Source organism: Anolis sagrei, chromosome 4 (assembly GCF_037176765.1).
Source record: "Anolis sagrei isolate rAnoSag1 chromosome 4, rAnoSag1.mat, whole genome shotgun sequence".
Classification (NCBI taxonomy): Eukaryota; Metazoa; Chordata; class Lepidosauria; order Squamata; family Dactyloidae; genus Anolis; species Anolis sagrei.
Window position 1 is genome coordinate 98277109 of NC_090024.1, and position 983948 is coordinate 99261056.

Genomic DNA, 983948 nt, shown 5'->3' on the forward strand with positions numbered 1-983948 from the left:
CAGATGATGATAGACTGTAACTCCCTTAATTTCTGTCATTGCCTATGCTGCTCCAGGGTACTAAGATTTGTGGGCCACTTCCTATTGATCTAGAGCAAGGGTGGGTAAGGTACAATTTGCAGGTTGTATGTGACCAATGGACTCAACATTTGTTACCTCTGAGATAACTAGCCAGTTCCTCAAATCCTCTCAAGCCTAAGTTTTAAAAATACTGCCATTGGGGGCAAAAATGCAAAAACACACAAAGCAGAAAGTTACTCATGTAGGGAATATATTTTTATAAGATTGAATATCTGTTTGTCTATATATTTGTCTGTCTATCTATCTATTTATCTATGATAATACATCCTACAGACTGTGGATGATCAGCTCGTCATCTGCTATAAAGGAAGTTTGTGAGCACTCTTCACATGTGCTATTGGTATCACAATGGATCGTGGTGATTCCAGGAGTGCTTATCTGGGAGACTGGGGAACCCATCACCCCATGCCCCACATTGTCTGACTCACCAATGTCACCTTCCCATGGGGGAAGTGTCTGCCACCTGGCTTCCCCTTGTTGATCCAAGGCAACACAGGAAGCCTCCCATGTTGCCGCCACGGCAGCATGCACCAATTTTTCTTCCCCTTTAAGATGGAGCCCTGCTGAAAGTTGGAGTGCAACATGTAATGGAAGCCATCAGGCTCTGTCATAAAGGAGAGGGTGGACCGGTGCATGCCACCAATTTTGCCCTTGTTTGATGTGGTTGTAATATGGATTGTAATTATCTTTTTTTCCATGTTGTATTTTATAGTCACTACATGATAAGATCCCAAGAATATTTTAGTTGTCTGGTGTGTTTTAATAGACCCAAAAGACCCAGCTCTTTCAAAAAGTACCCCAGGTCACTGGTTGAAGGAAGTTCAAAGTTAGGGAAGGTCATCATTAATTTATTGTGGACAATATACTTCTGTAGGGATCTTGTTACAAAAATTGCTCTTCTTCACCAGAAATGTCTCAAGGTTATCCTTAATTCTGCCTTTCTTTGCCTTGATTGTTAGTTTTAATTCACAGTAGGAACCCAAAATATCCTAGAGATTATGTGAATAGGGATCCTCCTATTATCCAAACAGCACATTGAATAACAGAAAAGAAAACATTCTTTTCATGACCCATTAGGAGGGAAAGGACTGCCAGAATAGTTTTAATTAAACCCCTGTTGTGACATGTCTGATTCGCCAACTTGATGCTCAAGAAAATTTTGATCAGAAAGCAGAACAATAGCTACCTTTGCTGCACTATTACCCACTTGGCACAAAATGGCAGTAATTATGATTTCTACCCAATTTGCTTCACCGTTAGCCTATTCTTACAGAGATAGTTCTGACCAGCATGAAACCGCAGTCCTTGTGGGTGGCAGAGCTGAAGGTCACTGAGGAAAGGAGATGGCAAATTAAAAGGGATGTGAATATAGCATAGCCATGTTAATTTTCAGGATGCAATAGGCCAGGATTTTAAAAAGTCACACAACTGTCCCATAGGCCAAATGGAGCATGTGAGATGGTTACCACATACACCCAAACACCCAGAGCTTACATTTTAGGGGAATTTTCTTTCTTTCTTTCTTTCTTTCTTTCTTTCTTTCTTTCTTTCTTTCTTTCTTTCTTTCTTTTTGTGATATGACATAAGACTTTGATATTCTAAAACTTTTTTAATACAATAAAGAACATTTTAACCCCATTCTACCCTGACATGTTCATACTCTAATATTATCAAAACACAAACCTTTGGACCCATATCAAATTCATTTAGCATTGGAAACATTTGAGGTGTATTGTGTTAATGCAGAATAATCTTCCAATTGCAAGGAATGTTGTCTATTTTCTATTTTTCCATAATGACTGAAGTAACAACAGTGTTTTAGCAAAACTGTATTTAACCAGATTTTATTGACTTATTGACTGAAAACAGGCTTCTCGGGGGGCTTATTTTCTATTAAGAAAAGGCAGTGATCTTGTGTTTTTTTCAAAACATAGAACATAGCACAAAGGGGGGTGGGGGGAGAATGTGAGGAAAGGAGGGAGATCTAGTGGTTTTCTAGCAGGAGTGTTGAAATGACTTTTATTCCCATTTCATTTATCTCTTTATCCAGTTGTGCTATAATTATCCAATTGTATAAGAGAAAAAATGCAACCTCATCAACTACAGGGAGATCTGGATTCATACCAGGGTTAGAACCACTAGGGGAGAATTAGCCATTAATTCCGAACTCTACTGAAATTTTTCATATGTGTCCAAATTTCTAGCATTGAATACAGTGAGGTGTTGAAAATAGTTTACATCTAGAATTCATATGATTTGTGTTGTCATCCTCTTGGCAGCTTTGCCTACCTTCTTTCCTTGAATTCCTAAACTATATGAATATGCATTGGGACTTTTAAGTTACTGAAATTTTAGAAAATTAGTAAGTGAAGGAAAATGTCATGGAGGCAGGCAATTTTTTTTATTTCAAGGAGGCAATACTCTCATGCATAACCTCCTAACAATTGCTGCACCCCTATGTGCACATATATTGAACATGTAGTGACACATAGAGAAAGGAATAAATAATTTTCAAGTTTCAGAAAATTCCTATCTTATAGACTTACAAGAGAATTAAGCATGCCGTTAATTATCCACCATTTAATGAAATGAGACACCCCCTCCCAAAAAAAGAGAACATTTGAATTTGACTGAATTGTGTCATAAATAAGATACTTTCTTATTTTTAGTTGATTTCACAGATCTGTATATCTAGGGGCACACTTTCATTGAACACTTAGTGTGAAGGGCCAGCAAACCAGGATCTGGACCAAAGCTGTCTTGAACAACATTAAGCAAAGTTATTGATTTTTCTGAATGTTACCCCCAGAATTCAGAGCAAACTGCAAATTTGTCCTCATTTAATCAGTTGAGCCAGTTCCCTGGAGATGAGGGATGGCACTAGCTGTACTGCTCCATTCTCCTTGTTGTGGTGGTGAGCAGATGAGGCTAAGTCATGCTGGTGTCTCATTATCTGGAGTGATGCTGGCCTGAACAATGAGGCATTCATAAAAGTGAAGGGTGACAGGAGTGGATAATTGCTTCTCTCTTCCCTATCACATCATTCTGGCACCATGGCTGACAATAATCCAAACAATAAACAACTGGTTTGATCCATGCTGGACCTACTGGCTGCTGCAATGAGAACAGGAGGAGATAGTAAGGATACCTATCTTGACTCCACAGTGGCTAGGGAAGGTGGCAATCCAAACCACCCCAAGAAAAATTTATTTGCCACTCTGATTCAGCCCCAATATAAGTGGTCATTTTAGAACTAGCCTAGTTATAACTTTCTGCTATAAGTATGGAATAGTATGGCACAACTGTAGAGAAAATTTGGAGAGTGAATAATTTTAAAACAAATTATTAATATTTTACCTTCTCTTATTATGTCTCAAGTACAGATGAAAAATTATTCTGAATTTTGAGGCAATCAAATGAAGATGCAAAACCTTACATTTCAGTATTAACATTAAAGTTTTTTTTTACTTATCTTCATATACCTACTCCAGCCTGCCCACAGAATGTTTACTTCAAGGGATTCATTCAATAAATGCCAGGGGAAAATCACTGTTTCATCAGAATACTCTTATCTGATAGGTAATCTTAAAAATAAATTGCAAATTTTGAGAACTGATTAACAGCCCTTTCCTCTTTTATAGTAATGGACTTTCCATTCTGGTTCTTCTTTGTAAAGGGCCTAATAGAAAACAGACTTATGATTCCCATGGAATTTCACAGAAATCAGGCAACTTTGAAGATACAATAAGTACTCTTTTCTCTCAGTTTCTCACGCACATACACACATAGGGAATTGAGCTGCAAAGTCAATTGTTCTGAACACTTTTCATTATACATTCTCCAAACTTCTTAATTTCTTTCATCCATGACATCTGACCTTTTTCTTATGCCCCAAGCAACTCTGTTTTCTAAAGGCTGAATTGGGATGCATGCCTCAAAGGTGTTTGGAATTCAAGGTTAATTGGATTTTGCAATAACAAATATATATGGAACAAAACACTGTGCTTCAACAAAGGCAGAGCTAAAACATCCCACTATTGTTGAGATCTTGACTTTTAAAAGTATAGTCTACCACTAAGATCCTTTCTTTCTAAATTATACTTTAAATATTTGATGACTAGAACTCATGCAATGATGTTAAATTCAAGATATTTATAGAGCTATTTTGTTTACCATGAAATGTTTTTTTCAAAATTTATGTCCATCATAAGTAGTACCTACAGAAATAATTCATAGTCATAATTTACATATCATCAAGCCTAGGTTTTCTGCAGTTTTAGTTCCCTAAACTAATCAATTCACACAAAATGTAGATTAAATGGGGCAAGTTTTTCCCCCAAAAAACACAATTGTTGGCTGATTCCATGAGTTGTTGGAGAGGGACTTAAATAGTAATTTATCGCACCATCATTATTTTACAAATTTATTAGGCTGTTTCAAGGTTAATGTCTTCTCTGCTTTTATTTTTTTTCTCACAGAGACTTCCCCCTCCTTAATTCTGTAAGACTCATGCTCTCTCAAGCCTCTTGTGTCTTGCTGACTAATTCATTGATTGATTGATCTATTTAAAGCATACATTCCCTCACCTCCATTTCTCAAACAAGTATGTTTTTTTTTAGGCTACACTCAGAGAATGGTATCAATATACAGTGCAATCTCCATATCTACAAGATGCTCCCCCTGTGGATACTTGAAAACTTGCATGATAGTGAGTCCTATATTTTAACTGTACTTGGGAAGGAAGGATCCCATAGAAGTGCATTGGACCACCTAGAGAGGCCAACTAGCATTTCTTTTTTTTTATAATAATCTTTATTGAAAATTCTCTTTGTGTTACAAAAGAAAGGGAAGATAATAAGAAAGAAAAGAATATATAGGAAAAGTGAATAATTTGAGGGGATATAGGTAGGGAGGTGGGGGGTGTAGAAGAGGTAGAGTAAAAAGTAAAAGAGGAAGGAAGGGAGAATAGAAGAAAAAGAAAAGGGGGGGTGTAGAGTGAAAGAAAGATAGAAAATAAGTTGGAGACAGATGGAAATGTCTCTCTCGTTGACTTCCTTCGTATCTTCCAAGTAGATGTTCCTTTTCCTTCTTTTATCCGTATTCTTCTTTCCATTCTCTCTTCTAATTATTGTTCTGTGTTATTACTTATTTAATCCGTATAGTCTATCACTCTTGTCCAATCAGTTTCTTTTATCGGGGTTCCTTTACTTTTGGTTATAAGAAATGTTAACCTGTCCATGTTTTTGATGTCCAATACTTTCTCAATCCAGTCTTTTATTTCAGGGGTTTCTTCCTTCTTCCACAATTTCGCATAACACATTCTTGCCGCAGTATTCATTAAAAAGAGGAGTTTGTCTGTATTTCTTTCTATTTTACTCTCTGTTATTCCTAATAAGAAGATTTCTGGGTTGAATAATAGTTTTATGTTTAAGATTTCCTGTATTATTTTATGGATTTTCCTCCAATATATTTGTGCTTTTGGGCACGACCACCACATATGATAGTAAGCACCATCCATCCTTCCACATTTCCAGCATTTAATATTCAAATTTTTATATGATTTATTTAATTTTTTAGGAGTCAGATACCATCTATGTGCTACTTTTAGCCAATTTTCTTTCAGATCTATTGCGTAGGTGTATTTAATCTTTGTTCTCCAAATCCTTTCCCAATCTTCTTTCTTAATTGTTTTGCCCAGATTTTCATTCCATCTCTTCATGTATTTTTTCTCTCCATCCTTTTCTGAATTCCATTCCCTAAGTTTCTTGTATAACTTTGTGATTATTTTTGTATTGGTATTCAGTATCTTATCCCAGAATGTCTCTTGTTCCTGAAAACCTTGTCTTCTATCTTTCTTAAAGCACTCCGTTATTTGTCTGAATTGAAACCATGATATCCTTTTATTTATTGCATTCATTTCTTGTTGTGTCTTCAATACCATCTCTCCTTGTTCTTTTTTTAATAGTTCTTTATAGCTCGGCCAATTATACCATCCCATTTCTCTTCTTTGATTGGCCTCCAGGGGGGAGAGCCATAATGGGGTTTTTTCACATATTTTTGATTTATATTTTTGCCAACTTTTTATAATGGCGGATCTAATAAAGTGGTTCCCAAATTTTTTTTCTTTTTTTGAGTCTCCATACCACAAATAGTGGTGCCAACCGGTTCTTAGTTCAATTCCTTCCAGAGTAAGCAATTTCTCCTTCTTTAATTCCGCCCAGTCCTTCACCCACATTAATGCACTAGCTTCTAGATATAACTTTAAGTCGGGAACTGTGAATCCTCCCTTTTTTGCGTCTTCAGTCATATTCTTAAAATTAATTCTTGCTTTTTTACCTTGCCAAATAAATTTCATTATCTCTTTATTCCATTCTTTTAATAGGGTTTGATTTCTAATTATTGGTAGGTTCTGGAAGAGAAAGATAAATTTAGGCAAAATTTTCATTTTTATACTGGCAATTCTTCCTAATAACGACAAATTCATACTTTTCCAACTTTCCATTTCTTTTTTCATTTTTTTCCAGCCTTCTATATAGTTATTTTGCAGTAATTGCAGATTTTTAACAGTCAGTATTATTCCTAGATATTTCAACTTGGTTACCACCTGGATATTCCAATTTCTCCCTAATTCGTCCCTCTCTTTTTGTGTAATATTTTTCGTCAATGCTTTTGTTTTCTCTAGGTTTAATTTGAAGCCCGCCACCTCACCGAATTCATTTATTGTATGTATCCATTTTCCTAATTTTTTCTCAGGTTTTTCTATTACACAGATGATGTCATCGGCATATGCCCTTAATTTAAATTCTTGTCCTTGGATTTTTGCACCTTCCAATTCCTTATCCTCTCTAATTTTGTCCAACAGGATCTCTAATGATAGAATAAATATTAACGGGGATAGGGGGCATCCTTGTCTTGTCCCCTTCTCTATTTCTATTTTTTCCGTTTCTTGCCCATTAATCCAAATTTTGGCCTCTTGTTTCTCATATATTGCATTGATCATATTTTGAAAGTGATGTCCTATATCCATTTATCGCATGAGTGCTTTGAAAAAGTCCCAATTTACCTTATCCGGCTTTCTCCCAAACAGACATCAGAAAGAAAACGTCAGAACAATTTTAGACCTGATTGAGTACTATGATATTCATAATCAAAAAAAAGTAATGCTACTAGCCAACTAGCATTTCTTGAGGAGGTTATTGTTTGGAGCATGGGTAATGAAGCCATGGGCAATGTATCAATGAATAAAGTGGCCATCATCTATAGTATTATCTATAATTTCTGTGTTCAAAGAGTTGACATTGGTTAGACTTTTCTTCTCATATCCCTAAACCTTTCTTGTGACACTCCATTGTCATTACCATCATGATTAAGAACACAAGAGGAATTCTGACTTGTACTGAAGGTCTATATATAGTTTGGTATTTGGTTCCCATAATAGATTACAGAAAAACAAGCATTGAGTGTAACATAGATCAGGGCTAACCTACAGTCCACTACCTGCTGATACATAGTGAATTTTTTGGAAATTGTGTATGTATAATAATACAGAGTAAATATATTACTACTCCTTTGCATGATGTGACGGTAAATAAAATACCTGTCTGCTGCATCAGATGGGTTGGGAAGCACTTATTTGGATAAATCATATAAATAAATAAGAAAAATATCACTTTTTAAAAAGTTTCCATTAATATAAACCTGGTGCAATGAAATATGTATTAAGACAACACATGCTTGTTTCAACATGTTTGGAGAATACTTACAGCCTTATTTAATAAAAGCTATGCCTTTTTTATGCTGTGGAAAGCTATGAGTTCTTTCTTGCATGGATTCCTCAGTTTCTGAAATGTGTGTGCATCTGTGGAAGAGACAAAGAGAAAGCTCTCAAAGGACCCATTTTTGCTGGTCTGTATCATTTCGGATTGTGTTTGAAAATTCCATGTTTCAATATTTCTGTACTGTCTGTCTCTCTTACATACATTCTTATACATTCAAAGCTAGTAGGTCACAGAAAAGGATTGTAAAATATCCTTTCTGACCTAGCAAGTTTGTATGCATAGAAATTCATTTAGTTATAGAAATTCAGATTCAGTATGCTATTCACACATGGTGCCTGAAAGGATATAGTCCAGCAATAGTTTCTTAGGTTAAATGTTCAGATTGTTTGTCATAGTCACATTCCCAGAGCTTGGTTATATTATTCAAGTGAAAAGCAAAGCAGTCAAAATAGGCCCAGATTCTTGAGAACTCAACCCCCCCCCCCTTTTTTATAACAAAGGTGAGATGAAACTGAGTTTGAATGACATGCTATTTTACTTTCTAAATCTTTTGGGATTTTAACCCAGCAGTGTTATATAGTCTTATATATTTTTATTATCTGTACTGTCATTTTGTTTTGTAGTATATTGTCTTTTTATTTGCATTTTATCAGTATGATTTGTTTTGCAGTTGTACTGTATAGTTTTGTGATTTGTTGTTGGTCTTTCACTCTATGTTTTTATGTGCACACACATATTTTAGATTGTGCTCTTCTGGTAGGACCAATTTTTGGTTTGCTTTATTTTAAAGTGCCATACATATTTGATGGTGTTGTAACAACAACAACAATAATCGTTTTAGAGGGAAGAAGATTATCTTTTATTTTTGGATACTGCACAGCTATATGTTCTATTTGTGACAAAAGACATCCCTCATTTACCCTACAGTAAGATAGGCAAACATGTGCATCCAAAGTATAGGAGAGCAATCACACTAGGAAGATTCCAAAGGATTCCTTTGGGGAAAAAAAACAAAAACCAAACATTTATGTCAGTGTGGGCACTTGGCTGTGGAAACCCTGGAACACAGAGGACTTCAGTGTTGGTTATATAACAGCCTAAGTCAGAAATTCATAATACAGTGGCTGTGGGATGAAAGTAACTGTAGGGAACATGGTAGTGAGGTGCTGTTATTGACAAAATGCACCTGTTTAATTTGAACGATTCGGTCAACTATAAAGAAATAGACAGGGCTCCATATAACTAAGCCCAGTGAAAGTGGCAGAAAAAGTTGAAGGATAATAAAGTAGTAGTTTCTATTAAATTACAGCCATGAAATGCCCTGATATTAGTTAAACATTCTCTCTGTGTATATATAGTTAAAATATTTATTATTAGCATCTTTAGCTGTGTGTGGTATTTTGTGGTTTTAAGTTTCAATGTGATTGTATTGTGTACATTTTATTTTGTATCTTGTAAAACAATTTTAAAGCCCTTAGCTGATTAATAACATGGTGGTGTGTAACTGTTTAAAGCAACTATTTTATTTTCTGGTGCATTCTGTTTATCTGTCTGTTGGTTGGTTGTTTGCTTGATATTCCACTTTTTTCCTGATTGGAACTAAAAGCAGATTGCAGTAAAAATTAAAATAGAATATTTTAAACAGTAAAGCATAAAAAGATTAGAAAGGGGGCATTAAATAATAAGCTAAATTAAAATATTATGTTTAAAACATTAAATCCCTTAAAATGCACATCATTCCAACAGCACATCACCCCACATAGGTAAGCTAAGGCTAAAGGAGGGCAGAAGGACCCCTCAATGCAACAACCAAGAAGGGTCTCTCCCAGATCCTTACCAGTTGAGCTTGGGAGGGTGATGGCATGAAGAAAGCTCTTATGAAGACTATTAATATTTGGGCAGATTCCTATGAGGTCATATGGGCTTTTGTATAATCTAAGCCTAAGCCAAATCATTGGTACAACTTTGAGACAGGCTAGAAAACATATAGATTACTCAAAGGTAGTTAATAGGATGGCCCTTGTAGTCTCTTTCAACTCTATGATTCTAATTTGTTGTTTTCTTTCTTTTTTCCCTGTGAAATATGTTCAATTTCGATTCTGGAGCATTTTCAGATTCCTTGATATTTCCCATGTATGAAATGTATTCAGGATTATCAGTAAGGCTAGGGTTAGTGTTAACAAATGGGTTATCTTAAGACCCCTTAGTAGAAAATGTATTGAACCCACTGAGAATTCTAATCTCCGGGGGCAATACATTAACAATATGTGCCATTTCTCAATACCATGGCTCATTAGAGAATGGCAAGAAACATTTACTGTTCTGTATTGGGGGGGGGGGGGGTATCTAAGTGGAATATATGTTATACACGACTTGTAGCCATACCTTGGAATTTGTTTGCTGACCAGTACATGAAATAGTGGGACCATACAGAAAACTAGGGGTGAGAAAAGCTGTATAGAAATACTGTAAAATAAAATAAAGTAATAAATAAATATGGGCTACTTCAGCGATGCTATCGCCTATTTAATTGTTGTCTTTAGATGTGCAAAAGGTGGAAAATAAGGTATTGTGGGAACATTTGAGGCATTTGGTCTCTCCCTGACCTTCTCCCTACTTCTTCTGGGTCAGTGTTTCTCAATCTCTGCTCCTCCACATGTTTTGGACTTCAGATCCCACAATTTCTAACAACTAGTAAACTGGCTGGGATTTCTGGGAGTTGTAGTCCAAAATCTCTGAAGGAACAGAGTTTGAAAAGCACTTCTCTGGGTGAAACACTTGAGCTCAGAGATAACTCAAAAATTGGGTTGCTGACAGATTTGTCTATCTAAGAAGAGAACTCTGGAGACCTAGCTGTTAAAAGCTGGGTTATGATTCAGCTGTGCTTGACATCAAGACTCCTCAACTTTAACACCTATACCACAAGCATGCACAACATGCTGTCATTTCCATGATACAGGGAATTATTGGTAAGAGGGTCAGCAACAAGCTTAAATAGCCTTTGAGTCCACCCTACCAATCATCACATCATGGTGCCATTGTGCAAAACACAAAATCCTGGCTTTTTTCTATTGAAGGTTATCAGAGGTGAGTAACCCCCACAGTGTCTAGCAATATATGGGCCCAGAGCCATACAGGGAAGTTTGTGCTCTGCTACTATTTCAGAGGAAAGCATAAGAATGGATGGTTATATGCATGGCTATATGTTTTTGACCACATCACTTTCATTCATGACCTTCAACCACCTCTGTCCATTTTCATGTTCCATTGAATCTCTGCACTAAATCTGAAGAAGTTTTTAAAAATCCATTCAAAATTTAGTTTCGAATGTCTATTCCCTCTCAAAATGTCTATTTAAATACATATTTTAGTATGGTTAATCTTCTTAAGCTGGCATCAAAACACCTAGAGAAGTTCAAATTGCATTTGACAGCTAAGTTACAGTATTCCCATAAGTCAAAGAAGTGGGGATCAGAACATCTTAACTAATTGTAAAATAAATCAAATCCCAATGTTCTGTCTCTCTTGGGTAGCTACTAGCTACATAAATTTAATATAAAGGGTTTTTTCCCAATTTCTCCTGGAAGGGAAATTGAGAATCTATAGTTGTATTTAAAAGAAGAAGAAGAAGAAGAAGGCAAAATCCTAATTATATCTACTTAACCAAGGAACCAAATATTCAAATATTCATGGTGCTATGGAACTATTCATTCCCATTTCCCAGTATCCAAGATACAACTAAGGGACTTAAGAGACTTAAGAAGGTAGAAATGCTTGACATGTATATTTTATGGAACTGCATTTTAATATGTGTGTTTCTAGATTTTTATAGTATTTCTATGTATTGACTGTGCTGTGACCTGCCTTGAGCCGGGGGAAAGATGGGTAAGAAATAAAGTAGTAGTAGTAATAGTTGTTGTTGTTGTTGTTGTTGTTGTTGTTGTTGTTGTTCTTCTTCTTCTTCTTCTTCTTCTTCTTATTATTATTATTATTATTATTATTCTGAAATTTCTCCTTCCTTGAAAAGGGAAATGGAAATTGAGCGTGGAGATTTTTCTTCCAATGCTGTAGTAAAAATCTCTCCAAAACAATGAATGTTTTCATGAACCATCAATGGCAATCTGGAGCACAGGAATGTAATTAACATAAAATTTTCAGTCTAGGACATTGTAAGGTTCAGAATCTAATTTATTAGCTTGGATCTGGATCTGATATGGATCAGATTGATCTGGACCTAATATATTGCAATCTCGACACTGAATCCAAATTAAGTTTTGAATCTAAATTAACATTACCAGATCTATCCCATTGACTTGTTTTGGAAAATCCTCAAATACTTTTTAATACTTTCCTATGCACATCAAGGAAGAGAAAGGTCAAAACTCATTTTTTCACATATCTGTAAAGCATTAGGAATATGGCAGACTTGGTTTAGGCAACTACCAGGAGTATGGGGCTGCACTGGTACCCAATGGGATATCTAAGAGATTTAACTCTTTAACTATGATGGCTTCAATCTTACTCCTGACCTTTTTCTTTCCAGCAACAAAGAAGTAAAGTAAAAATAGAAAGTCAAAACTAAAAGGTGCTACAAAGTTGAGCTCTCCTAAGAAAGTTTGATATCCCCTGTTGACATAGGGCGGGCTGGTGATCCTGAAAACATTGTATTTTCAGATATTTAAACTGAAGCTGCTAATTTCAAAAGATGATGGACCTACTTCAAGAATGGTTGTAGTTTCATGCAACCGTCTTCCAGTTTTCCCTGAGTGCATTGAGGAGGAATGAGTTTTCTTCCCAAAACATTCACATCAGTCTCTCTGCATCATATTCTAAACACAAACTGAGATTCTAGCATTCTGTGCTGACTGAGACAGAAATTACAGCAGGCAAAATGCAATAGATTTATATTAGGAAGGGTAGTAGTTGTTCAAACTTGAATAAGATAGTTTATTGTTTTGGCTTCTTTTTATATATGTGACTAAGACATCCCATATGACTGGATGAGTGCTGAGAAATCTATATTAAGGTATCCTGAAATCCATGAAGTGTTTTACAGGTCAGAAGTGGCACATTAATTTGGTTCACAACATTTCGATCTGTCAAGAACTGGAGAATATGTTCCCAGAGAGCTGTCTTGGTGAATAACTTTGCTGCAATATTTTGACGGAATTGCAGCTTCCAAACTCCCTTCAAGGGCAGCTCTATATGCAATATGTCATATTAGTTTAAATGGGAAGTTATCAGAATGGGTCACTTTTTCCAGACAATCCCTGTGCAGGTGTGGTACTCAATCCCTTCTGCTTAGACAGCTATTAAAGATAGCCAAAGAGGGGCAAGGAATAAAAGAACTTCATATCTATCATGAAAAAATGTAACTATCCTCAGAAAGATTTTATAAATAGGGGGTTTTTTTTATTTAACAGCAATCACATAGTAAGCCATAATTTTCAATGTATATATTACACCAACAGGAAAGAATTGTATTTTGAAAGGTTTCATTTTTTTCATGACATTTGCATGCACAAAACAGTGTAATGTAACTTTCATATCGGCTAACTGACTTGTTTTGGAAAATCCCAAGGCTTTTTCTTTATGCTTTCCTATGCAAATCAAGGAAGAGAAAGGTCTAAAATCTTTCATCCATATGAATTTTCACTTATTTCAGCTGCAGAAGAAGTTGTCATACAAGTGAGCCTGGCATCTGATTACATATTTCTCTGCTGTTTAACATTTCAATCTGGTCACATATCCAGTTGTGGATATTTGGGGGCTGTTTTTGTTGTTAATAATAATAATAATAATAATAATAATAATAATAATAATAATAATAGTGTGGGTTTCTGACATTATATATTTCTGTCGCTTCTTTGATTGTTCATTTGTATTTTGATTCTGTAGCCCACTTGTTGATGGATGTCCAGAATAAGCAGCATCCACCATTGTCCTTTTTATCCTGGGCAACGACCCAGCTAGTATAGACTTTGTTTTGATTTGTTTCTCCATAATGCTAATGGGTTAGGTGCTCTTAGTTCCACTCCTCAGCTGAGACCTCTCTGACTTGGTTGATCCTGCTGGTAGTTACACTACCGCCAGCACAGCTCTCAGCATCCTTGGAGCAATTAAGTCCCCCACTATGATAAAGTGGAACCCATCGGGGGGTACAACCTACCAGTAGTAGAGAATTGGTGGGATCATAAACCCGCAAAGGTCATGGAAAATGAGCATGTAAAAATATTATAGGACTTTCAAATCCAGACTGGAACACAATACACCAGACATCACAATTGTGGAAAGGAAAAAAAAATCTGGATTATTGATGCGCTATACTGGGTGACAACCGCATTGGTGAAAAACAACAGGAAAAGCAGCCGTTATCAAGACCTCAAAATCGAACTGCAAAGGCTCTGGCATAAACCAGTACAGGTGGTCCCAGTGGTCATTGGCACACTGGGTGCCATGCCAAAAGATCTCAGCCAGCATTTGGAAACAATAAACATTGACAAAAATCACAATCTGTCAACTGCAAAAGGCCATGTTACTTGGATCTGCACACATCATTTGAAAATACATCACACAGACCTAGACGCGTAGGAAGTGTTTGACTTGTGTTTTTGTGATACAAAATCCAGCATATAGATCTCGTTTGCTGTGACATACTGTGGCTTTGTGTCAGTAAAATACTAATAATAAAAAATAGAAATCTAATAAAGTATTGTAATATATTCCAGGCTATCATATTCACAATAGCATAAACTAGCACCACAATATATATAATAATGTCTAAAATACAAGACTTCTTGATATCTTTGTTACTAGTGATGTTTGCTTGTTTTGTTTTCAAAGGAAACAAGTAAACTGCAGTTTTAAAAGACTATTCCCAGCTTGAAACTCATTTAGTCTACTTTTGCATGCAATCTTTATATTTATGAAAATAATGTTGTTTATGGAGGGATGATCTTGTATATAAAATATTATTGTTATGTATAGCAATGCCTAATTGATAAACGGCAAAGACCACTCAATAGCTAAGTCTTAAAAACTTAGGAGTGGGGGACCTTGTTGGTATCATCATCACCCATATAAAAGTGTAACACACAACCAGCAATATAACATAACTGACAAATGCTAGATCCTAAACATGGTATATCATGAAAGCCTTTACTTGTTTTTTGCTTTTTTATATTTAATTAAAAGTTAAAAGCAGTCCAGATTTAATTAAGGCAATATTTATTCTGGCTGCACTCTACTTTTTTGTAACATCTATTGGCTCTGTAGAGCTATTCTTCATACAGACTATAGCATAAAAGTGAATATCAAAACTTATCTACACCCCCCCCCCCCCCCGCGGGTCATATAGTTTAAAGTTTTTGTCTCCTTTTCAAATCCTTTAGATGTTCTATCTGAAAAGAAAATGAAGGAAGGCACAAAAGTACTTTGATATTTTTTTCAGAGGAAATCTAATAGTCAAGTTTGAACTTTGCATGTGGAAATGCAATGCTCTCACTACACTCATCTTATCTTTAAACATTCCTCGGGCATTTTTAGGAGCATAGCTGACCCCACCATGATGTAGGTTGAGACTGAGTACTATTAGGTGAATGCATTTCTCCCCTTTCTATGTGTACACTGTGGAGACATTAAGGAAATAGAAAGTGGGCCTTGTTTTACAATATTTTAATTATAAAGTTTGAAATGAAATGAAAATAATATTGAAAATGTTTGAAAAATGACTGAAATTTGTGTTTACTGAGTGCTGAATAAGCCCGATGAGAAGAATCCTAGTCTGACATTGCTCAGGAACTATTTTGTACAAATTACATTGTGATTGTTTTGTGGACAACAGAGTATTTTATGCACATATTACTTCCTGTTAAAAGTGACTACATGTGAATTTTATGCAGAATAAGTATCAAATTGAAAACTGATCATTTTTATGCCTGTCAAACTGGGGATAAATTGATGAAATTACTCACTGCTTCTTTGAAGAAAAAATGTAGGAAAAATACATTACAAATGTAAAATAGTCAATGATTGCACCATCATGACAAGGTCTGGGGAGACTGGGGTGAAAGACTCTTGTTGGCTATTAATATAACTATCTAGACATGGACAGACACTACTATTAAAATGAAGTTTTTGGGTGATATAAAATGGTGAGAATATAACCATGTGTACAGTTTTGAGCTCCTTCGAGGAAAAAAGTAGTATATAAATAAAGTCTGTGCATGGATTCGGAGTGGTCAGTTCCCTTCAGCCAATCCAGCCTGTTTGGCTTGGTTGGATGGCTGTAATGGCAGGGGCCCAGCTATCACATTTTTTCATCTGTAATAGGATCATGTGGCAGCCAATCACGGCTCCTCCTCCCCTATTCGGCATCACAGTTGCATACTGGCTCCAGTCCGATTACCTTGCCACTTACTCATTCACACAGCTTTATTTTTTGGCTTGGCCTCTCTCTTTAATCTTTTTGGCTTTTCTTTATTTTCCTTTATTTTATTGATTCTTTTTATTTAGTGGGACTGACTGGGAGTTGGGAACATGCAGGATGGGTGGGTGGGGTACGAGCACATATTTGGGAGCTTGGAGAGTCACCCTTTTAGCTTATCTGTCTCCTCACCTCCCTGCCTTCAGGAAATACTTCTAAAAGATAATTACTAATAATAATAATAATGATAATAATCCTAGCAAACAAAAATGAAAGCCTTATACTCAGAAAACTACTTCTCAGAAAACTACTACAAGTAATTTCTCCTCTAGAAAGTAGAAACAGCTTTAAAGGAAGTATTAAACCTGAAGCAGAAAGGAGTGAGGGGAGAAATGACACCACTCCAGGCAGGACCTACAGTGCAGATCAAGAGAAAAGAGAGAGCTTTTTAAAGGAAGCCCAGGGTAGGATAGCTCTAGGTCAATAGCTCTTCCTTCTCTGGGAAGTGGGAGGCCTCCTTAAAATGCGTTGGAGAGCTGCTTTTAATCCAGGTCTTAAAGAAGGCTATAAGAACAAACAATGCCTAAAATGATGGGACGACCCCCCTCCCCCCCCCCCCAAAAAAAGAGGCCAGATAGAAAACAAATCTTTTGGCTTTTCAGATCAAAAACAGATTGTCCTCCAAAATTCAGGAGGCTCCCAAAAACTGATTGAGATCCCTACTGAAATCCGGGACATTGAAACGGGTCGCAGTTTACCCGGATTGCATAAATATAATATAAATGTAATCTACTGAAGTAAATAGCACAGTACAGGTGATTATGGAACAAGGTGAAGGAGGTGATCTGATGAAAATCTCAGTACTGCATGTCCCATACAACCTTATTCCAAGACGATATATGTTCTCAGGATCAGTTATAGCAGTAGTTTAAGAATGAAAATATTCATACATTTCTTCTTTTACACACAAATAATGTTACCAGTTTTTCCTGCTGTGAGAAAGCAATTTAAACATTGTTTTTGCTTTGTGCTAAAATGCCTTTTACTCAATTCAGGAATGGAATTCTTGTAACAAATATACAAAGATTTGGGAGTAGAATATAAAAACAATTGAAATTTGCAATGTTGATTCTTAAAAAAGGTTCTGAGGTTTTAATTTTTAAGAACAAATAATAATGTTCTTTAAATTTTATTTTCACTTAGTCTTCAGTTTCTTTGAAATTGTAATGTGGTATAAAGTGCAGATATTTCATACTATTTGGAAATAATATGTATTTGTTACATGTATTCTAAGTGCAAACCAATGTTCCAACATTAGTTCTGCTTTACCTTAATAGAATTTCAATTGCATTGCTGCTGCTAAGCATTACAGATACACAAGGGAAAGAAAAATCACTGGTTGAATGTATGAGAATATGAGAATGCGAAATGAAGACTCAAATGGGGGGGGGGGGGATGCCACAACAGCCACAGGTTGGTTGGTTATTTTAACTTAGCTTAAAATAATGTTTACTTCTTTTTTCATCTGTCAATATTTGCTGACCAGAAACCAGATTAACTTTAAGGGAAATTTTAACTTAGCTTGAGTTAAAATACAACAGAATCAGTGCAATACTTTCTGTAAAAATGGCCTGATGTTTTGAAAGGGAAAGTATATACCTCTTTTTAAATATTTTTTGCTGATATCTAATAAATTTAATCCTGGATCCCTAGTGGCACCTATTGATATTCATGGCAATGAGATGTCCGATGTGCCCTAATGTTTAGTCAGAACTTTTAAATAGTTAGGTGATGTGCCTGTTCTAGGGATAGGGTTCAGCATTTTGAATAGCTTCTTTAAAGTTAAGACTAAAACCTGGAGTGCATTCATCACTCTGTTGAAATGGAAGGCATTGACCATAAGCACTTTGGACTCACCAAACAGAATTGGACCCTTCAGCCATATATTCTGACCTCCTAGATGGCTAGTAATATCTTCTATTTTCTGCAGGTAGGCATACGAACATTTGTAAACATGCCTTATTTAAAGCAATATCAAATCTCATTTTTAACAGTAGGAATTAACATATTTAACTCTATTGTTGTTGTGTACCTTCTGGTTGTTTCTGTCTTATGAGACCCCTACAAGAAAGCTATCACATGGTTTTCTTGGAAAAATTTGTACAAAGGGGACTGAGAGTTTGGTTCCCCAATGGGTTTACATGGCTGAAGGAGGATTTCAGCCTCAGTGGTCTCATCTAGAGATTGAAAGTGACAACTGGAGGTTGGAAGGAAAACAACTTTCCTTATAATCTTCATTTTATTTTTTATTGATAAAAAACCTTTTGTTCCCTCAACCATATTCCAAATTCACTCAGGTGAACTGTGTTATCTCACCTTATCCAATTTTGCATTTATGACAAAAATAATTAATTAATACAATAATACAATTCTTTATTGATTAGTCAATTTTGACCATATCAAAACATGCAATTAATTAATATTAAATGTATGGTTATGCGACCTCAAATTTCTAACTATCATTTTATACTAAGATAAAGTATACATTTTTCCCATGGGAAATATAAGGAGATAAACAAATTTAGCACTCTGTCCATATGGCTGTAACTGAATTTTCTGTTAACAGGGATGTATGGTTGCTGTAGAAAGCAAAACACCCCATCTTAGTTTCCATTTTCTGTTATTAACATTGTCACAAGAAATATGATGTGTAGATTTGATAAATGTGGATTTAATATGATATATGGTTTGAATGGAATTGAATGAAAGAAATGAATGAATGAATGAGAGCTAATAATTTTGGAGACACTATTCTAAAAGATTAAAGTATGCAATGACTAACTATCTGCTTGCTGGACCATAATTAAAAGCTGCTAATGAGAACTGAAAAAGTAAACTGTGATAAGAACCATGACAATGGTAAGATAAATGTTTACTTCTTTTTTCACCTGTCAATATTTGCTGACCAGAAACCAGATTAACTCTAAGGGAAATTACCTCTGTTTACATTATTCAAAGGCAATGCTCTTTCAAGTTAAATCCAAAACACAATGGATCATTACCTGAAGATCAACATCTGTCAGGAAGTGAAAAGATAATTTCAAACAGGGCAATTATTTATGACATCAGAAGAAATATTCCTATAAAAGACTCATTCTAATATTTTTCAAATTGTGGCAGACAGCGGAGCTGTTCACCCACTATACTCCATTGGGAAGGAGAGAGATAGTGTATGTATGGAGATTGTCAGATCTGCTTTAGGAAAGCAGGATTCTGTACACTCTGGGGCTTTTTTCTCAAGGGAAGAGGAAGGAGTGTGTTTGGGAGTTATGATACATTTGCAGGAAGTCAGGTTCTGCTATATGATATATGCTCTCTCTCTCTCTCACACACACACACACACACATACACATTAAAAGAGAGAGAGGGAGATTGTGTATTTGTGTAGTTTTAAATGAAAACTCATAATTGATTTTATACCTCTTTACTTTAATATTCAAATGTGTTAACTTTTTAGAAACCTAATCCTGTATTTCCCCTGACAATGAAAGCATTTGTATCTATATTTTTCAATTGTTTGCACTGCTGGCAGTTCATATTTCAAGATATGCACATAGTTATGAATGTAATTATTTGTTTCAAAAATGTCATATTTAGCTTTCCAAATGTGTCCATTCTCAGAGTGACATACCTTCCTCATAAATCTTCAAATGAGTAAGTGAATTGTTTCCATCATTGTAACATTTTCAACAAAACTGATTTTTCATCCCTCCTCTTCCTCTCAACAACATAACATGCTATGACATAATGGCATAGCATATTATGTAGTTGAGAGAAAGAGGAGGAGACAGTGGGTGGCTCTTTCTAACTTGCTAACAAACTATCTTATGTAAGTATCTCTCCCATATGATTTCTTCAAATGCCTGTACTCAACCAGTTGCTGCTTTTCCAAAAGTGGACAAATTGCTCTTTGGGACTACAAACTGAGCCTTTAATTATACAATGCTTAACTATAAGAGATGTGACAATGAAAAGAGGGAGATTTCACATTAAAGAGATGTTGGCTGCCATTTTGTAAAAGTGTCTCGTCTTTGAAACATGTCCCTCTGGCAACTTGCTAAATATCTCTCTATTCAGTTACAAAAACTTATTTGAACATAATCAAGATGTTTGTATCTGAAAACAATTCTACATGAAAACAAGGCTTTCCAAACTATGTTAATTCAACAGGGATTTGGCGTCTTTTGTTGAAGAGAAATCTAAAAGGCAATCATAGTTTAATAGCTGGTGCATAGCTCTTAGATTTGGCTGTTTCTTTTCCCACTAGAGACACATAACACTTAAAGAGCATCAGCTTCTATTTTATGCACAGAATCTCACATGAAGTATAACATCTTAGATTTTCCTCTTTAATTAGCTCCAGTTGAGGACATCTTTGCTCCATCCACCAAAAAAGACAGTTTCAAAGGTATTACTGATGCTGGAAATCATAACATATTATCAATGATACTCATTGGAAATATAGTTTTTTTTAACTATGAAGCACAGAGATGCCACAAAAGGTAATGAAATAATTTAAGTCTCCTATGAACCAGAAGATTAATCCAAACAATTGGGGGAGAGGAGTATACTTTGTCATTTCTGACTTGTATCTCTTTTCAACTACTTTCCACAGAGGCCGACTAATTTCACCGCGTCATATCTTTGCATTAGGTCACTTCGGATCACTCAATCACTTGTTGTGCAGAAAAAACAGTGAAATTAGTTGCTTCAGGTGAGGCATTCATAGAAGTTAGTCTCATGCAGAAATATAGAGCAACAGTAGCAGCTAATGGCTCTCAGTATAGTGACAACTCTGCTCTGTGTTTTACTCACATGATTCCTTCCTTGGAAATGCCCTTAAACTTTACTAGCTGTTTGTTTTAATCCTTCTCTTATCAATCACTGATCTATAGTCTACCTCTACTTGGCTTTTTTTCTATTATATCTGTATCTTCTCTCTACATCTTAGTGTGAGGAAGATCAATGACTTTTCTGAAAGTCATTGTCACCATCCCACCCACAATCAACTCCCATGACTTTTTGGTTTCAGCTACAGCATACTTCCTGAGAACTCACTAGTCTTCCTAGAGGTAAAGATGGCATAAGATGGCATCCATGCGGCATTGCTATAGAAATGTCCCATTATTAGATTAAACTAAAAGTAATTAAGAACATTATTTTTTCTTAATTATATACTTTGATAAGAAGGAGATGTAAGCAGAATAAATGTGGTGCTTTCTCAACCCAAACTGTGAATCAAATGGATAATAAAAGCATGGTGTTTGTTTGCTTCGCAATAAAAAGGCAACAGAACTAATAATGTTAATTTTTACTTCTTTTCTGAACTGGAATGTGAATGGAATGATTAATTGCTGAAATAATAAAACACACATAGATACATAAGCATATGCATACATACATACATACATACATACATACATGAACTAAAAATCACAGATTAAATATAAATTTGAAGCATCAGAGATCTCACCTCTGAAGACCGATGCACACATTGGGGAGCATTACATGCTTTCTGCTTACCAATACTGAATGGATTTGATCCTAATTGCTGTTTATACACACACCAGCACAGCAAAAAAAAGAGAGAGAAGGAAAGAAAGAGAAAACCTTCAATAATTTCACAGTCAGGTACCTAACCTAAAAAACTAGGGCCAATGGGAATAAATATAACAATTCAACAATATTGCATCTATATGCACAGTAGAACTGAAAGAAGCTCAATTTGTTTAAGGCAACTAAATTTGTTTAAAGACACCTAGGGCTCTGCTAATGGGGATAGTGATAAGAATTAAGAGATAAACTAAATTGACATAACAACCAACGGGTGTGAAATACATAAACCAAGAGACTATTTACAAAACATAGGGTAGAGATAAACTAAACTGAGACTAAAGCAATGGGTTTGAATGATGGGAAAATATCGCAATCACAAAATCCCTCTATATTCAACAAGCACATGGCTGGGTTGTTGTGAGTTTTCTGGGCTATATGGCCATGTTCCAGAAGCATTCTCTCCCAACGTTTTGCCCACATCTATGATAGGCATCCTCAGAGGTTGTGAGGTATATTATAAACTAGATAAGGGAGGTTTATATATCTGTGCAAGGTCCAACATTCACACTTGCCTCCAACAGACAAGAGTTCTTTCTCCCACCCTAGACCTTCCACAGATATATAAATTAGGCTTGGTTGATCCAATAAATGGTTCAAAACTTCTTTCAGATGTTGGGGGTGCTGGTGGTTCAATTTGGAATTGAATTCCAACCCCCCCCCCAAAAAAAATAGAACTTTCAGAAATTTCTGAATCGCTTCGTTAATGGCATTAACTATGATATGTCTAGTGTCTTCTTAGGCAATACACAGCAAGCAAACAAACAAAGGGAAAAAAACAAACAGTCCCGAGAGCTTTATGGGCCTTTTGAGCAGATTTCACCAGTTAGGGAAGTATAGGCACTATACTGAGAACTATGGGATTTCTTGTGTCTTTTTAGGCAACTCACAGCAAAGAAAGAAAAAAAAAACAGTCCTGAGAGCTTTATGGGCCTTTTGAGTGGATTTCACCAGTTAGGGAAGTATAGGCAGGAAAGAAACTATGGGATTTCTAGTGTCTTCTTAAGCAACTCATAACAAACAAACAAAGAAAAAAAGAAACAGGCAGGCAGCCAAGCATGGCTGGCAACAGCCCTTCTCCAGCCCTTCTTTCTTTCTGCTTGCTTGCTTGCCTGCCATGCTCTTCTTCCAACCTCCCTTTCCTTATATTTTGTCTTTGTCTTTCCCCTTCTCCCTTCCCCCTTCCCCCTTCTCCATTCTGTTCCCAGTTCCAAATGAGCCTCTGAGCCATGTGCTTCCCTTTATATACAGCTTTGGAAGGGCAAAGGGATTTCCGGGTTTTTAAAATGCTTCGAAATCACTTCAAAAAGATAACTTATTATTATGAAATTATTACGAGTAACAAGTAATCCGACATGGCTCTACCCCTGCCTAATATAAACCTCTCTTGCCTAGTTTCCAATATACCTCACCTCTGAAGATGCCTGCCACTGATGTGGGCGAAACATCAGGAGAATGCTTCTGGAACATGGCTATACAGCCTGGAAAACGTACTGCAACCCAGTGATTTCGGCCATGAAAGCCTTCGACAACACAAAGCACATGGCTCTTAACACTTATTATGCCTCAATTATCATACCCTCAACATGTTGCCTAGCTCATTTATGCCTATTATTATGTTTATTATTACTATTATATTTATTATCATTATGTTTATTATTGTGTTTATTGTGTTTATTGTGTTTATTTATATCATGTTTTATCTTTCCCAAAGGAGACTCAATTGGTGAGAAGTGTCAGGCCCCATCTATACTGACACTATGAATCAAAATCTCAAAAGCCACAAAACACATGCACTCAATGAATGTTGCAGTGCACATTTAAAAGTATACAGCTAATTAAGTTGCAGCAGTTCCCAATGTCTCCCAAATCCCAGGATTAAATTGCATTTCTACACATTTTTTTTTTTGCTGAAGTGCTTTGGAAAACTTGAAAGAAGGGAGAGGGGCTGCAGAAAAATGCCCTAAGGGCATGACAGACTATTGGAATAGTAATTGACCCTCTGATTTTACTGATTTTCTGAACAAGAATGTGAATGGAGTGATTAATTGCTGAAATAATAAAACACACATAGATACATAAGCATATGCATACATACATACATGAACTAAAAGTCACAGATTAAATATAAATTTGAAGCATTTTACCTCTGGCAATAGTAATTGATTACCTCCAGTTTTGTCACTTTACTTTTTTTTTCATCCTGTGTGCCCACAAAGTGCTGATGTGCATCTCTCTGATAAACAAGGGTTCACAGACCATGGCCATATAGTCCGAAAAAACTTAAAACAACCCAGTGATTCCGGCCATGAAAGCCTTCGACAATACGTTCACAGAGTAGTTTGAAACCTTCCTGGCCTCAAATAAGCTTCTGATCTCTCAATGTAATCCCATGCATAGCAAATCCAATTCCTTCCAAACTAGTTCTTAGCTGCATTATAGTGTCAGGGTAGATAGGGCCTCATACAGAGTAACCAGAAGTGGAAACATAGTTTGACTATGGTGATAAATTAGCTAGACACTGGAAGAAAAAGTTGCTTATTTTCCCTTAGAATGATGGCAAACCAAGTTGGCTTGGTTTCAGTTTCAGTTTCAGTTTTTGCACCCTTCTGATACATGAATATTATTGTTTCTCAAAGTGTAAGCTTGGTCCATGTCTATCCGGTCGCATGGGTATCTTTGAACTGAATGTGGAAGTCTACATAAACATCAAAGAACACACACTGGGGAGAAACCCTATAAATGCCTGGAGTATGGACAGAGCTTCACTCGGAGTGGAAGTCTATGTTCACAGGACTAAAACTGGGGAGAAACCCTATACATTTCTGGAAGGAAATTGTTATGGTTAAATTTACAATGACACCAGAGGTTTTTTTTTTCTCTCTTAAGAATGCTGGATGATCATCTAGAATGAAAATGTGAAAGATTACTAAATTATATAATTGCAAGAAGAATCCTATATCCTACTCTGATTTGTCAAGGCTCTTATTCTGTTCTTACATGCATTCCCAGACACACCCTGACATTTTATCTGTCTATATTCATTTTTCATACTACAAATTTCTCAAAACAATATTCTTTTATCAATGACATGATATAGACAATAAAATACTGGGAAACAGCTTTCTGTCAGACTCCATTAAGTTAAAAGTACAATACACAAAATAAGTGCAGTTTTCTATTTTCTATTTAAGATGGAAAAAATCAACATATCATGTAAAGGCTTTCTAATAACGTCTTTATTTTTTATTCTCTAGTTTCACTATTTCATCTGTTTGAGTCAAGGAATAAGTATTAACTATAGTATGCCTTCTGGTAGAGTAATTAAAATTTTATTTGTGTACTCCCTTCAAATAAGTTATAGTTTGAGGATTTCATCTTTTCCCCCTTCTCCACTCCAGGAACTATATGGATCAAACTCATTGGACAGAATGAATAGTTCAATACAAGCTGATTAATTTGTTTGCAAGCCATGTAAATCATAGATTTTTTTTAAAAAAAATCATTGCATAGCATGATGGTTCACAACACATAGACTGAATGAATGAACTATATCTATAATAAATGTGTGTGTGTGTGGACAATGATATATGTTTATGGCTGATTTCCCTATGGCCCCCACCTCCAGAGAGCGCTCCGAACCCCACCATCAATGTACTTGGACCAAACTTGGCACACAGAACCCCCATGGCCAAGTGGCCAATATTTACAAGTGAATATAGGGGTTTACGGGGGGGGGCTACCATTAGGGTGGGAGTTGTATTTCACCTTGTATGAACACTTTAAACCCCATTGATGATAGACTTGGACCAATCACGGTACACAGACACACACACACCTCCATGGCCAGCAGAAAGGGCAGAAGAATAGCATTCAGGAGTTGCTGTCATTCTCACAGAATCACTTGTCATCATTTTAGAGAAATTTAGGTGACTGGGTAAGGCCCTAGAAGGACTGGGGAGAAGTAAATATTGTCCCTCTTGTGGAAAAAAAAAAGGACTTGATAGTAAAATACATCCTTTCATTATCAAAACATATGCAATTCATGCAAACAATAATTTAAAATTTACAAATTTCTTTTCCTTTTATCAGAGTGCGCAAGAAATTAGAAACAAATGATCTGTGACTGATTTATAAATCCAATGCTTCATCTTGGAAGTCCAAGAAGTAAGACAGGAACACCAATAGTTTGGATGAAATTGCCATTGGTTCTATAATCATCTTTTTTACCAGCAATATTTTATTATTATAATTTAGCAATGTGTCATTATAGTCAATTAGGATGTTTTTAATGGACTATATCAGTGGTTCCCAACTTGTGATCCATGGGCCACCAGTGGTCCACAAGAACTAAAATATGGTCTGTGGCCTCACCATTACTACATTGTTGCAACTAGAGCAACTGGTCTCACAAAACCCTATTATAGTGCTGAGGCAACAGGGATATCGGGAGGCGAAAGGCTGATTACCCATGAAAGTTGTGACAACAATCCTCCTGACTTCTGCTTCTCCTCTTCTTCTGTCCCCATGATCAAAGCCATTCCATGTGGCACCTGGAAGTGAAGGTGCCTTGGTGCCTTCATTTTTAGGCCTGATTCTGGGGTTATTTGGGGTGCTGATTCAGAAAATTGCATTGGATAGACCACGTCAGCTCTAAATTATTAAATAAAGTTTTCTGTGGGTAATCACATGGCAACTACTGGATGACATATGTTTCGTATCAGAAACTAGAGTTGATGTGGTCTATCAAATGCAATTTTCTGAATCAGTACCCCAAATGACCAAACCAAATCTTAAGTTGACCAAAAACTGATTCATAACCCTTTTGGTACTAATGTTGGAGAGTGCTCCTTGATCAAAGTAGTTTCTTGTCAAAGTGGTCCCTGGTCAAAGTGGTTCCTGGTAAAAAAAAAAAAAAAAAGGTTGGGAACCACTGGACTATAAGGACTTTCAATGAATGCTGCATAACTTTGTGTACAAAGTTTCTTATTACACAGATGCAGATGTTCTAAAAAATGTATCTGCAATGATGTTCTGCATAATTTGAAGAAAATATGCATACATTTCAAAAAATGAAATATTTCCAAAACTTGTATTGATCTCATCCAGCAGGGACAACAATGTTGAGACTTTTTTCAACAAGTGAAAATGTATACTATTGTACATAGTTCAATAGAGCCATAAACCCAATGAGAACATTGCAAAATATATAAATATATCACAAAGAAATAGAGATATTTATCATCTGGGTTCTGATCACATCAGAGAAATAAAATTTGGCAGTGTCTAATACAGAATATATCTCCAATAGCAAGCTACTGTCATGTTATCAGAACTATATTTTATTTGCTTTCTCACTCACTTTTTGCTTTCATTTATGTACCATCCTTCCATAAAAACAAGCAAAATGATAAGATAAAAACATACACTTAAAAAAGCATTAAATGCATAATTATTTTAAAAGTCATATTGAAAAATGAGACTGAATACCTTTTTAAAAACATTGATCAATATCCACAATTCTTGTCCCAAAAATGACCTTGACTTATATGTGAGATCAAGTCATACACAAGTATATCCAGTACTCACAACTGTTCTAAACAGCCTTATATCTAACTTTAAAATGGGAGGGGGGGGTATTGCTAGTACTGAATTCACAGGGATTTTGTTCCTGGCAGAGATATTCTAAAAATCTAGCAGAACATCTGAAGGTCAGTACTGGCTTAACGTATTATAGGAACAACTATCATTCTTCTTGTGTGTCATTACCCATAAGGAAGATTAGAAAATATGTGAGCGAAAAATGGAAATATGCTCTAGGATTTTAAAAGAGATACACTTGCCTTTATATCATTTGAAAATTATATACATTTGCACCATTATATCAAGTTGGAAAACAAGTGAAAAAAAGGTAGTGCAAAGCAGAATGTTTTTGTTCTTTGTTAGAGATTTCAAGAGAAATGCACACTTTACCTGTAGTGCTTCAAATTATATGAATTTTGGTCCTTTTAGAAACAGATGTATTTTAACAATGGTAATTTGGATGTTATTTCTTTAAGAAGAGTTAATAGTATTCTGTCAGGAAGTTAAGAGCATGCAATTCAGAATATTATCATTCAACGTTCATGGTATGATTTTGGAATCAATCATCATGAGTGACTAAAGGAATCTGGAAGTACACCTGCCAAAAATGCTTTGAAATGATTATAATATGTATTAGGGATGAAATCTGAACAGCAGCAATCTTTTGTATTATTGAAGTTAATTTCAGAAAATAGGCCCAGCCTAAAAATGTCTAAAATCTCACCTTTTTAACAGTTTGAAAATCTGAAATTAAAAGACAATTCAGTTAGTTTGTGTCGGAACCCAGACGCCTTAAAGAGCCAGACTCAGGAGTATGTCCAAAAGTAGAGTTTATGAACACAAAGCAAAAGGGACTCAGAGACACTTACTTCAGTGTCCCTGGTCAAAACTCAAATGTAGCAGCAAGTTCCAGTTCAAAAAACAAAGTAAGGCAATAATTTGGATTATCCGGAGAAAAGATCCAGATTAAACTAAACTGCTTCAAAAGTCATGCAAAGTAACACAGTAAGTAAAGGGTGAACAAACAAAGAGCCGCAAAGAAGAAAATGTAGTCAAACGAAGTCCGAGGTCGATGTAAGCCAAGTCTGAAGTTGCGAGGTTCCAAAGTCCACATAGGCAGTGTTGTAGTCAAAAACCGGTCCAAAATCAAAGAAGGGGAAATCTGCACTCACGAGAATCCAAGCCGAGTTGTAACACGAACAGGAACAGGAACCTGCAGACCCAGGACCCAAACCTAACACGAAAGCGGCAGCGACAAAACCCAAGGCACGAAACCAACACTTTGCCTTCTTCAAAGATTCTCCATTTCAGTGCCTACTTTTATCTTACACCTCATCATCCAATGATGAGCTGACCTTCGCCCCACCATCATCTCTTACAGCTGTCCTTGCCTCCACACCTGAATGCCAATGCCCATCCCTCCAACTCTTCCACCTTTTGTCAAGACTTAGATCTCCCCAAGACTCAGCAGTATCTCCTGATTGCCAATCCCCACCACCAGAAAACCCCACAAACGTGTCACTAAACATTGGCTGAGTACATACATCTCGAACCTCTTGAACCTTGGTCCAATCCAGTGTGTCATCCCCATCCCCATCACTCCCAGACCCATCACTCCCAGAGAAACCCATGAAAGACTCTTTGTCTGTGGGAGCAGTAAGTATATCCCCGATCTTCTTCCTTTGTTGCTCCTCATCCGATTCCTGCTCCCGAGTAACCTTCTTAGTTCCCCTATTCACCTCAACTGTATCTCCTTCCTCCTCCTCACTCATTGACCCTTCGCTCTCAGAAAACCCTTCAAAGGAGTCTTCGTCGGTAGGTGACATAAGTATATCTCGGATCCTTTTCCTTTGTTGTTCCTCATCTAGCTCTTGCTCATGAGCACTCCTTTTCCCCTTTCTGACACCCATACTACCCCATGCAGTGTTACAACAGTTTGAAGTGCCAGAACATGAGGAAATTTAATCTTATTTAGAAAAAATTGAATAAATTTAAATTCTAATGCTTGTATTCAACAAAATCATGTGAATTAGTCTTTAAGGTTCAATCTTGAAAGGTCTGCCCTTGTGTAGACATGCTAAAACTCCTGAACTATGTCAGTTTTAAAGCTCTTACTGTAATGCCTAAAAGGTATTATTTTATCATAATCAGAAAGATATACTCTCTTGTATGTAGTTAGGCAAATAGTGCTAAAGTCTGGAATCAACTTGGATATTTATGAGTTTCAAAAACACCTTTACCCAAATGACGTCAAAGTACACATCATTTTTTGGTGTTCTCCCCCAAAACCTGTCACTAAAAGGAACCGGTGTCTACATGGTTCCTTTTCCTCCACCAGGCCATCCAAAACAGCACTTGAACTTCCATGGCTCAATGTTCTGGAATTATAAAAGTTATAGTTTGATAAGTACTCTTTGACAGAGAAGGCTAAAAACCTTATAAAATTAGAATTCCCATGATTACATGGTATTCAGCCATGGCAGTTGAACTGGTGTCAAAGTGCATTAATTCTACAATGGAGATGTACCCCTTGTCTCCTTCACTAGCAGTCTTCCAAAGCTGGGATTCAACTCTCTATCCACACTGATGAATACCAGGTGCTTTGGGCTATTTTTCAGAGGAAGAAATTAGCAAAATCACCTGAGTATACCTTGCCCAAGAAATCCCCATGAAATTCATAGACTCTCCATAACTCAAAAGTGAGATTAAGTCATATAAGCATACACTGCACCACCCCTACCACCACCTACATTTCCAGCATCTTCCTCTTTTCAGTGACTGGTGAACTGCATTGCTTCTGGCATTATTCTCATCTCAGGTCAGTTTGCTAGAAGAGAAAAGGGTTGTTTTTTCCCCCAGAAAATAGTATGTGAGTACATGAATGTGCATTATGTGCTAGGCCTGGGTAACAACGGAAAAATTTGTTTCTAAAATCGATTCGTTTTTTGGGGTTTTTTGCGTTTCGATATTTAAAATAATTACAAAATTTTCCTTTTAAAAAGTTCGATATTTACGAAATTTCGTAAATGTGAAAAAAATTACAAAACATTAACAAATCGATTTCCGAAACAATAACGAATCGATTCGTTAATGGTGGACGCGACCACGAAATACGCTAAAAAACCTCCAAAAACTTCTGAAGCTTCCCTCTCCCTCTGTTGTTGACTGTTGGTGTGATATTATAATTTTTTTTCACTAATTAAACAAAAAACTTGCCCCAGACATGTGGAAATAATAACGAAACGACCTCAGAACAATAACGAAACGAATACAATAACGAAATACGAAGCATTTACAAAACGTGTTTAAAAATTCGTTTTTTAAAAAAATTGCCCCAGAATGGTTTGTTATCGTTTTGTAATTAAAAAAATTAACGAATTACGAATTAACGAAACGAAACCACCCAGCTCTATTATGTGCACAATCTTGCACCCACACAAACTATTTGCAACTTTTGTGCAGAATAAATTCAAAACTGTTAAGTTTCTTTTCAATCTAGAATTCACCTAATCTGATTTTTTTTTTTTTGGAAAAACAAAATTTTGTCAATTTCTTAAATATTTTTAATTTGTTTTCCATCACCAGTCTCATATGCCCTTCGGCAACTATTAAAGACAATGTACCCTTCTTGAAAGAAGCCAAACATAGTACTATGAATAAATAAAATTGTAGGGGCACTCAGGAAGTACACCTTGTAGGTTCAAGTTACCCATGACAAGCCAACTTAACCAATTGTAAGAATTATGTGATTTGCTGTTCAAAGTTGGCTATCCCTTGCTCTAGGTAAGGGGTCCCCAAACTATGCCCCAGGGGCCGGATACGGCCCTCCAAGGTCATTTACCCAGCCCTCACTCAGGGTCAACCTAAGTCTGAAATGACTTGAAAGTACACAACAATAACAACAATCCTATCTCATCAGCCAAAAACAGGCCCACACTTCCCATGGAAATATTAATAAGTTTATGTTTGGTAAAATTGTTCTTCATTTTAATTATTATATAGTTTTTAAGTGTTTTTTGAACTACAAATAAGATATTTGTAGTGTGCCTAGAAATTCATTCATGTTTTTTTTTCAAATTATAATCCGGCTCTCCAACAGTTTGAGTGACTATGACCTGGCCCTCTGTTTAAACAGTTTAATGACCCCTGCTCTAGGCAGTAAACAATTTGGGAGTCAGAATTAGCTTTCCTCAGTGGTAGTGGTCCCCTTGATTTTTCTTCATACAATTTTCTCCCATGTAGAACAACAAACTATTAAACCTGGAAATAAAATTATGAACAAAAATGTTACTCAAACTGAAAACATAAAGACTGAAGTCTTCACTGACAGAGATCTTTGCCAGTGACAGAGATCTCTGCAAAATACAAAACTCTTCTTTAATTCCATCCCCAAATGTCAAGGAATCTATATCTTCAACATACAATATCTGTTGTGATGGGCATTTTGCAATATATATTCCATCCTGTTTTAGATGTGAAAGAGCTTATATTTGGTGCTGGCATATCTGCTCGAGTACTACATATGATTACACAGCTTAAAGGAAGTAACAAGCAGAATTTCATTATATTCAAACATGAACTTACATACTGACCTTAGCTTCGAGTTGTCAGATTAAGGAAAATGAATTATTTTCATGCTGGAATTTGTTCTTTGAATTTCACCACCTTAGTTATCTGATGGGATCACAGTATGAAATAAGACTGTCACTGTATCTTAAGCCCTTGAATTCTGTCCAAGGTAACACTGGAGATACAAAAACAAAGCAATGATTCTTAAATGGAAACATAAATTTGGGATAAAATGCTTTCTGTCACCTAGATTGCATTGCAAGTGTTACTGTTGGAGAATAATTATTGATCATAACAAGCCAATGCAAATTGGGCCATTTGTCAGATTTCTGAAATAATAAAGCACCTTGAACCATTTTAACATATACGAAGGTTAATACTTTTGCACATTAAATGCTTGGGTTGAGATTTACAGCATTAAGGAGTTCTTTTTTGCTTTGCTGGATTATGCTTTTATTTATTGAACCTTGTCCAAATGAAAATTTTAACATTCAAGCCTCAAAAGAATACAAATAATTCAAATCAAATATCTGCTGATATTTTCAGCACTTTTAATATTAGTAAGTACATCAATTGTTTTTTCCCCTGAATATGTCAATATTTGGAAAAAAAAATCAAGTAAGATTTGTTCTACTTTCCAAGTAATATATAACTGTATTGCCATTATAATTCAGATTTGAGAAATCATATCCCTATTACTAAAGAGACAAAAAGAAGCAATATCAAATTAAGGTTTCCACATACTTTAGGATTGCTGTGAGAAGGAATATTCAGAGAATATCTCATTTTCAAAAAAGGACACTGTCAAGATATGTTGAAATAGTCTGCTAAGTAATACAAAGTCTCTAGTGAAACAAGAAGATAAAAGTGTTTAACTTTTAATTGAGGCTTATATTTGGAACATTTGAATGTGTAAGGGGGTGGGGAAGTGAGAAAGAGGCTTGTAAAGGGTCTAGAACTTACTCAATACGTTTTCTTCTCTCCCCCCATCCCAACCTTTGAATATGCTCATGTTCTGATGGTGTATAGTAAGTAGACACAGGAGTGCCTGGAATCTATAGCCTCCTCAAAGTTTATAGACTTCAGAGCCCTGGCTGTTTCCCACAGCCATGTGACAGAGACAGGGTAGGTAAAAGGAAGCCAGCTGGACATTCTAGAATGTTGCATTATCCAGAAGCCTGGCTACCTTCTCCCATCAAATATATAGGGGCTGAAGAAAGGAGAAACCACATGAGGATCCTGGAAATCTACAACCTCCAGATCCTTGCCTCCCATCAAAATTGCACAAGGCTGGGAAGGGGGAAGGTTATCCAAGGATCCGGGAATGTTTCTCTTTCAATATTACACAGTGAGCAGATAGGAGGGAAACAATGAATAGATATTGAGGGGCTACAGCCCCAAGATCCTTGGTTATCTTTCCCACTCCAGATGCTGCACAGGATGTACAAAGGGAGAAGATAGCTGAGGATTCAGGAAGACATCAGACTGCAAATCTTTATTTGCTTTCCCTCCATCATGTGGTATATAGAGAAAATTTAGCACCACATGTCACCTCTTTGAAGATCTCTGTCAGAGAAGTGCCTCATGCCAGACCAATCTATAAACTGTTGCCAATAAAGTTATTGTGAATACTTTCCAAGTTTGCATTGTGTGGTTGTCCATTTGGAGCCAGCTTGGGTCAGCTACCACTAACCTCTCCTCACTAGTACTGCAAAATGTGGTTTATAGCATTGCATTCCTCTAGTGCATGCATGGACAAAATAAGGCCCAGGGATTGGGTGCAACCTCCTGGGCATTTTCCTCAGGCCCTCTTTATTTTCCTTGTCCTCTTGGCATAAGGACATATTGTCCCACCCTATCCTTATGCCAAAAAGACAAGGGAGGAAGGTACACAGCAGCTGAGAGCCCTCCAAGGCATTCTCAGCCACTGCCTATCTCGCCCTCCTCCTGACATGTCTAGAGGACAGCCCAAGGATTGGGGGAGGAGGATCAGGGAAGTCACTGCATGTCTTGCCTTTCTCCCAGCATAAGAATGGGGTGAGCAGCCCCATCCCTATGCCAGGAAATGACCTGAGGATGACCCCTGACCTGTCCTTTCCTGGCCCTTCCCACCCAGCATGTGCCCGGCCCCCCTCCCTCCTGGCTGGGCCTTCAATGCAGCCCCAAGGCAAAAAGGTTTGTCTATGCTTGCTAGTGTGTGTGTGTGTGTGATAACAGCTCCTAAGCTTGTAGGACTACACTTTTTCCAGGACTCTGAGATAAAAGAACACAAACAGTATTCTGCTAAGAAATAGTCTGCTAAGACTCTCCAAATCCTCTGTAAGAGTTTTCACCTCCAGTGAAACAAGGAGATAAAAAGGTGCTTAACTTTTCATTGAGGCTTATATTTGGAATGTCTGAAGAGGATTTTTCTAAAGTATTGAATGTTAAAGTCCTATTCATTACTAAACTTCTGTAAAAGTACCCAAAACTGTGAAAAGGAAGTTTTCAACACATGTAAGGAAGCTATGAGGTAATAAGACGCCCACTAAAAGAAGTGTTGATAAAATGGTTTGCAAACACCACAAAACCTTACATAACAGGAAAGGAGAAAGCAGCATGGTAAACAAATACATATATAAAAATTATTTAATAAGGATTGCAAAGTTGTCTATTGGAAACAATTTTAATAACTGAAGAAAGCAAACACGGAGGGCTATAAATAAATGTTTGAGTTAACATAAGATATTCAGAGGCTACTTTAGTCTTGTTTTCTGGTTTTTTTTTCCTGTTTTTTTTTCCTTACATGAGCTATAAACAGATGGGAAAGGGATTTTTTGGAGGTTAATTTATTCACAGTGGGAGCTATTGAAGGGTAGAACACAGTTTCTTAGTTTCAAGCTGATGGCCAGATGACCACCTATTAAAAAGAGTTTTAGAAGAGTAAAACATGTTCTCCAAATACTTGTTCCCATTAACCTGTATGCATTTCTGATATACAAAAATAACAATAAAAAAGTTATCTCACGCAAACAAATGAAAACAAATCCTCTGACTCAAATATTATATAAAAGAAGCACCCTCATCTAAAGGCAATCTTTCAAAATCTGGGCTGATATCCACATACATCATGTATGCAAAATTTCCAAATTTATTGCTAAATAAAGAAAAGAAGGAATTGCAGGCATTGGAAGTGAAATGTGTGGTAATATGTTCCTCCACCCACTTTTGGTTCTGGAATGAAATGCAAGATTGGGAAATACTGTGGAACTCTCTGGTCTTATGAAACTTGCATCCATGGTCCTATATAAAGCCAGGATGTTATCTTAGAACCCTATTTTACTTCAACAAAGAAAAGCCCACTGACCTGACTACAAATAATAGAGATTTATTTGGTCATGTTTGCGAAGCTAAGTGGGAATTTCATTGAATTATTATTATTATTGTATTATCCACAATTTACCTTTTGGAATAGTTTTCTACCCACTCCTCATTGCTGCTTTTGTTTTCCTACCCTACATTACTGCTTCCCCGATTGGCTATTGATTTTGTCCAATATAATATATTACAAAAGGCAGAGGAACAAGAGACCAAATTGCCCATATCCGCTGGGTAATGGAGAAAGGCAGGGAGTTTCCGAAAAACATCTATTTCTGTTTTATTGACTATTCTAAAGCCTTTGACTGTGTGGATCATAATAAATTGTGACAAGTTCTTGGTGGTATGGGCATGCCAAATCACCTTGTCTGTCTCCTGAAGAATATGTATAATGACCAAGTAACAACAGTACTCACATGGTCAGTAAGAACTGACCATGGAACAACAGACTGGTTCAAGATTGGGAAAGGCGTACGGCAGGGTTGTGTACTCTCACCCAACCTATTCAACTTGTATGCAGAACACATCATGTGATGTGCAAGGCTTGACAAATGCAAGGCTGAGGTTAAAATTGCTGGAAGAAACATTAACAACCTTAGAAATGCAGATGATACCACTTTGATGGCCAAAAGCAAGGAGGAGCTGAGGAGCCTTTTAATCAAGGTGAAAGAAGAAAGTGCAAAATCTGGGTTGCAACTAAACATAAAAAAACAAAGATTCTGGCAACCGGACTGATTGAGAACTGGCAATAGAGGAAGAAAATGTGGAGGCAATGACATATTTTGTATTTCTAGGTGCAAAGATTACTGCAGATGCAGACTGCAGCCAGGAAATCAGAGGACGTTTACTTCTTGGAAGGAGAGCAATGACCAATCTTGATAAAATAGTGAAAAGTAGAGACATCACACTGGCAATGAAGATCCGCATATTTAAAGCAATGGTATTCCCCGTAGTAACCTACAGATGTGAGAGCTGGACCATAAGGAAGGCTGAGTGAAGGAAGATAGATGCTTTTGAGCTGTGGTGTTGGAGGAAAATTCTGAGAGTGCCTTGGACCGTGAGAAGATCCAACCAGTCCATACTTCAGGAAATAAAGCCCAATTGTTCACTTGAGGGAGGGATATTAGGGGAAAATATGAAGTACTTTGGTCACATCATGAGAAGACAGGAAATCTTAGAAAAGACAATGATACTTGGGAAAATGGAAGGAAAAAGGAAGAGGGGCCAACCAAGGGCAAGATGGCATCCTTGAAGTGACTGGCTTGACTCTGATGGAGCTGGGGGAGGTGACAGCCAACAGGGAGCTCTGGGCTGGTCCATGAGGTCACGAAGAGTTGGAAGCGACTGAAGGAATAAACAACAAAATATTTTGGTTTGGAAAATGTGGAATAAGCGAAAGTATCATTTGGTGACAGTTTGCTGTAATAGTCCACAAATACCTTAAGGATTAAAGGTCTAGGCAGCAGAGAAATCTGTATTCTGATTAAAGAGAGTTGGTGAGGACTCAGTTCTTGTATTTTCATATAGGCTGAGGGTGGATCTGCACTGACCTGTTATCCTAGGACATGTCCAGCATGTCATGTGCTGGATTGGTCCCAGGATGGGTTACATATGCACATGCCCTGTGGAAACCGAAGGTAATCTGGACTGCCCAAAAGTGCTGAATCTGGTTGAATTTTGCTGAAGAATCGTCCTTACTATAACATTCTCCATGTTATGATAATCTCTGTCCATGACATGGGTCCTAGCAGTTGGTTGTTACCTGCAATGACTTCAGCCGTGATGATGGGGGGGGGGGTGTGAGAGGAGGAAATGCCCCCCTTCTCTCCCCTCCCTTCCTCAATTGCCCCATTACTCTGGTTGACATCACTGCAGATGGTGGTCAACTACTAGGACTCAGGGTGCAGCTGGAGACCATTGTGACACAGAGACCAGAAGGGATGGTAAGTGCAATCCTGTGTTCCCAGGTCACCAGAGCCCTAAAAACACAGGATGCCAGTGAAAACAGTTGCAACTGGCTCTGTCTCAGAACTTATCCAACAGTTTGCATAGGCCCAGTGCCAGGAGATACTTGGTGTAGATGTGACCTAAACATTTATTCTGAGCTATACTTTGAGCATGGCTGGTTTTACCTTTATTTTGAGCAGACTAACAGACTAACATTGTTTGATTTTAATACAGATATACTAATTCACAAGGAAATAATTAACATAAAGAAAAGGAAAAGGTGAAGTTGGGAGAAGTGACCTACAAGCCCCTGGTGGTGCAGCAGGTTAAACCACTGTGCTGCTGAACTTGCTGACTGAAAGGTCGCAGGTTTGAATCTGTGGAGCGACATGAGCCTCTGCTGTCAGCTCCAGCTTCTGCAAACCTAGCAGTTTGAAAACATGCAAATGTGAGTAGATCAATAGGTACCGCTCTAGCGAGAAGGTAACAGCACTCCCTACAATCATGCCAGCCACATGACCTTGGAGGTGTCTACAGACAATGCCAGCTTTTCAGCTTAGGAATGGAGATGAGCACCAACCCCCGGAGTTGGACATGACTGGACTTAATATAAAGGGACAAGCTTTACCTAAGCAAAAGACATTGTTTGCATCTTGAAAGCACCTTTAGATATATCATGTGATAACAAGAGAGGCTATACAGGTGTGTTCCTACTTTCTACAATAACAAGTTTGGGGCACTAAAGACATGTTTAGATAATTATGTGACAATATCCTTAGTATTGTACAAGATGGGCAACAAAAATTAAAGATTAAATTAAGTGGCAATTTGGACTAGAAATAAATAGATTTAGCATTTTAAAGATTCAAACAATTGAAGGGTTAATATAGAAGCCCGATTTCAGAAAATGAGAAATAAATAATGATTCTGATGCTAACATTTAAGTAGAGCAATTTATAAGATGTTATAAATATGCCACCAGAGAAATGTTCAGAGGTGGGTTAGATGAGACTGACCCAGTGTTTATTAAAATTCACCAATGCAATAAAGATTTTAAATGTCCTATTCAAGCTGATATAATTGGATACCTTCTCAGTTGGCCCATCTTTGTTAGTGATGTAAGGTGCATTAAGGAAACAATTCCACAATGTTTCCACAATTTGTGAATAAATATCTGTGCCTTGGTTACCATTTAGGGAGGAAATATACAATTTTCACCATACAATTCCTGTGAAAAAGATGAAAGCAATTATATCTAAATGTCTTCCTTTGTTTACATTTATTTACAAGTTAACAAATTATCACCTGGAGAAGGTTTTACATCAACATAATACATTTAAACACACATTTAAAATGTCCTAAAACAATTTTAAATATCCTCTGTTATTTTGCTAAATTTAAAGCATATTCCAACAACTGAAGATTCTGGAGCTAATATACGAAATGTCAAGTTACAAATGAGATCAGCAAAAGCAAGAGATCTTAAATAGGAAAGCAACCTGGAAGAAATCCACAATGCTACATACTTCAGCCAGGAATTGGAAACTGCAGAGCAATGGAGGCTGATAATTTCAGTGCTGGTAGAGTGGTCTCTGTTTAAGGTTTTAGTCTGAACTTTAAGGGATCATGCAACGTTCTAGATACTGTCTACCAAATAGCTTAAGAACTTTTAATAGTTCCTGTAAAGTTTGGATTAAAGCCCAGAATAGATTTACAATCCCAATAACATTTGAGTTTTCAACCTTCATTGCATGGAGAGACAGACTTAGGAAGTCCTGCAAATCCTAATTTTATTATCACCAAATGTTTGATTTTTATAAATATTTTATATATCTATATATCTGGTGTCACAACAGAATTTCTCAGAGGTTGAAAGAAGAAATAGGTTAAGAAGTCCTGAACTAGACAGCATTTTGTAGCCTCCTTCAAAAATCCTGCACATTCTACATTTTAAGGCTTAAAAAAAAAAAAGAAACAACGCATCATGTGATGAATATTTTATTTCAATATGACAATATAGGCCAATCGGGCAACCATAAACAGTTTAACCATTTCACCACATCCACTTTAGCGATTCTTTCTCTCCCTTTCTTTATCCCTCTTTCTGAAATAATTCCTATGCTTAGTCATCAGTCTAGATCAACAAATATCACTTCCTAGACCACTGCATTCTGGGTTAATGAGGATTTTGCTGCTTAGGTAGGTTCAAGAAAAATAAATAAACAAAATGAGTAGGTATGGAGATAGAAGCTCTGTTTAAAATGGGGCTGCTTTGTTGTTGTTATTTTGTATGTTCACAACCATGAAAAATAATTAATACAACATAGAAACAACAACTTGACATTTTAGATAGAATGTATTACATCAAGCCATTATAAAGCTGTTTTTAAATGGCATTCCAATGTTTACAGATAAATTAGCATTGATAAATAATCATTTAAACGACTTCTATAGAATGATAAAACTCTGATAAAGGGCCATGTGGACATAATTCTTCTCCAGAAAATACAATAAAAGGACAACATGTGTCAATAAATTTGTAAATGACAGCTGGTACATCAATTTTATCTCCATGCCAGTTGTCAAAGTCCTCTTTAACCAAATTCTGAAAATTAAATCTCCTTTCTCTCTCCAGTTCATGTAATGTTCTAATCTAGCTGCTGCAATAAAAATCTGAAATCAGTTTATTATTTATTTATTTATTTATTTCATATCCAAAGCATTGCAGACATAAGTATAAAACATAAAAGTGGCTAAGTAATTTTTGACCAAAACCAGGCAACAGCAACCGCATTGTCTGTAGCTTTGAACAATTCTTCCTCTGTACATGAGGCAAGGCATTGTGGACAAGCATACAGGTGCAGAATTATTTGTTCTGCTCTACAGTCGCACAAGGCGGATGATTGAGTATGGCACTGGAACTTCTTAAAAAGGGAAAACATCAACAATGTTTCACATTCTTGGACTATCTGATGTAACATTTTTGACAGAATATTAAACGTTTAACAAAACTGCTAACTTAGGTTGCTCTCTCTTTTTCTCTCTCTCTCATTCTCTCTCTCTCTCTCTCTCTCTCTATATATATATATATATCCAACAGCATATACAATTAACCATTTTGAGAACAGCATCTAAGTTGGGAAAGTACTTTTGTATTTGGGAAATGTATTTTTAAAGGTGATTTTTTTTAAAAAAAGTGAAATGTTGTAAAACTATATTTTTGATGGAAATGCTTGGCACTGTTCTTTCAAGGTGATTACAGGGAGCAATCTACCCTCTTGTTTAAGAAGCGCCATTTTCTATTTCTATTTTCCAGTCCCAATTCAAGGTGCAGGGTCTTACCTACAAAGCCCTGAATGATTTGGGACCTGCGTACCTTCGTGAACGCATTTCCTTCTATGAACCTACATGATCCCTTCGATCTTCCGGAGTGGCCCTTCTTTCTCTCCCATCGCAAGTGCGACTTGTGAGGATGAGAGAGAGGGCCTTCTCTGTGGTGGCCCCTCAGCTCTGGAATTCTCTACCCAGAGAAATTAGGCAAGCCCCCACCCTGGCAGTCTTCAGAAAGAGCCTAAAAACTTGGCTATTCCAGTGTGTCTTCAATGAATGAACAACAATCCCTGATCTTGACCAAACCCTGCATAAAAGGCCCTTGGATGCACTTTACCTCACCCTCTAGTGCAATTTAACCCCATTGTTTTGTCCCACCTGAACCTCCGTCCAAATACATTACATTACTCATCTCTCCCAGTGTTTTTAAACCTTTTAATCTTTGCAACTGGCCCTGCCCATTGTGTTCAATTATTGTTATTTTACTGCATTGCATGTTTACTTTGTATGGTTTTTTGTATGCTTTTAATCAGCTTTTATTTTATCCATTACATGTAGCTTGCCCATGTTATTATGATTGTCTTTATTGTAATCTTATATTGCTGTGTTTTCATTTGTTTTATGTTGTTCATTGTTTGTGTTTTTGGTTTTATTTTATGTAATTGTTGTTTTGGGCTTGGCCTCATGTAAGCCGCACTGAGTCCCCATCAGGGAGATGGTAGCGGGGTACAAATAAAGATTATTATTATTATTATTATTATTATTATTATTATTATTATTATTATTATCATTTTATTTTATTGCTGTATTATTATTATCATTTTATTTTATTGCTATATTTTTATGTTGTATATTTGCTTTGTTCTAATTGTTGAGCTTGACCTCATGTAAGCCACACCTAGTCCCCTTGGGGAGATGGTGGTGGAGTATAAATAAAATTATTATTATTATTATTATTATTATTATTATTATTATTATTATTATTATTATTGAGCTAGAGACTTTTGGCCTTGGCCTTTGTAAGCTGCACCAAGTCCTTCGGGAGATATTAGCGGGGTACAAATAAAGTTAATAAATAATAGTAATAATTTTGTTTTAGGAAATTTACCAGGTTGTTTGTTCTTTAACATGAATAAGCTCTGAAATTATGGGATATGTAGTCAAATTATGGGAGCTGCAGTCAAAAAAGTACCTATTTAAATCTCAAGCCCCTTGCTTACAGTTATATTTTGCTATCTTACAAGAGTAATGAACATGCCATATTTTATGTAGAAGCACTTTGAGATGGTGCAAGACAGGGAAACTAAAGCTAGCCACATAGAAGAAAATGCAGCCTATGCCAGAAACACATCAACAAAATCATGCATTGAATTCATAGTTTTATTTGAGCAGAGGCTCCAATATTAGAAGTGATCCCTACAACTTCTTAAGCAACATGATGTATTTGAGCTTTGAGAATCTGTCTTTCTTTCTTTCTTCACAAAAAGCCGCAACACTTTGGCTCCCACACACATATGATTGGAAGACCATTCTTTCCTGACCTGGATATTAAAATAGCTGGTAGAAATTTCATGTTGACAGATTCCTAGATGAAACTCAAAATAGATCTCTTAGCTGAGGAACAACAAAAAATAAAGGTGCTCATAGAAACATAGAGTTGGAAGAGACCAGAAGGGCACCCAGTCCAACTGAAGTTAAACATTGTATGAGTCTGCACTGATCATATAGTGCAGTTCAATCTGCATTATAATGGTAGTGTAGATGGCATCAAAGATATACTTCTCTAATGGGAATTTATATCTATCTGCTTCAGCACTTGGTAAAACCACAGCAAGCAAGTTTGAAAATTAATAGATGTTCAATATATTGTTGAAGGCTTTCATGGCCGGAATCACTAGGTTGTTGTAGGTTTTTTCAGGCTGTATGGCCATGGTCTAGAGGCATTCTCTACTGACGTTTCGCCTGCATCTATGGCAAGCATCCTCAGAGGTCTGTTGGAACTAGGAAAAAGGGTTTATATATCTGTGGAATGACCAGGGTGAGACAAAGGACTCTTGTCTGCTGGAGCTAGGTGTGAATGTTTCAACTGACCACCTTGATTAGCATACAATGGGCAGACTGTGCCTGGAGCAAACTTTTGTTGAGAGGTAATTAGATGTCCCTGCCTGCTTCCTCTCTGTTGTTGTGCTGTTGCAATTTTAGAGTTTTTTAATACTGGTAGCCAGATTTTGTTCATTTTCATGGTTTCCTCCTTTCTGTTGAAATTGTCCACATGCTTGTGTATTTCAAAGGCTTCTCTGTGTAGTCTGACATGGTGGTTGTGAGAGTGGTCCAGCATTTCTGTGTTCTCAAATAAAATGCTGTGTCCAGGTTGGTTCATCAGGTGCTCTGCTATGGCTGATTTCTCTGGTTGAAGTAGTCTGCAGTGCCTTTCATGTTCCTTGATTCTTGTTTGGGCACTGCATTTTGTGGTCCCTATGTAGACTTGTCCACAGCTGCATGGTACACGGTAGACTCCTGCAGAAATGAGAGGATCCCTCTTAATGGATGTTGTAGGTCTTTTTCCATCAAATTAGAGAATTCATTTATTTCACTGACTTTATCCCAGTTTTAATTCATTATGGGAAGAGAGGCAGCCTAACATACCTTCCTTCATATTTCAATATTATTTTTAAAGAGATGGTTATAATTTGAACTGGTGTCACCTTGACCTTTTAAACTGGCAGGCCAAGGTGTGCCTGTAAAAACCACGACTGCATCTGCATCTTCATTCCATTTCATTTTAATCAGCACTCAATTTGGATTGCTCTGTCTTGGCAATCAGTGTATTGCTGAGGAAGGAAACGGCAGAACTAAATGAGATGTTGCCCTGTTCCAGCTGATTAAAACATGATTCAAGGTGACTTTTAGGTGACACCAGGAGTTGTCAGAAGAGTGGTGTTGTGGTTTAAATGTTTTCTTTCTTCTTTCTTTCTTTCCTTCTTTTTTCTTTCTTCTCCCTTTTTTGTTTGCTAAGGGTGTTTATTTTCCTTGATGAACAATAAGTTGGCACCTGAAATTAGGACTTTGTGGTATGTATGGAGGAGAAAAAAATCGGAAATGTTTAAAGCATCCTATTATTAGACACAGTGGAAACTACATCTTTGAGAAGCCTCCCATACTGTGGGTAATTATCACAAGCCACAATGCTAATTGCTTTTCGATCGTCAGTCTGTTGCCTCCAGCATGTCTTCTTGAAGGCTACTGTGGTCATACTGAGCTTTGCAACATAATGAGCCCAGCTTCTTATTAGAGTACAGTATCATCTATTACCAATGGGCATGAAACAAACATTTAGGCAGAAGCCTTAAAACACACAGGAAAAGTGGGTAAGGCAAAGAGAACATTACATCTGTTTTATGATTGGCTGTGTTGTTAACATGTCAGAGCAAAATGGTTTTCAGTACTGTGGGAGATGCTAATATGTTATGTTCCTAAAAGAAAATGAAATATATTACACAAAATGACATCGTTTGTTTTCAGAAAAACAAGGCTATAAAGCTATCATGAATATTATAGCTTCAGGGAATCAGTCTGACTTATGAAGTTATTAAGATGAAGACCCTAGTAAAAATCTTTTAGGTCTTTCAGTCTGGCCCTCAGAGAATATAAACCTCTTCCTAATGCTAATTGTGTTTTACATTTATGAATAAAATTTGATTAGTCATATCATTTGATTTGCTCAGATATGATGCACTCTTCTGGATGAATGGTTACAAGAAATCACACTGTAAATTTAGAATTGCAATAACTGGAAAACTTATAGTTTGATATTTCTTTGCATTTTGCTATTTGCCCTATAGTATACAGTATAAGTAAATTGCTAATATATTATTATGCTTTGCAGTCCTACAGTGGACAAAATGTCAGCAAAGTTCACTGAGCCCTGGAGATTTAGATTAAACAAAGTTAGATAGTTACAATTTGCTGGAAAAGATAGAATATAAACTATCATTAATACCAAAGACATTTCTGCACTTTTCATTTCATTCTCTATTCAAAATTAAATAGGTCACCTTTTCATTAGAAGAATATTATTACCTTGGAGATAGAACAATATAAATTAAATTGGGTTATTCCTTGGGCTTAGCTATTGTTCTCTTACCATATGTGAGTTAATGATTAGGCTGCTGTTCTAAGTTACTCGGTAAATATATTCGAAGATTCTTTTTTTAAAAGGGGAGGGACAATATTTTTTTAAAAAATGGAATTTATTGCCACTTTTAAGTCCTACATATGTAAATAAAGTCAAATTTGGTATTTCATTTAATGCTTCACAAAGTTGTACGCAGTTCCATTCCATGCTCTGAATTCCATTTATTTTTCTGGGAAATATATTTGTCACTAATACTCATGTGCAGGTCACAAGTTTGCTTATTGTTCTTTAATATACCGGAGTGTATAACTGTGCTGACATGCGCTGGGCCTATAGCAACTGTCTTCTAAAATAGGACGTGCTCTTTGTGCCCAGTGGGACGCCGGGGTGCCTCGGCTGAGAGGCCTTATGGATTTTCCTAAAGTCTTCAGAAACTAAAGTCTTTAGAAACTTGGAAAGTTTAACAAAGTTATTTATTATTGCTTAGATCCTCAACAAAACACACAAATTCTTCTTAACTTGCCCACAAAGGACAGGTAGCTTGCTTCGTGAACTATTTCTTTCTTTTACAAGGAAAACCCTCTGACCCCTCCCTGGGCAATCTGTCATTGGGTTCCTGGTAGTAATGTATGATTGATGCCTCTTATTAATTCTCAAACAAAAACATCCAGATAGAGAGATAGGAAAAAAACACCAAATATTTGTTGTAAAACAAGTAAGTTAAACATCCTGTGAATTAAACATAGGCTCTGCATGGGGTGATTATCCTTTCATTTATAAGAACATCATACTGGATTCTTTTTACACTCTCAACTTCCATCAGTTTGATATAATCCCTATCTGTTTTTAGCCTTGAGCATTTCTCTGTTTCCATCTATCCCTGAATCCGTTTTTTCCCAAAATTCAATTTATGCATATGTGACCCTGTTCTCTATTTCTAAATGGCCCTATCTAATAATTTAAGAGACAAGCCTTCAAAGTTATATTTTACCACACAGCCTCCCTTCCCTTACAGCATTCTAAAGGATGTGATGGGCTGGCACTACTCAGTCTTGCTTAGCTTCTATTTTCACAGAAGCACTGAACTCTGAGAACTACTGATTGTAAGTATTTCAGGGTGACTTCCATGTGAGGGTGTGGTGGATTTTATTCAAAGGACTATCTAAAGCAGCCTTTTCCAAATGGCATGTTGTGACATGTTAGTGTGTTTTCTGCAGTGTGTAGGTGTGTCACATGAAACTATGTGAAATGATAAATATAAATATATAAATGAAAGACTTTCATGAGGCATGTTGTGTCCTCATATATTATGTTACTACAATTTATGTATGTGTTACTATCTCTTATAAGGTGCTAGTTTAACTTCCATTTTGCTAGTAAAATTGAATTACTGTGTTGTGAAATGATGCATGACTAAAAAGTGTATCACCAGCATGAAATGTTTGGATAGCTCTGATCTAAGGTACTAAATTAGTTTGGAGATATGGTTTGAAACACTGAATTGTGTGTTTTAGCAATGTTGTAACCCAGAAGAGGATAAGGAATGAAATTATGATGATGATGATGATGATGATGATTATTATTATTATTATAGAATACTTCCTTTAAAAGTCTAGAATAAAATCTAAAGTGGAATCACAAAAGTTCTGACATGGTTTTGTATCTTTAGTTATTATAAAACATCCATGTTGTATAGAATTTCCGTTTGATACTTCAGTGTTTAAATATACATTGTGAGTATATCTAATTTGGCCTTGAACAGAGAGGAACGAGTATTTGGTTTGGGTAGGGTAGATAAAACATTCTAAAATCTGCAAATTCTTGCATAATTTTGTGGGTAAATAACATTTTAAAATGTGGAAGAAAACATAACAATAAAGTCAGCATACAAGGTCCAGGGATTTGAGCCCTGAGCGCAAATGGTAGTCCAAGGTCACTCATTGCTTTGATGGAGAAAAAAAAAACCTGTCAACATGTCTTCTTCCTAATCCATAATTATGGCCGATACTGTTGCCACCTGTCTTCTTTGTGATACTGTCTTACTCTGACATTGTTAACTCAAGATCGCATTGAATTGTACACGAGAAGTAGTGTTTTGACCTGTATTAGTTCCAATCCATATTGTGAAGAGTATTCGAAAAAGAGGAGGCTGTGTTACAGAACCGTGCTCCAGTTATTTGTCCAATTTTATTAGTTTTCCCCTTTATCTTTGAGATCTTCATAGTGAACTTCTGCTGTGAGGTTAAAAGCAGAATAAACTAGAGGAATTTGAAAGGTAAGGCATTCCCACCATTATTGAAGATTATAATGAGGCTTTGCAGGAGGCACAAGTTGTATGACAATGCCACATATTGTGTCTGGTTCCAAGGACAAGAAAAGGGTCTGAACCATAGCTGTTTGTGCACTCAGACACTTTACACTGTAATGCGACAATCAAAGGCTATTAAGTTTTGCTATTGGTGTAGGGCACCAATCAGGATGCCCAGAGGGAGGCTAGACACGTTGGCCAATCCACAAGCAGCTTAGCCAACCGGCCTATTGAAACTCAGCATGGCTTTCTTGAACTGGTGCTGGGCTGTATTGTTAAAAGCTATTGATCAGAACCATCAGCAATTTTTTTAGTGTCCTGTCAACACCTGGCTTTACAGAAGTCTGCTGAGAGCAGATTGTGGGTTTGTTGATATGGCAATTTTGATGAGTGCAAAAGTTTCTGCTGTTTCTTTTGTAGGCTCACAAAAGACTTTTCCTCTTTCTCCATCCACTACAATGATTATACATTCCATAGAGTTTGTATTAGAACAGTGGTTCTCAACCTGTGGGTCCCCAGTTATTTTGGCTTTCAACTCCCAGAAATGCTAACAGCTGGTAAACTGGCTGGGATTTATGGGAGTTGTAGGCTAAAACACCTGAGGACCCACAGGTTGAGAACCACTGTACTAGAACAAACCTTTCTCCCTACATTATACTGGAGGTATTCTTAACCTCACCCAAAATGAAGAAAAAAAGTCACCATTTTCTTTGAAGTAGGAAAACATTCTAAAATAAACTTTATCAGTGGTTGATCAACTTCACCATAGTTGTACATAGGTTGAGCATCATCATTTCCCCTTGTTCATCCTTTTAACAGAGTAAAGAAAACCTTGCAAGCTGCATTTTGAGTTGAATGAATCTCCTATGAAGAGCTTGGGTAACTGTTTAAGATTGCAGCTTTCAGACTCTAACAGATAGTATGTCCATTATCCACTCTCTAATTTCTGGGGATTTTGGGAGCTGTTCTCTTACCATATTTGTTCAACCTTTTATGTTCCTTAGATGCATTTGTGCTCATTGGTCAAATTTATATGTAAACAAAGCTAAGCTATGCCTTTACTTTAAAACACCTTCCAACTGCAAACTCATAGGTTTGGTGCTGACACATTGGGCATTGTGTAAAACTTGGGCACTGTGAAAAAAGACAAAAAGTATTAGGATTTCCATTTGTAGATGTCCAGAAAGCTCACTCTGTGTGTATGTGTGTAGGTGCATGGGGGAGAGTTGGAAGTTTCCGAGTACATCTACAGAATAGAAATAGAATGAATAATAGGGTCCAATGTATGGCATTGAAGTTTTGCCAGTTATGTGTAAACCACTTTGAATCCTCCTAGGGGTGAGAAAAGCGGTATAGAAATACTGTAAATAAATAAATAATAAATAAATCTGAACACTGAATTTGACCATTCCTTTGTCACAAAAAATTAATATGCAGATTTGAGAAAAGTGAATTTAAAATTATATGTGGGTATGAATGAGTTGAATGGAAGGATGTATTTGTTCATTCATTCATTCAGGCATTTCCGACTCTTCATGACTTCATGCATCAGCCCACACAAGAGGTCCCTGTCAGTCGTCACCACCCCCAGCTCCTTCAAGGTCAATCCAGTCACTTCAAGGATACCATCAATCCATCTTGCCCTTGGTCAGCCCCTCTTCCTTTTTCGTTCCTTTTTCCCCAGCATAATTGTCTTCCCTAAGCTTTCCTCTCTTCTCATGATGTGGCCAAAGGACTTCATCTTGGCCTCTACTATTCTTCCCTCCAATGAGCAGTCAGGCTTTATTTCTTGAAGTATGGATTGGTTGGTTCTTCCTGCTGTCCAAGGCACTCTCAGCACTTTCTTCCAACACGACAGTTCAAAAGCATCTATCTTCCTTCGCTCAGCCTTCCCTATGGACCAGCTCTCAGATCCATAGGTGACTATGGGGAAGGATGTATGGATGGAGATAATAATTTTAGAAACACCAGTAAAATATTAAGGCAAAATATATGTAATGACTAACTGCCTGTTTCCTGTACTGTGATTAGAAGTTGCTAACAAGAACTGAAAAGTAAACTCTGATAAGAACTGTGACAATGGTTCTTTCAAGTTAAGGAAATGTTTGAAACATCCCTTATGTTAAGAAGGAAGTCAACACAAGCCTTGTGTTTGTCAACACCAATCAAGAAGAGTCAACATCTGGCCAGGAAACCGAGGAACCAGGATGGAAGACGTCTATCATTAATTTACCACTTTGGGTTTACATTAGCAGAATATTCCTATAAAAGACTCGGTCTAATAATGTTCAAAGCGTGACAAACTGGAGGAGTGTGGTTCACCTGCCATGCTCTGCTCTATGAGAAGGAGAGAGATGGTGTATTTGTAGAGTGGCAGATTTGCAAGTGAGCAGTCTGGTCACTTTGGGGCTTCTTTCTCAAGGGAAGAGGAAGAAGTGCACTTTTGGAGTCTTAGATTTTGTGCAGGGAGTCAGGTTTTGCTGTATGGAAAACAGAGATCTGGTCCTTGGCATTGTTCTTAGGGAAAGAAGTTTTGGCATTTCAGCGTTTTGAAGTTATAGAAGTATTGGAACTATGTGTTGGTAGGCTGCAGGAAAACAGGGTCTGGCCTAACAGGTCTTTTTCCAAGGAGGGAGAAAAGGATATGGTAAAATGTGGATGCCTGATGATGACTGCATGTACATGTGTGTGAATGCTGAATGAAAATGTAACTCCTTTTGTTTGTTTGTTAGCCATGTAATTGTAAATCCAATGTAGTTGCATAGAATCTGTATGTCCAATGTCACTATTTGTGTAAAAGTTCTGATATACCCTCTCACACTGGAAATTGCAATAAAAAGAACCTGTGCTTTAAAGTCATTGAAAAGTAATTCATGGCACCTTTTGGAATGGAATCTTTTCTAAGGTGCATTTACAGTGTAGAAATGATGCAGTTTGGCACCATTCTATCTATCATGGGTCATTGCTATGGAATCTTGGGATTTGTAGTTTGGTGAGGTACCAGTACTACTTGGCAGAGAAGGTTAAAGGACTTGTGAACTACAATCCCTATGATCCCATAGTATTGAGCAAAAACATTTAATATTGTAATAAACAGCATACATTCTACCATGTAAATCCACCTTTAGAGCTCCTATTCACTACACTTTATTCCTATTTGTGAAATTTGATTTTAGTATTCTATCCTTTGCCCTCACAGAAAACTGTTATTACTCTTCTTCTAATACTTTTAGGTCTGCAACATCTTGAATAAATTATTTTCCTTCTACTTGACATCCTTCTCAAATTTTTGGTGCTTTCAACTTTGCATTCAACTTTGCATTCTGTTCCATTTAACTGCATTTCTTTCATGCCTGTCCTTTTCCTTTTGCTCCTCTGATTTGCTTTTCTAGTTTGCTTTTTGAAACTAGCGTTCTCCTCCACTCCTTCATCCATGGCTGAATTTAGATTTCAGACTCTTTAGGGAGGATCTTTCTTACAATAATAGACCTGTATGAAATGATGACAACACCAAGTTGTTGCTTTCATTGACATGCCACCAATGTTCTTCATGAGAAAACAAGTCCTTGCTCTAAAGAACTTGTCTACATGTTGTCATCAGAGAAAGTAGCAAAAGAATTTGAAAGAATATAGAGGAAAAAGCAAAGTGTGTTGGGGGAAGAAGGATGCTCATTTATTTCAGCTACAAATTGTTAAGCTTGGTTACAATTGAGTATAGAAGCCAGAGTGCTACCAAACATTTGAGGGAACAGGTGAGTTTTAAACCATATTGGAGTGACAAGTAGTGCCACATAGGCGTTTTTCAGTGGCTGCCCAACTCTGGATCACTATTTAGGGAAGCCAGAATGGCCCCCCTCCAGTAAAAGTGTGATAGGGCCCAGGATATGGACCCTGTCTGGATGAGCCCTCAGTTACACCAATATAGTATGTTTGTTTTGTAAGAGGATTTTCTGCCAGATTGATGTTATGTAATCTGTAATAGATTGGAAAGGCAGCCTTTAATTTACACCTTTAATTTTATGGGATTTTAAAAAATAATATCTTTGTATTAGGGATCTTGATTAACACAAGGAAAAAGAGGGATAAGTGAAATCTGGGAATAGTCAGGCATTTAGTTTGACTGCACAATCTGGGATGGGGGTATTGTCTGTATTTGACTATCCTTGCCTGGTCAGTTATTAGTCTCATGGAAAAGAGATTTAAAAACATATTATACCAAACCTCACAGCAAGACCAGGTAAATTAGCTAGCTGCTTTTGCAAAGTTAAAAGACAAAAGTGTCCCATCTGTCTCTTCAGAGATATGAGTTAGCAGCTGCTCAGCAGCCACAAGGTCCCCTATCTGCCATCGACTGCCAAACTCATCAACTTCCACATCACTATAATAATGGTGCTCTCTCTGAGTTAAGTGTCAAAACATGTTAATCTAACTGGACCAAAGAGGACATTGTGGGGGAGGAAGGAAAGAAATCATACTGTATAGTTCCTTAAGGCAAGGTTTTCAATACTGTGGTTTTTCATGTCAATTTGCATAAAAATTGATCTCAAGTCTATGTGAGAGCTGACCTTTTGTTCTTCTGTTGCTCTTATCTTGCCATTAAATTTGAAAGATATCATTTTAGGAGCAAGAAGTTCACCTGTTTTGACACCTCTGTTGCAAATTTTCCACTTTGATATAGTTAGAATTCACCATGTGTGCCTGCCCTTGCTTGCATTAAAGGGACACAAGCTTTTAAAGAGGGCATGGGCCATTTAGTTAGGTGAAAGGCAATTGAGACCAGAAAGATGATTGAGGAATTATCGAAATGATCTGGGCTGGGGAAATTATCTTTTGAACTTTATATACCATGAAATCGCTGCTGTATTTATATGTGAGAACAGTTTGAGGAACAGAAGGTAGCCTCCCTTTACCCAAATTCCAGTTTGTAGTTTTCACTAGTGTCCACATTCACAAAGGTCAGGTGTTATTGTGATCTGGAATAAGACTATCCATTGTCAATTTTGGAAAGGTTATGGAAGAAAAAAATATTGTGCATGTAAAGCCTCAGGGAGTACAGCTGATTTCTTCCCAATGCCTACTAATATAGCTGGGATTCCATAGCTACAGAATACTTTGTTCTTCATCAAACAATGTGTGTTTTCATTCAGAAATACTGAATATTTGTTGATACAATTTGGCTGAGGTTGAGCTTTGCATTACAGTTTTTCATTTAAACCTATACTCTGAGGAAAACATTGCACGTTTTATCTCAGCCTTGTGTTCTTGAACTCCAGCCTTTCTTCTCTTGTTGGTTAGGATTTACCATAAAGAAGCTTTGGATAAGACATTGGTGTTTAATACTTTCTCTGGCTACTGTTTTTCCCAATCTCAAATGTAATTTGTCTAGATGGAATAGAGTTCTTATTTAAAATTGTGAACTTAATGTGATAACTTTTGTTGTTATTCTCATTTTCCCATCAACTCATATTCAATCTGGTGGACATTTTTGGGTAGGCTTTCCCCAACTCCATCTCCTGTATGTTTTTCAGCAGACTGAAATTTGCATTCTGAAATCTGCACATTAGCGGGGGAATGCAGTCTGATGACTCCCTGCTCTACACATTTGAAAAGTGCACATAGACTAATGCTGACATTTCAAATATGCTAATAAACAAACAAATAAATGTTCTACTGATTAGACTGGCTTCAGGAAACATTCAAACAGCATATTCCATTTTAAAAATGTTCATGGAAATAATCTGTATTGATTCCTGGTGTTTGTGTTGGGAAGGGGCAGTAGAAACAAAGTGATGATTGAACATGTCAGAAAGGGAGATTTTGTCCCTAGCTTCCAAAGATTCGAATGAGACACAGATGGGTTGAAGGTGTCCTGCCCAGTGAGTCTCTGTAAAGCAGCCAAGCACAAAAACTAATCTGGGGCAGTCCAAGGTCAAAACAGTAATCAATCAGCCAAGCAAGGAAGAGAACAAACTGTAAGTTCACTCCAATATTCCAAAGCCAAGATATCTCACGAACAGAGTTTCCAAGAAGAGTCCACTCTCAACAATTCAACATCTAGAGTGCAGTCTGTTTTTCAAGGATTCGAAGCCCAAGACACAATGCTCCAGACTGCAACTCAAATATCAATGTTCCTCTCAGCAACCTGTTCTTTCAAACTTCTCTCAAGTGCTCTTGCCTGCTGAACCTCTTCTCAACCAAATTACTAGATCTATGCATTTGAATCCCATCTGTCCTTAACTGTTGCATGTCTAGGATACTTAATCCCTGGTCTCACAACTCAAGGTCCCAATCCTACACGTGCAGCCAGATACTTGAATGCCGGAATAAGTAATCCTTCCTCTACCTCCTTGTTGTCAGTACTAGTCCTGACAGAAGGCAAATTCAGAAATGTTTATTCTCCTTGGCCAAAGAGCATGTTGGCGGGGTCTGTGCTACCAAAGACTGATATACCTCAGTGCAAACATCCAGAAATAGGACCTTAATCGCAGTTTGAAACAAAGGACTGCCCTGTGTGTTGATTGGTCCAGATTCTAACAAGCTAGAATCTGCAGGTTGGATGGCTGGGATGTGCTGTCTGCCACTGTTGCAGATTGGTTTCCAAGTTTGGAGGAAAATTTCATAGATTATCATTGCTCAGTTTGAAGTTTTGTAGCCATTGCTGGTTCTGCCTCTCATGGGGTGTGTGAAGAAAATAATGTGGGTGGACTTGAAGTAATCAATGCAAATGATAGCAGTTTCCCCAGCCTGGGAAGAACAATGGTCCATGCTGGTGAAACAATGAGTAGCAATGGGTGTTAGCCATCTTGAATGGGTTCCCAAGAGGTGGACGAACGAGGGTGTTGGGCAATGCCTGTGACCTTTGGTTTGGCTCCATCATTAGATGTGTGGAGGCATTGTTAGAAGATTAAGCATACTGTCTGAAGGGGCAATTGGATTTTTCTATTTCCTTCTCATGAGTGTTTGTAAAACTTGTATGTTCAGCCTAAGACTCATTTGTAGAGGTTAGCTCAAATTAGGTTTATGGGTAAAGGTCACCTTGGACTTGGCTATCAAGATCTTTCAATTGCTGCAGGTTTTGGCTTCCTCCTTGGGGTCCTGGGGTTTTGATAACAGATATAACATGGTCACTGCTAAAAGTCGAAAAGCATATAAAATGTCCCTGCTGTATACATGGAAGCACCTTCTCTTTGTACATAAGGGGAAACTGGTTACAGCCTGCCTGGCAATAGTCATGAATATGTCTTCATTTGTATTCCATGTCTCAGGGGTGGTGGGGACTTTTGTACAATTCATTGTAATTACAGTAACAATCAGAATTAATAGGAATGCGATTTTATCTGTCTTCATCAGGTTTATCCTGTCTTCAACAAAAGCATTGTTTTTATTCAGTAGTATGTAGCCTTGTTTTGTGATAAATGCCAGATTACAGGAGGTATTTTTTTCAAGCAACAAATAACATTATCTTTAATGTAGTATAAAGAATAAAATCAAAAATAAAAGAGAGAAACATTTGAAAATAGGTTCTGGGAAAGCAAAATGTAAAGTGAGTTGAATAGGAAGACAATATTTGATGGGACTACACCAAAATGAAAACTTAACCAAAGTATTAAAAAAAAAACATGTTAGACTATCCTTGGAAAAGATTAAGGGCTATTTATTTGACCAAGCTTACATTTCCAAAACTTAGACAAACTTCTGCAGACCTTCATTTTCAAAGTATGCCTACAATTGTAGTTGAAGGCAAGTACTCAGATACACCTTTGGCTCTTCATCTCTGTGTTTGTGGGGCCCCTGAAATTGAGGATTTGCTTCATTAATTGTTTGTTGCTCTTTATATACTGAGCCAAGAACTAAAATTCTGGGGCCTATGCTGTCTCATCTACAATCTACAATGTTTCATCTACAATGTTTCAGAAAATATTTTCTTTCTTTTGACTGACACTAACTTTATGGTGTCTCTTTTTGCCCTGGCAGCATGGAAAATCCCTTCAAGATTCATTATTGATATTGCAGTTGTCTCTGCTTGGGATGTGTGGTTGCTTATATTAAAAGCATTTTTTTTGTTTATGTCTTCAATAAGATTGAATTGTACTTGATTTTTAACTATGCAAGACCTAGTTATAGTATTTTAATGTTCCTTAGTATTTTATAATTTTATAATTGGGTTTATATGCTTTAACTTGTTTGTTCTGTATGTGAAAGACCAATGGTAAAAGCATTCCCCCTCAATGGATGGTCACCTTATTGTGGTGAGGGGGCTTGCATGTTCCAATGAACCTGCGGGCACAACAACTGGAGTCATGCACTCCCAGGAGTGGCCACGGAGGAGGTTCCAGACCAAGCACAGTCTGAAGACCCAAAGACCTCAATGGCAGAGCAGGCGGAGGATAACACGGTACATGTTACAATGGCTGTGAAGGCAGAAGAAGGCTGCAACAGATTGAGAAGCCACAGTCATTGTGTTAAACTACACCACCAGTAGAACCTCACTCTATGAAGACTGTGTGTTGATCAGTTGTGCACTGACCTCCACACATTAAAAAACTCACGCACAAGCATCTTCCAAAGAAAATAAAAAGAAACCAACAAAAGTCCCATGCCAATCAGCAAGTGGCAATGGGGGCAGGATTGTGAAATCTGGAAGCCCCTAGTCACAGACTGGCACATGGGCAGTGGATATGGACTCAGCCATTCTACCTCAAGTTCCGAGGCAGTTGAGTAATTCGGCAGCTGTATCCATGACTGAGCAGCCCTTTTTAAGACCCACTCTACCTACCCCATATGGGGAAGGGGCTAGAAAAGGTGCCCTAAACATAGTCTGCCTCTCTTATCCCTGACTGGACTGTCACGTCCAGTGGGGTCACCACCCTGCAGGCAAAAAAGAAATATGAACTTTGGTACATGGAACGTACGGACACTGATGGACAACACTGACAGTGAACACACCGAACGCAGAACTGCTATCACTGCAAGGGAGCTGGGACAAGCCAGGGATGAGCTTGCAGCACTGCCTAGTTTGGAAGAAGTCAGCAATGCCATCAACCAACAAAAAAAAATAACAAAGCCAGTGGATCTGATGGGATCTCTGCTGAAATCTTTAAAGAGAGAGGATCTGAGCTGGCACACCAACTCCACCAGCTCATAGAAAAAGCGTGGGTGACCAAGAAAATCCCAGCAGATTACAACGACGCCACCATCATCACCTTCTTCAAAAAAGGGGAAAGAACAGACTGCAGAAACTATCGAGGTATCTCCCTTCTAACCTCCACTGGGAAAATCCTTGCAAGAATCCTTGCAAACCGCCTTCTACCCCTCTCAGAGGATACCCTCCCAGAATCCCAGAATGGCTTCCGCGCCTCCAGAAGAACAGTGGACATGATCTTCACTGCACGGCAGCTCCAAGAAAATGCAAGGAACAAAATCAACCTCTGTACATGGCATTCATTGACCTTGCAAAGGCATTTGACACAGTGAATCGCAGAGCTCTCTGGACCATCCTCCAAAGAATTGGGTGCCCAACAAATTTGTGAACATCCTGTGGTTCCTCCATGATGACATGATGGCAACAGTCTTGGACAGCAATGGCTCCCAAAATGACCCATTTAAGGTGGAATCAGGTGTCAAACAGGGATGTGTTATTGCCCCAACTTTATTCTCCATCTTCATCGCTATGATACTTCACCTTGTTGATGGGAAGCTTCCCACCGGAGTGGAAATCATCTATCGGAAAGATGGCGAGCTATTCAACCTCAGCAGACTGAAAGCCAAAACCAAGGTTACAACAACATCTGTTATAGAACTCCAGTATGCTGGTGACAACATCGTCTGTGCGCATTCAGAAGAAGATCTACAAGCCACTCTAAACACCTTCGCAGAAGCATACGAGAAGCTCAGCCTGTCATTGAACATCGGGAAAACCAAAGTGCTCTTCCAGCAGTCACCAGCCAACCCCTTTCCAATGCCAGAAATATAGCTTAATGGTATAACATAAGAAAACGTCGACAATTTCCACTACCTTGACAGCCACCTCTCCACCAAAGTCAACATCAACACCGAAATACAAAACCGCCTGAGCTCTGCAAGTGCAGCATTTTTCCAAATGAAGCAGAGAGTGTTTGAGGACCGAGACATCCGTAGGGATACCAAGGTGCTTGTTTATAAAGCTATTGTCCTCCCAACCCTGCTATATGCCTGTGAAACGTGGACTGTCTACAGACGTCACATGCAACTCCTGGAATGATTCCATCAGTGCTGCCTCCGGAAAATCCTGCAAATCTCTTGGGAAGACAGGTGGACAAAGGTCAGCATGCCAGAAGAAGCAAAGACCACCAGCATTGAAGCGATTGTCCTCCGCCATCAACTCCGCTGGACGGGCCACATTATCTGGATGCCCAACCACTGTCTCCCAAAGCAGTTGCTCTACTCTGAACTCAAGTATGGAAAACGGAATGTTGGTGGACAGGACAAGAGATTTAAAGTTGGGCTCAAAGCCAACCTTAAAAACTCTGGCATAGACACTGAGAACTGGGAAGCCCTGGCTCTTGAGCACTCCAGCTGGAGGTCGGCTGTGACCAGCAGTGCTGCAAAATTTGAAGAGGCATGAATGGAGGGCAAAAGAGAGAAACGTGCCAAGAGGAAGGTGCATCAAGCCAACCCCGACCGAGACTGCCTTCCACTTGGAAACCAATGCCATCACTGTGGGAGAAGATGCAGAGCAAGAATAGGGCTCCACAGCCACCTACGGACCCACAAGAATACTGATCCTGGAAGACTACCCTACTCGGCCAACGAGGGATCGCCTAAGTAAGTAAGTTAGTAAGTAAAGGTAAAAGCATTAAATAAAACTGGGCTATCCTTGGAGATATGTAGCTTTTCTTTGAGTGAAGAGATTTTGTGTGCTACTATAAAGAGTAAATTTAAAGAGGAGGAAAAAATGAGATTTTCTGGTTGAAAAGACTCATACAGAATGAAAAAGAGCAGAAAGACTTTGGAGACCAATCTGTGGGTTTGGTTAAAAGAGAGAAAGAAGACAACTTATTTTATTGTCATAGATATTGGTTTTATCTGATTAGAAAGGACAGTGGGTCAGATCCAGAGATGTATGAGCATAACTATTTGTATGGAATAGGTAATATCAGTCCATGACTCAGGTGTGGGGAAACCATCATGCCACTGCAGTATGAAATGTTTTCCTCTCAGATTATGGGCCATGACAATGTTAGGGCTTTCCCTTCACCTACTTGTGACAGAAAAATGTTCATTTGTCCTTAAATGCCATTCTTGAAGAGGGAAGAGCCAGTAGATAAACTATTCCAAGAGAGGGCAATCATCCAAATTTGGAAGAGCTCCCTTGGCCAAGCAGAAATACCTTTTCACTTAAATACTATACATTTCCATCTAAGGTGTTGTATTATATTTACTTCTAAAGTTTTTATTGCACCTTTTTTGCACTTCACATGATGCATTTAAGGATATTTATTGCTGTGATGATTTTGCATGTGCTAATTAGGATTTTTGAAGCTATGTTTTGAAAAACCTTCTACCAGCTTGCCTTAATTTGTTTCTTGTTATGCTGAATGTAGCTCACCAGTTATATCTAAATCTGGCAGGTCTTGTATATATTTATGTAGTTTTGCTGCCACTTTAGGTCTGAAAAGCCAAGGATATTTGATGGAAATATGGATTATCCCAATTTTTCACATGATTTTCCTATCTGTGCTATCATGTGATGATCTTCCCAAAAAAGAATTCTTCAGTTTTTCATAGTTTCTGTTTAGGCCATTGCCTCAGCAGTACAAAAGTAATGACAGTTTAAACTTAGTCTAGAGAGCCAGAATAGTATGGTTTACGCCAGGGGTCCACAAACCTTTTAAACAGAGGGCCAGGTCACAGTCTCTCAAACTGTTGGAGGGTCGGATTATAATTTGAAAAAAAAACACACACATAAATGAATTCCTATGCTCACTGCACATCTTATTTGTAGTGCAAAAACACTTTAAAACAATACAATAATTAAAATGAAGAACAATATTAACAAATATAAACTTATTAGTATTTTAATGGGAAGTGTGGGCCTGCTTTTGGCTGATGAGATAGGATTGTTGTTGATGTTGTGTGCTTTCAAGTAGCATCAGACTTAGGTTGACCCTGAGTGAGGGCCGGGTAAATGACCTTGGAGGGCCATATCCGGCCCCCGGGACTTAGTTTGAGGAGCCCCTGGTTTACACATTGGGTTATGTCTCTAGAGACCAGGATTCAAATCTCCACTTATCCATGGAAACCCATTGGATAACCTTGGATGAATGACAGTCTCTCATCTTCAGAGAAAGGCAATGACAAACTTCCTCTGAACAGATCTTGTCAAGAAAACCCCAAGATATGTTTCTCATAGGATCATTATAAGTCAGAAATGCCTTGAAGGCACATAAAAACAAAGAGGTGATAAAGGTATTATCACCATCCCCATCATTATTATCATCAAGCAATCTTAGCTCCCAGTTTTGGAGCACATTTATCAGGACAAGGCAAAAAATGCATCTCTCATGTAGAAATAAATGTACTGTGAAGAGAATATTTACTTGTTTGAAGACATAAAAATCGAGTCTGAACATGAGTATTACATCTACTTTGGAGCACATTCATATTGTGTGGCATTTATAAGAGAGGACTACATTTATTTGATAAGACATTTTCTTAAAATTGCTAAAAGTTGGCTCTGGGAGCCAAGGATAATTGAGTGAAAACATGCTGGTGCCATCTTATATATTCCCCATGATGGTGGTACAGACAATGATTATAATGATACAGGGAATTGATTTTTTTTTTTGCTATTTTAATGGTGTGTAATTTGAACAAATATCTGTTGTTCTTATAAAAGTGTAATTAAGAGTCCTGAATATTTTTACTTAAAATGTTTTATTACTATCCCAAGATAAAAATTAACAATAGTGACAAACTCCAACTCTTCTTTGATTACTAAATTTCTTTTTATATGATTCAAGAACCTAAGTAAGACCATCCAGAATATTAAAACAAAAAAAAGAAAAAAAGAAAAAAATAGCTTCAAGAAGTTTATCCTATTAACAGAAAACTTATTGGAAACTTATTTAGGAGTATTTTAATGAAGTCAAACTAGCTAGTATCATGCTTTGCCTTTGATGTTGTAGGAGGAGCTATCTCCCAATATTTACCATCTGAAAATCTCCTAAAAGGTCAAGAAAAACTTGTTTTTCATTTTAAATAGTTGTTCATTTGTACCACTAGAAATGGAGGTTCAGAATATTCCACATTGTATTGTAGTGCTTCATTATACAACTTATGAACTCATTCCAACTTACAATTTTATAATCTGTTAATCACCCGGTACTCTTGTTGGCAATAAAGAGTGACCAATTAAAATCAGTAATATACAAAGCTCTCTGCTGGTAATTCCTCTTTTCAAAATTACAGGGTGAAATCACATTACCTAGTATTTGTAAGACTTTTGGAAAAGTCTCTTAATGCCACAATTTTCTGCAGTGGTTGCATATGCTTTGGCTGAATTTAGAGAAAAGTCTTATGTCCCACTACAAAATTATAATTACAAGTAATTTCAATGCTGCCTTTTCAAATCTAGTTTGTGTTTGTAACAAAATTAACCTGTTCCACTGATAACCTAATAGAATGTGATCTTAAGCTGCTGTCTTATTACAGGATATTCCCTATAACAAAACAACTGGTTTGTGAAAATAGTCAAATAATGAAATACAGAAAGTCTCAATAAAGTTGATTTTTTCCCCAAGCAAATAATTTGTTTCAAATTTACATATAAGATAGTAAGTCTTTTAAAACAATTTTGGGATTAAGTCCCATTAGTGATACCAACTGAAGTCAGTCCACAGAATCAATACTAACTTAGTGAGTCAATACTTATACATTTTTTCAAATTCAAATGATATTCTCTAATAATGGCAAATAATAGGATTTGGACCTCAGACTCCAACTTTTCCTAGAGTTAGTTATTGATAGAAAATATGGAATGATGAATTCCTAATATGATTAACAATACTTGCAGGTAGCAAAATGAGACAGAAGGACACAAAATATTGCTAAAGTTAAAGGAGAATTCTCTAACAGAGAAAAACAGAAAATTCCTTAAAACATATTTTGATTCATCAGATCCTGTCTGAAACAAGATCAGTTTATACTGATAGATTGAACGAAAACTTGGGTAAGGAGATGAAGGCTCAGAGAGTTAGAAATAGATTTCATTTTGAGTTAAGGATGGACAAGCTGAGTCAACACTTTCAAGATATGAGTGTAATTAGATTGGAGGGACACGTAGGACATGTGCACATGTTCTGGTAGGATGTTCCAGGTTTGAAACATACCAAGGAAGAATCTGAAGACTTGATTATGGTAGCAGAAGAGGCTGTATGATGCTGGAGCAATAATAGAACTGAATTGCATCTAGATATGAAATCAAGCTGTCCTTGTTATGAGAGCTTTAAATATTAGATCTAGGAATACAAAAGAAGATATGGAAAAATATTAGGAGGTAGACTTTTGCACAAATTTGTTTTGGCCATTTACCTTCAGCTTCTTTGGGGACGAGAGAGGGCTTTCTCGGTGGTGGCCCCTCGACTCTGGAACTCACTTCCTAAGGACAACAGGCATGCCCCAACTCTGGCAGTCTTCAGGAGGAACTTGAAAACATGGTTGTTCCATTGTGCCTTCCCAGAATAATGAGCCCTTAGCATTATGTCCTCTAAAAGCACTTTATATTGATTTAGGTCTGCTTATACGTTTCCTCCAACACCCCACCTCCTCTATCTTGTTCATGTCCAGCATTATTTTTTTAACTTAATTGCATTTGGCCCAGCCATAGTTTTAAATGTGTCTTGTGTTATTGTTCAATGTTTATGCTATTTGTGTATGAGATTTATTTTAATTGCTTTGCTAGTAGTTGTATTTTGCTTCGTATTGTGGTTGTTATTGCTTGTATTGTGGGCTCAGCCTCATGTAAGCCACACCGAGTCCCTTGGGAGATGGTAGCAGGGTATAAATAAAGATTATTATTATTATTATTATTATTATTATTATTATTATTTGGCTTCTTTGGACACCCATAATGGCAAGAGCTCCAACACCATGTTTTTTTCTCTGACTAAGCTGGATCATGTGGTATAGGCTCCTACTGCTCTATTTGGAAGGACGTGGTGCACAGAGAGGTTGCTGCATGCTCCCATGGGGTTTCCCTGCCTATTGGGCCAATTAGAATATAAGAAAGCTGTGATGTATCTCATGCAAGCTGTGTCTATTTAATGGGGCAAGTGCCTCCATTGCTCAATTGTATCCTGAATCTAGAGAGGTGCTTCAGTCAGATTGCCCTCTGCAGTAGTTTTTGGCTTGGCTTCTCCTAGCATTGAATCTTTTTTTATTTTCTTTGATTTTCCTTTATTTAGTAGGACTGGAAGATGGAAAGTGTGTGTGTGTAAGGGGGGGGGAGTGTGCGGCATTTGGGGATTTGTGTGTGTGTGTGTGGGGGGGGGGGGCTTTTCTTTTAGGGTGGCCCTGAGCTTTGAGTCACCTTTTAGCCTCTACTAAAGCCTTTGGTTTCTTCTCTTATCTCTCCTGCCTCCTCTCTGCCAGAAAGTAGTACTTTTAAAAGATTATTGTTATCAATATTTATAGGTATAAACAGCTAATTTATTTTAACTTTTGCTGTACTGTGGTTTGTATGCTGTATGTGTATGTGTTAAATGTGTTTCTCAAGTGTTTTGATACAACCGATGGGCTAATCAATAAAACATACTACATATAGGAATTCCATCAAACAGTAAAGACTCATTCTCAGAAAAAACTACCAACGTATCTAAACTTCCCACAAATACCTAATAATTTCTGGATCAAACAAGACTTTTTTCTAATAAGGGGGCATGTTGCTTGCTTGCTTCCTTGCTTGTGTTGGTCTCTTTAAGGATGTTGTGAGAACAAGAAATGGAAAAGCTTTGGAAGAAGTTGCTTTTGTTGTTTTATTAGTAAAGAAAGTGTAATAGTGGACTGTGTGATGTGGAAGTGCATCACACAGGAGGAATGGTACCCTGCTGCTGCTCCTGGAGAAGTTACAGGGTGGGGGCAGTGAGGGATATATTTTTGGGAATTTTTAAAGGAGATTTTATTTCTACAAAGAAAACAAATTCCTGAAAATTAGGCGATGACCCAAACATTATGAAACTTAGTGGGCCAGCAGTGGTAGATGTGTCCTCCAAGTGTGGCCACTTTCATCCTGATAACCATAAAAATGACAGGAAGGGGAACCCACGAAGCCCCCATTGCCACCAACAAGCTGGATTTAGCCACATTTTTTAGCTGCAGACTGAAAACATCCTTTCGGATGGCTGTCTGTTTTTGGGAAGTGTGTGAAATCCGGATAGCAGAAATGGCTTGAGAGTAAAATAAAATGAACAAGCCTATTAGAATGTATAGGAGAGATAAATAATTCTGAGGACAGTGGAATGGTAGGTGGTTAACAGAAATTTAAGGCTGAAGTGAAGATGAACTAGGTCCTTGGTTACTAGAGCATATAAAATTTGGCTTCTATTGTCCCTATTTACTATTGTTATTTTATTTATTTTAAAATGTGAAATCTGAAAAGTGAAGAAAACCAATAGAGAGAAAATCAACTTATTTGAAATGTAGTACTAGAGAAGACGTCCTCAGATACCCTGGATTGCTGAAAAGATAAATAAGTCCTCCAGCAAGCATAGTATATTGGTTTGAGTTTTGGACTAGTACTGGTAAGACCTTTTTTGAAAATCTTTGAAATTTACATTTAGCTCTGATTTCTCTGGCTGTTTCATTCAATAAAACGAGGTGTACCTTCTAGAGGAGTTTGGTAGATTACAACGTAATGGGAGTGATGTTCCTGGGGACAAGTAGCATTTACATTTTAATATTCTTTAATCTGTATTACCTTTTGGTTTGAGGGGAATTATGTTGTTTATAGGTGTATAGTTAGCGGACTGTTAACTGTTTATACTGGTTAATGGGAATGCTCTCCACGGACAATTTTCAGTTTTGATTTCAGATAGATTTGTGTTGCAAGCCTTTTTAAATGAAATGTGATTTTGTCCACTATGAAAATGATTGGCTGTTTAGAGAGTGCATAAACAATCCATCACCCAATGCAAATCAGCTAGATTGTTTTGTTTGCCAGATGGTTGACGTCTAGAGATTTGGTTGGTTAGACAGAAACTCAACAGCTTGAGATGACTTGCAAGAGATGCAACATCAAGAGGGTCAGCATAGAATGTGAAATCGCTTGGGGTCAGAATTAATCAAGATCACTGGAAGAGCAGAGGAAGATTCCTTAGGAAAACTTTGGAGAAAAGTGATGGGAGTAGTCTCTGCAGGCAGTTGCTGAGCCAAAGTGAAGGCACCTGGAAAAATCTTAGAAGTTATTGCTATTCGTTTTGCATTGTCTGAATCTCTCATTTTATTGTATTTTATTGGTCCTATTCTCATCTTCTAAAAGTGGATGATTTATAATGACAGCAGACGTGAATAAAATATTATGGGTTCTTCACACTAGTATGGTTCCGCAGCAGGAACTTGCTTAAATGTAAGGCTGATTGTAGGCATCATGCAGAGGTGAAGTGAGATGAGAACAAACTTCATTGTGTGTTTGTGAGACACCAAGAAATCTATGTTATGAATTTTTCTTTGATGACATCCAACAGAGTGTTGAATGTTTTTGTCAGTCGGTTTCTTACGTGCTTTATAGCACTTAAGAGCAAAATAGTATGATTTCAACATTTACGGGCAAAATAGTGCTAGAGATACCAATTCCTTTCTAAAGTTAGAATCCTGCATCCTTCAGCAATATTACAATGCCAGGGAATCATTATATAAAGAAGAACATAGAAAGGTCTATCTCCTACTCCCACCTTTCTCTGCCACAGCTCCAACATAATAATTCAAACTATCAGTTCTATTCACTAGAATGCACACCAAAGAATGACATGATTTAAACCCTTTGTGTAATCTCAAGCCTCTTCATTTATTACACCAGTCTTGCTGGTATGAGCAGCTAAATACTATTGTGTGTGAAGTTCTCATGATGTGCTATTGCTTTATCAGTCACAGTGTATTCACAGTAGTTACAAAAAAGAGAACATTTATGGTAGTTTCATTAACAATTGTGACTGTCATACATCATCCACTTGTTCCTTGACTGTGGCATTCCTTGCATTTAGTTGCCAGACATAATCTACTCATCAATTCATGAGACATAAATATGAAACCGATCAAGACCATCACTCAGCATATATTTTATCGGCTATATAGCTCTAGACACACTAATACCACCCTCAATTCATACTTGCAGCATCATATAGGTAAGTCAATTACTGTTGCACTTGAAGAAAATGTATATGTGATGGAAAAAAGGCAAATCTAGAAACAGAGATCTCTGGAAAAATTAAATATATTATTTATTGTTAAAATGTATTGAAACATGCTCAGCATAAACTAGAGCTATGTTCAATATTATTTATATTTTCATATTTGCCTTTAAACTTTCACAGGTTGCCAAAAACACAAAAACCCAGGGTATTGGTATATTAGGTATACTTTTATTTTCTACTCTGCCCACACTTAACCTTGGCTGCCTACATTACCTTGGAAATGATTCACTGTAGTGACCATGCAATTTTCACATCAAATGCAGCAATATGATATTAAGAGATATCATAAAATTTATAAATGGCATGTGCTTGAAAATGATGTAGAAATTTGTGATATATGTGAGACATTTTTACACTTGAAAATGAAAAACACTTTGACACAGTCATAGTGCAAATGATCACAGACCAGACTCCTATGTACTGAGGACATGTATCTTCACTTCACTTGTCCCATTCAATTTATTTTTCTGTGCGATTCCACCTGGATTTTAGTTCTTTGTGCATTCTAGTAAGAAACAGAACATTTTTTTTAAAAAAAAAAATGGAAATATACATTTTATCAATACAACACCGGTCTTTTTTCCTTTAAAAAATAATTATAAAACTTTGTTCCTGCTTGCATAAAATTTTTCTTAATCTATTTTTTTAATGTGGGATAGGTGGATATTTCAAGGGGGAAAGACCAACTTCTTTAAAGGACATAATATATATCTACTAGGCCTGGGTAACAACGGAAAAATTTGTTTCTAAAATCGATTTGTATTTGGGGTTTTTTTTGTTTCGATATTTAAAATAATTACAAAATTTTCCTTTTAAAAAGTTCGATATTTACGAAATTTCGTAAATGGTAAAAAATTAACGAATCGATTTCCGAAACAATAACGAATCGATTCGTTAATGGCGGACGCGACCGCGAAATACGCTAAAAAACCTCCAAAACCTTCTGAAGCTTCCCTCTCCCTCTGTTGTTGACTGTTGGTGTGATATTATAATTTTTTTTCACTAATTAAACCATAAAACTGGCCCAGACATGCGGAAATAATAACGAAACGACCTCAAAACAATAACGAAACGAATACAATATCAAAATACGAAGCATTTACAAAACGTTTTTGAAAATTCGTTTTTTTAATAATTGCTCCAGAATGGTTCGTTATCGTTTTGTAATTGAGAAAATTAACGAATTATTAACGAATTACGAATTAACGAAACGAAACCGCCCAGCCCTAATATCTACTATCTTGAACACACCCAAGTGTAACTTAATGGTTGATCTCCCCCTCCTTCTTGATAATTGTGCAGTCATGATTGTGCAGATTGTGCAGGCACTTTGGCATCAACCAAAGTGCCTGCAAAGGCTAGGAACTCAGAGATCCATGACTAGCAAGGAGTTGGAGTTGTGAAGACATGGGCACAAGTCCCTGTGCTGATCACAAGAATGGCAATGGTAGCAGTTTTCATCTAAACAGTTGATCTGATTCTGCTGTCTAACCTCTCCCAAAAGTGCCAGGATACCCCAGAGTTTCCAGCAAATTCCAAAGTATCCTCTGATTTTGCCTACCGTGGGGGGGAAATTTATTTAAAGTCAGGGAAATCCACAATACTTACTGGAAATTGCTGTGTATCACGGGGACAGTTCTCAGTCCATTCACAAGAGTTTGGGAGGTAGGTGGATAAGCCCCTAGTCTTGCTCAGAGGATCTTGATAAACTTATCCTCCTTCACTTTGAAGTGCTCCAACTGCACATACAAAACAATCCAACTTCTCCCCAAGGAGGTCCAATCATTCCTGGAAGTGCAATGGAACAAAGGAAATATAACTTTTATCACTCTTAAAATTTATCTTTTGATGTGTATTTTCTCTGCACACTGCAACTCCCTCATGTGCCCCCCTCTTCCTATGCTGTGAATTTCTTTATGTGCATGTGTGTGTGGCTTAGGGAAAGTATGATATTGGCTTTACTTTTTAAATTCCTTTTCCCCCCTTCTTTCCCCCTGCATAATAATTACAAATTTCAGATGCTTAGTCTCAAACTTTTTCAATACCGTGAGTTTAAACATTTGTGTTAAGCTGCGGCTTCTCAAAATGCAATTATTGTGCATATTTTGATTTGTGTGAGTGTGTGTGTGTGTGAGAGAGAGAGCGAGCTCTAAATTTACCCTTCAAATAGCTCGGTAAATATGCAAATTATTGATTGCAATCTACCTAAGATACCCTATATCCTATATGTGGTGCCTTATAGGCAGATATCCTCAGAACATGTATGAATTCATTCATGTCTGGTGAGATGATACCTGATAACAGGCCAATAACATGACGCATTGATCATTAGTTTCCCCACGTCTGCTGCAATGTAATATCCAAGTAACTATCTTCATATTAGAGAGAATGAGGTAGAATCAACTTAGGAGCTTTTAACCACTTTAATGCAATGGAATCATTTGAGTTATAGTTTACTCAGACACTAGCACTATTTGACAGAGAAAGTGAAAGAGTTCGTACAATTACAATTCCCATGTTTTCATAGCACTTACCATGACAGTTAAAGTAGTGCCAGACTGCATTAATTCTGCAATGTAGATATATTCTTGAACTCATTTTTAGTTCCAGGTTCAGTCTTCTGTCAGGAACATATTTACAATGGAATTCTGTACATTATATCCTGATGAGACAACAATATTTATTGTTAACACAGAGACACAGGTACAAATATATGGGGTGTGGGGTTCCTCTCTTCCATAACACTGCACTCCCAGCCTTCATTTGTTTTGTTTTTTCTCATTTTCCTTACTTAGAAAGTATATTACATATATTTTATTGATTAGCCCATCAGCCATATCAAAACTTTAAACAAACACATTTAACACATACAGCATACAACCCACATTACAATAAAAGATAAAATAAGCAAGCTGTTAACAATGTCCTGATCCAGATCCAAAATCTGCATCACCTCTACAGTTTACCCCAATCGACTCTAAATATACTGTTCTCAGCTGTGTTTCTTTAAATAGAAAAAGGGTCATTTTGTGTGTTATTTTAGCGTTCTGGCTGGCCAAAAAAGAATGTAATTTTATATAAGGATCCCAGTGTGTCCTTTGTATAATTTGTGGTTCAAGGTATTTTACTTAGAAAGCCAAAACTAAGTATGAAAAAAATTGATACCACAGTTGTGTAGCAATGTCAGATGAATTGCAGCAGTAGCAATACCAGCTTTCTTTACTTAAGAGGAAGGCAAGGGGAAGAAGGGGGAGAGAACACAACTTATCAGCAGAAGAATCCTTATGTATCTTAGCATCTTTGAGTCTCTTTTAAGAGAGAAAAAGCAGGATATAAATAATAAATAAATGATCTTCTACCATATACTAAGTGCACTTTTAGAGGCAATATAGCTTCTCATCAACTCTTGACAGTAGGCTAGCTGAGAAATTTCTTCTCAGCTTCAGCACCATCATCAATGTTATATTATTGTTCATTTTATGTGCTGTTGCTTTGATCCAGGGATGAATTAAATTCCAGCCTACTGGGACAGAATATTCTTCAAGTGGTTATTGTTAGGGTGTTCTGCCTGACCTTGGCTCTGTATAATCAACTTCACTGAGGTTCTTTAGTGTATCAATTTTACATATACCCCCCCCCCCCCCAGTGGTACTTTCTTGCAAATCACTCTGAAGCATTTTACTATTCTATAGACTTTATCCATTTAAACATTTTGTTTAACTTGCAGGGCAATAGACATTCAGATTATAAATGTGTAAAAAGTTTGGCTTATCCCCTAAAGCAGCCAATTTCAGGATAGAAAAGAAGACTGAAAAAGAAAGCAAAAGAACAATTCTTGTTTCATAAAGCAGAAGATTATACGTTTAACTCAAGGAACAGGCTGGGACACTCTCTTTGTTGGAAGAAACCTACTTTAAAATATATTCTCTAATTCTTAACTTACATTGTTTAGGCTAAGAAGTCTCTTAAGAATATGCAGATTGATTTTTTTAAAGAATCCTATGACTTCTGACATTTTCTAATTAAAGTTTTTGGCTATGGCAATTACATGAATATTGTATCATCATTAGTTGTTGTCCACTGTGACTTTTTGGCTCTATTTGGAAGACAACATTTTGCTTTAATTTTCCAACATCTAATAGATAAAGGTTTCTTTATAGGCTATAGCATACAAATCAAACATGGCTTACTAGCAAGAAAAGAATTAGATAAACAAGCAAAGCTGGGTAACTAAAAGACAAATTTAATTAACTAATTAAATATTTACAACCTGCAGGTGGAAGTATACTAAAGTGGCTGCTACAGGGGTGTCCCTACCTAACCCCACTCTACACCCACCTCTGGACAAAGTACCCAGACATTTAGGCTTGGTGCTTATGTAGCATCAACAAGGAAGGCCCTCCTAAGTACCTTCCCCCACACCATGGTCCCATGATGTACAGGGCTAAGTCACCAGCTAAATGAGGTATGCTTGTACTAGTATGGTCTAGTGGTCTGAATTCAGATTATGACATTGGAGGCTATGGACACCCAGAGTAAATTCCCTTAAAGTCAATTTTTCATTTGGATATCAATGGGTTGTACTCCCCAGTAAGCCTTTATACTTGAGTTATGAAGTTGCAGTGTAGCTGAAGGGACACCAATTCCAGAGTGAATCCCTTTGAAAGCAAAACTTTACTCAAATACCAATGGGGAGTATTCCCGAGAAAGCCTTTATCCTCCAGTCAGTTATGTTCACTATGGAATGAGTCCAGATTGATATGGATGCTATAGAATCATGGAATTTCTAGTTCCATAAGGCATTTAGCCTTCTCTGTCAAAGAGTGCTGGTGCCTCATCAAACTACAACTTCCAGGATTCCATAGCATTGAGTCATGGGAATTAAAGAGGTGTTCAAGTATAATTCATTAGAATTTCAAATAGAATAAAGACAAGAGAGAAAGTAAGCAGGAAGTTGCCCTTAAAGTATGCCACACAGAGGTGCTTTTTGCTACTAACCCTTTATCAGTAATCTTTCAGATAGTATTTTTTTTTTCTAATGTTTAATCTATCTTCTTGGAAAATGAGAACACCATATACTGAAAAGTTTCACTGGGGGTATGCAGTGTAAGAGTTATAGAAGAGTTATATAGTAAAGATAAAGAATGCCAATACAATTAACTATATAGAAAGCAGTGGGAAATTATTCAGTTAATCTGTCTATGTTTCTTTTAAAAGAGATATATATATATATATATATATATATATAGAGAGAGAGAGAGAGAGAGAGAGAGAGAGAGAGAGTACATATAACGTATATATTAGTAGGTTATAATATGGGGAGGAGGGAACCTAATTTACTAATGGACCTCATGTACCCTCTCAGGGTTGTTGTGGTAGCTCCTAGTTGAACAGTGGGGTGTTTTTTTAACCATTAAAATATTTCCAAATAGGTATTGAGAGTTATCTGGACATCTTTGCCCCCTCACATCGTTTTAGGGTGTTTTAAAATGATAGACAGTGAATCACAAGTGGCTTCCAGGTGATTTCCTGTTTTTATTATAATATATTATTACAATATAATGAAGAACTGTTGAGTTCCATGACATCTGGTATGTAGTGCTGTTATACATATTCAAAATGAGCAATTAAAGTACAAAGAGAAGACAAGCAATCAACACAGCCCAGAGAAACACACAATTAATGAAAACAGATCTGCAGCTGCCTATTTAGAGCATAAAGTGCTAGTAGGAAGAGTAGCAATAAAATTGAGTCGCTGTTGCATCTAAATCTTTCTAGGTTGGTACTCTATCACTAAATCATACATTGCTACTTGCATAGACCAATTAGAGCATTTTACTCCATTCTGCTTATTGTGTGAAAAATTATGTGAAGGAAGTTCACAAAAAGTGTATTATCTCACTTTATGACTCTACTAATTTTTAGGCAACCTCAGGAAATAATTTGCACCACTGAAAATCTGATCATTCTCAAAGTGCTAATCAACATGCAGCCATTTACTACAAAAACTAACATTTTGTCAAAGACTGCATAGTACAGGACTAAAGGGCACCACAGAGCTAAACAGATTAAATAATCATTTCGTCTGTTCAAGAACCCCAGAAAACTATAATTATGTCAAAGGTCTAGGAATTTCTAACAGACATTTTAGCAAATGATAATTCCTTGGATTCTTTAAAGGAAACTGTTGGTTAAGCTGATACAAAACTATTAATGCTGCTTCATAGATCTACTTCATAGCCCAGTCCTTCTTAACATTCTATTGACAAAGGCTCCATCTACAGTGACCATTTAATGCATTCCACAAAAGCAAATGAGAGAAAGTCCTTAATGTGCATTATTGCTCTGTAGTTTGTGTCATCACCATCTGGGTCTTAAACTGATTTTAGGATTTCCTATCTTATTATCTTTACGGTGAAACCACTTTCTTCAATACCATTTTGAAGCTGCATTAAATGATCAGTGTAAATGTATTCCCTGAAAACCAAAAATTTGGGGTTATTAGATGATCACTCAGTTTTCCATATACCATAAATGGTTCCCCTATTCCACTCCCAACAAAACAATGGCAGGTTCACATGTGTTTCACAGGAAATTCCAGTTAAGCCAGCCACTAGACAAACACAAAGATTAAGACAATAGCCAAATGTCCAGTAGGTAACCAAGCATTTTGCATATATAATAACCCCATTTAAGAGAGATTGGGAATCCTATCAACCTGGTGCAACTTCCCATTATCCAATTGAGGGAAGATAGGAAAGTTCTGTCACCTAAGCATGATCGACCCCTCCAGATGACTCATCACTACCCACAATTTTCCTTCCCTCTTTGTCTTCTCTGGAAAACCCAGTCCACAGAAAGGGGACGGGGCATGACCAGGTGGAAGCAATTTGAAATCATCAGTAAAACTTTATTAAAATTCCCACCATACATGATCTGTCAATCACAGTAGTTGAAATTCCAGAATGTATGTATATTAAACCAACGAGAAACAAATTTTATATAATGAGCAAATAAGAGCCAAGTACATGATTTTTATGGCATGATAAAATAATGGGTATTTTATCATGCCATAGAAGGAAGTATTCTGGTTCCATAGAAGGAAGTATTCTAGAAGGAAGTATTCTGGTTTCAGTTGGATTTTAGTTTTGGCAATCTTTTCACTCACTTCTTGAATTAAGTCACAATGCAATCAAAGACTCATTAATTAAGCAATTGTGGTCTGTTGGATCATTTTATCTTTAGTGAAAGAAAAATGTCAGTGCACAACATATCCTCCAGCTGTTACACTAAAGAATAGTTCATCAGATCTTATTATGGCAACATGAGTAAAGAGATAAAGCCAGTACAAATATTTGCTCTGCATATCACTGCACTTGACATAATGACAAGAACTTCAAAACATCACGGTGAGGATAATTGCACATACCACTATGCACAGGTTCAATCTAGTTTATTATTTCCTCATTTATTAAAAAAAACTCCTCAGAGTCTTAATTGGCATTTTATTTCGTAGTAGTTTATAGTGTGCCTTGCATTTCATACATTCTTTTGTCTCTTTGGGTGCATCTACAACTTAGAATTAATACAGCTTGACACCATAGCTCAGAGTTATGGAATCCTGGGAGCTGTAGTTTTACAATGTCTTTAGTATTCTCTGACAAAGTGTACTACTGCCTCACCAAACTACAAATCCCAGGATTCCATAACATTGAGGCATGACAGTTAAAGTGGTGTTAAATGGCAGGAATTCTACAGCGTAGTAGATGCATTCTTGTACACTTCTGACTCCTACAATTTTACAGTGGCACTTTTGATTTAAATGTCAATGAAGTTAAGACTGACCCTTACTGGTAAGAAATAAGTGGCTTTCAAATGGGAATGATGTGGCTTTCAAATTTTCTTGGACTGTAACTCCAATGACCCACAATCAGTACAGCTAAGGGAGGATAGAAATGGTCCATCATCTGGCAAGGGCCCGTGATATTCACCTCTCTCCTTGATTTAAACATTTATTAGCTTAAGCTTTCTTCAAAATCTCAACTTGAGACAAATGCAGATATTTAAAGTTGGGTTAGACATGCAAACACAAAATGTACTATTTAAATTTGAGTATTCAAGTACAACGTAAATATTCGTCTATCTTCATTAACTAATCAGCTAATGTAAAATGGACAAAACTCATTACTGATCAGATATCATATCCATTTTAATGTTGCATGGTCCATGCTTGCTGCCATCAAATCTCTGTGTACATTCTGTCATCCATATAATAGCGTCAAATACAGAATGCTATATGTGAGTTATTATCAATTCTACTGCAAGCCATGTCAAATATGGAAGGTAAACATCAAAGTTTTCAGCATATCTATCTATCTATCTATCTATCTATCTATCTATCTATCTATCATCTATCTATCTATCTACCTACCTACACACACACGCACACATGACCAGAGAATATTTGTTATCATAATCACAATAAAAGATTCCCTTGTTGTTCTGAGATATTCAATTATTTCTCTACATAAATGGGTTGCATGAAAACCAGCATGACATAGTGGTTTGTTTGTTTGTTTTGGTGTTGGATTGGAACTCTGGAGACCAGAATTCAAATGACATGGTTCATGGAAACTCCTTGCATACCTTTGGGCAAGTGCTAGTCTCTCATCCTCAGATCAAGACAGTAGCAAACCTTCTCTAAACAGATCTTGCCAAGAAAACGATGATAGTTTCATCTTAAGGTAGTCTCGAAACGATTTGATGGCACACAGTAATGGTAATAAATTGTTTATTGCTAAACACTTAACACAACAGAAAATGATTGTGAGCCAGGATTGCTAAATTATATTTAAAGGTAGTAATGTGAAATGTCATTGCCCATGTTGAATGGAAGAACATGGCAGGACTTCTAATTTTCAGATCAATGGATCTAAGCCAAGGCTCTTCTCAATCTCTTTGATTCTATATTCAAGTTATTTCAATCAATGCATCTACAGGGAAACTATCTCCTCATTTTATGAGCTAAAGCAGACATGGTCTTACTGATACCGTACTGCAATTTCCATACCCCAGCCAATATAGTAATGGAAACTGGAAGTTGTAATCCTATAACATTTGGAGCTCTGTGTGATTCTCACTCCTGATTTACAGTCAGAATTGAGAAGGAGGAGGAGGAGGAGGAGGAGGAGGAGGAGGAGGAGGAGGAGGAGAAGGAGAAGGAGAACTTTGTTTTTCTACCCCGCCTCCACCTTCCCAGGGGGACTCGGGGTGGCTTACATGGGGCCAAGCCCAGGCAATATACAATTAAAAGCAAAACAACAGCAAGTTACAAATTAAAATGACACAAAACAGCATAACAGTAATAAACAAGCATCAAGCAACAATGAGACTTCCTACAAATCAGCAATCCTCAGGCAATCTATGTATTGAAACCTTGTACATTATATGCAGGTCTCCTGTACTACAGAATGCGAGGTATTTTCCCTGATATATCAGCAGAAAAAAAATAAAGTACAACGTAAACAGAGCATTCGACCAACGTAAACAGAGCATTCAACCACTAAAAGCATGCTGGCAATGTGGCCAAAGCAGTACATGTGCTGCATGCTAGAAATGGGAAACTTTTTTTGGTCAAATTCTGCATTAATGAACCTGAAACTGCATGTCAGCAGCAGTCATATTCAATTCTCAGTGTGGAATGGAGCAGCCTCATTTCCTCCTTCTATTAGCCCCCCTTCTGTTTATGTCATTTTCTTCTTTCCATTGTCCCCATGTACTCAATGTGGACTAACACAGGATAGGCAGATTATGCCTATCTCCAGAATGGAGCATTTTAATATGATAAAAAAGAATTTCCATTTAAAAAATCCTGTTACAGCTATAATGAGTAAATGCAATCAGAATGTTAACATTCCCTAAATCTGTGTAAACTTTCAAAACCACTTATGCATCATTATTATGTTTTCACAACAATGAAGCAGAATTGGAAGGATGAGCCAAAATATTCCATTCCCTGAAAAAAGGCTCTTGTATTTGAAAAAAAGAAAGAAATATTTTTGAACTCAGAATATATAATTTCACAGCACTTGCAAAAGACTAAAACATGAAAAAAATGTCAGATTTTCCTTCTTGGAATAATTATAGTAATATAATACTAATATAATAAATTTATTTTTGTACCCCGCCTTCATCTCCCCAAAGGGATTCGGGGCAGCTTACATGGGGCCAAGCCCGATCAAGACAATTAAAATGTAACACATTAAAATGCATAACAACACTATAGAACAAAATAAAATAATAGCATTATAACAATATTAAACAAGCATCAAAATCAACAACCAATAACAAAATTCAGTTTACCATCATGGGTGTGTTGCAACAATAACTTAAAGGATAGGACTAGTAGGTAAAGTGCATGGGTCATAAAGCAGCAGTAAAGATAGAAGCAATGTTAAAGTGAGAGGATAAAACTTAGGGTCCTAGCTGGGGCCAGCTATCTAAAGGATTATCTACTCAAAAGCACAACAGAACATCCACGTCTTTAACTCTTTGCAGAAGGTTGCAGAATATAGCTAACTAGATAGATAGTCTCAATTATTTGTTTATTATGACACATAAACCTGATTTATAGCAAGGGTGGGAAATTATGCCACACTTGACGGCAATTTCTGTCCATAAGACCCTTCACGGACATCAGAGACTTCCAAAAACATGGAGAGAAAAATTGAAGACAAATGAAAATGACGGGAGCTCCACTTCTGGTTTTGACAAATGGTCATTTTAAAATGTTAAATAGTAGGCAATTAATTTAAAAAGCTAATTGGCTGTCTTGAAGGATCTGCGGTTGTCATTCAGTCATAATGTATTGTCGAAGGCTTTCATGGCTGGAATCACTGGGTTGTTGTAGGTTTTTTGGTCTATATGGCCATATTCTAGAAGCATTCTCTCCTGATGTTTCACCTGCATCTATGGTAGGCACCTCATAGAACATGGCCACATAGCCCGAAAAACCTACAACAACCCCTTTCCCTCATAAGATTTCCCTGGGAGATTGTCTATTTGGACTGGTATTGGTTTGAGACTTCACAAAGTTTATGTGATCCTCATGTAAGTCTACTGCATTAGACTCTGTACATTTGTGGCATGTCTTCCATATGACTCACTCTATGTATCGAACTCTCTATGAGTTCCAGATTGTTATTAATCTCCACTTGGAGGCAAGGGGAAAAATCTCCATTCAATTCTAGCTATCTCTTTATCTTGTCTTCTCCCCCCCCCCCCCGCCCCAAGCCCCACCACTCCCACCTCCCCCAGTCCCCAGTATCCTGGACCCATTTTAGTGGAGATTATTATCCTTGCAATTATTAATGTTGTGTGTTTATGTTTCTTCAAATTATGTGTTAAATTATGATGACCCCATGAATTTCATAAAGTTACGGGTGGCTTGTTTGTTCATGTTATAAACTGCTTTTTCTCACAATACAGGACAAAAGCAGCTTAGAATATATGTTAAAATGTAATTGTTAAAACCAATATCCAGTACAAAATTGTAAAATGTATTAAACAGCTAATGAACTTCAATTAAGTTAAAATATTTTTAACACATTCAACATGTATTAACATTAACATGTATTTAAAAATACAGCAAACCCTTTGAACATACTTCTGCCTCAACCAGCTTGACTTTAAAGGTTAATGCTTGGAAGGCCTATTTGAAGAAGAAGGCATTTGCCTGCAGGCAGAGGAAAGTTAAGAGGGGCCAACTGAGCTTCCATTGACTTCATCACAAGTGAAAATGAGACGCAGAATTCAAACCTCTCTAAACTGCTGTGTGAGTGTGTGTGATCCTGGAAGGGATAAAATAATGGGAAATGAAGGGAAATCTATAGATTTGAGTAACTTTAGTTACAGCTCACCTTGATTATTTAAGCAGTCTATGAATTGGAAGTGCAAAGGGCCGCAAACTCAGCTGTGAGGGGTTATCTTTAGCAATAGAGGTAGACTTTGCCCACTCTTAACATATAGACTTATACATTTATAATAAAGCAAAGCAAGTCCTTAATGTTGCATAATAACACTTTAGAAGCATCAGCACCTCAGACAATGGGTTAAACTCTTGTGTTGGCAGGACTGCTGACCGAAAGGTTGGCGATTCAAATCTGGGGAGCAGGATGAGCTCCCATCTGTCAGCTCCAGCTTCTCATATGGAGAAATGAGAAAAGCCTCCCACAGAATGGTAAAACATTTGGGTGTCCCCTGGGCAACATCCTTGCAATTGGCCAATTCTCTCATCCCAGAAGCAACTTGCAGTTTCTCAAGTTGTTCCACACACACACACACACACTCACACAAAACCTCAGACAATACAGGCAACAATGGTCTTTAATGGAATTGTGCCATCACTGGACAGATCTACAATGATCCAAAATCCTCAACATTTGATCAACCCTGGTTTTTGTCTTCACAGGGATCCATCCAACCATTGCAGAAATAGGAGGGAGTCCCCAGTGGTTAGTGGTTCCACCCTACTGGGTGGTCATCATAATTGTCTCTCTATTGCCTCCTCCCTCCCATGTCATAGTGGTCTTTTGCCATGGCATAGGTCCTACTTGTTATCCTTCACATGTTGTTACCTCTGAGAAGATACTGAGGAAGGAGTGAAGGGGAGGAAATCCCCCTTTTTTCTCCCTTCCTTCCCTATGCTCACCATCAACCTGATATGACCAATGTTGTGGTCAGGGACCTCTGCAACACAGGAGGGTGCGGGCTGCCATCCTGAACTTGGGAAACATGGGATAGCAGTACGGAAAGTTGAAGCTTCCTGCAACTTAGGGTAACACGGGTGAGGGCAGCCCTGTGCAGTGTTTGGCCACTGCAGAGCCAATCCCCATCTACACCAACTTAAGTGGTCAGTATAGATAGGACTACTGTCTCATACTTGCTATACTTTAGAATGATGGACAAAATCTCACCCTGCAGCAATATAGGAAAATTGCAGATACATATCTGTGGAAAAATATTACAGAATGGTTCAAATATTGAACTTTGGATCACCTACAGTAATAATCAATAACTGCTGCTGCCATTTTTAAGGAAAAGCAAATTTTCTGTTGGAATAGCCCATGGCTAACTAAAATGACATAACAATATTACATCAGCTTGCTTGTTCATGCAACTAACTCCTTATGAATGTAAACTGCTGTGTAAACAGCATGCATTTCAGGGTAAATTTGCCTCAGTCTGTTGCTCCTTTTGGCAGAAGAGGGGGTGAGAGATAAATCTTCATTTCTTTTTCTGAAAAGATTTGTTTAGCCTTCTGTAAATTTTGGTATTGATCTCATTTTCTGTTAAAAAAAACAAGGAATGTAAAAAATATATTTGCAGATAACTAACACTTAACAGAAGGTGAAAGAAGCTTAGCAACAGCAAGAGAAGAAAACTAAATATTTGTCATGCAAATCAGAAATTATGCATGGTTTTTGTAATCAAAACAAGACATCTCTATTTATAGCCAATGCTTTAATCATGCCTTACTGTCTGTGGCATTTCTTTTAGCACAAACTAAATTAATTGATTTGAAGGAAGTTTAGAAGAAAATGTGCCAAAGTAAGAATTATATATTCAATTTTTTATAATTAAGTGGTAAGCTGTCTGCTTTGTATACAATAACATTCACATGAAAATTCATTTTCCTGGTGATTATTAAACAACAGACATCCCGTTTGAAATGTGTTCATATTAATAAAAGTGTAAGTTTAAATCTTGGTGTCTTCTTGTCTTCCCACATCAAAATTATTTAATAACAATGTCACAGCATCACAGTTAACGCATTCAGGTTGCACCTCTGTGAAATGTTCTGGTACATGGATGTGTGCATGTTTGTGTATGTGTATGTGTGTGTAGCACCGTATAACAGGAATGCAGTAAGCAAAGACAGCATGATGCAGTGGAAATTAGACACAACGTAAGGCTTTCTAATTTCAGTAGGAGCAATTTGAGGTACAATACAGCTAGATGGATAACTTTTCAATTTAGCCAAAGTTCCCCTTACTCATACAGGATGTCTAATGTACTAGAGTTATGATGAATATATTGGTGGAATTTAACAAATATAATGTCTGTTCACATTCATAACTTAATCATTCCATACAGGAAATATTGCTGATAAAAACTAGTTCAAGTTGATTCCCAGCTTCTTCAGCCTGCTGGTCTAGTGGAGGTAACTGATTAATGTCATCCGCTCTTCCAAAATAGGTGTCCCATTTTAGATGATATTACTGATAAATAGTTTGGATTATTTTGCACTGCTAATGAGTCCCCTTCAGAGTGAGAAGGGTGTAATATAAATGTGGTAAATAAATAAATAACTATCTGCAGCAAAGATAATGTGCTGGGTAGTAGGAGAAAGATGGTTGGTTTCCTGAGCTGGTGTGGTGAACTAAAGTATACTGTTGCAGTGGTAATGTGTTATGCAGTTGCACTATCTTTGAAGTTATGGGAAGAAGGAAGAAAATTCCTGGAGTATTTTGAGTTCAGAAGTGTTTAGAACTGATCTGTTAAATATCAATTAATATCAATACTTCCCATGACAAGCAATAGGAGACAGATTTCCTTGTTCATGCTCATGCAGCTTGCAGTCAACTATAGGAAATAAAGGTGTATAAAGGCAAAACAATTATATGAACGAAGTAGGGACAACACAGTTTCTTAGGCTGTGATGCATTCCTAAAAATCATAGGATTCAGTACAGAGAGCCAGAAGAATCAGTGGGCCCTAGAAGTTCTCTAAGCTTTGGTTCCAGGACCCCTTATTTATACTCAAACCTATGGATGTTCAAGTCACATTATATGCAATGACATTGTAAAATGAGGTCCCTTATATGAAATGGCAAAATCAGTGTTTCCTTTTTGCATTTTTTTGAAGAGGGGAGGGTATTTTCAAGCAGTTGGTGATGCAATTTGAGGTTGTACAATTCATAGCTAAAGTAAGGAGGGCCAACTATATGTTTTAACCATGAATTTCAGTGTGCATTTGTGTACATACTGACACTCTGCCATAGACCTGACATGAAAGTACCTTTTGTCATGCATAGATCACCTCTTTCATTCAGAATTGTTTATTCAGTTGCTATATTATCAGTTCTCCTTGAGTACTGACACACAAGCTTTGTTTGGTAAAATCTTTGCTTCTAGGAGGGAAAAGGTAGTATTATATTGGAGAGGTTTTTATTAGTTCCATTCAAGAACTTGCATTAGTGCTCTGAAAGGTGTTGCCACACATAATCTTCTACATAAAAGATTCTTGTATACTTGGCAGCTGATAATGAAGTTCTGAATCAAATACGTACTAGAAAACCTTTTGAAATCTTAGCAGGCCTTTTAACAGGGCTGAAATCAACTCCCCCAGAAGGAGCAACCATCACTTGCAGGTTTCAGAGGAGAAGACATGGTGCTTTTATTTGAAATGTCCCATTTGTTTTATATTTTCTAAAGAGTGGCTGATGGAGTCTTTTTGATGTATAAATATGAGCCACAGGTCTCCCTGTTGTACAAATTCTACGTTACTACTCCAGTGGCAGAAAAAAAAAAGATTTTAATATCTGTTATTAAGCTTACTGGGCTGCAAAATGGCATGAATAGATTTATTTCAACTGCCAGGCCATTTATCGGCATCCGCATACCACGAGTGTGGAGCTGCTAGGTTGACATTTGAACTGCTTTGTCAGTTAGTAGAAAACAAATTCATAGTTATAACATCATAAACTCAAAGGAAGCTGCCACAATTATGTGCTTTGAAAAGTGAAGAACAGGAAGACCTTGAAGGAAAAGAGAGCACACATATGATTCCTAATACTTATCAAGCCATCAAAAGAAATTGTGCTGAATGAACTATATACATGGTTCACTAAAGAATCAGTACACCATATAAACAAAAATGAGAAATTTTCCGAAGGTAAGGAAATACCACAAGTTGAAAAATAAACACAAAATATTCAGGTCTAAGGTTCCATTTCAGTAGTTTCCCTCTGAAACAGACAGAACCTGCATCTTTATAATAAGAACAGGATATTTCATTGTTGGTGAGAGTTTGATGTTGACTATTTTTTGTTAATTATTTTATCGAGTATATAATCGGTTTACATCTAATATAACACAAGACTCACAGAGCACACAGCTCCGAAGGAAAGACCTTCTTAACTTCCATGTTGGAAACGACAGGAAGTATTACGTCAAGGTACAAGTCATCATGTGGCTATGCTGGATGGGGGGCAGTTAGTTAAATCCTGTCTGCCTTCTTTGGATCTTCTTCACAGAAATGACAGGTAACAGCAAAGCATGATCAGTAAATTTTGAATGGTAATATATTACCAGTTCACTTGAAATTTCATCATTTGGGGACTTCCCCTTGTACTGTTTTGCCAGCCTCTATGGAGAAATGGCAAGGATGATAGGTGATTCTGTTCCCCTGCATGCCACTTCATTGTGGAGATGCTTCTCCCATCACATGAGGGAAGCATCACTGAAGCAGTGTGGATCTGTGCTGGCTCCAATGGAGCCAGCCAAACATGAGCAGGCTCCCGTGTTGGAGAGAAGCTTCCTTTGATGCTTCCATTCCAGGTGTGGGTGGGGCCTTTGCTAGAAGTTTAGTGAAATCATGTGATGGGAAACATGCTCATCTGTCACTGGACTGATGGGGAAGTATCCCAGGATATTAAAAAAAAACCCTCTGTGATAAAATGGTATGCTTGGTGACAAAAAGTGGGGGACTGATGGAGGACATGACATTCCATACTGTTCCTTTTGGACTCCACTTTTGTCAGTATGGAGGAGGGGATATATTTTTAATATTTAACTTGTTCCAGTTGGGTTTTTTGGGGTATGTGGGGTCAATTAATATGCCCTCTGGTTGCTGCTGGGATGGACATAGGTCAATGTATGCACCAAAATGGCAGTGATATAGTTCAGCCAGGCATCTTTAAATCACATGGGTGGCTCAACTAGGTTGTGTTTTGATATGAGTCTCATCAGGTCTTTGATATGGGCATATTAGTGTCTTTGAATAGGGGAGCAAGTGCAACTAAGCCTCACAACTTGTCACAGACACTGCACACATCACTTCAGAATTTGTAAGGGCACGTAGTTAACTCTAGAGGGTTGGAGTCTGGTAGCTGTAAGATCTGACAAATCATGAGGGGCCCTGGAAGTGGTAGGATGTCCTTTCAGGTAGGTTATGGTTTTCACCATGGGCAAATGCCTCCTTGCTATTTGTACCTAGAGCCCTTTTAATTGTCCTAGTTATTCTTCACACTGGGCTTAATCATGGGACCATACTTTACTTAGGTCCATATGGCTATTTCACTACAAGCCAAATTTGTCATCTTCTGAGATCCTGTATGAAATACATATTCTCACATTGTAACTGAAATCTTCCAAAGTCCAGCAAGCAGACTTCTTGTTTGTTGGAGGAAAGACCAGGTAATTGATTGCTTGACAAGCTGAAATGTCTCTTATTTTTAAGCTCCACAGCTTTAGAGAAACAACAGCTGCATTCAGCAGCATATGAGATAACAGTGCAAATCTGAATCCTATTGTTTGCTTTAACACAATTCAAGCAAATAGTAGGTTTCCACAGGAAATGTATAGGAAAGGTTAAAAAGATACTTACTCGCCAATTATGTGTTACAAAGAAGTATTCTTCAAACACAAAATGGTAAACATTAAATCAACACAAATCTTACTATATTTCCTATTAAACAGAATTCTGCAAATGAAAGTTGCTCAACTATGAATTATACAATAGAGTGCTGTATAATATAATATAATACCTGTTTTCAGGGCAGGTTTCCCTCCGGGATATAAATACAGATTTCCAGAATAATGCTTGCATAGTGTCTCCCCTCTACACACATATTTAAATATAAATACATATTTGCTTATTATTTGTCAAAAACATTTAGCATCATGTATAAAATTAATTCTAATTGTGAGAAGAAAGGTAATTATAATGTTAATTCCTTATTATTTTTGAGTCCAGCATTTCCTTCAATTTTGTGAATTCCTCCCACTGCCTGCCATTTTATAGATTTTGTATAGAAGTTTATAAGCCAAACCTAGAAAGCTTGGGACATGAAGTGTATGTGCTCACACATATACATTATGAGGTCCAAAGGGATAGCTGAAGCTCTTGATGATCTATTATTTACATCTTGTATACCATTTTTCTCATCCCGGGGGGGAGGGGAGACGGGACTCAGTTTCCCACATATTTATGGCAAAATGTAATGCCTCACATGTACATGAAACCTAACATAAAACATCAATGACGTATAACATTCAATTAGATCATAAAAATGTACCAACATTTGTACAATAAAAGGACCTATCCACACCTACGAAGTGGGTGGGGAGAGCAAGTTTGCCTCCTCACCCAAAGAAGAGAATGGTTCGTTCCAGGCGAACCATCTGGAAGAGGGGCGGAGCCAGGCTCTTGCCTCGGCCCACCTCTCTTCCTCAGTCTCTTCAAGACGGCGAAGAGAGAAGACGTCCAGGTCGGTAGCTGGGCGGGGGGGGGGCCTGTGAACTCCTCACTCGCCTCCCGCACCTCCTCCCTCCCCCTGGCCCAGCCTGGACATGGCCGGGCCATCACCCCCCCCGCCTTCCTTCTTCCCGGGGTTTTTGGGCGGGGGAGGAACAGCCGGGGATGCTTCCCCTATTTTCTTCGGCCTGGCGTCCACGGCCTGGCCCTCGCCGGCGCATGGCGCGGCCTGGGCCGGCGCCGCCGCTTCCCCTCTCCCTCTCTCTCGTTACTCAGGCGAGGGAGGGGGCTTGGCGGCACGGACGGGAATTTTTCGGCCTGCGAGGCCGCGCGCTGATAGCGCGCCGCGCGGGTTTGCCGGGCGGCCCGCGCTGGCCTCCTCCGCTCACGGCGCCGCTCATTTGGCCGCCGCCGCTTGGCGGGAGGTTTTTTTGCGCCTCCCACACCCCCTCCCTCCCCCTGGCCCAGCCTGGACATGGCCGGGCTGTCACCCCCCCCCTCCTTCCTCCTTCCCGGGGTTTTTGGGCGGGTGGGGACTGGAGGGGATGCTTCCCCTATTTTCTTCGGCCTGGCGTCCGCGGCCTGGCCCTCGCCGGCGCACGGCGAGGCCGGGGCCGGCGCCGCCGCTTCCCCTCTCCCTCTCTCTTGTTACTCAGGCGAGGGAGGGGGCTTAGCGGCGCAGATGTGATTTTTTGCGGCCTGCGAGGCCGCGGGCCGATAGCGCGCCGCGCGGGTTTGCCGGGCGGCCCGCGCTGGCCTCCTCCGCTCGCGGCGCCGCTCATTTGGCCGCCGCCGCGTGCCGGGAGGTCTTTTGCGCCGCGTCCGCTGTCGAGCGCTGGGCCTCTCCGGGGCCTATGGCCGCTGGGCGATTGCAACCTGTTCTCGCCGAGCGTGCGGCCGGGTCGGGCGGCGGCGTCTTGGGACTTTGCTGGCATGATGCTCACCCTTATGAGTTGGCCGGACAAGCGCCGCACCGCTCTGGCCCGCTCAGGGGTTTCTCGGCCCACGCGGCAGCCGGCGAGGGCAAGCGGCAGCCGCCATCTTGGCCGCATGGCCGGCGGCCATCTTGGGCCTGCGGCGGCCGGCTTCGGGCGGCCGCCATCTTGGCCGCCTGGCCAGCTGCCATCTTGGGGGCCTCCAGAGGTCAGGTGGCGGTGCCCTCCCCCCCCCTCCTTCAAGCACCAGACGTGCGGCCACATTCAGACTGGCTACTGGGTTTGGGCCTGCCCTTTGGGGGCGGCGAGACCCAATCAAGATTCAAGGGGGGTTTTTCTATAATATCATAATGCAAGATGATATTTAGGGGCTATGGTTTACATGTCCCAGCTTCAATAACCAAAACCAATACCTTAGCGTCAAATAATATGTGTGTGTTTGCATATATCGATATATATATGTTGATGTGTATACATATATGTATGTATATAGATACATATGTATTTATATAATAATAATAATAATAATAAGTTACAGAGAAGGGTCGCCCCCTCCAGGGGCTTATTGCAGCCCTTATTCTCCGCGGACTTCAATCAATAAGAAATGGTTATTTCGCAATTTAATTAATCTATTTGGCTATTACTTTCTTTATAGGATGCCTCCAAAAAAGAATGTCGGCGGACCAAAGGGCAAGGGGCCAGCGAAGAAGGCACCAGCAAAGCGCCCCCTGCCACCCAGCGTTTCATCGTCAGAAGATGAAGGGGTCTCGGCTGCGGACCTTGACGCTCTTGCAGCTCGGGTCATCGATTTAGAAAAATCAAGGGGCTTAACGTCCCCTGCCGCCTGTCAACGACCGGCACGTAGTGCCAGCAATGCGGCTCGATTTAAAGCACTGTTGTCTCGTGTTTCTTCCCTAGAAGCTGATCGCGAGGCCAGGGCCCAGTGCCAAGCGGTGCCTGCAATAATACCTCAACCAACAACGGTAGAGAGACCAGTTCAGCCCGCGCTTGAAGAGCCACAACATCCACTTCAGCTGGAGATCGCAGTGCATACCCCGGTGCCAACAGTTCCCAATGAGACAACATTGTCCCGGACCATCCCGTCCACGTCAGTGGCAGGTAGGTCAATGTCATCAACGGGCACTAACACTACAACCATTTGGCCATGGGATCAGGGACAGGGTTCCCCGCCTCCGAACACTCAGCGCCAACAGACACATTCTGCATCAACTGATACAAGTTCAATACCAGTTCACGCCAATAGCTCTAGCGCTGAGGTTATTCAGTCTGGGTCACAAGCCCCCACGGCGACCCCCAAGATTGTGTCAGAGGAGGCTAATCAATACTGGGGCACTGACAAGTGGCCGCTGCCTTCAACGGCGCCTACATCTAACTCCCTGAGTTCCCACCTAGCCCAAAAGACCATTGATAAAATTCTGAAAAATGAATATATAGACATATTCTCATTATACTTTAGAGAACTGGAGAAAAAGGAAAAGGAGGATTTAGATGATGAAAACAAAGAAAAGATTAAAAAGCGCAGGGTCGAGCAAAATTGGGAGAATTGGCTGGCCTGCTACATGATTTATTCTGAACTTATTTCAGAGGCCCATCCTTACAGGGCTAAATCACTAATTCGTTATCAAAACATCATCTATGGGGCCTCGGTCAATTTTCCCGGAAATGCCTGGCTCCATTATGATAAGCGTTTTCGCTCTAAGGCGGCACGCGACCCATCTATCCGCTGGGATTTGATTGACAACCAACTTTGGATGGAAGTAATGTCCCCATCCAAGCTGAGCCATGGCGAAAAAGCCGACAGCGGTCATACCATTCAAAATAATAAAAGCGGACAGTCCTTTCGGCAAGCGGCTCCGCAACAGCAGGCCCATCGTCAAAGGGCCATGTGTTGGGAATATGCAGCACAAGGAATTTGCTCCCGAAAAAACTGCAAGTTCTTGCATTCATGTACCATCTGCCTGGGAGCCCATTCAGCTAAAACGTGTACCAGGGGCAGGCCAACCAGGCCTAACCCAAGAGACAATCAGTTCCCCAGGAAAAACACTTTACAATCCCCCCTTCCAAAAGGGCCCCAGTCCAATTAGACTACAACCCCTTACCACGTAGTTGAAGCTCTACCCTGATAAGCCCGTAGCCAAGTATTTGTTAGACGGTTTCACCTTCGGTTTTCGCATTCCAGCACAGGGGCCTCGGAATCCACGCACGTCACCCAACCTAAAGTCATTACTGGGTATGGAAGAGCTAGTCAGACATAAAATTGATAAAGAGTTAAAGGAAGGTAGGGTTATTGGCCCCTTTACCCAGCCCCCCACCCCGCATTTCAGAGCCTCACCATTAGGGATAGTTCCAAAAAAGACAGAGGGAGAATTTCGCCTCATTCACCATATGTCATACCCAAAGGGCAGTTCGGTGAATGACGCCATACCGGAAGACCTGTGCACAGTTCATTATACTTCTTTCGATGCGGCAATCCGCCTCATCAGGCGTTGTGGATGCGCGGCGGAGCTGGCCAAGTGTGACATCAAGTCAGCATTTCGCTTGCTCCCTGTTCACCCATTAGATTTTGATCTCCTAGGTTTTCAATTCGAAGGAGTTTTTTACATAGACAGGGCTCTGCCCATGGGTTGTTCGGTGTCGTGCGCCGCATTCGAGAAATTTAGCACATTCCTAGAGTGGGCGGTAAAGACCCAATCAGGCCTTAAGGGCGTGGTTCATTACCTAGACGATTTCCTTTTTGTAGGGCGACAGGGCTCCGGTCAATGCAGCGCTCTGCTCTTAGCTTTTCAGCAGTTAGCAAGCCAGCTAGGGGTTCCTTTGGCTGAGGAAAAAACCGAGGGTCCTCATACCACACTAACATTCCTAGGGATAGAGATAGACACCATACAACAATATTCCAGGCCTCCGCCAACAAAAGTGGCGGACCTGATGTGCAGGGTCCAATCATTTATAAAGCATAAAAAGGCCACACTACGACAATTTCAGGAGATAATTGGGCATTTAAATTTTGCATGTAGAGTGATTGCACCAGGTAGAGCCTTCTTGCGAAGATTGTGCAATGCAACCACGGGCGTGTCTTTGCCGCACCACCACATAAGGATTACCCAGTCAATTAAGCTTGACATGGCAGTATGGATTGATTTCCTAAACTGCTTTAATGGAATCTCCTTCTGGAGACAAGACTTACTCTTGAAAGACTCTATGAAGGTAGCATCCGACGCTTCGGGTGCAATAGGCTTTGGGGTTTATTTTGACGGCCACTGGTGCGCCGAGTATTGGCCACAGGAGTGGCACGCTCGGGGCATTACAACTGACTTAACTTTTCTTGAATTCTTCCCGATTTTAGTAGCAGTTTCCCTATGGACCAATAGGTTCGCAAACTCAACAGTGCATTTCTGGTGTGACAACATGGCTACTGTCCAGGTTGTCAACACCCTCACTTCTAAGTCACCCAGAGTCATGTCCGCCCTGCACTATTTTACCCTACATTGTCTACGCCATAACATCTTATTTCGCGCATTTCACATCGCGGGTTTAGACAACTCCTTAGCCGATTCACTATCTCGCATGCAGATGGAGCGTTTTCGACATCTAGCGCCCAACGCAGACCCTTACCCGGAACGCATGCCCGACCATCTCTGGCAGGCTGGGACGACGAGCTAATAAGGGGTATGGCAATGGCTCTCGCTCCCAATTCCAGAAAAGCCTACCTTAGGACAGTACGTGAATTTATTGACTTTAGAAATTACTACAACTTACCAAACACTACCCCCGTACCTTATGAACATGTTGCCCAATTCTGTATTTATTCTAAGAGAAGGGGCCTGACACCACATTCAATTAGGACAAAGTTAGCTGCATTGGCCTATTGGTTCAAGGCGCAGGGCCTTCCGGATCACACTAACGACTTTAGATTACACAAACTGATGGCTGGATGGTCACGCCAATACGGCAGGCCAAATGACGACAGACAACCAATGACTCCTGACATCTTGAAGGGCCTTTTAATGACATGGCCTTCAATTTGCTCTTCCAAATACGAACAATTGTTATTTCATGCGGCAGCTTTGACAGCCTTTTTCGCTGCCTTGAGGGTGAGTGAGTTGGTTGCTGCATCAAAAAATGATAAATCTCAAAAGGCTTTAATTAGGTCCGACATTACCATGTCCCACAACCGCTTAGAGATTTACATCCGTTCATCTAAAACGGATCAAGAGTCAAGGGGCTCAGTCATTACCCTAACACAATGCAGCACAGTAGACCTCTGTCCTATACAAGCACTGTCGCAATACATCTCAGCCAGAAAACCATCCCAGGGTTATTTTTTCTGTCACCAGGATGGATCACCATTGACTAGATACCAGTTTTGGACAATCACATCAAAGGCTCTCAAAGCACTAGGCCTGCCACAACACAAATTCGGTACTCACTCCTTTAGGATAGGGGCTGCTTCCACGGCATCAGGCTTGGGTTATGGGTCAGAAACAATCAAATCCTTGGGGCGGTGGAAATCCAACGCTTACAAGAGTTATGTGCGTCCTTGTTCCATATAGTAACACTAATTTGTCTTTACAGATGCTACATGGCGGGCCCCCAGATGGAAGGTCCTGATTTGCGGGCATAGCTACGTACATTGGGCGGAGCGTCATGCTCGAAGGACTTCATATGGCCAACACCTGGGCCTTGCCTCCATAGCGTCTGTTGAATGGAGAGGAAGACGCGGTTTGAGGTGGGACGGTCTGATCCCCTTGTTGTTCGAATCCAGGAGTGCCCCCCCTCCTGATGTTGTGGTCATCCACTTGGGTGGAAATGACCTGGGCCTACTGAAAGGCAGGGCGCTTTACTTACAAGCGTGTGAAGATGTGGACAGGATATGGGAGGCTTGGCCCCATACCCACATCATTTGGTCAGCCATTATACCGCGCCTTAAGTGGCCCGGTGGCGGTGAAGTGAGAAAGCTCGAGAGAGCCCGCAAGAGGGTTAACAGAGCTATGCGATCATTGATGTCCCGTGGCAACGGGTCCTACATCCAACACCAACACATTACGCACGTCAATCCCGAATTTTACAGGGCAGATGGTATCCATCTGTCTGATTTAGCCAATGATCACTTTTTACAAGATTTGAGGGAAGGGATTAGGTGTATGTTAGAGGACTTGGTGGGGATGGGGGCAAAATAGACATCTGCCCCCAATCTGTGGCGGTTAATAGTTTAGAAAAGCACAAAGGGGGTGGACACCTAAGGCACCCCCCTCTGGGGTGAAGGCCAAAAACTAAAACACTCACCTGTTATATTGACACCTCTGGGTGAGACTAAATTTGAGAGGCCTTGAAACAGGGAGAGTCAAGCCTCAATTACTTTGAGAGAGACTTCTCCACAGGTTTCCCTAAGCGGTTGCCCGGGTTTAAGTTGCCAGGGGACCCAGGTGTTTCCACCTTAATAGTCGAGGGGTGGAACAGATAAAAACCCTACCTCGACTTTATACACCAAGTTCTATACATACACCAGTTAGTTGCAGTTGAAAGTTAAATAGGTAACAGTTTAATAAAGTTGCCCAAATTTGAACCCAAAGAAAGTTTGTGTGGTCTCATTATTTTGGGGGTTGGAAGGCAAGGACCTATCCACACCTACGAAGTGGGTGGGGAGAGCAAGTTTGCCTCCTCACCCAAAGAAGAGAATGGTTCGTTCCAGGCGAACCATCTGGAAGAGGGGCGGAGCCAGGCTCTTGCCTCGGCCCGCCTCTCTTCCTCAGTCTCTTCAAGACAGCGACCCACCACGCCCGCCCATTGACAGTATAATTATTGGTCGCCTGACGGGACCGGGTAGGAATTTTTCCCTTTACTATTTTACAGGAGGGTTTTTTCGCCTACCCTATACTGTTTTAGGGGCTAGCTGGGTTGGTGTGGTTCTTAAATAGGATTTAGCGGTTAATAGTTTAGAAAAGCACAAAGGGGGTGGACACCTAAGGCACCCCCCTCTGGGGTGAAGGCCAAAAACTAAAACACTCACCTGTTATATTGACACCTCTGGGTGAGACTAAATTTGAGAGGCCTTGAAACAGGGAGAGTCAAGCCTCAATTACTTTGAGAGAGACTTCTCCACAGGTTTCCCTAAGCGGTTGCCCGGGTTTAAGTTGCCAGGGGACCCAGGTGTTTCCACCTTAATAGTCGAGGGGTGGAACAGATAAAAACCCTACCTCGACTTTATACACCAAGTTCTATACATACACCAGTTAGTTGCAGTTGAAAGTTAAATAGGTAACAGTTTAATAAAGTTGCCCAAATTTGAACCCAAAGAAAGTTTGTGTGGTCTCATTATTTTGGGGGTTGGAAGGCAATGTGGTGTTAAAAACATATTAATATAAACATTAAAATAACATAATCCAAAAATCATAGTCCAGGCCATTCTAAATATCAATATCAATTGCACATAATCCCTAATCATTCCTTGTATTGCTTACTTCCCAAAGGCTTGGTCCCATAGCCAAGTTTTAACTTTTTCTGAAGGCCAGGAGGGAGGGCACTGATCTAATTTCATTGGGGTGGGAGTTCCATAGTCAAGGAGCCAGCACCGAGTAGGCCCTGTTTCTTGTCCCCACCATTCACGCCTGCAAGGAAGGTGGGACCGAGAGCAGGACCTCCCTGGATGATCTTAATTTCTGAGATGATTCATAGAGGGAGATAAGTTTGGATAGGTAAGCTGGGCTGGAACCGTTATGGCTTTATAGACTAAAGCCATCATTTTGAATTGTGCTTGGTAGTTGACTGACAGCTAGTACAGCTGGCATAACCAGGGGGTTGTGTGCTCCCTGTACCCACTCCAGTGAGCAATTTGGCTGCCACCCATTATACCAATGTTTCCGAACAGTATTCAATGGCACCCCATGTAGAGCTCATTGCAGTAGTCTATTTGGAATGCAACCAAAGCATGGACTATCGTACCCAAGTCTGACTTCCCAAGATACGGACATGACTGGTGCATAAGCTTTAATTGTGCAAAAGCTCCCCTGGCCACCACTGAGAACTTGGGATTCCAGACTCAGCGATGAATCCAGGAGAAATCTGAAGCTGTGATCCTATTTCCTTGAGAGCCACTCCTTCAAAATTACTGTTCTACATCTTTTTTTCTGTCTACAGTTTCAGGACAAGTGCACTCATTAGATAATGAGTGACACCAAATCAATGGAAGCAAATAGGGCCTGGTATAATCAACAAGTTGACTATTTGGCTGCACTTGATTTAATTATGCTGATTTATAAAACCTGGAAAAAATTGATTAAGTCAAGCTATCATCATTAACAGCTTTTGATAACCATCTGAACTAGTGTCTAACACAAGACTGCGTGGCCATGAATTTTATAAATTAATTTAGTGGAACACTTTCTTACTTGATCTGACCTGAATTTACAGCTAAAGTCCAAAGAGAAATCCATCTGGATAAATATGTTCCCTGGAGTGATTCATCTTAATTACCCCTGCACTCTGCAGAAACTCCCAGGGATTCTAAATCTTATCAGATAGTGATCAGTCCATCAAGATCACCATCATCTCACCCAACACAGAACATTAGATTATGAGTGTGTATGGGTCGCACTACGTATTAGTTATCTATTTATTTATTTATTTTATTTGCTGTATTTATATACTGCCCTTCTCAACCCTCATGCAATTCAAGGTAGTTTACAGAGGCAACGTTTCGATCCCCAATACACCATAAAACATTGAAAAGCATGAACACATAATATAAAACTATAACAATAGTATTAAAAACATAGATCAATTATGTCTCCTAATAAAAACATTGTGCAGTCTCATAGTCCAGTTGTTCAAATTCACTGTATCATAGAATCAAAGAGTTGGAAGAGACCTCATGGGCCATCCAGTCCAACCCCCTTCCAAGAAGCAGGAATATTGCATTCAAATCACCCCTGACAGATGGCCATCCATCCTCTGTTTAAAAGAAGAAGCCTCCACCACACTCCGGGACAGAGAGTTCCACTGCTGAATGGCTCTCACAGTCAGGAAGTTCTTCCTCATGTTCAGATGGAATCTCCTTTCTTGTAGTTTGAAGCCATTGTTCCACGTCCTAGTCTCCAGGGAAGCAGAAAACAAGAAAGGAGATTCCTATGTCATTTACCTTGCTTTTTCAAATGCTTGTTCAAACAACCAAGTCTTGACTCTTTTCTGAAATGTTAATTGGGAAAGACCTACAGTTGTCATTAAAGGCATAAAGTCCTGAGCTGCTTTTGATAAAGCAATCTATGTAAGGATATTGACCGTCCCCAATACAACAGTCTGAATGGACTCAATACCAGTTCAGGAAGGAAGATTATTGTGCAGCAGTGTGGGCTGTACACCAGAAGAATTTCTAATCTAGCCGGGCCATCCATTTAATGATATGTCCACACTCAAATCAAGCAAACTGTGGGAGAGAGCATCTGGGGAGGAATATGGAATCCTGATAAACCACTATAGTTCTGCCCACAGGGGTGTCTGCTGTTGGGAAAAGAACCAGTCAGGTCTGTGTAATGCAGACCAGGTCAGCATATTTATCCAGGATCAAGTCTCAATTCAATACTTTTTTTTCAATCTTGGCATTGAGCAGAAGTATTTTTTTAGGACTTGGCTTGAATTCCCATGCATCTAAGAACTGTTTCCTAAAATTCTGCCATTTCTTCACCTATGAATGTTTGATTTGACATGCCTATAATTTGTTTATATAAATAAAAGTAGAGAATATATATATATATATATATATATATATATATATATATATATATATATATCTTGAGTGTAGTTCCATTTTGTAGTCCATTTTATGCAGTTATAGCTCTGTATTGTAGGCTTAGACTGTCAATCAGCCAGAAGAAATTTATGGCATTCATAGATATGATCACTCATTAACATTCATGAATAAGTAAAAGAGTCATAGTTGTGTAGTCCTGATATGATGAAGAACTAGACTAACTATAATATGATGGGTTAAATATGTAACTGTAATCCCACATGATAATTATTATTTAAGATTCTTTTAAAAATGCCTTGATGTCCCAGGAATTTAATGCTATTATATGTCATTTTTTTCCTAAACAAGATAAAGACAATAAATTGTGGAAATCAATCTGCTATTTGTATGTTTGCTTTCAAACCTGGAACAAACACAATGTTTTACACCCACTACTATAGATTTTAAAATATACTACATGAGAAGCAACTTTAATTCCAAACAGTATATTTAAAAATTGGGACATTTTAGAAATGGGGCATGAAATTTACTTCTTACTGCCCAACAGGCATGGATGCATTAGGAAACAGTTTGTATGCTGCCTTTCATTCTTCATTGCAGGTAGTGAATGGATTAATGGCATAATGTTAAATATATTTCTTGCTTTCTCTTATAGAATTCTAAGACTTTGGAAGGGTTGCCAAGAGTCTTTCTTCAAGCAAACAACTGGATGGGTGAGCAACTCATAGCATAGGGTTGCCTTGGCATTTCACCCAAGGGAAGGCTGAGGAGGTGGTTACAGGTTGACACCAGGACACAACTAGATCTGTCTCAGATTGTTCAACCTCCAAGCACAACCTACCTAAATAGACTATAGGTCAAATAAGTGCCTCATGTTTCATTCAGTTCTCTATGCCTGGTTTCATTACTTTGATTGCTCATCAAATGAATTCTAACTTTTATTTCCTTGTTCCTAATTGCTACAATGATAAAACAGTGCAATACATAGAATCATACAATAATAGACTTGAAAAAGACCACATGGGCCATCTAGTCCAACCCCTGACATGCAGGAAAAGTACAAAGTACCCTTGACAGATGGCATCCCAGCCTCTGCTTAAGTCTCTAAATAAGGAGCTTCCATCACACTCCGAGGCAGAGAGTTCTACTACTGAACAGCTCTTACAATTTTTCCTAATATTCAGGTGGAATCTCCTTTCCTGTAATATGAAACCATTGCTTAAGTCCTATTTTCCAGAGCAGCAGAAAACAAGTCTGTTCTGAAAGAACTAGCACTGGTAGCAATCGACACAGAGAAAACCTTCAATAATCTAAATTGGGATTTTTCAAAAGCAATATTTAAAGAGGTAGATATTGGCTACAATTTCTTAAATGCAATTGAAGCTATTTACAAAGAACAGAAAGTGATCGTATGGATCAATGGTCTTCCTTCGAAGAAATTTTCAGTGGAGAAAGCAACAGGACAAGGCTGCCCTTTGTCTCCTCTCATCTTTATAATGGTCCTAGAAATCTTGCTGAAAAATATAAAAGAAGATGACAAATTAGTTGGTTTAAAGGTAGGGAAGCAAATGTACAAATACAGAGCATTTGCGGATGATTTGATTTGTATAATCGAAGACCCAAGAGAGAGCATCCAAAATTGGCTCTCTTTCCCTATTTTTACCCATAAACCCCAATTTTATGTGTAAGAAAGATATCTCAAATAAAAATTATTGGAAAAAAGAAAACAAGTCTGTTCTGTCTTCCTTATGTCAACCTTTCACATATTTATACATGGCTATCATGTCTCCTCAAAACCTCTATTTTGACAAAGAGTTCCATGAATAGTATTCTTGAACTTTCTGCATAAAACATTTCATGAGTGATCCTGAATTGGCTAGCAATGCTTTGCAGAAAACCTGAGATCCAAAATATGGATACCTTTGTGCCCAGAAAAGGGACTCATATTTGTCATTTTAAAAAAGCCACACTGCTGTATCATAAGGCTAATTTGAATTTAATAGGAGCAAGAGAGAGAGAAAAAACAAATTGAAATTTTAGGCCAATACAGATCAAAAAGAATGTAGAAACCAGAAAAAATCAGAGACTGAAAATGGGTCCAAATACTATATTTCCAAGACCTTTCATTTGAAATTAATACAGCTCATTGATTCAAGTGACAATGATGTTACTATGAAACTTAAAGCTCAGTTTTTCCCAGCCCTGAAATGATTTATATGTTCTGCTGATATGAATTCATGTCCCAAAGTCTTGGAGCATTGCACAGGTGGCTGATAATCAGAAAGGCAGAAATAAGATGCATTTCAAGTTTCTCAACAGGAAGTATCTACAGAAATTAGAGCTTTTATTATCCATGGGAAACAATTAAGTGTCTCAGAAGATGGGAGACAAGTTGCTGTATGAAGTCCCATGTGGAGAATACATCTTGACAAGTGATTCTTCTTATAGATGTTAGTGAGCAACTGTAATTCTTCTTGGATCAAGTCACAGCTACAGTCAAGACAAATGTCATGAACAACAGCTGTAGGTGATGTATCTTCTGCGTTGCACCATTTTATGTGCAGGTGGAGGAGCAACTGTGTGTTTCTTGACATAAAAAAAGTCAGATAAAGGTTAGGTTACTAGGTTGGACTGTGCATATGACATGCTTGAATGGAACTAAACTTTGGTTTAAAAAGAATATAACTTTAATATTAGCTTTACTTGGACTGATAGCTTTCAGTCACTTTACTTGTAAGGCATACTTTCCATGCTGTTTTGTCTACTAGGAGAATTCATTGGAATATTCTGAAGCAGCTTTTCAGTATTTTGCTTGCAACATGTGTTAAATCTATTGTTTAGAAAACTGTAGGATATAGATTTGTAAGGTAAATGCATGTGTATTGCTTACTTAAACTACATGTCTCAATGTACTTTTCTTTAAAAAAAACATATAAGCATGCTTTCTCTGAAAACAGACATGTATAAATTCAACTTGACAGATTTTAATGTCCTCCTTTTTATTTATTTACTTTATTTACATCTCACTTTTCTCCCAGTATAGGATATTCAAGGCAGGCAACAACAAATATGATGTAATACATATATATTTTTTATAAATACAAATGCATTGAACTATGAGTATAAAATTGGAATTGTTTCCCCTTTGGGAAGTAAAATTCTCCAAGAATTTGCTAGGATCACTTGTTATAATCCTGACTTTTCCACTGTCTTTATTACTTTACACAATAGAAACTGCTTCTTTCTCAATATATTTTGAACAAAAGGTTGTTGTTGTTCATTCATTCAGTCGTTTCTGACTCTTCGTGGCCTCATGGACCAGCCCACTCCAGAGCTCCCTGTTGCTTGTTACCACCCCCAGTTCCTTCAAAGGAACGAAAGGTGGTAACAACTAATTTCTTTGACAAAATATATATGCTTCCAGGAAACATAAATGTATTCAACACAAACAAAAATACACGAAATATATTAGAATATAAAGTCTATTGTTCTTATGTATACTTGAGATTGGTGAAAGAAATCAAATTTATTTAACACCATTTAAAATATTTCTGTTACTGTCACATGACATGGCAGGCATTTTATCATGGCCCAGGTTTCTTTTTAAACTATGACTATTGCTCCAAAACCAAAATTATAGCAAAAAATGCACCCATACACTCCCAGAGAACACATTTCAAGAATATATATGTATACATGCACATGATCTGATCCTGACCAACACTGAAGACCTGGAAAATGGAGTAAATGTGATGGGATCCTTAGGTGGGAATGACCATGTGCTCCTGGAGATTGTGATACAGAGGAAAGGGGAAACTAAGAGAAATAAGACATGCATACTAGACATTAGGAGAGCTGATTTCAAGAAATTCAGAGAAATACTGGCTGTGATTCCATGGACAGGAATTATTAAAGAGAAGAGAGTTAATTATGGATGGGAGTTTCTTAAAAGTGAAATACTAAATGCATAAATGCAAACAGTGTGAACAAGGAGAAAAATAAGGAGACTAAAGAAACCAGAATAGATGTCCAAAGAACTTTCAATTGAGCTAAGATTTAAAAGGGATGTGTACAAGAAATGAAAAAAGGGGGGAAATCACCACAGAGGAATTCAAACAAATAACCAACATGTGTAGGGAAAAGGTCCAAAAGGCTAAAGCCCAAAATGAGCTCAAGCTTGCCAGAGAGATTAAAAACATTAAAAAGAAGTTCTTTGATTATGTCAATAGAAAAAGGAAGTGATGGGGACCTCTTCGTTGAGAATGTAGTGAAATGCTAAAAGGGGCTAGAGAAAAGGCAGATCTGCTCAGCACCTTTGCCTCAGTCTTCTCCAAAAAAGAAATCAGTATTCAACCTGAGCAATATGGAATGGATGACGTAGTAGAGGATAGTCAATCCAAAGTAGGTAAAGAAGTAGTCCAGGAATACCTGAGACTTTAAAAGGATTTAAGTCTCCATGACCAGATGAACTACATCCAAAGGTATTAAAAGAACAAGCAGAAGTTATTTCAGAACCACTGGCAATAATCTTTGAAAATTCATAGAGAACAGAAGAAGTGCTAGCAGACTGGAGGAGGGCAAGTGTACCTATCTTCAAGAAGGGGAAAAAGGGGGACTCAAAAATCACCATCCATTCAGCCTAACATCAATAGTGGGGCAAATTCTGGAGCTGATCATTAAGAAGGCAGTCTGTGACCACTTAGAAAAGAATGCTGCAATTACTAAAAGTCAACATGGATTTTTCAAAACCAAGCTATGCCAGAGTAATCTTATCTTTTTTATATAGGATTTCACTCTTGGTAGATACAGGGAATGCTGTGGATGTAGCATATCTTGATTTAAGTAGAGCCTTCAACAAGGTTCCCTATGATATTCTTGCAAACAAAGTAGTTAAATATGGGCTCGATAATAGTACTGATAGGTGGATTTGTAATTGGTTAAGCAATCCAACCCAAATGGTGCTCACCAGTGGTTCATCTTCATTCTGAAAATATGTGACTAGCGGCATGCAGCAAGGTTCTGTCCTTGACCCAGTAATGTTCAACATCTTTATTAATGATTTAGATGAAGGTTTAGTGTGTGCGTTTATCAAGTTTGTGGATGACACCAAATTGGGAGGAATAGCAAATACTTCAGAGGAGAGGATCAGAATTCAAAATGACCTCAACAGATTAGAGAGATGGGCTGAAATGAAATAGATTTCAACAAGGAGAAGTTTTTCATTTAGGAAGAAAAAATGAATTGCACAAATACAGGGCGAGTGACACCTGGCTCAACAACAGTATATGTGAAAATGATCTTATTAGTGGACAATAAGTTGAACATGAGCAATCAATGTGATGCAGCAGCTAAAAAGGCTAATGGGATTTTGGGAATCTAAAGTAGCCTGGGATCAAGTCATGGTAAACCATGGTGTCCCTCTATTCTGTTTGGTCAGACCTCTCCTGGAATACAGTGTCCAATCCTGGCCACCTCCTTTTAAGAGAGATATTGACAAGCTGGAACATGTCCAGAGGAGGGCAACTAAAATTATCAAAGGTTTGGAGACCATGCCCTATCAGGAGCATCTTAAAGAGCTGGGGATGTTTAGCCTGCAGAAGATAAACTTGAGAGGAGACATGATTGCCATGTTTAAATATTCGAAAGCCTGCCGTAAGGAAGAAGGAGCGGGGTTGTTTTCTGCTGCCCTAGTGACTAGGACTCAGAGCAATGAGTTCAAATTACAGGAAAGGAGATTCCACCTGAACATTAGGAAGAACTTCCTGACCATAAGAACTGTTCAACAGTGGAACTCTTTGCTTGAGAGTGTGGTGGAAGCTCCTTCTTTTGAGAACATTTTGCCCTGTGCTACTTTGATATGGCTGTTTTGTTGAGACTGGAAATACCAGTGACGGAGTGTGCAACGACTGCCAACATAACATAATAGGGCGAAACTGCAAGCAGTGTAAACCCTTCTACCTCCAACAATGTAAATGCTAAACGACATTAATTTGTCTTGTATAGGTTTGTTCCTTGCACCTTATTCACCACTCAGTCATCCTTTTGCTTGCATTAATGGCATGACTGATTCCAGAGAAGTAATCATGTGAAGAATAAGATTAAAAATCAGCATGGAAATCAAACTGTTGGATATTTGGAACATGTTTAACTGTTATTTTCATATTGCAGAAAAGAAACTGTAGCTGAAAGGTAGTATCTTTAATGTCAGCCATGTTTTCGTTATTGAACTTCCCAGTATATTGCACTCTTAGACATTATAATCTGACATCATATTTGGAAGGGGGATATATTCCAACACCAATAGCGGATACCTGAAACCATGGATAATAGTGAACTGTATATTTTTACTTGACATGGACTGAAAGGATACTATTGCACTGGAGGATCCGGAGAGCCCTACAAACATTTCTTGGGGGTGGGGGATGGAAATGGGAAATGGCTCATACTGTGTAAGTATCTGAAGTGATGATTTAAATCCATCACATTATACATATTACAGTTAGGATTTGCATATGAATTCATGCAAATTACCTTGCTTTTCTTTGGCTCATGGTGAGTTTTCTATAGTTCCATTCTTAGTGAAATGGGAAGATATTGCCCATTTCACTGCTAGGCTTTCAATAGCAATTGCATTTCTTTGTTTTCCTATTTTGTATGCAATGCAATGAAACAAAAGGCATTTGAGATGCATTTTATCTGTACCAGACTGCTTAATCAGAAGTCATAGTGATTGCTTTTATTTCTTCAAATGTATTTGTCTTGAAAATACACATTACTTGGCTTTAAATGATTGTAAAAGCCCATTTGATTGGTATAGTAGTCTGCGTTTATTGACAACAAGGGTGCTGTCAGAGTGAATGAGTGATGTTTCTGAACTGAATCAATATGGGGGTGTATATTTTCAAGTGAAAGAGGTTGTAATATAAAAATATATTATAACTCTGATTTATAATCTATTTGCCCCTTATAATGAAATTAGAGCCAATAATATCCTGATGTGCACATTATTGGGTTAAGAAATGTATTCTACTAGGGTATCTCTTCTAATAAAGATACTTAATAGATTTATATTTTTAGAAATCATATTAGGAATACATATTAGGAGTAAATAAATTGTCTGTATTATATTGGCCAAGAAAAGCTGCTGAGATTTCCAGTGCAGCTCATGGAGCTTTGCTAGTTATAGCAACAACATTCTTAAACTCTACTTTTTTCAGACTGGAGATACAGCAAAAGGAAGATGGTCCAGGAACCAGCAATATTTGTGGCTAGATGGTCAACTTCAATTATTCCTTGTCCTTCCCCACATACACATAGTTGAGATGGGATCCAATTAATGCTTTGTTAAGTAACAATGTTCTGGGATTAAGACTCATCAAATAAGCATTTAATATTCCATGGCCTTTATCTTCCCTGGGCAAGAAAGGCAACAAGGAAGTAAACCACAGTCACACAATGTTTCAGGAGGTGAGCGAGTAATGCTCTAGGAATATGTTAAATCAGGGGGAAGCAAAACATGGTATGCAATCTTCAGTACAACCCTGAATGCCAATCCTTCAACTTAAACTTTAATTTTTTTCCCCTAAAAATGTTCCTTTTCTGAAAAATTTCACGTGACTTTTTTGCTGGGACACTTGCCAAATCAACAAATGGTGGCTGAAAATATGACTTTGTTCAGTCTTCCATAACTCCTCAAACCCTTCACCCTCTTGAGGGTTTTTTCCAAGGTGATAAAATCAGTTTATTTTCAATGCACCAGAATGTAATGGTGTGGCATGTCAGGGATGTTCAGGGTGGAAACTGCTTCATCAACAGTTTCTCTTCTGCACAAAATATATTTTATTCTCCCCTCAGTCTTGCAGATGAAGAAAGGGGAGTCCTTTAATAAAATTGTCCAGTCAGTGCCTTGGCCAAAGTATCAATAAGGGTATAATAGGAGGAGGAACCATTCATAGGTTATTGGGTCTTCCAAAGGATTTCCACAAAAGCTGCCGGAAGTTCTTGCACTGCATTTTTCAAATTTAACATGTCATCTCAGGAGTGGGACCAGACATGTAAGCATCACCATTTTGTAAAATAAACACATTGGCAGAGTCCTAAACAGACAATGTTCTGTGACTTAGGGATTCAGGAGAACCTCCAGAGCTTGTTACACTGCAAGTTCAATCAGGAATAGCCATTGTAGCTAATGGTGAGGGGCTTTGTGAAATGCAGTTCAAAGGAACATAAGATTGCAATGTTTCTTCCCCAGAAAAAATGGATCAGGTTGGTTTGTATTATAATTTGCAGACATTTTATTATCAAGTCACAACATCATGCCATGATAATTAGTCATGGGGTGAACGAGGCACCACAAGAAAGTACTAAAATGGGGATTGATCTTGAATGGATGGATTATGTGACATTTAAAACTCACAAAGTTTGAAGCTATGAAATAGGAAGGCTATTATTCAAGGAGAAAAATGTATTCAGGACTATAATGAAAACTGACACACATTTCTGATTGAATGCTGATTAAAAATTGTCACAATGAAAAAACCTGTGAATGCACATGCTGACAAATACATTTAGCGTTGTCAAGTTGGACTTCAACAAAATGACCAGAAACAAAAATAGCCTGCCTTATTATTCTGTCTTTCAACAGAAATCAAGAAATGCAGGTTTTCCAAGTAATATCCTTCTAATTGCAGCGTATCATACTATCTTCAAAGGTAAAGAAAGAGGGACCATTCCTAGGGAAGAGTGAGAGTTTCCTTTCAATTTGATGTTCATAAGACTTTACAAAAACTATAATTTACTCCACATTCTGTATGGAAAAAATTTGTTACTTTAAAAAGAATAATATTAAAGGGCACAGGGACCAAAGCTGACTAACAAGTTCATTCATCCAGGCCTCAGATCTTGGAATTCTGTTTCTCAGAAATATGCATTGGAATCTTTTTGTTATTGCTTCTTTTTATTCCTCTAATTTAAAATCAAAGTAATCTACATTTAAAAAATGAAGAGCAAGAACATTGTAATACAATCAAAAGATAAAAAGGAAAGAAATCTACCATTATAGATCTCAACTAAATAATCCTACTGAAATTATTAGTAACTACAACAATATATTATTACATCTCAATCACAACACCAAATAAGATCCTCTTAGCTCAATGTTGGAGTTGCAAAAAATTTGGCAACAGAAAAAATGTTTCTTGATGCCACCCATTTACTTAAATATGTTAGCAACACCATCTTATGCAGTGTTTACAATGGACTCTGCAGAAAATGCTTTAGCAGTACTTCAAAAAAAAAAGAAAGAAAGAAAGTACTGCTGCAAGCCCTGTGAATGCTGATTATCAGTAACTGATTAATTTTAATGCCTATTTTATATACCTATATATCTGAGGTTGTGAAAAAATTTCTCAGGCAGAAAGCTGAAAATGTTTAAGAAGCTCTGCTCCTGATGCTGTTGGACTATTCCATCATTTCTTGCCATTCAAGTTAGCTAGGGCTTCTGGGCATTGCAGTCAGACAATATCTGGAATATCATGATTCCCACCCCTGAGGAAGAATATGCTCTTTTCCACACCAGAAATTGTTGTACCTTATTAATTTTGCTTCAGTTCATTTTGTAAAATTTACCCTGCACTCCATGCCCACTTCCCTCAAAATGTATTTATCATTGAGTTGGAAAGAATTTGAGGATTTAAGAGGCTGAATGTTGAAGAAACTGAAATAGACAGATTTCTTGTATCTTGCTATTTTGTACTTGGCAGTTTTAAAGAGGACTGATGATTTCAAGAGGGCCTCAAGACAAGTATTCTCTGGGCATCACACTTGTCTTTTGAGAGGACTGATATCATACTAGCAAATAGCTGTTTCTTTTGAGTGAAAGACTATGACAAAGACTATGCACACCAGGCTATGCACACTAGACATATTTCACTGATAATCACACCTTAAATGCATGCAAATACCCATATGCATTAGCATTTAGACAGCATGGATTTGCAAGAGCAAACAGCAGAAACATCTGCAGAATTTATATTATAATGTGTGTTTTCAGTTTTTTTATACAACTACCCTCCAATGTAGGCTGAATGATTAACAATTTGCCTGATGCCATTCTGTGAGTTCATATATTTGAACACATACTTTTTTTAAAAAGGGTGGTTCCAGTCAACATGTTATACATGTCAGCTCTCAATTTAGCCTCCATATATCTTCATGAAATCTAATTGAGATAACCAAGAAACCTTCCAAATATCTAGAGTGCCACTCGCAATGACTTTCCAGAATGGGCTCTGAGACTAAAACCAAGGTGTTGTTTTTGTTTTTTTTCTGTGACAAATTGGAGATCAATTTATTTATTTGTTTTATTCTAGAAGAAGAAAATAAAAGTTTGAACTTTTGAACCTATTTAACTAGAGACCTGGAAAGCGAGAGAGGCTGCAAACTCTTCCCCGTGCGTTAGGGGACTGAACAAAGATTATGATTGCCTGTCTAAATATCTGTTTCATTTCTCCCTGCATATTTGTAATTTAATAGATTCATATCACAAATATATTCTCTGTCACCTCAGAGATGAAAATAGAAACATACTTGCAACATCTAGTGACATAAAGGAAGGGGGGCAAAACACCCACTATTCATCTCCTCTATCAATAATGTCATATAGTCCAGCCAAAGAAATAGTTATTCAGCTTCTTTGTCATATTTCTTCACTGCAAAAATATTTAGGGGGAGGTGGGAGGAGGGAGATATCTTAAGGTGGGTACCTTTCAACTTTTCAAGCTTTCAAGCTTTCATAACTTAGTACTTCTCAAATAATAAACAGCACCAAACAATGTAAAATAGGCAAGTCAAGCACGACTAGATATCTGCTGGAAGGATAGACATTTTTAGCTAGTAAAAACATTCTAAAGGTACCAGATCCTATCTAAATTTGAAAGGTAGATATAGTCAGTCCTAGTTACTATTTAGATAGGAGATCACCAACAAATGCCAGGTGCTTTGGCTATTCCTTGGAGGAAGGGAATGGCAAGTCACCATTGAAAAGTTCTTGCCTAAGAAAAGATGATAAAATCCATGGGGTTGTCATAGGTTTTAGGAGACTTCCACTAGGACCGCAGAAAAATAGGTCCATGTCTGGTGAGCTTTCACTAAACCAGATCAGCCTGGATAGAGAACAAGTACTCTGGGTTGAAGGCAAATTACAGAGGTTTATTACAGTTTGGCCAGAAGAGATGCAAGTACCAGCCAACACTCAAAATGTACAAGCATAACTCCATAGAAAAATAAATACAAAACATTTTATGCAGTTCTTGCAGCCATTCAGACTTCCTGTGCCTCCTCCTGATTGGCTGAGAAACTGTGCCAGTTAGGATCCAGACAGGCATTGGCTGATGTCACTGAAAGGAAGACTCCCATGGCAGGAAGAAAAACAGCTGATCATTGGTCAGTTTAAAGGTCTGGTCCAGTGCAGGAGAGCACAAAACTACTGGAAATGATGATATAGGTATGCAGATGATGCCCTGATTGACTTAGAGACAAAAGTGCAAGACCCAAGAGACAAAAGGTGACAATGCCAAATAACCCGATGCTTGGGTCTCTATTAAAAAAAACCAAACATAAAAACCCAAATGTATTAATATTCGTTCAGTTTTCTCTTCTGTGAGAATGGCAAGCCTCCATTCTTAGTAAGTAAACATCTTGTGACAAGCTCATCTTGGTGACAAAAGGATCATCTGTCTCACATATATACACAAAAGGATCTGATATTACCTGTCTTGGGAGATGACTGGAGGGATCTTTCACTAGTTAAAGAGCAATCTCTGTTCCCAGGAACTTATGCAAACAGGGGGCATTGAGGAAGCAACTGCCTTCAGGATATATTTGATACAAGTTTATACTTTTAGAAATTGAAACAGTACACAAACAATACAAATTACACTAGAAATATCTATTTTATACATTTATTAAAGGGTTTGGCTTTGATAAAGTTTGGGTTACAGTTGCTGTTGTGTCTTTTCAGAACCTCCAGTAGCTTCAGTATTTCAGAACTTTGAAAGAGTGGAAAATGTTTTAGAATAAAGAAAAAATAATCTCTTGCTTGAAGTCTTTTTAATAAACTTTTGGGGAGGGGTGTGTGGCTCGACAAGAAATTGGAATATGACATGAAGGCATGCACGCACACGCACACCCTAAAACTAATTTTACAAGGCATTAATTCTTTTATCTGCCTACCCATCTACCAGTATGATCTGCCTGGATCTTTCTACAGGTTGTTTCACGAGGAGGATTGAAGAGTTTTAACTTCTCTCCATCATCTCCTTTCTCTGCTTCCACTGCTTCCTATTGCTTTTCCCCTTTATTTTTGTGGTTTCCTTTCTTTCATCTCAACTTTTATTCTATTGCCTTGTCTTTCTACAGCACTGTGCTTAGTAGAGACCAAACCTCCATGCACTAACTGATTGTTGTCTATTTTCCAGATTGGTTAGTGGATCTAAAGAACATATCATTTATAATCCCTGCTGGAAATCACCAGTAGCAGTTAGTCTTCACCTTATTGAGCTTGATGTATCTCACTGTATTTCTCTCTCAGATGGCATAATCTTGTGTGGCAAAAATTAATGTTCACACATATCCAATTACACATTGTTAATTACACATTGCTGATGACTTCTCTCTATCTCCTGCTCTCTGTAGAATTCGTTTATTCTACCTGCCCAGGAATCAGTTGCTTGTTCTTTAGTTTAAATATTTACTAGAAGGGAAAAAGTACTGCTAGTATTATTCTCTTATGTTTTAAAATAATAGAATAAAAATTAAATAGTAAAGCAAAGAAGAGAATCATTCAAATCTCTGGCTTCAAACATAAATAACCAACATTTCATTAAAAGCCTGATTTCTTTGCTTTTGTTTCTGCTGCTAGGGCTGAAGTTAGTCATTTCTACATTCTGAAGGAACATGATCAAGCTCTGTGTGTGCAGCCAAAATTTTGTGTATGGACACTTGAGTGATGCTCAATATTTTCCCCACCATATTGTCCTGAAATGCCCCTTCCCCTATTATTGGATACACACAAACATATATACACCTGGAAACAAACACAGAAAAGGCAAGTGGGGAGAAATCTTACACAAATGAATGAAATGTAGAGGTTCACATCCCTATAAAGAAGGCAATGTTTCCTATGTCCTGGTCATAAGACATTTATCATTTCACAATAGGGTTGGGTAGAATGCCATCTGTGAGCTATCTATGACTCCTATTCATTTCCATGTTCCCTGATACCCCACTTCTGTCAGTATAAAATAAATTAAAATAATAGACTCCTGGAGTTGGAAGAGACCACGTGAGCCTTCCAATCTAACCCCCTGCCATGCAGGAAAAGCACAATCAAAGCACCCCCAACAGATGGCTATCCAGCCTCTGTTTAAAAGCCTCCTAAGAAAAAGGCTCCATCACAATCTGAGGCAGAGTGTTCTACTGTTGAACGGCTCTTGTGGTCAGGAAGTTCTTCTTAATGTTCAGGTGTTGAGAGGTACTCCAAGTGGCCAGCTTATGGTCAAAGGAAATTTAACATAATGCCAAGTTTTTAACTTTGTTTGTGTTTTTTATGCATTATGAATGTATTCTCAATTCATTTGTGACACAATAAATACATTTCAGGTGAAATCTACATTCCTGTAATTTGAATCCAATTTACTATCCTGTAATTTGAGTCCTAGGACCTCATCACACAATGGAAATTCAGCATCCTAGGATGCTTCTGTATCCTAGGATGCTGAACTCACAGACCCCCATGCTGCCCATCACACAACATAGCCTCACTTCCAGTGGGGCTCTATGGGTCAAGTGGGGCAGAAGCATAGCAGGACACTGGTTTGCCAACATGGGAGCCTTCCTGTATTCCATTTAAATGGGGCTAATGCTGTGCAAGCTGTGTGGCAAGGTTTCTACACGTATGATGGGAAGGTGTTCGCTGGCAGAGAGACAGGGCACTGGGATTGCCCCACTGCCCCCAATTCACTATGGGGGCAGGTGAATCAGAACACTGAATCTCATCAATGTGATGGTCCCTAGTCTCCAAGGCAGCAGAAAACAAGCCTTATTCATGTTCCTAGTGAGAGCCTTTCAAATACATGTTGACCCAGTGGTTACCCATACTGTACTTGTCAATTTCATTTTTTCCTGCCTAAGTGAAGTATCTTATATTTCTCCTTGTTGCAACTCTCTGATCTGTTAAGATCATTCTTAATTCTGATTCCGTCTTCTGGAGTATTAGGTATGCCTTGTAATTTGGTGTCATCTGAAAACTTGATAAGCACACCTTCTAAACCTTCATCCAAGTCATTGATAAAGATGTTGAACAACACTGGGTCCAATACAGAATCCTGTGACACTCCATTAGTCACTTTTTTTCCAGGATGAAGAGGAATAATTGGTGAGCACCCTTTGGGTTTGTTTGCTTAACCAATTACAAATCCCCCTAATAATAATATTGTCCTAGACCACATTTTACAAGTCTGTTTACAAGAAGATCATGGGGGATCTTGTTAAAGTCCTTACATAAATCAAGTGGGAAGAATTACACCACAGAGGACAGAAAGTATGAATGCCCTCAAAGGTGAACCTCTGATTACACTAACTTGGATTGTAAAATTGGGAAGAATGTGGTTGTGCCATAGCAAGACCTGCAGAATAGATGCCACAAAAAACTTCAGAAATGATTTCATTAACTTTATAGAACCGGCATCTTGAGTGTGCTTAGTCACCAACAATTCAGTATATACCTCAATATCTCCAAATATATGACTATGTATTTGTGTATATGATGGTGCCTTAGCACTCACAGATACATACCACTCAAAAAAATAACATGCGCCCATGCATGCAAATTGTAATTATGTGACTCCTTTAAATGGAGTTATGGAGCTGAAAAACATGTAAATCCTTGGAATGTATACACCTTCAAACAATAAGTCTGTATAAACATGCATTGGGCCTTCTTACAACCAAGGAATCTAGCTAACAATGGACAACACCACTGATATGAAAAGGCATCTATCTAATTTAGTGGAGCCTGCATAGATATGAGAATATAGATCAAAGTAAGTGTGAAAATACAAATTTGAAGACATATTCAGTGTATTGGAGAAAGTTTACTCTCATATACAATCTTCATTTCTGGTTCATACTTTAGTTGCTTTGCTAAGTCACACCATTCTAGAAATAAGCATTTTCTCCTTACTCATCAGTTAACTGCTCATTTTAATGCTTCAACTTTAATACAGCATTCATTTCCATTTTCTCCCTCCTTTCTTTCACTTGCCATGGTAATGTATCTATTGCAATAAGCAAAGCCAAATAAATTAAACTTCCAAACAAGTACTAATTCACACGCCATCACTTTATTAATGGGATTGGTTTTAGCCTATGTTCACAAAGCTTATTTTAATTGCTGTGAAGTGTGTGTCTGTATATGTTTGTTTCCTTGGACAAATAAACTTATTATAAAAGCTGAATGTTCTTGAATTACAAACAGCATCACTGAATTCATTTGAGTACACAAGGTCCAATTAATACTTTTATTCCCTTATGGCTAAGAAGTAATGTTATAATTGGATCATGTTATCATGGTTTGTAATAAAATAATATTGAAGTTAGATATTTTTTAAAAGGAATGGAAAAGAAAGGCCACATCGATTATAATATTTTTATTATACATTAGAAAGATCTTAGTGTCACTTGAATCAACCTTAAATGGATTTGGAGGCTATGAGATCTCTTACTTTCACTCCTTTTTAGAGAATTTCTGTTTGAGCTTAAAAGAGTTGTCATTCTCTGGTTGGGATAAAAACATTACTTTTTTGACATTGACCATGCTGACTGAGGGACTCCAAGAGTTATAATTGAAATACACATTTTATAAGTCTTGCTGTAGGGGAAGGCAGTTCGCTTTTGTTCTAGTCCCATACTAGAAGGAAGCTGGATGGCTTTTTTATATTATTAGGATACAATGCTGCTCCCATGATATTTGCAACATTTGAGCCTAGAAGCATAACAACTATACATTTCTTTAGCTTTTTTGATAGACTGTGGAAGCTCCCAGGCACATACAAAATCCTTTAATATACCCTCTGAATGTCTCCCAATTATATATATATGAATGCGGCTTTGCCACAGCAGGCTCTGCCCAAAGTAGCATTTAATAAGCAGAAAAATGTCAAGACACATCTTGTTTGAAGACAGGAAGGTGCTTTTTCAAAATGGAATTAAATCCAAATAAACTAAAAACGATAGGAAGGATCCAGTTCTAAATAGCGTGGAGATTCCTCTTCTCATCCTACTTGTGCCCTAAAAAGACTACAAGTCTAGGAAACATTCTGCAGCTGTTTTTGGCATTGCTTTCAGGACTGGAAAAGGAAGGTGAAGTTATGCTATGCTGCACCTGCTAGCACAACTGGATTAAGTCCAAGGTGGCAAACAGGGAATACATTCAAATTAAGTAATCAAGGCATAATATCTAAATGCAGAAAACAGGCAATTAATACTCACTGCTAGTACTAATTTTGCTTTCCTATAAGAATCTGACCCAAATACAGTTCACGATGTTTTTACCAGGCTTGACATTTCCTAGCTGGCTTGCTCATTTTTTTTTTTTACTTCCAAGGAGACTTACAGCAAAAGCAAAATGCTGAGGAGTGATAATGAAGCCACGCTCCCTTCTGATAAACACAGGTTCTACTGATTTGTTGTTGTTGTTATTGCTGCTGCTACTGTCTGACTTCATTTCCTATGTCATTTATCAGTTCCACGATTTCCATTAATGGTGGACATAATATAGTTTATGGGCTCCTCCAGTCCTCAAAGGTTTTGAAAAATGTGAAATGAACCTATCACTATAACTTAATAGCAACCACTCTGATCAATCTGCTCCCAGCCAAGCCCTCAAGAACATAGGTGGACACTTCCAGTTTTGTTCTGTTTTTTTAAAAATATGGATTTTAAAAAATTAAATGGGTGGGGAACAGAAGGAAGTGTGGATCTTCATGTCTAGTGGCAGGTAAACAATTGCAATTCCTTTTCTAACACTATATGTTGTAAATATAAAGCCTATAAATATTCTGTTTTCCCTATCTTAATTGGATTAACAAGATGCACACTTTCTGGGAACTTGGAAGCCAACCTTTGGAGTTTTTTCCATGCCTCTGCCTGTGATTTGTACCTCATAATAGAGAATAAATAAATACTTCCCAGCTTTACATGATTCATTGTGATGCTTACTTATCATTATTGAACATGCAAATGTGAATACAAAAGTCATTGCTCTTGCAAGGTTAGCTCTTATGCTCAAAAAGGTTCTGAACTGGCCTGTAATTATATGTTAAATATCTTTACTGAAGTGACTTCAGAGTTGACTTGCACATTCTGAAATCTCAAAGACAAATAGCACATTGCAAGAAACCTTTGGGGGATGTCACTTTGGGGCTGTGAAGTCATCAATATAAAAGTGCTGCCTGGTCCTATCTTTTTTCTCATCTGACTCTTGCGGGGAGCTAAAAGCAATGAATCACCCAAACATACACACATTGGATGGGACAAAGTGAAACTTAATTTTGACAAGACGTAAGTTATTAGTCAAATTAGATGTGTGATAACTCTTGGTTGGAGCTACATGCTTTCTAAATGATTGAGTTAATAGTTTATAGTGGGGAGATATGAATTCTTATTAGATGAAAGGTGGCATTAGTAATAAAATGGTAGTTACATTGTCAGCTTGTTAGGGACAACAATTCTGACAAAGTTGGACCTTGAACATGCATAACATATCATCAGATTAGACTTCTGCAATGTTTTCTATTGAGAACTCACACATTTGGTTTAAGTATTGGATTACAACTCACAAAGATCAGGGGTTTCATCCCTCCTCAGCCAAGGAAAACTATGGATGATCTTGGCCAGTTTGCATTCTCTCAGCCTAAGACAGTGACAATTCTCTTCTGAATAAATTTTAGGAAGCAAACCTATTACTAGGTTACCATAAAATTGAGACAATTTGAATGCACATTAAAATAGCAGATATGTGCTATAGGGGGCACAACTGGAGAATTGCAAAGAGCAGTCACTCATTTGCTAAGAATGTCGACATCTGTTTTAGGTGAATTACATTGGCTGCCAGTTTGTTTCTGGTTCAGTTCAAAGTGTTGATATTAATCTTTAAAGCCCTAACTGGCTTTTGGACTGGCTATCTTAAGGAATGCCTTCTTCCATCTGTTCTCCCCTGGATATTCCAGCTGTAATTCTCTGGCTGCATACAGCTACATATGCATCCATACTTTTACCCTACTTGTAAAATGCTCTGTCAAAAAGAAATTTGGCAAGTTCTAATAATACAGTTTATGAAGATGTATTTTTTAAAAAAGCTTGATCCTTTAAAAGGCATTTGGATTATTTATAAACAAACAAATATTGTGGTTGTTGATTATGTTTGCTTTGACATTCATGTTCAATTTTCTTGCAAGGGAATAACTACAACTATCCACTTTAACTTTGTAGAAAAAGCAGTGGTATAGGTGCCAATTTGAATGGAAGCCCTGGTTCTGGCTGTTCAGATGTTGCAGCCAATGTCTTTGAGGACAAATAGTAGCTAGAGGCATTTTATTGACAAACTGGAATGTATCATGGTTTTTTATGCAAAATAATCTGGATAGTTTTATTGTTCTTGTCCAAAACTCTGCTTAATGTAGTGTGTACTTTTGCTCACAGAATTCTATATCTACTAAACTGAGAGCAAGCTCTGTGGGATTTGGATTTAAGTAAATATTATTGGTCTGCACTGCAAGATTCTAATTTTGTTTTCTGCTTGCTCAGCTTACTTTACACTGGATGGGGCAGAAGCTGACAATTTCACCAACCCACAGGTGAGAAATAGAGTATCAGATATTATTTTAGAACTATTCAGTACTGAGACTACAAAATGTGGATGCTTTGATTTCTAATAACCCAGTGAAACCACTTACAAAATGAATGATTCTCACAAAATGTAGTATGTCATGAATGTTTTACCTAGAGTTGTCATTATTTTTTTTAACAAAGCCAGGCATGGGATTAATTTTCTTACAATTCTAATGAAAAACCTCCCACACCAGGTATTGATCCTGAATAAAACCTCTTTCCTACAGTAAATTTCCATTTTGGTACACTAAGGACCTCATCAGAAGGGGAGGGGGGAAGCTGGGGAGACTGAAAAGAACCATTATGCACCATTCCCTCTCATCTTTCCCCATCTTCAGGGATAGCCAACTATACCATGTGCTTAGTGCACCTTTCCTCGTCTTTCCTCTGCTTGACCCCACCTTTCTCTATCATCAGTCAATTGACATCTGACTCCTGATAGAGGTCTTTGGGCTCCATGTTCGAGCTTGGGAACTTGAGTGCCAGGGCACTTATGTCATCTGATGGCTTCTGGGGGACTCTCATGGGTCTTAGTTTAGGGTCCTCTCCAACTCAGTAGAGAAGGCAAATGGATGTCAGGAGAGTTTGGATGGTGCCTTTCTGCCCAGAAGAAGGGAGTCAGTCTAGATGTCCCTTGATGGGGTCTGTATTATGATTTCTGTTCTCCAATTTAACACAGTTTGTGCCACACAAACAAAGCTTCTGGAGTAGAACAACTACTTTTAAAGTAAAGACCATGAAATGAAGCAGGAAATAACACTTTCAAACCAGGAACAGGTTTTCTTTATTATTAAAATGGCTTTTAAAAATAAAAACTAAAAATTCTCCAAAAATCCATGGATAAGTGAAAGGTTATGAAATTTGGTGCGTGAACAGTGGTCCATGTGTTCTACCAGTAGCAAGTTTCATCAGGATTAGTCTAAAAATGAGGGAGGGAGAATCCCCTGAATTTTCCCCAATGCCAGTGCTATTTCTTTCTTACTGAGCATGCATGTTCCCCATTAACGAAGTGATTCGGAAGTTTTGGAAAGTTTTGATGTTTTTAAAAAAATAAATTCAGAAGTGACTTTAGAATCGAACCACCTGTGCCCCTATGTCCGAAACAATTTTGAAGCATTTTTTTGGATCAACCAAGCCTATTTTTTTTACAATGAAGACAAGGTTTTTTTTTTAATCTATTTAATTTATATTTCCCATGTATCAGGTTTTCTATTGTAAAGAACAAAACAAAACAAAAACAAGAAAGTCCCTCCCAAAAAAAAAAACCTTTGTGTGCATATTTGTAAATTACTGTAATTTGTAAATTACTGTGGATGATTATTTAGATTTTATGTTACTCTATAACTCTTGTCCGACTTACTCTGACTTTGTTGGTTTAATTTATTGATGTTATGTTTAACTCACTGATATTAGGTTTAATTTGATATTAGGTTTTTAACACTGTTTTTATATGTGGGGTCCTTCTGGGATTTTATGTCATTGTCTGTTTGTTTTATGAAGGCATTGAATGTATGCTGCTGTATGTTGGAATCCATCCTGAGTCCCTTTGAGGAAATAGGGTGGAATAGAAATAAAGTATTATTATTATTATTTGAAACACAACAAGATGAGTCCACAGCAGACACTCTGCTGGCTGTTGAATTGGATCACACGTCGGACACTTCCCAAGTTTCTAGGACTGTGTGATGTATCGGCAAATAATGTGTGCAGATCCCAGTAAGGTGGCCTTTTGCAGCTGGCAGATGGTAATTTTGTCCATGCCAACTGTGTTTAAGTGCAGGCCAAGGTCTTTAGGCACTGCACCCAGTGTGCCGATCACCACTGGGACCACCTTTACTGGCTTGTGCCAGAGTCTATGCAGTTCGATCTTTAAATCCTCATTTTGTGTCAGCTTTTCCAGTTGTTTCTCTGCAATCTTGCTGTCACCTGGGATTGCAACATCGACAAACCATACTTTGTTTTTTAACAAGATTGTGGGGTCAGGAGTTTTATGCTCCAAAACTCTGTCTGAATCCAGAAGTCCCAGAGGAGTTTGGCGTGTTCATTCTCTGTAACTTTTTCTGGCTTGTGATCTGGCTTGTTGCATGCAGACGGTATCTGTGGCTCAATTTCCAATAAAGAATTATTATTATTATTATTATTATTATTATTATTATTATTATTATTATTATGCATAGTTAATGCAGTTTGATACCACATTAACTTCCATGGCTCAATGCTATGGAATCAGAGGAGTTTTAAGCTGGTGAGCTGCTGGTACTCTATTGCAGAGAAAGCTAACAACCTTGTAAAACAACAACTCCTAGGATTACATAGGACTTCGCCATGACAGTTAAACTGTTGTCAAACTACATTAATGCTACAATGCAGATGCACCCTTAATGCTAATGTTTTCACTTTCTATTTAGAGGAAGTTCTGTTGTCCATTATTGCCCATTAGAATAAAGACATAAAAAAGGAATTAGAATGATGAGAACCCATATTTTGAAGCGATGGGACCTAAAGAAATATGTAGTAACCTCCGAAGTGAGTTTGGTTTGGTCGATAGCATCTCAACCCACAAAAAATGTTTGTAGTGGTCTTTACTGATACTTGGCAAAAATATTTTGACCCCATTCCAGTATGAGAGTTGTTGGTAGATGCTTTGGGGATCTTTAGGGCTGGATATGTCACCCTAAATTCTTCAGTGTAAACCTTACCCTTTCCAGTGACATTGCCAATCCCTAGTCTAAGAAAACAACCAAAAGAAAATCTTCATTGTAAACCTTTCTCCTTCCAGTGTTTAGAGATCCCCTCAAAATAATGCCCCTAAATTACACAGACTTGATGGAAAGGCAAGAGAGGGGGATGTAGCTAGTATTATAATTTTCTCAAAGAACTAGCGCCCAAAGGTGGCAGTAAAAAAAATCCAAAATATATACAGAACAACATTTAGTGTGTGAGTTAATATAGGCATAAAACATGAGAGATATTATTTGCATTCATTTCTTCTACCTGTAATCACTGGATCTGAAAGTGATTGGCGTGATACCTAATGCACAATGATACAGATATTATCTTTTGTCTTAGAGTGATTCTGTATGTCAGCTATCAAATGTCACCATTCATTATTGGATTCATATATGTCATGCTATGATATAAGGAGATAAACAAATGAACAAGAAGAATGAAGGTACATGAAGATTTTTATCCCGATAAAAACATATTATTTTAATTGCTAAAGGTTTTTTGTATTCCCATTTCTAACATTCATTTTGAAAGTCTGGCATTTACATCCAATCTGTGGCACTATTTACTTGGCTGTTTTTTATGGTTTATTCAGACAAACTTGATACATCTGTTTCTTGTATGTTTAAAGAGTGCAACTAGGGAAAAGAGAGAGGAGATGTAAATTTAGCAATACTTATACATGCCAAGAAGAGAAGGAACAACACAAGCTGAGTTTCCAGGGAATGAGATAAAATTAGTTAAATTTAACAAGTTATCACAAGTAAACAGACTACGTGCAAGAATCATAAACATATATTTTTCACAGTTATTAAGATCTCTTTAAATTTAGAAACAAATGTCTAAGAGATTTATAATAGAAGTGTATAAAACACTAAATGGTGACAGGAGTGAACAGAGAAATTCCATATCTCTCAGTACTTGAACTGAAGATCACTCAATAAAATTGACTGACAGTAGGTTCACGAGAGATGAATTAGGGACTTCCTCAAACAGTCTTCAATTAACATATGGAATTTATCATTGCAACATGACTGACAGTAGCTTAGATGGGAATTAAAATAGTAGAGGCTAGATCTATTACAAAAAAAATCCTGATTATGCAGCAGGTTGAATAAAAGACAGACCAACATCATGCCAACAAAATGAGCATGGGAACTTATGCATACTCAGCACAAGGGGAAGGCTGAAAATACAATTGAAAAATACAAGAAAAGTATCTAGGGATGTACATCATACTCAAAGAGAGCAGTGCTTTATGAATGCACTCCTGCGGTTTCTCTTTTCTGCACTGACTCATCCACACACCGGGTCATTTATTAGATCCAGGCAGTAGCCACCTGCAGTTTTCTAGTGGGAGAAGGAAACAGATGTCACCTACCTAGCAGCATCCCATCTTCTTGGGATTTTTTTTTTTTGTCAGATTTCAGCCAGATACCACCTGGGAGTGCCTGTCCTCTTCAAGTCATTAAATAGTTATGGGATCAAATATCAATGCTGAAACAATGCCTATTGGGGAGGAGAAGAAAGAAAATATTTTACAGAAGGTACCAAATGACTTCATAGAATCATAGAATCACAGAGTTGGAAGAGACCTCATGGACCATCTAGTCCAACCCCTGCCAAGAAGCCGGAAAATTGCATTCAAAGCATCCCCAACAGATGGCCATCCGGCCTTTGTTTAAAAGCCTCCAAATAAGGAGACTCCACCACACTCTAGAGTAGAGAGTTCCACTGCTGAACAGCTCTCATATTTAGGAAGTTCTTTCTCATCTTCAGTTGGAAACTTCAAATCCTGTAGTTTGAAGTCATTGTTCTGCGTCCTAGTCTCCAGGGCAGCAGAAAACAAGCTTGCTTCCTCCTCCCTATGACTTCCCCTCACATATTTATACATGGCCATCATGTCTCCTTACATCATTCCAAAATGTGCAAATATGCAAATAACCTCTAATTAACTTCTTGTTATCAGCTCAATTCTAGCTACCAAAAACTAAATGACAATGCTAACGGCCAAAGAGCACATAATCACACACAGAGACACACACACAATAAAAATAGACACGAAGATGATTCAGTCAAGGAAATATAAATAAAAGCTTAATAAATGCATAAAATATACAGATATTTCAATGTAACACCTTCCCCTGTCAAGTCTCACAACTTAATACATGAAAAAGGTATTCACATGGCATACTTTAACTGTGGAATCCTCTTCCAAAAGATACTAGGCTAGCCCCTTCTCTTGGCTATTTCTGTTAGCATATGAGAAAAACCTAGAACACAGATTGAAGTCTTAAACAGGGAGAGTAGAGCTATATTGGCTATGACGATGTGTCTCTCCCTCCCTGTGTTCTGCAGTTCTGGTGGCCCAATCAGAATTGGTGCAATTTCCTAGAGTACGTCTTCCATGAGTGTATCATTGTTGGATGGTGGTTGGGTGTACATATGTGTACACTTCTAGTCACCTGTTAACCTGTTAGCAACCCCATTAATTTCCTAAGGTTTTCTTGGGCAAGGAATACTTAGAGGTGGTTTTGTCAGTTCCTTTCTCTGCAATTGCACCTGCACCAGTAGTCTCCCATTCATGTTTTAATCAGAGCGGACTTTGCTTAGCTTCCAGGATCAGATGGAATCTGGTTCTTTTAGGTTATTTAGGACTGTCTATGTTTGGAAAGGGGTGGGAAATAATATTTAAATAAATAAATAAAGTAACTAACAGTTCTAATTATCAGTGACTGGTAGCTAGCTACTATACTGCTAAATGTTGAAGAGGAGGGGCAAGAAATAGCAGGAATATATGAAAAGCACAGCTCCTCCTGCCCCACTTTCAATCAAGTTTCAGTCTTTGTCCTGTTCTTCCATTTCTTGTGAAATGAAAATATATGCTACAACATCAATGGTCCAACATGGGATTGGACCTAGTCTTTTGGTAGACTACGCCTGCATGCCAACCATACCTAGTGGATATTCTATTGAGGTATATTGAACATGAGGCCAGAATGGGTCATGCTCTGCTTTGTGAAAAGTGGGGTCCTACTTTTCACCTAGGTGATTTACGGTTCACACAAATATTTACATCCTTGTATTATCCTACCTTCTACTATTCCAATGATTACTAGCTTTTGGACTAGGGTAAGTGACTGATGCTTGGCTGCTATCTTGTCCATGCCAAAGCCTTCTACGACTGTAAACAATGTAGTTTGTGGTCTTTATCCAAAACTATAGGTGTCTTGGGTTTATTTGTGAAAGCATCACTTTTACAGTTTTGCCACTGTAACCTTTATAGCTAAATGGACTTTTGCCAAGTGTCTTGGCTAAATGGGCTTTTGCTAGAGTGGATCCTAAACAGGTTTCTGCAGAAGGTGGTTTCAATCATAGCAGGGCTGCCTATTTCCTTTGTGGTTTTAAATTTCATTAACTTTATTTGTGGTTTTTTTAAAAAAAAAATGTACTATGAAACAACAATGTTGATTCAGGTATTTTCACATCCTTACTTTAAAGGATGATCCTGAATTCTTGACATGGTAGTTCTCAGGACCCCTCAAGTATGATAGCAGCAGAATTTTCTAGAAGAGTGACTGAATGCACTCAAACTTTTAACTTGTATTGCAATCCAATTTGTGTGTACTTGAAAAGTTATTGTATTCCATAACACTTAAATTAATACCTTAATGTTTCAAGGTACACATATCAAATCTTCTAATAACACACTAGTATGCTCCAGCATGTTTGAAATTACCGCTGTTCTGCATTGTTGTCTTAGATCTGCTTGTGGTGAAGTCTCTTCACATTCTTGTGGACTGCAGGACCAATCTGCTTTCAAGATACAGCACAAGATATTCCTCTTACAAAGTCTGTGTAAGCATACTGCAGAAGTTGATGCAATTGCCTTTCTAGTAAGCTGGCTTTTCATAAACACGTGCATTCTAAATGCATGTATTCTCTTGTGGTAAAAAACATATTTTGGTTTGTTTTCTCTCTGGCTATAATATACTTCTCACTCCCTCAAAGTGATAACAACAACAACAATGACAACTGGCTGCATTTTTATTCCCACTCAGCCTTGGGTATACTGAATTCATTTTAGTTACCTACCAGTTGTAGGTATATAATTTCACATGCCTGAAATATGCAATAAGCTAAGAAGAGACAGATTTGGAAGAATTTGGCATATCTATGCTCAGAAACCAATATCTTCTTTCTAATAGTTGTAGACTGGAGTTGAGGTGAGTTGGACAATGGAATGCAGGAATAATAGCCATTCTGCATTCTTCCCTTTTCTATCATAGGCACAAAAGCAGGTTTATGTTTCTAGTGCCATTGTATCTATGGATATGTATTCTCAACTAATGCACATCTGTCTGCCCTTGCTACAACTAGTAGTAGCACTCCCTATAATGTGTATTTTACTGTGCATCCAAATGACTGTTCATCATAATTGGCAATCACTCATGGCCGAGTACGATTGTCTTACAGGTGCAGTGTCTTGGTGGTAGGTCCGTAGGTGACTGTAGAGATATATTCTTAATGTGCATGCTCTTCCACAGTGAAGAGCATGCACATCACAATCCTGGTAAGGATTGGCTTGACCTGCCCTCCTCTTGACACATTTTTCCTTTTCACCCTCCATTCATGGCTCTTCAAATTCCACAGCACTGTTTGTCACAGCTGACCTCCAGTGAGAATGTTCAAGTGCCAGAGCTTCCCAGTTCTTGGTGTCCATGCCACAATTTTTAAGGTTGACTTTAAGCCCATATTTAAATCTCTTTTCCTGTCCACCAACAGTCTGTTTAACATTCTTAAGTTGGGAGTATAGTAACTGCTTTGGGGGATGCTGATCAGGCATTTGGACAATGTGGCCAGTCCAGTGAAGTCGATGGTGAAGGATCATCACTTCAGTGCTGGTGGACTTTGCTTCTTCCAGCATACTGACATTTGTCTGCCTGTCTTCCTAAGAGATTGGCGGGATATTTCAGAGGCAACACTGATTGAATCATTCCAGGAGTTAACTAGCAGGCACATAACAGAGTTGGGAGGACAATATCATGTTGTCATCTGCCTGCTCAACAGTTGGGATCTTCAGATTGTTCTTGGTCTGGATCCTCCCTTGCAGTCCCTCCTGGGCATACAGGATCCAAATGGTTACACCCACAGGTTCACTGGAACATGCAAGCCTCCTCACCACGACAAGGTGTCAATCCATCAAGGATGAATGTTCAAGTGTACGTTGGTTTTACAGTATTTTCTTTCAACACAAAGGTTGTGCCAAAGTCTGTTTGGAAAAAAAATATGGTATAATACACAATGCAATTTATTTCCTCACTACTATTCCACATCCAGTAATCATTGGGAGAACAATTTATGACATGAGATTAAATTATGTGTTTCTCTTATCACAGTAACTATTTTCTGCTTGATATCCACCAGGATATCAGCACCAATCAGTAACACAAAATATAGTTAGTCCAGCATACAACAACCTTACCCCCTCAAAAAAAAAATAATGCAGAGCATGAGCTGCCTTCCACTAAAAGACACAGAGAGGTGCTGCAGTTCTGTATGATTCAGTAGGTGTGCAAGCTGTACAATAGTCTGAACACAAATACGACTACTGACATATTAATTAAACAGTCTCTGAAGTTTTTTCCCATGGTCATTCATGCTTCAAAGGGAGAAAGCGGGACGTCTGGCTATGTCCCATCACCACAGCAAAATTAGAAATGTTTACAATAGTGCTGGGACTTCCAGAGAATTCTGGCAGATCTCAGTAGTAAGACAAGTTGTATTTGGCAATGGGGAAATGCTTCTGTGATTCCTGCCAACTCCCACTAAGGAAGGAGTAACAGTAAGAAAGCTTCAGAAGCTGTTCAGTAATTGGAGGAGTGGATGCTGTGGAGGTATGAAGCAAACTGAAATATGGTGCCCAGAAAGGTAATATAAATATGTCAGAAAAATGTATATGTGCATACTTTCTGAACAGGATTCAAAAGAGGGGGGGGGGGTGAGTGTGGGAATCTATATAGCTTCTTTACAGATTATGCTTTTAAAAAATCTTAAATATGTTTATATTGCACCTTTAATAATTTCCCGAGGGCAGTTTTTTTAAAGAAAGAATAAATTAAAATGCAATTACAAAAATGCACAATAAACTAAAAGCCACAAACCATAAACGTAAAACAAAAACAGTGTGTAGGATTTAATATTTGTATAAAAATCATTGATAAAACTAAAGAAAGTTAGTTTCTTTTTGGCAGAAATATTATTATTATTATTATTATTATTATTATTATTATTATTCTACATTTATACCCCGCCCTTCTCACCCCAGTGGGGGACTCAGGGTGTCTTACAATCCATGGCATACAATGCCGCATTACACATATAATAAACATAACATGTCAATTTAAAAAATTATCATATCAATTCAAGCATACAATAACAAACATGACATAATAATTTAAAAATAAATACAATAAAAAGCTTAGAAGTAATTCAAATAGAAATACAATAAAAAAGCTTAAAAGTAAACATACAATAATTCAAATATAAATACAAAAAAAGCTTAAAAGTTAACATTCAATCCCAGCCAAGGTGGGCTGATGGAATAAGTGGTCAGAAGCAACAGGAGAGGCAAGGGAACCCCAAAAACGAGCACCCACACAGGTGTTCCAATGTCCAAATGATGAGCAGCGTGGCCATGGAGCCCCCCCCCCACAGGTCTTCCGGCAACTTTAGTGGCACTTTAGTGGCACAGCCATTAAAGTAGCAGCGCGGTGAGGTTGTGGGGCCATGTTCCCTCCCTGCTGGGTCCGCTGGCTGGAATGAAGGTGTGACTGCAAGTCTCCTTGTGGGCTGAGCTGGCAGCAAAGCTGGATGGCAACACTCAGGCCCCAGGGTTGAGAAATGTGTCAAGCATTTTGGTGATGGAAACACCAACTTTTGCAAGTGATTTTCCCTAGTACAATGTATGTTGGTATACTTTCCTATACTACACATGAGGTACATGTTGCAAAGTGTATTGCAAAATCTAGCTAGTATGATCTTCAAGTGCATCAAATTGAGACTGGTGAATCTGATGCCTATGAAGTGATAAATGTGTTGTGGATTTTGGTATGAACTTTAGAGGTGTTATTCAAGGTGATGAACCCTGGCCTCAAACTTCTGAATATAATCTCTGACCTTTTAACAAAAAAAAAATCAGGACAATGTCACTATGACTGATAGCTTTGGGAAGAATTCAGCCCTATTTCCAGCTGATCTCAAATTGTGGAAGACACCTGTAGAAATCTCTTCACCAAATACAATAGACTCAACTGGAATTCATAGATAAGGTATCTTGTGATTCCAATTTTACATTTTCAGGAAATTAAAAAAGTTCAACTTTAAGAATGTTTGTATTTATTTATTGTTTCTCTTTTAGCTATTATTTACAAACAGTCATCACTGCAAGAAAGTAGTAAATCTAATCACCATATCCACATTTCTGGATAAATTTGCAGTGATAATGGTAACTGTAGGTATGACTTCTAACAAGCCTTTTGTTAATATATTTCTGTTTATGCAAACAATACAGTGCTTGTGAAATGATTGATGAGGCTTTGAGACCATATTCATTAAATGGTTGCTAAGTGCTAATTAAAATCTAACTAACCAAGTTTCTTTTCTGCAGCACTTGGGGATTAGTATGTGGGGTTTTTTTGTTCTCTTTGCTCTTGTTTGTGAATAATTGTGAGAGCAATCCATTTATAATACCATAGTAGTCTCTTAAAAACAACAACAACACTGAATACTAATTGCTAATTGTGATTCATAATCCTGGGAAACCCTTAAAAGCCCACATATCAAAGACAGTTGTTTAGCACCTGCTTTTCTGCATCGGTGAAAAACAATTTGTTATATCTCTCTTACCACACTAATAAAATATCCCAAAATGCTAAGGATGAAAGACTAACGGCGGATGACATGAAAGGGTGTGTAATCCACTTCCTTCAGATGCTGCTTCAAGGATCTGGGTGTTATTTGCTATTCCTCATACAGAGTTCAAGACATGGACAACTTGCAAATATCCCTTAAGGCCTCATCACACTAGAGGAAAAATCCACTTAAAATCCGGTTTCTGCCTCCTGTAGAATTCTGTAGTATGAAGTTTAGGGAGGAGCCTTTACAACCTCACTAAACTACAAATCCCAGAATTATGCAAGAGGCAGAAACCAGATTTTAAGTGGATTTTTTCTCTAGTGTGATGAATCATAGTAAAGAGACAGAACTTGTTATACAGGAAGAAAAGTGATCTTAATTTGAATGATTTATCACTATCTCCCCATCCCCACCCTGCCACTTCCTCTGACATAAGTATCCCCTGCCAAATCTTAGTTAGTTAGTTATTGCCCGTGGTGGTGCAGTGGGTTAAACCACTTGTTGACCAAAAGGTCACAGATTCAAATCCGGTGAGCGGCCTGAGCTTCTGCTGTCAGCCCCAGCTTCTGCCAACCTAGGAGTTCAAAAACATGCAAATGTTTCTGGTGGGAAAGTAATGGCACTCCATGCAGTCATATGGGCCACATGACCTTGGAGGTGTCTACAGACAACGTTGGCTCTTTGGCTTTGAAATGGAGTTGAGCACCACATCCAGAGTCAGACACGACTGGTCAGGGGAAAATGTTTACCTTTACCTTACTTCACTTGTATACCGTTTTTCTCACCCTGGTTTGGGGCGGGGGGCTCTAAGTAGTTTCCAACATATTTATGGCAAAACTTAATGCCTCACATACATATGAAACCTAACATACACCAAAAATAACAGATAACTATCATTTAGATCATAAAAACTAACAACATTAAAACATTAAAATGTGGAGTTAAAACATATTAAGAGAAATGTTAAAATCACATAATCCAAAAATCATGGCCCAAGGCTGTTCCAAATATCAAATATCAACTGCACATAATTCCTGATCATTCCTTGTATTGCTTACTCCCCAAAGACTTGGTTCCATAGCCAAGTTTTTACTTTTTTTCTGAAGGTAAGGAGGGAGGGTGCTGATCTAATTTTGTTGGGAGGGAGTCCCATAGTCATGGAACCACCACTGAGAAGTCCCTCGTCCCCACTACTCGCACTTCGGGGCTCTCGGGGCTTTTCTGGATCCATTTTCATATTATGGGTAGTTCACTTCTGAGTTTCTCAGTCACGTGGGACCAGATATGGGAGAGCTACCTAAATCTTGGTATTTTATAAAAGATTACAAGTTCCCCGACAAATTTGATTAGAATCATAGAATTGAAAGAAACCTCATGGGCCATCCAGACTAGATTTAGACCAAATAACCACATGCTGTTTAAGACAATTTCTTAGCAGATACGTTCAAGGTGTGTATACTCTTTCCATCTTTTTTCTCTGAGTTATGCAAAATATTTTTATTTTATCAGAAGTGACAATAAAACAAAAGAAACATGTAAGAACTTACCTCAAGCAATATTCAGCTTGAGGTAGGATATAAGGTCCTAAGAAATGCAGATGTTCTTTTTGTTTCCTTCAAAATTTATCAGGAGCAGGAATGAACAAGTTCATCTTGAAATATCATATACTCTATGGTACCATCCAAAAAAAAACAGTGGACTCTACTGTGGCAGATTTCACTATTTTTTCTTTCTTTAGCCATGTCTGGATTGCATTTGGAAGCATGGGAAAGAATGCAGTAAGGAAAAGGTTTTAGTAGTAAAAACAAAATCTCCTATATTTTGACATAGGAACTCTTCTTTGTCCCCAAAAGGGTCCCATGTAATATGTATCTAAAATGTATAGGAGGAGGTTTTCTCCTGATGGCTTTATGGTTGAAACTTGATATAGAGATGACAGTTCTTGAATTTTAAAACAAATGATCCCCACCACAGTCCAAATAAAGGGCTCATTTCATGGGCTTAATAATCTGTATTCACTGTGCAATCACTCCTGGCTGTCCCTCTGCAACTTCCAGTGATTATTACAAGGTAAGCCGTGTAGCCTTGCATTAAGAAATGCTCTAGAATTAACCATGCCACTTGCATAAACAACTTAAAATAAGAAAGTTAGTAAATGCCCATTTCATAAAGGCAGAGTCTGTTTTGTTCTGAGATGTTATGTCATGATTCCAGGTGTGAAACTGTTGATTCCCTTTGCCATATGTATTCATCTGTCTTAATTTTTGATATTCAAATCTCTTTTTTACCTGGGACTGACCATAGTGATATATTAAAATTCATAAATTGTATTGGCTTCAAAAATAAAAAAAGCTAATAAAATATGAAAGAAAGACAGAAAAGAAAGAACCCCGTCTCTTAATGGAAACACAAGTCTTCTGACTCTGGCTATCTTGAAATCCATTGATTCTGCTCCCACCAATACTCTTGAGGACAATCCAGTCAGACCTCATTATTGTAATTCAAATGAGGTCTGACTGGATTGCAGAAAGCACTCAGTGCAAGCATTTTTATCAGTCTTGTAAACCCTTGCCTGTTTTCTTAATGAGACACCACTTGAAACACAGATCATCTATGCCCTCTTCTTCCATCAAATATCAGCCCACCTTGTGTTTTACCTTGTGAACTTACCTATTTTATTGTAAACACCAAAATGTGTATATGGTGGTGGGGGACTAAAAATATTTCAAACTACTGAAGTAAAAGCCCACTTAGATTTTGGGTCCAAATTCTAAGTCACATAACCTATATGAAAATGCAATCACAAATGAAAGCCAAACTACATCCACGTGAACAAAGTTTTCCTTCTGCATATTTCAACAGGTCAAATTCTAATTACCTGAGCAAAACAGACTGAGTTAGCTTTCTGCTTTCTTTTGAACCTTGCTGAATACATTCTTGTTGGCAATCTTGCTATTATAGGGTTGATCAATTTGCAAGACCCAAGTGATAGTTTAGGTGCTGTTAGCAGTTTTTAAGAAACAACATCAGCAAAGTTAACCTGGTTCTGTAAATAGCTCTTCCTCAATACAGCAGGCATGGTAGGTCTTATAATTCTGCAAATGCTGTGTCAATTTCATTTTATTTTTTTAGTATAGAAGAATTCCACGGTTGATTTAATGTGCAAAGCATTCTGACATGAATACAAATTGGTCTTCCCCGCAAGGGGATAGTAATATAACTAATTCAATTGCTTTTCTATAACTTTTGTGGGGGTAGGAAAAATGCAATTATGACCAGAACTGCTGCAAGCTGTTCCCAAGAATGCTGTTCTGGGGAATAAACTCAAATAATCCTTCTTGGAAAACAAATGCTTCTTTCACATGGGAATGTGTACATTTATAACTCTTTGAATGCCTTCTGGAATACTTTCTAGTTTGGCATTCCCCAGGCAGATTTTGCTGTCTCTCAGTAAATTCACACCAGGGACTAAAAATCTAATGTGTCCTGAACTAGGGACAGCCTACTGGCCAACTACATCTATTATACTTCTTCCCATGGGATAGTAAAAGGAAGGGATTATTTTGCTTTAAAATATGATTATATGATTACCTGTACAAACCATTGGTAGCATTCTAAAATCTTATTTTCTAAGGGAGTTAGATCTGAGAAGAAAGCAAGGAATGTCAGCACAATAATGAAACTGACCCTAGGGAATTCACACATCTAACTGAATAGCCCTTTTAGGAGATGATTGTACATTGTTTCAGTTTCATTGGGACGTATTCCAGGGGAGAAATCAATGGGAGGGGAGTTAATCCTACACAGAAGACAGCATTACAATCTCCATAAATAATATGGAATTGGAATCGCCAACTAGTAAGGTTGGGCCTTCTACGCCACATCTGGTAAAATATGTGGTGCGCTTTGAACATGAAGCACATTGTCCTTCTCTGCATCTAGAGCAACCTCAACATTAGACACATGAAGCTCATTGTCACTCCCATCATCCAGAGTACCCTGATCATTAGACACAATCACAGGCTCCAACAGATGCATCTGCGGTCAGTTGCTTAAAAATAGCCAACCTAGATACTACTCTTTGGAAGAAAAGTATCCATTATAATTGGCTGTGAAAGCTGGTGGTGTTTTCTCCAGGATTGGTGAATTATGGTATCCAGACCTGTATCATGAACTCTTGTAAGTCTTGTACCTTGCTGAACCTTGAACCAGGAAGATTATTGTTTTTTGGTGAACTCCATTACATTTGCATCTTGCTGTGGACCTTGATGAACCATGAATCCCTGGACTGACCATCGACTACTGTTTTGGATTACCCTTGAACTTTGGCTTATCTGGTTTGACCCATGGAACAATGACTATGCTTTAGACTAGTGCTCCTTGGACATTTACCATTGAACTCTTGGCATTTTGACTAATGGACTGCACTTTTTGACTACTGTGTACTGCTGATACTGAACTGGAGTTTGTAGTACACTCTTTATTAATTAGACTTTGCTTTATATTCTTCAGCAGTGAGTTACCTTTATGTTTGAACTCTTACCTTGAAATAGTCAAGTGATTTATGTTATTGTTTTAAGTAAAATTGTTTTTGAAACAAGCTAGGTGCTGTTTTTGGTTTACCTTTACCTGCATACTGGCAGAGCCCTGTGACACTGACTCTGAAGTTCTACATGCTATGTGGAGTACTTCTTTTTGTCTTTCCTGAATCTAGGACTATTTGGCTTTGTTGAGCATCTGCAAGTCCAAATATGACATATAGGGAAATTCCTACCCACTTTTCCAGCATATGTATAATTTGATACACCACTTTCATGTTTGTTTCTTTAAGGATTTCACAAGTAGTCCACCCCTCCAATAATTGTGGTATTCTCCTAAGCATTCTCCAACTCTATAATTTCTTTTTGCTAAAGTTTTGCCAGTCTTTCAATTTCTTTTACAAAAAGCTTTCCTTCCTGTTTTGTTTAATCACAAATTAAATATAATTCTGAAGAGTCAAATTAGCACATGGCAGACCTTACAAACTTAGAATTGAACGAACTACATTCAGCTTCTGTGGGTAAATCTCACTGTAGGATCTGAATATTTGTTTGCCCTTGAGTACTTCTTTAGTCTTAGAGGATAGTCAAGAGGCCATTCTCCAGACAAGGTGAACACCAAAGTCTTGTGGATATGTGCCAGTGTCAAAGTTCCACAGACACAGCATGGGGCAAGGGGGGGGGGCAGGCAAAAGGGAGAATATTTATGTCTGTCTACAAAGTGACAAGCAAACATAATTGACAGAGAGAGGGTGGGTTAGAAGCACCAGATGAATGAGGAATTGTAAAATGGTGGATCAGCTTCAAATAGCTCACAGCTCTGGTCCTGTACATGCCATACCTAAGTGTATAGCACCAACCCAAGTTAACTCTTGCTGCTTACCATGGAGACCATCAGTGCTCACTTACCCACTGCATCATTGATTGAGTGATCTCGGGAATCAAAGCAGACCAAATATCAAAATTATAAATTATAATTGTTCATGCATTTCTTTAAAAAAAATCTAAAAACAATATTTAGGACAAAATCACTGGATAACTGAGAAAATGAAATAGCTTAATGACAAAATATGAATCCATAATAATTTATGAACCTGAAAATTTCCCAGGGCAACCTAATTTCATTTACTGTACTTAAATGTGAGCATTGTACAAAGAACCCATATATATGTGGAATAATTTCCAAAATCACTTTGGGACATGCAAATCCTATGCAAAACCTGCCAAAAATCTCACCATGATATTTATCTCTCTAACTGGGTTTCCTGGGAATTAGGAAACCCATTTTTGAGCAAAGAATTTCATATCAGTGAATATTGATGTACGCTATCCTTGTAAAGTGAGGAGAGGAATTAACATCGTGCATTTAGCTGGATGGGAATTAACACATTTCCACATAAATATCTATGTATAGCACTACTTATGGGACACATCCAGCCATTTTCCATGTATAGCAGTCATACCCACTCAGATAGGAATGCAGTCATGAGCAATGGGTTAGAGGGAATATAACAATTTTGTCAGTGGTATATTAGATTTGTGATGGCTCATTCATACATATAAATCATCATTTGTAGTAAAAGTCATCAGTTAGTGAACATCCATGTGTGAACCAGGCTACAGAATAGCATACTTCTGCTCTTGTACTTCTGGGATTTGGATATATAATTGCAACTTCTCCATCCATACAATTACCGATCTATTTCTTTCTTACTCACTTGACTTTTAAGACAGTCGGGTTCTTCGTTTGATTACATTGAAAATGAGAGTTTGGAGAGCAAAGGTGATGTGAGCCTTCCTGAAATTGAAGCAAAAGTGTCTTGACTGGTATAAATTGGCATAATCAGCAAAGTTAATGAAAGCATTAGTTTAGTGCCCTCACTGTCAAAAACACCTTGACAAAAGTGGCCAACTGAAAAAGACTTTAGGGCAAACATTTCCCTCTCTAGTGCAGCGTACAGACATGGTCTTCCTGACTGTGGTAAATGCAAAAGGCTAAACTCAGCGTTAATCCCAAATGGTGTAGACCCATTGAAATGAATGTAATTTATTACAATGTTAATTATTAAATACCACAGAAGTCATTCTGTCACTCCTCAATGAATTTAGATCTTGGATTGAGAAGCAGCTATTATGCACTGTTTCGACACTTTGCACCATATTGGAATGGCTTTCTGGTGTGATTTTTAATATTTTAGCCTTTTCTAAAAATATATGTTGGACCCAATCCCTTTATTTTTCCCTGTTCTAGTTGGGATCATTCACATTTGCAAGCATATAGCTTATTTAAGTTCCAGTGCAAAACCTAATAATGCAATGTTCCTCCAATTTTTCTTTGAGTTTTAGGATGCATCCATCTATATGTCTGAGTACTCCCAGACTATGGGGAGAATGAATGCAGTTTGATCCCACTTTTGTTGCCCTGTCTCAATGCTATAGAATCTTGTGATTTATACTTTTATAAGGCCTTTAGCTTTATCTGTCAAAGTATTTGGTGCCTGACCAAACTACAAGTCTTGAAATTTGTAGAGGTATAAGGCCATTATCTTTCTCTGCCTCGCTAAACTACAAATCTATGGATTCCATACTGTAGCACTCGTAGGCTGAGAGTGCTTAATCATAGGGTAAGCTAATATCCATATGCAGTGGATCAGGGAAGGTGCAGGAAGAGAAAACAAAACTCAATTGGAATAGGTGAAAACAGCCAGATTTATTTTCTGGCCAAGAAAATAAAGGTGGGCAGTCCCTGTTCATACAGGTCGAAAGTGAAACTGCCACCCAGAACATACAATCAGTGGGCATTTCTACTCTTTTCAAAGTGAGTTCTATTTCCTACATGAATTCTCATAAGTCAGGTGGGTTTTCTTTACTAGCTGATTGGGAGAGGTGTGCTCATGCATGGCAGTAAGTTTCTAGTTAACTTTCATTTCTTTAAAGATAGGTGATTTCTGTTAAACCATGTGTATATCTAAGTGTCAAATTGGCCTGTGTCTTCATGATTATTAATTATGTGCTATATGATCCACTACCCCTCCTAAGCTAAAAATGAAGCAGGTTTTTCTCAAGCAGTTTTAGTTTTACAAATATTTCTAAAAATCCTTTCTTAAGTTCCCAAGCCCTCTTACATATAATGTTAATTTCTACTTCACTAATGTTGGGCAGTCTCCCACATTAACCCCCCCCCCCCCACCAACACACACCTGAACTTGTGGACAACAGCCATTTTTTTAAATGAATTGTATGAAATGTTCATTCATCCATACTCTTGATCATCTTTCTGACCTGTCGCAATGAGAATATCATCATTATCAACAATTAGTGATAAAAGGAATATTTGAAAACAGTCAGGTACTTGGTGAAATTGTTTTTCCTGAGTGTCAGAAAAGCAGAAGGAAAATCCTGGAAATGAAAGAAATTTAGGACTTACTCTATACAAAACAAAAGCATAAATAAACAAAATGGGTGTGGAGGTGGGGGTGGCACAATAAATGAAATTTGTCAAGATTTGTATCTGGGTGCCCAAATATTTCTATTAGTCTCAGGGGTTTTTTTGTTTTGTTTTTGCTATTTGTGGCTGGCACTTCTTTTAATGGTGGTCAGTGATAACCTCCTATGTATCATCATACTGCATAGAAGCTATGGTGTGCTCATTAGGGATAATTACAAAAGTTCAAGGCAGGCAGATATCCCAAGCTACACACATGTCATAATTTCTCTGAGTTTCCATTTTGCTTTGTTTTGCTATAAGGCAGGCTCTGAAGGCTGCAACTGAGAGCAAAGAAAAGCCAATGGAGATCATACACTAAGCCATCTTTCTACTCCAAATATTTTTGAAGTGTGAGGAACCTAATCGCTTACAAATATGTACAGGGGCCTCCCCCCTCACCCAAACAGGAAACCTCTGAGTATCATAAGAATAATATCCAGTGCATTTCTTTCGTTGATAGAAACCAGAAGAGAGCCGTACTTAGGTACATTTATTTTCAACTGAACTAGATGTTCATCTAGGCTAGAAACACTGAGAGATGGGGCTTGGTGGTTTGATGGTTTTGCCTTTATGTGTTTGGAGGATGCAATTGCAATTTTCTTGTGCAATGAGGTGAATCTAAAATAGCAATATCTATTATTAGGCCAATTTCATATTCTGTTCAGGCGAATCTTAGACTGTCTTCAGAGGGAGTCTGATCCGAGAGAGGAATGCAGATTCAGACTTTAAGATTGCTGTCACAGAGGTTGTTTATGTTGAGACAGCTTTAAGATAAAAGGTTGAACTATTGCTTTTGGAATTATTGCTTGTGCCTCATTTGTATCTATTGTGTTACACAGATAAAAGCAAACAATAATTAAGAAACATAAGAAGTTGCTGTATACTAAGTTACACTAAATCATTAATCCAGCTATGTTAGTACTGCTAGTACTTACTCTTTCATAGTCTCACCTGGAGAAGCCAGAGAATGAACAAGTTATCTTCTGCATACATAACACGTGCTTTTCTGCAGAAATATGGTCCTTTCTTCTGCTCATTATTTTTTTTTTGTCACAAAAGGAAATATCAACAATTTATCAATAGCATTTCAAGACTACTATGAAATGTGCACTTTGTGATTAGAATTCGAGAAATTGCATGTAATGCATAGAAATTTAATTTACTGAAATAGCAAAAAAGTACTGAGAAATCTATGGCCCTCCACATTTTGTTGTATACATGATTTTCCATGCCCCTAATCATTGATACATCATCTGGAAGGACCTCTATTCCTCCACCCTAAATTATTTTGTGCTACAAATATGCCTATCAAAGGAAAAACCGTCCAAATCTTAGTTAAGTATTTGGCTCTTTTTCACTTCAGCATCTACTTCTTCCACTCAAGGTTAATTTGATCTTCTTGCCTCAATCTAATAGCTAAATTTCCTCCTTTAGGCCCCTTCTACACTGCCAGAAAAACTCCAGATTATCTGCTTTGAACTGGATTATATGGCAAATAAAACTCCGGTAATCCAGTTCAAAGCAGAAGGTGAGGATTATCTGATTTGATAATCTGGATTATATGGCTGTGTAGAAGGGGCCTTAGTTTCTTGTTGCTTCTACCCTTTTATTTCCTTTTATTTCCCTTTTAGATGTCCTTATCCTCACAGAGTACTGCACTAGTATTGTCAATATCACATTTTAACACATTCTTCAACCATTCCTTATTATTTACAGTTTCCTTAATCTATCCCACTGTTCATAATTTTTTTGCTCCAAAATGTAATTTGAGTCTTTGTTAGGAGACTTGTTATTTGTTAGGAGTATCTTTGGGTTCTTGGATAAGGTCAATGCCATGTCCTAGTTTGTTATTAAGAGCTGAGATACAACAAAATATGTGGGAGAGGAGGGTGAATTTTTTGCATGTTATCGATGTCTATGAGTATATCCCCCCCCCAAATAATTCTAAAATGCAAAATTAATTTTTAAAATGTAATTAAAACATTTAATATTGTCAAGATAGAACAAAACCTTTAAATTCTTCATTCACATGTGTAAGGATGAATGAAAACAAGATTTAAATTCCATTTCCCTGTATGGCTGTAATGTTTGCTTGATTGCTTGTTCAGTAAACAAGCGTGGTAAATCATTCATATCCATTTCTTGTTGTCAAGGCATCTTACAATGGATAAGAAAACAGCCTTCCTGTCAAAAAAATAAACCACCTCACCCATTAAATTAGAAAAGGTTTAACGAAACTGGAAGACTTTACTTTTTAAAAGTTATGACGATTTATAGGTTTTCTTGCTTTTGTCTTTCCCTTATTTTCCAGAAAAGCAATTGTGTCAGACACTTCTTTTTAGACTATTTCCTCTTAATTGGCTTACTGATTCACAGATTAGATTTAAGTGTTTTGTGAGTGAAAAGGGGGACTTTCAGATAACCAAACTATGAAGTATTTTTCATACACACCAAAACATAGCTTTTTATTATTTTTCTACCACTCACATCAAATTTCTCACCCACCTATTTCTGTTACTATATTTTATTGAAAGTGATGATGCACTATACAGCAAGCTTGAAACATTAATGGTGCGGGTATCTGGCCAAATCGATAGAATTCTTTGCTTGCAAATGTTGTATAAATCACACTGTTTCAGAAGTCTTGAGAAGATCTACTAATGCTGAATGCTATGGTTTCCAGAGGTACTCCCCCAGACACAGTGGAGCTGTTCATGGCTTGGTACCAGTGGGTAGCTACTTTGATTAGCTACTCATCCTGTGTGTTGTGGTTGTCTCTGACTTTGATACAAGTCCTATCTCTTGTCTATTGCATGCTGTGATGTTAGATGGGGTGACAGGACACTGAAGGAGGGGGTGAGGAGGGACACTCTTCTTCTTTCTTCTCCCTTTCCACCACTCCCTGCCAATGCCACAGCATGAAACACAGAACAGTTAGAGCTACTATTTAAGCTGGAGATTGTTGCAACATGGAGGCTTGGAGAAGGAGACTACCATCCCAGGTTTCCAGGCTCCCTGAGCCTGGAAAATGTGGCATGACAGCAGGGACATTTGTAGTCAGTACTATTTGAGCATTGGTCCAACTGTCCCCAGTCCCTAAATCAGGAGAAGGTACCAATTATGTGGCAGAAGCCAGACTTTCCTCCAACTTAGATAAGGCTGAGCCAAAGTGGTGTTATTCTGTGTTACCTCAGATGAGCCCCATGTAGCATTTGGCCACTGAGTGGCTGATCTGCATATATGTGGTCACTGGTCAGTATAGATGGCTCCTCAGCCTGAGATAAAGTATTTGAAGAAAACGAGCCTGAAACACTGAGTTTTCATGTTAATATTGTTTGATAGGTCATGATCCAGGATCAGAAACTTGAGGTCTGCATAATATGTGGGATTATGTCAAGTATCTATTACTGCCTGATCTGGAATTAGAATTAAGCTATGGGTTCAACCCTTTACATATCTTAAATGGTTTGCGGAGTGTGTTGCTAATCCCTATTGCAACAATGCACCTCTCACTGTCCAAAAAGAAGTGCTTAATGTGTAATTGTACTTTGGCTTCAAGTCCTTAAGTATCATTTTTACTTTTTCATTTTTGTTTCTCACTACCCAAAGATTCAGTAGCTGCAACCAAAACATTAGGAAATCTCAGTTGTTCCATGAAAACACTTTCCTTCACTATATACATGCAGAGAAAACTACAAATTCAGGTACTTCAGTATTTTCATATCTTCCAGTGAAGACAAACCTTTTCATCATGTGGAGTAAAAATGCTTGCTTCATGTAGCAGGTTTTGGAGACAACATTGATTCTTCCCTCTGGTCATTTTAAGAAGTGTCCTATGTCCCAGGATTCTTCCAAACATTGCCCAAAATAAATCTTCTTACAGTCATTCATATGAAAATTTCAAGATTGCGCTCTTAAAATGTTTAAAAATAAAGTAAAAATCATATTTCTTATTTGAAGTTTCTTCATTGTCCATGAACTTTTGATGAGGTGGCATAAAGTTGTTTATAACCAAGGAAACTTCAGTTTTTGGGAAACCACATTTTCTAACTGTGGAAATTATTTTAGGTAGTATCCTTGATCAACTAAAAGTTGCAATATAAATGTGTGAATTTTGTATTCCTCAAAAAAATCATGAAATAAAATTGTTACTAATCCCTTGTTGTCACCTTTTCCCACCCAAATGTAAAGGTTTAGACCAGATTCCTAATATTAGTTTAAAGTCTTTGTTTTGACTTTTCAAATTACCATAGAATCAAGGGGGCTACTTTAATTACAAATAACAATAGGATTTAGGCAAAAGTCAATTTGTTGAGTTTTTAAAATGGATTTTAAAAAAAAATAATGTCATGAAAGGATGAATTTTGATTAGGTTAGTCGTATTTGCTGTTGCAGTTGTTTTGGAATGTATATATTTTATTTACTAGTGCTAAAATGCAATTTCCTCCCTATCAATAAAATCTTATCTGATAAACATGTTGACAAACTAGAGTTTTTAGACATTCTAACCAGATGAGAAAGGTGAAATAATCTAGTTGTGTTGAAAGGATGATATTTGTTTTGATAATCATCTTTAATATTTGTCAAAAGATTCCACAAAGTTGAGTTGCATCTGGCAGTATGAAAAATGCAGGCATATTTTGTGTTTATTAATAATTACAGGAAGATAAGCTTCCTGCTGAGAGGAACAGCTGGTTAACACAATAAATTGCCAAAAAAGAAAGTGTTGGAACACCTTCTTAAGACACTGTTAGTAAAGAGAATACAGAATAAATTTGCAGATATAGTATAAATTTGGTATTGCAAACAAAAACATGAATATAATGTACTGTACTAGATGTTAAGTACTAGAAATAGCACCCTTAATTTGATGCTAATCTGTTTGTAGAACTGGATTCTTTTATTTGTTCCAGATAAACAATTAAAATTTTATTTTCCCCATAAAGATCCTCACAGATGCATAAATACATATATATGTCTTGATTTTAATATGTTTTAATCTTATGTCTTGAAACATACATGTTTTAATGATCTCATGTTTTTATCTATTTAACTGCCTCTAGAACATGGCCCTATAGCCCGAAAAAAACCCATAAGAACCTAGTGATTCCAGCCATGAAAGCCTTCGACAATACATTAAGTATTTAACTGTTTTTTACTCCACCGCAGGTATGGGCAACCCCTATTACACTGGGGCTGCATTGCAGACTGGGCCATGCGTGTGTGTGGTTGGATAGTGTTGGTTGCCACAGGAGGACGAGTCTGATGGCAGTTGGCACCGGGGGGGGGGGGGGTTGACTTGTAGCTGTTCAGGGCTTTTAGGAAAGCTCCAGGGAGCTGTGTGTGCCTGCAGGGTCCTCCTCTCAGCACGTGGTGGTTTGCTGTGTCCTCCTGCCAAGAGGTGGATTTGATACATGGCTCCACAGCCCTCTTGGGAAAGGCAGCCACATGTAACTGGGTGGACTGCTGTGTCCTGATGAAAGGAGGGTGTGACAAGCAGCTGGACCCGGGGCTGGAGAAAGAGCCCAAGGGGTCGCATCTAGTGTGCAGGCCTTTGTTTGTCCATGCAAACATAGATGGGTAAAAAATAAAAATAAAAATCATCATAAAAAAATCATAGGTTTCTTAAAGACTTTCATGTTTATCATTACTTCCCACTTTAATAACACTGTTACATGATTTTTGTTCCTGGGTTATAGATGCCATTTATTAATTGGCTCTATCATAAAAAAAAATGAAAAAAAAACTGCAAAAACTTTGTTTTTGTGGGACACCCTGTATATTTTGCTATAGTTTTTCAATGAGTATCTTGTAGATTCTCAACCAATTCAATATAGTTTATGGCAGCCACAAAAATGAAATTTATAGAGAAGAACAACTACTTTCAAAGTAAGTATCAGAACTTAAACAGGAATATCACTTTCAAACCAGGAAATGATTTTTTTCAAATTTTGTTACATAGTGTAATCTTCAAATTATTCATTGTGGCCTTTGTCTTTTCATCTGTCAGCACACCCAGTCTCTAAATCGCTATTGTACATGAATGCCTGTTTAGCAGTCATGGTTTTTGCTAAGGAATTTTAAGATTTGTACCAAACTCCTCCATCAATGAGACATTAAGATTTCCATGGCTTTCTAGCTTCTATGGTTCCTTGATGAGAAGGACCATAATTACCATTAGGTATTGTAAGGCAACTTCTTCCAGGAGTACATTTTAGAGTACTGTGAAAGTACAGCAAACTATATGACATTGAGATTGTTCCTGATGTATTTTTATTGCCAGGGAAAGGTATTTATGGCATTTTCAGCCTTGCATGGCTTTAGGTACTATATGTGTTGGGGGATGAGTGTAATCACTTCATAGTATTCCCTAGACATCAAAATGTCTTGAGTTGGATCTCCATTAAGCATGTGCTATAAATATAGCTCAGGCAGCAGTCCTAAAATATTGACAATGCAACAATGCTAAGATTTGGGGAACTCTGAACAAAATTTAGTCTGGTGGGTATCCTTTTACTTCTGTGGCCTTTCCTGTAAATAAGTTCAACATTGGATGTATATGAACTTGTAGGCACACATTTTGTCAGATAAACAGGAAGGCACATCCACTAAAGTTGACCAGGTATCAGTGGAGTATACACAGAATTTTGAGGATAGATGCCATTTTTAGCTAGTACAGAAAAATACCATAATATTTCCTTCATCAAGTACTGTGGAAGGAGAAGTTACAATTCTGGTGCTTTGACCTCCATCTAGGGGCAAGTGATACAATCTGATCTTGGAAGCTTACCAGGATCAACTCTGATTAATATTAGATGTTACACCATCAACAAATAAGACACTTGTAGGCTATATTTAAGAGGAAGAAACACCTTACGAAACTCATGAGGTCTCCATACTTAAATAGGTGACTTGACAACATACACACAAACATTTTTGTTTCATATACAAAACAGTTTACATAGCATGTTTCTAGGGAAGAAATGAGTGGCCACAACAACAAAAAATGTCATGTCCCCCTCCCTAAACTATTTGATTGTGAAGGTAATAGTAGCCAAATTAAGGTGATACTTTCTTTAGCAATTTAGTAATTATGTTCCCCCTTTCAGCCAACCTGGAAGAGAAGAGCTATTCACTAACCTCAATGAACTGAGGCCACTTTAAAACAAAATAGTCCCTTCTGGGACTATTTTTCAGGGGTGGAGCCACAATATTTAAGGGGGGGGCACTCCCTTTAGCTCCAGGATTGGAGCCTGAACATTGTCCCACCCTTCCCACCTATAACAGTATAACAAGGTATCACTTTGGTGCCAGAAGGAATTCTACCTCCCCCTTTAAGAAGGTTTTTTTTTTTTTTGCTTACCCTACACTGTTAAGGTTCTGGGTGACTGGCATCAGTTGGAGACATAAATAGGCTGTTGTGTGGGAAAATGATGATGGAATTTAATAACTCAGTGTGAACCTAGGGTACCCATTTTGGTGATAGCCAGGAATGGAAATCCCATCCGTGTGTTCAGTCAACCAAGATGGGAGTGAACAGAAATGATCTTGAAGCTGCAAGGGAATTCAAATCCCACTGAAGTCTTGAGACTTGCGGTTGAAATACTCTATGCAGCTTTCCTAAGCAGTTGCCCTGCAAACAATTCAAGTTGAGTTGTGTTCAGGGAACTCAGGTATCTCGTCCAAGTTACCTGAGGAGCTGGTCTGGGACGGCTTGTACCCCAGCTTAGACAACACCAAGTTCAACACCCACTTTAAGTTCATGAAGAAAATTTAAATAGATAACAATTAATAAAAGTTGTCCATAGTTATAACAACACAGTTGGCTGGTCTCATTATGTCATTGTTAGGTGAGCAATAGGGATTCCATAACCTGGCTGTAAAGGGGAAAAGAAAGAAAATCTGGCTGCTGAGAAACTTCCACTTAAAATAAGAGCACAATAACAGGGTGGTGGTTTTTTAAAAAAATTATTTTGCTTGAGGCACTTTCTTTGTTTGGTTTACAACTCTAATTTGTTATTATAAACAGTATGTGTAAATGTGTTGAAAACAGGGATGAGAAAAGTTGGGAGGTTTCTGTTCAAAATAGACCTTGGAAAAATTAATCATTTGCCAAATAACTATTTTTTTCAGTTGTTAGACATAGAGATTTTCACTTGAATGACATGCTCTGATGGAATGTGTTTGACATCACCAAGAGCTACCCGCTGTGACATCAACAGGAACTGTGAAATAAGAGTGATGTCCTCTGTATTTGCACAGAAGATGGGAGATTCGTGCTTTGATCTAGTTTGTATCTATTCAGAGGTCATTCCTTAATCTACTTTGGGGTCACCTGAGTTTTCCACAGTTGAAGATCACAACACCATCTGAATAAGAAAATAAACTGAGATCTTTAAAAGTGTTGTTTCTCCACAAAGAAACTTAGACTATACATGGCTACATCCAGACAAGATTGAAAAGTCCCAGATTTTGTTATGTTCTTTCTGAATTTCTGAATATTGTTGTTACTGCTGTTGTTGTGTGTAAGGAGACCCTTTCACGGGGGTTTCTTGGCAAAATATGTTCAGAGGTTTGCCTTTATCTTTCCTCTGAGCCTGAGAAAGTGTGTTGTGCCCAAGGTCACCCAAGAGGTTTCTATTTCTGAGTAAGGATTTGAACCCTAGGACTCATATACACTGCCATATAATGCAGTCTCATAATGTGGTCTGAGGCTGAAATCCCAGTCTACACTGCCATATAATGTAATTCCCTAATTCAGTTTAACCGCATGAAAGTGTTTCATATGGCAGTACAAACTCATATAATTCAGTTAAACCGCATTATGGAAATTACATTATATGGCAGTGTAGATGGGGACCTCAGTCTCAGACCACTACTAGTGTTAAGAGTTGTACTTGAAATAGCATCCAATAAAAGATTTAGAAAGGGAGCTGCCTTGTCTGAACATTGTAAGAGATATTCTTGCAGGGCAAAGAATGATATCCTGGATCCCTGGCCATCTTGGAAAAAAAATCAAACTTCAGTTTAAAGTATATACCAGAATTTTCGTTTGAAACTCCCTCCCTCCTGCTGACAAGGAAATTGTCTCATTGTTGTCTTCAAGAGAAAAAAAATCTTTAAAAATATTGGGTAGGGGTTTTTTTACTAATTGAGACCATGCCAAACCATCTTAAACAGGTACACCCCTCATTTGAAGGTTGGGCAGTCCTGTAGGTGACCTAAGGAAACCAAATGTCTATAATTGATTGTCCCATGTGTGCAACTTTATTGTTTTTATGGCATAGGATGAAAGTAATAGGTTATATTTCCATCTTCAAAGGCACAAGTTCTGAATTCATCACTTTAAGTGCTTGGGGACATTTTTAAAAACGCCACATAAAATAACAGCCACCAAGTTAGAAATGGGTTAAATATAGGCAACAGCCAAATCAAAGTGGATCTGCACTGGAGCAAAGCAAGAGACCCAGATTATTCAGTAGAGTAGAATCAGAAGGATCCACGATCAGAATGATGCCCACAGAGAAAGGAAGAAGATTCTGCAGAAACAAAAGGTTGCCAGAGAAGCTATCTTCTACACATAGTCCCTTCATCCAGAACCCTTTCCCTGCTATCTCAGGCCCCTTCCACACAGCTGTATAAAATCCCACATTATCTGTTTTGAACCAAGTTATGGCAGTGTGGATTCAGATAACCCTGTTCAAAGCAGATATTGTGGATTATCTGCCTTGATATTCTGAGTTATATAGCTGTGTGAAAGGGCCCTCAGTTGATGGTATTTCATAATCTATCCAGTTTATTCAAACACCTCACATCAGAGATGGAAAAAATTAATGTGCACCACCCATAGCCTTAGATTGAACAGATTGGGTCTCAACACTTTTTTCCCTTTAAGAAACAGCTTACATTGAACACAGAGTATGCTGTTGTTTTTCTATTTTTTTATCTTTTAAATGACGAAATAATTGTTTGTTTGTTTTTTGCTTCAAAATCCTTGTATATTTGACTTTATTTCTTTTTCCTTTGGAGCTACTCTAGTTAATTGCCCATTTTAAAATTTTTCACCTGCAAGATCCTGCAGGGAGTTAGTGCTTGGGAAAGCTTCCTCCCCTCCCAAAAACCACCAGTAAACCAGCACACTGCCTTTATCACTGGCTTACTCCAAATTTCTACCGGCTTAAAATTAATTGATCTGAGGAACTGGTATATAAAATCACTCACAGTGCTGGGAGCTTTCAAAATAATCAAGGATAAACAAAATTTATATGATTCAGGAACCAAATTAGAAAGTACAGGGAAAAAATATGGGAGTCTTTTACTAGCCTGGATGTTTTCTAGAATACATTGCATAATATCTACAGCAAGTTAACAAGTATGCAATATTCAGAGATGCATAGATCATCCATACTGCTTTCAGGTACAATCAGCTAATATGGCATATAAAGTAATACAGTTTCAAAATAAGATACAAAATCTATTTCTCTGTTTCTTATTCTTACCTGGCAGTTACAAACATTCTTATCCAACATTTACAAACATTAATGTTCAACCAACCATAGTAGTGATACCACATTTTGAAGCTTATCACACCATCTGTAGATTACTTCACCAGAGAAGTATTCACCAAGAGGGAGAATAAAATTTATTTATTTATTTATTTGATGCACTTATTAACCGCCATTCTCAGCCCATAAGGGCGACTCATGGCGGTGTACAGTACACATAAAAGACAGTTACAAAATCCATTTTCAACACCATATAAACAATACAACAAATTACAGACTACACTAAAAATCCGCTTCGTCTCTTCGTGGAATCATAGCCAATCTCATATTCCTTGTTCCATTCCAGTTCTCATTACCGTATTGTTTTGTTGTTTAGAACTTAATTAAATGCCCTCTCGAACAGCCACGTTTTAAGGCTTCTCCGAAAGGACATGAGGGAGGGCGCCTGTCTGATGTGAACAGGGAGAGTGTTCCACAGCCGGGGGGCCACCACCGAGAAGGCCCTCTCCCTCGTCCCCGCCAGCCGTGCCTGTGACGCAGGCGGGATCGAGAGAAGGGCCTCCCCAGACGATCTCAAGGTCCTCGTGGGCTCGTAGGCCAAGATGCGGTCGGAAAGGTATTTTGGGCCGGAACCGTTTAGGGCTTTGTAGGCCAAAACCAGCACCTTGAATTGGGTCCGGTAGCAAATCGGCACCCAGTGGAGCTGGGACAACAAGGGCGTTGTGTGCTCCCTGCCACCCGCTCCAGTTAGTAACATGGCTGCCGCGCGCTGAACCAGCTGAAGCTTCCGGGCTGTCTTCAAGGGCAGCCCCACGTAGAGAGCGTTGCAGTAATCCAGGCGGGATGTGACAAGAGCGTGTACCACCATGGCCAAGTCAGACTTCCCGAGATACGGTTGCAGCTGGCGCACGAGCCTAAGCTGTGCAAATGCTCCCCTGGTCACCGCTGAAACCTGGGGGTCCAGGCTCAACGATGAGTCCAGGGTCACACCCAAGCTGCGAACCTGCGCCTTCAAGGGGAGTGCGACCCCATCCAGCACAGGCTGTAACCCTATATCCTGTTCGGCCTTGCGACTGACCAGGAGTACCTCTGTCTTGTCTGGATTTAATTTCAGTTTGTTCGCCCTCATCCAGACCGTTACAGCGGCCAGGCACCGGTTCAGGACCTCGACAGCCTCCTTAGTAGCAGGTGGGAAGGAGTGACAGAGTTGGACATCATCTGCGTACAGATGACACCGCACCCCGAAACTCCGGATGATCTCGCCCAGCGGCTTCATGTAGATATTAAACAGCATGGGGGACAGTATGGAACCCTGTGGCACCCCACAAATCAAAGGTTGTGGTGCGGAACAGGAGTCCCCCAATAACACCTTCTGGGTGCGGCCCTCCAGAAATGACTGGAGCCACTGCAAAGCAATGCCCCCAAGACCCATTTCCGCAAGGCGCCCCAGAAGGATACCGTGGTCGACGGTATCGAAGGCCGCTGAGTGGTCCAGGAGCACCAACAGGGACACACTCCCCCTGTCTAGCTCCCGGCGCAGATCATCCACTAAGGCGACCAAGACCGTCTCGGTACCATGCCCCGGTCTGAAACCAGACTGTGCCGGATCCAGATAATCCGTGTCTCTCAAGAATACCTGGAGTTGTGAGGCCACCACGCTTTCCATGACTTTGCCCAAGAAGGGGAGATTGGAAACAGGCCGAAAGTTGTCCAATTTAGTGGGGTCAAGTGATGGCTTCTTCAACAGCGGCTTTATAATAGCCTGTTTTAGGCTCGCTGGAATCTTGCCTTCCCGAAGGGAGGCATTCACCACCACTGTTACCCACTCAGCCAATCCCCCTCTGGCCTCCCTCAGAAGCCAGGATGGGCAGGGGTCTAGGATGGATGTGGTGGGCCTCATACCTCCAAGTATCTTGTCCACATCCTCGGGTTTCACAAACTGAAAAGAATCCATCAAAATAGGACAAGCAGGTGCTCTCGTTACATTCTCGGAGTCTGCATCTAACGCGGCGTCCAGCCCAGAACGGATCAAGGCGACTTTGTCTGCAAAGAACCGAGCAAATGCTTCACAGCGCGTGCCCGAATTGTCAGGGCTCCCACCTGCAGTGGTGGGAGTTAAGAGACCTCTGACAATCCGAAACAGCTCCGCCGGACGGTTCTTTGCAGACGCAATAGTGGCCGCAAAGAAAGTTTTCTTTGCGGCCTTTATTGCCGCGGCATATGCCCTAAGAAAGGACACAAACCGTGCTCGGTTTGACTCGCTCGGATCCAAACGCCACACGCTCTCTAGTTCCCTCTTCCTTCGCTTCATCACTGCCAGCTCCTCAGTAAACCAAGGGGCTGGTTTAGCTCGGCTACTTGAGAGGGGACGTTCCGGAGCAATCATGTCAATAGCCCTGGCCATCTCCCCATTCCAGAGAGCCACCAAGGCTTCGACATGGTCACCTACCGAGGTGGCGGGAAAATCCCCAAGAGCCGTCAGGAATCCCTTCGGATCCATCAGCCTCCTGGGGCGGACCATCTTAATAGGTCCTCCACCTTTGCAGAGGTTAGGGGGCGCAGTGAGCCTAAATCTGATCAGGAAGTGGTCGGTCCATGGCAACGGAGAGGTGGACAACTCCTCAACACAGCCACCCTGTTCCCATCCCTGGCAGAAAACCAAGTCCAATGTGTGTCCAGCACAGTGGGTGGGGCCAGATATTTGTTGGGACAGCCCCATGGTTGCCATGGCAGACATGAAGTCCTGAGCCGCACCTGTGAGGGTTGCCTCGGCATGGATGTTGAAGTCTCCCAGCACAAGGAGCTGTTGAGACTTCAACGCCAGGCTCGAGACCACCCCCGCTAGCTCAGGTAGGGAGACTGTAGTGCAGCGAGGTGGACGGTATACTAACAGAATCCCTATACTGTCCCGGTCACCCACCCTCAGGTAGACGCTTTCAAAATTTGCGGTCTGCGGGCTGGGGCACCTGATCAGATGGATGGAATCTCTATAGACCACTGCGACCCCGCCTCCCCGCCCTCCGGATCTCGGTTGGTGCTGCACGGAGAAGCCCGGGGGACAAAGCTGGGTCAGATTTACTCCTCCAGCTTCCTCCAACCAGGTCTCCGTAATGCACGCCAGATCTGCCCGCTCCTCCAAGATTAGGTCCTGGATCCAGGTCGTTTTTCCGTTGACAGATCTGGCGTTCAACAGCACAACCTTCAGTCCAGAGGGTCCGCTCACCTGGTTACACCAATTTACCTTGGGAGACCGAGTTGGAATTTTTAATATTTTGGATAAGTGGTCCGAATTTGGCCGAATTTGAGGTTTCCTTTTCCCGCATCTCCTCCTTCCCACCACGACCTCTATGGGGGCCCCTCGGCTAGTGGAACACCTCCCCTCCTCCATGCCGCCGTTCCTGACCAGGGTCTTAACCTCTATTTCATCAGATGTTTTAAATGCTGGTGTTCTTTCTTGCCAATTACTTTGGCCTTCTTTATCCCCCCCTCCCCTCCTCATTGTTCTTCACAGGCTCCAGCCCACTTCCTCCCCTGTTTCTTCCACCAGTCAATAGTATCAGAGACAATATACATAGGAGGGTGGGGGGCCACATGGATGGAAACAATACACTTCCGTAGATGGTAAATACAGGTGGTAAATGTTCAACCGCAAAATAGGGTGGTCCCTAGAGTGCTGGAGTCTTAAGTGCAGCAGTAGTAACAGTAGCAAAATCCCCGGCTACAGGGGTAGTCCTTAAAGTACAGGAACTTAAAGTGCAGCAAGATATTAAAGTGCAATAAGCTCAAAACTTAGCCCTCAATGCTATTAAAGTGCGGCAGGAGGAATCGGGGAAGGGACAAAGTGCAAAACAGTTGGCAACAGAGGTAGGTGCCTTTAAAGTGCTATGTTATGCTCTTATTATCACAATTAGCAGCGAGGTAGGATGGAACTATAACGTTCGATGTTGGCAATATGTAAACACAGTGAATAAGTGATTGACAGTTGGTACCAATGCTATGATTCAGATGTAAACAACCGACGATTGATGTAAGATAGCGGATGGATCTCCGGAGGTGGTCGACACGGTGGCGGTCGGCCAGTTGGTCTCTATCCGGTTAAATTGCGCAGACAGCACACCGTCGGTCTACACAAAAAGCGGTTTACACCACTAGGTCTATACCAATCGGTCAGCACACAATCGAACAACACAGTGATCTATAATGGTCTACACAATGGACTACACAGCAACCCAGTGAGGTTGAGAAGAGAGATGTATCCGCCGCTTGCCCGATGGCGAGGGCCAGATGGAGGAACGGTGGGCCTGGATGGATGAAGTAGGCGAGGATGGAAAAAGCCTAGTTGGCCCAGCGGCAAGGGAGGGGGACGAGCAAGCCCAGGTGGAGGGTCGCAGGACCGAGCCACGCGGCAAGAAATCAACAGCGCAGCCAGATGGCGTCTCCTCCGTCTCCTCCTCCTCCAAGCAGCGCTGTAGGGATGGCGGCCGCAGCAGTTTTTCCTTCAGCTCGGTTCAGCGGCTGCGGCCAGATGGTGACCTAGGCGGTGACGGGGCCCAGGTCGAGCGACCCAAACAACACAAGCAGCACAGCAGCTCGCTCCAAGTCCTCACCGGCAGCTGATAGAACCCTCTCCGGTAGAACCCTCACCGGCAGCCGATAGAACCCTCTCCGGGGGGTTCACAACGCTGGCTCTCCTACCGGGGGGAAGCCGGCCGCGGAGCGTCCCCGTAGTGCATCTCCCTCTCAGCGCGCTCCTCCTCAGCTACAGCAACGGTTGCAGCCGCAGCAGATCCCACCCGGCACGGCCTGGCTCAGACCAAGCCCTAAGGCCGGCCGAGTCCTCGTTCTCGTCGAAGGGGCCCGGGCCCTTTCACCAGGGGGGGGGCAGCCGCGGCGTGTCCCTCGCAGCGTCCTTCCCACGGCGCTTTTCTCCACGGCTGTAGCAGCCTCGGCAGCAGGCAAGATGGCGGCTGCGATGGGGCCCACGCCGAGCCAGCCAGCCGGCGGCGGCGGCCAAGCCCAGGCGACGGCGGCAGCGGCGGGGCCCAGCACCGGGCAGTTCTCAAGTTCGACAAGGGAATCCACCCGCCAGAGGGCCAGCAGCGGTGGTAGGTTTTCTTCTAAGGGAGAGCCAGCCGTGATTGTAATGGCGGCGCTCCCTTTCTCCTGTTGCATATGTTTTCCCCCTCAATTTCTTCCAGTGAGTCTCTGTAGCCTATAGCAGTAGGGTGCAGGACTCCAAAACCCTCTGCTTTTTGGTTTTTACAAAGCCAAATACTATAGCTGACTGTAGAAATTGTTATTCATTGCAGTTTGGGAGGTGTCTGTTTCACCTCTCCTGCTTTTGGGTAAGATATGTGGCTGTGGGAAGTAGACTAGGATCTCAGTTTTAGCAAGTTGTTGCAGAATCAGGAGTCACTCAGAATTAAGTAAGCCCTGGGTCAAGCCATCAGGGGATTCTTCCTCTTCAGTACCTGATGTCAGGAAGGATGCCCAGTGATGATCTGGAGCTCTCTGGGTATCTGCTATGATTACAGGGATGACAGGCCAGGTAAAAGTGACTGTCTAGGGGGCTGAACTGCGATTGTCATAGGACACTTCAGACTCTTTTCAAGAATGGAGAGGCACTGAGCTCACAAGAGTAAAAACATAGACCTCTGTGGTTCAAAAGAGGCAGAAGTGTTCTGAAAGGAGGGAACTCTGCCAATCTGCTCTCATCAAATTGAGAAATTTTCCCTTTGTAGGACACTTCAGCCTCTTTTCAAGCATAGAGAGGCACAGAGCTCATCACATGTTCCAGGGTTGAAAATAGGCTGAAATGTCCTGAAAGGAGGGAACTCTGAACATGGGACAGCAATTTTGTTTGGAGCTCTTGCCTCTTATCACACTTTACTCCCATGTTTACAATTGAAAAACAAGAGGGATGCGAACCATCAAGAGTGTCCTGTTCTGTTTCATTGCCCAAATATCAGCAGTCTGTTGTATCCTATGGGCTTTGATGCATAACCATGGGATCCCATTGAAAGCAATAATTTTATCCTGGAGCACTGTCTCTTGGACCCAATGGTTTTGGTGCAGAACAATAGGGTCCCATGGAAAGCAGCGGTTTTAACCTGGAGTAATGTCTCTTGAACTCTATGGGGTGTGGTGCAGAACAATTGGGACCATGGAAAACAATTATTTCAACCTGGATCCAGATTAAAGCCTCTTGTTTCCTGTGGGGTTTGGTGCAGAACCATAGTATCCTATTGAAATATTTGGTTTTAAACTGGTGTCAGTTACCTTTAATGTAAGGGGCTTTGGGCAGGGCAAGGAATCTGTTGGTATTTGGATACTGTTGCTTCTTCTGATTAAAACAAAGTAATAATCACCTTGTGGTGAATGTAAGATGAACTATTGCCATTATGAGAAGGCACAATTCCAAATGGGGTGATTCTATCCCTTAAAGGGATGGTCACTTATATTTTTGTCAAAAAAAGAGGAGTGTTTGCTCTTTGCTTTTTATACTGGAATTTCCATCTATGTTCCTCGTTGCTTTCAAAACAAGTACTTTGCCTGTTTATTAAAGGAAGGGTATTTTTCCAACAGAAGGTGGCAGGATAGAGAAATTAAAGAGCAGCCATTGCAGTGGAAGTGAAAAGAGTCATATTATCAGGAGAGATGGGAGTACAATAGAGTGCTGTTTGTCCTGAAACTGTCACCCAGCTCAAATAGATTCTATAACCTTGGTGAAAGTCACCCTGGGTTGAAAATGCTATTGTTGAGTGTCAGGTCAGTAAATGGGGAAAAAGAAGTGCCATTCAGGATTTAATCTGTGATGAGCTTGCTAACATGTTTTATATCAGAGAGCTCTAGCCGGATGATGTGTATGTGGGGATAATCTTTCTCAGCCTTGTTCGCAAGCTTTTCCTATACAATAGTATGTAAGACTTGAGGGAGGAAGAAAGTGTGGTCTATCATGACTCTATCCCTGTGATCAGATGCCCTATCCCCTAGTCTGTAGATGCTTCCAGGATGGAGCCAGGAAAGAGTCCTGCCGGACATAGCCCTGACTCTGGCTGTCTATGTCCTGGCTCCATCCTAGAAGTATCCTAGTACAGAGAAAGAAGTCGATGTGATGAGGTCCGTAGTCTCCACATCTTGTAGTCAGGAGGGTTTCAACTTAAATGCTGAGATTGCCTATGAGGAGTGACCCATGGCCTCGATGAAAACCATGATTGTGTCCAAAATGGTGTCTGTCCCTATTCATGCTGCAGTGCGTATTCTGGATCTAGTTTCCTGTATTTTGTGGGGTGATGGTGATCTTGATAAGGAAAGGATGCATTCTCTCACTTCTAATTCACATAGCCATGGAGAGATCATTACCAGAATCCACAAAATAGTGATACCATTATTGGCCAAAATGACAAATATATGCAGCTTTTGAATTGCAGCTGGCATCTTCCTCAAGCAAAAGATGTTAAAAATCATACAGGAGAGAAGAAGGGATGGTATTAGGCACATATATGGTGGTGTTTATGTTGTAATTCAGTTGGATTGGAATTATCTCAGTGCAGACAGAGTCCATTCCCATACCATGGAAGGACTGAGACCAAATATAGTAAAATGTAAACTCTAAAAGCAGTATGGCGAGAATACTGGACAATTTAAGAATCTTCCCAGTTTAAGGTTTATGCTTGTGCATAAACCACAATGATCTCACTGTGTGTAATTAAAAGCCTACTTGTATAGAAATGCTTTTGCCTGCTGGTGAAAGTAAAGCAGTAAGGAGCTTTACTATGTGAACCAGCCACATAAAATAGATGAAGAAAAAGCCTTACCTGTAGATCTGGCCAGTTCATATAGGTGGATGTTGTATTTTTACATTGTCTGGACATAAACTGTACAGGGCTTTCTCAGTCATAGCATTGTGTCCAGAAAGAACTTGTGCAGCTGTTTTAACAATGGAGTTATATGGTCCCTATAATTGGCCCCAGTTTGCATTTTGTCAGAGGCATTCTGGTCCACCTGTAATTTTCAAATGTTTTCCAAAAGCAGTCCAACAAAAGAGTGAATTACAGTAATGCCTCAAAGTAATTTCTGATATATATTGACTCTAAGAACACCCTATAACAGAAGGGGGCTAGCAAGAACGTGTTGTCACTGTCTTTCATCTGAAGCTGAGAAAATGTGACCAGTTCAAAGTCATCCTGTGAGTTTTCATTCCTAAGCAGGGATTTCAACCCTTGTCTCCAAGTTGCAGCCTAATACTCAACACTGCCTCTCTGTACTTAGACAGGATTAAAAGGACATCCTCTTCCTTCATGCATCTGATAAAGTGAATGGAGCAGTGAAAACCTTTTCTTTCTGATGCTCTTGGATTCCTTTCTCCTTGTTTTCTAAACCAGATTAGGAGCCCCAGGAGGCACAGTGGGTTAAACCGCTGAGCTGATAAACTTGTTGACCGAACGGTCGCAGGTTTGAATCCAGGGAGTGGTGTGAGCTTCCACTGTCAGCCCTAGCTTCTGTCAAGCTAGCAGTTCAAAAACATGCAGATGTGAGTAGATCAATAGGTACTGCTTCGGCGGGAAGGTAACGACACTCCATGCAGTTATGCCAGCCACATGACCTTGGAGGTGTCTATGGACAACGCCGGCTCTTTGGCTTAGAAATTGAGATGAGCATCACCTCCAGAGTTAGACACAACTGGACTTAATGTCAGGGGAAAACCTTTACCTTACCTAAACCAGATTAACATGGCTATCTCTTTGATTTCTTACTCCTGGTAACTTCAGCTGTTAATAATCAAATGTATTACTCTCTGCACAACCCCATCAGTGGAGTTGTTGTTACTTAATTGCATGATAATAGAACGGGATAAATTATAGACATTAGTCTTAGATGGATGATCTGGTTGAGGGGATAGTGATAAGCAGATTTTGGAAGACTAGTGATTTTAATTTCCAACTGGCAGATTAAAAAAAAGAAAAAAAGGAAAATCAGTGTTCTGACCTAGCTTGCTCTTTAGCAGAGGTTAAAAAAATACAACGATCAGCTGGTGAAACATTACAATGTTGGAACTAAACATTAACACCTGTGAAACAGCTGCAGTGTGAACAGCTCTCAAAGAGACAACCAAGGGGTCTGGTTAAAGAGGTGGGCCAACCCTACTAGAGTGCTATGTTTAATGCAAACTATTGTTAGCCTGTCACCTCAAAGAATACTGAAAACATTTAGGAGAGGGAGGAAAATAAGGTGTTATTTTTGAACAAGAACACCCCTTTTTGCATTATTATGTAGAACTTGTTTTATAGCAGCATTAAAGTGGGCAGGTAACAAAAGAGGACAAAGGTCCTCCACTTTAAACAGCTGCATAACAAATGGAATTTCAGCAGGTGTAGATTTCATGACTATTCAAACATTTATTTTCGTTCCCAGAGCAGCTTATGATAAAATCAATTTAAAACGGTAAGTAACTGCAAAAATGTAAAATATTAAACATTTGTTAAATAGTTTTCAAATTTGAAAGCAGATAGTTTAAAACAAGTGCAAACAATGTTGAAGAATATTGCTATAAGACATATGCAACCTGAATAAGGTCCATCTGCTCAAATGGCCTCTTCAATACATGCACAGAATCCTGGTTTTGATTTATATCTGATCATTCCACCTTTTCTTTCTTTCTCCTCAGCTTGATATGGCATTCTTCCATGATGATAGCATTTCCATAATAAATTATGTGTACATTCAGTTACCACAATTCACACCCCCACCCCCCTCAATCTGAATGCATCACACACTAATGATTTCACTTGGGTTTCAGTTGTGAAAATGTTAGTGGAACTCACTGCCTCAGAGTGTGATGCGGGCTACTTCTCTCAAGGTTTTTAAACACAAACCATCTGATGGAAGTGCTTTGATTGTGTGTTTTTTTCTGCATGAAAGGGGCTTGGACTGGATGCTTTAACTCTATGATTTATTGTATTTATTATTTACTTTATTTGTATACCACCCCTCTCAGCTTTGCCATGACTCGAGGTGGTTTACAAGGCAAAATTCAATGCCACAAAATACTAATAAAATTTAAAACATTAACATCAATAAAATCATAACAACAACAATAAATCCTCAATAAAAACATTGCCCAATTCCATCGTGTAGTTGTTCCATTTTCCTATGTCCTTTACTCAATATTTGCAAATGCTTGCTTGAACAGCCATGTCTTGAGTTTTTTTCCGAAACATTAGGAGCAAAGAAGCTGATCTAATCTCCTTGGGGAGGGTGTTCCATAGCTGAGGGGCCACCGCTGAGAACGTCCTGTCTCTCGTCCCTGCCAACAGTACTTTTGACAAAGGCGGGACTAAGAGCAGGGCCTCCCCAGACGATCTTAACATCCTCGATGGTTCATAAGGTCAGATGCATTCGGACAGGTAAGTTGGGCCAGAACCATTTTGGGCTTTATAGGCCAAAGCCAGCACTTGGAATTGGGCCCAGTAGCAAACCGGTAGCCAATGGAACTGGCACAACAGGGGAGTTGTATGCTCCCTGAGAGCCACTCCTGTTAGCAATCTGGCTGCTGTTCATTAATTGAAGCTTCCGGACCATCTTCAAAGGCAAACCCACATAAAGCGCATTGCAGTAGTCCATACGGGATGTAACCAGAGCGTGGACTACTCTGGCCAAGTCAGATTATATTATTTTGGTTGATGGGAGTGGAAGAAAGTAGGCAGGAGTACAAATCTGATGTATGAGCAGTAGAAAAATATGCCATATATATGTAGAGCTGTAAAGGATTTTAAATACTCTACAATCTGTAAATCAAAGGTGAGGCACAGACATCAGCTTGTCCAAGTGCAATTCTTATTAATGGCAGAAAAGAACTGAAGATTTACAGTTTAGATACCCACTGTAGCTTTTACTGGAGATAAATAAAACCAAGTACTCTGTGACCCCAGGAGCCATGGCAGTGCAATGGGTTAAACCCTTGTGTCAGCTGTCAGCTCCAGCTTCCCATGCAGGGACATGAGACAAGCCTCCCACAGGATGGTAAAAGATCTGGGCATCCCATGAGTAATGTTCTTGAAGATGGTCAATTCTCTCACACCAGAAATAAGTTGCTTCTGACACACACACACACACACACAACCCCCTATATCTGCAGTGAATAAATTCCAAGACTTTCTTTGGATACTTGAAACCATGGATAATTACCGTTATCCTTTGGCTGGAAGCATACCATACCTAGAGAGATTTGCAAACACATCTTGGAAGAGGGGGAATATCTAATATTGAAATGGAGATGTCAAATACTCGGGCTTCTCTTCGCTGGGATTATTGATTTTAGAAGAAATGGTAGAAAGACTGATGGGGTTAGAAAGGTCAACGAGACTGTGGCAGTAAAAATTGAATGGATTTCTTAGTATTGTTTTCTCTAATATTCATTTCAGAAACTCCTCAGACTTTTATTATAGGTTATATAAAAGAATTTGAGGGTGTGGGTAAATTCATATCAAAGACAAATTGGATGAAATTATCAATCATCAGCAGTGGCCAGAATTGTACAAGTAGTACTTCCTTTTTTATCCTATGATGGAAAATATGTTATTATACTGATTGCTGTGCAACTGTTAAAGATGTGAATGCTTCCAGAATGAAGAAAGATGGCAACACTAATTCTGCTTGACCAACACAGTGAAATGTATAGAAATCGAAGTCTAGACTTTTAAATGGTAAGCATTCCAGGTTTGAGATTGATGGATATATTTATCTTTTTCAAAATTTCTGACATATCTTCTAAAACTCATAGTATTTGTTTAATTTATATTTTTGAAGGTGGATATTTTCTTCAGAATTAATAACATTCGTTTTGGATTTTCCTAGGCATTCTCATCTATCCTGCATGATAACGGCATACAATTTGAGATTTTGAGGAAAATGGAAAAGGACCTCAGAAAATCATGGCTGGTGTTGGACAAAAACACAGAAGATGGAGGGAGATTGCTGTGAAGGGTGAAATATATGGCTAATGGCAGGGCTCTTAGGAAAGAGAAAAAATGAAATTGTGTCTCTTTTTCAGCTGAAATAGATTTGATATTGCTGGCTATTTTACAGCTTTAAAAAGGAGAAAAGCATATAAGAATGACAAGCAATCATTATAACACTGGGAGAAAAATGTGTAGCCATTCAATGAACTAATATGGACTGCAAATGGGAGGGACACAATTTCTGTTCCTCTCCTTCAGCCTGAGTTTCTTCAAGTGACTCTTGTCAAAAACCACTGGGCACCACTCTGTAGAAAGCAAAGCAAGCTTTGAATGAAGTCTTCTTTCACTGAAAAGATTGAAGTAACATTGTACAAATTGCCTAGCTAAATTGTTGGCAAAATTCTGCTTGTTTAGTCCCACTCCTGCAAAAGATCCTGGGAAGCAGTAGCAGAACTCCATCTATTGATTGGCTGCTGAAACAGAGACCCATTGGATCTAAATAGACTGGATTGATTTTACAGCAGCAACAGAAGGAGTGCAGTGCACAGTGTGTGTTGAAGCGAGGAAGGAAGCGAGAGCAGGAAAGCAAAAATGCACTGTGGCATCAGTATGTAACTGCTGGAGCCAGATAATCCTGCTACCTAGCTCCCTCCGTGGGCAACTTACTGTGCTGTTTCCTTCCTTCGGGAGAGGATGCTCGCTCTGTGCCTGTGAAACGGCTAACAGCACTGGACCTTGGAATAGTTCATTTGACTGATCATCTGTGTGCCTCTGAAAGCAAGGTTCATTGTTGACACCGTGGTGACAAGAATCCACCCCCCCTCCTTGAACTGAACACACATACAGAAGCATCTTTAAGGTAAGTTAAATGCATTGCTTTTGTGCTTTCTGTAGCTGTTTATATCAAGCTGGAGTTTGTGCATTCTTAATAGGAGAGTGCAAGGGTATGTGTGGGAAAGAGAAAGTCTTCATAAATAAGGAAGAGATGAGCTATAATGGAAATAGTGCTGCTCTTTAGCTTTGATATGAGTAAGGCAATTCCATTTTCTGAACTCCCCAGGAAATGTTTGGATAGCAACCTTTCCACCTCTTTTTATAAACTAAGCACCTTATTGGGTGGGAGACAAAACTGTAAAACAAAACTGATTATTTACCATCCTTGTTTTACTTGTTCAGTGGGAATACATATTAGCTTTATGTTAGCTTTATGTTTGGAAGTGTTCTTAGAAAGGGGGGGGGGGTCTTGTTGTGATGTGTGAACAAGGGAAAATATAGTTTCTGGTTGTTCAAAACATTGCAGCTTACCAGGTACAATAAATGAGGCTGTGGTCTTAGTCTGTACCTGTCTGCAAAGAGGAGATCAGGGTTTGGGTGAGAAAACAGAAATCCCATGAGTTGTGGTCTTGGATGTCTGGTTTCTGGAGCATTTGTCCAGGTGGAATTATTACCAAGAAGATTAGTAGAGTAGAAGAGAATACTTTCTGGAACCTTATGGAAACTCATAGATTTGGGTGGTTGGGGGTAAACTTGCTTTGAACTAATTAGATCAGAAGGATATTTGATTTGATTTATGTAAGGAATGGGTGCCTATAGAGTTAAAAGAGCGGCATTACAGCTTCAGATGAATGGGCTTTGCAGTGTTACTCCAGCTGTGCTTATCTGTGCTACCTTCTAAATGTTACCATCTAGTCTACAGGCTACATTATTGCTGTGATCACAGTTAAAAAGGATTTGTTTGTGGTTTTCTTTTGCTGACCTTTTCTTCTTATGTCTGCAGAAATGGGTGTTGCACAATCAGAGCTTTTGATCATCTAATTTGCATATCTAGCCACAACTTTCATAGAGATTATCCAATTAACCAAATGTGTCATGTGCGTAATCGCTACAACAGCGGCTTGTTGCCAACAATGGCTTGTTGCTTGGGCAAACATTTTCTTGTGTGCAATGGGATTAATGTTCATCATCACTTTCCAAAAATATAGTGATGCATAAGATGAGTATTGTATGAAATATTTAGGTGGTGGATATGATGATTATGATAAATATGCTTGTGTGTACACATAGTTTTATTAAAGAAAATCGACGTGCAGAAATATAAATATTCATGAAGGCAATGTTATGTATATTGACTCAGTTATAAATTTGACTATGTTAAACCAAACTTATTTTCAGGTAGGTTGATCCAATGTAAAAACAAAAGGGGAGGCATGTGTTTCCTACATCATTAATCATTGTTTATAGTTAAAGCTGATAGCATTCCACATTCTATACAGCTATTAAAGATGATAGTACCCTTTCCCATTTCTGTTCCTAGCCTCCATATTTCTGCATAGCTGTAGAGTTCTAGATGAACATGCACAATTCTAAATGTAGCTATTCAAAAGTAAGACACACTAAGTTCAGTTCAGGTTACTCACAGGTAAGGAGTATGCCATTGCTTTAGCAGAGTGGTACAGCATAATATATGCATAATGAAGAATTATTATATTTAATGATTTCATTCAGAAAGTCAAGCATTTCTAAATGAAATTACTGGAACCCAAATTCATGGATCATATCATATATGTATTCTATGTGTATATGTATTTCAAGAAAAAAAACCCTGTATCTTCTGTATAGGTTCTCTTTTCTAGTCATGACAAAACTTTGTCATCTGCTGATAGTAAGGATACTTCACCTCTGCTTCTTAAGTCCATTTCAGTATTTTGTGGAAACTTTAAGCTTCCCCTCCATAATCCTCATAGTCTGAGATAGAAGGAAACATCTACCTTGTGTAATGTGTATGCGTGTAAGTCTATAATGCTGAATTGATCTAATGCTTATTGAACTCAAGTTATCTTGCTGAAATCTGTGAGCCTCATTATCTGTGTCAAGCAGCTGCACAGATCAGTATCACGAGAGCTTTATTATGACAGTCTTGCTTATGTTATGAAGAGGCTCCATTAAAGCCACTGCTAGGAGGAAGCTTCATTGAGTTTCCCAATTTAGAGAAAAGGAAAGGCATAAATAAAGTGATGTGTGGGTGGATGGGTGCAGGTTGGAAGTAGTATGCAAAATATTTGCATGAGATACTTGTGTCTCTTGTTTTGTCTACTAAAGAAGAGTTTTGTAGCATTCTGTTCTGTCCTTAAGAGTATCCCTGTCAAGTATGGAAATTTCCTTTCATCTTTATTTTCCTTCTATTAAACATTTTCTGCATTACAAATCATGAAATATGTTAGAAGCCATTTTCATTCTTCTGTTCTCTAAATTGACCACCTTTTGAACATGATATTTTTCATAAATATACACACAGCGTGTGCAAAGGAATTCATAAGCCTACTTGGGTACCAATATCAGAAAAAAATGGGATATAAATAAATGAAAGAGGTACACGGTTATTAATTTGTATCAAACAGAATATGACTCCCAATTGTATGCAGTGCCTAGAAATATATGTTTGTTATGTTTATTTGTGTGATACTGAGACAGAAGTGTGATATCTGTGGGCTTATATATGTTTTTAGGTGCCCACCACCATCAGCCCTAGATAACATAGTTTGCAGCTGATAGTAAAAGGAACTGTCACCCAAACAAGCATCTGGGATGTTGTAGAATCTGCGTCCAACGTTAGAAAAAGAAAAAAAGAGCATTCTATATATCTATAGAAGAAGAACTGATATGCTCTATTTCCGTCCTTCTATATGCCAAAAATAAAAGATAGGCTTTTGACTTACAACACAAATGTTTGGAGATGTTAGCTTTGTGGCTAACCTCCACCCAGTCCCTTAATTCCCATGTAACAGTGTGAAGCATAGTCACTCCTGATTTTGTTCTGAATTTTGGTTCCATTTTGACAAAACCCTTATTTTGAGGTGGGGGGATTTCAAGTCTAGGGCATTTTCAGACAGCATAGATCTGGTTGATTTGGGTGGGCTATATTTTGTGTATTCCCCAGGCTACTCCATTTTAATACCTTTGCCTCTTTCGGAACTAATACTCTTTCTGTTATGAAACATTTTTTCTACTGCAGCAAATGTAGAGCCATTAGGGGGCTCTTTCTTCCTGTGTTATTCACACAGCAGGCTACATTACAAAAATACAATGGATCTTTTGTAGCTTGCTCACCAGTTTTGAAAAGTTCTCCTCAGATGGACTTATCATGAATGCAGAAGCATTTTAATCAACTAGAAATATTTATTCTCCTTGATTTTGAAGATGATGGCAAGAGCTGCTGTCACTTCCCAATACAGTAATATTTTAAGGGTCCCTCTTCACTGAAAATGATGTCCTAAAATGCTATTAAGAATGACATAAATATTCTTAGCACAGATATTATCATATTCTGTTATCTGGACGATGACTGTTCAAGAATGGATTGCACATGGCTCAGCACATGTTTTGTTGGAGTGCATGCTTTGCATTCAAAAGGTTCCAGTTCCATACTGCAGTATTTTTAAGTATTTTAGAACAACACTATTTAGGGAAGATGTGGGAAATGCAGAAGTATTGCCTCCTCTGGTCCCTTGCATATATATTCCCAAACCTTATACTATAAAGCAGACCAAAATAAAATAAATCAGCCAGAATATGAAACCCAAAGTGAAGTGACATCACTCTTTTTATGTTAGGTGTGGTCCAAGCTTGTGGGAGTGAAACATAACCTCTTTCTCTCCTACAGTTACCTATCCCACTCTAGAGGATGAATAATATGATAATAGAATCATGAAGTTGGAAGAAATCACACAGGCCATCCAGTCCAATCTCCTGCCGTGCTCATCTTTATGAGCAATATATCGCTTGAAGCATAAATATACATAAAACAAGCATGATGATCTTGTTTATATTAAAGTCCTTGTCAAAAACTACCTCTCCCATTTCATGGCCATTTGGACCCCACTGACTGAACAGTATAAAATGAATGGATTTAGTATCGAAGGTCCCTTCTACGCTGCCCTATATCCCAGGATGTGATCCCAGATTATCTGGCAGTGGAGATGCATATAATCGAGTTCAAAACAGATAATCTGGGATCAGATCCTGGGATATAGGGCAGTGTAGAAAGGACTGTCGCTACATTTTGTTTCCAAACCACTTACTCAGAACAGAGGCTCTGAAGTTTTTAGCAAGAACAAGTGGGAAAACGTGGCAAAATAACTAATTTGTAAAGTTCCTTAAAAAGAAAAACAGTTGGGGCAGGATATCTTGCCTCTTGAAGGAAAGAACTGGCAGTTTAAGCCTGTACATCCTTCAGGGTACAACTTGGGAGTTCAATGAGTTCAATGTGGCTGTTTCCATAGTGTCTCTGGACTGCTGGACAGTATTTGAGGGTAAATTGGGTGAATCTGGTTTATCTGCACTTTAAGAAAAGTGGGAGATGTTCCAGGGGTTGCCTGAAACTCTGGAGTAACCCCATAGCACCAAGAGGTATGGACAGCAGAGTCAGGTCCAGTCAGACCAAGTCCATATGGACACTGCCACCATTCCCTTTTCCTTTTGCTTGTCTGTGCAGGGAAAGGGAGGCAGATTGTGTCTGCATTGCCACTGCTGCTACTCTTGGATGGTCACAGTGCTAAAATCAGCAAAGGTGCCTGTATGATCAGGAAGTAGGTAGAGAGAACAGATCCCTCCTTCTTGCCAGTCACATAGGTATTGATGGTCCAGCAAGACCAATGCAACCTTCGACTAGCTGGACTATCGCTTGTCACCACTGAAGATTTGAAATAATGTGTGTAGCTGTCCCTAGAGCATTTTTATTCTGCATTGACCCTGGATTAACTAGTCAATCCAGATATGATCTAAATTAAGGCAAAAACTTGATGTCCTTACCATGATGGAGTTAGAGCCTTTGGCCACTCTCAGTTGTTGGAGGATACAATCCTTTATCTATGCATTTATCAAGAAGTAAACCCCATTGAATCCAGTGTTACTTCTGAGTAGATATGCATAGGATTGCACTATTATTTTTATTTTTATTTGCCCTTACAAATATCAAAGATAGAAGGTTTCCTTTCTACATTTGAGAACAATTGATCTTTAAGGTACATTTATCAAAACAGAAGCCAGTTCCTTTAGAAGTGTGATGAAAAGAACTTCTCCAACATCATTTCAACCAACCTTAACTTCGAGTCAAACATAGGTGTGGCACGGTAATTTGAGATGTCTTGAGAAAGCGAGACAAATAAAAGGCCTAGAGGTTGCACTCCACAGAAATAATCTAAAAAGGTCAAGTCTCATTTTTTTCCCTATCTATGAAGCTCATTTGGAAGGAGTTTATGGGGAGGAATTGGTTTGAGTTTGTGTGTGTTTGGGGAGGTTGCTGTTATGGAGGTCAACCCTTCACGCCCTAGAGAGGGGGGTTGGGTGCCATGGTGTCTACCAGGACTATTTTATATTTATCATGCCATGGAATCTTTCCAATGTCTCAAGGAAACTTATTTAAGTGACTCCTCCCCAAGCCAATTACCACATCCATCTAACATGGTATGGGGCAGGCAAACCCTCCCCCCAATGAAAAGTTGGAATTCTTACCCAAACCTTGCACAACCAACTTATACTCACACTGTCCATAGGGTGTGAAGGTGGGGCATTCGAGATGAAGAGGACTGATGAGGGGCAGAGCAGCTTTAAATAGACTGTTGATGTGCCTCTGTTCTTAGGCATTTGTACTAGTCAACAACAATGCGGATCACCCTCTCTCCACCATAGCTTCAAAACTGGTAACTTGGACATATGAAACTTGGAATGCATACTAAAGGATTAATGAGAATATATGTCTTGGAGATGTTTGTTTTTTAAAATATATATAAAATGCATTAATTGAAAGCAATCTATGTAAATGTGTCTTGTAGCCTGCAGTACCACTTTAAGTTGCTAGTTGATAGACACTGCTGTTCAGAAGGGAGATGGTAACTTAAGTGTATGGATCTGAACCAGATTTTTGTAGCTAATTTTAGTGGGAATTCTGGAGGAGAAAATTGTCTGAGTTCTGATCTTTCCTTTATTGGAGTGATACACAATGGCTGTCCTTGCCACCAAATGTGTGTGTGTGTGTGTGTGTGGAGGAGGGATAGGGAGGATGACCAAGCTGGTATACTTCAGGCTTTATAAATAGGGAGAAGGAAAGAGAGTCTTATGAATGACATAAAAGCCAATCTCTTCTTGCATAAAAATATATCATCCAGATGTGGGCAGTTTTTCCTCTTTGCTTTCCTCAATTTTAATGAGATGGTCACAAAGAGATGGCATTGGTCTCTTGCAAGCTAGTAAAATGTGAAAGAACTGGCTCCCTCTATGGTCCTCAGCTTCTTAGGAAGATTCAGTAACATCTATCATCTTCAGTAGCATCTGAAATCATTAGGTGCCAGACTTTGTTGTTTTGCCCTGTGGGTCTCCAGAACATTTCAAGAAATTGAAAGAGACATGCATGCTTCCTGACAAATACAAGGAAGGGCAATGAGAAGGAAGGGATAAATGACTATAGGGTAGAGGTAGAGAATGAGTATGGGGGGAAAAAAAGAACATTTGGCCCTCCAGATATTTTATAGTACCCTCTCATAATGATTTACTGTTCAATATGCTGGTTGTGTTTTCTAAGCATTTAGGCACTCCTTTAGATGAATATTCATTTTCCAATGACCCGTTTGAAGCCTACATAGTGTCCCTACAGAGTCACAAAAAATCATAAGGAACAACTACAGGGGGGGGGGGGGAGGAGATGATGATGGTGATGATGATTATGATGTCTCATGATTTGTTTTGTTCCAACTGCAAGGACACTCTTTTAAAAATTGCAAGGATCCGCTTCTAAAAAACATATGGCTTCTAGCCATATGGTACCAAAGATGATGCCACCTGAAGTTCCTGTATTATTGGCAGTATCTCATCCTTGAGAAGAGGAGACACCATAAATCCACTTGGGAGGACAAGGCACAGTTCTCTGAAATACATGGAGAAACTTATGGTTACACGATAGAGTGACTATATGCAAGAGAAGGATCCTCAAGAATAATGCCCTGTTAATAAGCCACAGCTTTCTTGTAAAGAAGACCACTTGGCAATATTCCTGAAGCCAAATCCAGAGTGGGGCTCTGGAGTTGCTTTTATGAGCCTCATAAAAGCTGTTGAAGTGCCTTCTCTTACTTTAGCCCTTGTTCTGAACTTCAACTGAATGTATTGGTACCTCAAGTTAACCTTTGCCTTATTTGCTTTCTGGTGGGACTTGTCAGTTTCAACCCAGGATTTCATTGCCTTGCTTTGTGTTAAAAGTAATTGCTCTCTGCTGACTTGTACCTAGTTCTACCTTTTAAGCTTATCTTGGGAGAAAATTTGCCTAAATTAGCAAACCCTTTTGATTTAGATATTTCACTTGGAGGCTGTCTGGCCTGAAATAGGGGAAATGAGTAGGGGGAAGATTGAACAAGTCCCTGTGCTTTAAATTGAAGGTGGTGTTTTTCTCCTCTTCTGTAATGAGACTAGAAATGTATAGTGCTTTTTAAAGATTGACCTGAACTAATGTAAGACAACTTATATGTATTCAGCAATAAAACAGAAAGAATGAAAAAGTACACAGTTCTTTTAGTTTAATATACCAAGGTTATGCACAGATTGAATCTATTTTTTTAAGATTGGTTTGGATTTTTAACCTCCCAGGTGGAGTGGGTTTTCCTATGTAGAGCATGTGTATATTTTATTTTGAAACTAGCACAGTAACTAGTCCCACCTCTATAAAGAGGTGTAGGTAGATATTTTGAACAGGAAGATATTTTGGACAGCATTTTCACAGCAGTCAACACGATATAATACCCAGAAGTCTTTGGGGGAACCCACAAAAGACAAGTATGCTCACTATCCTATATGGAGCTATGATTTATAGGACATGAATTGTAAGAGCTGCTTGAAGGAACACAGCAGCTTAACACTGAGATTGTGGATGCTGATCAAGAGGGGGAGTATGTGTTAGGAGATACATTCACAAATCCTGACATATCTCCAAAAATCCCTAAGGCTGACTTCCATGCACACTAGTGTGTTGACAGCCATTGCAGAGGTGACCGCATGTAAAGATATTGCTCTGAACAAAAAAGAACAAAAACAAGCTTTGGAAAAGAAGTAAATGGATAAATAAGCATGAGAATACCAATTTGCATAGCAATAAGTGGTGACTTAGAAAAGATAGAAAGAAGAAGGTACCTGATTCTACCTGCTTATCTATCTGTCCTATACAATCCACTTCTGGTTTCCACATGTGTTGGTGCTCAGTTTCTAGTAGATGTACCCTAAATACACCCTAAATCAGAGGTCTCTAAACTAAGGCCCCCAACCTAAACTTTAGACTTAAGGTCACTCTAAGTCTGAAACAATTTCAAGGTACATAACAACTACAACAATCCTAATTAACTTCAAACATATCAACTAAAAGCAGACCCACATTTTCCGTTGAAATGCTAACTTTATGGTGGTTAACATTGCTCTTAATTTTAAATATTGTATTATTTCAGTTGTTTGCATTACATAATGTGCATAGGCATCCGCTCATGTTGTTGTTGTTGTTGTTATTATTATTATTATTATTATTATTATTATTATTATTATTATTATTAAAAACCCTATAGTTCCATCCTCATCTCCCAACAGTCCGTGGAATGGTGAACCGACCATCAGCTTATAAAGTTTGAGAATCCCTGCCCTAAATAGATGGCAAGTGATAACTTGAAGGAAATAGGGAAAGGGCAATCAACTAGTTGTGAATGAATGTGTTTATTCTGTGGGGGCTTTGATAAACTGGAAACATATACACATAGCTTCTATAAAGCAGTGGTTCCCGACCTTTTTATTGAACCATATTTAATAAGCCTTGGTACTATAAGAGAGTTTCGCAAGACCGGTCACTCTTGTTGTTTTGGTGTAGTAACAGTGAGACCACAAACCATATTTTAGTTCTTATGGACCTCTGGTGGTCCATGGACCACAGGTTGGGAGCCCCTGCTATTACTTTTGTCAACAAGAGATGTAGTGGTAAGAAAATAGAGCTACTTGGGAGAGATTAATGTCCAGTTCTCAGTCAGGGAGAGTTAATAGACCGTTGCTTTAGGTATTTTTTTTTAAAGATTGAGTTAGTTGATATTGAAAATAAAGTTTATGATTTATGACCCTTTGCTAAGGATAGGAAAGAAATATTTACAAAAAAATGTCAAAAGATGTTTCTTGAGTATTGGGTAAACCTGATTAAGAGAGACTTGAAGTGTGTCTGACAATTTTCCTCTTTGTTTTTGTAGCTGATGGGTGCAGATAGGTTATTGGATCTGGTTAACCATATAAATCATGGTAAGTAAATGCAGTGGCCTCTCAATATCTGCTGGGGTTTGATTCCAGGATCCCTGTGGGTACCAAAAACTGTGAATTACAAGTCCCAATTTATATAATAGCATGATAAAAAAGTGTCCCTGATATATAATGGATAATTCAATAATTGTTTTTGGGGGTGTGTGTATATATATATCTCAACTGTGGATGTTTGAATCCATGGATGCAGAATCTATGGATATGGAGGGCTGACTGTAAAAATACATACACATTTGTTCTTGCAAATTGAAGCATTTTGAAAACATTCACAAGGATGGACTGTAAAATTTGTTTTGACTGAGATATAATTAATGTAGACTAAACCTTCCCTCATATGTTGGGTGGAGGGGATTCTTAGCTGCAGATGCTGAGATTATCATATATTTCTATCTAGTCTTCTTGAACAATAATCCTTACAATAATGTTGTAAGAGAACTTCTGTTTCTATTTCAGCTGCATGTGTGAATGTATAAAATAGTAGTTTGATTTTCAAAAGTATCGTATTGAATTTGTGAATGTTCTGTTTATCCCAGAGCTCAAGTTTATTTGCCAGTTGGGAAATATGTCCCCCCTATAAATACATTTCTCCATTGTTTTGAAACTCTTCAAAAAGAAGAGGAATGCAAAGTGATACTATGGTAAATGTAAGTGACTGTGAAACTTCAGCTAATGAAATCTCTTATAGTCTGGGGCTTATCATAAATAAAACATTCACTACTGAATGTTTAAAGATGCCTGAAACAATTCCTTAGACATGTCTCAGTTTGCAACCAGAGGAAAATTCTAACAGGACAGTTGCAGACCCACTGCCTTACTGACTTCTTGGGAAGCTCGTCTCACCTATGCTCTTTCTTGGCCTTGCTAAGGGATCTTGCAACACAATCTTAATTCCATTTGATTCAAAAGTAAATCCCACTGGGTTCAATTTACACTGACTTTTGAATGAGCCCCAATGGAACTCAGTGGCTTTAGTTCAGTTGTAAGAACCTTTGTTAAGGGCAAGACGAAGCTTCTGGTATGCAAGTTTGGGGAGGCAACGGCTAGAAAACCACATATATTTTCACATTAAAAGTAAAAGCAATATTGAACTATGACCCTGCACCTAGTTTTAACTGTTCAGCATCTCTTGAATTCTTCCTAGAATGTAGATTGCTAGTTTATGGAGCCAAGATAACCTTTTGTCTATTTTTAAATCCTTACAATGGAGGACTGGGCTATATAGTTTTATTTTGTAATGCCATAGTGAAAGGTAGAAAGAATATAAGACCTTGATCACAAAATCAGCCAAGAAGTTCTCTCTCTCTCTCTCTCTCCACACACACATACACATACACACACACACACACACACACACACACACACACACACACACACACAAGCTTAGGTACCCAACGATGCCTGGGTTGGATCTTTTACAATGCTATTTATAAGAAATAGTTATTGTTTGCTTTTATTTTTATGGAAGTTCCCATTAGAAAAAGCATAAGAATGTGGGTCAACTACAATCTGGAAAGTCTGTTTCCCTAACTTGATAAGAATACTTTTTTATATAGAGGCAAACTGAGACAGTTGTTTGTTAACAAAGAAAAAAGATGTTTATTTGTGTAGTTTTCAATAACACAGGCACTTAAGTGTAACGGTTGCAAGAATGAGATGAAGCTTATTTGGTTACTTTAAAAGGTTCAGTACGTGGTTTTCAATAACAACTCTTAACGCCCTCAGGAAAATAGCAGACTTCTTTCTGACTAGAATCCTCTTACTTCAAGCAGTCCTTTTCCTGGGATCTGTTTATAATCATTGTACCAGCTATCTTCCCTAATAGCCCTCTGAACTCTCTAACTAACTTCTTTGGCTTCACTAAACTCCACACTCCTTCTCCTAACTCTCTCCTTCAAAAACCAGAACCTGACTCTCTTCTTCAAAACCCAGAGCCTAACTAACTGCCAGATTTCAAAAAGCACCCTCCCCCCCCCCTCTGCACTACAACCAAGCTTTGCCCACATTCTCCCAGCCAATCACAAGGATTCTCCACATTTCCCCCCAGGCTGCTTCTAAGCTCCGCCTCCACTAGGAAATGACTAACCTAAGATGACTGCTACCTCCAGGCACCATAAAAATGGCTGCCAAAAAAACTGGGCCTAATTCCTGAGCTTACTTTGGTCTAAAAGTAGGCAATTCATCACACAAGCCAATCAGTGCAAAATTATTTGCAATAAGCGAAAACTTGCCTCTTGACTCAATAGTCAAATAATATTTCTTATGAAGCCATAGGAGATCTGACATGTCATGAATTTATCAACTCCATGCACACTTTCTCTAAGGTGCCAAGTTCAATCCATATAATGCCCACTAAAATATTGGGAATAACGCTTTTTTTATTATACAGCAGGGTATAATGAGGTTTTGAACCAACGAACCCCATGATAATGAAAAGAAATGATACTCTCCCATGATACATATACTCAGTAAATACTCAGGGGAAGGATAAATAATTTTTTTTCTTTTGATATTGAAAATGATATCTCCAAAGGTGTGTGGGAAATGGGGTGGGGAGCGGGACATAGCATACATTAAACACTTAAAGTTGAATTTCCTTGAATTTCTGTGCCTTTAGAATTTCTGCTCTGCTTCAGTGTTGATTATGTTTGAAGCTAGGACAATGTGAGGAGAAAAATAATAACATAGTTCTGTAGAGTATAAAAATACATCAAAGCTTCCTGCAGAAGAGCTGATCACAAGAAACAGTTCTTTAGGCTTATTGTCCTCCTGTGGCACTTGGGAAAATTAAGCTGTTTACTGCAACAACATACTCATTGCAACACTTTTAATTATTTATCAAGTCTATTTTTAGCTTATTCCTTTTTCATGGATTTTGGTAGTTGTTCAGAAGCAAGAGTATATTATATGCTGTGCAATTATTGAAGATTTTCAGCATATGCCGATTGATGTTGATGTGCTTACGCTTGTGCACAGATTCAATTTGGCTGGTTCCCTTCGATTAATCTGGCTGGTTCAGCTTGTTTGGATGGCCATAACAGCAAGGGCTCATCCTCCATGTTTTTTTTCTGGCCACAACAAAACAGTGGCTGTCAAAAAACGATTGCCTTTGGTTACAAGTGGAGTGAGGGAGGGAGGCAGCTGCTAGAAGGAAAAGTGGAGGGGGTGGGGGAAGGCACCACCCCAGGGCTTGCAAATCAAGAGAAAAGAGAGAGTTTTTAAAAGGAAGCCTAAGGTAGGATAGCTCTAGGTTGGTCAATCTTCCTTCCCTGGTAAGTGGGGAAGCCTGCTTAAAATGCCTTAGAAAGATGTGTGCTACAGAGAGAGAGAACCATGTGTGCATCTATCTCCTCTATAGTTGAAACACCTTTAACAAAGCATTAAATTCAGTCTCCTTTACAGACAGAATAGAAAGGATTGCAGAAAGAGTGGTATATTAACTCTGATGCTTTTAAGAAAAGGTAAAGCTTTCCCCTGGCATTAAGTCTAGTCATGTCTGACTGAGGGGGTGGTGTTCATCTCCATTTCTAAGCTGAAGAGCTGGCATTGTTCGTAGACACCTCCAAGGCCATGTGGCCAGCATGATTGCATGGAGTGCCATTACTTTCCTAGAGAAGCTGTACCTATTGATTTACTCACATTTGCATGTTTTCAAACTGTTAGGTTGATAGAAACTGGGCCTAACAGCAGGAGCTCACTCAGCTCTCTGGATTCAATCTGCCAACCTTTTGGTCATCAAGTTCAGCAGCTTAGCGGTTTAACCCATTGCACCACCAGGGGGGCTGATGCTTTTAAACCAGGTCTTAATGAAGGATATAATAAGGACAAACACCTCAAATGATGGGAAGGGGAGCTTGGGAACCCCCCCCCCCGCCATAATGGGCCAGATCGAAAACAAATCTTTCACCTTCCCAGATCAAAAACTCTTCCCAAATTCAGAAGGTTCCTGAAAAATGGATTGGGATCCCCCACTGAAATCTGGAACACTGAAATGGATTGCAGTTTACTCAGATTGTACAAGCAGCAAGCCTAATATGTTGTTGCTGTTTTTCAGTCTGTAGGGGTGGCACAAAAGGGTGAGAAGTCTTGGGATTATAACAAGCTAATATGTATTGAAGACACTTGAAGATCTGTGTTGAACTCTGATTTCTTATTCATCTTCCAATACCAAAGAGTCAGCAGTATGAATGCCAAGGTTTGTGTTATTTCATAAGATGTCTGCAGAATGAGGCTCTGAGCTTTCTATTATGCACTTAGGATAAGGTTTGAACCTTCTCTTTAAGGAAGGAGGCAGACACATCTCTGTTAAAACTTTAGAGTATTCATGACATATCTCTATTTCTCAGTAGTTATTAGTGGTTGCTAGGTAAGTTCAAGTTGGATTATGAATCCTAACTTTTATGGCCATGATTCAGCACCTTGGAAAACTCCATGCTAAAATCCCTGGAGTAGATTTAGTGCTTTGTTCATCTGGAAGCTACCAGCTACTTACATTTTCTTTTCTACACAATGATCAGTTGTTCATTTTCATTAAATATAGTTTTTATAAAATGCATCTCTTTCTTTTATTTAGTTTTTTATTCTCTAAATCAGTGAATGGGCTCTGAACTCTATGAGTGGATTCAAGAAGAAACCAACTGTTTTTAGAGACTATTACTTCTTAAAGCTTTTCATTTAGAAATTGAAAAGTGCAGTGACTAGAGAACTGGATTTATTGCATTAGGTTATATCTCCACTAAACCATGCCTCACATTGGGTGACCTTTTTCTGAATTTATTATTTCAGCAACATGAATGTAAAAGAAAGGAATTACTGACTCTAGGAATAGCTATTCCTATTTCAAACCCTCCAACCTGATTCTGTCTCAGTATTGTCTTCATATTGTATTGATCCGGGAAACACTAATATTTTTCAAAGCAAATGAATAGCCCCTACTCTTTCTCTCCTTCCATTTTTAAATCACATAATCCAAACATGTGCCTAGGAAAAATAATACGCCAAGACAACTAATTTAACTCTTGCAGAGTTTGCTAGTGCTTTTTTAGCACAATCTCCATGTTCCTTCAGTATATTTAATTTACAAAGCAAGAGTGCATATCATGATCTATTATTATTGATTATACAGTACTATCACTGTGAATAGTGCTTTACAAAGAATAAAATGGCATATTCCCTGCCCCCAACAAGCTTACTAAAACTAAATCTGTCAGAGTGTGAAATACAGAAAAACACCTCCACCTTCCAAATGTGTGTCTTGCAGCAAATGGGTCATTCTTTGGGGATTGGGAATTATCTTTGTGTTACACAACTAGAGTGCTGACGTTCTTCAGTAAGAAATAACAGTTCAACACATGTTACAGCTATTTTCCTTCTGTACACAAATCTTTTTAAAGAATCCCAAGCAAAGGAAAAATATGTTTTTTCATAATTAAATTACACAGCCTAGTGCTACTTTCCTCTGCCCAACCCTTTTCCATTTCCCAGTGAAAGTTGCTTTTAAATCAAATTGTATATATAAGATGAATTATCAGATATGTACTTAGCCACTTCCCCTGCACAGTGTGTCTCAGCAAAAGCAAACTGCATCAAAAAACACAATTGTAATTAAGGCTAGAAGAACCAGGATGATGCAATCAGTTTGAATGTAGACATATGACTCTGGAAACTGAGGTTTGAATCCCTGCATGCCCATGGAAAAGTACTAGGTGGCTATGGGTAAGTCATAGTCTCTCAATCAGAACCATGGCCAGAAAAAAAAATGGTGGGGGGGGGGGGGAGTGTTTGAAACTGTAAATGATTGTTAATTGGTAATTTATAGTTACAAAAGAATACCACAATGTGTGTTGGAAACACCTGAAAACTGTGTCAAACACTATGACAGAAATCAGGCTCCATTGCTAAACTAGGAGTGCAAGTCCAGTCAGTCTTTCTTGCTCCATTGTGCTTCTTATGTATGTTTTCAAATGTTTAAGAGGTGAAAACAATCTTTCATTTGTAGCTGTTGACACTGGCAATGTTGCAGAAATCTGAAGAAGATTCTTCACATTCGGGAAAAAAACTGTCTATCACAGACATGAGATGCTTCCAGTTCATTTGATGGCTTTTCTGCAGGTGCAATCTTTTTCCATTTTCTACACCCACAGGTCAACTTCTTCCACCCCAAACCAGGCATTTGGCCACATTTATACTTCCAATAGTGTGTCTGTGCCTTACTCTGAGGCCAAGACAGTATAACTGCACAGCTTCCATAACAGATCAGATCTAATGTCTTCTAGTTTGACCAAACAGAAACAGGACAGCCTTTCAGATATCAGATAAGACCACATGACCCCCTCCAGAATGGTTTCACCTTCAGGCAACAACAGCCCAAAGGCATGAAGCCTGACATAAGATCTGAATAAAATGGAGATCTCCAAATGAAGGCTTTCTAATATATTGGCAAAGGCTATAAAGCTGAACATGAGGCCTAGAACAAGATGGATACCTCCCAATATAATGGCAAGCTTTAAAGCCTAACATGAGGCCTGAAACAAAAGATCCCCCCCCCCCCCCAATATAATTGCAAGAGCTAAACTTAACATGAGACCAAAGCTTAACTTCTAACATGAGACATACAATAAAATGTAGGTCTCAGTATGTGATGACACATTTAATGAATGAAATTGCCTGTGCCTTCTGGGAGCTGAGAGAGTGTGACTCCCTTGAGACAATTCATTAAGCATTATTTTAAGGGAAGGAGTTGCCTGCAACCTTCCTCTGTGGCCTAGGACACATGACTTGAGGTTAAGAGAGAATGACTCCCCCAGGCAACCACTTACTAAGAGTTTATTCTAAAGCGGAGAGGGAGAGCAAACTACTGCTGCATGATGTGCCTTCCTTGAGGCAACCCAGGAGGGGAAGTCTGCCCTCCTGGGAAGTCTGTTAGGAAAGTATACTTTGGCTTCATAATTAGAAGACAGAAAGGCTTGGAAAAGACAATGAAGCTGGGGAAAAAAGAAGAGGAGCCGACATGAGACAGTAGTGATTGGCTTGACTTTGAAGGAGATGGGGGGGGGGGGTCACACCCAACAGGGAACTCTAATATGGGCTGGTACATGGGGTCACAAAAAGTGGGAAGTGACTGAACAAATAAACCAACAACTCATTTCTTACATAGAATTTTCATGTGCAGATTATGTGTTTATGTATTTTTGGAGATACTGCACAGATTTTCAGATGTGATAAAGCTATTTGGAAGAATCCCAGCCCTTGCTGACAAGTTAACTTGATTTCAACACCAGAAAAAGTTCTAGAATTGATAACTCTGTGTCATACAATTTTTGTTCCTGGGTTATAAATAATAATAATAATAATAATAATAATAATAATAATAATAATAATAAATATTTATTTGTATCCCGCTTTTCTCCCTAAATGGAACCCAAAACAGCTCACATTTTCAAAGAATATAAATCAACTGTAAATATAACAATAACCAATAAAACTAACTTTACAATAAAGCATAAATAACATTTTTAAAACATTTAACAAATACAGTTGTACCGGGAACTTGTGATGGTAAAATTAACTCGACTCACTGAATGTTAGCCTTCCTGTCATTCCAAATTAAATATCTTCATTAAAACTTTCGTGAACAGACAGATTTTGGCTGCTTTTTGAAAGATGTCGATGGGGGGGGGGGTGATTTAACCTCCTTGAGGAGGGAGTTCCAAAGGGTTGGGATGACCACCAAGAAGGCCCTCTTTCTTGTTGTCAACTGCATTTGTAATGGTGGTGGCATTGAGAGAAGGGCCTCTCTGGAAGATCTTAACATTCAGGTGGGTTGGTATGAGGAAATGACATTTCCTAATTGGTTCTATCATTAAAAACATGGGAAAAGATGCGGCACATTTTGCTATAGTTTTTCAGTTAATATCATATAGAGTCTCAACCAATTCAACATACTTTGTGGCACCCACAAAAATTAAGTTTCTGGAGTATAGCAGCTGTTTTCAAGGTAAGTACTGCACAATTGAATGGGGAATGACACTTTCAAACCAGGAACAGATTTTGTTTTACAAATTTTATAGTGTAAGTAAACAGTCAGATTGTAAACATAGTATAATCTCATATATTTAAATAGTTTTTTTTAAATAGATTCTGGTGGACAAATATTTTTGCATTTAACTTCAATGTTGTAATGCCAACACTGCACAGAAATTATTTTCCCCCTATATATTGAAACTAACTTTCATTGTGTTGAGGAATAACAGACTCTGTAGCTAAGGGGGAAAATATTCTTCAAGAGAATATTGTTCTCCCTTATTCTCACAAAAATAAATCTCTGTTCAGGCTTCCATTAGAAACCTGAAAATGTTGCCTGTTACAGGATCTGACTCCACAATATTTCTATTTACTCCCTTCCTTTACCTCATCACAAAAGACAGTGATCCTGGAAGCTGGAGAGTTTATGTTCTTGCAGAATAAATGTGAGCTCTGCTCCTGTTTTTCCAGTTCATCCAATTCTGCCATTGAAACATTAACCAAAATTTTGGAATGGCGTCTGAAAACTTAATAAGTCATCCCTGGCAATAGAGTGCTAGAATTGTTCACTTCAGTCAATATTTTCTTCTAGACAATGCAGTGATCACACCTGTTTACTGTCTCATGAAACTCATACCACAGTTGTTCTTTTTTAATTTGTGAACGAAATGTATTTTCAGCTTTTTTAATTCTAGCTAAAACCTCAGTAATTGTAACATATATCCATATGACATAGAACACATTGCTTTCCATAATTCTAAATGTATGTGTATTGTTTATGTGTGTGTATTACTTCCTGTAATTCAAAATGTATGCATTGAACCATACAATTTTGGGGAAAACCAACATTTATTAAATACATATCCAAAAATAAAAGTTATGGAATATCCTCTTTTAAAAGCCAGAGATTGTTCACTAAAGTACTCTTCTTGAAACAAATTTAACTAAGGGAAATATTATGTGTTTTCCCCACACACACCACTTTCCAAATATACATTTGTTTTCCTTTCTGTTTACACAGGGATATCAAAGTTGTTCATTGCTTTCTATGCACTGGGACAGGAATTCATGATCTTATCAGTCCACCAAACAATGATGTTGACTATTTTGAGGGATAAACTTCTGATTTGAAACACTTACTCTAAAAGACTTCACTTTGCTTGAGAAATGTATTATCTACTCTTTATCTTTATTATTTCTGCCATTGAAAAGTCTAGCCATTTTCTACACAGAACAGGATCTTAATCTCTTCTGTAGCAACATCAAGGCCAACAACTGAAGCAATGCCAGACTATGTGGTTCTTGATTTCTGTCACACATCATTGGTAAAGTAGCACTTAAACAATATTTCCATTCCAAAATCACAACTAATTGAGTGGTTGTACACACCATTGATGAAAATGAGATGTGAAAGCAACTAATGGAGATACTACTGTTCAAAAAATTGCACGCGGGGGGGGGGGGGGGAATCCACTGTATAGAAACTTAGCAAACTGAAACAGGCTGCCTATAGTAATCTGCCTATAGTAATTGCAAACAACCTGCTGGTTCAATACATGTATTTGCTATTATGGCTCCTCACTTGCATTTAGCAACTGTTGATTGCTTGGCTCATTCAACCATATGATGCTGAGCAAAACCATGGGTCAATAAAGTAATGTGCAATGCTCAGACCACCAGCTGATCAGACTCAACTACTTTAGGGGTCAAATTGAACTGAAATATACTATGATTTTGTAGGAGGGGACTATTGTGTAATGGATTAGAAACTTTATACAACTCAATTATTTCTTATATCCTTGTCACAATTACAATCTTTTTTTTTCCAGCTTAAATAAAGCATTAAAGAGAAACACTGGAAGGTAACAAAAGTGTTTCATTTCTAGACACTGAAATAATATAAACATTAAATTTATTATCTCTGCCATGTGAGTTCTGTCTACCAACTAGCTTCTTCCAAAGTAGAATAGAAATGTTTTAGGATATCTCTGTCCATGAATGGTGTGCTTATTTTCACTTCCAGGGAAAATGAACAAGATATAAAAAATCAGTAATCAATACTGACTAGCTTCATATTTTCTGAGAATGTTAGAAAAAAACTGGAATGTGGCATTATGTTTTTACAGATTATTGCTTGTAAAGAAACCCAAAATTCATATTATAATCACAGTAAAGTCAGAGATAAGACATTTGAATAATAATAATAATAAATTTTAAACTTGTGTCTACTATATTTTAATCATTATTCTGTGTTTTAACATATGCATTTTGTAGAAAAAACATTTTAATATATGTATTTTTGAAGGTATGTGTTTTTAGTTATGTTGTAGCCCGCCTCAAGCCACAAGGAGAGGTGGGTAAGAAATATTATTATTATTATTATTATTATTATTATTATTATTATTATTATTACATTACTGTGACTCAAAATGCCCAAATATGCACATCATAGTATTTCTGTACAGTATGTGATAGTGAAAGCTAGTTAGTGAAAAAACTGGCAGGGATATCAATTCCTTTGAAATGGGATTCTGAAGGAGAGTTTTACAAACACAATGAATTATCAAAAAAGAGAGAAGAATTATAGTAGGTCAAGGCTGAATAACCCTAGAGGCCAAGGAAGCTATAGTCCTACATTTCGAAAACCTTAGCAGATCTATTGATTGCAGAGTATCTTGGAGATCTTTCATTCATAAGATCACCAAAAGTCAAAGCCAACTTGAGAGTGAAAAAGAACTGCAACATTCTTCCTGTGTTTGATCATATTAAAATGATTTGGAGAAAACATGTCTTTTTCTTATTTCTGCGAAAACAAAAAGAAAAAAAAACCTTATTCACTCATGAATAGTTGTTTTTCTCTCACAGTGATGAAAAATTACCATAATTATTCATTGACAAAATAGCCAGCCTTATAGCCCCAATACATTGATGAAAACTTAGCTGTATTACCTTGTTTCATATATGGGATCTGATTGTGGCAACTGTCTAAGCATTAAAAAAAATAAGAGAATGGTGAACATGTAAATGTGCATATTAGTAAAATATATACATGAAACACAGAAATAAATACTTTTTATGCATCTAAAATAAAATCACAATTTTATGTCCATCCCAAGTTTGATCTGATCTCCATGTCAATATTGAGTAGTTATGCTGGGGAAAGTGTATTTTGTCATTATGTTGTTGATGTAACAATTATTTGAAAATATGAATATTTATGTAACCTTTTAATCTCCGAGTTTTCTAAACCACCTTACCTTCATAAAGTAGATTCTAATTAACTGTCCATTAACAGTTTACTGTGCAGTTTTTATCCATGCATATTGCTTTGACACCTTTTTTGAAGGGACAAATATAAGAAATGAGGGCATGGAGCAAGGAGACTAATTAGTAAATAGTGTCGCAATGATGATGAATGAAAGCCTTTTGCCTTTGACCAAGAAACAAACTCAGTCATTGTCTTTTGCAGAGTTTATAAAAGAATATATATACACACAGAGTCCAAATGTTCTCTTTGAGACACAAGCCTGTAAAACTCCAAACTCCTTCCAGCAAACTCCTCCAAACGCACTTCTCCAACAATCCACCTCCAACAATCCACATAAAGGAATCATATTTTGGTTCCTTTATTTCCCCTGCAGATGCCCTACCCTGGCTGTAACTACACAATGTTGGTCAGGTGGTTCGACTCATTCCCTGCTGCATTGATCCTTACATCACTTACATCACTTACTACTTGTTACTTCAGAAATGAACTCTAACAAATAGCTGTACAAATAGATTGCATGCTGTAGACCTAAACTCTGCAAAAAGTGGAAGAAGGAAACAAAATGTTCTGATTACTAAGAGATAGTGTTTATTTTTAACCTTTGGGACAAATGCTGTATTACTAGAGCTGTGTAGTAATAAAACCTCTGGCACTTCAAATGTTGCTAAATACTATTTTCTGTCACCCGTATCCAACTATTTTAGTGAAAAAGAAAGATAGAAGTTCACCAACATTTGATGTTCCCACCTCAGTTTTAGGCCATGATGAGTTCCCATGTGTGACTAAGACATGGGTTCAGGCTGAGATATCACAGGTTATACAAGCACATCTAATTCCATTTCACAATTTTTTATTGTTTCCTAAGGGCTAAATTTAGCCTGCTAGATATTTATTTGACAATCAACAGCCATCGTGTTATGCTTGACTGTTATAGACATATGACAAATCAATATAATCGTGCCCCAACAACCTTCAGTGTTTTATACAGCTATTCATATGTAAATGTTGCATACTCCCTGAGACTTTTCTGGAATAAAATTGAAAAATATTTTGTTTTAAAATTATTGGCACCCTTGGCCAAATTTTTACAGGTGTTGCTTGGGGAAGAGATATTGGAAGTCATTCTGATGATGATGATTGAGCTGGTCAGAATTTGTCACAGCCTACCTAAGTTCAATTTAGACATGTGCTATCTCTCCTATTTTATACATGTGTTATCTCTCCTAATTAAAAAGGAAATAATTTAGCTCTATGGATTTTAGATACATTATTTTTGTTGGCAGAATTCTTCTATTGTTACAAATTTCCTTAGACCCACATGTAGAGAGCATATATGCATACAGAAATCTCTTCTGTTCAGTTTTCCATCCTTGACAAATTGAGAGCAACTACAACAAGGACAGGTGAAGCAGTGCTGATGTTCTCTACCTCTCCTTGTGTTTGTTAAAGTTGCTTTTATAATATCTGACTAGGATCAAAATGATTACTGCAAAGTCTTCAAGAAAGCTTTAGGGATTTGTGAAGACTGATACTCCTCCAAGTCAGGTACAAGTCAAAAGTACTATCCAGCATGGCATGATGGCTCTCAAGCATGTGTTTTAAGTAATGTAACTCCATTGTTTCTCATTCACTGGAAATTGCTGAAAAGCTATCTAGTTTCCATGACACTAAATAAAATATCCAGTTGCAAACATAAGTTAAAATTATGCATTTTTTCAGTAGAAACCCATCAAAGAAGACTTGAGAGATTCTCCTTCTCCTTCTATGTTTAGATTCTTTTCATGGGGTCATGGACAAATGTCCTACAATTCAATGTAAATATGGAATTCTCCTCTGTATTTTTGTGCTAAATTTTTCTCTTAGTTGTGTTTATCTGCACTGTAAGATGTAATGAAAACAAATATAAACAATCTCTTGAAACAATTCATTTTGCAAAGTTGTCTACAGAAAAATACATAGTTTATGAATCCTATATAATGCTCTTTTTATCACACAGGAGAAATTTCTTCTAGTTGCTAATTATGCGTTAGACGTACCATTAATATTAATCTGTTTTTGTATATATGAAGAGAATAAAAGAAGTACAATTACATTCAGTGCTCTAACATTTAGGTACTAATCCTGGTTTAATTTGGCATTTTGCTCAAAGTTTGCTTTCTTGTCTTCACAAGATATTTTCTAAAGGGTTGTTTTATATTTGCTTTCTAAAAATAAGCATTTTTAAACCTTCTGAAAATCACTAAAACATGTCAATTGTCAACAAGTCAAGCAATACTTGCTTATTTATTCCCCTTCCAAAAAATGCTGGAAAACAATAACAGTAAAACATCATCCAAATGTAACCATTTTCCTTAGCACTAGTTCATTCCTTGATGGCTACATCATGAAATGCAAAGTAAAGTATATGAGTGAGCCATCTCACTTATTAATGATGATAATGTTAATGGTTATTGTTAATGGTTACTGTGCCAGGTCCACATATTTCTAAAAGGTTCCTGAAATATTTAAAAAGTTCCTGAAATATCACTCCTAATATGATATTTTCATGAAATGTTTCATTCCTCCCTATCAATCAGTCTACCTAGATTGGTTTTTTCCAGTCTGATGCATTCATCTGGGTTGTTCTACAAATTTCTTCAATATTCTTAGTTAACCAGAGCATCTGGAGGACACTAGGATTAGGGAATCCTAAGTATATCATTGGAGTGCTCCATGATGGACCCAACATTTAGATTACAACAATGAGATGGAGTGTTAGGAAACAATGTACGTTTAAATACATACTGTCTGATAAACAGTATGTAACACTATGTATGATAAAATGTTGCATAGATGGTTCCTAATCCCAGGAAGTTTATCAAAGATACATGAAGAGGTTAATAATGTTTGTTGGAAACGTGGGGGCACTTTTTATCATATATGTGGGATCTGTCAAAAAGCTAAGTATTGAAAGATGATATAACACTCTCACAAAACCAGAATTGACCTAAGACTGGGCTTGTTTTGTTGGATCTTCCAAATGAACAAATTAAAGATATGAATTGTGATGTGTTGCTTCATGTTATCTTAGCAGTGAGATTGTTTTCTACTTAAAAATGAAGGCTATTGCTCTCCCAATAAAAGAAAAGTAGATTTTAAAGACTTTTGAAATGAGATGAACAAATCATTTATTTATTTATTTTAAAAAATCTGTTACTTTTTTTTATAAAAATCTTTTTTTATCTTATGTAAAGAAGGAATAACATCACTAGTGGGATTTGAAGACTGAGTTTAAATTTAGATATGTAGTAATGAGAAGTTTATAATAGTTTTTTACAGATGTCTGTGGTGAGCTGGGAAGTAATTTTTAATATGTTTAGATTTGGAGAAGCTTTGGGGCACATAGAAGAGGGATTGTTGTGCCCGAGTTAGAGATCAGCCCCCTCTCTCCTGTCCTTCAGAAGGATGGTGAAGACCTGGCTCTAGGACCAAGCCTTTGGGCAGTGCAATGAGGCAGTAATAGAATGGTGTCCTGAGATGGTTTTTAAACAACTGATTTTAAAGTGGATATAAGTGATTTTGATGTTTGTATATATTTATGGTTTTATGTCTCGGCATGGAATGTTTGCCATATACATGTTGTGCTCCGCCCTGAGTCCCCTGCAAGGTGAGAAGGACAGAATATAAATGTTTTAAATAAATAAATAAATAAATAAATAAATAAATAAATAAATAAATAAATAGGGGAGTATTATTTTAATGCTATTTTCCCATTTCTTTCATTTTTAATTGACATTTGTGTTGTCAAAGGCTTTCGTGGCTGGACTTACTGGGTTGCTGTGAGTTTTCCAGGCTGTATGGGCATGTTCCAGAAGCATTCCCTTCTGACATTTCACCCATATCTATGGAAGGCATCCTCAGAAGTTGTGTGGTCTTTTGGAAACTAGTCAAGTGAGGTTTATATGTCTGTGGAATATCCAGGGTGGGAGAAAAAAACCTCTTGTCTGTTTGTTGTAGGTGTGAATGTTGCAACTGGCCACCTTGATTAGCATTGAATGGTCTTGCACCTTGAAGCTGCAAGGCAATTCAATGCTAATTAAACTACTTCATCACATTAGAGAATGAATCCACTTTACATCTTGTTGCTGCCTTCTGATGAAATCTGGGGTTTGTAGTTTAGCCTTGCTGAACTACAAACCCCGGAATTCTTCAGGAGGCAGAAACCGGATTTAAAGTGTAGTCATTCTCTTGTGTGATGAGGCCGAAAGTGGCCAGTTACAACATTCACACGTATCTCAAACGAACAAGAATTCTTTCTCCCATGCTCGACATTACACAGGTAAACCCCGCTTGCCTTTCTCACAGCAACCCATTGACATTTGTGTTTTCTTATTACTAAAATGTGGTTTTTAATAAAACAACAACAATATTGTAGTCTTCTATCAATTTAATATAATTTGATGATGATGATGATAAATCAGATCACTTCCTTTTCTTTCCAACTCTCAGTAATACTGGGATTCCTGAAACATTGCATGATAATTGTAGTTACATAGACCACATATATCTATTGCAGGAAACAAACAAATTGGGGATTTGAGTTCAACATATAGTAATTGGTTCCAAGGTAGTAATGGAACTGCTGCTAACTCCAGAAGGAATGCTATGTTGCAGTTCTTGTGTGCCGTCAAGTCATTTCCAACTTATGGTGATCCTAACGTAACCTTTTCATGGGACTTTGTTGACGAGATTTTTCCAGAGGGGTTTTTCTTTTGCCTTCCTCTGAAACACAGGGAGTATGACTTGTTATATCTATACTGCACCATTAATTGCAGTAGAGAGATTTTCACATTCCTACTTTTTCCTATGAGAGCAAATGTCTTAGGCCAATCTGAGCACGTGGTTTATTTTTTCTCCCAGGTCACCAAATAATGTTGCAGCAGTAAGTTTCTGGATATGAAGACATGTCAGAAGCACAAGAATGGTCCTATTAAACTTTTCCCCCTGAACAATCCACAGTGTATTAAATCTTGAAGACATAGTGTTTCATTTTCTCCCAGTGACTTTAATTGGGGGAGAAGATTTTCATCGCACCAACCTGCACTTTTTCAGCTGTCAGTGGCCTACTTGAAATCTGAGAGTTTGAAACAGAAACATTTCTCCTTATCCTGTTAATTTTTAGAGGCCAACAGACTATAGTCAGGACTTCATTGATATTCAGTAGACAAAACGAAGTCAGTTCTTGTCATCACTCCATTTTTCACAACAGACAGAAGAAGATGGAACAGAGATTAATGTTCATGATTTACTCTGAGCAGGTTGTGGCTTTATGCCCCAGTAATTCTTACATAGTTTATCCTGGAAAGATGCTGTATTAGCCACATATGACTTCAGCCACCATGCTAGATGAAAGAACAAGCATTAGCTATGTATTTTTTCATTAATTGTTGTCAGTCTTATTGTCTTGAACACAGGATGCTGACTGAAATCCATAATAACCAAGTACACACCTGTGCTACATAGAATGAATAGACCTTGGCATAAAACACTATAGTATGCTAAAAAAATGAACTTTGTTAACAAGTGCTTATCCATCTATTGGGCCTGAATTATTTTTGTTTTAATATAAATCTTTTGAAGCATATGGCAGAATACATAGGACATAAACTATATTGGGACTGGACTGACAAGCATGATACTCCTGTCACTCACAACCCTATACCTTCTGTCCCCTTTGCTCTTGACTGTTGCATAACAAAGATTTCTACTCAGCATGCTATAAAAGCTCCTGAAGTTGTGTTATGCAGGGAGCCTTCTAGGTACAGTTGGTTAAATGAGCAAAGGGGGCTTGGTTTTTAGGAATCACATTTTTCTATGTCAAGCTTTCTACCGTGGCTCTATATGACCTCTTCTCCCACCTGTGCCCCACATTTCGGTATCAACTTTTAGTCAAATATATGTATATTTCTCAGGTATATATATTTTGTATATATACACTCATAAACTAAAGCTGGGGCTTTATAATTTAATATAATTGTCCTAATACATTTTTAAAATTTAAACATATTTGTATCATCTCTTTCTTCATTTTCAGAGTGTCTTTCAGACTTGAAAATGTACACATTTCTGACTGCTAGTTGTATTTGGTTTTGTGTTATTTTCCAGGTAAATTCTTTTAGAACTTTAGTGGAGTGAATCAAGCACACATCTAAAATTAGATTGGCTGTGATGACTGGGAAGAGCTAACATGCACTGCCCTGTTTTCCATCCATTGCCTGTGTTCTCATTCACTGGGCCAAAAAGTGAGAATAGAGATGTTATTGCCTGCTAACCCCCCGAATGAAGACACAGGACAACAGTTATGGGTTAAAACTGGGCAACTTTATTGTTACCATTTTAATTTGTAACCGAATTTTAATTTTCTAACGTGAATTTGTAGTGAACACAGCCGAGGTAGTGTCCCTTTCCGGCCTACCCCTCGGCTAAATAGGGCGAAGCACCCGGTCCCCTGGTGACATAAACCCGGGTAACCTTTAGGAAAATGTATTGGATGAATCTTCCTCAAGGCTATTGAGGTCAGATCCCTCCCATTTTAAGGCCATATATCCTTTATATCTCAGCTTGTCCAGTGTACCATTCGTTGATATTTCTGTTAATGGCCTTCGCCCCCAGAAGGGGTGCCTAGGGTGCACACCAAATATAACTCCTTATTGCTGTTTTCCGCCACAAGATGGAGGCAAGTGTCTACTTAGCCCCCATCTCCCCAACCTTCAAAACAGCCCTTGCCAATTTAGGCCCCAATTTGTAACAACAAGTTGCCCCCATTTGAAATGCACATCCATCTTGTATTTGTGTAATTGAGAATCATGATATTATTTGAGCGTTACATTGAAGAATGGTATAACTAGTGGCGAACCTGGGAGTCCCTCCAGTGTTCCCACAACATAAAGACGATCACTGCTGTATCAAGTGGCCAACCTGTGGCGCCTCCAGTGTTGCCATAACATGATAAATACCACAAATGTTGTAACATGTAGCGAACCTGGGGGCGCCTCCAGTGTTCCCTTAGCATAATAACACAGTAAATGCTGTAACAGGTGGGAACCTGGGGGCGCCTCCAGTGTTCCCTTGGCATAATCACGCAGTAAATGTTGTAACAAGTGGGAACCTGGGAGCGCCTCCAGTGTTCCCTTAGCATAATAACACAGTAAATGCTGTAACAGGTGGCGAACATGGGAGCGCCTCCATTGTTCCCATAATATCATAAACACTTAAATGTCATGGCTTGAAGAGCTGATCTCATCTCTCCAACCTTTCTCAAAAACCAGTAGGGGATCGACACCCCCAACTGTCTCCAACTGCCACTCTGCCCGCGGCGATGATGGCCAGCCTTGCGACGCTGGCCAACCGAACATCTTCGTGCCATCAATTAACAAGGCCTCCAACAGAATGTACGATAAATACGTATGACGCCGAAACAGGAGCTGCAAAACTGAAGAACAAAATCAACCGGGGGGGGGAGGGGGCGTAGTATCCCTCTCACCATCCAACAGGGATAGTCTGTCCCCCCCGCCGCCTCATGTAAAGCCTCAGAGGCCCCTTATATCTTGATTATGGTGATGATCACATTGAATGAATAACTCTAACAGCTAATGTAAAGGGGATAACTTTATTTATAGCCTTAGTAATGGTATGTATTTAACAGAAATAATAGTAACCACCCGGAACTGGGCGTTGAACAGGTCGCCCTGCCTTTTCCAGCTCTCTCGTCTCGAAGATAGCCGTATCCTCATTTATTCTGTGTTGTCATAACTGCTGTGTCATAGCTTCTAAGGTCGTGAGTTAAATTCACAAGTCACAATATATATATATATATATATATATATATATATATATATATATATAACAATCCTGGTGTCAGGTTCTTCGCCTCGTCTATGTGGCCTGTTAATCCATGCAACCTGTCCAGCTCGCCGTTGTCATTGGCGACTTAACGATCCCAGAAGCGCTAAACATCTCTCTCAATTGAATATAGCCTGTCTGAGTTTGTAAGCTGTTCTGAGCTCTCTCCCATTGCTTTATTCCCTAACTTGTGTCTAATGAAGTCCATAAGCGTTCCCCAACCTTTGGAATTATGGTGTCTCGTTCTCTCCAAACAGTAGTTACTGTTATATTATCATTGTTGCTGTTGTTATTATTATTTAAACTAGGGCCAAACATGTCCCTGATGATATTTGTATCTATATAACCCTTGTGGTATAACCAGCAGTCAATGGAAAAAACTGTTAGTATAATTATTCTCTTGGGCCATGAGGTAAAACCCTATCACCGTTTGTATTGGTTGGCTAGAAGACTTATCTCCGGAGTGTTGTTTAACATGGATCATCATTAGATGAAGCCAGGCCAAGCGGGGCCTGAGATTAATGAGGGAGTGGGCGAGTAGTGGTCATGTGGTATTGGGATGCGGGGAGAGGTATATCGCTATCCTGACCTAACATAATTATCACAAACAAACATCCTAGGACTCAATGTAGTAGCCCTATATCGTAGTCATGGGACCAAGCCTAAATTGTGAATCGAAAACATCAGTGTCAGGTAAAGGTTTACCCCAGATAGTAGAACACTGACCCATGACCAAGCAGGAGCTTATTTGTAGTTTGCCTTTTGTCCTATAATAAACTATAACTCATTAAACAATGTGTGATCTCTAGCCCTCGTTATCTTGGCTACCCAGTAGATGAAAATATAGGCCCCTAATATATATCACCGGTCCCCCTGGCCAATGTGTAGCCATCTTGACTCCTGTAGGATTGAATTGTCACACATTTAAACATATTGCGGTCAAACATTATTATAATTATTATGTATTATTTATTATTTATTATTTATTTTTATTATTATTATTATTTAATTACCATCACCGCACATGCTGTGACCAAATTTGGTCATGTGAGAGGGTAAAATCGAACAAATAGATCAGGAGTCAGTCATCTTGGCCAGATGTTGGGGAGGCTTGATCCATGTCAGACAGGGGAAGCCCGTCATCACCGGCCGGTGGCCTATCATTATTAGATGTTGCTGTCTCATCAAGAGGGCTCATTTGATCAGATAAATCTGTGACAGGGGTATCCCTGTCTTGCAACTGATTGGTAATGCAGGCCTGGTTTGCCTCAGGGGTGGAGCTCTCTGTTACGATGTCCATCCTTTCGTCATAATCGGGATTATCCTGGCCTTGGCCTGGCCGGGATCTCGCCTGTCTCCATAAGTGCCCATCTACCAGATCCCACCGGAGCGCGGGATCGTGGGCTGCTTTTAGGCGAAAAAGCCTGTCGTAACGGAGCCAACTGTCCCCTGGAAAGCTAAAGTAGGCTTCCTGAATGATGTCTAGGTACAAGAACAGGGAATAAGCCCGAGCCGGGTAATGCTTAATGATCACGCTGGCATAAATCATAAAACAATTAAGCCAGTTACCCCAATTGGGCTCCATCTCTCGTGCCTGTCTGTCTGCATTGTAGCTGGGCCCTAGACTGACACGTGGCGCCTCTTCAGAGGCGGCCACATACAGCGTAAATAACTCTATGTATCTATTACTCAAAATTGCGTCTATTGTGTCCTGTGTTAAGTGCGCTCCCAAGGAAACAATACCCAGGCTGTCTAATGATTGCGTTGGTTGCGTAACTCTCCTATTCAGCATGCCGGTATTATCTCTATCCTCCGCAAGGCCGCTTGTTGAGGCCAATGGTAATGTGTGTTGTTGAACATTAGACAGAGAAACATCAGTGGGGGGTGAGTTATGACTCATTATCTGCCCTCCTTCCATTGCAAATCTAGTGCAGACCTCGCCAGCTTCTAAAGGCAGGGAATTGTTACCTGATGATGTAATTGTATCACGGACCCCTCGGGGCTGAAACTGTGATGGGGTGGGCAATACCGGCGGCATAGCCCCCACTGCCAGATGCTCGACGTTTGGTTGGTGATCATCTTCGGGTTGAGATGGCACTATATCTTGTTGAAACTCCCGGTCAATGTCAGGCACTAGTTGAAACACACAAGAGAAAGGAGCTTCAAGTAAGGTAGACTCTGACTCATTATGGGATAACGGTGTGCTCCGTCCGAGCGGGAAATTATCTATGTTATTTTCCAATGCCTGAATACGCGCCACCAGGGCCAGATATAGATCTGGTGATATTTCGTGGCTCGACTCCCTGTTTGTGTGGGATTGGTGGCGCCTTGTCAACCTTCTCCGGGCCGGGCCCTTGCCCTTCGACCCGCCGATGTTCTTCCTAGGCAACATCCTGTAAACAGAGAGGTAAGCATATGAAATGATTAATGACCATGTATCTCTTGGCTTGATTAGGAAATGAAAACCCACTGGTTTTCACGTTAACGAAAGTCTTTGCATTGGATGGTATAGTCCGTGTCAAGTAGCCAGCCTAACCTGTAGGCCGAGGGAACTCAAATAAGGGTACATTTATTAATAAGCGACATGATAAGACCCCATCCCCTAAGCCGAACTTGGTCTCAACCATCCATTGCTGGCACCCACTTTATTCCAAGAATATTACATTTTATATGAAATATGGCTTTTAAATAAAATTGTATTAAGCAAGATCCTAGCAGCCTTTGTTGTCATAATGATTAATGCTAATATTAAAAAAAACTATTCAATCTAAAATCCCGTATGCCACACCTTAGCCCACTTTGAGGGCTATGTCCGAGAGAGATGTCGTGTCTCGAGTTGTTTGGCTTCTCAAATAACCTAAATAATAGGATGTTCACTCCTCTATATAAGCACTATAACCGTTAACACTATCCATATAAAAAGTAGAGGACTCCTAACTGAGAATATTGCTATTTTAGACATATGTGAGTACCTCTGAAACTATTGTTGTAAAGGCAGTCCCCTCACTTTAAGTCCATTCATGTCTGACTCTGGGAGTTGGTGCTCGTCTCCATTTCTAAGCCAAAGAGCCAGTATTGTCCGTAGACACTCCCACGGCCATGTGGCCGGCATGACTGCATGGAGCACCGTTACCTTCCGGCCGGAGCGATACCTATTGATCTAATCACATTTACATGGTCGAAACTGCTAGGATGGCAGAAGCTAGGGCTGACAGCGGAAGCTCACGCCTATCCCTGGAATCGAAACTGCGACTTTCGAACAACAGGCTCAGCCGCTCAGTACTTTAACACTGTGCCACCTGGGCTCCCTGAGTGCAATACTTTGTAACTGTTGACTTGACCCATAGTGCAATAAACCGGTGTCTTATTCCTTTTATTATTATTTATGTGTGTGTGTGTGTATATATATATATATATATATATATATATATATATATATATATATTATATCTATGTATATATTATTACTATTATTATTATAATTTTAAATAACTGCACCATCCCGGTTGTCTTTTAGGTGTTTCTCCTTTTGTATTAAAACTATTGTTGGTGTTAGTATCCTCAATATCCACATCTATATCCATATCGATTTATCTATATATATCTATTATCTTTTTATATATAAATATTCTGCTTCTATTCCTGCTGTAGAAAGGTCGTGTGGGGTTAGGGTCCCTCACCAAGGTTAGCCCCATGGGAAGCACTCATATGGCCTTGATATGCTCCCAAGAGTTTTACAGCCATCATTGGGTTTCAGAATGCCCTTGTATATAGCCAAAATGGCCGCAACCTCTTGGCAGCCAAGATGGCCGACGCTCCTATATTACAGTTACAAAGCCGCCCGCCATGAGGCAGGCCCATGAGCCCGTTCTAGATTAGGTCAGAGCCTAACCCTGTCTTAACCCCAATGGGCGCATAGGTAAATCACTTATTAACTCATTAATAAATATATATTAGCTTTGTGTACATATAGATTTGTGCATATAATGCACTCTTATAAACAATAAAATACAACGTAAGCATGTATACACCTATATTAAGCAAACATTTTATCCAAGATCGTAGAATTATAGAGTCAAAGAGTTGTAGGAGACCTCATGGGCCATCCAGCCCAACCCCCCGACAGAAAGCAGGAAAAAAGCACACCAAACCACCCCAACAGATGGCCATCCCGCCTCTATTTAAATCCAGCGGGATATTGTGAGCCAGGCAAGCAAACCCATGCATGTCTGGTGCCTAGTAGCCAACGCCACAACCATGCTTGGTACCTGCCTGAGCCAGAGACACGGGGGGGGGGGAGGTTGGAATCCAAAAATGGGAGGCGGTAAACAGCGCCCTTCGCCCAGATCGCCTTATGGCGCCCGGCCCCACCAACCGCCGTGGCGGAGGCAGGGGGATCAGCCGTTATGAAAAACAGGGAGGAGGTTCGCCAGCCTCAGGCTGTAAACTACCCTGGGAAGAGGCGGGTTTTTTTTGTTTTTTTTTTGCCGAAAACCTTCCCATGGCGCGTCCAAAATAGATGTTCCAAAATTCTACGTGCCCAGCCTGGCAGCCGGCCACGGAGCTTGGCCGCTCGGTGGGCCCCACCTACAGACCTGTGGGCTGGTAGACTCTTCAAAAGGTCCTTCCTCCTCGACGTCTGAAAAGAGACTGAGCTGGAGGGATCTAACTCCTCCAGCTCCGCCCCCCAAAGTAGTTCCGGCCGGAACTACTTTGAGTTGATTTCTTCACCGGGCGGAAGAGGCAAAGGCCTTTTCCAGGCTCCAGCTGCGCGGGAGCCTGGAATGGTCATTCTCCGTGAATACTGAAATGAGTCCTGGTTGAAGCATTTTCTACATTTCAGGTCTGGTTGCCACCCTAATCCTCACATTTGATTTGAAGTGAATTTGAGATTTGGGACATACACAGTTGTAGTGTTGGCACTCATCATGGTAGCCCCTACAGTCATGCCTCAGGGTGACTCTCATAAGAGATGACTAACAAAAGTTTAGTCATTTCAGTGGAGGTGCTGTTGTTGGAATTGATGGTAGTTCTGTACTTTGAATGCATAAGCCTTAGAAAGATTTTCCAAACTTGGAGCTTGATCTAACTCAGGGTGAGAAAACTTTAGCTGAGATCTAGTCTGACTTCTAGCATCTTGTTGCAATTTTGCCCAGTTGCCTCCAACAATCCTTTGGTTCATTCTCTCACTAGGATTCCTTCTTCTGACCTTAACTCCTTATAATGCTGAACAAATATTTTAGTTTTCTATTTCCATTATCTAAATAGATATTGCTATTTATTTCATAATATACCCTCCCCCTCATATTTCCGTAGGGAATAAAGTTGTCCAAATGATCAGTTTCTATTTTGTTCCATGAAATGAGGAAAGGACAACCATCTAAAACATGTATATAATCAATCCCATTAAACTTGTGTGATCTGTTTTTAAGCGCACCCATTTAGCAGTAGCCTGCCTACCTCAAACATTCCTGGAAGGCATTGTTCAAAATGTTCTTCCACACATTTTAATTGAAATGTGTTTGGAAATATGGCCTTTAAAAACCCTTCAAATAGGGAGGCATCTGAGAATATTGTCTGTGTGTCTGCTGCAAGGAATATTTTAATATGAAAATTATGATGTCTCTTTTTGGCATATATTATCATTTCTAGATGTTAGATTTGCTAGTATCATCAATGAGGTAGATTCATTGAGAGTATCAAAGCCTCGACCCCCAAACACCAGCAGAGCATACATTAACAGAAAAATGCAAGAGAGAATCCAAATGTCTGTTCCAGGGTCATGAGTCAGTTACCAGAAATGTCCATAGTACTAGGTTAAATCAAAGTCAATGTCCAGGATAAGTCCAGGTTTCAAAAAGCATGAGACATCAAGAGTCTAGAGTTGTAACTTCGAAAACTGCAGCCAGCAATCAGATAACAGTCTTTAGACCCTTAAATCCTAAGTTCACAGGTGTTACCCCTTGCTGGCTCTCTTCTCAGCTAACCTCAATGACCTGCTCAGCGGAGACCTTTTTGTAAGTCCACTAAAGCTGGAAAACACTTCCTCAGCCTGCTTAGAAGTCTCTTACATTTGGTCAGCAGTCCGAGTAGTTGTTACTTCCATGGATGTTGCTTCTGTGCTTGTCTGAGACAGCTACTGTGTACTTCTGGGCTCCAGCTCTATTGCTGTGTCTTCCACTAGCCTTTCCTCATCCATGCTTTCTAAGCTGTCCACTGCAGAAAGGAACAAAATTCACACTTCAACAAGTTAATGGAAAAGGAAAAAGCATGATCCATTTAGCATTCTCTATAGATTCATGGGGTGATTAAGCCATCACATTAGAAGCCAAGCTGGTATTGAGAGAGGGATGCAAGATTGCACCAGCAAATTTTCTTCCATCAAATTATTTTCAGACACTGCAAAAATATTATATATATTCAAAGCATGCATATTTAGATAACAGTTTTGACAAATGATTGAGAAGCAGAATAGCCAAGCCCATGCTGGCATTAAATAATCTTAAATTATTTACTTATCTTCTTTGAAATGCAAACTTTCATTACTTTCCACAAACGGGGCATATTAAAATCTGATTTATTTTAATCTGGCAAAGGGAGGAATGTATGTGTGCAGGAACAGAGTTTTAAACATCCATTTCACAATGATTCTTGAATGTCTTGAATTTTTTGGATGTGTCTACTGCAAATAGACACAAACTTTCTCACTCAGGAAACTTATTTTACATATGATTCTTGGTCAGAATTGCTTTGAGTTTTTTGGTTTTTTTTTTTAGCTTTCCAAGGTGCTGAATTCTACCCTGAATTTAGAATCAGAATTTTGGATAGCAACTTTAAAGTTCAGACAAAAACCCAAAACAGAGTCAACCCTCCACAAAAAGGAAATCCACCAGTGACCACTATTGTCAAATCCCAGAATAACATGGACTGGGGTGGCGGGGAGGAGGAAGCTTTTCATTACCCAGATGATTTCAGCCACTGAGAACCAAAGCTTCCCCAGTATCTATAACTGTGCTTCTTAAAAATGTAATACGAAGCATGGGATACCCTTGGGCTTTCAAAGGTTATTAATCTACAACTCCCATGGTTCTTTATTTTTGATCAAGTTATGGACTGGTAGTTGTTTGAGTCCAGCTACCTTTGGATAATTCCACAAATCTATTAAATAGATTTGTGGAGCGATAGAAGCACTCTCACTCTTGAAAAAAAAAGCTTTACTATAGATTGCTGCATACTCTTTTTTTTCTTTTGTACAGCATCTTATTCACAGATCCAATATCTACTATTTAACTTACAGAAAACAAAACAATACAAAACAAAACAATACAAAACGCTATCCCCAAGATTATAGGCCTCTGTAGGTGCTGCAATGCAATTCTTGGGTATATTTTCAAGCAAATTATAGTCAGAATATAGAGTTTGTTATTATTTGGGCTTTCAAAAATATCCGAGGGGTATTTAGAATGTATTCTCTATGAATATAAGGGTCATACTCTGTATGTTTATTTACCCACGTTCTGCATTTCACTAGTAAGTTAGGCAAAGGTCTAACAGTAATGGTAACTTCTGCTTGACTGAACTATTCATTTTTTAAATTTTATTTACTTTATTTGTTTCCTACTCTATTCCACCCATAGGTGCACTCAAAGCAGCTTACAAGTTTTTAGCAATATTCCATGCCACAATAATACAAAAATAATCATACAAATTCTACAAAAATCAAACAATACATACCCCGATTAACTGTTAAAATGAATGAAACTTATAAATATAATTTAAAACTATTACATATATTAAACATAAAACATATTAAGACACATAGTACATAGCACCAATACTGAGTCCCTGAACACTTTCTTGAATTTTTGGACAACCAGCTTTTTTGTGAGCAATTGAATGGTGTTCTAGCAGCTGATTACAACTGTTGGGATACAAAGGCTACCAGAAGATCATCAATTTAGCATTACATTAAGTATGCAAAACAAGTGAAGAAAGTCTAATCATTTATTATTGTTAGACCAATCTAGGTTTATAACTAGTTTCATGATTTACATCCTAATTTAACTCTGCAGCTCATAGCAAATCATCTTCCTGGGATTAATCATGCAAGCATGGGTTTAATTTACAACTACAAAAGAAAAGAGACTAAAATTACCAGTGCTGATTGGTACACAGGCTTTAAATTAGTAACACCCCAAGTATTTAAGATCTCAGGCAAACTCCCAGAGAGATACTGCTTTATCTAATAAAACAACCAAAGAACACATAAAGAACTTTATTTTTTTTAAAAAAACCCTGGATGTTCAGAAAATATTAGAACTTACAGATTTACCACTATTTTAGCATTTTTGGATACATGGATTTTTAAGGCTAGACTTTGAATACCTGAATATCCAAGTATGTCTGTGATACTAAATTGTTGTCAACCAATTGGTGTGAGTGGGAATTCTGAATAGTTGTCAGAAACTGAATAAAATGTCTGGTGTTTTTCAACTATTTTTAAAAATAATATTTATTGCAAATTAATTAAACACTAAAAACAGAAATAATACATTGAAAGAGGGGAAACAATATAATCAAAGAAAAGTAGGAAATTTCAAAAATTCAAAAGAGAATTAAGGGAAAAAGAGAGAAAAAAGAGGGGTCAAAAAAAGGGAAGGGAAAGGGAAGTTTGTTGTGGCTTCCGTTCTTCTTCCTTACGTGCATCTCTATTAAATTCTTTTAACTCTTAGGCTTTCTTTCCCAACTTTTGTCTGGTTTATTTATTTATGTATTTTATTTCTTGTCTATTACTGTTACATCTTTATATATTCTTCCAAAATCGACCAGTCCAACATTTTTATTCTTTTGCTGGTGTTTTTCTTTAATAAAAATGTCAATCTTTTCATATCCTTAATCTCTATTATTTTTTCTAACCAGAGTTCCTTTGTCGATGTAATGTCCAATTTCCAAACTTTTGCATAGAGTATTCTTACTGCAGTTATCAAGTATGCAAAGATCTTCTTTTTGTTACTGTCCTCAAATAGCTCATACTCTTACATCCCTAGTAGGTAATATTCCGGTTTCATTGACCATTCTGCTCTTAAAATAGTTTGACACTCTTTATGAATCCTCTTCCAATAGCTTTTAACTTTTTCACACGACCACCACATATGGTAGCAAGACCCTTCATGCTTGCACTTCCAGCATTTGTTATCTACCTTGTACATCACTCCTAGTTTTTTTTCAGTTAGGGTTTTTCAACTATTGTGTGCTTGTACTTTTTGAAATATATTGCTTCCCATTTGAGTAAATCATAACAAACCTCTGTAGCTTTGTCTTCAACCAAGAAAACTTGTCCTCAATCCTGGCTGCTCTGATTTAGCAAAAGCTCACCAGGCATGATGAGTCCTCAGTGGCACAGCAGGTTAAATTGCTGAGTTGCTCAACATGCTGACTGAATAGTCAGTGGTTCAAACCTGGGGAGTGGGGTGAGCTCCCACTGTTATTGCCAGTTTCTGCCAACCTAACAGTTTGAAAACATTCAAATGTGAGGAGATCAATAGGTACCACTTCGGTGGGAAGGTAACAGCACTCCATGCAGTCATGCCAGCCACATGACCTTGGAGGCATCTATGGAGAACACTGGCTATTTGGCTTAGAAAAGGAAGTGAGCACCACCTCCTTAGTTGGACACAACTAGACTTTACACCAGGCATAAACCTCTTTATTTGCTGTCCTAGCTGAAATCTCTACAATTACATGGCCTTAGAAAAAGTGCCACCATTCATACATGGTATCAATAGGTTTCTAGAGGAAGTGTTAAGAACATGAATCTTAACTTTGCTGTGTTTCTACTGGAAACAAATGAAACAATGAAGGAGAGAATAAAATGATACACAGTAGACTTACAGTTAAGTTGCACCTATAGGGATTAGTAGATACCAGATAAATGTAGCTTCTGGTTGCTTGAGAGTTACTATTAAAAATAGGCCTAACTAATGCTGGATCCCATACTATACCATAGTAGGAGCTCTGTATTGCCTTGATATTGATACTGAAATACAGTCATTAAAAGCAAATAAAGACAAACTTAACTTAATCTTACATTTCTGCTAAAATTATTTTATTTTAAATTTTATATAAAGTCCTTTTTCTTTCTTTTTGCTAATTGCTTGAGAGTTCTGATTGCTTGAATTTCAGTTAACTCAGTCTACTATGCAATGTGCATAAAAAAGAAGTTTTGTATCCCTGTCATATCACTCCTCCTTTGGATATAGAGTGTCTGGTGGAGAAAGGCAGTGCTATTTTTTTGCTCAAAACACTGTTTTCTAAACAAAAGGGAAAAAAGGGGTGTGGGGAAGCATGTTGTTCACAAAATGAATGTTAAATGCAACTTGAATGTTAGACACAAAAGGACTGAACTGTGAAAAATCATTAAAAATATACAAAAAAAATTGCATGCCTAAACAACAGGATCACAACTTGGAATTCTTTTCTTCTTCATGGAATGAGCAAAGATTTACATCTCTATTATAAATCAAAACTTTGGCAGATTTTGTTATGAAAAATAACTTACTTTTTTATTGCTCTTGGGAATATATTTTGTCCAAGCCCCCTGATATATTGATTCCAACTTGTGCATGTGATTTTGCAAACCATTCAGTGAACAATTACACAAACTGTTCCATAGATTGCAGAGCATACATATTGCAAAAGAACTTCTTCTGTTCCACAATAGATCATTCTGATTTTATAGGAATGGCCAAGTTTTTAGGCATTATGATGCTGCAACTTGCATATTTTTTCACCATTGGTTGTATTGTTGATGGGATATGCCAACCAGTGACACCTGAGGTTTGTATGACTCACACTTCTCAGGTCCTTGTTCTTTGTACTAGTTGTACTAGTTCATCTTCTTTCAGTGTTTGCAACAGCATGTGATGTATTTTCTCACTAGTATGACATTGGAAGCAACTCAAAATTTCTTAGAGATTTCTTCAAGGCAGAAACATTCAAATCTTTTTTTCAACAAACATAATAGGTCAAAACGTTGTTGTTGTTGACCTTAGGGACCGCCTCTCCTTCTCCCAGCACCAGAGGTCGCAACAACCAGCCCAACGTGACTTACTCTATATACCGGGTCCTAGAGAAGTGCACTTGGAAAGTACCAGACGCAGGGCTTTTTCTATTTCTGCCCCTGCCTTATGGAATTCCTTGCCACCCAATATGAGAGCCATGCGTGACTTAGGACCTTTTACTCTAGCACTTAAGACCTGGCTTTTTACTAGAGCATTCGATCTCTGTTAATTTTTAATTTCTGTATGTATGTATTTTATCTTTTACAATTTAACTGTAAATCGCCTAGAGCATTCTCGGATGGAGAGCAATTAATAAGTAATTAAATATGATAATGATGATGATTTCATCAAGTATTTTAGATGTCATATCAATTCTATGTTTCATCAGCTCTATGTTTCACAGTTACCACATAAGGAATAAAAAGACACATTATGTACAAAAGCAGGTAAATCATGAATCTCCATAGAAATGTACTTCTCTGAACTCCTCCAAGTGAAGGGGAGATAATCATTAAATTTTATCTATCTATACTAAAAATAGAGGAACATTACATTTGAATGTCATTTCATATGTACAAATATCCAATTCAGCATCTTTGCTTTTCCACATGTAAGGATCAAGGTAATATAAGTTACTTAAAATATATATTCTTTCTTTCCTCAGTACATTTGTAGAATAACACAAGCTTTTGTTTTGTTTTTATTTCTGCCTAATTTACATGCATTTGCATATTTATTTGAAGTTATCCCTTGTCTCCAGCTGTTTATGAAAATTATGCATGAATTAACATTTCTTTGTATTTGATCTCCTTCCTTCTCTGTCCAATGCATTTCTCCTATAAATGTTTCTAATGTGCTACATTAAACTATTGTTACTTGGCTAATGAATTTGTGTTTGGAGTTGGTAATGATATTATTCAAGCATTTATTAAGGCTACAGAAATGATCAAAGACCTATCATATTGAAAACTTTGATACATTATTTCTTATTTTGTTGGAAGACATACATAGTCTGTGTTATCTTATGATCAAAGACTACAAAACAAACATCTTACAATTGAAGTTCTATTGATTTTTCTCTCTCTAAAGAGTACTTTAAAAATAAGTTGATTATAAGAACTGGTTCCTATAACAACAGAGGACCAGGACTGTATGACAGTCAAACAGTTCAGGATTTAGTTTTGTGAAAGAAAAAAAGTTATGCTGCCATACTAACAAAGGATTTTACTTTCAAAGGATTTATTAAGATTATTTAGTTCATGACTAAACAATTACTATTTCTTTGATCTGAAGAGAGAACTATATAAAATAATTTAGAAATAATCATAGAGTATTTCATACTTTCTTTGAAAGCAGCTCAGACAATTAGCAAAAACTAAGTACCCATAACCTCTTTTTTATAAGACATATGGCTGCAGTACTTAAAGAACCAGAATAGTAATAGCTTTTCTGTATTTTAATGGGGTCCATGGAATTTCAACAAAATTATGTGTATTTAATATTGCCATCCTGGTGACCCAGATGTGATTTGATGAACCTCTTGGGTTGGCTCCAGAAATTCTCATATTTAAGATGCCTCAACACTGTAGAATTAATGCAATTTGATACTATCTTAAATGCCATGGCTCTATGCTATGGAATCATGAGAGTTAAAATTATTACACTGCATTATTTTTCAAAAGCCTGTTCCCAGAACCAGGTTTTTACTCTCCTTCTGAAAGCTAGGAGGGAGGGGGCTGATCTAATATCACTAGGGAGGGAGTTCCACAGCTGAGGGGCCACCACTGAGAAGGTCCTGTTTCTCGTCCCCACTAACCACACTTGCGAAGAATGTGGGACCGAGAGCAGGGCCTCCCCAGAGAATCTTAATCTCCAAGATGGTTCAAGGGGGAGACACTTTCAGACAGGTATCTGCTACATTCACTTTTAGACCAGCTGTGCTGCACTTTGCTCTTCACCTGTCTCTGCTCCTCAAACCACTGGAACTCTGTATCTCTGCCAAGAGCCCTTGGTGGCACACTGTTTATTTTTGGTTCCAATCTCAACTATTTACAATTATTCACATATATTAGCACTCATAGATGGTTATGGCAGAAGAAAGAGATCAAGCACACAGTCAGGTCTTTTATCTTTTTGCCATTGTGCTTATCTCTATATTGACACCCTGGACATGGCACCTGTCTCACTTGACCAGTGGTGTCATTCTGATCTGCTGCTTTAAGCACTGAGTACTTTTTACCGCTCAGTTATTCATGCTAAAAAGCACATGTCTTGGGAATGATTTTTTCCTGGCATATAGTTCTACCAATAATTAATAAATCCCTGATCTAGAAAGTTGCTAGATACTCCAATGTAACTGTATAGTAACTTCTAATGCAAGCTTACCATAGGTTGACCTGGAGAACCTAGAAAATTGCTGACAGCGGCTACGTGAAACCATGGATACTGGTTATGTGAGTATGGCCATACTGCATTCACAAGAAGATCCATTCATTCACAAGGAGGAAAATAATCCCTTTTACATAGATTATTGGAATACTGGCATTGTTTTATTCAAATCAGAGGAAGTGGCATTAGGAGCTACTCCAAAAGATTATGCTTCAGATCTGCCTAAGGAATAATATTTTATGACAATCTCTGATAATGACTGCAAATAGCGATCCTCTTGTGGCTAAAACAGATGCAAACGTGTTGCTAATAGAATGATGTTTCACGTTTTCCAGTGACAATGCCAAGGAGTTGCCATAGTAACATATACCTATGAAAACCCTGGCAATTCCTTTACCTTCCCAAATTGAGAACAGATCTTTTTAAAAATAGAGCAAGCGAGAGGGAGACTTTTGTACCATTTGTACTTAATGATTTGAGCTTAAAAGGAAGAAGGGGGCATGAGGCAGATTGCAGAGAGAGAGCCTTGCAATGTAACAACTGCAGTGACTTCTCTGTGTGGCTGTCTATCATGTTTCAGACTGAAATAGCATTCTCTGTGATTTCGAAATGAAACACAATGTTTTTCAGTGTAAATGGATCACTCATCCAGCTGCTCGTGTTGCGCATTAGGTGATGAGAAATGGAATACTTTGGATGAATGAATAAATAAATAAATGTGTGAGCTGGTCTTTTATATTTCATTGTGGTTCAACAAATCTGGAAGTTCCAGCATAATTCTATGCATATCTTTGCACATTGCTGATAGGCTCATCTCGCCACCTGAAAAGAAAAGAGGTGATAGTCACTGTTGTTTTCAAGGGTAGAGAATAAAATAACAATGTGCTTTGAAAAGATAAGTGCCGTGTGAACATATGGCATGACACTGAGTGACAGTTGGACTAGGTGGAGGCTTGGAAGTATTTCCCCAATGCCTCTTGTGTCTGGTACCATAAGCCAAAAGCTCTGAAAAACCATTGCTGCAGATGGTTGAAGAAGCCCTGCTGCATGAAGGGCTAATATTAGATTGCCCTGGCATCGTTTTTGGCTGTGGCTGCTTCCTTTGAGATCTGCAATGGCCCAAAGATTCAGCAAGAGAAACAACATCTGCAGACTGGATGTCAATGTCAATATATCTTTCAATGCCCCTAAAAACTCCTAAAGACTTAAGAGTTATTTTAAATGCATTGCTAGCTACCTCCACAAGTATTTAGTAAATAGGATAAATGCACCAAAGAAATAAATGCAATCCCAGTCTATTATAACTATACAACATTAGCATAATTCTATCTCATTTTGTTTTCATACAAAGCAACGGAATATATAGCTTTCTCCTCACTGAGCAAGACTAAGATGGGAGCGTTTTGTCATAATTTCGCAAAAGATTTATTACACAGATTGCCCACAAGAGTTTCTTCTTTCCATATGTTTTTCTCGAAGCAATTTTTGTACCAATGTTTAATCCAAGGTTAGCACAGTGGATTAAACTGCCAGCTACAGAAAATCTTGCTGACTGGAAGATTGAAAGTCCAAGCCATGGGTCAGGGAGAGCTCCCACCGTCAGTCCTAGCTTCTGCTTACCTAGCATCTCGAAAACAGCAATGTGAATAGATCAATAGGTACCACTTTGGTGAGGAGGTAAAAGGCGCCCCTGAAGAAGTCATGCCAGCAATTCAATCAGGAAGGCATCCATGGACAACAGGCTCCTTGACATAGAAAATGAAACAACAGCACCTCCTCATGGATGAGTCAAGCACAGCCTCCAGATGCTGGAAATGAAAAAGAGGGAAGCCTTGCCTCTATCTTTGTACTGTCTGTCTTTATTAATTGTATAATGGCATTGAATGTTTGCCATGTATGTTTTCTGTAATTTGGTCTGAGTCCCCTCGGAGAGATAGAGCAGAATATATATATTGCAAAGAAATTTCAAAAATATTTTGACTGTATGAGGTAGCTGGGATGGGGGGTGTACTGCCTATACATGTTCCGAGGTGCTCAAATACATCCTTTATCACCAATAATGAAAAATGTGAGAATATTATTTGCATTCTTTTACATAACCATGATCACATGCTTTGTGCTGGTGGCATTTGACCTAAATTCTATAAAAGATGAATATAAAAAATGCCCTAAGGTTGTTAGTGTTTTCCTTTCATGAATGCATGCTACTAGTTCCAACTTTATTCCTATCATAATTCATATTTTTCAGTCACATCTCTTAAAGTAATTGCATGCATTCTCTGTTATTTCACCCAACAGAATTGTTTGTTCTTCACATATTTCAAGATATTCCTTTCTTTGACATATACAATGAAAAATATACAGAAATCTACTTGGAAATTCTGAACACACATGGATAGTGAAGACAAGCACATGTCTGAGTGTTAGTTTGGAGTCTAGAAGATCAATCTTTGAATCCCAAAAACCCAAGCTGAAAAAAATCTTGTTAAGAGGACTCTGTGATGTGTTTACCTTAGAATCACCATAAGCCAGAAACAACTCGAATGTCCACAGCAACAACCTGAATAGTATTTCATCGTAGTATAATCTGTTATTTAATTTAAGTAATCCAATCAGTATAGGGAGTTAATAGATAGTACAATAAGAAAAGTGAAACATTCTTGTTTAAACACAGCAATCGTTAACAGTAACAAATTCTTTTTTAACCTCTGAGACTAGTACAGCAATATTTCACAAAAGTAACATTCCAAAATGTGATATTGAATTCATTTTCTCTATATGCCAACAATAGAGTGAGGTGAGCCAGGTGAAGCTGTGTGTATGCTAGACTAGTTACTGGCTGTAGTGATAGTCTGGAGGCCAACCAACAAACTGAGGCTCAATCCAGAAAAAACTGGAATCACTGCAGGTGTTGCTTCACTCTCTTTGAAATAACATGTGTGTAGCTGGCAGGGTTATTCCTGAACCCGTCATTATCATTACAAGCTCAGTGGCCTATGTAATATCCTGCCTACTACGGTCCTGTTTGAAGGTGGATAATCTAGCTGTAGTAATCCATGCCCTGCTAACCTCCAATTTTGATTGATGTGTGGTTGCCTTTGAGAATAATGTGAAATTTTCAGCTAGAGCAGAATGTGGCCTTAAGAATCCCAACTGTGACCAGACATGATCACACTACACTGTCCCTGCCTTGATTTCATTAGTTTTGGATTATAAAACCCTGCCCAGTTTGGTATCTGATGGAAATTTTATTTATCTATAACTTAAGCCAGGGGTGGGAAATTTCAAAGTGCTCGGGAACAATTTTGGATGCTTATGATCTATCACAGGATGCACTAATCCTTAAAACATTTAAGTACTTCTGGCTTTTGAAATTCTTTTCCCCCTCCCGTTTTTTTTTTGCTTGATTGATGAGATAGAGTATGAAGACTAGAGCAAAATTGAGGCATTGCTTACTCCTGAATAATAATTCTGCCCTTTTGATTCAATATGGCTATAGGGTGGTATCCCAATGGTTCTTTGGAGGTGTATGTCTGCGTGGTAGAGAGTTAGATTAGATGGCCATTGTGATTCTTTACAACTCTATAGTTTTTTAAGTCTATGAAAAATACTTGTATGTAATGTGTCAGAATGGCTTTTTGTAACTATTGTAATGCATTTCATCAAAACTTTAAGTAATAAAATAGGTCCAACAGATAGTATGATAAAGAGATTGGATTTTTCCCAGTGGCCAACTTAATGATGTCATCAGAGTTCTGAATCACACATTCAAAAACAGCATCATAGATATATTTCAAGTACCTGTTGTCATTTTGTTGTGTGTCTTCAATTTTCAACATATGGTAACCTATCATGGGTTTTTCTTGGTAAGGTTTGTTCAACCGGAGAAAGGTGGTTCCTTTGCCTTTCTCTAGTACTGGAATAGTATGACCTGTCCAAAGTCACCTGGTAGTTTTCCATGGCTGAGTGGAAACCTGGTTCCAAAGTTTTAGTCCAATACTCAAACTGCTACACAATTTTGATTTTCTTCTTATACATGTTCTGTATATGTTACATTATTTTTTCAGGCACAGAGGCTTATAAATTAAGTAGAACTTATATCATTAACTGATATCATTAACATTTGCACAACCCACGCACTATATTTATTAGAGAAGTCAGCAAACCCCCATACGTTTTTTTCTCCCTTATCCCTGGATATTCTTAATATATTTTCTTAGGGTGGTGGTGGTGGTGAGCTCAGAAGGAGTATGTATTTTGTATTAGGCAACTGTACTGATAACAACCTAAAGCTAATGTCTTTCCTATCATCTGCTACCTGACACTGTCAAGTATCTTCTGAATGTGATTTATGGGTGTTGTTTGTATTAGACTACAATCTCTACACAAGAGCTCAGTACATGGTGAAATATGGAAATATCTCCTTCATTGTCTACTGCCAAAGATAGCTCATGCAATCAAGGACTCTTGTGCATAACAAATGCATTAAAATAAACAGACTCGCTTGCAAAAAAAAAAGAGAGAGAGAGAGAGAGAGAAGAGAGAGAATGTATTCAAGATTACCTTGTAATTACTTAATTTCTCATCCACAACTGTTTATGTGAACTATGAAAGCACAATGAGAAATATTAATATTTCATAGTTTGTTTGTTGATTTTAATAGATGAACTGGATGCTGGAACCACATGGATGTGATTTGGTATTCCCATATGTTAGGTGCTATTTCAGCAAGGCTGGAAGCAATATACTACTCCATTAGGATGGATCACTTTCCTCTTCTCTTGAGATCATGTCAGAACAGTTGGATTTGAAAGCAAAGCTGCATATTGCATTTAGCTCTTATTTACTTCCACAGGGTCAGCATTTTGACATGCAGCATTGCAACACTAGGATTTCCCATCTCAGTGTTTTTGCCCATAAGAATTACATTCCATTTTCTCAAGATTTGAAAACGTTTGCCTAATGATCCTTTAAAGCCATTGGCAGCATGCCCACCAGACAGGAAGGAGCAAGATGATTTCACTACAAGAGAAGCGGACTTCAGAACAAATTCCGAAGAGTCTCACTCCCTCCATCACCTTAGGACAAACTAATCATGTAATACATTCTATGGCTGTGATCTGGAGGGCAAGGGGAGGGGTCATGCTCGAAGCATGTTGTGAAATTGTAGTAATTTATCATGCCATTTCCCCTGTAGTTATCATTAGAAACTATTCCTCAACAGGAGTTCAGTTTCATTCTAATGAAGTCAGGGTAGCCATATTATGATCTGTCACCTATAGCATAATCAGGGAATAGAATATTCTAATACATCTCTTTTTTGTGGCAGATGCATTGGTAGGGGAGGGAAAAAAATAAAGATCAGAGAAAAAATATTAAATTTTTAATGGGAACCATTTTAAATAGATATTATTGTGATATGAGTCAGATAGGTAGATGGTGTCTCCTGCCCTTTATATGACCTGTGGCTAAATTGCATGTAGCCCTCAACCTAGTTTCAAAATATCTCTGCAAGTAGGAAATGCAGATTTCTGGCAACCAAAATCAGGCTGTCTTTCAGCACTCTATTAAAGTGATAGAAAGAGGGAGCCAAAAGAGAAAGGGGTCTTGGCCATGACTTCATTCTCCTACCAGCAGTCCACAGTGCTCAATAGATTAAACACCTAGAGAATGTAATCCTCATCAGTTCTTTTTTTTTGTTTTAGTTTTAGTTTTCTTTGGGTGTGTGTGTGAAGATTCCACCCCTATTTAAAACCCATTGCTTATTTCACCAACATATTTAAGAAGATTTTTTTTAAACAAATCTCTCTCCTCCTCCCCCCTCCAACCTAGGCCAGAAAAGATTATGTACACTGATTTTTGGAAAGTGTCTTGGTCAAAGCTGCTCAATGAGTTTGGGCAAATTGAGGTCTGCAAACCCTGCCAAATCACAGTTCACTGCCTTTATTCATTCTATCCCTCTGTTGCCCCATCTTTGACCTATCCAATCACCTTCTCACATATTTACCTTTTCCTCTGCATAAGGCTTCTTGACCCATAGCAGGCCTTGTGGATTTTTCAAAATATATGTCATGTCTTGTGGTTTCCAGACCTAGTAACAAAACATCTATGCCCACTGTCTACATGACTTGCTCGTTTTGTGAAAATTGTATTTTTATTTCTTCAAGTTCTTTTAAAAAATAGGTTTGGCCATCAAAATGGAAATCTTAAGAAAAATGAATGTTGGTCATTCCTGGCTATACTAAGAACCTCATCACATGGGCTTTAAGCCCATTCTAGGACACTGTTGAGATGCAGCCAGGGTGGAACCCAACCAAGCCCATCACATGACGCAGGGCTACTTCTGGTAGGGCTCCTTGCTGGCTCCATCCATGCTGCATCTTGGCAGCATGCTAAGCACCAGTCCTGAGAACACAGGTGACTACCTGTGTTCTCATAGAGTAAGCCGGGGACAGTGTGGGTTCAAGAAGGGTCAGATGGATTTCTGTATGGGATGGTAAGGGGGTGACATGGAATGATGCCTAATGATTAACTCTGATGTCTGAAGGATTCACCCTGCTGCCCCACAGATGTCCCTGCTGTCCTCCAATTCAAAGGACCACAGTATGATGGGGTCCTAGGATGCTTTCATGTGGTCTCTAGATGGTTCAAAATATCTTTGCTTACTCATGCAAGATTTACTTGATTGCAATGATTCATTTCACATAAGCCTATTATTAAATTGAATACAATTTATTGAAGCATGTTGAACTGCTCTTCCTTGTGTGGTTTAGAAACAGAGCTTGATTCTTTCCTTATGCTTGCCTATGGTACCAAATTGTCTGTAAAAAAAATTCCAGGAACCCATTTACTTTGTTAATTGAGGTATATCTGTATCATGTTTAAAACAAAAAGGCTCTATAAAAGAAGAGTCAGGGAGACAGCGAATGCAATGATCAGTTATCCCATGTGCAAGAGTATTAAAAGAATTATGGAGTTTGACATCTTTCCCCCAAAGGCATGTTTTGACATATTGAGATTCTTTTACAAAAATAAATGGAGAAATCTGCAAATCATAACAGAAGCCTATAAACATTTTAAATATAATTCTTCAAGGAAACAAAATTGTACTGAATCAACCCATTTCATCCAATATTAGCTTGTTTTGTAAGTATAGTTAGGTTATCAGCAGCTTGTCGTTGTCACACTATGATTATTTTAAAATTGGAAATGGATGCTTATAGACACCTCCAAAGAAAGAGAAGGGGGAAGCGGAGGTATGCAAGCAAAAACTCTCCCAGGAATATACTGCTGTGACTAAGAATATCCAAACTTTTTAGCAGTGATAATTAAGGCACAGCCTTTGGATGGTTATGGAGCCTTTGGATGATTAAACCTTGATAAATGTTAGGAACTTGGTCATCTATTTTTGCATCACCAATAATTAGTTGATGCCACACTTCCAAGCTTTCCAACAGCAGGCTGTGCCTTATCTTTAACATTAAAAAAACATTCTTCAAGTCAAGATTTGGATATGGTACCTGTAACGAGGATCACGTGTTATTACAGGCAGGGGAGACAAAACACCATCTCTATTCTCTCCTGTCAGACCAAAGCGATCCAACACGTGTGTCATTGTTGTAACGTGCATGTGTGTAATGTTTGGTAAGCTGCCACCACCTCAATGTTAAATCATGAGGAATTGTTTGATTGGAGTTCCTGAGGTGAATTCTCCCAATACATTGCTTCTTTCTTCTGGCTCCCTATGAAATGTGACTGGACTGTAAAAGTGTATAGAATTGTCAGACCTGAGGCTATATAAGGAACCAAGGCTGAGGCTAGTTAACAATGAAAATATAGAATGAGTTTATTGAAGAACATGAGGTAAACAACAGAATTCTGTGAGGCACATAAGCTTAAATGGTTTCTAAAGCACAATCTTATTCTTAAACGAACAGTTTCTTCGGGATGGGTTACTTTTCACTAACTGGAGCTAAATTCTCTTCACTCTACCCTTAATAATATGTAGCAGTAAAATTCACCAGCCAATTTCCCCTGGCTGTCACACAGAGTCTCTACTCTAACACCTTTGAGATAATTCCCACTTGTACTCTGCCTTAGCAAAAGTTAACAGGTTCTCACTCTGACTTCCCTAGCCAGATTCCTGTGAAGACCCCTGTTCTAAACTAATCCCTTTCAGGCTACCTCACTTAGAAAACATATCCATTATTCCCTGACTGAAATCCTAACCTTTCTCTCTCCTACTCTAATCTTGCTTCATTCAAGATTACAATCCTCCTCTCCCCTCTGTCAGAGCTGGCAAGCTACTTAACTCTCCTACAACTCCTCCCCCTTGAGTCAGACCCAATCAGAAGAGAGTTGACTCCTCCCCTTGCCTCTCTGCCTGTCTTAACATGGATTCCAGCCTACTGTCTACCAGGCTGCGGCCTACGAAAAAGGAATGAGTTCATTACAGTACCCCATGGGAAAGGTCCTGCTATTCAGGTATTAACAGGGTTGTTGTAGGTTTTTTAGGGTGTATGGCCATGTTCTAGAAGCATTTTCTCCTGACATTTCTCCTGCATCTGTGGCAAGCATCCTCAAAGGTTGTGAGGTTTGCTGGAAACTAGGAAAATTGGGTTTATATATCTGTGGAAGGTCCAGGGTGGGAGAAAGAACTCTTGTCTGTTGGAGCTAGGTGTGAATGTTTCAATTGGCCACATTGATTAGCATTTGATGGCTAATGTGGACAATTTCAACAGAAAGGAAGTAACCATGAAAATGAACAAAATCTGGCTACCAGTACTAAAAACCTCTAAAATTATTACAGTAAATTAAAAAAAAACTCAAACACAGAGGAACCCCAGACAAGATACAATCAGGAACACCTAATCACCTCCAACAAAGGAATTTCCCAGGCAGTAAGAAGCCACACATAAAAACTGTCAGGCTGTCAAATGCTAATCAAGGTGGCCAATTGAAACATTCACACCTAGCTCCAACAGAAAAAAGTTCTTTCTCCCACCCTGGATCTTCCACAGATATATAAATCCACATTTCCTAGTTTCCAACAAACCTCACAACTTCTGAGGATGCTTGCCACATATGCAGGTGAAACATCAGGAGAGAATGCTTCTAAAAAATGGCCATACAACCCAAAAAGACCTACAACAACCCACTGATTCCGGCCACAAAAGCCTTTGACAAGTATTAACACTTTCTGAGCCTCATTTGCTTGATTGGGAAGGATTCAGCATATTTTCTGTTGAGATAAATGGCATTGTGTATACAAAATTTGCTTGCGTTTGATCTCCAAGTTTTAAGCAGACAAAACGAAATAGTGATTCTAGGTCTTTCACAAATGTGTCTTTCTCTTTTCTTTTACTTAAGTTGAATACAGCTTGCAAGTGATAGACGATCTAAAACTGTTGTTTTTTTACTGGAGACACTGAAAAAAATAGGCATTTGAATCATTTTTTAAATAAAAAAATAAAAGCAAAAACTGGGAGTCAAGCAAGATGTTCTTTGGGTCAAGCAAAGTATTATTGCTTCTAATATTTGTGTTATGACTTCAGACACCAAAGAGAGATGGGCATGCGGATCCAAAAAGCCATCTATATTCATTTGTTTGAGAGTGTTGTCAAGTGCACTAGGCTGACAGCTGTGAGTGGTTTTTTTTTAAAAAAATCCAATCTGCACACAATTGCCAGCTTAAAAAATATACCTTGAATATTCCCAGATACACAGAGATACACAACTGGTTCTACTTCTATCAGTTGCAGCTACCTGACTGCTCATTTTTGGATACTAAATATAACCAACAGTATTCCGCGCAGAAGATTATATAGGGCAGTGTTTCTCAATCTTCTAATGCTGCAACCTCGTCATACAGTTCCTCATGTTGTGATGACCCCAACCATAACATTATTTTTGTTGCTACCTCATAACTAATTTTGCTACTTTTATGAATTGTAATGTAAATATCTGATATGCAGAATGCATTTTCAAACATTGGATGAAATTTGGCACAAATATCCAATATGCCCATATTTGAATACTGATGAGGTTGGGAAGGATTGATTTTGTCATTTGGGAAATGTAGTTGCTGGGATTTATAGTTCACCTACAATCAAAGAGCATTCTGAACTCCACCAACAGTGGAATTGAACCAAATTTTGCACGTAGAACTCTCATGGCCAACAGAAAATACTGGAAAGGTTTGGTGGGCATTGAACTTGAGTTTTTGAGTTGTAGTTCACCTACATCCAGAGAGCACTATGGACCCAAACAATGATGGATCTGGATCAGACTTGGCACAAATACTCAATATTCCCAAATTTCAATACTGATGTAATTTGGAGAAAATAAACCTTGAAATTTGGAAGATGTAGTTGCTGGGATCTATAGTCCACCTACAATCATTTTGAACCCCACCAATGATAGAATTGGGCCAAACTTCCCACACAGAACCGCCATGACCAACAGAAAATACTGTGTTTTCTGATAGTCTTTGGTGACTCTTCTGACACCCCTGTCATGACCCCAAAGGGGTCACGACCCCCAGGCTGAGAAACACTGGTGTAGGGGCATGCTAAAAACCACCCAAAAACCACTCTTCATTCCATAGCCATACCCTTGTTTTGACTCCAAACCTGTGTGCCCCATGTGCTGTTCTACAGACTTACAACTATATTGTTATATTTAGGTCTACTTTATATTGCAGTATGCCAGTGATGGTAGATTTCATGACAATAAAGTATGAACCCACTGAGGGTTTTAGTCTGAAGATTCAAAGAACCATCCAAGGTACTGAGCCTTATTCCAAAAGTGCAGTTGTCTCTTTATATTTGTGGCTTTGATTCTTGAAAGTGTGGTTCATTAATTTGATTTAAAATGTTATCTTCAGAAATCCATCCATTCTTCATTGTAACCCTATGGTCAAGTTCTTACAGTTATGCCAGAAAACCTAGAAATTTCAAGAGAGAACCCCTCCTTAGGAATCTGTAGATCCTCTAGTACAGTGGTTCTCAATGTGTGGGTCCCCAGATGTTTTGGCCTTCAACTCCCAGAAATCCTAACAGCTGGTAAACTGGCTGGGATTTCTGGGAGTTGTAGGCCAAACACCTGAGGACCCACAGGTTGAGAACCACTGCTCTAGTACAATTCTATTTTGTTCGTCCAACAGAAGTTGACCATAGAGTTGTGCTGGAAGGACTAGAAATTCCTAGGTAAAGAAAAGCAATGTCTTTATTCAGCGTTTTTCACTTTCAGGAGATCCAGTTCCTTGCTGATCTATAAAATCAACAGTTTAACAGGTGAATGTTCAGGAATGTGTATTTTACAAGGAAGGTTTGACGAATTTGATTGTGCAAACTCTAATACAACCTGGCTTGATCTGACCAAATGTGTACCTATGAATCAAATGTCATGCTTCTTCAAATGTGACAAATCATTAAAAGGGATGGTGGAAACATGTGTTTAAAAGATGTCTATTGAATGGAAAATATGCTTAAAGTTAAGTATTTCCATATACCTTTTTCAGTATATTTGGATGCACTCAAAAACCAGATTATTTTTCATTGAAATTGGATTTGTAAGGCCACATTTAAAGTAGAAATGATATGAAACATGCATTGCTACATGACAGATGTAAAACTTTGACTTTCAAATAACTGAAACAGAATCACAGTGCATCTGACATGACAAGACAAAACATGATCACAAGAGCTCCTTTGGGTTTTTTGCTCTGCACGCTAAAGAAATATGCAAGGAAAAACTGGTATCTTCAGCCTCTGTGATGCCTTCCCACCCTTGATCTTTTTGTGAATGGAGAGAAAAGAAATATGAATAGAACTTTCAAATGTTTGCTGCTCCATACTTGTACCTTCCCAACAATCCTTTCAGCCAAATTGCAGAATTGTGTTTCTGGGGAGGGGAGGGGTTGGTAACAATTTTACATATGAACTTCATATTCAACATGGAAAGAATCTGAGATTAGAAACATTCAAAAATGGGATCAAGACCACAGCTTTATAACTTCATTCCATGTGCTTCTCCTTTCAAAGGCATTCTAATTTCTTTCTGTGATGGGAAGGTAAGAATTAGTAGCCAGTGTTTAGACAGAGAAGGTAGAGAACACATTGAAAATGTAATTAAAAAGCAAACTTGCATAATTAAGGATAAAGTTCATCACATTACAGGCCCCTTGGATGAAATGTAATGCAGCTTAAGTTCTGACCTTGGCTTACCATGTATATGATGAAAAGTGAACTTTTTCCATGTGAAAATGTTGCAAGATAATCATACTACTAACAAGATGTCAGAAGACTGCATTAGCTGATGCTTTTCCAGACTACAAGATTTTTATCAGTGTAAATTAAAGGCCATTTCCAAATAGCTTTGGTAGACCCACTTTAACATTTCAAGTGTTTAACAATCCTTTAAGTAGTGCTTGGTTTTGTTGACACTGGAGTCATGCTAATACACAATTATTGATTGCCAGTTTTGCTTCTCCTTGACAACTCCAAGCAGTCCTTTGTGTGATTCCGAGTTGCTGACAAACAGCCCCCCCCAAAAAAACCAGACCATTTTGCTTTCTGGAGAAAAGGCCAAGATGGTATTTCCTTTTCCATTTGAAACTGATTGGAGTGCCAGTCCAGTCTTATCAGAGCATGGTAATAAGAAAGCAACATCAAATGCACCTGGAAGCAGTAGGACAGTTTTAGTAGTTCAGGATAAGCCAAGTGCTACCCATAACTCTGTTCTTCAACAGAAAGAAGCAGCTTCATGACGCAGATCGATCAATCAGGTGACTGTTACTGTTAGCTGCCTTACCTTCCACCATTTGTCACCTGAAGCATGGCAAGCTCAATCCTATCCTAAGCATGTTTTCTTAGTGATATATCTCACTAAAGATGTTTCATGTGTCTGAAATTCTTCCCATGTACATCAGCCACCCAGATAAAACTATAGGAGGAACTGCATTTAACAGATCAGATCCAAGACTATAGATGCTAACTGCCAGTAACATATTTTTCTGTTGTCCCATACATCGTTAGTGGAAAATACATACATCGTTAGTGGAAAAGATTGCTCCTATAAGCATGGGCTAAGCATCTCACATGCCATTGCTTCCACTCAATAATTTCAGTATTGGCCAACTGTTAATATGTCAATAACATTGTTTATTTCCCTGTCTCTCTATGAGTTCTTCCTTACAAATAGTTCTGCCCCTTTATCTCACCCTGAGTTTTTAAATCATTTTATGTACATGTGGCCCGCTCTTTGTCATTATGTTTGGTTTCTATGCTCTGTGTATATTGTTTATATGCTTTGATGTTTTCTACTATAATGTTATGTTGTTTATTTTACTGCAATTTGTATTTTTTTGTATTGTAATTTGTTGTTCGGGCTCGGCCCCATGTAAGCCGCTCCAAGTCCCCATTGGGGGCGATGGTGGTGGGGTATAAATAAAGGTTGTTGTTGTTGTTGTTGTTGTTGTTTAAGATTCCTTCTTTATTCTGAGGGCAAGAGGATAATGATAGCTCCCTTGTGGAGAAACTGCCACATTGATATTTTAAATATATTTTTCACAGGGAAGTAATTATGCTTCAGAAAAATCTGAGACCCAATAAATGGAAACACAGTGATCCAACATATTTTGCTACTTGGGGGGAAAGTGTCAATTTGAAGTCAATACATGGCACATAAAGTCAACCCCCCTTCTTTTTTTTTGGTATCTGAAGAAGAAAATCAGCAAACACTTCTTTACTAAGTAAAGTTGGGGCACCTTTTCATGATTCCTGAGATCTGTTGTCTGCAATTTCTACTGGACTTGTGCGATCTGGGTAAACTGCTACCTGTTTTGAGGTCCAGGATTTTGGTGGGGGTCCTGATCCATTTTTCAGAAGCCTCCTGAATTCAGGAGGACAGAAATCCATTTTCAATCTGGGAAACCGAAAGATTCGTTTTCTATCCAGCCCATTATGGGGAGGGGACTTCCCAGGCTCTCCTTCCCATTATTTTAGGTATTGTTTGTCCTTATATCCTTCATTAAGTCCTGGATTAAAAGCATCAGAGTTAAGATACCACTTTTTCTGTAATCTTTCCCCTTCTGTTTGTAGAGGAGACCTGGCTTTATTGCTTTGTTAAAGCTGTTTCTACTCTAGAAGAGACAGGATCTGCAGATGCGTGCACCCACAGCTCTCTCCCTGCAGGAGGCAGTTTTCCAAGACATTTGAAGGGGGCTTCCCATTTCCCAGGGAAGGAAGAGGGATTGACTTGGAGATATCCTACCCTGGGCTTCCTTTAAAAAAGACCTCCCTTCTCTCTTGATATGGAGGCCCTGGAAAGGAGAACTGGTGCCTTAGTCCCTCACACTTCAATCTCCTTTCTGCTTTCAAATTAAGAGAGAAGTAAGGGCATAAGAAACCTTGCTTCCTGGGATCCTTTTCTTTCTAACAGCTGCCTCCCTCCCTACACTCCACATATAACTGAGAGAAACTGAAAGCAAGTTTTCGACAGCCACTATTCTGTTGTGGTAAAAAAATGGCTGTGGATCCCATGCCATTATAGGCTTTCAAACAAGCCAAAGGTAAATGTCTAAAATGAATCAGTGCCCAAATCTAATGTCTATCTCACTGTATCTACAGTACAGTTTGCCCTGTGTCGAACATGCCAAGTAGAATTTTATAACTACATAATAGTAATAATAATAATACACTTTATTTATATTCTACCTTTCTCCCCTAGGGGACTCAGAGCAGATTACAGCATGTACATACATTGACAAACATTTGATGCCTTTGCAATCATATACAAACACAAGAAAGGAAGAGGCTTCTCCTTTCATTTCTGGCTTCTGGAGGTGGTGCCCATCTCTGGCCCTGGGGAAGTGCCCTCCCCCATTTTCAAGCTGAGAAGCCTGCATTGTCACTTCCTGGCTTGTGTGGCTGGCAAGATTGCTTGAAAAGTCTCTTTGCCTTTTCCCACAGAAGTGGTACCTATTTATCTACTCACATTTGCATGTTTTTGAATTGCTACGTTGGCAAGAAGTATAGCTGACAGACAGGAGCTCACCCTGTCTTGCGGATTTGATTAGCCGAACTTTAGGTCAGCAATTTAGCCAGCCTTTAGGTCAGCAGTTCAGCAGTACAAGGGTATTGCATGACCACAGCTAAAGCAATACAAGTTATTACTCTCTGTTAGGTATTCCACAACTTACCAATTTCATTTCATATTTTCAGGTGAGTTAACTTTTTAAATCAACAATTGGTGTTGGTTTATATATTAGATTTGTCTTTTGTCCACTATGCAAAAGGGTTTGGGCCAGAACTGGCTATTATGAGAAACACTTATCTTCCTGTTTGGATATCTAGAAAAATAAAGTTTAGGGCATGAATCTCCGCATAGCAAATTTCTCTACCTCTACAGAAAGCAACCAATGAAGTGGAAAGAGGGAAACAAAACTTTCAATGCAGTGACATCATGTCATGCATTTTGTAGTGCAAGACATTACCAGGGAAGGAATAAGAAAGAATTAGATGGCTAATGGTTTTAACAGCACTCTTGGATCACTTCATGTAACATTAAGCTTCCATCCATGTACTAAGACTGAATCAGTCTTGTCATAGTAAAGTGAGTACTTTGACACAGATATCTCCAGTCACTGAGATAGTTCTGAGTGAGTTTCCATTCCCTTGTGCCTCAGGGATTGCTCTTTTGTTTCATTGTCATTTCCACACAATCATTTCTGCTTTGTTCTAGCAATGTTAATTTTGCAGAAAAAAAGGGTACTGATCCCCATGTGATGAAATTATTTAACTATTTCATGAACTGTGTTAGGTGATAAAATTAAATTATTCCTCCCTCACTTGACCATCTGTGCAAATATTTAACTAACAAAAAAGTCTTGTGACTATCTTCCTTGTTAATTGTCAATCCAATTAATGAAGATAGTGCAATGCATTTGTGAAATTTCTGCTGATGATCTAATTAATGTTATTTTATTTTATTTATATGGGATTTTTAAAAAAAGATAAAGCACCCAAAGAAGACCAATCTAAGTGAATACAGGCTAAAATTGATTCCATGTACAGGCATGTCAAGATCATTTCCTTTTACCCTGGAGATTTCTAGTATATATTTTCCAGACCCTATTCCCGCTTCTAGTAATGTTAAAGCCACCTACAGTGTTATCACCTTGGCAGTGACAGAATTGTAAATCAGACATACAAGGACTCATCAGTTTACTTGTAGCTTCTGTTTTCCTGTAGGTGGGAAGCTACAGGTTATGTCTTCCGAAGTGTTGACTTTGAGTTGTTTAACACGTTATGTTATTTCTAGTTCAAGGAAGAAAGCAAAGGTATATGGATTATCAAGATCACAGCAATAATTCAAAGCAAGATGCATTTGGATTAGTGGATCACACATTATGTCAGACTGGCATAAACCAATCCATAAACCAGGTTTTACTTGAGCTTAAAGACTCCTTAATGAAAATCATGTTGTGGTTCAAATGTCCAGTTATATGCAGCCACTAAATTCTGTTGTCTTCTCCCAAAGAGCATGTCACATTAAAAGATACCTTCCTGCTTAAGGATTTTCAGTACTGAAACTTCTGTCAAAAATAAGTCAAAAACATCTGCTAGAAGAAGAACTAATCTTAAGAGCAGAGATAATATCTCTCAGCAATTAGCATACCCAGCTCCATTATTCTCTGAAAGGGGGGGGGGGCAGGAGAGAGAGAAACTAGTTGAGCTTCTCTATGATTAAAGAGAGCTGGTGCCATAAAACGACATTTTGAAAAATTGCTTGTGAAGATCATGTATTTTAAGAAGGTGACAATTCAAAAGGGGGAAAAACCTATATTGGTTCCACTGCTCATTATTCTTTCAAATTACACAAAACCTTAGAACTATACATAAATTAGATATTGTCAGGTATGGATTAACCATTAGCTACAATATGATAATCCTCCAAGCCATGGTTTAAGGCAGCCTTCTCTAAACTTGATGTTTTGGAGTTTTAAACTACAACTGTTAGTAAAAGCTGAAGGAAATTATTGTCCAAATAATTTAGAGGGACTTACATTGAATGGGGTATTTAAAGGTTTAAGAATTAGTGTAGCAGGCCTTTCACATCCATGTATAGTTTTGAAGAAATTGCTGTGCTATTGTTGTTGTATCTTCAAGTCATTTCCAAGTTATGACAACTCTAATGCAAAACTATCATCTAAGGCTGAGTGTGTGTGTGAGATACACCCAAGGCCACCCAATGACTTTCCATGGCCAAGGAGAATTGAACCATGTTGGTTCCCATTGTTTATCCAGATAAATTCCAAATATATAACTTCAGGGTTTTTTGCTCTAGTCACCTGTAATGTTTTTTTTTTTATCAAAAACAAAACAATGACATTTTAAAAGCTGATAACTACTCAGTCTTGGCAAATTCAAGGTTTCCTGGCAGTGTTCTCCAGAATATCAGTCAGCCGAATCTGTAAAAGTTTAATGGAGATCAAACATAATAAAAATAGAATGACACCTTAGTTGAGGAGATGATTCTTTTTTGCTTTATTTATGGTGTAATCCAACAAATGGAAATTAATCATACAACATAAGCAAGTTGATATGATAATGCTTTCCCAGCAGTTCAAATGTTAGACCTCTCTAGTTAATCCTCCAATTCACCCTTTGACATTTTATCATCAGAGCTGGCATTGATAGAAAATTTCTTCACTTTACTATCTCCCTCACATCTCATCTCCTACAATTATCTGCTTAAGCCTTGTCAGCTCTAAAAGGAATAATTCATTTTAGATGTAATTATTTTCTACTGAAGTTCCAGCTCTTCCATTGGTAAGTAAATATAATCTGTGTTCAAGGCCATAAAGGAGTTAATGAATTGTGGCTGCCCTAAATTTCTAGGTGACCTGACTCCAGAGACTCTCAACACCTTTTCTTGAAACTTGAAAATTCTTCCGTACAGAGACCGGGGTGCTCCATCCCTGATTGCTTTCGCAGGCAGGTAAAAACATACCTCTGCCCTAGAGTATCATTTAAACATCAAATTACTTTCAGACAAGGATCTTCCTCTTCTGTGATGATGCTGCATGCCTGTCTTACATCTGCATAATAAGATTATCTAAAATCTTTACACACATATAGAATCATAGAATCATAGAATCAAAGAGTTGGAAGAGACCTCATGGGCCATCCAGTCCAACCCCCTGCCAAGAAGCAGGAATATTGCATTCAAATCACCCCTGACAAATGGCCATCCAGCCTCTGCTTAAAAGCTTCCAAAGAAGGAGCCTCCACCACACTCCGGGGCAGAGAGTCCCACTGCTGAACGGCTCTCACAGTCAGGAAGTTCTTCCTAATGTTCAGATGGAATCTCCTCTCTTGTAGTTTGAAGCCATTGTTCCGTGTCCTAGTCTCCAAGGAAGCAGAAAACAAGCTTGCTCCCTCCTCCCTGTGGCTTCCTCTCACATATTTATACATGGCTATCATATCTCCTCTCAGCCTTCTCTTCTTCAGGCTAAACATGCCCAGTTCCCTAAGCTGCTCCTCATAGGGCTTGTTCTCCAGACCCTTGATCATTTTAGTCGCCCTCCTCTGGACACATTCCAGCTTGTCAATATCTCTCTTGAATTGTGGTGCCCAGAATTGGACACAATATTCCAGATGTGGTCTAACCAAAGCAGAATAGAAGGGTAGCATTACTTCCTTAGATCTAGACTCTATGCTCCTATTGATGCAGGCCAAAATCCCATTGGCTTTTTTTGCCGCCACATCACATTGTTGGCTCATGTTTAACTTGTTGTCCACGAGGACTCCAAGATCTTTTTCACACGTACTGCTCTCGAGCCAGGCATCCCCCATTCTGTATCTTTGCATTTCATTTTTTCTGCCAAAGTGGAGTATCTTGCATTTGTCACTGTTGAACTTCATTTTGTTAGTTTTGGCCCATCTCTCTAATCTGTCAAGATCGTTTTGAATTCTGCTCCTGTCCTCTGGACTATTGGCTATCCCTCCCAATTTGGTGTCGTCTGCAAACTTGATGATCATGCCTTCTAGCCCTTCATCTAAGTCATTAATAAAGATGTTGAACAGGACCGGGCCCAGGACGGAACCCTGCGGCACTCCGCTCGTCACTTCTTTCCAAGATGAAGAGGAAGCATTAGTGAGCACTCTCTGTGTTCGTCCACTTAACCAATTACAGATCCACCTCACCGTAGTTTTGCCTAGCCCACATTGGACTAGTTTCCTTGCCAGAAGGTCATGGGGGACCTTGTTGAAGGCCTTACTGAAATCCAGGTATGCTACATCCATGGCATTCCCCGCATCTACCCAGCTAGTAGCTCTATCGAAGAAAGAGATCAGATTAGTCTGGCATGACTTGTTTTTGATAAATCCATGTTGACTATTAGCGATGACTGCATTTGTTTCTAAGTGTTTGCAGACCGCTTCCTTAACAATCTTTTCCAGAATCTTGCCCGGTATCGACGTGAGGCTGACCGGACGGTAGTTGTTTGGGTCATCCTTTTTTCCCTTCTTGAAGATTGGGACCACATTGGCCCTCCTCCAATCTGCTGGAACTTCTCCCGTTCTCCAAGAACTCTCAAAGATGGTTGCCAATGGTTCCGAAATGACTTCCGCTAGTTCCTTCAATACTCTGGGGTGTAGTTGATCTGGCCCTGGGGACTTGAACTCATTAAAAGCGGCCAGGTATTCCTGGACGACTTCTTTCCCAATTTGGGGTTGGATGTCCTCCAATCCCTCATCCACTCCATCTTGCTGAGGTTGAAGACTCTCTTTTTGTGAGAAGACCGAGGCAAAGAAGGCATTAAGTAGTTCTGCCTTTAAGTAGTTCTGTGTATGTAACTGTGGCTTGTGTCATGTATGTCATGTATGTCTCTTTTTGGGTGGGGCACAAGGCCTATTGCCTAGCCCATCATGCATCATTCAAAACTTTGGTAGGGAAATTCAAAGACCTCGCTCATGTGTGTGTGGATTATACTGCTACTTACCTGTGGGGAGTGTTGGGAGAGAAAAATTATTCAGATTATGAAGATACAACCGGTTCATTCCCAGGAGGGAAGGAAAAGAAGGATGCCCCTCCTAAGTTTGATTCACTTTATTTTTCAGGATTTGGCCAAATAATTAAATATTAGAATCTTGGCTACTTTCTTTCCTATTCCTTTCCTCTCACTGTTAGTTATGCTACTATTGCCTTATTGAACTCTTGCTTTCAGTTAAGTAAAAAGCACAGTGGGAAAGTTGCTGTGTGAGCTAGAAGGTTGGCACTGATGGAGCTGAGAGAGAAAGCTCCTGGCCTGTATTTTGTTTTGAGCTAGAGATTTTCAGTGTTCTTAGAAAACTGTTCTCGTTGGAGGCACTCCTCTAAGAAGTCTTTTGGCATCACCTGTCAGCCATGCTTAGGCAAATGTCCATGACAGCACTAGCCTTTGATGGTTGCATGGTAGGAAAAATCAACAAGCATAGCTAGAATTGATGTGAAGTGATACAGATATGTATTTTCAAATACCTGTTTTGTGTGTTCCCTATGCCCATTCATATCCAGAAAAGAAAAGTGTGGATTGGCAAAACATTGGGGTTACAAGCCATTCCCTACTGTCCACGTATCTCCCAAAATAAATTTCAAAAGAATAGAGCTGTGATGGGTAGGGAGAAAATAAGTGGGATGTTGTCTAGTTAGAGATAGCTCCCTTCATCAAAGATGGGCATGTCTCTTTTACTTGCTTTTATAGAATATTAGAGATGGGGAGGATGGTATAGGCCATGTAATTCAATGTCCCACCATAATATAATACCTTCCTTTAAAATAATTATGAATAACTTAGGCACAGTGCCATATTTTCACTTCTAGTCTCAATTTTCTAGAATTGGGTGAATATCACTGCACAATTAATATACCTTTCACATAATCCATTAGATGTTATGGAGAAAGATCATTAGATGTTTCTCCATAGTCTAGGGTGGATAGGAAATGTATTCAACATTGCCTATATGCAAGGCCAGTATAAAGAGGAATGAACATGAGCTCTTTTGAGCAAGTGTATACCTTCGCCATTGAATACATCAGTTAAATATTTGATCTGTTTATTTACTATCTGATCTTGAAAATTACTGTGAATGAATTTTGTTTAAACTCTGACTTTTCAACAGAAGACTTGTGATTACTTTTTTCCCCTGGCAGCTAGATGTCTTCTCACTGTATTTAAAATCAAGGATTGTTTATTTGGAACATAGGACTTTATTGACCAGCAAATGAGATTAGTGGAAGAACCTAAACCAAAGTCTTACAGGGCAGGGCCATTGTAGTGTTGGGCGCCCTCCGCAGGTCTATGACATCTGCAGGGGCTCCTCCTCCACAGAAGCCCATGAGCGGCAGTAGAGGTTCCTGCCATTCGGCCAACTGGACAATCTGCGGCAAGCCCCGCCCTGTTTGCCCATTGGACGGGGATGGCCGCCATTTTGTCCCGGCGGCCATTTTAAAGCGATTGCAGTTGGGTGCAGGCACTGGGCCTGCTTTATTGATCCATCCCACCCACCCAGCAATCTCATTTGTTTGGGTTTTTTCTGGTTGGTGGGGGTATGGGCTTCCTGGTTGGCGGGGGTATGGGCTCTGGATCTGGATTTCTTATTTCCCCCCCCCAGCGGAAAGGGGGGAGCATCTGGTGGTTCCATGGTGCTATGGAAGCATAGGCCCGGTATTGTGCCAGTAGCACCCTGGCGTAGAATGGTTATCAGTCAGCAGCAGGCTGACCAATCCTTGATCCAGAACCCATGCATGGTAGCCAACCCTTGTTTCTGTAATCAATAAATAAGTTGTGGCCAGTTTATATCCCAATCCAGTGTATGTGTCTTTTTTGTCCTCTGGCGGTAGGTGTGTCACCCATGCACACGCAAAAGTCATATGCACAAATAATGACATCATTGTATTTCTTATTTCTCAAAAACTCCATAAACAATTTATAGTCTTTCAAAATAAAATGATCTTGCATATTCCTAAGATCCTATGTTCATTTGCTGATTTGAGCTAACTCAGTGACTTGAACAATAATTTTTTCTATTATTGCCATTCTGAGGTTAGGCATCATGCTCTCACATCCTGCTAAATAGATTTACATACTAAATTTCCTTGCACTTGAAGAGATAGGTTATACAGTAATCCAGTGTAATGCCAAAACATTTTGCCGAATACCAAAAATTCTACCAGGAAAATGTTTCAACAGCATAGGTTTCTTCCTATTGCAAAAACATAAAGCACTTAAATCTATTCAGCAACATGTCAGAGAATGATGGAAGAACTGTTTGCACAAAGTAACTCATAAATCTCAAATTCAGCTTGCTGAATCTCTACTTACCTATATTTGCTTTCTGAAATAAACATAGCTCTAGTTTAGCACAATGGGAATAAATCTTTGCAGTTCTAAGTGTTAGATGTTTTCTTTGGGGTTGCTGTACGGGTGACTTAGGAAGACTTTCCTCCCTGATTCTTTTAATTAACTATATATCATTGGGTCATCCAGACCTACAAACTATGTTTGCTCTTAACTCTGTTTTGTTTAAAATAGAACCACCTCAAACTGGACTTTTCTACATTAGTAAAAAATACCATACTCACCCGAAAACCAGTGCTAGCAGTCTTTATGATACACTTCAACTTCTAGTAAACTTTAAACAAAGTTGGGAATACTCTGGAGTGTGCAGGAACCTCCAGGAGAGTCTAAGGACTTTGCATCCATCTGGACATCAGGATCAAATCCATTTTGGCTAATCCATTATCTAAATGGATACAGACACTGTCTCCATCATCACCCCTTTCCTGTGATAATCAGCACAGGGAAAGAGTATGGATTTTCCCTGTGTTACTGCACTGCTCCTTGCTGGCCACAAAGCTATCTGCAAGCTATCTGGTTGTAGTCATGTCTGCAGATGTCAGAATTGGACACACATGTCACCATCAAGAATGTGTAACTCTACTCCTTCCTTGAAGGTTATGAAAGTGCCCTGTTTTGACATTATGAGATGTGACCAAAAGAGTCAGGCACTTATAGGGAGCTTTATGGTTAGTGGGGAGCACTAGGAGTGGCACAAAGGGACAGCCCAATAGGACCTCATCTCAGCCAAAGGGCATGCCATTAGGGTAAAGGGGAGTACTTGAAGCTCCCCATGAAAGAGACAAGGTAGTCTTGTAAGACTGGGATTGCCACCAGTCTCTGCAGTTCAGAGTGGCTTGGAGAACACCATATAAGGTTTCGGCTTCTCCTATCTGCCTCTTTCATTGGCAGCACAATCCACCCTTCCACTGTCAGTACACTATGAGCTAATAATGGTTGCATATGGGCCAGGTAGGAATGTTTTTCCCCTCCTCATAGTTTTTTGCCTACCCCATATTGCAGCTGCTGGGAGTAAGGAGTTTATGTCAGGGCAGAATGGCCATAATTAGGTATTACTGGTGGTGGTGGGAGAACATGGATTGGTGTGCTCCTTGGCACCCCCTTTTGGGGCAAAGGGAGATGTTTGGGACAGCCTCCCTAGTTTCTATGGCTTGGAGGTTTTCCCAAAATATCCCTCTTGGGTCTTTCCTGAGGGGTGGTTACATCTTTATTTTTGGGTTCTGAGACTCTGGAGGGAGGACCTCTGGGTTGACTTTCCAGTTAGAACCAGCCAGGGATAGCAAACTATCACTACAGAGAGCCCTTGGGGTCAGGTGCTTCACCCAAAGGTTTACTCAGTAAGAAGTCAAGGTCCTTATGCCATTGTTCATGCCACAGTGCTCCCCCTATAAAGTTACTTAGTTGTGATTACAGTTTTAATAGATCTATAAATGGCACTCTATTTCTCCATAATTTTGTGTTCGCTCTCATTATTTCATCATGGGAATTTAACATCAATGTGACTCACAGTGGCTTAGTCTGATATGTCCGACCAACATCATGGTCAACCTGGGGCTGCTCTAAAGTGGGGCCAGATGAAACAGCCAGTGTAGACATGTATTATAGATATAGATTGTTCCAAAAACCCATAGTAAAAGCAAAGTATATTTTATGCATAATAGGTCTTCCACTCTCCTTACATTGAAGCTGGAGAATTGTGGAACACAAGAGGTTCAAGTTTTTTGTCATGATAAACTATGGTATGCCATGGAAGCCAAATTTAGACAGTGGCTTTCATGAAATCTCTCAATGAATTCATGGTTCAGGTGACGTCATGGTTTCAAATTAATTATGTCTGATGCTAAATTAGCACAGAAAGAGTATTTCTATTTGAGGGAACACAAAAGCTGAAAAACTTAAAATAATCTTGAACATGTCTAGACTTTATAAAACACATCTGAATAACAAATCTAATATATAATTTATTTCACTCTGTATTTCTCTTAATCCTGAATACATACACACACACACACACACATATACATATATATGGTGTTGCCTAAATTGGAATACATAAAGATATCTTTCTTTTCTGTTCTATAGTTTCATACTGAGTTTAGCTCTCTGCTAGGGAGTAGCCCTAATAATAATAAGAAAAAAAACTGCAGCTCAGTTTCACAAATCCTTCCCCTTCTGCACCGATGTAATGAAATCAAGAGTATGCAGTCCAATCTATCATTCTCTCACAACATCAGGTACAACCCCAAGGTATATAGCCTCCATTGTATATGAAGAGAATGTGGCAGCCCCCAGGGATCCATTCTACTGACAACAAAAAGATGTTGAGTTTGATTCATATTATTACTCAACCATTCCTTGTTTAAATAAAAGAAATATATTATTCAGCCAGAAGTGTGAGATAGGGGAATTTTCCTACATTGACAGTACTGTAAAGAATGAGGCAGAATTGCACTTATCTATAGAGGCTTCTGAAGTAGAGATCTCTGGCAGGTTCACCTGGGACTGCCCTGAATGGTACATTTCATAAGAAGGAATGAATTTTGAAGAGTAGAATGGATGTATGAAGCCTCAGGCATGGAGGGAACCCTCACAGGACATTTGTGGGTTTTTTTCTTCCACATACAAAAGTGCAGTACTCTCTCTTTCCCAGTTCCTAACTGTATGAAGTTTAAAGAAGAAAACTTAAGTTTTGTTGTTGTTACATGCCTTGAAGTTGACTATGGCTTACCAAATCTATCATGTAGTATAACTTACAATGTTTTTAATGTGTTGTTAGCTGCCCTGAATTCTATTGTGGGAAGAAAGATGGGATATAAATGAACACTGTTGTTGTTGTTGTTGTTGTTGTTGTTGTTGTTGTTGTTGTTATTATTATTATTATTATTATTATTATTATTATTATTATTAGGCAAGATTACCCAGTGGGTTTCTTCCATAGAGTGGGGAAGTTTCAAACTACTTCTCCATGTAGGCTCTCCATTTGTTCTTTTCTTTTTATTTTGTTAACTCAGTTATGCATTTCTGTCTCATCAATAATATGAAAAAGCATCTCAAGTTGGTTTGTAATAATAATAATAATAATAATAATAATAATAATAATAATAATAATTATTATTAGAAATTCACAAACACATTCACATAAAGTCAACAAGGTAGCAAGTAATAGAATGGACAAGGTCAGCAATTAAAATTGCTAATTTTACCTGTGTCACTCATATCTTTAGCAAACAGTATAGGACAGGAAAATAAAATAAAAAACCAATAAATTAAGGGGAAAATTGATCCAATAAACTGGGTCCAGCTACTGAAATGGCCTATCACCTATAGTCCAATCATTCTTTCATGATCATTTTTTAACATTAACAATCTGACACAAAGTAATGCACATTCAGAGAAATACTTTTAATAATTGCAAGACATTCATATTAAGACAGCATAAGAAAATGAAAACAAAGTAGAGAAAATCATCCTGTCTCTAGCCCAATCATTCTTTCATGGTTCATGGGAAGCATGAGGGTTTCTTTTCCACATCTTATGTAGTAAAGCAGATAGGATAGATAATATTAGATAAGGCACTCTGAAGACATCAAGAATCTTCCTGTATAAAAAATAAGGATGGAAATAATTGCAGTCTAATTATGATTATTGACCGTATCAATTTTGTATGTCCTTGGACTTCTTTCAGGAATTTGCACATATGTACATAAATGCATGCTAAACTAAGCTTAGGGTTTTGTTTTGTTTTGTTTTGTTTTTTTGGTGGGGGGAAGCAGAATATTTCTTCAGTTTTTTAAAAAATGCTTATAACATTTGCCAGTTGGAGAGAGGCATACAAAAATATATGAGATTACAGAAACCCATGTAGAAAAAGTGGTTCCTTAAAAAAGAATATATATACCAATTACTTTGTGGGATTAAAATGTAATTTCAGAAAATGGTATATTTTTTTAAAAAAAAATTAGGTGGCATATGATAAAATTAGGAGATATTTTCTACAACCAGAACCTGGAAAAATTTGTCCTTCTAGTCCATCATTTCATTTTTAAACAGTCAGATAATTATAAGAACTCTCAAGAAGAGTCTGAAGATGAAAATCAATCCATATTTGTCTTCAGCATCTAGTATTCAGAATAGGAGGGACAATTTGGACAATTTGTGGCTCTTCAGATAGTGTTCCAGTACAATTCTTATAATATCTTACAATTCATTGTGGTATCTAAGACTGAAGTGAGGACCATACATTACTCATCCTGACATGGGAGGTTCTATTTCATTATTATGGTTGAAATCAATAATCAGGTCTTTCATCCATGAATGTGATCAGTCTCAGCAGTGTAGAACAGGGATTCTTTAGCCTTTTCCATTCATAATTCCTTTTAGCCTGAGAAAGTTTTACATGACCCCGGCTATATACCTATATAAAATAGGTATAAAAGTTTGCATAGTAATTAAATTGATATACTTGTTTATTTTTATGTAAAGGATTTGATCAGATTATAAAGCACCTTCAAAATATTTCATTTTATAATTGTCAGATGCTTGATTTTTTTTATTTCAATTGTGTATGTTTTATGAAACCAACTTAGTTTTTTTAGAATCAACATTTGGAGATAAGTATTTCCAAAACATCAAGCAAGACCATCATTTGCAAGTCTTGTTAACTAGGCAAGCTGATTTCCCCTTATCATGAAGTACAACTGAAGCATTTGCTGCAGAGTCCACTGTACAATTGTACTAACATTTCCGTGTAAATGTTTTAAACAGCCACTAGGTAGCAGTGCACACTAATAATTAGTGGTCATTACACTATCAGAAAACTTTTACAATTGTCAAATTTTTCACAACCCCTACCTTCAATCATCCAACACTATATGGAGTCTTGACCCACAGTTTAAGACATTTTGTAGAGGTTAAAGTGTTGTACCTAGACTTGGGAAAAACATTTTTCCAAGTTCCTATTCAGTTGTCCCTCACATTGGCCTATCTCAACAGTGCTGTTTTGAGAATGAAGAAGGGAAGTTATGAGCCATGTTTACTGCCATGAAGAAAGGTGGGCTATAACGGAAACATATACATCATATCTCTGATCCCTTTAAAATTAGCAGCCATAATTCAGTAGGCATAGCATGTAACATTTTCAACCTTTTCAATTCAGAATTCAGGATTAATGAAACAAAGGGAACAACAGATCTTACTCAATACCTGCAGATTTTATAAACAGAGTGTTGTTATTGTATTGGACAGCTCTTGGATGCTCTTACTAACGCATCACTTTACCTTGAGCTTTGTGTCTCTCTGTAGTAAATCAGATGTAATAAACCTTCCCTACCTCAAAGGTAAATAAGTAATTAATGTTTGTAAAGCATTTGGAGCTTTGGAGACGAGTGGCGCTGTATAAACAATGCTATATAAATGCCAAGCATTAATGTGTTTTATTTATACTCTATTATGTTTGCTGATGACGTATTTTTGTTTTAGTTTTAAGAGTATAAATGTTTTTCAACACCCCTCAATGGGACATTTAATAAAATCAAGAGTAAACGTTGTGCAAGTGCCTGTCTCAGTAACTGCAATGGGTCTTGCTTCCTGTGTGTTCTGAAGAATTTAATGCCTTCTCCCTCAATTGTGTTGCTTCATTACAAATAGTTCCCAGATGGGCAATGCCTCATAGTATCGTAATGATTAGAGCAAAATTAGTTCAGTTTCTTCACAGAAGGATAGGATGAGCTATAAATCATACAGAATTATAATTTGTTTTCAAAACAATCCAAAAGAATAATAAATTTTTTAGGGCTGGTTGAGAAATGGGCTTCAATGCAGTCAAATATCCTGAAGTGCCATAATTCTGGTTAGCCTTCAGGTTAAACTGTACATGATTCTTAATGCAATCATGGTTATTCATCTGTTGTCTTCACTTCACTTCATTAAGGAAATTTTTATTAGTACTTAGGATGTGAGAATCCTTCTGTTTCATTTCACTATATTTAAAATCATAGAATCATTGAATTGGAAGAGACTCCAAGGTCCATCCAATCCAACTCCTTATTATTCAGGAATACAATTAAAGCATTTCTGCTTGATAAACAAGTAGCAACTGTTTAAAAGTTTCTATAGAAAAATACTCCAACACACTTCAAGGTAGCATATTCTCCTGTCAGACTGTTATTACAGTCAGCCAGTTATTCCAAAGTTTAGATAGAATCTTTTTTCCTGTGGTTTAAGTCATTGTTCTATATTCTAGTTTATGGTGCAGCAGAACATGTTTGCTACCATTTCAATATGACACACTTTCAAATCTTTCAAATCTTTAAATGTGACTAGCATAGCACCTTTTAAATAATAATAATAATAATAACAATAATAATAATAATATAAAGATGTATTTATATCCTACCCCCTCTCCCCAAAGCAACTTTTAACAGTCTCTTCTCCAGACTACACTTATCCATCTTCCTAATCCACCTTTGTACAGGGAAATATGTGTGCATTTGTTATGTAATATTCCTAACACAGATATTTATTAAAACTTTTCTTATTTATGTATTTATTTATTTACTGTATTTATATTTTGCCCTTCTAACCCCAATGGGGACTAAGGGCGGATCACAGAACACATATTTGCGACAAACATTGAATGCCATTTTATACCCAACTAGATAGACAATTGTACATAGATAATATATAAAAGTCATATATATATATATATATATATATATATATATATATGACTTTTCCTCATCTTTTGAAGATCTTGGAACATCTTATGCTGGATTCCAGCCACAGGGGAGGATGTGTGTGTGCTGTCAGTCCGTCTCCCTGCCAAAGCGCTAGAATATCTCAGAATATCTTCCCCGTTTATTTTATTAGCAGTACCTATTTATCTAATCACATTTCTGCTTTCAAACTGCTAGGCGGGTGAAGCTGGGCTAATGTCAGGAAGGAACTCACCCTGATGCAGCTTCAAACTGGCAGTCTTTTGACTGACAAGATTGATTACAGCTAATGTTTAACTTGCTGTGCTAAAGCCAGCCCTACTTCCCTGACAATGTTTCTACCTTAATCTATGCATATTTGGACATCTTCCTTTTTTTTTTTTTTTTTACAAATCAACATATTTTTCATTGTTCATAGAAGTAAAGCCTAAACATTTCTGAGATCGAAGCAAAATCTTTTTTTAATCCTTTTATTCCCCACAGGCATTAATACCCATACATATAGATGGAGATGAAAACTTTCTCAAGAAATATGTCCTCCTGAAGTTTTAGATGAGGAAAGCAGACAAATTGGGTCACGTAACAGGATACAAACATTGCCGGGGAAGTAGTAGCGGAGAGTAGTAATAGGTGGCACCTCTCGTCAAACTCAAATTTGACAGGTACCACGCCCACTTTTGGGGAAGGCCCCTCCCACGCCCCTCCCACTCAATGCCCGGAAGTCCCGCCTCTCCTAAACAGGAAATGGATGCCCGAGAGGCCCTCCCACGGCCTGAAACCCCACCCCACGGGCCACCCCACCCCCACCCTAACCCAATGTGTGGAACATAGCGTGGATAGACCTATCCCCAATGAATGGCATGTGGAAATGAACAGCCAGGCGCCCGTGTGGTAGTTCTAAGCTGACATCACGTGATGCATAGTAACCAATAGGGAATGGTTTAGGCTCATAAGGTGACCATGTGATAGTGGGACCCAATAGGCGTTGTTTTTAGGGGTTTAAATAACTGTACTAGAGTTTTAGGGAGCCTGCTCTGACTATTTTGCGGAACAACACATAATATGGATTCGCCCGCTGGCCCTTCATCTATGGCCTTGCCTGATTCAACAGTGGATGATGATCTATGTAGGAAAAGGTACATCAGCTCATCTGAGGATGATGAGGAAGAAGGGGAAGAAGCTAAAAGATTTCGGGAGGAAGAACGTGTAGTTCATGAATCTGTGAACAGCCTGTTGGATATGCTTTCAACACCGGCATACGTTGAGCAGGTAATACTTATAAGCTATTATTATGATCCATCTTAGGTTGAAAAGGGGTGGTGGGGATGTTTCAAAAGGATGAAGTTGTATAACCTGTAAATTACTAACACTCTGATCTTTTAAAACATTTTAGGGGGCTGCGGAAAATCCGCCTATCTCTGCTCTCTGGAAGCTCTGCTGTGTTGCACCAAGCCAGCTACAAGTAAGTTTGAAAAGGGATCATGTGTGAGTGTGTGTGTGTGTGCTGGGGTAATGTTCATTGTATGTGTTTTAACATGATTATTTTGTTTTATAGGAGACCCCTGAAATGGCTGCTATTCAGCGCCCAGGACACGAGGTCGTGTCAAGCATCCTTGGGTTGGAAAGGGGTATTCAACCAACAGATGAAATCCAGAAACCAGACATGTACGCGTTTGCAAAAGGGGTCATTTATTCTATTTTAGATTATTGTTTGGATTCTGAATTATTTGAATGTTGTGAAGGCTGTGTGACGTCACAACCGGCTCAATTAGCTCATGACTGTGTGTCATGGAATATAACATTCTTTAATAAGAAGCTAAGATATATATGTGACAATGTTTGCTTTAAAAGTCTGCTCCATATGTATATATTATTTAGTTATTCCCAAAAATGTCTTTCTCTGACTAATGAAACAGTGGATTATATCCTGAATTTGGTAATATCGTTAAGGAGTAATGAATCTCCACATGATTTTTTATATTCAGAATTGAAAAGATGTAATGAGAACCTGCTTAAAAAGATGAAATGCATCTTGCAAAAAAGAAAATATACGGATTTTGTGAAATCGCCTGGGGGTATTATCGTCAGTTTTAAAAAGGATGTGGAATAAAATGATTTAAAACTGAATACCATTTCTGCCTTTATCCTCATTTAACTTTAAAGAAATAATTTGTAAGGAAAACACTTTTGAAATCAGGCCTTCTATCTGCTAAAATACAACAGAATGCTACATGCCTTTACTAAGGGGTGCATGGCAAATACACCTAGCTATTTCTGAAAGGAAAAATACACTGTGCAGGAGCTAACTATCACTCCATCTGCTAAAACAGAGCTCCAGTGGGCTGGTTTCTAAGGCCTGTTTCCTTCAAAGGCCTACTATCTATCATCCCATCTGCTAAAACAGAGCTCCAGTGGCCTGGTTTCTTCAATGGCCTGTTTTCTTCAAAGGCATACTATCTATCACCCCATCTGCTAAAACAGAGCTCCACTGGCCTGGTTTCTTCAATGGCCTGTTTTCTTCAAAGGCATACTATCTATCACCCCATCTGCTAAAACAGAGCTCCACTGGCCTGGTTTCTTCAATGGCCTGTTTTCTTCAAAGGCATACTATCTATCACCCCATCTGCTCATGCTCAGCTAAAAACAGTCTCCTCCACAAACAGAATACCATTTAACATTTATGAAATAATTTGAAAGAAAATCACATTGAAAATCAGGCCTTCTATCTGCTAAAATACATCAGAATGCTACATTCCTTTACTAAGGGGGGGGGGGATGGCAAATACACTGTGCAGGAGCTAACTATCACCCCATCTGCTAAAACAGAGCTCCAGTGGCCTGGTTTCTTCAATGGCCTGTTTTCTTCAAAGGGGGGGGGGGCTATCTGCTATACTAGGCCTTCAAAGGGTGTCTCAAACTTTTACCATTAATCCACATGCTAGATGTTATCTAATAAAACACATGTAACATCTATCTGTAATATTACCAAAACCACAGACAGTATGTGTTAAGGGTCCCCAACCAATGAACTTTCTCAGATTCAAAAATGGGGAGAGCTACCGCCCACAGGCTAAAATGTATAAAAAGCTTCTTAAAATTCAATTCTCTCCTTCCATTTTCTGACACACCTCTACACACGTTTGATCGGTGAGTGCTACCACCCCTTCCTTCTCTCTACCTCTCTCTCTCTCTCTCTCTCTCTCGCCCCCACACTCTCTTTCTGGGGTCTAGAAAAAGCCATGAAAATAATACCATGGGTATTTGATCAGTGGATTAGCAAATCACTGTGAAAGTAACTAGCTGCTAACGTGCTGTTATCTCTTAACAATGAGAAAAAGTCTTGAATATGCATTGTGTGGGGAGAGTAATTGAGTATTCTAACTTTTCAACCATGCATAGGGTTAGCAAGGGGGGAGGAGGAGAGGGTGGCTTAGAGCAGCTTTTTATAACTGCACCCCTTTTCATTTGTTTTAAATGTTTTATATAAATAATACAAAATATCAGCAATATTATGTGTATATACAACATATTGATTAGTTGACATATTATGTTAAATTCTATATTATATTATCACCACATATACTATACTACCAGATATATATATATATATATATATATTAGTATTATATTATTAGCGTTGAACAATATTAACATATTTTACGTTCTTGTACTAAGACATGTTGTCACAATATTCAAGCAAAGCATTATATTAACACTGCTGTTCAATATTATATGTATATACAATATATTAGATGGAATCTCCTTTCTTGTAGTTTGAAGCCCTTGCTCCATTGTGTCCTAGTCTCCAGGGAAGCAGAAAACAATCTTGTTCCCTCCTCCCTATGACTTTCTCTAACATATTCATACACCCCCATCATATTGACCATTCAGCCTTCTCTTCTACCGCTTAAGCAGGCTGAAACTTAATACACAAAGATGTGCTTGAATACACATAGCTACCCCATTCCCTTTTCATTTCATTTTCTGATCTTGTTTTAAAATGCTTTATATAAATAATACAAAATATCAGCAATATTATGTGTATATACAACATATTGATTAGTTGACATATTATGTTAAATTCTATATTATATTATCAGCACATATTACTATGCTACCAAATATATATATATATATATATATATATATATATATTAGTATTATATTATTAGCGTTGAACAATATTAACATATTTTACGTTCTTGTACTAAGGCATGTTGTCACAATATTCAAGCAAAGCATTATATTAACACTGTTGTTCAATATTATATGTATATACATTATATTAGATGGAATCTCCTTTCTTGTAGTTTGAACCCCTTGCTCCATTGTGTCCTAGTCTCCAGGGAAGCAGAAAACAATCTTGTTCCCTCCTCCCTATGACTTTCTCTCACATATTCATACAGCCCCAACATATAGGCCTCTCATCCTTCTCTTCTACCGCTTAAGCAGGCTGAAACTCTCACACACTCTCTTTCTAGGGTCTAGAAAAAGCCATGAAAATAATACTATGTGTATTGATCAGTGGATTAGCAAATCACCGTGAAAGTAACTAGCTGCTAACGAGCTGTTATCTCTTAACAATGAGAAAAAGCCTTGAATATGCATTGTGTGGGGAGAGTAATTGAGTATTCTAACTTTTCAACCATGCATAGGGTTAGCAAGGGGAAGGAGGAGAGGGGTGGCTTAGAGCAGCTTTTTATAACTGCACCCCTTTTCATTTGTTTTAAATGTTTTATATAAATAATACAAAATATCAGCAATATTATGTGTATATACAACATATTGATTAGTTGACATATTATGTTAAATTCTATATTATATTATCACCACATATACTATACTACCAGATATATATATATATATATATATATATATATATTAGTATTATATTATTAGCGTTGAACAATATTAACATATTTTACGTTCTTGTACTAAGACATGTTGTCACAATATTCAAGCAAAGCATTATATTAACACTGTTGTTCAATATTATATGTATATACAATATATTAGATGGAATCTCCTTTCAGGTAGTTTGAAGCCCTTGCTCCATTGCGTCCTAGTCTCCAGGGAAGCAGAAAACAACCTTGCTCGCTCCTCCCTATGACTATCTCTCACATATTCATACATGGCGATCATTTAGGCTTCTCTTCTTCTTCTGCTTAAACATGCTGTAACTCTCACACACTCTCTTTCTGGGGTCTAGAAAAAGCCATGAAAATAATTCCATGTGTATTTGATCAGTGGATTAGCAAATCACCGTGAAAGTAACTAGCTGCTAACGAGCTGTTATCTCTTAACAATGAGAAAAAGCCTTGAATATGCATTGTGTGGGGAGAGTAATTGAGTATTCTAACTTTTCAACCATGCATAGGGTTAGCAAGGGGAAGGAGGAGAGGGTGGCTTAGAGCAGCTTTTTATAACTGCACCCCTTTTCTTTTCATTATTATATGTGTGTCTTTGTCAATTGTTTATTAATATTATATAATGATAATGAGATCTAGGCCTTCGTTCTATTTTAATGCGGTTTTAACTATGCACAACCTGATTTAACCATCATCTTCTCCCCTTCTTGCCCATCTTAGTTACAATACATCCATTCCTCCAGAAATGAGACACGTATACACTGCTGCTATTATCCACCCTCCACCATACGGGGATTCAAATATGGCTCTACATGATGTTTTAGCGGATAGTGAAATTATAACGGCTGAAGAGCCAGATCCACAACTGCTCGGAGGTTTGTTCTTATACCCAGAAATAATATATAATATTAATAATAATAAAATGAATGCACAATGACTGTGTCTGCGTGTTTTCTGAAATACATGTCTATTTTCAGAAGGTGGAGTATTTTCTGATTTCGTTGATGACGCCTCTGCCTCCACTGCTGCTGTCCAAAAGGCTGATACCATTGATTCTATAAATACAGGTAATGCTAACCCCCGGATTATAAACGGACCATTGTGTATCAAAAACACAACATAAAATACTATTTAAAATACTAAATAAATTTTAATCAAAGCAATAACAGTCTCAACCCTATGAAATAATGAACTTACAGAAATCAATAGAACAACCCTATAAATAAATAAAATAACCATTCATAAGGAAGTTTTTAGGACAAACTAACCATGTGGTTGTAATTGTATTTTCTAGATATTCATTCCAACAACCCTGCCAGATCCATTCCGTCAACTTCGAAAAATCAAGGTAATGAGGTGTTTGTCTCTCCTACAGAATGTATTGATGCACATATGAGAATTAGTTATTCATGTATTGATATTTTGTACATTACTTTTAGGAAAAGGGATGAAACGTGGCAGACCAGAAACTCAGAAAGCAACTAAACCACGCAAAAAGCAAAAAGACGACGCTGGCGTCAAAGATGCCCCAGGCCAAGCTCCCAAAAAAAGAAAATTTACTACATTGGATGAATGTTATGATGAACTTAATAGATTGTCTGCGGAAGTGGTCCACAATCATAAACGGATTATGGCTTGTAAGGAGAGAAATGCTCAAATAACGACCCATGATTTTCAAAAAATTTATTCGGAAATTAAAGCACTAGAAAAATATCGGATGCTTACAAAGTCAGCTTACTATCAGAGGGGTGGGGGAATGAACAGTAGGGGGAAAAGAAAGCAAAAGAAGCCCTGTCCTGGAGATCTGTACTGGAAAAGAAGACGTAAATGGATAAAAAAGGCAAGACAAACTCTTGCCAGGTCCAAAAGTAAGAAAAAACATAAAAGAGCATGCCCCTTAATGAGGTCAGACACGGCTTCTCCTTCCAGTACAGACACACATTCTCCAGAGCCCCATCACTTAGGAGATGCATCTAATGTTGGTGATCAAATCCAGCAGGAAGCCCACAATGCTGTTGAGGTTAATGGTTCACACCCAGTGTTTGCTGAATGCGTGCGCTCATGGCAGCATCCAATTCCTGATTTCAGCACATGGCGATTCGTTGAGGTATACCGTTTCAGAAATTTAGAAATGATTAGGTCATACGCAGAGATTGTAACGGCATTATACATGGCGATCCAGGGCATATTAGACCGGCTGGGCTCTAGAATCGAACCTGATGATTTTGTTCAGGTGAGACTAGAAGCCTCAGGATTACGAAATCCACTCTTTTCTTTTAAAAGAAGCAGGGAACTATTTAATGCTGATGAGTTCCTATCACACCTTAGCCGCCTCTTACAAAGCAGTATGGAAATATGTGCGCACGGAGATTTTGAGTTCGTGGTTACTATAACAAAGCCACTACGGGGGGGAGCACATCGAAAACTGGGGTCAATCCCCGCGAGTGAAATAATAGCCCGAAAAAGACAATATTTGATAGATTTGAATTATTCAGGAAGCAATCTATGCTTTGGTGGTGCTTTATTCGGGGTTATGAGTTTACAGAAGCCCACAGATTCCGAAATGTTGACAGCTGGTCAAAAACTGCATATGGAGCTTGGTTGGACTGATAAAAAAAAGGTAACCCTTAAGGACATATCTACAGTCGAACAGCATTTAAGAGTCAACATCGATGTAGCCTATTACTCAAAAAAGTCAGGATGGTGTGTTTTTAAAACAGAAGGACCCATTTATCCCAAAGCCTATACATTACTATTACACGAAGAACATTTCTACGGGGTCCTGAATGTAAAAGCTCTTTTTGGTATGCGTAACTACTGTCAATTTTGTCGCAAACTCTACAATCATGACAGACACAGCTGTCTGTTTTATTGTAGAATGTGTATGAGAAAGGCCTGCTCTAACGTAGTTGACGAGCAGGTTCGTTGTCTGAGATGTAAATTTCATTGTAGGTCTAACGCTTGCTTAAAATTACATCAACAACTGTTCTTAGAGAAGAAAGTCAAATGTCCAGCGAGGAGGTATTGTACAAAGTGTTGTCATTATCAGGATGCAGATCATGATGATGAAAGATGCAAGGGTAGACAGTGCATGGTTTGTTGGGGGTACATTGTTGAAGATGAAGACCATCTGTGTTACATGCAAACACTTAATCGGCCAAAGCTATCTGTGAAATACTTGTTTTATGACTTTGAATCACAACAAGAATCGGGGGTTCATAAGCCAGTGTATTGTTTTATAAAAGCTTTTCCAGGGGAAACAGTGGAGTGTTTTAAACCAGATTATGTGGAAGAGGATAGCGGGTCTGAGGATAGTGATGATGAAATAGTGGGGGGTGTGGCCCCATGGAAGTTTGCAGGTAAAACATGGGAATTTAGGGGTGAAAACTGTGTTGAACAGTTTATTAAGACGTTTACAAAAGATGGGGCCTTCAAAGATTCAACATTCATAGCCCACAATTCAAAGGGCTATGACTGTTACTTTATACTCAATCAGTTAGTGAAAGAGAAACTGGATGTTAAAATTATAGCACAAGGTGGTAAGTTAATCTGTGTTACAATTGCTTCGTTAGGCATAACATTCATTGACTCACTCAGTCACCTACCCATGGCACTCTCTAAATTACCAAAGGCTTTAGGGTTCGATGAGGTGAAAGGCTATTTTCCACATTATTTCAACACAGCTGAGAATTGGAATTATGTGGGGCCTTTGCCGCTGCCCAAATACTATGGCGTAGAATACATGATGCCTGCTGAAAAGACAGCCTTCACCAAGTGGTATGAAGAGAACCGCTCAAAAACCTTCGATATGCAAAAAGAGTTAGCATACTACTGTCAGAAGGATGTTGAGATTTTGGTGAAGGCCTGTACCAAGTACAGACACGAAATAGTTCAACTCACAACGGCGATCAGGAAAGTTCTCGTAGGCAAGAAAAAAGAAAAAGTCATAAAATACAGAGCGGCTATAGATCCTCTACAATATCCGACCATTGCAGGCGTAGCTCTAGCAATGTACAGGTTCAAATTTCTTAGGAAGGATACTATAGCTATCCCAAGTTGTAATGATTATCATAATCAGTACAAGCGATTCTCAACGGCGTCTATACAGTGGCTCTCTTTTGTCAGTCATAAGGAAAAGGTTGAAATACGCCATGCTCTGAATGGCGGGGAGGTTAAAGTTAGCAATTATTTTCTAGACGGTTATGCAGTTGTGGGTGGAAGGGAAATTGCCTACGAATTTTTTGGTTGTTATTTTCATGGTTGTTTGTATTGTTATTCTCCAGAGGAGATCAATTCCCTGGTGGGAAAAAGTTATGAGTTTCTTTTTAATGCGACACAGAAAAGGAGTGCCGACCTCCAATGCTTAGGGTTTGAAGTGCGTACCATTTGGGAGCATGAATGGAGACATATGGTAAAAACAGATTTGGAAGTCCAGGCTTATCTTGCAAACGCCAAATTTCCAGATCCGCTAAAACCTCGCGACGCGCTTTTTGGCGGTCGCACAAATGCTGTATGTCTCTATTACAAGCCTAAAGATGGGGAAACTGTGAAATATTATGACTTTACCAGTCTGTATCCCTATGTCAACAAAACAAAAGAGTACCCCTTGGGGCATCCTAAAATCATCTACAAGGATTTTAAGCCCCTTTCAAATTATTTCGGACTGGTAAAAGCCAAGGTTTTTCCCCCTAGAAATCTCTATTTCCCAGTTTTGCCTTCCAGAATCTCTGGAAAACTCATGTTCGTCCTGTGCTCAAGCTGTGCAGAAACCCAACATCAGGAGCCTTGTGACCACACAGATGAGGAGAGAGCGTTATCAGGTACATGGTGTACAGTTGAGTTGAACGTAGCTATAGCAAAGGGTTATAGAGTTGTCGAGATTTTCGAGGTCTGGCATTTTGAGCGTCGTTCTGTAGATCTGTTTTCGGAGTATATAAAATTGCATCTTCGTCAAAAGCAGGAGGCTTCAGGTTACCCTCAATGGTGTGTAAGTAAGCAGGATAAATCTAAGTATATAAGGGATTATCGTGCACGGGAGGGCGTGCGTTTACGTAGAAAGGAAATTGCAGTGAATCCTGCAAAGCGTCAAATTGCCAAATTGTTTTTAAACTCCTTGTGGGGAAAGTTTGGGCAGAGAACAAATTTAGCAGTCACAGAAGTGCTGAGAGATCCGGAGGATTTCTTTCAAATTCTATTTTCTGATGCCTATAAGGTGTCTATGTGTGAGTTTCTGGATGAAGAGGCTGTCTGTCTCTCGTGGAAATATTCCGACGATCGTGTGACAACCTCTGGGAGAAAAAATGAATTCATAGCCTGTTTTACCACGGCATATGCAAGGCTTGAACTCTACAATTTGTTAGATAGGTTAGACAGACGTGTTTTGTATCATGACACAGACAGTGTCATTTTTGTAAGTAAGGAAGGTGAATGGGAACCACCTCTAGGGGATTATTTAGGGGACCTCACAAGTGAAATTCCGCCAGATCAGACTATTACAGAGTTTGTCAGCATTGGTCCGAAATCCTACGGCTATAAATTGTCTGATGGTACAGCTTGTATGAAGGTAAAGGGGATCACCCTGAATAGCGCGAACTGTGAGAAAATTAATTTTACTAGTCTTAAAGACCTGGCATTTGATTACGTCTCAGACAAGAAAGATGGACAGCCTCGTGAAATTGTGATACATCAGCCAGGTATTGTTCGAAATAAGCACCAGTGGACGCTTCACACGAAAACTCTCAAAAAAACTCAGAAGGTTGTATTTGATAAAAGAGTGATTAAGGAAGGGTTTACAACACTCCCTTATGGATACTGAATTGGAGACACGTTGGCAGCACCCCTTCTCTGCAATTCTCGCTGGTCCTAGCGGATGTGGCAAAACGTATTTTATAAAAAATATGTTGGATCATGCTGAAAATGTGTTCTCTGTACTACCGCAAAATATTGTGTGGTTTTACAATTGTTGGCAGCCCCTGTACAATGAACTCCAGTGTAAATACGTCTTTATTCAGTTTGTGCAGGGATTACCTGAAAAATTTGATGATGATGAATTGTTACCAACCAATAAAGTCAATTTTATCATTATCGATGATTTGATGCAGTCTGCTTGCAATAGCATTGGTTTGGAAATGTGTTTTACACAGTATGTTCACCATCGGAATATAAGTGTTTTCCTCATCACACAAAATATTTTTTGCAAAGGTAAAAGCAACAGAACCATCAGCCTTAATGCAAAATATATGGTGCTATTTAAAAACCCTAGGGATAAACTACAGATAGCAACCCTGGCCCGTCAGATGTACCCGGGAAACACACGTTTTTTCATGGAATCTTTTTCTGATGCAACAAGTAAACCTCACGGTTATTTAGTGGTAGATTTGCACGGTACTACACCAGAAGCGTACAGATTAAGAACCGGAATCTTTCCGCCAGATTGGCCTGTGGTATATTTGATGAAGAAAAAACCACAGAATCACAAACGCTCTTTGTTTTAAACAACATAGCACCAACAGACAGCTGCTCCTCCACCGGTGCATCATGTCCAACCGTGTAAAGAGAAACCTTGAACTATTAAAACTGCTTATTAAGGTACCCCCACGTCAGAGAAAAGCCATATTGTGCACGGGCTCCAACGATTTAATTGCTACTCTCTCAGAAATAGCCCTCAATACTTTAAAAGGAAACATCCCTTTGGCGCCGCATCAGCTACGAACGTTGAGAAAAAGACGCCGACTTATTAGAATTCTGGGAAACAGCAAAGTGTCTCTTCAGAAAAAGAAGGCTCTTGTGAAACAGTCTGGAGGGTTTTTGGGCCCACTGCTAAGTTTTGCGGTTCCCCTGTTAACAGGGCTTTTAACAAACCAGTGATGGAACACGCTGAAAAAATGTATTTGGTCCCCAGCCGTCAGCTGGATCAATTAAGAACCCCACTTCCAAAGGATGAAAACATCCGAACTACAGCTATCTCATCCTTAGATAGAGAAATGCAGGGGATTCTACACAGGACTGATTTATCCGAACATGAAAAAGCACGACTCTACAATACCTTACTTCAAAAATATTTAACCCATGTAAAACAGAGGGATGCTGAGAAACAAAATTTAAACCTGTTTCTACCTGAACCAACTGCTGAAGAAACAACAGACCCCTTTGCTGACAACGTGTTTCGTGAAGTGGTAGACAGCCTGCCTGTTAGATACAAGAGTCACGCAAGATTGATACTCAACAAATTAACCCTAAACAGGAATATTTCTACATGGGATGATAAAGGATCCTTCGTGTATAAAGGAGAAGTCATTCCAGGATCTAACATCTTGGACTTAGTCAAAGCTGCAACTCAAGCTAATGCGGTTTCTGTTACACGTCTCCCTAAAGGGTGGGATGTTTTTATGAAAGCCTTGGCTGAAATAAACACCCCGTCTTCCGTGATAGGTAATACGTCCAATCGACAACTCTTGGATTATTTAAAAAACCCATCAGCTTCACCCCCAACTCAAAGACGCAAATCTTCTAGGGAGCATCGGCAAGCTAGCTCTCCTACCTGGCTTAGCTTATAATACTATTATTTTAACCGAATAAAATACTTCTTTTCTTAAATTCTGATTTATTGTCAATGCCTGTTCTTTTAAAAAGAGAAAATAGTGACACACATCATATTCCAAAAGCACCCTAGGAGGGGTTTTTTATTAAAAGACGTTTATGAAATGCACTACAAGACATACAATGTTGCATCGTTTGAAACATTTCTGAGGAACGGGTCCTTGTGTTCATTTTCTTCACAAAACGCATAACCATTTTGTCATTTTTATCCAAATCGTCGGAATATAAGGCGCTAATGTTTTTAAAGGGGACCCCCATACATCTTTGATGAATAAAAAAAAAGCAGTGATGTCCGCATACAACTGAGTCTGAGGCTTGTACAGGTCTGCATTGAAACACAGATTTGCTGGCATTTCTTCTTAAAAAGTTCACAATGGTTTTGGGAAACAAAGCATAGTCAGGAGGGTGTCCATATGAGTCAAAAAATTCGGCTGTCCTTTCATCCGGTAGGTAAACAGCTAACCAGTGTTCTCCTGGAAGGTTATGGGGGTGAGTATTGATAATCAGCGCAACTGGTCTTTGCTGGATGTGCTTTCTTGGAAGTTTGTCACAGGGTAACACCCCATAGAAAGTGTTTTGAGTATAGGGGTTTGAGCTTAGTAGTCGAGTTAACTGCAGGCTATCCATTTCACATATAATCAAACAAGACGTTTCTCCTGTGATTTATTTCTATCACGTTGTCAAAAACGCCGTAAACCACCATATTGACGGTTGTTGGCAGAGGCTTGGCGAAACGCAGCTCTGCCCTCAGGTTTCCAGTTTTAATCAGCGAGTAATGGTCTGCACATTCTTGATCCGGAGTCAGGTCAAATGCAAAGAGTGTGTAGCCTTTTGCATACTCCTCACGGTTAATTAAAAGTGCACTGTCTCTCATGTGTTTGCCAGCAGTCTGAACTAAACTCATATATTCTCTCACACAATTATCCTCTTCAAAATTGGGTTGAAATGGTTTCATAGGATACTGCTCACCATCCAAGTAGAGTGCCGCAAAATTGATGTCATAATGCTTAAAGTTGAAAGGGTTTTTAGTGTATGACCCGCTGAAAGCATCGTTATCAACGAGTCCTAGCACCACCTGTTTAGGAAGTTGTCCCAAAAACAGGTTCTCTTGATTGGAGACACGGCTCCCTACTGGTATGCTGAATACTTTCATGCTTACACGGTCCACTGGGTATTTGGCATTAGATGTCAGGAGGGCTTCAGCGTGTCCTAGGCGGACGCCGGGTGTCAATTTCACTTTTTTGACAAAGAGGGAGGCTGATAAAATCTGTAATTTGTAATGCCTGTTTGCATCGTTGCTCATTAAGCAGAAGGCATCTTTATTGCGGGTGAGTTTAATTTTCACATCAACACCGTTCAGCAGCAGTTTTTCTTGGAAAAACAAGTCAGCATGGAGATGTCCCATCAAGTCTATTTTTTTACTACCAGCTCCCAGGAATGCTCTTTTGCTAAAACCTTTATTTGCCCCATCCAGAGCCGTAATCTCGTGTTCCCCTGCATTGTCTTTATAAAAAGCCCCGGCCGTAAATTGCGTGGCTAGTGTGTCTTCGCAATAGTTCAGCACGGATTCAATGTATGCTCTGTAAGGATAGCAGTTGTTACTTTGGCTGATGAGTCGGTCCCCTAAAGTCACATCTAACTGGCTGAAAATGGAGGCTATCGGGTAATTCACGAGACCTACCGCAGCCCCGTTAGCCAGGTTTGATCCGTCTTCATTCACTACTTTGCACGTCAGATATAAAAGCGTGTTGTTGAGATCCATATAGTCTTCGCCATTTCCGGCAATAAAAAAGTCCAAGGGTGAGGATTCTGTGAGAGCGGTTAATGGTGGAACTTCAATATAAAGGCTTCTCTCAATACTAGTTTGTGTAGGCCCAATGTGAAACAAATCAAGTTCGGATTTGGTGCACTCTTCAGAACAACCGTGAATAAAAGCCATGCTGCCGTTTTAGAATATATCGTTCGTAGACTGTATCCTCCTCCTCTTTCTACCTCCTCGACGCTTCTGGGGTTTCTTTCTACGTTGCACTTTCCTTTTAATGGGTTGAGGAGGGCCTTTCAATCTCTGTTGCGATGCTTTTCTTTTTAACCCTCTTCTCCTTCTAATATACATAAGCCCCGATCCCTCTTGAGGGTTTGCAGGTCTTGTTCTGTTTAGAACAGCTTGGGTGATATGCCCGACCATGTCGTTGGCTATATTACGAGCGGCTGTTTTAGCGTGGGGTTTAATGATGTCAAAGCCTCTTCTCAAAAGCGGTACAGCTTTTCGGAAAAGGCTTCTGAAAATCCCACCTAGGCCCGAGCCATACATTTGTGGAATACCATGATACCCCGGTAGACCGTTTCCAGCTTGTGCCCTGTAATAGTTTTTATAAAGACCAGGGTCCCCATAGGATTTCAAGATGACCATTTTAAAAATCCTAGGTCCTCCTGGGGCGGAAGTGAAGCTTCACGATCACCTTTCCAAAACGAAATGGTACATTTTTGTTCTGGTCTGACTTTATCTCAACAGTGAGAGTGTCTATGTGGTGTTTGCTCACGGGGATGTAGTGGGGTTTATCGTAACAGATGTTGATACGATCATTATTCTTCCCTTGCACCGGCACACATCGCAGCAGAGGAACGTAGAAATCCCCAACGAGCTGGTGCTCCACTATATCGGTGTAAACATATAAGGTGTTGAAACCTCCTGTGATGTCTGCTGAGAAAGCTGACTCATTGGCCGGAATGTTGGGGGGCAGCCCTAATATATACTGTAATTCCTTATCAGCTACTATCTTATACTTATTCTCGGGTTTAAGTAGGACCCTTCTGCTCACTGGTTCATATTTAAGAACCGCATTCAGTGGGTTCCATCGTGCTGTAATGCGTTCGTTCATATATCTCAACAGCTCTGGGATGTTAGAATAATACCCATTCTCCAGAAAGAAGACCCACTTCTTTTCTTCTTGTACAATAGTAAAAGTTGGGTGGCTCGTCAGATTATCCCAGGTGTGAGGATACTGTATTTCAACTAGTCCTACTTCCCAGGCCCCCGAGAGCTCTAGAGGTTTTGCTAATGATATAGTGAAGCTTGAAATGGAGTTCCCGGGAAAGGCTATAGCACTCGCATTGCTAGGTAATGTGACATAAAAACCAGCATCCCCCATTTCTTTCCTTAGGAATAAAAAGCTCTCAGCTAGGCAAGTTCTGTTACTTCGGAAGCCTGAACCCAACTGTTGAACTTGCTAGGCCATCCTAACCATTTCACTAAGCATTGCTTTCTCGCCCCCTGGCCTTTTGTGGCTAGAATTTTTTCAATCCTGTAGATGCAGTCTTTGTCTGTATTAATCTTTTGCAGTTCTTCAGTATAAAAGCTGCCTATGACGTCTTCACCCCCATAATCTTTCAAAAGAAACACTGGCTTGTCTGTTTTTTGAAGAACCTGGTCCACAATGAATATCTCCGTGGTAAAGTTCTGTTCATACCCCTTAGCAAATTTACCCTTGCTTTTGGAAATCCTCACGTGGTCTCCTTTTCTGATTTGGTTTGCTTTTACCTCTATTCTTTTCACAGGGGTCCCATAAACGTTCCTCCACACTGTTAATGCGTTGGAGTCGTTAACATCTACGGGTCTTGCTTTGATAGTACGGTGAAAACTGTGGTTATAAGTTTTGAGTAACAAAGGTAGAACATCAATGTAGGTAAAAGTGTTATGAGCTGTGAAATATCTCCACATTTTTGTTTTTAAAGTTCTGTTAAATCGCTCCACTACTCCAGCTTTAACCTCATTGTTGGTGACAAAGTGATGGACCCCATGATGTTTCATAAGCGTGGATACTGACTTGTTTAGAAACTCACGGCCCCGGTCTGTCTGTAATTTTTCAGGTTTTCGACCATCTTGTGTAAAGATTGCATTAAGCCCCCCTGCCACCTCTCTAGCTGACTTATCCTTCAGAGGTACTCCCCATGCGTATTTAGACAGGATGTCTATCACTGTTAAAATGTATTTGTAACCACGGTTATACTTTGAAAGTCGCTGCATATCCACTAAATCTGCCTGCCATTGAGAATCCACATGAGAAACAATAGTCTTGTTTCTTCTAAAATGGATCCTCGCTGGCCTGTGTAACGTGTAACTGTCTTGTTTGGATAACCATTGAGTAACATCCCGCTTCCTCACACTTTTGCATTGTTTTCTGGCTTCTTGAAAAAGCGGACAAACGCCACCGAGGCTTCCTACCTTCCCCGGCGAATAATATATTTTCTTTAGGATTTCTGCGTATTCTGACATGGCTCTTAATGCATGAAATGAACACAAGGGTACAGATCAAACTCATTTTATTGAGAAAACACACATAGCATCTCTATTCTGCAGGATTTGTTTTAAAGACAGGACATGATGGAAACTTCCATGGTCTGCGAGTCCCCGATCTGTAGATTCCGCACATCACCCGAAAAGTGGATACTTCCCTACGGAAATCAAACAAATAGCAATGAGTCTACAACACACAATTTCGTCACTCTCTTTCACAACACCATACCCCACCCTACCCCCACCCCCCCACACATACACAGTATGGACATTCTAACGCTTACCTTAGAACTCTCAAAACCGTCAGAAGTGTTTTCATCAACAGCCGTGTTTTCCTTTTCCTCTGCCGCATACTTCAACAGATCAGATAGGAGTGACCTCCGAATGCTTCTGTCTGGGTTTGGTTCTTCACACATACTCTCGCTATCCTTATAGTCTGCTTTACAGTCCATTCCTTCATCCATCTTTTCAGCCTCAGCCTCCGCCCGGCGTTTTTCCTCCATTTTGGCATGCCATCTTCTCAAATCCTCAGGGTCTGTATCAGGCACTATCTCTTCGTCCTGGTAGCCGAGGTTATTAGTCAGACTTCCATACCCTTCATCATCAACATCCACATCAGCGTCGCCACATCGCATTCTCGGCATTTCAGGGAAAAGCTTTTTCAATTCGACACGCTCTGTACCCCTACCATAAAAATCAGGCTCAACATCTGTGAATTTATTTTCCACAGCATAAAGACCCGGTAATAAGTTGAGCCTTGTCGGCGGTTTTGCACTCGAGGTTTCTCTCCGCTTTTTAGGACTGCTCACAGGTGTTCCCGGTATGGAAAATCCTGTTGCCCCCTCCGTGATTGGATAAGACCAGTACCTGTAGTCGCTTACAGCTGTTCTCTTCATAGTTGCTTGTTTCTTTCTAGGGGCATCTGGTACTGAAAGGCTCACGGAGGATGATGGTCCAGCGGGCGAATCCATATTATGTGTTGTTCCGCAAAATAGTCAGAGCAGGCTCCCTAAAACTCTAGTACAGTTATTTAACCCCTAAAAACAACGCCTATTGGGCCCCACTATCACATGGTCACCTTATGAGCCTAAACCATTCCCTATTGGTTACAACGCAACACGTGATGTCAGCTTAGAACTACCACACGGGCGCCTGGCTGTTCATTTCCACATGCCATTCATTGGGGATAGGTCTATCCACGCTATGTTCCACACATTGGGTTAGGGTGGGGGTGGGGTGGCCCGTGGGGTGGGGTTTCAGGCCGTGGGAGGGCCTCTCGGGCATCCATTTCCTGTTTAGGAGAGGCGGGACTTCCGGGCATTGAGTGGGAGGGGCGTGGGAGGGGCCTTCCCCAAAAGTGGGCGTGGTACCTGTCAAATTTGAGTTTGACGAGAGGTGCCACCTATTACTACTGCGGAGTTTATACATTCTTAGGACATAGTTCATAGCAGTTGATATTCTTGTTATCCAAGGTTCCATTCTAGTGGACAAGATTATAGGAGTCTGTGAAGATGAAAATGTCTTTTTCATGTGTTTCCTCAGGGACATTAATAGAATTTGATATATTTTGTGATCAAAGTCCCAAAATATTAAAGCTGGAAGAGATGACAGAGGCCATCTAATCCAATCCCCTGGCATCAAGGAACACACAAATATTGCTGAAAGATGCCCATCTACACTTTCTTTAGATATGTCCAAAGATGGGAGTTTCAAAATTTACCAAGACAACCCATTCCATTGTTGAACAGTTCTAACAGGATATAAAGAGGGAAAAAGGAAAGAAAGAAAGAAAGAAAGAAAGAAAGAAAGAAAGAAAGAAAGAGAGTTCTTCCTAATTTTAGGTGGGTGTTTTTCTTGTAATTTGAACCCATTGCTTTATATTCTAGTCTCTGGAATAAATCCCACACGGAGTAAATTTCCTATCACATTATTGGACAGAGACATTGCATGAACAATTTTATCAATGGAGTTTCTCAAAGATAGGGCTCACAATTAGTGATGGCAGTAGCATAGCTTTTTCTTATATTTTTTTTCCTCTACTACATCAGTATCTCCCTCTCTAATAGGAAGCATTTGGAGAAAATGTGATAATTTCCTTTATAACTTAGAAAATGAGAGAAATAAACATTTTTTTTCTTATAAAAGTTGTATTTTGAGAAATTTAAACTGAGGTTTTATTTTGGGATGCGCAAAAATGAGGAAAGAAAAATAGGGTGAGAAATGGGGCAGAATGTAAAGCTAATATCAAGAGATGGAGAAAATGGAGAAAGAAGGGAGAGAATAGTAATGAAAAATAAATGTAGTGTACATATATACTACAAACAGGGCTTTCACCTTATTCTAGTCAAGCTTTTGGGAATTGTTCTGTCCTTAATGCATGACTGAGAAAGTACTCAATACTAATAGCTCTGCACTTCAGCTAGAAAAACATGTTTCGGCTGAGTGAGCCTTATTAAAAAAATACAGCTTTAAATAGGAGGAATAAAAGGTTTGTGGACTCAGGAACTTTTTGTAAGCTGCCAGAATGGAAAAGAAGCTAAAAAAGCTTTAGGCCTCTCTAAGGCTCATCCATTATTTACATATTGAGGATGAGAAAGGAGTTTGGGCTTCCTCTGCTAGCACAGTCCAATATCAGTGAAATAATTGTTAGCAAAGCACAACAGTGAGAGTTATAAACAGCTGTTATCTAGTATATTTATTTATTGTTTGCATTTACTCAAACTATTTGAATCACACCTCCATTCAGCAAGTGCTCAACATTATTTACAATAAAATTCTAAACTCCATAAAACTACAATGCAATGCAAAAATAAAACAAAACAGATAAATGATGTCACCAAAAAGGAGAACATTCTTATTCATTGAAACTTCAATGGAAGCAAAGATGAATCACCCAGGGAAAATGTAGAGGTGTAGACCAAGTTTGCAGGAATAGTGTGTAGAAAGCAAATGCTCAAAATGAGCTGAGACTGGTAAGGGAAAAAGAAGCAAACTGGACCACAACCCTCCAAAAAAGTTAGAATCAATAGAATAATGAAGCATTTGGTGGGGCCACTGTTCAGCACGGATGGCAACAGATCACACTGAAAAGAAAGAACGAGTTCAGATCCATAGGAGCAGATGAACTTCATCCCAGAATGTTGCAGAAAGTTCTTTATTTGCAGAAAAAAATAACTTTTGAAAAATCTTGGAGAATAAGTGAGGACTGGATTGGAATTTTGTCTTGTATGTTGCAACTCCATTGTTTTCACAAGAAGAAAAATCTAAAAGATTTTTTCACATACTCCATCCTGAAAAGTGGTTCCCAGCCTTTGGCCATTTAGATGTTTTGGACTTCAATTCCCAGAAATCCCAGCAATTTTACTAGCTGTTAGGACTTTTGGGAGTTGAAATCCAAAACACCTGAAGGGCCAAATGTTGGGAACCACTGATCCAGAACCTGCTGCCATACCTTGTTTGGACTTTTCTTCACATCAGAGAGCAAGAAAGTCCACATGTAAGCTTTTTCCAGACTACTAAACTCTGTTGGGTATGTGCTAGCTAGAGATCCTGTAGGATAGTGGTTTTCAACCTGTGGGTCCCCAGGTGTTTTGGCCTACAATTCCCACTAATTCCAGCCAGTTTATGAGTTGTTAGGATTTTTTGAGAATTGAAGGCAAAAACATCTGGGGACCCACAGATTGAGAACCACTGCTGTAGGGGATTGGCCCATGTTGTTACTTCTCATTTTAAGATTTTATCATTCTGTGATTCTATCTCTTTGTGTCCAGGCACTGATTCATTATCGTTTCTTCTCCATTTTCTATTCCCTTCCTTTATTTTAATTTTAACATAGTGCTATAATGGAATAATGCATCAGTGAAATTGTGTTTTTACACTCTATCACTATACATTTAAATGTAAACATCAGAGAGAATAAAAATTGCTCTTTCAGCTATAGGATCACTTCAGTAAACCAAGATGGATGTCAGCATGAGTCTCATAATCCTGACCTTTTTCTTATATGAATAAGAGAGCACATAGTCATGTGGAACCCCATCTGAACACTGAAATGTATGCACCTCATTTTTTTTTCGCAGTCTTAGAGGAAATTTGAACCTACAGTGGCTACAGTATTTAGGCACTGTAATGGCAAACTTTGGCTCTCTGACGTCAATGCAAGTGCATGTTGCAAACACTGTGTTCTCTCTTGGTCTTATGTGATTCCACACATAGAAAACTAAACAAGTAGCTAGGCACTTTCACCCTCACAGATGTTCATTGTACACATGACATAATAATTATCTGAACAGTGCTAAGGTCTTGATGAGATGTAGCAAAGCACTTTTTATCCTCTTAAACCGTAGCATGACAAATTGAAGTAAAAAATCAAATTGCCAGAACAGCTCAGGACTTAAGCATGATGCCTAAAGAAGTGGATTCACCTTCCCTTGGTTCTTTATAAGAGAAGGCAGTTTAATTTAGGAATGCAAATCTTCATAAATTTCATTCTTATGGGCACTAATGAATAATTTATCATTTTTTTTCTCCTTGCTGCAAAAAAAATATCACAAGCTATGCAGGTTTTGAAGAATATTTGCAGGTCAGGATCTTTTCTGTGAAAAATTATACACATGGAAATACACATACATACTCACAAACAGAAAACAACATTTTCTGAACAGATATTTTTTATATACAGAAAATTTTTGTATGTCACAGAAAACTTGATTTCTGTTAGAAAAAGCACATTTATGGGCAGAAAATACTATCCTCATCCATTGATGATAATCTTAAGCATGTTTTCCCCTTATCTCAGGATGGGTTTCAAATATTTGTGACCATTTTTTCCACCCCAAGATTAAATATTCACTCAATAATGGCTGGGCAATGTGATCTTTAATGCCACACCTATAATTCTATAATGAAATAATTATTCATATGATATTTCCATATCTTTCAATTGCTGTTTGCCATTCCCTTTATTGGAATCTGTTCCTTAATATTATTATAATGTTGTCTGGTAATTGTGGCGTGAAAAAGGATAAGGAGCATTGTGATGCTGTGTTAACTTTAAATTGGCAATTTGACCTGCATGCATAAAGAAACAAAGAAGTACCTGTCGGTACCCAATGAGAGAACAAATAAGCAATAAACATAAAAGTATGTAAAAATCAAAAGATTTAAAGTTCTTTCTGGTTGTTAGCTTTTATTTGGGTATTTATGAGGTTGGACAATTTTTGATGACTTGGTCATTATGTTGAAATGAACTGCCAGTTTTATGAACTAACATAAATTGTCAGAAGCCGTGAAAAGTCTCAAAACATATTGTTCAGGGATAGCTGAACTATGTATGAGGTTTGGGGAAAAATACATTTATGTCCACATAACTTTGAAAATATGTGACAAATCGCTATCAATAGAGGTCATCACCACCAAAATCTGAGAACAGGTAATTTCCACTTCATTTTCTTCAGGCCATAAATTCTCTATCCATTTTTTCTGGATTCCAGTTGTTACTAGGCTCCGATATTCTTCCTATTAGGCTTGGGCCTGAATCAGTTTGAACTAAAATGATTTGTAGTTTTTGGTGAGCCATTTTGTATAATACCCAAAAACAGAATGGGGAAAGGCAGATGTAAAGCCTGGCAAAATGGATTAAAAGAGCCAGATTGTATCGGTTCTGGAGAGGAAGGAGTTTCCTGGCAGAAGCAGCCTCCGTCCATTTTTTCTTGGAATGTTCCATCCTCCTCCAGAAAGGTCCGTGAGAACTTGCTTTCCCAGTAGCTCTTGCATAGGGTGCTTCTTCTCTGAGCATGATGTGAGTTGAAGTTTTTATCTTTGTTTCTCATCCAGTAAGAGTCTGGTAATGTCAATGCTCTGATTGGCTGAGAATGGACTCAGCCAGCAACTACAATCCCCAGAATGCTCTCTGGTAGTCTGTCTTATTTTTAAAATGTTATGGTTAAAATTTAAAATAATTCTAAAATAATTAGTATATTGGTGAATTGTTTTGAAATTTGGCAGGACTGCAGTTGTAAATGGGGTCTAAAGCTAAGGTCAGTATTATGCAGTTAGGCCTTAAAATAGCTGAGGATTGAGCCTTTCAAAGTTTCCCATTGTAGTCAATGACCCCTATCTTTGCCGAATGAAAATGGCAAACCTCTTCCCTTTCAAGTAACTTCCCCATAAGCAGAATGAGGGGTGTAATGAACTCATACTTTTTCTTCGTGGGCCACAGCCTGGAGGTCAGTGAACTGGCCTCCATGTTGGGAAGGCAGCTCAGGATGGCAGACATGATGGCATAGGCAGAGAGGCAAGGGGAGGAGTCAGCCTACTCCTGATTGGTTCAGACCCCAAGGGGAGGAGTTGAAGGAGAGTGTAAAAAGGCTGTCATTTCTGACAGAAGGGAGAGAGAATCATAGAATCATAGAATCATAGAATCAAAGAGTTGGAAGAGACCTCATGGGCCATCCAGTCCAACCCCCTGCCAAGAAGCAGGAACACTGCATTCAAATCACCCCCGACAAATGGCCATCCAGCCTCTGCTTAAAAGCTTCCAAAGAAGGAGCCTCCACCACACTCCAGGGCAGAGAGTTCCCTCCTCCCTGTGGCTTCCTCTCACATATTTATACATGGCTATCATATCTCCTCTCAGCCTTCTCTTCTTCAGGCTAAACATGCCCAGTTCCCTAAGCCGCTCCTCATAGGGCTTGTTCTCCAGACCCTTGATCATTTTAGTCGCCCTCCTCTGGACACATTCCAGCTTGTCAATATCTCTCTTGAATTGTGGTGCCCAGAATTGGACACAATATTCCAGATGTGGTCTAACCAAAGCAGAATAGAGGGGTAGCATTACTTCCTTAGATCTAGACACTATGCTCCTATTGATGCAGGCCAAAATCCCATTGGCTTTTTTTGCCGCCACATCACATTGTTGGCTCTTGTTTAACTTGTTGTCCACGAGGACTCCAAGATCTTTTTCACACGTACTGCTCTCGAGCCAGGCATCACCCATTCTGTATCTTTGCATTTGATCTAGCAGAGAAAGGATTAAGATTTCAGACAGGGAGAAGAGAGTTTCTTAGTGAGCTAGGAATTAGACTGTTAGGGAATAATTAAGAGCAAGTGCTTCTGTATAGTTTGACTAGGGCAGTCAAAGTGAAGGCTTGTTTCTTGTATTAGGTTAGGATAAAAGTGGGATTATTTCCCTAAAGTTCAGAGTACTCCAGGGGAAACCTAGATACTCTGGAAGGCAGCCAGGGGCAGCTGGCCAAAGAAACGCACTGTTACATATTACAGGATAGTGTGAGGAAAGTAGCTCATGTTAAGGAAAAGTTACTCCTTCTAAAGAAACAATTTGCTTGATAAGTCTGTGCTTCAGAAACAAATTATGTGTATGTCCCTCTCAGTAGTCAGTTGTTTGCTTCAAATATCTCAATAAACCTGTTCTCTAGTTTACTGTTAATCTGCCTCAGCCTTGTTTCATCATATAAGGTTAGATCAAGTAAGCCTCTACATCTCTACAGTTCATTCACCAGAAAGGGAGCGAAAAGGAAGAGCCGGTGTATAGGGACATTTTACCTCAAGTACAACAATAAGACAATTCCTCAAACTGTAATTTGGGGTGGTGGCAGCAAACCTACCAGTACCAAACCTACACACACCGTTCTTTCTCATCACCTGTAATTCCCTCATATATTATTTTACAGTGGTGGCAGCGGTGGGATTGAAAAGAAAGGTTCCCCCCCCCCTGTCACATGTAATAAAGGATCTCCCTTACAAGGGGTCATCCAACAATGGACCCCAAAACCTTTTGGTCGAATTGCACACCTCTACTTTGTATCACTTGAAAATTATGAAAATCTCGCATTCTAGCATCAGAATATTGAGACTTCAGGAAACCCCATTCAGCAAATAGACACCCACAGATCATTCTACTTAGAGTTTGTGTGTTGGAGAGCAGTTCAGAAATGGTGGTCTAGCAGCCTTTGGTAATGCTTCTGCTTGTGCTGCCTCTTTGGGGCTGCAAATACTCTGCAGGCCACAGCAGCTAGATCATTGTCTCAGAAAGTCAAAACTGTATTAAGTCCTGGCCAAACTTTTGAGAAGGCAAGCACAAACTCCAAAGATACAGAAAAGTGGTAACTTTTTTTTCACAAACAAAACAGCTATATGAGCAACCAGACAAGTTAGCAAATGCTAATAAATGTTTTCAGTAAATTACGGCTTATAGTAAAATCAGTAACTGCTAGCAGCTTAAAAGATAAGTACAGTAGACTTCCAGTTAACAAACTCGCATGGGGATTGATAGATGCTGGATAAATGTAGTTTCCGGTTGTGTGAGAGTTACTATTAAAATAGGCCTAGCTAATATTATGCCCATAACACGCCATAAACTCTTTATTTTAATGTTAATATTATAAATCAGTTTAATGAATGCAGTATTATTTTTTTTGATTTTTTTGTTAGTTGCTTGCAAGTTTCTATTGCTTGGGAGTTCTGGTTAACTGAGATTCAATTGTATTTATGAATATACAAAAGAATTTAAAAGATAAATCAGTCTGTATATTGTCGAAGACTTTCATGGCCGGAATCACTGGGTTGTTGTAGGTTTTTTGGGCTATATGGCCATGTTCTAGAAGCATTCTCTCCTGACGTTTTGCCTTCATCTATGGCAAGCATCCTCAGAGGTAGTGAGGTATGCTGGAAACTAGAAAAAAATAAACCTAAATTTTCCTAGTTTCCAACAGACCTCGCTACCTCTGAGGATGCTTGCCATAGAAGCAGGTGAAATGTCAGGAGAGAATGCTTCTAGAACATGGCCATATAGCCTGAAAAACCTACAACAACCCAATCAGTCTGTACTTTATGGACTATAACAAATAATTTGACTGTATAGGCCTCAAATAACTATTGGTCAGTGCTAAAGAAATGACTGTACTAAAACATTTGATTGTTTTGCATAACCTGTACTCAGGATAGGAGACTACTATTAGGATAGAATATGAAGGAATTGAATTATCTCCCATTGGAAAATGGATAAGGCAAAGTTGCATTTAATTCCTGCATCTGCTTTCTTGTATGCTCGACATATCATTTGTAAAGTAGGATTAGATGCTGAGAAAGAAGAAATGAAAAATTGGAAAAAGGAACACCAACTATTTGAATCACTCCTCCATTCAGAAAGTGCTCAACATTATTTACAATAAAATTCTAAACTCCATAAAACTACAATGCAATGCAAAATGAAACAAAACAGATAAATGATGTCACCAAAAATGAGGATTTTCATATTCATTAAAACTTCTATGGAAGTAAAGAATCACCAAGGGGAAATGCGGAGGTGTAGACCAAGCTTGCAGAAATAGTGTGTGGAAAGCAAATGCTCAAAATAAGCGGAGACTGGTAAGGGAACAAGAAGGAAACAGGACCTCCTCCCCCCCCCCCCCAAAAGTTTGAATCAATAGAATAATGAAGCATTTGGTGGGGCCACTCTTCACAGAGGCAGTCCTAGGTAATTTTATTTTGCTGTTTGTGCTCCTGTTCAGAAGATTTCATCACACTTTCTGTCCCTGTGAGAATTGGATTTGAAAAATTTGTCTTGTTGTGGAAACAAGGACTGGTGATAACTCTTCAGTGGAGACACCTTTTCCCCATGATAACTCTTTCAGGAATGAATTTCCTTTCTGGGGAGTAGATTTCTCTCACATTTTGTTGTCTAACCTCCATTCTTATTTATGAGGCATTTGTAAGTCAAATGTTTGTAACTTGGAAACTGCCTGTATATGATTGTAAAAGCTTATATTAGACCCCAAACAAATTAGGGTTGTTTGGGGTCTAATATATTTATTTATTTACAGTATTTATATTCCACTCTTCTCACCCCGCAAGGGACTCAGGACAGATTACAGTGCACATATACATGGCAAACATTCAATGTCATTCAGACATACAACATATATAGACAGACACAGAGACAATTTAATCATTCCAGCTTTTCTGGCTTCATGAGCGTATGCATGATTCTGGCCACAGGGGGAGCTGCTGCTTCACCATCCACGTGTGACACCAAGTCCTTGATGGAGTACTCCCTCATTCTTATGCACGCTGCTGGAGGGTTTTATGGTGTTATAAATTAGTTAAATTAGCTTCCCAGCATAAAGCAGTACCTAAATTTCCTGCTTGACAGATGCAACTGTATTTTGGGCTGCATAGGTCAACAGCAAGCTAGACTATTAATGGTCAAGAGCTTACTCCGACCCGGACTGGCTTTGAACTCATTACCTCTTGGTCAGCGCAGCTGGCTACTAACTAGCTGCGGCACAGCCCTAATATAGTGTCATGGAGGCTGCAGAAGTAAAGTTTTTGGGATTGCAATTGGCCCATGGGCCACAGCTCATGATTGTTTACCTGAATATAAAAAGTGAACAAATGTTCAGGTTTAGCAAATTTATCCATTCAAGATTCATGACCCAGAATGGATTTTTATGTCTTCAAACCTTCTGTCTGCTTAGGAGACACCTTCCTTTAGCAATTAAGAATTGCAAAGCTGTAATAGAATTATTGCTAAGTACAGCATCAAAATAAGATTACAGTGCCAAAAGGCCTCATATTCTAAAATTTTCCACTTGTATAAAAATACATTATCCTGTGATGTGTGAATGGAGAGCAACAGCTATCCTTTTCAGGGGAGAGAACTGTTCTGAAAAGAAATGGTTATTGAGTGTTCTTATACTAATTTTAATTTCTAAACACATTTGCCCACACAGTATACTTTATCACAGTTATTTTTTTCCTGTCAGGCTCATATATTGAAAAATATTTATAGTTTTCATTATGTCTGGACTTTTCTGTGATGTTTGGTTAAAGCTTATTCTAGGTAGAAATGGGAATAAAGAGTCAGACCATCAACTGGGTTGAACTAAGGTCACTGTGTTCTAACATAGCATAACTTCAAAACATCTCCAAAAGGATCAAACGTGTAGATAAACTACCAAGTGAACAGGCCTACTGTTCTGTCTGCAAGGGGAAATCACCTGGGGGAAGAGATGCAAATAAACATCATCCTTACCCCCTCCAGCATTACATTATTGGGTGGGAGAACAGCCACAACCAGCATGCCCACCCTAGGCTTGTCAGCTTCAGGGACTGCATAGCCTCGTCCCATATTCTGCTCACAAATCTCAGAGATGTAGTAAGCAGAGAAGGCCTATTACAAAAAAAAAAAAAAAGAGTTTCCTCAGGTCAGGGATGGAGGCACTCCATCAATCTTTGCTCAGCTGCCGAAAAGATATCCTGCAAGAGTGTTCCAACAAGAAAAGGTGTTTGCCAGTCTCAGATAAGTATATACTATCAGCCCTTTATAGTCCAACCCTTGAAAACAAAATGATCTGATGATTGATAACTGAGACATAATGACCATGCAAGGCCAAACAGATTTCTGTATTTATTTTCTTCCTTGCTCACTCCATGTTGCATAAATCAAAAGCTTCCTACCACACCTACCTTTATCCTTTGCCAAACTGTCCTGCATCTATTCCTGGGGCCACAACCCAGCACACCATCTATCCCTAAAATGACAGCAAAATCACAGGCCCTTGTTGTATCTTGACAGATTTGGAAAGAGGCTTCAAGTACTTGTGTCATCCAAAATCAGATCCCATTAAAATGGTCAAGGAACTCCTCCAATACAGCGACTAGGGAAGTAATGCTACCCCTCTATTCTGCTTTGGTTAGACCACACCTGGAATATTGTGTCCAATTCTGGGCACCACAATTGAAGAGAGATATTGACAAGCTGGAGTGTGTCCAGAGGAGGGCGACTAAAATGATCAAGGGTCTGGAGAACAAGCCCTATGAAGAGCAGCTTAAGGAGCTGGACATGTTTAGCCTGAAGAAGAGAAGACAGAGAGGAAATATGATAGCCATGTATAAATATATGAGAGGAAGCCACAGGGAGGAGGGAGCAAGCTTGTTTTCTGCTTCCCTGGAGACTAGGACACGGAACAATAGCTTCAAACTACAAGAAAGGAGATTCCATCAGAACATGAGGAAGAACTTCCTGACTGTGAGAGCCATTCAGCAGTGGAACTCTCTGCCCCAGAGTGTGGTGGAGGCTCCTTCTTTTGGAGGCTTTTAAACAGAGGCTGGATGGTCATCTCTCAGGGATGATTTGAATGCAATATTCCTGCTTCTTGACAGGGGGTTGGACTGGATGGCCCATGAGGTCTCTTCCAACTCTTTGATTCTATGATTCTATCACCACTGTAATTTGAATGCAATAGTGAGTGATGGTACCTTTGTAATGCATCAAACATATGCCCAAATAATGTTCTACTTGGGATGATTGTTCTAGAGGCAAGATTTAGATGCCCTTGTACTCAGAGAAGATATTACACCATGTAGGACATGCAATATATTTGGGTACAGTCAGCTGACCTCTTGAACAAAATTAAACTCTGTACCAAAAACAGAAATTGTTATAGTGGGATCCTTTTTTCCCCCTCAGAAACCCAGAGAACCCCTCCCTATAAAAACTCATCAATCAAAGTAAAAATTCACCTATTTGCACCCACCACTAGAAGCTACCATTCTATCAGAAATGTGAAAATAATAAACAATAACAAAAATAACCACAAGTAGATCTACATTAGAGATTAATATTATCCTTTTATCCAGTCTGTTCCCCCACTGAATGCATGGTTCTCTGTGTTTCTGCACCCCTCTCCAGGTCTGAAAGAGGAGATTAAATAGTCCTAAAACCTAAAAACTCTCAATCAGAAGAAAATCAGGACCTGGGCTGTTTAAATTTTGAAGGTAGCTTGGTAAAGCAGCCTTGCCTTTACCTTTTTATTTGTTCCTGCCTACTTTCTTGAGTTCCCTGATTGAGGGCAATAAAATATTACTATGCAGACTTGTTCTAATCCATGCCAATTGCAATGCCAATTAGCTAAATACAGTGCCAAACACAATGCAAAACACAATGCTAAACACAAAGCAAACAGACCATTGAGTTGGGAAAACAAAAATGGACTATCTTATGCAAACAGATTAAGCTTTAGATCGGAGAAGATGAAGTAAAATTGCTCCTCACACATTTAAAATTCTAGTAGATCCACAAAAATCTCCCTTTAGACCCACAATAGGCAAAGACTCAACTAAACTTGCCACAAATCCTTGCTTAGGTCAAGCAATGTTGCCAGGTCTTGCAAAACCACAAATCTAATCATTCATCTCCCACTGGCCCAATGAGTAGCGGGTTCTTCTGGAAATGGGCCACCACTGAGGCCTTCTACCATAATAAGCACTGGAAGAAAGTTCATGTGACGAGAGGCTTGCATAACCTCTCATCACATCTAGATTCAGATTTGGATTTGTTTAATTTTTAAATTGATGTTTATAATCTGTTGTTTTAAACTAATGTTTAATTGTGATTGTATTGCTACTGTTTGTTTGGCTGCCAGTTTTAAGCCACCCTGAGTTCCCCCTGGGGTGAAAAGGATGGGATATAATTATCTGAAATAAATAATAATACATTTAGGCAATGAGTTGGGACTGGAAGGGTGGGGTGCTTACTTAATTTCTGATGGCCCTTTCAGAGCCCAATGTGCCCAAAAACACAGTGCTTGCTTATGGATACAGAAATGACTAATTGGCAACATCGGCTATATACAGTTGGCATACCATGGATAATCGTGTTGTGCTAGCCTGCCATGGAGGTTTGTTGCCTCACTCTGACAACAGTAGAGCAAGCCCTAAATGTCATTCTGTTGTGGCCATTGCAAAAAGAGTCATTTAATCATCCTTCTACCATTGTGCTGATATTTCTGGAAGCCAAATAATGACTGTACTTTGCTAGGAATAGCAAGTGGTGTATACGATATGAATTCCAAACTGAGGAATGAATGAATAGCATGGGAAGAAGGTTGCTGCTTGTAGCTCTGCTTGCTATTGCTATGCTAATGCTGTTCCTGCTGCTCAGAAGTCCAGCTGCTGAAAATAATCAAAAGCACAGCAGTGGAGGACCATAGAATATATCAGAAATGGACTCAGACATGAATGGTGAGATTTTCTACATTATGTAATAGATGGGCAAACTCATTTTATATAATCTCTTCTTTGCAAATTATGGCAAGGTCTTCTGCACCTGCACATTCCCAAGAGGTTGGGAATAAATTGAGTCAAGAAAATCATGGTAGGGGAAGTACGAAAGCCATACTATATCTTTACATAATCCCTTTAAGAACATGGGAGATTTGGAGTTTCTTGGGGAGATGAGATAATGTAAAGGAAATGTAGAACTTGATTTACATTTCACCTCCCTCTGAAGGTGAGATATGATTTGGGGTATTTCTTGTTAAATTATTAAAATCTTATTTTATTTATTTAATTTAATTCTACCCCACCTTTTCCCCCATGGGGATTCAATGTGGCTCACAGTAACATGTCACAGCCCAATACATTTTAAAATGAGAAATACAAAAATTAAAAATAATTTAAAAGCAATTTTATATTATGTCGTGGATATAAGTTAAAGTACGGTTAAGATAAATAAAAATACTTGTAAAATTAAAATTATATTTACAACTAACTATCTTCCCAACTTTTCTTCACAAACCTCCCCAGTAATGTGTCCCTTATACTCCCACAAATGCCTGCTGGCACAGAAAGGTTTTGACTTGCCTGCAAAAGCCAACAGGGATGAGGCCATCCTGGTCTCTCTCTTGGGAGGGAGTTCCAGAGTCTCGAAGCAGACACCAAAAAGGATCCTCTCCTTTGTTGTTCTGGTACGGCTGTACCAGGAGCTCCAATTTTATTTGCTTTGTATTAAATGTTTGCTTGCAGTCCTGGGTTTCAGGGACACTGCAGATAGGTGGCTTCCTTTGGTTGCAGTCATAGGGCAAGTCACCTGTCCATTATCGTTAAGTTTTGGTTCCGCCCCTTGCTCAGGGCAATTGGGAAGGGAAGGGAGCCATTTTTTATTTAGTCTCAGCAAGGAAAGCTAATGTACAGGACGTGTGCAAGCTTCCTCTGTACAAAAGCTTCAACCCTTAAGACTTTCCAGGGGGAACAGTCTTAAAAGCATCCAAGACTTTCCGGGGGAAAACAGTCTTAAGAGTCTCCAAAGATTTCCAGGAAAACAGCCCTAAAGACCAAAGAACTCCAGCTGGAGAATATCTAAGCCTTTACTGGTAGGTCCACTCGGTGCTTCAAGACGCAGTTCAACTTGGTAGCGGAGCCCACATCAGTAAGGGTTAGATTACAGTCAGCCTGGGAGAAGTTAAAAAGGGGATTTCCATTTAAAGTAAAGAAGAAGTTATTGAAGACAGTTGCTGTCCTTCATGGGCAAGATTAGGAAGTCACCAGTTGCATAAAGCCTGGAAGCATTTGTTTAGCTTTATTGAAGACAAGAGAAGTTTTTGTTTGACTGTTCATTAATAAAAGACTTTGTTATACTTCACAAGCCATCTAAAGGTCATTTGTGGTGGAAAACCTCTGAGAACTTCTCCTTGGGCTCCTGGCTTCCCGCGGGGCAAAGGTTGCATGTCCTGTCTTAAAGGAAATTCTTTACAGGCCCAGCACGCGACGGAACATTTGTTATCCCCAAATGTGCTTGGGTTGGTGGTGGTATAAAGAGAAGGCCCTCCTTCTTGCCTCTGCCAGCCATAAATTACCCTCAGAAATGGGCTTAGGTTGTTTCCACAAGCATGAGGCTCACTAAGCTCCACTGCTGGCTGTACTGAGACTTACTGCTGACTAGAGTGATGGGGGGCTTTGAGGAAAGCTTAAAATGATAAAAAGTGAACCCATGTAAAGAAAGGCAAGTCTGTAGAACACTAATCTCCCCCCACCCCCAAAAAAAACCCCATTAAGGAACGTATTTAAACTAAATTCATCCTTCTGGGATGCATAAGGCTTCTTGTGTACACAGTAGGCTGCTTATTAGTTTCATTTGTATGCAAAGACCTTTGAATATCAAAAATCATTTTGAACAACCTTTAGATGTCTAGAGCAATGTTTTCTCTAGGGTTCCAGAGCAATGGGCTATTTCTGCTACATATTTTGCCAAAAGTTGACCATGGAATCATGCTAGAAGCTACAAAAATCACTTCTTTGGCCTTCAAAACATCCAATACATCATTCATTTCAGGTAAGAAAAATGGGGTCACAGGTTATGCAAAGAGTCTTGTAATTGATCCATTGTGTAATATGTGGGTCTGCTGGATTATTTCCTTGAAGTTTACCAAAACACTTACATATAAGTGGATTTCAAAGAGTGTACTACATCTTAAGAAATTTCTCTGGCATTGTACTGTTGAAGGCTTCCATGGCTGGAATCACTGGGATGTTGTAGGTTCTTTGGGCTATATGGCCGTGTTCTAGAAGCATTCTCTCCTGAAGGTTCACCTGCATCTATGGTAGGCATCCTCAGAGGTTGTGAGGTCTGCTGGAAACTAGGAAATTTGGGATGTCCAGGGTGGGAGAAAGAACTCTTGTCTCTTGGAGCTAGATGTGAATGTTTCAGTTGGCCACCATTTGATGGCCTGGCAGATTTATTTTTTTTGGGGGGGGGGAGGGGGTGGCTTGTTAGTGCCTAGGGGAATCTTTTGTTAAGAGGTGATTAGCTGTCCCTGATTATTTCCTTTCTGGAGTTTCCCTGTGTTTGAGTGTTGTTTTACTGTTATAATTTTAGACTTTTTTAAATACTGGTAGCCAGATTTTGTTCATTTTCATGTCTCCTCCTTTCTGTTGAAATTGTCCACGTGCTTATGGATTTCAATGGCTTCTCTGTGTAGTCTGATACGGTGGTTGTTGGATTGGCCCAGCATGTCTGTGTTCTCAAATATTATGCTGTGTCCAGATTGGTTCATCAGGTGCTCTGCTATGGCTGACTTCTCTAGTTGAAGTAGTTGCAGTGCCTTTCATGTTCCTTGATTCGTGTTTGGGAGCTACGTTTGGTGATCCCCATGTAGACTTGTCCACAGCTGCATGGTAAACGGTAGACTCCTGAAGAAGTGAGAGGATCCCTCTTGTCCTTTGCTGAATGTAGAATTTGTTGGATTTTCTTGGTGGGTCTGTAGATAGTTTGTATGTTGTGTTTCCTCATCAGCTTCCCTATGCAATCAATAGTTCCCTTGATGTATGGCAAGAATACTTTTGGCATTGCAAAGCAGATACATTGCTAAATAATTTCAAATGCATTAAACTTCTTTTCCAGGCTTATAACTCCTCCACAAGTTGTCCAAGAGCCAGATCTGTGTTTTTCTTCCTAGTGCTATATATAGAAGCAGTAATTCAGGTCAAATAATCCTGGTCAAGTCTTACTTCAGACATGATCACACATGACAGCCTTGGAGAAGGTATGAATCTCAGGAGCACGTAGTCTCCAGCATTGTAATATTAAGGTGATAATACCATTTTATCATGCATGGTTGCTGAAAAGATTATTAAAATAGTAGATATGTCATTAGTTGAACATCTGATATATGCTCCATGATTTTATGTTTTGCATTTATCGGTTGTTTATATTTACTAGATAGCAGTTTTGTTATAGTATATGCACTCTTTATATTCAAGAGTAATTTACGATAAGGAAAATCATATCTTGAAGGTCCTTGTAGGTATACAGAGTGGTGTTTTTATTTTATCTTTTGGAGGAACGTTCCCCCCATAATGAATAGGCTTGTTATACAAATAATTTTTGAATAGTAAATAAAAACCACATTGCATATAGAAAGATGTTTCATACCACCCGAGAAATAAAAAGCAGAGCTTTATTTGCTCATTGTGGGATTCTCAAAAAGACTTAGGGTCCTTCCAGATTGGCCCAAAATGTGGGACCTGTCCCTGGTTTAGCTGAGGCATCCAAATGATGCCCCAGATAAACCTGAATTAATCTGGAGTAAATTGGGATTTCTGAGTTTATTCTGGATTAATTAAACACCTGGAAAGATCTGGTAAGAACCAGATCTTTCCATGTGTGGCCCCTGTGGGGATTGATGCAAGGGACTGCTTCTGTGATCCCAGGGATCAATCCCCATAGCAATCCCATATCTTTGGGCTTCTGGAGCCCAAAGGAGGAAGATGGTTCCTCCATGCTCCCAGCCCCCCATTTAGCCTCAAGACCTATCGGGGGGGGGGGGCTGGCTGCATGCTCTGGCCTCTCAGTTGAAAGGTCCTGGTGCATCAAAATGATGTGTGTGGGGGGAGGGAGGTTGTAGGTGAGGAGGAAGAACATGGAGCCACCCCTCCCAAGGAAAAGCCCAGGTTTTGGGGTGGGCGTGGGGACCACATCCCGGGTGAGACTGGGATATAACATCCCAATTCATCCCAGAATTTAGTCATGTCTGGAAGGGCCCTCCAAACAACTGGGGCTTCTCTGAGATCTCTAGGTCCTGTCATATTCCAGATTGTGTTAGATGGGGTACATATATACTGTGGAATTAATGTAGTTTGACACTACTTTAACTGTCATGGCTCAATGAATTAAATCTTAGGGGTTGTAGGGGTTTAGCGTTCTTTGCCAAAGAATTCTTGCACTTCCTCAGACTACAGCTCCCATGATTTCTTAAATTGAACCATATTAGTTATACATTGGTGTCAAATTGCATTAATTATACAATGTAGATACACCCAAAGTTAGGATTGAGGTACTGACATCTTCAAGACTCCTGCAGTCTGTCTAGCATTGATTAAGATATTATCCATTGATTGAGTGAGTGTGACTCTTTGCAGTGGTAGGATGACAGAGCCCAGTCCACTCAAGTGAAGAGGTTCCTGGCTTACCTCCTTACAAGAATCCTTTCCAGAATTAATTTGGTTTTTCCTGAAACTTTTTCCTATGCATCCTTCTGAGGGATCATTTTGGCCCATAGTAGTTTATGGTCATGTTTTCCCCATTTTTCTTTTTTCTTTAAAAATGGGAACAGAAGTGATCCCAGAAACAGAAATAATATGTATATCAGTGTCTCGCTCAATTTAGGCAAGGAACTCTGAGACATAATATGGATATTGAAATGTCATCTAAGGGCACATGTATACTGACCATTTAATGCAACCTCAAACTAGTATTGAACAAAGTGGTTTCACTATGCAGATGATTATGTAGGAGATCTTGGAATCAGTTTGAGAGCCAGATGGTGATTACACATGCCACTGATGCACTTTTGTGGTAGTCTGTTGTCTGGCCACCACAGTTTGAAGCTAGCTTTGAAGTATATTGATGGTCAGTGTAGATGGGGTCTCACATAGAAAAAACTATATTTTTTCCAGACATATTGGGGTACATTTTATACTCAACTATTAATTTGGAACCGTTACCTTCCTTTTGTTGTTTATCTTGGATTTTAGTTGAATGCTGATGAACCAATATCGGTGTTTTATGGCAAGAGGTGTGATAATACATGGAATTACGCATTGACTCATAGAGACCCAATCTGCCCTGTATCAAGAGAGCCTGTTAGCTGATTATGTGATATAGTAGCTACAAGTCTCAAAAAACAATGCAAGTCATGTAATGAGCATTGTACTTGGCATATTATAAGTCACAGACTAATAATTCAGTTTACTTTCCAGTAATTACCTGTAGACTTCTAAATTATTCCCTTGCTGTTGATGTTCATTAGTCACTGAAATGAAAATGGCAAAGGAACCAGTAGTGCATAATTTGGAACATTTTTAATGTTTATGGATTTCTTGAGATGATTGGAAGCACTGCTGTTCTTTTGGCTCCATCAGTCTGTTTAAGAAGTGTAATAGTCATCTTCTCAAGGACAATGATTTGCCATCATTGAAAGTGTTAAAGTTCGGATCTATTTCTTTGTTCTTTATTAGTAGCTGGTAACAAGGGAAAGATTTAAAGCAACATCTACATGTATATTTTGGAGATTTCTTTACTACTTTCCCTCATGCCACATTTATGACCTTAAATTCTGTTAACTAGTGTTATGTCCTTATTTTCTTCAAATTTGACACCAGCAATTGAAGCTTTCTAGGGATCTTTCTGCAAAAAACTCAGTAAAAGTGAATAATCTTCTGCATAACACAGTGACAGCTTATTCACCTTATTGGTCTAGTTCAATGATGCATAAGCACAGAGGAGAATGCAGCCCAGGATAGAATCTCATTTAGGCTTGTGTAATCAGGGCAAACCTTGACCCATTTTATATCCCAGCTTTTGGTGTGGCCCCCAATGTGTTTTTGGGAGCCTCCTGAAATTGGGAGAACAAATATTGGGGGAGGGGGCAGGGTTTTCCAGGCTCTCCTTTGTGTCATTTTAGCATTTATGCTGTTTTACTCTAGAGGAGAGGCACTCGGCTGCAGGCAGTGTAATGCGTTGGGCCTGCACACCACACACTCACTCTCTCTTTAAAAGGCAAAGAGGCAAGTTCTCACTTTCTTACTCTAGAGGAGGCACTCGGATGTAGGCAAGTGCATGTACTGGGCTTGCATGCCACACACACACTCTCTCTTTAAGAGGCAAGTTCTGACTTTCTTACTTTAGAGGAGGCACTTGGCTGCAGGCAGGCGCACCCACTGGGCCTGCATGCCACACACACACATACACTTTTCAAGGCAAGGAGGCATTGAGCTCCTTGCTTTCATGTGCTCATGAAAGCAGGGGGGGGGGGCTGGTGATCGACTCGCGCTTGCTTTCATGTTGAGCAAGTTTTTGTGTAGGGGTCCCCTTCCCATTACATGCTCCCAAAGGCGCCGGAGATAGAGAAGAAAATAGGAACCACACACAATCCTAATCTAATTTCAGAAAGGATTATGTAGAGTGCCAAATGTTTGGTTAGTGTCCTTTCTTAATATATAGTGCAAGAGTGGACAACTGCAGAAGCTCTCAGGATGATTACATTGCTCCTTCACCACAATTGACTGCCTTGTTTTGACATGCCAAAAGTACTGCTGCTTCAATTCTGGGTGTAATTCTGATTTAAAGCTGTTTGTAAGATCAAGGGGCCCTGGTTCATGCGTAAGTAAACTGCATTTGCAAGTGATTTTCAGATTCTATGGCTGGTTTTCAGGTAAAAAATAATGCCCCCAAAATCAAGAGGATTTCTTAAGATTAGTGGTTGGGGTACTTACGGTTAGGGGACTTTAATAACCAAAAGAATGATGCTTGGGGCTGCATTCATGCTGGGATAATGAGCCTCATAGAAGAGGGATAGATCAGTGTTTGTTTTTCAACTTAACACAATTCACACATTTCTTAATATTTCAGATGCAAATATTTTTATCAATATTTTAAATAGAAATAGAAACAAAAACACACATATAGATATTTTAGATGAATAATATCTACATAACTACATATTTTGTACTACAACTGAACTACAAAAAACTACTAACATCCCACTATCTGTCTGATGCTTATTATCCCTAAGTCTACTCCCTTTAAGCAACCATGTAATCAAACTTCTACTTATAACTGAACTCTAGTAATTAATTATTCTCAAAGTTGATAAATCTCTCTATAGATGAAACATTATTCTTAAAGGTCTGTATTTATATTTTGTATATTCAACCATATTACTGCAGAATTGGGTTCCTCACTTTTTGTCTGCCATCTTCCATAATTACATGGCCAACAATTACAACACAGTACTCTTTGTGGAGGAAATCACTGTGCGTATTGAGTTTGTTCTGTGCAGGTGGGGAAAGATTTTATTTCAGAATATTCTTGAAAAAATTAGTAACACCCGCAATTTTCTCTGTGCCTCCAATAGAACAAATTTAAAGTCAGAATGTGAAAAAAGCAATCATCAATACTTCCAAACTTTATCCAGAAGCATTTGAAACAGGCAGGAAGCCAGCAACAGGGAACCATAGATTGTTTTATCAACAATTTAGCATAGTCCCTAAAGATAGGGATTCTATAAACCTTGCATATGTTGAAGCAGTCTAGCAGACTACTTCATTTTATCCTCATCAACTCTCTCCCTCCTTTTCATATCCATGGTGTAACTCTGAAGCATGCTAATATTATCTAGACTAGTGGTTCTCAAAGTGTGCTCCAGGGTGTGATTGGGGTCTGTGAAGCATACTGAGCAGCTCTGTGATGGACACTCGGGTTATTGCTCCTGCTGCTGCAAAGACTGGATAGCCATCAGTTGGGCGATGCTTTGATTGTGCTTTTCCTGCATGGCAGAAGGAGGTTGGATTGGATGGCTCCTGGGGTTGCTCTTTTTAGTACTACTTCTATTATTATTATCACAAAGTCTGGATGGCTATTTTTCGGGGGGTGGGGGGCTTTGATTGTGGTTTTCTTGTATGGCAGAAGGGGATTGGACTGGATGGCTCCTGGAGTTGCTGCTATTATTATTATTATTATTATTATTATTATTATTATTAGGAGGAGGAGGAGGAGGAGGAGGAGGAGGAGGAGAAAGATTGGGTAGCCATCTGTTAGAAATGATTGATTTGTGACTTTCCTGCATGGCAGAAGGGGTTGTACTGGTTGGCCCCTGTTGTTTGCTGCTATTATTATTATTATTATTATTATTACAAAGGCTGGGTGTCCATCTGTTGGGGGTGCTTTCACTGTGCTTTCTCTGCATGGCAGAAGGGGGTTGGACTGGATGGCTCTCTTCCACTGAAATACTGTTAAGTTTATTTTGATCAAAAAGTTTGCCCTTGCCTGATATACACATTATATATAATATAATATATAACATAATATATAAACATTTTGGGGGCTCCACAAGAAACTTGTGCTTTAAAAAGGGATCCACGGCTGAAAAAGTTTGAGAACCCCTGATCTAGAAGAATGCTTTCATTGGCACCCATGAATTTTTTCCTAAAAATACCATTGGAGGAATTTTAATCAGAACTATGGTGTCTCCAGATTGATTGCCTGTGCTCTGTACCTGTTAATTTTTATTTTAAAAAGAAATATTAAATGTGTAAGGTACAATTTACACCTCAGAACAGCTTCATTCACGGTCTTCTCACATCCATTTCTTAAACTGATGTGTCAGAATTAAATGCTGGCTCACTTTTTCTAAATAAATACATTAAGGTGTCCTTGATTTGACATATCAATTTGCAAAACAGTATTAAAATGCAAATTGAAGTATGTCAGCTGTTGAGTCATTCAACCCAACCCTTTGTAAAATAAAGACTGATTAGCTCCTAAGTTACTTACAAATGTAATCAGTTCTCCAAAAGCAAAAACGAATTCTCAGTTATTTTTCTTAAATTAATGAGTTATGGGTAAGAAATGTTTCATTTTTAGTAGTTGCTAAAGTAAGTATAAAAACTAGTTTCTATCCTAATAAAATTGTGTTAACATTTGGTTTTGGATTTTTTCAACAATAGTAGAAATGTTTCAGAACTTTTACCTAATTGCTATCTATTTGATCACCATTGAGTTGACTGTGATCACATCAATTTTATGTTCACAAATATCAGACTTTATTATAATTGCGACCCTCAGCACAGTAATCTTCTGGCACAGGAGGATTTCCTTTTGAGTAAACATGAATAGGAATGGACTGCCTTTTCCTCTCTTTCCTCCAGCAACAATAATAAGCTAATAGGAAACTTCTCAATATTTCATTAAACATAAGATGGAATATGACTGGAGGCAATGGAGATTCCCACCATATTCCGGCATCAGCTTTGCCTCACTGAAACATCCTGTCAAGTTAAGTGATCCCAGAACTGGGAAACTAGCTTGGTTATAATTGCTTCTAAATGAGGCCTGAAATAGGTTTATGACAATACAATGATTTTTTCCCCTGAGACATTCAATTTTTGACCTTCTTGATCCTTGCCTTCAACTTTGCTCATTACTCTTTCTCCTGCTGTACTTGGACTAAAATTGGAATCATCAAATGACTTGTTTTTTGACTTGCCTCTCTTTGAATAATTCTTTCAACTAATGATGGATAAATCTGTCGGGTTCAATCTTTTCAAACTTCTCATGTTTGCACAGCCAAATTCTAGCCAAACTCATTCCAATTCAAGTGTGAGCCTTCTCCGTTAGACAAAAAAAAAAGATAAATAAATATGTATTTCTGCTCCCCCCCCCCCCCAGAATACAGGTTAAGCTTGCCTTATCTAGAATTTCAAAAACCAAAATACTCCAAAATCCAAAAATGTCTACATGGATACCTTTATTTTCTGATGGTTTGTTATACACAAGCTTTATTTTATGCAAAGAAAATGATTTTAAATGCTGCATAAAATTACCTACAGGTTATGTGTATAAAGTGCATATGAAACATACATGGTTTTCATGTTAAACTTGGGCCCCATCTCCAAGATATTTCATAATGCATATATAAGCAAATACAGATATTCCAAAATCTGAAGGAAAAAAAACACCAAATAAAAACTGTGTTCACTCAATGTTATGGAATCCTAAGAGTTGTGGTTTTACAAGGTCTTTAGCCTTCTTTGACAAATAATGCTGGTGCTTCACCAAACTATGATTCCCAGGTTTCATAATGCTGAGCCAAGATAGTTAAAGCAATGTCAAACTGTCTTCATTCTACAGTGAAGAAGCACCCATAGCTGAGACAGTGTGACCTGGTGAGGGTAAAGAAGTGAATTTCCATGGCTAAGTGAAGCTTCCAACCTTGGTCTTTCATAGTCCTAGTCCAGCACTCCAACCATTATATCATGCTGGTTCTCATATGGAATGGAATCATCATTCCATATCTGCAGAGTGCAAGCAACAGACCTCTTAAGGATGTTATTAGCAGCTGCCATTGTCCCAGACCTTTGATACTTGGGTAAACATGGAAGGTCATACATAGCATATTCAATCAAAAAATGATGTCGAATGTGATGAATTCCCTACCTGGTTGAGTAGGAAAAGCCTAGAAAAGTAGGGCCAGGAAGTTCAGCAGCCATTTTGGAAAGGGTGCTGGGGGCATCCATTTTAAATCTCATTTCCTGAAGGGGGTGTGCTTAGGAGCAGCTTGGAGAGAATGAGGGGAGTTAGCGGTTGGCTGGGAGAGAGTGGGCGGAGCCTAACGTAGAAAAGAAAAAAGTTACTTTAAGGGTGTGTTTTAAAACCCTGTCAAGGAGTGGAGAAGAGAATAGTGAGAGAGGCCTGAAGTTGGTCAGTTAGCTAGCAGAGATAGCTAGTGAGAAGATTTTACAGCTATTAGGGAAGATAGCTGGTGGAGGAGGGTAGAGATAGATCCAGGAAAGGACTATCTGTGGTGGAGTTTAGAATTGCTTGGCAGAGAGGAATCCTGTCAGTAATTTCTAGAGGGAGAGAGGAGTGTTTATGTGCAACTAAGTTTGAACTGCTTAGAGAAACCACACGCTTTTAAGTCAATACTTCAGAACAGCTAAGCTTAATGCCTGTTTTGTTCAAGTTCTCTTAAATAAACATCATTGTTTTATTGTTCATGACATCTGCCTCACATGTGCCTCCGTGGGTGAAGTTTTAAGAGCAGTTTCCTGCAGCAATAAAAAATCTAATGGTAGCAGTGTATATTTTAAAAGAGGAATCTTTTCGATGTTACCTCAGAACACAAGCCTGAGTGTGAATCCAGCACATTCTAGCCAAACAATACCTCGATTAAGCCAAAGGCTCAACATTGCTTTTAAGTTTGGTGGTGGCCAGAGTTCTTTCAAAGTTCCAGCTTTAGTGCAACCTTTGTGATTTTGATTTTTAATTAGAGTAGCCAAATTCCTATACAAGTGGGGGTACATCCTGTGGGATTTATATTGCCCAAAAAGCCTCTATCTTTATAACTGGTGTTCAGCATTTGGGATTTGTTTTGCCCAAATAGCCTCAATGTTTATAACTTGCTGTCAGATGCTGGGATTTTATTTCCAAATAAAGCCTCTAAAAATGATGTCGATCTTGTGGTTCACTTAATCTTCTCCTTCAGAGAATTTTTGCAAGTGCATGCTATGATATAGGACAGTTCTTCCAAATCTGACTCCCCAGATGGTAGATTTTAGGTCCTAGAAGCCTCAGCCTAATCGTCAGGGCTTCTGGGTGTTATTATCCACTAATAGTCAGGGATTCAAGTTAAAGAACCAGGGGTTTAAAAATACGTCAGACAGTACAGGCATTATGCCCTATATGTCTTTTTCACCTATTTGGTTGTGTTCTGAGAAATATTTTCCCTTTTGGAATGTAAATACTATTTATTTTTTGTAATTGTTTAAACAAGAAAACATATCTCAGAGGCACTTTATGCAATGGGTGTCTTTTCTTGCCATGGGAATTCAGTTCCCCTCAGCATACCCGTTGTATACACTTGAAGCATCTTGTACTGCTTCACAGAAGCAATGGTGTCTACTTTGTAAAACAACAATGTTCCATATGAGGCTGTTAAGCATAGCCAATGCAATTTAGTTTGCTTAATGTCAAACATGAGCCCAGACTGCAACAGAAGTACTCTAAATGTCAACACAAATCAATTTTGCAAATGTCAGTCCAACATTAATGAAAATCCAACTCTCTTCTGAAGAATACCTTCCTAATTCATAATAAATGTTACAGTGACTTTCATCAGAGCCTTTTTATAACACAGAAAATATTTTCAGCTACATTCCTATTAGAATTTCATTTTATACATTCAGATGAATCATTTACAAGTCTACACATCATAATGACATGAGAAATTATCTGCAAACACATGTAATAGACTCATAATCCAGTATTGCAAAATGAAACTGCTTTGTTTTACAAAAAAAAGGTGAAAGAAAAGTAGAAGTATTCTTGACGTGACAGACATAAGTGAAGACATTTTTGCAAGATTGCATTAAAATTGAATCTGCTTCTTTTATTTGGTTCAATATTGTAACCCACTTTCACCAGGGAGACCAATTCCCATTCGTGTAAAAAGGCTAAAAGTGGGATAGGTATTCATGTGCAAATTATTTTTTATGTTAGTATTTAGGAACTGCACTCTTATTTGGCTTTATGAATATTTATTTATCTATGGAATGAATCTTTAATATTTGGGAGATTTGAAATTTCCACAGAATATTTTGTTATGAAATGTATTAAATACCCTTTCATTTTTTGTATTGATTAAAGATATATACTTCATTTTCCTCAATTTTCCTGAATCTATAGATGACAATCAATTGTAGCCTTCCATATTATTGCACCTGGATGGAGTATTTCCTATCAGTATTTTGGCATAATAGAGAGTTGGGTGATGGCCATTTTGCTAAAACCTGATCCTCAGAACAGAGAGATACTATTAATGCCATAGTGGGAATCATGTGGGCTTCTGGACGTTGCTGAATTGTAACTTGCCGTGTTCTTCATTGTAAGACTGCTGGGAGTTGCTGCTTAACAACATTGGCCCACATTTTAGTTGGTGGGTGATTCATCTACCCTGCTGAGTTGCCTTCAATGCTTCATCACTTTTCATTGAAGAATTGGCTTTTTGGTTGGGTGGTTCTCTTGGATCTAGCATTGTCACTGGAGGCATGACTCGCCTTTGTGAGTCACAGTGCCTTCTGTCACTTTAGTCTGCTACTTAATCCCAACAAATTGTTCATGCTGTTGTAATCGCTTGTTTGGATTATTGCACAATGTAGTACATAGTGTTGCTTTGCAAAACAATTTAGAAATATCCCCTGGTCCAAAATGAGATATCTTACTACATCCATGATTTGCCATCTGTGTTATCTTCCTTGGTTCTAAGCCCAATTCAAAATGCTAGAGTAAACTGCTAAATAAATATCTAAGTGTTTTGAACTAGTTTACCTGAAGTGCGATCTCACCCTTCAGTTACTTAACTCCTTGGATACTGAGGGTGTTTCCAAACACGATTAAAACCTGCTCTGAAATGGGTTAAAACTACCCACTTCAGTGTGGGTTCTAGTTCCCATCCCCAACCCAAGCCTGTGATATCCTGGGGGAGGGAGGGCTATATGCAATCCCGAGTCAGTGAGAGGCTGGAGAGGAGAGGGTGGGTGCCATCCCACTCCTCCTCTGGGCTTTTCAAAGCCCAAAGAAGTGGGATGACTATGGGCACTCACTCCTGATGTCATGGAATGTGATCCTGGAAGTCAGTCCCCACATGGCCCAATACCTCATTAGATCTGGGACTTTCAGTAAGGCCAGGATCTAACAAGGTATTTAATTAATGCAGAACAAACCAGGGAAACCTTGGTATACTCTGCATTATTTTGCTTTTTACCAGAGGCACAGTTTAGACACTTCTTGTAAAACTGAGACAGGTCTCGTGTTTTGGGCCTGTTTGGAGGGGCCCTGAGTTCTTAATCTGAGTCCATTTTGTATTCCTCTTACCAAAATAAGTGTGGTGAGTAGTTTCCAATGTACTTTTGGTGTTTACTACATGAAGTCTTTTTTTTAAAAGTCTAACCTTTTATGTGTCTACTAATTTTTTAATAATTATATTTATTGGAGTTTTGACATCTGTGGTTCTGGCTTTGCTACTGTCTGTTTTTATTTTTAGATTTGATGTTGTTTTAGATATGCAGTTCTAGGTTTTAAACCTTTTCTTATTTTTCAGCCTACAATATCTAGCAATTAGCCTGCTCCTGTGCCCATTTCAGATGTATGACAAGGAAATTCTTGACACTGGGAGGCCATGAAAGGGAAGATTTCTCTTGGTGATTGAATCATTAACATACATAAAATTCTTAATGATGCAGGAGTCTTGAGAAAAACCTGACAACCTGCTTCAAGGTGGCAGTTTTTTAAAAGACATTTCCTCTGTTATAACCATTCTTCATATTAGACCTGTTTTGTGCAGTTTGTTCTGAACTAAAGTTCAATAGAACTCTTTTTTACAGTAATTGTTTTTTTCCTTCAAAACTACTATCCGACTCTTTAAAACTAATGACTCCTTCTTTTGATTGAGCCAGTCACAGTAAATGCAGAGAAGTCAGGTTTCTGAGCTGGATAAAAAAAAGAAATCTACTCCCTGATATTAAAAGTCCACTTACTGAATGCTAATAGCTAATCAGTACAAAAGTCTAAATGATTTTGGTTTTGTGTAGATCAGTGGTTCTCAACCTGGGGTCCCCAGATGTTTTTGGCCTACAACTCCCAGAAATCCCATCTAGTCTACCAGCTGTTAGGATTTCTGGGAGTTGAAGGCCAAAACATCTGGGGACCCCAGGTTGAGAACCACTGGTGTAGATGTTACACAGCAACACTGTGGAAATTCCATAAAATAAAAGCCATAGGGTTAAGAGACTTGACAGAAAGCAGTAACAGAACCACTCTAATGTAATGCTTTCCGATGTGTAAATAGGAGAAGCAGTTTTCTACAGCAATGAAACATCCAGCTGGTATCTAGGAGGATAATATATTAAAAGAAATACTAGGTTAGCCTATAAAATATTCATTATTTAAAAGATCTGGGTTCACCTGGCACTGAAAATAAGAAATCAGGTAGTTGTTCCAAAATCAGGTTGCCACAAACAGTGGTCGCCTATTTCACTTCACATAATTTAGTAGGGATGCTCAAAAGCAGGGCTCTGAAGTTTTTCCCAGTCAGACACATATGGGGAAAGGCAGTTTTTTAAGGGAATCTGACAGATTGGATTTAAAAAACAGTACTTTAAGGCGAAACTCAGAGACAACATAACTGAAATAAAGTAAAGATGTAATTTGTTCAAATTATCTTGTCTCTGTTACTATGCTTGCATCCCTGTTCTGGACCAAGAATAGATTCTGAACTATTTTCAAAGGCAGTCTTGTTTGGCATCTGTTGCAATAATCTAAATGGGAAGTGATAACACTATTGGTGATTGTAACTAACCTATGTCCATCTATATAAGATTGCCAGACTTAAAAATCCCAAGACAGCGTTTATTTTAAAAAGTGAGATGAAATGCCTGGTTGTTATTTTTATATATAAAAAGAAGCCAATATATATAAAAAAATCATTTTATGCATATCACCTTGATTAGCTATAATTGTTAATCTGTTTGTTTATTTCCATCAGTGTTGAGTTGTTACACATATATTCTGCACAGAATTTCAATAACCATATTTTTCTATATTCTCCCTATGGAGAGAGAACTGTTGACCATAAATATATTTCTGTTGTGTGATTTGTAGAAAAATATATTCTTGGTTATTGAAAACATGTAACTTCTTGCTAGAAGATAGCACATCAGCCAGGGAACTTTCTTTTTTAAAAATTCCTTTGTAGGCGATAACAAAAAACCTAAGCAAATGACACTGATGTTAAGAAAATGCCCCCTCCATGGAATGCTGTGGTGAATGGCCTGTTAAAGAGAGATTTAAAAGGCTATGCTCTAAACCCAGTTTCATATGATGTTGTAGTGCAAAGTGTTTCAGCAAATAAATAATTCAATTGTTATCTATGTTTATAAACTCTTTTGGGGAACTTTGGATATGGTTGGCACCTCCTCCTGCTTCATGTAATAGCACGGAATAAATACAACTGAGATGCAACTAACTTGGGGGTAATAATTCAGCATTTGGTATTTTCTTTCTTATCCATCAGTGTTTGAATACAGAAAAGTTAACAGCATCAACAGAAAACCACAATAACAGCAGTGACAATTTTAAAAGGGGACAAGCAAAGAGGTGAGGAAACAACGGGATCTAGAAAAATCTCACCAAAACATGACTAGATAAATGCTTGCTGCCTTTAAGATTCAACAAATGGATGACAAAATTAGAGACAATCCTAGTTTGAATAGGGAGAGGATGAAGAAAGAAGCAAAACAGGCCAATAAGAAAAAACAGAGGCAGCTGAAGACAGAGACAAGGAATGTGAACGGTAGGTTTAGAGTGATTCTTCACAGACACAACAATGCATTTTTAAAGTGGATTAAAAAGAAACAAGTGAGTAGATTTACAAGTCTAGTTTAATTCCTGGAATGTAGTTATATTAACCATTGAATCTGGCATCAGAACCACTTTGCAGGGTTTTCTTCCATTTCCCAGAGAGATATGTGTCAGTGCTCCAGAAGAATGTAGGGTGAAAAAAAGGAGGGAATTAACAGGTAAAAATCCATACTAGTGAAAAATAAGCATATACATTCTTTAGTCTTGAGTAAAATGTGTAAATCTGATAGAATGCAAGAAAAGGCAGATTAGGAAAGATGTGTAAAAAACCATGCCTGAAGACTTGCATCCTAAACCTAAAACATCAGAACAAAATTGAGGTTGGATTCAGAACATTACAATGAACTGTGAGTACAAGATTTTCACATCCACATCAACATCCCTTTTGTGTCTTCAGCCCCAAACAGGAAGCAAAACAAAAATATTTATTAAGCCCCTCTACATTTCTGTGCATTGTTGAATGGATGTGTTTTGCATGGAAGAATACCAACTGATGCAGGTATGAAACAAGAGCTTACTCCAGAAATTATGATGGTGAATTCTTTCCTTTACCTTTTTTAGCAAAGAATAGAATGGGGTGGGGATGGGGAGTGGAGGAGCCCAGATCCACGTCTTCAAGTTACATGTCATGCTCAGATGACTGTGATAATGAAGGAATGCTCAGAGTGCTTTGGCTCAGAGATACAGTTTTCTGGATGCACAATGTATTACTGGCTTTGACAAATAAATCAAACAGCAGAAATACTGCTCAGTGTTTCACTCTGTTAAGCCTCAAAGGGGAAGAGTGACACTGATAGGTTTGTGGTGGCAGCATATTCCATACAGATAAGGTTCATGTTGACCAGCACTATTGAGATCAAAATTAATATTCCAAGTGATGAAAAGAGAGAATTTTTCTTGTTTCCAGATCTAGTGCAAAACATGTTCTACCTGAGTTACAGTTGTAAGTGTTGCTTAACATTCATGCAAGAGTGGATCTACACAATCACAGCATTTTGATCCCACTTTTGCTATAGGTTTGCATAGACCTCTCTATTTCCTTGCCTAATTACAAATCCAAAACACAATACATTCTGTATTTCATTTCATTTCCAGGCAGTCCTCCAGTTACAAACAAGGTTTGTTCTTAAGTCTAATATTTTGTAAGTTAAAAGAGGTCCATTTTTAAGTCTCTATATATATTAGAGGTGTGTAATTTTTACATTAGTTGTTGTAAGTCATATTGAAGTCATTAAATTCATACATCAGAAAGCCCTAATAAGGGTAGGGGAGATATTTGTCCTTTTGTAGCAGCAGCCAGCCAGCCAGAGTTCCAATAAACTGTTGAATCTGTAAAAAGGAGGACTGACTGATACTTCTGGTAAGTAAACATCTGTGCTGGGAAGAAATTCCTGAATGAAGTTCTGTTGCGCAATATGAGAGACATTCCATAAGATAGTGGTTGTGACTTTTAAAAAAAATATGTTTTTGTCAAAACTTTTTTTAAAATCCCTAAAATCAATAGATGATATATATTTCTGACAGCTGGGGAAAATGATCCTCTGTTATCTTGTGTCATTGTATATAAAATTCAAGGAGATAGCTCTTGTAGTTTTTTTTAAAGAAGTTGTTTATACAAATTTTGAAAATTCCCCAAAAATCCATGGATAAGTGAAACATTCTGAAACTTAACGGGCTAAGAGTGGTAAATTCCTTCTAGTATTGTAGCAAGTTTCACCCTAATAGCTGTAAAAATGTGGGAGAAAGGAGCCCTCGACTTTTCCCCACTTGCACAATTACAATTAATATAATTAAAAAGTAACCAAATTTGGATATTCTCCTTATAATACCATATATTCCGGCATATAAAATGACTGGGCATATAAGACGACCTCCAACTTTTCCAGTTAAAATATAGAGTTTGGGATATACTCGCCGTATAAGACTACCCCTCTTCCAATACACACCAAATATTTTTTTAAAAGCATTAGATTTGATTTATATAGTAATTTTCTTATTACTGTACCTCCTTCTCTGCCTCTCAGATCTCGCACATGCACACCTGCACTGCTTCACTGCAGTCTTCAGGAGCGAGATCTGAGAGGCAGAGGAGGAAACACGGTAATAGAATACAAGGGTGGGCCAGACAGAGGTGTGTTTTTCTGGGCCCAGAGCCACTCTATCTCTTTTTTCCATACCCCAGGCACCCCTGACACCTGCAGCTTGCTCCATCCTTCACTTACACCTTCCCGGTGAGGCACCCCTTCACCTCATCATCGGGACCACATTAAGTCCACAAATCCTGATGAATGGATATTCTTCTACCGTACTTGTACAGCGTCACCCTTAATGCTTTCATACAGTTGCTGCATACGACAGGGATGCGGCCACTGACACTTTTGAGTTCCCCCACCATATGTGGCAACTGCAGATTCTCCAATCTAGATTGGAAGTTTCAGCACCCGCTCTATAAGTTGACTACTCCCACATATAAGACTATTCCCACATGATGGCTCCCATGCATAAGGCTACTCCAGCATATAAGATGACTCCCATGTATAAGACTACTCCCACATATAAAACGTCTCCCCTGTATAAAACGATCCCTGACTTCTGAGAAGATTTTCTTGGGTTAAAAAGTAGTCTTATACGCCAGAATATATGGTAATTTTTTTAAATTAATGATGCTTTAGAACCACTTTAGAAAGAAAATGCCAGTACTCCCTAATTTTGTAATGAGTTTTGAAACTTTAGCAATTGATCATACAGCCCTAATAAATGAGATGAAATGCCTGATTGTTATTTTTATATAAAAAAGTGAATGTAAAAATCATTTCATGGCTACCACCTTGATTAGCTATAATTGTCAATCTGTTTGTTTATTCCCATCAGTGCTGAGTTGTTACACATACAGTTCTGCACAGAATTTCAATGACCATGATTTTCTAAATCTTCCAAATGAAAAGAAAAAAGTGGGATATAAATAAACATATTAAACAAACAAACAAACAAACAACATGCTTTGGATAGTATAGAGAAGAGTTAACATCCTGTGGACTTTGTTTTGCGGCCTGTGCAATGTTCAGAAGATTTTACCTAACTTTCTATCCCTGCGAAAATTGGATTTTGAAAAAAAAAAAGGCTTGTGGAAACAGGGATTGGTGTTAAACCTTCAGTGGAGACACCTTTTCCCCATGATGATAACTATTACAGTAATTGGTGTTTCATTCTGAGGGGTAGATTTCTCTCACTTCCCATTCTTAACTATGAACCATTTGTAAGTTGAATGTTTGTATCTTAGGGACTGCCTGTATAGGCCACTTTTCTTTCACATGGGAATATAATAGATTTATCTCATGAATTAAAACAGAACAGTTTTAATTCAAATATGTAACAGTCATTGTTCAAATATGTAAAAAGCATTAAATAGTACCTTCAATTAAAATACTGTTTCTGAAATATTCAAATATAAGTATAACACTTAAAGTGTACAATGCATGTTAAAACAGCATCAGTTGGTGTTTCCTATGCTGAACACAACCCATTAGCTATGTATAGAAGGGGAAGCCCCTGAGAGGCTTATTAAATCACTACATTTTGCTACATGTTTGGAACTGAAGACACAAAAGCATTGTTGACATGAATGCTGAAGCCCAGTAAAACAAGAAGGTTGTGTCTAGGAGAGGCAAAAAATAGATTGTTCCCATGTTCCCACTGACTGAGGCAGTGGGATGGAGAGAATGCCTTCCAATGAAGATTGTAAGACTTGGACAGGCTCATATTGGGAGATATAGGCTTTCCATGAAGAGGTTTATAGGTCAACACCTGAAGTTTGAATTGTGCTGAGAGACAGATCAGTAGATGGTGAAGCAGTTTTAACAGGGAAGTTATTCTCTTTGTAACAAGTCCCTGTAAGCATTCTATCTGCAGTATTTTAAACCTGTGATAATTTCAGAACAGGTTTCAAATCCAGTCTCACACAGAGGATAGTACAATAATCCAACCAGGATATAATCAAGGCATGTGTTACTGTAGCTGGATCTGGCTTCTGAAGAAGCAGGTGAAAATGGTACACTCATTTTAGCTGTGGAATTATACTCCTGGACACCATTAAAACCTGGGCACACAGGTTAAGGAGTGAATCTAATAGGATGCTAAGTTATGCATGTAAGATTTCAGAAAGAGTGTAACTTCACCCAGGATAGGTTGAATCCCTGTTCCTGGATAGCTTTCCGGATTACAAGAATTAGCCTTCCAATTGACTGTCTTGTATAGATTAAGCTTCAAGTTGTTTGCCTTCATACAGTCTATTATGGACAACAGGTACTGACTTACAGTTTCCAAGTGGAATCTCTGGGCAACCTCCCTAGGCAGTTCCATAACATATTTCTGTACCTTGGAGGAGGGCAAAATGAAGCAAGATAATGGAGACAGGACAATAACTGGGTTGTTATAAGTTTTTGGACTGTATGGCCATGCTCCAGAAGCATTCTGGAACATGGCCATACAGCCTGAAAAACTTACAGCAACCCAGTGATTCCAGCCATGAAAGCCTTTGACAACACATAGGCAAATGACTGTTTAATAAAGTAGGATTCAGGGGTGGTTTTAAAGAAAAGGTTAATCTCAGATTACTTTAGACAGGATGGAATTCTGTCTTGGTGTACCTCTCTGCCTTCCTTTTTCTCTCTTGCACACACTACTAGTGGGGCATTCACCATCTTTCTTTGCCCTCTTGCCTGCTTTTAAAAACGAGGAAGAGCAAGACTGCCACTTACATGTGGTGGCTCTTGCTTCTCCTAAGATCCTGTCCATATCCTCAGGTGTATACAATAGTACAGGATAAACAGGTGCCAAGATTACATCCACCAGACCTGAATCAACCACAGTCTACTGGATCTGTATCAATTGCAGTTGACACAGGTGCAGGAACTATAACTGTGTTGTGTTGATACATTCCTGGTCAAGATTAATCATATTCAAAACCAGCCACGTTATGCTGGTATACATGAAAAAAATAACTCCTGATTGTTGCACGTGGATGACATATGTAACATTAAGAGTTATCTCTAATGCACTTCCGGAGTCTCAATGGACTTTCTACAGGGAACATTTTCTTGTTGCTGAGAATCAATCAGTTTGATCTCAGCGGGAGTGTTTTTGTCATGGGAAAAACTACAAGAGAAGAAAGCACTACTCTTATCCACCATGGAAAGCACACAATAGAGTAAGTTGACTACAAATCAAGGGAGATTATTTGATAAGCACTCACAAGGGAGAGGGACTTGAGATTCAGATATTTACATATGGGAGAAAATATGTTCACCTGTGTAAGGCTATAGTTTGTGTACATGCCAAATTATTCATAGATTTATTAAATACTCTGTGCACATACCTGGTTGAATCACTTGCTGCTCATTTTTGAAGTCTAAAGTTAGCTTTCTGTTTTCCTTCCTAAACTAGAAAATTTTGTGCAGAACTCTTGTATTGTTCCTTTATATAAAAAAGAAATCTATATATGCTGAATATACTTAAGATGCATGGTATCCTGCAGCTATCACAGCTTTCCCACATGGATTCTTAAATTCCTTTGTGATTCTGCCAAGAATTTAGAAAACCATCGTCATGGAAATTCTGTGCAGATTATATGTGTAACAACTCAGCACTGATGGGAATAAACAAACATATTAACAATTATAGCTAATCAACAGTTGGGATTTTGGATATGCATAAAGCAAAGTTATTGATTTGTAAATCAATAGCAAATCTCAAATATATTCTTGGATTGTTGCCAATAAGAAGTGAATGCTCAGTATGCCTCATCTCATTAAAACATAGTGCAGTTTCTTTATTATTCATTTTTAGTACTTCATTATTATGGGTGTTGTATATATTTAAAAGTTAAGCATTCCTCTTCCTCTTTTACCTGGACACACCCCACATTTTTCCTCCCATCTGCCTTTCATCTCAACAAGATATCCTAGAAGTCAATGGGGATAGTACAGTACTTAAGAAGGCTTTGTACATTTATGAATATGTTTCCTTGTATAATCCAAGGCTATGAATCTGTAAAGTGAGCTGCATTCTTAATTTGAGATTCTTTCCAATGACAAATTGCATATATTATGACATGGCCCCTGACTTTTTCTCCTGCTCTGAGTAATCAACAAAAATTAAAGCTTGATTCCTCTAGTGTTTTAGAGATTCTAGAAAATAAGTCGTTCACTGTGTGTTCATATAAACACATTGCCTGCTGCAGCAACTTGAATTCTCAGATCACGTGCTCTATAACTCCATTGTACATAATGGGAAAAGAGCACAGTTCCATGTCTTCTCAAAAGAAAACATTTAATCAATTTTGTTTCTTTGCCTTTGCTCTAACAATGCTTATTAAAGCAAACCTAAAATATGATTTTTGTTGGCTTTTTAAGATACACATACCTGGAAGACTGATATGTAATGCTTCCCACAATGGTGAATTTCCCCCAGCCAGACCATAGCCAGGATTTTGATTCGGGGAGGGGGGGCTGAGTTTGATTCGGGGGGGGGGGGGCGCTCAGGATCTATCTTAGCAAACCTTTTTAATCATTATCCAATACCGCCATGCATATGGGATATATTGCGTATATATTGTTTAAAATTGAGTACAAAACAGATACAATTGAAACCAAACAATATACATTAAAACCACACAGCTTATTATCAGTACGGAAAAATTGAATAACCCTCCTATTACTGGTCCTCAAGTAACACCCAGCAAGTTCGATCCATCGGGTAATCCTTATAATTCAAAAACCACAAGTTTTATTACAGACCCAGGTTGCTCGATACTCAAGTGTGTACAGATTAATAAACTGGTCAAAACACAAGTTGTGCTAGACAAAGTGCATACAAATTAAAGCCCAGGCTAATTTCAGCCTGAGTCTATGTTCACCTATGTAAGGCTATAGTTTGTGTACATGCCAAATTATTTCTTATCTTATTTGTTATCTTGACTACCTCTGAGAGAAACTTGGCAATGACCAAAGTGACATGGGAAAGATTATTTTACAGTAAAAACTCAAAGACACCTGGATTTGACATCTGGATATCAAACATTTTGTGTGTAACTTCTATTGCTATTTTTATTACACAATTCTTGATATCAAGCTTTCATTCACTTACACAATTATTCTCCATACTCACAACAAAAAGGTCTGCATGCTGAGTTGATCAGTTGTCATTGGCTGTTGTGAGGTGCAAGTTGAAGTGCTCTGTTCTTAGCACACACTTTCTCTGGAGAGTCTTCTTTTTATAGACCTTCTAATGACTATTATCTGCTTGCATATGTTGTTTTTACTAGGGCTGTCCAACCACAGAAAAATTTGTTTCTAAACTCGATTCGTTTTTAGGCGATTTTTGCGTTTTGTTATTTAAAAGAATTCCGAATTTTTTCTTTAAAAAAGTTCGATATTTAAGAAATTTCGGAAATTACGAAACAATTTCGAAACAATAACGAATCGATTCGTTAATGGCGGATGCGATTGTGCAATTCGCTAAAAAAAAACCTCCAAATGGGACAGGGGGAACTTCTGAAGCTTCCCTCTCCCTCTGTTGTTGACTGTTGGTGTGATAATTTATTTTTTATCACTGATAAAACAAACAACAACCATAAAACTTGCACCAGACATACAGAAATAATAACGAAATAATAACGAAACAATTTCGAAACAATTACGAAATAAATTTTAAAAATTCGTTTCGATTTTTAGTTGCTCCTGAATGGTTCAATATCGCTTCGTTATCAAAAAAATAACAAATTAATAACGAATTACGAAATTAACGAACGAAACCACCCAGCCCTAGTTTTTACCCACACCAGTAGTCGTAATGAACAGATATTTCCTTATTATCTTTTAAAGTTCTTATATTGACTGGTCCTGTGGTTTTACTTTATGACAACACATCGATTCTGAAGGTCATTCTTCTCTCAGAGAATCCTTGTTTCAGTTGCCAATTCACAATTTTATCATACAGTACATTGTGGTTCTCCATTCATTTATTCATGGATACTTGGTTTTCTTCAGCACAAGGTCCCAAACACAGATGTTGGTCACAGTCTCATAGGGTGGCTGCACAGTGGTGCTGAACCATGTTCAGGTTAGGACTCCCTGCCACCTCCAAGGCAGATTAGGCAGTCCCAATTTTTGGTCTGTGTCAAACCAGCTTTAGAATCTTCACCTCAAACATTGTTGCTCAGATATTTTATTTTAAAGCATATATATGAATACCACAATTAAGATAAAACAATGCATAATCAATAAGCATTTGGTGACATATGGTTAGTATCTACGCTGGCAGTTTTGTATTTGACAATTGCTAACATAGCTAAATGCAGACTAGAACTTCACATTTTTCATAACACTTTAGGTTCATTGCCTAGCAAAATCACACGTATAAAAACACTGATGCTTAATATTCATTGTTACCACACTGCAAGAACTGAAAGGCAAATTCAGTTTGTAATATCTTCTGTGCCAGCATAACTCTCAATAATGTAAGGTCACCATGAGGGTCACCTGCATTTCTTTTACCTTCTCCTCTTTACTCCTCAGGGGACTAACAACATAGTATGCCAGGACCTGAAGAGTCACTTCTAATTAATTACAGTGGTTATGAGATTCCTGCTGATTCAGTATGCCACATCTCAGTGAAACACATTAATTCAGCAAGATTCAGAAGTTAAACTTTCATTGTGCTAATCAGTGTGTCAAACATGCTAATCTGTAGTAAGAGACAAATTCTGAGAAGTTTTACATTTTGTCAGTTTTCTCCTGTATTACCACCATTTTTCTGAAAGCAGTTCTTGAGATGTATGATTTAAAAGATTAGTTAAGGGTAGAGATATTCAAATCTCCTTTTTTAAAAAACCTCAAAGAAAACTCCCATAGCAATATGTCCTTAAAAATTGAGGAAAAATGAATTTTTACCCTTTTCAGCTATAATAAGGTAAAATGCCCAATGATTAACAGCTCAGAGTTCACTTTATTTATTTGGAGAATAGAAAATTGAGAGGGGGTGTGATAGTCACTTCCAAATATCTGAAGTAATGTCATTTACAACATGAAGTTAGCTTGTTCTCTGCTACTTCGGAGATCAGAAAACAGATCCATAAATTCAAGTTATATATTTTTTTAAAAAAAATAAAAAGATGCTGCCTTAAGTTAGGAAGAAGCTTATTGACAATAAGAGCTATTGAGCAGTGCAATAGACTGCTTTGAATGGTATTGAACTCTTTTTCTCTGGACATCTTTAAATAATGGTGGAATGGAGATCTTTCAGGAGTTTCTTAGTTGTGTATTCCAGAAGAAACAGGGAAACTGTGAACTACAGGCCTGTGACCTCATCACATTGATGTTTGTTCTCCACTTCTTGGCAGTGCCAGCATACTGTCAACATGGAGTCAGCAGGAACCCATCATATGATTCAGGGCTACATCCTGCAGGACTCTGTGTACATCCAACTCCTCTCACAAAGAGATGGGGAGGAAGCGGAAGGAAGCCAGGGACAGCATGGAAACATCATTGGATAAGATCCCATGACCACTGACAAAGTCTTATGCTACCACATGGTTTCTCCTGCTGTTCCCCAGCAGGATGAGATTCCTAATGTAGGGCACATCTAAAATGACAATTTGATGCTGTTGCAAGTTAGCTTCAAGGCACAGTGGTTAGACTACAAATTATAAAAAAAACCATGTTGCAGTACATATTAAATACTTTAAATCAAAATAAGCAAAGTGAAGGAATGTCTAAAATAAAGCCCTTAATATGCATCAGTGCACTTTAGAATAATACACATCACGCAGTCAAATTGGCTCCACAGAATATGAGCTCTGCTGAATAGCACATGCACATCTTTGTGGAGGGGATGAAAAAACGCACAATCTCTAGTTGTCATGTTGCAGATACTCTGGATCCTGGATCCAGTTTGTGGCTAGCCTCTGTGGGATGTGCTATCACAGGGGTCCTCAAACTAAGGCCCGGGGGCCGGATGCGGCCCTCCAAGGTCATTTACCCGGCCCTCGCTCAGGGTCAACCTAAGTCTGAAACGACTTGAAAGCACACAACAACAATCCTATCTCATCAGCCAAAGGCAGGTCCACATTTCCCACTGAAATACTAATAAGATTATATTTGTTAAAAGTGTTCTTAATTTTAATTATTGTATTGTTTTAAAGTGTTTTTTGCACTACAAATATGATATGCACAGTGTGCATAGGACTTCATGTTTTTTTCCAAATTATAATCCGGCCCTCCAACAGTTTGAGGGACTGTGACCTGGCCCTCTGTTTTAAAAGGTTGAGGACCCCTGTGCTATCACCATCTAAGCTTCAAACTGGTACCAGGATTTTCAGTGTATTCATCTGCACACTGACACAACTTTCTTCTATGCTGATTTTTAAGCTGACTTATAATGGTCAGTATAGATATATTCCTAGTCGCAGTCAGAAAAACTCCACCCAAAGATGCAGGGTAATTATGACCTCACTTTTCAGTTTCTTAACAAGCAACACAATAAAGAATTTGATGTTATCACTGTTTTTTTTTTAAAAAAAACTGTGATGTTCATAAGCCATAGAACTCACCCATAATTTTATCTCAGTCTTCCCCCACAATTTTGGTTTAGTCATCAGTACTAAACCAAATAGCTCCTTTAGGGGATACTTAAATGTGACACGGACTAAAATCATAGGGCAGGTCTATTGAAGCTGGCTGGGGAGGAATGCAGCTACCAAGAATATATTAAAGGGCTCTGCCTTGTGGATAAGACATCTCTCTTATTCATAAGACTCAGATATTGCCTGAATTGTGTCTTGTGTCTTGTGGACTTCAGCGTTTCATTGATTTTTCTCTTTAAAAACAGCATAAACAAATTCTGTGCAGCTCTGTCTGAACTTGGATTGCATCTACCACTCAAACAAAAACAAAATGAATCAAGATTAAATACTGAGGACTTCCTTAAGAATTTCATTAAGTTATGTTAAAATACTAAGCCAATTTTAATTAAGTTGAAAGGACTTTGCAATTCTTTATTATTTGGAAAATAAATCCAGTTATTTATGTCTCGTAATCCATATAGAACTATAGCAGATCTTAGCATCTTATTAAGTAGTATCTAGTTTCATATTACATAGCTGAAACATCAATCTCACACTTTTTTAAAAAAAAGAATATTGCAATTTTATTTATTTTTTACTGGATTAAAATTATTGAGATCAGTGACCCCAAAGTTCTCTTTACTTTAAGAAGGCTAACAAAATTGTTTTGCTTCTCATGTCTGATCAGTTTTATAACATTTTAATAATAAGGGCGTTAGCATCATGCTCAATTCAGGACAATGACTATTTAAATGAGTATGATGTCCCTACTGTGACCAACTGCTATGGGAAGTCATTTTTGCACATTTCCCAGCAACCTACATATAGAGGAACACTTCTTTTGATGCTGGAGGAAACATCATGACTAGTAGCTATTGGTAGAGTTATCCTCCATGAATTTTTCAAATGCACTTCAAAAGCTTCCAAGCTGGTAGGGACTATGACATCTTTATATATTGAATTTTGTTGTTTATGCCCTGGATGAAGAAGTACTTCCTTTCATGTGTCTTCAATCTCCCACTTTCTTGTTTATAGGTGGAACTATTACAGATAAACAAGGAATGCCCGTCATATATGAATATATGTTTATTTGACCTAGATTAATCCATAGATTTGAACCCCCAGTAGCGAAGTGGGTTAAAGCACTGAGCTGCTGAACTTGTTGACTGAAAGGTTGTAGGTTTGAATCTGAGGAGTGGCGTGAGCTCCCACTGTTAGCCTCAACTTCTGCCAACCTAGCAGTTTGAAAACAGGCTAATGAGTAGAATAAATAGGTACCATTCCCGCAGGAAGTTAATGGTACTCCATGCAGTCATGCTAGCCACATGGCCTTGGAGATGTCTATGGACAACACTGGCTCTTTGGCTTAGAATTGAAGATGAGCACCAGCCCCCAGAGTCGGACACAACTGGACTTAATGTCAGAAAAAAAAAACCTTTATCTTTACTAATCCATAGATTATGTGATATATGAATTAATCTAAAATAATTCTGCCTCATTGTTTTGATGAATAACTGAAAATGGATGATTTCAGTCCATTTCTTTTAGGTGGTGTCAGCTTTCATTTATTGACTTTTGTGGTGATATGTGATGATTATCCATTGGACTAGTCTACAACTCCTAAAAATTCATGCCAGATAACCAGCTGTTAGGATTTCTGTGAGTTGAAGGCCAAAACATCTGAGGGCCCACAGGTTGAGAACCACTGCTTTCATATAAAAAACCATTTATATTTGTAACATTTTCTCAAGGGTTTAGAAGGTGTGTTTAATTTACTAATTATAAGGCAGGTGAGCAGAAAGTTCATCATTTCATTAGATTGCATTAAACCTTCTCTGATGAAGATCAAATCATTGCAAAACAACAATCTACAGCTTTACAGTTTTTAATCTATCCATGCTTTGGGAACATTTTCCCCTTTCATTAAATTTCAGAGCTAGATATTATGGGCATCATGTCTTTGAAAGTCAGTGATTCTCACATGACAGCCTGAAAAAGTAGCACTTTACAGTTAAATCTGTGACAAAGCTAGATTGCAAATCTCTTTTACTTTGAATTATGGATAATTACTTCTGATTTTATTTCAAATCAGGCATCCCAAAACCATCTTCTTAGAAACTAGCTGAGAACAGAAATTGTCTGATCAGCAGCAGAATTGGTGTTTCTATGGAAATTCTAAAGAGGTACGATGAAATTTGCATTATCACCATTGGTTCATCCGGGTCTTTTCTATTCCTCCCCCTCCCACCCGTCTCCTCGTCCTCCTCCTTTTTCTCTTCCTCTCCTTTCTCTCCTCCTTCTTCTTAAAATGGATTTCAGTCTACAAGGAAAAACAAGATCTTCTACTTGTAAGGAACTGAACAAATATTTTAGTGCAAGAGTGAGCTTGCACTAAACCAGGGGATGTATTCCTGCTTCTAGAAACAGAAGTGAATTGGGTAGAAGGTAATTATTATTCAGCAATGCCAAGGATGGTGCAAAATCATCTATTTATTGGCAAACATTAAGGGACATATCTTCAATACCCAGTTCTTTTCCTTTTGAAAGACTGAAAAATTCAGTTGAGTGGCATGAGTATATGTCACTGTGTCCTTTTAGCCAGTCACTTAAGACAGTTTTAGTCCAGTACACCTTTGGTAGTTAACCCTTGAGAGGGGAAATATCCAAAGCGAATGAAGGCTTTACGTTTTTGAAATTAATTATTTTTGCTATTTCTCCTAGGAGGCCAATGCATTCTGTCTAGGGCTGGGCGGTTTTGTTTCATTAATTCGTAATTCGTTAATAATTCGTTAATTTTTTAAATTACAAAACGATAACGAACCATTCTGGAGCAATTTTAAAAAAATACAAATTTTTAAACATGTTTTGTAAATGCTTCGTATTTTGTTATTGTATTTGTTTCGTTATTGTTCTGAGGTCATTTTGTTATTATTTCCACATGTCTGGGGCAAGTTTTTTGTTTAATTAGTGAAAAAAAATTATAATATCACACCAACAGTCAACAACAGAGGGAGAGGGAAGCTTCAGAAGTTTTTGGAGGTTTTTTAGCGTATTTCGCGGTCGCGTCCGCCATTAATGAATCGATTTGTTATTGTTTCGGAAATCGATTCGTTAATGTTTTGTAATTTTTTTCACATTTACGAAATTTCGTAAATATCGAACTTTTTAAAAGGAAAATTTTGTAATTATTTTAAATAACAAAATGCAAAAACCCCCCAAAAACGAATCGATTTTAAAAACAAATTTTTCTGTTGTTACCCAGGCCTAATTCTGTCTGCAAACAATGTTGGCCAACACGTGTTTGAGAGAGATAACGGGCCCAAGGTTTCCACTAGCATGTCTCAGTGGAATCGGACCCCACAGTACTATTTAAACATTATACATCAGTGCCTGGCCATGCTTTGTGAAAGTTGTCTTTTACTGTGTGATGGATCTTGTTTGACACAAAGACATGCAACCAGAAGGAAGGTGGTGAGATCACCCCATTGTTTTTCCTGGTTTTCTGATGTCAGAACAAGACACTCATTGTGGCCAGGAGTTCCCACTGAGCTTTGTGTCCATCTGGAAGTGTTAACAGTGACACAGATAATAACATGACAGTCCAACAGAGCCAATGTGGTCTTAAGCTGGCTGGACCATGTGGACACCAGTGTGATGTCACAGGGGGTTTGACAGGGTGCAAATGATTGCCTCCAGGCTTGATCAGATAATTTTTTCATTAGAGTAATTATGAGTTTATCTACCAGTGTAGATTTGTCCTCTGCTGCCCCATTATGAACACCTGAATTATGCAACCATGATATTTGCTACCTGCCTAGACATGGCTTGAACAATTATAAGAAAACATGTGATGGCATGTCCAAGCCTTTGGGGAAACTATATTGTCTGGCTTTACTCGGGGGCTATTTGATACCTTCTGTTGAGATTGAGACCCTTAGCAGACAGAGGCACTTTGAGAAAAGGTGAAAAGATAACCAAAATAAGTTTACTGAAACAAGAGGAATGAAGGGTTAACTCCACCCAGGACTATCATGAGGTAACTTAAAACAACACCTAGATTCTTATTATTTTGTCACAGAGGTTTGCTTAAATCAGTTATTCTCAACCAGGAATGTGCTAGATATTTGGAGCATCAACTTCAAGAAGTCCCAGCCAGCATGACCAATGCTCAGGAACTTAGATAGCTGAAGTCCACAGCATAGCCGGGTTGAGAACCACAGTTATACATACTTTAAACTGTATTTAATGCTGCCTTTGGAAATAGTTATAGTGCCTTTGCTTTGAAAATGCAATTCTGTGACAAGAAAAGTAGGTTCACAGTGTTCTCATTGTAGGATTCTGAAGCTAGAACTGATGAAGTATAAGGTTAGCTCATTAACTGTATAATAGGTGAGCAACAGAATTCATAAAAGGGATTTTGGACAGTTGGTTTTTGTGAGGTTTTCCACAATATAAAGAAAAGTAGGTTTGAACTTTATATATAGCCGGTCTGTTATAGGCTTTATTGTACCAGTGTTCTTTCATCAAAGCAGTGGTCGATCTCATGAAAGCCAAATCCATGGCTCAGAAGATAAATGAAAAGATGGTGAGCAACAGACTATGTGAATTTCATCTCAATTAATGTTAAGAGTTAAATGTAAAAAGAACATACATGCTGAAGAAAAGCAAAGAAAGTCCTACTTCTTGCACTGTGTAACATGTGGCTAGAAGGAAAAGGTCACTTGCATCAAAAAAGTTCCTAATTGCCCAAACTAGTCCATTTTTTTGTCGTCTTTTTCAACCTGCAGCTGTCATGGAGCTATAGAGAGTCTGTTTTCACCTTGTTTAAATTCCATTAACTTTATGGAAATAATACTGGCAAGGTCATTGAAAAGATTGGTTTACAAGCAGTCTCACATGTGGTGTTGACATTTATGTTCCACTGGTATGGGGCAGAAAAGGTAGCAAACTGCCAGACAATCAACTCAGACAGAACATGATTTATGAGATACAAAGACACAGGTTGAAAGCCATAACACGACAACTGTGTGGAACTGAAACAACCCCTTAACACTGCTACAAAAATGCTAAGAATTAATCCTGAAATTTAAGGGTGCATCTGTATTGCCATGTACCCTGGGGCTGATCCAGAGTGGAGGACTCCAGATCAGCCCTGGGGCAGCCTCCAAACCATTGCAGCTGCAGGAGTGTGTCCACATGGCCAGACACCATGCTGCCCCAGTGGCAGGAGGGGGCCCCCACACGTCCAGTGGTGCCAAACTCAGGTTAACTAAAATAATATGGATTATTTGCTTTGAAAGTCTGATTTATATGGCAGTGTAGATCCAGCCTCAGAGCCTTTGCAGATGCTGGGCAGAAGCCACTGAATAGCTGCCCTTATTGTTGCCATCCTATTGTTGTCATTGCTATGATTACAGAAGATGAAATTGTTTTTCATTGGTAGGGCTGACATTTGCCTAAACCAGAATATTTCATAGAAGGAAGGAGGGAAATGAGGGATCATCGAAGCCCAGGGAAAGCTGAATGTCCATGTAAATAGTGGCAACAGTTCTGAATAGGAACCAGCTTTACTATCTATATGTGGCGAAAGAACAAGGAAGCTCCAGAGCTTTGAGGTAGCTCTAGGATTCCCCCAACTTTAGCTAATTCATTATGCAGACTTGCTCAATGGGTAGAGCAAATCGGCTCTGTGAGTCACGTGAACACTACTATGTCCATTCATCCCACCTTGTAGATAGGCTCTAAGACAACATTCTATTACCACCACTAAATGGTCATATGTCTTTGACCTACTAAAAGGCAGGGTGAAGAAAAATGAAAAATCCCCTTTATCCCTAACGCATAACATTCACAGACACACAATCTCTCAACAATATGTTTCATTCAGAGCTTTAAATTATTATTAAAATGCTGTATTTCATTCATTAGATCCCCTTCACTCTATCCCAATTGAGTTATTTTTGTTAGTTAGTATTCATTAGGGCAGCCCCCCCCCCCCACACACACACACACCTCCCCTCCTCTCCCTTCAGAAGGTTTATCCAGAAGGAGAATTAGGATTTTTTAAAAATGGATGAATTTTTGTGTACTTTTGAACTGGCTGGTTTGGTGTAGCAATCTCCGTGTTGTCTCAAAGATTGTAAAAGCAAGAAAATGAAGAAGAAAAGAAATATTGAATCTTTGTCTAGAATAGAAGAATGGAATAAGGAAGCAAGGGACCTGAGTAAAACTTGATAATAATACATGTACATTGACTGATCAAAGGGATATGAACACTCATTGTTGAACTTTTCTTCTCTAACAACAATGTTGATGTTGCTATTGAACTAATATGTATTAGATGCTCCAAGACTTTATTTGGGACACAAAATGTCCCAAGGACACTGAAGATCTTTATCTTCGGAGATAGACGTTGAAATGCAAATCTTTATCTTCATTTTTTTTTGTGAATAGCAACCTTGCTCTAAAAATAATTTTAAATTGGTATTAATGCTGACCAATCATCAGACATCACCCCAAGCTATCAAGTACACTATTTATTTGGAAAGTTCAATGCGTGTTTACAAGGGATGCTGCTTTCTTTTTTTTTTTAATATGATCTTTATTAAAGTTTTCAATACAGAACGTCAGAAAAGTTATGGTGTGCAGGAAAGGGATTAGACAGTGAGGGACGGGGGGGTCGGTGGAAGGAAAGTTGGGCGGGGGAAGGGGGGAGAGATCAAGATGGGTGGGAAGAGGGGGTGGGATGGGGAGGGGAAAAGGCAGAGTTATAAAGATAAAAAAGCTTGACTTCCAAATAGTCCGTCGGGGTTGTTCCAAAAGTTGTTAGTATTCTTTGTTTTTCTTTCTCTTAGTCTCTTCCTCTACCCTCTATCCCAGCAATCTGGGGCAATGTTTCTCTTTTCCTTCAAGAATGATTTCATTAATTCCCAATCTGTCCTTTTTTTCCTGCTTTTGTCATACATCAGGTTGGCCAACGTATCCATGTCCATCAGGTCTCTTGTTTTTAATAGCCAGTCCTCAGTAGTTGGTCGTTCTTTTTTTCCCCACATACTCGCAAGGACAATCCTCGCAGCGGCTGTTAAATGATACAGTAGCCTCTCTTTGCTGCTTTCTAGTTTAAAGTCTATCAGGTGGAGTAAGTAATATTCCGGTCTTAGTTCAAATTTGGTCTGTATAATTTGCTGGATCTGCTTATGGATTTCCGCCCAGAAGCTCTTCACTTTTTTGCACTGCCACCATAAGTGGAGGTATGTCCCCAACTGGGAGCCACATTTCCAACAACTACTGTTCGTCCCTTTATAAAATTTAGCTATTTTCTGAGGGGTGAGATGCCAGCGGTATGCCATCTTATACCAGTTTTCTGTTATCGATGTCGCCTTTGCGAACTTGGTTTTCCTTTTCCAGACCATTTCCCACTCCTGAAGTAATATGGTATGTCCAAAATCTGAGGCCCATGCGATCATACTTTCTTTGACTAATTCAGTTTCGGTGTCCCATGTAAGGAGTTTGTGGTAGAGCACTCTTATCAGTTTTTTTTCCTTCTTCATTATTGAGTCCCAAAAGTTTTCTTGTGACGCAAACCCATTTTTTTTGTCCTCTCTAAAGGCATTTGCGACTTGATAATAATGGAACCAGGACATATTTTCGTCTATCTTCCTGATTGTATCTATCGATTTCAGTTTCAGTTGGTTATCTTTGTTCTCCAGAAGCGTTTTATAGGTATGCCAATTGTTGCTTGGGAATTCTCTCTTGTGATTGGCTTCAATGGGTGATAGCCAGAGGGGGGTTTTGCTGTAGAAGTTTCTTTTGTATTTTATCCAGACTTTGAGTAGAGCTGCTCGGACAAAATGGTTGGTAAAGTTTTTCTCGATCTTGGCTTTGTCATGCCAGAGATAGGAATGCCATCCTCTTCGGATGTCAAATCCTTCTAAGTTTAGAAGTCTTGTCTTTGCGAGCGTGGTCCATTCCTTAACCCAAGTTAGGACGCAGGCCTGGTAGTAGAGCTGAAGATTTGGTAGGCTCAGACCTCCCCTTTCTTTTGAGTCTGTCAGAGATTTGAAATTGATCCTGGCCTTTTTTCCGTTCCACACAAATTTCAGAATCTCCCTCTTCCATTGTGTGAAGCAATGGTTGGTCCTCAGTATCAGGATCGTTTTGAAAAGAAAAATCATTTTTGGGAGTAAGTTCATCTTTACTATGGCTATCCTGCCGAGAAGGCTTAGATTTAGATGTTTCCAGCTGGCCATCTTCTTGGCAATGTCTTTCCAAGTTGTTTCATAATTGTTTTTTATCAACTGGGCATTGTTTGCCGTGAGATGGATCCCTAAATATTTTATCTTGTTTGTGATCCCGAACTGTGTTATTTCTTGTAGTTTATCTTTTTTGGCTGTATCCATGTTTTTTGTCAATATTTTAGTTTTGGTCTTGTTGACTCTTAGGCCTGAGACTTTCCCGTAGATGTTTATCTTGTCTGTCCACTTTTGAATCGTCTCTATCGGGTCCTCAATTATGCAGACGACATCGTCAGCGTAGGCCTTTACCTTGAATTCGTCCTTCCGAACTTTGGTACCCTTCAAGTTTGCGTCTCTCCTTATGTCTTCCAGCAAGATTTTAAGAGTCATGATGAATAATAAGGGCGATAATGGGCAGCCCTGCCTGGTGCCTTTTTCGATGGTGATATTTTCAGTTTCTTGCCCATTAATCCGAAGTTTTGCTCTCTGTGTAGAGTATATTGTGCTTATGGCATTGGTGAAATAATAGCCCATGTCTTTTTCCCTGGTTATTTGAAGCATGAATTCCCAGCTGACGCAGTCGAAGGCCTTCTCTGCGTCAAGAAACAGCAGGCCCAGCTCTTTCTGCGTGTTAACTGCATAGTATTCTATAATATTCAGGACTGTTCTTACGTTTTCACTCATATGCCTTGTTGGGAGGAAGCCCGTTTGGTCCTCATTGATGGTGGTGTTTAATAGTTCTTTCAATCTGTTTGCTAGTATACTAGCAAAGATCTTGTAGTCCGTATTCAAGAGTGATATTGGTCTGAAGTTCTTCATGTTCTCTAAGTCGGTGGATTCTTTTGGAATGAGGGTGATGGTTGCCTCTCGCCAGGTGTCTGGCATTCTGGCTTCAGATTGAATGTTATTAAATATTACTTTTAAGTGTGGGATCAGTTCTTCTGAAAAGGTTTTATAATACTTTGCGGTGAAGCCGTCGGGGCCCGGAGCTTTAGCTCCGGATGCTGCTTTCTTTTGACATGGCTTCATGTTCATTTTTTTCAGGCTTTATTTGCTCTCCTTTTTAGGGTCAAACTCAGTTGATCTCATTCTAGTTTCTCTGTTGTAAAGTTTGTTCATTTGTTTGATTTCACCTATGGTTTTTCAGGCTGACATATTTTATTTAGAAAAATTCCAACTCCATATAAATTGACAAAATTTCTTTTAACTCAATAAATAGAATAATCGTATTTTAACAATAACATTATTGTGCTGTCGAAGGCTTTCATGACTGGAATAATTGGATGAGGTCCTCACAACCTCTGAGGATGCCTGCCAAAAATGCAGGCGAAACATCAGGAGAGAATGCTTCTGAAACATGGCCATATAGCTCTGAAAACTTACAGCAACCCAATGCAAAAGGAACTTGTCTATCTTCTTGTATTGACTAGTAGATAGAAATTGGTAGCATGTGGTTTTATAGACTGAGTCTACTTCATCAGATCTTTGCAATGTTTAACATTTGTAATATTTTTGCAGTGTGTAAGCTTATGTCTTTGCATGTCTTTTCATCTGCACTAGTTTTCACTTTTGTAAAGTGACTTAAGTCCCAATTTTGGAATTATTGAAGCCAGATAGATGTAGACTTCTTTTGGTAAACAAGACACAACACTGCAAACTAATAAATAGTTTGCCCATGGCGTAGCCTCAACATATAAGCATGTAAATAATTAAGCTCTTGCTCAGGTGAAACAGTTTAAGAAACAGTTTTGAGAAAATTGACAAGAAGTGTAATGGAATCTAATGGGGGATGTGAACATTTCTTTGATATGCTGACAACATGATCTTATAGATGTATCTCCCCAAAATCCATGAGGCCATGAGGGAATTGTACACTGACTATTCCCATTTTCCATTGTCTACTGCACAGGCAGGCCTGAAAATTCCCTTTGATGTGTAACATTAATCCTCTTTGTACGTGCTATTGAAGTTATGAAGGATACCAAGAGCACACAAGCACATCTTGGGCATCACCAAAATGATACTTAATTGGTTTTCCTGTTAATGCCTCTTCATTTCAATGTTTGTGACACATTCTCTTTGTCAATGAATGTTCAAAATGTGTAGTGTTGCACCACATAAAGGAATTTCAGTTTTCATTATGAAAGCCTCTTTCAGCTACTGACACCCCCTGGCCAATGTTACTCTTGTATTTTTCATGAGCATCACTCTGGTCCAAATCTTCTGTTGCATTTTGCATGAACTGGGTAGTTTCTTACTATTCTAGCTGCCAGTCGGATATGTTATACAATTCTCTGCAAGAGGCAGGGAGAAGGATGAAAAGGAGAAGAAAATACCCTGAGAAGAAACTGTGTTTATATACGGATGGGAATCAAAAGGATAAAATTTGTATTAGCATGCATGAAAATGGAAATGCAAAGCATATTTTTAATACCTATGTTACAACGAGTGTTCCATTCTAAAATAAAGGGCTTTTGCCAATGCCTTTGAGGAGTTAATCTTCCATTGGCACTTAACGCAAAAGAATATGTAAAATAGCTTTTTCGTTTGCACAACATGAATCTGATTTTGTTTTTCTGCTTTCTCTCTTTAGGGATAAATTTGCAATTGGGAAATAAGGATCAGTCACCTTTTGTATGTGCTGTGTCTCTCATGTGTAAGATCAGATGTCGTAGTTTTACTTTACTTTAAAATAAAATGCTGACAGGAATTTTAAACTTCCATCAGATACTTTACTACCTTTACTTTAAATGATGAGGGCATCATCATCATCATCACTTTATTTCTTAATTAGTTGCTCTCCACCAAAGTGCTCCGAGCGACTTACAATTTAAAATAGCTTATACACAATATAAAACATTCAATATAAAAACATTCAACATAAAAACATTCAACATAAAAACATTCAACATAAAACATTCAACATAAAAACATTCAGCAGTGACCTTGGCAAAATTTGATCCGATTACTTAAATGCACAACCAAACAGCCAATTCTTGAGCGCCTTTACAAAAGGTTGCAACTCCGACATTGCTCCGACATTCACTTGGAATGTTACTAATTATATGGAAATTATTGCTACTTCTCTCAAAATTGCTAATAATAACCCACACAAGTAAATGTGTCTCTGAGGAGGGAGACAAACTGTGTATGAAACTGATAAAAAATTTCAAATCATTCAAAACTTGGGTGGGGGAAGAAGCTAGGAGGAATTCAGGCAGATTGGGTGAAAGATCTGAATGCTATAAATCTTGATTATAGAATATCCATTTAAATTTAGGAGGAAATGACATGCACTTTCTCAGTTTTCTACCAGTAAAAAAACACTTCTGCCTCACCTCTCTTTTTTGTTAGGAAATCCATTTTGAAGATATAAATATATTTTGTTCTGATTTTTCTGTCTTTGGAAAAAGCTAGCAAATGTAAAGTACATTGATGAAAGAGTGTAAACTCTTTGCTACTGTTTTTAGTTCCGTTTAACACTGTGACTAGTTCTATTTTGATGTTGACGTTTTCTATATTTAATTGTATTACTCCTTTAAATACAATTTTAGAGAAAGCTGGATATAAAATGACGATGATGATGATGATGATGATGATGATGATGGCAATGATGAAGGTAGCAATGATATGATGAAAGAAATTAAGAGTTTGGGCAGGGAGGACTCACAAATCAATTTAAAACATGGCCAAACTTTGAGAAGTATGTGGAATATAAGGATTAGGTCAGGGCATTCTCTCTTTCTTGCAGGAAAGATTGTTGATATAGTTGCTATGAATGAGTCATCTTGGTGTTGGAAAAATTTATACTGAGTACACTGTTGGAATGGAAAATGTAGCTGTGGTCATTCTAGTGTTTACACACAATTCATAAAGATTTAGTAGGAAATGTATTGAGTAAATTATTGATAGTCAGTGGGTAATGTACTGGATAAATTATTGATATGCCAAGCTCTGCTACTTAAATTTGTCTGCTTCTTGCTCTTTTTCATGTTTTAATATTGTTTGGTCAATTTACTGTTTTAGTGATAAGGCATTAATAAATGTTTGTTGTAATAATTTGTCAAAATCAGCCAGAAATATAGCAGATGTACAGTTAAACCAGCTGGACTGGTCAGCGACAAGCAATGATGAAAGGCAGTTGCCTGTTGAAAGCAAGCTGGTTTAAAAATTTGGGAAAGTAACAAAGTGCAAGAAATCATTACTTTTAGGCACCACTGTGTTTATGCAAGATTATCCATATGGAATCATTGATAACTTCTAAGTACTTTGTGATATTGCAACACTACCAAGAGTTTAAAGTGCTTCCAGCGTTTCCTCAAAAGCAAAAGAAGAAGGAAGAGAAGAAGAACTGCAGTCTAGAAGACATAAAGGAACAAATGATGAAGACAACATGGGCACATTTTTGACCAAAGCTTTTTTTACACATTGTTATGTTCCCTCAATTCATAAAAAGGAAGCTCTAACAATGCCTGTTCAACCCCTACTTTCATCTCTCTATGTTGATGGTAATAAGCCTAAAGAAGAGATCCTCTACCATCTGTGAATGAGAGTTCTGGTGTCCCAGGTTTTGCCTCACATGGAGATCCCCCGCAGAGAGCAAGATGCTTCATCTTCAGACTGATTGCTAATGGTGAAATCAGACAAAGATGGGACAGGGCAATACAGTTGTAGCCCTTGTGTGAGGATGGAGCACATTAAAATATTCAGTGAGTAAGACTTGAGTTAATGCAAATTTAAGGGTGGCATGGGTATTTTAACAACATATCTGCCATATTTTCAAAAGAAAGAGTAATACGTGTATCCTCTGTATATAACATAGGCACTGCGTGCAACATGCATTGTGTTCTAGCATTATGTGCTCCCTGCTGGTAAGGTTAGGAATGCTGGAAGTTTTCATTCTGTTTGCAGTTTTTAACAAACTGTTTGACCTGATTTATACTTCTTAAACTACAAAGATCCAGGCAGCACTTCTCTTCCACCACTCCTCCGCCTCCCCCTTCTTCACAATGTTCTGAATGTTAGGTTATTATTTTCAGTTCAAATGAAATAGTGTAGTGTAAAATAACACTTTAAGGCTATAAACATTCACAGCTTAGGAGGATTTGCCTATAGTGTAGTTGAAGAAAATGTTAAAAGAATATTAATTTTGGAGCAGTATAAAATTCATTTAAAATTAATTCTGGAAATTGATACTAATTGTTCTTCTCTGGGAAGAAAGGTCCAGAGCCTCCGTACTAAAATGTCCTCTTATGTGGTCCCACCAGATGCACCTGTAAGGACTTCCTTGGTGAATCTCAAAGAAGGGGCTTGCTTGTAAGAGGAAATATTTTCCTTCAAGTAACCTGGAGCTCAAAATCAACACATCGAATTGTGCCTGAAATCAGACTAGCAGTCAGTGTTGCAATGAGGGAGTTGTGTATTCTGTGTAGCAATATTCCTTCAGCACTTTGGACCAATTAAAGTTTCTGAACACTCTTCAAAGACAGCCTTATGTTAAAAGCATTACAATATATTTTTGGCATGTAGCTAAGGTATGTGTTGTTATGGTCAGATCATACATCCCAAGAAGTGAGTTCAGCTTGCACACAAGCTTTTAATGTTCACTACTCTAGTCACTTCTGAAACCTGAACTTTCAGGCTTAGAGTTGAATCCAACCACCTTATCAAATAGGGGAGATACCCCCCAGGTGATGTTTCACTAGCAAGTGTGGCAAAATTGCAGGTGCAAGAGGTGGCTCTGTCATCCCCCATGCCACTCCGATGTGATGACACTTCCCCCATCACACTGGGAAAGAGCTGTCCAAACAGGACAGAAATGTGCTGGCTCCATTGGAGACAGCACAACATGGGAAGGCTCCTTTGCTTTGAAGGAAGCATCCAAAGATGCTTCCACCCTAGTTGGGGCTGGGGCCTCCGCCAGAAGTAACATGACATCGTGTGATTGCTGGCATGGGGCTCTGTCTCCAAAGAAGGATCGAGGCATCCTATGTTATTTGTTTTAGTAAGTTTGATGAGGTGCCAAGAGTGCACCCATGTTATGGATCTATGTCTTCAGGGGTAGCCATCCAGCACAGGGAATATGCTGAATTTCTATTCCCTGGTCTGTGTTTTGACTCACCAGTAGGACCTCCGTCTTTTCTAGATTAAGTTTTAATTGTTTCACCATTATTCAGCCCATTTAGGATAACATGTTTGCTTGAATGGATGTGTCTTGAAAGGGCAGATACAACCATGCTGCTCCAGAGTGGGCTATTCTGGATCAGTATCATGGGAGGCTAAACTGTCTGTCCCTGAATCAGCTTGGGAGCTGCATGAATGCAGCACTCCATACTGCTGCCCTTCTTACCTTGCGACCCTTAATCTTGCCTTAGCAGTGCTCCTCACTGGTCATGAAAATGGCAGTGAACATTGCTTGATACCTAGAGTGATTAAGGAAGGGAAAGAAGACTGCTTCCCCTTCAACTTGTCCTCTCTTCCTCTTTCAAGCTTTTTAGCACACTGGATATTGCCACTCTTCCACCATTTTGTGCTTGTTGGACACTGGAAAGTTAAGATGATGAGGGGCAAGTTAAGTGCCAACCCTTTTTTTCAAACTGCAAGAGTCCATGAAGGGTAGAACTTTACTGCTTCTCAAACTGAAAGCAGCACAGTTGATTACATGTGCCAAAAGTAGCTAGATACTGCAAAGTTTTGAGAAAGTCCCAGAGTAGGGCTGGGCAACCACGGAAAAAATTGTTTCTAAACTCGATTCGTTTTTAGGGGGTTTTTGCGTTTCGTTTTTTAAAAGAATTCCGAATTTTTTCTTTAAAAAAGTTTGATATTTATGAAATTTCGGAAATTACAAAACAATTTCGAAACAATAACGAATCGATTCGTTAATGGCGGACGCAATTGCGCAATACGCTAAAAAAACCTCCAAATGGGACAGGGGGAACTTCTGAAGCTTCCCTCTCCCTCTGTTGTTGACTGTTGGTGTGATAATTTATTTTTTATCACTGATAAAACAAACAACAACCATAAAACTTGCACCAGACATACGGAAATAATAACGAAATAATAACGAAACAATTTCGAAACAATTATGAAACAATTACGAAACAATTACGAAATAAATTTTTAAAATTCATTTCGATTTTTAGTTGCTCCTGAATGGTTCAATATCGCTTCGTTATAAAAAAATAACGAATTAATAACGAATTACGAAATTAACGAACGAAACCGCCCAGCCCTAGCCCAGAGTATTCAACAATCTATTTTACTGCTAGTCAAGGCCATGTTAAGTGGCCTTGGCCTGCATTACACCAGATCAGCTCCTATGTCATGTCATGGCCACAGAACTGAGCCAGTGCTCTTGGACCTTCAACTGCATTCTCTGTCAGGACTACTTGTATGGCATAGCAATTGCCTTGAATTCACATGTCTTCCTTTAGAGAAACAGAGAAATGCAGAATATTGTTAATCCTTGATCATGGTACATGAGTGAAAATTAATCTCCTTAGGGGAAAAATATTAAAGTTAGGTTTTTGATGTATTTATAAACTATATCAGCTTTGAAGTTCATTGCTACTGGCAATGTGTACATATTTTATATCGCTTTCATTTATGGAACATTGGATATAGATGACTACATTTAAAAACTCTGTTTGGTTCCAACTAACTTGACAACTGTCTTTCCTTTGTAACCAAATGGGATAGCCCTAAATATGTCACAATGAGAAAGTAATTCTATCTTCTGTTCAATTACCCAAATCCAAATTAAATCTATTCCAGCTCTCAGAAAACATTTTAAGACCCATTTCTGTTTCTGGAGAATTTTTCCATCCTTTAAATACAAAATACTTACAAAATACAATGCCTTCCCACCCTTCAAGCATGACTTATCCAAACTGTAGCTTAGGATAGCAATGAAACATATTATTTTTGTTAATTGGCCTATTAGAGCAATACATACACACGTGTGTATGTGTGTGTGTGTGTTTATTACTTGTAGCACTCTTCGCACATTCAAGAAGGTATTCCATGGGTATTGACTTCAAATTCATGAAGATGAAGAAAAGCTCCAGTCAAAGTTCAAACCTCTTTGGGCAAAAAATCCTAACCCATTAGCCATCATTTTCTGTCTAATCCAAAGAAATTCAAGAGTCCTTGCAATTTGTTATGCTAATAAATGAAGAAAAAAATATTGGTGTTACAATGTAAAAAAGGGGGTAGAGAAGAAAACAACTGCATTGGTTAAAATTTGAATTCTTAAGATAGCTCCATTTTATGAGAGTCATCTGAAAGTTTGTAAAAATCATATCTAGAAAAGCTTAATGCTATTTCTTCACCTTCCTCTTTCTTGCCTGCAGCATCCATCTTTCACACAAAATACCACTTTTCTGTTAGGAAAGATGTGTGGATTGAACTAGGAAAGGTTTAGAGATTTCAACAGTTGTCAGTAGGGTTCAGTGTTTTAAATATTTTCTGTGAAAGGGGGACAAAAACAAAATGTGAATTTGCTTTTCCACTACCTTGTTCCCAGAATTCCCAGAAAAAAGCCAAGGATGATTTTGACAAGATAAATGATGTTGTGAATCACTGTTGCCTGGAAGGAAAGTTTGCATAGTGTGGGAACTTTAGGACTCAGAGCATTATACAGTACCTCATTTTGCACTATGCACACAAAGGTCAGAGCTTGGAATGCTATGTTTGAAAATTAGTTTGATAATATTACTAATTAGAATAGTAAGAATTAGTCCACCACTAAAGTTATTAATAACTGCCATTGTGTTATTATTGTGCTAGATCATGAGATTTATGGAAAATGGCATCAAAATCCTCACTTTTGACTTTAGGGGAGGACTTTTTATGATTGGCTTCTTCAAAATATCTGTTTTACTTTTTTACAGTTGCCTACCTGAAACCTCATATTGCTCCCAGACAAATGACAAAGCACATAATATATTTGTTCCTTTGAAATGATGGTGGTCCAACATGCCTAAGGACTGTCAACTTGGGAAAACCTGCCCTAAATCATTTCATCATACAACCTCTTCAGTTCAGTTTTTCACTCACATCTTTTTCTGTTTTTCTTTCTACTTTGTCAGATATCTACACTTAAGTAACTCTTGCCTTGTTTATGAAATTAGAATAAGGACATATTTATTTTGCTTAGAGGGCATTGATCTAGCAGAGATATAGCCATAAGTCTGGATGACGACAATGAGTGATCCAGTGAAGAATGGAAAATTATTAAACTACTATTTTAGACAGTTTGGTCATATGCAGAGCCTTTTCCTCCTGCACAATTGAATCACTGCATCCTTTGGGACTCCTTTCTTCCAGTCAACAAGTATGGTTTGCAAAGTCTATATCAGAGAACAGGTTTTGTACTTTGGAACCAGAGGGCTCCAAATTTTGTTGTAGAGTTTTAAAGGTAAAAAAAGTGGTTTACCAAAGTCTTTATGTGGATGGATGAATCTTTATCTGGTGTCTTGACTTTGAACATTCCCTTTTGTTTGATCCAATAAGGAGCCTACACTTTTGACAGTCTATTCTGTTGATGATATTACTCTAAAACCACTTTACTGTATTATATACAACTGAGAAAATGGATGAATTAACCTTAGTTGGGGATGTCCAGTTTGAATATTTCTCTTTGTGTGACCTAACTATGAGTTTAAACTCAAGATAGAGTCTCATTTGCTGATGGTAGTTCTCTCAAAATACCTTACCATATTCAATTGCATGTACCAGAAAACTTTCATTTTAAAATAGTTAGATGGACAAAAAAAGTTTAAAAAGACATTTACAATATATTCATTTATCCTTTTCATTTAGCTTTAGCCTCAAAAGACAGAACCTAGGTCTATACAAAGGTATCTTGATGATTAATATTTGAAGGCAACTGTTCCAGTTTGTTCTTGGGCACATGCACATTGACTACTAACATCAGTGTGACATAGGTTCAGTTCTATGGTGGATAAACTCCACATGGAGCTGATCTGGCTTAACTCATTAACACACCTTTCCCCTGGACTAAGATAACTTGGGGGAAAACCTAACCCTGAGTTAGGAACAATCAGGACAGCTGAGTTTGTTTTTAAACTACACTGGTGACAGTTGTTGTGACAGCCATCCCATGCTCCTTGAGCTTAGGCAACCTGGGGATACAGGATGACAGTTGCCTCCTATCCCCTCTGTCAAGACTGTCGAACACAGTACAGGAGCTGTCCACCAGACTGCAACCTTGCTAAGGACTGACTATGAAAAAGTTGGACCTTCTCTCCTCCTCCCCACCCACCCAGCTGTGATAGCAAGAAATGAATTGGCTGGTGTAACTGATTAGACTACCTTACAACATTGGTGTACAGGCAGTAACAGGCCTGGCTTGAAAAAGCTAAGGAGAGCAGGGGGGAGGAGCAATCAGGCAGCTTCATAACTGGAAGTGGAGTCTGATTGGCTGATGAAGCTTAGCAACCAGAGATGGTCAGAGCCAGAGGGAAAGTAAGGGCTATGCAGCCAGAGTTTAGTCAGATAGTGTCTGGAGTTTGAAGAGAGAGTTAGTTTTGGGAGATTTGATGTGGAAGGAAGGGTTTTGGGAAGTGTTATTAGAAAGATACCTCCTTGAGAAAAATAGTTAAAAGACTTCAGAGAAGAAGGGTTAAGAACAATAGTGAGCCTCTATAATTTAGAGTGTTGGTGTTAAGACCTCGGGGAAAGAGGATTCAAAGGTTTAAACAACCTGTTTGTATTCCTGTGTGAGGAACACAGTTTTCAAGAAACTCATGTTATAAAACCATCCTCTGTAAAAGTAAAACCTGACAGTTTATTGAAACTACTACACATCTTTACTGTTCAAGAAAAAAATAAACATCACATTCTTGTTTTTATTTTACCTAGAGTTCATGTGTCTTCTTGAACATCCAAGCATGTTATTATTATGGATTGATAAATGGTGGCAGCAAAAGAAACCTTAATAGTAAATTGCAAAGAAAAAATAACACATAATGTATAATATATAGTTTTGACACCCCCTGTCCCATTCTTGGCCATTGGTTCTGTGCAGCTGACATCAGCCAAAACACTCCAAAATTGTGGAAGATGGTGATGTTGTGTCTGGTGATATCTAGGTTATGAGGCTGCCTACCTAGCAGTGCTGAATCATGTTCAATTCAGTTGGGCAATAAAGAATCCCTGGTACCTCTGAGGTGGCTCGAGGAGCCCCTATCAGTGCATCTAGCAGGCTTGATCCTGCATCAGAGATGCTTTAATGTTCAGTGAAGAAGGTCCTCTTGTTACTAATTGTCTGTAAACCTGCAATAAGAGCAGGGGCTGCTCAACCCATTACGCAAAGTAAGCATATGCAGTATAGTTGATTTTGCCCAGGGCACTCTTGGGGGAAAATAGGCCTTGACATATGTGAGTTGTAGTTACTGGGAGGTATAGTTCACCTAAAATCAGAGAGCATTCTGAACTCCACCAATGATGGAATTGAACCAAATATGGCACACAGAACTCCCATGATGAACAGAAAATATATATCAGTGATTGGTTGGGGGGGGGGGCAAAATATTGTTTGCTTACCGTTGAAAATTACCTAGGGCCACCTCTGAATAAGAGCGATATTAGCCTTAGCTTGTGAATACTTCCTGTAGTATCCTAGTGATTTAATTTGTTGAGGTATTAGAGCTTTCTGGCTGAGAATTCCCAATACTCAACAGGCTGCAAATTTCAGGATTCCACAGAATGTTGTCATAGCAGTTAAAGTAGAATCATAATGTGATACCTGTATATTGGGAATAGGAGTTTGTGCATTTAGATGTCCAGGGGACAATGCAATGTCCAGGTTTCTGTTTTGATTTTGGTTTTTTGCACAATATCGTGGGCATATTGCTAGAAGTATGAAAAAGATGGTATAAAAAGATGGTTTGTAATGTGTACATGGATTTGAAATTAATTGCAACTATGAATAAGAACAATAAGATTTTATATGCATGCCACTGAGGAATATCACAACACTTTTATGTTTTGAAATTTTAGCTTCTGGATAAAGTAAATTAGAAAACAGAGAGAAAAGGAGGAAGAATAAAAAAAATTAACAGTATGTAAATGCTTCTTCTTTTGCCAGGGTCTGCCAAGAAATAGCAACAATTTTCAGATTACATTAAACAATGCTAGGTTAAGAAGACCTATGCTCAGGGGGAGGTGGGGTCCGGGTGCACCCAGGGGCCTAATGTTTGAAAATGTTGGGTTTGGTTTCAATTTAAGAATGCATGAATCAAAGAACGTCTCATTTTACAGCTCAGTGAAGTGTCAGGAAGCAATATGGAATGCAACCAAACCCAAGCAATCAATAGAAGCAATTAACAACAAGTGTTCTTCTAGCCATCTGAAATGTTCCTTCATTTTCTGGAAGTGAAATGAAATTGATCTTTTTTTCTCTCTTTTGCCTTTAATTTCACCTTCCTGTGTGGTAAGTAAGTATATATGCTGCAAATAGCTTTCTTTTTTAGGGAGCAACTTGTGGGGCAAAGATTAGAAACTGCAGGTCATATAGGTTGAATCCAGCCTTCTGATATTTCATGTCTATCCCCAGGATGGCACTGAAATTTAACAGAAATAAATTTTGCTTCGGCAGAGTTCAAAGAAATCTACAACAATAAGTAATATTTCATCTAATAAAAGAACAATGCAAATTAAATAAAACCAGTGGAAAACAAAATTCCTTCATATATCATCATATCTGGCAGTAAAGGCACAACTTAGCAGTTCTTAGAGAGGCCCATACACTAATGAAAAGGTTATCTTAACAATGGAAATCTATTCAATGGTAGTTCCAAAGAAAGGATAAATACAGTAAAAAAAAAACACCCTAATTCCATTTTCACAGTCCTTACACATCCCTTTTACAGTTCTCACATTCTTCTATCACTCATTTCAATGTGCAAGAAAACAAGATACAGGCACAAGAGTATGAATGTGAGCTATCACTTGCCAGTAGACTGAGGATGGGGAGGGGCACCAAAAGTGTTGCTGCCACTGAGGAGAGTTGGTGTGTAGGCTACACCTTCCACTCTGGAGGAGCCAAGTCTCCTGTCCTTCTTTTAGCTTCCTCCTTGCCGGCGACTGGTGGGAGGGGGCAGCAAGGTGTAGCTGCTGCTGTGGAGAGTTGGTGTGTTAAACCATCTATTAAACATGTTGCTGGTGAATCATGTTTAATAGATTTCTGTATGGATCCTTAGTCTTAAGAGCTGTTTATCAGGAAGGTAAGTCAGAGCTCTTTCGGACAGGCCTTCATGCAGAAAACAGGGATAGCTCACATCTCGGTGTACACCCTTTATGGTGTAGGCCAGGAACGGAAACCCTCACCTGTGGTTTAAACAACTAAGATGAGAGCGAATGGAAATGGCTTTGAAGCAGGGAGAGTTCTGGCATCAAGAAATCCTCCTGAATTTGGGAAGAATTCTCTGTGCTGTTTCCCTGATTGATCACCCTGAAACCAGAGCGGTTTTACTGCACACAGGAATCCAGGTGTCTTGTCTGAGTTAGCTGAGGAGTACATTTTAGATGGCCACTTCCTCAGCTTATTCCACACCAAGTTAATGTCCTTTTGAAATGATTTGAAGGTAAAAAAGTTAAATAGTTAAAAAGCTTGAACATCTGGGAGTTATTTCTGGCAAATTTGCAGTCTCTGGTCAGTATAGACAAGCCTCTACAGTTTAGGGACCACTCCAATCTATCATTTCTATTGAGAAAGGGCCATTTTCTGCTGTGAATCCCATGATTTATAATCTGAAACACAGGAGTTTCCCATTACTACCTCTACCTACTGCATATTAGGTTTCTGGGATTCAGGAGAAAATATGTATGTTTATAGAAGTGGTTAATTTGTTACTGCTTTTGCATCTTTGTGAACTTTGTAACTGGGAACTTAAATGCATGCCTAATCTTTAGTGTTTGACAAAAATGATTCTCCTCTGGTTATAAATGATGTCTTTAAGTCATAGTCACATGGTGCTTAGGGCCAAAAGTCTGCTTTGTGATTCTCTGCCTCTCAGTTTCTTTGACTTTCACCCAAAATTATTTTAAAGTTAAATTGTCTCACCAGGAAATCTTCATAAATAGCTATTCTCTAAAAAGGTTTTAGGATCCCACTTTCATCAGCACTGTTTAACATTCAAATATTCTGTTTAAAAAAAAATAAAAGCAGATGTTCAGCCAATTCTTTTCTTCTTCTTCCTCCCTTTTTTGCATTTTGGACAGTCTGTGCACTGCTGGGCTATCCCAGTAAAAAAAAAAAACTGTATCTGGATGTACCACAATTGTCCACTCTTGCTTTAAGTATACATACAAAAAGAAATTCTACTAAATTGTGCTGTTGCAGCTACGGTCATATATGTCCATTGGAAACTGACTATTAAGTTCATCTAGTCTTTTCTCAATCCAATGGTCATTATTAAAAACTAGTTACACTGTGAGTCACTGACAGGGACACAAAGTGTATTTCGGCTTATCTATTGGAAATCAATTTCCTTATTTTCCTTTCTTTGGAAACTCTATTGAGGTAGAGACCCATGAATATGTAAAACATTGAATAAGCTCCTCAGAGATAGTGAAATTATTGGACAGTTTGTAAATCAAAATAAATGAAAATTCTGTTCCACTTGCCTTTGTTCCAATTGCATGCATCATTAGCAAATTCCAGAAACATTTTTCTCAGTTCATCAAATCACAGAACCCACAAAGGAAGGAATAGTCAGCAGTCAATTTCTTGAAGTCTGCATACAGTAAAGATAACATGAACTGCATTAAATGATCAATTGGTTCAAAATGGAAGCTGCTTTAAATTTTTAAATATAATTTATATGCAGAATTCTTGAACTTCTACTTATTTCTTTTTTCATATATGTAGGCCTTTCCTGTTATTTTTGTTACTATATCAGCTTGCCCAAGAAGTGATATTGTATCCTAGGATAGTTGGCTATGAAAATAGAAATATTCATCTTTATGAATATTTTCCAGATATTTGTACTCATTTGATATTTTAGTGGGCCTTAATATTTTGATTTATATGCTTCTGGGAAGAAAACTGTTGGATTCCCTCATAATCTATGGATGTAAACAGCAAGCAAGTATGAGTGAAATTACAGAAGGACTTATCCAGAATTTCTGTGCACCTCATGTACAGATAAGTCAATACAGGACTAAGACAATGGGGGACATAGTAACTAATTCTAAGCACTCCATCATCTTCATCTTCTTCATTTTGCCATGAATGACAAGAGGTATGGGTGAAAAATTATATTCTGAAACATTCCAGCAATAATGGCAAACACAGAGATTTTGCTGAGAAGGAAAAATCCTAGATGAGAATCCTCATATTTTAGAAACCTTTCTTCATGAAAAATGCATAATTTTGCAAAGTAGACAGCATTTTCTGTGCTGTTTCCTATGTAAGAAACTTGTTTTCAGCACAAAGAATCCCAATACACCAAACTACAAATATCTTCAAATCCTGTGAAGTTTTCAATTAAATCCTCGCTGCAAGGTGAACATTGCGACATTATTGCTATTGTTTCAGGTGTTGCTGTTGCTGTTGCTTACAAGAACAACATATGAATATTTGCATCTATATCAAGAAGCAGTTAGGGTTAGCATATAGAGAGCAACTGGTAGGCCAACACAATTTGTGACATTGCACGTCCTCATTCTTCATTGAAGGCCTTCTCATTTCCTAGGTCTGTGATATTTGACCCAATATTAGATAACTTCAAGTCCTCTCTTAAAATAGCTTTCTGTTTGCTTTGGTTCTTTTAAAAAGCTTGAATAACTTATTATTTAGCTACTTGGGCTCTTGAGTGTATTCTAAAGTGTTCTGCAATACAGGCAACTAGACTCTGAACTAGGGATGTAAATCCTCATTTAACCAATTATTTCTCTTGACAAGAAGTCATTTTTTCAAACTACATCTGCAAATCATTTTCCCGTCTTCACTGAACACAATTTTCTCCTTTCCTAGACTTTTTGTACAAATTGTGCATATGATGTTTTGCACACATTTTCTTTACACAAATTATGATGACATTTGAGCAAACAATGATCCTTGTTCAGTTCTTGTGGGTTTTTTTCGGGCTATATGGCCATGTTCTAGAGGCATTTCTCCTGACGTTTCGCCTGCATCTATGGCAAGCATCCTCAGAGGTGAGGTCGCGTCCGCCATTAACGAATCGATTCGTTATTGTTTCGGAAATCGATTCGTTAATGTTTTGTAATTTTTTTCACATTTACGAAATTTCGTAAATATCGAACTTTTTAAAAGGAAAATTTTGTAATTATTTTAAATAACGAAATGCAAAACCCCCCAAAAAACGAATCGATTTTAGAAACAAATTTTTCCGTTGTTACCCAGGCCTAGAAATGCATTCTTTTTGTATGCTTTATCAATAGTTCCACTTCTCTGTATTTGAGATGTGTGTGCAGACATGGGTGGGGTTTTTTTCCCTGCAAAGTATAGGTGAGGTTAGTTTTGTTAGGGAAGCCATGATGAGAGGGGAAAACACATCCTTTAATTTGCATATTTACAGACAGATCACAAGGACAGGTACAATTTGCTTCATCTTATTCCTTAACCTAAATTCCTTGACACTTTATATAAAAAATAAAACTTCCACTACTTCTACATCCCTACTACAATAATGAAGCATCACCACATGGCTTCACTTCTCTTCCACCAACTCTTTCTCCTCATCTGTGCTTTTCTGGACAAGTATTTAGTAGTAAAACATGAACTGCATTTGGTTTCATTTTCTTTGTTACTCCCTGCAAAGTATTATATGAAGCAGTCTGATACTTAGATGAATGTTACTAGAGATATATAATCAAAGATCTTTATTCAAGTACAAGAAAGCTTTCTTGTACTTTAATAGAGATCTTTGGTTCAGAGCAATTTCTACTAGTATGACAGATGGTCCTTTTGAAGAAAAAAGCAAGGTGACTTGAGAATAATAAGATTGTCATAGCACTGGAATTTCTCCTCAATTATTCATGTTTTGTAATACCTTATTTCTATGGTACACAACTGTTTTGGTCCTCAAGTATCACTACCAAAATCAGTTGTAGTTGTGATGGGAAGGAACCAGGTACCAACTCATGCAGATCTCTGAGTTCAAAAATGTCATGGTTTAATTCACTCCATTTTTGCCAGCTGAAAAGGGACCACTGAGCAGAGAGGTGAAAGTTACATCTTCCCAGCTATCTCAGAAAGCTATTCCATGCCCATCCCACCATGCACTCAATAGCTGAGTTATATTGAAAAAAAAAGTTGGTTCCAATCAGCTCCATGTCCCATTAAGGGAATGGTGGAATGTCAGCATTTCTGGGAGATTCTCTTAACTGAAAGTCTAAAATATACTTGAATTTGGGGAATAGAAAGTTCTGCCAAAATACTTTGAGATCTGGTACAGGAAATGAAAGAAATCTTGCAGCTTTGTGAACAACCAATGCTTCACCCAAAAGCTTTCTGCTGGCATTTGGGTAGGGTTCAAAAATGCACATAGACACTTTACCATTGAATTGGAAATAATTTTCAAAAATATTTGGAAAATGGTTTTTAAAAGTATTTTTTTCTAAGACACATTTGGGAAATGTTGAAGAGAAGATGCCTGAACTTTCGAGAATGTCAGTAGTTCAGGATTTATTACATGTAAACTTTGCACAGAAAACAACATATTCTATGTAGGACCCAGCAATATTGTATCTCTGTATACAACTATTATTTTCTTTATTTAAAAAATCATGTTAATTGTGCAGAATAAATCCTAAACTGAGAATGTTCTTCAAAATACTTCTCAAAAACTTCCTTGCAGCAGGAAGAAATTTGCTAAAATTACTCATTGCTCCCTTAGAGAAGAAAAAGTAGTGAAGAATTAAATTCTGTCTATCCAGCAGTTGTCAAACATACTGTTCTTTGGTGAGGTGCTGAATATTTTCCTTTTTAAACATAGGAAAAAGTTGATCAAGTAGCATAATCTTGAGATATGCTTGTGTATAGCTCACAGAAGAAGCAGAAGTCAGATGTGGCATATGGTAATGGCATTTCTTCAGAATTGCACATGACTATGTATTATAGCAACTCTGCCACATACCTGTGAGATAAGATGACCAACACCTGGGCATGAATTTAAAAGAAGATTTAGTCACCAATTTTTTCCACATTTTTAGAAGCATGGTGCCTCTCTAACAAATATTCATGGAACATCAGGAGAGAATGCTTCTGGAACATGCCCATGCATCCCAAAAACGTAAATCAACCCATTCATGTAATAAATAATGTTAATCAAAAGAATGTGTTCTTATATATCATTGAAACTATTTCTCTTTTGCAAAAGCTGTCCAGCAGCCCAACTCGACTTTCCCTCCTTTATCCACTGAATCACTAGATGGGTGTTTATTAAAGCAGATTCAGCATTGAGGTGATTGTGAAGTAGGGCTTCACAGCAATTCAGTGTTGTGTTGCAGAAACACTGAACATTGCAAAAAAAATTGAAGTGAAAAAATGGCTTACCTGACTTGGTTGTTTCATATCGTATATCTACATTGTTAGTCATTAATGAAACATTTAGGCAAACATTGTGAATGTCTTCATATCCTCTTTTTTCCCCCTCTCTACCTTCATCTTCACCTTATGCATCCTCTCTTCTCCACAACCTCTTCCTCTTCTTTCTCTTCCTCCTTTCTTCACTGCAGGGACAGGACATGGCAAAGCTAGAGAGTGAAGCCCAAGGCTACCAGGCTTTTTTACTACATGGAACAGGAGGCAGAGGAAGGACCATTGTTCACACAGGGATTCTCACCTTCTCTCCCTTGTGGCTTCTTTCTCTTTCCCTTACCTCTTTTATCCCCTCTCCCAGCCCACCACATACACACAAAGTAAGGCTATACTTCTAAATCGAAGGGAAAATGGAAGTGCAATAAAGGAGCTGGGAGGATTTTATAAATAGCTGAAATAGAAAAGTTCCCAAGAAATACAGGGAGAATTGTCATGGTATGAAGATGTCCTCAGACAAAGATACTGATTCTGTCAGGATTTGTTAATACCAATGAAAGCAAAACATGCCTTTTAACCATTTTGATAGAGTTAAAATATTATTTCCCTCTCTACCTTATGTTGTCTTTGAACTGTATATTGATGATAATAGAGAAGCCTGTTGTCTTCACAGTACATACTGATTTCCCATGCTTTATCATAGATGGTAACATGCAGAACAAGATGGTCCATTATTCAAAAGCAGTGCTTCCTATCATGATTTTGAGGGGTTTCCCCATGCCCAGGTCAGGAAAAAGCTATTCCCGCTGAGACTCTGGAAAACGACTTTCAATACAAGTAGTGTCTATTTGAGTAGATGACTTTAGTCTCATTATATGCCTTGTAAACAGCTTCTGATAAGCAATAAATCTTGCTTATATGTGATAAATAGTTCATTGCAGACAAGGAAATTGTTTACTGCACTGGAAAAACTTGCAGCCATAAATGCTTGCAGAAACCTCTTGATGGACAATTTTGAGGAAAGAATCCCATGACCTCATTATTTCAAAGTTCATGCAGGAAAGCTATTACTGGGAGCAGAGTGAAAACAACAACGAAACACAATTTTGTGGTCGTATATTGTGCGTTGCAAGGCAAGCATTCCTTATGGTAATCAATATTCCTTACATTTGTTTCATAGCCCTAGAAAGGTCAGTAGACCAGCCCTGTGTGTATAGGAAATACTGAAGGTAGGATAGCCTTAAGCCACTCTGTGTGATAAAGATGTTGATTTCCTCTGCCTCCTAATACTTGATAAGTTTCTGAAAGAAAAAGACTTCATTAAGTGATATGCTATGTTGAAAACCTCTTGGGAGGCTCTGTTTGTTTGGCTCCTGCCTCAGTGTTTGCGGCACAGCTGTAAAAACACATGGAGAGAGAGACGGTAACAACAACTCAACAACTAGCAGATGAGAGACTTCATAAGACCGGTCTCTGCTTCCAGATGGCTCTCTCCAGCTGCTACGGAAGAGGCAACTCATCATTTCTGGTGAAAAGAATACTTACAGCTTCCACAGAACTTTGTACAGGACCAAGTGTATTTCTTACTACCATCATTATAGGACCCATGGGATGTAATTCAGCATTGCAAGGAGAATGTAGCATCCTGAACCTCAGGGTATTTTTCATTCAACTCCTTGTCATTGTGGCTTTAATTTTTTTTTAAAAAAAAATAGGACTGTCTTTTAATGAAAATGTTTCTAGATTTTTTTTCAGGTGTCTTCTGATAATTAGATAACTAGATTAGGACTAACTTCTTTTTTCTGGAAGAGTAGTGAAGGAGTCTGTCATCTATATTTTCTTTAATATATGTGTGTGTATGCTTTTTTATTGTCATTTTATATTTACTTACCTATCTTTGCAGATATTTTGGACAATTTGGGATTATTATTTTTGAAAAAGTAGAATATGTCTGAGGAAATTTCAAATCCTGGAGCAGGATATGGACATTCCTCTACGTTTTTTAAACCCATCATACGCCCTCATTAAGCAGCTCACCTTTGGTTAAGTTGTGTTTTGTGGATGCACGCAGACTAATGGAACTCTATACTGCATTATATGGCAGTGTAAAACTGCCCTAAGATGATGGAAGACAGAGCCATGCATGCCACTTTACTTGCTCTGTACCACTTATGGTGACGTGCTGGCCAGGGATAATGAGATTTTTTTAAATCCTGCCATCATCACTGCAGTAGAATTTATTTGCCACTCCAATACTTACATACATGATGTTTAGACTGGACAAGAAAATGTCTTGGATCACCCCTTGGTTTCCTTTATCTTATTTATTATGTTATTTCTGTGATTAAAAACAACAGCACTAAAATATTTACAAAAACAGAAGTCTGCTGTTTCTAAAGGATGAAATTTAACTGAAGGTACAAATATTAGTTGATTTTTGTGCTTGCTTCACTTGCCCTCAACTAAATTTCACAGGTGGATTTTTTATGCTTTAGCTTTCCATGGGACAGAAACAGTATTGATGTTAGACAGCATATCTTCCAGTTTTCCAAAGTATATAGCAATATGGGACGCTAATTATATTAATCATGAGTCTGAGCCTTCATTACTCAGAATTATCACTCCAAGCAATAATGTGGCAACTCCAAAATATATAACAGCTTCTTAAAATGCATGAACACCTAATATCTCTTGCATATTAAATCATATAGGAGCACACTGTTCTCAAACATAGCTTAGTGACAAATGAAAATAAAAAAGGAACAATATTTTGAAGAAGGGAATGGTAGGTTGACAGTATTCCACCAGCTTTCATATTTTTATTAATTAGTGGTGACTCATAAAAGGCAAAAGACAAGTCAGAGTGTCTGTCTGTCTGTCTCTCATCTATTGATATATATGACACTGTTCCCATTCTCTGAGACAAAGGCCCTAAGAATGAAAGGGAAATGGTGATGAAGATGTGCTTCCAGTAGGAATAGAATCTCGCTGAAAGTTCCTTAAGAATTATTTTACTTAGATGTGCAAATTGTCTACATACACACTGCTTAATTATTCCTCTCACTCAAGTTTTCCTTCTTCTAGATTCTGAGCTTGAGATTTCTTAGAAGAGGAGCATAAAATACCTTGCTACTATTTTCAATTCTTATGGAAGCCTTACATCTTTTCTCCCATGCATGCTCCCAAAATACCAGTAGCCACTTCAGTCTCCCTCCTGATGTGATAAAATCTCTCTGTGTGAATCCATCCAATGAGCATTCATATCCCATCATATAAAAATAATTTACTGAGATGACAGGTGTTTTGTGCTTTTGGGGGCAGTTTGTCAATGCACATACAGTGTAGGCATGTATATTCCCAGTTGTTGAAGCTCTTTTGTCTGAGTGAAGTTTCAATTTGTTTTTCATCATCTGCCCATTACTTCTTCCATCTGGAGGCATTGGGTAGGATGCAATTAGTACTTGGATGACACCCTAATACCTTCAAAATCATCCTTAGCTAAGGATAGTGTGTCTCCTTTGTATGAATGCATGTGTAAATATGTATTGGAAAATTGGAAGAAATAATGCTTTGTATTTTTCTGATGTGATTTGAAGAAGCTTAATAAAACGAAGCAGAAAAGAAAAGAAAAGGAGACAAAGAACAGAAACAATACATTTTCCATATTGTAATTATTTGAGTATTGAAGTATGATAAAGTGTTTAGGTTTTGTTTCCAGGGAAACACATGGTATTCAAACTATCTTATCAGTTACTTGCCAGCTTCTCATGCAGGGATATGAGAGAAGCCTCCCATAGGAAGGTAAAACATCTGGGCATCCTCTGAGCAACTTCCTTGCAGATGGCCAATTCTCTCACATCCAAAGCGACCTGAAATTTCTCAAGTCACTCCTGACACACACACACACACACACACACACAAAACTAGCCTATTTTTTCCAGTGTGTATTGGCAAGGTGTTTCTTATGTGAATATATATCTGAAGGGAAGCAATGGCATATCTACACTAACCATTTACTGTGAAGGGCCCCTGGATTAGCTATGGTAACTTAATGCCAACTGGAGGTGATCCAGGATAATGTGAGGCAAGGCCATCTTAATGTCACTTTAATCCACATGAAACAAAATCAGGGGATACGGCAAATAACCTTGATGGAGCTGGGGGTGGCCACAGCCGAAAGGGAGCTCTGGTGTGGGCTGGTCCACGAGGTCACAAAGAGTCAGAAGTGACTGAATGAATAAAAAGCAGCATGCCAAATAGGCTGATTCTGAGACACAACTATTTACACTGCCATCCCATATATCCCAGTTTTGGATGGCCCAAGGCCATGGGATGGCGCTTACTGTCCCCTTCTTCGTGTTTTGGTGGTCTCCAGCTACAACATGAGTCTTGTCTCTTCCCTTTCTCCTGTTGCCTTATCTGATGTCACTGCAGATATGGCCAACCTGTCAGATCCATGTCACATTCATCATGACACAGAAAATGGGAGGCTGTCTGGTGCCACTGAACAAGGTTCTCCACCTCAGGGCAGTCAAAACTCTGCAGCAGTAAGAGATTGGGCCCAGGATAATGGATCATTGTAGGTCCACCCCAATAAATCAGTTATACCTTAGTTTATGAAAAGCTTGTAATCCGTTATATACATATCTGTTTTATAGAGGGACTTATTATTTTTAAAATTGCTTCTAGTTACTGAATCATAAGCCTCTTCTAAACTGCCAGTATGAACAGTATGCCATAAAGATCTATAATGTCAACAGATACACCCATGATTGTATATTTCAGTCTTCATGTATAGATGAGTCGCCTAATAAATAGCATAAACATAAGGAACAGAAAAAAGACGTCTGTAGAACGATGAATGTTTTCAGGTTCATCAATGTGAAAATAAAGTTCTTATTAAATGCCAGTAATACTCAGCCAACAAACAAATAAAATCACTATGTAATAGATCATTAACTCACTTGAACTTGAAGCAATGCTTCAAGTGATCAAATAGTTATTAAACATTCCTCTTTGTTGCCAAAAATATTGCCAATTCAGATATAATTGCAAAATTAAGTCCATCCATTGTGTAGTTCCAAATTATCTAATCTAGTTATGAGAACAACAGATTTTTTTTTTGCTGACCAGGTTAAAAACAAACTAACACCTCTCCCTCCACCCCTGTTCAATTCTACATATAAAACTTAACTGATGTGACAGTTGAATTTTTCTTCAGGACTCATGATAAGACAACATCTTTAATTGATGTGTAGAAAGAAAAATAACTTAGGAAAGTTTATGTGGCTGCACAGCCATCTTTTGTAATTGTTCAAAAATAGGTTTTTACCCCCAAATTCCACCCAAAGCCTTTTAGGCGATATGGATGTCCATTTTTGCATGTTTTCCTCATTCCCATTTTCTGGCAAGGAGAAGACTTTTCTAACAGGAAGTGACCCAGAAGTTGATTTTGCTACTTATTTCTTTTAGTATAAACGGCCTGTACTGGACCTAAATTCACTTTCTCCTTAGGGAGAGTTGGGATACATCTGGGACAAATAAAAAAAAATATTTCAGGAGACGCAGCTAAGGTGACAATGGCTTAGGAGTTGTATAACAGACTCCTTAAGCATGCAGCTCTCTCCACCTTGAGGCAACCTCCAAGCATCTGTCACCTAAATCCACTTTCTCATGTTGGATAATAAAAAGCCAACTTCGTAACAATCCATTAGTAAATGGTTGCTGATTTTCATCATTTATTAGGACTGCAGTCTTGTAGAGTGATATGGGTCCCTATTTGCATCTTTTGTGTTTAACAGGATAGCAAGCACAAAAAACTTGATTTCATCATAATTTTTTCACATTGGAATTTTATCAAGGCAGATTGAGCTCATTGCTTGAACTACACCATAACATTTCCAGAAATGTGAAACTAAGAAGCAAACACTCTTTTTCTCATTCTTTCTCTTGGAAATATATATATATATATATATATATATATATATATATATATATTCTGAAATATATATATAGGATATTACCATACAGTTGCAGAAAGTAATAGATTATTATTATTATTATTATTATTATTATTATTATTATCATCATCATCATCATCATCAACAACAACAACAATAACATCATCATCATTATTAGTAACACTTGGACCATAATTCATTTGCATACAAAATCATTAACTGCACTATAAAAGTCAAACAATATGAAAATATTACATGAAATGAATGATATGTAGATCTTGCATATTAAAAATGCAATACAATTAAATGCATGAAGTGCAAACAGCAATACGATAATTAGGACGCCATCACATTGATGAGGTCCAGTTTCCAATTCACCAGCCTCCGTGGTGAATCAGGGGGCAGCGGAGCAATCCCAGCTCCACTCACTGCTTTGTCACCATCACACGTAGGGAAAAAGTGCTATGAAGCTGCCCAAAGCAGTTGCCGCATTGTCCTAAATGGAACTTGAGGAGGCTTCCATTTTAGCAGTGCAAGTTCTAAGATCCTTCTGCCCTAGTTGACCCACAGAGCCAAGCCAGAAGTGAGGCTGTGTCATATAATGTCTAGGCCTGGGTAACAACGCAAAAATTTGTTTCTAAAATCGATTTGTATTTGGGGGTTTTTTTTGTTTCGATATTTAAAATAATTACAAAATTTTCCCTTAAAAAAGTTTGGTATTTACGAAATTTCGTTAATATTTACAAAACATTTTGTAAAGATGGCGCCCTTTTTTTCCAATATTTTTTAAATATTTTTTAATTTAATTATTAATTTAGTAGAATAGGGAGGAGAAATTATTATTAAGGAGGGAAGGCAGGCACTCACTCTGGCGGGCCCTCTCGCTCGCCGCTCGCTCGCCGCTCGCCCTCTCGCTCGCCGCTCGCCCTCTCGCCCTTTCGCTAGGATGGGTTCCTTCCAGGAGGGGCTCTTTTTCCCAGGCTGCCAAACTACAACTCCCAGGATGCTACAGCATTGAGCCAATGTGGTGCCAAACCTCATCCAGGATGCAGTGTAGATGGCTGCAGGATGGAGGGGTTTCCTGCCTCGAATTGAGAGAGAGAGAGAGAGAGAAGAGGAAGCAAGTGAGACGTTTCCAAGGCTCTGCTGATCTGCTTCTGCCATGGCTGAGAAAGAAGGGCACAATGGGGGCTGCCTTTCCAACCAGGAGGGAAAGAGAGCTCAGAACCCCCCTGCGAAAGGTGAGAGAGAGAGAAAGAAGAGAAAAGGAAAGAAAGAGAAGGAGACCTCCCTCTCGCCCTCTCGCTCGCCGCTCGCCCTCTCTCTCGCCGCTCGCCCTCTCGCTCGCCGCTCGCCCTCTCGCTCGCCCTCTCGCTCGCCGCTCGCCCTCTCGCTCGTCGCTCACCCTCTCGCTCGCCCTCTCGCTCGCTTGGTCAGCCGGCGCCGAGAGAGGAGAGCTCCCAGCAAGCATCGCCAGGCGGCCATCTTACGTATTTCCGAAATGGACGGAAATACAAAAATTTTTGGCGCCTGCCGTTTCGATATTTAAAAACACTTCCAGGTTTAAAAATAAGTTTTGTAATCGTTTTGTAATTCAAAAATTAACAAATTTTTTAACGAATTACGAATTAACGAAACGAATTGCCCAGCCCTAATAATGTCATCCATGGATCAACTGGGGCAGAAGCATCTTAGAACACTGAATTTCCATCATGTGATGAGGTCGTTAGATAACATTAGATTAGATAAGAGCATTCCCTGAACAAATCAACTGCAATAGCAGAGATAAAACTTGTCCACATTTTCATTGCTGTCAAATAAAAATATCTTCTCATATATTATGAAAATGTAGATAAGAAGGATGAGAGCTCAAGAATTTGGGTTTTGGTTCAGAATATAATAAATAGGAGAGGAAATAATGGGACAAATCCTCATATTCTGAGTACCACAAATATACAAATAGAGGGCCAAAGGGGTATGGAAATATCTATTATCAATCATAGGCTTGATTTGAAGATGAAGACTGTAAAAATTTGCCTAACTTTTGGTAATGTGAATGTTGTCAGGCACACAAGAGCCCTTTGATAGTAAAATTTATAGAGTCTATACAATTTTGAGAAATCAGAGTTATTAATAGCCTGTCTGTCTAGTTGTGCACCATGGTAAAAATGTTCCCATCAAGCTTCTCTTTTGAATGCAAGACAGAGAAATTGTCAAGTGAAGCAACATTAGATGATTCAAGCCACTTTTGATATCTTGAACTCCAAACTTTGTAGTTTGATAGCTGCTTAAAACATGATTTGGGGAAAAACCTTAACTGAGAAGCTTGTAAAATATCAGGCTAAATAAAGTAAAATGAAGGTGAGAACTAATGGAAAGAAAACTAACCTCTGCCTGAATCAGAGCTGCAGGAGTTCCAGAAGGAAGTAGTAATGTGTTCTTGAGAAATGTATTCTGAAAGGTCCCCATTTTAACCATCTGTGAGGCATCCCATCCCCAGATAGCAGCACCAACCTGGGCAGTAAGTTTGCCCTGCAATATTTTCAGTGCTGGAATAATCAGGTGACCCCCTTCACTGTTATAAAATCTAAGACTTGCTCCTATAGCAATTGTGTTATTAGCTTCAGTATCTTCCAAGAGAGATTTTCTGTAAAATGAATGCCTAGACACATTTCCAACATTGTTCAATCATATGACCATTGATAATCCACTTAAAATGAGAATGTCTTTTTCTAGACCCAGTCACCTTTATTTTATTATAGCCAATGCTCAGGAACTTTCTCTGAGGGGCCTGAGGGGATTGACTCCGAGGATTGCCTTCTGAAGGAGCAGGTTGGCACTCCCACCCCTCCCCTTCCAGCACACTGAAGGGGCCTGGCTGGATCTTCAGGCCCCTCAGAGAAAGCTCCTGAAGAGAGGAGAGGGGAAGGAGAAAATCCCCCCTTTCTGATTTTTCTTTGGAATCCTATAATCCTCCCCCCCCCCGGCCCAATTTAGGGATGGTCTACACCTGAATTCACTCTGAATAAAACCCAGTGGCATCCAGTGTGTAACATGGGCTACTTTGCTTTAATCAGACTTTCCCCGGTTTTGACAGTCATTGAATTCTCTGGAATGTGATGGAAACTGACACAGGCTCCTTTGACACTGCCAGATAAAATCTAGATTATAGGCTTTGAACTGGATTATATAGCAGTGTAGACTCATATAATACAATTCAAGGCAGATAATGTAGATTATCTGATTTGATTATCTGGATTATATGCCAGCGTAGAAGGGGTCACAGGTTTAGGACAGTCTGAACAGCAGCATGGGGTCTGGTTCAGCCTGATCCATTGTCTAGATTAGACAACACTATCATCACCCTCTCTCTGAGCATATCATCATTTTAAAATGATCTCTCTTCCTTCTTCCTAGTCATGTGGGCACTCCATTCTCATGTCAGAGGTGTTTGCAGTTTGAGGAGACATAGAAAAGATTATACATGGGCTACCTCAGTGGAGTCAATCCTCCCAAACCATCTGAACAATGGGCCTGGGGCTGTTCTCGGGCATATTTACATCAGGCTAAACTGCCTAGTGTAGATGAGCCCTCGGACTTGTGTTTTTAGCAAAATAAGGGGGGGGGGTAGTACCTAGGAGCTCATATTTTGCAAACTCTTACTAAACTTGCATTCTACAAATATAGTAGATTATATACTTCCTACTAAGAATTTTACTATGTTCCATCAATAAAGTCTAAATGGGATACTCCCATAACTAATTGTAGCAAACCCGGAGAGAAGTACTGTTACTTTTCTTTTTGGAGTAGATGGCAAAAGATTGAAAATGGCTGGTTTCTTAAAAGCACAGTCTGCTATGCGCAATGTTGTTTCAGTCCACTTCTTTCTGAGCATCCCAGTCATCTTGGTGATTGAGGCACTTTACTGCCACACTTCTGAAGACTCTTGTCTCTGTTATGTAATCTCATAGCATTATTGCTCCCCTTAGGAACTGAGATCTCACACCTCTCTGGGGGGAGAGGTATATAAGTTACTCCTGGCAAAGCCATTTGCTCCTCATTAATTCAATATGCCTTTGCAATTCTGAAGAAGAGCCATGGTAAGGAAATTGTGATGAGGTGCAAAGAACAGAACATTGGTTTTCATGTCCCTCCCAACCCATCCCACAATTAAAAGTAGAGCAGCTATTGTTTCTTTATTACTTCAGACCTTTCCAGAAGGGATGGCTGACCCTTCCATTAGAAAGGATGAGACTGTCTACCTCACATATTAGATTTTGAAGTACTGTTAGAAAGGGAATCACCCTTCATAGATTTGAAGTATTTGAACTCCCAGCAGCTGTCAAAAACATAGCCAGCCAGGAGTTAGAGATCAATAAAATCAGAATGGCCATATGGTTCTTATTAGGTAAAATCAGAGTCAAATATCTAGTTTATTGTTCTTTTCAAATGCAATAAAATCAATCTGTTATTTAGGGATGTGAAACATCATTAGGTTTATTCTTGATGTTAGTGATGAGCAAGTTCATCAATTTTCTTCCTGACGCAAGAAAGTCAGTTCTGTAACGCTATTCTCAATTTAGGATTTCATTTTGTGTGAAATGCTCACATAGTTGTTTTTGCACAGAAAACATAATTTCATGGAATATGTCAATGCAGAAATATTAATTCCTTCACAATGTTATCTATTCAAAAGTGTTGCTTTATATGAAATTGTGCAATTTTTCTGCAGAATATCAACATTCATCACATAATAATCCCACCATTTACTAGTTGCAACCTCTTTTTTATCATGAAAATTGGTATTTTTCCTTTCCTGGCATATTTGTTGCAGGCATCTGCATTCAGTGTTCCCCACTTAAACCGTCTAGTTAGTGCGGGGAAGATTCTGGACTATCCTCTTCATGTTCCATTTCAGAACTCAGCCAACGGTTTAGGCAGGCCTAACATTCAGGCCTAATGTCCAGGAATGCTCTGTTCTGGGCCAGAATTTGGACTGTCCCCCAATTTTAGTGAATGCAAGCCAATGATGTGTTAATGGTACCCTTGTTCAGCTCCATTTGGCATTCAACCTAAGTGGTTAGTCTACATGTGTTGCAAGGCATCCTCTCATCAATAGCCCTGCCCAGATCCTACAGTCTCAGGATCATGCCTTTCTTGATTGAGTCTCTTAATCTGTAAATTGGGTATTTCTCTTTTCCAATTGCCTTCTACCTTACTAAATATTTTTTTTCTAATGAGTCATATCTTCTTATGATATCACCAAAGCATGACAGTTTCAGTTAAGTCATCTTGACTTTTAGAGAGAGTTCTGACATGATTTGCTCAATGACCCCTTTATTTATATTTTTATCAGTCCACCATATCCATAGAACTCTTCTCCGTGACCATATTTCAAATGAGCTTCTTTTTTATATAAGCTTTCTTCACTGTTCAGCTTTGCAACCATTCATGGAAAAAGGAAACACGATGACACAGACAAATCCTAATTTTAGTATTCAGTGATGTATTTTAAAATTTTAGGATCTTGTCAATTTCCTTTATAGTTGCTCTTACAAGTTCTAGTGTTCTTGGATGTAGTCTTCATTCTGAGGCAATTTATAAATTCCTCCTACATGATCTGGAACATACAGCTAGAAAAAGAATTTCTGTGTGAGAGAATAGGTATTTACTTTTTATGGGTGTGGAGGGAGTAATTTAAATTAACTGAATAATGCCTGCCTTGTGCCTTTGGCCACAATGAGGATTGCATAAGCATATCAATATCAACTTATTTATATTTATCCATCACCTGCCAAATGTATTTTTATCTCTCCCTTCTGAATCCTTATTTGTGTTCTTATTAATATTGTATACATTTTCAACTATGTGTGCGCACATATCTATCTCTATCTATCTATCTATCTATCTATCTATCTATCTATCTATAAACTGGACTCATGTGTAACTGTTTGCATTTTTTAAAGTCTGCATTTTGTTAGTTATTCTTTGTGTTTATTGTATTTTTCTGTCTTAATTGCACTACAAGACAAATGTACACATTTTCAAGGCATGGGATAGCAGGAGGAGGGACTAAATGGAATTGCCAAGCAGCCACTATTTTATGTGTTTGACAAACTAGAACATCAGGATATATTTCTTTAAAGCTTTGATGAAAATCTGGAAAAAGTCACTTAGCTATACTTCATCCAGATTCCAGCAACAACCTGACATATTCTGCCCAGTTTCACCATGAGCTATGGGTTTCTACCTTGTGACTTATGAAATACCTCACTAGCTCTGCTACTATTCTTCCAGATGACCCCAGGTTGTACTTTCAACTTCACATGCTTTATTTTATTTCTACTCTCCTCGTTTAGCTCAAAGAGGCTTACTGAAAATGGTTCAAGTCAATCTAGTAATTTAAGACATCTAAACAGAAGGTCATGGGACAAAAGACTGTACAGATCAATGATTTAAGAGTGAATTTTTGGTTGAAAGGTGTGATAGTAATATATAAATCAAAGACACAACAGTGGCATATATTTAATCCACCTAGTTCTATGAATTTTAGTCTAGACGGGGACTTCTTAAACTTTTTCCACTCATGACTCCTTTCTATCTGAGAATTTTTTATATTACTCCAGGTATACAAGCATATAAAATAGGTATAAAGATCAAACATTTACAGATAATAAACCAGCATTTGCAGGGCTTGCTAAACAGGCAAGATGAAGCACTTTCTACAGAGTCCTATGTGAACACTGCATGTTGTTGCTAACATATTTGTATAAATAGTTGGTGTTCAGATCCTTTTACTGTTGCCAAGTTTTTGATGATGTCAACATCGAGCTAAGGTAAACCCATTTGAGTTTGAGAGCCACAGTTTGAGAAACTGTAATCTAGAAAGTCACAAACTTAGATCAATTTTAAAAACCTAAAGTTGACACTTTAGTTCAGGCATGGGCAAACGCCAGTTCTCCAGGTGTTTTGGACTTCAACTCCCACAGTAGGCTGTTAGGAATTGTGGGAGTTGAAGTCCAAAAACATCTGGAGAGCTGATGTTCAACCATGCCTGCTTGAGATCATACACATGTTTTTAAAGAGTTGGAAAACAATGCATCCAGTCCTCTTTTATTTTGATAACTACTTGGAAATAAAGCAAAATATTGCATCTACCCGATTGATGCTCCAGTGTTAGCAACTGCCTTGAGTTTGCAAACATAACAATTAAAGCACAGATGCCCAGATGCCCAAGAAAATAGACCATATGTGTTCTCAGGGACAAGTGTGTTTCTGCATGGATTTAGGGTGGAGAATATTTCAGAAAATTTCATAGTGTGTTTGTAGTGTGCTTTTTCAACATGCAACTTTTGTCAGTCTGAAAATGTCTATGTGCAGCACCAAAGAGAGAGAGGATCAAAATAGAGAAAAGAAGCAGAAGACAGCAAGCTTAATGTCCAGTCAGCAGCACCAGTTTTAACCTTGGGTAGAATAAGACAACTGTCTTTGGTGACAGATGCCATAGGTCAGCAGTGGTAGCTCCCTGATATTTCATTCTAAGTCTTCAAGTAACTTTCATATCTTAAAGACATCGCTGCATGTGCCTGCTGCCACTTCCAGCAATTTTTCCAAAAGTGGTAATGCAGCATGCAACAAAATGTTTATCTATCTATCTATCTATCTATCTATCTATCTATCTATCTATCTATCTATCTATCTATCGAGAGAAAGAGAGAGAGGGGGGGAGGGCTTTTAGATAGCCATATTAGAAAGGCAATAGCATTGGATAGTTGTGTATCAAAATGATTTTAATGTAGCTTTTTTAATAAAAAGGAAAAAAAAGGAAAATTACTCATTAGTATAGAAACAGGATGGAACAGATGGTAAACTGTCATGGACTGAAAATAGTTCAATTTATCAATCCTGCAATGTAAACATTTACATGCAGTTACCCATGGGACTATGTGGGAAGAAATGAAAATGGTGCAATCATCTATTAGTCTGCTGTAAATTGTAGCAAAATACTGTTAAATTGCAGTTATTCTTATTATTGTTTTTGTGTGCCTTCACATTATGATGGCACCATCTTAGGGATGTAATTTTTCATTAAGTTTTGTGGCAAAAGAAAAGCAGGTATTTCTTTTTGACAATTTTCTTCACACTGTGAGAAAACCTCAAAACTACATAGTTTCCAAAACCTACCTTTTTTTTTTTTTTGTCGTGTCAGGAGCAACCGCTCCTGTTGTGAGAGAACTGGCCGTCTGCAAGGACGTTGCCCAGGGGACGCCTGGATGATTTTTTGATGTTTTATCATCCTTGTGGGAGGCTTCTCTCATGTCCCCACATGAGATGGAGCTAATAGAGGGAGCTCATCCACCTCTCCCCGGATTCGAACCTGCGACCTGTCGGTCTTCAGTCCTGCCGGCACCGTGCTTTAACCCACTGCACCACCGGGGGCTCCCCAAAACCTACGGATAAGTCAGAAATAATAATAATAATAATAATAATAATAATAATAATAATAATAATAATGCACATATTTTGTCTAGGAAATACCATTTTCTGCAGAGAAAATAACATTTTCATAGTGCAAAAATGTTGCATGTTATGCAGAAAATGCTGTTTTCTGCACAAAACATCTATAATGCACAGATATCTATGTAACAATGCAACAATATCGGTTTCAATAGCAAAGAACAATTCAAAACAATAATAATTCCACAATTATTTTAGTCTTGCTTCCCAATTCCAACTGGGTTCTAATTGTGACTCTACTGGATCTTTTTTCTTGCAGATACTGAGTCTTTAAGTGTCTTAGATTGCACTTATTCAGTCATTTTACCATTCCAGGCTTTCTTGTGTTTCTTGCATTCTAAACAAAACATAGGTACATACTACTAGTGATTTTACTAAATGAACCAAAATAGATAGGTTACAATCCACCCCTGTGTTCTCCATAACCTTGTTAGAATATATACAGAATAAAAATAATATTATAGAATGGACTTACATGCTGTGGCTCATGCAGAGCTCTGTATATTTTCTCTACCTGCAAGTTCCTTATGGTTTACATCCTGTCTTCAAATAGTTAGTTACACTAAAGATAACAGGTGAAGTCCAGTCTGTCGTTAAGGCCTTTGGGGAATATAGAATTCAATTTAAAAGACCAGAAGGTCTCTCTTTGTAAAAAAAGTTTTTTTTTTTTGTCAAAGACTTCAAAACCTAAAGAAGTCATTTCGAAGCTCAACCCTTCACTCAACTGGTTGCTAAGGTATACAACAATTTTGGGTTTTCTCCTCCAAAACCTGCCAGTGATCTTATTTAAAGACATTACCTCGAGCCAATTCCCCATTCCCCCATAGACAGTAGTATGTAACAAAAAGCTCAAAAGAGAGGGGGAAAAATTCTTACCCGGCTCCAAAACGCAACCAGACGAAACTTATACTGCACAGAGGGTGGGAGAATGCTTCAAAAAGAACAGAAAGAGAGTCCAAGGAGAGCAGTCAGAGCTTATAAAATCTCTCGCCCTGCCCTCTTCATGAGACTTGCATCAACATACACATATGTCAGGCAGTTTAACCCTGCTCTCTATCCAGGGAGCCCATCAAAGCCTCCCTTCACCCATAGCAGCCATGGCTGTGTGGTCTTGAGTGTGAAAAATCGCTTGGTGTTCAAATCTCTTAAATATTGTGCTAATTGAGGATGCAGTTTGACCCCCTTATCTGCAGAACTGATATTAATGGCATTACTTATCCATAGTTTCACTTATTCACTTATTCACTTTGGACCTCCAATACAAGCTACAGCCTCCTTGCAGTACCCCTGTTGCTTGCCTCATTGAAATAGGATAATACGTTTCAGTATTACCCACAGTTTCATGAGTCCACACAAAGTCCATATATCTCATAGATGTGGGGCGTATGCTTTAAAACTAAACTTATTTTAATGTTGAAACTTTATCTTTCTCCATACTATTCATTAGGATTCAGGTCATTAGGATGTTTAAGTCATCACATTTCCCAGTGTTTGAAGTCTAATGCTAATTTGCATAAATATTTCAAACCATCCACTTATCCAGTTACTGGCATGAATTTATGAGCTTGGGGAAACAGTTTTGCCTGTCATTCTTTTCACCCTTCTTTGGAGTTTTTCCTTTTCCTTCAGTTCTTTCTCCTCACTCTCTAGTTTTCTCCCTTTTTCCCTTTAATAAACTACAGCTAAAATTGTTCTAAGGCAGGAGCAGAATCATGCAGTCATCTGGGTGTTTTGGATTGCAGCTTCCATCAATCCTAGACAACACTGCCAATTATAAGGAATTCTAGGATTGGAACTCAAATATCTAGAGAGCTACATGATCTCCACCACTATTCTTAGGGATGGAACTAATGATTAGCCCAAATATTATTAAACTGACAATACTTGAAAATTAAGATGATTTGGGACTAAAGTCAATAAGAGAAAATCAGTATAAATCTATATGTATTTATACAGCCTGAATTCTTCACTAGATTTTGAGACCTCCGGTATATTATAATCCTTTTCTTACATCACAATGTTAGGACGATTGTTATATTGCTGGGTTATATGTTTTATAGACAGATTATCTTATCATATACCTAAAACAGTATTTGTTTCTGTTTTTTAGTGAAGCAGTTGCCTGTAATCAGAAGCCTGCTAACATCAGAAAAAGAGATACCTTGGTGCAAATGAATAAGTAATGCTGAGTACAGACTTTTTCACCATCTGAAGGTATTTTTAATTTTTTTTACTTACCTGCTATATTTCTATATTGTAATAATATTTTCAACTATGTCCAATAAGTCTAAACTTTACCACACTGCAGGCAATGGTTGATTGACAAATGATTTACATATTACCTAAAGTGTATGTCAGCACACTGTCCATCACCGAGTGCTCCAAGGAAATATTGGACTCAATAGATCATGCAATGAAAATGAGGCTGAGGACAGATAAGAAAGTGGTAGTTCACACAGAGCATAGCAAAACTGGGGAATTCTCTGTCATAAGCAGTAATAGTAGCTGTTAACTTGCATAGCCTTTTTTATTAAGAAAAAAAGAGGACTGGGCCTATTTATGGAAGATATGGCTATAGCAGGTACTTGTCTTTATGGGTATATATTATTTACTCCAGTATAAGACTCAGAATGTCTCCAAATTTCAGTTTCTGGAGAAAGCGTTAAGGACAATGCTATCACATTGATTTTGTTTGAGTGTTTCCCCTAAAGCCATCTCATTGACCACTGTGTAAACAGGATACTGGAACTTTGTTCTGATCTAGTATGGCACTTTTGTTACATTATATTCTTATAAATCTGGTTCACCCTAGCTACTTCATCAGATTAAGAGGATCAAAAAAGCAAGGGGTGATGAAACCCTACAAAAGAGGTTTACTTTTGTAGGCAAACATAACATTTGCATATACTTTTGTGTTCTTGCCCTTGAGAATGTTGCAATAAATCTTTATATCAAAGCTTCCAAACTATTATGGCATGGGTTGTAGTTCTTTTTTTTTTTTAGTATTAATCTGGAGGTAATTATAATTTCCACACAAAAAATGAGAAACATATAAAAATAAACATTCAGTCCGTCCTGATGATAATGGGTAGACATCTCCTCTGTAGCAGTGAAATAGTCCAGTTGATATTGTTTCCCAGTCTCCTACATTCGTACAAATTCACACAATGTCTCATGCTTCTGGGAAAATTCTGGGAATGTTTTCTTGTCCTCTACCAAGCCAAGTGAAGGAATAAACACCACTAGCTTCTAAAGAAAAAGCCTTCTTATGTGCATAAGTACAAGCTGGATTTAGAAAAGGCAGAGAAACAAAAGACCAAATTGCCGATATCCACTGGATAATGGAGAAAGTCAGGGAGTTTCGGAAAAACATCTATGTTTGTTTTATTGGATATTCTAAAGCTTCTGACTGTGTGGATCATAATACATGGTTCCAAGTTCTTTGTGGTATGGGGATATCAAGTCTCCTTGTCCATCTCCTGAGGAATCTCTATAATGAGCAAGTAACAACAGTAAGAGCAGACCACGGAACAACAGACTGGTTCAAGATTGGGAAAGGACTACGGCAGGGCTGAATACTCTAACCCTGCCTATTCAACTTGTACGCAGAAAGCATCATGCGATGTGCGGGACTTGATTAATCCAAGGCTGGAGTTAAATTTGCTGGAAGAAGCAGATGAAACCACTTTGATGGCTGAAAGTGAGGAAGAGCAGAGGATCCTTATAATCAAGGTGAAAGAAGAAAGTACAAAAGCTGGGTTTCAGTTAAACATAAAAAAACCAAGATTCTGGCAACCGGACTGATCAAGAACTGGCAAATAGAAGGAGAAAACGTGGAAGTAGTGACAGACTTTGTATTTCTAGGAGTGAAGATTACTGCAGACACAAAATGCTGCCAGGAAATCAGAAGACATTTACTTCTTGGGAAGAGAGCACTGACAAATCTCGATAAAATAGTTACAAGTAGAGACATCAGACTGGCAAAGAAGATCCACAGAGTTAAAGCAATGGTATTCCCCATAGTAAGCTATGGATGTGAGAATTGGACCATAAGGAAGGCTGAGCGAAGGAAGATAAATGCTTTTGAACTGTGGGGTTAGAGGAAAATTCTGATAGTGCCTTGGACTACTAGAAGATCAATCCAGTCCATACTCCAGGAAATAATGGCTGACTGCTCACTGGAGGGAAGGATATTACAGGCAAAGATGAAGTACTTTGGCCACATAATGAGAAGACAGGAAAGTTTGGAGAAGATAATGATGCTGGGGGAAATAGAAGGAAAAAGGAAGAGGGACCGACCAAAAAGAAGATGGTTGGATGTTATCCTTAAAGTGACTGGTATGACCTTGGAGCTAGAGTGCTGACAGCCAAAAGGGAGCTCTGGAGTGGGCTGGTCCATGACGTTATGAAGTGTCGGAAGCGACTGAACAAATAAGCAACAACAACCACTTCTGCACTCAGGGACTTGATTCTTTCATGTCTTTCCCCAGAAACTATTAGAGTATTTAGGATGCAATCGTAAAAAGTATGGAACATTGTGTGGAACACTAAAGTAGAGTGGCATTTCAGAAATGTGAAGATGCAATGATGAGCAAACTCTGTATGTTTAATTTTCTATGTGTCATGTCCCTCATTCTTCACAGAAAATGTAAGATATGGGTCACAAATAGAAGCACTGATCTTCTATGAGCTGAAAGCTTGTAGAGAAAAAGCCAGCCATCTCAGACCATACTTTCTTTATGAATCTTGAGTGTGATTTGTGTTTTCAGTTTCTGTAGCCTGTTGCTGATAATAACAAAGATTAAGAAACAATACTTCCAGAGAACGACTTGTTTTGGTTACGGCCCTTTTTCTGCTTCTTTGAATTCCAAACATGTCAGCTGCCTAGTGATAAAGCTATCCTGGGAATTATATATTTTAATTAGGCTTTTATGCATACAGATATCAGTCCTGTAATTTCAGAATGTCAAAGGAGCACAAAAAACATGGTGGCTACTTTTTAAAGGGTGGAGAACTTTAGAAGTGGCAAAACTCCTTCAGGTTTCTTTTTTTTTTTTTTGTGGGGAGAGGGGCAAATAATGCATGGACCAGCCATAGGCATCGTTTAGGAGAAGAACATGTTTTTGGGATAACTCTGTCTCTCTCAAAAGTGCTCTGGGCTGCATAAGTAAATTTGGGAGCATCTTCCAGAGGGATATCATTATATATTTCCAGAGTAGCAGTGAAAAGCTCCATGGTGCATTAGAAGTCTGCATTCAAGAGCTAGTGACACACACATGTGCAGGTTATGCTATGCATGCAGCATGACAATTTTCATAGGATGAAACTGACATATCCTGCTTGTAGCAGTAGAAGAAAAGTTGCACATACAGCAAATTTGTTTATTGTTTATTGCACATTATTATTAGGCATTGGATGCTAAATTATACACTTTGGTAGCACATTAAACATTGATATGTGTTGTTCATTTATTCTATTCTGAAAAGGAAGTCCCCTGATGCAAATGTAGCAAATGTCAACATGAGGATATTTATGCTATGATAAGGATGCTGAATTGCAGGTATTTGTGAGGGATGCTTCCAAGAAACTATGTTTCCCCAGGACTTGTTTCAGAACCACACATAACATAGTAGTGGAGCTTGGAACGCAGTTCTGGAATAAATAACTTACATACATTAATGAGGAAGAGCAGATAATTTCTGAGAGAAAATGTTAAGGTTTACGTCAAGAGAAAGTCTTCCCTAATATTGATCTAAGTGCTGTACCATACTTTAGTTAATCTCTTAGCAATCACAAATTAAGGTGCAGTCAAGAACTGTATCTTTCAGAAATGATGTACAAATATCCTTTTTTCTGAGAAATTTTACTAACGCTACTGAACAAATCTTCTTTACCTCTTAAAAAACCCCTAAAGGCATTTTGCATGAATGTGGCTTTCTAAATCTATCTGGAATTTCCCTTGAATCAAAGGTCAGTAACAGGAAATATATCCAAAGTCTTGTTAAAATATATCTGAAAATCACATGAAGTTATTCTGTTATCCTACATGAATAGAATGAATAGAATATGTTGGATGTATTTAAATTTCACATTAGACAAATGTTGTATGGCAATTCAATGCAGAAAGAATTTTTATTTTCAAGTTTTCATAATTCCTATCTAGTATGCTGTATCTTGTATCTGAGTCATAAACATTGTAAAACAACGGTTCCAGAAAATGTGTGCCAAAAGGTCTAAAAGAAAATAGCTTAAGAAAAAACTAGGCAAGTCCTATAATTGAAGCTGTAACTATTCTTTACACCTGAGTGAGCATGATGTTGTTGAAATCTGACCTTCTAATTCTCTTAACTGTTTGAAATACTATAAGGTCAAGTTACCCACTGAGTGCAACATTTTAAACATCCTTTGAATTCTTCTTATTCCGTGTGGGATATTGTCTGTCCTATGTGTAATATTGATTTTTCCGCTTCTTTACTTCATTCTGGTGATACAAAACAGATAGTAATTTCCTGCCTTCATCTTTAGAACTGACTGTTCCATTTTATTTATATTTTTAATAAATAAAAGCTATTCCCTTTGTACGCCTCTGTTTCCCCAGAGAGACTGCTTTTTCACATTTCCCAAGCAATCTGTCACAACAACAATTATGCTATGAGTCATAGAGACAAAAGAAAATTGTCTGTGTTGGGGAGAGAGAGAATGAACATCCATGTCCCTCCTTCTTGTTCTCATATATGGAATATATGGAATATAATACCTGCTGAAAAACATAACTTTGGAATTTGCTTCATATGGTGGCTTTAGAACTCAGATAGATAGATAGATAGATAGATAGATAGATAGATAGATAGACAGACAGACAGACAGACACATATATAAACATATACAGAGAGAGGGAGGGCAGGGAGAGGGAGGGGAGAGAGAGGAGGGAGAGAGGGAGAGAGAAGGAGAGAGAGGGAGGGGAGGAGAGAGAGAGAGAGAGAGAGAGAGAGAAGAGCATTCATTAAGGGTGTCTGTATGCCCCAGTTAGTCCTCTTACATCCCACTAGCCCAGCACTTTTTACTGTCTCTAAGGTACTGTCTATGCTCATGCATATGTCTAGAATTTCCAGTAAAAAATGACTCCCCAAAACTGGGTCAACTTATCCATGGATCATTGCTAGTTCTATACCAGAACTCTTATCGAAAAAAGAACTACCCCCTTATCTGAGTACAGTGACAAAATTTGAGGGTTTATTCCTTCCTGGGAGAACTTAAATAAAGTGTTGATTTCTTCTGCTCTGAATTGGCAGGAAATGCCAAAGAGCCACTGCTACTGATACCATTGTTCTGCCGAGGCATTCAAAAAGGCTAAAATTGGTGCTGTATCTGCAGGGGTGGCACAACCCATTACGCAAAGTAAGCATTTGCAGCATAGTTGATTTTGCCCAGGGGTGCTCTTGAGGCGCTCTTGGGGGAAAATAGACCTTGACATATGCGAGTTGTAGTTACTGGGATGTATAGTTCACCTACAATCAAAGAGCATTCTGAACTTCACCAATGATGGAATTGAACCAAATATGGCACACAGAACTCCCACGATGAACAGAAAATATATATCAGTGATTGGTTGGGGGGAGGGGGGAGGCGCACCAAAATATTGTTTGCTTACCGTTGAAAATTACCTAGGGCAGCCTCTGTGTATCTGAGAAAGTAGAGAAGATCAGAGCTTCTTTGAGGTTTTCCTGGGACAGTCTAAGCTCACATTTTTGCCACTATACTCAAAGAAGGGGATTGTTCCTTTTTTGATAAGAGTTAATATTAATCCTTAACCTTTTTATATAAAACCTGTGTCTTCTCTGAGTATCATGGAAAAAATCTCCAGATGGCAGCAGTACCTGAAACCAATTTCCCATGAAATAACCCTTAATTTATTCACAGGTCATATCAAAATCCATAAAGCCAAAACCTGTCCTTGATTTCTACATGAGGTCTACTTATTAGGGCTGGGCAGTTTCGTTTGTTAATTTCGTAATTCGTTATTGATTCGTATTTAAATTAGCTTACGAATCCGATATTGAGCCATGCAGGAGCAACTAAAAATCAAAACAAATTTTCAATTTATTTTGTAATTGTTTTGTAATTGGTTCGAAATCGTTTCGAAATCGTTTTGAAATCATTTTGAATTTGTTTCATTATTATTTCCGTATGTCTGGTGCAAGTTTTATAGTTGTTGTTTGTTTTATCAGTGATAAAAAAATAAATTATCACACCAACAGTCAACAACAGAGGGAGAGGGAAGCTTCAGAAGTTCCCCCTGCCCCATTTGGAGGTTTTTTTAGCGTATTGCGCAATCGCGTCTGCCATTAACGAATCAATTCGAAATTTATGAAATTTCGTAAATAACGATTTTTTAAAAAGAAAAAATCGGAATTCTTTTAAAAAACTAAACACAATGGACCCCCTAAAAACGAAACGAGTTTAGAAACAAATTTTTCCGTTGTTACCCAGCCCTACTACTTATAAATGAGTATGTACAATATTTATAAAGTACTTTAACAACTTGAATCTATAAGACTTTACCCCAGTACTTTTCAGTCATTTTTCATTCAAACATTCAACTAACAATCAGACAGTTTTGTAACCCTCCAGAAATCATTATATGTAGTTTGGTACCATCTCATAAATAAAATCCAGTAATGATAGCTCAGTAATAATTTGATTTTAATGGACAAAGAAATGATAGTGTTATCAGTGTTCCAAAGTCTGTAGCAGTCATCAGCACCGAAACAAATAGATGGAAGTTTATGTCAGGAAAAAAGATGCTTTGTAATCTAATATTTAGTATTTAATTTCAGCTGACATATATAACTCTTCAATTTCCAAAAATAGGTTCATTATAACTTTGCTGTCATTTTTGTGGTTGTCGTGTTAGTCTGAAATGAAAGACAGATGCACCTGAACTTCAGTACAAGTAGCCCATGGTTTGAGTAGAGAAGGGGTTCACTTTAGAGTCCTGTAGTGTTTTAATGGGAGAGAAAATATTCTGACTGATTTCTCATATTTATTTTTTACCCAACTTCAGTGAAAAAAATCACAATACTACAAATCAGGGATGGTTGAAGTTGGTGCATATTTAAAGTAGTATATAAATATGCAATGCACGAAGCTACTATCCCATAGCATTCTTTTGATTAGGAATAGCTGCAGCTCACTGGTATGTTGTCCCTCACTATTGATGCTCTTCAAGCATTGTGTGCTATTGTGACACTTTGTTGATGTGTGCTCCTATAGGAAGCTGCAGTGGTACAATGGGTTAAACCCTTGTGCTGGCTGAACTGCTGATCTGATGGTTGGCAGTTCAAATCCATAAGATGGGATGAGCTCCCACCTGTCAGATCTAGTTTCCCATATGGGGTCAGGAGAGAAGCTTCCCATAGGATGGTAACACATCTGGACATCCCTTGGGCAACATCTCTGCATATGGCCAATTCTCTCACATCAGAAGTGACTTGCAGTTTCTCAAGACATGATAAAAAGTACTCCTATGTCCTACAGCAGTTATATTGCTCTAGGGTTGTTTTGTTTTGTTTTGTAAAAGCAACTTCACACTTGTAGATTTGGGTTTTTTTTTTTTCAAACTAAGTTTTTAAAAAGGAGAGGGTGAAATAGGAAACAGAGCAATATCACCTCCTTAATATTACTTCTGTATTAGCATGCCAGAGCAAAAGCTGATCAGGAGATCATCACACAAAGTAAATTACAGGACTATAGGATGAGTTTTTCATGGGAAGGTATCAGACTGGTAATAATAATAAATAATAATAAACTTTATTTATATCCTGCCACCATCTCCCCAAAGGTGGTCAGGATGGCTCACAAAAGTACCCCCGAGTGCTGCACATAAAATAAACAATACATAAGCATAAAAACAATAACAAAATATTGTAACCACAAATACATCGGACATTCATAACATCACATAATAAAATTTTAAAATTTATAAAACACAGTAGTGCCTGTGGATAAAACTGGCTGTCTTTAATTAATGAGCTAAAGTGCTGGAGTGAACAATCAGTCCTCACATGCAACCACTGCAAACTACTCAAGCTCAAAGGGCCATTTAAAAAGTCATGTTTTAGGCTAGACTTGAAGGTTTGGAGAGTAGGGGCTAATCTAATCTCTCTAGGAAGGGCATTCCAGAGCCAGGGAGCCACCACCGAGAAGACCCTCACTCTCATTCCCACTAACCATACTTGAGATGGTGGTGGGACCAAGAAGAAGGCCTCCCTGGCAGATCTCAAAGCCCACATAGGTTCATAGAAAGATATGTGGTCTCAAAGATAGGTTGGACACAAAACGTGTAGGGCTCTATAGGTGATTATCTGCATTTTGAATTCAGCCTGGAAACTTTTTGGAAGCCAGTGGAGCTGCTTTAATAGGGGTGTGGTATGCCACAGTGTTGTGAAATAGGAACCATAACCTATGGTTCTGCTTCTATGCTAGTTAACCAATTTCATGTGATAAAGTCAATAGTTTAAACCTTACATAATATGCTTAATATATATCAATACAAATCAAAAAGAAGGTAATTAGAAATCTCTTCTGGAGAAACCTTGCCAAGGGCTTCAGGCAGAAATCTTACCAAGGACCTCATCACAAAAGCTTTGGGAAGAAAAGAGAAGAGCAGTAGGGTGAATCTGTCACCCTGCACACAGCTCTCTCTTAGCAAAGCTTTCCCCATTGCACAGACCCATGTTGGCTCCATTAGAACCCTGACAACACAGGAAGCCTTCTATGTTGTGAATAAAGCCTCTGGCGATGCCTTTACCCCTAGTTGGGTGTGGGGCTGGTGTGGGGTTCCATCCAGAAGACATGCTAGCATTTTTTTAGGTGAGTGCGATAAAGTCGTAAGAGAGGAAAGCATTCAAATGACATGAAGAGAAGAAATGGAATAATAGAGGCATATGCGCACACACCCTTGTCCATCATCTAATACTTTTACCTAACCCATATAAAATATGTGCACACAAATGGCGAGAGTGCATGTATATTAAGTGCCGAACTTATAAGTCCACCACACATAGGGATCTGCCTCACAAAAATAATCTCAAAATTCATATAGCTGCTACTGTTCAATTCTAGTCTTGGCATCTAGTTTACAGTAAGGGGCAAATTAGCATCTATAAACTTGTAGCAGGTCCCAAATCTTTGATTTACACACAGATATTTCATCATGTGGGGCCCCCGGTAGTGCAGTGGATTAAACCACTGATCTGCTGAACTTGCTAATTGAAAGGTCACAGGTTTGAATCTGAGGAGCGGTGTGAGCTCCTGCTGTTAGCTCCAGCTTCGGCCAACCAAACAGTTCGAAAACATGCAAATGTGAGTAGATCAATAAATACCACTCAGGCAGAAAGGTAACAGCACTCCATATAGTGATGCTGGCCACATGACCTTGTAGGTGTTCGGCTTAGAAATGGAGATGAGCACTAACCCCCAGAGTGTGCTATACACAAGGCATCTGTATTGGAAATTGTTGGACTGGATGGAACAAGAGTGTGCTATACAATTAGGGATGCCTAAAGACATTTACATATTTTCCACTTTGGCATTGGTCCTCCAATCCAATCCCTACAAATGAGGAGGGATTAACACAGATCCTTCATGCCTTTTTTAACAGCCCTTAGTCATCATGTGATTTCTTGAGTATTAATGTTTTGATTAATGACTATGCCATGGTATAGGTTTTTTAAATGTATTTGATACCAACTTGGAAATTTTGCAATATTGTATATTTCTTATTTCTTTGCTGATCTTTAATTGTTCATGTTGTTTTTTCCAATTTTCACGCCTACTTCCTCTGAGTCTGATCCTGCTTTTCATATGGTGTGTTTTGTAAACATATTAAACAGATTAGGTGATGTGCAGACTTATCTGATCCCCTTTACAATTAAAAATATTATGTTAGTCCATAATATGTTCTTCTAACAGTGACATATTGTATAGATTATACATCAAAATAATCAGATGTTGTAGCAACTTCATTTATTTTGGAGGAAATCATAATTTCTCATGATCTATGCAATTAAATTTTTGTTGTATTCTATAAAGCATAGTCCAATTTTCTTCTCAGATTCTTTGGTACACTACCTTTTTAAATGTATGTTAATGGCATGGTCCCAAGTGCCTCTTCCTTTTCTGAACTTATCTTGGGAATCTGTTGTTTTCTACTCCATATTTTATAAAAGTCTTTGTTATAAAATTTTGAGTATCACTTTGCTTGCATGGGAAATTGTTACAACAATTTGTTCTTCATTATGTAATGTATCCTTCCATTGTATAACATATCTGGTTTAAATTTCTCAGATCTTGTGGAAGACGTCTTTTGTTTTCATTTTTGTTGTTGTGTTCTGTTTCTTATGATAACTATTATGATAATAGTTCACTTTGGCCCTGCACAAAAGTCACTTGGGCTTGAACATAAAAAAAAAACCCAATTTGTTTTGCATTTTCCCCCTCAAAATATTCCTGGCTATATAGTGGTTTGGCCCTGAGCCCCCGGCTTCTGGTTTATTAGGCTTACGGTAAAATGTTGCTTTTACATTAAATTATACAGTGATGTTCTTGTGTCATTGTTCCATATCTATCACTAACAATTAATTATTGATGTACTGCCAAGCAACAATGTAAAATTCGGCTTATATAGTTCCTAATAATAATTTGGGCTACACAGATTATCATTTCCAGACAACATGACTAATGAATAGGGGTGATGGAGATTGCAGTCCAATACATTTGGAGGGCATCAAGTTAAGAAAAATGTGTTACCTTTTTGAATTTTGATTTAGAACCTGCAAATGCCACACTGAGTTGGTAGAGTTGGCTTGATAGGCCTCCTTGTGCCCTTATTTCAAATATGTTAGAGTGTACTTTACAGACAACAGGATTAGAAATGCTAATATTTAGAATTTTTCCACCTACAACCATCCTTTTATTTTATTTGGTAACAGGCATTGGATCAAAAAATCACTCTTAACATTGTTTGTCTGTCTCACTTGGTAGACAGTTGCATTCAACAAGCGTATGGTTCCTTTCTCTACATTGCACATTAGTATGCTGAAATAAATTTTCTGTTTGATTTTATGCATGAATTGAGAGTATTGCATAAAGAGAAAAGTTATGTAATGTCTCAGGGAATTATCTACTAACAAAACAGTTAAATCCAGCAGGAGTAGGAGAGTAGCCTAATATATATCCACACCCTCCTACACAGTCCTTAGGATCAAATTAATCACACAATAGAAAGTTGTGTGGGAAAAAAAATGAAAATGGGAAAAAAACTCACATTGGCATTGTAATAGAGATCTGCTATTGTTGTTTAGACTGTTATTGTTAAACTTGTGGCATAATTATCAGACTGGTGATTGAAGTTTTCCTAAATGATCACATGTGCTACTTCTTGCATTTCTAGTGGGGTAGCCAATGCTGGTTAACATATAAACAACAGTTATACTTTCAGAATCCCCACAAAACAAGATATAATGGTTTTGAACAATTAGTTAACTCACAGTTAAATGAAAATTGACATTTGGTCAAGCCTCGTCAACAATCGAGAGCCCAAAGAACTCTCCTGCCAGTTCTGTTTTCCCCATCTCAATTTATGCCTTCCTTTTGCCCGGGACAAGTAAGCACAAACACACAATTTAAAGGACATTCTAAATGAAGGATATAAAGGTTGGAAGGAAAGTGATATATTTCCCTTAGGAGAAGTTAGAAACAAAGGTTGGCTTTTATCTGGTGCCTTTCAGGAAGGAAAGATTGTCAATGTGTCACAGACATGCTCACTGGTGCTCAATGAGCATGATGCACTTTAAAGAGTGTGTGGCAATATCATGTTTTGTTTAGTTGTGAGCTGCAATAATACATTAGCAATCCTATCTGAGGCATGTATTTGTTGATGAACTATTAAGGCAATCTTAACAGAATGTATTTTCAGGTCATGGTAAAAGGTATTGTTACTATCCCAGATAATACAGTGAGATTAATAGGCATGCCCAACCTGCAGTGGGGGTGGGGGGTGGGGGGTTAAGGCCCCCATGAAGGAGCCAGACTTGGCTGGGACTAGCTGGCATTGCCAGTTGAACCATATGATGGGGGAAGAGCAGCAAGCTACTGCATCCAACCTTGAGTTCACCTTGCCCTTAGCACTAAGCAGGAATCCAAAAGCAGTAGTAAAATAGTTTATTGACGAGAGTACATATGAAAAGGGAATAATCACCAAAAGGAACAAGAAAGCCAAAATCCAACAGGTAATTAGAAAAAAAGTAGTCAATATGTAAAACTCAACCAAGCTGGTGAGGAGTAAAATACTTCAAAGGAAATAATCCAAATAGTACAGGAAAACAAGAATCATAACATGAACATAATCCAAAGAAACAGGAATAAAAACATGAACATGAATCCAGGAAAAAAAAACACAGCGATAAGAACTTATTAAAACATGAATTAAAACTCCCAGGAACTTGAACTGGAAACAGGACTTGAAATCCTTACTAATAAGCAGCACTGTTTGATCTGAAATCTCAACGAGATGCTCTCTAATTTAAGTGCTGCAAAACATGAAGGCATTTTTTGACCTTGAGGTTCTGGCCTGTGAAACCTTCTCTGCACTTTTTTCTCACAGATTCTTTTGGATTTCCTGCACCCAGGCATGTAGCCGGGGGGGTGGGAGGGCTTGAGGGGCTTCAGCCTCCCCCCCCCCAAATTCTCATAGTGGTTCGCAAAAAGGCCTTACTGGTGCATTATTTAAACTGTTACGTTTATTCATATCATGATCTTATCACCATACTCAATATATCCCATATGCATGGGGGTATTGGGGAAATGATACAAAAGGTTTACTAGGCTAGACCCTCTTTCAGACTCAGCCCCCCCCCAAAAAAAAACTCAGCCCCCCGAACCCCCCCTGAAAAATAATTAGCCCCCCCCCCCCCGAAACGAAATCCTGGCTACGGGCCTGCCTGCACCTGATGCTTCTTTCCCTCAAATCCAGCCTGGTATTCCTGTCCAACCCAGTTGTCCCCTCGGACGAACTATATTGGTTTGCTAGGTCTTTATCAGTGGTTGCTAATTCCTTGTAGATGAAAGGTCCTCTCCCTGTCTGCTGGATTTCAAAACTGTTCCAATTTTAAACTCAATGTCACAGAATCTTGCTCCGAAATCCCCTCATTTCCCTCATCAAAAGAACTATCCACCACTCTCCCAGGATATGAAACCCCAATCCCCTTCATCTTCATCTTTCTGAACCACAACACAAGATTTCTGGAGCTGCTCCATTTCCCCATCAGTCAATTTCATCTCTTTTGGGCTCTCTTGCTTGGATGGAAGCTAGTGACACTGTTCTGAAGCAGTGAACCCAGACAGCAGTGCTGTGAATTCCATTTCAACCCTGTGGCCATTGATTTGACTTATTCATTATTTACTTCACTTGTATACTGCTTTTCTCACTCCAGCAGGGGACTCAAAGCACTTCCCAGCACAATTATGACAAAATTCAATGCCTCACATACAGAAATCTAACATAACAATAATAGCATACAATTATCAATTAATAAAACATGACATCATTTAACATTAAAACTTAGAATTGAAAACATAATATCAACAATTAAAATCATATGATCCAACAATCGTAGTCCAAGTCATTCCAAATATCTTAACTATTGTATGTAATCCCTGATCATTCCTTGTGCTGCTCATTGCCCAAAGGCTTGGACGCATACCCAAGTCTTTCCCCTTTTTCAGAAAGCCAGGAGGGAGAATGCTAATCTAATTTCATTGGGAAGGGAGTTCTAGAGCTGAGGGGCCACCACTGAGAAGGCCCTGTCTCTCATCCCCACCAGTCATACTTGCAAAGGAGGACCAAGAGCAGAGCCTCCCCAGATGATGATGATGATGACGACGACAACAACGACAACAACAGCAACAACTTTAAACTTATACCCCCCCTCCATCTCCCAAAAGGGACAAACCCAAAGATTACAAATAAAACAGACACAGTAAACACAATCAATAATAACAAATAATTAAAATCAGTTAACATCATAAAAAACAATACCTTAGCTGGCCAATTTGAAACTGGGTTCAGGCTTAGAATAAGTGAAATGATTCCTTAGGAGAGCTGAGGGAAAGTGCAGTAATCAGAGGGCTGGGTTGCCAGGGTAATGACCTTGGCCATTAAAGTGTCATAAGGACAGGAAAGGGGCCAACTAAAGTGCTGGAGCTTAGATAATGTCAAGATAATTCTCAAATGAACCACCTAGTTAAAGGCACCCAGATGATCTGAATATCTGAGGTGATTCATAGAGGAAGATACGTTTGGAGAGGTAAGCTGGCCCAGAACCTTTTTGGGCTTTATAGGCTAAAGCCAGCACTTTGACTTGTACTCTATTTCTTCTTTACACCTAACTTCATGGAAGTTGTTCCAAACTGAAATCTGGAATCAGGAATGGATTTCAAACAAATTGAAACTGAATTCAGATAAAACAGAACTCCTTTTAGTCAAGATGTAGATCAGAAACTAGAGATATATCCCAGGATGAGTGGGGTTATTACACTCCCCCTAATAAAAGGTTTGCTACTTGGATGTACTCCTGGGTTTAGCCTTAAACCTGGAGGCTTAGATTTTTAATATAGTTCTTAATTTAATTCAGATTCAATGCAGTTTTTGTGTGTTTTAATTGTAACTTTCTTTACTATGTGAGCCATCATGGAATCCCAATTTTGGAAAAATGATGGCCTACAAAAAAAAAAAGAGATCAAGATGATGATGATTATTGCAACAGACCATGATAAGGAACTTCCCAAATGTGGCACACTGTATTCCAGATGCCATTCAGTAATTAAGATAGCCAATCCTTCTACATATCATAAGGCCTATGCATGCATTTCTGGTTGTTACATAAGATTGAATAGAAGAAAACATTAGCAAAACTATGCACAAACACACAAAGAATTTCCAAGCAGAAAGAAAAAGAGTGTTCAGAAACGATTCAAAATATTCTTAAGATCAAAAAAGGTGAAACAGAGTGGGATCAAAATTAGCAGATTCACCCATCCCTAGCATAGGCCATTCAGAGACATTTTCACACTTGAGGTGAAAAATCCTTATATACCAAGGTCACTTCATTTACTGAAATACTTGATTTCACTTATTCTTCTGTCATATCATATATATTTTTGGGATCTTTCATGAATCAGAGCTCCCACACACTTCTTTTCTTCTATTCTTCTAGATAAGCATGACTTCAGACTTAATAGAACTCTTGGATTAAGAGAATAAACCACTTTATCACACTTCTCCTCCTTTATTAACTGAACCCAAAACATTCAGTAAAACTGAAGATCTTCACTCTTTTTGAACCTACAGAAGTCTGTGCTCATTGTGATTAGACAGCCACTCTTAACCATCTCATTCCATTCTCTGTGTCACAGTGGCCTTCAGGGGTGACATAAATTCCGCTTGTCATCCATCACCTGCAGTGATGCCATAGAGGGTGATGAGTAAGGGTGAAAAAGAGGAATTAACTCCTCCTTGCTCCCTTCCTAACTCAGCCAACACACTGCAGGTGTTAACTGACCAATAGGACAAATGTTGCACCTGAAAGTGCTGCAACACACGGGATAAAGATTGGCTCTGAGGGCTGGCCCGGTCGTGCTGGGGCGCGAAGCGGGGCTGGGCGCGCGCCGTGGCTGGAAGAGGTGCCTGCTCTTGTCACAGTTCATTCTGTATGCCTGGGCCATTTGAACCCAGGAAACATAGGATGGCAATGTAAACAATTATGGCAGAGTCAATCCTGCAACTGGCAAACTGTTTACATGGGGCCAAAGTTGGGGTTGCTCTCAATTCTGGGACAGAATTCAGAATATCCCACAACTCAGTTCAATACTGCCATAAAGTTGAATTGCTCTACATTACCTCGGATCAGCTCCAGGCATATTTTGGCTGCCACAGACCAGATTGAGGTGCCCTTCATAATAAGTGATCTCCATGGATGTAGCCCTTGAATGCCCCATTCATACTGAAGCAGCTGGCTACCAATTGAAGCAGTAGAAATGTTTTTAAAGCATTGCTGCATCCCACCCCTTTCAGTCCTCATTTTCATACTGTAAGAAATTAGCTTGGCTGTCGCAATAAAATTTTGGGGGTTCTATGTGTAACTACAAAACCATCCCTTCTATAGTGGAAGCACTCCCCCTCTGGTTAAGAATCTGACAAATACAACTTGTCTTCTCAGTAGAAAAGTTCATACATAAATATTTACATATGTGTAGCCAAAGATCTTGTCTCTTTTCCAGTCCTTCTTCCTGATACTCTCAGTTCACACTTTCTTCTTGGCAAAATACTCTCTCTGATTTTCTTCACCAATCCTTCAATCTCTTTGCAGCTTCATCTTCAACAGCACATAGCAACACTATTCTCTCATCACCATCACCACCATGGAAGCTTGTACTTCTGTAGTGCACTTACAGCTACTCCACCCTGGCTGTAGATTACTCAATGCTAACCAGGTGGTAGGATTCTTAATGCTTGTTGGCCCTGATCCTTACACTTATTTGTTGTCACTTAAAAATGATAGATGTAAAAAAAAAAACCCTCTAATAGCCACTTCTACAAAAAAAGAAAAAGAAAATAGCTACTTCAACAAAATTCAAACAAAGGTGGAACTCTTTCATTAGATTACAATTTAGAACTACAACTTGGCAGTGGTTTTTTAACCTATAAAATACCTGTTTTTTTAAATAAATGTAACAATACAGGGACATTGTTCTCTGTGCAATAAAGAGGCTTCACACAGGACAGGGGCAGCCTAGAATTCAAGAGAAGTATTTTTTTATGTTTTTATTGCACTTTGTCCCCTGTCTCCACATAGCCAAAAAAGGGAATGGCCTCTGCCCAGATTGATATACCTCCAGATCAAAAGAAGACAAAATATTTGAGACAAATACAGTTCTGTTACTCTAACATCATCATTTTTTCTTCTCCTGTATAATTCTAAGTACATTTTGCTGACAAACAAGCTTGTGAAGCTTCAAAAGATTGCATGATATATTTTTGCATATTATTTTGCTAATAAAAGCATTATTGTTTTGTGGATTTTCTTGTATTGTGTCATGTCTATACTATTCAGAAATGGTACTGACCCCTATGAAATAAAGAATTGTGGCCACATCTAATCCAAACTTATCTAGGGACCCTTCCACACAGCCCTATATCCCAGAATATCAAGGCAGGAAATCCCACATTAGACTCAGAGCCCTTCCACACAGCCTTATATCCCAGAGTATCAAGGCAAAAAAAAAAACTGACATTACCTGAGTGTGGACTCAGATAACTCAGTTCAATGCAGATATTGTGGGATTTTCTGCCTTGATATTCTGGGATATAGGGCTGTGTGGAAGGGCCATCAGATTATAAGTTTAACATCATGCAGACCCTTCTGTCTGCTAAAGGACCTTCTTTGCTTTTCTGTGGAAACTCTTGTGACAGAAAGTGATGGGAAGGACTACCTCTATGACCCTCTTTTGGGAACACTTTTAGTACCAAATTTCCTGGGAGATATGTTCTCAAGGCTTTGAAATCCTTACTACTACCTTACTGAATGTTAGTAAGCTGTTGGTATAATATTCTGAAGCCAAATCAAGGCCACAGTAGCAGCTCTTCTTTATCACCAGTATTTCTAGGTCCCCAACCTCAGGAAGAAAGAAAACAAGGTTTTACAAGAGGCAATGTGAGTCAATCTATTCCTTGGGGCATTACTGGATATGTTATATAGAGCTCGATTTTGATTTCAAGGGGAGGGGGGCATTGAGTCAAATAGAAGCACATATTGTAAACTGAATTTGTCCATTCACCAACCCACCCCCAAGAAGTGCAACATAGCAGAAATATTGAGTAGAAACTGGTTTAGACACTGTGTTGCATATCAAAGCAAAAGGAGTAGTATCTGGAAGGCATATGTTTCAGAATGGATTATGCATTTTATTCTGAGGTAAGCAGTCATTTCTTCAAAGAAGCTAGGTGTGCTGAAGCATAATTAACTAATTCATGATCAAAGGTTAGAGAAGAAAAAAGCATTCAGGATTTGACTTCTACATCAAGTAGAAGCCTGTAGGCAAATTCTACTCATTTGAACAAAAGTCGGTGATCAGATGCTTGTTTGGAAGAGAGATTGTGAATTTTCACATCCTTGAAAATGGTACCTTGTTTCTCTATAAAAACATAGGCTACAGTTGCATTTGGTTTTTGTTAAATACCATTTTAGACAGATCAGGTTTTTATAATAAATGATATGACTGAATCCTAAAGGTTACATGAAAGGATTTGTGTAAGAGAATTACTTCAAAAATGAGTGACCATTTCTTTAACAGCTGCCTGTGTGAATCATTGTATTGTACTGGGTGCATAACTTTTTAAAGCATTCATGAAAAAGTATGGTATTTTTCAATGTACACATTTTTTAAAAAAAATAATTGTGTAACTTTAAGTAGTATCATTGTCATCACTGAAAGCTGGAACACTGCTATAATACAAGTAATGTGTAAAAACTGTGTTGCTGATGATATGCTGATGGATATTTTCTTACAACAAGCTTAGACATCAACTCTGTCCCATAATAATGTCATCCAAAAACATCTTATACTATGATATATGTTCTCTTTTGTCAGGAGTGGCCTTCTGCATTCAAGAGAGGGCAAAGAAGCCAGACTTGATGTGCATATACACATACAAAATATATGGATACAAATCTGACATGAAAAATGGCAATATTAAAAAAAAATCACTGCAAGAACATTTTGGCCTCCCAGGACACTCTAGTGCTGACCTTTAAATGTCCATTTTAGACAAATGCTGACATTATAGAACAAATACATGTCAAGAGAAGTTTAGAACAAAAGATTGCTAAATTACAATTCATGTGTAAGTTCTGGTCTGTCCCTAGAAGTTAGAAGTGGGAAATAATATTTTTACAGGTATTGGTGGCAGTTGTCTTTATGTATCTAATCTCATCTTTATATAGATATCCTTTTTTCTCATGAAAGATCCAAAGTGGTCCTGAAGTCAAGTTGTTTTTGTTATAATTAAGAATTCAGTGGTCAAGCTCTTTAAAAAGTAACTGTTGTTCTCAGTCTTTGTCATGTTAACTTTCCATCTGGTCTTATAGTCTATGTAGAGATAATAATATCACCCCCCCCCCATGAGAAATGCTTTATATTTCTAATGCAGTGGGCATTAGTCCAAAAGATTTTTTTTTAAAAAAAAAATCTTTATAGTGCCAGAAGTGACATCATTGTTACACTTAGTTGCTTGCCCATTTGCTATTGGCCCTGTCTATCACTGGAATTCTACCAGTGAAGCCTTTCCGAGATATGAACATTGTGCTGCACATGAAAGATTTTGGCCCACATCTGTCCAAAGGTTACAAATGAAAAATAGCACTGGGTACAGCATAGAACCCTGTGGCACCCCCATTAATTTTTTTTCAGGATTACGATGAGCTATTGGTGAATACCTTTTGGGTTCAGTCAGTCAGCAATCACAAATCCACCTAAAGGTGGTGTTGTAGACCACACTTCACTAGCTTGTTTGCAAGAGTATCATATGGAAACCTGTTTTACTGAAATCAAGGAATACTATTCAGAGCAGATTCACAGCATTCTCTTTCACTACCAAACTTGTACCTCTATGTGTCTGTGTGTGAGAGAACATGGTTATTCCAACCCAAGGATGCCACCACTTCCTCCCCTTATTATCAGGTCATCAGGGGTGGCTCGTCCATTATGCAAAGTAAGCGGTCGCAGAACACTTTTTTTTTTGCCAGGGGCGCAGAGGCACCTCTGTAAATGCTCCTCGGCCGCCACTTGAGGAGCGCCCCCTCAGCTCACAACAGCCCTAGCAGTCTGGGGGGAGCCTCGGCTTTCTTGCCTCGCTGCGGGTGAGCCTCTTCCCAAAGAGGCCAGGCCCTTGAGCCTCGCCTAGCCCCTCTCGTTCCTGCTCCACCTGGCCACCGGGTGCGTGAGCAGAGCCGATGCTCAATCGTTCTCCGTGTTCGATCCCTTCCCCATGACCGGCTCCCTTTCCCGATCCCCCGGCGCTCCACCCACCACCTCTCCTCTCCCCAATCCGCGGGTGGGCCAAGGGGCGGAGCCGCCGCGTCTGGCCCGCTTTGGGTCCAGATGCGTGTCTGAAGACTCCAGCATGCGCACCAAAAGTCACCTCTTCTCCTGACTTTCTCTTCAGCCATTGGGACCAAGAGAGAGAGAGAGAGAGAGCCCCTCCGGCTGGAGATATCTCCCACCTCTGCTCCTTCCTTTGTTTTTGTGCCTACCTTCAGGAAAGGTGGGCATCTCCACCTCTCTCTCTCTCTCTCTCTCTTGGTCCCAATGGCTGAGGAGAAAGTCAGGAGAAGAGGTGACTTTTGGTGCACATGCCGGGGTCTTCAGGCACACCTCCGGACCCAAAGCGGGCCAGGCAAGGGAGAAAGTGTGGCAAGTGTAGTTACTGGGATGTATAGTTCACCTACAATAAAAGAGCATTCTGAACTCCAAAAATGATGGAATTGAACCAAATATGGCACACAGAACTCCCACAACGAACAGAAAATATATATCAATGATTGGTTGGGGGGGGGCAAAATACTGTTTGCTTACCTTTGAAAATTACCTAGGGCCGCATTTGCAGGTCATCACTACTGATTAGATTGTAAATAGCACTTCTCTAATTGCTTCTAGACAATTAAATTGTCTGCAAAGTAAGTAACACCTGTTTGAGTAATTGAATAATAGAAATCTCTCACTATTCCATTTCTACCACATCTCTCCTTTTTAATGTTTGGTCATCTATTCTGGAAGGGCATCATCAAAGTCATCAGCCTAGCTTGGTGGTCATAATAGACACCCACCCCATGACATCATTGATGTTCTCATCTTACATCTTATTTTTATACATATGTTCTCATACTGGCTTCCTGAATAATATTTATAGATCTCTTCATATAGCTAAATATTTGTGACATATAATGACATTCCTTCCACCTCCTTTCTTCTTTATGTCTCTAAAATAGGTTATACTTCAGTATTGCTGCATTCCAATCATGAGACTCATCCCATCAGGTTTCAGTGATGCCTGTTGTATCATAATTGCTTTGTTGTGGTAACTCACAGTCATCTCTTTTATTTCCCACACTCTGTGCAAAGTGCATTAGTCTTCCCACTGTTTGCTTCTTGTGCTATTCTCTCAGTTAGCTTTATCACAATTTATATATTATCTCCAGTACTTGGAGAACTACCCTCAAGAATACCACCCCAATTTGTGAAGCTAGTTCTTCACCTCCACTATTCTTCACTTCCTTCCTGGAAAGTGTCTTTCAACTGAGAAGAGAGATAAATGACAACTTGTGCATCAAGGTTATTCAGCTTCCTAACCAAAGTCTCATAATCTTTTGTGATATCCTGAAGGTCATGCCTTGCACCACCATTGATTCTCACATAGAAAAAAAAAGGAAAGAAAGGAGCAACAGTAAATGGACTTGACTAATCTTGTCAGTCTCTCTTGTACATCACAAATATTTGTTTCAGGGAGACAAGACACCTCTTGAAAGTATAGATGTATTTGGTATCTATAGCAGAGTAAAGTTCAGTGTAACTAGTACTACATATAAGTTTATGGTAGGAAACAGGAAAAAAGGTATCCACACAGTGCTCTGGTAAGATTTTTTAAAACGTCAAAACTTACCTTTATTTTTTCAGATAGTATATTTCAGATAAAAGGATATACAAAAGAAATTTACCAACCCTTGGTACAAGAGTCCCTAATGCTGACTCTCATGTGTGTACGTCAGCCATTTTGAGGCAGATAATCCTCACAGCGCTCCCTTCTCAAACAAAAGGTAATAAATACATAGAGACATCTATCTGAGAAGAAGAGGGGATTCACCTCTTCAAGCAGGAAGAAAGCAAAACACACTGAGTTACATTGTTCTAGGAAACAGGTGAATAGCTTAAGCTTAGCAATAGCATACCACAAAATAGCTGAATATGTCTGTTCTAGAATGCAAGGGATTCTTTTAAAGGATTGCCACAGCCAGGCTTAGGATTCTTTTAGGTTCACTTTCTTTGTATGTGTGAGTGGGAGAGGGTTCATCTGGGATTTATTTGTTTTCTTTTTGATTTTTTATGTTATTGTTATTGTTGTTTTTAGCTCTAAAACTTCAAAATTTCCTAAAAATCGGTGCATGAGTGGAACTTCCAGAAAGATTGCAGGAACGATGCCCTGCTCCTCTTTGGTCACTGAGGAAAAATTCCAGTGGATATCTCTTTTGTTTTTGTTTGTTTTCTTTAAAGGGCAAAACTTTAAAAATGCCCTAAAAATTCCAAAAAATAATGTGAAACTTGGGAGGGTCTTAGAGTGGTAAATGTGTGCTACAATTGTAGTAAGTAGTATCTTCTTGATAGCCCAAAAATTGAGGGAGAAGTCCAGTTAGTATCCCCGTTGGCATTTATGGGCAAATAATGTTTTAAAAAAATTACTGATCCCTTATGATTTTTCTGAAATACATTAGAATCAAAACAGCAGTCACACACATTTTATTAAGACAAATTAAGCAGGGTTTTTTTTTAGTTGTGCCCAGCCACCCCTAGTAGGCATGCTCTATAGTGTTCCCTCTATCCCTAGTTGCTTTATATTACTGATACTGGTGCTTCTTCACTTCCAACACAAACATCTTGTCAGGTCCACAAAATACCACTTCTGTTCTCCTCAGTAGGAAGTGACCTACCATCCCCACAGCTCTCCTCTGGAAGATGTGCTGTATCTTCCAATGGCAATTGCATGTTATCTGAGAGCATAAAGTACAACTACTGTTGCTGATCTGCATTACAGCTGACAAGAGAGATAGTTTTGAATAAATTATATAATCCCAGACTTACAGAATGATCCCTGTCCTTTCTAAATAAGTGTGCCACATTTCTTCAAATGTCTACATATGTGTTTGGGAAATAACTTCCTCCTCAAATGCACCCCTTTTGTGTGTCTCATCCAGAACAGTCTGTTCTGCTCTGTCCTAGGAAACCTTTTGTAACCTACTATGCTGAAGATTGATACATGGGCCTCAAGTTGCTGAATCTTTTCTTCCAACACACATTCTTGTAGAAGGACACAGACATATCACAGTTGTTCCAGGTGACTACAGCAGCTTCCTTATCATCCATAGATATTAAAATAGAATTCTGGGCCTCCCCCTCAAAACTTCTCTGCTATTCACCTACTCAAAACACATTTGTTAGCCTACCTATGAATGCCTAGACATTCCTTGGTAAGTATTGGAAATATAATTTTTTGGGAGCTCCTGCTTCCAAACTAAATATTGCAAGCAGAAGGAGTTCCTAGGGTTCTTTGTGTCTGGAAAATCTGTGCTGCAAAACTGTGCTAGCAGCATATCTGTTCATTCCCATTGTCATTAGGTAAATGTCAGAAGTAAAAAGAGAACTAATTATAATGTAATCTGAACTTCAGAGAGTGTTGGAGGTTGGTTTATAATTGTCCCAGATATTCTGAACTGTGAACATTTGTATTCTGAATGATAATGCTTTGAACTTTGTGGGACACATTGTGATCTGATCAACATACACATGCTTTAGTCCATCTGTAACATCTAAGAAAAGAAGTCATATACTGAAAGGTTTGGCAATATGCATGCAAGTACTGGGGTTGTAATTTGCATTACTTTTCTTCTCAAAGGCAATAATGAGTAGCTTTGACCAGTTTCTTCTCATTGCAAGAAAGTCCTCAAAACTTTAATTTGTTGAAAAACTTTCATAGGTCATATTGCATTCTATTCTCATGTACTTTGCATACAGTTGTTCTGCAAAGGAAATACGTTCTCTCTTTTTTTTTTTTTTGCACAGGCAGTGCTTCTTACTACACTAAAAATGATATTTTCAGTGAAATACAACTACATAGAAATTTTGTGATGCAAAGTCCTAAACTGAATATTTTCAAATATTTTCATTTCTAAAGTACATAACATCCAAACATTTCCAATAGATACGTCCTGCAAATATAAGAATAGATACAGAAGAATTAGAACTTGCTAATAATATCAGATTATGTCTGAAGTCTTTGAGGGAGAGAAAAATATTTTTGGGATAATCAGTCTGACTGTGTGTCCCTCTCTCTCTCTCTCTCTCTCTCTCTCTTCTTCCTCCTTTCATTAAGACCAGTGGTTCTCATCCTGTGGGTCTCCAGGCATTTTGGCCTACAAAACCAAAAAACCAAGCCAGTTTACCAGCTGTTAGAATTTCTGGGAGTTGAAGGCCAAAACATCTGGGGATCCACAGGTTGAGAACCACTGATTAAGAAGTTAGAATTGTACTGTTGTGGGTGAGTTTGTTCGGAAGTTGCGGATGTCGGAACTAAAGTCAGAAGTTTCACACTTCTGAACTAAGTTCCGAAGCATACTTCTGAGTCGGAAGACCCTGTAGTTTCGAAGCAACCCGGCCCATTGATTGCAAAGGCTTGGAAGTCAATTTGGAAGTATGAGAAAGGTTTTTTGATGAAAGTGCTTGCCTAAAGTGCTTACCTCCCAGCCAATCAGGGTTACGTTTTGTAAAAGGGAGGGGTTATTCAGCATCCAGCAACCATTGCTGCTTATAAACTGAAGCACATGACTGGAAGGTTCATTCCAGCCAGGGAAGGGGTGAGGGTGGTTGGGATCTTTTTTTGCTGCTGGGGGGGGGGTGGAAGGGTAGACAGGCAAAGGCATTGGAGGTTTGGAGAAGGGAGTAAGGGAGGAAGGGAGAAAGGAGAGGGAGGGAAAGATTTTGGGAACAGGAGGGAAAGAGAGAGAAGAGAAAGAGGAAAGAAGGAAATGTTTGGGAGGAAGGGAGAGAGAGAAATTAATAAAGTGACTGAGTGAAACCTGAGAGAAAGAATTTCAATGCTGGGGTTTTTTTTGGTCACTTTTATCTATTCCCTCCAAAAACTCCTGTCCTGAACCTCAATCCCCAGATGCCTTCTCTAGGTCAAGGAAAAAAGCACCAGAGTTATTTGTTTCTCGGGGTTCAACTGCCTCCCTTCTGTTTTGGGTTGTGTCTTCAACATTATAACACTATTGCTCTATAATATTTCCTAAATCTCCTGGACCCCGACACCCAGGTGTCTTTCCTAAGTCAGGGGAAAGGCACCAAAGTTATTGGAGGGGGATGGGTTCAACTGCCTCTCTTCTGTTTGAAGGGAGAGAGAAGCCTCTGAAGTTTCCCCAGTGCCAGTACTGTTTTCCCCAACATGCATGCATGTTCACCATTAAGAAATCAATTCAGAAGTTTCTGAAGTTTCTGAAAGTTTTGAATTTTTTTCCCCCAGAAAAGTTCGGAAGTGACTTTAGAATTGAATCACCAGCACCCCCTACTAGGCTTGGGCGGTTTCATTCGTTAATTTCGTAATTCGTTATTAATTCATATTTAAATTAGCTTACGATCCAATATTGAGCCATGCAGGAATAGTGTGAGGAGTAAATTAGATTCGAAACATTTTTTTTTCAATTTATTTCGTTATTATTTCGTTATTATTTCGAAATTATTTCGTAATTATTTTGTAATTATTTTCACATGTCTGGTGCAAGTTTTATAGTTGTTGTTTGTTTTATCACACCAACAGTCAACAACAGAGGGAGATGGAAGCTTCAGAAGTTCCCCCTGTCCCATTTGGAGGTCTTTTTTAGCATATTGCGCAATCGCATCCGCCATTAACGAATTGATTCGTAATTATACGAAATTTCGTAAATTTCAAAATTTTTAAAAGGAAAATTTCGGAATTCTTTAAAAAAATGAAACGTAATGGACCCCTAAAAACGAAACGAGTTTAGAAACAAATTTTTCCGTTGTTACCCAAGCCTACCCCCTACTTTTGAACACAGTTTAGAACCATTTTTTTATCACCCAAGCCTAGTAAATAGTACAAAATAGTACAAAATAGTACAAAATAGTACAAAATAGTACAAAATAGTACAAAATAGTACAAAATAGTACAAAATAGTACAAAATATAAAATATATTGTGTGGTTGAAAGGAGGCTGCCCAGAAATGTAATGATGCAATAATAAGTAACATACAGTTCAATATCCTTGATTTTAATATCATTGACTTCAATTGGACATTTCTGTTCAGACTGATTCTTTTTTCTTATAGCTTTTATTATAATTTTTTTTAAAGCTTTCCAAATATTGATTTCATTGATTTACACTAAAGTTTTTTTCCACTTTTGCTATATTTTTAGTGTTCTTTAACGATTTGGTGTTTCTTTTTCAGAGGAGATGCAACTATAACCTGGAATTACAAAAGCCCTTTGTCATTTTTTTGGTCTTGATCATCATCTCAGTTGACTTTTACCATTTACAGTGAGCACTGATGGTGCGAAAGGTGGGGACGGGGAGAGAGAGAAAAGGGAGCTTGCATTGCTTGTACCAGTATTCTTTGAAGCTTTGGCATTTCTTCCACTGATGAGCAAAACCTGAAATTACATCTCTAAAATTAGACCTCTGTGCCTAATATTTTTGCTCCTTCTTCCCTTTTCTTTTTCTTAGAAAAACACCCTTACAAGGCAAGCAACGGTAGATCAGTGAAGGCTGCAGAATTCATTAAAAGCTTGTTGAACAACATGCTGAGAATATGCTGTGAGACATACACTTAGTGAATAACATTTAGCCAGGTGGTTTGATTCTGAGGGAATGGACCATTTTAGAAGAAGTTTTGCTTTCAACTTTTCAACTTTTTCTCCTTTGTAACAGAAAAGTGAAGGGTTTTCACTAGGGGTACGCACAGTATCATTTTGATATACCGTATTTGGGGGATTCGGGTGATCCATCAGTCGGATCCCTGGAAATGGTGCAGGTTACAGGGGCAGCCAGAGGTTGGCAATAATGGGACGTGTGGCAGCTAATCTTCAACTGTATCCAGCTGCATTCAGCCATGTGAGAAGAGTAGTTGCATGCACATGGGTTTTTTCCTTCCTGTTATCCTTGCCAAAGCTAATCAGAAGAAGAAAGTGGATCACATGTCTTTTTGCAAAGCTAGTCTATATATACCCGGGTAAGCTCCACCATTTTTCTGTAGCATTCTGGCATTTGAGAAAGAGAGATCATGCTAGCTAACTCCATGTGTTCTATCTCAGTGCCATCACTGCTCTTCAGTGTTCAGGGATCACTTTTTTTGAGAATTTCAACCTTTTTCTTCTGCATTGCATTTTCTTAGTTAATATCTGTCTTATTGTCCTTTTGCTAGTAATTTTGCTAGGGAGGAGTAAGTGGGTGTGCATTGGGGGTGGGCTGTGAGTTTAAAAGGGATTTTTATGTGTGTTTAAATGTTTTCTAGGGTTTTTTTTCCTTCAAGTTGACTGAGTGTGAGATAGGTTTAGGAAATAGCCAGAATTCCTTGATTTTTGTCTGACTTCTGTGTGTGTGTGCTGTGCCAAGCCAGAAGCTTGAGCCTAGTTTTCCTCAAAAAAATATTTTAAAATACCAAAAAAAATGCTCTGTTACTCTTTCCCCTATTTTTCTGGTTTGTGTGTGCTTGCAAAGTACTGCTGAGCATGTGCATACTCTTATACATAATAAATATAGGAATACAGTGTTCCCTCATTTATTGTGGGGGTTATGTTCCTGAACCATCCGTGTTAAGTGAAAATCCATGATGTAGGATTTTGGGCGTGATGTAGGGCAATGGGTGGCCACACAAAAAATCCTAAAACAGCGCCCAAGGGGCCTCCGAGGAAGAGGAGGAGAAAGAAGTGGTGGAGGAGAGAGTTGTTGCTGCTGCACTGTCACCGCCTGCTGCAATGCTCGAAGGAGTCCGTCTCCTTCGCTCTTCTCCTCCTCTGCCTCTTCCTACTCCTCTTCCTCAGAGGCCCCTTGAGAAATCTGGGCTGGATGAGAAAAAGAGCGAAGGAGAAGGAAAAGAAGAGTACCCCCAAGCACTTGCAGCAGACAGCGCAAAAGCAGCAACTCCCTTGTCCTCCACCTCTTCTGCTTCCTTCAAGGCCCCTTGAGGACCGTTAACGCCAGTGCTAATGGGGCCTTGGAGGAGGAGGAGGAAGAAGAAGAGGCAGAGGATGAGGGAGTTGCTGCTGCTGTGCTATCACCACCTGTTGCAAGTGCTTGGGGGCACTCTTCTTCTCCTTCTACTTTGTTCTTTTTCTGATCTACTGCTCTTTTTCTGATCTACAATAGTTCTGATCTACTGTGCCAAATTCAACTTTATAATGCCCCGGTTGCTAAGACAATGCTTGTTTGCTCTGCTTCTATATCTGTCCTGGAGCAGTTACAATCACCTTCCAAACTGGCTGGACCTTCTCACTATCCATGAGAAGCAGCTGAGGGAGGCATTTGGATCAATATGTAGTTTGAAGGAAGTTGGGTTATAAAGACAAGGAATATGAGCTCTGAAAGAAGACAGTAAAATGTATTTTGCTAATCATTAAATTTCCTTAAATTTCTAAAATAAATCTCTTACATTTTTAGTTTGTTTTTTTTTAAAAAAATGATTAGAGATACTATGCCTTTAAAAATATATCAGGGAATCTGATTTTTCACCATATTTTAATGATTTTGTAAGATGTATATAATGTGACCAAAATAGTGTATTGTTCTCTTCCTTTTCAACTTCTTGTAGACATGGAAATGCTTGCTTAAAGTTTTTTTCCCTCATGAAAATTAAAATGCTGAAGGGTCAATAATATTGCTGCTGACCATCAATTGAGATTTCCCTAAGGTAGCTAAGATGCACAGAGTTCACACATTTCATTCCATTCATTATTCTCCTGCCATGATTTTCCAGAGCTGTGGCTGCATATGAACGGGCAATCTCATCCAATATTTCTGAGAGAAAAAAGATAAACAGACAGGAAGCAAAAATGAAAGAGGCAGCAGGTCTTTGTAGTATTATGTATGCCTCTCGTTTAAAACACTGGGGTTTGGTACATCTGCCTTAAGGCAGCTTTCCAGCCAACAACTAAGTAGGAATGATGCCCACAGAACAGATGGCCACAAGAAACAGCATCCAACAGATCATGTTGAGACATCCACTGTTTTTGGTTAAGGGCAGGACTTCTACTTCCAAATATTCAAAACATGCAAAAAATTCAGTGTTGAGGGAGGATATTAATATCATTTTGTATGTCCTTCAGGACAAAGATAAATAAAAATTCTGCTATAAATTCAGATTCATCCCTCCCCCCCCCCCCAATTATCCCCACACACCTTTAGCATTTCCCAGGTGATATTAGGAGGACTCTTGGCACCTTGTAGCACACCTATTCTCATGACAATAACTGCAGAATGACATTTCTGTGTTTAGAAGAACCTGCCTTTCTGTACACAATCTTCACTCCAAATTGGTTACTCATGGTAAGAATGAAGAAAATTACAATGCAAAACAAAATGAAACATTAAAAGAGAATATTGAAATATTTGTTAAAATTACACCATTGTTAAAGAAAACAAACCCCATAGGTGTGAAAAGGACCACTTTACTTAACTTAGAAACTATTTAAACTTTTTTGATCCTTGAAAAAAGCAAGGTGGAGAACAAACTGCCAAGGCAGGCACCACTACTTGACTTTTAGGGCCCTTCCACACAGCCCTTTATCCCAGAATATCAAGGCAGGAAATGCCACATTTTTTGGGATTTTTTGGCCTTGATATTCTGGGATATAAGGCTGTGTGGAAAGGCTCTTAGTCTCTCCAATCTGGACTTTTTTCCAGATGGACTTCAAAACCCATACTACAATTGTTTCCCTGGGATGGTGTAATGGCAAAATGTCTGTAAAGTACCCAGTTGGGAAAAAATGATCTCAAAATATCAAATCTCATATGATATGTTCAATTAAATTTTCTAATAGAAGTGTATCATTTTTTCCTCTTCCCCATTACTGATCACCTGTCCTTCAAATAGCTAGCTTATTAAAAGTTAATAAAGAATCATGTTATAACTCAGTAAGGAGTGATATGTTAATTACAGCCACAGGAACAAGAATCAGAAAAACTACAATAAAATTTCTACAACAGCAGCAACCAGTGGCTGGTTAGAAAATTCAGCAAAGGTGGGAAAATCTTATTCAGAAATATTTCCACTACCTTTGAATATGTTACATTTTTTTCTGTAGAACTCTATCACTATATGTTTTCTTCCCCTCCACTTCCTATCAAGCGGCATGGTTTGCAAAGATTAGCAGTAGAGGACATGTTTTGCTCATTTAATTCAGAGGTAATTACTTTGAGATGAATTTTTTTAAAGAAATATATAGGCAATTGTGGGAAAATGTGAATGTCTCTGGTTGTAATTTCTTCTTGCCTCCAAGCAGCGTTTTTATCACTGTTCAATGTGTCTGATCCACTAAAAAAGGAAGTGGGTGAAAAGCAGAATGTGGACTAGTGCCAAAGAATGAAAGAAAAGCCAAGTGGGGGAAATGAGAGTGGACATTTAGGAAAATGTTCTCTTGTGGTTTGGGGAGGGGAGAGAGATATGATTAGCCCTGTCTTCATAGAATCATACAGTCAGAACATTGAGAGGGACTACAAGGGTCATCCAATCCAACCCCCTGCCATGCAAGAACAGCTTAGCAATAATAAACACACACTGATCTATGATTACTCCTTGGAATTATATCATATATTTTTTCTTCAAATCCAGCTGCCTTTAAATGCACATTTGGATCTGGATACAGAAAGGTCAAAATGGATAAAATATGTTGGAGACGATTAAGGTATATACTTTGATATAAAAGTGGAATACAAATGCAATAGCCTAAAACATATACATAAAGGGATGTTAATTTTATTTGTAGTCCACTTTTATATCACAGTATATACATTCATTCAGTATATACAAGTTCAGATGAAAATCTGATTTCTTCTTTAATCAACATTAACAAGTCATCTAGCATCTTCAGAACATTGAAAGAAATCACAAAGAACTGTGCATTTTTTCCCCACATCACCTCTTCTTCTTGTCTTTCTTAACTAAGTAAATGTCAATGCTGTCTTTTACTGTGGCTATAATTAACCCCACTTTCCCCAAAACAATTCAGCATTACATGGCAAATAAACTTGGTTAGAGTTAACCATGTTTGAGGAAAATCAATTTGTTGAGTGTGTCAGGAGAGAGTTATTGCTGAGAATAGAAGCGGTAGAAGGACAAATGATTCTTGAGGCTGGATCTCAGTTTTCTAACCACAATTAAGAATAAGTCAGCATTTTATATGAACAAAGGAACATTGTATGGAGACAAAATTACTCATCTTATTTTTATCCCTCTAGTGATGTAAACTGCTGCTGAAGCAGCAACACTTAGATCTGACAATCACTTGCCTGGAGGGACCAGTTAAACATCAAGCTAATTCTTCACTAAAACTGAGTATTTTTTTTCCATATTCCTTTCATTGTAGAAACAATTCCAACACTGTTACTGTTTTGTTTTGTTTTTTTGTTTTTGCCATTTTGGAAACTGGCATGCCCCAATAACAGTGAACTATGATCACGCTTACCCCCCCCCCCCCGAATCTGATCATCTTCACCTGGATCTGGGCAATGGAGGGTGTGGGGTACTGGCTCCCCACACTCCCCAATGAAGCACAGTGATGCTGGCAGGCATCTGACATGGTTGTGTGGCTCAAATCTAAGGCTAGTGTTACTAATTTCAAGGAATAAACCCTCTTTTGCCTTTCTGTATTCTGGACAGCAAGTGCAAAAATACATGGAAAATTTTGGAAAGATTAGACCCTTAATTTAAATTGGTGTACAATTAACTTTTATCTTCTTAATATATTATGCACTTAAAGTTCTATACATGCTTACTTAGGAATATGCCTCATTGGATTCAAGAGCACAGACTTCTCAATGGACATACATATGACAGTATTGCATGTTTCTCCAAACTAATTATGCTCTGTGTCTTTATGTTCTAGCCCAGTGATTCTCAACCTGGGGTCCCCAGATGTTTTTGGCCTACAACTCCCAGAAATCCTAACAGCTGGTAAACTGGCTGGGATTTCTGGGAGTTGTAGGCCTAAAACATCTGGGGACCCCAGGTTGAGAACCACTGTTCTAGCCATTTTAGCTAACCCACAGTATAAAATTTCAGGCTAGAGGCCTTTCAGATTATTGAATGATTTTCTTGATTCAAGAACTGTGATGTCCTAACAATGCTCCTCTGTGGATCTGCATGTGTAGCTGTACATTTAACCAGCCTTGTAGAACTGGCAAGATTTTTGCCCATGGCAATGTTTAAGTTTCAAACAAAAGAAAACAGAAGGTTTAGGAATGGAACAAAGAGTAACTGCTATTTACCACATTCAGTCTCAAAGGCAGAAATTAGCTCACGGGCTTGAATTTTTCATCATAGTTATTGCCTTTGCCTTTCATTTTCTTTTCTTTCTTTTTTTTAAACATTCCTTGGAATTCTATTTTTGCTATAAGCAGAATAAAATGGAAGAAGTGACAGTATACTACCCAAACACATAATCAACCTTCTGAAAAAAGTCCCTACCTTCCATATAATTGCTAAAGGTAGAAGAATAATGCAGTAATGGGGAAAGTAAAGAAAGGGGATACATGAACTACAGAAATCTCAAGAACATTAAATATTTGGGATTTTGTAAGATATAAATTGGTATAATCTATCCAACCATTATTTTCACTCTGAACTACAGATTCTTATGGACATAGCCAAAATATTTCCCAGCCTGATACAGTAAATAGGTCTCCCCATCCGTCCAAGTGCATGGTGGAGTTTTGCATTAAATCATGACAAATAAGAGTTGCTTGGCATTAATTTTGTTTCAGAGTAACAAAAAACACAACTTAGGGTGCATCTATAGTTTAGAATTAATACAGTTTGACACCACTTTAACTCCCAGAGCACAATGCTATAGAATCTTTGATAGAGAAGATAAAAGCTTTCTAAAACTACAACTTCGATGATTCCATAGTATTGAGCCATGCCATTTAAAGTAAAGTCAAACTGCATTAATTCTATAGTTTAATAATAATAATAATAATAATAATAATAATAATAGTTTAGGTACATCCTAAGTTATATCACAACTATAACCTAAGGAGGCATTACTTCTTTCCTTTTGTAGAATAACAATTATACTTAGCCCACACACAGTAATTATAAACAAGTAGCTAAGTATACTCTGGAGGAGGAATACTGCACAGTTCAAATAGTGTCATGCTGGTGCCTTATGCTCTGCTATGGGAGTTGGTCACAGTCTGATGGATAGCAAAAGAGAGTTTTGCATTGCAGGTCAATATCTGCCACATTCAGATGTTTATAAGTAACTGACAAAAAAGAAGTTACATAATGAATGTTTGAAAACATTAGAATAAATTTCAAGAGATACATCATTATTATATGATGCAACAATACATCATGAAATCTTGCCTTTATCTCATCACAAAAGCAGATGTACTACTTTGGTGATATGATGTTTGGTGCACCAGAGGAGAAACAGAAATTATTTGCTGAGGAGTATGATATCCCTTGCATTTATCTTTCATGTTAATATATTAGGCCAAAAATACAAATAGACAAAGATACAGATATACATAGAATCAAAGAGTTGGAAGAGACCTCATGGGCCATCCAGTCCAAACACCTGCCAAGAAGCAGGAATATTGCATTCAAATCACCCCTGACAGACGGCCATCCAGCCTCTGCTTAAAAGCTTCCAAAGAAGGAGCCTCCACCACAGTCTGGGGCAGAAAGTTCCACTGCTGAACGGCTCTCACAGTCAGGAAGTTCTTCCTCATGTTCAGATGGAATCTCCTTTCTTGTAGTTTGAAGTCATGGTTTGTGTCCTGGTTACCTTCTACTGTATCATCTGTCCCAAACACTTAGGTCCTCTGGTGGGCATCTACCCCAGTATGCCAGAACCTGACTGGCAGAGGACCTTTTTATCAGCCACTCCAAGTCTGTGGAATGACTTGCCGGAAGAGCTCCGACAGCTAAATCAGCTGTCAGAATTTAAAACACAATTGAAGTCTCATCTCTTCCAGCAATTTTATTTTGTGAATTTTAATCTGCATTTTGTCAGCAAATTTTAGCTTGTATTTTTAACTATGTGTAACTATCTTGTTATACATTTTCGAATAATGTTCTATATTTTGTTTTAATGATGTTGTATCCTGTTTTGAGCCACAGGGAAAGGTGGCTAATAAATTTATTATTAATAATAACTCTCTTTGGGGGTTGAGAAAGATGGGATAGAAATATTGAAAATAAATAAAATAAATTATTATTGCATACACACAAACTCAAATTCTAACTTTATCTTTGCTCTGCAGCATTTAGAAGGTACAAGGAGCCACCTCACCTTCAACATGGAGCACAGCCACATAACATGGTGGTTCCCAATGTGAGGAAATTGTGGGGAATGCTCCAGAACTTCCCTAAAGTTCCTGAACATCCCTGCATTTCGGGGTAGTGTGAATAGCTAGGATAGTTCTAATTAAGAACTGACCACACTGTTCATGTGTGCCAGTGCCATAATCTTGCATTCCATGTACTCTGCAGCATGAGAAAACTGGGGTGACACTTGTTGTGTTTATATTACCATAGCTGTGGCCATGGAAGTCCAAAGAGCTCCTGGCTGCTCCTGGGTATCTTACCGTTATCATCAAAGGTGTCCATGTGACTTGGAGAAGGAAAAGTAATAATTTCCTCCTCCCCCTCTCTATTTACCAGCTGAATTAAAAAACCCATCTCATATTAAACCTTCCCTTTTAAAGGAAGGAGTTGCTAGGTAACTTGAAACCTCCTGATATTGCTTCCACAAATTCAAAGTTTAATATTTGCAGTATATTAGAAAAACAACATACAAACTCTGGAAAATGCTAGAGCTTTCACCTTCTATGACTTTATTCAGCATTTACTGTTAATAGCTTGTAAGTTAAGAGAAGGTTCTACACTAGCTACTGTTTACTGCAGAAAAATACCATGCATATTTCATGGAAATTAACAGAAGTGTTAGCCTCTATGATTTTTTTTCATCTGTTTATTTGTTTCTGTTTTTGTTCTGTGAAAGGCAGACAGATCTTTCTAATCTGATAGCTCAGGTTACATGCTCAAACATGTCAAGAATCTTAAACCTATAAAACAGAGGAGAAGGAAGTGAAGGAAATGGTAGTTACAAGGGTGAGGCTCATGGCGGTTTTGGGATATTTCAGGGGAAATCAGGAAAAAAGGGAGCAACAAAATCGTGCCAGACAGCCAGATTGCATCCAGTAATCATCTTATGCACTAGATTTATCAGCAAATATAAGATCATGAATACTATTGTACAATTACAGTTAGAGTTAACTGGAATTCAAGCAACTGAAACTTTCAAGCAACCAGCAAAAAAAATCAAAGAAATAAGTGTTGGTCTGTTAAACGGTCTGTTTAGTAATTTCTTCATGCATGGAATAGACAAGGGACATCTCATCTGATTCATGAGTCATACTCATTTGTACTGAGATAGGGAAACTCTGGGTCTGCTGAGCTGTTCTGAGTGTCTCTCTGCTTGTGTGTCATGTGTTCAGATGAGGGAAAAATGAACAGGATTTTTAGTTATTAAAAATCATTTTGAGTAAGCTTCTGATAAAAGCTTCAGATGTACTATGTGGATTTTTTTTAATACACACAGTAAGCATAGTCAAATTTAAAACATGCAGATAGCTAGATCTCTGGTAATTAATACTGTGTCATAGCTTGACTGGGTTACAATGGAGCAGCTCAGTATATTGGCATAGCTTGCCTTTTCTCAATAATCAGGTAATAACTAAAGGCAGTGAAGTCAATTTGTATGGACAGGCATACAACAACTTTACAAAAGCTACTGATGGACCTACAGTGGTTCAATGACGGCTGTACTAATTTCAGACATTTTTCTTTTTCTCTTGTGGGATAGAATTTATAAAGCATGTTAACCCAAATGGTGTTGTTTTTTCTTCTTTTATTTTTCTTTCATTCATTCTTCCTTCCTTTTTGGGGGGGGGGGTAGGGGGGTTCTAGCCTTCAATGCTGTCCAAACCATGCTTTTTCTGGTTAAAAAAATTACAAATTATATGTTTTGGAAACTTTCAGAGAAGGCAGTTCATTTTAAAAGAACTGTTTATTTTTTTAAAAAATGGACCCTGAATTCACCTTAGTTGTTTGCATACCTTCTAAACTAGAGAGTGGCTGCCAATCAGTGCTGACAATATTATGTTAGACATACTATGATTGACTCGATAGTGTGCTTTGAATGTAATTTTCCTGCTTCTTGGCAGGGGGTTGGACTGGATGGCCCATGAGGTCTCTTTCAACTATATGATTCTATGAAAGCAGTTTCATAATAGTATTCCACAAAAACACAGTATACGATGTTTCTATAACTTTAAATTGTTCATTACTGGAAGCTGTGAAATTTGCCTTGGAGTATACTGTAGCTCTTATTGTTGATCTCTAGAGCAAGGTATTACTAATGGTACATTGCATGCTGAGTACCAATTGTTTATTGTTATTGTTTTGAAATTATGATCAGGAGATTCAGAAGAAATAAAGCATGATGCATCAGTAAGGGGAAGTATACATAGCAGTTACCTATAAATATAGAAATGGTATCATGTGCATCCTTAAAACTAGTGTAAGAACAATGTTTTGGGACTTTTGTTAGGATATGTATATTTTGCTATAGTTCTCAGGAATCTTTTAACAAGTGATTGTCGGCAAGCAGCTCTGTGTGTGCACACTTGGTCACATTTTATGATATAATCATGTTCCTGTTGCTGCAAAGTCTCCGGGGACACATCAGAATTCTCTTGAGTTGGATCATAAAATTGGTCACTGGAAACGAAGAAAATAAAGTGCTTGCCATATATTTTTTAATTTAGTTGCAAAAGCAATATATACAATGGCAGTTTTGAGACTGAATTAAGAAAACACTATTCTTCTCAGGGTTGTTTCATGAGAAACGGTCACTACAAGGACATATTTTCCTCACTGGCACAGCTTTTTCATATTACAGATTTCAGGCACAATAGAATCAGCATTGTCAAATATATTTTAGCAGGGCCGTAGCCAGAAATATTTTTGGGGGAGGGTTGAAAATTTGGGGGGGGTTGAAAATTTCAGGGGGGGCGTTGAAACCTGTCTCCTAGCTCACACAGCCTTCAATAGCGTGCAGCTCCACCCCTGTCAACCACCTCCACCAAGTCTGGCCTCCTTAATGAGAGCATTCAACACACACATCCCCCAACTTGGTTGCTTCACTACATCGGCTATTGCTGCAAGTAATGACAGTGTGAATAAATTGTCAATATTTGCTTGAGATAGTGCTTGCAGTTCTGGAGGGACTCTTAATTTTTTGCGTCTCATAGACTTCGCATGGGGATTTGGTTAACTAGTTTAAATTCATGAGTAAACCAGTTTTTTTAACCTGAAAATTTGGGGGGGGGGGCAACACCCCTTTGCAGAGGCTTTAATTGAAGCCAGCACCTGATTCTCCTTTCTCTCTGAAACCAGGGAAGCAGGAACAGCTGAGTTCTACTGGAGATTCCTATGTTTCTGAGTAATTCTCAGCTGGCTCACTCAACCTGAAATCTCAGAATTCCATTGGATGTAAAGGGGTGGTATCAAACTAATACAATATGGTAACTTCTTCCTTTCCTGCTATGTGAAGAATTAGGCTGACAGCAAAAAAATAAAAATAAGAGAGTAATAGCACAAGGCAGTAAAACACACTGAACCTTCAAGTGCTGTATGAACAGGTATGTAAAGCTTACATATAAAATATATGACAGCACATTTCTTTTTTTTTTAAAGTAATTTGTATTTCAGGAAAATAGGGGGATAGGGATAAGAGTGGGGGGGGGAGGGAAGAAGATAACATTTGCATAAAAAAAATAAAAGAGCATTCGCCTTAGTGAAAAAGTGAATAAGCAAAAAAGTAAAAAAGTAAAAACTGGTAGAAAAGAAAGAAAAGGGGAAAAATACTGAGAAAAACAATATTTGACTTGTAATGTTTCCATCTGGGTTAAGTGTCTATTGTATAATATTTGTTTTTGTCAACTCTGTCTTTATATAATTATATTTTTTTCTGTTTTCAAAAGGTTTGTCAATAAAGTCCAATCTGTTGCAATCTTTGGTTTGCCCTGGTTGGTCTTCAAATGGAATGTTACCCTGTCCATAGTATTTTTAATATCTACTCTTCTTTGTTTGGGTTATTTTTAATGAGAGTACATGTCAATCTGAGAAATGTTAAAATCCAAAACAAAACTTGCCATATTAATGGATACCCAGCCATATAATAATTTAGAATTTTAAAAGGAATTTAAAAACCAAATACATTTTGTACGATTTTATTGAAAATTTCCAGATTTTTTTTAAACAACCCAAATATCAGTTTATGGGTCCTTGTTGTAAACATGAACCAGAAACCTGTCTTAAACAGAAGAAGCTCAGATTTTGAGAGGAAAAGAAAATTAGTACTGACTTAATAAGTGATAAAAAGGAATGAATGGAAAGAGAAAGTAGGATTGACTTTTATCCATAGTTTGCTGAGAGAGTAGAGAATCCTTGACAGTAGACATATCCAAATATAGGGACAGCATGCATTCATTCTTAGGTCACACTTGGGCTGAGTAGGAAAGGGGTTTAATACATATTCAAAGGGGAGAAACACAGCCATCAGCTTCTAATATGGGAAACAAGAGTTGAGTGTCTGGCAGCAAGACTAATCTAGAAAGCTAAGGAAACTTGCAGGACTGAAAGTATTTGTGTCTCTGTGTGCCCTCAAGTCACCTGTTGACTTATGCTGACTGCATTAATTTCATAGTTTTTGTTTAGGAAAGGAAACCTCAGAAGTGGTTTTGCTAGTACTTTTCTCTGAAATATAACTCACAGCAATTGGTATTCCTTAGCTGTCTCCCATTGAAGAACTAACCAGGGTAGAAATTGTGTAATTTTCAAGAATCAGGTAGGTTCTAGCACCTTAGGTATTTAGGCCATGCATCTTAAAGAAATTAAACTTTTCTACTGAAATGTATCCCTTTCACAAACACCCTAAAGGGAATTCAAAAGATAGATGGAATAGATATCAGGAATACTTTTTTAAACTGCAGACAGCAGAATAGGTGAACAGAAAGGTGGAGTTGCATCAGTCCCCAGCGGCCTTGATATTATCATTTAGAATTTCAATAAGTTTTTAATTATTTTATGAATAATTTGCAGTGTTACATTTCTTTTTATCTTTTGTATCTTTTTATCTGATTTGTTAATGTGATACCAGTTTAATATTTGTTGTTACATTGGTGTGATATTATATTGACTTACTGACAATTCTATTTATAAAATAAAAACAGTCTGAGATATGGTCACAAAAAGCAGAAAAATCTTCAGAAATAAAAAGTCATAGTTTAAATCATGTTAACTTTTTAAATAAGTGCATCAAAATAATGGTTATTCTGTTAGTTGTAGTACTTTGAGGATTTTTGACTAGACAGTGGAGATCATGGGATTTCCCCAGCTTTGATGCAGATGTTTGAATGTGTCAATAACAAATAGTTGAGAACCTGAAGAGCATACAATTTGAGAAAGGTGGAGGTTATAGAAGATTTACAATTATGTGCTATTTGAGTATTAGACATATGAAGATAACCAGATTTAGAAAAAGTACAGAAATTTAATTTTGTCTCAAAGCAGTGCACCTTCTCCTTCTGTAGACCATAAAGGTTGCCCTTTCCCTAACACACGGGCAAACAGATGGGTATTACTGCGGTCCCCTTTGAGACATCAAACTGTACTTAACACCTTTCAGAGTAAAACATTTATAGCAACAAAGGGCATTTTATTTATTTCCTTTCCCTGGACACTCCAGACTAAATTTATCTCAAAGACTAAAGATTTCAACCTGGATAGGAAGATAGATCAAATGGATGGGGAGGACATGGTGTAACTTAACCAGAGACTGCTGCATAATGTATTAGAACTGATAAAGGCTTCACAGTATTCCCTGAAATATATTTGCCATGGTTAAACTTAAAGCAATGAGAAAAGTAAAGTGACATTAGAGGCATTTGGGGAAGAAAAAAGTACAGTAGCTAAAATTATAATCTACCCTGAGACATGTTAATCTACTCAACCCTAAATGTTCCCAAATGACAGTCCCATGTGTAAATTGTTATTTATTCTCAAGTAGGGAATAGCAAGGAACATCTAGTAATACAAGATGCTTAAGACTTTTTCTATGAACTCAGATCCCTTTTACACTGCCCTATATCTCAGGATCTGATCCCATATTATCTGATTATCTCTGATTATATGGCAGTAGAGACTCATATAATCAAGTTCAAAGAAGATATCCTGGGATATAGAGCAGCATCGCCTGAATTCCATCTGAACATGAGGAAGAACTTCCTGATTGTGAGAGCTGTTCAGCAGTGGAACTCTCTGCCCCGGAGTGTGATGGAGGCTCCTTCTTTGGAAGCTTTTAAACAGAGGCTGGATGGCCATCTGTCAGGGGCGATTTGAATGCAATATTCCCGCTTCTTGGCAGGGGGTTGGTCTGGATGGCCCATGAGGTCTCTTCCAACTCTTTGATTCTATGATTCTATGAATTACTGATATGTGATTCAAGAAAAAGATACTATAATATAGCTTGTGTTATGTGTCTCTTGGTCTTCATTGCAATCAACTTGGTGACAGTAATAACTGCTGAAATTAGAATTATTCATTTATTTATGAATGGTTTTATGTATTATATAATCCAGCTTTCTCCCAGCATGAAACCCAGGGCAGTTTACCAAACACAATAAGGAAAACACCTGATCATAAAAAGTTAAAACTCAATTAAATAAGTTTTCATTTTAAAATTCCATTACATTTTAAAGGGGGAGATATCATTTTAAAACATAACAATAAAATTAAGAATGTTGCATGCAGAGAAAAAGACATATCATAAAAGGAGTGCGACCAATTAATCATTAAATGTGTTTGAGTGGAAAGGTCTTTGCCTTGTGAGGAAAGCAAAGCAGAGAAGAGGCAAACTTAGCTTCCCTTTGAAGGAAAATTTACAGCCTGGGAGCATGCACCAAGGAAGCCCTCTGTCATCATCACTACAAGAATTTGTAATGACAGTGGTACCAGGATAATAGACTCCCTTGAAGTACCGGCAAGTTCATATAGAGAGACATAATATTTCAGCTAATCTTGACCGGAGCCATATAAAGCCTTTTAGGTCATAACCAACACCTAGAATTGTGTCGGGAAAAAACCCAGCAAATAGTGAAACTGTTTTTGTGATTGGTCCCAGTCAGCATTTTTGTCATAGCATTTTGGACCTGATAAAGTTTATAAACACTATTCAAAGGCAGCTCCATTTCAAATGCATTACAGTAGTCCAAATGTGACTGACTTGTGGAAGTGTAGTATGACATTCCCACTCCAACTGGAGGATGGCTGAGTACATTGCCCATCACATGATGCCATGGAACTTCCCGTGAAGGCTCTCCTCCAGCTGGAGTGGAAGCTTCCTATGACACTCCTGTTACAACACTGTAGGCTTCCCATGTTGTGCTGGCCCCAACAGAGCCAGCATACTTCTGCACTACTCAAGTGATGCTCCCCCCATGTCATGGAGGAAGTGGCATGAAAAGGAAGTAGCAGGTTGATGGATTGTCCCTGCTGCATCTCAGTTCACTGGCAAAGTGGGATGTTCCGCCTGGCTAATGTGATAAGGCCCATAATCAAGATATTTGTCATTATAGCCAGATCTGGGTTGTTTAGGAGTAAGTGGACCTGACACAATAGTTGTAGCTATCCAAATACACTTCTGTCTACAACTGAAGTGTGGGCATCAAGACAGATTTTATTTTTAAAGAATTTGCAAGTTACCAGCTTTCACACTGAAATGAGTAACGGAATTAGTACTTTATAGTATGGCACTTTTTATTTTATTTTAATTGAAATTATTTGTTGATTATTTTTTTCAAGTTAGATCTCAAGCCTTGAGTCCTGAGATCTAACCAAGCTGCAAGTTTGAGATTTCAGTTTAGGCTGAATCTTTATTCTCTGTTTTTCAGCTGAGGAGGAGCACACCCATCTTGTCTGGAAGAGCTTCTTTCTCCACAAATAAGGCAGTCAGTTCTGCCAAAGTCCTACAGGTTGCAACTGTTAAAACAGAAACTTTTATTTGGCCACAAATGAATGACTCACCAGTGAGTGGTTATTAATGTTTGTGATTAGGACTAGGGAAGTGTTGATTCAGATCCTTGCCCATCAACTCACTGGGTGTAACCTTGGGTCATTTGCTTCCTCTCCATTCTATATGCCCTCCTTATAGTGTAATTATGATGATGAGATTAGGAAACTTGAATACCTGGAAGGTGGATTCTACACATAACAAATAGAAACAAATGCAACCATTTGGCCATCTACCAGCCACAGTGAACATTTTTCTTTATCTCTCTCTCTCTCCCTTTTCCATTATTTCCTCATTCCTCAATAACAAAAGTCAGAGTTCTGTTTTGCTTGAAATGAACCATTGAAGATTGTTCTTTCCTTCCAGAGGAAAAAATAAAAGTAAATAATCCCCTTTTCTCTGGTGAGGAAATCTGTATAACTTTATAGAGGAAAGCAATTTCCCCACTAAAATCCATAACTATTGTAGTACCTTACCTACTACCAAGAGAGGAGTATCAAAGTAGATGCTATGTAACTATACATTCTGGTCTCCCTCTATACAGGATGTAAATATTCATGATGAAGTTCTATTCTTTCCCATTTCTGGTTCAGCCATGCATATTCTTCTTTACACAAGAGAATAATTTGTGAATATTAATGCAGTCTTTGTGATGAAAACAGGGAACATTTAATGCATAATTCATACAAAATACAGGATTTGGGAAAATGGTTGCATCTTAGAAGGAACACAATTATTATTGTCTTCTCCTTGCTCTGCCCTAAGCTTTAACATTTTTTTCCTTCTAAATCACTAATACATTTTATTCCTAGCTCAGAAAGTTTATATTAAAAAGTTCAGGGGATCTTCCTTGATCCCCTGAATGATTCCAATCCTTTGTTGGGGTATATTACTGTTACATATAGCATTATGGAGTTGACTCATAAATACCCTTTCAGGACTCACTGCATGGCAAGAAAAATTGAGATGTTAAATTACGGAAGCATAGTTTTTTTTTTTTTTCTGCAGGGGAACGCTAGAAATTCTCTCCTTCATACCCTGCAATTTCTGCATGGGCAGTCCACAGGTCAATTAGCTGTATTAGTTTCAAATTGCAAAAAAATATGTGATATGTGGGAACTTCATTTTTTCCCCTCAGCAAGAGGAACTCCTGGGTCTTGTACCAAGGAACAAAATTCAGATAGAGTCGTAACTACTAGGCATGGATAGAGCTGTGTTGGATTACTCATTACTCTTTATAATTTCATTAACCTTACCTGTTTGAAGCATTTTTGAAGCATTTTTAAAAACCGGAAGTCGCTTTGCCTTTCAAAGCTTTTTCCACCATTTTTGTTATGACTCAGGAAGTGAGTCGGAAATGATTCAGCGTATTTTCACCCTTCTACTAGCCTGCTGGGAGGCAGGCAGCTTGGATGCTGGGAAGCTCCTTGCCTCCCGACCAATTAAAGGAGAAGTTTTGGGGAGGGGGTTCGGCACCAGTAGCCTTTGGTCTATATAAAGGGGAGCACATGGCTCAGAGGCTCATTTGGAGCCAAGAGGAGAGAAGGGAAAGAGAAAGGGAAGAGAAGTGAAGTTGTGTTGAAGTGAGATTGAAAGAAGAGCACAGCGGAAAAGCAAGCAAGCAGAGAAGAAGGGCTGTTGCCTGGCTGCCTGGGCAACCTGCCTTGCCACTTGTATGTTGTTGCTTTTGGGGTTTGGGATGGGTGGGCATTGCAAGGGTAGTGTGTGGGTGCATGGCATGGGTGGAAGGAGCAACATGGAGGAACCAAAGCACTCCAAAATTTTAAAAGCCTCAGTGTTATAACAAGTCTCTCTGGCATCCGTGTTTTTTAGTTTGTGTTGCACATTGCGTAAAAAGAACTCGATCTCCCATCAATTCAAGCCACTCTTTGAACACAAACTTTCCTTCCTAAAGTTGTGAATTCAGCTTCCAAGGCAAGTAGGACAGGGCTGTTTGTTATTTTCTTTGATTGCTGTGTATTGCTTAAAAAGACACTACAAATCTCATACATTCATGCCTATACTTCCCTAACTTGTGAAATCAGCTTCCAAGGCCTCAAAAGCTCCCAGGGCTGGCAGTTTGTTATTTTCTTTGTTTGCTCTGTGTTGCCTAAAAAGACACTAGAAATCCCATACATTCAAGCCTATACTACCCTAACTTGTGAAATCAGCTTCCAAGGCCCAAAGATCTCTCTGTGCTCTGATTATTTGTTTGCTGTGTGTTGCTACAAAAGACACTACTAATCCCATACATTCCTTTCTTCTGCCATTAGCATTTTTGGACTGAGAAAGTATAACAAACATTCAAAGATATTAAAAACATTCAGAAGAAAAACAGCAAAGCATGTAAATTCTGTGCTTCTCTTGTTTATACAACTTTCTATTTAGCAATAATAATAACTTTATTGGAATCCCATCCCTTCCCCCTGCAGGGGACTCGGAACGGCTCACAATAAAAATGGCAGCCATTTGATGCCAAACACATAATAAATAACGGAGTAATATAACACAAGTAAACAAGATAAACAATAACAAATCAGTAAAACATAATCAAATAAGCAATTTGTGCAAATACTAAAAGCCAAGTTAAGTTAAAACACAGCTCTCTCTTTCAACATTCTCCCCTCTTCCTGTGTTATCTCTCTTCTAGGTCATAAAAGTCCTTTTGAACCTCTTACCTACTATTTTCTCAATTATCTCTCTAAAAACCCTCCTGTGCTGTCAGCTTTTGTTTTGTCTATCAAATGGCTAGCAGAGAGAGAGACTTAAGAGAGCCCAAGCTTCATTTCCCCCTCCCTCCTGTTCTCAATTCTGCATTGTAAGAATAACCCTTCTATATGTTATTGTGAGTTTTTTGGGCTGTAAGTTTAAGTTTTTTTGGCTGTAAGCCTCAAAGTTTTTGTCATTGGAGTATACGCCCCCCCCCCATGGGAAAGTTCAATTCCACAATCCTTGTTTTAAGGAGCCCCCCTCTGCAAATAACCTGCTTCTCTTTTTATCTCCCTGTAGTTTTAATCAGTTTTTTAAAATCATTTTCTCGCACATATAGCCACCCATTGTTATTGTGACTGTGCTTATTGTAATCTTATAGTGTTAATGTATTCATATGTTTTATGTAATTATGATGTTGCTGTTTGTTGTATGTGTTTTTGGTTTTATTTTGCTGTAATTTGTTGATGGGGCTTGGCCTCATGTAAGCCACCCCTAGTCCCCATTGGGGGGATGGTGGCGGGGTATAAATAAAGATTATTATTATTATTATTATTATTATTATTATTATTATTATTATTAAAGAGAGAAGCTTTTTAAAAAAAAGAAAGAAAGGAAAAGAAAACAGGAGGGGCTGTGGAGGGAAACAAGACTTTACCATGTGATGGCAAATCAAACAGATAAATCCTGAATAAAGTGGAGAAAATGATATGGTGTGATGGTGGTAGGAGAATCATTCATTTAATTTCCAAATGGGGCATTGCAAAGCTTAAGGGAAAACTAACAATCCCAAATGTTTTCCTTATCCCATGTGATGAAATCAGTTGTTACAAATAACTGCAACCATCCAAAGACAAAGAATAAAGACTGCTGATTTCTGCCTTGTGTGTGTTCCAGAGGAATCCTACCCTGAATCATTTCTATCAAAATAAAGCATTGAATAGAACAGAGGCAATACCTATTTTGAATTAGCCATAGGCTGCCAGCAAATGTATTGTTTATTCTCTGGTTTGTTTAAAGAAAAAGCTTTATGAAAAACTGAGAGTTGACTAGAAATATTTATGGAAATCAAAATTCGAAAGAATGACTAACATTAATAAGGTGGCGAGAGAAAAAAATAGCTTAATAAAGAGAAATAATTTGGAGGAGGAAAACAAATTAAAGACTTTTGTGTTGTTTGCCTACAGAAAATAATTGTGCTCTTTAAGTAGAAATGTGCAGTATTCTTTATTGAGGGTTGTGGGTGTCCTTTGTACCTTTTGCAAAAACATAATAATCATTTCAAGTTTAGCACATTTCCATTCATTTAATTTTCTCCATTAAAGACACACAGAAGGTATGGAGGTTGCACTGCCTACTGAGAAAGGAGAAATTATATTGATTGAAATTGTTTGCAGCTTGCAAAAATAATAGATTTTGGTTGTTTTTATTATTTTTTAAGAAAAATATGGAATCTGACAGGTGATGCATACTGTGTTTCTTACAAATGACAAAGGGGAGCATAAATGTTTTACAGAAGGAGCTGTTTTAAAAACAAAATATTTTTGTTGATTGTAATTGTTTGCTTCCTTTAGTTGATGATTGCCATTTTTTCAGATAACATTTCACTTGTTAAATATCTAATGAGACAGTGAATGAGATTGTGAATATAGAGCTGGGATTTGGAAACCAAGGTTCTCCATTGAAAATCAGTGGTGACTATGAACAGAATGTTGAGGATTGTTGTGAAGTTTCAGTCACAAACTCGTTTCTCAAGAAATACAAGGGCTGGATATTTAAACTTGGCTAATGTTTCCCCAAGGATTCAATAGACTAATAATAATAATAATAATAATAATAATAATAATAATAAAACTTTAGTTTTGTACCCTGCCTCCATCTCCCCAAAGGGATTTGGAGCAGCTTACATGGGAACAAGCCCAAACAGACATGGATTAAAAACGTGATACAATAAAATAAACAACATCATAATACAATCAATCTAATCATGTTGGAAATATGTATATGGAAATATGTGTGATTTCAGCATGTGATAAATCAGACTTGCTTCATTAAGTCTCTTAAGTTAAGAAGCACTCCAAGTGGCCAGATACTGGTCAAAGGACATTTAATCAACTACCAAACTCACAAATTTTGTATTTTGTCTGTTTGTTTGTTTGCTTTGTTCTGTCAGAAATGTAATATAATTTGACTGGTTGTCCTGACACGACAAATAAATTAAGTCTCTTCTCTTCATCATGCTGCATGGAACACAAAGCTTTGACTGCAGAATTATAGCAGTCTGACACCACGTTAATTGCCTAGGCTCAATACCATGGAATTCTGGGATTTGTAGTTGTGAGACATTTATCCTTTTACATTTTGAGAGCTCCGGGGCCACAATAAACTATAAATACCAGGATTCCATATGGAGCAATGACAGAAAGGCTGTATCTACATTGCCCTATTTCCCAGGATCTGATTCCAGATTATCTACTTTGAACTCGATTATATGAGTCTACTCTGCCAAATAATCTGGGATAAAAAGATAATCTGGGCTGAGATCCTAGGATATAAGGCAGTGTAGCTCCATCCTTAAAATGATATCAAACTATGAAAATTCTGCAGTGTGAATGGTCTCTTTGTGTCATTTGTAATTCCTTTGAGAGGCACAATTTGTCTCGCCCATAAGAAAGTAATTCATTTATTCAAATTTATGTATTCTTTATATATATATATATATATATATATATATATATATATATATATATACCTTCAATGTTTTCATTTCTGCTAGTTTTCTTTCCTTCCTTCCAGGCTCAAACAAAAGTTATAATTGAAGTTACTGGTTTCATTTCTAGTATTCAGTTCTTGATACGTGTTATGAGAAACAACTCATCCCTCACTGACAACTTTTCATGAAAAGAATTTTTCATGAATCATTGAAAATGTTACAGTCCTTTACAGTAATAGGGAAGGCAAGCCAAGATTTTGAAGCTGCACAATTACCTGAAACTGAAGGACATGCACAACGTTTGATAACATTTTGGAAAACATAAAGCACAAATCCAATTGATAGTTTTAATTCAAGTAGTCCCATGTAATCAACGGAATTAACACAAGTGTTGTCTTATATTTCAGTTATTAATTCAGTTGGCCTGCTCTGTCACTTGAAATAGCAAATGAATTTCAGCCAGAGAAATCAAAATAATTCCTTCTAGTTGTAGGAGACTAACTCATCTTTATGAGAAGAAAATACACAATTTATCATTTAGGGTTAGTTAACTAAATGCCTAAAACAAAAAGATGTTCTACATCTGATGGACTATTTTTGATATACTCTTCTGTGGCACAGAAATAATCACAAACCAAGTCAATTAGACTGTGCCAAAAGTATGGAATGAGGACTTAAGGGTGAACAGTAAGCATGCATTGGTGTGAGTTATATATACTCCAGCTGTTTTGATTTAGCAGGAACAGTCATGATTAATTCTCTTCCATCCCATTTTTTCTGCTCCTTTAAAAAATATGCCAGTTTGTTTTCTCCTCTTCATACTAACACTCCATCTTTCCCCCCATCTTAGTTAAATTGCTGCAAACTGAGAATAAAGTGCAAAAGTGTACTGAATTAACTCAGGAGTAAGGATGCAATTCTTTAGTACATTTCTTTCAAAGGAAACAATAAGTAATTTTAGCACTTTTCTTCTTGTTAGAGTAAGAAAATCATATAATTTAAGTCTATTTGTAATTGGATCCTTATAATTGCAAAATCCTCACATATTTGCTTTCCAATGGAAGCAGCATTGTTTAAGTGCCCCAATAATTAAGTGCAGAAAAAAAAATATATTTGTGCAATTTTTTTCTGTGCCGCAGCTGCAACATTTTCTGTGTAGGAAACCACTTTTTGCACATGAAAAATAATATTATTTTTGTGTGCAGAAAATGTTGTTTCCCTTGCAGAACAATCACATTCAATTTTGCATCTTATACAAATCTTATGGACTATGTATTTGTTCCCAGACTCATTTCAAGCTATTTGTCATGACTACTGAACTCTTTAATATTAATTATATTGGCCATTAATTAATTAATTAATATTAATTAATACTATTATTATTAATAAAAAGGAATTTTACTTTTTATCTTCAATAAAATTATATAATTATGATAATGATGATGATGATGATGATGATGATGATGATCAGTGCACATTTTAGTGAATCAAACATTAGACTTATTTCTGTGTATGTTTGCCCTTGTGATGTCTTGGCCTAGCTTTTTTCCCCTCCTGTTTCATTTCCTTGTTTTGTTCTCCTTTTGTGTGGACTTTTACATTTGTGCTTAGTTTTAGGGGTGGAGCTTAAAACCCTTTAGAGGCCTGGCTCAGTTTTTTTTAGCTCTTTTGCCTCAGAACTTGCCTAAAAGGCTTTTCCCTCCTTTTTATTCTCTGGAAGAGTTTTAGAAGAGAAGGCCAGAAATTGTCTGGGTACCTTGGCCTGGCAATCCAAATAGGCATTCTATAGCATATATATACACTGGGATTGTGGCGCAGCTGGCTGAGTGTCAGCTGCATTAAGATCACTCTGACCAAAAGGTCATGAGTTCGAAGCCAGCCCAGGCTGGAGTGGGTGTCCAGCCATTGTGTAGCCCGTTGTCGACCTTTGCAACCCGAAAGACAGTTGCATCTGTCAAGTAGGAAAATAAGGCACCACCTTGTGTGGGAGGCTAAATTTAACTAATTTATGAGGCCATAAAGAAAAAGACTCCGGGGAATGTGGAATGCGGAAGAACTTCATCGGTGTCGCTGATGGACGATGAAAAGCAGCAGCTCCCCTGGCGGCCAGAAAAAAGTTAAATAGCCTTGGTGTATTTGTGTGTTAAACGTTGTTTGTCAAAACTGGCACTGAATGTTTGCCATATATGTGTTGACTGTAATCCGCCCTGAGTCCCCTGCAGGGTGAGAAGGGCGGAATATAAGAACTGTAAATAAATAAATAAATAAATAAATAAATAAATATACTACATAGTCACTATAGCTTGTACATACCATCATCATAGTTTGTACTATACCATCGGCATAGCTAGTACTGACCATCATAGCCTAGTACTTACCACTATAGCACAGAGTACTTTACTAATATAGCTTGTACCTTTACCATATAGTTATTATAGTTCTGTACTTTACCATTTTAGTTCTGTATTATATCAATAGCCAAGTACCTTACTGTAGCCAATATAGCCAAGTATTTACCAATAATTTAGTCCAGCTTTTTACTTTTAATAGCCAAGTATTTACCAAGTGTCTTACCAAATTCTAGTCAAGTAGTTTTCCTTTTACCCTGGCGTACCACCACAGCCCTGCTGATTTAAAATATAGCACCAGTTTTCCCTTATCAACTCTAGTATTTGAGATATAGAACATATGCCATATACCAGTCTTCCTAAAAAAAATTATGATAACCATAGATAGGAAACTAGAGCTGACGTAGTCTATCCAATGCAATTTTCTGAATCAGCACCCCAAAGAACTCTAGGAACAGACTTAAAAACCAAGAAAGATACCAAGAAAAAATGGGGGGGGGGATATGTAATTATTATTATTATTAATAATAATAATAATAATAATAATAATAATAATTCACCAGGTTCCCTCTTCATCTACTTTTAGATCTGCAATCACCTATGTATTCCAGCATATTTATCTCTTTCAGTCTTTGTTGTTTGACTCTGTAGCTCTGCTATCTTGAATTATATGTGGTTTTAAAATTTTAAAAATCGGATTAATAATTACCTTTAATATATATCGTGATGTGTTGTTTTGCTGGTTTTGTTAGTTCTAATGTATAGAAAAACAAGATGTACATTAAGGAAAGATTGCCAAAACTCTAACAAACAGAATTTACAAGTACCTACTACATGAATCACACTGGTCCACTTGACACTATGAGATCCTGAGCATATTTTTCTTTGAAAGCTGCAGTTCTTCTTGCAATACAGCCTTGAACATCACAACCACCCAGCTATATTTTATAGATAAATGTTTCAGTTTTATCCATTGTTTGACCTAGCATAGTTTTGTCTAATTTATTTCAACTCATACATTAGGTACATGATGCTTGAACTATAAATGAATGACTCACTTATGGAATGAATCATAAATGAAAACATTCCCATAAGTAGTGCTGGAAGGTGGAGGAACAGCAGAGCCCTGAATGTTACAGATCTTCTGAACTCCCAATGCTACCATAGAAAGTAAAAAAAAAAGAAAAAGCTTTTACATCTTCTAGTTGTTTTCTTCATTCTGATAAAATGATTTTTTGTGATTTTATTTTCAACCCACGCACAAATTTTTACATGCCTTCATAATAGTTTTCAATATGTACACATTTTAAAATATATATTTTTGTGCACATTTTCCACTCTGCATGTTTTAAAGTACTTTTTATTGAACAAATGATTTTATGCTTTAGACATCTCAAGAATATTTACTTATTAAGTCTGTAGATTTACATATTATTGTATGAATTTTGGGGTGACCCTTATGGCAAATTCCAGAAAAGCATTGGAGTTTGACTAATGATTGCATTGTTCTTTATGCTTAGGCTTGAAAAGTATAACATTTGGTAAGTTCACACTGAAATATGGAGCCCCCCATAGCACAATGGGTTAAACCCTTGTGCTGGGAGGACTGCTGACCCACAGGTCAGTGGTTCGAATCCAGGGAGAGTGGCTTGAGCTCCCTCTGCCAGCTCCAGCCCCCCGATGTAGGGACATGAGAGAAAACTCCCACCGGGATTGTGGCGCAGCTGGCTGAGTGTCAGCTGCATTAAGAACACTCTGACCAAAAGGTCGTGAGTTCGAAGCCAGCCCGGGTTGGAGTGGCTTTCTAACCAATTGTGTAGCCTGTTGTCGACCTTTGCAACCCGAAAGACAGTTGCATCTGTCAAGTAGGAAAATTAGGTACCACCTTGTGTAGGGAGGCTAAATTAACTAATTTATGAGGCCATAAAAAAGACTCCAGCAAAGCACTCCAGCAAAAAAAAAAAAAAAAAAAAAAGCATGCGGGGAATTCTCTCTCTTATTTTTTTCTTTTTCCCTTTCTTTTCCCCTCCCCCTTTCCCTCCTTCTTTTTTTCTCCCTCCCCTTGCACACCCCTTTCCCCACTCCCCTTCTCCGAAGTAACCCCTTCCCTTCCCTTCATCCTTTTTCTCTCCCTTTTACCACATTTTATGTAAAACTGATTCCTTAATAAAAAGTATTTTTAAAAAGGGATAGTAAAACATCAAAGCACCCAGGCAACATCTTTGCAGTCTTCTCTCACACCAGAAGTGATTTGCAGTTTCTCAAGTCGCTCCTGACATGGAAAAAGAAAACAGAAACAAAAAGAAACACTGAAATATGACCTGAAAGATTAACAATATCAGAAAGCAAATTGTAATGAATTCAAGGAAATTAAAGAGTATTATGAGGCAAATTAAGCAGGTTTAAGTTGCAGTGACTTCAGTGGGGATGGTATAGTGGTATCTAAGATGTCTTAATTGTTGACCCAACATTAACACCCTCCTGTCTCCACGGAGTGCCCCCTAACTTATCCATGGGTCATATCAATTTGACCCCAAAACCTGCTTTTGACTTATACATGAGGTTGATTTATACAGGACTATATACATATTTAATTGCATTGTTCTTTTATATAAGTTCCCAATTTTATTACAAGGCTCTATTTTTTAAAGACATACTTAACATGCATGCCAAAAAGATGTGTGAGATTTGCAAAAAGGAAAAATGCCCTTTTTCTGAACATGATGACATTCCACTTAAACACCCTGCAGCGAGATTCAGAAGCCTATGTGATATACAAAGATTAAAGGCTCTGAGGACTACATGGTGGGGGAGGGGGGCACAAATATTACCATATTTTATTCCAGAAGTCTTTTGGAGAGGAAAGCTCAAGTGCTAATTAGCTCTTGTATATATTCCATATTTCCTACCACTTTAGTAACAGTGTGTTTAAGATTAAGCCCTTGTCACTTTGAATGATTGTCCTTAGGAAATGTAGTCTCATCTGCATGAAGCACTCTTCATGTTCAGGGACTGTATTTAACTTGCATATAACTTGGAACAGAAGAATAACCACAGGATGGCAAAAGAGTAGAAATGATAATGATATCAATATGTCATCTTCAATGTTTTGATCCTCTTGAAACCTGAGATATTGCTTGAGACACAGATTTAAATGTCAGGTACCCAAAAACAAGATGTGAAGTGTTATGTTCTTCGGTGACCTAAACTATGGGCTAGGGGGTGTTGTATGGTATGAATGAATTGTTTTTAACAGGTATTTATATATTTATTTATTTTGAAATTGCATTGTGATTGAATTGTTTAAAGAATTATCCCCATTCAATTCTATTTTAATATTTATTTTTGTATTATTTTAATTGCATAGTTTTTGAAGGTTGGGTCTTAGTTTTGGAAATAAAAACAGGTAAGAGTAAGGAGAGAGAGAGAAGGAAGAAAATAAGACATCTTCCTGGAAATTATAAAACCGATTAGTTAATATTGGTTTATTATTGTATGTCCCTCTCCTAGGGCACATCTACACTGTGGCATGTACACAATTTGACATCATTTTAACTACCATGGTTTAATGTTATGGAAATCCTGGGCATTGTAATTTTCTAAGGTGTTTGATCTTCTCAAGCTAAAGAGTCCTGGTGCCTTACCAAACTACAGCTCCAAGGATTCCATAGCATTGAGCTATGGTAGTTAGATGGTTTCTAACTGCAATAATTCTGCACCCCATGTGGATTTTTCCATAGTCAGATGCAATCATCTAAACATAGGGCAGGATCCTATAGCCTCCATTGACACAATTGCATTGACAGTTGAGCCAAAGGTGGTAGCAGTTGCAGTCCCCCTCGATGGACTGTCACCTTGTCGTGGTGAGGGGGCTTGCGTGTTCCGATGAACCTGTGGGCACAACAACTGGAGTCGTGCACTCCCAGGAGTGGCCGCGGGGGAGGTCCCAGACCAAGCACAGTCCGAAGACCCAAAGACCTCAACGGCGGAGCAGGCGGAGGATAACATGGCACATGTTACAACGGCTGCGAAGGCGGAAGAAGGCTGCAACAGACTGAGAAGCCATGGTCATTGTGTTAAACTACATCACCAGTGGAACCTCATCTGTGAAGACTGTGTGTTGTTCAGCTGTGCACTGACCTCCACACATTAAAAAAACCCACGCACAGGCGTCTTCCAAAGAAAATAAAAACCAAGCAACCAAAGTCCCATGGCGATCAGCGAGTGGCGACGGGGGCAGGACTGTGAAATCTGGAAGCCCCTAGTCACAGACTGGCACATGGGCGGTGGGTACAGACTCAGTCGCTCTACCTCAAGGTCCGAGGCAGTTGAGTAGTTCGGCAGCTGTATCCGCGACTGAGCAGCCCTATTGAGGACCCACTCTGCTCACCCCACACGGGGAGGGGGCTAGAAAAGGTGCCCTAAACATAGTCTGCCTCACTTATCCCTGACTGGACTGCCGCGTCCAGTGGGGTCACCATCCTGCGGCCAAAAAAGAAAAATGAACTTCGGTACGTGGAACGTACGGACACTGATGGACAACAGTGACAGTGAACGCCCCGAACGCAGAACTGCCATCATCGCAAGGGAGCTGGGACGCTTCAACATCGACATAGCAGCCCTTCAGGAGACCCGGAGAGCAGGAGAGGGACAGCTGAAGGAAGACAAAGGAGGCTACACCTTCTTCTGGAAGGGACTGCCCGAAAAAGACCAAAGAATGCACGGAGTTGGCTTTGCCATCAGGAATGATCTGGTGAAACATCTGTCCGAAGCACCCACTGGCATCAACGAACGACTCTCAACCCTCCGAATCGATCTTGCCAAAAACCAACGGGCAACCATCATAAGTGCCTATGCACCAACACTAGATGCTGACGAAGACATCAAGGAGAAATTCTACTGTCAGCTGGACACCGTCCTATCAGGGATACCTAAGGAGGACAAAATCATTCTCCTGGGGGACTTCAATGCAAGAGTCGGGCGAGACTTCGACCTGTGGCCAGGCACCATAGGAAAAGACGGGGTTGGAAACAGCAACTCGAATGGCATCCTGCTTCTCACCAAATGTGCGGAGCACAACCTTGTCATCACCAACACGCTCTTCCGCCAGAAAAACAAGTTCAAGACATCATGGAAGCACCCCCGGTCAAAGCACTGGCACCTCTTAGACTATGTAATCACACGCGCTAGAGACCGCCGTGACGTACTCCTCACAAGAGCCATGACAGGTGCTGACGACTGCTGGACCGACCACAGGCTAATCCGATCCACGATGGCTATCAAGATCGCCCCCAAGCGCAGACTCCAAGGAAGAAAGACAAGGCGCAAAATGAACACCCAAGCCCTTCAGGAGCCCTCCAGGCGAGCCCATCTCCAAACAGCACTCAAGGACCATCTACCCACAGTACACCCCGAAAATGTTGAGGAACACTGGAACAAACTGAAGACTTCCATCATCCAAGCCTGCGAAGAATCTATTGGATACCAAGCCAAGAAACATCAAGACTGGTTTGACGAAAATGACATCGAGATCCAACAGCTAATCGACAAGAAAAGGAAAGCCTTCCAAACATGGCAGAGAGACATCAACTGTGCTGCTAAGAAAAAGATCTACGCCAGTGCAAAAGCTGAGGTCCAAAGAAGGACAAGAGAACTCAAGAACATCTGGTGGACAAAGAAGGCTGAAGAAATCCAACACCTGGCAGATACCCATAATGCTCAAGGATTTTTCAAAGCCACAAAGGTCATCTATGGGCCAAGAAACCATGGCATACAGCCTCTACGCTCATCAGACGGAACCAAACTCCTGAAGGACCAAAAGTCAATTGCACTACGTTGGAAAGAACACTACCAAAGCCTCCTAAACCGCAGCTCCAGTGTGGCCGAAGAGGTCCTCTCACAAATCCCGCAACAACAAACCAGGGATGAGCTTGCAGCACTGCCTAGTTTGGAAGAAGTCAGCAATGCCATCAGCCAACAAAAGAACAACAAAGCCAGCGGACCGGATGGGATCCCTGCTGAAATCTTTAAAGAGGGAGGACCTGCGCTGACACACCAACTCCACCAGCTCATAGAAAAAGTGTGGGTGACCGAGAAAATCCCAGCAGACTTCAAGGATGCCACCATCATCACCCTCTTCAAAAAAGGGGAAAGAACAGACTGCGGAAACTATCGAGGTATCTCCCTTCTAACCTCCGCTGGGAAAATCCTCGCAAGAATCCTTGCAAACCGCCTTCTGCCCCTCTCAGAAGACACCCTCCCAGAATCCCAGAACGGCTTCCGCCCCTCCAGAGGAACTGTGGACATGATCTTCACTGCACGACAGCTCCAAGAAAAATGCAGAGAACAAAACCAACCTCTGTACATGGCATTCATCGACCTTGCAAAGGCATTCGACACAGTGAATCGCAGCGCTCTCTGGACCATCCTCCAAAAAATCGGGTGCCCAAGCAAATTTGTGAACATCCTGCGGCTCCTCCACGATGACATGATGGCAACAGTCTTGGATAGCAATGGCTCCCAAAGTGACCCATTTAAGGTGGAATCAGGTGTCAAACAGGGATGTGTTATTGCCCCAACTTTATTCTCCATCTTCATCGCCATGATACTTCACCTTGTTGATGGGAAGCTTCCCACCGGAGTGGAAATCATCTATCGGACAGATGGCAAGCTATTTAACCTCAGCAGACTGAAAGCCAAAACCAAGGTCACAACAACATCTGTTATAGAACTCCAGTATGCTGATGACAATGTCGTCTGTGCGCATTCCGAAGAAGATCTACAAGCCACTCTCAACACCTTTGCAGAAGCATACACAAAGCTTGGCCTGTCACTGAACATCGAGAAAACCAAAGTGCTGTTCCAGCAGTCACCAGCCGTCCCCTCTCCAATGCCAGAGATACAGCTTAATGGTGTAACATTAGAAAATGTCGACCATTTCCGCTACCTTGGCAGCCACCTCTCCACCAAAGTCAACATCGACGCCGAAATACAACACCGCCTGAGCTCTGCCAGTGCAGCATTTTCCAGAATGAAGCAGAGAGTGTTTGAGGACCGGGACATCCGTAGGGATACTAAGGTGCTTGTTTATAAAGCTATTGTCCTCCCAACCCTGCTCTATGCCTGTGAGACATGGACTGTCTACAGACGTCACATGCAGCTCCTGGAACGATTCCATCAGCGCTGCCTCCGGAAAATCCTGCAAATCTCCTGGGAAGACAAGCGGACAAACGTCAGCGTGCTGGAGGAAGCAAAGACCACCAGCATTGAAGCGATGGTCCTCCAACATCAACTCCGCTGGACAGGCCACGTTGTCCGGATGCCTGACCACCGTCTCCCAAAGCAGTTGCTCTACTCCGAACTCAAGAACGGAAAACGGAATGTTGGTGGGCAGGAAAAGAGATTTAAAGATGGGCTCAAAGCCAACCTTAAAAACTCTGGCATAGACACTGAGAACTGGGAGGCCCTGGCCCTTGAGCGTTCCAGCTGGAGGTCAGCTGTGACCAGCAGTGCTGCAGAATTCGAGGAGGCACGAGTGGAGGGTGAAAGAGAGAAACGTGCCAGGAGGAAGGCACGTCAAGCCAACCCCGACCGGGACCGCCTTCCACCTGGAAACCAATGCCCTCACTGCGGAAGAAGATGCAGAGCAAGAATAGGGCTCCACAGCCACATGCGGACCCACAAGGAAACCCATGATGGAAGACCATCTTACTCGTCCAACGAGGGATCGCCTAAGTAAGTAAGTAAGCAGTTGCAGTATGAAGAAAGAGGAATAATAAAACAAGCATGTAGAAAATGATAGCTGCAAGGAAACAGAAGGTGACAGGTGGTATATTTCTTAGATGCTTGACTTCCAGGAGTCCATGGGACCAGGGCAGTCTGATATGGATGCCTTGCAATAATATATTCTATTCCAAGATGGCATGCCATATCTAATTGCTCCAACTTTGTGGTTTTCCAGAAGCTAGACACACAAGGAACAGTGCATTTGCAGCCAGCAGTTTCATTCTGTCATAAGATGAAAGCAGCTATCATGATCCACCCAATTAATATGGGGAAAAGTCAATCACTAATGTAATGGAGCATTATTCGGAGAAACTATTTATTATTTATTTATTTACAGTATTTATATTCCACCCTTCTCACCCCTAAGGGGACTCAGGGTGGATCACAATGTACATATACACGGCAAACATTCAATGCTGTTTTTGACATATAAGACAGACAGACAGACAGAGGCCATTTAGCAGATCTTCCATTTCAGATGCTGGAGGTTGCTCGATTCAGCCACAGCGGAGCTGTCGCTTCATCCACTATGAGCTTTTTTGATCACAGTATTTCCTCCTTGCTCTCTGACATTTTTTTGATGTCATAAACTGATAACATAGAATTCCTTCTACTAATATAGGATGCCTTCTAAACAACAACATTTGCAGCAATGCAACACAATCCTTTAGGGCAGCGGTTCTCAACCGCTGAGCCATTTTCTAGGGGTTGTGAAGCCTCCTCAGTTGGCCCCGCCTCTTCTGCCTCTCCAAAATAGCTTCAGCCCATTGGTTGGCTCCTCCTTCACTTCCCACAAGGCTGCAGGGAGTCAGGAGGAGGAGCTTGGAGGCAAAGGAGCACACGGGAGAAAGCACACTGCTCGGCTCTTGCCTCTGCCAAGCTCGGAAGTCTTATAGTCAAGTGAGTGTCCTGGTTGGAAGGGGTGGGGCTGAAAGAAGGACTTATTTCAGCCCCACACCTTCCTGCCAGGACCCTCACCTCTCCGGACAGCAACCCAGCTGGAGAAGAAGTGCCGAGAGAGTCCGAGCTCCGAGAGGAGGAGAGGAAGGGGCGCTTGGTTGCTGTGCGGAAAGGGTGCCACGTGCCTGTGCTGTACTCTCCCAAGAGCTCTTTCTGGGCGCTTGCCTTCCTCTCCCACCACAGTCTATTTTTTCACTTCCTATCCCAGTCTTAACTATCCTCCAGCACAGATTTTAGAGATTCTCAAACAGGTGTTTCCCATTTTTTTACACTTTCTCAGACTTCCTCCTCCATTCACTCTAGCTGAGTGGTCAAGAACAAAGAAAGTGGGTGCTATAAGCACTCCGATGGCACACACCCAAATGATCCAAAGATAAAGTCAGCAGCTTCTTCAATATATCAGTATTTTTATATATGTCCCACCTTTTGCCAAGACTGATACTAGAGGCAGCTAGTGATCATTTTGAAGGGTTATATAAATACATTAGTCTACTCATGCTTTGCATTGTATTCACTGACCCTTAAGTCACCCAACCTGCTATGGGTATGCTTTTCACACTGCGATGCCACAATTATATTTATTGTGTTACATACATTATTTAGACACTGCACGGCACACACATTATTATTACATATATTATTTAGACATGCACCTCAGCTTCCATTGCCACAATTCCTTTTCCTGTGTTATCTACTTGCCTGTCAAGATCCATGTAGAATACTCTTACCATTAAATAGTCAGATGTTGTTTATTTAGTTGTAAAACCATTTGGATTGGTAATAACTGAAGGGGGAATGTTTTACCCTTCAAAACCTTCAAAGGTTTCTTTACATTTCAGTGAAAAGTTCTGGGATTTTTCGACTATTGAAAAAGTTCAAGTGTGGTTCAGTACCAGCAGTTTCAAAGAAAATGGGGGTAATTCTGCTCACTCTTCCTACTCCCAGCTTCTATTAAAATTAATTTGTCTGCAGTCAGGACATGGTGAGAGGCAATTTTTGTTTATTTAGTGCTGACATTGCCCCGATTTCAATCATCCAATTGCTTCCAGCTAGAAGAGCATATGGATCCAAATCTGTTTTTATATGTTTTGTATCACAAAATTGAAGAGCTTTCCTCATGCAGGTCCTAGCAGTGCACAGCACCATAAATATTAATGCACACATTTGTGAGATAGTCATTCTCTCTTTACTTGTTTGGGAAATGTTTTGTCCTAGCAAGGACTTGGGAAAAAATAACCTCTACTGTACTGGATGAAAAGAGTGGTTGAAAATGACCTGGAGCAAGGTTTCAATGATGATGCTCTTTGGTTCACAAACGTCTCCAATTATAGAGTAGAAATTGTAGTGAATTTGAAGCAAACATGATGCCAAGTGGACTGTCCCTTTTTATCTACATGGGAACGTGTGGTGGCATAACGGTGAAACTTTTCTTTTTTATATATGTTGTTAGAAAATTCAAATTTTCAATTTTCCTGTTTTGTTTTGCTTTTCTTTATACATCATACTTGCATTTATTTACTGTTTTCCTGGGTGGGAGGGGAGAGAAAACCTATTTCCATGATCTCTCTCTCTCTGCCTTCAAGCTAACTATCGACTTATGCTACTCTATGAATTACATTAGAGTCCCTTAGTCTAGGGATACTTAGAGGTGCTTTTTCAAGTTTCTTCATTTGAAATATGGTCTGCAGCACTGGTGTTCATTGGTGCTCTTCCATCCTAATACTAGCCAATACCCATATCTGACTCTGTGTAGATTCCAAGAGCAGATTTGCTGTTTTGATTGGATGCCTTCAAATAATTTCATATAGCAATCCTAAGGTGATTCTATCACAGTGGTTTCTTGGCAGGATTTGTCAGAGAAGCTTTGCCTTTGTCTTCCTCTCAGACTCACAGAGTTTGATTTGCCCAAGGTCACTTGGTTTCTATAGTCATTTGGTTTGCATGGCTGAATGGAAAATTTTAACCTTGTTCATCCAGTGTCCCATGCAGACTACCACATCTGCTAGCCCTCTGGGATCAGATGTCCTAAATGTATTTAGACTCTAAATACTCATGTATAAGTACAGAAATTTTAGTCAAAAAATAAATGCCCCAAACCTGGACCATTTTATCCATGAGTTGATTTGAGTATCATACCTTAAAGGAACCATCACCTTCTCTAAGTGGAAAAGTCAAGAGCTTAATCCATTACAGGAGAACCCAAAAAAAGCACCACCTCCCTCTGATCTCTCCACCACGGGACCACTTCTGGCCTTTTTGCATGCCTAGCTGGGAAATGGAGGCCTGGGGCAGCCTGAGTCTTTCCCCTCATCACAGAATGACTCTTGACATATCCACAGGTCATACCAAAACTCATAATTTTGGTCCCCAAACCTGCCCTCGACATGTACATCAAGTCAACCTACACATGATTATATGTGGCAGTATCCTGCAAATCAGCCTTGTTTTTTTTTTAGTTTCTAAAAGTTCATTTCTTACTAGTCCGTATCAGAATGAGAATTGTGTGTGTGTGCATGTGGAAAATGTATTTTATTCCTACATGAGCAATTGTAAATATTTTGATGCAAATTTGTAAATATTTGTACAATGTCTTCAATTTTCTCTAATGTGTTACTTTGCATTTTCTTTGAAAGAATGCATTAGCACCAGTGTTTGTTTGTGTGTGTATGGGTAGGTGCAGGGATGTGTGCATATTAGGCTTGGGTAACTACGGAAAAAATTGGTGCTAAACCCGTTTCGTTTTTAGGGGGGCCCTTACCTTTAGTTTTTTTTTAAGAATTCAGAAATTTTCCTTTAAAAAAGTTCGAAATATACGAAATTTCATAAAATTACGAATTGATTCGTTAATGGCGGACGCAATTGCGCAATATGCTAAAAAACCCTCCAAATGGGACAGGGGAAACTTCTGAAGCTTCCCTCTCCCTCTGTTGTTGACTGTTGGTGTGATAATTTATTTTTTATCACTGATAAAACAAACAACAACTATAAAACTTGCACCAGACATACGGAAATAATTACAAAACAATTACGAAACGATTATGAAACAATTTTGAACCAATTGCGAAACAATTACGAAACAATACGAAATAAATTGGAAAAATTGTTTCAATTTTTAATTACTCCTCACAATAGTCCTGCATGGCTCAATATTGGATCGTAAGCTAATTTAAATACGAATTAATAACGAATTACGAAATTAACGAACGAAACCACCCAAGCCTAGTGCATATGTGTGTGTGTTTCTTAGCATTGCACCATGACTTTGGAGACAAGAGTTTGAATTGATGCCCCACTACAAAAACTCATGGAAAATTACATTCTCTCAGACTCTGTGATAGGCAAAAGTAAATCCTCTCTGAACAAGTCTTGACAAGAAAATCCCACAATAGAATCACTTTAGGGTCACCATTAATTGGAAATGATGTCAAACAGCAAGTACAATGTTAACATGGCATTTGTAATTTGAAAGACATGCTAAGCCATGAACTTTTGATTTCTTCTTTTTCTGGAAATATTGTAGGGAAAAGAATGGTTGCAGATCCAGGTCGCAAGGTGCCAAGCCAAATCAGAACTCTAGCTAAACACAAAGAATGAATATTTGTATCACAAATAGTATACTTGAAATGTGATATATTGTTGCTAAATATGTTTTTTTATGTAACACAGAAGTTTAGGCTTATTATCTTATTATCTTTCAATTAAAAATATGTTCCTAAACATGAAGGAGAATATTTGTAATACATTTTTCATATAAATGCAATTATTTATATTCTTTTCTTTCAGGTGAAAATAAGAAGGTGTTTCAGACAAATAGGAGCTACTCTAAAATTTACAGTAACATCCAAAGGTAGATTTTTTTTTTCATTCCTGCCACTGTCGCTATTAAGGATATATAAGAAATGTCAGCATTTTTGTCACATGGCTATCCTTTTTTCTTTTAAAGAGGAACTTGTTCTCAAGACTGTGATTGCTGTAAAATACAATAAGTATATTCCAATTTTCATTCTGTATCTAACACTGTGTGGCTTTCTTCATAAATATTAATTTCATTCTTGATACTGTTTGAGTCTATCACAGGACTTAGATTGTTCTTTTATACTTTGAGATCTTTGGTTCTTCTGAACATCCTTTTAAAAACATACACACAATGTACATTTTGTATAAAATTATCTGTATCTGAAGCAAAAAGAGAGGTGACATTCTGTTGAAATGCCAACCAAAATGTCCTTCTAGTCTGAGCAGAATATTTAATTTTAAGGTGACATTATTTGTAGGGGGGAGGTTAATCAATCTAAATGGATACTGTTAACATGTTTTTGTACAAAATATGTCTCTGATTTGTGACATGTGACATGTATTATGGTCTATCTAATTCCTTTTACTGAAAGGCCTGGCAGATCACAAAAGCTGGGGTTGACAAACTGCTGGAATACGGTAGCACCACTGGTTTTCACTCATATGCATCTTTCCTTTAGAAAATATCCCTGTGAAATGTTATTACTTTCCAATTGATAAGTGTATATTGTACAGGGTAGGTGTGCAGTATGTTCCATTTGTTTCCTTATTAAAATGTGTTGTAAATGTTTATGGTCTTCCCCTGTAATTCAATAACTTGTTTGAAGTTTTATGAATAATGACACCATACACACTTCTGTTGTGAATTTCTGATTTCAAGAATTGTGATGTCTACTAGCCTCTGTTGAACTACTTCAGAGAGGAAAAGCTTGCTTCTTGAGCTTATGTTGGTATACTAAAAACGCTATGAGTTGTAAACTAATTTGGAGGAAAAATAGGAATAGAAATGAATATAGGGACAAACTATACAAGTCATACTGATAACATTACTCTAATAGACCTTCCTCTCCAGCTCTCACATTACTTTGTATTCTGACATGTTATCTCTAGATCTTAGAATCAACTGATAAAATCATTACATTATTGATTTGTTGTATTATCCTAGTGCTATCGCCTAACTCACTAGTTATTGTTAATTGGTGTCAAATAGAATAGAATAGCTTTATTTGTCATAGTGCTGTTTCACAATGAAATCACTAGCCTTCCTCCACACATGCCACAAAACAACACACCCATCCCCACACCACCACCACACAGCCCCCAATGCCACATCAAGTACAAAACCGTGAAGTTCAACATAGCCACAGCTCTAGGATAAAAGCTATCCTTCAGTCTGTTTGTCCTGTACCATCTGTCAGATGGCAAGAATTTTTAAAAAGATGCCGTAAGATGTATCCCCAAGAATGTTCTGGGATTTCTTAAGGTAGAGGAAATTATAAAGTTCTTCCAAAGAGAGGAGAGGGCAACCAATGATTCACTGTGCAGAAATGGTGACCCTTTGGAGCGCCTTTGCATCTGCCACTGTGCAGCTACCAAAGCATAAGCAGATGCAGTCAGTTAGGACACTCTCTATAGCAGAGCAGTAGAAAACCACCAGCAGTTTTTCATTCAGTTGGTGATTCAGATTGAATCCTGTTGCTTGATGATGATGATGATGATGATGATGATGATGAACAAAGTATGGATTGTCGATATTGCAATCCCAGGTGACAGCAGGATTGAAGAGAAACAATTGGAAAAACTGACACAATATGAGGATTTAAAGATTGAACTGCAAAGACTCTGGCACAAGCCAGTCAAGGTAGTCCCAGTGGTGATCAGCACACTGGGTGCAGTGCCTAAAGACCTTGGCCCTGACAAAATTACCATCTGCCAGCTGCAGAAAGCCACCTTACTGAGATCTGCATGCATTATTTGTCGATACATCACACAGTCCTAGATTTGTAGATTGTATCACCTATGACTAGATTATAATGCCAATTGTCATTATAATTCCACTGTTATTTCTATTACTACTTCCCCACACTTTTTTCTCCTCCACTTTTCAGTATTTCAATCTCCTGTCTCTTCTCCTCATCCTTATCATGCACTGTGATTCTCTCTTACTCTGACCCTCTCCTGTAAAGCAACTTACATTTTTTTAAAAAAGGATACAACACATTGTCATTATTTATTGTAGCTAATTGCTATCAAGTCAACTTCAATTTATGGTGACCCTATGAATGAGAGACCTCCAAATCACCCTAGCATCAGCAGTTGTGCACAGGTATTGCAGCTATAGGGTAATACCTCCCTTGATGGAGTCTCTTCATCTGGAATTAGGTCTTCCTCTTTTCCTTCTGCCTTCTGTCTTACTAAGACTTCTTATCTTTTCTATGATTACTATCTTCTCATGATATGTTCAAAGTACAACAGCCTGAGTTTAGTCATATTGACTTCAAGGGAGAGTTTCAGCTTGTTTTGCTTTTGGGCCCATGTATTTATTTCAGTTGACCCTTCATCCAACCCTCAATCCCTTTATTTAACCCACCACCAAAAAGAAAACAAGGAGATCAGACACAAAAAGATCCTCTTTTGTTTTTTGTCAAACATGTCTGGGAATGTAGTGAGATAGATATAAGTCCCTCATCAGAACCGTTTGCTCCCTACAACCAACACAAGAAGCTCCTAACTCCTGAACACATTATTCCCAAAACTAGAAGAATGGTCACCTTCATTGCCACCTTATATCACCTCACCTTTTGCTGTCTAGGGTGCTAGCAGCTACCAAGACCTTTAGAGTACGAGAGGCAGAAAATTAAGCTCCTTCTTTCTTAACCCATTTTAGAATATTTACTGGATAAATAAGGAGCAAGTGATTAATGCAAGCTTATTATGAAATTAATTATTACTTTCTATGAAGATAGGAGGAAGAGAAGGTCATGACCCTGGGCTTTGGGGCATGTGGGCATCTGTAGCAGGTTGGGCAGGAAGACATTTCTCCATCTGCCTTTACTGAGGGACCATATATTTACAGAGTCAAAGCTGTACATCAGAAACTGTGATGGTACTGAGGTCTTTTGGTTTGGCATGCAAAACAAATGCCAGCAAAGAACTTGCAAACACCTGCTATAATCTGCAAAGAGCAGATAATTTCAAAAATGAAATACAGCATTTTCTAATTCAGAAAGCGCTGTTCATGTCAAAGGTAGAAATGAAAGGAAGAAACTTAAAAACATAACAGGTACACTGGCAAAAGAAACTAAGGCTATTTCTCCAACATGAGAATAAATTTTCTTCTTTGCTTTTTGGAATGGCTATAAAGAAGTAAAAGTATAAGTTCCCTTTTCAAAAATAAACTTTTTTGTAGAGGTTCTTCTCTGCCAGAGTAGAAAAACTTCTTACTGAAAATATGATGATCCACCTGTTTTCACTTAATAACAATTTGGAAAAAGAAATCAGGAGTTCTTTAGATTACCAGTGTGTAGTTAATATACTGTCATGTATTGATGATGTCTAAAGTATTGTGGCTTCTAGATGGTTCTGAGTTTCACCTGTGGTAAGTATTATGATATATACCTCCACCATTTTCAATCTCCTTCCTAAACCCAAGGTGTTGGGAAGTTTAGCTAGTCAGCCTAGGATGAGATTCATGTCAAACTGGAATGTGTGAGTTGCAAACAGAGGTAGTCTTAGACAGGGGTCCCTAAACTAAGGCCCATGTCCTGGATTTGACCCTCCAAGGTCTTTTACCCAGCACCTGCCCTAAACTATAGACTTAGCATCCCCTTAAGTCTGAAACAACTTGAAAGCACACAACAACAATCCTAATTCAGTTGACTATCTCATCAGTCAAAAGCAGGTCAAACACTTCTCATTCAAATTGTGTATGTTTATGTTGCTTCAAATTGTTCTTCATTTTAAATATCGTATTGTTCTTTCATATTTTTTTTGCACTACAGACAAGATATGTGCAGTATGCATAGGAATTTGTTCATGCAGTCTGAAGGAACACAAACCAGACCTCTGCTTAAATATTTTAAGGGATTATTTTGGTGGGCTTTGGGGTGGCTGCATGCCATCCCGATTGTTATCAGGATGGCATCTAGCCATGTTCCCTGGGAAAGCCCAGGTTTTGGGGGGCTTGTGGGGACTAAAGTCACTTCGATGTGGGTTTTACTCCTGTCTGGAAGTGCCCTGGTTTTCACTAGGCCTTCACATAAAGATGCTGGTGGACATAGCACAAGCATGCACATTGGGAGCAGGATTAATATACAAGGCCACAATCATCAATCCATGCATTCAGGCAGTATCCACTAAACAAAGCCAGGTAAGAAGAGACTTGAGCCCCCAAAAGAAGTACAGCAAATAATGTTATGTCATCTATTTATTGCCAGAGAAGCAGCTATCTTATATCACTCTACAGTTGTCCTATGACAAGACGGAATTTCTGCAGCAATCTCCCATTTTTGTGAAAATGCTCTTCCTCCTCCTATAATTGTTGACAGAAGTATTACATAGGTGTGACCTTTTCTGAATTTCTAGTGATTTTATTGTTCATACTACTGCATATTATAGTGTGTTCAAAATATTCACAGAATCTATGCTGCCTTCCTACATTCCCCAATGAGCTATTGGCATCTCATTCTGATGCTCTAATGGATTTTCTGCCTTGGCTGTCTAAAGATTTTGGCGGCGGCAGCAAAAGGATACAGCAAACATCTTTCCAGCTTCATTTAGCACCTTTCCTTGCCACACACAGAGATGTAGAGAAGCAGAAAGATGCATCCATATAGTTACACTATCTCTCTGTAATCAAAATCAATGTAATTGAGGAATATGATCATGAAAGTCTCTTTGGCTCCCACCACCATCTATCTTGTGACCCAACCTTCTGTTCAGGGGTAACCAGCCAGTTGCCTTTATGAAGATCACAATTACAGGAAGGCAATTGCTAAAACCATAGTTTCCCACCTACTTAGTAACCAAGGAAGTAAATGCAACTCTAAATATACATATTTCAGCTGTAATAGCCACTCACCACTAGCAAACATAGTCTTTTGTTGCTGTTGTTGTTTATAGTCTAACACTAAATTGTCTAGCCACAAATTTGGGGGGAGGGGAGAGAGAGAAAAGAAATATAGGACAATTTGGATGCAAAATGTAAATATTTCATTAGATTTAAATGTAGGATGGAAATAGTAAGAACCTAAGATCTCTCTCTCTCTCTCTCTCTCTCTCTCTATATATATATATATAGTGATAAAAGACAATAAAAGATACAGGAAACAAGAGAGAAGAAATACAGGTACATCATTTTATAAAAATCCTATTCACGATAATTATATAATGCAAATTTCTATACCTTTGACCACACATATTCCCATCTGTATATTATAAACAAAAATCTTAACCTGTCTAATCATACATGATTTGACCTCTTCTTCTTTCAAGTTTCAATAAATGCCTATTTATTTTTGGAGATTTTATGTTTGTTATTTGTACACAGTCACACTTCAAAATTAGTGTGATTTTGTTTTCTTCAAAATCATACATCTTTTTCACTTTTTAAATCTTTCTGATAACTGTAAATGAGAGAGTCATTGAAAATTATACCTCTTTAATTCTAACTTATCTCCTAATTTGAACCTATTTTCGCCTTGCAGAATCTCCAGTCAGTTCTTATACAAAACCATTTGTGTTTGCCTATTGTTTTTCTTTAATACAAGACTTATTGTACTGAGACATATCAACTCTGACCATTGATCTATCCATCTCAGTGCAACCTCTGCTGTCTACAGGGCCAGCCAATAACGATTTACTTCCTGAAGCAACAAACAAGATTTGTCCTCTCTCAGCTAATAGGGGCAGGTGTTTGAATTATTCTTCAGCAGTGTCTGTGGAATAGTATCCTCTAGGCATGTGCATAGATTCAATTTGGCTGGTTCCCTTCAGCTAATCCAGCTTGTTTAGAGGCCATAACAGCAAGGTCTCAGCCTCTAAATTTTCTTCAGCTGCAACAGAACAGAACACTGGTTGTTGAAAGCTATCTGCCTTCAGTTACAAGTAGAGTGTGAGAGGGAGGCAGCCACTAGAAGTAAAAGCACAAGGGGGGAGGCACCTCTCCAGTGCCTGCAAATGAACAGAAAAGAGAGGGCTTTTAAAAGAAAACCCAGGATAGGATAGCTCTAGGTCGATCACTCTTCCTTCCCTGGGAATTAGGAAAGCCTCCTTAAAATGCCTTGGAAAGCTGTATGCTGTAGGGAGAAAGCACTTCCCAGGGAAGCTCAGAACAGAAGAAAATAAATATTGAACAAATCATGTGCACCTGGAGCACCTATCTCCTCTAGAGCAGAAACAACTTTATCTACTAAGCATTAAACCTGAAGCACAAAGTAGATTGAAGCATTTTGGGGGGGGGGGCATCTCTCTAGGGCTGCAAATCAAGGAAAAGAGAGGGCTTTTTAAAGGAAGCCCAGGGTAGGACAGCTCCAAGTCAATCACTCTTCCTTCCCTGGGAGGTGGAGAAGCCTCTTTAAAATGCCTTGGAAAGCTGTGTGCTGCAGGGAGAGAGAGAGTTGCATTTGCCTGGACTACCTGTCTCCTCTATAGTAGAAATAGCTTTAACTAAACATTAAATCTGTCTCCTCTACAGACAGAAGGAAAAGGATTGCAGAAAGAGTGGTATCTTAATTCTGATGCTTTTAATTCAGGTCTTTAATGGGGGATATAAGGACAAATGATGGCTAAAATGACAGGAAGGGAAGACTGTGAAATCTCTCCCCCTCTCCCCCCAATAATGGGCCAGATAAAAATGAATATTTCAGGGTCAAAAATGGATTTCTGCCCTCCCACATTTGGGAGGCTCACAAAAAAATGCATCAAGACCACCACTGAAGTACAGGACACCAAAACAGATCACAGTTTACCTGAATTGCACAAGCCTAGTATCCTCTTCCACATTTTAAGATACATCAAATCACTTAACACATACTTATCTTTTCGAAAAATATTGCTGCCATTCCACAGCTTCTGCCATCAGAGGTGAGTTCCTCACTCTTATTAATGGTAGGGTTATCCCTAGTTCAGTGGAAGCTGCTGTTCAGCCTTTCAGACTGTGATCTTTCCCAATTTTACCTGAAAACACATGAGACTGAGGGTTTGTCCATGTGAATGGTGTATTGGGTGAAAGAGCTATAGTACATCATATATTCTACACTACTAGAATGTACATTGTGAGAGTTCATTGGTATTCTGCACTCAGGTGGTGAGTTCAGAATGAGCACAGATCAAGAAAGAGTCCATTAAGGGATCAGTGCCAAACTGGCACTTGCTCATCACAGTGATAAATGTGCTAACCTTATGGGCCTAAACAAATGCATCACAGAGTGTGATATTTACAGATGACATTGTACTGTGCAGTGAAGCGGAACAGAGATTGCAGGAGTTTCCAAGCAGGTGGAAGATGTTTTTTTAGAAAAGAAAGATCAATACAGACAAGACAGATGATCTGAGTTGTGAGAATGACAACCCAGGAGGGAACACCTTCAAGCTGGAAAAGGAACTGTTTCAGAAAGTGCATGAATTTAAAATTATAGGATCTAGGATGATAGGAGGAAGGGAGAATCAAGACAGACATGAAAAATGAATTGCAGAATCAATTACTGAAGTGGAGGAAAAGGATTAAGTGTGTGATAGGTATTTTCCAATATACTTGAAAAAGGAGGCATATTAAACAACTGTGTCCTCTATAATGGACAGAAGGCTTATCTACTCTGCAGACTTGGATGTATTTATTAATTTCTTGTCCCAGAGAAGCTCAGAACAGAAGAAAATAATCCTTAACAAAGAATGTCCAATACATTCCTTAAACAACATAATGCTTTTTGTGAGAAACCATGAAAATTAATTGGTATAAAATGCTATGAATGACTAACAACAATAGAAATGAGATGTGATATGGGAAAAGAGTTTGCATGTAGTCATAGACACGGGTTGGTGTCTAAAATTCCATTATTTGCCAGTCATGAAAATCAGCCTTGGTCCTACCCATACAGGCCCATAGCCAGGATTTTGATTTGGGGGGGGGGGGGGGCTGAGTCTGAGTGAAAGAGGGTTTACCCTAGCAAACCTTTGGTATCATTACCCCAATACCCCCATGCATATGGGATATATTGAGCATGGTGATCAGATCATGATATGAATAAACATAACAGTTTGAATAATGTACCAGTAAGGTCTTCTCATGGACCAACCTGAGAATTTTTTTTTTGGGGGGGGGGAGGGCTGAAGCCCCTCAAGCCCCCCCCCCCCCCCCCGGCTACATGCCTGTACCCATATGATGACAGATTCATACATTATGTCACTAGGTTCCTTTTCCCTTTTGGTGGAAGATCATTGCAAGCCAAAACAAGTAGGGGGGAAATGGACAACATTAATCCCCATTCCCAGAGTTCATAGAGATGTGAATACTCATGTAAGTAAGTAACACAACCTATATAATATCTACATGAAGTTCAAGTCCCTATTCTGCCATGGAAATCTATTGGGTGACCTTAGAAAAGTTGTGTTCTCTCAGCCTCAGAGGAAAACAAAAAAATGCCCCCTCTGAATGAATCTTTCCAAAAACACTTTAGGATTGTCCAAAGTCAGAAATGGTGTGAAGGCACATAATAAAAAAGTCAGCAATATTTCCTAATGTATATATTAATAATTATTGGCATTACTGCTGTAATACATTGTGTTGTTGATGCAAGACAGATCTTAAGTAAGATTTATTTTCTGTCATTCCTTATTGGAATGAAAACAGTAAGTCAAATACAGATATATTAAAATCAGTGAAAGCTTTTCCATTACATTCAGTTCGATGTGTACTACACCTAGTATGGTTGGAAGGCAATGCATGCATTGTATTGATAGCTGTTATTCCAGTGTGTTCTGTATGCCTCTTTATACTCCACATACCATTATCCCTGGAGAAGTAAACAGTAATATTTTAAGCATTGTTATCTACAGAACATCACTGGCAAAAGTCTGAGGTGGATTTATCTATCAATATTTCTCAAGTATGACTGCAAACAAGTGAAGCAGCATGAAAAGGTATTTTGCCTTTGGCTGTCAGCTTCCTACTTGCTTTTGCTAATCACAGACAGCTTCATACATTCCAAACCAAGAGGCTAACAAGCTAAAATAATATTTAAGACAGGAAAAAGCAACACATACCCTGTGGCCTGCCTGTATCACTCCATTTGGCTGGCCTGCTCTTTAGTTGATTGCTGCTGAATTTTGGTAGTATAGCAAGAAAAATAGCTAGATATCATGCCTTTTATATTTCTCTGTAATGCGCGTATGTTGTTTGTATAGGGAGATTATAACCTGCCCAGGGAAGCCAGAATGACCTTCTCTCTGCTGTCCTTCAAGGTGGCAAGTTAAAAACTTTTTTATTCAGACACACTTTTAAAGAAGAAGATTTTTAAGATCATGAGGGCTGCTGTGATTTTATATGATTTCAATGATGTTTAATACTGCTTTAATACTTGTATATTTGTACATTAAAAGTTGTATTGAAATACTTTTGGTTATGAACTGCTTTGAGTCTCCTTATGGAGAGAAAAAGTGGGATATAAATATAATAATAAAAATGATAAAATAATAATAATAAGAAGATCAAACTGCAAAGACTCTGGCACAAACCAGTAAAGGTGGTCCCAGTGGTGATCGGCACACTGGGTGGAGTGCCTAAAGACCTTGGCCTGTACTTAAACACAATCGGTGCTGATAAAATTACCACCTGCCAGTTGCAGAAGGCCACCTTATTGGGATCTGCATGCATTATTTGCCGATATATCACACAGTCCTAGACACTTGGGAAGTGTCTGACGTGTGATCCAATACAACAGCCAGCAGAGTGTCTGCTGTGGACTCATCTTGTTGTGTTTCAAATAATAATAATAATAATAATAATAATAATAATAATAATAATAATAATAATCCTGAGACGTCTCTAGCAAGTATGAATCTCTCAAAACAAGGAGCTTATACCTTATTTACATGGGCAAAATCAATATAAAAATGTGAAATAAACTGATCCAGCAAGTAATTGTGTTTGTCAGAGTTTTTGCTCTGTCAGTCATTCAAACTCAAACTCTTCTGCATTTCCATAATACAGCCTATTGGCTAATACACCATAGTGAAAAAGTATGCTACCATAACTACATTAATTGTTGTACACTGTATACACTCAAAGAAACTATCAACCTAATCAAATGGCTCCAAATAAGCATCCTAGGATGCTTAGAGCCAGCTTTGGGGATGGAGCTCCACTGCAGCCATCAGACGACATTGCGTGTGACTCCGCACCCAACCTCCCCCAACTTTCATTACCAGATGCTCTCCCCCACAACACTATGACCTCCCCAAGAGGGTGACACTTTTGTCATATGATGGGGAAAGCATTGTGAGAGGGAGCTGCACATGGGATAACGGATTCACTCCACAGCTCCCTCTTTCCTCCCCAGAAGCCAGGCAAAATGGATCACTTTGCCTGGCCCGTATGATAAGGTTGTATGTTTACCAATAACTGGATGGACTGAATATAGGTGGAAAAGGTGGAAAAGATCTTTTTGTATCATGTCACCAAGTAGAGTCAAGGTATCACAGTGAAGATATACACATGTACTAGACAAAGGAACATAATTCTACTCTGATGTATATGAAACACGAAGCACTAAAGTAGAATTTCTGGTGACAGCTGCTCAACCTAAGCCAAGAAAGCACATTCAGATAGTCCCATTAGATAACAGCAATATTCATCTGTAGTTCCAAAGAGAACTCAATATAGAGACTACTAAATCAAAAACTGTCACCTTTTTCATGAAAAGCTCATCATATGAACTCACAGTTATCTGAAACATGCAAAGTCCTGTCTGATGAATTTGTCTAAAATGATCATATACAGTACCTTGTATTCAGAATTATGGTCTCCAGGAGTGATGATCATCTTGAAAACAAGACACGTGGTTCTTTTGTTCTTTTAAAGGCAAATCCTGCAGTTTAGGAAGGCAGCTGCGACATAGAAAAACTTGGCAGCTGTGTCATAAGCTGAAAAAATAGATTGGGGGCACATATAACCCATATATTGTTTGTGACTATCGTCATATACAGATAATTTTTGTATCCTAAAAATCAGATTTTGCATGGGTCTGTGAATATACACTCTCTCAAAGACCTTTGTACTACTACTGCCAGCCGTCCTGGTCCACAAAGCTAATGTTTGACAATAACGAGAATTGAAATCCAACAATAGCAAGGGACACAGGTAATCCAGCTCTGATTTAATGCCTGTGTACCTCCTCTCCAGAATATCAAAAGAATCTCAAGATGGGTTAGAAGCCATATAGATGTGCTATTGTTGTAAAAAGAGTAAAAAGATACTGCTCCCAATTTGTTGCAACCACCTAGAGACTTTTTCCCACTGGATACTCATTCACATGTTCCCATGTGAGCCAGAACTTTGAAGTCTTACTGAAGAAGGCCCATATTACAAAGCCCATCATTTTATCAGTAGATTTATTGGTCTGTGGTATAAGACTAAGTAGGATTTTTATTGCAAAGGGTATTCACAAGGGCAAGCAAAGTTTTGCTGCAAAGCTGCAGACATGTCTCCTAACAAATTGTACTTTGATTCTAATTTAGTGCAACCATTGTGCACCAATAAATCATTCAGAGAGGTACGCAGCCCATATTCATTTCTCTGAACCTTTGGGCTTCTTGCCCATTGTAGCCTTGAAATGTCACACTCGGACAGTGCATTTGTAGATGAAAAGTAGTTTAAAAGAAAAATACATAACATTTTGGGCATTGATTTCTTTTTTTCCTTATGTTCGTATAAATTCATTGTTGAATTTTATCATAAACTCAGAATGTGTTTCTATGATAAATATCACTAGATTATTTATCCTCCAAGTATTAGTCTACATGTTACCAAACTATCATCTCCCACAAATAAAAAGGAGAAGAGTACGTTATCAGGAGGTTTGGAGAATAATCTTTTGGGAAATGCGGGGGGGGGGGGGGGAGATAAGTAGGAAGATACCATAACACAAACTACAAGTTAGTGAGTTAGTTGCCTATGCAAAGACTGCTCATTCCAACAAAGAAACCCTAAAGGGTGAAACAAGTAATGCATAATGGTGTAATGCACAGGTGTCAAACATGCAGCCCTCAAGATATTTGGGCCTCCATGGGCATGAGGAACCTGTCACCCCACTCCTCTCATCATCTGACTCGCCCATGTTCCTATCACACAGGGGGAAGTATCTGCTGTCTGACTTGCCCCCATTGATCCAAGGTAACACAGGAACCCTTCTGTGTTGCCGCCATGGTGGCATGCACCAGTTTGCCTTCTCCTTAAGATGGAGCCCTGCCAGAAGTTGTGGTATGTCATATAATGGGTGTTGTGGTTCAGCCTGTGATTGTCCCATTGCCTGAAATTTCAGAGGACTTGATGTTAGCACCTGATGACTCACAGGAGTCTGATGGGACTAAGGATCCTAAGAATGGATTTGCAGTTGGAGTCAGATTCAGAGGCTGACAGGCCTGAGTTAGATTTCTCAAGAGAACCAAGGTCAGTCTCTGATCAGAATGAAGTAATTGCAGATGTGTCTCCTGACTCCCTTGTTTCTCCTAAGTTAGATAGAAGAAGAGCAATTTGTCAACAGAGACAGGCAGCTGAAGGGAGGCAACACTCTCAGCACCTGTTAATGAGAAGGGGCCCTGCAGAGACTTCCCAAGGGAAGCACCATAGTTTCTTAAGTATAAATGAGGTTTGATTTGGGTTATTCCTTAGAGGAGTCAACATCTGGATTGAAGTGAGATGCTTTACATTACTCTCTCAAGTCTTGGGTTTCCCTATGTGTTTCTTCATGGACTCATGTTTCATGTACCAAGGGATTTCATGGTTTTCAGGTATCAAGTGGTTTTCTGGTCTTTTGTATTTTTGGATCCATGTTATAGCAGTTGTATATTTTTGATCTCCTGGGTTGCTGTATTTTGTTAAAGACTCAATCTTAAAGATCTTGTCTGTTCATGATTTATGGATTATTGCTTTCAAGTTTCTCCAAGTGTCTTGTTTCACATGGATTATATTTTGTACTGATTTTCATCTTTTTACTATTTTTTCTGAAGCTACATTTATTCCTTCATAAACTGCTTTGCTTATAAACTGAGTTCTGGAGTGTGGGATTGGTTAAAGGTACATTTCCAGCCCTGGTATGTGACAATGGGAGCCAGTGGGCTCTGTCTTAAAGGAAAAGATGAACTGGCACATGCCACTGATTTTGTCCCCATGTGATGAGGTCATTAATCATTTAAATATAGATATCTATACCACTCACTCAATAGACTGACCACTGGAAATATTTCAGTTTCAAACATGAGGGACATTTTACATGGGACAACCACACCAAGCTAAGCTAACAGCAGCTTAGAAAAATGCTAACAGAGGAGGAGAAATGGCAGAAGTCCTCAACTCCTTCCTTACCTCAATCTTCTCCTAAAAATATAAACAATGTTCAACTTGGGGAAAATGAAGGGAAATGTAGTACAAAATAAGGAAAGGGATAGTACAGGAATACTTGGCTACTTGAAATGAATTAATGTCTTCAGAGTCAGGTGAACTACATCCAAAAGTATTAAAAGATTTGCCAGAAAGCCTTTGAGAAATCCTAGCAAATGAGTCTAAATGTCCACATCGTCAAAAAGGGGGGGAGGGGATAGGACATAAACAATTACCACCCAGTCAACCTGATGTCATTGCTAGGAAAGATTCTAGAGGAGATAGTTAACACATACTTTCTTATTCAAATTAACAAATTACATATGGGGTTCAATACACTCAGATGTTCTAATGCTGCTTTTACCATTGGATACTTCAGATTCATTATGTGGAGAAAAGCTTGTCCTCTGTTTAAATATAAGCTGACATGTGTTTAAGTCTTAGTATACATCCTTCCATCATGCCCCTTTTCACAATATTTTAATGTGAGTTTCTTCCAAAAATGTGTGCCCAGTGTTCTCTGAAATTTTCCAGAACAGCTCCTACCTTTATCTCTGTTGATTGCCCTGCTTGACTAATAACTTTTTAAAATGTGCACACAGTTTTCAGCTAGTTCGTTCCTTATGGTCTGTTTCATTTGTCTAGATTTTGAAAATTCATTTTTAAGATAACTGCCTACAGTTAGACCAAGGACCAAAATAGTAGTCAATTCTTATGTTGGATATATATAAAACCCTTTATTTTCCTCCTCTCAAAAGTAATTAAATATTTACCTTTAGTTACTTTCAAACCCCAGAAGGCTACATGTGATTCAGAAAACATTCTCCACTCATAGAGTGTATTATCATTTCACACGGCACAGGGCATAGTACAAACCAGTATTTGAACTATGTAATATTTATCCCCCAATATTTAGTGTGGTCCCCCATAATGATAAAAATAAAAAAGTCATTCTACTAAAGCAGGGGTCCTCAAACTACAGCCCGCGGGCCACTTCTGCCCCTCCAAGGGCACTTTTCCGGCCCGCGGAGGAGGAGCACCCCCCCTACACAGTACCCCTCCCTTGGCTGGCTCACGCTATCCATCAGGCCCGATGGGCAGCGTGAGCCAGCCAAGGGAGGCTGCTCCATGCAGTCTTGCTGGCCACATGACCTTGGAGGTGTCTAGGGACAACGCCGGCTCTTTGACTTAGAAATGCAGATGAGCACCACACCCCAGAGTCAGACACGACTGGACTTCATGTCAGAGGAAAACCTTTAACTAGGAATATTGTGGAAGATCCAGGGTGGGAGAAAGAACTCTTGTCTGTTGGAGGTAGGTATGAATGTTTCAATTGGCCACCTTGATTACCATTTCATAGCCTGACAGTTTTTAGGGAGAATCCTTTGTTGAGAGGTGATTAGCTGGCCCTGATTGTTTCTTGTCTGGAGTTCCCCTGTGTTTGAGTGTTGTTCTTTATTTACAGTTATAATTTTAGAGATTTTTTTAATATTGGTAGCCAGATTTTGTTCAGACTAGAAATAGGAAGATTTCCCATTCTCTGCTCCTGGAATTACTGCCTAAAGAGGGCTAGAAAGAACTCCCTCTAAGGGCCCTTCCACACAGCAAAATAAGATATGTGCAATGTGTATAGGAATTTTTAATTGATTTTTTTTAAAAAAAACCCTATAGTCCATCCCTCCATCGGTCTGAGGGACAGTGAACTGGCCCCCAGTTTAAAAAGTTTGAGGACCCCTGTACTAAAACAAGGATGTTATCCTTTCATAAGCTACTGTTGCCATGAGATTTGCTTATAACATCAATGTTATGAAGGAAATTACAAGCAAATAGCGATTAGTTGATAGTTACTGCTAGGTTCTGCATTTACTTAAATGAAACTGTTCATTCCCTTCAGCTAGGCTTTTCTGTTTTATCACGCCTCGTCATCATATTTACCTGCTCCTAAGTATGGATTGCTCTTACCATGGTGTTTACTGTACTCAAGTATTTCCTGCTGTAGTGAAACAAAATGCTCTCATTTTAATTACTTCAGGCTCCTTATGTTCCTTTCCGCCTTGTACTCTTGTTTTGTTCTGTTCTAGCAGCAGCTACTGTTTTGTTCCTGAGCTTCACAATATACTCTTATATGATATAATGCTAATTTTATTAATGGGAAGGGTATTGAATTCTGTTATTTATGAGAAGAAAAAAATGACAGACCAAGAACTTCAGTGGCACACTAGCTGTGTTCCTGTCCTGAATATTGATATCTTCCTGCAGTATTCTGTAATAATCTAACACAGTAAGACAGAAATAGCTTTTGAGTCCAGGATTCTGCTGCATTCATCTTTTGCATATATTGGTAAATAAACAAGACTTATTCTTACACCAAATGCTCTTTGAAATCCTAGTAAGCAGAGTAAAAGACATTGAGTATATTTGAGCCATGAGCCAAGTTCATTTGTTAATTTTACTAAACTCAGCCAGTCCTCTACACATTATCTCAAAGTTAATGAAAAGAAGGAAAGAAAAATGGACGAGTGTATTCTTGTGATAATCATGAAATTATGTGGCTTGTACTAAGGTAGGGGAGAATTAAAATGACTGAACAGTAAGCTGTCTGAGAACAGAATTATATAACCGAAATAGAAGTGAAGGTTATCTATTCCAACTCCTATCCTAAGTCAGTATCCTTTAAAGATTATGTAGGATTGCTTTATGCATATGGAAAATTCTCAAAATAAATCTGGGAAAAATTGCAGCATTTGAGTGGAACTTAAGGTAGCATTTGTGACGGAAGGCGAGGCCTTTATATACATCAGTGGTTCTCAACCTGTGGTTCTCCAGATGTTTTGGCCTTCAACTCACAGAAATCCTAATAGCTGGTAAACTGGCTGGGATTTCTGGGAGTTGTAAGCCAAAACACCTGAGGTCCCACAGGCTGAGAACCACTGATGTTTAAATACAGTTATAGTTTAAATTGACAATTTGATACCACTTTAATTTTCATGATTCCATTCAATAAATACATGAAATCTCTAATTTGTGTAGTTTTGTTTTATAGAAAGAGCCAGTGCAATTCCTCAGAATTCCAGAACTGTAATGCAATGCTCCACACTATAGCAGAGATGAGGGAGATCATTTTCAGGTCCTCATGAGGATGGAGGCCAGCTGTAAATGTCTTACCTGCTAGGTTGCTGTAAGTTTTTTGAGCTGTTTGGCCATGTTCTAGAAGCATTCTCTTCTGATGTTTCACCTGCATCTATGGCAGGCATCCTTAAAGGTTTTGAGGTCTGTTGGAAACTAGGAAAATGGGGTTTATATATTTTTGTGGATGTGTAGGGTGGGAGAAAGACCTTTTGTTTGTTGGAGGTAGGTGTACATTCATTTTTCAATTGGCCACCTTGATTATCATTTAATGGCCTAGCAGTTTTCAAGATGTCGCTTCTTACTGCCTAGGGGAATCCTTTGTTGAGAGGTGATTAGCTGTCCCTGAGTGTTTCTTGTCTGGAGTTGCCCTGTTTTTTAATGTTGTTCTTTATTTACTGTTATAGTTTTAGAGTTTTTTTTTAAAATACTGATAGTCAGATTTTGTTCATTCTCATGGTCTCCTCCTTTCATGGATGGTATCCTTGAAGTGATTCCAGCCATGAAAACCTTCAACAACTATTACCTTCTCTTAAGTGGCACTCAGCATCCTTCCTTCCCCTTGGATTTCTTCGGCCCACCCTCCTTTCTCCTTACATAGTGTCATGATTTTGATTTTTGTGTGGCTGGGTAGGAAATCCCACCTCACTTTTTATGGTTTTTTTTTTTACCCACCTACCATACACTATCACGGATAATTGAACAATTGGCTAAGAGCGGTGTCTTAAATAGGTCTCCATGACAGATGTTGACACATTTGTGTAAGATGGGAATTTGGAACTGCTCCTGTGTATCGTGCGATATTTGGACTGGGGAAAAATGCTGTCTTTGGGACAGGTATCTGGGTCCTTTGCCCTCACCAAGGATCAAAGTGGCCTGGAGACTGACCACTCCAACTGGTCCCACACCAAATTGCTCCCCCTTATTTAGGTTTGCTTAATGGGAAAAGCAATTTGGTGGTGGTGCCAGCTAATAAACTTTCCCTTATTGTATCCCATCTTTTGTGTCTGGTCTCTTTATTTCTCAGGTTGGGCAAAGAATTATGTGTACCAAAGTTTCAGTTAGTAATTTATCAGTGTAATAAATGAATGGAATAGTGCAATAACAACTGGAATGGCCTCAGACTATAATATTGAATTACGTGATTTAAAATAAATGCTTTTTATTTCTGGAATGTTTTTAAAGATTGTTTTTAATGTATATGTTTATTTTGTTGGTTTATGTTTGTGTGACTTCAAATTGTTGCCTATATGTGAGCCACTCTGAGTCCCCTATGAGGTGAGAGAGTATAAATATGGTAAATACATAACTTAATAAATACCTCACCAAACTACAAAACCCAGGATTCCATATGGTCAAACTGTGACAGTGGTATCAAACTACTTATGTATATATGGATTCAGGGAGAAAACAAATAGTTCATTTTCATTGCTACAAAATGACACCAAGAGAAAACAGCACTTCTATTTCCTACTGTTTGTCATTTCACTATGTTCCACTTCTGGATAAAGAAGTCAGCAAAGCCTGTTTTTTTACTAGCACATCCCTCTGGCTGCCTCTTTTCTCCACACCCCTCCCATAAAAGGTGGTACACGATTACCAGCTTATCTATGCCATGAATGAGAACAATATTTTAGCTTTAAGCAAAGACACATGAATTTGTCTTATAGTAGAAATACTGTCTTCTATAAACACCCCAGAAAATGCAATAGTGAGATAATTTGTGGGCTGAAACCTTGTTTCTCTTTTACCTACTGTTTGATCTTCCTGGACATTCTACAAAGGAAGATTGGAATATAATTGGAATATTAGAAAGAAAATCCAGTCCAACGAACAGTAGGTTGAATAGAAAGAATAGCTTCCTATCGCACACACCTTAAGTATAGTTAACACCCCTGTCACATGAGGCCCCTTTTCTCCATTTTATCAGATATCTACTCTTCAGATATCTACTCACCTTTGATTTTGGCAATATCTTTCCTCATGCCTCTGTCCCCAGATGACCATAATTAAAACTGAACATGCCACCTCATTGCCATACCCACATTTCTATTGCCATTTCATTGCCATACCAACTCATGTTCCTGGGCAGTTCACTCCATGTATCTGATGAAGTAGAGTCACCAAAAATTACTGCAGACACAGACTTTTGCTATGAAATCAGAAGATATTTACTTCTTGAGAGGATAGTGATGACCAATCTCAATAAAATAGTGAGGAGTAGAGACATCACACTTGCAACGAAGATCCACAGAGTTAAAGCAATGGTATTCCTCATAGCCACCTACGGACCATAAGGAAGGCTGAGCAAAGTAAGATAGATGTTTTTGAACTGTGGTGTTAGAGGAAAATTCTGAGAGTGCCTTGGACCACAAGAAGATCCAACCAGTCCATACTTCAGGAAATAAAGCCCGACTGCTCATTGGAGAAAAGGGTATTAGAGGCAAAGATGAAGTACTTTGGCCACATAATGAGAAGACAGGAAAGCTTGGAGAAGACAATGATGCTGGGGGGAAAGGAAGAAAAAAGGAAGAGTGACTGACCAAGGGCAAGATGGATGGGATGGTATCCTTGAAGTGACTGGCTTGACTCTGAAGGAGCTGGGGTGGTGATGGCTGACAGGGAGCTCTGATGTGGACTGGTCCATGAGATCACGAAGAGTCAGAAGTGATTGAACAAGAAAAACAACAGACTCAGCTTATGAAAGGTTATGATACAGACATCTTTCTCTCAGTCTTAAAGGTGCAACAAGATCCCTTTCCATACTGACCTTGACCAATATATGTTTTTGAAGTCTATATAAAAAGTGTTTGTATGTGTTTCTGTATAAGTAATTGACTGAACTCCTTGAGGTGATTTTTGATAGCACCTTGTCATGTGCAGTATGACTTCCACTGCCACCGCGCCACACATCTGAGTAAGTCACTGCTTTTCATAATGAAAACATCAAATCTCAATTCCTGTTTAGTGTGCATGACTGGGTGCAGTGACAGCTCAAATCTACTCAAGCAATTTGACATTAGAGAAACAGGTGAGCGCTGATGTAGTTTTTGAACTCATCTTATTTTGGTTATCCCTTTGCCAGGAAAATTGTTTCCATTTTATTGGGAAGTTACTGATGCATGGGAAGAAAATGAGGTATGAATAGGATATAAAAAAGAAAATATACCAGCCTGTCTTCTCCCTCGGGGCTTTCTCTCCAATTCTATGGAAAGACACATTTGTCTGCATATTTCCTAAGTTAAAAATCTCCTTTTCTTTTCAATTTTCCTTGAAATGGCTTGTGCTTTACATAATATACTGAAGGGATCCCCAATCTGGTATCTGCCTGGATGTGTTTACATAGAACACTGAACAAAGGAATGAATGTATTTTATGTTTGGAAATCCACACATTTCAGGACTTTGATGAAATATATCAAAAGTGTGCATCAAAAATGCATTCATCAAAAATACATTCCTTTCAAACAACAGAAACAGCACAGAAATATGGCTTAGTCAGTGGGTGGATCCCTGCAAACATTGGGTATGATTTTTAAAATTAGCATAAAATCCATCCCTAAACAACAAAAGCATCAAAGGAACATAAACAGAATGAGAAAGAAGGCTGGAAATTTCAGATATGCTCATTCCTAGTTTAATATTTTACTTTCAAAGTTTGGGGTAGCAGTTCTGGTAGATTTTCATTTAAAAACATGTGCACATCAAAATGAAAATGATCTTCCATGTGTTTTTCTATTGCAACATTTACCAGTGGATACGAAAACGTGAAGTATCTTTTCATGGAACTCTTTCTGGACTGTTCTTTAAGAAACTCTAGGACACAGAAATGCTGGACCACTCTGACGATTAGCATGTCAGGCTACACAGAGAAGCCACTGAAATCCACAAGCATGAGGGGCAGAAATGTTGTAATTAAATAAATAAACATTTGCTGCCCCCCAGTTGGAGAAATGATAAGAAGCATGTGTCAATCTGGTTGAACTGTGCAATACCTATCATCCTTCAGTTCTGGTTGTGCTGTGTAGGGCTTCCAGGAAATGGATGGTTAGGAAATATCTCCCATATTTGGTTTACTTTGTCTTGTTCCCATTATACTTTTCAATGAGTAATTGGTCAGAGATTAGTAGTCCAAGAAGACAGAGTATACTTTTTCTGCTAAGAATGTATGACATTTTTAGTTTGCTTGAAATATGAAATTGTGCTTCATTTGATTGGCATAAGGTTATGCATACTTTCAGTTTTCTCCTTATGCAGATTTTATTAGCTGTGACAACATCTGTGACAGACCTCGTTCCTTGTTCTTTGCTCATTGACATTATCAACAATGCTGGTGTATTGAGGTTTTTGTGATTTCATTTAGCGTTTCAAATATCTGTAATCTAAAAAAACATTGGCAGAGGAATATTTAAAAGATTTATTTTGCCTAGGTGGAAAGAGTGTCAATTTTGACAGTAGCCACTATTGTAATAAGAAACAATGAATTCATAGCTAAAATGACAAGAGCAGAGCTAAAAGGAAGATTATGAAAGAAGGCAAGTGCAATTTCCCTTCCTCCCTTCCTTCTTTTTGCAAATTAGTAGGAGTCTAGAAACAGTGACACTGGCATATCATTGAAGTTTCAGATTAATGACACTTTTTATAGCACACTCAAAATGTGCTACAATAACTGATTGGAAAGGAAGACTCTTCATTTCCTTGATAATGGAATGAATGAGGCAGAAAAGATGTCATGGCAAAGTGTCTTGCCTTCTCTCACATCAGAGCAAATGCTGTGTAAAGTACGGATTTTTCTTTCCCGTTTTAAAATGGATCACAAGTAAGTAGGAAATGAGCAAAAAAATGGAGGACTCGTCCTAGTCTTTTATCCCTCCTATAAAATTGGATGCTTCAAATGACATTCTTCTACTAAATTTAGTTGAGGGGATATCTGCAGAAATCTGAGTCAACACTACAGAGTTGGCTAATCTCAAAGAAAATGGTGCTGGAGGCTGGAAGGGGAATCATCTAAGACCACTTCCTCTTTCATTAGAGGATGTAAAAGATAACGAACAAGTAACAAATATATAAAACTAGGGCAATGAAAAGACTAAGGTAGTGGCGGTGTGTGTTGCTGAGGCTTTGTTTTTATATATTTGAGAGATGAGTGAGGCTTGACTTTTAAAATGATTTTAGAAAGGAGTAACTCATTCCCGAACCAGAATTCTCTTTTCCAATATCTTCAGCCGCCTTCTTCTGAGGTAAATCTTCTCCTCAATAACTGGACATGAATCTTTATTATAAGAAACTGAACAAGGAAATGTTTATTCAAGGATTCACAGGTGTACAAAGCTTGATGGGTACTCAGTATACCTTTAAATGTGGTTACAGTTCATTTTAATGAACACAAATACTTGCAACGGTTTCCAATATAACTCTCAGTATGGCTTTTACTTCCACCAGACTGGTTTAAAACTTATTTCACTTCAAAGTATCTTTCCTTTCCTGACTGACAATTCAAGGCACTGGCTTGCCTTTTTCTCCCTTCAGCTATCCCCACTGAAGTTATGGATTACTACTGGGGTTGCTTTCCCCTTAGCTCTACAGCTAACTACTAATTTAAACAGGCCGAATTGACCCTCTAAACCAGGGGTCCCCAAACTACGGCCCGCGGGCCACTTCCGGCCCGCCAAGGGCACCTATCCGGCCCGCGGGGGAGGAGGGCCCCCCCCACACAGCCCCCCTCCCTTGGCAGGCTCATGTTGCCCATCGGGGGCGATGCGCAGCGTGAGCCAGCCAAGGGAAGCTGCTCCGCAGGGTCTACTCACGCGTAAACACCTCGTGAGGTGCTTTACGCACGAGTAGACCCCGCAGAGCAGAGCCAGCCAAGGGAGGCTGCTCCGCGGGGGTCTACTTGCGTGTAAAGCACCTCGCGAGGTGTTTACGCGCGAGTACGCGGTGCGGTGCTGCTCCTCCCTTGGCAGGCTCAGGCTGCCCATCACAGCCAATGCGCAGTGTGAGCCAGCCAAGGGAGGCTGCTCCGCGTGTAAAGCACCTCGCGAGATGCTGTACATGTGAGCGCGCAGTGCTGCTCCATGCAGCCATGCCGGCCACAGTATCTGCTTTGAACTGGGTTTTCCACACTGCCATATATTCCAGTTCAAAGCAGATATTGTGGGGTTTTTTTTTTTTTGCCTTGATATTCTGGGGTAGAGGGCTGTGTGGAAGGGTCCCCAGAATATCAAGAAAGAAAACCCCACAATATCTGCTTTGAACTGGGTTATCTGAATCCACACTGCCATATATTCCAGTTCAAAGCAGATATTGGGGGGGGGGGTTTGCCTTGATATTCTGGGATAGAGGGCTGTTTGGAAGGGTCCCCAGAATATCAAGGAAGAAAACCCCACAATATCTGCTTTGAACTGGGTTATCTGAATCCACACTGCCATATATTCCAGTTCAAAGCAGATATTGGGGGGGGGGGGGGGGGGTTGCCTTGATATTCTGGGATAGAGGGCTGTTTGGAAGGGTCCCCAGAATATCAAGGAAGAAAACCCCACAATATCTGCTTTGAACTGGGTTATCTGAATCCACACTGCCATATATTCCAGTTCAAAGCAGATATTGTGGGGGGGTTTTTTGCCTTGATATTCTGGGATAGAGGGCTGTTTGGAAGGGTCCCCAGAATATCAAGGAAGAAAACCCCACAATATCTGCTTTGAACTGGGTTATCTGAATCCACACTGCCATATATTCCAGTTCAAAGCAGATATTGTGGGGGTTTTTTTTGCCTTGATATTCTGGGATAGAGGGCTGTTTGGAAGGGTCCCCAGAATATCAAGAAAGAAAACCCCACAATATCTGCTTTGAACTGGGTTATCTGAATCCACACTGCCATATATTCCAGTTCAAAGCAGATATTGTGGGGGGGTTTTTTGCCTTGATATTCTGGGATAGAGGGCTGTTTGGAAGGGTCCCCAGAATATCAAGGAAGAAAACCCCACAATATCTGCTTTGAACTGGGTTATCTGAATCCACACTGCCATATATTCCAGTTCAAAGCAGATATTGTGGGGGTTTTTTTTGCCTTGATATTCTGGGATAGAGGGCTGTTTGGAAGGGTCCCCAGAATATCAAGAAAGAAAACCCCACAATATCTGCTTTGAACTGGGTTATCTGAATCCACACTGCCATATATTCCAGTTCAAAGCAGATATTGTGGGTTTTTTTTTTTGCCTTGATATTCTGGGATAGAGGGCTGTGTGGAAGGGTCCCCAGAATATCAAGGAAGAAAACCCCACAATATCTGCTTTGAACTGGGATATATGGTAGTGTGGATTCAGATAACCCAGTTCAAATCAGATTTTATGTGGGATTTTATTCAGTTGCGTGGAGGGGCTCTGAGTTGCAAAAAGCTGAACTTTTTGAAGACTGCTAACATGTATTGGAGCACCCGGTGGCACAGTGGGTTAAACCACTGAGCTACTAAACTTGTTGACCAAAAGGTTGCAGGTTCGAATCTGGGGAGCAGCATAAGCTTCCGATGTCAGCCCCAGCTTCTGCCAACCTAGCAGTTCAAAAACATGCAAATGTGAGTAGATCAATAGGTACCGCTCCGGCGGGAAGGTAACGGTGCTCCATGCTGGCCACATGACCTTGGAGGTGTCTACGGACAACGCCGGCTCTTCAACTTAGAAATGAAGATGAGCACCACCCCCCAGAGTTGGACACGACTGGACTTCATGTCAGAGGAAAACCTTTAACTAGGAAAATTGTGGAAGATCCAGGGTGGGAGAAAGAACTCTTGTCTGTTGGAGGTAGGTATGAATGTTTCAATTGGCCACCTTGATTACCATTTCATAGCCTGACAGTTTTTAGGGAGAATCCTTTGTTGAGAGGTGATTAGCTGGCCCTGATTGTTTCTTGTCTGGAGTTCCCCTGTGTTTGAGTGTTGTTCTTTATTTACATTTATAATTTTAGAGTTTTTTTTAATACTGGTAGCCAGATTTTGTTCAGACTAGAAATAGGAAGATTTCCCATTCTCTGCTCCTGGAATTATTGCCTAAAGAGGGCTAGAAAGAACCCCCTCTTAGGGCCTTTCCACACAGCAAAATAAAATATGTGCCATGTGCATAGGAATATTTATTGATTTTTTTAAATAAAAAAACTATAGTCCGGCCCTCCAACGGTCTGAGGGACAGTGAACTGGCCCCCGGTTTAAAAAGTTTGAGGACCCCTGCTCTAAACAATCAGGCTGAAGACTAAAATCCCTTGGTTTGGTTTCTCAACACTCCAGAACCAATCTTCCACTTTGGTTTGCTGACCAAAGACTGAATTTTTGAACTGTCTGCTCCTTACAGTTGGCAGTTAGCTCCATCCATTTTGGCTTCTCCCTGGCCAGATATAGATACAAATCTAATGCAAGCTACAGTGCTATGGCAACTCAGCCAGCAAGCAGCTACAGTTTAACCTGGCCTACTTGCAATAAATATCCAGTTAATAAACATTTGCAAAAACTCATATTATAATTAAGTAATTTGTTACAGGGGACTCGGTAGACACGGATTATCTGGATCCGGCTCAGTCTGGCTTTAGGCCGGGGCATGGTACCGAGACAGCCTTGGTCGCCTTAGTGGATGATCTCCGTCGGGAGCTTGACAGGGGGAGTGTGTCCCTGTTGGTGCTACTCGACCTCTCAGCGGCCTTCGATACCGTCGACCACGGTATCCTTCTGGGACGCCTCGCGGGAATGGGTCTCGGAGGTACTGCCTTGCAGTGGCTCCGGTCATTCCTCGAGGGTCGGTCTCAGAAGGTGTTACTGGGGGACTCCTGTTCTACCCCACAACCTTTGTTTTGTGGGGTTCCTCAGGGTTCAATACTGTCTCCCATGTTGTTTAACATCTACATGAAGCCGCTGGGCGAGATCATCCGGAGTTTCGGGGTGCGGTGTCATCTGTACGCAGATGATGTCCAACTCTGTCACTCCTTTCCACCTGCTACTAAGGAGGCTGTCGAGGTCCTGAACCGGTGCTTGGCCGCTGTGACGGTCTGGATGGGGGCGAACAAATTGAAATTGAATCCAGACAAGACAGAGGTACTCCTGGTCAGTCGCAGGGCCGAACAGGGTATAGGGTTACAGCCTGTGTTAGACGGGGTCGCACTCCCCCTGAAGACACAGGTTCGCAGTTTGGGTGTGATCCTGGACTCATCGCTGAGCCTGGATCCCCAGGTTTCGGCGGTGACCAGGGGAGCATTCGCACAGTTAAGACTCGTGCGCCAACTGCGACCGTACCTTGGGAAGTCTGACTTGGCCACGGTAGTCCACGCTCTGGTTACATCCCGCCTTGACTACTGCAACGCTCTCTACGTGGGGTTGCCTTTGAAGACGGCTCAGAAGCTCCAACTAGTCCAACGGGAGGCAGCCATGGTACTAACAGGAGCAGGGCGCAGGGAGCATACAACTCCTCTGCTGTACCAGCTCCACTGGCTGCCGATTAGCTACCGGGCCCAATTCAAAGTGCTGGCATTGGCCTTTAAAGCCCTAAATGGTTCTGGCCCAACATATCTATCCGAACGTATCTCGGCCTATCAGCCCACCAGGACCCTAAGATCTTCCGGAGAGGCCCTTCTCTCCATCCCGCCTGCTTCACAGGTGCGGCTTGCGGGAACGAGAGACAGGGCCTTTTCTGTGGCGGCCCCGCGGCTTTGGAATGCCCTCCCTATAGAGATAAGATCAGCCTCCTCGCTGATGGTATTTCGAAAACCACTGAAGACATGGTTGTTTGAGCAAGCATTCGGCTAATCCGATGCGATGAAGTCTCTGATCAAGGACTGGCAATCACAGACAACGAAATTGGATTATGATTTTAATTTAAGAGATGCATTGGTCTGTATTGGTGGCCCAATACTGTGTATTATATATGTATGTGTTTTATATTTTTAATCGGAATATTGTTGTTTTTGAATGTTGTAAACCGCAATGAGTCGCCGATTTAGGCTGAGATATTAGCGGTATACAAGTGTACTAAATAAAATAAATAAATAAATAAATAAATAAATCTGTATTTTTTCTAAAATGTATTGATGTCACTAGCAACCAGTCAGGAATCATGAGAGCTAAATATTGCCTCCTGTATCAGAAGAACCCCACATTTTTATGCATCAGTGAAACTAAGGGAAGCATCCCTAAAGTGAACTTATCATGGGTTTTTGTTGACAAGATTTTTTTTTTCAAGAGGGGGATAACATTTGTCTTCTTCTGAGGCCAAGAGTGAGTGACTTGTCTAGGGGCAGTCAGTGAGTTTCCATGGCTAAATAGGGATTCCAGAGTTATAGATGTTTTCACTTTCGCTCTACAGGGGAATCACTTACATTAATATCCAGCTCTAAGAACACCCCCCCCCCACACACACACACACACAGACACACACACAAGCTGTACTGTATGAACTGAATGTTGGATTAAATGAACCCTTACTATGATTCAACATGGATCATTTTATATTTCATATGTTTAGTTACTGCATTGCTGGCTAAGTATAATGGATAACAACAACACACGGGTCCCTGTGCCACCTGTAAGAAGCCTTTTATTCAAGGCATAGCTTTACCTACACTACAAATGTAATTTGCTCTCCAACTCTTTTAAGTGCGGTGGTTTCCAAACGAAGTCTGGAAACTATAATTATGTAAAGGGCAAAACTCTTGTTCTCATCGTCCTTGAAAAACCTAGAAGTGCTTTAAATTTCTCCCCATTGAGGGAGAAAAGTAATATTTTGCCATAGTGTTTTCCTCATATTTAAACATCCTAGAGTGTTGCAAAGGAATTATTATGTGGAAAATAACATTTGGATATTTTGCTCAGGAAATAATGTTTTGTGTGAACGCGTGCATGTACACACATATATTTATGTTTAGGAAACATATTTTATCCACACAATAATTTCTATGCATACCTCCAAAAGTACAAGAGTTAAATTGTGCAAAGATGTTGTTGCTCTGTTTTTTTCCTCCCTCAATATGTTTTCTGACCATCAGGAAACCTGTTTTTCAACCTGTTAATGAATTATTGTGAATATTTTTTTTAATTCTTGGACTTCATGTATGGGTGGAAGGGAAACAAATATTTACTTTGATTGATAATTGTTTTGGAACTTGGAGGTCAGATGAATCCAGCCTAAGACATATGAGTGAGCAATCTGCTGGAATCTTCTAACATTAACCATATGGTGTGTGGTCTGGAAGCATATTCTTTACAGTAATAATGGAAGCCTCACAAGATTCTTAACTCCCTTATTAGTAGGACTTTTCAAATTGTGAACCTGCCAAGGGTCATACCCACCCAAAACTCAGCATTATGTGTCAATTTCTTATAGATGAATTCGATTGATCTGACGGAACAATACGAGGGTTGGAACTTTCATAGTGGCAACTATTTATTTACATATAATGCAAAAGTGATACATGCCACCAAGTTTTATAGTTCTTCAGTATAGTCGACAGCATTGTTTACAACGCGTTTCCAACAATGTGGAAGTCATAGGACACCTGTTGCAGCACCTGTTCTGTTGATAGTTCGAATGGAGCGATCTACTGCTGCAATAATCTCTGGAACACTTCTGAAGCAAATGCCACAAAGTTTCCTTCATCTTAGAAATTAAGTCAAAGTCACAAGGGCTTAAGTCTGGGGAGTATGGTGGATGGTACAGGACTTCCCACCCCCATCAATCAAGCAAATGAGCCATAGCTTGCACTGCATGTGGCCAAGCATTGTCATGAAAAATAATAGGGGCGTTCTGCAGGAAGTGTCACTATTTTTTTCTCAAAGCTGGTCTGAGATGGTGTTCCAAAAAAGAGCAGTAATACTGTGCATTGGCGGTCTGATGTTGGGGAACAGTATGCGTTAGGATAACATCATCAAAGTCGTACACGAGAATCACCATAACTTTCACATTGCTGGAGTTCTGATGAAATTTTGAACTTTGTGCTGACCCATAATGATGCCATTCATTCAATTGGCATTTCAGTTCTGGCTGGTACAATCTGGCCCAAGTCTCAACCAGCATAATGATACGGCGTAAGAAAACCTCTCCTTCGTGCTCATAGCACTCCAAGTGGGTATGAGCAGCATTGTATCGTAGCCATTTCTACATTTCAGTCAAATAACGTGGAACCCACCGTAAAGCAATTTTTCTCATGCCCAGGCATTCCTTCAGAATGTGGAGCACAGTCTTACGCACAAATCCTGTGTTTTGGGCCAGCTCACGAATCGTATGGCGTCGATCACTGTCTACAAGTGCAGCAACAGCATTGACATCCACTTCGCTGACACTTGGACGAACTGGCTTATGCATGTCTTCCACATTTTGACATTCTTCGTTGAAGGCTTTTACTACCTTGCCACTGTTCTGTACGGCAATGCAGATTCCCTAAATCCTCTTGAAGACTTTGATGGCACTGTCATGCTGTACAACCTCTGGCACATTCAATCTTTATCCAATTCCATTGTTCTTGTTTTGAAAACATCGTGACAACACTTACTTTAGACTGCAAGCTAATATGAGACTCAGTTCTTCACGTCACTCCGTATGCACATGATGTAGGAAGGGTAAGCCTTTTTGCTCAGAGTTAACATAGATATGTAGCTAACATGTGGTATATGGGACATTCTTTGGTTTCATTGCATGGCAGCTTTACAGAAGTGTTGTCACTATTAAAGTTCCAACCGTTGTTGTACGTGTATATTCAGGATCTGCCGTTTCACTTGAAGTATTGAATTATGGTTCCCCAACTAGGTGACTTCACCAGCCTAAGTCTAGTTGCTAGGCCCAACCAGAATAGACCCACTCAATTCAATTTCTTACTGCCAAGCCAATACTTATATAATTCTTGCTTACAAAATGTGTCTACCAAACAAATATTAATACATAGACCCTGAGATAATGAAGTCAAAAGTTCATCATCCTCAATACTCAGAGAGCACCAAGCTAGAGAAGGGTGGATGGAACACATCCCTCTCTTTAAAAACAAAATGGAAATCTTGAGGCATGGATAAGTTCACAACATATGAAATTGTGGGTGTGTTTTTTTCCACAGATATCTTGAACATGTTCTCATTTGAGAAATAACATCCAAAGTGGTGTTTGCTTATGGGCTATGAGAAAATTTCTCTGTGCCATTTTTTTTCTGTTGACAAGATATTCATATTCCATTGACAGGCTTTCTGAAATTGACAAGTTTTGTTTTTTTTTACAAATCATCTTTTGATATGTTTCTGTACTGCTTTTCTCCACTTTTGTGAATGCATATTACATATTTATGTGTGTTTGTTATTAATGGGTTAATTACTTCCATATAGTATATTTGTTTTAAGGATGATCTACCTTGAGAAACATGAGATGCAGGGTATAAACAAGAGGAAAGGAGGAAGGGGTTTTTTTCCCATCCCTAACTCCAGTCTTCTCAGACTAATTCCAGGTTTCTAATCTGAACTTGACTTTCTAAAAGGAAAATGTGCAGGTCTTCTCTGCAGAACTTTAAAGAAGAATGAAGATATCATCTCCCATTCAAAGAGAGAAGAGGGTTTTTTCCCCTTACTGGAATGCTTGACATACGGTCATGTTGACAACCTATCTTACACAAGTCCCTGTGACACGGGTGTCAAGGGGCAAGCTAAAAACATGCTGAAGTGTGCTTCAGCATGGCAGCCATTGAAAGCAGAAATGACTCATCCTAACAAAATTTATTGTAGGAGGTTGTGCTGACATGTGTATATGTGTGTGCACACATATATTCATAAGTGGAGTGTAAAACTACTTGGTCAGCTTACAGTGACTCCTTATAGCATTAATAGAGGCAATTTAATGTGATTATGATATACTAATTTTGGAATTCTATCCATACCTCTGTTTGTTCTGGATCTAGGAAACTTATTTGGTGCAATTGGACCTTTGCCCAAGGATTCAAGGATCATAGAGTAATGAAACATATAGATCATTTGTGATAGGAAGAAAAATAGCTGAGCTCAAAGACTCATATTGCCTCGTATTTCCCTCCCCAGTCATAGCCTGGAAGGCATAGGCATTTCTAGACATTTTTTAACAGCAAAATTAAGAGACAAAAATATTCTGACAACATTCTTGGAAAGCCAATTTAGTATTTCTGCTGTAAAAATGATGGTACCTTCGATCCTTTCTGCACAACACATTATATGATAACTGATTATTATTATTATTTGAGATGTTTTATTGGTGAAATATATATTAGTTGGCAAATTTTAATTGTTTATTTAATAAAGGGAGGTCTCATTCAATATTTTTCCTAATGATTTTTTTAAAAATAATTTTGAATTCAAGTTTTCAGTGCTTGCCTCTTTCAAAGGTCAGATTTTAGTGCCTCACCCCAAATTACACAAACTTGATATTTAATGAGTGAATGAATGAATACCCCACCTCAACAAGCTTCAAAATAGTTTACAAGACATTAAAACAAAGTGGCAAAAAATCTAATATTGTAAAATGTTTACATAAGGCACTGAGCACATCAACTCACACATAAGACAACATAATGTATATGTCAAGGGCAGAGTCTGGTGAAAATAACATGCCTCCTTTTTTCCCCACCCAGACACTTAAAAAGGACAGATGTGTGGCATTGCAGTTGAGATAGTAGAAGAAGCCAGTGCTTCTTTTAATTTATCCCAGGATGGACTAAGCACTTGCCTTTTGCCACTCAGAGAATATAATGGTTCCCTTTTTAAAATAAGAATTAAGATATAGTAATTCCATTTATTTATAGGTAAGTTGACCCAGGTATTTGGGTAATTTCCCCCTACATTAAAATATCTAGATATATATGCATTTATACAGTAATTAAACCAGTTTAACACACAATGTAAAATAAAAGATAAAATGTATATTGTAACAAATATGAAAATTATGCTATTTTTGCTATTTATTGTGTTTTGTTTCTATCTATCTATCTATCTATCTATCTATCTATCTATCTATCTATCTATCTTCTATCTATCTATCTATCTATCTATCTATCTATCTATCTATCTATCCTGGTACTTGGATTTCCTTTTACTGTGACAGACAGAGGCGGCCCTAGGTAATTTTCAATGGTAAGCAAACAGTATTTTGGCGCCCCCCCAACCCCCCCCAATCATTGATATATATTTTTTCTGTTTGTTGTGGGAGTTCTGTGTGCCATATTTGGTTCAATTCCATCATTGGTGGAGTTCAGAATGCTCTTTGATTGTAGGTGAACTATACATCCCAGTAACTACACTTGCCGCACTTGCTCCCTTGCCTGGCCCGCTTTGGGTCTGGAGGCATGCCTGAAGACCCCGGCGTGTGCACCAAAAGTCACCTCCTGACTTTCTCCTCAGCCATTGGGACCAAGAGAGAGAGAGAGAGAGAGAGAGAGGTGGAAATGCCCACCTTTCCTGAAGGTAGGCACAAAAACAAAGGAGGGAGCGGAGGTGGGAGATACCTCCAGCCGGAGGGTCTCTCTCTCTCTCTCTCTCTCTCTCTCTCTCTTGGTCCCAATGGCTGAAGAGAAAGTCAGGAGAAGAGGTGACTTTTGGTGCACAGGCTGGGGTCCCCAGGCACGCCTCCGGACCAGAAGTGGGCCAGGCGCAGCGGCTCCGCCCCTTGGCCCATTCACGGATTGGGGAGAGGAGAGGAGGCGGGTGGAGCGCCGGGGAATTGGGAAAGGGAGCTGGTCATGGGGAAGGGATCGAACGCAGAGAATGATTGAGCGCCGGCTCTGCTTGCGCACCCGGTGGCCAGGTGGAGCAGGAACGAGAGGGGCTAGGCGAGGCTAAAGGGCCCGGCCCCTTTGGGAAGAGGATCACCTGGCAGCAAGGCAAGGAAGCCGAGGCTCCCCCCGGACTGCTAGGGCTGTTGTGAGCGGAGGGGGCGCTCCTCAAGTGGCGGTCAAGGGGCATTTACAGAGGCGCCTCTGCACCCCTGGCAAAAAAAAAGTGTACTGCGACCGCTTACTTCGCATAATGGACGAGCCGCCCCTGGTGACAGAATAAACAAAGCAATTGTGGTTGCTACCAATACTTGCAGTTGCTATCAATACTTGCATTTCAAATTATGATTAACAGACAGATGATGCTACATTTTGTTGCATCATCATATACACATGACGATCTATTTTTTTGATATGCTACATTGTTAGCCCATCTAATGCACTGCTATCTTCTCTACTTTAGTGGTGCTATAATAGACAGACATTTTCTAATTGTACTCCATAGATCTCAAACCTGAAGTACAAACATTTTTTCATCATCCTTTTCTCTGCTTCTTTCACTGGAGTTGGCAAGAGTGGAAATACACAGAGCCCATTTTGTACTAGTAAACTAAGGTTCTTTTACAAGTAATGACACAGTGCCCTCCAGATATTTTGGAATACAATTTCTGTTATCTCTGGCCATAAGGCATGCTGTCAGGAGCTAATGATAGTTATTTATCGGCTTTTTCCATTTTAGAAAATATTATAATGGTTTTCTTCCCATTTCAATATGCCCCAGGAGACCAATAGTTTAAAAAATTCAAATCCAAATAAAATAATAGCATATTATAAAACCAAGAAAAGAATACAATAAAAACCAGGGGTAGCTAGCAAAGTTAACATAGCAAGTAAATGATAATGAAAACAAATGAGTCTTTCATTAGAATGGACATACTCTCAAACCAGGAGCCCACGTAACCCCATTAGGGAGATTATTCCACATGTTTCATGCCACACTACAAAGAAACGAGTGTCACTAGTCCATACTTTATAAAATTTGAAGATTACCATGATGAGAAGAAGTGATTTAAATATTGAAGTATTAATTTATTTTGTCTATTTGTTTTTTTTTTTTGGTTTTTTTTTGTTATTACAAAAGATGCTGTTTCTAAACTTGATAACATTAGTTCCCATTATAGACATATACCATGTATTAATTTTACATGAACTGTTATTCCTCTCAAATATAACTGGCATGTGATTAAAGATGAAAACTGCCCCAAACTGCAACTTAAAGAAATAATAGGGATATAGAAACTGGATGCTTCCTTTTAATATTGAAATCTATCGAGACTCCTTTTGAATTTTTCTTCTACTACTATATCTTTCCTTCTACTACCTGCTTTCAAGTCTACTATGAAACATTTGGCACTTGTTAACCATAAGCAGTGGAGAAAGAGGGATACACAAGGCTCAAATGTGAAGTGAACAGATGGCCCACTAATGCTGCCCTTCCTGTTGGTACTGAAGATGTAAATGGTTCACTTGCAGTGTCTGAGATGTAAGGTACCAATCACGGAGAGGACATATATCCATTACTTGTTGTTTATCAACTATTTTTTGTTTAGTCAAGGAGTGTTCTACACTTATTATCCACAGCATCAAAGATCTAGTGTTGGAGGCATGGTCCCTCTACCCAGTCACCTAAGCCATTGATAACAATGTTGACAAATAATGGACATGCATATATATTCATAGAGAAGACTGGCCATCCCAATTACACTCCCATCACCCATCAAATAGCTATACAGATGATAAAATAACTTTTACTAGTACTACTATTTCTTCTTAGACAATCCCTCATTGCCAAGTATGATTGTCTTCCAAGTGTAGTCTTGGCAGTGGGTCCACAGGTGACTGTAGAGACCTATTCCTGATCTGCATGTTCTTCCACAGTGAGGGCATTGGTTTCCAGATGGAAGGCGGTCCTGGTTAAGGCTGGCTTGACACACATTCCTTTTGACATGTTTGTCCTTTTTGCCCTCCATTTGTGCTTCTTCAAATTCCACAACACAGTTGGTAATAGCTGACCTCCAATTAGAACACTTGAGGGCCAAGGCTTCCCAGTTCTCAGTGTCTATGCCATAGTTTTTAAGGTTATCTTTGAATCTCTTTTCTTGTCCACCAACATTCTGTTATCCATTCTTGAGTTGAGAGATAATAAGGCATTCAGACAAAGTGTCCAATCCAGCAGAGTTGATGCCAGAGGATCATTGCTTCAGTGCTGGTCATCCTTGCTTTTTCCAGCACACTGACATTTGTCCACCTTTCTTCCCGAGTTATCATCCTTTTCCTACACCATCCTTCAAATCACAATAATTTGTTGTGCTGAACCTGCAGTGTAGGAGTTTAGCACCTGTGTTATTTATTTATTTATTTACTGCATTTTTACCCTGCCCTTCTCAATCCCCCCCCCCCCCGCGGGGCGGGCCAGGGGACTCAGAGCAGCTAACAAAGGCAGCAATTAGATGCCATAATTAATAATACAGTATAAACCCATAAATAAATACAGAGTTAAAACAGTAGTAATTAATTATAACCAAATTATCATAACAGTCATTAAAAACAATACTCAGTCCACAAACCCACTGACAGAACAATAAAACCATATCCTCATACATATCGTCTTTCCAATCCATTTCCAGTCAAGTGCTGCTTTATGTTTATTGTCCCAAATAAAACCAAGATTTTAATTTCTTCCTGAACGCCAGGAGGGATGGGGTTGATCGTATTTCATTTGGAAGCGTGTTCCACAGGTTTGGGGGGGGGGGCTACAGCCGAGAAGGCCCTCTCTGTCATCCCCGCCAGCCATGTTTGTGATGTTGGCGGGAGCGAGAACAGGGCCTACCTGGATGATCTTATGTTACAAGGTAGGACGTAGAGGCAGATGCATTCGGACAAGTAAGCTGGGCCAGAACTGTATAGAGCTTTATAGGTCAAAACCAGCACTTTGAATTGAGCTCAGAAGTGGACAGGCAGCCAGTGGAGCTGACAAAACAAGGCCACTGAGATCTTCTAAGTGTCTCCAGAGCCTGCTTAAACAACTATTAGGCTAGTTTTGAGTACCAGGCTGTCATATTTCAGAGTGATCCAGAAAGATAAGTATGCTAGTTAATGAACTTCACCTTGAAATTCCATTGCATGGAGTATGATGGATGAATGGTTGAAGGAAAAGACAGATAGACAACATTGCACCTTGAGCAATATGGACTATACAGCTGGATGGATGGATTTGTGACTTCTAAGCTAAAACCCTATGAGGGACTATTTGTTATTTTCCTTTTCTACTCTGTGGTCTCTGTAATTCAAACAAATGGATGATTTGTACCTGTTCAGTGTTTCATTGAAATAGACTATTAAATATTAATAATCTTGAATGTCTTGTTATAATAAGTGTAAAGATACATTAAAATATCATCTGACTATTTTTCATATCAACATTTAAGTGAGAATCATGTCACGCTACTGAGCCTGCTTTCTGAAATATACTGTTTATCTAATAAGGATGCCAGGAATCAGACTCAAGCTGAAGATTTAGACAAAGAAATTATATGCTAAAACACTCCTTTGGCTACATTATTTCAGGATACAAATGAGTGTCATATGGCTGAACTCTTTTTATGTATCACATATGCCCTATGGATATTGGCACAGTTTGTTCTGGTGGCAGGGAAATGAGCAGACTGTAGTGGCCAAGAACTTGGACTGGAAGGCACATTTTTCTTCTTCTTTCCAAGTCAGAAACAACTTGAAGGCACACAACAACATAACAATGAATTCAAAGATTGGTGAATTAATCTTATTCTGATTGAGTTGCCACAAATCAAAAGTTGTTGGAGGGGAGGGGAGTTGAGCAATTTAGGTTGCCCCCAAACCCAAATCTGCCCCATCAGAAATGCAGCATGTTGATTGCAACATAGTTAAAGCTAAAATCACAACAATTAAGAAGGAAAGTGGAAATGTTTCATCTGTGCAAACAATATAGTCCTGATGGTGACTGCATTGTTCTCTTGCTGTTTAATTATATTAATTGCTGAAGATCATTTTGCTGCTGAAAGCCCAATTATCAAAGCTAGTTTTGATTTCAGCTGCTTGACAACCTGATAGTTGAATCTGACAGCTGTGAATAATGTTGATGTACTGCATAGAGAAAAGGACATTTCAGGCTTACAATGAGAGTGCAAAACTGTAGAAATAAAAATATAGTTGTCCATCAATATTGTGTATAAAATTGAACAATGGCTCAAGGGACAAAATATAAAGCTAAAGTAAACTGGAAGCAAAATAATTAAATATATTGCCCTAAAAAGACAAATTAAAAACAAAAAAATGCATGCATATATATCTACATGAGAATGTGAAGGTATGAAAATTCTAAAACTATTTTGAGGTTTTATACTGGTTTTTTAAATATATAAATGGCATTGAATAGTTGCCAACATTGTGAATCATAGACCCTTTTGGAGTTGAGAAAGGCAGTATACAAATACCGCAAATAAATAAATAAGTAAATAAATAAATACATACATAAATAAATAATAAAACTATGTTTTAAAATGCCTGTTAGGTCCCGTTAGGGGCATTTCAATGGTGGGAAATTGAAGGAGAAAGGAAAACGGAGAAAACAGGAATACACAAAGACAGAAAGACACATGTGCTCTTTTAAAGGCTGCTAAAAGCTTAATTTATTTTCTTTAAACTCTCAAATAGTGTAAATATTGTTCCCTTATATAGTGATTGTATCTTTTAGATTTTTCTAAATTGTCCCACCAGGTTCTTGACATGTGTTTAGAAATAACAAGCTATTCTTCCCCACTAAGCTCATCTTTTTTCCATCATCCAGGTAATCCTGCTGCAAATTTGTTCTCCATACTCCTGTCCTTAATTGCCATGTGTTTTTTCTTGTGCATGTTTTCACTCTGTAAGTCATCAAATGTGTAGTATTGATCGTTAGCTGTGACCAGTGAGAAATAATAGTTAGGATATAGCTAAAGAAACTCTAATCCTTTGTGGCTGGGTGAAGTGCCATTAAATGACAGTGAGATGGATACCATATTGGTTTTATTGATGGATAGGCCATCATGGCCCTCTTCAGTGGACTCCAGTGACAGAGAACACTTCACAGTTATTTGAAAAGATTCTTATTTTAATTGAGAGAAAAAAGCAACAACTGCATAACTGTTTTCAATGATCCTTTAAATGGAAGTATAATCAGTACCATTGCTGGTAAAAAAAATGGATTAAGAACTGTAAGTCTTAATCAATATCATCCCTGTTGTTTGCTTTCTTTGGGTAGGAATGACACACTTTTAACTGCTGTAAAGTTATTATAGACCTGCCTCCCAGTTCGCCACAGAAGCTTGCGAATCGGAAAACTGGACCTCATTACATTGATGAGGTCCAATGTTCTGATTCATCCGCCTCCATGGCGAATCTGGAGGGAGTGAGGACATCCCAGCACCTCACATCCCAGCTCACTGCCAGCTGAAAATTCCCAATCATTCATGGGGAAGTCGCCACCATGCAGCTCCCCCCCCCCACACACACACAGTAGCCCCATTGTTCCAAATGGAACAGGAAGAGGCTCCCGTGTTTGCAGCAGTGTCCCAGGATGCTTATGCCTCAGTTTACTCACAGAGTCCACCAGAAGTGAAGCTACTTTGTGCAATGGGCACATAGGTTTCCATGAGTCAACTGAGGCAGAAGTGTCCTAGATCACTGAATTTCCATCTTGTGATGGAATTGTCATCACAATTACATTACAATTAGGAATGTTAGCATTCCTAAGACCATGAACCTTAAATAAATCCTATAGGCAGAAAAAAAGAAACCTAACCTTTGCCAAGATTCCCAAGCTTATGTCAGGACAAAGGACAGTTCTGAAGTACTTCAGGTAAATTGTAATTGAACATTTTGGAGTGGAGGCTGTGGTTCCACTTATGATGGTGGGGGAGGCTGCTGAAAGCATTCATATAGGTCCCAAATACATGCCTATTGCATAGTTCCCACTGGTGAACATAGTAGTGATGGGGCATGAAGTCCCACTAATTGAACATGTGTGGTACTTAGGATACCCTTCAAGATACCAATTTGCCTTTCTGGCACAGCAGTGTTTGCTTATAGGAAGAGGAGTAAAAGGAGCTCTATCTTGGAATAGCAAATGGCATCTTGGCTCCCAATACGACTTTTTTCAAGAGCTCCAAAGTCCCAGTCATCCAGGAAATAGTGGACATTTTATACACAGCCTTTACAGGGGATCAGGTGGCTAAGAAATGCCTCCTTCTCTAACAATTGTGCATCATATGTATTCAGCTGATGATTGAGGTGACTCATCACTAATAATCTCTGCCATAGACTCCCACTTGTACAAAAAGACCCTAGATATCTACCTGCACAAACAACAATTGTTCATGCTGCAATCTGTTGTCCAGAAGTCTTTTGTCAAGTTTGTCTTGGTAGGATATTGGTTCTTGACCCATTTTGAATATAGAATGTCAGTGTAAAAACCTGCAGATAAGTACATTCTAATTCACATTTTAGTTTAGGAAGTACAGATCATGTCAGTTTATGTTGAAAATGATTTACAAAGATTAGGTTTGCCAAGCATTCCTAACTATGACATTGAGCAATTTATTGTCAAGTTGCAGTTGCCAAAATGTAAATCAAACATAATAAAATAAACAAGGCTTAAACAACTTGGGTCCTAACAAGCTGGTTGCAGCCCACTAGTCTTGTTTTATTACTTGCTGGGGGCTTGTCAATCCTTCTGTTTTCAGAAGATCAAGGGACATGAGAAAGAGGAAGTTTATCACAATTTTGATCATGGTGTACAAGCCTGTATTTGGCTTCCCAGGACACTATCTGCATAGACTGTGTTCAGTAATAATTATGACATGTTTCAGTTCTATTTGGCAAAGCCATACACATCTTAACACACCATTCTGGCATTTTGGATTATGAATCTGTCATTGGATAAGCTATGCATCATTGTGCTAGCTCCTATGCCCACACTAATCATATTGCTTTCATATACTCAGCAGTGTCATATTTCATTGCTCCAAATGAGGTTGCTCCACCTTTTTCTGGAGTGGTTACAAAGCATAAATTCATGTTTGTAATTGAACTGTTTGATAGTGATTACATTTACTTCAACTCCCATTTCATGAGCTCTACTACCTTAAATTAACATTTCCTCTTGGCATCAAAAACTATCCGCTCATATTACATCAACATGTTCAACAAGAGCATTTGGCTAGAGAGTCTACTGTGTGTTTTAGAAATTAAATTTGAATTGATCATTGACTCTTGGATTAGACTTTAATGACGGATGGCATAGTTTATATAGGACATTACTGTGCTCTTATAGCTGTTGCAGAATCTAAACACTTTCTGTAGAATATTTACTCATGTCTCTTTAGCTTCCCAGTCTCATGATAACAACCTGCCTTGAATAACCCTTCCTTGGACTTGTTTATACATCCCCATACATTTCAGATTGTCCAAATGACATCCAGGGAAATCTGGTCAATAATGCAGAGTAGAATGGATTAAACCTGTTTTTACTCTATGTTATGCAAGATTGCAGAATGCTCTGGAGTCTCAGCACATACTTCAAAGAAGTATCTGTCTCTGTTTTGAATCAATCCGATGACCACTGCCATTCCTTTTCCCTGTGCTCAATGGCACAGGGAAGAGGGGACAGACTGAACCTGTTTCACCTTTCCATTGCTACTGGAGATGGCCAGAATACCCCAGAAAACTCCTGGCTGTTGGTAGGTCCTTTTGCTGACAACAGCAAAGATACCCACACAACCTAGGAATATGATGGAGGATTTTCTGCTTCTTCTCCCTGGTTACATAAATGTCTGTGCTGATGTCAGCAAAGGCACTTGGCAGTGGCCAGGAGTTCTCCTGAAGCTCTGAGTGAAGGGGACAGCCAAAATAAAGTGACTCTCCAACAAGCCAAATTAGTTTTGACCCAAGTAGATTGTCTAGATTTTACCCTATCCCTGCTGTATGAATCAGTATAGCTATCTCTAGGACTAGTCCAGAGTATTGCTATTCCAGATCAGCCTTGGATTATAGGGTACATATAGATGCACCCCTTGAATTCATAACATTTTTGCAATAATTTTTCAGAGCTACCATATTATCATTATTATTCCACAGATTTCAGTCCCAATAATGGACCAAATCTTCCTGTATATATCAGCTAACTCTTACAATCTAGGATGAGTGTGACATATGAATCATGTGGTATGTTTCATTTATATCCCCTCGCAGGCTTTAAAAAAAACCCTTAGTTTTGTTCCTTGCCCAACAATACAAAATGGGTGTAGAATGAGAAGATGAAGAGGAAAATGATTTCATTAGTTGATTTTTCATAAGAAAATTTGAGTAGTCATCTTTTTATATAAGTTAGAAAGAAATAACTTTTTAAAAGTGACTCAAAACATGAAAAATAGAAGATATTCTTGCAATCAAATGATGTTTTGTGGTACTTAGGTTTTGTATTGTTGTTTGACTAAAAAAAAAACCCAAAAGTGTTGGATTTTTTTAAAAGTATGTTTGGGAGAACTTGGTTTTGTTTTGTTTTTATTTTAATATGAGAAATTCCATTAAATATACTGTTTTATTCTTATTAGAATAGCAACCATGGCATAATGAATTATGGCAAAACTATGGTCATCTTCATTAATACAATTTAGAACATAGGTGAACATTTTTCAAGACGAGGTGATTCATCGAAATTGTCCCTCTTTCCAGAAAGCCCTGAATTAGCTAATAAATCTAAGATTTAATTCAACAGATATTCTTACTTTCTAACACAAGCAGTGATTTGGATTAAATGCCACTATGTGATAACTTGTACTTTATGTGGATCTGGCAGCATTCAAACAGAAGTCAGCAAGCTTTCAAATTTCTTTAGAACTCTTCATCAGGAAAGATGTTAAGCAACAACAAAGAAAGAAGGAGGAGAAATATAGGCTGTGAAGTATGATGAAAAGCTCAAATCTGAAGTTTGTAATAGTTTAAGATGGAATAGAGAAGGTGTTATGCAGACCTAATTAGGTTAGACCAGAGATACTCTCCCTTTGAAAATCTAAAAACCAGCATTTATTTGGATCTGCCTCTAGCACTGATTAGAACACATGGGTTGCTTGTAAGGCAGAAAGCAAAGGCTTTTATGATAGTTGTTTTATTGATACATATACAGTAGGCTTGTATTCAGTGAGGTTTTCATCTAGTGAGGGGAACTTCTGCTCATTTAAGGCTGGTTACCAATTTTGTGGGTTCCCTCTTTTATCCAGATTGAACAACAGTCCAGACGGGTGTCCAAAATCCCTTGAGAACAGCTCTTCGGGAAGGAAAAAGAAGATAGATCAGACTACAAGTAGAACAATGTTTAGAGGTTTTTGGATCCAATGCTGTGTTACTATATGTTCCCCTCACCTCTTCAATGAACACAGCCTTTAAGGAGGGCAAAAAGAAAGAACAGAGAGATGGAAGGAGAGAGGGAGGAAAAGAGGGAGTAGTATTCATTATAAGCGTATCTTCCAAAGTCATCCTAATAAAATACCTGGATAATCAATAAAGTAAAAGATTATATTAAGATCTTCAATGAAAATTGCCCATTTAATGAATCAGCAATAATCCACCATGTAAAATTCTTCTTGTGAATGGTATACATTTTAAGTTTTTGCTCCAACTTTCATTGTCTTGACAACAAGAGACAACCCTCCTTTCTCACAAGAATGGAAAGTACAGGTAAAGCATGTGTAGAGTTGAAAATAACCAGTAAATGTTTACAGAATTGCAGGGAATGACTTTAATTTCTAAGATAAAATTTGGGATTCATTTCTCAACAATAATTTCACCTTCCACTAGATTTATTGGCAGTTCACATATCCATAATGATGGGACATAGAATTACAGAAGTTTGATCATTTTTTCAAGCCTTATCAGTATCTTTCTCACTATCAGTATCTTTCTCACTTGAGGACCCTGCTACTATAAATATCTGTCCCTTCCTTTCCATATGTGGTTGCGTGCACACAAACGTATACATTTGGAGTTATGAAGAACTTGAAGTCTCCTCACCTGGGCAGGAGGAAGTGTCATTTTTTTTTCCTTAGGAGGATATTTGGGTACAGTTGATCCTAATAAAACTAGTGCACTGGGATTTTCTCATGCATGCTGTTTTTTTTAATTTGCTCAGAACTTTTATCAATAAATATCTGTTAGTCATATGCACAGAAATTAATCAAGAAGCAAAAAACAGTTAAGTCCAATCTGCCATTTACATGCCACCTTTCTTTTGGAGCAGGGTCAAGGTGACTTCCAGGGTCAGTAAATGAAAAACACTTCCTAAAACATTTAAAAGTTAATTAAAACATGCAAAGGTTAAAAATATAAATAAACATACAATTACATAAAAAAGAAATTGAATTATGTAAGCCATCACCAAGTTAATACAATTGCACTGAAAAACTACAATCTCTTTTCTTAACCTTATTGTGTCACAATAAGTAAATAGATAAATAGATTCCCAAATAACCCAAAGTCTTATAGAAAGCTAAATGGAAGAATGTGCCCCACATATTTCAATGATCTTGGTTTCATGTTGGTCTTAACATGCCCCTTCACAGTCTGAGGAATACTTTTTCTTAGAAGTTAACTTCATCGAATTGTAGCACCCCAGTTTTACAAACAAAGAGGGAAGCAAACCAAAATTGCCCATGAGATGAAAATGCTTCTTTTATCATTTTCTCACATGATGCAAATTCTTATTTTTAATTCTGGTTCTTCTGTCAAATTAAAGACCTTTTGCAAATCATTGCTTTTGCTAATTTTCCATCTCCTCTTAATATTCTTCTGTTCTACAAATCAAAAGCATATTCTGGTCTTCTGCAGATAGACATTACTCTGTCTCTATCTCCTGCTGCAATTATTTGTTTCAACTCCTCAAAACAAAGCAAAAAAAACCCAGCAAAACAAATGTTCTTCTCTGAGGATGAATCTGTTGGTAGAAATAAAAACAGAAGATAAGTAAACTACCATTTACATATTTTCCCCCTCTCTTGAGATCAGTTTGCCCAGAGGAATGTTAGAAGGAACTGGAAGAACCCAGCAATGACTTCACAGTTGTTGTGTGGAGTTTGTTTTTAGAGCAAATCCAATTGTTAAATGACTTGTGGTATTCATATTAGTTGCACAGTCAAGTTTATTTTTAAGTGTTACATTACTGCGCAGAAGTCCTTGAAAATGTAAGGAGAATAAGCATGGCATTTGTTCATATCCTTATAGAAATATATGTAAGTATAAAAGTGATTTAGAATGCAAACCATTATAAAGTTAAAACCCCTCTTTAAATTAATTAAACTGTGACTGGCTTACCAATTTTGTGGCTGTTGGGGGAGCTAGATCCCCATGGGGGTGGGGGGGGGGAGGGAGAGACTTATTACTTTAAAAAAAAAAAAGAAAAGGACGTACATCCCTCTAGCAATGTCTTGAGCATCCATGGTGACTCTGTGGTCAACTTCCACCAAAACTCATCCATAGAGTCATCAATGAGTCCCATTAGGAATCCCTAGGTCCTCCAACATGACTCTATAGTTACATTTCCAGTGGAAGTTGACCAAAGAGTTTCACTGAAGATGTAGAGATTCATACAGTAGAAGAACCATATTCATCAGATCCATAAAAGTTAAGCCTCGAATGTGAAGGACTGGTTGCATATTCAAACCAGAAAACATGATTGTGCTGCATTGGGCTCATCTACATTAACTGGGGCCAATACAGCATCTGTAACACTAGATAAGCCCCACATGTGAGGCTGAACCAGTGTCACAGATACCATATTGGTGCCACTTTAGCTTTTACCAGCTATTGCTATCCTTGGCTGCAACACCTTTTCCTAATCACTCTGGCTGATGTCATCCAGAGAGATACTGTACTAAGAAGAGATAGGATGAAAAATGCCCCCTTCCTCCTTTCCCTCCATTGTCATGCAGGGGCTCAGGCTTATGTCAGCCAAAGGCTTATGGCAGGAGGTTGGAGTGGATGGCCCACAAGGTCTCTTCCAACTCTATGATTCTATTAAAGTGCTAAGGGAAAGGTAGATGGTGTGTCATGGCAGGAACAGCCACAACACATGGGGTAATGACAAGGACTGCCATTTTGTGTCCCTAGCCTTTTCCCAATTTAGCTTAAACCAGAGCAAGGCTATCTTAAGGTGGCTTTGCCCAGGTTAAGCTGGACTGAGCAGTGTGTAGTTGTGTGCCTGATCAACATACACACCAACCCAAGTGTAGGTGGATCCATTGAATTACCATCCCAGTTTCAAAATACCTCAATGTACAAGATAGTTTTCATTTGCTAACAGAAGGAGACAGGGCCATTCTATCCACCTAGTGAGAGAGTTCCAAAGTCTAGGAGCAGCCACAGAGAAAGTCTTCTCCTTTGTTCCCACCAAACAAACCTGAGAATGTTGTAGGACAAAAAGAAAAAGTTTTTCTGGGAGATCTTAGAGCTCTGATGTATAGTGGTACCTTAACATTACAAGTTTAATTTGTTCTGTGATCAAGCTCATAACTCAATTAATCCATTCCAGAACTTGGTCATGGAACAAATTAAACCCATTTGCCAAGGCCCCATGGGGTTCAAGGCTTCATCAACCCCTTCCTCCCTCCCTGAGCGGCTTCCTCTTGGCCTCCGTGCCACCATCCACACTTCAGAGGCAGAGACTGAGAGAAAGGAGGCCTCCAGTGTTCCACACCAAGGGCTTTCCCTTCCTCCCTTCCCCCTTCCTTCCTGCAAGCTTGCCCTTCCTTTTGGGCCATCTCCAGCTCTTCTTGCTATTGCAGAGGATCCTCTCAAGCTCCCTCACTGGTCTTATGTGGCCTGCTTCAGGCCCCAAGCAATGGGAGAGTTCCTCAGTGGGCTGATGGAGTGGTCATCTCTCTTTTCTCCTCAGTCTCCTGATGCAGCTGCAGTCTTGGAAGGGTTTGTTACTTGGATCTGGCTTGCATGTCAAATTAAACAAATTGGATGAGTGAGATATTTGTAAGCTGAGGTTCCACTGTACATATAAAATTAGAAATATTCTCTCAAATAGCCTGAACCCAAGGATACTGAAGTAAGTTTTGTTCACATGGGTATAGTTATATCTTTTATTGAAGTTATAGTCTTAATGTGACACTAACATATGAAATTGTGACTAAGAACTTTTGGCTTATCTGGTAGAAATTGGCCATTGTACAGTCATTAAAGTTGTCCAACCTTTTCAATAACAAAAAAAGTGAATTGTGATTTACATTACTGTAACTCACTAACAGGATGACAGCAAAAGTGTGAACATAGTGCACATGTTTGAAAAGGAAAAGGTCTACATTTGCATGATGCAGGAAAAGGAAGAAGGCAGAAACACTCCATCTTGTGTACAGAAGTTGCATTTGTTAGGGAAATTGAGTAAAGCTGTGCAAATAACAGGGGTAATGTAAAAATATACACATTTCAATGTGTGAAATAATACTGAAGAAAAAGCAGTTTGGATTAAGAGAATCATATAAAAAATCAAGAAAGAAAGATTTGTATGTCCGTAGTGGAAAAGCCACTGATCTAAATCCCCCTAAAAGTATCCAATCTTGGAGGATAAGCAGAATCACCTCTGGTCAGTACTTGCATGAGACCCTGCCAATTGATACTAAATACTGTAGGCTGTATTTCAGAGTAAGGGCTGGATCCAACCAACTCAGAGAATTCCTTGTCTAAGAAAACCCTCTGAAATTCATGGGGTCACCATAAGTTAACAGGAGACTTGAAGGGGGATGCATGAAAAGAGTAGAGATTTTACATGATAGAAACCTGGCAAAAAGAAAAGAAAAGCTATCGCCAGCATAGTTTGAAAAGAATTGTTTGTTTACTTTCCACCTATGTTTCAACTACAGATATCCAAATCAGCAGACTCCAAAAGGACTCACTCTCCCTGTCCGCAAAGATGAATCCTATTTTGTCCGATATGAGAGCTACTAGGCCATTAGATAAGCACCATCTGCAATCAAGCTGTATGGGAGCTGCAAGAAGGGGTTCACAAAACCAAATTACTTATTTAGTGCAATGTGCCTATTTTTATGCAGCCTGAGTGATCTTGCTACTTGGAGATAAGAAAAGAAGGAGAATATTTAATATGGCAGTTTAAGAATAATAGGACATCACTTGCATAATGTGATTGACTGTGATGCCCTTTTTATTAGCTTTGTAAAATATTCTGCAAAATTTAGTATGAAACTTGGGGGTTTTCTATTGCAATTTGCATTGAGATGAGTTTGACTAATATAGCTTGTAAGGAATTTATTGCATAGAAGTATCTTTCATGGCAGCCAATATCCTCATCTGGAGTATTATTGTATTAGAACACTTTGCTATCTGCATCATCGTTGTTGCAAATAATCCTAAATATCTAAACCAGGGGTCCTCAAACTTTTTAAACAGAGGGCCAGGTCACAGTCCCTCAAATTGTTGGAGGGCCGGATCATAATTTTTTTAAAAAAAAATGAATGAATTCCTATGCACATTGCACATATCTTATTTGTAGTGCAAAAGACATTTAAAAACAGTACAATAATTAAAACAAAGAACAATTTTAACAAATATAAACTTATTATTATTTCAATGGGAAGTGTGGGCCTACTTTTGGCTGATGAGATAGGATTGTTGTTGCTGTTGTGTGCTTTCAAGTTGTTTCAGATTAAGGTTGACCCTGAGTGAGGGCTGAGTAAATGACCTTGGAGGGCCGCATCCGGCCCCTGGGCCTTAGTTTGAGGACTCCTGATCTAAACTCATCAACTGCATTTTAAAAAGCATTGAAATAAACTAGCATGTGATGCTCCAATAATTCTGGAAAAAAATTTTTTGAAAACTCATGGAGTCTCATTGCAAATTCACCATGCATCACTGCTGTCTACATGCATTCTTTTAAAAGCATTGAGTGAATCACACAACAAATTGTGTGATTTCATATTCCCAAAGAGAGACAGCTATTTAAAAAATGTACACAGAGCACCACCCTCAAAGGACACTGTTAAAGATAAAACATCACCAAAATGATATTCTCTGTGTGAAATATAAATGACATTATATATACATAGCAACACAAGGGAAACTGTACCAAATTGGGGAAAAATATCCTGAACGGAGGATTTCAAAAACCTAAGGAAGAACTTAATAAGATTTTCCTTCTTAACATGCTTATAATAGTTTAAATATTCTGGTCACATTGTTCTGATGCCAAGGGTTGAACTTACATGAAGCAGAGAAATCTTTTAACTGGTCCACACAATGCTCCCTCTATTGAGTTAGAAGCCCAGTTTGGCTATTTAAATTTGTCCCAATTTAAAGTGATCTGAACAATATTTGACCTGATACAAATCCAAAATATAATGATGCGATTTCAGTTAACCACCTAGCTCTAGTTAACAGTATCACAATCCCATTTTGGAGTTTTCAGGCTATTTTCAAGGATGGTCCACATGCTCACAAACCACATTGCAGATATATTAGTCATAATAGGAAAATGTAATTGTGGCTAACACACAAAAATGCATGCTTTAAACCAACAATTCCAGCAATGCTGCATGCATAAGCACCCTCTTTAAACTGTAAACTTGAACTTTCAAGAGAGTGTGACTCCTTCTAGAAAATGTTGAATAGAATTCAAACCATAGATGAACCATCCACAATGGACACCTGTTTCTTGTTTACAAATATTTTAGTCCATTAATTCATGTGATCCAGAATAATTTCAAGGACTACTTTAGGGTACTCCCATCCTCACCTGAATTTGATTTGATGAGTGATAGAGAGAAATCTGATAATTGTCTTCTTTTTGGTGACATATTGGACCAAATCACAGAATGAACTCTTTGACTGTTCCTTGTAAAATTGAACAGAATAATGGAAAAAAGCAGAACCCATGAAGTTCAAAAGAAAAACTGTCAAGGGTTTAACCCAGGCATCGGGCAAACTTTGACCCTTCAGGTGTTTTGGATTTCAACTCTCACAATTCCTGGTTAGCTGGCTGAAATTTCTGGAAGTTGAAGTCCAAAACACCTGAAAGGCTTAAAATCAACAAGGTTGCTCATCAAATCCCACTTAAGGAAGGGGAAAAGTATATCCCACAGGGCATGACCAAGACAATTTATTTCCACAAATCAGCTCTGAAGCTGACTTGAAAAGAGAAAGTGAGCCTCATCCAGAAATAATTGAACTATGCTGGATTAGGGTTTTTGCAAGTTACAGACAAGTAATGTTTCTGGGCTCTGGTAGTACCAGGGGCAGACCTGTATGAAGATGTCAAGATCCAAAAGCCGCTATATCTCAGATTGCCAATTAAAACAGCACCATATCACATTTATTTCTTGAATTTATTTGTGTTTTTATTCCTCATTCTCTCAAGATGAGATTCATGAGATTCATGAGATGTGAAGCATTCCAACTCTAAATATACCTAGAGATTGCAGAAGTGAGTGAAAGGGACCCTGGCAGTCTTCAGGAGGAACTTGAAGACATGGTTTTTCCAGTGTGCCTTCCTGGAATAATGATCCCATAGCACTTTGTCCCTCTAATGCACTTTACATTTTTAGGTCTGCTTATATGTCTTTCCACAAATGCCACTATCACCTTTTCGTACATGTTTCAGCACTATTTCCAATTTTAATTTTACATTTGGCCTTCCCACAGTTTTAATTGTATGTTGTCTTATTGATAATGTTATACGTCTATTGTCTATGTTCTTATTTTAATTGCTTGTATTGTTGTGATTATTGCTTGTAGTGTTGTGTTCGGGCTCGGCCTCATGTAAGCCGCAACAAGTCCCTTGGAGAGATGGTAGCGGGGTACAAATAAAGTGTTGTTGTTGTTGTTGTTATTATTAAGATATTGGGAGAAAGTTCATGAAACAGGATAGAACTGAAAATTTTGAGGCAAAATTGTCCTCCCCAAGTGTCTTTGTGTTGCTGATCTTCACAAATGCCCTTCAATATGCACTTTTTTGAACAAAGGATTTCATGAATAGATATTGGTTATTAGAAGGGAATAAGTCTTAATGCAAATAATTATTATTTCAGTTTCTTTAAGGGCCCTCCAGACTTTTCAAATGATGCATGAACAAAATGTGAAGTTTGAATCCAAAACATTTTGATCTTTGGCCTTTACAAGACTGTCAAAATGTGTAGCAATTAATCCTTGTTGCGTCTATGATTCATTGTATGAAGTCATTAATTAAGACTCTCCCAAGTTCTGAAAGATCATGCCACAGACCTGTTAGTATATCTAGTGGTATGTGCCAAGAAGAAATCACTGACATTTAACCTCATTAGGCAATATTTATCCCATCGTTATATGAAATTGGAGAGAATACAAGAAAGAGAAAAATATTGTATGCATGCTGCAACAAAATGTGTGTAGCAACCTTAGCATAGATTTTCTTCCTTCTCTCATTTCTTTTTCTACCCTTATTCTTCAGTTTAATTTGTATTTAAATTAGGGGTAATATATTCTTGGAGAAAAAACTCAAATGTTTTCCATCTTGAATAAGAAGAGATTTGTAAATACCCATACACTCACAAATGATCAGAATGAAATGCAATTGTAATGAAATCACAATTGAAATTTTAGAAGAAGACTGATGTGTGCTGTCTAAACATATGCAACATTGACCATTGTCAGGGCTTTAAATAGAAACATTCAACATTCTTTTCCATGTTTATAACTGGTGGAACACAGAGGAGGTATCCCCTGGTAGATCTCAACGCTTAGACGTCTATAGAAAGAGATAGGTTTTTCCAATATTAAGACTCTGAGACATCAATTGGATTTGAATTGTATTGCTAACCAGCACCATTCTTTAGAAATAATGTTATGTGGTTTCTGTAAGATGTTTCTGTTAGCAATCTAATTGCTGCATATGCATTGGCTTTACTCTCCCTGCCATCTGCAAGGACCATTTGCTAGGTAAATTGCAAATCCATGAATCCCTATGAAAGGGTAATAGTTAACACACTAGTAAAATCTGACTTCAGGGACTCTATTCCACAGAGTCCATGGAGTCCATTTTTTATAATTAAAAAATAGCCCTATTGGCAGAAGGAACAACAGGAGTGGAAGAACACTTTTGAAGGGTTAGTACAAATATGCTCACAGGCCTAGAATTGTCATGCAATCTCAACACTGGAAGTCTAGGTTGCTGTATTGCAGGTATTATGGTTACCTGTGTTGATGAAACATCAAAGATAACACTTTATACACTCAATACCTCTGAGGATGCTTGCCATAGATGCAGGCAAAACGTCAGGAGAGAATGCCTCTAGACCATGGCCATATAGCCCGAAAAAACCTACAACAACCCACTTTATACATACTTTGGGTGTTGTGGCAGAATTTGTGGAAGGCAGATATGGAGAATTTGTTACCCTCTAGAACTTTTAAGATAAAAACAAACAATATTTTGGCCATTCCTCCTTCCTCCCACTGCTTTGGCATGTTTTAAGGCCTAGAAACTAACATAGTATTTCAGTCTTTGTGATACAGAGAAAACATAACCAATCATGGTAAATGGAATAAGGTTTAAAAGAGAGGGTTTGGCCTGTCACTTTCTAATCAAAGTGCAGCTCAACAATGGAGGTTCAGTTAAATTATATTGCCAGATGCAAAAAAAAATTCGAAAATTTCTACATTTGTAAGAATATCCTTCTTACTAATATTCAAATTGATATGAAGAAAAGTTGATGGCTGTGCCTTTTTTCTGATCTTTTTAAAAACACATACTAAATTGGTATTTGCGTTTAAAACGGGAAAAACATGCATTTTGAGCATCTTCCACTGTTGCCAGTTTATTGCTGTTTCCATTTTTAATGTAATGATTGCTTTATTATTAGTAGTTCTGTGAATCCTTTGGAATAGAGCAATTGAGAACATTCAGTCTCGAGACCATTGTAGCAGTCTTCAAGCACAAGTCTAGTATTTTTTCATGATTCTCTGGTCTGATGGGGAATTTATGTGTGCAATTCCTGTCTCAATAAAATATGCCTTGTGCAGAAATTATGTGTTTATTTAAGTGTTGCTTCAAATGCAACCACATTAAAACAAAGCAGTATCAAATGCCTCTCCCAGAAGGCTCCAACTTTGTCAAGTTCATTAGAATCAAACCCTGTAATGTGTCAGCAGCATCTCAGCTAAGAGCCTGCTGAGAGAACTTCCTTCATGACAAAGCCAATGCCCTGAGCTACCAATTTGCCTTTCCCCTCCCTCTTTCTGTCCTTTTCCAAATGGCTGATCTTCTGCTTTCGAGCCATATGTCTTTGGGTCAATTTCCAACAAGGTTACACTTTTAAAGAGACACTTTGATTAAAGAGACTGATTTAAGGCTGCCATTTGGTTTGCTAATGTGCTAGCATGGGACTCACAAAACACCGCTGAGATTCAGATGCTAAAGAACTTTTAAAGTGCTATGTTAGCACTTGGGGGACAGTGGAGCATAGAGACCTTGTGTCACCTCTCCTGTTTGTTATTTATTCTATGTAAAATGGACATAAAACACTCCTGCTTTGGATCTGCTATACAAAAGTACTACGATGTTTAGCTTTGCCATCTATGGAAGCATAATGAATCAGGCTATTGGCTTTCCTTGCTGAGTTACTACCATAATTGAGCAAGGAAATAGTTCTCTCAACTGTTTTATTGCAGCTGATGATATGCTTATCCTCCATGGGCCACTCACAGACTTTTCAGTAAGGATCAAAGTAGTAAAGTTCAGAAATGTGGAAGAGATTTGGCAGAACCGTGTAAAATGCAGTATAAATATATGGAGCACAAAAATCTGAAATATATGATTTTTTTATCATTGTTCCCAGAATCCCCTAGTCAGTACATCAAAAACTATACTAGTGGGGTAATTCTTAAAAGCGTAGACAAAAAAGGAACTTTTCCAAGCTCGGTAAATAGGATGGGGCATAAAGATCTCCAACATTTTAAAGGGGCATTAAAATTGAATGCATCTCTCTCTCTCTCTCTCTCTCTCTCTCTCTCTGCCCATCCCTGAAATAAGGAGACTGACAAAAATAACTTGGGTTCAAATTGGACAATTTTTTAAAAATTGCCTATTTAACATTTTATATTCTAACTGGGGCGTGTCTTGAACTTGGTGAGTGGCAAAGCCAAGGTAGCATCCATACCTGGACTACTCCTTGGCGACTTGGGTGAAATACCTGGGTCCCCTGTAAAGTTACAACCGGGCAACCTTTAAGGAAACATGGAGAAGCCTCTCTCAAAGTTATTAAAGCCAAATTCTCACAAATTTAAGGCCAGTCGATTTCACCTCGCCCCGCCTAAGTGATTGGCAGGCGAGTGTTTTAGCTAAAGGCCTTCACCACTGAAGGGGGTGCCTTGGGTGTACGCCGAATATCTGATTCCAGCTAGCCCCTAAAAACAGTATAGGGTAGGCGAAAAACTTCCCTAGATTGTAGGAGAGGTAAAAATTCCTACCTGGTCCAAAAGGCAACCATGGATATACGGTCACATGGGTGGGCATGGTAGGTCGCCGAACAGGCTCAGAATGAGCCAAGGGAGCTGAGCTAGGTCATAGCCCAGCTCCGCCCCCTTTCTGGATGGTTCCTCTGAAACAACAATTCTCCCTCGGGGGGGGGGGAGGAATTTCTCTCCCTCCCCATCGATTGAGGATAGAAAGCTCCATATATATGAAAAAAATTAAACCGTTTTGTTTTAATGGGTTTTAAAAGTCATATCAGACAAATAATTTTGTAAGGATGCAATTTTGAATTGACATGGAAAACTCAAACTTCAACTTGATATCCACATGGCATGCTTGTGATGGAAAGCCTTGGTGATTGCTGTGTCAATGTTGTTACTGCTTTCACATTTTCTGGTGTTCTAATAATCCTAGATCTACCAGGGATTTAGTTTTCCATGTGGATCCAGTTGCCTGAAGATTAGAAATTCATAGCAAAATTGCTTTCTTATTTGGTACAGTCGTATTTCAACTAATCATGAAGTATGTACGGAATGCAACTGAATTTCCATGGCTGCTCTGTGGACGGAGGTAGTACCTTGACTGGATCTATTTTGAACAAATAGTATCGTATGCCATGTGCTAGGGATGATTTACAAATTTTCTTTCCAAAGAAGCAATGTTTAAATTTTAAAAAAAATCTTCTATGAGAAAAAAAACTGCATAATTTTCAATGTTGCCTGCAAAATTATTCACATATCAGGACTGATTATACATGAAATTTCCTTGTGGCTGTTTTGTGAAGAAGACAGGATTTTCTGCAAAAATATTTTGCAGAAAATGCTTTTTTTGGAACAAAGATGCAACATGCAAAATTTCAATAAAATGTGCATTATCTATGAAGATTGCCTTCCCTCCAGAATTCTTCTGATCTCAATAATACATGAGAAATATGTTTTTCAACCACTTTTGAATACTTTCAAAAAATCCAATTCCTGTTAATTCATTGCTTATATGCTTACCAACTTTATCTCAGATCAAAACAAGCTTTATGTTTCTCAACTTTTCATCAACCATAGAGATGACTTGATGCATCACTTTACTGTTTCACATTCCAAAGTCTAAAGTTAGACAGGACCTGTCATCTTCTTTTATTAATCACATCCTCTGTGGCCAACCCTTCAAAAATAGGATTTTTATTACAAGGAATTATTTCCTTATTATACACAAGGTTGCCACCCATTTCATTATTGCTTCTAAGATAAGGACACATTATGTCAATACTAGTGTGAGTTGCTGTAAATATGCCATAGTACGGTATAATGGGCTTCATCTTCCACTTTGTCATTTGAAGCAGAAGGGTTTGTGGCATATGCTGAAATAACTAATTAATAGACCCATTAATCTTAATTTGCCAGATGTATACACATTGATTTAATCAAGGGGTTCTGGTTATGAAACAAGCAAGTTTGGGTTTTTGGATGCAGTTGATATATGCCTGTAAGGCTGATTTGAAGGCAACAAATACATTTTGATAATCATAGAATCATAGAATCAAAGAGTTGGAAGAGACCTCATGGGCCATCTAGTCCAACCCCCTGCCAAGAAGCAGGAATATTGCATTCAAATCACCCCTGACTGATGGCCATCCAGCCTCTGTTTAAAAGCTTCCAAAGAAGGAGCCTCCACCACACTCCGGGGCAGAGAGTTCCACTGCTGAATGGCTCTCACAGTCAGGAAGTTCTTCCTAATGTTCAGATGGAATCTCCTTTCTTGTAGTTTGAAGCCATTGTTTCTCATCCTAGTCTCCAGGGAAGCAGAAAACAAGCTTGCTCCCTCCTTCCTGATATGATAGGATATCTAATATTAGTGTACCTTCTTAGATATACTGTGAAAATTCACCAGGGTCCTAGACTCTGCAGAAAGTTGTAAAATCTTAAACACACTTATATTCCACAGTTGCCTTTATTATATAAGTCAGGCATGGGCAAACTTCAGCCCTCCAGGTGTTTTGGACTTCAGTTCCCAGAAATCCCAGCCATCTTACCAGCTGTTAGGAATTGTGAAAGTTGAAGTCCAGAACACCTGGAGGGCTAAAGTTTGCCCATGTCTGATATAAGACATAAAAAGAGAACAATTCGATTGACTTCATTTTATATGGGTAGTGTAGACAATTGATTACCATCCATAAAATAACGTCAGATACAAAGACTTAGTTAAACAAGGGGCATTCATTTGATCAAGATTATGTATTGTAAGTTATGTCTGAAGTAATAGAGGACGGAAACAACCTAGCATGGGTCTGACTGAAAACAAGTGTCTGTCTGTGATGATCTGCGCAAAACTCCCTAGGATGAAACCCTTTTCCTGAGGGTGGAATCCAGAGTCCCCTAGGGGAGATAGAGCAGTATATAAAGTTTTTTTTAATTTTTATTATTGCCATGGGTTGCTCATTCCAACTGACTGTTTTCTGAAAGATCTCTCAAGCTTCCAGGCTTTATAAGACAGAGACCTTATTTGAATAGGTTAAGATTTTATAAGTGTGAATTTTATTTTTAAAAAAATGAGTTTTGAGAATGGGTTAAAGAGAAGGGAGAAGGGAGTGAAAGAGTGAAGGAGTTGGAAAAAGATAGCGTTGCCAGGCCCAATGGGAGAAGAAGTGTGTGAAAAGGTTAAGAGAGATCATGATAACATGGAGAAGAGAGATGGGAGGAGGAAGCACAGGAAAGGGGGGAGCACATTGTTTTGGAAAACAGGAACAGAGAGGCACCAAAGTGAAGGACAGAGCTGGAAGGGAAAAGTGCAAAGAAGTAAAGTGGGAGAGATCTAATTGAGTGTGTGTGCATGTATCCTCTACTCTGCTCTGGTTAACTACAAAACCTATGATGCAGATGAGTTTGGTGTGGCCCTATTTCTGTTGCATGGCCCTTAGTGTTACTCTACAGGTTAAAGATATTGTATTTTAAATCTCATCGTCTCTAGTGTCTGATTGGAATATAGATACTAGGGGTTTGGGGGGCAACCAGCCTCAACAGTTTTACAACCATCCAAGAATTCCCATGTTTTCTGGATGATGTTCTTTAGTTACTGTCCTGATTTTAAAGTTTTTTTTAATACTGATAGCCAGATTTTGTTCATTTTCATGGTTTCCTCCTTTCTATTGAAATTGTCCACATGCTTGTGAATTTCAGTGGCATGTCTGTGTAGTCTGCTGTGGTAGTTGTTAGAGTGCTCCAGGATTTCTGTGTTCTCAGATAGTATGTTGTGTCCAGTTTGGTTCATCAGGTGCTCTGCTATGGCTGACTTCTCTGGTTGAAGTAGTTGAGTGCCTTTCATGTTCCTTGATTCGTGTTTGAGCACTGCATTTGATGATCCCTATGTAGACTTGTCCACAACTGCATGGTATGTGGTAGACTCCTGCAGAGGTGAGATGATCCCTCTTGTCCTTTGCTGGATTTAGCATTTGCTGAATTCAACATGAATTGAGGAATATGAAAGGCACTGCAGACTAATTCAACCAGAGATGTCAGGAAACTCAGAAAAGAGGGCCAGCTAACATCTCTCAACAAAGGATTCCCCTGGCAGGAAGCAGCCAAGCTTTGGAGCCACCAGGTTAATAAATGCTAATCAACCTGGCCAATTGCAACATTCACTCTTTCTCAGACAGACAAGACTTCTTTCTTCCATCATGAACATTCCACAGATATATAAACCTCACTTGCCTAGTTTGCAACAGACCTCCCAACCTCTGAAGATGCCTGCCATAGATGTGGGCAAAATGTCAGGAGAGAATGCTTCTTGAACATGTCCATACAGCCTGGGAAACTCACAGCAACCCATTATATAGTTGTTGACCAAAAAAGGCAGATTATTCACCGTGTCTCCATAAAATGATGTCTAACAATCAAAATATAATATACAATATAAATGAAAAAACTGACACACTTTCATTTTCTAGCCAGTTTAGCATATCCATAAATATAAAATAAAATAATGCAGCAACAAAAACAACTGATTTCTGTTACTATAAAGTGAAATTTAATCGGACTTCAAAGTTATCTTTGTACTGGACTAAAACACCCAGCAGGAATTTTCAAAGAAATCTTTATAGTTTAATTTTTAGGATATGTGTATGTGTGTGGACAGGATGAGTGAGTGAGAAATGAAAAAGAAAATGTGACTGAAATGCCTTCATATTGATTTAGGATGATTTTCCTGACAGTTAGTAATAACAGCGCTGTATTTCACAGAGGGGGGAAAAGAATACAGACCTTCCAGAAAAAGCTTGTTTTACCTGAGGAAAGACTACTCACATACTCACAGCTGGAATTCACTAGGGATATATATTTGATAAAAGTTAGCAGGCATAATTTTCCAATCTTTTTTAGAAGGAAGCATCTGTACACAACCAAGAGGAACTTTCTCTTGGTTCTCTACAGATGCTTGCATGTCAATCTTTCCTAATGTACATGATGTGTTCCAAATATTCTCAGTTTGTTGCTGATGTAAGATGGCCAACAAGTTCTCTCATTTTTGGGGGTACTACCAAAGGAAGTGGGTGCCATATGTTTTCATTTGCATCATCGATATTCTGTATGTCGTCCAAGGAACTCAAGGGATAATCTTAATCATTCTTTTATAACATTTTTTTTCTACATAACAGTCTTGTGAAGTAAGTTGGTGATTGTGATTAGCTCAGAGTGAGCTTCCTTTCTGGGGATTGGGAGCTTGGTCTCTCTGGCCTTAGTTGGACCCGGTAATTACTACAGCATAGATTGGCAGAATTTAACCTTTTGGATCAGTTTTATTTTTCCTAGAACTACTAACGGCAGATAGGTGTATCAACAGTTAATGATACACCTGAGTTGAGGAGGTCACCCTGAGTCCCCCCTTGGGAGTGAGAAAGATGGGATAGAAAGAAATAACCAAGGAATTTCCATCCCATCCATATGTTTAGGATGGAGGGAAAATTCTAAAAAGAGACATATTATGTGGATAATACCAGAAGACATGACAAGAAATAGATCTTAGCATTATTTGCCAGCGTTGGAGCTTTGCTTAAATGTTAGCTTTGGTGTGATGTAAAGTTAGCTTTGGTGTGATGACACTGATCATATGATTGTGCTTGGTTCTGATACTTAGGCATATTTTGCCAGTTCTTGCATGGTCAGCATAATACAGTCATCTGAGAACTGAATCACACGATGTTTAAAAATTAATGATGAAAAATGCTGAAGAGTACATCATGGAATCGACAGGAAAAATAGGAGACCATTCTCCAAGTACTCCATAGAAAGTCTGTATTTATTATCTGGAGTAAATCCAGTGTATTTCATCCTATACAGTTGATTCAATTGGTTCAATATAAGCAACTAGCAGAAAACTTTTCTAAATCTCAAAAGTCTATTTCCAGTTGTTGGACTGATAAACCAATGAAATGTATTGTTCAAGGCTTTCATGGTTGGAATCACTGGGTTTGGAATCACTGTAAGTTTTTCAGGCTGTATGACCATGTTCTCGAAGCATTCTCTCTTGATGTTTCGTCTGTATCTGTGGCAAGCATCCTCAGAGGTTGTGAGGACCTCTCAACCTCTGAGGATGCCTGCCATAGATACAGGCAAAACATCAAGAGAGAATGCTTCTGTAATATGGCCATAGGACCGGAAAAAACTTATAGCAACCCAACCAATGAATTGTGTTGGTCTTGCCTTAAATAATAAAGTCCTTCACCAGAGCATTTGGAGACTTGTTTCCAATTATTTCCTATGGATTTGAGCATTAATGCATATGCATTTTTATGAGTAGAGACAAAACAGAATGTCGTGGCCACAATGCATTTGCTTATTCTTCATATCTTTGGGAAATGTTTCCAGGGAGAATAGACTACATTCAAATTTTGGAACTGACAGGGGAAAGTAAAACTAATAGCTTCAAGACGTTGAACAAACCATAAGCTTATCTTCTAAATCAGGTAGGCACCTTGTAGTTGATAAATTAAATCTGTCCCCAATTTACCAAAGTATACCCTAGGTTTGCATGTGCACATGTAGACATACTCTCTCCCTTTCTCTCTTACAAACCCACATACACATACAGAGAAAAGACTAAGCAAAACTGATTTTAAAGTTTCTGGCATCTATTGTTTCTTTCTATGTTCCATCCGTGATTGAGGGAAATTGCAGCCACGGCAATCTTAGTAGCCACTCAGAAACTATGTACAGCCAACACTGTCATAATTTTGGGCACAATTTGTACCTTTCTTTGCCAGTGACAGACTTGCTATAACAATTGCAAATGTTTTGGCCTGCTAAACTAGAATTAATTAACTAGGAGCCAAATAAAAAGTGATCACAACATTTAAAGGGGAAAAATCATTACAGAAGAAAATCCTGCTGTGCCCCAAATATTGTTTTGGTTATTCAAAATAGTAATAGAAAGCAATTTTGCCCTCTTCATTTTTTAAAGTGCCGTTTTGATCTTGCTGAACTTTTGACATAGGAAAAGTAAGCTCACAACAGTCCTCCAGAAGTTGGTAGGAAGTGACTGTGACATTCACAGCCCTCACACTTAATGCCTCTCAAGTTACTTTCTTCTCCCAAGGCCATTCCCAGTCCTCAAGCCCCCTGTACCATTGTATATTTGTGGTAGGAATGCGAGATATTTGAGTAACACTGCTTTTCCTATGAAGATACACACAGAGAGAGACATATATGTTTTGTGTGTAAAGATTACAAAAGACTAATTATGTGAAAGAGCATAGACAGCACAAGTGCTTCTTTTTCACTCATATTTGAAAGAAAATATTTGAAATGTTTACAGTACCTAAATTGCTCACTGCTAGAGTCAGCTTCATAGTATTTGTGCTTTCTGGACAGCTGAGAAAGTTGAAAGAAGAGAATCATCGGTAATTGGAAATGTGATGCTGGAAAAGTGTTCTACAGAATCGATGGATTGCAAAAAGATGAATGAGTCTAACAGCAAATGAAGTATAAAAAGTCTCTAGAAGCCAAGATGACTAAACTGAGTCTTTCATATTTTGGACATACCATGATACAATGTGACTCACTGAAAATGATAATAACACTGAAAAAAGCAAAAGGGGGAGAACCTCTCAAGTGTTTGATTGATTCAGTCAGTCAATAATAAAAATCCAACAAATGCTACGTTCAGCAAAAGACAAGAGGGATCCTCTCACCTCTGCAGGAGTCTACTGTGTACCATGCAGCTGTGGACAAGTCTACATAGGGACCACCAAATGCAGCACCCAAACACGAATCAAGGAACACGAAAGGCACTGCAGACTACTTCAACCAGAGAAATCAGCCATAGCAGAGCACCTGATGAACCAACCTGGACACAGCATTTTATTTGAGAACACAGAAATGCTGGACCACTCTCTCAACCACCATGTCAGACTACACAGAGAAGCCATTGAAATCCACAAGCATGTGGATGATTTCAACGGAAAGGTTGGAAACCATGAAAATGAACAAAATCTGGCTACCAGTATTAAAAAACTCTAAAATTACAACAGCACAACAACAGAGAGGAAACAAACAAGGACATCTAATCACCTCTCAACAAAAGTTTGCTCCGGGCTTTGTCAGGCCATTATATGCTAATCAAGGTGGTCAGTTGAAACATTCACACCGAGCTCCAGCAGACAAGAGTCCTTTGTCCCACCCTGGTCATTCCACAGATATATAAACCCCTTTTTCCTAGTTCCAACAGATCTCACTACCTCTGAGGATGCTTGCCATAGATGCAGGTGAAATGTCAGGAGAGAATGCCTCTAGACCATGGCCATATAGCCTGAATAAACATATGACAACCCATTCTCTTTAACTGTTTGTCTGTAACTCTACTGGAGACAATCATAAATATAGCCATATCAATCTGAGTCCAGCAGTTCATTAAGTCAAGAGTACACATGAGCAGAAAACCAGATACATCAAGATTACTTTTAATGTAACATCCATCCTTACATCTCAGAACAAAGTAGCTAGTTGTGAGGGCTAAACATACCTGGATGGGGCACAACTTATTTCCAACATGCTACTGAAACTCATGACGAGGAGCATTGAGTACTACCCTCATTGATGCAATTCTTTAAAAAGCTATCCAAGTTGGTAAGTACATATCTTGAGGAGTTTATCATTATAGTTTTGACTGTGTGCTCTGTGCAAGCAGATTTTTAAGAGAAAGCAGTCCTATGTAAAATATAATGTTATCACCAACACCAGTGAGTGCTGCCCTACTGGGTATAGAGATGTTCAGGTTCCTAAGAGCATGATTCTCTTGAATGGTACATTTACTGTCAGGCAAAAAGAATCAATACAGGGACAAATAGAAATCACATACTTGTATCAGCCAACCATGTTCCTAGAAAGAGCTAGGGCTGAAAGTTGTTTCTGCTTCATATTGATGTGACACGTGAATTAGACTTGAGATTAGGTGGTAAAAATCCAAATTAGACAAGCATTGGCCACTAGAGAAATCTGGAGACAAATTATTTAGAAACCGATTTAAAACCAAGGCTGTCCTAAGAGGTCTCAGATGGCTGGTTTGTGCTTTTCTGTAAGGCAGGCTTCTAGCTTGTGTTTTTTCCTCCCTCTATTTTTTCCTTGATGTGTTTGTTCTTCCATTAATCCTCTAAATCTTCCAGTTTGTTCTCTTCTTGAACTCTTTGTATGTATAGCATTAAAGAACTAACTGTATTCCTCTGTGGCAATGCAGAAACTCTTGTAATGAAGTGGAGTTTGTAGTCAGCTGCTGCTCAGTACTGACTTGATCTCCCCTAAGCTTTATCAGAAGTGATATACTGTTCATTTCCATATTATTCAAGTCTTGGTGTGGGACATGATGCCCCTGAAAGCAGATGCATTAGTGAAAGCTCTTAAGGAGGCCTCTTCAGCAATAGGCACTAGAATTAAACCTGACAAGGAAATGGTACATTACTAGATATCATCTTGTGAAAGTATCAACCTCTTTCTAGAATTGCCTTGTTGCATGCTGGGGTAGGGGGAGGGGGCACTTAAATGTGAAAATGCTTGACAATAGATACTGCACAAAGTTCTCAGTCAGTGATCTCACTAAACTATAGATCTTAATATTTCTTAGGTTGGTCCCATAACAGCAAAAGTGAAATGAAGCCATATTTTATTTAGTTACTCCCTTAATGTCCAGCAGGGACCTGCTACAGAAAATGATTCAGCAAAGAAAATATGCACCCAGAAACTGTCATTCATGTTCATATTTAATTTTAGATATTGAGCTATATGATGAAATTGGACATATATGTTGCAAGGGATCTCTTGATGTCAACATTCAATGTAATGGCTATGAGAACTGAAGCCCTGTCAACTGGGATGTACATTGACAGCAATCTTGATTACTGGGATATCTATGGTTTTGTGATGCTGGTCATGTCCAACTTCACAGTCAGCAGTTTTGTATTAAGTTTTGTATTAAGATGCATGCAGCAGTTGGAGATCTTGATTAAAGTAGTGAACACACCCATGGCTTGGTTAAAGAAACTAAGCTTTCTTCTAAGAGTTCCATTCTAAGGCAGGGTAGTACCTCAGGGTGCTGATTTAACCAAGCTACATCTTAGAAGGCTGAAAGAGGACTCATAAGTTTAAGGCATAAGTTTAAGGCAAACATGCCAGGTTTGTATGGAAATGTGACTCTATTTCCTGTGCTGGTCAATGACCGAAATAAATGATTTGATTTGATTTGAAAGAGGACTCATGGAAAGAAGGAGAGATTGAGAAACATCCCTAATCTGTTTACCTCACAGAGATTCAGGATAAGTAGATGTGTAGGGAGGACACTTCAAGTCTCTCAAACTATCTAACCATATTATTATTGCCCATGCTGAGGCATTCCTCACTCTTTAGTTGTAACTGTCGTTGCATTTCCAACATTTTGTACAGCTATCTCTGAATTAGAAATAAGGAATTGATTTTATATGGAAATGAAGAATTACATCTCATCTTGCATTGCTGTTGTTTCTTTCAACTTATGGTGACCCCATGAATGAGAGACTTCAAAATCACAAGAGGGCTGCTCAGGTCTTGTAGATACAGGGCCATGGCTTCCTTGAATCTTTCTACTGGGCATGTGGTTTTCCTCTCTATTTATTTGCTAGGTCTTCTAAAATGGTAACATCTGGCAAAACTGTGCCATAGAATTGCCTGGAGTACCTACAAAATTCCTAAAATGACATTCTATCAGAGGCAGGAAGGTGTAATCACAGGCACTGGTTCTGAAGGTTTGGGTCATACCGCAAATGAAGATTTAGCTCTATAATTAATGCAGTGTTACCACTATTAGTACAATGGAACCTTGACTTAAGAGCATCCCAACTGAAGAGCATTTTGAGTTAAGAGCAGTTGCTCAGCCAGGGTTTCATTTTGACATATGAACAGTGTTTTGAGTTAAGAGCTAACACCAGAGGAGCACTAGTGCAAAAGGACAGGGCTTTAGGGCTTCAAGGGAGGAGCCTTTGTACCTCCATGCTGCATCTTTTTGTCCGCTTTCAGAGATTGCTGTCTGCTTTGCTCTTCTCCGCTTTGAGGAACTTTGGTTTACTTGATTTTGTGTGGTTTTTATTCCTGGTATGTTTGGTTTCATGAACAGAGAAAGGGAGATAGAACAAGAGAGCAAGAGAGGGATGGAGGCTGGAATGAGTACAGCATGAGGAAAATGATGCTTCCGCCTCTTCACTTTGGGCTTCCTTGCCACAACTTTGTGCTTCTACCATTTTAATAACAATAATAGTTTTATTTTATTTTTTTTGCCCACCTCACTTCACAGCTCGTGGCAGGTTACAGCACTACTAAAACATAAACAAACACATAATCATTATAAAACACTTTGTAAAATACACATATTAAAACATACCTCCATAAAATATGTATCAAAATACACAAAGCAAAAACCAGGCATACAGCCGAGTTTAAAATTCACAATTAAAACTGTCTACGTAGGCCTGTCAGAAGAGATGCTGGCTCCTTAGCACAGACCTAAATAGCAGAAAACTTTTGGTCTCTCCAAACTATTAATTAGATAAGATAAGGAAGTGTGGAGCTGGCTTGATATTAAAAACCAGCTTCCAGTAGCTTACTTTCTCTTAATATTAATTATAATAAAGAATTATACAAAAAATCCTGAACACATGTACCATTGAAACAGGTCAATAAAGAAAAAATTGAAAAAGAAGATTTCTAAAAAAAATGACAAAGCTTGTTCACTATTGTGTGACATCTCATTCCTTGTAAAAGTATTACCCTACATACTTCCAGAGGCTTTGGGATTTCTGGGGTGAGAGAGTGAATTAATGAAAGAATAATGAACATCTCAGGGTCAAACCTGACATTAAGGGAAATGCATATTCCCTTCAATTAACCTATTTTCCTACTCACAGTAGGATTTCCTGAGATGCCTCCCATAGCAGTTAGACTTGCAAATTAAACCTATGTTTATTTTCTTATATCTAATCACAAAATAAACACATTAATTACAAGATACTCAGGTGAAGGAAATGGTATGCAATGACCAACAGTACTATTTGGCTACTTGAAAGAAGCGTTTTTGGTTAAGGAATGGGAGCTTGATATTTTTACATGGATAACTAGGACTCTCTGTGAACCAATTCAACTGCCCACCATGGTTCACATTATATATCACATTCTTATAACAACCCTGCAAGACAACCTCATATATTATCTACTTGTTGAATCAGAGTGAATAGTGGCTTGCTTAACGCCACTGAGTGAACTAGTGACTGACACTAGGCATGAACTGGAGATATTTCTGGTCATATTCTCTACCAACTGAATCAGATCAAGTGGGCCTCACCATCAGTGAGCCAATGAATCTACTCTGGAATTTATTCTGAACTTCAAAGGACATATTGAAGGAACAGAACACAATTTCTAGATAAGATTCACTCGCTCGGAGAGGTCACTTAATATCTGCATTGAAACCCATAACTGATTCGCTGTTTTCTTGACATGGTATGGTCCTGAAAATTGCAGCCACTGTTCTTCATGATCACTGGTCTGGTGTAAGTAATGAAGCCAAAACATTTAAAAGTACAATCATACGCTTTGATATTTGGAAGATGGAACCCTTGAATCTAGTGTCATTTATTGCTAGGAAAACTTATTAAAATAGGGTTCCCCATCCTATCTTTTTTTATCTGAGCACTTGAAGGTCCTTTGTTAATTTGTCTGTTAGTCTATCTGTCACTTATGCCCACTGTCTGGTTACTTGAGTTTCCAATTAATTGACAACACTATTAAAACAGGCAAGGTAATATATATACTCTCCTTAAGAAATCACAAGCATTAGAATTCTAGGAAAAAATAAAACGAGAAAATAAAGATGTGGATTTGTAAACTTTTAGACTATTGTATTCATATAGTGGATATAATATATGCAGTTACCACTCCTCTTTGGAGGTCTGTAACATAATACAGACATATCAGTATCATCATCACTGGTGATCACTCGTGGCTGAGTATGATTGTCTTCCAGAGTTAGAATCTTGGTGGTGGATCTGTAAGTGACTATGAACACCAATTCCAGATCCATACAATTTTTCACATTAAGGGCACAGATTGTGAAATTGCGATAATAATGCAGGCCTGTTTGACACTTGATCCCACTTTAAATGGCTCATTTTGAGAGCTGTTGCTGTCCAAGACTTTTGACATCATGTCATTATGGAGGAGCCACAGAATGTTCACAAATGTATCAGGTTATCCCATTTTCAAGAGGATGATTCAGAGAATATTATGATTCATAGCGTCAAAGGCCTTGGCAAGATTGATGAATGCCATGTATTCGTACAAAGGCTGATTTTGTTCCCTGCATTTTTCTTGGAGGTGTTGTACAGCGAAGATCATATCCACTGTTTCTCTGGAGGGCAGAAGACATTTTGTGATTCAGGGAGGATGTCTGAATTGTTGAAGGCTCTTTGCAAGGATTCTTGCAATAACTTTTCAGGTAGAGGTTAAAAGGAATTGTTTCCACAGTCCGTTCTCGCTCCCTTTTTGAAAAGAGTGATGATAATTGCATCCTTGAAGTCCACTGGGATCTTCTCAGCCACCCCCATTTTTTTCAATAAGCTTGTGAAGTTGTTGTGTCAACTCAGGCCCACCTACTTTAAACAACAAAAATCCCATCGGGTTTGCTAGCTTTTTAAATTTTTTAATAGGTTAATAGTTTTATTTCCTCCAAACCTCGCAGTGCTTCAAGTTCATCCCTGGTTTGTTGTTGCAGGATTTGCGAGAAAAACTCTACAGTCATATTGGAACTGCAGTTAAGGAGGCTATGGTAATACTCTTTCCAATGTAGTGCAATGGATGTTTTGTCCTTTAAATTTTTGGTTCCATCTAATAAACACAGAGAGTGCATGCTGTGATTTGTTGTGCCATGAATTACTTTTGCAGCTTTAAAAATACTCTGTGTCATTGGATCCTTCTACACAGTCCCTAAAATCCAGGAGAAGCCAGGATAAAATGGCAGCGGGGGAGGGAGGGTAGATGATGCTTGCTGAAAATGCATGCTAAATCACATAATTTGTTGTAAATCAAGGGTTTAAAGGTATGCTTAAATTCTGACATCAGCCAAAAAAATGTTCATATTCACATCATTGTATATCCACGAACTTCATAAAAACACTGAATTTCATGGCAAAATACTGGTATAGTCAGCTCCAGTGAATGGGCACATTTCAAAATCTGGAAACAGCTGATTAGGGCTGTAAACAGATGGGCTGTGGACACACAGGTGGCTAAATGGAAGCACAAATGGAAAGCAATTCCCATGAGAACTCTCTGCAACCATTCTTTTGTTCTTATATTTATAACATTAAACAGAGCTTGAATTTACACAGTGGGCACCAGCATGGCAGGCACGTGACCCCAAAGGGAAGTGGGGGGTTAAGAGGGCAAACATAAAGGCAGCAGGAAGTTGAGGAGAGGTAATGATAAGGAATATGCTTGTGTGCACATTCATATATCCGCAGCAGCATATATGAGATCCAATGTATCCCAGAGCATCAATTAATTTTAAAAAGAATCAGGTAGATGTCCCATATCTATGGTACAACTGAACTTGTCAGAATGATGGGAAACCATTTACAAGGATTGACAGCTCTGTTTTGGACTTGCTTTCCAAACACAGAGCTGCCCTCCATGGTTTTGTCCTTTTTGTTGAAATTGTCCACATGCTTGTGGATTTCAATGGCATCTCTGTGTAGTCTAAGATGGCAGTTGTTAGAGTGGTCCAGCATTTCTGTATTTTCAAATAACATGCTGTGTCCAGGTTGGTTCAAGTGCTATGCTGCTTATGATTTCTCTGGTTGCATTAGTCTGCAGTATCTTTCCATGTTCCTTGATTCGTATCTGGTCAGTGCTGCATTTTAAACCCTCTTCTTTGTTCTGCATTATGAGGCCGCATAGAAGGGCCCAGTGTTAGGTTTCTTAAACTTTTTTGCCCAAAAAAGAGCTAAGTTCTTGGCCTCTTCTTTGAATCTCAGCTTTTGCACTAGTGTAGATCTTTTTGTTAAGGGCACAGTTAAGGTTCCTTTGCTATTTTTGGAAGACTTTCCTTTTGTTATCAATTATATGTTGGATCTAGTTATCTTTCTCAACATCTCTCATCTTGCTAAAAAATATACTCTCTCATCTTGCTGAAAAACATGTCCGACTGCTACAGGTCAAACCGTTTGTGGCCTTCATGGACTTGAAATCAGCATTTGACTCCATCTCCAGAAATAAACTATGGGAAAAATGGACAAGAACTTGAATGATAAAAGAATTCTAGGCCTTATTAAAGCCCTGTATAGTGGCAGTAAGCTAAAAACCCACAACTTTCTGGAGAAATATCCATATCAAGAGGAATCAGACAAGGCTACCTTGTTTAATATTTTCAACAATGATCTGGAAGAAACCTTATCGGATCCCAATGGACATCTGCCCAAGGTGAGGAGATTTCCCTTATTGATCTATGTCAACGATATCATTATTATCTCATGTTTGACATTTCTCAATTTGGTATCCAATGGTTTCTTAGCTTGGCAGCCAATGGCTGTTCACAGGCTGTAATGATAGGGATCTTTTAGGCAGAAAACCTATAGATTTTATAAGAACAGAATGATAATCCTATGTGATATTATAATATGCTAAGTAATCTGTTGCAGAATTAACATTTGATCCTAAAAAGTTATATATTTAAAATGCATCAGTTATATTTTGTACATTTATACATTCAGATACATTATTAAATGTGTTTTTTTAAACATAATGTCACAGGTTAATAATAATAATAATAATAATAATAATAATAATAATAATATCTGTCACAAATTACTCTAAGCCACCTTTGGTCCTGTCCCAGGAGAAAAGTAGGGCATCTGTATAATAAATGAATAAATAAATATTCATTATAGCATTCTAAGAATATAGTTTTTATATTTTAATCAGATATTAATCCTCTTTTTGCTACTAACATTCTTTTATATGGTATTCATCTAGGAAAAGCTTAGACATCAGCTGTTAGTAATATCAATAAATGCAGATATTTGTCTTTTTTTTGGGGGGGGGGGTTGCGCTTTACTTAGCCTTGCCTATTTATTCATGACTGCAAGATTTGGGATGATGTTACATCATTATGAATCAGACATTACTTTTAATAGTCTTTTATTCTGGCTACTTGCCTGCACAGATGACTCAGCTTTCTGATGCTATTAACTTTCATTTGATGTGAGTCTTCACTGGACCTCTTGCCAGAATTACCATACATATAATCAGAGATGAGTTTTATTAGTATCTTTAAACATTGTTTATTTAAACCTGCTGACTTTTATCTTCTACCACTTGGAAAAGATTTTTAACAGTATTTTGTTCACAGTCATTATTCCTCCAGCTGTGTATACCTTTTAATGATTTTTTAATTGATGACATTAACTGGTCCAGAACCAAAATTAATATTTACTTAATTAAATCTATTAACACTACAAATGCTTCACCTTTTATCCAGTACACATATATACTTACAATAACATCTTTTTATCTCTTCATAGACCACTTCAGAGCCAGAAATATGTTGACAAAATACTCATAAAATAGTATCCAGCCTGTGTAGGTCATATTCATTTCAACTATAAAGATTTAAGTGTGTGATTATTTTCAACAGTTGGAAATAAATAACTTTCTGTGGATCATGCTCCAATTAAACAGCATAAGATCACATATTGTTGTTGAGCATGACACACAAACACCCTGGGCTAGCACATCAAGAACATCAAGTACACACAGCTAAATTAAGCTGTTCAACATACAATACAAGGGGTTCCCGTGGTCCTACCACAAGCTGGTAGCAGCAACCCACAAGGCCCAAACCTCCTCCATACACACATACACACACACAATTTTATTTTCTCTTTATTAACTGCCCCCACCGATACAGAAATTCAGACCAGTGCACATGCAAATGGGATCCAGAGCAGCATATCTCCCCCTCAAGAACCCCAATCCAACTTGATGAAATGCATCCCTTTTTCATATCCAACATTCTCCTCCTACAACAAACCTATATAAAGTATGTTGCTGCCTAACACGCTGTTACCTGACTTTTATTTTAATTGCTAACAATATCCACTGATCCAGAAATGTGAAAGTATGTAGGGACTAACATTAAAAAAAAAGTATCTTCTCTAACTTGGCTCAAATATACTATATCCCTTTGTCTCCCTCTTTTTCTATTCTTTGCTATTAAATATATCTGCTTATTAAATATATTTTATTTCTTGAGACAAGGGGCACTGCCTAACCGCTGCTTGACCCAAACTAGGAATAACAACAATTCAAAAGGTATTGTGCCTCAAGCCAGAAATGTAGCATGGGTTACTTCATAGACAAACAGATCAACAGATGGGTTTATGACTTCCCATCCAATACCACTTCAGGTGGGACCTTGGTCTTCAGCCCAACAGGACATTAGGCAAAGGAACTATGATCACCCTCAATAGACATCTTACAAACTTTTATTTGTTTATCTTGTCTGGGAACACAATTGGGGAATTGAGCACCCATTGTCCCTGGCATTCTGGACTTTATATCTACAGAACCTGATCATCTCCATGCCTGGACACCAATTGTCTTTTGAACTATGATCTAAGCTTTCCTAATATGGACATTGCTTCCTGGAGACTCCTCTCCACCTAAGGAGACACAGCTAATTGGTAGCTCCAAGGCTTTCCTGATCTGGCAAGGAGGGATCCTCACCTGCGTCATCAGAGCCAGGGCCAATCCCTGAGCGAGCCAGCTTGAGCCCATCCCCTGACCAATCAGGAGTGCACTTGTACATTTAACATCTGTTGCTGTACATTGCATCCCTTCTGCAGATTGTATATTAAAGACCTCTGTTGTTTGCTTTCAACTGGTGAGTCTTAAGTTCTGAGAACTTTCGCTGTTAGCCGACCTCACCAGGTACTGACTCCTTGTATACATTTTGGCTTCAATATATGTGTGTCTGTTGAATTATGGTGACCCCCCCCCCCTGAATTTTCTTTTGTTTTCTTAGGCAAAGAAGGCTCAGAGATGGTTTTACTAATTTCTTCTACTGATAAATAATCTACTGCACCTAATATTAACTGGAGGGTTCCCATCCAAATACTAGCTAATGCTGAGCCTTTTTAAGTTCCAAGATCAGGCAGGATCTGTTTCCTTTAAGGTATTCAGGTTATCACATACATAACTGAGTAAAATCCAGAGTTAAAATGGATACATTTGCCAAATCATGGCAAATCAATCCAAAATTAGTCCTACGTAGAATAAGTTTACTGAAACCAATCAAAATTTAGCTAGTTTTGACTTAAAGTCCAAATCATTTCATTGAGATCTCTAAGTAGAACCAACATTGGTTAAGGCCATTTATGTTTAAGAAAATTGAATACATCTTTCTTGTGTATAGTCAGGCATGTAGCCGGGGGGGGGGGGAGGTTGACCCCCCCCCCCCGAAATCTCATGGTAGTTCATGAAAAGGCCTTACTGGTGCATTATTTAAACTGTTATGTTTATTCATATCATGATCTGATCACCATACTCAATATATCGCATATGCATGGGGGTATTGGGGTAATGATACAAAAGGTTTGCTAGGCTAGACCCTCTTTCACTCAGACTCAGCCCCCCCCCACTCAGCCCCCCCCCAAAACCACCCCCTGAAAAAAATTCAGCCCCCCCCCCCCCGGAAACAAAATCCTGGCTACGGGCCTGTGTATAGTACAATTTGATCTTAATAAGACAGGCATATTTCCACATGGAAGTAAAGTGACATCACTTTTAATTTTCATAGCAAGAGTTTCTAGAAATCAAAGTGATATATGCATGTTTCTCTTTTTTGGGTGGGGGGGGGGGAGAGAATCTTGAAGAAACTTCTTCTAAGGAACATTTCTGATGTAATGTCCTAATTCCATATTGCCTTGCCAAATTAAAAAAAAGTGATCTTTGCCCAGATGACATTCATTTTTTCTGATTTGTTTTTAATATGCCAGTCCATTTCAGAGATTTATTTGCTCTAGATAATGAAGTAGGATTACTGAGGAATTAACATAAATGCTATCCACATTTTTCCACTGTTTGGTATCGACGTACATTCTCTGTTAGAAGGTTAAGTTAGGACCCTAATTTATTTATCCAAATATCATTTTGAATGACAGTTATAAGAGCAAGGAAAAAAGAGGTCAGTGAGGGTAAATACCAATTCTTTAGACAAATTAAGACACCTACAGCTTTGAGGCATGTTCATTTCAGAAGCATTGGCTTAATAATTTAGAGAAGTGCCTTCTTGTCTTAAGAAAGGTTCTAAACATTTCCAGTCATTGCTTATTTATATCTTTTATGAAATAGTGCATTAAAAGAATAAGGCTCACAAATCTAGTTGGCATATTACAATGTTCAAGGTTTTGAAATCCTAGAGTGCAGGCTGATGCCTGTCAGGTGTTCATGGGACCATGAAAAATTAGAAATGGTTAAGCATGTTGGAATGACTTATTCAACAATACTAGTGATCTTGCAATCTGTAACTCCTCAGCTATCTATAGCACATACTAAAACAAAAAAGGTCAAAGAGATTGGTCAGATCTTTATGTGAATAAAAGATATTTCCCCAAATCTTATGCATACCAGAAAATCTTTTATTCAGTGTGACAAAGACTAGGGAAATAACTTGAATACCAGTGCAGTTACCCCCCCTGTTCACTTGAGTTAGAGTCACAAGACCCTAGCAAAAGTGGAAAACCACAAATTAAAGAATGAACATATTGCTAGGAATTTGGCACAACTCTATGGCCAACTTCTGCAGGATTCTGTCCATAGAATCACACTTGAGGAACTACACATACCCAGAAAAGCATTATTTCTAGCAATCTCTATGTTCTCAAGCACAACTCCATAGAATTGTGCTATAGTATACAGGGATCCCTAAAAAGAACATATTAATCAACTCTGCAAATAATCAGATCCTCTCAAGTGAAACCCCTAAATGTGGAGGGTCAATTGTATTAATTTCTGGATTAATTCATTCACAGTAGGTCATCTATATATTGAACAGAGACTAGGGACCTCATATTGAGGTTCTGAAGCTGGGATACTTGCTGGGCAGTGAGGGAAATATGGCGGGCAGTGTGAGGACCCATAACTTCATGCCTCGCATCACCCATATCTTCACCTTTCCCATCCCATGGGGGGAAGCATCGACACCCATCTTCTTCCTGCACTTTCTCCTTTCTACCTTAAGAGAACATATTCTCAGGGCTCCATCATAGGATATTTCAACTTGGAAACAGGATGGAGTCTGACCGGAAGTAGCCCTGCATCATGTGATGGGCTTCATCTGGGTCCATCCTGGGTCCATGTTAAAAGCATCCTACGATAGAGCCTAGACCTTGTGTGAAGAGGTTGCAAAGCTGGATATCTTGAGGAGTTGCCCAGGTGGTTGGAGAGAAACTGGCAGGCAAAAGCTACAAATTGAGCAAGAACTGCTAAGTTAGGGGAAAGCAGCTGGCATTAGGTTTTAAGAGGGACTGAGAAGAGAATCACTATCCTTTACACTGCATGTCGTCTTCCCAAATGCAATCTACAGAACTCAAATAGGTTGCTTTTTCCCATTCCTGATTATGTAAGGGAAATTCAAGGAATATGAAGTGTGAAGGAAGGATTAGGTTTTCTCTCATAACTGCAGTCTATCATCATCATCATCATCATCATCATCATCATTGTTTGAAATATGACTGAGGTAACAAATTAATTTTAAATGTCTACCTAGGCGAGCTATTTGTACCATTCATGTATTATAAAACATTTTTAATTTGCTTTTTTTATTTTATTTGACTTTATCAACTTCCAGTCTTGATTTACTCTGATTACTTTCTTTTAAGTTGTTAGGATGACTAAGATCAAGCCACAAAATTTTGATGCAAGTTGATGGACTTGTCCATTTTTAAGTGATTGACCTGGAAAATTGAAAGGGATCTCGAAGATTGGAAGGGTCCAAATTCCAAAGGCTATAAAAAAAGAGTTGAAAGCCACATTTTGCCTACCCTGTTTCGTTTTAAACATATATAGGTCCAATGTAGACTTACCAGTATTTAATTGATTATACTATGTAACACAATTTTTGTTCCTGGGCTATAAATGACATTTCCTAATAGGTTCTATCATGAAAAGCTGGAAACAGTTTATTAAACTGCAAAAACTTTGTTTCTGTGGGACATCCTGCAGCACATTTTTGCAATAGTTTTTTTATGAATATCTCATTAATTATCAACCAATTCAACATAGTTTGTGACAGCCACAAAAACAATTTCTGGAGTATAAAACTTCTTTCTAAATAAGTACCACACAATTAAACAGGAATAACACTTTCACGCCAGAAACAGATTTTTTTCTATTTTTTACATAGTGTTATTGAATGGTAAGCCAACATTTTAATAAATTCCATTGAAAGAATGGATCTGCTGTAGTCAGGACTAACAAAAGCATATAAATCTTAGGTACTAACCAGTTCTCCAAAATCATTCCTCACCCTTTCCTTCTATTTTTGGCCACAACTCCCACTGAATGATGACTATTGTACTTGTATCTCTGACAGTTAATCTGATGAAAGAATGTGATATCATGCCACAGTTCCTTGGCTTCTTTAGCTCTAAATACTGAATTGAGAAATTGGTACTCTCCCTATGCAATAATCTCCCTTCAAAATGGCAACCATCAGCCTCATATTTTGAAGGCATTGATCTGTAACAATATATCATAAAGCCTTGGCATAATAATTCTTGACGTAATAGACTCAACAGACACATGTAAAGTAAATGCCAGATCTTGCTCTCTGTGAACCTAAATCTGAAGGAAAAACCCTGAGCAATTTATCCAGTGGGGTGCATCTCCACAGAAGAATTAATGTAGTTTGACATCATTAAGTGACATGGATCACTGCTATGGAATCCCATGATTTATAGTTTGGTGAGGCACCAGCACTCTTTAGCAGAGAAAGCTATAACCTCCAGGTTTCCTAGCACTGAGCTATAGCAACTGAAGTCGTGTCGAATTGCATAATTTTGTAGTGTATATGTATCCTTGAACTAGACCTTTATTGTGTAGATGGCCCTACTGATTTTCTCTTATCTGTCAGTCTTATTATATAGTTTATATATAAGTTTCTAGACAAGGGTTAGAAGGCATGATCATCAAGTTTGCAGATGACACCAAATTGGGAAGGATAGCTAATAATCCAGAAGACAAGAGCAGAATTCAAAACAATCTTAACAGATTAGAGCAGTGGTTCTCAATCTGTGGGTCCCCAGGTGTTTTTGCCTACAACTCCCAGAAATCCTAGCCAGTTTATCAGCCTTTCTGGGATTTGAAGGCCAAAACATCTGGGGACCCACAGATTGGGAATCTCTGGATTAGAGAGATGGGCCAAAACTAACAAAATGAAGTTCAACAGGGACAAATGTAAGAAACTCCTCTTAGGTACAAGAAAATGAAATGCAAAGATACAAAATTGGGGATGTCTGGCTTGACAGCAGTATGTGTGATAAAGATCTTGCAGTCCTCATGGACAACATGTTAAACATGAGTCAACAATGTGTTGCAGCAGCTAAAAAAGCCAATGGGTTTTTGGGCTGCATAAAAAGGAGTATAGTGTCTACTCTAAATCCAGGGAAGTCATGCTACCTCTCTATTCTTCCCAGACCACACCTGGGATTACATTCTGTCCAATTTTGGGCACTGCAGTTTAAGGGAGATGTTGACAAGCTGGAATGTGTCCAGAAGAAGGCGAGTAAAATGATCAAGGGTCTGGTGGACAAGCCCTGTGAGGAGTGATTTAAAGAGCTGGGCATGTTTAGCCTGAAAAAAAGAAAGCTGAGAGGAGACATGATGGCCGTGTATAAACATGTAAGGGGAAATCATAGGGAAGAGGGAGCAAGCTTGTTTTCTGCTGCCCTGGAGTGTGGTGGAGGCTCCTTCTCTGAAGGCTTTTGAACAGAAGCTGGATGGCTATTTGTTGGGGGTGCTTTGAATGTGATATTCCTGCTTCTTAACAGGGGGTTGGACTGGATAGCCCATGAGGTCTCTTCCAACTCTATGATACTATGATTCTAAGTATAGGGGCAAATTACAGCAGGAGGTGAGTGGCAAGCTAGCAGTGATAATTAAATATGCATATTTATAGGACAGCTAGTTTTGCTTCCTGAAATATTCAAAACAAGAACTTGCAAAACAACTGTCTGCTGTCTCATCTGTGTAGACTCATTATAAGCAACATATCTGAAAGGTCAGATCTGACTGAGATAAATATTTACTGTACACTTATTGAACCAAACCATTATTTCCCTGGCTATTTTTCCTTTGTGGTCCACACAGGATTTACGTTATAAAAGCAACTTGGAGTAATAATGGCCAAACACAAATAATGCTTGTTTCACCTTTTAGAATTGCAAACAAGCTTTTTGGAGTATTTTTTTAAAAAAAACTTTCTGTTTAATGCCTGTGCATATTGATATAGCATTAAAGTTGAGAATTCACAAGTTAGGAATGCTTATGAAAAACAAAGCATGAAAACAAGGCATGAAAAGATTCTGTCTTTACCTAGAAGTCTCAAAATGTGATAGTACTTTCAGATAACTCTTTCCTCCTAATGAGTACATTATTAGTAGACAAAGAAGGGGACAATATATTTGCACTGTGTTGTCCATCATTAAAAATAGGCTGTTCTCATAGATCTATAATTCACTGATTGAATTGTGGAGGAAAAAACAGGTAAACATAATGAAATTCATAAGCATACAGTGCCTCAACTCCCTATCCTGAATTGTCCTGTAAAATACTAAATAATATATCTGGCCAAAAAATGGGGAAAGAATGGGCAAAAGAGCAGACCCCTTTCCCACTTCCAAATTGGCCATAATTTTAATACAGGTGGGGAAGTCCTGTTCTATATGCAACCAAGTTGGTTATCTAAAAAATATTCTATTTTCCATAACCCTCTTTTGCACACAATGAGAAAAATATTGATGTCAGAATGGCATTTATAGTGATCATTCGTGAAGAGGAATTAAAATAATTAAAGTTAAAATTTGCATATTTGTGGAAATTTTGATTAATACCAAAGTGAAATCAAATCTCCCCTCCTATTTTCCCCTGTGCGTATATGGTTATATTAGTCATTAAAATAGAGCTTGGCCTTGAAATTGCAATCAAACAAATACTTAACTGGGAACAAATTCCTTGAATTTAGTGATAAAATGCATAGGATTATGCAGTTAATCTAAGATGGGGGAAGAGGGAGAGGGAGAGATACTTTCTTTCTGCTTCTTTTACCAAATATGAGCAATTTTCATGCTAGCTGATGTAATCATGTTCAATCAGTATCAGATCTTCATCCTATAGGCATTTCAAAAAAAGCAGTAAACTGATTTCAAAAAAATGGAACACTCCATATTTGTTTCTACAAACAATATTAGTGCAGAAAGAGAATTTTGAGAATTTGATTATATGCATTCAGTCTTATACCAGTGTATGGATCAATTTTAATCTTTAAGCATTACAGTACAGCCAAATAGTACAGTTTAAGTTATACTTCTTTTCAGGCTACCAAGAAAAAGAGAAGGAAAACCCTAATTAATTTTCACACAATAAATTACAGCAGTATCTACTGCTGTAATCCACTGTGCAACTTGCATAACAACATTTAAAATGAACTTTGAAGATGATAAAATTTCACTTTCCCACCCTTTCCTGATAAATTTAACGAATCATTACTAGCAAAGGTGTTCAATAATGATGTCAAGGGACTCCAATATTATTAATTCCCTCAGTTACCTCTCTATACAACATGATTATATTAGCATGGACTGGTTCATGTAAAGCTGAAACATTATTTTCTTTTAGTTTATTTGTTCATTATAATAAATTAGCATCAGGAGTGATAATCCTGGGTTTAGCACAGCTTTAAGCCATCCACGTACTGAATAAATTGCCACTGTACAAGGATTGTTCCATATAATCACATCTTTCTTTTTAAAATGCCAAACAGGGTTTTTGTTTTGTTTTGTTTTGTTTTTAAATGGAAAATTATATCCTTCCAAAAAATATTAGCCTCTGCAATATGTACCAATTAGTCATGGTGCCTGACCTTTGCAGATTAGAAGTACAAATTATTTATTGATAAGTAAACCGGACTACTTTGGCTGCTTGGTTCAGAAAGAGGCCTTATTCTCTCAGTAGAAATGCAGTGAGGAATCCCAATGGCACACATAGGACCTGGAGCTCCCAGTAGTGCAATGGGTTAAACCCATTGCACTACTGGTTGGCAGTTCAAATCTGGGGAACGGGGTGAGTTCCCATCTCTCAGCTCCTGCTTCTCATGCGGGGAAGTGAAAGAAGCCTCCCACAGGATGGTAAAACATCTGGGCATCCCCTGGGCAACGTCCTTGCAGACAGCCAATTCTCTCACACCAGAAATGACTTGGAGTTTCTCAAGTTGCTCCTGACACACACACGCGCACACACACACACAATTTAAGACCTAGTCACATTAATCCTTGAATTCACCATGCATTGTGGCTAATCCAGTAGGGCCCGGTGGGGGAAATGCATCACCCTGTTCCCTGCATCATCTGCCTTTCCCCTCACCCCATCCCACAAGGGGAAGCATCATCACCCAGCTTTCCCCCATTGTTTCTTATGCAACATGGGAAGCCTCCCATATTACCACCAAGGCCCCTTATCACACTTCCACCCCATTTGACACAAGTAGCCCTGCCAGAAATTGATCTACATCATGTAATGAAGTAGAAGTATCCTACAACAGGCAATTTACCTATCTGATGGAACTACCACTTCCATTTTTCAAAGGGACCGGGAAGGTGATGGAGATCTTTTATTTCTCAAATTGCTTTAGTTCATGCCATATTGATAAAAGTATTTAAATCTATTTTTCATAGGATTCCATTCAATTTGAAAGAGGGAGGCTGATGTGTCCAGGAATGCTTTTGCTCTGTTTAAATATGTGAACCAGGTTCATCCTTTTTTAGGAAGAGTGAGTAACATCACAGTACACAATGATTGCCTCAAGCTTACTGGATATTCCAGAGTTTCCAGCAAATTCTGGAGTATCCCCTGGCTATGCCCAAATTAGAACAAAAGAAATTTAAATGTAGAAAAGTATCTCTCAAAAAGGGCACAACTGAGAGAGAAACCTTATTTTTGAAAACTTGAGAGAGAGAGAGAGACCTTGGATGCCATCAGATACAGTCTTCTCTGCGTCTTCTCTTCATTTCCCTATGCTACCAAAATTTAGTCTCACGAAGGCCATCACACAGTGCAAAGCCACTTCCAGTAAGACTCTGTTTCCACAGTGCAGTCCAACAGTTCACAGAATGCCTTTTGAATAGTCGAGTGTTACCTGACTCCAAATGAGAGAAAGCAGGTGAAAGACAGACCTTGACAGGGAAAGGATGTGGAATGACTGGACATCCCAGAAGATGGTCCTCGATGGGAGAGAATGGAGTAAGATGGTTCCTTCTGCTTTTCCCCCCTTGTGGGGTGGAGTCCTTTTTTTTTGTGCTCGTAATAAAAATCAGATATAGAGACTGGAATGTGTAGTATGTATGATTCAGGGCTTGGAAATGTTAACTTTTTTTGGATTATACCTTCCAGAATCCCTCACAATAAACAATTTCATAATATCTCCCCCCTACAGTACACAACTATGAAATTATTTGTGCGTTTTTGTGTGACTTTTCACACATTTTCCTCTCTCCCCGCATTTCTAGTAAGCAATACCTATAAAGGCTCTTCCTGAGACTTGGCTGTCAGGCAGTGAAAGAATATGGATGCCATCTGTCTTCTGTTAACTCTCAGATGTTTGAGTAAAGTAGCTATGCATCTACCGATTACTAAACTATCAATAATGTTTATAGCCCTACTTGGAGTTGCAACTGTCATTTGTGGTGCATGTCATTATCTGATATTAGCAGCAATTTGTTAGATTCATATCTAATTTCTGACTGATAGGTAAACCTACATAATGGGAGCTTTGTAAAAAATAAAATAAACAGATATTGTAAACAGAGTCTGACAGAGTCTCATAATATCTTATGTGAATGCAAAGCAGCTAAAGTATGTAACCACCACCTGATTTCAATTTAAGTGTGATACTTACTTCCAGGTTATACACAAAATATTGAGTTGAACCTTTTGGAATTATTATTGCCTGATATGCTTCCCAAAACACTGGATTTATCCTTAGAATCACTGTAATCCATTGCTTCTAGGAAAACATATAACCCTAAAGAGTAGAAACAATTGAAAGATACTGCATCCATTTGTGGTATACATAATGCTATTTTACTCCTAAATTAGAAAGAAATTTGAGTATCAGACTTGATCACTTTGGCAGTGGAACCCATCTCTGAGCCTATAGTTTAACAGAGAATGAAAACTCAGATAAGCTTCAAATATAAAGGAACTCCTGGGAATAAGATCTGATCATTCTAGTCTTAACATTTGGACAGATATAGTCACATATTTTTGGTTTAAGATGTGTTTTGCAACTATTTCTGGTCTTCCCCTTTGAAGTCAGTTTCCAGTAAAACTGTTCATTTTACTCTCTGTGGTTTCTTTATCATTTGGGATTAAATTTTAGGACTTGGATTAAATGTGTTCATAAATCATTGTTATATATTTGTTTTTTTAAAAATTTTAAGGGCAGTTCTTGGAAATGTTATTTTTTGTACTACAAATACCAGAACCCTCTGTCCAGGAACCATGCGAATTGATTTTAATTCTGTTTTTACCATACTATTACTAATTGTAGTTTTTTTTTTTGTTTTTTTTTTGTATTACACTTTTAAAATTTATATGGTGTGGAATTGTTAGCTTCCTTGAATTCCCATAGAGAGGAAGACAGGGTATAAATGATGATTATAATAACAATAATAATAATAATAATAATAATAATCATTATCAGTCTTCCTCCCTGTGCGGACTCAAGACGGCTAACAAACCCACACTAGACATTATTATTATTATTATTATTATTATTATTATTATTATTATTATTATTATTATCATTATTACTATTATTGGAGAATTAGTTAAAAAGTAAAATGTAAATTTCCCAAACTGAAAAAGACTATTTAAAGAACAGGATTCTTTAATTCCATCTAATCAAAGCTAGAACTATTCACCAATTACACAATGTTTATAGTATGATCATCTGTCTTTTAATTAATTGCTTGATTTATCAGAATAAATTTACATATTACTGAAAGCTCAATATAACTGACTCTTTGACATAGTGGGGGAGTGTAAAGTAATTTACACTTTAATAAGCAAAAAAGTTTTTTTTTTCATTTCCAGAAGAAAAAAGTCAGCTTTATTATATTGGCCCTTTATCTAATAGTAAGATATGGCTTTTGTTTATAGATAGCAAATGGCTTGCTTCTCTTCCCTTTTACAATAACATACTGATACCCAAATAACCTCTGAAATCAAAATTAATTTGCAACTCCAGTGATTAAAATTGCAAATTATCTTACACTTCCTTGGAGCAGAAAAAAAATGCTACTGATATCTGGCTATTTTGGAGATATGCAAATATATTCAAATTCATTTCAGTAATTGTTTGATTAATGACATAAAAGGCCAGTCAGCCTTTCATTGTTCATGTTGTCTCATCTCAAATGATGACCACAGACTAGAGCAATCAAACTCTGACAACTATAGTTCCTTCTAATAGCAAACTAAGTTGCCAATTTAGGATTGCTGCCAGAATGGGGCTACTAAGTAATTGCAATAAACATGCTGGAAATAAAAAAATCAACAAGGCCCACAGAATACATTAAAAAGCAAAGACATTATTTACTCTCCAAAATACAACCCATTGATGATGTCAGAACATATGTAATACTGTTCGTGAAATGTACAGGTTATTATTGACAAGGGAGAGAGAAAAGGGCTGAGTATGTTACTGGAATATAGAACTGGAACACTCATTTTAGGAAGGAAAATACAGTGAAAACTGTGGCAGGCCACACTTGCTAGTTATTCAACTTATAGTAACCATAGGACCTTTTAATGACACCGACAGGTTGAACAGCATTATATGATGAATTAGTACCCATGAAGTTTGAACTGTATTATATGGGTCTAACTGATCATATAATGAAGTATAGACTGCATTTTTGGCAATGTAAGGTGTTTTCAGTCAGCATCATAATCCAGGTCAAAGAGTTGGGCAAATATCATGGAACCGGAAAGCAAGTCCTAACACTGAGCTGTCAGTCCTGGTAAATGCTCTCCCAGTGTTCTGACACCTTCATTTGCAGTGGATTTTAGAAATCTGAAAGATGGATGGGGGGCATCCAGCAGAAGTTTACTTTTATTTTTTTAAATTGACCCTCTAAGATAAACTGGACCTCATATGCACTGATTCAGATATCTAAATGTGCACAAAGCAGATTTCATACTATCTCTCCTCACTGTCCTGTAAATTCAATCTCTGTTTAATTTCATAAACAACAGAACAAAAGAAGGGTTGCAGAGAGTCTTCATTGTAATTGTTTTCCAAATGTGTTTCCATTTAGCCACCTGTGTCTCCGTGACTCAATTTGTTGACAGCCTTCACAAGTTGCTTGAGGATTTAAAACACTCATGTGCATTGGAGCAGTCCACACCAGTATATAGGAATGAAGTTGTGTGTTTTTCTTGGCTGCAGAGATATACAGTCATGCAAATAAGCAAATTTTCTGTCCAAAATTGGGTTTTTAAACGTACCTTTTTAACACAAGTTTTTCAGCTGTTAATGTAAATGAGCACACATTTTTCTTAAACTTCATTTAGCTGCCCCCTTTTATCCTTCTTTTTTCTGAATTTTATGCCCTGTGTAGAAGGGCCCTTAGATCCAGCCTAAAACTCCTTCCTGGGTTTAATGTGGGGTAGTGCTTTGAATGCAAGATTGAGACCTGTTAGATCAAGGTTTAGTTTCCCCAGCTCTTAAACTCAATACATGTGTGAAACTCCAGAGCTATCTTGTGGCTTCAATACAGTATGATAGCAGAATCGGGGCTGATTTGAACCAATTTTGAGATGGGTCTTTCACCATGATCTCCTTTTTCAGTTCAGTGTAGACTCATATAATGCAGTTCAATGCAGTTTAACTGCACTGGACTGCATTATACATCTACACAGATCATGTAATGGCAGTGTGCATGGGGAACTACAGGGATTTTTTGAGGAATGGCTTGCTAATCTGCTTGTATATTGGTGCCATTTTAATTTTATGCCAAAAGATCTTAAATACTATGCTTTTCTATTAGAATACGTGCATTTTCCCAAATAAAAGTATTTATTTTTCCATCTCATCAGATGAAGATTCGACATGTATATTTAAACTGCAAATCGTTCAAATGTACCAAGGGTAAAATATTAGCCTTATTATAACTATGGTGTTCAGTTGGAGGTAATGAAAGTCAGATCCCCCCAGATAGTTGCATAAATTTTAATGTATCAATTTATGCAATAACTAGGTGAATCATATTTACATAGTTTTACCAATGGGGAAAATCGCTAGGTTTTCAATGTTGGTTAAAGCAATGTTATAATATTGGTGTTTGTGTAGCAATTATACTTAGTAGTTTACTTTTGTAGTGTCATTTCACACAGTAAGAGAAAGAAGAGAGATTGAAATATCAATTGGGGCTACAACTTGGGAGAATGAAAGTAAAGTAAGGCTTTGAACCTTAAAAAAACCTTTCTATATAGTTATTATTGGTTTTTGAAAGGGATAACTCAAGACTGATAATATAAATTAATGGGAATGTTTATTCCTATGATTAATCAGTTTTCCCTCTCACAAAGAGATTTCCTCAGAAATAATGACTTGCTATAACTGTGAAGTCGGGATTTACCGTAGGTGGTAGAATGATGGCTTGGCTAGACACCTAATTGACCTTTTTCTTTAGACATGGACTCAGTGACCTTTGGTAAGCCATTACAGTGTTTGCTGACTCTGGCTAATGATTCACTGTGACTCCAGTCACAACTTCTTCTCTCCTGCTAGCTTACTTACTACCTCCCTATGCAGTAGTTGGACAATCCATTGCTCAACTTTTCAGCCATGTTTTATCCTTTTAGAACAGAGCCCAAACAAAAGTAATTGAATAGCTACAAACATTCATTACTTTATTACATTTTTCAACCTTTCATCTTTGATAGTGGAATATATCAGTTGGTTCCCATTTCACATCATAGTAACTTATGAAGTAATTTGAGATATGAGATTGTGAATAGTCAAAGGCTGCGCAGTAAGTTAAACAATTTGTGGGAAAATGTTAATCCATGTTTCCCCAGTCCAACCTAACAGTCAATGTTTTAGTCTTTCTGCTTTCACACAACAAATTCCATGACAGGTTCAAGAAGCTTCTATTTCTCTGCCGGTGAGCTTGGCTGTTGTGGATTTGGAAACATTTCTGTGCTGAAATGTTCTATTCATGTGGAATAATTGCTAAGTATTTTTATTGCCAGTGCTCTAATTTACTGTATGTAACTTCATATGATCACATGCATAGTATATCCCAAAAGTGAGAATTAATTTTTTGCACAGTGCCGAAGGACCAGGAAAGAGAAGTGGAAGTTGAGGCAGGTTGAGAGGGAATTCAAGCATATAGCTTGACCTTCCTCAGTTGCGTCCATGTCTTTGTAGCAGTTGGCATGTTAACAAAGAGTTTTTGTGTCTTGTCACTGCTAAAACACAGATGGGTCTTGAGCAATGTCCTTCAACTTCAAGAACAAAGAACAATGTGGCTGTGTTAAGGCTGTTCTGAATGCTTCCTCACCCCTGTACTTGGCTCCATGCGATTTCTTTCACACATACTCAAAACTCAACTCAAAGGACATCAGTTTGACAGTTGAAAACATCCAAACAGCTGCCATGAAGACTTTTTATATCATCACAAGTGAAGACTTTCTCCACTGCAAAGAAGAGTGTTTAGCAGTGTTGCAATCACAGTATTCAATCATAAGGAGCCAACTTTAAAGAGTTAAGCTATAATTTCATGTAAATATGTTCACTAAAAAGGAAATAAAATCATTCTCATTATTTTTACCACAGACCGTGTATATGGCAAAGACTAGTGCCAGTCTGTCTTGGAGAAAAAGTTTCATGAAACACTTGTTCTACAGCATACCATGCCCAAATGTCAAAATTATAGTACCCATTCACATACACAAAGTTCCTTGGAGTAAATACCCTAAGGTGATGCCAACTGCATCATCTACCTTAGATATTTGTAAGGACATGCCCCTGCCGTTTTCATTGGAAGAATATAGCAGACAGTTGAAATTGCTGTTGAGCCATGGCACCCCCCCCCTCCCCAAAAGTTCATAGACAATAAGAGGACTTCAAAGCAAGAAATATTTTTTCTTTATTTTTTAAACATTTTCCATTTTTTCAGAGGAGCTGCTGGAAGCTCCTGCAGAACCCAGCAGCAAAAGCTAAACCCTTTAATAAATGTATAAAATTGATATTTTCTGTGTAACTTTTATTGTTTGTTGTATCAATTTCTAAATATATAAACTTGTATAAAATAGTAGTAGTAGTAGTAGTAGTAATAACAACAACAACAACAACAACAACAACAACAACAACAACAACAACAACATTTTTATTACCATCTGTCAGTAGTAAAGAGCTGGTAGGTTCATAAACCTGCAAAGGTAGTGGAAAATGAACATGCAAAAATATTATGGGACTTTCGAATCCAGACTGACAAAGTTTTTGAACACAATACACCAGACATCATGATTGTGGAAACGAAAAAAATGTTTGGATTATTGATGTCACCATACCGGGTGACAGTCGCATTGAGGAAAAACAACAGGAAAAACTCAGCCATTATCAAGATCTCAAAATCTAACTGCAAAGGCTCTGGCATAAACCAGTACAGGTGGTCCCAGTGGTGATCGGCACACTGTGTGTTCTGCCAAAAGATCTCAGCCGGCATTTGGAAACAATAAACATTGACAAAATCACAATCTGTCAACTGCAAATGTTTAGCTGGGTTACAGCTAAACATTTTAAAAAAAACCAAGATTATGGCAACAAGAATGATTGATAACTGGAAAATAGAGGGAGAAAACGTGGAGACAATGGCAGACTTTGTATTTTTAGGTGCAAAGATTACTGCAGATGCAGACTGCAGCCAGGAAATCAGGAGACACATACTTCTTTGGAGGAGAGCAATGACCAAGCTCGATAATATAGTGAAGAGTAGAGACATCACACTGGTAACAAAGATCCGCATAGTCAAAGTAATGGTATTCCCCATAGTTACCTACGGATGTGAGAGCTGGACCATAGGGAAGGCTGAGCGAAGGAAGATAGATGCGTTTGAACTGTGGTGCTGGAGGAAAGTTCTGAGAGTGCCTTGGACCACCAGAAGATCAAACCAGTCAATACTTCAGTAAATAAAGCCCAGCTGCTCATTGGAGGAAAGGATAGTAGAGGCCAAGATGAAGTACTTTGGCCACATCATGAGAAGAAATGAAAGCTTACAGAAGACAATTATAGTGGGGAAAATGGAAGGAAAAAAAGAATGAGGGGCTGACCGAGATGGATAGATGGCATCCTTGAAGTGACTGGATTGACCTTGAAGGAGCTGGGGATAGTGACGGCCGACAGGGAGCTGTGGCGTGGGCTGGTCCATGAGGTCACAAAGAGTTGGAAATGACTGAACAAATGAACAACAACAATAACTGCAAAAGGTCACCTTACTTGGATCTGCATGCATCATTCAAAAATACATTACATAGTCCTAGACACTTGGGAAGTGTTCGACTTGTGATTTAGTGGTACGAAATCCAGCATATAGATCTTGTTTGCTGTGACATACTATGTTTTTGTGTCAGTAAAATAATAATTTTATTTCTTACTCTCCTCTCCTCGTGGCTTGAGACAGGTTCAAGCATTCATCTGACATGGAGTATTGAAGAAATTCTGCCATAAAATGTTTTATGCAATGTTGGGGAACTTTGGCTTTCCAGATGTTTGGGGATATAACTCTTGAGATGCTAGTTAGTCAGTCTTTGAGTTGATGAACAAAATATCTAGAGGACCGAACGCCTTCAGGAAAAAAAATGAAAAAATGCAGATTAAACTGAAAGTGGTAATAGTAGCATTTTTAGCTTCAGTCTGATCTCTTTCACATTTAGGAGGCAATACTGTCATGAGAAGTTTGATGTCTCAGATTAAGACCACAAAAGCCTTTTAGTTGTTTTGTAGGGCTATTTGGCAGTCTAAATTGATCCCAGTGAATAACATGATTGCTCAGATCCCCAAACTAATGGAGTAAAAGAACGGCACTGTTGTTGCCATTGTTGCATTTGTTTACTAAACCATACCTGAAGCTCTCTTGGTGGTTCTTAAAATAAGAGGTAAAGCACACTAAATATACCATAGTAAACAGAATGTAACAAAAACAACGATGATAAAATGGTAAAACCAGGCGAGGGGGGAGGGAGCAAATCCAGCCGTAGAAAACAGCAACAGCTTTATAAGTCACTCTTTGCATAGAACCTCTCAGAAAGCAGACATTGGGAAATAATCGTTATGTAAGGCAGAAGCAGCCTCCTCACATGATCCCCACTATTATCTTTATAGTCTTTACTTTATGTGCCTGTGACCTTTCAAATCTTTCCAACCTCCGCTGATGCTGCCTTTTCCTCAGCCATTGTAGTTGCTATGACAGAGAAAGCCAACAAGATCCCAGCCATTATCTTTAATTATATTGCAGCTTTCTTCTTTAATGTCAAAGATATTCCATATACATTTTAAAAGAATTATTCACCTCATCAGGGAAGTAATCACCTGATGATTGCTCACCTAATAATAGGATTCTGGTGTCTATCATTGTAAGAAACGATTATAATATAATGTACTACATTGTTTGAGGCTTTGCATCCATTCATTATAAGACCCTACAATTAATTTCACACAACTGAAAGGGTAGCACATTTTATTTTTAAATAGAATTGAATCTGTGATTTTTTTTTTTGCATTTTTCCTAATTTTACAGTCTTTTGGTTATTATTAATTGGAAACTTGGACCATCTATCATTCAGTTTCTATGCAAGGATGTGTTGTTGTTCATTCGTTCAGTCGTCTCCGACTCTTCGTGACCTCATGGACCAGCCCACGTCAGAGCTCCCTGTTGGCCGTCACCACCCCCAGCTCCTTCAAGGTCAGTCCAGTCACTTCAAGGATGCCATCCATCCATCTTGCCCTTGGTCGGCCCTGCTTCCTTTTGCCTTCCACCTTCCCCAACATAATTGTCTTCTCTAGGCTTTGCTGTCTCCTCATGATGTGGCCAAAGTACTTCAACTTTGTCTCTAGTATCCTTCCCTCCAGTGAGCAGTCGGGCTTTATTTCCTGGAGGATGGACTGGTTGGATCTTCTCGCAGTCCAAGGCACTCTCAGAACTTTCCTCCAACACCACAGCTCAAAAGCATCGATCTTCCTTTGCTCAGCCTTCCCTAAGGTCCAGCTCTCACATCCGTAGTTTAATACAGGGAATACGATGGCTTTGACTAGGCGGATCTTTGTTGCCAGTCTGATGTCTCTACTCTACTATTTTATCGAGACTGGACATTGCTCTCCTCCCAAGAAGTAAGTGTCTTCTGATTTCCTGGCCACAGTCTGCATCCGCAGTAATCTTTGCGCCTAGAAATGCAAAGTCTGTCACGGCCTCTACATTTTCTCCCTCTACTTTCCAGTTGTCAATCATTCTTGTTGCCATAATCTTGGGGGTTTTTTTTATGTTTAGCTGCAACCCAGCTTTTGCACTTTCTTCTTTCACCTTGATTAGAAGGCTCCTCAGCTCCTCCTCGCTTTTGGCCATCAGAGTGGTGTCATCTGCATATCTGAGGTTGTTAATGTTTCTTCCAGCAATTTTCACCCCAGCTTTGCATTCATCAAGCCCCGCACATCGCATGATGTGTTCTGCATACAAGTTAAAAAGGTTGGGTGAGAGGATGCAGCCTTGCCGTACGCCTTTCCCAATCTTGAACCAGTCTGTTGTTCCATGGTCAGTTCTGACTGTTGCTACTTGGTCCTTGTACAGATTCCTCTCTCCCTCAGGAGAGAGACAAGGTGGCTTGGTATGCCCATCCCACCAAGAACTTGCCACAATTTATTATGATCCACACAGTCAAAGGCTTTAGAGTAGTCAATGAAGCAGAAATAGATGTTTTTCTGAAACTCCCTGCCTTTCTCCATTATCCAGCGGATATTGGCAATCTGGTCTCTCGTTCCTCTGCCTTTTCTAAACCCAGTTTGCACATCTGGTAACTCTCGTTCCATGTATTGCTGGAGTCTTCCTTGCAGGATCTTGAGCATTACCTTACTGGCATGAGAAATAAGGGCCACTGTATGAAAGTTGGAGCAGTCTTTCGGATTTCCCTTTTTTGGTATGGGGATATAAATTGATTTTTTCCAGTCTGATGGCCATTCTTGTGTTTTCCATATTTGCTGGCATATGGCATGCATCACCTTGACAGCATCATCTTTTAAGATTTTAAACAGTTCAGCTGGGATCCCGTCGTCTCCTGCTGCCTTCTTGTTAGCAATGCTTCTTAAGGCCCATTCAACCTCACTCCTCAGGATGTCTGGTTCTAATTCATTCACCACACCGTCAAAACTATCCTCAATATTATTATCCTTCCTATACAGATCTTCTGTATAGTCTCGCCACCTTCTCTTGATCTCTTCAGCTTCTGTTAGGTCCCTGCCATCTTTGTTTCTTATCATACCAATTTTTGCCTGAAATTTACCTCCAATGTTTCTAATTTTCTGGAAGAGGTCTCTTGTCCTTCCTATTCTGTTGTGTTCTTCCACTTCCATGCATTGCTTATTTAAAAATAGTTCCTTATCTCTTCTGGCTAACCTCTGGAATTGCACATTTAACTGGGCATATCTCCCCTTATCACTGTTTCCTTTTGCTTTCCTCTTTTCTTGGGCTACTTCCAGTGTCTCAGCAGACAACCATTTTGCCTTCTTGGTTTTCTTTTTCTTTGGGATGTACTTTGTTGCTGCCTCCTGAACAATGTCGCGGACTTCTGTCCATAGTTCTTCTGGGACTCTGTTTACTAAATCTAGTCCTTCAAATCTGTTCTTCACTTCCACTGTATATTCGCTAGGAATGTTAGTGAGATCATATCTAACTGGTCTGTGTATTTTCCCTGATCTCTTTAGTTTTATTCTAAGTTGAGCAATAAGAAGTTCATGATCTGAGCTACAGTTAGCCCCAGGTCTTGTTTTCACCGACTGGATGGATGTCTGCCACCTTTGACTACAAAAGATGTAGTCAATCTGATTTCAGTGCTGACCATCTGGTGAAGTCCATGTATAAAGCCGTCTTTTAGGTTGTTGGAATAGAGTATTCGTTATACACAGCGAGTTTTCCTGGCAAAATTCTATCAGCCTGTGTCCCGCTTCATTTTGTTCTCCCAGACCATGCTTGCCTGTGATCCCAGTTGTCATTTGACTTCCCACCTTGGCATTCCAGTCTCCTGTAATGAAAATAATGTCTCTTTTTGGTGTATTATCCAGTAGGTCCTGCAGATCCTCATAGAACTGATCTACTTATGCTTCTTCAGCAGCTGTGGTTGGGGCGTATATTTGGATCACTGTGATGTTGAAAGGCTTTCCTTGCAGTTGAATTGAGATCATTCTGTCATTTTTTGGGTTGTATCCAAGCACTGCTTTAGCAAATTTCTTATTAATTATGAAGGCTACTCCATTTCTTCGATGTTCCTCTTGTCCGCAGTAGTAGATCTGGTGGTCATCTGATGTGAAGTGGCCCATTCCAGTCCATTTCGGTTCGCTGACCCCCAGAATGTCTATCTTTAGTCAAGACTAAAGATAGACATGCAAGGATGTAGGAATTTTAAAACTATTACTAGGTAACGTAGCATGTTGTAAGCAGCACTATTTTTCCTTCTTTGTCTTTTTTTATTCTTTTCTTTTTCTCTTTTTTCTTTGACAATTAAGTTATTCTGATCCTGTATATGCAATTTGAATAAGGATCCTTCCAGACAGGCCCAAAATGTGGGACCTGTTTCGCTTTTACCTGAGGCGTCCAAATGACACTGCCCAAATATTCTGTCCAAATAATCCAAAATATTTTCTGTTTAGAGATTATTAGTTTGTATGCTGAAAGTGCTGTTTTCTGTAAAGATAATGGGTTTTTTTATTTGCAAAAAATGCTGTTCATTTCTTTCTATAGAATAAGACCCAAATTGTGAATAGCCTTCTAAAAATGAAGACATTCTTCCAGCAAGAAGAAAAACTGCTGAAATTATTCCTCAATACCTTTGAGGAGAATTTTAAAGAAAAAAATACATGACTATTTCTTCCTTCCTATTCCCAGTGCAAGTAACAGAGACAGCTAGATATTCTCAGTTGATTTTGGGGTACACTAACAAAGATCCCTACTCCTATTCATAAAATAGAGAGAAGAAGCAAAGCTAAGATCCCTGCTAAATAATTTTCCAAAATCCCAATGTACACTGACCATTTAATGCAGGTTTAAAATGCAGCAGCTAGACCAGGCATCCTCAAACTGCAGCTCTCCAGCTGTTTTGGTCTCCAACTACCATTCAACTGGCCATTCAACAAGCTAGCTAGGGCTTCTGGGAGTTGGAGACCCAAACACCTGGAGGGCCTAAATTTGAGGATGCCCAAGCTAAACTATACACACTCTGAAAATGTTCTGCAGCATACTCTAAAGACCATAACCTGCCACTAAATCATCCTGGCATAACATTTCCAATCTTGGTTCAGGGGTGTTGTGAGGAAACAACATTTATCAAAATGTAGGTACTTTCATCTGTGGGACTTTCTAGAGAAGGCTTTATTGGAGGAGCATCCATGTTTAAAAAATGTGGATGTTCCTGGGGTCCTGTCCATACACACCCCAGGAAGTGTGCACTTTCTGGGGTGGGTTTCCAGATGGTCTTCCAGGACTGGTCTGAGAGAACATCTGGAGACTTTACCCCCTCCCCAAAAGCCCTAACCCCCATTTTAAAAATAAAAGTACTTACCCAGCCTCCATTGGAAAGCTGCCACAGCTCTCCTGGTGCATAGAAATGATGCACCAGGAGAAAGGGGGAAGGTATTTACAATGAAGAGAAAAATAAGAGCAAACACAGTGAATAAAACAGAGCCCCATCTACTTGGCTTCTAATGTAGTATCAGATAAATTTGATTAGGATGAGATCAAACAACATACTTAAACATGAAAATGTTTCTCCAATAGTGACAAATGCTACTAAACTTGCTGGCATTTGTCAAAAATGGCAGACTGGCCCATTGCATTTTGCTAAGGCTCTAAACATAATTGCAGGTCTACCAGTCTCATTCAATTCCAGGTTTTTGTTTCTCTACCCTCCAAGGAATTCTGTGGTTAGTTGTGAATTCATTTCAACTCTACTTAATTTAATAATCAGCACCCCCTTTAATTAATTGTGAAGTGCTGCAATTTTGTAGTAGAGGAGAAAAATTCATTTAGAGTCCTGATTAGGACAAGAGCACTAATACAGTTGCAAAAGTTATACAAATTTGGCTGCTGCTCAACAGAAATTACACACATAAATACATAAATACTGTGAATGGTTTGGCTTAATCTTGGGAAGAATTTACATTTGCATTTAATTTGATGTTCACTTAGAATGATTTAGACTAGGAGTCAGAAAAGTGCAACCCTGAGGCTGTATATGACCCCCAGTTTCCCTTTGTGAGGCATCCAAAACCATCAGTTGCTGCCAAGTCAGTTGTTGCAATGCATGTTGCTCAAATATTAGATCCATTTTCCTTTTCTCAAAGTTCCTTTAATAGTAACGGGGGGAAATGTTATTCCTGAAGTCTTGCAGTATTCTTATTTCCTAGCACCTATTCAGACTGCTTTTTTTTTTTTTGTTGGCAATTGTAGATACAGCAGTGCTAATGGCCAGAAAAGGATGTGGTTTACAGGGGTCATGAGTTCTTATTTTAGAAATGCTTTTGATTTCAGCAAGAATGCTATTAGTGTGTGCTCAGACATTTCTACATCGGTTACTTTCCATCTAAACTTCTGCAATCTCTTCTGTATGTGCCTGGGCTTAAAGACATTACAAAAGCTGCATCTATTACAGAATGAGGTGGCTGTGTGGAACATTTTATGGAAATCATAGTTCACCTCTTTTAAAGGAACTACACTGGCTGCTACTATTTCTCCAGTTTGACTTCTGAATGTTGGCAGTTGTATTTTTGCTGACATTGCTTTTCTTCATTTTGGCATCAAATTCCATGCTTCTGGAGCCAAGCAACCATAGATTGCTGTGTTGTAGGTTTCTGCCCACTGCTTTGTTTTGTTTTGATGCCTGATTTCAAAATGATGGGCCCAATTTCAAAGCAGGATATTTCATGATGGCAATATGTTTCAGTTGTTCAAAACTTTCCAATGATTCAATGAGTTATTAGGTTTTGCTAATCATTTTATAAATCTCTATATTTCCCCCACTTGCTGTATAAACAACATCAAAACTATAAAGAACACACAATGCCTTATATTGTGGGGTTGCCACCTTGAAAATTATTGAGGTTAATTGCTGATTGTGTACTGGGAGAGGCATCTAGTAGTACTCATTTGAAACTATGGGACCTTTCACACAGCCCTATATCCCAGAATATCAAGGCAGAAAATCCCACATTATTTGAATGTGGACTCAGATAACCCATCTCAAAGCAGATATTGTGGGATTTTCTGCCTTGACATTCTGGGATATAGGACTGTGTGGCCCTCAGTCTCACCCTTTCAAGTAATGAGTTTCATTCATGGACAATCCATGGTTGCAGAGCTACAGTAATTTCATATAGGGTCCATATGTTTTGAAGCACCCTGTAGCTTGAAATTATTTTTCCTGGTGGTATTTTTGCTTTGTATGGTTTTCATCATTTGTACCTACCCTAACTGAATGCTAAAAACAGAACTTGTGTCATTTGAATTGGGTTACACATTTAATTTTCTGGATTGAGAAATGAGGCGGATGTTCAGGCAGTGGTCTAGGACTGAGCTCCATAGGCTTTTATTGGATGAAATATCTAAACCTTGAGGGCAATTCAACACCTGAGTTGCTCTCAAGCTTACTATTTATTAGAAGGTAAACCCAGAGCACTCTTATATAAATCCCAGGACTCTATAAGTGACATCAAACCCACTCTTCCAGGTTCTAGGACCTAAAGAGGAGGTTCCAGGGGCCTTTCACCAAAAAGGTGTCAAGGTACACACTGAAGTCACATATTCTTCCACCATTATCTGTGAATGACAACCAATTCACAGGCATCACTCTAAACTACTCATCAAAGTCCTCAGATATAATATGGGGTAGGTAAAAAAAACTTTGTGAAGTGGGAATAGATTCCCATCCGTCCCTTAAGCAAGCAGTCAAAACTCACACTGCACTGGGTTAGAATGGGACAAAAAGTGAAGACCTACAAAGTTGTGAGAAGGCATGGCCAGGCCTTAAATAGCCTCCAACTCTATTCCATCATGTTCAGTGTCGTGGTATGCAGCACTACACATAATAAGGGTACTCCAAAATTCCATATTATACTAGAATACAGAATATGCAACTCTGTATATGAAAATCCAGTTTGCTGAAATATTCTTAATATGTATATTTGTAATGTGCTAAATCTTGAACAGCACTTGAATTTGGGCCCAAATGAAACATAATGTCACCAAATTCTGTTATTTATTTTTTTTCAGAAGAGAACTTACATTCTGCAATTTCAGAAGGAAAAAAATGGGCTCCCTATGAAGTCTATTTTGCCTTATTAAAACAGTGATATGGTCTGTACATTACATGGTTCATTAGAAATACCCTTTGGCTGTGTTAACCATTCAGTTTGGAAATATGCCTCAGAATGATGACAAATCAGAACATAAACCTCTTCTCTCACCTTTCTTTTCAACTTGACCCCACAGCACAGTTATCAGTCTATGTTATGGTAAATAATGTGAAATGCTATTTTAGGAAGAATTGTCATAAGAATGAAGAAAACCAATATGTGTCAGAGGAAAACTATAATTGTCCAATTTTCTCTGCAATCACTTGCTATATAATATGATAGGATTCAAGTGCTGGTGCTTACCAGCTTCATGTTATATATTAATGCTGAAGTATGAGATGTGCTTCAAGACATATTTCAACTTAACAAAATGAACTTAATCTGACAAAATAAGGTAAGGGATGCTGAGCCAATTATGAGTCTGACTTAAAGCCAGTATTGTACAACACATCTCACACTGTGATACTTTTGAAACTATCATTATATTAACCTAGCATGGTTGTTCTAGTAAATGCTTTTAGAAAAAAACACAGAAATATTTTATACAATTTCCTTCACAGATCCATTTAGGGTCACCAAAGACGAGAAAGTACTCGCATTAAGAGCACACCCTGCTTCTCTATGTTAAACACAGCTTTATCTATGTAAACAACACATGGAGATTTGCAGATAAGCCTCTTCCAAAAGTCAGCAGACCCAGCTGTTGTTAAGTCATGAGAGTAGAGGCTAATTTTAGATATGTGGACACAGTCCTAGGTCTACCAGCACCATGACTACTGTCCATTAGTTTTATCACCTATCAAGAAAGAGGAAATGAATAATTAAAACAGAGAACAAAGGTGGGTGCTGATTAGCACAGACTTTATACCTGCAGATTTGCATGCATATATTATTTGGGTGTGGGGGTAATTATTACTATAATTTCAATAGTAATGCCATGCACTTCATCACAGTAAAGAAAATGATGACCTGTATGCCTACTTAATCAGATGTCCAGATGCTAATTTCAGTTGGCACCTTGAAGCCCCCCAGCCTAATACCTTCCTTTTCTTCTAGTTTCTGGTCTCAAAACTGGGGTTGGACAAGTTAGCTTTCCATAGATCAAACCTCTTAAAATGAGACCATTTTGTGCTTACATCTCTTATATCCTTCTAAGGTAGCACCATTGTCTATGGTAGCTAAAGTTGATGAAAAATGTAGTTTTCCAATCCTGAGGAACACTCAGTTCCCACTTCTTATGGGAAGACTATCATTGTGTTACAGCTAACAGGATGCACAAAATATTTTCTTGGGAGTAGACTTTCTATCAGACTTTACCCATAAGGTCTTGGGGATACTTGACAGTTCAGATATGGGAGAGCCCAGCTTTCTCCTTCAAACTTAAGAAAGCCTACAGAAAATCCAAATAGATAATTTTAAAAGTGGCAGTTTTCTTGGGTGTTCTGATGTATAGAAGTCATAGTAGAGCTGATGAAGTGTCTCTAATACTATGAAGAGCCATTGAAGTGTCTGGGATTTTCTTAAGTATAAGCAGGGATCAAATCAGACTATATGAGTATCAGCTATAGGTTTGCATATCAAATCTCATCTAACTCATGAACTTGCCACTTGACCTTTAGCAAGCTGTTAAGAGCTCAAGCATAATCCATCATCATCATTATCGTTATAATATTGTTCAACTTTACAGGGCATTTGGGAGTGTATATTGACATGATGCATACAATCCATGTCATTTTTCTAGTGTATTTGTAGCACCTTGAATGCTTAGTAGGAAGTATCATTACTGTCGTCATAAAAAAAATCAACATCTTGGGAAATTTATGTTTACCGGCTTATTATTATTATTATTATTATTATTATTATTATTCTGACAAAAAACACAGTATGTCACAGCAAACGAGATCAATATGCTGGATTTCGTATCAAAAAAATTACAAGCCGGACACTTCCCAAGTGTCTAGTACTGTGTGATGTATTATGTATTATTATTATTAATATGTGATTATTATTATTATTATTATTATTATTAATAATATATGATTGTTATTTTAGTGCTGAATCTATGAGTGAGAGAACAAATTCTGTGAACATTCTGTGTCAGCATTCACCATTTTTAGTAATTACTTTGGGATAAAAGATAAAGATAAAGGTTTCCCCTTGACATTAAATCTAGTCATGTCCGACTCTGGGGGTTGGCACTCATCTCCATTTCTAAGCTGCAGAGACAGCTTTGTCTGTAGACACCTCCTAGGTCATGTGGCCAGTATGTCTGCATGGAGCGCCATTACTTTCCTGCAGAAGTGGTACCTATTGATCTATTCACATTTGCATGTTTTCAAACTGCTCGGTTGGCAGAAGCTGGGGCTAACAGTGGGCACTCACCCTGTTTCCCTGGATTTGAACTGATCTTTCGACCAGCAAGTTCAGCAACTCAGCAGTTTAACCTGGTTGTGCTACCAGGGGGCCCTATGGGATAGACAGTTAAAAAGTGAAAAGCTATCCCTTGAGAAGTATTGTAAGATCACCTGTATCACAGTGCAGCAGCAGGGCTAAAATAAGCATCCCTAAATGCTCATTTTAATAGTTCTCTGCAGCCTGCAGTACGCTTTTTTGTTTTTAGCTTTTCCAATAGACCTTGTAGTTGTACATTTTTGAGGCCAAGTATTCATGTGCATTTACACAACTAAGAAGCTTTAAAAAGAACCCTTTCCTATGCATCAGTAGGCAGATCAGCTGCAAACCAGGCAGGGTCCTTTCCTGTGGTGTGTATGCATATGAATATGGTGCCAAGACAGCTGCAGATTAGTGTAACAATACCAGTAAACAGGTGCAAAAATGTGAAACTTTGTCATTTTTAAGCAGTGCTGGAAAGATTAAGTTCTATATATTATTGTTGGATAGAGACAACAGGAGGAAAGGATGAATGAGCTCAAATGCAGTTATACAGATCTGGATTTGTTTCCATGGGGGATAAGGATTAAAGGACTAAACTAATGACTTGTTAGAAAAGGTGTGTTTATAGCAAATTGAAAGATGAGGGAGAGACAGAAAAGTCCCAGTTGTAAGAGGCAGAAAAGAAGAACAGGCGGAGTTAAGAGAGCAAGGATTTGAGAATGACAGAGCTGGAGGTAAGGCAAAAGTGGATGAACAATTGATTTATTAATCATATTATTTATAGCCTCTGGGACTTGTTTCAAAAAGCAGCATTACATGCAGCAATAATTATACTAATTCTGCCAGGCTTTGCCCCCTTGTGAATTTAAAAGCTAGTGGTGGTATCAATCATTTCAGGATGCTACTCAGCTGCCTTTGCGCAAAAGGAGAGCAAATGATTTCATAGACTAGAAAGCTTCTCGCTAGACATAAGCTTCTTACAACCTAAGCGTGAAGGTTGGGCCACTTGTCAGCTTTGTGGGAGCTTTACAGCTGTTATGAAAGAGCTATAAATTAAGGGAGATTCAAGATAAACCCTTATGTCGCATGCAGTGTGCAGGGAAGGAGCTGGCAGCTTAGAATGAGGAACAGTAGCATTTCTCTCTCTCTGAGCATTTCCAATCAATATGTCAGTCATCAGAAAATGCCACTGCCAGTATCAATATTTCAAAGATTTCAGTTGATGGAATATGCTACCTAGATATACAGTATTTTTTTTAAAAAAAATGTTTAGTAAGTTCTAAAGCCATTTCTTACTCCATCCACACAGTGAAATTCGATTCACTTGGACACAGTAATAGCCGCTGTGGTTGCCTGTGTGATTCACCCAAAGGAATATTCAATCAGAGGTGAAACATAATTCTGGCCCAGATGGACATGAGCATGATTCACCAAATGCTCTTAAATTATAAATGATAAACGGCATGTGTTTTTATTGAAACTCTTTAAGCTTCCCTTGAAATCCTTTGGAGGATTCTACTTAGGGAAGATCTTATATTTTTTAAAATGATTTACAAAGAAAATACTACAGTAACTATAGGAAAAAAAAAAACATGAGAGCTATTGAATAAGCAGGGGTTAATTCATCTACATTAGACTTTCCCAGTAATAGGCTAACAGTCCAATGCATGTTTACTGACAAGGAGATTTCATTGCATTCAGCATGGGGACAACTTTACATAACATTTATATATGAGGGGTATTTTTTAAGTAAGGTCCGTTTTGTTGTAGACACTAGTAGTTCGCGTGCATACCGCAACAAGCGTGTGTGTCGTGTACCGGCATGCCTCGGGAACAACTGTGCTCAGTTTCCGCTCTGTATCTAACCTGTACGTTTCTGTTCTGTGCTTTAAATATGTTTAAGACTATCAACTCACCCTCCGCATGTGAAGTCCGCTCAGTGATACAGTTTTTGTCAGCAAGGAACCTGCCTGCTGCAGAAATTCATCAACAGATTTGTGAAGTGTACGGTGATACTGTTACAAGTGAAAGCAAAGTGCATAAGTGGGTACGAGAATTCAAAGATGGCCGTGACAATGTCCATGATGAGGACTGCTCCGGTCACCCGTCTTTGATTACAGTGAACTCTTGGTTATTGGAGCAGGTGGCAAGATTTTATGAAGAGGGTATTTTAAAATTGGTTCAGAGGTATGATAAGTGTTTGAACAAACTTGGCAACTATGTCAAAAAATAGAGTGAAGTATGTACTTTCTGAAAATAAATTTACTTTTTTGAAATAAACTTTCGTTGTGTACTTATGTTCAAACGGACCTTACTTAAAAAATACCCCTCATATAAACTAGCCTTTATCAAAAATATGCAACATGACAAAACTTTGAGTATCCCACCCTCCCCAGTCATATCTTTTGTGTTCAAGTCCAAGGCCACCAGTTCTCAATATGCTACTAGACTCACCGGGATGCCTGCTCTAGAAAAATAAGAAACATTTCTTACTGGATTCTGGTGATTTTCAAATGCTTTTCTTCATGGGACCATAGGAATCAGTTGACTTTTTGTGGGAAGTGGAGGGGGGATGGGACACAGCCACCTTTAGGAAGCATTATAGCCAAAGGACGTTGACAAGGGCTTCTGGTTCCTCAGTCTATAATTTAAAAGAATTGTGCCAAATAACTCTTTACCAAAGGCCCATACCTCTGAAGATTTTTTGTACTGACCAAATTGTGCGCCTAGAGAAGCCTAACTGCAATCTGAGAGGATCAGGAAGTGTGTTGGCAGAACCTGAGATGAAACTGATGATCAGTCACGGAGCTAAAATGAAACATGACAAGTCAAGGGCACAGTCCATCAAGTCATGACTGGAATTTTGTGCCAATGGTCTGAATTATGCCTTTAATATTTATTCCTGTCAAAATTCAGCTGTATTAGTCAGATATGTGAAATAATTGGTATTTGGCAACTCTAATACTACTAGATGCAACTTTACAATCCTGATGACACATCAGAGTTTCTGCATCTGAACTTGAGCTTTGGATGGCCAGTTTGTTAAAGCCAGAGAATCTTGGAAATGGGGACAAAACTAAGAAATTGAGATGAATTCATGTAATATACTATTCAGTTGTCTACAATGAAGAAAAGGGGATCTATTCATGAATGGGCTACATATATATCATTTTACCTTCTTCGATAAATTGTAGAGCTATCACTGTCTGGATGAGTTACTGGGAATGTATTTTCAGGCACTAGATTAATTGCTGATTGAACATTTGTCTAGTTGGGTATTTGATTGAAAATCTAGCTCTGCAATAATTTTAGTTACCTTAGGGGAACAATTTTATTGTGTTAGTTAATGTGGGTTCACATCTTGTCTCAGCTGTCGTATCGTGTTGTGTCAGCTCATTTCAAAACACAACTTGTAAAAAAGCAAGAATGATACAAAGAATTATCATAGGTGTAGTACAGATAAGAATGTTTGTGTAAGAGAATTTGCTACTAGGTGTATAAATGATATCTTTTTCATAATCAGGATGGATCAAACAATAGCGCTAGCTTTTTAAAAATAAAGAACTTTGGCTCTAGTCAGAGACCCAGGGCCTGTCTAGACAGCCCCTCTGCAATAAAAAGGGGGCTGTCCAGATGATATTCTGGCCAACTCGCAATTAATTTGGCACAAACCAGGACAACCCTGGTTTGTGCTGAATTAATTAGATAGTGGATTTATTCGGTGCCTTCTTGGAAGGCGCGGGATAAATCCACTATTTCTGGTGTCTAGACTACATTTTTTTAAAAATGCGGATGCTTGTGGGATAAAAGGCTGTCTGGATCTTCCCCAAGAGAGAAGCTGAATTGGTGTGTGTGCATATGTGTGTGTAAGGCCTTTGGCGTGTTTTTTGAAAAAAAACAATAGAGGAGAATGGATTTAAAAGGAAGGGAAGAGTAAAAAGACTAGCAAAGGCATGATATTTCTGTTGCAAGGTATTTTCTATCTCCACTACAGAAGCCCTGAGATATATGGGAAGAATCAAAGTGAAGCCAGGGACAGTCAGTAGCTACCAATTCAGTGGGATAGTAATGCTAATCTAGGTTTTGAAGTTGTTATTCAAAGCAATAAATTGATAATTTGCTTAAAGGAAATATTGAGTAGGACTTCCCTACAAAATTTAACTAAGAAATTGAATAAACACAGATCAAATAACCTGTTCCACTTATCTTCACTAAAAGTGAAAAGCGGAAAACATTGTAAGGCAGAAAGGAAGAGGTAAAGGCTACTGAAGGCAAAGGACAGTATTTAAACCAATCAGGACACCTTGTTTCATTTTCTCTGTGTTATCTTTTACTATAACAAGTCATTTTTGTCTTCATCTGCTACACTGACTGGAATGAAAAGTCTGTCTTGGGATAGGTGTCTTGGGATATCTGTCAACACAAGATAGAAATAGAAGGAGTCTGGAGCCTGGGATCATTGTTGACTACTCTGCAGGATGACAATATCCTAGGCCAACTATATTGTTGGTCTACTTCTACCTCTACTTGTTTTTTGACAGTAAGTAAACACAAGATACTGAAATTAGCCACACTATTTTTCGGTAGTTAAAAGTGTCTACTGTTTGTTTGTTTTGGTCATAAAATGCCAGAATGTCTTATTGAACCAATAGAGAATATAGTCTCAGTCTTATTTTGTTGTCAAGTCTATATAAAACTAGATAGACAGTACAGGCATTTTATATGATTATTTCCCTATAAGCTGGAAACAATGTCCCTAAGTTTTAGCCACCTGAGAATACAGTTTATAGTACAAGTTAGACCTCTCCAAAGGTGAAGCGGGAGAGCTATTGGACCAGACACATTACTGATGTGACAGAAGATGTACTATCTTTCTAATATTTGTGCTTTGATATGGAAAGGGAAACAAAGGACATACTGGGATGGATGAAGGGGAATTTGGATGCACAGTATCCATATCTTTTTTTCCATTCCTGTGACACATATTCTAGGCACTGATATATTTATTTCTCATGAAAGAAATTGAAAGTGATTTTCTAAAAGGAGAACTGGGAAGTAAAAGGAAATTGCACAAATTGGGAAAAAGTTATTGTGTGTGTGTGTTACAGGTTCCAGAATGCCACTGTCAGCATGGCTAAGCTCTAAGGAGAAGCCAAAGAGGAGAAACAAAAGAGGATCCAAATGGACAAAATTGACAATTCCTATCTTCTGCAGAGGTTGAAAAGTTGTACGAAATATGGTTTGCCCTGCCATTCTCTCTCACTCTGCTCCATAGGAACGCTCAGTCATGTTTATATGTGTTAAGGATAATTTGATGGATTCAAATCAAATATGTTACAAGGACAGTTGAGACACAAGACAGAATAGTGTTTCTTTTCTTTTTTTAGTAATAACACAGCTGGATGTGGGAGGACATATTTATTTTATTGGATTGCATAGCTGCTAAACCTTCCCAATAGGAAAAACAGAATAAATTACCAAACTCACAGATTTTTCTCTAAGGGAGCAGCACAACACATTTATTCAGTAAATGCCGTTTTAGCACTAGAACCATCAACTAAGGATATGACAGCTCCCAGTAATATAAGGGGGGGGGGATTTAAACCAGTTTCCCATGGTGCACGGCCAATGTATTCGTATTCCCTTTACATCACAGAGATTCTCATCTGACTCTGCTGCTTGTTTTAGGGTAATTAGACATCACAGTAATTTTGGTGAAACATTATCTAATAAACTGATCTTATGGATGGCAATTCCGGGCTTTTCAGGAACAAAAGAATATAAAATAAGCTCAGGGAAATCATGATATCTCCCTTGCTACAGGGCTGGCATAAATGGGAAGAATTAAAATCTATGTCTTGACAATTTACATAAATTCTTAAGTCTTTTGCTGGAAAAAATTGGTGGAACAGGAAGAATGAAGAAACAACAATGCCTATGTGTATTCAAGAATATTCATGTCATTATTTCCCTAAGCCTTTCGCTCAGAAGAGATCTCAGCACAAAGGATTAGCATTCAAGGATTACTTGCAAAGCAATCTTATTGCAACATCAAAAGGCACAGATAATATTGAAGATGTCCTGTGAAATATTGTACTGTGGATTATAGGCTCCAAAATTCCCATATGTATACTTGCATATTAACAATTCATATACAAACCATGAATGTTTGGTCACACTCGACATCATTCACTTGTTGGCTTTCCTAAAATTGGCTATATAAGAAAGAAATTCCGGGCCAACTTCAGCCCCATTTTTTCCTCTCAACATTTAAACTTCTTTTCAAGGCAAAACAGTAGCAGGAGTAATTGTTTTATGTCCAGACTCAGGACCCTTCTACACTGCCATATAATCCAGAATATCAAGGCAGGTAATCAACATTATCTGCTTTGAACTGGATTATCTGAGGGACTTAGGGCAGATCTCAGCACACATACATGGCAAGCTTTCAATGCCATTTTGGATAGACAGAATAGAGACAGACAGAACAGAAAGGAGGTATGTTGTGTCGATGTCCATCTCTTTTTTTTGGCACCTTGGAGGTTGTGCTCAAATCCTGCCACAGGAGGGTGCTGTTGCTCCATCCTCTATGATGAAGAGCCATCAGGACTTCCTCCTTCCTTTTGATCACCAGACATTTTCTTTATGATGTGTAAAATACCTCCCCGCTTGTTTTAACGGTACCTAATTTCTCTACTTACAGATCAAGCTGTTTCAAACTACTGAAGTAAACAATAAGCTGGGCTGACAGTCAGGTGCTTATGCTGACCAGAGGCTTTGAAGTGGCAACTTTTTGGTTGATAGATCTTATCATTGCTGGTGATTTACCAGATGTGCTAAAACGCGGCCCAAGATTCACCAAGATTTACTGGTCTGGTGCTTTCCCCAACTTATTTGAAATATTAATTTGGTTTTATGATTTTCTTTGAATTTATATTTAGAAAAATCATGTCATATCTTTTGCCTGTGTTGAGTATACAATAAAAAATGGGCTTAGCATTGGATGGACTGAGGTAATAATTTCAAGCTGCAAATGATGAGAGGCAGCACCAGTATGTCTGCCAAGACAGTTTTGGGCTAAGCTGATTTACCTACTTTTCTAAACTAGCCTGCTGTCTTCCCATGTAGGTTGTCATCACTTGGAAATTTTCCTCCATTATCTTGCTCTTTTACATGCTAGCAAAATGGAGCCCCATGGAGGCCTCCCCATGATGCATGGTCACTTCCCGTGGTCACCCATGGGCATTTGTCTTGCCAGAGTGCTAAAATTGAGAGAAAACTTTGTTTTCAGGAACTGGGTAACACTTGCCTCCTGATTCAAGAAAGTAGGGGGAAGTGGAGGAAAGCAGTAAGAAGATGGGGAAAGGATGTGGGATGGCTGGCCATCCCTGAAGATTGATCTTGCCTGGAAAAAATGGGGTAAGACAGATCTGCACTCTCCCCAATGCTTTCCCCTTTCCTCCTTTGTTTGTCTGATGAAGTTTATTGATGCTATTTCATCAGCCATGCTGAAAAGCATTTTAACTACCCATTCAGCTAATTTTATGTTTACATGGAATGGGAGGAGAGCACCAGAAGAAGCAAAATAGAAATATCACACACACACAATGTGCAAAATCAGCAATGTTGCATAGCAAAGTTACATGGTTACATGGGGGTTTTTTTGTGGGGGAGTTATTTCATGCAGCATTTCATTGTTGTTATTCATGTAGAAGATAGTGATGTTGCACAACAGAAAAAATTATGGAGAATCAACACATTGCTGATTTTGCACAACTTTTTCTTATGCAGCATTATTCTACAAGATAGATGGATGGATGGATAGACAGATTTGCAAAACACTAACACATGGCTGCCTAAAGGCAGTTCTTTCTCTAGATTTAACAAATGTTAGAGCAGTTGGAGTGACCTAGGTCCCATCTACACTGTCATATAATGCACTTTGAAATTGCACTAAATGACAGTGTAAATGGGGCACTGGATGGCAGTTTCACAGTGATCAAGTGACTGGGGATATTGATCTGCATTAGAGCAAACTCAGAACAGTTGCTTTGAGAGTGTAATGGGAAAATCTTCAGATAGACAGTCTTCATCTAAATGCAAGTTTGATTTTCAAACTCTTTGTGGATAAGGGCTTCCATTCTTGGTTAGAATCCAAAAAAATAAAAATAAAAATCCCTCTTCTAATGCTTGCTTAGAAGTCAGAATACAAATAAAATACATTTTTAATAATGAATGTTAATGTTGACTGTTTAATATTGAACACATTTACACAAACTGCATCAAAGTACTTTGCTTTTCTAAATGTACAGGATGTTAATTGCTCTCTAGAATGTGATGTGCTGGAGAAGCAAAATTGTATTAATGGCAGTGTTTTAAAGGAGAATGTGAAAATTTCTTTCCAGTTGTTGGCTTCCAGATGTGCAGAGACTGGTATTGTCCAAAGGTGACCAATATTACACACTGCTGGAGAAACATAAATAAATGAGGTGCAGTCAAGCCAAGCTGTTTTGAATGGATGGATGAAGAAGGCAGAATACAAAATAATCTAGAAAATTCCCCAATGTTCAGTAGCTGAGAGAACATGGGTATAAGAAACACCTGTTTTGTTTCAGTATACAGCAAAAAAGAGAAAGAATTAAAGAGAGTTCAGTTCATTCTTTTAATATCTGAAAGCAATGGTGTGTCACTTGAACGCAATATTTCATTTCACTTTTTTTCTTTCCTTTTTAAATGGTTCCTACCGTAGATCAATAGGTACCGCTCCGGCGGGAAAGTAACGGCACTCCATGCAGTCATGCCGGCCACATGACCTTGGAGGTGTCTATGGACAACGCTGGCTCTTCGGCTTAGAAATGGAGATGAGCACCACACCCCAGAGTCAGACATGACTGGACTGAATGTCAGGGGACTACCTTTACCTTTACCTTTTACTGATAATGGTGATCTAACAGTCTCAGTGTTGAAAGTGAGTATTTGCTACTGATGGATGTCTAGAACAGACAGCAGCATTTTTTTCTCATCAAGGAGATGGTGTTCAGCAAACAAAGAGTGGGAGAACACCTTTTTTTAAAAAAAAATGGGAATGGGAAATATAAGGCCCTCCAGATGTTAGTTGTGTTGTAACTCTGCCTTACATTTTGCTATGCATCCATGGTTGGTGAGAGTTGTGTTTCAAGAAAATCTGTTGAACTTTACATTCTTACTCCTGTCTTAAATTGGACCTTTGTACTAATTCTCCAAAAGCACACTTACTGTTCATTGCACTCTATGAAGTAGGCAATGTAACAATCTTGTTAAGAGATCTGTCTGTGAGTTCATTATGTTGTAAACAGCCATGTCCTTCATTCTGCTTCTCTGTGGGAAATTAAGGAGATAATCAGTTAGGAATTAACAACCTTCTGGATGTGGAAAGTGCTGAATTAACATCTGATTAAACAATTATACTTGTATCTGTAGATCTGGGCATACAGTAAATGACAGATTGCAGGACTACAAATTCCTTTGTATTTATTTATTTATTTATTTATTTATTTATTTATTTGCTTTATTTGTATACCGCATTTTTCAGCCCAGACAGGCGACTCAATGCGGTTTACATGGTACAGGTTATCACAACAATGTCAGTGCAATTAAAACACAACAAATACAACAACAAAATCAATAGCATCAGTCAACAGCAATTAACAAATCAAACAACGCCTCAGTGAAATCAGATCCGTTCTCATAATCCTTGTGCCATTCCTATGTTCCATTTACCATCTTCCTATGTTCCTTTGTACTAAGCACTTGTTTGACTACTATGGCATTTAAGTAGAAGGCTCCTATGGCAATCTAGTGCAAGGTAGTTAAGAGTAAAAGGCTTCCACCCCCCACTCTTTTGTATATATCAGTGGTTCTCAACCTGGGGTCCCCAGATGTTTTTGGCCTACAACTCCCAGAAATCCCAGCCAGTTTACCAGCTGTTAGGGTTTCTGGGAGTTGAAGGCCAAAAACATCCGGGGACCCCAGGTTGAGAACCATTGGTATATATCCTTCAAAGAGAAGACTTATTTATTATTTATTATTTATTTAAAACATTTATATTCCGCCCTTCTCACCCCAAAGGGGACTCAGCAAACATTCAGCAAACATTCAATTCCAGAACATATTCATTATATGCACACATAAACATTAAAAACTTTTGTCTCAATATTAAAATACACTGTTTAAAACCATCTTGAACATATGCATCTAATCTAATTGGCCTGGTAAGATTTCCTATCACTGCTTTATTGCACTGCCCGAAAGCTTGGTCCCACAGATTTGTATTTGTAGTAACTTATATGACCTGGATTTGCAAGAAACCAGGTTTATATTCTGATGGAGTGCTTGAACCCCTAACCAAACAAGCTAGTGCGGTCAATAGTTAGGTGAAGTCAACACTGAGGATGCATCAATATAGAATGAATGTAGTATGACACTATTTTCAATGTCATGGGACAGTGCTATGGAATCTTGGACATGATATTTTTTAAAGGTTTTTAGCCTTCTCATCAATTTGCAATTCTCAGGATTCCATATCATTGACTCATGGCAGTGAAAGTGAAGCCAAACTGTATTCATCCTACAGTGTAGCTAGCTGCACCTTAAGACTAAAGAGCAAAAAAGGTCTACTCCAGTTTCTGGTTCAATAACCAAAGAGAGATAAGATCGGATCTAGGCAATTGTTTTCACAATAAAATGGACTGACTATTAATTAAGTAAATTAATTGAGATTCTAGGAATAGTACAGCAAAGCAGGTTTTATTACAGTGGTTCTCAACCTGTGGGTCCCCAGGTGTTTTGGCTTACAACTCCCAGAAATCCTAACCAGTTTACCAGTTGTTAGGTTTTCTGGGAGTTGAAGGCCAAAACATCTGGGGACCCACAGGTTGAGAATGACTGTTCTAGAAGAAGGACATCGTAATCTTTGGCTTAGCAAAACCAAGAAAAAGGTTTGTTTTACAACAATAATGATAATTCTGTCAAGCCTTGGTTCATTCATTAGTTGCTCACTTCAATGTATCATTTGTCCAATATGATCTACTTACTAATGCCTAAACTGTGAACTGCACTTTACAGCTGCATAGACCAGACAAGTATATTTACATAATCCACAATTTCCGCCATGTTTTTACAGAGTGTTCTTCACAAAGGCTATTCCCACAAGACACTCATTTCAAACATCTTAGGTTTAAAAGTGAAAAGCTTTAGGAAATCCTCCCTTTAAATTGTTTTCTTCAGAAACATTAATCGCAGCTCACATGAACATTTCCACATCTGTTTTATCAAAGCCAAAGTAGGTTTTCTTTTGATCAAAGAAGTTGTTCATGGCTCCGTGCTCATAAACAGTGAAAATACATCCGCCTCCATATGAAACCATTTCTTTCCACTCATGTTATTTAGTTTGTCATTTTATATTCTACTTTTCCATTATAAAAATTTGAAGTAGATTACAGATATAAATGAAAAGTATGCAAAATGAAAATAAGATATTTTTCAATGGGATTTTTTTTTAAATAATTTTCCCATGCATGAAGGCAGCTGTCCAAAATGCACTTCTCCCCCTTGAGTGTTTACCTTTACCTTAATAAAAGAGAAAAATGCATTTTTGTCATGGAAAGTAATCTGTGAGGCACAGCTAGACTAACCAATGTGATGTAGGGGGTTGAACACTGAACTACAACTCTGGAGACCAGGATTTGGATCACCACTCAGGCATGGAAATCCACTGGGAAAGTCACATACTCTCAGTCTCTTACACTTTCTCAACATAAGGGGAAGGTGTAAAGCCAAATCCCAAACAAATCTGAACAAATCTTGTGAAAAAAACCCAATGATAGGTTCACTTTAGGGTAACCATAAGTTATTAAGGCATGCAGTAGCAACAACAACACCCACTAGGGCTATAGGGTGTCCTGCAGCCTCTAGCTATTTTCAAAAGCATCCTGTAAACAGTCTATTCAGGTATGTTCTGTTCATCTCGCAATAGCTCACTCAATGGGAGAAAGAGAAAGAAGGGATGCTAAAGAGGGTATGGCTAGCTGGAAGCAAGGGCAATGTGCAAAAAAAAAAAAAAACAAACTGTAGGACACCTTCTTAGGTAACATCTTTAAAAGTACTGTGGTTGTGGGTTGTTGTAGATTTTTCCGGGCTATATGGCCATGTTTTGGAGGCAATTTTTCTCCTGACGTTTTGCCTGCATCTATGGCAAGCATCCTCAGAGGTAGTGAGGTCTGTTGGAAGTAGGAAAAATGGGTTTATATATCTGTGGAATGACCAGGGTGAGACAAAGGACTTTTGTCTGCTGGGGCTAGCTGTGAATGTAAAGATGAAAATCCACCCAGAGGAAAAGTGTTCTTGCCATACATCAAGGGAACCACTGCAAGCATAGGGAAACTGATGAGGAAACACAACATACAAACCACTTACAGACCCACCAAGAAAATCCAACAAATGCTATGTTCAGCAAAGGACAAGAGGGATCCTCTCACCTCTGCAGGAGTCTACCGTGTACCATGCAGCTGTGGGCAAGTCTACATAGGGACCACCAAACGCAGTGCCCAGACACGCATCAAGGAACATGAAAGGCACTGCAAACTACTCCAACCAGAGAAATAGCAGAGCACCTGATGAACCAACCTGGACACAGCATATTATTTGAGAACACAGAAGTGCTGGACCACTCTCACAACCACCATGTCAGACTACACAGAGAATCCATGGAAATCCACAAGCATGTGGACAATTTCAACAGAAAGTAAGAAACCATGAAAATGAACAAAATCTGGCTACCAGTATTAAAAAACTCAAAAATTACAACAGCAAAACAACAGAGGGGAAATAAACAGGCACATAAAATCACTCTCAACAAAAGATTCCCCCCAGGCACTTCCAAGCCATTGAATGCTAATCAAGGTGATCAGCTGGAACATTCACAGCTAGCCCCAGCAGACAAAAGTCCTTTGTCTCACCCTGGTCATTCCACAGATATATAAACCCATTTGTCCTACTTCCAACAGACCTCACTACCTCTGAGGATGTTTGCCATAGATGCAGGTGAAACGTCAGGAGAAAAATTGCCTCCAGAACATGACCATATAGCCCAGAAAAACCTACAACAACCCAGTGATTCCGGCCATGAAAGCCTTTAACAATATACTGTGGTTGTGTTGGCACCAGGTTAAAACATTTCCTTTTAGGAACAATTTTAAATTTATTATTCACTGTTTTCATATTTATTTATTTTTTATTTGTTTCAGGATTTTAGGTGTATTATTCTTCTGGTTAATTTGTCCAAAATTTTCATTAGTTTGGTCACAATAAAGAAAGTAAAAAAAAATATTCTAAGATTAATCAACATATTCATTCATTTCTGGAAATTCTGGTGAGAATTATTTGTTTTATCCACTGCATTGGATGTGTCTGTGTTTGTGACAGAGTTGGGGCAGGGTGGGGGGGAGGGGTGAATGAAAGTGATGAAAAAACATAAATTTTCCATTGTGAATTATTTTCAAAATTAGTCTAGTCCAATATAACTAGTCAATGACTAGCATTAATGAATTAGATTTAAAAGAATAAAGGCTGGATTTGATATATGACATTTGCTACTTGCTCTTGTGTCATGCGATAATAAAAAATCAATTTAGCCTTGTGTCTGTGTTCTCAACTACATAGTTTTGCCATAAAGTATGGTGCAAATAAGTACTTGGAGTGACTAAGCTGGGGAGGAAAAAAAGCAAAACAGCAAAAGCTGTTGTTAAATATATCTTGTCACCCTGTATAAAGGATTGTAGCTTCTGGACAAAAATAGTTCAATTTGCTTGAAGATCCTAACATGTAGCTTAGGAGAGAGGCTCCATAGCTTACCCAGAGATGACAGTTTCTTTCACCTTCGCGACATCTCTGGAATTCCATTCAGGCCGAACTGTTAGATTAGTTCTTTGAAGTGTGCACAGCAGTCTTCCCTTCAGTCCCCACCTCATAAATTACCACCTCATAAAAGCAATACTTGCTGAAATAGGGAGGAAGGGTGTTTCAGTGACAATTGTTGTGGGTTTGCTGTAATAAGGATGCCGTTGGGGCAGCCTTTAGTTAGGGCGATGATACCTGTCACAGCTGTCCCTTCCTTCTGTCCTGTCTATTTTGGAGTACAAAACTGGCTGCTTTACTCAATCAGTTCTGCAACCCAATGTGTTCAATACTGGAGGACACTGTTCTATTATCTAGTGCTGAAGTAGGATATAACAACTACTAGCCATTTGATTTGCATACGTGCAATGAGGAAAGCAGCTTCATCTTCCTCTTTGCCTTAGGCAGCAATGATTGTTCTGCCAGCCGTTCCCTGAATGTGATTACAAGCAAATGCAGTTTCTAGAATTGCATACAACTATGAAAAGATAAACTGGTAACTAGTCTTCTTATTCTTGCTCCCACTCCTTAAAACAGAAGACAAATTTGAACTAGTCAAACTATTTCTGCATAAAAGCTTAGCATTTCTTGAATTCTGAAGCTATGGCTACAACTGAAACATAAGTTTTCTAATGACTCTGTGAATGAGGGGGAAAATAACCAGTATCTTCACATCTTAAATTTATTGGTCGCAATCCTATCCAAATTTAACTGCAATTAAACTGATTGAACTGAAATACTGTCCCACTGAATATTTATCATATTCACAAATCAAAATCCTGTTGGCATCTTATACTAGCATAGGCCAACATTACACCAATATAAATACACACAGATGTGAAGATACTGTAAAATAAATTATCCAACAGTTTCTAGCATGATGAGGGGTGGTCGTCCATTACGCAAAGTAAGCGGTTGCGGTACACTTTTTTTTGCCAGGGGCGCAGAGGCGCCTCTGTAAATGCCCCTCAACCGCCACTTGAGGAGCGCCCCCTCGGCTCCACCAATGATGGAATTGAACCACCAAATATGGCACACAGAACTCCCATGACGAACAGAAAATATATGTCAATGATTGGTTGGGGGGGGGGCAAAATACTGTTTGCTTACCGTTGAAAATTACCTAGGGCCACCTCTGAGCATGATGCCTTTGCCTTGGTGTACAATACTCCTCTCTGGCCCCTAACTGGATGTGAGAATTTGTTTGGTATTTGCCAGTTGTCCTTTCACATTTGGCAAAGAAGAAGTGGGTTCTATCTTTGTCTGGATGTGGTGACACTGGCAGGGAAGTGTCACCACATAGGCAGTGCCTAAAAAATCTCCAGAGCAGGTTTTTTTGTTTACACTCTTCACTTCAAACGAGTGGGTGGGGGATACTTAGCTGCTTGCTTTCTCATATGCTCATCAATTGCCTTCTGAATGTCCCATTGTGCCGTTTTTATTGTACTTATGGGAATGTGACTTTTTGCCTTTTTGTCACAACTTTGTGGTGTGATTTGCATGGGTCCTAGATTCACAATATCAGTTATAAGTATCTCATAGAAATTGATAACATTGCAGAGTCCCCTTAAGGATGAGGACAGATTATTTTCCTGCACCCCATGGTGGCAAGGTGAACACACAAGTCATTGGCCCATGTGGATGCCAAGGGTTCCAGCATCAGGATAGAAGTTCACTTAACAGGTGGGTTGGTTAACAGCTGGATCAGGACCCATGTGGATGTTAACCATTTTTAGAGCTATAAACAATGAAAATTGTTGGCCCGCTTCTTCCAATTATTAATATGTGTTGGTGTTTTACTTAGTGCAGAGCAGAATTCATCCCTGAAGACACAAGTTCAACTACTTTCTGTAGGAAGGCTGTAGCATTTTGATGTCAGATACAGCACTGGGAGGGAGCCAAAATAGATGTTGTAACCTATTAGCAAGAAGTCAAAAGAATCTAGAATAGTGGTCTGGAAGTTCAGGGTTTGACTTTCTGCTCAGCCTTGGAAATTCATTAAGTGATTTTGGACAATTGCCCATTTGTGGCCTCAGAGGAAGATAATAGCAAACTTCTCCTGAACATAACTTTCCCAGAACATCTTATGATAGAGACACTATAAATTTAGGTTGGCTTGAGGAAGTATGGTAATAAAAACTAAATTTGGCAGGTGATATTCAGAATGATCGCAGTTTACCAGAAAATAATATCTAGGTGAACATTAAAAATATGCTGCCCAAATGTATACACAGTATATGCTGACTAGGTTTAATGACAATGGAAGTACTAGGAGACAACTAGATGCTGGCACATCCCTTCCATGTTGGAACAAGAGGTTTCACTATGTCCCCTTCTATCCAGATTATCAAAGTAAATAATCCATGTTTCCATGTTATCTAGTTTGAACTGGATTATATGATTCTACACTGTCATACAATCCAGTTCAAAGAAGATAATTTGGATTTTATGTGGCTGTGTAGAAGGGGCCTTTTTTGCTTCTGCTTCGAATTACATCAAAGTGCAATAATCAAACAGGATGACCTGTTTTGAAATGGATGAAGCTGACACTCAGCCAGAGAAATAGAAAATTAAATAGAATCTCTGCATTGCACGTTTCTTACAGGGAAAGAAAACTGCAAATCTGATTTTCAAATGAAACTACTCCTCTTGGAGTAAAATGTAGGCATGTTGGCCATTAATGAGCACACCAGCACAGCATTAATTAATGCTTTGATTTTATGTAATAATTATCCTTTAATCAATGGTTTTCATTTTAATTAAAATTAATATTCTAAATTGCTGTTCTGTGTCATAATCTGAATTCATAATTAGTCTGAGATGATAGATGTTATTCATATATTAGATGTACCATTGAAAAAGATGGCTATCTTTACTAAAGTGAGGAGAGCAACACAAGATTAATATGAGTCCAGATTATGGTATATGAACCAAGGCTTTATTTAAATGTGCTTTATAATAGTAATAGAATCATAGATCAAATATTAATGTTGAATGATTGCTAATTATATCTTTAGGATTGCATTATTGTGTTGATTGGAATATGTATTGTTAATGTCTTAATGATAGACCTAATTTGCAACTGAGCACTAATTTGCAAACCTGTGCTAGGCACCTTGGTATCCTGCCAGCACGTCATTATAAAGCAAATGTGAGACTTGTAGCAATATCTTACAGTGTGGAGTAGTGCACTTCTCAGTGTTTCCCCAAACCATGTCTTCAATCTTTGTATTTTTATGGCAACTTCATACATTTCATAGGGTTTTCTTAGGTAAAGAATACTCTAAAATGGTCTTACCACTTCCATTCTCTGAAATATAGTCTGCAGCAGTTGCCATTTGTTTGCAGCTTCATTCAGATATTAACAAGAGTTGATCTTGCTTAGCATCCAAATTCAGACAGGATCTGGTGCCTAAAGCATACTTACTTAGTACTTCATCTAAGTACTCTTTCTGTTGAGTTTTCTTCTCTTTCCTCCCATGATTGTCACCAGTGAACATGCTTAGTCCTCATTGGTTTGTTTTGAATACATTCCTTTTGTTCCACAACACACCCATCTTTGTGTTTGTGTGTGCGCACATTCAGTGTCAAGGTTTTCCCAAGAATGTTGGTTCTTCCTTTTTGCTCATGGATTATGCCATTTTTGCAGTATACACATTAGATTTGACCTGCAGCCAGTATATTTCGTTTTTAGGATCTTGTAAGCAGAATGCAATCACATAGAAGGAGTCTCTACGCTGTGTCTTTCTATTTTATTCATAAGCTGTTCCTCCGCTGGGTGGTTATTTCTCTACATTTCCACATTAGGTTAGGTGACAAAGTACAATTTAGTTAAGTTTTGACAGAAGGAACATTTAGATTGTGAATCTAAGGGTGGGAAGTAGGGTTTTGTTTTGCTTGTCTTTTACTCGTAAAGTACCATGTATGGTGATGGCACTATATAAATAGAGGATGATGATGATTACCATGACCACAACAATGCCCTTTTAGCATTGTGGTTTGAGCATAGGTGACTAAAAGTGCTTAGACTGTATATTCCTGCATGGCAGGGGACTGAAGAAGATGGCCCTTGTGGTCTCTGATTGACATTTGATGTCTCCAAGAGAATCCCAGGAAGAATAACTCAGAAGGGGAGACGTGGATCTGTGAACCCAACAGATTATGGGATGGACATAAGAACCTAGACCTCCTTTTAGCTTTTGGATACTTTCTGGAATGTCGATGAGAGTGTATACATTCTAATTTTAGAAAAGTAGTTCAGTTCAAGATGCACAACAACCAAGAAGTATGTCTCTTGTTTAAAATTGAAGAAAATATACCCAGCAGTGAAAAAGATGGGGGGCGATGGGAAAGAATCCTGTATTCTGTTTATTCAGAGTGGATGAGATTTCGAGATAACACTCTGAGTTAATGGGTATTATATAAACAGGTATGTTTTATGGGTATCCATTAAATGTTATGGTCAAAGCAATATATATATGGATTGGTAAAACATCCAGAAAGTTGACATGCTTGCAAAAGTAAATGTGGCCTACAAGTGAGGTGAGTTTCATGCTGATAGACCTAAAAATGACAGCAAAATGAGCCTCTAAATTTTCCCCATTGGCTGCAATGGAAGAATCTTTTTGACATGAAAACAGAAACCCCTCCTGAATTCAGGTAGCTCCCTAAAAATGGAACAGCAGGGCAGCCAAAAAACTATACACAGAAAATGGAATGTTTTTACAAAATTGCATACCCCTATTGATTAATATGAGAGACATTCAATGAGATAGCTGTTGTGATTTTTTTTAAAAAAATGTCAAAACTTAAAACAATTCCCTGAAATCAGTAGATGTATGAATATTTCTGAAAGTTGGGGAAAATGATCCCCTGATATCTGGTGTCATTGCAGAGAAAATTCAAACTGATAGCTCTTGTAGTTTTTATTTTTAAATTGTTGCTTATAAAAACTTTGAAAATTTCTCACAAAATGGTGGAAATGTGAAACATTCTGAAACTTGATGACTAACAGTGGTAAATGTGTTTGACCATTGTTCACCCGAGTAGCTGTAAAAATGAGGGAGAAAAGATCCCCTACAGTTTCCCCACTTACACTATTACTATAAGTTACTCTTGTTTTAGTAACAAACTTTTCACTAGCAATATTTTAGAAACACTTTAGAAACAAAATACCAGTGCCCCCTAATTTTGTAATGAGTTTTGAAACATTTTTTTCATCAATTGCATAGCCCGAGTATCCATTATTTAGTGGCCTTAATAATATAAGTTCAATTGGAATACTGGAAGAAGGTTAGTTCCAGTTGAAATTTACTGGTCTTTTTAGATTTTTTAAAGACTATATTGATAAAGCATTTTTTAACTGTACTGGCTTCACACCTCATTCATCCTTTGCTTCTCTTGTTTTTACCATAAATCATTATAGTCCATAGTTGTGGATCCTTACATCATATCATGCATGATCCCAGAAAGCCATACAATAGCAGCATTTAAGGTTTCTGTGTATGTTTAGCTATGGGCATCTCTCTCTTGGATTCTTGAAGTCAGGAACAATGAAATTGCTGCACTTATTTAGCAGAGGAAAAGTACATTTATGGTATGAAATTTGTGGCTTGAGGATGTGATAGGGGAAAAACAGAGCACAAAATTAAGTCAATTTTTAAAGCAATCTTGTCAGGAGATATAGTATGGCAATTGCCACTGAGTCTGTTCTGGTTAACTCATAAATAAGAACCTGTCAGTTAAATGTTTTTTCTCCTACAATATGTCAGCATTCGCAGCTGCCATAAGGAAAATATGTACAATTCTCTATGCAATTCCTATAGTATAAATAAGCAGGTGACTATATTCTTTTGAATCCATAGCTATGTTCACTTGGAAAAGTGTTGTTGTTATTCAGGGGGAGAATGTGATGAATACTCCAATTTATGATTAAAATGAAATAGCAATAAGCGAATATTGGTAGAATTGGACTTCATATTGAGAATGCCAAATCGTATAATGTTGTTTTGTTACTCAAGCACATTCAATATGATGTAATAATGTAAAGCTCAAGGTTGCAAAAGTGCATAATTTATCAGCCCACAACATCCACTTATGAGTGTGCATATAATACATGTACATAAATGTGAACTACATTAGACTATATAAGATTTTCACTTATGGAGGAATCCTGAAGTTGAAATTCAGATCTGAATTATAAGTGACAACAAAATTTGAGGAGCCTTGCATAGTACTGTCAGATTTCTTCTTTAAAATAATAAGCCAACTCATTTCAATTTGACGTGACTGACAGTAGGCATTCAATAGTGACTAAGAAATGAAATACAGCTGTACTGGGGAAGAGGTTGCCACATCAGGATTTATTATTCTCTCAGTTCTGCCCATTTCTGTATCTGTCAATAAACCTTGAGGCAAGTGAGTGACTGACAAAACCAACCTGATCTCAGTGGAACTGTGCAAAATGATTTCCCTCCAATTAACAAAAGTATGAATTTACTGACCATCAATGGCAAATTGGCTGTGTTTCTCTGGATTTCTAACATTATCTTACCTCTATGGTCCATTTCACACTGTTCCGTACAGGTTGCTTAATTCCTACATAAGTTTTACATCTTTTCAATACTCACTTTCCCCAATCAGCTAGCTCTCAATGACATTGGACTACTATTTCCATAATCCCATAATCGGATGCCTGTGGGAATATGGGAGACATAGCAAAACTGTTTAAAGTCATTGACGCAGGGGGTCTGGCGGGCGGCGGTGGAACGCTGGGGTTTAGAAGATTGCGAGGGGTGAGTGGTGAGTGTCTAAGAAGATTTCTTGGGTTCGGGGCTTCTTCTAGCTTCTTCTAGTGGAGCGGGGGGGGGGGGGCGGGATGAGGGTTTGTTCTTTTTTATTTGTGTTCCTTTTGTTATGTTATTTTTGGGTTTCTCGGGCTTCGCGTGGCGATTTGCCTCCTCTGTGGTTAGGTTTGAGTTTCATTGAGGGGGTGGGTTAATGGGTTGTTTGGGGGTGGGAGACTAGGAATTGGTCTCAATCGTCTCTTTTCGTCTTTTATCTCTCCTGTCCTTCTTTGAAACCTCCGCGTTTTTGCCTGCTTCCCCTGTCTTCCCTTTCTCCGTGGCTTTAAGTTATTCTTCCCCCTCATCCATTTTCTTCTTGCTGTATTACTTTCAATTATTATTTTCAGTTACTAATAGATTAGACTTGACCTCTTCTTGTTATTATTTTGTTGTTTTACCTTTTAAGTCTTTGGTTGTATTCAGTTGCGTCTGTCCTTTCCTTCCCCCTCTTCTCTTCTCTTCTTTCTTTCTTATTCCTTACACAGGCGTCCTTGTAGTTTCTTCTTCGGTGCTGTGAATTTAAAATAGTGGCCGGCGTTCCGGTCTGGCCTCGGCTTTGCTTAGCCTCGGTCGGGCCTCCCACTTTGAACCTCAGCCATCCGGACTTCTTGGGGGGAGCACCCCCCCGGGGTGCAAGTCCAGCGGTCTTGGCTGCCCTGTTTATTCCGCGGGGCAGGGGGGAGCAACTCTCCCAGAGGTTTCCAAAGGGGGCAAACTTGCGACGAGCGTCACCAGTTTGCTCCGTCCGCCCATCATGGCAAATTCAGAGGTGGAAACCATCGCCCCATGTCCAACATTGCCTGGCTTTCCCCTTACCTCATCCCACAGGGGGAAGCATCTGTCACCTGGCTTCTCACTATTGGCTCCTATTGAATGCTGGAAACCTCCTGTGTTGCTGCTGTGGTGGTATGCCCCAGTTCATCAATAATTTTATGACAGAGCCCCACTAAAAGTAGTTTTTACACTGCAGGATGGGAGCTGCCAAAACCTCCATGTGACTATGTGATGCTGGCCTATGTTTAATTGCTTTATTCTGAAGAAAAATAATGATGTAACGTAACAACATAAAAGTTATAACAGTAGTAGATCCTGTTCACTAAGGACTGTTCTGATCACCTGCTCATCATTAGGTTTTCAAACAAGAGTCTCATCTAGTTCCCATAAATTGAAGATGCAAAATATTGTATTTGGGTCCTTCGGAATATAGGGCAAGTATTCTCTGTCCAACTAACATCATTAACTTTCTGTTTTGCCATTTTGGACCCTAAATGCCCAATTCTGATGTGGAAATTACAACACTTTGAATTGCTTTTGCAGAAACCTTTTTAGCTATTCTTCCTGAGCAGCAATAGGAAAAACATGACCCAGCATTACAAACCTCCTTCCAAGTCACAGAACAAAGTCAGGGCAATAAAATTAGGGATTGGGAGGGGCAGCTGGAAAACAATGGTAGAAATGTTTGCATTTGGACTGGCAGCATTTCTATTGTTTTTCCACTCCCACTCTAGTACAGTTACATTAGTACACCAGTACGATGCTGCCACTCTAGCTGGAGGATGAATAGGCATGCTGCCCATTACATGACATAAGGAAATTCCTGTGGAGGCAGCTTATCCAACTGGAGGATAAGTGTCATATGATGCTTCCCTCTCAACATAGGAGCCAGAAGCCAGCACACTTCTGTGACACCCAGGAGATTCTTCCCCTGTGTGATGGGGGAAGGGTCACTGCAAGGGAGTGGTGCATTGGGCAACAGATTTGCCTCAGCTGCCTCTCATTTTGGCAGCAGAGCCAGGCAAAGTGGGACACTTTGCTTGGCTAATGTGATAAGGTGATTGAGGAAGCTGCTGTAAAGGCTTTTCTGATCTTTGTTGAGATACTCTCCAAAGAAAGACATTTTCAATGCTAAAATCACCCCACTACTTGATAGATAGCTCCACTCACCCATGAACTGTGATAAGAAAGAGCATTGTGTCTGTGCTATGGCTTTTGCTCATATCCAACCGTATGAAGATTTTCAGGCCATGGGGAGCTCATTGGCTCTGGCTACACTAAAATGATGCTTGAAAGGTTTAGGAATGAGCTCTGTGTTCATGAGTCACTCTTCCCCTTAGCAAGGGAGGTTACACAAAAACCCCTCTATCCAAAGGGAAACTGAGCAAGATAATTCCACCCACAATGTCTAACATTCCTCTCTTAAGTATCATGGCAACATTCTGTGGAATCCTACTTTTCTTTTCTTTAGATGATTCAGCTCTCTGTCCAAGAATTGCCCTCCAACCTCAAAAGATAGCACCGGACAACAGAGTTAGGGAAAAATAAAGGCTACAACTTACTCGAATAAGAGCACTCTCCAATATGATAGCAAAATAGATCAGTTCAGAGAAGGGTTTGAACTGCTCCTCTCAAAGAGAATGACCTCCTGGTATTGACTCATGGAATCAAACCCCTCCTCCTCATCATTGCATGTCCTCAAGAAAAAAAAGAATTGAAACCCAGGTGAACCCCAGCCCTTGGTGACACTGGTTAGAATTCTTGTGGGTAGAGTTTCACCTGTGTGAAAGAACCCTTTAACTGGCTAGTATAAAGATATATCTCAGCAAATTACTTGAATTGGCAGCATCCCAGAGGCCCATAACAGAAGGGTACAACCCAATGAAGTACCCACACTCTGCCATAAAAATGAAATTGACACAACTGGCGTTACTTAAACCACAAAGGCAAAAAGCCCATTGTAGATTCCTGAGACAAATGATGCATCCATTACATGAGAGGTGTACACCATGTTCTCTTTAATGGTGTGACCTGTTTGGGGCTTTGGAAATATTCCCTCACCACTGCAAAATCCATCTCCACACATATCTAGTTCTGTCTATTCTACCGGAGAAAAAAAATGTAACTCACCCCCTGAAGTGCTCAAGGCAATATTAACCCAAAACTGGAGCTGGAAGCATGCTTCTCTGCCTAGGATGAGACATATGATTATGTACTCACCTTAACTTTAGGCAATATTTTTCCTTCTGCCTTTGCCCCGCAGTGACCATCCTTAAAACTGAACTTATGACCTCATCACAATACCCACAAGTTTTGCATTTCCATTGCACTTCATACATATACCCTACTTGTTCTTAATTATAAAATTCCTGGGCTATTCAATCAATGCACTGGATGAAGTAGACTTCAGTCTATGAATGTTTATGTTACCAAATAGTCTTTCTCAGCTAGTCTCAAAGCATGTGTGCAATATCCCTTTGCACACATGCTCAGTACATGATTCTAGAAGCAACTGTCTCCCATGTCTGCTGTATGTAAGCCCACATGACTACTGTGGACTTACATAAAGCTGATTCTTTGGCAATGATGTGTTTACAACAAAGTTAATATTTAAAACTTGAAAGAGGCTGGACAGGGATTTTCCTGAGGAGTATAATTGACAGTTCTGCTTGCTCTCAGTCTCTGATGTATGGGGCTCTGAGGCACACAAAACCGAAGGTGATAACCAGTTGTTGCTTAACTAATAAATGTAACTACTGGTCATATAGTAGCTGGTTGATGGTAACTGGTTGATGGAGCACCACAACTGGTTAACTGATTTGAAATGGCTTGTTCAAGCCTGAATTTCTGGGACCAACTGAAGACACGTCCTATCTCAATTATTCCCTGGTGGTCTATGCTATGAAATGGCTCCTTTACCTCAGAAAAAGGGGTGTGGCCAACCAACTGTCACAAATGGCTCCTCCTTCCTTAGGCAGAGGGCAAACAAAATGGCTGCCACAAGCCCTGAAAAGGGTTTTCTAAACTCTACCTTCATAAAAACTAACACAAGAGTAACTGCTCTAAGGATCCCCCGGTGGCGCAGTGGGTTAAAGCACTGAGCTGCTGAGCTTGTTGACCGAAAGGTCACAGGTTTGAATCCGGGGAGTGGGCGTGAGCTTCTGCTGTCAGCCCCAGTTTCTGCCAACCTAGCAGTTCAAAAACATACAAATGTGAGTAGATCAATAGGTACCGCTCCAGCACGAAGGTAACAGCACTCCATGCAGTCATGCCAGCCACATGACCTTGGAGGTGTCTACGGACAACAATGGCTCTTTGGCTTAAAAATGGAGATGAGCACCACACCCCAGAGTCGGACACGACTGGACTTAATGTCAGGAGAAAACCTTTACCTTTACCGAACTGCTCTAAAATTATGGGTGAGAAAGCCAAACGAAAGAACCTGGAACTGGTGTAGGTCCAAACAACTACAGTAGGGTCATCTACAGTAGAACCCTATTATTTCCCAGGTCAAGTTTTATTGCATTGTCTATTGCCAACATACTGCTGCAAGTTACCCCTGAAGGTCTGCCTCCAACCCTCCTTCCAACTTCTCCCAAGGCCAATGCTTCAGAGACAAAGAAACAAAATGTCCAGCAAGACATAAAACAAGAACACGAAGTGCTGTCCTGGGCTTCTGTAAAGAGGCCTTTTTAAAAGGAGTTTTTTCAATAAGAAACTTTGTTATCTGAGCGATACAATTTTCTATATGCAAAGTTGGCATATTAGTATAAAACATACATTTTGATTTTGACAGCTCTTCTTTTAATGTCTTTTTAAATACTTCATGCCCTTTTCAAACCCCCTGTATAAGGATGGGAAAGCAGCATTACCCACTATCCTATTCTGTTTCCACTCCCAAGAGAAAAAGGGAGATAGAAAGTCCCTTCAGCTAACACCAAGCAATGTCATAAGGAAATGAAGGGAAAGTATAATTGCAATTATTATTTTTTGGCTGTTCATTTAATAAGGAAGCTGTCATGTTTTTTTGCTTGACTGTTGTTTTTCTTAAGAACTGTCTTTGGTTGTCAGAGGAAAAATATGAACCCTCCTGCAATCTTCTTGACCTCAAACTGTGCTGTTGTTTCCACTAGAACTCGAGGTGCCTTGCAATATATTTTCAAAAGGAGAGAAGAAAAGCAGAGTTTCCAACTGATCAGAATGTTGATTTGGATAGCTGGATCTTTTTGGAATAGGAAAGTAGTCACTTGATGATGAGGTATTTCAAATTATCACTTTCTTCTCCCTTGTACAATAAGGAAAATTGAAGGGAGATGTAAAAATGCAGAAGTCATTGGTGGAGACAACACTCAGCAATATGGAGCACATATTGTGAATGTAGAAACTCCAGGTTCAACTCCACTGTAAGAGGGACATCAAAATGGCAGGCTGGAAACATCGGCTGTTTGGGATCAAAAGAAGTGGCATTTCCAGTAGACGTGCCGAGGGTTGATGGGCCAGTGATCTGGTTCAGTATGAGGCAGCTTCAACACTTGAAAAAAAATGCTTGCCCCTTCCTGTGTCAGCAGCTTGTGAGTGCTGTCTGGGCAAGCATCAAACATTTAAGCTTTCATTATCCTCTTTACAAGATATCCACAAGGGATTTTTCAACAAGAACAAAAAACACAGTTGGCTGCACTGCATGATAGACAGAGTTCCTCTGACCTTGAAGAATCAAGGAAAGATGTGTTTGTCTTGAGGGATGGGAGGAAGATAGCAAGGATGAGACTGATTGTTATCTCCATCCTTGAAAGACCTCAAGTTTCTCATTCTCACCCTCATTTCTTTTTTCCCAGAGCTCTGCAGGCAATCAGATCAGATTGCATAGGCATGCTACTTATTTGCTCCTTTTTTACTTGTAATGATAATACTTAGGAAAATGTTATATAAACACAAAGCACACAGAGCACTTCATGATCTCAATAATACCTACAGAAACTCTATAAAGTAGTTCATTTTCCTTCAGATTTTTCTTCTCTTCTGCCCTTTCCCCCTACGCCTTCCACCTTTTAAATTTACTTAGTGACATTAACAATACAAAGCACTATACCAAATAACCCATCCTAAACAACAGCAATAGATAGTTTTTCCAAGAATGATGGAACAATGAGGGAGTGTAAGAGAATGACAAGTATAATGTGACCAGTTTGCATGAATGCGCTTACATGTACTGAGTGTAGGATAAAGCACATGGTACTGAGAGATGAGAAGAGTAAAGGTGTTAATCATATCTCACTCTTAACTCCAGACCCAGGTCCCTTCCAGACAGCCTCATAATCTGGGACTAATAAGTGGGACAAAAATTGCAGTGCCTGATAGCAAGTCCAAACACAGAGCTGTCAATCTGGGTAAATGCTCTCCCACTGTCCTGACTGTTTGTAATGGATTTTAGAAATATGCAAGATGGATGGGGGATTTCTGTTGAAAGTTTACTGTTAATTAATTTATTTTTAATTTACTCTCCAAGATGCATTGGACCTCATAAGCACTGGTGTAAATATCTGAATATGCACAAAAGCAGATTTCTTGTCATTATCTCTCCTCACCTTCCTGCTGCCTTTAGGTTTTCCCTCTTGAATCCCATTTTCCTTTGGGGTCTGTTGCTTGCCATGCTGATGCCCACTGTATAAATTCAAGCTCTATTTAATTTCACATATATCAGAACAAAGCAATGGTTGCAGAAATTTCTCATGGGAATTGCTTTCAAATTCTGCTTGCATTTAACCACCTGTGTGTCCATGGCTTCATTTTTTTTGCAGCCCTTATCAGCTGTTTCAAGATTTTAAAATGTGGACATGTGCTGGAGCAGTCTTCACCAGCATATAGGGATGTAGTCATGTGTTTTCCTTGATTTTGGGGATACAGGATGATGCAAATATGTATATTTTTGTGGGCAAAAATGGGTTTTAAGTGTTTTTTTGGTTGTTAATGCTGAGTGCATTTTTGGCAATCAACATTTAGCCACCCCCCTTTTATTACAGCTTATTTCAGCTTCTTCTGCATTTTAGGGTACAATCCTTCTGTACAAGGGCCCCGAGAGAGTAAAGGTGTCAGTTTAACTCGTACGTATGGTGGGAGGTGGAGTGCAAGAAGTGGTGGATTTGGAGTCCTGTGACTTGTCCCTGTTGGACACTGGAAAGTTTTATTTTAACACTGGAAAAGTCTTGGTTATCTAGAAGGATTGTTCCTTGCCGTAAATAATCTTTTTTTTTTAATGGCCCACCAGTGTACTTTTTTATTTATGTGGGTTAGTGTTATGTGGTCTCTGCTGTAAAAATAGCTGAAGGAAAGTGACACCTTTTGTAATATAAAGTATCTTATTTCTTCAATTGTAAAATGCACACTAATTTCAGTATCACCGCCACCAACAAAAATACATAAGATAGACCTATGACTCTAAAATACACTTCATTTTAGAGATGTTTTTATAGGAAATTGAAGAAATGCAATATATTTCTATAATTTATTAAGAGATACTCTGTGTGTGGAGTGGATAACATTGGAAGTGACTGAGTAGAAAACTGATGTTGAACAGGAGTATCACTGGTTAAAATTAAATTAGTGGTGTGAGATGAACATTTGTGGGAGAGTACATTGTAGACAGTAGAGGTATGTGAGACCCCCCAAAACGATGCAATTTTTAGTCCTGTTTTCAGCTACCTGCTGTTCTATTTACCAGGAAATCCCTGTAATCAGGAGGGGAAAAATACTGTTTCATGATTCAGCAGCTGGAAGTTCTGTTAACGTTCCTGGAAGATCTGGCCCATTGACAACAATGGGGGAACTTGTTAGGCTCCTCTTTTCACCATTTTATGGCTATTGGGTTGAAAATGGCCATATTCAGAGGATACATTTATGACTGCAAGCCCCCCATGTTTCAGAATGGTTCGGTCTTCCACTGATTTTTAGGAATTTTTTAATATTTCTACAAATATAGAAGGAGGACTGCTGAACTGGTGCAGTTCAGAAGGTAGAGTTGGGGAGGAAATAGCAGAGAGTCAATGAGGTGAAACAGAAGGAAGAAATTTTTTGTAATTTTAAAATTGGATGGGGAAAGGCTGTTAGTGTAGGACAGAGTTCAGAAGACAGGAGATAGGGCTGGGAAAGGATTGGAATTCTCCCTGTGGGAACTATCCCTCCCTTCCCTAAACCTATCTCAGACTCAGTCAAGTTAAAGAAAAAAGGTATTTTTTAAACAAAAACACAAAAATGCCCTTTTAAAACTCACAGCCCCCCCCTTTAACAATGTATGACCACCCACACCTCCCTAAAAAAAATAGTAAAATAAAAGTAAGACATTAACTAAGAAAATTTAATGATATAATGCAGAAGAAAAATACTGGAATTCTCAAAAAGTGATCCTAAGCAGTAGGCCTGGGTAACAACGGAAAAATTTGGTTCTAAAATCGATTCATTTTTTGGGGTTTTTTGCGTTTCGATATTTAAAAGAATTCCGAAATTTTCCTTAAAAAATGTTCGATATTTACGAAATTTCGTAAATGGTAAAAAAATTACAAAACAATAACGAAACAATAACGAATCGATTCGTTAATGGCGGCCGCGATCGCGCAATACGCTAAAAAAACTTCTGAAGCTTCTCTCGCCCTCTGTTGTTGACTGTTGGTGTGATATTATAATTTTTTTTCACTAATTAAACAAAAAACAACTATAAAACTTGCCCCAGACATGCGGAAATAATAACAAAACAACCTCAAACCAATAACGAAACGAATACATAACGAAATACGAAGAATTTACGAAACAAATTGAAAAATTCATTTCGTTTTTAAGTTGCTCCAGAATGGTTCGTTATCGCTTCATTAACAAAAAAAGTAACGAATTTTTAACGAATTACGAATTAACGAAACGAAACCGCCCAGCCCTACTAAGCAGCTATGGCACTGAGATAGAACATGGAGCTAGCTAGCACATGATCTCTCTCTCTCTCTCTCTCAAACATAAGGATGCCACAGGAGGAGCTTGTCCTGGTATGTATGTACCAACTTTGCAAAAGGACAAATGATATGCTTTCTTCTTCTGATTGGCTTTTTCAAGGGTAACAGGAGGGGCGGGGGAGTACCCATGCATGGCTGTCCTTCTCAGTCATGTGGCAGCCAAATCTCCCAAATATAGCTGAAATATTTGGCACAACATGGTCCATTCCAGCTAAGCTTTCAGCTACTCCTGCCTGGTCCATTTTCGGCTGTCCGGCTACTGGTTTTCCAAATTTCCCAATCCCAAATCGCAAAACAGAATCATGCAATTATGCACCCCCTAGTAGACGGGGAAGCAGGAGGTGACATTTTAAAAAGTTGATCTTCAGTATAGTATAGTAGCATTGGAAGAAAGAGTTACTGAGAAAGAGACACAATTGAGTAGGGGGGTCAATGAGGCCATCTCCTTCTCTACCTCCCTCTAGCATATAGCTGACTCCACTAGATTGAATGCTTCTGTGTCATTCCAGGTCAGTTCTACTTTCCAGGAACACTATGGAACATGTTGTGAAGGTGTGCACCTCATAACATCTTCTCTGCAACATCTTCTAGAGAAAGTTGATCAATGCAGTTTTGGGCAAGATATTAGAGGAGGTCCAAAATATTTGTTTGGGAAGATTTCAGTATCTAACTTGAGGTCAGCACAATAGCATTGTCTTAAGACTTCATGGCTGTTTTGTTATAAGGACAACATACAGAATCGTAGAGTTGGAAGAGACCATAAGGGCTATCTAGTCCAACCCCCTGCCATGCAGGAAATTGCAATCAAAACAAGTATTTATTTATTTATTGCGTTAGGAGCAAAAATGTATTACATTTTTAACAAAACAAACAAACAGACAGACAAAACACAAAGTTTGCAAGTTTGGTAGTTGATTAAATGTCCTTTGACCAATATCTGGCCACTTGGAGTGCCTCTGGTGTTGCCGCAGGAAGGTCCTCCATTGTGCATGTAGCAGGGCTCAGGTTGCATTACAAGTAACAAGTAAAATAGATAAAGGTTAGAATACACTCTATATTTGCCTTAATCCATGTGGGTAGTGGTACATAAAGGTTTAGTGATAGTTATATCTTTGTTATTATGTTAAGACCACTAATCTAACATGATCATCACTACAGGGCTTGTGCTCTCTTTCCCATTATTGATGCTTCACCTCAGTAATTATTTTTAATATAAAGCTGAATGTTAGGAGCAGGGAGTATACATATAGTGATATTCACATCTCTTGCACAATTTTACTAGTCTGACAGTTTGGGATTTTACTTAAAAGTTCAGGTGTTCCATTGAAGAGGGTATGCCAAATTAGCTTTAAATTTTCTTGTGAATTAGAATTGATGGTCTGGTCAATCTGAAATGATAAGCACTATTTTAATTGGCGGTTTGCTTGTTTGTTTTGCTTAACCAAATGCTCCATTATACCATGTTGCTGTTTTACAGCATTTGCATAGAGATTAGCATATGCAATAGCAGCTGCTGTAGCAAGGCCCAGGCCCTGGATATCATCAGGCATTTGGTATGCTTAGAAATAAAGTGAAGGCCAGACAAAACCTTAATGAGAGGCTTGGGAAACCCAAACGCTTTTCATCTCACCTTCAAGCAAAATAGCATACATGAATGGCATTGATCCTATGCATGTGTGGCACACAAAATAGAGGTTGATTGAAAGGGGCTAGGGGAGAGTCATTAAAATTAACTTCAGTAATCCCTTTATAAAATAACGAAGGGTAAACGAAACTCTTTAAATCTGACAGATTCCAGTGTTAAAAGAATGTTTAATAAATTATGCATTTAAATCACTGAATACTGACAAGCAACCCAGTAGTGCAGGAAGAAATGAACATTTCTAGTTTGGTGCATATAAAGCTGTACTTTTTATGTCTTCATGTAACACTCTTTTTGGGAGGGGTGGGATTTTTAAAATGTAAATATCTGTGCTGTGTTACTATGTTGCTCGGTAGATTCAATAGTCAGGCACTTCAGAAATGGGTTAAATTAATTCAGATAAGAAATTCCTATGAAAGCAGGAGAACACATCTCCTATGGCACACAGTAAACACTTATTTTTGGAGAGGTACACTTGACATGAGCTTTCCCCTAATTTCATTGATGTTGAAACTAAAGTGCCCAAGTGTTACAAAAGTGTGTTAATTTCCAGCAACCCTGAAGCTATTCAACACCCATTGAACTATCCTTATATTCAGAAGTTGTATCCACATTAGTAAAGAGTGAACTCACCTAGGTCCCATTTGGAATGAGCCTGATTTAAATATAGAGGAATTCGTACAATTTTCTGCCCTGTTCCAGTACAGTTTGCTTATGCTTCTTATATAATCAGAAAAAGATATACAATCAGCTCTCCACATTTGTGAGGCTAGGGGCACAGGACCCCATGAAAGTGAAGAACTGTGAATAAAGAAATAGTTATTTTTTTACCTAATAGAATACTTCTGGGAAATTCTAGTTTTGCCAGCATGACTATATAAACCTCATGGAGGGATGGAGGGCGATTAATAAGTAATTAATGATGATGATGATAATGATGATGATGATGATCCTATGAAGGAGGGGAGGTGGGAAAAATGGGGGATGTGGGTGAGGTAGGAATTATCTTCTTTAGCACCGCGTTTCATGCCCTTCCATGCTGTTTACAATTGAATTATTATTATTATTATTATTATTATTATTATTATTATTATGACACAAAAACACAGTATGTCACAGCAAATGAGATATATATGCTGGATTTCCTATCATAAAATCACAAGTCGAACACTTCCCAAGTGTCTAGGACTGTATGATGTATTTTTGAATGATGCGAGCAGATCCAAGTAAGGTGGTCTTTTGCAGTTGATAGATCATGATTTTGTCAAGGTTTATTGTTTCCAAATGCTGGCTGAGATCTTTTGTTACGGCATCCAGTGTGCCGGTGACCACTGGTACCACCTGTACTGGTTTATGCCAGAGCCTCTGCAGTTCAATTTTGAGGTCTTGATAATGACTGAGTTTTTCCTGTTGTTTTTCGTCAATTCGGCTGTCACCTGGTATGGTGACATCAATAATCCAAACTGGTTTTTCCCCACAATTGTGATGTGTGGTGTATTGTGTTCCAAAACTTTGTCAGTCTGGATTTGAAAGTCCCACAGTATTTTTGTGCGTTCATTTTCCACTACCTTTGCAGGTCTATGATCCCACCAATTCTTTACTGTACTTGTGACATAAGATCCAGTGAATCATTTGGGCCTCTGAGTTGTGCCTTTGTTTGTAGTCCGTCTGCACGATTTTCTCGCAACTGCTGAGGGTATGGTCCATGGTTTCATCAGCTTCCTTGCACAGTCTGCATTTTGGGTTATCAGCTGATTTTTTCGATCCTGGCCTTAATTGTATTTGTTCTGATGGCTTGCTCCTGGGCTGCAAGAATCAGGTCTTCTGTCTCCTTCTTCAGTGTTCCATTCAAGAGAAATAACCAGGTTTTCTCTCTGTCAACTTTTCCTTCAATTTTGTCAAGGAACTGCCCATGCAATGCTTTGTTGTGCCAGCTGTCAGTTCTAGTTTGGAGTGCAGTTTTCTTTTACCTATTATTATTATTATTATTATTATTATTATTATTATTATTATTATTATTTCTTACCTGCTTCTTCCCAAGGCTCAAGGTGGGTAACAGCACAGTTAAAAGCATACAAATGCTGTAAAAATTCTACAAACACACATTAAAATTCAATTCCATAAAAGATACAGATGAAAGCATTTCTGTAAAATGCACATTAATCACACAGGAGAGATATCAAAACACATGACATGAGTTTAAAATTCATTCTTAAAGATTGGCTGGATAGGCCTGCCGGAAGAGATATGTCTTTACATGGTTCAGAGCTCTACAGACAGGTCATTCCACAATCTTGGGGCAGCCAATGAAAAGGTTCTCTTAGTGACAATTGCCAGTGAGGTTCTGGCAGGCTGGAGTAATTGCTCCACAGAGGACCTCAGTGTGTGGGGTGGGTTGTATGGGAGATGGAGCTCCTTTAGGTAACCTGGACCCAAACTATGTAGGGCTTTAAAGGTAAAAACCAACACCTTGTACTTTGCACAGAAACTAATTGACATCCAGTGGAGTGACTTTAGGATAGGTGTGAAATGCTCACTCCTAAATGTAATTGTAATGAATCTAGCTACTGTATTTTGAACCAGCTGGAGTTTCTGAACTTGGTTCAATGGTAGTCCATGTAAAGTGCATTGCAGAAGTCCAAACTTGAGGTTACCATCGCATGCATTGCCATCTTAAGATCTTCTAAATCAAGGAATAGGCACAGCTGCAAATTGGTCAATAATTGCTATCTTCCTCACCCAACGTGTTATGCCTACTGTTTTAGCAGTAATCACCCATTCCATTTGTCTTCATAAAATACAGTTGCAACATCCAATGACAGTTGCCATCACACCTTCAAGTACTCACTTTTCCCCACTTCAAAGTGAATGGAGAGATCAGCAGTCAATAGTTACCTGACTCCAAAAATGCTAGTTTCCAAAACCGGAGACCCACGGGCAACCCCCAGTAGTAGTATTGTGTCATTTGATAGTCTCCATTGGATTCTGTTTTCAAAGTGATTACAAATGGGGGATGCCTGCATGTGATGAAGTCCAAAGATTGACTTCTCCTGGAAGCAAACCACAGAATTGCACTGGAAGACCAAGAGATTCCTATAAAGTCATTTTCTCTAGAAATCCATAGGTTCTCCAGCATGACTGGAAGAAACTGACCATAAAAACACACCAGAGGACCCAGAGATTCCTGGAAATAACATTGTAATCAAATCCATGAATAATCATATCCACAAATGTCAAAACTGTGAATTGGAGGGATGACTATACAAATATGTTAGTTCTGCTTTCTCTTCCCTATTCACCCCTAAATGTGATATTCCAAAAATGAAGAAAATGGAAAACTGAAATAAATTTTTGTCCCATCTCTATTAGCTAAAATGAGTCAGTAACTTTCATGTGCAATAGCCCTTTTTTGAACAGCAATGGTGCCATGTGGAGGAAAATGTATAAATGATGGTACTAAAGTGTAAATGCAGTAAAGATATGATCAATAGTGTGAACAATTAGCTACTCGTGAAAATGACTGAAGCAGATTTCAAATGAAATAATGTGGAATAAATGAGTGGTGTGATAAGGCCTCAGTTCATACTGAACAGCAAAGAAATGTCAATTAAGCATGATTGGGACACATGGTCCTCCTTTTACAAACACTGGTTTCCAAAGGAGGAAGTTCACTCATATTTGCAGAGAGAAAATGTGTGAGACCATACCTCTTTCTGACACATGCTGCATAGCACAAAATTGTAATGCTAATCAAATCATGGTTCTCTGTCAGGGGATAAAATTATTAGTTTGGAAACATGTTCTACTCCTCACATTTCTGCCACTGAAAATGTCATTCTGACTCCTGCTCATTTTGCACCCACACTTCCAGTTCTGAGTTTTTGACTGCCTCCTTGTGTTTCACAAGTCTTGAATTCCAAGACATCTATTTCTAGTTTCAGTGCCTGTCAGTGAAAAATACTCAAGCATGATTGGGAAAGGAATATACATTTGAAGACAGCAATACTGACAATAAGACTCATGTGCCTCCTTGGATCTGAAATGGCAGGCATACGGTTTGTGCTCAGGACAATTTCTCTGCCCATTACTACTCTTCACATACAATGAGCACATCTGATGTGTTCTGTGGTTTACATCTAATTGAAACAGAATAACAATGAAGCTGTTACGTCTGGCTCCACATTTATAGATGCAGCTTTTATGGATTTGATTAATATGTTCTCTCTAAGAATTTCTAGGTTTGCCAGCATGATTCTGTGGTCAATTTCCACTGGAAGTTGCCCATAGGATTGTCTTAGAGGACCAAGAGATACCTAGAGAGAACACTTCTCTAAGAATCTCTAGGTCAATCCAGCACTGCCTGTGACCCTTCAGGTGTTTGAGACTCCAACTTCCAGAAGCCCTAGCCAGCCTGTCCAGCACAAATCTATGATCAGCTTCTAGCACATGTCGCCAAGTCCATCCTGATGGTACATGTTATCAATGAAAGAAGAAAACTTCAGAAGAGTTGTCAATTCAAGGAAGAAGACAAAAAATAGTTCTTATTGATGGGTGTTTTACAATATTTAAAAGAAACAAAACATGTTTCATTCTGTGTACTGTTCCTCACTGCTTGGCACTTGTTTTCAAAAGTAAGCAAGATAAATCCATTAAAACTAAAGTGCTTCTTGATGTTTCCATTTTTTGAAAACTAGTTCTTTTGGATCAGAGATGGTGAGGATTCTATCCATTTTTTTATTTTTGTTTAATCTGATCACAACATGTTTGAACTGAATAGATGTGCCCTATGTTTACGAGTGATGGTCAGAAAATAAGCTAAATAAAGTGTGGAAGAACAAAGGAAAAGGCATATAACAATCTTAGTAGTTGAATACAAAACAATACACAGACAAAGAATTACCAAAAGATGATGTCAGAGCGCAGTCCAAGGTCACACAGCAGCAGCCCTAGGTCATATAGACAGGAAAAGCACTGTTAGCAATTTTTCTGAACCAGCTGAGATTACACAGCTGGATGCCTGAACTACAGCCAGAGTTTAGGTAGAGATTGAGTCTTTCTCAGAGAAGGGTTCTATACCTGAGACTTTTTTATTTCGAAGGAGTCTCCTATTCCATTCACAATTTCTAGAAGTCTTAAGCCAAGGCCATGCCAGTAAAGATCCTGAATCAGCACAGGCAGTCAGTTGTTCTGATGCAGTCATCCTCCCCGGAGAAATGTTTGCACAAGGTACATGTGTGGCTGTTTGTGCTGGGACCAGCTGCCACTTTTCCACTTTATTCCACATCCATTATCCTTATTTGGTTGTAGAAACAGAACTATAGTGCTAACCCAAATATTTGAATCATTTGAAGACTCTTCCTTCTTTGCACCATATATGCAAAGTATATATAAGTGATGACATCTTGCTGACTTTAGTTGCACCTGTTTCAAAATGAAACATGCCATATGTTGGTGTTGTGAGCATTCAAGTTGTTTCTGAGTTTTGGTGACTCTACGGTGATGCAATGTTCTGAGGGTATTTGGCATTCCCTACCTCTCAGGATGAGAGTGTGTGAAAAGGAGAGACATGATGATAGTGGAAGGGATTTTACTTCTCAAGCTCAAACAAAAGAAAGCTGAGAAAGTGACAAAGAAGGGCTTTAAAATTGTTGCTTGAAATTTCTTTGGAGCTGATTTGATATGTCATAGTTGTACCAATGGTATATAACTAATCATTGTTGAGTGTTAAAGAAGATATAACCTTATGCCACCATTATTAAGTAGACTTCAAGAGTTTATGATAACTTTTAAATGTACATTAAGTAACTTTAACTCCCTTGGAAAAAGACCTAGAGTCTTAGATAATTAATATAAGTGATCAAGGTCAGTGGAATCCATCTAAGGATGTGAAGGTTTCTCACGATCATATATTAGAAGTCTGATAACAAGATTCATATATATGCAATTTTAAAAAATGGTGAGAATACTCTCCATATTGACCTCTTGAACCCACATTTACAGTGGGGGTTGGTCACCTACCATGCTCATGAAGGTTTCCTTTCTTTATCCTGATAGGGGCCATCCTAAAAAAAAAAAAAAACCAGGAGCAAATTAGGTAGAGACTGAGGCTATTTTGTTATGCTGTCTCCCACTAAGATTAATAATCTTAATCATAATGGGTTGACACCACTTTTTATTGTCATGGATCAATGCTATGGAATCCTGGAAAATGTAGTTTCATGAGGCACCAGCACTCTGGCACAGAGAACTAAAAAACATCTAAAACCACAACTCCCCTGATTAGATAGCATTAAGCCAGTGTAGATGTTTCCTTATTTACTGGGAATAGATGTACTGGAGAGGATTTCAACACCATCCTGTAGCTCAACACATGTTTTCTCTTCCTTCTCCCCATTAGCAGATAAATGAAATTCTCACATGGCATTACAATACAGATACTAATAGTGCATGGATCTGTTCCTGCTACACACCATGTCTTATTAGAACTCATTCATTTAGAACAATAACAACATCAGTAAAATGAGTTTGACAAGAGAAGGGGAATTATACCTAATAAAAAATACATGAGAAATTATTCATACATTTTTTTGAAATGTCAGAAAACTAAGATAACTTCATAAAGAGGGAAGCAGGAGGGAAGAAAGCTATTTGATGCTTGCATTTTATATTGTCCAAGACAGAGATGAGGATGTGGTTTTGGATAGTGCTTGTGTCAGCCTGAGAAAGATTACTTACTCATGCCATGTGGCTCCAGAGTTTAACAATATAAAGATCATGGGAGAGTGCATAGATGCTTTTACTGTTTCTCCCACCATTAGAATTTGTAGTCACCCAATGGATTTGATTAGTATTAGGTTCAAGACTGACAACATAAAGTACTGAAGAAATTCACTGACATAAGAAGTGACTGCAAGTCACTAGATTCAAAGGATTTACTCAAAAGGATAAATAGAAAAGAACAAATAAGAATGCCTTCCTAAAAATATAATGTGTGTCAGTTAGGGTATTTGGGTGAAATGTGCTGGTGAATCTTAATAGCCCTAGCATCAACGCCAGAGTTCCTTGTATCCTCACTATATTCCTGAGCTCTATTCTGCCCAGCAAATTCATTTCAACTGTATATAGAAATGCATGTCTAAGTCTACTTACAAAGGCTTAAGTCCTCAAAGGATTCTTGCTTCCAGTCCTGTGTCTTGTTAGCTCATTAATGACATTGCAGGTGTCATCACTGTGTACCAGGTATCAAAACAGCATTGTTCATGGCAATGCTCCACCTCCAAATAAGCCTGGCATGGAAGGAGTAATCCTCAAGTCTATTCAAGCCCTTGGGGAGAAAACTGAATGTTGAAAATTTAAGAAGGATTCCCTTTGATGCAGTTTTTATACACTCAATTTTTTCACATTTTTTTCCTTGGTCATTTGAATAACCGATCCAGACATTTAGTTTCTTTGATAACTCCCATTCTCCACCAAACACTAAAGATTTGGTGGTTACAGGATGCTCCTGTAACTGATTGGTAGATGCATGAGGGAAGGGGTATACAAAGTCAGTGGATAATTCCGGAATCTACAATGATTGAAAAAGTGAGTTAAGACTATGCAAGTTGCATGATCCCATTGTAAGCCACAAAGAGCCCTTCTACACATACATTCTAACCCAGGCTAAATTGGGTTAAATGAAGAGAGGTGGCTAAATCAGATCAAGGGCTGGATAACGCATGTTGAAAAGGTGTCCTTTAAACCTGATTCCTCCTGAAAAAAGCTCATCTTTCCATGCCTGCAGGCCTGTAGCGAGGGGGTGGTTTTAGTGGTTCAACCCCCCCCCCCCCGAAATGTTTCAGATTTTTTTAAAAAACCTGGTTTACTCATGAATTTTACCTGGTTAACCAAATCCCCATGCTAAGTCTATGAGATGCAAAAAATTAAGAGTCCTTCCAGAACTGCAAGCACTATCTCAAGCAAATATTGACAATTTATTCACACTGTCATTACTTGCAGCAATAGCCGATGTAGTGAAGCAACCAAGTTGGGGGGGGGGGGAATGTTGAATGATTTCATTAAGGAGGCCAGACTTGGTGGAGGTGGTTGACAGGGGCAGAGCTGCAGGCTATTGAAGGCTGCTCTGCCCCCTGCTGTGCTCTTTGCTTCAACGTGAGCTAGGAGGCAGGTTTTAACCCCCCCCCCCCCAATTGTCAACGCTCCCTGAATTTTTTTTCTGGCTACGGCCCTGCATGCCTGTGTATCCCTGCAGGCATGTAAAACATGTTCTTTCCTTCCCTCCTCCCTGTAGACTCCCTCTGTGCCTCCCATTTCCCTCTCAACCTACTGGAAGAAGTTTCAATTGCAGAACCGGTGCCTCTTTCCCTCTCCCTCTGCCCTGGAAGATCCAACAGAGCAGAAATCTCCCTCCCCAAGCCTCCATCCCTAAGCCTCCCTCCCCTCCCCAAAGCTCTCTTTTGGCTCTTCAAATTGATCTGGTTTTATTCCTCCCATTACCTTCAGTTTGTTGGATAAAGAATTGTTTTTGTTTAGTTCAATTGTTCTTCCTTACAATTCTGCAATTGAAACTTCTTCCAGTAGGTTGAGAGGGAAATGGGAGGCACAGAGGGAGTCTACAGGGAGGACGGAAGGAAAGAACATGTTTTACATGCCTGCAGGGATACACAGGCATGCAGGGCCTCCTAGCTCACGTTGAAGCAAAGAGCACAGCAGGGGGCAGAGCAGTCTTCAATGATAGTAGCTATCCAAACAACAGTTGATTTAGGATGGAAAGATGAAGGGAAATAGGAATTTAAAAATGGCTCAAATATTTATCAGAATATAGCTCCAAGATTAAATAACTGAAAGGAGAACAAACTATATGAATGCTCATCCAAAGAAGAACTGGAAGCAGAAGTGGAAAGAGCTTATTGTCACAGCGAAAGGGAAAGGAAAATATAAGGAACAAAACTAAAAAATCTTCATGATATAAAAAATAATATAAACCCATGAGTAGAGTCATAACTGTCCCAGAGGGAGGAGGGAAAGAGGAGGAGGGAGGGGGAAATGGATAGGTATAAGTAATAGATGTATAGAACTGTAAATAATAAAATGAAATCAATAGAATATAAGAGGTAATAATAATAATATATTGTTGTGTATATGCAGTTGTGACAATGTTACAATTACTTACATCTAACCATTTTTTAAAAAAAAATAAAAACTTGAAGACACACAACAACAACAACAACAACAACAACAATCCTAATTAACTTGACTATTGCATCAGCCAAAACCAGGCTTACCATTGAAATACTGGTAAGTTTATGTTGGCTAAAATTGTGTTGTTGAAGGTTTTCATGGCCAGAATCACTGGGTTGCTGTGAGTTTTCCAGGCTGTAAAGCCATGCTTCTGGAACATGTCTGTGCAGCCTGGAAAACTCACAGCAACCATTGTTCTTCATTTTAAATATTGTATTGCTCTTTCATGTTTTGCTGCACCACGAATAAATTATGTGCAGTGTGCATAGGAATTGGTTCAAGTTTTTTTTCCAAACTATATGTTTTCTGAGGGACTGTGCCCTGTCCCCTGCTTAAAATGTTTGAGGACCCCTGTTCTACATTGTAAATTCAGACCTAGTTGACACAAATGGATCAAAAGTATCTGGTTATCTTTCATTAGTGATCAATAGCACTTATTGCAAAGTCCTTCAGTGCAAGGTCAGTCTTAGGATAACATTTAAGGAAAGTACAAAGAGAATACATTTTGTTCTAACATTTTAAAGCATCCCTGTGTGGAGACGCTTTATTATTCAATGAATGCATTTGTTTAATGGTACTGAACAAACAAATTGAATTGATTATTATTTTTATTATGTTTAATTTCCTTTAGCTGCACATTGTGAGACAGGAATAAACATGCATACACATATACACAATGAATTGGCAGTCTTATTATGTTGGAGCACTCTATGGTTAAAGGACTGAATTTTCCTAAGATTTTTGGGGCTCCTGCCCATAGAGGAGAAGGAAATGGTGCTTCCAGTGATAGAGAAATAGTTAGACCAATTCTCACCATATTCTGCCCATGCCAACTACCCAAATTTTCTACCTCCAGCTCTGAAGCTCTAATGCTGGGAAGAAATGTTGAGTGGAGGGAAGAAAGAGGAGCCTGAAGTTTGGATTGCATGTGACTTTCAAAGTTATTCAGTAACTACTTTGCTTCCATGTAAAGAATTCTGGTATTTGTAGTGTGCAAGATTAGTAAACCAGAATGAAATGGATTAGCCTAAAACGTCATCTGTACATCTCTGGCTAATCCATTTCCTATTGCACATTATATGGCTGTGTCGATGAGGCAGCTCTCCAAGCTGTTTGGGCCTCCAACTTCCAGAAGCCGTAGCCAGCTTGTTCAATAGTCAGGAATTCTGGGAGTTGGAGGGCCAACACTTGGAGGGCCACAATTTGAGGATGCCTGATGCAGATGGCACCTTGTCTGAGTTTGGATTTTTTCTTCCAACCCAGAGTGAGTTTCCAGTTTATCCTATTGCTGCTGGAATGCTATCCGAAGGAAATATGGGTTGAAGCCTACATTTCTGAAATTACTTAAAGAAAGAAAACTAAATTTCTGGGGTTTTTTTACATATTGTTATCTCTCAAATCCATAAAATTAGAAAGGGAAATAGCACATGACTAATGACCTTATCGCAATGGCCAGACAAAGCGTACTGCTTCACCTGGCTTCACTGAAGAAACAGAGGGGCAGTGGGGTCAATCCATGGCCCCCCACACTGCTTCCTTGTGATAATGCTTCCCCCATCACATGTGGGAAGTGTCACCCAAGCAGTGAGGATTTGTGGGTAGATTCCTGTGTTGGTAGGGAAGCGTCATATGATGCTTCCACTCCACTTATGTGTGGATCCTCCCCATGAAGTCCAGCAGCGTTGTGGAATGGGCAGTGTGCCCATCCATAGCTGGACTGGTGGGGAAGGGAAGCATCCTAGCCCTGTTTGATGAGGTGGATGGAGAGAGAGCAAGGATGTCAAGAAAAGGGACTGCTGTATGAACCAGATATCAAGGCCTGGCTTGGAAAAAGAATTCTTGATATTTTGAGAAGGGTAGTAATTGTCAGGTGAACAACTGATGTGTAAAAAATACCATCTGCTATGAAAGGGATTTGTCATAAGGGTATAACATGTTGTATCCACCCAGGAACTGACAGTAAAACAAAAGCAGAGGAATTGCAAAAGGTCAATGTTTCCATAAGAAAGGTTTGATGGTATTTTGTGGATTTTGAACTTTCTTTTCATGTGAGTGGATCAAAAGAGGGTGAGGGTTTGTCTGCAAGCTAAAAATAAAGACCTGTAAATACGTCTCAAATATCATGGGGAATGTTTAACTTGGAAAAAAAAGATATGTGTCATGTTGTTCAAACTGCTAATAAGCTTGGTTATTTGTGGCCCACTTGTACAAGTGATTGTTACATTTAGGGTGATTTTTCCTGAACATATATTTAATTTAATGTCTGGGCGTTTGGACAAGACCTGGTAACAATAATTCAATAGCACAAAAACTGTATACTGCAGTGTGTACACATGGGGATGAATTTTCTTTCATGGGGTTGGTTCCTAGTTTCAGACTTTTTTGCACTATGCAATAATAGCACTATGATTCCACTTTCATGGTGGCATCCTGTGGAATCCTGAGATTCCACAGTTTTGGGGGGCGCTAAAGTTCTTTGGCTAAGAATTTTAATCAGCTTTAGAGAAACTAAAAATCTTACAATTCCATATGATGCACCTGCAGGACTTGAAGTGAAATATCCCATTTTATGCATATGAAAGACCCCAAGATAGGATATTGGTTCCACTGGATATCTTTTACATCACTAAATGCTTTCTGAAGGATCAGTCCAAGTAGAAATATCTAGATTCCTGAACTTAAGGTAAAGGTAAAGGTAAAGGTAAGGGTTTCCCCTCATCTACATTTCTAAGCCATAGAGCCGGTGCTGTCTGTAGACACCCCCAAGGTCATGTAGCCAGCATGACAGCATGAAGTGCTATTACCTTCCCACAGAAGCGGGACCTATTGAGCTACTCACAATTTCATGTTTTCGAACTGCTAGATTGGCAGAAGCTGGGTCTAACAGTGGGAGCTCACCCTGCTCCCAGGATTTGAACCACCAACCTTTCAATCAGCAACTCAGCCATTTAACCCACTACACCACCAAGGGGCCCATATATCTCACTAGTTTGTGTGTGCCCTTTCTGTTCTGAGACTACCAAACAAGGTTGAAATATTTAGTATCAAAAGCTTAAAAAAACATTTTTATCACACTAGCCACAATGCATTAGTCAATAAATTGAGCATGTTTGCCGGAATATTCTGGGAGCTTTTATCCAAAAAGAGAACTATTCTGACCTCTATCCTAAGATCTAAAGGATCAGAGGAACAACGGGAAGCACATAACACACCATGAATCACAAATTGGGTTTCAGGGTCTCTAGTTTACTATTGGTCATTTCCAGAGAGGAAATAAAGCTAGACTCTTGCTTCCAAGTCTTCATTGATTTGTTGATACAACTTGCAAAAGTTTTCTGAGTTGTCTGTGTATTTATCTAACATCTTCCTTCCCTCTTAGCTATTATGGCACCCTTTCCTATGCTCTTCCTGGCTAGAGAAAAGTAAGCTAGATGAAATATTCTTTATTTCATTTTCCCCAAATACTGTATTTCATTGCATAATAGTCACACTTTTGCTCCTTTTTTAACTAATTAAAGGGAGGTGCAACTATTATGCAGTGAAATGTTACTATCTAGATAGGCTTGCCTGTCCATGTGTCTTGCTGCACTATATAAAAAACTTCACTTTCAGGCATGACACTTTACTCATCTGCTTGCTCACCCACCTGCCCCCCCCCCCTTTCATGCATGCTGTTTCACTCACCCACTCTTCCACTCACTCACCTTTATGACATGGCATTTCATTTACTTACTCACTCACAAGGAATTGAAGTGGCACTTCATTCCCTCTCTCACTCACACTCTCTTTAACCAAGTTATTTTTGATTCAGCCTCAGGAAAGGTGAGCAGGCATGCGAGTGAGTGAGTGAGGTGGATGGATGGGCAGGCAGGCGAGTGAGTGAGTGGGGCAGTAAAACAAGGATGCAACTATTATTTGATGAAAGCAAAAATAACCATTTTGGAACCAAAAAATGGGAGTGTGACCTATGATCTACGAAGCTTGGGTAGCATTCTAGGATGTTTGCCCGCCAGTCCCGTAACAGATGGACATTCTGCCTCCTATGATGTTGCTGAACTTCCAGTACACAATTGGAGTGGAAGCATCATACAACACTTCCCTCCCACCACAAGAGCCTTCCCATGTTGTGATGGCTCCCATGGAGTCAGCATAGACCTTCACCACTCTGGCAACACTTCCCATGTAGCCTCTGCCAATTCCCCCCCCCCCCCATCAGAGAAAACCCAGAGTTTGGGGGGAGTGTGTGGACTAAATCCAGGGAGAAATTGGGATATAATATTCCAGTTCCTCCTGGGATTTAACCATGCCTGGAAGGATCAAAGACAGCCTGATATGGCTATCTAAATGTAAACTTGATTCTCAGTCAACATTACCAATAAGGTAGGGGTTTTTTTGCATCTAGCTTGAGGTATACAGGTTTAGAAATGTTAGGGCAGGATGTATGGTTCACACCATTTTTTCCAAAGATTAAAAGGGGCGGTGTACATGCAAGAGGAATGACCAAGGTACTGTGGCTACTGCCCCTCCATATTAGCTATCTGAGGCAATTGCTTCAATTTGTTTAATGATAAGACCAGTGCATACATTCACAGTTATGCAAGAAAACCAGGAGGGTTATCTAGCTTTTGCAGAGTTGCTTCCTTGACAAATTTTAATGGTTAGAATTAAGATTGATCCCAAGTCATAAATGCCTAGATTATAATGGGCACACATGTCCATAAACAAACTGTGAGGCTTGCTGAAAGCAGGGTAACAAAGGAACAGCATGTGATAATTTGAGCCTGTGAACTCAAGCAAAGAATACTTAGAAATAGACATTGTCTTCCTGTGAAAAGACTTTTTACATGTGAAATTGATTTGCAGGAGCATTTTGGTGACTTGGAAGCTGAATGTGGGAAGTGGTTTTAAGTGCTTATTGATGCATTTCAATAAAAGGATGCTTTTCAAAAGGATAGACAGATGAATCACTTATTAAACGCAACAGGTCTATTAAGACTCATTTAAAGTTCATGGAGGTGTCTAAACAAAGCTTACAAATCCTCACAATGGGCACCAAACAGTGAAAAAATGTTTGCTGTGCTTCAAACCACCAACATTTATTATGAATACCACAACTAAAATTGTCAGAATTTATATGGTGTGTGCATTTTCCTGCTTTTTTTTTTAATCCACCTTGGCTTTTATCACAATGAATCACTTAGCTCTTGTCTGATTAATTGTTGGACAGGAAAAAAAAGAAGAAAGTACTGAGTGAATCGAGCCTTGAAGAGAGGCAGGCAAGAAATACAATTATTATTATTATTATTATTATTATTATTATTATTATTATAAATTTATTTCTTACCTGCCTCTCTTCAAGGCTTGATTCACTCAGTACTTTGTTCTTATTTTCCTGTCCAACTATTTATTTTTATTCTTATTATTATTTGAAACACAACAAGATGGGTCCACAGCAAACAAGATCATTCTGCTGGCTGTTGTATTGGATCACACGTTGGACACTTTCCAAGTGTCTAGGACTGTATGATGTATCAGTGAATGATGCATGCAGATCCCAGTAAGGTGGCCTTTTGCAGCTGGCAGATGGTAATTTTGTCAGTGTAGATTGTGTTTAAGTGCAGGCCAAGGTCTTTAGGCACTGTACCCAGTGTGCCAATTACCACTGGGACCACCTTTACTGGCTTGCGCCAGAGTCTTTGCAGTTCAATCTTTCAATCCTCATATCGTGTCAGTTTTTCCAGTTGTTTCTCTTCAATCCTGCCATCGCCTGTGGTTGCAACATCAATGATCCATATTTTGTTTTTTAACACGATCATGAGGTCAAGACTATTGTGCTCCAAAACTCTGTCAATCTGAACAGTTTGACGTGTCCATTTTCTGTAACTTTTTCAGGCTTGTGACCCCACCAGTTCTTAGTCAGAGGCAGATGGATGTTTGTGGCACAAGTTCCAATTAATCATCTGAACAATGGTGTTATGCCTCTGCTTGTAGTCTGTCTGTGCAATCTTCTTGCAGCAGCTGAGGATGTGATGTATTGTTTCATCTACTTCCTTGCAGAGTCTACACTTGGTATCTGTCGTCAGCTTTTCAATTCTGGCTTTAATGGCATTGGTTCTAATGGCGTGTTCTTGGGCTGCCAGAATTAGGCCCTCCATCTCCTTTTCCAAAGTTCCATTTGTGAGCTACAGTCATGATTTTTCTTTGTCAATTTGGCTCTCAGGTTTTTTTTCCAGAAACTGTCCCTGGAGAGCCTTCTTTTGCCAGTTTTCTCTTCTGCTCTGGATTGTGTTTTTATGGTATTCACTCTTTGTCTTTTGCACTTGAAGCAGTTTACTACTATTGACTTCCTTCAAAGTTGGTTCTTGACTGCCTTTCACATAATCTGCCAGGGCATGTTTCTCTTCTTCTACCATTTGTTTTACTTGCAGAAGCTCTCTGCCTCCTGATTTTCTGGGCAGGTAAAGTCTGTCGACATCACTATGCAGGTGTAATGCATAGTGGATTGTCATCAGTTTTCTTGTTTTTCTGTCTAGATCATCCAGGTCTGCTTATGTCCAGTTCACAATTCCAGTAGTGTATCTAATGACAGGGATGGCCCAGGTGTTGATAGCCTTGATCGTATTTCCATCATTTAATTTGCTCTTCAAAACCTTTCTGACTCTTTGAACATATTCCTTGCTGACCACATTTTGTCCAACTATAGTATGCTCAGATATTTATAGGCTTCAGGATGATTGCATTTTATGGTTTGTCCATTTGGCATCTCTATGCTCTCGCTGGTTGTTGTTATTATTATTATTATTATTATTATTATTATTATTATTATTATTGGAGCCCCTGGTGGTGCAGTGGATGACCGCCGGAGGTTCAAATCCAGGGCGAGTACAGATGAGCTCCCTCTGTCAGCTCCAGTTCCCCATGTGGGAACATGAGAGAAGCCTCCCACAAGGATGGTAAAATATCAAGACACCCGTGTGTCCCTAGGCAATGTTCTTGCAGACAACCAATTCTCTCACACCAGAAGTGACTAGCAGTTTCTCATTACTCCTGACATGAAATTATTATTATTATCATCATCATCATCATCATCATCATCATCATCATCATCATTATTTCACATACACAACTCCTTTGTGCATGCACACTACACACACGAATGCAACCCAATACATTTTGCTCTCTAAAACAGAGAATATCTCTCTTCCTATTACAGCTCACCTATAGGCTGCAAGCTAGCTTAAGAAGTTCAAGGCAAACCACATGACATTGTCTTCCAATATATTTTTGCCATTCCCCATCCCATCTTGTGCTGCATGATGTACACCCTGCCTGATGGTAAAGTTCAGTGCAATACACACACACACCTCAATGTCATGGGATTGCACAACTGGGGGACTCCTAACAAGGCATGGTAGAATTGCACTGCAGCTTTGCCCTAAGACTTTTAGCAGGAAAAATAATGGAAATGCCTTTGAAGCCAAGTGGCATGCTGAAGTTGTATTGTGCTGTAACCAGAAATGCACTATGACTCTATCAACAAAAGTGGTGTTGCTTTAATGAGTAAACCCACTGAGTGATGATATAGAGCCAGATTGAAAGTAACTTGTGGCTGCGCATCAATGAACACACATTTCATCTTTTTATGCTACAAGAGCTATCGAGACTGTCTGAGGGTCTTTGAAACTTTAAGAGCAATAGTATCTTTTGTTTGTTTTTCTCCCGCAGGCTGGGAAGGCAGGAAAAAAGCAGCCCTTTTCGTGATTTGTGACAAACAATGAAGCAGACCCATATGTTTGCTGCTTCTCCCCCAAGCATAAACAGAGCAGAGATCCTTTTTCCCCCAACTTGAATAATACATTTAATTTCATTTTAATTAAACATGGATGATTTTACTTACATTTCCTGTGCTCTGTCAAAGAATCAAACACAAGCTGGGTAGGGAGGGGGGATAGAAACATCATCTAAAGTCCCAATTATAAACATGGTGTATTATTTGCCCATCTGTTCACTAGTGGCATTGAGAAGCTAATTGTATATGCAGATTTCTTTTGGATGAACAGCAACAATGAAGAGAGAGATTTGCTAATATTTGTTGCCATCTCTACTCTATTCAACATATCCATGTTCCTTAACTTGATACAGCTCTCATAATGCTACACCATTTTGGATGCTAGTTAGGGTGATGCGACATGTAGTCCAAAACTACAATTTCTTGCTTCTCCTTAGCAGAGCATTGAATTGAACAAGGCTATTCTACACAATCATCAGACAACTTTAGAACTGTTTTCAAGTCAGATCATGACTGGGATAAAAAAACAAACAGTTTCATGTTTGCCACACATTTGGATAACTGATGCCATGAACTAATCAAACTGGAGTAGAACAAGTCCCTGTCAATAGAATAATCTTCTGTTTCAGGAAACAAGTGGTGAGGGAGTCAAACACAGATCCTTCCCACTCCCCATATCTGTTTGTCTATCTGTCTATCTGTTTATCTATCTATCAGGTAGTAAGAAGGGGTTGCATTGTTTTGGGTAAGTGCTGTCTAAAGAACATTTACACAATGTCAATTTAGGCAATGGTTGCTAGGATATTTAACTTACTTGATCATATGAACCCATTATTTCACTACAGACATATTATCATTGATAGTTTGGATGGTTGCATGCCGCATGTCAACAGAGGCACTCCAAGTGGCCATCTTCTGGTCAAAGGACATTTAGTCCTTTGCCAAGTTTATAAAACTTTGTGTTTTTAAATGGATTTTATCTGTATCCTCAATTTGCTTCTGACATGATAAATAAATAAATAAATAATTGATAGTGGGTACATATTGGGTTGAGTGCCTTCAATATTACATTTCTCTTCAATTGTGCAATTGTGCTTATCAAGGTCCTGTAATCTTGCATGCCTTCTTAACCACTCCTGCCTGCACTACAAAAAAAAAGCCAACACAATTATACAATTTCAGCATTTTAAACAAACACACAAAGAGAAATGCATTATCAAATAAAAAAACAGCCAGGTTTGGAATTACAAGGGGGACGTAGGAATGGGAAGAGGAAGAAAATCTTACTCATCTTTATGGCACTGAAGTAAAAGCAGGAATAATGCAGAATTGGGAGGTATTGACCAGTTTTTCCCATTAAGTGTTAGTGGTTTGGAAATCACAAGGAAGATGCAGACTGGTAATGGGATACATACAGCACAATCAATCCTGCCCTTAAATAATGATTCAGCTGTAATGCTCATTTTCCTGCCGCATGTATTAATGTCTTTGGCGCAGGGGTGCCAGTTCTGAATCATTCCAAGACTTAGAGATAGTTCCTGCAGATCCATTATGATTTAGTTATTGAATAGCAACCATAGTTGATCATAGCTTGTCACTCACTCACTCACACACACACCAATACACAGGAAATAATTTTCTATTCAGAAATCAAGATAGAAATCATATTTAATGGGCTATTCACAGATAAAGGGGAAATGAATAGATTATTCTATCTCAACACATTTCATCACATAATACTTGCCACTGTGTAATGTGACCTTATCACATGAGCAAAAAAAAAAAACCCAGAAAAACAGATGGACAGCAGGGCAAATCCCTCTTCCCCCACCAACCTCCTGGCATGTCATTTTGACACACCAGGAGCTTTTGATGGAGGGGCATGAGCTTGCAGGCAGGCCCCTTCGGATACGTTTTGGGGCCAAATGGAGGGGTTAGGAGGGGAGGGTGGGGTATAGTCCTTCTCTCCAGGAGTACAAAGAACTGGTATCACTGTGGAGTAGGACTCCTAGGATCATGGAAGCAGTCCCAGGAGTCAGTCCCCACAGGGTTCATGCCTGGAAAGATCCAGATCTTATATTAAGGTTTGGATCTGTCAAGGTGTCATAATCCAGAGTAAACTGGGAAATTCACGTAATTTAATTCAAAGCAAATAATCTGGGATCAGACCCTGGGATATAGGTCAGTGTAGAAGGGGCAATGCCAATATAAGCTAGAATTTACATGGATGTGGCATGATTATTTTGGAAGTAGGCATCAAGCTTGTAACTGGACCATGTTTGCCAGCCAGATATTATGTTGCTGTCTATATATCAATCTTGAAAAGAAAATCTGCACACATACATTCGTATCTTATTAACTAAGTTTTCATATCCCCACAAAAAAGTTTCATCCCATGCATAAAGAAGTCTTTATAGGAACCAATAGAATGACTGCATGTCCAAGATAATAACATGGAGGATTATGGTTTTGCCTAATGTGTGAGCTAGGCTAAAAACATATGTTAATACCACCCACATTATCTTTGCTTATCAGCCCAAATGAACATTTTTAAACTCTTTGGTCCAGTTCAGATTTCAGCTAGTTAGCATTGTGAACAAAGTTGAGGTGCAGAATCCTTTTGACCAGTGTGGTCCCATTATTGATTTTGTGTCTTCTCCCTCAAGCTTCTCCCAAATCCACATGATGTTTCCACCTCTTGTTCTGTTGTTGCTGTTTGCCTTCAAGACATTTTTCACTTCTAGTCAGGGAGACCCTATCATGGTTGGCAAGATTTGTTCATGGGGTTTTTCCATTGCCTCTCTCCGAGGCTAAAGAAGTACAGTAAATTTCACCATGTTAGGGAATATTGGAAGCCAACTCAGGCTGCTGTCTAGATTTCTTTTGTTTATGGGCAACTTTGAGACAGCTATTGATACTTCCTTCTGATTGTTTTTTATCTTTAAACTGCACTTAGACTTGACAGTTCTTGAAATGGAGGATACCTGTTAACAGAGAGCTGCTTCTCTCTCTAAAGCAATAGGCAGGGCTACCCCTTGAGCTGAAATTGAAGGAAGGAAGAGTTCAGTATCTGAAATATAAGGGTATGTGAGCTATATATTAAATGGTAAAATTAAAACCATGGCCATTTTGTTATCATCTTTTAATTGGTGTTTTACTACTCCTATTGCATCAAAGTGTGTCATGGGCTTTATAGATCGATAAAGCTGTGTTTTATGGGAAGGATGTGTATACCACCAGTGTATTCCCTACATTGACAAATTTAGTACCCTTTTTCCTCCTCTTAAACAAAATGATTTAGAATGGTGCAGGACAGGGATGATAGTAATAGTCCATAGATATGGCAAACAAATAGCAAAGTTGTTGACAGAAAGAATTTGAAATCGATTGATTGCACCAAGTCCAAAGGTCACAGTCAAGAAAAGAACTCACCGAGACAAAATGCCATAAAACCTGCCAAAAAGTAAAGACTCTGCGTATAAGGCAGTAAAATCTTCAGACACCTAGTCCTTACACCTTTAATTGCTAACATCCCTGCAAGGGAAGCAAACTAAATGGAATATTATATTGGGATAAACACTAAGCATCTGACTGCTGGCCTTCGGGGATGCTTTTTTGCTCTAATATTTTTGTCCTTATAGTGAGCTATCTTGGATATTCTGAACATTCCAGATACATGCATTGAAAATGACCAAAGTGCCCTAGGATCTCATTGTAGCTATTTTGGTGGCCCTTGCCTTCCTATATTCCTCAGATCACCCTTCTTTTGCCAACTCAAATAGGTACATTTTCTGTCCTAGAAGTTGTCACGGTGGCAATTCTCTTCAACCTCCAACCCCAACTTCCATATCATCAAAATACTCATATTCCACAACCACACAGCAGATATATGCTCATCTGAGGGTTGTTTTATAGTGCATGTGTTTTCCAGAGGGACCCACAGATAGAATACTGGCTCTGGACGCATTATAGTTTATTCATTATAGTATAAATCAAAGAGCCATCATGTTGCAATCATTTGACCTTTAGACTAGGGCTTTGGGAAACCAAGATTCAAATCTCATCTCAAACATGGAAACCCTTTGGATGATAGTGGGCAAGTGATACTCTTGTAGCGTCAAGGGAAACTAAGGAGAAACTTCTTCTGAAAACACATTGATAAGAAGAAAACACTGTGATAAATTTGCCTTAAGGTTTCCATATTTCAGGGGTGAGTTGAAGGAACACAACAACAGCAAAATCAATGTTCATACTACCATGGTACATGTTATCTTTCATGGTTATTTTCATGTACCTGTTAACTATTCTGCACTTTATGAGTTATTTTTATCCATCTGTTTCATATTATTGCAATCTCTATTGAATGACTAATTGTGGACCTTATCAAATTGGGATACACTCCATTTATATCAGTATGCATCCTGTATTATTAGTGATATACAGTATTCATACAGGATGCATACTGACTGCATCATAACCGATTATTTCATTTTGAAAATACAGTGAACATACTCATCAAACCAACAAAGGCTGGCTCCTCCCAATCCATCTGATGTCTCCCTACATCACTGTTTTTTTTTAAAAAAAAAACTCTAATGTGGCACAGTGGTGTATCCTGGAAGTCTCAAACTACTGATTTCATGATCATATGTAAAAACAATGCCTTAGAACTGTATTAAATCAAAAGACACAATTAGACCCATGTGCAATTACTCATTTTGTGCAACATTTTGCAGGTAGATTCAAATGGATTACTGATGAAATGGGACAAATGTCATGTGACAGGACTCATTTGGAATTATATTGAAAGAGTCTTAGAAATGGAGGATAGCCCTATATGATAAGGTCCTATTTGGGTCACATCTAATTTTACGTTTAATCTAAATAATATATTTTAATAAAATATCAATCAATGCTTTGCCAGCTTTCCTTTGCCATTTAAATGTGTTCCTTATTTCTGCCCTGCCCTGCCACATGCACCATGGAGGACCTCCTTGCAGCAACACCAGAAGCACTCCAAGTGACCAGCTACTGGTCAAAGGACATTTAATCAACTACCAAACTCACAAATTTTGTATTCTGCCTGTTTGTTTGCTTTGTTCTGTTAGAAATGTAATATAATTGACTGGTTGCCCTGACACGACAAGTAAAAATAAATAAAATAAATAAATCTCTGCTTTTAATATTGTTAGTTGGGTTGGGTTTTGTATCAGATCTATCTACTATTGCTGGAGTGGGGCAGCTCAGTTACAAGCAGAATAGGCAAAGTATGGTGTTGTTTGTGACACAAGCATAGGGAATGGTATAAGAAACATTTTAAAACTCTCCTTTTGGTTCTCGTCCAAAGGTACTTGGATTTCTCTGTATCCTCAGTGGCAGTGTTCGAAGTTTTCCTTTTAAATGCGGTGTCAATGCATAGCATAAAATTTATCATCCATAACTTGATAGATGGCTGATAGGACATGTATCACTGGGACTTCAAATGACAAGCTGGTGTGTTTGGGGTGAGAAGTTCATTCCCACTTAGATAGTTTGTCCATCTATTACTCAGTATCAGTCACATTGGCTCAAAGGTCAGCAAGAGAGAAATCATTCAGGTTCATGGGGATTTCATCTCTCTTTTGGAAGACATGTTCAAATAGAACTGACCTTGAAGGTCTGTATTTGATGTTGGCTCTTTCAGAACAGATTGGAAATACTAGCCACCTTGTTGGCCCCCAATCTCTCTATATTAGTTGGTGAAGGTGGTTGTAGACCTGGTGTCAGGATGAATGTTTTGGGGGATTTCAGCCATCATGTCAAGGTTACTTTGATCAAGCTTTGTTAGCTGTTTGTTTTAACCCCAGAACATGAGGTAGGGCACTTTCAAACACTCCATTGATATGGTGGCTGCCCTCTGGAAAGATTTGGTGGTTTTTCCACTCAGAGTTTTGTCTCTCTTGTGTATAGAAAGTAGTAAAGATGCCAATTAAAACAATTCCAATTTGCATATCTAGTAAAATGTGGAATAATGAATGTGTGTGTGCGTGTGCACATCATGTGAATACTTCTGCAAAGTACCATATGATGCATTGGAGTAGTCTAATATTATGAGAGTACTAAATATTATGAGAAAAAACAGTACCTAGTCTCTGTCTGAAGCTAAGACCATATCTACACTGCGATATAATCCCGTTTCTAAATGCAGATTATCTGATTTAAACTGGATTATATTGCAGCAGTGTATACTAATATAATCCAGTTTAAAGCAGATATTCTAGATCCAGAAACTGGATTAGATGGTCAGTGTAGATGTGGCCTGAGACTCCATTTACACTGACCATTTACAAAGTACAAAGCTAGCTTCAGTCTTTGTCAGCTTGAAAGTGTACAAAAGAAATCCCTTAATGCACATCAGTGCTCTGGTGTTTGTAATCATCATCTGTCTTCACTCAGGGCTATGCAAATCTGGGATTTGTAGTTTTGTGAGATATTTACCCTTCTCTGCCAGAGTGCTCTGATGTTATAACAAAATCCAAATCCCAGGTTGTCATAAAATGGAGCCATGGCAGTTAAAGTGGTTTCAAACTGCTATAGTTTTGCAGTGTGAATGATCTCCAAGAGAGGGCAAAGGTGGCGTGTCAGATACTTCTGATAAAGAGCTGTTCACTTGACCTTCTGAAGAATGATGAAAAGTGATGTGTTAAGAACAGTGTAATTAGCATTACAGTGTGGAGTAATAATGCATTTGAATATTTCATTGTTTAATAGTTTTAATAACACAAATAGTTTATTTTTATTTGTATATTTTAGTGTATTTCCATGGCTTTGATTTGCATAGTTTTATATTTATTTTCACCAAATATAAGTCTGGAAAAAATAGAGATAATAATAATTAATAATAAGTGAGTTTAAAGAGCACCCTGAACAGCAAATCTATCTTTCAGAAAGAGTACAATTCCACTGAGAACTAACTGAATATAGTGCATCTGTGCCTTCAAGTTTACTTTGTTTAACTTCACAGCGTAGCATGTTTATATAATTGTGTGTTGAGCTTTATTATTGTTTATCTTATATAGTGGTATTTTTGTTGTATGCACCTCATTCAGGAACCTGTTTATATTGTATTATCCTTCAAGTTTATTTTGCCAAGTCTTTCTTCATAGTATAATATACCTGATATTTTTTGGCACTTTGACACTACTTTAACTGCAATGGTTCAATGTTATGGAATACTGAGGGTTTTTTTTTCATGTCAGGAGTGAATTGAGAAACTGCAAGTTGTTTCTGGTGTGAGAGAATTGGCCGTCTGCAAGGATGTTGCCCAGGAGATGCCCAGATGTTTGATGTTTTACCATTCTTGTGGGAGGCTTCTGTCATGTCTCCGCATGGGGAGCTGGAGCTGACAGAGGAAGCTCAACCCTCTGTTCCCAGATTCGAACAACAGACCTGTAGGTTTAACCCTTTGCACCACCAAGGGCTCCATTTGATGAGGTACCATAAAACTTCATCAAAAAGTGCTAAAGACCTTGTTAAATTACCAACGCTAACCATGGCAGGGTCAAACTGCACTAGAGGCCTCTTAACATGGGGCAAAAAGCCCTATTTTGCTGGTTTTAATCATGGCAGGGATCATGAGATGGCACATGGCAAGCCCTGCCCACTTTGTTCCCAAAGTGGGGTGAAAGTGCCAAAAGGAAAGTGTCATTTGGGTAGATCCATTGGAGCTTCCCACACTTTCTGGCCCATTTTGCTGTGTGATGGCAGAAAGGGTGGCAGAGCAATACACATTGCCACCCTTTCCGCCATGTGATGGGGGAGGGAAAGGGTGCCAACCCAACCTTCTTCCACCTCTCTGTATGATAGAGAGAGGTTGTATGGGTCACCATGAGCCACCTCGTCCACCTTCCCTTTTGCCAGCAGTTGCCAGCACAATGGCATGGCCCGAAAGGGGTCCCAGGTCTTTACCAATTGAAGGACATAAAAGAGAAGGCTAGTCTGTTCTCTATTTCAGCAACACTGGAAAAATAACTAATGGGATGTGTTTCAATATATTTATAATCACAGCTCTGTCTTTTTAGTGTCATACTATAAATAATAGTTCCGAAACATGATCTGGAGAGCTTTGAGAGGATACAGATAACCTTATTTAATATCTGTGTATTAAAGAGATGTTATAGAGTGGGTTGGATGGAGTGGGGTACACCATTCAATTACATTTCTGGCTGGCATAAAATCCTTGAACTCTAACTGAATATAAATATTCGATTTTCTTACTTCGGCCATGGCAGTACCTTGGTCTACAGCTGCAAGCTAATAGTGACATGTGGGTTCTGTTTCCTCACAAAACCTAATACCTAGGATACAACTAGGAAAGAAATACCCAAAAGTCCCTATAAGAATAACCAGAATGCTATTCATGATACCTCTGATGGAGTTTAAATTTGTCATCCAGCTAACAGACATGAAATATAGTATCACAACAGTCTGTAAGTGTTGTTTTTAGAGCTTATAGTTTCAATGGTTTGACATGCTAAAGTAAGGTAATGAATCCACATGGATTCACTCCACCATCATTTTAGAGGGAGAAAATTATTCCCAGCAGTAATTGTAAGTTTGGAACGTTCCTACTGAGCAGAAAATAGGACAGCTCTGTTTTCACACAATCCAAACAGTGGAAAGCCTGGTAGAAGTGTCATGTTTTTCTCTTTGCATGAATAGAGATTCTCGGTAACAACTGTTTTAAGTTCATTTGACTGCAGCACTAAGCACTGTGGATGGCTATACTTACATTTGAAATGAACTTCAAAGCAATGATAAATGCTACAAATGGTTGGCTGTAAAGAGCTGAATAAGAATCACATTACCTGGTGTTGTTCCAAAAATTATTATGCAAGAGCTACTTTACCTGATATCATAACAAGTAGGCACTTTAGCAGTTTTCATGTTTCATGTTTTTACAGGTTTTTTTGTGCAAGCAGAATGGTTTTGGCAACAGGAATTTCTTGATTGGAATAAGTCTTCCTCTTATGAATGGGTTGGCTCATATTAAAACCAATGTTCTGCTTTGGAGGCCACACAAGACAAAGTAGGATGCAATTTATGAGAGACTGTACTATGTTTCTAACAAGGAAGCCAAATTTTTAAAGAAAATATTATTTGTTTATTAAGAGCAGATCCCAAACTTTAGGCAAACCGCCTCCCAGGACATTATCCCAAGAGTCTCCTAAAACAGGTTCTTCCATGATAAACCCAATCATAATAATAATAATAACTAGGCATGGTTAGGTTCGTAATTCAGAATAAATTCGGAAAGATTTGCTTTTTGAAGCGGTTTTGAACTTTTTAAGGAAACCGGAAGTCCCTTTGCCCTTCCAAAGCTTTTTCCACCATTTCTGTTACAAAGCAGTAAGTGAGTCAGAAATGATTCAGCGTTTCCCTGCTTGTCTTCCCTGGCCTCGGCTCAAGCCTGGGAAGCTGTTTTAAAGCAGTGTGGATAAATTTCCTTCCCTCCTCTCTCCCCTCGCCTCTGTCTGGATCCTGGGAAGTGTTTTAAAGCAGACTGGATGGATCCTCCCTCCTTTCTCCTTGCCTCTACCTGGATCCTGCAAAGCATGTTAAAGCAAACTGGATTAATTTCCCCATCTCCTTTCCCCTCGCCTCTGCCTGGATCCTGGGAAGTATTTTAAAACAGAGTGGACAAATTTCCTCCCTTTGCTTACTCCCCCCTCCCCTTCTGGAGTAAAGCAACTACTTTCAAAGTAAAGACTACCCAATGAAACAGAAAATAACACTTTCAAACCATTAAGGGAAGGATTTGGAAGTCTCAGAAGTTTTGAAAAATTTTGAACATTTTATTCTGTGAAAATTGGAATTGACTTTAGAATTGAACCACCAGCACCCCCTACATCCAAAATGAGTTTTGAACCATTTTTTATCAAATAAGCCTAATAATAATAACAGCAATAACAACAATAACAACAACAACAACAACAACAAACCTTTACTTATACCTTGCAACCATCTCTCAGAGGGACTCGGGGTGCCTCACAAAGCACTCAAAGGTGCAAACACACAAAATACAAAAAGTGCAAAGACAAAAACACAAAAGCGATAACACCCAACATAAACATTATAAAAACCCCTGATTAAGATCTGTAAAATCCAACAATAGCTGCAGATATAAAAAAAACTGTGATCAATGTCAGTGCACGGTGAAATAATCTCTAGGTCCTCAAATATATTCATTAAGAGTTTCTAAACATGGTCAAAGGCTTGTCTAAAAGGACATATCTTCATTTGTGTATGGTTAGCTTGGAGTGTGGGGGCTAGCCTAATCTCCCTTGAGAGGGTATTCCAAAGCAAGGGGGCCACCACTGAGAAGGCCCTCTCTCTCATCCCCACCAGCCATGCTTGAGATGGAGGTGGGACCGAGAGAAGGGCCTTCCCAGCAGATCTCAGAGCCTGCACCGGTTCATAGAAGGAGATACACTCTCAAAGATAGGTAGGAATTGAACCATATAGGGCTTTATAGGTGATAATCTGCACTTTCAATTATAGGGGCATCATATGCTCCCTATAATTGGCCCTTGTTAGCAATCTGACCACCAGTCTTTGCACTAATTATATTTTCCAGGCAATCTTCAAAGGTAGCCCCATGTAGAGTGTGTTACAGTAGCCCATTATAAATCTAACTAAGGCATGGACCACCATGGCCAAGTCAGGCTTTTTGAGTTATGGTTGCATCTGGTGCAAAAGTTTTAACTATGTGAAGATCCTCCCAGCCACTGCCAACACCTGAGCTTCAAACATCAGCGATGAATGCAGGGGAACGCCCAGACTGTGGACCTGTGTCCTCAAGTGGAATGTAACCCATAGAGCACAGAGCCTTGTGACTGACCAGGAGGACCTCTGTCTTGTCTGGATTAAGCCTTATCTTGTTGGCCCTCATCCAATACATCACAGCTGCCAGGGGCCGATCCAGGATCTGGGGAGCTTCCTTGGATTGTGGTAGAAAAGAGTAGTAGAGTTGTGTGCCATCTACACAGAGATGGCACCCAACTCCAAAACTCCAGATGAGCTCACCTAGTGGTTTCATGTAGATGTTGAAAAGCATGGAGGAAAGAAAAGAACCTTGCAGGACTCCACAGGTCAAGGGCCAGGGATCTGAGCAGATGTCCCCCAGGATCACAATCTGGGTACGATCCGCCAGGAAGGAGTAGAGTCACTGCAAAGCAGTGCCCCCAACACCCATTTCAGAGAGCTCACACAGAAGGATACCATGGTCGATGGTATCAAAAAACCACTAGTAGATCCAGGCGAACCAGAAGGAACACACTCCCCTTGTCTAGTTCTCTGCGGAGGTCATCCACCAAAGTGACAAAACTGTCTCCATTCCATGGCCAGGTCTAAAACCAGACTGCAAGGGATACTTGGTTTAGTCCAAGAATCCCTGGAGTGGGGAAGCCACCACTCACTCCAGAACCTTGCCTGAAGTGGGATGAATCTGATTGTGTTTTGTATGGAGTTGTGCTTTGATATTTTTGAATTAAATTCTTTGTACCTCTGCTACTTGGTGGGCTTTAAGGGCTGATACTACTTCGATAAAATTGTCATCTGTAGAAACTCCTAAGAACAGAATACAGATTGAGTTCTAAACATGGTTACTCCTTGTATGGGGTATAGACCTTTAATTTCATCACAGACACATGCAACCATTTGAATAGGATCCAACTAACTATTCTGGTAAGTAATTACATGGTTGTATTCATCACTGTTCTGCTTATGAAGCACAAATTAATTTTTCTTTCTTCTTCTTCTGATAGGTTCTATGTGCATTTACCTGGGAGTCAGCTCCCATAGGAACAAGGACTTACAACTTAGTAAATATGCATAGACTTGTGGGCTAATTCATGTATATCAAATCAATTGGGCTTGAAAGTAGGTAATTAATGGACTAAAACAAATTAGACAGTCCCTGCTCTTACAACTTGTTCACCAAACAAAAACTTTCAAGGACATTTGATTACAGGTTCAGGTATTAAACAAATGATCTACTCCAGCTATTAGCTGCTAGACAATCAATGACCTATTCAGTATGGAAGAAAGAAGCCGCTATTCTCCAATTACAGGTTAAACAAACACAGTGATAAAAAATAATGGTCCAACCTATCCTTGCTCCCTAAACGTTAAGTGATAGACATAGTCTGTTAATTGAAAGTACATGACACTTTATACATGAAGCATCTCTATTGCAGTCTAGTTTGGTGAAAACTGGATTATTCATTTTTTACAATAAGAATATTGAGGTAGGTAGCTGAGGTTTCCCTCTTTTGTTCCTGAATACTTCTCCTAGTTTTTGAAATGTTCAGAAATTAGGGATTAAGGCCCTCCTCAGTGTGGTTAAAGTGATGTAGTTGTTTTGGATTATGACTCTGGAGACCACAGTTCTAATCCCTGCCCTGCCATGACAACTTCAATTTTCTGTGGTGGGGAGAAAGCAATAACAATTTCAGTGATATTTATAGGGACACCCTTGATATTATGCAGGGAAAACTTATCACAGATGCAACCCAGTATGTGTGTGTGTCAAAATTAGCCAACTTGAATTGGTTCAAGTGGATCTTATGCTAGTTTAGGACATCTCCATTGCCAGTGATGATGTAAGACAGTGGTTCTCAACCTGGGGTCCCCAGATGTTTTTGGCCTTCAACTCCCAGCTGTTAGGAGTTGAAGGTTTTTGGCCTTCAACTCCTAACAGCTGGTAAATTGGCTGGGATTTCTGGGAGTTGTAGGCCAAAAACATCTGGGGACCCCAGGTTGAGAACCACTGATGTAAGACTTGACTTTCATTCCAGCTGAATTTTGGTAAGGGAGTGACACCATATTGCTTTTGCTTCAAGCAGAAACATATCTTAAGATGCTCCTGCATACTTACAATCAATTACATATTTGAGAACATATACAAGTAGATATCTCATTCCTACATAAATAGTTTTATGATATTTCTAGAGAATGCTAAGCATTCATTAGGGAAGCTTCAGATTCAGAAAGAAAAAACTTTGGAATGATGCTTTTGACAGGTGCTTATTATGCTTGAAACTAATGGTAATTTATATGTAGTGCTTACAAATGATATTTTTTTCTTTATCCTGCTATATTCTTGATAAAGATTTTTTAAAAAAATAAAAAGTAAAAAATCCCAGAATGCATCACACCATAGCTCTTTATGAGATATTTTATAAATCCAGGGACCTTGGAAGTCTTTTTAAAGTATTGCGGGAAGTTCAGCATTGACACGATTTTCTTGATTATTTCTGCTTACTTGTAAGTAGAATTGTTCAAAACAATAAGAGCACATTAAAACAATAATGACATTCACTACCACCGTTAACTGCAGCAGGTAACTGTCTGACTACCATGAAAACAATGGCAGAAATTTTAAAAATATGTTAATCAATGTTAATATGATAACGTAATTGTACAGTAATAAATATGATAGATATAATAGATAAAGATAATATATACTTCCTTATTCAATGAATGCAAAGTCACCTTTAAAAAGTCTCTTGACACACCTGTCCCACCCAGAGGCGACCCTAGGTAATTTTCAACAATAAGCAAACAGTTTTTTGCCCCCCCCCCCCCCAAACCAATCACTGATATATATATTTCTGCTCGTTGTGGGAATTCTGTGTGTCATATTTGGTTCAATTCCATCATTGGTGGAGTTCAGAATGCTCTTTGATTGTAGGTGAACTATACATCCCAGTAACTACAACTCGCATATGTCAAGGTCTATTTTCCCGAAGAGCGCCTCAAGAGTGCCCCTGGGCAAAATCAACTATACTGCAAATGCTTACTTTGCGTAATGGATTGAGCCTCCCCTGGTCCCACCATTACACTACTTTAAAAGCAAAAGCAGTGGAGATGTTCTACAAAATACATGATCACAGAAAAATACTCTCAAAAGAAAATGTAAATTATGTTTAGCAACCAGGTTACAGATGTAAAAACAATCTCCTATTGCAAAACCAACATTAGGTATATAAAGTTAGGTGATCACATTTGATGATGGCAATAAATTGTATTATGAGGTCAGTACCATCTTAACATTTGGGTAGTTGCCCAGGGGCCCCATGAGCATAGGGGCACCGTGCTAATCTAGACCAAAACTGAACATTAGTTTTTTGATCATCCATATTCAAATCTCCCACTAACTCAGGGTCCTTCCACACAGCCATATAAAGCAGTTCCATGTGGATTTTATACAGCTGTGTGGAAGGGGCACCAGTAGGAGAGAACATACCACTTGTAGCAGAGAGTTTGGCATGTCTGCATTTGCAAGAGAATTTTTACCATTTGTTTTGCTTGTTAAGTTATAGACACAGAATATTGTAGGATTCACGAGAGGTAATTAACAGCTGGGGAAATTGCTGACAGCATGTATTTCCATTATCAGAAGCAGAGCCTCCACTGTTTGTTTTCCATGAATTCTGTTAAAAGAATTTTCAATTTTTTGTTTGTTTTTCAAGTTCAAGGCTCATGTTATATTGTCCAAACATTTGTATTGATCAATATTTTCTGAACAGCATGTTTTTTTTATTGTCAAAATACTAATTTTGGTGAAGATACCAGGAAATAAACGATTAAAAAAATAATTTACATTATTATTCTTGTGAGTGGTTCTTGTAGATGGGGCCTGGGAGGAATGAGAACAAATTGACAAAAGATTGTGAAGAGTTCCACAAGCATTTTCATAAACTGGGAGACTGAGTGTTTACATGATAAATAAAAGTTCAATGAAAATAATTGTATGGTAGACATAATTATGGGGCCAAAAATTCTAACATACCATAAACACAGGTAGAATGTGAGCTGTCAGCAAATGCCCAAGAGAGCTGTTGGGTCATGTTTGATATCTCTACTCACATGTGAACCCAGAATGTAACCTTGTAAAAAAAGAAAGAAAAAAAATCAAGCTTTTAATAATTAGAAAAAGGAATCAGGGTGCTGTTCTATTATACAGGCAGAGATCACCAGGTGGCACTAGAGAGAGAACGATGGTCTATTTTACATGGGTGAAAGGTGGGTTAAAGGAGGAAAAACATTTTCCACACAGTACAAAATAGGACAATTCTGCAGAAAGTCTACCATATTACCCGAGACTATGGTTTTACAAAAAGTGTCCAGACCCTCTTAGAAACCCTAGCTTCTATGTGGAGTGTCAAGGCAGGAAAAGTAGATGGAGGAGGCAAAAGAATGGTTTTCCCCAAGGCAGAATTCTTGCAGCAACCTTGTCTGATATCTTTACTAACGATCAATCATAACCATCACTCACAAAGAGCTTTATATATGTCGATGACCTTGGCTTAACAACACAAGCAAAAGACTTTGAAATTATTGAAATCCAGCTTACTAATGCCTTGAAAGATTTCTCCAGCTACAACAAAGATAACCACTTGAAGCCTAACCCTGCCAAGACACAAATGTGTGCTTTCCACCTATGGAACAGTGAAGCCAACAGGAAATTGAAAGTTACCTGGGAAGACCAAGAGCTTGGATATTGTTTCTACCCTAAATATCTTAGTGTCACCTTAGATCAAACACTAACATACAGGAACGGCTACCCACTAGGGTCTGCTTCCAGGGGCAAACTAAGAATGGAGCATGTTTTAAACTTGGCAAACTTTTTTAAATGTATATTTATTACCATTTCATGAAACTGTGTATTTTATTGGTGTTTTTATATTGTTGGAAGCCACCTTGAGTCCCTCTTCAGACGCCAAAAATAGGACGGGATACAAATGTTCCAAATAAATAAATAAATAAACGTGAAAGTCCATGAACAGACTCAGAAGTGAAGTGGGCAGATCAAAAGACAACTTGGCAAAATGGCACTACCTTAAAAAATCCTCCACCTTGTGCGACTGTGGAGCCCTGCCTCATGTACAGAGGAAGAATTGTTGGAGGCTACAGAAAATGTGGTTGCTGTTGCCCATTTTTGGTCAAAACTCCAAAGATGAGGACCTTAGTGAAAGGCCTGGATGTTTGAAGGTGTTTATATCCTTTTGCAGGAGATAAGACACCCACCACCACCACTACTTGACTCAATTAAACAACTAACAACTAGATAATAGGCATGGTTAGGCCCAGTCAGAATCTTTGTTATTTGGAATAAAGTCAGAAAAATTACCTTTTTGAAGCAATTTTGAATTTTTTTAAGAAACCGGAAGTCCCCTTGCCCTTCCGAAGCTAGTCCCACTATTTTTTTTCCGACTCAGGAAGTGAATCAGAAATGATTCAGATTTCCCCCCACTTCTGAGATGCCAGTTTTAAACTAGAGAAGGGTGAATTTACCCCCGTTTGCTTTCCCCCCTTCTGGCTCAAGCCAGAGAAGCCAGTTTTAAACCGAAGAAAGTTGAATTTCCTCCCATTTGCTTTTCTCCCTTCTGGCTAAAGCCAGAGAAGACAGTTATAAACCAGAAAAGGGTGAATTTCCTCCCATTTGCTTTTTCCCCTTCTGGAGAAGCCAGTTTTAAACTGGAGAACGAAGGAATTTCCTCTGTTTGCTTTTCCCTGCTCCTGGAGTAAAACAACTACTTTCAAAGTAAAGACCACCCAATGAAACAGGAAATAACATATTCAAACCATTAACGAAAAGATTCAGAAGTCTCGGAAATTTTGAAAAGTTTTGAACATTTTTTTTCCTGTGAAAATCGGAAATGTCTTTAGAATAGAACCCCCTACATCCGAAATGAGTTTTGAACCATTTTGTTTTTAATCAAACAAGCCTACTAGATAACATAGGTATTTGCAAGGGTTACTGGGAGAAGGATTGCTATGATGAGAAATTTCCAGTGAAGCCATCACAATGGTTACCATAGTACCTGAAGATACGGCCAAGAGGAGGACAAAATATTTCTCCAGATCCATCATTTAATCATCCTTTTTGAGGAATCTTATAGGCATATGCATATTCAGACATCCCCTCTGTAAACATCAGTGGAACTGATTCTGAAGTAAGCCTGCATAGGATACACTGCAAGCACGCATTGCTACTCAAGGACAATAGCTGCCATGATATTGTGTGTGTGTTCGATAATGTAGTATATTTTGATAGATACATTCAGAGAGGGCTAAAATTCACAGGACTCTTGGTGATTTTTTTTTTTTTGCTGGCATTTTTAGGGGAGGGCTTGTCCCTTTCTAATTATCCTGCCTTTACCATTCTGGAATCTATTTCTGCGTTGAAAGAGCTTGCTTTTTTTTTTTTTGAAGAAATTTTAGGCACAATTAGCAGGCAGTAATTATTATTTGTTACCATATATAGAACTACACCAACAAATGTTCATTCAAATTTAGCCAATGAAATATATACAACCCACAGCCATATGTAATCCACTTCTTTTTGTTGTTGTATGGTCACTCCCAGGATGTAAATAAATTATCCTCAGTGTATATCCTGAAAATGCAATCTTCTTACTGCATAAATACAACTCTTTTAGTCTAATCATCCTTTTTTCCCCCTGTCACCATGCTGTTAGCTTGACTTATTTACAAATGTCCAATGGTTATGATATTTTTTTCTCAATACCAGTGAAGTCTACTGGGAAAGGCTTGCAAGTAAAATGTTTGGTTTTGTAGTATGTCCCCAGGTGGCATGTTGGTAGTTTTCCAAAAAAATGTTTCAGAAGGAAGGACATGAACACTGTTTTTCTAGTGACAGTACGGATGGTTTAGAGACAGTTTCAGAGTGAATCTGAAACCTGAAACTAAATTATCCATTGCAGAAGAAAAGAAACATATCAGAAGCCCCAGGTGGATTAGGTTGGAGAGAACACAGAACAAATATCAACAACAGAAACAAAAACCTGTAATGCTCTCATAATAATCACAACAACATAATGATTAATATTATTTTGGTGGGATGTTTGGGGAAAATGTTGCTCATTTAAGGCCATTTAACTATTTTTAAATGCATGGATGTGGAAAAATAATGCATTAATAATATGTTACTCATGCATCAATTGTTAATCAAGGCATATAATTAATAAGTAATGTGTTGCCTTAAAATCAAGCTCTGTGTGCTAAGACATCATACACAATTGTATTAGCCTGACTGAAAACATCCTACTACATAGTGGTTATTCAAGAATTTGAAATGTTGTGAAATATACTTCTTTGTTTTATTTAAATTTAGTAAGGGCTATAAAGTATTGCAGATTTTCTCATACTTGACAAGAAACAGTGGAAGCATCCTCTTGGGGTGGAAAATCAAGTGTCACAATATATTTAGTCCTCATGTGCAATCAAAAAGACACACCACCCGTATGATCCATTGTTCGTTCAGTCCTTTCTGACTCTTTGTGACCTCATGGACCAGCCCACGCCAGAGCTCCCTGTTGGCCGTGGCCACCCCCAGCTCCTTCAGAGTCAAGCCAGTCACTTCAAGGATAACATCAATCCATCTTGCCCTTGGTCGAGCCCTCTTGCTTTTTCCTTCCATTTTCCCCAGCATCATTATCTTCTACAAGCTTTCCTGTCTTCTCATTATGTGAACAAAGTACTTCATCTTGGCTTCTGATATCCTTTCCTCCAGTGAGCAGTTGGGCATTATTTCCTGGAGTATGGACTGGTTTGATCTCAGAATTTTCCTCTAGCAATTCAAAAGCATCTATCTTCCTTTACTCAGCCTTCCTTATAATCCAGTTCTCACATCCATAGGTTACTACGTGGAATACTATTGCTTTAACTATGTGGATCTTCATTGCCAGTGTGATGTCTCTACTCTAATTATTTTATCACTCTCCTCCTAAAGGTAAATGATCAAGGGTCTGGAGAACAAGCCCTATGAGGAGTGGCTTAAAGGGCTGGGCATGTTTAGCCCGAAGAAGAGAAGGCTGAGAGGAGATATGATAACCATGTATAAATATGTGAGAGGAAGTCACAGGGAGGAGGGAGCAAGCTTGTTCTCTGCTTCCCTGGAGACTAGGACACAGAACAATGGCTTCAAACTACAAGAAAGGAGATTCCATCTGAACATGAGGAAGAACTTCTTGACTGTGAGAGCCATTCAGCAGTGGAACTCTCTGCCCCGGAGTGTGGTGGAGGCTCCTTCTTTGGAAGCTTTTAAACAGAGGCTGGATGGCCATCTGTCAGGGGTGCTTTGAATGCAATATTCCTGCTTCTTGGCAGGGGGTTGGACTGGATGGCCCATGAGGTCTCTTCCAACTCTATGATTCCATGATTCTATGATTTCCTGGCTGCAGTCTTTGTCTGCAGTAATCTTTGCACCTAAAAATACAAAGCCTGTTACTGCCTCCACATTTTCTCCCTCTATTTGCCAGTTATCAATCAGTCTGGTTGCCATAATCTTAGTTTTTTAAGTTTAACTGCAGCATATGATCTATTTTTTCTGGATTTTATGCACACACACACACACACGCACAAATGTGTTGAAATGAAGAAATCACTGGGAAATGCATTAAAAACAAAATCTTGCCAAGTGAGGAGACATCATTTTGCAACTTTCATTCTAACACCCAAGAATGGAATAAGGAAAGAAATATACTACCTATATATAAACATACCTTAACCCTAATAACACATTAAGAAAGATTGAGTTGAAAGTCAACTTCTGTCGTAGAAGGTCCCAAGGTATCATATGAAATTTAAGCTCTGGAGCTTTCTTAATTAAGGTCAGAAAGCTAAACTTTCCTCTTTAAAAAATAAATAAAAGCATTTTCTATGGCCCATGGATCAGGGATTACCCATTTGGAATAAATGCTTACAATCACATTTCAAATCTCATAAAAAATATGGATACCAATCCTAAAATCTAATGGTTCTCAAATTTTAAATGTTGTTTAAGCAGACTACCATCCTTGAAGGACTAGAACTCTGGTTAGAATTACAAAGGACGATATCTTCACGTTCATGAAGATGCTTGGAGCGGCAGTTGAACTTTCTTTCAACACTTGTTATGGAATAGGTTCTGGTCTACCAGACCAGTTTATGGAGTTCAGTGTAAGTTGCAGGGTACATACACTCTGTCCTCCAAGAGCGGAGAAGGCTTAGAGAAAGTAAAGCAGTGGAAGGAGAATGTACAGAAGCGGGTGGACCTCACTGTAACTCAGTGTAATAGTAGTAGTGAATAGGCTTGGGCGGTTTCGTTCGTTAATTTCGTAATTCGTTATTAAGTCGTATTTAAATTAACTTATGATCCAATATTGAGCCATGCAGGAATAGTGTGAGGAGTAAATTAGATTCGAAACAATTTTTTCAATTTATTTCGTAATTGTTTCGTAATTGTTTCGTTATTATTTCGAAATTATTTCGTAATTATTTCATAATTATTTTTGCATGTCTGGTGCAAGTTTTATAGTTGTTGTTTGTTTTATCACACCAACAGTCAACAACAGAGGGAGAGGGAAGCTTCAGAAGTTCCCCCTGTCCCATTTGGAGGTTTTTTTTAGCATATTGCGCAATCGTGTCCGCCATTAACAAATTGATTCGTAATTATACGAAATTTCATAAATTTCAAAAATTTTAAAAGGAAAATTTTGGAATTCTTTTAAAAAACGAAACGCGATGGACCCCTAAAAACGAAACGAGTTTAGAAACAAATGTTTCCGTTGTTACCCAGGCCTAGTAGTGAAGTAACTCAGTGTAACAATGGTAGTGTTACAATGAGAGAAAACTGTCTCTTGCTTTTTTTCTCTAGGAAATGAAGGAGGGTATAAGGAATTGTGTTTTCCCTTTCCTTTGAGAACTATTCTTTAAAGACTCACTGATTTATTTCAGTACAAAGCTTTATTTATGCTGAAATAAATGGCAAAGCTTAAAGGTTCCGCAAGACTTTTTTCTTTCTTCTACGACTCTCTCTCTTCTCTCCCTGCTTGCTAACAGATTATTCTTAGTATGGGATGATGGGAGTCTTGTGTTTGTGTGTGCGTGCGTGTGCCTTCAAGCCATCTGTCGACTTACAATGACCCTATGAATTTCACAGGCTTTCCTTAGACAAGGAATACTCTGAACTGGCTTTGCCAGTTAGTTTCTTTGAAATATCACCTACAGCCCCTAGTATTCACTGGTGGTCTCTCCATCTAGTTTTAGCTAGAGCAGACCCTGCTTAGCTTCCAAAATCAGGCAGGATCTGGTGCTTTTAGGATATTTAGGAGGCTTACAGGGGAATTTTCTCTACAGCAATGAGGAGAGTGGGTTTACAGAACATGAGGCAAAGACTGCTGAAGCTGGGAAGGTGTCATAGGCTAGTTCAAAAGCAAACCACTTTTGTAAAATAGCTTGCAATAATGCTAAGCATATGAAAGCCTTACTTTGCATTCTTCGCTGCAAACTGGAAGACAAATAACAAATAGAAGAAGTGTCTTTCCCTTCTTTCTGTGAGCTGAGTTTCCTCACACCCCAAACTCCTGGCTCCCTCATGTGATTAAACATGCCATTCATCTCTCCCTCCTTCTCTTGTGCAGATATTTTTTAAAGTATATGCTCGAAGAGTTGTGCCAGCGTCAGATGACACCCCCTTGCTGTGACTAAATATACATATGGTCTGGGCTTGGCTCTTTTCCTCTAACACAGAAGGGGTTCTTGTGACAAATCTTAACCTGATAGATGTGCTGCAACAGTGCCAGGTTTCCCATCAATCCCAGCCCGCTCCTCCTGTGGTGCTTCTCCAACAATGGCAGTATATTCTTTATGGATCCAACCAGGCTCATGCTCTCATCTTTCTGGCATGGAAAAATGTGCCAAACTGCCAAGAGCGTATTTACTAAAGTTGCTACTTATATGTTAATTATACTTCTGACAAAGTGCCAAGGATATCCAGGGAAGCTGAGCCCCACACTTGTTTACTCTTGACTCAAATCTGGTGCAGTCAAATGATTTTCCTCCTGAGGCTTTGTATAAGATGGTGCGAATCCCAGACCCAGCTGTTTATTGATAGGTTTGGCTTTGCCATGTAATTTCTATCCCTGTGTGCTTTCTAACTCAGGCTTAGAAATCTTAGGCAGCAAATTTGAAAGCCATTTATCGATAGGTTTGGATTTGCAACACAATATCTCTGTGTGTGTGTTCTCTAAGCCAAGCTTAATATTAGGAAGTCTCAGGCTGCAGATTTTCACTATCATGAGAGGATGTCAAATTGGTGTTATTGTCTTGTCGTTGTTTCTTTACTGGAAAGGAGGGACGGGGAAAGATAAATGTGGGATTTAGTGTCTCAGGTGCCAATAACTTGGTTGATTTTGAGTGCAATACAACTTGATGTGGGAGGCGAACATAAACTATTGCATTGCCTCAGGCAGAATAATACCTTTGGACAGGTGTAGTGTATGAGTATTTGGGGAGAAGGGGAAAGAGTGTGCACTCTCATGTGTGTGTGTATCAGTGCATTTACATGGTATGTTCCCAAAACAACTATGCACTGAAATGAAGTGGAATTTGTTATGAAAGTGTGATTTTTTTGTTACCTGGTAGTGGTGTCTCATTCTCAAGCCTCCATCTCCTTTCTATAAAAGCCTGTGTAATTCTACTGTGACCTTTACCACTCCATATTCACAGAGTCTGTATTCAACCATCCATAGCAATGTCACAAGAAATGATTCACCTAACTGAGATTTCCCTACTATTCTGACCACCACCACTTTTAGAAGTGAGAAATCCAAGATGCATTGCATCAAGTTATTTATTTGACCCAACTGCACAATTTCTAATTTAATCCATTTGTTTCTTTGTTAAATTTATGTCCTACTTTTCACCCAGTATGGAAGCCAAGGCAGTTCTCAACTAAAGCACAAGGTTAAGTTTAAAAAACACACATTTAAATAATTTACCTGTTGAAAACAGCATTTATTTGATGCAAGCAATTTAAAAACTTTAAAAACATAGCAATGATAATAAAAGCAAGCACTTGTTCACCATTCAAAGAGCATTTTGCAACTATCAATTGACCTTCTATGGGAGATAGTTCCAGAGCATTGGAGACCAGGTCACATGTCCCATCAAGCTGCTATGATAGTGGTGGTGCTAAAACAAAGCCCTCATCTGAGCATTTTAAATTTTTGAAACTTGGGCAGGCTCATACTGTCACATATGTTTTTTCAGATAATCAGAGCTCAAACCACATTGGGCTTTATGAATCATATAGGCATGATGGAGTTCCGCTATCTTTCTTTCTTCAGTTTCCCAGGGCCCTTCCACACAGCCTTATATCCCAGAATATCAAGGCAGGAAATCCCACATTATCTTAGTGTGGACTCAGATAACCCAGTTTAAAGCAGATATTGTGAGATTTTCTGCCTTGATATTCTGGTATATAGGGCTATGTGGAAGGGCCCCTATTCTCAACTGAATTCTTCCCTCATCCCTTTCCCCTTGTATTTGGAGACTGATATGCCTTTAGCATCAACTTCAATCCCATGAAGAGAACTTGAATACCTTTCCCCTTATGCTTAGGTTCATAGAAGCAAAAAATACCCACTTCTCTTTATTGCTACTAGAATATTCCATTGCAGATTGTACAAATAACTTTTTTCCTCAAAGTCTTTGAATGTAAAAGCATATAAAGCACATTCTCATCATTTCATCAGTCTCAAATGCCTTGTTGTGGAGTGAAACATAAGCAAAGCCTGGATTCAGAAAGTTAAGAAACAAACGACATGATTATATGAGTTTGTGTCCTTCTAGAACTAACCTTTCATTGGAATCATCATTGGTTTGGGAAAAAACTTAAGCTATCCCTCTCTGTATACTGTCACAGTAAAGTCTCCTCTTCCTTTTCCTCTTCTTCCTTTTTGACATTTGGCATTACAGTGTCTTGGGATTTGATTGCTGCTCTAAGACTGAGAAGGCTTTGATTCAATTCTTCACTTAAATATGCAATTTACTGGATGATTTTATTCAAGTCTCTGACTCAGTTTTACCTACCCCACCCGATTTCTGTTTGGATTTACCACCACCTCCCCCCCCCAAAGAAAAGGGGAGGATGTCCATGTATGGCACCTTGAACTCCTTGGAGGCTTATTAAAAGTATAAGGTTTAACCATCAAGAAAACACTTTCCTGTCACATAGAAAAATAGAATTCAGATGATAGCTGCAGTTTTGTTGGTCTACATATGTTAATAGGCTGGCTGTACTCTATATACTCACCACATTGTGATGCTAATAATGCTGAACATCTTGCGTGGATAACTGGCATGTGATGAAGGCTTAGAAGTATTCACATTGGATGCTATTCCCCACTTCACTTGCTCAGCTAATTCTCTTGTTTCTCAATTGCTAGGGAAATTGAACAAGATAAGAAAAGATACTCTTTGCTTTGTTGTTTACATTAAAAATGCCCCTGTTTACTATCTTCTTGCCAAAGCTGCCATTTGAAGTAACCAAACAAAATCTTATATATGCATCACTGTAGTAAGAATGTAAAACTACAGTGATTGTAGTAGGCATGTGATTCAACATAAATAAGAGCCCTGGATATTGCAGTTGGATAGCCAACAGCAAAGAGTCCAAAAATCGCACCCAACCAAGACTTGACTGAATAGGATGGACTGTGCCTGTTGCCTATTGAAGGATAATTAAGATAGATCCCTTTTGGGAGAAATTTTAAAAAAACAGGCAGTCCTAACAATAGAAGCTGTATTACATCATAGAAACACCTTACCATGTTTCAGAATTCAATGGAAAATCTCATCCTTGGCCTACAGAAGAACATAGGTTCAATTCCTAGGGTCATAGAATCATAGAGTTGGAAGAGACTTTGTGGGTCATCCAGTCCAACCCCTGACAAGAAGCAGGGAAATTGCATTCAAAGCACCCCCGACAGATTGCCATCCAGCCTCTGTTCAAAAGCTTCCAAAGAAGGAGCCTCCATCACACTCCAGGGCAGAGAGTTCCACTGCTGAACGACTCTCACAGTCAGGAAGTTCTTCCTAATGTTCAGATGGAATCTCCTTTCTTGTAGTTTGAAGCCATTGTTTCTTGTCCTAGTCTCTAGGGCAGCAGAAAACAAACTTGCTCCCTCCTCCCTGTGGCTTCCTCTCACATATTTATACATGGCTGTCATGTCTCCTCTCAGCCTTCTCTTCTTCAAGCTAAACATACCCAGCTCTTTAAGCCACTCCTCATAGGGCTTGTTCTTCAGACCCTTGATCATTTTAGTCGCCCTCCTCTGGACACATTCCAGCTTGTCAATATCTCTCTTCAATTGTGGTGCCCACAATTGGACACAATATTCCAGGTGTGATCTAACCAAGGCAGAATAGAGGGGTAGCATGACTTCCCTGGATCTAGATACTAGACTCCTGTTGATGCAGGCCAAAATCCCCTTGGCTTTTTTTTTTTTTGCTGCTGCATCACATTGTTGGCTCATGTTTAACTTGTTGTCCATGAGAACCCCAAGATCTTTTTCACACATACTGCTCTCGAGCCACGATAGGACTCTGAAAAATCCCTCTATGTAACACTGATAATTTACTAATGGTAATGATCTGTGTTTTTATATCCAGACATATCTACTACCATTTATAGCTGGGATCAATCTTTTAGGGTGTTTTAGTTATTCTAAGAAAGTTATTTATCTTTCAGTAAATTTCAAATGCAATCAGTTTGCTTAGGATACTGCTCTGCTTTCACTTGATGGAACAGGACAGTATTTAGATGGGATTCATTGTATGGTGTTCACTATAGTCTGCTGAGTTACCCTTTTGCTAAGGAGCTTGTACAAATCTTGGGTACTGATAGTGTAAGAGCCAGTGTGGTGTAGTGGTTTCAGTGTTGGGCTATGGAAACCAGAGCTTGAGTTCCTGCTCAGCCATGGAAACCTACTGGGTGACACTGGGAAAACCACACTCTTTCAGCCTCAGAGGATGGTGAAGGAAAACCCCATTTGGAAAATCTTGTCAAATCGATCTTAAGGTCATCATAAGTTCGGAACATATTTGGCTACAGCTGGTTACTGCCTACAAGTTACCGGTTCTATAGTAGTGAATGGCCCATTTCTAATCATAATTCAAATACTGTAGTTTACTTAGGTTTTAAAGCCTTGAGTAGGTTAGAATGCAAATATCTCTAGGACACCTCCCAAATGAACCCATATGTGAATATTCTTGCCTTAATCAAAATGATCAAGGGGCTTAAGTCTGTGAAAGCAAGTTGCAGTAAAATTTAAAATGAAAAGCATGTCTTCTCTTACTTGCTTCTTTGCTAAGTTAAATAGCCCCAAAGCCAAGTTAAGGGAGACATGATTTTCATTTTACATTTTAGAGAGAGGCCAAGGGTTTATGAATAACTTACTAATACAAACACAACCGTGTTCTGTGTCCATATAGCACAACATAGTCATTCAAATCCAAACTATTGGTGTCTGAAAGCAGTGAAAAGACTAAATCGAGAACACATACAGTATACACAATTGAAGGAAACAAATATTTTATGTATACTATTCACTCAAGAATGACTGAGTACCATGCTATAGTAAGTTTTTCTGTGATCTGTCTGCACACCTAGTACAAACAGCTGTTCGTTACTTATCTTCTTCATATTCTGGTCCAGCATTGACTTAAGGATTTTTTTTTTTAAAAAAAGCATAAGTATTGGATAACTTTTTTTGTCGTGTCAGGAGCGACTTGAGAAACTGCAAGTCACTTCTGGTGTGAGAGAATTGGCCGTCTGCAAGGATGTTGCCCAGGGGATGCCTGGATGATTTGATGTTTTTATCATCCTTGTGGGAGGCTTCTCTCATGTCCCCGCATGAGGAGCTGGAGCTGATAGAGGGAGCTCATCCGCCTCTCCCCGGATTCGAATCTGCGACCTGTCGGTCTTCAGTCCTGCCAGCACAGGGGTTTAACTGACTGCACCACCGGGGGCTCATTGGATAACTGAGAGGAGCACAGAATACCATCAGTTGTAATCTGGAAGCTCAATAGGTCTTCAAAAGAGGTCTACCATCTTGCACAAGCGAGTAGTCAAACAGAAAGGCAAGATACTGCTCCTGTTCTAAAAGCTTTCAGTCAGTGTTGACTACTACTGATCTTACAAGCACAATGCCCACTCACAAATCCCCAGATTTTTCCCCAAGCCTCTGCATTGGCAATCATACAAAGTGGTTTAAAATTGGGGAAATGGGCATTTCAGCTCATCCCACACATGTAATCATTGTTTTATTTACAAGTAGACAACAGTGATTAACATCACACTAGGAAATTGGTAATTGTTGAAGCTTGTGTCATGGGAAGGACACTATGAGTTACAGTTTCTTAAATGTGTAGCAACAGTGATTTGACTGCATGGGGTGAAGTCCCTAGTGGTTAGGGCTGTGCACATTTCCAGTTTTGAAAATGGGTTCTGGGTGGTTTGGAGCATTTGGTTGCCAAATTTATGAAAACAAGGCAGCCAAAGCCTTTGCCGAATCAGATCACAGCAGCCACATCTTTTTTGGCTACTGGGGGGTAATAGGGACCAATGGGACTGAGTGAATGGAAGTCTACCTGAGTTAGATGTGGCGGTGTGTGGGCAAAGCAGCCTCGCTGATCAGGAAAACTGCTCCTCCTCCTTTATTTTCTTCTCTGGCAGTCCCCTCCATGTCATAGGAGCTGTTTGACAGTGGAATTCTCTGCCTCAGAGCATGATGGAAGGTCCTTTTTGGGAAACTTTTAAACAGAGGCTGGATGTCATCTATCAGGGATACTTTGCATGACAGGGGTTTGGACTAGATGGCCCATGTGATCTCTTCCACCTCTGTGATTCGGTAAACATGGGGGCAGCTGAAAACCAGACACTGAAAACGGCACAGGTTTTTGCTGGAATTGCAAGCCCCTACTAGCAGCTTCTATGTCCATGGAGATCTGTTTCAAGTCTGAGACAGCATCAAAGCAGCTGTCCAAGGTGCTGAAACCATTGGGAGGACTAGTGCTCAGCATCTCTTTTGCCTGCTGGAAAATCTATACACATAATAAAAGTGAAAAATGTGTATGTGTGTATGTGGTGGAGGTGTCCAGTTACACAGACAGCCTCCTGCTTTAATAGGCCATTGTTCCAAGTGCTGATAAGCTTCCAAAGGCATTCCCTCAACTGACATTGCAAGTTATAGCAAGCGCCATGAATATGTAGTCCAAACACTATCAATGTCCTCCCCAAACACTACAGCCCACCACCCAAAGAATGCTTTCATTTGGGGAGAATTTAATCCTGTGGTGTTTCCTCCACCACAGACAGGCATCCCAGGGTTCCTTGGAACTTGCATGACCCTGCCCACTGCCTCTCCTTTAAGCCTTTCCTATGGTAGACAGCTAACACAGAGGAATTGACCAGCAACTGAACACACTGGAGGGGTTTGGGGGACTGACTCAACAGGATGGAAGTTGTAGTTCACCCTTCATCATGGCAGACCACTGTGACCCCCTTCGATAATGTACCTAGACCACATTTGGCACACAGGTTTGGGGGAATTGTCCTTGATTTATAGGAGTTGGAATTCATCTACGTCTAGAGAGCACTGTGAACCCAACCAAAGATTAATCTGGACCAAACTTGCCATGGATTATGGGACCTACACTCACTTCCAGAGACCACTGCAACCTCTACAAATGACGGATCAGGACCACACTTGGCACACAAATAACCCGGGCACCACCAGGTCCCCTGGTTGCACACACTTGGAAGCAACTATCTGCTCTTGAGGCTTCTCTGTCTGGTTTTCCCAGGACAACTTTTCGAATATACTTACTCACTTACTCGATTTCTCGTAGTCCGAGGATGATGGTCCTCCAAGTGTAGTGTCCTGGTGGTGGGTCCGTAGGTGACTGTGGAGCCTTATTCTTGATCTGCATCTTCTCCCACAGTGAGGGCATTGGTTTGCAGGTGGAAGGCGGTCCCAATCACGGTTGGCTTGACACACCTTCCTCTTGGCATGTTTCTCTCTTTTGCCTTCCATTCGTGCCTCTTCAAATTCTGCAGCACTGCTGGTCACAGCTGACCTCCAACTGGAGTGTTCAAGGACCAGGGCTTCCCAGTTCTCAGTGTCTATGCCAGAGTTTTTAAGGTTGGCTTTGAGCCCATCTTTAAATCTCTTTTCCTGTCCTCCAACATCCTGTTTCCCATTCTTGAGTTCAGAATAGAGCAACTGCTTTGGGAGACAGTGGTTGGGCATCCAGACAACATGGCCGGTCCAACGGAGTTGATGGCAGAGGACCATCGCTTCAATGCTGGTAGTCTTTTCTTCTTCCAGCATGCTAACATTTGTCCACTTGTCTTCCCAAGAGAATTTCAGGATTTTTTCGGAGGCCACTCTGATGGAATCGTTCCAGGAGTTGCATGTGATGTCTGTAGACCAGTTCTCAACCTGGGGTCCCCAGATGTTTTTGGCCTTCAGTTCCCAGAACTCCTAACAGCTGGTACACTGGCTGGGATTTCTGGGAGTTGTAGGCCAAAAACATCTGGGGACCCCAGGTTGAGAACCACTGCTGTAGACTGTCCATGTCTCACAGGCGTATAGCAGGGTTTGGAGGACAATAGCTTTATAAACAAGCACCTTGGTATCCCTACGGATGTCCCGGTCCTCAAACTCTCTCTGCTTCATTCGGAAAAAAGCTGCACTCGCAGAATTCAGGTGGTGTTATATTTCAGTGTCAATGTTGACTTTGGTGGAGAGGTGGCTGCCAAGCAGGGGCGGCTTGTCCATTACGCGAAGCGGTCGCAGAACACTTTTTTTTGCCAGGGGCGCAGAGGTGCCTCTGTAAATGCCCCTCGACTGCCACTTGAGGAGTGCCCCCTCAGCTCACAACAGCCCTAGCAGTCTGGGGGGGGGGGTCGGCTTTCTTGCCTCGCTGCCAGGCGATCCTCTTCCCAAAGGGGCCGGGCTCTTGAGCCTCGCCTAGCCCCTCTCGTTCCTGCTCCACCCAGTGCCTCTGTAAATGCCCCTCGACTGCCACTTGAGGAGCGCCCCCTCAGCTCACAACAGCCCTAGCAGTCTGGGGGGGGGGCTCAGCTTTCTTGCCTCGCTGCCAGGTGATCCTCTTCCCAAAGGTGCCAGGCTCTTGAGCCTCGCCTAGCCCCTCTCGTTCCTGCTCCACCCGGCCACCGGGTGCGCTAGCAGAGCCAGCGCTCAATCGTTCTCCGCGTTCGATCCCTTCCCCATGACCGGCTCCCTTTCCCGATCCACCGGCGCTCCACCCACCTCCTCTCCTCTCCCCAATCTGCGGGTGGGCCAAGGGGCAGAGGCGCCACGCCTTGCTCTGGTGAGGCAGCAAGGCTTCTCTCTCTCCCAGTGGCTGAGATGCCAGTGTCTCGACAGGACAGAGACTTATTTTGCATAGAATTATGGAAAAAATAGACCCATGTCTGATCCCACAGCAAGCTGGCTTCAGAAAAGGCAAAAGCTGCACATTGCAAGTGTTGAACCTGACTCAGCACATAGAAGATGGCTTTGAAAAGCAGCAGATCACAGGAGCTGTCTTCATAGACCTGTCAGCAGGCTATGATACTGTGAACCACCGCCTCCTCCTGAGAAAAATGTATAATATCATAAAGGACTACCACCCCACCCACCTCATAGGAAACCTGCTACAAAACAGGAGTTTGTTTGTTGAGTACCAGGGCCAGAGAAGCAGATGGCGGAAACAGGAGAACGGCCTGCCTCAGGGGAGTATGTTTGCTCCATCCATGTTCAACATCTACACAAATGACCAGCCATTGCCAGAAGAAACAGAGAGTTTCATCTATGCTGATGACCGTGCCATTACTGCTCAAGCAAGGAGCTTTGAGACTGTAGAACAGAAGCTCTCCGAAGATCTAGGTGCTCTTACTGCCTATTACAAGGAAAACCAGCTGATCCCCAACCCATCTAAAACACAGACATGTGCCTTTCATCTGAAGAACAGAAAAGCATCCCGAGCTCTGAAGATCACCTGGGAAGGAATCCCACTGGAGCATTGCAGCGTGCCCAAATACTTTGGAGTCACTCTGGACCGTGCTCTTACCTACAAGAAGCATTGCCTTAACATCAAGCAAAAAGTGGGTGCTAGAAACAATATCATACGAAAGCTGACTGGCACAACCTGGGGATCACAACCAGATACAGTGAAGACATCTGCCCTTGCGCTGTGCTACTCCACTGCTGAGTATGCATGCCCAGTGTGGAACACATCTCACCACACTAAAACAGTGGATGTGGCTCTTAATGAGAAATGCTGCATTATCACGGAGTGTCTGCGCCCTACACCACTGGAGAAATTACACTGTCTAGCCAGTATCGCACCACCTGACATCTGCCGGGAAGTGGCAGCAAATAGTGAAAGGACCAAGGCAGAGACATCTCCAGCTCATCCCTTGTTTGGGTATCAGCCAGCACGTCAACGACTTAAATCCAGACATAGTTTTCTAAGATCTACAGAGACACTCGCTGGAACACCTCAGCAAGCGAGAGTCCAAAAGTGGCAGGCTCAAACCCAGAACCTCAACCATTGGCTGATACCAAATGAGAGACTCCCCCCCTCTCTGCACACAGAGGACTGGGTGACTTGGAAGGCGCAGAACAGACTGTGCTCTGACATCACAAGATGCAGAGCCAATAATAAGAAATGGGGCTACAAAGTGGAATCCTCGACATGTGAGTGCGGAGAGGAGCAAACCACTGACCACCTGCTCCAATGCAACCTGAGCCCTGCCACATGCACAATGGAGGACCTTCTTGCAGCAACACCAGAGGCACTCCAAGTGGCCAGATACTGGTCAAAGGACATTTAATCAACTACCAAACTCACACATTTTGTATTTTCTCTGTTTGTTTGCTTTGTTCTGTTAGAAATGTAATATATTTGACTGGCTGCCCTAACACGAGAAATAAATAAATAGAAATAAAGCAAATAATGATTTTGGTTTGGATTCTCCTTTTCTTCTGTTCCAACACAACCTGTGTTGATGATGGAGCAGAATGAGGCAGTGGAAGCCTTGGGCAGGCACATTTCCCTTGCAAAGGAGCACTGTCTCTCCCTTTGCTCTCTCTGAGCTTCTGCTTCCTTTCATTCCGAGCTCGGTTGGCTTCTCTGAAGGAGGCTGAAGAAGGTGCGTTTGGAAGGTTTGGAGCGACGCCTCGAAAACCTGGGGTCGAAAAGGGATGCCGAGGAGGCGGGTCTCCATCGGCTGACAGACAGCGCCGGCAGCCAATCGTCGCCACTCCTGGGGAAGCTGCGGAAAGCCGAGCTGAGCCGGGCGCTTTAGCCAGAGCCGGGAGCTGGAAGCCCGGCCGCTCCTTCCTCCCTTTCCCTGTCTCAGGACGGGATTCAAGTTGCCCCCTTTCCCTCCCCTCGCCTCCTCTTTGGCTTTTGTCTTTCTTCCTTTCTTGGGGATCCTCGCCCAGCCCTTAAAGTTCCCCGCCACCAGTTTAGGGCAAGTCAGCCAAGGTAAGGCTCGGAATGGAATGACCCCGTTTCTCTCCCCCTCCCCGCCTGCTTTCCCCTTTCTCCCCCCGCCCCACCACCCCTGGGGAGGCACACAAACATGGGTGTCCATCCTGCTGTTGCTCTTCTTCCTCCTCCGGCCCTTTTGGGATCACCTGGCCGGGAGTCGGAGCGAGGAAGAGGGGTTTAAGTGACCCCCCCCCCACTCCTTTGCTTCTTGCCTTCCTTTCTCCTTAGAGCTGGAGAGAGCCCCCTTCCTATGGATTCTATACCATTGCTATGCGTTGCCTTCGCCCACCCGTTCATAAAGAGAGAGATGGAGGACGGAGAGAAAACCCCAGCACAGCATGGGTGCTGCATGCTCCTGCTCTTTCTTAGATTTCACCTCTCCTTTCCTCCTTCTCTCCCTCCCTCTCTCATCTATCTGTACCCCTTCCTTCTCTCTTTCTCATCTATCCATCCCACCTCTCTCTTCTCACACACATCTCTCCATCTCTTTTCTATCTCTCCTACTTTCGATGTGATGTCGAAGGCTTTCATGGGCTGTGTGTCCACGTTCCAGAAGCATTCTCTCCTGACGTTTCGCCCACATCTCTGGCAGGCATCCTCAGAGGTTGCGAGGTCTGTTGGAAACTAGGCAAGTGGGGTTTATATAACTATGGAATGTCCAAAGTGGGAGAATGAACTCCCTTCTGCTTGAGGCAAGTCTGAATGTTGCAATTGGTCAGTAAGCATTGAATGGCCTTGTAGCTTCGAAGCCTGGCTGGTTGCTGCCCTGGGGAGCCTTTGTTGGGGAGGTGTTAGCTGGCCCTGGTTGATTCTACTTTCTCTTCTCTCTTTCTCATCTATCTATTCCAATCTACACTCTCCCCCCCTCACACACACATACATTAATCCATCTCTCTCTTCTATCCCCCCTCTCACCTACTCTCTCACACACATCTATCCATCTCTCTCTCTCTCCTTTCTCTTTTCTGTCTCTCCTACTCTCATACATCTCTATCCATCTCTCTCTCTTCTGTCTCTTTTCTATCTTTCTCTCCTGCTCTCTCTTCTGTCTCACACACATCTAGTATTCATCTCTTTCTCTCCTCTCTTTCCTCTCTCTCTCCTGCTCTAACTTCTCTCTCACACACATATATTCATCTCTTTCTCTCATCTCTTTCCTCTCTCTCTCCTGCTCTCTTCTCTCTCACACACATCTATTCATCTCTTTCTCTCCTCTCTTTCCTCTCTCTCTCCTGCTCTCTCTTCTCTCTCACACACATCTATTCATCTCTTTCTCTCCTCTCTTTCTGTCTCTCTCTCCTGCTCTCTCTTCTCTCACTAACACATCTATTTATCTCTTTCTCTCATCTCTCTTTCTTCTCTCTCTCCTGCTCTCTTTTCTCTCACACACATCTATTCATCTCTTTCTCTCCTCTCTTTCTATCTCTCTCTTCTGCTCTCTCTTCTCTCTCACACACATCTCTCCATCTCTTTCTTTTCTGTCTCTTTCCTCTCTCTCTCCTGTTCTCTCTTCTCTCACTAACACATCTATTCATCTCTTTCTCGCCTCTCTCTTTTCTGTCTTTTTTACTCTCTCTTTCTCTCACATGTCTATCCATCTCTCTTCCTCTCTATTTTCTATTTGCCAGTTTTCCTACGCTCTCCCCTCTCTCTTTCTCTCTCTCACAAACATCTACCTCTCTTTTCTGTCTCTCTATCTCTTCTACTCTCTTCTCTCTTTCTCTCACACACATTTATCCATCTCTATCTCCTCTGTCTTTTCCATCTCTCCTACACTCTTTCCTCTCTTTCTCTCTCATACATACTTCTAGCCATCTTTCTCTCTGTCTTTTCTGTCTCTCCTACTCTCTTCTCTCTCTCTTTCACACACACACACAAATGCACACACATCTATCCATCTCTCTCCTCTCTCTTTTCTATCTCTATATCTCTCCTACTCTCTCTTCTCTCTCATCCATCTGTCTATTCCACTCTATATCTTCCCTTGCTCATCTATTTATTTATATATCTCTCTCGTCCATATCTATCTCACTCTCTCTTATCTCTCTCTCTCTATATATATCTATCCTACTCTCTTGTCTTTCTCTTATCTTTCCATCCTTCTATCTTACTCTCTCCCCATCTCTTTTTCTATCAATGTCCATTCTTCTATCTCATTCACTCCCCCCCCCCCCCACTCCAGTCCTGCCCCACTCAACTCCCAGATCGGGAGGAGTGATGTGTCTCATGGATGAGTGAAGGGAGACCCTACATCCTCCCAGAGATGGGCATGTAGGGGTTGCACCCTTCTCTGTGCCTTGTTGAGTCCCATGGGCCAGCAAGGCACTTGCTCTTTTTTCTCCAGCTAGCCTCCTCTCCTCAACACCGCCCCTCCCCAGCCCTGCTTTGCTTGCTGAAACCTTACCTGCTATTCATCTCTTTCCACCCACTCCACTCTTGTGCTTTCTCCAGTTGTTCCAAATGCAGCCAAGGCTTGAGAATAGCTCCAGGCTGGGAATGAGAGAAGGCAAAAACTTTATCCGCCCATCTCCCCTTTTATTTAGTATGGAGGGTGGTTATATAGGGCACACTCACCAGACTGCCTCATTGTTTTGTTTTCTTTGTCACCCAGTACTATTAGTAGTGTTATTATTCTTAAAAATAATAATTACCTCACTTTCCTTAAAGAGACTTAAAGAAAGATATATAGGGCTCGTGTAATCTATAAAATAGACCCCCCCTATTGCTCAGTGGGTTAAATCCCTGAGCTACTAAACCTGTTGACCAAAAGGTCACAGGTTTGAATCCAGTGTGAGCTTCTGCTGTCAGCCCCAGCTTCTGCCAACCTAGCAGTTCGAAAACATGCAAATGTGAGTAGATAAATACGTACCGCTTCAGTGGGAAGGTAACGGCACTCCATGCAGTCATGCTGGCCACATGACCTTGGAGGTGTCTACGGACAACGCCGGCTCTTTGGCTTAGAAATGTAGATGAGCACCAACCACCAGAGTTGGACACGACTTGACTTAATTTCAGGGGAAAACCTTTACCTAATCTACAAAATGTGTGCAGTTTGACATTGCATTGCTATAGCTCAATACTGTGGTATCTTGGCAGTTGTAATTTGACAAGATCTTTAGCTTTCTCAGCCAAAGAGGGCCAGTTCCACATCAAACTACACATCTCTAGATACCATAGCATTAAGCCATGTCAGCTCAAGTGGCATTAAATGGCTTTCATTTGACAGTGTAGATGCATCTCTAGGGTGGAGAGGGCTTCACATTGGAAATATGAAACAGGGAAGGGAAAGGAAAGGAAAGAAAGAAGGTGAAGGAATGCCTTGCCTTGGAAATATGGAAGAGGGAAGGGAAAGGAAAGGAAGGCAAGGAGGTGAAGGAATGCCTTGCCTTGGAAATAGAGAAGAGGAAAGGGAAAGGGAAGGAAAGGAAAGCAAGGAAGTAAAGGAATGCCTTGCCTTGGAAACATGGAAAAGGGAAGGGAAAGGAAAGGAAAGAAAGAAGGTGAAGAAATGCTTTGCCTTGGAAATATGGAAGAGGGAAGGGAAGGGAAGGAAGGGAAGGGAAGGGAAGGGAAAGGAAAGGAAAGGAAGGCAAGGAGGTGAAGGAATGCCTTGCCTTGGAAATAGAGAAGAGGAAAGGGAAAGGGAAAGGGAAAGGAAATGAAAGGAAAGGAAAGGAAAGGAAAGGAGGGCAAGGAAGTGAAGGAATGCCTTGCCTTGGAAACATGGTCTCCTTGTAGAGCTTTAAGTATGTGGGTGGAAATACTGGCCTGCAAAAAATAACAAGACTGTACAAACAGCAGTGCCGTTGCTGAGTGGCAGATCTTCGGAAAGCATATTCCTATTATTCTTGATTCGACTCCACGTGGAAGCTTTTGAATTATGATCTGCAATTTAATTTTACCAATGCCTATATAGAAATGCTCACCATTTACTGAGAAGCAAAAATATTTTAAGACATCATACTCCCTCCTCTGTGCTGCTAATGGCTAACACAAGAAAATGAAACGAGCAACAATGCTTCCTCTCCTCGTTTTTAAAGTAATGCAAGGGATAAGCTTTTCCTAGTCTGGTTACATTCCAGTTAACAGTAAATCTCTAAGTCCCATTTAACATTTTGGCCCCTGAAATCAGTTAAAGTTAATAGGGTTTAACTTTAGTTGATTGTGTCCATAGCATTGCATGTTGTTTGTCAAGTGTTCTCTTCTATATGTATAACTTCATCCTCACCACCGCCACCATCATTACATTATCACAGTTTGATTATATTTAGAGTCAATAAGTGATCTGGATGCTGTTGAGTGGTGCGAATTTGACTGAATAGGCACTTCATTGATTTTTTTTAAAGGCGGCCTGAATACAGATTTAGCAACACAACCACAAATCTCCCTAGCCTCTTAGCATCTGGCAGTATGTTACAATAATCCATTTAGAGGTGTGGGTTTTTAAAAGGAGGATTCGAGAAGATAATTCTACTTACTCCACTTGAATTGTAGACGATATTTACATCCATAATGCAGTATCCAGGAATAATTTTTGACTATAGTCTTTTTAGAAACATTGGTAACTCTGATATTTTCCAGGATGCTTCTACACTGCAGAGTTAGTGCAGTTTGACACCACTTTTACTGTCACAACTCAATGCAATTGAATCATGGGAGCTGTAATTTTCCCAAGTCTTTAGTTTTCTCTACCCAAGCTGGACATTTCCTTTATCAATCCACTTTATAGCTATAGAATTAATGTAGTTGGAGACTAGATTTGACACTCTTGGGCACAGAAAGCTAAAGTCTGTGTAAAACTTCAACTCCCAGGATTCCATAGCACTGAGTCATAGCAACTAAAGTGATGTCAAACTACATTCATGCTACAGATGTAAAGTGGATGGTTAAGATGTTGCTAAAGGAAATGTTCATCGTCTTACACCCGTGCAAGCATTAGAATATGCTACAAATCTCAAATGTTTTGTTTTCCTTGTATCACTCATCAAGGCTGCAGTTGTATATCCATTTATCTGAACTGAATCCCAATTAATGAAATACAATGTGACTTGTGAGCATTTGGGACACTCAGAGTGCTTCTGTATTGTGGAATTAATGCAGTTTGACACCGTTTTAATTTCCATGGCCCAGTTCTATCGAATCACAGGAGTTATCATTTTACAAGGTGTTTAACCTTTTCTAACAAATAGTGTTAGTCCCTTGCCATAGAATCATAGAGTTGGAAGAGACCTTGTTGGCCATTCAATGCAACCCACTGTCAAGAAGCAGGAAAATTGCATTCAAAGCACCTCAGACAAATGGCTATCCACCCTCTGTTTATCAAACTACAACTCCCTGGATTCAATAGCATTGAGCCATTGGCAGTTCAAGTTGTTGTTACTGTTAGGCAATCTCTCTTAGCCCGAGGATGATGGTCCTGCAAGTGTAGTGTCTTAGTGATGGGTCCGTTGGTGGCTGTGGAGCCCTATTCTTGATCCGCATGTTCTCCTGCAGTGAGGACCTCAGTTTCCAGGAGGAAGGCAGTCCCAGTCAGGGTTGGCTTGATGTGCCTTCCTCTTGGCACATTTCTCCCTTTTGCATTCCATTTGTGCCTATTTGAATTCTGCAGCACTGCTAGTCACAGCTGACCTCCAGTTAGAGCGTTCAAGGGCTAAGGCTTCCCAGTTCCCAGTGTCTATGCCAGTTTTTTAGGCAGTTCAAGTGGCGTCAAACCTAATTAATTCTGTGGTAAACACGCACCTTGAAGTCATGTAAAAAAACAGAATGGCCATTTTTTCCAGAATGCAGTTATTTATTCACAGTATTTGTACTTGAAATGTTGATAATTTTTCAAGAAGAAGGTGTACACTGTAATGTGCATAGTATATCATAAAAGAATGTTCTGTTTTTGCATAGGTTGTGACTTTGTTAAATAGATGTGAGAAGTACATTAGGGAACTTCAGAACACATGGTTTTACAATTATAACTTGCAGTAGCCGTATTAATACATGGTGATTTTCTTCAGTGTGTGTGGGCAGCGTGAGACAGTGAACGAGAAAGTAGGAAGAATGTTCTAAATTCTTAATTGCTGTATACTTCATTTCTACCTCGTCTTTCTCGACCTGAGAGGGGACTCAAGGTGGCTTACAAATCTGGTAAAAATTCAATGCCACATAGGTAAACAATAAAACATATCTCATAAAAATATTAGCATATAAGCAATTAAAACTCATAACAATCTATCAAACATATTGAAACCACAGATTAAAACCAGGTCCACATATTTGGACCTGATTACTAATAGGTTTCCCCTGAAGCAAAGTCTTGATATGTTTTATTTTGTTTCTGTTTGTTGTTGTTGTTGTTAAAACATTCCTAAGCAGGCTTTTGGTTAAAATATCTTTAAGGCAACTATGTGTGTTGTATGTCCTCTTGTTGTTTACTACGTATGGCGACTCTCAAGTGAACCCACCACGAGGTTTTCTTGTCAAGATTTGTTCAAACAGGGTTTGTCCTTGTCTTTCTCCGAGGCGGAGAGAAAGCAAAGATACAGAATGGGTGACGCCTGGCTTGAGAGCAGTACGTGTGAAAAAGATCTTGGAGTCCTCGTGGACAACAAGTTAAACATGAGCCAACAATGTGATGTGGCGGCAAAAAAAGCCAATGGGATTTTGGCCTGCATCGATAGGAGCATAGTGTCTAGATCTAGGGAAGTCATGCTACCCCTCTATTCTGCTTTGGTTAGACCACACTTGGAATATTGTGTCCAATTCTGGGCACCACAATTCAAGAGCAATATTGACAAGCTGGAATGTATCCAGAGGAGGGCGACTAAAATGATCAAGGGTCTGGAGAACAAGCCCTATGAGGAGTGGCTTAAGGAGCTGGGCATGTTTAGCCTGAAGAAGACTAAGAGGAGATATGATAGCCATGTATAAATATGTGAGAGGAAGCCACAAGGAGGAGGGAGCAAGCTTGTTTTCTGCTTCCTTGGAGAATAGGACACGGAACAATGGCTTTAAACTACAAGAAAGGAGATTCCACCTGAACATGAGGAAGAACTTCCTGACTGTGAGAACCATTCAGCAGTGGAACTCTCTTCCCCGGAGTGTGGTGGAGGCTCCTTCTTTGGAGGCTTTTAAACGGAGGCTGGATGGCCATCTGTCAGGGGAGATTTGAATGCAATATTCCTGCTTCTTGGCAGGGGGTTGGACTGGATGGCCCATGAGGTCTATTCCAACTCTTTGATTCTATGATTCTATGAGAGAGTGTGATTTGCTCAAGGTCATCCAGCGGCTTGCCTTGCAGGAATTTGAACCCTGGTTTCCCGAGTCCTAATTGATTATTCTCAAGATTGCGAACAATATAAAAATAACAAAACATTCATAATATCACATAGAACTCTCTGCCCTGAAGTGTGGTGGAGGCTCCTTCTTTTGAGGTTTTTAAACAGATCCTGGATGGCCATCTGTTACAGGTGCTTTGAATGCGATTTTCCTGCTTCTTGGCAGGGAGATGGATTAGATGGCCCATGAAGTCTCTTCCAACTATTATTCTATTGTTCTAGATGTTACGTAACCATGCAGATAACAGCAAGGTTTTAAAGTCATGGAATTAGAATACAAAGCCATGAAGAAGTACTAATTTATTTTCCATAAAATATAACAATTCATTGTGCTATATTGTTCAAAAGGCAATGGGTCTAGAAATAAGCAGACCTTGGAAGAATCTTGGGTGCCATGACCAGAAAGGCCCCATTCCTTATGTGTATACAGTACATCTAAAATACCTGAAATATACACAACAGTAACTCTGGTGCAGAATAAAGGATGGGGCAAGAAGGCAGAATAATATAGTAAAAGGGAGATTGGCAGGCAGGTGATCATTTCCTTTCTTTCTCAGCTGATCACTGCTGTAATCTAGGGAGGCAGGGGATGCTAGGAATTAGGATCCTCTCCTCTCATCATACATAGGCAGCACTGTCAAATAGAGGCAGTCCCAGAGTTAGAAACATCTGACTTACAAATGACTCATAGTTAATAATGGGGGTGAGAGAACAGGAAGTGAGAGAAATCTACCCATAGCAGTGGAAATTCACTCCTGGCAAGGTTATAGTGGTGCAAAAGGGTCTCCACTAAAGCTTTTTCACCAATTCTTGTTTCCACAGCAAGCCAAGTTTTTCAAAATCCAATTGTCACAGGGACAGAAAGTGAGGTGAAATCTTCTGAATAGGAACACACACAGCAAAACAAACACCACAGGGGTGTTTCCCTATGCTATGGAAAGCTTATATGTATATGTATGTATGTGTGTGTGTGTGTGTGTGTGTGTATGTATATATTGAGAGAGAGAGAGGAGTTACACTTAAAAATATACCTGTTCCAACTTACATACAAATTCAAGTTAAGAACAAAATTATAGATCCCAACTTGTTTGCATTGTAGGGACTGCCTGTAGCTGACAGTTATTTCAGAATCATAGAATCAAAGAGTTGGAAGAGACCTCATGGGCCATCCAGTCCAATCCCCTGCCAAGAAGCAGGAATATTGCATTCAAATCACCCCTGACAGATGGCCATCCAGCCCTTGTTTAAAAGCTTTCAAAGAAGGAGCCTCCACCACACTCCGGGGCAGAGAGTTCCACTGCTGAATGACTCTCACAGTCAGGACTAGCTTGGGTGCTCGACGTTGCCCGGATTATTTGAAAAAGTCAATTTTTAATTGTACAATATGCATAAAGTTGTCGGTGAACTGCAACTCACATCATGCCAGATTAACTTCGAAAAACTCCATCAGTACTTAAAGTTTCTTATGTTGGGCAAATGTGCTCCAGATGCATCATTGGTGGGGTTCAGTGTGCTCTCTGGCTGTAGGGTAAACCACCATTCCCACAAAGGAAGGTCAGTTCCTCCCAAACACATCCAGTAATCAAATTTCGGCATATCAGGTATGTGTGCCAAGTTTGGTCCAGATCCATTGGTGTTTGAGTTTACTGTGCTCTCTGGATGTAGGTGAACTACAACTCCTCCAACTCAAGGTGAATTTTCTCCAAAGACCTTCAGTATTTTTTGCTAGTCATGAGGGCTCTGTGTGCCAAGCTTGGTCCAATTCCATATTTGGTGGTGTTGAGTGCTCATTGATTGCAGGTAAACTATAAATCCCAGTACCTATAACTCCAAAATATCAAGACAAATTCCCCTCATAACCCACCAGTATTGAAATTTGGGATCTGGACCTAATTTGGTCCAGATCCATCATTGTTTGGTTTCATAGTGTGCTCTGGATGTAGATGAACTGCAACTCCTGTACATCCCTCCAGAGACCTCCTATATTTTTTTGTTCGTCATGTGAGTTCTGTGAGTCAAGTTAGTTCCAGATCCATCATTGGTGGTGTTCAAAGTACTCTTAGATTGCAGTTGAACTATACATTCCAGTACCTACAACTCCTATAAATCATGGTAAATTCTCTAGTAAGTTCAGCTGCTGATCAATTCCTCTGTTTGCTGTGTGCCATAGAAAAGACTAGGAAAGGCTTAAGGGAGAGGCAGTGGTTGGGGTCATGCAAAATCCACACCAATGGAGAGACTAAGAAATACTGGGATGGCTGTGGTGGAGGAAACATAGAAAATCTAGGATGAAATTATCCCCATATGAAAACCTTCACTTCGGGGATTGGCAATATTATGTTTGTGGAAGACTTTGACATGTACATGTTCATGGCATTCACTATAACCTGTAATGTCATTGGAGGGAGGGCAATTGGTGTCGCCTGAGTAGTGGGAACTATAGCTGTTTGTGGCGACTGGAGCCTGTTTGTGTAAGTGGATGCCCCAGCTACATACACACATACATATTTTCACTTTTATTATGTGTATTGGTGAGGCAGAAAGACTAAAGTGATATATGTGAATGTAATTCATTAGGTTTATCTAGATTTCTTGAGTGTGCTTTGGTGGTGTAAGTGTTGGAATATAGCTCTGGAAGACTGGAATTCAAATCTTCACTTGACAAAATAAATTGATGATATTACCTTGGACAAGTCACACTTTCTCAGCCTCAGGGGAAGGCAATGGCAATCTCCCTCTGAAAATTATCTTACCAAGAAAATCCAGTGATAGGTTCACTTTGATGTCACCATAAGTCAGAAACAACTTGAAGGCGCATAACAATGAATCAAATTTCTGTTCTCTTAGTTACAATTAAATATTTAGGTTATTGGGGAATCTTACATGATTCATAGTTTTGTCTCAGATCTTCACTGTTCTTCTGCAATAATCATGATTTAGCAAAAGAGATTATTAACAGGCTTGGAAAGTAAAAATCCATTTCCAAGTAGGGATTCAATTCCTAGGGAAATAAAGTGTTCTTGTTCCAAAAGAAAGAAGCTTCACAATTGGGCAGGAAAGAGTGATATGAAGAAGTAGCCATTTGGAGGGGGTGACCATGAAATGTCATTTTTCCGTGGCTCTCCGGTGTTATCCAGATGAAATGTTTGAATATTCAGGAATCTCATCAAAGAAAGAACTTCATTTTGTAGATATCTATAGAGGCTCTCATTGATAATATTCCATTTAGCAGAGATGCTTAAAGGGTGCTTAAGACTGAATTGATGGATCATCTGGCAAACTAGTTGTTACAGTGTAAAGGCATGTAGATTTGGAGGGGGCAGGAGAGAGAAAATAATGGTGCTGTGATTGTGTATTCCTGCATAGCAGGGAATTGGAGTATTTGATGGTCCTTGTGGTCTCTTCCAACTCTGTAAATCTATGATCCTGTCATAAATCTACGAGCGCTAGCATGGCAAAGTGGTTTGTGCATTGGATGTTATGACTCTGGTGACTCAGGTTCAAATCCCCACTCAGTTCTGCAACCCACTGGGTGACCTTGGACAAGTCACACTTTCTCAATCTCAGAGGAAATAATGGCAAATTTCTGAACAAATCTTACAAAAAAACCCTTGTGATCAGTTTGCCTTAAAGTTGTCATAGGTCTGAAATGACTTAAAGGCATACAGAAACAAGTAAGGATACAGTCTTATGGTATATTTATCTGTACTCAGTGTTTCTTCTCTTTCTGTTTAGAGAGGGAATGAAAGAGACAGGGGAAGAGCTATGCACTTAAATACAATTATATTGGTTTAGCCCGAAGGGAGGATATAAATAAGAAAGCACATGTAAGCTTAATTGGATCTTCTACAACACATTGCCCCCAAACCCTATATAACCCTTACAGAACATGAAGCACTGCTAGTGGAGTTGTGCTGCCATGGCCACCAGCCTATAAGGTGCCATGAAAATTTTCCATGCATCTTTCCTATAGTACATGGGTTGAGATCCAGCCAATGAGGAAGCAGTTGGAAGTAAATACCAGGCAGATGCCCTGGTTTTCTCTGGTAGTGCTTTGCCATTGTAGCTGCTCTTCTGCTCACATATAGGTGACCTCCTTTTATGTTTTCCCCAAGCTTTCAAACTGCTATCCTTACGATCAGTTGTGCAAATGTTTTGACTCTGGCCATTATCCTCCTTCCTGCACTTGCTTGTATTAGGACTGCCAGCTTCTGATATATATGTGTGTGTGTATGTGTGTGTGTGTGTAGAGAGAGAGAGCCCAGTGGCACAGTACGTTAAACCCTTGTGCCGGCAGGATTGAAGACTGATAGGTCGCAGGTTCAAATCCGGGAGAGCACTGATGGGCTCCCTCTATCACAGTGTTTTTCAACCTGGGGGTCACGACCCCTGGGTGGGGGGTCTCCAGGGGGTGTCAAAGGGGTCACCAAAGACTATCAGAAACACACAGTATTTTCCGTTGGTCATGGGGGTTCTGTGTGGGAAGTTTGGCCCAATTCTATCGTTGATGCGCTTCAGAATGCTCTTTGATTGTAGGTGAACTACAAATCCCAGCAACTACAACTCCCAAATGTCAAGATCTATTTTCCTCCAAACTCCACCAGTGTCCACATTTGGGCATATTGAGTATTTGTGCCAAGTTTGGTCCAGATCCATCCTAGCTTGAGTGTCTGGATATAGGTGAACTACAACGCCAAATCTCAAGATCAACGCCCTGCAACCCCTTCCAGTATTTTCTGTTAGTCATGGGAGTTCTGTGTGCCAAGTTTGGTTCAATTCCATCACTGGGAGAGTTCAGAATGCTCTTTGATTGTAGGTGAACTATAAATCCCAGCAACTACAACTCTCAAATGGCAAAATCAATCTTCCCCCGAAACCTCACCAGTATTCAATATGGGCATATTGAGTATTTGTGCCAATTTTGGTCCAGTGAATGAAAGTACATCCTGCATATCAGATATATACATTATGATTCAGAACAGTAGCAAATTCACAGTTATGAAAGTAGTAACGAAAATAATGTTATGGCTGGGGGGGGGGGTCACCACAACATGAGGAACGGTATTAAGGGGTCGCGTCATTAGGAAGGTTGAGAAACACTGCTCTATCAGCTCCAGCTCCTCATGCAGGGACATGAGAGAAGCCTCCCACAAGGATGGTAAAACATCAAAACATCCCAGTGCCCCCTGGACAACGTCCTTGCAGACAGCCAATTCTCTCACAGCAGAAAGTGACTTGAAATTTCTCAAGTCGCTCCTGACACGAATATATACACACACACCATGAGAGATTGTATTGGTGCTCCACCTTCTACTCATTCCAGCTCAAGTGTTTCTGTTCCCTATATCGATTCCTCCTTATTTGCTTCCACAAATTATTTTAACATTGCAATTTGTGATATAATGCCCACTGTTTCAGTTTGCTGCCAGAAAACCTGAATATTTCACACATGCCAATTGAATCCAGCTTTTATTCAAATAGCTAAAATGCGTGTCTCTGTCTCTAATTTTAGCACACAGACAAGAAGGTTTTTTAAAAATATTTCTTTTAATGGAATGCCTACATATAATTCTATGGGTTTGTTTGGTCATGTCAGGTAAGCGTGAAGAGTTTTAGAATACTCACAGAACCGTGCTCCGTGGTGAGAGAAATTTTGCTTGACTGGTGTAAGGTATTTTTAACACTGATATATAGCGTTAGCAGCCTGAAGTGCTGACTCTTCCCATTGTAAAAACATGGCTTTCAAGGAGAGGTGAAATAAACTTTAGACACCTGAGCAGTTCCAGATCAAGGCCAGCATTAACCACCTTTATGCAGCATCAACATTTTAAGTTAAAGGAGAGAGAAACTAATTGAATAGGTCAGTTGTCTGCATATTTTAATGTGAGATATGCTCCATTTATGTTCAGATAGGTTTATTCCATAGTCAGGATGTTTAGGATTATTTTATAGCCTTGAATATTTGGATCTAGAAATTAATTACAAATAATGTGTCACCTGTAAATAATTATTTCTTTCTTCCTCCTCTTATTGCAATAACTATCCCACAAGAGTGCACCTTCACTGCTAGAATTAATGCAGTTTGATGCCATTTAATTATTATTATTATTATTATTATTATTATTATTTAAAGCTTTTATAACCCAGTCTTCTCAACCTCCGAAGAGAGACTCAGGCTGGTTCACAACAAAAGATTCATAGACAATAGTATAAAAACATCACAACCTCATAATACACTAATCCATAAAATACATTAAAATACAATCATATAATTACATAAGGTCAGATTGTAAGAATAAAATCACAGTTCATCAATTCATCACCATCCGTCAGTGTGGTCAAGAGTTATTGACTCACTCATCAAATGCCATATTTCAAAGCCAGGATTTCACCAGCTTTCTAAAAGTCAGGAGAGAAGGGGCAGATTTAATCTCCAGTGGGAGAGAGTTCCAGAGTCGAGGGGCCACCACCAAGAAGGCCCTGTCCCTCGTCCCCACCAGACGTGATTGCGAGGGTGGTGGGACCGAGAGCAGGGCCCCTCCAAAAGATCTTAACAACCTTTATAGTTCATACGGGAGAATCCGTTCGGACAGGTAAACTGGGCCGGAGTTGTTTAGGGATTTATAGGTCAACACCAGCACTTTGAATTGTGCTCGGAAGCTAATTGGCAGCCAGTGGAGCTGGCGCAACAGAGGAGTAGTATGCTCCCTGTACCCCGCTCCTGTTAGTAATCTGGCTGCCGCTCATTGGACTAATTGCAGCTTCTGGGCAGTCTTTTTTTTATTAGTTTTTATTGAATTTTCACCAGTATTGACATAAAAAAAAAAGAAATACATACATTCCCCTTCACCACACCAAATCCCACAAACCCTCAAAAAAGAAAAAGAAAAAGACAAGAAAAACACAAACAGTTTCCTACCCTACACCCTAGTGTGACTTCCTTTCTTCTTACTTTCCTCTAATATATTTTCTATCTTCCCCTGCTCTGTTTCATTTTCGTTCCAACATCACTTATTATTATAATGACCACGGGACTATGTACATTACTTCGCACTCTCTTGTTTAGCTTTCTTTTATCCAGTCTTTCCTTTCAATGTATTCTTCCAAATGTTTCCAATCTGTTGGTTTCATACCTTGTCCGTTACTTTGTCTTAACCAATATGTTAGCTCGTCCATATCTTTAATATCAGTCATTTTTTAATCCATTCCATTTTTTGAGGGATTTTTTCCTGTTTCCATAATTTAGCTAATGTCATTCTTGCCGCTGTGGCAAAAAAGGTAAACAGTTTCTCTTTGTTTTTGTCTTTAAATATGTCCGAATCGAACATACCCAGTGAATACATCTCTGGCCTAAATGGAAATTCCATTTTTAGTATTGTTTTACATTCTGTATGGATCATTTTCTCTTCAGAGGCAACCCCACGTAGAGAGCAATGCAGTAGACTATACGGGATGTAACCAGAGCATGGACCACCGTGACCAAGTCATTGCTCAATGCTATGGAATGAAGCTACAAGATATTTCACCTTTTTGCCAAGTGGTACTGTTGCCTCAGCACTCTACTACTCCCAGGATTCTATAGCATTGAGTTATAGTGGTTAAAGTGTTATCTATCATATATTAATTCTGTAGTGAAGAAGATACACCTTAAGTCATGTGATAAGTGTAACTTAACAAGAGATAATGTTACTCCCCTTGTAGTAGAACTGCAACTTTTTTCGTACTGTTCCATTATCTGGGTGGAGGCCATAGGAGGGGGGCTCTGAACAGAAAAGGATGGTCCCTTTTGGGGGGAGGGGGTTGAAAGAGTTAAACCATTTCCTCCTGTTTTCATGTTATTCCTCCCACCCGTGTCACCACATACAAAACAAGCATTGTTTATGGTACTGGAAGGGAAGGGGGGAATAACCAGAAAAAATGGGGGATTTTTTTTCCTCCTTCAACTCCACCCCCCCCCCCCCCAGTGGACTATTCTTCTCTGTCTAGACCCCTTTTGGAGTCCACCCGGATAATATAGCCCCTTTTAAAAATCATTGCCATGGGTGGCTTCATTAAATGGCAAAAGAATAATATCATAGCATTCAATGGACACCTTGTGTTGTTGTGGTTGTTGAAATGACAGTGAGATGGCTAAGATGAATGTTTTGTACTGTAGGGTAGTTTGTAGTATCTACAATATGACCTCTGTACTCATGGGACCATTATACATGGTTTCATCTATCTGTATTCAATAAAACATGCCCTTTCTCAGTCTTCTAACTGAATCTATAGTATGTTTTCTGTAGAGGTTACCATATGGTTGCCCTAGAACAGGGGTTCTCAACCTGTGGGTCCCCAGATGTTTTGGCCTTCTACTCCCAGAAATCCTAACAGCTGGTAAACTCACCGGGATTTCTGAGAGCTGTAGGCCAAAACACCCAGGGACCTATAGGTTGAGAACCACTGCCCTATAAGGACCCAGAAAATTTCTGTAGTGGTATCTTCTCTATGAATTTACTAGGTCCTTCAGGGAAACTCAGTGGTAACTTGATTATATAAATTGGTTTCACTATTATCCACACTTGCTCCACATGCATCCGACAGGCAAAGACTAAGGCGGGCACTTGAAAGATCCTGGGAAGAAGATCAGATTTGGGTGGGACTAGCTAGCTAGCTTCATTGACCCTTCATCACATGACAAGGATGGATTGGCAGGCTATTTAAAGCTGATTTTCACCTCCAATGGTCCTCCATTGTTTTTCTTGTGACCCTCCCTCCCACCCTATGGGCAATGTGAGTAGAAACTGGTCACTTATGGGCAGGGTAGGAATCCCCCCACCTCCCAGACTCCCTGGGTTTGTTTGTTTGCCTATCCCACGCTGTTTTTTTGGGTGTGGTAATTGACTTAGGAATGAGGCACTTCAATCTGTTCCCTTGGCATTGAAGAGGTGAGATAGTCCCAGCAATCACTGTGGCAGCCCCTTTATGGGGTCAAGGGTTGACTTCCATAATAGTTCCTATAAGTTTTGGGGGAAAGGGACCTGCAATAAGGGGCTACCCTTATGAGAGTTCTCACTCTTGAAAAACTATAAGGTTTGGGAGGAAACACCCTCAGGACGGCCTTCCAGTTTAGATCGCTGAGAAGTGAAGCCACATTTTGTTGGCCTTAGAAATCTATGGTGCACCTATATCCTGGAGGGTGGTCAGAGGGACTAATGCCTGGCCCGAGGACAGTTCCTATTGGGTGGTTAATAACACAAATGTTAAGTCTTTAAAGGTTAATTCACCTTAAAGGTGTTTTTGTTCACAGATATTTCAGAAGTTATAAATAAATAGGCCAGGAAATGGCCCTTTAGATCCATTTTCTGTTTCTGGTCTCTTTATTTTGTGTTGGGAGTTCAAACCTGTTTCCATGATAAATTCACGATTTTATCCATCATGGAAACAGGATTATATATATATATATATATATATATATATATATATATATATATATAAGCAGCTAACGGGTTTCTAAAATGGTGAGAACTATCCAAAAGTTGCTTTCTAAAATTGCAACCACAATAGTAACTTAATTACTTTGGATTTAGCCGCATTAACTGCAACTATTTTTAAAGGAAACTTTCCAAGCTGTGTTCTATGCCATGCATGATTACCCAGGATTAAGCAGGGAATGATAAGACTTCTTAGGCAACATTTTTTGATTGAACTGCAAATCTCTGAATCATTATTCCTTCCTATTGCCCCTTCTTTATTATTCAAAAGCCGTATTTCCCAGAGTGTAATATGTCGGTTGTGCATTCATAAAATATTTCGATATCATTTACCAGATGTAAATTTGATTTAGCTGTTGAATTCTTTTTGTTTATTTTAAATGTTTATATGCCCCCATAAAAGGTGGCTCACATAACACAATTATAGCAAAATCAACATGTTATAAAATGCAACATGAGTATAATGTCGGCAAAAACACCTTCTAATAATTTTTGCATTATCATTTAAAAATAAACACCTAAGCCCATTTCAAAGGACTCATTTGAAGTGACTGTAAGCTAAAGAGCCATGTAAATTTTATTATGTCAGAGGGTTCCATAATAATGGGATTATCACTGAACACCCTCTCATGCCAACCTCATCCTGATGGATTTTGCTGGTACTGTACACTCAGGTACATTTCATTAGCTCGTATTTTTAAGTTTGAAATCATTAGTTAAGTGACTTTCCAGTTAATAGGGAGAATCCCAGTATATAAATCAGTTTCTCTGTTTCTGTAAATGTATTTCTCTCTGTGTGTGTGTGTGTGGGGGGGGGGGGGTAATAGAAGCAGATTCCATTTCTTTGTCCATGCTTTCTTTCCTCACACATTCATAGTCTTTAACTTTGCCATCTCTGCCATTTCACTTTTCAGCAGCTTATAAAATGTCCCGTTACTCTCTTCTCCTCCCACTTTTCCATTTTGGACTTGGCTAACTGCAGTTGCTACAAACTGAGTCCAAAGTAGTTGGTTAACTCTGTGGGGAGATGGAGGTGAAGGAAGTGTCATACTTCTTTGACTGGCTCCATGCTTCAGGAAGCAATAACTTTTTTTCAAGGAATATTTTCACTTAACCTCTTCAGATTAGTTTTTAAAAGATTCTGAAATATTGTTTTTCCCTCTGCTGCTTGCCCATCATGACTGATTAGTTAAATTTGAAAGCCCAAGCTTCCATTTCTGTGATTCTTAACTGCCTTTTAGGTTTTCTCTAGGTATCGTTTTAACTTTCTTCATAATTCCATTTCTGTTAGGTAATCTGTCACCAAAATCCACAAAATCCACTCTTACTGTTCTGATAATGCTTAGATGGCTTGGCCAAATACCTAAAAATGGTTGAATGAACAATATTAAGTTTTGTAACAATTTTTAAAGAAAATCAACAAGTAGCTTAAAGCAATGATCCATAAAAGCTCTTGTTTACTCCTCTTTATATCATAAATCTAATTGCTACTGCTGTCACCATTTACTCCCACAACTCCCAAAGGAAGAATGTTCTATCCTCAAATTTGTAAAGCTGCACTAGTAGTTAAGCATCAGACTTGATAGTTAAGCTATCAACCTGGCATCTTAAGTGCTACCAACATGGATGCCAAGTGGATTTCTCTTGGGCTTTCCACAGGTTAAGATAGGAGGCATTGCTAGGAAGATTCTTTCTTTGGTGGCCATCTGTCACACCACTGTGGGTGGTGACACCTACAGTGACCTTCAGAAGATTACCTTAATGATGAAGCAGGAACATATGGGAGAAGATGTAGCTTTAGGCTGACTGAAGCTAAACAATTTAAGGATTTAAAGATTAGAGCCAACACTTTGAATCAGGACTGGAAACTGACTGCTAACCTGTGAAGTAGATGCTACACTAAGGTGATTCATTTCAAAATAATCTGTGTTGGCATATGTGTGATGAGAGCAGGTACTTTTTAAGAGCAGCTTTCTTTAGAAGGAGAAAGCAGCCTGAATGAACAGTGGCTACATGAAGCAATCTTAAGAAGTTGTGGTGTTGTATTTTTGTTCCAAAAGATTTTATCAGCTCATGTTTGTGTATATTAAGAAGTTGTGGCTATATGAAAAATAGTTGTCACCAAATGCCATCATTACTTTTGACCTCATCAGATGGGGCTTACTTCAGCAGCATACACCGGTTCAGCCCTAGTTAACCCATGAAGCCAGCCAGAAGAAAAAAAAAACTTTTGGTGGGGCTCCATGTGTCAATTAGAGCAGAGCTGGGGTCTGCCATCATGACGGCAACATGGGAGACTTCCCGTGTTTCACAGAAAGCAATGGGGGGAGGATCCGGCGGTTGATGCTTTCCCCCATGGGATCAGCTTCCTGACAAGCTGTGCAATGCGTGGCATGGGGTGATGGGCTCCCCACATTCCTCAGTGGTGGTCACCAGATTCTCCACATGTGGATATTCTGGCAGCCCATGTGAAGAAGTCGTCACAGTGGTAAAAAGATCATAGTTGTGATGGGACCCTCTGTATGTGAAAAACTTTTGTTCCATGTAGTTTCTTTCTATGCAACTGTAGAAAGATAGAAGGAAGCCATTTCTTCTCCACTCCTAATACCACTAAAAAGAAACAGAACATTCCTTCCAATTTTGACATATAGTACAAATCGTTGTTGTTGTTGTTGTTGTTGTTGTTGTTGTTGTGAGTTGGACATAGTGGAAGAGACAAAGTCCAATGCCACCATTCTTTTGTAATCATCTAAATGGTCTTCTTATTTGTGTATATATATATGTGTGTGAGAGAGAAATCCTTAGAGCTCACCAGGGGGTTTTAGGGGAAGTATATGGTTTTGAAGAAACACTTTCCCCACCCATGTACTAGATAGATCTTGGTTGTGAAGCGCCTTACTGGTGACAGTATTATGAATGCTCTCTGCTCAAATTTCATAGAACCATCTTAGCCATAGTACTTCTCAGTTTTTCCCCCTGTTGTTTCTCTCTCCCAATTTTGGACTGGAGTGTTTGGGTATGAGTAGGGTGGGGTTCATCCTTAAAGCCTACAATTTTTTTCAACTTAGTGTTTGCCAGAGCTCTTTCAGTGCAACAAATTTTTAAGAGAGCTGATTGAGACAATTGGGCAATGGTTATCTTGCTCTAAATGGCCCTCAAGACCTGGACAAATATCTCCAAAGGTAGCTTGAAGATAATTTGGTCTTAAAGTTTTAATTCCTTAATTTCTTTAGTGGAACTGTTTATGGGATGCTGATCTGCTTCTGCCTGGTTTTTAAGGGTATTTGAAATAAGAATGTTTCATTAGTTTATTAAAAAAGAAACATTACAAAGTTTAGCACCTAAACTGGGAAACTTGTTCAAATTCCCACACTTAGCATGATTTGGTTGCTCTGTGGCCATCTAGTTGAAATGTGTTTGAGAGGATGTCCAATCTCTTTCTTCTGCTGTCATTGACCCACTATCCACTAACCACGTCATCATACCTTTGGCGACACTCCACCTTGCTGCACAACATGGGGAATGATTTATAGGATTTTAATTGTGTATTTTATATTGTGTTTAATAATCTGGTTTTCATGTATTTATCTATTTTCCTTATATGTGAAAGACCTGTGGTCTAAGCATTGAATAAACTTGACTTGACTCATTATCCACTAGCCATGCCATCATACCTTTGGTGATGCTCCACCTTGCTGAATGGCATGGGGAATCTGGTGCCCCACATCCTGCATTGCCTGGTTCCAAGGAAGGGAGATCACATAGGGGGAAGTGTGTGTTGTGTGTGCTGCTTCCCCCCTTAGCAGTCTATGGGGGGAAAGCCACTGGCAAGGCAACAGAGAAGCTCCATTGTGTTTCTCTGTCGACAGCATTCTCCAGCTCTGCTTTGCTTCACTTATGGAGCCAGCACAATGTCATGTGATGGCAGCTGGCCAGCCCCGTGAGTGATCTGGGCCAAAATTGGTGGCATGCCAACAATTTTAGCCCAATGTGATGAGGTTGTTGGAGATCAAGACAAATGTTGGAATACTGAACCCATCATGAAATATATACAGTTGATTCTCCACATTTGTGGATTTAAATTTTGCAAATTTGATTATCCGTGTATTATTTGCTGTTGGCTCTACTGCTGCCCTTCCTCATGAGATTGCAAGAGATTATATATGCATAGCAAAGCTTGTAAGCCCATAAATATGACAGAGCAGCAGCAGAGGCAGTGGATGATAGGAGGTAGGCAAAGGTAGCTCAGGCCAGCTAAAGTGGTGACAGTGAATTGTATCCTTCTCTTCCTTTTGCTGCTGCATGCTTTGACACCACCAATAATGCCACTGGTTGAGGCATGTGAAGCTAAGGCAGCAACAGCTATGGGGAGCTTACTTGTTCATAGGAGGAAGGAAAAGATGAGCCATTAGCAGTGGAGGATAGAGAGGTATTACTCAGGGCTAGGGTACAATGGCAGCAAGATTACCTTCCTGTGCCGAAAAAGTCCTGACAGAATGGTGGTAACTTTCATGAAATATTAAGGATTCCTTTTAGCATTCCCAACCCAGTCTCAGAAATATAGGAATACTGCTGATCATAAGAAAAACATCAATTCAATATTACGTATATATTAATGGGGAATGGTGAACACTGTTATTTCATAAATAATTGATATTTGAGTTGATCTGTATATCAATTCACTCAGGAAACTAAGCGTTTCCCTCCTTCTTTCCTGAATATTTAAAGCAGTGCTGGAAACATTTTACTTTCAAGATGTTATTTGGCCACAGCTACTTTGCCTATGCAGGACTGGCAAGTGTTTCATTACAAAAAAAACAACATGTGGAGTACCAAATATTCTTACCATGATATAGAAGCATGTGGAACTGTGGTCCTAACTTTTACTTAAAATCATACACAAATATTAAGCATTCCGTGTATCACCTATATTTGTAGCCAAATCATTAGTTCTATTCACTGGTTTTATTTGCTCCATTTATTTGTAGTCTTTTCTTTGAGAATCTAAATCTTTCTGAGGCAGTTTACAGCCAATACTAACACAGATAAATAAAAATGTAATAAAAATAGAATGATAAGTGATCAGATTCTTTCCCACAAGGGAGTGGATAATATATTACTTTGGATGGTGGACAAATAGTCCAGTTAGAATGCTCTGAGGTCATACTTACTGGTTTCCACTTCTCTCCTAAAATCCTTACCCCAGGGCAGATGTGGGTGGAGGTTTATTTGAAGCATTTCTAGTCTTCACCATGAGGGGCTTATACAAGATTAATATAAATAAGATTCAATACAAGTATTTTTTTAAAAATCATGTGGAAGAAAGAAGTAAACAAGCAAATTGAGGCAGCAGATCTTGAATTTACATTGTAGTTCTTACAGTGACCAGCTGAAGCGACACAAAGTTGGCTTCCCAGTGGAACAGACAGATTCATGTCATTCTGCTAAAGTTTGATGAAATATCTGTAGCTAGATTACCATGGAGGCAATGCTTTTTTCAGGAGTAGTTCAGCTTCTTTTCTCTCTTTGTCACCACAGAGTGAAATGGCAGCTGCCAGGTCAGTTTTAGTGGGCCTAGATCAGGAGCATGAGTAACCCTCTAGATGTTGTTGCATTGTAATTCCCAGTGTTCCTCACCATGGATTAAGCTGATTTACCTCATCACATGGGGCTAAAATTGGTGACATGCAGTGATCTAGCTCTGGTCACCCATGGAGCTGGACAGCTCCCATCATATGACATTGTGCCAGCTTCGTGGGTGAAGGGGGGGGGGAAGGAAGCTGTAAGCTTCCTATGTTGCCATTGACTTTAATGGGGGGAAGCTGCATGCTCCACATGGACACCATGCTTTCCCCTATGGGATCAACAGCTAGAGGAGCCGGGCAATGCAGGGCATGGGGAAGTGGCTTCCCCATGCCCTGCTGTGAAGCAAAGTGACATCTGCCTTTTTTGGCAGTTGTGTGACAAGGTGGGTGTATTCTTCTCAGGCTTTGTGAGGAGATGAAATAAAGAAATATTAAGATTAACACAATACAGCCCCCATATCCACAGGACAGTTCATTTATCCACACCTGATAAAAATTGTCACATCTGTGCACTTCTTAGGTCCTTCAGCCCATTTCTATGGTTTTCTTCTACCAGACGTTGATCATAAGGTAGGAGTAGAGGACTCGGAGATACCTAGCCTGGTCTCAGTAAGTCTGCAAATGCATCCTCCATGGATATAGGGCTTTTACTGTATATATTCAAACTAATTTATTTTTTGATTGATTGATTTGCTATATTTATATCCCACCCTTCTTACCCCAAATGAGACTCAGGGAGGCTCACAAGTAGACAGAAATTCGATGCTGTACAACATACGTACTAACAAAATAAAACATATACATTACAACCCAACCTCAAAAACATTTCAACATTAAAAGCAATTATTAAAATCACATAAACCAAATTCATAGTCCAAGGCCTTTCTAGTTGTCATTGCACCATTCAGTATTTACCTATTGCACTGAAGAATCACTGTCTGAAATCTTGACCCCACATCCACATTTCTGCATGCATTCCATATATATTTAAACTGCTGCACTTTCTTGTACAATGTTGATTATATTTAAGAAAGGACATCTGAATCATGTACTTAATTGTCATTATCATATTTGTTCTTGAAGAAAGCCACATGGTCTGAAGATGCCCCCTAAACTCAGACGACATATCAGGGGTCTATTGTGTATATTTACCCCCCAGAGATGGGAAACAGTGGTCATTTTACTACATCCATTGCCATTAGCATGCACTTTTAGTGGTAAGGGATGGCAGTGGCCTAACAGTACCATTTTTGCCACATATTTCCTATTCCTGTGCCAATTGTTAGACATTTCAGGAGAAAAAATAATGTTTTAGAGTGTATATGTAGTTTTGGATTGTTTTACACAATCTTTTGGATGCAGTTTGACACTCAAATGCATTTTGACCATGACAGGTGACATCATGATCTTTTTAAAAAATAAAAGCTATAGACTCCTTCTTCACAGAACTAGTAAAATGCTAATTATTCTTTTCAATTTGTAATAAGTATTTATTCTATTCATTGTGGAGCTTATTATATTTTAATGAGTGTTGCAACTGCCTGGCAGTAAAAAAATATCCCCAATGTATCTATATATGCATAAGTGGGTGACATTTAAAATTACTGGTATTTATCCAGCGGGTGACTTGTATGAATCGGGTGATATCTTCGAAAGCATTTATGTTAGCACAGTTGCTTTGAGAATGTCAACAACTGAAAAACAATGTTTTCCAGTCATTAGTTGTGTGCAGCTGGATGCTGCAGCCATTGAAAAACAACTTTTAAATCTCTTTATAAATGACAGAAATTGCCAGAGGACTTCAGTTGAGATGGCACCATGCTGATCCTCATTCCTCCCCAATGTTTGTATAAGAGCATCCTGATCAGATTCTCTCTGTATTCTTTTCTGGAACATAATTTTACCTCTAGCAATTTGCAGATTATTAAAGTAGATTTTATGTGCTAAAATGCTGAATTGGCACAAATGTGACCAGTACAGCCCTCAGCATAAATGTAAAGCTAAGTACATTTGTTCATCCTGCTTTGTAATTCTCAGTCGGCTGATTCAGAAGCTGGGAAAACAATGGGCTCTCAACCTGTCTCTGATCTGCTTCCATGCTTTAGCTGTCTCTGATCTGCTTCCACTCTTTAGCTGTTCTTTCTACATCCATGTCAGCTGATGGATCATTGCTGATAATCATCTCTTCAAAATCCATGGATTTAAACCAAATACAAAAGGGAAAATCTGATTGTTACAGTTACTTGTTGGCAGCTGTAATGATCCATCAGCTAAGATGGCTGATCATGGATTTGGGCAGTTTTGTCACTAGTTTTTTTTTGTTGTTTTTTTTTTGTGGTGGGCCTTCAAGTCTTCTGACATGATGACCTTAAGTCAGTGACTTCACTATCAAAGTGGTGCTAGTCCAAGGTCACCCAGTGGTTTCCGTGACCAAGTGGAAGTTAAAGCCATGGCCTCCTGGTCTAACACTCAAACCACTATAGTTCTATCAGCTAGCATTTGTTGGATTTCTGTGCCAGAGCAAACAATAGTTTGAGTAAATCTGGAAGGGAAAGTAGGATTATCAATAAACACAAGGTGCGGTTTGACCATGGTATCTGAACTCTGCCAGTCCAAGGCAAGGCAAGCTTATGCACGTATTTGTATGAGAAAACGGAAGAAGAGAAGAATCATACACCATTGTTCTAGATTAAGTAAAATTATTGTAAGCCTCCCTGAATTCCATTTCTGAAGAAAGGGAGACTATAAGATGAACAACACTTCACTGAAAACCACAGTTTGGAACTGTCTTGTTAGGAAGTGGTAAAATTTTCCTCTTCATATTTTCTTTAAATTCTTCTTCCCTATCCACAATAATTATAGCATAATTTTCTCATATTAAGGGTAGATTTTTAGCTTTCAAATTGCCTTCCTTTACCTACTTCATCAAACACTAAGCAAGCTATTGCGCAGAGGATCTGGGCAGTACATGCACAACTAGTCAAACTGAATAAATATACCATTAAACTTGAATAATAATAATAATAATAATAATAATAATAATAATAATATGCTTGATAGTGAGAACTGTGGTACATCTTTATTTTGTGGCTCCAGATCAGGTGTAAAATAACCATATGTAAATCTGCGAAACCTTATATTTATCGGCAGGATAAATTATTTATTTATTATTTATTAACTTTATTTGTACCCCGCTACCATCTCCCCAAGGGACTCGGTGCGGCTTACATGAGGCTGAGCCCAAACACAACAACAAAAGCAATAAAACATCAATACAAGCAATTAAAAAACATAGACAATAAAATACACAACATTATCAAAAAAGCAACACATAATTAAAACAGTGGGAAGGCCAAATGTAGACTTAAAATTGGAAATAAAAGAAAGGTGATATTAGTGTTTGTGGAGGGCATACAAGCAATAAATAAAAAACAATATTTATCTTAGCAGGATAAAAACAGTGACATCTAGAGCTTACTGTGAAAAATAAATTTTGGTTTTGATGAAAATGTGTGCTTCTGGTCATAGCACATACTCAAACTGATAATTCAAAAGTATATTGTTCAGGAGCTTATTTTATTTAATTGTAATGATTCCCATGAGTTTAGCAAGACTATCTACATTGAATAATATATGCTTCAGCCATAACGATAACTCAGTAACAAATAACCATTAAATCATATTTGAAAGTGTAAAATATATGTCAAGGAAGGATAATGAATTGGATGAAGGTCAAAAACTAGACTTTATGGTTTGTCTATTTGGTAGAAATCATCCCACTTTTTTTTTTTTACAATGAAGACATAGTCTTCAGGCCATCATTTTTTCAAGATGAATTGGTGGCTCAGGGCACATCTACATAGCTGAAGTAATGTGTTGTGACATCACTTCAACTGTCATGGCTCAATACTATGGACTCATGGGAGATGTAGTTTGGTGAGGCACCAGCACTATTTGACTGAGAAGGCTAAAGACCATGTAAAACTAACACTCCCAGGATCACATAGCACATGGCAGTTAAAGTGATATCAAACTATTCTACAGTGTAGACACAACCTCAGAGTACCATTTATAAGAGTACCATTTATAAGTTTGGGTTGGTAGACCAGCTATCTCAATAGAGGCAACATAGTGTAAGGCCCAGAAGTATGAAGAATTTCCAAAGGTTGTTATTCTGCTGACTGAGATAATTTACTATTTTTGTTCCTTTTTTCATATTTTGGGAAGTTATGTACAATTAAGCAAAAACTATAAACTATAATAAAGTCATTTACACAAAAACATGGTGTACAAAAACATATACTAGTCTAGAAAACCCTGTTTTCTGTGCCATTTTTTCTATGTTTTGTTGTTTTAAGGAAGAGGGTTTTTCTGAAATGTGAACATTTTTTTCAATAGGAAGTCTCACTGTATTTTTTTCTATCAGACAGATACAATTTTGCAATGAAACATAGAGTAGTGATTGCTTCTTCCGCCTCCTTAGATAATGATTAAGTTATGACTGAAGACACATGGAAATTGGACCAGCATCAATCATTTTTACTTCAAAGGAACTGCCAGAATCCCATCCTGCCCCTGTTCCAAAGCTAGACTTTAAAGCTAGCTTAAAATATGGATCAAAATGTATAGTTTTACCTTGGACCAATAAGATTTATTTTGGAAATTTGTAATGGAAATGTAGTTCTCTAAAACGTAATGGAACTGAGCTTAAAAAGCTTCAAATATGATATTGTTCAGTTACCTTCAAAAGGCTGTGTCAGTATACCATCCTAATATTTATTCAGCCTGATATCCCCCAGCTTCTTTTCTCTTCTCATCTTGTCCTCCATTCTGGAAGACCAACTAACTCTAACTGCCTCCAGGCATGAGAGATTACTTTCTTTCGCACAAGCCAAATGAATAGATATTTTGAAGTGCCTCCATTTTGTTTTAAACCTTCCCCTGAAAGTAGAGCTGTGATGAGTTAGAGATTTCCTTTCAGGCACCCACTGATATATATCCATTATTCTTTATTTTAAGGTGATATCTTTTCTTTTTGCTTGGGTTGCTAAATCCCCGAGAACGATCATTTAGCTCTTTTATGTGAGGGAGCTCAGACAAGCTGCAGCATTACTTTTGCTTTTGAAGGCCCTTTTATAGAAAACATTCCCTGGCGTCTTTTATGTCCCTCTTACTAAAATCTTAGCATGAAAACCCAAGTAAATAAAACAGTGCACAAGTTGCAATGAGAGCATATAAGGACCCTCAGGCAATACTGCAGCCGTTCTTTGTACCTCTCTTAAATCTGCAGCTCGAAAGCCTCTTCACCCTTCTCCTTTCTACCCATGACTTTATTCAGGCTTTACTTTTGTATTATGTTGTGCCTTCAAGTCCTTTCTGACTTATGCCGATCCTAAGAAGAACCTATAACAGGTTTTCTTGCCAAGGTTTGCTCAGAGGAGGGTCGCCATTGTTTTCTTTTGTAGTGGAGCGAGTATGATTTGCCCAAGGTCACCAATTGCATTTTCATAGTTGAGTGTCAATTTGAACCTTGGTCTCCTACTGAATATTATTCAAAAGACATGTGAACAGCATAAGATGAAGGAGCAAATGCAACCTTCTACCTATAACAGATCCCAAAGCTCGCCATGGGAACTGTAGTTTTATCCAACCATGAGTGCTCTCTTTGGCAGAGTTCACTAATGACTTGCTAAAACTACAGCTTCTATTATTCCATAGCACTGAGCCATGACACATAAGGTGGTATCAAACTGCATTAATTACACAGTGTAGATGCACCCTTAGGACTTCATCCCACAATGTGAGGGGAAAGTGGATAGAATTGTCTTATCTGCATGACATTTCAGTGGGTTCTGTCTTTAAAGAAAATGGAGAATTTACTCACCACCATCATGTAGGATTGTTCCCTTTCCTCTCCTTTCCTTTTTGGGACATGACTTTCCATGGACTTGTTCCCCTGAAGCCCCTACCGTAAAGGAGACCAGCATCCTTTCCTTTTTGAGACACCACTTCCCATAGGATTATTCTCCTGAAGCCTCTACATGAATGGAGACTAGCACACTTTTAAAAATATGTCTTTCAGTGAGATCCACACTGCCTTTAGAACAATAATGGAAACAGAAGGAGCATTGGCAGACTGCCCTCATACTGAAACAACACAAATAATCTGACAAATCCACCACTTCCTAGAACAAGGAAAAATACACTTTCTAAGCATTTCTATGCACAAGGAAATGAATGGAGCCTGTTTCTGCCCATCTTTGAAATCCTTCCATTTCTACATGCTGCGGCAATGGAGTCCCACAAGCAGCCACTGGAAGCAGTCCTGTGTCATTTGATGGGCTCTGTGGGAGTCTATCTTTGAAATGTGTAGAAACAGGTAGACATGGAGGAAAATTCCATATGACAAGATCCTTAGTTCAAAGAATTGTATTCATTACATTTGTTCAAAAATTAAACTTTCTTGCCCTTTCCTTCTTTTTTTTTCTCTTGAGAAATGAAGATGTTTGAAATATTCTGTTTCTGAAGAATAGGAAACCTTTCAAATTTACTGACTTCCCTCTCTTTCTCAAAACAAATTAATAATAATGTAGTGCAGTATAATTTTCCTGATGGGAAAATACTAGTTTTGCATGATATATACCTGTATATGTAATTGAGATGTTCTGTATATAAAACTATTGGGTCTTTAGACTAAAGCATTATAAGGCATTGGGATTTAGATTGAAGCATTATAGTGCTGGGTGGAGATGGCTGACAGGGAGCTCTGGCGTGGGCTGGTCCATGAGGTCATGAACAGTCGGAAGCAACTGAACAAATATACAACAAAAACTGCTGGGAGAAACTAGAAACCATACCAAAGTGATTTGATCTTTTGTATTTGGGGGTGAAGTGTCAAAAAGTGCAATTTTGGTGGATATGGATCCCAGTACAAAAGATTCCGCCTTTTCCACCTTTGCACTGGTGGTCAGTTGGCCATTCCAGTTCATTGGACATGCAAGGGTGTTTCCTGATGGCAACTTTACCACTTAACTGTTCTACTTTTGTAAATATTAGACAGACTGAAAACAGTCATATCCATCATATTTCCCCATTCATTCATTCTTTCATTCATTGGATTTATGTCCTGCCTGTCTCCCAGAATGGAATTCAAGGATGTAGAAGTACTGTCAAACCTATCTTGGAATATGATTGGCAATATTTTGTAATACAGGCAGCCCCCCACATTTATGAATTTGATTAAATTGCGGGAAAAGATATTCCACCAAAACACTGGGAAGAACATCTTAATGGTATGAGCTGTTCGGCACTGGAATATGCTGCCTCAAAATGTGGTGGAGTCTCCTTCTATGTAAGGAGAGGATATCTGCCAGGAATGTTTTGATTATGTATTCTTGCAATGCTAGGTGACTGTGGTGGTATTTTCCCACTCTGTGATTCTACTATTCTATTACTATTTGCAGATTTGATTAATAATCTTCTATATCCTTCAGTGTAATTCAAGTTTTAGTACTAATCTAATGTAGGATTTAGAAATTCCTAGTGAGGTTAAAACATGTTTCTTTACTTAAATTTTCTCAATTTCCTGAGGGTTCTTTGCCCCTATGCCCCACAAACATGATACTTACCTCTACAAACAGAGGATGAATTCTCCAGCTTACAGATATCAGTTTATTCCCTACAGTTATTGCCCAAAGTCCAAAATCATTGAGGTTCAAGTATGATCTTTAGTTATCCCACTCAGCTTTGGAAGTTTGGACTAACACTTACAGTTTCTCCATTCTCCCCCCCCCCCCCCCAAACACACACAATTGAGCTGAAGCCAAGCCTCAGGCTCAAGCATGCAGATAAGTTCTGATCTCACAGAGTTACAATGAATTTACCCCAATGAAATCCCATCATCCAGAGATTACTATTGATTGTTTAATCAAAGAGTCATCCCCTTACCAACCCTGACATGTATCTGCAAACATTGTTTCCCATGAAACAGTCACTTTCTATGTTAATAAGCTTCCACAAGCGGAAAGGGGTGGTGTGGATATAGAAGAATTCTTCCAATGAAGGGCTTGATTAAGTTTCCTACCATATATTTAACACTGCGGGCCATAATCTGTAGCAATCAGAGCAATGTCTCTTATTTAAACAATGAATGAACTGTGAACCAATAAGACTGTGGATTGTAATTGGTACCAATCAGAGCAATGTCTATTATTTCCAAATGCCTATAAAATGTCAATGTCTTTAAACTTGACATATACCCGATCTGGGAAAATTCCCCTGGCATCCTTCTTTGCCCAACAGAGCAATAAACAATTTCTGACTCTGTCCTCCATCCTGTGTGTCTTCATTGGAATTTATCAGAACTTGGCACACCGGGTAAACCCAGAAATTTTGGACAACACAGTAACTCATTTACCTGATTGTTTCCAGTTCTTCCACTTACCTGCAGTATTTTGTTCACTTTTTAGGAAATAAACCTGCTTTGTTTGAGCCAAAACAGGATGTATAATGTAACAAACAATAAAATGAAATAGTAATGGGCAATTGAATGGCCTTGTTTGTATTTCTGGGGTTATGGCAATACCGCTACACAACTAATTCACAGAAGAAATGCTACCAGCAATAAAGTTGAGGGGCAGAGAACTATACATGACCTAAGAATCTTAAAATATCCTGAAGATGATACTTTGTGTCAGTGCATTCAGTGTTTTCCAACCTTAGAAACTTTTCCTGACCTTCTGAGGCCCTTCAGCTATTTTCACCCAATACTGTCTGTGATTTAGCATTTTGATGTGTAGTGTGGCTCCGTGAAACCCAACCTGTGTGGCAATGGTTGAATCAGAAAGATGTATTTATGCCGTAAGGAGGTTTCATAAAAAAAGAAAGAAATCTCACTGGCCATGTCCAGGCATTGTTCTGAGTCTCCCTTTGCTGACCCAGTTACTTTGACACACTGTCTTAGTACATTTGATCACACCGTCCAAATTCAAGAGTATTTTATGTGAGACAGTATGTGCATGTGTCTTCCTTCTCACCTGATGATCTGGCAGCCAAGTCATTTCTCATGGGATCTAAGAAAGCTGTAGCAAAATTGTCTGGGAGGTAAAATTCAAGAGGAATGGAGAAAATCAAGAAGACACATAGATACGTGCACAACATTTAGGGGCTCCAGATACTCCCATTTTTCTTCTTCCCACAACCATTTTATTTATGTAGACGTCTGAATAATATTATAACATTCATGTTGTGCTGCTCAGTTAAGTTAGAATTTACCTACCTCAGAAATGCATGTATGTACTTCCTATTGAAGTAATTATGCCAAGGGCACTGAGCTAATTACTTGACAACACTTGTGAGGATTTCCTGGGCATGTACTTTTTATCTGTGGTGATGTTGGTTTTTGTATGGAGCTGCATTCCTAACACCTTATCAGAGGAACTTAAAATATTTTGACATGCACGAACAGCCCCAGAAATTACATCTATATTAGATTTCACTTACAGAGTACATTTGTTTTATTGGATATTGTTATTGTTATTTTTAGTGGGATTTTTATTGTTTATTTCTCAACACATGTGACTCTCTTACAATTATTATCTTGTACTCCCATATCAGTGTATTTATCATCATTTAGCAGGAAACTGTTCAGTGAATTGTGTTGTTTTTTGCACATCAAGTGTAAATCTGGTTTTTCTTGAAGTCAGTATAATTTAGAAGGCTTACAACTTTGATTTTGAATTTGAGCAAGTTTTTCAGATGGCTGATCATAATCAGAACAGGATCTACTAATACTGAAGCAGAAGTCATGGAAATGCAACTCTCAAATTGCAACTTGCGTTTTAAGCTAGTATTCTGGAGAGGCTACAGATGACCATCCCTAATCTCTATTTTAGAAGTGGTTCATCAAGTTCTCAATCAGAGATTACATGCTACCTAATTCCAGAACCAGTCCACTGCATTTTGCTGCCTTTTATTGTCAAAGTGCATGATATCCCAGGTTAGAGAGCTTAGTTTGACTAGTGAAGAAGAAAATAAAACTGTAATTTGTGAGAGTCAAAGTCTGTTCCTTGAGGCAGCTATCTCAGGCTGTACCCACACTGCAGAAGTATAGCAGTTTAACACTACATTGCCTGTGTGATGCTTACTTACTTCCCACATTTCTAACCCAACCTTCTCAACCCCTGAGGGTGGACTCAAGGCAGCTTACTCTGGCAACAATTCAATGCCACAAGATAATACAAATATAAATAAATATAACAATAGTTTAAAACAGTAAATAGAACGTTAATTTAAAAACACATTAAAAACATTGTCATCAACCCATATAGCCAATTCCAGTCCGATTCAGTTTCCAAAGTGCTGTCATGCTTGCTGTCCAAAAGCCTGGTCCCAGAACCACAATTTAACCTTCTTTCTGAAAGAAAGGAGGGAAGACGCCGACCTGATCTCACTGGGGAGCAAGTTCCACAGGTGTGGGGCCACCGCCGAGAAGGCCTTGCCCCTCGTCCCCACCAAGCTTGTTTGTGAGGCTGGCGGGACTGAGAGCAGGGCTTTCCCGGACAATCTTAAACTGCAAGGTGGGACATAGGGGGAGATACATTCGGACAGGTAAGCTGAGCCAGAACCGTATAGGGCTTTTATAGGTTTTAATTGTGCTCGGAAGTGGACCAGCAGCCAGTGGAGCTGATACAGAAGGGGGAGGGTGATATGCTCCCTGTATGTCACTCCAGTAAGTTGCCCTTTGGACTAATTGAAGCTTCCAAACAGTCTCCAAAGCAACCCCACGTAGAGCGTGTTGCAGTAGTCTGTTGCAGTAGTCTTGCCTTTCTCTGTCAGAGAGCTCTGGTATCACAACCAACTACAAATTCCAGAATTCCATAGCACTGCAGTGTTAAACTGCTATAATTCTGCAGTGTGGGTACAGCCTGAGATGGCTGCCTCAAGCAACAGACTTTGGCTCTCACAAATTCTAGTATTATTTTCTGCTATAATTCTATAGGATGGGGATATGACTGTTAAAGCAGAATCTAACTGCAATGTAGATGGACTCTTGTTCTACCTAATGATATGGCTGGTCATAAATAATGATTTTTTCCCCCTCCGGTGGAGGAATAAGTTATTGAATTGACAACCTAGAGTTTATGCTCTGCCACTGAATATATAGTCCCTCCTCTCTTTCCTTGGCTCATCCTACAGGCATCCCTTTTACAGTGTAGTCCTTTCTCCTCCTATGTTTACCATTGTCATTTCCTCTTTTTCCTACTTCTCAGTGTGTTCTGAGTTACCCATCTGTGCTTGTCGGCCTCCAAAACATATTGATTGGCTGTTATTAATTATAACCATATTGTTCTTGTCTTTGTTGGTTCCAGGGAGAAGAAGCCATACCATGGTTGACTTGTAACTGAGAGATGCACTCTGTGGCTACTGAAAAATTGGATATATTAATTGTCATCTCCGTTACCTGAGGACTTCAGTAAATTTCATTTATTTCTTCTGGACAAGCTCAATCAAGTGTCTTCTGGTTTTAAGGAATCAGTCTGAAAAGAACACTGTGGTAAGTTGAGGATCTTGGCAAAATAGGATGGGTCAGCTGAATTTCAATCTGAATTTTGAAAATATATGGAAGTTTGAGCTTTTGAGAATGCAGTGGACTAGATAACATGAAACTATGAATGATGAACATGGAATGGCCAGATGATGTTACTGGAAAATGTTTTTAACAAGATGACATCGGTGACCACATGATTTAGTGGTTTTATATATGTTTTTATAATGTTATGTTGACACTTTTATGAATGCATGGCATTGAATCATCCCAATCTGTAACCCGCCTTGAGTCGTCTTATGGTTGAGAAAGGCGGGCCAAAATGTCATAAATAAATAAATAATAAATGAATGAATTTCAGTTTGCTTTCACATAACTCTTTTGGAGTAATTGCTTGTATATTTATTTGTTTACCTAGCATCTGTATACATGGTACTTTGCAAGTGACATGTTTGACAGGCTTATTTTCCAGTGGTTTCAATCTGTGGTCAAGAGCTTGGAAGTAACTTGGCACAAATAATGAATTCCATGCAATTGATTCATTTTTCAATGAGGAAAGTTGAATTACATTGCTTTATGACTGGAGCCAAATGTGAGATCAACTTTATTTTCAGTTTATCTATCTATCTATCTATCTATCTATCTATCTATCTATCTATCTATCTATCTATAAAATTGCAGGCTTCAGGGTCTTATTGTGTATGGGCTTAGGGATATTGTATGATGCTGGTGATGTTCCCCTGACTACTATGGTATGCTTTGTTGATGTTGAAGCAGTGGTGGGGCAAATGGGAGCAGAGCAGAAAGAACTGCAGAAAGCAGAAGTAGGAGGACAGACTCTGGAAAATAGGCCAAGCTGGCTACTGGTGTGACTGGCTTTGTCAGCTATGTTCTCTCCTTGCTTTAACAGTGAGGTAGCTGCAGCAGCTTTATTACAGATGGCACAATGCTTTGCAAGAAGACATTATGTTGGCTGACTTATAGTTTGCTCCACATTTGCAAATGTTCTTTACAGGTTCAGATACGGTGTGTTAGGTCCTCTTTTTCACAAGCCAGTGGTTTTTTTTAATAATAACAAAATTATCCATTTTATTAATTCTTAAAAAAAACCCATTGATGTCATATTTTTCTAAATTGTAACTGTAATGTTCATTTTTTTTAAAAAGGTTAATATTGGAATGGATTTGAGTATACAGATATAATTATAAAGGTTAAAATTGACCTGTTATCTTTTATTAGTTACAAATGTGTTCCTCCTTTTCTCTGAATCTTGGGCATACTAGTGCATGGCCTATGAGCTGACATGGCTGGCAATCTTTTATCAGTGGCAATTTAACTGTAACTGTGAGTTTATTGATTTAATAATTCTAGAAATAGCTGCCAATTTGATGTGAAATCAGCATATAGTGTGTATGCATGGGGGTCAGTTGTTTCTTCACTGTTTGATAACTGGCATAAGAACATGTGATGTAAGGGCAATGTAAATTACTGAATTTGATGTCAAGTCAGGTAATTTAGGCATTAGGTCTTGATTTTCTGTGATCTATTGCGTTATGGTCAATACATGTTCTTTAAATCTGAGGTTAGTAACAGTGGCATGTTTTATAGAGAAAAACTTCTTAAACTGTGGGTTATGAACCCAAATGAGGTTGCCTTAACTGAATGTTGGGGTTGCAAAACGTATGGCAACAGTAAAAAGTTTCTGAACACTACGTAGTGGATGTTTTTGGTATTTATGTACATTGATTAGCAACTGTATGCAGAAAATGCTCATTTTGCTTGTTGCTTTTCTTTTCAGTTTCAGAAATATTTCCTGTCAAATTTTGATTTTATAAAACTAAGCTGGGTTCATAAAGCATCCTGGTTTGAAACCAAAAACATCAGTCACCTGCCATTAAAAGTTCAAGAAGGATTTGTCTGCAACTTGTGAAAGGAGGGAATGGTTAGGAGGATATGGACTGTGTGTATGTATGTAATCAGAGGGAACGTGATAACAATGTTTAAATATTTGATAAAATGTTAAATTGAAGAGGGAGCAAACTTGTTTTCTTCTGCTTTAGAGATTAATACCTGGAATAGTGGATTCAAATTACAGGAAGAGATTCCACCTAATCATTAGGAAGAACTTCCTGAATGTAAGAGCTGTTCAATAGTGGAATATGCTTCCTTGGAGTCTCCTTTTCTGGAAGTTTTTAAGTAGAAGCTAGATTGCCATACATTAGGGCAGTGGTTCTCAACCTGGGGTCCCAGGTGTTTTTGGCCTTCAACTCCCAGAAATCCTAACAGCTGGTGAACTGGCTGGGATTTCTGGGAGTTGTAGGCCAACAACATCTGGGGACCCCACATTGAGAACCACTGTGTTAGGGGTAAATTGATTCTGTGTTCTGCATGGAAGAAAGGGAGTGAACTGGATGATCCTTGTGCCATCCAGCTCTATCTTTCTATGAGATTATTATGGGAACAATAGGGAGGTGGATATGTGTCCATTTCAGGTACCTGGTTCACTCTCCAAAGTAGGATTTTTTAGATTGGCAGTATGGACCCCCAAAACACCCCATTATGGTTCCACAATTTAGGATAAATAAAAAAGAGTCAACAAAGTACATTCTACCAGTTGAGGCTGTTAACCAAACATGCACATGTAGCATGAAAAAATGTTGATGTTCTGAGTCCTGCAGTATCAAGTATTCAGCAAAGATTCAATGCTTTGTGTAAACATAAATGAAAACACATCTCATTAGTATGTAAATTGGATTTCATCTTTAATAAATGATAAAATTAAATGTATACTAAATAGTTATTTTAAAATGCATTTCTTTGTTATTTATTATCAGTAAATGTTTGACTTCTATACCTATTTTATGTACTTATATAACCAGGTCCACATAAACACTTTTCGGGCTAAAAAGTGTTATGAGTGGAAAAACTTTAACCAGCCCTGGTGTAGAGAAAAAAACATATAGTCAAAATGTTAAATAAATTGTTGAAAAAAAATGGTTCCATCTTGAACTATGAATACTTCTGTCAGTCCAGGAGTCTCCTCATTATGGAACCATGAGTGTTAGGAAACCATGATGAGGAGAATCCTAGACAGACAGAGGTATTCATAGTTCAAGCTTAAGTCAGCATAAAATTCACATATGCTCTTTTTTAAAAAAAATGTAGGATGTAGTATTTTCTGTGCAGAAAATAGTATTACTGCAAAAGAAATGCTGTGCCAAAAATGCTGTTTTCTGTGCAGGTTTTTTAAAAAAATTCTCAAATACAGCCTTTTCTTCACAGAAATTACTGCTCCAAATACAGCAATTCGTGTAATGATATTTTCTTCCTCCTTGAGTAGAGTAGAATCTGTGCAGAAAATGCTATTTTCTACACAATAAATATATGAATGTGTGGAATAGTCCTGAACTCAATATAAAACTATATAATCATAAAAGTTTGATAGCTGGGCTATCAGGACCAACCCTGCTAAATGCAGAATTTTCAAATATATTACCCACATCAAGTAGCAGTACTGTTTCTTCTAGAAGACATCAAAAAGAGACTCTATTGTTGATATGCCTTCATTGCCAAGGAATTCCTTCTCATTTTTAATTATACTCTGCTGTTCTGTAACTTCAAATCATTAGATTGCATAGAAGGCTGGAACAGTCAAGAGTTTACATTATTGTGTGAAAGGGCTAGGAAGATCTCCAAACATCACTTTCTTCAACAATTCACACCATATTGTTTTTACTGATGTATTGTGGGCTTGGCCTCATGTAAGCCACACTGAGTCCCTTGGGGAGATGGTAGCAGGGTACAAATAAAGCATTATTATTATTATTATTATTATTATTATTATTATTATATACAGGTAGTTCCCAGGTTAAGAATATGATTTTTTTAGGTTTGTTCTTAAGTTGAATTTGTATGCAAGTTGGAACAGGTACATCTTTTAAGTGTAATTCCTGCTATTTTTTTAAAAAAAAAACGTTTTGGATAGCATAGGTGTTAGAGTTCATTTCTTAAGTAGCAAGCAGTAAGTGGTGCAGGAATCAATGCAGCAGGGTGTGAGCGAAACCACCTGGCCAATATTGTGTGGTTACAGCCAGGGTGGGGCAGCTGCAAGGGGAATAAAGGAACTAAAGTACTACTCCTTGCTGTGAGTTGTTGGAGGTGGGTTGTTGCTGGAGCTGGATTGTTGGAGAGGTGTGTTTGGAGGAGATGGAGGAGTTTGCTGGAAGGAGTTTGGAGTTCCAAAAGGCTCATGTCTCAAAGAGAACATTTGGACTCTCCATGTATATATGTTCTTCTGCAAAACTCTGCAAAAGACAATATCTTGGTCAAAGGCAAAAGGCTTCTGTGTCTGTGAGTGTTTACATTCATCTTCATCACAACAATAGGGAAGGGTTCACACCCCTGTAATGTATGTTTTGTTGATCCATCTTCTCATTTTCTGTCCTTGTGACAGTTGGTTTTTGAAAAATGTGGGTTGTTGTGGAAACAAGGATTGGTGATAAATCTTCAGTGTAGACACCTTTTCCCCATGATAACTCTTACAGGATTGGGTTTCCCTTCCTAGGGGCAGATTAATCTCATTTCCAATTCTTTCACCCCTATTTGTAACTCGGAGTTATATGTAAATTAGATGTTTGTAACTCAGGGACTGCCTGTGGTTACCTGAAAATCTGTGATGCCAGAACCTGTAGGAATGAGTGATATATTCCCACAATAATTTAAATTCGGCAACCTATGAGTACATGCGGTCTTTTTTGCATCCCTCCCAGTACACCCAGCTTAATGTCCCAACATGATTCTATGTTCACTTACGCATATCATAGGTAAGGTCTTTAGTGGAATTTTAAAGTATATCTACTGTTTTACCTAATTTCCCATTTTCAGAATGTAGGTTGTCATAAACATTTATAATAGATAATTTGGAAAAAGATAACACTCTGGAAATAAAGAACTGAGCTGTGTCAAACTTGTATTTGCCTTCCTGGTTTATTCCACATAGAAGTGATGGATGGCTTTTGAGTAAAAGGTGAAAGACTATTCACAGGGGATACTAAAGTTCACCAAACAAGTGCTGAGAATAGACCATCTCCACATTCAATATCAGGCTGTACAAATCTCTTTGGGAATGAAACCAAATTGAACTGGTGTCAAGGTTGTTCTAGATGAACAGGCTGAAGTTCTTTAAAGAAAGGGAAATCAGATGCAAAAAAGTGAAAAATGATATGAAGAATCTGTACTATGGATTACTCAGTTTGCTCAACTTTGGCTATATATTAGGCTTGGGCAGTTTCGTTCGTTAATTTTGTAATTCGTTATTAATTCGTATTTAAATTAGCTTACGATCCAATATTTAGCCATGCAGGAATAGTGTGAGGAGTAAATTAGATTCGAAACAATGTTTTCAATTTATTTTGTAATTATTTTGTAATTATTTCGTAATTATTTCGTAATTATTTTGTAATTATTTTGGCATGTCTGGTGCAAGTTTTATAGTTGTTGTTTGTTTTATCACACCAACAGTCAACAACAGAGGGAGAGGAAAGCTTCAGAAGTTCCCCCTGTCCCATTTGGAGGTTTTTTTTAGCATATTGTGCAATTGCGTCCGCCATTAATGAATTGATTCGTAATTATACGAAATTTCGTATATTTCGAAATTTTTAAAAGGAAAATTTCGGAATTATTAAAAAAACGAAACGCAAGGGCCCCCTAAAAACAAAACGAGTTTAGAACCAAATTTTTCCATGGTTACCCAAGCCTACTATATATCTATAACATCTAATTCTGTAACATATAGGAAATATGTTTTTTCTTATTATAATGCAAATCTAATTTTAATGATTGAACATATATACTGTATTGGGAGAAAGGTAGGATAAAAATAAAGCAATAAGTTAATAAATATATACATTGACTAGCTGTCCCCTGCCACGCGTTGCTGTGGCCCAGTCTGTTGATCTGGAAAATAAAGTAACGAGAAAGTGTTGCTTTCTAATATATGTAATTTCTTTATGCTTGTGGGTAAACAGTATTTCTTGTTGTTTCTTTGTCAGTGTTGATGTGGAGAGTGTCTGGTTTGCCCACCCTGGAACATTCAACATATCATTGTCCTTCTTTAAGGGTCCCTTTCAAATCTATGATACTAGATCTGTGTGTGTGCGAATCATATCTATCTTTCTATCTATCTATCTATCTTGATGGCTGGAGGACTTTGTCAGGAGGACTTTGATTACATTTTCTTGCCCTGATGAAGGGAGTTGGACTGGATGGCCTTAAGTATTTTCTGTTGGTCATGGAGGTCTGTGTGAGAAGTTTGCCCAAATTCTGTCATTCGTGGGGTTCAGAATCCTCTTTGATTGTAGGTGAACTGTGAATCCCAGTGACTACAACTCCCAAATGTCAGGGTCTATTTTCCCCAAACTCCATCTGTGTTCATATTTGGGCGTATTGAGTGCTTGTGCCAAGTTTGGTCCAGATCCATCATTGTTTGAGTCCACAGTGCTCTCTGGATGTAGGTGAACTACAACTCCCAAACTGAAGGTGAATGCCCACCAAACCCCTCCAGTATTTTCTGTTGGTCAGGGGAGTTCTATGTGCCAAGTTTGGTTCAATTCAATCGTTGATGGAGTTCAGAATGCTCTTTGATTGTAGACAAACTATAAATCCCAGAAACTACACCTCCCAAATGACAAAATCATATATTTTTTGAGTGATGGTCACTCCTTGTGCTGTGAGATGTTTTGTTGCCAAATTTGGTGTGATTTCGTTCATTGGTTCTTTTGTTTTTAAGGTACTCATTATGCACAGAGCATTTTTTTATATATAGATGTACAGAACAAGATCTTTCGAGTAGTATAAAGCAGTAGATAGATGCTATTCTGTATCCCTGTTTAAAAATGTCTTGTGCTTAAGGCAGAAGTTGTAAAGCTAAATCATGGAGCATAATAAACCTTGAATAAATAAATCCTCCATAAATTTTTTCCAAGCCTTTTGCTAAGGCTGAACTGTAATATTACCTGTCAGTGACTTCTAGTAATCATTACATCAAAACTCTCTTTTACTTGCTCAGAGTTACATTAATTCCATTATCTGTTGTTCCCTTCTCAGATCAATAATACACAATGTTTTGCTATTTCATATACTTTTCATAAACCTAAAAGCAGGCAAAAAATGTCTTCAATTCTATTTACTATTTTATGCATTTTCTAGAGTTCTTAAATTGTTTTTTGAGGTGTACCACAGAAAATTAGTGAAGCTGATGTGGTGTAGTGCTTTGAACAGTCGACTATAACTCAGTCATAGAAACCCACTGAGTAACCTTAGACAGGTTAAACTCTTGAAAATAAGAGTTTTAAATACTTTCTTTAAGTTTAAAGAATTTCAAATACTTTCTTCCATCTGGATAAGAGTATAGGATTTTTTTCATTTTCCAATATTTTCTTTTTGTTGCACAAATTCGTTTGTACAAAAATGATTAGAAGTTGAGAATGGCTAGATGTAAAGACAGCTAATAAATAAACAACAAAACAGCAGCAAATAGGTGTGCAAATAGGTGTTGAATGATGGGAAAGCAATAGAAGAAGATACAACACTTTTAATACTCTTCTTTCACCTTGGAAATATTCATGTGAGAAATAGTAAGGCCCTTGTCTTACCGGATAGTCCTTGGTTTGTTTTAAAGCAGCTACAAGGGCCAATATTTCTGCACTAATGAGGGTTTGGATTAGATGGCCAGCAGTTCTGTGAATAGATTTGAGAGAGACCAAAAGAAGTAGGTTCAAAAAGAAGTGAGGTGTTTTTGCCCCTTTGAGTGTATATATGATGGTATCTCTGTATTGAATATATTCAATAGCTCTTTGTTTACTTTCAGCAATTCCTTTGAATATATCTCAGCTTCACAATCTTCAAACATTTTATGCCAGCTGCTGTATTTCATTCCAGGCTCTTTTTCAAATCACAAGCAAATGGATTGAATAGAAACACAATTTGTAGTAAAGTCTTATTATATACTTATCACAGAGATGTGCATGTTGCTTCTTTGGGCATTATTTTTATGTATGTATTTATTTGCTTGCTCTCTTGCTGAGAAAGGAGAGAATGGTACACCTCCTGTCACTTATACTATGATAAAAATACATTTATGTCTACAAATAAACCTTTACTAAACTCTGTTGTTTGCTGTGTGACATCATGCCACTTCTCCTCCAACTCTGCTTTATAATTTTGATTGATGAAGTTCTGGAAGAATACAAAATGTGATTCTGCTTTATGAGTAACATTATGTGGATTTATGGACATATATTGGAAATTATGCATTCTTGACTCTAAGAATGAACACCCATCTCTCGCCAGAAGTCCTTCATGAAAGTGAAGGTCATAGTTCAAGAAATGAAATATTTCTTGATGGCGCAAACAAGAAAGCCAGCAAGCCATAGTGGCTTGAGTATTGGACTATGACTCTAAAGCAGAGGTCCTCAAACTAAGGCCCGAGGGCTGGATAAGGCCCTCCAAGGTCATTTACCTGGCCCTTGCTCAGGGTAAACCTAAGTCTGAAATGACTTGAAAGCACACAACAACAATAACAAACCTATCTCATCAGCCAAAAGCAGGTCCACACTTCCCATTGAAATACTAATAAGTTTATATTTGTTAAAATGGTTCTTCATTTTAATGATTGTATTGTTTATAGATTTTTTTTTGCACTACAAATAAGATATGTGCAGTGTGCATAGGAATTCATTCATGTTTTCTTCAAATTATAATCTCCCCCCCCCCCCAACAGTTTGAGGGACTGTGACCTGGCCCTCTGTTTTAAAAGTTTGAGGACTCCTGCCCTAAAGGATAGGAATTCAACCCCCACTCAGAGATTAAACCCTACTTGGGCAAATTACATACTCTTAGCTATAGAAAACTCAATGATACGTTGCCTTAGCATTGCTATTTGTCAAAATCCAGTTGAAAGCATACAAGAAAAATCCTATCTTCTAAGGTGGATCAGAAAAAAGAGGTGTTTGTTGGTGGACTTGATAAGTCATCATGTTGGTGTCTTCGGTACATCATGGATCGTGGCCTCTGGTAGACAGCTTATGTGACATCTTATGTGGTCAAAACACCAATGCTTCTATCCAGTGCAACAGAGAATTATCTACTATCATGACATATCTATTCTTCTTCTGGAACTTGATAGTCCAAGCTCTTTCATCCATAGAACCTTTCAAGATTACCTCAGTGATTTTAGATCAGGTATGGGCAAACTTCAGTCCTCCAGGTGTTTTGGACTTCAACCTTCATAATTCCAAACAGCCTACCATCTGTTAGGAATTGTGGGAATTGAAATGTTTGCCCATGGCTGATTTAGATGCACCAGATTTTTGTCCCTGTTCCCATAATTCATAATCACTGATTAAGAGAATATATACTCTGTTGTGTAGCACCAAGCTTTAAGCATGGTTCTTGATAGTTCTGCTTCTGTGTGTCACAATCATCCAAGTATCTTCTTTCTGTGTTCTAGAATTGCCACACTCCCTAGACACTTCTCACGTGTCTTGCTCTATCAAAAATGTTTACTTTACTCTTTCTTTTTGTCATTTTATTGGTTTTCTTAGAATACATCGATACATCAATACCTTCAATACTCTTATATTCTGTCCTCAATTCGTTACATCAACCATAGGCGTATATATATCTTGTATACTTTTTTTCCACCTCTGTGCCCCCCCCCCCTTCTGAGCCACTTCAATTTGCATTCTCTTTCCAAAATGTCATTTCTTCTTGTGGAGGTAATTTCCCGTCTACTACTTTTAAGCCATTCTCAATAAATTTTCCCAAAACTTTATCAAAATCATTTTCCTTCCATATCCCTTTCCTGACTTTTAACCTACATGCCAATTTATCATTTATTGTTATTTTCCATAATTCTTTATACCATTCTTATATATATATATATATATATATATATATATATATATATATATATATATCCTTTCCAATTCTTCGCTATCACTAATCTTGATGCAGTTAACATGTTATCTATTGCATCTTTCTCTGTTTTTTTTCAATTTCTTAACATTATATAGTGACAACAATGCAATGCTTGCACTTTTCCCTATCTTCATATCCATTATAGCTTCTATCTCTCTAAAATACCTTCCCCCAAAATTCATTTACATATTTACATTGCCACCACATATGTATATAAGTACCCACCTCCTGGCAACCACTCCAACAATTTTTTGTGGTATTCCTATTAATATTTGCAATCTTTACTGGTGTTAAGTACCATTTCCAAACCAATTTGTAATAATTTTCTTTAACACGTATCAATAAGTTATTTAAATATCTTTGATCCCATAATTGTACCCAATCTGCTTCTTTTATTCTAATCCCTAGGTCTTCCTCCCATATCTCTCTTAATGTTACGTCCCTTATTTTTTCCCCTTAATATCGATTATTACCTTATACCATTTGCTAGTTATTCCTTTCAGCTTGTGGTATCCTCCCGTAGCTCTTTCTTTTTGTATCATTTGTTCAACTTGTGTAAGTTTGCCTCCTTCCCTATTATTTTTATCCAATTCTTGATCCATTGCTCTAATTGTAAGCAATGGAACCATGAGAGTTTAATATCTCTAAATTCTCTCAATATAGTTTCTTTCCTCATATTTGCTTTTATCCAATCTCCAATATTCTTTCTGAAAAAGCTTCCTCCTCCCTGATAAGTTCAAGAGTAGATATAAAGGCCTCAGGCTGATGCACCTTCTTCTCCAAAAGGGCAACTAGCTTGCTCTTGCTGCAAGTATAGAATGGCAGTCCTCTGGCACTGCAGCAACCCTCTCCATCTATGTTCATTATCCTATATAAGTAACAACATAACTGTCAAGGCTTCTAAAGCCACCCACTGAGTGCCCTCAAATGATCTTTTTTCTATTTCTGTTTTATGAGTGCCAAAGATGGAAGGAGCATTTGGCTCCACCCAATCAACTCTGATTCAACAGAGTTGGTCCTTGGTGCTCAACATGAAAAAAAATAGCAAGATGAAAAAAAATGGCACCCTGCGGTGGTGAGCTTTTCTCTCCTAGGAAGAGAGGTTGTATCAATCAACCTTTTTGATATCTCAGTCTTGAAATCTGTGGTTTGTGTAAGTTTGTAAATAATAATATATTTATTAATATTCCATTACATAACAATCATCATTCATTTGATAGACATTTGCAGTATATTGATACAGTTACTATTTCCCTATGGAATAAATATTATATATATTTTAAGATATGCTTCAGTAAATTCATGCTGTTCAAGTCCATTAGGGTACACTGATGATGGATGTGAGGATCAGAGATGTACATTTTAATGAATATTCATTAAGTGTGTTATTTCCCATATCTGTCTGATAAAATATTCTAGCTTTTTAGTATTCCAGCTTACATGTTGCATAACAGGAATGTTTCCTGTAATTGGGATGAACAGGAGGCTATATTTGGGATGCAGTACAAGTAGGAAATGCTATTGGAAAAGACTGTTAGACAAAAGATAGCAGCACTGGGCTGCAGACAGCTGAGGATATACACAACAGAATTGAGAGTCCCAGCAATATTGGTATTGAGTTGAAATAAATCCTGGGGCCAACTCAAAATTTGGTCAGATTGTGTGATCCGGTTCTGAAGAGAAATAAGTTGAAGCAACAATTAGGATGTAGTAGACAGATAAATAGGGAAGCAAACAGATAAGGAAGTCAGTTGGCAAGAATATCAACAGAAGAACTTGCTGCCAAGAAGTAATAACTAGGAAGCAATGTCTTAGAAACCCACAGTAATGATTTTTACCTGTGTAAAAAAATGTCCCAGTCTTAAACCTCAATCATTGCTAATCTCTAGAATATATGAGGCTGATAGGCCTGCCTAAGGCTGGATCTACATTGCCCTATATCCCAGGATCTAATCCCAGATTATCTGCTTTGAACTGTATTATAGGACTCTACACCTCTATAATCTGGGATCAGATCATGGGATATAGAGCAGTGTAAAAGGGGCTCAAGTATGAAGTCATGCTAAAATCTGGGAGAGCAATGTTACCTGTTGTGCTTCTATTTTATTTATTTCATGTTATTAATATTACCACTACTATTGCTGTTTGCCCCAAATTATCCTGACTCTTCTTCCAGGGCTGGCAGTTTTGCCATGTTTTGGCCCTATTCTATTTGAGGTCAGGATAAGACAGTCACGGGCAAACTTTGGCCCTCCAGGTGTTTTGGACTTCAACTCCCACAATTCTTAGTAGCCAGTAAACTGGCTGGGATTTGCCTGCCAACCCCCGAAATAACGAGACCACACACCAGTATTTTGGTTTAAAATATGGGCAACTTTTATTTATTGTTACCTGTTTAACTTTGAATTGATCTCAATCTATGGATCTTGAACTTGGTGGCAAAGCTGAGGTAGCCTCCCTGTCCAGCTTACCTCTCGGCTAGTTAGGGCAAAACACCCAGGTCCCCTGGACACCCAGTCTAGGCAACCCCTGAAGGAAATGTGTCAGTGAAATCTCTCTCAGTGTATCTGAGACCATATTTTCTTTATTTCTAGGCCATTATAATTCCCCTCACCTCATCAAATTGAATCTTAGGTGAGTGTTTTAGTTAATGGCCTTCCCCCCTGAAGTGGATGCCTTGGGTGTATACCAATTTTTAGTTTTTTATTGTGACCACCTATTTAATGCCACACCATCCCAATTTGCCCTGTAACAGTATAAGGTAGGCAAAAACCCCTCCTAGAACATAAGAGGGAAAAAATTCCTACCCCGCCCCCTAATGGCAACCACATATACTGTTTAATGGGTGGGAGTGGTGGGCCAATGCTCGACTTTAGAATGAGGAAGAGGACCGGCCAGAGCGGAGAGCCTGGCTCCGCCCCCTTTCAGAAAGTTCCAACCAGAACTAGGATTGTCTCTTCGAGGGTGGAGGCAAACCCCTCCCCCTCCACAGTTGCGCTGTGGATGGAAAGCTTCTTGTGGGAGTTGAAGTCTAAACACCCAGAGAGTCGAAGTTTGCACATGCTTGAGATAACAGATAAAACAAAGAAGTAAAGTCTTCCTTAACCAGGCCAGAGAGTCCCAGATCAGAGAAGATTATCACCCAAACTCCTGCGTATTGACCATACCATCTCTACCACAACCATCATGATAATTGTCATTATTTACTTTTATGCCTACCTTTGATCCTTATGCTATTTGGAGGGCATAGAGTCATTTTAATATATTTGCAATGTGTTCCCTGTATCCACATATTTTCTATCTATGAATTCAACATTCTATGAACAGAAAAAATATAAGGGAAAACCTCCCCAGTGGGGAATGTTTAATCACTTCCCCACGTCACTTGCTCTATAATGGCATTTGGAGGCAAAAAGGACAGCAGGGAGGTCCAAGGTCTAGGGATAGCAACCATGAAAAAAAGAGAAAAGAAATGTGTGCTGCACATATGACGACAGGTGCTGCTTGCTTGACACACAGATGCATTTTAAAACCACCTAAAATAATTAAATTTGTCATCTCAATTACATGTGTATATCCTTAGGTTCAGTGTAGTGCTACCTGAATCTGTACCAGATAAGGTCCTTGAGAAGCAGGAAAGTGTTTCCAATCTTAGAAAAAATATTTGTTCCTCACAGTTCTTATGTGATTTGAAGGCTATGTAACTCACAGGAATAGCCATTTGTTGTTTATAATTAATTTGAAGAAGAGGAATGTCTACAGTAAACCTATCATCTATTTCTATGGAAACTGAAATAACAAGTGTTGGATTGTATAACGTTCTATTCAGGGTTTAGAAAAGTAAGCAAAAGTAAGTAGTTAGGCTTAGTTTGTGGAAAGTTCAAATTCAGTACTTCAGCTGCAGGCTATAAAAGTCAGTATTACAAAGAAACATTGATGTTTATTGTAGCAGTTGTTTACGTTGAGGTTCAGGTTTTGAATTCTTATGCTAATATTCTCTGTGATGTCTAAAATATAGATCATTGGTTCGGGGATGAATTCTCCTGTAGGATATTCCATATGCAGATATTATGTGCATAAGTCCACATTGCAAAAAAGAAAATGAAGATGTTCTCCTATGGCACTATATTATTTGTTGATAATAATTGTGATAGTGTCAACAGGAAAGTTTTATTTTTACCAGGCATAACTGCTATCTTCATTCATTGAGTAAAACTGTAACACCATTCATTCCTCCTTGTTTGTAACTCCCAGTGAAACAATTCAGACTTATTTGTAAGTAAATCATAGAAGTAAAACTGCTCCAGTCCAACTTATGTATCTCCCTCTATGAACCAGTGCCTAAATTAAGATCTTCCAGGAAGATCCTGCTCTCAGCCCCACCAGCCTCACAGGTGTGGCTGGTCAGGGACAAGGGACAGGGCCTTCTCAGTGGTGGCCTGATGCCTGTGGAACTCCCTCCCGAGTGAGATCAGATTGATCTCCTCCCTCCTGACCTTTAGTAGACAGCTAAAGACCTGGCTGTGTAACCAAGCATTTGGCCCATCATAGGAATATTTAAAGTTAAAGTGAAAGTTGAAAGTGCAATGACCCAGGACTGTTTACAACAATAGCTATGTCTCTGTGTGATAGGTGATGTTATTTTATATGATGTGTTGAATAATGTTTAATGTTTTATTAGATGAGGGTCAATTTTAATGTTTTATACTGTTTTATCGATGGCATTGAATTGCTGCCAACATTGTGAATCTCCCTGAGTCCCCTCCGGGGTTGAGAAGGATGATATACAGATAACACAAATAATAATAAATAAAATAATTACAGTGGAATAAGCATGCCATCCTAATTTCAAATCCTGTGCCTTTGTTCTTAGGGTATGATCTTTGCAATTAACACAATGGTTCTCAATGTGTGGGTCCCCAGATGTTTTGACCTTCAACTCCCAGAAATCCTAACAGCTGATAAAACTGGCTGGAATTTCTGGGGGTTGTAGACCAAATCACCCAGGGACCCACACATGGAGAACCACTGAATTGACAAAACAAGTAAAGATATCATTTGCTGATTCAATGAGCAAAATTATGCTAGTTTCCCTTTCTGGACACCGCTGTGCATTTCCATTAGGAATGTTGTCCTGGAACCCTGTGGGAATTGGTGCTTTCCCAACATTCACGATGGCATTAAGCTATTTGTTCTTCCTGCCAAATCATGCATTATATCGTGGACAGGCAAATTTTAGCTCTGAATTTTTAGCAGACAGAAAACAGCTTTTGTCTTTCAAGAATCTGCTTCACGCCTCACTGCTAACTGAGAAGATAACAGATACTTAAGCATTTATCATTCATCCTATTCAGCTTTCCATTTGAATCTTGCTTGTTTCCACGTTAGTAGAGAAAGCCTTAACAAATAATTCTGCTCACAGGACCTCTCACTGTGTTTGAAACAGATGCTTAATTTTCGCCCTTAAATCATCCACTGTGAACATCATCTGCAGTTATCACAGGGTTTAAACTGCTGCAAAAAGCTATTCAGATTGTAAGTCCTGGCAGTGCAAAAGTTATGAAAAACAGGTGGAGTATTTATTGTTGCTCCCCCTCCTTCCAGAAGCAGTTTTTGAGCAATAGATCTTCATTGTATTGCCCATGTGTCATGATTGATATTGTGATGACTGCATTTGCTTAATTTTCTCAGAATTACATTTTAAAGCTTTGTGAATGTTAACATGTTCAAAGGTATTTGTAAAGGTACATTTCTCATTTGGTGATTGTAACTTTTGGCACTGCATGCCGAAGGCCACCACCCACCCGGATGCAGCAGGAAAAGAGATGGGACTTTTCTTTCTGCATTTCCATTTTGATACCTCAAGCCTTTTTTTTTTCAAATATGTGATTTGTGCATTTAGTTAAATTCTTCAAAAATTACTGTGACACCCCACTGGTCACTTCTCTCCAGGATTAAGGAAGCACACTTTGGGTTCGGGCAGTCAACCAATTTCTAACCCGCCTAATGGAAGCATTGTCTAAACCACATTTTCCTTGCTTGTAACTCAATAAAAAAGAGAGATAAGGTTTATTTGGCATGACTTGTTTTTGACAAATCTATGCTGACCTTTTGTGGGTAAGTACTAACCAATTGTCTCTTTAATTATATGATCCAGAATCTTTCCTGGTACTGATATAAGACTGAATAGGTGGTAATTGTCCTCTTTTTGAAGATGGAGATAACATTTGTCTTCTTCCCATCTGATGCAACTTCCTCTGCTCTCCAGGAATTCTCATAAATAATTGGCAGTGGTTCTGAAGTTACTCCTGATACTCTTTTAATATCCTTGGATATCTGGTTCTGGAGGCTTGCATTCATTCGGATTAGCTAGCTATTCCTATACTTCCTCTTTACTTATTCTGTGTTGAATTTCACCTACTATTTGTTCTACCACATCCTGCCAAAGTTGAGCACTGTTAACCTCTTGGGGGAAGACTGAGGCAAAGAAGGTGTTGATTAGTTTGGCCCTTTCTCTATCCTTTGTTAGCATTCACCATCATCTGTATGCATGGTCTTACCATTTCCTTGTTCTTCCTGTTGGTACACTCATAACCAAAGAAGGCCTTTTAATCGTTTTTCTACCTCTTTAGAGAGCCTGAATTTGTTCCGCTCTTTTGCCTTTCTAACTTTATAGGTACCATTTTTAGCCACTATAATCTACATATGGCATTGACATGATCCAATATGACTTTTGGGGTTTACTGATTCATTTTACTTATTTGTGATATTTAAAAGATCCTCTCATATGTAATGTTCAGAAGGAAAAAAATCAAATTGAATTGAGTTGTAATTAACTTATTTTGGTAACAAATGACTGCTACTGTTGCACTGTAGCCCTAGAGCACCTTTTCACCCAACCCCACACAATGTTCAAATAATCCAATAAGTAAACGTTTATTAATGAATAAGTGCAAAGTGAAAAAGGCAAGTGAAAAAAGAAGCAGGAAAAGTACAAAAAGCAATCCCCAACAAGATCTGGAGTTCATCAGCTTTTGAACCAAGGCATCAAAAAGCAACCCACCGAGACTTGAGTTAGCATAAAGCAAAAGAATCCTTAATTAGGGGTATTGTTCAAAAGTTATATCTATAAACATGAAAACAGGAATGCAAGAAAGTCAAAGCCTCCAAGAACATGAAGTCACAAACAGGAATCAAACCAAGAATCTTGAAATACAAGAATCAGGAATTCAGGACTATAAACTCGGAGCTGTTTCTCCTTTTTAAAACATTGTTCCCACTAAAGGCCTGAGAGCCCAGAAACCACTTAAAAACCCCCAATCCCTCCCATAACATCACTTCACACACACCTGCTGTTAATCTCCTTATCTCTAATCCTCTGAGAAAAACAAGGGTTTTTTTTAACGTTTTGCCTCCTAATCTCCAACCTGGAACAACCTTCATCTCTCACAATCCCACTCTAGCCTATTCTCAAGGAAATTTATATCACTTTCTCCTGTTGCCTGGAAATGGCCTGGAGATTCCAAAACATCTCCCTCCAGACCCTTGCTATCTTCCATAGACTCCTCAGAAATTACATGTTGCAACCAATCATCCCCTTCCTGATCCTCTGAGCACTCAGAAAGCTCATCTGATGCTTGCCGGGCTTCAACAGCTACAAAGTCCTGAACTGAGAAGAACACCTGTAGGGGTGTAGGTATGGGGAGAGCAAAATGAGGGTATTGCCCCTGAAATAAGAATTCTGCCACCTCAATTATGTTTGTTTTTCAGCCACAAAATTTCTAGCATTGCAGTAACTTGAGTTCATTTTACAGGGGGCACAGGGAGCATTGCAAAAAAGTACAAAGAATTGTCAATACCTCAAGCAAGAAATGGTAAAAGTTTTGTGACTGAAGGAAAGTTTCACTTTGGGGACAAAATATTTTTAATAGTGGCAATTACCTTATCTGTATCTATATCCCTAAACACCTTAATTATAAGGTACCTCTTTGCTTTTGCCATTTTCAAATACACAGTGTAAAAAAGCAGAAGCATTAGGAACACAAAGACAATTATTTTGTCACCGTTAATAATTTTTAATGCCAAACAGACATAAAACACTCATTTCCCACAAAGAGGACTGAGAAAAGAAAATCAGGACCATGACTTGCAATGATATGATATGCTGCACATAGTATTCTACTAAGGTCTACCTGTTAGATAGCTTTTTAAAAAGTAATGTAAAAGGAGGGAATGTAGGCGAACATTTTTATTAAATATTTTATTCATCACTCTGAAGGAAAATATTCCATAATCCATTTTCTTTTGGGTCTTGACATCTCTTTAGCTGACATGTAGCCAGTTACAACCCATAAAACATTCATACCCACTGCACATGTGTTTCTCAATGATTCTTTGGTTCCTGACCTGAAGCAGACTTTGGTTCAGATATAAACAAAATAATTAGAACAATCCATGAACAACCCTCTTACTTGGTTCACTTTCAGTACAGCATTTAGTTGTTTTCTTTCTCGGATCTTGTTGCTCAGTGCATGTTATCAGTCACTTAACTTCCTATTTGAGATGGAATTCACTCTTTGAAGTTAGTGATTCTAATAAAAATCAATTTGGCCTCCTTCTGACCCTACTATGGGAAAAGAATTAATGAACAGGTTTTATGATCTTTTTTGCTTCATAATTTTTATTATCAATTTCAAGGAAAGTTAATGTCAAATACTGCATTTTTTAGTGCTTAAGAACATTCAAATGAGTATGAAAAGGCTGCTCATGAACTTTCTTCAGCAAGCCAGAATCGTTTTCCCACAGACATTATATGGAAGATTGCAGCACTGTGTTTTAAGTGCAAGGGGATTGTTAGAAGACAAAATTCCAGGTCCATTTCACTATGATAGGATGCATATCCACTCACACACATGTATCACCTTGCAGTGGAAATGAGCTTCACAGATCACTCTGCATTTCACTAAAAAATATGATCAAAAGTATGCATTGCATATTTACTTCTGATTTGCAATGTGCTACTCAGTGTTGTTTCTAAATACAAGTTTTCCTCATTTAATTGGAGTGGTAGTAGAGGTTTTGTATAGTCACAGACATGCTTACAAAGACCTGCAACTTGTGACCTTATCAGAAAGTCCAGGCAATGCATCTCGTTTCACCTGGCTTCTGCAAGGAAAGCAGGGTGAATCTGTCACCAGAGGTGGCCCTAGGTAATTTTCAACGGTAAGCAAACAGGATTTTGGTGTGTCCCCCCCCCCCCCAACCAATCACTGATATATATTTTCTGTTCGTCGTGGGAGTTCTGTGTGCCATATTTGGTTGAATTCTATCATTGGTGGAGTTCAGAATGCTCTTTAATTTTAAGTGAACGATACATCTCAGTAACTACAACTCGCATATGTCAAGGTCTATTTTCCCCCAAGAGTACCTCAAGAGTGCCCCTGGGCAAAATCAACTATACTGCAAATGCTTACTTTGGGTTGAGCCGCCCCTGCCTGTCACCCCACATACACCTCCCTTTCTGCATACGGGGAAAGCATTGCTCTCTCAGGGAGGCCACCGTGCTGGCTCCTGAATCTGCCATAAATTGTATAGGACTAATTATATTTAACCAGCACTCCATTCCATTTACCCAATCAAAATATCTACCAAGCTGGTACTTGCTTCAAATGGAAGAAAAGTATATGTGCACATATCGTATGTGTGTTTTCTTTCTGTATTAAGAGCATTTAGCAGTGAGGTGGACTGATTGAAATCATGGGATAGGTTGAAACACAATTTCCTGAATGGTTGCATATGCAATGAAATTAGTATGTTCCGATGTTTCATTTCATATAAAACAAGTGAAGAAATTTGCAAATTGAAAAGTTTTGATCCATAGGAGAGCAAACAAACAGACAAACTTGTATATTTTTGTTATTGAGATGATGATTTCATTTATATCCCACCTTTCTCTCAATAATGAGAAACAAGGCAGCTAACAGTACATTGAAAAACAATACAAATTAAAATCATGCAAAATATTAAACATATAAGTATTATTATTATTATTATTATTATTATTATTTAAAAACAATTAAACAATAAATACAGTTAAAAACATTAAACATTTGAATACATTAAAATACTACATACAAGTGTTAGAAACAACACCACATAGCATTAACAGTCCAGTCAATTTCTCAAAACCTGATGGCATTAAAGTATTTTAACTTGCTTTTGGTAGGTGAACAAGGATGGGAGTTCCAAAGCCCAAGAGTAATCATTGAGAAGTCCCTCCTCCTTATCCTCATCCAAACAGTGTGGAAAGAGTTCTTGAGGGCTCATAAAGCATTATATGATTGATTACACAACCTGGACCCAAACTCCTTGGGACTTGGTAGATCATTACCAGTTTTTTAAAATTGTACCCAGAAACTGAGTAGCAGCCACTAGAACTATTGCAATAACAGAGTTGTGTGTTCCTTATAGCTGCCCTGGCTAATCATCTAGCTAATACTCTTTGGGCCAAATGAACATTCGCAGCACTTTTGAAACATTACACTACTCCAGATGGTATGTAACCAAAACATGTATCACCTTGGCCAGATCCAGCTTCTCCAGGGATGGGTGCAGCTTTTACACTAGCTTTATGCAATGTGTAAAATGTGGATAATGCTACCCATTCCCAAAAAACTGGATTTGACCTGATGCAAAACAGCCCACCTTCACCCCACCCCCAATGTATGCTCCACCTATCATGAATATAATCTATCTGAAATAGGGGTCCTCAGACTTTTTAAGCTGAGGGCCAGTTCATGATCTTTCAGATGGGAGTGGGAGGCAGACAGGGTCAGAAAAATGAATGAATTCCTAAACATACTTCACATATCTTATTTGTAGTGCAAACAACATGAAAGAACACAGTATTTAAAATGAAGCACAATTTTAACCAGTATTTCAGTGGGAAGTGTAGACCTGCTTTTGGTCGGTAGAGTCAAGTTAATTGGGATTGTGGTTGTTGTGTCTGTGCCTTCAAGTAATTTCAGTGTTAGTATGGCCCTAAGTCTAACGTTTATAGGTCTGGGTAAATGACCTTGGAGGGCTGCATCAGGTCCACAGGCCTTAATTTGGGGATCCCAAGTCTAAAACAAAGTTGGCATGGGACTAGTGAAATACCTATAGGTGAATAGCCAATGGGTGGGAAAAGTCCAGAAACAGAATGAAGTTGAGATTTACCTTTATGGTTGAACGATGGACTGGAATGAACACTTCCATTTTTGAGGTCTTCCCCTAAGGCCTGTTCTACATTCTGCATCATTATACAGACATAGGTTTTTTGGTTTTTTTTAAGGGATTGAAGCTATTACAGGCATGGCTGTGCTGTATGTCCCATGACTAAGGCATACAAAGAGGGATCCTTGACAAATAGCTGTTGTGTTTTGTAACCTATTGGTAACCTTATCCTGCTGAAATTTGTCCAGTCCTTTTCAGAGCCATCCAAGTGGGCAACCATTACAGCATTCTGACATTTTGCAATTACATTGATAGTGCATATTTATTACCTCTTTACTTTCATTAAGATTATAATCTGGGTAAATCTAAGTGTATCTGTAACGAAGTCAAGCTTAGCGCTCTGGTTAAAAAAATACCTTATCCATCCAACTGAAGACAGTCATCATGCTGGTTAAATGATGTCTGAATTGTCAGGAAACAGGAGAAGGGAAGAAGTGTTTATATCTCCCCTGAAGCCACTTCCCAGAGCAGTCAGGTGCTAAGTACTGCCATCCTGCCTATATGTCAGATTAGATAAACCTGATGGTCCTATCTGATTGGATGTTTCTCCGCTAACTGAACATTTTAGTCCTTGTGGAAAACAACATAAAGTTGTGTGAGTTTTGAATACAATTTTCTCTCTGTATTCATTTGTTTGGGGGAATCTCTGCTTCTCCTCTCAATAGACTGTTCTGTCAATAATGTAAGTAAAGGCCATTCTTTATTGAAAAGAAGTCTTGTTTTAAAGTGCCAGCTATGCAAGGCTAGTTGTCCAGTGCTGTTTAATTTTTTTGCAACTTTCTTTTTCTCTCTTTACATGAAAACCTTGAATCAGAAACCTTAAGTGGATTGTGAGCTGTTACTTGGCTGATCTCATGCACAGGTTAATGCTCAGCCCAATAGCACTTCTAAATATTGAATATCTAAAAAGATGATGTGTACTGGATTTAGGACTACTTCTTCCCCCTATTGATTACACAGGTTCAGATTTGCATACTTCTAATGGCTAATATTATGGTGGTTTTTGCACAACATTTAGGGTACCTTCTGAACAGTTCTAACATAGAAGCATATATCATTGTACTTTCCAAATATTGTCTTAGTGTAAATGAGAATTCAGATGTTTTTGGATGCAGTGTGGCACACATTGGAGTCATTCATAAATACCTTTTTAATCTTCACTTAGTAGTGGATCAGAGCTTGATTCTGAAGAACGAGCTTCCCCCCTCCTGCAAAGCTGGAGAGGGAGAAGAGCCTTTGCCACCCCCACCCTTGGGGAGGCGTGGTCAGGGGCGGGGCTAAGCTCAGCTGAGGCCCCGCTCCTCACTTTGTCCGAAGACGCTGACCCACCCGCCCGCCGCAACAGTATAGTAGTTCGGTCGCCTTGGGGCCGGGTAGGAATTTTTCCCCCCTCATGTTCTGGGAGGGTTTTTCACCTACCCTATACTGTCAGTGTGGCCAATTGGGAGGTGCGGTCTATTAAATAGGGTTTAGCAGAGAAGAAGTAAAGGAATAAGACACATTCGGTGTACACCCAGGCACCTGGTTTTGGTGTAGGTCAGAAGCTAATTCCCCTGGCTAGGGTTCAAACAACCCAGGCGGGGGATGACGTCGATGGCCTAGAAATAGGAGAGGCTTGACCCCAATACCTTGGGGCAAAATTCTCCACAATATTTCCCTTAAGGTCATCCGGGGTTAATTGAACGGAGGCCTGGTGTTTCGCCCAAGTTTGATGCCAGGTATGGGTCGGGGAGGACCACTGCCTGGTACTTTGCTCACCAAATTCCAACACACGCTTAGAGTTAAGATACAGTTAATAGTTTAAATTCTAACTTGGTAACAGTTAATAAAGTTGCCCAAAAATTTTGAACCCAATTCTTTGTGTGGTCTCCTCATTGGGGGGTGGGATGGCAACAACCCTTCCCAATGGATGTACAGAATCCAAGAATTGGAAGTGTTCTCATGAACCATTGCATCCAACCTCTTGCTAAGTGAAGGACCCCCAGCTAATTTGTTTCTAGCAGCTATCTGTCCAGTCTCTTTTTGAAGATATCCAGATAAAGAGATCCTAATACCTTTCTAGGTAATTTATTCCATTACTGAGCTGCTCTTACTATCAAGAATTCCTTTTAATATTCAGTCAAAATGTATCTTTCTTTATTTTCAAACCAATAAACCTTCTCCTATCCTCTGGAACAGTAGAGAACAAGCCTGTCTTCTCTTCTCCGGGACAGACTTTGAGCTATTTAAAAAGTGCAATTATCTCACCCACTTAGTCTCTCTGTGATAGTCACTGTTCACAACTTTGTGTTATCCACAAACCTGATAAGATTTTCCTCCATCCTATAATCTAGTAATTGAATGTTGAAGAGTAATGACCCTAGTAAAGAATATTGAAGCACCCCACTTAAGTCTTCCTTCCAGTTTGAAGCACATTCATACTGATTCATTTCCTATTTAATCCCTCAAGATACATGTGTCATTCTATAGGGAAATGAAGAACTTATTCTCCTTTTCAACATTCTTAGTAAAATTATTTTTCTTCAGTGTAATCACTCAAACACTTTCCTATAAAATATATAGTCTTACGATTAGAAAGTGATTCCTTAGAATCTCTGCAATCACTGTGTTCATATTTTTTTCCGTGTTAGGAGCTATTTGAGAAATTGCAAATCGCTTCTGGTGTTAGAGAATTGACTTTCTGCAAGGATGTTGCCCAAGAGACACCCAGATGTTTTACCATCCTGTCAGAGGCTTCTCTCATATCCCTGCATGGGAAGCTGGAGCTGACAGAAGGGAGCTTACCCCACTCCCCGGATTTGAACCATCGACCTTTCAGTCAGCAGTCCTGCCGGCACAAGGGTTTAACCCAGTGGTTCTCAGCCTGTGGTCCCCCAGGTGTTTTTGGTCTACAACTCTCAGATTACCAGCTGTTAGGATTTCTGGGAGTTGGAGGCTAAAATATCTGGGGACCTCAGGTTGAAACCCACTGGGTTAACCCATTGCACCACTGGAGGCTCCTCCTGTGATCATATAGAGAATATCAATCTATTCCAGAAAGAAAAAAGAGAGTAGGTGTGAAAAGAGTACTTTGCTAGTGGTAGAGAATATTACATTCTCAAGCAGATTGTAATGTAGACAAATACAATTTGAAAATAAGGTGTAGAGCCCAAGCTATGCCTGGTAAAAAAAGAAAAAGAAAAAAGAGAGTAGGTGTGAAAAGAGTACTTTGCTAGTGGTAGAGAATATTACATTCTCAAGCAGATTGTAATGTAGACAAATACAATTTGAAAATAAGGAGTAGAGCCCAAGCTATGCCTGGTAAAAAATAAAAGACAAAAAATACCAAATGGCTTTGGATACTTTTTCAAGTGCACTGTATAAGAAGTCCTTCCTTTTTACAACTGTTCTCCATCAGAGACAACAAATCCTCTAGTCCAAATTTATTTTCAGGTAAAAGTGGTTCCCACTCCACATTTTATCAGAAATATAAAAGAGTTCCAAGAAACCTCCCTTTCTCTCACAGGGTTCCCTGAATAGATTGCCATTTGAATGGAAAAAGTTCAAACATATTCATGAGCCAAACATATTCATTTCAGCTCAGCCCTATTGAAAGGCCAGGATTTATCAGTGCCTGGGGTACTAAATAAAATCTAAGACTAATGCTTGATTTGCTCTTTACATAACCCAGTCTGCTTCGCTATACAGTCTTCTAGGTGAACCTAATCTGGACTGGCAGGTGGATGAAACTAGTCCCTGGGGGACACAACATATTGGGTGTAGCCTATGCATGAAAACAAAAGATTCCTCAGGATTTCTTTTTCTATAGGTGGAACTTTGGAGGCAAGTAGGAAGGAGTAGCATAATTGCAAATGAAGGATATTTGTGTAACACAGTGTTCCCTTTTTGGCTGTGCATTTATTGTAACTCTCATAAAAGAAATTGCCTTAGGTGGAAAGACTTATTTCTTTTACTGAGAATCAAAAGAATATCTGAGATAATACACGGGAATCTCCATATTGTACATGGAATACTCACAACCCCTTGTTTAAAGAGCTATACTTTAACTGAGCTTCTAATGATCAGAAAGCCTTGGATTCTTGCTTTTTTTCAGGAAAAATGGACAAATATAATCACTTACTTCATGTGTGCCTTTATTAAAATATAAAACTCAAATTAGATTTCTCTATTTTAAGCCATTCATCTACTATTGTGGGCACAAAATCACATCAGCAAGGTCTAATTAATCAAAACATATTTGAATTATTTAAAGGTCATTTGTTATCCGCATAGTACATAACAATGACACTTCAGCAACTATCAATGCTATTCTAATTTTCATTAGAATCTATCTTGCATTTGTCAAATGCTGAAAACAAATAACTTGCAGGTGAGAGTGTTCCTTGTGGAAGAGTGTAATAACATATTATCCAAATGAAGTGAAGCACATTGGCCTAAATCCAGAATAGAGCCACTGAATCAATCGCTAAATGGTAAGTCAGCATTTTGATTCACTGGCTGTGCTCCAGTTGGGACTAGCAATTAGATTTAGGTCATTGATATATGGGTAAAGGATGTCAAGAATAGCTGGTGGAGTAGCTGCTTATCCAATATGTGCTCAGTGTAAGGTAAGGGATGTTTGCAATACAATAATGGGGCCTTGGCTTTGCTACCAGTGGAATGGGCACCTGGAGCAGATTACAATATTCAGCAGTGATTTGTCTGGCTCTTAACCTAGTGCTTTAGCTGTGAAAACAGGTGGGAAGCCATTATTATATTTCTTGTGACATATAACCAAAGTTTGAGGGACAGAAAAATATGAGCTGGCAGGTGTGAGTTAAGTGAGATTGGTCTCACATATGTGCCAGGTTTTCAAAATAGCAATACAAGTCAGTCTAAATTGTTGATACGTGGCAGCAGCACAGTGCAGCATTTTGGCAAGGGGCTGGCAATTCATGATCCACCCAAAATAGATCTATCTATGAAATTACCTACTGAAATAGATTAGAGATTACACTGCACTGCCACAAAAACATTATTTTCTGCATGCTACCATGCATAATGAATTTGCCTACGTTTTCTCTGAGAATCCAGAGAATTAGGGATTTCAAAGAAGCAGAATATTGATCCATGATTTTAAAATGATTTCAATGAGGTTCTTATAAGTGGGATTCTTTCTTACCACTTAGAAAAAATGCCATCTTTGTATACTTTGTATATTCCCTTAAATAAAAATAGTTGTCTAAATAGAGACCTATCTAACGAAACAGATCATTCTTTATGAAGGTGTATTGCCACAAGATATTGATCTGTACCACTGCTTCTTAAACTGTGGGTCCTGATCTCAAGTGGGGTTCTCTTAGCTTAATGTTGGGGTCCTGAAAACATCTCTGAATGTCATCTTTGTGGCTGTTTCAGACATTTACACAAATCCGTTTTGCAGAGGATGCTTCAGCTGTACTCCATAAAAAAGGGAATCAACCTGTTTAACAAGCCTTGCAAATGCTGATGTATTATCAGTAAATGTTTGATTTTTATACCTATTTTATATACTTGTAAACCAGAGTCAGAAATATTTCTCTGGCCAAAAGGGGTCCCAAGTGGAAAAGTTTAAGAATCTCTCATCTATACTGTTTTTATCTTGTCTAAGTATACATCTGTCTAATGAAATTATTTAGTCTTGCCTGTGTTACTACAATTCATGATCAATCTCATCTCATGATGATGATGATGGTGGTTGTGATGATAATGTAACCGTAAGAAACACAATTTTGCTCCTGGATTATAAATGTCATTTCCTAATAGGTTCTGTCATAAAAATGTGGAAAAAAGTTTATTAAACTGCAAAAAAAAAGGCGTTTGTAAGACATCCTGCAGCAGATTTTGCTGTAGTTTGTCAATGGATATCTCAAGAGTCTCAATCAATTACATATAGTTTGTGGCAGCCACAAAAACAATGTTTCTGGATTTCCTATATGGACAGTTTCAGGATTAAAAATTGAATGGAAAAGAGATGTCTGGAGTTTATAATAACGACTAATGGAGATTTGTGAAATAATTAAGATCGACACATTGATTAGGCTGACGGGGAAGCATTTGCCTAACATCAAGAGAGATTGTGGATTTATTGATTAATATGAGGTTGAGGGATTGACTAATTGTGAAATTTATGAGATAGTAATATGTTACTAAATGTAGTGTGATTGTACAATATTTCTTAAAGGGAGTGGACTAGTCAGAACTAAAAAAAACATCAAATAAAGAGTAAGAGGTTGGCAGATTAGTTTTTATGTTTGCTGATTCATTTGCTTTCTTATATAAATTCTGTGCATTGGTTTGGTTTGGTGATTTTTTTTGTCTTGTAAATTAGTGTTCCATATTAAGAAAATGTTTGTTTTTGAAGAAACACTATTGTCCTTTTGTTTGGTGTTATTTGTTTCTGTGGATGTGTCTTTTTTTTGTATGTTGATAGATTTGTTTCTTTGAATAAAAATAAAATTTAAAAATACGTTGCCACCCACATCTATTGCAAACCCCTGATCATATATGGCTGGATGCCTCATTTGATACCAGAGCAAGCAAGGCTCCCAGGAGATGATTTGCCAAAAAAAAAAAAAGTTGAGCATTGTGGCCTCAGAGAGAAGTGGACAACAAAACAGTGATCTGGGGAAAGGAACTGTGGATAGCAAGATAGCTACAGAGTGCTTTATTGCCATTAGTGTAGCACAAATGAATGGATCAGGCTCTGCTCCAGGACATAATAAGATGGTTTGCAACTGTATTATTTTTGTGTATGTAGACCTCTGTCATGGAGTCAGATAAAGGTTGATATTAGTAGTGGATATAGTGCCAAAATATGGAGTATCCCATATAAATTCAGATGCCTGGGAACCCTAATGTGCCAAAAATGACTACCTACCAATAGGAGGAAGAAGACTGATTTATTCATATATTGGAATATAACACAGGTAATATATAATAAAACAAAGTAGGTTGTGTATTACACTGGCCATATTTCTCCATTTCTATTCACTGTCCACTTCTTTCCAGGTAAGGACACTAGCAACTCAAAAAAGTGGTAGACACTATATTTTCAATATTTTTGTTTCTTCATTTATTCATCTTTTTGTTTATTTTACTGGTTTGCTGTTTTTTTTTAAAGGTAGCAGCCATTCGTCTGCTGACATACTTATGGTTTCAGAAACACTTGCTCCATTAATTTGACAGAAACTTCACTTTTTCTGTTAAAGAGCTACCCATTACAACACAATTTAAAATGTAAGACCTGACAATACTGAACAACAGTAAGCGATCTAGAAAGGGAAAATCTCTATCATCCATAATAAAGTTGATAGGTGTTATTGTCTACATGAAAAAGAAACTGAATCCAAATAACTCCTTTTTTTTCCCTTCTGGTCTGTGGTAAATAGGCCTGGGTAACAACGGAAAAAAATGTTTCTAAAATCGATTTGTATTTGGGGGGTTTTTTTGTTTCGATATTTAAAATAATTACAAAATTTTCCTTTTAAAAAGTTCGATATTTACGAAATTTTGTAAATGGTAAAAAATTAACGAATCGATTTCCGAAACAATAACGAATCGATTCGTTAATGGCGGACGCGACCACGAAATACGCTAAAAAACCTCCAAAACCTTCTGAAGCTTCCCTCTCCCTCTGTTGTTGACTGTTGGTGTGATATTATTTTTTTTTTCACTAATTAAACCATAAAACTGGCCCAGACATGCGGAAATAATAACGAAACGACCTCAAAACAATAACAAAACAAATACAATATCGAAATACGAAGCATTTACAAAACGTTTTTGAAAATTCGTTTTTTTTAATAATTGCTCCAGAATGGTTCGTTATCGTTTTGTAATTGAAAAAATTAACGAATTATTAAAGAATTACGAATTAACGAAACGAAACCGCCCAGCCCTAGTGGTAAATCTTTTTTTTTCAGATTAAGGTAAATCTTTTTTTCAGATTAAGGCTTCATAATGTCTGTAGTTCTAAGCATATGTGCTGGATCTAAATCCTATTGATCTCAGTAGTGTTTTCTTCTGAGGAATAAATGTGTCTTTTTGCTAATAGGAAAAATTGGGTAAGCGTTTTCATTTATTCTATGTGTCTTTTTCCTCTGTTTACATAACATAGTATTCCAGTAGCTGTGCTTTCAAAATGACAGACTAGTATGTTTGTAAATGCTATTGGGGGGGGGGGGCGGGTTCACTTCTTTTGGGATTTTTTGAGTCTTGATCACAATTAATGGTGGACCACCAAGTTGCTGAAACTGAAAGATGAAAAGAATTTTGGGAAAAAATGTTTTAGGGAAAGTTGTTAGTTTCTAATGTGTGCTGGTAGGTTTTGAATCTCTCGGATCATACATTTCATAACTTGTTTAATTGAATTGGATTTTCATTCTGTCTTTATGTATAAGAATGGACTTCAGACTGTTCACTGCTACAGATCATTAAATACAACATATGAAATACTGTACAAACCAACAGTGCAGTGAATAATCTTTATTCCATGCAGTTGCAAGCCCATACAAAATGACTAACACTTTATTCATTTATCAGAATTAAAATCTATGTCTGTATGTTCTGCACGTACATCAGTGCACCAATACATCTGTTCATTAAAATCATGAAAAAATAGTTACTTGAAAAATATGCACGTTGTTTCCTAGTTTAGTGGCAGCTTTAAAACATCATAAAGAGCACATTAAGGGACACTGGGTGGAAAGAAATCCTTGCCTGCTGTTGCATTCCTGCTATGCTCAGTATGCACATGTCTAACTACAGAAATTTTCTCTGAAGGCCACTGACAAATGTCAGAACTCTCCCCTCACAAAATAGTTTCTATCCTACTTGTATTGTGCTTGCTGCAGAGAGCTAATGGTGGTAACCATAAAGACCAGCACAAAAGAAAACTTGAAAGATTCTGTCAAATCACTGAAAAAATATAAAGCAGGTACAGTACACAGTTAATAAGAGAAAAATAAAAAACTATGCTTACATGAAAAATTTAAAAAACTGAGAACCATTCATACGAGGGGGTGCTGATAAGTCTTTGGCTTTACCCAGAAAAAAAAACGAGATAGGAAGATGAAACTTTACATTTATTCCACATACTCTCCACTGATATCAACACAATTCTTACATCCATATTCCAAGTTCTGTAAGCCTTGCAAAAAGAAGGATTTTGGTTGTGCCTCAAACCAGTCATCTGTAGCAGCTATGGCATCGGAAATGGTGTGAAAGTTGGTACCCTTGAGGTGTTTCTTCAAGTTTGGAAACAGATGATAGTCAGAGGGAGCTAGATCCGGTGAATAAGGGGAGTGGTCAACCAGCTGGGAGCCTAGCTCCACCAGTTTTGGCATGGTCACTTGTGCAGCGTGAGTGGAGGCGTTGTCTTGCAGGAACAAGATTCCTTTGGACAACTGGCCACAACTTTTGGCCTTCAGAACTGCTTTCAATTGGTCCAAAAGTTCAATGTAATATCTAGCATTGATGGTGGAACCATTTTGAAGGTAGGCTGATTTTTGTACCCTGATCTTCTTTGAATGAGGAGAACCACTGTGCCTCCACTCTTTTAACTACTCCTTGATTTCAGGGTCATACAAATAAATCCAGGTCTCCTCCATAGTGACCAGTTGATCCAGGAAGTTCTTATCAGTCTGGAAACACTGACAAATGGACCAGGAAGTTTTCACTCGCATGCTTTTCTGATCCGTTGTCAAACATTTGGGGATCCACTTTGCAGAGAGCTTTTCCATGTTCAAATGTTCATGGATAATGACACAAACACGTTCATGAGAAATCCCATGATGTCTGCTATTCCTTTAGTTTAAACTTGCCGATTCTCCAGTATGAGGTTGTGCACAGCATCAACGATCTGTGGAACAACCACCACTCTCTGTTGTTCAGGACGTTCCTCATCATTGGTGCTGAAGTGGCCTTTTTTAAATTTTGCAACCCAGTTCTTAACTGTAGGATATGAAGGGCATTGATCCCCAATGTCTGCAACATATCACCATGAATATCCTTTGGGGACTTTCCTTGCAGAAACAAGAATTTTATCACTCCTTTGCTCTCATTTGCTGTGAATATCACCTTAGACTCTGCCATTTTGTTTTCCCACATACCTTGATCACTGTTGCCATAAGCTACAAACACCAAATTTTGAAAACATAAATGAGACACATAAGGCTTTCATGTGATGTAACATTCTTTACCATAGAAACAAAACAAGAACACAAAGCCAAAGACTTATCAGCAGCCCCTTGTATTACAGGGTAGCAGCCCTTTTTCCTTTCTAAGAATGAGGTCTGAAGATTTTGTCTGCTTTGTACTATGCATCTGAAATATTCCAGTAATAGTGAGACTGCAGCTGACTGTGCTTTTCTCCTGGGGCTGCAGCTGGAGAGAAGAACATGGGGTCATCTGACGTATGTATTAATACTTCCAAAGCACAGCACGGCGTAGACAAATCCCCGTGAGATAGATTCCCTTGAACTGGAAAGGAGTAATTATCCTGATATTCCATTGTTCTTTAACATTGAGCAGCCTCTTTTTCACCCTTTAGAACATGCAAACAAACCAGAGACTAAAGAGATACAGGGAACTCTTCTGCTAAGCTAATGTATCTAGGACAGGAATAAATAAAGTGAGGTCCTCTTCATGTTGTTAAGGAACATCTAGAACACTGCCCTATGAGAAGTGGCTTAGAAAGCTGGTTATGTTTAGCTTGGAGAAAGGAAGTATGAATGGGGACATTATAACCATGATTTAATATTTGTAAGGATGTCACACTGAGGAAGAGACAAGCTTGTTTGCTGCTGCTCTAGAGTTTACGACATGGAGCAAAGGATTCAAATAGCAGGAAAAGACATTCCACCTAAATATTAGGAAGAACTTCCTGATGATAAGAGCTGTTCAGCAGTGGAATATTCTTCCCTGGAGTGTGGTGGGGTCTTCTTTTTTGACGGTTTTTATGCAGAGATTGGATGGCCTTTTAATGAAAATGCTCTGATTTTGTGGTCCAGCATGGCAGGGTGTTGGACTGGATGACCCTTGTGGTTTCATCCAGTTATATGATTCTGTTATTCATGTTACTGTTCTGGCAGTAATTTACACTCCAACAGCACTTGAGTATGATATTGAGCCCAGGGAGTTTCATAAGTGGTTAGGACCAGCCGGCTCACTTTGACTCTATTTACTTTCTAATGAGGTTTAAATGCTGACCCACATACACCTGGAATCTTTAACATGGGCTTTTGAGAACATAAATTGAAGCATAATTTTAATTTTCAGTGCTGAATATGACATGCAAGTAATCTAATAACATTCATTCAATTTTGAAAGTTGGGCAACTGGAATAACCTTTCTCCATTGAACTGTGGGTAAGACATAGTCCAAGTAGATAACTATGCATATCGCCCATGTCCCTGGGTTGTCTCTCTGAGCATATTTCCTTGCTGTTGATTCACACCTTGCAGAGATCTTCAGGGTGTGATTGTCAATGTTGTCTAAATTATGGTCCAAAACAATTTTGTTGGCATTTTAAAAATATGAGGAAAAATCAAACATAGACAAACCTGATGTGAGATTTACAATAAGACTTTGCTGCAGGACAGAACACCATAGTGTTGCTATGATTGTATATTTCATTTACCAACAGCTGGCAATCTCTCAAAAATATGTATTGTTCACACTATTCTCCCCAAAAATACATTTCAGCATATTCAGTTGACAACCTGTGTTTCATTTCACATAAACGTGATAGAAATAAAATTTTAGGGAGGGGGGAAGTTGCATATATTATAAAGGTCTCTACTCAATAAAATATGATGGGGCTAAGACTGAAAGAAGAATTTCAATTTAAACCAAGGAGAGAGAAAAAGAGGAATAGCTTAACACCTGGCTGAGTTAAATAAGTTGTCTCACACTTCGAAGGAAGAAAAAAAATGTTTGTTTGTCATGTTCCAAGTACTGTTTTCTTTGTTATATTCCTTCAGGGATAATCTTACAGGGAATTTGAAATTTCTCCTCAATAAAAGGAAGCTTGTCAAATGGCAGAGGTGGGATATAGCTAAAGATATATCAGGTCAGCTTTGTTGTATAAAATATTTGCTGAATTTTAAATTCTCCAGTGATGTATGCAGAAGCATTTTTAAAAACAAACAAAAAACAAACAACCCCTACCACTCCTTGCCATAGTAGGGTGTACATCCTCTCTCACACTCTATGTTCACCTAATATGAGTTAAAACATGGTGACTTCAGAAGATATTTTAAAGGCGATATTCACCATAGAATTGCTGTATCAAATATATACAAATTAATTACTGTATACAGGTTTCCTATTTTTAATTGGTTGAACTAAATTTGCACTAAACAGACTCTGGGAAAAGTTGCATTCAAGGGTGATAGTTCTCAGAGTCAGCAAGCTCACATGGTGGATTTGGGAGTTGTGCTCCAGAAAAAGTGTGTGTTTGTGTGTATATATGAGCATGGCATTCTGTCTGAGGAGATGGATAGCAAGGACTCAAGTATTTGAACATTAGATGTACCTGACTGCAACATATGCTTTTAGAAACTTTTTTTGTTAATGTGGTCTATGTTGGTTTACGCCAGGTCTGTACAACATATGGCCCATGAGCCACTTGCGGCCCACCAAAGGATTTCAGCAGCCCAAAGTGACTGTCACTCTCAAGGATTTCCATGCTGCAACTACCCTTTCTTGATTCAGGAGGCATCCACACAGAGGCCAAGTGCCCTTCGAGGTGCAGGAAGCATGGAGAAGTGGCAGTAGTGGCTACGGGGAAGTTGAGAGCCAACAAGACCCAGTGTGTTTGTCCAGAGCTGAGACAATAGTAGGCCTGGCAACCTTGTTCAGCTGCTGGTATGAACCACATGAAGTGGGCAGGAAGTAGAGTGACTGCCAGCCTCTCCTTTCTTCTTCTGTTCCAAGAGGCAGGTTTGTGCTTCAGGAAGTTGCGGAGATCCAGGCAAAGCATGGTCCATTTTAGAAGGGAGTGAAACTGCCATAATCTGCTGCTTGAGAGGTTTCATCAATCTTATGATACCTTTAACACAATTCAAAGACTTAGGGTGCATCTATGCTGTAGAATTAATGCAGTTTGGCACCACTTTAACTGCTTTAGCTTAATACTATAGAATTCTGGGAGCTGTAATTTGGTATGGTGCTAAAATCCAATCTGTAGCCCAAAGAAGTTTAACTGATTTTAATTTTATCCACTACCTACTGCAAGGTTATCCAGGCCTGGTTTATTTATTTATTTATTTATTATTTATTATTTGCACTTGTTAACCGCCACTCTCAGCCCGAAGGCGACTCGTGGCGGTGTACAGAACATAGAACATAAAGACAACAGTTACAGTAAATTCAGGGCCATAACACACATCTTACTAACACACAGCTAATTAAACTACACAATTACACAATTTTCTATTATAAGAGGCCTTGGAATAATTGTGTGAATGATCTCGCTCTCTCACACAACAATTTTGAATCTTTCAAGAATTTTCCAGTCTGGCATCTGATCTCCAGCCTTTCTCATTTCAGTGATAAAATCCAGAGAATTTTAAGGTTTTTTTTAAAACCCATTTCCTATGTAACTTATGTTTCACTGCTTCCATTCAGTATACCTCACAACAGATTGTTCTGTGTTCTTAATAAATAAAATGACATTTTAGTTTATGATAAATGGTAGAGTAAGCAAATGTTTTTCTTCAAAACTACTTTTTTGTTCATCATACCTGTTATGACTACTAAGATATTTTTCCCATTTGGCATTAAACATAGGAAGTCATGATTTTGAAAGGATTTGACAATGTTAAGTGAAGTGCAACAGCCCCCAAAGAGTTTCACATTAAAATCATGAATTCATTTTGTTTCTAAAGTTTAAATGGAAACACCTGCTCATGAATTAAAGAACATTCTATACAAGCCAGAGTAAACTAAAGATGTTGTGCCTCCTGGTGCAGTAGTTAAATGCTTCTGCTTGCTGCATCTAAAGATCATTAATGAGAGGCATACTAATATTGGTGGAAGCAAACAAAGGAAACAGTTGGATTTTTTCAGTCATTTTGCTTATACTTTTAAGTGATTCAATATTATGGATATTTGTCTCTATAGAGTCTGAATGTGCACATGTCCACCTTCCTAGACATCTGCATCAAATCCATATCTATTAAACATGCACAATTTTTTCATGAGTTGTCACGAATCAAGTCACAAATCATATTAAATTCGATAATTCAAACTTCTCTGTGCTGGGATGGGAAGAAATCCCTAAATGAAAGTTCTATGGGTCAATATGAGAAACATTCAATAAGATAGCTGTTGTAGCTTTAAAAATGCTTTTGTCAAAATTCTATAAAATTTGCTAAAATCAGGGGATGTATGAACATTTCTGAAAGTTGGGGAAAATGATCCCCTGTATTGTCGAAGGCTTTCATGACCAGAATCACTGGGTTGTTTTGTTGTTGTTGTTGTTGTTGTTGTTGTTGTTGTTGTTGTTGTGGGGGTCTTGGGATGGTGATTGTTGTCTGTTTGTGCAAGTTTTTGTTTTTGTTTTTAATGTTGATGTGGTCAATAAACTATTCAATAAACTTTGCTTACTGGGTTTTTGCAAGTTTTTTCAGGCTGTATGGCCATGTTCCAGAAGTATTATCTTCTGAAGTTTCGCCTGCATCTATGGCAGGCATCCTCAGAGGTTGTGAGGTCTGTTGGAAGCTAGGCAAATGTGGCTTATATATCTGTGGAATGTCCAGGGTGGGAAAAAGAACTCTTGTCTGTTGGACGTAGGCGTAAATGTTTTTTGGACACTTTGATTAGCATTTAATCGTCTAGCAATTTTCAAGGTGTGGCCTGGGGGAATCCTTTGTTTGTCCCTAATTGTTTCTTGTCTGGAGAATTATCCTCTGTTATCTTGCGTCATTATATAAAAATTCAAAAATGTAGCTCTTGTAGTTTTTTTTAAAAAATGTTGTTTATAAAATCTATGGAAATCCCCCAAAACATCATGGATAAGTAAAACATTCTGAAATGTGATGGGCTAACAGTGGTAAATGTGTTTTCCCATTGTAGCAAGTTTCACACCAATACTTATAAAAATGAGGAAGAACATTTCATTACTCTCATTATAATAACAATTTTTTTTACTAACAATGCTGTTGATACACTTTGGAAACAAAATGTCAGTGTCCCCTTATTTTGTAATGCCTTTTGAACCATTTTAGGCACATACCTAATATCTATACCAATTTTCTTCCATTTTCAAGTGGATGAAAATTTAAAATGCATGCATTTCTATTTGTATGTATTGTTTTCACTCACCATCTCCTCCAACAAATGAATGCATCTCTAGTATTTTGCACACATTTCTGACATACATGCTTTTCTTTGCATGCTTCATGAGTAACATATTGGCAGAGAACAGGACTCTAAATTATAGACTGTCTGGGGACTTTCCTGCAGAGTTTATTGTGAAAAACTCCCTAGATCAAATTTCTTATATTTCTCTGTTTGTTCATTTGTTTTTTGTTGTTGTTCTAAAGGCTAGGCCAACTTAGGGTCCCGGGGCCAATTTCCTAGCTATGCACATTGTGAAGAGGGAACCTGGGCAAGTCTGGTTGGAGTCAGCCAACCAAAATAAAAGAAGAAAATTGAAAGTAGTTGAATGTCCACAGCTTTTTCTTTTCTTTTTAACTTTCACAATGTAGTGAAAGACTGAACTTTGTTCAAAAGAGCTGCACACACACACATTTTTTTAAAAAATGTCTCTATTTACATGTAAATTATATTGGAAATTTGTCAAAAAGATTTTTTTTTTAGTGTTGGGGAAAAACTGAAGAATCCTACACTAATAAGAACCTGCACGATTTTAGACTTCTTCTGTGCAAATTTGCAGTGTAGGTGTGCCATATATGCATATGCCAATCTCTTTGATTCAGTAGGCCTGTTCTAGTTGAAATAAGCCTTTGAATTTTCCCCTTCCTACCATCTCACCAGGAGCTGATGGAGTATCCTTGTGACTTATGATCAAAACCACCATTGTGGTTGTACACAGGACATTTTAAAAGTGAAAATATGGTGGCCTTGTATGTTGAATATAGCAACTGAACCACCTTGTACTTATCCTGAACTAGATTTCTTTCTCCTTGAATTTTCTGAAATGCTGCAAAATGAATGGCCAGAGTTCCTTTCTCAGGAGGGAAGCACATGCAACCCTATTATGTAATGGTAGTTTGAATTCACTATAACAAAGCTGTGCCATGGCTTTCTAGCTAAGTGTAACCCCCTCACCCAATATTACCACATCTAGTAAAAACTCTTAAGAAATGCTCTTGCTGGGAAGGACTAGGGCTTTCTCAGTGGTTGCTTTCAGGCTCTGCATCTCCCTGCTGAGGAAACCTAGGCTGGCCCAATTCTTTGTTGTCTTTCCACTGTCCATTAAAGATTTTCTTATTCAAGCAGAGCTTTGCCTTCTGAACTGGTTTGTAAATGAAATAAAAGTATTTTTCATTATTTTTGTTAACACAATTTATTGATGCATATGGGTTTAATTTTATTTTAGTCCTGTTTTATATTTTTTTTAAAAAAACCTCTTACCTACCTTGAGTCTCCCTTTCATTATGGGTCATAAAGTAATGCCTCCATCACTCTAACTTTTATTTCTTTCTCAGCTACTGGACTATCTATGCATGATATGATGGAGGTAACCTTACTCTACTGATAGTCTTCTCTTTTTCCAATTGACTGATTAGAACCATGAATTTGAAACTAAAAAAAATAGTCGTCATTGAATTTCTGGCGAAAGAAGGTTGTGCACCTAGGGAAATCCATAATCTCTTTAAAAATATTTATGATTTGACCCCTTCTGACTTTACCTGTTTGGACCTCTAAAAGACAACCTATATGGTTTCAGATTCAATGACTTGGATGACATTAAAACAGCTTTAAAATAATGGGTCAGTAAGCAAAACCCTGAATTTTTCCAAAATGGTTTTGATGCTTGGGGGCGATGGTGCAGATGTGTACAAATTGACTGTGACTATGTTGAATGGTAGTTTTGTGTAGATGACAGCTCAGACTATGATCTGTAGCTGCTTCTATTACTATATGTTCATTCATAATGTTTTTATGACACAGGAGGCAAAACCTTTGACCCACCCGTGTAGATAACTGTCCAAGTCACACATTCATTGTAGGGTTCACACTAAAAAGAAGAGTTCATACATCACACCACTGTCTTTCTGGCAGCTAGCCCTGCCCAATGTGACAGATCCCTTTAACTAGATGGGCCACAGAACTGCAATCCTAGGAATCTTGCCAAATACCCTGTCCAATTATTATTCGTCCAATTATTCCTTTTCTCAGTTGGATTGCTGTACCTCAGGGTGGCTTCTTATATGTAGATTCTGTTGTTTTGTGGGTTCTTTAGTTTCAGTATGCATGGCCTGATTCCAATTCAGGGCTAGTAAAGAACCCAAGACAAGTTTAAAAAACAACAAGAGCTTTATTGAACGCAGAAGAATCATATGGTAACTTCTAATAATGTATTGTTAAGTTTTGCAAAACCACAGATTTCTCCTTTCAACCTCAAATCCAAAATCCTGCTCATATTAATTCAAAGCCTTTTCTGTGTCAGCTTCCAACCATATCAGTACCAGTTCAAAACCTTTCCTGAAGTCTTCAAAGGCAAGCTTTTACCTTTTGATATATACTTTTTCCCATAGCCCCCTTTCATGGCCTCCTTGAGCTGTGATTTGCTGCCTTCACACCAGGTCTGCCTAGCAGTTCCTATGCAACCACCATCACTACAGCATGCATTTCCCATTTGATATTCTTTGGAAAGAGATTTCAGAATCTTATGAGGAGAGGCTTTGGATAATTAGATAGCCTTCTGATATTAGCCATGTTCAGGTTTTCAAAATGAATAAGTGAGGAGACATGGCACATCAGCACTGGCTCTCTATCATCTCTCTCCATATGTGGAGAATGGCAGCCTTCTTGATTTATGGAGCCTCTTTGCATGATTGGAAAACATGTGCTTTCAGTATGCTGGATTGCATGAAGACCTTTTCCAGACAGTTACACTGCTCATGAGAAGAATGATGACAAACCGGGCAGAACTAGTGCCTAAAAATTCAATATATCCTATATATATATCTAGAAAATTTAGTCAACAAATCAACACCAAGAATCTGAATCAACTTTTGTGAGTACTGTACATTAACTGTTTTTTAAAGAAAAAAAAGCATTCCATTCTCTGAATAGAATGTTGAAAGATAAGAGTCCATCTGTAACGGATTGGCCTACCCTGAAGGGTTGGTGTAAAGGCAGAAGTGAGGTCTAGCTTGCTAAACTAAGCAGAGCCGAGAGATGGAGCAATCAAGCAGTCTCTAAGCAGTCTCTTAAGCCAGAAGTGCAGTCTGATTGGCTGATGAAAATGGAGGGAAAGATTTAGTAGCTGTAGATGGACGAACCTAGAGTGAAAGGGAAGAAGATGAAGCAGCCATTTTAAGTCAGTTAAGTGTTTGGGATGGAAGAAGAAGGTGTTAGGAGTTTGGTGGGGAAGAAGGACCAAGAGTTTTGAAGGGGAAAGGAAGGAGGAAGGAAGAGTTTTGGGAACTGATTATTGTATGAAAGATACCTTTTTGAGGAATAATAGTTAATAGGCCTCTATAGTGTTTAGAGTGCTGAAGGAAGGAAGGGAGATTTCAAATGGTTTTAAAAGATTCCTGTTTCGATTTCTGTGTGTGGAACTTCATTTTAAAGAAACTTAAGATAGAATTACCATCCTCTGTAACAAGAAAAGCCTGACAAGTTATCTGCAACCATTATGCTTATTGACTGTTCAAAATAAACAACATTTTCATGTTTTACTCCAACTGAAGTTTTTGTGTGGCTTTTAAACATTCCATTAAAGAAGGTGGCCTATAAAAAATAATAAATTCATGGCAACAGAAGAAATCTGTGACTAAGGGTGTGTGTGTGTGTGTGCCCTGGTTCCCTCATGGCCTTGCCTTGAGCCAAGCCTTGTTGTTTGCCTTTTGCCCTCCCTCTTGTGTGCATGGTAGTACCTTCCTCCCCCTACGTCTGTTTGTTGCACCATCTTAGGAGAATTAAAAAAAACACCAACTAGCTTTATCTGCCCTGATGCTCCACCTGACCATTTTGAATGCCTGGTGGGGATATGGCAATGGTGGCCAGAAGTGGCTGCTCCTCTGAGTTGGCATTGGAACTTTCATAATCCATAATTTTGACCCCAGAAACCTTCCCTATTTTTTTTTTACCTGAGGCTGACATATACACGAGCATATACAGTAAGTGTTTGAGTAGGGCTGTAATTCACCTTTCTTGGAATACCACTGCAAAATTGGAGAATCCTTTTTTTGGAAAAATTATCTGATGGTGTTATTATATTAGCATTAAGTGGTAGCAATGGGTTTGTTTATTCACTTCTGCATGTCCATTCAGTTTCAAAAGGGTCATATGTCCATCCCCTCTGTCCCCTCACACCTTGCATGAAGCATTAGAATGGGCAGAAATAATCAACAATGATGTTTTCCATTTTCTGTTCTCCAGGAATACACATCAAAATCAATTTCAATAACATAATTGTTTTAGTTGTATGTATGTAGACTTTCTCAACCCTAGACTTTCCTATTCATGTATGTCGTTTTTGATTCTTGACCTGTTCCAATACATCTAAGCTTTTTTACACTTAAGAATTCTGATTCATCAATATATACGAATGAGGCTCCAGTTAGATAATAGAGTCAGTCATCTACTATCATGAGTGTCAACTTATCTTCTTGTGCCCATGCACATTATTTGAGTACTGCTATACTCTTTTTTTTTGCTGTATTTTTTACTTTTGGAATCTCATATCTGTAAATACATGTAAGATTCAAATTGTTTATTGCAGTTGAAACCTTATACAATTTAATTGTTTATTATATTTTAAAAACTTAAATGTCTTTTTTTTCTAGACTACCTTTTGTAGGAGTTGGTTGAGAAGAGTAAAGAACAGGTGATTTGGTACAGAAGGGAATGTTTGAGTTATAAAACGATTCACTGTCTGCAGCCTTGGGAGATCTCATACAGTTGACAGTGTACTTTTAAGCTGACCACATATGGTGGATGCCCTAGAAGTGAACTGTCACCAGCAGTACCATCTGCTTTCTTGCAGGCTTTCAGAAAATACCAAGGGATTATGCCTAGGGACAAGCAGGCTTGGTGATTGGCAATTTAAACTTCTCTGTGCCTACTGCAAGGAATCTGACCCTATATATTTAGTCTGATGCATGTGTCACAGCTATGAGGCATCTCTAGTAAAACATCTATACTGCTAGTTGACTGCGATGAGATAAAATGCGACAAGATGTCAGTGAAGCCAATGCCTGCACCAGAAGCTTCCATAATATTTTGATATGATCATGTTAATAAAACCCTCTTTTGTGTGGAATATGTCTGCTTCTTCTCACTTTTATCCCTTTTCATTCAAATTCTGTCTTTCTGGATTTTAGTGATGGGAGCCCCAAAAGTCATTCATCTGGATTGATAAATCCTGGATCATGGCTGTGAATCAAGCAAGAATGACAACATGGTCCAAGAATAGGGAATAGGAACTCTGGCTAAATACAAAGTCCTACACTTGGTGTTTGGTTCAGAAATAGATATTTAAAAGAGTGATTTTGGATGATGAAGATGATGATGATGATGATGATGATGATGATGATTATCATCAAATCAAATCATTTATTTCGGTCATTGACCAGCACAGAAAATAGTCACATTTTCATATAAGCTTGGTATGTTTGGTACATTAAAAATATAAATATAACGGCTGAAGCACAATATGGGTGAGGGAGCAGAAGGGAAGGAGAAACAGGGTAAAAACATACAATGCCCGGATCCATCACCAAATTGTAGATTCAGAGAAGAAGATATTATTATTATTATTATTATTATTATTATTATTATTATAGTTACGTATTTGAACATTATTATTTTAAAATATGTATATAGCTTTTGCACACAAGATATTGGGATCATATAAAATATAAACACTACAATATTTAAAAACATCCAGCAGCCTTAATTCTTTGTGTCAATCTCAACAGATGTGTGAGGAAAGGCAATGTTTGCTCATGTTTGCAGGAGATTTCTGCAACCAATGGAATTAAAGAAGTACATGGTTAAGTATGATTTGAAGCTCATTATTCTACCCATTTCCAGAATTGAGACTTTGGAGATGCAGGTTCTAATTGCAACTGATTTATGAAATTAATTGAATGACTTTGGGCAAATCTCCGTCAAGCCAAAAATTTTTCCATGAGGCTGAAGCAAGGAGTAGGAGAATAAAGAGGAATTGTAACATATACATGTAGCCAGTAAATGAATAAGTAACACACTATTAGCCAGTGTGCAACACAAAATATGGATGTTGAATTTATTTGGACTTCATTACTCATTTTGAAACTGAATGTCCTAATGTATTCCATTCTTACCCTGTTATAAGTTGTAAAAAGAAAAGGAAACCCCTCTCATTCAGAGATATATAGTCTCTGTTGTCACTCGCAGAAACTGGAAGATTTTAAAGCAAATTAAAAGTCATCTGAACAGGAGAACTAATGAGCCAATACCTTCAATTCTCACTTAATGAAAAATGCAAGTGAAGCACCTATTTGTAAGTCACGCGTGGTCAGGTTCTCATGCCCATGGAGACTGGGGTTCTGCACATTGCACTCATCAGAGCTTGTTCTGCTTTGAACTTCAGCTAGAGATATGGAAGCTAACTCCTGAGAATCTAAATATGCAGACAGGTATATAGCAAGTGAATATTTATGTAATACATGGGCAACACCTTAGAGTGTGTTGGGTGAAATCTTCCTGCATTGAAAAGTTTTTATAATATAAATTCAGAACAGCTGTTCAAATTATTCATTCTTGGTGAGATGCCTGTGAAATAGTAAAAATCTATTTTGGAATGTGAACCAAACAGATCTGCTAGCATCAACATTTCTTAACAGCTATTTTCTTCACTTTCGTTACCTTCAGCTTCTTTGGTGAATCTAAAGAGCACTCCTTATCCTGATTTGGGTCACACCAGCACTGATGATGTAGAACTCACCCAAAAACAATATATATATATATATATATATATATATATATATATATATATATATATATAAAGCCTAGATTTTGGATGATGGTGAGAGATACGACTATTTGGGATATGTCTCTCATATCTCAGTGGAGCTGTATTTTCTGTAGTCTTAGGATGGGACAGTAATTGATTCATTCTATTTTAGATTCATATACATTAGTGGGGGTTTCAGTTGTGACTTGTGCTATTAATTTCAGTATGAATTTTTTCTGGATCCATCTAAGGCTGGTTCCAAACAGGCCGTTAACCAACTTCCAATCAGGTTTAAGAAACCCTATTGGGTGTAGGTTAAAGTCCACACAACTCCTCCCAAAACCCACACTTTCCTGGGAGGGGGATGTCTAGATGCCCTGCCGAACCTTCCAGCAGGGCACCTAGACACCAAAGAAAACTCCCCAGAAAAGTCTTAGAAATTAAAATAACTTACCCAGTTGCCATTACTGTGCTGGTGGGGCACAGATAGAAATGACACACCAGGGGAAGGGAGGAGAGGTGTTGAGGAGTGATTTTCCTTCTCACTCCCCCTTCTCATGGCATACCATTTCTATATGTCAGGAGAGCTCCACCACCAGGACAATGGCTGATGGGTAAGTTATTTTTAATTTTAAGGGGTTTTTAAAGGGTTTTTTTGGGGGGGGGGGTGATTAAAGCCCTCTGGGTTGTCCGGGATAATTCAGCACAGAAACCATGAGAAGGCTCTGCGGACTGCCCCTCAGAAGTCCCAGGACCCCCATACTGGATTAGAAGATGGTCTTTCAGGAAGACCCGGGTGTAATCCAGTATCTAATTAAAACCCTGCTTTGTCCTGAATTAATTTGCTTTTACCTGAAACATTGTTTGGATGCCTCAGGTAAAAGTCTGAGAGAGCCTGTATTTTTGGCTTTGTGTGGATGGGCCCTGTGTAAACATAGCAATTTTTATCCTTGTCCTTGAATTTAACCCCAAATATGATAGATTTCAAGAAGAGAGATATATTTTTATCTTGGGGTTTAAGCATGTGGATCTGCTTCTATGCTATGAAGATTGAGTCTCAATGTGATAAGATAGAAACGGAGATTAAACTTTTGATGCCTATTGTGTGTTTTTGCACCAAATTGCAAAAGTCCATTCATATAAAGTACATGAGAATAACTGTAAGTGATCTGTCAAAAGACTTTTATAAGCTGGAAATATTACGGTTTGTTTTCTTTTTAAAGCCATTTCCAGACTATTTGTGATCAGCAAATTAAGTTAGTTTAAATACATTTAGGATTTGTAATGTTCCTGTATGCTTCTACAAGGCTGTCCCTAGGACAGCTTTACAGACAAGGATAACTTAAATGTTACTATAGAAAGCAATATTGACATTTCCCGAATTTATGGCCATGGGAGTGTAAATTAAATAGGATGCTATACAGGTACAGGTATTTATTTACTATATATATACCCAGCTCTTTTCCCCCTGAAGTGGACTCAGAGTGGCTTATAGATTATGGCAAAATTCAGTGCCACAAATATGACATCTCAAATTATACAACAGTTAAACATATAAATGCAAGAAAAGAGATTTGAAACATAGTACCTAGTCCCATAATCATTCTTCAAGCTGCTACATATGAAAAGGATGTAAAATTAAATAATCCTGTTGTATTTCTTCAAGTAAATTCTATATTTATATGGTGAACTTCAGATTGTCCCCTTATAATTGAGAGGTTTATTCTTGTCAGGTTGCTGATACACAAAAGTAGAACACTGCCATCATTTTAAACTTCATATGCCATTGCTGGAGACTTTGGATGGGAGATCGTAGGTCTTTGCTACAGGAATGAATTCCCCAGTGTGCTGCTCTTGTTTCTATACATAGCTCTAAATCCAACAGAGCAAAAGCAGAATGTGTGCACAAAAGGAAAATGATGAATTAGGCTTCCAGAGCTGAGGCATGTCACATAACCATGAGCTATGGAGGAAAGAAAAAGGAAGGTATAAAGGTAAAGTAGTTCATTTTGAAGGAGGCGTGTCTTTTGGAGGATGTGATTAATAGATGTTAACTACTTTGGAATACAACAGAAGGAAAGCACTGTTTGAGAAATATATTTTTTTCTTTTTTCTTGCATCTCCTCTCACAAAGAATGTGGGATGTTGACCTCTGCCAGTTCAAATTATTGACAGTTAACCCCAACACAGGCCCGTAGCCAGGATTTTGTTTCGGGGGGGGGGCTGAATTTTTTTCAGGGGGGTTTTCAGGGGGGTGAGTCTGAGTGAAAGAGCCTAGCAAACCTTTTGTATCATTATCCCAATACCCCCATGCATATGGGATATATTGAGTATGGTGATCAGATCATGATATGAATAAACGTAACAGTTTAAATAATGCACCAGTAAGGCCTTTTTGCGAACCATCATGAGAATTTCGGGGGGGGGGGGGAGCTGAAGACCCTCAAGCCCCCCCCCCCCGGCTACATGCCTGCCCCAACATAATGTTTCCAGCTAATTCTTAACAGTTGTGAAAGTTATAGGCAGAGATGGGTCTTCCCAGCAGTTCCTTACCCAACTCTTTTAGCTGAAAATGCCATGGATTAAACATGAGTCCTTGATCACAGAATTATGTGATTTCACAGTTGTGAGACTTTCTAAATAGTGATTCTTCTGTCACAAATGCCCATGTTTACAACATCTTAAGGTCTTAATTGAGTGATGTTCATGTTAAGGAGCCTTGACTGAAGGATCCAAAGCCTAGAAAGGTAGAGACTTTAAAACATGGGAATCAAAGCTACAATTCTTTGCCTAAAGTAATCAAAGTTTACTTTTTGAATTATACCTTCTAAAGTAGCAACCAGTCAACATGGCAAGCCTGTCCAAAGGTGTATCTCCTGCAAGTTACAAAATTTATTTATTTATTTCGGGTATTTATACCCTGCCCTTCGCAACACCCTGAGTCCCTTGGGGGTGGGGGGGGGGAGACTCAGGGCAGCTTCAAGTCTTCTGGTCATTGGGTTGTAGGAGAACATATATTCCTCATTTTTCTGTTATGGAAATATACATACTCCCCATGTTCAGAACTGTTTGAGACATTACATACTAGGGCTGGGTAACCACGGAAAAAATTGTTTCTAAACTCGATTCGTTTCCAGGGGGCGCTAGCATTTCCAAATTCTAAATACTTCTGAAATTTTGAGATTTCAAAGTTTTGTTTTTATGAAATTTCGTTAATTTCAAATCAATTTGTTAATGGCAGACGCGATTGCGCAATATGCTAAAAAAACCGCCAAATGGGACAGGGGGAACTTCTGAAGCTTCCCTCTCCCTCAGTTGTTGACTGTTGGTGTGATAATTTATTTTTTATCACTGATAAAACAAACAACAACTATAAAACTTGCACCAGACATACGGAAATAATTACAAAACAATTTCGAAACATTTTTGAACCAATTTTGAACCAATTACGAAACAATTACGAAACAATACGAAATAAATTGGAAAAAAATTGTTTCGATTTTTAATTACTCTTCACACTATTCCTGCATGGCTCAATATCGGATCGTAAGCTAATTTAAATACGAATTAATAACGAATTACGAAATTAACGAACGAAACCGCCCTATTACATACCAAAGCACTTCACAAAGCTGCCTTCTACCATAAGAAGCTGAGCCCCTGGCGGCACAATGGGTTAAAGCCTTGTGCTGGCAGGACTGAAGACTGACAGATTGGAGGTTTGAATCCAGGGAGAGCACTGATGAGCTCCCTCTGTCAGCTCCAGATCCACATGTGGGGACTTGAGAGAAGCTTCCCACAAGGATGGTAAAACATCAAAACATCCGGGTGTCCTCTGGGCAACGTCCTTGCAGACAGCCAATTCTTTCACATCAGAGGTGACTTGCAGTTTCTCAAGTCGCTCCTGATTTAAAAAACAAAAACAAAACATAAGCTATGAAGAGCTATTCTAGATTTTTTCATTAATCAATTATTCTGTTAACACATTGGTCTGCTGAATGTTTATTAAAGTCCATGAGTGCAATATCATCCTCTTTCTTGTCCTTTACAAAACTGATAGAGAGACAAGACCCGGCACCTCTGATATTGGAAGTAATTTTTAACAGTTGCTAGATGGTTCCCTGAATATGTCTTTTAAAGCTGTCTAAATTGGTGACTCTGACTATTTACTTTAGTGTGTTCCATAGTTTTACTAGATACCAGATGAAGAACTACTTCCTTTTTATCTTCTTTGAATCTCCCACCATTCGGTTTCATTAGATGATGTTTTGTCCTATTTCTCCACACAATATTTGAATATATCTCGTCTCCTCATATTTACCTTTTTTTCTCCTTTAATTTTACAAATGATTGCTAATATGGAATATGCACCCATCGCACCCATCCAGTTGATCAACTTCCTTTTGCTTGCTGTCTATTATATCCCCAAGATCTCTTCCTTTTCTGATCACACAGAGCAGATCTAATCACTATGCATGTAAAAACCCCTTTCTTTGTTGGTTACAATGCGTGAAACTTTATACTTCCTTGCTCTGCACATTTAATATCAATTGCTCCTAATTTCAGCCTATTGTTTTTTTATTCAAACATCCAAAACTATTTTTTATCATCAGAAAATCTTACACTCTCACTACTCATCCTTAAATCCATATTTTTTGTGATAAGATTACAAAGCACTGGTTCCATTGCAAATCTTTATAGACCCGTGGCTACTATTTATTCATTGACCACATCTTTCAACTTCCTCCTTTTGTAGGAGGACCTCTTTGTTCATCCAATTACTTCAGAATTTGCTTAGAAATCTAGAATATGTGATTTAAAAATGTTTGGAAATGCTAGTAAAATGAGCAGTATCACTTCCATTAAGTAGTGAGATGTCTCTAAAAAGCATTTGCCTTTGTGATTTCTACCTGTGCAGTGGAACTGTGTGACATGGTAATGCCACCACAGAACTATTGGTGGGATTTGAGATATGTCTTGTTGTTAATCGGTTCAACCAACTCAACATTTCATGTGAAACTTACTCTGTTTAGTCAAATCATTAGTATAAGACAAGAAAAAAGAGAAGAAATGTTTATCATCTGGCTTCCAATGTCACTATGAATATGCACATTACACACATGTGAGTTCAAGAGAAGATTGCTGGGTAAAGAGATGTTACATCAGTGTGAGGAAAAGTACATATCAGTACAATGAGCTCAAACCTCTGTAATGAAATTGGTGACAAAAAATGAGGAAGCAGTTGCAATGTCAAGTAACTGACAAGGCTGATAGGATAGACTGAAGTATGGTAAGGAACACCTGTCAATAAGTCAGGTTAATATGTTGGTTTTTCTCTTTTGAGACTTGAAAATGCAAGAGTTAATAATCCTCCCTAGCATCCACACCACACAAGTGTTGTTTTAGAAGATCTTGGGTGAGTTGAGGAAATAATTTTTCCTGTATGTGTTTTTAAGTGGAAAATTGCTTGTTAAATGAGTGGTGGATTATAAGGATAACAGGGAATCTAAGTCTAAGAGATTGCTGCATTAGTATGAATCTCAATGGGAGTTTTGTTTCAACTACATTAAACCTTGAAGGCAGAACGTTGTGCCATTGTCTATGCAACTAAATAAAATGATAGGTTTTTGGTAGTCCCGATTGCTCTGGTAAAGACACAAAAACCAATAACTTTATATACCTCTCCAATCTCTCAGACCACTTCAAGGAGTAACATTGTACAGAAAGCTAATAAAATGTAATATCTGCAACATGTTTCTGAATTATATTTTTTTCTTTTTTTTCTTTCTTCTCCAAAGTTCTCTTGCCTTCAATTTTAAACAAAATTGAATTATTGGACACTGTTATTAAACCTAGAGGGCACAATGATAATCTTTTGAGCAGAGAAAGAGAGCTAGGTGAAGCAATGTGCTAATTTTTATTCTCCTTATATATGGATATATGCTGATTTTATGGAACAAGGAAGAATGCTGTATGAATATAGTGCACATCAATTCCCAGATATATGCATTTTTCTTTATTTGTATGACCACTGCAGCAAACAAGTGCAGCAAGAAGAAATAAAGAACCACATGTATGTTTTTATTAGATTGCTGAGTGAGAATTGACCTGTAGAAACTTGAGCACTATATTAGAATTTGCCATCAATTTGTGGATAGCGCATGTCACCTGGTTTTTATTAGGTTTGTGTATTTGGTGAATCGCTATCCATTTCTGCTTGTCTGATACCACCCCCCCCCCCCACCCCCCATATCCATTTTTGCATGCTTCCTGAAAATGGGTGCACTGCCAAATGGGCGTTTTTGTTCTGCATCCGAAAAAAGTGGTTCTTTTTAGCCCATTGGTGGCAATGGGAAACTTACAAGGCTCCCCTTTCCCCTGGGAGCCTTACCTTTCTTCCCTTCAAGAGAGCTTGGATTTCAGCAACGGGGTTAAGGAAGCATCCTTCCCGGGAGCCTTTCCTTTCTTTCCTTCAAGGGAGCCTGGACTTCAGCAATTGGGTTAAGGAAGCACCCTTCCAGGAAACCTGGGCGTCAGCAATGGAGTTAAAGAAGCACCTTATCCAGCCCATTATTGGGGGGGGGGGGGACTTCCCACAGGCTCCCCTTCTATATCCTTCATTAAGTCCTGGATTTAAAAAAGCATCATAGTTAAGATATCACTCTTTCTGGATCTTTTTCCTTCTGTTTGTAGAGGAGATTGGGTTTAATACTTCTTTAAAAAAATTTCTACTCTAGAGGAGAGAGAGGCATATGAGCTTTCTCTTCCAGCACCAGCAGCATCTCATGCTGCTTTCCAAGGCATTTTAAGGAGGCCCAGGGAAGGAAGAGCAATGACTTGGTGCTCAGTGGAGCTATCCTCCCTGGACTACTTTAAAATCCCCTCTTTTCTGTACTGCCTGCAATCTCATTTCTGCTTGAGGTTTTGCTCCTTTAAAACTGTTTCTACTTTCTACTCTAAAGGAGAGGTGGGCTTCTCTTTTTTGCTGCAATTACTGTTCTTAGTTATTATTATCTTTTAGAAGTAATTTCTGGAGGAGAGGAAGGGAAGAATTAAAAAAGAAGCTAAAAGGGGGACTCTCCATTCCCCCCTCAGGTCTCCAACTCCCAGTCATTCCAACTAGATAAAAAGAATCAGCAAAATAAAGGAAAATCAAAAAAGATTAAACTGTTATACCAAATAGGGGAGGAGGAGCTGTGATTGGCTACCACATGGTCCATTTTTGGATGGGCCCTTGACATTATGGATACTGGATCAAACCAAAGAAGCTGGATTGGCCAAAGGGAATGGCTAAAAATGCATCTGGGCTCAAGTCTAATTTTTATAATGCTGGGACCATTCCAAAAATGTCATCAAATTAGTACAAAGTAAAGTGTTTCTGTGTAACAGAGAAAGCTTTTCTTATTTTCAATACTCTAATATAGTTAGAGATCAAATCCTTCCACTCTTTATAGCACTGTCTAGGTATATTTCATTTAGCAACAGCACCTTTCCAGTTGCATGTCATCTTTTTCAGCTAAAGTTTGATCTCAAACTTCAATTCTAAGTTGAAAACAGATCTTTCACTTCATTATTCAAAAGATTTAAATGTGGCATATTTCAAAATGTCATTGGCGAGGCCTTTAAAGTTCATACAAACTGATTTTTTAGAAGAGGTAGAAAGTAGTGTATGTATGTGTGTGTATTTCTGTGTGTTTCAATCCACCCCTACTTCTCTTGTGTATAACATTTTCTTCCTTTCCTGCTAATTCACATCTAGGCCACATCTGCAAGAAAGCTATAAAAGATCTATAATACTAGCCATGAGTTACTTCCTACTCCCTCCCCTTTCAATTTTCTCCTTCAAGGAGGAAGATGGGTTATTAAGTTATTTTTATATCTTACTGGATTGTATGATATCTTTGGAGATCTGTCAGTAGGCTCAGCAACCCTATTGAAAGCTGCTTCGATCCATGATGAATATTTACTGCCATTTTATCTCAAAGCAGAGCCTGGTAGCAAGGAAAATGAATTGTTTGATCTTATACTTTTTTTATTTTTTCTCCTTTGTTGTATATTTGTAGGAGCAAAATTCCATTTACGTAGATCAGATCTGTACAAATTGTACAAAAGTATTTGGCTATGATGGAATCTAGAAGTTAAACCAGTATATCAACAAGAAATGGTTGCCACCTAGTTCAAATATTAATTCCTTTGGTAGCTATCATTACCACAATTTTGTCTTTCCTCATAACAGGTATCTTATTGGACATCCACAAAACACAGATCTATAGTAGTTCCCAATTTTATGGAGAAAAGGGGTGCATATTAGTAGTTTTTAAGAAGGAGGTTATATGTTCTCTGCAGTCCAAAATTGCCAGTTTCTAAGCTGAGTCAGAGCAGCTATGTGAACACATTAATTGCATGCAATCATATTACTGAATGAACTCCCCAACAAGTTTCCATAATACATTGTGGCTTCAGCAATGTATTGATAGACACCCCCCCTCTCTCTCTCTGCAGTAAAAAGGATCCCCCATAACAAGAGCACATGAAGGGATGCCAGTTATAGTTCCAGATGACTGCAATCAGAAAAGTCTTGACAAAACTAGAATTAAAAATATGACCATTAAACAGAAGGCACTTTTTAAAGACTATTGTTAAGTTATTTTCAGCTACATACAAGATGTCTAGGTAGAGTTATGATTGTATATTAGCAGCACATATTGTGAATTATTTACTATATGCTGAAAAATACACCCACCTTCTGACTTCAATAATACACTCTCATTTAAAGGAAATGAATGGGATTTCCTTTAGCAATACTCTTCCTTAAAATATGGGGAACTTGTGACCCCTGTAATCATGGGGGATATCTTCCTAAAATTATTGTGGGAACAGGGAACCATGCATAATAAGGAATCCTCTTGAAATGAACAACTTCCATGAGAAGTTACCATAGGCCCCATAGGTGCTGCCATATAATTCAGTTTTGGAATCCTGTTTAGCATCTTTAAACTGGATTACATGCTAGTGAGGACTCACATAATTCAGTTCAAAGCAGATTATATGTCAGTGTAGATCTGGTTAGAGAGTCACACTGGAGACAATTCCTACAAATGACATATTTTGTTAGATGTGGCAGGTGAAACTGTACATACCAATCCTATGGGTCTAGAAGCTGTTCTATATGGGTTTTCTGGTAAATTTATTGTGAGAATGGATCAATACTGCATTATATCCTAGGATCTAGATTATCTGTTTTGAACTGAGTTATATGAGTCTACACTTCCAGATAATCTGAGATAAGAAGATAATCTGGGATCAGATGCTGGAATATAGGGTAGTGTAGATCCAGCCTGAAAGTATAAGACCTTTATTATGGAATTCATGCACATATCTGAAATTGTTTAGAGTCTGCTCATAAAATAAATGTAATGGAATTTGGCCATTTCAAAGCAAACAAGAAATCTTGAGTAACTAGTTAAAAACCTAAGTGCAAAGTACAGGTTGCGGATATAAATCCAAAATACAAATCAACTTTTTTGAAGGCACAATCTCTTGTTGGTTTTGTTTCCATAGAATAGCTATTCAGAGAAAGCAAGTTACTTCTTTACTCCACCTTCTCTAGAAAGAAACACACAGAGAATGAGCACTGCATGGGATTTACAGTGTTTCATCTGAAGCCTGCCAGCAAAGAAGGGTGTTATATAGTCATCCATATGCTATAGAATAATGAGATTGGTAGTTTGGCGAGGCACCAGCACCTTTTGGCAATGACTTGTAAAACTACATGTCCCATGATTCTAAAGCATTGTGCCATGGCAGTGAAACTGGTGTCAAACTGTATTCGTGTTATACTGTAGGTGACTCTCTTCTACTTGTCTCTTTAGACCTTTGGGCATCACTAACAAAAGGGATGTATGAGAAATTTGAAAAAAAAAAAAACCTGGTTAAAGTCAATGTATAGCCTAAACCCAACATCATGATGCTAATAGATTTCCATTAGTACAGTTAATGTTTATTGCCCCTCAGCCTATTGTTCTTGAACCCTTCTGCAAAACCGACTTTGGGACCTCCTCACATGCACCACTGGAATTGCCAAATATCGCTGTGGATCATGGCGATTCCAACAGCTCCCACCCAGGGGGCGCGAGGACCTGTCACCTCATGCCCTGTACTGTCCTGGTTTCCCCACCACCACCACCACCTCATCACACAGGGGGAAGCCTCATGAAGCCAGCTCAACCCATCTTTCTCTGTGGCAAGACAGGAAGCCTCCCATTGTGCGCTGCTGGCTATTTTTTTTTTGGCAGTAACAGGAGGGGTTTTTTTGGAACTTTCACTATGGAGCAGCTCTGGAAGTACTTTTCCGATGTGTGATGGAAGCTGGTGGACTCTGTGACAAAACTGCAAAAAAACATATTGCCACCAGCAATTTTTTGCCCATGTGAAGGGGTCCTTCCAGAGTATATTTTAGAGATACAGGGAGGGTTAATGTTTATAAGAGTTCAGGAGAAAGAGAAAATGATCCCCTTTCTGGTTCTTCTGATGGAGCCATTTCATTAATGGAACAATCTGATTGAGATTTCCCCTCCCCCTCCCCCCACCACCAATTATTGTATATTAAGCGAGGTTTTGTTTTAAACAGCCCAGTGTAGAAACCAGAGAACTGCAATACACATGTATGAATATGAATTAATATTTTTAATAAACAAAATATAATTAATAATTAAGGTTTGTCTAGATTGAGTGATTATCAGTGTGTGCCCTATTTAAGTGTGGTTTTCCCCTCCTTTCTCCTGTTGTTCTGTTGTTCAACTGTTCTGTGTAAAACTGAGTAATTTGTATTGGCAAAGCTGTTAAGGTTTTTTAAAAAATACATTTCCTCTTAGTGACCTTCAGAGCAGGTGATATTCTGACACTTGATGTGTTTCAGAGGAATATAGTGGTTTAAGGAAATAAATCTTGTTAAAATTGAGAAACATTTGGCTTTTGAAAAGAACAAAGAAAACCAGATAAGGTCAAGGCCTAAGTTCCCTACGATAACGAGAATATATTCTTTTTGTGAGCATGAATGAGAACATTCTGAAAGAAAATGCTTCTTTGAAAGAGTGGTTGAATACATTTGAACTCAAGAAATGACACGGTCACACTTGATGGTGATATTAGGAGAGAACATCCACACAAAGCTTTGAAACTTTATTTTTTGCACTAAAGATCCTAAATCCCACATCACAATAGCCAGGACCAGAGGTATGGAAGACCCTCTCTGATATGAAACATAATCTCTTGATCACCCAAATTTTCCCATCCTACTTGAATCAAAATGAAAACTCTTGGAGGGGAAGCCACTATTTTGCTCCTACCTCATAGAATATGGAATCAATTTGGGATCAGAAGTGTATATATTTCCAGGATTATGATGGGTTCCATAACCACATGTATACATTTGAGAGATGACCATCCCTCAAAATAAACAAACAGACCCCCCCCCGCCCCCCCTACACACACACACACAAGGCATAATTATTTCACTAGGTACCCTATGATGCCTGGGTTTGGTCTTTTGTAATGCTATTTTATAAGAAATAGTCATTGTTTGCTTTTTTCATGAATGCTTCCATTAGAAAATGTATGAGGATGTGAGTGAACTACTACTCCCAACATTATGGATAATTTTTCCCCAAACCCCATCAGTAGTCAAAATTTGTCATGTTTGGTATGTGTGCCGTGTTTGGTCCAGATCCATCATATGTGGGGTTGATGGTGGTCTTTGATTATGAGTGAACCACAAGGTCTGGCTTTCTTATATTTTGTGACACTAAGAGAATCTGTTGGACTGAAATGACCCTTCGTAATGATTAGGTGTGAAAGAAAGCACAATAGTCTCTATGCTCCTTATATCTATCTATCTATCTATCTATCTATCTATCTATCTATCTATATGATTTTTACTTTTCACTTCAGCAAGAAAACAGTTTGAATAAAGGCCCATCTGCTTAGAAAGCTGGACTCCACCAGTCCCATGGTTTCTTCCTGCTTATAAACAATGTCAAGGGTTTTCCTTGTATTCCTCCATTCCTTTGCTGTCAAAACCCCTGGGAATTTTTGAGTGTTATTTGTGAGTGCTCATAAAGAATCTCAAGGTTTAGTGAGTGCTTAAAAAAGAATACTCACAAATCCCCTGATGACTTTTAGAGAGGAACAGAACATCTGAATTATATGGTAACTGGCTTTTAGAAATTATATACTGGTTGTGTGAAGAAATATTTTTAACAGAAAATAGGTGTATGTATGTGTCTTTATTTCTGAACTGAATATGGTTGAATGGGTATCTTAACACACAGTTATGGAGAACAAAATGTATTCAACAAATAACAATAGTTTTGATCCATCTTATAATAAGGACTTCCCCATCCCACATTGTTTCTGGCCCTGTGTTCTGAAATTATCCATTTTCAGATTTAGCACATGAGCAAGTGCAATTCTCACCCACCCCCTTAAAAAAAACTTTTAAATTTTCAAAACTGCAAAATATTGAAATCTCATGAGTTTTGGATTTTAGAACGTTGAGGTGCCAAAGTAGGGATCTTTTGAAGTAGCACATTTTTAATGGATATGTGTAAAAAAAAAACCCTGCAAAGCAAGGATTAAGCGGCTGGATTTCTGGCAAACTGCTGCAGTCTCTCCTTCCTTGTGTGTTTTTCCTTATTAAAAAGGTTTGCCATCATCACCACAATATGATATTATTCAATGACATATGCCTCAACTTTCATCTGTGACACGTTAATCGCTATGAGAACCTTGAAACTTGAATTCGGACAGAAATTGCCATGGAAATAGAGGTTATGTTTAAGTCATTCCTGGAATGAATGAGATATAAGTAGTAGGCCTGGGTAACAACGGAAAAATTTGTTTCTAAACTCGTTTCGTTTTTAGGGGGTCCATTGCGTTTCGTTTTTTAAAAGAATTCCGAATTTTTCTTTATTTTTTTTTGGTTATTTACGAAATTTCATAAATTTCGAATTGATTCGTTAATGGCGGACGCGACCGCGCAATACGCTAAAAAACCTCCAAATGGGATAGGGGGAACTTCTGAAGCTTCCCTCTCCCTCTGTTGTTGACTGTTGGTGTGATAATTTATTTTTTTTATCACTGGTAAAACAAACAACAACTATAAAACTTGCACCAGAAATACGGAAATAATAATGAAACAATTTCGAAACGATTTCGAACCAATTACGAAACAATTACGAAACAATTATGAAATAAATTGAAAAATTCGTTTCGATTTTTAGTTGCTCCTGCATGGCTCAATATAGGATCGTAAGCTAATTTAAATACGAATCAATAACGAATTACGAAATTAACGAACGAAACCGCCCAGCCCTAATAAGTAGGCATGTGTGCATGGGTAGAGTTAAACTAGGTTGAGGTAAGTCAAAAAGATAGCTTGCCAAGGTATGAATTTCGGAGGGCAAAAACCAAAACAAGAAAACAATCAGTAATAGGTTAAAAGAGACAGAAAAGTACAGAAAGATATGCTTGGAAGAGAAAAGGAATTGCATTAAAATTGCAGCAGCAAAGGGTCATTAAATGTTTCCACTGGGAAGGACAAGTGCAAATTAAGCAGTAGAAGTCTCTCCAAATTAGACAGAAAAAAAGGATTTGATTTGTGAATAGATTTGTACAAAGGAACAATGAATTGAAGTATGCGTAGAAAAGGACTGGGGTGGGTGCACTGCATAGTTGATGGAGAAACCTCTATCTTCAATGTACATTGTAATTGTGAGAGGAAATGTTTTGTTACCAGAGAGCTGAAGTTGAAAGGGCTTAGTACATGATGTATTCAAAAACATTACAGTGCATAGCTATCTTTTGTGTAGTGAAGAATGTGCGTAGATTTTGACATACATGGTAAAAACAAGGCTTCAAGTTTGATGTGGATAGGAAAATGAGGTTTTAATTGTGATGGTAGTAATATCCAAGAAAATTAAAAATCCTATTGAGTTGTTCTGAAATTCTGAGTCTGTGGAGTAGCTACTAGTCTGTCAGTATTGCCTTCATCTCTTCCCACTTTGTATGGGAAGATCTGAAGAGGACTTGCAAAAATGTTCCACTGAATGAGGTTATGGCTCTCCTCACCTTGAACTCATTTAATATTCCACTTCAGATCTTGTGGATCAATGAGAAAAGTTTGGTGATGAAAGTACTAGGGCCAGCAAGCTCTATCCTGTATAACTCTTCGGATAAAGTTCCAAAATGCCTGAAAAATAGGAAAATTTAATTTTAAATGCTACTGTCTTATAAATCAAACTCAGCTTTTGATTTCTGCTACCTCTAAATTATTATTTTGTGCCAGCATAGTAGTACAAATCAACCAATAATATAGGGGGTAAATAAAGTATTTAAAGAACTGTATAGGAAATAGAAAACGTTGTATTAAATAAAATTGGAGAGTGTCCTTTCTATCAAAGAAAGCGGCACAAGGTAATGAAATCCTTTATGAACAATGGAATTGCTCAACAAAAATCCTATAACTGAATGGGAGGCGTCTCTAGCAATTGTAAACCATTTCCCCCATAAATAGGCAGAGCTGAAAAGGAAGCATGAGACAGAATAGGATTTAATAAAGAACTGTGGTGTGTTTGTTGATCAAAGCTTGAAATGCACATTCAGAAACTGGCCTTTGGAAGCTTTATAAATAGGAATCGTTTTAAGTCTTTGTAAGCCGTGGAGGTTTTTTATTCTTAACCTGAAGGCATTCTTGATGCTGCATTGTGATAAGTTTATTAATAACATAATCTGCTCCTTCATTTGTTCTTTGTATTTAGTTGTTCCCTGTCGAAAAGTTTTAAGCAGTTGCATCACTTACTCTCTTACTATAAATGACCAATGAAATCAGACACAAAATTATGGGTTATATAAGGGCCACCTTATTTGACCTGTAACCTGTTTAATTTTAATTGCTGGAATGGAGCGGGGGGGGGGGGGGGCGCTGATGTAGGTTCAACCAAGGTCAGATTTCAACTTTTTCAACCTTCACTTGAGTGAAACACCAAGGGTTGATCCTTGACTGGTTATTTTACTGAAAATTAAATCTAGAACATTCCCATCTAAATCCCAGAACTCTAGGTCTTATCTACACTGCCATATAATGCAGCTTGACTTCATTATATGGTCAGTGTAGACTCATATAATGCAGCTCAATGCAGTGCCAATTGTAGGAGTTAGGAAACATTGTTCTAGAAGCATAATAATAATAATAATAATAATAATAATAATAATAATAACAACCTTTATTTATACCCCGCCACCATCTCCCCAACAGGGACTCGGGGCAGCTTACATGAGGCTAAGCCCAAACAACAAATTACAGCAAAATAAAACCAAAAACACAAGCAACAAACAACATCATAATTACATAAAACATATAAATACATTAACAATATAAGATTACAATAAACACAGTCACAGTGACAATGGGCAGGCTACATTTGCAAAAAAATGATTAAAAGAAAAACTGATTAGAAACTGATTAAAAACTCGGGTGAGATAAAGGAGAAGCAGGTTATTTGTGGAGGGGGGCTCATTAAAACGAGGATTGTGGAATCATAATTTCCCACGAGGGGGAGGGGGGACTTTTTGCCCAGGTCATCTCAATCATACGTTAAGAAAGTCAACCTCTCCCACCACAGGGAAACAGCCACATTGTATGCATGGTTAAGTGAGAGCAAGGCCATCTGTTGGGGATGCTTTGATTGTTTATTCATGCATGGCAGGAGGTTGGACTGGATAGCCCTTGGAGTCTCCTTCAATTCTATGATTCTAATAACATTGATCTGAAAGAATTCCAAAACCCATACACTGAAAAGGATATGCATTCATTGTGGGCTCACAATCTTTACCAGCTAGGATTATTCTCTTAAGTACATTTCACTCCCATTGATTCCACAGATGGGGCACAAAATAATGCCCACTATTGTGTAACATTTCAAGGTACATCTATGCCCATTTGGAATTAAATCTAAATATTAAATTAACTGCAGTTACGTATTTAAATCTACTTAAATTAACCTCGCTAGATAAATTGAATCAGTAGGAACTTGTCAATCAGTATTTGGTAAATAACATTGATTCAATACTTCTACTCCATTTGGGACTAACATTTGAATTTAAATATATATTCCTCCTTCAAAAATAAAATATGTTTCATGATACTTTCCTGTTGGGCTATATACTCTGTCCAATGTACTGAGCAGGTGCAGCACAAATTAGAAGTAAAGGGGGTGGGATTCACTGTAGCCTTATAAAGACAAAGAGAATGCTACATCAACCTGTCTCCTGAGACTATAGAAATGAACTACTTTCAAATATAGTGACACAGATGTAGTGAATACATAGTGATGCAGGAACAGGAAGTTAATGAAGAAGGAACACGCTGATCACACCAGAGAGCAGAGGTGTTATGGTAGTTGTGCTTGTTTGTTTGTTTGTTTTACCATTTTGTATCTTATTTTTTCTACTTTGTGGAAGAGAGACCTGGCTAGCAGACAGATGAAGGTGAACAGAGGTCTCTGTCAAAATTGTTTTTAAAAAATGAATTTCCTTTTTTAAAAAATGCTGTTGTTTAGCTTCAAGAACGCAAAGACCTTGACTGGATGGTGTTGCCATGTAATTCCTTCAGAATGAAATCCCCACAGACAATGTATGACATTGAGCAGCAATGCTGAGTTTACTGTCGAGGAGGATTTTGTGTCAATATGTCCTCTTGTACTCTTTTTTTTAAAGATTGCATTCCCTCCCCTTCCACTGCTGTTAATGTTTTTGCACTATTGTGCTCAGTTATAAATTGTATTGTTTACAATGATTGAGAAAAAAACATTTTCTGTTCAGTCATCCCAAGCCCCTAGTTAAAAAAAACCCCTAAACACCATTATGCAGAGGGGTGGTCAGTGGAATATATGGGATATTATGGAAATATATCAATAATGTTCCATAAGAGGGGTGTGCACAAAATTCACTCTATCAATATTTTTTCTCTAAAAAAAATTACTAACTCCTGGAATGAATGAGACAGAAGTACACTGAACACCAAAATGTGTGTTGTTATATCCAGCCTTTTAATAAACCTAACCTATAAAATAAAGAGAGTAAACATTGTGAAAACATTTATTTAAAAAAATACACCCAAACCATAGTGTGCCTTTCAAAAAGCGAGGCACCATATAGTAGTTTCAGAAGAAATCAGGGTTCAACTTGTTTAGTCACACATTATACCCCGGTTGCGCAGAGGGTTAAACCCCTGTGCCAGCAGGACTAAAGACCGACAGGTTGCAGGTTCGAATCTGGGGAGAGGTGGATGAGCTCCCTCTATCAGCTCCAGCTCCTCATGCAGGGACATGAGAGAAGCCTCCCAAAAGGATGATAAAAACATCAAAATCATCCGGGCATCTCCTGGGCAACGTCCTTGCAGACAGTCAATTCTCTCACACCAGAAGCGACTTGTGATTTCTCAAGTCACGCCTGACATGACCAAAACCTTGAAATGACTTGAAGCCACACAACAACAATTTCAAAAATGCATATAACTGCTCTGTAGCCAATGTGGAATGTATTCAGTAACATGCCCATTGGAAAATGTATATACATTAACATAAGAAAATTATTCTGCTAAAAAAAAATGACAACATAGAACCTGCATAGAATTGGCTTGGAGATCAAAAACTGGGCATTTGTGGGAAAGGAGTTGACAAATATGCTCATCCCTAGTGAGAACAAATAGAACAAGATTAAATCCCAAATGACAGGTGGATTCCCAGTGTGAGTGCATTCCTTTAGCCCTTAAAAAAATCAAAATAGATTTCCTTCAATGAGTCATACGCAACCCCAAAATCTAGTAGGGGGAGACATCCTGTCCATGCAAGCTTCCAGTTCTTCTTTGATTTCTTCCCCCATGCCTCCCCACTCCTTTGCAGGTGACTGGGGTAAAGGAATCATTGGATAAAGCAGTCTGGTTATCCTCACATTCCTCACGTCTTTCCATTTGAGAGGACAAGAATCACATAAGGAATTTCTACTGCTCTCTTGATCAGGTTTTTTTTTAAAAAAAAAATCACAGTCCTCTCATCTTCCGAATTGAGAGGGTTAAGGATCATGTGAAGCTGGCACCATGCTTAACAAGTCTTGGAGAGGAAAGCTAAGCCTTGTCTCTTTTTTTCAAGTATTGTCTGAGAGTGCATCACTCTTCTTCATTTTCCCCACTTGGGTAGAGGGAAGCTAGGTCTCCAGCTGAAGTACTTTGTAGAAATGTCAGAGTCACAGGAACTGATTTGGAATGAAATTAGGGCCAGTGTGGCATAGTGCTTAGAGAGTGTTGGACTGGGATTTGAAGATGCTTTCGTCCTCATTAAGTTATGGAATTCACTGAGTGAATAGTGACTTTTCCCCAGCCTGACGTATTGTTGTGAGGATGAGAATAATTCAGGAATTCCTGAACTCATTAGAGGAATATTTATTATTTATTCATTTGCCATATTTATACCCCGTCTTTCTCACCCCAAAGAGAACTCAGAAAGGCTCACATTTTAGGCAGAATTCGATGCCATGCAAACATACATCTTACAAAATAAACATACTGTATACATTAAAACCAACCATCAAAACATCTCAAACATTAAAACATTTATTAAAATCACATAATCCAATTTTATAGTCTGATTAGAAAGTATAAATAATAAATGAAATAATCAATGCTCAGTCTTGTGGGCTTGATTTGGATCTTTTTTCCTGCTTAGCAAACATTCACACGATTCTGTGAATGGAGTGAGTTGGGATCATTGGGGCATCCAATTATTTGCTTTAAAAATAATAGGTAGATCTTGGAGTGATCTAATAAATGTGTATGACTTTGCAATATTTAAGTGTTTGAAGGAAGGCAGAACAGGAAAAATAATGTGTGTGTGTGTGTACATGTGGGAAGATTATGTGATCATTTTCAAATGTCAGGAAGGGTTTGCTTTACTTAGCACCTGAGTGCTGGCCTGAAGGTTGAGATCAGTGTTTTGGTTACCCTTGACTTTAAGCGGCTGAGAGTAAGTGGGGGGAGGGGGGGAGAAGAGACCACAAATGAATTGGAGACTTAAAGTCTTGGGCATGTTGCCAGCAGCTGAGCTATTAAAGCTGGCTTTCCCATCAACACTTAAGCAACAGGTTTTTCAGAAATCAGCTTTAAGAGGATGGCTAAAGTTAGATAAAAGGCTTTCTTGCTTAAGCCCTAACTAATGAGTTCTTGAGTGTTTTAAGGCCATTTTGCCAATCATCCTCTGCTTTCTCCCAGACATGCACAGGCTCCAGTAATTAAGGATTTGTTTACAGTCCTGCCCAGGTAGAGATATAGAGAATATTCAGCCTTGCTTTAGTCATTCACAATGTTATTTTTTTTCACCTGCAAAAGGAATCTCCTTTTTTCCCCCACACTTTAAAACTGCAGGTTTAGTTTTATTTAGTGCCATTATGTAAGAGCATGGAAAAGGACACAGTATCCTCCCAGACACACTGCAGAATTGCCATCCTATTGAATCCTGGAATTTGTAGATTGTAGTGGCACCAGAGCTCTCTGAAAGAGAAATATCTCCCCAAACTACACATTCCAGAATTCCATAGCATTTAGCCATGACGCTTAATGTGATGTCAAGTGGCTATAATTTAGTGTAGATTCATCTTATGAAAAATCTCCTTAGTTTCTTCCTCTCATGTGCTGAGACACTTCGAAACTAAATAACTTCACATAGCATTTTCAGAAGAATAGACCAAGTATCTCAGTTCTGGATGGAAATTTTGCCATTTTTCATTCTACCACCTTAGGTTTTTTCCAATCTCGGTTTTCTTCCATATTGAAAATGTAATATGCAATTTTTTCACAAATTAACTGTAACAAAATTCTTCATTTTTGCCAGCCACATCTAATACATTCAGAGTGGATAGATTCCCAGCACACAGAAATTTTCTCCTAGTTTCCCATACTAGTGCTGAAAAGAGGAAGTCTGTGAGAAGTGGAAAAAAAGTGTTGACAATTCTGATTTAGTGTTAACATCAGTGAACACATATTTATTATTTCTGGTATTTCTACCCCGTCACTTCTCTATCCCCGAAGGGGGACTCAGGACGGCTTACATTTGGCACCAATATGATGCCACTACATAACAATTACAATAATAAAACCACAATTGGACATAAATCATAATTAAAACAAGACATCAGCAATCATTCAAACAGCAATATTCAAACCCCCCGGTGGTGCAGTGGGTTAAACCTCTGTGCCGGCAGGACTGAAGACCGACAGGTTGCAGGTTCAAATCCAGGGAGAGGCAGATGAGCTCCCTCTATCAGCTCCAGCTCCTCATGCGGGGACATGAGAGAAGCCTCCCACAAGGATGATAAAACATCAAATCATCCAGGCATCCCCTGGGCAACGTCCTTGCAGACGGCCAATTCTCTCACATCAGAAGTGACTTGCAGTTTCTCAGGTCGCTCCTGACACGACAAAAAAAAAATTCAAACAGTAAAACAGTCTCATCAGCCGTATCACCATTCCAGTCAATGTCCCTCTAAAGTGCTACATACATCTACTGTCCAAAAGCATTTGAATCCCAGACAATAAAAGAGTAAGCATCCACAGTCCTTTCAAGCTTAATCCCCTACTCTTAATAGTCCAAATTTTAATTGAGCCATCTTTTCAGGCTACCTTCCCCAGTAACTGTTGCTTTAGTGACTTGTATGTTACCTTTCAAATTTGTTTAGAAAAAAACTTATAAATTCATAAGGGAAGGAAGAAAATGGGAAACACTGAACAAAGGGATGCATTTTTCTTTGTCTTTTTCTGGTACCTTTTTACAAAGAGGAATAAAATATTTTAAGCTATTTTTGTGTGTTCTGAGTTTGGAAGTTACTAGAAAGTATGTGATGTAACAATATCAAATCTCAGATAGCTTTCTCCTGCTGTGAAGGTTGCTCCAATAGTGGAACTGGCTCTTCAGACCAAAACTATATTAAATCCTCATCTTGTGAAGTACATGATGGGGTGGGGCACCTAGAAGACGAGACAAAGCCAGCCTGTAAGAAGAACAGCAGATTTTTGAAGTATGGAGAGTGATCGAAGCATTTTGTCTGTTATTGTGCAAAGAAAGCCTCCTAACCAACTTAGGTCACTTTCACATTACACAGTTATAGCTGGTATGGTACCACCTATTCCTAAGTTTGTAGTTTCATGAGGTATTTAGGTCTCTTCCAGAGAATTCCCCAAAACTATAAATCACAGGATTCTGTGGGCTGAAATCAAAGTGGTATAATTTTGTAGTGCAGTGGGAAAGAAGCAAACGTAGCAGACAGGCTAGACCAGTGATGTCAAAAGTTTAGACAGGGCTAAATTCCGAAATAAACTGGGATTTCAAATCCCAGTTTCTCCTGGAATTTAGTCCAAACAGCAGCCCCAAATCCTGGAATTTAGGAAGAGTTGTGCCAAGATACCTACCCATTCTGATCTGAGATCAGCACATGGGACAGGGGACTGCCAGCCTTCCCCTCTTTTTCCTCACCTTACAAGATTCCTAAAGCCTTTTTTTCTTCTTCTTCCTCATTCTTTGGGAGAGGTGACAGAGGACTTTGGGGAGGGGAGGATTCCTCCACCAAGGCCTCTGTTGGTTATTTGAGGAAGGAGGGAGAGACAAAAAGACTTAATTCAAGACTTAATTGGAGCCTTCCATCAAAATGCACATTAAAAAACAATGTTAATAATAAGGTAAAGTTAGAATTCATAGTTTTAAAGTTGATTTGGGAAAATGGACCCCAAGAGGCCAAAAAACCTATGAAACACTGAGTGGACAGCATTGTCATAGTATGGAAAGAAAAGGTAGGTGATAACAGTACAGGTGTATCATGCAGAAAGAGAGGGGGCAAAGTGTGCCTATGCAGGGCTCTCTTTCCATTTACTCTCTGCCCCCAACCACCTCTGATGGGCAACCCTCAGGAAAAAGTGTGATGTTTACCCGTGCCATGCATGCATGCTGCTGCAGTAGCTTGTTCCATGTTCTAAAGGAGTGCCTTGAGTGCCTGTTCTTTGATCATTATTTTATTTTATTTATTTACTTATTTCATTTCTACCCTGTCTTTCTCAACCTGGGAGGCACAAGGCGGCTTACAATTCTGGCAAAAATTCAGTGCAGCAATCAAACAACCAACCAACTCATCTCATAAAAATATGACCAATTTAAGCATATAATCGATTAAAACACATAAAAATCTATCAAACAGATTAAAACCACATATGAAACGCCGAGTCATGATCTCATGTTCAAATCATTTTCCAAAATCCATAGTCCATTATTCAAGCTGTTGAAGTCAGAAGAACTTCCTGACTGTGAGAGCCGTTCAGCAGTGGAACTCTCTGCCCCGAAGTGTGGTGGAGGCTCTTTCTTTGGAAGCTTTTAAACAGAGGCTGGATGGCCATCTGTCAGGGGTAATTTGAATGCAATATTCCTGCTTCTTGGCAGGGGGTTGGACTGGATTGCCAATGAGGTCTCTTCCAACTCTTTGATTCTATGATTCTATGTAGTTTTCTATTCACCAAATGCCTGCTTAAAAAGTCAGGTATTAAGTTTCTTTCTAAAAACCAGGAGTGATGGGCCTTGCCTGATGTCACTGCGGAGGGAGTTGCACAGCTGAGGGGCCACCACTGAGAAGGCCCTGTCTCTTGTCCCAACTAATCACACTTGTGAAGAGGTTGGAATGGAGAGCAGGGCCACCCCAGCCAATCTTAAAACTCTTGTAGGCTCATAGATGAAGATGCGTTCGGACACGTAATTTGGACCAGAACTGTATAGGGCTTTATAGGCCAAGACCAGCACTTTGAATTGGGCTTGATAGCAGACTGCCAGTGAGTGGAACTGACATAACAGAGGACTAGTATGCTCATGCCTCCTCTCGCGTGCATGCTCATGCTTGTGCATGCAACTGCTCCTATTGGGTTGCTGCAGCTCCTGCCCATGCAGGACTGCTTCTGCCTCTGCTGTTGCCACTTACCTCAGATGCTGGCTCCACTGTGGTTGGGGGGGGGGTCTCCTTCTGTCTTTTCCCCTTTTTGCTTGTCCTCCTTCTTTCCCTAGGGCCTAAGGAACTCTGATGAACTCTGCTGAGGCAACATGTGTGTGTCCACAGAGAGGGCTCTGATTGTCCTATCTGGCATGTGTGCTATAGGTTTGCCATTACTGTGCTAGAGTGATTACTTTCACCAACTTTACACTGGTGTATGGCTGATGGGAATTGTATGCCAAAACAACTGGGGGACTGAAGCTCATTGTTCCTTACCTTTACATAGACACCAAAGAGGGATTTGAATATCGTATGTTCATGTGTGCATGTATATTTTACAGTTTACTAATAATTTTAAACATTGTCATAGCAATTGCTATATTTTGTATTTATATTAAAAAGAACTGGACGACATATTGCCATTAGCTACCTGTGTAGAGTGGCAGATGGTGTTTCCTATATCATTGGGACAATGAACCTCCTCAGGTTTTCTAGAGTTGCTAGCTGAGATGTAGAACCTATTTCCCCAAAAAGGTTCAACACCTTTCCTAGCTCTTTTAAAATTCAGAGTGTCTCCACTCTACTAATGTGAGAGATACCTACTAGGCCTGGGTAACAACGCAAAAATTTGTTTCTAAAATCGATTTGTATTTTTTTGGGGGGGGGGGGTTGCGTTTCGATATTTAAAATAATTACAAAACTTTCCTTTAAAAAAGTTCAGTATTTACAAAATTTCGTTAATATTAACGAATCGATTCGTTAAGATGGCGGACCCCCCACGCATGCGCAAATCACCTCTGAAACTTTGTTATGAAGACGGGGGTCAATTCGTTAAGGTGCCAACGAATCGATTAGTTAAAAAAGAAATATTTATCAGAAATATTTAAAAATGGAAAATTAACAATGCTTGCCCTGTTGTGGAGCGAACACAGCCACAGGACAGGGACAAACTCACACACACAGGCACACAAGGGTCTTTCTTTTTTTAGAATATTTTTTTAATTTTTTTAAGAATAAAAGAAAGATATTTTTCAGAAATATTTAAAAATGGAAAATTAACAATGCTTGCCCTGTTGTGGAGCGAACACAGCCACGGGACAGGGACAAACTCACACACACAGGCACACAAGGGTCTTTTCTTTTTTTAGAATATTTTTTGAATTTTTTTAAGAATAAAAGAAAGATATTTTCAAAAATATTTAAAAATGGAAAATTAACAATGCTTGCCCTGTTGTGGAGCGAACACAGCCACAGGACAGGAACAAACTCACACACACAGGCACACAAGGGTCTTTTCTTTTTTTAGAATATTTTTTGAATTTTTTTAAGAATAAAAGAAAGATATTTTTCAGAAATATTTAAAAATGCTTGCCCTGTTGTGGAGCGAACGGCAAAGCCTCCCCGCTGCTTCCAGCCCAGGGAATGAATGAATGCAAGCAATGAATGAATGCAAGCCAAGCCTCCCTCCCGAACCTCCTGTCTCCTCGCCTTCCCCAGCAATGAGCAATGCGGCCACGCGGAGCTGCTTTTAAAGGGCAGCCCGCTCAATCACAATCAGCCACGGTGCTTGGGAGCGCAGGATTGGCTCCCAGCGCACCCAGCATCCTCCATCCCTATAACTTCAATTCCGAAATGGGCGGAAGCCCGTAAAAAAGATGGAGGATGCCGTTTCGATATTTAAAAACACTTCCGGGTTTGAAAATATGTTTTGTAATCATTTTGTAATTGCTAAAAATAACGAATATTTAACAAATTACAAAATTAACGAACGAAACCGCCCAGGCCTAATACCTACCACTTCTAAACATTTGCTTGCTAAGTCAAGCTGTCCTAGTGGTAACTTTCAAGGCTCTTCATTCCTTTCTGATGTTTATCTTTTAGTTGGACCATACTTCCTTTCCAATGGAATGTGTCCTTAAATAACATGTTCTTTGATAGTCATCTTTAACACAGCACACATACAGCATAGACCAAGGGACTGCATTAAGTGCAAACTGACAAATCAGGCGAATAGAAGGGACTCAACCCTATTAAACCTTGTAATTTTCTGTTCAGCTTGGACTATGTGCCTTTCTGGTAGCAAGGCTTCATTTAGTTTGCATCATGACGTTAGATTTGGGTCCTTGGGAATTCATTAGTGCTTTGGTACTCCACTAAGCAGACAACCGGTATACTCTCATGAGTTTCAGCATCACCACAGAACTTTGTCCTTCCTCCCCCTCCGCAAGCCCGTACACTTATTTAATAATTTATTTTAATTTCAACTTGCTCTAGCTGCCTCTGGAGATAAGGAACTCATTTTGTGAGGATTCCCAGGAGGTGACAAAGCAGAAGTTGTAGCATACGCTCTTCTTTCTCACGCAGAAACACACACACACACAGAGAGTAAAGTCTCAAGTGTTGTCAATAGAATTAGATTTCTACATAGTTTGAGCTTTCTAGGAGTAGGTTTTATGTAATCGTATGATGAATCTACACTCTAAAATTAATGCAGTCTGTCACCACTTTTGCTGTCAATGCGTAATGCTATGGAATCAAGGGATTTAGAGTATGATGAGGCACCAGCACTCTTTTAGAGAAAATACTGAAGACCTCATCAAACTGAAACTCCCATTATTACTTGGCATTAAGCTAGGCAATTATCACAGCTCCTTTTTCTTTTCATCCAATCTGTCACCATAACGGTAATGGCTACATGATTGAGGGATACAGCATGGGCTCATCAATGCTGAGGATCATTGTGTGTATTGCATTTTTGCAGAAAAATTGCAAGTGTATTTTTCTGAAAAATATGAACTTAAATGTGAACTATATTGTCATATTTCAGCTACCTCTAAGATGGTGGTTAATTGTTACAAGCTACCTAGGCAGTGAACTATTATCAGTCCCTCTTCCAATCAAGCTTATTTTTTGTTATGTGCCATGTCTTTTAGGAAGTAAGCTTAACACCACAGACTTTCTTCTAATTTACAGTGTTCCCTCACTACTTTGTGGTTCGCTTTTCATTGACTCGCTGTTTCGTGGGGTTTTGCCTCCCAGTTTATGAATGGTTGCCGTTGCCTAGAGTGGCATTCTAATCCCGTCTCCTGGAAACGATGGAGTGTGGAAGGGGTTTCACCCTCCCCCTCGAGAGAGAGAGAGCCAATCAAGAGAGATTGCAAAGCAAAGCAGAAATAGCTATAAAAAAAGTGTGCAGTGCCTTTCCTCGCTTCTGCCTCACCCTCGGAATGTGATATACATATATAGCAACCCTACTTCATGGATTTTCACTTTTCACGGGTGGTCCTGGAACATAACACCAGTGATAAGAGAGGGAACACTGTATTTTGTAAGTCACCCTGGAGATCTTTTTGGCAGAAATGAAGAAGGTAAACAAGGCCTTTTGCATGGATAGAACTGAACATAATAGAAAATCCCTTTGATACTTTGTTACCTAATGTTTCAGAGCTTTGTTGTTGTTGTTTTTGTTGTAGTTGTTGTTCATTCATTCAGTCATTTCCAACTCTTTGTGACCTCATGGACCAGCCCACGCCAGAGCTCCCTGTCGGCTGTCACCTCCCCCAGCTTCTTCAAGGTCAATCCAGTCACTTGCCATTCATCCATCTTGCCCTTGGTCAGCCTCTCTTCCTTTTTTCCTTCCATTTTCCCCAGCATAACTGTTTTCTCTAAGCTTTCCTTTTTCTCATGATGTGGCCAAAGTTCTTTATCTCTGCCTCTACTATTCTTCCCTCTAATGAGCAGTCGGGCTTTATTTCCTGAAGTATGGACGGATTGGATCTTCTGACGGTCCAAGGCATTCTCAGAACTTTCCTTCAACACCACAGTTCAAAAGCATCTATCTTCCTTTGCTCAGCCTTCCCTAAGGTCCAGCTCTCACATCCGTAGGTGACTATGGGGAATACCATTGCTTAGCTATGCGGATCTTCATTGCCAGTGTGATGTCTCTACTCTTCACTATTTTATTGAGATTGGTCAACAGTTTCAAAGCTAGAGAAATGAAAGACAGGGCCAATATGTTGGTAAGCACCTAGAGCAGAACACTTGTGAGTCTGTCCTCACCCCTTCCTTGTTAGCCTTGGCATGTTAAATTTGGATGCCTAGACAGTGCTAATGCATATAAGTTATTCAAAATAGACTTAAACATGTTCATGCAAACTCTGAAAAATGATTTGTACTAAGTGGATTTGTATTCTGAATCTGATTAAAAGAATGATAACATCAGAACACCATTTTGTTCCTCAGAAGTATAACTTTCCTGTATCTTGTATTCCTTTTCATCAAAAATCAGTGTGTATTCCTTTGACTCTTGCTAGTTCTCATATGTGTTCAAGAATTAATTCCAAGAGACTCATCACAGTATTGAAAAAAGAATGTGGATAAAAGGGATTGGCATATCAGAAGTAGGAAGTAATTTGTGATGCTACGGGGACAAGCTGACAATTTTAAGACAGGAGTATAACAGCTGAATAAAGAATTGGGCTATAGAGGTGATTAGAGTGGAATATGACACATAATAAGACAAAGTTGTAAAAGAGTACAGAATCAAAATAGTGCAGTTCCAGTCAAGCAAGCAGATTGCATGAACATCCCACAGAATCCCCTTTCTTTCCATCTGCAAGTCAAAAACTGGTTCTGGAGAATGGGATATTTCACAAAACAGTTTTACATACCATGCAAGTAGACAAGGAAGTGGAACAAAAGGCTGATACCATGACAAGCATGGCATTTCACTTTGGCCAGATTACTTATTTTTCTTGTGATCATTATATTAAAAAAGTAATAAAACTTGTTTTGGCAGAAGGAATGATGATGAGATTAAGATGATTTGAATATGTGTGTGAGAGAGATTTCAAAAGGGAAGCTCAAGACACCTGTTTTTTATTATGTAGATATTACTGAAAATGAACAAAGAGGACTAGTAGGAATGAGTAATTGATACATAAAGAATGTGTCTGTGGCAAGGTTTTGCACTTTGGAAGTGTGAATCAAATACTGTGTTTAGATATTAAGAATATAAGGAGGAGGGAGAGGAGGAAGTAGTAGTGCTGGTAAAGGCAACAGAGCAGCCGGGGAGATTTTGGAAGGACATCTTTAAACACATTAAATCCTGGCTCTCTCTGTTATAAGGAAACCTTGTTAATTAGAAGCAGATGCACCATATTGTAAGGGGGGGGGGGCAGTTTGTGTGGATGTATGTGTGAAAGAGATAGAAATCAACAAGTACATATGGAGTCCTTCTGTGCCATTTTTCTTTCTCATCTGTGCACTCTCAAAAGATTGTCTCTGTCAAGCCCAAATGTCCTTCTAAAACTACAAACAAAAGTTCTTGAACTGCAGGACAAGCACATGTATGATAGTTTATTTGACTGGCCTTGTAAAATTATGTTTACTCATCTATAAGTTAAGCATAATTTATCTTGAATTCCAAAATCTGAAATTGTCCACATAGCTCAATGAGAAAAGTGAAACCTTTACTTTCTAATGGTTCGGTATACAAAAATGTTGTTTTGTGCAGATACACACACACACACACACACACACACACACACTATACTATACTATATACTATATACTATATACTATATAAAATGAATTTCAGGCTATGTGGATAATGGTTATATGAAACATAAATTAATTTCTTGTTTAGATTTTGGTTCCAACTCCAAAATATCTAATTGTGTACATATATGCAAATGCCAAAATTGCTTGGGATTTTACCATAACTTCTGTCTTGGATGAAGATGGAGGAGCTTTCAGGAGAGCTAGGAAGGGTTTGTTCTCCATATCTAGTAGCAGCATAGGAATTAAGTCAGATGCAACAGAATCATGGAATACTTTGCAAAAACAAAATTAGAGAGATCTGTATGTCACCTTGAGGTCTTTAAGAAAAGTTTTTCATAAGACAAAGCAACATGTTTTATGTTGCTTCATGCAGCAAATGTATTATTATTAATAATACTATTATATACTTTATGTATATTTTGCCCTATCTCATGGCGAATTACAGTACACATATCCAGCAAACATTTAATGCTATTATACAATAAACAAAGACAGACAGTACATAAACAGAGGTAAAGGTTGCTTCCCATCTCTTCCCATCTCTGGCATCTGGAGGCTATGCTTGACTCTGGACCCAGGGGTATGGGGGGCGGATGGGGGTGCTATTGTTCACCTTTAGATACTCTCCCGATTGAATTTGTTGACTTTAGATGCTCTCCCAATCAAATTGCTGACATGTCCACATGGGTGTAAATTATTACCTCCCCGCCAAAGTGATGCTTAGTTTTTGGACTGCTGGTGAGCAGAAGCGGGGCTGATGGTTGGGAGCTCACCCCAGCCTGGGCTTGATCTATCAGCCTTTTGATCAGCAAGATTTTCTGATCTTGCAGTTTAATCCGCTTTACTACAGCCCTCTGTGCTAAAGATAAAGCAACATGTTTTACATTTCTTCATGCAGCAAAATGTATTAGGCCAACCACATTCAGTCTCATGGCATGGAAACTGTTGTTAATTTGATTTTAAAGATTTCTGACCTGTCATTCTGCAGCTCTTTCATCAACCTCATCTGGTAGCATGTCAACCAATTCATAACTACAGGAGATTTGGATTATCTATCTGATCTTGTTTGTGACAGAGTACTGGAAGGGGTCATGGTTTGTACAAGTCCATATCAAATATTTGTATCATATGTGTATCTGACACAGGAAAAATACATTTATATTCATTAAAAAAAACCCAAAAAACCCCAAAAAGCTCAGATGTACAGCTCTTACAACCTGTACAATAATTGAAATGCTATATATAACCTGACAATGGATTTTTCAAAAAGATGATGATTTTTTATTGGAGAGTATCAGAACATTATGTTGGATGTTTATTTTTTTCATATGAATGAAAATAAAAATACTGAAAATAGAACATTACGTTATCAAAATCAATACAGTGTTTTATTTCCTCCAGAAAGCAGATTAAGAACTGAACAGTGTTGCTATAAATGTACTTTTAGTATAAGCATTTTTAACACATTGGAGCAGAGGTCCCTTGGGGGTCCTTGGAAAGATTTCAGGTAGTCCATGAGCTTAAACTAAAAAAAACCCATTATTTTTTTTATTTTCTTTGACCTCTAACTTTAGTTATGACTCTTATGTAATAAATTCACAGTAGCATTCATTTCATATTACATTGCATATTGGATATCTGAAGAAATTGCTTACACTCATCCCCACTTCAAAATTACTCTAGTAACTCTTCCCAGGGAAGCCAGAATGGCCACCACTCTATTGTCCTGATGGCAGGCTAAAATCATAGAATCAAAGAGTTGGAAGAGACCTCATGGGCCAGTCCAACCCCCTGCCAAGAAGCAGGGATGTTGCATTCAAATCACCCCTGACAGATGGCCATCCAGCCTCTGTTTAAAAGCTTCCAAAGAAGGAGCCTCCACTACACTCCGGGGCAGAGAGTTCCACTGCCGAACGGCTCTCACAGTCAGGAAGTTCTTCCTCATGTTCAGATGGAATCTCCTTTCTTGTAGTTTGAAGCCATTGTTTCGTGTCCTAGTCTCCAGGGAAGCAGAAAACAAGCTTGCTCCTTCCTCCCTGTGGCTTCTATTCACATAAATAATACATATTATAATAAATAGAATAAAATCCTTTTATTCAGGCAAATTTTTAAAGAAGAAAATTTTAAGATCAAGTTGGAGTGCTGCGGTTTTTAACTTTGAGCATGTTTTAATGAGTTTCAATTGTGAATGTCTTAATACCATTGGTGTTTAATTTTGTTTTAATATTTGTACATTTTAGTATTTGTGGATTTTAAGTTGTATTAAAATGTTTTTAACGTAATCTGCTTTAAGTCTCATTGTGGAGATAAAATGTGGGAGATAAATAAATAAATGAAGAATACCTAATGTTAGATCACATGATTACAGTCCTGTTGTGTAAAAACTATTGTACAACATGTTGATGTTGCATGTCAAAAAACTATTTGCTGCTACATTCTAAGAAAGGGCCAATGGTTTTGATTTGATTGGCAAAGAGATCTATGGAACCAAGAAGTTTCAGAACCCCTACTGTATAGAATAGCACTCCCATTGACTTGTGAAGTGCTAATCTGAGAGGATGGATTCTGAAGCACTGAGGACCCTTCCGGACAGGGCAGAAACCCAGGAAAATCAGGTTAAAATAACCCGCTTTCTCATGGGTTTCTGTCTTCACCCCAACCCAAACTCCCTTGTGGGGTGGCTAGATGATATCCTGGGTCTGGGATGGAATCCAGCCCACTTCCAGTCTCCCATCCCCCCTAAAAAAACCTAACTGGAGGAGCCTGTCAGAATACTCCTGACATGTAAAAATGCCACATCAGAAGGTGGGAGAAGGGAAATTTCTCCTCCCCTTCCTCATGATGTGTAATTTTTGCACATCAGGAGTACTCTGCAGAAGGGCTTGTTCTGCCATCATACCCCTCCAGTAAGTTTTCATGGGAAAGGAGGGGGTGCCCTCCCACTCCTTCAAGCTCCAGGAGCCCCAAAACTGGGATGGCTGCATGGATTGCTTCTCGGCACTGCGGAAGCAGTACTGGGAGACAATCCTCACTGGCTTGGAACCTACAAATATCTGGACCATATCTTAAGATCTGGATCTTTCCAGATGTCAAATTCATGCTGAACAAACTGGGAAATCCCAGTTTACTCTGCATTAATCTGGGTTTACCTGAGGCATTGTTTGGATGCCCTTAGGCGAACCTGATGGTTATCACGAGTTATTGGGCCTGTGTAGAAGATACCCGGAGTCTTCAGGAAACAATATTTGGAGGTAGTGGTCAAAGAAAGTTTTGTGTGAAGTGACACAGTTTTGTTATAAAGCTTGCAACATTTTTTTAATTTTCCTTTCAGCAAAATCTCTGGTGTCATACTTGTGCTTGTTACCTGGTTTGTATTGGAAAAAGAATGTGTGCATTTCCCAGGGTGATACTCTTTAATTAGGAGGAAAAGATTGGTCTGGTGTTTGCTCTCTGCCCTGATGACACCTGATGGAAGCGTATTTGGATCGCGTACAAACACTGCCAAAGTGTCAGTCATTCCAGTGGGAATGTTCATTTTGAAGCATGTGTGCAGAAAGTGAGGCAGAAACTCATAAACCATACAGGAGGATGAACATTTTATGAATGCTACATATCCTACCTCAATTCTTCTTTTCTTTCAACTCCCTGATCAGGAGTGTCCATAGAAAATGAGATTTTTTTTAAAAAAAACTTCTGTTTTCATCAGAATTAAGTATATTACCCTCATTCTTCTCTCACATTAGATTGTTAAATGAGGCACCAGGAAGGCAGAGGTGTGATTACCATGAGATAATGACACCCAGGGGTGGAAGAAACAAGTGTGAGTACTTGTTTCCTGCAGCACTTTCTTTGTTCGATTGTTGGGTAGAGCTGGTGTGTTCCACTTTATCTTTTTTTTAGTCTTTGCTGCTCAAAGGGATATTGGCTTATTTCCATCATCCTCTGCTACTCTTTCTCAAAAATCTCTCTTTCCTGACAGCAAGGAGCAACCTGGTTTCAAAAACAGAACCATAATCACTCTTTGCTGCGTGTTTCTGATTTGGAAGAGTGGGAAATATCAATTGATGCTTATACCATAGACACAAACTTGCAAGCAGATTTTTAAAAACTTATTAACCAAAATGCCACATCTTCTTTTGACCAGTTGTTGTTGTTGATGATGGTGCTATTGCTGTTGTAACTGCAGCTGTAATTGATATAGGATGCATCTTCACTGAAGAATGAATTCAGCTGGATATAACTTTAACCACTCTGATTCAGTGCTATGGAATATGGGTTTTAATTTTAAAAGCTCTTTAGTCTTCTCTACCAAAGAGTGATGGTGCCTCAACAAACTGCAACTCTAATGAGCCATGGTCAATCTGCATTACTTCCTCAGTTTAGAGCCTGCCAAAACAAATCTCTCCCATGTAACTTGGTATGAATATGTACTGGGCACAAATCTAACTGTAATTATTGTCACTCATTTTAAACACAATTTACCGTTCTCAACATTTCTTCTTGGAAATTTACAGTAATATGCAATGGGCTTTGTAGTTGCTCTCCCTCTCTAAATGTGTATGTGTAGTTGAGGAAAGCTTACTCCTCCTTCCAGTGGAGTCCCTATTCCTCTGTGTAATATTAACTTATTTCAGTGATGTTTTCTATTGTGTTGCTCATAGCTGCTGCTGTAACAATAATGATCACAGTGGACAAATGCCCAAAGAATTGTCTCAAATGCAAAAATAGGGGCCTGATGCTTATTTCATAAGATTGGGATGGGGAAGAAATGTTTTTTTTAATTCATATTTTAATATGTTTCCCTCTGATATCAAATTTAAACTCAATAGTGACAATGAACATCTGTTATTCCTGAGAATCTGTCCTTTTTCAGTTTTGCAACTGAGTTTTTTTATGTTTTTAATCTACTTAAAATGTGCATGTGAGTGAAATTTGGATGTAAAACTGCATCATATTAATGAAAACATTGTTCCTAAATGCCTTATATTAGAAAGAAAACATGCTTGCAGAAATGTGTATGGTGAGCAGAATTACTTATAAAACCCACACAATAATTCCACATCCAAAACCCACAAATGGGTTTAGCATATATATATATATATATATATATATATATATATATATATATATATATATATATCCCTTCAAATTTCAGAGATTAGTTGAATTTAAGACTCTAAATATGAGAAGCTGACATTGACAGATTCACCTATTGCAACTAAAATAGACTCACTCAGTCATTAGTTTCAAGTTGTTCACCATGTATGATTTTTTTAAAATATATATATGTTATTAGTATACCCCTGCCCCATGCTAGACTATTGTTAAAAATGAACAACAACAAGCTTAATGTGGAAAGAACTAAATGTCCTCTGACATTCTGGGGCATCTCTTCACTTTTCCTGGTCCTAGTAATTGCTTTAGAGATGGAATGCAATGAACTGTGCTGAGATTAGAAAACAACCTACTTGGCAAGGTACTTGAAGAGTGCGAGGTAAGGCAATTGTATTACCTGGCCAGAATCTTAGCAGTTGAGATGAGTTATAAATTTCATAAATACATTTCCTGTATCCAGGCATCACTTCATGCTGTACATCGGTGTTCTGCTCTTATTACCTCCAAGCTTGACACACTACACTAATTTTAGAACACACAAATAAAACCCAACACACACATTCTACAAGAGGTTAGAAAGAATGTGGGTTTCTGTGTAGCACTATCTTAGCAAAACCTGTCAGTATATCAATTGCAGTTGGAGGTCAGTGATGAGAAAGTACTCTTTTTATAGATTTATAAAGTGTTCTTTTTTCTTTTTCCCCATTAGATCTAAAATGTGTGGCTCCAGCAGTCAATTGTGAAGAACAGCAAAGTGAACAATTTCCTCACTTTGCATTTGATGATGTAAGTGACCTCTGACCAATGGACAGCTGAACCATGGACAGGATAAAAAAACCTTTCTGGACTGTTTTGTTAAATCAGTCCTTTCCTTCACCCATGGAAGCCTGTTAACAGATTACAGTAAGAAAAAAAGGAAGTGGAGACGGGAAGAAAGCACCTTGAATTGGAAAGCGATCCTACAATGAGAATTACGAGTACTTCTTGTATCTGCCCAGTCCTAGTTTGTCTCTGTTTTGTGCAGAGGTGTTATGGAACTGCACATCATGGCTCCATCAAGGTGACCAGAAACCAAACCAAACATATAGAAGGGGAAACGGAAGTGCACCATCGTCCCAAGCGTGGATGGGTATGGAACCAGTTCTTTGTTTTAGAAGAGCACATGGGACCAGATCCACAGTATGTTGGAAAGGTAACATCTATTTCCATTTTACATTCTACTGAACTGTAAATAACAAACACTATATTTGAGCAGTTGAGACCAGAGTTATAGAAAGTTACTTTGGGAAACACAATTTTGTTTGATTCTGAAAGGTGAAATCCTCTCCAAAAAGTAATTTCTCAAGACTCATACAGTAATGTCATATTACAACAAAAGATAGCACTGTTTGTTAAATGAGCATTTGTAAAAATGCATGTATCAGTAAATGTGTTACATTTTGGAGACATATTTGCTGTCAATCTAATCAGTTTGCATACATTTTCTCCTAAATACACACTCAAGTTTAGATTTGCTGAATGTTTTTATTTTTCCTCTGTGAGCTATACCAGTTTATGGAAGTTTTTAACAGATGTACAAGAAAACTAGTCTATGAATTGGATATGGGTTGACCTTATCTTGCATGCTATTAAACATGTATGAGAAATTACTAGAAGGGATTGTCTGGGAACGTAGAGTTATTCTCATCAGTATGCTGACAACAGCTCTATGTTTCCTTGCTATCTCATTCTGGGAAGAATGTAAAGTCAATTAGTAGGGAATAAATATGGACAAGAGAGAGATACTATTGATTAGAAAATCTACTGGCTTATGTATAGGATGTGAGCCTTTTGTGAATAAAGTTTGGACTTTAGGATCAGTCCTGTACCTGACTTTACTACTGGATGCTCAGTTGGAAGTAGTTGTCAGATATACTTTATCCAGCTTTGACTAGTGGTTCATTTATGCCCTTTCCTATTCAAAACGGTACATTTATTTAGTTTAGATTGTTGGTTATTTAAAGCTCTCAGTAGCTTAGGGCCAAACTACATGAAGATCCTGTTCCTTGTGTACCAAACATTTTCATTTGAACACCCCCCCCCCCCCACGGTGTGGTGGCAGTGTCCAAGACACAAAGTACCATGACCCAAATGCCTAAGTTGGCTTTGTCTTCAGTGCCATTTCAGTGACATTTGATCACTGTGATGCATTTTCACTTGCAGATCCCAATCTCATAGGTTCTTCAGACCAATGAGATTCGATCAGCACTTGGTTCAATTCATTTACTTGAGTTGGGATTAGTGGTTGAATTTTTGTCCTTTTCCCTTTCAGCAGTTTTTAGTCACTTTGTATTTTAAGTTTAAAATATAATCCATTGGATGATTGAATGGTATTTTATAAATTTCCATACAATTGTTAAGGGGTTTTGGGGGTTTTTTTTACTATAATGATATGAAATACCATTGTTTTCACTTTCTCTCCTGAAGCCTAACAGGAACTTTAAGCTCCTCTGTAAGGCACATAGAGTTGCTAAAACATTGTTAAGTGGAAATATTAGAATAACTATAATAATAAAATAATATGAGGTATACTTTACCTTGGCTGAAAAAGAATTGACAGAATTGGATACACTTTTATATTAATAGTAAATCTCAACATTTCTGCCAAATTATGTTCCATATGACAGTTTACTGACACTGCTCTACACTGAATGTTGGACATTGATTGAAAGCTTTGTGCTAACAGCTGGTGCAAAGGTAGAAACCAGCAATGTAATAATATTTAGTTTGTGCTTATTGGTGATACTGGAAGTACAGGTATCTCATTGATCACACAGAAATATTTCAGAGGAGAAGAGGTCCTGAGTGTAAACCTATAACAAGAAGAATGTTAATGCTGTATTTAAAAAAACAGTATGCAGAACTGACCTTAAAATGATTCTTGAGTTCTCTGCAACAGCTTTTATACATGGATAGATTTTTTTCCATAGGCTTAACACTCTGGAGTTTAAATTATATGCATTTTTAAATGTTGAACTGATATGTTTTGATTTGACAAGATCATAGGCAATTCAATATTTTTAAAAATGAGTTAAGGGATTAAGTTACTGGACAGTAGTGAAGAAAATACAGATGTACTAGTATATAACAACTTTTCAATGTGATGGGCGCCTTAATCTGTTCCAACATAAAAAAGGTAATATGAAAGTGAGCAGGTGGGGAAAAGAATTGTGAGCAACCTTGAGACTAACTGATTTATGTTAGCATGAATTTTCATGGATTTCAGTCCATGTCTTCAGATGCATGGATGGGGTACCGTATTAAACTGCAGATATTTCAATAGTTCCAAAGATGTTCAGGCAATTTCTGCTCTAAAACATAAACAGATCCCTCCTCAATATTTGGAAATGTGCATCCCAAGCTATTACCACAAATGCCTAAAAACCTCTCTCAAAATAGCAAGAAAGATGCATTTGACTCCCTGTTGCCATTTTGAGATGGTCAACAGAGAAATTCCTCAACTTTCCTTTGCAATATCTCTCAAATTAGCAGCAGAAAGTGAAGGTTCCAGAGAGTATTGTAACAAAAGAAACATTTCACATACAATTTTTTAAAAAGTTATAGGAATGTTCATGAATTTCAAAAGAGATTTATGAAGATGTAGGGTGGTTCATATGTGTAGCTGTATGTCTATTAAGATATATTTGTGACAGTACAGGTTGGCACACATAGCTTAAATGAATATCTATTATTCTTGGAACAGTTTTATGTAGGGACTGGGAAACCTTATGCAACAGATATTTCATACTATTTCTGTTAAGTCTTTGCTTGGAGAGGAAATATGGTAGATATCTTTCAAAAATTATATGTAATAATGAAAACCAAGTACAGGACCTAATAAGGTTGACTCATTCCTGAGCCTACTGTTAAATTAGCCTCAAAATAACACCAGTCTTTCGTACCACAGCATCAGTTTTTGACCTGTTCCATTTACTATTCAAATCATTAAGCAGAAACTCTCCTGCCATTAACTTGGATTTAAAGTGCAAATGCAGACACAAAATTTACCTTGCCAGTAATTTTGTCAATCTTTAATGTCTCTCTAAGTGTAGTGACAGAACCAAGGCTAACAGAATGCAAATGTCAGCACTCTTTTTGATTACCAAAGAAAATGTTATTATCTGCCCCCTCCTCAATCTTCAAGAAGGAATGGAGAAGCTTAAACTCTTGTGTGTGTCCACAGTGCTTGTTACCTTTTGCAGTGTACGTGAATGAAGCAAAGGTGATGCATTAACTTGCACAGAGGATGAAAAAAGTGTGTGTGTGTGTGTGCGTAAGGACTTAATTATGCAAATCCATCCATGGTAGTAGCACCTTTCTCCACTTTGTCAATAGCACCAAATCTCTGATCTCTGGTCCCACAACTTTTGCATACCCTGTAACCTTGCCTTCTCTAATTTTTTATGAATTTTAAAGCCATTGAGCAGTTATAGCAGTGGTTACTTTATAGCAATGGTGAGAAGAGGCTGACATGATGCTTAGGAACACAAGGTTAGGTTTCTCTCCCCATTCACTTGTCCTCCTTCTGCTGTTACTCTCAGTTTATTTGTTAGAAAGGAAAAAAAGTCACTGCAAGCCATGTCAAATGCATGCAGTAATGTATGCTGCCATAAGGTATTAGTTATAATATAATTAAGCATGGAAGCTCTTCGTGAGTAGATTAAATCACGTAAATCCTGAAAGAAATGTTAATTTCTTGGAAATTTCTTATTTATCACCTCCTCAGAGCCTTTATGGTCTTCCGAGGGTGTCAGCCATGCCTATTAAATGTATCCGAACATTTCCACATAACAAGCATTACACCACATTTTCATTTTAAATGAGGCAGTAAGAGGGATTGATTCTTAACCATATAACTCTTTAATCTTCTCAGGGAAAGTATTGTGTGTGTGGCCTATATGTCTTACAGGCATAATACTGGACAGAAGGCAGAAAAGAAAGTATCTTCACAGTGTGACAGTGAGATAATTTCATGGGGAGGATAAACTCCATCCCAGTTTATAATGGTGGTTACAACTAATATCCAAATCTATAATTAAACAAGCTCAGCAGCTGTTCCTTTAACATGGACTGTAATGTGACAAAGAAAATGTCTTGTGTATCTCTCTAGCCTTACGTTTCCACACAGTACTGGAACAATTCTTCTGTACTTCTAGGGATCCCAATGTCTTGCATTGAGAAAACAAATAGTATTACTACCCCGTCTTCTCAGCACCACTGCCATAATTTTTAATCTTTCATTTTCTTCAAAATGGGAACAGGTGTAACCCCCTTTTGTTGCAAGCACAAATATATGAAATTAAGAGGCATGGCAATACATTCAGAATAGGTCATCCCTACCAAATTGCAGGCAGGTAGCTCCAGGCATGTGTCTGCGCATTTGCTTCCCACTGTTTTTCCCCCCACAAAAAAACCAAAAACCTTACATGCATTTTTAAAGTCTATGTAGTCAGCTGAGCCATTTCAGACTGCTTTCTGCATTCTGACGTTTCTGAGATATTTATATGTATATCTGCTGTTTGCATAGCAAGACACTACATGAGTACAGTAGATACATATACACCGTGTAAACAAGTGTGTGTTTGTGGGGAGGGGGGGGGCAGACAGGGGAAAACAAGTATAAATCATTTTCCAGGTTGTTCCCCTTACTATTGGAGGCATAATGTTGGGAATTGTATAGCTGTCCAAAAGCCGCATGGAAACATACAGATTAAGTAATGTACACATAGCATCCAACATAATGTTCTCCAATATCTGGCTTCCCCTCTTTATATGCTTTCATATGTCTCTGATTGGAGGGAATCAGTTGGCTGTCGGGTTGATCAGCCAAACTTTTTTTCTGACTTCAATCATACCACATTGACACGATTCACTCCGGAATCCAGGATTCGTCCAAAGCTTTAGCGAAGTGTGCATGCTACTATAAATAACCAGATTTTTAAAAAGTGTGTGTGTTTGGAGGGGGGGGGGATCTAAGCTTCTAGATAGCAATTGTGCTTCTGCACATGATGAAATTACAAAGTGAGTTAAATACTTCTGTTAATGATACTTTCCACAGGATCATTTATTTTCAAAATTGATAATAGAAAAGTAATAGTGTGCACTCCAGTTGCTATGGATGACCTGATTTACAATTTACTGTGACATACTTGATTTAAGCAAATAAACAAGTTTATATCGCTGTGTGTGTATGTATTTTTTTCAGAGAAGGATCTTTTTTTTTCTTTTTCCCCCCTTCCATTATATTTTTGTTTGCTTGTAATAAAGTTTCTTTGATAATAATCACTTCATCTAGGCTTCAGACCCAAAAACCTTAGTTCTAGCAGTTTTCAGGCAAGGATATGTGGCTTATTTTAGAATGCACAGAAAATGAGGTCCCTTATCATGACCCACTTAGACCAGTGTTAAATTGGCTTAGGAACCCTTGACCTCAATGTGTCCAAGATGGTTTAAATAGTTTGGAAGCTTGTTAGACTGCAGCCCTCCCTCTGACAAGACATTTATTTTATAATTTTATCATGGTGGGGTCGGGCTAAAATGGCGTTTCAAAAAACCCTAAAATTCGTCTTCAGTTATATATTAAATATATAGGATTTTTCCCTCCCTCACACAAATTTACCATGTATTGGAGACATTCTTTGTAGCAAGAAGAGAACATCGAATTAAAGAAAGCATTATCCAGACACAAGTATAATATGATTTAAGTCATGTTGCCTATTTTAGTATCAAGAAGTGGGTTGATCTTTTGAACAACTTTCTCGGAATTGTATTGGTGTTTTTTTGAATGCATATATTTTCCCATAGAAACAGTGAAGCATTTTTGTCTGATGCACAGTGTTCACATTCAGCTCAGAGTCTTAAATGCAGAGCTGAACACATGGTGTTTTTTTCACATGCAGTGCCCCCTTTGAGATAAAGACTATTTCTTCTTCCCTTACTAAAATGTGATGATTAATACTCTCTGAAAACATGTTCAGAAGTAGTCATCTTGGTCATACAGGAAAATTCACAAAAGAGTAATGCCTTTACTGACTATCTAAAATATACGAAATGTTTCATGGAAACTTGAAATTCTATTATCTTCTTCATCAGAGATAGATAGATAGATAGATAGATAGATAGATAGATAGATAGAGAAGAGAAGAGATGGTGCTGGAGACAAATGGCCTACTAATGTTGTTTCAGTTGGTCTGGAAGTATATCAGTGCAGGCATCTTCATCAGGCAAAAGATGCTAAAAACAAGATGACAGTATTGTGCAATGAAATGTGCAATGAAATTAACTATTGGATATCCAATAAAATGCAAAACAAAAGATTGATACCATAATTGGCCAACCAAAAGGTAGAAAATACTTCTAGCAAGCTTTCGAAGCCTCCATACAGATTATTAGAAAGCTAAGTCCTAATACAATTTATTGTTGTTGTTTTCTGTCATGTCAAGTAAAACTTGAATTATAGTCACCCTAGAATCCCAGTCAACAACAGTCCTATTCTGGTGTTGAAAGCTCAGGGCCTTATGGCCTTATCACATTGATTGCTGCAATCACCACGGATCATGGTGAAACTGACAGTCCCCAGAGGGCAGCATAGGGAACCTGTCTCTCTATGCCCCACATTGGCCAGTTTTCCCCTTACCTGATCCCATGGTGGGAGTGTCTGCTCATTGATGCAACATTGAAGCCTTCCATATTGACTGCCATAGCAGCCTATGCCAGTTCCTCTCCATTTGCACCATGTAGCAAATATAGTTTGTTATAGTCATTGTATTTTTTCTCAATTGAGTTCAAGACAGTGTACATAACTCTCTTCTTGTCTCCTTCATCCTCACCACAAACTAGAGATAGGCCAGGTTAAAAAAATGACTGGCCTAATTTACATTATTCATCACTGTTCTACCACTTTAAACATTAAACTATCCCAGCACTATTGTACAAAGCTTTTCTTCTTGTTTTACATTATTTGAGTGCTGATTTGCCCCATGTCTATATGACCCAAATAAAAGGTACCATGGAGTTATTGTGTGGGAAGGCCAGTTCCACAGTAGAAACAGCTGTCAGACTATCACAAGAATAAGTGCAGGTTACTCCTGAGCTTTCAGGAATGTCCAGAGTAACCTCAGTGTTTTTGATGTGGACAGCTGGATCTGGGGCATAACAGGGTCCAGACATCAGAAAAGCCAGGTGCTGTTATGTGGACTGGAAGTAACTTCTCATCAGAACATTGCTTCTAATAATAGCTGAGTGTCCTGTTGTGAAAATCAGAAGGGATGTTGCTAGCAAGGCTCTGCAAGGGAGCTGCTTGCAGGTGTTAGCTGCCAGGTGGATAGGGCACTGCATCTGATATACTATCTACTTGGTCAGGATTGCAGAAGTACTTCCAAATGCTTTCATGCTGGAACATGTTTACTCTCTGTAGTTTATCCTAGATAAATATGAAACAGGCTACTCCAGACCATGCTACTCCAAAGTATTTTATCTGGTGTAGACACAGATTTTATTTATTTAATTTCATTTCAAATGCATTGCATAAATAAATCAGTATAAAACTGATAAAATAAAGGGAGCACAAGCAGCTAAATAATTTTTGAACAAAAATGGACACAACAACCACATTGTCTATAGCATTAAACTATTCTTTCTCTGTACACGAGGCAGGACATTATGGACAAGCATACAGATGCTGAATTGTTTGTTCTGCTCCTCAATCACAAAAGATGGAGGATTCTTCTAGGTAATGCCATTTTATCCAAAAGCAATGCTTTCATGAGAGAGGATTTCAGAGCAGTATCTCCTACAATGTTGGTCCTCTCTTCACTATAGGAATGACTTTAGAGAGAAAAAATAAACTTTCCTATATGGAAATCCATGTAGTAGTGATCAAGTGGAATGATAGTAAAATCCAGATCTAATCCTAATATTGAATGGTAATTTTCATTATTTTATGACCTACTAGCCATCCCCTGCCATGCGTTGCTTTGGCTCAGTCTGTTTATGTGTTTTGTGTGTGTATGTATGTGTATATGCATATATATGTGGTTTTGTGCATGTGTTGTAATGTATTTTTAAATTTTTGGCTTTTTAAGTCTCTTCAACTGTGTTTTTCAGTGTTTTTATGAGTGATGGTCACTCATTGGCCTGATAGGTGTACCGTGTCCAAATTTTGTGTCAATTTGCCCAGTGGTTTCTGAGTTATGCCAATTCTACAAACTAACATTACAGCTCAGGTCACTGCTGCCAGCAAACAGTCCTTTTTCCATCTACGACAAGCGAAGCAACTGGCACCCTACCTATCTGACGAGGCTCTGGCAACTGTCATCCGTGCCACGGTCACGTCTAGGCTGGACTACTGCAACGCCCTGTATGTTGGCCTTCCGATGTCTACAACCCGAAAGCTCCGTATTGTTCAGAATTTGGCATCCAGTTTACTCACAAGAATGCCCATGAAATGCCATATAACACCAGTGCTGCAACATTTACATTGGCTTCCAATTGAGTACCGTGGCCTGTATAAGATGCTAGTTCTGACCTTTAAAATTCTTTACGGCCAGGGTCCATTGTACCTTAGGGACCTCTTCTCCTTCTCCCATCACCGAAGGCCGCGAAGACCAGCAAAACACGACTTACTCTATATACCGGGTCCTAGAGAAGTGCACTTGGAAAGGACCAGACGCAGGGCTTTTTCTATTTCTGCCCCTGCCTTATAGAATTCCTTGCCACCCTATATGACAGCCATGCATGACTTAGGGCCTTTTACTCTAGCACTTAAGACCTGGCTTTTTACTAGAGCATTCGATCTCAGTTAATTTTTAAATTCTGTATGTATGTATTTTATCTTTTACGATTTGGCTGTAAATTGTCTAGAGCATTCTCAGATGGAGGGTGATTAATAAGTTATTAAATATGATGATGATGATGATGATTTTTATTTATATAGATTAGTTCATATACACCCTGCTTTTACATGATTGCATAGTGACATTTTATATGGAAGCTGAAGTTGCCTGATCTAAGTAGTAAGTAGTTTGTTTTTAAGGTTGAAGGGACAGAGAAGGGCTAACCAAGTCTTTAGAATGCTATTGGGTTTCATAGCTTTGTGACAGCTACAGTCAAGTTGCAGAGAAATGACCTATGAGAGTATTTTACTCTTGCCATGTCTCTACAGTTGGTGATTGAGAAATCACTTTTATTTACCCTTCAAGAATAAACAACTACTACCACAAAAAAGGCAAGTAGCATAACTGAGACATCCATAGTCAGGCAAAGAAATCATATTTTACCTAAAAAGAAGTGATTTTAGTGGTTTTAGACTCATAAAAACATTTTTATTCTTGTTTACAATTGCTAACATTAAACAAAAGAGAGAAAGAAGCAAAGTTATATCAGTATACTGCACTCTTAGCTATTGTATTAGGGCAGTAAACAGTAATTTCCTAGTGCCATGGAAAGCGCTGGCCAACATAGAGTACAACAAATATTAATGGGCTAATTTGTCCAGCTCTAATGTGTCCATTCCAGTTTATTACTTTGGCAGCATTATTCTCAACACTTATTGCAAGGCCAGTTCCTTGTAACAGTCACAGTTAGGGCATTCAGTGCTAGTTTACAATACAACTGAGCCACTCCAGAGGGTTAATTGCTTAATAAATGTGACCGACCTTCTTCAGTGCTTGACTCAACATAATTGTTTTTCAGTGTGATAGTGCAGTAAAATGGTAGGTTGCAATAATCGTTTAATGGGCAAATTGGTCCCTCAAAAGGTGGCCAGGAATGCCAGAAAGTGTAAAAGTGTGTTATTTTAACACAAAGCTAGATGAAGCAAAGAAAATGATGAGTTAAGCAACTATTTGGCTTCAGTGGTAGAGGCTGTATTTTCTATCTTTATAGAAATCGTGCTGTTCTGCAAATGGCATCATAAATGTGAAGAAATCTTGCTACTGGTTTTGTTTAATGTGTCAGACACTCCTGTATTTAAACCAGAAAATTCTTGTTTGACCAGTAATGGTTGGCATTGTCAGAAACATTATTTTTTTAGTTTAATTACATAGTTTCACAACCTGTAATGAAAACAACAATATAATGTCGGAATAATTGAGACTGGGTTGCCATGGAAGACATGTGTCTGTAAAATAATTCTCAATAGTTCTCCTTAGACCCTCTTCAGCTTTTTGCTCTTAAGACACTGGGTTCGTAACGTTTTTGTTCCATGGACCCTTTTGCTAGTCAGGTGAAAAACACAGGTGCCTTCTTAGAAGGTGACAGCAGATAATGTTATTCAACATCAATTAAATTTTAGGGTTATTCAAAATTACATTTTACAACATTTCCACAATTTCAATACCTAATAATCTAATGATTGAGCAACATCTATTCAAACAGTCATTTTGCAAGATATGCAATAAGTTTAATGTGATATGAAATGAATGCTATTGTAATTTATTGCATATAGTCATAAATGAAATGCTAGGTTAGAGAAAATAAAGATGATAAATTGCCCTTTTTAAAATTCAAGCTCACGGACCCCTGAATTTTTTTATTTATTTATTATTTATTTATTTACTGTACTTGTATACCGCTGTTTCTCAGCCTAGCTGGCGACTCAACGCGGTTTACAACAAAATACCAAATACAATAGTCAACAGTATACAATTTAAAACCATAAAAACATAATACACAATATTGGTACATCAATAACAATCCAATGCATCTCCTGACTAAAATCGTGATCCAGTTTCGTCGTCCATATTACCAATCCTTTAATCATCACATTCATTGCACCGAATTAACCAAATGCCTGTCCGAACATCCAAGTTTTTTTCATGGCCCCCCACTTGTTAAGAGGATCTGTCTAATAATATGCGGCTTTAGACTGTACAAATTCCCCGGTTTTCTCTTCCCTAAACATACAATTATTTATTTATCTATTTATTTATTTATTTACTATATTTCTATCTAGCCTTTCTTGACCCTGAGCAGGATTCAAGGCGGCTTACAGATAGGCAACAATCCAATGCCTTAACAACAATGGATAATTAAAATAAACATTTAAATTTATTTATTTATTTATTTACTTACTGTATTTCTATACCGCCTTTCTCAGCCAATTGGCGACTCCAGGCGGTTTCCAACAAATCAGTATACATAAAATATAATAAATAAAAAACATTAAACAGTATAAAATATCACAAAAGCAATAAAAGCAAAATCATCAGTGTCTCATTATTCTTAACCATTGTCCAATTCCATTGTCAGGTCATTTGATTTCCTATATTAGCTACTCTGTATTTGTAAACACTTGCTTGAATAGCCACGTTTTAACTTGTCTCCGAAACATCAAGAGGGAGGGAGCAGATCTGATCTCCCTAGGGAGGGCATTCTATAGCCGAAGGGCACCAATGATCATCTGGGGAGGCCCTGTCTCTCGTCCCCGACAAATGTGCTTGTGACAAAGGCAGGACCGAGAGCAGGGCCTCCCCAGATGATCTTAAAGTCCTCAATGGTTCATAAGGGGAGATATGTTTGGACAGGTAAGTTGGGCCAGAACTTGAAAATTGAAATACAGTAAAACATTTTTAAAAACATTATAATCATCATAAAGGTATGCTATACGCAATCATAATTCAGGTCATTCCGGTAGTCATTGCATATAATTTTAATGCATCTATTATAGTGGGGGTCTTCTCTTGAAGGCTTGATCCTAGAGCCACATTTTCTTTATGAAGGTCAGGATGGAGGGAGGCTGATCTAACATCACTGGAGAGGGAGTTTCATAGCCGAGACGGCACCACTGAGAAGGCCCTGCTCTCGTTCCCACCAGTTGTGCCTGTGAAGGAGGCAGGACCGAGAGCAGGGCCTCCCCAAATGATCTTAATCTCCAAGATGCTTTATAGGGGAGGATACGTTCAGACACATAAGCTGGACCGGAACCATTTAGGGCTTTATAGGCTAAAGCCAGCATTTTGATTTGTGTTCGGTAGCAGACTGGCAGCCAGTGGAGCTGACATAACAGGGGATTGTATGCTTGTACTGTCTTAATAGAACATTTTTTCTGTTTGTTTAATCATTAGTTGTAATGTATGGTCATCAGTGTATCCATACATCTTGGCAATCAGAAAATATGATCATAGAAATTTCCAGATGTGTATGTGGCCACATAAAAGACTCCTCTTTCTTCTGTGTGATCTCTGTGAAATTCACAGATGACCACTAAAAAACCCCACAGTTACATGTAAGCAACCCTTCCTTCTATTACTACCATCTCTTCTTTGTTCCTCAAGATTATTAAATACCAAATTTGTTAAGCTCCACCTTTATGTGATCTGTTCTTTTAATTATATGTGTGTGTATACACACACAGTTAATATTTATTCTAATGCAGATAATTAAGGTTTTTTTAGTTAAATAATTTCCATACTGTGCTGTTTCTCTAAAATAAGGTCTTATATTAATTTTTGCTCAGAGGATGTCTTATTTTTCCAAATTGACTTTTTAATGGCTTATTTTTTAAGTAGGTTTTATATTTTGGTCGTCCTAAAAAATCCTGAGAAATCATGCTAAGGCTTATTTTCCGAGTAGGTCTTATTTTTGGGAAAACAAGATTTTGTTTGCCTTATTATATTAGTTTAGAGCAGAGGTGAAGGGAAATAAGTAAGAACAGAATTAATATTTCAATTTCAGATACCTTGCACAGGGGTAGTCGGAAAATATGTTCTTAGCTCACCTAATCTTTTGGATTGAATAAAAATTGGCCTACTTCATGGGACATGGAAGTAGCTTTATTTGAAACAATAGCAGACATGCATGTTCACAATGTTGTGACAAGTTAGACAATTTCAATCTTCTTTAGTTCAAGTCCATTAAAACCGAAGTACTGTGAAAACAAATTTGTATGTTAGGAATTTGATTCTGACAGGTTCAATTACTCTTTGAATAATGTTTTTACTAATTTTGTGGAATTTCTTTACTCATTCTTGGAGGGTAATACTTTAAATATAGATGGTTGTTTAGGGGCTGGGACTCCAAAGTGGTCTGCTGCAGAACTGAAAATCTAAGAAAACATGGGGAAAACAGTAGTTTGAAGGCAGTCAGAAAAGATGAAGGCCACACCACAGTCAGATTAAGTCAGTAAGGAAGGATATAGCCTTCAGTTGGTAAAACTTGAGCAGGAATGCTGATGCCAAGGGACTGGAGTTTTGTTATTCATGTTATTTATACCATAAACCATCAGTACGTAAGAACAACAGAAAAGGAGAAACAAAGACCTTTTCCTAATTCTTCATTCATAAAAAAAAGATCAGCATTGAAAGTGACTAAAATAATGTAATACATATTCTCCTTAGAATGAAATGAAATATTTTTAAGGCAAGATTGTCCTTGCAATGTATAGCAAGAAGATCTTCATATGAAGCAATATGCTAGCATACAAGAATGCTAAGTCCTATGTGTCACATAGGTATATCCAACATTCAGATCAAAGAAGCATTTCTGTACCTAGAGGATAATACCATCTTCAAGAGAGGAGGACACAGACCTTTCTTGCTTGTGAACTGCTGCTTCTTCTTCTGCTGCTAGACATCTTCTACATCATTGGCTGCAGATATTGTATGTTAGTTATTCTTTTTTTTGCAGACAGATTTTTCCCAACAAAATTCTGTTTAGTCTGTCAAAACAACAGTTCTTTGTATGAATCTTTCAACAGCAGAATATATACAAAAATGTCCAGTTCAAATGAACTTTAAATTAGTCCATATTTTGAATCCACCAACAGAGGCAGTTTGAAGGACAGTGATTGTAATTCTTCAGGCTCCTGGAGACAAAAGAGCAAGCTGGTACCCTTATTTATTTATTTATTTATTTATTTAGCAGTTTTGTATACCGGTCTTCTCACCTCCATTCGAGGGACTCAGGCCAGTTTCCAACATCAATATTACAGACAGTCATTAAAACATCATATTCTAAATCACACTAAAACATTAAAATAGCAAAATGCAATCATATAATTACAGTGGTCAGTCGTCATCAAAAATCATTATTCGTCGTCATCCATCCATATCACAGGATCATGGCTCATTCGTCGAATGCCAATCCCCAAAGCTAAGTTTTCACCTGTTTCCTGAATGTTAAGATAGAAGGGGCAGTTCTGATCTCCAGTGGAAGGGAGTTCCAAAGTTGAGGGGCCACCACTGAGAAGGCCCTGTCTCTCGGCCCCACCAGCCATGCCTTTGAGGCCGGTGGGATCGAGAGCAGGGCCCCTCCAGACGATCTTAGCAATCTTGATGGTTCATAAGGGAGGATACGTTCGGACAGGTAAATTAGGCCGGAGTCGTTTAGGGCTTTATAGGTTAAGACCAGCACTTTGAATTGTGCTCGGAAGCTGACTGGCAGCCAGTGGAGCTGGTGCAATAGAGGAGTAGTATGCTCCCTGTACCCCACTCCTGTTAGTAGTCTGGCTGCCGCACGTTGGACTAATTGAAGCTTCTGGGCAGTCTTCAGAGGCAACCCCACGTAGAGAGCGTTGCAGTAATCTAAATGGGATGTAACCAAAGCATGGACCACCGTGGCCAAGTCAGACTTCCCAAGGTACGGGCACAGCTGGCACACAAGTTTTAATTATCCTTCCCTCCTACCCCCCCCCTCCATTTAGCCCCTAAACTTACCTGAGGGGCATGGCTGCATTCTCAGGCCCTTCCATCCAGAGCTTCCGGCACAGCTTGGGAGGGGGGTCAGGATGAGGGAAATCCCTCCTTCCACTTCCCAATGCATCATTTTGATGTGCCAATAGCTCTTAAGGGAGGGACCTGAGCATGCAGCCAGGCCTCTCAAGTAAGCTTAAGGGCTAAATGGGGAGCTGGGGGCTTGTTCTATGCCTTCCCAAATCAGGGAAAGCCCAGAGTTGTGATTTTTTTTTTTTGGAGGGGAGACTAAATCCCAGTTCCTCCCAGAATTTAATCATGTCTGGAAAGACCCTACCATACATCCGACAACCCTTTAACAATTAAAACTAAGAGCTCACGTAGAAACAAGGGAATCACCTAAATTTGAAGATCAGTATTGTTTCACTCAAGAAGCTACAGTATAAATACAAAAAGTATTGTACATGCACACCTAAATATGAATTATTAAATCTTGCATCTTATAAATCACCCTCTTAATCAAAATGCTCAGAGAACATGTCCATGATGGCGCTTCAAGCACAAGTTGAATACAGGAAAACAAATACTATTCACTTTCTCCCTGTTCTTTGTGTGTGTGTGTGGGGGGGGGGGGGGGGAATAACACATGAGAAAAAAATATTACTGAAGAAAAATATCAGCGGCTACATTTTCACCCTTGAGCGCAAATAATATCTCTTTTTAGTTCGTTGGTAAAATGTTGAGTCTTGGCCCAAATCCACTAAAGCAAGCTCAGTGGCGACAAAGAGACACATATCAAATGCTGAAATGGGAAAAAAAGACCACATCATTGTATAGATCTGATTCTCCAGATCTCTGGATCCTAAATAACAGGCAACTTGGCTGTTGATTAATTCCTGTTGATCACCCAGCCTGTCTGCTGGGAACCACCTGGGATATCAGGAAAGATACATTAATCACAGCTACTATGTACTGCCCCTTCTACCTGGGGAGTGCTTGGATTACTAAGGCAGAGTTGGATATCATCCTGTAGTCAAATGTACAAATTAAAGTTGAAATCTAACAACTGGTTTTGATGGGATGTGGAGCCATTCTCCCTCCCTTTCCATACCAAAGCACTTAACAAAGTTTAGATACTATTATGAAATTTCCTAACTCTGCACACAAGTCAATGACCAAACAATACATGGTCTCATGTATTAACTGAAGGGTACAACAAAAATCAAAGCCTGAATGTGAGCTCCTTGCTAGGAGGACACATGTATCCTCCTCCTCCATATTTCCTCAGTTGACTCTCAGTGAAGATCTGAGGATTGTTGTGGAGGGTTTGCCTTGGCCAATTAGACTTCTATTGGATTTTTGTGTTGCGTGAGAAGCCTACAAAAACAACCCAAGACATCCCAGAAGATGCCCTGGTTCCTAGACTAAAATGGTGCCTCATTGATGCCCCAAGTTTATGACACAGACTTTCTAGACAAATTAAGGGCATTTTTTTGGCATAAAAACTTAGTTAGTTAAACATCAATGAATAAAACTAGTCTTACAGTATAAACGCTAAAACAATTTAAAAGGCTCAAAACATATTGAGCAATTTGGCAGTTAAAAAGTAAGGTGAAAATACAGTAGAAATTAAAACAGAGAAAAAAAGCTCAGCAACAAGAAAATGGCCCATTGTACAAATAACACATTTGTAAATAAAATTGTACAAAATATTTTTCCCTCTCCAAAACAAAGTCTCTAAGTGCTTTATTATCCCCTGAAGAGTGTGAAAAACCTTTGGTAATCTCATGCAGCGGGACAAGGATAGCTTTGCTCTCATATTCTTAAATAAAATAAGTAGTTCCAGTGCTCTGTGAAGGCTTTACAGAACATGCCTCTATATTTTTCTTTGGATTTCCTTCATTGACTGTATATATGCGTATGATAAACTGAGAGGAATTTCCTCTACGAAATAAAATGTGTGTCAAGACCTTTGGCTACAAACTGCCACTCAAATCTTAAGCTTGGATCTTGTTGACTGACTTCTGAGGAAAGCAGAACCCCTCATTATAAGGGTCAGAAATGACTTGCTCCTTCCTGTTAGACAAGTTAGAGATGGTGGGGAATTGGAAGGCTGTTTCTCACCCGCATCCTGCATTCATAGTGTGTATGACTGATGTACTGAAGTATTCTTAAATGGTTAAGACCAAAACTTTAAGCTGCAGCCATCTAAGGCTGGATCCTGTCAGGGTCAGGCTGAGTTCATGGAAACATTATACCCAAATCTAGTGTTCCCAGTTCCAGCCCCCTGATGTCTGGGACCTGAGCTGGAAGCTAAAACAGCGGGTATGTAATATGCAACAAGCAGGGGGCAAGCAGTCTTCTACTGACCACATAGAAACAGACCAGGCTCTTAATATTTATGGCATGCCTACTCGATGCAAAGTCTTCATACTGCCTGTCAGTTGCAGGAACTAGTATAACAAATCATTGTTGCCATCTGCTCCAAAATTGGTTCCTAGCCCCTGAGGACAGATGTTTTATGGTAGCTCATTAGATGAGTTCATGGCTTCAGAAAGAAACAGGAGGATTACTGCAGCTGTTTTCTTTGGTTTTAGTTTATGCCTTGGAATCTCTAACAGATACTTCAGCAAACCTGCTTAGGATAAAATCCAGTATGGAATTTCCAGTAATGGATTTGCTCTGCAAGGAAGATGTTGAGATATGAGAACATCTTGTGGACATTCTTATACTATTTCAAGATGCAACGTTTAAAAGAAAGGAATTACATGAGCAGCAATTTGCTTTTTTGCCTCAACTGAAGCTTTATCACCAATCCTTGTTTCCACAAGAAGCAATTTCTTTTCAAAATCCAATTATCACAGAAATTGAGATGAAATCTTCTGAAGAGGGGCACGGACTGCAAAACAAACACCATAGGCATGTCAATCCTTCCCTATGCTATCCAAAATGTGTGTGTGTGTGTGTGTGTGTGTGTATAGCTGGAAATACACTTAAAATATGTGCTTGTTCTGACTTACAAACACATTCAACTTAAGAACAAGCCTACAGAACCTATATTGTTTGTAACATGGGGACTGCCTGTATATGACATTGGCAGGAAGGTGGGATGATTTTGGTGGTAGGAGTGGGGTGACTCAAGAGTATGCTAGGCTGTAAGTTGTTGATCATTGTAACATTACTTTCCTTATCATTTTTTAATGTTTCGAATATGTCTTTCAATTGCATATATCTACATTCCATATATGTACCATTGTAGGCGATTTAGCTTCCTCTCATAAATGCATTCACCAACTGTAAGCAGGACACTTTTTGAGAAAATCCTAGCCCACTTTGTAGATCTAGTACAGGGGTCCTCAAACTAAGGCCCGGGGGCTGGATACGGCCCCCCCAAGGTCATTTACCTGACCCTCGCTCAGGGTCAACCTAAGTCTGAAACGACTTGAAAGCACACAACAACAACAACAACAACAATCCCATCCCATCCCATCAGACAAAAGCAGGCCCATACTTCCCATTGAAATACTAATGTTTATATTTGTTAAAATTGTTCTTCATTTTAATTATTGTATTGCATTTCAGTGTTTTTTGCACTACAAATAAGATATGTGCAATGTGCATAGGCATTCATTCATTTAAAAAAAAAAAGTAATCCGGCCCTCCAACAGTTTGAGGGACTATGACCTGGCCCTCTGTTTAAAAAGTTTGAGGACCCTGATCTAGTACATAGTTTTCTAATGCTCCATGGTTGGGAATGAAAGCAGTTAAACATGCTTTGTGCTTTTGTTTTTGCTTTATTTCTTTTACACACATACACACATACAGAGGCAGATCTGTTGATATGTAATATGCACAAGATTTTGTTTTAAAAACTGTGGAGGTGGGGATTGAGATAATGTGGCAATGACTTCTCCAGTAATGCAATCTGCTAAACTGTTCTGCTGAGGATTTTTTGTTTCATTTGTTTGTTTGCTTTGTTTTTTGATAGATGTTTCGATTTGGCAAATATCAAAGAACTAGTTCCCATTTCAACAATTGGTTCAGTTTTGGAAGGTGCTATTTTGGCAGTAATTAACATAAGACACGTACTGAGCTTTCAAACAATGCTTCAAAAACAATACATTCAGAGATACTACATTTTACAGTATTTGACAATTGCAAACAGTTGCAGACATCAAGTTGCACTGATAATGGAAGATTAATGAATAATGCTTATCTTGTTTCCTGAGGGAGTGTTCTTTGATCAGGAGGCAAATGTATTTCTAAACAGAGCTTGTCAGAAACTGAAGAATATTACCATATAAGAAAGCATAACACATAACACAAGATCTGGATAAAGGTTTACTTTTACAAAAGCATGAAATCTAAATGACATAATCTATTTGTTTCTAATTAATGGCCTGGGATCCATAAATAGACAAAAGAAGTTCATTAGGTGAGTTTCCTGGCTTTTAACAGCAGGTGGGAGAAACAGTTCATGGTATAAAGCACAATCCTATGCACACTTAGCAAGGAATAAATCTGTGTTTAAGCTGAGTTTGATGGGTTTTACTACTCAATAGACATGTGTATAATTTTGTTTAAGAAAAAAAGGAACAGAGTGGTAGTCACAGTGATTTGCATCACAAAGTCACAAAGTCCGGTGAGTATCAGAGCAGCATCCAACTCTTAAAAAAATCTTTAAAGCAGAGTTGGATGACTGTATTAGGGCAAGGGACTAAATTAATATCCCAGGAGACATTAGAGAGTTTCATTCACACTTGCTCTATCCATGAACGTGCTCTATCCATCTATCCACACATACAGTGGGCTTTCCACATTCAGTGTGGTTAGGAGAACAAGACCACAATGAAAGTGGCAATCTGGAAATAAACAAATCGCTATATACATATATATTTATATGAGACAACATCTCTTTAGGAATCTCTAGGTCTTCCAGCATGACTCCATGGTCAACATCCAATAGAAGTTGGATTACACTGGGGGAATCTGTAGATACATAGAAGTTGCATTTTAATCAAACTCATAAATAATCAAATCTGCAAATGTGGTGAGCTGAATGTGTATATATAGTCCCAAATATACAGGAGACATTTCATCATGTTTTAGGCTTTTCCTGGCCTGTTTTATCCCTAGAAAGTTTTTTTTAGTAATAGGAAATGTCTTGTCCCTTTTTTCAAGAAGGCCTGACTTGGTCCCAATTTGGCACAAAATGGGTCTAAAACAGGAGATAACAAAAACCTCAGTAGCAAAATGAAAGAGGAAAGTTGTTTATTAATTCTCTTGAAGAAGCACCCAATTACCTTTATGGACAAAGGGAACAAACTTTAAACATTGTTTCAATATGCGTAACACTTTGCATGAAAGATGTAATTTAGTCCATTGAATTGTGGTATTCTACTTTCAGTTTGGCTGTGTTAATAATAATAATAATAATAATCTTTATTTCTCCCCTGCCAACATCTCCCCAATGGGGACTCAGAGCGGCTTACATGGGGCCAAGCCTGGACAACATAATACAGCAATAAAATCAAAGCATATGCAACAGACAACAACAACATTGTCAAAATGACATTAAAAATAATAAAAATAAATAAAATAAAATAAAAATTCCAATAAACACAATCACGATAGAGATGACAATAGGTGGGCCACATATTCCGAATAAAAAAGAGTTAACAAACTATGATGAGATAAGATAGGAGCAGGACGTTTAAATGGAACTCATAAAACACACAGTTGTGAGGCAGAACATCCTATTTGGAGGGCACAAACTCCATTAGCATAAAACATTGAGGGGTGTAAAATATAATGCTGTGCACCTACTCACAGCATTATATTATCATAGCTTGCTCACCACATGGCATGTCTGCAAAAAAGACTCACTGTCTCTCTAGAATCTGATTCAGTCTTGCTTCTATGTATTAATCTTGGAGTAAACACTACTGCAAATATTGACTTTTAACTTTCCAGTAGAAATGGATTGATTATCCACATGTAACTTATCTTAGACTCTCTTCTTTCAGAATAGACATCAAAACTGTAAACCAGAACAGAGCACTATATTCTTTCTTTCAGTGGTATTTAGGTTTTATGTGCATTTATGTATATGCCAGTATGGCATAAACCCTGACAGTCTGAAAGACCAGATTTTCTGCTTGGTTTTTAAGATCTTTCCATTCCCACCAGCATCACAAACATATTTATTGAGGACACATGAAAGGGCCTTCTCAGCAGTTGCTTCCAATCTGTTTAATTTTGTCCCACAGGAGGCTAGGCTGTGTTCTGCTTTCCCTGATAGGAATAGACCTTTGTATTCAGACAGTCTGTTAAATTGCCATTTGAAATGGATCTTGAAATGTGGGAGAGTACTATACGCTTTTTCTCACTGTTGAGGTTTAAATGCTTTGAAATTAATGCTTTTAAAACTGCCTTTAAAAAATATTACAAGTATTTCATCTTTTAGTTGGATTTTGTTGTAAACTATGTTGTGAGTAGCCATGGGTCTCATATTAGGAGAATTGTGAGGCTTTACATTACATTGAATCAATTAATCATATTTTCATGTACTTGAAACATATGAAAGAAGTACTTCAGTCAAGGGAAGGTGGGTGAAATCTAGTTGAATTCTTCTATTTGGAGTCTGCTGTAAACGATGTTGTGAGTGGCCATGGATCTCATATTAGGAGAATTGTGAGGCTTTGGGTTACATTAAATGAATTAATAATTTTTACCTGTACTTGAAGCATATGAGAGAAGTACTTCAGTCAATGAAAGTGGGTGAAATCTAATCGAGGTAGTAAATTCAGTTTAAAGCATCAAAGGTTAGATCCAATGTATAGAGACCAGTTAAGGAAAGTATAATCAAATAACAGCAGGCAAGTAGGTAACATCAAGTAACAGTAGGTAACATCAGGTAAGAGAAATAAAAAGTCCTTTGATACAGAGAACAGTAAAAGTGAAATTGGAGATTCTTTGTTCATGTGATCGTCAAAGAGTTTGGATGCCTTTAGTTTCCAAACTGAATATTCAAATTCATTCTAGGACCATGGACAGCAGCAAGGGAGCTCTGCTGGCTGAAAACTTAAATACTGTAGTCTGGCAAAGCTCTTTAGTTAGGTTTGCTTTCCCTGGAAGTGCTAACTAGAGTGTTAAAGAACTCTCTCCTAAGTGCATAATATGAAGTTTTGTCAAATTTGAAGAGATAGAGGTTCAGCCCAAAACACTAACTTAGAGGAGAGTAGTAGGACTAAGTAGAGCATAATTCACTGACATTTCATAGGAAAGCAGCACTCATATTCTCATGCAATGCATTACCAAATTGCACATTGAACATGCTGTAAACTCAGCTGAAACCTAGAGTTCCTTCTAGCTAAAGTAAAATCTCAGAGCAGCACAGTCTTTTTGCAGGAAATTGCCAGGGAGGTTGGATGGATTTTTATGATCAAAATGGATATGTAAATGAAGCAAGCTAATTCTAGGGATGGCACACAGAAATGTCAAGTTTCTCTAGTGCCAGGTTCATTTTGACTTGAGTCTAACCAGACTGTCCCACTCCCTATATAGAAATTTAAAATATTTTCCATGCAAAGTTTTCAAAATAGATATATTTTTGTACTCATTTTAAATGGATGGCCTGTAACAGAAGCATCTGAAGTTACAAATAATGGCACTATTTCCCCTGTCCCTGATGTATTGTAATGGTAATCAGCCACACAGAGATAAGGGATCCATTGTGTTGGTGATTGGGCCATGGATCAGACTTCTCCTCCCCTCCTTCCAGCCAGTGAACCTGAAGTTATCAGAAGTAAGACTGTGGTCATACCTCTTTATTGCAAACTCACTAGTGCAGCATTTCTCAACTTGGGGGTCAGGACCCCGGGGGGGGGATGCGAGGAGATGTCAGAGGGGTCACCAAAGACCATAAGAAGACATTATTTTCTGCTGGTCAAGAGGGTTCCATGTGGGAAGTGTGGCCCAATTCTATCGTTGGTGGGGTTCAGAATGCTCTTTGTAGGTGAGCTATAAATCCCAGCAACTACAACTCCCAAATGTCAATGTCTATCCCCCCCCCCCCAAACTCCACCAGTGTTCACATTTGGCGATATTGAGTACCTGTACCAAGTTTGGCCTACATCCACCATTGCTTGAGTCCACAGTCCTCTCTGGATATAGGTGAACTACAACTTCAAAACTCAAGGTCAATGCCCACAAAACCCTTCCAGTATTTTATCTTGATCATGGGAGTTCTGTGTGCCAAGTTTGGTTCAATTCCCTCATTGGTGGAGGTCAGAATGCTCTTTGGTTAATTATAAATCCCAGGAACTACAACTCCCAAATGACAAAATAAGTTATTCTCCCCTCCCACCACCACCACCACCAGTATTCAAATTTGGGCATAGCACGTATTTGTATAAAATACATCCTGCATATCAGACATGCGCAGTGAGTTAAACCCCTGTGCCGGCAGGACTGAAGACTGACAGGTCACAGGTTGGAATCCAGGGAGAGGTAGATCAGCTCCCTCTATCAGCTCCAGCTCTTCATATGGGGACACGAGAGAAGCCTCCCACAAGGATGATAAAAACATCAAATCATCCGGGCATCCCCTGGGCAATGTCCTTGCAGACGGCCAATTCTCTCACACCAGAAGTGACTTGCAGTTTCTCAAGTCGCTCCTGACATGACAAAAAAAATCAGATATTTATATGATAATTCATAACAGTAGGCAAATTAACAGCTGTGAAGTACCAACAAAAATAATTTTATGGTTGGGGGGTCACCACAACATGATGAACTTGTATTAAGGGGTCGCGGCATTAGGAAGGTTGAGAACCACTGCACTAGTGGGTGAGCACAGAGTTGAAATATCATTTGCCTGTGCCCCTATTGGTGCTATTGTGTTTTTCCATGCATGTTCCCATTGGTTAAGTTGTGTTTTTATGCTCTTCTAAAGTGTTTACAGACATCTGTGTAATTTTTTTCTGAACACAATGGTTGTGTAAGTTGTAAGTTGAGAAATGACCATGAATTGATTCTGGAATGGGTGAATTCTTAAATTAATATGTGTTCGGTATTTTACCCATCCCTAACTTTATCACTTAACCATTGTATGAGTGGCATAGAGAAGTAAAACACTTGTGTTTTAAATGGGAGGGGGAGGTATAATTTTAAAAAGCCTGCACTTCTTTAACTATGGGAGACTTTTCAATTATTTTCATTGTGAAATCCATACTCTCTCTTCTTTCCTGCTTTCCAGGCAGATTTGTTTTGAAGCCTTTGAAACCGGCATTGTTTTTCAAAAAAAGGTTTGCTAAAAAAAGGGCAGAGACATATGTTAGCTGATTTGGAAACAAAGTATCAAGGGGAAATTATGAGCATACAAATATGCACACTGTGTGTGTCATATATAGCCTTTCCATGAGATCATTGAATCATGATTACTCTTGAGTTGAAAGATGTGTGTCAATAAATATCACACCTCCCTCATGTTACTCTGGAATTATTTCAGTCTATATGGAAGGTAATGATTCATAAGCCAGAGATGGAACATCTTGTGTTCTTTGTAATTGCTTCCTCACCTCATTAGATCTTTTAGCATGCATGGCTTCTTTCAGTTGTTGTATCAAAATTATGTAAAGTGTTCAGAAATGCATCCATTTATGTTCAAGGGCACTTATACTGTTTTTAATTACTATAAAAATTTGCAAGGCAATAGGGAACAGAAGTTATTGGTAAGGGATTTATTTATGGAAGAGCTTTGCTGTTTCACTGTGCCCCAGTGGCTTCATCATAATTTTACCGAGGGGGGGGGGGGGGGAGAACAACAACCTTGCTAATATGCAGTGACAGTAAGGGGTTCCCAAACTTACTAATGACTCACTAATCATTTAGATACAGAAATATTTATAAATATTCCAAGACTATTGTCAATGACGACTAGAACAGAAGTGACATCATGCTTGTAGTTGTGAGAAGTAATTATATTTGTTTGCATGCCACCCAATAACAGTATTCTGTTTACAGATTGCAATATGAAACATTCAAATGTAAAAAAGTAATGTGCCAAAAAAAAAAACCTATGAAAAGCAACATAAATGTGAAGTAATATAATAAGATACATACACACACCATTTATATACCACTTTTCTCACCCCTGGAGGGACTCAAAGCGGTTTACAAAAAATAATGGCAAAATTCAATGCCTTGCATACATAAACCAAATCAGAAATCAAACAAGATGTAACTAAGCATAATTTCAATAGGACAATACACCATAAGATAAGAGGACATTTAAACATGAAATATAACAATTAAAAGCACCTAATAAAATCACATGATCCAAACTCATAGGCCAGGCCATTCCAAATGTGGATTGGTCCTCCACATGTGTTTTATTTTTGCAGATTGATTATTTACAGATTTGATTAATACGATTTCTATAGGAATGTCTGGGTTCTCCAGTGTGTCTGTGTGGTCAACTTCTGCTGGATGCTGACTGCAGAGTTGTGCTGAAGAACGTAATGATTCCTAGTGCACCGCACCACATTATGGACAACTTCCAGCAAACATTGACCATATGTTTGCACAGAGGACCTAGAGTTTCCTAGAGAGATGTTCTCTCAGGTAAAAAGTAGTGGATTCATTTGGGTTCCTAACCCTAGCAAATATGGAGGGATGCCTGTACATCATTACTAAAAGCAAATATGAAATTCAGTGGATTAAAAGTTTAAAGATCTAAAAAAAAGCAACAGGAGTATAGCTACCTTCAAGGAACATACTGTTACCTAAATGAGAGATACCTGATTTTGTCTTCCTTCAAAAACATTACCAGAACGTTTGATCAGTCCAGACAGAGTTTTCTGATGAAACAAGTATTAAGATTTCTGATGAAACAAGTATTAAGCCAACACTTAGGAATGTGGGAAGTTGAAGTCCAAAACACCAAGAAGATGACAGGCTTTTACAGATGAATGAATGTTTTCAAGATCTAGTCAGAGGCTGCTGTGGTTTTTAACTTTGAATATGTTTGGATGGATTTTAACTATGGATTTTTTAGCCCTGTTTGTGTTTAATTCTGTTTTAATGTTTGTATATTTTAAATTGTATACTAATGCTTTTACGACATAAAAGAGATAAAGTGGGTTATAAATAGATACAACAATAAGAACGGCACACTCATGGCTGTTTTCTAAAATATTGTGGATTTTTGCACATCTTGGCAGGAAAAAATAAAAGTAGCTCCAATTATGGAACTGGAAGGGGAAAAGTTACTCATAAGATGGAGCATGAGTACCACCATATTGCCATGATTTTGCAAGATTAGTACTTGGATGGGAGGACACAGGGCCGTGCTAGGTATTTCTAGGGAAGGCAGAAACACCTGAAACGCTGGGGAGTACTCATGCTCCTTCATCTTCACCTTCACCTTCACCTTCAGGAGCCCTCCAGACAAGCCCTTCTCCAAACAGCACTCAAGGACCATCTACCCACAGAACATCCCGAAAATATTGAGGAACATTGGAACAAACTGAAGACCTCCATCATCACAGCCTGTGAAGAAACTATTGGCTATCAAACGAAGAAACATCAAGATTGATTTGATGAAAATGACGAGATCCAACAGCTAATTGACAAGAAAAGGAAAGCCTTCCAAACATTGCAGAGAGACATCAACTGTGCTGCTAAGAAAAAGATCTATGCCAGCACAAAAGCTGAGGTCCAAAGAAGGACAAGAGAACTCAAGAACATCTGGTGGACAAAGAAGGCTGAAGAAAAAAAATCATCTTATGAGTATAAGGTCAAGAAAAAACTCAGTAAATTATGACTAAATCATCCAGTTGTACCCCTGTCTTATATGTTTACTATACAACTTATTCTGTGTTTCAGGACCTTTTCACATACCCCCATTTTGCTGCTTTTGGCTGGGATCTGGCCAGGTACTGCAGACCATCATCAGACAATGCTCAGCAGACCCCACTCACATTCCTCCCAAAGTGGAGGGAAAGTGTCAGAAGGTGCTTTCTCCTCCACCACAGGGGAGGAAAATGTTTTTTAGTAGCTCTGATGGAGTTACCTGCACTTTGCTCCCCTTTTCCCTATATGATGGAGGAAAGGGTGGTGGGACAACATGCATTGCCACCCTTTTTTCCATATAATGGGGACAGGGCCAGGGTGCCACAAAGCACTCCACATGTCTTCCCTTTTGTCGGCAACTGACAGTACAATTGCATATTCCCCCTGGGCCATGTGAAGAGGTCCTTTGAGCAAATTTTACAGATAGTAAAACTGTTTTTGCATGTAATGTAACTTTTTTAAAAATACAGGGACAGAAATCAGGGTTGAAGCTGTAATGCTTATTTAACATGTATTTCCCTCACTGTAGCCTTGATAAACATTCTTTTTTGGATTCTATTTGCATTCCATCTGTGCACATGTGTGCATAAGGAACAAACGAACTATTTCAAAATATTGAGCAATGCTGAAAAATGTGTTTCCCATATATTGGGGATCCCTGATGAGAAGAATCCTGGAATGATGGGAATCCTGATAACCCAGGACTTGTTCTGCTCACAACTTGCACATGACCTTTGTGTTGGAAATACATAACTTTTGTACAGAAAACAAATAACAGAAAGAAAATTGCTACATCCTTGTTTTCTTCAAGTACAAAATCACATTCTTAGTGTGTGTAGTTTCATGCACAATTTTGCCCCTTATGTGTTTGACATTGAGGAGTCCATCCAGCTTCCCCATTCACCATGAGACAACTATTCTTGGCCTGATAAAACAACAAACTGATCATGTTTGGGTCATGTCTCTGCAGTTAAAAATAAAACACAAACCACCCATTTAGATGTGTCACCAAAGGTGAATCCCCAGCTGTTTTTGAACTTCAACTCCTAAATCCCATTCAGTCAGGATGAATTTGTACAGGCCACCAACATCTGGGGATCCAGGTTTGGAAGGCACCATGCTAGAGGTATCCCAAACAGTGTTTCAGCTGATTGAAACCTGTTCTGCATTACTGTTTGCACTTTCAAAGCCTCTCACTATTTCCCTTAATCATGATTACTGCTTACTGTTATTTTGGTGTAAGTGTTGCTTTATTTGTTTATAGCAAGGGGAGAAAAGAGATCCATTTTTCTTTTTTTTATAAAAAAAAGGGATTTTTTTAAAAAAAGAGTTTATATCTCCCTGCTTTCATTTCTTCAATTGGATTCCTTTCATTTGTTAGAATTTTACTGAGGGCAAATACGGTGTTGGCTTCCACTAACTCTTGAATGTCTTTTGGCATTTATAATCCCTCTGTGTTTTGTTTCACCTGCATTTAAGAAATAAGTCCACCTTCTCTTGCTTGTGGGCTCTCCTTGGAGGCTGAACATGAGTTAATCTTCAGGTTAGCTTGGTTCCATGCCTTTGCACAGCACAAAATAGACTTTGCCAGGATGTGAGAAGAATACCATTAGCAAAGCAGCCTCTAAGAAAGAGACATATGCAGAATATTTATTGTGGTTTCTTACAGCTTCTTGAATAATGTTATAAGAAAATGAAAATTCTCTTTTTGTGATGCCAGGAATGCTTATTGAGAGAACAGCGAGAGCCCTGAACATGAACTAAAATGTATTGTGTTGATTCACTGTAGGTATGAATCAATAAAATATCTGTGAAATTATGAATGCAGAGAGCAATAAAGATTAGTTGTGTTTATAGTAAGACTTGTGGAATTTTTAGAAACTTGCCTAAGTTGCCACTGGAATTAACTTTCAGGATTGTGGAGGTAAATTCAGTAGGTTATGTTTATTCATTCAAGGTAAAGGTAAAGGTTTTCCCCTGACATTAAGTCCAGTTGTGTCCGACTCTGGAGGTTGGTGCTCATCTCCATTTCTAAGCCAAAGAGCTGGCATTGTCCATAGACATCTCCAAAGTCATGTGGCCGGCATGACTGCATGGAGCACTGTTACCTTCTTGCTGGAGTAGTACCTATTGATCTACTCACATTTATATGTTTTCAAACAGCTAGGTTGGCAGAAGCTGGGGCTAACAGCAGGAGCTCACACCGCTCCCTGGATTCAAACCTGCGACGTTTCGATCAGCAAGTTCAGCAACTTAGTGCTTTAACCCACTGCGGCACCGGGGGCTCCTTAGTCAATCAAACATCCATTAAATTGAATAGAGTCTACTTTTGACAATATCTATGTTTTCTCCACTTATACCTTTGCATAGGAATGAACCTTCTGTAGTTTAAAAGAGATTTTTCTGCACAAAAGAATAGACATGAATATGGCATTAGACACACGGGTATTCAAACACCAGTAGCCTATAATACACAAATCCTTGAGCTGTGATAAATTTGTATGCACATAGATCAATAAAAAGCCCAGTGTTCACAGTTTCAGATTGTATTGCTTAAAGACAGCTGTCCTTTCTTTTCATGAGGTCTAACCATGAAGATTTCACCTCCTACTGATTCTTTGTTCATAAAGAGGATGAAAAATATGTGCTTCATTTCTAGATGTGCTGATTCTGGTTAATGGCAGAGTTCATTTCTAAACCATGCTTTTTCTTTTGTGTGTAAGCATTTTATTTGTATAATTCCAGCTTCAAGCAATTCTCATATCAATTGAGTTGTGCAATCCATGTCCCTTAAGTTCCTGGTAACAGCATTTAAAACAGACAGGTAGAAAATTGTAGAAATGAAGTAAAAAGAAGCATGAGGCGTAACAAGCAACCACAAAACAAAATGGAAAAACACCTTTTTAATAGCAAAAGTTCCTCTCTCAGACAAGTGCTTCTTACTTTGGTGGAGCTTGAAATTAATTGTACTAAGGATCATGTCTTAAGCTTGATGGTACTCTGCCTTAAGCCAACGGTGCACCCAAGAGAAATCCACACCTCCTTCAACAGCCAGTATGCTCTGTGTTAAGATGCTTGAAAAATTTGGACCATTTCTTCCTGTAGTTATATTTAATCATATTTTTTGAGTACCTAAACAGCAGATCCTTCCAAGGTGCATAGCTAACGAAGTAATGTTCTTCCCCATCCTTAACAAATAAAGCAGCATATAGCAATATAGAAATTCTCCAACCTCTCTTGAAGCCACACTTCTATGAAACAAAGTGATAAATGTGTGGTGATCTGTAGTCATTGCGGAGTGGCATATGCTATGAGTATATTCAGGGAAATCTGCATCTCCAATGACCCTGCATTTGCAGGAGGCGAAATCTCAGTTTAATTGAAAATAACATTTCGAAATACAATAGCTGAATATCTGGGCGAGTGAGATGTTTAAGAACAGATTTATCTGAAAGTAAGGTGAGTCTATACTGTTTAGTAAATATGTGTCCAGTTCCAGAGCAGAAATGTCACACGTACCCTCCTGAAACCACTGTAGTGGTGAATTGGAGTCCACATAATCCACTGGACAAGCCTACATTATCCTTACTTGACCATCATTTTTACCTTCAGAGTCACTGTTTCTGCCTCCATGGAAGCCTTCATCTGGCTGAGAGCAGTGATGGTGGCAGCATGGGCACAATCGACCTGCTTTTCCAAGCACTGACAAGTGCAAGGGGAAGGGGCGGTGTCTCTTTGCAGACAGTGGATCAGTCTGAATTAGAGTTCTCCTAGCTATCCACATTGTCTTGAAAACATGGAATTTCTGAAATCTTGAATTTCTGAAATCCTGTCTTAAGAAGCATAAGTGCCACGTTTCATTCTTATCAGACTGTTGTTTTATAGCCTTCAATAGGAATCAGACTCAATAACATTAAATAAATAACATTCAAAAATGGGGGCTCCAGACAAGAAACAATCAGGGACAGCTAATCGCCTTTCAACAAAGGATTCCCCCAGGCAGTAAGAAGTCAGACCTTGAAAACTGCTACGCCATTAAATGCTAATCAAGGTAGCCAATTGAAACATTCACACCTACCTCCAACAGACAAGAGTTCTTTCTTCCACCCTGGACATACCACAGATATATAAGCCCCATTTTCCTAGTTTCCAACAGACCTCACAACCTTTGAGGATGCCTGCCATAGATGTCGGTGAAATGTCAGAAGAGAATGCTTCTGGAACATGGCCATACAGCCTGAAAAACTTAAAGCAAACCAATCCTGACTTTGCTTCATCTCTTATCTTCACAGGCAATTTCATTGTGAGATTGTGTGGGTTTTTCCTCTTTTCCTTTTTCTCTATTACTTGCATGCATTCTCCAACTAACAATCATGTGCATAAGCAGTATTTCATAATTTCTATCGGAGCCCCCGGTGGGACTGAAGACTGACAGGTCACAGGTTCGAATCCGGGGAGAGGCGGATGAGCTCCCTCTATCAGCTCCAGCTCCTCATGCGGGGACATGAGAGAAGCCTCCCACAAGGATGATAAAAACATCAAATTATCCAGGCTTCCCCTGGGCAACGTCCTTGCAGATGGCCAATTCTCTCACACCAGAAGCGACTTGCAGTTTCTCAGGTCGCTCCTGACACAACAAAAAAAATCTCTATCTTTATTTGTAAATGAATGCATGTTTTGATGCATCCACAACCACCCATCAATGTTATGCATCTGCTTTTCCCCCGTATGTGCACTGGGTGAGGTCTTCAAAAGGCTCACTTGAATGAATACTTTGTACATACCTATTCAAAATCCAATTCCCTCTTCAAGGTAGACAGACAGGCAGATGAAAGAATGTCTTAAGAAGCATAAGTGTGACACAGCATGCTTATCAGACTGTTGTTTTATAGCCTTCAATAGAAATCAGACTCAATTGTTTGATGTGAATCACTAAATTCATACTTGTTTGAATGAGGGGCTCTGTATCAGCTGCTTATAACATACTTGGTGGCCCATGTGCTCACTGTGCTGTCATAGCAGAGGAAACTGTTTTAGCTGAAGTTCTTCAAGCAAGTTAAACCAGGTCAAGATTGTCAAAGTAAATTAAGTGAACTGGAAGTTAGCTGTCAACATGTGCAAATTTGAAGTTGAATATTCAGGGGGCAAGAAGGGAAGAACACCTCCCTAACTGTTTGTAATGTTGGAAAGAATTACTAGTTTTGACTCAGATGATGACCTATGTTATGCAACTACATTATGTAACTGAGCTCATTAATTGGTTGGGATAGAGGGAAAATTATAGTATGACCAATTGCTGATTGTATTCATGGTGCAGAGGTACATTGTCAGCAAACAGTGTTACTTTTGTATAATAGGTTTCCTATTGAATGCTTTGAAATGAATGATTTATACAGGTGCAAACAAAACACTATTACTCACATAAGGCCCAACAAATATGGATCTTAATCCATTCTTTAATCCTTTTCCTGTATTCCTTACAACAACTCATAGCACACCTTCCCTTTGTTGATGTTTGTGATGAAAAAATCTAACCTATCCCTACCCCTCCTTTCAATAGGACACCTTTCAATGGTGGAATACTGCATAAATAGGTGCGTTTCACCCCCAACGGTCTATCACTTACAGAAACAATTGAACAACTAAAAATGAGTGATGAGCAAATCTTCCAGACCTTTAGGTTATCATTTCAGAGTTCACTGAACATGTTAGCATATTGAACATGGATAGACTAATCTGCTTTGCTCATATTCAGTTCAATGCTGTCAAGTTGCTGCCATCCTGGGTTTGTTCCATATGTTCTGTTAGTTTTAATCATTTGGTCTTCTTGATTACTACATGTTGCCCACCCATTATAGTGCCTGTGCATATTTTTTATTTTTCATATTGTTATGTATTCATGTGTTTTATTTAACTATGATGTTATTGTTTATTGTTTGCATTTTCAGTTTGTGTTTTTGGTTTTCTTTATTGTAATTGTCATTTGGGCTTGGCCTCATGTAAGCCGCTCCGAGTCCCCATTGGGGAGATGGTGGTGGGGTAATAAATAAAGATTATTATTATTATTATTATTATTATTATTATTATTATTATTCTGTATAAGTATGGTACACAGAATATATAGGCCTTCATTCTGTTAATACTCCCAGCTAGAGTATTTATTTATTTATTTATTATTTATGTTGAGATTAATTTCAACAATTCAGCAGCAGATCAGTTGCACAACTTCAGCGCTTTCCAGTAGCTTCTTCCTGCACAGTATTTTCAGTCAACTGCTCCCACAGCCTGCAGTCACTCTGGAACCTTTTACAGAGACTTGAGCACATGCCTGGCCATTGTCAGTTTTGCCATTGTCCTTTCCCCAGTCTAGATGATATTACAAACTTACCACAGCATACAGTTATATCTTATCTTAGCAGATAAGTTCTTTTAATTACATATAGCCTTCGACGAACAACATCACAGCACAAGGAGAAATATACACTGTACATGACTTCCTTATATACGATTCTATACAATTACACATAGCAACCTTTGATTGGTTCCCAACTCATTAACTTAACTCAGACCCAGTATTACATCATTCACAATCACCTGGACTAGGCCAGAACACATTCCCCAAATGAAGCCCTATAATGCATGACTCAGCATTTCCAACAGAAGCCCATTAGCAGTGCATGACTCAGCTATATTACATTACAATACATTGTAAAACCTGACAATTTATTTGCAATATGTGCATACCACCCTTCTCAAACCTGAAGGGGACTCAGGGCGGTTCACAGTGTTGGCAACAATTCAATGCTCTCGATAAAAACAGTATAAAAACAGTATAAAACATTAAAATTGACCCTCTCCTAACATTAAACGTTATTAAACACATCCCATAAAACACATCGCATAAAAACACATCCCATAAAAGTCAAAATCTAGACAGATGCACTGAATTAATGGGATTCATAGAAATCTTGACTATCATGTTAAAATGTAATTCAATGGGCCTTCTTTGGTAGGAGCCATTCTAGAATTCAGCATGTCTCAATCAGAAGAGTCAAGATCTAGACCAGGGGTCCTCAAACTTTTTAAACAGAGGGCCAGGTCACAGTCCCTCAAACTGTTGGAGGGCCGGATTATAATTGGAAAAAACATGATTGAATTCCTATGCACACTGCACATAACTTATTTGTAGTGCAAAAAAAAGTTTAAAACAACACAATAATTAAAATGAAGAACAATTTTAACAAATATAAACTTCTTAGTATTTCAATGGGAAGTGTGGGCCTACTTTGGGTTGATGAGATAGGATTGTTGTTGTTTTTGTGTGCTTTCAAGTCGTTTCAGACTTAGGTTGATCCTGAGTGAGGGCCGGGTAAATGATCTTGGAGGGCCGTATCTGGCCCCCGGACCTTAGTTTGAGGACCCCTGATCTAGACAGATAAGGCAAGAACTTGCAGAAAGCAAACCCATTGTTGAAATTCATCTACTTATTTTATCCAGTAGGACTATGGCTTACTTTGTGTAACAGCTTATGAAAACTGAAGGAAGGGGTCATACAGATAGTGGTGAAAGGGTACAAAAAGAACTGCAGACAGTTAAGCAGGACTCACATCTTAGTGGAAGTAGACATGCACGGTGAGAGGAAAGAACCTAAAAAAATGGATGTTCTGCTGTGCCTTTGACTAAGCAGTTCCAAAGAATTGGCCCAATGTTACCTACATTCGAGAACTTTAGAATGGCCCTTTGCTCTACAAACCTGACATTTTAATGCCCATGAACATTATCCTCCCAGCCCTGCCTTCCGAATTTTGCACTTTCCCTTAGCTCTATCTAGGAATTTGCACAAACCCAGACCCCTCTGAATTCAGCACTTCTATCTTTCTGTATGGTACTATTGTCATGATGTTAATGTTTTTCATAATGTTATGTTTTATTGTGATGTGTTTTTATTTGGTTTTGTTTTGATGCTATCTTATTGTGTTATGTTTTTAATTTTGTGCTCCCTGGGCTTGTCCCTTTGTAAGCCGCCCCGAGTCCCTTAGGAGAGATGGAGACGGGGTATAGAAATAAAGTTATTATTTGAAACACAACAAGATGAGTACACAGCAGACACTCTGCTGGCTGTTGAATTGGATCACACGTTGGACACTTCTCAAGCATCTAGGACTGTGTGATGTATCGGTGAATAATGCGTGCAGATCCCAGTTAGGTGGCCTTCTGCAGCTGGCAGATGGTAATTTTGTCAGCACCAATTGTGTTTAAGTGCAGGCCAAAGTCTTTAAGCACTGCACCCAGTGTGCCGATCACCACTGGGACCACCTTTACTGGTTTGTGCCAGAGTCTTTGCAGTTCGATCTTTAAATCCTCATATTGTATCAGCTTTTCCATTTGTTTCTCTGCAATCCTGCTGTCATCTGGGTTTGTGACAACGATGATCCATGCTTTGTTTTTTAACACGATTGTGAGGTCAGGAGTATTATGCTCCAAAACTTTGTCTGTCTGAATCTGGAAGTCCCAGAGGAGTTTGGCGTTTTCATTCTCTGTAACTTTTTCCGACTTATGATCCCACCAGTTCTTTGTCACAGGCAGATGGTATTTGTGGCACAAGTTGTTGTTGTTGTTGTTGTTGTTATTATTATTAAATATATATCATAGCAAATAACTTTGTAGGCCAATACATTTTCATTTGTTCCTTTTCAAAACACAATGTTACTAAATTGTTACTCGGATAAGGGGAGCCAAGGAGCAAGTACAAGAAACCACTAGCCATGTGAAGCTATTATAATATATTTTCAAATTGCAATGGTCTTCTGAAAGATTAATGGGCTAGAAATTACAAAAAGTAACTTTTTATCAAAGGTCCCTAGCCAGCATGACCACTGACATGTGATGATGACATTTATTTATTTATTTATTTATTTGTTGGGATCATGCCATCATAACTAAATAACTAAAGAAATAAATAACACGGCCCCAAAAGGAAATAAGGTTTTTTTAGTCTCATATTGGAGAGTGATTCCGCATGTTTGTTTTTACATATTTGATACTGTTATTCACACCACTTTGAACTTAGTAGGCTAGGGTTTTTGGTTTTACTTTTTTAAAGTAAAATAGGTATTCTCTTTAGCAGAATATTAAAAACCAATACAAAATCAACCGAAGGATGGATTCTATCATGCTGTTGAAGGTATTGGTCTGCATTTGTAATCACCCCAGAATGAAATAAATGTCAAGTTTTGTAGATTTCATCTTGTACTTTGAAACATTCTAGGAGTGTCTGTTCAGTTCTTTTTTCAGAACATAAAATCCAGTTCCAGCTGTGGCACATATCTGAGATACCTCTGAGGGGGGTATAGATCAGAAGTAATAAACCATTCAGCTACTTATCTCCATAAAACTGGAGATGAGTTTTAAGATGATTCACTAGGTAAAGAATCAATAGAAACCCCACTACATAGTTCCACCTTGTGATTAAAGAACATATTTTTCTCTCATTGATAAAGGTTCGTCATTGTAGGTGACATGTTCCAACTGTGTCAGTCTACAAATTGCCATTTCCATCATAATACTTTAGATCAGGCTTCCAGCATAATGCCAGAACCAACACTTCCACTCTATCCTTTTTTATTTTTGTTGCGACTTAAAATCTACGCTTTATAAGAGTTCTGCTGAAGTCCTTGCTATGTATATATTTTTTAATGTTTTCCTTTGATCTTGTTATCACTTTAGCAATTGCAGCCATGTTTACAAGAACAAAAATGCTGTATGGCTGACATGAAGCTCCCAAATCCACTTACTTCCTTTACTTTAATCAACTCATGGCTTCTCATACCCCAGGAGTTTGCTTGCCTTTTCTCTTTCTTTTTTCTTGCCCTTGGAGCAGTGAGCAGTGCCAGTTTTCCGATAATGTTCCCACTTCCTACTGGGGAGGGGTTAGTTCTCTGCATTCTATAAGGAAGAACGCCATATGATGTACATTAATACAATAATAGCAGTCTGAGATGGGAGTAATTTAAATCTTGTTTATGAACTTACTTACTTAGGTGATCCCTCGTAGTCTGAAGATGATGGTCCTCCAAATGTAGTGTCTTGGTGGTGGGCCCATAGGTGGCTGTGGAGCCCTGTTCTTGATCTGCATGTTCTCCTGCAGTGAGGACATCGGTTTCCAGGTGGAAGGCGGTCCCGCTCAGGGTTGGCTTGATGTGCCTTCCTCTTAGCACATTTTTCCCTTTCACCCTCCATTCATGCCTCTTCGAATTCTGCAGCACTGCTGGTCACAGCTGACCTCCAGTTAGAGTACCCAAGGGCCAGGGCACCCCAGTTCCAGTTTTTAAGGTTGGCTTTAAGCCTATCTTTAAAACTCTTTTCCTATCCACCAACATTATGTTTCCTGTTCTTGAGTTGGGAGTATAGTAACTGCTTTGGGAGATAGTAATCGAGCATTCGGACAACATGGCCAGTACTTACTTACTTAGGCGATCCCTCGTAGTCTGAGGATGATGGTCCTCCAAGTTCGGTGTCCTGGGGTGGATTCATAGGTGGCTGTGGAGCCCTATTCTTGACCTGCATCTTCTCCCAAAGTGAGGGCATTGGTTTCCAGGTGGGAGGCGGTCTCAGTCGGGGTTGGCTTGATGTGCCTTTCTCTTGGCACAGTTCTCAGTGTCTATGCCAGAGTTTTTAAGGTTGGCTTTGAGCCCATCTTTAAATCTCTTTTCCTGTCCACCAACATTCCATTTTCCGTTCCTGAGTTTGGAGTAGAGCAACTGCTTTGGGAGACGGTGGTGGGGCATCCGGACAACGTGGCCAGTCCAGCGGAGTTGATGGCAGAGGACCAGTGCTTCGATGCTGGTGGTCTTTGCTTCTTCCAGCACGCTGACATTTGTCTGCTTGTCTTCCCAAGAGATTTGCAGGATTTTCCACAGCGCTGATGGAGTTGCATGTGATGCCTGTAGACAGTCCATGTTTTGCAGGCATATAGCAGGGTTGAGAGGACAATAGCTTTATAGACAAGCACCTTGGTATCCCTATGGATGTCCTGGTCCTCAAACACTCTCTGCTTCATCTGGAAAAATGCTGCACTCGTAGAGCTCAGGCAGTGCTGTATTTCGGTGTCGATGTTGACTTTGGTGGAGAGGTGGCTGCCAAGGTAGCAGAAATGATCAACATTTTCTAATGTTACACCATTAAGCTGTATCGCTGGCATTGGAGAGGGGTTGGCTGGTGTCTGCCGGAACAGCACTTTGGTTTTCTCAATGTTCAATGACATGGCCAGTACGGTGGAGTTGATGGCGTAGGAGCATTGCTTCAATGCTGGTGGTCTTTGTTTCTTCCAGCACACTGACCAGCCCCCCAAATAAAAAGAACCCCAGTGAGAAAAATGATAGATATCTCTTTGCATTTGGTTTAACCTCAAGTGCTCTTTGTAAAATTGCAATAGTGCCTCTTTCTTTCCTATTAGCCAGTACAAACATAATTGCAAAAGACTTCAGTGGAACCTCTGGGTCACCATGACAGACAGCATGTGGATAGATAAACACTGGTGAGTCACAATTTAATGAGCTGTACTGTAACTTTAAATAACCAACTGCTTGTCTCAAAGGGAGGCTGGTTATAAAACAAAAAGAAAACACTTGCTTCTGCCTGGTAAAAGAGCCCACAAAGGCATGCATTAGAAAGATATTTAACAAGATTATTCATCTGTATGAGGTTTGTGACGAATGCAATCTGATTAATGCAATGTACTGTCTGAAATTGAATTGTGAACGTTTAGATTTAAGATGCTTTAAAGGGAAAGTTTATATTGACTATGTTGGCAGCATATTTCTCCTGTTATTTTCCACCAGGAAGAAAAAAATTATAATGCAGTTCATACATATATTGTGGGAGAGGAATAGGATGCCTGTGAACTACTTGTACTTAAGCAATGCAATTTGATGTAGAAAGGAAGATATCACGGATTATTCTTGCTTGTAGGATTAAGTTTTGTTCTTCTTCTTGTTGTTGTGGTTTTTGCTGCTGGTGGTGTTTGTTTTTTGGTTTTTTTCTCTTCTATGCCATACTGAGTATTAGGGGTGTGCAATTTTTTTCGTTAGTAGTCATAAACTGGATCAAATTTGTTATATACCTACTTACAAGGCAAAATCCGACATGAGTGTGTGGCCTGCACCAAAACCTTAAGAACTGAATCTTATCCAGTACTTTTTTGTTTGCATTTTGCAAATCTCGGAACCCTCCCAAACTCAGTTTCATTTTCCATGCAAAGAAGCAAAGCCAAAAAGGCTGCTTTTCCTCTTTAAATTAATGGTCTCTCACCATTAAGAGAGGGAATCAGCAGGAAGAAAGCAGACTTTACTGAGAAAGAAAGCATGAATTCTGGAAAATGTAGTTTGGGAAGGTGAGGAGCCTTATGCCAGAGAATTAAAAAGGCCCTATCCTAAACTACATTTTCCAGAATTCTGCTCAGCATTAGAAAGCCTCAATCAGGATAGGGGAGAGCTGTTTTCCCTCCATAGCAGCAGCCAGCCAGAGTCCCAATATCTATTTGAATCTACATAGAGAAGGGCTTACTTTTATTTCTAGTAAGTAAATCTCTGTGCTGGGCGGGGAATAAATCCCTAAATGGAATTTCTTTTGGTTAATATGAGAGCCATTCAATGAGAAAGCTACTGTGGCTTTTTTTTGTTTTTTGTTTTTTAAAAAATAAAATGGGGGGGGGTGATCCTCTGTTACCTTGTGTCATTGTATAGAAAATTCAAGGAGGTATCTCTTGTACTTTTTTTTTTTAAAAAATCTTTATTTAAAAATTGGGAATTTCCCAAAAATCCATGGATAAGTGAAACATTCTAAAACTTTATGGGCTAACAGTAGTAAATGTGTTCTACTATTGTAGTATGTTTGACCCCAATAGCTATGAAAATGAGGGAGAAAGGAGCCACTGGACTTTCCCCAATTATAGTAATTATATGCAATTACTCTAACTAAAAAGTAACAAAATTTCATTACTCTCAGTATAGTAATGAAATTTTTACCAACTATACTTTAGAACCACTTTAGAAGCTAAATGGCAGCACCCTCTAATGTTGTAATTACCTTTTAAAATAAATATCAATCACACATGTCTACTTGTGCCATGAAGGCAAACCTTGGTCTGTTTTGGTGTCCTGGATTTCGGTGGGGGCCCCTATCCATCTTTTTGGGACCCTCTCAAATTCAGGAGGACATACATTATTTTTTTCAATCTGGGAAGCCAATATATATATATATTTCAATCCAGCCCATTGGCAGCAATGGAGGGGGGCTTTCCAGGTTTAAAGTAAGGGCTTAAGAAATCCCCTTCCAGCAATCCTTTCTGTTCTATATTTAGAGGAGACCCAGGTTTAAGGTAAGGACTTAGGAAAAACCCCACCTCCTCTAAGGTGAACTGAACCACAAACTGGGCTCTACAGGCCAATAGATACTCTACCACAGACATCAGAAGAGCTGCAAGACCAAGGACAAGCCACAAGAGTATAGACAAAGATCCATACATCAAGGGAACCACTGATCGCATAGGGAAAAATTTGAATTGAGGAATCAATCTTTCTAGTTATCAGTTGAAGACTGAAAAGCAACTGCTTCAAGTTCTTATCATCTGACATCCTCCTTTTTATTGAGATAAAAGAAATTGCTAGATTTGGCCTCCCATATGAATGAACAACAACCCACTGTTCATTTGAGAGATGCTTAGGATGCTCAAGCCAGTTTGTAAACAGAACAGAAGTGATGTTTAATCTTGCCAGTCATGGGGGAATGAAATTAAATCTCCCTTTTTGAGATGGCTTGTTGCAGAGGTTTAGCATTTCAAAGCACTGTACAGATTTCTGAGTTATCTCTATCATTAATGTCAGCAGCATTTTCCCTAAGCATTTTTACATCTCTCAACATATATCTCATTCATTGTCCCTTAGAATGAAGTATTTGTTGTTATGAGACTTGAATTGTCATGCAGTTACCCTATCAAGTGGCTCAATAACACTTAAGGAGCTTAATTTTGCATTATAACTTTAAAGGCCTATAGTGTAGAGCAACATAATCCTGCACTGCTGGAACATTCATTAATGGGTTCTCTGGGAGGTAAAAATCACTGAAACAGATGATAGATGACATCCCTACTGGTATCTGAGAGGATACTGAGACTCACACAAAAGGCACACAAAGGAGAAGGAGGATCTGGTTCTCTAAGTATCTGTAATTAGTTTCTCATATTTCATATACTCCAAAATATTGCATCAGGAGAAGGGTCAAACAACAGCAGGTTAATAACTAACGGAATCGCTCTTGGGAGATTTCATGGGTTCTTCTAACTATAGAGATCTCGATTTGCCGAATGTTGACACATATGGCAAAATGAGAGGAGGTTTACACTCCAACTAAGGAACAAACTGCATTGAATTAAAGTAGCAAAGCCCCAACATTTAAAATGAATGTGTGTTGTGTGTGTGTGTGTGTGAGAGAGAGAGAGAGAGAATCATGGTGTTGAAAGAGACCTCATGGGCTATCCAGTCCAACCTCCTGCCAAGAAGCAGGAAAATTGCATTCAAAACACCCCCAACAAATGGCCATCCAGCCTCTGTTTAAAAGCTTCCAAAGAAGGAGCCTCCACCACACTCTGGGGCAGAGAGTTCACTGCTGAACAGCTCTCACAGTCAGGAAGTTCTTCCTAATGTTCAGATGGAATCTCCTTTCTTGTAGTTTGAAGCCATTGTTCCGCATCCTAGTCTCCAGGGCAGCAGAAAACAAGCTCCTCCTTATACATAGTTATCATGTCTCCTCTCAGCCTTCTCTTATTCAGGCTTAACATCCCCAGCTCTTTAAGTTGCTCCTCAAAGGGCTTGTTCTCCAGACCCTTGATCATTTTAGTTGCCCTCCTCTGGACACATTCCAGCTTGTCAATATCTCTCTTCAATTGTGGTGCCCAGAATTGGACATAATATTCCAGGTGTGGTCTAACCAAGGCAGAATAAAGGGGTAGCATGACTTCCCTGGATCAAGACACTATACCCCTATTTATGCATTATTGGCTCATGTTTAACTTGTTGTCCATGAGGGCTCCAAGATCTTTTTCACACTTACTGCTCTCGAGCCATGTGTCCCCCATTCTGTATCTTTGCATTTCATTTTTTTTCTGCCTAAGTGGAGTATCTTGCATTTGTCCCTGTTGAACTTCATTTTGTTAGTTTTGCCCCATCCCTCTAATTTGTTAAGATCATTTTGAATTCTGCTCCTGTCTTCTGGAGTATTGACTATGCCTCCCAATTTGATTTCATCTGCAAACTTGATGATCCTCCCTTCTAACCCTTCATCTAAGTCATTAATAAAGATGTTGAACAGGACCGAGCCCAGGACAGAACCCTGTAGCACTCTGCTCGTCACTTCTTTCCAGGATGAAGAGAAAGCATTGGTGAGCACCCTCTGGGTTTGTCTGCTTAACCAATTAAAGATCCACTTAACCGCAGTTTTGCCTAGGTGACATTGGATTAGTTTGAAGAGGAATGGAAGTGGTAGATCCACAGGTATTTTTCACTTTCAAAATAACAGCCTACTGAAAAAACAGAAAACATTTGGGAACCTGCTGGAGTCACTCGGAAAACCTCAAAGCAATTTTGAGCAAATCTATAGCTGACAAGGAAGGGATCAAGTACCAATCAACTAGTTCTTCTCCATCTTTTGAAAAATAAATGTACATTTGTATGTCTGGACTTCATTAAATATAAGTGTGTTTGCCTGAAAGTAAGCATCTGTGAATTAATTATCTCCTTAAGTCAATAAATCCATCAAGTTGGCAAACAGTCCATTGTTCTACAAACTGGCAGACTAGGAAAGCCCTGCTTATTTACCACAATTGTATTGCATTTATATTTCTTGGCCCATTTCCCTTACTAAACACTGTTGTGCGCATATTGAATGGAGCACTTCCCTCAAAATAATCAGCCACTTTTGTCTGATGCTTTTTCCACATAAGGGAATCCATATGTCTCTTGTTTGAGAGAGTCTCTGAGAAGTCTGGACCTGAGATTGCTCAAATTACTCCAAACAAAACAGCAGGAAACTCTTACTGTAATTATGATAGTCATGCTTGTTTAAATTTCAGTGTCAAATGGAATGTTCCCTCTGATTAGCCTGTTTTATTTCCCAATGTAGAATTCCCTCAGAGATGTGTCTGTGATCAGTCAGACTTCAAACTGAGGCTGAATTTATCTTTAACTGAATAGTCCAAAAACATATGAAATGTTAGATACATAGATGAGTTGAATTATGTGCTATGACTAGAATTCTTTAAGCATTTGAGAAAGTATACCATGTCTAAAAATTGCAATATATATTATCTAGTTTGACCCTCACTTATTTTTGAGGTAACCTCAGTTCAGACTATCTTGATGAGTATAGCTTGCTAAGCTATACTCCAGTAACTAAAGAACAAAGAGCACCTCACTGGTTTTAATAAATGATCATTGGCTATTTACTATCCAATGAGTTTTACTATGTCATTGTAAATATGATATATGGCTGAAAATCATATTATTTAAATACAGAGTGAAGCAGGATAAGAAGGTAAATCAACCAAGGGCTCATCTTCACTGGGATGATAAGTTTAGTGTAAGTCTGAAATGGAGCAACCCCAGATCTAGAATGTACTGTATGTGCTGGATCTGGTGTCATTGTCTAGATTGGCCAAGACTGCATCAGCACCACTGCATTGTGGCCTAACTTTGTCCTTCATGTTTCCACCACTCCTAAAGAATTATGGATCTTCCTGCAAGTGCCTCATAATTGTCCGTGTTGTCTGTGAGGTCAGAATTAGGAACTCATATGACCAGCTATAAGGAAGGGGTGGTTGGTATAAAAACAGGATGATGGCAGCAGTAGCCATTTGGAAAGGGCATTGATCTGAATTCCATCCAGTCCAATTGTTCAGACTGCCCCAAAGGCCTAGGGTACCCTCAAGTTTCAAGCAAACTTGAGAAAATGAGTTTGCCTAAAACAGGACAGATTTGGTTTAAAGCCAAAGCAAAACAAAAAACCAGGATACTCATTGGAAGTCACCTTCCTTCTTGAAGATTGTCAGCAAGTTCATTCACTGTGAATACAGGATTTTGAGGCTGTATAGACAAGTCTGGCACTGTTGCTTATGACTTCTGAAAAACTGTTGGGTTTTCTTTTATAGGAGTTTATCTTAGAAGCATCTCCTTACCCCATCAAAGTTCTAGTTAGTTTAACGTATTAAGTTAGGGCCCTTCCACACAGTGCTACATCCCAGAATATCAAAGCAGAAAATCCCACATTATCTGAGTGTGGACTCAGATAACTGAGTTCAAAGCAGATATTGTGGGATTTTCTGCCTTGATATTCTGGGATATAGTGCCCTTAGAATGGAACCGTTAACAGAAAAAAAAACTCATTAGGAATACACTACACAGTAGCTTTTGTTCTGATACCTAAATGGCAGTCTTTGTCCCAGATCTTGAATTCGACTGATTGCCTGCAGGAAACCAGTGAGAATTCCTTGCATGTGAGTTCCCTAGGGACCATTACCAGAGACAGAGTGGAAGCTCAAACAAATCTTTGATTTAATTTAGCAAGACAATTCATGTGTTCTTATGTTGTGCACTTAATAGCTATAATTACGTAAATAATCATGCTTAAAATTCATTTCACTCCTACTTGCTTACATTTGTGTTTTCCTGATATCCTGTGATTATCTTCCTGCCAATGACATATGGCTAGATGTTTTGCCTCATGTAGCAAACTGAGTGGAATTTGCTGAGCCATTTAGGATTAGAGGAGAGAATACAAAGACTGTCTCAAGCCATTTTTTGGTAACTTCGCGAATGCATTTTCTTTTTTAAACATTTCATGTGTCATAAAGACTTTTACCCTCACAGCTTAAAGACTTTTTGAGAAATCCGTTCTGTTTGAATTGGAAGGATATCAATCCATATAGCATTTAGTAAGTTTCATGAGTTGTCATTTCCTACTAAGCTTCTGGACTGCATTCAAGATGTTGACTATTTAATACCAATAATGCATTAGGTGAAGTGTGGGGCAGGGTAGATTATTTCTGAATGTGACCTAACTCCCTGACACTCTAGTTGTGATTATATACCTCCAGAAAGTGCACACATTCATGTGAGAGTATCTTATGTGCAGTGTTATGTGTTGCTTTAAGATGAGTGGCTTCAAGGTCTTTGCTTTGATTTCATCTCTATAAGGATTAGCTCCATGATTTAACCTAGGGCTGGTGAAGGGGCAATTTGGGTGCTCTGTTCTTCCACTCCCAAAGTACTCATGGAAGGAAGATGACATAAATGGAATCCACTAGAGAATCTGATATCCACAGAGAAGCCCACTCATCATCCTTCTCCAATGAGTGAAGACAGCGAATGGTAGCATTTTATGGAGTAGAAACCCCTGGTGGCACAATGTGCCAACAAGACTGAAGACCAACAGGTTGGAGATTCGAATCTGAGAAGAGTGTGGATGAACTCCCTCTGTCAGCTCCAGTTCTCCATGCGGGGACATGAGAGAAGCCTCCCACAAGGATGGTAAAACATCAAATCGTCCGGGCATATTATTATTATTATTATTATTATTATTATTATTATTATTATTACTATTATTATTATTATACCCTGGACAATGTCCTTGCAGACGGCCAACTCTCTCACAGCACAAGCAACTTGCCATTTCTCAAGTGGCTCCTGACACACAAAAATGAAATAGTGATTAATGGTGACTGCCCAGGTCCTCATGAGTCAGAGGAGCCCTACTAAGGATGTCCAAAACAGATACTATGTCTGTTTGTACCTTTCTTAAAGACAATATTCTTAAAATGTAGCACTATGACTTTGAAACTACCTTTCCTTGTGGTGGAGTTGCATATTCGACTCCCACTAGATTTCAGGTGCTGAAACTTAGTGGCGTTTCTTGGCAAAGTAGAAAAGGTATTATTCTACTTTGGGAAGTGATGGGAAGTTTAGAATTTATTATTCTAAAAGGTGAAGCAATGAGCTGGAGAATAGAGAAATCACTTCCTCCGATCAGCTCTTAACTCACTTATGTACTTTGTTGTTATCAAAAAGGATTTATTCTTGCATGTATTAAAAAAACCATACTACACTAAGATTCTTCTTAAAGGCACATAATTCCAGCAATTATTTTTTTTTTTACTGCTGAGAGGAAGTTTTCACAAAGTTGTAGGTTTAAAGGGCTATTCACAATTTGGTCAAAATTTGCACAAGTTTGCATACAAAACAGCAGTTTTGGCACATAAAATATAACACAACACAGAAATATTGCTGTATGCACAGAAATGTTTACCTTTCCTGACAAAAATGCTGTTTTCTACGCAAATCAACCATGTGTGAACTTCACGTGTGAAATATGATATCCTTACCCAGAAATATTAATCTATATCATTTTTCTGAGCAAAACATCCGCATGGAAATTTTGGCAAAGATATTTCCCAAACTGCAAAAACTCATAACATTTAATCTTGTTAAGAACCTTTCTGACACACCTATACCACAGATGGTAGTCATATTTTTTGTATATTGTCTTTTTAAAATGTTGTTTACACTTTGAGTGCAAAAAAGAAATATTAAATCCATTGCATTTTAAAATAAGATTAAAAGAATGCAAGTCTTTGTGGGACTTGCATTACATCTGTATTCTCAGTTTTCTGGCTTATACCATTGGTTGTGGCCATATGGAATTTACCCTTCATGTGAAAGTGGTGCATTGAAGCATGGCTGCTGGTGCTTTGGAAGTGATGGGAAGTTTAGAAGGAAGATTGCCTTTTCTAGATGTTCTAGTCATCCGCAAACCAGATCAACAATTGGATCACACCGTTTACAGGAAACCCACACACACAGATAGATATCTACATAAAAACTCCAACCATCACCCAAGTAAAAAAAAAAAAGAAGCACAATTAAAACCTTGGCAAACCGTGCAAAAAGAATCTGCGGACCCCACCTCCTTCAAGATGAACTGAACCACCTCAACTGGGCTCTACAGGCCAATGGATACTCCACCTCAGACATCAGAAGAGCTGCAAGACTGAGAACAAGCCACGAGAATAAAGACGAAGATCCACCCAGAGGAAAAGTGTTTTTGCCATATATCAAGGGAACTACTGACCGCATAGGGAAGCTGATGAGGAAACACAACATACAAACTATCTATAGACCCACCAAGAAAATCCAACAAATGCTACGTTCAGCAAAGGACAAGAGGGATCCTCTCACTTCTGCAGGAGTCTACTGTGTACCATGCAGTTGTGGACATAATGACCAACAAACGCAGCATTGCCCAAACATGAATCAAGGAACATGAAAGGCACTGTAGGCTACTTCAATCAGAGAAGTCAGGCATAGCAGAGCACCTGATGAACCAACCTGGACACAGCATATTATTGAGAACACAGAAATGCTGGACCACTCTCACAACCACCATGTCAGACTACACAGAGAAGCCATTGAAATACACAAGCATGTAGACAATTTCAACAGAAAGGAGAAAACCATGACAATGAACAAAATCTGGCTACCAGTATTAAAAAACTCTAAAATTACAACAGCACAACAATGGAGGGGAAACAAACAAGTACACCTAATCACCTCTCAACAAAAGTTTGCTCTAGGCACTGTCAGGCCATTATATGCTAATCAAGGTGGTAAGTTGAAACATTCACAGCTAGCTCCAGCAGACAAGAGTCCTTTGTCTCACCCCTGGTCATTCCAACAGACCTTACTACCTCTGAGGATGCTTGCCATAGATGCAGGCAAAACATCAGGAGATAATGCCTCTAGACCATGGCCATATAGCCCGAAAAAACCCACAACAACCCAGTTTAGAAATGTGTTTGGGACATTATTGTTTGAGGAATTCATCACTATGTGTTTTTGCTACCGTTATGCAAAGGAATAGTGTTGCTCGGTGTACAGAGAAAGGCAAAATGGACCAAGTGATTGACTTTTCATATGTGCCTGTAGAAGCAAGCGTGGGGTGGGGGGGAAGCATACACAAAAACAGCTGGTTTGTCAGTGTGTCTAAAGTGGCTGAAATCAGGAACATCTGCACAAGCAGCCTGTGGTTATGCTGGGTTGCTGACCCATTTATTTTCCCACCACTGTGTGCTCTTTTGCTCTGCAGCTGATATCAGAGTTCTCACTGCCTGAGTTAAGTAGATTCAGCCCTCAGAGCTGCCAGTTGGTTGCATGCTCTGCATATTAAGGCATTTTGCTGATCGTACTTTTATTTTCCTCAGTGGACACTTCCATGTACTAGCTGAGTGATTTTCAAGCTATGTAAACAGGGATTCTGGGCCTCTTTAGTTTCAAAATCAGCACTCATGGGCAAGCTTCCATGAAATGAGCTTTTGACCAATCATTCTGATATCCACCTGCATTATATACCAACAGGGGAATGACAAGGAGTGCTTCAGAAAGTTACTTTTTAAAGTAAGAGTCCCAGAATATTTCATCTAATATAGCCAGTGAGAGTTGGTATCCTTTAAAAAAAAAAAACACTTTTCCCATACTTTGATATCAATGCTAAAGTCCCTACCAGGTGCTGACATAACTGATATAATCAGTGGCTTCCATTAGCTCTCTTGCTTTTAGATTTTTTTTTTTGAAGCCTCTTCCCAGTGTGTCAGCATGCTCAAGCTATTACTCTGTCTACTACTTAGTGAAGGCTGGATAACTGAGTAATTCAGAAGGTGGGAAGAGATTGTTGGCTATTGTGTTATTTATTCCAGTATCAATGTTCTAGAAGGCTTTGTTAAATTGTTGATGGTATCCTCAAAATGATCTAGTTTCAACTTCTATATGTATCTAGTTAAGCTAGTTTTCCTGGCCTAGATGAGAAAATGATTTTTGCTCAATTTTTACTTGTTATTATAGATAAAGTCATTCCATATGTCATTTTATTTATCAAATAAAGTAAAATAAAGTAATAGAGATTGGTAGCCAAAATTAATGAAATGTACTGCAATCCATAAAAATGTATATCACATGAGGCTGGTCAATGTTTAAATGATTCTCTTTGTTGTGGTTTGGAAGGATTATTGGAATTAAAAGGTATAGAGTTTTGGCTTTGCTACATAAGGTCTCTGCCGTGCTTGAATTCAGATCATCTGGATGCCTGGGTCAAAAACTCTCAGGATCCCTTTGAATTCCCTCCTACGAGCTCTCTAAACACAATATCTTTAGCTACTACATCTTGTGATTAATTTTACCTTTTTACCAAGGCTAAATTTTATTACTCACATCTTCCAAACTTCACTGTTTGAATATCCATTCAGAGCCCCATGGTATTTCAAAATACATCATATGAGGTCAGCCTGACCAATGGAGGGGTGGCAGAAATGAACCCATCGTCTTGTGGAAAAAGTATGATCCTCCCAAGCTTTTTGGATTTTAGCTTCCAACATTTCTCACCATCTCTGTGGTGTTAGGGTTTCTGTTTAAGAATATAAGCAGAAGGCACAGTTCTCACTCTTAACATAAGGAGAAGTTGGGTTTTTTTTTTTTTTGGCTTGTCATTCTGGGGTGATGTTTCTAGCCATTAAGAAATATGGAAGAGCTCTGAAGTCCAGCTTCAAGAGGTGAAATTAAGGCTGTCTTTAGAAAACCTGAAACTAAAGTCAGGATGAAGAGAGATAAAATATAGTTTATTGAAGGTAAACATTGTGTTCTATTTTTCTTCTGCCCAAAGAGTATCTAGGGCTCTATCTGGTCAGTTTTCCTGGGATTCGTTTCAGGAACAATGTAGACTTTGATGTTAAAATTAGTCCGTTCTAATATTGACTGTTACCCATCTTGGCTAATAAAATCTAGTAGGGTGGATTGATTGGATGTGCCCAAATGTTGGTAAAGGCCTTAGTATCTGAATAAGAAGTGTCTGCTCATTGGAGGTTGTAGTGTACCTTCTCCTGAAGAGAGCCTTCCTGGATCCTGAACTCTGTGAAAATTACAACCCCATCACTATCACACCTATTTTACTTCAGTGTGTTTGTGTTTCAGAACATGTACATATATCCTTGGGGATGCAGGTTAAGTAATATTAGGCCAAGGTATGGCAATGAAGCAGCCTGTTCCAGATGAAAGACAAAAAAGTTATCTCTTTGGATTTTTCAGTGCCTTGTAATACCATTGATCATGGTATTCTACTGAATTGGTTTCATTCAGTGAGCATTGGAAGCACTGTTTTAGACCATAGAATTGTCAGGTTTCTAGCCCTGTACTCATTGAGTTGTAGGGTGCCATAAGTTGCCATCTTGCCACCATCCATATTCACTATCAATTCATAAAATTGCTGACTGACTGATGAGGACTTTGGAGGTGGAGTACCAACATGTGCTAAAAATATATAACTACTTTTCCTTACAATTGGAATCAAGTGGGGTTGTGTAACTTGGATGCAGTAAAGGCTTGGATGAGGACTGGAATTATTTCCAGAATTATTGTTGTTCTATGGATTGATAATCCCACAGTCTGAGAATGTTGCACTCTACTGAGATACTTTTTTACCCAACACCACACCAATGTCCAGTAGTACTAACAACAGCGGTTTATTGAGAAAAGCATGGACAAAGGGAAAAAGGCATTTCCCAAAAAGGCAGCAGAGAAGGAAATACAAAATAGAGCATATACAAAACAATAGCAATCCAAAAATGGTAAGGTACATGAAATCAAGAGAGCCAAAACTCAGGCAGAATCCATACATCACGTACTTTTCCCAAGGTAAACCCTTCCAGGAACATAGGCAAACACAGGAAACAAACTTGAGCATAGGCATACACAGGAACTTGAGAGCCAAGAAAGGATCACCTTTTAGCAATGCTCCTCTAAAGGCACCAAGTAAACATCACTTAATTTAAGCCCAACCCCAACCAAGAAGCCATGAGGTCATGCTGGATGCACCAGGGCTTCAAGGCCTTTTCACAGGCCTTCTCAAGGAGTCTCTCAGAACACCTAATTAATCTATTTTCTTAATTAATATAGTTTCCCAAGGGAACTACAATCTTCACTGTCTGTTGTTTGGGAGTGAGCACAGGAATCCCAAACCGAGGTCTCTTTGGCCTGCAATTCTCTTGAGTCACTGACAGACTCTGCACTTCAAAACCCATCAATTCCCTCATCCTCTGAAGAAGTATCAGGAAAATCCCCAGTCACTTGCTGAGGCACAACAGAGAACTGGGTAAGTGTTCTGCTCCGACTGGGTTGCACCCCATTCTCTGGAAGAAAATGTGGTATAGCTCCAACAACCAACTTTGTCAGTGGAAACCTAAGTAGACTCTACAGTTTGGAATACTTGGTTCCAGCTTTGACTGGTGCCCCCCACTACGGCTTCTCCTAGACATAGACTGATGAAGCTGCCCTTGAAGATGTTCTGACACATTTCATAAAATATTGGTTAGTGTTCATAGATTTTTCATTCTCATTCCTGATATATAAGTTGGAACTCTCAGAAAAGTCATGCAATTCAGAATTCGGATTTTTTGCCAGGAGTTTCTGTTTATAATTTCTACTTGAGTAATAAATCCACACTGGAACCATGAGGAAAAATGCATTTTGGTCACACTCATTTGGCAAAGAAGAGGTAATTAAAAAAGGGAAAATCTGCCACACATTGACGGGCATTTTCTTGGTCAGTCCCAATTTCAATTAACTCTTCATTGGTGAGTCAGCACATAGATCTACTTTGCTGCAAATAAAATAAGATTTAGACCCTTGCGTGTTAAAATAAATGGAGGAGCTACAAGAAGAAAATTAAGCAGGCACCATGCTGAACTCAGAATACTGCCTTGGAGAAAGAAAAAGAGAGGGAGAATTGTGTTTGTGTTTTCCTTTCTCCTTACCTTTTGCTCAGCTTGTTCTGGCTGTGTGGAAGAGTGATAGATCAGAGCTTCTGAGGTAGCCACAGGGTTCCAAACTAACTCTGTCTCAATGGACAACCACGGATGCAATTTTCAGGTCCAAGCTCCCTCATCTATTTGCAAGCCATGGAGGAAGGGAACTAAGTTAGAGCCTTGGGGTTTTAGCTGTGGATTTTAGCACAGTCATACTGGAGTCTTTCTCGTTATATATTATTTATCTTACTAAGTGGAGTGTGCCTTGCCATTCCGATGCTCTTTCAGTACATTAGCATGTTTTATGAAATTATATGTGATGTTTACCATGCATAAACAGTTCAAGAAACCAGCTTGATTACATTTGTGCAATGAGCAGCAAAAGGGAAACATCTTTGCAGTTTCCTATAACAGCCTGTACACACTTTTTTTTTCCTTTCCTTCCATCTACTTGTATATGTGTGTGAGTATGTCGATGCAGTCTATTGCCAGGACTCATGCTCTGCAGCTACCGATCGAACCTGGCCTGAATATGCCTGTCTGAATCCTTGTTCTTTATAGCTAATCCTTTCTTTTGTTGAATATAAGCCTGTTATAGAGCTGCCATATGGCAAGAGATCAAAGACCTGCAGTAACCCTTGGATTTCGACTTCTTGGGTGAGTGAAGTCAGGTCATCTTTGGGGAATCCTTCCAGTAATGCAAGGGATGACCTCTCTGAAATCTGATTAATGGAGTGAGAAAGGCAGGTAGCTTGAGGGATACTGTGATTTCCTTTGGACAGAATTTTTCTTTCCTTATCCTTCATACTGCTTAAAAAGGAGATGAAAGGATGGGCAGAATCCAAAATAATAGGACAAAGGGGGAAAGGTAAAACTACATACTCTGAAGCTCTGTCAGTTTTGAAGAAGTAGTAAAATCAAGTATACACATCTTTTAACTTGCTGAGTTATATACTGTATGACCCCTCCCTATTTCATCCATGCTCCAAAAAAGATTCATTCTGGAAGTGTTTATGGTCTTTGTGACACCCTCCACTGCGATTCTATTGTACACTTCCAGTTCAGGTATTATTCAGGTAACTACTGTCGTTCTTGGAGTGTATACCCCACAGATATGACGGTTGCAGTTCCGTAGCCAGGCTTTTCATTCGGGGGCGGAGGGCTGAGCTTGATGGGGGGGGGGCTGAGTTTGATTTGGGGAGAGGGGCTAAGGATCTACCCTAGCAAACCTTTTTTTATCATTACCCCAATACCCCCATGCATATGGGAGATATTGAGCATGGTGATCAGATAATGATATGAATAAACATAACAGTTTAAATGATGTACCAGTAAGGCCTTCTCGTGGACCACCCTGAGAATTTCAGACCACCCCCCCGGCTACATGCCTGGATGGTTGTAATGTACTCATCACATACATTACAGCACACTCCTCAGCAAGTTACAGTTTGTTGTAGAATTCATGTCATTGCTTCTTTTACTAACTCTGGCAGGGCTTCAGGGTTACTTGTGATAATAAACATATAACTGTGACTTCACAGTAAAACATATACACTGTAGGCAAAAGCACATGTGCTGTAGAGACCAGGGATCTGATATCTCCAGATATATGTGGAAAAGTTCTCCTGTCTGAAACTGCAATGCACCACTTAGAAGAGACAGTACTAAGATATATAGACTCATGTTTTGGCTTAGTGTTAGCTTACATTTTTTCCTCACCCCATTCCACCCACAGACAGTATTTGCCCTAGGTTTACAAGTTCAAAATATGTTCACCAAGCTTCTCTTTTTATCCTATTTACCAATTATGTGTATTCACTGACTATGCTAGTTGAGGAACTTCTGAGAGTTGTAGTTCAAACACTTAACTTTTCCAAGATCTGGTTTATTGCCTGATCAGCATATATGTCTAGGTTGTGGTTAGTGTGTAGACTCGCATTAAAAAACATTTGCTGTTTGTCTGTTCTCCAGAGGCCATCCAGTAATTGCTTGAAAGTTTTTAACTTCCCTCCATCCTGTTTATTTTCTATAGTTGTTCTCATTCATTTTCCATACAGTTTCCAGATTAGCTTTTTGCTCTTAGCATTATGTGCTAGCCCCTTCCACAGGGACACTGGCATGCACATTAGTCACATTGCAATCTGTAGGATTTAATTGCCTCAGATGCAAGTTAGTCTTGCAAAACTAATCTGGCTTTAGCTAGATTAACCTGTTTACGTTAATATCTAAAGCTCTGTGGAATTGAATGGCACTGTTACTACTTACACTTTAGCCATGTCTATGTTCTGGCTGGATTCTGCAGAAATTAGAAATTAGCTGTAGTACATATTAAAAAAACACCAGAAACACATCTATCAGTGGCAGTGCAAAATGATTTCTGTATTAATTCATAAATTCCAGCCAAAGAGGATGCTCCCATTTTTTTCCAAATGTGTGAATGTAAAGCTCAGCATCGTATAAATGTTTCGCTTCTAAAAGAATGTAAAACTACTAGTTGCAAAGAAAAGAATTAGGAAAGAATGAATGAGCAAAAACAAATGAAGGAGAAATGATATAACTAGATTATAGAATCATGTAATCATAGAACAATAGAGATGGAAAGGACCACTGGTATCATCCATTCCAACCCCTGCCAAGTAGGAATTCATGATCAAGGCATTCTTGAAAGATGCTCATCTGTTTAAAATCATCTAAATCATGCAACCTGTTTAAAATCATCTAAAGAAGGAGAGTGCACCACTTTCAAAGGGACTTTATCTTACTGATAAATCACATTAAAATCAAGAACTGGGACTCAAAAAGATCTCGTTGTGGGCATCTACTATAGACCTCGACAAAGCCTTCTGTCAATATCTGACCAACAGGCACAAAGAAGAGATATAGTAGTCATGGGCGATTTCAACTCTCCAGATATTTGCTGGAAAACAAACTCAGCCAAGCGTATAAAGTCCAACAAATTCCCCGCTTGCCTAGCAGACAATTTTATGGTCCAGAAGGTAGAAGAGGCAACAAGGGGATTGGCTACTCTCGATATCATCATAGCAAATGTGAAGGATCAAATCAATGAAGTCAAAGTGATTGGATCCTTAGGGGCAAGTGACCATGTTCTCCTGCAGTTTGTGATACAAAGGAAGGCCAAAACTTTAGGAGAGCTGACTTCCAAAAAATGAAGAAAATTCTGAGTGGTATTCTATGGACACCCATACTAAAATACAAGGGAGTTATGGATGGATGGGAGTTTTTCAAGAGTGAAATTCTCAAGGTGCAATTGCAAACAGTGCCATCAAAGAGAAAAAAGATAAGACAAGTGCAAAGACTGATAGGAGGACCTTCCCCAACAGATCTTAGAGCTTGTGCTGATTCATGGGGGGGGGGGGGGGTGGCGAAGATACGCAGGACCCAAGCTGTTTAGGGCTTTATAGGTGATAACTAGCATTTTGAATTGGGACTGGAAACTTCTTGGCAGGAATAAAACATACCAGGAATAAAAAGCAAGCAAAAGTTCCTCAAAGTGGACAAGAGCCAAGCAGACAGCAATCTCCCAAAGCGGACAAGAGCAAAGCAGACAGCAATCTCCCAAAGAAGACAAGAGTACAAAGTATGAGGCATGGAAGCTGCTCCCTTCAAGCCCTAAAGCCTTGTACTTCTTGCTAGTGCTCCCTCTGGCGCTAGCTCTAAACTCAAAATGCTGTTGTTCATGTGTGAAAGCGAAACCTAGGCCGAGTGACAGCTCTTAATTCAAAACACTCTTAAGTTGGGATGCTCTTACATTGAGGTTCTACTGTATAAAAGGTACTTGTTCTTGTGATGTAAACAATGCCATTCTGTGTTTTAACACACTAAACTGAAGAAATGAATTGCTATAAATTCTTATCATTTCTATGCAGGTCATTCCTGGGAAATGAGACCTTGCAACAGAATGGGACATGAAGTGGTCACTCTAAAAATCGGATTTGCTTTCCAAGAAAGTGTTCAAAGTTGGCTGAGAGAGTTGAGATCATACTGGGATTGTAAATTCCACTTAGTGAGAAACTGTATTTTCACCAATGCACTAGAACCTACAATTTTGAATATATTTCATACATTAACACAAATCTTGTTCACACAAATTTGGGGTACCATCAGCTTACCCTCTAGATTAGGCTTATCCAACCTGTAGCCCATGGGCCACATATGAATGCAGTCCAACACAAAATTGTAAACTTACTTAAAACATTTTTTAAAGTGACTTGATTCTCAATCACAACATTTGCAGACAATAATGGAATGGAGTCTGTTATATCTACAAATATCAGAGTGTTATTCTTAATTCATGTTATAATTCCTAGCAGTACAGCTTGAAGTGTGATGATTGCAGAACCTTAGTAACTGGTAAATTCACTCACAAGAAAATCTTGGAAATTTATTTAATGCTTGGCTACTACTATACAGCAAAGTTACAAATGAAGAAAATGTAGGGAATTTAACTGTTTCAATCTCCAAAACTCCAACCCCCTCAATTCCCCAAAGTTCCTCCGTCCAGCTTCCAGGTCTTCGATTCTGAGCCCGTTCATGTTATTAGGCTCCTTTCGGTGAAGAGACCCAGATGTTTTTCATTTCTCGACCTTGGCTAGGAACTCACAGCATGGAGGCATTCTGGTGTTTTGAACACACCGGATATGGATCCATGAGAAGAAAACCTGCTTGACAATTTTAAGAGACTCTCTGTAAAATATTATTATGCCAGGACTTCTTTGTTTGTTTTTTTTGCTTATCTGTGGTGGCAGATTTCATGGAAAGTATGCATTTAACTTTTTTTTATTTTTACTCATCAGCCATCATTACTGTTTTTGCTTTATGTGTGCCCCAAGACAATTCTTCTTCTTTCAATGTGGCCCAAGGAAGCCAAAATGCTGGACATCCCTGATCTAGATCACATAGCCTGAGAAATTTTTATCCCCCTTTCCCCTTTTTGTTATACTTTCACCTGTCTGTGGTAATTTTATTTCTTTCCTACACTATTATAGCAGTGTTTGTTCAATTGAATTTATACTGGGTTAAAATCGAACAATTTCTTCAACTGTAAAAGGCTAGCTGTGCTTTATTGCGTTAAGAACCATTTCATTTTATGATTCTCTCAATAATGAAAGAAAAGTAAAAAGAGGCAACTAATTGGAGCCAAGGAAGAGGGAAAAATGAATATTCTCTAAAATACAGAAGGCATGTAGGTTCATTTTTTCTCTCTAGGTTAGTCATGCACTACAGGAAAGGGACAGCTAAAGAAAGAAGAGCCGTCATAAATCATTTTGAAGGCAAGCTGTTATTAGATATGTCAAAACGTGAAGTCCTCTGAGTTGATAAAAGGGGACACCTCAGGTTTTATTTTCTTTGAAGTGATTTTTTCCAATTTTTTTCTATTACATACTAGATAGCTTCTGAGAAATAAGGATCAAATCAAACTACAAGCATATTTTTTTCTGACAGCATGCAATTTCTAGAAAGTAATTTGTGTAACTTAATGTATGGCAAACTTACACATTTTATGTGCTTAATGTCATTGCACCAGTAGTAGGTAGTTTCTTCTGTGTCAGTGGGAAAGATCCCTTCTGGGTTTTAGTCCAGACTTCAAAGGAGATATCTCTCTGACTTTATCCCCAAGGCTTTGGATAGCTCTGGAGCTTTGGATAGGTCCTTCGGATGAATCCCCCAATGAAATCATTGTCCCAATGACACTGGCACCATCAGCTATCAAAAGATTATTTTAAAGTTTCATTTCTGGACTATCAGAAATCAGATGATGAAAGTCCCAGACTGATGAAAATGTTCATAGTACATGACTTACTCTTTGGAAAGTGAGTCCTAAATGACAGTATTTATTTATTCTTTGCAGTAGAAGTAGCATTTTTGGCATAAAAATAATATTTTTATGTATAGTTTCATGCACTGAGATTCTATTTTCTGTATAATAAAACAACTTGTGATTTTTTTTTTTGCAGAATAAATCCCAACCTTAAAAAAACCACTTTGAGAACCACAGAATTTTCTAATATTTACCACTATTGGAAATATTGGAAATTACTTGTTGCTTCATAGCGAGAACAAAATTGTCAAATACACCCCTTTCCTATAGCACAATATTATGAATACTTACTCAGAAGTAATCCTAGTTACTCCTACTTAATGTGTTTAGGACCCAAAACTTTAGTGTGTACTCAAATTTCTAAGTAGAGTGGTGCAAAAAGTTTTACAGTCATTGGATCCTAATGTGTACTTTGAACATTTCCTGGCCAATGGGCATACATAGTAGGATTTTTAGCATACCTTGGGATCTGTATGGTTCAACCTATCCCATTTATACCACATATCTGCCTGGATGTAGCATTTGCAATACAAATATTGTACTCACAGCCTAATTTTGCAACTTGCTGCACTGGTACACATGGCTAATTTACAGATGTACAGTCATCTGTTGAGCATATGCATGTTAATAGATTGGCTCAGATAGATCTCTGTGTTTTTTAAAAATAATATTTTTATTAAAGACACACGGTCAATGACAATATTTTTATTATATAAGATACACATAAGAGGCAATACAAATTGACTACAGACAATATTAAAACACATTAATCACTTTCTCCCCTAACCCAAAAGGAGGGTGAGGGGATAAAAATAGGTCTTGGCTTCAAATATAACTTTAATAATAATAACTTTATTCTTATATCCCGCCACCATCTCCCCAAAATGTATTAATTCCCTAAAGCATATTTATGTACTTTTTTCAAATCTATGCATTTACGCCCAATAGCATTTTCTTAATGTGTTCATGGTTTTCTTTTTATTTCCTGCACTCAGAAATATAAACTCTTCAATTTTATGAATTTCCAAAGCAAGATGGTCTTTTTGTGTTTAGAATTTCAATTAGTTATGGAAAGAATGCCCATAGATTGTCTTGGCCTCAGCAAGAAAGCTTATCTCAAGATGTTGAGATGTCTCTCTCAAAACATTGTTGACAGCTATGATATTCGTTGGCTAAAAAGGGCAGCATATTTTTGCCATGAAAAATTTGCAGCAGTATAAACATTTCTTTTGTGTGGTAAAATAACCACATATCATATATGATCAATTGTTATTTCCACGCAGACATACATGCATGCACAGATAAAAAAACTTTACATTGTTTTTTCTTTTAAAATTATGAAGTATGAGAAATAACTTTTTTAAGAATTACAGGCATTTATGTGATTGTATCCAAGGGAGAGAGAACTTCTGATTGTTTTTTCTGCCTCTATTCTTATGTCTGACAACAAAATCAGTAAACATTTACATCCTGAGTTCATGGAGAGGTGAAATGTGTAATTTCCTGCGGAAATGTGACTATATTGATTTTATTTCCACTTATGTTTAGGCCTATGTTGGAGTGATTGCTTTGAATATTACTAAGATTTTTCAAAATTGTTTGCATAGGTAGCAGCAGTTGTTGTTGACTTTAGCCATGGCAAAGAAAAGGTAGAGGAAAAATGTTTTAGAACAGTTATTTTGAGTTCAGATTTATTATTTTCCTGATAATTATTAAGTACTAACTACTATTATTTCAGTATATGACTACATTTATTTAAGTATGTTAGCAAACATACATACGAAGAATGGTGATTTCACAGTAGGTTAGATTAAATCTTGTCTCCTTGGAAATAGACTTCCAGCTCATTCCATGTCGCCACTGTACTTTGAGCCCTGGGTGAAGTTATGTAATGAATCTCTGTGAAATTGCTTCTAAAATGATTGAGATAGAACATAGAATGGCAAAACCTTTTATGCCGTCATTCCAGGGATTTTTAAACAGCAACAGAGAGGGATACTCAAGATCTCCTGAAATGAGTTTGCAAAACTCTAATCAGAAGTTGAAGTACCTTCTGTTAAATTGGTTTTCGACTAATTGGCATGCAACCTTGTTACCCCATTAGGGAAAAAAATGAGTTGACTGAATCTTTGTATTCATTTGTAATGGTAAAATAGGTGGAATGGATCCCTTATGGTTCAAAATAATCCCTTCAAAACACCTTTCCTGTTTTCTACAAAACATTAGCAATCGGCTTATGAGAACTCCAACTGGTCTCGTGTATAATATCAAGAGGATTAGAAAATATGTTTGTGCCATTGCTGTGTGAGAGTTAGTTTAAAAGTTGTTTTGGTGACTTGCTAATACCAATAATCTTGTTTATATTATAGTTCTTTCTGTTTTGCCTGAATTGAAACACTAAATACTAGACCTGGGATTAGTCTCTCTCTGTGTGTTTGTGTAGGCATGTACTAACTCTGAAGGTGGAAGTGTGTGTGTATGTGCGTACATACATCTCTTCTTCTTTCAAAGTTAGTTTTCTGTCTTCAGAGATCACAATATCTCGCCTGAGCAAGGCATACCAAGGGAGAAGAACACAGAAGCCTCGGGCACTTTATTTCAGCAGCTGCTTTACAAGTGAATAGTTAAAAATACATTTGAAGACAAGAAGTTTCTACAAATGTAAGCCATTGTATTTTCTGCCTGACTTTTTTGTTTAACCCAGTGTAAGTTCTCTATTTAGACTTCTTTGAGTTATTTCAACATATACTTTAATCTATTAGGGATGCAGTGCTCTAGTCATTTACATAGGAGTAACCTCATCAAACTCTATGGTATATGATATTGAGCAAACATGGGCAAAACTGAGCTGTAAAATAACAGTACTATAGCTAGGTGTCTGGGATAAGTTTCAGAAGTAAACTCTTGGGAATTTGTTTTGAATAGATTTTTTACAGGGATTTTTCTACAATATTCTGGCTGAATATTTGCAAACAATAAAAGGTAGTATGCACTTTATTTATATTTAAATACTAGCCATTCCCTGCCACGCATTGCCATGGCCCAGTCTGGTGATCTAGAAAATAAAGTAATGAGAAAGTGTTGGTTACTAATATATGTAATTTCTTTATGCTTGTGGGTAAACAGTATTTCTTGCTGTTTCTTTGCCAGTGTTGATGTGGAGAGTGTCGGGTTTGCCTTCTCTGGCATATGTAACATATAATTGTCCTTCTTTAGGGGTCTCTTTCAAATCTATGATACTATATCTCTGTGTGTGTGAATCATATATATCTACCTATATCTATGGCTGGATGGCTCTTTGTCAGGAGGGCTTTGATGACGTTTTCTTGCCCTGGTGAAGGGAGTTGGACTGGATGACCTTAAGTACTTTCTGTTGGTCATGGGGGGAGTTCTGTGTGGGAAGTTTGCCCCGATTCTGTCGTTCATGCTGTTCAGAATGCTCTTTGATTATAGGTGAACTATAAATCCCAGTAACTACAACTCCTAAATGTGAATGTCTATTTTCCCCAAACTCCACCTGTGTTCATATTTGGGCATATGGAATATTTGTGCCAAGTTTGATCCAGATCCATCATTGTTTGAGTCCATAGTGCTCTCTGGGTGAACTACAACTCCCAAACTCAAGGTCAAGTGTAGGTGAACTACAACTCCCAAACTCAAGGTCAATGTCCATCAAACCCTTTTACTGTTTTGTGTTGGTTATGGGAGTTCTTTGTGCCACGTTTGGTTCAATTCCATCACTGGTTGAGTTCAAAATCCTGTTTGATTGTAGGTGAACTATTAGTCCCAACAACTACAACTCCCAAATGACAAAATTATTTTTTTCGACTGATGATACTTGGGTTGTTAGGTGTATGCTGTCCAAATTTGGTGTCAATACATCCAATGGTTTTTGAGTTATGTTGATCCCACAAACGGACATTACATTTTTATTTATATAGATTTTATGAATTACTTTTTCGGGAGATCCTTGACACAACACCCCTTTTCTCAACCTGTAAGCTCAATGAGACCTTTGGTTCATTTAATGTATGAAATTACACCATATGTCGGAAGTTCAGTGAGATCTCATCCTTGGCACTGCCTGCAACACTGTGTGTAATCCTTATTTAACTGTTGTTATAACATGTGAGTGGCAAAATCCACCCTTTGTGGGGCATGCAATGCATTGCCATGCACCCGCTCACCCTGGGGAGTTTTTCTTCCTCAGAAGATGAAGACTTACAGCAGCGGTGTTGCCCATCAGCAGTTCAGCTTGATGAACAATTGAGTTATTCTCCAGCTCAGCTCTTTTTATGCTCTACTCAGATAAAGAGATGGTTATATTTTTTTTATCAGAGTCAAGGCACAGTACTCACCCAGGTTTTTTGGGTTGAATCTTTGACTAAAACTTCTAGGCGTATATATGAGAATATATGTAGCATGTAACTCCTTTTTTTTCCCTTGTAAAACTACAACTCTTGTGATTTCATAGCATTGATCCATGACAATTAAAGTGATGTCAAACTACATTACTTCTACTATGTGAATGTATCACTGGAGAAGGCCATAAGCAAAACAGTAAAAATAAATGAGAAAATATGCTTCTAAGACTTTGTTTTCTTGAAAAAATAGATCATAGAATGTTTGCTTTTATAACAAGGAATAAATATTTTAAGACAAAGTGTTCAAACTTCTCCAAAACATTTCTAAATATGATGTCAAAGGAAGACATTTATATAAACTGTTTACATTATCTGATCACATTACAATTTCTGATCTTGGTTTCCTTTTCTCAGTTCTTTGTATGTAAATGAGTGTATTATATCTGCTTGACACAATGGAGAACAAATGGAGAGAAAATAATGTTCTCTGTTTTGTCAATGTTATTGTTTCTCTTGTTCTCAATAAAGGGTGTTGGTTTTTGTTTTGTTTCTTTCTGTTTTGCTTGCTTCTAAAACTGGTAAAAACAACAAGATCCAGTTCTGGATTTCTTCATAATTCAGAATCTTGATGTACCTTTTATATCCTTTAAAAAAGAAGCCTGGTTTCCAATTATACTCAGAACGAATGATGAATTTAATTTAAAAGAGATGATAATTTCATTCCAAACTATGTTTCATATTGTGCATTTGTATTAATAAAGTAACAAACTTTCTTTCATTCTGTGAAGGATGCTAACATTACTTCTTTAAAAATCCCCCCCCCCCCCGCAAAAAAAAATGTTGTGTTTTAAAAGAGCAACAAGTGTGCACCTTCCTATAGTGTCAAACTTACTGGAATGTTCTACTTCATCTGATTGCAGGAGTCAACATTAGGATCAGAGAGTCTAAGGGCAGATCTACACTGACCCTGTATACCAGGGATGATCTGGCATGACATATGCTAGATCAGCCTATGGATGTCACAGCACAACATAGAGAAAGGGATGGGATGATAAGTTCCATTTCGTGCCACTGGGCTGCCCAAGCTTAGGAAAGCCATCACATGGCAGTGATGGCTTGTTCCATATTATGGCTTGTTATGGCTTGTTTCATTTTAAAACTGTCAGGAGGTAGTCCAAATTGGTTTTAATGTGTTTCCCCAGATCAGCTTTATACAGTGTTTGATCACCATAGAGCTAATTTGGCACCCTTCCACATTGAGTGTCAGTGTAAATGTTCCCTTTGCTAGTGGAGTAGCATTTGATGTGTCACCTATCCGTGTACAACTAATAGTGGAAAAAGAAAATCTGAGGAAGTGATCTTTGACACACCCACTCCTATCCTGGGACATTATCCCACACAGTTCCCCCCCTCACACACGCTAACCCCACCCCTCATTTCTATACACATTAAAACCAGTAAGGAAACAAAGTTCAATGGAGCTCATTACATAAAGCAGGGAGAATTCCCCCTTATGTCCATTGTGCTTCATTAGTGAAGTGTTTTAAAAATGTGAAAAATGAGGAGGGGAGGAGACAGACAAAAAAAAAAGTCTTTTGAGTTTAAATGGTTTGAATGGGGAAAACAATGGGATAGGATCTGCCAAATTTGCCTGTATGGAATGGCTTTAGTGACATGAAGTAATGGGCATTCCCATCCCATGCCAAACACTGACATTTCTCTCCCAAAATCCTGCTTCGTGAACCTGGCATGGCAATTTTTTACAAACTAATTTAATCATTAGAAATATCAAAATGTCAAAGTATCACCACTTCGTTTCTCCTGTCATTTCTCCTTCATAGTAATCTTGGCTTTTGAAATTGTGCTACATTTATTTTTTTAACATTTGTTTATGACTACTGTGATTGGGAATAATGAGATTGGGAGGAAGGAAAGAAGCCCGGAGAATGGGGTCTGGTTTAAGAACAATGCCCCCTGTCTTCTTGGGAGTAGCAAAAATCGAGGAGAAAGTCTTGTATCCCCAAAGTGGTGTCTGTCTTAAGAACAATGCCTCCTCTTTCCTTGGGAGGAGTGAAAATGGAGGGGAGAATCTAGTATTGCTAAAGTGGTATCTATCATAAGAACCGTGCTTTGGGTCAACTTGGGAGTAGCAGGATTGGATAAGAAAGTCTAGTATCCCCAAAGTGGTGTCTATCTTAAAAGCAGTGTATTGGGTAAACTCAGGAGTAGTGGGATTAGATGAGAAAGTCTAATATCCCTAAAGGTTTTTCTCCAAGGTTTTTCTTTATTGGAGTGGGTGGGAACTCCATTTGCTCCTGTGATAAATCTGAAAATGCATGATTTCAGGAGAAAAGGCAAGAAAGAACAATGTGTGATGGGATCTGAGAAATGATATGATTTTATTTCTAACACAATGGGACATAAAATCATGGTAATATGATGCTCCTCTCGCCCCCTCAAGAGGTTGATGTTCCTGACCTCCACATTCAGTAAAGAAGCCTATGCCACAATGACTCCTGGTGGCTGAAGTTCTATAATGACCAGAATTGTTGTTGTGTAGTTTCCCTTGGATCAATACACTTTGTGATGCAAAGTAACATTGGAAAGGAGAAGTAGCTGAATAATAGCAGTAATGCTATCTGAGCTGGCTTCAAAAGCAGATCATATTTTATTTTGAAAAAAAAGTGTTTGAAGAGGACTTAAAATGAACTTATGCAGCCAAATGTCTCTTTTATAGATTTGTCAGATTCTGAAAGTACTTTCCACAGAAAATTGTATTCTCATTTTTTCCAGTGGCATCAGAAACTGACATGTTAGTCCATTATTCCTCCAGTTTCATAAAAGATGGAAACATTATATAGATAACAGCAGAAAACATTTGAATGTTAATGACTGGGATTTTTGGGAACAATTTTTTTCTCCGTGATCTCTCCTTTCCCATGTTTCCCTCTTTAATGCTTAAAACATGGATGTACACGTCTGGCAGGTGTGGGGACCTATTTTTCCACTTCTTGTCTATCTATCTCCTTTTAAACATGCTGTATGAACCTTATTCATTTGAACTTTTATTTTAAATTCCTTTCCACCTTCCAGGCTAAGTATAATAATTCCATTATAAAAGCTAAACTAGCTAAGCCTTCGTTATCAAGGGATTTGGGTAAACGATGCCAGTATGTGCCATTATATAGTGATGATAACATAAAGATGTATATTCTCCATCACAATTGATAAGCTTATATCATGGTGAAATATTATATAACTTAATATATATCTGTGTTTTACAGCTACACTCCAATTCTGACAAAGGTGATGGATCAGTCAAATACATCCTTACGGGTGAAGGGGCTGGGACTATCTTTATTATTGATGACACGACGGGGGACATTCATTCAACCAAAAGCCTAGACCGGGAAAAGAAGACACACTATGTACTGCATGCCCAGGCTATTGATAGACGGACAAACAAGCCTCTTGAGCCTGAATCGGAATTTATTATCAAAGTGCAAGATATCAACGACAATGCCCCCAAATTTACAGATGGGCCCTACATAGTTACCGTGCCAGAGATGTCCGATATGGGTAAGAAGAATGAATGAAAAAATGTGTTTATATGTTGTTGATACAATGGATGTTGCTTTGTCATTTAGTAGGAAGTTCAGCTCAATTTCTTGAGGCAACTTGCATACTTTTAAGCATCTTGGAATGAGCATTATATTTCATTTCTTCCATTTTCAGTAGCAGAGTTTCTGGGAAGGTGTTATATAAATTACTTCTTTCCCTTAGACCAGTGGTTCTCAACCTGTAGGTCCCCAGGTGTTTTGGCTTATAACTCCCAGAAATCCCAGCCAGTTTACCAGCTGTTAGGATGTCTGGGAGTTGAAGGCCAAACATCTGGGGACCCACAGGTTGAGAACCACTGTCTTAGACTTCAGATATTTCCAGAAACAACCATTTTTTTTCCAGAAAGCTCTTCCTGCCACCATTTTTACAAACTAGAAAAAATGCCATTGGAGATTATTGTTCCTCTGCTGAATATCAACTGTAATTTTTGATCTGTGCCATCTCTGAATGAATGTAAACTAGAGTAATAAGATTTGGAAAGACCTCCCAGGCCTTGAATAACAGATATCATACACAATAGACAGTACGGAGGCATACTGAACAATGATGTATCATAGTATAAAAGTGCTATGCATGTAAGCTTAAAACAGTAGGGAGCAATAAGTAGGTTACTGAAACCTATTTTTGACAAATGATTGGTCTTCCTGGAGTAAGTGTGGTGGTAAATTTTGAAGGGGATGGTATTCATCATGTTAATCACACTCCAAGGAAAACTGAAAAATCTAAGTTGCTGTGCTGTTCTGCATCAACAAATCAGAGCCAGCACTTTTTTTCATGTGTACCAGAAACAGGGTTTTTGTCAACTTAAACATTTTAATATGTTATTTAAAAGGAAGCAACTAAAATTATGTGTAGTACTAAAGACATAGCAGAAAACTGTGTTAAGTAACTGAAAAAAGATCTACTCATTCACCATTCTTGAGGAGCAGCAGAGGAGGACAAAAGGAAATCTAAGAGGTGTGACAGATGATAATAATGAAAAAAGTCTGACATTCTGACCCTGTGAATCAGGGTCCAACACTCCTCTGGTAATTCGCTGTGGATCTTCAGGCATGAACCCATTTGTTTTCCAAAGTAAGATAGACTCATTGAATCATTTATTGAATGGTGAGTTCATGTGACATATCCCATTAATTTAATAGATCTACTCTATTTAGGAATACCAATGGGATTCAGATTTCACCTTGTCTGCAGTAGGGTGATTGTTCATTATGTCTATTTGTTTCAAAATTAAGCTGCTGTCATATCAAAGGGATATAATGTCAATGTTGTGCTCCACTGAAGAATGTCAAAGCAAATTGATTTCTTGCTCTCTTACCAGTATTTTGATGTTCCAGAAGGAAAGAGGCTTACAAATAACTTTTTTGATCGGAGAGAGGTTAGGAAAAGGAGGAAGAGGGTGAGGATGATGATGACTATTGTTCATGGGTCAATGGTAGGAGAAATATCCAGAATCATTTTTATTGGGCAGGAAGATAGAGAAATGAGAGACTATACAATATATAACTTGCATTGGGCTACAAAATGACTGGGCTTGCTGTCTTTCCTCCAGGCATGTAGAATGGTAGAATTGAATTGCAGACTCTTATTTATCAGGTGAATGCACAAGCATTATCCAAGCTGTGTGACAAATGAAGACAGAGAGGTGACATGGATGACTGTCCTGGGATGATCTTTCTCATCATAGGAGAGCTTCTTTTTTTTCCCCTCCCTCTTTGTTAAATCTTCCAGTTAAATGATGTGGATAATTTCCACACAACGGGACTGATATTTGGTAAAGTATATTGTAAAATAATAGTCTCTAGACATTTAGTATCTTGATGTGATACCCATTCTAGTGCTGAGGAAAATGATTTTTGAACTAAAACTGCAAATTACATCAGCCATAGTGGCTTAAAAATATGGCCTACAAAAGTAACTTTTCTCCAGCTCATCAGTTTGCAAGGGAGCAGACTGTCATTCCACACTATCATATTTATTAATTATCTAATATAAAGGGGAAATTCAGATAATGCTCTTATATTAGAGGCAGCCTTATACTATCCAAGATTGTTTGTTCATTTAGTCCAGTGTTGTGGGGAGAAGGGTAAAGGTTTCCCCATGACATTAAGTCTAGTTGAGTCCTACACTCGGAGGAGCGGTGCTCAACTCCATTTCTAGGCTGAGGAACCGAAATTGTCCATAGACGCCTCTTAGGTCATGTGACTGACAGAAAAACATGGAGTGCTGTTACTTCTCTGCCAAAGCAAAACCTATTGATCTACTCACATTTGCATGTTTTTGAACTGCTAGGTTGGCAAAAGCTGGGGCTAACAAAAGGAGCTCACCTCATCCCGCGGATTCGAACTGCCAACCTTCTGGTCAGCAAGTTCTGTAGGTTAGCAGTTTCACCCGCATGTTGTGGGAACTATAGCATTGCGTGCTGAGTCTAAAGCCAGCTCTCACAGTTTCTCTCTTTGCTATGTTAAGCATGTTAAATGGTTGTGCATGTGTTTATACATATGGAGTTATCTGTTTATATCTATCCATCCACCCATCCATCCAGGCATCTTTTTATTCACTCTCCAGGCTAAATGGGGACACATTTTCAACCACTTGAATTATATTTACAGCATCTCTTATACCTGTATCAATGAAATTCTATAGAATAGCATATAATTCCATAAAATAGATTTTAAGCTTTTAGTTGCTGCTTTGATTAATTTGAATCATTATATTTTCAGAAGGTAGTTTCTGGTATTATTAAAATCAGAAGCTTACAAATAGAATCTCTTTAAGCCCTGATAAGTTTTTTAAAGGAGAAATAAGTAGTGCTTAGAGACAAGGGACAATTTAGAGAAATGCTTTCTACTCAGCACTCTTGTTAATCTGTTAATCTCATTCATTATATTATTGATGTTGTCATTGTCTTTGGAGCAGGATGTCAAGGCTCCTGGTCTAAAGAAGACTGAAAATGAACTTGGCAGATAAGCAAATAATAGCACAATAGCTGAGCTGGCAGGCAGGCAAGCCGAAGGAGAAGGTTGTAAACTGGCAAACAAAGAAGCAATGGGCAGGAAACAAGAAGTTGCTGTAGTGAAAGAAGGAACAAATGAGTTGGTGGGTGAAGACTAGGCTTGGGTAACTACGGAAAAATTTGGTTCTAAACTCGTTTCGTTTTTAGGGGGTTTTTGCGTTTCATTTTTTAAAAGAATTCTGAAATTTTTTCTTTTAAAAAGTTCGAAATATACAAAATTTCGTAAAATTACGAAACAATCACGAATAGATTCGTTAATGGCGGACGCGATTGCGCAATATGCTAACAAAAACCCTCCAAATGGGACAGGGTGAACTTCTGAAGCTTCCCTCTCCCTCTGTTGTTGACTGTTGGTGTGATAATTTATTTTTTTATCACTGATAAAACAAACAACAACCCTAAAACTTGCACCAGACCTACGGAAACAATTTCGAAACAATTTCGAAACAATTACGAAACAATTATGAAATAAATTGAAAAAAATGTTTCGATTTTTAATTACTCCTGCATGGCTCAATATCGGATCGTAAGCTAATTTAAATATGAATTAATAACAAATTACTAAATTAACGAACGAAACCGCCCAAGCCTAGTGAAGACCCCTTGTATTGCTCCTAATCTCCTCAATTGGGACCCTTACCTTCTTCTTGTTCTCTGCAATGAGAATCTTAAGCATAACAGAGTTACACTCCCATTAGGTACCCTTCTTTGATGTTTCAGAGAATTTGTCTCTGTGTCTAGTTCTAGAGACCTGCCTTGATTTGAAACTGAAGATGTTTTACGCAGATATGCAAATAGAGGATCGATGGAAGATACCAATTATTAGCTTAAACCACTGTGTCTTAAATTGTGGGTCCCAAATTGGCATCAGTAAAGGGTTTCTGAATGTCACCTAGGCATTTACATGAATCTGTTAGCAACAACTTGCAGTGTTTATAGTAGAGTCTACAAGAAATGCTTCAGCTGTAAAAGAAAAATCATAAAATGGAAAATCAACCTGTTTAGCAAGCCTTAGAAATGCTGATTTATTACACAGGCCACCAGCAACATTTTTTTTTTCTTGGGGTTGGTGTTTTAGTCCTGTTTTAGGCAGCTATTCAGAAAATTGCATTGGGCAGATTACATCAGCTCTACTTTCATGATTTACTGTGGATGAGCAGATGGAGACTGGTAAAAGGCATATGTTCTGTATCTCAAAAGCTAGAGTTGATAGGGGAAAACCGGGGCCATTTTTGGAATCAGCAGGTCAAAAATCTCTTGAAACAGGACTAATGTTTGAATCACCTAAATGTATGTTGGTGGTTTTTATAAGTAAATGTTTCATTTATATACTTATATTCCTTGGATCATGTAAAACTTTTTCAGATGGAAAGAGGTTGCAAGTTGAAAAAGTTCTGGTCTATGAATTAGGACATATGGAGACCACTGCCATTCAGAATGCAAGAAGCTGGTGTCGTCCATGTAAATAGAGCTGCGAATCTGCTGTAGGTGTTAATTTAAACTTTGAAGGAGCTCTCCAAGGTACATGCTTTGGAATCAGTACCATATATAGAAGCATTACATTTCAGGTTGAAATCTGGAGAAGATTATTTGCTTGATAGTTTGGGAACTACCAGCTACCACTGGACTCAAAAATCTTTTGATCCTCTTTTTCTTTGCTAATAATATGCTATTAGACCTTGCATTTTGGACATTGCTTCCTATTTCATTAGACAAATTGGTTTCCCTCCCCTTCCTCCCCCCTTCATAGCAGAACTGTTATTCTTAACAGACAAAATGACTAATAAATAGTGATGGGAGTCATTTGTTTTATGTTTGGAATGAATAATTTAGTGTTCTGCCTTCTAAATATCTGCATCTATTCAAAAGAAAGATAATTTCTCAAAGCATTTCTTTTAGAAGAAGGTTTTCTGGGAATGATGTCAGAGAAGTCAGTATATACCTGTCAATTCCTAGAAATAGTGGTAGAATTTGCAAATAATATCATGATCTAAGGGCTAGGCCTGCCATTACGCAGACTTGAGGCAGCAGACCATGACTAGATAATAAGGGACCAGTAATTATGTGGTTTAATGGACTTAGTGTGTTTTAGGTCAGCCTAAGTTGCACTGAAGAATGTGCACAACTCAGCCGACCTTATTGTGTATATATTCATTTGTGGATAATCTTCTTCCTTTACTTCACAGTCGTTAAATAATATTTTTAATTATCCCCAATGGCCATTTTTAAAGCAAAAAAAAATCTTCCTATATTAAATGACAACATATGAAGTGATTAGTAGGAGCATGTTTTAAAGAAATGTGCAAATACAGCTGATGGATTTGTGAGAGAAGGACCAATTTTGTAATAGTTTCCAGAACTGTTCAAACACAGATATTAATTTTCTTTTCAGAAATTGTCAAGAGATGAAGTTATCCTGGGATATAATTTTGCATAAAAAACAGCATAGTAGAGCTATTGAGATTTTAAGGGAAAAAATCATGCTGATTTGTATTATATATTTTTGATTAAACTATGCATATATATAATTAGGGCCATAGATAAGGTTGAAAGTATTCCCTACCCCATTAAATTAAAGGACTTTGGTGGACACATATTCATGCTGTAGCTGTAGATCCACTGAAAGAAATCAAGTTATATTTTAATGTATTTTATAATCTTGTTGGTCTACTTAATGCTAATTGTTCATATTGTGATTGTTGTTTGTTGGGATCTAATGATTGCCAGTTGTAAGCCCCCTGAGTCCCCCCCCCCCCTTGGGGGTTGAGAAGGATGGGATATAAATGTTTGAAATAATAAATAAAGTTTCCCCATGCAACTTCCATTACACAGTCAGTACAGTTTTGAATGTGTTCCTACATGACCTCGCTCTCTAAGAAGAAAACTGAATTCTTGCAGTATTGTGAGATTATTTATTTATTTATTTATTTACATCACTTATATCCCACCCATATCAGCTCACAGGCGACTCAGGGCGATCTACATATCGGCACAATTTGATGCCATCAATACAATACAAAAGCAAAAACAATTAAGCGCATTTAAACAAAAAAGACAGTGCAATAACAATTTAAAAAGAGCTATATCCTCTCATTCCAATCCTCATCCGTTTCATCGTCTTAGCTGTTCCTGGGTCATTCTCCATCTCAAGCTTGACTATTCCGGGGTTCCGAGTTGCATGTATATTGAAGAATCCAGTGCATTTTGGCCCACTTTAACTGCCTTAGCTCAGTTCTATAAAATTCTGGAAGTTGTACCTTTAGCCTTTTCTGCCTGGTTCTTCACCAAACCATAATTCCCAAGATTCCATAGCATTGAGCCATGGGAGTTCAAGTGATGACAAATATCATTGATTCTCCAGTGTAGATACACCACTACTCTTTCTGTCTGCTGCTGACTCTTCATTTCTTTTCTTTGTTTTTAACATCCACACCCTATCTTCAAAGGCATTGTCTTTTGAATCAGGATACATAATAAAACAAATAGTAACATTACCTTTTAAACAGGGTCAAACATTTAATAATTGATCTGTCTAACACAGGGGTCCTCAAACTTTTTAAAAAGAGGGCTAGATCACAGTTCCTCAAAGTGTTGGAGGGCTAGATTATAATTTGAAAAAAGCATGAATGAATTCCTATGCACACTGCACATATCTTATTTGTAGTGCAAAAACACTTAAAAACAATACAGTAATTAAATGAAGAACAATTTTAACAAATATAAACTTATTAGTATTTCAATGGGAAGTGTGGGCCTGATTTTGGCTGATGAGATAAAAATGTTGTTGTTGTTGTTGTGTGCTTTCAAGTCATTTCAGACTTAGGTTGACCCTGAGTGAGAGCTGGGTAAATGACCTTGGAGGGCCGTATCTGGCCCCCCAGGCCTTAGTTTGAAGACCCCTGGTCTAAGATGTATGAGGGTGCATCTCCAATGTAGAATTAATGCAGTTTACATCATTTTAATGGCTATGGGTCAATGATATGGAATTCTGTGATTTGTAGTTTTACAAGATTTTTAGGCCTTTCTGCCAATGAGAAGGTGCCTTACCAAACTACAGTCTGTGGGATTCGAATGCATGGAGCCATAGCAATTAAAGTGATGTCCAATTACAATTAATTTTACAGTGTTGACTCAGCCTAAGAACCAGCACAGATTTAATAATAAAAATCCTGGTGGAATTAATGTTCTATAACCAGTTGTTTTTAAGAGAAAAAGGTGGGGTATTTCTAACACCAATGACAACTCTAATGGATTGTGGATTGTATCAATGCCCCATGTTCATAGAAGTTCTTTAGGGTAGAATCAAGTGTAAGTGTGCAGAATTTAACCTCCCTGAGCCATACAACATAATGTAAAAAATAGAAATATATATATATATATATATATATATATATATATATATATATATTAAAGTCAAATGAAAGATAAGAAAACATATCCTTCATGTAGCATAAGGTCTACCCGAACTGGAATGAATTTTAATGACCTCACAGTGGAAGAAATTTCCTTCAAAAGGGGCCAGTTTACTGACAATGAAATCAAGTTGTATCTGCTTTGCTAAAAATGACATGGGAAATCCTCTGCCCATCCTAAGTTTTTAGAGAACATGGACCCCCCCCTCCAAAAAAAAGTATCCTAATGTCATGAATTGATTGATCTCTTTGAATATTTTCCTTTTCTTCGCTGTCTTTAGTTTGTAGTAGTGAAAAAAATGTAGATGACAAGAAACAGAAATTTGGAGCTTTATTTATTTCTACCAGCATGCAGGTGCTTGCACTGCAAGTGCTATTTCTAAATACAAATCCCCCATTCTAAAGAACTAAAATGTTCTATTTTAATACTTGAAGGATAGAAAAAAAACCTGGTTTGCAAATGCCATTTGCAAACCAGAAAGAAGAATTTAAAGACTTTCTTGGGAGGAACATCCCTTAGCAGCTGAACCACCACAAAGAAGTTCCTATTTCTAGGAAATAACTATCTGATCTGCAATGACAGCTGTAAAAAAGGAAAGATTGTCAAATGTTTGGAAAAGTGAAATACTTGGTTGGAGAAGTTCAGGGTTCTTTGAAGCTCTAAACCAAGTAAACTGTTTTTACTTGCACCCCTTTCCACCTGAGATATTTTACACAACCTCAGGTATATAGATATATAGATATAACAATCAAACATTTACTGATAATAATTAATCAAAATTGCTTTGAAACCAATTGTTTGGTATACATTTAATTTTGCCATTTATTAAGATGAAAGAAAATTTGCATACTAATGAGATGGATGTGCTTAAGAACTAAATTTTAGCTGAATATTTGAGTCTGTAGGATTTAGAGTATCTTCAACATTTTTCATGCATGTGGCCGCTGAAGCATTTGCTGCATGTAGTTGCTAAAAGATGCATGTAAATGTCTAAAACAGCCACTAGGTGGCAAGCTACACAATTTTTTGTAACCCCCAAATTCAGTTAGAAGACCCCAAATGGGGTTGTGGACCACAGTTTAAGATGTTGTGCTGTAAGTGATATAAACTATCAATTCTTCTAATTATCACATATATGAAACTGGGACATGTGAAAACTGGTCTTTGTGTGGCCAAGTAACATCATTGTGTAGTCAGGATGAGAGATAAAAACAAGCTTGGGTAGACTAGACAGCAGCAGTTTCTTTTGCATCAGCCTCTCTGGATGTACAAATTCTTCTCTCTCCTTTCTCCTCCTTCTGTTTGAGTTAATTGAGTACTTTTGCACTTTGGGCTCATTTTGAAACAGTGGAAGTAAGGAACAATGGGAAAAGTGTGTGTGTGCGGGGGGGGGGGGGGGTAATATTGGGACATAAAAGCAGCTGCAAGAGAGAAATGACAGAAGATTAATCAGGACTGTCCCAGACGAATCAGGGCAGCTGGATGGTATTTTGTTCATATCAATAAGAATCTCTAATCCTTGTGTGTCTTTCCTTATGATATCACCTATTTCTTAAAGTGAGGTATCCACATGAATATCAGGAAGCATTTCTTGTAGAGTCCACTATAAACACTGCAAGTTGTTGCTAACAGAGTGAGTCTTCTGCATGTATGAAAGTCTGTTAACACAAAAGTAGAAGACTAGGTGAAGGAAAATGAAAAGAATAGAGTATGTGGATCTCCAGTCTGGAAGATATTACTTCTCCCAATGCTTTCCCTTATTATTATTATTATTATCATTATCATTATTATTATTATTATTGCTAATACTACTACTTCACATTGTGTGGTTCTCTGCAAGACATTAAATGCAATAAGCTAAACTTCTGACTTTCTGAAAATCTCTATATCCTAAGGAAACTTAGGAAAAATTGCCAACTCCTCTTCAATGCTATCCTTCTTTTTGAATAAATTCCACCCTTTTAATTTCAGTCATGAGGATTCTCACTGTCTTTTCAGCTTGCCATTATCTGCTTAGTAAGGAGGTTGTTAAAGGGCACATCAATGTCATTCTTGAAATCAGGAGCTTGTAATGTAACCACTTCCCTCTTCACTTACCATCAGTGAGTCACATTTTTTTATTGCAGTAGTGTTCCAAAAATATTGCTCTCTGCATTTTCTTTTCAATGACAAAACCAGTAAGAATGTTGGCTACAGTTTTATCATGGCCGTTGTATTTGCATAGAATTACATGTTAGCATTAACAGTACTGTGCAGTTTGTTGCATAACAAATGAAATTATATCGTGTATGCCAGTCATCTGGATCCCAAAAAGTTACCACATATGAAGCCTCAAAGGCAGAGCCTGAGGCACAGGGGAATTTGGGCCACCAAATGAAAGGAGACTTCTGGGCCCATGGGAAGAGGCTGCCTTGAAGCCTCCTTCCCTCAGCACATGGCAAGGGACAGCATCTCTCTATATATTATAGGTGGCTGTCCCTTGTGCTGCCTCTTTCTTACAATATGACCTACTCACCCACAGGTCAGTATGAGTTTTATGCTGGTTGCATCAGAGCCAGGTAGGATTCTAAGGAATTTTCTATGTTTTTCCCCCCTCACCTTCCCTATACTGTCTCTGTTGGGTTGTGGTAATTGGCATTTGGTGCTATCACTGAAATCATTGGTCACTTGCATGCTAAAATTAGCATAGTTGGTAAGCACCAACTATGAAGGGTGGGCTTCTGGAATGGCTTCTCTGAGTTCTGTGGCTTGGATTACTGGGAAGTGGACTCTTGACTATACTCTGGACCGTGCTCTGACCTACAAGAAGCACTGCCTGAACATCAAGCAAAAAGTGGGCGCTAGAAACAATATCATACGAAAGCTGATTGGCACAACCTGGGGATCACAACCAGACACAGTGAAGACATCTGCCCTTGCGCTATGCTACTCTGCTGCTGAGTACGCATGCCCAGTGTGGAACACCTCTCACCACACTAAAACAGTGGATGTGGCTCTTAATGAGACATGCCGCATTATTACGGGGTGTCTGCGCCCTACACCACTGGAGAAATTACATTGCTTAGCCAGTATTGCACCACCTGACATCCACCAGGAAGTAGCAGCCAATAGTGAAAGGACCAAGGCAGTGACATCTCCAGCTCATCCCTTGTTTGTGTATCAGCCAGCATGTCAATGACTTAAATCAAGAAATAGTTTTCTAAGATCTACAGAGACACTCGCTGGAACACCTCAGCAAGCGAGAGTCCAAAAGTGGCAGGCTCAAACCCAGCACCTCAATCCGTGGGTGATACCAGATGAGAGACTCCCTCCTGGGCACACAGAAGACTGGGCGACTTGGAAGGCGCTGAACAGACTGCGCTCTGGCACCACGAGATGCAGAGCCAATTTTAAGAAATGGGGCTACGAAGTGGAATCCTCGACATGCGAGTGCGGAGAAGAGCAAACCACAGACCACCTGCTGTAATGCAACCTGAGCCCTGCTACATGCACAGTGGAGGACCTCCTTGCGGCAACACCAGAGGCACTCCAAGTGGCCAGATACTGGTCAAAGGACATTTAATCAACTACTAAGTTCACAAAATTTGTGGGTTTTTTTAATCTGTTTGTTTGTTTTGTTCTGTTAGAAATGTAATGCAATGAAATGGTTGCTGATGACACGATAAATAAATAAATAAATAAATAAATAACTAGAAATTTTAGACAAATAATCAACTCAAAGAATCTAGATTCATGTGTAAATGTGAGTACTATACCTAATAACAAAAGAACCATCACTTTCTCTGAGTAGAGTCCAATTGCAGGAAAACATAAAAGAAGTACTGACTATTCTCCCCACTGTGGCATCACATCTGGCCTTTTTGAATGCCTGAGTGGGGAAATGGCACCTGCCAAGGGCAACCAGAACCCTGATGTGGCATTGGTACTTCCTCTGTTCATGAAATGATCATTGACTTATTCATGGATAATATCAAAATCCAAAATTTTGATCCCAAAACCTGTCCTCAACTTATACATGAAGTTGACACACAGATGAGTATATATCATGAGTTCTAGTAGGTCAGGTGAAAGTGATATCTAGTCCAGTTGCCCATCTGTGGATAGAGTATATGTTTGCAAACTATTTCAAATTCAGCTCCCATGTTTAGGTGAGGATTGGATGAACCCCTTTCTGACACTCTGGATAGCAGGGATGAGCAACACATCACCCACTGGAGAGCAGGAATGAGGAATACATCACCCACAAACCACATGCAACCTTGTATTATTTTTAAACACCAGAATTCCCACTATATTTTCCAAATCCAATTGCTACAATGGCTGAAAAAACAGTTTGCTTTAATAAGAATGTGTTTGGGGTGTGTAGCTGCTCCAAGAAGCTTTAAATTTCAGTTCAGGGTATGATTTATGCTCCTTATATCTTTGCTTTATTCAAAAAAGGAAACATATTTTTTTTCTATCTTCCACCAATATTGCAATGCTTTCTGGACCATTCTCTTGAAAGTTGGATGCTCTGATAAATTTGTGAACATCCTGTGGCTCCTCCATGATGACATGATGGCAACAGTATTGGACAGCAGTGGCTCCCAAAGTTACTCATTTAATGTGGGATCAGGTGCCAAACAGGGATGTGTCATTGCCTCAACATTATTTCTATCTCCATCACTATGGTTCTATACTTTGTTGACAGGAAACTTCCCACTGGTGTGAAAATCATGTATAAGGCAGATGACAAGCTGTTTAACCTCAGTAGGCTGAAAGTCAAAAGTAAGGTCATAACAACTTCTGTTATAGAACTCCAATATGCTGATAATAATGTAGCCTGTCCTAATACAGAGGAAAACCTTTCAGAGAAAGACCTACAAACCTTTAAATACCTTCACAGAAGTAAATGAAAAGCTTGGCCTTTCATTTAATATTGAAAAAAAAACCACAGAGTGTTCTATTAGCAAGCACAGACCAATCCGCCTGCAATGCCAGCAGTATAGTTTCATGGTGTAATGCTAAAAAATGTTGACCATTTCTGCTACCTACCTTGTCAGCTTTTAAGAAAGACCTAAAAACCTGGCTCTTCCGATGTGCCTTTGGCGAGAGAATATATATTTAATTTTTAGTCTGTCCCAACTACAGCTCCGTCCTCATGATGCATTCCCACCCACCCCCCACACTCTTAATGAAAGTCTAACCCCACTGTTCGGCCTTTTTGAGTTCCCCTCTTAGAAACACATTCTCCCTCAGAAACACGTTCTACTTATCTCATCCAGGGTTTAATAATTTAATGTAATGTAATGTAATATATGGTAGGTAAGGCAAAGGTAGTCCCCTGACATTAAGTCCAGTCATGTCTGACTCTGGGGTGTGGTGCTCATCTCCATTTCTAAGCCAAAGAGCCAGCATTGTCCATAGACACCTCCAAGATCATGTGGCCGACATGACTGCATGGAGCGCCGTTACCTTCCCGCCGGAGCGGTACCTATTGATCTACTCACATTTGCATGTTTTCGAACTGCTAGGTTGGCAGAAGCTAGGGCTGACAGCGGAAGCTCATGCCGCTCCCCAGAATCGAACCTGCGACCTCTCGATCAACAAGCTCAGCGGCTCAGTGCTTTAACCCACTGCGCCACCGGGGGTGCATGATATGCACATATAATATTTATAATATTATAATGTAATACAATATAATGCCAATAATAATAAAATATTATAATTATATATTATATATTACATGTAATATTACTAATAATATTACAATATAATGGTATAGTACAATATAGTAATATATAATACTAATATTGTTTTATGCTAATAATATAATATATTGTATGTGTATATACCTTGTAAGCCGCTCTGAGTCCCCTTTGGGGTGAGAAAGGCAGCATATAAATATCACAAATAAGTTTTATCAATTTTATTTCTAGTACATTTGGCCCGCCCACTGTGTTCCATTTCTGTATCTTGTCATTTTGAAACTGTTTATTTTATTTTGTTATTTTATATATTTATTTTGATGATATTATTGCTTCTTTGTATTTTATTCTGCTGTAATTTTGGGCTTGGCCTCATGTTAGCCACCCTGGGTCCCCTTTGGAGAGATGGTGGCAGGATATACCTGTCCGAACGTATTATCTCCTATGAACCATCTAGATTGTTAAGATCGTCTGGAGGGGCCCTGCTCTCGGTCCCACCGGCCTCTCAGGCACGTCTGATGGGGACGAAGGACAGGGCCTTCTCGGTGGTGGCCCCTTGACTCTGGAACTCTCTCCCACTGGAGATCAGAACTGCCCCCTCCATTCTGTCATTCAGAAAACAGATGAAAACCTGGCTATGGGGTTTGGCTTTCGACAAGTGAATCAATATTTCTGTGATCGGATAGATGACGATGAATGATGGACAACGAATTCACTATGACGTCTGACCATTGTTGTTATGTGATTGCATTTTGCTGTTATAACATTTTAATTGAATATGTTATATGATGTTTTTAATTATTGTTTTGTGATTTTATTGTTGGAAACCGGCCCGAGTCCTCCGATAGAGGGGAGAAGACCGGTATACAAAATTGCTAAATAAATAAAATAAATATAAATAAAGATTATTATTATTATTATTATTATTATTATTATTATATAGACAGCCACCTCTTCACAAATGTCAACATTGACACTGAAATACGAGACTGACTGAGCACTGGAGTGCAGCATTTTCTTTGAATGAAGCCATTTTCGACAATCTGAACATTCATAGAGATGCTTGTTTATAAAGCTATTATCCTTCCAACTCTACTGTACACCTGCAAAACATGGATTATCTACAAACATCATTTTTGACATCCATCAGTGCTGTCTTAAAAAAAAAAACTTTCAAATATCTTGGGAAAACAGATGGACAGACAAATGTCAGCCTTCTGGAAGTAGCAAAGACCATTAGCATTGAAATGATGATTGTCTGCCATTAACTTCACTGGACTGGCCATGTTGTCTGAATGCCTTGTCACCATCTACCAAAGCAGTTCCCTCCACCAAAATTCCACTTTTGGAAGACAGACATAGTTGACCATGCTATCCTGATGAAAATATGATAGAGCAATTGAAAATTTGAAAGGGGGAAGTTCCCCCCGTACCCACTGCTACTGCTGTAGTGCCAAACTTGGTTGCATATTAACAGCACCAAGAAGTTATATAAGTCTAGTGTGGAGTGTACTGAGCTTTACTATCCACTATTCTAGCATGGTTTGAAGAAACATATTTTTTGGGGAGGAGTTGGGCAGGCACGTAAAAACCTCTCACCAGTTGTGCCACCTATGACAATAAATACAAGTTTTAAGTAAGTTTCTCATATGTTCAGGAAAGAGGTTTAGGACCTGAAAGAGGGCTCTTACATGCCACCAGATCACTATCTGACACACTGACAGAGAATAGTGGCATTAATGCCTTGGAGTGGACAAGCTGGGTATATTATGAAATGTTTAAATAGGTGTTTATAACTTGAACAAACCATGCCAATAAAAAAACCCATTCTTAGGATTGTCAAAAGTTGGAAAAAGGCAAAGGCGCACAACAAGCAGTATATAACCTTCTCAACCATTGTGAAATCGCATGCCTATGTGATCCAAGAAAGTCGTTCAGAAGGTACTTTGCTGCATTCCATTGATCCTTGAAACCAGCCCTCAGGAGAACAAATGCAGAACAAAGTTTGTGATTCCTCCATGCCATGTGTGACGTTTTTCAAAAAGGCTCTGTAGGATAGCAACAGTGCTCGACACAAGAGAGAAAAGACTAAGAACTTATGTTCCAACTCATTTGTGGAAATAGTTATATATATGTGCATTGCTTCTTCCACATACTCCCACAACCTTTTCCATACTTTATTGCATTTTCATTTAATGTTTCTTTCAAGAGCTATAAGTAACAAACATGGATGGTGCTAAACACATTGATGAGGTTAGTAATCCCATTGGTCCAAAATGGAAAAAAAAAATCACTGCAATGTATACAATACAATCCCTGTATCCACTCAACTAATATATCTGCTGGCTTCAATTATCCATGATTTCACTTATTCATTTGGAGCCTTCTGTACAACCTACACATTCTTCTCAGTACATCTGTCATTTGTCCATTGAAAATAATAGATCTCATTATTACCAAATTCATATTTTTATGTATGTACACGAGATCTGGCAACATATCCTCTTTGGATATGGGGGCTGTGCTGTACCTTTATTCTGTTTTAAATTGTAATCTGATTTGTTATGCCTGTCCCTCTTTTTATTTGAATTTTCATCATCTTCAGTATGAGATGTGTATATGTGTGTGCAAAAAGTACACATGGACATAGAATAGCCATCCAATGGATATTTAGGGAGAGCATTTTAAAGATACTAATTAAGTTTAGTAGCTAGGGTATTAAATTATCCACATTAGCACATAGTGAAAGTGCTTATAAAAATATTCAAGTGAATGTTATCTCACTGATTCTGTTTGAAAACTGTCAGGACCTGGGGCATTGCTCACCAAGCACATAGCTTCTGGGCTTTATTTTCCCATTTAAACGGAATGTTTAGGGATCTACCATGCAAGTTCCATTAAAGCATATGGTTGGAGTTGGTTCATGGATTGCACCAATCTGCAAGGTAGTTTGCATGCTGGGATATTGCATGAGAAGAGAGAATGGTCCCCATGAAGCCAACTTCCTGAAATTCTTTAATTTATTATCTGCTGTTTTTAAATATTATATTTCAGTACTTATGACTAGGAATGCATACATGTATAAAAATAGATACTGTCTCCTTTGAGTGAGATGTCCAGTGAAGGTGTCACTTCAATACTCTGCCAAATAGTTCTTTACTTCTCCTGCATAATTTGCCAGACCTGAATAAATGATGCAAAGTGATTTTACACATTGCAGAAGAAATGATGTACGGTATGTGAAATTATGCAAATCTGTTCCAATTACCTAAAGTATAAAAAAAAAACTGTGGAATCTCTCTGCTGTAAAATTTGAATGGTGTGGGTACAGAATTTTAAACAGCCTGCTATTCATCACAGCTTAAAATGTTATATAGAATCATAAAATCATGGAAACTTTGGAGTGAACCGTGACTTCAGGCACTTGCAATCAGCCTAGGGACAGAGAATAGCACATACCTTGCCCCATCATTTTGATGTTTGCGGTGCCCACTGGGCAAGAAAATGGCACTGGACACGGCTTGGTGCCTAGTTTGATGATATTCAGTGCAATAAGACCATTGTGGAAGGGTGGCGTGAAAGGCAGAAAGGGTTCTAAGGGCTATTTATTTGTCATGTCAGGGCAACCAGTCAATTATATTACATTTCTAACAGAACAAAGCAAACAAACAGACAAAATTTGTGAGTTTGGTAGTTGATTAAATGTCCTTTGACCAGTAGCACTAGCTGGCCACTTGGAGTGCTTCTGGTGTTGCTGCAAGAAGGTCCTCCATTGTGCATGTGGCAGGGTTCAGGTTGCATTGCAGCAGGTGGTCAGTGGTTTGCTCCTCTCCACACTCGCATGTCGTGGATTCCACTTTGTAGCCCCATTTCTTGAGGTTGGCTCTGCATCTCGTGGTGCCAGAGCGCAGTCTGTTCAGCGCCTTCCAAGTCGCCCAGTCTTCTGTGTGCCCAGGGGGGAGTCTCTCATTTGGTATCAGCCATTGGTTGAGGTTCTGGGTTTCAGCCTGCCACTTTTGGACTCTTGCTTGCTGAGGTGTTCCAGCGAGTGTCTCTGTGGATCTTAACAATCTATTTCTTGATTTAAGTCGTTGACGTTCTAAGGGCTGAGCAATGTCCAGTGCAGTTTTCTTGCCCGGTAGCTATTGCAAACACATCTATCGGAACAAGGTAAAGTTCATGATCAAGCAGCACCCAACAAATTCCGCGGCTGCTCAGCCATGTGGCTGCCATCCAGCCAGGCTTGCTTAAAGGTATGTATTGTTCAGCATTACTGATCCAGAGTACTTTTTAACAGCATAGGCATACTAAGACTGAACACAAGAGGATTCCTAGAACATATCCTACCCGATAAATGGGCCAGAAGGCACAGTGGAAGACACTCACTTCATGAAAGTTTTGTTTCACATTATGAAAGTTATGTTTATGTGATTAAGGATTGCAATCCCATATAAATTTGCCAGTAAAGAAGTAGCATTGAATCCATTGGGATTTGCTTCTGAGGCATGTATATAGTTTTTTAAAATTTCTACTATCTATTTAAAAAGGGAGGAAGTTTGGCCTATTTGCCAGTGTCATGTCCTTCCATCCTTCTTGCTATTGTTGGTATATTTACATGCCATTTTTGACTTATGGTGACACTGAGGCAACTCTATCACAGTGTGTGTGGGGCGGGGGGGGGGGGGGCAGGAGGGAAAGTGTCATGACCTGTTTTTCAGACTTACAGAGTGATTGTCCTGATATCACCTAGTTGAGCCATAACTATAGCTATACTTTTGTGGTGTTCCCATATTTCTTTCTGGCAGCAACTCTGTGAGAAAATATAATACATCCGCTGTTAAGGCTAAATCCTTGCAATGTATTGTATTGTTCATACAGGTTCAGCATCTCATGTCCAAAATGCTTGCAGTCAGAAGCATTTTGGATTTCAGATTTCTTTCTGGATTTTGGAATACCAGTATTTGCATATACATATATAATGTATATGCAAATACTATACAAATCTTGCAGGTGGGACCCAAGTCTAAATAGGTAATTCATATATCATAAACATATTATGCACACAGCCAAAAGGTAAATTTATACACCATTTGGAAACATTTTCTGCCTGTGTACATTGAACCATCAGAAAGCAAAGGTGTTACTGTCTCAGCCACCTATTTATTTTCAGATTTTGGAGAATTTCAGATTTTGGATTTCTGGGTAAGGGGTGCTTAATTTCTCTCTGGAAATGTCTCAGCTTCCTTCACTTCCAGCCAATGGAAGATACAACCCAACCCTTGTGAATGGAATTAGATGGGATAAGTTTGTTTTGTGTTTGCTTGCAATTTGCCTTTTATTTTAATTGGTTTTTTACTATTGTTTTGTTTTATTTTTAGATTGTCTTGGTTCCCACATGAAAGTAGAAAGTTTTTAAATGTTTAATAAATAAAACAAATAATAAATCATATCAAGCGATTCTATGCTGTGGATTAAATAATTCAGTTAATTAGAAAGCTGGGTGGATACTGTATTTGGATAGGAGTGCCTTATAGCTGTTTGCTCATGTTTTTGATTGAAAGTGCTAGTGCTTTTTATGTAAAACTTTTGTGCTTGAGGCAGGTTTTTATGCATTTTGAAGTAAACATATTTTTCCCCAGAAAATCTGTTAATGTGATTCAGAGATAATGGATTCAAATATAAAAATGTGGCTATCATGTTTTAATGAGAAAATATTATAGATTCCAATCACCTACTCTCTCAGTATTATTTACTTGGTTATTTAAAGGAGGAGCAAAAAAGTGGGATGTAGTATGTTCATTGATTTCTAGTTTTTACTCCACAGGCTTACTCACACTATACTTAAAAATAAATACTCAAAAAATTATGAAATTTACATTTTCCCCCAGAATGCCAGTTTAAGAAATGTCTCAGTTTGGTTGTTGTAGGTTTTTTCGGGCTATATGGCCATGTTCTAGAGGCATTCTCTCCTGACGTTTCGCCTGCATCTATGACAAACATCCTCAGAGGCTGTGAGGTGTGTTGGAACTAGGAAAATTGTTTTTATATATCTGTGGAATGACCAGGGTGGGACAAAGAACTCTTGTCAGCTGGAGCTAGGTGTGAATGTTTCAACTGACCACCTTGATTAGCATTTGATGGCCTGGCCATTTTTTAATGTGGCTTGTCAGTGCCTGAGGGAATTTTTTGTTAAGAGGTGATTAGCTGTCCCTGATTGTTTCCTCTCTGTTGTTTTGCTGTTGTAATTTTAAGGTTTTTTAATACTGGTAGCGAGATTTTGTTCATTTTCATGGTTTCCTCCTTTCTGTTGAAACTGTCCACATGCTTGTGGATTTCAATGGCTTCTCTGTGTAGTCTGACATGGTGGTTGTTTGAGTGGTCCAGCATTTCTGTGTTCTCAATAATATGCTGTGTCCAGGTTGGTTCATCAGGTGCTCTGCTATGGCTGACTTCTCTGGTTGAAGTAGTCTTCAGTGTCTTTCATGTTCCTTGATTCGTGTTTGGGTGCTGCCTTTGGTGGTCCCTATGTCCACAGCTACATGATATACAGTAGACTCCCGCAGAAGTGAGAGGATCCCTCTTGTCCTTTGCTGAATGTAGCATTTGTTGGATTTTCTTGGTGGGTCTGTAGATAGTTTGTATATTTTGTTTCCTCGTCAGCTTCCCAAAGCAGTCAGTGGTTCCCTTGATGCATGGCATCTTTATCTTTACTCTCGTGGCTTGTTCTCGGTCTTGCAGCTCTTCTGATGTCTGAGGCGGAGTATCCATTGGCCTGTAAAGCCCAGTTTAGGTGGTTCAGTTCATCTTGGAGGAGGTGGGGTTCGCAGATTCTTTTTGCACGGTCTGCCAAGGCTTTAATTGTGCTTCCTTTTTGACTTGGGTGATGGTTAGAGTTTTTGTGTAGATATCTATTTGTGTGTGTGGGTTTTCTGTAAACTGTGTGACCCGTATACCATGCTGCTGTGGACAAAGTCTACATAGGGACCACCAAGCGCAGCGCCCAAACACAAATCAAGGCACTGCATACTACTTCAACCAGAGAAGTCAGCCATAGCAGAGCACCTGATGAACGAACCTGGACACAGCATATTATTTGAGAATACAGAAATGCTGGACCACTCAAACAACCATCATGTCAGACTAAACAGAGAAGCCATTGAAATCCATAAGCATGTGGACAATTTCAACAGAAAGGAGGAAACCATGAAAATGAACAAGATCTGGCTACCAGTATTAAAAAAAAACTCTAAAATCACAACAGCAAAATAACAGAGAGGAAACAATCATAGACAGCTAATCACCTCTCAACAAAAGGTTCCCTCAGGCACTAAGAAGCCACACCAAAAAAACTGCCAGGCCATCAAATGCTAATCAAGGTGGTCAGTTGAAACATTTACACCTAGCTCCAACAGACAAGAGTTCTTTGTCCCACCCTGGTCATTTCACAGATATATAAAAGCAATTTTCCTAGTTCCAACAGACCTTACAACCTCTGAGGATGCCTGCCATAGGTGCAGGCGAAATGTCAGGAGAGCATAGAACATAACCATATATCCCGAAAAAACTTACAGTAACCCAGCGATTCTGGCCTTGAAAGCCTTCGACAATACAATGTCTCAATGGCCTGCTGTTTACTTTTTAGAGTGTTCAAAAGTTGACTTTAGAAAGGACAGAGAGAAGCTGCACCAGCTGACCATCATGAGATTTTTTTTCAGACTACAGTTGGGGAACAGTGTGTGGGGGGGAGGTCAGTAACTTAAGTGTTTTCCCCCCATTCTGTTCACTTCTTAGCCTTCCTGTTCAACATTGATCTGTTTGAGATTTTAGCAATGCGCCAAAAGGATGGCAAGTCATGCATACAGATTTGCATTCTCAGCTGACATTTGCCTTTTTTTTATTAAACTGCCTCATTAAACATTAAAGATTTGCCTGCAGAGATGTAGATTGAAAGGCTTTCCCCCTTTTTCTAGCTTTCCATCAGCATATAACTTTGCAAATTTCCCGTGATGAAGAAAGAAAAGGAATCAAGGAATAAAGTTGCACAAATCTATAGTTATCTCCATTTGCACTGACTCTGAAAAAGCAGGGGTGAAGTGGTATTTTAGGTCCATGCCATTTTTGCATGTATGTGTTTATCTTAAGGATAAATGAGACTTTCATTTAGTCAATATTTCAGAATGTTTGGGGGAAAGCTAATTGATTTGTTAAATTATTAATATCTTGGATTTCCCCTAACATAGTTTAGCTCTGCAGATTTCCTGATTAACACTTAATGTAGTCTTACAGTTTAAGAAATTAACAAGTTTAGGTTTTTAATGGGGGGGGGGGGCACTTTCTGCCAGATTCAGTAAGGCAGGGGAGCCCCAGCAGGAGATGGTTTTGAAACGGAGGAAATGCATTATGTGGCTTTGTGCTATTTATTTATTTATCGTATCACAAGTGAACCGAGGGTACAGTTGTAATGTATTTAAAAGTTTAAAAAACTTGGCATTGGGCTAAATGTCCTTTGACCAGTAGCTGGCCACTTGGAGTGCCTCTAGTGTTGCTATTAGATGGTCCTCCATTATGCATGTGGCAAGGCTCAGATTGCATTCTGATAGGTGGTCTGTGGTTTGCTCATCTCCACACTTGCATGTCATGAACTCCATCTTGTGGCCCCATTTCTTAGGGTTGTCTCTGCATCTCGTGGTGACAGAGTGCAGTCTGTTTAATGCCTTCCAAATCACCCAGTCTTCTGTATGCCCAGGGGGAGTCTCTAATTCAGTATCAGCCATGGTTCGAGGTTCCAGTTTTTAGCCTTTTTGCTTTGTGTTGATTTGTGTGTACTGATCTGCGCGTTGTCTATTTGAGATGCAAGAAGGTATTGCCTAGAATGGAGTAATGGAATGAGGTTGGAAATTCTCAATTCTTGTAAAATAAGTTTTTCCCCATTTTGAATATTTTCCATCCCTATTCCTTTCTCCCTTTGGGGGGGGGGGGGGTACAAAATGTGCGTAGTAATCTTTCACAAAAAGGGATTGCCTGCCAACCCCCCAAAATGAAGACACCATACAACAGTTGTGGGTTAAAAACTCGGCAACTTTATTAACTGTTACTTAATTAAATCTATAACTGAATCTCTGTATCAGGCTAGCATGGACATGTAGTGAATAGCCAAGGTGGTGTCCCTTCCCAGCCTACCCCTCAGCTAAGTAGGGTGAAGCACCCGGTCCCCTGCTGACCTAAACCAAGGTGACCTTTACCGAATGTGTTGGAAGAATCTTCCCCAAGGCAGTTGATGTAAGACCCTCCCCATTTCAAGCCATTTTTCCTTAAGTAACTTCAATTAGTGTAATAACCAATGATGCTTTACATTAATGGCCTTTGCACCATAAGAGGGTGTCTTGGGTGCACACCGAATATGTTTGCTTTCTAGCTGTTTTTCCGGGAAACCTATTTAAAGCACCACCAAGCCCAATCTGCCCCCGGTAACAGTATAGGGTAGGCGAAAAATCCCTCCTATAATTTAGGCGGGGAAAAAATCCTATCCACTTACTTACTTAGGCGATCCCTCGTTGGACGAGTAAGATGGTCTTCCATCATGGGTTTCCTTGTGGGTCCGCATGTGGCTGTGGAGCCCTATTCTTGCTCTGCATCTTCTTCCGCAGTGAGGGCATTGGTTTCCAGGTGGAAGGCGGTCCCGGTCGGGGTTGGCTTGACGCGCCTTCCTCCTGGCACGTTTCTCTCTTTCACCCTCCACTCGTGCCTCCTCGAATTCTGCAGCACTGCTGGTCACAGCTGACCTCCAGCTGGAGCGCTCAAGGGCCAGGGCCTCCCAGTTCTCAGTGTCTATGCCAGAGTTTTTAAGGTTGGCTTTGAGCCCATCTTTAAATCTCTTTTCCTGCCCACCAACATTCCGTTTTCCGTTCTTGAGTTCGGAGTAGAGCAACTGCTTTGGGAGACGGTGGTCAGGCATCCGGACAACATGGCCTGTCCAGCGGAGTTGATGTTGGAGGACCATCGCTTCAATGCTGGTGGCCTTTGCTTCCTCCAGCACGCTGACGTTTGTCCGCTTGTCTTCCCAGGAGATTTGCAGGATTTTCCGGAGGCAGCGCTGATGGAATCGTTCCAGGAGCTGAATGTGACGTCTGTAGACAGTCCATGTCTCACAGGCATATAGCAGGGTTGGGAGGACAATAGCTTTATAGACAAGCACCTTAGTATCCCTACGGATGTCCCGGTCCTCAAACACTCTCTGCTTCATTCGGGAAAATGCTGCACTTGCAGAGCTCAGGCGGTGTTGTATTTCGGCGTCGATGTTGACTTTGGTGGAGAGGTGGCTGCCAAGGTAGCGGAAATGGTCAACATTTTCTAATGTTACACCATTAAGCTGTATCTCTGGCATTGGAGAGGGGATGGCTGGTGACTGCTGGAACAGCACTTTGGTTTTCTCGATGTTCAGTGACAGGCCAAGCTTTGTGTATGCTTCTGCAAAGGTGTTGAGAGTGGCTTGTAGATCTTCTTCTGAATGCGCACAGACGACATTGTCATCAGCATACTGGAGTTCTATAACAGATGTTGTTGTGACCTTGGTTTTGGCTTTCAGTCTGCTGAGGTTAAATAGCTTGCCGTCTGTCCGATAGATGATTTCCACTCCGGTGTGAAGCTTCCCATCAACAAGGTGAAGTATCATGGCGATGAAGATGGAGAATAAAGTTGGGGCAATAACACATCCCTGTTTGACACCCGATTCCACCTTAAATGGGTCACTTTGGGAGCCACTGCTGTCCAAGACTGTTGCCATCATGTCATCATGGAGGAGCCGCAGGATGTTCACAAATTTGCTTGGGCACCCGATTTTCTGGAGGATGGTCCAGAGAGCGCTGCGATTCACTGTGTCGAATGCCTTTGCAAGGTCGATGAATGCCATGTACAGAGGTTGGTTTTGTTCCCTGCATTTTTCTTGGAGCTGTCGTGCAGTGAAGATCATGTCCACAGTTCCTCTGGAGGGGCGGAAGCCGTTCTGGGATTCTGGGAGGATGTCTTCTGAGAGGGGCAGAAGGCGGTTTGCAAGGATTCTTGCGAGGATTTTCCCAGCAGAGGTTAGAAGGGAGATACCTCGATAGTTTCCGCAGTCTGTTCTTTCCCCTTTTTTGAAGAGGGTGATGATGGTGGCATCCTTGAAGTCTGCTGGGATTTTCTCAGTCACCCACACTTTTTCTATGAGCTGGTGGAGTTGGTGTGTCAGCGCAGGTCCTCCCTCTTTAAAGATTTCAGCAGGGATCCCATCCGGTCCGCTGGCTTTGTTGTTCTTTTGTTGGCTGATGGCATTGCTGACTTCTTCCAAACTAGGCAGTGCTGCAAGCTCATCCCTGGTTTGTTGTTGCGGGATTTGTGAGAGGACCTCTTCGGCCACACTGGAGCTGCGGTTTAGGAGGCTTTGGTAGTGTTCTTTCCAACGTAGTGCAATTGCGTTTTGGTCCTTCAGGAGTTTGGTTCCGTCTGATGAGCGTAGAGGCTGTATGCCATGGTTTCTTGGCCCATAGATGACCTTTGTGGCTTTGAAAAATCCTTGAGCATTATGGGTATCTGCCAGGTGTTGGATTTCTTCAGCCTTCTTTGTCCACCAGATGTTCTTGAGTTCTCTTGTCCTTCTTTGGACCTCAGCTTTTGCACTGGCGTAGATCTTTTTCTTAGCAGCACAGTTGATGTCTCTCTGCCATGTTTGGAAGGCTTTCCTTTTCTTGCCGATTAGCTGTTGGATCTCGATGTCATTTTCGTCAAACCAGTCTTGATGTTTCTTGGCTTGGTATCCAATAGATTCTTCGCAGGCTTGGATGATGGAGGTCTTCAGTTTGTTCCAATGTTCCTCAACATTTTCGGGGTGTACTGTGGGTAGATGGTCCTTGAGTGCTGTTTGGAGATGGGCTTGCCTGGAGGGCTCCTGAAGGGCTTGGGTGTTCATTTTGCGCCTTGTCTTTCTTCCTTGGAGTCTGCGCTTGGGGGCGATCTTGATAGCCATCGTGGATCGGATTAGCCTGTGGTCGGTCCAGCAGTCGTCAGCACCTGTCATGGCTCTTGTGAGGAGTACGTCACGCCGGTCTCTGGCACGTGTGATTACATAGTCTAAGAGGTGCCAGTGCTTTGACCGGGGGTGCTTCCATGATGTCTTGAACTTGTTTTTCTGGCGGAAGAGCGTGTTGGTGATGACAAGGTTGTGCTCCGCACATTTGGTGAGAAGCAGGATGCCATTCGAGTTGCTGTTTCCAACCCCGTCTTTTCCGATGGTCCCTGGCCACAGGTCGAAGTCTCGCCCGACTCTTGCATTGAAGTCCCCCAGGAGAATGATTTTGTCCTCCTTAGGTATCCCTGATAGGACGGTGTCCAGCTGACAGTAGAATTTCTCCTTGATGTCTTCGTCAGCATCTAGTGTTGGTGCATAGGCACTTATGATGGTTGCCCGTTGGTTTTTGGCAAGATCGATTCGGAGGGTTGAGAGTCGTTTGTTGATGCCAGTGGGTGCTTCGGACAGATGTTTCACCAGATCATTCCTGATGGCAAAGCCAACTCCGTGCATTCTTTGGTCTTTTTCGGGCAGTCCCTTCCAGAAGAAGGTGTAGCCTCCTTTTTCTTCCTTCAGCTGTCCCTCTCCTGCTCTCCGGGTCTCCTGAAGGGCTGCTATGTCGATGTTGAAGCGTCCCAGCTCCCTTGCGATGATGGCAGTTCTGCGTTCGGGGCGTTCACTGTCACTGTTGTCCATCAGAGTCCGTACGTTCCACGTACCGAAGTTCATTTTCCTTTTTTGGCCGCAGGGTGGTGACCCCACTGGACGCGGCAGTCCAGTCAGGGATAAGTGAGGCAGACTATGTTTAGGGCACCTTTTCTAGCCCCCTCCCCGTGTGGGGTGAGCAGAGTGGGTCCTAAAAAGGGCTGCTCAGTCGCGGATACAGCTGCCGAACTACTCAACTGCCTCGGACCTTGAGGTAGAGCGACTGAGTCCGTACCCACCGCCCATGTGCCAGTCTGTGACTAGGGGCTTCCAGATTTCACAGTCCTGCCCCCGTCGCCACTCGCTGATCGCCATGGGACTTTGGTTGCTTGGTTTTTATTTTCTTTGGAAGACGCCTGTGCGTGGGTTTTTTTAATGTGTGGAGGTCAGTGCACAACTGAACAACACACAGTCTTCACAGATGAGGTTCCACTGGTGATGTAGTTTAACACAATGACCATGGCTTCTCAGTCTGTTGCAGCCTTCTTCCGCCTTCGCAGCCGTTGTAACATGTGCCATGTTATCCTCCGCCTGCTCCGCCGTTGAGGTCTTTGGGTCTTCGGACTGTGCTTGGTCTGGGACCTCCCCCGCGGCCACTCCTGGGAGTGCACGACTCCAGTTGTTGTGCCCACAGGTTCATCGGAACACGCAAGCCCCCTCACCACGACAAGGTGACAGTCCATCGAGGGGGAATCCTATCCAGCTCCCTAAGGCAACCAATAGTTATACTGTTAATGGGCGGGTGAGGTGGGTCGACGTCAGGCGAAGACTGAGCTGGAGGTGGGCTAAACTCCTCCGGCTCTGCCCCCAAAGTAGTTCCGGCAGGAACTACTTTGGATTAGTTTCTTCTTTGGGGGGAGAAGGCAAAGCTCCTTCCCCTCTTCAGCTGCGCCGTCAGGGGAAAGAGGATTCCCTTTCAAAGCTCTCTCTAGATAGCTTTCAAAGTGAAACTCAGCCATCTTAAGTCATCTATCTGTAAGATATGGTGCCAGCTTGGCTGGTGAGTTAAAGTAGTTATTTTGACACTACTGACATATTTTATTTCATCAACAAGTATACCTGATCAGGATAGAAATCTAAAACAGTAGTATTGAAGTAATAAGATACTTCAATACTACTGAGGCATGTTTTCTAAATAAGCCCAGCCAGACATTATGTATTACACAAACACACGTTTTGTATTTTACTAGCTAAAATATTTTTGCAGAATGCATCTCCAACACAGCTTTAAGTCCTTGACCTCGCCTTTTAGAAATTAACTATGCTGCTTATAATACCCAGTCTGTAGCTTCTAAAAGTGCATATGGGGATAATTTGAAATGTTAATTGTACACTAAATAATGTAAGCTTCTGTGCATCCAGTGAAGGCAGGGGGAAAGTATCTTTTTTAAAGATATGGCAAACATTAAATATGTTTTTAAACTATTCATGGGGGAAAGATAAAAACCCACTTCCAAATGACAAATGACAACTTCTTGGGTGTGTTTAACTAGAGTTTTGAATTCTGGGTATTAGCATATAAAGCACTAGATGTCAACTGCCACACATTGCTGTGGCCCAGTCTGGTGATCTGGAAAATAAAGTAACGAGAAATTGTTGGTTTCTAATATATGTAAATTCATTATGCTTGTGGGTAAACAGTATTTCTTGTTGTTTCTTTGTCAATGTTGATGTAGAGGTTGTCTGGTTTCCCTACTCTGGAACATGCAACATATAATAGTCCTTCTTTAGGGGTCCCTTTCAAATCTGTGATACTATATCTGTTATATACATGTATGTGTGTGTGTGAATCATATATATCTGTTATATACATGTGTGTGTGTGTGTGTGTGTGTGTGTGTGTGTGAATCATATATATCTATATCTATGGCTGGATGGCTCTTTGTCAGGAAGGCTTAGATTATGTTTTCTTGCCATGGTGAAGGGAATTGTACTGGATGGCCTTAAGGCAGCATTTCTCAACCTGGAGATTGGAACCCTTGGGGGGTTGTGAAGTGGGGGTCAGAAGAGTCACCAAACACCACCAGAAAACACAGTATTTTTTTGTTGGTCATGGGGGTTCTGTGTGGGAAGTTTGGGGTTCAAAATGCTCTTTAATTGTAGGTGAACTCTAAATCCCAGTAACTACAATTCCCAATTCTCAATGTTTATTTTCCCCAGACTCCATCTGTGTTCATATGTGTGCATATGGAGTATTTGTTCCAAGTTTGGTCTAGATCCTTCATTGTTTCAGTCCACAGTGGTCTCTGGATGTAAGTGAAGAAAAACTCCAAAACTCAAACTCAATGCCCATCAAACCCTTCTAGTGTTCGCTGTTGGTCATGGGATTCCTGTGTGCCAAGTCTGGTTCAATTCCATCATTGGTGGAGTTCGGAATGCTCTTTGATTTTAGGTTAACTATATATCCCAGCAACTTCCAAATGACAAAAGCATTTTTAGTTATTGTCACTCCTTATGTTAGTAGGTGTCTTGTGGCCAAATTTGGCAGCAATTCGTCCAGTGGATTTTGAGATATGATGTCACTCCAAACTAACAGAGCATTTATATAGAGAGACATTTTCTACTGCAGTTTACTGTGTGTGTTTCAGGTTTTAATCTAGGGACCTTCTTATCTTGATACAAGGTTTCAGTCAAGTTTCCCAGGTTCCAAAAATATACATATTGAATTGTTGCCCATTGTAAAGCCACTCTGAGTCCCCTTTGGGGTGAGAAGGATGGGGTATAAATACAGTCAATAAATAATGCATATATATTAGCATTAGTATTATTGTTAATGGTTTTGATTTATGTTTATTTAGTTTAAACTTTAACTAAAATGTTGACGTTATTTTAATCTGTAATGTGTTCTAATATGGTCTAACTGCTTTATTGTATTTCAATTATCATTTTTTAAAATTATGTCTACTTCTTTTATCCCAATGTATCTTGTATGTTTTATACCTTGTTGTTAGCTGTTTTGAATCCCCGATGGGGGAGAAAAGCGGGGTATAAATTAATAAATAATGATAATAGCAACATGCCACTTTTCTCCCAGAACTGAGATCTAATGTGGTTCACACGCTTTAAAAAACCTACAAAATATAAACATGAAAAAGCAATTCAATATTACAATTAATAAAATAATTATTAAAATGAGTAAACAAAACCCAGTTAAAAACAATTCCTAATACCATACAGCACCCCTGGCCTACCTTTATGAAAGTGTTTTTGTCTTCCATCACAAGGACAACAGAAATAGGGGAATTCTGGTTGCACTTGGAAGGAAGTTCCAAAGTTGAGAGGCAGCCACCGAGAAATCCCTCTCTTGCATTCCCACCAACCATGCTTGCAGTGGTAGTGGGACAGATAAAAGTGTCTCTCCTGTGGATGTCAGAGTGTGGGCAGGCCCATACAAGGAGATGTGATCTGCCAAATAGGTCCATACAATGAGTCCTTGGTATCTGCTGGGGTTTGGTTCCAGGACCTCTCATGGGATGTTATTATATGTAAAATAACCCATCTTTTTATATATTACAGGTACCTCAGTCCTTCAGGTGACAGCTACAGATGCAGATGATCCCACCTATGGAAATAGTGCCCGGGTGGTATACAGTATTCTTCAGGGACAGCCATATTTCTCTGTTGACCCTAAAACAGGTGAGTTCCTTTTTTCACTCTGTTTGACAAACTAACATCTTACTACTGGAGGGAAGAAACTTCTCAGTCTTCTATCACCATTAACCTGATCAATATATGTGGCTAGGAGTAAGACATTTGAGATTTTGAAGATATGAGATTTTGCTGCCTCAATTAAACTAACCAGTTATACAAGAGCAAATGGGAATGATAGAAATGTGGCCCAGTTATGTTTAACTGATCAACTTGATTTTTGCTTTTCAATGTGATAAGTTTATTCACTGGTATTGCTTTATGTGACCAGGACTGAAGCTGTAAACATAACAAGAAATGGAGTTGAGTGTAATGTTGTCAATGCACATAGCCATATGTTGCTACATTCTAAGGTCTTAATCTATTGTGTTTGTACCTGGCCATTGACATGATAGAATTTCCTTGCTCTGATTTTTTTTTTCTGAAGCCCTCCATCATGTCTAAACCTGCTCCAGAAAATTTCCAAGAGATCTGTTTGTCTATCTCTGTTGTGTGTCTTTGGCATTGAATGTTTGCCATATATGTGTACATTGTAATCCGGCCTGAGTCCCCTGTGGAGTGAGAAGGGCAGAATACAAATACTGTAAATAAATAAATAAATAAATAAATAAATCTGGGATAACTTTTGTGGCCACATGAACTGGAGCAGGGATGGAGGAGAAATCTTCCCCTGCAGGTTTTGATCTATAAAGCCCTATACGGTTCTGGCCCAGCTTACTTGTCTGAACACATCCACCCCTACGTCCCATCTCGTAATCTAAGATCATCCGGCAAGGCCCTGCTCTCGCTCCCATCAATTGCGCAATTGCGTCTGATGGGGACGAGAGACAGGGCCTCTCGGTGGTGGCCCCTCGCCTATGGAACACACTCCCAAATGAGGTAAGATCTGCTCCCTCCCTCCTGGCTTTCAGAAAGAAATTAAAATCATGGCTTTGGGACCAGGCCTTCAGACAGTAGATGTTTGTAGAGTTTAAAGGACAGGGACTAGAATGACAATACTAGTGTATTGAATATAGGAACATGGAAAAACGGATTATGAGATTGGATCTTGATTCTACCTATGAGATGCTAATGAGATGTTATAGTTATGTTTAACTGATTGTTTATTATATCATTGTCTTTAACTGTTTTTAACTCTTTTTATGATGTTGAGCATTGAATTTTGCTATTGTTAACCGCTTTGAGTCACCCAAGGGCTGAGAAAAGTGGTATATAAATGAAGTTAATAATAATAATAATAATAATAATAATAATAATAATAATAATTTCTGGGAAATTTATTTATTATGAATTTATTTAGCAGTCCTATTAGAGCCTGACTTTCACAAGTCAAGCCCCTGTCTATTGGGGATTGTATTTTGTAAAGAAACTCTTTACATCTGCTTGAAATGTATGCATATATGTATGTAGTATTATAATGGAAATGTTGATCCCACTTGAAATGACTCTCATTGAAATGAACAGATCTATTATCCTCTTGCATCATAAACAAAATAGTCACACTGAATCCTTTCTTCATACCAGCTTAGGAGGTAGAGAGGCATTCCAAACACTTAATACTTGGTAGCAAATGGAAATGGTTTTGGTCAATGGCTTCTCTCAACTGGGATGTCAGTTAGCATAACCACACAGAGATTTGAGATTACAAACAAATACAAAATAAAGTGCAATAACTGGGTGTATAAGTGCTGATAATGAGAGCAAAAATATATTTTATATTTCAATGTGATTTTTTTTCATCTATAAGTTCCAGACAATTGGTTACATGCACCATGGACAATGTGATAAAGAAGCATTTATTGTTTATCCACTATGTCATTTTTGTGTTTTCCAGTCTCGTTCTTCAGGCCTTGTAATTCTGCCTCTTAAATGTTGAAACATAAGGTTTGTATGCAGGCTTAGAAATATTATTGTACACCAATATTATAACAAAATAAGCTGCATTTGAGTTCTGTTTATTTTTGCTGGAGGGGTGATGGCGGTACAGTTCCTTTTCCAATATTTTTTAACAAAGAAATGTGAAGCATTAATCAAAAACCTTCCTTGCTTATTTAGACAGAGAGAACTCCCAACTTGTGATCAATACAGCCTTCCTTTGAACACCAGAAACTTCCTTGCTGTTTGATTATGGCCATTTTATATTGATAAAAACGTTGTATTCATCTTTTCCTTCTGAAATATGAAAATGTATCATCAAAATAATACTGGGCTTACAGCTCCATCAGTCACTAAAATATTGCTTTTCAGCAAAAAATGAATGCAACTGTTCTTTCTGAAAAAAAAGGAATAGTTCTGAAGTTATATGTAGCAAGTATTTACAGCATGTTCCTTTTAAATGATTCTGCGGAGAATATTTGTGCATAGGAAGGTACGATATTGTATTGAGGCTTGTGAGTTTATGTTGATTCTACTGATATATAAAGCAATGTTGAGTCATTTTAGATTTGAATTTATTAAGCATGTGAATTTATTAAGCATAGCCCCAAGTCTTTCATTGCTCCTTCCTTCACTTTTTTTTTTTTTACAAAGGAGAGTTTACTGTATCTTGGAGACAGAATTGTAAAATAGGTCAGCAGTACTTCTGAACAATATCTTTTGAACCTATTTTTTAAATAATGCCCTGGTGGCACAATGGGTTAAACCCATTGTTTAACCCAGGTCAGAGGTTCGAATCCCCGGAGAGTACAGATGAGCTTCCCCTGTCAGCTTCAGATCCCCATGTGGGGACATGAGAGAAGCCTCCCACAAGGATGGTGAAACATCCAGGCATCCCCTGGGCAACGTCCTTGCAGATGGCCAATTCTCTCACAACAGAAATGACTTGTACTTTCTCAAGTCACTCCTGACACAAAAAAACCCCTGTATCTCTAGTTAGTCTCCGTGCAGTATTAAATTGATTTTCAGGATTTATGGAAGCAGTAATCAAGTTGCATGTTTCCCATCTTTGGATTTTTTTTTAAAAAAAAAAGTTCTAAGCCCTATTCAAGCATTACTCATTATCTATTTTAGGAAAATAAGACAAAAGGAATGCTTAGACTTGCCAATTTATATTAATTAATTGATTAATTAATTTCTCCTGACATGGGAACCAAGATGGTTGATGTAAAATTTTCATTAATAATTTAAATCTCCTTTAAAGTGAACTACAGATTTATAGAAGCAAGGTGGACTGATTCCAAAGCTTTGTATTGCTCAGGTTTCACACAATAAGAGTCAGATAGTTGTCTCAATACACTTGCTAGTGGGGACTGGTTGTTTTTGTTGCTGTTGCTGCTGCTGCTGTGTGTCCTTCAGTTGTTTCCAACTAAACAACTAAAGTTAACCTATAACAGTGTTTTCTGTGGCCACTGTATGACTCACCCAAGACCACCTAGTGGGCTTCCATTGCCCAGCAGGGATATGGACCTTGGTCATAGTCCTGCACTTAAACCACTTCTGGTTGCTTCTGAGGTGAGAGAATCAGCTGTCTACAAAGACATTGCCCAGGGGACGCCCGGATGTCTTACAATCCTGCGAGGAGGCTTCTCTCATGTCCCCCTCTCATCTACAGAGACACTCGCTGGAACACCTCAGCAAGCGAGAGTCCGAAAGTGGCAGGCTCAAACTCAGCACCTCAATCCATGGGTGATACCAGATGAGAGACTCCCTCCTGGGCACACAGAAGACTGGGTGACTTGGAAGGCGCTGAACAGACTGCGCTCTGGCACCACGAGATGCAGAGCCAGTCTTAAGAAATGGGGCTACAAAGTTGAATCCATGACATACGAGTGCGGAGAAGAGCAAACCACAGACCACCTGCTGCAATGCAACCTGAGCCCTGCTACATGCACAATGGAGGACCTTCTTGCTGCAGCACCAAAGGCACTCCAAGTGGCCAGATACTAATCAAAGGACATTTAATCAACTACCAAGTTTGCAAAATTTGTGGGTTTTTTTATCTGTTTGTTTGTTTTGTTCTGTTAGAAATGTAATACAATGGTCTGGTTGCTGATGACATGATAAATAAATACTTAAACCACTAGACCACAGCTGATGTCAGTGACTGATAGCTTCAATATAAATGGAATAACAGATCGGTCTAAAATCAAGGAACTTCTCAAAAGCATTATGTCAAAAATATGTTCAAAAGATATTGTTCAGAATTACTGCTGACCTCTTTTACAATTCTGTCTCCAAGAAGTTGACATGTAATATTTTCAAACACAGACACAAATAATTTTAGTTAAAGAAACACTTGTCTGTAGTTTTTTTTAAAAAAAAATTATAAATGTTACCCTTTTACCAAATAAATCTTTTCTACATTTGGTCTGAGGCAGTGAAAAGACTTCTGAAATGTATTTAACACCTCCTCATTGCAACAATAATGGATCAGATTTTTAGTATAATTAGAGATAATGAACCAAAAGGAATAGAAAAGAAAATCAAGTCTTTTGTTAAAAATTCCCTTGCGAATTTAAGAACTATTTGAAATAGGTCAGAAATAGACTTAGTATGATATCTAGCTAGAATAATGGCCATGCAAAACATACTTTTCATATGCATAGCGAGTTAAGCTACTGTGGAGCATTTTCTCTGCAAGAAAATCACTTCCAATTAATTTCCAAAAGCAGTCTCTGCAAAAGTACTCTGTGTGTGTGTGTGTGTGTGTGTGTGTGTGTTTGCACAGCTAGCTAGTTATAAACTCACATAATTGTGTTTCCTTAAAATAGTCGTCATAGGCTCAGTTCGGGACATTTATGACCCACAGTTTCTCTGCTATCTCATATTTGGGCTATTTATATCACAATTCAAATTCCTCTTGATTATCCCCTCGTCTGATTCCTTTTTTTCCTGATATCCTTTCTTTTTCTCCCTGTTTGTCTCTGTTGTTTATTTCTTAATCCATGGTTGAATAAGGACCTCAGCACACTGACAAAATCAAGTATCCTGGGGTGCTTCCAGGCTGCTTTGAGGATGGAGTCCCATGCTTTCTATTACACAATGCCATGTGACTTCCGACAAAGGCCCCACACTCAACCAGGCTTAAACCGGTTTCACGGTTACCTATCTTCTTCCACTGTTATGGGTTTTCTTCCCTTCTAGTACGTACAAGGAATGGCTATGTTTACACCCAAAATGAAGTCACAGTTCTGGATAATCCTGAATTTCATACTATGTCTCATGCTACTGCCCTTGTGCCTCATTGTGAGTACTGAGGAAATGAAGAAGGGATGGAAGGAGAATGAGGTCTTTACTACAGGCATTTTTCAATGTTCTGGTGATGTGCTTTAAAAATAACTTATAATTACTATAAATAATGATAGATAACTGGCTACTTCTTTAAAATATATATAGGTATCACAGTGATTATTCTGATGGAGGAGACTTGAGACTAGAACTACAAATAATAATCTTCCAAGGGCTGTCTCAGATTGAACTGTCCTTAAATTATCTGTTGTTGCTGTTGTGTGCCTTCAAGCTGTTTCTGATTCATGACAAGCTTGAGGTGAACTAACTGCAAGATTGCCTCAGAAGAATTTGTTCAGAGCAGGATGCCATTGGTTTTCTCAAAAGCTGAGAAAACGAGGCTCACCTAAGATCACCCGGTGGGTTTCTGTGTTTGAGCAGGGATTAACTTCTGCTCTCCTAGGATCCTAGTACCTCTTCACATGGGACATTTTGTGTCCTTTTCTTCTTCTTTTAGATGAGGCCTGCTGAGCATCATCAAACAAACTGGCTTGGCCCCACCCACATTGGACCATCCTAACTTTAGTGTTTGATGTTATATCTTTACACTTCAGGATCTGGTCTGGTTCCTCCATTGCTGCCCTTTCAAATCATAGTCTTCTGATTTTTTTTTTAACTGCAGTCTCCATTCTGATTAGTGACTGAGCCAAGGTATTGATAACCTCTATTTCAGTGTCTACATTTTCGTTATACTATATTGTATTGTATTGTATTATAATCTGTTCACAGTAACTTCTTAATGGATGACCAAATTCTGTAGGCAAAAAGATCTGCAGGTATTTCAGAGATGAGATTTTGTTGGGGGGAAATGTTTTGTAAGGTCCCAAAGGTAAATAATTTTATTAGTAATTTTGTATGATGGTTTAAATCAACTGTTCTCATTTGTTAATATTTATCAGTATCTCTATAGTTTTATCTTCTTTAACCTTTGTCACTATCCTTTGCCCATTTCCATGTGAGAGACTCACTGAAGACCGTACTTAGATATCTAACCTTGGTCTTATAGTAATTCATCAATAGATAAATTTTCATGTTTTCAATATATACGAATTGTCATGTTTTCAATATATACGAAATATATCCAAAAGATAATTAAAACCCAAATGATGAAAAAGAAAGATGAACAATAAAAAATGAACAATGAACAAGCTTTCAGGACAGGGAAATAAAGCAGCAATAGGAAAGATTACCAGGCCAATTAGATTTGATGCGAATGACTAGGATAATTTTAAATTGTATATTTTAATATTTTGATAAATGTTTTTAATGTTTATGTATGTATATAAGAATTTGTGTCCCAGCATTGAATGTTTGCCGTATATATGCTGTGCTCCGCCCTGAGTCCCCTTCGGGGTGAGAAGTGCGGAATATAAATGTTTTAAATAAATAAATAAACCAGTTGAAGAAATTGAGATACACATCTTTTCACTACTATATTACAGGAAAGGGATAGTTTACTTGAGTAACTGGGACATACAAACATTGAGGCAGATGTTAAAAGTACAGGAACCGATAGACACCCTTGTTTGGTTCCCTGCTTTGTTTTAAAAGCTTTTCTCTGAAAAAACATTTAAACCAACACTATTCCTAATTTCTGCACTGCTGCATTGTTCCTGTATTGAGAGATTACAATCAATGTTAGAACTATGTAATTGTTCCCAAAATATTTCTATTAATAGAGTCAAAGATAGCAGAGAGATCAATAAAAGCCGCATATGAGGTCATTTAATGTGAAGTATTATATCATCTTTTAAATCCTGCTTCTTCTTCATGTATAATGTTTACAGCCAATTTCTTAATTTTGAAGTTAATATCAAGCATATATCTTTGAATTAATGTCCAGCAAGCCAAACTTCTTTGAATTATAATTCTGATTTCCCAAAGTCACATACCTATAGGTCTAGCTTTGTTTTTTTGTTTTGTTTTTTGTCGTGTCATGAGTGACTCTTGGTGTGAGAGAATTGGCCGTCTGCAAAGACGTTGCTCAGGGGACGCCTGGATGATTTGATGTTTTATCATCCCTGTGGGAGGCTTCTCTCATGTCCCCGCATGAGAAGCTGGAGCTGATAGAGGGAGCTCATCCGCCTCTCCCCAGATTTGAACCTGCAACCTGTCGGTCTTCAGTCCTGCCGGCACAGGGGTTTAACCCACTGCGCCACCGGGGGCTCCTAGCTTTGTTTATTTTGGGGAATAAGTCAGCAAGAATAGAAATTCACTATTCTATATGGCTTTGTAAAAGAGATTTGGAGAATGCATTTCTTCTCTACCAACATCTTTAATTTTAAGGACAAGATAAGAGGCTTTATTTCACTTCCAATAACAAGAGTGGCTGCCATTCTGGTTTAATACAGTAAACTTTATACACCTCTACCCATTACAAGTGGCTAGATTAATGGTTGAATATACCTGAAAAGCAGAGATAGAGGTCTTGGGCTTCCAACGCAGACCTTGCCTCTTTTAAGTCCTGGCTAACAAATCCCCAAATTTGTTTTTTTTCCATTTTGTTGCAGAAATACCATGTTTCTGATACAGAGATTTTATATAATCACAGAGTTCTTATCTCTGAGCAGTCTTTCATATTTTTCTTAGTTTCTTCAGGGGGATTGTTCTCTTTGTAGGATTTTCTTAGATATATCTATCTATTGAGACAGATATATGCATGTGTGGAGTTTGTTTCCAAAAGGTAGCAAATCTCCTAAAATTGAAAATTCATTTATAGGTGGCACCATATTGCTGAATAGGAGTAGAATATTATGTTCCAATCCAAACCTTCAAAATGTATGAAATTATTTATTAAATGACTTAGAAAATTGGATTTTATAGCAAAAGGAATGCATTTCCCCAGAACATTTTTTTTCAATTACTATAACATTTGTTCAGATTTAGTATCTTCTGGATTTGGTGCCTTTTAGAAACACACTGTGTGTATAAGGCCTGGGTTCTTCTACATGTTGGTACATATCTAGATAATTCGAAGAGTTGTCAAATAATTAGTCAATTCTCACCAAATATTTAATTGTCCTTTTTCTGGCTAAAGAAATCATTTGAGTGGCTTTAAGCATTTGACAGAAAACCACTCAAATGATTCTTAAGTCATTTTAGTGGTGCACATTAGAGTAGTGAATATAAGAGCACCACTGTTCATATGTACTAAAAGGAAGTAAGGGTGAGTTCACAGTATAATTGGTGACCTCACTACCACATTTGCTCAGATAGTTGTAACAATAACCTCTAGATATGTACAATAAACACCTTTGTTAGCTAACTAATTTATAACCTTGAAGGATTAATTTCATGCCTTAGCAATCCACAATGTTGATCCAGGGCAATAGTATTGACAGCCTAAGTTTCCTCCCTGTAACAGTATTACTTCAAAAGAATAAACATAGTGTCAGAATAAATTATTCCTGCTCTTACGGGCTATCCTTAGCAATCTTCTTGAGGCCATAAGCTTCAATATGCAGGATTAATCACATCTAGAGAAACCTCTTTATCTCTTCTGATATACCCATTCTCAGAAGCTTTGGTTTTAGAGCTCAGAAATCAGGGATTGTGCTGTTGACAGATTGAACTGAATTTTATAAGGCCAAAAAGATTCGGATTAGTTCCAGATATTGTTGGCTATAAATTTGGATGAGAATGTGGTTTTCCTATGGTATGCTGATGCTAATTCAGAAGAGTGACTCTCTTCAAGAACTATGAGGTTTTCTCTACCAGGGATATTTTTGTCCAAGTGTAATTAAATCTGAGATTTCCGAATTGTCATTACATCCCTGATGCATGAGATAATTGCACTACATACATATTTCCAGCCTGGATTGATGGATAGCATGGTATAGCCCTGACTTAATGCTTGCAAATTTGAAAATCTTGTCTCAGAAAGACCTAATCTGTCTGACTTCCTTAGAAAATCTGTCTGTGAAGAATGTTTTCTATTGCAGCAACATCATCAATTTGTGTCAAAGGTTTAGGCATGGGCACAAATGGATGTTTTATTGTTTACCTGTGCTGCATTGAATTTGTAAGCCACCTTGAGTCCCCTCTTGGATCAAGAAAGGTGAAGTAGAAATTAAATAAATAAATAAATGAGGACTGAAAGATTAGACAATTTATAGGAATATTCGATGGTGAGAAGAATGAGCTGAACATTTGTAAAGTGAAATTAATGGTCTAATACATTATTCTTTGAAGCACTGTGTTGGAAAAGCCCCAGGCTGCAATTAGGTTTTTTTTTTCCTTATTTATAAATTAGGGACAGTGGATGTGGTTAAGTAAATGGGAACAATAATAATAATAATAATAATAATAATAATAATAATCTTTAATTATACCCCGCCACTATCTCCCCAAAGAGGACTCGGAGCAGCTTATATGAGGCCAAACCCAGAAATACATTACAGCAAAATAAAAAACAGAACAACAAAAATAATATCACAATAAAATAAATAAAACAACCAAGTAAAACAACCAAGTAAAACAACATAATAGAAAATCAAACACAGTGGGCGGGCCAAATGTACGACATAAAATGATAAAACTCTGGATGAGATAGCAATTAAAAAGGTATATTTGTGGGGGAAGAGCTCGTAGGGGATGGAACAGTGAGGTTAGGCCTTCAATAACATTGGGGGGGGGGAGTACAATATGAGGACAATACTGTGAGTGAAACAACAGGAATGGAATATATGGTCACTCTCCAAAGGCAGGTTGGAAAAGCCAAGTTTTTAGATCTTTCTTTCTCTCACGTATTGTGAGTATGAAATACAACAATTCCACAGAGGACAAATAAGGGGACCTGATATTAAAATTTGTTTACGATTCTAATTCATCCTTTAAACTTTGCTTCTATGTGGAATTTTTTCCCCCATAAATGGATATATATCTCTGTCTCTACTTGGAATGCTTGTAATATCAAGCAATGTTGACTTTGATATACTATTTTTGAGTCTCTAGGATTAGAGCAAGCATTAAAGCTTCTGTTGGGATAATGAGATCTGTGGGATTGACCTGGAAAAGAAGCCAAAGGATGATTATCCAAGTTATTAGCGTTTACAAAATTCTGTGAGACCAAGAACAGCAGGTTTGCTAAAGAGATCAGCACCTTTTCTAATTGGAATCCAATGCACTGCTGTGTTGGTGCAGTTAACAAACACTGATCTGATCATAGTTCAGTATAAGGGGCATTAGATTGGATTTTCCACAGGATAGAGTCTGTATGCCTTGTAGTAAAATACTAGTGTTTCCTGTTTCAGGCTCTCTCTATACCCTGCTCAAAGTGCAATTTTGTTTGTCAGTGAGATTTCAAACACAGAGGGGTACTGCCTTGCACTAGTCATCCATATATTATTATTATTATTATTATTATTATTATTATTAACTTTATTTGTACCCCGCTAGCATCTCCCAAGGGATTTGATACGGCTTACAACAGGCCGGAGCCCAACACAATACAACAATACAATACATAGCAAATAAAACAGTTAAAGCAGAAAACAATAACAGTAGCAGTACAACAGGACATTATTAAAAACTGAGCCGGCCAGGAGTAGGGTACAGGATTAAAAGTGCTGAAGAGTCGGAGGGATATGGGATTAAAATATAAGTGTAGTGTGCGGTGAGGGTGATCTTAACTCTACTAAAGTGCTTCTGGGCTTTGGTAGTGGGGTTCCTAATCTGAGAAGGAACGTTGGAACAGCCAGGTTTTCAGGTTCTTTCTGAAAACTGCCAAGGTAGGGGCCTGTCTGAGATCTTTCGGGAGGGCATTCCAGAGGCGGGGAGCCACCACAGAGAAGGCCCTGTCCCGTGTCCCCACCAAACGCGCCTGCAACGCAGGCGGGATCACGAGCAGGGCCTCTCCTGATGACTGGAGTGAGCGTGTGGGTTCGTAGACTGTGATGCGGTCTCGCAGGTAGGGTGGTCCCAAACCGTTCAGGGCTTTGTAGGTAAGCACCTGCACCTTAAATTGATATATATATATGAGAGAGAGAGAGAGGAGAGATCAGTTTACTCTTCATCTTAAACTTCTCAACTTCTCAGTTGGTCTTTTCTCTTCTTTTCATCATTATAATGACTGGGCAAAAAGCAGACCTGTCTTTTTTAACCAATAGCAAAGTCATTATTTTTATGAAGGATCTGTAATTTACTGGGAGAGCAGAGGCACAATGCTAATGAGCAGCAAACACACTTTACACAGTTTGAACTAATGACTGCCATTAGTGTAAACCAAGTGATAAGTTATTAAAAAAGAGCCCTACATAATTAAAAGTTACAATTAAGCAATAAAGAGTTAAAACTATAAGCAAAAAATACAAGCCAATAAACTAAACATTTAGCTGCTTGTGCTGGGGGACTTCAATGTCCACGCCGAGACCACCCTATCGGGAGCGGCTCAGGACTTCATGTCTACCATGGCAACCATGGGGCTGTCCCAACAGGTATCTGGCCCCACCCACAGTGCTGGACATACATTGGACTTGGTTTTCTGCCAGGGATGGGAGGAAGGTGGCGGTGTTGAGGAGTTATCCATCTCTCCGTTGCCATGGACCGACCACCACCTGGTCAGCTTTAGATTAACTGCACCCCCTAACCTCTGCAGAGGTGGAGGACCCATTAAGTTGGTCCGCCCCAGGAGGCTTATGGATCCGGATGGATTCCTGACGGCTCTTGGGGAATTTCCCGCCGCCTCGGTTGGTGATCCTGTTGATGCCCTGGTCGCTCTCTGGAATGGGGAGATGACTAGGGCAATAAACACGATCGCTCCAGAACGTCCCCTCTCAAGTAGCCGAGCTAAACCAGCTCCTTGGTTCACTGAGGAGCTGGCAGCGTTGAAGCGAAAGAAGAGGGAACTAGAGAGCGTGTGGCATTCGAATCCGAGCGAGCCAAATCGAACACGGTTTATGTCCTTCTTAAGGGCATATGCCGCGGCAATAAAAGCCGCAAAGAAGACCTTCTTTGCGGCCACTATTGCGTCTGCAAAGAACCATCCGGCTGAACTGTTCCGAGTTGTCAGAGGCCTGTTAAAACCCACCATTCAGGATGGGTGCCCTGATGACTCGGCAGCTCGCTGTGAAGCCTTTGCTCAGTTCTTTGCAGACAAAGTCGCTTTGATCCGCTCTGGTCTGGACACCATATTAACGGCAGTCTCTGAGGATGTAACACGAGCATCTGCTTGTCCGGTTTTGATGGATTCATTTCAATTGGTTCAATCCGAGGATGTGGACAAGGTGCTTGGAGGAATGAGAGCTACCACATGCATCCTAGACCCCTGCCCATCCTGGCTTCTGAAGGAGGCCAGAGGGGGATTGGCCGAGTGGGTGAAGGTGGTGGTTAATGCCTCCCTCCGGGAAGGCATCTTTCCAGCCAGCTTAAAGCAAGCTGTAATAAAACCGCTGTTGAAAAAACCATCACTGGACCCCACTCAATTCGTCAACTTCCGGCCTGTTTCCAATCTCCCCTTTTTGGGCAAAGTCCTGGAACGTGTGGTGGCCTCACAACTCCAGGCATTCTTGGTAGACACGGATTATCTGGATCCGGCACAGTCTGGCTTCAGGCCGGGGCATGGTACTGAGGCAGCCTTGGTCGCCTTAGTGGATGATCTGCGCCGGGAGCTCGACAGGGGGAGTGTGTCCCTGTTGGTGCTTCTGGACCTCTCAGCGGCCTTCGATACCGTCGACCATGGTATCCTTCTGAGACGCCTCGCGGGAATGGGTCTTGGAGGAACTGTTTTACAGTGGCTCCGCTCATTCCTCGAGGGTCGGTCTCAGAAGGTGTTACTGGGAGACTCCTGTTCAACCCCACAACCTTTGTCTTGTGGGGTTCCTCAGGGCTCAATATTGTCTCCCATGTTGTTTAACATCTACATGAAGCCGCTGGGTGAGATCATCCGGAGTTTCGGAGTGCGATGTCATCTGTACGCGGATGATGTCCAACTCTGTCACTCCTTTCCACCTGCTACTAAGGAGGCTGTCGAGGTCCTGAACCGGTGCTTGGCCGCTGTGACGGTCTGGATGGGGGCGAACAAATTGAAATTGAATCCAGACAAGACAGAGGTACTCCTGGTCAGTCGCAAGGCCGAACAGGGTATAGGGTTACAGCCTGTGTTGGATGGGGTCGCACTCCCCCTGAAGACGCAGGTTCGCAGTTTGGGTGTGATCCTGGACTCATCGCTGAGCCTGGAGCCCCAGGTTTCGGCGGTGACCAGGGGAGCATTCGCACAGTTAAAACTCGTGCGCCAACTGCGCCCGTACCTTGGGAAGTCTGACTTGGCCACGGTAGTCCACGCTCTGGTTACATCCCGTTTGGACTACTGCAACGCTCTCTACGTGGGGTTGCCTTTGAAGACGGCCCGGAAGCTCCAACTAGTCCAACGTTCGGCAGCCATGATACTAACGGGAGCGGAGCGCAAGGAGCACACAACTCCTCTGCTGCACCAGCTCCACTGGCTGCCGATCTGCTACCGGGCTCAATTCAAAGTGCTGGCGTTGGCCTTTAAAGCCCTAAACGGTTCTGGCCCAACTTACCTATCCGAACGTATCTCGGCCTATCAGCCCGCCAGGACCCTAAGATCTTCTGGGGAGGCCCTGCTCTCTATCCCGCCTGCTTCACAGGTGCGGCTGGCGGGTACGAGAGACAGGGCCTTTTCTGTGGTGGCCCCGCGGCTATGGAACGCCCTGCCCTTGGAGGTAAGATCAGCCCCTTCATTGATGATATTCCGAAGAAGATTGAAGACCTGGATGTTTAAGCAGGCATTTGGTTAACCCAATGCAACGAATGGTAACTGACTAAAGGTCTGGCAACATGGATGACGAACTGGATCACGTTTTTAGTTAAGAGTCGAACTGGATTGGTATTGATGTATGAATTGTGTTTTTATGTTTTTTATGTTTTTTATGCTTTTAACTGTATACTGTTGATTATTATATTATGTTGTAAACCGCGTTGAGTCGCCGGCTAGGCTGAGAAACGGCGGTATATAAATATAGCAAATAAATAAATAAGCAAATAAATAAACAGGTATAAAACAATAATATTTAGCAATAAAAATCCAACCGAAGAGATCCTGGTAGAGCTGCCACCTCCATCCTCATCTTCGATTCTGCCATGTTTGGTCCCTGGACTGTAATAAATAATTGTTGTTTGATTAATTTTTGAGTCCATGTTTCTTGGAACCAAACTATTCCATTTTACCCTCCCAGCTCAATGTTTCAAGAAATGGTTTACATCACTTTTCACTTTGTAATTACTTGATTTTAGATTCATAAGAAGGGATTGAAGGGCTGAAAGTTAGTCCTTTGACGGTTGCTCTTGGTTCTACAATGCTTTAATTTAATGTACAGTGATATGTCAGGTTTCTATAAAATGTCTCATTTATCAAGGGGATTAAGCCCAAAGGAAATGTCCCTTTCCTCTTGGCAGGAGAGTAAATTTCTTCATTTGTATGTGTTTAGATGTCAATTATCATTTTAAATGACCTTTCCATATATTTTCTTTTGTGCAGGTTTATAGTGGTTTTTTAAAAAAATAAAATGATAACTTTTTATTGGTGCATGTGAATAACAGATACCAAAGTTTACACCACATGACAGAATTGACCCTATTGAAATAGATGTTTATTGAAAATATTGAGTCCAAAGTAGGCTCCCAAAGTAGAATGAATTTCAATTTCAGATCTCATTATCCCACCTAATTTTCTCACTGGCTAGTCATGCATGACTTCTTACTATTCTTGAACTCTCTCCACCATTACTATCAAACTGTATTAAAATGTGACATGAGTGAAAAGCTTGTTTGAGGTTTCAAACCTTGCTTATCTGATGATCTGTTGCAACATTGTATATAATATTGGGTGAAAAAGTTCGGGTATTTTTTTTTTTTTTGTGGGTAGATGTAATATCTAAGTACTTTTCTGCTGCTTGAAGTCTTGGGTCAAAGTAATGAGGTTAATACTATTATCTGTACTAGAACCTCACTCATTATTACTAGCAAAGGATAAAAAAAACATTTAGAGAATTTTCAACAAAATTCTTATTCAAATGTCAGTAAATTCTGATTAGGAAAATTTTGGGTGGATAAAAATCTATACATTCTAGCACTTATCCTGTCCCAAAAAAATGTTCATGTGGTATTTTTTACACAGAAAGAAAACATTTTACATAGGAAACAACATTTTGTTCATAAGAAATGTTGATTCCTGTACAGAAAAATGCTCTTTCTGTGCACACAAGCAAATGTGAAAATGTTGTACAGGATAACTACCAAAGTGTGAATAGAGGTTTTCTATGTTCAATTCTAAAGACGTTTCTGTAGTGGGAAGGAAATTGCTCAAAGTAGTCATTACTTCATTTCAGATGAAATCCACAAAGAGTGTCATCACTATTGCCAAAACAACAATGAGTTTTGAACCTGTCTGGGGGAGTAAAGTCAAAAGCCAGCAAATGACCTATTAATAGTTTTCAAGCAAGTAACTTTATTTGCTGATGCAATTGAAAATTAACTTTGCTTGGATTGTAAAATGTCCTACAGTGAGGGATCTAATTCGCTATTGCTGTTTATATAATTTTTAAAGAGCATTCATCTAAATCTGCATAGATGTTGACAAATTGTGTTCTTTCCAATAGATCAGTATGTTCCTTAAGGAGATACATTTTTGAGTTTCCCAATTGAGATAATTTTTTTCTTACCTCAAATTTTCTCAAATACAGTTTTAAACCACACTTTCTGCTGAACATAAATATACAATCACTTCATCCTCCCATTGCTGGCTGGAGGTTTCTTGTCATTTGCTAAATCATACCATTCTGATGCTAATTTCTGGAATAGTTGGGTAATACTTTTTGGGCCAAAGGTGGGTTTGTAAGTCTATTTCAGTCAATTCCAATTAATATATACAAATTTCCATCCCTTTTACTAGAAAGAAGAAATAGAGCAAGAAGCTTACACCAAACAAGTCACCTAGGCCATTTACTTGTATAAATGTAATTCATCTTCTTTTATTGTAAAAAGTATAAACATTTGGATTTGCAAAATATACATGGAAGCAAGAATTATGCTATCAAAAATGCCTCACTATGATAAGGTGGCTATTAGTAGATTCAAAACTTTAAAAATCTTTAAATAAACAGTGGTCAATTCAATATGCAAGTATTCAATTCCAAAAGCTGGGGCAAACTGATTCAGAAGCTTGTCTTTGCCTTTCTCCTCCTCTTTTCAATATTGATTCAAAATATAATTCAAAACTGATTTGTTATTAGCATAATACAAGCATAATACACGGTAGTTCAAAGATAAGGGCTGAATGTGAAAAGGGAAGTTATCATTCAATTGTCAATACTCCTTAAAGAGTCATGCAGCTCTTAAAAGGGAAAATTATACTAAAGTAATAAGGGAGTAAGGCAAAGGTTGTCCCCTGACATTACGTCCAGTTCTGTCCAATTCTGTGAGTTGGTGCTCATCTCCATTTCTAAGCCGAAGAGCGTTGTCCATAGTCACCTCCAAGGTCATGTGGGTGGCATGACTGCATGGAGCACCATTACCTTCCCTCTGGAGATATTGATCTACTCACATTTGCATGTTATCGAACCACTAGGTTCACAGAAGCTGAGGCTGACAGTGGAAGCTCATGCCACTCCCCAGATTTGAAACTGTGACCTTTCGGTCAACAAGCTCAGCAGCTCAGTGTTTTAACCCACTGTACCACCTGGAGGGCCCAATAAGGGAGTAAAGCAAGCACATTTTTGGTTATTTGCCATTATGACCCCTTTCCCACATTTTGGTTGACTACTTCTATTTAGAGTGCACTGAATGGATCCCAAAGATAGATACCATCCCAAATGGAGACTGTTATGCAGATTTTTCAGTAGAAAAGCAGTATGGACACAGGGCTCTTCCAGATGAGACAAACATGTTAGAAGGTGGGAACTGACCCAACTGTCCTCGCTGACCCCAAGATGGGGAAGGGAGGATCCAAATCCTTGGGCAGTTATTTGGGGTTTCCATGAGTTTGGGTAACACAGAGTGACCATACTTCATGTTACCACAGGTATGTGGTGTGTAGCTGTTGTTGAGCAGATTCAATTGTACACTGGCCAAACTGGTCTATGTAGATATGCCCTCAGTGATACTAGGTGGCTGGAGGGAGGGAGGACAGACGCACCATCAACCAATATTTAATAGTAACTACAGGAGGGCTTTGGGTACAACAATAGCATTGTTAAAGATCATTTTAAAAGAAAACTTTTGATCTGCACATAGTTTTTGGTTCAGCGCATGTTTTTAGGGAACAAGGGGACATATTCCCAACAGGAGAAGTTTATTTCCCCATCTACCTTTCCATTTCCATTCCACTAAGGATAGGCCATCATACATTTTACATTATTTTGTCTTTTCCCCTCTCCTTTAAATTCACTCCTAAATTTATTTTTATTTTATTTTTGCTTTAGTTTTAAATGCACGAACATATTTTAAATGAGGAAGTAAAACATAAAAATTAGAAATTGTTCAACAATTACTTACCCCCACCCAAACAAAAACCTTGACAAAAACAGTTACAAACATAAGAGAGATATTAACCTGAGCTATCACTCATATAAAACCCCTAACATAAAGACATTGTGTTAATCAATCAAGTTATTTTTCCATGGGGATCTAGGTAGGGCTGGAGAAACATGTATACACTACTTATGATTTACAAATGTAAATAAGAGGTGACATGTTTTCCTGAGCAGTATCATAGAAGATCATGGCACGTTAATTACTGTCAGACATTCCATTGAGGACTTACTAATGGTGCAAACTTTGGGGTTATTTGCATTTGGTAATAATAGAATCATAGAATCATAGAATCAAAGAGTTGGAAGAGACCTCATGGGCCATCCAGTCCAACCCCCTGCCAAGAAGCAGGAATATTGCATTCAAATCACCCCTGACAGATGGCCATCCAACCTCTGCTTAAAAGCTTCCAAAGAAGGAGCCTCCACCACACTCCGGGGCAGAGAGTTCCACTGCTGAACGGCTCTCACAGTCAGGAAGTTCTTCCTAATGTTCAGATGACAAAGTTGAGGCTTTCTAATTGTTTTGGAAATGTTAAGCTGCTACATCTGGAATAAGAGAAGAAGAGGAGGAATTTAATTGCAGCCAAAGCTTAGCAATTTAAACTCCAGGATCTGTCTTGAAAACAACAGAGTTGAAAACAAAATCAAATACAATTTTGCTAGAATTGTTTACTGCACCTGCATACTTTCAGAACCTTTGGAAATTGTGGCATCCTGTGACTTTTGCATTGTGAAATGTAATAGAAATCCACATGCAACCAAGTTCAGGTGTTCATCATAGTTGTTAAGTATGGAAAACATCTCTATTCTGAAGTCACACTTTTTTTACTTCAAATTTTCATCAGAAGATTTTTTTTTCTCCCTCAGGGGAAAACATTTGCATTCATTCATTCATTTTTGAAATTCACTTTAAAAGTGAATTTCGGGCAACAATATGTATAAGTGTACTGCAGAAAATAAGAGTGTTTCTTGAAAATAGTTTTTTAAAGTCCCAAAATATAAGACTTGAATATGCCATTTTATATATTTAAAAACCATTCTTTCACCATGCCATTATATACAATGAGGGTTGAGCATCCACAGATTTGCATATTCGAGGGGCAGGAGGCAAGATCCTGGCACCAAACCCCAGCAGATACTTCCTTGTAAATGCTGAGCCTATTTTTGGAACACATAACATGAGGAGTTTTCAGCACATCACTAGAATTTCCCAATATCATTATATTTATTATATTTATTAACTGTTTTATCTAAAACAAAATAAAACAAAAACAAAAACCAAAAGTGCATGCACTATCTTCAGGTTCAAGAAGTTAAATAGCCCAAATTAATTTGAGTAATTGTGTCTTCTTCAGCTGTGAAGCTTCTTCTACCATGATCTTTAGAGTAGCTCTGACTCATCCTTTTTAAAAAAAAAACATGGGAGAAGACCACCATAAGATGATGCCACAAAATCAATTTACCCTGAACTGACTCGTATGACCAGTGTAAATGGCCTTTTGGCTACCTTTCATTGATGCTTATTGTTGGAATCACAGATGCCTTAAAGGGCAAGACTCAAAATTCGTTCCAAAAACAGAGTTTATTGAAGCAAAGAAAAAGGACACAGCGACACTTAAACTCAGTGCCTCTAGTCAAAACTCAAATATGAAACCAGTCCTGGTTTAAAAAGCAAACAGATGTATAATCTGGATTATCCAGATAAAAGAACCAGATTAAACACAAAACTCCAAAGTCACACCAGAAGGCACAGCACGCAAACGGTAAACAAAAGCAAAGAAGCCGCAGGGAAAAAAGCGTAGTCAAGCAAAGCCCAGGTAGCAAGAGAAATCCGAAGTAACGAGGTTCCAAAGTTCACAAAAGCAGCATCGTAGTCAAGCCGGTCCAAGGTCTAGGAAGGGAGAAAGCCACACTCACGAAAATCCATTCCGGGTCAAAAGCACAGATGAACAGGAACAGCAACCTGTAGATCCCAAACCCAATGCCGAACACAAAACAGGCAGCAACAGGTCCAGACAGTACCCAATGCACGGACATTTACCAACACCTTGCCTTCTGCAAAGATTGCCCATTACTGAACCCACTTTTATTACACATCATCATCAGAAGATGAACTGACCACCGCCCCATGATTATCCCTTGCAGCTGCTCTCAACTCTTCACGTGAAGTCCTATGCCCATCCCTCCATCTTCTGTCAAGACTTAGATCACCCCAAGGCTCAGTTGTATTCCCCGATTGCCAGTCTTCACTTCCAGAGAATCCCATAAATGTATCACTAGATGTTGGCTCCACACAAATAGATTGCACTTTCTTTACCTTAGTCCAATCCACAGTGTCATCCTCGTTTTTCCCACTCTGTGACCCATCATCTCCAGAGAAATCCTCAAGTGATTCCTCATCTGTAGGTGCTGTAAGTATATCCCAGATCCTCTTCCTTTGTCGCTCCTCATCTAATTTCTGCTCCCGAGTAACCCTCTTTCTTCCTCTATTCCCATCCATTGCATTTCCCTCCTCTCCTTCACTCATTGACCCTTCATCCCCAGATAACCCCTCAAATGAGTCCTCTTCTGTAGGTGCCATAAGTATTTCCTGGATCCTTTTCCTCTGTTGTTCCTCATCAGACTCCTGCTCACGAGCAACCCCTTTTCCCCTTCTGGCACCCATACTACTGCTTGCAACATTACTTACAGGCTCTACTACAACACTTATATACATTTTTTTTATTATTGTATTTCTGTTTTTAGTGTAATCAGCTTAGTTTTTATTTGTTTCTTTATATAGTCACACAATATAAATAAATGAAAAATGCAATGACATTTTCCCCCCTAGAAAATCACTTGGTGAAAAATTTAAAACACATACCTATTTGCTCTTTTATATGCTTTACTTGATTAACCATCCATCTTGTTAGTGTTTATATATTACATAAGATTATGTAATATTTCTTGATCCTTATTTGAAGACCAAATGAGACTAGGAGGAATAGCCACCTCAATTTCTGTTGGCATAACTAGCTCTTATGAGGTAGTGAAAAATTTGTCAAGAGAGTTGTGAAAAATCTTTGAAAGGAAGTGGTGATTTTCATCACTATCAAGTTAAAAAACAGCCTTGAATATTCCAGTACAAATTTCTTCACTTACTTACAGAACCTATGGAAATACACTTTTAACATCAAAGTTTATTTAGCTTTAAACACAGGTACTTGTGTTTCAACATTAACATTACTCATTTTAAGAGCTGCAGACAATTGATATGCATGTTTATAGTCTGCACTTATAAAACAAGGGCTAGTTTAGCATAATCTTAATCCAAAATGGAGGAAGAAAGTGTTTTTTAAAACAGGCACTGTAATTGGTTGTAGGCAGCACAATGTTTTCTGCAGATGGGGGAATATATTAATTGATTCCACAGTTCCATGAAACAAGTATAAGTGATTCCCTCCGTCACTCTGCACAGCTAGGGGACTTGGTCTTGTTTTATTTCTTCCTTGCAGCTTGAAAGGTTTATATCAAATATGTAGGAGGTACTTGATTGGAAAAATACACCATGCACTGCATAATTATGATGATGAATGCAGCAGCAAGGACATGTGCTTAGTTATCTGATGGAATTTTAATGAGTGCATGGGATTGATTTGTGAAGAAAAATGTATTATTTCCTTCCCCAAAAAGTAGCAAGTAGATAGCAGAGAGGAAGAAATCCGATGGCAATCTATGCAGAAAGCTACACTTAGGCTATGCAATTTTATACATAGCTATTTGGAAGTATAATGCAGTCAGAATTGCTACAGAATAAAAGTAATGTTATTTTGAAAACATATCTGTTAAGGGAAAGCACTTCTGAATTAATGAAATTCAAATATGTTTTGAAAAATTCTAAACAAGCATAAAATTTAGTTCCATCTGTATCACTAACCTGTAGTTATCTATCTAATTTTTAAGTTGGGAGATTTTTACCATAGATTTTAAGAAGGTGGCAACAACATTTTAAATTTACAAAGTGAGGGGATAGTAATTTAAAATGGAAATAAAATTGGAGCAATTTATTTATTTGTCGTGTCAGGATAACCAGTCAAATTATATTACATTTCTAACAGAACAAAGCAAACAAACAGACAAAATACAAAATTTGTGAGTTTGGTAGTTAATTAAATGTCCTTTGACCAGTATCTGGACACTTGGAGTGCCTCTGGTGTTGCTGCAAGAAGGTCTTCCATTGTGCATGTGGCAGGGCTCAGGTTGCAATGCAGCAAGTGGTCAGTGGTTTGCTACTCTCCACACTCGCATGTCGAGGATTCCACTTTGTGGCCCCATTTCTGAAGGTTGGCTCTGCATCTCGTGGTGCCAGAGCACAGTCTGTTCAGTGCCTTCCAAGTCACCCAGTTCTCTGTGTGCCCAGGGGGGAGTTTCTCATTTTTATGTATTTCTAATTGCTCCAATTCTGGTCACAGAAGCGACCAGAATTGGAGCAATTAGAAATACATTTTAAAAATTTCCATCTTTTCTCTTTTTACACATTTTTCTTTGGTGACTTTTTTTATATCTTCATGCAATATGTTAGTCTAGCCAGGAGTTTCTTTCACTTAAGGTATCGGGTTGATAGCTTGAAAAAACACACCACTATCTCCACAGTTACAAACTATAGTTAGTAGAAAAAATATAGCAGATATCTGTGCAATAGAGCAAAGGAAAATGCTTAACAGTTGAGCAATACACTTCCTAATAGGACAAGTGAGTTGTATACATACAATATATTGGATCCATAACTATATCCTTAACCCAAATGCTGATGCTCTCCATGTTTGTCAGGATGGAATAGAATCAGGTAACTGGAATAGGTCAAAAGCTGTCCAGCCCATGAATGAACTACTGCATGATAAGCCAACAATACATACCCAAATGATTGGTTTTGGGTTTGCTGCTTCTCAAGAATCTATTTGCTTCCTCATCTCATCTTTATTTCTAGTGGGCTTTTATTTCCTTCTTCCTCTTACATTTTTGTATGCATTATTCCCATTGTGTATGGTTTTGTACATAAAACAATAGGGATAATGCATTTGTTTTTAAAATTCCATGTCTTTTTAGCTGCCATCATTTTTAAAGGGTTTTATTGAATTTTACATAATACAATGAAAGAGTGAGAACAATAAGAATGAAGAAAAAGAGAAGAAAAATGGAAGCATGTAAGATAAAGACATGTAAAATAGAGAAAACAACCCTAAGTTATACCAAATGTCCAGAAAAAAAGAGAGAAAAAAGTGTAATAAAATCAAAAAGATTCAAAAAGATAAAAACAACATTAAAAAACAACCAAAAATTGACTTCCATTCCATCTTCTTGGATATTGTCTTTCTATTAAAAAAAATTACATTACTTTAAAAAATTGTCTCTCGTGTCTTTTATTTTTGCAAATTTTCTAGATAGTCATGGAGAAGGTCCCAATTCATTCTTCTTAAAGTATTGCCCGTATTTTTCTTCAACAAAAAAGTCAATTCATTCATATCCTTTATTTCTTTAATTTTCCCTATCCACTTTTCTATGGGTGGATTTGATTCTTGTTTCCATTCTCTTGCAAAAACAATCCTAGCGGCTGTCATAATGTATGTAAAAAGTTTATCTTCTTGTTCATTTAATTGTAAGTCCAAGTCTGTGAATCCTAATAGATAATACTCTGGGTTTTTTTATAAAGTTTTTTAAAAAAATCTTTTGTGTTTCTTCATGTATCTTTGTCCAGAAATTAATTGCTATCTTACATGTCCACCACATGTGGTAGAAGGATCCGAGTTGATCCTTACATTTCCAACACTTATCCGAGATCGTTTTATACATTTTAGCTAATTGTTTAGGTGTGGTATACCATCTGTGGAACATTTTTATCCAAATTTCTTTTAAATCTGTTGCATAAGTATATTTTAATTTTTTGTTCCACATTTGCTCCCACTCTCTCATTTGAATTGGTCTTCTTAAATTTTGAGCCCATTTTATCATCATCATTTTTTAAATGTACGTATGTTCTTCATATATATTTAATTTTTCTGCAGTGCATATATATATATATATACACACACACACACACACACACACACACACACACATATACACAAGACACACTTTGTGGCTCGGTGGACTTAGGAGATACCAAATGACTGCTTCTGTCAATAATTCTTATCATTTCTTACCTTAGCGTGGTGGCATTCATTTATCACTAACTTTATGGAACAAGCTGCATGTTTCAAAACAAACAATAATAGTCTTATTCCAGTTGAAGGTAAGACACACAGAGAAAGAGACAGGGGTACAACACAAGAGATCAATGTAGCTAAGAGAAAAGTCAGCATCATGCTAACAGCAGTCATGACACTGACGTTGTGGCTCTCTCTCTCTCTCTCTCTCTCTCTCTCTCTCTCTACACACACACACACACACATTAGAATTCTTTTCCCTTGAGGGAAAAAAAAAACAAACACACTGTGGGTTGAAATAGGTATCCAGAATAAAATGGATTTTACATCCAAGGCAGTTATCACAGCAGAAATGGCATTACCTGCTGTTTTAAAGTAAAGCTTGCAGAACAAGTCACTGAAAGACAGGCTGTCTTTGAGCACATAGGCACATCACGAGGAGTTTTGAGCACAGGGTCTTAGAGATAGCCACAGGCAATGCTATTAAAGGGTTTCAAAGACAACTTTGTCAGTTTAAGAACAATCCTCTAGACAAAAGTGTGCTGTAGAAGGGAAATGATACTGCAGCTATCTGTGCCTTCCTGCTGTAGCTGCAGTTGGAGAGGCACAGATTAAACAGCTTCTGACTCAAAACAGTTTTAATTGATCTCCTTAATTTAAACCTATGATATGATGTGTGTCATACACCAAGGAGATAAAAAACATAGGTAGACCTCTATTTCCTGGCTTTATCACTATAATTTAATCAGCAGATGAAATATTGTGCTTTAGTAAAAAAAAAAAAAGCAGACTAGTGTTTTTGAGTCTTTGTGCAAACAGATTACAATAAATTAAATGAATATGGTGTCTTAATTACCAAAGCATTATAGTATTTTATAGTCTACACTTAGGGTCTTCAATGGTTTAAAAAACAGATGGAAAAATATGGTGCACAGGGTAAGTGTAGTTTTCATAATTTGGCTCAAAATAAAAAATAGACTCCATGTTTAAGACATACAGGCAGTCCCCAAATTACAAGCAAGATAGGTTCTGTAGATTTGTTCATAAATGAATTTGTATAAAAGCCAGAGCAGGTACATTTTTAAGTGTAACTCCATAAGTATATTTAGCTTTGGATAGAATCAGAAAGGGTTAACACCCCTGTAGTGTTTGTTTTACTGCCTCTGCCCCTGTTCACTTCACTTTCTGCCCCTGTGATAATTGGATTTAGGAAAATTTGGCTTGTTGTGGAAACATGAATTGATGATAAAACCTCAGTTGAGAACCATTTTCCCCATTTTCCAGGGGTTAATTTCCCCTCCTATGGGTAGATTTCTCTCACTTCCTGTTGTTTTGCCCCCATTCTTTATTATGAGTGGTTTGTAAGTCGGATATTTGTAACTCGGAGACTCGCTATATATATGTAGGATTACATTGTATAGAATCAATCAGGTTCTCTAGGAATGTAGGTTAGTTACTTCCTGTAATACCTTTTACTTACTTATTTGCTTACTTACTTATGTTGTAGTAGAGTCTGCTGGCCACGTTACAACCGATAGTAGGAGTAGTAGAGGAGGGAAACGAGTTTCCCAGGTGTTAGATGAGGAACAGCAAAGGAAGAGAATTTGGAAGATACTTATGTCACCCACAGACGAATAATCCTTCGATTTAATAAACTGTTGTTTTGAACTTATTCCTGTGTCTGGCTCTTTAAGGCATCAGGGTTCCGACAACTACTTAGGTGATCCCTTTTTGTCTGAGTACAATTGTCTTCCAAGACCGGTGTACTGGCAGTGGGTCCATAGGTGACTGTGAAACCCTATTCTTGATCTGCATGTTCTCCTGCAGTGAGAGCATTGGTTTCCAGGTGGAAGGCGGTCTCGGTGGGGATTGGCTTGATGCACCTTCCTCTTGGCATCTCTCTCTTTTGCCCTCCATTTGCGCCTCTTCACATTCTACAGCACTGCTGGTCACAGCTGACCTCCAGCTGGAGCGCTCAAGGGCCAGGGCTTCCCAGTAGGCCTGGGTAACATCGCAAAAATTTGTTTCTAAAATCGATTTGTATTTGGGGTTTTTTTTTGTTTCGATATTTAAAATAATTACAAAATTTTCCCTTAAAAAAGTTCGGTATTTACGAAATTTCGTTAATATTTACAAAATATTTTGTAAAGATGCCGCCCTTTTTTTTCAATATTTTTTAAATATTTTTTTAATTTAATTATTAATTTAGTAGAATAGAGAGGAGAAATTATTATTAAGGAGGGAAGGCAGGCACTCACTCTGGCGGGCCCTCTCGCTCGCCGCTCGCTCGCCGCTCGCCCTCTCGCTCGCCCTCTCGCCCTCTCGCTAGGATGGGTTCCTTCCAGGAGGGGCTCTTTTTCCCAGGCTGCCAAACTACAACCCTCAGGATGCTACAGCATTGAGCCAATGTGGTGCCAAACCTCATCCAGGCTGCAGTGTAGATGGCTGTAGGATGGAGGGGTTTCCTGCCTCGAATTGAGAGAGAGAGAAGAGGAAGCAAGTGAGACGTTTCCAAGGCTCTGCTGATCTGCTGAGAAAGAAGGGCACAATGGGGGCTGCCTTTCCAACCAGGAGGGAAAGAAAGGAGAGCCTTCTTTGGAAGAGAGCTCAGAACCCCTCTGCGAAAGGTGAGAGAGAGAGAAAGAAGAGAAAAGGAAAGAAAGAGAAGGAGACCTCCCTCTCGCCCTCTCGCTCGCCCTCTCACTCGCCCTCTCGCTCGCCGCTCGCCCTCTCGCTCGCCGCTCGCCCTCTCACTCGCCCTCTCGCTTGCCGCTTGCCCTCTCGCTCACCCTCTCGCTCGCCGCTCGCCCTCTCGCTCGCCCTCTCGCTCGCCGCTCGCCCTCTCACTCGCCCTCTCGCTCGCCTGCTCAGCCGGCGCCGAGAGAGGAGAGCTCCCAGCAAGCATCGCCAGGCGGCCATCTTACGTATTTCCGAAATGGACGGAAATACAAAATTTTTTGGCGCCTGCCGTTTCGATATTTAAAAACACTTCCAGGTTTAAAAATAAGTTTTGTAATCGTTTTGTAATTCAAAAATTAATGAATTTTTTAACGAATTACGAATTAACGAAACGAATTGCCCAGCCCTACTTCCCAGTTCTCAGTGTCTATGCCAGAGTTTTTAAGGTTGGCTTTGAGTCCATCTTTAAATCTATTTTCCTACCCACCAACATTTCCATTGGTGGAATGTCTTTTATATCTTAAGAAATATATTTGAACAGATATTGAAATTACTTCCCCTACCACCCCCACTCTGGCAGGGGACTCTAGGCTTTTATTCTCCTTTAGGGTTGTTAAGGAGTAAACAGGTCAAGAAATTCTCTTATCTAGTTGTGTAGATAAGAGAATTCCATCTGATTACACTAATCATGTGATCTCTTCTTGCTGAAATTCCTTTTTTCACATAGAGAAACAGGAATCCTGTTTGTCACCTAGAAATGCTTTTCTTTGCAAGTAATGCCCTTTAACAGCAGTGATATAATGACCTAGAGAGGTTTTGCATTGACATATTATCCTGGGTCCAATGGGGTGTGTCACACTCTGGATTAGCCCCAGGATAGTCTTTACCACCTGTGCTGGGCCACTGCAGAGGCAGGAGGGTGTTCCAATCATTCATTGTTGCCAATCCCAGTTTTACCCTGTTGAACCACTACCCTGCTGCAACCCCCAGCCTTGAAATGGTTAGTTGTGACAGACATAACATCAATGAAGGCACTAAAACTATGGGGAATAAGAAGAGGGGAGAAAGGAAACATCCCTTCATTTCCCCTCTCCCTTCTCTCCCATCACTTCTGTGCAATTGGACCATCCTATGCAATTGGGCTGCCCAAACCCAATAACTTGAAATGCAAATAATTGCAGCCATTTCCATCTTGGAAGCAGCCAAATTACTTACATGTGTCAGAAATCATGGCTTGTTCTGGAGTTTTAAGGACTCTATGATCAACTAGAAGTGCGACAAGACGTGATTCATGGGTCATCTCTGTTCTCTCTGGCCATATTTATAGCAATTCCTGGTGTTGGTGCTACTTCCAACAGAGCCAGACCACTGCAATTTGATGCCAGATCACATCTCACACCCCACAAAGCACAACATAATGAAAATTTTAGAAAAAGCAACCCGGTGATGTCCAGGAAAAACAAACATCCTCATTTATGGAATGTGTTCATCCACACATACACACACAACTTCATTTTAAATATCCAAGAAAAGAGAAAAAGGTAAAGAAATATGTTGGAGCTGCCTATATTTTTTTATTCTTTTGGAGTCCTGTTATAGTCTTAGACAATAAATTAAAAAGACAAATATGATTGAAAACAGCCTGCTACCCTTTGAGTTTGTTTGCTTTTTGGATTAAGAACTCATAAGGTGGTTTATGTGTAAAGGCAGTGGTTGACAGTATATTATCCATTGGCAATCTCAAATCTATCAGTCTATTTAAAAAAGAGTACCTGTTTCAGGTAGACACAGATTTTCAATTAGGAATTGGTCAGATGTATCCTATCTTTTTTGAGAAGCTACTGGGATTTTCCATGGCTTTGAAAATTGAGTATATTTTCAGGCTTTTCTTTCTGAATTTCTCCAGATCAGTGGTAGTTCATGGTTTTTATCTTAATTTGGAGAGAAATCCCACTCAGCATTTGGATAGTTCCCTGAAGGTTAGGTTAAAACCTGGAGGGAAGACAAAATGCCAGTGCTCTAAACTCTAGACAGATCCTCCATATTCTGCCCATTTCCATTTTTCTCACTCCTTATAGATATATATAGGTAGTTCCTGAATTACAAACATCTGATTTACATATGACTCATAGTTAAGAACAAGAGTGAGACAACAGTAATTTAGCCCTAGGAATGGAAATTCACTCCTGAAAGAGTTATCATGGTGTCTCAACTGAAGCTATGTCACAACCTTTGTTTCCACAATAATCCAATGATCACAGGGACAGAAAATGAGATGAAATCTTCTCAACAGGGACACAGGGAACAAAACAAATACCAAAGGGATATTAACCCTTCCCTATGCTAGCCAAAGTTTATATATATAGAACTACGCTTAAACATGTACCTTTCAGAGTACATACAAATTCAACTTAAGAACAAGCCTACAGAACCAAGTTTGTTCTTAACTTGGGGACAGTTGTCGGGGAATTCTGCTAATCTGGCAGCTGGATCTCCAGAAATGGGACAGGGGAGCCGAAGGTCGGCAGTAACAGGGCACATGGTGGCCAATCTTTGGCTGAATCCAGCTGCCACGTGAGAAGAGCAGCTGCACAAGTGCAGGTTTTTCTGTGTTAGCCTTGCGGATCACGTGTCTTTTTGCAAGGCTGGTCTGTATATACCAGGGAATTCCAACCTTTTTCTTCTGCATTATATTTTCTTAACATTGTTATTATAGTCCTTCTTTACTAATAATTTTGCTAGGGAGAAGTGGGTATGTATTTGTGGGGGAGGGGCTATGAGTTTAAAAAGGGCTTTTGTGTGTGTTAAAGTATTTTTTTTTACATTTTTCTACTTATTTTGACTGAATGTGGTATAAGTATAGGGAATATTCTGACTTCCTTGAATCCTCATGGGGACAAATTCCATTTCAATCCCTCCCCAGCCCTACCTTCTGGCTTCTGTACGCTGTCCTGCACCAGCAGCCTAAGTTCCTTTCCCAAAACATATAAAAATTTCTTTCTTCTTGTTCACCTTTTTGACTCTCTGCTATTCCCTCCCCAGCCCTACCTTCTGGCTTATGTGTTTTTACTTCTTCACCAGTCCAGCATCCTCCCCCCGCCCAAATTAAAAATATATATTAAAATACTATTTAAAACTTACAAAAACCCATTTTTCTTATTTGTGAAAACTTTAAAAAAAATTCTGAAGATATGTGTATGACCCAAATGTTCTGAAACTTGGGGGGGGGGGGCTTAACTTGCAGTCATAAATGTGTCCTCCGAGTGTGGCCATTTTCATTCCAATTGCCATAAAAATGACAGAGAGGAGCCTCACCAGTTCCGTCATTGTTACCAATGAAGCAAAAAGAGAACTTCCAGCTGATGGATCACGAAACGGTATTCCCCCCTCCTGATTTTGAGCATTTCCTAGTAAATGGATGGGGAGGGGGCAGCCAAAAACAGAACAGATTTTTGACGAATTGCACATCCCTAATATATATGCTCTTATGAAAAAAGGATAAACAGTTTGAATGATATGTTGTAAATAACTGAACAAGGGAAGGCTATTTTAGTGCCTCCAAACATTTCTGTGTCAACAAACAATAAAAACCATATTTAACTTTCAGTGGGCCCTCCAAAACTGAATACAGGCTCTATTGTTAAGAACTCTCATCAAGTTAGCATGCCCAATGTAGTATATTTTCTTGAGAGAATAGAAATCAGAGCATCTCAGCAAGGGGTAAATTGCTTTATATATCCCAAACTGCTATATTTCTGCATCAATACGTTACTGGTATTTAGATACTTAAGAGCCTTGTGACTAATTTTATGTTTGCAGGAGTGTTCCTGTTGCTTTATGTGAGCACCTGGTTTATCATAATGGTCTCTCTTTTCCTGTTGGATCCTATAACGAGCTTGTCTAATTCATCCAGAATTTGGGCTCCTGTGTTTGGTTTTTTTGGTTGCTATTTTGGCTCTGCAAATGTTCACTTACTGCAGGACAATAATATGCCATCTGCACAGGAGGAATATACACCCATTCCATAAAACTTCCCTACAAGAAGAGGATTGTGAGTAATGGGTCAGAGCCAGTCACCCTTCTAGTGCTATGCCATTTGACAGATTTGCACCTGCATGCTCTTGTTTGAATCATCTCTGCTTTTTATTATCAACAACTCAGCCTTTTTAGGTAAAGGAATGCATTTAATGACTTGGAAAATGATTTTGGTGTTGCTCAACAGCTGTATGTAGGAATATGTGTGGGGTGTAGTTCTCTCCAAACAGTTATTGCTGCCATGAAAAGTGTGAAATAAAGGCACTGCTGCAGATGGCAAAAATGAAAATTTCAAATCAGCCATAATGTATACCAAGGTAGTTAAAAGCTCTGATAAAGTCACTAACATGTATCTCCCCACATTCTTTTACATTGTGATTTTAAAACATAACCCTCCATGGCTGTTGATTAAGACAGCACAATTCTATGTTTCTATACACTTTATGTGTTTTCCTGCTTGCTTTAAAATAAAAAAAAATATTTTGGTAGTTCAATTTGATTATGTCAGCAAAGAATCCAATTGATAGTGGTAGTCTTTTATAGAAACACATTGCCTTTTTATACCCACATTTAATACTCTTCTTGTGAATCCTCCTGTTTCTGAATAAATCAGAATTCATCTTGTTCTCTTCCACCCTTTGTTCCTCCTGCAGCAGGACAAGGTAGGGAAGAAAGCCCTGGTATCTCTGGTACCAGAGTACACCATTGGAATCTGGCCATAAAATCAAGAGGAGGGAACTGTTTTTTTTTTCTCCTTAAACTTAATTTGCCTACTTTTAATTGCCATAGTCTATAAAACCTATTTAACGGCATAACCATTTTATGTATGCAGCTAAGTAATGTCTTTCTGCCTGAGCCCTCTACCACTTCAATCCTTATTTGTCAAACAGTTAGCTGTTGTGAGCAACAGGAGTCTGTTTCTCCCCTGACTATCAGAAAAAGAATTCCTATTGTAATTCCCTCTTCCCCCAGAAATCATTCACAGGACAAATAGAAATGTCAACCAACTCAACAGGGACCAAATTCCCATTCCTCAAAGGGACTGCTGACCAAAAAATGCAGATGCGGGGCATAGGAGGAGGGGTTCATGGCTCTTGCTTATTCCCTAAACCAATCAATATGAAGTAGTAGTGAATGCATAATATCATGCAATCAAATAGTATTCAATAATGTGTTCCTCTGAATCTAGAGTCTTAGTACTACCACTATATAATTGATACAGTAGTTCTCTGATTAGCTTTGACGAATGCCCTAAATAGAGAGCTACTATAGCTATATTTACAAGTCCTGCTCCCAGCAATCCTGTCAGTCCACAAAGTGTCATGACCTTACAAAAGACTTTTCCAGATTAGAGTAACATTGAACAACTTGAAGGAGAGAATGGCAAGGTACTGATCCTGCAGAGCCAGGAGTCTCAGGAGGGCTAGAGACTTCACCTTTCAGAGAGACAAGCTGTAGAGTGAAAAGAAGGCTGTACCACTCCCTGTCATCTAGAGCAGGACGTCTTAAATGTTTTGCACTCATGACTCCTTTCCACCTGCAAACTTTAACATGACCGCAGGTATATAAGTATTTAAAATAGGTATAAAAAATAAACATTTGCTGATAAGAAATCAGCATTTGCAAGGTGAACTAAATAGGCCTTTTTATGAAGTATAACAGAAGCATTTCCTGCAGTGTCCACTGTAGCACTGCATCTTGCTGCTAACAAATATGTGTAAAAGGGTGGCATTCAGAAACCCTTTGCTGCTGCCAAATTTTTCAAAACCCCAACATTGACCTAAGGGAACCCCATTTGGGGTCAGGACCTACCGTTTAAGAAGTAGTGATCTAGAGTGTATCAACTGAAGGCATAGGTTGCTTTGAGGTGATTAGGCAGACTGGACGTGAGGAAGATCTACACAAGAACAGGACTTCCTCAAGAGCAGAAAACAACAGAACACTTACAACTGGACACTAGTTTGATTCCTAGTAGCTTTATATTCCTAACACCATATAATGGTTGAAAATATCACTTTCGCCTCACAACTTTAAAACCACCTGCTAGCCAGTGATTCTAGTGGTGATTTATCTGTGACTGTTTCACCTTGGACTGCGTTTGCCTTTTGGAATCTCCTTCCTTGTTTTCTGTTAAGAACTTGACAGATTAGACCCTGGTCTGCTGTTTGTCTTTTGATCCTCCACACTTGGTTCATTTTCTCTCTCTTAGGACTCTCTTTTAACCTTGGTTATGCTTTATGCTGTCTATTTTTTCTGCTTGCCTTATCTAACTTAATTAGGTCTTGACAGTGAACTATATACAGCACCTTTTATACAGCTAGGGCCAGTGATGAACTGAAATTGAAGGCCCCTTCTACTACCATATAAAATCCAGATTATCTGCTTTGAAGCTGATTATATGACAGTGTAGACTCATATAATCCAGTTCAAAGCAGATAATCCAAATTATTTACTCTGATAATCTGGATTATATGGCAGTGTAGAAGGGACCTTAGTTGGTGACCATGTTTGAAAGAGTTTGGTGTATAACTACCTTTTCTATAATAAAATTCAAACTTGCGTGCCATGTACTTTCCTTTTCCCCCATTTAAATAATCACATCAGTCCCGTGGGTTATGTTGTGGATTTTTCATGCTCTAGTCCATTGCACTTACACCTACAACACACTAGGTACTGATCATTCAAGGGGCTTCTGCAAAAATATGCTTATCTCACATTTTGTAGATTGAGAAGATACTATGAATCATCTTTCAAGTGATAAATGACTTCTTCTACAAGGCACAATCAGTCATTTTTTTTCTTTTCCTTTTAAAAATGCAGATGGCTTCTTCAAAGCAGTTCATAAAATAAAATTGCAGAATCCGCTTAAGTGATAAGTGTAAGATTCTACCACTCAAAAACCACTTTCTTTCAGAATCAAAACTGCAGCTCAAATTCCAGTGGGTCCATAATATGCTGCTGAAATGGGAATTTCCCTTCTAGCAAAATCTGTTACATTCCAGAACATGATTCTAGTTTGATAAGCAAGCTAGTGAGTTATGTCTTCTAATGATATGCCCAAGTATGACAGTTTCAGTTTAACCATTCAGGATTGTTCAGACTTAATTTGCTCTAAGATCCATTTGTGTTTTTAGTAGTCCACAGTGTCAATAGTACTCTTCTCCAGCACCATAGATCAAATGAGTTGATTTTGTTCCTATGAACTTTATTGTACTGTCTACACTGGCACAAATGCAAAGAAAAATTAGCATTTTAAATGCCTGTTTTCTTCATGTTTCTTGGCCACATGGGCTGAAATCCCAGCTTTTTGGCTGGGGGAAAGGGGTGGCCAGACTATCCACCCGTGCCAATTTACGATTGACATGGATGGGCAGGTGATTGTCCCCTCTCCCCTCCTTGTCCTCCATTTAGCCTACTTAAGGGTTTTTTTATAAAAAAAGTTAAATATGGGCGGCGGCAGGGGGGGAGGCTGGCATTAACATCCCTCTTCCCTGGGCTACCTGAACTGGGGAGTAGGGATGACTGTGCGGAGTGCTTGCTTGGATCCCATGGGACAGTCCTCTACCCCCAAAGGTTGAGATTTTTCAATAAGGGGTCTTTTAAACCTGGTATATTCCAGGTTGAAATGTATTAGCCTGAAATGTCATCTGGATGCCTCAGACTCATCCATTTCCTATCCTACATCCTACATTATGTGACTTTGTAGGTGGGACCCAGATTTCACAACTAAACTTAGAAACTGAAACTGGATGATCCTAACCTTAGTATTCAATTATACACCTTTACACTTCAGGATCTTGTAGTTTCTTCCTAGCTGGCCTTACAAGACATATTTTTCTTCTTATTTCTTGAATGTATCCTCCACTCTGGTTAATGACCAAGGACACATCCTGTTGCAACCCAGAGCAGGAAACTGGACCTTAAGACAACAATCCACCACACTTGACTTCAGGAAAAACAATCCTTTTTATTGATGAAAGATGAATACAAAAATAGAGGAAAATATGCAAGGTAAAAAGCCACAGTAAAAATTAGCAACAAGAAATGTCCATAATCAAGATCAAAAATCCACAGTAACACTGGTAAATCCTGGAACCTGTTAGCAATCCACTAACCGTACTTGAAGCACTAGAAAAAACTCCTTGGAACAAAGCCACTGGAAGCAGGAGAACTGCAAGAGTCTGCACATGAATCTGAAACGATGCCTGGTCTGAAGATGCATCCAGACGGGAGGCACTTAAAGCCGAGAAATCTATTATGTGACACGCCTGAAGGCTTTGAAGGCCTTGTTTGCCTTTCTCTCAATCTAGCTGACCTTCGTAAACCTTGTGATTCTCCCCTGCTCTGCCAAATCTGCCCTCTCCTATCCTCATTAGAGAGCCCAGGTGTCGGATTCTCTGAAGAGCCAGAAGGGAGTGAAAGTTCACCACTTGGCTCTGAAATATTCTCATGGGAATTTGGACTTTTGCTTTCCAAGGCTGCAGGAGTTTCTTCTACATTGATCTCAGAATCAACATCCTCATTAGCATCAGGAAATACAATCAGAGAATCAGGTTCAGGTTCACACACAGGCTGAACCCCAACACATCCACACAGCTTCCTTATATGCACAAGCTCCCACGCTTCTCCCCGAAGCATCCAAATGATACCTCAGGGAAAAGGGAATAAATTTGACACGTGTAAGACCCGGGTCTTTCCAGGTGTTGACCCTGTGTGGATTGAGCCTGGGAATCATGTTATACGACTTCTGAGCCTAATCCACATAGCTGTCTCAGAATTTACAGGGTCCTGGAGCCCGGAAAACCCAAGATAGCTGCCACCCCTCACCAAAACGTCTTTAAAAAAATCTAAAAAGTAAAAAAAAAACTTACCTGGCCACCATTATCCTTCTGACCACCATCTCCTCCCCTAAACTTCTTTTAAAAACATAAAAAGTAATATATATATATATACTTACCTGGCCACCACTATCCTGCTGCCGGCCCTCTCCTGGCACATAGAAATGACATGCCAGGAGGAGGTGGGAGGTTGAAAATCGCTTCTTGCCCCCCTTCTCCTGGCATGTCCTTTCTCCATGCCAGGAGTAGGCCGGCAGCTGGGTAAATAATTTTTACATTTAAAGACTTTTTGGTGGATTTTTGTTGGTGTCTGGGTGCCCTGCTGGAAGGTCTGGCAGGGCATCTGGACACCCCCCCCCCCAGAAAAATGTGGGTGTTCATGGGTAGTGTGTGGACTTTAAACCCGATTGGGCATGGGTTAAAAGGCTGTGTGGAAGTGAGCTGAGCCAAGGCATTATTTCATTGTTGCAAATAGATTTTGTATTATTAAAAATGTCCATAAGCAATTTCCAATCTTACAAAACAAAACAAAAAGCAAAACTTTGATTGGCTTGTCGTTTTAAATGCATCAGTTTTTATTCCATTTTAGTGGAAATGTTTTTTTTTTATCTTTTTAAAATTAAAAACTTGTATGTTGTTTTAAATTGATTTTAAAATGCTTTATGAACAAATGTTCATGGTTTTTAATTTCAGTTCTAAATGTTTTTATTTTACAGTCCTTGGAAGCCCTGCTCTGAGAGAAAGGCAACACATACAGTTAATTAGTCAGTCAATCAATCAACCAACAATCAATGGATAAGGGAAACTGCATATAATTATGCCTTTATATTTATCAATGTCCTCTGAACAAACCTGAAAGCTTGGAAGTATCTGAGGTTCAAAATAGGCTTATAGAATTTGGAATTAACTTTCCAATAATGGAAGCATTACTTTACAACTTCAGATTGTAACCAGAAATCCATTTGTGATAAAATAATAGCTTTTAGTTATTTTTATAATTATAAAAGTATAGATTACTAAATGGATGAAGAATAACATGGATTCAAGCACTGGGTTGTGCTGCTGCATTACAGCTATTGTAGCTGTTAAGGTAGAAAACAAGGTTGATTGGAGGAGAGTGTTCTGTCCTACATGGCAGTAGTCAGTACATCTCAGACATTTATTTTTAAGGTAACCATTTTATTGTGACAGTAAATGACTACTTTTCAAGCTCGGTTTCCAACATGTTATATTGATGTTACCATTCCTGGATGCCTTGACACAGCATGAAGCCACAAGATGCAAGAAAGGAATTTTTGGAAGAAAAGAGATGGATGAATCACAGTATATTATCACAGGGGAGTTAAAAGAAAAGTCCTGAACTCATGTTGGGATGGATCTGCACATACATTTCTTCCTCGAAGGAGTAAGGCTTGTTGCACAACTATGTTTTCAATGCTGCACAATCCATACACCTTCCTAGCTCTGTAAAGCTGTGAGATTGGTTGAGGGGTTAGAGAACTGAGCCAATTTGCAGAACAAAGGGCCTCATACCATTTTGTACATACTGTTTAGCTTTGCCATATAGTCCGTATCAGGTATTGAATATAAGATTTGTCCCTGCCACATAATTCACATAATTAGGGCATTTTATTTCAAAATTTCTTTTATCAAAATGTAAGATTATAGGTGGTGAATAGGTTCTGGTTTTTAGTCCAGACTTTAAAAGAGATATAATGTAATTCTGAATTAATAAGTTTTCTCTTTATTCATGATGAAGTATAGAGATATAGGGGTGTGCAAATCTTCATTTTTAAATCATAAGTCATATCTAATTTGTAAGTTTTGTATATACAAACAGATATTAAGGAACACTGGGGGAGTGGGGCATGCAAAAAACCTAAGAATCAAAATTCACCCAATACTTTTTTGTTTGATTCTGATATGCTCAGAAGTCATTTTGAGTGCAAACGATGTGAAGCCAAAAAAGCTGCCATTCCTCTTTAAATTAAGAAAAGATAGGCCGCCTCTCTCCATGAGAAGAGGAAAGCAGTAGGACAGGATGAGCTCAGTAAGCTGGAAAAGAGACTGAGAAAGCACAGAATTCTGGGAAATGTAGTTTGGGAAGGCGAGGGGCCCTACACCAGAGAATTCAAAAGTCCGTGTCATAAACTACATTTCCCAGAATTCTTCTCAGCATCAGAAAGCCCCAATCAGGATAGTGGAGCGATTTGTCCCTCATAGCAGCAGCCATAGTTCAAATACATGGTTGAATCTGCAAAGAGGAGAACTGACTGATACTTCAGTACTAGTAAGTAAATCTGTACTGGGCTGGGAAGAAATCCATAAATTCAAGTTTTATCGGTTAAATACATTAAATGAGATAGTGGTTGTGGCTTTTTTTAAAAAAGGTTTTTTTTTATAAAAAAATCCAAAATCAGTAAATTTATTAATATTTCTGAAACTTGGGAGGGATGATCGCCTGTTATTTTGTGTCATTGTATAGAAAATTCAAGGAGATGGCTCTTGTAGGGTTTTTTTTTTTAAAAAAAAGTTTTTGTAAAAGCTTTGAAAATTTCCAAAAGATCTGTGGATAAGTGAAACATTCTGAAATTTTATGGGCTAACAGTGTTCAATGTGTGTGTTCTATAATTTTAGCAAGTTCAATGTCAATAACTCTAACAATGATGGAGAAAGGACCCCCTGAAGTTTCCCCATTGGCACAATTACTTTACAAAAAGTAACAAACAAAACCAATTAATTACAGACCCCATCTAATTTCAGAAACACTTTAGAAACTACTTTCCCCCACCCCTAATTTTATAATGGGTATTGAAACATGTTTGATTGATTGCACAGGCCTAATAGATATATGCGAAACTGAATAAATGCTAATTCAAGTGAAGTTGTTTAAAGCACTGGTATGCATTTTTACTTTAAAGAACAGATTAAATGAACTGAGGATTGCCAGGTAAAGGATTCAAGGTATGGATGATACTTAGGATTTCCAGGCAAGTTCCACTAAAGCAGCGGTTCTCAACCTGGGGGTCACGACCTCCAGGTGGGTCACCTGGCCATTTTGGAGAGGTCATGAGGCCTCCTCCATTGGCCTCACCCCAAGGGCATGGGCCAGGCGAGGACTCCTTCATGCAAGGCCTTGCCTCGTGCAAAGCCCGCCTCACCTGCCTCACTCTCTTGTCATCCAGCGAGGGCGTGTGGCAGGCGAGGTGTCCTCCGTGCAAGGTCTACGTCACAGAAAGCCCGCCTCACCTGCCTCACATTCTCACCATCCGGGAGTTCTGTGTGGAGGTCTCAGTGGTCTGTGGAAGTCAGCGCTGAATCGGTTGAAGGTACTGCAAATCCATTTTTTTCCTGATTAATCATGATGCTTTAATTATGTTGAATTTGTAACAATTAAAACACATCCTTCATATCAGACATTTACATTACAATTTGTAACAGTAGCAAAATTACAGTTATAAAGGAGCAACAAAAATTATGGTTCGGGGTCACCACAACATAAGGAACCATATTTAGGGGTCCTGGTGTTAGAAAGGTTGAGAACCATGCACTAAAGAGTAAAGTTCTGTGGAAGTAACTACTGGAAAGTTGTAAGTATATGTTAAATTTGGACTTTAAGACAAAAATCTTTCCAAACGGAGGATACACTAACACTGAAGGGTTAATGCATTTGACACCACTTTAAATACATTGCACAATGCTCTGGAGCCATAGGAATTGTAGTTTTGCAAGGTTTTTAGCCTTTTCTGCTGAATAGTTCTGGTATCACACCAAACTATAGATCATGGCATTTAAAGAGGTGTCAAACTGCTTTAATACACGCTGAGTATCAGAGGAAACCAGAACACTATTAGAAAATCTCTAAAAGTAAGCCCAATAAGGTAGGAAGATGCTCCTCCAGGAAGGGAGTTGAATTTGGAAAAAATCTTCCAGAGAAAATGCCAAGCCTTCTTGCCTTCACACACAAAAGGGGGGGGGGGGAGAGAAAAGAAACATATCTATCATTCTGTTTTATTTCACAGCAAGAATGGAAGTAATACATGTAGTCTGTGCATGGAGAATTGCCAAATGTGTCCACTCTGTACCAATAAGTATTGGTTATTGTTACGATAGAGCAAACTTCTATCTCATATTTTCCGAAGGCTCTATAAATGGTCTAGATGGATCTGTAGATCTCACAAGGGGAAACAGTGAAAGTGCCTCTTGCCAATGACACTTTTATCCTAGCAGATGCCCGCCCTAGATTTGTTCCTTGATAGGACTAACAGTGACAGGATGCTGGGAAAGTGAAAGGAAATGTTAGAGTAAACAAAATGTCTGCCATTATAAAACCAGAATAGTGCATGTTTGGGGATAGAATTCTTCACTACTTTTCTTCTCAAAGCAATCAATAATTTAAACAATTTTATTCCCATGGTGAGAAAATATTTGAAACATGTATATATTGAACTGCATTCATAGTTCAGGACTCCCTTTTCTTCGGGATTATTTAGCTTCCTGGTCAATAAATTCTGATTGTTGGATTCCATTAAGTCGGTGACTCTCCATTAAATAATCTAATAGACAAAGACTTGGCAGGGTCTAAGCTAATATTACAGAATTTGCTACAGATTTCTTGAATGGTTACTCATTTAATTTTCCTTATGTTAAGAGAAAGGCATCTTCTGTATATTGGAAAGCAATTTCTAAAAGCCAGATGTTTGCTCAATACAAAATTCCTGATTCAAGCAATGGAACTCAGGAATAGCCTTGAATACTTTTAGACTGTTTTTCAGCTCAATTGGCCATTTGCCAAACCAAATGGCCAATATGTCATCAGGTATGGCAGTGATGTTGTTTATTTGTCCTTTCCTTTTTTTCCCCTCTCATATTGTGTCATATTGTACAAATGGCTTTATGTTGCAATCCAGAGCAGTGAACGAGGCCCTAAGATAACTATCCACCACACTTGACTGTGAAAAACAATCCTTTTTTATTGAAGAAAAATGGTTACAAAATAAAGGAAAAATGCAAGTCAAAAGCCACAGCAAAATCAGCAAACATGAATTTAAATGGACAAAGCAAAACCAAAAGCCTCACTGTGAAATACTGGAACCTGTTAGCAATCCACTAACCGTACTTGATATCCTAGAAATCTTCCCAAACTATGGCCAGGGAACCGGGAGAACTGCCAAGGTCTTCATCAATTCTGAAACGATGCCTGAACTGAGACAGTCAGCCTGGCGTAAGGCAATTAAAGCTCAAGAATTGGTTCCACGAACCGCCCTTCTTCTTTGAAGCCAATGTTTTTAATTCTTGAATTCGGGAGGATCGACGCAAACTGAGTGATTTACTTCTGTCTTCCCAAATTTGGCCCCTTCTGTTGTCATTACAGTTAACAGGTGCAGAAGGGAGGGAAAGGTCAAGGCTTCCCTCTGAAACATTCTCATGAACACTGGTACTTTCATTTTCCAAATCTCCAGAAGTTCCTTCCTCACTAATTTCAGGAACATTGGCATTTTCCAAACCTACAGCAGTTTCTTCCTCACTAATTTCAGGAGCATTGGCATCAAAAGGTACATTTCCATTAGCATCAGTAAATATATTTTCATTAGCATCAGGAGGAACAAACAGAGAATCAGGTTCAAGTTCAAACTCAGGCTGAACCCCAACACTTTACTTGAAGTTTTGGCTGTTTCTAACTCTATTACGAATCTTCATACCAAAATATAGAGAAGCATTCCATCTGAGATGAGTTTTGCAAGCTTCTTATCTTTTTTTATTTTCAAATTCATAGTTGGCAGGAAATCTTATAGTAGATATCTGTATTTGCTACTTTCCTCAAATTCCAAAGCTTCACTTAGGCGATCCCTCATTGTCCAAGTAGGATAGTCTTCCAAGATCAGTGTACTGGCGGTGGTTCCAAAGACATCGCTAATGGTAAAGCAAAATATTATAATTTTATTCAGGAATTATCTTTCTATTCCTTCCTCAAAAATTCAGAGGAAATGAGTGTTCCAGTAACCTTTCAAGGCATTTTGTTGTTATATTTCCTGATTGTCTTTGAGCACACTGAATATTTCTTTTTTTGTTCACAGAAGAAGGTCAGTCTTTAAGCCTCAGACATTTCCCCCCTTTTTATGACATTCCAAAATGAAAAGAATACATATTCAAGTACCACCACTGCCATATCACTACCGAGGCAGTCAAAATGGTCAGAAGCAGTCCCATGGCAGAGGAAAGGGGTTTAGTCGCGGTTTTTAAGATTCTCCCATGGTCTAAATTCTTCCCTCTCACAATTGCACAGAAAAGGGAATGCTTCTTCTTTTTTTTCTTTTTTTTTTTTGTAAAGAGTTAAAGTTCTATACTCACATTGATATGTGGATAAGTTGTCCCTGGTCTCTTGAGTTGATTTTTGAATTGTTGGATTTATAGATGTACACATAATTAAATAACTGCAGAATAACACTGAGACATATGGGATACATCTAAAGTTCCTTTAGTCGTCATCTATTTTAATTGATCTTCATAAAAAGAAAGAAAAATATCCACTCTATTTAGTCAATTTTTTTAACTTTGAAAGTGAGAAAACCAGCTTGTTTTCACTGTTTCTGGTTGATCTCAACACTTTCAATTAATCTTTTGATATTCATTGGTATTTTTTATTCTCAATAAAGCCAGTATGATTCTAATGAACTAGATTTAAGTTCAGATTTTCACATTCCACTTTCACAAATATATTGGTTGACAGGACTGAGGCAATTGAGGATTGTTACCTGGATTCAGACTTATTGATTTAGCTTCTCATCCCAGGTTGCGGTACTTCTTTTCACGGCAAACTGTCATTTATTATAGTTGCAAATGTTGGTGACAATATATGAAAAAAAATACTGGCAAAGCCATCTAGTCCTTGTGATGTTTTTCTTTTAAAATTCTGTACTGTTTCTTTAATATCCTATTATGTTATTGGTTCCTCTGATTTTCTCAGCTGAAACTTTTGATAAATATGTCTGCTGAGGCACTTTGAGAGGGGTGACCTAGATGCTGTTTATACTCATGCAGAAGTAAATCTCATGTATAAGTCAAGGGCAGGTTTTGAGGATAAAATTATAGATTATGATATGACCCATGGATAAGTCAAGAGTTATTCCATGGAGAGAGGAAAGCACCAGTGCCTCCTCATGGACCAGCTGTCCCTTGCTGCTTCCTGTCATTTTCCACCCTGGCATTAAAGAAGGCCAGAAGTAACACTACAATGGATAAAGTAGATGGGATTGGTGCTTAGTTTAGGTTCTTCCAAGATAGACTTAGCTTGTATCTTTCGCTATTCTAGTCAAAGAAGAGCCTCTCCTCCCCCCCCCCCCCCCAGTACACATATGTTTTTGGAATTATTTTTGACTTTAATTTCTAGACTTAAACATGAGTATATATGCTAATCATCTGTCCCAAACCACCTTCTCTCCAGATGCCAAGCATCTGGATATAGGTGACATCAATTATTTCATTGTCCTTTCTTATGTGCCCCTGCACTTATTTGTTTTTCAATTTTGCAAATGTTTTCATAACTAAACAGATGGAGCCAACAGAAATTTTACCCAAATGGCATTGCACTAAAGCCACCTGAATGTGTGTTTTTCTAAAAATATTATGTGTGAATCAAGAATGTGGATGGTATTCAGAAACTAATGAATAAGAATGAAACCATGCGATGGTATTGATGGAATGCAAACTTGTGTAGCTTTCTTGACATCAGATATATTTTAGATCACATATATAGATCAACCTATTTTCATTAATAATTCACTTGAACTGCTACTGAAGCAATTATCACATGTGATGTCATGTTTCTATAGGTTGGATTGATAATGTATTAATATATTATATGCATTTGTAATGGGAATATTTTTCATTTCAGTATATCCCCCAGCAAGCTGACAATCTATCAAATGCTGCTCCATTTGCCTTTGAACACATTGTGATGTGTTTGATGTTTCTTTGTAATGCCTTATATAAGTTCCTCCCTCCCCAGCAACAGATGTGGCACAGTAGAGAATGCAAATTTGTTGAATGTGAGTCAAAAATTCAACTGAATATGGCTTGCTGGGGATGTTAATTAGTTTTGTGCCTCATTCTGTTGACAAGAGCAACTATGTAGGTGGCCTCTCCTTTTATAACCTTTATAAAGAAGTGAAGAGTAATGTTTCTTTTCTTTCTTCTTTCCCATTTTTTGTAACATCACAGGAGTCATCAGGACAGCCTTGCATAACATGGACCGGGAAGCCAGGGAACATTACTCGGTTGTCATTCAAGCCAAAGATATGGCTGGACAGGTTGGAGGGCTGTCAGGATCAACCACTGTAAACATAACACTCACCGATGTCAACGACAACCCTCCCAGGTTCCCTCAGAGTATGTAAAGGTTTGATCTGATTTATTTCTTTTCCCAGCCAAAAGTTAGTGTACTGAAAATGTATTACAGTGTCAGGAAGATATTGGTAAATCTAAGGTTTAATATGAATACTCAAAGGATGTTTTGAGAAAGCTATAATTTATAGCTAGAGAGCATTTTCCCTTCTCAGCAAAACAATAGAAATGCTATGTCAAATCTATCAAGAGCAGATGTGAGGATTGCTTGACCTTCCAAATACTATATCTGCCATTGTTTTGAGGCAGTCAATTGATGATGACATCTCTGGTCCAGTGGCTATGTGTTGTTTTTTTTTCCACTAAGAGGTTCACTTTCTTGTTCCAATCAACTTTTTCATCTTTGAAAATGGATGCTTGGTAGCTCATAACAAATCAAATCTGGGAAATCAATGGTTCTTATATGTAAGGACCAGTACAAGTCTGGTGGAAAAAACAGACCCGGGAACCATGAGAAAGGTAGAAAAAATGAAGGGAGGGGGGAATAATGTATCTAGGGTGTCAAGATCCTCATTGCAAAATTGGGATGAAATTTATTTTGTTTGAATGTAAAGACAGATTAATTTAGCAGACATTTACTGAGTTAATAAGATAACTGTAACAAACTTATCCTCCAGTTTTAAGGGTTTCTAAAATGTGTTCTGCATTTCTCTCCTAAGAATACCAAAAAGGAAACTGCATACCAAACTCCATCTATTAAGATAAAAATATGCAAAAATGTTATGAAAATGCTTGCAAAATTGTAACATTATACCTTTCTACCAACAAGGCATTCATTTTTGTATTCATTTATTCCAATGTAAACACTGGGAGAAATGAGTTCAGAATGCAAACATTGAGAGATTGTGTATCAAAATATTGATTTTTGTATGCCATCTTCACAAACACATGCCAGAATGAAATAGAGCCAACTTATGGCTTAAAAGGTTTAGATAGGAATAGATTCAACCATCTTTAATGTCATTTTGCTTCTGAAAATCGATGGCATTTTTATGAAACAAAGATATATTAACTTGGGTTTCCAGACCCTTGTTTGCCAGAAAAAGCTTACGTCAATTTTGAATGGACACAAATGTGAAGCTTTCATGTATATTGATTTAAGAATAAGCAAGCACTTTAAATTGGCAAGTTTAAGTGAGTATATATATATATATATATATATATATATATATATGGGGGGGGGGATAACTCTCTAGTGCATTTAACATGATCAGGGCTATAAAAACAGAAAAAGTATAAAAATTTACTGCCTAAAACAGAATTTTATAATTTCCCATCATGCACTAATTTACTAATCAACTGATAGCTAAAATTTAGTTGCATACAGCACTTTCATATGCAGGGTAGCATAATTTATTAGGTCTGACATATTTCACCAAGACATATAAAACCAATGTGGATTGTTATTCATATTGATCTGGATTGATTGGTCAGACCTCCATACACTACTACTGTCACTGAACACATAAAACAGACTTTTTTTTTACAGCCAGTTCTCCACATTAATGAGTTTGACTGTTATGGATTTGATTATTTGCAAATTTAATAAAAATGTTGTCTAGGAATTTCTAGGAATGTCTCTATGACAGACCCCCCCCCCCCCAATTTAGTTGTTTTGCCAGTGAAATGGAGACTTGTGGTGACTTGCACACCCTCCCTCCTTCCCTCATCACTCGGGGTATTGGGACAAGGCACATTGGTGCCCTGTTTCTGATGGAGGAAAAGGGTAAAAATGCAGGAAGATTCATTGGAATTATCCAAAAGACACCTTGCCTCCTGTTGTTGGCAAGGAAGTGCCTTGTGGTGCTTCCTCACTACTTCAGCAATCAATGGGGCAGGGTCACAGCCAGTATCCTGCCCCACTGATGGACATATTCAGGACACATTCAGGGATGGGGCCTGCCGAGTGATGGCACTCGGCAGGCCTCATCCCTGAACAGGAGGAAAGACCTCCAGTCTGATGAGATGGTATATTCTCCAGTGTAACTTTACATTCAACTTCTATCATGCTGGAGGACCTAGCGATATCTGAAGATATTCAGTTTTTTTTATTTTAAAAATCATGTTTTTTAACATTTGTGGGAATCCCATGCCCTTAACTCTAGGAAATGTGGAGGGTTGCATGTGCATATTACTGTTATCACCACCACAACCATCCATAACAATAATAAGTGAAGCAGGTCAGATGGCCTGAATTGGCCTGAGATCGTTTCTGGATATTCAGAAACTCCCAATACCTTATCCAGATTAAAACCTGTTAAGCCAATTCTATCCTACATTAGCAGAAGTTGGGAAATTCTTTGGAGCTTCCCTGAAACTCTGATGCAGTCCCACACTTTGGGCTTGGTGCAAACATAACCTCAAGAAAGGAAGAGGTGGCTCCCCTCTTTTCCCTTGGAGCCTTTGTTGATGTCAACCAAGGTAACATCAACAAAGCCTCCCAATGACAGTCAGGAGTTCTCCAGAGCAAAAACAGGACAGAAAAGGTAAGGATGGACAGTTAGAACTCAGTTGAGGAGTGGAGCATATGAATACAATCTGGTGATGATCTGAGAGAGCAGAGCTTTGAATCAGCTCTGGGTTTAGATGTCCATGAAGGTGGACCCCAAGAAAGTAAAAGGCTTACTTTCTGCATGACAATATTAGACCTGGATCTCATATAAAGCCAGTTCTTTCCTCTGTAGCATCTGAATGAGTTTATTTGCATGAAAATGTATTTAGAAATAAAACCCAGTTAGTAGTTACTCCCTCTCTTTCTTCTTTGTGTGAAGATGTATTTTTTCATACATATAGAATTCTGGTTCAAATAAATCTGGGCAGTAATTGGTTTACAAATAAGATATGTAACTTTTTTTTGTTATGTATAATGTTTAGAATAATTTTCAGGGAATAAGTATGTGGATTTTCAAGAGGGCTGTTGTGCGTGAATTTATTAGCAGGATTAGCTGATGCACTTTGCAAAGTGTTCCAAACTTGATCTGCCACTGCTCCATACAATAAATTGTCATCAATGTACCTCAGCTATACAAATGGTTTATATTTGAATTCCATAAGGATGGTTTGCCCTGGTTCACATGGGTGTGTGTGTGTTGCAGGGGACTCTAAACATTCACAATTCTCAAATATGTTGGCATAAATGATGTGACATTAAGTGTTAGGAGTATGCAGTTATTCTTGAATGCACACTCTTATGTAATAAGGGATTCCTTTTACATGCCATTAAACTCATTCTGCAGCTAGGTTATTGGAGCATTGCTGAGAGGATAAGATGGTGACGCATTTGAAAACTAGATTTGGCATTAGTTATGCTCACTTAACATATAAAACTACGTGCTTGAACAGATATTGTGCTGTATGTGACTGGATAATCTTACTAAAGCTGTTAGGAAAGATAAAATAAGATAAAATAAGTTGGTGCTAAAGTTGTTCTTAAAATGCTTAACCTTTTCTGTAATATTGTTGGCCCTTTTCCTATTGGTGGGGAAAATATTCTTGAATTTAACATTGAACTTAACAATTTACCCTATTGTAATGAACCATTTCTGTTGAAAATTATCATAAAGTCACTCCGGAGGACCTAAGCAATTCATCTCTAGGAATTTACTATGTCCTGTTGCTTCCAATAGAAGTATAGCATAAAATTTCCAATTCCTAGAGAAGTCATATTTTCTTGGAGGCAAGTGAAACTGAGGAAAACAGTCTCACCAATATGATGATTGCATTGCATATATTCATATTCAAAATCATCAAATTCTGTATCTCCCACCTTTAAAATTTATTTACTGCCTTTATCAAAATCCAAAATGGCACACCCAGAGATGAGACATAGTGCAAACCATAAGACATCTGAAACATACACAAAAATCTAAATAGAGAACAATTGTTAAATTACTTCTTTCTTTTATATTTTTTACTGTTATTTTCAATAGTCCATACTTGCCATGTTGGTCTTTCTAGAGCAGCTCATTATTGGGACAGCCATGTCCTATGTACCTCTTATAAAGTTGTACATTCATCTCTCCACATTTGCAGGTTTGGCTTTTGCAGGTTTGATTATTGATGGATTCAGTTGAATTTTTTTTCTAGGCATCTCTAGGTCTGCCAGTGAGATTCTATTATTAACTTCCTCTTGTCATGCTGGAGGAACTCGAGATTTCTGGAGAATACACTTCTGTTGGCATCTCTGGGTCTTCCAGTGTGATTCTATGGTCAGCTTCCAGAAGAAGCCAGCCATGCTGGAGTCATGCTGGAATTCCTAAAATTGTTATCTGAGGTAAAAAAAAAACTTTATTTACAGTTCCTCACTTTCATGAGAGCCTTGTCAACTGAACACTAGTGAATGTGGAGGGCTGACTATCTCTTTTCTGAAAACTAAAATGACAATATTTTTCTTATATTGTGGCAAATTCTTTCAAAAGATTTCATACACATTCTCGAGAGCAAAACCCTATGTTCAGAAAGCCTCATTTACAGGTTTTTGTCAAGGAAGTGTAATTCTCAAGTATTTTCCTTCTTTTAATAAGCATAGCCTTAAGTGATAGCTATTCGGTTAAATGCTTTGCTAAATTGAACCTTGAAAGAATAAGTGGTGTAGTTTTTATGAAGATCTGCTGTATTCTTTATGCATAGCAATGAACTCTATTTCCTACTTTAAGTGCACAGCTAACCACAAACTTAACTGTGGAGTCATAACTGGAGCCTCCATAATTATTTTTTATGTGAGCAGTTGCTGAATGAATATTACATGATCACAAATGAGAAGACAGGCGGTCTGTGAAATTGAGAATGGGAGGAACACTGTTAAGGAGACAAATTGTCTTAGGATGCAGTCTAAGCTGTTCTGTGCACTGAAATTCAGCAGTGCTTGTGGAGTGGCAGCTGCTGACTAGTATGTGACTGAGGTAGTGCTAGGTATCTATCCAAACTTGAAATGAGTTATCCAAGGTGACAAATCCAAGGTGAGGATACTGTCCTTTTTTGCATTGCTTAAGTAAAGCCATCCAGCCATGGGGCTATGAGGAAATAATAGAAAACTAGTAGTCTGTAAGATATTGCTAGATAGACAATGAGATGGGAAAAGAGAGACAGGGATGGATCAAATCTTTAGAGGGACAGGTAAACTTAGGCCAGTTGGGCACAGGGGAATGCTGTGCCCAAACATGGGGATTGTTTGTTTGATGGGAGTGTGGAAAGGGGTCAATGGCAGGGCTGTAGGCAAGGGGGGGGGTTGTGGTATCCCCCCCCCCTATTTTTTTCAGGTTTGAAAAACCTGGTTTATTCATGAATTTTAACTGGTTAACCCAATCCCCATGCTAAGTCTATAAGAAGCAAAAATTAAATGAGTACCTCCAGAAATGCAAGCACCATCTGAAGCAAATTTTGACAATTTATTCATACTGCCTTTACTTTCAGCAATAGCCAATGTAGTGGAAGCAACCAAGTTGGCCCACGTGTAACTGGCAGGCAAAGCCTAAGGCATGGGAGGAGGGTACAAAGTAACTCATGAGACCAGACTTGGTGGGGATGCTTGACAGGGGCAGAGCTGCAGGTTATTTAAGGCTGCTCCACCTCCCTGCTGTGCTCCTTGCTTCATCTTGAGGTAGAAGGTAGATTCCTAATGGGAAATTAGGCCTTTCCCTCCTTGCTCCCTCTCCTCCCCTTTTCCAAATAGTAGGGTTCCCATTGCTATGTGTTTGCCCCAGGAAGACACCCTACAATTTGGGCAGTTTCTGCCCTTGGTATTTATTGGCAGGGATTTCCCAGCAGAGAATAAGGGCTGGGCTAGAGGTTTGGGTGACTGCACTAAGCAGGGTCCCCTCCTGGGCTGCCTCAAGGAAGGCACACCCTGTAGCAGAGAAGGTTTGCCCTCCCTCCCCACTTTAGAATAAACTCTTAATAAATGGTTTGCCTGGGTGAGTCACATTTACTCAACTTCAAGTCATGATTGCTAGGCCACAGAGGAAGGTTGCAGACAATTCCTTCCTTTAAAATAATACTGAATGAATTGTTGTCTCTCAGATTAAAAGCACCAAGATTTGTCACTACCATTGCCTTTTTCCACACAGGCATTGAAAAGTACAAAAGCAGTGCCACACCAGAGAGTATAAAGTAGGCTGATGCTTCTTTTAGGTTTTTGCAGAATGGAGTAAGCTCTAACCTTCCACTTCATCCTTCTTGCTGATCATGTGGTTGCCCCATTCTGACATCAGCAGATGCAACAGGCAGTTGCCAGGCACTTGCAGGTAGCATGATGAGTAGTGAGGATCAGCAGTGCTAACATGTGAATGAACCATCCCCTTCCCCTTTGCTATTCAGGGCATGAAAAGTGTAAAGGTAGAGGAGTCCACCTGGACAGTAGATCTGGCTAAATTGGACTGATCCAGCTATCCAGAGAGCTACAAAGTCCACAGATATTCTAGAGTTTTTTCTAAACTCAGGCATATCCTCTGGTTTTTCCTAAAGCAGAGCAAAATTCTGTTAAGAGTAAAAAAGACTGGGATACTCATTGGAAGTCTCCATGTGTCATCTTCTGTAGCTCACCATTGTTGGTAAAGTCCAAGATTTTGTGTTTATGTAGACAAGCCTCTAAACAGGCATTGGAAAACAGATGAGTGATCACATTCAGAGAAAAGTGTCATTTTTCCTTTGCATGGGCAACAGTGAAAAGTGGAGCACAACTTTGTAAGGCAGGCTCGTTTCTAACATAATGAGTGCTCTGATCATGAAGGCTTTTCAAGTGGAGATTTGAACCCTTCTTTCCATACTGCAGCACTTTGTGTATTACCCCTATGTTTTGCTAGTCAGAAGTTGTTTTACTAAGAAACTATTTAAGGTGTAACATGTAAATCATTACACAGCCTGGAGACAGGAATTCAGCTAAAAAGAGAACTGGCAAAATTTCCTTTTTTCTTGCAATTTAACCAGGGATAATGAATTAATCCATTAAAAAAGAAAACAAAATCAGGCATGGCAAGATTAATTTTCAGAAAGAAAGGCCATTATTTTCCAAAATGTTGGACATGTTTTCTCTTTCATTACTCTTTCATATATGTTCCATAAATTGTCCAGTATTATCATAGGATAGTGGAACTGTTGCTATCTCAGTACAGTTGGCATTGATTTCCTGTCTTGTGTGACTCATAGGTCCCTCCTGGAAAATTCTCAGTTAATAAAATACTGAAGATCTGGTTAATATTTATTTTATTCCATTGATTTTTAAATGTTATTAATTATCAAATCATCTTCAACTCATGGTGACAATTTGAGTTAGATATCTCCAAGAGCACTAGGCACTTTCTGCCCTTCATGTCTTGTAAACTCAAGACTGTAGCTTCCTTCACTGAATTAGTGTACCTGTAGTCCAAGGTCCCTCTTTTCCTACTGCCTCCCAATTTGCCTATTTATCATTTTTTTTTTCCTAATGAGTCACAATGCCCCATGATATATTCAAAGTATGATATTCTTATTGTCGAAGGCTTTCATGGCCGGGATCACTGGGTTGTTGTAGGTTTTTCCGGGCTATATGGCCATGTTCTGGAGGCATTTTTTTTTCTCCTGACGTTTCGCCTGCATCTATGGCAAGCATCCTCAGAGGTACAATTTCCGTGTGTCTTGGAACAGTTTCTGCCCGTAGAGATGTTCAATGTATTGTCGAAGGCTTTCATGGAGAAACTGTTCCAAGACATACGGAAATTGGACCTCTGAGGAGAGCACTGGGGAAAAAAACTATATTAGAACCCACCCCCCACCCACCCATCTCCCCCCCCCCCCCGGTGGTGCAGTGGGTTAAATCCTTGTGGCAATAGGACTGCTGAATGATAGGTCACTAGTTCGAATCCAGAGAGAGCAGGTCAAGTTCCCTCTGTCAGCTCCAGCTCCCCATGCAGGGATATAAGAGAAGCTTCCCACAAGAATGTTAAAACATCAAACATCCGGGCATCTCCTGGGCAACATCCTTGCAGACGGTCAATTCTCTCACACCAGAAGTGACTTGCAATTTCTCAAGTTGCACCTGACACAAAAAAGCTACCATATTTTGAATTGATTATGTAAGTTTGTCTCCAATCGCCTGGACCATCCATTCTAAAAAAGCAGCTGAAGTGGTTATTTCATATCCACTGCAAATGCCATTGCCATGTAATTGCCCTTTCTTCGTTTTTCAATCCCTTGGCTTGAGATAAGCTTTTGTATCTTTTTACAATAAGGTGACTTACTGAAGAACACAAATGTTCATTTAAGGTATAATGTGGTTTAGCTGAGTGCTATAAAGATTTGAGTAGTAAAGTTTCACACAATTGCAAGACACATAAATGTAGTAGGAGGGGAACTCACTCCAGGCTTTTAAAATTGCTTAGCTTTTAACTCAGAGAAATTTACAGCTGTTGTTTCCTTGGCCATTTGATAAGAGAGAATGAAGAGAGTACAAAGATGCTATATATTTCTACCAGTGCTGCAAAGATATACATGCTTTGCAGCTTTGAATGTAAAAAAAATCCATGAAATGAAATCAGGATTTAAAAACTTTGCTTGCTGTGCTTTTAAATACCTAAGTTGAAGTACAGAGTGTCCTCTAACCCTAGAACTTAGTCAGAAAATGATATTGTTTGATATTTCAGGACTGATAAAAGAACATAATAGAGATGAATTTTTGGAATTCCCTGCTACAATGTGTGGCTACAGCTATTAACTTAAATCACTTTTAAAAGGCCCGTTTTTCCTAACTGCTATGGTGGAGAGGGATGGTGGGAGCTGAAGTCCAAATGCAAATTTTGGCCCAAATGAAGAGAAAATGGATGAAAATTATTTATAGTGAAGACAATAGTTACCGATAAACTATTGCCTGTCATAGCTATAGAAAATTCTCATAATCAGGAGCCATGTAGTGTATCTTGGTATATCACATTCTATGGATAAACAAGAGGGTAGAGATCTTGCTGTTATCACCTGTTTGAAAACTTCCCATTGAAAGGATGATGATAAACTTAAGAGACCTGGGCTCCACAAAACCTTTACTTTCTACTTCATTCATCACAGAGAGTAGTATTTTACATTCTGGTTTAAATTTGGTTAAACGATATTTGACATTTTTCACTGCAGTCTTCACCTCAGCCAGAAGACATGCCTGACAACTTGAAATTCATTTACATCAGAATTCCTAGAAATGCTGTCTGATTATATTTTCCAGAACATTATCAGCTGTATGTTCCTGAGTCAGCACAAGTTGGTTCCGCAGTAGGCAAAATCAAGGCCAATGATGCAGACACTGGGTCAAATGCGGATATGAAATATTCAGTTATAAATGGAGATGGCTCTGGAGTGTTTACAATATCAACTGACAAAGAAACACGGGAAGGAATTATTTCATTGAAGAAGGTAAGGAAAAACTTTGCAAGATGTTCCTGTGTGAAAAACTGAAAGCACCTTGGGCTGCATATTTCAGGACAGCCAGGACTGAACTAGACCTGGCAGCAGTTGTTCCATGAGCTTAGTTCTAGGATCTTGCTCCCACCAAATAGGAGGTTCTTGAGCAAGATTATGCTTAGACATCTCACTACACAAAGTACAAGCTGATTGCCTTCTTTCTATGTACAGGTCAGCTAAAAGACACTAGCCTCACACCTGGCTATAAACTAGATTAAGGAGAAAAAGCACAGAATATATGAGGTGTTCTCCATTACATCAACATGAATCTCCATAGTAGATGTAAATAATTATCCACATATTTTTCTTTCTTTCTTCCTTCTTCAGGAGGGAGTCAATGAGGTCCTTACCTTTTTTAAAAGGCCATATACTTTGTTCAATTGATTTCCTTAATTACATTTTTACATTGCAACTTGGGTGTTTTGCATAAAGCCTCAATATTGTTGCATGGAAAACAGGCAACTTTGTAAGGAAAATTTTGTTTTCTATGGATCATCATTTGCATTTCTCCCTACAAAATATTATTCTAAATGTACCCGTTTTTACAAAAAGTCCTAAAATGAGGGAAAAACCAATATCAAAACTGAAAATGCATGAAAACAAACATAACATCATCCAAGGGAAAATAAAAACAAAAACATATTGCTGCTGCATGCAAAAGTGAAATAAATTAAGATTGGTATTTCTATTCAATGCCCGGACATCTGCCTGAGGCCCCCTCCTCATCATCATATGCTGAGATCCTGTAAAAATAGTCTCTAGGAGAAAAATACCTGGGGAGGGAGATGCTGGAAAATGAGTTATGGGCTAAAGAAGATGCTAACATGGACTTCTTTTTTTTTTAAAAAAAGATAAACATAAACCCATTTTTCTGCCTGACTATGGTAGTTCCATAAAACTGTCCATAAGTACATTTAACTGGCAGCAAGTTCACTGAATTTAATGTGACCTCTGAACAATATATATATATTTCACTGGGCCATTAGGTCATCTTCAAGTATTACCTTTGGTTGCCACAGAAACAACATTTTAATGCATAGATATTCTTCCATAGGAAATAGGTTCATTTCATTAAAAATACCAGCAAATCTAATCAAATTTCTTAAGTACACAGAAACACTTTCATACACACTTGCTTGTAATTGCCTGAACCACAAAGGAGATGATGTGATCTTCCTTCCTGTAAGGAAACCCATACAGTTTTCTGTGACTGTAGCTAACATCTCTGAGCAGACTGGAAAACGCATACACAGAATATTCCCTGTGGTAATTTGTATGAAAATGTTAAGTTTGCACGAGAATTTCAAAGCCCTAATATCTGAAGATAAATATTATATGAAACTTCGTTTTCTAAATGATAGTGCTTTCCTATTTATAAATACTCTCAACTCTCTTGAAGGATATTTATCTTCCATGGTTATGTAAGTTTTCTCTTGAGCAATCGCCTCTGTGTATGAGAGATCTGTACATTTGTCATCTGAAAATTATTGTCTATTATATCTGTTTTACATAATGTGTTAGATAAGCATTTAAAATTAATAATGAATAACTCTTATTCTTTGTACATACAATTTAAGGGGTGACAGAAATTATCTAGATAAAACAAACTCACAAAACAATCTGTAAAAAAATGATTCTAGGTAAGCTGCAATTCCACAGGTTAGAATTTCTGGAAAGTGGAAATAATCATTTCCCACAAGCTCTACATGGAAGTTATATCGTGTATTCTCAGTCCTAAATACACAAACTTAGTGAGAGCCAGTTTTCACACTTGTGATTCTGAAAATTTTACAGATATTACAAATTTAAGCATGCTCATAAAGTGTGTGAGATAAAGGATCCTTCCACATAGCCATATAACATAGAATATCAAGGCAGAAAATCTTAGTCCACACTAGCATGCATTCCAGTTTAAAGCAGAAAATGTGGGATTTTATTCAGCTGTGTGGAAAGGACCAAAGTTTAATGTGTGGTAGAGTTATAAATTATAGAGGTATATCTTCCCAGCTCAGCTCTTCTTTCAGGGAGACTTATAGGTCATGCACATATGTTTCATGCAGGGTGTTACATCAAATGTATGAGTGAGTGAGCATGAAAATCCAATGTTTTATGGGATTTTCATAATAGTAAACATGATGTCTCCTTTTTTGTATATACCTCTGGCCAAAATGCCAGCTTGGGTGCTTTCCCCATTTTAAGAGGAAGGGAGGAAAGTGCTCTAAACACTTTAATCTTTATTTGTTGAAGTTATATTTATTTATTTATTTATTTATTTGTTATTCGAGCTCATATGGCGCCACTCCCCTGGGGCTCGGAGCAGCTTACAAGAATGGCTAAAATCTAACACAGTTTAAAAACAATTTAAAACATGGGGTCATGTAAAACATAAACTTCAGAATGGATTGCCTAAAACAGGTCTTTTAAAAATCTTTTGCCAACAGATCTTAAATATTTGGTTGTTGCCTCTAGTATTAACAGTGAAGATGGAATTCTGTTATGCCATGCAAAAGTGGAAAAATGCTTGAGATCCGTGAAAACCATAGATAGGAATTTGGACCAGTTTTAAAAAGTCATATATAATTTATAATTTATTTTTCACAGTTAAAACAATGTAAAATTTACTAAAAGACTGTCATCATAATCATGAGTGATCACTCATGGTAGAGTACAATTGTCTTCCAGGGGTAGAGTCTTGATGGTGGATCCATTAATGATTGTGAAGAGCTTTTCTGGATCCACATGGTCTTTCACAGTAGTGACATAGATATTTAGATGGAAGGCTGTCAATAACAACTAACAAACAGCACAGCAATCCATTAAATTCCCACTGCTGTCAACGCAAGAATAGGACTGCTTTTACTTTCCAAGTGAAAGAAAGCAACGAGAGAGCCATCCCGGTCTCCCTAGGAAGGGAATTCCAAAGACTAGGAGAATCCACCAATGGATCCTGGAAAAGTTGGAGGTCAGAGAGAAGATTTTAGAGCTCAAATAGACCCATAAAAGGTTATGTAGTCCTTCAAATGGTCAAGCTGTACAGGACTATAAAGGTAATCACAAAAGCTTTCAGTTATGCTTGGAAATGGATTTGCAAACATTGGAACTGTTGCAGCAAGGTAACAAAGTGTTCCCTTTAGCCCTAGGTAACAATCTAGCTGCAGTTCTTTGAACAAATTGAATTTCCAAGCACTTTTCTAAGGCAGACCTGTGCAGACCACATTATAGTACTCAAAATTAGATATAATCAAGACACTTGTTGGTCTCATAAGATCAGAGTTATCCAGAAGGAGGCACAGACTCATGGAGTTGGAAGAGTCCACAAGGGGCATTTAGTTCAACCCCCTGGTATGCAGGAAAGAACAATCAAAGAACCTCTGAGATATGGCCATCCAGCCTCTGCTTAAAAACCCCTGCAGTTAGTGAAATAGCTTTGACCATGCAAATGCATTCTGCTGAAGCCTGAGCTTCCAGGCTCTAGGCTGAATCAAGTAATGTGCACACACTATGAATTTTTATCTTCAGGGAAAGTGTAACCCATCTATCATGGTGGAGTAAGTGATATACAAACACAATTCTTTATCCTAACCACCTATGTACAAATAAACTGTAAACTTAAGAGATAAGGCACCAGCTCAGAAAGATAGAATCCAGTCGTAACTTTATTCCCTTACCCAGGGTCTTACCTACTGCTGCACAGAGAAGTTTGATAAGCAAAGCTGGGTGAGATTAACATATGTGTCCAGTGTCATTCTACCAGGTCTCTGTAATACATGCCAGGTTAGCATGTTCATCCAAGATCAAATCTTGAATAGGAGCTGTTTGGTCATTGACTGACCTGACATTTAGCAGCAGGATTTTCATCATGGTTCATCTATTAGGAGGCATTTTGGGAACAATTAGCACCCTGTTATTAGCTCTACCCTCCCACCCCAAAGACCCTATTTGCATTTTTAAGCACTTAAGGAGAAGGATGATCAGATAAATGTAACCCGTTCATCTAACAGAAACAACAAATATATGATAATGCAAATCTAGGGGGTATTTAAAAATGAGAGAGGCTCTCTCTCTCTCTCTCTCTCTCTCTCTCTCCCTCCCACACACACACACACACCACTTGTATCTTTTTGGCCAAAAAGCATACACTACTAGTGTATTTACCTGGTCTTTTTCGGTGTCATATATACTACATATTTACTTACTTTGATTTTCATAAAAAAATAGAAGATGGAATAAGGTAAGTGGGTGATGGCAGAAGGCTATGAATGCCTATTATGAAGAATGTTCCAGTGAGTTATTCCTAAGCAAATGTCCTCACAGACAGAAAACCTCTATCACAAAAAAGTGTATGATGGTGCTGGAATAATGTTACACTTTGAATAAGATAAAAACAAGTAAACCTAGCTCAGCATGTTGTGTGTGCAGAATTTCACATAGGAAGAAAAATATCTGCACTGAATAGGTCCATTATTTATTTATATGGTTTGAACAATGTTTTCTTCTGTAGAAGTCCAGGGTGGTTAACAGTGTTCCTATACACACATATGGGAAGAGGTGCCCAAATGCAACTAACACTACTAATATGAACACTCCCTCTTGATGCTTTCATCATTCTGTGCATTTGTTGCTATTCCAGAAGCTATCAAACATAAAAAGAATATATAACTACTGTTCTCTCTTAGCCTTCTCCCAAATAGCATCAAAGAACCATCTGATAAAATATGTGAGCAATATGAAGCAATGCTGTGGATACTGAACCACTTGGCCCATGCTCTTTTGGAAATGTTGCTGATTTCCCTGTATAATTTTATCAAGTAGGCCAAGCCAAAAACAGGAGAATATACACACAGAGAGAGAGAGAGAGAATTATTTACAGCGATACCTTGACATAAGAGGTTAATTTGTTCCACAACTGAGTTCTTAACTCAAAGCATTCTTATCTCAGAGCAATTTTCTCATTGAAACACTATTAATCCATTCTGATGCCCTCAAACCCCCCTCCAATTTTTTCGTTGCATGTTATTAAATAAGAAAATGTACTTTATAAATAACAAATAATATATGAATGCTCATTTACATGAAACAATAAAAAAGATCAACTTAAAAATAATAGAAGCACAAAGTTGGGACAAGGAAGCACATTTGAGGCAACAAAATATGTGTTGGCCAGTGTAAGAGCAAGGCAAAACCCTCACATTCACATGGAACAATAGAAAAAGAAAGATCAAGTTTAAAATGGTAGAAGTACAAAGTTGTGGCAGAAATCACAAAGCGAAGAGGCAGAAGCATCATTTTCTTCATACTGTGCTCATTCCAGCCCTCCCTTCCTCTCTTCATGAAACCAAATATACCAGGAATAAAAAACATACAAAATCAACTAATCCAAAGTTTCCCAAAGCAGACAAGAGCAAAGCGGACAGCAATCTCCCAAAGCAGTCATGAGCTTGAGGCATGAAGGCATGAGGCACAAAGGCTGCTCCCTTGAAGTCCTAAAGCCCTCTACTCTCATGCTAGTGCTCCCTCTCTCACTAGTGCTTCCTTCTGGCACTAGCTCTTAACTCAAAATGCTGCTCTTATGTCAAAGTGAAACCCAGGTTGAATGATGACTCTTAACTCAAAACACTCCTTAAGTTGGGATGCTCTTAAGTCAAGGTTCCACTTTTTTCTATCTGCCTGGCTTAGACAGACCATTTCTTCCCCGAAATATGTGCTTATGGCATGTCATATCTGTTAGAAAACTATCAGTATTATCCCTCAAGTGACTTTGCCCAAAATTGTTTCTTAATCTCAAACATCATTTGCCCTTAAAACACAAACAAAAAATAACATTTCCTTTCTTGTGAGGGAATAAAATGAGAAAAGAAATTCTCTCCAGCTTGAGCTTCATTATCAAGTATTTCTTTCTCCTGAACCTTTCTGAGCTAGGCACTTGAAATCTGGAGATGGTAATGTATCAGGAGACTTTCTAGTTAACCCTGCCTTTTGGTGGTATGGGCATTGCTGTTGAGGTTATAGCCACAGAAAGGCTTCAGGTTTTGATAACTTTCATAGCTGTCAGCTAGTTCTACCTTTAGCATTCTGACCCTCATAAGCAATGCTAACCATTTCTCAATCACATCTATTACCATTTCCTTTCTCCCCTTATTCCTACCTTAATTCAACATCTCTTTTGAATGGACTCATCTGGCTATTGATCTTTGCTGGGAAATGTCTGCTCTAACCTTTATTTGTTAAATATGTTTTTCTGCCAAAATTGGCAATAAAGAAAGTGGCCAACATCAAATTCTAATTAAAATATAATGGAAACAGATAAAATGTATGATTTTAACCAGATTAATAGAAAGGAACAACCATCCCCTTTGGTTAAGCATTAATCAGTGTCAAACGTCTGCCAGATTGGGACAGAGGGTGACCAGTTTAACCTCAGCCAGAAGGAGTTTTAATCTGGAAGTGCAAACTGAAAGCCAGTATACCATCTGAGACCATGAACCATGTGAGCTCATCCAGTGGATGCCAATGTCACTTACCTGTAGATAAAATTGCCTGTTAATATATATTTCATAGGAACATAGTGGGCCACCATATTCCAATCTGAGTGTATATGCTTACACTGATTGTTCTAAATCCTGGAATTATGTTTCTGGGTTACAGAATCCCTCAGAATAGTGGAATGACAACAAGGGAGATTACTTACCATATATATATATATATATATATATATATATATATGGTAAGTAATCTCCCTTGTTGTATATATATATATATATAAATGGAAAGGGTGTTCAACGGGACAGCAAAATGCGAAAAACCCTGACGAAAACTCACCAAATTTGCCGTGCACCAAGGTATGCACTCATCAAAATTCCAAACAACATTTCAACAAACTCACAATTACAAAAACCAACTGAGCATGCGCAGTGCCCAGGGGAGGAAGTACACACGCAATGCAATCTGGGAACTGTAGTTCTAGAACGCGGCCTGCTCGCTGGGGGCCAGGATGCTGCACAAACGGAGAAAGGAAGGAAGGAAAGAAAGGAAGGGAGGGAGGGAGGGAAGTTGAGAAGGTATATGAAAGAAGAAAGGTAGGAAAGAAAGAATACACAGAGAGTAGGAGGATGGGAAAGAAGGGAGAAAGGAAGGAAGGAGGAAAGGAAAGAAAGATAAAAAAAGAATAAAGGGAAGGGGAAGGGAAGGTGTCAAAAGGAAGGAAGGAAGGAAGGAAGGAAGGAAGGAAGGAAGGAAGGAAGGAAGGAAGGAAGGAAGGAAGGAAGGAAGGAAGGGGAATTTGGGAAGGGGAAGAGAGGGGAAAAACAAAGGAAGAAGAGAAAAGGAGGGAAGGAAAGAAAGAAAGAAAAGGAAGACTGGAAGTCAAGAGCGAAGGAAGGAAGGAGATAGAGAGGGAAGAAAGGAGAGAAACTGGAAGGAAAATAAAAAGGGAGGAGGAAGGAAAGAGGAAGAGAAGGAAGGAGGAGAGAAGGAAAGAAAAAAGGAAGGGAGGAAAGAAGGAGCAAAGGAAGAAGAGAAAGAAGGAGAGAAAGAGGGAGGGAAGGAAAGAAATAAAGAGAAGGAAGGATGGGAGCAAAAAGCTGAGGAAGGAGGTAAAGAGGTAGAGAAGGAAGAAAGGAAAGAAGAAAAGGAAATGAAGGAAGGAGTGAAAGAAGGAGAGAAAGAGGGAGAGAAGGTTGGCCACAGCAACGCGTGGCGGGTAAAGCTAGTCATATATAAGCCTCAGAATCTTTTTACAGATTTTGTGAGATGATGATCACTGAAATCCTAGCTATACTGTCATATTTGTTCTGAAGTAATGTCACTCGTTAAAATAGAGGCGTACATAAAGAAGCAAGATATCAATGTGGAGTTAATAGGGGGCACATTTTATTAAGTACCAATAATCAGAATGTGAGAGGAGTGGGGGAAGCCTATGCAGGCATTTTATCCCATGCAAGGAAGCAAACAAGTCATGCTCGCTCAGACCCAGTAGTTAGTCCACAGGGGATTGTTTGCTCTGTATGTGTATCTCCATGTTCTTAGCAACAGGATTCAGAAACCAGTGATTAGTGATTTGAAGTTGGTGATACCTCTTCCACATGGAAATCTAAAAAGATTTCCATGTGGAGAGGGTATCACCAACCTCAAATCCTGTAGAATTCCTACAAAACAAATGACAAACCAAATGTAACTTATCCCACCAAACCCAGATTACATGTTACATCATTACAACCAAATGAAACCAAATTAACCTAACAAATGAAACACTCAGAAAACCCTGTTTCCCACTAAAACAAGTATAATCATCATCATCATCATCATCATCAACATCATCTTTTTTTATACCCCGCCACCATCACCCCCATCGGGGACTAGGGGTGGCTTGCATGAGGCCAAGCCCAAAACAACAAATTACAACAAAATAAAAACAAAAAAACACAAGCAACTACATAATAAATACATTAAAACACATGAATACAGTGAGCAATATACAAATACAATATAGTATAGTCAAAAAGACCTCTATCTGAACTTGGATAAAGGGGAAAAATTCAAAATGAGCCTCTGATGTCATCAGCATAGTCTACTCATGTACACTCAAATTATGTGACCTTAGATATGTATGTACATACAATTGTGCTTCAGCCATACGTGTATCTAGGATCACTACTATCCATGCAGCTTCATCTCATGTAAATTTTATTTTATTTTTATTTAAAACATTTATATTCTGCCCTTCTCACCCCGAAGGGGACTCAGGGTGGAGCACAACATACAAATGGCAAACATTCAATGCCGGGACATGAATTCATTATATGCATACATAAACATTAAAAACATTTGTCTCAATATTAAAATACACTGTTTAGAAATCAATATAGTTTTATAGTGTTACCTATTTATATGTGGGAAATTGAAGAAAGAAAGCTGCAATGATTTGGTTAAAACTAATTAGATGGCTAAGCTCATGTTTCAATTCACGCTACCAGGGACTGTATCTGTAACTGATCCAACAGCAATCTAAAATTCCTGCTGTCAATTCATCTTCTCACATCAACTCCTTATAATTTCAGAGGCATTGTGCATTAGTCAGAGTGTTATAAATGTTAATTTTCCCTTTCAGTAATTAGAACGTTTCTTCACCTCATTCCTATAAAATAGCTGAAGCAGTGACATATGAGATATCATTCTCATCTATCATATTTTTTTCTGTTTCAACAGTGGAAGGGGAATATTCCTGAAGTAATGATCTTCTTTTGAGAATAAAGTGGTTTTTTATAGCTTTAGAGAATGAAAATGTATCTGAAAAAAATAGAAGTAGTTAGTTGTTTTAAAAATAATAATAATGAGAAGATTTTTAAAAACAAAGTTTGTTTTGGCCTCGATTAAATTTATTTGTAAGTACACATTACTTTTCTCAATTCTTTATAATGATAATTAAAGTCAGTGTGGAATTATTGCATTGTACTGTGTATGTATTTTATACTTTGTCTTAGGCATTATGTAAGCCACCTCGAGTCCCTTCGGGGAAATGAAGATGGGGTAAAACAATAAAGTTATATTATTGTTATTAGAATAGTATAATAATAATAATAATAATAATAATAATAATAATAATAATTGCATCAAGTCATAACACCTATGAGAACTAATAATCCATGAGCATTTAGAAATATTATAACAGATCAATAGGATGCATGTCTATTTAGAAGGGAATCCCTAAGTGTTCAGTGAGACTTAATCCAGGTAAGTGTACATAGGATCACACCTTATATTTGCTAATGTTTAAAGTGTCATAAGACCCTAAAGGTTCCTCAACAGATAAATGTGACCATCCCCTGCCCCAGGTTTCGGCGGTGACCAGGGGAGCATTTGCACAACTAAAACTTGTGCGCCAGCTGCGCCCGTACCTTGGGCAGTCTGACTTGGCCACGGTAGTCCACGCTCTGGTTACATCCCGCATAGATTACTGCAACGCGCTGTATGTGGGGTTGCCTTTGAAGATGGCCTGGAAGCTTCAAATGGTCCAGCGTGCAGCAGCCAGATTGTTAACAGGAGCGGCGCTCAGGGAGCACACAACTCCTCTGGCTGCCAGTTTGCTACCGGGCTCAATTCAAAGTGCTGGCTTTAGCCTATAAAGCCCTAAACGGTTCCGGCCCAGCCTACCTATCCGAACGCATCTCTTCCTACGAACCCTCCAGGAAGTTAAGATCATCTGAGGAGGCCCTGCTCTCGATCCCATCTGCTTCGCAAGCACGCTTGGCGGGGACAAGGGACAGGGCCTTCTCTGTGGTGGCCCCTCGGCTGTGGAACTCCCTGCCTAGGGATATTAGATCAGCCCCCTCTCTCCTGACTTTTCAGAAAAAAGTAAAAACCTGGCTCTCCGAGCAATCATTCGGAACCCCGGAATAGATAGTCAAGCTTGAGATGGAGAATGACCCAGGAACGGCCAAGACGATGAAACGGATGAGGATTGGAATGAGAGGATATAGCTCTTTTTAAATTGTTTTTTGTCTAAATGCACTTAATTGTTTTTTTGCTGTTGTATTATATTGATGACATCGAATTGTGCCGATATGTAGATTGCCCTGATCGCCTGCGGGCTGATATGGGTGGGATATAAGTGATGTAAATAAATAAATAAATAAAATTTACAAATAATATGGTCAAACTAGGAAGCCTACACAGTCTTGGCTGCCTCCAAAATGCCAAAGAGCAAAGGACACAAAGTAAGAACACACACTTTTGAGTTCCTTTAAGAATGGAGACAAAACCATCTCTAATTGGCCAGACTGCTAAAGGCTAATATTACACTCTTGATAATTGGGTAATATTAGAGGGGGAGTGAGAAGAAGTCAGAGGGCAGACAAAACTGCCCATAAATTGTTTCAGCTTTGTTCAGATAGACTTCATTAGGCAGCATCACTAGCATGATCTGTACCTCTCTCCGTATGTGGGGCAGAAACAAGGGAACTCTGTTCCATTGCAACAACCAGAGCCATATTGTTGTGTACTTTCAGGTCATGATGACCTTACGACAAGCCTATCATAAAGTTTTCTGGGCTGAGAGTGTGTGATTCACTCAAGACCATTCTGTGGTTTTTCATCATGTTTCAAACCCTGGTATACAGAATCAACTCTCAAATTATTACATCACACTGTATGATATCTAACTACAACTTTGACATGCGTTTTATTATTACTTCAAGAAACCAGGTGCTATTATGTGCTTTACTTAGCCATTTAGAAAAAAGGAAGTAGCTAAACGGACTAAACCTACACTATATTATGAAATATAATATGAAATGAAGTGTTCCCAAAGAAACTATGTTAATAGCTGTTGAAACCAATATGTGAACATCCTTGAGCCTAGAAGACACTCATGGTGGTACAAATAGAGTAAAGAAAGAGTGCCTTTTGTAAAATCACTTAAGGCCCCATTCACAGTGGTAATAGTACATTTCTTTTCTTCCCACAGCCACTCAACTATGAAAAAAAGAAATCCTATACTCTTAATATAGAAGGAGCAAATACCCACCTCGATTTCCGCTTCTCACACTTAGGACCTTTTAAAGATGTAACTATGTTGAAGATCATTGTTGGGGATGTGGACGAGGCTCCAGTGTTCACTTTGCCATCTTATATCATGGACGTTCATGAAAATGCCAGGATTGGAACTATTGTGGGGACAGTAACAGCCCAGGATCCAGACAGTGCTAACAACTTAGTAAGGTATGGTGTTTTTCATATAATTTCATGTAACATTTAGCATAGTCATTGAATGTAAGAAGGGAGAAAAAGTGTTTGCTTATTACAAAGGTGAAGTATGGAAACTTGGCTAAATCTATTTTTTAGATATTGGATTTGCCTTCATATAGTTTATGAGAAACAATAAAAAATATGCTCAGAGAAGAAGGTGAGCTTTGCCATGGTTTCAGAAAAAAAATGGCTTTTTTTGCTAAAAAAGTTAATTGTACATTTCATAAAATTTGTAGAACAGGCAGTCCCCAAGTTATGAATAAGATAGATTCTGTAGTTTTGATCTTAAGTTGAATTTGTATATAAGCCAGAACAGATACATTTAAGTGTAACAGCAGCCAAAGATATATACCATATTTACTCAAATGTAATGCTCACCTTTTTTTAGCTAAATGTTCTCTCCTAATACAGGGTGTGTCATACAGTAATCTGTTTGCTGAGCCAAAGCCAAAGGAGAAACTGCATCAGGAGCTGCTCCTGGTGCTCTTATTTGAGGGATGCCATCTCTCATTTAGTTGCCATGGCTCAATACTGGTTAATCCTTTGGTTAGTTTGGTTAGGCATCAACATTCTTTGGCAGAGAAGGCTCAAGGCCGTGTCAAATTACTGCCCCATGATTTCATAGCATTGCACCAAGGCAATTAAAGCACATTCATTCTGCAGCATAGATGCATCCCAAGGTTTTTGTGCTGGCATGGCTGTGGCAGGAGATTTGATTCTTTTTCTTGCACTGTTAGTTTGCATGAATCTATTTGGGCCTTGCATTTTGCAATAGGGCAGCTTTCCCCAGGTTGTAATCATAGGGCCAACAACCTATCAATCATCATTAGAGCCTTTAGATCCTCCCCTTTCCCCAGGTTTGGAGGGAAAAGGGGACTTTTAGTTCAGTCTCACAGTTTGGAGCCTTATAGCAGGACATGTGGGCTTTCTCTGTCCCACCTGTAAAAAGCTTCACTTCTTACAGCTTTTGCTGGTGAAAAAAGAAAACCTCTACAGCTTTGCTGGGGAGTAAAGTTACAGTTCCACAGCCTTTGCTGGAGGAATACAGCCAGTCTTTGCTGGGGCAAAAGAAACAGTTCCTACAGCCTTCATGGAGAAACTAAAGGACACCAGCTTGGCAGATCTACAGCAACCATTGCCTGGTAAGGGACCACTCGGGCTATCCATAACGCAGCTTGGAGCCAGGAGTTGGGGCCTCACGCCAGCAGGGAAAGAAAGATTGCCCAAGGAGGGGTCGGAAGGTTTCCCTAAAGAAGATAGGAACAGTTTATCAAGCAGTTGCCCGTCCCTTGTCAACAGACCGAGAAAGCTACCAGCTTTTTAAGATTATGAAGCATTTAATTCACTTGTTTGAAGATTTAAGCCTTAATAAAGAACTTTGTTGGACTTATTTTGAGCCTCTATAGAACTTTGTGTTGGGAAACCTATGGGACCCTTTAGCTGAGACACCCCAGCATCCCGTTGGGCATACAGAAAGCACATCCTGTATACAGACACTGTCATAGGCTCAGCGTGCAACAGCACAGTTTTCCTTTCCATTGCTAAAAGCTTTGATGCTCTAACATTTTTGTTTTTAAAGAAGGAATTCTAAGCAGGCAGCGACTGTAATGGCCATGTTACAGAAATTGCACATTTGCCACTGTGCATTATATTCACTACCAAATATATTTTTGTTTTGTTTCAGGGTTTTGGAAAATGAGGTGCACATTAGATTTGATGGTGCATTAGAATTGAGTAAATACAGGTATATATTTAGCTTTGGATAGCATTGAAAGGGGTTAGCACCTCTGTGGTGTTTGTTTGCCTGTTTGTGTCCCTGTTCAGAAGATTTCACTTCACTTTCTGACTTTGTGATCACTGGATTTTGAAAAATATCGTATTGTTGTGGAAACAAGGATCAGTGATTAAAAAAATTCAGTTGACACACCATGATAACTCTTCCAGGAGTGAATTTCCCTTCTCAAGGGGTAGATTTCTTTCACTGTTTTATCACCTCCATTTGTAAGTCAACTGTTTGTAACTTGGGGACTGTCTGTACTCTAAAAAGGGATAGATGTTATAGTATTGGTTATGCAAGCTAGAAAAGTTTGTATATTATTTGAGTAAACATAGGACATTTTTCCACCGGTGATATAGAATGGAGGTTATTATCTGCCAGTTGTCCAAGTTGCTCCTGCAGAATTCTGGGAAATGTAGTTCAAGGCAGAGCCTTTGGAAATCTCAGCTAGAGAGGTCATCGGCTTCCTTAAACTACATATCCAAGAATGCTGCAAGAGCAGATAGGACAATTGGCCCCCATTCTGTAATGCTGGTGGGAATGGTTCTGAGTTTTAGAGTCGTCTAAGAGAAAAATACATAACATTGATTTAAAAGAAAGTTGTCTGTTCTTACATTCAGTCTTCAGGAGTTATGTTTATAATGTGCACAAATTGCTGAAAACATGATTAAAAATACTTTTGCATTTTGGTTTGTGCCAGAACTCAAAGTAGTAGATAATTCTTGCAGTCTTGTTATGCTGAGATAATGTAAGTTAAGGAACTATGTATTTCTTTCACATTTACTGTTGCTACTCTCTTGTGATAAGTGTAATGAGAAAGCTATCACCCCTGCCTTACATTAAAGTTTGCAAAAAGATGTGGCTGGGGAAAAATAGTGCTTTAAAAACCTTGCTGTGCTTCAGGGGTTATCGAAACTCAGGAAGCTGCTGTGCTTGATTGATATTAGTGATAAGCTGGGCTTCAACAAAATTCAGGATGTCATCCAGCCAACCATGACGCTTTCCATTCTGGCTCCCACCCAGTTTTCTATTTTTCTTTTTCAACTGACAGTCAGTATTTGGCAGCTTTTGAGCAGTCACAGTTCTCATTAGACTAGTTCATTGGGAGTAGGAAGGTTACCCCCTTAAGGATTTTAAGATTTGTTGTACTTCTGAAAGTCTTGGAATTCCCCTAAACATACGGATTTTTCTCTCTTGTTTCCACCATTGTTTTCCATCATTTTGACATTAATCACTGGAGCTCCCTATTACAGGGAGAGATACAATTTCAAATGGGAAATATTGCAAAGTAAAGAAATGGCCTGTAGTTCAATGGTGGAATGTATGCTTTGTGTTTTATATTTTCAATTAAAAGAACATCTCTGTTAGGAGGAATGGAACTTCTGTGTGATAATACACTGCACTGAACAAGTGGACTAATTATTAGATTCAGTACATTATCATATTAGGATTGGGACAAATGTTTGTGACTGCTGGACAGCAAGTGTTCATGATGTTTAAAATGTTATTTCAAAGCAGTGGTATTCCGGTTCTCTTCTGTTTTTTGACCATACCTAATCATTAATGGGGTAAACCCATGAATAAGTTCCTGAAAGCACTTCATTTCCAGTGTGGACAGTGGTGTGATAAGCCACTGTTGCAGGAAGAGAAGAGAATCCACATGATTTTGTGAATATCATCTGTCTCTACTCTACTTCCCTATTCCCAAAGTATAGTCATTTAACTTCCAGCAATCAGACAGAGTAGTGCATGACCACTATTTCTCCTTCTTGCCCCATCAGCTTCCTTTTTTATTTCTTTATTTTATTCAAAGTACCTGCACAATTTTGCAGGATGCTGGTGCTTTTCTGTTTCTCATTAACTGTATGGGCCTTCCATTCATGGGGGAGGCACTGCTAAAATATATTTGGAAAAGTTATCTTACTGTATTGTGTGTTCAGCTACATTGAAAAATGTGGTATGTTAACTGAAATTGCCCTTTGGAAATAGATGTACACGTTTAATGGGGACATTCTGGAATCAAATTGACAAATGTTGTCACTGGTTAGACCTCACAAAAAGTTCTGCTCGTGACAGTTACCCCAAAACAAGGTTTGACTATATCACCCCATGGCAGCATAAACTCATTAGTCTGGGAACTGCAATATCCATATTTATTATGTCACCCATAGTAATTATAATGGGGTGCATAGAGGGATTTATGTGTACATGACAACCTGAAATCTGTTACTGTACAATCACAAAATGATGCAGTAATGAAACATGAAATGGCAGACTCTCATGATGTTGATCCAAATCTTGATATTGTGCAGTTCTTCTATTAAAACAAAAACAAAACAACAAAAAAGCACAAAGAAAAAACAGGGGAACCTTGGACAAAGAAGACCAAAACATAGATTGGAAGGAGTGGTCTATGAAATGGTTCAGTCTGTAATCATACACTGATATTGGGGGGGATGTGCAATAGGAAGATGAGCTATCTGGTTTGTTCTAGCTTTCAGTGAGAAAAGGTGTTCAATGCTTAAACATGCTATTAGACCAGGCATGGGTAAACTAAGGCCTGGAGTCTGGATGTGGCCCCTTGGGTTCTTTTGGCTCCAGAGGTAGCCATGTGTCACAACCTCCTCTCAGTAGGAGGATGCAGTGGCCCACCATGTCCTCTTGCTGAGAGAAGGGCCCTCTCAGTCACATTCAGCTTCACAGAGCTCTCCTGAGAACCCTTTGCAGCTGCATGTCAAGCCCTCTCAGCAGGAGGACATTATGGGCTATTGCAATCTCTTGCCCAGAGGAGGGCTCTGAAGGCACATGTGGCTGTGCAGGGCTTTCCCAAGAGCTCTGGGCAGCTGTGTGTGACCCCCTCCTGCTCGTGCCAACTGCCCCACCCAGCCTCCATCCCACAGCAACTACCCTGCAGCCTTTCTCCCTGCACCAACTATTGGCCTCGCCCTGCCCCCTCCCTTCCATCCACCCCATCCTGCTTCGCAATGCAGTCTCAATGTGAAAAAGTTTGTCCATTCCTGCTATTCCTGTAGTAGGCCATGGTGTGGTAATACTCCCAGAACAGGCAGTCCCTGAATTACAAACATCTAATTTACATATGATTCCTAGTTACAAACACATTCTAGACAACAAAAAGTGGAAGGAATCTCTCTCTTAGAAGGGAAATTCACTCCTGGGAGAGTTATCGTGGGGAAAAAAGGTGTCTCCACTTAAGTTTTATCACCAATCCTTTCTTACACAAAAACCCCAAAATTTCAAAATCAAATTGTTACCAGTAGAGAAAGTGAAGTGTAATTTTCTGAGGAAGGGCACAGACAGCAGGGCTGTTGACTCTTCCCCGTGCTATCCAAAACCAAAAGAAATGGCTAGAGTTAAACTTACAAAACATACCTGTTCTGACTTACATACAAATTCAGCTTAAGTACAAGCCTAAATAACTTACCTTGTTCATAACCTGGAGACTGCCTGTATATGGCAATTTCCTATCTTATAGCATATTACCCGAGACTATGATTTCACAAAAACTATCCAGACTCTCCTAGAAAACCGTAACTTCTATGTGGAGTTTCAGGGCAGGAAAAGTAGATGGGGGAGGCAAAAGAATGGTTTACCCCAAGGCAGCATTCTTGCACCGACCTTGTTTAATATCTTTACTAACAATCAGCCACAACCACCACTCACAAAGAGCTTTATATATGCTGATGACCTTGGCCTAACAACACAAGAAAATACTTTGAAACAGTTGAAATCCAACTTACTAATGCCTTGAAAGATCTCTCTAGCTACTTCAAAGCCTAACCCTGCCAAAACACAAGTATGTGCTTTCCATCTATGCAACCATGAAGCCAACAAGAAATTGAAAATCACCTGGGAAGGTCAAGAACTTGAACACTGTTTCCATCCTAACTATCTCAGTGTCACCTTAGATTGAACACTAGCATATAGAAAACACTGCTTGAACACCATGCAATAACATCCTGCAAAAACTTACTGGCAGCACATGGGGTGCAGACCCCAAATTAAAAAGAACATCAGCCCTGGCCTTGTCTTACTCAACAGCTGAGTATGCCTGCCCTGTTTGGCATAAGTCTGCCCATGCAAAGCAGGGGAACATAGCATTGAATGAAACATTCAGAATAATCACAGGCTGTCTTAAACCTACACCTTTTGATAAACTCTACAAGCTAACTGGCATTGCCCCCACCCACCCCCCACCCCCCGATGTGCGATGGGAAGTTGCTGCTAAATGTGAGAGAAATAAGGTTGAACACTGTGAAAGCCATCCACTACATGACTACCAGCCTCCTCCCAGTAGACTCAAATCAAGGAAAAGCTTTATGAGAACTACCACTCCTTTTGGCATCCCTCCAACAGCAGCAAGGGTATCCCTCTGGGCAGCTAAATCAGGAAATCCCAACTGGATGGCCCCCCACTAGGGTCTTCGTCTAGGGACAAACCAATCATGGGCAACCTGGAATTCCCTCATTAGATTCTGAAGCAGAGTGGGCAGATCAAAAGACAACCTGGCAAAATAGTACTACCTAAAAGAATCCCATACCTTGTGTGACTGTGGAGTAAAACAGACAACTCTGCATCTGTATGCTTGTCTACTATGCCCTGACTCATGTACAGAGGAGGAATTGTTAGAGGCTACAGACAATGTCATTGCTGTTGCCCGTTTTGGGTCAAAAGATTTTTAGCCACCTGTGCTCCTTCTATTTTATCAGTTTTATACTAATTTATGCAATGATTTTGATATGAAATAAATAAATAAATAAATATTGTAGCAGTCAACAACAAAGCAAGACTCAATCTGTTTTTCTACATCATATGGCATGTGACATTCTGCTCTAAATGAATGGTATATTGTATTGCTTTCTGCTAATGCACTATGCTATGCTTCAAGTTAGATTCTAATAGGTAATATATTGATGCACGCTGAGACGTATTCATTTATACATATTGTACAAAAGATTCTCTGGAGCGCAATTGACATGAGAAGCAAACAAAGAGGCTTGACATTCCTTTGAACTCTAAGAAGCATCCTGGAAATATTACTTTATTAGAATATTGTCAGCCATTGAAGTGAATGGAAAAGGGATGTTTACAAAGGTAGGGTGCATGTGCACATGTATGTGAGAGGAGGGGGTGGATTTTTTTTACTATTTCATCCTTGCATATAAGAAGAAATAGTGTCTACAGTTTGCCTGCCAACCCCTGAAATAACGAGACCACACCAGTATTTGGATTTTAAATATGGGCAACTTTTATTGTTACCTGTTTAACTTTGACTGGATCTCAATCTATGGATCTTGAACTTGGTGGAAAAACCGAGGTAGTGTTCTTGTCTGGCCTATCCCTCGGCTAGTTAGTGAGAAATACCTGGGTCCCCTGGGCACCCAACACGGACAACCTCTGAAGGAAATGTGTCGGAGAAGTCTCTCTCAGTGTATCTGAGACCATACTCTCTCTATTCCTAGGCCATTATAATTCCCCCCACCTCATCAAATTGAACCTTAAGTGAGTGTTTTAGTTAATGGCCTTCACCCCTGAAGGGGGTGTCTTGGGCATATATCAAATTTTAGCTTTTCCTAACTGTTTACCGTGACCACCTATTTAACCCACACCATCCCAATTTGCCTTGTAACAGTATAGGGTAGGCAAAAAACACTCCTAGAACATAAGAGGGGAAAGATTCCTACCCGGCCCCCTAATGGCAACCCTAATATACTGTTTAATGGGCGGGAATGGTGGGTCGACGCTCGCTTAGGAATGATGAAGGGGGCAGGCCAGAGCAGAGAGCCTGGCTCCCCCCCCCTTCCGGATGGTTCCAACAGGAACAGGAACTAGGTCTTATCTTCGTGGGAGGAGGCAACCCCCTCTCCCTCCACAGCTCGCAGTGGAGGGAAAGTTTTTTCCCCCTCAAAACTATGGAAGAAAATGAATATTTCATTGCAGTTGTTAGACTACTATCCACACTATTTTGTGATGAAATAAATATGGGCTCCATATTTATTTATTTTTTTAAAAAAATCCTCATCTTCCACACACATTGCTTCTAGAAACACACATGATTCCTTAGGAGAAAAATTATAATTTGAGGTTGAAAAAACACTATTTCCAGAAACACAAGATATTTCTGCATAGACTAACTTCCTGAAACACTACAAGATGTGCAAATACTAGCTGGAATTCTCAGCTCCATGTTATTCTTCTCAGTTTAATTTCTCAAATGTCAGAAATCCCATTTTTTTGGAAAATGAATAATGAGAAATACCTTTTTTCTTCCTCAGGCAATGCACTGACACAGTGCACATCCACTGTACTTAATAAAAAACAAATACCACATATAACTCAGGCTGTAATAAAGTAATAAAAAGCAGCTACTTTCTTAGGTGGGAGTGTCTAACATGTATACAGATACATTATTGGCGTTGGTGTTAAAACTGTAACTTTTTCTTAGTGACCCAAGTTTCCAAGAGAAAAACTGGTGTCATCATTAACCCCCATTCCTATTCATGACTACAGTGTGCTTTCTTCTTATTGATCCTAGTTCAGAGGACAGGAGCAATTAAATGTGTGTTTAATGGTTAAGAAGAGTTATGTTTGACTCGATTATGCACAAGCATTGAGGCTTTAGTAATGTGCTGTTCAGCTTCGAATCCCAAATGAGGCCTGATGCCAAAAAATATAAAATCCTGCTAGCATTAGAAGAACATTATTATGGAGCTTAATTGAGACATGCATGTTTTAAGGTTAAAGATTTCAGTCTGCAAAAATGAACCCCTTTCTCATAAAATTTTTGACAGTGGAGAATGGTGACTTCACATTTAGTTGAAACCTTAAAGAAACCAGACAACAAAGTCCTAGAAAAGCACATGAAAGAAAGCCCTTAATGTGTGTCAGTGCTCTGTGGTTTGGGTAATCACTATCTGGGCTTCAAACTGGTTTTAGTATTTCCTATGTAATCATATGCATAACAAAATAACTTCTTTTCAGTACAAGTTTTAAACTTCATGAAATGGTCCGTGTAGATGTGCCCAGAGTCATCCATGTATCCCTAAAATAGGATCAGGTCTTGAATAGTTTTCTTAGACTAAAACCTATTATAGATCCACTACTTCACTGACAACGCAAGCCACACTGCTAACATTTATTCTTTTAGCAGAAAGATTAAGTCTAGCATTATGCTTATGGTATGGTGACACATTTCCAATATAATTGTGTTTTGAGTTGTTAAGGAGCAGGAGGGATTTTTTGCCTATTTAAAGAAACAATAATAAAGATTGCATTGCTGTCTCAAAGAGTGAATTTTGATGGTAAACAAACAATCTGCAAGGTAGGATTAATGTTAGACCTTTCAACAAAAAGAACATAAATCTTAAATGGATTTATGCCACACAACCATAATCCTTTTTTTATTATGAAATTGTTATGAATCCTTGTTTATTAGTGTGAGAAAGATAAAAGAAGATGCATTTGTAATTTTAAAGGCAAATTTGTGAAGGTATAGAAAGATATATTGTGTCTGTGTTTGGTATTATCAACACAGCTGAAAGATTAGGATGAAATATAGAATCCTGCTTTTGTGAATCCACAGAACATTTCCATTTCACATGAGTCTGAAGCATTTAGTTTCAAACAGTACCCACAGTTGCTAATTGCCAATTTATAACATAGCTGAAGAGTGATAGGTGTAATTTTTCTTTGTTTGAAATAAGAAAATGACACAGTGTTCAAAGAAATATTATTGGCATTGGTGATAGTGATGTTGTTTGGCTAGGAAAAATATTTCTCAATTGTTAACTGCAAATCTAACTAGTGGCCAACAAGGCCAAGGGCCAGTTAAACTGACACCAAGGACTGAGCTATCTGGACTACATACCCCAATTTGGACCAGAAGTCACATGATGTTTGGGCTTTAGCACATCTGGTAAATCACCAGTAATAATAAGATCTACCAACTGAAAGGTTGCCAGTTCAAAGCCCTGGGTCAGCGTGAGCCCCGTACTGTCAGCCCAGCTAACTGTTGACTTAAGCAGTTCAAAAGCAGCTTGAGCTGTAATTAGAGAAATCAGCAAGCAGGTGAGGTATTTTATGACACCATAAAGAAAAAGACCAGAAAATGCCCGGTGACCAAAAGGAAGGAGGAAGTCCTGATAGCTCTTCATCATAGAGGATGGAGCAACAGAACCCCACCCCCCTTCCCCGTGGCTGGATTCAAGCACAACCTTCCTAGGCGCCAAAAAGCTGCACTTCGATACAACATACCTCCTTTCTGTTCTGTCTGTCCCTGTATTGTCTGTCTAAAATAGCGTTGAATGTTTGCTGTGTAGGTGTACTGTGATCCTCCCTGAGTTCCCTTGGGGAGATAGGGCGTAATATAAATAAAGTGTTTTGTTGTTGTTGTTCTTGTTAATCAAGAACTTCCAGCTACTAAAGTGGGGTAAAACTGGTTAACTGGGAGGAAAGGGGAAAGATCACCTCTGTCCTTCCCTCCTCTTTTTCCCCAGGTTATGTGTGTGTATTTGCCAAAATTAGCAAAGGCACCTAGTCATGTCCAGAAGCTCTCTGGAGCTCCATGACCGCTGCTGTGGTGACAGCACAAGTGAAAAATAAGGGTGACTGTCTCACAAGATCAAATCAATTCAGCTTGGCTGGACAGTCAGGACTCTGTTCCCATTGTTAACATAGTTTGAGAGCAAAGTGTGTTAACATCACCTCAGAATCCAGGGTTGGTCCAAATTAACAGTGCTTTTGACTGGCCTTAGGTTTAGGTGCCTTTGTAGATGGGACCTAGATCAGCTGAGGGTGTACTGAAGCCAAACATTTCTCAGCTTCATTTCCCAGCATGGCTTCCCACATTTTGATGATGAAAACAAGAAACATCAGAGGGCAATACAGATTTTAAAAATTGCCAATGAATAAGAACACAGAGACTAGCAACCTCATTACAAAGGCTGCTAGTACTGCCACACATCCTGGTGATTCCAGGGTTAAATGTGGGGGGGGGGGGGTATGGGGAACCTGTTGCCACACGCCCTGCATTGCCTGACTCACCCAATTCACCATCTCACGGGGGAAAACATCCTCTTCTTGGGTTCCTTCCCCCCATTGTTCCTGGCAAAACTTGGGAAGCCACTCATATTGCCACAGCAGCTGCGTGCACCACTTCACCTTCTCTTTAAGTATGGAGCCCCACTGAAAGAACTGTGCATTGTGCAATGGAGATGGCGGGTTCCATGCTTAATGTAAAGGCAAAATGGAGCATGTCACTTCAAGCCCATCTGATGAGGTCATAAGAGAATCTAGTTCTTTTTTGTCTAAGTTTACGAAGATCCTGTCCCTTCTTACTCTTCTTCCTCCTGCTGAGATAATTGTGTGCAGACTGTTTTTACATTTTAAATTTGGTTTACACCAACTGAAGTAAAACAAAGATGAAAAGAGAAGGTGAGGAAAGAAGAGAGAAACTGGGATGCTTTAAAAGCAGTTGAAAATATGAGATGATAAAAGATTAATCAAGACTACCTTTGCCAATTTGGAATAGTTGGGCATGAGGGTGTAGAAACTTATTTAGGACGGTCCCATTCTAGCATAACATTATGCCATAACTCTAAATGCAGCCCTACACTGGAGGCAGTTTACATGTGACATGTCCCTGCTCAGACCTCATTCCATTCCATCTCTGTCTGCTTTTTAGTTCTCTTCCCAACAGATCTGGTCTAGCAGAACATTTCAGCTCACAGATTGCACATTTGGCTGGTTGCTGAAATGGGCCAGCAAAAGAAGAGTAGAAGGTCATTACTGTTGGCAGAGGAACCTTGAACATAGTCCTAGCATTGTACAGCTCCTACCTCTTTAGATTAGAATTTTACTGCTCATATTTTGAAAATATGGTGCTCTTTGACTTCAGAAATCTGTAGTGTATTTTCATCTAAAATCTAGGTTTATAAGAAAATATTATTCTAAAATTTTAAGCAAGGTATTTACCAAAGTCTTCTAAGAAAGCCATTCTACATCAAGACTTATTTAATGAGCAAAAAAAAAAAAGTATCATGCAATCTTCAGTAAAGTTAGATGACATTGGACTTCTATATTTCACTGTGAAATAGACCTATGAAGCTGGATATTACTTTCTTGTTGAAACTAATATCTTTGTCATTTTAATCATATTTACCTTCCCTTTTCTTTGTGTATTTTTCTTCTTCATCCAGACTAGCATTCTTAGATTGTCTATGTAATAATTTATCAAATCTTAGTTATGAGTTCAACGGAGCATAGAATGTTAGTTTTCATGCCATTAGTAAAACTACTGCTTGTTACATGAAAAAAGAGAGAGTTGTTTTAAAAATCGAGGGGTTCTGCACCCTTTTCCAGGGCTCTGGGAGGGAAAGGGAACCATTTTAGTCAGTCTTATAGTGGAAAGCTGAGCTACAGGACGTGGATCAGTTCCATCTGTAGACAAGCTTCGTTTCTCACAGCATCTGGGGGAAACAGCCCTAAAGCATCCGGGGAAAACAGCTCCACATCTTTCGTGGAAAAGAGCCTAAAGAACTCCAGCTGGAGAATCTACAGAGCCTTGACTGGTAGGTCTACTCGGGTAACCAGAAGCAATTGGATCCAGGAGTAGAGCCCACACCAGCAAGCATAGAAAGCAAATTGCCAGAGAGGGGTTAAATAGGGTTTTCCTCATAAAGGATAGAAACATTTCTCAAAGCAAGGTGCCTGTCCATTGTAGACAAGTTAAGAAGCATTTGTTTGATTTGATAAAGATCTAAGAAGCATTGGATTGTTTATTGAAGATCTAAGCAACAATAAAGGACTTTGTTAAACTTTTCAAGCATCTAAAGACTTTTGTATAGGAAAATCCTTAGGCCTCTCACTCAAGGCACCCTGGCTTCCCACTGGGCACAAAGAGCACTTCCTGTTCAAAAGACTGTAATCATATTGCATGAGACTAGTGGAGAGTATATTGATGACCTCAGTACTTTTAGGTCCTTTCTACACTGCCCAATATCCCAGGATCTGATCCCAGATTATTCACTTTAAACTGGATTATATGAGTCTACATTGCCAGATAATATGGGATAATCAGATAATCTGGGATCAGATTCTGGGATATAGGGACAATGTGGAAGAGACCTCATTGACTGGGGTCTTTATTGTGCAACCCCATGTGCATCCCATTACTGATTTGCCTCCTCCCCATGATAAGCCTCCCCCTGGTATTGATGAACAAGCTCGGTTAATAGCTGCAAATTGTGTCATACTCCCATAATCTACTTGGTGAGATGAGGCATTCTGTTTCTGTGATAGCAGGATTCTCCTCTTCTCCCAGTTTCCCTTCTCCTCCTCAGTATTCCTGAGGTGGCTTTTAAAAAATAAGTTGTATTTAAATTCTTAATTTTTTTAACAAGTTACAGAAGTGCAGGAGGGTGAGATTATGACAAAGTAGGAGTGTGAAAACAAAGACTAGTGAATTGATGCAGTTGCGTGAATGCAGAGATGTGTGATAACAACACTCTGCCAGGGAGGGGCCTTTGGAGGAAGGTTAGGAAGCACTCAGCTTTGTCTTCTAAAGAAAGAAAAGAAAAAAAAGGAAGGAAAGTAGTTGAAGTCTTTCTGTTTCTCAAGTTTCTTTCTCAGTCAATCATAGGAAGTCATGTTGCTTGTTCCTATTCTCTAATTGGCTGAGAATGGACATAAGCAGCGGTAATCTCTGCTTGGCTGATGATGGACACAACCAGCAACAACTACAATTCCCAGAACCTTCTTGTGGTTATGGTAAAAACCTTTTTTTAAAATTTTCCCAAAATTAGTGGATTAGTGAAACATTCTGAAAGTTGTCAGGTATTTTGCAGTCAAACATGTAGCCTGATAGGTCTAAAAATGACTGAGAAACATGCCTCTTAAGTTTCCTAATTGTCTCCAGAGGGCCGAATCTTTCCAGAATAAAAATTACATATCCCGCCCTATTTCACCAATGTCTCAGAAAACAGAATGGGGGTGATTCAAAAACAAATCGGAAAACTGTAAGGTTTGGAGGTATTATGCACACCCCCAGTAGGAGATATATAGAAGTTGTATTTACAGATTTTACAGGTGTGATTGCCTATTCTCATGTAGAAATTTTTAGTTGTTATTGCAGTCCTCACATATCTGGTTTACAACTACCTGAGTCACAACTTTTACGTTTATTTTTGTTTCTTGAATTTGCTTCAGGCAAGGCTGTTCACGTGCCTTTTCCCTTGCTCATTCATTATTTTTATAGTGGTCTCATAGGAAGTCATTTTCCATTCATAATCCTTTTTGCTCACAGTTGCTTCTGTCTTTCCCCCTCCTTATCACAGAACATTTGGGAAGGAGAAAGGACACAATAACTATACAGTGCTAGTGTAAGGAACCCGCTAAATGGGGATATTCTTGATTGACCACACTCCCCAAGAGGCAAGATCCAAAAAATTAAAGATATGGACAAGTTAACTTTTTTTGTTGAAAATGAATACGGGAATACGGGAAATCCAATAAGAGAGACAGACTGGTCATTTTTTGAAAAAAAAATAAAGGAAAAGAGGAAGGAAAATTAATTTCCTTGGAAGGAAATAGACAAGACAAAATTAATATAATAAGACAATAAATAGTTAAGCGAAGACACAGAATGGAAGTCAACAAGACTATTTTTGTTTTGTGTGTGTGTGTGTGTGTTTTTCTTTCTTTCTTTTTATTTTTTATTCTAAAACTTTCCTACTTTCCTATAACTCAATGTTCCCCCACTTTCCTTGTATAATTTTCATTATTTACTATATATATACGATTCAATAAAAAATAATTTAAAAAAGAGGCAATTAGCTACAAAGTATAAAAGTATAAATGGTTCAATCATGTTAAATCAGACCCATGTAACATGAAAGTAGTGTAAAACCAGTCATAGTCACCAAAATTCTGCTTACAACCAGTCAAATTCAGCACAGATGGGCAGCTCTTGTATGCTTTTTATAACGTCATGAGATGGGGATGCAATCAGTGGCATGTGTTGCTTCACCTTCCCTTTCACCACAGAGCCCAATGGCTTCCATCCTATGATACACCGCAACGTCAGGCAGCCGTACAAGGTGAAGGGAAGGTGAAGTGACACATGCCACTGCGGCACCAACATGGGAGGCTTCCCGTATTGCCTTGGATCAATTGGGGGGGGGCTGGGTGGCAGATGCTTCCCCCCATGGGTTAGACTTACCGGTAAGTCAGGTAATGTGGGCCATGGGGTGATAAGTTCTCCACACCTCCTGATGGGCACTACCAGTATGTCAGGATGTGGCCTTCGAGTTAAGTCAACATAGCCGAATCGGATTCTCCTTCCTCAAAGACTCCTTCCTGACATCGAAGTGAATTATGATTTGATAAGGGGGCCATCTGGCAGGAGGGAATGCTTTGTTCCTGGGAAAAAGGAATGTAGCCACAACTTGTGATAAGAGGGGGAGGAAGGAGGAGGAAACAGGAGGGACATATTGCTGGTTGTTTGGCGGGAAACTCCTCAGATCCATCTTCTTCCTCATCCTGTTCAGACTGAATAATAAACCCGTGTTCAAGAAGTTACTTTTGTGAGCATGGTTTTGTTCTGAGATCTGGCGGGAGCTGACACAGAATTGCCACAATCCACGGCAATTATGGCAGCACATGTGAAGAGGTCTTTAAATCATTTGAAACCATTGGATATGCATGTGCTTTCTTAAATAATGATTTTATTTTAAAAAAATTAAAAAAAACATTTTTATGTGACATATTATTTGAAAGAACTATTGACCAGGATGCTTCAGTCTACCTTGATCATCTCGCCATGAACACCAAAGGTTCTGCATTTCTTAGTGGCTTGAATATAGTTTGATAGAGGATGTATGTCTAGATCTCAGCTTCCTGAGAGGTATTTTAAAGGACTGTGGGGGCTTTGCAGTTCATCTTTCAGACATTATACCCTACCAAGGAGACAGGCAGTATCATTTTTTTATTGTCAAGAAAATGGACTGGCAGGACCCATTTAGGAAGATGGCCAAGTAAACTTTGTTTATTGAAATTGTTCCAGTATAGTCCCACTGCTGAGCAAGGCTTACAATACAGGTTGTTGATAGAAGAAAACATCTGTATGGAAATGGTGCTCTGACATTTTGACTCCTGGACCTTGAGTTTTGAGAAATGCATAATGATACCACATTGACTATGCTACTAGTCTGTTTATCTTCCTAATGCATGAGTCAATACATATATCCTAAACGTACAGATTCTAATCCTGAAGTTTTTGAATTCCTTATGACAAAGTCATTTTTATCCCTTTTTAGTGTATGACTGTGGAGAAGTAACTGAGGAATACAGTTCATAGTTAAAACAATACAATAAGTCATAAGAAATTCTGGATATTGACACAACCACACTTCTGGAATATAAACATCTCCCTTAATTGCCAGTCAAGCTGCAGAAGCAATCTCAAGGCTATTGAAAATTGGCAAGTGCTTCACTTGTTAGCAATAACCTTCAGTGAAGTATGCTTTGAAATAAGTTGCTTGTCAATCTCGTGTTCAGCGCCCTCTCATGTTGCTTCTATCTAGGGCCTTCACTTCAGTGGAAGTTTCACTATGTTCTGTTTTAGTATTATTATGATATTCCATGATCTCATCTTTGAACCCAATATGACTTTGTGAGGGGGACTCAGTACACTTTTATTTTTATGATTTATATTAAGCTCCATAATCTGAAAGCCAATAATTAGTATGTCACTTGTCTTTCTCCCACACTTTCCTGTTTTTAGTCAGATAAGTACATATATGCTTAATTTGAGTGAATGCTACTGCTGTTTAAAATGACAACCTCTGGAAATATTTTCATGTATCATAAATCACAGACAAAACCTTGGTTTGGCTCAGGGAGACGTATTTCTTACAGAGCACAAGAAATCAACTGCATGTCACTGTTTTATCCACTAGTAATAATGGTGTTTCTATAAATACTTGATGTTCCTTCAAAAAATAGAACACAACATTACCATTTCACATTTGAGTTCCAGTGGAGACTGAGAGCTCTGTGCTTAGATTTACTGAAAAGTAACAGTTCATTTTGGGAGGATTTTCTGTGGTTTATTGTACTTTATATCAATGTCTGTTAATGGGAATAACAGCTGTTGCAGAGAAATAATCTATCCTACTAGTAGTGGGTGACTTATCTCTTCCCTTCCCGAATGACACCTTTGATACAATATCTTTTATTTTCCCCAAATCTAATATTGATAAAGAGAGTTGTGTATATAAGTATGTATGTATGTCTGTGTGTGGACAAATATTTTCAATGGTTGATTTGTTCAGATGTTTCAATCTGATGTATTGGTCATGTTCTGATTAGAATCTTTATTGGATTACTACTTTATGTTGGCTCTTTAAGTATTTTTACTAGATGTGTGCGCCAAATTCATTCCTATGATTTCTACCATTTCTTTCATGTCTTCCATTTCTTCAGAAGAATAAAATGGGGAGTCCCCTCTCCATACAAAAATCTGCTCAACACAAAAGCCTGCTTTTGTGTGCATCCAAACTTGCCTCCTTGCCTTGGAAACACAGTGCATTTGTGGGAGGGTGTGCAGGAAGGCAAGGTCAGGTTTCGGTTGCAGGTGTGCTCCAGGCCTGCCTGCACTCTCCACCACACACACACACACACAGAGTGTGGCAGCAGGGTGTGTGTGTCAGGTCATGCAGGCAGGCAGGCCCAGAGCTCAGCTGCAGGTACACTCCAAGCCTGTCTGCATACCCCATCACACATACACTGTCGGAAAGTGTGGCGGAGTGTGTGTGGTGGGGTGTCCAGACAGGCCCAGAGTGTGCCTGCAGCTGAGCGCCTCTAACTCTAGTGTATTTATGTAAAATTTAAAGTCACAAACCTGTAGATAGTTCATATTGCTGGTTTATATTATTCAGTTTTCCATACAGTACAATTCCAAGACAATTTCTGTTGGTTTTTTAAAATAATTTTTATTAATACATTGTAAAATTTAAAAGCATATATCTGTAGATGGCTTACAAAGAAATCTTTCATTTTATGGATCTTTCTCTTTTTTTCCCATTGTGTCATTTGTGTTCTTCTTTTGCTGCTATTCACCTTGACATCTCACCTTTTCTTTAAAAAGTATAATTAAACAGATTTAAAACTGAGTTCCTCGCTTCCTCCCACCGCTGTCTCACTATTCTTACTTTTTTCTCTGTGCTGCTGTTCTTACACAAATAAGCTATTCTTCTGCCTAGGGAGATAACCTTAAGGTTATATTTGATTTGCCACTCTCGTTTGATGTTTATATGTATGCTGTAGTGCAGTTTTGTCTTTTGTGGTTTTAAAGTAGCCTTAGAAGTTGTCCTTTTTTCTTACTATGAAAGCATTATTTAATGCTGTGGTCATTTCTCATCTTGAGTATTGGAAACCCTTCTTTTTGTAATAACCCCTCTACATTTTGGGCTGACAAATGCCATTCCGTTCTTCTCTTGCACCTTTTTTTTCCTTCTGACCTTTATTACATTTGTTTATAAAGACCAAAGAAGATATCTAGTGGATTTCCCATATCTCTAAAGTAGGGTGGAAGCCTTAATTTTTACAACAGGATATCTATGCAAATGAGTGGAGGTAAACTCCACCTTGCTTTGTTAACTCTCTATAAACTTGTCATCTCAGCTACTTTAATTCTAGAAAATCATTCTCATATTACCCCCCCCCCCAACCAATATTTAGCCTGCTTTGAGTAGTAGATTAAGTTCCACAAGCTATTACTCCACTATAGGAATGCTATTGTTCTATTTTTAATTTCCATATTTGTGTGTCCATAGTTCATACCAACCTTCTATTTCTTTCCTTTCCTCTAATCATCCATTGTTAATGACTTTATATGTCAGAACCCAGACGCCTTAAAGAGCCAGACTCAAGAATATGTCCAAAGGAATAGTTTACTGATACAAAACAAAAGAGACTCAGAGATACTTATTTCAGTGTCCCTGGTCAAAACTCAAAAGCAGCACCAAGTTTCAGCTTAAAAAACAAACTAAAGCAATAATCCGGATTATCCAGAGCAAAGATCCGGATTAAACTGAAGTGCTTTCAAAGTCACGCAAAACAACACAGCAAATGAAGGACGAACAAACAAAGAGCCATGAAGAAAGAGCCGTAGTCAATTGAAGTCCGAGGTCGAAGAAAGCCATGTCCGAAGTTGCAAGGTTCCAAAGTCCACGTAGGTAGTGTCGTCGTAAAAGCAGTCTGAAGTCAAGAAAGGGGAAATCCGCACTCACGAGAATCCAAGCCGAGTTGTAACACGAATGGAAACAGCAACCTGCAGATCCAGGACCCAAGCCCAACACGAAAGTGGCAGCGACATGAAACCAACACTTTACCTTCTGAAAAGTTCCTCCATTTCAGTGCCTACTTGTATCTTACACCTCATCATCCGATGATGAGCTGACCTCCACCCCATCACTATCTCCCACAGCTGTCCTTGCTTCTGCATCTGAACGCCGACGCCCATCCCTCCAACTTTTCTACCTCTTGTCAAGACTTAGCTCTCCCCAAGACTCCACAGTATCTCCCGATTGCCAATCCCCACCACCAGAAAACCCCACAAACATGTCACTAGATGTTGGTTGAGTACATACATCTCAAATCTCTTGCACCTTGGTCCAATCCAGTGTGTCATCCCCTTCCCCATCACTTCCAGACCCATCACTCCCAGAGAAACCCATGAAAGACTCTTTGTCTGTGGGAGCTGTAAGTATATCCCGGATCTTCTTCCTCTGTCGCTCTTCATCCAATTCCTGCTCCTGATTAACCCTCTTAGTTCCCCTATTCATATCCATTACATCTCCTTCCTCCTCCTCACTCAATGACCCTTTGCTATCAGAAAACCCTTTGAAGGAATCTTCGTCGGTAGGTGATATAAGTATATCCTGGATCCTTTTCCTCTGCTGTTCCTCATCCAACTCTTGAGCACTCCTTTTCCCTCTTCTGACACCCATACTATCAGTTGCAGGTTTGCTAACAGGCTGTACTACAACATTATATGTATTGATTAAAATGTGCAACAAAGAATTTTGCTGCAGTCCTAGGCACCATTGTGTCTGTAGGCTTTTTATGCTGTGTTAATGGTTGGATTTTAATTGGTAGGAATTCACTACTGTATATGCTCATGTACAAGTCAACCTCATATATATGTTGAGTGCATATTTTGGGATGAAAATGATGTATTTTTATGTGACCTATGGATAAATCATTCATTTCACAGAGAGAGGAAAGTACAATGCTACCTTGGGGCCATCCATCCCTGGCCTTAATTGTCTGTTTCTCACCCAGGGATTCACAAAGGCCAAAAACCAGTGCCAGAACAGAAAGACTATGTGTGTTAATGTGTTTGTTAGGTTCTCTCGGGATAGACTAAATTCTTGCTTTTGCCACTCTACTCAGAGAATGGGATGGTTCCTTTTTTATATGAAGTAAGCACAGTACTTATGTGGACCTGTGGATAAGTTGTTGTAGTAGAGCCTGTGAGTAACATTACAAACAGTAGTATGGGTGCCAGAAGGGGAAAAAGGGTTACTCGGGAGCAGGAATCTGATGATGAGCAGCAGAGAAAGAGGATCTGGGACATACTTACAGCACCTACAGATGAGGAGTCATTTGAGGGATTTGCTGGGGATGTTGCAGACAGTAGTATGGGTGCCAGAAGGGGAAAAAGAGTTACTCGGGAGCAGGAATCAGATGATGAGCAGCAGAGAAAGAGGATCCAGGACATACTTACAGCACGTACAGATGACGAATCGTTTGAGGGATTCTCAGGGGAAGGAGTTCCCATTTTGTGCTCCTGAATGAAATGAAATGAACGAAAGAATGGATAAAATGGGTACGGTGCACACCTCTGATAGGCACACCTCTTCACTAAATAGAGCACAGGAAGATATTCACCTCTCAAATACATGCACAAGCTGCTGTAAATACTTGGCTCACTGTCTTACTGTTGCTTAAAATGTAAATAAGGCAGACAAGCTACTTATCAAATATCGATGCTTGCATCAGTTATAGTTTGGCTGTTAGAGGGCTCATTTGGCTAGACATTGATTCTAACATGGTGAAAAATAGGAATCAATTCAAGTAGGGCAGTAGAAAATTTTGATCTTCCAGACATTTTGTATCTCACCTAAAGTTTCCTTACCATTGGCCATGCTTCTAGGAGCTGACATCAGAAACATATAAGGGAGCAAAGGCTCAAAATTTACCATGTAAAGGAAAGCTATATAGATTTAGTGCAGTGTTCCAGCCCCTCCTAGTCTCATTTAAACTCATCAATTGACATATGGCTAATGATGATTGTATTTCAATTCTTCTTGTATTTTCTAAAACAGTTAGGAAAATATACCCTACCTGTGCCTGTTCCATCTGTTTTAGACTTATAAACTGTGTAGTTAATTATTTTAACAGTTTTAATGATTTTTCATGGTTTTTAACAATTTTTATTTCACAAATCTTTGATTAATTCTCTTTAATTATCTTCTAATATTTATATGTTGATGATTTTCAATTGTTTTGTTTTTAATGTTGTGGGGTCCTTTGAATCTCTGAGAAAGGAATGAGGGATATAAATTCTTATTTTGATTCTTATTTAACTAATAATTTATTTTTTGTTTCAACTGTTGCTGAAATCTGTTATTATCTGACACCACTTTTAACTTTGTCAATTATTTCAATTTTATCTTGCTTTAACAGCCATACCTTCTGGTATTTGTTGTTTAGAGCACTCTGGCAGTAAATTCTAAATATAGTGTGACCTTATACTTGTAGTTTCTGCTTGCATCAAACCAATGTCCTCTCTAGGAAGTTCTCAGAAACAAATCTCTATTATCATCCTACTGTTTTTTAAGAGAACGGTTAATCCTGGTATTCCATAAAATGGAATCCCAGGTGTGTTCAAAGTGCGATGATTCAGTGATGTGAAAAAGACCCCCTAGACTGATGTGGATACATTTTTACTTTCTAAGTTCTAAGCAGTAGACTACAAATAACAAGACAGAAGATATAGGGATTTTCTTTCATGCAAGTACAACTAAACCATGGTTTACCATTAGGTGCAAATGTAGCCTCTTTGTTATTATAGATATAATTTGAGTTAAGTAAGATAAACATGAAGGCATTTCTTTGGTAGACTCTTGTGATCAAAGCTGTGTGCATATTAATTCAGATTTGTCTGTTGTCAGTATACAGTCTCATCCAAAATTACAGAGGGTCTTCTGTAGCACTGCTGTTTGAGATTCCTTATCCAAAGGGATTGAAGCCAGGAAATGTGATTTACTTTGGAACTAATATCTCTCCTGTTCCACAGCACAGATTTTCCTAAGTTCAAATTCTCATTTTTTTTCCTTCCTAGATATTTCATTGATCACAACACTGAAGAAGATAGATATTTCACCGTTGATGCAAATACAGGAACCATTAAAACTGCCAAGGTTTTTGACAGAGAAGAAACCCCTTGGTACAACATCACAGTCACTGCTTCGGAAATTGGTAAGTAACGAGCTCCCTCAAATTAAAAACCCATATCACGCTGGCACACAAAAATGATTGCTGAGAGGGAAAGAACAAATCTTGATGATTTTATTTCAGAAGCTCATACATTGTATTAATAAGGCTTGGAGAAATAGATTATTGTGACTTCTGGCACAAACAGATGTGACCCAGGTCTCTCAGGATACAACTTAGTTTGTGATGTGCTTCTTGCCTCAAGAACATAAATTTTAGTGTAAAATAGCTTTTAAAATAGGGAAAACATGTTTATGCTGTCTATTTTAAAATAGCAAATACATTAAAATCTCATTTTCATATACAATTCTTGCGCATATTTTTTAATATACTGCATTTCTTTCAGAGATGGGACAGAATAAAATTTTAGTGAATCCCTATGAAACTGATATGGACTAGAAATCGATGATCTCACCTGTGCTGAAATTTACTCAAGATAGTTATTTTGTTTACTTTTTGATATTTATACCCTTCCTTTCTTACCTCTTACAATTCAGTTGATATATGTGAAGTTTCTCTAATAATATCCCTGGGACAAGGTCTCAAATATGCTTTAGGCCTCCAACCATGCATACACACTCACACACACTTCACCCCAAAGTCATCTGCTCCATCATCCCAAGTAGCAAGGAGTTGTGTGGAGACCAAGCAGCAAATAAATTGCCACCCGTCACTGCCCACTCCATGCTCTTCCAGTGAAGAAATGAAAAATTAAGGATTCCTCAAATAAGTGAATAGCGATGAGAATACAGCAGAAAGCTAGCTATATGCTGTGCCTTGCCTGCACTCAACCCACCACCCCTTGCAACCAAACCTAACATTTCACAACTCGATTGCCTTTTTTATCATTTGGTCACTTGAAAAAAAGAATCCAAGAAACTTGTGAATGGGTGGCTAGTAGGAATGATTAGATTCAGTCAGAATCTTCGTAATTTGGAATAAACTCAGAAAGATTTGCTTTTTGAAGCGATTTCGAAGTTTTTAAGGAAACCGGAAGTCCCTTTGCCCTTCTGAAGCTTTTTCTGCCATTTCCGTTATGAAGCAGTAAGTGAGTTGGAAATGATTTAGCTTTCCCCTCCTTCTGGCCCCACTGGCCTCGGCTCAACCCTGGGAAGCCTTTTAGACCATGATGGATGAATTTCCTCCCTCGCTTCTGTCTCAAGCCTAGGAAAACTTTTAGACCATGATGGATGAATTTCCTCCCTCTCCACTCCCCTCGCTTCTGTCTCAAGCCTGGGAAGCGTTTTAAACCAGAGTGGATGAATTTCCTCCCTCTCCTCTCCCCTTGCTTCTGTCTCAAGCCTGGGAAACATTTTAAACTAGAGTGGATGAATTTCCTTCCTCTCCTCTCCTCTCCTCTCCCTTCTGTCTCAAGCCTGGGGAGCATTTTAAACCAGAGTGGATTAATTTCCTCCTTTTGCTTCCCCCTCCCCCTTGCTTCTGGAGTAAAACAACTACTTTCAAAGTAAAGACCACCCAATGAAACAGGAAATAACCCTTTCAAACCATTAAAGAAGGATTTGGAAGTCTCAGAAGTTTCAAAAAGCTTTGAACATTTTTTCCTGTGAAAATAGGAATTGACTTTAGAAGCAAACCACCAGTGCCCACTACATCCGAAACAACTTTTGAACCTTTTAAAAAAATCAAACAAGCCTAGTGGCTAGGCCTTAAATCACCTCTGGCTCTGCCACATAATGTGTTGCATCTTGGCACTTCTCACCAGATTCAGCAGCAACTGCCTTTTGTCTATGGAGACCACAAAATCATTCCCTTCTCTGCAGCACTATTCACTGCACAGGTCCAGGTACATAATGTTTTCAATTTAACTGTTGGAGATGGCTGATTTTTTTTTTTGTTCATTTGGCTTCTTTGGGTAAGATGTTGCCAACATTAGCAAATGTCATCATAAATATCTTTGGAACTTCATAAAAATTCTTGATGGTAATGAACAATAATAAGAAATATCACACATTGTCTTAGTACAACTGCAATAACATTGTGAAGTCAGTTGATGTGGCGAGCTTGCCTAAGGCTAGTTAATGCATTCATGATGTTTAAACCATGAACTTCCTAGCTCACAACATAGACCTCATACTGCAGCAGCTCAAAGCTATGGATTGGGGTTGCCATTAAAATAAGGGATGTGACATTTAAAAGTAGTCTCACTGCAGTAAAGATTAAAACCCATATAACTATTTTTGGAGGTCTCTACTAATAACCTATGAAATTAAATGTCAAAAAGCTTCTTAAAATTTTATTAGGCCACTTAGCAATCAGAGTAAGTAAAATACAGTCAGAGGGAATAAATTGACTGATATCTGCTCTGTTTCAGTCTATAAATAAAAAGCCAGTTTGGAGTGTATCTTTTCGTTTCTAGAGTTTTTATTCATGTTCTTTATGTGTGTTTTCTTTCTGTGAAATGGGCTCAGGAAGGAATATTTTTTATTGAATTGCTTTCAGTTTCTCCCAGTTTTACATATAACCGGTATGCATGCTTTTCCTCCCTGCCTGAATTTCTAAATCCTATCAAACCATTAACTGAATGGCATTTACCCATGTTCTGGCTCCCTCTTAGTGATTGATTGGGTCAACTCCAGTTGGAACTAACCAACAGGATTTTAGCCAAAATTCTTTTGACACTTAGATAAGATAGACAGACACACTTAAACATCAAACTTTCTTCTCCTATTGAACTATTAGCAATATATGCTGCTCAATGATAGTGGGAGAGAAATTAAGACAAGGAAGTACCAGATCCTGAATGTGGGAGATTCAGAGATAAGGCTAAGGTAAGATTTGAAGAGCGGGGTAGCTGGTTTGGAAGAACTGTTGACTATGTGGAAAGAGGGAGAACGATCAATGCAAGTTGACAAGGATGGCCCCTATTAATCCTCTGTCAGCTCCTTTTATAAAATCCCAATTTATCACTCTTCCCACTTTCTGTTTCTGTCCTCAGCTTACTTAAATTGCTTGCAAACTGACTCCAAAATGCAAAGCAGTTTGAACTCCATTAACCCACCAGTGGGGAGAGATGAGATGGGGCAGAACACTGGGGGTGGACAACTGCAAACAGGGCAGAGACCATTTGTAATTCTTTTGTTAACCTGGTGGGCTACTAGAGTGTGCTTCAGTCTACCCACAATAAAGATATCATTTCTAGCTGTCATTTTGACTGATTTGGGAGTAATGGTTTTACTTTTGTGTCTATTTTGGAGATATCTGGGGGTGCGGTTAGAAAAGCAAACTCTTGCATTTTTAGGCAATTTTGGAAGATATACGTGTCCCAACATCAGCACAACTAAAAGGGGGGGGGGGACTGAGGGACAGAGCTGAGGGATTTCAAGTGGCTGATGGACTGCACCTTGCCTACCTCTGCCGTAGACTCAGGCAAAACCAAATTATTGTAGTTTGTGTATTTTTCCTTATTAGTCTCATGTGCTATTTGGACCACAATCTGATGTCCTTGACCACACGCTTAGCAGTTTTCATCTGTGAAATATTGGAATGTATGTGATTATTATATATAAATATTAGAGGTGTGCAAAATTTCAGGAAGAAATTAATAAGTTGCGTAAATTCGTACATTAGTGTCTTTGGAGATTCTAGCAGGAGAATGCAGTTATCGTATACCTGTGACCAAAGACTAGAGATCTCAGTACACCCCTTCTTTACCTGAGGCATTGTGCTCTTCCACTGAGTGCACAGCTTTGGGAGGGAGGCACGTGGGGTGGTGAGGGAGGAAGGGGACACCCACATAGCCAGCCAGATCAGCCGAATCAACCCTGGCGATCAATGGGGTGACAGATGTCACAGCCAGATCACCCTCATTCATACTAATGAATCGTACTTATTATTCAAAATTGAGCCCATCCCCAACTGAAACAAAATAGTCCACTTGGGATTCTGGAAAGAACATAATTACATTTTGTTAATATTTCTTTGATTTTTTTTTTAAAAAGTAGACCCAATGGGCTAAAAGGGAAAGGCGAAGGAGCTCCATCGCATGCTCTTTCTCAGCCAATTACAGTTTGGACTTCAAATTCCAGGATTCCCTACATTGGCTGAAAATGGCAGCTGCATCTGATTTTGAGGGGGGGGGGTTCCCCTGTAAGCTGTGTTTTGTCTCCTCCTTTCAGTAGAAGGGAGGGTTGTTTTTTTTTACAAAAAATCCTAAAAATCATTGGATCAGTGGATATTTCTGAAAAATATCAGGAAAGATGTCGTATTCCTCTTCTCTCACTGTGAAGAAAATCCAGGGAGTACCTATTTTGGTTTTTATATCAAAAATAAGGGAAAAAATTAAAATCCCCTGGATTTCTGAAACTTGGGGTAGGGGAGGTGCCTGGTTATCTTTTGTGATTGTAGAGAAATTCAAGAAGAAAGCTCATGTAGTTTTTTTTAAAAGTTGTTTGTAAAAACTTCAAAATTACATATTGGGAGGATTAGAGTGATTAATATGTACTATAATTGTAGCAATTTTCATCCGGAAAGTCCTAAAACCAAGGGAGGGAGGAGCCCCTTTAGTGTCCCCATTGGTGTGAATGGGTTAATAATGTAAGAAAAAACTAATGAAATTTTCAGAACTCTGTAATAGATCTGACATAAACCTTTTCAATTTTTTCAAAACACTTTAGAATCAAAACAGGGATCACAAAATTTTGTTAAGACAAACGAAGCAGTGTTTTTGGGTCATGTACACCTCTAATAAATATGCATATTCTATTTAAACTTTTATTACTTTGGGAAGAAATCAGATTTTTCCAAATGGTTTACTCTCTTTACTTCTTAAATCCCATGCTGCACCATAGTGCTTTCCATGCTCACTTAGTCAAAAGCAACTAAGGTAGCAAAATTGGGTGCATGTAAGCCGTAATTGCACTTTTAATAGTTGCAAGACTTGCAGGAAAAGATTGCTTGCAAATAGGTTAGGCTCCCCATCTTCAGAGATCCTATTTCTGTCTTATGTTCATGACTATCAGACAAAGCAACTGCTTTGTAGTTCATTTATAAGGAACACCAATAACAATGTGATGAAATCAGGAAAATGACTTTTAGTTATTCCTGCTCCTTCTTTGGACTAACTAAATGTCTGTGGTTAATCATGAAGGCTTCAACTTCCAAGACCTAAATATCCATGGTGCAACCTCATCAATCTGGCCAAGATCAAAGCTTTTCAAGTTAAGCAGTTTCACACCCTCCCGTACCTTTCCAGAACAACGCTGATGGTGCCAGAAAGGGTGGAGTTAGGAATGCCCCAGTAAAAGCTCAAATCTTAATGAGACAATTCAATTACTGGTCAATACTAAACCAGATGAAGCCCAGTAGACTTCCTCGCCTATGTCTAGAGGATCAAGTCTAGTGTGATCAAAAGTCATCATGGAGTGTGGCTCAATAATGAGTTGGCTAAAATTGGCCTACCTTTACAATTTCTGAGCGATCTAGGACCTAGGGCAAAACAAGTGCTTATGCAACGCCCTCGAGATATCTATTCTCAGTTGGACCTAGCAACCATAGGTAGGTCTTCTGCCACAAGGTTTTTAGCTTTCCACAAAATGAATATTCATTTAGAACATTATCTGACTATTCCACTTCCGTTACCCCTAACAAGAATATATACTAGGGCTAGGTTTGAACAACTCGGAATTATGATGCAAACTGGGTGTTACTGTAACATCCCAAGAAGTTAGAGATTCTGCATATGAGGAGAACAAACTGTGGAAGATGTTGGACATTTCTTGATTGACTGTCCAGGATATACTGAACTGCAATACAGATATTTACATCCAATATTATCCAACTGCAGGTCCCCCAAAAGAAATGATATTCTGACATCCCTCTTGCAAGGGCAGGAAAGATCCAGCATAATCAGAGTAAGCCTTTTTATTCTGAAAGCTATTAAGAAAAGAGCAGATTTCCTGAAAGAAGAATCAGGAAAATAAGATTCTGACTGTAAATAGAAGGTCAGCTACTGTCCTCTCCTTTTTGCTTTGTCTTTTACTCATGTTGTATTTTGAAATGGTCATATGACTGGTCAGATAAATGAATTATTATTATTATTATTATTATTATTATTATTATTATCACTGTGCAACCTCTTCATGTTGTATCTTTCCTCACCATCCTCTCCCCAATGCAGCATATTTCCAGTTTTAATTGAGCCCTAATCATAAGCAGGTGTACAGCAAGAGTGAGCTTTAATTAAGATTTACAAGCTTCATTGGGGCTTATGCGTGACATTGCATGCCTTGTAGTAGATATTACAGCTTGGTAGTGAAGACAGAGGAACCATTTGATATACCTTTTTGTCAGAAATAAATCTCAGTATCATCAGTCTTGTGTGCTACCTTCCCAATACAGTATTTATTTGGTATAGTCACATAAGCAGCATGTTGCAAAAGGACCATAAAAATGTTTATTTTATTTTGATTGAAAAGGGAGGCCATAAAATCCTGATGTAAAGCTGTTTTTTTAAAAAAGAATAGTCTTTCTACAGTTCTATCTGCCAAACTGTTTGTGCATAGAGAGACATGCAGAGAATATAGAGCATATAATATAGTCAATATTAAGCACCTTTCTGCTTGATTAATTTCAGTGGAAGAACTCTAAGCACATGTTTATTTATGTTTTACTTTTGAAATCTAGTGTGTAGGCTTGGCTTGGCTTGTTTGGTTGGACCTGAAGGTTAGGTTGCATATTTGTTTGGGTATTTCTTACATACAATATGTCATTTATATTGTTAACTTTTCATGCTCCCTTTGTATTAAAATATAAAGATGACAGATGCAAACTTGTAAATCAAATTGGGGAATGGACAAGGCACAAGTGCATCACTCAGAGTATTGGGCTGGTGTGTTTTTGTCACCTTTTATTTCTCCGAAGACCCACTGCCATATGTTGCACCATCTGCAGCTCTTTTATAGCCTCCACTTGGAAACCCTTTGCAATCACTATGCAAGTCCATCAATGCAGGAAAGACAAACAGGTGGCTCAGCGCAAGGCCATCTCTCTCTAACAATTCCAGTTTGCAGCCTTCAAACTAGATTTCAAAGAACCAAAGGATGTTTGACGTTTTTGGTGCCAAAGCAGTTAAAAGACTTAACAAAATAGGAGAGAGGCATGAACGTCTCAGAGGAAGCATCTGGGTTATGGATATTGTCATCAAAAATTTCCTGCTGTCTGTCAATCCCACCTGTGTCTTGCTTATTTTGAATGATTTTTTTTACTTGGACAGTGTAATTATCCCACAGGCCTTAAAAACACCTGCCTAATGTTAAACCAGAATAATCTGATGATAGAAGTCACATAATGCACTTTTGCTTCTGAGGTCAAGCATAAGTTAACACCATAAGATGGATACACACAACACAATATGTCAGGTAGTAGAAAAAGTAACAGTACCTTTCTTCTTGTTGAAAGGGAGCATAGAAACTTAAGGCTCATGCATATAAGCCCCAGTTAAAATGATGTCCAAAACTGGTCAGGGTATAAGAAACGGAGTTAGAGCTAAGAATCATCTGTTTACCATTGACTGTTGCTCATATGCAAATTTATTCATAAAAATACTTAAATTTTCTAAAAAATGAGGTTAACCATTCAGATTCGGAATGATGAAAGTGAAGACCATAACTCAAAATGATGAAATGAATCACTATCATTTTCATCACACAAATGTGTTTTTTCTTCTCTAGATAGCAGTGATCTTTGTTAAATTCCAATAGGAAAATTAACAATGCTAAGGAAATGCCTAAGCTGCTCTTTCGCACAGACAGCATCTTCTGCTGCAGAAATAGTTATTTATTTATTTATTTATTTATTTATACTCCACCTTTCTCTCCATGGGAACTCAAGGCCTATAATAACCATACACTTTGATCTATTGAAAACAAAGCAAATACAAAAATTAGAAAACAATTAAACAATACTGTGTGTGTTAGATTAAAAATACATGTAAAATACAATGAATGCATTAAAATGCATTTAAAATACACACACACAAATCCCTTCCCCAAATCCCACCCACAGCTTCTCCAGCAATGTGCCTTTTATCCTTCCCCAAATACCTGCCAACAGAGAAAGGCCTTGACCTGCTTGTGGAAGGCCAACAGGGATTGGCCATCCTGGTGTCTCTTGGGAAGAATTTCCACAGTCTGGTAACAGTAACTGAAAACTCCATCTCCCTTGTTCCCACCAAATGCACTTGAGCAGGTAGTGGAATAGAGGGAAAGTCTTCTTTAGTTGATTGCAAATGTCTACCAGGTTCATAGAAAGAGATACAGTCCTGGACTGGAACCGTATAGGACTTTGTAGGTCAAAACCAACATGTTTAATTGTACTCGGAAATGTGTTGGCAGCTAGTGGAGCTGTTGCAACAGAGGAGTTGTAGGGAGTTGTTATTTATGCCGATCAGATTCCCACAGAAGCCCTACAATGAACTTTGAAGATCTGCAATGCTGCCAGGTATGGAGGGATGAGTGCAACAAGGCTTACTTACTTTTGCCGTCTCCATTTTAGTCCTTTACAGGTAAACAGTTGTATAAGTCTATAAAATGTTCAAGTTATTACCTTCAGTTACAGTAACCATGGCACCAAGAAGCCTAGCCCATTGAACTTTTCAAAGGTGGGACAGGACACTAAACAGCCCGTCGGAAGGGTCCGATCCATGTAGAAAAAGTCATAGTTTTAAAAACCTAGTAATTTAAATATTCTTACACACTTCCTAAACTGCTGCTTTAAAAGATGTAAAGTGTACAGAGCTCAGATTTGGTATAATTTCCCCTTAGGTCAAGACAAATGATGACTAAGGACCTTATCACACACACCTATGGATTCATCATGCATTGTGGCAAACCTGTGGGGTCCTGACGGGGGCCAAGGAGAACCCATAGCTCCTCGCCCTGCATCTCCTAACTTATCTCTGCTCCCATCTCATTTGGTGGGGTGGGGGAGCATTGAGACCCGGCTTTCCCCTATTTTTCTAAAGGCAACATGGGAAATTCCCAAAGCATGTATTCTGGGACCCTTTGGTATATAATCTTAAAGCCTTCTCTTACATAATGATCTGCAGTGTGCACATGGTAAAGTTTCTATAGAACCTCCAACCTATCCAATCTAATTGGACTGGGTCCCTTATGATACAGGAGGGGGGCACTCCTGTTCTCTGCTTACTGACTGCCAACCCCTTTGCCCTCCTGAAACCTGTAACTTAAAATAGTTCAGAAATTTGCGAGACTGGTCTGCACAGGCATCCTGGACTCCACATTTCCAGCATAGCAGACTGTGTTGCAGGCAAACAACAGCTTGGAGGTTATTGCTATGCTAACCGCACACTGAACATTTTAGAAGATATAACTACTTTGCGACCTCTCACCTTCTGTTGGTTGAGCAGATATCACAATTTGCAACCGCAGTTATGGCTTCATCTGATCTCACCTGAGAGCAGGGTTAATTGCTGACCTCATATGGAAAGCCTCATTGGTAAAGTAACCAAGCTGGAATTTCAAAAGCCACATGGGACATATATATCATATCTTTTTACTGGAGGAGCAAAAATACCCTACATGATTGCACCCTGACAATAAATTCACTGTGGCTTTGTTTCCAACGCACCTAAATGAGCCAAAATCTGTTTAGTGATACTGGATTTACCCTCAGGCAACCTTTAAGCTGGGACAACAGGCTGCCCAAAAGGGACTTTCTCTAAAGCCTCCAGTCTAATCAGAAGGGCTGACAACTCAGAATATGCATGCTCAGATGGTTGTCTTATAGCTGGATCCTTCTCACCCTTGGATCTTCCACTAATCTTTCTGGAAGCCTTTCCTACAAAAACTGGACTAATGACTGATCCAAACCTCAAACCAATCATCCAAGAGATTGACAGTCACAAACAGATGTAGGACCCAATCAACCTGCCACAAGTTTGCCTAGTACCAGGTGGACAATTTTAATATTATTATGCTTCATTGATGTTCACTTTCAGCCTCATCACATTAGATTCATGGATCCACTTTAAATCCAGTTCCTGCCTCCTGTAGAATTCTGGAGTTTGTAGTTTAGTGTGACCCAGGTCCTGTCTGGCTGAGCAGTTTAAAGACCCCTCCCCAAACTACAAGCCCCAGAATTCTGCAGTAGGCAGAACCTGGATTTAAAGTGGATTCATTCTCTAGTGTGATGAGATCCTAGCATTTGAATGCTAACAACTATTATCATGAAGCATTTCGAGTGAACGGAGCTGTTTTATTATGATCATTATGATGATACCCTATCCCAGAACATTTCTTTCAGATTGGACTTAGGTAGTTTATTTTTCCCCCAAAAAGCAGGTGCAGAGCAAGGGATGTGAAAACACTGTGCAGAGAAAAAAGATCTGAGAGTAACAGCAATACCTGAAGAAAGAAAATGTCAGATTACCACAGGTTTTATTAAGCTCTGACTTCCTGAAATACAAAAGTGTAAGAAAAATGACCACAAGAAAGGTGGTGTCTGTCTCAATACCAAGCTTTGATCTCTACCTATCTTAGAAAAGAAAAAGGGTTTGAGCAGCTGCACAATTGTATAAGACATTCAGAATCCTCAAGGCTGTAGCCATGCAGAGAACAAATAAAGAAAGGAGTAGGTTATGCTCCCCCCTCCTTTTTAAGCTTGTTAAGATTGCTTTTAAAATGTATAGGTATTTCTCATTCTGCCTTCTGATGGGATGTACTATATCAAGAGCTTGCTGATGAATTTTATATGCTGTTCACCAGAGGAATTGAAAACAATTCAATGGAAATGAAGTCACTACAATGGCTCAGCAAGGTAGCAATGTTTTTGAAGACAGTATGAGGCAGGAGCAATGAATTCTAATCAAAACAAAGCAAACAGAACATGCAAAACAGTAGGAAGCCACTCTTAGCTATGTTTCCTAGATGGAGACAGGTCCATTTGGTTGCTCACATACATTGTTTTGCAAAGCTAAAATGATGATATATGGCAGCATTCCCAGCTAGCAGGGTATGGTGGAAACAGATTCCCAGCAACTGTGTACTGCACCAGGTTAGGGAAGATTGACTCAGTGCAGGCCCATAGCCAGGATTTTGTTTTGAGGGTTGCTGAGTTTGATTTGTGGGGGGGGGGGGGGGGAGGATTTACCCTAGCATATGGGATATATTGAGCATGGTGATCAGATCATGATATGAATAAACATAACAGTTTAAATAATGTACCAGTAAGGCCTTCTCATGGACCACCCTGAGAATTTGGGGGGGGGGGGGGGTTACTTGCCTCACTCAGTGGGAAAATTATGGCAGTTTTATTTATTTTTTTAGAAATCTCTGCTTAGTCAAGAACTTCATGCATGCTGTAAACACACCTGTAGTTCTGGGTTCCATATTCTTTTCAGCAACTCTTTGCATATTTTGTATTAACCATTGTATGACTGAATTTCCTGAAGTGAATTCTGTTTTCATACAGACTGGAAGAGAGGTATTATTATGCACTTTACAATATATCAAATAAGGCAGAAATGTCCACTCTCTTATGGAAGAGGGTACCCAACTACATTAGCATTGTTTCGAGTAAAGACTCGACATTCTGCCAAGGAAATAACTTATTAGACAAATTCCCAAAGTATGGGTGCAATGCAGTCTAGGGCATATTTCTCACGGGTTTAAAATACAACTTATGTTACACTAATAATATGGGATAGTGGTCAAATCAATAGAGAGGGTTCTGGGTGAGTTTAAGCCTACAGCCTTGCTCTTCCAAATTTAAGTGGAGATTGACCCATTCCCATGATCTTATAAAAGTAACAGCCATGAGGATCATCACAACAGGAAGTTGAAGCTCTGGATTATGGTCATTATGATTCCTAACGTACAACTATTATGTTCACAGAGGATGCATTCCATGACAACCCCATCCCCATCCTGGTGGATACCTGAAAAGTGGATAATAGGAACCTTATATTTTAACTGCAAATTGGTAAGATGCAGAGCATAGGGTACACTGCACAATTAATGCAGCTTGGCTCTACTTTAACTGTCATGGGTCAACACTGTGGAATAATGGCACTTGTAGTTTTACAAGGTTGTTGTCCTTTTCTGCCAAAGAGCGCTGGTGCCTCACCAAATCACTAATCCCAGTGTTCCATAGTATTGAGCCATGTCAGTTAAAAATGGTGTCAAATTACATTAATTCTAAAGTATAGATCAAGCATGGGCAAATTTCAGCCTTCCAGGTGTTTTGGATTTCAACTTCCACAATTCCTGACAGCCAGTAGGAATTGACAGCCAGTAGGCTGTTAGGAATTGTGGGAGTTGAAGTTCAAAACACTTGGAGGCCTGAAGTTTGCCCATCCCTGATCTATACTTGCACTGGAGAACCTAGAGAGGCTCTCAAACACTTCTGGGGTAGGATTTTTTAGCATGTGAGGGGAACTATTGAATTTATGGGTATTGAGATCATACTGTACTATTATTATTTCTTATGTATCTCTCCCTATGGATCAAGATGAGGAACAGCAAAAGATTAAATGAAATCACTACAGCAGATATACAACTATATCAATTAAAATAGCATATAAAACCACAACATATTAAAAACAATTAATCCACACTTTAAATTCATAATTAACTATTTGTAGATGGCTGCTGTAAGAGACTAGTCTTTAATGCTATTTTATATTCAGTGTATCTAGCTGCTGAATTTCTTTTGGCATATCATTCCACAGGCTGGGCATGACCAGAGAAAAAGTCATCTGGGTGAAATTTTTTGCACCTAGTTCAAATTGAAAGAAGTAAACATTTCCTACAGGGGATCTGAGTATATGGGATGAAGTATATGAGAGAATACAATTCCATGTAGAATATTAAAGAGCCCGTTCTTGAGTCAAAGGATCATTGGCAATAAACAGCCATACAATTCTCTAAGCCTTTCTGGAAATCTGAAGGATCCATTAGTCTTCAAGGGTGTATACCATGCTAAAAGGTCAACCACCTCTGCATCAACTAAAAGTAGTTTGATGTTATCACTGCTAGGAAAATTACTTGATCATAACAATTCTGAGATGAACAAAGCTGGAAACCAGACTCCTCTCTTCAGCAATGCACATTGTGATATGATAGGCAGGGAGTTTGGGAGTGCGGGGTTCTATGGAGAACTGACCAGTAGGAAGACATAGCAAACTCACTCTGTACGCTTATAAAATCTTGTCCAAGGGAGGGGTGTCACAAAGTGCCACCTCTGCAATAGCAGGAGGTCACTTTTGTAAGATTTTATATCTGCATATTGAGTACTGGCATGGGCTCAACTACACCGTTGCTTCTTCCTATGCTCTTCTATGAGGGCATAAGCAATGTGTGAGAACCTTATGCTTCTGCATGTTCCCCACTGTTGTTCAACTTCACACATTGTCATACAGGTGCCCTCTTTCTTGCCTTTTCCTGCTAGTAGGAATGGAAAATGAAACAGCAGTACAGTAGTTTCCATTCTGAAAGGTGTTCTACTATCTTCCATGCTGAGAGGCTTCCATTGACAGTCAAACTTAGAAAAAAAGAAGTAGCACATCCACACACAATTAAATTGGGAGTCCACTTGCACTGCTATAGCTCTGTCTAACCAAATACTGGGGTTTGTCATCTGGTGAAACAGTAGATGTAATCCCAGAATATTTCAAGGAATGAAACCATGGTAGTTAGAGTGGGATGAAGGCATTATAATTCTGAGAAAGAACAGATTCAAAGTGTTTCCACCATCAAAATTACCCCAAAATTATCATTTGAGTACATAGAAATCCAAATCCAGGGCTGAGCAGGCCAGTTTTTGTTATGTATGCATCCTTTCAGCATTCCTGAAACAGCAAATTATCAAGTGATTTTAATGCCTGATACCAGGTAATTAAAGCAAATGAGTTCAACCTTTCATTGTTCAAATTTTATTACAGGATTACTCCTCGAATAGATAATGCACAAATCACTTGCACACATAATTGTTACAGCATGTTAATCACCTAACCCTCCTTGCATTTGGCAGAGAATACTGGATGAATGCCTGCTCAATGACAATGCTAATGTGACTCTTTTGTTGGTCCTAATGGCTAGTTGGTTGTGGAGTGCAGAGAGAGGGAGACAATCTTTGGTCTGGTGGATTATTTCAAGGGCACCATCCATCCAGTGCTGCTGTTTCATGGGATTTTTCTGCTCATTCAACTGGGCAGTTGTGGTAGCATCTCAAGGAACTAGTGTTCCTTGAGATGCTACCTAAGATATCAAAGAAGGACCAGAACTGACATTTAAATACAGCAGATTTTTATTGCTTGAGACTGCAGTGAAAGGGTTGCATTGTTTAAATATCTACATTCGAGGCCTTATGCTCCTCTGTTGTGTAGCATTTTATGAAATGCCAAAGTTCTTTTTATTCTTATGAGAAGAGGAAATCTTTACTGGCTACTTACTTACTTAGGCGATCCCTCGTTGGACGAGTAAGATGGTCTTCCGTCATGGGTTTCCTTGTGGGTCCGTAGGTGGCTGTGGAGCCCTATTCTTGCTCTGCATCTTCTTCCGCAGTGAGGGCATTGGTTTCCAGGTGGAAGGCGGTCCCGGTCGGGGTTGGCTTGACGCGCCTTCCTCCTGGCACGTTTCTCTCTTTCACCCTCCACTCGTGCCTCCTCGAATTCTGCAGCACTGCTGGTCACAGCTGACCTCCAGCTGGAGCGCTCGAGGGCCAGGGCCTCCCAGTTCTCTGTGTCTATGCCAGAGTTTTTAAGGTTGGCTTTGAGCCCATCTTTAAATCTCTTTTCCTGTCCACCAACGTTCCGTTTTCCGTTCTTGAGTTCGGAGTAGAGCAACTGCTTTGGGAGACGGTGGTCAGGCATCCGGACAATGTGGCCTGTCCAGCGGAGTTGATGTTGGAGGACCATCGCTTCAATGCTGGTGGTCTTTGCTTCTTCCAGCACGCTGACGTTTGTCCGCTTGTCTTCCCAGGAGATTTGCAGGATTTTCCGGAGGCAGCGCTGATGGAATCGTTCCAGGAGCTGCATGTGACGTCTGTAGACAGTCCACGTCTCACAGGCATAGAGCAGGGTTGGGAGGACAATAGCTTTATAGACAAGCACCTTAGTATCCCTACGGATGTCCCGGTCCTCAAACACTCTCTGCTTCATTCGGGAAAATGCTGCACTTGCAGAGCTCAGGCGGTGTTGTATTTCGGCGTCGATGTTGACTTTGGTGGAGAGGTGGCTGCCAAGGTAGCGGAAATGGTCGACATTTTCTAATGTTACACCATTAAGCTGTATCTCTGGCATTGGAGAGGGGACGGCTGGTGACTGCTGGAACAGCACTTTGGTTTTCTCGATGTTCAGTGACAGGCCAAGCTTTGTGTATGCTTCTGCAAAGGTGTTGAGAGTGGCTTGTAGATCTTCTTCTGTATGCGCACAGACGACATTGTCATCAGCATACTGGAGTTCTATAACAGATGTTGTTGTGACCTTGGTTTTGGCTTTCAGTCTGCTGAGGTTAAACAGCTTGCCATCTGTCCGATAGATGATTTCTACTCCGGTGGGAAGCTTCCCGTCAACAAGGTGAAGTATCATAGCGATGAAGATGGAGAATAGAGTTGGGGCAATAACACATCCCTGTTTGACACCCGATTCCACCTTAAATGGGTCACTTTGGGAGCCATTGCTGTCCAAGACTGTTGCCATCATGTCATCGTGGAGGAGCCGCAGGATGTTCATGAATTTGCTTGGGCACCCGATTTTTTGGAGGATGGTCCAGAGAGCGCTGCGATTCACTGTGTCGAATGCCTTTGCAAGGTCGATGAATGCCATGTACAGAGGTTGATTTTGTTCTCTGCATTTTTCTTGGAGCTGTCGTGCAGTGAAGATCATGTCCACAGTTCCTCTGGAGGGGCGGAAGCCGTTCTGGGATTCTGGGAGGGTGTCTTCTGAGAGGGGCAGAAGGCGGTTTGCAAGGATTCTTGCGAGGATTTTTCCAGCAGAGGTTAGAAGGGAGATACCTCGATAGTTTCCGCAGTCTGTTCTTTCTCCTTTTTTGAAGAGGGTGATGATGGTGGCATCCTTGAAGTCTGCTGGGATTTTCTCGGTCACCCACACTTTTTCTATGAGCTGGTGGAGTTGGTGTGTCAGTGCAGGTCCTCCCTCTTTAAAGATTTCAGCAGGGATCCCATCCGGTCCGCTGGCTTTGTTGTTCTTTTGTTGGCTGATGGCATTGCTGACTTCTTCCAAACTAGGCAGTGCTGCAAGCTCATCCCTGGTTTGTTGTTGCGGGATTTGTGAGAGGACCTCTTCGGCCACATTGGAGCTGCGGTTTAGGAGGCTTTGGTAGTGTTCTTTCCAACGTAGTGCAATTGACTTTTGATCCTTCAGGAGTTTGGTTCCGTCTGATGAGCGTAGAGGCTGTATGCCATGGTTTCTTGGTCCATAGATGACCTTTGTGGCTTTGAAAAATCCTTGAGCATTATGGGTATCTGCCAGGTGTTGGATTTCTTCAGCCTTCTTTGTCCACCAGATGTTCTTGAGTTCTCTTGTCCTTCTTTGGACCTCAGCTTTTGCATTGGCGTAGGTCTTTTTCTTAGCAGCACAGTTGATGTCTCTCTGCCATGCTTGGAAGGCTTTCCTTTTCTTGTCGATTAGCTGTTGGATTTCGATGTCATTTTCGTCAAACCAGTCTTGATGTTTCTTGGCTTGGTATCCAATAGTTTCTTCGCAGGCTTGGATGATGGAGGTCTTCAGTTTGTTCCAATGTTCCTCAACATTTTCGGGGTGTTCTGTGGGTAGATGGTTCTTGAGTGCTGTTTGGAGATGGGCTCGCCTGGAGGGCTCCTGAAGGGCTTGGGTGTTCATTTTGCGCCTTGTCTTTCTTCCTTGGAGTCTGCGCTTGGGGGCGATCTTGAGAGCCATCGTGGATCGGATTAGCCTGTGGTCAGTCCAGCAGTCGTCAGCACCTGTCATGGCTCTTGTGAGGAGCACGTCACGGCGGTCTCTGGCACGTGTGATTACATAGTCTAAGAGGTGCCAGTGCTTTGACCGGGGGTGCTTCCATGATGTCTTGAACTTGTTTTTCTGGCGGAAGAGCGTGTTGGTGATGACAAGGTTGTGCTCCGCACATTTGGTGAGAAGCAGGATGCCATTCGAGTTGCTGTTTCCAACCCCGTCTTTTCCTATGGTGCCTGGCCACAGGTCGAAGTCTCGCCCGACTCTTGCATTGAAGTCCCCCAGGAGAATGATTTTGTCCTCCTTAGGTATCCCCGATAGGACGGTGTCCAGCTGACAGTAGAATTTCTCCTTGATGTCTTCATCAGCATCTAGTGTTGGTGCATAGGCACTTATGATGGTTGCCCGTTGGTTTTTGGCAAGATCAATTCGGAGGGTGGAGAGTCGTTCGTTGATGCCAGTGGGTGCTTCGGGCAGATGTTTCGCCAGATCATTTCTTATGGCGAAGCCAACTCCGTGCAGTCTTTGGTCTTTTTCGGGCAGTCCCTTCCAGAAGAAGGTGTAGCCTCCTTTTTCTTCCTTCAGTTGTCCCTCTCCTGCTCTCCGGGTCTCCTGAAGGGCTGCTATGTCGATGTTGAAGCGTCCCAGCTCCCTTGCGATGATGGCAGTTCTGCGTTCGGGGCGTTCACTGTCACTGTTGTCCATCAGTGTCCGTACGTTCCACGTACCGAAGTTCATTTTTCTTTTTTGGCCGCAGGATGGTGACCCCACTGGACGCGGCAGTCCAGTCAGGGATAAGAGAGGCAGACTATGTTTAGGGCACCTTTTCTAGCCCCCTCCCCATGTGGGGTGAGCAGAGTGGGTCCTAAAAAGGGCTGCTCAGTCGTGGATAAAGCTGCCGAACTACTCAACTGCCTCGGTCCTTGAGGTAGAACGACTGAGTCCGTACCCACCGCCCATGTGCCAGTCTGTGACTAGGGGCTTCCAGATTTCACAGTCCTGCCCCCGTCGCCACTCGCTGATCGCCATGGGACTTTGGTTGGTTTGTTTTTTGTTTTTGTTTTTCTTCAGAAGACGCCTGTGCGTGGGTTTTTTTAATGTGTGGAGGTCAGTGCACAACTGATCAATACACAGTCTTCACAGATGAGGTTCCACTGGTGATGTAGTTTAACACAATGACCATGGCTTCTCAGTCTGTTGCAGCCTTCTTCCGCCTTCGCAGCCGTTGTAACATGTGCCATGTTATCCTCCGCCTGCTCCGCCGTTGAGGTCTTTGGGTCTTCGGACTGTGCTTGGTCTGGGACTTCCCCCGCGGCCACTCCTGGGAGTGCAGGACTCCAGTTGTTGTGCCCACAGGTTCATCGGAACACGCAAGCCCCCTCACCACGACAAGGTGACAGTCCATCGAGGGGCTAATACAGGAGAAGAATTACTGGCTAATACAGGAGAAGAAAAGTGATGATGTTCAAGTCAGAGCTCACTCCATTGCCTGGTCGTGGGAAATGCGGACAAAATACAGTAAAACACAGGCAACAAATTTTCAAGTCCATTAGCAACCACAAAGTAACTTCTTTTGTTATTTTTAAGTTGTTTTGTCCCCTGCCCCCACAGGGTTAAGGGGGGAGGTGTCTTCTGACTGCATTGAGATCCCTCCATACCATTTAACTGATCACAGAAGTAATGAATAAGGACCTCTACATATGGGCTTCTTTTTGACGGCAGCAATGAGTTTTTTAAGGTTCACCCACTGAGACCTACAGTTCCCATCACACCCGTTACAAGTACTTCTAGGGCACCTTCGTGCCAAACTGAAAAAAAATATCCCTTCTGCCACTGAAAAGAAGCTGGCAGTGCACAATGGGAGGCTTCCCATCTTTCTATAAGGAAAGACAGGTTGAGGCAGCTTATTGAGAATTTTTCCTGTCTGATGGGGTAGGGAAATGCTGGGACAGAGCGGAGCATTGGGTGACAAGTCCCCATGCCCCCTGGGTGGGCTTATGTTCCCAGAGGTTGCTCTAAATTTGAAAGAGTTTCTCCCTGATTCTGAACCCTGCTTTGCAAAAACACACTTTCAAAGGCACTGGAAGCTAGAAATAGCTGTTGGAAATAGCAACCTTCTCAAGCCTTCACTAGTTGTTTGATATATATTTATATATAAAATTTCTCACTGTATTGTTTGTGTGTATTGGTTTGCAATTTTACCTAATCTCTTTGTTGTGGGAGGAGCTGCAGACCATGTGATCGTGTCTGGATATGTTCAGGACTAAGACTCCAGGTTTACTTTGAGAAGGCATGTAGAGAAGTGTGTGCTTGCATCAGAACCAGTGAGTATAGCTATATGGTTTAGACTTCAGTATGCTGTATGCTTAAAGACTCAATTGGACTATGGACTGTTGTTTCTAAGGAAGATGCCCTGTGTTACCTACACAGATAAACTACTTAAAATCCTATTGTATCTGGATTCCTAAGCAAAATGCCTGTACACTGTATACAGTCAGTTTTGTGAGTAAACCAACTCTGTTACTTTTCAAGAAGACTGTTTATTTTCTCTCTTGGGAGCATGATTTAAAGGCAAATATATTTCAAGGGCCAGTAGATGATTTTGGGGCAACTAAAGGAACACTTTTTAAAGTCTGTTGAATATTATATTTTGTGCATTGGCATGTCTTTGTCCCTGACAGTTCAAAGACATAACTAGGTACATCCGTTTAACAGCTGAGAGACCTAGTTGCCTTACATGAATGCTGGTGAACATCATTTTTCAAAAAGGTTGCGGCTTCTAACAAATGTCATGCCTTTCCTGTGATCAGTGGCTTGTCCAAAAAGGTAATGAATCCCATTTCCCAAATGGTTATGGAGATTCACATTTTCTAAAAATGGCAGCCTAGGTTCCCATGCCTATGCATATTAATGCTTGCCTGCTTCAGTTTGGAGAAGCATGGATCCAGCTTGTGCTTCCCTTGAGTATCATTGTCGGGAGCCAAGCAGGGGTCCAGAGTAGAGCATGAGACCCTCTCTTGGTTGGGAGGTGAGAGAGGAGGAGGAAGAAAGAGCGAGAGCAAGCAAAATAGCAGCTGTGGGAACGTCACCTTCTCCTCCTCCTCCTCCTCCTCCTCCATCACTGTCACCTTGTCCTGCAGGTTTGCCTTGGATTTATATGTCAACTGGTGTGTGTGGGTGTGGGTGTGGGTGTGTGTGTGTGGTGAGAAGGGCTCTCTCTCACTTGAGGTGAGGGGCACCATCTCACTGGACTCTGGGGTCAGGCCAGCTGTACATGCAGTGGGGCGCAAGGCAGGAAGCAAGTCATCTCCCTGACTCTCCTTCCATGTGATGAGGGGAATCTGTGAAAGAGTGGGCTGTGAGGCAACAGGCCCCCATGTCCCTGTGCAGGTGGTGCCGAGATGTGGAAAGACAGCCCAATTCTGATGACATGTGTGACAACGTCCTAATACAAAACAAACCTGTGGCACTCATATCATCCCTTTACTTGTCTTGTGTGGTATCTAACACCTTTGCCTGATGAAGTCAGTAAAGCTTTAAAATGAGACATTATTTGTGCATTTTAGTTGGCCGAATGAATATATCATTGCTTTGAGGACTCTGTATGTTTTTTTTGCTCCATGGCCAACAGGGTCTACCTTAAATATTTTTTCCAGGATTCAGTCAGTAAAGGCTAGAGTTCCAGTAAAATCAATTCCAGCACTGGATGGTCTCAACTGACAAGGAGACGCCCCTGGGAGCCATTGGCTTTTTCTATGTACAGAGATATATCACTTCTTCTAGACATATTTCTAATATAAGGATCCTGTTTCACTAGTGAGGAAGGAGATTATTGATTTCTTTCATCCACCATTTTTCCCCTTGAAGTGTGAGAGAAACATCCTAAATAACAGAAAAAGGAAATAGCTTTCAAACACTTTACAGGTAACTTGTCTCTTGTATGCAGGTTATACAAGGGCTACTCATCTTCTTCAAAAGTTTACAAAGACTGGACTATACATTTCTTGTCCATAAATGGACTATACATCATCTTCATATGAAATTTTATTGAGACAGATACAAAAATCTGATTTCAGCAATACTAGTGAATATTGAGACTGCCAGGTCACTGATTTACAGTTAATATAATCTTAGAAACTACTGGACAGGAAAATGGCAAAATTTCATGATATGGTACTAGTAAAAAAATGAGGTACACAACATTTTATATGTTCATGTTTCATAATTTTAAATGAATACTCATCTGAATATTGTGACCTTTTTATATGCTGTGAATCCAAAGTCATTTAAAATCAAATCATGGTGACATGTGTGTGTGTGTGTGTGTGTGTGTGTGTGTGTGTGTGTGGTGGGGGGGGGGAAGAGACTAAAGTTCACTCTTTAGCAAAACAACTGTTTTAGTTTCTGCAGTGTTCATTTTACTTTACTTTAAGGAAAACTGGTTGTTGTGGCATCAGTAGTGCAACTCTTCTTTGGTGCCCTAACCACCAGGTTCTTAGCACAACATAAAACAATCCAGGCTTAATTTTGTTCCAAGCTATGGTGGAGCAAAATGGCATGGCATGTGTTTGTCAAGATGCCTGTTATTGTGGCCCCTGAATTTTATATACAAGGAATACAATCAGCTCTCCACACTGGGGGTTTCACTTTTGTGGATTTGGTTATTTGTGGATTTGATTAATGTGATCTCTTTTAGAATTCCTAGGTCCTCCAGACTCTTTGTTCAACTTACACCCTAGAATTACACTGGACATTTCATTCCTAGAGGGAACACTTCTCTAGGCATGCATTGTTCTCCATTATGATTATATTGTAATTTCTCAGGCAGAAATTGATCAAATATTAGTACTGGAGCACCTAAGAGATTTCTAGGGAGGTGTTCTTTCAGGTAAAAAAAATAGTGGGTTTTTTTCATATCTTTTGTGGGGGTTTTCAGATACTAACACCTGAAAATATGGAGGGCTGGGTGTTCCTTCTTCCGAAATATAGTTCATAGCACCTGGTATTCATTGTGGTCTTCAATCCAAATTACGAACCAGGACTAAAATTGTTTAGCTTCCCAAATCAGATGAATTATTTCAGCTGAAGGCATGATGGCTCCTACAAAAATATGACACACTATAAAAAAATGCTGTATTTGTGGAACCAAACTTCTGAAAATATGGATTTCTACAATGCAGTAAGCATGGGTGCAACTAACTTTCCCAAAAAGATGTTACTATGTACAGACTATAAAGATTACAGAAATAATGTCTTCAGGACTTCTTTATTTTGGAGCTAAATCCTGGTTATATTTATCGATTTCACTCAATTTTATGCTGTATTTTGCTTTTTCATGCCCATGTAAGGGTTTGGACCTAGGCTGCCATAGCAACAGGAAGCATAGCAATGCTATAAAATATGTCTAAAACAAACAGAGGACTAAATAAATCAGTAAGTGGAGTAAAATGAAATTAAACAATATTTTTTACAAAAGAATGAACCAAAAACTTAAGTGTGTGTGTGTGTGTGTGTGTGTTTGATCTCATGATGCACCATGAAACTGAAAATAATTGGACCCATTCAACTTCCCTGTAGAGGACAGGATGGGTGCCATTAATAAAAGGGTGTCCTTCCTTCTATTGCCTCAAGGATACCCTTCAATGGCTATGGCACCAACAGGACTCTGACATCATTTGATGCATATTCTGACATTGACTATATGGCAGTTTAGTAAGTTAAAATTTAAATGTTGGACTCAATGTGTTCGGGAAAATATTTCATAGTGGCATACTTTGTACATTATTTTATTTACTAAAAGCTATCTTGGGTCTTCTGTCAAAGGAAAGATGAGCTACAAGTTAAATAAGTAAATATTGTATTTTCAGCTTACTTTACAGATAATTATTGCCTGTCAAGGCAGCTTAAATCACCAAGAAACATAGGCAGCCCTGCCACTGTAATTACAAATTAAAATGTCAATGCATATAAATGAGTGGCAGATGGATGATGTTCTGATGGCATGAGAGAGGATAATTATAATATCATATGACCCCTGTATACATGGGAGATACATCCACAACTTTGTGTGGATAATAGCAAACGCTATTGAAATGACTTCTGGTTAGAGGATACCATAGAGCCACACTGGAGGACCTAGAAAATTACTAGAGATTATTTATTTTGTTGATTGTGGAAGTTGTAAGTAGATGTATGTCATGGGATGGGAACCTGCAGGCTCTGCAGCATAACTGAAGAGGAAATGGTGCAGCCGCCAAATCCCTTAGTCCAAGAAGGGTAATTGACAATTGCACTGTGGCATTGATCATTTAAGCTTCTCTGAAGAATGGGGGGGGGGGGACATGAAAGTTTTAAAAGTCGCAAAGCAACAGTCCTGTATTCAGGTATTGCTGTGGCTGCTCAGTATTTGTACTACATTGACTGCTCCTTCTCAAGATACAGAATGGGGGACGTGTGGCTCAAGAGCAGTATGTGTGAAAAAGATCTTGGAGTCCTTGTGGACAACAAATTAAATATGAGCCAACAAGGTGATGCGGCGCCAAAAAAAGCCAATGGGATTTTGGCCTGCATCAATAGGAGTATAGTGTCTAGTTCCAGGGAAGCCATGCTACACCTCTATTCTGCCTTGGTTAGACCACACCTGTAATATTGTGTCCAATTCTGGGCACCACAATTGAAGGGAGATATTTACAAGCTGAAATGTGTCCAGAGGAGGGCAACTAAAATGATCAAGAGTCTAGAGAACAAGCCCTATGAAGAGCGGCTTAAAGAGCTGGGCTTGAGGAGCGGCTTAAAGAGCTGGGCTTGTTTAGCCCGAAGAAGCCTGAATACGTGAGAGAAAGTCATAGGGAGGAGGGTGCAAGCTTGTTTTCTGCTGCCCTGGAGTCTAGGATGCGGAGCAATGGCTTCAAACTACACGAAAGGAGATTCCATCTGAACATTAGGAAGAACTTCCTGATTGTGAGAGCTGTTCGGCAGTGGATCTCTCTGCCCCGGAGTGTGGTGGAGCCTCCTTCTTTGGAAGCTTTTAAACAGAGGCTGGATGGCAATCTGTTGGGGGTGCTTTGAATGCAATTTTCCTGCTTCTTGGCGGGCGGGGGGGGGGGGGTTGAACTGGATGGCCCCTGAGGTCTCTTCCAACTCTATGATTCTATGATTCTTCTAAGTGTAGCACTATTGTCCTGAGTTTCCCTACACTCCATGACCTGGATAAGAGGGCAAGAAGACTTGGGGGTAGTGGAAAAATGTGAATTTCTAACTTTTAAGGCCTTTCTGGCTATTTTATTCTATATGCATCCTCTCAGGATTCTGCATTCAGATGCTTTTGGTAGTGAAAAGCGACTGTCCTAGTTCCTGTTACATTTCCATTGGACAATGAAGAGATAAAAGAATAGGCCCCTTTTGAAGCCATTGTCCTGCACACATATTGAGCTGCAGATAGATCAATACAAAACAGGTTCTTTTATATGCCATGGGATAAAGAACTTTAAATGCTAAGCTGCCTGATTATTAAGTTGCAAGTGTGTCTATGCAGCAGGCTGCTTGTTTGAAGTTGTTTCAATATGTGGCTGGTGATTCTTAAAGTGTGTGTATGTGTAGTCATTTCCATTGTTTCCCTCCGCTGACCCAACAGTACTTTTCTGTCTGTCTCCCTTTAGAGATACCTTTCCTCCTGCCTTAGAAAGTGGCTTTAAAATATAAAACTTTAGAAGCATAGCTCATCATATGGCACATTGCAAAGCCTGAATGTGCCAGAAGATGAGCTATGCTTTTAAAGTTTTATATTTTATTCACATACAAGAGTGACTGGGGAAGGCAGAGAAAGTATTCCCTCTCCTTGTTCCAGAAGAAATCCACTTTTTCCTGAACAACCTGTTACCTCCACATCTGCCTTCTGGATGGGTTCTTAAAGTTAAAGGTGTTGTGGGAATACGGCCTTAGAATATGAGAGATGGTTTTCCAAGGCACCCTTCACAGTGTGACTTTCACTTCAAGGATCTTCTGAAAAATCAGGCTCAGATAAGACAGACTGCTCAGGAAATGACAGGTTTAGATGGTTATGAAGGCAACTTTATCTTGCCCCCCACACTTTACCAATGTAAAAAAGGTAAAGTTTTCCCTTGACATTAAGTCCAGTTGTGTCTGACTCTGTGTGGTGGTGCTCATCTCAATTTCTAACGCAAAGTGCCAGCGTTGTCCGTAGATGCCTCCAGGACATGTGGCCGACATGACTACATGTAGCACCATTACCATCCCGCCGGAATGATACCTATTGATCTACTCACATTTACATGCCGCATTATCACAGGGTGTCTGCACTCTACAGCACTGGAGAAATTACACTGTCTAGCCAGTATCGCACCACCTGACATCCGCCAGGAAGTAGCAGCCAATAGTGAAAGGACCAAGGCAGTGAAATCTCCAGCCCATCCCTTGTTTGAGTATCAGCCAGCACATCAACGACTTAAATCAAGAAATAGTTTTCTAAGATCTACAGAGACTCGCTGGAACACCCCAGCAAGTGAGAGTCCAAAAGTGGCAGGCTCAAACCCAGAACCTCAATCAATGGCTGATACCAAATGAGAGACTCCCCCCTGGGCAGATAGAAAACTGGGTGACTTGAAAGGCGCTGAACAGATTGCGCTCTGGCACCACGAGATGCAGAGCCAATCTTAAGAAATGGGGCTACAAAGTGGAATCCACAACATGCGAGTGTGAAGAAGAGCAAATTACAGACCACCTGGTGCAATGCAACCTGAGCCCTGCTACATGCACAATGGAGGACCTTCTTGCAGCAACACCAGAGGCACTCCAAGTGGCCAGCTATTGATCAAAGGACATTTAATCAACTACCAAGCTTGCAAAATCTGTGTTTTTTTAACTGTTTTTTGTTTGTTTTTGTTAAAAATGTAATACAAATGTCTGGTTGCTGATGACACGCTAAATAAATAAATAAATAAATAAATACTCACATTTGCATGTTTTCAAACTGCTAGTTTGGCAGAAGCTGGGGCTAACAGCAGGATCCAACCCGTCTCCCTAGATTCGAACTGCCAACCTTGTAGTCAGCAAGTTCAGTAGCTCAGCGGTTTAACCCGCTGCGCCACTAGGGGCTCCTTTTACCATTGTTCTGTCATTTAAAAAGTAATGGACAATAACACCAGCATAATGCACCAATACTATGCAGTATCTTTTTGTAGAGAGGAGCCTTGGCTTACATGATACTTTGGGCTTCCAGCTTCTAAAAGTTTTGATAACCTAGGCAACAGTAGGGACTATGTGAGCTACAGCCCAAAACATATGGAGATCCAAAAGAACTCTGTCATAGCTCAGATGGTTTAATGCTACATTCATCTAACAGACATGTTGCTGCAAATAGATGGCAAAAAGAAGATATTTAATCCTGCCTGGGTGTTTAATTTGAAATTTGACACTTTTTATGTTTCTCACTTTTCCACAATTATAACTTCAAGTCTAAAATTAAAACAAAGTTTTATTATCCAATAAAGAAAGAACAGAGAGGGGCAAAATGGGCATCCATTCATTGTATCTTTGGAAGAATCAAACTGTTTTCAGTTGTCACCTAATGATAATAATGTTATTGTCATAAATATGTCTCTGGGGATCTTATTGCATGATTCATCTCACAAATTAAGCCAATTATTCAGGTTAGCAGTGATGATTGTGATTAGCGCTCATTTATGCTGCAGCTTATGCTTTTGGACAAGGAACATGATGTGTAATTAAACAAGCTGCAAACGCAATAAACCTCAATAATTCACATTGCTGAACTAAGCATAATTGAGAAGACCCATGCAATGTGCAATAGTTACCCCTGTCTCTTTTTAAAGATAAATGTACTAAAAAGACCTCATCACACTGAGCATAGATCCACTTTAAATCCAGTTTCTTCATCCTTGCAGAATTCTGGGGCTTGTAGTTTAGGGAGGGGACTTTGAACTGCTCAGCCAGAGAGGTTCTGAACCTCACTAAACTACAAACCCCAGAATTCTGCAGGAGGCCGATATTGGATTTAAATGGATCCATATTTAAGTGTGATGAGGCTGTTTATCTGCAAATGGCAATGTGCAAGATAATCCAGTATGATTGCACATTAGAAGTATAACATGGCGGGCATTTAACAGAATAGAGAATATCATGTGTTGTGTTCTCTATATTATTCTTTTATATGGAGTCCTTGAACTCTGGGGAGACAGACTGTTGCTGCATCAAAACCAAAATTGTTGGCGTGCTCTTAAAATTGACAAAAAAAATCAGGCAGGGAGGCTTCAAATGGGAAAATGTTGATTTTAATTGACTAAACAGATAACTCTTGCTGTATAAGGGATTTGAAAAAAGTAATGTGACATAAATCTATTTATCGCTGGTAGTCACATGTAAACTTCAGGTTCATGGATGGTTTTGCAGGAAATACCACCAGAAGATGATTATTACATTCCCAAAAACATTTGGATGATCATTACAGGAACAGGACACTGGGACTATTATTTATTTATTTATTTATTTATTTATTTATTTATTTATGTATTGCCGTATTTATATACTGCCTTTCTCAGCCTGAAGGCAACTCAAGGCGGTTTACATTCGGCACAATTTGATGCCCCCCCCAACATATAAAATACAATTAAAACATAGCATATAAATATAGGTTCATAAAAAGTCAATTAAATCATACATCCTTAAGGTCTCCTTACTGAAATCACTATTCAATCACATCATCAATCGTTCCATGGTCTATCATTGCCTGTTACATTGAATTTGGAAATGCCTGCTCAAAAAGCCAAGTTTTAACCTTTTGCGGAATGTTAAAGAGGGAGGAGGCCTGATCTAATATCCCTAGGAAGGGTGTTCCGCAGCCAAGGGGCCACCAATGAGAAGGCCCTGTCTCTCGTTCCCACCAAATGCTTCTGAGACAGAGGTGAGACCGAGAGCAGAGCCTCCTCAGACAATCTTAAAGTCCTAGATGGTTCATAAGAGAAGATTCATTTGGACAGGTAAGCTGGGCCAGAACCATTTAGGGGTTTATAAGTCAAAGCTAGCACTTTGAATTGTGCTCGGTAGCAAACTGACAGCCATTGGAGCTGGAGCAACAGAGGAGTTGTGTGCTGCCTGAGCACCGCTCCTGTTAGCAATCTGGCTGCCGCCTGTTGGACCGTTTGGAGCTTCTGAACAGTCTTCAAAGGCAACCCCACGTAGAGAGCATTGCAGTAGTCTATATGGGATGTAACCAGAGCATGGACTACCATGGCCAAGACAGGCTTCCCAAGGTATGAGTGCAGCTGGCGCATAAGCTGTAACTGTGCATATGCTCTCCTGGTCACCCCCAAACCTGGGGCTCCAGGCTCAGCGATGAGTCCACTATCACACCCAACCTGTGAACCTGTGCCTTCGGGGGGAGTGTAACCCCATCCAGTACAGGCTGTAACCCTATGCCCTGTTTGGCCTTACGACTGTTTGCCCTCATCCAGATTAGATGCATCTTTGATTTTTTTAGAAAGAACAACAGTATCTATATTGCATTCCTGCCTCATTTATGATTGCTTGCCTTACCATGATAACATGACATTCACAATGACAATAGATAGATAGATAGATAGATAGATAGATAGATAGATAGATAGATAGAGGTGCACACACTGATAATCTCAAGGTTGGACTTCTTCAATAACCTTCACATTGGGCTACCTCTGTACCAAGTTTGGAAACTTCAATTAATCCAAAACACAGTAGCCAGGCTAGTTACAGGAACATCCAGAAATGGGCATATTGCAGTGGAGTGACTATACTATAGTCACTCCACTGGTTGCCAATTGGTTTCCAGGCAAAGAACAAAGTGTTGGTTTTGACCTTTAAAATCCTACATGGTTTGGATCTGTATTATCTACAGGATCACCCTGGACACTGAGGTATTCTGGGAAGGTGGAAGGAGGGGTGGCTACTCCAGCCAGCCAGAACCCGACTGGCAACCATCACCCAGAGGACCTTCTCATCAGCTGCCCTAGGACTGTGGAATGACCTGCTGGAAGAAATCCAACAGCTAAATTAGCAGCAGGAATTTAAGAGACAATTGAATGCCTATCTCTTCCAGCAGGCCAACCAAGGCAATTTTAACTATGAATTTTAAACACATGTACTTCATTTACAGTATATTAATCTTTGTCTCTGTATTTTAATGCATGTATCTCATAGAACATGTTTTAATATATGTATTTCACATAATATTTTATGTTGATGTGTTTTTAACTGTGTTGTGCCTCACCTTGAGCCTCGAGGAGAGGCAGCTGGGTAAGAAATAAAATTGTTATTGTTGATTTTGTTATTATATTACAATAACATTTAAAACACTAATAAAATAGCAAAAAAATATTCCCTTATCCCTTTCTTGTAGTTTTTATTCTTTTATTTCCTACTCCTCATGCGGCACCAACATAATGCTATAACATCAAATGAAATCAATTCAGTCATTCTTGGCTTACAACAGAGGAGTTTGTAATAAATTCTGAAAATGTCTTCCACTCTTGTTCCTTAGTTCCTTTAATAGCCTCAGCATTACAGATCTACAGCTGAACACTGAAGCTTTTGATTTCTGTTTCAAAAATCAGTGAGACTTAGTAGACCACAGTTTTACAAGGTTGTCATCTCACTGTAGTTCTGCTGTAACCTTTGGAATTTTTGACAAACTGTTATTTTTAATAGACTTCCAATCTTCTGCTTTCAGGGCCAGAGCAGTGCTTTGAGGACAAGCTGTGACACTGTAAATGTCTTCTGAATCTATTGAATTGCTTCATTCTTTTCTATTTTACAGAAAGTCCTGGTCTCCTGAGCCATGTCCCTGTTGGAATTAAAATTCTTGACGTCAATGACAACCCTCCAGAGCTTGCCGAAGACTATGATGTAGTTGTCTGTGAAAATGCAAAGCCTAACCAGGTAATCTGCTCATTGCACTCCAAATGTCCTAACAGAAAATAGCTCAGTTAAAAAAAAGTGCTGTACTTTAGAGAGAGATGTGTAGTGAATATATGCTTAAAGTCCCAGCAGCACTTTGAATACAGAAACACTAAGAGGAAAAGAGAGGACATCTGGATATAGAGATTCAGAGCCCTAATACTGCATGGACTCTTTTTGGAACATTACTTCTATCAGCATTCATCCACTTTGGATTATTTCATCTGTAGTGTTGTGTAAATGCCACCTTGGGTAGAGGCATACACTTATTTAAGGCTTCTGAAGAAGGCAGAAGCTGAAATGAAAAAGAGAATCACAAAGATTGTGGTGCAGCTGGCTGAGTGTCAGCTGCATTAAGATCACTCTGACCAAAAGGTTCTGCGTTCGAAGCCAGCCCGGGTTGGAGTGAGTGTCCAGCCAATTGTGTAGCTTGTTCTCAACCTTTGCAACCCGAAAGACAGTTCTATCTGTCAAGTAGGAAAATTAGGTACCACCTATGTGTGGGGAGGCTAAATTAACTAATTTATGAGGCCATAAAAAGACTCCAGCAAAAAGCACTCCAGCAAAGCATGCGGGGAATGTGGAAGTACTTCATCAGTGTTTCAGATGGACGATGAAAGCGACAGCTCCCCTGGTGGCCAGAAAAACTTAAATGGCCTCTGTGTATGTCTATATACGTTGTATGTCTAATTGGCATTGAATGTTTGCCATATATGTGTACATTGTAATCCGCCCTGAGTCCCCTGCGGGGTGAGAAGGGCAGAATATAAATGCTGTAAATAAATAATAAATAAAGATATGAATCCCACTGTGAAATAATATCTATGAAGGCAACATCCAAATGAGATCAGATATTTCAAAAAATTGAGGAAGTATCCAATCTCACCTCTTCCTCCAGTCGAGGGCCCAGGGAGAAAGATGCTTGGGTGTGGTCTTACTGCTATGGCTGTTACAGTATGGTTTCTTAGGGCCAAACCAGCACCCTTTCACACTTTACAGTTACTATACTTTTTATTGCTGTGGTTTTATCCTATGTAACAATGGATATTGAATTTAAATATTTGGAATTCTCAGTTGAAGAACTCGACTGCCTGATCCAATGACAAATACTAAAAATATATTCAATTAACATCTTTCTCAAGTATGAGGACAGTCCAATAAGAAGAAAACTAGGCTGATGAGACTATTCCAGCACCTAATCTTTCAGCCATTATACTGTTTTTAAAATGTGCACTTGTGATTCTAACTGTTTTTCTGATGATGTTGTTGATTTTAATTTGTTTTAATTTTATTTTATTGTGTATGTTTTTAACCTTGTACTTTTGGCTTGTCCCCTTGTAAGCTGGCCCAAGTCCCTTCAAGGAGATGGTGGTGGGGTATAAAAATAAAATAGTTATTATTATTATTATTATTATTATTATTATTATTATTCCATGCAACATTTCCATGTGATTTTTCTCCATGTTAATCAGAATTTTCGGTGTCAAAAATCGTATTACTACGCAGAAATGTTTTCTTTATCTAGGTAAAATACAATTTCTTGTGCAGAAAATGCTGTTCTCTTCACAAAAATATCACATGCATATTTTTTTTTACTAAATGTCCTGGATCACATAATTTTCTGTGCAGAAAATAATATTTATGTAGACATATTATTTTATGTGTTAAAAATGCCTGTTTCCAAAACATAATTTTTGTGCAAAAATGCCACATTGCACATTTTGCATAGAACCAGTTGAAAACTGTAGATAATCTTAGGAAATAGCTGTTTTTTAAAGACTTTCTCAGAGGAGGAAGAAAACTGCTAAAATTACTTGTTGCTTCTTTTGATGATTAAATGAGCAAATAATTAGAGCCCTACCTTGATATTATAAAACAAAAGAATGCAAATATAAGATATAGGACCATAAACTGAACATTGAAATGTAGTGATAACAATGCTATTTTAATAGATCAACAATATCACCCTAGCAAAATTCCTATCTGTTACCTTTCTTTTCTGTCTTTACTAATGAAAATGCAGATTCACAAAGTGACGAGTGATCACTTCCATTCAGTAGAGTGGAAAATCCACCCCATCCCCTTTTGAGGTTTAAAATAACTGTGTTACTGATCCCTATTTCTCTAAAACCCTTTATATTATGTACTAAAACTCAGAAGGAATTAATCAATGCAGCAAAATGGAAGCTGTCTGACACAACTAAATAACCATTAATTCATGTCACTTGAAGTGCCACAGCTCCATGCTATCTAGTCCTGGGAAGTGTAGTTTAGCTCTAGTCCTCCCAAGAGTTTTGGACTTCAACTCCCAGAAGCCTCCGCTGCCTCAGCCAATGAGTGGGGATTGTGGGAAATGCACTCCGGATCACCTGGAAGACCAGTGTGCATGAAACACAGATGTGACACCACTTGAATTGCCATGACTCAGTGTTATGGAATCATGAGGGTTGGAGGTTTATAATGCCCCGTAAGGCTGGCACCTCTCCAAACTACAACTCCAAGGACCCCATAACATTGAGCCATGGCAGTTCAAGGGGTGTCCAACTGCATTCATTCTACAATGCAGTTATCACCAACCTACCCACATTGACCTGGCACAGGGGATAAAATTGTATATTTGGTTGTATATATAGTTGGGGACCCCTCCCCAACTGCTGCTCTGGGCCAGAGTGAAGAGAGAGGGGGCCAGGGGACAGTTCCACCTTGTCTCCTGTACTATGCTAATAATATTATTATATTATATTTTATGTGTGTAGGAGAGGAAATGTAGCTGGTGGTAGTGTAAAAGCAAAGCACGTCTCTCTATCATGCCCACCTAGAAAAGTAATTCTGAAAATGTGGTCCTCCTGGTATGTTAGATTTAATTCCTGCAATTCACAAGAATTGGCCACATTATCTGGGCCTTCTGGGAGCCGAAGTCTCAAAAACCTAGAGGACCAATGAGTGACAACCACTGAACAAGGGTACAGCTACACTGCGAAATTATAGCAGCTTGACACCACTTTGACTGCCATGGTTTAATATGTGTTAATGGGTTTTAACTGGGATTTTTAAAATTCTTTTTATATTTAATCCTGTTTTAATGTTCACATATTTGTATAATTTAAATTGTTATGGTGATGCTTTTTATGTTGAGCCACTTTGAGTCCCCCATGGTTGAGGTAAAGTGGGGTATAAATATTAAAAATAATAATGATAATAATAATGTCATTAAATGCTTCCAATAGAGTTACACAGCAATCAAAATTGAATATATAATGCCTTCCCTTTTTCCTAAAAAAATGTCCTATAAGACCCCTAGGCATACCAGTAGCCATGGTATACTTTTATAGCCAACCTAAAGATTTATACTGGAGAACTGTCACATAGCAGGTGGAAAAGGGAACCCTTATAAATTTGGATTATGTTCCCTACATCAAACAACTAAGTTCAAGTTTGCACTGACCCAGGAACTGAGTGAATTGGAGCCGTCAATGAAATGTATTTTATATTATAAACTAAATTATCTCCTTGCTCATATGCACACCTTTAAGATTGCATTAGAATGTAATGTGAAGCATCAGATGTCTAGATATTATGATCCTGGAACTATGGCTTTGATAGAGATTCACATTTTCTATTACTATGATTAAAAATTCCTCTGAGTTGTGAAATTAGATGTAAGTAGCAACTTGATCGTGTTTCAGAGGCAGAACTAAGATGCTTTTAAAAATTGCCCAGCTGTCACTATAGGCCACAGGTAAGTGGTGTATAAATGATGAACTTGACCCAGCAATGTTATTTTTTTACATAGCTTAACTGAGGAATATAACGTGGCAAAAAAATCCCCTTATCATTTCTACACAGATACACTTGTGATAAAAACTTAGCCAAATATTTCTCCTTAATTAAAAGAAATTTACGGGTGTCTTCTCTGAACTATTTGCCATCATTTTTGAGAAATGTTGAAAAGCAGATGAGGTACCAAAGGGGTGGAGAAGAGCAAACAGTGCCACTCACTTAAAAAAAAAAAGACAACGAAAATCCAGAAAACTACATAATAGCCATCCAGACCTCAACACCAGGAAAAAATAGAACAGATTACACAGGAATTTGTCTGCAAATATCTTGAGGACAATGCAGTGGACTGTATAAACCAGCATAGGTTTGTCAAGTAAACAAAACTTCCATCTTTTTTTTTAAAAAAAAAATCAAGTATCTAGTAGATGGCAAGAATGCTGTGGATTCCATTTTTCTGAATTTCACCAAGCACTTGATAAGGTCTCCCATAATACTCTGATTAAACAATTGTGGAATAGATGAAAACACTGTCAGGTAAATCCCTTATTTGTAATGCCACATGCAAAAAGAATCTTGGGATTATTGTTGATCATAAATAGAACATGAGTCAGCAGTGTGATGCTCCAGGAAAAAAGGTGGATCCTATTATAGCCTGTATTAATAGACGTATAGTTTCCAAACTGAAAAATAGTAATAGTCCATCTATATTATTTGCTGGTCAGGTCTCATGTGGGGTACTGCATTCTTTTCTGGATGCTTAATTTTAAGAAGGAAAGAGACAAATTGGAATAGGGTTAGGGAAGGGCAATGAGGACTGAAACATGTGGGGATGAAAGGTTGAAGGAATTGGACATATTGAGCTTAGTGAAAAGACGACTGAGGAATAAAATGGTTGCGCTCTTTAACTACTCTATATACCTATGTATAGGTATAAAAGATTAAGTCAAAACAATCTACCAGAAAAACTTGGGTCAATCTCTATATGGTCAAGATACCTACACCCTTATCAAAATAGAAACCATCCCCTTTTCTGAGATGAGCTACAAAAGGCATGAACTTAACCCATCTTGGGAGAACCTAAAGGAAGCACCAACCCCCTCTATTCCTTCTTCCATGGCATTGCTTTTGGTTTTCTAATAGTTTGAAACTCCAGGAGAGTAGATTTCCATTGACCATTAGGAGGAACTTCTTGGCCTTAAGAGCGATTTGACAGTCCTATATTGTTATTTTTCATTAGTACTTCATCAGGTTAGCAATGCATAATTTGTGCCTTTCTTGGAAGTGGTAACCATTTGTCAGGCTCCCTCTCTGGAATTGAACCCTAATTCTTGATTTCCCGTAGTCATTATGGAAGGTGCATAAAGTACCATTGAAAGTTGATAGGAAATATATTTGAATGTGTTGACAGTGGCATGGGGGTGTGCAATTGGTCCAAGGTTAACTGAAGTCATCAAAGTGATCAGGTGAACCCAGATTGTTTTTGGTTTGAGAAATGTGTGCATCTTCAGAGGTCAGCTCTTACTGGTATTAACTCTAGAATTACCACAGTTAGCAATAGAATAGGTGGAAGTGACCAAAGGAACAGTAACTGATTTAATGAGACATTATTGTAATGCCCATGTGTACTGAGTCATGACAATGCTTTTACTATTTAAATTGCTTGGAATTATCTTTGCTAGCATTTTTGCCTACTGCTATTGGTAAAAAAAGCATGACAAAAATGCACTATATAACTAAGTAACATTTCCCTGACTTGGTCAACATGTTCTTCCTTATAATGGCATGTTATAGTTCGGAGTATTTCTGAAGTCATATCTCCATGGCTTATATGTGACAGGATGATGTAAATGAAGCTAAAAGAATTCACTTTGCTTCATATTCATTCATTTTGTAATTTTCCTTAGTTCATAATTGCGTGATTTGAAAATGAACTTCAGTGACAGTTTCCAGCTGTCACGGTTCAAATTTGGACCCCACCACCACCTTTCCTGCATGGTTCAAAACTGCATTGGATGCCCAAATTCTAATGTTTTATTTCGAATTTGAGTTTTTTCCGAACGAACCTATCCAACCCTAATAAATAAAGACTTACTATCATCATCATGGAATCATAGAATCATAGAGTTGGAAGAGACCTCATGGGCCATCCAGTCCAACCCCCTGCAAGAAGCAGGAATATTTCATTCAAAGTACCCCTGACAGATGGCCATCCAGCCTCTGTTTAAAAGCTTCCAAAGAAGGAGCCTCCACCACACTCCGGGGCAGAGAGTTCCACTGCTGAACAGCTCTCACAGTCAGGAAGTTATTCCTCATGTTCAGATGGAATATCCTTTCTTGTAGTTTGAAGCCATTGTTTCATGTCCTAGTCTCCAGGGAAGCAGAAAACAAGCTTGCTCCCTCCTCCCTGTGACTTCCTCTCACATATTTATACATGGCTATCATGTCTCCTCTCAGCCTTCTCTTCTTCAGGTTAAACGTGCCCAGCTCTTTAAGCCATTCTTCATAAGGCTTGTTCTCCAGACCCTTGATCATTTTAGTCACCCTCCTCTGGACACATTCCAGCTTGTCAATATCTTTCTTCAACTGTAGTGCCCAGAATTGGACACAATATTCCAGGTGTGGTCTAACCAAGGCAGAATGACTTCCCTAGAACTAGACACTATGCTCCTATTGATGCAGGCCAAAATCCCATTGACTTTTTTTGCCGCCACATGACATTGTTGGCTCATCATCATCGTCATCATCGTCATCATTGAATTTCCCACCATTCCTTTCTAAGTGAAAAAGGCATTATTTTTAGTATGACACAAAAGAGAGAGAAGCTTCTTTTTTGTATTTTTCTGTACACAGTGCATTTATGCCCATCTATTATATCTCCCATTGCTCACCTTGTGTTTTTCTAGCTAAACAACCCCAACTATTGTAATGTTTCCTTGTAAGGCAGTCCCTTGATCATTCTAGTAGCCCTTTTTACTGCTCCTTCCCCAGCAATTCAGAAAAGGCATTTTAGGTGCAATATAAAGAATTCTATATAGTTATAACAAATACTATCACACTATACATTTGTATACAGAGTCATAATAATGCCACAAGCATGAGATACCTGGGAGACACAGTTGCCATAGATGCTCTCTAAATAAGGAGTACCTCTTAAGTAGAATGAGGCCAGCTTTGAATAAGCATTGAGAGTCCTTCAGGTTGAATTGACCTTTGTATTTATTTATGATAGTGTCCTTCCTCTGTTTTTTTATCAGTTTGAAAAATTCCAATGGGTGCTGATGTTTCAGTTTGTGTTTGCTGTGTCTGAGATCTATTCTTTAGTTTGGAGAAGAAATTGTGGATTTTTTAAATCAATGTTTGAATGCACAGTTATCCTCATAGTAAAGACAGTTTCATACCCTTACATGCATACATTTTAAATTGTAGTCTAGCAATCTGCAAATGTGGAAATTTTATTGTCCTTAAATCCTATTTTTTATTTCCTAATGCTAGGATAATGTCTCGCAACAATTTGTCTTCATATTTGTACAGATCGAAATTATCTGCGTAACTGTGGTGCCTTTGCTTATTCTGCAACTTGCTACTGAGTTACAACCAGAGAAATAATAGAAGCCCAAGTGTGACTTCCCTTCTTGATTTAATTGTTTTCCCTTGAAAATGCAAAGTTGCACTTCTCCCACCCCAAGTTCCTTAGAAATGGAATATTAGGTGCTGGGATTGTGTCTTACTTGCTTCATTGCATGCAGTATGCTACAGTCATCTTCCCTGGGAAGAAACAAAAATTGCAAAATACTTTCCAGTTCTTTTTTCTTTGTTCAAAGATTCTCAGATGTTTTGTCAGTGGAAAAACACACATACACATAGCTCTTTGAATGCCTTATAGGCAGAATTTCAGTAGCATCTTGGCAATCTTTTATTCATCTATGTATGTCAGAGGCTGAGCATATTACAAACTTCCAAAAGCTGTTTTCCCAGAATGTCTGCTGACTGAGGACTACACAATTAAGGGAATGGGATTAAAATAAGAGGCAATGCTTAAGAAGCACTGTTTAAGTGGTTAGGGCTTAGTGCTTAAGTGACTTAGGAGAGAGAAAATGGTAGCGGACAATTTACTGGAATACGGAAATTGCATATTCATTTTATAGTGTTGTAATTCCATTCTTTCATTACTTATAAGGCAACTATCAATAATCAGGGTAATCACCAAAGTCAATTTTAAATTCCCTATAATTATTTTGCCTTCTATACTACATTTTTTATTGATTTCCTTTGTGACACATTAAGCATGTGGGGATCTCTAATGCTCGAAGGGAGGAGTGTGGCTGCCTCGCAAGCCTCTGAAGAATCTGGAGGCATGTTTACTCTGCTGGCAGCTCAGGTAGCTTTCATAAATTGAAATGAGGCTTTGCCTCTGGCATTCAGTAGAGATTCGCAACCTTAACATGACAGCTTCCTCTTCAAAACTCTTCTTGTGTTTCCTCTCCTTTTGCCTCATCATCCCTTCCTTCCTTCAGACAGGTAACTCCGTTTCTCCCTTCCTGGCCTTCTGCTTTTGCTTTATTCTGCATAACATTCAGAATCAACCATTTATTCCTCACAAAAATTGTATTTATCTATAGAAATGCTGGTTTCTTTGCAAAATATCCATGTTCAAGTGTTGTGCAGAAGAATCCTGAGTTATCAATAGTTTTCAAAAATGTGATGATTTTCAGAGTTGGAAGAATATTGTGAAAATTATTCATTGCTTCCCTCAAAAAGAATATTTGTCAAGAATTACCTCCCTGTTGTTGTGCCTGTTATAGCCTCACCATTCACCATTTGGGAATGGCAATGCTCTGTGATGATGTTGGGTCATTATATCCACTCTGTGGTACATCGGACCACAATGCTGACTCTTTGTTCCCCTCTAATTTTGGCTATCCTCTAGCTATGAACTGTTTTGATCTTCCTAAAATGTATAATGGAATGGTGTATCTGCTTATGTAATTCTATTTGTTTTGTTCTATTGATTTTTGATGTGCTGCAAACTCTTTGGGGATTGCAAATGAAAAGTAGTGGAGAAAATTTTAAACAAGAGCAAAAAGTTGTACTTGTGGATGTTGCCATTAAAATAATCTATACAAGAGGACGCTTTCCAAAACAGTTACTTTGTACTGTGAAAGAAATTGCTTACAAAGCAAACAGAACAGAAAGACTATAAATTAAGATCAACAAAATGAAGGGTCATAAGAGGGATTAGAAAGGAAAATGGTTCCATCCCTTCTATTGCATTCCAGTATATTGACACAACATTTCAAATAATATGTGTTTAACCTCTCAAAAGATAGATGTTACATAACCTAACATAGACTTAGGTATGTAGCAAAGGCATTAAGAAGCCCTCTTAATGAATTGTGAATGGGATACCAGCAACACTATCATGGCATGCATTGACACTCTTTAGCTGCTATCCTAATGTACAATGGGACCAATACACTGCAAAATTCATGTTTATTTCTTCCAGTGCATATCAGTCATTTTGTTAATCCTCTAGATAGTAACATAACAGTAGCATTTTACTAGATACAAATATAGAATTGCCCAGTTGTAATTCCTTCAGAAGTCATTGCAGTTATAAATATTGTGGAATATTGTGTACAATTCTGGGCACCACAATTCAAGAGAGATATTGACAAGCTGGAATGTGTCCAGAGGAGAGCGACTAAAATGATCAAGGGTCTGGAGAACAAGCCCTATGAGGAGCGGCTTAAGGAGCTGTGCATGTTTAGCCTGAAGAAGAGAAGGCTGAGAGGGGATATGATAGCCATGTATAAATATGTGAGAGGAAGCCACAGGGAGGAGGGAGCAAGCTTGTTTTCTGCTTCCCTGGAGACTAGGACACGGAACAATGGCTTCAAACTACAAGAGAGGAGATTCCATCTGAACATGAGGAAGAACTTCCTGACTGTGAGAGCCGTTCAGCAGTGGAACTCTCTGCCCCGGAGTGTGGTGGAGGCTCCTTCTTTGGAAGCTTTTAAACAGAGGCTGGATGGCCATCTGTCAGGGGTGATTTGAATGCAATATTCCTGCTTCTTGGCAGGGGGTTGGACTGGATGGCCCATGAGGTCTCTTCCAACTCCTTGATTCTATGATTCTAGATGTAAGTCCCCAACAGGATTTAGGCTGATGGGCCAGCCAAGTTGAATATTTTGTTTAAAAGCCGAGCTAATAAATCCCTGTCAAAATTTAGATCCAGTTCAAAGTTCATCAAAGTTCATTATTGCATTTTTCCTTCCAGGTTATTCAGACGATCAGTGCTACGGACAAGGATGACTTTGCAAATGGACAAAGATTTTATTTTTCCCTGGATGAGAGTTTTCCTTCAAATCCCAACTTTACATTAAAGGACAATGGAGGTAAATCAAATGTGTTATTCCATGGGCAGGACACACTGGGATCTCTCCTTCAAGAGGATGTCTGCTTTCTTTTTTCAGAATCTTTTTTGTCAGTGGGCAGAAATAATAATCTGTCAGGCCAGAAGTTGTTTATAACAATGACACCGTATTCATAGTTTTTCTGTTGCGAATGAAATCCAGGGACTTTTAAAAATTTAAACCCAATAACTTTGTAATATTTTCATATTAGTTTTTTTTTACCCATGCTACATACTGGCTTTTTTAAAAATAGATGTTCTGGAACTACAGAATGTTACTTTGGCTTTTTGCTTCAAGAGCACTGACATCTTCATATAAAAGATATTGCAACCTTTCTTTTTATTTCCGTGTTCAAATAAAAGACAGAATCATGAAGAAAAGTTATAATGTATTGTCGAAGGCTTTCATGGCTGGAATCACTAGGTTCTTGTGGGTTTTTTCAGGCTATAGGGCCATGTTCTAGAGGCATTTCTCCTGACGTTTCGCCTGCATGTATGGCAAGCATCCTCAAAGGTAGTGAGGTCTGTAGGAAATAGGACAATGGGTTTATATATCTGTGGAATGGCTGGGGTGGGGCAAAGAGCTCTTCTCTGCTAGAGCTAGGTGTGAATGTTTCAACTGACTACCTTCATTAGCATTTGAAGGCCTGCCTGAGCCTGGGAAAATCTTTTGTTGAGAGGTGTTAAGATGTGCCTGCTTGTTTCCTCCCTGCTGTTTTGCTGTTGTAATTTTAGAGTTTGTTTAATACTGGTAGCCAGATTTTGTTCATTTTCATGGTCTCTTCCTTTCTGTTGAAATTGTCCACATGCTTGTGGATTTCAATGGCTTCTCTGTGTAGTCTGACATGGTGGTTGTTGGTGTGGTCCAGCATTTCTGTGTTCTCAAATAACATGCTGTGTCCAGGCTGGTTCATCAGGTGCTCTGCTATGGCTGACTTCTCAGGTCGAAGTAGTCTGCAGTGCCTTTCATGTTCCTTGATGCGTGTCTGGGCGCTGCGTTTGGTGGTCCTTATGTAGACTTGTCCACAGCTGCATGGTATACGGTAGACTCTTGCAGAGGTGAGAGGATCCCTCTTGTCCTTTGCTGAACGTAGCATTTGTTGGATTTTCTTGGTGGAAATCACTGTCCCAACTGTTCACTACCTCTGAGGATGCTTGCCATAGATGCAGGCGAAACGTCAGGAGATATGCCTCTAGAACATGGCCCTATAGCCCAAAAGAAAAACACCCACAAGAACCTAGAAAAGTTATATTTGCCCTTCTAATACCCCACCTGCTTTAATAAAACATTATACTACAATACATGTCATGAATGTGCTTTTTTGCATTATTCAATATTTTCAATATGAATTAGAAACCTAACAACTCAATGATTTAGAAATTCTGATAAGAATATTATATGTTTTTGAAATTAAGCATTAGTTGCATTCTCCCCAAGGAGAAATATAAATTGAATAGACGCAAGAATAGACACAACAGGTGGAATTCATTCCCCATTCATTTTTAGATAGCCTTTTTCTACCCACCATGTCACATATCTTCACCAAAGACCAAAATTAACTGGTTTAAATTAATTAATATATCATTTACACTTGGAATTATTAACCTAAGTTGGAATGTCATCATTCCGTCTAAACCAGAAGTAAGCTATCATTTAACATATTTATACAGTATATCAAATGCTAAAGGCATAGAAACAGTACAAATTTCACATTTCTTAACTGTTTCCTTATCCAAAGCATAAGCCTCTTGGAATTTTGTAATATATATATTAGTTATTCTGGATTGGAAAATTAGAATGTTCAGTCACTACTTATTCTGTGTTATGTATTTCAGAGGCTAGCACTTTTAATATCTGATCATCTTTCAACCTTTTCTGGAAGTAATAAATGATCCATCTTCATTCAATCAGGAATTTCTTTATATCTATAGAGCAGGAAAGACTTTAAAACATTCAATTCATTTGTATAAGCATGCAAATATGTGGAGGTTTAGAATATTTCTTGAAAAAGAAGACAAACTCTGAGCAAAATATCAGGAAACTACTTCACTTGTGAAAGTGCTGCAACAAGGGTGAGCTTTACAGCTAGAGACAGAATTGGAGGGTTTGTCTTTGCGTATTTGTTGCGGTACTGTTGGTGATTTTGATTTGTTTACTCAGGGGAATTCTCCCATGCGGAAGCCTTGGGCTCTTGTTTCAGGGTCACAGTCAGAGTCAATTTACCTTTTTGAAAAACAAACAAACAAACAAACAGTGAAGGTACTTAGGAGAGAGTGGAAATATGGCATGAGAAACAGGAAGTTGGAAAAGCTCCTCTTTCAGAAGGATATTGTGAGTCTTGAAGAAAGCATTTCAAAACCACAAAGAAGTAAGGAACTGGAAAGGATCCTGGAAGATAGCCCAGAATCAGTAAAAGAGATGGACAGCAGCTACTAACAGTGCAAAAGAAAGTGCTGTGTGGTTGAATAATTTCCTCCTGACATTGAATGACATTTACAACAGAAGGGGAAATCACTGGCCCAACTGTTCAACTCACTGGTCCTACTTTTTAAAATAATGAACTCTTCCTCCAGCTTCAAACTTTAGGGGAAATATCTTAAAGTTCTCCATAAAGTTGAGAAATAAAAGTATAGAAATACAAGAGAGATACCTTGAAAGTAGCCTAATGGATGTGAATTGAAAAGACTTGGGTTGAACTTTTTGCTGGGCTATGAAGATCCTAGAGTGATCATTTGAAAGATAGTGGATTAGTTCTAGTTTTTGACCACATAATAAAGAAGAAACAGAAGCTGATATTTCTACCTCCATCAGTCTAAACTTTATGAGTGAGTGGGAATCTGCTGATGGAATTGCAGAATGCCATGCAGAAGTCAGGAAGATTGGAAATTTACCAAAATAAGAAAGAAACATCTTCTAATACATGATGGCTGTTGTTCCACTTTCCACCAAACCTCTGTTTCATTTTAATACCTGAATCAAAGCCAACCTCACTTACAGGCTCCCCTCACTTTTGGGCTACAGTTTGGAGGGGTTCTGTGTTTGTGGAAGACTGTTATTTCACATACCTCCTTTTGGAGGCAGATACGTGCATCTAACTTACTGTCTTTCAGTCTATCCTACTTCATTTCATTGCCTGGTTTTAAAAAGAAAGCATAGAAAAAAGGTAGGGTGACCCGACCAGAATAAAGGAAAATGGGTATTTTTGTTAAGAAAATACTATAAAAAAACTTAAAGATACTAAGATGTGATATTCAACTTTAATCACAACATTTTGTATAGCCTAAACCAGTTGAAATATTTTAATACAAACAGAGTTGAACAACAAATTAAACTTTGCCTAAAGGAAAAGCACAAAGCAGGTTCTTCCCTATCCTCTTGAGTTGGCATTTAATGGTTATGTATTAAAAGAACTCTTCAATTGTGAATAATGCATGAGTGAGTACTCCCCAAAGCATTCTAGCATTCACTACCACTCTATTTCTGTTGCCTTCATCTCTCCTAAAGCTTGCCCTCAACTTATTTTCCAGCACAGTAACTCAATATAACTAGACTTAGATGAATAGAATTTTTCTAGTAACATGAGTGAGTGACACAGCAGGCCTGGATACAATGTGGACTTTTGGGTTCAAAGCAGATGTTGTTGTCATAGTCACCATTTTCATAAACCAATTTTCCAGTATATCAAATTTCTACAATAAGTATCCTGAACTGGAACTCAATTACATAATTACTGTGAAGAAAGGTTCCTGTAGAAATAGGTTTCTACTAGGGCTGGGCCGTTTCGTTTCATTAATTCGTAATTCGTTAATAATTTGTTAATTTTTTCAATTACAAAACGATAACGAACCATTCTGGAGCAATTATTCAAAAAAACGAATTTTCAAAAATGTTTTGCAAATGCTTTGTATTTCGATATTGTATTCGTTTCGTTATTGTTTTGAGGTCATTTCGTTATTATTTCCGGATGTGTGGGCCAGTTTTATGGTTTAATTAGTGAAAAAAAATTATAATATCACACCAACAGTCAACAACAGAGGGAGAGGGAAGCTTCAGAAGGTTTTGGAGGTTTTTTAGCGTATTTCGCGGTCGCGTCCGCCATTAACGAATCGATTCGTTATTGTTTCGGAAATCGATTCGTTAATTTTTTACCATTTACGAAATTTTGTAAATATCGAACTTTTTAAAAGGACAATTTTGTAATTATTTTAAATATCGAAACAAAAAAAACCCCAAATACAAATCGATTTTAGAAACAAATTTTTCTGTTGTTTCCCAGTCCTAGTTTCTACATGTTCCATCTGATAGCCAAGGTAGAAAGCCAATGATAATTGAATTTTTAGAAGGCCGCAGTTGCATGAAAAATTAATCTATATTTGAACAGAAACACAAATATTTCCATATTTTCAATCAGTACCTTTGTCATCTGTAACTTTCTTCCTATCTAGAGTAAGAGAAAATATATATCCCCAACAGCAGCAAAGTACTAGAGGTGTTTTCCCCCAAAAGAGTACAAGTATACATTTAGCAATGCCCAACGATCAAAACATTCTTAAAGAGTGTTAAGGGAAGTATGGCAATAATATCAGGACATTCTGTTCAAAACAATTTCTCTGAGCTCTTCTAATAAAGTTTTTTCATTGCTAAAAGAAAGATGGATAGTTTACTGTTTGTATTTGTTACAGTCAGACTGATCATATTAAACTAAATACTGGAGATGGAGGCAATTGCTATTATAAATGAGTGATTGTGAATGTTCAAGGAGGAGTCTCACTCAATAGGTAACCAAACAACACCATCCACATAACAGATTGTTGTTCATTCGTTCAGTCGTCTCCGACTCTTCGTGACCTCATGGACCAGCCCACGCCAGATAGGAACTATCAAAATACTTGAGGAAACTTCCAGAATTTGCAGTTCAATTTTTTTTAAGAAAAAGAAAACAAAGTGAGAAAATCAAAGAGATGACAAAACATAATGACAATCAAGGAGCCCATGGACACCAAATGTTCTTTGGCCAGCAGGGAGGATGGGGTGGGAGAGGGGTAAAGAATTCTGAAACTGGGTCTAATTAGTTGACATAAACCCTGAAGAGGAGAACGTTCCATCCCAATGGTTTGTTGTCTATCCCAATTGTATTTTAGTTTTCTCGGAGCTTGTAAGTTCCTAGCATTCTATACCATGTTATCTAACTTTCGGTCACAGTATATGAGATCAATGGAGGCCTTGTTGTCTTACCCACCTCTGATTAGTCAGTATGGATAGTATTGGCTTTCAACACATATGCATGACAGTCTCTCTTGCATGTTCATTAAATAGATTCCTTGGGGCCATTCCATGAAACAGACTACGTAATTAGTAATGCCTATGTCATAGATAGCCATTCAGTTCCAGCACAGGGGTAAATCTGAAACTTTACCACAGACCAGTAAAAAAATATGCCCCGTTGCCTAAGTAAAACATACAATAAGGCCATTATAGATTTTTAATGAATACTACTCATTCAACCCATTTCCCCCCTACCAAACAAAACAGATAAAAGTTGGTTTTATTCTTAATATCTACATCTCCCATTCCAATTATTTGTTGTTTTGTTGATGTTTTTGTTGTGTGCCTTTGTGTCAACTCTCACTTATAACAAACTTTTCACAGGTTTATCTTGACAGAAATTTATTCAAAGGACATTTGCCATTGCCTTCCTCCCAAACTGACAGAGTGGGAATTGTCTAAAATTACTCAATGCATGTTGGGTTAGCATGACTGACCAGGAGCCTGGTCTGCCAGAGCGTTATTTCCAACATTCAAACTATCACATCGGCTAGGTTTCTTGCCAGTGGTATCTTGATTTTCCTTTTGTTTTCCCCTTACAAGGGAATGGTCTAGCACATCTCCTTCACTTGAACACCATTTTAAAGTTGATTTCCTATTAGTCAGTGTGCAGATAGACATGCTTCAACATCCCCACTTTGAAGGTTGTTGCAAGAGATATTCCTGTCTTCCTGTGCAAGCATCATTACCTGTCTTGTGAAATATCGTTGTAAGCCACAGGAGAGTACACTGTAGTTTGTTGATCTGAAGCTTAAGAGAAGAGAGGTTTCCTTCCAAATCCAAACCAAAGAATATCTTTGAGTGACGGACATCAGCAGCATTGCCCCCACTTCCAATTGTGATAAAGACAACTGCAGGAAAGTGTTTCTCTTCCTGTCAGCTATAAAAAAGACAAATACTTAGATGTCTGTGAGCATAGCTCTTTCTTTTTCAAAGCTGCCAGTGAGAATCCAGGTTTGGAGGTCTTTGAAAATTGTAGCAATTTTGTTTCATTGAACCAAGTTTCAGGGTGAGGGTGATGCTGTATTTAAAGGGACTTGTATGCATTTATTGTATTCTACAAATGTCTTTTCCTCACATTCGGCCAGCTTTTCCAATGCCTTTTTAAAAAGCTCCAGTCTTTCAGGGTTCTTGCACTCATGTTATCGTTACAGTTGCCAATTTCATCTTTGAGATTTTGTTTCATCTTATCTCAGCTGAGTCTTTTTGGTTGTTTTTGAACATCCTTACCATTCTTATGCTTTTCATTCCTCTCCCACCCCAGCCTTTATTTTCACCTTCAGAATATGTGCTTCCTTCCCAGCTTTTATCTGTTCCTTTGTTTCATACCTGCACTCACATTTCAATTCTCTACTGTTTCCTCTTTTGCAGATAATCTCCTCTTCTTAAATTCTTTCATCATTGCTGGACTGCTGCTCATGCCTTCAGTCTGAAATTTAAACCCCTTTCTGCACAGACTCACTTTTTTTGCTCTTCCGAAGCATGATTCCCTGTCTTCTATTTTTAAGTTAGCATTTTTTTTGTCAAGACTGCTGTATCCAAGACATTGGATCAGTCATTTTTTGTTATTTATGTCATGTAGGGTGAAAAGGAGGTTATACTTTCTTCATCAGATTTCAAGAGCAAGTATGGCATATCAACTCAAGGAAATTCATTGAGGGGAAAAATATTGCCGTAGTATTTTGTCAGGTCTATTTGTATTCTAAAGACTATATTTTCATTATATAATAAGTTCCCATGATGCAAACCACGAGTGCATGTGTGAAACACTCTTCTGTTGTTTTCCAAACAAACAAAATAATTGGAACCAAACATATTTCCTTTAAAGATTTAATAATGCAAGAACAGTCCTGTTGGATCAGATTAAAAACCTGGGAGTTCAACATTTCAACAGGGATCACCAGATATCTCTGTTATTCAGAGGGAGCTGCATCTGAGCTTAGATAGAAAAATATAACAATAGAATAGCCATAACCTCCATGAATTTACCCCCCCCCCCCCCCTCATTTAAAGCCTTCTAAATAGGGCTGGAAATAATATTCAAATGGTTAAAAAACAGGTTTTTTCCAGTGTTGAGAAACGTTAATAAGAAGAATCCTGGACTGACAGGAATCTTTACAGCTCAGAACTGTGCCAAATTCACACATAGCATTTTCTACACAGCACCACCAGGCCAAACTTCTAACACAATGTATGTGGGGGTTTATTCTGTGTAAAATTATCTCATAGAAACAATATTTTGTGCAGAAACAGCATTTACTTTGCATGAAATAATATTTCTTTGTTGAAATATCATTTCCCATGCAGAAAACAATTTTCTGCCCAAAAAAATACTGTAATTGGCGTTTATTTTAGTTAAACATGCACATTTACACTACAGAAATTGTGAAAATTATGATTTGTGTTGTAGTATTTTAAAGAATTATGCAGTGTTTCTGTTCCAATTTACTTCCTCAAGAAATCATGTTACCTTACTTCCATAATACTGTCCAAACAAAACAGTGCAATGGCCAAGAAGTAATCCTTTTTAATACAGTTTTAGGTAATGTGCTTAACAGTCTCAAGAATCAGGACTTGAATGAAACTGTGTTCTTACATAAAAAATGAAAACTGGAATCAGTCTTGCCTGCCTACACACAACAGGCTTTCTTTCAAATGCAAATGTGGCAGAATCCTTTCAAATCGTTTAAACACTGCAATAATGTGTACAATCAAAGGTAAGACCAGTAATTTCAGGTGGAACACAGGTGCAGGACTAATGGGAAATGGAAGTGCCAAATACTATTTCTACCACTCAGTGTTGAAAGTAAATACCCAACTCTTTCTCACCCTTTGCTCTTATATGCTCTTGACACAAGGTATCTTGTATATTTCTCATATGATCAAGATATGAAAACTGTATTGTAGATATGACATAGATGCTCCCTCTGTATCTTTTTTATATATGAAGCAATTCATAATGTTGCAAGTTAAGATTGATGTTTGATATCCAGCAGTGATTTAGTGATAAGAAAAGTCTGATGAAAGTTCCCAGGGAGAAGGGGTTTTTTGTATCACTTCCTGTAAGAAATGAAGTCCCTTAACGAAGAGTTCCCTGTTACAATTCAAGTGATTGGGGAAAACAGCCAGTGTTGATATAGGTACTGTTTACATGCAGCCAGAACTAATAACAATAAAGTGGGTTTGTCTGATAGACCAGTCCAATGAAATGTCAAGTTACAGTTAGAAATACTCATTTCAGAATTTCAGGCTCAAAATCTCCTCCCCTGAAGTGACCCATTCTACAAACATACACATTAAATTTATAAAATCAGAATTTTGTTTTCTACTTTTTTTATTAATATAGTCCTCAGTGATTTGTAAATAAGAAATTAAACAGGGATTGTGATTGTATACATTAAAATGTATGCTGTTTCTTTGTCAAAGTTGTGTAGATGTGTCTTACTATATACACATAGAGGTGATCATAACATGGATATAAAGTTCTTGATATTCATCATGGTATATCATCTATAAACATGTACATATTTTTAAATTTTAATTAACTTGAGACAACATCAGGATGAAGTTTGTTAGTGATTAGTACCTTGGTTGTAAATATATACAAATGTTGTGTTCTGTGCAATCTTTGCAATACAAATCAATTGGGCAATAGACTTGGAAGATGCCGTATTCCAATCTAGGACATTAGAGATTAGTTATAAGGAAAGGAGTTCCACATTGAAATTTGCCCAACTTTCACCATAAAATTCTGACACCTAGGCAAATATTGAGATTGTCCTAGTCTGCTGTGTGGGTGATTAAAGCATATGCATGAAAAAGCAAAATTAAAGTAGAGAAAGATGAGCCACCTTGATATAATATAATAATTGTAAGACTATGCTCAGTGAAGTCAGTGTGATTGTCCAAGTGTCACAATGGAATTTTGGTAGTGAAGTAAACATGCAGTGATATCATTCTTGCATGCAGTTCTATCAAAGCAAAAAGATGAAAAGCTGCAAATTTCTTTCTCACCTTTGAGGGAGCAAAATAATTTTGTTATTATCAAAGGATTTGGAATCTCCTAGCATGACATTGGTGAGCAAATTTAATAATTAAACTGACTTATTGCATAAACCTTTTTAAAAAATAATAATAATAAAAAGACCAGATGTTTATGTCTTTTTGAGCTGAATATATAGTATTATTCTTTATTTATTACCTGCCCTCTCCCCCAAAGGACTCAGAGTGGTTTCCAAAATATAACAGAAATGGCAAACATTCAGTGCCAGAAACAAACATCAATCAAAGCAAAACAAGAAATAAAACTAACTCAATATAAGTTATAAACAGCCAAAATTAACCGAGGATACACTAAATGAACATGATATAACACCAATGGAACATATGAGTTATAGTACTCATCTACACCTGTACTAAAATTTGAGGCCAGTCCAAAGCAGCAATACTCCACAGCAATTATCTGGAGTGACCCTGGTGGTTTCACTGTCTGTCTCTATCTCCAGTGGTGCTGAAATCCTTTTTGCACAATTGAACTGTCACCTTACTTTACTATTTCCGTTGCTACTGCTGGATGGCCACAGAGTTCCGGGAGATCTCCTGGTCATTCCCAGACACCTTTACATATGTCATCAAAGGAACCCACCAACTGCCATGAGCTGTCCCAGAACTCTGCAGCTGTCTGCCAAAGTGGAAAAAGGGTGACATTAACTCAATCCATTTCCTTTCCCTGTGGCACTGACCACAGCTAAAAGCAGATGGCAGTGCTAGCCTACATGAACAGCAATTCAAATTAATGCTGGTTTTTGTTGTCCACTATAACCTCAAAACAAAGAATTCCATCAAGGACTGGAAGTCCTGGATGTTGTTTGGATATGCAGGTTCAACTTGTAGTCCATTGTGGGGTATAGGACTAGTGCAGACAAATTCACAGTCTCTTCTTACAGATATACATTGGTTATCAAATTTATCTTTTAGACTTAACTACCTGCCAGGGCTATTGTGAGCGAAGAAGAAGGAGAAAGAGGGGGAGGAATGTCTATGTACTTTTCTTAAGATCTTTTAAGGGAAAATGCAATATGAATGTAACAGCATGCTAACCTTCACTTTGCTCCCATAGATAACACAGCCAGCATCCTGACCCGTCGAAGGAAATTTAGCCGGACTACTCAGGACACGTATTACCTCCCCATTGTGATATCTGATGGAGGCGTCCCCTCTCTCAGCAGTAGCGCCACCCTTGTAATACGTGTGTGTGCATGTGAAAGGGATGGCCGTGTGCGGACCTGCCATGCGGAAGCCTTCCTCTCCTCTGCTGGATTGAGTACAGGGGCCTTAATTGCCATTCTGCTGTGTGTCATCATTCTCTTGGGTAAGCTGCTCTCACAATTAAATACTTGTGTCCTTTCCAAAGCTTCAGATGTTCATAGCAGAGTTGCAGCTTTTAAATATAATGTCAATCTGATCGAGGAATTGCTTGTGATAGGAGGTAATTAGGAATACAAAGCTTTGATTTTTTTTTAAAAAAAAGCTTCATCTAAAATTAATAAGGATGAGAAGGCTTTAAAGCAGATGTCTGAACTACTGGCATCCAGTCAAATTAATTTTGCAGAGGTCAGGGAGTAATTAGCATTGTGGAACTACCCAGGTAATTTGGTAAGATTTCAGGAAACCAGCCACTGAAGTTACATATCCTGCACTCTTGACGAAAGTGATAAAAAGAGAAGATGAGGAGAGAGTTTTTTTTATAAAAAAAAATGGATTCTTCTGCCAAAAGCACTTGCAGGACTGTATGAAAGCCATTTGCTAATTATCTCTGTGGGATGAGCAGATAATAGCATGAAGCAGAATCAAGAGGGTTGAGGGAGAGAGAGGTGGCAGCAGAATGATTCCATTAGATAAATGTCCTTGGAAATGTATTTTATGTGCCTAGGCTAATTTGAATAGTAACCATTATCTAATATTCTCATTTGGATGAGATTCAATTTGTTCATAGTGTCCTTGTGCATGTCTATATGACTTTGTGTTTATGTGTGTATATTCAGTGAAAGCTTGAGAATAATATATTTTTGAAGAACAAATGTTATGGTCGTCTCTCCACAATTGTGGGTTAAGCATTCACCTATTTGATTGTTCATTGATTACTCTATTACAGTGTAAATAAAAATTGCAAACTCTGAGAGAACACTTCTCTCGAAATCTTTAAGTCCTCCAGCATAATTCTATGATCAGCTTCCAGTGATTCTCTCAAGATTGTAACAAAAAAATAGTTTCTCAATTTTATTTATATTCATGGTTTACCCACTTTTATTGAGGCATTGCTCCCCTAATTCTCACATAACTAGAGAGCTGACTTAATTCTGTTTAGCAGTGAGAAAATCTTTTATCTTTGTTTATATTGTACTCCTTTCCTACAAGTTAAAAGACCCTGGAAGGAGGATATTTTCTTTATATAGAGGAATGTCTGTATATTTTGGTAAACATATTCTAATATATGCATAAATTATACATTTTGTCCATAAAACATATATGTGCACATTTTTAAAGCAACACATTTGTAATTGTGTGCATTTATTCACACAGTTCTAAAAAAGAATGACTTGTCATTTCATCCCAGTGAGAGGAAATTGAAAGATGTGAACACATGTTTGTTCGTAGCATGCATAAACAAATCTACTAATGTTAGTTTTTTTCCCATCTCTACCTAGAGTGCACCCATTGAAACTGATGGAAACTGAGTTATATGTAATTTAAGTTCCACTGTTTTCTGTAGCAATCGTCTAGCTAGCACTAAGTCTGACTCTAAATCATCTTCTCAAAATGAATGGCATATTTTGGCAAGTTATATTTTGATTAGTGTTCAAATAGTTTAAACGGGATGTTGTAAGTGTATTTGCTTTCTTGGAATATATGAAAGTGAGATATTATTGCTACAAGTATTAATAACAACTCAAATATTTCCTCTGAGACACTGAAAAGTGGATACCATCCCAGAGCAAAAGAATCTCACAATATAGCAAGTCACCAAAATAGAAAAGATGGCAAGGGAATCCAAGCTTAGAATAGAGAACAGCTATGTGACACACATGGATTCAAATAAAATTGGCTGATGTCTGTTGCATAGTGGAAAGTGAAATGCATTTCTTGTCAAATTCTGGAGCATAATTTATTATCCTGTAATTAGATTATGGGAAATTACAGGAAAATGACAGTTTATCTTGCACTTCCTTCCATATCTCCAAGACAAATCAATACTGAGGTGTTGATAGTATGCAAGTGGTTTTAAGTGTAATCAATGAATGAATGAATGATCAGATAAATCTGCTAAAAGAGAGGTGATTAATTCATTCAACATCATTTAATCAAAGGGCAGTTTTACTAATCTCCTCTCCTGAATTTTCTCATCAGCAATAGTGGTCCTTTTCATCACTCTAAGACGCAGCAAAAAGGAGCCTCTGATCATTTCAGAGGAGGATGTACGGGAAAATGTGGTCACCTATGACGATGAGGGAGGAGGCGAGGAAGATACTGAAGCTTTTGACATCACAGCTTTGCGGAACCCATCAGCTGCTGAAGAACTGAGGTATCGAAGGGATGTTCGGCCTGAAGTCAAGCCTACAGTCAAGCATCCCACTTCATCCAGCCTTGACAGTATAAATGTTCATGAATTTATTAAACAAAGACTGGCAGAAGCAGACCTTGATCCTAGTGTGCCCCCGTATGATTCTCTACAGACTTATGCATACGAAGGTCAAAGGTCAGAAGCCGGATCTATCAGCTCTTTGGATTCAGCAACTACACATTCTGACCAGGATTATAATTACCTTGGCGACTGGGGACCAGAGTTTAAGAAGCTAGCCGAACTTTATGGAGAAATAGAATCCGAAAGAACAACTTAACTTTCTTTTATCATTACCCTAATAAGGAACATTTTAGTTCCCTAAATAACTTGGAAATGAAAAGAGTGATATCAAAAGAAATATATACATATATCTATGATTACAGTACTCTGAACAACTGGAAAAAGCTGTACACAGTTACTGTAGAAACAAGTGCCCTTTTCACATTTGAAAGTGGGTTCTTCAATTGGAAGAAAGTCAAATTTTGAAGAAAAAAACCTGCTACAAAATAAAAGATTGTCCCTTTGTGTATATTTTTAATTGTTCAATAAATTTCATGGTAAGGTGTCAGGAATGACACCTTGTGATATATCAAGTTGCAATATCCCCAAGCATACCAGAGCTACAGTGAGTATACTATGATGCTTACTCACAAAAAGAACTAATTCTATTTAAATGGTTGCAGAATTATGTGTCTAGCTCTGCCTGTAGGTTTGGGGGTTTAAAGCAACTGGCAGGAAGGTTCATTTGCTTCTGTTTTAACCCCACAACAGTTTTATTTCTTACAGAAGCATGGATTGGGATTGGGATTATCCAAACAGGTGCCATTTTAGGGTCTGCTCTGAATTTTATTTGAGTAGTGAACTCTATTGGGGAATGCAACACTTCACTGGACCAACCCCATTTTTCCATGCATGGAGAGGTGATGAAGCAAGTATTTAATTGTTACTTATTGAAACACACTCATAATCCCCTCCTTTTACAACTTTTTGAGTTTTTTAGTGGTATCAATATTACTGTTTCCATTTTAACCATTATTTTCAGTGAAACCCTATGCATCCTACTTAAAAGCAAGATCCACTGAGCTAAATGGGCTTTGCTCACCGATAAATGGGTATAGGACTGCAGCAGTGGTCTGTTATTTTTAAAATGTTCATACAATTTTTTTTCCTTTTAATTTAGATTGGACGATATTAAATTTCTTTCTGCAACAAAGCTGAAAGCTAAAAGGGGGTTGTCTGTGAACTGTTTTATTGTCATTGTATTGTGAGTTAACCTATGCAACAGCTTGATTTGTCGAATCTTCATTCAGATTGGTTAAAATGTAGACAATGTATCCAATCATATGCTCCTCTGAATCAAAAAAAGTAATGAGATGGTCACTTGATAATAGATAATTATAGGCATTTCTATATGTTCATGTGGGAGAGAACAGATGACATAAGGCAGTCTTCTCTAGATGTTCTGAACTAAGATCTACCCTCTAGGTATTCTGGTCTACACTTCTCATTGTGTTTGCCATGCTGTTTATGACTGATGAGAGTTATAGTTTGATACACCTGAATGTCAGTAAGTTATGGCAGGCTGGTGTGGAACACAGAGCACTATTTGTGGCCCAAAAATTGGCCTGAAGATGTATGAATATAAGCCACATAAGTAGGCCTGAGTTAATGCAGTAGTCTAGAAGGTATCATTGATACAAGGCACTTGCATCAATGCTGTGCAAAGTGGAGCTATAATTCTATTCTTTTCTGAGAAATTATTATAATAACATAGAAGTTCTATTCTGTCTTGTAGCAACACCCAGTAATGCTTTGAGCTGGGTGAGAGGGGATACATATGTTTTTGGCAATGTGTTTTAGTCATTTGATAAATGCATATACAATGTCTTTTTTTAGTTCATTTGTTGAAAGCTAAGCTATACATTTCACATTGAAATCCAGGTTTTTACAGATAAAGCAGTTTGGGCCCTTCAAAACATGTTGGCTATTTCCAAACACACACACACAAGACAACAACTTTTTAAACTATAACCAAGATTGTCAAAGAAAGATATTACTCTTCTTTGTACTCTGTATTTTCTTATCTTGCGGGGATCTTCAACAACTAAACAGAAGATCACTTGGGGTCATCTCCCCCCCCCCCCATGGATTACAAAGAGTTTTTTAAATGAACCAATAGGGCACAGATATAATATTTGAGATAATGTACTGAGTGTTTTTACACGATAAAAATATTGTTACTCAATACAAAGAATTAGGTGAAATTACTTCCAGATAATGTTGGGTTCTACTCCTAGACTGTTTCCCAAGTAATTTAAGCATCTGGAGTATAGTGTGTGTACATTACATATGTACATATATTTGCAAGAGAGCTGTTCTTCTAAAGCTCATTGGTTAAACTGTAGTCTCTATATTAGAAGGGGTCCATTATTTTATTATGAAAACACAACCAAGCAAAGACTGTATTTATTTCATAGCTTGTTTATTGTTCATTTTTATGTTACAGTTAACTTATATTGACTACTTTTCCAAACATTGCATAGCTGTATTTGTTGGAGATATATATCTGTATGAAAGAGTACAGCAGAAATGCTATTGCATTGCAACAATCAGTTCCTTTCTCATATTTTTAGGTATGGCAAAGCACAAGGGGGCTTTTATTTCATTGATTGTAAGTAAACTCCTCTTAAGCTTCCACTTAGCCACACTGGTAGAAGAGGGATACCTACCAATATTTTCTATTCAGTGGTAGGAAATTGAATTTAGGAAAGCCCATAAATGTGTGAATTTGTCTCGATCTTTCTTATGGCAAAGACATATTTGAAATTCTACAAAGAATTGGTTGCAGTACTATTACTCCACTGTTCTCATGTCGTGTTGCCAAAATAGATAGGGAACTGAAGTACCAAAAGGGCAAATCTGGAAAGTAAGCAATGAGCAACGTGGTATAAACCCTCATAAAATAACAGTGTCTACATTCCTTCATTGTATTCTGCCCTTCAAAGTGAGATATGATGTAAATTTACAATGGTCAGGGCTGACCCTAACATGTGGTAGAATGTGGTAGGTGTCTTTAAATGATAACTGCTAATCTAATCTAGCTTTGACCCACCGAATCAATAGGAAGTTAACTTGCTGTTCACTAACTGATTCAGTGGGTCCTGACTAGAAAGGAGTAGCTAGTAAGGTACCAAACTTAGTAAAAGATGCTGGAGATCAGAAATCAGCAACAAGATTTTGAAGGGCAGAGTTGTGTGTGTCACATATAATGATCAGTTATTTCTATGCTGCTGCCCTCGGAAGCCTCCGTATCATATTGCTCTGATGATTCAATGGCAGCCTTGTTGACTTCTCTGTATAGAATGGAGAGGAACCATCTTTGTCCTTCCAGACAAATAGAATAATGTATTGGATCAGTCCCACCATGGATTTCAGGTATTTCCAGGCCTTAAATATGATAGCACTAGAACAAGAAAATAACTAAAGGACTATCAAACACAGGCATGGGAATATCTACTTTTTTAGTATGAATTTGCATTATATTAGGAGACTTGTAGCCCGCCTTGACCTCACCATGGCGATGGTAGTCTATATAGTTACAGTTTCCATTACTGCTTACCATCAATGAATTCCTGGATTTCTTCTATCCAGTGTTTATTTCGGTTTTTCCCAAATTACTGATGCCTGAAGCACAGCAGCTTTTTTCTGAATTGTATTTCAGGTATACTCCTTGAAGAGGAAAACTGCCAGAAATAACCATTTTTACAATGTGCAGTGTTTACACATTTCCCGTTCCCAAAAGAGCCAACTCCCCAAGTTTCTGAAGGAATTACTCTTGTCTTGCTTGCTAATTGGAGGAAGCCATTCCCAGAGGTGAGAAAACAATAGGTTAGTCTGAGATTGTTACTCATAGTGAGTTAACCTTTATAACAAGCACAGAATAAGGCTAAATGTCAAAATAACGTAATGAGTGGAATGAACATTACTGGAGTAATGAACAACAACCATAATTGCTTTTCAGAGTATTTTAAAGGGTCTGTAACATTATTTTTCAAGCTTTATGCCATCTTGTTCTTTAAATAAGAAACAGTTCACTAATGGTTTTCTCCCGCCCCCAGTTATTCAACTTTGTTATAAATGATAACAACAAATTACCATTTTTAACACTACAGCAAAAAACAGTGTGGGATGCTTTTTTAACTAAATGATGTTTCAAACTTAGAGCACACCTAGAGTAGCCTCCAATCACATCCTATGCAAAACAACCAAAACAGCACTACGGATAAGTTACATTCAGAAGCAAAGCAGTGTAGTAAATCTGTAAATCATAGAAAGTCACAGTGGTCAGTGTCCTCTAGGAATTACTCCTTTGGTCTCTCTCAGGAACCTTAGATTTATTATACTAATGCATAAAACTTCTCAGCTCGGTCTCTCATTTCCCCCATCCTCCCTAGATATGGGAAGATACAGGAAAGAGAGAGATGGCAGTAGACATTTCCACTGTCATTTTCCATGTGTGCAGAAAAGGGCCCACAAAACCCTGTCTCCCAAGGAACAAAGTTATATATCCAGAGAATTATTCTAGGTAATCTACCTACCATACATACTCATGTATAAGTCAAAGACAGGTTTTGAGGCCAAAATCAATAATATTGATGTGACCCATGGATTAGTCTAGGGTCAAAGCACCAGTGCCATCTGAGAGGCCCTCGGCTCCCACCTGCATTTCCCAGGCATTCAAAAGGCATTCAAAAAGGACAGAAGATGTGTCATGGTGGGAAGTTTTATCCCGCCAGTTCTATCAAGCTGGATTAAACTCTCAACTTTTCACCACTCCACTCATAGAAGAAGATGGTTCCCTTTTTGATAAATATTAAAGTTCAGCACTTACACTGGCACATGGATTAATGAGCTCAAATTTTGAGGGTTCCTTTTTTTTGTTGAAAATTTCTAGATTTGAATATAAGTTCAAAGCTTGATGTGGTCAGGTATAGATCAGTTGAGTAGAAGTAGAATGATTTTTTAATAAAAAAAATCTAAACCAAACACTATGCACATGTGAAATGAAACAACAATGTCAGATAAGCTGCACATAAATAGACAAAAATGTTTTAAACCTTCTAAACCGTTCTAAGCAAAGAGTTAAAAAACATCCAGGTGCATTTATTCCCCACCAGACTTCTTACAGTTTCAATCTTTTATGACTTGATGCACAAATGTCATAGTGGGGAAAGTATATTATAGAAACAAGCTGAGAGCAGCTAGTGAAGTAGACTTATCTGCCGTCTCCTTTTCTTTCTGTTTTGCTGTTCATTGATGGATTCAGAAAGTGGCTGCTGTTTACCTTCCTTGTTGTTGACAAGCACAAACAGCAGTAGTAGGCTCATGTAGACTATTTATTTGTAGTTTACTATTGTTTCCCTGCTCAAGCTTTGTTACAACAACTGCAGACACCTGCTGCAACCAGTAATGGCCAGAATCCTGTTTCAACTTAATCATGTAGTTAACTAAATAATCATCCAGCTCATCCAAAATTCTATGAAAACCTCATTCACCCACTAAGGTTAGGTAACTGTTCTTTATTCACAGTCACTACTACTTCTTAATGATTTTGATAATATCGCCATAGTCAAAACTTATTCCTCAACCTGCTTTGTCAGGGAACAGCTATATGAGGAGAAAGAGGATTTGTATTGTCGAAGGCTTTCATGGCTGGAATCACTAGGTTCTTGTGGGTTTTTTCAGGCTGTATGGCCATGTTCTAGAGGCATTTCTCCTGACGTTTCGCCTCAGAGGATGCTTGCCATAGATGCAGGCGAAACGTCAGGAGAAATGCCTCTAGAACATGGCCATATAGCCCGAAAAAACCCACAAGAACCTAGAAAGAGGATTGTTCTGCTTTTGATGGGAGCATGGTTGAATTATGGTTTTCATAAGGTTTTATGGGATTGGGTCAGAAAAAAGTTATTTAGTTATTGACTTTAGTCAAATATAAACTGATGCAGGCATCTGACTACAAACATTCATTATTGGTTGCAGCAAGTTGTCTGCAGTTAATGACGAATATAAGATTCTGGCCATTTTTCTTCCTTCAACCACCCCATAATGCCAATGTTTAAACTTTCCCAGTAGTGAGAAGGTCAGGTGTGAAAATGAATCTACACTGCCATATAATCCAATTCAATGCGGTAATCTGGATTCAGAAACTGGATTATAGGGCAGTGTAGATGGGGCCTTTGTTAGAGGCTTTATTAGTTGAAATATGTTTGGACTAGCTCAGAGCCAGGTCTCTGAATTCTATAGTCTGGGAAATTTTAAAAAGCTTCACTTTTTAGGAGGAAAAGTAAACATTTCAGGAATTTTATAATAGCTGAAATTGTTCACTTTTCTTGTAAATCTTGTTAGATTTTTTCAAGTTGTTCCTACTTAGTCCTTCATGTTAGAAAATGAAGGACTAAGTAGGAGCAAAACATCCATGGAATATTGCTACACCAAAAGTATGCCATTACCATCCACAGTTTAACTTCTCTTCCCATAATACCCTCTGGGTTCCAGATTTTTTGAAAAATGAATTATCCCCCAGGTTCAGAGAACTGACAAAAAGCTGCTTTCAGAACTCCATGAACAAAAATGATGCATGCAAATACTCAAGAACATCATTCTGGCTGGAAAGGGAACAATATCTTCTTCCTCATAGCATCTATGTATGCATCTGTCCAAACACACACGGTGAGAGCTTCTGGTCACATTTATTTTCATTCCAATAGTCAACTGTTGTCTGAGTGATGAGAAATCCTATCTCCAAAACAGTAGGGAGAGTCAATACTCAATTCCCTGCTTGGCCCAAAAGCTGCCCTGGGCTGTCTTCTGATGACATTTGTATCTTGGTTGTAATGATTGCTGCTATAAGCCAGGAGTGGAAGATCCTGTTTAGCCCAAGGCACAAATTCAAGATTGGAAAAGTTCTCAGGAACCAAATTCCAGTAGGCTGTGAGATCAAAGCAGAGTAGGTTGGGCCAGATGTAATTATCTTTGGTTGTTGTTCTACTAAGCATGCAAACTATAGTTCTATGCATTTCATTTCATAGCTAAGTGCTATTGCAGAAATTTTCAGGCACGTGAAATTGTCTAATTCCAGGCATGTCCACTCAGGAGTAAGGTCAAGTGCACCAGCTTTCCAGCCTGCAAGATACAGCTCCCTTTTGCTTAAAATATTTGAGAAATGGATAGTAAAAGGCATTCCAGCTGACAAATTTGTATGCCAGCTTGGAAATCCCACCTGTTTATATCTGGCCAATGAGCAGATATCTGGGAAATGTTCTGTTAACTATATATATATAAGTCAAAATATGTCTGTCTGTCTATCTGCCTGTTGGATCCACAAAAGCTCCTACTTGGCTTGGCACATATACCCTTCATTGACCAGCTTCAAATAATTTGAGTTTGACCTTAGAAAACCAATTGCAATGGTTTCACATTGCATTGTTTGGACAATTTTGGCAATTATATGTGAAATAGGCATTATTCCCACTAGAACTCAGCATTCATGAAAAAGTACCATTTTGGCTATGGAGCGATTGTACTATATTTACCCCCCACTAGGTATGATTGACAGAGGGAAGGAGAGCTTTTTCATTTTCTTATTTTGGGCACTGTTAATTTAAGAATTCATTAAAAGAAAAGCATAAAGAAGAGTCAATTGCTCCCCCAGTTTTACCGCAATCATTTTTGGAACACCCTGTGTAAAAACCTAAGGATAAAAACTCTGAGGTTCTGTTTAATATGATGGACCCACCAAATGCTCACCCAAATTCAGCACTGCTGATTCTGCTGGTGTCATCTCTTTGATGTATCCTTACCACAATGTTCTCCAAATGTGCTTTTGTATCACGATAAGCCTGCATGCTTGCTATGCTTACTGTCTTTGATTCAAATATCCATCTCGGTGCTGTGTTGTTTGCATGACAAATAGCAGAAATTCTGAATCTTCAAGGCTGCAGAACAGAGAAAAGCTTTACAGGGTGGAACAAAAAGAATTGCCGTTTTCTGACTATCCTCGACAGCTTTCATTATTTTAGCATTTTGTTCTTATTTCTATTCTGGCCAGAGGAGGTGATGCTTCTCTTTGGTGCATTGTACATTAAAATGATTAAACTAAAGAAAGAAGTGGGAGACTATGCTTTAGGTGTGATAGAATACAAGGTTATTGTATCATGCTATGAGCTCAAACAAAGGTTATATGAAGAAAAAATAATGTTTAATCATCTTCAGCAGAGGGTAGGTAACATTGTTTTATTGTGTGTGGAGAGGGGTTGGGGGGATTTCAGGAAAGTATTTTAGCAAGCCATAACAACCTTCCCTTCTTTCATAAATTTCCCTCCACTAAACAAGAATAAAACAAAAAATGGAAACACTTTGAGAATAACTGTATGGTTGACTAACATACAATCATATGATAGCTCCTAGTTTATAGACTCAGGGCTTGAGAAAGAGAAGTGTTTTTTAAGGCTACCACTCCCAGAATTCATTGAATCAGTATGGCCAGTAAGGTCCAATCTCTGCCTACATTGTGGTTTTTTTTTCCTGTCATGTCAGGAGTAACTTGAGAAACTGCAAGTCGCTTCTGGTGTGAGAGAATTGGCCGTCTGCAAGAACGTTGCCCAGGGGACGCCCGGATGATTTTGATGTTTTTATCATCCTTGTGGGAGGCTTCTCTCATGTCCCCGCATGAGGAGCTGGAACTGATAGAGGGAGCTCACCCACCTCTCCCCAGATTCGAACCTGCGACCTGTCGGTCTTCAGTCCTGCCAGCACAGGGGTTTAACCCACTGTGCCACCGGGGGCCCCTTACATTGTGGTATAGTGATATGAGTGCTAGGCAATGACACCTGCTTAGCCATAGAAACCCACTGTATAGCCTTGGAAAATTTACACACTCTCAGTCTCAGAAGGCAAAGACAAACCAGTCTGAACAATTCTTGACAGGAAAATCCTACTTGAAAATGACTTGTGGAGACAACAAGATTTCTAGAACAATTTTGAAAAAATAAATCCTCTTTATTTCACTAAAAAGCACCTACCCTATATCCAAGATTAATTATTTCATTACACTAGAGAATGATCCACTTTAAATCTGGTTGCTGCTTCTTGCAGAATTCTGGGGTTTGTAGTTTAGGGAGAAGCCTTTAGCAGCCTCACTAAAGTACAAACTCCAAAAATCTGCAGGAGGCAGAAACTGGATTTAAAGTGGATTCATTTTCTAGTGTGATGAAGTGGTAAGATGTATCTAAAAATGTCTATCTGCTATCAGAATAAACATCACGGGTGGAATGGATTTTTTCCTGCACCTGCAGCCAAACATTTACAATTCATTTGCTTGAGAAGGTTGGAAGCCCTTCTACAACAGATTGGGGTGAGGCACAGAAGGAAGAAGCACAATGAAAAGGGATGAAATTCATGATATGGATAAAAATTTATTTGTTAGCTGAAATCAAGTATATTCAAAAGCTCTATTCAGGCTTTATTTATGTCACCTTAAAAAAAAAGACTAATGGAATATCTCTGTCCTCTAAGCTGTTCCCCATTGGGCTTCAAAATAATGTGGGTATGTATGTAAATGTAGCTTCATGTGTTGTTTTTGCATTATATTATACAAATACTGAAGTGGAAAGGCTTAATAACATATATGATACCATGTAGAAGACCTACCAGTTGCACCCTTAGCCTTTTTTCTGTTTTAAAATGGTGGCCTTTATGGTGACTTTATTCGGGTTTGAGACTTACCACCTTATCACATGAAGAGGAAGAAGTGTCCTAGGATGCTTCTTCTCCAGTTTACCCACAGAGCCCCACACTGCCCATCATACAACGTAGGATGACTTCTAGTGAGGCTCTGTGGGTGAACTTAGGCAGCAGCATGGTGGGACGCTGCCACTGCCAATACAGAAGCTCTCTGTGTTCTGTTAGGGAAAATGGGGCTTCAGTGGAGTGGCGACACTTTCTCATGTTGAATGGGAAAGTGTCCACTGGTGGCTGGGGCACCGCGATTACCCCATTGCTGCCTCAGTGCCACTCAGATTCATGACAATATGATGAGGTCCTTAATTTTAAAGGAGCACTTCTAGCTGCTGAACCATATCCCCAAAATAGATCTGGCACCTGGGAGAGATCTATTAAAGTTTGGGAAAAATTGTATGGGACATGGGAGTCACTGCCCATCACTGAGGTGTTGATTAATTTAATAGTGCCTGAATAGAGCTACTGCACCCTTCAAAATTTAAAGTTATGGGAAATAATTCTGTCAGAGTTCTAACCCAAATAAGGCTGTTCAACTACATATGCCTTTTAGGCAACATAATATTCATGGATATTAATGTACATAGATATTGCATAATGGTATGCTTACTAAGTAAAAGTACTCTGCCTTTGATTGGGAGGGGAACCTGAGGGCAGAGGCCAGAACAATCCCATGGTATAGGTAGGCAAAAGAACCACTGCAAAGGAATTACTGTTTCAAATATCCATGCAATTTCCACCATGAAATGGTAAAATGGGAGGAAACATATCTTTTGCCCCTTAGGTTTGGTTATTTCTGACCTTTTTCTTACTGTATTGGCCATTTCCTTGCTTACGTTTTTATTTTAAGAGTAGTTTATCAATGGAATAAACTTCCATAGAGGGTTATGGATTCTCTGTTGTTGGAGTTCTTTAAGCAGAGGTTGGATGGGCATGTTTGAGTTGTGCATTCTTGTATGTCAGCAGGTTGGACTCACTGGTCCTTGTGGTTACTTCTAACTTTTAACATTGAGTACTCTTTCTTTTCATTTGCCCCATTTCCTTGATTCCCATAGATGTACATGATTGTCCATAAATGTACAACATCTACTAAGAGCTTTTTGAATTATCCCCCAATCCTGCAAGCATGTTGTGGGGAGACACTAGAAGGCTTTATACTCTATTTCTCTAACATATATTTGGAACACCCTTTTCCTACTCTCTGACAGAGCAGAAGCACTGGCCAGGGCCCTTTCCATAGCCCCACAAAGGAGATTTGCAAAGTATTTTTGCTTGTAGAGAATGATCTTAAAATCCAATAGTTCTTGTGCTGAAAGAAATGAAGCCTTGCTTTTCTTCTTGAACAGTCAAATAGTAGGATTTAATCTTTTAATAGTAGATAGGTATACTCCAGTGGCTACTGTAATACCTAAGAGGGGGATGCCATATGCTCAGTGTTTGCCTACGTAAGTAATTTATCAGTGTTGAGGAACCACCACCAACAAATTGTGTTTGCAATCCAGTTACCATCACACACAATCAGTCTGACCAATGGTCAGGGGCGGCTCAACCCATTACGCAAAGTAAGCATTTGCAGTATAGTTGATTTTGCCCAGGGGCGCTAGTGAGGTGCTCTTGGGGAAAAATAGACCTTGACATATTCGAGTTGTAGTTACTGGGATGTATAGTTCACCTACAATCAAAGAGCATTCTGAACTCCACCAATGATGGAATTGAATCAAATATGGCACACAGAACTCCCACGACGTTTTGGGGGGGGGGGGGGGGGGAGCTCCAAAATACTGTTTGCTTACTATTGAAAATTACCTAGGGCCGCCTCTGCCAATGGTGAACCAAGATGGGATTAATCATTCATTTTCTAGGGGAATACCATTCATTTCCCACCCCTGATGTAAGACCTCTGCTCAGAAAATCTGATTAGCTACCTGCTAACTGGATAGAAATCTCATCTACCAATTTCTCTCTTTTCTTATACCACAAATACGTGACATCCTAGTGGCTTTTGAGTTCTCACAACTGGAGACTTAATGGAATGCCTTCCAAACTATTCTTTGACCAATTTGTTGACTTACCCAAGACCTAGGAGATTTAAAGTATATATCAGAGGTGGGATGTGCAGGCATGTCTATGAACCATTAATCAAATGTCATATTTATTAATGCTGCTGGGTGAATGTTAAAAAGAGGAGGAAGAGGAGACAGTTATTTTTCATACTTTTTTCTTCTTTTAGAGATCTCTATGTTTTTGTTGATATCTAGAAATCCCTTTTAAAAAAGTAATTCTATTTACTGAGCTATATCCTATATATTTTTATTCATGATGTTATAAAACAGGACTGAGGAGTTGACTGGATGACGGGGGCAGTAACTTTTGTTGCCAAGAACATCTGCTTGGGAGCACTTAGGCATGAGGCAATTTCCCCTTGTTACTCTAAAGGAACATTAGAATGGTAACAGCAGTGTTATGAAATTGAGTCATTCTTATTTTTGTTCTCAAAGTGTGCAAATATATCTATTTTTTTAATGAAAAAAAAGATATGTGAAAAGTGCAAATTATTGGAAATTCGGTGAAAAATACCTCTGCAAGCAAGTGTTGCTGTTCAATATTGTTACATTTTCTTTTAATAAACAAAAGGGACAAAAATTACCCTATTCATCTTTTTTATCCTTACATATATTTTCCAAATAAAATATATTCTTTGCCACTGTGACAGATTCTTGCATTGCTCAACCTACATGGAATGCTTCAAACCCAAGGAGAAGCATCCACCAATATGCTCCGTGAATTGATATATCTTTATTAGTAAATCAATTTATACAAAGCCCAACCAGATCCCCCTTATTTGAACAGATGTGTTAAATATAAAACACATGTAAATAACAGTGAGGAGGAAGAATCTTCCAAACCACTCAGTACGGCCAAGAGTAGCCCAGCTCTGTCTAGAGCAGGCCTTCTTAATCTTTTCCACTCACAAACCCATTCAACCTGATTTTTTAAAGTGATCCTAGATATACAGATATATAGAAAAGTATAAAAATTAAACAGTAATTGACAGCAAATCAGCATTTGCAAAACTTGCTAAACAGGCATTTTTTTCCTTTTATAATAATGACACAATATGAGGATTTAAACTGCAAAGACTCTGGCACAAGCCAGTAAAGGTGGTCCCAGTGGTGATCGGCACACTGAGTGCAATGCATAAAGACCTTGGCCTGCACTTAAACACAATTTGCGCTGACAAAATTGATATCTGTCAGCTGCAAAAGGCCGCCCTACTGGGATCTGCACACATTATTCGCTGATACATCACACATCGGACACTTGGGAAGTGTCTGATGTGTGATCCAAAACAACAACCAGCATAGTGATCTTGTTTGCTGTGTAGTAATCTTGTGTGTTTCAAATTATTATTATTATTATTATTATTATTATTATTATTATTTTATGAAGTATAATTGGAGCCTCCTCTGTAAACACGGCACAACAGATTTGTGTTATTGCTTAAAACAGGCATGTTCAGAAAACTTTTGCTGGTTTTGTGGATTAGAGGACTAAAGGTCCCCATTCTAAGATTTTCACTTTCCCCTATTACAAGCTGCACAACTTTGTCCTTGTAACAGGCCATTAACTCCAAACACTTTTGATGGGCCATGCATTAATCCTCCCTCCCTGCCAAAGGGGTAACCCCACCCCTTCTCCAGCCCCACACCATTCTCATGGGACAGGCGCAAAATTGGGGAGGGGTTCCGAGTTTCTCTCTCAGCGCTCAGTCCTTGGCAAGCCTTCTTGCTTTGGCAGTCCAAAGGTTGAGCAATGAGGAAGAAGCTCAGCCTTGCATGTGGGCTGCGTCCAGCCTGTGGGTCATACGTTATGCAGGCCTGCTCTATTACTTCCACCCACAAAATGGAATCTGGGTAAACAATGGACTTCTAATTAGGCATTATCGTAATAGATCGGATCTCTACACAAATCAAAAATTGCTGCATGGAGAAAAAAAATGTATTCATTCAGAGTAATATAAATCTTTTGGAACACCAGTCCCAGAATGCTCTAGTCAGCATGACTACAAATCAGGGTGGTTGGAGGATTTTGTGAGCAGTAGCCCAAAAAGTAATGATTCCAAACTTTGTTTCAATGTGTATATGCATAACCCTACTTTCTTTGCAGATACCATTTGCTCAGTCAATAGGAGATAAGAGTAGGAAATCAAATAAGTAAATTTGCTTTGTAAGGAAGGAGCATCCATGTGGTTAGAAAGTAAATTCATCTCTTGCTTAAATACGGCTGACAGATCTCAGGACCTGGCATCTCTTCTCCAGTTCTTTATTGTAATGGGGAGAAATGACAGGTCAAGAGTATTTTGAAAAGTGCACATCCCCCCATATGTTAAATAAGTTGCTTTACTCAAATAACATGTTGCTTGTAGTTGTGGTTGATCTTTAAGTTTCAATGCTTTATGACTACCATGGCCTCCTGTGGCTTCACATGAAGTCATCCCAAGGGTTTAGAGTTTGGCTCAGAAATCTTAAGGCTTGAAATAGTCATGTCTTGCCAAAACACTTCCACGTCAGCTGCATATCCTTATCACATGTTCTTTTATTCACACTAAACTGGGATCCTAATTCAGGGATAAGGGAACTCTCAGTATTTTAGGGATTTCTGGTGCTCCTGAACCATGCTAGCTCTCTAGATAAACTCCCTGAAAGCCAATGCCATGTCTGATTCACTTACATGTGGAAGGGGCTGACAAAAAGAGCACAGAAAAAGACTCTAGTTGCAGATACCATCCATTGGTGACTCTGCAGGCTCCAGTTAATGTTTCCCTTAGACAAATTGGATATAACTTAATAGGAAACATACCCCCATTTTCTCAATTAAATGTGCTGATAATACTTAATCCTAGTTATTGATAGATTGGATCACTTGTCAAAAGCTAAGGGCTGGAGCTCATGAAATAAAAGCCTGGTAAAGAGATTATTCTCAGTCATTACTCCTACTTATTGAGCATTCCCCCCATAATGGCAGAACAAGCTTTTAATAGACCGAGGTGGCTGTAGGGTGGTGAATAGAAATAGTAAGAATATCCTCAAAGTCCTTCTTTACAAAACAATATTCCATGAGTTCACAGCTTTCAAGACCCAACTCTGTGCTTCTCTAAGTGAAGACAAGGCCAGCATTGCACAAGATCTCAAAAGACGTATTGTGGTTGTTGTGAGACATAAAAAAAATACTGCATTCAGCTCTCCGATGAAAAGTGCATGTTAGTGTCAGCCTACTCTGATGAGAAGTATGTTTTACTGAGTTTCAAGGTAAGTCTAAAGTGCCTATGGAAACACAATGCAGAGCTGATAAAAGGTATGGAAGGAGGCAACTAAAATGATCAAGGAGCTGGAAAAACTCCCCCCGCGACTTGTGAAAAAAGGACGCCACTTAGGGTACTCTTTCATTTTTTAACAAATGGGAGGGGAGGATAAGGGGAGACATGATAAACACATAAATATTATTTATGGTGTGAAGAAAGTAGATGGTGATATTTTTCCATCTTCAAGATATTGAAAGAATTGTGGTCAAGGAGAGATATACAGCTGAATCAATGGCAGCTAGAAAATGGATAGTGCTGCCGGAGATAACAGGGTGCAGTGGGAAATGTGGGAATGATAATTAAGTTAAAAGGTTAACACTGCAATCCTTCACATGGTTTAGTCTGCTTAAGTATTTAGCAACTTGGCATGATTTAAGAAGACTATGCTATGAGAATAATTGTAGTTTAGGTTTTCTGGTAATGCAGAACTCTAGGGAAGGCTGACGGAGAGGGGAGAATCTACAAGTTCAGACTTCTCAACCCCTTGAGTATGTAGTTCCCAGTCCACCCCGTTAGTCTGTTCTCCAGACAACGCACAACAGAATTTCAGTTCCTTTATTAATACCCCTAATAGGAAACACTAACCCCCAAAGTGTTCCATTACACACAGAAAGAAAAACACTACTAAATCTCAAAGGTATTGATTTTTTTTTCTTGTCAGAAGCAACTTGAGAAATTGCAAGTCACTTCTGGTGTTGACTAAGGTATTGACTAAGACATCTCACATAGAACATTGTGATGTTTTATTTTCATCCAAAGTTGTATAAGTACATAACAGGATAAGATGGTGCCAGACAATAAGTATATGGGAAAGAGGAGAGACCAAATATCAATTTGAAATGGGAAAAGTTAACTAATGGGAAAGGGAAGGTCATGTATCAGTCACTAATGTAATTGGCTTAAACTGGAAAACTGATAGCCTCCTTGTTGAATTGAGACTCCAGCAGCTCTGGCAAGTATAAACAATGGTTAGCAGTGTGGAGCTCCAATGTATATAGAGAGCCACCCATTGCTCACCCTAGTTTAAATGGGAAAGATGAATGCTGATTGTGCAGCTCCATTCTTTGAAAATATTGCATTCTCCTAAACTGCTTTAAGAAAATTCATCTATCCACATAAGGCTTTATCTTAGAAAAGCTGCCTCCCTGCAGAGAACCATGCAGAGAATATGGTGTATAGCAGGCGCACAACACAGGAGGAGGGGATTTCAGATCTTTTCTTGGTGAGCACGATACTGAGATAAAAAAATATAATGCCTTATCAACCAATTCCAACTAAAGTAAAATCTGTAATTGATAACATTTCTACTTTAGGATATTAAGGTACAACAAAAGAACTTCAGTAATACTCATCAAATTTCTGAAGGCCACTTTGTACTTCTCTTAGGGTGCATCTATACTGCAGAATTAATGCAGTTTGACACCACTTTAATTGCCATGGCTCAATGCTATGGAATAATTAGAGATGTAGTTTTATAAGGGCTTTTAGCCTTCTTTGCCAAATAGTGCTTGTGCCTCACTAAACTACAACCTTTATGGAGACCTGGACTTGATGGAGTTTGATGAAATGGACCTTTCTCATTTTGGTCCACCTGGGTATTTGATGCAACATCAACCCAGATTAGACAGAAGGTTACATTGTTAGCCCTATTGTTAGCTCTACACTCCATCTGCCTCCCTGCCTGTGCTGTCTCTCGTAGTCCCAGAGATGGTGCTGGCGAACCTTAGAGTAGTGCTTTGAGAAGTAGGGACCAGATGGGACAAGCCCAAGAGTTGATAGCTCCCATAACATATATCTACCTCACTGGTCCAACACACACTCTATTATTAATATTTATTATCAACATTTATGTATATAGCACTATCACTTTACAAGAAAAAGAACAAGAAAAAATAATTTACTACCCGCAGACTTATAATCTAAAATTTGCCAAGACTTTATATAGTCTTGGCAAGTGGGTGAGAAAGTTCAGGGTTTTGTTTTGTGATTGTTGTATGTTGTTTGGGAGTTTTTTTTTGGGGGGGGAGGGGGATTCACTAACCTTACTTTCATGGCCAGATCACTTTCTTATGAAGTTTGGTTTGGTGGTGACAGGAATTACTCCTGGAGTGAGTAATAGATTATTATGATTCACATTCATAGATTTAAAAAAAAAACCTGAAGTATTCCTGAGTTATGTAGGGGATTTTTTTTTGTTTACAAAATTGACAGTTCAATCATACTCTTGTTGGCATAATCAAACTGTGAATTGGAAAGACCCTTTAATTTAGTACCTCCTATGCACCTAAAATGATGCTGTGACCCTTGTGATTTGCTTCAAAATATAGAAGACCTATAACAACAAATTTGGCTTTAGGATAGTGCAAGCAAGCTGCATTCTTCAAGTAAAGGTACTTACGCTGTGTGATCAAGAAAAAAAAGTTTCAGTACTCATTACTACATTTCGGGGGGAGCGGAGAGAATCATATCTAAAGCATTTCTAAAATATTGTAAGGGCTCCATATTGTAACTATAACAATATGACAATTTTTTGTTACTTTTTCATTATGTAATTGTAGAAGTGGGAAACTTCTGGGGTTCCTTTCCCTCTCATTTTTAAAGCTATTGAAACTTGCTACAATTATAGAATACATTTACCACTGTTATCTCCCCCCCCCCCCGCTGCAATTTAGAATGTCTTACACATCCACTGTTTTTGAGAATTTTTAAAAGTTTTAATGAACACCTTTAAAAAAAACAATTACAAGATCTGTCTCCTTGAATTTCTATTTTCAATAATACAACATAACCAGGGCATCATTCCCCCTTAGTTTCAGAAAGATTTGTACATCCACTGATTTTTAGGGAATTTTGAACAACATAAACTTAACAGTACTATTTTACTGGAAGACCCCAGGGGTCATCCAATCTAACCCCCTTCTGTCAGGCAGGAAAAGCACAGTGAAAGAACCCCCAACAGATGCTCATCCAGCCTTTGAAATAATAATAATAATAATAATAATAATAATAATAATAATAATAATAGGAAAGCTACTAGATAAACATTGAAGTTTCTGCTTCTCAACTTTGCCTATTTCACAGGGTTGATTCAACTCCCAACAATACCCTTTATTTTGAAATTCCTTTAGAGAATGAACACAGGTTTTTTTCCCCCACCAAAACATTCAGGAAGGAAAAGTAGGCACAAGGTGGGAAGCAAAATCCTGGGAAATGTAGTTTGGGAAGTTGAGGAGCCCTGTGACAGAGAATTCAAAAGGCCCCACCATGAACCACATTTCCCAGAATTCTGCTCACTTCAGAATACTAGGGCTGCCCTAGTTAAAGACTCAATGTGATAATATCTGCCTGTGCCTGGGCCAGCCATGTGCCGAAGGGGCTTCTTCCTTGCCTGGCTCTCCAGCCAGCCATCCCTCCCTCCCTCCTGCCCACCCAGGGATCGTGACGAGTCTAACATGGGAACTCATTGCCTTATGTCCTGTATTTTATTTATTTACTGCATTTGTTGACCGCCGTTCTCAGCCCTAGGGTGACTCACGGCGGTGTACAACATATAAAAAAAAACAGTTTACAACAATAAATCACAACAATAATATCAACGTAACTATCAGCAATACAATGTGGATTGCCCACATTACCCCTCAACTCATCCCCAGAGACAGCATTGCCATGTAGCTTCTCCCCGTTGTCATCTATGCAACACAGGAAGCCTCTTGTGTTGCCAGCGCTGCTTCCTGCAACACTTGGACCTCATTTCAGGCATGGAGCCCCTCCAAAAGTAGATTGTCATCATGTGATAGGATCCGGCAGGCTCCATGCTTGAAGAGAGGTTCAAGTTTTGCCCATCAGATGAGGACTATAGACATTCTAGTACCACTTGCTGTTCAGATATGTCTAAAAAAGAAGTGAGTGGCAAAATAATCAATTCTGGCAAAAGATTAAAAAAAATTACGTCAAATTTTCCAAGAAATGTTTGCATATGGACAATTTATTCAAAGTAGAACGTATGTCCTTTATCATCTAAAGGATTTCCACTGGAAAGGGATAAAACTTGGAAGCACCTCACATTCCTGTTGTAACTCATTGGAACAAATGGCAAGAGCTTTGGAATCTACTTTTAGATGCAGACTGGGATAGCAGCACTTTACAAAGCAAAATCAACACCATAACTCTTATTGGAAACATTCACGCATACATCCTTTTTTTCTTGAACTCAATTTTGTTCTTCCAAAACATATTGCACAAAGTTATCTACTTTGTGACCTTCCATGAACCTGCAACTGCTTGGCTTTCTTTTTAATTTACTGCTTTTTGGTGTTTGGATTTTTCTCCATTTTGAGGAAGGGGCTGTACTGTATTGCAGTCATTTATCTGCTTTAAGATTTGTACTAGAAAGTGAAGAAATATATTTCTCATCTTGCGAAGAAAATGGAGATTGTTACTCCATTCAGGTTTTTTTCCAGTACACTTACTATACTCAAATCCCTTCAGGCATTGCCAAGATTTCTATGCACATTCTTCCTTTTTTCCTCTTATGCAACACATTCTATTTGTTTTCTTCTGTGGTTTTCATGAAGTTTTGCTAGAAGTTAAATCTGTATCTTGCCAAATCCAAACTGCCATTTGACAAACAAAAGCAAACTGTTTTAGCAATCTGTTATGTTGTTGTAGCAGCATATTCCAAGTTGAACATTTACAGTTTCTTGTGTGGATTGTTCATTTTTTAATGGCCCAGTGCAGCTCTATTCTCTATAACAGGAGTAGGTAAGTCTAGATGTTGTTGGTCTCATACCTCAGCAGCCCTTGCATACTTGATCAATGGTATGGGTTTATAGGAAATGCAGTCCAGAAAGATATGGAGGGTTACAAATTGCTCATCTACTATGTCTATCAAGGCAGCATAAAATAACATAGACCCTCCACCTCACCCACAGGACCAATAGCTAGACAAAGCCATGAGTATGACAATGTAAGCTGTCAACAATGTTTTTGTGATCAAAAAATGTCCCTGCTCTGTTTAATGTGTTTCATCTTTCACAGCATGAATAGGAAATGACAGGGAGCAGCAAGTGCCATTACTGGAAAAAGCTGGTATTTCATAAGCCATTAATCGCAGAACATACCGCATAGAAGAATTATTACTCTTAGCGTTGCTATGCTTTTACCATTCATAGTCTCAAATGTAACTAATTTCAGCATTCCAGAAAACGTCTCTCTATAGAAGGGGTTAGTTCTTTGGAAATGAATGAAATGGTTATTCTGGATTTGATGTACATTGCAGGATGTCCTTGGATAAAAGATTATAAAAATGAATGGGTTTTTTTCAATATTAGATAAACATTTTCCATAGAAAAAAATAAATAAACAGACAACAAATTTCATGGATTTTTGTTATAGCAATGGAAACAAAACAAATGATTGAACAAGGCTCTTCCTCCCACATCTCTATCTTCACTTCTCACAGTTATGGCATGTCTTTCCCCCACAAAGCTAAAAAATGCAGATTATTTACCCCTGCAGTCAACAACTCCAATCCTCACACTTCTGTAGACCCCACATCATACCAACAAATGCTTCTATTAACTATGAGCCCTTGGCTTATAAGGCCAAGGATAGAAAGAACAACCTAAGGTGAGTGAAGGTAGCCTTATACAAGTGGAAAACTTTTGCACACCTGAAGGCTTATTCTTGCAATTGTTGGATGCCCAATGTGTTTGGTCCCGGACCTTCACCTTGCCATTTTAAGATGGATTAGCCTTCTACTTGCTTGTAACATAGATTGGCAGAGATGATATTGTGTCACGCAAAAGAAAGTGCATTTTGATGTGAGTTCTCCTCCTGCCACACTCTTCATGATGTGGTGAGACATTTAGACAGTTGTGATAACACTTGTTACAGATGACTGATTCTTTTCAATCATGCTCCAATCAAGAAATTGTTAAGGAAGTGATACACACACACACAAACTGTAATGTAACTGACTCAGTTAAAACAGAGCACAATCTAATGTGTTGTACCAATAATAATAATAATAATAATAATAATAATAATAATAATAATTACAATAATACCTTTTAATTATTACCGGCCATGCCAGTTTCTGTAGAGTAATATAAGAGATTCTTCTGAATTTCACCCAAAGTACTGAGAAAGCCTGAAGGAAGGGGAGATAAAAGTCTTCATAAGAATGTCAGATCTCCTCAAAACAAAGGATTGTTTTGTTTAAAGTTTAATTTTTTTTAAAAAAAAGGATTGGTGGGAATTTAAGCATAATGTGTTTGTTCACAAAATCTACAAAACTTTAAATGACTTCATACTCAGAATGGCAAGAACTGGAATCCTATGCCAAAATCTTCAACCTCAGATGTAGTTAAGAATACATAGGTACTTACAGATTCCTTACTAAATTTTCCAAATGTACCTTTACAGCCAGCAGACGCAGCAAGAGAAGATCTGTTCTGTATGCTATCAAGATACAGAAGGATAATGTTTCAAGCCTCATCCTACCAGTGACCTGACATGTAACAATCAGAAGCAGGATCCTAGCACCAGTTCCTTATTTCACCTTAGATCACTGGAAATCACCATCCAGGAAAAAAACCCTCAGTCATCCTGTGGGGTTTCTGGCTGATAAGGTATTTTGTGGAGCCTTTGCAGTGGTGGCAATAGAAACATTATCATAAACATTCATATCAAAAGAGTTAAAAATGTGCAAGATGCCAGCTCTGGTACATGAAAACCTGAAATGGGCAGATTTGTTCATTCAGGACTATCTTGATTCATGTATCCATAGACATGAAGCTATGAGCTCTGCGAGCGCAGCATTTTTCCAAATGAAGCAGAGAATGTTTGAGGACCGGGACATCTGTAGGGATACCAAGGTGCTTGTCTATAAAGCTATTGTCCTCCCAACCCTGATATATGCCTGTGAGACGTGGACTGTCTACAGACGTCACATGCAACTCCTGGAACGATTCCATCAGCGCTTCCTCCGGAAAATCCTGCAAATCTCTTGGGAAGACAGGCGGACAAATGTCAACATGCTGGAAGAAGCAAAGACCACCAGCATTGAAGCAATGGTCCTCCGCCACCAACTCTGCTGGACCGGCCACGTTGTCCCGATGCCCGACCACCGTCTCCCAAAGCAGTTGCTCTACTCCGAACTCAAGAACGGAAAACGGAATGTTGGTGGACAGGAAAAGAGATTTAAAGATGGGCTCAAAGACAACCTTAAAAACTTTGGCATAGACACTGAGAACTGGGAAACCCTGGCCCTTGACCGCTCCAGCTGGAGGTCAGCTGTGACCAGCAGTGCTGCAGAATTTGAGGAGGCACGAATGGAGGGCAAAAGGGAGAATCGTGCCAAGAGGAAGGCGCGTCAAGCCAACCCCGACCGAGACTGCCTTCCACCTGGAAACCAATGCCCTCACTGTGGAAGAAGATGCAGAGCAAGAATAGGGCTCCACAGCCACATACGGACCCACAAGAATCTTGGAAGACAATCATCCTCTGAAAATGAGGGATCGCCTAAGTAAGTAAGTAAGTAAGTAAGTAAGACATTTTACTCTAGAAATAAGACTTCGACCTCTTCCTTCTGTGAAGCATCACATCTGTTATATTGATATAGGAAACAGATCTTGTATCCACACTAGGAATAACCACAGCTATTTAATTTGGCAAACCCAAGAGGGCTTCACTGGGAATGCAAAACTGTCATTCTCATAGGCAAGAGCAAATAATTTATTGTTCAGTGCCCTTTTTCATGCCTCGCTCTCATGCTGGAAAGAAGAATATTTCAGGGATTTTTTCCTTCAAGCCAAGACAGGATATCAGAGACAGAAAAGTGTTTTTTATTCCACAACCTTACTTGCAAGAAGCATGATGGGGCTCCCTGTATTTATGTACTTCCAAGATTTATTTGCATTTTTGAAAGAAAAAATCCAAAGTGGTGTGCACTCAAAAATTTTGAATACAAAAATTTTGGATACAAAGCATTTGCCATCACTAGCAACTACCTATCACAATGCTTTGTGGGGTTTCTGGGGATTGTAGTTAATGTTTCAAACTCTTCTGGCAGAAGTTTCCTATTGCTTCCAAAATTTTCTATTTATGACCCTTTTAACTGGATATTACACGTAGGAACTGAACTCTAGGATGCCAATAGTAAAAAGGAAGGCAAAGTTATTGTGAATGATAAATTGGGCATAAATCAGGGGCCTGACACTGTACCTTAGGGAGCTATAATGCTGTGTGATTTCCTGCATTTGAATGGTTACATTTGAAGTCAATTTGGACACATCTCTGACAGAAAGTCATAATGTAACATTAGAAAGAGAACACCTTACACATTGCTTTTGAGGTGAAGACCCAATAAATATGACAGTCATTGTCTGCTGTCATTATGTGAAATTCTTGGACCAGAATGATCCATGACAGGTTTTCATATGAAACATCTATGAAAATTTCATTTGTTAGAACAAAGTTAGTATTGTCTATAGCCATATATTACTGTTCCTTTCTCTTCACATTCTGATAAGCATTACTGTTGAGCAGAATGATTAAAATGTGGAAAATACAATGTGTATATAAATGATTTGGAGAATCAAGCTTAGTAAGAACAATAATCAGTAAGCCATTGCATTTCTCAGATAGTATTCATCTTTTCTTCTGATATTCCTAGAGCTAAGAATGAGCTGAAAATAAAAAAATGTTAAAGTCCCCTTTGTCATGCAAACCAAGGGTACAGTCAAGAAAGAACTCATCTGCCTTGCCTTTGTTTTTAATGAGATGTGCAGTGGAACCCAAAATGATTAGAGCTAAAGTAAGCAAGGTTTTAAATAAATAATTTTGTTCCCTTGTGTGTGTGTTATGAATGGGAAGGGTTTATTCAGCTCCCCTCACAGCTTCCCTTTTATTTCCCTTGCTTTGATTATTTTGAAATTTCTCAGTGAATTTCCCTCCTGTGATCTGTAGCTGACTGTATCAATCATTAGACTTCCTAACATATCAGAATCTGTTAAAGAAATCTTAACATCATGCCCTCAATTTGACTGGGGTGAGTGTCTTGCGGTCCTTCTGGGTGATGTTTTTCATCCTGCAATTGCCCTGCTTTGGTCACTAAATTTTACAGGATGTGCAGATCTTGTCTTCCATTGACAATGCCCCCATGTTTTCAAGCTTCTTCTGCTTATCTTACTAGGAAAAAAGTCAATCAAAATTTGGTAAAAGAGAGAATGAACACATTATTTATGATTAGTGGTAATATAACCATCTGGAGCCATCTTTCCAAGGTTATAGCTGGTGCAATTATACTTCATTGCACAGAGGTCATTTTTACTGGAATTCCTATAGTAGCCATCATGTATACACAAGTGCTTTGAATGAGATTTTATTTGAAGCTGACAGAATAAGCATACTAACATTGAGGCCTGGATGCACAAGAAGCATAAAGATGAAGACCACTTGGGAAGAGGTATAATATACCATCCAATTGACTGCTTAGCAGTAAGTGTTGCACAGTAAGTGTTTAATCTGCATCTCCAGATTAAACTGTTGTAAAGTTGCAAGATGATTCCAGACATAAACTCACAAAACAGCATTTTTATGCCTCAATACATGGGTGGTTTATTGACTCCATCACTCATGAAACAATATCTATACATATATATCTATTTATGTCCTAACCATCATATACTGCTGTACTGGCATGTTTTTTCATGTCAGGAAAGACTTGAGAAACTGCAGGTCACTTCTGGTGTGAGAGAGTTGGTTGTCTGCAAGGATATTTCTCAGGGGACAGCCGGATGTTGTACAGTTGTGATAACTACAAACGTACAAGTTTCATGCATTTTTGAAAAGGTGGACTGGGTTAAGAATTTTATTGTGTAGATCATGGAGGTAAATAAATAAAATAAAGCTTTATTTATAGACTGTCCTATCTCCCTGAAAGGACTTAGGGCAGTTTCCAACAAATATGGCAAACATTCAATGCCAAAAGGAAAACCATACAAAAAAAATTACAATGAGACAAGGCACATTAGACAATATAAAACAACCAACTTAAACAAAATAGCAAGAAACCATCATAAAATACAAAAACCTGATAAAACTCACTAAAAATAAAAAAATAAAACCAATTTAATTGGGCTCCATCAGGTGAATTTCAACAATACCAATGGCAAAAAGTACTTAAATAGACATAATCAGCTATAAAAGGGCTGTGTGAGGGATAGTGCAAGCAATGTGTCATAGGGTCAGGGAAGTGGATGAAGTTCAGCACATCTATTAGTTATTTTTAAATGGGTATGCCACAACATGTGATTGTTCTGATGCATAACCTGTCCACTAATACAAGAGACTAATATCAGGACAGACTACAAAGAAATTGAATATTTTTCAAATTGGCAAAGAGGCCAGCCAAGATGGCATTTTATCACTCTATCTGTTTTTATGTGCACCAATCATAACATACATAAAGTAGGATTAGACTTGGAGGAAGGAGACATGAAAATTGGTGGAAAAAACATTGACAATTTAAGATATGCAGATGACACTATACTACAAGCAAAAAATTGCAAAGGACAAAGAAAGTCAAGGAAGTGCAAAGCAGATTTAAAGTTGAAAATCAAGAAAACAGAAATAATGACCACAGATGATAGACATAATTTTAAAGTAGATAATAGAAATATTGAAATTGTTTACAATTTTCCATACCATGTCTCATTTATTAAACAAAATGGAAGCCACATTCAAGAAATTAGAAGATTCTGCAATGTGAAGATATATAATTGAATACTAAAGTTATTATGCTCTATGCCATGCTTCCCATTCCTATGTATAGTTGTGAAAACTCGACAGTGAAGAAACCTGATAGGAAAAAAAATCATTTGAAAATGTGATGCTGGAGAAGAGATCGACAGATGCTGTGTTCTCCTAAAGTTGGCAAATAAATGGGCCCTAAAGTCTTCCTTGAAGACAAGGTGGTAAACTGGACAGCTGTATTTTGGAGATATCATGAGAAGATATGGCCCACTAGAAAAGGCAATAATGCTTACTGAGATAGAAGGCAATAGGAAGAGAGAAAGATCATGTTCCAGATGGATAAACTCAATCAGGGAATCTTCAGCCCCAAATCTCCAGGACCTGAGTAGGGCTATTGGTGATAAGCTGAGTTGTAAATGTCTCCATAAGTCAAGGTGAGCTTGATGACATTTAAAAATAGTGACTACAGTAGCAAGCCCTAATAAAACTATTTCAGGGGTGTGTTGGTGGGGGGAGGAGATTTGGTCAAGTAAAGTTAAATCTATTGTGCTTGCAATTTCAACACAGCATTTATCCTTGTGGTGGAATGATGCAATGAATCATCTTCACTATTGTGTCTGTTTGCCATGTCCAAGGATAGCTTGTGAATAGAACTAAGATGAAAAAGAAATAGCTTTCTGTGGGATTAAATACAGCCTCCGCGTGGGAAATATAGCAGTAGGAGACATAATAGAAAAATGAGAAATACAATAGAAGGCATCTTGAAAAGAGTGCTCCATAGCAGTAATATACATTTCAAGACTAAAGTATCAATAAGAAAATGCCCATGAAGAGAACTAATGTTTGCACATCTTGATTTTCTTTATCACTCCATAACTGACAAGAATATTTTCCGGCTTCTTTTTGCTCTTTCTTGATTTCTATTAGACTTGCCTTTAAGCTCCTTCTTTTATTTTCTATTGAATGGGTTTATCTCTCCCAGCAATTAGAAAAATGTTGCCTCACATGACAATAATTCTTGAATATTGGGATTAAGTGACAATGAAAGATGTCATAAGTCTAGTTTTAAATAGTGCTTTCAAAGTGGGGAAAGAGAAAGGAAGCCCTTAATGGAATCCAAATATCCTAGCCAGCAATTACTTTCATGTTTAGACAAAAAATGGTCACAATTTTGTCTGGCTTCATGTAGCAGAGTAGCTCTGAATCCAGATCTATGCAACAGTTGGTGTATTGCTGTCAAGCACTTACCCCTACTTCCACTCCAGGCCAGCTGAAGAGCAAGGGAGTGGGGTAGAGATGGAAGAGACTCTGGTTGTATTTCTGGAGAAAGATACAAATTGATTAACTTATCTGTTGAAGTTAGTTGGGGTCCCGCAGAAGTGAGTTTCATGGGGTGAACTTCATGGGGAAAAGGTGTCTCAGTTGGAGCTACTGTGTAGCGGAGGGGGCAGGAGGGGAGACGGGTTGAAGCCTGTGAATGAAAATGGGGTAGGGAGGGGGGAGGAGGGAGAGAAAGGATGTTGGCAAGAACCAAAAAATCCAATAACGAACAAAGCAGAAAGCAATTTCTTGGCTCAGGATTGCGGCATGGAGGGGGGGAGGTATTCCATTAGCCGAGGGGCCCCCATAGAGGTCGTGGTGGGAAGGAGGAGATGCGGGAAAAGGAGACCTCGAATTCGGCCTAATTCGGACCGCTTATCCATATTAACAATCCCCAACGAGTCTCCTAAGGTAAATTGGTGTAACCAGGTGAGCGGACCCTCTGGTTTGAAGGTGGTGTTGTTGAACGCCAGATCTGTCAACGGAAAAACGACCTGGATCCAGGATTTAATCCTGGAGGAGCGGGCAGATCTGGCGTGCATCACGGAGACCTGGTTGGATGAAGCGGGGGGCGTGAACCTCTCCCAGCTTTGTCCTCCAGGTTTCTCCGTGCAACACCAACCTAGAGCCGGAGGACGGGGAGGCGGGGTCGCAGTGGTCTATAGAGATTCCATCCATCTGATCAGGAGCCCCATCCCGCAGACCTCAAATTTTGAATGCGTCCACCTGAGGGTGGGTGACCGGGACAGAATAGGGATTCTGTTAGTGTACCGTCCACCTCGCTGCACTACAGTCTCCCTACCTGAGCTAGCGGGGGTGGTCTCGAGCCTGGCGGTGGAGTCCCAACGGCTTCTTGTGCTGGGGGACTTCAACATCCATGCCGAGGCGGCCCTCACAGGAGCGGCTCAGGACTTCATGTCCGCCATGGCAACCATGGGGCTGTCCCAACGAATAACTGGCCCCACCCACTGTGCTGGACACACATTGGACTTGGTCTTCTGCCAGGGATGGGAGCAGGGTGGCGGTGTGGAGGAGTTATCCATCTCTCCGTTGCCATGGACCGACCACTTCCTGATCAGATTTAGGCTCACTGCGCCCCCTAACCTCCGCAAGGGTGGAGGACCCATTAAGATGGTCCGCCCCAGGAGGCTTATGGATCCGAACGGATTCCTGACGGCTCTTGGGGATTTTCCCGCCACCTCGGTAGGTGACCATGTCGAAGCCTTGGTCGCTCTCTGGAATGGGGAGATGACCAGGGCAATTGACAGGATCGCTCCGGAACGTCCCCTCTCAAGTAACCGAGCTAAACCAGCTCCTTGGTTCACTGAGGAGCTGGCAGCGATGAAGCGAAGGAAGAGGGAACTAGAGAGCGTGTGGCGCTCAGACCCAAGCGAGCCAAATCGAGCACGGTTTGTGTCCTTTTTAAGGGCATATGCCGCGGCAATAAAAGCCGCAAAGAAAACTTTCTTTGCGGCCACTATTGCGTCTGCAAAAAACCGTCCGGCGGAGTTGTTTCGGGTTGTCAGAGGTCTTTTAACTCCCCCTACCTCAGGTGGGAGCCCTGACAACTCGGCCACGCGCTGTGAAGCATTTGCTCGGTTCTTTGCAGACAAAGTCGCTTTGATTCGTTCTGGGCTGGACGCCACTTTAAATGCAGTCTCTGTGGATGTGACACAAGCACCTGCTTGTCCTATTTTGATGGATTCTTTTCAGCTTGTGAAGCCCGAGGATGTGGACAAGATACTTGGAGGAATGAGGCCTACCACGTCCATCCTAGACCCCTGCCCATCCTGGCTTCTGAAAGAGGCCAGAGGGGGATTGGCTGAGTGGGTAACGGTGGTGGTTAATGCCTCCCTTCGGGAAGGCACAATTCCAGCGAGCCTAAAACAGGCTATTATAAAGCCGCTGTTGAAGAAACCATCATTGGATCCCACTAAATTTGACAACTTTCGGCCTGTTTCCAATCTCCTCTTCTTGGGCAAAGTCATGGAAAGCGTGGTGGCCTCACAACTCCAGGTATTCTTGAGAGACACGGATTATCTGGATCCAGCACAGTCTGGTTTCAGACAGGGACATGGTACTGAGACGGTCTTGGTCGCCTTAGTGGATGATCTCCGCCGGGAGCTAGACAGGGGGAGTGTGTCCCTGTTGGTGCTCCTGGACCTCTCAGCGGCCTTTGATACCGTCGACCACGGTATTCTTCTGGGACGCCTTGCAGAGATGGGCCTTGGGGGTACCGCTTTGCGGTGGCTCCAGTCATTTCTGGAGGGCCGTACCCAGAAGGTGTTATTGGGGGACTCCTGTTCAACACCACAGCCTTTGACCTGTGGTGTTCCTCAGGGCTCCATACTGTCCCCCATGCTGTTTAACATCTACATGAAGCCGCTGGGCGAGATCATCCGGAGTTTCGGGGTGCGGTGTCACCTGTACGCAGATGATGTCCAACTCTGTCACTCCTTCCCACCTGCTACTAAGGAGGCTGTCGAAGTCCTGAACCGGTGCCTGGCCGCTGTGACGGTCTGGATGAGGGCGAACAAACTGAAATTAAATCCAGACAAGACAGAGGTACTCCTGGTCAGTCGCAAGGCCGAGCAGGGTATAGGGTTACAGCCTGTGCTGGACGGGGTCGCACTCCCCTTGAAGGCGCAGGTTCGCAGCTTGGGTGTGACCCTGGACTCATCGTTGAGCCTGGATCCCCAGGTTTCAGCGGTGACCAGGGGAGCATTTGCACAGCTTCGGCTTGTGCGCCAGCTGCGCCCGTATCTTGGGAAGTCTGACTTGGCCACGGTGGTACACGCTTTGGTCACATCCCGCCTTGACTACTGCAACGCTCTCTACGTGGGGCTGCCCTTGAAGATGGCCCGGAAGCTCCAGCTAGTCCAGCGCGCGGCAGCCATGTTGCTAACCGGAGCGGGACGCAGGGAGCGCACAACGCCCTTGCTGTCCCAGCTCCACTGGCTGCCGATTAGCTACCGGGCCCAATTTAAGGTGCTGGTGCTAACCTACAAAGCCCTAAACGGTTCCGGCCCAAAATACCTTGAGTACCGCATCTCGGCCTACGAGCCCACGAGGACCTTGAGATCATCCGGGGAGGCCCTCCTCTCGGTCCCGCCTGCCTCACAGGCACGCCTGGCGGGGACGAGAGAGCGGGCCTTCTCGGTGGTGGCCCCCCGGCTATGGAACTCCCTCCCTGCTGAAATCAGACAGGCGCCTTCCCTCATGGCCTTCCGCAAGGGCCTGAAAACCTGGCTCTTTGAAAAGGCCTTCAGCTAGTGATGTGTTTTTTGGAATGACCACCGGAATGGACTATGACTATGAGACTGGCTAGGACCCAAACTAGACGAAGCGGATTTTTATATGTTGTGTTATGGTCTTATGCTACTGTAAATTGTTGTCTTTCTGTGTTATGTACACCGCCACGAGTCGCCTCCGGGCTGAGAGTGGCGGTTAACAAGTGCAAATAATAAATAATAAATAATAAATAAATAATAATAAAGGTCGACCACAGGCTACACAATTGGTTGGACGCCCACTCCAACCCGGGCTGGCTTTGAACTCATGACCTTTTTGGTCAGAGTGATCTTAATGCAGCTGACACTCAGCCAGCTGCGCCACAATCCCGGTGCCAGATGTTTGCAAATCCGGGACTGCCTGTACTTGTATGGAAGTTCACCTATTAATACCAAGTGCTGTGAGCCATATTTCAGGAGAAGGAACTGACAAAATCAGTTCCTTCTGAATATTCCTTGTCTCGTGGACCAATGTCATCTTTTCTGCTCTCATTCTGAATTTGGCTGCAAGATGACAGCTGGAGCTACTCTTTGAAATACAAGTCAGACTCTCCCAATCGGCACAAATGCTGACCATGGTAGCTGGAGAATTCCAAGGGTTATAGTTCAAAAAGACCACTTTTCCCAAGATCTATACTTGGAAATATTGCTATGCAATAAAAACTGAAACCAAATGATGATGTCTTGGAGTACAGAACAAAATGGACAAAACAAGGACAGGGAATAATACTTTTCAAAGAAGTACATGTTAGTCTATCTCTGCATTAAAAGGAGGAAGGGAGAAAGAGCTGTAGTAGCACCATTGAAATTAACTGGTTTTTAGTTTTGCATACACTTTCTTGGATGTAGCCAGTCTTTTAGATACTGTACAGAAAACTAATAAATGCCCAGATATGTAGCATGTTTACACAGTTGTGGAAATGGGATGGAATATAAAAGTATTCAGAAAGATTCAAATTATAACCCTTGCCCTACGTTTTCAAAGAGCTGCATGAAGTGAATAAGGTAATGGCATTGTTATCATTGCCCGGAGAACCCCGGAAATAGGCTGTCAGTATAGAAGAAGTAAGCAGAAGAAAAATTGATGAAAGCTCCCATGTAAAGATTATTTTATTCTGAGCTGAGGAAGTTCCAGTAAGTACTATACAAAACAAAATTAGATGTTGCAGCTTCAAAAACAAAAGTAACTTAAAAGAAAGAAAATCTGTATGGTTGACTGCTAAATGTACAAATCAGCCTCATTTGTTGAACATGCAAGCGGCACTATAAGGAAATGCAGACAACCGAATTATCCTTTTGAAAGGGATTTATCATATTCAACCTGTGTTAATTTCTCAACATAAAATAATTTTGATATATATATAAATTTATACCAGGGCCAGTTCAAACATGCCATAACTGTATCTTCAACAAATGTTATGTGAAGCCCTTCATCCTCATCCCCCCCCCCCCCGTCTCTTTCATACACACATACTTGAGGATCTAGGACAGTGTTTCTCAAGCTGGGGGTCGGGACCCCTGAGGGGCTCACGAGGGGGTGTCAGAGGGTCCCCAAAGACCATCAGAAAGCACAATATTTTCTGATGGTCATGGGGATTCCATGTGGGAAGTTTGATCCAATTATATCATTGGTGGAGTTCAGAATATTCTTTGATTGTAATGAACTATAAATCCCAGCAACTACAACTCCCAAATGTCAAGATCTATTTTCCCCAGACTCCACCAGTGTTCACATTTGGGCATATTGAGTGTTCGTGCCAAGTTTGGTCCAGATCCATCATTGCATGAGTCCACAGTGCTCTCTGGATATAGGTGAACTACAACTCCCAAACTCAAGGTCAATGCCCATCAAACCCTTCCAGTGTTTTCCATTGGTCATGGGAGCCAAGTTTGGTTCAAATCCATCGCTGGTGGAGTTCAGAATGCTCTTTGATTATAGGTGAACTATAAATCCTAGCAACTACAACTCCCAAATTACAAAATCAATCTTCCCCCAACCCCACTAAAATTCACATTTGGGTGTATTTGTTATTTATGCCCAGTTTCGTCCATTAAATGAAAATGCATCCTGCATATCAGATATTTACATTACGATTCATAAGAGTAGCAAAATTACAGTTATGAAAGTAGCAACGAAAAGAATTTTATGTTTGGGGGTCACCACAACATGAGGGATTGTATTAAGGGGTCATTAGAGTTGAGAACCACTGTATTAAGGGGTCGCAGCATTAGGAAGGTTGAGAACCACTGATCTAGGATATCTTTTAAAATATTTTTTCTGGAAGAAATGGAACTACACTTAACATTTTTTGTGAATCTAGCTCTCTGAAAAATTGAGTACACCTAGTCTGGTGTTTCCTACTTAGTTGGGGCAATAGAGATTGAATACTTCAGCCGTCAAGGTCATAATGGAAAAAAAAAACAAGATAAAGAAGGTTGTCCCCAAGAATGATTTTCAAGTGATTTTTTTTAGCCAATAGACAATAATACCAAATCATTCGACTCTTGAAATAAAGCTTTATTAATTAAACTGGGAATGCACTAATTAAGTCTGCATGAAGACTTAGAAAGTTAATTAGAGTCCACATGTATCAGAACAATTTAATGGATTGCTACATCTTGGGGTCTGCTCTATAATTTATCAGTTCAGATCAGCCTTTCTATTATGATCAGATGTAGCTCTCTCTATGTAGTAAATACATGCTTAAGAATTAATGTCATCTTTAATGAAAAAATAAGGAAAGAGCTTTCTGCTGCTTTATGCATTTTTCATGACTGTATTATATCTCAAGTGTCTGTATTTCAAAGGGTATAATGGGTAAATTGTTTAATTTATTAGCAACAAAATTCATGGACATGAGGCTATTGAGCTGCCAGGTGTAGTAACCAACAGGGTTGTGCAAAACATCATTTGTATCTGATATGTCTGATCTATTTCATAAGATTCATACTTATGACATGATATTAACCAATGCTGGCAGAACCCACACAAAAAAAACTTAAGATTCAAAACACTGAATATCTATTACAGTCTCATAACTGGCTCCAGGTCTTCATCACAGGTGCTGCTTCTCCCCAAAAGGATTGGATTTAGTTCCCCCAAAGGTCCCAAGGCTCTTTTACCAAAGAAAGTGATGGGGGGGGGGATGCCTGGTTGGACACATGGCCAGCCCAGAGAAAGGCAGGCAGAGACATCACATTGAGGTTTTCATGAGGGCAACTCTGGTATTCTGAAGCAAGCAGAATTCTGGGAAATGTAGTTTAGGGTGGGACCTTTTGAATTCTCTGCCATAGGCATCCTCACCTTTTCAAAGTACATTTCCCAGAATTCTGCTTACCACCTTGTACCTCCTCCTTCTCCTCCCCGCTTGCCCGACTAGTGCGGAGCTTTGGGCTTGAGTGCCACCAGTACGCTGATGACACTCAGCTCATTCTGAGGATGGAGGGCTGGCTGGACTCTGTACCCGAAAATTTCCATCAGTGCCTTGAGGCCGTTACTGGATGATTGTGTGCCAGCAGGTTGAGGCTGAACCCAGTGAAGACGGAGATCCTTTGGCTGGGCCGTCCGGGTGGGAGGGAGATCCAGCTGCCTACACTGGATGGCGAGACACTAGACCGTCATCTTCTGTAAAAAGTCTTGGTGTCTTATTGGACTCTCTGCTCACAATGGAGGCCCAGGTCTCTGCTGTGAGCAGATCTGTGTTTTTCCATCTGCATCAGGCTAGGTGACTGGCTCCCTACCTATCTAGGAATGACCTGCCTATGGTGATCCAAGCGACAGTCATCTCGAGGCTTGACTACTGTAACGTCGTCTACATTGGCCTTCCTTTGTCAGTGATCCAGAAACTGAAGCTGGTGCAAAATGTGGCGGCTCGTCTTCTCGCTGGGGTGCTTGCGAGGTGTCGTATTACCCCAATTCTCCAACAGCTGCACTGGTTACCGATTGAGTACTGGATTACTTTCAAGGTGCTGGTACTTACCTTTAAGGCCTTATGTGGTCTGGGGCCGGCATACCTGAGGGCCCATATCCCCCTACCAACCCCAGAGATTACTTCGGTCCGAAGACCAAAATTTGCTTGAAGTCCCCAACATCCGGGTTTATAATCTGTCCTCTACTAGGCAGAGAGCCTTCTCGATTGTAGCCCCTTATTTATGGAATGCCTTGCCAGTTGAAACCCGATCTATCCAAGACCTACTTGCTTTTCGGAAAGCCTGTAAAACCTTTGTCTTCTGACAAGCTTTTGATGGGTGAATAACTCGGGACTATGTCTGTTCTTGTTTTTATTGCATTTTAGAGTTAATTGTATTGTTTTAATCTACTGCTGTAAACCGCTCTGAGCCAAATTGGGAATAACGGTATACAAGTAAAATAAATAAATAAATAAATAAATAAATAAATAAATAAAGTTTTGGTGGGAGAAAACCCATGTTCATCCTTTTTTGAGATAAAAGGGGATTTTGAGATTTTGAGATAAAAGCGGATTGTTGGGAGTTGAATCAACCCTGTGAGGTAGGCAAAGCTGAGAGGCGGTAATTTCAAAAATTGCCTAGTAGGTTTCCTATTATTATTATTATTATTATTATTATTATTATTATTTCAAAGGATGGATGGGCAACTGTTGGGGGTGCTTTGACTGTGCTTTTCCTTCCTGGAAAAAGAGGGTTGAACTAGATGGGTCTTCCAATGAAATAGTACTGTTCAGTTTATGTTGGTCAAAATTCCACAAAAATATGAGACTGTGCAAATCTTTCTGAAACTTGAGGGGAATGATGCCCTGGTTATGTTGTATCATTAAAAATAGAAATTCAAGGAGACAGTTTTTGTAGTTTTTTAAAAAATATAAAACCCTTTTTAAGATTCCCAAAAATCAGTGGATGTGTGAAATGTTCTGAAACTTGGGGAAGAGGGTAACATTGGTAAATATGTTCTACAATTATAGAAAGTTTCATCCTGATAGCTCTAAAAATGAGGGAGAAAGGAGCCCCCGAAGTTTCCCCACTTGTGCAATTACTTAACAAAAAAGTTATGAAAATTTCATTAAATCATTATAGCTAGAATACAGACCCTTTACGATATTTTAGAAACCCTTTAGAAATTATTTGCCGCCTCCCCCTAATTTAGTGATGAATATTGAAGCATTTTTTTATTGATTGCACAGGCCTAGCAACCAAAAAGAACATGACAATACTTTTTTATGGAAATCACTTTCACATATAATAGGCACACATGGTCTTATCAGTGTTGAGCTATAGACAATCAGCAGTATAGATCCCGTGTCTGTGTGTGTGAGAGAGAGAGAGAGAGGGAGGGAGGGAGGGAGGAAGGGGGAAAGAGAGAAAGAGAGAAAGAGATAGGGGGGGGGTAGAGAGAAGGTGGGAGAGGGAGAGTCTTGCCTAAACAAGACTTGGGAATTAGAGATATAAGGAAATCTGGGAAGATTTGCTTATTTAGCCTTGCAGACAAAATGTATATCTGGTTGTTATCCAGGTAAAGATGCCGTTCTGATAAGGAACCATTTAGTTTTGGAAGGGCAGTTTGTTCAATATGTTCCTATATACCACAACAATTCTGAAATTCAGAGGTTAGCCAACTGTTTAAAGCTTCTCTATAGAGGAGTGACAAAACACTAATTCAAATAAATTGATTTTTGTTCATGACACATGTAGATGTTTCTCAATACATGGTATGGAAATGATGCAAAGTTGCTGTGTCTATGAAATTGTTGCAAAGCTATTGTGTTTCATTCAGCCAATTCATAAATAAGTCCATAGGCTATCCAAAGTTCGAGTTAATTTCTTGCAACATTGGCAGCAGTTTCAGACAACACCAGTTATTTTGTATAGAGATCGAGTATCTTTTGGGATTTGGTTCCAGGATACCCTGTAGATACCAAAATGCATGGACAATTGAAGTTCTATAATATACAAAGTAGTAGTAAATGGCAAATTAAAGTTTGGTTTCTGTGTGGGGGAGGGGGGTGAGTGGGGATATTTTTAAACCATGAATGGGTGAATCTGTGAATACAGAAATCCATGGATATAGAGGGCCAACTGAATTCTTTCAGTGTATTGAACAACTGCTTTCCAGAAAAGCTAATTTTCTGTAACACTTTTTCCTCTTGTGCTTTTGGTAGGTAACTGAAAATACTTTGTGGAAATGATTCTTACTCATTCTCTCTGCTCCACCTAAAGAAGATGCTTGTTCCTTTGTGTTCTGTTGCATAAATTGTCACAATACAAAAAAGAAACTTGGATTAAAATCTGTTTTTCCCCTTGAACAAGATTCATAAATAAAAAATATAAATGTAGAATGAAAATCAGCAGTGGGGAAACAGGGAGCTTTCTGTGTAATACTGTCAAGACTTAGTGATGCATAATAAATTGCTTACTGACACAGAGGTAGTTATTCTAATTTAGAGGCAGATTTGTGAATTCTTAAATGTACCAGTTGTCAACTGGGTTTTTATTCACAAAATGTTTTGTTTCTAGGGTTTAAGGAAAAAGAAGTAATTGCTGGTCTAATATGACCCAATAATTATTTGAAGATGATGATTCTGATGTACACATGGGACTCTCCACACCAAAGAAGTTGGTGGGGGGAGTGATTTGCCTCTCCTCCTGAATAATTGAGAATGGGTGGTTCCGGTGGAACCACCTGGAAGGAGGGCGGAGGCTGGCTGAGCTATACAGCCAGCCTCCTCTCTCAGTCTGACGAGAGACTTCAACCCACCACGCCTGCCCACTGACAGTATAATATTTGGTTGCCTGCTGGGATCGGGTAGGAATTTTTGCCCCCTATGTTCTGGGTTGTTTTTTATGCCTACCCTATACTGTTATTAGGGGCTAGCTGGGATGGTGCATTTTTAAATAGGCTAGCATAAATATATAGGAAAACACAGACATTGAGGTATACACAAGGCACCCCTTAAGGGTGGGGGTCATTACGCAACAAACACTCACCTAGAGGTCATCAAATGGGTCATGGGACATCAATTGGCCCAGAAACAGGAGAGTCTGATATCAATAATTTGAGATAGGCTTCTCCAGACTTTTACCTTTGAGGTTGCCCGGTTGGGGATCCAGGGCACACAGATATTACACACTAAATAGCCGAGGACGCTGCCTCGGTTGGCCACCAAGTTCCTAGACACATAGTTTAGTTCAGTTAAAGTTAAATAGGTAACATTTAATAAAGTTGCCCAAATTTGAATCCAAACCATTGTTGTCCAGTCTCGTTATTTCAGGGGTTAAGGGGAAAATGGTTCTCTTTCTGGTTTTCTTCATTCATTTGAAAGGCAAGGCCTAATCTAAGTCACAAAATGGAATTTGTATGCAGAATTGTCCAGCAATACCATGTAAACTGGAAAGCCTGCATGCACAGGGTTACAACACTCTCTCTGTAATGTCCCCATTGACAACCAAACACAACCATATTTCGATGGTGCTACATATTTCAAGAGCAAATGCATTAAAAATAGACTACACACTTAACATACTAGTCAGGAAGTAATTCTCTCAGAACAAGTCAAGTTACACTTGGCCATACATTTCAAAGTGTCTTATAATAGGGAGGAAAAAGTGTGTCTTCATTTTTGGTAGTTTAGCTGAAACTACCTGCCATTGGACTTCACTCTCCCAGTACCTAACACCTAAGTGGTCAGCAAATTATAAGATGGGCAGACAACTGCTTTGAATGGCTTACATTCTGGCTGACAAAAAGAAAAAAATAGGACTGTCCCTTTAGTGCCCTATTCCTTACATTGACTTGCTGTGACTCCACCTTGTTTCAGTTAAAGCTCTTTCTCAGTCTTAAGTGAATATGTCAAACGTTGAAACTGGAGTTTTTTGATGCAAAGCACACACTCTACTTATCACAGAGATATCTTCTGCATAACAAATAAAATGGCAAATCAGGTACAATCACTTTAAAACTGACCATTGTTGTTGCGAGACAGTGACAATACTGGTCGAAGGCTTTTCCATTTCAGTAGTGCATTGAATTTTCCCCAGTGGCCCTTTTCTGCAATATAGTTATAATACTGTGATTTGCCTTGAAATGCTCTGGGAATATTCCAAGGGGGATATAGCTTAGGGAATGATTTTTAGAATTGTCTGCTAGAGAGTCATGGTAATTCATTGAACTTCAAATCTTGGGATTCCATGAGACGATTCCATGGTAGAGAAAGTGAAATCGCAATGCCATATTTAGATAGAGTGAAAGAATCCCAGTTTTTATTTCAGGATCTAAAGGTGTTAGCAAATATATTCCATCTGTTTAGAGCAGTTGTTCTCAACCTTCCTAATGCCCCGACCCCTTAATACAGTTCCTCATGTTGTGGTGACTCCCAACCATAAAATTATTTTTGGTGCTACTTCATAACTATGATTTTACTACTGTTATGAATCATAATGTAAATATCACATATGCAGGATGCATTTTATTCACTGGACCAAATTTGGCACAAATACCCGAGACATTGAAAATTGAATACTGGTGGGGTGGGGGGGATGATTTTGTCATTTGGGAGTTGTAGTTGCTGGGATTTATAGTTTACCTAGAATCAAGGAGCATTCTGAATTCCACCATCGATCGCATTGAACCAAACCTGGCACACAGAACTCCCATGACCAACAGAAAATACTGGAAGGGTTTGGTGGGCGTTGACCTTGAGTTTTGGAGTTATAGTTCACCTTGGTCCAGAGAGCACTGTAGACTCAAACAATGATGGATCTGGACTAAACTTGGCACAGATACTCAATATGCCCAAATGTGAACCCTGGTGGAGTTTGGGGAAATAGACCTTGACATTTGGAAGTTGTTGCTGGGATTTATAGTTCACCTACAATCAAAGAGCATTCTGAACCCCACCAACGACAGAATTGGGTCAAACAGAGAACCCCCATGACCAACAGAAAATACTGTGTTTTCCTGATGGTCTTTGGTGACCCTTCTGGCACCCCCTCACAGCCCACCCAGGGGTCCCGACCCCCAGGTTGAGAAACGCTTCTTTAGGATCAGTGATGAGCAGGTAGACACTGGTTTAGAGGGAAATGTCCCTTGGATAACCCCTGTAAAGTCTATAATAATACTGAATGTAGAGCAGATTCCCCACCCCCTTGGTATAGGAACCCATCAAAGTGGAGTCATAGAATTATAGAGTTGGAAGAGACCTCGTGGGCCATCCAGTCCAACCCTCTGCCAAGAAACAGGTGGTTGCAATTGCAATTGGTCCAATTGAGGCCATTGAAAGAGATGGTTCTTTCTCTCTCTCCTTTCATAAAGCAACATTATCTGAAGTTCTGAAATGTGTAGACATTGTTCAGCTGAATTTTATTCTCTGTGTTCGATCACCTCCTCCTTCATTTTCTTGTGTTGCAAGAAGTAGGAGAATCAGATAGTGGTTAGAAAATTGTATTCATTGAAGCCTCTACTTCATTGTCTTTTTCATGTTTTCTTTACAAAGCATTACAGAGAAGGTACCTACACAATTGTCGATAAAATGGACTATTATCCACTTCAGCCTCAGCAATCTTTCTTAAATGCTTGGGCAATTCTGCTGCTGACCAAAACGGAATTATGTTTAAATGGAACTAGACACCTTTTTGCAAAGATATAAAACCTGCCATTTCTGCTGCTGAAAAATTAATAACAACATAATCTTTCCCTGACACAGATCTACTAGAATTAATTGTTCTACTGTATTTATCTTTGATCATTTGACATTCATTCCTCAGTAGGAAACATGAAATGCAAACCGAGAATAGATATTTAATCTCTCTGTGTGTTTTAAAAATTACCTAAATTTCCTTGTTTTTATACTCGTTTATCTCTGTAAAATGGAGACTGTGTTTTATCTCATTATTCCAAGAGACTTATAACTATGTGTTTTGGTGCACTTTCTGGCCTCTTGCTCCTTTGAAAAAAGCTGGAAGCTTTCAAATCCTCTAGTTAGCTTGATTAGACAGCAGCCCCTTGTCTGCTATAGATTTCTGGATTTAGAGTTTATCTCAAGGTCACACTAGGATTTTCAATGTGTGGTATTGGCAATTAGCCATCTTTTTGAATGATGGTATGCAGTGAATACTGAAAACAACAAGCCTGGTTTTCTTTGAGGACTCCCTCACCCCCACCCCCAAAATCTATATTGAGAGCATCTGCATTCTAGTGCTAAAGGTACGGCCATAATCACTTGCATTTGTCAAGTGCAGAGAAGTATTGCATTGACCTGGGATAGTTAAAGAGAAGGGAATAGGTTAAATATATTATTGAATGAATTTCTCTGGGCTCAATATGCTAAACATGTCCTCAAAAAATCAGATTAAAATCTTGATGCTCCTCATGCACTTGACTAAATATGAAAACTCTCTTGTACTAAACATCACATAAAAAGTTGAGTTTCTAAAACTTTGTCCCACATTTTGCTCCCAAATTCTGTTCCAACTTCCTTTTCCGTTACTTGGCAAGGTCTGCTGGAAGATGGATCAACTGTAGAGCCTGCAAGAGCTGAGAAGAAAAACAGGAAATACCCTTCTTCAACCTTTCCTTTTTCTTGTAATTTTTACTTAAGCTGTTATTATCTCCAATTTTGTATAAGCTCGTAGAAATGTGCTGATATTTGAGATGCAAATGTTTCATGAAGAAGATCTGAACATCATATCACAGAAAAAGGAGAGGTTGTCAATGAGAGTTAGTTCTTGTATATCTTAGACCAGTTAATAAAGTCCTTCAAAAACACACCAAAAAAGCCCTTAATGTGCATCAGTGCTCTCTGGTTTGTGTAATCACTGTCAGGGCCTCAAAGTGGTTGCAGGATTTCCTATGCAATCATCTGCATGCCCCCGGTGGCACAGTGGATTAAACCCTTGTGCCAGCAGGACTGAAGACCCAACAAGTTGCAGGTTCGAATCTGGGGAGAGCATGAATGAGCTTCCTCTATCAGCTCCAGCTCCCCATTGTGAGAACATGAGAGAAGCCTCCCACAAGGATAATCATAGAATCATAGAATCAAAGAGTTGGAAGAGACCTCATGGGCCATCCAGTCCAACCCCCTGCCAAGAAGCAGGAATATTGCATTCAAATCACCCCCGATAGATGGCCATCCAGCCTCTGTTTAAAGGCTTCCAAAGAAGGACCCTCCACCACACTCCGGGGCAGAGAGTTCCACTGCTGAACGGCTCTCACAGTCAGGAAGTTCTTCCTCATGTTCAGATGGAATCTCCTTTATTGTAGTTTGAAGCCATTGTTTCGCGTCCTAGTCTCCAGGGAAGCAGAAAACAAGCTTGCTCCCTCCTCCCTGTGGCTTCCTCTCACATATTTATACATGGCTATCATATCTCCTCTCAGCCTTCTCTTCTTCAGGCTAAACATGCCCAGTTCCCTAAGCCGCTCCTCATAGGGCTTGTTCTCCAGACCCTTGATCATTTTAGTCGCTCTCCTCTGGACACATTCCAGCTTGTCAATATCTCTCTTGAAATGTGGTGCCCAGAATTGGACACTATATTCCAGGTGTGGTCTAACCAAGGCAGAATAGAGGGGTAGCATTACTTCCTTAGATCTAGACACTATGCTCCTATTGATGCAGGCCAAAATCCCATTGGCTTTTTTTGCCGCCACATCACATTGCTGGCTCATGTTTAACTTGTTGTCCACGGGGACTCCAGGATCTTTTTCACACGTACTGCTCTCGAGTGAGGCATCCCCCATTTTGTATCTTTGCATTTCATTTTTCCTGCCAAATCATAGAATCATAAATGTAAATGATAAAGCATCAAAAAACATCCGGGCGTCCCCTGGGCAACATCCTTGCAGGTGGCTAATTCTCTCACAACAGAATCAACTTGCAGTTTCTCAAGTTGCTCCTGACATGAAAAAAAAAAATCTGCATGCCAAAACCATTTTCTTCAATACCGGTTTGAAACAGGCTTAAGTGATCAGTGTAGATGTGCCCATAGAAATGTTTCATCTTTGTGAAAATTCTTTTTTGCTGCATCTACATCTGGGCTTCTTAAACATTTTCCATTTGCAACCACTTTCCGCCCAAGGAATTTTTATGTGGCCCTGAATATATAAGTATACTAGCTGTCCCCTGCCACGCATGGCTGTGGCACAGTCTGTTGATCTGGGAAATAAAGTAATGAGAAAATGTTGGTTTCTAATATATGTAATTTTTTATGCTTGCGGGTAAACAGTATTTCTTGCTTTCTTTGTCAGTGTTGATGTAGAGATTGGCTGGTTTGCCTACTCTGGAACATTGTGCTTCTTTAGGGGTCCCTTTCAAATGTATGATACTATCTCTCTGTGTATGTGAATCATATCTATCTATCTATCTATATCTATGGCTGGATGGCTCTTTGTCAGGAGGACTTTGCTTACATTTCTTGCCCTGATGAAGGGAGTTGGACTGGATGGCCTTAAGTATTTTCTGTTTGTCATGGGGGTTCTGTGTGGGAAGTTTGCCCAATTCTGTCATTCATGGGTTCAGAATGCTCTTTGATTGTAGGTGTACTATGAATCCCAGTTATTACAACTCCCAAATGCCAAGGTCTATTTCCCCCACACTCCATCTGTGTTCATATTTGGGCGTATTGAGTGCTTGTGTGCTTGTGGCAAGTTTGGTCCAGATAGATCATTGTTTGAGTCCACAGTGCTCTCTGGATGTAGGTGAACTACAACTCCCAAATTCAAGGTTAATGCCCACCAAACCCTTCCAGTATTTTCTGTTGGTCATGGGAGTTCTGTGTGCCAAGTTTGGTCCAATTCCATCATTGATGGAATTCAGAATGCTCTTTGATTGTAGGTGAACTATAAATCCCAGCAACTACAACTCCAAAGGACAAAATTATATTTTTTTTAGTGATGGTCACTCCTTGTGTTGTGAGACGTTTTGTTGCCAAATTTGGTGTGATTTGGTTCATTGTTTCTTTTGTTTTTAAGGTACTCATTATGCACAGAGCATTTTTATATATATAGATTAAATGGTCAGTGAAGATAGGATTTTAGAGTGCTTTAATCAAGAATCAATGAGACTTAGTTGGGAACATGTCATTAAATATGACCTACACAAATGTATATAGTAAATTTTGCCAGAATTTGTAAAATGGAAACTTAACCTAGTAGAACTGTTGGATGGGGTTTTCACTTTAGAATTGACAGCTATAATTATGGTGGTAATTTGGATGTTTCATCTAAGGATATTAGAAAGAATAAAATGGTCTCAACAGGATTAAGGAATTTCTCAAGATTGTGTGTGAGAATGTGGTGAGAAGGGATTGCAAGAATCACCAAAAAAAAGTCAGTGAATCCAAGTTGTCTGAACAAGTTCTACTTGGATCTCACAAGTGCTGCTTAGACATGTACAGTATCTTGTTGTGAGTTGGGGGCAACAATAAAAAAGAGTTTGGGGTGAAATATCTTAATTTTTTATGATTTTTAAATGTTTTTTCTTTATGTGTTTAATTTTTTGTAATGCAATGTCTTTTTGGTGCTATAGTTTAATTTTGTTTTACTGGGCCTGATCCCCATGCAAGTCACCCCGAGTCCCTTCAGGGAGATGGGTTGGAACATAAGATGATGATGATGATGATGATGATGATTATTATTATTATTATTATTATTATTTGAAACACAACAAGATTTGTACACAGCAAACACGATCACTATGCTGGCAATTGTATTGGATCACATGTTGCACCCCTCCTAAGTGTTTAGGACTGTGTGATTATCAGCTATTTATTTATTTATTTATTTATTTATTTATTTAACTTGTATACCACTACTCCCAATTTGGCTCGGAGCGGTTCACAGAAGCAGATTAAAACAATACAATTTGCTTTAAAAATAACAATAACAAAACAATAGGCAGCAAGAACAGGCATAGTCCGGGTTGTTCACCCGTCAAAAGCTTGCCGGAAAAGAAAAGTTTTACAGGCTTTCTGAAAAGCAAGTAGGTCTCAGATGGTTTCAACTGGCAAGGCATTCCATAAATAAGGGGCCACGATCGAGAAAGCTCTATGCCTAGTAGATGACAAATGGTAAGTCCGGATGTCAGGGACTGCAAGCAAACCTTGGTCTTCAGACCGGAGTAATCTCTGGGGTTGGTAGGGGGATAAGCGGGCCCTCAGGTACACCAGCCCCAGACCATGTAAGGCCTTAAAGGTTAGTACCAGCACCTTGAAAGTGATCCGGTACTCAATCAAAAGCCAGTGCAGCTGTTGGAGGATTGGGGTGATACGACATCTCGCTGGCATGCAGATCAGAGTAGGGTGGCCTTTCGCAGCTGACAGGAGGCCATTTTGTCAGTGCCAATTGTGTTTAAGTGCCGGACAAGGTCTTTAGGCACTGCACCAAGTATGCTAATCACCACTGGGACCACTTTAACTGGCTTGTGCCAGAATCCTTGCAATTCAATCTTTAAATCCTCGTATCGTGTCAGCTTTTCCAGTTGTTTCTCTTTGATCCTACTGTTCACCTGAGGTTGCAACATCAGCAATCCATACTTTGTTTTTTTAACATGATTGTAAGGTCAAGAGTATTGTGCTCCAAAACTCTGTCAGTCTGGATTCGAAAGTCCCAGAGTAGTTTGACATGTTCATTTTTTCAGGATTATGATCCCACCAGTTCTTTGTCACGGGCAGATGGTATTTGTGGCACAAGTTTCAATGGAACACCTGAGCAACAGTGTTATGCCTCTGCTTACAGTCTATCTGCGCAATTTTCTTGCAGCAGCCGAGGATGTAGACTCTTCAAGGAAGCAGTTTTGGCTTTTATGGCATTTGTTCTAATTGCTTGTTCTTGGGCTGCAAGAATTAGGCTTTCGGTCTCCTTTTTCAAAATTCCATTTGTGAGCCATATCCATATTTTTTTTCTTTGTCAATTTTACCCTCCATTTTTCCCAGGAACTGTCCACGGAGAGCCTTCTTTTGCCAGTTTTCTCTTCTGCTCTGCATTGTATTTTTTACAGTATTCACTCTTTGCCTTTTGTACTTTAAGTAGTTTTCTACTTCTGACTTCTGTCAATGTTGGTTATTGACTGTCTTTCACATAATCTGTCAGTGCATGTTTCTCTTCTTCTACAGTTCATTTCACTTGCAGAAACCTTCTTCCTCCTGTTTTTTCTGGAAAGTCATCACAGACTTTTTTTATTATTATTATTATTATTATTATTATTATTATTATTATTATTATTATTATTCTCTGGTGACACATGAGGGACATCGAGGTATGCTTACTTTACATGGTACATGGAAAAGTATGTATTTATCTCATTGTTTCTTTGTTTATATGTCTGGGATTCTATCTTTTCTCCCTTTCTCTTCAAAGGGATTTGTATCTACAGAAACATTCTGTAATTTTTTTTAAAAAAATGTGTCCAAATCCTCTACCATGATTTCCATAGGAAACAAATTTGATGCACCTTAATTTCCTTTACCCCCCGCTTTTTGAAAATAGCAATCTAGAAGAGCACACTAGTCCTCCTGTGTAATGCAAAAGTAATCACCATTTTTTTAAAAACATGCCTGTAATATCTTCAACTTAAATTACTAGTGGAAGATTATTATCAGGGGGAAATATGCTCATCTTAAAGTAATTGCAAGCAGTACACATTGATTTGGGAATTTGAACTTTATCATTACATACCTTTCAGATATGGATTTGGGTTTCGCCACCTTCAACCTTACCCTTACTACATACAAAATTAATCTTAGCTGTTACTACCAGTCTGCACAGGAATTAAGTAAAATTTCAAGAGTGATAATTATCTGTATGCTAGCAGTTTAAAAGCTGAAATCCTGATGTGTGCCAGTCGCTTTTCCCTTTTTCCCTTTTGCAATTGATAGATTGACCTCTACATGTTGATTTTTGTTCTAGCTTTTGTCTTTTTGCCTCTGGCATTTCTACTGCTTCACCCATTAAACCAGTGGTTCTCAACCTGTGGGTCGCCAGATATTTTGGCTTACAACTCCCAGTAATCCCAGCCAGTTTATCAGTTGTTAAGATTTCTGGGAGTTGAAGTCCAAATATCCAAGGACCCATAGGTTGAGAACCACTTTATTAAACAGTGTAGCTACTTGAGTTACATGGTAGCAAGTAAAAGAAATCCAGTTTTGTTGAGTAGACTAAGGCCCAAATCTGTACTGTACATCTTATGATCCCTGCAATTTGCACAGGAAAAAAAATCAACTTAAGTCAACAATCCCCAAATTCTTGTCCTCCAAATATCTGGGACTTCAACTCCCAGAAGCTTCAGCTGCCTTGACCAGTAATCAGGGAATCTGAGAGTTGAAGGCCAAACACCTGGAACAGTAGAGTTTGAGAAACACTAATTTAAATGAATGGAGGATCCCTCCCACCATACATAATGGTTTAATTGGAAAGAAGCCTTGACTGTAACTACAGTAAACGAGAGAATGGTTACTTCCCTCTCCTCTGGATTCAGATCATATCTCCTGCTTTTGAATGAGAAGAAGAAAAACAGATGTAATTTTTGGCCCTGTAAGTGCCACAATGCTGAGAAATTGATGCAGCTCATGTCTGCTAGGCATTGGTGGTACCAAGGCTAATAAGAGAGCTTCAGGTTTCAGAGAAGCTCTCCAAGGTGCTGAACTTATTTCAAATATAGGATTTAGCACCTTTGGTAGCTGTTCTAGAAGATTAAAACCTGGATCCAGTGATGTACTGACAGTCATTTCTCCGGGAAAGAAGATCAGTTGGTCCCAAGACATTTTATTGCCTGAGGTGAAGTGACCCTCTTTACATTCCATGTACAGAATATGACATTACAAGGCATCTCAGTCTAATTTTGCTTCAGTTCATTTCTGTAGAATTGAAGTACATTTACATTTTTTTTTCAAATTCAGAATAGAAAGAGCTTGATACTTATAAAAAATTTCATTTTACAGAAAGTATCATATTTTTTTCCCTGATTCCAGGTGCTCTTTACAATACAGAAGTAGTCTGAGATTCAGTCTTCTATAGATTTGTATATTTAAACAGAATAATGTCAAAATGGAACAGATATTTTGCCCAAAGAGGGGGTAGGGGTTAGAGAAGTAGTAGAAACATTTAAATCCCCCTCTTCTCTGGTGCTCTAGAGAACTGTAATTTGTTTTTAAGAGATCTGAACATCAATTTCCTGCTGATAAATTTAATTTGCACCATATGGTGTTTATTCTATTGGGTTGTCCTCTATTTTCTCCACTCTGGTATGGGAAAGACTTGCAGTGAGATCAAGAAAGAAGAAAAAAATAAACAAATGGCTTTGTGTGTAGTCATGAAAAATGTCTGAGGAGGAATGAGAGCTATTTAAACCTAGTATCTCTTCCAGTTTAAGTCTTCTGGGGAAAGGTTTCCTCAACTGCTCTCTCTCCCGATTCTGTGCAGGGTTAGCTCAATATGTTAGGAGGTTGAGAAGAATCTGTTGACTCTTTTGTGTTATACAGTTATTTATTCATTTATTGCCCAGTCTATGTTGTAACTGATGAGTATACGTGTGATTTGAATCCTTTCAATAGGTTAGGAAGATTTTCCCTCATCTGACAATTTTAAGCATATAGATTGGGGTAAGTTGCCATTGCACATTAATTCCCTGCTGCTTTTGGAATTTACTGGATTTGATAAATTCTGGTCCTGTTCCAACCAAGTTTTTGTTTCTGCCCCTTTATTTCCTGCTCTGTCTGCAAATGAGAGTTTTTGAATGAATTAAGAAAAAAAAGTTTGCTATCATGAGAACAGCAACCACAGCAGGTAATCCCACAACCTTGTGACAACACTAGATACCAGCTGTGATTATAAGAAGAAGATATCCCAGAGAGTCAAGAACAAGGAACAAGTTGAGGAAAGCAGAAAGAAGAAAATATTTGGTTACCATGGATATGGGGAAGTTGGGTATTATAGGGGCTTCAGTGTTTTGTTTTGTTTTTTTAATCAAAAGGAGATTTATGTTGGTTAATGATATTGTTGTTGCACCTTCAAGTATTTTTCACCTTATGTTGATTTGACAATGAACCTATCACTGGGTCTAACACCCAAATCACTATGCCTGTGATGCATACCCTTTTTTGGGTACATGTGGGAGATCTTTTTTTCCCCTAGCTTTGTTTTCTGTTCTGCCTTAGTTAGCAAAATATTTCAGACAGTATCTGGAGCTGAAATTTCTTGTAAGGGTATTGGCTAATGTCCTGTTGGCACAACAGTGTTGAAATTCTGGCATTATCATAGGGTCACCACCTCCTTTATGCAAGAACTACAAACCACTTAAGAAGTCATTTTTATGAACCCTCTTCTATGATTGTTTAGTGGATGTTGGAGAGCAGAAGCATCAGACAAGCAATTGGCTGTCACTACAGACAGATACAATGCAACCAAGAGATCCTCTCAAATCTTCTGGATCAAGTAGCAACATAGTAAGATGTTACTTGAATGTTTCCTGCTAGCCACTGAACAGCCATGAAAGAGATCCTGCAGGAGGATGGTGAATCCTGTGTTACATATTTATTTATTTATTTATTTATTTATTTCCAACATTTCTACCTCATCCTTCTCCCCCCCCCCCCCCGGGGGGGGGACACACAGGATGGCTTACACCAGCAACATATGATGTTGAATAACTATATGCTACCTCTCTCAATGAAGGGTCTCCAATTGAAGACTATCACATCAGACTGTTGCCTCATCATAATTGTATTCTTTAAATAAAACATACAATTATCAGAACAACTACTTTTATGCCTCGTCATGATTGTTCAACGCTGGCATGTTGTTGATTATCACAATCATTCTTCCACACAGCCTTGCTTCCTACCCATGCTTGCCCTACTTAGTGCACGTGTGATGTGTTTTTCCCCCTATTTCTCCTCATCTCTATTTTTCTGAAACTGATCAGATGCATATTTTCAGAATTATCATGAGACTTTTCTCCATTTTACAATATCAAAAATGCAGTGGAAGGAATTATTGCACCTGGAGGAATATGGAGGGATAGCAATTGTGGGTTCATTGACTTTTGTTCCTGTCAATGAAAAGAAAATATCCAATCACAACTCAAATGCAATATGACTATGGAAGAGATATGGCATCATGTGGTAAACTACATCCAGAGAATAATATATTCTGCCATAATATAACTTTATCAGTTTATAATGCCTATAGCCTTTTTAAAAAGAACAACACCATCAAAATGTAAACTTTGCACATGATAGCATTAGCTTCTCACATATAAACTTCTTGCTATTCTTTTTTCTGTCTTTTTTAAATGCAGCAAGCATTTTCTATTTTAAAATATGAATTATGAACAAGATTCTGCAAGGAGTTTTCTTTGCTCAACTCCTCCCCCTTTTATCTCCAGTGCTGTAATACTGTCATGACAAGGATGTGTAGAAATAATCTTTCTGTATGTGTTTTCAAGTGCCTGATTTTGCATTTGTAGACAGAGAAGTTGCCTGGAGGAGTTCAAAGCTTTGATAACAGCATCCAGACTGAGTCATCATAGAGAACATATGTGAATTGCTCTCAGGTCCGGCAATGTAGCATTTCAACTAAAAAGAAGCTGAACTTGTCAGAAAGTCTTCTACTGAAACAAAACACAGTGAAGCAAACCTATAAAGTTCCCATCCCCCGAAGAAAAAGAGCAACCTAACATTTCTTCTTCTTCTTCTATTTGTATTAAATTGATTTACCTTCTTAACTTCAAACCCTGAGGTTTTTTTCTTTTGCCAATGATGGCATGTAGCCATATAAACCCCAGTATCTGTTTAGATAATGGTTTGGTAGAAACTCAGTTGTGCCGTTATGATGTTTAATCTTGAATTACAGATGAGTAACTGATCTAATTTCACAAACACATGTAACCATTATCATGGTGCTACTACCAATATTGTGAGTACCCTCTCAAACCTATTTTATCAAGTAGTTGATGAATTGGGAAGAAATCCATTGAGCTCATAACTGAGTGCAAAAGGTGGGTATTTTCATACCCTTCCCACTTGCCAGTGAATGGTTTATTGTACTAGCCATAGGCCATGACATAAAATATGCAACCTTTAAAAGTACAATACAGACTTTCCAAAACAAGTATTAAAACAAATTCAGTATATGAACTCTTTAAAATTATAGTAGTGACATAATAACAATTACAAATGTCTGGTATGTATCATCCCCAAAATATCTTAATTTCCATTTCTAGCTTCTGCTGTGGACTTTACTAGTTTGGCTCGGATTTTTTGGGCTGCGACTGCAAATGTGGCAACCTTTAATGTTATATTTTGGAATAATCTGCTAACAAGACACAGATAACTGCTAACTGTTGCCATGCTGCCCTTTCTTCCAAAAGGGCTCCCAAAAGATTGTTTTGAGGGTCATTATACAGTGGGCAATGTAACAGATAGTGTGTTAAATCCTCTCTTTCCCCAGACCCACAAATACAAAGACGTTGGGCATGAGGGATCCCTCTATGTCTTCCCTCTAACCAGCCTGATGGCATTGTTTGAAAGTGCAGGGCTGTAAATGTTTCCTAAGGGTTACAGATGTTGAATCTTGAAGATATTGTTGGCAATATTGGTCAGTCTTTAGTAGAGGATACCAAGTGGAGAAACCCTGCTGTTTACTAGTTCGCAAGTTGTCAATTATGTCCATCTCAAAGATTTTGTCTCTAATTGCCTTCTTGTTCAACTGCATTAGGATTGTTTTTGACCCATCAAAATACTGGTGGAGCAGAGCTGACCAGTGTTGAGCCCAACCTCCTCGCTTATATTGCTCCAAAAAGCATTGTTTTGTTATACTCTCATCCTCCATTTCCAGAAGTCTCTTCCCATATGAAATGTTAAGCTTATGCATTCTGGCCTTAAGTGAGGGAAGATCCAATTCAAGCCTTAACAAGGCAGATGGTGTTCCAGGGGGAAAGGCTCTTACAAACTTATTCTGGATGCATTTCAATCTGCTTTGTGTTGCCCTGTCCCCATATTTCTGCTCCATATAACAACTGTGGTAGAATTTTAGCAGCAAAGATCTTAATTGTGGGACATACCAAGGAACCCCCCCCCCCCGTTTGTTTTCCCAAAGGCTAGATCTGATTTTGCTGACCTCCAGGCAGATAGTTTGGCTGCCTCTATATGATTTTTCCAGTTACCATTGTATGAGAAGTGGATGCCCAGATATTTAAAGCTGTGACACTGTTCTATTGAGTGGCCATCCAGTTGCCATTTATGTATCTGCTTCCTCTTGGAGAATACCATCACTTTGGATTTAGAATAGTTAATGCTCAACTTCTCTTGATCACAGATTCTACTTAGTGTCCTCAAGAGTCTCCTGAGTCCTATTCGTGTAGTTTGGGAGCCTTTAGATTTACAAAACTAAAACAAAAAAGCATGGAACAATTTTTGATTTTTAAATTTTTGGTATGGGCAGTGCCCATGTATTGGAATTTGTCCTGTAAGTGTGAATTTAACAAATTTGATCCAAATTATGAGGATTAACGAAAAACATGCACACCCTAGTACCCACCCTTAAAATGCTTCTAACCATGCAAAACATCCTAATGCACAGCTTTTTGTGGCCTTTATAAAGAGATGAAATACCAGATGAGTCACTTTCACATAGTGATGCATTAAATTGTTTTTACAAAGTTCCTGGAATTAGTAAACACAAGGTGACCACAATTTGCAATTCACAACCCCAAATGAGATCTTGCTTTATCCAGACCCACCACTGTGTCATCAATATAGTCATCTATTCAAGACTCAGATGTTTAGACATAATACACTGGACAGGCATTGTCTACAAAGATTTTATCCCTGTAATCAAGGGGGATTCTCTTTGATTCACTGCCTATCGGAAAGATTCCCTGTACAGCCAATCAATGTCTGCCTTTGTAGTCTTTGTGCAACAACTTGTACAAGCTTGAACATTTTAAAAACTACTGACTTTTGGGGATTACACATAAGCAGCACTCCTGGCAAACAACACTTAAGAATACCTGAGAATTTTGGAAAGATATAAGGGAAATCTAGAGAGTCTCTCTGTTGCTTCACACCTGCATGCACATCATTTGATTTCTCAATGCCTGGTTACTTGGTACCTAATAACTGTCAGTCAAATGTGTGAACTATTTCCATGCTGTAGCTCAAGGTCAAGCAAGCAACCATTTATTTTACAAGGGGTTCTTTCATCCAGTCTCTTTCTACAGCAACCTCTTATGCATATGCTACATAGATTTTTCCATTCTCATGCCTCCTTCCTAGCTCACACTACTTCACACTTTCTTCTATTTTCTGTATTTATTATCTCAAATCAAACAATTCCATTTTCATTTCAGACTTTTGTGACAAGGCAATAAGCCAACCGATTTAAGTATGATGAAAGACCTCTTTAAAGATACTGAATTAATAAACCACAGGTTTTAAAAGTGGAAAATGAGGGTGAAATTCACATCCCAATTTGCTCCTTCCTTTCTGGTCTTCCATCAAATACCAACACTTTTGTCCTGGTATTGTTGTGGTGTGCCTTCAAGCCATTATTGATGTTTGTTGGAATTGTACTAAAAAAGAAGGTCTTGAATATAAGACTGAAAAAAATACTATGTCCTTGAATCTACAATTGCTTAGCAAGGGTAGCCCATATTATCATATAGGGTACCTTTGCTAAACAATTGTAGATTCAAGGACATAGTATTTTTTTCAGTCTTATATTCAATTAAAACTTGGACTTTTTCTTTCATGGATGATAAATTTCAAAAGATCCATGAAAAAAAATCTTTAGTACTTGATAATAGTTGCAAGAATATTATACACTCAGAATTTGAAGGGTAACCTAGGACCTTGTCACATGTGCCTCTGGAATCAGCCAGTCTCAACATGTCTTGGTGGTGCTTGCCTAAGGGGGCAGGGGCCTGTTGCCCCACGCTCTGTTCCACCCTGGCTTCCCTTCATCACATGGAGGTAGGAAGGAGAGCCGGAAGGTGCCTCGCTATCCCTTGGCTCCAGAGCCCTGCATGGACAGTGGCTCCTCACCCCAGTGACAGAGACCCCCCTCACCACACACACACACACATACACCCACACACACAGTGCAATGAGGGGGGTAAGGCTTCTTCCTTCCTTCCTTCCTTCCTTCCTTCCTTCCTTCCTTCTTTCCTCCATGGCACTGACTCTCCTGTGCCTCCTCCTTTCCCACAGCATCAGCTTGCCCAAGCCCCTCCTTCACTTCAGGCACCACTCCCTGGAGGAGGAGAGGCCTGCGTGAAGAGTGCATGGTCTATATGTCTCAGCCAAGCCTCCCCTCAGTGTTACCTAACACTGGCAGCCAGCATGAGGAAGGCACCATTCCAGGGCCCCAGAGGCCACTGCCAGGCAGAGGAGGAGAGAGAAAAACTTGTAATTGTAATTTGTACTTGGTGGCCAGTCAGTTTTATTTTTGTAGCAATCCAAACTGAAAATAAGAAAGAAATTTGATCCCTTTTAAAACAGCAGCGATGGTTTTTTGGCAACTCTCAACTGCCCCATAGACCCAAGTCACTATTGCCCTGAATCATAAACTGTCAGCTGAAACAGATGTTCAGGGGACACAACTTGAGATTGGTTATTAGCTACCAAGAATAAGTTAATGTATCCAATAATGGAATGTATTTTTGGTTTAGAACACAAGGTTAGCATTTTAAAAACAAAACAAAACAAAAACAGCAGAGGTCTCAGTGATTTGTCAGAAATGAGGTGTGACACCCAGCAAAACAGCTCACGAATCCCTTTAAACTTCTTATTTTCCTTCTTTCAACTGTTCATGTAAAGCCATTTTTGTAAATAAAATTTCAATTTATCCACTGACCCTAGAGACCTAGGCATTACAAATCCTGTGTCTTAAGCACAGTGGCTCCTGTGATTCTGCCCTAAGTCCCTGATGCTTCATTTCTTATCAGCAGCCTGTCATTTTGTATTTCACAAAAGTCATTCTCAGAAGCCAGATTAACTGTGTCATGAGCATTGCTTTTATCAACCTTGCCTCTGCTTTAACCTCCTCATGGAAGTTCAGTGTAGTTAGTTGACAACTTTAGTTTTTACAATTACTTCTAACTTATGCCTTCAAATTGAACAATTCCTCCACCCAGCTAAAGACTGTAGTTGACTTATACACGACTACATATGATAAGTGGGCAGTATAGGAAAATGGCAATAGACAATAAAGATACAGAAACAACAAAGTCACCTATATTTGATCTCTCTTTGGAGGTGTCACTTTGTATCTCTGGATACAAAGACAAGGTGAAAAGTACATGATGGTCAATCTGACCTAAATGAACTTTCAGAATGACCATCATGTACTTTCACCTTGTCTTTTTACCCACAGATACATAAGGTGAGGCCACTACAGTGGGGAGCAAGGTCAGTTAGTAAAATACAATCTCTCCAACATATTCAAACAAGCATCATCTCTAAGAACAGTGGTATATATAACAGGTTGCCTCACTGCACTTGTTTCTTTATCTCTTCACCTTCAGTTTAAAAAAAAGGTCTATTTCATCTCTCCACAGCAAAAAGAACACTGTTTCTGTGGGGAAATTGGGCACTGTATTTTTAATGACTCTGTATCTTTAAAATTTCCCCATTTTGTTTTGCTTGGAATGCTTTTTAAAATGTTTGAAATCAGTATTTGGTTTTAATTTATTTTATTTATTAGATTGTTAAAATGTTTATACTCTAACCTCACATAATAAACCCTTAGGCTGGTGCACAGCTAAAATCAATTTCAATTAAAAATAATCTAAATTTTAAATAATGAACAAACTAAACGAACTAAAATCTTTAAAGGAATGTAACATATATACAGATTTGGGCTGGTTTGATGCTGTGCCATATAGCTAGATGGGTGCAGCTGAGGAAGGTCCACCTGTCCAACTCACCTACCCAACAATAATATATTCCAACTCATTCCTTCATCCACAACCAAGTAAATGATGAAGGTTGCACTGCTGTGAATAGATCTGCCATTCAGCGGCTGCACCAACAGACCAAAAATATGATCTGGTATGACAACCTGGATTATGTGGGCAGGACTACACACAGAATAGATTTCAAGTATCCCTCAAACTTTCCCCTTCCCCAATGCCTAAGGTCAGAATTCTCTTCTAGGATTCATCCCAAAACATGTACAGAACCATATATAAAATGAACAACAGCAAGATGTTAGAGCAGGCATGGGCAAACTTCAGCCCTCCAGGTGTTTTTGGACTTCCAGGCTGTTAGGCTGTTAGGAATTGGGGGAGCTGAAGTCCAAAAGACCTGGAGGACTTAAGTTTGCTCATGCCTGTATTAGAGAGACTGGTTGATGAAACTGCAAATCCTGTAATGCTAGATCAGATTTTGGAAGTCCTACTAAAACTAATTGCCAGGAAAATTGACTGCTTATAATAAACAGAGTCAAATGTGAAATATGCATTTATTTATTTATTTATTTATTTATTTATTTATTTATCACACTTTTATCCCACCCTTTTCAGTCTGAAGGCGACTCAGGGCGGCACCCACATGACCAGCAACTTTGGGATTCCTTCTAATCCATGCATCTCACCCAAGAGGCACCTCTCATTTTTTGGAAAGTGAACTTCTACATTTCATTGCATAATAGTCACACTTTTAATCTTTTTTAAGTGAAAAAAAGGGGGGGGGGTGCAACTATTATACACCTGGCACCAAAACAGAAACTTTTGCACCAAAACAGAAACTTTTTATTACACTGATGTTGAAAACAACTTGAAAAAAATGGACACGAGTGTCCAGAAAAACAAATTTACATATTTACACATTTTAATCTTTCTTGTCAGAAGACCCCACACTACTGTCATTATTTTCATTATCTGATGCACCATCTTCAGTGCTGCTTGTGTTCGATACTTTTTTCTTCACCATCACTCTCCTTCAGTGCAACATCTTCAGATCTAACCTGTGCATTAGAAATACCTGACACAACAATGTCCTCTTCTAGCTCTTAAGGTCCTACCTCTTAATGATCCATGTGCATATCAGTTCTAAGGATGGACACTTCACATTTCCAGTGGATGTCAATTGATAATCACTGTTCATCATCACTTCATTATACAAACAGCACTTGGTCTTTAAAGGGCTTGTTTAATTATACATCCAATGGCTACAAGATAGAGGTTAAGGCCAAAATTTGATAACTCTTGTGTTTTGTTGTCACAGAGAAGTTGCTTCATTTTCTTCACAATGTGACTGTCCAAAACAAGCAGAGATTGCTATTTCTTTGGTGTACATGGTCTTCTGTTCCACACAGTTTTGGTTGAATCCATCATGAGTTCTGAGTCAATTCAACCCTTTGCCTGCACTCGTATATGTATCCCTTTGGCATTGTTTTCCTCTTTAAAAAGATTTAAGGTGATAACTTCCTTCCATCAGCAGTAATGGCAAGCATTACAGTGCACCATAATTTCTCATGGTTCTTATTGTGATACTGGGTGACCCCTTCACTGCAATAGTGTTGCTGCAGGGCATATCAAATAACTTCCTTCCTTCCTTCCTTCCTTCCTTCCTTCCTTACTTAAGTGATCCCTCATTGTCCAAGTAGGATTGTCTTCCAAGATCGGTATACTGGTGGTTGATCCGTAGGTGACTGTGGATCCCTATTCTTGATCTGCATGTTCTTGATCTGCATGAGAGCATTGGTTTCCAGGTGGAAGGTGGTCCCGATCGGGGTTGGCTTGATGTGCCTTTCTCTTGGCACCTTTCTCTTTCGCCCACCACTCATCCCTCTTCAAATTCTGCAGCCCTGCTGGTCACAGCTGACCTCCAGCTAGAGCGCTCAAGAGCCAGGGCTTCCCAGTTCTCAGTTTCTATGCCAGAGTTTTTAAGGTTGGCTTTGAGCCCACCTTTAAATCTCTTTTCCTGCCCACCAACATTCCATTTTTTGTTCTTGAGTTTGGAGTAGAGCAACTGCTTTGGGAGAGACTGGTTGGGCATCTGGACATGGCTGATCTAGCAGTGTTTATGGTGGAGGACCATCACTTCCGTTCTGATGGTTTTTGCTTCTTCCAGCACGCTGGCATTCGTCCGCTTGTCTTCCCAAGAGATTTGCAGGATTTTTCAGAGGCAACACTGATGGAATCGTTCTAGGAGTTACATGTGACGCAAGCCCCCTCACCACGACAAGGTCCATCGAGGGGGATCAAAGAACACACCAGTCTGATCAACATTACTAATTTGAGAAAGGAGTATGGTGTTTTCTTGCGCCTATGCAAGTCAAAGTGATGAAAGTTTTCAACCTTCCTGGTGTAATCAGGTGGCAGTTTTTGCCATTGTGTGGTTCTCCTTCACACAGCCAGATTTTATTGTCGCATGAACTTTATAACCCAATCACAACTTGCCTTAAACTGTGTCGGGAAAATGTTGTGTTTGCAGGCTACTTCCTGTGCTTTCATTTGTAACATCTCATAGGGCAGGGGTCCTCAAACTAAGGCCTGGGGGCTCAAGACGGCCCTCCAAGGTCATTTACCCGGCCCTTGCTCAGGGTCAACCTAAGTCTGAAATGACTTGAAAGCACACAACAACAACAACAACAACAACAACAATCCTATCTCATCAGACAAAAGCAGGCCTACACTTCCCATTGAAATATGAATACGTTTATATTTGTTAATGTTGTTCTTCATTTTAATTATTGTATAGTTTATAAGATATGTGCAGTGTGCATAGGAATTCATTCATGGTTTTTGGGTTTTTTTCAAATCATAATCCGGCCCTCCAACAGTTTGAGGGACTGTGACCTGGCCCTCTCTTTAAAAAGTTTGTGGACCCTTGTCATAGGGCATACTGCAGCAATAATCATGCATTCTGACTCCCAACACATAATTCCCAATTTTGTTTCAGGGAATTATGAACCACACTCCTGAAGAGTCTGACAGTTATGGATTTTAGGACATTATTTTTAAAAGCCTTAGTTTCCAAGCATGCTTTTCCCCTCCTTGTTCTTCCATTTTGGCTAACCCCCCCCCCTCCTCTCTCCATATACCCGTAGGTCTTACTAGTCCAGAAGATAATTGCTCTAGAGCTCCCTTGATAGGGCCGACTTGCCTTATTACGTATTTCCCTGCAGCACTCCAGTGCCAAGGTCTTTTAGCTCTTGCCTGGGGGATCCTCTTCTACCTCCTTTACATCAGCCATGGTGAACCTGGGAGGTGGGTGTTTTCAGAGCAATGGGGCTTTTCTTTGAAGAATTACTTATGGAAGCACACATTTCTAATTCTTATGAATCAGAATTTCCATGGCTTTTATTAAATTGCTTTGAAATCCTCCTGGATAGACTAAAATGCCCTCAGCCAACTTTGTTGGATTGATGTGTTATGTGTAGTGAATAAATTCCATTGCAAGGGTTTTTGAAAGGGAACAAGACAGCTTTAGAATTTGACGTTGATTTCTTGACTTTCATAAAATACTATGCCAAAAAAAGATGCAACTAATGATGGATTGTGGTAGAGTCATCAGATGATGCTTTTTAACCATCATAAACTGGTTTGTTTCTTCTAGGACTTGCAGAACGAAAACCAAAAATTCAGCATTTACTCTCACTCTTGGGAATGCACAATCAAATTCAGATGAACATTTGCAGACACACAATGACACATATACACCATGACTAAAGCAGAGAATGTCCCCAATAGCTCCATAAGCAGTTCAATGGCTACATGCACTACCGAAATAGAGAATAAAATGGGTTTCCTTAAACTAAGAGTATATGTTCATCTGTACATATATTGCAGATTAGGAACTTGTTATTAACATTGTGCTGATCCTTTCATAGTGCTTTCTTGACAAGAGATATTCAAAGGATGTTTACCACAGCTTTCTTCTTATGGGGAGAGTGTGTGACCTGCTCAATGGGTTTTCAAGTTTGAACAGATGTTTGAGTCCTGGTGTCCCATAGCCTTTATCCAACATTCAAACCACTATGCCACATTGTCTCCCAAATTTAGAGTAATTATTTATATATTTAAAAAGAAATATGATATATCTCACCACAATAGGAACAACCGGGACTGGTATCTTTGTGCTTAATCAATCTGCTCTCCAAATATTCTCAGATGGCAGATTCAAGGCCACTTCATTTCTCTTTTATGCTCATTATTATCCACTTAATCTAGGCAACCCTTAAGAAGAGTACATCTTTAAATATAGGACTGCTCTTTGACAGTCTGTCAATATGAACTTTATTTACCCCCTTCTAAGTAGGAATCATTTCATTTTGAATTGTTCACTTCCTGATTCAAAGAGATAATTTTGTTTTAACTTGGTTTGCTTAATGTCCCAGGAGTGGAAGAGCAAGCTGACTATTCATGCTAAAAGAAAAAGTATAGAATATATGCGGCTAAAACTGGAAACAAATGTATTATATCTGATGCACTCAAAGGCAGCAGGAAGGATAAGGTTTTATTGTGTGAGGAAGAGACCTTGTGGTTTCATTATATGCTTCTATGTATTATAATGATGGATATTATGGATGATTCTTTTCATCTGCTTTTCTTAAAATCCTAAAAATATCTTTTTAGATAATAAGATAGGAACCATAACTGATTACAGTGACAATTGACCAGTGATTATTCTCTTTAATGTCTTGGGTTTTTTTGGGGGGGGGGGGGCTGTCGAGCCAAGCAAATTGCTACCAGGATATAGCAAATATCAGTAGGAAAGTTGCCAGCAAGGTGTTACCTTATCTGAATTCAGACATGAATAAGTGTAAGAAGAAGAAGAATTTATTTATTTACTTACCATATTTATACCCTTCTCAACTTCGAAGGTGACTCAAGGCAGTTTTACACATAGGCAACTATTCAAAGCCTTAAAACAACATACAATTAAAATTAAAATTAATACACTGTAAAACATTTAAAACTATTATATTCACTATTATAACCATGCCATCCACAATCATAATCTGGAGTCATTCCAATAGTCATTGCACATATCTGTATCTGTCAGGACCCAGAAGCCTTAAACAATGCCAGACACAAAATAACAGTTCAAACACAGCTTTATTACATAAAAATGGACCAACAAAGCACTTAAATTCAGTGCTAAGGGTTTCAGGAGTGATTTGGCATCAAAAAGGAGTTGGTACTAGAAACAAAAATATAATCCGAATTATAGCGCCGCCTTATAATCCAGGTTAAACAAAAGGTTAAGCAAACTGCTTGAAAATCGAAATGGCACAAAAACACAGTCACAGAAGCAGGAAAAACGTGGTTTCAAAACTAAGAAATGTTTCAGTCACAAAGATATTAGAGTTCAAAGTCCAGAAAAGCCAAAAGCGTAGTCAAACCGGTCCATGGTCAATCCGTAGGTAAACAAAGGCTGGAACGCTGGAATCACCGAGGAAACAGGAGTTCAGGAACACATGAAGCTGTAGCCCAGGACCCAAGGTTGAAAATTGGCAGCACAAAGAATTATGTCCTATAAAGATACTTCGCCTTCTGCGAATTACAATCCAAACTGAACCCACTTTTATCTCAAAGTTCTTCCTCAGAGCTTGATGAGCTCCCCACCCTCTTGTCATCACTCTCAGCTACCCCCAAACCTGCAACTGGGTGCCCATCCCTCCACCTCTGCCAACGAATGTCAGGGTTCAGATCCTGCCAAGAGTCCCCTGGCTGCCAATCCCCAGTGAACCCCTCAAATTCCTCACTGGAGGTGGGTTGATTACAGATGTCCCTTATTTGTTGCACACGGGTCCAATCTAATTCCTCTTCCTCTTCCATATCACTCCCAGACCCAGAACTCCTTTCAAACCCAAGGAAATCATCATCCTCTGTTGGTGCACAAAGTATTCCCCGAATACGTTTCCTTTGTAATTCCCCTTCAGACTCTGGCTCGCGAGCAGCCCTTTTTACACCTCTGCTCACTTCCCCATCCCCCATCTCACAATCGGAGAAGCCTGGAAATGTATCAGTATCACTTGGAGCCATAATGATTTCCCTAATGCGTTGACGCTGCTGTTCTCCCTCTGACTCCAGAGTAGACCCGTTTTCCCTGCTACCAGGAGTAGCAACTCAACCAACACGCTGAACTACAACAGTATCAATCTATTTCAATACAATTATTTTCTGAAGGCTTGATCCCAAAGCCACATTTTCACTTTCTTTCTGAACGCCAGGAGGAAGGGGGCTGATCTAATATCACTGGGGAGGGAGTTCCACAGTTGAAGGATCACCACTGAGAAATCCCTGTCTCTTGTCCACACCAGTCATGCCAGAAGAAGAACAGGGCCTCCTCAGATGATCTTAATCTCCAAGGTGGTTCATAGGGTGAGATGCATTCAGACAGGTAAGCTGGGCTGGAAAGAGGAGGAGGAAGAGGAGGACGAACAGGAGAAGGACGAACAGGAGGAGGAGGAGAAGCAAAAACAATAGGAATGCAGGACCACCAATGCTTGTACCCACAATCATTCCAGGATGATTTTTTTACACAAAAAGTTAGGATATGTGTGCTTTGAATACATACATACTTACTTTTAAGACTATGTGATGGGGAAAGAGTTCAAAACATCTATTTTTTATAATTACCTCAACAGTGCTATTGTATATTTTATCACATTTAATCACACTCCTTTTGTTGTCAGCAAGTTAATGAGGCCCTCTAAGATTACTTTCACTGAGCACAAAAATGAATTATTTAGGAATATTGTGCTTTTCAGATACAATGCATTTCTGAATCTGGTAAGCATACTGAGAAAGAATGGTTTTTTTTTAAAAAAAATACATTAGCTGACACCCTGTATTTCAGGTATAGATTCATAATCAGGAGTTATGGAATTATTTCTAAAATGGTAAATGCCCCCTCAAAACTACCTTAACCACCAGCAGTGGTTGCTTTTGCTGATAACCTGGACACAGGAAGATGGCAATTCCAGCTCTGGGTTGTTGTAAGTTTTTTTGGGCTATATGGCCATGGTCTAGAGGCATTCTCTCCTGACGTTTCGCCTGCACCTATGGCAAGCATCCTCAGAGGTGGTGAGGTCTGTTGGAACTAGGAAAAAGGGTTTATATATCTGTGGTATGACCAGGGTGAGACAAAGGACTCTTGTCTGCTGGAGCTAGGTGTGAATGTTTCAACTGACCACCTTGATTAGCATTTGATTGTCTGGCAATGCCTGGAGCAATCTTTTGTTGAGAGGTGATTAGATGTCCTTGTTTGTTTCCTCTCTGTTGTGCTGTTCATCAGGTGCTCTGCTATGGCTGGCTTCTCTGATGAACAGCATTTTATTTGAGAACACAGAAATGCTGGACCACTCTCACAACCACCATGTCAGGCTACACAGAGAAGCCACTGAAATACACAAGCATGTGGACAATTTCAACAGAAAGGAGGAAACCATGAAAATGAACAAAATCTGGCTACCAGTATTAAAAAACTCTAAAATTGCAACAGCACGACAACAGAGAGGAAACAAACAAGGACATCTAATCACCTCTCAACAAAAGATTGTTCCAGGCACTGCCAGGCAATCAAATGCTAATTAAGGTGGTCAGTTGAAACATTCACACCTAGCTCCAGCAGACAAGAGTCATAGATGCAGGCGAAACGTCAGGAGAGAATGCCTCTAGACCATGGCCATATAGCCCGAAAAAACCTACAACAACCCAGTGATTCTGGCCATGAAAGCCTTCGACAATACAATTCCAGCTCCCTTCTAGCAGTGAGTAGGACTGCAACAATCAGAAGAAGGAAGCCCTCACAATTTATTGTTGTAGCATTGTGTTCTGGCAAGAGGGAGCCGGTAACATCCTCCTCTTTTACCAGATTGTCAGACTTGGTTATTAAGATAGGTTTAATGTGGGGGGGGGGGTGTCAGAATATGTTTTAGTCTAAGAGGAAATGTAGACAGAAGCTCTTATCATTTCCTTTTGCAGATAAAAAGAAAATGCAGCTGGATAGATGACCACATTCACAAGTGAGAAAGTATTTTGGATTTACATTTTATAGCACAGTTATCCTTATAAAGTCATAAATTAGAGTTCTGTGAAAAATATTGTAAGGGCTCAGCTTGGTCTGAGCAAAGGTCAATGCAGGGTAGCATTTAGTTTCCAGCAGTGCTCAGCCAGTTGTTTTGACATCTTTCTAGCAGGACATTCATGCAACAGCCCCGTCTCTAGATTTATTCCACTAGGGATATAAATTGCCACTAATTGCCTTCTTGCATGCAAGAATGAATAGTATCAAAAGTTTTCCCTGCACTGAGTGAGATTATGAAACATTTAGTACACACACACACAATGTTTCCAGCCTCTTCCCAATGAGGAAGGCTGCAGGAAAAAATTAGGACAATTGTCACAGTTCTACCCCTCTCCCTTAAGTGATCTCCAGTGTGACAGTAAGGCCCTTTCTACACCATCATACAATCAATATTATCTAATTTGAACTGGATTATATGAGTTCACACTGCCATATAATCCAGTTCAAAGCTGATAATCTGGGTTTCATTTGGCAGTGTAGAAGGGGCTTTAGAAGGAGGATCCCTGTAGTAATTCCTCCCACATAAGAGCTCAATGGAATAGATTAGTGGATGGAACTGTCAGTCTTCTGCACCCTAATCAAACAGGGGAACAGACTCCTGTTACTTGCATTGACTGCTACCTGTTAAATCAGGACTGGAAGACTTAGCTGAGCAATTAGAGTAATTATCTGAGTACTACATGTTGAATTATAGTTATTATTATTTTAAAATATATTGATTTAAAAGGCAGGAAACTGGAAATATGCATTTAGAACAATGTGCAGCAGCTGTTGGCTGGTTTGTAAGGATGGGGGAATTTTTGTATTCCCCACCATGTTGAATATGTCAGGACTGAGTCAGTTTCAAAAGAATAACTCCAGTTACACAATCATATTGGTGGTTGTGAGTGCCAGCCAATTTATTTATTTATTTATTTATTTATTTACTGTCCTTTCTCAGCCTAACTGGCGACTCAACGCGGTTTACAACAAAATATACAGTGCACAGTATACAATTAAAACCATAAAAACATAATACACAATATTACATGTAAATCACAATCCAATACATCTCCTAACTAAAATCGTGGTCCAATTGCATCATCCATATTACCAATCCGTCATCAACACATTCATTGCACCGAATTAACCAAAAGCCTGCTTGAACATCCAAGTTTTTAGTCTTCTTCGGAATACCATCAGCGAGGAGGCTGATCTTACCTCCATGGGAAGGGCGTTCCAGAGCCGAGGGGCCACCACAGAAAAGGCCCTGTCTCTCGTCCCCGCCAGCCGCACCTGTGAAGCAGGCGGGATAGAGAGCAAGGCCTCCCCAGAAGATCTTAGGGTCCTGGTGGGCTGATAGGCCGAGATACGTTCGGATAGGTAGGTTGGGCCAGAACCATTTAGGGCTTTAAAGGCCAACGCCAGCACTTTGAATTGAGCCCGGTAGCAAATCGGCAGCCAGTGGAGCTGGTGCAGCAGAGGAGTTGTGTGCTCCCTGCGCTCCGCTCCAGTTAGTATCATGGCTGCCGACCATTGGACTAATTGGAGCTTCCGAGCCGTCTTCAAAGGCAACCCCACCTAGAGAGCATTGCAGTAGTCTAAACAGGATGTAACCAGAGTGTGGACTACCGTGGCCAAGTCAGACTTCCCAAGGTACGGGCGCAGTTGGCGCACGAGTTTTAACTGTGCGAATGCTCCCCTGGTCACCGCCGAAACCTGGGGTTCCAGGCTCAGCGATGAGTCCAGGATCACACCCAAACTGCGAACCTGCGTCTTCAGGGGGAGTGCGACCCCATCCAACACAGGCTGTAACCCTATACCCTGTTCGGCCTTGCGACTGACCAGGAGTACCTCTGTCTTGTCTGGATTCAATTTCAATTTGTTCGCCCCCATCCAGACCGTCACAGCGGCCAAGCACCGGTTCAGGACCTCGACAGCCTCCTTAGTGACAGGTGGGAAGGAGTGACAGAGTTGAACATCATCTGCGTACAAATGACATCGCACCCCGAAACTCCGGATGATCTCACCCAGCGGCTTCATGTAGATGTTGAACAACATGGGAGACAATATTGAACCCTGAGGAACCCCACAAGACAAAGGTTGTGGGGTTGAACAGGAGTCTCCCAATAACACCTTCTGAGACCAATGTTATCCATTACATGTGCCAGCCAATGTTAACCATGACAAAGGCTAACATACTTTACAAACATATAGCAAGTAACTATTATGTTGAAGTCCCCAACTTGGTGTTAGAAGGATTTAGGACCTTGTATGTATTAGGCATGGATAGAGCCGCATCGGATTACTTGTTACTCGTAATAATTTCATTAAAGTTACCTTTTTGAAGCGATTTCGAAGCATTTAAAAAAAACCCTAAGTCCCTTTGCCCTTCCAAAACTTTCTCTGCCATTTTTGTTCTGACTCAGGAAGTGAGTTGGAAATTATTCAGCGTATTTTCAGCCCTCTAGCCTGCTGGGAGGCTCCTTGCCTCCCCTCCCAGCCAATCAGGAGAGACGTTTTGGGGAGGGGTGGGGTTTCAGCACTGTTTGCCATTGCTGTATACAAAGGGGAGTACATGACTCAGAGGCTCATTCAGAGTCGAGAAGGGAGAAGGGAGAAGGGGGAAGGGGGAAGGAGGAAGAGGAAAGGGGAAAGGGGAAAGGGGAAATACAAAGACAAAGACTAATGGAAGGAAGTTTGGAAGAAGAGCACAGCGGACAAGCAAGCAAGCAGAAAGGAAGAAGGGCTGTTGCCAGCCGTGCTTGGCTGCCTGCCTGTTTCTTTTTTTCTTTGTTTGCTGTGAGTTGCCTAAGAAAACACTAGATATCCCATAGTTTCCTGCCTAGTGCCTATACTTCCTTAACTTGTGAAATTTGCTCAAAAGGCCCATAAAGCTCTCATGGCTGTTTCTTGTTTTCTCTGTTTGCTGTGAGTTGCCTAAGAAGACACTAGAAATCCCATACCTATGCTGTTTTTCACATATTGCACAATTGTGTCCACCATTAAAGAAGCATTTTGGAAATTTTGGAAGTTTCAGAAAGTTCTGAAATTTTTTGGGGAAAAAATTGGAATTCAATTCTGAATTGAACCACCAGCACCCCCTACATCCAAAATGAGTTTTGAACCATTTTTTAAATCAACCAAGCCTAGTATATATGTAGAGCCCAGGGTAGTGCAGTACATAAAACTGCTGAGCTGCCAAACTTGGTGACTGAAAGGACAGTGATTCGAATCCGGAGAGTGTGTTGAGCTCTCTTTGTTAGCCCCAGCTTCTGTCAACCTAACAGTTCAAAATTATGCAAATGTGAGTACTTATTGAAGTACTGCTTCAGTGGGAAGGTAACTGTGCTTCATGCAGTCATGCCGACCACATGACCTTGGAGTCATCTATGGACAACGCCAGCTTTTTGGCTTAAAAATTGAGTTGAGCACCCCCCCCCCAGAGTCTGACACACTTAGATTTAATTTCAAGGGGAAACCTTTATGGCAGTGCATGTCATAGGCAAGGATTGACCTGTAATTTTTCACTTTCACTAACTCATTTTTTCAGTCTCAAGTTTGGTTGGTCACAGTAATGATTCTGCTCTGTTAGCCCCAGCTTCTGTCAACCTAACAGTTCAAAATTATGCAAATGTGAGTACTTATTGAAGTACTGCTTCAGTGGGAAGGTATCAGCTGCTCTAAGCTAGCTGATATGTTAAGTGTTAAACTGAAGCATGGGGCATCAAGATGCAAGAGTTCATTGGGTCATTAAACTTGGTAGATTATTTTCGGATAGTTAATTTCTCTCAGTTTGTAAAGATTGTTTGTAAAGTTAATGTCTCTCAGGGTTGCAAAGATAAAGTCAATAAGGAGGTTAGCCATATACCATGCAGCAGCTGGAGCCATGAAAAGAAAGATAGTAAACAGAACCGGGCTGTAGCACAGCTAGTTAGTAGCCAGCTGCATTCAATCACTACTGACCGAGAGGTCATGAGTTCAAAGCCAGCCTGGGTTGGAGTTAGCTCCCAACCATTAATCATCTAGCTTGCTGTTGACCTATGCAGCCTGAAAGACAGTTGCATCTTTCAAGTAGAAAATTTAAGTACCACTTTATGCGGGGAGGCTAATTTAACTAATTTACGACACCATAAAACCTTCCAGCAGTATGAATAAGAATGAGGAAGTATTCAATCAAGGACTTGGGGTCACAAGTGGACAGTGAAGTGGCAGCTCTCCCTGTGGCTAGAACTGAGCATACCCTCATGAAGCTGGAAAGCTGGAATGTTAAATTGCCTCCGTGTCTGTCTATATATGTTGTATGTCTAATGGCATTGAATGTTTGCCATGCATATGTGCATTATAATCCTCCCTGAGTCCCCTGCGAGATGAGAAGGACAGAATATAAATACTGTAAATAATAAATAAATAAATGGATTATGGTACTTAAAAATCAAACAATCAATATTACTACCCTTTGACATTTTATTACGGGTCTCTGCATATTCTTCTTTTAATGTATACAGAAAGTTGTTTTCATTTTAAATAGAAAAGTACTCCATATGAATCATATGTGAATCATAAATCTATAAATATTTTTTCTTGAGAAAATAATCAGTGGTCTCCCACAATTATCCTGTTAAATCGAAAAGATGAATTTAGAACTTTATCGCATGATGTTGCTATCCCATGGTGGTCAGGCGATTGTAGTGACAACATATCATCAGAGCACATCTCTGTATACATTCACCTGTGCCAATATGCCCATCCATAGTCCTACTTCTGCTCATAACTCCATCCTCCCACACTTCTGAAGCTCAGTAGTATTTCAAATTCTGCATTTTAAAAAAAAAAACAGATAAAACTTTAGATTTGATCTGATTTTAAAAATTGCAATCTCAAGAATAGCAAGGAGGAGGGGTCGAGGAGGAGAAGAATCCCACCCCTTGACATCACTTCTAAGCCAGCACAGAAGCTGAACAGACTTACCACACCAGGTAAATGACAGGAATGTTATTTATTCTATCAATCTGCACTTATTGATGGTTGATGGGTACCAGGCCCATAGCCAGGATTTTGTTTCAGGGGGAGCTGAGTTTGATTCGGGGAGGGGGGTTGAGTCTGAGTGAAAAAGGGTCTACCCTAGCAAACCTTTTGTATCGTTACCCCAATACCCCCATGCATATGGGATATATTGAGTATAGTGATCAGATCATGATATGAATAAACATAACAGTTTAAATAATGTACCAGTAAGGCCTTCTCGCGGACCACCATGAGAATTTGGGGGGGGGGGTTAAGCCCCCCAAGACCCCCCCCCTCCCCCAGCTACATGCCTGATGGGTACCATCACCTTTGGTCCTGCTTCAATGCCAGTTTAGCTTCTTCATGTGATAAAGTCCTTAATCAATACAACAGGAAAGTGAGCCTTCATCCAAAAATAAATAAATCTCCATTTTGTACCCTTCCCTGCTTTATTCCCACATGTTCATATTCTCAGCATGTGAGCTAAAACAGTGATGGGAAAAGGAATTTTTTTCCAAATTATAATGGGTAAATGGCATTGCAACTTATCTAGTAAAAATATCTTAATTAACAGATGTAGTGAAAATTGCTACATTTTATTTATTCATAGAAACCTATTTTAGTGCAGAATGAGCTTTTAAACTACATAAAATTTCAGTAATTATCCTTC

At 38.8% G+C, this 983948-nt stretch overlaps 3 protein-coding genes across 6 annotated transcripts; 1 reads left to right on the forward strand and 2 right to left on the reverse strand.

Annotated features, from left to right (window-relative positions):
- The first annotated feature begins 154434 nt into the window (after positions 1-154434).
- On the forward strand, positions 154435-923001 carry LOC132774511 (cadherin-18). Of its 4 annotated transcripts, XM_060774682.2 has the most exons (15): positions 154435-154809; positions 327509-327612; positions 389951-390014; positions 601220-601404; positions 679266-679748; positions 744460-744754; positions 774177-774296; positions 818037-818204; positions 827404-827591; positions 839101-839354; positions 861584-861720; positions 891489-891610; positions 901686-901803; positions 912266-912517; positions 914554-923001. In XM_060774682.2, exons 5-15 carry the CDS (start codon positions 679521-679523, stop codon positions 915042-915044), a joined length of 2373 nt encoding a protein of 790 aa, XP_060630665.2. In that variant the 5' UTR covers positions 154435-154809; positions 327509-327612; positions 389951-390014; positions 601220-601404; positions 679266-679520; the 3' UTR covers positions 915045-923001. The 4 variants fall into 4 exon arrangements, 3 of the variants coding, with proteins under 3 accessions (XP_060630665.2, XP_060630664.2, XP_060630666.2); XR_010909825.1 differs by lacking the exons at positions 154435-154809; positions 327509-327612; positions 389951-390014 and adding an exon at positions 567228-567461 and having other exon boundaries at positions 914554-920492; positions 920643-923001; XM_060774681.2 differs by lacking the exons at positions 154435-154809; positions 327509-327612; positions 389951-390014 and adding an exon at positions 567228-567461.
- On the reverse strand, positions 239103-240413 carry LOC137096852 (uncharacterized protein F54H12.2-like). Its single transcript, XM_067467082.1, has one exon. The coding sequence runs from the start codon at positions 240411-240413 to the stop codon at positions 239103-239105; it is 1311 nt and encodes a 436-aa protein (XP_067323183.1).
- LOC137096814 (uncharacterized) lies at positions 242778-244160 on the reverse strand. Its single transcript, XM_067467044.1, has 2 exons — positions 243053-244160; positions 242778-242926 (listed from the first exon to the last, which is right to left on the reverse strand). Exons 1-2 carry the CDS (start codon positions 243737-243739, stop codon positions 242840-242842), a joined length of 774 nt encoding a protein of 257 aa, XP_067323145.1. The 5' UTR covers positions 243740-244160; the 3' UTR covers positions 242778-242839.
- Positions 923002-983948: the final 60947 nt, after the last annotated feature.

What these genes read in the sequence shown, in the direction of transcription:
- LOC137096852 (XM_067467082.1), bottom strand. Translation starts at nt 240,413, where the DNA reads ATGGCTTTTATTCACGGTTGTTCTGAAGAGTGCACCAAATCCGAACTT.
- LOC137096814 (XM_067467044.1), bottom strand. Translation starts at nt 243,739, where the DNA reads ATGGATTCGCCCGCTGGACCATCATCCTCCGTGAGCCTTTCAGTACCA. An exon ending in ACGGTTTTGAGAGTTCTAAG is followed by an intron (nt 242,927 to 243,052) that starts GTAAGCGTTAGA and finishes TGATTTCCGTAG; the next exon opens with GGAAGTATCCACTTTTCGGG.
- LOC132774511 (XM_060774682.2), top strand. Translation starts at nt 679,521, where the DNA reads ATGAGAATTACGAGTACTTCTTGTATCTGCCCAGTCCTAGTTTGTCTC. An exon ending in GAATTATTTCATTGAAGAAG is followed by an intron (nt 827,592 to 839,100) that starts GTAAGGAAAAAC and finishes TTCTTCCCACAG; the next exon opens with CCACTCAACTATGAAAAAAA. An exon ending in AGTCACTGCTTCGGAAATTG is followed by an intron (nt 861,721 to 891,488) that starts GTAAGTAACGAG and finishes TCTATTTTACAG; the next exon opens with AAAGTCCTGGTCTCCTGAGC.